At 38.3% G+C, this 1,153,433-nt stretch overlaps 6 protein-coding genes, 1 non-coding gene and 8 pseudogenes across 14 annotated transcripts; 6 read left to right on the top strand and 9 right to left on the bottom strand.

Moving 5' to 3' along the window:
- Positions 1-131,274: 131,274 nt before the first annotated feature.
- Positions 131,275-172,245, bottom strand: YTHDF3 (YTH N6-methyladenosine RNA binding protein F3). 2 transcript variants are annotated; one of them, XM_003935528.4, is made up of 5 exons: positions 171,897-172,245; positions 171,395-171,419; positions 164,845-164,930; positions 156,970-158,568; positions 131,275-134,380 (listed from the first exon to the last, which is right to left on the bottom strand). In XM_003935528.4, exons 1-5 carry the CDS (start codon positions 171,918-171,920, stop codon positions 134,357-134,359), a joined length of 1,758 nt encoding a protein of 585 aa, XP_003935577.1. In that variant the 5' UTR covers positions 171,921-172,245; the 3' UTR covers positions 131,275-134,356. The 2 variants fall into 2 exon arrangements, with proteins under 2 accessions (XP_003935577.1, XP_003935578.1); XM_003935529.4 differs by having other exon boundaries at positions 171,984-172,177.
- A 5,743-nt stretch (positions 172,246-177,988) lies between these two features.
- LOC120362341 (acetyl-CoA acetyltransferase, cytosolic-like) lies at positions 177,989-180,106 on the top strand. The gene is made up of 2 exons (XM_039464882.2): positions 177,989-179,075; positions 179,390-180,106. Exons 1-2 carry the CDS (start codon positions 178,075-178,077, stop codon positions 179,580-179,582), a joined length of 1,194 nt encoding a protein of 397 aa, XP_039320816.1. The 5' UTR covers positions 177,989-178,074; the 3' UTR covers positions 179,583-180,106.
- Positions 179,702-186,001, bottom strand: LOC141581442 (T-complex protein 1 subunit alpha-like). The gene is made up of 4 exons (XM_074386835.1): positions 185,682-186,001; positions 180,924-181,116; positions 180,658-180,821; positions 179,702-179,997 (listed from the first exon to the last, which is right to left on the bottom strand). The coding sequence occupies exons 1-4, from the start codon at positions 185,999-186,001 to the stop codon at positions 179,781-179,783; spliced, it is 894 nt and encodes a 297-aa protein (XP_074242936.1). The 3' UTR covers positions 179,702-179,780.
- Positions 186,002-239,677: 53,676 nt separating this feature from the next.
- On the top strand, positions 239,678-263,914 carry TTPA (alpha tocopherol transfer protein). 3 transcript variants are annotated; one of them, XM_074386693.1, is made up of 5 exons: positions 239,704-239,973; positions 247,820-247,973; positions 255,710-255,903; positions 257,817-257,927; positions 258,716-258,934. In XM_074386693.1, the coding sequence occupies exons 1-5, from the start codon at positions 239,770-239,772 to the stop codon at positions 258,851-258,853; spliced, it is 801 nt and encodes a 266-aa protein (XP_074242794.1). In that variant the 5' UTR covers positions 239,704-239,769; the 3' UTR covers positions 258,854-258,934. The 3 variants fall into 3 exon arrangements, with proteins under 3 accessions (XP_074242795.1, XP_074242794.1, XP_003935594.2); XM_003935545.4 differs by lacking the exon at positions 258,716-258,934 and adding an exon at positions 261,046-263,914 and having other exon boundaries at positions 239,719-239,973; XM_074386694.1 differs by lacking the exons at positions 255,710-255,903; positions 257,817-257,927; positions 258,716-258,934 and adding an exon at positions 261,046-261,224 and having other exon boundaries at positions 239,678-239,973.
- Positions 263,915-280,165: 16,251 nt separating this feature from the next.
- Positions 280,166-304,462, top strand: GGH (gamma-glutamyl hydrolase). Of its 3 annotated transcripts, none has more exons than XM_039464791.2 (9): positions 280,181-280,394; positions 283,662-283,776; positions 289,780-289,830; positions 292,992-293,076; positions 293,976-294,114; positions 296,173-296,279; positions 296,357-296,447; positions 302,740-302,877; positions 304,085-304,462. In XM_039464791.2, the coding sequence occupies exons 1-9, from the start codon at positions 280,286-280,288 to the stop codon at positions 304,204-304,206; spliced, it is 957 nt and encodes a 318-aa protein (XP_039320725.2). In that variant the 5' UTR covers positions 280,181-280,285; the 3' UTR covers positions 304,207-304,462. The 3 variants fall into 3 exon arrangements, with proteins under 3 accessions (XP_074242793.1, XP_039320725.2, XP_074242792.1); XM_074386691.1 differs by lacking the exon at positions 280,181-280,394 and adding an exon at positions 280,938-281,946; XM_074386692.1 differs by lacking the exons at positions 302,740-302,877; positions 304,085-304,462 and adding an exon at positions 296,620-299,008 and having other exon boundaries at positions 280,166-280,394.
- Positions 304,463-320,671: 16,209 nt separating this feature from the next.
- Positions 320,672-320,793, bottom strand: LOC120362439 (small nucleolar RNA SNORA77). Its single transcript, XR_005578346.1, has one exon. It is a non-coding gene; the product is annotated as a small nucleolar RNA SNORA77 (small nucleolar RNA).
- Positions 320,794-350,786: 29,993 nt separating this feature from the next.
- NKAIN3 (sodium/potassium transporting ATPase interacting 3) lies at positions 350,787-994,883 on the bottom strand. 2 transcript variants are annotated; one of them, XM_003935525.3, is made up of 7 exons: positions 994,226-994,878; positions 689,969-690,106; positions 676,049-676,129; positions 509,372-509,569; positions 394,342-394,402; positions 359,227-359,297; positions 350,787-352,333 (listed from the first exon to the last, which is right to left on the bottom strand). In XM_003935525.3, exons 1-7 carry the CDS (start codon positions 994,277-994,279, stop codon positions 352,280-352,282), a joined length of 657 nt encoding a protein of 218 aa, XP_003935574.1. In that variant the 5' UTR covers positions 994,280-994,878; the 3' UTR covers positions 350,787-352,279. The 2 variants fall into 2 exon arrangements, with proteins under 2 accessions (XP_003935574.1, XP_074242796.1); XM_074386695.1 differs by lacking the exon at positions 359,227-359,297 and having other exon boundaries at positions 994,226-994,883.
- LOC104652573 (SRSF protein kinase 2 pseudogene) lies at positions 423,367-425,146 on the bottom strand (annotated as a pseudogene).
- LOC141581441 (SRSF protein kinase 2 pseudogene) lies at positions 425,157-426,271 on the top strand (annotated as a pseudogene).
- On the top strand, positions 438,026-439,768 carry LOC101047608 (X-ray repair cross-complementing protein 6 pseudogene; annotated as a pseudogene).
- On the bottom strand, positions 679,464-688,278 carry LOC120362312 (small ribosomal subunit protein eS7-like; annotated as a pseudogene).
- LOC120362352 (DNA-directed RNA polymerase III subunit RPC7 pseudogene) lies at positions 726,346-732,524 on the bottom strand (annotated as a pseudogene). The gene has a single exon (XR_012514015.1). The product of XR_012514015.1 is annotated as a DNA-directed RNA polymerase III subunit RPC7 pseudogene (transcript).
- On the top strand, positions 825,347-833,059 carry LOC141581440 (nucleolar protein 8 pseudogene; annotated as a pseudogene).
- LOC141581428 (translation machinery-associated protein 7-like) lies at positions 859,820-885,196 on the bottom strand (annotated as a pseudogene).
- A 101,358-nt stretch (positions 994,884-1,096,241) lies between the features above and the next one.
- Positions 1,096,242-1,096,874, bottom strand: LOC101031187 (asparagine--tRNA ligase, cytoplasmic-like; annotated as a pseudogene).
- Positions 1,096,875-1,153,433: the final 56,559 nt, after the last annotated feature.

Here is a 1,153,433-nt window from a genome sequence, read left to right as displayed (position 1 = left end):
TAAGCAAGTTCTACTGATTTTGTTTCACCCTGAAGAAATAGGAAAAAGTCGGTCCCAAATAACTGAGGTTGAATTTTATGACAATTCTGTTGAGTAAACATCAAGCCATATTTGCTTTTTTTAAAATAAAGGTATGGTATGTCTGGAGCCAATGCATTTTGTTGGATAATAGGAATCTCCCTCCAGATTACTAAGAATCCTTCTAAGCATAACTTTCCCCAACATGTATTACAGCTTCTAGAGTTAGGGCAAAAACATGATTTTGAGAAAATGATCATGACTGTTTCACAGCTTCAGAGAATGCTTAGAAATGGCTGCTAAGTGGAGTGATTAAACTCCGTATCTGGCCACTTGGATATGCTCCTTGGTCTGCTAACAATGTAGTGGCTGCATGCAGACACCCTGACCAGGCAAGGCGGTTTTAAATCTCTAGAAAAATGAGTAAGACATTTTCTTTGCCCAAGAACAACAGTGGTATATTTCAAAAATATCAACCAGTCTCTACAGAAGCAGAAGTGCTCCTTTTGCTTTGCTTGCAAAAAATAGGTTTCCTGACATCCGTATCTAGTGTTACCATGATAACCAGGACTCCTAGGAAGGGGAACAGAAAGAAAGCCTAAAAGCCCATCTGGTAATAGACAACAGGTTGGCCATAGTCATAAGAGCCACCTCTCCAACATGCATCTGAATAATCCATTGGCGGTAGACAGGAAGGTATTAACATGGGGCTCGCATATTACACTGAGGTATGCCTCGTCCTAATGTGACTAACTTAGGCAGAGGCTGGGGAAAAGAATATGAGTCTGAGGATTTAAAACACTGTGGTTAAGTGGGGCCTGGACCAAATATTATTTAAAAATCAGTAAAATTAATGGATGCAGTTTTTTTATGCCTTAAGCGCCACTGAGCACATTTTTTACATAGGATTTAAAATATAGATCCATAGACATTAAAATACATGCACAAAACCATGGAAAACATGCAATAATCTGAATAATAAAGTAGGCAGGTATGAAAAATAAAATGAATATTTCATTGAATTAAAGATTTCATCTAGTTTCAGAAGAAAATTCTTTCATTTCTCTACAATTTAATTTTTTTGTTTGTCTTTAGAGGATATAATAGTTGCTGTTTAAAAAAATAAGAAAACCTTTGTTTCCGTAGCACTTTTACATAGAAAGCATTACATAAAAAAATTTCCTTTCATAGAAGTGTTCTAAAATGCCCAAAATGCTATTCCTCCAAAACACTTACTAAGTAGAGAAAGTAAACTGTAATTTAAACACCAAATAATGCATTACTAAAAGAGCCACCCACTATTTAAAAACAAGCATCATTTTATAACAATTTAATGTATCTGAATGATTTAAACTCTGAGCTGTTTTGGACTATTAATCAAATTTTAATTCCTCTTCTCTAGTCTATCATGTCAAGTACCTGATGTAAAGAAAGAACATTAACTCAGATAAGAAAGAGAAAAACTATCTAACTATTAAAGTGATAGTATCATAATTTTTAAAAAGGATGCAAGTTAATTGATTCTTACATTTTATTTTCTTCTCAGAATTTAGTTCATCTTTATTCTTTTATGTTTTTGTAATATGACTATAGATTATGAATTAATCTCTTTAAACAGGATAGTATTTCACAGAAAACGGACATCCTCATGAATCCCAGAACTCCTTACCAAGATGAAAGACCATGTTTAATAAAACAGTGTTAAATTACTCTGCATTAGTAATTGTTCTGCTTCCTTCTTCCATCGAGAATGATAATAAAGGAAGGATTCCTTATACCAATGTCCACTGCCATGTCAAAAACTGGGGCTATTGACTTGATTTAAAATTTGGCTATAGGACCTACCACTTCTAATTAAGATGACTAAAATCTTAATTTAGAAAAGAGAAAATAATGCTTTAAAAAATACAGCATGTCCTAATCAAATAAAATAATTCAAAGGTTTTTATTTTGCCTATGGAAATGACTGCCAGTTGAGATATATAAAAGCAAATTTAATCAAGTTGATATAATCTAATATATAGGAATAGACTTGAGCTGCTTAATATAAAAAAAGAAGCTCCCAGTGATTCAGGAATTCAACACATAATGAAGACTAGGTCAACAGAATCAATACCAGTAACTCCAGTCCTAAATGGGTATTTTTAAGGGTCTTAATTTTTTTCAATATAGCTGTTTATATTAATCAAACAAAACAAATAAATAGTAAATTGTCAGTGACAATGACTACTTTTTTAGAATCCAGAGACTTGCAAAACATAGTTAGAGAAGAGATGGGGTATGGAAACCTGCAGATACTTGGCAGTGTGCTCATACACACCTTAGGTGAGTGACCGAGGTACTCTGTCAATCCAGATTTTTTTTTTTTTTTTTTTTTTTGAGGTGGAGTCATGCTCTGTTGCCCAGGCTGGAATCCAGCGGCATGATCTCGGTTCACTGGAATATCCGCCTCCCCGGTTCAAGCGATTCTCCTGCTTCACCCTCCTAAGTAGCTGGGACTGCAGGTGCATGCCACCACACCCAGCTAGTTTTTGTATTTTAGTAGAGAGGTGGGGTTTCACGATGTTAGCCGGGCTGGTCTCGAACTCCTAAACTCAGGTGATCCACCTGCCTCAGCCAGATTTTTTTTAATGTTGGATTCACTCAGAGCTAGAAAGAATTTGAAGGTCACTCTCATTTTAATCATGGTGTGAATTTAGAGATCTGAAGGGAGAAACATGATCCTAATATGAAAACATTGGATCTAGGGGTAATAGAGACTCCCAAGTTGGCTAAACTCCTGAAGAAAAAAACCTGGAAAGAATGAGACAAAAGACCACCTGAACCCCCTAAAAAACTTGGAAAGAGTGAGACCAAAGATCACCTGAACCCGCAATCAGTCTAATAGCAGAACACCAGATTCTATGTGTATCTTGATAGAATGAAGCATGAAGTATAGAGCAACACTTAGGATAAATTTTTGCCAGGAATGTTTAACTTGATTCTAATCAAGACCTTAGTTCTAACTTCAAATTTATAGGAAATACAAGAGATAAAGTAACAAGTTAAATGATACCAGAAAAATCTACAGTATGGGGCACTCTACGGAAAAACTAACCTGTTTATTTTAATAAGTCAGTATCATCATTTTTTTTTAAAAAAAAGGAAGAAATAGGCAGAAAAAAATAGCAAAGTAAAAAAGGGTCTAAACATATAATAAGCAGAAGACATTTTGGGGACAACTGGAGAAACTGAGTGTGAACCAGGTATTCAAAAATAATAACGATTTATTGATAATTTTGTTCAATGTGATATTATGCTGGATACTTTACAAATGTTCCTGTGGCACATATACACCATAGAATACTATGCAGCCATAAAAAACGATGAGTTCATGTCCTTTGTAGGGACATGGATAAATCTGGAAACCATCATTCTCAGCAAACTGACACAAGATCAGAAAACCGAAACACCTGTTCTCGCTCATAGGCAGGTGTTGAACAACGAGAACACATGAGCACAGGGAGGGGAACATCAAACACTGGGGTCTGTTGGGTGGGGGCTAAGGGAGGGACAGTGGGGAGGAGTGGGGAGGCTGGGTGGATAACACGGGGAGAAATGCCAGATATAGGTGATGGGGGATGGAGACAGCAAACCACCTTGCCATGTATTTACCTGTGCAACAATCCTGCATGATCTGCACATGTACGCCAGAACCTAAAACACAATTTTTTTAAATTTCTGATTTTTGTTCTTATTTTCATATGTCATATGAAATAATTATGAAATCATATGATGTCTATAACTTATTTTAAAATATTTTAATAAAGATGAAGTCAACTCCCAGTAATGAAATTATCATGAAAGCCCTCAAAGATAACAGCTATCAAGTACTAAATAAAGTTAAAAATTTGAGTTTGAGACTACTCAACCCATTACTCTGCCCAGCCCTCGTGGATATGGCTGCTAAACTGCAGGGGGAATAACAATAGCCTTATTAGCTGCAGGTGCCAGAGACGGAGTTCAGACTTGGAAAGCAGCTATAGAAACTTAAGGGGGAAATCCTGATAGCAACTAAAGCCTCAGAAAGAATGACATCAGATTCAGAGTAAAAACTGTCCAAATCCCTGGCTAGAAACTAAATTATGTATAAAAGGCCCTGGTGAAAAAAAGTGGTCAGAAATGAGAGAAATTTTTATTTTTGAAATTTTAACAAAATCAGGATCCTAATTTGATACCCTTTTAACTGACGTTATTTCCCAACCACATGCGGCTTAGCTGAAGAAGGCTGAAGCTGCATTAGATTCTGGAAAGTCAGAGCACAGAACTTAAAGTTGAAGAACACTGCAGGGGTAAGGAGGTGGGGAGGGCACATGAATAGGAAGGATCCGAAGGACAGGAGGGTGAGCCACATCTAGGCCAAAATCTCTGGCTGGCTAAAAATCTTGTAAATATGAGAATAACCATGAGGAACAGGTTAAAAGGTTCTGTTTGGAATCTTTAAAAACAGCAGCTGTATGTAGAGCAAAGTCTGCAGTTTGAATCAAGCAAGTTCACTACATACTGGAACAAAAACTTAACACCCTAAAATTACTAGAGGTACAATGAAATGGAAAACTATTCAAGAAAAATGGTAATCAATAGAAACTGCCTCCAAGTTGGGCCAGATGTTGAATTTAGCAAGTAAAGACATCAAAGAAGCTATTATAAATACGTTCAAAGAATGAACAGAAAATATACTGGATTAAAAGGAAATTAAAAGAAAATTTGCTAATGTTAATAAGAAATATCTGCAAAACAGTAGAAATCATTTTTTTCAAAATGATATAGAGCTGAAAAGTAAATAACCAAAATTTAAAATGGCTAAATGGGCTGAAGAGCAAACAGAAGACCAAAGAAAAGTAATTCATGTAATTGAAAATTTATCCCTAGAAATTGCCCTGGCTAAAAACGACCGAAAAGTATTGATTAAAAAAAAAAAAATACTTTGCCGGGCGTGGTGGCTCAAGCCTGTAATCCCAGCACTTTGAGAGGCCAAGGCGGGTGGATCACGAGGTTGAGAGTTCGAGACCATCCTGGTCGACATGGTGAAACCCCGTCTCTACTAAAAATAAAAAAAATCAGCTGGGCATGGTGGCGTGTGCCTGTAATCCCAGCTACTCAGGACGCTGAGGCAGGAGAATTGCCTGAACCCAGGAGGCAGAGGTTGCGGTGAGCCAAGATCACACCATTGCACTCCAGCCTGGGTAACAAGAGCGAAACTCCGTCTCAAAAAAAAAAAAAAAAACTTTCAGAAAACTCTGGAAATAATATGAAGTGGTCTAAATAGACACAATGGGAATCCCAGAATAGAGAAAAAATGGAAGAAAAATTTTAAAATAATGTCTTAAAACTTTCCAAATTTGTTGGAAAACATAAATTTATAGATTCAATAATTTTAATAAATCCTCATTCAAATAAACAAACAGAAAATCATCCTTATACATATCATAGCCAAACTCCTGAAAGTCAAAGATAACAAGAAAACATTTAAAACAGCCAGAGAAATATATGTTATATACAGGAGAGCCACAACAAAATTAATGATTAATTCCTCATTAGAAACTATGGGAGCCAGAAGAAACTGAAAGGAAATGCTCAAGTGTGAAAGGAAAAAACAAGCAAGAATTCTATAACCAGGACAGCTCTTATTTAAATTAAACAAAAGATAAACACTTTTAAATAAACAAAAACTGAGTGTTTACCCCAGCAAGAATGGTCATTATTATAGACTCAAAAAACAAGAGACCTTGGCATGGATGTGGTGAAAAGGGAATGTTTATACACTGGGAACGTAAATTAGCACAACTTACATGAAAAATAGCATGGAGATTCATTAAAGAACTAAAAGTAGGTCTACCATTTGATTCATTCAGCAACCCCTCTACTGGGTATCTATCCAAAAGAAAAGAATTCATTGTATCAAGAAGTCATCTGCATGCATATGCTTATCACAACAAAATTCACAATTGATGGGATATGAAACCAACCTAAGTGTCCATCAATCAATGAGTGGATAAAGAAAACGTAGTGTACGGGTGCCATGGAATACTACTCAGCCATTAAAAAGAATGAGGTTGGGCCGGGCACAGTGGCTCAAGCCTGTAATCCCAGCACTTTGGGAGGCCGAGGCGGGTGGATCACAGGGTCAAGAGATCGAGACCATCATGGTCAACATGGTGAAACCCCATCTCTACTAAAAATACAAAAAAGTAGCTGGAAATGGTGGCACGTGCCTGTAATCTGAGCTTCTCAGGAGGCTGAGGCAGGAGAAATGCCTGAACCCAGGAGGCGGAGGTTGCGGTGAGCCGAGATCGTGCCATTGCACTCCAGCTCCAGCCTGGGTAACAAGAGCGAAACTCTGTCTCAAAAAAAAAAAAAAAAAAAGAATGAGGTTGGGCATGATGGTTCATGCTTATAATCCCAGCACTTTGAGAGGCCAAGACAACTAGATCACTTGAGATCAGGAGTTCAAGACCAGCCTGGCCAACATGGAGAAACTCTATTGCTACTAAAATTACAAAAATTATCCAAGCATGCTGGTGCATGCCTGTGGTCCCAGCTACTTGGGAGGCTGAGGCAGGAGAATAGCTTGAACCCAGGAGGCAGAGGTTGCAGTGAGCCAAGATCATGCCACTGAAATCTAGCCTGGGTGACAGAGCAAGATTCCATTTCAAAAAAAAAAAAAAAAAAAAAAAAGAATAAAAATGTCTTGAAGCAACTTGGATAGAGCTGTGGAACCCTATTTTAAGTGAAGTAACTCAGGAATGAAAAACCAAATAGCATATATTCGCACTTATGAGCTATGAATACACAAAGGCATACAGAGTGGTCTAGTAGACTTTGGAGACTCAAAAGAGGGGAAGGGAAAGTGGGGAGAGGAATGAGGAATAAAAAAACTACATATTAAATAAAATGTACACTACTTGTGTGACAAGTATACCAAAATATCAGAATTCACCACTATACAATTCACTCATGTAACCAAAACCTACCTGTGCCTCAAAGCTATTGAGAAGGAAGGAAGGAAGGAAGGTAGGAAAGTGAGAGAAAGAGAGAAAGAAAAAAGAAAAGAGAGAGAAATATATAAATCCTTTTGGATAAGGACTCTAGCCTTATGACCCCATGTAACCTTAATTATTTCCATAAAAGCTGTATCTCCATGCACAGTCGAATTTGAAGTTAGTGCTTCAACATTTCGAAGGAAACAAACATTCAGGCAGTAACACATGTATATCATGTATATGTATCTTATCTCTATATATAAACCTTTATATCAGTTGAATCACATTGTACATAATACTTGAAAAATATATGGGTAACTTTTTATGCCACTAAACATAAAAAAAAAAAAAAAAAAAACTGGTTACCACATACACACACACACACCACACACACACCAGAAAATGTTAGAGAACAAAATCAAGTAACATTAATATAAAACAAATAGCAGCCGGGCGCGGTGGCTCAAGCCTGTAATCCCAGCACTTTGGGAGGCCGAGGCGGGTGGATCACGAGGTCGAGAGATCGAAACCATCCTGGTCAACATGGTAAAACCCCGTCTCTACTAAAAATACAAAAAAATTAGCTGGGCATGGTGGCGCGTGCCTGTAATCCCAGCTACTCAGGAGGCTGAGGCAGGAGAATTGCCTGAACCCAGGAGGCGGAGGTTGCGGTGAGCCGAGATCGTGCCATTGCACTCCAGCCTGGGTAACGAGAGCGAAACTCCGTCTCAAAAAAAAAAAAAACAAAAACCAAAAACAAACAAAAAAAAAAAACAAATAGCAAAATGGCAGACTGAAAACCACCTTTTCAGTAATTATATTAAATAGATCAAATACTCGAATCAAAAGGCAAAGATTGCCAGACTAGATATAAAAGCACAACTCAACTCTTTGTTATCTACAAGGGGTGCATTTTGAATAAAAAAATATAAACACATTGAGAAAGCATAAGAGAGTTGAAGTGGCATATTAGATCAGACAAAATAGACATCAAAAAGGGTAATATTGCTATGGACAATAATAGAAGTTTCGATACATCAGGAAAATATAACAATTATAAATATCTATGTGCCTAACAAGAGAGATTGAAAATATATGAAGAAATTACAGAACGAAAAAAGAAACAGACAAATCCAAATCATCATTAAGACTCTAACACACTCTTTTCAGTAATTTATAGAAAAACTAGATTAAAATATCTGTATGAATATAGAGGACCTGAATGACACTAACAACCATCTTCACCTAACTGACATTTTTAGAACACTATATTCAGAAACTGCGGAATACACACTTTTTGGAAGTGCACATAGAGCATTCACCAACATGGATCATATGCTGGTCCTTAACACAAGTCTCAGTGATCTCGAAATATTTAAATCTTACAAAGTATGCCTTCTGACCATGTGTGTGTGACACTAAGTCCCTCTCTGTCACCCAGACTGGAGTGATCTCTCCTCACTACTACCTCCTCCTCCCAGGATCCAGTGATTCTCCTGCCTCAGCCTCCAGAATATCTGGGATTATAGGTGCCTGCCACCAGGCCCGGTTAATTTTTGTATTTTTAGTAGAGACAGGTTTACACTGTGTTGGCTAGACTGGTATCAAACTCCTGATCTCAAGTGATCCACCCACCTAGGCCACCCTAGGAGCTGGGATTACAGGCGTGAGCCGTGGCTCCGGGTCTCAGCTCCTGGTCCCAATTCTTTGTTAGGCTAGTATTACATGACCACCTAAACCATACTATAAAATTACAAGAAAAATAAAATGATAGACTAATATTTCTCAAAAACATAGAAACAAAAATCCTTAACAAAAATTTGAGCAAATTCAATAATATATAAAAGAATAATGCATCATCATTTACTAGGCTTTACCACAAAATCAAAACAACCATATAAACAGAATAATGAGGGAAAAAAAATAATCTCAGTATAGAGGAATAAAATATTTTGAATAAAGTTCAGCATCTACATATGATAAACAAAATTCTCAAATTCTCAGCAAAATGGGATTAGAAGGGAACTTCTTAACATCTGAAAATAGATCAACATCTATTTTAAAAAATGGTAACTAATAGCATACATAATGGTAAAAGACAAAAGGCTTTTTTGCTTTTCTCCTAAAGTTGGAACAATGTAAGTATGTCCACACTCATCACTTCCAGGCAATATTATACTGGAAATCCTAGACATTGCAATAAGGGGAAAAAAAAAAAAAAAAGATGAGGAGGAGTGGGAATAAAAAGCAGACAGATTTTTAAAAATCTGTCTTTGTTCACAGATTATGTAATCCTCTACGGGAAAAAATCCTAAGTAATCTACAACTAGAGCTAATAAATGAGTTTAGCAATGTCACAGAAATCACTATACAAGCACTAATTGTATTTCTGTCTCCTGGCAATAAAAAATTAGAAGCTGAAATTTAAACAATAGTATAATTTACAATGCATCAAAAATTATAAAATATTTAAGAATAATTTTAGCAAAATATGTGTTATACTTTATCCACTGAAACCTACATAATAATTGCTGAGAAAATTAAAGAAGCCCTAAATATATGTATATCAATACTTTGTTCATTAATTACGAGACTCAATATTGTTAAAATGTCAAATCTATCCAAACTGATCCACACAATACCAGTCGAAATCCCAGTCAACTTTTTATAGAAATTGATAAACTGACTATAAAACTCTATATGGAACTGCAAGGAAACCACAGCAGCCAAATGACTTTGAAAGGGCGAAACAAAGCTGAGGACTTACACTACATGGTCTCAAAACTCACTGCAGAACTACAGAAACACAACAGTTGCAGTATTGGCATAAAACATAGATTTGTAGATCAATGACACAGAACAGAAAGTCCAGAAATATTTCTACATATATGTGGTAAATTAATTTTTTATAGGGATAACAAAATCATTATTGGAGAAATAGTTTTTTCTAAGTGTTAGAACAATTAAATGACCATAGGTAGAATAAATTATTGGATCTTAGTATCATATTCATAATTTAATTTGAATAGAAAACTATAAAACTTATTAAAGAATACAAAGGAGAAGAATATTGGAAATCAGAACTCAGACAAAGGTTCTTTACTATTCTATCAGAAAACATAAACTACTAGAACAAATTGATAATTTGGAATTCATTAAAATTAAAAACTTTTGCTCTTCAAAATCTGCTGTTAAGAAAACAAAAACACAAGCCACAGACTAGAAGAAAATATTTGCAAAAGACTTATCTGGTAAAGGACATATCTGTAGAATACATAAAAATCCTTAAGACTAAATAATAATAGGACAAACAACCTGTTTTTTCAATGGACAAAGATTTAAACAGAAGCTTCACAAAAGGTGACATAAAAATGGCAAATAGTCACATGAAAAGATGTTCAATATAATTAATAATTAGATCAATGAAAATTAAAACCACTTTGAGATACTACTACAGTCACCAGAATGACTGAAATAAAAACACACAATCAATTACTAGTTGAAAAACTGGAACTCTAAGTCACTGCCGGTGAGAATGCTAAGTGGTCACCTTCAGAAATAAATTGGTAGTTTTTTTAAATAAAATTACACATCTGTAATAGAACCCAGAATCCCACTTCTAGGTATTTACCCGAAATAAATGAAATGTAAGTATCCACACAAAGACATCAGTACAGATGTTCATAACAGCTTCATTCAGAGTAGCCAAAAACTGGGTAAAAAACAAAAGTCCATTAGCTACAGAATGGAAAACTTTAGTATATCCATACAATGGAGCATTAATACAAAATAAAAAGGAAAAATTATTGACATTTAATAACGTGTATGAATCTCAAAAGATTACGTGAAGTGAAAGAAGCCAGACACAAAATACTACACACCTTATGATTCCATTTAAATGAAATTCTAGAAAAGATGAAACCATAGAATAAGAAGGTAAATCAGTGTTTTACTGAAGCTTCAGTGAAGGAAAGGAACTGACTGCAAATGGCCATTAGAAAATTTTGGGATGATGAAATCTTCTCTATCATGATTCTGGTGCTGGTTGCCTGACTGTATGCATTTGTCAAGTCTGCTAAAATTATCTACCTCACACTGAGTGGGGAATTTTATTTTATGTAAATTATAACTCAATAAAAAATAAAAATAAACCTAAGGGTAATAAAGTTCCATAAATTTTAAACATGTAATATATAAAGTAAAAATATTAATAAATACTAGTAAATTATTAAATCTAGATGATGCATATGAGAGATTTATTATACTTTTATATTTTTTCAATTTCTCTGCATTTTGCCAATTTTCTTTGTAAAAATATTTTAAGATTTTTTTGTGTGTGTGAAAAGACATCTCTAAGTGAACATCAACAATTTTTAAAATCTTAATAAAAAGGGTTTTTTTAAAACGTTGATTATGATCACCACCACATGTAGTGGGTCTTTGGAATGAGTTTATGACCCCAGCTGAGACTGAACTGACACCTCTTGAATCTACATCCAATTTTCTTTAAAAGCAGTCTCAGGAGCAAGAGAAAACCAAGTAGTAAAACCACTGGTGCTATCTTAATACAGTGAATAATTTCTTACTCACTCAGATTCCTTTTTTCCTTTTTCCTTTCCTTTTTTTATTGCAAAGTTTGGTTAAAATATTTTTTCATGTTTTCTGTTCTTTATTTTTGATGACTTTCTTTTCAGCTTGACTACTCACGAGGATTTTATTTTTTTCCTTTTGGGTTTCTTTTTTAATCAGTTGGCCATTTTATTTTTAGAAAATGAAGGTGTAAAAAAGAACATGTTCACTTCTCTCAGTTTCTGATGCAGCTCTGAGAAGCTGGTGGAAGTAGAGAAAATACTAAGGCTGACAGCAATTATTAAGTCTTTGTTAAAAAAAATCTGAAACTCTATGATATATTAAACACTCATTAAAATTAATGAGAATGGTTTTACTCTTACCTGTGGAAAAAAAATTTTAATGCATGGTTTAGATTAAAAAATTTTAGTCTTGCAAGTGTTCTGTAAGTGCTAAGAAGTCTGGAGGCACCATATGAGAGAAAGTGAGAATATACAGAGCTGTATGAAAAAAGGAAATTTGTTAAAAGTATGATGGGTAAGACAAATGATATCACAGTACTTCTGCTTCCCCCTTTCTACCACAATCATAAATTAACACTCAAGTGAAACACTATTCTAGAAGTGTAAACAAAATCAATATTTTCCTCCTTGTCAAATACATAAAAACATATTTTCAAAGAAAGAATTTTTCTAGTTTATCTATTTGTCATAGTGGAAATGCTCAATATTTGATATTGGGTAAATCATTTACTCTTGTTCATATTTTCAAGTAAGCAACTTTTCTTTCAAATGAAATTGAGTGTCATCTGAAGTAAATCAAGCAGCAGCAGCTCTTGGCATCCTTCTGTGTTGATTTCTTCATAAGAAAATTTTCTTCTTGGGCTTCAACAAGCAACATTGCAAAACATTGAGCATGTATGGTTCTAACAGAACAGCCTATAAAATCTATAAAGCAGAACTCATCACAAATCTTAGTTTCCCCAAAAGCTTCAGTGGGACTCCCAGGTGGACCGTGATCCTGGCACGGCAGACCAAATTCTCTTGCATCCTGAAGCCAGTAATTTGACATTCAAAGTGAGGGTGCATTTCTGGCCCAATTTAGAGTTCATCTGGTTGATCTACTTCAACAATTCCATGCAAGCCCATATAACAGCCAAAGCCTCCTTTAAAAAAAAAAAAAAATCTAGAAAACTTGGCCAGGCGTGGTGGCTCACGCCTATAATTTCAGCACTTTGGGAGGCTGAGAAGGGCTGATCACTTGAGGTCAGGAATTCGAGACCAGCCTAGCCAACATAGTGAAACTCCGTCTCTACTAAAAACACAAAAATTAACTGGGTGTGGTGACAGGCAACTGCAATCCCAGCTACTGGGGAGGTTGAGGCAGGAGAATAGCTTGAACCCAGGAGCTGGAGGTTGCAGTGAACAGAGATTGTACCACTACACTCCAGCCTGGGCAACAGAGTGAGACTCTGTCTCAAAAACAAAAACAAAAACAAAAAAAAACCAAAAACCTCTAGAAAACAAGTCATATTTTTTTATAATTTAGAGTCCATTCTATGATTGGTTGATTATTTTCTAAGGTCTCATTTTGCTTCCTTGTTCTTACACATACATTGGTTGCCTGGTTCTGTTAAATTTAATTATGTGTATAAGGTTCAGACACTCACCAATTTTCACTAAGCACATCCAAACACAAGCAAAATGTGAAAAAATCAACTGAAGTAATTTCGCTGAAGTTTCAGAAGTAGGAATTATTAAAATGAACAGTGCTTGTTACAAGCCCATCTTGCTTGATTCATTTTCCCTGTAGAATAACAGCAACTTTTCCTTTTTGTGCATTCAAGAACATTCCACAGAAATTCAGATCCTGTCAGAGTCTAACTTATTAGCTCAATCAATTTTCTAAACATTATTTCTTCCAAATGAAAGAAAATAATTTTCTGACATAATTTTTTTTAGCTCATTAGCTGATGATTGTTCTCACAAAGAAAATAACCTAATTCAGGCCCTTCTGTTTCTTATTTTTGCTCTAGATTTAGGTGAATTGGCAATGAAAGCACAATAAATTAAATGCATTTATTTTTCCATTATTTCTCAAAGGCATGTAGGAGTATATTTTATTTTTAAGCTTTTCAAACATCATAGTATTTCTGTGTATATTTCCAAGGTTTGGGCTTATAAATTTGTATACAGAACAAAAATATTTACCCTTTTCCATTCTTTTCAATGCAATAGTGACACAGTATGTAACTTCCATGGCTCTCAGTAATTTGTTAATATATAAACGTTTCCATTTTTAATTAAAATTAATATTCTACCAAAGATGGTCTTTTCTGTTATATTTGCACAACACATTGTATATACACACACACTGCTTATTCTAATATCAACCTCAATTCTAGGCTATTGCACTAACTAGTTGTGGTGGGTTGTTGTACTGGAAGTCCTGAAGACAACCCTCAGGCTAGACGATTGCATAAAGACTCACAGGACTCAGAAAAGCTGTTAAAAACACAGTTACAACGTATTCTGGTGAGAAGATACTTATTGAAATTAGCAAGGAGAAAAGGCAGACTGGGCAGAATCCAGAAGAAGCCTGACACAAGCTTCAGCTGTCCTTTCCCAGTGGAGTTACACGGACAGTGCATAATTCTCTCACTAACAAGTTGTGACAACACATTCTAATTGCTAAGTGTTGTGAACCAGGTAAGCTCACCCAAGCCTTGGTGTCCAGAGATTTTATTAGGGGGTCAGTCACATAGGCAGGCAACACCCATATAATTGACCTCAGCTACTCCATTTCCAGGCGCCCACTGACAAGAGGTCAAGCAGAGCGTGACCCATGGCCTCAAGCATATAAAAATGGGCATTCACCATAAATTATATTGTTGGCATGAACTATCTGGTGTGGTTGAAGACCTTACAAAGAAACTTATCAGGATACTTTATAGACTCAGAGGTCTTATGTTAGAGACTAGTCCAAAAGCCAGTCCTAAAGGCATTGAGAACGTGCAGAATTTGAGCAACCTGGGCCTGCTGAGTTAACCCTTTCCTAAACAACTGAACAGTAGTCCCCAAAGATATCCACATCCTAATTTTTGAGATCTGTGAATCTTACCTTATATGGCAAAAGGGACTTTGTGGATGTGATTACATTAAGAATATTGAGATTATCCAGGATTATTTGGGTGGGTTTTAATCTAAAGGTATTTTATAAGAGGGAGGTAGAGGGATCCTTTATCCAGTGATCTTGGAGAAATCATGCCTCAGAATTAGAAGCTGATGACCCTGGTCCAGAACCAGACAGAGGGCTATATGAAAACTAAATCAGGATGTGAAGCTGCTGTTCTTGGAGAGGAAGGAGACTTGAGCCAAGTGATGCAAAGAATTCAGCTAGAAAAGACAAGGAAAAGCATCCCCCTGCAGCCCCCAGAAGGAGGAAGTCCCAACTAACACCTTAATTTCAGTTCAGTGAAACTGATTTCAGACTTCTGATCTCCAGAACTGTAAGAGAGTAAATGTGTCTTGTTTAAGCCACGTAGTTTGTGGCAATTTGTTACAGCAGCCATAAGAAACTAATACACTTGGGGATAAAACCATGTAATGAGATCACTTTGGCATTTCAATTACTTAATCTTCTTGGAAGTCACCCTTTCATTTCATTCAGAGTGAACAGTTAAGCAAGATGTCAGTATATACATGAACACACATGCACATATTTAATATGCAAATGATCATAAGTACAAAACATTTCAAGAATTTGAAAGCCTAAAGAAATAGCAGACAAGCTACCCTAAACCAGATGGCTAACTAATGGATTCAGCAGTTGTCCTATAAGGATATTAAATTCAAATATCAAAAACTGTAATATCCTGAGTACTGTGACTTGAATATAAAAAATAATTGCTAACATGGAAATTTCAAAAAGCAAACTGGTGTCCTATGAAGGGTAAGATAATCAAATGGCATGGGAAATATCAACGAACTTGACTGTGTTCCTGGTGGGAATTTCCATATTCTATAGTAAACCTTAAGTCTACTCAAAATATCATGTTTCCTGTTTTTAACGATGGTAAGATGATCCACATTCTCCACTGATGACTTGCCCAGCTTCAGGTAACATACATATTTACTCCTCTTTGAGTGCAGAGAAGATGCTTTCTGATTGTAATTTACATACAAGTATTTTAGCCATTAGATCAGAACAGGTTTTCTCCTTCCAAGTACACTGGTAAATATTGAGTCTTGTCACTGAAATTTAACTATTATCATGTTCATTTTCATAGTTTATTAGTCTCCCTCCTATTCATAGCCTAAGCCAGTAGAACCATCACATAACAAGGATGATTTTCCTGAGCTCTAGTTTTGTGATAAATTTAAGGTTGTCAACTATAAATTTTTTAAATTATATTAAAATAATTTTAAATGGGAAGAAGGGAAGTCTATCCATTCTTTCCCATTTTTAATGTTTGACACTGCTCTGTAAACTGATTTTCATAGTATACTATCCATATTACACAATTAAATATTGACTTCCGAATCATCAGACTAAATTCTGTGCAATGTAACTCTAGAATGTATCATATTGTATTAAGTTGTTTAAAAATTGATGGGCTATTTATGGATTATATTTAAATAATAAATAAACCAGGATATTCATTTTCTCAGAACAGCCCAACGTGTGATCATTCACAAATGGTCAACATTTAGTTACATCTACATGTTGATACACTTTAATAAACATCTGTCCTCTATCAGAAAGTTTGTGACCATTTTTGTCAGAGTAGACCTCAGTCTTCATTAGTCTCACTTTATTGAAACTTTATTTAATAAACTAGGAAACAAAGGAAATGAGAAATTGCGCAGTTTATCTAATGTCCCTAGTAAATTACTAGCAGGGTCTAAAAATGGTTATAAAGTTTAACAAAGATACTTACACATATTCCGAATTTACCACAAAATAGTTAAGAACATATTTCTCATTGAATACTCATAAAATGATCAGTATTCATGTTTTTCCCCCTACTAAAAGATCAGAGAAGTTTTAACCATCTGGACAAGTTCATATTTACAAAAGTGACTCACTAACAACTGTATTAGATCTATAAGTCTAAACTGAAGAGAAATGTTAATATTTGACATTGAAAACAGAAGATATCCAATAAGTAATTCGGTTCTTCCAATTATAATCAAAAATATCAGATTTCCTCAGTCATTTGAAGGGCTGGAGTTTTAAGGCCTAGCCAGAGGTCATGAGAGCCTGTGATCCCGTCTGTGCTAGTAATGGGCTGTGGATGTCACCGGGAAAAGCAGCTCCCCTCAGAGTCCAGCTGGCAGCTCCAACAACTCAGGCACATTGGGCCATTTCTACTGTCATTTCCATGGAAACCACTAGTAGCATAGCTTAGCTAACCAAGAACCAGGTGTGATGCCTCTCAGCTAACTGCATGGAAGTTCAATCTCTGATGGACCAAACAAGGATCAAGTATTTACATAAAAACCAATATCCTATACATTGACCAAGACCCAGGTGAAGATTTTACAAAATTAAATTAGTGTGAGGGTGGCCCAAGGCTTCCCTTCCCCACTGAGTAATAGATGCCTATTTGCATATTACTGTCCACCCCAGAGGCCAGGGCTTCCCAACAGCAAAAGTAGTAAAGCCTTTGGTGGTTTACGTGTTTTTGCGTATGACTGTAACAGCTCCCCTTTACATATGGCTTTCTACCAAGGAGATGAGGTAATAGCACAGATTCTTACTTCAGTTCTTTTTTTTCTTTTTTTTTTTTCTTTTTCTTTTTTTTTTTTTTTTTTTTTTTTTTTTTGAGATGGAGTCTAGCTCTGTTGCCCAGGCTGGAGTGCCATGGCGTGATCTTGGCTCACAGCAACCTCCACCTCCTGGGTTCAAGCGATTCTTCCTGCCTCGGCCTCCCAAACAGCTGGGATTGCAGGCACCTATCACCACACCTGGCTCTAATTTCTGTATTTTTAGTAGAGACAGGGTTTCACCATGTTGGCCAGCTGGTCTGGAACTCCTGACCTTAGGTGATTCACCTGCCTCAGCCTCCCAAAGTGCTGGGATTACAGGCCTGAGCAACCGTACCCAATCCTTACTTCAGTTCTAAGAGTGCTCCTACCCCCTAATATTCTAAAATTATTTAACATTTTAAAATAGTTTTCTATTTGCTTTAATATCTCTTACTTCAAGTCAACAAAAAGAGAGTTCCCAGTTTGTCATACTAAAGTACTTACATAAATTTGCAGTCCTTAGGTATGTACAACTTGATATACATACAAAGAGGATTAGGAAAACTCACACCTACATCATGACCACTTCAGAGGACTGTGTCATCCTAAAAGTACTTACTGAACACCTACTGTGTGCCATGCTCTGCAGTGAATGCTAAGGATCTAGTGGGAGCAAGGCAAACACGGTCCCAGTCTTCACAGAGCTTGCAGCCTAGGGTGTTCCCTATAGGGTGATCAAAATCTCGTAATTACTGGGCAAAAATTCAGAGAAGCAGTCATGTGGGTAGAAGAAGTCTTTGCTAGCTGGAGTAATACTCACCTAAGATGAGTAATACTCGCCTTTCTAGTTAGCCAATAAAACATGAATGGCTAGGGGACATAATGTTGGCTGTTAGTAAAAAAATAAATAAACTCTGAAATCTCAGCTCCTGACTTACCTCACAGGATGGGGTGAGGTTGCTGTGTTCCATGATGTTCCTCGGGATCTAGGCTACTTCCAGCTTGTGGCCCCACACTCCTCCGGGTCCCTTCAATTGTTATCTATTCAGTGAGTAAAGAAAGCAGGAGGATTATGGATGAGAAGATTTTATAGACCAGGTGGGGGATTTGGACACGTGACTTCTGTTCACATTCCATTGGACAGAGCTCGGCCACACCTAACTGCACTGAAATCCAAGAAATACCAACCAGCAGTACACCCAGAAGATGAAGAGAACACCCACACCAGGTCCTCCCAGCTGTCCATATTCCACCAGCTAACAGGAAAAGAGAGCAAAGAAAGCATGAGATAATTTTTAGGAGCTGGAACTAGACAGGGGACATATGACCGCCTCACATTCCACTGCCAGAACTCAGTTTCCCAGCCACACTTCGCTGCCAGGGACCCTGTAAGTTTGAACATGGGTGTGTGCTCAGGAGTGAAACACTGGTCTCGGGGCTTCCCTTCCGTACCTAACCCAGGCTCCTTCTCAATCATTAGCAAGACAAAAAAGAAAAGTGTGCCCTTATTTATGTGCATTCCTTTAGCCGCCCCATATAATTTATTTTTCCTTTTAGCAATGTCCTTGACATTCATTTTTCACCTATTTTAAATGAGAAATTAGAAGACTCAAAAGGTAAAATGGTGAGTAGTCCAGAGTCAGATAGCTAACCAAAAAAAAAAACTTGCCACTACATTTCAGGTCTCCTGATTCGTAGTACATTTAGTTTATTTTCATTAAATACATACTGTGCATTTATTCGTAGCACATTTAGTTTATTTTCATTAAATACGTACTCTGCACTTAGCACTGAGTTAAATACTTTGGGGATAAGAAATAAATACCTAATATTCATCCCAAGAAACTTCAGATTTTTTTTTTTAATTTTTATTTTTGGTGACAGAGTCTCGCTCTGTCACCCAGGCTGGAGTGCAGTGACAATGACAACAGCTCACTGAAACCTCCACTGTCCAGGCTCAAGCAATTCTCCTGCCTCAGCCTCCTGTGTAGCTAGGATTACAGGCATGTGCTACCACATCCAGATAATGTTTGTATTTTTAGTAGGTTGAGGTTTCAGCATGTTGGCCAGGCTGGTCTCAAAATCCTGACCTCAGGTGATCCTCCTGCCTCGACTTCCCAAAGTGCTTAGATTACAGGCATGAGCCACTGTGCCTGGCCTAGATTTATTCCTGAGAAATAAAATATTTGCATAAAACAAATGCACACACTTGATTGCTACTTAGAGGAAAATGCATGCAATGTATTGCACAGAATGTAATGCCAGCCCCTGAACATGCACTCCGGGAAGGTGTGAAGACAAGAAACATCTGTGCAGAGCATAATGCCTGGAAAGAACTTTGTGCAGTTCAATCTTGAGGAGCAGTAGAAAGAGGAAGAACGTTTTGGAGACAACACCTTGTGGAGGGAGGAAAGCATGAGCACAATTCTGCTCTGAACACAGCGAGGAGGTAAGTGTGGCTGAGAAGAGATTGGTACTGAGAACAGTGGAACTGAGAGACAGAATCTAGGGACCCTGCGGTAGGTGGCTCTGAAATCATAAGCAGTTACTTAACCACAGTAGGCACTTGAACTGGCCATAGCATTCCTGTCCAAGTGTTTAAGAAGAAAGAGATGGACCTTTATTGAAACCAAGGAAAAAATGGATAAGGAATTAGGCTGTAGTCATGCAAGAGAATTTGTATGAAGAAAGTGTAGGAAAGGGGAAGACATCATTGGACCACAAGATCTCACATTTATGAAACCACATATACAAAATGTTAAGATGTTACAAGATAAATGCTACCGCAGTAACATGGTGGCTTACTTAGAGTAAATCTATGCATTCCTGTCTTGTCTCCAATTTTACTGTGAAGGGAAATTATATAACCACTTAAATAAGATGCTGTGCTCTGCCCTCAAAACAATAATTTTCTGGCAAAGATATTAAGTAAAGCCACAAGCCTATTAAGAAATGCAAGATTATACACATTATCTCCTACAGGCAGGCAGTGATGTTTGTAATACACTAAAGACATATCTTCTCAAAAGAAACAGATGTTCTTAGTTGACAATAGAAATATCAGCAGAATCATACAGAATGTTCTCATCATTTAGCTTATTTATTTATTTATATACTGCCTTTGCTAAAAAAAAAAAAAAATAGACAAGCTTACAGAGATAAAATAAAGCAAGATAAATGTAAAAAGGTGATGGAACCAGGGCAAAAAGAATAATAAAAGTAGAACAAATAAGATATAGCCATGAGTAATGTCGGTGTATTTTAAAACAACAACAATAACAACGAGGTAACACCCTTCACTGATTAGAAGTGAATCCATTGGGAGGCCGAGGCAGGTGGATCACAAGGTCAAGACATCAAGACCATCCTGGCCAACATGGTGAAACCCTGTCTCTACTAAAAGAATACAAAAATTAGCTGGGTGTGGTGGCGCGTGCCTGTAGTCCCAGCTACTTGGGAGGCTGAGGCAGGAGAATTGCTTGAACCCAGGAGGCAGAGGTTGCAGTGAGCTGAGATCATGCCATTGCACTCCAGCCTGGTGCCTGGCGACAGAGCCAGACTCTGTCTCAAAAAAAAAAAAAAAGAAAGAAAGAAAAGAAAAGAAAAAGAATACAGAAAAAAAAAGTGAATCCAAAATTTGATTCTCCATTTTCTGCCCAAAGCAAAATTGTTTATATGATATATAGTATCCATAAAACAAGCCATTTACTCAGAAGGGAAAAAAGCCATTCCTGGATCTAAGATACCAAAACATTTCCTCTTGAGGACTCTCAAAAAAAAAAGACGGAAAACGTAATGTGTTGTAATGGTCAGTACTCTTCCAGCTGCAAATGAGAGAAAGCCCAACTCAAACTGGCTTAAACAGAAAAGGGAATTTATTGACTCATGTATCTAAAAATGTGTACACTAAAAAAATTAAAAATTAAGTTCTTAATCTATGATTTCAGGTATTGCCAATGCAGGCACTCACAGACTGTTGTCAGGAATCTCTCCCCAGATCTGAGTGCTGCCTTTCCTTTTGGGGGCTTATATTAGTCAAGGTTCCTAGAGAGATAGAACTAAAAGGATAGATAGCTATATAGAGGGGAGTTTATTAAGGAGTATTAAGTCACACAATCACAGGGTCCCAAAACAGGTCATCTGAAAGCTGAGGAGCAAGGAAACCAGTTTGAGTCCCAAAGCTGAAGAACTTGGAGTCTGACATTTGAGGGCAGGAAACATCCAGCACAGGAGAAAGATGTAGGCTGGGAGGCTAAGCCCGTCTAGTCTTTTTATGTTTTTCTGCCTGCTTTATATTCTCACCATGCTGGCAGCTGATCAGATGGTGCCCAGTCAGATTAGGAGTGGGTCTGCCTTTTCCAGTCGCCTGACTCAAATGTTCGTCTCCTTTAACAACACTCTCACAGGCACATCTAGGAGAATTACTTTGCATTCATCAGTCCAATCAAGTTGAGACTTAATATTAACCATCACAAGTCCACCCCTTGTCAACTTGAACTCACACACAACTTCTGAGATCATGCATAATATTAAGACAATAATGAGGTCATAATTATGCCTAACATAATACAGCACAACCGGAAATGCTCCAATCCCCAACCCAAATGCTATTACATAAAGTTAACAATACTTAAATGGTGATACTAAGTCAATAAATCTCATGTCACATGATAACAGAAAAAGGAAATAAAATGAAAGTATTTTCTTAGTACAAGTATGTACATGCACAAACATGTTTTTAACAAAAGAAGGAAGAAATATGACAATTACAGTCCTAGTTTCTGCAGCTTGTCACGTGGTCATACTGGTATTGATGACTACCTTCTTCTATCACCCATTATGTTTTCCCTTTGCCTTCCGCAAGCACCTCAGCAGGTCGTGGGGTTTTTTTCCTGGTGGAGTGACACAAACCTTCATTCCCCAAGGGTCTTGGCCATCTGCAGTCCTGCCTGGATTGGGCTGTTATAGTCTCCCATTTATTCTAATCACAGGGCGTGGTAATGCTAAGAGACATCCTCACGGATCTCCTGTATTCCATACGTACTCTTCCTTACCTCCGTTGTGGAGTAGTAGATTGATTTCATCTTGATAGTCTGGGTCAATCACCCCAGCCTACACTGTAACTCCCTTCTTAGCCTATTGACTAAAAGGTAGGAGGAGCCCAAAGTGTCCAGGTGACAATCTTAACTTCCAGTTTAATGTCATCATTGTTGTGTCTCCTGGCAGCAGCATTCCTCCCTCTGGAACCAAGACCTCTAGGCCAGCAGAATGTAATGTCACAGGAAAAGGAAGCAAAAATGTTGCTAGTGGACCACTAGGGGTGATGGTGATGATGATCCACTCCACCTCCACCCCTTGATTCCTGGACCCATGAATTCTAGCTATGGAAGAAACATATGCTGATGCTAATTCAGGGCATGTCCAGCCTTCTGGGAAACTTTGTCCCGGTCCTGCCAAGTATTGTCACCTAGTTGGCATTGTAATTGTGACTTCAAAAGACCATCCCACTGCTCTATAAATCCAGCTGCTTCAGAATAATGGGAACATGGTAAAACCAGTAAATTTCATGAGTATGAGCCCTCTGCCTCACTTCTTTAGCTGTAAAGTGATTGCCTTGGTCAGAGGCAATGCTGTGTGGAATACCATGACCATTCATAAGGCATTCTGTGGGTCCACAGATGGAAGTCTTGGCAGAAGCACTGTGTGCAGTATAGAGAAACCCATCTCTGGAGTTAAGTGTCTATTCTAGCAAAGGCAAACCTCTGCCCTTTCCATGATGGAAGAGGTCCAACATAATCAACCTTCCACCAGGTAGCTGGCTGATCACCCTAAAGAATGGTGCCATATCGAGGGCTCAGTGTTGGTCTCTGCCGCGGGCAAACTGGGCACTCAACAGTGACTGTGGCCAGGTCAGTCTTGGTAAGTGGAAGTCCATGTTGCTAAGCCCATGTATAACCTCCATCCCTGCCACCACGGCCACTTTGTTCATGGGACCACTGGGTGATGACAGGGGTGGCTGGGGAAAGAAGCTGAGACTTGTCCACAGAACAGGTTATCCTGAAACGAGAAAAGTTCCCTTGCCCCTTCACATTTTGTGCAATGGGATGTAGCTGGCTTCTTCAGTGCCCCGCTGCTCAAACCTCTAGGGGAGCATACAGTCAAGCAGGCTGTGGGGCTCCAATCCCACAGCAGTGTCTAGGGATGAATGTTTACAGCTCCTGAAGCCCCAGTGGGCGTGTGTTACAGGGTGCTGTTGCACTTTAGCTGTCCATACGCAGCTTGTGTTAGTCACTTCAATTAACCCTTCTACCTTTTTGCAAGGACAGAAGGCTTTCTGTATCCCAAGGTTCTTGCCTTGATGTACTGGAAGAATCAGATCACACGTGGGCTCGGAGAATGAGTGCAAGGTTTTATTGAGTGGAAGTAGCTCTCAGCAGATGGGGGAGCCAGAAAAGAGATGGTTTTCCCCTGGAACCAGGCTGCTTGGTGGTGCAAGCTCTCCTCTGACTACCTTGGCCAAATGCCATCCCGTTCCACCAGTTGATGGCCTGCCAGCATGCCAGTGTCTCCTACAGCAGTGTGTTTCTCATGGTGTCTAGCTACCCATGTGTTCCTCAGCTGATTTGCTTCTCTCAAAATCCAGCCACCCGTGTACCTGCCTGCTAGGGTCTCAGGGGTTTTTATAGGCACAGGTCATGGTAAGCCAAGGTGGTCTTGGAAAATGCAACATTCAGGCACAAAGGCCCCACCTAGGTCTGTGGGAACAGGCCTGGGGGTGGAACCCTCCCTGGGGACCTGCCCTTCTCCTCCCAGCACTTCCCTGACCCTCTTTCATATCATCTCCCCACTCTGAATAGGTACATCTAGCTGCCATTAGAATATGGATAGTAACTGATCTTAGTGCTTCCTTCTGACGGGGGGCATCGTTTTGCAGAAAATAGCAGTGAGATTCCTCCCGGAGTTCTATCTAAGGGTTCCTAGCAAAGGAGACAAACCCATCATCCAAGGCTCTGGTTGACTAACTGGAGTTTGATGGTTTCTAAGTGAGAGGGAAAAACTTAGAGTTTTATAAGGGTAAGTATGTATGGGTTAAACGTGTGTAACACAAAGACAGAATTTTGTGCCAAAGATTACAGAGACAAGGTTAAGCTTGAGATAATCTATTGTCATTCTCCGAGTTGATCTGTCTTCTGTACAGGCCAAATAGGAAAGATGAACAAGGATGTGGTGGGGGTCACCACCCCTGCATCTTTCAAGTTCTTGATAATGGCACTAATCTCTGTAATCGCTCCGGGGATGCAATATTGTTTTTGAGTTACTGTTTTTCTAGGTAGAGGCAGCAGGTCTAATGACTTCTATTTGGCCTTTTCCACAATAATAGCCCTCGCCCCACCAGTCAGGGAGCCAATGTGGGGGTTCCGCCAGCTGCTAAGTATGTCTATGCCAATCATGCATTCTGGCCCTGGGGAAATCACCGCAGGGTGAGTCTGGGGACTCACTGGACCCACTGTAAGTCGGACCTGAGTGAAAACTTTATTAATTCCCTGACCTCCATAATCCCCTACTTTAACTGGAGGACCACAATGATGTTTTGTGTCCCCTAGAATCAACATCAGCTCAGAGCCAGTGTCCAGTAGTCCCTGAAATGTCTAATCATTTCCCTTTCTCCAGTGCAGTTACTCTGGTAAAAAGCTGGCAGTCTCCTTGGGGAATAATGGAAGAAAGAGTAACAGCATACATTGTCAATAGTGTAGTGGGGTCCTTCCTCATAGGGACGCGGCCTCCCTTTCCTTCAAGTGATTCTGTGTTTGTAAACTGGTTCAAGTCTGGAAATTGATTGAGGGGCCATGATTCTCTGTTTTTATAATTCAAATCAGTCTTGTTCATTCTACCTGGAAGTTTTCTGCTTATATAAATTATAGAAATGGGATAGGCGTGGTGGCTCACGCTTGTAATCCCAGCAACTTGCGAGGCCAATGTGAGTGGATCACAAGATCAGGAGTTCAAGAATGGCCTAGCAAATACAGTGAATCCCCATCTCTACTAAAAATACAAAAATTAACTGGATATAGTGGTGGGCACCTGTAATCCCAGCTACTCAGGAGGCTGAGGCAAGAGAATCACTTGAACCAATGGGATGGAGGTTGCAGTGAGTCGAGATGATGCCACTGCACTCCAGCCTGGGTAACAGAGCAAGATTCCATCTTTAAAAAAAAAAAACAAAACAAAAAAAACAAAAAAAAAAAAAAAAAAACGCACAACAGGAATGTAGTAGGCTTTCTATCCATTTCACTTCTAGGAACAATGTGATAAATTAGCCAATGCCAGAGCTCTACACAAGTCAGACTATTATGATTGCTATTTTGCTTCTGCTGTCCATTACGGTAGCTATGCCCACCTTGCCTTTGATGGTTGAGTATCACCAATTAGCCCCTGCCACCTTGGGATCCAGTTATTCCCACTGTGTTTAAATTTTGTAGCTGAGTGACTGTGGTTCCCATAGTTAGATCTGACATACAGAGAAGGACAATTACAGGCTCTTCAGAGATGCAGGTGCTGCCCTCACAAAGCTATTTCACAAAGCATTGATCAACAGTATATCTCCTGGACTCTCCCAGCCGGGATGAGGAGGTGTAAAGTGATTAATCCACTCGGCCACCCCAATCTCCCTAAGCCTTTCGTTCCCTTTCTCTCCATGAAACCAAGGGAGATCAGGCATTTCCAGCTTGCTCACAGTGGGCCAACTTTTTAAAAAAGAAGTAAAGTATAATATGTTGTAGTGGTCAGCACTCTTTCAGTTGCAAATGATAACTGGCTGAAGCATCAACTCATGTAACTAAAAATGTGTAAGCCAAAAAGGTTAAAAAGTAAGCTTTTAATCTATGATTTCAGGTGTTGCCGATCCAGGTGCTCACACAGTGTTGTCGGTAACGTCTTCCCAGTGAGATCTCAGTGCCGCCTTTCCTTGGGTGGCCCCGTTTCCAAAAAGAGTCTCCCCACTCAGAAGTGACAGTGACCACCAGCAGTTCTGGGTGTAAGTTCTCTCAAATTAGTAACTCCAAGAAGGATGGAGTTACTTTCTTCCAAAAGTCACAGCTTCCGTCACATCTTCTGTCCAGGGAAAGTTCTGTGTCTCCTAATGGCGGAGTGAAATTCATGGCACCCAAACCACATTGACTCAGAATTGGAGATGGGTGGTTCCTTAAAGAAACCCTGACCAGGCAGAATCGTGCCCCCTGCACATCCCAACAACATGAAGATAGCAAAACAGATAAGTACCTATCTAATAACATTGAATCTTATATACTCCCATAAGTGGGGAACATATTGTTACAACAAAACTCTACTATTCTGCAAAGGTCAGTATAGTGTTGGCCAGGTACATAACTCCCTTTTAGTATGGCATAGTGGGGTTCTACTTGTCAGGGCTCTGGAATAAACTAGAATTCACTCAGAGACTTTAAGAAAACATCTACGTATAAAGATGTGGGAAGGGATCGATGCAATATAATAAGGGTGTTTTGGCACCTAGAATCTAGCAGCATTAGGATATTGTAAAAGCTCTGTTGATTGCAGCACTGTTTACAATAGCAAAGACCTGGAACCAACACAAATGCCCATCAATGATAGACTGGACAGGGAAAATGTGGTACATATACACCATGGAATATTATGCAACCATCAAAAACGATGAGTTCATGTCCTTTGTAGGGACATAGATGAACCTGGAAACCATCATTCTCAGCAAACTGACACAAAAGCAGAAAATCAAACGCCGCATGTTTTCACTCATAGGAGGGTGTTGAACAATGAGAACACATGGACACAGGGAGGGGAGCACTACACACTGGGGTCCATTGCGGGGAAATGGGGGAGGGACGGGGGGTGGGAAGGTGGGGAGAGATAGCGTGGGGAGAAATGCCAGATACAGGTGAAGGGGATGGAAGGCAGCAAACCATACTGCCATGTGTGTACCTATGCAACAATCTTGCATGTTCTTCACATGTACCCCAAAACCTAAAATGCAATTAAAAAAAAAAAGGATATCGTAAAAACTCTTGCAGCCAAAGGGACATAGCTTTGCCAGTGGAGCTGTGGCTGCAGAGGAAGGCACTTTCTCCCAGTGAAGCCACTCGGTGCCAGAAGAGTTGGCACAGATGAGTAGGTGATGTGGTCTGTAGTGGTTGACTCCTTGTGACACAGAGTGAGAAGAGATGGATGGAAAATGAATCTGTAGGAGCAGAGAGGAACAAAGGTCATAACCTAGCACAACAGAGTATTAGACATAATGTAGGTGGTGGCTCATGGATTCCTCATTGGCCATGCCCACCTGCACACACCTCTCAATGTCCGCTGGCTGGAGTTCGCTAATCCAGGGATAGAGATGCCTGACTCAAACCAGTTCACTAATCCAGGGATAGAGATGCCTGACTCAAAACAAACAAAATTCTTCTCCCTGAATTTCAATCTTGAACATACAGTCTTCAGGGTGTGGGAGCTGAATCAGCATACCGCAGCACCCTAGAGAGAAATTCCTACCGTTTCTGATGCTGAAGTCTCACGAGCTTCTCTGATTTCTGCCCTTCCTATAGCTTGTTTTTGAAGCTGTTTCTTCACTTACATGAGCTACCTTAGTATTACTTAAATAAATTCCACTTTTAATTTTGAGCCAGAGTGGTTTTTCTGTTGCTTGCAACAAGAAAGAGTCTAGTTATAACATTTGGGATAGTTGTTTTTTTTGTTTTTTTTTTTTTTTCATTTGTACATTAAGGAGAACTAGGTGGCTCCATAGCTGTGTTCAGTTTGAGCATAGACATTACATGTTTCTGGTTAATGTCCAGACCTGTGCTCTTTAACAGTCAATACGGTTACATCTTTGAGTCGAAGCTAAGGAGCTTAATGAGAAGAAGTTCATAAATATAAAAACACAACTTTCAAAATAGTGCAAAAAAGGACCATTGCCAAAGATGAAATTCACTTCACAAAGCAATTTTGGGTTAGTTCTAACAAAGGTGAATGAGAAGACAAGGACACAATAATTCCAATCTGATGACATTCAAAGACTGTTATATGCAACCTTTCCATTCAGCTGCAAATAGTTGGTAGATAATGACATCGGTTCTTGGATTTTTGCTTGCTTGTTTGTTTCGTCCTTGACGAGCTGGCCCAGGTGGATGATTCGCTCTTGCTTATCTGCACCCTTTCTGTCCTTGCATCCACTGGACCTGGTGAATGGCACTGAGCTGATGGCAGTGGGGCAAATGGAGCAGGGAGCGGTCCTGGGTTTGTGAAGATTACAATCTAATATTTATTAAAACTGGTGCCTGGGTCTCTTGGAACAGGAAAAGAGGATGCCAGATAAACGTGGGTTAAGGAAATTAGGAGTCTTGCAGGGACAATCTGAGATCCATTTTGAGCCCCACCTTGAAGTCCAGGAAGATTACAACCCAAGAGAATTGACTAGGGCAGAGCTTCAGACGGACAAACACCCTCCCAGCATTATGTACACCCACCACTTGCATCTTTACCTTCTAGCCTCACAATCCTCAGGTGCAATAATGGCTAGCCAACTGACTGGAACCCTCTGGGAGCCTCTGGAAAATAAGTCTGGACACTGCCATGTTGAATCTTCTAGATTTGGCCATGGCTTTGTTAATCTCTTTTAAAAAAACAGCACTGAACAACTTTCCTACCACCCTCTTAGTTGATACCATTGTCCCCTGAGCCCACAATGTCACACTTCAAATAGATCTTGTCAGTGCACTGAATCCAGACATGAGCAAACCAACCTTCCCATGACTCATGACGTGAGGAAAAACACCTAATGCTTCTCCTCAAGGTGGGCTTTTTATGATGAAATCTTGACTTGACACTAGATGGCTTCCAGACAACACTCAGCTTGTCTGTAGCTCCTGGCTGGCATCAATGAGCAGCATTCCTCAGTAGTGACTGCGTCCCTCCAGATGTCGACTCCACCCTTATCAGATGGACTACCATCCTCTTTCATCCCTAATACTCCCTTAATCCCTTTTTCTTTTCCCAACCAAGGAAATCCTTTTGAATCCTGAAGGCTGAAAGCCTCACTTTTACTCATTATGTATTATGGTCTAGCTTAGCACTATCCAATTTCAGCCATAGTAAAAATGATCTGTAATTCTGAGCTATACAATACAGTAGCCTAACCACATTTATCTATCAAGCACTTTAAATGTGGCTAGTGCAAATAAGAAACTGGCTTTTTCATCTTCTTTAACTTTAGTTAATTTAAGTTTCAACAGCTACTTGCTATAGGCTGGTAGCTACCGTACTGGACAGTGCAGGTCTAGCCCTTGACTCAAACACTAAGAATTTATTCTCTTTCAAAAGAAAAAGAATTTATTCTCTTTTATTTTTCTTTCAGATTCTTTCTGATTTTCTTCTGCTGTTTCTAAGAAAACAAACTTAGAATAGTCTAGCTGAAGAATGGGTAAGTGAGTACATTAAGCAATATTTCAACACCATAATTTTGACACATTTATCCCTCTCTATCTCAACAAACAAGTTACTTCTAATCCAGGCTGTAGGTGGTATTTGCCCCAGCCTCTGGAGGATTTCATATGCTTCAGCACTGGGTAACATTCTTGCATCCATCATGTGCCTTTCATGGTAGAAATAAAGGGCTTAATAGAATCAGAGTGGAGAGATGTAAGCACCATGACCTTGACTCCACATCACTTTTCCTGTGTGTCACACTAAGGGGTGTTTGAACCCTATGTAAAGATGTGGGGTGGAGGTGGTCTGATCTCGCCATCTAGCCTGAGTCCTGTAAAGGTGTGTTTAGGTAAGCAGAGCCTTGTGCGCAGGAATAGCCAGCCTCACAGGTTGCCAGAGTCCTGGAGTGGCTTGGAAGTGGATGACTGTGTGCCTGCTCAAGCTCTGGCAAAGGACCAGCAACAGCAGCCTGAATCTGAGGAGGCCTGAGTAGCAGGGCAAAGGATGACTCACTGGGTGGGTTCAATGACACCTCTGTGGATACAGTCATGGGCAGATGGCAGCTAAGACCAAATGTCGCCCCTCCTTCCAGGTCTTTGGCATAATTTAAGTCTCCCAGGAATATGATGGAACCAGAGAGAAAAATAGAAGACCAAGTAAGTTGAAATTAAGTTTTTACAGACCCCAGAATATTAGTACACAAAAGTAAAATTATAAAAAATAAATATACACTTATTTATTACTTAGGTTGGTGAACTGTTACATTATTATAATGAGAGTGTTACTGTAATACATATTTTCTTGCTATTATATTCCCCCAAAAGTGTCCACTGAAAGTTGACGACAAAATCTGGGCTCCAACTCCTCCTCATAAAGGTCAAATAGGTTAAATTAGCACATGTAGTCCTGAGTTTCTAGTATTCCCCAATAAAGAAAGGCAAATTAAAGGCAAACTAGAAGTCTGCAATGCTCAAAGATGTAGAATTTTACTGAAGGGGAGGGAAAACGAATAATAATTTTTTTATTGTGTTAAAATATATTAATGCAAAACACAAACTTTGTCATTTTAACCGTTTTAGGCATTCAATTTAATGGCGTTAAGTACTCATCAGAACCCCAAATTGAAACTCTACACCCATTAAACAATCACCTTGCATCCTCACTCCCTTTAGCCCCTGGCACCCAGCATTCATTTTCAGTCTCTATGAATTAGATTACCTTAAATACCTCAAATAAATGGAGTCATAGAATATTTGTTATTTTATGTCTGGCTTTTTCACTTGGGATAACATCTTCAAGTTTCATTTAGGTTGTAGCATATATCCAAATTCCATTCTTTTCTAAGGCTGTGTAATATCCAACTGTATGTATTCACTGTATTTTGTTCATTCATTTACCTGTTGATGGACATTTGGGTTCTTTCCACCACTTGGCAATTGTAAAGAAGGATGCTGTGAACATGGGTGCACATACATCTATTTGAGTTCCTGCTTTCAATTGTTTGAGGTATGCAACCAGTAGTAGAATTGCTGGATCATATGATAATTCAATGTTTAATTTTCGAGAAAACACCATACTGTTTCCCAGAGCAACTGCATCTTTTTACGTTCTTTTTACCAACATATTTTTTATTCTAAAAAATCATGTTGGAATTAGCTTCGATCTGTTTGAATAGAAATACATTCTATGCTTACTTTTTCTTATTAATTCTGTTCATGTTGCTGCTTTTGTCGAAACATCCAGCAAATTGCTTCTAACACCCATTTTTTTCTCCTTGTTTCACTGATTTTACTATTGTGACAAAGCAGGTCATATAAAAGGCAAGAAAATAGTAAAGTTTGTCTTTCAGTCCTCTCAACAGTACATTTACCAGAGAGCTGCCTGCTGTCTGCCTCCCCAGCTCACCCTGGCACTGCTCATCCAGCCAGACACCTCACTCCCAGACCTTTCTCTTCTTTCCCCTCTAAGTCCCCACACCCCAGTGTAATTCAGGAACCTAATATAGACTACATGTTAATACATTGCTTTGCAAAGTGACGTGCATGCAGGCTACTTTTGTACATAACACTTTAATCCTGATGAATGACTTGAAGGGCAAAAATATCAGGTGCACCAATAGGATGCGGGGGAGTTGCAGAGGCTCAGTGTAGACAAAAGACAAGAAGTTCTACCACACCGTTTCTAATCACACACCATCACCAACTAACTGGAAAACTTTAGGCAAGCCATTTAATATTTCTGGGACTCTGTTTCCCCATTTGTAAAGTGCAAGATAAACTCCTTTCAATTAAAAAGATGGATGATCATTTCATCTGTCTAAACATTTGCATGTACAAGAGTGAGTTAAAATAACGTACTTCAACAATATACAGTGCCATTTCTAAGATATGTCCTGTCAAACATAAACTCACAATAATAGAGTACGGTGAGAGTGCAGAAATAGCAAAGCACAACCAAAAGCTTAGAACACGACCAAAAACTTGGTCTAGAATTAGGCCCAAGGATATCAGCTACAACTTATACATTGCTTAATCACTCAACATGTGCCAACTACAGTAAGTCTTCAATGTCTCCAACAAATCCTTGGAAACTGCGACTTTAAGCAAAGTGACATATAATGAAACCAATATTTTTTTCTCATCACTGTTATAATGAAACAACAACACTGAAGGAGCCAACATTATTGAAGGACTTGCTAATTGTTTCACTTAAAATCATAGCTTCCAAGAACCTATCCATGATATTAAGTGAGGACACACTACACTATATTCTGTGTATTAACATTATTTAACTTATTGCTTAATTTCCGCAACATGATTATTGATGTAAGAGAGTGATTAATTGAGCAAGTAATGGGTGTCCATTTATTTATTTATTTATTTATTTACTTATTTATTTGAGACAGAGTCTCAATAGAGTGCGATGGTGCAATCTAAGCTCACTGCAACCTCTGCCTCCTGGGCTCAAGCAATTCTCCTGCCTCAGCCTCTTAAGTAGCGGGGATTACAGGCGCCTGCCACCATGCTCAGCTAATTTTTTGTATTTTTAATAGAGATAGGATTTCGCCATGTTGGTCAGGCTGCTCTCAAACTCCTGACTTCAGGTGATCCACCTGTCTCAAGTGATCCACCCATTTGTTTTCTTTTCTTGCTTTATATTTCTTGGAATTGAATCACACATCTGAGAAGGCACAAACTGAAACACCCTCAGCGAGTGGATATAACCCACAATGTAAATCTGGTCTCTCAATGTAAAATCTGCAGTGTAATTTTTTAAATACAAATTAGTCATTATTGATACTTAAAATTAAATGTGTTTAAAATCCAAATTTTCAACATCTCTTGAAAAGCCATTAGAATTAGGCAACACTGGGCATTTATTAGCAACAAGATCAGCAGAATACAAGCTGCACCTGCCTGTTTAGACTGAGCGTGTGCTCTACAGGCCATGAGACACTCTCATTCTCTGTTAATCTGTATGTTACTGCCTAACTACCCACTGAGGGTGTTTCAGTTTGTGTCTTCTGAGATGTTAAGTTACCAGCTTTTGTGATTTAAGCTCTGAAGGGAATCAACATGAATCCTCAGATGAGGAGGCCATGGAAACTTTTGTACACAAAGAGTAAAATAGAAAGTCATGTGAACCTACCATGGGGCAGTAACTAGATCCAGAACACTGGGGAATGGAGGATTACAGCTTCCATAGGTGCATGAAACCCTGGCGACTCTGAGTGGGCGTGGCCAAACACCGAAACCTCCTAGGGGATCAGGAACTGACTTGAAAACAAGCCTCAGGTTTTTATGCACCTGGGTAATGCATGCAGTTATTGCAAGCCTGGGTAATGCCTGGGACTGGTTCCCCCCCATGGAAGATCCCCACTGTGAAGGGCGTCCTACTGGCCTGTGCAAGCAGGATGGCAAGCCATGTAGATCTCCATGAAGACACAGCAAATGACAATGCCTGAGGGCAGCCCCATTGACTGTGAAAGACAATAGCAGAATTTCCTTGGAGACCTCTTACAAGTCCTGTCAGAGCACTTAGGGCTTCTTATATCTTCTGGAGAACTAGAGAGAACCCACAGAGAACACCTAATGAACTTCTGATGCAACTGAGTGAGGTATTGCCGGTGTGGTGGACGGTGAGGGCAGGAGCCCATATTTGCAACAAGCTTTCCCGGAGGTTGTACTAAACAAAGTTGGGAGCCACAGTTCCAGCTATGTGATCAATAATGCCCCTTACAGCTCCAAAATTCCAGGACCCTATGAGTTCTTTTGCATGAAGAGATGTCCATAGATGGGGAAAGGTTTGAGGATGGAGAAACGTGGGTGCAGAGCATGTCGGTTGGCAGAGGAATTTGTAAACATATAAAGCTGCCTTACCAGGGCATAGGTCCAATGTAGGAATTCTAATTTGCTCATCTATTATTAGTACTATCACCAAAAATTAAAGAAAACTTTCATTCAGGAAATGGCACGTGCCTCCTAAACAGTGTGATGGCAATGGCCACTGCTGGCTGCCCAGCATGCATTTTCCCCTCCAGGTAACTCCCTGAGTTACTTTCAGGACTTTCTCTTTCCCCCAGTGGTTGTAGCCTCAGAATGCAGACGAGGCTGTTTTGACAAGAGCTCGTTTAAACAAGGTAGGCTTCTCTCACAACATTCAAAGTGGTCCTCAGTCCTGAGGGGCAGCCCAAAAGTGTTGGACACACAGGTTCCTTCCAAGCTTTTTTCTTTGCCATCCTTAAGGTATGGCCTTTGTCCATGAGGTCAAGGATGACCCTCTACAATCTTTATATTTCACTACAAAAAAAAAAATTAGGAAAGAGAAATATAAGTCCCTTTCCTTTTAAGGGTACAATCTAGAAGTTGCATAAACCATTTTTGCTCATATGGTCCCATTGACTAGAATTAAGTTACACACACTTCTGGGTAAGGGAGGCTGGAAAAATGGGGTGTGTAGCTCCACTAAAACTTTTATTACTAAAAATGAGGAAAGCAGACAGTGGGTAAATAGTAGCTGTATTAGGTTGTTTTGCTTCCCTATAAATATACACATAGGAAGCTAGGTAATTTATAAAGAAAAGAAGTTTAATTGGCTCATGGTTCAGCAGGCTGTACCGGAAGCACAGCATTGGCATCTTCTTGGCTTCTGGTGAGGCCTCAGGGAGCTTTTATTCATGATGGAAGGTAAAGTGGGAGCAGCATGTCACATGACGAGAGCAGGAGCAAGAGAGAAAGGAGGAAGAATCACACACGTTTAAACAACCATATAATGAGATAACTTACTCACTGCCGTGAGGACAGCACTGAGACATCCATGAGGCATCTACTCCCATGACCCAAACGCCAGGCCCCATCACCAGCACTGGGGATGACACTTCCACATGAGATTTGGAGGGGACAGACATCCAAACTGTATCAGTAATAGTCTCTGCCACAAAGGATACATCCCTAGCACCTGCTCCCAATCAGGAAGGCCAAAGAGCCCCCATCTTCCTTTCACAACGCCAATATAACCAGGGGTGGGCATGTAACTAAGCATGGCCAATGGGAGGCTCTTTTCCAGGGCTCTAAATACTGAGTGAATGAGGCAAGGATGGAATGTAGCGTCAGAAGGCATGTATTGTCGTGCTGCTGTGATGAACCGTTGCTGCTAGAACAGTGTTGCCATGCTTCCTTTCCCTTGCTTCTGGAACTCCGCAGCCTCCAGTGGGTTCCCAAGCCTGGTCTCACAGTCTCCTGTTGATATTATACCCCCTTTCCACCCCATCTATTCCTTTCCAGACATCTTTCCAATAAATTTTATTTTGCTCTAGTTGGCTAGATTCTATATGCATTACTCTCAGTGAAGACCGCTGTCTTAGTCTGTTTTCTCTTGCTATAACAGAATGCAACAGACTAGGTAATTTATAAAGAAAACAAGTTTATTTCTTACAGTCTGGAGACTCGGAAGTCCAAGACCAAGGAGGTGCATCTGATGAAGGCCTTCTTAATATGTCATAACATGGCAGAAGGTACAGCATGGCAAGAGGGCAGGAGCATGTCAGCTTGGTTCCTTCCTCCTCTTTTTATAAAGCCATGAGTCTCATCATGGAGGCCCCACTCTTATGACCTTATCTAATCCTAATTACCTCTCAAAGGTCCTACCTCCAAATATCATCAATATATAAATTTGAGGAATGTTTCCAACACATGAAATTTAGAAGGCACATTCTCACCATAGCAAATCTGATTTAGCCTCAGTCTAGGGAAATGAAAAGAAACTCAGAACCAGGAAGTTGGATAAACCCTAGTATGCTCCCAGCCTCATGCCACAGTGGAGACTTGGGGTTATATCACTGTGGCTCCCTATTTACAGTGATCTAGGGCCCACTCTAGAATTTGTCATTCTCATTGCACTCTTCATCTATCTTAGTTATCTATTGCTGCATAACCAGGAACCCCCAAAATTTAGCATTTAAAGCAATAAGCATTTATTATCTCACAGTTTTTGTGAGTCTGAAATCTGAGAGTCACCTAGCTGATTTCTCTGGCTTATGAGGAGACTGTCAAGCTGTCAGCAAAGGCTGTGATCTTATTTGGATGCACAGTTGGGGCTTGAGGGGAGGGACACAGATCTGTGTCCACTTGCTTTCAGAGGATGCTGACAAGCCCTGGTCTTCCTCATGTGCACCTCTCCACAGGGCTGCTTACAACATGGTGGCTGTTTTCTTCCAGGGGAGAGTTCTAAGAAAGAACAAGAGAAAGCACCCAAGATGAAACTCATAATCTTTTATAGCTTAATCTTGGAAGAGACATCCTTTTATTTCTGCCATATCCTATTTGTTACAGTGAGTCACTAAATCTAGCTCACACTCAGGAGGAAAAGATGACATAAGGGCATGGGTACCAGAAGGCAGAGCTCACCGGGCCATCCGACGCCAGGCGGCCACACCATAACGCTCATCCATCATGAGTCAGTGAATCACAGTACAGGGAGGAGGATGAAGGGTAAAGCTTACCTAAAAGCGTAATTTCATTTTTTAAATGAAATGGCCTAAATACATTTGTGACTACTTTGCTTTCAAAATATCAGGCAGCAATTGTCAGGAAGAACCCACCATTGCCAATTTTTTTTAACTGTACTATAATTTACATCACACTGCTACAGCTGCTATTTTATATGACATTTCCAAGGATATTTTAAATGATGCTAAAAGAGACAGTTATATCAATTTCTAGTATTTTATTATTATTATTAACAATAACAACCAGATGAGCAAAAAGTGGTAATATGTCCCTTTCCCATTTATCTTATTTTAGTCCTCTGTTAGGATTTCTTTAGCTGCCATTGTAGCTTTCAAAAAGATAGTTCAATTACCGAAGTACTACCCATTAAATTAGAAATGATAGGTTTGCCAAAGAAATAAGCTATTATTTAGAAGTAAAAAGCATAGGCAACGACACTGCTAACCCTCAATGAATTTCCAGAAGTCTTAACGCCATTTCAAAGCCACTGTGAACAACAAAACTAAGTTGATGCTTTTGAAATCTAACAAATTATTAAGGCACAAAATGACAATACCTGTAAATAGCTAGGATTTCTCAATTATCTAATAAAAGATCTCATGTGCAAACAAAGTAATTTGTAAGCATCCATGTGCCAGTTGTTCAAGCCTTGGAGTCCTCTGTGAATTTTTATAGTTCCCCACTGAACAAGTGTGAATCTTCCCTGGGGGTTTACCTCTCAAGACAATGGTAAGCAGAGAGAACTCACGCAGGGTCAAAAAGTTTTATTTCAACATATGAAAGGAAAGGAAAGGGAACATTATTAGCAGGGTGCCCAGATTTCTCTTTACTAGACACATTGTCACATTCAATCCAATCTTAAACATCACTTTCCTCAAGAAAAACTTTCCTGACCAGCGGTCTCTAATGGATCTCAGACACCCTTTTCCCATTTTTCTTTGCCACACACACTACTCATTTCCTTCATCGTACTTATTTTAATTGTGCACTTCTTTGTTCCCTTACATGTGCACCATTCTCAACGTCAAGCTTCATGACGATAGTGTCTCACTCACACCATGAGACAATGCAGCAGACGGGCTGAGCACACACTTCTGAAGCCAGGCTGCCTGGGTTCCAGTCCTGAGTCCTGGGTAATGGAAATCACCAACTATGTGACCTACGCAAGTTTCCTAACCTCTTCAGGACTCACTCTTGTCATTTGTAAAACGGTAATCAAAGTAGCACCTCCATTGCCTGTTTTTTATGAGGATTAAGTCAAAAACTGTATATTAGTTATCAATGAATGCCTAGTTTTGGGCTCAATAAATGTATGTTTAGGAACAAATTCAACTCGCACAATAGTTCTACCAAATAGACATCATTGCTAAGGCCACACATGCACAGCCCAATCCTCAGAAGGCAGCTAAAATCACACACTAGTCAGTCAGTCCTGGTAGTCTTAGATCACGCATGCTAACTCCAGGCAATCTATAATCCCTGAGTCAAATTATCTAGTTTTGTGTTACCTGTGAAGTTACTCTTTGTTGTTTTCTATCCTTTAGTGAAGTTTTCCAGCTTTAAATTCACTACTTTATGGGATATTAAAGAAAATATCTACAGAAGCTGGACTGACTGGCTTATTATAAAGACTTGGCAGTTTCCTTTCAATCGTGTTTGCTAATTTTCACAAGAATTCTGCTAAAAAGCTACCAAGATCCTCATTTAACAAAAGAAATATTGCGGAGGGGCTGAGTAACTGCCTCCTTCCTGCAGCACAGTTGTGTGGCAGGGCTCCAAATTGCAGTGGTTCCTTCAGTGAGTTCAGGAAGCACATCCCTGCAGCTCTGAATCCTGGTCTGCTCACCTAAATATCTCTGCTTTGGCTTCCTAATCTAGAAAAAAGAAGGGGTAATAACTGCCTCCTTGAGTTGTTGTATAATATAAAAGACGTCTGTACATGGAAAGTGCCTAACATACTTCCCAGCTCATAATGTGTTCAATCTTGATAAATGCCAGTGCTGATGGTAGTGGTGGTGGTGGTAGGTGGTAACTGGCAGCAGCATTTCCACCATGTAAACAATGATCTTTGAAGAATGAGTTGTCCAGATGGACAAGGAGAAGGTAGATGAAAGGCCATTCTTACAGAAGATACAGTCTATGAAGGCATGCCACAGGACGGCATGTTTGAGCAATATGACTCCAGGAGAGGCGTGGCGTCAGATGAAGAGAGAAAGGTATAAAAGACTGGGTTTGTTAAGAAACAAAGTTTTAGGTGGAAGAAAGATATGGGCAGATTTGCATTTATGTCCAAATGTACTGAGCTCTCAGGGTTGAATCAGAAGAGAGAGTCATGAAGACCAGGACACAGTCAACAGCGAACACCTTAATTGAGGCTGAGTTTGCAAACAGCAAGAAGGCACACAATTTAAACTTTTGGGAAACAGACTTGACAGGATATGGCTGTGGGATCTAGAAAGTAAAGAGGCTAGGATCTTATATTTCTAGCATGACTGACTACATAGATGATCCAACCATTAAGAAAGACATTCGGAAGGAACACCAGACTTCAAGGTGAGGCAGAAAATGAAAAATTTTATCAGTGAATTCAAATCCCTTAGAGTAAAAACTCATCAGACAGCTAAATCTTATGGGACAAGACATCAAAAAGTGGGTAGATATATATCTTCTTGTGTTTTTACTGAAACAACATGACTTAATGGTCGCCAGGATAGGTCTCCTGGATTGTTTATTTTATAACCTAGTTCCTGGGCATGGTTTCTTTCCCCTGGAATTATGTCTGAGCATTAGGTTCTGAGACAGGTGCTGTTTCTCTACTTGAGCAGCAGAAGAGCTAGTTGGCTTGTATTTAGGATCACGATATAAGAAAAGGGAGAATGTTTAAACGGTAATCAGTAGCATAAAACTCAGCATGGGCCAGACATGGTGGCTCACACCTGTAATCCAGTACTTTAGGAGGCTGAGGCAGGAGGATCACTTGAGCTCAGACGTTCAAGACCAGCCTGGGAAATAGAGTGAGATTTCTTCTCTATTTTTAATTTAAAGGAGAATAAAATAAAATAAAACTAAGCACGAATATAGGTACCTGGACAAGAGACACTATCTCACTCCAACCCCACACATGCATATGCTGAGTAGAAAACAGGCAGACCTGTCTGATCAATTCAAATTGCTATTTCTCTGCCCCAATGCTCCCAATTTTAATTGCTGAGTGAATATAAGCTACATGTAAGTTAAATATGTAATCTGAGTTCTCTATAAAGATTTGATCAGTCTGCAATGGATAACTGAGTTAATGAATGAGAAAACCTTCTGAGCTTCACAAGCTTTCTCATGCCTACCCCAGTGGAAGGTAATACTGTATGTAAACTGAGAAAATAGAGTCATGAACCAATGGTCTTCAAATTTTCTTGTGTGCTTACTTCTTGAAGGAATTTTCAAAGGCCAAGAACTCCTTTGTATATTTTTAAGTTGGTAACAAAATGTTTTCAACAAATTTTAAACAGTTGCAAAATGTATAATTTATAGGATGCTGTCAATAATGATTTTTTAAGATAAAACTGTGAGTTCACTCTTTTAAATATATTCAGTGGAATTTAATACTGATGATTTTGACAAATCCTTATTCATTTCTTTTTTTTTTTTTTTTTTTTTTTTTTTTGAGACGGAGTTTCGCCCTTGTTACCCAGGCTGGAGTGCAATGGCGCGATCTCGGCTCACCGCAACCTCCACCTCCTGGGCTCAGGCAATTCTCCTGCCTCAGCCTCCTGAGTAGCTGGGATTACAGGCACGTGCCACCATGCCCAGCTAATTTTTTGCACTTTTAGTAGAGACGGGGTTTCACCATGTTGACCAGGATGGTCTCGATCTCTCGACCTCGTGATCCACCCGCCTCGGCCTCCCAAAGTGCTGGGATTACAGGCTTGAGCCACCGTGTCCGGCTATTCATTTCTTAAGTATCCACTAACAGCTGGGCACTGGCTCACGCCTGTAATCCCAGCACTTTGAGAGGCCAAAGCAGGTGATTCACTTGAGCCCAGGAGTTTGATACCAGCCTGGCCGACATGGCAAATCCCTCACCCCACTGTCTGTACTAAAAATACAAAAATTACCTGGGTGTGGTGGCATGCACCTATGATCCCCGCTACTCGGGAGGCTGAGGCAGGAGAATTGCTTTAACCTGGGAGGCAGAGGTTGCAGTGAGTCGAGATCACACCACTGTACTCCAGCCTGGGCAATAGAGCAAGACTCCATCTCAAAAGTAAAAATAAAAATAAAATATCCACTAACAAGCTCTTCTTTAACAGTGAAAATTCTTATATTATTCATTTTTTGCTCCTTATATACTTATTTCCATTCTACTTTCCTATCACAGTCCCTTCTTAATGTAACATATTTGTGCTTAATGGTATTTTTATTATTCTGTCATAGTTTTCTATTTAAAAATATGTATGTAAATTGAAATCAAACTATTATTTCTGCAACTATATAATTATGAGTGTTAAAGATATTTTTCTTTCAGAATGTTATCAATTTAAACATTACTATTGATTACAAATGATCAAAACAATGTAAAATACATTAAGTATGTTGATTAAATATCATTTAACATAACAAATAACTATTTGTTGTTATTGTTGCTGTATAAATTACCAAAACTTTAGCAGCTTAAAACAACAGTTGTTTGTTTTCTCGCTGTTCTGTGGGTCAGAAGTCTCAGTCTGTTCAATCTGCTCAGTTTTGCAAGCAAAAATGAAGTGTTAGCAGGATTGAATTCCCTTCTGGAAGCTTGAGGGGAAAATCCACTTCCAGGCTCATTCAAATTGCTGGCAGAATTCAGTTTCACACAGCTGTAGGAAGGCAGTCCTCTTTCCTTGCTAGCCTTGGCTGGAAACCACCCTTAACTTCTGTACCTGCCCTCTGGTCCTTGCAGGTAGTCTCAGGACCAGCAAGGGCACAACATATCCCTCTCACTCCACATCTCTCCTGCCTCTTCTGTTGCTGCATCTCTCAGAGTGGTGCTTCTGCTCTTACAGACTCATGTGACTACACTGGGTCCACCATAATTCAGGATAATCTTTCTGTTTTAAGGTCAGCTGATTACCATCAGTTGATTGGTAAATTTGATTCTGCAAAGTTTTTTCACAACAGTGCCAAGATCCGTGTTTGACTGAATAACCAGGGGTCAGGAATCCTGGGGAAACATCTTAGAATTCTGCCAACCACAGTAATCTGTTATTAGAAAAATAGCTTTTAATGAGATATATGAGGCATTTTTAAAAAATTAGTCCATGTGTCTGTGGGTGAATATTACTCACTGCCAAGATGAGACATATTTTTAAAGATTATATTTCTGTTCTTCACTTTCAAATATGTAAGTGCTGAGGAACTTTGTTCACATAAATAAATAGATGGGCATAGAAGGAGTTTTGTTATAGCAACATAGCTGGTCTGTAAACACCTTCTAAATTATTCTCAAAAGTATCGGCCTGGCATGGTGGCTCATGCCTGTAATCCCAGCACCTTGGGAGGCCAACGCAGGTGCATCATGAGGTAGCCTAGCCAAGAGGGTAAAACCCTGTCTCTACTAAAAATAAAAAAAAATTAGCTGGCCTTGGTGGCAGGCACCTGTAATCCCAGCTACTCAGGAGGTTGAAGAAGAGAATTGCTTGAATCCAGGAGGTGAAAGTTGCAGTAAGCTGAGATTATACCACTGCACTCCAGCCTGGGTGACAGAGTGAGACTTTGCCTCAAAAAAATTTAAAAGAAGTATCATAAAGTGATATATCATTTGAAATCCTTTTTTATTTAATGATTCATCAACTAAAAAGACACTGAGGTGCATTGGGACTGAATCATTTTCTGAAAAAGACAAAAAAAAAAAAAAAGATAAGATAAAAGACACTGAGGGTCTCCTGCAATTCTGTTGAAACCAAATAATTGAAAGCCATCTGACATTCAACAGGATTATTTACCCAATCATCTCATTCCAAATTTCTGGAACACATGTTAGTTCTTCCTTCTCCATGGACCCCAGTAGATGCCTGAAGCAGTGGATAGCACTAAATCCTTATGTGTACGACATTTCTTCCATACGTACATACCGATGATAAAGTTAATTTACAAAATAGAACAAATTGAAAAAATATACTGTAAGAAAAATTATATGAATATGGTCTCTTTCTCTTGAAATACCGTAAAGTTTTCAGACTGTAGCTGATGACAGGTAAGTGAAACTGTGAAAAGAGAAACAGTGGATAAGAAGAAACTACTATATGCCAAAAAGTCTGTACCCATGCTCATTATTCTTTCATTTATGAAAACAATCAAAGATTTTTGGAGGCACAAGTAAGTTTGGAAAAAAAGAATTTTTTTTCCTCATGAGCAACCAAACCCTCTGCTATACACAGTGAAGGACCAAGGCTTCCTTAATTATGCGTGCAGTAACAAGAGAAGATTCAGAAGTGGTTTAATCACAAAATCTACATTAACTTAAAATAAAAAGGACTTTTTTCAGATTGGCAACAATAACAATAATAAACAGACATCCTGAGTACCCCTCAAAACTAAAAAAGGAGCCGGGTGTGGTGGCTCACACCTGTAATCCCAGCACTTTGGGAGGCCAAGGCAGGCGGATCACCTGAGGTCGGGAGTTCGAGACCAGCCTGACAAACGTGCAGAAACACCATCTCTACTAAAAACACAAAATTAGCCAGGTGTGTTGGCGCATGCCTGCAATGCCAGCTAGTTTGGGGCTGAGGCAGAAGAGTCACTTGAACCCGGGAGGCAGTCGTTCCGGTGTTCTAAGATCACATCATCGCACTACATCTCAAAAAAAAAAAAAAAAACACACAAACAAAAAGAGGAAAACCTGTAAAAGAATATCTAGTCTTGTGGGCTAATAGGTTCTTTCAAAAGAAATTTTAAGAACAACTTGCAGGACCAAGATAAACTGTTTGGAATTATGCAGGATCTATGTTACCATGTCAACCTCCTCACTGCATCTTGAGAGGCCACAAAGCATAAAACCAAGGCCAAAGCTCTTCTCTTAGCCCACCTTACAGCTTACCTGTCGCCGTCTCAAAAATAACCCTTATGCCAGTTATCTATCAATTTATTGCCTCATCTCCAAAATCACCCTTCATTGCCTGCTCTGCAAAAATGGATCTAGATGCTTTAATTTGTTTTTCTTTGCCAGTTGGCATAATATTAAACTGTCAGTAGTGGACACTGAAGAGACATCACAGGACGGAGTCGTTTTCTTCCTGGCTCAGGTGTGCTTTCCCTGAAGGCCCCTGGAAGCCAGCAGCTCCTGTTTGCACTCCCTCACCAGGAGGCTTTGAAGCAGGGCACCTCCACTGAGATACCTCCTCATCAACAGCTTAGAGGAAATACTTCCAGCAACTTCCACCAGAGCAGGCTCACAGCAACTTTCCTGCCATTCTATGAATCACAGCCACGCCTTCTGCAACAAGGACTCGATCTGTACCTGGGGAACAGAGAGAGAGCCTTCTTCTTGGGTACCCTGCCCCAGCCCTAGGAATAGGGTTGCTTCATGGATCTGTCATTCCCGTGTTCTTTGCCATTCTCTTTACTTCTTCCTAGCTAATCCCATGTAACCCCAACTCAACGTTATAATTAAAACTTCTTCACATTAAACTTTCCCTGTGCAAATTTCTGTGTGGTGCCTGTTTCCTGGTTAGAGCCTGACACTACCCTAAAATCAGACACTTCCAAGGCAACTTGCCTTAGCTCAGCTAGCATAGGTATGTCTCTTTAAGATTCACATGGAGGGAAATTTTTAAAAGATGTCATAGTTTCTCTTGTAATAGATCACTCTGAGATAAATTAATATTATTTTAGCAAATTCCCTTATGATACAGAATGAATAATCCTAATTCATTTAACCTTTCTTCACAAACTCCTATTTCAATCATTCAGCATACTTTTCACTGGCCTTTTGGGATCTCCTAAACGTGACGAGGGGCTGTACGATCTCAGACAGACTTCCAGACATGCTGCTGTGTACTTCTGTTCTAATAGTTACATTTTTACAAATTATGAAAAGTGAGAAACATGCTGACGCAAAGGTAAAATTATTTAAATAAGTGGAAAAGACACTCTTGCTTTCATCTTTCTTTACTAAAAATGGAATTGTGGAAAGCAGAAGAGGAAAGAAGGAAGCCCACAGAATGTTAGGCAACTTAATCAAAACTAGAAAAGAAGCTGGTGATATCTAAATAATAAAATAACAACATAGAATTGTGAGCAAGGCATTTACGGAGCTTTTAATTCTAACCTAAGATTTCTAAAAAGATTTCTAGTTGCCCTGAAGATTATCTGATGGAGCCTAAGTACATATTAACCCATCATTTGAATTAATCCTGCTTTTGCTATTGTCTTCTGAAATGAGCCCAGAGAATTTTTCTATCCATCAAGGTCATTTTCTGTGGCAAGGGCAATAGAATTCTGCAGCCAGTGTAGTTGATTCAGCAGCTGTAATAACATGAAGCCATCTGCAGCCCTACATTTAGTATGCAAATGAAGGAAGGCAAAGGTCTAGCATTAGATGCAAGATCTTAAATTCTGTATTTCTTCTCTCTGGCTTTCTATCTGTTTACTTCCAGTAACATCTGATTCATGCTTTCCTACATCAAATAGTTATTGAGCATCTGAGGATACAGACATGAGCTGGAATAATAGGAGAAAGCTACTCTGGCCACTTGACATTTTCCTATTCCACCTAGACCACCAACCTTCTTTTAAATTTATTTGCCTCCCTTAAAAGCCAGGACCAGCCAGTTGTTTACTGCCTCATTTCCCACTCCCAGGCTGTGAAGCATTGTGACTGTCTCAGTGTCTTTGATTATCCTCCAGCCCCAAGCCCATTCCGACGCCAGCAGCTCACAGCACTTGACTGTGACTCACTTGGTTTTGTGAAAACTTGGGTCATACACCATTAAACCCTTCAACTTTCCTTCTTTCCTCCTCAACATTTATCCTGACTTGTTCTCATTTTTTCAAATTCCTTTTTATCTGATCAATGACACCTATCTGATAAAATGTTGCTAACATTTTTCAAATTTGTGCTTTGAAGGCATCTCTATAATTCCTCCCTGATGCAAGCCCTAATCAGCCCTCATTGGAAACATGGCAACATGTTCATTGATATCATCTTGTATTGGTCAGTGTTTTTAGTTGCAAGCAACAGAATCTTCATGTTCTAGTTAGTTTGCAGAATCTGCAGAAGGGCCAGGGATCAAGCTCTGGAGCTACGCATCCAGGAACAATGTCCAACCCTACCCTAGGGGCTGCTCAGTGAAAGCTCCAGTGCTACCACCCCCTGGCATCTGGGAGGATGGAGACAGGGCCAGAGACTCTGCCACAGCTGCTTCCAAAGAACCAGATATGACTGTCTCTATACTTGCCACAAGAGCTCTTTTCCCACAGTTAGCCAACTCTTGTCGTGGCTCAGTTCCAAATGAAAGTCTTGCACAGGTGCATCTGATGGTGTAACTGAGATCACACACCTGTACTCTAGCTTCAGGGGAGCCTAAGAATATGAGTTTCCTGAATTAAAGATTGGAAAGGTAAAATTCATAATGTCGGATATTCATGAAATATAGAAAGTATTCAATGTTTGGCTGTCACAGAAACAAAAGACCACTAAACATACCCCTTTGATCCATATTCTAATATAAAACATAATTATTTTACTACTATTTTTAAAAATATGTGTATGGATTCCCTTTTACCCAAAGATTAATGTAAGCTGCTAAAATAATATATGAGCTTTTGGATGGCTTTGTCTTCTTTTTTTCTATTCATTTCCTATTATTTCATTCTTCCAGAAAACTAAAGCATTATAATTTTTTTTTTTTTTTTGAGATGGAGTCTAGCTCTGTTGCCAGGCTGGAGCACAGTGGCATGATCTCGGCTCACTGCAACCTCCACCTCCCGAGTTCAAGGGATTCTCCTGCCTCAATATCCCAAGTAGCTGGGATTACAGGCACGTGCTGCCACACCCTTCTAATTTTTGTATTTTTAGTAGAGACAGGATTTTACCATGCTGGCCAGGATGGTCTCGATCTCCTGACCTCATGATCCACCCACTTTGGCCTCCCAAAGGGCTGAGATTACAGATGTGAGCCACCGCACCTGGTTATAAGATTCTTCTTAACCCCACTGGTGGTTCATGACTGTCTGTCCTTGTATGTGCTTGTTTTCCCTGCACAGAGTTTTCTTTCCCCTTCAAGTATCTTCTTAGAGCACATATTGCATGCCAATCTGTGGACTATGCACTAGACAAACAAAAATTAGTAATCAGTTCCCACCTCAAGGGATTTAGCAGGGTGAGAGAGATACATAAGCAAATGGAATGAAAACATAAAGCTACTCCTGGGATAGAGTGGTGCTGTTGGGCGATCCGAAAGGTCCCTGTCCAAAGAACTATGTAGATTTAGATAAGGGGGTTAATCACTTCTCTTTGGAATGGTGAGAGGCAGGAAAGGTGTGGCAGGATAATATTTTCAAATATTAATACTTGAAGGCTTTCTGCTACTTGATATTTCCCTCTCGTTGTCTTCCACGTCAACAGAAGTACCTTACAAGCTTTCTGGCCTTTCTCATTCAAAACTCGAAGCGCTTAGGATCAATATCACAACCCAGAAGTGCATGAGTGTATGCACTCTACAGACTGGATTTGTTTGGCTCAAACACTATTTTTATTCATGTAGAATTAGTTGCCAAAACACATGAAAACTTTAACAATTTCATGTAAGACTCTAAATTTTCAGCTTCTCTTGAAAAATCTGGAACTTCTGCAAACTTTAGGTTTACAAGTTTCATGGCATCCATCAGCTGGAGCTGTGTAGTGGCTGCGCCTTTAAATATACCCAGTCCCCACCACTTCCTATCGTCTCCTACACTCCCCAGTTTCACCCTTTTACATTAACTCAGTAAGTAACCCAGTAGGTATTTTAAGTTTCAACATATGCCTTAGAATAACTGAGGTGTTTTTTAGAGGGGCTAAGTGTGAAAAGAGGATTCTGGAATATAGATAAATATCAGTAAGGCTAGGACTTCTCACCCATCATAGAAAGCAGTGTTGCCTGTCTAGGAGTGGGGCAGGATGGCAGTCTGTGGATCTGAGAGCAGAGAGAATGTAGCCCACCTTCATGGCCACATTGTTTCAGAGATACTGAAAAGCCTTCAGCGATGCGTGATTACTTGTGAGTCTACAGTCAGAAAGCACTGAGTAGCTGACCAAAACCTCTATACACCACGAGTGCCATGGAAGCATCAGACAGCTGTTAGAGCTGCTGAGGCGATCCAGAAAAGGACACAGATTCTTGTGATCAACGCGGGTCACTAGGTTTGAAGATGAAGGAAAATATTTGTTTTCTTTAATTTTATTAAACAAGCATTTACATAGCCTTTTCCAGTTACTTTATCAATATTATTTAATCTTCATAACAACATAGTGAAATAAGTACTATTGCTATTCCAATTGTCGAATGGAGAGGCTGAGGTATGAGGAAGTTAAAAGAGTTGCCGAAGACCACACAAGTAACGAGAGATGAAACTGAGATGCCACCCCACGCAGCTTCTCCAGCGCTCCTGCTCTTCCCACAACCTGGCGCTACCTCTTAAGAGAGGGGGATAGCCAGGCTCAGTCCTGGGAAGGCCGGAAGGGACAGAGTGTAGGGTGCAGCCAGGAACAAACATTAGACAGAGGGAAGCTTGCCTCCTCCTACATAATAAGGGGAACAGAAAATGGGAAAGAAATGCAGGTTAGGACCATGAGGAGTTTTTCTTTCTTAAACAAATAATAATTTCAACTTTTATTTTAGATTTGGGGGTAAACATGTAGCTTTGTTATATGGGTCTATTGTGTAACACTGAGGTGTGGGGTATCAATGATCCCATCACCCAAGTACTGAACATAGCACTCAATAGGGAGTTTTTCAGCCCTTGTCTCCCTCCCCTTCTTCCCTCCCAATAGACTTCAATGTCTGTTGTTCCCATCTTTACGTCCATGAGTATCTAATGTTTAGCTCCCACTTATAAGTGACAACATGCAGTATTTGGTTTTCCGTTCCTGCATGAATTTGCTTAAGATAGTGGCCTCCAGTTACCTTGATGTTGCAGCAAAGGACATGACTCCATTCCTTTTTATGGCGGCATAGTACCCCACGGTGTCCATGTACCACATTTTCTTTATTCAGTCCACCATCGATGGGTACCTAGGTTGACTCCATGTCTTTGCTCTTGTGACTCGGGTGCAATGAGCGTATGAGTACATGTGTTTTTTGCTTGTTTGTTTCCGATTTTTTTGTAGAATGATTTGTTTTTCTCTGCGTACGTATCCAGTAATGGAATTGCAGGGTCTCATGGTGGTTCTGCTCTTAGCTCTTTGAGGAATCTCCAAACTGCTTTCCACAGAGGCTGAACTAATTTATACTCCCACCCCTTTTCCACAGCCATGGAGAGTTTTTCATCTGGTGATGTCTATTTCTTCTTCTCTAAAGTAAGATACAGCACTGTTTGCTGAGATGGAGGTAGACACAGAAGAAGCATAATTTGGGGAAGAGTAGAAAATGTTTAACCGCTGTGAACGAGGGGACAGCTGGCCAGAGAAATCCGTGGGCCTGACTAGCTGTGTGGAGAAACCACCTGAAGCTGGAAACTGCCTATTCACGATGATTGCCATCAAAGCTGGCAGCACAGTCTGCAAGGGCAAATGCAAAATGAAAATGTGGGGCTCTCTGTTCAAAAACCAGGACAAAGGGGCCACTAAAGATAGCAAAATAAACCATTATTTTATTTCTACATAATCTCTCTTGTCTTATCCTGATGTTTGCTAAATGCTATGTAATGTCACCCTCTCTCCCTTCAGCAGGAGATACTCTTTGGATAAGTGTGGAACCTGACAGGCCCAGAGCCTCTGACTTCAAGTGTGTGCTTGCTTGTGTGTGTGTGTGTGTGTGTGTGTGTGTGTGTGCACTTGCCTGCACATGTCCCACCAACTAATGGGTTTCCCTTCCACCAGCCTCAGGATCAATATCTCTTCCCACAGACCTATCCCGTCCTACAGCAGGGATCGATATCCCAGCCTCAGGATCAATATCCCTTCCCACAGACCCATCCCAGCCTACAGCAGATGGGCACCCTCAAGTGGATGGACCCTACACATGAGAAAGCACTGGGCATCTGGATGGCAGGTGGGGAAGGGGCCCCACCACCTGAGTCACTAGCAGGTGGTGCATTGCAGCCAGCCTGGGAAGACAGCCACAGCCACTCCCCACCCCAGACATGGCAGGCACTGGTACCAACTTCTGGGGGCAGAGCAGAGGACAAGGTGGGGAGTGGGAGTGGGAAGCAGGAAACGGGGAGGCCATTAGTACAAATCACAGCAGCCCCTCGGGAAAGGGGCTTTTAGATTCTAGCACTCTAACCAAAACATCTGCTGCCTCCCTAACTACGGAGTGCAGTCATCCAGGCCTGGGGCTCCTTTCACCAGGATGAGCGCCCCAGAAGAAATCTCAGGCTCCAATGAACATTTGACAACACATTTTCCATCAAGAACAGGTACCCAGATACAGACACACCAAAATCCAAACAGAAGATCGTTTCCACCTAATTTGAAAGAGAGGAGATTATTTAACCAGAGAAAAGAGAACTTGTGTAGTCTTAGCATCCAAACAGTTACGGCACTTCAGAGATTGTTGTGTTTAAGGAACATTTTCTAATCCAGTCCTTGCTGCCTAATTCACACATCTCAATAATTTTTTGTCTTCTTAATTAGGTACTTTAACTTGTGGCCATCCAGTCATGTGCAAAGCAAACATCTTGCTTCCCCAAATTAAGGTGAAAATAAGTATGTGGATTCATTCTATTCTGGAAACATCAGGTGCTAAGTAAACTGCTTTTGCTAATCAGTGTCTCAGATATCTACCTGTGAATTTCCTATCCTATTCCAACCGTGAACATTTCAAATTTACTTTATAGAATCGACTTTCATTCTCAGATGGTTTTGATAAACCTAAATCAATACTATGGGAAGAAAATTTCTTTAAATGAGACAAACTTTTGGAGCATTCTCAAATAAAATCAGTTTACAACATACTAATAACAAAAAGGTCCCTGTTGAAGAAGAAGCTTCTGATCAGATACTCTTGGAAGATTCTGCCCAATTTGAAAATCTCTTTGAAACGCTAGGGAAGGATTGAAAAGTTAAAAGACTATTCTACCATCATGTCATCTCATGCTTTCTCTGTGGAGGCTTAAAACAGATATGGAAGGATTTAGGATATCATATTTCTCTTTGAAATTGGCAGTAAAAAATTAGTAGTTATGCAATTTAAACAAGAAATAGCTTTAAAAATTATAGGCCCTTCCAAAATTGATTGAATTTGTAGAAAAATGTGTATCTTTTTATCGCCTCTGAACTCAAGGAAACTGAACTGAATGAATGCCTACATTGAACCAAGAATAGCGGTCATTTAAACTATGTGAAATAGTGCTGATTTTCATGGCTCTTAACTAAAAATTCATTTCCCTCACTCTTAAGCCTAAATCACATTCAATTCTATTACTGTATGGAATGATTGTGACTTAAAGACTTTTATAATCTAACTTTTGCTGATGACCTATATGCTCTAAAAAGCTGAGCTGCTTTTCCCTAAGAGAAATGGCAGTGGGGTTAATCCAGCTTATTTGAAGGGCTGCTAACTCCCCACCCCATCCATCTTGACTTAATGCAGACCAGAAGTATAAGCATTATTCTTAGAACCTTTGAACTGGGTGAGGCTATAGAGATCATCTAACAGGCATCCCCAGACTTTTTACACAGGGGGCCAGTTCACTGTCCCTCAGACCGTTGGAGGGCCACCACATACTGTGCTCCTCTCACTGACCACCAATGAAAGAGGTGCCCCTTCCTGAAGTGCGGCAGGGGGGCCAGATAAATGGCCTCAGGGGGCCGCATGCGGCCCGTGGGCCGTAGTTTGGGGACACCTGATCTAGTACAATGTCCTATTTGCTTCATGGATTTCATATATTCGCAAATGAATAATTCTTTTTCCAAATGTGTGACAAGGTACAAAAAATAACCTCAGAGAACCAGAGGTGCATGACTGAATGTCTAGAAATGGTAAGCATCTTCCATATTAGCACATAGGTGGAAATAAATCACTTCTATTTCTGACAAATTTTAAGGAAATCATTCCTAATTGATCATTAAACTTTAAATACTAAATTTTATCCAAAAAAAATCAATATTTCTTACAGAGATATTGTATATGTATATACATATACATATAGAGTGTATATATATATATATATGGCCATATATATGTACATATCATCATGTAAAAGATACAGACTAATATGAGTTCAGACAAATATTTCTCCCAGAGAATAATAAGGAAAAACAATCTATTCCCTTCTTAGAGGAAAAATGCTTGATTTTAAATAGTGTTCATGTTATAATTGTTACAGTAATTTCTCCCTTTTCAATACACAAAGTGGCAAATACTGGAGAATTTTTAAATGCTCGAAATAGAATCTCAATAGATCATATCCCCAAACCAGTCCACAGTTCAGGGCAGTTGATTACTCTTCTCCCTGAAACACTGTCTCCATTTGCTTTGCTGGACACTGCACTCACCTGCTTGTCCCTCTACCCACTGGGTACCTCTGCTCAGTGCCCTTTGCTAATCTTTCCTCATATTCCCAACTTCTCACCATTGAAGTTACCCAGGACTCTTTTCTGTGCTTCCCTTCTCCACTTGTTTCCCCAGCAATCCTATACAAGTCGATGGCTTTAAACACCATCTATTTATTACAAATTCTAAATTTATATAATATCTCCATCCCAGAACTCTACTTTCAACTTCAGAGTCACATATTCAACTACCAACTTGACATCTCCATTTGAATGTCCAGTAGGCAACTCAAATGTAACATACACACAACTGAGCCTTGAACCTTCTTTGTCTTGAATCATTCCCATCTAAGTTATTGGCAACACCATCCTTCCAGACATGAGGTAAAGACCTTGGAATTGCCTCCAACTTCTTTCTTTCTCTAATAGCTCAGATCCAGGCTGTTAGCAAAATGTATTGACTTGACTTTGCAATAAATACAGAATTCAACCACATCTCACCATGTACATCACTCCCACTTTCATCCAATCCACCATCAACTCCGCCTGGGTTATTTCAACATCTGCCAGAAGGGTCTCTCTGCTTCTACTAATTCTTAATTCTGCAACCAAAATTAACCTTTTTGTCTTACCTGGTCTTGCTAATCTATGTCCCAAGGATCTATTTGTTAAGTTCCTCTCCTACTCCAATAGTAAATACTTCAAATTTACTGAAGTCAGATTATATTATGCCTCTGCTCAAACCCCTCAAGTGGCTTCCCACTTCACTCAGAGTAAGCCATATTTTTACAATGGTCCATGAGACTTTGCATGATTTGTATGAACTCAGGAATCCACACACACACTCACAAACACACACATGCACATGCTGGTAACTCTCTGACCTAATCTCCTACTACTCTTCTCCTTTTTCTGCCCTTTTCTATACTTGCCTCCTGGTTGAGTCCCAAAGACTCAAGATATTCTCCTGTTTCCAGGGACTTTTCACTAGCTGTTCCTTCTGCTCTTTCTTCAATAGTCACAAAACTCCCTTACCTCCTTTTTTCAAATATCACATACTTATGTCTGTCCTGATCAATCTCTTTAAAGTCCAGCAGCACCCATATCTGAGAACTCACTCACCTCTAGCTATGTATGGCCTGAATGTTGGTGTCCACCCAAACTTCGTATGTTGAAACCTAATCATCAACATAATATTTTTAGGAAATGGAGGCTTTAAGAGTTATTTATGTGATGAGGGCAGAGCTCTCTCATGAATGAGGTTTGTGCCCTTATAAAACAAGCCCCAGAGAACAGCCCTGACCTCTTCCGTCACGTGAGGACAAAAATAAAGCACCATCTTAGAACCAGGAGGCAGGTCCTCATGAGACCAAAGCTGTTGACCTCTCAATCTTGAACTTCTCAGCCTCCAGAACAGTGAGAAATAAGTTTCTGTTGTTTATAACTCACTCAGTCTTTGTGATTTTATTACAGCAGCCAAGTTGATGAAGATTACTTCTTTCTTTCTTTCCTTTATCATTTATCAGTTTTAAATGTATTTTGTAAATTGCATATTAAGTTTATTCTTTTTTTTTTTTTTTTTTTGCCCATTAGAATGCAAGCCTCTTGAGGACAGGGATTATCTGCTCTGTTTACAGGTATTTCTCTAACACCAAGGTCAGTACCTAGCAGTACTCAATAAATGATTGTTGAAGTAAATTCAAATATAAATTTTAAGCAGCTAATATATTGTGAAATAACTCTAACTCTTGGGTAAATTTTATGTTTTTAAAGAGATGCTTTTAAAATTATAATCCTTAATTTTTTAAGAATTTAAATATTCTAAAAATCCTTTCAGCTACAAACTAGGGGAAAAATATACACTGTAAAGATAAGTTCAAATGGTGAATGCATTTTTCTAATTTACTTTGGTTCAATTTTTTAGCTTTATAGAAGCCAATAAATTGATTTTTTTCTGACCTTGGACAGAATTTTATATATCAGCTACAAGCCTTTTCCAGCTTTAAAGAGTTACCTTCCCATTAAAGAAAAAGATACAGAAATAAAGGGTGACTTGCTCTAAAGCTATAATTTGATTAAAATACAGCCATAAAGATCAATAGAGTTAATATGGATTTGCAGACGTTATTCCAGAAATCTGTCTGCCAATCAGTCTAATGGAATTACTGTTATCTTACTGAGATCCTATTGAATATTTGAGCTGAAATATTCATAAAGACTGCTGTGCTATTATCTAAAAAACAATTATAAAGTATTTGGTTATTACATCTACCACCTGATATGAAGGAACCAAGATCAACAAGATTTTACAGTCTGTCTTTCTCACATACACAAAGGCATGTCCACAAGGCACAACCACAAACAGGCTAAAATCTTTTACCACAAAAGGAAAATATTTAATTTCATTTTTGAAGAGTGAAGACCAGAAAATAAATTACACATTTAAATTCAGAAAGATAATTAGAGAAGTAGAATGGAACCTTTACCTGATTTTCGATATAATGCTCAGTCCATGATTAGAAAAAGCATTGTTCCTTCAAGAACAATACAAATAACAGACTATGCCAGCCATGCCAAAGAGAGCTCAACACTGCTCACACTACTTGAGCCATCATCCACTCACAGCTCACAAACGCAGTGGTAACACAATCATAAAACTGTGAAAAGCTGGGTGGCAGGTAAGAGAATTTCTGGAGACTTTGAAAGCAGGAATCCAAAAGAGCTGATGCTTTCTTCATAGGTGAAGAGAACTTTTTGGATAATGTCAAATCTATACCACTAAGATTAAGAAAGGATACACATAGACCCATCTTCTCCACTACAGGACATTGAAAGTAATGACACTCAAGAACAGACTGGTATTATTACTTCAGTGGGTTTCACCAAAAAAGAACATTGAAAGAGAGCAAATGTCCTTATTTTCTTACATCATAGCTGAGCTAACACAAAGGATCGGGTTATCAAGACTCACAAGATTCAGGGGTCTTACCTAGCATGATGCCTACTAATTTAAGCCTAAGAATCTAAGTGACTAAGATGCACAGACGCAGAAAAAAGGCGTTTGATGTTTCATGAGCAGCTCTCCAGGGCTTATTTTTTGTCTCAGTTGCACCTCTGGCCCAGACAATGGATACTTCACCTGCTCTCCAAGTGAAATACAGTTTTCTCTCATAGGAGGGGGCATTTTAGGTTAGGAAATGTCTCTGAATTCTTTCCAGAAAGCTATGTCTGAGGCATTTTCTCAGAAGCTATGTCTTATAGATGCTGAGTTTATTCACTGTACACATTTTAAACCAGAGACATCTTATTAAAACATTCCACAGAGAATGACTCCCCTCCTGTAAATTATCATTAGTTATGTGGGTTACTGACATGTTCACAAGGATACTGTAGCTGGCCCCCGTCTTGCCCTCTTGTTGGGTATATAAACCATCTCCCCATAAAGGGAAAGGAACAGATCACAGGCCTTCTTCTTCCTCCTGGTGCTGATAGTGAAGCAGCAGAAAAGAAACGGCAGTAACTATTACTATGGAAATATAGTTAATAATCATCTAATACTTAGTTTGAACCTTTTAATCAAATATAGACGAAGTATCGAAAAATTCTTACAATTAGTAGACAAGTTTTGATATAAGGAAGAAACTTTCCAAAATCAACAAATTTGAAGTAACATGATGGATCAGGAAACAGCGCTCCAAAAGATAACAAAACACATGATCTTGATAAAATCAACATGGAGAGAATGTCTTTAGTGCTATATGCTATTTGTAGTCGTTGTCCACAAAATTAGGCTTAAATTAAACATGTATTAAATTGTATCTACTGTGTGGGCACTGTTTTTCTCAAGAAATCTCATTGCTATTAAAATGGTTCAAATTTAGTGGTTCCTTCCTGGAACTGTTAAACAGAATCAGGTGGTATACCAAAACATTTGCAGTGTCAAGATGATTTTTAAAAGCTGATTTTAAAAAATTATGCTGTGTTGCTGCTGGAATTATTTTCATAAAGTTTTCCTAGGTAACATAAAGAGCAAATTAAACACGCAAGGTCTTTGCTCTCAAGAAAATTACAGCTTAAAAGAGTCAACAAACTGAGAAATTAGCAAAATGACTGTTTCTACTCTGACCCAGCTGCACTGTCAGATGTCATTAAAACAAATGATTAGACCACAGAAGGATGTGCTCTTCATAGATAATGGAGACCTAAGTCCTGTCTTTACTACTCTCTTTTGGGTCCTTGTGCACCAGTTCCTTTGTCTGCATCTCAATTTTATTATCCATGAAATAACAAACTTTGGATGAGATGATGCTCAGTCTGTTTAAAGTCTAAGTTTATGGCAGTAACACATAAAGTAAACAGGTAAAGAAAGTTGGGATGAATGATATTGGTATTACGGAAGTGTCATGAAGTCCCAAGAACTGAGTGCTGCACTGTGTGTATTTTGTTTTAAAAAAAGAAACATATTCTTTCATTTATTGCATATCATATGCATGAAGAAAGGACTAGAAATGTCTTGGCTCTGGTGCGTCTGTAAGTATGATATGACTGTGGCTCATATTTCGGTCTGTAGTTATTGAAAGGCCATGAGCCCTGACCTTAGCCTTGTACTCAGCAGGCTGTTTAAGTAAAGTATTATAATAAGTTTTATACCTTTAGTTAAGTCAAATTTTTAAAAGATGGCTCGTTTGCCAAAAAAGCAAAAAATATCTCAAACTCTTAAAAGAAACATTCAAAAATAATAGGGAATATTTCCATATGTTCTGGTCAAAGTAACTCCCAAAAGGAGGCAAAAGCCAAACTAATTTTGTGAACATTTGAAGGTTTGCTGTGAGTGTACTCCCTTTGTAGGGTATGGGGAAGACCAGGGGTCTGTGTGCTCTTCCCAACCTTTACCAGCATGAAGGAGAACCCTGCTGAGGAGCTAACATGCTAAACCTTAACCTAAGCTAATGGCAGAAGTTATGTATTTTTTTTTACTTTAAAAATAAAGAGATGGGACAAAAATTCAGTTTAAGTCTTTTTTTAAAACACCTTATAATGGCAGAAGCATTTGAATTTCTTAACTGGTGCACGAGAGAGGAAGAAAGCAAGATGGGTAGAGATTTAAATTCAATTCTTTTTTTTCTATTGTCTGAGACTGCAGCATCAACAACTGGCAATTGAGAGAAGAGATACATCATTATACTTATTTATAGCATTAACTACTTTACATTCATCCACACAAGTGAAACTGTAAAAAAAATTCTAAAGGGAGTGTGTGGTTCTTTCATTAGCTTGTCTGTAATACTGGATTGGTCCATAAATTAATGTGTATAAGAGGATGGGGGAAAAAGGATTCAAAGCTCTGCCATTCTAATTACAGCTCTTTAAATATCAAAAGACACAAAGAAAGATTCTTTTTGAAAAGCCTACCGACTCTCTTGGCAAGACACTATTAATTACTTGCATAAATCTGCAGTTTGTACAGCCAGAGTTATGGGTGACATTATTACATTATCTGAGCTTTTAACAGTCCCTGTTGGTCTCAGTGGGTTTCTTTTTAAACTCTTGTTTACCAAGCAATCCCTCTGTAAACTTCAGCTTCCTGCTCAGAGGGAATGAGCAGAGCTCTGAGACAACAGGTACCTTTGAGCCACTCATATTATCTACAACTTACACAATTCAATTAGAGAAACTGTACCATGTGAATTATTAAATTAGGCTGGAGATTGCCATGAGCAGTAATAATATCACACTCTTATTTAAAAACAACACATATAGCTTCCATAAACAAACTGTTTATAAACAAACCACATGGGCAAACGGAAAATACAAAGTAGGACTCCCATCTAAATTAATAGATAAAGCCCCAGAGAAATGACATCTAGAGAAATAATTATAGCTTCGAAAACATTTGCCTCCAAATTCCTAACTTTTATGTTTACACTTAATCAGAATTTCCCTTTTGAACATCCATTGCATAGAAAACTTAACAGAATTAAAATCTGGCCCATGGTTCTATATTTTGCAATAAATACATACTCTAGAGAACATTCTCCAAGCTGCTTTGGAGGACAGAGGGAAAGTGTGCTGCTTGATAAAATGAAAACCTAAATTTAAAGCAGCAAATGTGTCCCCTGCTGTGCCCAAGTGCCAACTTCCAGCTTTAATCATGCACCAGAACCTTTTGCAAATTTTTTAAAAAGGGAAATAGATTTATGACCAAGCTGGATTTCTCCGCATCATCTATTTGGGAAGAAAGAAGCAGGCAAAGCAGGCAACAGGTCAAAACCTAAACTACCTGAAGGCCCCAATGCAAGGAGGAAGTCATAGGTGCTTTTTTTCATGGGCTCCCCATTGCAAAACCAAAGCTTAAGCTTACCCCCAATCAGACCCCTGTAATGACTACGAGCATCAAAGACTCAAAGACTGCTCCAAGGCAATTCTACTCTCACAGAGGGTAAACCTGATGTGATACCATTTAATAATACAAGTTGATGTGGTCCTCCTAATTGTCCAACAAGCCCATCAATTAAAAGGTTTGGCCAATAGCCCAATTCTATTGACATCATGAAATTTGATCATGTAACAAAATGGAACTGCCCCTTTGAACCATCTCAGTCTTTTCTGCTTTTAATCACATAGATAAACACGGAAATATTTTGAAGTTTGGAGTTATAGAGGTAAAGTCAAGAGTGTTCAGGTATATGTGTTAGGAGATAAATCTAGGTGAGTATAGATTTAATCAACAATAGAGATTATAAGATTAAAACGGGTGCCGTCTTAAGCAGATGCCAATGTATTTGTTAATAACTTGCTGGGAACTATTTGCTCTAGCAAAGATATGGAGTCAACCTAAATGTCTATCAACAGATGAACAGATAAAGAAAATGTAGTACATGTTGGGCATGATGGGTAATGCTTGTAATCCCAGAGTTTTGGGAAGCCAAGACAGGAGGATCACTTGAGTTCCAGACAGCCTGGGCAACATAGCAAGATCCTGTCTATACAAAATGAAGGAAGAAGAAAAGGAAGGAAGGAAGGAAGGAAGGAAGGAAGGAAGGAAGGGAGTGAGTGAGTAGGAGGGAGGGAGGGAGGCCAGTATATATATACATATATATACATATATATACACACACACACACACACACACACATATATATAGCAACACAGATGGACCTGGGGGTCATTATGTTAAGTGAAATAAGCCTTGCACAGAAAGACAAATACCATGTTTTCTTACTCATATGTGGGAACTAAAAAAGCTGATCTCATGACTATAGAGAGTATAATGATATATACTAGAGCAGCCCTCCCCAGCCTTTTTGGCACCAGAAACCAGGTTTGTGGAACACAGTTTTTCCACAGAGCGGTGGGGGCAGGGATGGTTTGGGGGATGATTCAAGCGCATTACATTTATTGTGCACTTTACTTCTGTTATTATTACATTGTAATACATAATGAAATAATTATACAACTCACCATAATGTAGAATCAGCAGAAGCCCTGAGCTTGTTTTCTGCTCTGGGGAAATCTGGGGATGATGGAAGGCAGTGACAGATGATCATGCATTAGATTTTTATAAGGAGTGAGCAACCTAGATTCCTCACATGCACAGTTCACAGTAGGGTTTTTGCTCCTATGAGAATCTAATGCCACTGCTGATCTGACAGGAAACAGAGCTCAGGCAGTAATGCTCATTCACCCACTGCTCACCTCCTGCTGTGCAGCCCAGTTCCTAACAGAACACCGGCCAGTGCCAGTCCATGGCCTGGAGATTGGGCCCCCCTGTACTAGAGGCTGAGAAGGGTACAGAGAGGCGGACAGTGAAGGCAAGCTGATTAACAGATGCGAACATATGGTTAGATAAAAGGAACAAGTTCTAATCATAAAAGGGAATAAGTGCTAACATTTGATGGTAGAGTAGGCTAACTATAGTTAATGGCAGCATATTGCATATTTTGGGATAGTTAGAAGAGAGGACTTGAAATGTTCCCAACACATACAAATGATATGTGATATATCTCCAGGTGATAGATATCCTGAAACCTTTGACTTGATTGTTACACATTCTATGCATATAACACAGTATCACATGCACCTCATAAATATGTATGAAAATTAGGTATCAATGAAAGAAAGAAGTCACTGGGAGTGCCCAGTGCCTCCTGGAGAAAGACTGCAAAACGTTCCAGCTAAAAGATAGTCTGTCAATGTGCTGAAGCAACTCCTTTATTTCACTGATAGGGAAATAATTAGGGAAGGTGCATGGTTTTTTCAAATGTTCACAAATAATTGGTAGTAGCGCTACAATTCAAACTCAGAATTATCTCGTACTCAAGTAGCCTTCTGCTGTTATGCTGACAGCAGAAAGAGATCCTTACATTTAGCAACTGCTTTTTTTTTTTTTATCATGGTGGCCATGATTAGCTAAGTAAATATAAAAAGAAAAGAAGACAGAAAAGTTCAAGCAATAAAAACAAACATATTGTGTGGTGGAAAATATTTTATTTTATTTTATTTATTTATTGGAGACAAGGTCTTGCCCTGTCACCCAGTCTGCAGTGCAGTGGCATCATCTCTGCTCACTGCAGCCTCAAACTTCCGGGCTCAAGGGATCATCCCACCTCAGCCCCCCAAGTAGCTGGGACTAAAGTAGTGTGCCACCATACCTGGCTAATATTTTTGTATTTTTTTGTAGAGACAGGGTTTTACCATGTTGCCCAAGCTGGCCTAGATCTCCTGAGCTCAGGCAATCTGCCCTCCTCAGCCTCTCAAAATGCTGGGTTTACAGATGTGAGCCACTGCTTGTGTGGAGGACATTTTAAAGACTGTCTGGAAAAAGAAGTAAGCGTCACAAATTGGATCATGTCACTTTCTTAATAATATTGCTTTCAATAATATTGAAATATCATGTCACTTTCTTACATTTCAATAACATAGTTATTGCTCTATAAGTTTGGGTTCAAATTCTACCCCGGCCTTCCACGTTCTGCCCCAGGCTTCTCTCCAGTCTGCTCACATGGCCTTCTCCTTCAGCTTCTGCCTTACTAGGCCATCAGATTTCCTCTAGTTGGCAGTGGGAGCATATTATCATCTTCCTCCCTAGATCACTTATCCTTGAAATCATATAGGTAAAAATGCTTGGAATATTTTCAGGATGTAAACCACTATGAAAATGTGAGGTGTTTCTTTCTTGAGAATACTTTAAAAGCTTGCAGAAAAATGGATTTTAAATATAAAGATAAAAACTATACACTTTATTTCTCATCATAAGCTTTAGCAAAGTCAAGACACTTTTATTTTTCAACTTTTATTTTAAGTTCAGGGATTATGTGCAAGATGTGCGGGTTTGTTATATAGGTAAAGGTTCTCCGCACAGATAATCCCATCACCTAGGTATTAAGCCCAGCATCCATTAGCTATTTGTCCTGCTACTATCCATCCCTCCACACCCCCCTTCAACAGACCCCAGTGTGTGTTGTTCCCTATCATGTGTCCATGTGTTCTCATTCAATTCCCACTTATAAGTGAGAATATCTGTTGTTTGGTGTTTTATTCCTGTGTCACTTTGCTGAGGATAAATGGCTTCCAACTCCATCAAGTCCCTGCAAAGGACATGATCTCATTCCTTTTTATGGCAGCATAGTATTCTATGGTGTATATGTACTACATTTTCTTTATCCAGTCCATCATTGGTGGGCATTTAGGATGATTCCATGTCTTTGCTATTGTGAATAGTGCTGCAATGAACATACATGTACATGTATATAACAAAATGATTTCTATTCCTTTGGGTATATGCCCAGTAGTGGATTGCTGGGTCAAGACACTTTTGTAAGTGATGATACTAGCTATTCAGTCCATCCCTAAAGAACTGAGGATCCTGGGAATTTAACCATGTCAATGCACTCTTACATTATTAACTAAATAAAAATAGGTATCTTTTAAAGAATTTTTTTTTTAAGGCTAGGAAACAAAGAGAAGTCAGAAGGAGCCAAATCAGGACTGTAAGGTGGATCTAATGATGTACCAATGAAACTCTCATAGCCCTTGTTTGATGAGAGGAATGAGCAGAAGCATTGTTGTGGTTAAGGACTCTTAGGTGAAGCTTTTTTCTGCTAAAGCTTTGGCTAACTTTCTCTAAACACTCTCATAATAAGCAGACGCTATTTTCCTTTGGCCCTCCAAAAAGTCCATATAAACTTTTTGTAAAATATCAATGATTTCATCATTCTTCCAACCAAGTTTTACCGTAAAATTGATGATGTTTGTTCTTGCTTTGATTTTAACAAAATTCATGTTTCTCTGATGGGGCTGTTTTCAAACTGATGTCATATCCTTCTTAATGCCTCAAACTAGAGCCTATTCAGATATATTATAGTAAGTTAGTATGGGTCTGTTTTAGTGTGAAAAATTTTTGAAATTCATGCATAGCTTTTTCCTTTTTTTTCTTTTTCTTTCTTTTTTTTTTTTTTTTTTTTTTTTTTTTTTTTGAGACAGAGTTTTGCTCTTGTTACCCAGGCTGGAGTGCAGTGTCGCGATTTCGGCTCACTGCAACCTCCACCTCCTGGGTTCAGGCAATTCTCCTGCCTCAGCCTCCTGAGTAGCTGGGATTACAGGCACACGCCACCATGCCCAGCTAATTTTTTGTATTTTTAGTAGAGACGGGGTTTCACCATGTTGGCCTGGATGGTCTCGATCTCTTGACCTCGTGATCCACCCGCCTCGGCCTCCCAAAGTGCTGGGATTACAGGCTTGAGCCACCGCGCCCAGCCAGCTTTTTCATAATACTCATATTCCATGAACTTTTTGATAACCCCTCATATTTATTTCCTAAATAAAGCATTTGGAATTTGATTTTTACACACAATTTTTCAGGGACATATTTATGGCCTAAAGATGCATGCACTGTATTGCACTATGACATCTAGATGAGCGAGGTACTTTAAAACACACTACTTTCATCATCTCTCACACAGCTCTTGCACTAACCAACTGAGTATTCTTAACTCTAACTCCTATTAAAGAAAAAGAAGGTTATTTCTTGTCCAGTAAGCAAAAAGAAATAGGCATGAACTATTCAACTCCTCTATTTTCCCATCCTTGGCTGTGGGGCAGAGTACTCTCAGTCACAGAGTCATCCTCTGAGGACAAATATGAGTGATGACAAATATGATGTCATTGGTCCACCTCCAAACATGATTTGATGGATTGAGCTGAATTTCTGCCAAGGACCCACTCCAGGAATTGCAGAAGGTGTCTTGGGCATTATCCAAACAGAAAGCAAGGGCCAGCTACATCTTGAAGCCTGAAGGAGACTTAGTTCTCCTCCGTTGGTTCCCACCTGCTCTTTACTTTCAGAGTGAAGCATGCTCCCAAATGCTATTCAATCAGAAGGTGGACTTACTTCACATACATGTATAAATATACAAACATGTATTTAGACACATACACATTTATTAGTGTATGGTGTGTAGGTGAAAGGATTAGCCGCTTTATCTTGCTGGAAGTGCCATGTGAATTAAAGCATTTTAATGGCCAGGTCATGCTGTCCCGTATAGCATTATTTCTGCTTGATTTATTTTAAAAGCCAACATAATTAGTATCTTAAACTAAGCATTTCATTTGTTCATGTATTCAGGTTCTGAGGAAGGGGTGTGTGTGTGTGTGTGTGTGTGTGTGTGTGTGTGTGTATAATATGTCCTACAATGTCTCTATACTAATAAAGTTTACATCCTATAGAGAGAGTCAGAGAATAAGCAAATACATGTCAAAAGTGGTAAGTGTTAAAGAGAAGAGAAAAGCAGAATAAGAGGAAGATGACGGGGCTGAGGGACGGAGGGCCAGATTGAATGGATGGTGGTCGGGAAGACCTGGAGGATGAACAGTCCTGGGCAGGGACTCTGCGATGAAGCGATTCATGCAAATATCTGTGGAAGTGACAGTCCTTACACAGAAACAAGAAGCACAGTTGCTCAATATGGAAGGATGTCATATGAACCGTATGTTTCTTTCTTTCTTTCTTTCTTTCTTTCTTTTTTTTTTTTTTTTTTTTTTTTTGAGACACAGTCTCACTCTGTCACCCAGGCTGGAGTGCAATGGTACAATCCTGGCTCACTGCAATCTCCACCTCCTGGGTTCAAGTGATTCTCCTGCCTCAGCTTCCCAAGTAGCTAGGATTAGAGGTGCGCACCACCACGCCCAGCTAATTTTGTGTTTTTAATAGAGATGGGGTGTCACCATGTTGGCCAGGCTGTTCTGAAACTCCTGACCTCAAGTGATCCACCCACCTGAGCCTCCCAAAGGCGTGAGCCACTACACCCGGCTTGATGTAGGTTCTTATTTTATGAATTTTTGATGGTCTAGCATCTGGGGACTTGCTGGATCCTGGAAAGACCACCCCTCCCAGGGCAAGCTAGTACCTAGAGATAGCAATACTTTACACATGCAAATCAACCAATCTAAAGCCAACACTTCCAGCTACCTTTTTATTGAGCTCCTACAATGAGGGCCAGTATTCCCATGTCCTAATCACCCCAGGACCATGTATCAGACAATTAGAGACAGCCTCTGTACCCTACAGACTGAGGAAACCATTTGGACTGGCCCATCCTAAGCCTAGTTACTCTGTCTTGGCTTTCCTTTCTCCAAGGAAATCGCAGTAAAAGCTTGTTCCCATCCCTCCTCTCACTCCTTTGCCACCTGACTGACACTGGTTCCTCCCCTTGTGGCCCAGCATGGCTTACAATGCCTCCTGCTTCCAGGGAACCATGAATAAAAACTTTTTCCTTCACAAGAATCATTTCTGTGTCTATATGTCATGCCATATCTGATTAAAACAAATACTGGGTATATTTTTAAATGCATGCCTGGTATATCCAAGGAGTGGCAAGAAGGTCAGTTTGGCTTGAGCAGAGCGAAGAGATGAGACAAGAGAGGGAAACACGGGCCAGCCCATGTAGACACCTACAAGAATTGGCTCAATCTGAGCAAAACAAAGAGCCACTGAGAGTTTCAGAAGAGAAGAATGACATGACTTGATCCACTTTTCAGCAAGAACAATCTGGCCGCTATGTTGATGACAGACTGAAGAACGGCAATGGAGAAGCACAGAAATAACTTGGGAACTTATTACAATAATCTGTGCAGGAGATGCTGGTGCACTTGACCAGGGTGGTATGGAGGGAGGTAGCAAGCAATGGTTAAGTTCTGGACATAAAGTCTTTTGAAGGTGAAGTCAATGTGATTTGCTGATGAGCTGATGTGTCGTGAGAGAGAACAATCATAGATTACGGTAAGGTTTTTGGGCATGTGAAACCATAAAAATGTGGTTGCCACTTACTGATACAGCAAAACTGCAAGACAAACATACCTGGGATGGAGGGGTGGATTGCAAAGCAGGAATTAAGCTTAGAACATGTTAAATTTGAGATGCCTATTACATATCATTAATTTTATGATTATAGCAAGCAGGAATAGGTAGAAGTAGATCCTGAAGGATAATGAAGCAAGCTTCCGTGTTGGGGAAGCTTGTATGGCAAGGAACTGTGGGTGGCCTTTAGGCAGGAACCAGCCAGGAAGTGAGGCCCTGATTCCAGCAGCCCAAAAGAACTGAATCCTGCCATCAATCATGTGAGCTTGGATACACGTCCTTCCTCAGTCAGGCCTTCTGATGAAATGTTAGTCTCTGCTGACGCTTTATTGCAACCTTGTGAGAAACCCTAAATTAGAGGACTCAGTAATGTTATGCACAGATTTCTGACCCACAGAAACTGTAAGATAATAAATGTATATTGCCTTAAGCTATAAATTTGGTGGCCAATTTGTTTTGCAGCAACATATAGCTAATACAAGGTAATTAGAATGAATGTAGATGGAAAACAAAATTGGGGTTTGGCCCTGGGTCACACCATTGCTTAGAAGTCAGTAAGACAAAGAGGAGCATGTAAAGAAAACTGAGACCTGCCAGTGAAGAAGGGGAAATAAAAGACTGCACAATAAAGGGTTGAAGAAGGAGGAGAAAGTTATCAATTGGTCAAGTGCCCTTGAGAGGCCAAACAGATGAGGACTGAGAATTTGTCATTGAGTCAACAATGTTGAGGTCATTCACACAATGACACTAAGAACAGCAGGGTAAAAAAAAAAAAAAAAAAAAAAAAAAAAAAAAAAAAATTCTACACCTTAACTTGTTTTATAAAGATAGCCCAAATTTCATAAATGAGGTTTCCTTTAAGAAAGATAGAGTTCTACCTACTTCTACTTGATGCAGTAATTTTAACACCGGAGAAAAATTTAGATTTTCAACTTCAAGTATATCTTCCATAGATAAACACAATGAGCTATGTGAATTATCCAAGGTCATATAGCTAATAGAATAGTTAGAAACTGAAATGAGACTAAAGTTGCTTGACCTACTGCTCTTTCTGCTATATCACACTACCACTCTGATTTCCTACTTCAAGGTCAACAATTAAAAATTCTGAAAAGCTGTATAGCGTTATTAAATACAGTAATGCACCACAAAATGATGTTTCAGGCAATGATGGACCACATATACAATGATGGTTCCATAAGACTATCATACCGTATTTTTACTGAACCTTTCCTATTTTTAGATGTGTTTAGATAGCAAATACCATTGTGTTATAGTTGCCTGCAGTATTCAGGACAGTAACAGATTTTTAGCCTAGGAGCAATAGACTATACGATATAACCTAGGTGAGTAGTAATCTAGACTGCCTAGATTTGTATATGTACTCTCTATGAGGAGCACGATGATTAAATCACTAAAAATGCATTTCTCAGAACTTACCTCTGCCATTAATGACACATGACCATATAGCTCACTTTTTGTACCTGAAGCCTGATGAATGTTGTGCTTTTCCTCATTTAAAAATCTGTAAAAATCTTATCAAGGACAAGGCTATGGGAGAATTTTTAAATTACTGAAAGGATCAACAAGTAAAAAAACAGGAGATACTCATACGAGTGGTCCCAGAGTTTAATTCTGAAGCTCAATTAAGCAAATAAGATCCTGTTAGTTAGAACATCTACCAATCACTGTATTACTTTAAAGAATATCTACAAAGTTCATCACTAACATGTAAAATCACTTACTTTTTAAGACCTTCCAGCTTTCCTTGCCTTTAAATGTAAGCTCATGGATCTTATTGGTCTTGCTCACTTCTGTATCTCAGGGCATGTAATAGTCCCTGGGAATTAGCAGGAAGTACAATATGTTTGTTGGATGAATGAATGTTTGAACACAGACTCCAATGACCTAACTGGAGGCATGAAAAGCAGAAGGAAGAGCCTGAACACAAGCCTGGAAGCATAAAAGGACCTGCCTTATTAGGAGATACAAAGAGGCTTGGGTCCCTGGACTGAGAATGGTCAATAGAGACTGGTGGGAAAAACAATTTGTGTAGTTGAGTGAAGTGAGTCTGCGTAGTCCTTGAGTGACAGATGAAGAAGTCTGAGGTCTGGCCTCCATTCTTAAAGTTCAGGGGAGCCATTGAAAAATAATGATAAGGAGAATAATACGCATAACAAGGCCTGGAGTTTAGAAAAGACTTGAACTTGAGGGTGGATGAAAAGTTGAGACTGAGATAGGAAGCGGGAAGATTCATTGGCTTGTTTTGGATTCATTAAAAAAAAAAAAAAAAAGATGCCACCATATACTTGAGCTAGAACATCGATCAAGATATTGCCCTCAAGGAACTAACAGTCCAGTGGGGACACAATTGCATCACAGACCGTGGTAGCACAGCACAGTAAGTGTAACAAATGGAGTGAATACAGAATGTGGGTGATGCAAAAGAAAAGAGGTTCTGAGCTCGGATTTTATTGCAAGTGACATCCACCCTTGATGCCAGAGACATGTGAGAAGCATCAGTAATCAGGAGGGTGGGCCGGGCGCGGTGGCTCAAGCCTGTAATCCCAGCACTTTGGGAGGCCGAGGCAGGTGGATCACGAGGTCAAGAGATCGAGACCATCCTGGTCAACATGGTGAAACCCCGTCTCTACTAAAAATACAAAAAATTAGCTGGGCATGGTGGCTCGTGCCTGTAATCCCAGCTACTCAGGAGGCTGAGGCAGGAGAATTGCCTGAACGCAGGAGGCGGAGGTTGCGGTGAGCTGAGATCGTGCCATTGCACTCCGGCCTGGGCAACAAGAGTGAAACTCCGTCTCAAAAAAAAAAAAAAAAAAATCAGGAGGGTAGCCCAGGAAGAGGGAGACACATACTCCAGGGATAGCAAGGTCTGCTGGAGGAAGCGAGCATTCAATGAGAACAAAAAGCAAGAAGACCGTCAAGGCATTCAAACCATAATCTCATAAATCCACGTGAGTGTGAGTGCAAGTCGGGAGGGGATGGAATAGCTCCAGAAACCCATTAGTCTCCTTCAGCCACTTCCTAGTCTGTATCTTGCATTCCCATCCCCCTCCTGTGCCCACCACCAGGGAGCCATTATTCTACCTCCTTCACTGCAGACTAATTTTGCCTGTCTTAAATCTCATCTAAGTGGAATCATAGAGTATGCTCAATTTTTTTAAATCTGGGTGGTAGCTGCAAAGGTGTCTATACAGCAATCAAGCCACATGTTTAATATTTGTGCGCTTTACCATAGGCATAGTATACCCCAATTTTCAAAGTGGAGAGAGGAAAGGAAACACCAAAGATGACTCCCACCTTGTGCCCCTCAAAGTTTCCAGGAGGCACTGGTTTCACAGGATGGCATTACATTTTTTAAAGGGTCCCATGTTCAAATAAGCTTGGGAGATGCTAGGTTAAATTGAGTTAAAGCCACTCACTCTGCAAGTCTTCTCTGAGCTTTTGCTACATTGGGAAGCATTGGGAATCTCCAAAGGAATGATAAATATCCAGTTTCTCAGACTGTTCCTTTCCCAGTCTCTCTTAGGACTCAAATATTAAAGAACTCAACGGTGGAAAAGTTTTCTAGCCTCAACACTGTGAGAAATGGATTATGTTCATCCCGGGAAATAATTTTCTTGGGCAAATTGAATGTGAGGTGTCAGTGGATAAATCCATCAGGCACCAAGTCTCCAGAAGCCTGAAATGCAGGAAAGGCCTTCCAAACGGGATGAGGCCTGGGGATATATTTGAACTCTCTGACATATGGTTGGTGTCTGAAAATCTGCAGATAGACGTGGATTACATCCCCCCAAAAAGAGGCATTGTATGAGATGTTCCTGGGGCCCAGGAGGTAGCTGGGTGGAGGGAAAGGAACCCTGAAAGTGATAAATAAAGAGAAGTTATGGGCTAACAGTGCTCCTCTTTGGGGCAACAATACAGGCTGGATGCCTTCAACCATATTTCCTTCCCATCTTAAGACTTTTGCTCAATGTTCATATCAACAGCCAGCATTCAGAGCTCTTAAATGTCTTTAGAAGTTCTATCACAGGTCAGAAGACAGGATTCTTTGAAGTTGCTAAGAAGAGAAGCCTAGTCCAAAATACGACACTTACTTTTTGGAAGAGTTTACAAATTTTGAATAAACACATGGTTCTGAAATAAAAACACTTCTGCTGGTCTAAAAATTGGTTAAAAAAAGAAGAAGAAGAGGGGCAATATGACTGTGATTTGCTTATATTTTGTACTCTGAAGAGGCAAAGGGATCTTCAAATGTGTAAGCGTTCTCAAATGTTGATGACATTAAACGTTTCGTATAGCTAATATTACTTTAGTACTACTTGATAAATATAGTTATGCCAATAGTTGGCTTTCATTTGCATTTCAAAGCAGATATATAAAGATTTGCACATAAAATATAGCAAAGATGGGTTGAATATGAAGTTCATTGTTAAAAGAGAAAAAAATCTAGTCAAAAAGAGGCACCAGTGATGTGAAAAAAAGTTCTAATGTTTTACGAAAAAGTTATAAAAATACAATTTTGTAATACCAAAGAGACAACCAATAAAGATCTTGTTTCTTCCATCTGACTAATCTGGGAGCAGCAGAGAATGCCGTTCATTTTAACCATCTTTAAAAAATGATCTTATAATATTGCCATCTGTTGGCATATGACAGATACAGCATTCCAGTGATGCAAATAATGAAGTAAAAATACAGAAAATTAAAGGGACAGATGTAAAAAGCTCACGTACCCATTTGGCTTAGCATTTCACATCTGTTCTCTCCAAAGCCTTCCCAGTAACACAAATCTAATTCCTGGATCCAGTATCTTGAAATGTTGTGTGACGCAGCAGGCAGCACATCTATGAGTTGCTGAAGATCCATCCCTTTCAGCACATTACATGTTTTCTCATCAATGTTGGAAAACTTCTATTCAAAACTCGGTTTCTGTTACCAAGGGAGAATCCACATAGGTAGACAAAGGTGTATATAATACTGCACTTTATTTATTCATGCTTCTAAAAAATTGCCTCATAGGGATTTGAAATCAGCTGTGACAAAAAAACAAATATGGTCATCTGTATATTCTACATACCCTTTTAATATTATCCACCTTTTTGACTGGCAAAGAGATTAAAAATTGTACAAATATTAACCAATTCCTGCACAGTGTATAAATTTATTGATTTAAGCCTCAAAACTTTTTTTTTACACTTTTAAAATTTTGTACTCAGGAGGCTGGGGCAGGAAGATCACTTGAGCCCAGATAGATGTAGCAGTGAGCTGTGATCACGCCCCCCCAGCCTGGATGACTGAGCAAGGCCCAATCTCTAAAAAAATAAAATAATATTTTGTATCATGTGAATATATTGCCTATTCAAAAAACACAGTTAAAAAGGTAATGAAATACATATTTAATTACTTCACACTTGACACACACTTCCTGCAACCAAACCCTTTCTGTGCACATTTCTGTTGTCAAGGCAGCATTGTGAAGACCAACATTGTGAAGATCAGAGCCTCCCTGAGGCCCTCAGACAACTGGGAGTCCTAATTATATTCTTGACAGCGTGAGGATTCCTAGCAAAATATTTAAAGTTGATGTCTCTGGCCAGGCACAGTGGCTCACACCTGTAATCCCAGCACTGTGGAGGCTGAGGTGGGTGGATCACCTGAACTCACGAGTTTGAGACCAGAGTAGCCAAGATGGCGAAATCCCATCTCTACTAAAAATACAAAAATTAGCCAGGCATGGCAGCATGTGCCTGTAATCCCAGCTACTTGGGAGGCTGAGGCTGGAGAATCACCTGAACCCAGGAGGCGGAAGTTGCAGTGAGCCGAGATCGCGCCATTGCACTCCAGTCCGGGTGACAGAGCAAGACTCCATCTTGGGCTGGGCGCGGTAGCTCACGCCTGTAATCCCAGCACTTTGGGAGGCCGAGGTGGGCGGATCACGAGGTCAAGAGTTCGAGACCATCCTGGTCAACATGGTGAAACACCGTCTCTACTAAAAATACAAAAAAATTAGCTGGGCATGGTGGCTCGTGCCTGTAATCCCAGCTACTCAGGAGGCTGGGGCAGGAGAATTGCCTGAACCCAGGAGGTGGAGGTTGCGGTGAGCCGAGATCGCGCCATTGCACTCCAGCCTGGGTAACAAGAGCGAAACTCCGTCTCAAAAAAAAAAAAAAAGAAAAAAGAAAAAGAAAAAAAAGATTCCATCTCAAAAAATAAAAAAAATAAAAATAGGCCGGGCGCGGTGGCTCAAGCCTGTAATCCCAGCACTTTGGGAGGCCAAGGCGGGTGGATCACGAAGTCAAGAGATAGAGACCATCCTGGTCAACATGCTGAAACCCCGTCTCTACTAAAAATACAAAAAAATTAGCTGGGCATGTGGCGTGTGCCTGTAATCCCAGCTACTCAGGAGGCTGAGGCAGGAGAATTGCCTGAACCCAGGAGGCGGAGGTTGCGGTGAGCCGAGATCGCGCCATTGCACTCCAGCCTGGGTAACAAGAGCGAAACTCTGTCTCAAAAAAATAAAAATAAAAAAAATAAAATAAAATAAAATAAAGTTGGTGTCTCTAGTAAACTAACGGCCTTTTAAAAAGGAATAAAAGCATGTTTTCAATCAATGGATAACAACCTTAATAGGACCAATTTAATAGGACCAAGAAATGCGTTTTCCTTTAAAAAGGTCTATTACTTACATTTGAGAACATTGGTAAAGTGCCTGCCTCAGCATTTGTTTTTATGAAAATGTTGGCACCCAGTGGCACCGTATGTAAGGCTAATGTAAAATCAACAAAAGTGAATTTAATATGGAAATCCTGCTTTTCAGCCAAATGAAGGCCCAATGACATCAGAGAGCACAAGACAAAAGGCCTTGCAGTAGTTCACACGAAGAAAAGTGGCAGGAGAATTGGATGTGGCAGGGCAGGGAGTACAAGAGTCATGCTAATCTCAAAAGCTCTTTTGCCTTTAGTAGTCAGCACCATATTCAGGCTGCAACAAACAGGAAATCAACATCTCTCTCCTACACTATCAAACATATACTTATGTTTTTCAGCTTATGCAAATATCAATATTTAACAAAATAGTTTACATCCATAAGAAGGGCCCAAGAATTTTTTTTTCCTCAAAGGGATTAGTACATTACTTTAGCTTGAGGAAAACTTGTAACAACGTTAAAGCCACAGCATTAAGACCTATTGGCCTGGGTTTTCTCAGGCTCTGGCTCTTACCAGCTGTTTGGCATGAGGTAAATTATTCAATTACTGGACTAAAAGCTGCAATCGGGGCAGTGCTTCTTACTGGCCCTCTAAAGCTGTGTCCTCACAGCAATGGGGAATAAGAAAAAACAAGCTGGTGCTTGTCAGAAAGAAAAAATAGATAATGTTTACAAAAGACGTACCACAGGCCAGGCGTGGTGACTCACGTCTGTAATCCCAACACTTTGGGAGGCTGAGGCAGGTGGATAGCTTGAGCTCAGAAGTTCGAGACCAGCCTGGGCAACATGATGAGACCTCCATCTCTACTAAAAGTACAAAAATAATAATGTGGCATGGTGGCACATGCCTGTGGTCCCAGCTACTCGGGAGGTTGAGGTGGGAGGATCCCTTAAATCTGGGGGTTGGGGGGACGAGGGGTGGTGGTGGAGGTTTCAGTGAGCTAAGATTGCACCACTGCACTCCAGATTCAGCAACAGAGTGAGACCCTGTCTCAAAAAAAAAAAAAGACATAGCACAGAGCCTAGCCCAAAACATGAACTCCCTATTTGTTCATTATTTTTATTATTTACCCCTCACAATAACACTTCAAGGTAGAAGTTATTGAGCCCATTTTATAGGTGAGGAAACTGAGACTCAGGATTTCCAGTAACAATTCAACAGACAGAAACTGAAAAAGATATAATATAAGGCTCGATCTGGCTGACTCTGAAGCCTGTACCACAGTGCTCCTAAAAAAGAAGCCCAAGAACTCTCACTCCTGTGGTTTTAGATACATCTGCCTGGCCACTGGCCAGAACCTCCAACTACAGCTTCCTCTCCTCTGTTTCTAGAAGCTGGGGTAATCCAGGCAGCCCTTCTGACAACAGTGATTAAGGTATCAGTGGGCCAGGTGTGGTGGCCATGCCTATAATCCCAGCACCTTGGGTGGCCGAGGTGGGTGAACTGCTTGAGGCCAGGAGTTCAAGATCAGCCTCGGCAACATGGTGAAATTCTATCCCTAAAAAAAAAAAAAAAAAAAAAAAATTAACCTAGGTATGGTGCACGCATGTGTGATCCCAGCTACTCGAGAGGCTGAAATGGGATGATCACTTGAGCCAGGAGGTTAATGCTGCAGTGAACTCAGATCGTGCCACTGCACTCCAGCCTGGGTGACAGAGCCAGACCCTATCTCAAAAAACAAAACAAAACAAAACAAAGTATTCCACATGACCTTCACAGGAGCAGCTTCCCTAAACAAAGCAGAGGCAACTACTTGTAAAAGACAAAAACTCTTCTACTCCACCTCCTACTCAGTCTCTTTGAGCTACAGGAAGCCATGAGCAGAAAAGTGTCAGTGCTGCATCCAACTGAAGGAAATTTCAATTGTATTGGCTATGAAAGGGGTTCAGTTAAGCAGGTATGAACAGTCAATATTATGTTTCCTTTTTCCTGCCAGAGAATTTTCTGGTTCTGTATTACAATTAGCATCTGTTGATAACAAAAGTAAAAACAAATATTCATGGGTTTGGTTTTTTTTTTTTTTTTTTTTTTCCGTGGAGAAACCTCTTCTATACTTTGATGTGCCCTCAAAAAACTAAGGAAGCAAATAGATGAAGAGTTGAGTATATAATGAATGTGGTGGCTCACATCGCAGACTTTACACTATCTTCAGCACACAACAGGGAAATAAAATCTCTAGACTATCAAATGTGACAACTCTGCAGTGACAGTCAATCCTTTTTATTTCTTGTCATTAAATGTGCTCTGCATCAGTATAATATGTAATAATTGTCCATGAAATGGATGCCTTTAGAGCTACTTACTTTCAGTGAACGGGAAATAATAGAGATTTGCAATGAGAAGATATTAGCAGTGGTGAGGAGGAGGAGAATGAGACAATATTATTAAATGTTATTTGAAACATTATTATTTAAATATTATCTTAAATCTCTGATTTCAAAGAGCTAAAGGCAGACTATAAAAAGGTCTTCACCATAACCAGTGGGCAAGAATTCTACAGCAATTTTTTTTTTTTTTTTTTTTTTTTGAGACGGAGTTTCACTCTTGTTACCCAGGCTGGAGTGCAATGGCGCGATCTCGGCTCACCGAAACCTCCGCCTCCTGGGTTCAGGCAATTCTTCTGCCTCAGCCTCCTGAGTAGCTGGGATTACAGGCACGAGCCACTATGCCCAGCTAATTTTTTGTATTTTTAGTAGAGACGGGGTTTCAACATGTTGACCAGGATGGTCTCGATCTCTCGACCTCGTGATCCACCTGCCTCGGCCTCCCAAAGTGCTGGGATTACAGGCTTGAGCCACCGCGCCCGGCCAATTTTTTTTTTTTTTTTTTTTTTGAGACAGAGTTTCACTCTTGTTGCCCAGGATGGAGTGCAGTGGCATGATCTCAGCTCACTGCAGCCTCCACCTCCCAAGTTCAAGCGATTCTCCTGCCTCAGCCTCCTGAGTAGCTGGGATTAGAGGCACGTGCTACCATGCTTGGCTAATTTTTGTATTTTTAGTAGAGACAGGGTTTCACCATGTTGGCCAGGATGGTCTCAATCTTGACCTCGTGATCCACCAGCTCGGCTTCCCAAAGTGCTGGCATTACAAGCCTGAGCCACTGTACCCAGCCTCTACAGCCATTTTTAAAATAAACCCTTGGAACATTGTCATTTATCCTCATCCAATTTCTGTAGGATTCCTATTAGTGGCAGGAGTCACAAGATGGATTAAGAGGCTTACACGGCAAACACTCATTTTAGTCTTTGTTACCATTGCCACACGGAGGCACAGAGGCAGAGCACCGTGACAAGGCCCATGCAAGGAACCCTTACTCTGATGGTGTCCTACTTTCATTCATAGTGCCAGCTTCAGCTTCTAGAAACACATTCGACCAGTATATATGTGAGCCTATGTCATGCTAGGGACTACTAAAGGCATGTGAAGGATACAAGCCCCAAGGAACTTACAGTCAGCTGAACTGGCCTCTGCAGTCAAGCATAGTGTGTTAGGCAATAGGATTAAGTATGGGGTTCTGTGCTAGCACATAGGACGGGTTCCTAATCCAGTCACAGAGCGTCAAGAAAAGACTTCCCAAATGAAGCGCCATCAAAACTGGGACCTGAAGTTTGGATAGGTGACATCCAGGTATAGCAGAGTCAAAAGGAAGAGTGTTTTGGGCAAAGGGAACACCACACACAAAACACAAAGGTGAGAGAGACATCCTGTATCTGACAAATGGTCAGTGACTCAGGATGCCTGGAAGGAGCAGCAGGAGGGAGTGGGGAGAAGTGAAGCTTATGGGCTAAGAAATGGCAAATTAAAAAGTACAACCTTGAAAGCCTAATACAAGGAATTTGGTTGTGGTCTGAGGCTGATGGTTAGCCTTCAAAAGGTTTTAAGAAGGAAAGTCACACAAGCAGACCAAAGATTCACAAAATATCATTCTGCAAGTGAGAATAGAATAGGAGGTAAAAATGAGGACCTACTGCAGCTAGGAGATAAGTGGAAAATCTGTGTGAAAAGGGTGGTCTGCATTAAAGCACAGCACAGTGACTGGTACACAGGAAATGGAGAATGAATACATAGTAAGTACTATTAATAACACTAATAATGATGTGATGGCAGAAAAGGATGGATGAGGTATATGAAGAAGAGGAGGGCATGTGCCTCATGGTTATTTCACTGAAGCTGATGAGAAAGCAGCAGCAGGCAAGGATGTCATGGTCTTTCTGACTCAAGCAACTAAATGTACACCTTTGCCGGTCACTGCCATGGAGATATGGAAGAGGAACAGGTTGGAGGGTCACAGATTAGGAGGTTGAATCTATTTGGAGACATGCTTTGCTCAAGATGGCAATGCATATCTCCCAGCTTATTTTTTCCAGTCCTCTTTCTTTAAAAAAAAAAAAATCACCATTTTCACCATTTAAACTGTGAAGTTCAATGAATTTTAGTAAATTCAAGATACTATGCAAATATCACCACTATCTAATTCCAGAACGTTTTCTTTTTTTTTTTTTTTTTTTTTTTGAGACGGAGTTTCGCTCTTGTTACCCAGGCTGGAGTGCAATGGCGCGATCTCGGCTCACCCCAACCTCCACCTCCTGGGTTCAGGCAATTCTTCTGCCTCAGCCTCCTGAGTAGCTGGGATTACAGGCACATGCCACCATGCCCAGCTAATTTTTTTGTAGTTTTAGTAGAGACGGGGTTTCACCATGTTGACCAGGATGGTCTCGATCTCTTGACCTCGTGATCCACCTGCCTCGGCCTCCCAAAGTGCTGGGATTACAGGTTTGAGCCACCGCGCCTGGCCCAGAACGTTTTCATCATCCCAAAAAGAAACCCTGTATCTATTAAGCATTCACTCCCATACTCCCCTCCTCCCCATTTCTCTGAAAACCACTAGTCTGTTCTCTGTTTATGGGTTTGCCTATTCTAGATAGTTTATTTGAATGTAACCACAAACAATAATATGTGATATAATCCAAACAATGGAATATTATTCAGCCATGGGAAGGAATAAAATACACACTACAACAGGCATGAAACTCAAAAACGTAATGCTAAGTGAAAAAAGCTGAACACAAAGGCCACCTACTGAGAGTGATTCCATTTATGTGAAACATCCAAAATGGGCAAATCCATAAAAACAGAAAGCAGTTCTGTGGTTGCCAGGAGCCACGGAGAGGGGCAAACAGGAAGTGATTGCTTAATGGGTATAGGGTTTCTCTTGGGAGTGATGAAAAAAATTTGGAACGATATACTGGTTGCACAGCATTGCAGAGGTACTTAATCACACCAAACTGTACACTTTAAATTGGTAAATTTGGCCAGGTGCAGTGGCTCGCATTTGTAATCCCAGCACTTTGGGAGGTTGAGGCAGGCGGATCACCTGAGGTTAGGAGTTCAAGACCAGCCTGGCCAACATAGTAAAACCCTGTCTCTACTAAAAATACAAAAATTAGATGAGCGTGGTGGTGGAGTCCCGTAATCCCAACTATTTAGGAGGCTGAGGCAGGAAGAATTGCTTGAATCTGGGAGGAGGAGGTTGCAGTGAGCCAAGATTGTGCCACTGCACTCTAACCTGGGCGACAGAGTGAGACTCTGTCTCAAAGAGAAAATGAAAAAGGCAAATCTATCTTACATGTATTTTACCACAATAAAAGAGAAACAAAAAGACTGAAGTGCTGGTACAGCCCCTCTTTTCTTGGAAGAGAAGTGTTTCCACCTTTGAAGGGAGTAAGAACTCTCTAGTGATCATCACAGGTTCTGGAGTCCAACTGTCTAGATTTGAATTGTTGTTTCTCCTCTTAATACATGTGTGGATTTGCACATCTGTTACTCAGTTTTTCTAACACAGTCTTTGTCTATAAAATGGAAATAATAATAGTACCTGCATAGGAAGTTATTGCAAAGGTTTTCCCAAATAATAAATACACATGTTGAGTATGGTGTCTGACACAAACACACACACACAAAATGTATTCAACAATGTGGTTACCTTTAAAAGGATCATTTTTGTTGTTATTGTTATTATTATGTGACCACAGTGATTGGTCTTCAGAATAAGCACATGTAGGATGGGCCAGGAGGGACTTTCCCAGGTATTTCTGAAATGGAGCTAAAGAGAAGCACTCTTAACCTCTCGTATTACGGAGCTCTGCGATAGGAGCTCTGACCCACCAGTCATTGTTCTAGAGCTAATACACCAATAGAAGCCAGGGCAAGTGATTGCGGCCAGGTCCAGTGCACTAGCGTTCCTGTTAGAAACAAGGCCTTGCAGTCCTAAGGAAAAATGAGCACTTAGACAAAGGATCTCTCAGCAAAGCAAATGTACTTCTACACAGAAGGGTGCTTCCCGTATGGCCGATTGCCACAAGAGCACCCACAACCAAGGAGCCCAGAAGTTTTTATTTCTAACGTGACTCCTGCCTCTGTGTCCTCTCTTCATTAGCTGGAGTCGAAATACACAATCTAAACTCGACTTGACTGGCTAAATATTTGAACTTTCTTAGATAAGGTGGACACATGATAGGAGAGAGAGAGGAGGAGGAAGGGTCGTCTGAAGTGAGCTAGAGAGCCAATCTTTTCTTAAATAAGGAAAGGAATGTGAACTGGTGCTAATAATGCCACTGGTGCTGTGGCATGCCTGGGCATGTAGTAAAGTTAGAAAGAAGAAAAGGAGAAGAAAGTTGGGGGTGGTACTGGGAATTAAAGTATGAAAGTTTGAGCAGGCTGTTTGAATGGAAACTTTACTATCTCTCACACTTCCCAGTGCCAGGTGCCCATGATTTGGTCACATAATGCAATGACTTCCCCATTTTAGCCTTAGTGAATTCATATTTTATTTTTGTTTCAATGTTAATTTGAACCAGAGTGCTCAATAGTATAACTGTTCCATGGTAGGACCAATCGTGCATTGAAGTATAGATGTCCAGTAAACAGCTGGCTGCATATGTGGATTCAAAAGCAGAATTTGGGGTAAAAACACGGGGATAGGAGCCATTAGTCTATAAAAAGTAACAAACCTTCGAGAGTAAATAAGATACATAGAGAGACAGCATAGAATGGACCAAATTTCAGGGAACAGAAATATCTAATGCATAGACAGAGAAAGGCAAGCTAAAAACGAGACGGAAAAGCTAAGCAGAAAGGAAGAAGAAAAGCCAAGTGATTAATATAAAATTTTAATAACAGAAGCCAATTGAATAAAATGTTTTTAGAGGAACTGATCAACAGTCAGTTACTGAAGAGAAACCAAGTGTAAAAAGAGGACCCAAATTGTCCTTTGGATTTGCTAAAAAGAGACCACCTGTCTCTCGCATCAAAAACACCTCATGAGGGATGGGAAAGACCATGGTTGGGCAGGAAGTGGGAATGGGCACAGCTTTGGGGTTCTCACTCTGATTCCAACACTAGCTGTGCAGCTTTGGACAAGTGTTTGCCTTTACTGAGTCTAGGTTTCATTATTCATGAATGTGCAAAAGAGAACTGAGATTGCAATAACCGAGGGCTGCACGTAAAGCTCACCTTTTACAAAGGTCAGAATAAATATTAATGTGAACTGGCAAGGGGAGCAAACCACCCAAGGACCTTTCAGGAATTACCCCGAAGCCTCCAGAATCCATTTTGCATAGGTGCAAGTAGGCTTCCTTAAAAAAACAATGATGATGAGGTCTTTGGGATTTGTGGATTTTGAGATTTGCGGAACTTCAGTGACCCTGCACTGCAAATGCCATAAACCCCTGGATGGGAACAAAGGAAGGAGGGATAAGTCTTCTAGTCAGGGATAGTGTGATGTGCACCCCTCAGACACCTTATGTAGGACTGAAGCCCTCACGGCCCAGTACTGAGGACTTTGGTGGCAGACGGTGCTCAGCTATAACCCAACCCAATATTAGCCTCAGTCAAAGAGTCACGTGGCCAAGATCACGCCCCACCCACACCAGGGCAGACTGCATCCAATCATCCAACGTCTGGCCAGTGTGGCTCAAAGGCCAAAGGGCTGTCCCTGTCCAGAGGCCCTCAGTCCAGGGAAAGCTGTGCTGAGCTGGCATCACAGTCCACCTCCACGGCCCCGTTTAGCTACATTCACACCCCTGCAGGTGCGCGCCGTGACACCAGCCCCAGGGAACCTTCACACACAAATCTCCATCCCAGAGTTTGTTTCCTAGGAAATCCCAGTTAAGACACCTACACTTGAAAAGTTGATGCTGAAAGAGAAGAAAAGGTAGGCAGACAGGAATTAGGAGCTAGTTAGCTCTGACTCTGTCCCCAAATTTTCAGAAGCATCAAAAAGGATAACTTGTAAGTGGTGTTTTTCAAGCAGTCTCTGGAACATTCTCTGAAGACTTAAAACTTGAAAACCCAGCAACCTTCTGTAGAATGACACTAAATCTGTAAAGTGAAGGAGAGAGTCTTGCCCCAGCTTGGCCCTGGTTGGAGCCCCAAATCTGTAGTGTCAACAGTGGCAGTGGTGGTGACAGTAGAGTCATTTTAACAGTCGCCAAAAACAGGAGAGCTGCCCAGGGGTCAAGCAGGGGTGGTGGGGAGAGCAGGTGAGGTCTGAGACCGAAGGAACATGGTGACACCTGTGTCCACCCACCGCCTGGAGGCTAAAGCAGTTTTCCTGCATACCAGCACCCAGATCCATCTAAGGCAAATGAAGATAATGCCAACACAGAGTAAGTAATACTTACTGAACAGGAAAGTGGACTGCACAAAGCCAAGGCAGCCTGCTTCTGCTCATAAATTCCATTAAAATATATATGTATATATCAGTTCATTATCCTAAATTGTTGAAAAATGATTTACTTTTCACTTCAGTCTCTAAGACAAAAAAAAAAAAAACAAAAACAAAAACAAAAAAAAACCACCAAAACTTTTCAATGTCCTCTGTCCTGCCCATCATTCTTCCACCCTACAGACTCTCCTCTATTCAGATTTCCTTAGACTCAACTCATTCCTTGTCTCTCCTGCCCCTTCATCTTTTCTCTGTCATTTTTTCCTGCCAGTGGCTCACTAACCTCAGATGTTCTGCCCACACCCTCTCGGGCTGCTTCAGGGGTTGCGGGCGTGTCTGTGCTGAGAGAGAGACACTTTACCTGTTGCCCCCACGCACACAATGCCCTGGCCTTTTACTCCCCGTGACATGAGCTCCTTTCTTGTGGAACAAGGGCAGCTTCTTTGCTTTCATTCCTGTCATACTAAATTTATTACATTTAGAGGCTCTCCTTTATTTCACGACATCCTCCCTGCCTCTGAGTTTTGGGATGTCATGCCTTTGACAAAATAATGGTAAGAGTAAGTGGTAGATATTTTGGTGTTTCTTTTTCACGTATTTTACTAAATAAAACATTTGCCATATGTCAGCTCTCAAAACTTTCCTTAAATGTTACAAGTCTTAAAGTCTGGGAATCATTATAGGAGGACAATATACAAAGACAGACTGCAAAGCAGGGAGGAGGAAGCATTTAGGACCATTGGTCTGCAACAATTTGATCTCTGCTATCACTCTTGGAAGATGAATTGAGGAGAGGCCGGGAGCAGTGGCTCATGCCTGTAATCCCAGCACTTTGGGAGGCCGAGTCAGGTGAGTCACTTGAGGTCAAGAGTTTGAGACCAGCCTGGACAACATGACAAAAATCTCGTCTCTACTAAAATTACAAAAAGTAGCCGGATGTGGTGGTGCACAACCTTCCAAGAGTTTGGGACAAAGGTGATCGTCCATGAAATTATGCATCTATTTTCCTGTACATATTTCCCAGCTACTCGGGAGCTTGAGACAGGAGAACTGCTTAAACCCAAGAGACTGAGGTTGTAGTGAGCCAAGATCGCACCATTGCATTCCAGTCTGGGCAACAGAGACAGACTCCATCTCTTTAAAAAATAAAAAAAAAAAAAAAAAACAGAAGATTTTGAGAAGAGGTTGGAAAAGAAAAGGAAAGGAACAACAAGGTTTAGTGACATGCCAGTCAATACGTGAGGGCTCTTTACATACATGACTGTATGTAGGCATTATCAATGGTAGTGATGGTAGAACTGAGTTTCAGGGAGGTCAAAGAAATTGGTCAAGCCGGGCGCGGTGGCTCAAGCCTGTAATCCCAGCACTTTGGGAGGCCGAGGCGGGTGGATCACGAGGTCAAGAGATCGAGACCATCCTGGTCAACACGGTGAAACCCCGTCTCTACTAAAAATACAAAAAATTAGCTGGGCATGGTGGTGCGTGCCTGTAATCCCAGCTACTCAGGAGGCTGAGGCAGGAGAATTGCCTGAACCCAGGAGGCGGAGGTTGCGGTGAGCCAAGATCGCGCCATTGAACTCCAGCCTGGGTAACAAGAGCGAAACCCCGTCTCCAAAAAAAAAAAAGAAATTGGTCAAAACTACTTAGCAGGAAGGTGGCATAGCTGGAGATAGTTATGGCAGCCCCACAGCAGTGGCAAGACATTAGCAGTTGATTTTAGAGACAACAGGATGAATGGTTGAGTCCTAGGTCAGTGTAGGAACCCCAGACATAGGATGGGAGAAAGCCTGCCTTGTTCCCTATGGATAGACAGGTACATTCTCCTGAAATAGAAATCATTTGAAGAGCCTCAGAGTTGGAGCCAAGCAAATAAAAGATGATTACCTTCCACCTCACTAAATCACCACTCATCACACATCTACACATATCCACACAGAGGGTCATACAGAAGTTTAAATCCCCCATCCACCGACTGCTTCTGCTGTGATCTCAATCAACCACAGAACTTTGCCTCAAGTTATCAATAGTTTTTTTCCTTCTTTCTTTTTAACTGAGCTAACTCTACCAGTGCGTCCTGACAGTATAATTAACACTAGCCCGGGGAGAGGAATTGTTCCGCATTAAAAAAATAAGTATTGTAGACAGATACTTTTAGATCTTCTCGCATGGCTGAGGAAGAATCAGTACACAGAGCGTGAAGTCAAGAGAAGTCAAAGAACAAAAGAAAAAGAATGCTAATGAATTCTCAGATGTGTTGGAAACCTGTTAAGTCCTGGGTTTGACACTAGACGTGGAGTTAAGTGATTCTGAATTTTTTTAAATTGTAATTTTAAAATTGAATATAATCCAAGAATGCTGTCTGTCACCTTACAAAACTTCACTAATGGTTACACAAGAGGGACATATTAACTTTCACCAAAGGGATTCCCCTAGGAGTCAGTCATCCAAGAGTTTGGGACAAAGGTGATCTTCCATGAAATGATGCATCTATTTTCCTGTACATATTTCCAACTGTGCCACTTATGTTTGTCAGGAGGGCCACATTGCAAAGTCGTGAGGTTTTGGAGGTAGATGGGGAGGTTATTTAGTTTAATATCTCCGTTTAAAAAGCAAGGAAACAGGCACATTACAGTCCAACAACTATGACATCAGTGACAACCTTAGGATAAAAAACAGGCCATGTGGATCTTGATCCAAGACCATTCTATCTCATCGCTGGACAGTTACGGGGTTCAGGAGTCCCCTTGAGACAAGAATCCCCAACTCTCATCTTTCAGATTGACCTGTGAGTTTAGTGGTAATAAAATGCTGTCTTTCATGAATCAGCAATTTCTTAATTAAACACAACGGTATTGTCGCCAAACAATCGTCTAGGAAATTAAGAATTAGAGAAGTGTTTCCTGGACTAATTCTCTGAGATGTTTCTAATTTATATATAAATTAGTCTACTAGCTTTTAACGTAAAATAAGATAATGTATAGGAAAATGCATGGTCAACTATTTAGAACTCCTTTAATGTGATATGGCTGTTATTATTATTATTATTACTTTCACTATTACCATATTTGAATTTGGTGTTTTGTTGAGACATATAGTAAAATAAACACTAATTCAGGCTAGCTGAGAGAGAACAATCTAAACCAGACTCTGTGTTATTAAAATGTACTGTTGGCATGGTTAAATCCACGGTCTGACTCAACATTACCGCTAACAAAGTACAACCACACACGAGTTTTTGTCTGCCCTGCTACAGCATAAGAAACATTTGTATGTGAAATTGCACGTGTGTGCTATGACTAATGTGCTAGATTCTTTAAAAAGAAATGTATTATCTTAATTAATATAAATATGTCTATATATTAAAACCTCTTGAATTCAGGTTTCCAATAATGCAGAGCTCAAGCTCATTTTCTCTTTGTCAAAATGAAATGCACCTTTTCTTTCAAGATAATGTAAATGTATATTTCAGTATGGCACAAGCTGAATTAATGAAATTTAAGTATCTGGTCTCTGGAAAGTAATTGTTTGAAAGTCTTTCAAAATCCTACATTGCTGCCATCTGGTGGCCAAATGTAGTTCTCTACTACTTTTTTTTTTTTTTTAATTACGATTTTTCTTGAAAGTAACAATGTAAACTCTATCGATATGTGCATACTGTTGCAAATTTAAATGTATTGCCATAAAGAAAATGCAAGTACATAATTAAAATAATTACCTGCAAACAATGTATGTTTATATTAGTATTTATATCTAAAGAAATTATTTACTTGGATATATTCCATAGTGACTTATTAATTACACATAAAACGAGGTCCCCGCCTGGTGAATACAACCCCCAAACAAGGAGGAATCATCCTTGCTAATCACACTGTATGTTATTTTGTTAGTATACCACAGAGTTTAACAGTCTGTGGATTTTAGAGTCTTGTGTCCGTGGTACATAAGGCCCAACTACTTATTAGCCAAGTGACTTTTGGCAGGTTACCTAATTGCTCTGTACTTCCTCTCCTCGTCTGGAAAATGAGAATAATTACACTGACCTCTCAAATTTGTTCCACGGTTTAACTGTGCATGTATATAAAGAGTCTAACACTTAGTAAGCATAGAATTAATAATAGCAATTACCAGCATTTCTGTCCTAAACAGCAAAATAGATTAGATGCAAGGAGACTGTACAGTTGGTATCTTTTCCCTAACCCTGAATTTTCAGTCAACTTGTACTGGAAGTGCAAATCAATCATCTTTCTACCTTTCCCATGTAAACATTTAGGAAGAGTTTGTAGCTACCCTAACCATGAGTATTGTCTCTTGAAAGGCGAAATATTTGTCTTAATCCATTTTGGGTTACTGTAACAGAATCCCACAGACGGAGTAATTTATAAAGAAAAGAAAGTGATTTTTTATAGTTCTGGAGGCTGGAAAGTCTAAGGTAGAGGGGCCGCCTCTGGTAAGGGCTTCTTTCTGTGGCAGAAGGATGGGGGACAATAGAGCACAAGAGAGCAAGAGCAAGACAGGGCTGACCTCACGTTTACAACAAAGCCACCCTCATGATGACATCCATCTATTCATGAGCCCTCATGACCTAGTCACCTCTTACTAGGCCCCACCTCTCAACAGCGTCACATTCAGGATTAAAGAACTTTGGGGACATATTTAATCTGTAGTAATATTTCTTGGTATTTTCAAAATAGCCAAGACTGTACGAAATTTATACTCAAACATAGGGAGAATGGGAAATAGTCACCGAATTAAATCTATGCCTTTAAATCAGCCGTCCCCACCCTTTTTTGGCACCAGAGCCCAGTTTTGTGGAAGGCAATTTTTCCACAGGGAGTGGGGGAGGTTTCGAGATGAAACTGTTCCTTCTCAGATAATCAAGCATTAGTTAGCTTATCTCATAAAGAGCACACAACCTAGATCCCTCATGTGCGCAGTTCACAATAGCGTTCAGGCTCCTATGAGAATCTAATGCTGCTGCTGATCTGACAAGAGGCGGAGCTCAGGTAGTAATGTTTGCTGGGCTGCCACTCACCTCCTGCAGGGCAGCCCAGTTCCTAACAGGCCACAGACTGGTACTCGTCCACAACCAGGGGATTGGACGGTCCTGCTTTAAATGACTGATTTAAAGGGCGAAGTAGAGACAGTGACATAATTTAGAGGTGTTTTCTGATTCTGGTAATTCTCTACCTTTCTGGGCATTCCAAACTAGAAGCAGGTGTTATCTAGACAGTCAGTTGCTACCCCCTGCTAATCCCTAAAAGAGGTAATTTGCCACCCAGGAAGTAACACTGACTCCTCAGAAACTGTTTCATACACTCTGGTTTCCCGAAGGACTTGACTCAGATGCTTACCCTTAAATTGGTCTGTATTAGGATATTTTCCAGCAGGAAAAGAGCATGAGAAGTTTAATCTTACTGACATGACACACTCCAGGTGATCACAGAACCCACCCAGAACAGCCTGGCAAGACTTGAGCCCCCAAATCCGCAAGTTAATAACATTCATTAAGTGCTGCATGTATGCTTGTGTTGACTACTCTGCTAGGTAATAAAGATTGGTCAGTAATCAATCAAGACAATGTCTATTTTTAAGGAAAATAAGGCAGGCTGGGAGAGTCCAACAGTAACAAGAAAAGTATGATAAAACATCATATTATAGTTATAATACAGAGAGGGTACGTGGTTATGTGCAATATGAAGAAAGATAAGATAAGATCAGAGTATACCAACTGGCATGATTTTAATGCCTGAGTGTTTCCTACTCACAATAAACATGATTATCAGGTACTCGGTACCTTCATCTACCACATAATTCATCCCTTATCTATATTTGGCCCCACAAAAGTTGAATAGTTGAATCACTTAAAGCATCCTTTATTAATCACCAGTTACTATGTACATGGAGCCTCTGAAACAATTCAGTGTAACATTCTTGTTCTAGGGGCATATAAACAGAAATTGGTTTATAAATTTGAGTTAATAAGCTTGAAAACAAACTAGAGAGAAATTAATGTACAGTTCAGGTTTGTCATAATCAACCCCCAGATATGAGAGTCTAGACAGGCAGTAATAAAGATTAACAATCTTATCAGGATTATGAGGCAGCAAATTATTGAAAAAAATATCTATGATTTATTATCGTCATCAAAAGAACTATTCCAGAGCCACAGAAAATAATGTGAGTCAAATTCCAGAAGAGACAGAGGCCATTGTTAATCCCTAAGATGACTTGTATCTTGGTATCTCAAAATTATTTGAAAATGCAATGAAGAAATTAATTTTGTCTATCTTGGAAAAAAGAACATGATGTCAAATTATTAGTACACATTTATAAGAGCCTGAACCACATCAGACCACATTACGTCTTTTGACAGAACTGAATGAGTACACAGGAACACCAGGCTAATGATAACCTATTTAGATTTTAACAACACACTCAACGCTGCTTTATGATGAAAATCCATGAGAAGTCTGTAGATATGTAGATAAAGGAGCTAACACTGACATAGTAATTAAATAATTTGTTTCTAGAAAGCTTGGATAAATAACAGTGCTGTTGTCTGTTATATTTCTTCTTGGGTTCAAAATGGCAATACAGGGATTTTTTATGTGCCCCAACTTTGTAAATTAAAAGATCTGTCTCAGAGCACATAAACTCTGAGTGCATGTGATGCATCAAAGAAAAGATATAGTGGAGAAATAGAGGGACACTAAGGTGACATTGCAGAAACCTCTGAAGGTGGCACAGAGAATTCAGAAAAGTCAGGTTTATAGGAGAATCAGCATCTTGGTTCACTATTGTTTTGTCATGTTCTTCGCGACACCATGAAGTCAAATAAATATTCTGAGTTTGTTCCTTTAGCCAATCATGTTCCTCATTCGCAATGACTGAAACCATATTTTCCCCTCTGATCTAGGACAGGGGTTTTGCATGTTTTGTCAACTGCTATATCCCTAGTTCTTAGAAAAGTGCTTCATAAATAGTTGTTGAATGAATAGTAAATATGTTCATATGCTCACTGAAGTTATCTACCTGTTGGATACAATGTATTATCAATAGCTTTTCTCTATGGTAATAATAAACACTTACAAATGCAAATGAAGGACTATTCCTTTCACAAAAATGGTAAGAACCATAGCATAGTCACAATACAAACACAGCACATATATGAAGAACAGTGTGAATCTTGTCAGAAGACATAAAACAAAATTGGAACAAACGCAAAAGATGCATCATTGTTGAATGGGAAGATAATAACAAAAATGTCATTTTTCCCAAAAGTAATATGTAAATCAATGCAATTCTAATTAGTATCCCAAAAGAATCTTTTATCTGAATACAGTTATCTTAAGTTTCATGTGAAAGAGTAAATATCCAGAATAGCCCCAAAAAAGTATTTTAAAATCTCTAATGACAGTGATAGACTATAAAGCCACTGTAATACAGTTGTTATTGTGTTCACATGAAAATAGATTAAAAATAATAAATCAGTGAAATAAACTACATCACTCAAAAATAAATAGACCTATGTGGCAAAGGGATATGCTAATTTTTTCTTTTAAACCATTTTTACTGATGCATAAGAGATGTACATAGTTCTGGAGTACGTCTGATAATTTAATAAATTCATCTAATTTGTAAACTTTAAATCAGTGTACTTGGGATATCTCACTTAAATTTTTGTCTCTTCTTTATGCTAGAATCATTCCAATTATTCTCTTCTAACCATTTTGAAATATATATTAAGATTAATTTACATCATGAAGTATGCATCTCTTAAACTGAGTTTGAATTTTACTAGATACTTGGAGAGATTTTCTTGAAGTTTCTTTGAGAAAAAGAAAATGGAGAGGAGTAGAAATAACATAATCTCATTTTTTAAAACAACTGAAAAGTTGCCTCTATCTGTATAGTTGTACATATATGACTGTGTGTCTATACATATGTGTGTGTATGTGCGTGTGTATGTGTGTGTGCATATATATATCTTATTTGTAATTATAGAGCATGAAGAAAAACAGATTCATAAGAGGTAAGGCCTGTTAGATTTGGAGAAGAGGAAAGGAGAGTGGCAAAAAGAGGCAAACAAAGATAAAGAAATTATAGCCCTAAAAAATTTATGATACCATTCCATTTAAGCATTTATGTAAATGTACATGTGTTCGTGTGTATGTGTGCATATATATAAAGAAAAATTTTAAATAAACATAAAAAATTTAAAAAGAGAAAAGAAATAAAAAGATGGAAGTGGAAAGGGTGACAGGGAGAGACAGAGAAAGAGAGAAATTGACAGTGGCTTTGGCAATCAGCCTTTTCAGACTCACATTACATCAGCTGACTACTTCATTTGCTAGTCACTTAAGATTCAACATTGAGGCCGGGCGCGGTGGCTCAAGCCTGTAATCCCAGCACTTTGGGAGGCCGAGGCGGGTGGATCACGAGGTCGAGAGATCGAGACCATCCTGGCCAACATGGTGAAACCCCGTCTCTACTAAAAATACAAAAAATTAGCTGGGCATGGTGGCGCGTGCCTGTAATCCCAGCTACTCAGGAGGCTGAGGCAGGAGAATTGCTTGAACCCAGGAGGCGGAGGTTGCGGTGAGCCGAGATCGCGCCATTGCACTCCAGCCTGGGTAACAGGAGCGAAACTCCGTCTCAAAAAAAAAAAAAAAAAAAAAAAAAAAATTCAACATTGATAGCTTTCTCTGATATATCAGAGAGCTAGGCACGGTGGCATTTGCCTGTAGTCCCAGCTACGTGGGAGGCTAAGATGGGAGGGTCACTTGAACCTAGGGCTTTAAATTCAGCCTAGGCAAAGTGAGACTCTGTCTCTACAATACACACACACACACACACACACACACACACACACACACACACACGTATATAATATCAAATACTTAAACAACTTTTGTTCAAAATATGAGGACATTTTTAGTTTTGTAATTTTTCTTTTCTTTTTCCTTTCCTTGTTCTTTTCCCTCTTTTAGAAGCAGAAATAACCCATTGCCAATGTTGATTATTAAGCACACAGCTCAGAACATTCCTAACTGCTTGAAACTCTTTTAAGCTGATATGTCTACCAACTGATTTTCTAAGCATTTTATAGTGTATATGAAATCTTAGATAATCTGTTAAGGGAGAGGTTTCTCCTAAAAGTAAAGTTGTTCAATTTCAAAAACGCTTACTTTTGTAAAACAACAACAAAAGCTTCAATATCTTCCAAGTTACAAAAGACTTGATGTTATGTTTCCAACACAGAAGGAAGAATTTTTAAAACACCTTAATAAATCTCAGTAACTGTTAGAACACCATGAAGACAAGCAGGAAAAAAAGAGAAGGATATCAATTTCTGACATCAATTTCTCAAAAGATCAAGGTCAATAGAATTGGTTTCAGCAACCATTCAACAATTTATAATGAAATCAAACTTGTCACCAAATACCTTAGGAAAGTAATTACAATGGACATACTTTGAGGCTATGGGTTAGCATAAGATGTCACCAGGGAATTAAGAATGATGACAACGTTAAAGATTTAGAGAACATGGATGAGAAATAAGAATACTGTGGAAAGACGTTTTAATACAGACAGCAAGTCCGTAGAGCAAAATTAATATAAAAGTTGAATTCAGTTTAGTATCAGCCAAATAATCTACATCCTTTAAAATTTTACATTCAACCTTCATCTAGTCATTTATTCAACCTGCCTCCCTCATCCTTTCCTGCTTTAGAAACAGAGGACTGACCCTGAAATACCTTGATTAATAATAATCTCAGCTTATTTTTTGTTGAGTCCCTACTCTATAAATGATATTCTCAATATGTAATTTCATTTAAGCATAGTTGCAATTTTATGAAACAGGTATTTATTTCACTATTTTGAGAGGAAAATACTGAGGCATGGGTGATGCAATGAATATGACCAGTGTCAAATGGGAGAACAGGGATTCACAGTCACAGATAAGTTTAAAATCTGAGCTTTTTCTGTTGCACTGCCATGAGTCTCTTGTTAAGTCAATCGGCCACAGGGAAGGCTTAACATGTAACAAACTGTCACATCCACAGCTATCTAGCTTCAAGTCACCAACTCATAAAATTTGGAAGTGTGTCCCTGCCCAAATCTCATATTAAAATGTAATCCCACCAGGCGCGGTGGCTCAAGCCTGTAATCCTAGCACTTTGGGAGGCCGAGGCAGGTGGATCACGAGGTCAAGAGATCGAGATCATCCTGGTCAACATGGTGAAACCCCGTCCCTACTAAAAATACAAAAAATTAGCTGGGCATGGTGGTGCGTGCCTGTAATCCCAGCTATTCAGGAGGCTGAGGCAGGAGAATTGCCTGAACCCAGGAGGCAGAGGTTGCGGTGAGCCGAGATCACGCCATTGCACTCCAGCCTGGGCAACAAGAGTGAAACTCCATCTCAAAAAAAAAAAAAAAAAAAAAAAAAAAAATGTAATCCCAATGTTGGAGGTGGGGCCTGGTGGGAGGTAATTGGATCATAAGGGCAGATTTTTCATGAATGGTTTAGCACCATCACTCTTGGAACTGTCCTGATGATAGTGACTGTGTTCTTGTGAGATCTGGTCATTTAAAAGTGCATGTGGCTGAACGTGGTGGCTCTGGCTGGGCACAGTGGCTCACATTTGTAATCGTAGCACTTTGGGAGGCTGAGATCTGCAGATCACCTGATGTCAGGAGTCCAAGACCAGCCTGGCCAACATGGCGAAACCTCCTGTCTACTAAAAATAGAGAAATTAGCTGGGCATGATGATGGGTGCCTGTAATCCCAGCTACTCAGAAGACTGAGGCAGAAGAACTGCTTGAACCCAGGAGGGAGAGGTTGCAGTGAGCCAAGATCATGCTAGTGCACTCCAGCCTGGGCAACACAGCAAAACTCCATCTCAAAAAAGAAAAAAAGAAGGAACCGTGTGGCACTTCCCCTCTTGCTCTTCTTGCTCCTGCTTTCACCATGTGACATACCTGTTCCCCCTTCTCCTTCTACCACAATTGGAAGCTTCCTGAGGCCTCCTCAGAAATGGACACTACTATGCTTCCTGTACAGCCTATAAAACTGTAAGCCAATTAAATCTCTTCTCGTAAATTGCTCAGTCTCAGGCATTTCTTTACAGTAATGTGAGAATAGACTAATACAACGACTCAGCAATATTCACAGTAGGCCAGTGTTATTAATTGATTCAACATCAGCAAGACGGATCAAAAGCTACCCAGCCCCATGAACCTCATCTTTCTTAAGCACTTATCCAGTGGATGACACCTAGTTTACTTCCCCCATGAGTGTACATTCTACACCCCACCATCATCAACATCCCAAACTCCCAAAACTCGTAAGCAAGTGACCTCCAGAAATCAGTTATAACCCAACTATATATCCTCTTTTCTTGAGAAACATATACATTTTGTCCTTCTAAACTTGTAAAATCTCATGAGGAAAAGAATATTAAAGGCTAATGGGTCATTAAAATAAGGCTCTAGAGTCTTATATCTGAGAACATCATGGGCTAAGGCACTTAGAGACTCTAACCTAGAGGTCTCTAGTCCAGCACTTTCATTTTGCAGCTAAGAAAATGTTCCTGTTCCAAATGGGGAAAAAAAATGACCAAAACAAAGGGGCCACAGGCCCCATGCAAGTTCAAAACCCAGCAGGACAGTCAATAAATCTTAAACCTGTAAAATGATATCCTAGGCTGTGTGCAATGGCTCACGGCTGTAATCCCAGCACTTTGGGGGGCCTAGGCAGGTGGGTCACCTGAGGTCAGTAGTTCAAGACCAGCCTGACCAACATGGAAAATAACCCATCCCTACTGAAAATACAAAAATTAGCCAGGTATGGTGTCAGATACCTGTAATCCCAGCTATTCAGCAAATTGAGTAGAATCTCTTAAACACAAGGGGCAGAGGTTGAAGTGAGCTGAGGTAACACCACTGCACTCCAGCCTGGGTGACAGAGTAAGACTCCAACTCGAAAGAAAGAAGAAAAAGAAAAGAAAGAAAGAAAGAAAAAGAAACAGAGAGAGAGAAAGAAACAGAGAGAGAGAAAGAGAAAGGAAGGAAGGAAGAAAAAAAAAAAGCTCTCCTTTCATCACATCCAAGGCTCACCGATGCAAGAGCTGTGTTCCCAAGGCCTTGAGCAGCTCCATCCCTGAGGCTCTGCAAGTACAGTCCCTGCAGCTGTTTTCACAGGCTGGCATTGAGTGCCTGTAGCTTTTCCAGGCTCATGGTGCAAGTTGTCAGTGTATCTACCATTCTGGGATCTGGAGAATGGTGGCCCTCTTCTCATAGCTCCATTAGGCAGTGCCCCAGTGGGAACTCTGTGTTGGGGCTCCAACCCCACATTTCCCTTCTGCACTGCCTAGCAGAGGTTCTCTATGAGGGCTCCACCCCTGCAGCAAACTTCTGCCTGGACATCTAGGCATTTCCATAAATCCTCTGAAATATAGGTGGAGGTTCCCACACTTCAGTTCTTGACTTCTGTGCTCCCACAAGATCAGCACAATGTGAAAGCCACCAAGACTTGGGGCCTGCACTCTCTGAAGCAATGGCCTGAGCTGTACCTTGGCCCCTATTAGCCATGGCTGAAGCTGAAGCAGCTGGGATGCAGAGGGCCAAGTCCCAAGGCTGCACAAAGTAGCAGGGTCTTGGGCCCCACCCACAAAACCATTTTTTCCTCCTAGACCTCCAGGCCTATGATAGGAAGGGTTGCCATGAAGGTCTCTGACATGCCCTCAAGACATTTTGGCCATTGTCTTGGCTATTAACATTCAGCTCCTTGGTACTTATGCAAATTTCTGCAGCAGGCTTGAATTCCTCCCTAGAAAATGTTTGTTTTTTTTTTCTACCACATGGTTAGGCGGCAAATTTCCCAAACCTTTATGTTCTGCCTCCCTTTTAAATGTAAGTTCCAATTTCCAACCATCTCTTTGTGAATTCATGTAACAGAACACTTTCAGAATAAACCAGGTCATGTCTTAAATGCTTTGCTGCTTAGAAATGTCTTCCACTGGCTGGGCGTGGTGGCTCAAGCCTGTAATCCCAGCACTTTGGGAGGCTGAGGCGGGTGGATCACAAGGTCGAGAGATCGAGACCAACCTGGTCAACATGGTGAAACCCCGTCTCTACTAAAAATACAAAAAATTAGCTGGGCATGGTGGCGCGTGCCTGTAATCCCAGCTACTCAGGAGGCTGAGGCAGGAGAATTGCCTGAACCCAGGAGGCGGAGGTTGCGGTGAGCCGATATCGCGCCATTGCACTCCAGCCTGGGTAACAAGAGCGAAACTCTGTCTCAAAAAAAAAAAAAAGAAATGTCTTCCACTAGATACTCTAAATCATCTCTCTCAAGTTTAAAGTCCCACAAATCTCTAGGGCAGGGGCAAAATGCTGCCAGTCTCTTTGCTAAAGCATAGCATGAGTGACCTTTACTCCAGTTTCCAATATGCTTCTCACCTCCATCTGAGATCACCTCAGCCTGGAATTCACTGTCCATATCAATATCAGCATTCTGGTCAAAACCATCCAACAAATCTCTAGGAAGATCAAAACTTTTCTACATCTTTCTGTCTTCTGAGCTCTCTGAATTGTTCCAACCTCTGCCTGTTACACAATTCCAAAGTTGCTTCCACACTTTCAGGTTACTGTTATAGTAATACCCCAGTCTGCCAGTACCAATGCTCTGTATTAGTTCATTTTCACACTGCTATAAAGAATACCTGAGACTGTAATTTATTAAGAAAATAGGTTTAATTGACTCACAGTTCCAAATGGGTGAGGAGGCCTCAGGAAACTTACAAATCATGGCAGAATGTAAAAGGGGAAGCAAGACACATCTTACATGGCAGCAGGAGAGAAAGGAAGAGCAAGGAAGTACCACACCTCAAAATCATCAGCTCTTGTGAGAACTCACTCATTATTAGCAGAATAGCATGGGGAAAACTGCCCCCATGATCCAATTACCTACCATCAGGTCCCCTCTTTGACATGTGGGAATTACAATTTGAGAAGAGATTTGGGTGGGGACACAGAGCCAAGCCACGTCATCTCCTCTATAAAGTCTTCCTCCCTTTTCTAGGAACAATTACTGGATTCTTTCTCCTCCTCTGGACTATCTTTGTACCTATGGCAGTTATTAAAATATCCATGTTATGTTTTAATACTTTCTTTCATATTAGTCTTCTCTCTCTTCTCCCAAGTACTGAGTTCCTTGAAGGCAAATGGGGATTGTGTCTTATTCATAGTAGCAGTTCTTGCATTTAGTGCAACAGCAAGGGCAAAATAGATTCTCCATACCTGTATGCTGAAGAAATGAATGGCCTGCCTGAGCTTATACAGTAAATTGGTTACAAAACTGAAGGTCTTTAACTTCCTGATTCTCTGCCCCAGGTATTTATCTCTCTAGCCTGCTGCTTCTTTGAATCATTGGAGAAAGGGGCCACAATACGCCAGTGTTGAAAAACTATAGAGCAACCTCAAAAAACTTAATAGAGTTACAAAGCACTGATTTAAGGGTAATTTTAATAAGTAAGAAAATTCTACACAGTACTCTAGAGCTAAAGAAGAGTCCTCAAGGAAAAAAAAAACACTGAACGGATCCCCTTCTCAAGGTTCAGGGTCAGTCCACATTGGAGATGTTGTTGCAATCTACTAGTTGACAGAGAAGTTTGCTGGTCCACAGTCCTAAGGCAGGCAGGAAGTAACCCTGTGTGGTTCAGGCAAGCTGTAGCTGATGGGCAGACGCACAGGCCTGCAAAAGGACTGTGAGGGCACCAATTTAGGGAAGAGGTCTGGAGGGCTCAATGACTGTGTTAGGAGAGCTTTTGGAGACAAATGTGGGATGCAGGGAATAGAAAAGCAGAGGGAGTTATTGGGGTTCCATGTGGGCAGCGTGCCTATAGTGCAGTGTCTGTGACCATCAGGCTAGGCCAGGGCTGCAGGATCTGAACTCCTTTTGCAGGCCTGTGTGTCTGCTTATCAGCTACAGCTTGTCTGAACCATACAGGGTTGCTTTCTGCCTGTCTAAGGACTGTGGACCAGCAATGCAGGGACTATGCATTCTGGACTCATGGCTGGGGCAGACCACCATTGAAGTTCTCTCCCCTAGCGCAGCCAGCAGAAACCACAGGAAAAGACCTTTCCTCCTGGAGTGTCCTTCCCCATCCTTTATGAGAAAGCTTAACATCATGTTCACTGTCCGGAAGAAATGTGTAAAGGCAGTCTGTCCATTATAGCAGAGCAGGTATTAAAATATGAATTTGGAGCTGACAGGCAATAAATTTATAACTGGCACAAGCCTAAATGGAAATCTAAAGATGAAATAACTGCTTATGCTGACTCTGTTAAAGTCAGTTTAAATGCCAGTCAAAAGTTAACAAGACTTCACCACTATGCAATATATGCATGTTAAAAAATCTATACATGTACCCCTAAATATATTTCTTAAAAAATTTAAGTGGGGGGGCCGGGCGCGGTGGCTCAAGCCTGTAATCCCAGCACTTTGGGAGGCCGAGGCGGGTGGATCACAAGGTCAAGAGATCGAGACCATCCTGGTCAACATGGTGAAACTAAAAATACAAAAAATTAGCTGGGCATGGTGGCGTGTGCCTGTAATCCCAGCTACTCAGGAGGCTGAGGCAGGAGAATTGCCTGAACCCAGGAGGAGGAGGTTGCGGTGGGCCGAGATCGCGCCATTGCACTCCAGCCTGGGCAACAAGAGCCAAAAAACTCCGTCTCAAAAAAAAAAAAAAGAAAAAAAAAATTTAAGTGGAAAAACAGGGTTGAGCTGAATAATAATGATATAATACAGATAAAGATGTAACACAAAATGGACTTTTAATTAATATTTTTATCCAACCCCCTTAATACTGTTATAAAAGTATGCTGTATTAGTTCTCTATTTCTGCATAACAAATTACCCCAAAATTTAGCTTAATACAATGTACATTTATTTTCCCATTGTTTCTGTGCATCAAGAATTGAGGCTCAGCCTAGCTGAGTCCTCTGTGTAAGAGACTCTCAGAAGGCTTCAATCAAGGTGTCATCAAGGGGTATTTTCTCATGTTAAGGCTTTATTGGAGAAGGACTTGCTTTCAAGCTCACTGAGGCAACTGTTGACAGGATTTAGTCCCTCAAGAAACGAACTGCTAAAAGGAGCTCTAAATCTCAAAATGAATCTTCAAAATACACCAAAATAGAACCTCCTTAAGGCATAAATCTCACAGGAACTATAAAACAACAACACAATTTTAAAAACCCACAATATTCAGGCAACAAATAGCAAAACGAATAGAATAGTATCTTACAGCTCAATACTAATGTTGAATATAAATGGCCTAAACGTTCCACTTAAAAGATGCAGAATGGCAGGATGGATAAGAATTCACCAACCAAGTATCTGCTGTCATCAAGAGACTTACCTAATACATAAGGACTCACATAAACTTAAGTTTAAGGGGTAGGAAAAGATATTTGAGGTAAATGGACAACAAAAACAAGCAGAAATAGTTATTCTTAGACAAAACAAACTTTAAAGAAACAGTCATTAAAAAAGATAAAGAGGGGCATTATATAATGACAAAAGGACTAGTTCAACAAGGAAATACCACAGTCTAAAATCTGTATGTATCTAACATTGGAGCTCCCAAATTTATAAAACAATTACTACTAGACCTAAGAAATGAGATAGACAGCAACACAATAATAATGGGGGAACAGTACCCCACTGAAAGCACTAGGCAGGTCATCAAGACAGAAAGTCAACAAACGATGGATTTAAACTAAACCCTAGAACAAATGGATTTAACAGATATTTGTAGAACATTCTACCCAACAACCACAGAATATACGCTTGATTCATCACCACATAGACCATTCTGCAAGATAGGACATATGACAAATCATAAAACAAGTCTCAACAAATTTAAGAAAATTGAAATTACAGCAGGTATTCTCTCAGATAACAATGGAATAAAATCGGAAATCAATGCCAAAGGAACCCTCAAACCATGCGAATACACAGAAATTAAATAACCAGCTCCTGAATGACTGTTGGGTCTACAATGAAATCAAGATGGAAATTAAAAAACTATTTGAACTGGATGATAAAAATGACACAACCTATCAAAACCTCTGTGACACAGCAAAGGTGATGCTAAGAGGAAAGTTCATAGCATTAAATGCCTACATAAAAGAGTCTGAAAGAGCACTAATAGGCAATCTAAGGTTGCACCTCAAAGAGCTAGAGAAGCAAGAACAAACCAAACTCAAACCCAGCAGAAGAAAAGAAATAACAAAGATTAGAGCTAAATGAAATTGAAACAAACAATAATAAATAAACCTTTTGATAGGTGGTGTCATTTTTATCATTCCGTTCAAAATAAACAAACAAAAATACAAAAGATAAAAAAAAAACAAAAAGCTGATTCTTTGTAAAGATAAATGAAATTGATAGATGATTGGTGAGATTAAACAAACAAGAAAAGAAGAGAGAAAATCCAAGTAAGCTCAATTAGAAATGAAACAGGAGATATCACCACCAATACCACAGAAATACAAAAGATAATTCAAGGATACTATGAACACCTTTACATGCATAAACTAGAAAACCTAGAGGAGATGGATAACTTCCTGGAAATATACAACCCTTCTAGATTAAACCAGGAAGAAATAGAAACTCTGAACAGACCAATAACAAGCAGGAAGATTGAAATGGCAATTAAAAAGTTACCAATAAAAAAAAGTCCAAGACCAGATGGATTCATAGCTGAATTCTATCAGACAAAGAAAACTTGGTACCACTCCTATGATGACATTACTGCAAAAGACAGAGGAAGAGGTAATTTCCCTAGGTTGTTCTGTTTCCTCAGTATCATCCTAATACCAAAACCAGGAAAGGACATAACAAAAAAAAAAAAAAAAAAAGAAGAAGAAGAAGAAGAAAACTACAGATCAATATCTCTGATGAAAATAGATGCAAAAATCCTCAACAAAATACCAGCTAACAGAATCCAATAGCATATCAAAAAGACAATTCACCACCATCAGGTGGGTTTCATACCAGGGATTCAGGGATGGTTTAACATACACAAGTCAATAAATGAGATAAACCTCATAAACAGAATTAAAACAAACATCACATGATCATCTCAACAGATGCAGAAAAGCATTTGACAAAATCCAGCTTCCTTTTATGATTAAAATCCTCAACAAAATCAGCATAGAAGGATATGCATTAAAGTAATAAAAGCCATCTATGACAAACCCACAGCCAACATTATACTGAATGGGGAAAACTGCCCCTGAGAACTGGAACAAGACAAGAATGACCACTTTCACCACTTCTATTCAACATAGAACTGGAAATCCTAGCCAGAGCAATCAGACAAGAGAAAGAAGTAAAAGTTATCCAAATTGGTAAAGAGGGAATCAAACTGTCACTATGTGCTAATAATATAATTGTATACCTAGAAAACCCTAAAGACTCATCCAAAAATCTCCTAGAACTGACAAAAAAAATTCAGCAAAATTTTCAGATACAAAATTAATGTACACAAATCAGTAGCCCTGCTTTACACCAACAGTGACCAAGTTGAAAATCAAATGGGGAGCTCAACTCCTTTTACAATAGCTGCAAAACAAATGAAATACTTAGGAATATCTTTAACCAAGGAGGTGAAAGATCTCTACAAAGAAAACTACGAAAGACTGCTGTAAGAAATCATAGATGGCACAAACAAATGGAAACACATCCTATGCTCATGGATGTGTAGAATCAATCTTGTGAAATTATCATACTGCTAAAAGCAATCTACAAATTCAATGCAATTTCCATCAAAATACCACCAACAGCTGGGCATGGTGGCTCACACCTGTAATCCCAGCACTTTGGGAGGCTGAGGCAGACAAACCACTTGAGGTCAGGAGTGCAAAACCAGCCTGGCCAACATGATGAATCCTCATCTCTACTGAAAATACAAAAATTAGCCAGGTGTGATATCATGTGCCTGTAATCCCAACTACCCTGGAGCCTGAGGCAGGAGAATCATTTCAACCCAGAAGGCAGAGGTTGCAGTGAGCTAAGATTGCACCACTGCACTCCAGCCCACCACTGCACTACTGCACTCCAAACAAACAAACAAAAATTACCATCATTATTATTCACAGAGCTAGAAAAAACAATCCCAAAATTCATATGAAACAAAAAATAGCCTGCAAGGCCAAGGCAATTTTAAGCAAAAAGAACAAAACCGGTGGGATTACATTACCTGAGTTTATACTATCAAGCCATAGTCACCAAAACAGCATGGTACTGGTATAAAAATAGGCATATAGACTAATGGAACAAAACAGAGAACCCAGAAATAAAACCACATACTTGGCTTTGATCAGTAAGCTGATCTTTGACAAAGCAAACAAAAACATAAACTAGGGAAAGGACACCCTGTTCAACAAATGGTGCTGGCGACAGTTGCTTGAACTTGGGAGGCAGAGGTCGCAGTGAGCCGAGATCACATCCCTGCACTCCAGCCTGGGTGACAGAGTGAGACTCTATCTCAAAGTAAAAAAAAAAGTATTGTACTGGGAAAATTGGCAACCACATGTAGGAGAATTAAACTGGATCTTCATCTTTCACCTTATACAAAAATCCACTCTAGATGGATCAAAGACTTAAATCTAAGACCTGAAACCATAAAGATTCTAGAAGAAAATATCAGAAAAACTCTTCTAGACATTGGCTTAGGCAAAGACTTCATGGCCAAGAACCCAAAAGCATTTTAAAACAAAAACAATGATAAATAGATGGAACTTAATTAAACTAAAAATCTTCTGCACAGCAAAAGAAATAATCAGCAGAATAAACAGACAACCCACACAATCTATAGATCAGATAAAGGACTAATATCCAGAATCTAAAAGGAATACAAACAAATCAGCAAGAAAAGAACAAACAGTCTTATCAAAAAGTAGGCTAACAACATGAATAAACAATTCTCAAAAGAAGATATACAAATGGCCAACAAACAAATGAAACAATGTTCAACAATACTAATTACCCAGGAGATGCAAATCAAAACCACAATGCAATACCACCTCACTTCTGCAAGAATGGCCATAATCAAAAAATCAAAAAGTAATAGATGGTGTGGATGCAGTGAAAAGGGAACGCTTTGACACTGCTGATGCGAATGTAAACTAGTACAATCACTATGGAAAACACTGTGGATATTTTTTAAAGAACTAAAAGTAGCCCGGCGCGGTGGCTCAAGCCTGTAATCCCAGCACTTTGGGAGGCCGAGGCGGGTGGATCACGAGGTCAAGAGATCGAGACCATCCTGGTCAACATGGTGAAACCCCGTCTCTACTAAAAAAATACAAAAAAATTAGCTGGGCATGGTGGCACGTGCCTGTAATCCCAGCTACTCAGGAGGCTGAGGCAGGAGAATTGCCTGAACCCAGGAGGCGGAGGTTGCGGTGAGCCGAGATCATGCCATTGCACTCCAGCCTGGGCAACAAGAGCGAAACTCCGTCTCAAAAAAAAAAAAAAAAAAAGAACTAAAAGTAGCGCTACCATTTGATCCAGCCATCTTAGTCTTGGGCATGTTCCCAGAGGAAAAGAAGTCATTATGCAAAAAAGATAACTTGCACACACATATTTATAGCAGCACAATACATAATTGCAAAAATATGGAACCACCCCAAATGCCCATCAATCGACAAATGGATAAATAAAAGTGGCATATATTAGCATATACCGTGGAATACTACCCAGCCATAAAAAGGAATGAAATAATGGCATTTGCAGCAACCTAGAAGGAATAGGAGACCATTATTCTAGGTGAAGTAACTTGGGAACGGAAAACCAAACATCATATGTTTTCACTCATAAGTAGGAGCTAGGCTATGAGGACAGCATAATAATGACACAATGGACTTTGGAGACTCAGGAGAAAGGGTAGGAGGGGAGTGAGGGATGAAAGACTATGCACTGGGTACGGCGCACACTGCTCAGGTGATGGGTGCCTCGGAATCTCAGAAATCACTAAAGAACTTATCCATGTAACCAAACACCACCTGTTCCCCAAAAACCTATTGAAATGAAAAAGCAAAATTAAAATTAAACAAATGAACTTAAAAAGTCTTTGATCATGAGATGTGAATAGAACCAATAGCATAGAAGATTCACAACGGATCCATAGGCTACCAATCAAAGTTAAACTAGTCATATTTAAGTTCTTTCTCAAAAGGTTGATTTGCTATTCTGTATTTATAGCTACCCAATATAACTGACTACAAAGCACTGTTACTATGGTTAAAGGGTATTTATTAAGCCTTCCATTACACTCATCCCTGTGTATGCACATAGAAGTGTCTTACTTTCTAGCAGTTCACATTCTAAAAGATACAACTTTGGTATGACTAAACACAGGTACAGCAGCAGGGCAGACATCTTCTATTATGCTCCCTTATCTACTCATAACACCCTTCCAGAGTCACTACATATTCAGAAAATTATACACATGATAAATATTAATTCAACAAATACTTATTAAATCCCTGTTGCATGCCAGAAGCCACATTAAACCCTTGGAAAACAGTAACAAATAATATAAGAAATATTCCTCCCTGATAGGACTTACTCTGTACTGGCAGAGCTGGACAATAAATATTTTTAAAAATAAATAATATAATTACAGGTTGTGATCAGTGCTACCAAGGAAATCAACATGGTTATGCAATATCTGAGCGAGGTTAACCTCTGTAGGGTGGCCAAGAAAGACCTTTGTGACAAGGTGATATTTTATCAGGTCTAAAGAATGAAAATGCACTAGACTTTCTGAAGCCCAGAGAAAAACACAGAGAGAAAGGTAAGTACAAAGACCCTTTGTGGCAAAGAATTTGAGTGACCACACAAAAGAAGTGGAGATGGTGCACCTGGGGCACAGAAGTGATGAAGGAGGGAACATGAAATGAGCTCAGGGAAGCAGGCCGCAGCCCAAGCATCCAGGGACCTTGCAGGCCAGAGAAAAGATTCTAAGAACAGACATGGTAGTGGAAACTGGTGTATATTTTTTAAATCTCCCTGGTTTCTGTGTGTGAACGGATGGGTGCATAATTTCGCGAGAAAGTTGTAGGGACTGTGAGGAAGCTGTCCCAGGTGGACAGGTGCCAGACGAGGGCAGCTTGAATTAGACTAGTGGCAGTGGAAATGGAAAGAAGTGAGGGATATCAAGAAATATGTCTGAGGAGTTAGATGTGAATAGTGAAGGAAAAGGAGGAATCAAGACGAGCCTCCTAAGTTAGAAGGCTGAGATTTTGGAGAGACTGAGCGGAAAAGAGTTTTGGAGAGAGCAGGGGGCAGCGTTGAAAATGTTTGCAGTAGGATTTACAAGGTTGTTGTTCAAGAGACAGAACTGTGCTGGAAATATCAATTCTAATGTGATCAGCAGACCCATGGCATTTCAGACCGTAAGAGCAGGTGAGATACCTGTGGAGAGACTGTAGATGGAAAAGAAACGAAAGTCCAGGAACAAGCCCGAGGGTGTGGAAACAGACAACGGGAGGAGGAGGAGGAAGAATTAGCAGTGGAGGTTATGTAGGAGGAAAGTTGGGTAGGTGGAAAACCAGGAAGTGGTGTCAGGGAACCAGGAGAGGAGAGCATTTTAAGAAAAGGTACTGGCGTCAAATGCTCCTGATCTAAACACTGAGAAATTGTCCCGCATATTCGGCAGGGTGGAGAGTGTAATGACGTTGACATAGAAAGCTGGAGTGGAGTGGTAGAGTGGTGCCTACACAGCGCTCACTGCTTAATTCCAGGTTGCCCGGGCACGGTGGCTCAAGCCTGTAATCCCAGCACTTTGGGAGGCCAAGGCGGGTGGATCACGAGGTCAAGAGATCGAGACCATCCTGGTCAACATGGTGAAACCCCGTCTCTACTAAAAATACAAAAAAAAAATTAGCTGGGCATGGTGGCGCTTGCCTGTAATCCCAGCTACTCAGGAGGCTGAGGCAGGAGAATTGCCTGAACTCGGGAGGCGGAGGTTGCGGTGAGCCGAGATCGCGCCATTGCACTCCAGCCTGGGTAACAAGAGCGAAACTCTGTCTCATTAAAAAAAAAAAAAAAAAAAAAAATCCAGGCTACAGGTGGGGTTGTTTTCCAGCTCTCACTTGAGGCCTGCACAGTGAAACTCTGTCCCGCCTCTAGGGGTAAGGCTCTGCCTTGCAGTAGATTAGGGCAGCTCCTTATTCCATTTCCCCTCCACAGCTAATCCTGGCCTTTGTCCAAAGCTTCACTCTCAAATAGGAAAAGCAAATTAATTCTCTTTCTTTCTCTCTGTGTCTCTCTCCCTAACTTGCACAATGTGAGGATCTAAGTTTCCTTCTCCTCCATCACCCTTCCCTTCATTGATTTTTCTATACAGCTGTCACTGCTAATTTTTCTTCACCAGGATTTTGACCACAGATGAATTACCTAACTGGTTTTTATATTTCCTCAACCTTGATTTGCAACTTGGGCAGACAAGCTTGAACTACTTAGTGTAGTCTTGGGAGATATTAAAGAGCATCTTTAAGATCATTTGTTTGGAATATTCCACACTTGCACATATGAACTACTTGGGGACTGTAACTAATCCAGTTTACCTTTGCACCCAAACTATGGCTCTTGTTGCAACTCTGGTGTTTTTTGTTTTTTGGGTGTTGTTTGTGTTTGTTTTTGTTTTTGAGATGGAGTTTTGCTCTTGTCACCCAGGCCGAAGTGCAATGATGCAATCTCAGCTCACTGCAACCTCTGCCTCCCGGGTTCAAGTGATTCTCCTGCCTCAGCCTCCCGAGTAGCTGGGATTACAGGCAGGTGCCACCACAACCAGCTAATTTTGTAATTCTAGTAGAGACTAGGTTTCTCCATGCTGGTCAGGCTGGTCTCGAACTTCCGACCTCAGGTGATCTGCCCACCTCAGCCTTCCAAAGTGCTGGGATTATATGTATGAGCCACTGCACCTGGGCCAAACTCTGATCTTAAAAATGCTTCCATTTTAAATCCATTCCATGCAAATTCAACTTTATTTTCAGAGTTGGGGGCATGAAACAGATTATTGTCACCATTACTGAAAATGTGTGTAACTCTTTAGAACTGCAAAATGATGTACTAATGTAAGAAAGCAGATCATTTTAATTCAGAGTCTGAGGAGGGTTGTCACAACAAGAAAATCAGTTATTCACTGTGTCTCCTTCAAGAAACTTACTAATGACACTTCTAATAAGAACAATCACAAATGTTTCTCCCTGCTTCCCTGGGAAATCATTCCTAAACCCTCAAGTCAGTGGGGAGAAACTGCTTAAAAGGCTAGTTTGATACCTAAATTATTCTAATTTACCCTTTCCCTCAAATATCAGAACTTAAGCCTGCTCGAGTAACACATATTAATGTCACATTTTCCGTCATCCAGTTTTAGTTACATTTAAGTGAAACTAACATGCACTTATTTTCCAGCTGCTTGTAACAAAATTTTTTTAAAAATTCTGTGGACTTAGGGCAGTATTGAAACTTTAACGAGGTAGAAATATCTGTTTTGGTCACATTGCCTTCCATTAACATAGCTCTTGTGCTCATTGTTACAATTACAGACTGCTGAAGAAATTTGACTATTAAAAGTAAAAATGAATAAATAAATTAATGGATAATATACACATATATATACAGGTACACCTCATTTTATTGTACTTCACTCTATTGCACTTTGCAGACATTGAATTTTTCACAAATTGAAGGTTTGTGGCAATCCTGCATTGAGCAAGTCTATCAGCCCATTTTTCCAACAGCATGTGCTTGCTTTGTGTCTCTGTGTCACGTTTTAGCAATCCTCACATATTTCTAAGTTTATTATTATTTTATTATTACATCTGTTATGGTGCTCTATGGTCAACAAGCCTTGATGCTACTAATGTAATTGTTTTGGGGCTCCACAAACCCTACTCATATAAGACAGTGAACTTAATGGATAAATGTGTGTATTCTGGCTGCTCTACTGACTGGCCATTACCCGATCTCTCTTCTGCTTTTCAGGCCTCCCTATTCCCTGAGACACAACAGTATTGAAGTTAGGCCAATTAATAACTCAACAATGGCCTCTAAGTGTTCAGGTTAGAGGAAGTGTTGCACATCTTTCACTTTAAATCAAAAGCTAAAAATGTTTAAGCATTTCCACTGCACCGAAAAAATACTCCTAAAACATTACTGCTCGATGGCAATGCACCTGGTCACTCAAGAGCTCTCATGGAAGTGTGCAAAGAGATGAATGTTGTTTTCATCCCTGCTAACACAATATCCATTCTGCAGCCCATGAATCAAGGAGGAATTTTGACTTTCAAGTATTATTATTTTAGAAATACAAATCATAAGGCTATAGCTGCCATAGATAGTGATTTCTCTGATATATCTGGGCATCTGGGCAAAGTTAATTGAAAGCCTTCTAAAAAAAATTCACCATTCTGCATGCCACTGAGAATATTCATGGTTCATGGGAAGATGTCAAAATATCCACATTAACAGGAGTTTGGAAGAAGTTGATTCCAGATTTCATGATTGACTTTGAGGGGTTTAAGACTTCAGTGGGGCCGGGCGCGGTGGCTCAAGCCTGTAATCCCAGCACTTTGGGAGGCTGAGGCGAATGGATCACGAGGTCAAGAGATCAAGATCATCCTGGTCAACATGGTGAAACCCCGTCTCTACTAAAAATACAAAAAATTAGCTGGGCATGTTGGTGCGTGCCTGTAATCCCAGCTACTCAGGAGGCTGAGGCAGGAGAATTGCTTGAACCCGGGAGGCGGAGGTTGCGGTGAGCCGAGATCGCACCATTGCACTCCAGCCTGGGTAACAAGAGCAAAACTCCGTCTCAAAAAAAAAAAAAAAAAAAAAAAAAAAAAAGACTTCAGTGGAAGAAGTAACTGCAAATGTAGTAAAAATAGCAACAGAACTAGAACTAGAAGTGGAGCCTGAATCTCAAAAAAACAAAAATAAAAAACACACCCAAAAAAGGAGTGGAACCTGAAGATGTAACTGAATTGCTGCAATCTCATGATAAAACATGAACAGATGAGAAGTTACTTCTTATGGAGGAGCAAAGAAAGTGGTTTCTTAAGATGAAGTCTACTCCTAGTGAAGATACCAAGAACATTATTGAAATGTCAACAAAGGATTAACAACATTACATAAACTTAGTTGATAAAGCAGGTGCCAGGTTTGAGAGAATTGACTGCTTTTGAAAGAAGTTCTGCTGTGGATAAGATGCTATCAAACAGCATCACATGCTACAGAAAAGTCATGAAAGGAAGAGTCCACCAATACAGCAAACTTCATTGCTGTGTTATTTTAAGAAATTTCCACAGCCACCCCAATCTTCAGCAACCATCACCCTGATCGGTCAGCATCCATCAACACCAAGTTAAGGCCCTTGCTGAGCAAAAAGATGTACTCACTGAACACTCAACTAAATGTGAGCATTTTTCAGCAAAAAAATGTTTTTTAATTAAGGTATGTATGTGGCTTTTTAAACATAATACTATTGCACACTTAATAGACTACAGTATAGCATAAACATAATATTTATATACATTGGGAAACTAAAAAATTCATGTGACTCACTTTATTGTGATATTTGCTTTATTAAGGTGGTCCGGAACCAAACTTACAATATCTCCAAGATTTGCCTGCTAAAGAAAGAGAGATTAGCCAGGCATGGTGGCTCACACCCTATAATCCCAGCACTTTAAGAGGTCAAGATGAGAGAACCTCTTGAGGCCAGAAGGCCAGAAGGATCACTTGAGACGACTGGATAGCCAGACCCCATCTTTATAAAACATTAAAAAAAGCAATTAGCCAAGTGTGGTGGTGTGCATCTATAGTCCCAGCCTCAGGAGGCTAAAAGGCAGGAGGATCACTTAAGCCCAGGAGTTTGAGGCTTTAGCTATAATCACACCACCGCACTCCAACCTGGGTAACAGGGCAAGGCCTGGTCTCTAAAAGAGAGAGAAATCACTAAATAGTGTTAAATTAAAAGTCACATATCGGCCGGGCTCGGTGGCTCAAGCCTGTAATCCCAGCACTTTGGGAGGCCGAGGCGGGTGGATCACGAGGTCGAGAGATCGAGACCATCTTGGTCAACATAGTGAAACCCCGTCTCTACTAAAAATACAAAAAACTAGCTGGGCGTGGTGGCACGTGCCTGTAATCCCAGCTACTTAGGAGGCTGAGGCAGGAGAATTGCCTGAACCCAGGAGGCGGAGGTTGCGGTGAGCCGAGATCGCGCCATTGCACTCCAGCCTGGGTAACGAGAGCGAAACTCCGTCTCAAAAAAAAAAAAAAAAAAAAGTCACATATCATTTAAAATCCTCTCGCTAAATAGCATTCCATAAGTAGCAGAGATCCAAAACACCAAAGAGAATTGTGTCATTGGGACTGTTAAAACTTAAGTGTTGCGAACAAAGTTCTGAAAGTAATTCTTTCCTAAGCAGGCACATTAAAAAAAAAATCTGTGAGAAAAATTTGCCTTTTTTGCATTTTATCAACTATGGAAGAAACAGCAAGGACTTGCCACACTCTCATCTATTAGTTGGAAACTATGAGATTTCACTTGCCCTACTTTGAAGAGAAAAGCCTCCCATTGTCCCTTCTTCCCTTGCACTTTTTTGTGCTTGTAGATACAAAGAATCTCTATTACTTTTATGTTACCATCATACAAATTGAAACACTAATTCCATTGTACTATCTTATTTTTCTGTATTCCTATCTTCTATTTGTCAGCCGTCTAAAATGGTAAAAATGTTATCAAATGAAGAACAATGGGAATTCTTAAGCACTGCTGGCAGGAGTGTAAATAATTATAAGAACCCCTGAAAACAATTTGATGAATTCTAATCTAGCTGAAAACTGTCATACCCTAAGACTCAGTAATTCCATTCCTAGATATGTTCCCTAGAGAAAACCCATGTAGATATGCACAAGAATGTTTGAAGCATTGCAACTCTAATAACAAAATAATAGAAACAACTTAAATATCCATTGATTTTTAAAATGGATTAAAAATTACAATGTATCCATATACTGGGATATTATGTGAAAGTAGAAATTAACGGATAACAGCTACATGTATCAATATGAATGAATCTCACAAACAAATTTGAACAACAGGCCAGCATGGTGGCTCAAGCCTGTAATCCCAGCACTTTGAGAGGCTGAGGCAGACGGATCACTTGAGGTCAGGAGTTCAGGACCAGCCTGGCAAACATGGCAAAACTCCACCTCTACTAGAAATACAAAAATTAGCCCAGCGTGGTAGCATGCTTCGGTAGTCCCAGCTACTCAGGAGGCTGAGGCAGGAGTAGCACTTAAACTAGGGAGCCAGAGGTTGCAGTGAGCCAAGACTGCACCACTGCACTCCAGACTGGGCAACAGAAGGAAATTCCATCTCAAATAATAAGTAAATAAATAAATCTGAACAACAAAAAAGAAGTTACAGAAGGAAAATGCCATATAATGTTATTTATATAAAGCTTACCGATATATGTTTTGACAAGGAAATGCCCAAAGAGATTATTAATTTGCCCTGATCACATGGCATGTAACAACAGAAGTGGAATTTGAATACATATCTGTCTCAAATCAAATGTTACGCACTTCCCACAACACATTCATTGTCTTCACTGATTTTTCTTTGTGGAAGCAACCTTTCCCTTATCTAAGACCTATGGCTCACTCCACCCCTTAACTCTAGAGATACACACAAAATCTATAGCTAACCAATCAGAAAAGTCCATACTCTCAGGCACAGTAATAGATTCTAAGGGAACAGGTGGCAGAGCTAGGTAAATGAAACATAATCCAGAGACTGTTAAAAAATTGTTGAGAAAGACACCTATTTATGGGGTTTTCTTAAATAATAGAAGCAGTTAAATTAGGTGTTGCAAGTTGCTTTGGTGTCTAGAATGCAATTGTTATGCTTTCGGGGTGTAAACCCAGACCACCGGTAGCCATCTTTGTTACCACTTAAGGAGAACCTGCTAGAGAATGAAAACCACACAAAGTAAAAAATAGACAAATGATGAAAAGAGATAGATCTCTTGGACTTTTCACTAAGTGAGCCATTAAATTTCCTTTTCATTAGTTCAGCTTCACATAGGTTTCTGTCACTAGCAGCCAAAGTATCTTAATACATTAGTCTATTTTATTATATGCTTTGATATAACTGTCTTTTCATCATATGTTTATGGGTAATTATTCATTTACTTAAATATATTTTGATGACTCTTTCCAAAAGTTAGATTGATTAAAGCAAGAATCATGTCTTGTTTTGCTCACCATAGTAGTGTCATTATTGCCCAGAGCAACCAATAGGTGCCTATATATATACTTTTTTTTTTTTTTTTTTGGAGATGGAGTCTCTCTCTGTTGCCCAGGCTGAAGTGCACTGGCCATGATCTCAGCTTACTGCAACCTCTACCTCCTGGGTTCAAGAGATTCTCATGCCCCAGCCTCCCGAGTAGCTGGGATTTCAGGAGCCTGCCACCACATCCAGCTAATATTTTCATTTTTAGCTGAGACAGGGTTTCACCATGTTGGCCAGGCTGGTCCTTAACTCCCGTCCTCAAGTGATCCTCCCATCTCAGCCATCCAAAGTGCTGGGATTACCAACATGAGCCACAGTGCCCGACCCTATATATTTGTTGAATAAATTAAAAAGCAAGAAAACATAGAGCTCTCACTTCACTTCTTGTATTCACGGAAGACGCTCAATAGCAGAGTAAAGTCACATCAACTATCTATGGTAATCCACCTGGTCCAATATTCTTAAGCAGAAATTACCAACCAAGGGTCTCCAGATATTTGGAGAAAACATTTCAGATATTTAGAGAATAGGTTCTTGGCTCCAGGATGACCCACAGACACCAAAATTCATGAATGCTCAAGTTTCTAATATAAAATGCCATAGTGTTTGCATATAACCACACACAGTGTTTGCATATAACCACACACGTTCTCTTATATACTTTAAGTCACCTCTAGATTACTTAGAATAACAAATAACAATGCCTACATGTCACTTCATTTATGTGGATTCAATGTAACACTCAGCATATTGCAAATCAAGTTTTGTTTTTTGGCCCTTTGTGAAAATTTTTTTCCCAAATACTTTCCATGCCCAGTTGGTTGAAGTCATGAATGTGGAATCCGCAGATACAGATGCCTGACTGTAGTGGGCAAAAAAAAAAAAAATCTATCAAAATGGAGAACTTGAAAACAAAGAAAAAATTTTGATTAAAGAAAAAAGAGACATGGAAGTTCATTTCAGAAGCTTCAAATCAACTAATATAAAATCCAGTAAGAGAGAATAGGTAAAATAAGGGTGAAAGATAATCAAATAAATACAAGAATAGAATATTGCAAGAGTAAAGAATGGCACAAATCCTGTTCAGAAGTACCCAGCACCATGAATTTAAAAAGATCCATATGTACACGTATTGTGGAACTTAGGTACCAAAGAAAATGCTACAAAGGAAGAAGTTTCAGATTGACACTGGAGTTTTTACCAGTAACACTAGATTTAGCTATAGTCCCAGCCACTTAGGAGGTTTGTATGGGAGGATCTCTTGAACCCAGGTGATCTGGGTTGTGTGTGCTATGCTAATCAGATGCTCACACTAAGTTCAGCATGAATATGATGACCTCCAGGGAATGAAGGACCACTAGGTTGCCTAAGAAGGAGGGCACTGGTCCAGTCTGGAAACCAAGTGAGTCAAAACTCTCATGCTGATCACTAGGGGGATAGCATCTGGGAATGGTCACTGCACTCCAATCTGGGCAACAAAGCGTAATCCCATTGCTAAAAGAAAAAAAAAAAAAGAAAACAAACCAAACCAAAACAAGCAACCAAAAAACATTAGATTTAGGAAGAAAACAAAGCAATGGTTTAAAATTGTGACAGGAAAACAATTTTAAATCTAAAATGCTACATCCTTTTAGAATATAAGCAAGTGTAATTAAAAACAATTTTTCAGGCCGGGCGTGGTGGCTCAAGCCTGTAATCCCAGCACTTTGGGAGGCCGAGGCGGGTGGATCACGAGGTCGAGAGATCGAGACCATCCTGGTCAACATGGTGAAACCCCGTCTCTACTAAAAATACAAAAAATTAGCTGGGCATGGTGGCACGTGCCTGTAATCCCAGTTACTCAGGAGGCTGAGGCAGGAAAATTGCCTGAACCCAGGAGGCGGAGGTTGCAGTGAGCCGAGATCGCGCCATTGCACTCCAGCCTGGGTAACAAGAGCGAAACTCCATCTCAAAAAAAAAAAAAAAGAAAAAAATTTCCCAGTCTTGGGTATGTCTTTATTAGCAGCCTGAAAACAGACTAATACATTTTCTATATGTTCTTTATTCATTTTCTCTCAAAATTTTTTCCTCATATTTTCTCAAAATGCCTAAATGAGGTGTGTTGTAGATTGAATGTTTACATCCCTTCAAAATTTATATGTCTAAATTGAATCTCCAGTGATGGTATTTGGAGATTGGGCCTTTGGGAGATAATTAAGTCATGAGGGAAGATTCCCTCATGAGTGGGATTAATGTCCCTATAAAAGATGCCAGAGAAATCTCTTGCCCCTTTCACCATATGAGAACACAGCAAGAAGACAGGCATCTGTGAACCAGGAAGAGCCCTCACCAGACATTGAATCTGCAAGTGTCTTATTTTTGGACTTCCCAGTCCCCAGAACTGTGAGAAATAAATGTTTGTTGTTTACAGTCTATGGTATTTTGTTATAACAGCTTTAATAGACTAAGACAAGATGATACTGTCTCCAATATTCAAATAATCAAATGAATTGCTAAGCTCCCTTTTTGGTAGTGAGGGCCAGAAGGTTAATGCTCCCTTTACTGTCCCAGTGGCCAGGCTTTGAGCCTCATGACACATTGCTTTCAAGAAACTGGCTGTTCCCTGAATCTTATCAGAATCAACAAAACATCCTGGGCTTTAATGTAAGTTAGGGCATACTCTAAATAAGTTGTTGTCACTTTTTTTTTAATTGGGGTGTGTAGTGGTGTATTAGGGTTTTCTAGAGAGACAGAACTAGTAGGATGTATGTATATATGAAAGGGAGTTTATTAAGGAGAATTGACTCAGAGTCGCAAGGTAAAGTTCCACAATAGGCTGTCTGCAAGTTGAGGAGCAAGGATGCCAATGGGGGATCAGTTCCAGTTCCCAAACCTCAAAGTAGAGAGGCTTGTAGTACAGCTTTCAGTCTGTGGCCATAGGCCCAAGAACCCTTGGCAAACCACTGGTCTAAGTCCAGGAGCCCAAAAGCTGAAAAACTTGAAGTCTGATGTTCAAGGGCAGGAAGCACCTAGCATAGGAGAAAGATGACAGCTGGAAGATTCAGCCAGTCTAGTCCTTCTACGTTCTTCTGCCTGCTTTCTCCTAGCCATGCTGGCAACTGAGATGGTGCCCACCCAGACTGAGGGTAGGTCTGCTTCTCCCAGTCCACTGACTCAAATGGTAATCTCCTTTGGCAGCACCCTCACAGACACACCCAGGAACAATACTTTGCATCATTCAATCCAACCGAGTTGGCAATCAATATTAACCATCCTAGGTGGGGAGACTCTAAGATAGTCTCCAATAATCACTGCCTCCTGGTATTCCCAGGCTTATATGATCCTGCCCATGGGTAACTTGCTTCTAACCAATAGAATACCTCAACATTCAGATGTCGATTCATGATTAGATTACATAAGAGTGTGATTTCTATCTTGCTAGCAACCTCTCTCCCTTGCTGGCTTCAAGAAGCAAGTTGCTCTGTGGAGAGGCCCTGCTGTCAGGAACTGAGGATGGGGCTCAGCAAACAACCAGCAAGGAACTGAGGTCCTCAGTTCAAGAATCTCTGAGGCACAAAACCATACCAACAATCATGTAAGCTTAGCAGCAGATCCTTTCCCAGACTTTTACTGAAGCCCTCAGCCTTGGTGGATACCTTGATTGCAGTCTCATGAGAGACCCACCTAAGCCATGCCAGATTCCTGACACAAAGAAACTGTGAGGTAGTAAATGTGCTATTCTAAGCTTTTAAGTCGTAGTAATTTGTTACCCAGAAAGAGATAACTAATATAGGTCCTGTCTGCATAATGACATGCGGTGGAACTAAACTCCCTGAGGAAGAGAGGTTTGTTTCATGTTTTCTACCACCTATTGGTGAGTATGAAAATTCTCATACTCCTGTTGCAGTTCCTTAAAAAGGCAATGACCTAGCTGGGAAAACGCTACTGATTTTAATCTCTTTGTGCATAAAGGATTTAAACAAAAAGGCATTTGCAATGTCCAAGATGACATTTCAGGTGCCAACAGTTTTGATACACAATGTCTGAAATAGCAGGAATATAACAACTGAATTCAATAGCAATAATCTACCATAATGGAAACCCCCAGCTCCTATCAGCCTGTCCACCGGCCACACTGAACTACTGTAATGAATTACATGTGTTAATACTCCTGCTCTCTTGAAGTCCTTAATTATGGCTTTGTGTTTCTTTTCTCCTCCTGTAATTATGTAACCAGTTGTTAGTTTTTTGGGTTTTCTTAATTAGAGTGTATAGGAGTTTGGCTATTTCATCATATTTGGAAATTCACAGTTGGCAGAAACCAGGTATTCTTAAGAATCCCCACAACTTTTTAAGGTCTTCGGATGAGGGAAGGCCAATATGGGTGGGAGACGTTCTTTATTAAGAGCCAGAGTGCCGGGCACGGTGGCTCAAGCCTGTAATCCCAGCACTTTGGGAGGCCGAGGCGGGTGGATCACAAGGTCAAGAGATCAAGACCATCCTGGTCAACATGGTGAAACCCCGTCTCTACTAAAAAATACAAAACATTAGCTAGGCATGGTGGCGTGTGCCTGTAATCCCAGCTGCTCAGGAGGCTGAGGCAGGAGAATCGCCTGAACCCAGGAGGCGGAGGTTGCGGTGAGCCAAGATCGCGCCATTGCACTCCAGCCTGGGTAACAAGAGCGAAACTCCGTCTCAAAAAAAAAAAAAAAAAAAAGAGGCAGAGTGCCCTTAGACAAGTCCTAGGTATTTTACCTCTTGCCTACAAGTTGGGCTTTCATTTGAAAACCTTATATCCGCAGGTGGCAAGAAAGTTTAGGAAGTCCTGGGTGGCCTGCTGACACTGGGTTTTCACGTTTGCAACTAAAAGTAAGTCATTCACATATTGAAGAACCAGGGTTCCTGGATGTGAAAAATTACTAATGTCCTGAACTAGAGCCTGGCTAAACAAGTGGGGGCTATCTCAAAAACCCTGAGGTAACAGGGCTTTAATTTCCAGGACAGGAAATTAAAGCGAAGAAGGCTGCGCCCGTTTCCAGAAGGAGATAGCTTTACCCAGGGCTCGGTGAGGGTGATAGCTTGTGCTAGCACTTGCCCCGGGCACCCTCAGTCCCGCTGTTGGGTTATCTCGTTAGCCACCTCAGGCCCTGGAACAGCATGCCTTTTATTTATTTATTTATTTATTGTTTGTTTGTTTGTTTGTTTGTTTGAGACGGAGTTTCGCTCTTGTTACCCAGGCTGGGGTGCAATGGCGCGATCTCGGCTCACCGCAACCTCCGCCTCCTGGGTTCAGGCAATTCTCCTGCCTCAGCCTCCTGAGTAGCTGGGATTACAGGCATGTGCCACCATGCCCAGCTGATTTTTTGTATTTTTTAGTAGAGATGGGGTTTCACCATGTTGACCAGGATGGTCTCGATCTCTTGACCTCGTGATCCACCCGCCTCGGCCTCCCAAAGTGCTGGGATTACAGGCGTGAGCCACCGCGCCCGGCCCAGCATGCCTTTTAGTGATCCTCTTGGCACAGTGGGCAAGGATGAGGTGATGGTCCATTTTTCTGGGGACAATTTCTTATAAAGTGTCCCATTAGACCACCGTGGTAGCAAATTTGCCAGATTGGCAGCTAACCTAAGCCTTTTTTTCTTCTGAGCCCCCTGGGTCTGCTTGCCTGAAGACCATGCATGAGTAGGGCTGCGGCTTTTCTCTGGTTTCTGGGTTTTTTGTTTTTTGTTTTCCAGCTTGTTTCTCCTGGTCTCTATTATAAAACACCAAGGTTGCAAGATTTAGTAATGATTCTAGGTTATGTTCTGGCCCCAGGGCCAGCTTCTGGAGCTTTCTCCTAATGTCTACTGCTGATTGCAGAATAAATTTGTCCTTTAGTATTAACTGTCTCTCAGTGGAGTCTGGAGACAGGGGCGTATACTTCCTAAGTAACTACAGGAAGGCCTGTAGGGGGCAGAGTTGGGGCGCCCCAGTAGCTTGAGGTGCCTGGACCTCTTTGGCCTTCCGATTTCTCTTGGGTTACAGGAGCTGAGGAGACTTTGTTAGCTTTGGTGGAGGGAGCAGCTACAGGAGTTCTAAATGTGGGGGCAGTCCTGAGGAGGGGCTAGAAGATGCTCTGGCATCTGGTACTGCATCAATGTGATAAGGTGATGATTCACCCAGATGAGTGAAATACATGTCAGAAATGGATCCTATAAAAATTCAGTGCTACCTGTCTTGCTTAGTCCCTTTCAGCCACAAGTATGCTTGGTTTTAGCTTTTCTGTTTGACACTGCTTTTTATCAGCAACAGGAGATGTGTTGTTTTATATTCTGTTTTAAATGTCTGTTTTAAACCTTAACCCCCTTTTCCTTTCTACGAATTAAAGACCTGAATATCTAAGATTGTTATCTCAGGAAATGAGTCAGTGAAAATGTGTTTGCATAAAATGACAATAGTAAAATCTGTTCTTAATGAGATGCATTGTTCTAGCAAGACGTTAGACGATTCTCCTGTATTTCCTCTACTAACCTTTTGCCAATCAAGTCAACATGCCAGTTCTGCCTGGCAGCAAGTACTTTCTAAAGTACTTCTAAAGTGTATCTCCAATAAGACTATTTGGGTTTCCATGTCATGCCCTCCACTGGCAAAGTATAGCTTGAATCTGCCTGCCCTGTGATCATTTAACCAACAGAATACAATGGAAGTGACATATGCCTAAGTGGCTCAAAGTGGTAAGACGTCTGACAGCTTTTAGTTTTTGCAGTTTTGGGAAACCTGAGTGGCCATATAAAAAAAAATCTAGCTTCTCTGTTGGAGAGACCACATGACTACATGGAAGTCAATACTGAGCTATCCCCATTGTCCAAGGAAAGGCCCTGAATGCCCAGTCTCATCCCCTCTTGACTACAACCATGTGAGAAACCCAGCAGAATTTCCCTGCTGATCTCAATCAAACTATACACGTGTGAGAGATAATAAAATGACTGTTTTCTTAAGTGCCTACAGTTTTGTTGTAGTTTGTTACATCGAAGGAGAAACCAAAACAGAAATTGTTTCTTGGAAGTGGGAGTGCTGCTGTAAGGAAAAGCTGTTACACTGAGGGTTTGACTTTGGGATAGCTAGAACCTGGAAGGGACTCAAGGACATTGTTAGGGAAGCCTGATGGGACAGGAAGGAACTTATCATTAGGAGAAAAGGTGACTCGTGTTACCTATGAAAGAAAGCTTGGTAGAAAGTTGAAAACATGGAAAATAGAAAATACATCTAATGCATATATTCACTATACTCCACTGAACAACCTGTTAAGAATGGATCAATATTTCTATTAGCAAAGCGAGGAAATCCCAACTAAAGGAACTTAAATGTCTTTGTCCGGTATCACACCTGGTATGTTGCAAAGAGATACTTTTAACACAGTTTGGCTAAAGGGATTTTCAGGCGAAACAAAAAGTACCAATGGATTTATTTTGGCTGCACATGAAAAAACAGAGATGAACTAAAGAAGCAGTTTAGTTTTTGAGCAGAGCCTGAAGGAAACATTTCTAAGCAGGAAGCTGTTACAGACTTGGCTGGTGTGTCTATATGAAAAGAAAATGAGGATGGTTATGCTGTTGGATGTGAATGGCAGAACTAGGCCTTCATATGTGATTCCATGCCTCAAGCCATTACACAGACTATTCAATTGCAGTAGAATCAGGCTTCAAAGAAAGGGTTTGGAAATCTGTTTCCATGGTCCTCTGGTTGTACTAATGTACTCATGGCCAACTCGTGGAGACTTTTTCTGGGCCATACAATCCAGAAAATCCTAGGGAATATGATGCCACAGCACAAGAGGTATAGCTTCTCCAGGCTGGCTGCACAATGGAGAAAATGGCAACTCCAGAAATGTCCTCTGTACCAAAATCTGCCCCGAAATGTGGAGAACATTAACTTTATTGTTGGTAGCTGGAGTCACTGTGCCAAGACTCTGTGAATGATTGATTACCCAGGATAAAAATTGACACACCCTGCAATAGAGGCAATATCTCTGCAATAGGAGACAAAACCAAAGATAGGAATAAAAACAAATCCCCTTCAAAGGAACCTGGTGATAAGGCATAGGGATCCCCAGGAAGAGATTCATGGGGTTGGCACTTGGCGTAATTTGGCCGATATTAACTGGGTAAGAGGGCTTCAGCAGGCAGTTTTCCACCCACTTGAAACAGAAAGTGCTTCTTTAGAATCAGATTCTTCCATAATGATCAAAATCCAACTACTGGAGAAAAGAAATCAAGAGTCTGCCTGACCCTTGCTTCTGTATCCTGACTCGACAGCCTATGAGAGGAAGATACACTAACGGATGAACCAAGATCCCCAATTCTAGAAGTTACTGAAGACCTTGCATTCTATTCAGGGAATGATGGGACAGGGTGGAGGGATTCGGCATACAATTTCTTTCAAATTTTTTTTTTTTAGATGGTGTCTCACTCCGTCACCCAGGCTGGAGTGTTGTGGCACAATCGCAGGTCACTGCAACCTCTGCCTCCCAGGTTCAAGCGATTCTCCTGCTTCACCCTCCTGAGTAGCTGGGATTACAGGCACCCATCATGATGCCCAGCTAATTTTTGTATTTTTAGTAGAGGTGGGGTTTCACCATATTGGCCAGGATGGTCCTGACCTCATGATCTGCCTGCCTCGGGCTCTGGGATTACAGGCCCCTGCATTCAGCCAGCACAGGATACAGGTCATACAGACCTTGCTGATAAAACAGGTTGCAGTAAAAAAGCCAGCCAAGACCCAGCAAAACCAACAAGGCAAGAGTGATCTCTGGGCTACCACACTCCTACCAGTGCCATGGCAGTTTACAAATGCCATGGCAATGTTACGAAGTTACCCTATACGGTCTAAAAAGGGGAGACATGAATGATCTACCCTTTGTTTAGCATATAATCAAGAAATAACCATAAAAATGGGCAACCAGCAGCTGCTCTGTCTATGGAGTAGCCATTCTTTTATTCCTTTATTTTTCTAATAAACTTGCTTTCACTTTATGGATTCTGAATTCTTTCTTGCGTAAGATCCAAGAACCCTCTCTTGGGGTCTGGATCTGGACCCCTTTCAGGTAATATTACCTCTTATTGAGCACCTGCATTTGCCTGTTGTTATACGATGACACTTTGCATAAATTCACTCTGCTCCTAAATTGTGCAAGATTAACGTCAATATTCCTACTCTCAAGGTAAAGAAACTAAGGCTAAAGGAGATTAAACTTCTTGTCTAACATCACACAATGCGTAAAGGCTGAGTCATACTTTAACCCAGTTTTATCTGACATCAAAGTTCCTACTGGTTCTACTACATTAAGCTGGCTCCAGTAGAGGATTATAAGTCAGTGTCCACAAAGGAAGACCACCTAAACCAGACCAGTGGAAATATGTACCATGAAAGGCTTCAGGGAGACACTGATGCTGAAACCAAATCTCAGTATTTATCCATTTAAATTTATTTATGAACTATAGTTCAAACTAAAGATACAAGGCAGAAAGTAAAACCTCTTCTCTGTCCTCCCTCACAGCCAGCAAGTCTAGCAACATACTTCGGAGGTAACCAATGTTAGGAATATTTTATACATATTTCCATTTTCTCTACCTACAAAATCCTCTCAAAATTTAATTTAAATGTAAATTATGTATTAAAATCAAATGCAAAACTTTTATTTCAATTGTGTATTAAATTTTAAAACTCACTGTACAGACCATTATTTGATTTTTTTTTTTTTTTTTTTTTTTTTTTTTGGAGACAAGAGTCTCACTCCGTCGCCAGGCTGGAGTGCAGTGGCACGATCTCAGATCACTGCAACCTCCACCTCCCGGGTTCAAGCAATTCTCCTGCCTCAGCCTCCCGAGTAGCTGGGGACTACAGGCGCACGCCACCATGTCCAGCTAATTTTTGTATTTTTTTTTTTTTTTTTTTTTTTTTTTTTTGAGACTGAGTTTCGCTCTTGTTACCCAGGCTGGAGTGCAATGGCGCGATCTCGGCTCACCGCAACCTCCGCCTCCTGGGTTCAGGCAATTCTCCTGCCTCAGCCTCCTGAGTAGCTGGGATTACAGGCACGTGCCGCCATGCCCAGCTAATTTTTTGTATTTTTAGTAGAGACGGGGTTTCACCATGTTGACCAGGATGGTCTCGATCTCTTGACCTCGTGATCCACCCGCCTCGGCCTCCCAAAGTGCTGGGATTACAGGCTTGAGCCACCGCGCCCGGCCTGTATTTTTTTTTTTAGTAGGGACAGAGCTTCACCATGTTGGCCAGGATGGTCTCAATCTCTTGACCTCATGATCTGCCCGCTTCAGCCTCCCAAAGTGCTGGGATTACAGGCATGAGACATCGTGCCCAGCCCATTATTTGATTTTTAAGAAAATGTATTAACATATTCCCACATTAGCGTCAACGGTTATATAGTATTTCATTGTACTGAAGTTTCACAATTTTTAAATGAACAGATTCATTCTTATTTTTTCAATTTGCAACAAGTAATACCACAAGTAGCATCCCTGTGAACCCACACATTTTCCATGCACTTGTAAAAAGGACAAATTCCAAGAAGAGGAATTCAGAGTTGTGTTTAATAAATTACAATAATGGCTAATGTGTGGAGGATGGACTTGGAGTGAGCAGAATTCTGAGGCTGAAGGACCAGTTAGGAAGCCTAAGAACTGCGGGTAGGACAAAAAGAGACAAAATTATCAAGAGCAGAAGTGGGCTGTACACATGAAATGTGGCATCAAGATTATGGAAAAAGGCCTGAAACAAAACTTTCACTTATCTCCCCCTAACCACCACCCACCTGTGCATCACACACACACACACACACACACACACACACACCCCTAGTCTAAGTACAATCCTCCTCTTCTGATGAGTACTCTTCACAACATGCTATGAATTTTAACCCTTTTACGTCTCATAATCCACTCCCTGTAATGCAGGGCAGGGCAAAAGACTTCAGGAGGCCGAGACTATTTTAGATCCAGCAGAGATCTACAGGGAGCCTATAAAAAGACAGAGACAATGCCCTGTAAAGCAGCTGATCTTGGAAGATCGAGATTTACACTAATGAAATAAACACATTTCTAAAATTACAATGGAAAAATTATTTTTCTTATTTATACCAACTACCTTTATAGGAGTGATGGGGGTGATTAACAGAATTTAAGTGGGGGGCAGACAGAAAAATTAAAGCCTCTTCTTATGCCAACCTCACACTCCATATACATTATCCAATATGATAAAACTTTTCCTGCCTATTGATAAGTGAGAAAGACTAAGTCAAAACATTATATATATATATATTTTTTTTTTTTAAAGCAAAACCAACACAACACAAAATGTAATCAAATCCCAATAGCTCCCTCTGCTGTCCTTTCGTGTAATTTTTCGTTTGTTCGATTTTTTTTTTTTTCTTTTTTTTTTTTGATTATTCAACTAAGAGCCACATTAAGCTGGGTGGTATAGAAGAATAGTTGATGAAATGCTTACCACTCTAAAAGTGGAGGCATCTCTCCATCTCTCCTGTATTATGACTAATGACCATTTTATGGTCAATTTTTTCTTTCTATATGGTAGGTATAGGGAGATTTAGAGTGATTAGATTTCTGAAAAGTGCTATATATACTTTAATTAACAAGGAAACACCAACCTCTAAAAACCAGACTAATTTTTAAAAATAAAACTTCTAAGTTTCACCTGTCTAGACAATCCTGAGCATGTGAAAGCTGAAAAGCCAATGGCTTTGAGAAGGATCTAGAGGATCTACAGTTAAATGCAGAAAATGCACTAGCAAATTTAGGGAAAAAAGTTCTACATGACGACAGCCAGAATTCCTAGGAAAAAAAAAAGGGGGGCCAGAGCAAAAGCTAACACACAATGAAGGCTTCAAGATGAGATGGGCAAACTAAGTGTGGTGGCTTATGCGTGTAATCCCAGCACTTTGGGAGACCTAGGTGGGTAGATCACCTGTGGTCAGAAGTTTGAAAGAAGCCTGACCAACATGGTGAAACTCCATCTTTACTAAAAATGCAAAATTAGCCAAGTGTGGTGGTGCATACCTGTAATCCCAGGTGGGAGGCTGAGGCAGGAGAATGGCCTAAACCCGGAGGCAAAGGTTAGAGTGAGCCAAGATCATGCCACTGCACTGGTTCATGGCTGTAATCCCAGAACTTTGAGAGGTCAAGGTGGGCAGATCACTTGAAGTCATGAGTTCAAGACCAGCCTGGCCTACAGGCTGAAACTGTCTCTACTAAAAATACAAAACTTAGCCAGGTGTGGTGGTGCACACTCAACTACTAGGGAGGCTGAGGCAGGAGAATCGCTCAAAATCCAGGACGTAGAGGTTGTAATGAGCTGAGACAGCACCACTGCACTCCAGTCTGGGTGACACAGCGAGACTTGTCCCCCCACCCCCCAAAAAAAGTCATGCAGTGTGCATTTTTGTTTAATTCTTCAAACAATTCTGAGTAAGGATGTTTCCCATTTTACAAACAAGAAAACTGATAAAAGGCACTTAATTATTAGGTCAGTTAACAACTAACTACCAGTTAAGTATTCCTTATTTGAATGCTAAAGACCAGAGTGTTTCAGATATCCATTTTTTTAGGACTTTGGAAGATTTGCATTATATTTACCAGGTAAGCATCCCTAATCCAAAAATCCAAAATCCGAAAGGCTCCAGGGAGCATTTCCTTTGAGTGGCATGTGGGCACTCAAAAAGTTTCTAAGGCTGGCCACACTGGCTCACGCCTGTAATCCCAGCACTTTGGAAGGCTGAGGTGGGTGGATCACCTGAGGTCAGGAGTTCCTGACCAGCCTGACCAACATGGAGAAACCCTGTCTCTACTGAAAATACAAAATTAGCCAGGTATGGTGGCAAATGCCTGGAATCCCAGCTACTCCTGAGGCTGAGGCAGGAGAATCACTTGAACCCAAGAGGCAGAGGCTGTGGTGAGCCAAGATAGTGCCATTGCATCCCAGCCTGGGCAAAAAGAGCAAAACTCCGTCTCAAAAAAAAAAAAAAGTTTCTGATTTTGGATTTTCTGATTAGGGATTCTCAACCTGCAGTAGGTCAGGGGCACAGATTTAGATGAGCTTGACATTGAAGTGGGAACTAGAAAATCAGGGCTCATATAAGGTCCTCATTCTTTCACTCACTTGGGTGAGTTACAGCTTTTCAGGCTGTTTCTTCATCTATAAACAGAAGATGAGATTAAATGACCCACAGAGGTCCTTTGTAGCATTCTATGATCTCAGGTAAATCACACTTTATCCCTCTCCTTATCTGACACGAAAAAAATCTGGTTTAAATGAGAGTCAAAGGTAGGAAAACAAGGAATGAAGGGAGGGAGTGAAAGAAGGCAGCTTCACAAGAGCAGCCAAATCGATTATTTGTGGAAGTGGAAGTGGGGATATTATTAACCAGTCAACTTTCCCCTTGGTAAGAAAAATGAAAGTCACATGGCTTTTTTTTCAAGCAGTTACTAGCATCACCAGTTTCACAGACTGACTTCTGGGTCCCTAGCAATGAAGGCTATCATTGCAGCATCAACAGTATTCAAGCTCATTCGTCACAACTTTCAGCTTGGAGGATAGTCAATGACTATCGATCAGTAGCTGTTAAGGATGCTATGTGCCAGGCAGTGTTTACAGCAATAAAGACAAAGTCCCTTCTCTCATGAATATCAGTTTATAGAATAAAGATAAAGCCATACACAAATTAGCTTAGGTAATTTCCATGAAGTAAATAGAGGATAAGAAAATAGAGGACAAAGTTACTATTTTAGACAGTGATCAAGGACACACTAACAAAGTGTCATTTTAGCATACCCATGTAGAAGACAGGAAACATCTGACACAAGCAGACAGGACAAAAAAACCCTAAGGTAGAAATGCACATGAAAAGTTTGTTGGAAGACAAGGAAGCCAGTGTGGCTGGAGCACAGTGACAAGGCAGAAGACGGTGTGAGTTGACACCTGAGAGTCCGGGTTGGTTAAAAACAGAAGAGTGCTGCGTTGGACAGAGGAAACACAGTGAAGTGATGAAGAGGAATCCATGATTTTTCCTCTGCTTTTGTTACCTCAACCTTTACATGGAGTTTGAGGAGTTAATAAATTAGTGGTACTGAAGGTAGAGCAGAGAAAAAAAAGGAAGCTTTTTCTTCTCTGGGAGAGTTGGGGTTAGAATAGACAACAGAAACTAAGGTTAAAACATTTCCCTTCAGACACACAAAGTCTTCACAAAAATCCATTAAAATAACAAATCCATATAAATTTATGGCACAAACACAATTCAAAGCTAATTCTGATTGTAAAATTACTCATTGTTTTTATAGGCAATGAATCACCAGATGATACAAAGCTAAAGAAAAAAATTCACTGATAACTAAAGGCTATGACTCAATAGATTGCATGTAGTAGATACATTCCTTGGTATGAGAATGTGATTTTATGTTAATAAGATCAAGGAAAGAGACTGGTGTGTGTCTGTAGGAAGGTGGGCAGGCCTGTAAATGGCAGTCGCCCCAAGACAGGGTTGCTCAAGTGATCCAACAGAACCTCTTGGGAATACCCATTCACATAGAGGAACTTGAACTGCAAACCGTCCATCACCAAGGACATCTGCAATGCCAAATTTATATTCATGATAATACTAAGACTTTTTCATTCGTATTCTCTTTCATGTGCACAGTGGGTTTCCAGAGGCTTCCATGACAAGAGATATCACAACTGAATGCAGAAGCAGAGAAGTAAATCCAGCTACTTTCTATTACACGAAACAATGCTTTAAAACCTTTCAACTTTGATTTCCAATATGGGAAATATCAATGAACACAACCCACGTGAACAAAAAAGGGTTCCTCAACAATTTGTATTTAAAAGAGTCCTGAGAGTAACTTTTGCTGCCTAACCTGTTAATAAATGCAAGATTATTATAATGTTGCAAAATAATACTGCAAACTTGACACTAATAATTTTACTATTAATTATCAGGAGCATACATTATCGCTAGACACCTGGGGAAGTAGATCCGAATCAAAACCAATTAAGAACCACTTAGGTGGTAAATGCTAATTTGTCTATGGTGGGTCTGTGCGACACTCCTGAATTGTGCTTTGAAAAAGATGCAAGATGATGAAACATCTGAAGTTTTCCTTGAAAACGGCAAAAGCTGTGACTTATTTGTGGAGCAGTTTTTTCACTGAACTAGAAGAATGAACTAAAAGGGGAAGAGTGGTGGCTGTGGTTTCTATGTGAATAAAACTTGACAATTTCTTTTTCAAATGTGAGCCTTTGTTAAATAGCTGTTCAAAATGTCGTCTGTAAAATCTTTTTTATCTGCTTGCCTATGAAAACCAACACTGATTCAAGTGATTTACTTCCACATATATATGCTATTTTCTTTTTTTAACTTATGACTTGTCAAATAGTGCCTGGAAAATAACAGGAAATTAAAACAAGGCTTCATAATTCCAAGATAGATAGGCATTTAATGGCTAACTGCCTCTTCCTCGGGCATTTTTTTTCCCCTCTCATTAAAAGGGGGTATTACGGAGGGAAAAAAGTTTACACAAGCTCTGAGAACCAAAATGTGCCCTTCTCAAAGAAATGGTTTACTCATGGCAATTCCCAAGACCTGATGTGGTTTCAGTGGCTTTAAATTTAGATACCAAGGTTGGGTGAGGTGGCAGATGGCCTGTAATCCCAGACCTTGGGAGCGTGAGGCGGGCCGATCAGTTGAGGTCAGGAGTCCAAGACCAGCCCATGCAACATAGCAAAACCCCTTCTCTACTGAAATACAAAAAATTAACTGGATGTGGTGGCACACGCCTGTAGTCTCAGCTATTCAGGAGGCTGATGTGAGAGGATCGCTTGATCCTGGGTAGGTGCGGGCTGCAGTGAGCCAAGATCTCACACTGCATTCCAGCATGGCTGTCAGAGCCAGACCCGGTCTCGAATTAAGCAATTAATTAATTTAGATACCAAGACTTGATGTTGGGTGCATTTCTTCTCTCCCAGTATTTCACAAAGAAAACATTTCTTACAGTTTAGACAATTATGTGCTAGCACATTATATTTTCTAAGTGGCATGAATACTTTTTATTACGTTTATTTACAAAGATATCGTAACAGCTTATTATTACATATGTTTACATGCAGCCACATGCACAAGATGTTCAACTTGTTTAATGCAGAGGAAAAATGTTTTTTGGACTTTAAATGATACAAACCTACCTTAAAAATTTAAATTAAAACAGACATTTTAATTCAATTATTTGATATAGGTCCAAGACTTTTTCTTTAAATAAGTCTGTTATTTCAATTCCTTAATACTTTTCTTCTATGAAGCACACCTTCATAGAAGGATACACTTATGTATCCTCTAAATTTTCTCACTGGAATGAGAAGTCAAAAAACACTTAAAAATTAAATAAAAACTTCTACATTTTTGTGATTGTTCCACGGCTTTTAATAGTTTTCATCCACCTACTCAGACAACTCACCTTTACCAGGTGTTTCCAAAGTAGTCAACTTAGTTTTCTTAGAAACAACTCTTTTTCAGTCACATTTTAACAACTTACATATTTAAATTTCATAATAAAACAAGTATAACTGGAATCAACAAATTCAGAAAGAACCACAAATAACTCTAGGAAGCCATACAAATAAGAGCAAACTAGAAAATAGCTGAGATTCAAGTACCAATTGTAATCTCAGCACTGGCTGCTTTCTAGAGGACACCAAGTCACTTAATCCAGCAAAGTAGTAATAACAATATATTTGTTGAGATAGTAACTTTAATATTAGCATGCAAAAGCATTATATTGGAGCTTTCACATTTCACGTGTAAACTTTAAGATACAATCTTCCTCTTGAATATTTACTAGAATAGAATTGCCTTCTAAATTTGTGTATACCAAATACCTCTTCCTTTTAAAGCTGCACAACTTCACTGAGGAAATATGGAAGTAACACATCTGCATTAGTGTTTCCACCATTCTGAAATGATACCAAACAGACAAAATGAAGTGTTTACAATTTACTTATATATTTGAACGACATCAAATATCAAGGGGCATTTGTAATAAGCAAATAAAAATACATCTTCTTTATCCAATTTTCATCTTTGGCTTAATTTTCTTCTACTGTTGATAGGTTTTCTTACCATTATTCCCTCATGTTTACTTTCCTTTTAATCTAATTCGCCTTTGGTTCTGCCATCTGCTCTAGCAGGATTAGCTATATGTTGTTATATTTTAATTGGAAAAGGCATGGCCGTCACTGAAAACACTGGAAATCAAAAGTAGCAAAAACAAAAGATAAGCTATAATTTAACAAAGCTTTATTCATACAGTGGCTGTTCTCAGGATCTCAATGATGTAACTCTACAAATTGAAAGTAATCAACTTTGACTACAACCTCTAAGCTGCTAGAAGCAGTAAAGACTATGCTAAAAAAAATCTTCAATAGCAATCAATAAATTCTAAATTCTCCCAAAGAAACAAAAGATAGTTAACAAGTAAATTGAAATGGGTCCAAGGATCATACTAAACACTTGATAATCACTTCATTTAACCCTTCTGGAATAGGTTCTGTTATCATTCTTTTATATTTTTTAATTGACCAGAAAATTGAGGCTTACAGGTAGTTAAGAAGCGGGCCTAAGATTCCAGGACAAATCAGTCTGTCTCTAAAGTCCCAGGTCTTGGCCATTACATTACACAGCAGGCTCAAAAGTATTTCAAAAGCATTTGATCAAAAAGCAGATGCCAAGCTATTTTTAGAGTATTTTTTTTTTCTTTTTAAGGGAATACACCATTCTAACCATAACCATAATAAATTGTTTTTCTCCCCCAGCTAAATCTGAATGCCTGTTTCTACCTGTAAGATCAACATATTTTGCTTTCATCTAAATATTCTCTATGACTACTCCAATCCCTTTATTATACATACAATTAGAATTCAAGGAATACTTTTAAGTCTTCATTACAATTCCTCCAATATCCAACTAACCTGTTGAAAATCAGGGGAAAATCGGGCGGAGGGAGTTTTAAAAATATATAGGAAAAAAAAAGTATTGGTACACAAGCCTGCTGAGATACAGACAAAAGGTATGAAGACAGATTCCTGTCTTCCCCACTGAAACAACCAGGATAAGAGAGACCATAATGTCTTATTCAAATGTGGGCTGTGACTTCCTTCCAAAGAGCACAGTACAGAAAGGAGGTGGGTGGGGGAAAGAGTTATCCAGTGGAGAAATCTAACTAACTATACTTCAGCCGGATGATCAAGGTACAACATCAAGTCATAAAAACTTGGTGGTATGTATCTTTGATCTGATGCGATGGAAATGGCACTTTACTAACATGGTTTCCTCCCCATGTTAGTATGTTCTGGTGCAGAAAGGAGCTTAAAAAAAATTATCTGAGTATGTCTCAATACAATAAAGGTCATCAAAAACAAGAATGAGAAATCATCACAGCCAACAGAAACCCAAGGACACATGCCAACTAAAGGTAATTGCAGTATCCTTGATAAAAGCCTGAACCAGAAAATAAGTATTAGCTAAAAACTTAGGAATTCTGCAAAAGTACACATTTTAGTTAGTGATAATGTATACTGGCTCATTCATTTGTAAGATGTTAATAGTGCTGAGTGCAGAATGCTAGGAACTTTCTGTACAGTCTTTGCAACTTTTCTGTAAAACTTTACTAAAAAATAAGGTCTATTTTAAAAACAAATAAAATATGAAATGGCAGAATGTAAAAAACAGCTTAAATTTCTTTGGGACACATATTTTCTTGTTTCTCTTTACTAACACTTGGAAAAGATGAAAATTTTGTACCACTGGACCATAATTCACTGAAAGTGGCAGTCATATTTGATCAGTTCCAACCAATAAATATTTTCTGGGCTATTCATGACATATACTTTGAATAAAATAAAGGATGATTATTAAAAATCATACTGGCCAGGTGCAGTGGTTTGTTCACGCCTGTAAACCCAGCCCTTTCTAAGGCAGGAAGACCACCTGAAGCCCAGTTAAAAACAAGCCAGGGCACCCAAAGGAGACCCTATTTCTTAAAAAATCAAGTAACATCATATTTGGAAACCAACAGGTGTTATGTATGAATATATACAGCATCACTTTAAAAATAATTCACCAGTGCTAGAATAAAGCCTAGCCCACAAAACTACCTATTTAAATAATAAATTACAAAATATCAGAACAGCAAGGAACTTTACATGCTTTCTACTCCAACCTCCTGATTTTATTAATATGGATACTAAAAATAAACGATTTGATCAGTGTTAAGGCTACTAGTTAGAAATAACTAGGTCTGGTCTTTCAACTCCCAATACTACAATCTTCCCCCAGACAGTAATTCCACTCTGGTTATAGACAGGTCTCTTAGAAATATCTAATACTGTTTTAAGAAACATTCTAGTATCTAAATCTTTAGGTGTGTTCTATGAAGAAACATGTAGGGTGGCAGAAAAAGTGGGGAATACTCCAGTAACCTTGCATTCATAAACTTCCTCAAAGCACTAAGCTTTGCAAAAACATTTTTTCATTTACATTTAGTCCTAATGTTATACAGGTAACTAAAATTATAAAGGTAATACATTGTTTGGTGCACTATTTATAAACAGCCTATATTTAAACTGCCACTACTACATACGGGGGGGGGGGGGGGGGGAGAAAGAGAAAGAGTTCTTTTTCTCACTGTTGCACCAAGAGAAATGAGAAAACAATACATCAAGATTATGCAATGGCAAGTACTGTGATTAGAAAGCAGAGATAACTGAATTGGCCAGTTAACTTCTGACTTCAAGAATATGTTGATTCATAGACTAGAATGATTAAATCCAGTATCACGAAGGCCAAGCCAAATTAGGCTCCAACTATGACTGACTGGCCTCAATTTAATATGCTGATGAGACATACACCCTTGTTCTCTCTAGACAACCAGTAGCAAAAGCGAGGATTCTGAGGCTGCTGCTGCTGCTGCTGCAGTATAGGCACCGAGAGTGATTCTTTAAGCTTGTACCCAGGTCACAGACCAGCAGTTTTATATGCAGCTTGCCAATTTTGACAACACAAAACAATTCTGTAGCTTTCCTATCTCAACAAATAACCTTAGGGAGCCCAGCAATAATAAGTGCATCATCCAAAGTCACCATGATCCTAGCCACAAAAACCCTATCAATCTCAAGGCGTACTGTAGACAATGTTAGAAAAGCATTCCTTGGTATCAAGAATGGGGGATTAGGATTATTAGCTGCTGCCACTATTTCCTCCTGCTACAAAAAATAAACAGGTCTTCTCTTTCTCTTTTGTTCTAGGCTTAGGTTTAAAAGCATGTAAGTCAATAAGCTCCCTGGAATGGACAAGAAATAGGGTAAACTGTTATGCTCCCTCTGTTTAATTCCTCTACTTAAATAGTCAACTAGAAGGAGTGATATAATCCATTTGTATGTGAAAGGTATGTCAATCAGGAAATCCTTAACAGAGTAGGCAAAAATGTTACGTTTTCTGGCAAGCAATACATATTTATGAAGATAAAATGGAAAGAACACAGATAGGAGTGAACAATTTTTATTGAAACCCTCAAAGATTAAAGAGGACCAAATGGTGAGTTTGGGTACCATAACAGAAAATCTCACCTAACTGTACCATCATTCACAGGAATGAACAAACCCAAACACGACAAAATTCAAATTCTCGTGTAATTGCTACAAGTGAATGTAAATGAACTAATCAATTTATCATAACCTTCCTTTAATCATACGAAAAAGGGAATTTACATGGCATAACAAAAGATATGCAAAACTTAATGAAAACACAATTCTCTTAAATTTCTTAAACTTATTTTTAAAGGATGCAGAATGCACTTGAAATGATTAAATGACTTAAGCTGATTCTTTTTTTTTTTTTTATTGCAAACTGTTTTAACATCAGCTTAACTCCCATGCATGGTATTCAAAAAGAACACAGCTTTCAAATTAGAAAGATCACTTAAATTAAAAAGAGAAATTAAGTACTAAAATTAGGAAAAGGCTGGGTTTCTTTTGAAAAGAATCTTCAAGTACCAGTATGTATAGAGAAATACTAATTTGGTTACAGTTTCCTCCTTACTGTTAAATATACAAACTATAATACCTTTCAAAATAAAATACCCACATAAAATTGCTTTAATAAGAAATATTCAAGCCAGAACTTGAAAAAAACATTAAGCAAGAAATTTGCTGGGCCAAATAATGTCTTAATTTGTGATCAAACATTTGATGATGTGTCTCCTCTTGTAGACCCCAGGCTCTCTCCCTTTTGGTCCCCATAGTTAAGAGACATTCAGTTGGTTGTGCTTGAGACAACCTGCAATAATTTCATTTAGAGGAAAAATATTCTGCAGTATAATGACAGACCAAGAAGGAAGAGAAGGTGGGTGCTCTGGAGAAAACTTACATGAGTAAAACACAAAATTATCACTTGAAAAGAAAAATGGTGTTTTTTTTCTTCCAAAGGAATGCTGCACCCATTTCACTTAAGATTAGAAATCCAGGTTAAAGGCACTGGGATGTACTCCTCACCATGAATAGACTCTCAATTACATTTCACATGTCTGAGTCTATTGCAGTCAGTCTGCTTGCTGAGTGCTTCCAAGACACTCTTACATAAAAACCTAATGTAAATTAAACGTTTGAAACCGTTTATAATGTAACTAGTTTTATAAAAATATCCAGAGTTGCTAATAAAGCACCAAGAAAAAAGAGAACCTCAAGGGGAGGACTCAGATCCTTCCTACAAGGTCACCCTTTTATAGTATTCTCTAATAGGACCTCCAGAATGACGACAGTCGTCTTTGACATGTCCTACCTATGTAATTTCAGGGATGTAGAACATTGCTGTGGTGACTATACCCAAATGCCACTTTTCATTATAAATAGTTAAGAGACATGTTACAAGATTTCATGGCTTACTCTTAAAAAGGTAAAATAGGTGCAATTTTCCTTTAAGAAAGTCTTTATTTCATAATATACCATTAATATTTTGATGTTCCCTTCAGTAAACACTGATATAACTACACTAGGACTACCAAAGAACTGTGTAGTAGCTATGGTTATCTACAAATACTGTATTTTTTCACGTGAGTACAGTATTTGCACATTTTTAAAAAAACACTGTACAAAACAAAATTATATAAATGAAAGCCTCAAAGAAATATCCATCACTAGGTTTTTGAGCTGAAGTGACCAAAGACCATAGTAAATGAAAACATTTCTAAACATGATGTAAACATAAATGAAGTAATGCAAAACATCAAGGTATTCAAAACTACTGTATTGCTATTTTCACCCTTAATGTATCTGTCTACATAGCTTTCTCCTTTTGAAATAGTAATACCTGGGGCAGTACATTATTTTCATAACCTTATGCCATCAAATCAATTAATACAGATGCTTGACACATTTAATTATACAAAATCAATTTGCTTCAAGATACAAAATTAATGTTGATATGTAATTAATGAAAAAAATAAGATGTTAAAAAGATAACTATAAGAATATCCAGATATATGCTGTATTCCCACTTATATAGATCTGATCAATAAAACATCAACACATTCACTTAGATACTGATTTAATCCATGGATCAAGGCCATATTTTCAAAGTATTTTAAGGATGCCAGGACACTGCAAAAGCTGGAGAAAAGAGCTGAGGAACAATATATGCTTGCTAAACAAGAACTATGTTTATTTAGCTAGTGAATACCTAGAGTAATAAATTTTTACTTCATGATAGCAATCAGGCTCGCAAACACCCAGAAATAGGAATTAAGGGTTTTAAATGTAGTTATAAAGGTCATAAAAAGTCTGATTAGACTGAGGTACATTTACTCAAAATTTTGAGATTCATTAAGTGGTAGCAAACAAAATAATTCCTCAGACAAATGCACATTTTTCAGTATACATATTAATGGGAGGAGGAGGGAAGAAGAATGTGCATTAACTGGTGAAATCCACCAAGCTGCATATCAATATTCTGTTACACCAAACAGTTTGAAGACAAGGGAAATGTTCTAATATAATTTCAGATTATGTTTCATTTGGCTAAAATAGAGCTTAAGGTTGCTTTGCCATATTAAAAGTTTACTACAATAATTTTTCACATAAACATTTAGACTTGAACTCCAGGACTAAATATGGCATGATTATTTTGCTTTTAATCTGTCAAATAGCTAAAAATCGACAATTTAAAAACTACAACAAAGAAAAAGTTGAAGCAGTGTGACTCTTACATCATTGAACCACTTCTAATGGTTAACTGTTAGTATTTAACAAATTCAAAGAGTTAATGAATCCTTGCATTCATTCAGTCTTCTGTGCCTTAGCTAGGATGCATAATTACAAAAGACAGCAGATACTGGTAAAAGCTTCAGGACAGAAAGTGCTTGACGAAGTTACAGTTCTCAAGTGTGTTTGGTGAGAGTATAAGGGCAGATGCGATGATGAAAACCATTACAAGAGTCAATTTTGTGTTAAAGTGTTCAAAGATGTCACCTTAAGCAGAAAAAAAGCTTTAATAACGTCTTCTTTGACTTATTAGGCATTTCCAGAGTCTACATCATTAGTGTTGTAATTTTAACAAGACATCTCCATACGATTATTGTTTGTTTCTATTTCTCTCCTGAAAGAAAAACAGAAAGAATTATAACGAAAAACCCATTGTTTAAAGATTTAAACTATATTCATATATAATGTAAATCATCTCCACATAAAATTCAAATATTATTCACATACAATTCAAGTAATTCAAAACAATTGATAATTACCTCTATATACCATAGTGAGATCATTTCCACAAAATACTTTAAATAAAGAACTCCCAAACACAAAGACCTATTTCAGGAGAGTATAGATCCTCTCCACCTCTATACCGTCCCACAGGATTTTGTTTACGGTGAGAATATAACAATGTCTTTTCAGTCCTTTCAATGAGTTTTTGTTCTTGAGGTGTCAAACAGATTAAAAACTATTGGCTGAGGTAGGAGTAGGAGAAAAAGGATAAAAGTTGCATTAAATTGCAGTACAATTGCATTCAATGAAAATTTCAAATAAATAAAATACTTTGAATCACAAATTTCCTCTGTATCTTACACTTTCATTCAGCACCTATAACATTTCACATTAAAAAGTAAGATGAGGCCAGGCGCCATAGCTCATGACTGTTATTCCAGCACTTTGGAAGGCCGAGGCAGTTGGGTCACCTGAAGTCAGGAGTTCAAGATCAGCCTGACCAACGTGATGAATCTGTTCTCTACTAAAAATACAAAAATTAGCTGGACATGATGGTAGATGCCTGTAATCCCAGCTACTAGGGAGGCTGAGGCACGAGAATCACTTAAACCCAGTAGGGAGAGGTTGCCATAACCCGAGATCACTCCACAGCCTGGGCAACAAGAGCAAAACTCCATCTCAAAGAAAAAAAAAAAGTAAGATGAGTATTAGACAAATTCACCTGAATGCTAGCTTACAACATAATTGATATAAAAATTATAATTCCTATTTTAGAAAGCAAAAACTCCTTGAAAAGTTAAACCGAGTTAATGTTTATTAGTAACCAAGTATTTATCTATTAACACTTCCGATTTTTAAAAAATGACTGGCATTGTACATGCCTATTAACTGAACACATCAAGTAGTCTGTACAACCTTGATTTAATGTGTAAATTAGTGGTTCTAAAACAAGTATCAGAGTCACCTACCTGGATGGCACATCTGGGTCCCAGAGCTCTGAAGCAGAACCTGAGAATCTGAATTTCTAGCAAGTTCACAGGTGATTCTGGACTGCTGGGCCAGATACCACATTTTGGAAACCACTGGCATCTAACACATTTTAAGACTCTTACTTTGCTTTTGCTACTCTCTTTTTATTTTTGTAAATGGGTAAAACATGTTCTATAATAAATACAAATCATATTTTACAAGGGGTCAATTTAGTTTTCCATCCTCTGTGACACCATTTAAAAACTGTATTTTAAATTTCAAAGAGAACCTCAGTTCTCCTTGTTACTAAAAGTCCTTTCTTTTTCATTTTAATACATTCCTGGAACTTGAAGAGCATTATTTCATACATAAAGCTAATAAAAGAAATGTCCTACTACATAACTATAAAAGAAACTATTTCATAGACTAATGAGTATCAGTGAGATACACCGAAATGAAAGATTAAAATAACAAAAACAAGCCGGGCGCGGTGGCTCAAGCCTGTAATCCCAGCACTTTGGGAGGCCGAGGCGGGTGGATCACGAGGTCGAGAGATCGAGACCATCCTGGTCAACATGGTGAAACCCCGTCTCTACTAAAAGTGCAAAAAATTAGCTGGGCATGGTGGCACGTGCCTGTAATCCCAGCTACTCAGGAGGCTGAGGCAGGAGAATTGCCTGAACCCAGGAGGCGGAGGTTGCGGTGAGCCGAGATCGCGCCATTGCACTCCAGCCTGGGTAACAAGGGCGAAACTCCGTCTCAAAAAAATAAAAAATAAAAAATAACAAAAACAGACACAGCTAACAAGATTAAGCACATGTTTCAAAAGAGTAAACAAAAACAAAAATCTCACAATATCAGCAAAAGAAGATAAAACAAGAATTTGGTACCATGAAGCTGCAGTCTAAGTTTACAAAGGTCCTAAAACGTTTCACAAACCAGTTGAAACATAAAGAAAGTTTAATTCACTGCTGAAGGAAACAAATAACTTTGAATGAGCAATTTGGAAGCACACTCTAGTTAGCTAGATATGAAATATATAGAGAAATGAAGTAAAAAGATGTGAGAGTATACTGCTCATTCTCCCCATAAAAGAACTGACCAAAACTTAAGAGAAATTTCTCAACTCCATGAAGAGTCCTAGAAACTACAGGGGAAAAAAATGCAACTCTTTTTAAGCATAAGTTAGACAAAGACTAATTTAATGCAAGTGAGATGATCAGATATAACAATGAGGACCATTTGTTATGCTGTTTCAATTTGAATAGTAATCAACTATGTACTGTAACTAAATCACTAACATATACAGATTACATATATAATACAACTATATATATAATGTATAACTTCCAACTCAATGGACAAGGGGAGAATAAAGGAAATGCCCCAAAAGGACAGAAAAGAATGAGTTTGAAAAATCTAGATTAGAAAACACAAAATAAGATGGTAGAAATGAGCATTTATATCATTTACAAATTTAAACTAGGAGTCACAGTAAATGCAAGGTCATCGATGAAACCAGGTATCAGCTAAGAAAACTTTAAAATCCTGTTATACATGATTTATAAGAAATAAACCTAAACATAAAGAAACAGAAGTTAAGATTAGTAGAGACATAAAATAACACAAAGCTAATGAAAAGATTCATACAACGATACTAATATCAGATGGTGGACTTAAGTCAAAACCCACTGTTGGAGACAAAATAGTCACCACATGCTGTATAACAGTTTTTGAAAAGTTATAACAATACTAAACTAAAACTACAATTTTAAATATATTAATAAGTTGTCAAGTACAAGAAGAAGCTGACAAATTTCTAAGACAGCAGGAAAACAACACATTTACTCACTAGTAAAAATACAGACTGAGTATATGGAATACAGAAAACTGAGACAAATTATTACAAGGTACACAACCTACCAAGGTACACAATGAGCAACTATCTTAATAAATGTCAAAAAATTAGTATCATACAGATCACATTTTCTGACATCAATTTTGGAAACATAACAGGTAACAAGGAAAAACCCAACTTTGGAAATTCTAAAACATGGTTCTAAAAGTCTCCAAAAATATAATGAAAAATAAAAAAAAAAGTAAAAGCCTGTGTTTTAGAAGGAAAAAAAAAAAAACAATAGAAAAGTCTCCCAAATGACTGATTTTTTAAAAATGAAGTCTAGATACAAAGGCTTATTAATATTATTAGTAAATGAAAATGTTAACAAGCCAATATGCCAGTAAATCTGAATGGTTAAGACAAAACTAACAACTTTAAAAAGGTGGAGTTAGTAAGAAGTGCTTGGATTCAGTATACATTTGAAAGCAAAGCCATCAAGACTTACTAATGGATTAGATAAGGGGTTGGAAAGAATGAGTATCAAGGAGGAGTCCAGAACTTTTGACCTAAACAATTGAAAAGAGAGTTGGTATCATAAAGTTTGGAGCAGGCAAAAAAACATGAGTTACATTAAATTTAGGCTGCTATGAGACAACTAAAGATGTCAAATAGGCAACTGGATACATGAGTTTGCAGACAGGAGAAAAATGTCCAGATAGAATACAAATTTCAAAGTCCTCTGTGCATGGTAAAAGTCCATCAACAGAACTCAAGTCCTCTAAAAGTTTATGATCAATTTTCTAAGAATCTCTGCTTTAAGACCCCCCCCCCAAAAAAACCCACATTTATATTACCAAGATGGACTCTGCCCGAGAGTGTTACTATTAAAATATTTTAATATAATATCTATGGGCATACAGACCACTAAAAATGTGAGACTAAGAAATAATGAGCTGCCAGGCGCAGTGGCTCATGCCTGTAACCCCAGCATTTTGGGAGGCCAAGGTGGGTAAACCACCTGAGGTCAGAAGTTCAAGACCCACCTGACCAACATGAGGAAACCCTGTCTTTACTAAAAACACAAAAATCAGCTGGTCATGCTGGCAAACACCTGAAATCCCAGCTACTTAGGAGGCTGAAGCAGGAGACTTGCTTGAACCCACAAAGGTGGATGTTGCAGTGAGCCAAGATTGCACCACTGCATTCCAGCCAGGCAACAGACTGTCTCAAAAAAAAACAAGAAAGAAAGAAAGAAAGAATGAGCTATATCAATGATACCACTAACTTTCCATGTTACTATATAATGAGGTATTACACATTTATTACATCATAATTACATGTACTGGTTATTACATAATGAGGTATTACATAGTTAACATCATAATCACATGTACTGGTGTGTTGCTGGAAAGTAACTCAGGGATAAAGGAAACCTAAATTACACAAAAACAGCCATACACCCGGAGAAGGACTAAGCTCCTAGGTATAGTTTTAGACACTTGAGACAGATTCTGAAATTTGAAGGATCAATCTCTTGAGGAAAACTGAGTGGTACAGGGCTTCCTCTCTACCCTGAACTTAGGAAATACACTGGAGACCAGCATAGGATTCTAGAATGAAGATCAGAATTTGGTATATGGAAATGAGCCCATAAAGTAGTTTACTGCCAACTCCTGTCTTTTTCACAGAGGTTTACACATGAGCTAAGACTTCCCTTATCTTCAAACTTAGGAAAGAGCCTGAAAACGAAGACCTTCAATGTCCTAAGCGGAGCCTACTGCATGCCCCTAACAAGACAAAACAGATAAACGACTTATTTTCCGTGTAATCTTCTATAGGTTTATCACCATAAGTAATATTTCAGTAAACAGATCTGAGCCTAAATGACCCACAAGGGAAAAAGTAACTGTGTATCTAAGGCCACAGCATTGAAAAGGAAAAAAGGAAAAGGAAAATAAACACTGAGAACCTAAGTAACAATAAAACAGAACTGCTAAAGAAGGCAGCGAACATCCGAAAAACAGGAGAGAGAGAGAGAGAAAGCAATGTGATATTTGATATAAAATGCAACAAGAGGCTGGGCATGGTGGCTCACGCCTGTAATCCTAGCACTTTGGGAGGCCAAGGTGGGTGGATCACCTGAGGTCAGGAGCTCAAGACCAGCCTGGCCAACATGGAGAAACCCCATCTTTAAAAAAAAAAAAAAAAAAAGAAATGCAACAAACACACAATAAAATTTGTAGCTTAGAATCTTGATTTTCAAATTCAAAAATTCAGTAGATAAATTAAGGGAGAAATAGTCACTGCCTCATTTGCAGAGTAGAATATTAAACCCAAGAAATACCTCACATCACAGAGCAAGAAGAAAGAAACGGAAAGCACAGGCCGGGCATGGTGGCTCACGCCTGTAATTCAAGCACTTTGGAGGCCAAGGCGGGCGGATCACCTGAGGTCGGGAGTTCAAGATCAGCCTGACCCAAAAAAAAAGAAAGAAAGAAAGAAAGAAACGGAAGGCACAAAGAAAAAAATAAGAACAGAACAGATTTAAGACAAAAATGAATATTCCAGAAGTAGAAAAAACAACAACAGAAGGGTGATAACAACAAATTTCACAGTCTTTGATATTCCTCTGCAGTAAGGTGGGGCTTGATTTCCTCCTCCTGAGTGTAGGCTGCACAGTGCAATACTTGCCTCTAGGAACAGAGAATACAAAGGGGAAAACAACATTTTACGGTGGAGAAACATAGCAGACACCACTTTATGCAAAAGTTAAGATCACTAGCAATAAGTTCTATAAGATGAGATGAAGAGGAAACATCAGTTCTGTGGTATAATCTCAAAAATCCGTAATCCCAGTCGAATGAGAAAACATCAGCCAAACCAAAACTGAGGGCTCTCTTAGAAAATACGTGACAAGTACTCTTTAAAAATGTAATATGAAACAAAGCAAGAGAGAGAAACTGTAACAGCTTATGAGAGTAAGGAAGACATGACAACTAAATGCAATGTTAGTATCCAGCCTAGATCTATACCTAGAAAAAGACAGAAAACAGTGAAAATCTGGAAAACCTCTGTAATCTATTTAACAATAATATTGCACCAATGTTCACTTCTTAGTTTAAATAAATGTACTATGATTGTGTGTTAATATTAGAGAAAATGAAAAAAGAATATACAGAAATTCTGTTATCTCTTGAAACGTTTGAAGTTTTAAAAAACATCACTAAATTTAGAAAACTACAACTTGCCTACAACTACCAAATAATATCATATTGCAGAAATATGAATATATGTGTGTGTGTGTATATATATATAATATAAGGTATTATTATTTTGTTGGTTGTCCTACTTATCTTTATTGTTTATAAGGATAAAAGTGTTACCGAAATTTCACCCAAAAGTTAAAGTCAGAGAATATATCTGACTCCATTTTTCTTTTCTTTTTTTTTTTTGGGCTGGGGGGAGGGCGGAGGGGGGGGATGGAGTTTCACTCGTCACCCAGGCTGGAGTGCAGCAGCACGATATCAGCTCTCTGCAACCTCTGCCTCCCGGGTTCAAGCGACTCTCGTGCCTCAAGCCTCTTGAGGAGCTGGAATCACAAGTGCCTGCCACCACACCCAGCTAATTTTTGTATTTTTAGTAGAGACAGGGTTTCACCATGTTGGCCAGGCTGGTCTCAAACTCCTGATCTCAGGTGATCTGCCCGCCTCAGCCACCCAAACTGCTGACATTACAGGCATGAGTCACCATGCCCAGCAAACTGCATTTTAAAATTAATAAAAGAAAAAAACGGCCAGGTGCAGTGGCTCACGCCTGTAATCCTAGCACTTTGGGAGGCTGACGTGGGTGGATCACCTGAGGTCAGGAGTTCAAGACCAGCCTGGCCATCATGGTGAAACCTCATCTTTTTTTAAAAAAGAAAAAAGTACAGTGTGCATGTTTCAAGAGAAAGACAATGTTCATAAACAAACAATGAAGTTAAAACATCCAATAAATTCAATTATTTAGGAAAATTAATGACTTACCAGGAATGAAATCTGCATAGGTGGCTGATAGGTCTAAAAAAGTTCACGTTAAAGAGTAGAACAAGGGCCAGGTGTGGTGGCTCAACCCTGTAATCCCAGCACTTTGGGAGGCCAAGGCAGGTGGCTCACCTAAGGTCAGGAGTTCAAAACCATCCTGACCATGGTGAAACCCCTTCTCTACTAAAAGTACAAAAAAATTAGTCAGGCGTGGTGGTGGGCGCCTGTAATCCCAGCTACTCAGGCGACTGGAGCAGGAAAATTGCTTGAACCTGGGAGGCGGAGGCTGCAATGGGCCAAGATCACACCTCTGAACTCCAGCCTGGGCAACAAGAATGAGACTCCATCTCAAAAGAAAAAAGACTAGAACAAGAACAGTTAACAGCTAAAACCCGAGCTGCTCAAAAGCCTGCACGTATGTCCATCTTTAAAGTGCTATAATACTTAGGTAAGCTTCTAGTATGCAGTGTCCCAAGAACAGGATGGATCCTTCAGCATTAAAAAAGCAAAAGAGGCTGGGCGCGGTGGCTCACAATCCCAGCACTTTGGAAGGCCAAGGCAGGTGAACCACAAGGTCAAGATATCGAGACCATCCCAACCAACATGGTGAAACTAAAAAATACAAAAATTAGCTGGGTGTGGTGGTGAACGCCTGTAGTTCCAGCTACTTGGGAGGCTGAGACAGAAAAATTGCTTGAACCAAGAAGGCGGAGACTGCAGTGAGCTGAGATTGCGCCACTGTACTCCAGTCTGGACAAAGCCAGACTCCATCTCAAAAAAAAAAAAGCCAAAGATAAAATTATAAAGGAAACAAACCAATTCTGCACTGTAAAACTAATTTCAAAAGTATACAGTCATCAGGGAGAAAGAACAATGATTATGTTTTGGAGATGGAGAGGTTTTCTGTGGTTGGAAATCAATGCTTCAAATTTCTTAAACTTACATTTATATTTTAATGAGGTTCTAGAATTACAAAAACCTCCAGAGGGGAAATAAACCTCCAAGTAGATTGAGTTCTACTGCAACCCTTTATTATTTGTCTGTTGAATAGGGGCACAGTTAAGAACAGAACTTGGCCGGGCGCGGTGGCTCACGCCTGTAATCCCAGCACTTTGGGAGGCCGAGATGGGCCGATCATGAGGTCAAGAGATTGAGATCATCCTGGCCAACATGGTGAAAACCCATCTCTACTAAAAATGCAAAAATTAGGCAGGTGTGGTGGCATGCACCTGTGGTCTCAGCTACTTGGGAGGCTGAGGCAGAAGAATCGCTTGAACCCAGGAGGCGGAGGTTGCAGTGAGCCGGGATTGCGCCACTGCACTCCAGCCTGGCGACAGAGCAAGACTCCTGTCTCAAGAAAAAAAAAAAAAAAAAAAAAAGAACAGAACTTACAGGATCTAAATACATAGGTGACATAGGTAAGATGCATGCTGGGAAAAATCTAAGGAAAAATGACCTGGTAAAGAGGCTTTAAAAGCCAAGCAAAAAGAATGCATATGTGATTCTATTTGGGATGCCAAATGTTGGGCTCTTTTCGATCAAATAAAAAAAATTATTATATTCTAGACTGTCTTTCACATGCAGAATTGTTCACTATAGCTTGCATAGCCTAGTTCTCTAATTGTAGATTTTTACTATCCTTTTTTCTATTCCCTCACATTATTTTCAATTCAGCGGAAAGCGTATCAAGCATGTCAAATACAGACAATACTAGCGCTGAATCATCTTTCAATAAATTCAGTTTTCTGCCAAGAAACAAAAGTCAATTTCACTCAGAAATTAGAGTGCAATGTAAACTTTGGTGAGGATTCTCCGCAATGAAAATGATTAATTCAACATCTGGTAATAACATATCTATTAAATAGAAACCAACAATAAGTACAATTTTATGCATATAATGTTATTTATGCTAACTGCTAACAAAATGAAGAAATAGTAAAATAAAGGTTTTACTGGCATTCACATAATTTCCTATGTAATTGAAAACATAATGCAAATCTTTATTTATTTTTTTTTTTATTCTAAATACAGAGACAGGGTCCCACTATGTTAGCCATCAAGCTCTAGAACTCCTGGCCTCAAGGGATCCTCCCGCCTTGCTTTCCCAAAATCATGAGATCAAAGGCATGAGTCACCACATCTGGCTGTAAATCTCTATATAAACACATATAATGGCTTAGATACTTCTGTTACTTTTTGCAATCCTTGTTTGATTGATGATTTAGATAGTTCTAAAGTGACTCTTCAACATATCTAACTTGTATGTAACTTCCTTGCTTAAAAACTTTAAAAATGATTCCTCAATACTATCAGACTTTAGCTCCTTGAAGACAGAAATTTTCTTAATGAGCTCTATCCCTTCAGTGTCTAGCATGTTCAAAAATGTCTGCTGAATAAAGACTTCTTCAACTTGTGATTTATCTCTACAACTTTCTTTCTTTTTCTGTACTGTCTCCCCTTCCTAAGTTTTAGCTACTTTAGATTATTTCAACATATCATATTACCCTAGGCTCTTAAATGCCTGTCTTGACTTTATTAGGAAATCCTACATATTATCATTCAAGGCCCATCTTAAAAATTCCACTTGATTCCTTGAAACTCCCAATCAAAATTATATTTGCTAGGGATAAAGAAAAAAAATTGTAATTGAATAAGGCCTTAACCTAATTTTTCAGTTTACAAATAAAGATTTGAAGACCTGACAATTATAATAAATACTGCCAGACCACCACAAATTCAAATCAGGTACCATGATTTGATACAACCATATGGTCCACCCATAAAAAGGTTGAAAAGAGTTGTGGCAGGTAGTACCACAATGGTTTCTACCTCTAGGTATTCACACCCTTGTAAAATCCCCTGGACCCAATGAGTAGACTAGCTTCTAATTAACAGAATTCAGCAGGGGTTCAATTCCCAGTATCTAAAAGAACAAAACAGAAAAATGAAAGAAATTTTAAAAAATAAATTTAAAAATTAAAATTAAAAGAAAAAAAAAAATATATATATATATATATATATATTTTTTTTTTTTTTTTTTTTTTTGAGACGGAGTTTCGCTCTTGTTACCCAGGCTGGAGTGCAATGGCACGATCTCGGCTCACCGCAACCTCCGCCTCCTGGGTTCAAGCAATTCTCCTGCCTCAGCCTCCTGAGTAGCTGGGACTACAGGCACGTACCACCATGCCCAGCTAATTTTTTGTATTTTTAGTAGAGACGGGGTTTCACCACGTTGACCAGGATGGTCTCGAACTCTCGACCTCGTGATCCACCTGCCTCGGCCTCCCAAAGTGCTGGGATTACAGGCTTGAGCCACCGCGCCCGGCCAGAAATAAACTTTTAAATTTTTTTTTTAAATCAGCAGAGGCAGACAGGATGCCACTTCTGTAATTAAGTTACAAAAGACTGTGACTTCTGTCCTGCTTGCTATTGCCTCCTCAGCTTACTCTATTGCCCTCTCAGCTTGCTGTCTTTGATGAAGCAAGCCTCCTGTGGGAAAGTCCCATGTGGCAAGGAACAGAGTATAGGCAACCTCTGGCATACAGCTAACAGGAACCAAGGCTCTTAGTCCAACAACCCTTGAGAAACTGAATTCTGCCAAAAATCACACGAGTATTGAAGCAGATCCTTCACCAGCAAAGTATCCACAATGAGACCTCAAGCCCAGCCTTAACTGCAGCCTTGTAAGAGACCCTAAAGCTGAGGACCCAGAAAAGCTGTGTCCAGATTTCTGACACGCAAAAACTGTAAACTGTATGTTGTTTTGGAGAAATTTGTTAAAGAGTCAGTTTTAAGTACTATGAGAGCAATTCACAACAGACCAAACACTATCCCTACTACAGAGAATGGAACTGTGATATCCTTCCCTAACTTCAACAATATTCACTGTATGAGTAGGGTAAAATATCCAACAGATTTTTATAGATGAAAGAAAAGTCAGTTAAGCACCTCAAATGACCCTATGGAAGAACAGGGTCATTTGAGGTGCTTAATTGACTTTCTTCAGTAGCTACAGTTCTCTTTTCATGAAATAATATTTTCTTCCTTGGACATACGTATTTTAAATGAAGAAATTACATGTCAAGTTTAAAATAAACTACTAAACAGAAATAATTAATTTAAACTACTCTGGAAACAAGAAATTTCATATCCACCTAAAGTTAAATATATATGCTACTTATGTTATCACATATTTGCTGAAGAAAAAGATTAAAACAGCTGACCCTTTAACAACATTGGTTTGAACTGCTGGAGTCCACTTATAATTTGGATTATTTCAACCAAAGACATAAGAAATGCAGTTTTCAAGGGATATAATACCTGCCTATATGGAGTGAGGGATGACTAGAGAACTTGAGTATATGCAGATTTTGGTATTCATGGGGGTCCTGGAACAACCCCTGTATATACGTACCAAGAAATAACTGTAAATAAAATTCTGTCCAATTTAATGATGACTTCACAATTATTTAATTGAAGAAGTATCTCCCAAAGATCTATGATTAACAATAAACTACTGATAGCTGATCCACCAAAACTCATAAAATTCCTTATTCCTAGCATTGAAACATAACTACTATTAAGAGTCTGAGAAAAAACTAAAAACAAATCAATATATAATGCTAACTGAAGCACCCCCTTTCCATTCTGACTCACAAAAAAATATCAAGTTCAGAATAGAGTAATACTGCAGTAAAAACTCAATCATCTTGACTATTCAAAATACCACTCAATATTTTTATCAAGGAATTATTTACTTAAATATGTTACATAAAAGTTTATTGTATCAAATGTGTTACATTCTGGGCCCAAAAACTTCTAGAAAAACATTCTTCAAATTTTACAGTGATCAAAGGAAAAGTAGATTTACATACAAAATTTGTTTCTGTTAATTATAATCAACTTTTTCAGCAACAGAGAACTATAACCATAGAAAAATTTACCAAAGGGTAACAGAATAGACTTCAACTCACATTATTAACAACAAATATAGAACTGCCAGGGAAATGCTTGCTGTTGCCATAGGTATAATTATTTTTGAAGTAATTTCCTCTATGTTAACACAAACTTGAGACTCTGAGATAGACCTAACATCATCTCATAATAAATGAAGTTATTCTAAATATGAAAAAAAAAAATTTATCATGCACTAAAATTAAAAACTGCATCAGGCATGAAAACTTGGTCTTTGGAAATGCCCAGCCCGGCTGGATACAGTGGTTCGTGCCCATAACCCCAGTACTTTGGATAGCCTATGTGGGCGGATCACCTAAGTCAGGAGTCTGAGACCAGCCTGGCCAACGTGGTGAAACCCCATCTCTGCCAAAAACACAAACATCAGCCAGGCATGGTGGCGTATACCTGCAGTCCCAGCCACTCAGGAGGCTAAGGCACGGGAACTGCTTGAACCTGGAAGGAGACTGCAGTGAGCTGAGATCACACCATTGTATTCCAGCCTGGGCCAGTGATACTCTGTATCAAAAAAATAATTAAAAAAAAAAAAAGAAAGAAAGAAAAAGAAAGAAATGCCCAACTATGTAACAGCATAAATAACTAAAATACATAGATAATTCTAGAATTCTAGAGATTTTATTACAATTATGCCTTATTTCTGCATAAACTGCAGGGCTCCATCTCTTTCTAGGGGAGTAGATAAATGCCACGATATTTCAAAGTTTATCTCAATGTTAAAGGCAAGTAAAAACATTAACTATTCCTATGTGGAATTAAAACAGCAAGTGAACCAAAAATAGTCTCAGATTATGTTTTCTGATTAATGAAGATTTACAAGAATGAAGGAATATAGGGAAATTTAAATGACTCACATTTCCTACAACAATGGAAAAATTTCAAAAGAAAGAATTACCTCAACAGTCAAAAGTAGATTCTACTGCTACGCAGATTATTTGAATTTATACTAGACAAATATACTCAGGATTTTTATTAGTGCTTATTCTTTTGCCTTCTATTTTCAGATCCTCTGAGGGGTGGCCATTATAAATTTAAATAGCATACTAATACAAAAATTGCTTATCAATTCAGATGCTATCGATTCCCACTGTGGATGAGTAATTTATCGTATCACAGTGAATATGGTATATCCCACTTCTCTTCCCCTCTCCTATACTAGAAGCCACATTATTTTTAATTATTCCAGTGGCTGCACTTATGATTTTCAGTAATATGCTTAAGGTACTGTTCCTTGATGTATCTTTAAACAATTATGGTATGTCAGAAAGATTAAAAAGTAAGTGATTTACTCTTCCTTAAGCCTCTTCTTCTCACTCCCTCTCATAACATTCTGCTCTAAATAGAATTCAATATTTCATATCCTACTGTCCATTTCTACAAATGAAAAAAACCAACAAACAGCATTTTATATAACTTCAACGATCAACTAACACAGCAATTATACCTACAAAGAAGGAAAACTCCTACAGACATTCATACTTTGCAAATGGGAAGAAATTTTTTTTTTTTTTTTTTTTTAAAGAGACAGGGTCTCGCTATGTTGCCCAGGCTGGAGTGCAGTGCCTTTTCACACTCACAGGTGTGATCCCACTACTGATCAGCACAGGAGTTTTGACCTACTCTGCTTCCAAACTGGGCCTGTTCACCCCCGTTAGGCAACCTGGTGTTCTCCCACTCCAGGGAGGTCACCATATTGATGCTGAACTTAGTGTGGACACGCAATTGGTGTAGCGCACTGCAGCCCAGAACTCCTAGGCTCAAGCGATCCTCCCACCTCAGCCTCCCGACTATCTGGGACTACAAGCACCTGCCACTGTGCCCAGCGGGAAGAGATTTTTCAAAGCATTTACACATTTAACAAATGTCTACTTAAAACCTATTGTGTGCCACGCATTCTTCTAGGTGCTAGGGATTCCACAGAGAACAAAGCCAATCCTGCTCTTTCAGAGGTTATATTACAATATGACAAAGACTATCTAGAAGTTTTTATTTCTTTTTAGCTTCTTTCAATTCTCCAAAGTCAGTGGTGCCCAACCAAGGGCCCATTTTGTTTGTGGCTTGAAGGACCATAATGCCAATTAAGTAGGCAGGGTGACACTGCCAAAAGTTCTGATTCTCTACAAACAATGTCAACCTGTGTGACACAAAATGCACATAGGGTCCCTGCTGAGAGATATTTGTTCTAATATAACCAGGTGCTAGGAGGTGTTGTTTCTTCTTGAATTCTTTTTCAGTCTGCTGAAAGACTTTTAAGTATGGTTTTCATGAAGAGTATGTGGCTAAACTCTTTTAAGTCTAAATTTCTTTTACTCCCCCCATCCTCCAACCCACCTCACTGAAATAATTAAACACTCATCTTTACAGGTAAAACTACATATGCTACTCCTCTCCACCCTTCTCAACCCAAAAATAAGATTTTAAGCCGGGCGCGGTGGCTCAAGCCTGTAATCCCAGCACTTTGGGAGGCCGAGGCGGGCGGATCACGATGTCAAGAGATCGAGACCATCCTGGTCAACATGATGAAACCCTGTCTCTACTAAAAATACAAAAAATTAGTTGGGCATGGTGGCGCGTGCCTGTAATCCCCGCTACTCAGGAGGCTGAGGCAGGAGAATTGCCTGAACCCAGGAGGCGGAGGTTGCGGTGAGCCGAGATGGCCCATTGCACTCCAGCCTGGGTAACAAGAGCGAAACTCCGTCTCAAAAAAAAAAAAAAAAAAAAATAAGATTTTAAATCTGAATGACTGATTCTCCTTTCTTTGTAGGTAATTTGTCTTTTACTCAGAAAGCTTTTAAGATTTTCTCTTTATCCTACTTTTTGTTTTGTTTTGTTTTGAGATGGAGTCTCACTCGGTTGCCTGGGCTGCAGTGCAGTGGTGCAATCTCAGCTCACTGCAACTTCGCCTCCTAGGTTCAACCAATTCTCCTGCCTCAGCCAACTGAGTAGCTGGGATTACAGGCTCCTGCCAGCACACCTGGCTAATTTTCATATTTTTAGTAAAGATGGGGTTTAACCATGTTGGCCAGGCTGGTATCAAAACTCCTGACCTCAAGTGGTCTGCCCACCTCGGCCTCCCAAAGTGCTGGGATTACAGGCATGAGCCACCGAGCAAGGCCTTTAATTTTTTTGAAAGACAGCCTTATGTTGCCCAAATTGTAGTGCAGTGGCACAATCACAGCTTACTGCAGCCTCAACTTCCCAGGCTCAAGCAATACTCCCATCTCAGCCTCCCAAGTAGCTGGGAATACTGGCCCTTGCCACCACTTGGTTAACTTTTAAATTTTTTGAAAGAGCCAGGTGCGGCGACTTATGCCTGTAATCCCAGAACCTTGGGAGGCCAAGGCAGGCAGATCACTTGAGTCTGTAAATTCTAGACCAACCAGGGCAACACGGCAAAAGCCTGTCTCCACTAAAAATAGAAAAAAAAAATTAGGTGTGTATGGTGATGCATACCCATATTCACAGGTACTTGGGAGACTAAGGTGGAAGAATCACCTGATATTGGGAAGTCAAGGCTGCAGTGAATTATGATCGCACCACTGCACTCCAGCCTGGACAACGGGAGTGACACCCTCTCGTGTGCACGCACATACACGCACAAATTTGTAAATAGAGGGTCTCACTATGTTGCCCAGGCTAGCCTTGAACTCCTGGGCTCATGCAATCCTCCTGCCTTGGCCTTTCCAAAGTGCTGGGATTACAGTCCATTCCATCTGAAAACACTTAGCTGTTTTTATTAAACATTTCTCCTTTTGATTATTGTTTCCTGTATTCTCTTTTTTTTTTTTTTTTTTTTTTTTTTTTTTTTTTTTTGAGACGGAGTTTCGCTCTTGTTACCCAGGCTGGAGTGCAATGGCGCGATCTCGGCTCACCGCAACCTCCGCCTCCTGGGTTCAGGCAATTCTCCTGCCTCAGCCTCCGGAGTAGCTGGGATTACAGGCACGCGCCACCATGCCCAGCTAATTTTTTGCACCTTTAGTAGAGACGAGGTTTCACCATGTTGACCAGGATGGTCTCGATCTCTTGACCTCGTGATCCACCCGCCTCGGCCTCCCAAAGTGCTGGGATTACAGGCTTGAGCCACCGCGCCCGGCTCCTGTATTCTTTTAACGCTCTTTTAGAGAAATACTGGAGCACCTCTCTTTCTATCAATTTTTCTCATTCTTATTTTAATCTCTCTTGCTGCACATTCGAAATTTTTCTCTAATCTGAAGTTTCAGATCATCAGCTGATCTAAGACATGCCGTTTTATTAATCTGGTTACTCAGATTTTAAAATTCTGATAATTATGTTTCTAATTTCCAAAAACACTTTCTGGTTTTCTGTTCTTTTTACACAGGAATCCTTCCTAATTATACATGTTACAATTTTGCTTTATATTTCTAATTATCTTCCATTCCCTGAATTGCTACTTCTTTTAATGGGTTTGAACTGGTTATTCATTCATCAAGCTTGATTTTACTCAAATATATCAAGATTATGTTTTCAAATGTAATACAAATACTAACCAGCATGGATTTCTCCTACACTTTGAAGCTTCACCAATACCCTTCACTCTAAAATAGAGGGCTTGACATTCCAAGTTTTATATAAGCAGACAGGATATGACAGGTTGGCTCCTCCACAGGAAGAGTCTTGCTGGCTGGCAAAGCAAGCTGAGGAACTCCTCTTGCCAAAATAATCAGTCAATAAAAAATATCTAGCAATGACAGAGATGAAATTAGCTTTTTTAAGTCCTTGTTTGTTGTCATAATCAGGCTTAAGAATTTAAAGAAAAACATGAACACAGAAAGGAAATGAAAGATAGAGTAGAGTAACTATAGACCTCAATGTAAATTTTAGTTAAAATCTCCCCAAAACTTGGGGAAGGCAGGTTAGCATAACCCTTCTAAACTTGTTATTATTCAAACTTGTAACCAAGTTAGATCCTTTACCTGATCCTAGACTAGATTCTCTACTAGAAGAAATAAGCAACTCCAGGCCAGGCGTGGTGGCTCAAGCCTGTAATCCCAGCACTTTGGGAGGCTGAGACGGGTGGATCACAACGTCGAGAGATCGATACCATCCTGGTCAACATGGTGAAACCCCGTCTCTACTAAAAATACAAAAAATTAGCTGGGCATGGTGGCATGTGCCTGTAATCCCAGCTACTCAGGAGGCTGAGGCAGGAGAATTGCCCGAACCCAGGAGGCGGAGGTTGCGGTTAGCCGAGATCGCGCCATTGCACTCCAGCCTGGGTAACAAGAGCGAAACTCCGTCTCAAAAAAAAAAAAAAAAAAAAAAAAAGAGGCATTAAGTAGTTTAAAAAAAAAAAAAAACATAGCAAAATACCACTAATTTGTTCTTTTCAATGAAATCAAGAAGGATCTAGAATAGACAGGCAGCACATTCTCCCTTCATCACCGAAATGACAAAAGTATTTGAAAGCACTTACGCTGGGAAGCTCAAATGCAAGCACAAGTGTTATCAAAGAGAAAATCTACAAATGAAAATCTACAAATTCTGCCTGTACAAGGGCTAAAAGCACAAAGAAGAAATTGGACAAAAACACACGGTACCATATACACTAACCAGCTAACAAGCAAGGAAAACTGGTTCCTAACATAGCAGTTTCAAACAAGAATTTCTTAAGTCAAATACGTAGCACAACTTATTATATTGGCTTTCCCTTTAAAACCTCCGCAGGCTGGTGAATCACTTAACTGGTAAAATCAACTTACAGCATGACTCTCCCATCTCCACATTTGCAGAGGAAAGGGTATAAGCAACTAGCACCCAGTAATGAAAAAAATGGGGTGAGGGAGGGTAAAAGTAGCCATTTTGAAGCAAATAACTAAACTGAACCATCCTCTTCCTGGTTCAATGACTAAATGGAGAAAGCCCTAAGAGAGTACTGAAGCCTCCCCTCAACCACAAAAGAGATAACAAAATTACGAGTCCAGATGAGTGGCTGCCAGAGCTTAGGCATGGGGGAAGGATGGAAAAATAAAAGCCTAGTATGTAAGGGAGGGTTTTGGGGATGATGAAACTGTTCTGTATCCTAACTGACATGGTGGTTACACAAATCTACATGTTAAAATTCATAGAGCTGTACATACCTCAAAAATGAATTTTACTGTATGATTTTAAAATATACATATTTTAAGTATACACAAATTCTTACAGGAGCCTTATTTAAATCACCCCCAAATGGGAACCACCCCAAATATCCTTCAAATGATGAATGGAATAAACACAGTGGGCCATCCACGTAATCAAAAACTAACTAGTAATAAAAAGGAACAAAGAATTGAGCTATATAATGACATAGATGAATTGCAAAGATACCACACTGAGTAAAAGATACAAATGTTAAAAGATGATATAGTACATAATTCCAATTACGACTATATGGAAAATGTTGTATAGGGACAAAGAACCAATCAGTGGTTCAGTAATAAGAGGGAGAGAGCCAGGCACGGTGGCTCAAGCCTGTAATCCCAGCACTTTGGGAGGCCGAGGCGGGTGGATCACGAGGTCAAGAGATCGAGACCATCCTGGTGAACATGGTGAAACCCCGTCTCTACTAAAAATACAAAAAATTAGCTGGGCATTGTGGCGCGTGCCTGTAATTCCAGCTACTCAGGAGGCTGAGGCAGGAGAATTGCCTGAACCCAGGAGGCGGAGGTTGCGGTGAGCCGAGATCGTACCATTGCACTCCAGCCTGGGTAACAAGAGCCAAAACTCCGTCTCAAAAAAAAAAAAAGAAGAGGGAGAGAGAGGGCTTGACTAAAAACAGAAAGGTCAAGGAAATTTACAATTTTATTATATGTAATTTTTTAGAAGAAAAAAGATATAAAGTATGTTTCTAAAAATAATAAGTACAGAAAGCAGACATAAGTTTTAAACACAGTCCTTTGTGCACAATATAATTAAGATGAACTCTAGGATCAAGGGATTCCATTAAGAAAACTGAGTTAAGAGGGAGAGCTGAATGTGCTAACAGAAGCAAACAACTACTATCACTGAAGAATGCAAAACCTCACAAATCACAGAAACAACACAAATCAAATGCACATGAAAAATTAAGACAGCAGGAAAATTCAAATCATCCAAATGAAAAGAAAAAGAATCAAGAACCAACAGCACTCAAAGACAAAGGTTCAACATTATTTGTTGACATTAACAGAAAAAAGTGGCCTGCAGACAAAGAATTAAAGAAAACAATATTCATACTGTACATGTTTCACATTTACATTCATAATGTAAAAATTAAGAAAAATCTTTTGGCACACACCAGAAAAATAGCTATTTACAAACAGAAAACATAGGCTGGCCTCAGACTTTTCCATAATATAAAACCATATAACTATAAAGCAAACCTATTTATAGTACTTTAAGTGAAAATGCTGTTAACTAGAAAGAATTCTATACCCAGCTAAATGGTTGTTTACATATTCTGACCAAAGACATTTTATGGATCTGAAAGGCCAATAGTTAAATAAGATTCAAAACAGAGCTGTCAAAGGTCTTAGACATCAAAACGGATGGCAGCAATCTGACAAAAGAAAAACTTCAGCCAAATTAAATTTAAAGGAGATTAATTGAGCAATGAATGTGATTCACGAATCACAGAGCCAGCCAGAGTAGGCTCTGACACTCCATCGCAGCCCTGTGATGGAAAATTTATGGACAGAAAAAGGAAAGTGATGAACAGAAAAAGGAAAGTGATATACAGAAAACGGAAGTGAGGTAGACAGCTAGACTGCTTGCAGTTTGGCATTTGCCTTATTTGAACAGCTGGCTACATTTGATTCAGCCAAAACTTGATGATTGGCACACAAGAATAGGCTACAGTCTGTTTACACTTCCACTTGTTATAGTTTGCCATGTACAGAAAAACCTTTAGGCTGGACCTTAATGAGGCAGCTTTAGGATAAACTTGATTTAACAAAACAATGAAACAATATAAGCGTAAAACTGAAGTTTAAATCACTGTTGCCTATATGGCTACAATATGCATAATAATATAGCTATAATATATAGCTGTCATTAAAAGTTTCTGAAACAGCTACATAATATTGCATACCAAATACATTATAACAAAACTAGGATTAAATTTTCAGGTTGGGTAGGGGGAAAAAAAGACATACAAGGCTAGTGGTGGATCAAAGAAAAGTTGGTATTTCCTTGCCAAGTTATCTTTTCTCCTAAGTAATCTCATCTCACTTCCATGCTATTAACTGTTTAAGAACAAAAGGGCCCCAAATCTGTGACTCCCATATCTAACTGCCTAATCAGAGATTTTGCTGCCTGTATTTCTAAAAGGTGTCTTAAAATCATACAACCCAAAAATGAAGTCTTAACTTGCATCCCACCTTTCATGTCCCAAATCATTTCTCCTGATGCGCTATTTGTAATGGCAGCTACAATATGACCACTTAAGTGAATGCTAAACTGAAGAATTCAGTAGCTACTTTTGATACCATTTCTCTTATTTCCCACGTTTAAGTGGGAGAAAACACAATTTAGCAACCCATCTAAAAAGGTTCGGCAGTCTTAAAGTCATTTGAGCTAATTTCTCCAAAGCCAAGTTTCTAACAATTCAACACATCAATCAATCATTAGCACGAGAATCACCTCAGGTGTTTATATTTTAAAAAATACACTGCAAGGTCCTTTATCAAATATGTCAAGGGATGGGTCTCAAGAGTCTGCAATTTCAATAAACACCCCAATTAATACTTATGTGTCTTAAGGTTTGGAAATTACTGCTCTAAGGTCATTATTCCAACACCTTCCTCCCCCCGCCCCCACCCCCACCAGGAAAGTTGAGGCACTTCCCTCTGCTGTACACAACCAAGACGACAAGACATTTAGCTTCACACACAGAAACAAATCACTGATATTTTACATACAGAGTTAAATTACATCTTTTTTTTTTTTTTTTTTTTGAGACAGAGTTTTGCTCTTGTTACCCAGGCTGGAGTGCAATGGCACGATCTCGGCTCACCGCAACCTCCGCCTCCTGGGTTCAGGCAATTCTCCTGCCTCAGCCTCCTGAGTAGCTGGGATTACAGGCACGAGCCACCATGCCCAGCTAATTTTTTGTATTTTTAGTAGAGACGGGGTTTCACCATGTTGACCAGGATGGTCTTGATCTCTCGACCTCGTGATCCACCCGCCTCGGCCTCCCAAAGTGCTGGGATTACAGGCTTGAGCCACCGCGCCCGGCCCAGGATATTTTTTAAAAATAAAAATAAAGCCGGGCGCGGTGGCTCAAGCCTGTAATCCCAGCACTTTGGGAGGCCGAGGCGGGTGGATCACGAGGTCAAGAGATCAAGACCATCCTGGTCAACATGGTGAAACCCCGTCTCTACTAAAAATACAAAAAATTAGCTGGGCATGGTGGTGCATGCCTGTAATCCCAGCTACTCAGGAGGCTGAGGCAGGAGAATTGCCTGAACCCAGGAGGCGGAGGTTGCGGTGAGCCGAGATCGCGCCATTGCACTCCAGCCTGGGTAACAAGAGCAAAACTCCATCTCAAAAAAAAAAATAAATAAATAAATAAATAAAAATAAAAATAAACTAAGGCCAATATAATGGAAAGATAATCAGCATGTTTTATTTCAGGAATGTCCTCCTCAGTCTTACAGAGTTAATAACAGAATTAGGAATCAAATTCTGCAGAGCTTAAATTTTGTACAAGTCCTTAAATATAAAAATACTTGAAGAGTTTCTTTTAAAAAATCTATTTTATTTCTCACATACACATTGGAGTAAAACATTTATTTAAAAGTTGTTTCATTCAGAACATTTTCCTGAGTGATATAAATAAATAAATTAAAAAGTTGTTTAAGCTGGGTGCAGTGGCTTATGCCTGTAATCCTAACATCTTGGGAGGCTGAGGGGTGGGGACAGATCCCTTGAGCTCAGGAGACCAGTCTGGGCAACATGGCAAAACTCCCATCTACAAAAAAATACAAAAACTAGCTGGGTGTGGATCCTTTAGCCCAGGAGAACAAGACTGCAGTGAGTCATGTTCACACCAGTACACGCCAGCCTGGGCAAGAGAGACCCTGTCTCAAAAAAATAAGATATAAAATAAATAAAAATTGTTTCAAGTGCCAGGTTCAGTGGCACATGTCTGTAGTCCCAGCTACTTGGGAGTTTGAGGCAGGTGGATTGCTCAGGACTCGGAATTTGAGGCTGTATGCCATGGCTGCACCTGTGAATAGCCACTGCACTACAGCCTGGGCAACACGGCACAATGTCATCTCAAAAAAAAAGTTGTTTGGTTCAAACTCTAAACACATTTTTTCCTATGTTAGTATGATTAATAATATTAATGATTAGAGCCCCTGGTTAGCTCATAAAGTCTGTTTAATTACAAATGCCAAAATTCATTCAGCTTCGATAAACATCGAGGCTCAATGGCCTTTATCATCTAGGGAGTATGAAGAATGAGCAAGAGGCAAATTCAGTGTAAGAGTTACCCTGGGGAAGGAAAGCAGCAATGGTTCGTATACGGCACACACAGACACCTTCAAGTGTGTTTGTAGGGTTGTTTCTTAAGTAGTTGGTTTATTTCACAGAAAGTTCTTAAACTCAGCATAGTAAGAGGCATTAAAGAATACCCATCCATGCACCCCACCGGCAATTCAAGGACCCCAGACAAAACAATTTCTATATTCTTACCCTACGCATGGCTTCCTCCTCTTCTTGACGCTTTTCGTAATGTGCAAAGTCATCAAAGATTGAGGTGGTATGCTTGAAAGTAGCAATTATTTTAAGCACTTGCTTAGCTTTTTCTAGGGGTACCTCTTGAGTGTCCCTTGAATTGGTAACCGGTTTGTTGTCATTATTTTCTAAGCGAATATGCCGTAATTGGTTATTGGGAACATCTTTGACAAAGATCCATTTAACTTCAAATTTGCCCTTCCACTTATCCTGAGACCAGACACCAGCATACGCATTATAGTCCACAACAGACTTCATTTCAGCCACTCCACAAAAATGTCCACTGCCATTCACACTGAAGAGTAAATAGAGTGGGCCTTTCCCATTCAGGGAACGGTAAGCTGCATCCAAACGCTTATTACCATGCTCAGTACTACACCAGATAGAGTATTTAATGGAACGATGTATGTCATCCTCAGAGTAGCTTTTAATTATAAACACACGTCCATTCTTGAGATTCCAATCAAAGTCTTTGGGATTATAGTTGTTTATGGCCTTTAGCTTTTCCAGCACAGGATGCACTTCTACACTAGAAGGTGAAGCACTGACAGGTACCACACCTAAACCAAAGTTTTCACTGCCCGCTCCATTGTTCTGGTTGAAGCCTGCTCCCCTGTTCCGAGGAGCTACCCAGCGATTCTGCAGCTGCTGCTGTTGAGGCTGCACTTGGTGAGGCTGGGCCTGTGGCTGAGGTCCTTGTTGCTGCTGTGGTTGTGGTGGTTGAGGCTGCTGTTGAGGCAGTTGGCTTTGCACCAATGGTGGTGGTTGAATTAATGGCTGAGGCTGCTGGATTATAGTTTGAGGAGGCAGAACTGGTTGGGTTGGTGGAGCCTTTACCACTGACCCTTTTTCATCCCAAGTTCCAATATTCATGTTGTGTTTTATAGGAGGTGGTGGAACAGCAGAACCCCCAATTCCCACATTGCCCTTGGGTTTAAGTTTCGGTTGAGGTTTGGCAGGCTTTCTGGCAATCGCAGCCCAGGAGGTTGGTTTAGGTGCTGCACTACTAACTGGGGGCACACTATTGGCTGCAATGCTAGTCATACCACTGCTGCTCAAAGCTGTACCTACAGTTTTTGTCACTGCAGCTGTCAAGTCACCACCAATTTTCAGTCCAGTCATGCCTTGCTCAATACTGCTAATGCCAGGCACCTTACTCAAAGTATCATTGCCAAATCCAGCCTGTCCATCAGTAATAGCTCTCCCAAGAGAACTAGGTGGATAGCCATAACTGCTACTATAAGCAGAACTTTGTGTTGATTGTCCCTGAGATCCACTTGTCCCCCATGTAGAGAAATCAGCATTACCAGGAAAAAAGTTAAATCCATGTTGACCAAGAAATGGAGGCGTATTTCCTAATGCCCCAGGTTGACTAAACACACCATCTGGTATATAGTGATGTTCTCCATTACTCATTTGTCCATAGGTTGTCAGATATGGCATAGGCTGGTCTCCAGCCGTGGACCACGCTGCTTCCCCAAGAGAATATGGAAATCCAATGGATGGAGCATAGTAACTAGGCATGTACGGATCTGACATTGGTGGATAGCTGTTACTCTGCAAAACAAAATATCATAATCAGTAGCGAAATGTCCTCTAAAGAGGACAAAAAAAGACATCTGAAAGACTGAAATCAAAAAGTTAGAAGTAAATGAAAAAAGATGTACCTAGATAAAAAAAATTAAGCCGGGTGCCGTGGCTCACGCCTGTAATCCCAGCACTTTGGGAGGCCGAGGCGGGTGGATCATGAGGTCAAGAGATCGAGACCATCCTGGTCAACATGGTGAAACCCCGTCTCTACTAAAAACACAAAAAATTAGCTGGGCATGGTGGCGCGTGCCTGTAATCCCAGCTACTCAGGAGGCTGAGGCAGGAGAATTGCCTGAACCCAGGAGGCGGAGGTTGCGGTGAGCCGAGATGGCGCCATTACACTCCAGCCAGGGTAATAAGCGAAACCCTGTCTCAAAAAAAAAAAAAAAAATTAAAATTTCAAATTTGATTTTATCAACAGAAAAACTTGCTGATATTTCTTACAAAATAACTTATAGGGCTTTTTTCAGAGATGAGAATAGGGGTAAGAGTATTATTTTTGTTTGAAGAGCCAGGTCCTTTGGCACAATTTAAAAATATCGTAATTTCTACAGAAGGCTAATATATAAACTATGTGAACACAAAATTGCCATTTACACAGCCTGCTGTACTTTAACCAATCAATGTATTCAATCACCTACATGCAAGGATTAAATATACTAGAAAACTTTGTCAAATAACACAGGAATTAACTTGCAGCTTATCTATATAATAGGGCCAGTTCAGCCATTAGATTTTGTACTTCCATTAAGGAAAAAGTGGAGAAATGCTCACATTCTGAGAAGATTCAAGATGTCTATAGCATGATCCAAATTTCTTTCTGTTTTGCTTTGCCTTGTTTATTTCAAAAAAGAAATAAAACAAATTCCTTACCATAGTTTCTTACTGATGGAATAACAGACATGTTTTTTTCTTTATACTCACCTTTCCCCCAAATTTGACACAATAAACCTGTATTACAGCCTTGTTTTTTTTTTTTTTTTTTTTTTTTTTTGAGACGGAGTTTCACTCTTGTTACCCAGGCTGGAGTGCAATGGAGCGATCTCGGCTCACCGCAACCTCCGCCTCCTGGGTTCAGGTAATTCTCCTGCCTCAGCCTCCTGAGTAGTTGGGATTACAGGCACGTGCCACCATGCCCAGCTAATTTTTGTATTTTTAGTAGAGACGGGGTTTCACCATGTTGACCAGGATGGTCTCGATCTCTCGACCTCGTGATCCACCCGCCTCGGCCTCCCAAAGTGCTGGGATTACAGGCTTGAGCCACCGCGCCCGGCCTAGTTATATAACTTTAAATCTGCCAATAACTTCTTGAGCTCTTTCACCAATAAATGCAATTTTCACTAATCTCTTATAATAGTACTATTTAAAAGGTCCAAATATTTTTAATTTTCTAACTAGGTAATTAGGAGTAACTTAAATTCTCATACAACTTACCTTTAAGATTCCAGATAATTTTCAATTTTTTTCTAGAGTAAACCCAGCTTTCAATATTCTACAGTATTAATCCTCTTTAAAATGTAAATATGTGTCTTATTAGAGATAATTATTTTTAATATTAAAGAAAGATGACTGCTGAAAATCTATTTAGTACTGCAAAGCTCTCTTTGCAGAATAGGCCTTACTAGAATCAAATTTTACAACTTCTCTTCAAACAGGATACAAATATGTTGATTCAAATATCATGAGTTAAAACAAATCTTTTTTTTTTTTTTGACAAAACTCATGACTACTTTTGTGCTAAAACAAATCTTTTAAAACACCAAAACAAATCTTTTGCAAATGGTTTCACCCCAATATAAGCAGCAATGATGCAGATGAAAAAATTCATTTGGGTTCACTAAGGTAAATGCCTTTATATTCTTTAAAAAGTAATGGTTTCAAATAAAAAATAAAACAAAAATAAATAAAACGAAAAAATAAAAAAACAAAAAAATAAAAACAAAACAAAAACGAAGAAAAAACAAAACAAACAAACAAACAAAAGTAATGGTTTCCCAACCACTTTTTAAAACTTTTTTTTTTTTTTTACAAGTAAAGTCTTATGCACAATTCCAATATATGGTATAGAAAAAATGCAAAGCACAGCTCTGATTGCTACACTGGTGGGATTCAAACATCCTCCGCTGGTTTTCCCTAGAAGACCCTAAAGTGCCTCTATTGAGTACCAGAAACCCTCGTGACAAAAAGTTTTCCTCCAACAGAAACCTTTCTATGTCCTTGTGACAAATAATGAAGAATTAACTGTAAAATATGTTACCAAGTAAAACATGTAAAAAAAATTACTTCGGGTAGCAATTGCAAAACTGTCTTTTACACTTCACTGAAATCCCTTAAAAAGAGTTTGAAAGGCTGAGTGCGGTGTTCCATGCCTGAAATCCCAGCACTTTGGGAGGCTGAGGCAGGTGGATCACTTGAGGTGAGGAGCTCAAGGCCAGCCTGGCCAACATGGTGAAACCTCACCTCTCCTAAAAATACAAAAATTAGTCAAGTGTGGTAGCACGTGTCTGCAATCCCAGCTACTTTAGAGGCTGAAGCAGGAGAATTTCTTGAACCTGGGAGACAGGTTGTAGTGAGCCAAGATCATGCCATGGCATTCCACCCTGGGTGACAGTGCGAGACTCCGTTTCAAAAGAAAAGTAAGAGTTTGGATAAGTCAGGTTTTTTTAATACTGTATCTTCATCTTAGGAACTTCGTTTTCTATTATAATTTACTCTATGAAATCAAGTAGCAAAAAACAAAACAAAAACAAAAAAAAAATAGTTCAACTGTTTAGCCCAAAAAAATTTCTCAAACCTATCTAATCATGGAGATCTTTTGGAATTAATATTTACTACACCTCCTAATATTAAAATTTCTCTGCCAGGCGCAGTGGCTCAAGCTTGTAATCCCAGCACTTTGGGAGGCCGAGGTGGGTGGATCACTTGAGGCCAGGAGTTCGAGACCAGCTTGGCCAACAAGGTGAAACCCCGTCTCTATTTAAAAAAAAAAAAAAAAAAAAAATCTCAGAAAAGTTGGAAAATATTGCGTGTTAACTGAGGTTACTTTATGAGCCAGAATACAATAAAAGTACACTTCTTTTAAAACTTACACTACAGCCGGGCGCGGTGGCTCACGCCTGTAATCCCAGCACTTTGGGAGGCCGAGGCGGGTGGATCACGAGGTCAAGAGATCGGGACCATCCTGGTCAACATGGTGAAACCCGTCTCTACTAAAAATACAAAAATTAGCTGGGTATGGTGGCACGTGCCTGTAGTCCCAGCTACTAGGGAGGCTGAGGCAGGAGAATTGCCTGAACCCAGGAGGCGGAGGTTGCGGTGAGCCGAGATCGCGCCATTGCACTCCAGCCTGGGTAACAAGAGCGAAACTCCGTCTCAAAAAAAAAAAAAAAAAAAAAAAAACTTACACTACATTTCACAATGAATGATCTACTTTCATAACCTTTAGGTGGAAAAGTAAATTTGTTAAGATCATAAAAGTTTTCTTCTGCCGGGCACAGTGGCTCGCACCTGTAATCCCAGCACTTTGGGAGGCCGAGGTGGGCGGATCACCTGAGGTCAGCAGTTTGAGACCAGCCTGGCCAACATGGAGAAACCCATCTCTATTATTAAAAAAAAAAAAAAGTTTTTTTCTTTCCCACTTATTTCTTCTTTTCCAATGTATGCTAGAAATGTAGCTCACCAGATAGGAAGGGGTGGTAAACAGGAAGTAAACAAGAGGTAGATGAGGTTGAACACAACCATCACTCTCCATAGTCCTAAAAATAATACTGGATCCCACAAATCTTCCCTGTAACTCTACTGTTCAAACTGTTCAAAATTCTGTAGTCAGATTTGGTTGCTTGTTCTTTCAGTTTCAAAAATCTAGGTTAAAATGTTAGTATATTTTTCATTTTCTCCATATATGCACAGTTTTCCAATTTATTCTTCAAATTTATATGCACAAATTAATTGGCATCTTTAACAGTGCCAATTAAAATGTGAATTTTCCGCTGAGTGCAGTGGCTCAGGCTTGTAATCCCAACACTTTGGGAGGCTGAAGCGGGCAGATTACTTGAGGTTGGGAGTTCAAGACTAGCATGGCCAACATGGTGAAACTCCATCTCTACTAAAAATACAAAAATTAGCCAGGCGTGGTGACATGTGCCTGTAATCTCAACTACTTGAAAGGCAGAGGCAGAGGAATCACTTGAGCCTGGGAGGCAGAGGTTAGAATGAACCGAGACCATGCCACTGCATTCCAGCCTGGGCAACAAAACAAGACTCTGTCTAAAAAAAAAATTTTTTTTTTTTTTTTTCTTTTTGAGACGGAGTTTCGCTCTTGTTACCCAGGCTGGAGTGCAATGGCGCGATCTCGGCTCACCGCAACCTCCGCCTCCTGGGTTCAGGCAATTCTGCCTCAGCCTCCTGAGTAGCTGGGATTACAGGCACACGCCACCATGCCCAGCTGGTTTTTTGTATTTTTAGTAGAGACGGGGTTTCACCATGTCGACCAGGATGGTCTCGAACTCTCGACCTTGTGATCCACCCGCCTCGGCCTCCCAAAGTGCTGGGATTACAGGCTTGAGCCACCGTGCCCAGAGCAAATTTTTTTTTTTAAAAGATGGGTTTTCACCATTTTGATCAGGCTGGTCTCGAACTCCTGACCTCAGGTGATCCGCCTGCCTCAGCCTCCCAAAGTGCTGGGATTACAGGCGTTAGCCATCGCGCCCAGCATCAAACATTTTTTTAAAAATCTGAATTTTCCGGTCAAATTAATTATAAAATTATTCCAAAGTACTACAGAACTGATTTTAGGACCTGAAGTTCTTGAGCATTTTTTGCTTTTTAAAAGTAAAACAAGGCCGGGCACAGTGGCTCAAGCCTGTAATCTCAGCACTTTGGGAGGCCGAGGCGGGTGGATCACAAGGTCAAGAGATCGAGACCATCTTGGTCAACAAGGTGAAACCCCGTCTCTACTAAAAATACAAAAAATTAGCTGGGCATGGTGGTGCATGCCTGTAATCCCAGCTACTCAGGAGGCTGAGACAGGAGAATTGCCTGAACCTAGGAGGCGGAGGTTGCGGTGAGCCGAGATCGCGCCATTGCACTCCAGCCCGGGTAACGAGAGCGAAACTCCGTCTCAAAAAAAAAAAAAAAAAAAAGTGAAACAAAAACAGTTTCATTACAGAATGTTCTCCCTAAAAAACTTAATACTGAAAAATTCATTTTTTAAATTTATCTCTACCAGTGGCGTATTTATAATAGCAGGCAGAAAATGGATGCAGAAATGGCATACAGATACCTAATACCACTGTTCTTTAATGTTTAAATTCAAATTATGCGGCTGGGCGCGGTGGCTCAAGCCTGTAATCCCAGCACTTTGGGAGGCCGAGGCGGGTGGATCACGAGGTCGAGAGATCGAGACCATCCTGGTCAACATGGTGAAACCCCTTCTCTACTAAAAATACAAAAAATTAGCTGGGCATGGTGGCGTGTGCCTGTAATCCCAGCTACTCAGGAGGCTGAGGCAGGAGAATTGCTTGAACCCAGGAGGCGGAGGTTGTGGTGAGCCAAGATTGCGCCACTGTACTCCAGCCTGGGTAACAAGAGCTAAACTCCATCTCAAAAAACAAAAAACAAAAAAACAAAAATTCAAATTATGCTTGTACACAAATACACAATGCCACCAGTTACCTGATTTGATAAAACTGTCCATGTCTACAATACAGACACAACTATATTTATAAAGCAAGTATGTTTATAAAATCCTTAATCATATCCCTAACATTACCAAGGTATGTTAAAATTTTCAATAATTACCAATGAATTCAAACTGGAATATCATAAAGAAAATACATCTGACCCAAAATTGCAGGCAATTTCAGGCAACTAATCTCCCCTCCAAATATACAAATTTCTAGCTAATTAAGCCTTTTAATTAGCTTAAGCTATGAAGATATAGCAGTGACATTAAAAAATTAAATTCCTTCAACACACACACACAAAATCTAACCATAATAAATACACATAATGGTCACCTGCAAATCTTTATTTTATATTTCATAACCTAGTTTCAGGTGCCTATACTTTCTGAAGGAGAACTCTCCTGTGCCATAAACTTACAACTACTACTCACTACTATGCAGATACACAAGAATTAATACATGTTGTGGTGAATCTCATTAAATTAAATAATCTATGTGAAAAATCAATTAATACTTATAAGTTTAATTTCCTAAAATCTGAAACTGTTGGAAGACTTACCTGATTTGTCTGGCTACTTAAGTATGGCTCAAAATCATCATCATTTACAGCATCTTTTTGATGAATCGAACCGTTTTGTACTGAAACTAAAAAATATGTTTATATTAGAAGTGGTGCAGTTATCTTTATGAAACTCACAGCACAACCTAATGTTTTCAGTAGTTTTCAAGCCAAAAAAAAAAAAATCAGAAAAATAATACTGAGTTACTTTCTTTTTAAGGACCCTCTTAAGGATAAACTCTAATTTAGATACAAATATTTATGTGCCACAAAAACTTAGAAGTCTTTTGATATTTAAGCCAAGATTACATAAACACAAGCCATATATACACTTCCTCTTATCAAAAACTTTAAGTAAATATCGTAATTTCAACACTGTAGTGAGTAAACTGTTATATAAGGATGCTGGAAAGAGTTCCCTAATGCTATATTTGAATCTAAAATAACTAATTCAAGTAGTGTTGTAGGCAATAAAAAAGATTTCTGGGCCGGGCGCGGTGGCTCAAGCCTGTAATCCCAGCACTTTGGGAGGCCGAGGCGGGTGGATCACGAGGTCAAGAGATCGAGACCATCCTGGTCAACATGGTGAAACCCCGTCTCTACTAAAAATACTAAAAATTAGCTGGGCATTGTGGCGCGTGCCTGTAATCCCAGCTACTCAGGAGGCTGAGGCAGGAGAACTGCCTGAACCCAGGAGGCGGAGGTTGCGGTGAGTCGAGATCGCGCCATTGCACTCCAGCCTGGGTAACAAGAGGGAAACTCCGTCTCCAAAAAAAAAGATTTCTGAATGTTCGCTACTTTTGTTTAAATCTCCAAATTATTTAATCTAATAAATAGTGAAATAACTATTTTTGATCTAATGTTACAGTAAGCATCTTAAATGTTTCCAGGCTATAATTAACTTGAAACAATTCACAATGAACAGACTTACAATTATGAAATATCTAAATAGGGCTTTAATTCTAACCCCCCAAAAATGAAGATTTTCACATGAAACTATAAATAAAATTAAGACACAAAAGATAACCATAGTTATTCTTGCAACACATGAGAAAACAAGTCAGAGAATAATTTTGTTCAAAGGTCATCTAAATAAACACTTTAAAGTTGCTACTCTCTGGATGCTGTTTCACAGTGCTTTTGAGCAGACTCCAGAAGTAAGGTCCTTAATTTGTATCTCAAGTCCACCACTGAGGAGATGATCTCCAGTTAGGGATTTAACCTTTCGAACCCCTGACTGTTTCTCTGTTCCAGAAGATTATTAATTGTGCCTATCTCATCTCATCTGAATATTAAATGGCAGCGCTAAATAATCTTAGATATTATCCCATTATGTATTACAAGATCCTAATAGGACTAAAAATGACTTTTGATCCATTTAAACAGAAGTGTTACTAGACTAATATTTGATGGGGTGGCACTATTCTATATGGCTGTCCATAAATCAGAAACCAAAAGAACTCACTATCTAAAGATTGACTGCTCAATGATACAACATAACCAAATTTTATGAAGTTGGGAGGGGAGGTGATGGGTTTAAGTTGTATTCCTTTGTAACATCATAACATTTTTATTATCCCTAAATTTTCGCATGAGTGTAGAGCACCTAAAATGCAGTATGAGTTAAAAGTGGCTTGGGAGCAAATATATGCAAAATCCCTTAATATTCTGCCATCCGATAAGTAGCAAAGATCACTCAAAGATATAACGCTACTGTGTGAAGCCTTCAAAGTAGACTTCTTATTATACCACGTTGCCCCTCAGAAGCCACAAGAGCAACCTGAAGGTCAACTTGATCCTGGCTCCATTAAGGTAATTTAACTACGTCTGATAAGGACTGCATCTGAACTAGGGTTCAGCTAAATGTGCTCCACAGAATTTAAATATGCAATAGCCACTAGAAACCAAAATAAAGAGGGTGCCTTAGGTTACTTCTAGTGCCATTTTAAGGCTTGGTTAATCATTTCAGACCAAGAGATTCTGACATACCTGTTTCTCTGACACTGGCTTTACTGCTCCTAAATCAAAGGTAGTTATGCATGGTCTATTATTTCTTGAAAAAAAATTCTTCACTATTACACTTGTACATATAGTCAATGTTTGAAACAGCTGGCAATTTAAAAATTAAGACTATCTATCTCTCGTATCCACCAGGTTCTCAAAAATCTAGTTCATACAGATACAGAAAGGGCCAGGCCAGGAGCTCAAGGCCAGGCCTGGGAAACAAAGGGAGATCCGGGAGATCCCACCTCTACGAAAAATGTTTAGAAACTAGCCAGGTATGCTGTCATGTGCCTGCAGTCCTAATTACTCAGGAGTAATTACTTAAGGATCACTTAAACCCAGGCATTCCAGGTTACACTGAGCTATGATTATGCCACTGCACACCAGCCTGGGCTACAGAGCAAGACCCTGTCTCTTATTTACAAAAAAAAAAGTACTTATTTAAAATTTATCTGAATATATGTTATACTGTTATTCTTACTTATTTCTTGTGTTCTATTCCTTCTCTTCTAAGAGGCTTGGCTTGAGAACAACTTATACACTATTATAAATACAGTCCACAGTCTTTTTTTTTTTTTTTTTTTTTGAGACGGAGTTTCGCTCTTGTTACCCAGGCTGGAGTGCAATGGCGCGATCCTGGCTCACCGCAACCTCCACCTCCTGGGTTCAAGCAATTCTCCTGCCCCAGCCTCCTGAGTAGCTGGGATTACAGGCACGCACCACCATGCCCAGCTAATTTTTTGTATTTTTAGTAGAGACGGGGTTTCACCATGTTGACCAGGACGGTCTCGATCTCTCGACCTTGTGATCCACCCGCCTCGGCCTCCCAAAGTGCTGGGATTACAGGCTTGAGCCACCGCGCCCGGCCCAGTCCACAGTCATTTTTAAATGATGCATAAATGTCTACAAAATCTTATAGCACAAGAAGTCAATTTATTAAAAAAAAAAGTTTAATTAAAAGTACTTCACATATACTGACAAGCAATTTGCATTAAACTCCAAATAAAATAGTAATTAGCCTTTATAAATTTCGCAGGTGTATCTTTAAGAAAACTGTCTTAAAGATGTTAGTTTTTGAATATTACTTAATGACAAGCTAACATCTTGAAGTCTAAAATCCATTAAATAGAAATGAAATCCAAGCTAGTTCCATAGTCTGTAAAAGTTCTTCAGGGAAAAAAGAACAGATGACTTACATGATTCTTCGCCTGTTTCCTCTGCTCTATGTAACAGAGTCAAATCAAGATAGAATATGGGCCTTAGGAGCCAGGTGATTCTTTGCTCTGGTCCTGACTACATCAAGTTAGGAAAGTCAACAGAACTGTGCATCATGTTTCCCCACCTACAAAAACAGCGACAATACCATATACCCTCTATCTCCTTACAAGAATGTTGTGAGGATAAAATGAAGCCTAAAATAATGACAGTAAAGTGCTCTGAAATCACTTCTCGGGAGGATGAGGAAAGAATACCAAATATTGCCAAAATATACAAGGCATTTTCCACTACTTTTCTGAAAATTAAAACTTAGCCAAATTTAACCTATATAGTTGTATAAAACAATGCACATGCCTCTCTGTTGGAAGACAGTAGAGAGGAGGAAAAACATAAATCCTGTTCCACGAGTTTGCTATTTACAAACTAAGGAAGACGAGAAAGGAGGCAGTAAGGCCTAAGACTAGAAGTAAGGCATCTGACACTTCCATCCATAGTACTCACAAGTAAAAGCACAGCACACATTTACTCCAATAAGCAAAAATTTTACTTGTTAATAAAAAAATAAAATATGAAGTCAATGTTAAAATTATGAACCAAAAGACAAATCTCCTTAAATTTCTACTATCCTTTCGTACTACTCTTGCCAAGGATAAGGAGTTCTGATATTTACAATAAGGACAATCAATTAATAAAGAATGTGAATTCATAAAACAAACCTAGAATTATTATTCTACAAAAACATTTTTGCCTTAAAGACACTTATTTAGAATCCCGTTTGCCTTCTGTAATGAATTAAGTCATCATGGATATACAGAAAATCAAAGACACTCAAACTAGGTGTTAGGCTAATGCTATCAACTAAAGACAATTCAGAAAAGAAACACAGAATCTCTGAAGTTAGAGTAAGTTGACTGAAACGGATTATTTGTTCAAAACTTTGACACCAACTTCTCAAGGACATACTATTTTTCGTAAGCTTGATAAGTTCTGAATTCAAGATTACTCATATTTAGAATACTGAGCTTGTAGTCCAAGAAAAATAACCTCATAAAAGTAAACAGAATTGTAAAACAATTTTATAGCTGGAATCAAGCTAAGGCAGAATAGTTTTGCTCAAATACACACATAGCTACTTCTATCAGGTTCACTGGTGGTGTTGCCTTTGCCTTGTAATTCTCCCTGCAGAGGCATAAAAATACAAGTAATGTATATGTGTATTTGTGCACATCTGCCATTTTTAAGGAACTTAAACAATTAGCTATATTTTCAGGCCAGTATCAGTTTTCCCCTCCTGCTAAGGCTCTATGCAAGGGAGTTTTCCTGCACCTTAAAAATAGAGTAAGTGTGGAAGGTGAAAATAAATCCAGCAAATATAATTGCTACCAGAGGAATGAACTATTGTAATTACAAGAATCCTCACAACATACCATAGGAATTACTAGAGTTATTACTTTTATTTTATAGAGGGGAGATTCTGACGAATAGGTAGAATATTCCCAAGCCCACTTGGCAAGTCAGTAGCCAAAGGTAGTATTAGAACTCAGAACTCTAAGGAATCCCAATCCATCATTCTAACTTAGGATGAAATTACTGAACAACAAGGACGAAAGAAAGAATTTCTTAAGAATAAAGAACTATCAAAATACACACTTTGTGTATGTGTCTGAATACACCTAACAGAAGTGATACTGATGGCTAAAAAAAATTTTAAGTGACCCAAAAATACTTATTAACAAACGGTGGATATATTACGTAGTTTATAGATAAATCCAACATCAAAGATGCCACCAGTGCCTACCTAAGTGAAATGACCACTCATAAATCAAACTTACTTTCCTCACAATGCTGCAGAGGCTCTGTTTTATCAAACAAGTTAAGTACTTCATAGAACTTGTGTACTTACCTTAAAGCAGGTAACACAAAACACTTAGCATTTCAAATAGCCTTGCAAAGTGCCACCTCCCCACAGATCTAGGATAAAATAATTTATGCTAGGCAATAATGACCACAATTTCACAATCTCCAAGTCTATATACTTTCTACTGGGTAGACTCACAAAAAAAAAAAAAAAAAAAAAAAAAAAAAAAATTAATGGATCATTTTTTTTAAAATTCAAATTTTTAAAAACATTTAAAATAAATCAATACCCAATTATTTCAGGTTTACGCTTACAACACACAAAAAAAATTCTAGTAATGAAATGTTAAAAATTAAAATGTCTAAATATTTATATACTGTAAGAAAATATCTTTAATAAAAACAAAACAATAAATCCGTTACCTAATATGGTGCTATGTAGTTAGCATGTACAAATTCTATAATTCAAAGGAAAGGAACTAATCTACATATCCAAAACTTATTATTTTAAATTAACCAAATTTGCAATAGCAAATAAATACCCTAACAAGAATTTAAAGGGCACCAAAAACAACCTACATCTAAAAGGCTATTACAGATCTTAATTTCTAACAGTGTGTTACTGAAATCAACAGAAAGCATAACTCTAGTGTAATTTCAAGCACTCCAAAATGTTATAAATATATAATTTGCTCTGATGTTATTTAATTGGCACTATCCCAATAAAGCAGTTATTGTTCTATATTAACTGTCACATGACTAATGTCATAATGTTTCAGTCAGCTGACTGCACTGTTCCATATTAATAAATACAAAACACAGTTTAAAAAAAAAACATTTTATTTTCAATGGTGCATTCACAAATCATAAAATCTTGGAAGAAATGTCACAAATTATTTTCTTCTCAGTCCTTCATAAAATATTGAGTCACACCTTGCAATCAAGACTACACAGCAAGATGGCATGCCTACTTGGTTCTAATTTCTCTCATGTTGTTGCCTCATTGCAACTGACTTGAATAGAATCAGTGATTAATAGTACAATTTTCATTCATGTGATGGAATATTATGTATAGTTCCATTTTCCAGTATAATCCAGACATGTCAAACAAAATGTCCACTTTAAGAAGGCACTTGTCTACACATATATGTGGAAATTTTTGTGGCATTAGTTACATAACACAGATAAACTGGAAAACTTAAGAAATATCACTAGTTTCACACCAATACCTGCTCAACTGACATACACCTAAGAAAACTATTTCTTGTACTGCTTTTGTTTCTATAAAGTGGCTTCAAAGGGGCGAACTACCAAAGTTGTAGATACAACTTGGCTACCTTAGCCATGAGTATTGTTTCTAATCCTACATTTTTTCCCAAGAGGGAGCAAAAACAAACAAAAGCCCTCATAGAGTTTAAAAGTTACATCAAAGCAACATTGAGCACTTAGAAAAAAAAAATTCCAAACTCACCTTTATTTCCTTGCCCTTTAGGTCTCTGTGTAGCAAGACGAAAGATGCGGTAAAAAGGAGAAAAAGGAAGAGAGAAAGAGTGTTAATCAAAGACATTATCAAAGGCAAGTTATTTTAGACGATCCGCGTAGGAGTAAAAACCCACCATATCCTCCACAGCCACCAATTTCCCAACCACCCCCAGCCTTTAAACCTCCCACCCGCCACTCGAAATCCGTCTCCCAGAGCTCGCCCGGTCCCAACCCCATGTCTGTCGCCCTCGGGATGCGTCCTAAGGCCCCTAAGAGCGGTCCCAGCTCCCACACACCGCGGCACCGCGCCCGCCCGCAGGCTTCGGGGCCAGGACGCACGCCCCGGCCCGGGCAGCTGCACCGCAGCAACTTGCGCCGGGGCACCGTTATGGGGCCGGCAGCGGCGGCGACGGGGAGGAGCCGAAGCCCCGCGCGAGGGTGGAGCTCCGGGGCTCGGGCCTTCGCCGAGCCTGCGGCCTCTGCTCCCTCACCTGATCCACGCTAGTGGCTGACATTCTTCACCGCAACCCGAGAGCCGCCGCCGCCGCCGCTGCCTGGGCCTCTCCCCGTGCACTCACAGCAGTTGGCTGTCGCCCTTGGCCGAGTGATTGTTCCAGCCGCCGCCGCTGCCGCCGCTCGCTGAGAGCCCAAAATGAGGGCCTCGCGCTCGGGAGTCGGAGGAAGAGGCCCGTCTTTTCCGCTGGCACGCTCCTCTTCCCCCTCTCGCTCTCCGCTTCTCGGGTCCACAATGGCGGACAGACTCCCTGGTCTCACTTCCGCTCCGAGCCTCCCTGACCTTCCGCTCTCCACTCTGACGTCCGCGCTCACCTCGCTCTTCCTCCCCCACCCTCCCGCCACCGACCTTGGCTCCGCCTCCGCACCTCCACGTCACCGGAGACGGGACCCGCGCTGACTGCCCGTGGGCGCATGCGTCGTAGAGGGAGCGGTTGGGGTGCCCGCGAGCGCCAACCTCCAGCGTCTCTTCTCCGGCTTCCTGCTGCCCCGCTCCGAGGCGGCAGGGCACGGGCAGAGAGGCGTCAGCTGGAAGGCTGGTTAGAGCCGGATTTTGTCGCACTCTGCGCAGGAAGATGGCCGAGGCGGTGGCTGGCAGAGATGGTAGAGCTTGGCTGAGAGCCCGGCGGCCGGCGGCGCCCTGCTGTAGGCGGACTGGACGGAGGCAGGGAAGATCCCGCAGAGCGGGCCGGGCCTAGCGGGAGCCTCCGCAGGCCGCCGGAAGCCGCGGGCACAGCCAGCTGACTCATCAGCCCTCGGGACAGAGCTGCTGCGTCCCTGCAAGCCTGCACGTGCGGCGAGAGTGGCGGGTTCGAGCCGTGCTCTCAGACACGCCCAAGCAGACGGGAGCACCGGCGCGGGTTCAGTCTCTCCAAACCCAGGGCCGCCGTCATCTCTGGAGTCAGAGTTCGCCGCCCAATTCATGGATTTGTGCTTTGAACCCGCTCTGATTTTTCGAATGAATAAAGCTGCTTGAGATTCATAAGTGTAGTTGCAGAATGTCTTTTCGGCCCTGAAAAGAGGGAACGTTTGCATCGAAAAAGTTTTTTTCCACGTATTGGCAAAGCCAAAGGATACCAGTTTGCCAACATGTTGACATTTTTATTGAAATATCTACAATAGCCGGGCGCGGTGGCTCAAGCCTGTAATCCCAGCACTTTGGGAGGCTGAGGCGGGTGGATCACGAGGTCGAGAGATCGAGACCATCCTGGTCAACATGGTGAAACCCCGCCTCTACTAAAAGTGCAAAAAATTAGCTGGGCATGGTGGCACGTGCCTGTAATCCCAGCTACTCAGGAGGCTGAGGCAGGAGAATTGCCTGAGCCCAGGAGGCGGAGGTTGCGGTGAGCCGAGATCGCGCCATTGCACTCCAGCCTGGGTAACAAGAGCGAAACTCCGTCTCAAAAAAAAAAAAAAAAAAAAAGAAATATCTACAATAAAGGCAAAGATTCCTTGTCTTTCAGTGATACGCACTCCATGGAAGGAAATAATGTAAATGACCAAACACTTTCTGTACTTCAAAACCATCAAATAAGTGATCATTTAGAAAGTATAGTTGTAGAATCGTAAGATTAATGTTGTAGTTTACAGTGGAACAGTATTTTAGAAGCACTGAATAACTAAAAGAAACTTGAGAGACCATTTTTCGTGTAAATCACCAAGAGGCATTTTTAAGTTCTAGTCAGCCAGTTTCCCTTGCCCTCCCATTCATTGCCACAGGTCCCAACCTGAGCACCCTTGCGTTTCCCAAGACTCCCCACGCCCTTTCTGCTGTTGCTCTCTCAGTGTCTCCCAAACAGACCATTTTAGTTTTAATGAGTTTGCTGGTACAGGCTATGAGCCAGGAACTCGAGAGAGAATATCCAAGAGGAGGCTTATGAAATCTTGCAAGCCTTCACTTTGATCCTTAGTATCATGGCTTTGGAACCCAATCAATCCGAGTTTGAATTCTAAGTGGAGCAAGAATTAGTGGTATAACGTTGGTAAAGGCACTGAAACTTCCTATGCCTTAGCTTCCTCATGGGTAGAATTAGGTCCTATGTGTACAGTTCCTGATGCAAGAGTAAGCTTTCAACAAATTTTGGCTATATACAGGTAGTGAATCACTTCTTTGCTGAAAGATTCCCAGAAATAGTAATAGCTTATATTTATTGAGAAGACATTATATGCCAGGCACTGTGATAATCATTTTAATTCCCACAGCATCCTTGTAGAAGTGCCATTATAAAAACTGAAACAGGCTGGGCACGGTGGCTCAAGCCTGTAATCCCAGCACTTTGGGAGGCCGAGGCGGGTGGATCACGAGGTTGAGAGATCGAGACCATCCTGATCAACATGGTGAAACCCCGTCTCTACTAAAAATACAAAAAACTAGCTGGGCATGGTGGCACATGCCTGTAATCCCAGCTACTCAGGAGGCTGAGGCAGGAGAATTGCCTGAGCCCAGGAGGCGGAGGTTGCGGTGAGCCGAGATCGCGCCATTGCACTCCAGCCTGGGTAACAAGAGCGAAACTCCGTCTCAAAAAAAAAAAAAAAAAAAAAAAACTGAAACAGTGAGGTTGGGAACCATGCCACAAATAACACAACTAGTCACTATGAGAGTCAGGATTTGAACTCAGGCAGTTTGGCTCCCAAGTTCCTACTCTAATAACTATCATATAATATTGCCTAATGACATAATGTTATGAGCTTCTGTCCTTTTTCATTTCTTCTCAACAAACTTCGTCCTTCTTTTTTTTTTTTTTTTTTTTTGAGACGGAGTTTCGCTCTTGTTACCCAGGCTGGAGTGCAATGGCGCCATCTCGGCTCACCGCAACCTCCGCCTCCTGGGTTCAGGCAATTCTCCTGCCTCAGCCTCCCGAGTAGCTGGGATTACAGGCACGCGCCACCATGCCCAGCTAATTTTTAGTATTTTTAGTAGAGACGGGGTTTCATCATGTTGACCAGGATGGTCTCGATCTCTTGACCTCGTGATCCACCCGTCTCGGCCTCCCAAAGTGCTGGGATTACAGGCTTGAGCCACCACGCCCGGCCACTTCGTCCTTCTTTTTTTTTTTTTTTTTTTTTTTGAGACAGAGTTTTGCCCTTGTTACCCAGGCTGGAGTGCAATGGCGCGATCTCGGCTCACCACAACCTCTGCCTCCTGGGTTCAGGCAATTCTTCTGCCTCAGCCTTCTGAGTAGCTGGGATTACAGGTACACACCACCATGCCCAGCTAATTTTTGGTATTTTTAGCAGAGACAGGATTTCACCTTCTTGACCATGATGGTCTCGATCTCTTGATCTTGTGATCCACCTGCCTCGGCCTCCCAAAGTGCTGGGATTACAGGCTTGAGCCACCTCACCCAACCACATTTTCCATTTGTATTAGTCTGTTTTTGCATCGCTATAAAGGTATAAAGGTATATCCAAGACTGGGAAACTTATAAAGAAAAGAGGTTTAGTTGACTCACAGCTCTGCAGGCTATTCAGGAAGCATGGTGCCAGCATCTGCTTGGCTTCTGGTGAGGCCTCAGAAAGCTTACAATCATGGCAGAAGGCAAAGGAGGGGGCTCACTTACACATAGTGAGAATGGAGACAAGAGTGAGGTGGGGAAGGTGCCACACACTTTTAAACAACCAGATCTCCTGTAAACTCAGAGAAAGAACTCACTCATCACCAAGGGGATGGTGCTAAACCATTCATGAAAGATCTGTTCCAATGATCCAAATGCTTCTCCCCCCTCGACATTGGAGATTACATTTAATTGTGAAATTTGAGAGGACAAACATCCAAACTATATCACCATTTCTGACTACTTCCTACTAACTAAAACATAGTTTCTTACAAGTACTTAGTTAAGTGAAAGCTGGAAAATATATTCTGAGGGGCCATGTGTTCAGTTAAAAATGAGGGAGCTTAGCCGGGCGCGGTGGCTCAAGCCTGTAATCCCAGCACTTTGGGAGGCCAAGGCGGGTGGATCGCAAGGTCAAGAGATCAAGACCATCCTGGTCAACATGGTGAAACCCCCGTCTCTACTAAAAATACAAAAAATTAGCTGGGCATGGCGGCACGTGCCTGTAATCCCAGCTACTCAGGAGGCTGAGGCAGGAGAATTGCCTGAACCCAGGAGGCGGAGGTTGTGGTGAGCCGAGATCGCGCCATTGCACTCCAGCCTAGGTAACAAGAGCGAAACTCCGTCTCAGGAAAAAAAAAAAGAAAAAAAAAAAAAAAATGAGGGAGCTTACCACTAAAAAAGAAGGGGAAAATGGATGGAGAGATACTTAGTAATAAACTCTGTGCCTAGTAATTTCCCGGATTCGCTTTGTTAACTAGCAGCACTTAAACTTATCTTTGCATATTACCAGCGTTTAAGCCAAAATTTCTAAGGCTTGCTGTCATCTTTAAATAACACAATACTGAACTAAGTGTAGAAAATTCAACTTGAGGATCGATTGATGCATTTTTAATCTTTTTTTCTTTTCTTTTTTCTTTTTTTTTGAGACGGAGTTTCGCTCGTTTCCCAGGCTGGAGTGCAATGGCGCGATCTCAGCTCACCGCAACCTCCGCCTTCTGGGTTCAGACAATTCTCCTGCCTCAGCCTCCTGAGGAGCTGGATTACAGGCACGCGCCACCATGCCCAGCTAATTTTTTGTATTTTTAGTAGAGATGGGGTTTCACCATGTTGACCAGGATGGTCTCGAACTCTTGACCTCGTGATCCACCCGCCTCGGCCTCCCAAAGTGCTGGGATTATAGGCTTGAGCCACTGCGCCCAGCTATTGATGGCATTTTTAAAGGAGGTATCTGTAAATATCGCCCTTAAGGTGAAACCATGAATACCTTAGAAGGACACTGAATAAAGTAAAAAATCAGTCAATCAATCTGCTTTGAAACAGAAAAGCCAAAACTTTTCCATTCATTCTTATGCTTACGGTAGGGAAATTTACAGTGACAAGAAAAAGGCAGCAGAAAACATCAAGTAAGCTTAAGATTTGCTTAAAGTAATTTCCTAAAACCATTTACTTGGGACTAGCAGCAACATCTTCTACAATCAAATGCAGATTTTCAGGACACCACCCTTGTTTACAGAATCAGAAGCTCTAGGGTTGGGAGCAAAAGTCCATTTTTTTTTTTTTTTTAAAGCAGACAGGCACGGTGGCTCAAGCCAATAATCCCAGCATTTTTGGGAGGCAGAGGTGGGTGGATCACCTGAGGTCAGGAGTTCTAGACAAGCCTAACCAACATGGAGAAACCCCATCTCTATTAAAAATACAAAATTAACGGCCGGGCGCAGTGGCTCAAGCGTGTAATCCCAGCACTTTGGGAGGCCGAGGCGGGTGGATCACGAGGTCAAGAGATCGAGACCATCCTGGTCAACACGGTGAAACCCCGTCTCTACTACAAATACAAAAAATTAGCTGGGCATGGTGGCATGTGCCTGTAATCCCAGCTACTCAGGAGGCTGAGGCAGGAGAATTGCTTGAACCCAGGAGGCGGAGGTTGCGGTGAGCCGAGATCGTGCCATTGCACTCCAGCCTGGGTAACAAGAGCGAAACTCCGTCTCAAAAAAAAAAAAAAAAAAATACAAAATTAGCTGGGTGTGGTGGTGCATGCCTATAATCACAGCTACTCGGGAGGCTGAGGCAGGAGAATCTCTTGAACCCCTGGAGGCGGAGGTTGCAGTGAGCCAAGATAGCCTGATTGCACTCCAGCCTGGGCAACAAGAGCGAACCTCCATCTCAAAGAAAAAACAAAAAAAGGCCGGGCGTGGTGGCTCAAGCCTGTAATCCCAGCACTTTGGGAGGCCAAGGCGGGTGGATCACGAGGTCAAGAGATCGAAACCATCCTGGTCAACATGGTGAAACCCCGTCTCTTCTAAAAATACAAAAAAATTAGCTGCGCGTGGTGACACGTACCTGTAATCCCAGCTACTCCGAAGGCTGAGGCAGGAGAATTGCCTGAACCCAGGAGGCGGAGGTTGCGGTGAGCCGAGATCGCGCCATTGCACTCCAGCCTGGGCAACAAGAGTGAAACTCCGTCTCAAAAAAAGAAAAAGAAAAAGAAAAAAAGAAAAAACACGCCCCGCGGCGCGGCCTGTGGGCTGCGAGGAGGAGCTTTGCCTCATTCGAAAGCAACGAAGGGCCGACGGCGGGGGGAGCAGCGGTCTTGGGTAGGATGAATGCAGGCTCGGATCCCGTGGTCATCGTCTCGGCGGCGCGGACCATCATAGGCTCCTTCAATGGTGCTTTAGCCTCTGTTCCAGTCCAGGACCTGGGCTCCGCTGTCATCAAAGAGGTCTTGAAGAGCGCCACTGTGGCTCCCGATGATGTGTCTGAGGTCATCTTTGGACACGTTTTGGCAGCAGGTTGTGGGCAGAATCCTGTTAGACAAGCCAGTGTGGGTGCAGGAATTCCTTACTCTGTTCCAGGGTGGAGCTGCCAGATGATCTGTGGGTCAGGCCTAAAAGCTGTGTGCCTTGCAGCCCAGTCAATAGGGATAGGAGACTCCAGCATTGTGATTGCAGGAGGCATGGAAAATATGAGCAAGGCTCCTCACTTAGCTCACTTGAGAACAGGAGTAAAGATAGGTAAGATGGTACTAGCTGACAGTATACTCTCTGATGGTCTTACAGATGCATTTCACAACTATCATATGGGTATTACAGCTGAAAATGTAGCTAAAAAGTTGCAAGTGAGTATACAAGGTCAGGACAAGGTTGCAGTGCTGTCCCAGAACAGGACAGAGAATGCGCAGAAAGCTGGCCATTTTGACAAAGAGATTGTACCAGTCTTTGTGTCATCTGGAAAAGGTCTTACTGAAGTTAAAACGAATGAGTTTCCTCGCCATGGGAGCAACATGGAGGCCATGTCCAAGCTAAAACCTTACTTTCTTACCGATGGAACAGGAACAGTCACCCCAGCTAATGCTTCAGGAATCAATGATGGTGCTGCAGCTGTGGTTCTTATGAAGAAGTCAGAAACTGATAAACGTGGGCTTACACCTTTAGCACAGATAGTTTCCTGGTCGCAAGCGGGTGTGGAGCCTTCCATTATGGGAATAGGACCAGTTCCAGCCATAAAGCAAGCTGTTGCAAAAGCAGGTTGGTCACTGGAGGATGTGGATATATTTGAAATCAGTGAAGCCTTTGCAGCTCTCTCTGTTGCAATAGTTAAAGAACTTGGACTAGGCCGGGCGCGGTGGCTCAAGCCTGTAATCCCAGCACTTTGGGAGGCCGAGGCGGGTGGATCACGAGGTCAAGGGATCGAGACCATCCTGGTCAACATGGTGAAACCCCGTCTCTACTAAAATACAAAAAAATTAGCTGGGCATGGTGGCACGTGCCTGTAATCCCAGCTACTCAGGAGGCTGAGGCAGGAGAATTGCCTGAACCCAGGAGGCGGAGGTTGCGGTAAGCCGAGATTGCGCCATTGCACTCCAGTCTGGGTAACAAGAGCAAAACTCCGTCTCCAAAAAAAAAAAAAAAGAACTTACTTGGACTAAACCCGGAGAAGGTCAACATTCAAGGAGGGGCTGTAGCCTTGGGCCACCCTCTTGGAGCAGCTGGCTGTCGAATTCTTGTGACCCTGTTACACGCACTGGAGAGAACGGGCGGAAGTCGTGGTGTTGCGGCCCTGTGCATTGGGGGTGGGATGGGAATAGCAATGTGTGTTCAGAGAGCATGAACTGCTTCAACTTTGAACCACTTCAATTTCTTTTTAAACTAATAAAGTACTAGGTTATAATATGTGAAATCTGAGGACCAAAGCACAGATGGAAATCATTTCCTACATCACAAAATAAGTTTACAGCTTGTTGTATTTTAATGTATACTCAAGCTACAAGATTACATTTAACATTGTTATAAATAGACAGACAGCAGATCAATCATTAAGGGCTCCAGAGTGAACAGCATCTTCGTAACTTCCATATTTATCATCTTTACTTTCTGGATGTAATTTAATAAGATCATCAATTCGAAGAATGGTAATTGCAGCTTCTGTTGCAAATTTCAAACTCTTAACTTTAACTATGGTTGGTTCAAACACCCCTGCTTGTTTGTTGTCTCGAGGTTTACCATTGCTCAAATCAAGACCAATCCTGCAATTAAGAAAGAACTATTAAATGGCTGCTTACAACTTAATTAGGTGGCCTATTAATTCCAGCTATTTCATTCAGGCATTAAACTTGATTTTTAAGTCGGACTAGACATCTGTTTTGTTGTTTTGAGACAGTGTCTCGCTCTGTTGTCAGGCTGGAGTGCCGTGGTGCAATCTCGGCTCACTGTAACCTCTGCCTCCTGGGTTCAAGTGATTCTCCTGCCTCAGCCTCCCAAGTAGCTGGGTATAGGCACCTGCCACCACGCCCGGCTAATTTTCTGTATTTTAGCAGAGATGAGGTTTGGCCACGTTGGCCACCATGGTATGGATCTGACTTCATTATTCTGCCTGCCTCGGCCTCCCCATGTGCTGGGATTACAGGCAACAGATACCTGGCCCAGCCCCACAGCTTGTAGGTAGTCTTTCTACCCAAAGAACAGGAAGAGATTAGTAGTCAGAGTTAACTAGGGCACCCCAGTGCTAAGAATTAGTCATTTATCCCTTGAATTATAGTGACCAAACAACAAGTGCTTGCTGTGAAGTTTTCCATGTTAAATAGTATTTCGTGTGTTATTTATGTTTGCTGACCCTGTAGTTGACTACTATCCCGTTTTCCAAAGGTCAACAAAGGGCTAAAAAGACAGAGAAATTGTATGCTTACCATTTTAGATTTTTATGTTCTGGGTTAACCTGAGCCTCATTGTGAAAAGCTCTTAATTTTGCAACCAGATCTGTGGAGTCCTGGGCAGCATTAACTGCCAGTGTATTAGGAATAACAAGAAGTGATCTTGCAAACTCTGCAATAGCAAGCTGTTCCCGAGACACCTAGGAGAAAAAGATAATTAGGTGACTTCACAAAAGAGAAAAAAAATAAAAGGCCACAGCTATTGCTCTCAGGCCGCTGAGACAAGGAATAACTCTTCTTACCATGCTGGTTGCATAGTTTTCAAGGTATATGGACAGGGCTGCTTCTACAGCACCCCCGCCTGGAACCACAGACTTCGACTCCAAAACTCTCTTCACTACGCAAAGGGCATCATGTGAAGAGCGCTCCATCTCATCACACATGAAATCATTTGCCCCACGTAAGATAATCGATGCCGATGTACGAGCCTTAGTGCTGTTAAAAACAACAAGTGAGATTCTTATAACAGCTTTTTTTTTTTGCCAAGAGCATCAATTTCTCAAAAAAAAAAACCTGGCATTTTAATAAAATAAGTATATATAGTGAAAAAAAAAAAAAAAGAAAAAACAACACAAAAAAACTTTATTTTGAAATAATTTTAAATTTACAGAAGTATTACAAAGAAAGTTCCTAGCCGGGCGCGGTGGCTCACGCCTGTAATCCCAGCACTTTGGGAGGCTGAGGTGGGTGGATCACGAGGTCGAGAGATCGAGACCATCCTGGTCAACATGGTGAAACCCCGTCTCTGCTAAAAATACAAAAAATTAGCTGGGCATGGTGGCACGTGCCTGTAATCCCAGCTACTCAGGAGGCTGAGGCAGGAGAATTGCTTGAACCCAGGAGGCGGAGGTTGCGGTGAGCCGAGATCGCGCCATTGCACTCCAGCCTGGGTAACAAGAGTGAAACTCCGTCTCAAAAAAAAAAAAAAAAAAGAAAGTTCCTGTGTATTTTTCACTCAGCTTTTCCTAGTTTTCACATCTCACACAACGTTGTAATTATACCAAAATATGGGCTTTGAAAAAAATTATAATTGACATGGATACAATACTTTCAACATTGATACAATATGATTAACTATAGACTACTTACAGTTCCTCAGTTTTCCCACGAGTATTTTTTTCTTCTATTCTAGAATATCATATTACATTTCAATGTCATGTCTTCTTAATCTCCTCCAATTTGTCAGCTTCCTGTTCTTTTCTTGTAGTTAGACTGGCATGAGTAGGGCAGGAGAGGGCTCTTCCCCTACCCACTAGGAATGTCGGGTGACCGTTTGGTCATTAAAATGATAAATTGGCAGCTGGTTCCAGGAAGAGGCCATTTCCTGATGGTCCGCACCTATTGCACTAAAATGTTAATTGAATGCAGACACCAGGGAGAAGCAACTTCCCAGGCATGTGCATTAAGAGACAAAATGGTGGAATATGATGTCTTGGGACACTCCACTAGAAAAGGGAAAAAAGCCTCAGATGGGCATGCATACAGGCTGGGCAAGGTGTCTCATGCCTGTAATTCCAGCACATTGGGAGGCTGAGGCAGGTGGATCACTTGAGGTCAGGAGTTCAAGTCCAACCTTGTCAACATGGCGAAACCTCATCCCTACTGAAAATACAAAAATTAGTCAGTGTGGTGGTGCATGCCTGTAATCCCAGTTACTCAGGAGGCTGAGGTAGGAGAATCACCCTGGGAGGCAGAGGTTGCAGTGAGCCAAGATCATGCCACTGCACTCCAGCCTGGGTGACAGAGCGAGACCCTGTCTCAAAAAAAAGATGAGTACGCATACAGCTGCCTAAGCACACTGCGCATGCTCACTTCCCATGGGTCAGGAAGGCACTATGCATGCGGGTGGCCCACACTAAAGGAAGAATCATAGGAAAGGGGTGAGCCTGTAAAGTCCTAGGATCAAGGTTAAACATCACACTCAATCTAGGTGCCCAGTTGGGACTCTTCAAGTGTACCTTCATTTCTTTCCTGTTCTAAAACCTTTTTCTTTCTTTTTCTTTCTTTCTTTCTCTTTCTTTCTTTCTTTCTTTTCTTTCTTTCTTTCTTTCTTTTCTTTCTTCTCTCTCTCTCTCTCTCTCTCTCTCTCTCTCTCTCTCTTTCTTTATTTCAGCTGGAGTGCAGTGGCCTGATTTCCACTGCAACCTTTGCCTCCTGGGCTCAGGTGATATTCTGTCTCAGCCTTTTGATTAGCTGGGACTACAGGTAAGTGCCGCTATGCCCCACTAATTTTTTTTTTTTTTTTCAAGTAGAGACATTGTTTTGCCATATTTGCTAAACTGGTCTCAAAGTTGTAATCTCAGCTGATCCACCTACCACCCACCTCGGTGTACCGAGTGCTGAGATTACAGGCATGAGCCACCACACCCAGCTCTGTTCTAAGCCTTTTTAAATACATTTTCACTCCTGCTCTGAAGCTTGCCTCAGTCTCTTTTCCTGCCTTACATCCCTTGATTGAATTCTTCCTTCTGAGGAAACAAGAATTGAGGTTGCTGCAGACCTGTGTGGATTCACCACTGGCAACTAGGATACCTTCCACCAGGAACAGAAATGCTTTTAACTTTTCCCCATTCACTATGATATTGGCAGTGGGTTTGTCATAGACTGCTTTTATTACTTTGATATTCCTTCTTTACTTTATTAATAAACTTGCTTTCATTTTACTCTATCAGGCTGCTTTCGAACTCTTTCTGGCATGAAGCCAAGAACCCACTCATCTCCCAGGATGAACACCAATTTCTGAGTTCACCCTGCCACAGGAGGACACTACCGCAAGGAGACATGCCTTTCTCATCACATCATATATCAGACATGACATCAGTATGTATATATTGGTGATGTTCCTCTGAGAATTTGGTTAAGATGATGTCTGCCAGATTTTTCCATGGTAAAGTTAGTATTTTTTCCTTAAGAGGAGTCGTTAAATCCAGCCCACACTTAAAAGGAAGAGAATTAAAACTCCGCCCCTTTGGTGAGAGAGTACTTAAATACATTATTTAAAATTCATATGTAGGCCAGGCGGGGTAGCTCAAGCCTGTAATCCCAGCACTTTGGGAGGCCGAGGCGGGTGGATCACGAGGTCAACAGATTGAGACCATCCTGGTCAACATGGTGAAACCCCGTCTCTACTAAAAATACAAAAAATTAGCTGGGCGGCCGGGCGCGGTGGCTCAAGCCTGTAATCCCAGCACTTTGGGAGGCCGAGGCGGGTGGATCACGAGGTCGAGAGATCGAGACCATCCCGGTCAACATAGTGAAACCCCGTCTCTACTAAAAAATACAAAAAATTAGCTGGGCATGGTGGCGTGTGCCTGTAATCCCAGATACTCAGGAGGCTGAGGCGGGAGAATTGCCCGAACCCAGGAGGCGGAGGTTGCGGTGAGCCGAGATCGCGCCATTGCACTCCAGCCTGGGTAACAAGAGCGAAACTCCATCTCAAAAAAAAAAAAAAAAAAAAAAAATTCATATGTAAATAAGCCTTGCCCCTTCTCCCCCATTTATTTATTCTTTTCTTTTCTTTTCTTTTCTTTTTTTTTTTTTTTTTTGAGAGAGGGTCTCACTCTCTCACCCAGGCTAGAGTGCAGTGAAGTGATCTCTGCTCATTGCAACCTCCATCTCCCAGGATCAAGCAATTCTCCTGCCTCAACCTCCTGAGTAGCTGGGAGTACAGGTGCCTGCCACCATGCCCAGCTAATTTTTGTATTTTTAGTAGAGACAGGTTTTCACCATGTTGGCCAGGGTGGTCTTGAACTCCTGGCCTCAGGGATCCATCCGCCTTGGCCTCCCAAAGTGCTGGGATTACAAGCATCAGCCAACACTCCCGGCCTCCCCGATTTATTTATATTACTATGGACTAAGAACCCAAAATGTGTGAGACAGGTCTTACTCTACTTAAAAAGTTTGCCGGGCGCGGTGGCTCATGCCTGTAATCCCAGCACTTTGGGAGGCTGAGGCGGGTGGATCACAAGGTCAAGAAATCGAGACCATCCTGGTCAACATGGTGAAACCCCGTCTCTACTAAAAATACAAAAAATTAGCTGGGCATGGTGGCACGTGCCTGTAATCCCAGCTACTCAGGAGGCTGAGGCAGGAGAATTGCCTGAACCCAGGAGGCGGAGGTTGCAGTGAGCTGAGATTGCGCCATTGCACTCCAGCCTGGGTAATGAGCGAAACTCCATCTCAAAAAAAGAAAGAAAAAAATAAGTTGATTGACTAGGAGTGGTGGCTCACGCCTGTAATCTCAGCACTTTGGGAGGCTGAGGCGGGCAGATAACCTGAGGTCAGGAGTTCAATACCAGCCTGGCCAACATGGTGAAACCCTGTCTTAAAAAAAAAAAAAAAAAAAAAGTCTATTTTCCAAAGTTAAGGACACATCCATGACACAACCTCAAGAGGTCCTGATGACATGTGCCCAAAGTGGTCAGGGCACAGCTTGGTTTTACACATTTTAGGGAGACGTGAGACATTGATCAATATATGTAAGATGCACAGCGTTTCAGTCTAGAAAGCTGGGACAACTGGAAGTGGGGAGGGGGCTTCCAGATCATAGTGATGAGGAAGGACCCCCTCCCCCCGAGCATCTAAGACCATTTCCCCTTTAGCCTTCTACATTGCATCTCAAAAGGAGAAGTTAAAAGTCAGCCAGAGGAGGGACCAGTTGGAGGTACAATTCAGGTCTAAAGGATTAAACCCTCTTCTGCTAACCACAACCCTATCTACAGATCACGGACAAGGTATGGAGAAATTTTCCCTGGAAGGCATTGTTCTTGCTCAACTGCTCAGACCCCCACCTAGTCACGGACCCCACACTCTCGACCCTCTCACATGTGCACCTCTCAGACTGTAAGCCTTTAAAAGGGCCAAGGTTTTCTTTGTTGGAGAGCTCAGTTGTTGAGGCATCTATGCCGCGGCAGCTCCGGGTTGAATAAAATTACCACTTCCTTCTCTCTCCGGTGTTCGAGGGGCTTGTTTGCAGCTCTCTTGCTTCATTATTTCGTTACCTGACCAGGAAGCAAGTTTCGTTAGCGGACAGCCGGCACAGCCTCCCAGGTGGTTTTGCCTTGCCCTGCAGCGCATCCCTGCGGGGGACTCCAGCCCACTTGGGTGACGCAAGTCCTGAACATGCTCCCAGGTAGGCATTGGCCCCAGTGGAATGCCTGGCCAGAGCAAAGCAGGGTAGGCCCCCACAGTGGGTCCACCCAGTGGCTGAACACGGAGAAGGAACTGGTGGCTGAAGTGTCCAGATGACAGAAACAGTAGGACTGGTCCTGGGAAACTTGCCCACTCTCTTTATGTGGAAGTGTGGTCTGATCAACCACATGTGCCGGATTTGGCACTTTTGAACTCGTCTCTCTCTCTCTGTAAACTTGGAAGTCCCGCTTTTGGTTTTGGGTAGTGGGAGGTGTATAATTGTGTGAGTGATTGCAGGGGTCCATTTGGACTCACCAGTCCCGACATGTGGGAGCGGCAAGTCCGTTAGAGGAAACTGTAAGCTCTGAGTGAAATGTGAGTCCGGCTGCGATTAGCGGTGACCTGTATATGGCTAGAAGGAGGTGCACTTGCAATCTAGGTATTGTAGGGGAGCAACGAACTCTCCAATGCCAAGCTGCATCTGAAACACTCCTGAGAGGGAGACTGTCCTACTGGCCTGATGCGAAAGTGAAAGAGAGTGTGTTGCACTGTGCAGGGCAGGAGAAACTGAGGGTGAAGTAAGACTTTCTTTACTGCCTGTGAAGGCTGTTTTCTGCGCAAAAAAAAAAAAAAAAAAAAAAAAAAAAAAAAAAAAAACCAAAAAAAAACCCAAAAAACCATGGATCACACTCATAGCAAGACTACCCCTCTGGGGACCATGCTGAAAAATTTCAAGAAGGAAGCCAGGCGCGGTGGCTCAAGCCTGTAATCCCAGCACTTTGGGAGGCTGAGGCGGGTGGATCACGAGGTCGAGAGATCGAGACCATCCTGGTCAACATGGTGAAACCCCGTCTCTACTAAAAAAATACAAAAAATTAGCTGGGCATGGTGGCGCGTGCCTGTAATCCCAGCTACTCAGGAGGCTGAGGCAGGAGAATTGCCTGAACCCAGGAGGTGGAGGTTGTGGTGAGCCGAGATGGTGCCATTGCACTCCAGCCTGGGTAACAAGAGTGAAACTCCGTCTCAAAAAAAAAAAAAAAAAAAAAAAAAAAAATTTCAAGAAGGAATTTAGCGGAGCTTACGGAGTGACTGTGACACCAGGAAAGCTGAGGACCTTATGTGATGTAGACTAGCCAGCATTTGGGGTGGATTGGCCCTCAGAGGGAAGCTTAGACAGGTCTCTTGTCTCCAAAGTATGGCATAAGGTTACACGCAAGCCAGGACACCCTGATCAATTTCCACATATAGATTCATGGCTGCAGCTAGTTCTAAATGCCCTACAGTGGCTAAGAGGACAGACAGCAACCGTACTGACAGCGAAGGGCAGGCAGCCAGGGAAAAACCCTGATCCACCCACCAAGGGACACAGACTCCTAAGGTCCTGACAGATCCAATGGCAGAAAAGCCTTTGCCAATGTTACCTCCTCCTTATCAGGAGGAAGGAGCCCTTGCCCCTGGGCCTGAAACCTCAGCACCTCTAGTAGAATTGTACACCCCTAAACCACCCAGGGTAGGAAAGAAAGAATGCGGCGGGACTCCTCCCATACCCACCCACCTCCTGGGACGAACTCCCTCTAGCAACGTGTCTGTGACCCAAGGCAGCGGTGCAGATGACTTTAAGAGAGCAGAAGTATAAGGGAGTGGGTGAGGATGGCCACATCGTGAAAAGATGTGTTTTCACGTACCTGCCGTTCACCTCAGCTGACCTTATGAACTGGAAAAATAGCACCCTGACTTATACCGAGACGCCACAAGCTCTCATTGACCTACTGCAAACTATTGTCCAGACTCAAAACCCCACTTGGGCTGACTGCCACCAGCTGCCTATGTATCTTTGTAACACTGATGAAAGGTGGAGAGTACTCCAAGCTGCCTCCAAATGGTTGGAGGAGTATGTTCCAGCAGATTACCAGAACCCCAAGAGTTTGTCAGGGCCAAGCTGCTGGGGACTGACCCCCAGCGGGATCCAAATACCCCAGAGGGCATGCAAAGGTTAATCTGGTACAGAGAGGCCTTCCTGGAAGGATTGAAAAAGGGAACACAGAAAGGTACAAACATCAATAAAGTCTCTGAGGTTATTCAAGGGAAAGAGGAAAGCCCAGCACAGTTCTATGAAAGGCTATGAGAAGACTATCGCATGTATACTCCTTTCAATCCTGAGTCCCGAAAACCAACACATGGTGAATATGGCATTAGTCAGTCAGTGTGCAGAAGACATTGGAAGAAAGCTACAGAAGTAGGCAGGATATTTGTGAACAGAGATGCAGTAAGCCATAAAGAAAGTCATGGAGAAAATAAGTGTTGAGCTCAACAAAGCACGGACTTGATAGCTGCCACTATTAGAGGAGCACCCCCAAAAGGGCGTGGAAAGGGGGTCTCCTGGAAGGCTACTCGGTATAATCGCCAGCGCCTGCAGCATAACCAGTGTGTTTACTGTAATGAAGTGGGACACTGGAAGGACAAGTGCCCCCAGTTGAGAGGAAAACAGGGGGATCTTCAGCCTGAGGCTTCAGATGAAAGTGAAGGAGCTCTGTTCAACCTAATGGAAGGGCCACTGGACTGAAGGGGACCGGGCTCAATTGCCCCCAAAGAGCCCATGGTCAGGATGACAGTGGGGGGCAAGAACATTGATTTCTTGACATTGACACCAGGGTGGAGCACTCCATGGTGACACAACTATGGCCCTTTTGTCCAGCAAGAAAATGGACATAATTGGGACAACTGGAATTTTGGAAAAGCAGGCTTTTTGCTCATCACAGACCTGTTTGGTGGGAGGCCACGAGATTATGCATCAGTTCTTGTACGTGCCGGAGTTGGAGTTCCGACATAAACATATATAGTATGCCGGCCTGTCCCCTATTCCTCTTGTGGAGAGACTTGCCAATCAAACTAAGAGCTACTATCACCTTCACTGATAAGGGCTCCCTGCAGCTAAAACTGCCTCAGGCGGGGATTATCATGGCTCTTGCAGTCCCTCTGGAGGAGGAGTGGAGACTCTTCCTGACTGAACCAGGATGAGAATTAACCCCTACTCTAGCCAAGAGATGGCCACAGGGCTGGGCAGAGGACAACCCCCCAGGGTTAGCAGTAAACCAAGCCCTGGTGGTTATTGAAGTAAAGCCAGGGGCATTACCCGTCAGACAGAGACAGTGCCCAGTCCCAAGGGAAGCTCTCGAAGGCATCCAAGTCTGTCTCAGATGCCTGAAGGCTTATGGAATTACAGTTCCTTCCCAGTCTTCATGGAACACCCCCTCCTGCCTGTTCCTAAACCAGGAACCAAAGACTAGAGGCCAGTGCAGAACTTGCATTTGGTTAATCAGGCTACAGTGACTTTGCACCCATCTGTACCCAACCCGTACATGCTGTTGGGATTATTGCCAGTGGAGGATAGTTGGTTCACCTGCTTGGACTTAAAGGATGCTTTCCTTAGTATTAGACTGGCTTCACAGAGTCTGAAACTATTTGTTTTTCAATGAAAAATCCAGAAACAGGTGTAACCACCCAGTACACCTGGACCTGGCTACCCCAGGGGTTCAAGAACTCACCATTTTAGGGGAGGCACTAGCCTGTGACCTCCAGAAGTTTCCTGCTAAGGACTTAGGCTGTGTGTTGCTCCACTATGCTGATAACCTTTTACTGGGACACCCCACAGCAGTCGGGTGCAGAAAAGGTACAGATGCCTTACCTTGGCACCTGGAGGATTGTGCGTATAAAGTGTCTAAAAGAAAAGCCCAGATTTGCTGACAGCAAGTGTGATATCCAGGGTTCACCATCCGGCAGGGAGAGCACAGCCTAGGAGCAGAGAGGAAACAAATCATTTGCAGTCTGCCAGAACCTGAGACCACGAGGCAGTTGAGGGAGTTCCTGGGAGCTGTGGGTTTCTGTAGATTGTGGATTCCAGACTTTGCAGTACTGGCAAAACCCCTATATGAAGTTAGGAAGGGGGAACACAAGGAACCCTTTGAATGGGGATCCCAGGAGCGGCAGGCCTTTCAGGAACTGAAAGTGAAACTTGTCAGCCCCAGCTTTGGGGTTACCTGATTTAACAAAGCCCTTCACATTGTACGTGTCAGAAAGAGGAAAAAGGGGAGTTGGAGTTCTGACATAAACAGCAGGACCTTGGCCCAGGCCTGTAGCTATTTTATCTAAGAATACAATGGGAGGCAGGTTTGCCCTACAGCTTGACTTTTCCCTTTGGCTTAGTGAATTTCCTTTCACAGAACTTAGAGATATTTGTTTTATGTTTGTTTTATTCCTTGGGTGATAATCCAGTACAGGCATTACTTATTTTGTTGCTCAAATTATTCTTGTTTTAACCTTTGAAGATTAGGTTGGTTCTTGTGTCCTTTTAACATGTCCCCAACCACATTTTTTTTTTTTTTTTGGTAGCACTTCACCTTCACCTTTGAGAATAACTTTCTTATTCACTGTCAGTTTACTACAGGAAAATTTACAATGACCAAAAAAAGGTGGGTGTGGTGCTGTGGCTCACGCCTGTAATCCTAGCACTTTGGGAGGCTGAGGCAGGCAGATGTCCTCAGCTCAGGAATTTGAGACCAGCCTGGGCAATGCGGTGAAATCCTATCTCTACAAAAAATGCAAAAATTAGCTGGGCATGGTGGCATGCACCTATAGTCCCAGCTGCCTGAGAGGCTAAGGCGGAAGGATCACTTGAGCCCAGGAAGTTGAAGCTACAGTGAGCTATGTTTGTATCACTACACTCCAGCCTGGGCAACAAAGTGAGACCTTGTCTCAAAGAAAAGAAAAAGAAAGGGGGGCAGCAGGAATTATTTCCCGGAATAAGAGCATCAGCAACACAAAGGAGTTAATTGGAAATGCAGATTATTTAGGGTCCCACCCCATAGTTACTAAATCAGAAATTTTGGGTGGGTTACAACAATTTGTTTTAACAAGCTCTGCTCATAATTCTGATGCACACTAAAGTTTTAGAGGCACTACTCTAAAATTTCCTCAAAGTTGCACCTTAAAAATCTATCCAGGCCGGGCGCGGTGGCTCATGCCTGTAATCCCAGCACTTTGGGAGGCCAAAGTGGGAGAATCATGAGGTCGAGAGTTCGAGACCATCCTGGTCGACATGGTGAAACCCCGTCTCTACTAAAAATACAGAAAATTAGCTGGGCATGGTGGCTCGTGCCTGTAATCCCAACTACTCAGGAGGCTGAGGCAGGAGAATTGCCTGAACCCAGGAGGCAGAGGTTGCGGTGAGCCGAGATCGCGCCATTGCACTCCAGCCTGGGTAACAAGAGCGAAACTCTGTCTAAAAAAAAAAGAAAGAGATCGAGACCATCCTGGCCAACATGGTGAAACCCTGTCTCTACTAAAAATACAAAAAGTAGCTGAGTGTAGTGGTGTGCGCCTGTAGTCCCAGCTACTTGGGAGGCTGAGGCAGGAGAATTGCTTGAACCCGGGAGGCGGAGGTTGCAGTGAGCCTAAATCACGCCACTACACTCCAGCCTGGTGCTTGGTGACAGAGCAGGACTCTGTCTTAAAAAAAAAAAAAAAAATAGAGATCGAGACCATCCTGGTCAACATGGTGAAAATCCATCTCTACTAAAAATACAAAAAATTAGCTGGGCATGGTGGTGCGTGCCTGTAATCCCAGCTACTCAGCAGGCTGAGGCAGGAGAATTGCCTGAACCCAGGAGGCGGAGGTTGCGGTGAGCCGAGATCGCGTCATTGCACTCCAGCCTGGGTAACAAGAGCAAAACTCCATCTCCCAAAAAAAAAAAAAAATCTATCAAAAGAATGACTTAATTCTGTTATTACCCCTGGTGAAAATATTTCTAAAGAGCAGTTGGTTATGTGCATTAAAAACAATGCAGACGAAGAGATATGGACAGATATTTTACTAAAGAGAATATACAGATGGCATGTAAAAACCATCAGTATAGGCCGGGTGCGGTGGCTCAAGCCTGTAATTCCAGCACTTTGGGACGCCAAGGCAGGTGGATCACGAGGTCAAGAGATCGAGACCATCCTGGTCAACATGGTGAAATCCCGTCTCTACTAAAAATACAAAAAATTAGCTGGGCATCATGGCGCATGCCTGTAATCCCAGCTACTCAGGAGGCTGAGGCAGGAGAATTGCGTGAACCCAGGAGGTGGAGGTTGCGGTGAGCCGAGATGGCGCCATTGCACTCCAGCCTGGGTAACAAGAGTGAAACTCTGTCTCAAAAAAAAAAAAAAAAAAAAAAAACCAAAAAATCATCAGTATATCCAACATCTTTAGCTATTAGAGAAAAGCAAAGTAAAACCATGGTAAGATATCATTAACCACCTATTAGAATGGCTAATATAAAAAAAAGAGTAAGAGCACCAAATGCTTGTGAAGTTGTAGAGAAACTATGTCACTTACATGTCACTGATGGGATTGTAAACTGAGGCAGTCAGTCACTATGGAAAACTAATAATTTCATGTAAAACTATATATACAACCATGTGAACAAATCGTTGCACTTTGGGGCACTTATGGAGCAGTCGTTGCAAAATTATAACTGAGACAGTGAAAGAGATCTGAACTAACCAAATCTATTTTGCTTCTAACCTCTAAGTTATGCTTGTTCATCCCTGGGCATGAGTTAAACTAGGTGAGAAACTTACTTTATAGTTTAAAACAAAGATGACGACGATAAAAGCCCTTTCCCAAAACAAACCTCTTTCTTTCTTTCTTTCTTTTTTTTTAAGACGAAGTTTCACCATGATGGCCAGGCTGATCTTGAACTCCTGACCTCAGGTGATCCACCCACCCCGGCCTCCCAAAGTGCTAGGATTACAGGCGTGAGACACTGCACCCTGCCAAACCTCCTTCTTGTCTGGGAATTAGACTGCCTTTGCAGGACTAACAGATTAGTCACAAAATTAGGAATTATGGTTTCAGAGTCATGCCAGCTGGAGGATAGCATCATTATTGTAAAACTTAAGATCAGTGTTTGAGATATTTTGTATCCCCTGCACTTCATGAATCAACTGGCACCGCCCGAGGTGTTTGAACCAGAAAGACTCCATCTTGAATAAGGGCTGGGTAAAATAAGGCTGAGACCTACTGGGCTGCATTCCCAGGCGGTCAGGCAGTCTAAGTCACAGGATGAGATAGGAGGTCAGCACAAAGTACAGGTCATAAAGACCTTGTTGATAAAAGGATGAGACAAAGAAACTGATCAAAACCCACCAAAGCCAAGATGGTGAGAAAAGTGACCGTTGATCATTCTCACTGCTCATTATACACTCATTATGATGCATTTGCATGCTAAAACACACTGCTACCGGCGCCGTGACCATTTACAAATGTCACTGCAATGCCAGGAAGTTGCCCTATATAGTCAAAAAGGAGGAGGAACCCTCAGTTTTGGATATTGCCCACCCTTTTCCTGGAAAACTCCTGAATAATCCACCCTTGTTTAGCATAAAATCAAGAAATAACATTTAAAATAGTCAAACAGCAGCCCTTGGGGCTGCTCTGCCTATGGAGTAGCCATTCCTTATTCTTTTATTTTCTTCATAAACTTGATTTCACTTTAAGGATTAGCCTCAAATTGTTTCATGGGCAAGATCAAGGAACCCTTCATTGGAGTCTGGATCAGGATCCCCTTCCAGTAACAGCACCACCCAGACTTATAAACGGGCTCATCTGATTTTTTTTTTTTTTTTTTTTTTTTTTTTTTTGAGACGGAGTTTCGCTCTTGTTACCCAGGCTGGAGTGCAATGGCGCGATCTCGGCTCACCGCAACCTCCGCCTCCTGGGTTCAGGCAATTCTCCTGCCTCAGCCTCCTGAGTAGCTGGGATTACAGGCACGCGCCACCACGACCAGCTAATTTTTTATATTTTTAGTAGAGACGGGGTTTCACCATGTTGACCAGGATGGTCTCGATCTCTTGACCTCGTGATCCACCCGCCTCGGCCTTCCAAAGTGCTGGGATTACAGGCGTGAGCCACCGCGCCCGGCCCATCTGATCTTTTATCCTCCCCGCCCCACCACCACCAAGGAGCTGACTCAGTTCGTCTCCAGTCCAATGAATTAGCATTCCTCACCCACTGGCTGTTCCCAATCCAGCAAGTTATCCTTATAAACTCTGATCCCTGAATGCTTGGGGAGACTGAGTTGGGTAATAATAAAGCTCCAGTCTCCTGCACAGCTGACTCTGTGTGAATCGCACTTTCTCTATTGCAATTCCTCTGTCTTGATAAAGCAGCTTTGTCTAGGTGAAGCAGGAGCCACCGCAAACAAACCTCTCCAGCACTGAACAGGGGAGGAAGTTGTGATTTATTCAGTTGGGAGCTTCAGCGGGTTAAAAATACCTTAACAGCTGGGCGCGGCAGCTCATGCCTGTAATCCCAGCACTTTGGAAGGCCAAAGTGGGAGAATCATGAGGTCAAGAGATCGAGACCATCCTGGCCAACATGGTGAAACCCTGTCTCTACTAAAAATACAAAAAGTAGCTGAGTGTAGTGGTGTGCGCCTGTAGTCCCAGCTACTTGGGAGGCTGAGGCAGGAGAATTGCTTGAACCCGGGAGGCGGAGGTTGCAGTGAGCCTAAATCGTGCCACTATACTCCAGCCTGGTGCTTGGTGACAGAGCAGGACTCTGTCTTAAAAAAAAAAAAAAAAAAAAATATATATATATATATATATATGTATATATATTGGCCAGGCGCGGTGGCTCATGCCTGTAATCCTAGCACTTTGGGAGGCCGAGGTGGGTGGATCACCTGAGGTCAGGAGTTCAAGACCAGCCTGGCCATCATGGTGAAAACCCATCTTTTTTTTTTTTTTTTTTTTTTTTTTGAGACGGAGTTTCAGTCTTGTTACCCAGGCTGGAGTGCAATGGCGCAATCTCGGCTCACCGCAACCTCCGCCTCCTGGGTTCAGGCAATTCTCCTGCCTCAGCCTCCTGAGTAGCTGGGATTACAGGCACGCGCCACCATGCCCAGCTAGTTTTTTGTATTTTTTTAGTAGAGACGGGGTTTCACCATGTTGACCAGGATGGTCTCGATCTCTCGACCTCGCGATCCACCCGCCTCGGCCTCCCAAAGTGCTGGGATTACAGGCGTGAGCCACCGCGCCCGGCCTCTTTTTTTTTTTTAAAGACGGGGTTTCACTGTGTTGGTCAGGCCGGTCTTGAACTCCCAACCTCAGGTGATCCGCCTGCCTTGACCTCCAAAGTGCCTGGATTACTGGCATGATTAAAGTCTTACAATTCTGGAAATTACATGTAAAAGGGTCTTGATCCATGAAGTAGATATGGGGTATGTGACTAGGTGGAGGTCTGATCATGTTTAAGCAAAAACAATGCCTTCCGAAAAGATTCCTTCATACCATGCCTGCAAACAAAGGAATGTGATTAAGGATGGCTCCTGGTCTACCAGCCTTTACTTCTTCTACTGAAATGCAGTGTAGAAGTCTAGGGGTAATAAAATAAAATAAAATAAAATAAAATAAAGTAAAAGAAGTCTAGGGGTAAGGGATCTTAGAAGCTTAAGAGGATGAAGGGTCTCCTTCCTCATAGGCAGCAGACAAGGTGAACCCATTGGGTAGTTACACTTATCCCAGAGAAGTGAAAATTCATTGTGCCCAGCTAAGGTAATAGTCCCATAATGATGTACACATCCGAATCCACAGAATTTGGGAATATACAACTTTACATGGCAGAAGGCTTTTTGCAGATGTGATTACATTAGCTGGATTAACGAAGCCAAGAGCAAGAAATGCCAGCAACCTTTAGAAGGAGAAGACAAAGAATGATTTTTTTTCCCCTAGAGCCTCCAGAAGAAAGGCAGAACTATGACCTCCATAAGTGTAAGATAATAAGTTCATGCTGTTTTAAGCTACTAAATTTGTGGTAATTTGTTACACCAGGAATAAAAATCTAATGCACTTTCATGTTCATACAAAAACCAGTACACAATGTTTATAGTCACTTTACTGGTGAGTAAAATGAACTCCTGAGACCCCCCAACCAACTGGACATACTCCCTCTTGGCCAAAGGAACCCCAAAGAAACCTGGGGTTGGACACACCTCCTTATGCCCCTCTTTATACCCCTTCCTTATACCTTTGCCTTATACTCCCTCCCTCACCAACCACCATTAGGTTTTCTTTCCTAAGAATTAAGCAGAAACAGCCCTTTGAAAAGACTCATTCCACCCTGATATCAACCAGCTGCCTGATGCTGACACTCCCTTTTGAAGTTTCAACAAAATAACCAACCAGCATTCTTTACTGATAGAGACCACTGACCTTGGTGTCGTTCTGGCAAGTCTACAGAGGATGCACAGTGAGGGTTTTTGTTTTCACTGTTTTTATTAAGACAGGATCTCACCTTCTCACTCAGGCTGGAGTGCAGTAAATGATAGTAGCTCACTGCAGCCTCCACCTCCCTGCTTCAGGCAATCCTTCCACCTCAGTCTCCCAAGTAGCTGGCATCACAGGCACGCCCCACTACACCCAGCTAATTTTTTTTTTTTTTGTAGAGAGGGTTTTGCCATGTTGCCAAGGCTGGTCTTGATCTCCTGGGCTCAAGCTATCCACCTGCCTCAGCCTCCCAAAGTGATGGGATTACAGGCGTGAGTCACTGTGCTCAACTCGTTGAGGCTGTGTCCTCTGCTTCACCTTTTGATGTCGGAGGGCCAAAAACTCTCCCCTCAGATTGTTATGGCCACAGTGTTTTTTAACAGGGGGCCCAGGAGAGGTGTGAAACTCAACCTCACATGTGCATGTGTCTCCTTTCATGAATATTTATGACTCCTCTTATCACTTAGTGAATATGTATATTTTGCTACTTCGTTTAGCATAAATTCATGTCTTACTCTTTCTACCCTCAAGCATCTGTTTTCAGCTTCTGACCAGAGGTAACATTTCCCAGCCATAAGAATGACCATCCTGGCCGGGCGCGGTGGCTCAAGCTTGTAATCCCAGCACTTTGGGAGGCCGAGGCGGGTGGATCACGAGGTCGAGAGATCAAGACCATCCTGGTCAACATGGTGAAACCCCGTCTCTACTAAAAATACAAAAAATTAGCTGGGCATGGTGGTGCATGCCTGTAATCCCAGCTACTCAGGAGGCTGAGGCAGGAGAATTACCTGAACCCAGGAGGCGGAGGTTGCGGTGAGCCGAGATCGCGCCATTGCACTCCAGCCTGGGTAACAAGAGCGAAACTCCGTCTAAAAAAAAAAAAAAAAAGAATGACCATCCTACAAGCTGAGACTCTTTATAAGAAATAAAACTCTTTTTTTCCAAATTTATGAACATCATTGTTCAGTTGACATAATAACACAAAACTGGAATCAACCCAGATATCATACAGTGGGTGAATGGTTAAACTGTGCACATTGACACTTGGAATAAAAAAAGGAAAGGACTTTGATGTGTGCATTAACTCTGCTAAATCTCCAAGGAATTATGCTGAGTGAAAAAAGCCAGTCTCAATGGTTCATATACCATACGGATCTGTTGGGGCTCAGAAAGTGACACCCCAAAGACTAGTACTTTGACATGCTAGGAAGCCTTGCAAGCTGCCTTAAAGTCAAGTTTCCCGCAACCTGGTCTTTCCCTCTCTCCCAAATGCAGAGACTCTCTTTGGAGTTTTCTTCTCTGACTAACAAAACTTCTTTCCAAAAGAAATTTCATTGTCTTGGATCCCCTCCCTAGAGATCTCAGAAAATGATCAGAAATGATCATAAACACTGGAAAAGAGATGAGACTAGAAGGAATCATCGTGCCCAAACAGACTTTTCATCTATTCTTCCAAGGGCAGGTCCCAGAGATTACCTGGGGGACTTCATCCACATAGTAAGACGACCTTTATTTCTGTGCGACTTCATTCCTCACTTTCCCATAATGTCTGCCTAATACCTCCCAGGTTCATTCATTCTCCCTAATGATTTACTGCACTCCAGCCTGGGCACCAAGAGCAAAACTCTGCCTCAGAAACAACAACAACAAAATTATCTGCAGACAACAAGACTTAGGATAGCTATAATTAAAGATGCAACTGACAAAGAAATTTGATTATTTCTGTGGCATACAAGTTAACATAAAATCATAATTATGACTGATAACATATACCAAGACATATCAGAATTTAGAAATATTATACAATATTGGAGTATATGTAACTAACACATTTATGCAAATATAACTTAAAGAAAGTTAAACACCATTGTGTTCGCACGTGCCTGTAATCCCAGCTACTCAGGAGGCTGAGGCAGGACAATTGCCTAAACCCAGGAGGCGGAGGTTGTGGTGAGCCGAGATTGCGCCACTGCACTCCAGCCTGGGTAACAAAAGTGAAACTCCATCTCAAAAAAAGGAAAAAAACAACAACAAAAAAGAAAGTCTCCTTTTGGGAGATTATGGTGTCACAGTATTTGGTTCTTCTGTGTTTTTGTTGTTGTTGTTGTTTTTTTTTTTTTTTTTTTTTGAGACGGAGTTTTGCTCTTGTTACCCAGGCTGGAGTGCAATGGCGCGATCTCGGCTCACTGCAACCTCCGCCTCCTGGGCTCAGGCAATTCTCCTGCCTCAGCCTCCTAAGTAGCTGGGATTACAGGCACGCGCCACCATGCCCAGCTAGTTTTTTGTATTTTTAGTAGAGACGGGGTTTCACCATGTTGACCAGCATGGTCTCGATCTTTCGACCTCGTGATCCACCTGCCTCAGCCTCCCAAAGTGCTGGGATTACAGGCTTGAGCCACCGCGCCCGGCCCCGTTGTTTTTGTTTTTTTAAAGACGGGGTTTCACCATGTTGGTCAGGCTGGTCTTGAACTCCCAACCTCAGGTGATCCACCCGCCTTTGCCTCCAAAGTGCTTGGATTACAGGCGTGAGCCACCACGCCTGGCCTGTTCTTTTGTTTTTTAACACTTGTCTCCTGTCATATACATCAGTCCCTTTGTCAGCTGCTGTGAATGTTGTATGGTGCGTATTCTCTTCTGTTACTGATAGGTTTGAGTGTGGTAATGTGAACTGAAGCTGATGGGTTGATAACATGGCCTGAGCTTGCGGTGTGCTTTGCAGGAGGACTTGGAAGTGGAGTTCACCAGTGAGCTCAGGTGTCTCAAAAAAGTGTGGAAGTTCTAACGTCTCTTAGCTACCCATAAGAATGCTATTTGCTACATCAACTAATGGGCAAAATAGCCAGCTAATATTAAATGGCAGTATTAAACTCACATATATTATTATTAATTCTAAATTTAAAATTGACTAAATTCCCCAATCCAAAGACAGACAGGCAATTTGAATAAAAAAACTAAAACCCATCAGTATGCTGCATCCAGACCCATCTCACATTCAAGGATACACAAAGACTCAAAACAAGGGATGGAGAAGGATTTACCAACCAACCAGAGAGCTAAAATAAATAAATAAAAAACAGAAGTGGCCGGGCGCGGTGGCTCAAGCCTGTAATCCCAGCACTTTGGGAGGTCGAGGCGGGTGGATCGAGACCATCCTGGTCAACATGGTGAAACCCCGTCTCTACTAAAAATACAAAAAATTAGCTGGGCATGGTACCACGTGCCTGTAATCCCAGCTACTCAGGAGGCTGAGGCAGGAGAATCGCCTGAACCCAGGAGGCGGAGGTTGCGGTGAGCCGAGATCGCGCCATTGCACTCCAGCCTGGGTAACAAGAGTGAAACTCCGTCTCAAAAAAAAAAAAAAAAACAAAACACAAGTTACAATTAAGCAACAAAGATCAAAAGAAGCAAAGAAGGACATTATATAATGTTAAAAGGATCAATGCAACAACAAGAAGAGCTAAAGATCCTAAATATATATGCACCCAATACAGGAATACACAGACATACAAGACTTATAAAGAGACTTAGACTCCCATGTAATAATAGTGGGAGACTTCAACATTAATATTAGACAGATCAATGAGACAGAAAATTAACAACGATATCCAGGACTTGAACTCAGATATGGAACAAGTAAATGTAATTAATATTTATAGAACTCTCCACTTTAAATATACAAAATATTCACTCTTATCAGTACCACATCGTATCAACTTCAACTTAAAACTTTAAACGAAATGTTGGTTGGCTCCTTGTTTGTTACTCTCTTCCCTCATTTTCTTTCACATCTCCATTATTAAGGACAATTATAGGCATACCCATATTTAGATTGCATTCTAGCCCGGGCAATAAAGCAATACCCTCATCCTCTCTCCCTCTTCCTCTTTCTCTTTCTTCCTCTTCTTTATTCTTTTTCTTATTAAAAAAAAAAAAAAAAAAAAGAATGCTACTTGCTGCAGTTCTGTGTCCTGTGCTTGGATGCTTAGTATAAGAATTGTCGATGTTGGAAATTCTTAAATGAAACTGATTTAAATAAAAAGCCCCTTGGAAAGACTGGCCTGGTACATTGTCTGCTCTTCTTGCAGAAGATTCCTGACCTATGGTAAGTGAAGAATGTTACTTTCTTTTTTTCTTTTTTTTTTTTTTTTGAGACAGAGTTTCACTCTTGTTACCCAGGCTGGAGTCCAATGGCGCGATCTCGGCTCACCGCAACCTCCGCCTCCTGGGTTCAGGCAATTCTCCTGCCTCAGCCTCCTGAGTAGCCGGGATTACAGGCACGTGCCGCCATGCCCAGCTAATTTTTTTGTATTTTTAGTAGAGACGGGGTTTCACCATGTTGACCAGGATGGTCTCGATCTCTTGACCTCGTGATCCACCAGCCTCAGCCTCCCATAGTGCTGGGATTACAGGCTTGAGCCACCGCGCCCGGCAGAATGTTACTTTCTTACAGGCCTAGGAAATTCAAGATATTTTGGAACTTCAGGAAGAGAAGAAGTTCACCTGCATTACAGGCATAGTCTGATGGTGAATTCTTGGCTGGGCTTTTTAGCCTTGAGAGGTTTTGAAAAATCAAATCTGATCTGGGTACCCTCACCAAAAAAAAAAAAAAAAAAAAAAAAAAAAAAAAAAAAAAGAAGAAAGAAAAAGAAAAAATCAAATCTGAATGGGGCATGTGGTTTACAACTGTAATCCCAGCACTTTGGGATGCTGAGGCGGTAGGATTGCTTGAGGCCAGAAGTTCGAGACCACCCTGACCAGCACAGCAAGACCCCATCTGTACTGAAAAATAAATAAGTGAGTTGTGGTGGCTCATGCCTGTAATCCCAGCATTTTGGGAAGCTGTTGCAGGTAGATCGCTCAAGGCCAGAAGTACAAGAGGAACCTGACCAACATGGTGAAACCTGTCTCTACTAAAAATACAAAAGTTAGCTGGGCGTGGTGGTGCATGCCTGTAATCCCAGCTACTCGGGAGGCTGAGGCAGGAAAATTCCTTGAACTTGGAAGGCAGAGGTTGCAGTGAGCTGAGATTGCACCACTGCACTCCAGCCTGGGTTCAGTGGCACAATCTCAGCTCCAGCCTAGGTGACAGAGTGAAATTGTGTCTCAAAAAACAAAAATACAAATAAATAAATAAATAGAAAAATTTTGAATCTGAAAATCTTTATCTAAAAGTTCCAGCAGCCAGGTGTGGTGACTCACACCTATAATCCCAGTGCTTTGGGAGGCTGAGGCGGACAGATCACTTGAGGTCAGGAGTTCAAGACCAGCCTGGGCCATAAAACAAGGAGGGAGGCCGGGCGCGGTGGCTCAAGCCTGTAACCCCAGCACTTTGGGAGGCTGAGGCAGGTGGATCACGAGGTCAAGAGATCGAGACCATCCTGGTCAACATGGTGAAACCCTGTCTCTACTAAAGGTGCAAAAAATTAGCTGGGCATGGTGGTGCATGCCTGTAATCCCAGCTACTCAGGAGACTGAGGCAGGAGAATTGCCTGAACCCAGGAGGCGGAGGTTGCGGTGATTGCACTCCAGCCTGGGTAACAAGAGTGAAACTCCGTCTCAAAAAAACAAACAAACAAAAAAAAAACAAAAAAAACCCAAGGATGCGGAAGTTACAGTGAGCTGAGATCACGCCACTGCACTCTAGCCTGGGTGACAAAACAAGTCTCTGTCTCCTCCCCCCACCACAAAAAAAGTAAAATGAGGGCAGTAACAAATGGTTATATTTTATTTTACACACACGCGCGCACACACACACACACACACACACACACACACTCTTTTGAGACAGGATCTCCCCCTCTCACCCAGGCTGGACTGCGATGATGCAATTACAGCTCACTGTAGCTTCTACCTTTCGGGCTCAGGTAATCCTCCCACCTCAGCCTCCCAAGTAGCTGGGATTACAGGCTTGTACCACCATGCCTAGTTAATTCTTGTATTTTTTGGTAGAGATGGGGTTTCAACATGTTGCCTAGGCTGGTCTTGAACTCCTGGACAAAAGTGATCTACTTGCCTTGGTTTCTCAAGTGCTGAGATTACAGTTGTGAACCACCATGAAGAGCCTATTTCACTATATATATATTTTTTTAGATGGAGTTTTTTTTTTTTTTTTTTTTTTGAGACGGAGTTTCGCTCTTGTTACCCAGGCTGGAGTGCAATGGCGCGATCTCGGCTCACCACAACCTCCGCCTCCTGGGTTCAGGCAATTCTCCTGCCTCAGCCTCCTGAGTAGCTGGGATTACAGGCACGCGCCACCATGCCCAGCTGATTTTTTGTATTTTTAGTAGAGACGGGGTTTCACCATGTTGACCAGGATGGTCTCGATCTCTTGACCTCGTGATCCACCCGCCTCGGCCTCCCAAAGTGCTGGGATTACAGGCTTGAGCCACCGCGCCCGGCCTTAGATGGAGTTTTGCTCTTGTCACCCCAGGCTGGAGTGCAATAGCGAGATCTTGGCTCACTGCAACCTCCACCTCCCAGGTTCAAGTGACTCTCTTACCTCAGCCTCCTGAGTAGCTGGGATGACAGGCACCTGTCACCACGCTCAACTAATTTTGTATTATTAATAGAGATGGGGTTTCACTATGTTGCCCAGGCTAGTCTCGAAATCCTGACCTCAGGTGATCCCCCCCTCAGCCTCCCAAAGTGCTGGGATTACAGGCGTGAGCTACCGCGCCCGGCCTATTTCACTATATTTTTGAATGTTTAAAGTGATTTTTAAAATTTTAATGTTATATGAAAACAAATCTAATCAGAATGATTCCAATCTTTTAATTTACTCTATACATAAAAGACTGAGAAAAATAAAAAATGTTAATTCAGTATTAATTTATGTGGTTGTTTTTTTCTGTAACTTTTCCAGATTCAAAATTTTCTACCCTTATAATTTTAAAAAGTTAACAATAATTTAATGTGTAAAGTAGATAAGGTCGAAGTAATACTGTAGGGCTAAGGGCCCTGTAGGGTCCTGGGGTGTCCTTTATGCTGTGCTGAGGTGCAGGATCAGAAAAATAAAGAGACAGGACATAGAAGTACAACGAAATAGCAGCTGGGATCGAGGGGGCCACGCCACCTGTAAGTGGAGAGACGTGAAGCCCTGAATGTCCAGAAGTGTCTGTATTTACTGGGTATAGGTTAGGGGGCGGGGTAGTGAATGAAGTCATCCTCAAAGATAGTGATAGGATCGTGAGCAGGAAAACAAGGATCCACCCCCATTAGGTCACCTAGACTAGGAGGTGGGCCATGTGCAGTAAGGGGTCCACCCCCATTAGGTCACCACGGCATGGAGGTGGGCCGTGAGCAGTGAAGAGGGTGCAATGTGCAGTACCTCTATCTATGGGCATGCTACTTCTAAGATCTATAGGAGGGTGCTTAAGTCCCACAGCAGTGACAGAACTGTCAGTGTCTACCGCCTCTTGGCGGGAGACAAGGGTGACAGGCCAGGAGTGGGGGGGGGGTGTCCAGGGCACCCTCCCTTAGAGGGCCCTTTTCTGAGAAACCCCAAACCAGGAAACCCCATCTACCCAACCATCCACCCAAGGGAAATGGAAGGCAAGAAACCCGAAGGATCATGTGGTAACTGCGAGAGCTTGCCACGGGGTAGGAGAGCCAGCTGTGGGGTCCAGACTTGCTGGGGCTTCCCTGCCCCCCTGCTCTGTGTCAGTATTACCACCGGACAGACTCCAGGATTCACTGCCCTCCAGAGAACAGAGGCGATGAACGTGAGGGACGCTGGGGCCTTTCTTCTCCTGTAGGGGTCTGAAGGGTTCTTTCCACAGGCCATCCTCTTATTCCGTTCTGGGGCCCAGGAAGCAGGGAAGAGTAGGGTCTCGGTACTTAGGACTTGATCCTGTGGTTGGCCACTGGCCATGCTGCTGCCCAGCTCTGCCCCTCCCAGGGACCGACCCCTGCCCCAGGCCCCCCTTGCTGGTGGGCGCTGCGTGGGCCCTGCACTTGCTGAGGTTCCCCGTCATGGACACGGAAGGGAATTCCCACAGCCCTCCAGAGTACTGAGGGTACTGGCCTAGCCATAGGGAATTCCCTACCCTGACTCCTTCCCCAAACCCAGGGAAAAGAGCTCTCAATTTTTTATTTTATTTTATTTATTTATTTATTTATTTATTTATTTATTTATTTATTTTTATTTATTTTTTTGAGATGGAGTTTCGCTCTTGTTACCCAGGCTGGAGTGCAATGGCACAATCTCGGCTCACCGCAACCTCCGCCTCCTGGGTTCTGGCAATTCTCCTTCCTCAGCTTCCTGAGTAGCTGGGATTACAGGCACGCACCACCATGCCCAGCTAATTTTTTGCATTTTTAGTAGAGACAGGGTTTCACCATGTTGACCAGGATGGTCTCGATCTCTTGACCTCGTGATCCACCCGCCTCGGCCTCCCAAAGTGCTGGGATTACAGGCTTGAGCCACCGCGCCCAGCCTTCAATTTTTTATTTTTAATTTTTGTTTGAAATAAAGTCCTTAGTTAGCCAAAAAAAAAAAAAAAAAAAAACCAAAAAAAAAAAAAAACGAAGTGTTTGCCAAAAGACTTGAATGTGCCTCAAGAAAAGGTACCTACTACATGCTGTATTGCATGACTATCATACAGATTTTAGAATTCTACAAGTGAAACATTAAAAGTCTCAGATATATTTAGAATATTTGACAACGGTTTGAGAATGTAGAACAGTATCATTAATTCCCTCTTCAAAATGCTTGGCAATAACTGGGTCCATACACATCTTCTGGTTTACTATATACAAAAACTGTAGTTGAAAAAAGATGACAATTTAAAAGTCAGCATAAAGAATGTAAAGGTATCTATATACATTACAAAAGGCTACCTTTTCTAAAAGCTGTGTGCACATAATTAAAGAGCTTAATATTTTTTAATCTAAAAAAAAAAAAAAGCTGCTGGCAGCTTCTGATGAGTTCTGCAGGAGAATGCTTTTGAGCTAGCACAGTAACAAGTGCTGATAAAGTTCACAGTCACCAAGCTTCGCTTATCCGGAGGGGTTTTGAGCCCTCGGATGCTCGAGGGATTTCCCGTCTGAGGGCAGCCTGTCACAAGAACTAGACGCAAGGTCCTACAACTCCTTTATCAGGAGGAGTGGCTGTTTCCCCAAGCCTGCCATACAGCGGGTATCTTTACGATAGTGAATGCTGCCGCCTGGGCCATGGATTCTTGTCCTGGTAGAACTGTTTTTCCCTTAAATCATGCTCTGCACCATGTATGCTCCAGACATTCCTCTGATTATAAGCTACTTATTCCTTAATTCATGCTCTGTACCATGTCTACTCAAGGCATTCCTCTGATTATGAACTAAGATATAGTTTTATATATACATATATATATATACACACATATGTGGAAATAACTGAGTGATAAGATATTCTTTAAGCACTCATTCTAGGAACTAATATATGATTATATAGAGAGGATTATATAAAGGGAAATAACTGAGTAGTAACACTATAAACTAAGATATTCTTCAAGCTCTAATTCTATAAACTAATATATGATTATATAAAAAGTATTATATAAAAGGAAATAACTGAGTAGTAACGCCACAAACTGAGATATTCTTCAGGCACTAACTGTGCCAGGATTCTGCTTAGCCCTCCTTCCTTGGTGCTTATATAAGGGGTTACCCTCAAATACAACATCTGGGATTTGTGTAAAATGCAAGGAGGAGAGAAGGAATTAGAAAGTTAAAGAGAAAACAAAGTTGGCTGAGTCAGTAATTTTTGAGGCTGGGTGATGATAGGTCCTTAGGGTTTCATTTTACTATTCCCTTATCTATTTGAAATTTTTCATAATAAAAACTTTTAAAAGAAGAATTAGCTTATACAAACAAATGTACTATAGATTTTTGTTATCTACAGTAGTTTTATAAAGTCAACTCAAACATTGAATTAGAGATTATGAAGTCATTGATCCTGGGCATAATATAGGGTTAGGTTTCCTCAAGCCCCTGGCCACAACATTCTCATCGAGGGATAATCAGGTAACCTTCTTTTATTTCCGTTTCTGTTGAAAGATACCTTACGTAATACAAACTGTTGATTCATTAACACTGAACTCACAGCCAAGGTACTGTAACTGCTGCCTGAAGGAGATTTATTTAACATACTTAATTTTCTTCATAAGACACTTTGTAGAGTTTCACTGAGGAACACTGGGCAGCACTTTAAAATTACAATTGGCAGCCATTTCAGACAACAAAATCACCAAGAAAAATTACAAAAAATGTAAAAAATGTGGCACTAAGAAGATCACAAACAGGAAACTTGGTTACAGGGTAAGAACTAAAAGAAGGCAGAGCATGGCCTGGTGTGAGTTCAGCTGCTAAGAAAATGTGCCTCCTCCAGCAATGCAATTCTTTTTTCTATTCTGTGTATGTATATGTCTGTGACCATGAAAGCACGGGAGTATTGATTTGGGGGTTACAAATAATTTTTTTTAGAGGTAGAGGGTTGGGAGGGTTCTCCGTGTTGCCAGGCTGGTCACGAACTCCTGGCATCAAGTCATCTTCCAAGGTTCTAGGGTTACAGGTGTTGAGGCACCATGCCTGGCCTATAAATAAATTTTAATGAGTGGACGTATTTGCAAATACAGAATCTGCAAATAATGAAGTTTGACTGTATTTAAAGTAACAAGCATAGTGATTGACACATTGTGATAACTAAGTTTTCCTTCCTGTTGTAGACTATGATACTAAATTATTAAATAAAATGTATAGGAGTACTGTAGTTCTCTGAGTTAAATATATTAGAAAGTAATGTATAGATTAAACAGATATGTCATTTGTAGCTGATTAAAAGTGGCGATTGGGTCATAGAAAGTTGGACATAATCACCTGGTGTGGTGGTGTGTGCCTGTAGTCCCAGCTACTCGGGAGGCTGAGGTGGGAGGATCGCTTGAGCCCAGGAGTTCTGGGCTGTAGTGCGCTATGCCAATCCAATGTCCACACTAAGTTTGGCATCAATATGGTGACCTCCTGGGAGTGGGGGACCACCGGGTTGCCTAAGGAGGGGTGAACCAGCCCAGGTCAGAAACGGAGCAGGTCAAAAGTCCCGTGCTGATCGTTTCTGTGAATAGCCACTGCACTCCAGCCTGGGCAACATAGCTAGACCCCGTTTCTAAAAAAAAAAAAAAAGAAGAAGAAAGTTGGGCATAATCTCCTAGCCTATGAAAAAATCAGCTTTAACACGAATGTTTTAAAATTAAAGTTTTTTGGCTGGGTGTGGTGTTACAAGCCTGTAATCCCAGCTATTCAGGAGGCTGACGCAGGAGAATCTCTTGAAATCAGAAGGTGGAGGTTGCAGTGAGCCAAGATTGTGTCACTGCACTCTAGTCTGGGTGACAGAGTGAGATCCTGTCTCTAAATAAGTAAATAAATAAAATAACAAAATAAAGAAAAATAATAACAAAATACTATAATTGGACAAACCATGAATTTAGAATTCTATAAGAGGCAGTGAAAAATAATGAGAATGCAAGGGCCGGGCGCGGTGGCTCAAGCCTGTAATCCCAGCACTTTGGGAGGCCGAGGCGGGTGGATCACGAGGTCGAGAGATCAAGACCATCCTGGTCAACATGGTGAAACCTCGTCTCTACTAAAAACACAAAAAAGTAGCTGGGCATGGTGGCACGTGCCTGTAATCCCAGCTACTCAGGAGGCTGAGGCAGGAGAATTGCTTGAACCCAGGAGGTGGAGGTTGCGGTGAGCCGAGATCGCGCCATTGCACTCCAGCCTGGGTAACAAGAAAAAAAAAAATAATAATAATGAGAATGCATGGATTTTTCACTTTTACATCTTACGTTGAATCCTGGCCAAAGTACCCAATAATTGTTTGGCTTTAAGTAAGTTAGTTAATGCTTCCTCAGTTTCCATACTTCTATGTTTTATTCTTTTTTTTTTTTTTTTTTTTTTTTTTTTTTTTTTTTTTGAGACGGAGTTTTGCTCTTGTTACCCAGGCTGGAGTGCAATGGCGAGATCTCGGCTCACCGCAACCTCCGCCTCCCGGGTTCAGGCAATTCTCCTGCCTCAGCCTCCTGAGTAGCTGGGATTACAGGCACGCGCCACCGTGCCCAGCTAATTTTTTGTATTTTTAGTAGAGACGGGGTTTCACCGTGTTGACCAGGTTGGTCTCGATCTCTTGACCTCGTGATCCACCCGCCTTGGCCTCCCAAAGTGCTGGGATTACAGGCTTGAGCCACCGCGCCCGGCCTATTTATGTATTTTTTTTTTTTTTTTTAGACGGAGTTTCGCTCTTGTTACCCAGGCTGGAGTGCAATGGCGCCATCTCGGCTCACCGCAACCTCCGCCTCCTGGGTTCAGGCAATTCTCCTGCCTCAGCCTCCTGAGTAGCTGGGATTACAGGCACACGCCACCATGCCCAGCTAATTTTTTTTTGTATTTTTAGTAGAGACGGGGTTTCACCATGTTGACCAGGCTGGTCTCGATCTCTTGACCTCGTGATCCACCCGCCTCGGCCTCCCAAAGTGCTGGGATTACAGGCTTGAGCCACCGCGCCCGGCCTGTACTTTTTAATACTAATTTATTTTCACCTAATTTTAACTGCCCTTCACTGTCATTTCAAAAATTTGGGGTAACCTACATGTACAATAATTGATAAATTGCAAAAGAGTATGTGTGACATGAGGTTGTAGAAAAAGGACACATATTCTTTTTTTTTTTTAAGGTTAGTCAAGTGAAGCAGTGGGAGGGACTGGAGAAGGAAGAAGGAACAAAGAAATCTGTAACTGGTTGTGATCAATCAGTTGTAAACACCACTGCACTCGGACCAGCCAGGACACATATTCTTTATATAATAGAATATTGAAAGATAAAATCTAAGGCCGGGCAGTGGCTCACGCCTGTAATCCAGCACTTTGGGAGGCCGAGGCAGGTGGATCACAAGGTCAAGAGATCGAGACCATCCTGGTCAACATGGTGAAACCCCGTCTCTACTACAAATACAAAAAATCAGCTGGGCATGGTGGCACGTGCCTGTAATCCCAGCTACTCAGGAGGCTGAGGCAGGAGAATTGCCTGAACCCAGGAGGCGGAGGTTGCGGTGAGCCGAGATCGCGCCATTGCACTCCAGCCTGGGTAACAAGAGCGAAACTCTGTCTCAAAAAAAAAAAGAAAAGTTTAATCTTTTTTTTTTTTTTTTTTTTTTTTTTTTTAAGATGGGGTTTCACCATGTTGGTCAGGCTGGTCTTGAACTCCCGACCTCAGGTGATCCGCCAGCCTTGGCCTCCAAAGTGCTTGGATTACAGGTGTGAACCACCACGTCCAGCTGAAAAGGTTATTCTTTTTTTTTTTTTTTTTTTTGAGACGGAGTTTCGCTCTTGTTACCCAGGCTGGAGTGCAATGGTGTGATCTCGGCTCACCGCAACCTCCGCCTCCTGGGCTCAGGCAATTCTCCTGCCTCAGCCTCCTAAGTAGCTGGGATTACAGGCACACGCCACCACGCCCAGCTAGTTTTTTTTTTTTTTTTGTATTTTTAGTAGAGACGGGGTTTCACCATGTTGACCAGGATGGTCTCGATCTCTCTACCTCGTGATCCACCCGCCTCAGCCTCCCAAAGTGCTGGGATTACAGGCTTGAGCCACCGCGCCCGGCTGGTTACTCTTGATAAGATTTTTGGAGGATTTATTTCAAGCGAACCCTCCAAGATTAACACCAAATTCATTCAATATTGAATTCATTCTATTGAATGAATTTGATGTTAATCTTGGAGGGGTAGTGTGAAATAAACAAGGAACTCTTTTGAAGAATAGTAAAAATGCCTATGGCACAACTTTGCTGAGGGTACCTGTTGTGGTAGTGCTCGGTTGTAACTAAACTGATCTTCACACCTCAGATTAAAGCACAATTTGTTTATTTTATTCACCTACCCAGAATCTGGATGAATTAAGCATACATTTCTGAATCTAAATTCTAGACTTATTTTCTTCTGCTACTCTAGCCAAATAATGTTCCTACGGCTTCCGCTAAATTCTTCCCTTTCTTAATCTAGTCACTAATCCTCACTTTATATACATACATTCTCTTGACTTTGTGTCTAGGCACAAGTTATTTCATAGAAACACTACCACCAATCATTGTGTACTGAAACATGTTCACCTTTCAGAGCTCACCTAAAATGCTTCCTTCCCCGTGAAGTCTTCACTTCCCACCCTATACCTACTACTCAACTACAAGGAGACTCTTTCAACTCTCCATGGTACTTTGTATTTTGCTGATGGCCTCTAAATTCTGATAGTTTAGAAAGGGGGCAGAGAGGTGAATTTGCAATGTGTGAATTTACAACGTGAAATTCTTCGTAAACTGAAAAGTATTTTAGAAACATATGCTGTTACCATTTTCTAATCCTCAGAATTATGTTCTGAGCTCATTCAGGGCAGACATAATACATTATTCAACTTTTTGTCCAGATAGCCTAATGTAATGTCCAACACATTCTTTGCTGACTATGAATGATGATAAGATATTCCTCTTCCCCACTGAGTTTGTGAGGTGTTGGTGTATAAGATTTATTTCCAGGTATCATACTCAAATGTCTACTCTTTGATGAATAGATAATGAGAAGTTGTCTTGGTCCTTTAGATCTGGGGCCGTTTATGGATATGTGCTTGGTGTGGGCGAAGGATTTGTAGTGTAACACTTTCTGTAATGCCTTTAGAATAGAGATCACATTCTAAGGGCATTATAGAAAGCATTACACTGTCTGCATAACCCAAATAAGTTGTTGACCAGCTTGCTTTTCTCCCAAAGGGGTTTCTATAATGCTTTTGAATAGAAGAAGAGCAGACATGCTTCTCTGAGTGACACATTTCAGGACACCTGCATTCACTCTGGAATATCTGCTGCACGTTGCCTCTTGCCTCAGAACTTGTTTTATGGTGCCACCAGGATTTTCCCCCTGCCCCTAGGAGTCTGAAAAGGTAACAATTTCCTTCTAACCAACATTTTAGATGATCTTGCCCTTTACGGCCATTATGAACAAGTGGAACTCAACATAAAATGAAGAAGCCTGATTCTCTCATTCTACTGTTATTTCTGGACCATTATGAACTACTTGCCAAATTACAAAAATTTTCATTTTTAAAAAGTGAGTTCTCGAGCTGGGCGCGGTGGCTCAAGCCTGTAATCCCAGCACTTTGGGAGGCCGAGGCGGGTGGATCACGAGGTCAAGAGATCGAGACCATCCTGTTCAACATGGTGAAACCCCGTCTCTACTACAAATACAAAAATTTAGCTGGGTACAGTGGCATGTGCTTGTAATCCCAGCTACTCAGGAGGCTGAGGCAGGAGAATTGCCTGAACCCAAGAGGCGGAGGTTGCGGTGAGCCGAGATCGCGCCATTGCACTCCAGCCTGGGTAACAAGAGCGAAACTCCGTCTCAAAAAAAAAAAAAAAAAAAAAGTGAGTTCTCAGAGTGGGAAGGTTGAGACAAATCACTATTAGATACAGAATTATATTGTTAGACAGATTTATTCATCAGAAAATTTCTTTTAGAAATGTGCATTCATTCATGCACACATATTTACAGAAACATTTTTGTTTCTGCACAGACCATTCCTTTCAGTTCAGTACCCATTTATTATAGCCTTAATTTGTGCCAGACACCATACTAGCTCATGAGCATTGGGAGTTGTATGAATTGCAGCCCTTGTCTTATGGAAGTTAGATAAACCCTCCAATATGCCTAGGAGTTCACAGGGAATTGGGGAAGACCAATAATTTTAATTCACTATGAAATGTAGGGCAGCAGTCACAAAGTGTAACAGTAGTTCATAGGAAAATAATCTTATCACCATCTAAAAGAGCCAAGGAAAGTTTCACAAAGCTGGTAAACGTTTTGAAGGGTAAGTAGGGGTTCACCAGGCTCAGAGTTATAAAATTGCATGGTAGTTTTGGGTTCTATAGTAAGTAATGTATTTGAGAGAATATGTGAGGTAATCAATTAGAGTACCAGGCTATATATTAGAGCTTCTATTTAAACAGAAATACTAGTTAAATCCATGCTTAGAGGCTATTTCCCTGTCAGATCAGCAAAAACTCCATAAATTCTATACACTCTTTCTTTTTGAGACAGCAACTCACTTTGTCACCCAGGCTGGACTGCAAAGGTGTGATCATAGCTCACTATAATCTCAAAATCCTGGGCTCAAGCAACCCTCCCACTTTAGCTTTTCAAGTAGCTGGGACTACAAGCATGTGCCACCACAGTGACCTAATTTTTGTATTTTTTTTGTAGAGATGGGATCTCATTATGAGGCTCAGGCTTCTACGCACTCTTTTGATCACTCTCTACACTGCTAGTAGAAATGTAAATTAATACAGCCCCTAAGGAAAGCAATTTTGAAATATCTATCAAAATGACAAACACACATGTCCTTGGACCCAGTAATCTCCCTTCAAATAACTTATCATATATATATATGTGTGTATATATATATGTGTATATATGTGTGTATATATATATATACACACACATACATATTTGTATGCTTGTAAAATTATGTGGGTGATATAGGTTATTCATTCTAGCATCATTTGTAATACTATTGAGATTTATCCACGTTATTGCATGTACTAGCGCTGATTTCTTTTTCTTGCTGAATGGTATTCCATTATAAAGAGGTTTATCCATTATTTTTCCATGTTTATCCACACTCTGTTTATTCATTTAACAAGAGATGGATATTTGTTTTTCCCAGACGTGTCTATTATGAATAAATATTCACCTCTAGCTCTTTATGGTGTTTTGATTTCTCTCAATTGCCTTCTTATTCACTTGTGAGGGTTCTTTCCATATCACATATACATGTCCTTCATCAAGTATGTGGTTTGGAAATATTTACTCCCAGTCTGGGGCTTTCTTTTTTTCTTTTTCTTTTGAAATGATGTCTTACTCTGTCGCCCACACTGGAGTACAGTGGGCAATCTCAGCTCGCTGCAAACTCTGCCTCCCGGATTCGAGGGATTCTCCTGCCTCAGTTTCCTGAGTAGCTGGAACTACAGGTGCAGTCGATCACCCCCAGTTAAGTCTCACCCTATTGGCCAAGATGGTCTCGATCTCCTGACCTTGTAATCCACCTGCTTCGACCACCCAAAGTGCTGGGACTACAGGCATGAGCCACCGTGCCCGGCCTTTTTCTTTCTTCCTTTCCTTTCTTTCCCTCCCCTCCCCTCCCCTCCCCTTTCTCTTTTTTCCCGTTTTTCCCCTTTTTCCCTCTTTTCCCCTTTTCCCCCTTTCCCCTTTCTTCTTTTCTTTCGACGGAGTTTTGCTTTTGTTGCCCAGGCTGGAGCTCAATGGCGTGATCTCAGCTCACCGTAACCTCCGCCTCCTGGGTTCAAGCGATTCTCCTGTCTCAGCCTCCCAAGTAGCTGGGATTACAGGAATGCACCACCATGCCTGGCTATTTTTTTTTTTTTCTTTTTCATAGTAGTTCTTTAAAGTCCAGAAGTGTTCAATATTTATTAAGTCCAATTTATCAATTTTTTTTTTGTTCATGCTTATTGTATCCAATCTAATACATGTCTGCCTTAAGCAAGATCACAAAGACTTTCTTCTATGTTTTCTTACAAAAGTTTATAGTTTTTGTTCTAACATTTAGAGCTGTTACTTATTTGAATTTAATTACTTGTACATAGTATGTACATGTTAATTTCCAATAAAAATTTTAAAAAGATTTCCAGATTTGCTGAGCGTTATTTGGTAAGTATTGTTAGATTAGTATTACTCCACCTAGTGGATATATAAAAACACACATTTTATTTCTCAGTTAATACGACATTTTAAATATAAATACAAAAGTTTTTTTTTCCAAAAAGAAGCAAGAGTATTTTGACAACAAATGTTTTTAAAATCATTATATAATTTTATTATTGAAATAAACATATCACCTATACAAATTCTTGTATCTCCACACACTTAGAAAACTTAGAAACAATTTTTTAAAAACATATTATAAAGTCTTTCACTTTAAAATGAAGCATTTGAGTGAGATTCCAACACTGTTAAAGATTTGAAAAGACAGCACCTTCTGGTTACCTGTCAAGAACAGCTAATTGACATTAGGAAAAGCGGAAACTGAATAGGTATATGAAATTGAATAACAAGTATTGGATCTACATTTTTTTGTGATGTATCTTTTTTTTTTTTTTTTTTTTTTTTTGAGACAGAGTTTCGCTCTTGTTACCCAGGCTGGAGTGCAATGGTGCGATCTCGGCTCACCGCAACCTCCGCCTCCTGGGTTCAGGCAATTCTCCTGCCTCAGCCTCCTGAGTAGCTGGGATTACAGGCACACGCCACCATGCCCAGCTAATTTTTGTATTTTTAGTAGAGACGGGGTTTCACTATGTTGACCAGAATGGTCTCGATCTCTTGACCTCGTGATCCACCCGCCTCGGCCTCCCAAAGTGCTGGGATTAAAGGCTTGAGCCACCGCGCCCGGCCGTGATGTATCTTTTTAAAATGTAGTTGAGTATCAAAATAAGCTGAATTTGCAAATCAACTTTTTTATTATTGTATTTAAAAGTGATCACTCAAAAAATTTTTAAATGATTATGCATATGAACTTAGTACTCAACGAAAATGTTAATAGTAAGAGCAAATAGTATCTTTATACCATTAGCAAAACAAAATAATTTTAAATTGTTTATTTCTTCTTTATATCATGTTCCAAAATGCTTGTCTATATTTTATAATATATGTAATTTATAAGCATTTAGTATGTAATAATTAGATATATCCTTAGTCCCAGAACTTTGGGAGGCCAAGTCAAGAGTATTCCTTGAGGTTGGGAGTTTGGGACCAGCCTGGGCATCATAGCCATATCCCATCTCTACAAAAAAATTGTAAAATAAAATATTAGCCAGGGATAGTGGTGCACATCTGTTGTCTCAGCTACTCCAGAGGCTGAAATGGGGAGATCACATGAGCCCAGGAGTTTGAGGCCACAGAGAGCTATGATACCATTGCACTCCAGCCTGGGCAGCAGAGTGAGACTCTGTCTCTTAAAAACAAAAAGAAAAAGAAAAATTTCCAAGCTTAGCAATTAGAAGAATGGTGATATCATAGACAGATTTACGAACACATTAAAAATATGCCAGTTTGTGATGGGAGAATGGTGAACTCAGGTACAAAGGTTAAATTTGAAGTAGCTTTGGTAAGGTAGTTATTATTTTTCTCTATTTTTGCTAAAAAAAAACAAACAAACCAGAATGAGGAAAAAGGGGTTGATATCTTTAATGGATAAAGGTCATGTACAAATCAGTAGGAAAAAAAAATTTCAATGAAAATGGGCAAAGACGATAGCTAAGAATTCATCAAAGAAAACACCCAAATGACCAATGAACACGTGAGAAATGTTCAGTCTCATAATTTATGAAATGTGAAATTAAAAAAATAGTAACTTGTAAAGATGATCAGCATAGGCTTTAGCAGAATTATGTTGCTTCTTTGGAGAAATGACTGGGTTTTTTGTTTTGTTTTGTTTTTGTTTTTGTTTTTGTTTGAGACGGAGTTTCGCTCTTGTTACCCAGGCTGGAGTGCAGTGGCGCGATCTCGGCTCACCGTAACCTCCGCCTCCTGGGTTCAGGCAATTCTCCTGCCTCAGCCTCCTGAGTAGCTGGGATTACAGGTACACGCCACCATGCCCAGCTAATTTTTTGTATTTTTAGTAGAGACGGGGTTTCACCATGTTGACCAGGATGGTCTTGATCTGTTGACCTCATGATCCGCCCACCTCGGCCTCCCAAAGTGCTGGGATTACAGGCATGAGCCACCATGCCTGGCCAGAAATGACTGTTTTATGTAATTAAACTTCAGTGCATTTAGAATAGACTTAGAATTGCTGACTGATGATTCTGACAGGGAGCCCTGCAGGGTGATGCCACAGGACAGTGAGCCAGGAATGCTCTGAGAGGGGCTGATAGTTGAAGGAATTAATAGTGACTACACCAAGTGGAGAAGGCAATCTTTCCCAGCATATCCAGAGAAGTTAAGAAAGCACCAGACAAATAAAAAAGTATTTTGCAAATACTATTCTGCCAAAAGTTGCAGAATCTTAGGCACATCAATACAGAACATAAAGTTTGTCATGTGAACTCCAGTATCCAAGAAATGGAGAAGTGTTGTTTGAATATCTAAAAGGATGCCCTAGGAATTCAGAAGAGAAAACTAGATCCCTTTAAAGTATAATCATCAGGGGTAATAGAATTCCTCCAACTCCGGCCGGGCGCGGTGGTTCAAGCCTGTAATCCCAGCACTTTGGGAGGCCGAGGCGGGTGGATCACAAGGCACTCCAGCCTCCGTGACAGAAAGATACTCTATCTCTAAGAAAAAAAAAAGTTATAATTGCAACTCTAAACTGGCTATTGTTCCCACAATTTCATTTCTTTTTTAAAAATTAAAAAAAAAATTGGCCGGACGCGATGGCTCAAGCGTGTAATCCCAGCACTTTAGGAGGCCGAGGTGGGTGGATCATGAGGTCAAGAGATCGAGACCATCCTGGTCAACATGGTGAAACCCCGTCTCTACTAAAAATACAAAAAATTAGCTGGGCATGGTGGCGCGTGCCTGTAATCCCAGCTACTCAGGAGGCTGAGGCAGGAGAATTGCCTGAACCCAGGAGGCGGAGGTTGCGGTGAGCCGAGATCGCGCCATTGCACTCCAGCCTGGGCAACAAGAGTGAAACTCCGTCTCAAAAAAAAAAAAAAAAAAAAAAAAAAAAAAAATATATATATATATATATAGTTAACAATCATAACAGTTTAGAAATAAGAAAATAATGGAAACTATGAATATTCACAACATATATATTAGCTAAAATTTAAAAACATATTTAACAATATATTCATATTGTTAAATTGTTTTTTTTTTTTTTTTTTTTTTTAGACGGAGTTTCGCTCTTGTTACCCAGGCTGGAGTGCAATGGCGCGATCTCAGCTCACCGCAACCTCCGCCTCCTGGGTTCAGGCAGTTCTCCTGCCTTAGCCTGCTGAGTAGCTGGGACTACAGGCCCATGCCACCGTGCCTAGCTCTCACTTTTATTTAATTTTAGATAGATATTATAATAATAAAACGTGTGCTACAAAAATTTAACATTTTATTATTTATACTTTTTTATTTTGTAAAAGACATAAGATAGGTAAATTTCAATGTATAGCTAGAAAAAAACAGGAGTTTTACAAATATAAAGTTGCTTCCAATTTTTTTTTTTTTGGATGGGATTTTACAATGTTACCCAAGCTGGACTCCTAACTCTTGGGCTCAAATGATCCTTCCTCCTCAGCCTCATAAATAGTTGAGAGTAGAGTCCTTCTCATTTTTAAATGGAGCATGTTTGTTTCCTTGATCACTTTAGGAAGTGCAGTTTACATTGAGCTGACTTTAAAATGAACTCAATTAACTTCACATTTTCCCTTGTTTGAAAGACAGGAAAAATCCAATTTATTTCTTAAAATTTCCACTAGGTGGTGCTCAAGTAAAATTAATTAATTGCCTTTAAAAAAAATCCACTAGTTCTGAAACTTCTGATCATATTTTGGTTTTCTTTCTTTTCTTTTTATTTTTCTTTTCTTTCTTTCTTTCTCTTTCTTTCTTTTCTTTCTTTTCTTTCTTTTCTTTCTTTTCTTTCTTTTCTTTCTTTCCTTCTTTCCTTCTTTCCTTCTTTCCTTCTTTCTTTCTTTCTTTCTTTCTTTCCTTCTTTCCTTCTTTCTTTCCTTCTTTCTTTCTTTCTTTCTTTCTTTCTTTCTTTCTTTCTTTCTTTCTTTCTTTCTTTCTTTCTTTCTTTCTTTCTTTCTTTCTTTCTTTCTTTCTTTCTTTCTTTCTTTCTTTCTTTCTTTCTTTCTTTCTTTCTTTCTTTCTTTCTTTCTTTCTTTCTTTCTTTCTTCTTTCTTTCGAGACGGAGTTTCGCTCTCGTTACCCAGACTGGAGTGCAATGGCGCGATCTCAGCTCACCGCAACCTCCACCTGCTGGGTTCAAACAATTCTCCTGCCTCAGCCTCCCGGGTAACTGGGATTACAGGCACACGCCACCATGCCCAGCTAATTTTTAGTAGAGACGGGGTTTCACCATGTTGACCAGGATGGTCTCGACCTCGTGATTCACCTCGGCCTCCCAAAGTGCTGGGATTACAGGCGTGAGCCACCGCGCCCGGCCACATTTTGGTTTTCGAGGTGTCTTTCATTTCCCCCACTGAGTCTCTTCATTGCGTTACTGCTGATAAACCAAAGCAGATCAACTCGTTGCAAGTCTAGAGCTGATTTAATGCAACATTAAATATTATGGAAAACTAATTGACTTATGCTACATGACAAACAACAATCTATTAAAAACATTTAAAATGGTCGGGCGCAGTGGCTCAAACCTGTAATCCCAGCACTTTGGGAGGCCGAGGTGGGTGGATCACAAGGTCGAGAGATCGAGACCAACCTGGTCAACATGGTGAAACCCCGTCTCTACTAAAAATACAAAAAATTAGCTGGGCATGGTGGCTCGTACCTGTAATCCCAGCTACTTAAGAGGCTGAGGCAGGAGAATTGCCTGAACCCAGGAGGCGGAGGTTGCGGTGAGCCGAGATCGCGCCATTGCACTCCAGCCTGGGTAACAAGAGCGAAACTCCGTCTCAAAAAAAAAAAAAAAAAAAAAAATGTAAGAGTAAATTTTCATGATTTAGGTACAGACAAAGCCTTCTTAGATGTGCCCCCTACAGCACAAATGACAAAACAATAAAGTAAATTGAATTTCATCAAAATTAAAAACCTTCATGTTTCAAATGACACAAGCAAGAAGGTAATATGACAACTCAGAGAATGGGAGAAAATATTTACAAGTCATGTTTCTGATAAGGAATTTACATCTAGAATATATAAAGACCTCTTACAACTCAATAATAAAGACAGTTAATTCAATTTAAAAATGGGAAAAGGATATAAACAAATATTTCTTCAAAGAAGAGATACAAATGGCCAATAAGTACATGAAAATATATTCAACATTATTAGAAGTCAGGGAAATGAAAATCAAAATCATAATTAGATACCATTTCACACCTGTTAGTATGGCTATAATGAAAAAGTCAGGTAATAACAAGTGTTGATGACGATGTTGAGAAGTCAGAATCTTCATACATTGCTGGTCAGAATATGAAATATTTCACCTACGTTTGAAAACAGCCTGACAGTTCCTGAAAAGTTTACACGTAAAGTTATCGTAAGATGTAAGCATGAAGTTACATCAACAGCAGTTAGGTGGGAATCATTTTGCTCTTTCTTATCTTTCATCCTTCAACCCTCTTCTCCTGGTCCCTTTAAATCCTGCAAGGGCCATGAAGCAGATTGTGTCAAAGGAGTGAAATTGACAGTTTATCCTCCTTTTCTTTTTTTTTTTTTTTTTTTTTGAGACGGAGTTTCGCTCTTGTTACCCAGGCTGGAGTGCAATGGCGTGATCTCAGCTCACCACAACCTCCGCCTCCTGGGCTCAGGCAATTCTCCTGCCTCAGCCTCCTGAGTAGCTGGGATTACAGGCACACGCCACCATGCCCAGCTAGATTTTTTGTATTTTTAGTAGAGACGGGGTTTCACCATGTTGACCAGGATGGTCTCGATCTTTCGACCTCGTGATCCACCCGCCTCGGCCTCCCAAAGTGCTGGGATTACAGGCTTGAGCCACCACGCCCGGTCTATCCTCCTTTTCTAACTGCAGAAAGCCCACGCTGGGTCAAGGGAAATTTTATTTTATTTTTTAATGTTATTATTTATGCTCTATACATTCAGAGAAACTTCTCTTATAACAAACCATAGAAATGATCCCTGAAAGTCCTGCCGGGCGCGGTGGCTCAAGCCTGTAATCCCAGCACTTTGGGAGGCCGAGGTGGGTGGATCACGAGGTTGAGAGATCGAGACCAACCTGGTCAACATGGTGAAACCCCGTCTCTACTAAAAATACAAAAAATTAGCTGGGCATGGTGGCGCATGCCTGTAATCCCAGCTACTCAGGAGGCTGAGGCAGGAGAATCGCCTGAACCCAGGAGGCGGAGGTTGCGGTGAGCCGAGATCGCGCCATTGCACTCCAGCCTGGGTAACAAGAGCGAAACTCCATCTCAAAAAAAAAAAAAAGAAAAAAAAAAAGAAATGATCCCTGAAAGTCTTTCAGGCGACAATTTAAATTAAATTCATTGTTGTGGTTATTACATAGAAATAAACACTGTAATTTCTAAATCGAGACTATTTTGCTAAAAGTAACTGATCATGAGAATGATTTTTTAAAAATCTTCCATGGGTAGGAAAGGAATTTCTTCCAACAGATAGATGGTAAAGCCACGGTAGGACCCAAAAATAAAGTTTCCTTCTGATTAACTTCCACGGGTTCTGCTTATTCAATATATTGGTTACATATTAACTTTTACATTATAAATTTATTTTTGGCCGGGTGTGGTGGCTCATGCCTGTAATCCAAGCACTTTGGAGGCCAAGGTGGGTGGATCACCTGAGGTTGGGAGTCCAAGACCAGCCTGACTAACATGGTGAAACCCCATCTTTTTAAAAAAATAAAATAAATAAAATTTATTTTTATAAAATAATATTTTTTATTTATTTTTTATTTTTTATTTTTATTTTTTTTTTGAGACGGAGTTTCCGCTCTTGTTACCCAGGCTGGAGTGCAATGGCGTGATCTCGGCTCACCGCAACCTCCGCCTCCTGGGTTCAGGCAATTCTCCTGCTTCAGCCTCCTGAGTAGCTGGGATTATAGGCACGCACCACCATGCCCAGCTAATTTTTTTTTGTATTTTTTAGTAGAGACGGGGTTTCACCATGTTGACCGGGATGGTCTCGATCTCTTGACCTTGTGATCCACCCGCCTCGGCCTCCCAAAGTGCTGGGATTACAGGCTTGAGCCACCGCGCCCAGCATAAAATAATATTTTTTATAAAACAATGGGCATGCCACATTATAGAAATACACTCATAATAGAAAAAAAATGTGAGATATAATTCACATATATAATAATTCATCCACTTAAAGTGTACATCTGAATGGTTTTTAGAATTTTAGTATGTTCATAGAGTTATGCAACCAACCCACAGTCCATTTTTTGACATATGTTTAATGCTGACTCTTTCTCTCTGTCTCCATGATATAGGTCAGGAATTCTCAACCTCAGCATTCTTGCCATTTGTGCTAGATAATCGTTGTCTTGTATGGGATGTTAAACACCATATCTGGCCTCTACCCAAGAGTGTAGCACTCCTATCAGTTGTGACAACCGAAAGTATCTTTGGACATTTTCAAAGGTCCCCAAGGGTGCAAAATAATTCCTGGTTGAGAAACCACAGTTATAGATGACGTATTTTCCAACAGCTGAACTCTGCCCCCTCAACTCCTGTTTTCTATTTGTGGTCTGTAGAAGACACAGTTCTGCCCACAACATGGTCTATTTCCTACAGACTTTTTCTGAAACCTGATCCTTCCAGACAGCTTCCCTTGGATGGAATTGAAGGCAGCACCAGGTTAGCTCTTTTTACAAGTGTGCTCCAAATCTTATTCAGGGGAAGCACTCAGCATTGAGAGTGGAGACACTCAGCTTCCCTCCTCTCCTTCTGCCATAAAGCAGCTCACCAGCAGGTCTCTGCCAGGCATGTTTTCCAACCAAGAATTAGATGCTAGTCTACTACGTCCCCAGAATTACAGGGAATCCTATTAGCCCTCAGAGTGACCCCACTGAGGGCCAACTCTCTTGATGCAAGAAGAAAAAGAGAAAGCCTTTCTTTTCCCTTTCCCACTGGGACTCAGCTTGACTCTCTCTGGAGAACTCCTCTTTATAAATTTTCCCTTCACCTCCACTTTTGACCCCTTTGTATCCTAGATGAGGATAAGGTATTCACAAGTTGTGAGCAAGTTTTCAGACAGTCATTTTGATATTTTTACAGAGGACTTTGTCTTACAAATCGCATTGGTATCTGATATCTAAATACCTTAGGGTCTAGAAAACTTCCATTTTATCATTCTGTTCCAAGTTTAACAACGTTGAGAATGGTTAAGTAATTTACAGTGTATGTCATTTGATAGAGTATCATGCAATTATTAAAGCTACCCTATGAAGAAATACAACAATCTGTTGGTTAAAGAAAAAGTTGTAAAATGTTTTCACCTTATCATTTTATTTTCATTTTTGACATAATGGTCTCACTCTGTCAGCCAGGTTGGAGTACAGTGGCATGATCATGGTTTACTGCAGCCTCAAACTCTGAGTGCAAGTGATTCTCTCACCCCAGCCTCCTGAGTAGCTAGGACTACAGGCATACACCACTATGCAGGCCCAGCTAATTTTTTGATTTTTGTTTTGTAGAGATGGGATCTCATAATGTTGCCCAGGCTGGTGTCAAACAGTCCTCCTATCTCAGCCTCCTAAAGTGCTGGGATTACAGGTGTGAGCCACTGGGCCTGCCCTACCTTATCATTTAATATTTAGAAACACATATGTTAGACCAAAAGAAGGAAATATGCTGAATTGGTATTTGTGACAATCTCCAGATGGCAGGATTATTTTCCTTTTAATAATTTTATGTTGTTCTCAAACTTTCCACTATAAGCATGTAATTTTTTTTTTTTTTTTTTTTTTTTTTTGAGACGGAGTTTCGCCCTTGTTACCCAGGCTGGAGTGCAATGGCGCGATCTCGGCTCACCGCAACCTCCGCCTCCTGGGCTCAGGCAATTCTCCTGCCTCAGCCTCCTGAGTAGCTGGGATTACAGGCACGCGCCACCATGCCCAGCTAATTTTTTGTATTTTTAGTAGAGACGGGGTTTCACCATGTTGACCAGGATGGTCTTGATCTCTTGACCTCGTGATCTACCCGCCTTGGCCTCCCAAAGTGCTGGGATTACAAGCTTGAGCCACCGCGCCCGGCTTAAGCATGTAATTTTTAACAGAAAAAAGGTATTGTATGATAACAAAATGAAATTTGGTGAGAATTACATTCTCTTCCTTTTTCTTTTTTTTTTTTAAAGGAAAGAAGGGGAAGGAACTGCTCACTGGGTCTGAGGAAGGGATTTCAGTTTTATCTTTCTTTTCTTTCCTTTTTTTTTTTTTTTTTTTTTAAGACAGGGTTTCACCATGTTGGTCAGGCTGATCTTGAACTCCTGACCTCAGGTGATCCACCCGCCTTGGCCTCCAAAGTGCTTGGATTACAGGTGTGAGCCACCACGCCCAGTCTTTTCTCTTCCTTTTTCAATTTAAATATTGTTAAAACTTAGGTACAGTTCGACTTCCAGGAAATCTAATTTATGTCTTCGTTGGATAGCTTCCTGTTGCCTCAGGAGCAATCCAAACCTTGTGGCATGCATTCCAGGCTCTCATCAGTCGGCCTTTGGTCTGCCATCTGCCTCTTCGCTCTCAGTCCCTATGCCGACCTCTCCCTTCGGTGCTTGGATATGTATTTTTGGGCTGAAAGCCTTGCAAACTTTATTTCTCAGACTCCTTTGCTAGCTGGCTTCTGGTCAACTTATTTGTTACCAATGAAAAGATTGTGGAAGATGAGAAGATGGGGGAAAAGGAAGAGGAATCTATCCTTCATTGTGTCAATATTCTTTCAGAAGCAGCCAGCTATGGAAAAGTGTCTTTTAACTGCCTCATTATCCAATGGGCACAACCTCTTCTTCAGTTCAGCATCAGCACTCAGATCCTGCTCGTGGACCCAGCACCTGCTAGAGGCCTCTTCCCTATGATCCTAGCAGTGCTCTGTTGTGGTACCTCCACCTTTCAGTGGATCCAGCACCTGCTCAAGAGCTCTTCCTCTGTGGTCCCAAGCACCAGCCCAGGTGGCATCTCCTCTACATTTCTGGTCTCTGGTGACACCAACTCTTCCCATTATTCTTCCAGTTGTGCACATGGTAGGTGCTTTCTGACATTACTAATCTTTGTATTTCATCACCTTATTCTTCTTTTTACTTTCTCTGCCCTTCCACTACCTGTGCAAGCAATAATCTGCATTAACTTTCTGTTACTATTAATGCCTTACGTCTGCTTTTCTAATTGGCTGTTGACATCACACATCACATCTGCTTAAATTTCACTGGCCAGAATTCAGGTACATGTCCCACCCAATTTCAAGAGGAGGGTGCACTGGGAAATGTGGTCTAGCTGCCTGTCCGGCAAGCAAAACACAGATACAGGTAGTACCAGTAGTGTCTTCCACAGTGCCTAACGAAGCCCATAGCAAGTTGACCATAATGCAAATGTAGATGATTAGGAATGCTTTTATTTAAAGAATATAATTGTCGGGCCGGGCGCGGTGGCTCAAGCCTGTAATCCCAGCACTTTGGGAGGCCGAGGCGGGTGGATCACGAGGTCAAGAGATCGAGACCATCCCGGTCAACATGGTGAAACCCCGTCTCTACTAAAAATACAAAAAATTAGCCGGGCGCGGTGGCTCAAGCCTGTAATCCCAGCACTTTGGGAGACCGAGGCGGGTGGATCACGAGGTCGAAAGATCGAGACCATCCTGGTCAACATGGTGAAACCCCGTCTCTACTAAAAATGCAATAAAACTAGCTGGGCGTGGTGGCGCCTGCCTGTAATCCCAGCTACTTAGGGGGCTGAGGCAGGAGAATTGCCTGAGACCAGGAGGCGGAGGTTGCGGTGAGCCGAGATCGTGCCATTGCACTCCAGCCTGGGTAACAAGAGCGAAACTCCGTCTCAAAAAAAAAAAAAAAAAAAAAAAAAAAAAGAATATAATTGTCTAAAGAAAATCTAGGTGTATTTAACCAAAGACTTGAAATGAGTTGATTTTTCTTCTTTTTTACTTTTTCTCTTTTGACAGGGTGTCACTGTATTGCCCAGGCTGGAGTGCAGAGGTATGATCTTGGTTCACTGCAGCCTCAACTCTCTAGGCTCAATCCACGGTCCTCCTGGGCTCAGGCCATGAGCCTCCTAGTCCTCTTGTGAATGACACAGCTTGGTCAGCTCTCCTGGAGCTGAAGCAAGAGGATGCTCCCTCTCCTGCTTGCTACATTCAGTTAGGGGAATCTTACAACAGAGACTTCAGCCTTAACTTTTAAATATTTAGCGAGAACTCTCTGAGTTTACCACTCCTGCAATGAGCATGTTTGTGTGTCTGCCTGTATATTCTTGCCCAACAGTTTCCTCAAAATAAATCTTTGGGTCAAATTGCATGCACTTTTCCCCCAGAGTATTTGAATACAAATTGCCAAACAGTCTGCCAAACTATACTCCCACCCTCTGTGGTGTATTGTTCTGTGTAAGTATCCGTTTCCTAATGCTCTTCTCAACAATCATGTTGATCTTTAATCTTCATTTAACCAATTGTAATCTGACATATTAAAAATAGTATTTCTGGCCAGGTGTTGTGGCTCATACCTGTAATCCCAACACTTTGGGAGGTTGAGGCGGGTGGATCGCCTGAGCTCAGGAGTTCAAGACTAGCCTGGGCAACATGGCAAAATCCCATCTCTACTAAAAAAAAAAAAAAGAAAAAAGAAAAAAATATTTCTTTGTTTTATTTCTTTGATTATAGTTTATGCAAGCCTCTTAAAGTTATAAAAATGCATTTTGGAAACATTTAAATCAGGAATATACCAAATTTTTTGTGTACAAACTTAAGCAAATTAAGTACAAAATTAAGCAAATACTGTTTTGAAGTATCATTTGAACCTGGCTAATAGAATGAAAGTTAATTTGTATAGCTGATCGTCAAAACTAACTCAAAGGGCAAGGTTAAGTAAGCACATGCCTGCGTTGGCCTTTGGACATTTACAACACTGGGTAGCCAACTCTTTTAGTACACTACCCTAAAAAAAAGTAGGTTACCACTGAATAAACAGACTACAGATGCCTGGCTGCCTCATTCTTTTAAAAAACTCTGCCTTCAGATACTTATTCCTATTCCCAGACTGTGAGGATCTACACGAATGACTTTCCTGTAACAGAGTAATTATGTGTTAACATTTTTGCCTCTGAAACCAGACAAACTGGCATTTTTCATATTCTTAATCTGATGTTAAATTATAATTGTAACACAGAAAATAGCTTCACTCATATAAAATTCCTTTCTCAATTATCACTCTGCTGCTGTCATCCTTGCTTGGAGTTGGGCATCACTTGGGAAGAGGGCTTTTCTTAGTGGGAATTCTACCCACTACATGCCAAGTAGATATGGCTATTTAGGTTTGTTTTACTTTTATACCATATAGAAGTTCTCCCATGACAAAGAAGATTTTTATACTTTCTAGCAGATATAATATTAACCTTATTGATGCTATCATTTAAGATATTACATGAGAAAAAGCAAATTTTAGGTTGATAGACTCAGAATATTTTAGATTATAACGTTTATACCTAAGAAAGTGTCTAGTCCAGTTCCTCTTCTTTTTGAGATAAGGATAACAGATTGAATAATTTTCTGTCGCTTAAGTTTGGAAACAAGCTGTTTTAGCTTGGTGATTCCAGAATAAAGTTTCAGATGGCCTTGCAATGACTGCAACATAGAAAGCTCTTACCCATGTATTCCCTGTTTCTCGTGCTGTCAGTGGCCTTCGAGTTCCCTAGACCTCATTTATGCCATGAATACTAGCATGACTTTTATTCATGCAACAGGAGGAATTATTCGAGTCAAGCTCACCTGTGCTGTGCCTTTTTTTTTTTTTTTTTTTTTTTTTTGAGACTGAGTTTCGCTCTCGTTACCCAGGCTGGAGTGCAATGGTGCGATCTTGGCTCACCGCAACCTCCGCCTCCTGGGTTCAGGCAATTCTCCTGCCTCAGCCTCCTGAGTAGCTGGGATTACAGGCATGCGCCACCATACCCAGCTAATTTTTTGTATTTTTAGTAGAGACGGGGTTTCACCATATTGACCAGGATGGTCTCGATCTCTTGACCTCGTGATCCACCCGTCTCGGCCTCCCAAAGTGCTGGGATTACAGGCTTGAGCCACCGCGCCCGGCCTGTGCTGTGCCTTTTAACTTCCTTTAGTGTCTGCCCTGGATCCCTCGGATCTAATTTTCTTTCCTAAGGCTTTGACTCGAAGCTTGGAATTGAGTTTGGGACACAAATGTGTCCCAGCGGTTGCATGGCCTCTTTATTTTAAGCCGAATGCTAAAGTAAGGCTGTGGAATGGAGTCTTCCTCCAACAAGGGAGAGAAAAGAATGTCCTGTGTCACACCCAGATAACTGGCAGCTAGAGTTATGCTTGCTAAGGTTTGGGTGCACAGAGCTTGGCTTTGGTTAGCTCCCTTGGTCTTACTTTCCCAAAAAGGAAACCTCTGGATTGTCGGCACCCTGTTTATTCTCATCACTTGGCAGGATTTGCAGGATGATTGCTCAGAACTAGAATATTGATACAGATTTTTACATTACTCATCTCTTTTGTTCCTTCTGAGCTGCAGTCAGAGATCACTGGTTGATTCACGGGAATAAGCAGGGTTAGTCTAAAATGTAGGCAAAAACTTAATAACAACTAATGAGTATATAATTTAATGACAAATTTATAAGCCCTGAAACACAATTTCTCTCTCTCCAGTCCTCATGATTGTTAAAAATAAATTATAATAGGACTGAGTTGTTTGCAAAATAACATTTAGTCTTATACTTGGCCTGATTATTTTCGTAAAGTGCAGCAAGAATGATTATTTCAACATAGGCTTTTAAAACTCTCTTTCATGGAACTCTGTTCTACAAAGAATCTCAGACAGGACTTTCTAAAGCCGAGCCCAGTCAAAAGTTTGTACCCTAAAATACCTGTGAGTTGGATAAACTTCTCTCTTCTTGAGGTCCCGAGAACATAGGGTTGGTTTCTGGGCTTGTTAGAAAGTATCATTCTTTTTTTTTTTAAATTTTTTTCTATTGAGACAGAGTCTCACTCTGGAGTGCAGTGGCATGATACTGGCTCAATGCAACCTCTGCCTCCTGGGTTCAAGCAATTCTTGTGCCTCAGCCTCCCGAGTAGCAGGGACTGCAGGTGTGCACCACCATGCCTGGCTAATTTTTGTATTTTTTAGTAGAGGCGAAATTTCTCCACGTCAGCCAGGCTGGTCTCAAACTCCTGGTCTCAAGCAATCTGCTTGCCTTGGCTTCCCAAAGTGTTGGGATTATAGGCACAAGCCAGCATGCCCAGCCAGAAAGTGACATTCTTGACTCACTCATTCTTTACTTGCAGATTAGAAACCCTGTACGGGGACTGTGTAGACAAGGCTAGTTTTTTCAAGGGGTTTTTATTGGCTCTGCAAGTCAAGCTTGACTCCTTAAAGGGAAGCATACCCTTCCAGCCAATCCTGGGAAAAAAGAAAAGACAGTTTCTCCATTTGTGTCCTTTTGCAAAAGAAAATGGATTTTTATTGTACTGATGCAAACAACTGTATTGCCATAAATAAGAACACTTGCAACTAGTTTCCAGATTCTGGAGAAGCCAGGCAGAGAAAGAGAAACAAATATGCTCCAAATTTTGTTCACAAGAGTATAACTTACTCACTCATTAAAAGTCATAAATAGCTCAAAATCACTTTCTTTGACTCTGAATAACAAAACAAGGATCAGCAGTGTTCCAAGCAAAAGTAAAAAAATATTACTTTAGTTTTCTATTCGTGCAGTCCATTCTGTTAACTCTTGCTCTGACTGATATTTGTCAACATTTCAGCTCTTTGTGAGTCCTGTACGTTTTTCCTTTATTCCAATGTTACAATCTCCAAAGTTATCAGAAACCTGCATTTGAGAGCACCTGTCAGAGTCCTACAGCTGATTATAGATCATCTTTTGAAAAGGATCAAAGCAAGACAATTGTCTGTGAATAACAAACTGTCCAGGGGAGTTATAGTTGGAAACATGATTGACAAAGAAATTTGGTTATCTCCATGGTTTACAAAAACTTATCATAACTACCTTTATACCTTCCTTGTGATTGATAGCATATAATCACCTTTTCTTATGTCCTCATATGGGCCATGAAAATATTGCAGGATTTTTTGATTTATAGTTCAGCTAAAATCTGGGTTCTTCTGTCACAATGAGGAAAAATTAGGCATGTGGACACATTGAAAGGTGAGGAGAGTGGAATTTATTTATTTATTTTTATTTATTTTATTTTGAGATGGAGTTTTGCTCTTGTTGGCCAGGCTGGGGTACAATGGTGGAATCTTGGCTCACCGCAACCTCTGCCTCCCGGGTTCAAGTGGTTCTCCTGCCTCAGCCTCCCGAATAGCTGGGATTACAGGCATGAGCCATCATGCCAGGCTAATTTTTTTGTTTTGTTTTGTTTTGTTTTGTTTTGTTTTGTTTTGAGACGGAGTTTCGCTCTTGTTACCCAGGCTGGAGTGCAATGGCGCGATCTCGGCTCACTGCAACCTCTGCCTCCTGGGTTCAGGCAATTCTCCTGCCTCAGCCTCCTGAGTAGCTGGGATTACAGGCACATGCCACCATGCCCAGCTGATTTTTTGTATTTTTAGTAGAGATGGGGTTTCACCATGTTGACCAGGATGGTCCTGAACTCTCGACCTCGTGATCCACCCGCCTCGGCCTCCCAAAGTGCTGGGATTACAGGCTTGAGCCACCGCGCCCGGCTAATTTTGTATTTTTACTAGAGATGGGGTTTCTCCATGTTGGTCAAGCTGGTCTTGAACTCTTGACCTCAGGTGATCTGCCGGTTTTGGCCTCTTAAAAGTGCTGGGATTACAGGGATGAGCCACTGCACTTGGCAAGAGTAGAATTTATTAAAAGAAAGCTCCCAGTTGAAAAAGGGGGTCTTGCCAACAGGCTCCCACCTCACAGATTAAATGCCAGACCACCACACACAAGCTGAAGAGGCCAGGCTCCTCTCCCTCCATAAGGTGTGAATTCCCGGTGGCTCCACCCCATTCTCTCAGTGTGCAGGTGGACCCCTAGTCTGAGCCACTTCACAGTGATTTCTTTTTCTTACTGCACATGTGTTAAGGGACAGAATTTTTCACTATTGGCATGTTTGGGGAAGCCCCCTGTGAACAATGACCTGGGGGCATTTGGCTGTCTCCTGTTTCTATCACATTTTCTATACAATTATCAGCCCCTGTGACATCAAAATGCAGGGTTTGTTAAAACAGTCCATGAAGGCACTAAGCCTCATTGGTTCTGAACTCTAAACCAGCTTTGCCATTAAGTAAAACGACCATATTTTGACTTTGGGAAGGCTGCACACTACATCTGATTCACCAACTCCCCCACCTCTTTCCCATGAAGAGGTGGTTAGCAAGGATTAAAAGATTGTACCAATTAAAGCCTCAATGGAAAACAGGGTGTCAGAGATAATTCAGCCGCTGATCTGATGATGACACTGAACAGCTTACATCAGGGAGAGGCAGTAATATGTTCTCATCGAAAAGTTACACATTTCACATATAAATTGTCTTTCCTTACCAAAGTAGCTTCAGAAACACCATTGTGGGTAGACTTGCAGATGTCTTGTCATCGCTGCAGTATCCCATATGTCATTGCCTCAGACTGCAGAATTTATTTGTTGGCATAGTAGGCATACTGAAGAGCTCATTCCAACAAAATCCACTGGGCTTGCCAGCTTCCTTACCACCTAGACACAGTTGATTGACTTAGAATCAACTAAAGATTGACAATGAACCAACCTAAGACTCAGTTATTGTGCCACCTGGGAAAAAACATCCTGCCTGATTTATAATTTGCTTTAGAGGCTGTCAATATACCTTAAACACATGGCCAATATATGGTGCAGAAACACTATGGCATAAGACAAGGGTCAGAAAACAATATGTAAAAGTGACTATTACATCTAATAATCTACTTACTAAAAGCTTTGTTTGCTGTACCAAAAAGCTTTGATTCAGAAAGTTTAGAGGTCCTAGTGCCCAAGAGAATAATTTCGCTAGAAAATACAGTTATGGCTCTAATAAATTAGAAACTGAAACTGTCACATAGCCATTTACAGCTTCTCTTACCACTGAAAGAAACTTCAGGAAAAAGGAGTCATGGTGCTAGCCAAATTCATTGATCTGAATTACTAAGGAGAATTTGGGTTTCAACTACAGAAGAGGGGCAAGAAAGACCATGTTTGCAACCCAAGGAATTCACCCAAAAGTTCTATGTTGTGTGGTAATAATTACACATTAACTACATTAACCCAACAAAGTCAGGACAACCAAGGACTCAGGGCTTATGAAACAAAGGTTTGGGTTATCCCACCAGATAGACTCTGTCCCACTGGTAGAGATGATGAGAACCATGAATAAGAACTGAATGAGATTCTCCTCTCGTCTTGTTTTATGTTTTTGAGAGCCTGACTTGTGACCAAGTGGGAGCACTGTCATTGTGGGTGTGACCTTCAGGTCAAGTCCAGTAGCCCTGTCTGAAAAGACTGAAACCCAAGGCACACAATTTTAAGCAGCACACTTTTTGTTCAAATATGTCAAGCTCTCAGGAGAGTTTGTCTTAATAAAAAGTCCCATCCACAAGGGGCTTTTGTCATCTTAACCTTTGTTGCCTCGTTAGTGTTGGCAATGTGCAATCCCAGGGGAGCCTACCCCATGTCATAGATTAACAGGTCTGTGGGATATTGGCAGCACTGTATTGCACAAACGCCATGATTTAATTTTTTCCCTGAGACTTCAGTAGGACAAACACCATTCATAGCCGTCTGCGGCAAGAAATATTTTACTATCTCAGCCTGTTCCTAGGAGTGAATTTTTCTTTTTTCTTTCTCTCTTTTTATTTATTTATTTATTTATTTATTTATTTATTTATTTATTTATTTGAGGAGGAGGAGAATAATTGAGATTGCCTTTTCTTTGCTCTCTTCAAGAAACATCTTTTGCTTATACAATAAAAGCTTATTCTAAATCTGGAAAATTACCTCCTGAGCTTTTCATGAACAGACTCATTGGATTGAGTTGCTACTAGGACAAGTATACCACTGGAAATTTATACTTCTGAAAGGGCACTTTTTGGGATACCGTTTTGTTACTGATCCTTTTCCCTTCCAAGGACGGGTTTTGATTTCCTGTCTTCTTCCATCTCTGAGGGAACATGAGGCTTTCAGGTCTTTGTATCTAGACAGTCAGCTAAGAAACTGAGACCCTAGAGAATATGGCTGGACAGAAACATGGGTTACTCCCTGTTTAAGGCTAGCAAAACTTTCCTTTCTTTCAGCCATCTTTGTTGCGGTCCTGCATCTTGTGAAAACTGCTTTGCAACTCTTTGGAGCAGTTTAGCAGGCGTCCCCAGACTTTTTACACAGGGGGCCAGTTCACTGTCCCTCAGACCGTCGGAGGGCCGCCACACACTGGGCTCCTCTCACTGACCACCAATGAAAGAGGTGCCCCTTCCTGAAGTGCGGCGGGGGTCGGATAAATGGCCTCAGGGGGCCGCATGCAGCCCGCAGGTCGTAGTTTCGGGACGCCTGCTAGGGCATCGTTAGTTCCAGTAATAACCTTGGTTAAGGCCTATTGATTTTAGTGAATCACTTGGAAAGTTTTGGTTTAACAGAAAAAAAAAAAATGTTTAAAAGCCAAGAATATTGGCTGTTTGTGCTGGCTGAAATCTGATAGGAGATTTGAAAACAAAAAAAAATTTTTTTTTTTTTTTTTTGAGACGGAGTTTCGCTCTTGTTACCCAGGCTGGAGTGCAATGGCGCGATCTCGGCTCACCGCAATCTCCGCCTCCTGGGTTCAGGCAATTCTCCTGCCTCAGCCTCCTGAGTAGCTGGGATTACAGGCACGTGCCACTACACCCAGCTAATTTTTTGTATTTTTAGTAGAGACGGGGTTTCACCATGTTGACCAGGATGGTCTCGATCTCTTGACCTCGTGATCCGCCCGCCTTGGCTTCCCAAAGTGCTGGGAATACAGGCGTGAGCCACCGCGCCCGACCAACAAAAAAATTTTTTAAAGAGCTCTAAGGTCAGAAGCCAGCTTAACTAAAAGCTGATAACAAGCTATAATTTTTTTAAGGTCTTTCTACTTTTTTTCTTTTGGGTCATGTTCCTGGGAAGTTTCTTCAGTTAACTGAACTGCTTTTATAGTAAGGTGTTAATCGCAGAGGGATTGGTCCCTCTGTTTGCTTTCTTTCTTGTTGGCATGTTTCTTTAATGAGAAAAATGCAAAACTTCATTTGCCTTTGGAAAGCTTAAAACTTTCCCAACTGACTCCTCTAAGACGTATTCTTCCATCTACTTCCGCTTGGGCTTCTCCTTCCTTTTGCCACATGAAGAAATCTAGAGATTTCTAGCTGCCCTGAGATCCCTTGAAGAAACCTGGAAAAGGTGCCACACACTTCCTTTTTAAGGTTTTCTGTCTTCCTCTTGGAGTCACAAAAGTTATGAACAGGTTCTTCTCAGATCTAAAGCTCTGCTTCTTTTGCATAGAGTTTCAGCACTGATTTTCTCTCTCTTTTTTTCTTTTCTTTTTTTTTTTTTTTTGAGACGGAGTTTCGCTCTTGTTTCCCAGGCTGGAGTGCAATGGCGTGATCTCGGCTCACCGCAACCTCCGCCTCCTGGGTTCAGGCAATTCTCCTGCCTCAGCCTCCTGAGTAGCTGGGATTACAGGCACACGCCACCATGCCCAGCTAATTTTTAGTATTTTTAGTAGAGACGGGGTTTCACCATGTTGACCAGGATGGTCTCGATCTCTTGACCTCGTGATCCACCTGCCTCGGCCTCCCAAAGTGCTGGGATTACAGGCGTGAGCCACCGCGCCCGGCCTTTCTTTTCTTTTCTTTTCTTTTCTTTTCTTTTTTCTTTTCTTTTCTTTTCTTTCTTTCTTTCTTTCTTTCTTTCTTTCTTTTTCTTTCTTTTTCTTTCTTTCTCCTTCCTTCTTTCTTTCCTTTCTCTCTTTCTTTCTATTTCCTTCCTTCCTTTTTTCTTTTTCTCTTTTTCCCTCCCTCCCTCCCTCCCTCCCTCCCTTCCTCCCCCCCTTCCTTCCTTCCTTTCTTCTTCTCCAGGATACATATGCAGAGTGTGCAGGTTTGTTACACAGGTATACATGGTCCATGGTGGTTTGCTTCACCTATCAACCTAACATCAGATTTTAAGCTCCACATACATTAGGTATTTGTCCTAATGCTCTCCTTCCCCTCGCCTCCCATCCCTCAAAAGGCCCTGGTATGTGTTGTTTCCTTCCCTGTGTCCATGTGTTCTCATTGCTCAACTCCCGCTTATGAGTGAGAACGTAGTGTTTGGTTTTCTGTTCCTATGTTAGTTTGCTAAGGACGATGGCTTCCAGCTTCATCCATGTCCCTGCAAAGGACATGATTTCATTGTTTTTTATCCCTGCGTAGTATTCCATGGTGTATATATACCACATTTTCTTTATTCAGTCTATCATTGATGGGCATTTGGGTTGGTTTCATGTCTTTGCTATTGTAAATAGTGCGGCAGTAAACATATGTACATGTGTCTTTATAGTAGAATGATTTATATTCCTTTGGGTATACACCTAGTAATGGGATTGCTGGGTCAAATGGTATTTCTGGTTCTAGATCCCTGAGGAATCACCACACTGTCTTCCAAAATGGTTGAATTAATTTACAATCTCACTAACTGTGTATGAGCATTCCTATTTCTCCACAGCCTCAGCATCTACTGTTTCTTGACTTTTTAATAATCACCATTCTGACTGGCATGAGATGGTATCTTATTGTGGTTTTGATTTTCATTTTTCTAATGATCAGTGATGATGATCTTTATTTGATGTTTATTGCCACATCGATGTCTTCTTTGGGGAAGTGTCTGCTCATATCCTTTGTCACTTTTTGATGGGGTTGTTTGTTCTTTTCTTGTAAATTTGTTTAAGTTCTTTGCAGATTCTGGATATTAGACCTTTGTCAGATGAGTAGAATGCAAAAATTTTCTCCCCTTCTGTAGGTTGCCTGTTCACTCTGATGATAGTTTTTTGTTTGTTTGTTTGTTTCCTGCTGTGTAGAAGCTTTTTAGTTCAATTAGATTCCATTTGTCAGTTTGGCTTTTGTTGCAATTGTTTTTTGTGTTTTAGTCAGGAAGTCTTTGCCCGTGCCTATGCGCTGAATGGTATTGCCTAGGTTTTCTTCTAGGGTTTTTATGGTTTGGGGTTTTAAATTTAAGTCTTTAATCCATATTGAGTTCCATGATCTTTTTGGCATTAGGGGTACCAGGGGTTACTGTGTTCTGTGAGAAAGCCCTTGGCCAGTGTGTGCCCCATAGCTACTGGGTCACTGGCAAGGGAAGCAATTTGGAGGCATCTGAGAGCAGTTGCAGTACATGGTTGTTACTGCAGGGGGCTGTTCATTTCTTTGTGCATTTAGAGGGGGGAAAAAGCACAATTTAAACACTTTGAGGCTGTGGAAACATTTGCCTTCAAGGGCGATAAGACTCCCATTGGAGATAGGCTGATCAGAGAGTGAGCTGATGGATGTTGGATCACCCACTAGCATCAGGGAAATATCTTTTGTGATACACCATGGAAGCATTGCATGGTTCATCCTCTCTGTTTTTTTTTTTTTGAGACGGAGTTTTGCTCTTGTTACCCAGGCTGGAGTGCAATGGCGCGATCTCGGCTCACCACAATCTCCGCCTCCTGGGTTCAGGCAATTCTCCTGCCTCAACCTCCTGAGTAGCTGGAATTACAGGCATGCGCCACCATGCCCAGCTAATTTTTTGTATTTTTAGTAGAGACAGGGTTTCACCATGTTGACCAGGATGGTTTCGATCTCTTACCCTGGTGATTCACCCGCCTCGGCCTCCCAAAGTGCTGGGATTACAGGCATGAGCCACGGCGCCGGGCTGCATGGTCCATTCTCAAAGCATTTCCCTCTTTTTTGAGGACCTACACTGGGAAGAACATAGATATGATATACCTTTTCATGTGATGCACCTCATGAAACATTCTTGCCAAAGTAAGATTTAATCTAAATCTAACCAAACCTTTAAATCTAACTATTCTTTACCAGAAATGCAGGGAAAAGAAAAACAATTTAATTCTGTCAGTTAGAAGTGATCAGAAAAGTCCAGAAGATGGTAAATCCTAAACTAAATAGACTGGCTTATGCTGACAAATTAATAGCATTTAAAAAAGAGGGAGGCTATCCTCGACACTTACGCACAGTAACCAAATGCAATGTATGAACTGTATGTGGAGGCTAATTTGAAGAACTTAGATATTTTTGACGTAATCAAGGAATTTTGAATATAGACTGGGTATTGGATAATATTGGGGAATAGCTGCTAATTTTTTAAGGGTAAAAAACTGTATTGTGAAGTAAAAATCTATTTTGTAGTATTTACAAGTAAAAGAGTGAGATATGTAGGTATTTCTTTAAAATATTTCAGCTTATTAAAAAATTAAGGGAGGTGAATGAAACAAGATTGGCAAAATATCATTGATTACTGAAGCAGGCTGTACATTGGCATTCATTACTATTATTTTTACATATGTTTGAAATGTTCTGTAGTAAATATTATTTTATAAATCTTACATAGAGTTTCCCAAGTGATGTGGGGTAATATCTGTGCTTCAGTGGAAAATTATGCATTACATAGACTCTAGATGGCACCTCTTGCATTACTGGATTCTCATTCTATCAAAGCTGTTTTACAATTCTATGATCTGTGGATAACTGATAGCAATGGCAAATAATTCTTGCCTGAGAACATGCTAATTCTGTCCTGCCTGGAGCTTTGATTGACCTCTCTCCCTCATTGTGAAAGAAGTTAGTTTTGCCTCCATTTGCACATTCCTTTCAACATCCTTTACTCCACGTAAATGTGTTTTTTTTCACTTCTTTGAACTTGCAATAACATCTGCCTACTTTCCTCCTTCCCAGTTGAATAAAATCTTTAACACATGTTCATTTTTATATATGTATAAGCGTCATAATTTTACGTTTCTTTGAAAATGTTATCTTTTAACAGTGACAAATATTTGTCTTTTCTGTGAAGCAGAAAGTAAAATAAATTGGTATACTTATGAATTATTATGTTAATAAATAAACGTTAAATAATTTCAGAGTAAATTGTAAGGTAGCTACGAAAGTCAACTAACTTTTCCTTTCAGTTTTGTTTCTATTTCCTCATACTATTAGTTCCAGAAACCCATATGGAATCTTTCAACCAGAGACCTGGATGCATTTTTGGTAAACACAGAGCTCACCAGAGTAAAATATGGGCATAGAATATTTGAAAACACGTCAAAACAAAAATTGAGTAACATCTTTTGAAAACTTATGCCAAGAATTCTAAATTTTTTGTATAAATCCAAGCTAACATTGTTGAAAGACAGAGGCACGATTTGTGTAATTTACTCCCAAAGTAATCAAATCAAGTTTTAGTGTAAAATTTTTACCTTACATGTCTGCTCCATCAATTCTTCAACTTTTTTCTCTCTTTCCCTTAATGGTGCAATCTTTTCTACCACTGGACTAACCGCCGAGATTGGCATTGCTTTCCACTTGAGTTACAGATGTCCACCTCTCCCACTGCCACCTCTCGGGTATTAAGGAGCCACCTCTCACTGCCCTCTGGGCTCCATGTTGGCTTCATTTTCATTGAGTTTAATGGCAGTCAATCAATCAATCAATATTGTTGATTTCTTAGAAGAGTTTCACAGATGCAGAAATAATAGATTTATCAGCTCTAAAAAGGGATACTACAGTGAAGGAAACCAAAAATATGCCACTGCACAATATACTCCTTTGGTTTATTTTGAGATGGCTATTCAGAGGAACTGTCAGCACAAGAATAGCCCTGAAATCCAAGGCAGTGTGGGTAGTGTTCCTCTGTGTTCTCACAGCACGGTCTGTCTCCACACTTGTTTTGTACACTTGTCACACTGACTTGTAAACCTTTATTCCAATAGCTTGTCTCACCCTGAATATAAGCCAAAGCTAGGGATCGTTTGTCCCATGTATAGTTGCTTTCTGATTGGATTGGGATTATTTATTTTAATGCTTCTCATCTTCCTTAGAATAGAAGCCAAAGCCCACAGCCCTCCAATCCCAGATACCCCTGGGCCAGCTCGCTCACCTCACTCAGGTGTTTATGCCAACGTCACTGTAGATGTTGCCCATGTTTTGGCTTTGCTTCCCCATAGCATCGACTGCCGTCTCTTAAATCATATTATTGACTGATTCATCTTGTTGATCGTCCATTCTCTCCCCCAAAAGAATGAAAACTCTTTGAAAGCAAGAGCTGTGTCTGTTGTGGTTACAGGAGTGCCCTCAGGACCTAGAACAGGGTCTGGACATGGTAACCACGCAATCGCACTTCTTTTAATGAATGAAATGGCAATCCCTTTCTCCACCCTCTGAGCTTCTTAAAAGCAAAGATTTGGTTTAATTAGTTTTTTTCCAAGTCCAGTGTTTACCTGGAGCATAGTATGCATTTAATAAGAAATGAGGGTGGGTGTGGTGGCTCACGCCTGTAATCCCAGCACTTTGGGAAGCTGAGGTGGGCGTATCACCTGAGATCAGCCTGACAAACATGGAGAAACCCTGTCTCTTAAAAAAAAAAAAGTTGAAAAAAGAAAAAGAAAGAAAGAAAGAAAAGAAATGGTTTCATGGCTTCTCTCTTGGGAAGATAAGTCAATTCTAGGCTAGTTCCAATATGTAGAAATAAAGAAAAGGACAATGGAACAGCTTTTCAAGTCCTCACATTATTTCCCTGCTTCATCTTCATTCTCATAGACACAATCATATAAGGGCTTTGGACTGTCCTTTTTAGCATTAGACATGCTTAAAGTTTAGTGGTGGTGGAGTGTACCAGAGTAAGTTTATCTTGTTAAAAATATTTGGAGGCCAGTCATGGTGGCTCAGGCCTGTAATCCCAACACTTTGGGAAGCCCAGGCAGGAGGATCACTTGAGCCCAGGAGTTGGAGGCTGCTGTGAGCCTTGATCAGACTGCTGCACTCCAGCCTGGGCAACAGTGAGACCCTGTCTCTAAATAAGTAAATAATAATTTAAGAAAATATATAAATATAAATATTGGTGTGTGGGGGTGCAGGGCACGCGCCAGTCATTTATTTGTGTCAGTAACGGGGGCTGGTGCCAGAATCTGAGTTTTCCCAGATCGGGAGGAGGGGAGGAGCGGTGAGGCTGCTAAGGAGGCGCTGTGGAATGGGTGTTTTTTAGAACGCAGACGGTAAACTAGTGCGAGACGGGCGGGGGGAGGGGGGCGGATCATCAGTCTGGAATAGGATGGAAGGAGAGGGCTCAGTAGCGCGTCTGCCAGAGGCAATTAAAGGGTCGTTCTAAGGCTCCTCTCAGCTCCCAGATCGCAAGAAGGAAGAAAGGATGGAAGGAAGAGAGAGGGAGGAAGGAAAGAGAAAAACAAGGTTCTCTCGCAGTGGGTAGAAAACATCCCAGCTAACTTTGACATCGTGCCCTCGGTGTTGAACACCAGCGGCTTCCCTCGCTGGGAAAAGGCGGGGGGTCCTAGCTAAAGCTGTAAACAGGTGGTTTGCACCCGTGGGGACACTATGCGGTTTCCTTTAAGAGGCAGCGCTGCCCGCCGCGGGCCGGGTGGGCGAGGCCCGAGGCCGCCCTGCCAGGCTGGAGGGTGGTTGTGCGCGGGGCAGCGGCCGCGGAGGCGGGGCCGGGGGTGGCGCGGGGCGCGCGCTTTTCCCGGGCGCCGGGGTAGCTGCGGCCGCAGCGGCGGCGGGCATGGCAGAGGCGCGGTCCCGGCCCTCGGCGGGGCAGCAGCTCAACGCGCTGCCGGACCACTCGCCGCTCCTGCAGCCCGGCCTGGCGGAGCTGCGGCGCCGGGCCCGGGAAACGGGCGTCCCGCTCGCGCCGCTGCCGCTCACCGACTCGTTCCTGCTGCGGTTCCTGCGCGCCCGGGATTTCGATCTGGACCTGGCCTGGCGGGTAAGCGTGCGTGCTCCGGGCGCTCGGCAGCGCGCACCCCAGTCCCCAGCCCCACGACCCGGATCCCGGACCCCTGCCGAAGCCCAAGGTGCAGGCAGGACCCTGGCGAGGAACGCGCCCCCAAGAACCCGGCGTGGGCGCTGTGGCTGCAGGTGTTCCGAGAATCCCTCCCGTTTCTCTAAAGTGTAGGAGCCTTGGGATAATGGCCCTTTTGATCTCAAGCATGAGAACTCCTGCCCTAGATGAGTCTCCTGAACTTGCAAAGTTTAGAGGAAATGCCTTCCTCTCCCTGGAGGAAAACCTGTGGTACAAAACAAAGTAACAGCTTAGAAGTTGGAAGCTCAGACTTGTCACATGTGACCAGATTAACTCCGTTTGGCGGGGAACATGAAATTGCTGGTAAAACTGGAGTTCTGAAGCCATGTAGTAGCAACATGGTATTATTAATAGTAATACTTAAGTGTCAAGACAGAAAAGCAACCCAGTATACTTGGAGTCCGGGGTGTAGTCGCGGCGGTTCTTTTGTGTTTCCAGGTACGTTACAGCCCTTTGAAAGAAGGGATGATGGAAAGATAGGAATCAGAAAGAGGGATGAGACCTTGAATTCTATCGCTTTAGGTTCAGCGCCCTTACCTGTTAAATAAAGATGGAAATACCTGCCTCACTGATTGGTTGGGAAGATTGAACATTAACCAGTTTAACAGAACAAGCTGTACCCAGCACAGTGCCTGGCACATAGTAAGCATTCAGCAGTTGGACCAGATCTAGCCCTTTCTCTAAGTGGTTTGCTCAGTGTCACACAGCTGCCTAGCAGGAAAGATACTATAATACAGAATTCCAGTGTGTCTCAGTGTGAAATTTTCGAGGGTTTCTCTTGTTTGTTTGTTTTAGAGTGAAAGCAAGTTTATTAAGAACGTAAAGAAACAAAAGAATGGCTACTCCGTAGAGGCAGAGCAGCCTGAGGTGGTTTTTAACTTAAGCAAAATTATGGTTAAAATAATCTAGATAACAACAAAATCCTTAAACGTGCAAAGTAAGTTTCTAACAATAACTTTCTTTTTTCTTTTATCTTTTTTTGTTTGTTTGTTTTTGAGACGGAGTTTCCCTCTTGTCACCCAGGCTGGAGTGCTGTGGCTAGATCTCGGCTCACTGCAACCTCCAAATCCCGGGTTCAAGTGCTTCTCTTGTCTTGGCCTCCTAAGTAGCTGAGATTACAGGTGTGCACCACCATGCCTGGCTAACTTTTGTGTATTTTTAGTAGAGACGGGGCTTCACCATGTTGATCAAGCTGATCTCGAACTCCCGACCTTGTGATCTACCCTCCTTGACCTCCTGAATTGCTGGGATTACAGGCTTGAGCCACGGTTCCCGGCCTCTAACAGTAACTTTGTAAGAGAAAAAAGCTCCCCACCCCAAACCTTAGTTTGTCAGTTACATACTCAGAGGCTGCTTACTGTTACTCATTTCTTGTTTATCTTTTTAGACAGTCTGTGCTTGCACAAGGATGTTTGTGTGTGATCTCTATTTTGCCTTTCTTACCTGTCTTTGGACTGGGAGCATCCCATATCAACTGGTATACATCTGTCTTACTCTTTATTGGGCTACTGTTCTACTGGATGGATATATTAGACTGTATTAAAATGTATCTAACCTAATACTGGACTTAGATCTTATTGCTGTTCATATCTTCATTCAACGATTATTTTTTGGACTCTACAGTTTACCTAGTTGTATACAAGATGCAGTCAACAAGGCGGCTGTGGTTTCTTCCCTCACTGACAGTGTTCTTCATATCCTCATACTTCGTGCATAACTAGGAATATAACCTTCTAGGATAAATTCAACCGGTGAAATTTCTGGATGAAGTTAGATGTGTACTTTTCAGTGTTGAAGAATATAACAAACTGTCATCCAAAGAGTTTTCAGTGTCTTCCAAAGGTTGCAGTAGCTCAGGCCTGCAATCCTAGCACTTTGTGAGGCTGACGAGGGCAGATCGATTGAGCTCAGGAGTTCATGATCAGCTTGTGCAATGTAGTGAAACCTCATCTCTAAAAAAAGTACAAAAATTAGCCGGGTGTGGTGGTACATGCATGTAATCCCAGCTACTCGGGAGGTTGAGATGAGAGGATTGCTTGAACCGAGGAGGCAGAGATTTAAGAGCCTCTGCTCTCAAATACACTGCAATTGTGCGTGATAGTGATTTGTGCCTCTTTAAAGAAGTCTTTTTTTTTTTTTTTTTGGTGGTTGTTGTTGTTGTTGTTGTTGTTTTTAGACGGAGTTTCACTCTTGTTACCCAGGCTGGAGTGCAATGGCGCGATCTCAGCTCACCGCAACCTCCGCCTCCTGGGTTCAGGCAATTCTCCTGCCTCAGCCTCCTGAGTAGCTGGGATTACAGGCACGCGCCACCATGCCCAGCTAATTTTTTGTATTTTATTAGAGATGGGGTTTCACCATGTTGACCAGGTTGGTCTCGATCTCTTGATCTCATGATCCACCTGCCTCGGCCTCCCAAAGTGCTGGGATTACAGGCTTGAGCCACCGTGCCCGGCCTTAAAGAAGTCATTTTTCAAGTGGGTGGATCCAGTTGGTTTATTCATGCTTTAATTTATTCTTTCTTTCTTTCTTTCTTTCTTTCTTTTTTTTTTTTTTCCAAGACGGAGTTTCACTCTTGTTACCCAGGCTGGAGTGCAATGACGCAATCTCGGCTCACCGCAACCTTCACCTCCTGGTTCAAGCAATTCTCCTGCCTCAGCCTCCCGAGTAGCTGGGACTACAAGCATGCGCCACCATGCCCAGCTAATTTTTGTAGTTTTAGTAGAGACGGAGTTTCACCATGTTGACCGGGATGGTCTCGATCTCTTGATCTCGTGATCCACCCGCCTCGGCCTCCCACAGTGCTGGGATTACAGGCGTGAGCCACCGCACCCGGCTAATTTATTCTTTCATTCAACAACCGTGTTGTTATCTCCTGGGTGTGCAGCACTCTGCAATAAGTAACTTGTCTGAAATTACGTAGCTATTAAGTGTTGAAGCAGGGGTTTGAGCTTGGGTGGGGCTCGGGAGAGAGCCTGCGCTCTGGAATACACTGCCCTTGCCTCTTCTGTTTCAAACAACAAACATGAAAAACAGCCAAGTATTCAATACTCTGTCTGAGATTGTGCCACTCACTGCATGCCAGCCTGGGCAACAGAGTGAGGCTCTCTCTCTCTCTCTCTCTCTCTCTCTCTAGATATATATATATATATACACACACATACATACAACACTCATCACTCTGATATGACATGATCTTGTCTTTTCCTCCATAACCCACACTGTATTATCAAATGTGATTTGTGTATCAACCTGCTAGAAGAGAAATAGTTTTTCATTATTATAATATGTATTTGTTTAATTACAAGTGTGATTAATAATCTTTTATATACAGTTAATATTTCAAAATTCCTTTACAGTTAACTGAAAATGGCCTTTGTTTTTGCTTTTGTGCATTTTTATGTTTTACTGAGTTATAAAAGATTTTTATGCATTTTAGGCCTTTTTTTATATTTTAGACCTTTGTCCTTGATTTTTGTCTGTTATAATATTAGCTATACTATTTTTTTCTGTGCAGAATTTTAAATTTTAATGTAATCAAATGTGTTGATTTTATTAGTCTTTGATTGCCTCTGGGTTTTACAAGGTCTTCTCTTATCCAGGATTTTTTCTAGTTGTTTATGCCTTCTCTTTTTTATGTTGGAGTCTTTGATCTATTGAGATTTGTTTTTATGTTAGGAGTGAATTAAATATCCAGCTTTATTTATTTTCATTATGTTACATGGCTATATATGTATCCCAATATCATAAGTAATAAACTAATATGTACTTAGTAACTACTGAATATAAAAACACAATCTCAGGTCCTATGAAGAATGAAGTTTAAATGAGGCATTAAACATATATATGTATAGTAGTAACTAACAATAAAACATGTTTTATTTACTGATTTTATTTTAACTGCTTTTAAGAAAGTAACACCTGGCCGGGCGCGGTGGCTCATGCCTGTAATCCCAGCACTTTGGGAGGCCAAGGAGGGCAGATCACCTGAGGTTGGGAGTTCAAGACCGGCCTGACCAACATGGAGAAACCCCGTCTCTACTAAAAATACAAAAATAGCCAGGCATGGTGGCACATGCCTGTAACCCCAGCTTCTCGGGAGGCTGAGACGGGAGAATGGCTTGAACCAGGGAGGTGGAGGTTGCAGTGAGCTGAGATCGTCCCATTGCACTTCAGCCTGGGCAACAAGAGTGAAACTCCATCTCAATAAATCAGTGACATCTAAATAGAAAAATAAAATTTACCCTCAGCCTCTGTGACATATATATATTTTTCTGTATTCCTTAAATAAGGAATTGTTGGGGCCGGGCGCGGTGGCTCAAGCCTGTAATCCCAGCACTTTGGGAGGCCGAGGCGGGTGGATCACGAGGTTGAGAGTTCGAGACCATCCTGGTTGACATGGTGAAACCCCGTCTCTACTAAAAATACAAAAAATCAGCTGGGCATGGTGGCGTGTGCTTGTAATCCCAGCTACTCAGGAGGCTGAGGCAGGAGAATTGCCTGAACCCAGAAGGCGGAGGTTGTGGTGAGCCGAGATCGCGCCATTGCACTCCAGCCTGGGTAACAAGAGCGAAACTCTGTCTCAAAAAAAAAAAAAAAAAATAAGGAATTGTTTTCATTGCACCATGCCCTTGGGGAATTGACTAGCAGGACTGTGTCTAAATCCACCGGATAGAAATCAGGTTTCTGTCTGTGAACTCTACGTCTTGCTTTCCTGCCAACTGGAAAGGAAAAGGAAAGCATAGAGTGCAAAACTTGTTTTCATTCTCCTCTGCAACGGCACTTAATTCGGCTCTAACTTCTTCATTCATAATACGAAAGCCCTAGAGGTTTTGTTTAAAGGAAGCTTGATAATGACCTCAGTCACAATGAAATTTCTCATTATTCTAGATTTTGTATTTGAAGTTATAGTGAATTAATAAGGTGTTATCATATAATCCTAATAGCTAATGTGCTTTCAGAATACAAGGTACTTTGGTAAGTAGGGTTTCCATGAATTATCTTTTATTATTTTCTCATTTTAGAAGAAAAAGATATAAAGAGTAGGTAACTTGTCTGAAATTATGTGGCTATTAAATGCTGAAGCAGGGGTTTGAACTTGGGTGGGGCTCAGGAGAGAGCCTGTGTTCGCGAATACACTGCACTTGCCTCTTCTGTTTCAAACAACAAACACAGAAAACAGCTAAGCATTTACTTTTCTGTCTGTTCTACATATTCCCTTGAATTCCTTCTATCAAGTGATAGACCAGTTCCTTATACTTTTGTTCTATGTGATAAGCTTTTCATCCTTTAATTATCTTTACAGTTTTCCCAAAGCTTTCAGAATTCCTTAGATTCTCCCTGCTAATTTCTCTCTAAATGCAATTTCTTTTGTAAAATTGATCATATCATGTGTCCATTTTAGTTTCTACTCTGCTCCTGATAGTTATAGCTCTTGAACAAATGTGCAATTTCTCAGAGCTTTACTTTTCTTATCCTTATAATGCCGTAACAGTAGCTCCTTCTCATGGTGGTTGTGAGGAGGAATTCAAATGATAGCATTAGACCCTATAAAAGTGCTACAAATATGGTGTTTCTTATTTTTTTTCAAAGTACATGAAACATGTTAAGAAGAAACCTACTCTATTTCGAAACATAGTTAACCCATAACATGTTAAATGTTTATTTACTTCTAATGTTTGCAAAGCAGACACCTTCCAATAATGAATATTTATTTTTCACCACTTTTTTATTGTTATTATGGACATAGGATGGTTTGCTTGAGAATTGCTCAGTAGCAGTTTATTTACATAATTTATTTAGAAAATTGTACTATGAATCTATGTATCAGTGGGAAAGTAATGACCAAAGATCCAGGTTTAGATCTCTTAGTTTGCAAAAATTGTGCACGATAGTGATTTGTACCTCTTTACAGAAGTCATTTTTTCAAGTGTGTGGATCCAGTTGGTTTATTCATGCCTTAATTTATTCTTTCATTCAACACGTGCTGTCATCTCCCGGGCTTGCAGCACGCTGCAGAGATGAATAAGCTGAGCACCCTGCCACTATTACCTAAATGATCGCTTGTAATGAAGCCACTACTTCTAGCATTCCACAGGAAAAAAAAAAGATTATTTCTATATAGTTACTAATATGCTGCTTCCAGCATTTTACTTGAATTGGAATAAAAAAGACTTTTTGTGTCTGAGGAAACTATCAGAAAAGTAAAAAGCATTGTACGATACTATTAACAGTTATTCTGGTACCCCTACGACTGGAGGAGGAAGACAAATTCACCTTAGAGAGTACAATGAAGATACTAGGATCCACAATGTGCTTGTTGTTCTCATTGCTTTTGAAAACTGCTATATAGGTCACCAATTATTTCTTTGTTGGAAAATTGACTTTTTTCTTTCTTCTCTCTTGCATTTAACTCTTAGCAACGTTCTCTCTCTTTTTCAAATTAAGAAAGATTTATTAAATACAGAAATGAAAGCGAGGGAGACAGAGAGGGAAAGAGGGAGATAAATCAGAAATGGAGGTGGGGGAGCAGAGCAGCACAGAGCTGGTTCTCTTGAGGTCCACTCTGTTTCTCTCTTCTTCCAGCCATTCCCAGCCATTGACATTATCCAAGGCTCAGCATCTCCCTCTCTAGTTTTTGTCGTTTGTAGTTTCTCCTCCAGATCATTGCTGTTTTTGAGGTTTTAGTTACTTTGTTTATTCCAATGACTCTCAAATATAAAATCTGTCTTTTTCTCTGCACTGCAGTCTCACATTGTTAATAGGTCTCTTTAAACTCAAATCAAATATATTGTCACTTGTGAAAAATTGAGAGTGCCAAAAATCATAAAAAGGAAAATTAAAATAGAAACATAATGCTTTTTAAATACATAATTTGCTTTACTATTTTCCACAATATGCTGACAGTGTTTATATTATTGGCACATGTGATTAGCCATTTCTGGTGGTTCTTTTGGAAGGAAAGAAAGTAGGACCCTTTCAAACCCTATTTTGACAAGATCCAATATCCAAGTATTGCTTCTGGGCTCTTCTGACTCATTTGATTAATTTCCATACTTCCTTATTTCAAAAAATGCTAAAGGTGATGTTTTTATTCTCCATTGCTGAGTGACAAGTCACTCCAAGAATTAGTGGCCTAAAACACAATGATTTGTTTTTGAATCATCAGTTTAGGCAGGGCTCAGTGGGAGCGGTTCATCTCTGTTCCACATGGCATTAGATGGGAACTTGGCTGAGGCGACACTATTGAGGATGGCCTCTTAACCTCCAGGCCTCTCTCCACATGAATTGCTATCATTCAGTGACCTCACTGGATCCCAAACAGTAAATTCAGAAGGTACCAGGTCTTTTAAAGTTTGGTCCACCCAGTGTTACTTCTGCCACATGATATTAGATTAAAGCAAGTTGGAAGGCCAGCCTAAATTCAAGGGGAGGGAAGAAAATAGATGCCACGTCTTACTAGGAAGAATGGTGAATGTATATCAGAAGGGGAGGTATTGGTGGCTGTCTTTGGAGAGCATCTACCATGGGTGGTGGATGAAAATGGCTCATCCCTGAATTTGTGATTAACCCCTGTCACCTCCAATCCTTGATAAAGGGAACTTTCAGTTTTCATAGCTAAAAAGATACCCCAGATTAAACTCTTGACCTAATGGATGTCAAGGTTTATACACAATGCCAAAGCTTTCCTTCCATTTTTACAAATTTATTACCATGTAAGCCATTTGTAGACAATTTTAATTTTATTTTTCAGTTACTAAAAAACTATTATAAGTGGAGAGCAGAATGTCCAGAAATAAGTGCAGATCTACACCCTAGAAGTATTATTGGCCTTCTAAAGGCTGGCTACCATGGAGTCCTGAGATCCAGGGATCCCACCGGCAGCAAAGTTCTTATTTACAGAATCGGTAAGTCACACACAGCTCTCCTTTTTTTCTCATCTCTTCCACTTCAGTTATGTTCTCTCTCCTGTTCCCTCTTTCTTCCATTTTTTCCTTGAATACCACATAGAAAGCTTCAATACATTCATCTTTAGGAATTTGGGCTTTAATTTAAAATTTTAGGTTTTAACTTAGGTTTAATTTGGGTCTTAATGTCCCTGAAATATAATAATACTTTGTCAGTTGTGAGAAAATAAACAGATATAAGTGAAAATCCTAGTTTCATTCTTCCACACAGTCAACTATACAAGATAAGAAGAAAGGAAAATGGTGAAGATAAATAGTATGTGAATATTTAAAAAAAATCATGGAAAAGTGTTTCAAAAATGCTTTGTAGGAAGTACAAATAAGAATTCTGAACTCTTGGCCCGGTATGGTGGCTCACGCCTGTAATCTCAGTACTTTGGGAGGCTGAAGAATGGATCACCTGAGGTCAGGAGTTCAAGACCAGCCTGGCCAACATGGTGAAAGCCCATCTCTAGTAAAAATACAAAAATTAGCTGGGCGTAGTGGTGCATGGCTGTATCTCAGCTACTAGGGAGGCTGAGGCAGGAGAATCACGTGAACCTGGGAGGCGGAGGTTGCAGTGAGCCGAAATTGCACCTTTACACTCCAGCCTGGGCAAAAGAGCAACAGTTTGTCTCAAAAAAAAAAAAAAAAAAAAAAAAAAAATAGAATCTGGACTATAGTGATGTAAACACCATGAGATTGTGGATTTTACCTGTTCTCTTTACTGGTGTATTGCAAGCACTGAAAACACGGCCTGCGACTTGGTAGTCACTAAATATTTGTGGAATGAGTGAGTGAATGACTAGTTCGAAAATGCCCCAGGTCGAGGAACAAGAGGCTCATTCCCTTGGGTGGAGGAGGCTGCGGAGGAAAGGCAACTCCCCTGGAAGCTGTTGCAGACACTGTATTCCATTAACTCCTGTTTCTTCTCACTGCATCTTCTTTTTATCTATTAGAGGTTGCTAGTGTTTCTTGTAGATGTCTTAGTCTATTCAGGCCATTATAACAAAATGCCATAGACTGGGTGGTTTATAAAAAACAGAAGTTTTTTTTTTCTCACAGTTCTGGAGGCTGGGAAGTCCAAGATTAAGACAATGGCAGGTTTGGTGTCTATTGAGGGCCTGCTACCTGGTTCCTAGGTGACATCTCTCACTTTAACCTCACATGTTGAAAGGGAAAAGGGGTCTCTCTTGGGACTCATAAGGGCACTAATCCCATTTGTGAGGGTTCCATCCTTATGACCTCATAATCTTGCAAAGGCCCCACCTCTTACTACCATCACTTTGGGAGTTAGAATTTTAGCATATGACTGTTGAGGGCATGGAAACACTCAGAGAATTGCAGTTGGTGACCTATAACGTCTGCCTTCCTCAGACCTTCGTATGATTAAAAATGGCAGGCACAGAAGAAGAATTCACACTATTCCCAGAATCTCTCATGACCCAGTTGGAAGGACAAAGAGAAACCAACATTCTATGCACAGAATTTTTGAATTACAATCTTACAGAAACCTCTACATCTTTAAAGATGTAAAATATTTACATGTTTGCATTTCTTGCCTGTTTATAGATAAGATACCTGCCTGTAACTCATCTGCTTGCTATATTGCAAGAAGATACTGTGTTTAATTTTTGAAAGGATATTGGAAGATAGAGTAAAATGATTTGAGTTTTTTCCCCCCTAGCTTAAGTGGCAAATAAAATTGAGTTAATCATGAAATCCCATCTATAAAACAGATGTCACTATCTTTCTGTTCTTTCATTGCTGCACCAGTGAGGAAGTTGAATGAGCTCATAGCAATGAAGTTCCTTGAGCTTCTTAGGGTTAGGCTTGCCAGATTTAACAAAGTACTAATGTCTTATTTAGGAAATAAACGTATATGCTATTAAAATAAAGGATGCCTAGTTACATTTCAATTTCAGATGAACAAATAGTTTTTTAAAGTATGTATAGGGCATTCTTATGTTAAAAATTAATATCCTGGTTATCTGAAATTCAACCTTATTTGGGTGTCATATATTTTACCTGACAACTCTACTCAGGGGTCCAAGAAGCATAAAACTGAAACCTTCAGCCAATTCTTTCTGTAAATGTCTTGGCTTTGCATTGCCTGGCTAGATTTTATTGTTTCTAGTTTGTTCATAAACTGACTGAGCCAGGTGGAGTAATAAAAGTGACACCTTGATAGTGAGAAGTAGATATGCAGCTTTGATCATAAATACCTTAACACTGAACCAGTAGGGATATTTTCTGGGCCTCATGCAGTACATTAATTTAGAAGTACATTGTTTAACTCAAGAGATCTGAAAATCCAGAAAACATGTAGTTTAGTGATAGTCTCAAACAGGAAAACATGTTGCAAATCTCCTGTATGTTATGTTATTCTGGGATGAAAGGAAGAAACTCAGAAAGTTTTATGAGTAAAATGAAAACTTTTCTAAATTTAATCGAATTAATGGGAGGAGCTAAAGAAGGAAATCTGTGGTGGAGCTTTTTGGTAGAACTTTAGCATAACCATCTCTGTGCAGTAAAAGCAATGAGAAAATGCACATAGCCTTTTCCTCCATGTGGGTTGGGCAACTCAAGGTGAAGGTAAGTTTTGACCTTTATCAGCCAAAAGGCTAGAGGATATAATTTTATGTCTTTTGAGATCCCCTAGTATATTACAGCAGCAAAAGTAAAATTTAAGAGTGAGTGTGAAGTTTTGACTGTGGCTTAGCACTTGTGAATACAGGTTCTGGAGCATGTGGCCTGGACTGGAATCTCAACTCTGCTACATTCTAGCTGTGTGAAACACTATGTAGCTATAATTGCATTTTCTCATCTGTAAAATGGGCATGGTGAAACGCTATCATGTAGGATTGCTGTAAGCATTAAGTCAATCAATCGGTTTGCCTATCTAAAATATAATAAGAGCATTACCCGGTACATAGAAGCACTTGGTGAATGTTAAGTAGATACTAGAGAAGGAATTAAAAATATAAAGTATATTTTTCTTTTGCCTCAATGGAGCTTAAATTCTAGCCAGCACTATTCAATAGAACTTTCTATGATGATGAAACTGTTCTACAATGGCCACTAGCTTTATGTGACTATTGAGCACTTGAAATGTGACTACTGCAACTAAGAAACATAATTTTTTTTTTTTTTTTTTAAGTTAGGGTCTTGCTCTGCCACCTAGGCTGGAGTGCAGAGGCACAATCATAGCTGACTGCAGTCTTGAACTTCTGGGCTCAAGTGATCCTCCTGCCTTGGCTTCTGGAGTAGCTGGAACAAGAGGCATGTGCTACCATACCCAGCCAGATTTTTAAATTTTTATATTTTAGAGATGGGGTCTCACTGTGTTGCCTGAGAAGGTCTCACTCTTGGCCTCAAGCAGTCCTCCCAACTCAGACTCAAAAAGTGCTGGGATTATAGGCATGAACCACTGCACTCAGTGAAACTGAATTTTAAATTTGAATGGCCACACATGGCTAATGGCTATCATATTAGACAGTATAGGTCAAACAATTATGTTGGTTGGCTCAGAAATTAGGTCATTAACTATTTTTTTAATTGTCAAACTTCATTTGTTCTGCTGGTTTTTAAATCATTATAGTATTCAGCCAATGTCTGAAGTTAGTATTTTTTTTTATCTAGGTTATTCATGGGTTGATTATTCACATTCTTATGAGAAGTCTGAGGCTTTTTTTTTTGGAGGCAGAGTTTTGTTCTGTTGCCCAGGCTAGAGAGCAGTGGTACCATCTTGGCTCGCTGCAACCTCTGCCTCCTGGGTTCAAGTGATTCTCCTACCTCAGCTTCCTGAGTAGCTGGGACTACAGGCATGTGTCAATACGCCCAGCTACTTTTTGTATTTTTAGTAGAGACGAGGTTTCACCACGTTGGCCAGGCTGGTCTCGAACATGTGGTTTCAAGCGATCTGCCCACTTTGGCCTCCCAAAGTGCTGGGATTACAGGCATGAGCCACCACACCCAGCCAGAAAGCTGAGGCTTTTAAAAAACAATAACATACCCTCTAAAGGATCCATCAGTATGAAAGAAAAAAAAAATGGCAATCCCATTGTGCCTTCTTAGAAATATTTCTGTTTCTTCTTTCTTTTTCTAGATCTTCAGCTTTTCCCTTGCTACGACATGCTACCAGTTAACATTTAAATCTATTAAGGGCTAGCCACCAAAAACAAAACAAAAACTCTTCCTTGGTTCCACAAAACACTCCATCCTCCGTTACATCAATCTCCCCTCTCTTCTCATTCCCAGCCAGACTCCTTTTGTTAGTGATGACCACCATCCACATTTGCTCACAGTTCCTCCTCATCCCACCCTGGTCTTATTTCACTCCCATCTCTGCTGAAATGAACGTAACCAACTTTCTTTTCACCACATCTAATGGATATGTTTCGTCCTATTTCACCTAACTTCTCAACACAGTGAACCACTTTCCTCTTTCTCAAAAAAATCCTCCTCCCTTGGCTTCTCTGATGCCACGTTCTCCTGCTGTTTTCCTCTGACATCACTGGCTGCTCCTCCTTAATCTCTTTTTCTGGCATCTCCTCTTCTAATCATCCTTTAAACTCGGAAATCTTGGGACACTGGCCTCAGCCTCCTCTTTTTATGCTACTTTATCTCTCTGCTTTGATAGAGAAAAACATAGCTCTGAGACAGTCCCTGCTGTGGATCGTCATGTAAGCACAGACAATCCCCAGATTCGTATCTTCACTCCTATCTTTTCCTTGAGGATCCAGACCCACACAATTAGCTCCTATTCCGGCTGCACCCAGTTAGATGTCTCACAGTCACCATTTTAACATGTCCACACTTATGACCTTTTCCACCCAATACTCGTCTCTTACCTCAGTAAATAGTAAAACATGTGCACCATGGAATTGTACACAGCCATAAAACAAATGAAATTTCGTCCTTTGCAGTAACATGGATACAGCTGGAGGCTATTATCTTAAGTGATTTAAGACAGGAACAGAAAACCAAAAACCACACATTATCACTTCTAAGTAGGAGCTAAACACTGGGTGTTTATGGCATAACGATGGGAACAGTAGATACTGGAGATGACTAGAGAGGAGAGGGAGGGAGGGGTGTAAGGGTCAAAAAACTAGCTGTTGGACGCTATGCTCACATACCTGGGTGGCAGGATCCTTTATACCTGAAACCTCAGCATAATGCAGGTAACGAACCTGCACATGCACCCCTGAATCTAAAAGCAGAAAATAAATAAATAAATGGTGCTACCATTCTATCCAGTTCCCCATGCCAGAAACTTTGATTTTTTTGTTTCTGTTTTTGAAAACTTACTAATACTTAGTTATGAATCTTTTTTCTTTTTCTTTTTCATTCATCCTGTTAGGCACTTCAATCTGAAGACTTACATGTTTTTTCAGCTTTGGAGAACTTTTCTCTATTGCTACAATTCCTCTCTGCTCTGTTCTCTGTCACTGCCTTCTAGAACTTTTGTCAGTTGGATATTGAAACTCCTGGATCCAGCTGCATTTGTTTCTTAACTTTTTATTCATATGTGTTAACTCTTGGCTCTTTTGTGCCAAATTTGAGGGAATTCTTCCACACGATCTTCCAAACCATTATTCCCTGATTGGCTCTGTCTTTTCTAGCATTTATTCCATCAATTTTTTTTTTTTTTTTTTTTTTTTTTTTTTTTTTTTTGAAACGGAGTTTCGCTCTTGTTACCCAGGCTGGAGTGCAATGGCGCGATCTCGGCTCACCGCAACCTCCGCCTCCTGGGTTCAGGCAATTCTCCTGCCTCAGCCTCTTGAGTAGCTGGGATTACAGGCACGTGCCACCATGCCCAGCTAATTTTTTTGTGTTTTTAGTAGAGACGGGGTTTCACCATGTTGACCAGGATGGTCTCGATCTCTTGACCTCGTGATCCACCCACCTCGGCCTCCCAAAGTGCTGGGATTACAGGCTTGAGCCACCGCGCCCGGCAAATTTTTTGTTTTTAATTACCTTTTTATTTCTAAGATTTCAACTGATTATTTTTAATAATAGCCTTTTCTTATAATAATGGCCTACAGTATTCTCTCCATGCCCTGCTGGAATTATGCTTCTTTAAAAAAAGTTCTTTAAATTATTTTTTACAGACAGGTTCTTGCTATGTTGCCCTGATTGGACCCGAACTCCTTGGATTCTGTGTCCCCCTTGTCCCCACTTCAGCCTCCCGAGTAGCTGGAATCACAGGAACCTACCACTGCACCTGCACCTGACTTCTATTATGTTATTTTGGTGTCTCCTGCTTTCTTATTGTCTGAAGTTGTTGCCTTTGTCTATTGAGTTTTGTTTCCCTCTCTCTGTGTATGTGTGTGTTTAACATTATAATTCCTAAGAAATAGATGTCCTTTAAAAAAGATTATCTGGGCTGGGCGCGGTGGCTCACGCCTGTAATCCCAGCACTTTGGGAGGCCGAGGCGGGTGGATCACGAGGTCAAGAGATCGAGACCATCCTGGTCAACATGGTGAAACCCCGTCTCTACTAAAAATACAAAAAATTAGCTGGGCATGGTGGCGCCTGCCTGTAATCCCAGCTACTCAGGAGGCTGAGGCAGGAGAATTGCCTGAACCCGGGACGCGGAGGTTGCGGTGAGCCGAGATCGCGCCATTGCACTCCAGCCTGGGTAACAAGAGCGAAACTCCGTCTCAAAAAAAAAATCATCTGCTTGTCCATCCATGACTGTCATTTCTGCATGGCCTGGCCTGTCGCAGGGATGGTGGGGAGGGGTGAGAGGAGTGGACAAGAATCTCAGTAACTCCTCTCTTAGCACAGGTATTCTGTTTTTCTTTGGTGTGGGCAGCTATCTCAGTGCTTCTCTGGCTCTTCTTTCCCAAGCCCTCACTTCTGTTCTAGCCTGCAGGGACATGCGTCTGCTATGTGCTACTTACCATTGGAAGGCTGTTGAAGAATCAACTTGCCTATCTGTTCCTCACAGATTTCCCTTAGCAACTTCTTTTGTTACTATGGGGTCTTAATTACTCCTTATAATCCAGGCCCTTGCTTTTCCCATTTCCAACACCTCTGAGTTTGGAGCATACACAATGGCATTCCCATCTTTATGTGAAGTTGTGACTTCATCTTGCAATCAAATTCAGCCTGCATCCAATCCTTTCTTCCCCATACTCTTAAAAAGCCATTCTAAGCCGGGCGCGGTGGCTCAAGCCTGTAATCCCAGCACTTTGGGAGGCCGAGGCGGGTGGATCACAAGGTTGAGAGATCGAGACCAACCTGGTCAACATGGTGAAACCCCGTCTCTACTAAAAATACAAAAAATTAGCTGGGCATGGTGACACATGCCTGTAATCCCAGCTACTCAGGAAGCTGAGGCAGGAGAATTGCCTGAACCCAGGAGGCGGAAGTTGCGGTGAGCCGAGATCGCGCCATTGCACTCCAGCCTGGGTAACAAGAGCGAAACTCCGTCTCAAAAAATAAAATAAAATAAAATAAAATAAAATAAAATAAAAAATAAAAGCCATTCTTTGCTAGGAATTTGAGGAGGGAGGGAGAAGCAGGAACGTGCTCTTGGACCCCAGTTGGATTATTCAATTCGTGATCTTCATACATGTTTCTATTTCAACTGATCTTTTAAGTCTAAAATGTATTAGTCTCCCTTTGGAAATCTGTCTAATTTTCTACACAATGCTAAGATATGATATGCTTTATTTTTTTTTAGCACACTGGGACCCCAAAGTTTTTACAGCTTATGATGTATTTCGAGTAAGTCTAATCACATCCGAGCTTATTGTACAGGAGGTAGAAACTCAGCGGAATGGAATCAAGGCTATCTTTGATCTGGAAGGCTGGCAGTTTTCTCATGCTTTTCAAATCACTCCATCTGTAGCCAAGAAGATTGCTGCTGTACTTACGGTAAATGTATATTTTAACTGTCAGGCATAATACTTCCAAATTACAGTTTTAAATTTTTGTTATATGTTACACAAAAAGGAGCAAAAGTACATTTATTAGAAATTAAAATTCAATTTTGGAAATGATATGTAGAATTCAATAATGCTAAGAGGAAGTAGAGTATTACTAGTTTATAAAAGAAAAATGTTGCAACAAACTGCAAAAATATGTTCAAATTAGTAACGAGAAGATTTATGCATCTTTACAATATGTGGTGACTTTATATTTTTGTCATTAAAAACTTTTTTTCTGAATTAAAAAATTGATTTAAAAATATGTAGCAATGGCACAATAAAATGTCACATAATTTTTTGTAGGTGTATATTGAAACTTTTTTTCATAAATCAAAAGATTTTTAAAGTGATCATCATCTTTGACCCAGTAATTCTATTTCTGGGAAACTAGCTAAGGAATAATCTTTAATATATTAAAGATTGCACATACTAAGAATAGTTTACTATGTGCCAGGTACTTTGCTAAATGTTTCAAATGCATTAAGTTTTAATGTCCACACTGAACCTATGACATATGACTATTGCATTTTCCCACTTTACAATTAATAAACTATATGCAAGAAGTGACATAGCAATGCCCAGGTACACACAGTTTGTCAGTAGTGAAGTGAGAATTCCAGCCCAGGTCACCCGAATGTAAAATTTGTGCTTATAACCACCACTCCTCCTATACATAAAGACAGTTACTGCACCATCAATTTCAGTAAAAAAAAAAAAAAAAAAGAAATGGTTTATTAGTCCAGAAGATAGAAAAATGGTTACTTAAGCAATGGGACATTCATTTGATGGATTCTTGCAACAATAATAAAACATGTTATTTGCAAAAACTGTGTTATATCAGTGGAACACAACAGAATGAAAATTATTTAGACAGGCCGGGTGCGGTGGCTCAGGCCTGTAATCCCAGCACTTTGGGAGGCCGAGGCAGGTGGATCACGAGGTCAAGAGATCGAGACCATTCTGGTCAACATGGTGAAACCCTTTCGCTACTAAAAATACAAAAATTAGCTGGGTATGGTGGCGCACACCTGTAGTCCCAGCTACTTGGGAGGCTGAGGCAGGAGAATTGCTTGAACCCAGGAGGCAGAGGTTGCGGTGAGCCGAGATCGCGCCATTGCACTCCAGCCTGGGTAACATGAGCGAAACTCCGTCTCAAAAAAAAAAAAGAGAAAGAAAATTATTTAGACAGTACATTAGCAATTATGTTTAAAAGAAAATTATGAATAGAAGGGACCTGGAAAGACAATTCCCAGATTAATAATACATCTCTGAAAGTGATGCATGGGAACAATAAAATAACTTCACATAAAAGAACCTTGGAATGAAAGGTCTCTGTATTAATAATACAACTTTTAGGTAGGAAAACTATTTTTTTCTTCAACTCTTAAGTTTTTAAACTTTCTGAATAAGCCTATATTACTATGATGCTAAAGACATATACCAGTGTCAAAGTTTATAAGTGTGTGTTCATTGTGCTAGTCTTTCAATATTTGTGGATTTTTTTCTCAAAATAAACATTTTTGGGAAACAACTTTAATATAAATTTACAAATGACTCATTGGTTCGTTAGAACATCTGTATGTGATTGGGAAAGGATTTTCTGGTGAAAGTGTGCAGATATTTCATAAAATACTTTGCCTAATCTGTAAGAATAAACCTTTTTAGAGATCTTTTCTTAACCTAGTGATAGTGAACTGTAAGCTAGGCTTTTGTGTTGATGGAATAAATAATTTTGAAGATAAAATCACACTTTAGCTACTTTGGTAAGTTTAGCAAGTGTTCAAAGAAGAGACTTGTCATTAGGTACAGAACTGTAATATTTGTGTTTTGTTATTAAGTTTTTTTTTTAATTTTCAAAAGGATTCATTTCCATTGAAAGTTCGTGGCATCCATTTGATAAATGAACCAGTAATTTTCCATGCTGTCTTTTCCATGATCAAACCATTCCTCACTGAAAAAATTAAGGAACGGGTAAGTAAAACATACGCAAGGCTGTGTTCCTCTACACCAGACATTCCTACCCTTTTTTATTTAAGGATTGTTTTATCATCTTTCCTTGTAGCTGCCCATCTATATCATTAGCCCAATATTTTGAATATTTATCTAACAAGTCAACTACTTTTCTAAATTAAAATTTACTTTTAATTTAGAAAAATCAAGTATATTGGTTGTAAGTCTGTGGGGTAACTGGGCTTTTCATACATTGCTGGTTGGAATGCATAATGGTATATTCCCATAGAGGGCAGTGTGGCAGTCATCAAAATCACCATCTTGAATTACCTGTAGATAAACAAAATTATATAAACTAGAGGAGCCACTGCAGCAGAAGACTGAAAATCAGTAAGTATTCACCATTAGGGCATTGGTTAAATAAACATCTACACAACAGAAAACAACAAGATTGCAGGATGTTTTGTGAACTGAAACTGAAATAAACAAATGTGGAATAAAGTGTACGGCATGCTACCTTTTGTATACAAAGGGGATAAATAAGAATATATTTCATAAATTTACATTAAAATATATACAAAAAATAATATAAGCAGATGTCTATAGGGAACAAGAGAAGAGGTGTGAACTACAGTAGGTGAGAACAGGTTTGGGAGCAAGCTCTCTTACTGCATATCTTTTATCTTGCTTTGATTTGTAACCATGTGAATTTACTATTAATGTAAATAAAAATAAACATTTTTCTTTTTTTTTTTTTTTTTTTTTTTTTTTTTTTTTTTTTGAGACGGAGTTTCGCTCTTGTTACCCAGGCTGGAGTGCAATGGCGCGATCTCGGCTCACCGCAACCTCTGCCTCCTGGGTTCAGGCAATTCTCCTGCCTCAGCCTCCTGAGTGGCTGGGATTACAGGCACGTGCCACCATGCCCGGCTAATTTTTTGTATTTTTAGTAGAGACGGGGTTTCACCATGTTGACCAGGATGGTCTCGATCTCTCGACCTCGTGATCCACCCGCCTCGGCCTCCCAAAGTGCTGGGATTACAGGCTTGAGCCACCGCGCCCGGCACATTTTTCTTAAAAAGCAAAACATAATTAACACTTTCAGTATAACTGAAAACCACAGTAACTGAGGTATGTGACTTAATGTCACGCTAGTTAGAGCAAAGACACTGACTTTTCTTTTTTAACCTACCCTATGGAGCCTCATCTCAGAAAAAAACATCTCATATCTCTTAGAGTTTTTGAAAGGTTGAAAATAGAGTCTGCATTCTCAAGAATGGTAACCATTCTTCTAAATTAATATGTGAAGGAGAATTTTTAGAGCATCTATTTAGACAAACATTGGCATCATCTAATGCCTTGAACACAAAACAATTTGTAAGGGCTTTAACAATTTAAATCTAAAAAATTCTTGAAATGTCAACAGTGATAATATGAACTGTAATAGCACATTTAGAATTTTAGGAACAACATTCTTTCTTATTAAGGAAATGTAACACACCTGGTCAGAAAGTTATGACCCTCAAGCTTCTTTAGAAGTTATCCAGTGAATATTTCTGTTTGTCTTCAAGAACCTCCCTTAAATTGTCTGCTTTAGCAAAAGTGGACACTTTCAGCTACTGTTTATTCTAGTATTTTTAAACAAGTCAATTTTTTTTGTTTATTTTTTTCTCTCTTCAGTGTAACTTGATAATAAATAGTTGACTATCTTCTGTTTAACGCCTAAAGATATAAAAATAAGTATTCCTGTTTTGGGCTAAATTTTAGACAAAAACAAAACAAGAATAAACTGAACCTAACAACTAAGAGAATATGGAGAAAAAAGAAGGAAAAGTAAAAGTTGAGAAGTTAGAAGAAGGAGATCAGTGAAAGTTAGTTGACATGAAACAGACTTGCCAAAATAGGGAGAAAAAAACTGATCCAGCCACTTTTATCTTTCTCAACTTTTTGGCAATGCTGCATACATTTTCTTACTTTGCCCCTTCCTGAGGAGATAGAATTTCTTCTCAATTAGCTGATAATATTTTACATACTTCAGAAAAAATTAAAGATTGGCTTTTGGAGTTTCTTAAGTAAGTATAGGAAACTCATTTCATCCATCAAGCCTCATATGCTAGCACATAGTAGGTGCTTATTAAATGACTGTCGAATGTACAGGGCAACATTTTGCTCTAGAAAGTGGGAAAATGTTATTTGTTTATTTTAGCAAGTGTGCTTTTGGTTCAAGTATCTATGGCTTTGTCTTAACTTTATGGCATTCTATGATCAATTTTTATAGTTTAAAATATTTGAAAAGTTAAGGTTCTCAACTGTCAGAATTCTCTTAATATTTAAAAACAAATTTGCCTTTTGTACTCTTTCTTTTTCTTTTTTCTTTTTTTTTTTTTTTTTTTTTTTTTTTTGAGACAGGGTATTACTTTGTTACCCAGGCTACAGTGCAGTGGCACAATCTCGGCTCACTGCAACCTCCGCTCCTGGATTCAAGCAATTCTCTGTGCCTCAGCCTCCAAGTAGTCGGGACTACAGGCCCCCACCAACACACCTAGCTAATTTTTGCATTTTTTGTACCAGCCATGTTGCCCAGCTGGTGTTGAACTCCTGAGTTCAAGCAATCTACCTACCTTGGCCTCCGTAAGTGCTGGGATTATAGGTGTAAGCCACCGAGACTGGCTGTCTCTTAACTTTATACTAGCCAACAGTATCCATCGACTGTACCATATAAATTGTTTCTCATAGACCTAATCGTGTGCTCAGATATATGCCTTTACTTAATATGAATTAATTCCAGCTAGTACATTTTTATCATCATAGAATAGTCCCAAGATAATAGTTTAGTAAGAATCACTTGCACATCAGGGAACAGAATTTATAAAATAACTTTATTTAGTCTTTAAAAATTTACTTTTGAAGAGGAAAATAACTTTTTAAAAAATAATGCAAATCCAAGAAACAGTAAGATTATTAGAGCCACAGTAACACAACCTAAACATAAGTAAAATTATTAGATTCATAACCAGAGGAATAAAGGATCGATTTATACTCTCCAATTTCCAAAGTTGTTAGACTGCCTCATTTTATGAGGTTGATTTTCCTGGAAATGCATCTAATGAGGATTCCTTCTAAAATATTTTGGCTATTTCAGATTCATATGCACGGGAACAACTACAAACAAAGCTTGCTTCAGCATTTCCCAGACATTCTTCCTCTGGAATATGGTGGTGAAGAATTCTCCATGGAGGATATTTGTCAGGAATGGACAAATTTTATAATGAAGTCTGAAGGTTATCTCAGCAGCATTTCTGAGAGCATTCAGTGAGATGTTATTACATGTGAATGGTTTCCTAATTAAAAATACATGAGCGATATCCTACCTGGTTAAATGAATGAAAGAAAAGGAGCAAATCTTTTTTTTTTTTTGAGACGGAGTTTGGCTCTTGTTACCCAGGCTGGAGTGCAATGGTGTGATCTCGGCTCACCGCAACCTCCACCTCCCAGGTTCAGGCAATTCTCCTGCCTCAGCCTCCTGAGTAGCTGGGATTACAGGCACGTGCCACCATGCCCAGCTAATTTTTTTTGTATTTTTAGTAGAGACGGGGTTTCACCATGTTGATCAGGATGGTCTTGATCTCTTGACCTCATGATCCACCCGCCTCGGCCTCCCAAAGTGCTGGGATTACAGGCGTTAGCCAGCGCGCCCGGCCTAGGAGCAAATCTTTTAAACTAATGCTTGTGTGATCTTTAAAAATGTAGAAATCTTCTGACATGAGCAGCCCTCTGTATACCATGGGCATTTGGAAAGATTTTTTTACTTTTTAAATGCTTCCTTTTCTCTATTTTTGAAGTAATTAAATGTCAGTACACCTAAGAGCATAAAAATTGGTGATGTTATACTTGAAGAAAACATGAAAGTTATTACTAAAGTAGCTGTTCATGTGCATCTTTGTATGTTTCTAGAGAATTATATTTTAAACAAGTTCTCTGATTATATTGATTTAGAAATAAATTTAGAAATGTGCCACTTAAAAGTATTAGCACAAATCAGCTGATGACAAAAAATTAATGCTTACTTTAAGTGGATGTCAGATTAAATTATAATTCATTGTAATTAAAATCTGAATATAGTTTCATAGTTATTTCTGTGGGCCAGCAAGACATTTCATCTCAGGGAAATTTTATTTTACTTTAGTACATTCACACGATAGAGACTTTTTTTTTTTTTTTTTTTTTTCTGGCAGAGTCTGACTTTGTTGCCCAGACAGTGGCACAATCTTGGCTCACTGCAGCCTCTGCTGGGATTACAGGTGCGTGCCACCACACCTGGTTAAGTTTTGTATTTTTTATAGAGTCAGGGTTTAGCCATGTTGGCCAAGCTGGCTAAACTTCTGAACTCCAGTAATTTGCCTGCTTTGGCCTCCCAAAGTAGTGGGAATACAGTTGTGAGCCAACGAGTCGGGCCATGATAGAAACTTTCAATTAAGGAGTCTGTATGCCATAGTACTGCATATAGCAGCTTTAAGTCTTTATGAAATCATTCATGTTGATGTAATTGATTAACAAAAATAATTTAGAAAATACATCAGGCACAGTTGATGGCTTCTCAATCCCTCTTTTGCATTTTTAAACAAATAAAGAATGTAATTTTAACTTTTGCTTATGGTTATTCTTATGACTAAATAGAAAGGAATGGAATCATATTTAGTTGTCTTATACATGGACTGTTTTTAGTTAACAATAACGTAACTAGACAAAGAAAAGGAAATGTTTACATTTTAAAAAAATTACTGTCAATTACATCTGTTATTCTTCAGATTATCCATAAAATAATATGAGTTTGGTTATTATATTAGAGTATTCTAACCAAATCCTGAAAGTCTTATTAACTTAAAAAACATCTGGTAAAGGCTGGGCATCGTGGCTCACACCTGTAATCCCAATACTTTGGGAGGCTGAGGCAGGATGATAACTTGAGCACAGGAGTTCTAGCCCAGTCTGGGCAACACAGGGAGACCCTGTCTCTATTTCAAAAAATAAAAATAAAAATAACTGGTAAAGATGTACTCTTTGCACTGTACTTTATAACATTTCATTTATTAAGAAAGATATCATCTCAGCTTTCATATTCAACATAGCTCTCAATTTATGACATAATTTTTATACTTAGTATTTTATCATTTCTTAATTTTATTATAAACTTGAAAATGAAAGAATATGGGGTCCGAAATCTGTTGAACATTTGTTCAGCTAGTTAGGTTTTCTACATTAATCATATAAATTAATAGTACCTTTATGCAAGGATATATGAAGGGTGTTTTTCTTTATAAGAAAATTAGTTTAATCAGGTGAGCTGATACTTATGATTGTACATATTTCTATGATAAAACTGAGAGTAATTGTGGATGTTCCTTAGAGAACATGTTTTGATTTTGACTTAGCATTGGGAAGCTAACAACATTATAATTTTTATTAAAAAATTAGACTCTTCCAGTTGTCTAAAATGTGCTTTGAGGTCTTAAAATAAAATAATACTATTTACAATTGTATAATTTAAAATAATAAAAGAACAAACCCACTTTAAAAGAATAAACAGTATCAATAACAAAAAAACCTCTGGCTTACCCAACTTTTGTTCTTAGAAGTTTTATATCACCAGTTCCACTTCATTTATTTTTGGCTATTTCAAACACTTTCTTATGACTGCGTAGAGGAGTGATTAGTAACTAGATAAAGGATAACATTTTAAAATGTCTTTTAAATGTGGTTTATAGGTGATAGGATCAATGATAAATAGAATTAAGATGTCAATTAATTTAGTATATTTTATAATGGAATTTTGAAATGTTTATAAATGAAGCAATTCACTGAAGAACATTGAAAGAAAATTGAAATGAATGGGCAAATAAATAAAGTGTCAAAGCGAATAATTGTCTAATTGTCTATGTTACTTTACTGTGATTATTCCAGAAGTGCCTTTTGAAAGGTTAACTGTATTATGTGCTCATTGTGTTACTGAACTGCACAATGATTTATTTGTTTTAATATTGTTTGAAAGAAAATAAACATCTTTCACATAAAACATAATATACAAGGTTTTTTCATAAATTTTAAAATATAAATATGAAGCATTCTTTTTTAAAAACTGCCTTTCCTCATAGAAAAAAAAGTTAAAAACAATCTTAACACATTTACTTTTCCATTACACAAGTGCCAGTTTATTCTTTGTAAGTTTAATGACAGGCTGGTATCCCAGCTGCTTAGTTCAATACCATCTTTCTCTAATGTCTTCTGCCATACATAAAGGGGACCACAAACTAATTATTAAGCCAGGGATAGTCAAGAAGTTAAAATTTTTAAGTGAAAAATGCCATAGTGTGACACTTAATCAGATAATTTTATTTTCTTTGTATAGTTTATTTTAATTTATTATATTTATATTTAATTTTATTTTCTTATATTTTCTTTTTTTTTTTTAGAGCAGTTTTAGGTTCTCAGCAAAATTGAACACATGCAAGATAGATCTATTTAATTTTGAAACAATATGCTATTAGCCTAGATCATGATTCCTTTTGTCAAACTAGATTTTTCTTACAAAAATGGCACTGACGTCCTATTGCAAATATCTTTGCCAATCACCTAAATTAAGACTGCAGATCATAGAACAGGTTAGATATATAACTAAGAACTCCAGCCAGTTAGTCAGATGGTGTTGTGTGAAACACTCCTTACTGTAATGGATTTTGCCATACCTAGATGCTGTAGAGGAACTAGAAATGAAAGCAATAAAATTAGGATTGGCAGCAGTACAACCCTGTGACTTTTCTGGTTAGTAAAGGCATATACCATTCTCTTCCCACACCCATACCTAGCACTCAATTGATTGTTCTCTTCTCTCTCTGAGGCAATCATATCAATATGTTAAATATCTACTTTTGATAACACTGTAGACTGAGTTAAGTACTACAGTAAATAGGAAAATTAATCATACCTGGGAGAAAGAAAAATATATTCCAAATAGCTAGTTGAAGTGCAGTATATTGTAAGGGCCATTAAAGTGACTCTAATAAAGTGCTTTGGGAGTTTAGCAGAAGGAAAGATAATTTCCACATGGGATACTGAGAATGTGTTCTTAAAAGAGGTATTATTTGAAGCAAAGCCCTTAAGACAGCAATGAAAACTGAGGAGAAGGACACTTAAAGACAATAAATAGTATTAGCAAAGACTTAGAGATCAGAAAGAGTAAGGCATGTCCGAGAAATGCTAAATATACCTGCATTTTTATGGCATGAGTTGTAATGTCTTCTTTTTCATTTCTGATATTTATTTGGGTTTTCTCTTTTGTTCTTAGTCTAGCTAATGTTTTGTCAGTTTTGCTTACCTTTTCAAAAAGCCAACTTCTCATTTCATTGATCTTTTGTATTTTTTTTGTTCTTTATTTCATTTATTTCTGCTCTGACTTTTATTATTTCTTTCTACTAATTTTAAGTTTTGTTTATTGTTGCTTTTCTAGTTCTTTAGGGTGCATCATTGGGTTATTTATTTGATATTTAAAGGGACAGATAGACCCCAATATAGTAATAGTTGGGGACTTCAACACTCTATTCATAGCATTGGACAGATTATCTAGACAGAAAATCAACAAAGAAAACATGGGATTTAAGCTGCACTTTAGAGCAAATGGTCTTAATAGACATATGCTAAACACATCATTCAACAGCTGCAGAATATATATTCTGATCAGCATATAGAACTTTTTCCAGGATATACCGTACGTTATGCCACAAAACAAATCTCAACAAATTTTTAAAAATCACACTAAGTCTCTTTTCAGCCCACGATGGAACAAAACTAGAAATGAGTCAAACACATACACACAATCCTTTGGAAACTGACAAATACATGGAAATTAAACATGTTCCTGAATGACCTATGAGTTAATGAGGAAATTAAGAGGGATATTTAGAAATTTCTTGAAACAAATGAAAATAGAAACACAACACGCCAAAATATGTGAGATATAGCAAAAGTAGTGCCAACAGGGAAATTTACAAGCAGAAATACCTACATCAAAAAAGCTCTCTATTTTTGGGGAAAAGGGGTACGTACAGGAGAGTGGTTTGTTTGCCTAGAAAGATATATGTGAATCAAATTATAAGCAGCCTTGAACATCAGCTGAAGGGCACTAAGGTATATGAATTACTTATGTGCCAGGGACTATATTAGATATACACACATGACATCATTTCATCTTTGCAAAAAAAAAAAGAAAAAAAAGGTTAAGTGGCATTAGACCCGTTTGTACATCCTTTGCTCAGAATCATGGAGCTTTGTAAGGCAGAATCAGGCTGAACTCAACTCTCCTAGCTACAAGGTCCACATATTCCACAACACTACCATGGTCCTGTTAGACCAGATTCTGCAGACCATGGAGATCAGTGGCCATCAGATTCTATCAGTCTTACCTGGAAATGTCTGACCCTGATCCATCTCTGAGGCTTATCATCTTTCACCAATCTTCTGCAATAGCTTCCTCTTGGACTACAGGTTTTTCGTTGTTCCTCCCTTTACTCATCTTTTCCATGCTGCCTGACTTATCTTTCTGTAAGATTTCATTTCCTGATCTTTAAGGGAGTAGTACTGTAAGCAGGGTAAACTGCTAATTGGCACCCACAGCCCTTAACACCCAGGCTTAACCTGTTTTTTGACTCTCATATTGTAGGACTCCTGACTCCACCTATACTCCAGTCACACCAACCTTTTCACCACAGTGATATTATCATCCCTTTCATACAAGACGCATCAGAATTGGCAGAAAGGAGTGGAGGAATAAGGTGGAAGGGAAGTGAGGTATATTTTGGACTCTGAACCTTTGTTCTTTGTTTTCTCCGCTTGATGCCCTTGTCCTATCTAATTATATAGAGATGTAAGTCCTGCCCCCTTGTCCCCTCTGTGAAACATTCTCTAACTATCCCCAGTAAGAATTCTTTGATCCCACTTGTGTGTTCGCCTGTTTGAACTTACAGGTGGTTACCTGCCTCGTTCCCTTCTAGAAAGTATTCTTTTTTTTTTAATTGCATTTTAGGTTTTGGGGTACATGTGAAGAACATGCAAGATTGTTGCATAGGTACACACATGGCAGTGTGATTTGCTGCCTTCCTTCCCTTTACCTATATCTGGCATTTCTCCCCATGCTATCTCTCCCCAACTCCCCAGCCCCTGCTGTCTCTCCCCTGTTTCCCCCCAACAGACCCCAGTGTGTGATGCTCCCCTCCCTGTGTCCATGTGTTCTCATTGTTCAACACCCTCCTGTGAGTGAGAACATGCATTGTTTGATTTTCTGTTCTTGTGTCAATTTGCTGAGAATGATGGTTTCCAGATTCATCCATGTCCCCACAAAGGACATAAACTCATTGTTTTTTTATGGCTGCATAGTATCCCATGGTGTATATGTGCCACATTTTCTTTATCCAGTCTATCACTGATGGGCATTTGGGTTGGTTCCAGGTCTTTGCTATTGTAAACAGTGCCACAGTGAATATACTTGTGCATGTGTCTTTATCATAGAACAATTTATAATCCTTTAGGCATATACTCAGTAATGGGATTGCTGGATCAAATGGAACTTCAATTTCTAGGTCCTTGAGGAATCGCCACACTGTCTTCCACAGTGGTTGAACTAATTTACACTCCCACCAACAGTGTAAAAGTGTTCCTATTTCTTCACATCCTCTGCAGTATCTGTTGTCTCCAGATTTTTTAATGATTGCCATTCTAACTGGCATGAGATGGTATCTCAATGTAGTTTTGATTTGATTTGCATTTCTCTAATGACCAGTAATGAGCATTTTTTTCATATGTTTGTTGGCCTCATGTATATCTTCCTTTGTAAAGTGTCTGTTCATATACTTTGCCCACTTTTGAATGGGCTTGTTTTTTTTTCTTGTAAATCTGTTTTAGTTCTTTGTAAATTCTGGATATCAGCCTGTTGTCAGATGGGTAAACTGCAAACTTTTTTTCCCATTCTGTTGGTTGCTGATTCACTCTAATGACTGTTTCTTTTGCTGTGCAGAAGCTGTGGAGTTTGATTAGGTCCCGTTTGTCTATTTTGGCTTTTGTTGCCAATGCTTTTGGTGTTTTGGTCATGAAGTCCTTGCCTACGCCTATGTCCTGAATGGTTTTGAGAAAGTATTCTTAAATGCAAACACTGTCTTTTTCATCCTTGTATAACCAGTAATCTAACTGGTGTCTAGCATAGGGTCAATACTCACAGTACAGACATGACACAGGCATATTTCTTGTTGCAAGGGTGGGTGACAGCCATCAGTGGGGACAGCTACAGGTCATATGTAGTGCAAGGCTTCCTTGCACTATGCAAAACAAAATATCATTTACTGGGAAGTTGGGCTGACCTCAGCAACCTCCTCATAAGCCCTTAGACTTGACCTTCTCCCTTTACTTTTTTGCTCTCCTTCTAAATGTTGGCTGTCTTACAATAAGTTCTAACACACTAGTCTTTATTTTCCATCTCAAACTTTACTCCAATGTCTTTGTTTTAAGTATCTTAACAAATAACAGGTTTTATTTTTAATTTATTTTATATTTTAATTCTTTTAATATCATATATATTCATACATACTTCATAGGCTGCTTCCTATGGTGTGGTTTAGGAGAATGGTTAACCATTGTTAAATAAAACCCTGTTGCCATTTGGCTTTCACATGTGACTCTCTCTCTGGCCAACAAGAAAACACATGCTGCTGCTGTGTTGAGCTCTTTTGGTGGGTTTCCCACAGCAGAGCTTTGCTGTACCCTACATTCCTCTCTTTCTTAGACTATCATGTACTTGGGAAGATGTGAGGGTCTGACATGGGAATGGTCAGACATAGTCCCCACTTGTACCTGCTCAGTCTCATCCACTTATGACTCAGGCCAGCCTACTTTGAAGAACTTCAGTCCATCAGTCACCTCTGAAAGTGTCTGAGCCCCAATATTACCTGAATTTAGAAGGTAAATGAGCCCTTCTCAGTTCAATGGTGATTGTCAACACTCAATATTTGCGCCAAACCCTTGCCCACCAGGGACATAACATCATTAAACCCAACGTAAAATTAACAGCCCTCAAGTGCCTAAGACATCATATTTCCTTTAAAGGACACACTTTATCTCCTTAAAGAATTAACATTATCATCAATTTCCCTTTCCCAAAAGCCAAAAGATAACTCTGACTGTTTCTAGAATACATTGGCTATTGCCAAAACTGGATGCCTTTTTGCTATTGCTTCTTCCTTAGAATGATGACTAAGTAGACTGTTCCGAAGCCCCTTAATTGGGCTTCTGTGTCTGCATTTTAAAGCCTCAAGTCCTCTGTATCACCTTCCCTCACTGCTAGATGCCCCAATTACTCATTAACCTTTCCCTTTTTACACAAAAGGGATGGATATACTTCAGGGGTCCTCAACCAAATCAGAGCTCTATTCCTCATCACCAAGACTTCTGCAATGCAGCAGTTTAGTCACAGTGGTGGCAAAAATATTAAGGGAAAAATATTAGCAAAAGTTACAGAATATAGTCACAAACCTTCTTGGAAGGCAAAGAAGTCTGCATAGTTTTAGTAGAAGTTTCAGCTGAGGGCAGCCTTATCCCTTTTACCTTTAGTTGATAAGAAAAGCAAATAGCTAGAGACTTTGGGAGAGTTTATCTGAATAACTTATTTATTCATGTGGTCCTATAAACAAACCTTTAATCATTCCTGATGTTTCTCTCTTGGGGGAAGGTCTACCAAAGATATTACCCATTAATAGTGTTTGCTGTAGGCCCCAGAATCTATCCTTTAATCCCCACACTCTAGTCGTGTTGACTCAAAGCCTTTTTCATTTAATGTGTGCTGAATAAAGGCTGGCTGGTAAGGCCAATGTGTCAGGGCTGGCAGCTGCCATCTCTTTACAGCACTCTCCTCAAGTGTCTGTGATTGGCCCAGACACCCCAGCATGCTCATATACTGAATATAGTGTCTGAGTGTATTTATTCATCTATTGTTGAGTCAGGGTCTGCAGGACAGACCCCCACAGGGGGTGACCCTGATATTGCAAGACTACAAAGAGTACAACCTTAGGTTCACATTTTTTTTTTTTTTAAAGATGGGGTTTCACCATGTTGGTCAGGCTGATCTTGAACTCCTGACCTCAGGTGATCCGGCCACCTTGGCCTCCAAAGTGCTTGGATTACAGGCATTAGCCACGACGCCAGGCCCGGTTCACATTTTATAATTAAAAAAATAGAAGCCTTCAAATAAAATTCAACCCAACAAGAAACATTAAAATGGAGGTCTTTCAAGAGCCTCTAGAAGGAGACAATTACATGAGGTGGACTGCTTTCCTAAGACAACTGCGTGATGCCATCAGGTGGCTGACTTCTACCCAAGACACCAGAACAAGATCCCCTATGAATCCTATTTTTAATTCCCTCCATATTCTCCCTTTGTGTCTTCATTATCCTCATTGTCCTTTTGCATTCATAAGTACAAAAACTTTCTGAGACAGGCCTGCTCTTTTCCTTTTTGCCCTCCCTACCCTTTCTTTCTTCTCTATTCCCTATTTGCCTACCTTCAGAAAGGATGCTGAAAACTTTTGGATGGCTTGTACTGAAGAGACTACTCACTCTTAAAATCTTTCTTAAAAGTATTGCTTTTGGACGGGCATGGTGGCTCATGCCTGTAATCCCAGCACTTTGGGAGGCTGAGGCAGGCAGATCATGAGGTCAAGAGATTGAGACCATCCTGGCCAACATGGTGACACCCTGTTTCTACTAAAAATACAAAAATTAGCCAGGCATGTTGGCAGATGCCTGTTGTTGCAGCTACTTGGGAGGCTGAGGCAGGAGAATTGCTTGAACATGGGAGGCAGAGGTTGCAGTGAGCCAAGATTGTGCTACTGCACTCCAGACTGGTGACAGAGCCAGACTCCATTAAAAAAAAAAAAAGTACTGCTTTCATTCATCCTCTTCTCTCTTGGATCAACCACCTGATATAGTTTGGATCTGTGTTCCCACCAAATTTCATGTTGAATTGTAGCCCCCAGTGTTGGAGGTAGGACCTGATGGGAGGTGGTTGGATCATTGGACGGGACTTCTTGTGAACAGTTTAGCATAATTCCCTTGGTGCTGCTCTTGTGATAGTGAGTTCTCATGATATCTGGTGGTTTAAAAATGTGCAGCATCTGTGCCCTAATGCTCTCTTGCTCCTGCTCCTGCCATATGAGATGCTTCACTCCTTTTTTACCATTCACCATGATTGTAAGTTTCCTGAGGCCTCCTCAGAAGCAGAATCTGCTGTCCTTCCTGTACAGCCAGCACAACTGTGAGCCAATTTAACCTCTTTTCTTTATAAATTGCCCAGGCTCAGTTATTTCTTCGTAGCAGTGCAAGACTTGACTAATACACCATCTTTCCCCAAATTACTATTCTCATTTTTAAGATCTTCACAGATATTGATTTAGCTGCTTTCCTCTGCACAATGTTAGGAATTTCTTCCTATATTTTATATCAATCACGCAAGTATCCAAATCGAATCTGAACCACTTTTGTAAAATGTCATTTTTATTTATCTCACAATTTTACAGACAGCAATGTTCTATGCTGTAGTTTCTGGCTTTATATCATTTACTCTGTCAACTCTGATGACAGTACTTGTAACTATTAATCATTTTCCTGCAGAAAATATAATGTTATATGAAATAAATTCAACATAGGGAATTGCCATGCAGACACTAAAGATTTATATATAGAAAAGTTCCAATCAAGTTATTTCTCTTAAAGACATATCCTTTCCTTAACCTAGTATAGTGAAAGAGAATTGCTCCCACTTCACTTGATTAGCCACAAAAGACAACTATTTCATTTATGGAAGAGGAAACTCCTGGTGTCTCCTAGAACACTGGACGGGCTCGCATTATTTAGCCAGTCTTGTTAACCCCTACAATATATGTAGCTCAACTACCTTCTTAAACTATTTAAATTCCTCTCTGTCCCTTTCAATGCCCATCATTGGTCTTGATGATGCACTAGTAACTATGCCTCCTGAAAATGTAGAGGTTGACACCAAAATATTACTTCATTCTTCCTTTCACTGCTAGATCTGACACACCCTTGAAAAGGAAGCTGAAATATTAGTAGGAAATCTCCAGAACTTAAAGCTGCACTTGATCACATTTAAGGTCACTTTTTTTTTTTTTTCCTGGAGCAGCTACAGTATGGGATACTCAGAGTGAAGAGAAACTCTCACATCTTCTATGCTCTAATGCACTGCAAACAACCAAATAAAGAACCTCATTCTTCCCCTGCTGGAATTTCAAAAGACTCAACACACAGAGCTCCACCACTCGCATTCAATATGACTTTGGCATCTAGAGGTGAGACATGCTTTGTTTGGAAGTAGCTGCTGCATGATTATTACCCAAAATGTCTCTGACCTTTACATCATAAATGAGAATATTCAGTTGCTAATGAGGAAATGTATGCTGCTGCCAACACAATCGTAACTCAATGAAAAAAGACCTCATCACATCTATTTCCTGGAATCCACTAGATTGGTTCCTTCCTGGCCTCAAGTCTTGATCTTCCTTCTTAACAAACCTCTCATAGTTATCTTTCTGCTTTTGCTTATAAGGATCCTGCTGATTAAATGCCTTGTCTCCAGAACCCCTCTCAGCTCTAGATTACCATCAGAGCGTAATACAGGCATACCTCAAAGACATTGTGGGTTTGGTTCCAGACCACCTCAATAAAGCAAATATTGCAATAAAACAAGTCACAAATGTTTTTTGGTTTCCCAGTACATATGAAAGTTTTGTTTATACTCTACTGTACTTTTTATGTGTGCAATTGCATTGTGTCTAAAAAAACCCAATGTATACACCTTAAAAATACTTTATTTTTAAAATACGCTAATGATCATCAGAGACTTCAACAAATTGTATCTTTTTGCTAGTTAAAGGTCTTGCCTCAGTGTTCATGGCTGTTGACTTGATCAAAGTAGTGGTTGCTGAAGGTTGAGGTGGCTGTGGCAATTTATTAAAATACAATTACAATGAAGTCGGCTGTATCAATTTCTTCTTTACAAAAGGTTTCTCCATAGCATGTGATGCTTTTTTGGTAGCATTTTATGCACAATAGAACTTCTTTCAAAACTGGAGTCAATCCTGTCAAACCTGGCAGTTGCTTTACCCATTAAGTTTATGCAATATTCTAAATCCTTTGTTGTCATTTCAACAATGTTCACAGTAACTTCTCATCCAATCAAGTTTCATCATGAGATTGCAGCAATTCAGTCATACCTTCAGGCTCAACTTTTAATTCTAGTTATCTTGCTATTTCCACCATATGTGCAGTTACTACCTCCACTGGAATCTTAAACCACACAAAATCATCCATGAGGGTTGGAATCAACTTCTTTTTTTTTTTTTTTTTTTTTTTGAGACGGAGTTTTTGCTCTCGTTACCCAGGCTGGAGTGCAATGGCGCAATCTCGGCTCACTGCAACCTCCGCCTCCTGGGTTCAGGCAATTCTCCTGCCTCAGCCTCTTGAGTAGCTGGGATTACAGGCACGCGCCACCATGCCCAGCTAATTTTTTGTAATTTTAGTAGAGACGGGGTTTCACCATGTTGACCAGGATGGTCTCGATCTCTCGACCTCGTGATCCACCCGCCTCGGCCTCCCAAAGTGCTGGGATTACAGGCTTGAGCCACCGCGCCCGGCCTTGGAATCAACTTCTAAACTCCTGTTAATGATGATATTTTGACCTCGCCCCATGAATTGGGAATAGTTTTTTTTTTTTTTAAATTTTTTTATGGAGTCTTGTTCTGTCACCCAGGCTGGAGTGCAGTAGCATGATCTCGGCTCACTGCAATTTCCGCCTCCTGGGTTCAAGTGATTCTCCCACCTCAGCCTCCAGATTAGCTGGGATTATAGACATGCACCACCACGCCCGGCTAACTTTTGTGTATTTTTGGTAGAGATGGGGTTTCATCATGTTGGCCAGGCTGGTTTCGAACTCCTGACCTCAAGTGATCCATCCATCTCAGCCTCCCAAAGTGCTAGGATTACAGGTGTGAGTCACCATTCCTGGCCAGGAACGGTCTTAATGGTGTTTAAAATGTTGAATTTTTTCAAAATTTTTTCAACTTACTTTTCCTAGATCCATTGGATGAAGCACCCCCTCTGGTAGCCATAGGTTTATGAAATATATTTTTTTCTTTTTTTTCCCCTTTTTCTTTTTTTTTTTTTTTTTTGAGACAGACTTTCACTCTGTCACTGAGGCTGGAATGCAATGGTGTGATCTCAGCTCACTGCAACCCTTATCTATTAAGTTCAAGTGATTCTCCTGCCTCAGCCTCCTGCACAGCTGGGATTACAGGCATGCACCACCATACCCAGCCTAAAATATCTTCCTTAAATAATAAGATTTGAAAGTTACTCCTTGATCCATGGGCTGCATAATGGGGCCCATGGAGCTCATGGAGCCCACTTAGGTATTAAGTCTGGCAGTGGATAAACTTCCTGATGTGCTGCTGGATTTGGTTTGCCAGTATATTGTTGAGAAGTTTTGCATGGATGTTCATCAAGGATATTGGCTTGAGGTTTTTCTGTTCTTGTTGTGTCTCTGCAGGTTTTGGTATCAAGATGATGTTGGCTTCATAGAATGAGTTAGGAAGGAGTCCCTCTCCCTAAGCATTTTGGAATAGTCTCAGCAGGAGTGATCCCAGCTCTTCTCTGTATATCTGGTAGGATTCAGCTGTGAATCTATCTGGTCCTGGGATTTATTTATTTATTTATTTATTTATTTATTTATTTATTTATTTGGTTGGTAGGCTATTTATTACTGATTCAATTTCAGACTTCATTATTGATCTGTTTAGGGATTCAATTTCTTCCTGAATCAGTCTTGGGAAGGTGTTTGTGCCCAGGAATTTACCCATTTCTTCTAGCTCTTCTAGTTTATATCCACAGAGGTGCTTATAATATTCTCTGATGGTTGTTGTATTTCTGTGGGGTCAGTGGTAATATCTCCATTGTTATTTCTAATTGTGTTAATCTGGATATTCTTTCTTTTCTTCTTTAATAGTTTAGCTAGTAGTTTACCTATTTTATTTCTCCAAAAATCATTTCCTGAATTCATTGATCCTTTTAATTGTTTTTTATTTTTTTATTTTTATTTCAGTCTCCTTCAGTTAATCTCTGATTTTGGTTGTTTCTTGTCTTCTAGTTTGAGGCTGAGTTTCTCCTGATTCTCTAGCTCTTGTATTAGGTTGGTGAAAATGTAAATGCAGTTCTTGTATTGTTGGAATTTGCTGTTTGATACTGGAATACATTCTTAAATAAATGTGGTTATGTTATACGTTGTTTTAATGCACATTAAAACTGCTGTCCTTTGGATGAGGTTTTTTGCTTTTATATTCTTTGATAGTCTTGAGGGTTTGACTGTGGTATAAATTGGGTTTAGTTGACTGGTTTTCTTTCTGGAAGATTTTAGGGGACCAAAGCTCAGCTATGTGCTCTTGGACTGCTTGCTGTAATCCTGGAGGTCTGGTACCAGGCCTGTGGCTTTGTTCTCTGGTCCCTCGAAGTTAAGCACCTACTGCACCTTAGGAGCGAAGGTGCTCCCAGTCTGCTGGTAACAATACTCTGATGAGGAGTGACAGCCAAAGCACTTCATCAGGGTAGTGGCAGTGGAATCAATGCCTGCACATGTATATCAGGAACAGCTATCTATTCAGTGGTGTCCAGACAAAACTATTAAAACCAACTGTAGCTATGGCAAATTATTAATGAATACAAATTACCAAAAAATGTAAAATTTGACATCAAAATAATAAAATGTGGGAGGGAGGGGTGAAAGTGTAGAGTTATATGCAATTAAAGGCAAGTTATTATTGGATTAAACTGTTTTAAGGATAAGCTATATTATGTAAGCCTCATGGTAATCACAAAGCAAAAAATCATAGTAGTTGTTACACACAATATAAAAAGAAAGAACAAAAAGTATACAACCACAAAAAGCCAACAAACCACAAATGAAGATAACAAGAGAGGAAGAAGGAAGCAAAAGACCTATAATACAAACAGAAAAGAAATTACAAAATGGCAGTAGTAAGCTCTTATCTATCCACAATGACTTTCAATGTAAATGGATTATACTGTATAGTAAGATACATAGGGTGGCTGAATGGATTTTTTAAAAAAGCAAGATATAATCATATGCAGCATACAAGAGACTTACTTTAGTAATAAGGACACACATAGACTGAAAGTGAAGGGATTGAAGAGATATTCCATGCAAATAGAAATGAAAAGAGAGCAAGGGTAGCTATACTTATAACAGACAAAATAGATTTAAGTTAAATACTATAAAAGAGAAAAAGAAGTTCATTACATAATAGCAAAGAAGTTAAATCACCACAAAGATATAACAATTGAAAATATATACCCACCTAAAATTAGAGCATCTAAATATATAAAGCAATGACTAAGTGATCCAAAGGAAAAAATAGAATGTAATATTACAGTAGGGGTTTTCAATATCCCACTTTCAATAATAGACAAATAATCTAGACAGAAAATCAAAAAAGAAACTGTGAACTTGAAGTACACTTTAGACTAAATAGACCTAAAAGAAATATACACAACACTGTATCCAATAGCAAGAAAACTTACATCCTTCTCAAGTACACATGGAACATTCTCCAGGATAGCCCATATGTTAATGCACAAAACGAATCTTAACAAATTTAAGAGAACTGAAATCATGTCAAGTATCTTTTGAGATCACAATGGCATGAAACTAGAAATCAATAACAGGAGATATCTTGGAAAACATACAAATGTGTTGAAATAAAACAACATGCTCCTAAACAACCAATAAAGAAAAAAGCAAATAGAAAATAAAAAATTACCTTGAGACAAACAGAAATGTTAAGACAATATATAAAAACTTATGGGAGGCAGCAAAAGCAATCTTAAGAGGGAAATTCATAGCAATGAACACCTACATCAAAAAAAAAAAAAAAAAGAAAGATTACAAATAATCTAATGTTACCACTCAAGAAACTAGAAAAATAAGAATAAACTAAGCCTAGTGATGGTAGAAGAGAGGAAATAATAAAAATCCAAGCAGAAATAAAAAGAGACTAGAAAAACAATAGAAAATGTCAACAAAACTAAGTTGGTTTTTTGAAATGACAAAGTTGACAAACCCTAGCTAGACTAACTAGGAAAACAAGAAACTACTCAAATAAATAAGATCAGAAATGAAAGAGGAGACATTACAATGTACATTGCCTATATATACTATAATAGACATATATAGGCACACACAAATATATAGGTGATAGACCACATTAATAAAGGATAAAAATCATATAATGATTTCAACATATGCAGAAAAAACATTTGAAAAAAATTGAACATTCTTGTATGATAAAACTCTTAATGAATCCGGTATAGATATAGAGGAAATGTACCTCAACACAGTAAAGGATACATATGATAAACCTTTAGCTAACATAATTCTCAACAGTAAAACGTTCAAAGCTTTTCTTCTAAGATCAGTGATAAAACAAGTATACCTACTCTCACCACTTCTTTTCAATATAGTACTGGAAGTCCCAGCTAGAGCAATTAGCAAGAGGAAAAATTTAAAGCCTAATGGGAAGTATTGGCAAAACTGGAAATTAGACCCTTACCTCTCACCATGTACAAAAATCAACTAAAGTGAATTAAGCACTTAAATATAAGACCTGAAACAATAAAATGACTAGAAGAAAACATAAGGGAAAAGCTTCATGACATTGGTCATGTACATTTAATATTTTACTGTTACAAAAAGATCCTCCAAAGAGCATACCTATACATATTTCTTTGGTCCATGTGCATGCGTTAATCTAGGTACATACTTAGATTCAAAAAGTACTGGGTTACAGAATCTTCACCTTTATCAGATATTACTTAATGGTTTTCAAAAATAGTTATAATAATTACAATTTGACCAGATGCAGAGAACTCTCATTTTACTACATCCTTGACTTACATTTTTGTCAATTTATGGAAACGTGCTTCCAAAGCCCAAGGAAGCTCTGAGACCAAACAGGCTGACAAATCCAATCTGTCAGAAGGAAAGAATAGAGACAAACAGAAGCAACCTCTGTACTTGCCTTCCAGAAAGTATTATTTTCTAGCAAGCTTTTAAGGTAAAGACAAGTGCAACTGGTTAGCTCTTAGACTATTGTGACCACTGGGGACCTTAGTTAAGCATCTTTATGAGGGGTTATGGATGTTATGAGCATTGTTTAAAGACCTTTGCTGCAGAACACCTTGGTGTGCAGGGGTCCAACATCAGTCCTCATGATAGTTTTGCTTCAAAATGGTGTCACTCTTGCCAGGAAACAGGCTGTTTTTCTACACGGTCTAATGGATGTGAAATATTATTTTAACTTGCATTTTTCTACAGAAAGTTGGACTTGCTTTTCATATTTTTTCCATTTTTCTATTGTGTCATTTTTCTTATTATTCCTTTGTAAATTTTAGAAATACTTAAGTCTCTATTTTATAACTATATTTTCCAAGATTGTGCTTTAACTTTAATTTTCTTTTTTTCTTTTGAGACGGAGTTTTGCTCTTGTTACCCAGGCTGGAGTGCAATGGCGCGATCTCAGCTCACCGCAACCTCCGCCTCCTGGGTTCAGGCAATTCTCCTGCCTCAGCCTCCTGAGTAGCTGGGATTACAGGCACGTGCCACCATGCCCAGCTAATGTTTTGTATTTTTAGTAGAGACGAGGTTTCACCATATTGACCAGGATGGTCTCGATCTCTTGATCTCGTGATCCACCCACCTTGGCCTCCCAAAGTGCTGGGATTACAGGCTTGAGCCACCGTGCCCGGCCAACTTTAATTTTCTTAAAGTTATATAGTCAATTTTTAATTAACTTTTTTCATGTTTATGAAACCCTTCTGACAGCCAAAGTTATGAACATATGTTTCTATATTTTCTTGTTAAAGTATAAGATTTTGCCTTTCATATTTACAAATTCACTTTACCTGTTTATTTTTGTGTGCAATGCCAGGTAAAAAAAATTTTTTTCTATGTGGATAGTTAATTATTCTGGCACCACAAGTTCCCATTTACAAGGCTACTAGTCTATTTAATCATGCTCAAAACCAGCTCGGCCCTTTCATGTCTTTCATCACATCCTTTATTGCTTACCTCTCACCACACCCTTTTACAACAGCATTCTTTTCTTGTTAAACCAGATCATTCACTGCATTTACTCTTCTTGCAATATGCTAAAACTGTTCGTGCTTTCTGTACAAGTCAAGTTTTTGCCTTTAAGGAAAATTACTAAATTTAAATCTCCTGTGAAAAAGACATTGCCTAAGGTATGTTTTCACCCTTCATACTGAGCATTGATGTAGTAGGTTTTCAAATACTGTTTGATTCTGAATTTAAGTTGGCCCTTAGAGACGGGAAGTTTCACCTGGTACCAGCTAAATAGCCACATATTTAGGAACAATCACAGCAATTTTAATGACTAGGAAGCAGTCATCATTTCTGCCCCTTGGGTAGGCTGCTCAGTGGTGGGCGGTGGGCGGCGCTGACAGCGTGGGTCTGGGGAGGCTGGCGCTCTGCAGGCGGGGCCGGGGCCGGGGCCGGGGCGTGCCCGCCGGGCGGGAGACGCCGGGAGCAGGCGCGGTTCTGAGCCGCGCGCGCGTTCACGGTGCAGTTCTGTCTTCTTCACTTCCCACGGTTGCCTGGACCCCCCAAATAGCAAGAGGTGGACATTCGCATTCGGAGTCACAACCGCACCGCCGGCTAGAAGGTCGGGGCCCGACAGACACAGGGCCCCGACCTCCAAGCCGGCGGTGCGGTTGGCGCCCAGTTCTCGGGCGCCTTCTAGAATCCCCCGCTGGCCGCCCCGCTGCCGGGTTACCGCACTCGGCCGGGGACACCCACGCTCTCCCCTCAAGGACCCGGGTTGGCTGGCCCAGTTTTGTACGGGTGACTGAAGGCTACGTCGGCGTAACAGTTGAAAGGGAAGGACGCGGAGACCACCCGGTACCCGTCCCAGGAATTTACAGTTTCTGTTTTGGCGCCCTGTGGGGATCGCGGGTGCAGAGCGTGGGCAGAGCGATGGGGCGGGCGCGCCGCGTGGGCCACACTCGCAGAGCCGCCCACCGCCGCCACGAGGCCGCCTAGCGCGCGCCTGGACTGCATTTCCCATAGGCCCGTGCGGCGCAGCACCGCCCATCCGGGCCCCACGCGAGTGCGCGGCCGCGGGGTGTCCTGGCTGCAGCCCCCGCCCGCCCGCAGAGCTTTTGAAAGGCGGCGGGAGGCGGCGAGCGCCATGGCGAGCCTGGGCCGCCTGCTGTCCTTGCTGGGTCTGCTCCTCTGCGGGGCGGCGAGCCTCGGGCTGTCCGGACCCTACAGCGACACTGCCAAGAAGCCCATCATCGGTAAGGAGGCTGTGCGGGGCCGCGGCAGGCTGGGCGGGGCTGGCTGTCGGCGCTGGTCGCCCTCGGCCGCCGCGCTCCAGCCGGCCCGTCCCGCCGGGGAAAGCCCCGCTGTGTGCCTTCGCTTATGGTGCAGGGAAGAACCCGGGCTGGGTACCCTTTGGGCCGTACTGAAATGTACCCGGTTCAGGTGCCTCGTTCATTCCCTTATGGCTTTTAAAGATGGGAGGGAGGGGGGGTGCACTGCGAAGAATGCTGCGGATTTTCTTTTTTTGTACACAGCTAGGAATTTCTACTAAAAGAAAACATTTCTTTTTGGCATGTAGTTGGGGATTTTTGCTCATTTACATCTACAAATGCTGTACATGCATTATATTTGTTAAAATGTCTCGGGTTGAGGGCGTATTTAAAATACCAGTACATTATAATATAAAATCAAGAAATTAAGGTGTAACTTGGATTTTGTCATGTTCATAGCAGAAGACAGCAGTGGCTAATATCCTAATGTCGGTTCTATTTGGTGTTAAAATGAAGCACACAATTTTTCCTTTCCAACACATTTGTGTTTTAAAGAGATAGTAAAATCAGTTTGTGTACCAAAACACACATTTGAGACAGGCTCAGGGAAAGCTACCTAGGAGAAATCATCCTGGGGTTAAAATCTGCCAAAAGAAATTTGTGTATGGACAGTAACATTCTTTTTATTTTGGCTGTAGGATTATGCCTTTCATACTCTTTTTTTTCTTCTACGAAGATGATTACCGTATTCTGTAACTCAACAGGAAGTAGATGAATGCTTTTTATATGGGTAGTGCCCACTTTTCAAATGGGTTGCTTACTAATATTTGGAACTTATTTCATAGCTGTTTAACATGGTGATTTGATTCTCCACGAACTAACCAAAACTATAATTAATGTAACAGGTTGCATATTGTGTGTCCAGAGAACAGAAAAAACAAACAAACAAACCAGAGGGGTTCTTGATCCCATTCCTAGAATCCGGGGTAGTCCTGTGTCAAATGTTTAAAAAAGGGACTTTGGTTGTGGTCACTGAGATCAGTTAACACAAAATCGTTAACTGAGTACCTATTATGTGCACAGTCTTGCCCAAGGAAGTGCAGAGGATTAAAAGATGACAAGGAAGCCACAAAAGTTGCGAGATGGCCTTAAAGTATGGGTGGAATTTTGGTTACATTTTGAGGGACAGGAAGTACAGCCTGAGCTCTTTTCCCAGGGATGGGAAAAGTGAGTATGTGTGGGCCGAGGGGAGTGGGCGTTGTTGGTGGAACTCACTCTCATGTACTTCTGTTTCTGGTATCCTTGTGCTCCCATGATGCCCCATGTCTCCTCTGTGGTACCTCACCCCATGTACCCTGTACCACTCCATTTCCTATGACACTCCCAGTTCTTCGTTCCCGAGCCAAATGTTATATTCCTTAGTGAAGATGATCTTACCTACCAGCAAGGAGAAAAAGTCTTATGAACAAATTTTGGCGTTTGACATGTTACCTGAATACCTGATGAATGCTAATTGTAAGAAGCTGGGAACACAAAAGTGAGTAATACAGACAGCTGCTCTTCCTGTCAGGTGGCCCACAGAGACACTGAAAGTGTTCCAAATGCTGAAGTGCTGAATAGGAGGAGTAGGCACAGGAACTCACCCTACAGATGTGTTTTGATGTAGACTGGTTGCTGTATTGTGCTGGGGCTGGGTTTCACTGATAAAAGGAGGCCAGAGAGATGGGTGGGGCAGAGCACACAGGGTCTTACAGAGTTTATTAAAGTTTAGGGACCCACTGAGGTAGTTAAATAAGGTGGTGACACTTGCCTGCTGATTTATCTCTCCCTGATCTCGTTTCCTGTTGCGTTCTGCCTTCACTCACCTGGTTCTAATAATATGGATTCTTTGCTCCATGACAGGCACGTTCCTGACTCCTGGCCTTTGCACTTGCTTTTCCTTTGTCATGGATTGCTCTTTTCCCAGATACAGGAATGTGGTTTACTCTCTCACCTCTCTGAGGTCCTGGTTCAAATGTTATGTTTTACCTTCTCAGGGAGGACTTGCCTGGCCACCGTGTTGAAGAGACTGTCCTCTCTGTCCTCTCCTCTGAGCTACTGGGGAGCTCTCCATAGATGGAGGAGAGGACAGTCCCCACCTTCCTTCTCTCCTTAGTGCTTAGGACGAGCCATCACTCTATATAATATTGTGCCTTTTTATCTTGTTTATTATTCATCCTCTCTCCCCTCCCTGCTGTACACTCGAATTCATGCACACAGGGCAGGGGTTTTTGTTTGGTTCGCTTATGGTTGTGGGTCCCCAGCACCTAGTTCGTTGCCTGGCATGTGGTATGATTCAACAGTATATATTGAATGAGTGTAGGAATAAGAATGGTGATATAATCCGATTTGCTTCTATGTGGACAGCTGCTTGGTGCTTGGGGGGGAGCTCTTAAGAAAAGATGTAGCAAGACCTTCTAAGAGTCTATTATAATAGTGTGGTGGGAGAGAAGACATATTGATAGCTTGGGCTAAGGTAATGTTGGAGAGACGTGGATGGAAGATATTTTCACTCCTTAGCTTCATTGTCGGGGAATTGTGTGTCTGTGAGTATGTGTGGGAAACGAGTGGTGGCCTTGTAGATTTAAGGATCTATATTCTTTTTTTTTTTTTTTTTTTTTTTTTTTGAGACGGAGTTTCACTCTTGTTACCCAGGCTGGAGTGCAATGGCGCGATCTGGGCTCACCGCAACCTCTGCCTCCTGGGTTCAGGCAATTCTCCTGCCTCAGCCACTTGAGCAGCTGGGATTACAGGCACGCGCCACCATGCCCAGCTAATTTTTTTGTATTTTTAGTAGAGACGGGGTTTCACCATGTTGGCCAGGATGGTCTCGATCTCTTGACCTCGTGATCCACCCGCCTCGGCCTCCCAAAGTGCTGGGATTACAGGCTTGAGCCACTGCGCCTGGCCAGGATCTGTATCCTTGAGATGGATTCTAGGTGTACAGTTGTGTGAAGGCTGCAAGTGCTATTGTAAGCCTTCTTTGGGGGCTTATTTGGCCTCCCTGATGCGGTGTGCGAAAGATCTGCTTGAAACTAAGATCAGCCTCCCCTGCTTCTTTCCCACAGCCTTTAGATGGACTTGCAGGAGAAACTTCCTGTTTAATTCTGTGAAATGAAGTAATAAAATACGATGATTTGCTGTGATATGTTTCAGTTTCTGAGCAAGAAGAAAAGAAACTTGCTTGAACTAAACTTTTTTTTTTGTTATTAGGAATATTAATGCAAAAATGCCGTAATAAAGTCATGAAAAACTATGGAAGATACTATATTGCTGCATCCTATGTAAAGTATCTGGAGTCTGCAGGTGCAAGAGTTGTACCAGTAAGGTATGATCTAGTGTTTTTTTTTACTTTGTATAAAAAATTGCTGCATACGTCTGGCTGCAGTGACTCACATGTGTAATCCCAGCACTTTGGGATGCTGAGGCGGGTGGACCACCTGAGGTCAGGAGTTCGAGACCAGCCTGGCCTACCTGGTGAAACCTCATCTCTACTAAAAATACAAAAATTAGCCAGGCATGGTGGTGCACACCTGTAATCTGAGTTACTGGGGAGGCTGAAGCAGGAGAATTGTTTGAACCAGGGAGGTGGAGGTTGCAGTGAGTTGAGACCACACCACTTCCCTCCAGTTTGGGCAACAGCGCGAGACTGCGTCTCAAAAAACAAAAATAATTATAGCATAATATTTCTAAAATTCATACTTTCTCTCTTATGATTACATTGTTTAAATGCAGTAACATTGCATCTTAATTTAGCCACAAACTTGTTGCTTAGAGTCTCTCTTTAATTTGTTTAATGTGGGAAGCTGTGTTACCTGTAATGTCATTAGAGTTACTGTATGTCATATGCATTAGCATCAAGAATGAAATGATAGTTTCCTTTACTCCAGAAAAGTTGGTCGTCACAGACCCTATGAAGGTAACGGAGTAAAATAATCTAAAATTTATGGAAACTCAGAGAGGGAGAGAGTGTTTGGGGGGTGAGGGATAAAAAGCGACATATTGGGTACAGTGTACATTATTTGGGTGACTGGTACATTGAAATTTTAGACTTCACCACTATACAATTCATCCATGTAACCCAAAACCATTTTTACCCCAAAGGCTATTGAAATAAAAAAAATATTTTAAAATGAATCTACAATTTAGCCAGCATTCTTTCATAATATTAGGATAAGAGAACATTTAGGGAATGAAGGAGGTTTTTAGAAGATGACGAAGATGACTTTTAAAATACCTTTACATTCTACTTTAAAAATTTGTAAATTACTATTGCATTAGTGATGCTTCAGTGTACACTATAGGTACTGTACTTTTAAAGGCACCACATTATTTTGTGATAAAATATTCCTATAAGAATATAATGATTTGGCCGGGCACGGTGGCTCACGCCTATAATCCCAGCACTTTGGGAGGCCGAGGCGGGTGGATCACAAGGTCAAGAGATCGAGACCATCCTGGTCAATGTGGTGAAACCCCATCTCTACTAAAAATACAAAAATTAGCTGTGCCACCATGCCTGTAGTCCCAGCTACTTGGGAGGCTGAGGCAGGAGAATTGCTTGAACTCAGGAGGCAGAGGTTGCGGTGAGCCGAGATCACACCATTGCACTCCAGCCTGGGTAACAAGAGCGAAACTCCATCTCAAAAATAAATAAATAAATAAATAAAGTGATTCATCTCATATTGTCACTTAGAACTGAATTCTGTCCATATTTTTCATTTGGAAAGGAGCTAACTACCCAAATCTTGTAAGTATTTATAACATCTTGTCAGCTAAAATTAATGTATGTTAGAATCTTTCAGCACCCTCATCTAATCCATTTTAAGTGATTTCACAACACATTATTCTGTATAACCTGTTTTTGTAAATAATTCATCAAAAATTATATACAAGTACTATTCAAATATATTAATAATAAAATGCAAATATTCCAATTGAGAGAATTGTACCACAAAATGGTTTTAGGTTAGATTTATAAGAATTGTCTTCCTGCATGATCTTTTACATTAAAATGAACTGTTTCTACACCAAGATTATTATTTGCTTTTGATATTAGTCTTTCATATTTTAGCAGCATATCTAATTTTTCAAATGAAATTTAATTTGGAACCCATACAACACCAGAGTGTTAGAGCTGAGGAAGAGGCTCCAGATGGTCTTCTGCACAGTGGTTCAGAGTTTTCATCAAGAAAGCTTTCTTTTTTTTGAGACAGAGTTTTGCTCTTGTTACCCAGGCTGGAGTGCAATGGCGCGATCTCGGCTCACCGCAACCTCCGCCTCCTGGGTTCAGGCAATTCTCCTGCCTCAGCCTCCTGAGTAGCTGGGATTACAGGCACGCGCCACCATGCCCAGCTAATTTTTTGTATTTTTAGTAGAGACGGGGTTTCACCATGTTGACCAAGATGGTCTTGATCTCTTGACCTTGTGATCCACCCGCCTCGGCCTCCCAAAGTGCTGGGATTACAGGCGTGAGCCACTGCGCCCGGCAAGAAAGCTTTTTAATGCAAGCTGTTCTTCTAGGACGTTAGTGCTGACAGTGCGGGTGGGAGATGGGAGGGACAAACAACAGGTAGAGCAGCTATGCAAATGAGCAAAATCATGTGCTTTGCTGCAATGTGGATGCAGCTGGAGGCCATTATCTCAAGTGAATTCATGCAGGTACAGAAAGCCAAATACCGCATGTTCTCACTTAAGTAGAAGCTAAACATTGGGTACACATAAACACAAAGATGGCAGCAATAGATGCTGGGAGCTACTAGACGACGAAGGGGATAAGGGCCGAAAAACTACCTATTGGATACTGTGCTCACTGTCTGCATGACAGGATCATTTGTACCCCAGACCACAGCATCACACATACACCCATGTAACAAATCTGCACACATACCCTCTGAATCTAAAATAAAAGTTGGAATCATACAAAATAAATGAAGTGAAATCATAAATGAAAGAGGAGACATTACAACTCATGCTACAGAAATAAAAAGGTTCATAAAAGACTACTTATAAGAAAGTATATGCCAACAAAGTGTGTAACCTAGAAGAAATGAATAAATTATTAGAATCATAGTCTACCAAGACTGAATCATAAAGAAATAGGAAACAAACCTATCACTGGTGAAGGGATTGAACTGGTAATCAACAGCCTCTCAACACAGAAAAGCCCAAGACCAGTTAGTGAATTCTACCAAACATCTAAAGCACAGTTAATAACAGGCCTTCTGAAACTCATCCAAAAAATTGAAGACAGTACAATTCCCAGAATGAACTCCATTGTAAACTAGGATTTGGGCAAATATGATATGTCAGTGTATTTTTATCAGATGTTACAATTTACCACCCAAGATATTAATGGAGGAAGCTATGCATGTTTTGGGGTAGGTGTTATATAGAAAATCCTTAATCTTCCCCTTAATTTTGCTGTGAACCTGAAATGACTGTAAAAAACAGTCTTAAAAAAAAACACACAGAATGCCTAAAGGCAGGTAGACCAGTTTAGAGATAGTTGCAGTAGGCTAGGTGTGAAGTGTTGAGGGTTAGCTTAGACTGGTAAGTGTTGTTTAAAAAAAAAAAATCACGCATATGTGATGACTAATAAAAGGGTACAGGGAAGAAGAAATAGATAAGGATAATGGAAGTTTTGAAATCATGGGAGTTTTGAAACTGGATGACTTTGCAGAATGTTAGTATTTATGAGAGAGACTGAGAACACGACTGTCAGCATGTAAATTAATTTCCAGCTTGGTTTCTCGAGAGTTCATTTAAGGTATATTGCTTGAATCATGCAATTCTGTAGAAACGGCGTAATACAAGGGGCTAAGTTCATGGACTAGCCTGCGAAGGATTACCTGATACAAGATAAGTTTGAAATGATCATGATGGTGTTAGGTTCATTTCTGAATTTTGGATACTGGGAGTCGACGTCTGTGGTTTAGAAGTGAAAAGGAAGAGGCGGGAGAGTTAGGAAACATTCTGAAATAGGTGAAGAAATTTATCTTTGGTTTCCTTCCACCTTCTTTTTGCTGCCTTCCCTCTCAGGTGCTTGGTGCTCTCAGGTTGTCATAAATTCCCAGGGTGGGACTAACAGAAAGCAGAATGTCTTGCTTCCTCAGAGACAGCATACAGCGGTTCATGGACTGCTGCTTTTGATTTAAAAACAGCACACAGCATTTTAAAACACAAATCAGGCTGGGTGCAGTGGCTTACATCTGTTATTCCAGCACTTTGAGAGGCTGAGGTGGGAAGATCGCTTAAGCTCATGAGTTCAAGATCAGCTTGGGCAACATGGCAAAACCCTTGTCTACAAAAAGTTTTTAAAAAAATGAGCCAGGCGTGGTGGTGTGCACCTATGGCCTCAGCTACTCAGGGGTTGAGGTGGGAGGATCATTGAGCCCAGGAGGTGGAGGTTGCACTGAGCTGAGATGTACTGCACTCCAGCCTGGGCTACAGAGCCAGACCACGTCTCAAAAAAGCCCCGAGGACTACAGATCAGACTTCATAAGTGTCTGAATTGTTAGTTCTTTTGAAGACAGTTATCTAGATTGGGTTTAAATGGGGCAAACACTCCCTATTGGCAACAATGTCTACCATCCTTTTCATGCTGCTAAAGCTTTGTGTCATTTGCCATCATCACCAGGCTGAAGCCATGTTTTAATAGTTAAGGAGAGGGTAAACTGTTTCTCATGCCTTGTCGAAAGGGGCTTTTGTTTCAAGAAATGTCTGACAACACGCAACTAACAGCTGCATTCAAAAAGTGTACCTTTGCCTGTTTTCTCTGCCAGGGCCTCAAGGCACCAGAGTTGTAACCTGGCATACTCCTTCCCCTGTGATGATTAGGCCCCTTGATAGTGATAAGTGGGGACCAAAACTATAGTCATGGACAGTGTGGGAGCCATTTATTTAGAATTAATCCAATGACTGAAACTAGCTTGTACCGCTAGCTGGCAAGAGTCCTTGGAGTGCAGCTGGGTGATCTAAATCCATTTTGGTCCCTGATGGTGGTGATTGCCCATTCTAGTTTAAATCTCCATGGGAATAATTCTGGGTTCTGACTGGTTGGTTCCTTTTTGTTGCCACAGTCTGGGGAGATTAGACTGCCAGAATACTGGGAACATGCAGATTGATATTTAACCTCCCTGTAGCTTTCCAAGACAGGGCTACCTGTCAGTGTTTTCTCCTCTTAAGACCATGTTAAGCATTGTCATGGTATCACCCATTGCTTTGTGATTCTGTGCCAGGAAGAGATTACTATGAACTTGTGAATAACAGACCTGGACTTGTACAGTGTTTGGACTTAGAGTAGATCCCAAAGTTGTTTGCTGATAAAGCACAGCCTGTGTTCTGGATATCACAGTTGTCTAGTTAGTAATGGGTTTGAGGGAACTTAACCTCCCCTTAAAACTTCTTTGGGGGCAGAAATGGACTAGCGGACATTTAATCGTAAGTCTGCTGCTTTTAGGCAGATTGAGAGGGCAGGTACCATTTATTCTGTCACAGGAACAGAAGGCTGCTCAATGTGGGGAAGTTCTTGAAAGGATTTCGCCAATTTGATACTCTCTTCCCTTGATGTTGCATTTTATTGAACTTTTGGGAGAGCAGATACCTTACTGCGACTTAGTAAATGTTGTTGCCATATGTCACAGATTAATCCCATCTTTATTTTCTGGAGAAAGGGAATAAAGTCACGAATAGCACAGCAATTGTTAGGAGGCTCTTAAGGGGTGTTTGATCAAGGGTCTTTCAGAGTGATTACCTGGGCAGTTAGGCCTGTCTACAGTGATCTCTCTGTAGTCCATCAGTTCAGACTAGATCTGAACCATCTTGACTTTGGAATGCACCGTCCCCAGATGGTTGCAACTAGTTTGTTGGGGTGAAATGAAGCAGAGTCTTGGCATTTATTTATATTGTTTTCAATCTGTCAGAGCTGCCTGTAGTTAAATAGACATGATAATAAAGTTTTTTAAAAGAGTCTCTATATAAAACTACTGAGTATCCTTACATTTCTTTTAGTAGTTCTTGGTTAGTAGAGAAATTACTGGTGCCCAAATCTCATGGTCTTTAATGTTTTACATACTAACACATACTTCACAATATTAAATTACATTAGACCACAGGAAAACATATTTACTTTTCTCATTAGTAAAACGGATAGAATTATGTGGCTTTCAAGTGGTTTGCAAAAATGCCTCTAGGAAAGTAGAGAGGTAATATTGTCTAGTAATTAAAAATTATTTTTTCTTTGGCTTTTTAAAAGTAATGTGGTGACTTTATTTAGAGATTTACTTCTAAGTTGCACAAATAAAACAGTAACTGTTCTTATTGTTTTCAGGCTGGATCTTACAGAGAAAGAGTATGAAATACTTTTCAAATCTATTAATGGGTAAGTTGGCAGCACTGGTTTGACACAGTGTATGAGTGGTCTACATATATGTCTGCTTTTGTAAAAGAAACCATATAAATATTATACACATTTCTATGTAACTGTCTTAGAGTGGTATAACATTAGTTTTCTGAGTTCTTTTATAGGATAGATTTTCTTGAGAGATGTGAAAATCCTTCAAAAGAGGAAGAGGCAGGTTAGGAAATGTATAATTGTTACATGGTAGACACATACAGTTTTTTTAATGGGTGACATATATCTTCATTCTTTTAATGCTCATCTTAAATGTTTTCAAGCTACCTTGAGTGGTATGCATACTGCTTGCGTATTAAGTCCGAAAGTCTGAGGATGTTGATTTTTTTTCATGTAAATTGAAAAAAAAAATGTTGTATCCTCTCGCTTCACCATAAAAGATATGTTAGCTCTCAGAAAACAAAAAAATGAAAAAATTGTTTGCCGTTACCATTACTCTTAATTTTAGGAAAGAAGGCTAATTACAGCAATCCAAAACATTTAATTACCAAGTTGGCAGAGGTCAGAAAATTTGCTTATACTCTTAAAGCAGGCATCCCCAAACTATGGCCCGCGGGCCGCATGTGGCCCCCTGAGGCCATTTATCCGGCCCCCTGCCGCACTTCAGGAAGGGACACTTCTTTCATTGGTGGTCAGTGAGAGGAGCACAGTATGTGGCGGCCCTCCAATGGTCTGAGGGACAGTGAACTGGCCCCCTATGTAAAAAGTTTGGGGACGCCTGCTCTAAAGGGCCTGTGAGGAAACAAGTATGCTCATAATTCATTAGAGGAAATGTAAATCATGTAGTCTTTTGGGCGGGCAATATTGCAATACCTATTGAAATTAGAAGCACATATAGTCTTTGACCTGGGAAATTGAGGAGGAATTTTATTTTATAAATATATTTCCACCTTGCATGAAGACTTAGACCCAAATAAATGCGCTGTATTGGTAATATTGTCTGACAGTCACACAGTAGTCCATCAGGTGGGAGTTGGTTAAATAAAACAGACTATGTACATCTACTAGAATACGATACAGGAATAAAAAAATGAAGCTATCTATAGATGCTGACTTGGATCACCGTTGTTCTATGAACAGTGCGATAGTGTTACTTGAAAAAGGCAAGATGTGTAATGGTGTGTATAGCATACACCCTGTTTGCTTTTTGTTAAAGGTAGAGGTGAGGAGATAACGCATATTTCTATCAAATCAACACAACAGATTTTAATGGCAGTAGTTTCTGATTGGGAGTAGAGTGGGAAGAAGTATTTTACTGTAAAACATTTTTAAAAAAGAGCTTTATTATTATTTTCACTTCTAAACCTATGCTAATTTATTGTTTCTTATAAAAAGCCATGTTTAGAAAATTATTTACCTTCCATTTGGTTCAGTAAATATTTCCCATAAAATCAGTTCAATTTAGTAAAACATTTACAATGCCCAGTACGTGCTGTGTGCAAGGTACTTTGGCATGGACAAAGAGCATTAAGTCCAGGCTAGAATATAATAGTAGAATCTTGAATATAGGCTTTTTGAATCACTTCATTTCCTTTCCACCCCCTCCCCAGTTGCATTCCTGTTTGGAAAGGAATCTGAAATGAAGTAGCAGTGTAGATAGGTGTACATACTTATGGGAGCTAGCCTGTCCAGATGCTCAGTGTATCTTCATGCAAACCAGCAAAAGGAGTCCATTTTCTATCTTCTTCTCCTGTTTTCTGCATTGTCTCTAATTCTCACTCCTGTAGGCTGTTTCTCTCTCATGTGGTCGCTGAAAGCTCACTCCAAAGTGGGGTAAATTGGGAACCTTATTTATATCTCTGAGTGTCACCAGAAAATGAGCAGTATTCTATTGAATCTCTTTTATGCAGTGGACCCCATAGTATTTTGCAGGGGAATACAGAGATGAACAGAAAGAGCCATGCTTTTAAGGAGTTTGTCATATAGGAGGAACAGTCAGGTTTAGCTACATGAAAGGACTTTGGGGTTAGACATACCAGATTTGGTCAGAGGCAGCTTTTTAAATACTAAGTTAATGTCTGCAAGCTGGAGACCTGGGATGCAAAACATAAAAATTAAAAAAAAAAAAAAAATTGAGTCAGTGGAAAGAGAGAACTGCTAATGAGTCTTCACTAAGCCACTTTGGATTGTGGGAGCTTTTGCTTGGTTTTGTGGCAGATGTTCTCCCACACAGATGTTTATATGTTTTCTGCCAGACTGTTCTTCCTAACAGCAAAAAGCACTCATGTTTGTCTTTCCAGGCTAGCCCTGAGCCTGGCACATGGAAGAAACAGAATATACTTCTTGAATAACAACAGTCTCACAAGTGATATTTCACATATCTCAAACTCATATTTAAATGTTTTCAAAATTTTAGTATGTTTAATTGTTTAATCTCATTTTTGTTACCTCTTTTGAATATTGTTGGTTCTTTTAAGACCTTGCTATAAATTTTAAATTTAAAGTTTAATTTTAAAAGTTGGCATAAAAACATGGTAAAATATTTTTCTATATTTTACCTTTATGAATAGGTAAAATAATATCAAATATTTATGACTGCCTTCTTTTCTTAGACTTTTTCTAGAATCATAATTATGTTTCTTGAAAAAAGTGTTCTGATACTGTGCTTATATCTGAAGAGGCCTAGGGTGATAATAATTAAATGCTTGCAGATATTTAATTCTAGCTTAAATATATTTTTATGACCAGCTTGTTCTTTACAGTTAAAATAAATTATTTGTGAACTAAAACCTAACCACAAGTATGGACCTGCAATTGATTTGGGATCACTGATCATCTTCATTTAAACCTGGCTATATGTGGAATTTTGTCTGTCTTTGATTTCTAGCTCTGTGTACTCTTGCCTCTCTCCTAGTTATATACTTTTAGTTCTTCCACACTCTATTTCATTAAATAAATGTATTGAAGAAGTATTGGGAAAATATGCACTAAAGTGCTATCGTTTCTGAATGGCTACAATTGTAAATACTTTATATTTTCTTTTTTGCTTTACTTTTCTAATTTTCTTCAAGGATCTTACGCTTATATAATAAGAAAAATTGTTTTAAAATAAAAAGATTGTTTTCTGTGTGCGTATGGGTTGGAGGTGGCAAAATAGACCCTATTTGATTTATGCGACATTGTTTCAGAGTCCTTTTCCCCGGAGGAAGTGTGGACCTCGAGCGCTCAGATTATGCTGAGGTAGCCAAAATATTTTACAACTTCTCCATACAGGTAAATATCAGTTATTGATTATTATTCCAGATGGGTTTTTGTAAGTTTCTGTGAGAATAGTTCATTTTTTAACAGATGGTAATGCTTCCTTCACAATTACCCTTGGCCTCATCACACCTTTCACCTAGAGGCACCTGTTCTTGGCTGTTCCTGCCTGTTTTCCATGTGCTTCATCTAATCCTGGGCTTCCAGAGACTCTCAGAGCCCTGCTGACTGGCCCTCTCTTGTGCTTGTTAATATGAATCATGTCCTCATGTGGTGTAGTCATTCTGATGTCTCTCTCTGTCCTCTTTTTATTTTCATTTTTATTTTTTTATGGGCATTGTTTCTATGTTGTTAATTCTCACTGCTTGTTGAAATCTGTTCTTTCCAACTCATTCAATCCTATTTGACCTTTCTTCACAGTTACCGTAGACTCCATGTTAATTTACCAAGCAGAACCTCTGAGCCTCTGACTTCTCCTTTGCGGTGTTCACACTGGGACTGCCTTTGTACCATAGCTCAGACCCTTACTGTTTCTCTCCTCAACTATTAACAGTGATTTTTAAATTAATCTTGCTGGCCCTAGTATCTTACCAATCCCCCCTTAAACCTTTCCCTAAATAGCCATCTTTAGCCTTTGAAATACTTGTTTCAAACTTTTAGTAGCTAAGCTCAATCATCTTTAGGCTTTTATGGTCTTTCGGCCAAGATATAGTGTGTCCACAGCTCATGGTTTCCACCCTGTGTGGGAGTTTGGTCTGAAGAGAGATTAAGTGATAGTTTACTTATGGATCCTGGGGAATTCTTCAGAAATCCATGGGTAACTCAGGTACCTGTTCAGTAATGACAAAAGATATGGCTAATTTTTATTTTGAGAAGATTGAATAAACTTAGTTTTCTCTTCTCCATTTGCGAAGGGTTTTGATGCTGGAGACTATTTTCCAGTGTGGGGCACATGCCTAGGATTTGAAGAACTTTCAGTACTGGTTAGTGGAGAGTACTTATTAACTGTCACAGATACTGTTGACGTGGCAATGCCGCTGAACTTCACTGGAGGTAAGAGTACTCTTTTCAACCCTCTAAAAAATATGTGCTGGGCAGGATTAGTAAGTAGCAAATGTGAAGGAAAGTGCTTATTTTTATTTTCTTTTTAGCCTTTTCCCTGAAGAAAAAAATGCTTATAATCTTAGCATTTAAATTATTGACACAGGTGGAAAATGTGAATGACAATCCTTGAACTCATTTATGCGGATGACTTAGGGAATTGTGAATTTTAATAACTCATTGCTTTTAGTGATATCAGGACTATGTGTCCTGATTAAGAGGTCAGATTAAGAACTCTGAAATTGGATCTGGTTTTGAGTCCTAGCTTTCTCACTTTGACCTTGAGGAATCATTTTACGTCTCTGAGGTTCAGTGTCCTCATTTGCAAAAGGATCTAACCAACCCTTTGGGTTTTTTTGAGAGAATTAAATAAGATGATGTTTTCTAGTCCCTGTGCTAAGTACTGTATATATATATATAATTAATATATAAAGTTAACATATCATATATATGTATATATACATATATATGTGTGTATATATATATATAATTAATATATAAAGTTAACATGTCATCCAGAGTGGAGTGTCATGGCATGATCTCTGCTCACTGCAACCTCCAGCTCCAGGGCTTAAGAAATTCACATGAGCATACCTCAGCCTCCTGAGTAGCTGGGACTACAGGAGTGCCATCACACTTGGCTGATTTTTGTATTTTAGTAGAGACAAGGTTTTACCATGTTGACCAGGTTGGTCTCAAACTGCTGACCTCAGATCTGCCTACCTCGGCCTCCCACAGTGCTGAGATTACAGGCTTGGGCCACTGGAAAGTGTTGTATTTACCCAGCAATCAGGAACTCCAGTGAGTTTTGGTGTCCAGAGTTTTTATTGGAGCATTACTATGAACGTATAATTGATTGAGTCATTGGCTATGTGATTGAACTCAATCTGTAGCCCGTCTTTCATTCATGGAGATTGGTTGGGCTGGCTCAAAGTTTCAACCTTCTAATCATGAAGTTAGTTTTTCTGATGATTAGTCCTCATCCTGAAATAATTGAGGGACCCACCTTGAATTACCACATTAGCATACCAAAAATACTTTTATCATTCTGGGAATTCCAAGGGTTTTAGAAGCTTCCCATCAGGAACCCAGGACAAAGACCAGGAAGATTCTTGATGATACGACTCTAACTAGATAATGATTGTTGTATGTTACTTGATCTCTGCTCAGACTTGAAGCCACTAGCTGTTTCTATTCTCATAAGGATTTTGCAAGGAAAGTAGTAGTCATACATAAAACTTACAGAATGCTTTATGCTTTTGAAGGCTCTTTCTTCCATTGTCTCACTTAATCATTGCAAAAACCTGTGGGAAGTACATGTATTAGGTCAGAGTACTTTGGCTGTGTGTTGCCAGAACCCAGTTTATACAAAAAGGCATGTTTCAAGGTTCTGCGGTTGTATGGAAGTCTCTAGCAAGAATAAGTGGTCTGGTTTGAAACAGCTGGTACTATCCCTTGAAAACATCAGTTTCTTTTTTCAAAATCTGTTTGCTGGTGTTTGAGTCTGTGCATCTGACAATAGAGCCTTCCGAGTTGACCACTAAGATACTGCTTTTTGATTTGTTTACTGAGGGCTTGGTTATGTTCTTTTCTACATTGTTGGTATTTTTACTTGTTTGTCTCAGATATGTTGAAAGTTTTGGATCCTTTCCTGGGCAAATAAGTACACTCATGGAAAATTTTACCTTTCTCAAAATTGTCTGTGGAACTCTAGTTAAGATTCTCTGCCTGTTCTATAGCTAGCTTGCCAGTACTCATGTCAGAATAATTTTACTTATTTATGTGAAAATTCCAGAAGAAAGCTACTTATATCTGGAGCATATTTGAGTTTATGTTAAACACATTTGTGTGCTTGATTGGAATATTTCTATGGAAATGATGTGTTTTGCTTATCCTTTAGTCATCTTGATTATGGTCTTTATAATGGCTTCTCTTTGGGTGCAGATAAGTGACTTCAGTGGATTTTACTTTTTGGTTTGAATTATTTCTCTTGTACTTAAATTATTTCAGGTCACTTGCAGAGCAGAATGTTCCAGAATTTTCCTGCTGACTTGTTGCTGTCATTAGCAGCAGAGCCTCTGACTGCCAATTACCATAAGTGGAGCCTCTCCATGAAGGTATCACACTAATTATACAACGAAATTAATACGTTTAGACTAACTGCCAAAGTAATTATTTTATTTTCATACTCTAGAATTTTACGAAGAATGAAAATTTAAAGAAATTTTTCAATGTCTTAACTACAAATACAGATGGCGACATTGAGTTTATTTCAACAATGGAAGGTAATCATCATCGCATGTATCCTTCATTTGACTTACTAATTTTATATTTTTAAATTTTGATTTTATATGTCACTTACGGATAAAATCATGTGACTTCGGGGCCTGAAGATGGAAGTTAGGGCATTTTGGGAGACAGGAGACATGTTTTGTCCATGTTTCAAATTAATTGCAGTTTTCCTGGGTATTTTCTTGAATGGGGTGGTGAAGAAGAAACATAAAAGAAAAAAGGGTGCGGGGATAAAGAAAGAAATGAAGAAAATGACTTCTGTTTCCAGCAATATTGCAGATGAAATACCTTGATAGGCTGTCCTCTAGCCAACAACAAAGCAAATGTGGGTGATATAGAAAAATGTATTAAATATGTTGATGAAGTAGCAAGGAAATAAACATACTCAGGTCCAAAATTTTAAGGGTTGAGTTGAATATTTAAACCAGTATTGTTATTGAATCAGGAGCACTTGAGACAATGTCAGGACCCTCTATATAAATAGTATCTCATGGAGCAGGACCTGGAAAACTATGCCTGCAATATAAGGATGAACTCAAAATATTCCTAGAATCCTGCCTACAGAATTGCGAGGAAAATTGCCCATCCTGAGTCTTGGCAGTAAGGGAGTGGGTTGGGGCAGTGAATACAGCTAGGAGTGTTCATAATGATGGGCTGTTCTCCTAGTATGGCCAGCATTATACTAACTGGGAAGCTGGACAAATCTTAAGGCAAGAATTTCGTATAAGGTTGTCTCAGACTGGTAATGGCCTTACTTGTGAGGCTGAAGCAAATATAAATAATTATCTTAAGAGGACCAGACGTTCATCCCAGGCTTCAAGGAATTTCCATATTTGAAGTTGGAAGGAATATGAGCACTTCATAGCCAAAATACTACTAATGTACAATCAAGCAATGTACTATGAGTGAGAACTTGCAGAAATAACAGATGTGGAAGTAGACCTGCACAAATGTTAGATATTGGTATTATGAGATAAAGTATGATATATTTTAAGTTTTAAATAAGAATGCTTGAAAATATAGGCATGAAACAATCAGATTTGAAAAAAACAAATTTAACTATTAGAAATTAAAATTGAGGCCAGGTGTGGTGCCTCAAGCCTGTAATCACAGCACTTTGGGAGGCCGAGGCAGATCACCTGAAATCAGAAGTTCAAGACCAACCTGGTCAACATGGTGAAACCCTGTCTCTACTAAAAATAAAAAATAAATAAATTAATTAAAAAGCTGGGTATGAAAAAAATAAATAAATAAAAAATAAAAGCTGGGTATGGTGGTGCATGCCTGTAGTCCCGGCTACTTGGAGGTTTCATTGAGCTGAGATTGTGCCACTGCACTGCAGCCTGGATGACAGAGCGAGACTCTGTTTCAAAAAAACAAAAAGAAATTATGATTGAATTAATCAAAAGATTAGACATAGTTGAGGAGAGATTAATGAACTAGAATAGAAAATAGATGTGAAGGAAGCATTCAGAATCCAATGTCCATCCAGACATGTAAATGTAAATGTCAAATGTGTTGGAATAAAGGTTAGAATCTGGAGGGTAAAGTGATTTTGAAGGAATGGGAAAAAGTAGGACAGAGACAGACTCTTTTTCCATATTAAAAAAAAAATTCAGGTGGATAAAAGACCTAAGGAGAAAGGCATACTGCAATGGTTTTAGAAGAAATAAAGGAGAATGTCTTTATGATCTTGTTTAAGGGAAGGAGCAACAAAGTAGAAACAAACCATAAAGGAAAAGTTTGATGAATTCAATGAAATGAAGAAGTTGTGTACATGAAAAAAAAATTACATGGAGAAAAAAAGGAAATATTTGCAATACACATAATTGACAAAGGATATGTTTCCAACTTACATAAAGTAAAACTATGATTTAAGAAGAAAAGATAGATTATTAAAAATGGATCCATGGACCGGGTGTGGTGGCTGACACCTGTATCCCAGCACTTTCGGAGGCCGAGGTGGGCAGATCACTTGAGGTCAGGAGTTGGAGCCCAGCCTGGACAACATGGTGAAACCCCATCTCTACTAAAAATACAAAATGTAGCCAGGCGTGGTGGTGCATGCCTGTAATCCCAGCTACTCTGGAGGCTGAGGCAGGAGAATTGCGTGAACCCAGGGGATGGAGGTTTCAGTGGGCCGATACCACACCACTGCACTCCAGCCTCAGCGACAGAGCAAGACTCCACACGCACGCAAACACACACACACACACACACGCACGCACGCACGATATGAGATTTGAATAGGTACCATACAAAAGAAACTTGATTGTCCTGTCCACTTACGGGTTGGTGAAATAAGTTGCTCAGTGTAATTACTGATCAGGGAATGCAAATGGAAACCAAAGTAAAAAACATTTTATACCCATCAGATTGGCAAATTTAAGAAGTCTGCTGATAACTAGTGTCACCCAGGATGTGGCACGGCGGGTGCTCTCATGCACTGATGATTGGAAAACATTTTGGCATTTCTTAATGAAATCAAACATTTTCCAGTTTTGTTACTTGGCAATTTTATTCATTGGTTAAAAAAATACCTTAATGAAATAATTTCATGTACATAGAAATGTACGTGACATTATGTTCATACAAGCAAAAAAAATGAGAAACGACCCAGAAGTCCAACAGTGCAAGGATAAGTAATACTATTAAAATGAGTGAGCATACTTGCATGTACAAACGAATGAATCATGAAGACAGTTTTGAGTTAAAGAAGCAGGTCACAAGGGAATATATGCTGTATGTTCTCATTTATATGATGATTAAAATTTGGCAAAAAAGAAACAACGTATTGTTTAGTGGTAAATCTAAGGAAAGGATGGGGTGATGAACAATTATGAGAGTCATTCTCACTGGGCTGAAGGTTTGGGAGGGACTGTGGAAGGGCTTTGGAAGTATTAGTCATGTTTCTTCCTCCCAATCCAGTGTACTTCGCTACATGAGCAGCATTAACCATCAGCCAAAAACCCATCTTCCAGCCAGCCGCTCGTGATCACTGAAGTACCAGTCTGATGGTAGTGCTTGAACAGAACTCCTCAGTAGCTCTTCTGCATCGGAGGATGAAGTCTAGATTTCCCAGCTCATTTCCTCCATGCCCTCTCCCTGCCTTCACCTCTGGCTGGTGCCCTGCACTGCCTGTCGGGTACACACAGCCCTGCCACAGAGCCATGCTTCTCGTCTCTGCACTGCTTCTCTTGTGCTTTCCTCTTCTCTGAAAAGCTCCCCCTTTCTCCTATTCCTTTCTCCTGATGAACTCATAGCCATCTTGAAAAACCCAGGCCACCTGCCATCCCTAGAGGCCTCCTCTACCATTACTCCTCCTCTCCACACTCTTGGTGCTTTGTACTACGTGGGAATGTTTCTTAATGCATGAATTTGCTCGTGTTCTGTCAACCCTCTAGACTAAGAGCTCCTGGAGATCGGCAACTGCGTCTTAATTCTTCTTTGTGTTTCCAGGGCTTTATGTAACCCTCATAGATGTTGAATGAATGCCTAATTATTTACATGAAAGAACATTGAGTTGGAAGTTGGGGAATCAGGTTCCATGTTCTGCTTTTCACTGGGCCATCCCAGGATCGTTTGAAAATGTTCTCATACCTCCAAGATAGGAACACTGGAGATGCTTTATTATTTGCATATTTTCTTTCCACTTTTGATACTTTTGTTCTAAATCAGTGAGGCAGGACGTGATTCCTAGTTTTCAGGAAACTGCACTGGTCTTTTAGTAATGCAGTTTACTAAAGAAGGGTAGATCTCACTCACTACTGAATGTCAGTGACTTCAAGAAGTTTGTGGGAAAATGGAATTAAAATATGAAAATAAAAACTATAAAGTTTATTTCTTAAAGTAAGTTCTGTCAAGCTCAAGACACTTTTGCCCATGATGATACCAGCCTTTCAGTCCATCCCTAAAGAACTGATGGTCCTGTGGGTCTAACCATGTCAAATGCAGTCTTTTTTATTAACAGAAATGAGTGCCCTACAAAGATTTTTTAAGATTAGGAAATAAGAAGTCAGGAGGAGCCAAATCAGGACCATAAGGTCTTAATGGTTTCCCATCAAAACGCCCACTAAATAGCCACTGTTGGATGAAAGGAATGAGCAGGAACATTGTCATGGTGGAGAAGGAGTCTGGTGAAGCTTTCTTGGGAGTTTATCTGCTAAAGCTTTGTCTGACTTTCTAAAAACACATAAAAAGCAAATGTTACTGTTCTTTGGTTCTCCAGAAAATCAACAAGCATAATGCTTTGGGGCACCAAAAACCATCATGACCTTTGCTCTTGACCAGTCCACTTTGGCTTTGAGTGGACCACTTTCACCTTTCGGTAGCCATTGCTTTGATTGTGTTTTCAGGTTCATACTGATAAAGCCATGTTTTTTCTGCAGTGACAGTTCTTCAAAGTAATGCTGTAGGATCTTGACCTCACCTGTTACAAATGTGCATTGAAAGCTCTGCTTTTGTGTGCAGCTGATCTGGGTGCAATGGTTTTGGCATCCATCGAGCGGAAAGTTTGCTCAACTTTAATTTTTCAGTTAGGATTGTGTAAGTTGAGATGTTCATAGTGTTGGCTATTGGTTCTGCTGTTTATTGTCGGTCTTCTTCAATTAGGACAGGAACAAGATACATATTTTCCTGGCAAATGGATGTGAATAATCTGACCCAAGGGCTTCAACGTTGTCTTACTCCATCTCAAAATGAGTTATCCATTTGTAAACTGCTGACTTCTTTGGGGCATTATCCCCATAAACTTTTCAAAAAGCGTCAGTGATTTCACCATTCCTCCATCCACGTGTCACCTTAAATTTGCTGTTTGTTGTGTCTTCAATTTCAGCAAAATTCATATTGCTCTTACAGGGGTTCTTTTCAAACTGATGTCTTATCCTTCTTAGTGCCTCATACTCAATCCTGTTCATACAAGTTAGTACAATTTTATTTTGGTGCAAAAAAATTTTGAAATCTCTGCATAATACACATTTTCCATGAGCTTTTTGAAGACTTCTCATATATTTGTGTGTGTGTGTGTGTGTGTGTGTGTGTGTGTGTGTGTGTGTGTGTACATCTCTCTTTCTGTCTCTGAGTCTCTTAGATATAAACCGTTATTATGATTTGAGACATTTTTTGTTCTCAATGCTTTTCATGCATTGGACAAATATACTACAAGATCTGCCTTTCAGTTAACTGGGTGTAACAGTTAATTTCCTGGTCCCCCAGCCTGTGGGTCTCTTTCTCCTAGCTTCACATGTAGTCCCAGAACAGAGAGAAAGACAGGGCAGTGTCACAGGGAAGTGGGGGAGGCAGGGAGCTGAGTGCCTGGAGTTGCATGAGGCAGGTGTTTCTTCTCGTGAACACCCACAAAGCTGGGATAAAATGTTTCCCTTCTGTGGCCTGCTTTTTAGTCGAAAGCTTGCTGAGATGAGAATGGTCAGTGCTTATACCCCTACATATCTCTTATTCCGTTAGTTCTCTTCATTTCTCCAAGTACTTTCTGGTGGTATTCGTGGTTACAATTCTAAAGCAAAAAATAACAGAGGGGAGATTTTATTTTGTTTTTTTCAAATGAAAATGAGGAAAGGCGTGTCTGAAAAAGAGAGAAATACATGCATTTTTCTGAAGGTAACTATTATACATAGTCACTTTTTTTTTGAATTGTGGAATTGTTCATGTGTATGTAAAAGTAGAGTAATACGACCCCTGGGTGTCTATGTATCACCTTCAACAATTATCAACAGTTCTGTGTCCCTTCTTTCATGTCTACTTTTAAACTTTTTAAAAGTATTTAAAAAATTTATACCACAAAGTCATCAGTCATTCCATAGACCGATAGAGAGACACAGTTTAGGCTGGGACAGACTGGCTTGTGTGGAAGGACACCAGAAGGGCCGCCATAGTTCATAGTTCATTCTCATATGAATAAGTCATTATGGGAGGAGGGGGCCCTCCCGTAAGAGGCCCATTGTGGAAGAAACTTGTATCACCAATAAAATGTACACCTGACTTTTGGACAGGGATAGATTCCTCAGCTCAGCTTTTACTGTGCTATGAGTATCTCAAAAGCAAATTGTACTACAGATTGTAAAAGGTTGCTAATCAGTGAAATGTGTTACTGGGAATTTTCACATTGAATGTGAGTGGATATTATTTTGTGTCTGAGAGAATATGTACAATTTTACGTTGTCTTCTGTTGTGAGTTACAAAATGTTTTACATAAGACATAAACCAATTTCATCGTAAGTCACATCTTAAACCATTCTTAGTACTTACTGATTTGCGTTCTTCCCACAGGATATAAATATCCAGTGTATGGAGTCCAGTGGCATCCAGAGAAAGCACCTTATGAGTGGAAGAAATTGGATGGCATTTCCCACGCACCTAAAGCTGTGAAAACTGCATTTTATTTAGCAGAGTTCTTTGTTAATGAAGGTAATATGAGGGTACATAATTTTGTCATTCTGGGGTAGTTTTGAAGGAAATTGCCCTCATCTGAACTTTTGCCTTCCTTTTTGCTGTGTAAATGTTTTGTAGGTGCTGTAGGTTTACCTTAAAGAAAATAAAAATGTTAAGTAATGTGGAAGTCCTGAACTTGAGTTATTAGGTATTGAGGTATTAGGTGTTCTCATGAAACCAGGACAGTTACTTCAATTAACAGCATCATACATGCTTGAGTGGGCAGAATTCTTGAACAACAGTATGAAGAATATCGAGGGTTTTTTTTTATTTCTTTCTTTTTCTTTGGTGTTTTTGTTTTGTTTTGTTTTTTGACAGGGTCTTGCTCTGTCGCTCAGGCTGGAAGGCAGTGGTGTGATCACAGCTTATCGCAGCCTCCAAATCCTGGGCTCAGGGGATCCTTCTGCCTTAGCATCCTGAGTAGCGAGACTACTGGTGCACACTACCACACCTAGCTCTTTCTTCCTGGATACTTTTTATTTAGATTTCCCCCCTTATTCTCCATTTTTTAGAATAATGCTTTAATTATAACAGTCTCTGAGAATTAGATGTGACTTTTCCCAGACAAGGATACAGATGGAACATATGCCCACCAGGTCGTGATTTTAAGGCTACTTGTCTATAGGCATTAACATACTGGAGAAAGCTAATAAACTCTGCCTGCTTTTTGGTGATGAAAACACAGACATATTCATGCTGTGTTCTGTTTGTGGGCAAAATCGAGAATTTGGTTGTAGATGCTTCTTTCTTAGTTGAGCATTATAGGTCCAGTAAGTCTTAACGACTTTAAGCAAAACTTTGCTTCCCTCTTCCCTTCCCTCTTCCCTTCTGTTGCTCCTTCCCTTCCCCTCTCCCTTCCCTTCCCATTCCCTTCCCCTCCTTTCCCTTCCCTCTCCCTTCCCTTCCCATTCCCTTCCCTTCCCATCTCCCTTCCCTTCTGTCTTTCCTTTCCTTGCCATCTCTCCCTTCTTCTCTCCCTCTCATTCTTTTTTTGGAAAGCAAGTTTATTAGAAAAGTAAAGAAATAAGAAGGATGGCTACTCTGTAGGCAGAGCAGTTGTATTTTTCTTCCTGTTGGTATTTTCCCACTTAATAATACTGATTAGAGGGAAGAAATATTAAAAAGTAATCTCTTGAAGATTTTATTATCTGATCCTTTTAAAAATTAAATTTTTTTCTTGCAGCTCGGAAAAACAACCATCATTTTAGATCTGAATCTGAAGAGGAGAAGTCACTGATTTATCAGTTCAGTCCAATTTATACTGGAAATATTTCTTCATTTCAGCAATGTTACATATTTGATTGAAATTATTCAATTTGTTAACAGAGCAACTTTGAATAATTCCATGATTAAACTATTAGAATAACTTGCTACTCATGGCGAGATTGGGATGTCACCGAATCTTTTCTGTAATGTGACTGCCTTTGCTTCTTCATTCAGTATGTGACTGTTTATAATGTTTCATAACTAAACAGTGAGACATAAATAATCAGTGTTTTTCATGGAAAAGCTTTCTTATGTCTGAAAATTGGAAAAAAATAAATTTACTGAAATACAAATATTTTTTCTAATTGATTTGCTTTGGAAACAAATACCATCCCCTACCTACCCATCCCATCCTCCTGCTGAAAAAGAAAAGAATCTTAAAATCCTACCACTTGTTCATTGTGATGTCTCCCTCTTTTGGGTCTCAGGAGTGTGTGTGTGTGTATCTACTTTTCTGCCATGCTAACTTCACATTTAAAGTATACACATCCTGAAAGCAGAGTCTGTGTCTTGAACTTTTTATCTTTCACAATACTTAGCACAGTAGTCCCTCAGTAAGTAATTGCCACTACTTGTAAGTTTTTTCCCCTGTAAAATAATTAAAAAGCTGTCATACATTTATTTTGGTACGTTTTGATGTATTTTTCAATTTGTGCTACTCTCCTCCACCTCTGACCATCCCATGTGACCCTTAGAAGTGTGAAATTCACGGACCCCTTGAGGACAACCAAGCTGCTAGAAGAGAGAGGGTGTGCTAAGCTATGCCTAGTAAATGGTGTTTATGCATCTGTTCTCTCTGGGCTTCCAGAGCTGCTTCTAGAGCAGGAGAAAGAAACCGCAAGTGGGAATGATGTTGCAGGGCATCGTGGATGATTCCACATGCAACGAGAGGAACCATCACCTGCAGACACTGAGCTAAGCCATCATCTTCGGGCAGCGAGGGCAAACGGCACATAGAAAGTGGAAGAGATGAATACATTTAATTAACCAAGAAAGAATTTTACCAGAAATATGGCAGACTTCATTTTCTGTCTGTGAACATGCAAGTTCTTTGTTAAGTCTTATCGTTGAATGTGCCTGGCTAAGTTATCTCCCACCACTAGAAAATGGTAGCGACACTATTATTGCTTACAGTGCCAGGGTTCTTCCCAACCCATTTGTGTTGAAACCATGTGGATCTGCTTGTCTGCATTTCCCAAGAGCAACTTACCCTGACTGGTCACTCATGATGCTGCCCTTCTCCATCCTTCTGCCCTGCATGCTGCCTTCCAAAGATTCTTACGGGGCTTCACAGATGACGACCACAAATGCAGGAAAATGTTTCTGCTCATGTTCAGCTTGTTTTTCTCACGGTGTATTATTATTATTATTATTTTTTGAAGACCTTATTTGCTAGTATCACTTTATTCCGAGAATGGAATCTCTTTCAAAGCTGACACACCCTTGCCTTCTGCCCAGCACCACCAGCAGGAAAGGCAGGCCAGGGCGTGAGGGCAAGTGAGGAGAGCAGTGCTGTTCAGAAGCCAGGCATCACTACATCAGCAGGAGAGGACGTTGCTTAGAGGTGCCTGTTGAAGTTGCTGGGTAGCAGTCTGGAAAGCTCTGAGAGAGGGGCGGCCGCTCCTGGAGGACTGCCTGACACGTGGAGAGCCTTAGGAGGAGGGGAGGTCACAGCCCTCTTTGTCAGCAGGGGAGGGCAGAGGCTGAAAGAGTGACTGAGGGGAGCAGGTGTGGATTAGAACGAGGAATATGAAGAAAGAGCAGAATCAGGAAGGACTGGGTGGTATGGAAGAGACAGCTAATGTGTACCCTTCCCCAGCCAAAGCTGACTGCGGTTTCCAAGGGTTTTTGGAGGGTGATTGCCAAAGCTCTTACCTCCGGCATTTCCAATTCTCTTGCCTGTATGGAATATCCCAAATGGAGTAGAAACACTGGGCTTCAAGGGCAGGCCCCGCTCTCATTTCTGTTGAGCCAGATGTTTCTGAGGGCCCACAACTTCACGTATCTTGAGGGCTGGCACAAGATACTTTATGAGGGGATGTTGTGTGTCTCCATTTCCATGTAGCAGAGTAGGGAAATCCTCAAAACCTTGTGAGTAGGCCGAATCTGTTGTTGCACAGATGGTCCTGTGAGACTCCTCACACCCGGGGGCCTGGCGCACAGAAGGACTGCATGCCCCTCCCACATCTTCCCTCCCTCCATGGCAATAATTAAGCAGCCCTACCTACGTGCTGGGTCTTTCCATTTTTATCCAATTGCAAGAAATATTTCAGAATTTTCTCCTATGGGAAGAATTAAGCAAAAAAGGTCTTTCACTCTTCAGAAACAGCTTTGTTGTTTGCTTGGGATTTTATTTCTTGTCTAGGACATGAATAAAAATTTTTTGCCACATAGCATTTTCATTCTTTTTTTGAAATGGAGTCCTGTTCTGTCACCCCAGGCTGGAGTGCAGTGGCATGATCTCGGCTCACTACAGTCTCCACCTCCTGGATTCAAGTGATTCTCCTGCCTCGGGCTCCTAAGTAGCTGGGATTAATTTTTGTGTTTTTGATAGAGACATGATTTCACCATATTGGTCAGGCTGGTCTCAAAACTCCTGACTTCAAGTGACCTGCCCACCTCAGCCTCCTAAAGTGCTGAGATTACAGGTGTGAGCTGTCGTGCCCAGCGTTGTCGTTCTATTAGTTAAAAATTAACGGGTTCTCTAGAGATGGTCCCACCCCATATCCTGGGGGAAGGAAGCTTCCATTAAAGCCCAAGAGGACGGAGTTTGGAGAGCGTCTGGATAGCTGAACACAGGGAGGTTCCTGCAGGGTGGTGCGCCCAGGGAGGGCACGGAAGCTCTGTGCCCCTTCCTCCCTACCTCACCCTATGTGTCTCTTCATCTGGGTCCTTTGTAATACCCTTTATAATAAACCTGTAAACATTAAAAAAGAAAAACTGGAGTTGTCTTGCAGTAATGTATTAGAAACACTAGATGTCAGGAGAGAACAAGCTAAACTAATGCTTAACGGGTTGTGTTTGCATTTAGAATAGTAGATTTTAGGAAATTGTTAGAAACATAAGGAACATTTATGAATAAATTATATATATTAAATATTGCATTTAATTTATTTAAATATATATATTTAAATATAAACATAAACATAGACTTACACCCAATACCGAATATTTTCCATTCTCATCTATGAGGAGGCCCTAACGACTTGATAGAAACACTTTAAGGGCCAGGTGCTATTATGCACATAAATCTGTGGATTGTACATAAAATTCCAATTCCCTTTTCCCTGATGCTTAACTGGCCAAAATCTAGGCTAGCAGAGTGTTTTTCAGGGTGATTGAAGAAAGAACCAACACATCTCTCATGTAATAAGAGATGCTTCTGAGGAGGCCTGCAGGGAAGGCACCGAATCAATCAAGCATTCCTTGATCATTTCTAAGAATGTGGACAGGAGAAGTGCTTCAAACAAACATGAACTTGGTTTGCATTTTTTTTTCCATGGAGTACATAAGAGTACAACATAATGTCCTCTAAATCTTGTCATAGTTTCCCCTCCAATTTGAAGGGAAAGTTTCTAATCATTAGTTTTCCTATTGAACTTGTTCCTTTTTGCATAAATTTTGCATCCTTTTAGGCTTCCAGTTCGCTGACATTTATTATAATTTCTCATAATCTTAATTTAGAGCCAGTTTGTTTCATAGTCTAGATACTCTTTCGAATTTTACAATACCACTGTAACATCTTTTGCTATAGGTCAGCATTCAAGTTTTTCAGAGAGAAACTCAAGGGTTTGAGGGAATTAGAGAAGCTCAGAATGGAAGAGAATTTATATTATTACGTTGTGAAGTGGGAAGACTGTATTTCCATTAATGAAGCCTACATAGTACTTGTTTTACGCCAGCCATGTCAGTCCTGGATTACGATGAACTGTTCACAAACTAAAAATTGCAACTCTGTCTTTGCCAGTTTGTGTGTCATACTTTCCATCCAGCTTTCCAGTGGAGAAGAGTGGACAGGTGCACCAGAAGTCAGGATGCTGAGGGTCGTTTTATTTGTGGCATTCGCTAACTGTGTAACCTCAGCAAAGCATACATTCACTTAGCCATGAAAGTCTCTATTTATACTCTGCATACTTAGGGTCCTTTAAAATTGTCCTTCGTTTTTAAACCAAGAGAATATGCTTTTTCATTTATAGTCTCTGATAATCTAAAAAATTATTCCATATACTTTTAATAAAACTAAATAATTTACACAATAAAAGTGTTCAACCTGAGCAGTTAGAATAGCAATTTTACTTTCCCAATAGTTAAAACTATCCTTTCTTTTTCAGATTTGTAAAATGAAGTGAGGATGGGAATTTGCATTTTTTTTCTTCTCTAGTCAAAAGGATCTAAATTACTTGGTTCCTCTTTACTAGTCTCTACCCAAGGACAAAGGAGCTAACAAATAATGTATGTGAATTTGTTAGTATAATTAAATATAGTGATTGGCTCCAATTTTGAGGGAAAATAGCCACATAAAACAAGATTTGAACAGCCTTAGAATAGGACTTTACAACAATAACAATGTAACAATGATAATAAAAAAATTGAATTAAGGAAGTTCTTTTGTTATTTCCTCTTGGCCCAGTTTCACACAGTTGCCAATACCGTTTGTGTCTTGCTCCTTTACTTAACTGGATCAAAAGCACATTTCTTCATTGCTGCAGGGCCTTTACCCTTTGGGAGAATTGGATTGCCCTGCCCAGTGACTAAGCTCAGCAGGCTAGGATTGGTCAGCAGAGGAGGTGGGTTGAGGGTGCAGACAGGTCAGGAATTCTATCTGACATGGTCCAAAGTGGGGCAGGGAAGCAGATCCAAGCCAGTCTACCCGGGGAATCAAAGTGCAAGAGCCAAAAGGACCAGAGTAATTTAGTAACTGGACAACGGAGCCTGGAATTAGGAACTGAGTTGAAGAAAGCTTGACACGCACAGGTTCCCACAAGCCAAGAGAGTCCAGAACCAGTGTCCCAGTATCTGGTGGAGATCACAACTTACTTTATGGTGTTCAGGAGGGTGACTAGGGCCTTCTCTCTCTGTTTTGGAGATGCAGTATCAAGAATTACACTTTTAAAAATTTTCAGTGACTGTAAGACATTCCCTCTGTAAAAGCTACCAGCACTTGCCTCCTTTGGGCAGGAAAGATGTTTTCTTTAAAGCCAACGCAGATTGACCGTAACCCTGCTTCTCCCAGCGCTCAGGTGTAGGCTCCCTGCAGAGGCCTCCTAGGTTAGAATTGCTCTGGGCCACCGCCACTGCATACCCCAGACCTCTTCTCTTCCGTATTCTCCCTGGTCTCTCCTGCAGAGGGGATTTGATATTCACGAGTTTTTTTTTTTTTTTTCTTATCCAGCACCCTTGGGTAGGTGGGTCTTTGGGGTGATTTGCCTGGCTTTGTAATTAACTGAGTGATGTACGGGTTCAGGCTGCAGCCCCCGCCTCAGCCTCAGCTGCACCAGTGTCTGCTGCCTTGTGATCAAAACACGACGGGAACAGAACATTACCACATGTGGGGAAGACTGACTGCCCAGCCCAGCATTCACTGCGAAAGTTTAATTCAGGCAGAAGTCGTGAGAGACCTCATTTTGGCCTGTGCTTAAGCAATGTAGCTTTAAAGATCTAGAAAATTGGCCAGACATGGGGGCTCATGCCTGTAATCCCAGGACTTTCAGAGGCTGAGGCACAAAGATCACCTGAGCCCAGGAGTTTGAGACCAGCCTGAGCAATACAGCGAGACCCTGTCTCTATTTAAAAAGAAAAAAGAAAAGAAAGTGATGACTGCGTTTGAATCCTTTCCTATATGTACAGGAAAAAGAAAAAAGCTGAAGGACTAAGCTTCCTCAGAGCCCCTAATACCTGCACGAGGACAAGCCCCAAGAGTACTTGCTCCCCTTTTCCTTGAACTTCGGCTTAAAAATCCTTCTCAAGATGAGGTCCACTGCAGTGGCCTAATGTTGCTGCAGCTTCCTGGATCTGGACCTCAGTGCCTTCCTCGGGATACCCTCAGGGTACCTACCACCCCCCCGGCTGGCAGGAACCTCGTTCGCAGTGTCTGTCAGGCTCAGTTCCGTGTTCCGTGTTCATGTAGTCCTCCCACAGGAAGGGGTTTCAGGTCCAGGTTGGGGGGGGGTGCTAATCTCAGGGCATCAAACTATTTCAGAGCCCTTGTTGTGCAACAACTCCATCTTCTCCTAGTTCTGTGGTTTAAAATAACCATTTTATGGCCAGGCATGGTGGATCACTCCTGTAATCCCAACACTTTGGGAGGCCGAGGTGGGAGGATCACGAGGTCAGGAGATCGAGACCATCCTGGCCAACATGGTGAAACCCTGTCTCTACTAAAACTCAGAAATTAGCTGGGTATGGTGACGCGTGCCTGTAAATGCCAGCTACTTGGGAGGCTGAGGCACAGGAAGTGCTTGAATCCAGGAGGCGGAAGTTGCAGTGAGCCCAGATCGAGCCACTGCATTCCAGCCTGGAACAAACAAATAAATAACAATTTTATTTGGCTCCTGATGATGTGGTCCACTGGGCAGGCCTTGTCGTCTGGGCAGGCAGCAGACAGACAACCATGGGTCATTCCTGACCCAGATCCTCCCAGAATAAGCCTGTGAGATGCTGAAAGCATCCAGAGTATTTAATCCACTTTTGTATTCATGAGCTGTCTTTGTCCAAGTGTTGAGCCAGTTAGAAACCATGGCCCCCTGAAAACACAGACAAGACTGCTCAAATTTGCCAGCTTGGATGGAGGCTGACAGTTTGCCCACGAGACCCTTCTAAAATGTAGATTTTATTTTTTATTTAGGCATGGTGAGGCCAACAGATCGGAACACAACTGCCATCGAAATGATAGTTTATTACAGTTGTCAGGAGCAGGGGCGCAGGTCAGCCACCCACGCAGGCCACAGGAGGGGCGCGGAGGTCGGTTGCAGGCGCAGAGAGTGAGTGGAGCCACCGCCAGAAAGAGGCTTTTTGTGGTGTCTACAGGAAGGAGTGGGGAGGCAGAGTAAGCAGGCTAAGCAACTTTGGGATTGGCTCGCTTGCATAACTCGATGCGCTGCCTGCGCCTGAGGCGATTAGGACAGTGGAACAGTGTCCCCCAGGGCAAGAGCTCATTAAGCAGGGGCGGGGAGCCCGATCTGAGCTGGTTAGTTTGCTTATGAAAGGCACCATCTGAGGAGGGCTAGTTACTTTTAAGAATCAGCGGACCCTGGGAAAAGCAGCGCCCCGCCTCCCCCCACAGGCTCTCCTCCCCTTGAGGAAGCCTCTCAGGTCAAAGCTTCCGATATTGAGGCAAGAACACATTATGTGCGAATAAACGAAGAAGGGTACATTATTGTTTCTCTCATTTCTTTGACGGCTAGTGGTAATAAATGAGCTCAGTATTTTTTTTTTAATTTCTTTATTAATTTATTAATTAATTAATTTATTTTTTTTATTTTTATTTATTTATTTATTTATTTTTTTTTGAGACGGAGTTTCGCTCTTGTTACCCAGGCTGGAGTGCAATGGCGCGATCTCGGCTCACCGCAACCTCTGCCTCCTGGGCTCAGGCAATTCTCCTGCCTCAGCCTCCTAAGTAGCTGGGATTACAGGCACACGCCACCATGCCCAGCTAATTTTTTGCACCTTTAGTAGAGACGGGGTTTCACCATGTTGACCAGGATGGTCTCGATCTCTCGACCTTGTGATCCACCCGCCTCGGCCTCCCAAAGTGCTGGGATTACAGGCTTGAGTATTAATTTTTTAGAGACAAGGTCTCTCGGTATTGCCCAGGCTGGAATGCAGCAGCTATTCATGGGCATAATCATAGTACAGCCTCCAACCTCTGAGCTCAAGCAGTCCTCCTGCTTCAGCCTCCCAAACAGCTGGGACTATAGGCACACACCACCACACTAGGCTCAATATTTGTTTTATCTGTATTGTGAATTAACTATTCATTTCTTTTACCTTTAATTAATTTCTAATGTTTATCTTATTTGGTATATAGTTATTTTTTTCTTTTGATATGTAGTTCTTCTTTTATTTCATTTTTATTTACCCTGCTTTCAAGCTCACAAGTTAGGTATATAGTTCTTTACATGACAGTATTAACTCCTTGTCATCTTTATAGAAAATGCTTTTATTTCAGTCTTCTTTGACTTTATTTCTTCGTTTTTCCTTAACATAAATAAATTTTTCTTCTTATGTAGCCACATTTTTAGATTTTCTTGCAATGTTTGTTTATCTCTTTCTTTAATCCCAGAAAGTATTTCCCTCTTTTAGGCTGGGTTCGGTGGCTTACGCCTGTAATCCCAGCACTTTGGGAGGCCGAGGAGGGTGGATCAGGAGATCAGGCGCTCCAGACCATCCTGGCCGACATGGTGAAACCCCGTCTCTACTTAAAAAAAAAAAAAAAAAAAAAAAAAAAAAAAAAAAAAAAAATAGCTGGGCTTGGTGTCATGTGCTTGTAGTCCCAGCTACTTGGGAGCCTGAGGCAGGAGAATTGCTTGAACAGGGGAGGCAGAGGTTGCAGTGAGCCACTGCAATTCAGCCTGGCTGGTGACAGAACGAGACCCTGTCTCAAAAAATAATAATAATAAAAGAAAGTATTTCCCTATTTTTAATTTGTTTTATGTTTTTTTTTCTAATTTTCTGTGGTATAATTTTTTAACCCTATGACTCAACCACAGTTGATTTTGGAGTATGAAATGAAGTTAGTAGCTAATTTTTTGTTCCATATTTACAACCAGTTTTTCCAGAATCGTTGTCAAATAATCTTTTTCCAGTTATTCATGGTGCTGTCTATAGGATATAATGAATTATTGTAAATGCTGTTGTCTGTTTTCTGCCACCTCTTTTATTTCATTAATTATTCTTATGCCAATACTTCTCATTTAATTACAATATATTTGTAACATTTTAATATAGGACTGACCCTCCCTTTTTGGTTTTCTTTTAAAGAATTAGTTTTGATATCCTTTCCTATTTATGTGTTAAGATGAATTTTAGGATTATTTTCTCAAAATCTCCCCTCTTCCCCACAACATGATTTTATTGGGAATGCAATAAGCCTATGTATTGACTTGAGAAAAACCCATATCTTTACAATGTTTAGTTTTCTTTTTTGATATGGCAATATACAGAGTGTCTTTTATACCTCCTAGTTCAGCTAAGTAGATTTGTATATGGTACATTTCTCATTGGATTAATTATTTCATTATCTGTTGCTATTTCTCAAAGAAATTAATTTGTTTACTATCTTAAACAGAAAATTTTAAACATACACTCCTTGAACCTGTCAAAATAGTATCTCTATAGATTTTTAACAGGTTTTTTTAGGGTGTAGGAGTGGGGAGTTTGTTTACTAGCATTCCATTGATGTGTTTGTCTGTGATTTTTGTACTGGTTCTTTTTATTGGGTCATTTATTAATTCTTGCAAATTTTTAATTGATTCCTAAAAAAATATTGTTATATATATTTGTACATAAATATGTAATTACATGTTGTACATAAATATAAAACATTAGAATTATTAATTTATGTTTTTGTACATATGAATATTTCCATATTTTATATAATGGATTTTTTCAGAAATAAAGAATTGATTGTGCACATTAAATTAAAAGGAGGCTGAATCATTCTGACACTGAAATGGTACAATTAAAGTAGTGTGGTTAAGATTTACAGACTTCTTCTGCTTTACATGAATGAAAGCATTCCAAGAGGAATGAAGTTTTCCGGAAGGCATGATCCTAAACCAGCTATTTACATGTAGGATCAGTTGTGTGTGCTTTGTTACTGCTCTGCTACTACAGTTAAGCCTTTACCTTTTCTTTGCTTTCAAACAGAAAGACCTGACAAACTATGAAGTGCCTCAGGGTGCCCAGAAACTACACAAATGCTGCTCCCCTGTTGAACTGTACCTTAAGGCAAGAACTGATGCTGAGCTAATGAGAGTGTATCAAGGTATTACCAGTTCAGGTCTCATCAGTTCTAATTAGGTCTTCCCGAATTCTGTGAACCTAGCCAAGATTCTGGCTTGGGTGATTTTAATGTGTTTCTTTTCTAAAGCCTTGCTTAATTTGGATTTTTTTTCTGTAGGATTTCCTGAATCATTATGACTTAAAAGTCACTTATTTTGCCTTTTATAATGGAATCTCTTTATTTTGAAATAATTTTAGTCTTATAGAAAAATTGCAAATATTATACAAAGAATTCCAATATGCCCTTCACCCACACCCAAATGTTAACATTTTACACATTTGCATTATTATTCTCTTTCTCTCCCATTCTCTGTTCTCTGTGTTTGTGTGTGGTATGTGGGTATATTCACTGACATACATATTTTTTTTAACCACTTGGGATTAAATTGCAGATGTGTTGCCTTTTATTCCTAAATAATTTAGTGTATATTTCCTAAAAACAAGGACATTCTCTTGTATAATACTGCATAATTATCGACATCAACAGATCGTATTAAAATTTTACACATTGTCCTGACATCATCCTCTATGAAAATAAAAAATGTATTTTCTGATCTAGAATCCAATTCAGAATCACAAGTTGCATTTAATTGTCATGTCTTCTTAGTCTTTAATCTGTTTTTGTCTTTTATGATTTTGACATTTGCGAAGACTATAGGCCAGTTATTTTGTAGAAGCTTTCTCTTAATTATAAATCTTCAACTAATTCCAGAGGCCTGACTTTTCACTTGAAATTGAACTCCCTGATTATCTTAACTTTTCCATGTCTAATCTGAAAACATTCATCTCCAAATTACTGTTAAAGAACTCAAACATGCAAGGGCAGAAACAGGGGAAGGGAATTGACATTTGCTGAGCACTTGCAAAGCCCCGGTACAGGGCAGTTGATAAACATTTAATTAGCACATCCTCTTGTAACTCATTATTCTTATTGATATTACCACCCGAATTTTGCAAATGGGAAAACAGATGCTCAGAGACTGTGACCTGCCTATAGCTTCACCACACTCCTTCTGAAAGGACCCTTGAAATTGACCTTGGCCCTCTCTGACACTTGGCTCTGTGTAGACTTTGACTTGCAGATTCTTCTAGCCTTCCATGGAGCTCGCTGATTTAATACCTTTCTTCTCCACTGGACTGGGAGTTAGCTCTTGAGTAGGAAGAACCACAGGTTGTTTACTTTGTTGCCTCTGTGCCTAACTCAAAGCCTGGAACTTAAACCGTATTTCTTGAAGGAAAGCATTTGAGTGTATAAAGTCTAAGGAATAAGTAGTACATGCTGTGCCTGTGGTCCATGTTCAGGACCAGAGCCTCTACCTAAGCTCTGGAGCTGTCCCTGTGCCCTGTGCACAGCATGAGCTCAGCACCATCCAGGGCATGACCCCAGCTGGCTCCCTATGGTGAGCTCCCGCCTGGTGCTTTGACACCATTGTTTGAGATTTTAGATTTAAAACATTAAAAAAAAAATTCACCTTGTAAACCAGAAAGAAATGTTGAATCATTGTCAAGAGGTGAAAGAGATCAAGGACCGTCTTTCATGATTTTTCTCACTGGTGAAATTTTGTGAAACAAATGGGAGAAATATTACCTACTCCTAGGAAATTCAAGTATTTTTTTCTTTGATATTTGCCTGTTCTACTTAAGTGCCACCAACCAGAAGTATACATGGTTAAGTGTTCATGTACATGCCTTCCACTCATCTATGTACGTAGGTTGCTGAGAGCAGGATAATACTGAGAGCCAAACTGAATGTGAGTCTGGAACCATAATCCTTAGGTGAACAAATATCTGACTAAAAAGGGAAGGTTAGTGGATACCATCAGATATGCATTTAATTTCTCAAATTTCTCAAACTCCACTTTGCACAATCAGCAAAAATTAATGAAGAAGCTATAATGATTAAAAAATGAAACCCTGCATTTTGTGTATAAATGACCCCTAAATGCAAACCAATTCTTTCATTTGGTGCTTATCCGAGGAGGACCAAGCTGGTTTTGGCACTACGGTAAGCAGGCCCTCACTGCTGCACCGTCTGAATACACCTTCCTTCTTCATTCTCCTTTGTAACTGCTTCCTACCCTTCCTGTCAAATCTCCGACACCTTTCTTCTCTCCTCACTGTTACCTGATGAACTTCCTTCTGTTAGCTCAGAAATATTGAAAAAGATTAGAAGAGAACTCCTAATAAGCCCCACTGTTCAGTGCTTCCCCACCTTCATCTGTACACATGTTCTCTCCCTCCCCTACCTGAAGCTCTGGCCAGTCACTCATTGTTATTTGAGACCAGCTCCTCTGCTGTGCACCAGATCCTTACACTGTTCTACTACCCAGGGGCATCACACCAGCAAATGGTCCCCTCCTCCTACATCATCAACATTCACAATCTCTCCAGACTCATTCCATTAGTCACACATACTATAGTACCTCCTACCTTTAAAAGTCCTCTGTTGACTCTGCACGCTCTCTCATTATCTCCTTAATTTGCTGTATACGTTTATAATAATCCTTCTCGAAAGAGTCATCTATACTTGATGACTCTCATTTCTCCCCTCCTATCCTCTCTCAAATCTATTCCACAGGACTTTCGTGTTTTCATTCCTGTGCTCCATAGAAATTGCTCTTGTTAAGGTTACCAATGAACTCCAGGTGGCTTAATCCAATGTCCCAAATTCTCATGTAACTTAATCAATCATTTGTTGTGGTTGTCCCTCTGTGCTTCTGGAAACACTTTGGTACTAGGAAGACATGCTCCTTAAATTTTTTTTCTTATTAATATTATTTTTAATTGTAAAATTATAATTGTATACATTTATGGAGTACAGTGTGATCTTTTGATATATGTAAATAATGTGGAACGATTAAACTGTTAAGTAACATATCCATCATCTCATTTACTTATCATTTTTTATAGTGAGGTATCTGAAATGTACTCTCCTAGCTATTTTGAAATATATCATACACTATTATTGGCTATAGTCACCCGCTGTGGCATAGATTTAAAAAACTTATTCTTCACCCCTGTAATACCAGTACTTTGGGAGACTGAGGCAGGTAGATATCTTATGTCCAGGAGTTTGAAACCAGTCTGGGCAACGTGGCAAAACCCCATTTCTACTAAAATAGAAAAATTAGCCAGGTCTGGCATGCACCTGTAGTCCCAGCTACTTGGGAGACTGAGGTGGGAGGATCACTTGAGTCTGGGAGGCGGAGGTTGCAGTGAGCCGAGATTGCACCACTGCACTCCAGCCTGGATGATGTCCTTAAGTTTCATTCATGTTGTCACAAATGATAGAATTTCCTTCATATTTAAGGCTGAATAGTATTCCATTGTGTATATATACCGCATTTTCTGTATCCATTCATTCATTAATGAACAATTAGGTTGAATCCGTATCTGGGCTACTGTGAATAATGCTGTAGTAAACATGAGAGTGCAGATATCTTTTCGACATAGGTATTTCAATTCTTTTGAATATATATCAAGAAGTAGAATTGCTGGATTACATGGTGGTTCTATTTTTAGTCTTTTGAGGCACCTCCATACTATTTTCCATTATAGCTGTAATGTGCAGTCCTGCTAACAGTGTACGAGGGGGTCCCTTTTATCTACATTCTCACCAACACCACAAATAAACTCACACATTTACAGTCAATTCATTATTGACAAAGGTGCCAAGAACATACAATGGGGAAGGGGCAGTCTCTTCAATAGTTGGTGCTGGGAAAATCAGATACTTACATTCAGAAGAATGAAATTGGATCTCCATCTCACATCATATTAAAAAATCATCTCAAAATGGATTGAAGACTTAAATAGTAGACCTGAAACTGTAAAACTACTAGAAGAATATATAGGGGGAAGCTTCACAGCAATGCTCTGGGCAATAATTTTTTAGCTGGGATCCCAAAAGCACAGGCAACAAAAGCAAAAATAGACAAATGGGATTTCATTAAACTAAAAAGCTTCAGCAAAGCAAAGGAAGCAATTAACAAAGTGAAGACATAACTCACAAAGTGAAAGAAAATATCTGCAAACCATACAATATAGTTTGGATGTTTGTCCCCTCTGAATCTCATGTTGAAATGTCATCCCTATTATTAAGGTGGGAGATATCGGGAGGCGTTTGTGTCATGAGGGTGGATCCCTTATAAATGGCTTGATGTGCTCCCCACAGAAATGAGTGAGTTCTCGATCTGTTAGTTCACATGAGACCTGATTGTTAAAAAAGCATGGTGTCTTTCTTGCGTCCACTCTTGCTATGTGATGTGTCTGCTCCTGCTTTGCCTTCCATCATGAGTAAGAGCTTCCCGAGTCCTCTCCAAAAGCTGAGCAGGTGCCAGCACCACACTGATTGTACACCCTGTAAAACTGTGAGCCAGATAATTAATTATCTTTTCTTCCTGAATTACCCAGCCTTGAGTATTCCTTTATAACAATGCAAAAACAGACTGACACACCATACATCTGATAAGGGATTAATATTCAAAATATACAAGGAGCCCAAAAATGTCAACAACAAGAAAATCTACAACCCAATTAAAAAATGAGCAAAGGATCTGCATGGAAGTTTCTCAAAAGAAGACATACAAAAGGCTAACAGGTTCACGAAAAAATGCTCAAAATCACTAATTATTAGGGAAATGCAAATTAAAACCACAATGAGATATCACCTCATACCTGTTAGAACAGAAGACACGCTCCTTTTATTCTCTTCTGATCTCATTAACTGTTAGTTTTTAGTCTTAGTTGGTTTATCAAGCAGAAAATTGCATCTTTCAAGTTATCACTGAAAGCCAAATGGACCAATCAGCATAATGAAAGGAAAAAATAAGCATGAAAATCATCCTCAAGAAAACTGGATGACGGAAAATCTTCCCAAATCACAGAATTCAGGTATATCAGCCAAACCTGAGCCAGCAACAGGACTGGGGAGGGATCAGTAGCTGTTAACGCAAGTGATAGGAAAATGAAAAGCAGCTGGGCACGGTGGCTCACACCTGTAATTGCAGCACTTTGGGAGGCCGAGGAGGGTGGATCCCTTGAGGTCAGGGATTCGAAACTAGCCTGACCAACATAGAAACCCTGTCTCTACTAAAAATACAAAAATTAGCTGGGTGTTGTGGTGCATGCCTGTAATCACAACTACTTGGTAGGCTAAGGCACGAGAATCACTTGAACCCAGGAGGCAGAGGTTGCAGTGAGTTGAAATCTCTCCACTGCACTTCAGTCTCGGTGACAGAGTGAGACTACTTCAACCCTCCCCACCATCAAAAAAAGAAAAAAAAAAAAAAAGCAAATATAACAAGCCCTACAAGTTGTAAAATTGGAATATCACTAAAACCAAAGAAACAAAGCCCATATATGTTCCTAAACATAGAAGAGCCACCCTGAGTGGGACCAAAGTACCTGGATATGAGAACAGCTGCTGAATAGAAGTCCTCACATGGTTCCAAGATGCAAGTGAGTACAGAAGACTGTGTGCAACTGGGGAGAATCATAGAAACCAAATTGAACTGAACAGGAATCCTGAGGCAAAGAGAGAGAAGGTTCAGAGAGTGGCTGGTGGGTGGGAGAGGAAGTCAGGGAAAGTGGATTCCAGAAGGTGGTATCAAAGCTGAGTGCAAACAGGGCCCCAGGCAGAAAACCTTCCTGAACCATCTTCATTCTTCCATTCTTATTGTAAAAAATTCTACCAACTTGTTGGAGAGATTGTGGCAGTTTTCCTGTGGAATGCTGATTTTGTTTGCTCTCTCATAGTGTCATCTTACTTTTCCTCTACCAACAACATTTTCTGTAAACTGGAAAGTTGGAAGCAGGTTTGAATCTTTGGCAGAAATACTGTGTATTAGTGCTGGATGAGTACAGCATCCTACATCACATCAGAAAGGACCTAAAGTATGATATCCCACTTTGAATGGTGGGAAGACTGATCAGTATATGCAGGGGTAACAGTCTGATTTTTCCACTGTGAATATCTGGTCTTAGTCTGTTTGAGATGCTATAACAAAATACCATACAGACTGTGTGATTTAGAAAGAACAGAAATGTATGTCTCATAGTTCTGGAGACTGGAAAGTCCAGGATGAAAGTCCTGGCAAGGCTAGTGTCTGATGAGGGCCTTATTACTGCATCCTTACATGTCAGAAAACTGCAAGGGCAAAAAGGACTGTGTGGAGCGTCTTTTATAAAGGCCTTGACCCCGTTCACGAGGACTTTACCCTAATGATGTCATCACCTCCTAAAGGCCCCACCTTTTAATACAGTCACATGGGTGATGAAGTTTTAACACTTGAATTCTGGGGGACAGTCACACCATAACAGACATCTGTCAACTAACTCATCTGACTGGTGACCACTGGATTCTGGTGACCACAAAATCCAGTCACCTCCACACACTCTTGCCACTACTGATGTGGTGGAAGCCGCCACCAACTCTCACCTGGAGCACTGCCACAGTCTACTTACCTGTAGCCTGATTTTCTTTTCTTTCTTCTTTTCTCCCTACGTCCCCTGGGAAGCTGCATCACCCTCAGCAGGTCAGGTGGCCACAGCAATATCTCTCTGGCAGATGAAAAAAGAAATACCTGACTGGGGCCGCAGCCAAGTACAGAGTGAGTCTGTGACCTGTTGCCTGTTCCTGCGATTGCTCTTGATTTATCCATTCTTAAGAAAGGAGTCGGAGAGATCCTTCAAAAACCCGAGTCCCATCATGTTACTTCTCTGTGCCAAACTCTCCAACAGATTCCTAACTCACTCACAGTAACAGTGGACTGCATGCATTGGCCTCTGAGGCCTCCGTCATCTGGCCCCTGCTGTCACTTTCGGCTCATCTCCAGCCACCCTGCCCTTCCTCACTTAATGCCCATGTCCTGGCCTTCCTTCCAGTCTTTACTTAAACATCACTTTCCCAGCGAGGCTTTTTCTGACCACCTTCCTGCAATAACTCTTATCTTGGTTGGCCCTGTGGCTCTCTTCCTCTGCTTTATTTGTCTCCACTGCACATTAAACTATCCAAAGTAATTTTATTTACTTGCTCACATAACTGTTTTCTGCCGCCACCTAGAATATAGTTTACGTGAAGACTGGGACTTCATTTTGTCCCTGATCGCTATCTGTGTGTGGCTGGTGCCACTTAGATCGCTGATGAAGGACTGTGCATTCAAGGCCAGAGGAACCCCTGACCTGGCCAAACGTGAGTAAACAATCAGGTTTGTGGACGCAGCACTTGAGAGATAAGTTACAGCATGTGTAATGGAAATTTTGACTACACTTAGCTTTTGCTTTATGCACTCATTTTACAACGTGACCCTTTGACTAAAATTTGACACTATTACAGAAGATGGTGTCCATATGGCCTCTTTCATAAAATAAATGCCAAGAACTTGGAAACCCAAGAGGGTATAAACCTTCTGACCGCAAACAGCAAATGAGTGCTGATGTCAATGGCCCAAACATGAAGTATACTGGAAAAAATGTACTGGACTCAGAGTCTCAATTTTAATAATTCAACCCAAATAACGTGAGACTTTCTTGCTTCCAACTCAGACCTCATGTCAACCCAGTTCCAAACACAGAAAATCCTATAAATCTGACTCCCAAAAAGTCCTAAGGAGAAATAAAAGTCTTTAGTTGAAGTTTTTATTTTTATGAGGTTCTGGAGGATGGGCATTGTCAAAAATATGCTAAAATTTACTAATACACTCACTAGACATTGTTCCTCCTCCTCCTCCTTTTTTTCCCTGAGTTCATTTATTTGGTAAATTGAAATTTAATAATGGCCCTAATTAAATACTTTTCTTCTCCCATTATAGAGCAAAGTATGAACAAATTAAAGCATGTCAATCCCTGTTAAGTGAATTATCCAGAATGATATAAGTTACAGCTGGTGGATCTGAACATTGACGCTGAAAACCCAGGCTCTTCTCACGCCATTACACATCACTACTACAAAGGTGACCCTCAAGGGAATCACGAGTTCCAAATCCTCAATTTGTTCTTCCTTATCACTTTTATTTAGGTGTCTTGTATATTATTGACCTTCATACTTTTTAATTAAAATGAACCCAAATTTGTTTTTTTCTGTTCACCTCTTCATTCTTACTGCCGTGATTTAAAAATCTCCCCATTTCTGTTTTTTTCAGAAGTTAATCCAAATACATTCCTATTATCACGTGACTGTCCTTATTATCCCTTTCCATCTGCATTTTACAAATTTTATTCGGAGCTTAATTTCCAGAAAAGTGCCAGAAGCAATTTTTTTTCCAAAGCCAGGGGTTGGGGTGGGGGATTTGTCCTTAGTATTTCTTTCAGCGAACAGTTCTATTGCCTCCCAAGCTGTTCTTCGTAACACAGCCTCAGGGAGCACCTCTGCTAAGGCGGTGTGGAAAGTTGGAGCCCCCACACAGAGTCCCCACTGGGGAACTACCTAGTGCAACTGTGAGAAGAGGGCCACCATCTTCCAGACCCCAGAATGGCGGATCCACTGACAGCTTGCACGGTGTGCCTGGAAAAGCTGCAGGCACTAAACGCCAGCCTGGGAAAGCAGCTGCAGAGGCTGTACCCTGTGGAGCTACAGAGGCAGAGCCGCCCAAGGCAATGGGAGCCCCACCTTTTCCATCTGCGTTTCCTGGATGTGAGACGTGGAGTCCAAGGAGATCATTTTGGGCCTTTAAGATTTAATGACTGCCCCACCGGGTTTTGGACTTGCATGGGGCCTGTGGTTCCTTTGTTTTGGTCATTTACCCAATACTTCTACCCGCGTTGTACCTTGGAACTAAGTAAGTTGCTTTTGATTTTACAGGCTCATAGGTGGAAGAAACTTGTGTTGCCTCAGATGAGACTTTGGACTTGGACTTTTGTGTTAATGCCGGAATGAGTGAAGACTTTGGAGGACTGTTGGGAAGACATGATTGGTTTTGAAATGTGAAAAGGACATGAGATTTGGAAGGAGCCGGGGCAGAATGATATGGTTTGTCTGTGTCCTTACCCAAATCTCATCTTGAATTGTAATCCCCAAGTGTCGAGGGAGGTGATTGGATCATGGGGGCGGTTTTTGCCATGCTGTTCTCATGATAGTGATGGAGCTCTCACGTGATCTGATGGTTTTAAAAGTGGCAGCTTTCCCTTGCACACTCTGTCTCTCTTCTGCCAGCTAAGTTGTGCCTTGATTCCCTTTCACCTTCTGTCATGATTGTAAGTTTTCTGAGGTCTCCTGGCCATACAGAACTATGAGTTAATTAAACCTCTTTCCTTTATAAATTACCCAGTTTCAGGTAGTATCTTTTTAGCAGTGTGAAAACAGACCAATACAGACAGCTTCCAGCAATTTGATATCACTTTTATGTTCAATGGGAATATATAAATGTTATAAAACATAGGTCAACCTGGATATCATGTTAGATAGAAGGTATGGACCAGTGGTTCTCAGTCTGAAGACTGCATAAGAATCACCTACAGAGTTTGTTCACAGACTATTGGGCCCACCCAAGAGTTTCTGATTCAGTCTGAGGTAAGCCTGAGAATTTGCATTTCTAACAAGTTCCCAGGTGAAGCTGATGCTGCTAATTTGGGTACCACTTTTTGGGATACTATTATAATTATTCTAATATTTTAAATATTTTTGGCGTTATGGAATTATAACTGATGTACAGGCATTGTATATATCTATGGTAAACAGCACGATGTTTTGATATACATATAAATTCTGAATTGATTGTCTACTTTTCTTAAAGTTGCTTATGTCACTCTAACCTCTTTTTCTTCCTACCTCTCTAAACTCCCAACCTACATTTCCTTCTTCCTCCTTGTGTTTCCCATTTTCTTCCTCTTCCTTCTACCACTTATCTCTACGACATTTCTGATATAGGTCAGTTCAGCTTTTCTCTGTTTTTAGTTCTGCAACAACCCCAGTTCCAGCTCAGCACAACAGAGACAGAGCAGCGTGAACAAAGGTCCTCCCGTCCCTCTCAGGAACCAGTTGAGCAGCCTCTACTGTAGCATTCATCTGTACCACAGTGTGGATTCTCACTCTTCTACTGTCTTGCTTCTTAGTCTTTAATTCCCCAGCCCTTACCCTGCAGCCATTTTGAATAAACTCTTGTGAAGTACAGAGGACAGACGTCTGAAATACTCACTTCTCACCATGAATCATGCAACAGGATGTGCCTCTGCCACGCCCATCTAATTGTGGTTTATTTGCTTAATATTAAAATGCTCTCAGATATACATAAGCCATCTGCTTTCCCTCCAGATTCATTGAGCCCTGATGCATTAAGCATCTGTAGAGCTATCTCATTTTATGTCATTAAGGATGGGAATGTGCAAATGTAAATACCAATTGGAAAGCTTGAGTAGTTTTTCAAATTTTTCAATCATGCTGTTTACTATATTATTATTCTGGATTAGTCTACTTTAGGTACAATTTCACAGTATCATCAAAGTCCTACTCCAATATTTAGATCCCAAATGACAAATTTAATGGCCTTAGTTAACACCCCAATGATGTAGGCTTAATTTTATGGTTCAGCTATTTTTGCTATTTACTTTCCTGAGCTTAAACCAAGCTGAAAAGACTATAAGAAAGCAGAGTTCAATTTTCCATGAAAGAAAATGCTTCCTTCCTTGTGAAGGGAAAACCTAGATTTTCCTAAGACACCTCAGAGTACTCTCCAGATGGACATGGAGGAAATGTAGGTTACATGGCTCCTACTCTTCTCTCAGATAATGCCTTAGTCAAATTCCCTTCAAGGAGATGCTCCTTCCTTGAATGTTCCAGCTCAAGTGAGGAGCTGAAACTCTGCTCTCAGTAGCGTTTGACACAGCTGGTTAAAGACCATAGCATTTAATGAATGCATGAATGAACTTGAATTTTCCTAAATAGGTTATATGAGGAAAGACTAAAATGTCTCCTTCCTTGGTCTATGGCACCCAGCCACTCAATCTTTTTTCCCAGAGATGACCAGTGCAACTGATTTCTTTTATATCCTTCCTGAGACTTAGACAAATCATCATACAATCCCTTCCCCTGCTTTTCACAAACATAGTGGCATACTGCACCCACTTCTGCATGTAGCTTTTCCCCTTACCCTATCTTGGAAATACTCCAGCATACAGTCTTATTCGTTCTTTTCTGATGTTTCTGATGCTTCATAATGACCCATGGCTTAGCAGTTCCATAATTTATGTAAGCAGTTTTCCACTGGTAGGCATTTGGGTTATTTCTAATCTTTTCTTACTACCAGAATGCTTCAGTGAAAGCAATGAATGACTTTTTTACACAAATGTGGGTACATCTGCAGGATGACTTTCTAAAAATTTGTAGGTCAAAGGGTATGTGCATTTTTAATGTTAACACATGGTGCCAAATTCACACTAATAATATTTCAATTTACAGTCTTCCCAAAGTAATGAATGCATTTAGAGAGTTTGCAAAAGGCTCCGGAATAATGTAAGGGCATGAAACCAGTGACCTGAAGTTAGATGAGATGGTTTATAAGCTATGGCGTATGCTTCTTTCATTTGTACTTTTCTTCCTTGCTCTCAAATTTTTTTTTTTTTTTTTTTTTTTTTGAGATGGAGTTTCGCTCTTGTTACCCAGGCTGGAGTGCAATGGCGCGATCTCGGCTCACCGCAACCTCCGCCTCCTGGGCTCAGGCAATTCTCCTGCCTCTCAGCCTCCTGAGTAGCTGGGATTACAGGCACGCGCCACCACGCCCAGCTAGTTTTTTTGTATTTTTAGTAGAGACGGGGTTTCACCATGTTGACCAGGATGGTCTCGATCTCTCGACCTCGTGATCCACCCGCCTCGGCCTCCCAAAGTGCTGGGATTACAGGCTTGAGCCACCGCGCCCGGCTGCTCTCAACTTATTTTAACAGAGCAGAAATTACCTCAATGAGACAAGGTAGTTACTTCCAACCCCTTACCTGCCTCACTCTTTTTCATTTGTCTAAGTCACAAAGTAACATAGGCTGCCTTAGGTGATGCAGCTCAAGGAATAGAAGTTACAAGGACTTTTTCAACATTTTTAGTATTATAGTATTTTTTTCATCTCCATCCTCCCAACCCCAACATCTGGTCCAACCAGAACAAATGCCAGAGGCCAATCACAAGAGTGAGTGGGTGAAGAGACCAAGGGGCCATGGAAGGCTGAAAAAGAGACAGGACAGGTGAGAGATTTCTCTACTGCCAGGAGAAGAGGGTCCATATGGTGCCCTAGAGAATAATGTTGTGGGTAGCATTATTTACTCTCCTAGCTGACATTATTTTTGTAAGATGCACAGAGGATAAAGATTAAGACAGTCCCTATTATTCTATGGAAACTTAAAGTTTGATTAAATTTTCTTTTTTTCTAATTTTCTTAAATGTTGGTAAAATCCTAATACATCAAATATACATTACAATGAAAAAATACTAAAGGAAACTGTTTGTAATAAAAGGTTGTGTGGCAGTGTTTGCTATGTGTTTACCACATTCTATTTCTTTTCCTTTTTGGGTCAGAGCTAGACCCTGTTTTTCTGCTTTCCTTGCTGTCTGGTGAGGTACTGTGATTATGTTTTGGCCTGAGGAATGTGAGCAGAAAGAGGTGATGTGAACCACTTCCAGGCCTGGCCTCCAAAAAAATCCCCATGCAATCACTCCTACTTTCACTCTTTTTCCTTTTGTACCGGCAGGCAAAACAAAACAAAACAAAACAAAACCTTCAGGATCCTAGGCTTTCACAAAACCAGAACACAGAATGAGACTCGGTCCCTGAATCTGCTTGAAGGAGAGCTACTCAAGAAAGCTGGAGTTTTATGCTTTCGTTAGCATTACGATGTTAGTTATCTTTTCGATTGGCCTCTGCTGACAGATTGCCATTATGCACAAAGGCAAGTAGAGGATTCAACTTTGTTATAAAGCTTTCTCCAACTTAAAAAAAAAATCCTGCCTTTAACTAGCAAAGGGATTATATATTCTTTTTAAAAGTGAAATGAAAAACAAAATAGATGTTTGCCCTTCATGCTAGAACATATTTTTGAGTGTATTAAACGCTATACTGGTGACCTCCAGCCCTTAGAAGCCACAGATAGAGTGAATAATGGCTACGTGAACAACTTGATCTATGTCATGGGCAGGGGAAGGGAAGAAAAGGGAAAGTTGAAAGGAGTGAGATGGGTGAGGGAGCACCAACATTTGGAGGAGTCTTATCAATATGTCACGGCCTGTGTTGTCTGTTTTCCTTAGCAACCCAATGGGACAGGAGTCAGACTCTCTTTATATAACGGCAAGAAAACTCAGCCTCCAGGAAGCTTCACTGATACAAAAATATGGAGTAAATGAATAATAGCATTGGCACTAAAGTAACACAGAGAGGGGCATCCCCAAGTATAAGAAATACAGAGAGACCAGAGAAATAGAAAGGAAAGGTAGAGAAGAATAGAGAAGTGGTCAGGCACAGTGGCTCACCCCTGTAATCCCAGCGCTTTGGGAGGCCAAGGCGGGAAGGTCACTTGAGGTTAGGATTTTGAGGCCAGCCTGGCCAACATGGTGAAGCTTCGTCTCTGCTAAAAACACAAAAATTAGCTTGGTGTGGTGGCGGATGCCTGTAATTCCAGCCAGTCAGGAGGCTGAGACAGGAGAATCACTTGAACCTGGGAGATGAAGTTTGCAGTGAGTCGAGGTTGTGCTACTGCACTCTGGCCTGTGCAACAAAGCAAGATTCTGTCTAAAAAAAAAAAAAAAAAAAAAAGTAAAGAGAAGAAAGGGGAGGGGCGAGGGGAACAGCAGCGCTGGATAGGGGCTAGGGGTCTCAGTGACACCTCAACTCTATATACTGATCCCTCTTTTTTCTAAACATATTTGCTCTGTACCAATGCCTGCACCTCAAGGAAATTGCTTGAGCTGGTTTTTATTCTCCAGGACACTTTGTCCCTTAAGGATGCATTCAGTTAAAGAGTTCTAAAAGGACTGCATCAACTGGAGATATCCAGTCTTCTATTATTTTTCATCACCAAAATGACAAAGACAGAATCAAGCACTATTAGTGCTGATATCTCAGCTCATGTAAGTCTTCATTAGAGCCCTTTAATGTAACCATTTAAAGAGACATCTGCTTTTTGGAAAAACATTGCTTGAAAGCAAACGTAATGAAGTCATTTCTACATAATCTGGAAGCAAAAACGTCTTTCGTGATTGAATTTCCTTTTCCTTCATATTGACTAATGTCAGATTATTACATGTCAGTGAGCTGAACAAGCACACACTTTGCTCTGCATTGGTGTCTGTGTATTCTCAAAGGATGAATGCAACAAAAGCTGGGAGGAGTGACATTAAATTTGACTTCTACTCGAGCAGAGGAAGAGTGCAGCGTCCTTGTTCTTTGCCAGCAGTTCTGGTTTCTAAAGATACATGCAGTTCGTAGTATTTGCTGGTATTTTAAACCCAATAAGGTAGCACTGAAGTGATTAGGTTTACCCACTGCTACTCAACACCTAGCACCCTCTCGTGGTTTCCTAGCGAGTAAAACCTCAACTTCTTGTCTTCACCTGCAAGGCTCTGAATAATCCATCTATGTCCTACCTCCCACCTGTCCAGTCTCAAGCCTCTCTACTAAACTTATTGGGCTCAACCCCAGAGGGCTCCTCTCAGGTTCCCTGAACATTGTTCACCTCTTTCGAATCTCATGGCCGTTGCACTTGCTCTATTCTGATTGGAAGGCATCTCTTAAGGTTCTCTGCATCACTGACTCCTTGTTCTTTGGGTTTCAGCTCAGATGCTGCTTCTTCAAAGAGGTGTTTTATGGCCACTCCATTGAAGGCAGGGCCACATGATCGCACATCTTTTCCCCTCTAGCACATTGTTCTGTTAATTTTTGTAAAAAAAAAATGCTTTTCTGGTTCTGTTCATTTTTTGGTGGCACTATAATATAAATTTATTTTAATTACTTTTGTTCCAAGTTTACAATGAGAAAAGATCTAGTTGGTCCCTCAATGAGTAATTAGGACCCTTTGAATGTATCAGTTGTATCTGTTTGGCACAAGGTGAGCTCCAGAACCAAATCCAGAGCCTGGCACATTATAGAAGTTCAATAACTACTTGTTGAAAGATTGAATAAATAAAACTGTTGGTAAAATAAGATCATGGCTTTTGGTGAGCTTGGAGGATCTTAGAGGAAGAGAGAGGTGCTACAACACTGAAAATGGGAAATTCACATTAAAATTATCAAAAAGTAAAAGAAATTAGATTTCACAAATCACAAATAGGTGAATTTAGTGGAAATTCCAGGTAAGACGCTAAGATAATTTGTAACATTTTATAAAAACCAATGGCAATCTTTAGGAATCAATATAAATTCTCAAAGAGCACCACGGGTAAGAAAAACTATCCATTTTGGGTCAGATAATGAATTAGTTTACATATCAAGATGAGAAATTTGAATCTGAGTCTTTATGTCAAGATTTTAAGCAGGATGAAAAAACAAGGTTCAGATTTGTTACTTTAGAAATACAATATTGAGGGCCGGGAGCAGTGGCTCACGCCTGTAATCCCAGCACTTTGGGAGGCTGAGGCAGGTGGATCACAAGGTCAAGAGATCGAGACCATCCTGGTCAATATGGTGAAAACCTGTCTCTACTAAAAATACAAAAAAATTAGCTGGGCATGGTGGCGTGTGCCTGTAATCCCAGCTACTCAGGAGGCTGAGGCAGAAGAATTGCCTGAATCCAGGAGATGGAAGTTGTGGTGAGCCGAGATCGCATCATTGCACTCCAGCCTGGGTAACAAGAGCGAAACTTTGTCTCAAAAAAAAAAAAAAAAAAAAAAGCCACAATAGTTTTTTTTTTTTTTTTTGAAAGAAATACAATATTGAAAGAATAGTTTTGGAGGATGAAGGGTCTAAACTCCATGAAGAGGCTATTAAATAAAGAGAACCATAATGAATGCAATGGCAGTGGAATTGCAGAAGAGGAGCAAAGAGATGATTAAGTTATTTTGACATAGGCAAAAGATGAAAGAGAAGGAAAAGAATATATTCCAGCCTGTAGCTTTAATCATAGCTATGATTAGATTATAAGAATATCTAATATGTAGCATGCCAGATGTCATTCACTTCAGTAGGGAGGGCACCATATTTGAGAGCCTGAAGAAAAGACCTGAAGCCAGTGAATGAGACACAGGGTTTATTGAAGAGACTTACATGTGGGGCAGTCCAGTGGTAGTGGGCTGGAGAGGAAAACTGCAATCACTTGTAAAAAGCATGCAGTTTATATGCATTTCCACTTTTCACCCTTCTGCTAACCTCCGCTTGGCAGCCTTCTTTAACCCAAAACGAAGGGCCTCAATCTCCTGCATGGGCTGCACTCCACAGGATGGACTAGGGGCTCAGATGTTCCTCATAGATAAGGGATGAATCTCCAGGTTGGCCACTCCTGGATTCCTTAGCACAGATCAACAAATACACATTCTTCTTAAGCCATACGGTCATTCTTAGAACATGCTTAAATTAAGTTGTTGCTATAAAGTGTGTTTGCCATACAATATAATTTCCGTTTGTCCAATGAGGTGTAGGAATTCAAATGCTCATCCAAGGGAAGAGGCAGTCATATCAGCAATGTAAACTTTTCTTCTTAAAATTTGGCTTGTAAGTGGATAGGCACTCTGAGACTAGACTATATTTCAACTCTGATAAATGGAAATTGAAGAAACATAAATTTTTATGTTGTTGTGCTTTCATCTCTAAGAGTAGAATCTGCAATATGTCACTAAAACAAGCCTCCCTGCCTCTTTTAAATAAAGTTGTAGAACTACAGAAAAATTGCAATAGCAGTGCAGCAAGTTTCTATAAAACTTAACCCCCTCCTTTTCTTTTCTTCTGTGATGAATGCACTGTGAGGTGCTAGCGATTGGTTCAAGACAAATTCACTCACTGTTTTTGAGAAAGTCTGATCCGGGGATGGAATCCCAGTGCAGATGACTCAGGTCAGATGTTACATGTTCTGTCAAATAATGTAAAGAATACAGTGTTGTTTTAAATAATCTTTGTGGAGATTACAGAACAAGTTAAAGGGATTTTATTTCCTGGCTGGGCTGTAGTGGAGGATGCTATGGTGATCTGACACAGAGGCAATGAAGAAGTCAGAGGTGGGCAGATCTCTTTGGGAACGAGAAGAGAGAGCTGGGGAGTAAGAAGAGAGAGACTAATGGTGTCCAGTCTGTGAAGGTGGATTCAGAATGACTCTAGAGCCACTGGTACCTGAGACCTATTTTAAGCTGTTCTTTTCTGGAGTATATTTACCACAAAGCCATAGTAACATTTGTTAGCTACAAAGGTTTGTTTTAACTTTGCTTGCAGAATCAAAAGAGAAGCCAAGTTCCTGTTTTGGGAAGAGGCAGTGTGGAGTGGGTGACAGAGGCGAGAGGTAATTGGAGTTAGGGGCACTGGTCGGGAGCCCAGAGCACCTGTCTGCAGTGGGCAGTGGCAGCACCTGGGTGTACTTGCAAAGCATTTACACCCTCTCCAGGGTTGCTCATAAAGTTTTTTTTTTTGGGGGGGACCAGGTTTCCTATAACCATGTAGCTTAAGACTTTTATTTGTATGTGAAATAGAGGAATAACTCTCCAAAATCTGAAGAATTCAGGAGCATTCAAGATGCATGTCATTCTTAAGTTTACTACAAGAAATATATACTACAATGAGAAAACTGTATTAAAAACAGTCAGTAGTCATCTTCTACTTCAATGTACATTTTTATTCGTAGTTGAAAAGAATAGTCTATTACTGCTAACTTATTGTAGATTTACTCAGAATCAAAGGGTCCAGAGAGACATAAAAATGTATGTAGTTTCTATTAAATAACACTTTCTGATTACTTTCAAATATGAGTATAATATACAGGTATTATATGTACAAAAAATGTAAAAATTAATTGAGAAACCAAGTCTTGTTACCAGTTTGTATAAGAAAAAAGACGTTTATATTTTCACAGGCTACCAGCATTGTATAGGATAGCTCCTGCTAGGCTTTGACTTTCTTCAGTTAATTCATCTGGTAGCTCAAACATCTGTAGAAAAGAAGTTAATATACAGTGAAGTCACTACACAGTGTCATGGGACAGTAGAAATTCATATCAGTACAAAATATCATTCAAGATTTTTACATTGAATTGGTGTCAAGATTGAGAGATATCTTTGTTGGCAAGCAATCTAAGAATTATTTGAAGATTGAGAGATTTAAAAAAATGATTTTTGCTGGTAAAAATGTTAACGATTAAAAACGTGTAGTAGAAATAGACAGAAGGTACGACGTTCTTGTCTTTCTGTTCCTCTTACCAGCAACCCATGCCTTTGAAATATAATAAAATGCTTTAGGTACTTCCAATATCTTCCGTAAGATGGCAGAGTTGGTATTGTGAACGTTGGGTGCAAACTCACGTTAGTTCTGTCAGTCACAGTAACAAAAAGAGGCTTAGAGTCATTCTCATCACTTAAACATTGTTATCGTGCTTTCAATAATAATAATCATCAACATAATAATAAAGCAATAATATCTAGTTTTTGAAAACAATAACAAAAAACCCAAATATGTGTCAATCTGCAATTACACCATGGTTACCTAGGCACTCCCTTTGAGCATTGCTTTTGGAATTTCTCAGTAAAAGGAGAAACCTTTTACTGAGTTTCCTTAGTTGCCTGCTCTGTTAACTTTTATTTAAACACTAACTAGTCAAACTAGGTCCAATGTCACCACTCTCAGATCACCACACATGTGACAAGAAAACATCTGTTGGTATCACTGAAGCATGCAGTGGTCATAAATGTTTTTGATTGTTAGGAGCTGTAGACATGCTCTTTCAATGAAAATTTAGTGGTTTGTTAGACGCGCTTTGGTTTGTTTAAAATGGGTGACTCATGGACACAGGAAGGGAAGCATCACACACTGAGGTCTGTCGGCGGGGGGATCTAGGGCAGGGACAGCAGGAGTGGGGAGTTGGGGAGGGATGACAGGGGGAGAAATGCCAGATATAAGTGATGGGGAGGGAGGCAGCAAATCACATTGCCATGTATGTACCTATGGAACAATCCTGCATGTTCTTCACATGTACACCCAAACCTAAAACACACTAATATATATATATATATATATATATATATATATATATATATATATATATAAATAAAATAAAATGGGTGACTGCAGTTCTGAAATCTGTTAGTCAGGTCCTGAGCAAGAGGTGGGGCTTGTTTTGTCCATTTGTCCTTCATCCAGAGCTATAACTACCCAATGAAAGGGGCGGTCGAGCAGGACTTCGGCATCATAGCACGAACAGGTGCTGGTTGCAGGGAGCAAACTCGAAGAAAGCACATCATTGACCATGTGAAATCTACACTGGGATTTCTCTCCTAAACTCCCGAAATTAAAAATGTGAATTTGATTTGTTTTTATCACTTCCCAAGCTTTTTGCACAAAACAGATGCTCCACTAAGTGTTTGACAAATGCTTAGGAAGACAGAAGAGGGTTGCAAATGGGCTCTCCTTCATGCTGGGATCGCTGGGGCTCCAAATCAGGAAGAAAAGCACTGGCACTTCCCATCAAGACCCAGCTTGTGCAGAGCACTATTGGACATTTTCTCAGGGCCTTGAGGGTTGATACACTTCTTCACCACTTAACTGGGAGCTCTCTGTGGGTAGAATCTGTTTTTTTTTTCTTTATATTTCTAGTGTCTGCACAGTGCTTCACATGCAGTAGATACTTAGCAGGGGTGTTTTCAAAGAAGGAAATAGCAATCATAACTTTCCCCCCAGTGGATACTGGTAGGCAGTATGATGCTGTCTCACCTAGGGAGCTGGTTTACCAAATGCTGGTATGGTAGCTACTTGGCAGTGAAACTCCAGGTCAGTAGTATCTTGTGGGTGTTGTCAGTTTTACATACCAGAGAGCAAATCAGACTTATCCATGAAAGAAGAAGAAACATGTCTCAGTTTGATATAAGCTCTTCTATCAAGAGAGAGCAGATTTCCATTTACAGAATGCTGAGAGACCAAGAATGTGATGGGAAGCAAATTTGTTTTGAGTGTGGGCAAGATCTTGTGGAGGATGACTATTTCCCAAAGTGAAAGCATGCCACACCCATACTTGCTATTAATGCTTCTCTTTTCTGTGAAATACTCCTGGGATTTTGATAACTTTGGAACAAAAAAAATATCAGGGCATTTGGCTAGAAGAGACTGTTTGGCAACAGCTAGGTAAAGAAAAATTTATCAAAGGGGAAAATTCTAGAGAACTTCATGCCTGGGCCCACAATCTTGAAAATCTATTCATTGTTTTTCCAGAGATAACATCTCACTATACCATGGCTCCTCTTCAGAACATGAATGGTGCATATCTGCAGAACTACTGATGTTTTGCCCTTTTAGCCACTTTGGAAGGAGAGGCATTTTGGGAGACTCTCTCTAAAATATAGTTTACACCAACCTAATTATTTAAGAAGACCATAATGAGTGCGGGGTCACTGCACATCGTTGTGAGGTTATGCAAGAAACAGCAATGCCACATTGAAAAGGCTCCCATGCAAATTGTAGACATAGAAGATATGTATGATTATCAGAAAGTTTTCCTGCAGATGAAAGTAAGGTATCTTATTTAAATAAAAGTCAATAATTCACAATTTCAGGACAGATGAAGGGAAAGTATCTGGATAAAAGCATATTTGTTCTTAATTCACATAAATTAATTTTTACATTGATATTCTGAATTCATCATAATATAAAGGAAATGCTGTTTTGCAAAGCAATACAGTGCTTCCTGGAGGCTCTTACCTTAATTATCCCCATAAAACTATGGTTTAGATTTTTACATGAATTTTCTATCTCTATTCCTTTAGGTAGAGATGTATTTAATTATTGTCACTGTTTCTGCTTATTTTACATAATATCTACTATACCTTTCTCATTTTCTGCTTTTAATCTGTTATGTGCTTGAAAATTATTTCACTAAGGTAATTTGAATTGTGTATCAGTTAAGAGTAGATAGGATTTAAATGAAGAGTTGGAGAGCTTTCCTATAAATAAAACTCAGGAGTTTTAGAGTATGGATTTTATAAAATCTGTTGGGATAGAAATTTGTTTTTTGGTTTTTAGTTCTGTTGTGGATACATGGGGCTGCCAGGCAGCAGAGTTCTTGTCACATATAGGAAGTCTCAGAAAAATTGGAAAGGTAAGCTCACCGGAGAAGACCATTTTTGTCTTTTTTTTTTCCCCTCCAATGGCAGAAATTCCTTAGTGTTTTCACATCACAAATTCTCAGTGTGAGTTCTCGCCCCTAAGTTCCTAACAGGGGATGAGAAAGAGCTTTGTTAGCCTATGTCAGGCATTTTGCTTTAGAAACTGAAATGGATATTCATTCCTTTCATTCAGAGTTCCCCTCAAGGAGGTAAAAGTATTTTGAAGTGTTAACATCCAAATTTTCTTTGAGTTATTCAGGATTTAAATGGAATATCTATGCCTTTAAAAGAAAATGAGAAATATTCTTATTTTATCATGGGTGGGGGCTTTCTAATAACATCTGTCATCTATCATCATAGATTTGAAGGGACCCTTTAATGAAAACTCCATTTTCTTAAAGGTTGTAATTATTATGTAGCACTATTTTTATAGATGTGGAAATAAGAGGCTTAGGAATAATACAATCAAGGAAGGTTGTAGATGGCCATGAGTTCTGAACAAATGAAGAAAGAATAAAATAGGACCAGGAGTTATCTTCTCAACCCTACCCTGAAACCACTGCCCGAACTTCCTTTTTGACAAATATTAACAGGGCCAATGCAATTTAAGCTCTGAGACTTCAGACCAAAGACTTCATGGGCCTAGGATCATAAACAGAACTTTACAGAGGGCCAAGTGATTTTGACTTCTGGCTTCTGGGTAAAACTTAGATAATTTGAGTTCCATAATCAATGGCTTTTCTCTGTGATATTAAAAATTCTAAAACCAACCAACTGATTTTTAAAATTCATAACATTAAACAAGTGGCTTAAAATGATAAATAGAATTAATGAGCTTTGCTTTTGCCATAGAAACAAATTAAGCATGCCATACAGACTGCCCAAAATTTCATTCTCTACAGGTATTTCACTTGGCGCTCCCTACATTATGTTTTGCCTAAAAATATCATGCACGGGAAATATTTTTTCTGGTTTAGATACATGTCAAAAATAAAAGCTATATAATAAAGTAAATATTAAAAGATATTGGTAGAAGAAATGGGTTAAATATTATGGTTTGTAATAACAAAACCCCTGGACAATGCAAAGAAAAGCCTGCACAACACAATGCAAGTTTTAATGAAGGAACCAGAAAGCTAATCACCATTTACATATGTCATACTCTTTTTTGTATTATTATTATATGAGTTCAGTAGGAATAATTGCAATGATTATGCTTGGTTTCACATTAGATAGATGGTTCTAGTATATTATTTTATAAAACTACATTGCATGACTGGTATTTGAGGTTAAAAATAGATTTGAGAAGCCAGAAGAAGAGAGCAATCCCCTTTAAAAAGATATATCAAAGAAATGAAACTAAATGAGGAAGTTAAAAAGTGACAATAAGCACTGATTTGCAAAATCAGTTCTGTAGGAACAAATTTTTAGAAGAGACTGACATCCAGCAGTTAAAAGAAAGCTATTTTCATGTTTGATGAAAAAATTATCAGGAGGCTTGTCTAGGGCATGTGGAATTACATTTAAACTAAGAGTAAAGAAAAAATATGGCAGCCAGGACTGAGCTCTTCTGTCTTTTGGGAGGCAAACAACAGTGATCTGAAGTCTAGAATTTATTTGCCTGGAGAAGACAAAGGTAAAGATGAATATAAAGCAAAGACAAGGCAAAAGCAAGACAAAGACTCACTGGAAGGTGGCTTTCTGATGCTCAGACCTGAGCAGAGGAAAGGCAAAGAGTGGGTAAGCCAATAGCAGGTGTCTTTCTGAAGCTCCCCTGCAGCCTTGATTAGCAGGGCCAGAACAAGCTCAGGAAAAAAGACGTTGAATTGTAGCCAACAACAAAGTCCTGGTTTAGTCAGGACTTATTACAGCTGATGGCCACCAAGTGGAGAGGAAAGAATACTAGACTGGGAACTTGCATGGCAGCCCCAGTGGGATGGGACACAAAGCAAAAGCCACTGTAACTAGCAGCCTCCGTCTCCTTAACTGTAAATGGGGCAAATGGAATCGCTGAGGTCTCTTTCAATGCTAAAATTGTATTATATGGAGAAAATGTCACATTGTATTAGACATCTTATTTCTTTCAACTTTCATTCCCCAAAATAATAATTTACCACTTATCAATTAAAGGAATGGGGCATATGGCACATTTTAGCAATGTGATTATTTAGAAAAGGGTAAACTCAGCTGTTGAAGTTTGATTGTGGATATGTGTGTACATGAATAAGTCACCCAATCTTGTTTAAGTCATCAGTGACAGTGGCCAGATTTGCAAACACTAGGTATTAGGAGAATATAACACTTTTCCGTGACTTCATGGGATATTGCTTAATAAGCAGTACCTGGAAGATGTCTCTGTTTCTGTTTCTCTGTCTGTCTCTTTGTCTCTGTTTCTGTCTCTCTCTGTCTTTCACACACACACACACACACACACACACACACACACACACACACAAACACACACAAACCCAGCCTAGGAAGAATATACAATACAATATAATTACAGATTCCGGGGCAAGATGGCCAAATAGGAACAGCTCCCATCTGTAACTGCCAGCAAGACCAATGCAGAAGGCGGGTGATTTCTGCATTTCCAGCTGAGGTACCTGGTTCATCTCACTGGGACTAGTTAGACAGTGGGTGCAGCCCACGAATGGCGAGCAGAAGCAGGGTGGTGTATCGCCTCAACCAGGAAGTGCGAGGGGTCGAAGAACTCCTTTCCCAGCCAAGGGAAGCCATGAGGGATCATGCTGTGAGGGACAGTGCACTCCAGCCCAGATACTATGCTTTTCCCATGGTCTTCACAACCCACAGACCAGGAGATTCCCTCGGCTGCCTATGCCGCCAGGGCTGTGGGTTTCAAGCACAAAACTGGGTGGCTGTTTGGGCAGACATGGAGATAGTTGAAGGAGTTTCTTTTTGTACCCCAGTGGCACCTGGAACACCAGCAGGACAGAGCTATTCACTCCCCTGGAAAGGGGACTGAAGCCAGGGAGCCAAGTGGTCTTGGTCAGCAGATCCCACCCCCATGGAGCCCTGCAAGGCTTGAAATTCTCTCTACCAGCACAGCAGTCTGAAGTTGACCTGGGATGCTCAAGCGTGGTGGGGGGAGGGGCATCCACCATTACTAAGGTTTCAGTAGCCAATTTCCCCCTCATATTGCAAACAAAGCCCCTGGGACATTCTATCTGGGCAGAGCCCACTGCAGTGCCACAAAGCTGCTGTAGCCAGACTGCCTTTCTAGATTCCTCCTCTCTGGGCAGGGCATCTCTGAAAGAAAGGCAGCAGCTCCAGTCAGGGGCTTATAGATAAAATACCCATCTTTCCGGGACAGAGTGCCTTAGGGAAAGGGAGGCTGTGGGTGCAGCTTCAGCAGACTTAAATGTTCCTGCCTGCCAGCTCTGAAGAGAGCAGCAGATGTCCCAGCACAGCACTCCAGCTCTGCTAAGGGACAGACTGCCTTCTCAAATAGGTCCCTGACCCCCATGCCACCTGTCAGGGAGACACCTCATACAGGAGAGCTCCAGCTGGCATCTTGTGAGTGCCCCTCTGGGATGAAGTTTTCAGAGGTAGAAGCAGGCAGGCAGTAATTTTTGCTGTTCTGCAGCCTCTGCTGGTGATACCCAGGCAAACAGGATCTGGAGTGGACCCCCAGCAAACTCCAGCAGACCTGCAGAAGAGGGGCCTGATTGTTAGAAGGAAAACTAACAAATAGAAAGCAATAGCATCAACATCAACAAAAAGTATGACCGTGCAAAACCTCCATCTGAAGGTCACCAATAGCAAGGACCAAAGGTAGGTAAATCCATGAAGATGAGGAAAAAACAGTGCAATACGGCTGAAAATTCCAAAACCAGAATACCTCTTCTCTTCCAGCAAGGGAACAAAACTGGACAGAGAATGAGTTTGCTGAATTGACAGAAGTAGGCTTCAGAAGGTGGATAATAGCAAACTCCTCCAAGCTAAAGGAGCATGTCCTAACCCAATGTAAGCAAGCTAAGAACCTTGAAAAAAGGTTAGAGGAATTGCTAACTAGAATAAACAGTTTAGAGAAGAACATAAATGACCTAATGGAGCTGAAAAATACAGCACGAGAACTTCATGAAACACAAGTATCAATAGCTGAATCAACCAAGTGGAAGAAAGGATATCAGAGATTGAAAATCAACTTAATTAAATAAAGCATAAAGACAAGATTAGAGAAAAAAGAATGAAAAGTAATGAACAAAGCCTTCAAGAAATATGGGACTATGTGAAAAGACCAAACCTACATTTGACTGGTGTATGTGAAAGTTACAGGGGGAATGGAACCAAGTTGGAAAACACACTTTAGGATATTATCCAGGAGAACTTCCCCAACCTAGCAAGACAGATCAACATTCAAATTCAGGAAAAAAAGAGAACACCACAAAGATACTCCTCAAGAAGAGCAACACCAAGAAACATAATCATCAGATTTACCAAGTTTGAAATGAAGGAAAAAAATGTTAAGGACAGCCAGAGGGTTACCCACGAAGGGAAACCTATCGGACTGACAGCAGGCCTCTTTGCAGAAACCCTACAAGCCAGAAGAGAGTGGGGGCCAATATTCAACATTCTTAAAGTAAAGAATTTTCAACCCAGAATTTCATATTCAGCTAAACTAAATAAATAAAGCTTCATAAATAAAGGAGAAATAAAATCCTTTACAGAAAAGCAAATGCTGAGGAATTTTGTCATCAGCAGGCCTGCCGTATAAGACCTACTGAAGGAAGCACTAAATATGGAGAGGAAAACCTGGTACCAGCCACTGCAAAAACAAACCAAAATGTAAAGACCTTTGGCACTATGAAGAAACTGCATCAATCAATGGGCAAAAGAACCAGCTAGTATCATAATGACAGAATCACATTCACACATAGCAATACTAACCTTAAATGTAAATGGGCTAACTGTCCTAATTAAATGGCACAGACTGGCAAATTGGATAAAAAGTCAAGACCCATTGTGTGCTGTGTTCAGGAAACCCATCTTGTGTGCAAAGACACACATAGGCTCAAAGTAAAGGGATGGAAGAATATTTACCAAGTAAATGGAAAACCAAAAAAAAAAAAAAAAGGAAAAGCAGAGATTTAAATCCTAGTCTCTGATAAAATTTAAACCTACAAAGATAAAAAAAGATGAAGGGCATTACATAATAGTAAAGGAATCAATGCAACAAGAAGAGCAAACTATCCTAAATAAATATGTACCCAATACAGGAGCACCCAGATTCATAAAGCAAGTTCTTACAGACCTGCAAAGAGACTTAGATTCCCACACAATAATAATGGGAGACTTTAACACCCACTGTCAATATTACACAGATCAAGAAGATGGAAAATTAACAAGGATATCCAGGACTTGAACTTCAGCTCTGGACCAAGCAGACCTATTAGACATCTACAGAAGTCTCCACCCCAAACCAAGAGAATATACATTCTCCTTAGCACTACATAGCACTTATTCTAAAATCGACCACATAATTGAAGGTAAAACACTCCTCAGCAAAGCCAAAAGAATGGAAATCATAACAAATAGTCTCTCAGACCACAGTGCAATCAAATTAGAACTCAGGATTAGGAAGCTCACTCAAAATTGCACAACTACGTGGAAACTGAACAACCTGCTTCTAAATAACTACTGGGTAAATAATGAAAATAAGGCAGAAATAAATAAGTTATTTGAAACCAATGAGAACAAAGACATAACCTATCAGAATCTCTGGGACACAGCTAAAGCAGTGTTTAGAGGGAAAATTATAGCACTAAATGCCCACAGGAGAAAGTGAGAAAGATCTAAAATGGACACCCTAAGATCAAAATTAAAAGAACTAGAGAAACAAGAGCAAACAAATTCAAAATGTTAGCAGAAGACAAGAAATAACTAAGATCAGAGTAGAACTGAAGGAGATAGAAATAAGAAAAACATTTCAAAAACTTAATGAATCCAGGAGCTGGCTTTTTGAGAAGATTATAAAAACAGATAGATGGCTAGCTAGACACATAAAGAAGAAAAGAGAGAAAAATCAAATAGACACAGTACAAAATGATAAAGAGGAGATCACCACTGATCCCACAGAAATATAAACTACCATCAGAGGATGCTATAAACAGCTCTATGCAAATAAACTAGAAAATCTAGAAGAAATGAATTTTCTAGACACATATACCCTCCCAAGACTAAGTCAGGAAGAAGTCGAATCCCAGAATAGACCAATAACAAGTTCTGAAATTGAGGCAGCAATTAATACCCTACCAACCAAAAAAAGAAAGAAAGAAAGAAAGAAAGAAAGAAAGAAAGTCCAATACCAGATGGACTTACAGCCAAATTCGACTATAGGTACAAGGAGGAGCCGGTACTATTCCTTCTAAAATGATTCCAAACAATAGGAAAAGAGAGACTCCTCCCTATTCTCATTTTATGAGGCCAGCATCATCCTGATACCAAAACCTGGCAAAGATACAACAAGAAAAGAAAATTTTAGGTCAATATCCCTGAGGAACATTGATGCAAAAATCCTCAATAAAATACTGGCAAACTGAATCTAGCAGCATGAAACAGCTTATCCACCACGACCAAGTTGGTTTCATCTCTGGGATGCAAGGCTGGTTCAACATACACAAATCAATAAACGTAATCCATCACAGAACCAATGACAAAAACCACATGCTTATCTCAATAGATACAGAAAAGGCCTTCAATAAAATTCAACACCCTTTTATGCTAAAAAACACTCAATAAACTAGGTATTGATGGAACATATCTCAAAATAATGAGAGCTGTTTGTGACAAACCCACAGCCAATATCATACAGAATGGGCAAAAACTGGAAGCATTCCCTTTGAAAAGTGGCACAAGACAAAGATGCCTTCTCTCACCACTCCTATTCAACATAGTATGGATGTGCTGGCCACAACAATCAGGCAAGAGAAAGAAAGAAAGGGTATTCAAATAGGAAGAGAGAAAGTCAAATTATCTCTGTTTGCAGATGGCATGATTATACATATTTAGAAGACCCCATCATCTCAGTCCAAAAACTCTGTAAGCTGATAAGCAACTTCAGCAAAGCCTTGGGATACAAAATCAATGTGCAAAAATCACAAGCATTTTTATACACAAATAATAGACAACTGGAGAGCCAAATCATGAGCAAACTCCCATTCACAATTGCTACAAAGATAATAAAATGCCTAGGAATACAACTTACAAGGAATGTGAAGGACCTGTTCAAGGAGAACTACAAACCACTGCTCAAAAAAATCAGAGGAGACAAAAACAAATGGAAAAACATTCCATGCTCATGGATAGGAAGAATAACATCATGAAAATGGCCATACTGCCCAAAGTAATTTATAGATTCAATGCTGTCCCTATCAAGCTATCATCGAATTTCTTCATGGAATTGGAAAAAAAAACTACCTTAAATTTCATATGGAATGGAAAAAGAACCTGTATGCCAAGACAATCCTAAGCAAAAGAACAAATCTGGAGGCATCATGCTATCTGAATTCAAACTATAATACAAGGCTACAGCAACCAAAACAGCATGGTACTTGTACCAAAACAATTATATAGACCAATGGAACAACACAGAGGCCTCAGAAATAATGCCACACATCTACAACCATCTGATCTTTGACAAACCTGCCAAAAACAAGCAATGGGGAAAGGATTCCCTAATTAATAAATGGTATTGGGAAAACTGGCTAGCCATGTGTAGAAAACTGAAACGGTACCCCTTCCTTACACCTTATACAAAAATTAACTCAAAATGGATTGAAGACTTAAATGTAAGATTTAAAACCATAAAAACCCTAGAAACAACTTAGGCAATACCATTCAGGACATAGGCACGGACAAAGACTTTATGACTAAAACACCAAAAGCAATGGCAACAAAAGTCAAAACTGACAAATGGGATCTAATTAAACTAAAAAGCTTCTGTACAGAAAAACAAAAAACAACAACAACAAAAAACAAAACAGAAAACCAAACCAAAACAAAAACAAACAAACAAACAAACAAACAAACAACCCACCCCAAAACAAAAAACTATCATCACAGTGAACAGGCTACCTACAGAATGGGAAATTTTTTTTTTGCATGTATCCACCTGACGAAGGGCTAATATCCAGAATCTACAAGCAACCTAAATAAATTTACAAGAAAAAACAATCCCATTGAAAATTGGGCAAAGGATATGAACAGACAGTTCTGAAAAGAAGACATTTATGTGGCCAACAAACATATGAGAAAAAGCTCATCATGATTGGTCATTAGAGAAATGCATATCAAAACCATAATGAGATATCATGCCAGTTAGAATGATTATCATTAAAAAGTTAGGAAAGAGCAGATGCTGGAGAAGATGTGGAGAAATATAAACACTTTTACACCGTTGGTGGGAGTGTAAATTAGTTCAGCCATTGTGGAAGACAGTGTAATGGTTCCTCAAGGATCTAGAACTAGAAATACCATTTGATCCAGCAATCCTATTACTGGGTATATACCCAAAGGATTATAAATCATTCTACTATAAAGACACAGGCACACATATGTTTATTGCAGCACTATTCACAATAGCAAAGACTTGGATCCAACTCAAATGCTCATCAGTGTTATACTGGATAAAGAAAATGTGGCACATATACACCATAGAATACTATAGCAGCCATAAAAATGACGAGTGCATGTCCTTTGCAGGGACATGGATGAAGCTGGAAGCCATCATTCTCAGAAAAGTGACACAGGAACAGAAAACAAAACACTGCATGTTCTCATTCATAAGTGGGAACTGAACAATGAGAACATATGGTCACAGGGAGGGAAACATCACACATGGGTCTGTCAGGGTGTTGGGGGGCAAGATGAGGGATAACATTAGAGAAATACCTAACGTAGATGACGAGTTGATGGGTGCAGCAAACCACTGTGGCACATGTATTTCTGTGTAACAAACCTGTACATTCTGCACATGTATACCAGAACTTTTAGTATATATATCTAAAAGAAGAAGGTAGATAAATCATGGAGACTGTTATCTAATACTCAAGATCTGCAAAGGAATTTCAGAGTGGATTTATTCACCACTGTCTCATCTGTAATCTGCCTTCACAAATGTCAACTGAGAGGTATGTAAGTTGACATTGAACTTGATATTGAGAGAGAGACAAGAAAATATTGGGAAGTTTAATTATTGACATTAGTTTCACTTTTCTATTTCAAAAAATATAAAGATAAAAGACTGGCATTTGGTGTATCAGCACACTTAATCTGGTGTTTAAAAATAAAAATAAAAAGTCATATTTTTGCCGGGTGCGGTGGCTCACGCCTGTAATCCCAGCACTTTGGGAGGCCGAGGAGGGTGGATCACAAGGTCAGGAGTTAGAGACCAGCCTGGACAAAATGTTGAAACCCCGTCTCTACTAAAAATACAAAAATTAGCTGGGTGTGGTGGCATGCACCTGTAATCCCAGCTACTCAGGAGGCTGAGGCAGGAGAATTGCCTGAACCTGGGAGGCGGAGGTTGCAGTGAGCCGAGATCGTGCCATTGCACTCCAGCCTGGGTGACAGAGTGAGACTCTGTCTCAAAAAAAAAAAAAAAAAAAAAAAAAGTCGTATTTTTCTCCCCCCCCAAAAAATATATAAATACAAAAAATTTTATGAATTCCCTCAATTATTTTTTTTGGACAATTTAAATACTCATTCCACTTTAGCTAATATTACGTTCTTGAAGAAAAATAGGTGAAGGGAAAAACAGATCCAGCTTTTACTTCTTATTTATCGCTCCTACCCCTCACTTCCTAAGCACTGATATCTATTATGTACTTGTTAGGCTGAATAGCAAGAAAATAATAATACTACTAATCAATTAGGAAGAGAAGGCTCTACCAAAATAAAATAGCTAAGTGTTATGATCATAGAAGAATTAGCTTATTGTGGCAGGACAATGAGAACCAAGCAAAACGTTAGATTGGCTCTAAATTTTAAATTCAATTTTAGAGAAGAAAAGCTAAACCACTCTGCAAAATTATGGGAAACATAGAAGAATTTAGTGCCACACATTTATTTTCATTTCTTTCTAACAACAAAGACAAGGTAAGAAAACAAGATGAGGCAGAAATTCTCATTTCACAGACTTGATGATTAAATTTCTCACAGAACTGAAGAATACATATACATTTTTCTAGAATGTATTATAAAGTACTATAAATGAAAACACCGTTCCAAGAAAATCATGTCAATTAGTTTGAACTGTGTGACTGAAACTGCTAAGTATTAGTTTATTTTCCTTTTCTTACTAATAAATGAAGCCTCTCTCCTCCTTTTATTTATTTATTTATTTTTTTGACAAGGTGTGGCTCTATCTTCCAGGCTAGAGTGTAGTGGCATGATCTCTGCTCATGGCAACCTCTATCTCCCAGGCTCAAACAATCCTCCCACTTCTGCCTCCCAGATAGCTGGGACTACAGGCACACACCACCACAGCTAGCTAATTTTTGTATTTTTTGTAGATATGGGGTTTTACCATGTTTCTCAGGCTGATCTCGAACTCGTGAGCTCAAGTGATCTGCACACCCTTGACTTCCAAATTCCTGGAATTACAGGAATAAGCCACTATGCCTGGCAAAGCTCCTAATTTTTATATAGTTTAAAGTCATTAAGAACAGAGACTGTGATACCCAGCTTTCTTTGCATCAAATTTGGGGATGGACCAAGTTTTGGCTAATGAGATGTAAGCAGAAGTAGTGCGTGTACCTCTGAGTCATATCCTTAATAGAAAGAAGCACTCCTTTTTGCTCCTTTTCTACCTCCAAGTCCGGAATACAAAAGCAATGGCTGGTGCTTCAGCAGCCATTCTGAGTCATGTTATGGTCTTAAAAATGGTGGCCACAGAGGATGAAGCAACAAGAGAGGAGTCTCGGTCCTTGTCTCTAGGGAAATCACATCCAGCTCTTCACTATCTCCAGAATTTTGAAATAAAAAGAGAAATAGACCTCTATCTTATTTAATCCATTGTCATTTTTCTTTTTCTGACACTTGTAAGTCTAATTCTAACTAATACAGACTGACAAAGTTGTGTGTCAAAACAAATTCTATGAGGACTGGATAGATAATTGGTTTCTTCAAACTGTTTCTTATTAGCTCTGAAGAGGAAGGGGAAAACATGCCTTACATGGAAAATGTTCAATGTTTGTAGTCAAAGAAAGAAGAACAAAGCCCTGAGTTAAGAATTGACACTGTTCTAATCCCAGTTAGGTAGACGTTCAACTTTGGAATCTTTCTTCCTGTCTCCCTATCCATTCCTTTTCTTTCTCTTTCTCTTCCTCGCCTTCTCTCCATTCCCCTTTCCCTTTCTTTCTACCTTCTATTCTTTTCTTTTCTTTTCTTTTCTTTTTTTTTTTAACTGAACTTAGCTCTCAAGTTCCAGCTAAAGCATATTTTGGATTCTTCAAATATTTCAATTTTTAAAAATGTTTAGCATTTAACATGATTCTTACCCTTTATATCTATGCAAGTTCAAGCGAGATGATCATTTTTTGCCTGCTACCAAATTTTTCTACAAATAGCAATATTTAAAAAGCTACATCCACCTTCAATAATTGGCATTTTTCTTTTTAGTCTTCAATAAGAAACTAAGCTTTTTTCAGATGAGAAAGATGTTACCCACAACTTTTGAATTTTTTGATAATTCCATTTTTTGATAATTCTTTATTGATAAATACATTTTTTAATAATCAAAATATATGTTTCTTTTCTCTTTCTCTCTCTCTTTTTTTTTTTAGAGACAGGCTCTTGCTCTGTTGCCCAGGCTGGAGTGCAGTAGTGCACTCACTGGAGCCTCTAATTCCTGGGCTCAAGTAATCTTCCCTCAACCCTCCAAGTGGCTGAGACCATAAGTACATGCCACCACACTTGGCTAGTTTAAAGTGTTTTTTTGTTGTTTGTTTTTCATTTTGTAGAGATAGATTCTCACTATTTTGCCTAAGCTGTTCTTGAACTCCTGGCCTCAAGTGATCCTCTCACCTCAATTTCCCAAAGCTTTGGGATTACAGGCATGAGCCACTGTGATGCATAGTGAACAATTTAGAAAGGGAACAGACGACCAGACACGGTGTCAGTTCACTTTTGGGCATAGTATCCTTGAGTTGTAGGCTTATTTATCACAAATGTTTCAGCGCGGTTCTTAGACACTTCAACAGACTTTCTGTCAAACAAAGGTTAGGAATAACTTTTAAATTAGAAGGAAATAAAAACCCAGGCATTCAAGGTGTTATAGTTTTAAACAATCAATTATTTATATTTTTCTACTTAATTCAGCTATACTTTGAAAGAAAGTATCTTAGGCAAAAATGTCAAGTTAGAACATTTGCACTCTAATCAACTATAAAATTTATCCGAGTTACATATTGAAGCAACTCAGAAAAAATAAGTTAGTATTTGCTTAAAAAAATTAGCCAGGATAGTCCATATTTGGGGACAACATTTATTTGTAAATTAGGGATGAAATGAAGATCTGTTCATTCTTGGCAAGATTCCTTTTAATTTGCTAAAATTGAAAAGAGAAATTTTGGATTTTGCTTCTCAATTTAGCAAAGAGTCATGATGGTTTTCATCAGTTTTGCAATGTACATTTTAGCTGGTTTTAATGAAGACAAATTCTTCTCAATCAGGAGTTTCCTATTCATTAAGTGAGACAGATGTCAACTTTGCCATATTTTGTTAGAGCCAGCCTCTTGAAGCTGGTTGCCTCCCTTATTCAGATCTATAGCAATAGTATGGTTTATTTTTCTGGAGGAAAAAAATCAAAGAAGTCAGTATTTTGCTAGGGCAAAGTGTCAAGTTGTCTTCAAACAAATGAGCCAACCACCTCCCAGATTTGAAGTGGTAAGAACATGTGTTTTCATTTTAGGGACACATACTCTCACATTATGTGGCAGGTGGAAGGCCAAGATACTTGGGGACATACGCACATTTAGAGACTCTCCCAAGAGACGTTTGAGATTTCTCTGATGTGTGCTGTTCCACACCCCAAGACATTTTGTGTCCTTTGGTAATTTTCTAACTCTCCCTGTAACTTCCCTACTAAGATATTGCTGGCTTTGAAACATGACCAGAAGCTCAAATAAAGAAAAGCCAAGCTGGAAAGCATCCCAGCTTCCTTCAGTGCTGCACAAGGTCAACAGAAGACACTTGAGAAAGTGCATCATTCACACAAGACAGAAGGCATGGCCTGCGGAAGGGCTGGCCAAAGTTTACAAGACTCAATGCTAAGGTGGCTCCAAGAGGAAAAACACTGGCTTTAAATGTTCAACTCTCCATTCCAGTCAGCACTAGATGCTGAAGGGCAGTGGATGTCCTATCTTCAGTTTTGCCAGGGCCACTTCCGAGGAGAGCTCTTGAATCTAGAGCTACATCATCTCTTAAGATGGTGAAGATTCTGGACAATGAGTACAGGCTAAGGGATGCATTCATTTTCCCTTACTCTGCCCAGACACACAACTGCATCTGGAGAAGCTGAGGTTTGGCAAGAACATACAGTGCATGCAGTGACCATGTCTTTGCTGAAAACCCTACTGGATATGCACAATGCAGAGTGCGTTCTCTAAGACTGGAGGCAAAAGCAAGAACTGCAAGCATTCATTTCCATGGAACGATAAGTGCGATAGTACTGCACTGGAGTTACCCAGATTAACGGGTAACTGCTGAGTATTACTGTATAACTCCGAACTTCTTTTTTTCCTTTTGCCTTATAGAAGCATATCCCTCAAAGAGTTGCCCAGAAGATGAGAGGCAGGGAGAAGAAAAGAGAGAAGAGGAGGTGGGAGATCAATCTCACTTGTTTCTGATGAGTGGCAAATTTTCCAGAAGGCTAGGACGATCTTTATGGATTGCTGTGGTTGGGGACGGAAAGAGTTATAACTTCATATTTAAGTAAAGAAAAATTAAAAATGAAAACAGATATACCATATTAAATAGTTGCCTATATTGAATATTCATAGACAGATCACTAATGTAAGGATTTTCTCCTCAAAGCTGTTATCTGCACTTAGACAAAGTTCAGGACTCTGCAGTGTCTACTGGAAGTATGAACAAATTCATCTAAAGACAAAAAAAGAAACAAAGTTTAGTACGATACTGTTTTGTGAAATGTTAACCATGTTTTTTTGTGTGTGTATGCGTGGGGGTAATTAAGTGACAGCTTAAAATATTTCAGGACTCCTTTTATCCTTCTGTTTTACTGATTCTTTACAGTTTTGATGTTTTATCAGCTTTTTCAATAATCATAACAATACTAACAATAATTATTAGCATTATGACATTTAAATAAAAGTTATTTTTAAATTAAAGCACTTTTAAGTTTATTTCAAATTATTTAAACTTGGGCAACATTTTTCCCAGCTGCTTTTTAGGAAACAGAAGCGTTAGCTGTTTCCATGGGCTCCTCATAGTGCTTGAGTGGGTAGCAGGAGCTGCAGACAGGGTACAGGGAGTGATTTGACTTTATTAATAATAATCACCTCCTTTGATTGTGGAGTGCTTCACCATGTACTGAGAAGTTTTTTACATTTTCTGTTAAATTGTCACCTCACCTTTGGGAGGTAGGGGTCATAGTTCCACTTCACAGATGAGGAAAACTCCAGTGCAGAGATGTCAAACACTGTCCAAGAACACAGTGATGCATGGGACCCAAACTCCAACTTTTGCTCCCACGTTCTCTGTCCATTGGCCATGGCTTTTGCTCCTGTGTACAGATATAGGTTCTGGACAAGTTCACCAAATCCCCTAGGCTTCAGCCCCCTCATCTGCAGAATGGTGGCTTGGATTCTACCATCTTCAAGGGCCCTGTCAGCTTTTCTTCATTTTAAATTTGGATTTATTAAGTAGAATGAGTGACAGGAGGTTGTGAGTACTAACAGATTAAAGGGATATAATCTGGAGGCTAGGGAGTAAATTAGGTCTCCAGATGGCTCACTGTGGTTGTCATGAGCTTGGAGGAATGAAGGCAAACTTTGCCACATTAAGCTCTGATTTTCTTTTTTTTTTTTTTTGAGATGGAGTTTCGCTCTTGTTACCCAGGCTGGAGTGCAATGGCGCGATCTCGGCTCACCGCAACCTCCGCCTCCTGGGTTCAGGCAATTCTCCTGCCTCAGCCTCCTGAGTAGCTGGGATTACAGGCATGCGCCACCATGCCCAGCTAATTTTTTGTATTTTTAGTAGAGACGGGGTTTCACCGTGTTGACCAGGATGGTCTCGATCTTTTGAGCTTGTGATCCACCCGCTTCGGCCTCCCAAAGTGCTGGGATTACAGGCTTGAGCCACCACACCCAGCTTAAGCTCTGATTTATAAAAGAGTCTCAGGAAACCTACAGGCTCCAAAAGAAGAACAAGAAAAAAAAAAAAGACTTTTACACACATACAAACATTTGTAACAGTTTTACGTGGTTTATAGATTGACTTCTTATAGATGTGCAGACTGAGTTAATAATCATGTATGCACAACTTTCTGACCCATAGGGGGCTTCACTGTGGTTGTTACACAAAGTGAGCAAAACTTATTTTCACTTAAAAAATAGTGATTGAGAAGTGTGAGCAGAAGCAATGTAAAAAGAGTATGTATTTTATATTGAGAACAGACAAAATTATCAGTGATGTTGAAAATTAGCACAGTGGTTGTCTATAAGAATGTAGGCATTGCCTGAAAGAGGGCATAAGGTAATTTTCTAAACTGACGGAAATGTTCTGCATTTTGATTGAGGCTTTGGTTACACGAGTGTGTAATCAAAGCTAATCAAATTGTACCATCAAAATTTGTGCATTTTACCATATGTATATACATTTTATGCCAATTAAAAAAACACAACTGTGATGCATTTTCAAGACAGTCCTTCCTATATCATTTTCTTGGTTATTGGGCTGGGGTAGGAGAAAGAAAGCCTAATGTTGCTCAAACATAAATGTCTCCTTTAGAAGTATTGATAGAGCATGCCACAGCATTTTAATGCTTGTTTTGAATGTCCCAAGAGCAAAGTTCTTGACTGGAGGTCTACGGTTGTGATTTCTGTTCCACAAGCCCATGAGCTGTATGTTTAGGTCTGACACCAGTGTCAGGAGTGGAATAATGAGTAGAAAATATGGATTTCAGAGACAACCACATTCCCTCCAAAGGAGAAAGGGGTTCTGCTTTTCCATGTGCCCACAATATGTATGTATAGGTATGTGTATATATATATATATATATATATTGTTTTTCAGAATACAGAAAGAACAAGATATGCACGAATCTGAAAATTTAGATTGCTGTAACATTGTTCTGGGTTTTAAGAAGTGAAGAACAAAGGAGGACTTCATGTTTTGGTGTGTGGTGTTAAAAAAATGACCAATATTCAATCTGAAAGCTAGATCCATTATTTGTACCCATTTATCAGTTGTTACAGGGTCTACCTTGGTGGCTGATAACCACAGGTAATGTCTGCTAAAACAAATTCATCAGGCCTAGAATAACTTCAACAGTCAGCAGTGCTGACTTAACATCTCCATGACACACACTGAGATTTCTCTTAGAATTGACTGTAGAAAGAAGATTTTCAGAGACTTGCTTTTTCATTTTGCATGCCTCACATTAAATATTGCTGAAAATTTAAAATCAAATTGTTTTTTCTTTTTTTTTTGCAATTTACAAGTGTTCATATAAGAAGAAAATGACTAAAAAAATACCCACCCAAGTACCTAAAACTCATCTAGAGAACAATGCTAATAATACAAAGGCTATGACCGAAGAACTCCATGATTTGTGGGAAAGCTGGGAAGCACAGTTCAGCCCGTGGAAGGAACGTGAGGCGGGTCAGATCCACCGAGGCTCGCAGTCAGTCAGTGGTGCTTTGCTCCCTAAGTCAAGTTCAGCAGCCGCATTTCTGGTTCAATGTCATTACTTATTTCGACCTAAAACACAAAATACGAATTGCTTTCAAGAAGTTGAAGGTTGACAACGAAATAACTTTTATATTCATCCAGGCCTTTTGAAATGCAGAGTAGCTCCTGGGTGCACCTGGTGCTGTCTGACTGTAACAATAAGAAAGTTAGAGACTTGCCCCCCCCCCCCACTTTTCAGATTAGGGTGTGGTAACTGGGCATCATTATCAGAGTGCAGAATGACTTTCTGAGAGAAGAGCCAACCACACAGCAATTGTGGTGTGATGTGGCATTGTCGCCATTGCTTTCCTTAAGGGTAAAGATAGCAGGGTAGTGTTGTATCCCCAAACTGCTAGATAATTTGCATAGCCTGTTCTTTCTACAGCATGCTGGTGATGAAGTGCTCAGGATCATCCTACTCTTGCTTTCATAACACTCAACCATTGACCTATGTCCCTTACACACATCCCATCCTGCAATGACTACTTTTATGTGTCAGCTTGGTCAGGCCATGGTGTTCAGGTGTTTGGTAAAACTTCAGTTTAACTCTCACTGTAAAGGTGTTTTTTTCAAATAATTATTTAAAAAAGAGATTAGGGTGGATGACTGGCCACCGACTGGCCACCGGTCACAGCAAACCCTCTTGCAAGTTGCCATTTGTACTCTTGGTGGCATCATTCTTTCCTAACAAAGACAAAGATGCACAAACTGGATACTGCAGTGGTAACTCTGAACTGCATAAGCCATATAAACACAGCCATTTCACTGCCACATGGCCAAATAACCACACATCAGGATGTGTTCTTACAGTAGTCCCTGACATGCTATACCATTGTTACGATGCATCAAAAAGTTATTACTGTCAGTGACAAAAGGAAAGAGGTCCAAAGTTAGAAGAACAATGAACCCTAAATGTCACTGCATTTGTGCTGAGTAAGGCAGGCACACAGGGAAGCCCATCTTTCCTTCTGGACAACTAAAAAGGTGTTGAGTGCATCACAGATGTAGTGCTCTTGAGACAGCACAGGAGAGTTAATGCCTCTGTTAAGTCCCTTCCTTTCCAGGGACTGATGGTGAGCCTCAGGGAATAGGCCTCCATGCTCAGTAGTGCGAACAGTGAGACAGCCATTGATATGAGTGGATCACAGTCACGTTACTCTGCATGCCACAGGGGACAGACAGCATGCAGAATTTTACATAGCTCAGCGTTGCACTCTATCTGGATAAATATAACACGTGAAGGCTAATCAAGGACAAATGAAAAGAGTATCGAGAGAGAGTTATCATTCTATTTCTCTTCAGGTGCCTCCAGCTGCAGTTTACTAGCACATGGCTGGTGATTGTTGGCTTTTAAATCAAGGCTTGAAAGCACATCACTCTACCTTCCCAACTTCTACACACACACACACACACACACACACACACACACACACACACAAGCACACACACACCCTGCTTTGTCCTATTAGCTGGTGCTTAATCTACATGCTATAAATGCAAAATGGCCTGATCCCAACTTATGTATAGGGGAAGTAATATAAAACAGCTGTTCTCAGGAAAGAGCAGAGAGAGAGAGTTGACCACGTCTGCATCTGTCCTCCAGCCTGATCATCAGAGGTGGGTTTCCTGTGGACCAGGACTATCAGAGACAGAGAACAGGCAGTCAAAGTACCTGTGGAGCTGGCTGCAGGGCTACCCTGAAATAGGGATTAGCTTTGGCTGTGTCTAGTACTTAGTTGCAATAGCAGCCACTCAATCCACAGTGGCCACACAGCATGTAGCACTTTCTGTGAAGAAAAATTGGCCTCCAGCAAAGGCAATCAGACAAGTTAAGATACCAAAGAAAAGTCAGGTTCTCATTTGGAAGGCTTAGAAAAAGATTTGCTGAAAGTTATGGAGGAATCTCCGGTCAGCTCTCCTCAAGTCTTTCTTAACTGCAGTCATAGGCATCATCCTCATGGAAATTTCTGACATAATCAGATCCTGCTCTACCTTTGTTGTAGAAGTTGGTTCTGGAATTCCAGCTGCTGTCCTTCTTTGATAAACTGCCTTGCTCTAATTATTTTTATGTGAAGAATTACTGCTACATGGAGCTTAATCTTCCTGGTACCCAGTTGCTAACTGTTTGGATGGAAATATACAAGTCATGATTTTGACAAACTTCAATTTAGTTGCTCCCTATGATGTTTCTCTGACATTCCACATCACTTCGATAGTTGCATGTTTATGCCATGTTATTTTTCATCCAGAGGGGTAAATCTGCTTTTGTTAACCCTCTTCTCTTGGTGTTTCTGCTGCCCCTACTATGAGCTGATGTGCAGATGTCCTCTTCAAAGCCACTGCTGACCACTGGGCTCTGCGTTCTTATGATAAGAGCAGTCTTTACTCTGTCCTTTCATGGGAGATGCTGTCATGAGTGGGGGCAGTGACCGAGTGAAGACTCCATGGCAGTTACGGTGAGCGTTACACCGCTCCCACTGGTAGCTGTGGTAAGATATTGAACCCCAGCACAAATTACCCCTGTCCTATGTGTCACATGTCCCCAAGCCAGACCCAGATAACCACCACTGAAAGCATCTCAATAGCTTTAGACATAATGGTGGAGCCATGGCTGCTGAAGGTGTCCCAGTGTCTTCACCAGGAGCTGTCGACTCCTGCTCTGCTTACGCCTCTGCTTCCTAGCCGTTCACTCCCTTTATACAACTATGGCAAACACCAGATTAGAGAGTCATGAGCTTCAACTTTGTCTTCTATAGAATGGCCAAGCGAATCAGCCTCCATGCTGGGGATACCTGGTTTCTTCTGCTGCTTTTTTCCCCCCTTAAAGTCTTAATTTTTTTTTTTTTTTTTTGAGACCGAGTTTCGCTCTTGTTACCCAGGTTGGAGTGCAGTGGCGCTAACTCGGCTCACCGCAACCTCTGCCTCCTGGGCTCAGGCAATTCTCCTGCCTCAGCCTCCTAAGTAGCTGGGATTACAGGCACGCGCCACCACGCCCAGCTAGTTTTTTGTATTTTTAGTAGAGACGGGGTTTCACTATGTTGACCAGGATGGTCTCGATCTCTCGACCTCGTGATCCACCCGCCTCGGCCTCCCAAAGTGCTGGGATTACAGGCTTGAGCCACCGTGCCTGGCCTAAAGTCTTAAATTTTTAAGAGCAGTTTTAGGTTCACAGCAAAATTGAGAGGAAGGTACAGAGATTTTCCGTATACTCCCTGCCCCCGCCCCTGCCCTTGCACAGCCTCTTCAATTATCAGCATTCCCCACCAGTGTGTTTCATGTGTTACAACTGATGAACCTACATGGATATAGTCACTTGAAGACCATCACTGACATAAGGATTCGCTCTTGGTGTTGTACATTCCATGAGTTGGGATAAACGTATGCTGAAATGTGTCCATTATTCCAGTGTCATACAGAAAAGTTCTGTTGTTCCAAAAATCCTCTGTGCTCTGCCTACTCATGTCTCCCCTCCCCCAACTCTTGATCTATTTACTGTATCCATAGTTTTGCCTTTTTCAAAATGCCATGTAGTTGGAATTATATAGTACGTATGTAGCTTTTTCAGTCTGACTTCTTTACTTAATAACATGCATTTAAATCTCCTCCATTCTTTTCATCATGCAATAGCTCATTTCTTTTTAGCACCAAATTATCCATGGTATGGATGTCCCAGAGTTCATTCATTCAGCTATGGTGGACATCTTGGTTCTTTGTTAAGTTTTTGCAATTATGAATAAAGCTGCTATAAATATTTGTGTGTAGATACTTGTGTGAACCAAAGAGCTCGGTATTTTGTAAATACCAAGGAGCTCAATTGCTAGATCTTATGGTAAAAGTATGCATAGTTTTGTAAGAAACTGCCAAAGTATCTTCCAATGTAGTTATATTTATTCTGTTTTTGATAAATTTTGTGCTATCTTTTCAAAGTAGCTCAACTGTTATTTCCCAGGGAAGCCTTTCCTCACCAAGCAAGAATTAACCTTTCCCCTCCTGCATAAAATTTCCTTGGGATGTTGTTTTGCTTCTACCCTTTCTTTGTAGATATCTCCTCCTAGATCATTGGCTGCTGAAGGTCAAAGCTCAAGTATTATTTATCTTTATATCTCTAGCACTCAGGATGTGCCTGGTTTGCTCAGTGTAGGCAATCAATCAGTGATTGTAAAGTGAACTAAACTGATTGATTTAATCAGTGGGCTTTGACAGCTTGATATCATTACTTTAAAAAGAAAGAAAACATGAAAGACCAAATCCATATGTGAACCACCTTACCCCTATCCCAACCCCACTTCCTGTATACACATCCACATACAATTTGACTGTGGGCAGTTTGAAAGGTGTACGTTGTGATTATCAGCAGTGACACACTCAAACATGAGAATTAAGGCTTCCTGTACAATTCTGCAGTATTACCTAGAATAGGCTGTTGGCTGGAAACTATCCATATGGAGTTCAAAGCTACCTGTTCACATACATGTGCTTGAGAATATGCTAAGGATTATTCTTATCCCCTTAATAAAGTGGCTTCCTCACAAAACCTGACTTTGTACTTCAAGGAGATGAAAGAGGCTTAATGAAAGTCAAAGCAAGCTTTCATTCCCCTCTCTAGCAATTTCACACAGAAGGTTGGAAACTTCACACTACGCAGCAACAGCTTTTTCTCCCAGCTGTTGCTGGGTAGTGATGTGGCATCATTGGGTTCAGTGGAATTTAGTATAACGGTCTTATTAAAAGAAATTTACTTTATTAAAAGTAAACTGATAGAGGCAGACTGGATAAATGCTGCAATACTTGCACACTGGTGGAGAGTACAGATACTGACCTCTTAAATTGTTTCATGCACAATAATTTCAATTCAGGCTTAGTTTGATATTTCAGATTTTTGCTTCCTTCATGGTTGAAAGGCATTCCGTATTCATCTGACATGATAATATGCATAATCTGTCAAAGCAGAAGCTTGTTCTATTGCTTTCTGTAGAGAATAGCTTGTAGTTTATGCTATATTCAGCTATCCACTGCTAGGTCAGCAGTGAGCAGGGATGCTGAGAAAACCCTTCGAGCAGAGAGTGGAGTTTATCAAAGCCTTTTAGGTGATCTTAAAAACATGTTTCAGTGTTCTTGATTCACAGAGATGGAAGTGGCTTTAGAGAACATACATGGAAGTCACTTGCCTCTGGGCCATGCCACAGAACACCCTTTTGAGGTACACAGGTACATGGGTGTCCAGTTTTTAAAAGTTATTTAAGAAGAAAATTTCATTATCAAATTTATCAAAAGGAGTTTTTCATAACTTTCCCTAATAGAAAGATCTCTCCTACATTGCAGCATTTTTCATATTGCAATTTCTCTGCTGAGTTTTTTTTTTTTTCCACAGTGGAGATGAAAGAAACCATTCATCATCCTCTTATGACATAACAAATAGATAAAGACTCTCTAAGTCACCACTAGGCATTGTCTTAGTTCTTTTCTCACTTCCAGTGCAGTAATCATCTTGATTATTGTCATAACCCCTGACAAGTTTTCCAAATCTACAAATATCAACTTTTGGAGCATATCATTTATGAGCACTCAGTGGTATGAATAATGAGGCGGTGACTGCTTGGCTCTGGAATGTTATATAGGGTGAATGCTTTTTCCAAATTGGATTTGCTTTAAGAAACCAAAATTTATTTAAACATCTATCATATGACAGGCACAGGGCTGATTTCTGTTGCCTGTGAGCTATGTTACTTTAGATCATTTTGTCAGGATAAAGTTAATTTAAGCTGGAGAGGTAGAGGAGCCAGTGTAGCCTTCTCAGAGCTTCAATCCTCACAGATGCTGGGTATGGGAGCTGCATATTTGGGGTAGAACCACTGTGGCAAAGAGGCAACAGGTGAAGCTTGTCACATGTGTTTGTTATACAAGCGACTATTTTACATAATTTCTTCTATCACTACGGAATTACAGAACACTGAGCTGAAAGAACAAAAGATCCTCTGAGCAAGTCCATCATATCAGGTTGGGTGACAGTTTGCCACCCAGGAAAGATCTCAGCTCCACAACTCACTAATAGTGGGACTTCGAGAAAGTTGCCTAACCTCTGTGAACCTCAGTTTTCTTATTTATAAAATGGAAATATTAATCAGTACATTGCAGTGTTTTCATGAAGATTGAGATCATATACGCAAAGTGATTAGTGTATGATAGCTTTATTAATTTATACAGTTGTATATGTGCTAGTTGGAATTTTCTAGAAATGGAGTCACTGTATCTATTTCCATGTTTCCTAGTATTTTACTAATCAGTGACTAAGATTTCTTTCTTGTACTCAACTGAAATCTAAGCAGTTTTAGGTGGTTTGGTTTTTGTTGAGTTCCTTCCATGTCCTCTAGGAACATAAAAAACTTGTTCCTGAACTTGTTAGTCAAGGGTTTGAGTACTAGGAACAGTAATAGGCAACTTTACCTATACCATACACACATTGTCTTAATCTATTTTCCCCGCTGTGAAACCACAGTATGGTGATAGAACAAGTCTCAGGGACATTGAGGAAGGCACCTGGACCTCACATGGAGGGCCTGGATTCACTGCAGATCTTTCTTTCCTTTTTACTTTGCTGTGCTGCCCCAGAACACATATTCAGTCTTCATTCCTGCAGGTTAAATAATCTCATTCAAAAAAAAAATTTGGTAACCAACTATTAATAAGGGGAATAAGACAGCATTATGATATTTGAAATATAAATCATGTCACCAGCTTCAAATCCTTTTTCGAATGAATAATAATAATGACGATGTTGGGTTACATGTGAAAGGTGTGTTTTAAATATGAGTGAAAAATTAAACCAATTATTATTAGTAGTACGTTCAAATTATATCACGTTTGGTTAGTTCTGGCTGAGTTAGAAGGATTAATATTTTCCATATCATCACACCTTTACTTACTGGTTTAACAGGCTTTAACTCAACATGATCCTGGTAGTAGGAGTGGGTATCAAGTCCACCTATGAAATCAACTGAAAATATAACATAGGCTAATATGAATAAGTGTGTAAAAATACAATACTAAATGTTTAAAGTAGAAGACATAAGAGCAAAGTTAATAAAAGTATCCATTCACCATAAAATGAGAAAAAATGTTTAGTAAAAAGGATACTAAAAATATTGTCAATGAGCCAAAAGGGGGAATTTAAGAAACACAAATGGATTCCTAGGGTCTTAAAAAATAAAGTGTCATTGGTTTCGGTAAGAAATGAAGTAATATTAAAAAGTATGAAATTTTAAATAATGTGTTTGTCCTTAGGCACACAGACATGCCCTTTCTCCCTATATATCGAAAGATATACTATCTCCTCTAGTTGCCAGAATTCTTTTTTTTTTCCTTAAGAGTATGTTTTGCATCATTAGAAAGGCATTTGAGAAGCCAGATAATCCATCTCCATGCCTCTGTCCCCAAGCCATCTCCAAGAAATAGGCATCTGCCTTTTGCAAACTTTTCATTTCCTCCCTAATGGCAGAGTAACTGGCTGTCTGTATAGACTCTTCATCTTCGTAATATTCTTTCCAGTTTCTTTTGGTTTTATCAAAGCCTCAATCTTTTCTTCTCCCAATTCTAACGTACATGTATCATCTTTGTTTCTCCTGTTTCATAATCCATTAAAGATACTAATTACTTGAAACCAAGATTTGGTTGTATTACAGCACTCTAACAGGCATACAGGTATGGATGGAGGAAAACTGAACTCTCAGGAGTGTGTGTGTGTGTGTGTGTGTGTGTGTGTGTGTGCGCGCATGTGTAAATGCCAAGCAAGTTTGCTAAGTGGAGGATATGCATAGTATATTTCAGCCCACATATTTTCCCAGATACTGTAATTTTGCCTCTATATAGAGTATCTTTTTTTTGGCAAAAATTTTATAAGACAAAACCCATAAGTTGTATCTATTTATGATTCTTTTTACCAAATATAGATGCTACAAAATTTGAAGACTTCTCAAATCAACTTCTGTTCCTTCTGGTGCAGAAAATATAGTTGTCCAATTAAAAACCGGGGCTCCATTCTAAAATGTCTTTTCTCAAGTCAAGATATCTCAAAGGGAAATTATAAAAATAAAAAATCAAATCTTGTGCAACATTTTGAGTTCTCATTTCATTTGTCTTCTTTTGCTTTTGTGAGGATATAGTTCAATGTTTTCTGTAAGCTTTCAATTACTGCAATTTACTAAGAGCTTTGAAAGTTTTTTGGGGGGGCATGATGTGGCTTGTTGAATAATCAATTTAAGCTTTTCAATTGATCTTGAATGTAATGCAGCTAAAATGTAGATGATTCATTTAGAAAAATATTCATAGCCATTGTAAGAAACTCAGGTTGACTTACAAAGTAGCTCTTTAAAAGCTGAGAAACTCATGACTCAGATTGACGAAGGGAAGGAGAGAAAATGTATTATTTTATGCTGAAGTTCTTTTTGTTTTCAACATCAGCTTCATCACAAAAATATTCTATTTTATTTACTCTAAATGTGTGTATATACATGTATATATAAATTTTGAAAACACTTAGAATTTCTGTTTTCTTTGGTAAAAAAGCGCAGCTTTATTAGGATGCAGTTGTAAGTTTCCTGCGCATTTGAATTCCAACCATGGTTCTGCTTCACATATTTTTTAACTTAGTAAGAATATTTTTTGTTTTTTTTTTTTTACCCATATGTTGTACTTCATAAAATTTGTATTGTATTATTTCCACAAAATAAATAAATTTATCTTTAATATTTACTTCTTAGATTATAACAGGATTTAAAATAATATCAGAGTTTTACCTTGGACAGAATGAACATCTAAAAGGCTTATGCTGGACGGGCGCAGTGGCTCACACCTGTAATGCTAGCACTTTGGGACGCCAAAGTGGGCAGATCATTTGAGGCCAGGAGTTTGAGACCAGCCTGGTCAACATGGTGAAACCCCATCTTCATTAAAAATAAAAAAATTAGCTGGGTGTGGTGGCACATGTTTGTAATCCCAGCTACTCGGAGGCTGAGGCAGGAGAATTGCTTGAACCTGGGAGAAGGAGGCTGCAGTAAGCCAAGATCATGCCACTGAACTCTAGCCTTGAGGGTGACTGTTTCCAAAAATAATAAAAAAAAAAGAAATAAAAAATAAAGTTAAAAAGAGGCTTACACTAGGCCAGGTGCAGTGGCTCATGCCTGTAATCCCAGCACTATGGGAGGCCAAGGCAGGCAGATTGCTTGAGCTCAGGAGTTTGAGACCAGCTGGGCAACAATGGCAAAACCCCATCCCTATTTTAAAAAATTCAAAAATTAGCTGGGTGTGGTGGCTTGTGCCTATAGTCCCAGCTACTTGGGAGACTGAAGTAGGATGGTTTGAGCCCAGACGGCAGAGGCAGATGTTACAGTGAGCACAGATTGTGCCGCTGTACTCCAAGCTGGGAGACAAAGCCAGATCTTGTCTTAAAAAAAAAAAAAATTAAAAGGATTAGGCTACTTCTATGAAATGAATTTAAAAAATTAAAATTATTTATATAAATTAATTGGTGTTCTGTTGAAAGCATCTGGTGAGCTAATATAATACCGGTATTATTAACTGGCTTATAAGACTGGTATCGCTATTTTAATTCTGAGAAATTCTTCTCCTCCTAATGTGTCAGTGCATTAACCAACATGTTCAGGTGCTCTCCACTGACCCTACTATGGTGGGAAGAGTTGCTTGTAGAAGCTGTAGCTTGCAGTGCCTCTCCCACGTCCACCTGAGCCTAGAAGGAGTTAGTCATCTCTACTACTCCTATCCAAGTAGGAGTGATCTTTATCAGTGATCAGGTTGCATACCGCCCTTGAAAGGAAGGTGCTAGTTATGTTGTGCCTTTTAAGTATTGGAGAAACGAGAGTGGTATTATTGGTTTTCTTACAGATTTAACCACACAGAAAAAAGATAATTCCAAAAAAAAAAAAAAAAGATTCTGTTTGTTGCTTATGCATCTCACATGCCTTGATGAAACTATGGTAGCAATGGAAAGAACTGTCTACATGCCCATTCTAGATTTTCTTAATACAACTATTGACAGTAATATTTCATTTGAAAACTAAAAAAATGTAGGACAAAGCCTAAACCAGATAAAGTGCTAGGGCAACTTGTGTAAGCAAGGACTGTTTTAAGCAAATTAAGACATCTGGTCCCTGCAGTCAATGGCACTATAAATCAGCTACACCTTTTCTGTGTTTTTTCTTTTTTTTTTTTTAAATTGTTATTTGTTTTTTAAATTTCTTTTTAAATTGTTATTCGTTTTTTGGCTATGCCTTCTCTGCATATCAGAAACAGCGTGATGTAAGTGTTGTAAACTCAAGAAATAAAATACCACATATAGGTAAAACTTAAATTATCAAGACTCTAGAACTAGACAAGACTACAAAAAAATTTAACTATTAAGAAGGGATCATTGAAAAGTAGGTAATAAAGAAACTGAAATATGAAGAATTCTTCATGGATGAGACAGAACTATGAGGCTTTTTGGCCACAGAAGTCACCAAGTCCACAAGATGAGGATATTTTCATATTAAAAATACTTCGTCATGCATGCATCAATACTTTCCATTTGCTAGAGTGGGATGAGAGTTCAAGTAAAAGAGCAAGTTAAAGCGTACACAGAGGGAGGGTTTAAAGACTGAAAACTTTTAAAAATGATGTCAAGTGCTTTAAAAATGAAGAAATTTTAAAAATAGAAGACTTAACAAAAGATTTGAAAACAACTCTTTAGGAAAGACTTTTAGTTTTTAATTATGTTTGGGGAAAGGTAGTCATATTACACTGATCAGAAAGTAAAGCAACGTTGCATTTTAAAATTCACTTTCTTGAAAAAGATAGGAGAAAAGAAGACGCTGAATTTAGTACTTTCTTCAGTGGAAATAAGGGGGTAAATTTCAATGAAACACGAAAAGAAATACAAAAGGCATGGACAGGTTTTCAAAAGTATTAGAAAAGGAAGGTTGGAATAAAAACATTCAAGGAAATCTGCAGTTACAACAGCAAGAAACTATACAGGGATCTTCAGCCAAAGAGACGGAGAAACAGAAGGAAGCATCAGGGCACAGCTTGCTGGGAGCCTGCAGGACAGTGAAATTGAGTTTTGTGTACTTTGATTATTAGGTCCTGGACATGAAGAATAAATTTTAGAAAAAAAATCAACATAATTAAGAGTTGGCATCAACTGTTCCGAAAAGTCAGCCACACAGAGGGTGGCTCTCTACACCCATTCTCAGAACCTGAGGTGTTACCATCAAAGATCCCCTGGGGACAGCCTGCAGCCAGGAAACCCCTTTGTTTGCAGTCCTTTCAGATCTTCTTTCTGTGCCAACTTCCAGCAGCACAATCAAGCAACTTCTTGGAAGAAATAATATTACTTGTAACAGAATACCATTGTGGTTACTCACTCTAGCCACCACTGATTCCTGACAAGGATTCTCACGGAACTGAAGGAATTACAGAGCTACTTTAGATTTATAGCAGCATCCTACTGTACAAATACAGACTTGTATTCTACTTTTAAAAAATACACAACCAATAGCAACTTTTCTATTTGTCTATAGGACACTGGATCATATAGGAAGTTTCCATTAGATAATTTAATGTTACTGATTCAGTTTCCCACTCGGCCATGGCAAACCTGATTGGCTTTATGCAGAATCAAAGGAAAACTCAAGGCAACTGTTTCTCCATCCAGTGCAGCTGTTCAGGAGACACCATGGGCAAGGCGGCTGGCTGTCAACCCAGTAGCTTCCTATGAGAAATAATTCACTATATGTCACGTGAAGTTGAAGATGTAGCCCTTCAGGGGATCTGGGGAGAGTCACCCTCAGCTCTGAGAAATTTCCTGTGCTCCTCAGAGGCAGTCTAAGTGCTAATGTTTCTCTTCTCTTATGGAAATGCTTGGTGCTTATTGTAAATCCAGAATCAATACTTGGATTCTCCTCTGTGGGCTGGAGTCTACTTTCTTGTACATTTATGCACATCTCTTTGGATTTTCAAGATTCTTCTGAGCTACAGTTCAGAACATACGCATGAAGATGTGAATTAACACCATTAGATGAAGAAAAAGAGGTTGGAACTGGGCAAATCGGAGCACGATCTTTTATTATCTAGACATCACATTAGTAATGCCTTTGGTTTGATTAAAGTATGGCAATTTACGCAATTTAAAGTTTAGCTTATTTTTCATGTCTGATCTTAAACATATTTTCAAATTTGACAAGTACTTTGCTTTCATCTTTGAAAAGATACTCTTAAGTTGTAAAACACTTCCAATACACAGAAAAATGCAGAACATAAAATAACAGATGCCCATGTTTCCACTGTAGGATTAAATACTTTTTGCTATATTTTCTTCAAATTTCTTTTTATTTAAGAAATGCCAAGTCGCAGATATAGGTAAAACCCTCTCCTTATTCTCTTGGCTTGATTTTATATATCAGGCAGATTTTGTTTTGAATTCCAGCTCTGCATTTATTAGCTTTGTAACTGTGGGCAAATTATTTAACCTCTAAGTAGCAGTTGCTCATATGGGCAAGCTGCTTGCTCTGGTTTTCTATTGCTATATAGCAAACAACCACATAACAGTGTCTTAAAACAGTAATCACCTTTGGATTTGCTGGTGAATTGGCGTATCTGTGCAGAGCCTATCAGTTTTTGCTCTGTGCAGTGTTAGTTGGGGCATTTGGAGGCTGCAGGAGCAGCTTCTGAGGTGGTGCATTCACATGGCAGGCAAGTCCCGACAGGCTGTTGGCTGTTTGCTCAGCTGGGGCTGAGGGATAGAGACTTTGTTGGTCTCCACAAGGGCTTCCATGTGGTCTGGGCTTCCTCGCAAAATGGTAGTTTAGTTCAAGGGCGAGTGACCATATACTAGGCAAAAGCTGTGTCGCCTTCTATGATCTGGCTTGAAAAGTCACTCAGAGCCATTTCCACCAAACTTGATTCATCAGGACACCTGCCAAGCCTACCTGGGCTTAAGAGGCAGGAACAGCAACTCTACTTCTTGATGGGGAAGACAGGAAGTTATTAGAAATTAAATTCTTCTACAATGGCTACTACTAATAGTGACTTCCAGTGGGTTTCTATGAAGATTGATAAGAAAAACGTATATTGTATTCAGCATAGTGCCTAGTCAGCCCTTGGTAGGCACGCAAATATATTAGTTTAATTCTTTTTCTTCACCAGCATGAATTTTTTTTTTTTTTTTTTTTTTTGAGACGCAGTTTCGCTCTTGTTACCCAGGCTGGAGTGCAATGGCGTGATCTCGGCTCACCGCAACCTCCGCCTCCTGGGCTCAGGCAATTCTCCTGCCTCAGCCTCCTGAGTAGCTGGGATTACAGGCACGCGCCACCATGCCCAGCTAGTTTTTTGTATTTTTAGTAGAGACGGGGTTTCACCATGTTGACCAGGATGGTCTCGGTCTCTCGACCTCGTGATCCACCCGCCTCGGCCTCCCAAAGTGCTGGGATTACAGGCTTGAGTCACCGCGCCTGGCCCACTAGCACGAAAATTTTTAATCTTTAATTCTTGTTTGTTTCCCCAAAGTAGATGTCATGGGACTACGGATGTCTTAGACACTCAGCAACTATTTGCTGCTTCAGTAAAGGAGGGGAAAGGGTTCATTGTAAAGTTTTGAGCATAGTCACAGCTCTTATTATCTTTAGGATCACAAATGGCTTTCATAATTTTATAAAACTTGAGGAACCCGTTTGTAAAAAAGTGAACACTTCAATCTCCATTAAATGATTTTCATATTATTTCATGGGGTTCACAGCCCACCGTATGTATGGACTCCAGGTTATGAGCCTCAGATTGAGACTTTTGCCTTTAACTTTAATACACTTAAAGTGAAAACATGCCATTTCCAGCGAAGTCAAGCTGTCATTTCTGTCTCAGGTTTAACTGTATTCACCAAATAATAAATCAGAAGGTAGGCGTTTTGTTTTGCTCCAGCTCTGTTACTCACTGCCTTGTCACTGAATTTAGGAGCACAGAGCCCCTATAACGTTGTGTTTAGCTCAGAGGAAAGAAAAGACTCAGCAAGCTGAGGGGCAATTAATGCATTTATTCTGAGCTGCTTTCTGGTCCATCATTATTCTTGCTATATAGGTATTAGCCTATTCTAATCAGCATTTATTTTACAAGTTGTTAAGTCCAGCAACAACGTCTCAAAGAAACATTTGAAGAACTCAAATATGGGGGCCGTTACATTGTGATTTGTTTGTTCTGTGATATAAATTCATAAGAAAAAAGCTGGGGAAGAGACTTGACATCAATTTAGTTCACACAGAGAGGCCCTTAAAAGACTGCAGAGAGGAGTTCGCAGCACCCCACCAGTAATGAGCGCTTTTAGGAGAGCCCAGTTATTTCAGAGGTAGCTGGCAACCAAACTCTGCTGATGTAACTAGAGAATGAGCTACTCTGCAGTGTCACTAATCTGTTACTGTCTCCTGTCTGAAGAATCTGAGCATTCAGTAGGCATGGCCTGCTGTGCCAAAACACAGGCCACAGCTGGGGCTGCTTATGGCATATCTAGTGGTTGCCAAGGCACCGTGATGGGTGGGTGGGGCACAGTGGACTTGACAGTGCCTTAAACCATTGCTTATGTCCTGGGGGTGGTTGGGGCTGTGGTACCACCTACCTGAAATAACTTTGTGACCCTAAAGAGCTGTCCAAGCAGGCAGATGATGACCAAGTGCCAGCTTTATGACTATTTATGGTTGTTCTCTTTATGCTTCAGGACGTTTAAAATCTCCTTCACCCTTCAGAAGGCAGGTGAAATTGAAGAGAAGCACATGGGACCAATGAAATGTTCAATGCTAAGCCAGTTCCAACTGGAAGAATAGAGTATGCAGTCCCAGAGGCTGTATTGTCCAGATCAGAATTTTCCAAAAAAATTTTTTTTAACCTCTTTCTACTCAGAAGTATTATGCAAAATGAACTCTTCCTATCTATCTTATCCCCCTCAGTCTCACGTACTGATGTGAAGAAATGATAGAGTTCAATTTTCCTTGATGGCAACTTGTTCTGGCAAACACTGAGGGCAATCCCTAAGAGTCTGGGGAAGCCTCCCCTGCTCTGTCTGGGATCCTCATTCTTCGTCATTCTGGGGAGTGAGAAGGGAGGCAGTAAGAGACCAGTCATCTTCAAACAGGAGAAGGTGTGACCCTAGTGAATGTAAGACCTCCCAAATGGTGTGTGGACATGCAGAGTGTTCAATTTAAAGAGTCTTAATTCCAAAATTTATGTGCTTTTGAAAAAGTATGGCCATTCTGGATCTTGCTTCTCTCATTTCCTTCCATAATCATCTTCTTTCCACTTTGCAGGGACAGACATTTATCTCAGCCATTGGGAATCTTACCTTGGTGCATCACCCTGGGAGAACAAGCCTTCAGGTCACCAAGCAAAATGCTAGTTTTAATTTTGTATGATGATGTTAATAAAGTAATAGTTGCTAATCAAAACATACCTCTTTTTCAATCTTTTGCTTCCAAAACAATTGAAGAAGAACCTCATCAGCTAGTAGTACTTTAAAAATAACTTTAGATGATAGATCACTATGTATTTTGGGGCACATATCTCAGCCTCTTCATCTACAGGGTCAACCTTATGCAAATGTTCTATCTCCATTCCTGCTTTATTTTTTTCTGTTTTACACTTATTAATATTTACTACACTACATTGTACATTTTACTTAAAAAATTCATTCGTTGTCAGACTTCCTCATTACAAGTTAAGCTTTATAAGGCAAAAACTTTTGTCTGATCTTGTATGTTTTGTTCCCTGCTATAGCCCCCAAACCTAGAACAGTGTCTAGTACAAAGCAGGTCCTAAAAAATAATTGGGGAAGGAAGGAATTTTAAAAAATTGGGTGACATTGTTAGAGCAAATTTCTTCCCATTCTCACATTCTTTCTGTGAACAAGGTTTCTATAAATAAATACTAGCACCAAATATTGGAAGTATCTGAGGTAGCCTCTTATTCTAGCAATAACTAATATTCATTCTTGAAGACATGAACTGATTGAAAGAAAACTGCTCCATCCATTTTATTAAGAGGTGCTTTCCCAATAAATATTTTATTTTATGTTTAGGACTTATTCATTAAGATTTGTAATACATGTATGTTTACTCAATCATATTGATGGCCAATAATTGCAATTATATTTCCATCTAAAGAAGAAAGTAAACACTTAAAAATTTTTTGTTTACAGGGAAAATTAAATTTTTGTTTAGGGAAATAAATCTGAAAAGATTTGCAAGCCACTACACTAAATTAGGTAAAATGTAATTGAGATAAATTAAATATGTCTAAATAAATGGAAGAATATAAAAGGTTAATGGATTGTGAAACTAAATATTATAGAGATACCATTTGATTTGTGGAGCAATCAATCTATGAATTCAAAGCAAGCCCAGTAAGAATTTCAGCAGTTTAATAAAAATGCTGATTTCTAAAATTTATGCGAAAAGGCAAAGGCTCAAGATTAGTTAAGAAAATCTTGAAGAAGAACACAGCTGAAGAACTTGACTACCAGATGTCAAGACTTTTTTCCTAGTAAATTACAGTAAGAGAGTATGCACTTACATAAGAAAAGACAATGGATAAAGGAAGCATAATAGAGTTAAAAAATAGATCTACTTGATTTATGACAAATGTGCCATCATAGGACAACAGGGAAATCATAGTTTTATATATATGTTTCAATAGTTTTGTTGGGGAACAAGTGGCATTTGATTACATAGAGAAGGTCTTTAGTGATTATTTCTGAGATTTTGGTGCACCCATCACCTGGGCAGTATACACTGTACCCAATGTGTAGTTGTTTATCCCTCACCCACTCCCATCCTTCCCCTAGTCCTCAAAGTACATTATATCATTCATATATATATATATATGTATATATATGTATACACACACACACACACACACACACACACAAATATATGCCACATTTGCTTTATGCACTTGTTGACTGATGGGTATTTGGGCTGGTTTAATATTTTTGCAATTGTGAGTTGTGCTGTTATACACATGCATATGCAAGTATCTTTTTTGTGTAATGGCTTTTCCTCTGGGTAGATACCCAGGAGTGGGATTGCTGGATCAAATGGTAGACCTACTTTCAGTTCTTTAAGGAATCTTTACACTGTTTTCCATAGTGGTTGTACTAGTTTACATTCCCATCAACAGTGTAAAAGTGCTCCCTTTTCATCATATTCATGCCAGTATCTATTCTTTCTTCATTTTTAAATTATGGGCAGTCCTGCAAGAGTAATGTGGTATCACATTGCAGTTTTAATTTGCATTTCTCTGATAATTAGTGAGGTTGAGCATTTTTTCATATGTTTGCTGCCAATTTGTATATCTTCTTTCTAGAATTGCCCATTTATGTCCTTAGCCCACTTTTTGATGGGATTTATTTTTTTTGTCCGGGTGATTCGTTTGAGTTCCTTGTAGATTTTGGATATTAGTCCTTTGTCAGACACATAATTTGTAAATATTTTCTTCAACTCTGTGGTTGTCTGCATATTCTGCTAATTATTTCCTTTGCTGTGCAGAAGTTTTGTAGTTTAATTAAGTCCCATCTATTTATCTTAGTTTTGTTGCATTTACTTTTGGGTTCCTGGTCATGAAGTCTTTGCCTAAGCCAATGTCTAGAAGGGGTTTTCTAATATCTTCTAGAATTTCTATGGTTTCAGGTCTTAGATTTAAGTCTTCGATTCATCTTGAGTTGCTTTTTATACATATATGATAAAAGAAAAGGATCCAGTTTCATTCTTCTGTATATGGCTTGCCAATTATTACAGACCATTTGTTAAATAGGGTGTCTTTTCCCCACTTTATGTTTCTGTTTGCTTTGTTGAAGATTAGTTGGCTGTAAATATTTGGCTTTATTTCTGTGTTCTCTATTCTGTTCCATTGGTCTATGTGCCTATTTTTATATAAGTATCACACCATTTTAGTGACTATAGCTCTGTATCATAGTTTGAAGTCAGGTAATGTAGTGCTTCCAGATTTGTTAATTTTGCTTAGTCTCACTTTGCTTATGTGAGCTCTTTTTTTGGTTCCATATGAATTTTAGAAATTTGTTTTTAGTTCTGTGAAGAATGATGATGATACTGTGATGGGAATTGCACTGAATTTGTAGATTGTTTTTGGCAGTATGGTCATTTCACAATATTGATACTATACATCCATGAGCATGGGATGTGTTTCCATTTGTGTTGTCTATGTTTTGTAGTTTTCCTTGTAGAGGTCTTTTACCTCCTTGGTTAGATATATATACATATACATACATATATACATATACATATATATATCACATATATATATATATCTCATATATATATATCAGCTATTGTAAAAGGGATAGAGTTCTTATTTGAACCTCACCTTCATTGCTGTTGGTATATAGCAGTGCTACTGATTTGTGTACATTAATTTTGTATCCTGAAACATTACTGAATTTATCAGTTCTATGATTTTTTTGGATTAGTCTGTAGGGTTTTCTAGGTATACGATCATATTGTTGGTGAACAGTCACAGTTTAACTTTCTGTTTACTGATTTGGATGCCCTTTATTTATTTCTGATTGCTCTGGCTAAGACTTCCAGTACTATGCTGAATACAAGTTGTGAAAGTGGGCATCCTTGTCTTGTTCCAGTTCTCATGGGGAATGTTTCAACATTTCGCCATTCAGCATTGTGTTGGCTGTGGGGTTGTAATAGAGGGCTTTTATGATCTTAAGGTATGTCTTTTCTATGCCAATTTTGCTGAGAGTTTTAATCATAAAGAGGTGCTGGATTTTGCCAAATGCTTTTTCTGTGTTGAGTGAAATGATCATGCAATTTTTGTTTTTAATTCTATTTATGTGGTGTATCACATTTATTGACTTGCATATGCCAAACCACCCCTACATCCCTGGTATAAAACCCATTTGATTATGGTAGTTTATCTCTTTGATACGCTGTTTGATTTTGCTAGCTAGTATTTTGTTGAGGATTTTTGCATCTATGTTCATCAGCGATATTGGTCTTTAGTTTTTGTTGTTGTTGTATCTTTTCCTGGTTTGGATATTATGGTACTAGTGGCTTCATAGAACGATTTAGGAAGAATTCCCTTTTTCTCTATCTTGCGGAGTAGTGTTATTAGGATTGGTACCAATTCTTTGAATGTCTGCTAGGATTCAGCTATGAATCCATCTGGTCCTGGACTTTTTATCTTGGTTGGTAATTTTTTTTTTTAAATTACGATTTCAGTCTTGTTGCTTGTTATTGGTCTGCTCAGAGTTTCTATTTCTTCCTGGTTTAATCTAGGAGAGTTGCATATTTCCAGGAATTTTTCCATCTATTCTAGGTTTTCTAGTTTGTACACAAAAAGGTGTTCATAGTAACCTTGAATAATGTTATTCTCTGTTATTCTTTGTAATATCTCCCATTTTGTTTCTATTTGAACTTATTTGGATCTTCTCTCTTTTCTTGGTTAATATTGCTAGTGGTGTATCAATCGTATTTATCTTTTCAGAGAACCAGCTTTTTGTTTCACTTATCTTTTGTGTGTGTGTGTGTGTGTGTGTGTGTGTGTGTGTGTGTGTTTTCCCCAATACATTTGGTTCTGCTCTGATCTTTTTTGTTTCTTTTCTTCTGCAGCATTTGGGTTTGGTTTGTTCTTGTTTCTCTAGTCCTGCAGGTGTGACCTGACTGTCTATTTGTGCTCTTTCAGACTTTTTGATGTAGACATTTAATACTATGAACTTTCCTTTTAGCATCGCTTTTGCTGTATCCCAGAGGCTTTGATAGGTTGTGTTACTATTATTGTACATTTCAAATAATTTTTAAGTCTCCATTTTGATTTCATTGTTGACCCAGCAATCATTCAGGAGCAGACTATTTAACTTCCATATATTTGCAGGGTTTTGAGGGTTGCTTTTGCAGTTGATAACCAATTTTATTCCACTGTGGTCTGAGAAAGTACCTGAAATAATTTCAGTTTTCTTAAATTTGTTGAGACTTGTTTTGTGGACTATCTTATGGTCTACCTTGGAGAATGCTCCATGTGCTTTTTTTTTTTTTTGGTACTTTTGTGGGTTTTCTTTTTTTTATTATTTTTTAAATTTTTTTATTGCATTTTAGGTTTTGGGGTACATGTGAAGAACATGCAAGATTGTTGCATAGGTACACACATGGCAGTGTGGTTCGCTGTCTTCCATCCCCTCACCATTTTGGAAGACAGTGTGGTGATTCCTCAAGGACCTAAAAATAGAAATCCCATTTGACCCAGCAATTCCATGTGCTTATTAATAGAATATGTATCCTGCAATTGTTGTGTAGAATGTTTTGTAAATATCTGTTAAGTTCATTTGTTCCCAGGGTATAGTTTAAGTTCACTGTTTCTTTGTTGACTTTCTGTCTATATAACTTCTCTGGTGCTGTCCATGGAGTATTGATGCCCCCCATCATTATTGTGTTGCCGTCTCATTTCTTAGGTTTAGTAGTTATTATTTTATAAATTTGAAAGCTCCAGTGTTAGATGCATATATATTTAGGAATGTAATATTTTTCTGTTGGACTAGTTCTTTTATCATAACATAATGTTCCTCTATGTATTTTTAAACTATTGTCACTTTAAAGTTTGTTTTGTCTGCTATAAGGATAGCTACTCCTGTTCACTTTTGGTGTCCATTTGCATGGAATATCTTTTTTCACCTCTTTACCTTAAGTTTATGTGAGTCCTTATGTGTTAGGTGAATCTCTTGAAGACAGCAGAGACTTGGTTGGTGAATTGTTATCCATTCTGCCATCTGTATCTTTTATATGTCAAATTCAGGCTATCTACATTCAACATTAGTTTCGAGATCTTAGGTACTACTGTTAATCATGCTAGTTGTTGCTTGAATATCTTGCCTTTTAAAAAAATTTTTTATTATTGTTTTATAGGTCCTGTTAGATTTATGCTTTCAGGAGGCTCTATTTTTGTGTACTTTGAGGTTTTGTTTCAAAATTTAGTGCTTCTTTGCACAGATCTTATAGTGCTGGTTTGGTAGTGACAAATTCAGCATTCGTTTGTCTGAAAAAGGATATATCTTTTCTTCATTTACAAAGCTAAGTTTTGCTAGATCCCAAATTCTTGGTTGATAATTGTTTTGTTTAAGGGGCTAAAGATAGGACCCCACTCACTTCTAGCTTGTAGGGTTTCTGCTGAGAAATCTGCTGTTAAACTGATAGGGTTTCCTTCACAGGTTACCTGATGCTTTTGTCTCACAGCTTTTAAGATTCTTTCCTTTGTGTTGACTTTAGATAACCTGATGACTACGTGCCTAGGCAATTATCTTTTTGCAATGAATTTTCTGGGTGTTCTATGAGCTTTTGTATTTGCATGTCTAGATCTGTAGTAAGGCTAGAAAAATTTTCCTTACTTATTCCCTGAAATATGTTTTCCAAACTTAGATTTAGCTTCTTCCAATTATTCTTAGGTTTGGTTGTTTAACATTATTCTACACTTCTTGGAGGCTTTGTTCATTTATTTTCTGACATTTTTTCCTTTGTCTTTGCTAGACTGGGTTAATGCAAAAGCCTTGCCTTTGAGCTCTGAAGTTCTTTCTTCTACTTGTTTGATTTTATTGCTGAAACTTTCCAGTGCATTTTGCATTTCAATAAGTGTGTTCTTTATTTTCAGAAATTGTGATTGTTTTTAAATTTATGCTATTTCTCTGGAGATTTTTCTGTTCATATCCAGTAACATTTAAAAAATTTCTTTAAGTTGGACTTCACCTTTCTCTGATGCCTCCTTGAATAGCCTAATAATCAACTTTCTGAATTCCTTTCTGGCAATTCAGAGATTTCTTGTTGGTTTGGATCCATTGCTGGTGAGCTGGTGTGACCTTTTGGGGATGATGAAGAACCTTGTTTTGTCATACTACCAGAATTGTTTGTCTGGTTCCTTCTCATTTGGGTAGACTGTGTCAGAGGGAAGATCTGGGGCTTAAGATCTGCTGTTCAGATTCTTTTGTTTCATGGGATGCTCCCTTGATGTGATGCTCTCCCCTTTCCCCTAGTGATAGAGCTGCCTAAGAGCCTGACTATAGTGATTGTTATTTCTCTTTGGGTCTAACCACCCAACAGAGCTACCAGGCTCTGGGCTGGAACTGGGGAGTGTCTGCAAAGAGTCCTGTGATATGAAGTATCTTCAGGTTGCTCAGCCATGGTTACTAGCAACTACTTCAGTGGAGGTAGCAGAGGAGTTATCAGGGGAGTTAAGGTCTCTCTGTGTGGGACCTTGGTTGTTGTTTTATTTAGTGTACTACTTTTCTTGAATGCTGGTTGTGCTGACAGTAAAGTTGTCACATGGAAAGGCTCAGGACCTCTGGTTAGCTCTAACTACGTCAGGTGGTGAAATTAGCTGTTGTTTTCTCCTTTCTTAGGGCCATATTGTTCTTTTATGAGTTGTTCTTTTATGGTGTGAGTTGGTTAGCCTCCAGCTAGGAGGTGATGCTTTTAAGAGAGCATCAGCTGTGGTAGTTTGGAGAGGATCCAACCATCGCCTAGGATCACCTGGAGGAGTACTCAGCTTTCTTAGGTTGAGGGCTGGGCCATTAGAGCTCCCAGGTGATTATGTCTTTTGTCTTTGGCTACCAGGGAGGGTAGAAAAAGACCATCAGGAAGGGTCAGGGTTAGGCATGTCTGAGCTCCCACTCTCTTTGGGTGGGGCTTACAGTGGCTGCTGTGGGGTATGGGGTTGTGGTTCTCAGGCCAATAGAGTTATGTTCCCAGGGAAATTATGGCTGTCTCTGCTGTGTCATACAGGTTGCCAGGGTAGTGGGAGAAAGCCGGCAATGATAGGCCTCAACCAGCTCTCCTGCAGCCAGAAAGGTGAGTCTCACTCCCACTGTGTCCCCACAATACCACCAAGTTTATTTCCAGGCAAACAGTGAGCAGGGCTGAGAACTTGTCCCAGGCTACAAGCCTCCCTGCTGAGAAAGCAAGCAGGGCTTTCAGGCTTCACCCTCCCTGCCTGCTGAGGCTTCTGTGGTTGTACCTGTACTTCCCTTTTTCCCTCCTCCAACTCCAGATTCTGTTCAGGAAAATGCACATTCGGTTGAAATTGTTACAAAGTTCAGCTGGAAGTTTCTTTCTCCCAGTGATTTTTCCACAATTCCACTGGCAGCCCCCCGCCACCCCCACTCAAGACCCCCTGAGAAATAAAGAAATGGCTTCGCTGGTATTCCTTGGGCGCCAGGGGTCCCTACAGGGCTCTTCCTGTGCTGCTTCTACTTTTATATTTTGCTAAGGTCTCTAAATTCGTTTCGACTCCAGGTATTGTTAAATTCTTCTCCCGTTATCTGAATTTTAAAGTTCCCCAGTAAGGATGTGTGTTTGGAAACAGACATTTCCCCTCTCACACTTTGGACACCCACAATTTTTCAGCTGTTTCATGGAGTATGCAGTGGCAAGCCACTTCTTTCAAAGGTTTTGTGAATTCTTTCAGTTTTCCTGATATGTTCCTGCAGTAGTTCTTGGAGCAAAAGTTTAGGATGTGAATCTCCACGTGCTGTTCTGTCCATTTCAGTGGGAATTACAAGTTAGTTCTGACTACTCTTTGCCATTTTATTTGCAGTGTGGTAAAGGATAGTTTTTTAAGTGAAAGGTTTTTGGTCAACTGAATAGATATGTGGAGGAAATAAAGAATATTGATTTCTACCTCACATGACATGTAAAAATCAATAGATCACAATGTAAGATGCTTAATATATAATGTAATAAATATATAATATAATAAATATAATATATAATATAATACAGAAGAATATATTCATGGGAGTTGGTTTAGGCAAAGTCCTAAAAGGTATGAAAAAGTACTAACCACAGAATTTCTTACTTTAAGATTACTAACTGAACTATACAAATGAAGAACTTTTGTTCATGAAAAGATAACATTGAGAATGGAGTTTCAATCTGCAAGAATTTATTTACTGTAGAAATATATAATAAGTCAATAAAAAATTTTTTATAGAATAAACATGTGACATTAGGACAGAATTTTATGGACAAAGTGGAATGCAGAAAATGTCCAAAAATAAGATGGAATGGTTTAAAATTTCAACTGTTAATTAAAGTTTGTTCAGGGACATTAAAATGGACGATGATGATGAGTATTAAATCACTATAGCATTTAGATTTCATGAGATACTTTCAAAACAGTAACACCTTCATTTTTTTTTTTTTTTTTTTTTTTTTCTTTTTTTTTTATTGCATTTGAGGTTTTGGGGTACATGTGATGAACATGCAAGATTGTTGCATAGGTACACACATGGCAGTGTGCTTTGCTGCCTTCCGTCCCCTCACCTGTATCTGTCATTTCTCCCCATGCTATCTCTTCCCACCTCCCCACCCCCCGCCCCTCCCCCATTTCCCCCCAACAGACCCCAGTGTGTAGTGCTCCCCTCCCTGTGTCCATGTGTTCTCATTGTTCAACACCCGCCTATGAGCGAGAATATACGGTGTTTGATTTTCTGCTCTTGTGTCAGTTTGCTGAGAATGATGGTTTCCAGGTTCATCCATGTCCCTATAAAGGACGTGAACTCATCGTTTTTGATGGCTGCATAATATTCCATGGTGTATATGTACCACATTTTCCCTATCCAGTCTATCATCGTTGGGCATTTGGGTTGGTTCCAGGTCTTTGCTATTGTAAACAGTGCTGCAATGAACATTCGTGTGCACGTGTCCTTGTAGTAGAATGATTTATAATCCTTTGGATATATACCCAGTAATGGGATTGCTGGGTCAAATCACCTTCATTTTTATTATTAAAAATTATAGTGATTTTGTATGACTTTAATTTATCTAAGCTGGAATTAGGTGTCCTGGAATTTTCTTCTGTAATTACAGCTTCTGAGTTAGGGTTGACAATATAGACATTTGTGAGATTATGGAAGAGAAGTGAAATAGCAGTTCTAATGCTTAGGAAGTTGGTATCAAGTCCCAGGCTTCACTGCAATTCACATGTGGAGTGCTGACAGCTAAGAGCAAGACATGCTTGACACCTGAGACCACAGTGGTGTAGGGTCCCTTACACAGCTCAGTGGATGCCAACAGGAATGATGGGAAAGGACGTGGATCTCCACTCCTGCTCCTCACAGCCCACACCACCACATCAACCCTGACTTCAGAATCAGTCCCTGTGCTTGTGCTTGATGTGGCTACGAAATCCCTGAGATGGAGTTCTTCTGCAAGCCACTACCATAAGGGAGAAGCCTGAAGTCTGGTTGAAAAATAGTGGTGGTTACATTTTTTGTTTTTTAAAAATCATACCCACAACACTGTGTCATATTCTCTTACATTGTATCAAGTCAGACTTTGACAATGGTATGGTCTTCTATTTAATAATTTTATTGGATGGCCATATATAATTTTGCAGCTATTAAAATTAAACACGGTTTTGTTTTTTAATTTTTTTGTTTTTATAATTTGTTGGTATTTGAATTGTATTCTGAAATTCTGTTATTCTAGTGGTAAATTTCACATATTGAATATTCTGTGCTAAAACAATTGATTTGAGAGATTATTGAGTGTAACTATTGAGATATTATTGAGTTCTATTACGTGTGCCTCCTCATATCCACTCAAATTTCAGTGGGCTAGTCCATTATTTTCTCTGTATTGTGCCAGTACTTTATGTTATCACTAATATATTTAAATATGAATATTCCAGTTTTAATCTACTGAGTGACTAATGTCTCTCTCTCTCTCTCTTTTAATCTATTGATTGTTTTCACCTATTTATTGTTAACAAATTTCTGGAAGGAAAGGCATTACTGCATTTTGGAATGCATTTGGACTTTGGCACCCAAAATATCTGGATTAAATATGAGTTGCAGTTCTTATATGCTATGTGACAAACAAAAATCGTAGTTTACTCATCTGTAAAATGAGGACAATGGCTGCCTAACAGAGTGTCATTATTTTACACAAGATAATGGCCATGGAGTGCCAGCACACAGAAAGCATGCTGTAATCAGCAAGCTGTTACCGACTTATTTAAACATTTATCTTGTTTTGACAATACGCTCCCATCGACTGTTATTTCCAAAATTTCAAAAGCTATGTCTAGTGTAGGATGGCATAATGATTTGTAAGAATTCTAACATTCTCTCTCTATCCCCCAAACAGTGTTGTGTCTTTGTGGAACTTGCACAAACATGTATTTGGTTGGATTTCCTCATTTAAAAATAGCAGCTAGTTTGGAAGGGAAAATTGATTAGTGTGCCACATTTTGAGGACTAATAGTTTTATCTTCTATGACTTGCCTTTATTCTGGAAAGGAAGCTTGTCTGCGTAACAATGCCTCTTAGGAAAAAAAAAAGAAAGAAAAGAAAACTCAGTGGAGGCAGAATTTGTGAATTTGACTGTCGTGTGGAAATGCTGTCTTTCCTTTTCTCCAGGGCTGCTGCTGAATAGCCCATGGGCAGGTTAGCACCTGGTGCTTAGGACAATCCTTCTCACCTTTCCTTTGGCTTTTGACTGGCTTTACTTTTATTGTCTACCTCCTTTTTCCCCAGTAGCAGGAATCAGGAGGGAAGATCTCTCTCAGGTGGTATTATTTCAAGTCACTCCAAGAGAGTCTTTGAAAGTAATATCTCCTTTGAGTAAGGTACCCAAAGTGGCTTTTCCCAGTTGTTTTCAGTGTTACTCCTTTAGATGCAGTGATATGCTTATTCTGGTTATTCTGTGAGGAAATCCTGGACTGTGCTTGCTTTAGAATTTTGTTTTTGATTCTTGAGTCAGAGAACCAGGCTGTCGAGTCCCTACAGTGGTGCATTCGCTACTGCTGCAGCTTCTGTCATTGATTTTTTTGCAAGAGTTGTATATTTATAAAGATGTCTGTAACACACCAGCTCTCACCATCCCAGCCCTCTCCTAACATATATACACTTTTTAGTGTTGATTTTCTCACATTTGGAAAAAGTAAGTAATTTTTCTTACTTTAGTCTGCATTTTTTTTTTTTTAAAGAGACAGGGTCCTGTTTTGTTGTCCAGGCTGGAGTGCAGTGGCACCATCATGGCTCACTGCAGCCTCAACCTCCTGGGCTCAAGCGATCCTCTCATCTCAGCCTCCCAAGTAGTAGGCACCAGCATACCCTGCTATTTTTCTTTCTTTCTCTGACAGGGTCTCACCATGTTGCCCAGGTTGGTTTCAAACTTCTGGTCTCAAGATATCTTCCCACCTTGGCCTCCCAAACTGCTGGGATTACAGATGCATGTCACCACACAAGGCTTTATCAGTATCTTTAATAGTACATTTTCTCTTATTTTAAGAGTTACTCAACTCTTTTTAAAGACACACACACACATTGTGCTGTCTTTCTCTGTAGTAGTATGCCCTTAATCCTTTGTTAATCATAGTCAAGAGCTCAATAATTGGATGGAGTGGTTGATTTGGCCTTACTGAAGCCCCTTTCAAAGTTTTTGTAATTTTTCAATTACTGTCTCTTCAGATTCACTGGTGATGGCTGCGGCCTTTGTGTTAGTATTTCTGGGTTTATTTGGAGGAATCTTTTATTAAGGAGAAAACAAGATTGGAAAAAAACCTTGAAAACACCTACCTTTTCTATTTTTGGAGCTATTCAACATTTTTATTTGACTGTACTTCTGGCTTTTGTTCCTACTGTGAATCAAGATCTTTGGAATTAGATGTCTGTCATACTCAGTGCTGACAATTTCTTCCCATTTAAAATTTTTCTTACAGTGTATAATATTTACATAAAGGAGTAATGAATTTCTAAACTCTCTGGAATAAACGAAGCAGAATAGAATGGCTGAAAGAAAAAATCATGGTCAAAAAGGTATGAGGCTTAAAACAATCCTGAGAATTTGTCTAAATAGTTTTAGACAAACTCTTTTCCTATGTAATGCATTTTTTTCTTAGTTATCTAGTTTTTCCCCAATATATTTTATCATTCTTATTTAAGTCTAGTGAATGTTTTACTTTGCTTGGCAAATCAAGTAACAAATGCTTGCTGGCACTGAAGTCTCTCTATAATTCCTTTTTACTGTCTACTTTCACAATTTTGGACATTTCCCTTCTGAAATACTTTCTTTTTTTAATGCTCCTATTACTTTTGTTTTTCTCTTTCCTAGGACAGTCTCCATTGAAATGCCATTTTCTCACTGAGATCTCTTTTATAAATCCTTTTCCCTTTCTATGAATTACTGTTCAAAGAAAATTGAATTTGATCATATCATTCCCAAGATTTAATCCATTCAGTGCTCCACACCATCTAGCAGAACATCTGCAATGGTGTGACCTGTGTGGGTACAGATATGACAAGCTATCAATTCCCTTATTAACTGGTGTGTGTGTGTGTGTGTGTGTGTGTGTGTGTGTGTGTGTGTGTGTGTGTGTATTCATTGAATGAGGCTTGGGGTAGCTAGCCTTCTGGGCCAGACATTCCTTGGTGGGAGATGGCTAGTTTATTTAGCACTGAATGCCTATAAATGTTGGCATTCTCCAGCCAGTGCCTACAATGCCAGTGCTCTGGGAGGCTGAGGTGGGAGAATCACTTGGGCTCAGCAGTTCGAGGCTGCAGTGAGCTATGATTGTGCCACTGCACTCCAGCATGGGTGACAGAGAGAGACCCTGTCTCTAAAAAATAAAATTTAAAAAGAAGCATTCTCTATGAATTCCAATTATGAAATAGGTTGAAAAATCACTAGTGTAAACAGAATCCAGGGTCCCTCAAGGCCTGATCCACCATTCATTTTGGGAACTGAACATACCCAGCAACTTATGACTTCCTGATTGATCCAGATTTTCCACAGATATTCCTATATCTTATGGTATTTCTAAGCTTTTGTGACTTAGGATACTTTCTCTGGTATCTCAAATGTCTTTCCTTTGTTCTCTTCCTGACGATGTGGTATTTTTCACATGATACCGTACTATATGCTCTGAGACCATACTATGTGCTCTGAGCTGTCTCTGTGTATAACTTGAGACACAGCTTCTGCTTATATTTTCTGTATCTGTTTCACTTTATACAGACCATTATCTGCATTTCTTCTGTAATTATTTGCCTACCTCATTCACTTATTAGAATGTAAGATTTCCTGGGAGATCAAATTTTATTCATCTCTGTATTCTTGTGGTCTAACTCATAGAAGTCTCTCAATAATTGCTTCTTGAATGAGTGGATCAATTAATAAGTAAAAAAAATTAGCTATTTAAGCTTGTTTATTTATGCTTTTTTTATTAGAACAATATTTGAAAGACTCAAAAATAATATTAATCATAAAGTGAATTCATGTTTGCAGGTTAAGTGTTTAAGGGACTTATAAGTCTAAAATTAAACAATAATATGTTGCATCTGGACTATAAATGCTTTTGGATATGAACAGTTCAGTGACCTCAGAACAGGAAAAGATATGAGAAAGACAGCCGATCAAATATTTCAATCACAGGAGTTAGCAACCTACCTAAAATATGGAAGGAATAAAGGATTCCATTAGGCAATATGATTAAAAGAAGCCAAGAGAAGGTCAACAAAGTGTCTGTCAAGCCATATGAAAAGATGTTAAAATGTTTTAAGGGCTAACAAGCATTAAAACAATCAAAATGAGACTCTTAGTAGGAGTAAAGTCTTCTGTGTATTCAAATCTAATGTCCTTTGAGTCCTGTAGTTGTGGGCTGCTAGATTAGTTAAATTTGAAAGGTATGGAATGAGATTTTCTCTTGTTCCAACAACTACGAAAGAAAAGCTCTTTAAATTCATTAGTGGTAACCTATAGAATCTCCTTAGAATTTGAGTGCTGCTTCCCAGGGGAAAATTCCTGAACATATAGAAACCTTAAGTTGTTTTGAGATGTTTACTTATTGGAGAAGTGTATTTCTAACACATGAAGTTAACTATAGAGAAAACAAAATAAGCTAATCCCTTATAGTGTTAATACTATTTCAGAAAATACAGGTTAGGATTTTGTAATCATTGGGATGATCTGTGTCTATTTGGTGTATAAATCTTTTTAGTTCTAAGATAATCAGATGGATTGTATTAGATTTGATAGATTCACCCAGTAAAACCAATTCAAAATTTTAATTGAGTGATTGATTTTATATTATGATTTTAGGTTGAAAGACATGACAATTTTTAATTAAATTTGGGTAATGTTAAAAACAACTTGAGATTTAATTTATAGATGAGCTTGTTTTATTAGATTTGCTGGATTAGCTTAAAAACCAGTAAATGTTTTATTAGGACAAATATTTGAAAGATTTCCAAAAATGATAATTACAATGAACGGTTAAATATTTAAGGAAATTTAAGTTATAAATGGAACAGATTATTTAAAGGAATGTAGACTATTGAATTTAAATAGGTTGAATAGTAATTGAGGTTTCAGTAGAATACTATTCAAGCTAAAAAGGATGAAATTCTGACACATGCTACAGTATGGATGAACCTTGAAAATCTTGTTGGATATTAAGTAAACCATACACAAAATAACAAATATTGTGTAATTTCATTTACATTAGGTAGCTAAAATAGACACATTCACAGAGATAAAAAGTAGGATAGAGGTTACTAGAGGCTGAAGGGAGGAGAGGATGGAAAGTTGTTGAATGGCTACAGAGATTCTGCTTAGGATGATGAAAACGTTCTGGAAATGGTAGTGGTGGTGATCATACAACATTGCAAATATACCTGATGCCACTGAGTTATAACACTTAAAAATATTGAAATGGTTAATATTATGTTATGTATTTTGACACAATGAAAATAAACCCTCTTCTAATGTGCTTATTAACACCTGCTAGATGTATAAGCAGAATACTAAAAGTTCTAGATAGCATCCAGAGCAAGAGTGTCCAATTGTTTGGCTTCCCTGGGCCACACTGGAAGAAGACTTGTCTTGGGCCACACATAAAATACACTAACACTTATGATAGCTGATAAACTAAAAGAAAAATCTCAAAACAATCCCATAAAGTTTTAAGAAAGTTTACAAATTTGTGTTGGCTGCATTTAAAGTCATCCTGGGCTGCATGTGACTCGTGGCCTGTAGGTTAGACAAGCTTGATTTAGAGCTTAAAAAAACAAACAAACCAGGTTTTAAAAAATTCGTTGCTTTAAAAATACTGCGTAATGATTTAAAACTCTGAGTCGATAGAGTTTCTGGGCGGAGAAGCCTCCCTCATGAAAATGCACAAAGTCCTGGAAACGCTGTGGTCTTCACCTGTTTCTCCACAATTTTTTTGTCTTAGGAGGAAAACACAGTCAGTATGACACTTGGCTTTGACTTTAGGACTAGTAACTAAGAGTGTTTATTTTCCTTAAGTAAAAAAGAAACAGATTTAATTTACTTTTCCAAATAAGCATGTAGGTGAGTAAATAGCAAATGAGGCAAATATAGAGCAAAGGAGAAGAAAATACAACTTAGGTCCAACCTGTATTTTTTCTCATAACATGTAAAAACACAGTATTTAAAAAAAATCTTTTTCACAGAGCCCTCCCTCTCAATATGGAATTTACAATGAAGTCTCTGGGAAAATCTGCCCTTTAATTCACTACTCTTTTGAGAGCCAGCTGGTCAGGGAAGCCCAAATCATCTCTTTGACCATTTGGTATGATGCTGCTTCTGAAGTGAAGCCCTTTGTTTGGCTGGAAGCCTTTCCAGGAAGCGATTCCCTATGCGCTTACTGATCCTTCTGCCAGGAATGCTTCCCTGGCCTTTGCCTCCCAGCTCCTTTTCATCCTTAGGCTTCAGCCTAAATGTCGTCTTCCCAAAGAGAGCTTCCCAGGCATGCTGCAGGCACTCCTGTGTTTGCTGAATGCCTGATAGGCTGAACTCCTGACTCTCCCCTGAAGAACAGAACTCCTGCCTGTTTCTACTCAGAGTCTCCTTGTCTGGGAAGGAGCCTTTCTGTGACAGACCCTCTCAGGTGCTCCTCAATCTCTTATGCCTCAAAGGCACTTATCACCTGTTGTGGGGTCAACTTTCCTCTAGGCAACACTCAGCGACCCAGTCCCCTTTGATACTGCGGCTCCGGCATTTGAAACGTGTGGCTTCTAAAGCTTCAGTGCTGTTCTATGTCCAGCAGGAAGAAAGTATAAGAGCATAAAGAATCACACGTGGAAGTTATTTAGGGGCCAGAACTGGAACCCACGTCTAGAATTCAATTTGATGGGGAACCTAACTGCCAGGAGGCTGGGATAGATGGTACAGGTGGGTGCTTGGGAGTAGAACAAACAAACCGGCTTAGTGAATAGTCAGCCAGTCTCTGACACAAGCTTGTACATGGCTGTCACGACATCGCTGAAGGTGGTATTAAATGAATAAGGGTTGGGAAACAGCAGGAGTTTTACAGTTGATTGAACTGTGACAAAGAAAGATGTCCTCAGAAAATACCACTAACTTTAATATAGACTTTCTGTACTTACAATCAGAAAGAAAGAGAGAGAGAAAGAAAGAGAAAGAGATAGAGGGAGGGAGGAAGGAAGAGAGAGAGAGAAAGAGAAAGACCTGTTTCCTTTTTTCTTTTCTTTTTTTTTTTGAGACGGAGTTTCGTTCTTGATACCCAGGCTGGAGCGCAATGGCGCGATCTCAGCTCACCGCAACCTCCGCCTCCTGGGTTCAGGCAATTCTCCTGCCTCAGCCTCCTGAGTAGCTGGGACTACAGGTGCATGCCACCATGCCCAGCTATTTTTTTGTATTTTTAGTAGAGACGGGGTTTCACCATGTTGACCAGGATGGTCTCGTTCTCTTGACCTCGTGATCCACCCACCTCGGCCTCCCAAAGTGCTTGGATTACAGGCGTGAACCACTGCGCCCGGCAGACCTGTTTCTTTCTATGAGGAAAAGTGTGGATAAAATGGAAACGCCAGTTTGTTATAACTTAGATATAATTTATAATTAATTTACTTTGTGTCTTTTACAATTTAGGAGCGACAAATTCTTTTACCAAATGTTCCCTATTTTTTTCATACTGACATTCAAGTCATGTGAATACTCCCCAATATCTCATTTAGGTGCCAGTTTCAAATATTGTTCCCGGAAAGAACACTAAATTATTATTTTTTCTTAGTAAAGTACACGATGTAGAGAATGTGAAGATGAGTTTTCCATATATGCCCTATATTGCTGGTTACTTGTATGATACTTCTTTTAAGGAACTGTAAAATCAGATATCCATTAAATCTTAAATAGTTGGTCCAAGACTATAGCTCTTAAAAAATTATATGCCATTTTGTTATTTAAAAGAATAACCACCTCTTTTATTGTCTGGTCTTACTTTAAATGTTTCTGTTTTATTGGCTGGTCCTACTTAAAATGCTTTACTATAACAGTGTGAATGTTAACATAAGCTCTAACTATAACGGTTAGTTAATATTTTAAGGACTTAATGGCAGATCATTATTCCAAAAGTAGCTTGAACAATTTCTTCAAAATTGGTTATCTGTGTCTGCATCAGAAATATGCTTATTCTGCATTGGTATATTGAAAGTACTGAGACATAATAGATGTACATAGTTTTGGGACATGTGATCATTTAATACATTCATATAATTTGTAAAGATCAAATCAATGTACTTGGGATATCCATCACTTAATATTTGTCTTTATGGTAGAAACATTCAAAGTATTCTTATCTAGCTGTTTCACAAAGTACAATAGATATTGTAAATTATAGTCACCCTACTATTGAACACTAGGTATTAAAAATAATTTTTAATTGGTAAAATATGTGCTATTTAAGAGATGGGATTTTCTAGAAATCAGGAGAGAAAGTTTTCAAGGAAGGAGAAGTCAACAGCAGCCAGAGCTGTCAATCAATCATGATAAGATCCAAGGCACCTTGACAATTAGGAGGTCCCTTCTGGCCTCTGAGATAGCGTCGTCAGTGATAACTCAGGAGGCACGAGAGCGGGTGGGAGGGGACTGAGGAAGCGGGTGCTGTCAGTCTCTGCCACTTTGCAGAAAAGTTGGGATGTGGAAGGAAGGAGCATGAGAGACAGGAAAGTTAAATTTATGCCAGGTGGAGTCAAGGGTGAGTTCTTTTTTCTTTTTCTGGTTTATGTGACTTTGTTTATGAGCCGAAGGGAAAAGACCCAGTGGAGGAAGAAGCTAGGCAGAGGGAGTAAAGTTGTGGGGGAGACAGAAAGAAAAAAATAACGAAGAGAGCAAGATGCTTAAATAGGAGGGTGTGAGGGACATAGAAGCCACGAAAGCCACAGGACAGAGCGAAGCTTGCTTCTTCTGTCAGGAAGCTGATGATCACAGATGGATACAGACAGATCTGACAGAGAGACTGGGAACTTGGGGAAATCATGACCACTGCTTTTATTTTTTGTGTCACAAAGTCTCAGTAATGGAGTTTTAATGCTAAGGGTGCAGGGCAGAGGAGGTGAAAGCTGCCAGGAGTCACATGGCCTCTTTGGGCCTCAATGGTTCATCTCAAAAATGAGGATAGAAACTCTAAGTTCTCTAAAATGAGGGTAGGATGCTCTGCAGCACTGACAGCTCAAATAATTACCTTAGGGGATGTGGAGAAAGCATTGATCATCACACCTTAAAATCACCCCCACCCAAAAGCACCATCTATAGAACTGCAGTGTTAGAGCTACCAGGTGACTTGCAGATAGATACCCAAAGAGGTGATGTGATTTAGCAATGGTCACAGAGCTAGATATTGGCAGTTAGGACCACCATCGCTGAAATCATTTCTAACTTCCGGTTTCAAGCAGAAATGTGGAAAATTAGAACCCCTGCTGAGGTGCATGGGGTACAGGAGCTGTCTGCTTGCTTGTCTCAAGTTTTGGGCCAAACAGGCCACACTTTCTCTCCAGAAAATTTTCAGATAATATAAATGCATAATATAGGGCCATGCCTTTTCTCTGGAAAATTGTTAAGTATGTAAGTGCACAAGTACCTTATCATGAATTAATCTTTTTTTTTTTTTTTTTCTGTAGTATGGGGAATGGGAAGTTTAAATTTTCTTAGGGAGTGAGGAAAGAGATATGAGAAATACTGTGAAGACAAGCACTTTCTAAACTGTGTATTTTGTAGAAATTTATTTCCTATGATGTTCCATACACTGAAGCAGGTTCTGAGATCCTAGGGTAGATAAGCCATGATCTCCACCTTTTCTGAGTGGGGGATGCAATTAATTAAAAAGTAAGCTGGGTGCAGGTTCAGAGACACACTCAGGGTGTACTGAGGCATGGGGAAGAGGGTGTTTGTGAGAAGCATGTTAAAGACCTTGTAGGAGTTTTTAGTTATTTGAAGGGAGATGCTATAGTCTGAATGTTTATTCCCCCTCCCACTCCCACCAATTTATTTGTTGAAACCTAATCTCCAACGTGACAGTGTTAGTAGGTGAGGCCTTTGGAAAGTGATTAGGTCACTCATGAATGGGTTAGTGCCCTTATAAAGGAGACCTCAGAGAGCTGCCTTGCCAGATTCTACATGTGAGAGCACAGGAAGAAGACAGTCATTTATGAACAGAGAAGCAGACCCCACCAGACACCAAGTCTGCTGGTACCTTGATCTTAAACTTTTCAGCACAGAACTCTGTGAAATAACTTCCTGTTATTTATAAGCTACCCAGCCTATGGCATTCTGTTATAGCAGGCCAGAAGAACTAAGATGGGAGGTGAGATATCTCATCTGGTGACCGATTGGGTGTGGACAATAAGGGAAGAGTCAGGGAATACAAGGAATATGCCCAACCTTTTCAGCTGATGTGAAGAGCTGTCATTTACATAAAGGGAGATAGAGATTAGAAAAGGAAGAACCTTCTCCCCATCTCTGCCAATGGAAACCCTAATCATCTTACTGAGTCAATTTTGTTCATGCATTGACTCATTCATTTAATATTCATTTATTGAAAATTGTATAGGGTTCTCATTAAGTTAGGAAAGGGGGTCAGCCCTGGTGAATATCATGACTTAAAAAAATTACAGTTGTGTTAAATGATGCCAAGGAAAAAGCACAGTGTGCAGTTAAAGCATCTCACAATTTATCATCAGTATCTTAATCTAACCCACAGAGGATGGGAGGAAAGTGGTCAAATTTGGAAAGAGACAGTTAAGCTGAAATCTGAAGGGCATATATATATTAGTGGGTCAACAGAGGGAGGCGGCCTCTCTCAAAAGCCCAGGTGTACAAGCACTTGGTGGATTCAGGAAAACAGATGTGGCTGGAGGTGAGTAAGGGAGGAGAGTAGGATTTATCGCTGTAGGTGGTTCCTAGTCAGGCTAAATTATAATCGGGAGTCCTGGCTTAAGGAGATAGGTAATCATCTAGGCTCTTCTTCACTGTGAGTTTAGTGATAACCTTGGATCTGCTTCTGGTGAGAGGGGAGATCCCCTTGCTTCCTTCAATTTTACCTCTTCCTCCCCCTTCCAAATGGGAAGGAGAGTGAAGAAGGAAAAATAAAATAAAATAAAATACCAAAGAGCTGGGAAAATGACTCCTTCTTTAGTTCCTAGCATCTCTGCTATCTGTTAACCTTGAAAGAGTTGCAAATAAATGCTATCTCTGCCAGCTGGAGCCTGACACCAGTTCATGCCCCATGTCTCCACAGACCAGGCTCCCTCTTGGAAACACCTCTGCCAATAAACAGCTTGTTTCTTTTGTCTTGTCTCTGTAAGGCCCCCTCCCTTGCTGGTCCCTGCTCATGCTGCATATGAATTAGCAAATCAATGAAGCCAAAAGATTGTAAGGTTGGACGTCCAGCAAATGGACAATGACATAGTTCAGCCTCAGTTTCCCCTTTAGCATTGTAAGCCTATAAAAGGGGAGAGGAGCTGCAGCTTGGGGAGCTTGGTGAATGAGGCTGTAGACCCCCCACAGCTCTTGGCCAAATAAAAAGCCACTTCCTTCCACAGTTTGGTGTTCAAGCGATTCTTTCCCTGCTGCTCTTGCTACACTGGTATAGGGGCTTCTCTATCTTTTCCCTGTGGGGAGTCCCCAGTTGCTTTGCTGGTTTGGGTATTTGAGTGCTTATGATATTTCTTGAGAGAAAATCTGTATCAATAACCTATTTAACAGCTGGAATCTTATCACCCAACCAGAGCACTGTAGCTAAGATCCTGTTCTGTGCAGCCTGAACTTCCCACGTGTGGAGTGGCCTATCTTACCACCTTGCTGGTCCCCACTTTTTGACAGTAACTCTGTCCCCTTCACCATATGTTGCAGACGAGTTTACTCCTAAATGCCTGCTTTATTCTGTGAGTGCATCCCTTTCAAGTAAGTCCCTGTTGTCTCAGGGATATCTTGTCCAGGAGTTTACAAAATCAAGCTCTCGTTCTGAGGTGGTACAGTGGAGGTTTATTTGATCTCCTATATCTTGACTTTCAAAATTACTAAACTATATCTAATTGTATTAAAAATGTGGGACCTCTACTTGCCTCACATACATATTTGCAAGTGCACTAGACATATCATAAAATTCAAAACATAAAGCAGTATAATTTCGTCAAATTTTAGAACCTTTGGGTTTTGAAAATGACTTTGTAAAACTGAGTTGTTGGGCCCAGAAAATTTATTTAACAATATATACTCAACGAATATTTATTTTTCTCATGTTTTTTGAGACAAGGTCTTACTCTGTCACCCAGTCTGGAGTGCAGTGGCAGGATCTCAGCTCACTGAAACCTGGAGCCTCCATCCCGTCGACCCTCACCCCCCACCCTGAGCTCAAGTGATCCTCCCACCTCAGCCTCCCGAGTAGCTGAGACCACAGGTGCACACCACCATGCCTGGCTGTTTTTGTATTTTTGGTAGAGATCGAGTCTCACCATGTTGTTGCCCAGGCTGCCCTTGAATTCCTGAGCTCAAGAGATTTGCCTGCTTTGGCCTTGCAAAGTGTTGGGATTACAGGCTTGAGACATCACACCTGGTCAACAAATATTTCTTTATTCAATTCTATATGCAAGGCATTTTTCTAAACTACAGGGTTACAGTGGGGAGCAAAACAAAGATTCTGCCCTCATAGATCTGTGCTCCTGGGAGGATTAACTGGTCATTATGTAGCTATTTGGCAGAGCCAGATTTCCTCAGCAAATTAGGAAAATGTTTCAGGAACTAAATCTGAGCTCTAGTGAGGCTGATGGAGAAAGATCAGCCTTTAGGACAGTTACATGCAACCAACTAGATAGTTATCAAAAAAGAAAATTACGCTATGAGAATGAGTACATTCTTAATGGCTTATTAGGCAAATATGGTCGCTTCTTTGAAAAGTTTACTGTGACTTCAGGATCGCCCTTACCTAGTCTTGCACATTTCTCCATTTTTGACTCACAACATTCTCCTCTCCTCTCACTTTCAAATACCCATACACTGCTAGGGGTGCTAAACAATGAGCTAGTTTTCTCTTCTAAAGATCTTCCAGGCCTCTGCTTATTCCTTCACCAGGTGTCTGGCCGTGTGGTCATTTTACTTCTCTGAGGCTTCCATACATTATAAGTGGGGAAAGGAAATTCATAAATTAACATTCGAACTAGTCTCTTTTTTTCCTACTGTTAGCTTCTTTCATAAATTCTTAGGTGGAGATAGGATTTTAAAAAAATTTCTGCTCACACCATTGCTATGGAAATATCACTTCATTTTCTTAGAAAGAATTCATGGGCAGGCAGGTAAATACATGAACATTAGCCAGCAGGAAGCTTCAAGGACAGTAGAGCAATGAAATGTTTTTTCTGGTAGTTATGCTTCCTTCCAATAAAAAGTTCCCCAAAAGTATAACAGCAAGGGTCAAATGCTTATATAAATAACTATTTAGAGCTTTTTAATGTAAAATATTGAACTTGCATCTGAGGGGTTCATATCCTTTTTAAAAACTGCTAGAGTTTTCAGTATACTTCTCTCTCTCATCATTCAACATATTCAAGCCACACTAGCTTTTGCGAGCCCAAATAAATGTGCTAGTTGCAATTTGCAGCCTAATATTAGAAGGAGTAGTGCTAGCAACAGACCCTCTGAAAAAGCCTGGCAGTATTTATACAAGTAAAGTACTATTTTTCAGCATATTTTGCCTCGTCTCCACATTGTTTCTAGAAAGTGTAACAAGGTAGTAACAAATCCACAAATTCATTTTCAGCAAAGGATTCCCAAACAAGATGTTGACGGATTTTTATCATTATGATTCCAGAGATTCTATTCTTATGAAAGTGTTCATGGAGATAGATAGATAGATAGATGTATATAAAAGTAATGAAAAATGGAAGAAAGAGATATAAGTAGGCTTTTTTATTAGAATGAATGATGGAAAGCACTGACCCCACCTAGCACTCTGCCTTTTGTGAGCTTTTTATTTCATTGGCTTTGACCTACAGTCATAATCTTGATAAGAAATAGTTAATAAAAGAGACTGAGAGGTAACTAAGAAGATGGGTAGCTAGAAATAAATGTTTTCTCAATTATTTATTACCCTTCGGAAATATCTGTCTGAAATGTTGGTCCCATATATCCACTTAAACAGTGCAGAGGAGGGAAGTGGTAGCTGTTATTAATTTTTAAGGCTGGCTGGCAGCTTTCAGTCCAAGAACAAGGCTTAACTTTGTGTTTTGAATAATGCAGAAATTTTCATTAGTTAAAATAGAATTGAAATTATAAATGATATATTGCCTGCCAAAAAGTTGACATTATATTTGCAGTTCTCTTTTAAAATAAGCTTTCCGGAAGTGCACTTAGACAAATTGGGAAGCTACCAGCATTGTTTACTTATTTCATGTATAAGTTTTGGAAAAACCATTCAAAGAACATGTCTTCCTGACTGAGGGTTGGTGATGTCGTATCCAAGTGGCAGTTCATTATTGCACCTAAAAGCTAAATGTTGGCACAAATAGTAATTACTAGCATATGAGATCACTGGAATTGGTTTCAGACATTACTTTTTGCTCACATCTGCCTTCTGAAGACCCTGGGATAATTTAATTACCTCTGCACTTTTGATTCCTAATTCTTTCAATAAAAAATATAAAATTACCCTCAATTGAGGACTATCAGACTAAAACATTTCTAACTGTTTTCCATTGTCATCTCTCTTCCAGCAGATTATCGTGTTGTTAGTCTTGGGCATATATACTCATATATACTTTGTTTGGAGCACCCAAGGCTCGTTTTGACTAGAAGTCAGTTTGAATTTATGACAACACAAGTACTGTATCCAAATGTCTCTCAGTAACGTAATGTGTGGCTCTAATAATAAACACTAGAATTAAACCACTAATAGAATAGTCTCCTAGCAGCTGCTTCAATCCCAGTTTGAAGGGCATTGAAATAGCTGATTCAGAGATTTCTGTAGAGAAACTTAAGCTAATTAGGGACATCAAAGTCAATGGAATGACAATATCTGCCAGTGAGCAATACAATTTATATACATTGAAAAGAAGGCTAAAAGAAGGTTAAAAAAAAGTATCCATTTAGATGAGTCTTTTATTTTGCATGCCATTTTGCATTTCCCAGCTTTGCTTAAATCCCAAGTCTCACAGAAAAGACTTTCATATATTTATTACACTAGATAATAGAAGACTATTGATTAATCTGCCTTTTCTCTCACAGTAAGGTGCACCTGAGCACTGGTATCTTTTGAGAGTCTTTGACTGGTTCAGTGTCGAGGAAAAGAAAGAGGACTGTCTTTGGTTGTTGTTGTTTGATAACTACTCAAAAGTGGTTATCTGCTTTATAAGAGATTCAGGTGGTACTTATCAATTTATTAATTTTTTTGAATTTACTCAGCTCAAAGTCGAATAACTTTTAGGTTGAAATTCTAGTTAATATTTTTCACACTCAACCGTTTTTGGCTGTGCAGCCTGTCTTAGCTGTGGGTTGGAAACATGCTGCTATCCTTCTGTGTATTAACTTCACCAGGTTGTAGAACTACTAATAAAACTCCTAAACACAGAGTTCTTGAAGTTAACCTCAAAGTGAAAGTGTGGTCATTAGAACCACACTTGTTAAGCGACAGAAACTTTTTGTCTTATCTAGCATTAAAACAACAACAACAACAACAACCCTGAGTAAGCATTAAATACATGATGCAATTTGTCTGCGTGTTTTCACTGCCTGATATGTTAAATCTCAGGGTCTGAGATTTAGTCAAATAAATTGAGATTCTGGATTCCAATTCAAATACCATGTACCACCCATGTATTTGATGGGAAGCATTCATCAGACCCCTTTGAGACTGTGTGCTGGAAGTTTTAATAGCTAGCTACTTTGCTTCATCTTAGTGCAAATTCAAACAGTGACTGCAATGCAGTCTCTGATTTAGTAAGGTGTGATTTCTTTATCTAAAATAATTTATTTTTTAAAAGTAAATTAAAATTTTCTTTGATATTACATGAGTCCCTAATAGAGTTGTACCAGGAAGTGCCTTAGACATTAGCAGGTGCTCAGTGAAGGCCATTTGTTGACTTACGTTGCTAAAGCTCTATCATATAACTTCAGGTCGTAGTATTAATATATATTTTTTCTTTGGGTGTTCTGCTAAAAAATGATTTAGCTTTTAGACATTCCATTCATTTTTTAAAGCACCCTTTGTAGTTCTCTTTTGCATCTCACCTGGAAGGTTGTAAATGTTTGTTTTCTTCATCACATTTTATATAGTTTATATACATATAGATTTTTTGTAATATAATGTATTGTGTCTTGATACCGTTACTGTTACCTAGACTTCAAAATTCCGTCACCAGCATATGTAAAATCGGTAATAAACAAAACAACCATTGATTGCCTGGTTGGTATAATGGTTAGGTGTCTGATGAAAAGTTGCTAAGATATGATATGTCAGCAGTCCTTGAGCTTCTGAGTCTCTGTGCGAGCTCTCACAAATTGAGAGTTTCAATATGTAGCGTCACCTTATTTGTGTGTGGTTCAGTTTGTCAACTTCTGACTATAACTTTAGCATGCTGAGTTCAATCATTGTAGACTCCAAATATAAACAATTTCATAGCCATGTAATGATTAGTTTTGGAAGCTGTATCTCATTCAAAAGGAACCCACAGGGAGAGAGATAACAGTACTTACATGTGTCTTCTTCTTCCATGGAAATACTGATCACATAGCAGGCATACACAAAACCCACCAACTGCAAACAAGAAAAAATTGGTACTTTAAGAAGCGATTCTAAGTTTCCATAATTAAAGAGCCAATATAATCTAATAAAGATAAAAATTTATGAGCAACTTTTAAGAATTTGCCATAGGAAAAACTCTTTTAAAATGATAGCTGTGGTTTTAAGAGTTTTTTCATTTCTATGTAGCCTTACTAGCTTTCTAAAAAGTACGCAGAAATGGGGGAAAAACCAGTTTTTGGATATTTCACTTAGATTTTTGATTTGGGGCTTGCAGTTCTTATATTTTATAGTCAGCAAAGATTAAGAAATCCATTTTAAAGTTCTAATATTTTTTTCTGACTGTTGAGCATTTCGTACTAGCACTCATTAACTATAACTATTTTAATATTTAAAAGCTACAGAAATAATCAAAACATGTTGCATATAAATTAAATACCAATCATCTACTTAATTATTTAAAATGCTCTGGGAATGTAAATCATATTTAGACACTAAATCGCTTTGTTAATCATATCACAAGGAAACACATTAACTTATTGGAGATTCGGTACTGTAAAAATGAAATAGAAGAGGTAATTTATACTTTTAATACAAGTAATTCCAAGAATACATGCAGGTGTAGAATTTACCCTTTGAATTTATGATGCTAAGAGGATGATTTTTATTCCACGGAGCCAAAGACACCGCAATTCCTAGAGGACAAAATTGTCAATGAATCTAGTCTAGTCTAAAAATACTTACCATAAGCACTTTGATAGGTATGAAAAACAGATTACTTGATAGCTGTTATAGTTTCTCTTCTTGCCTTTGTTAACATTTGTTTCCACCCTTTACTCCCATTATAAAATAACACTGGGAAAATAAACTTTTCCTGGTAGGCCTAGTTTCAAAGGTCGATGTTTCCAATGCAGAGAACAAGACATTTGGGGCTTTCGACTACCCATGTGAATTAGGACCCTGATCTTGTCATCCTTCTCTAGAATGTCTAAATAAAGCCCAAGAAGCTCTGAGGGGTGGGAGATTAGGGAAAAGGCTAGCGTGAGGTCTTACGAGAAGGGCTTCCAGAGAAATCTACCAGGGTGATGATGGCTTTTCCCACCCAGCAGGCACCTTGTCTCACCGCAAGCCAAGTGAGGGGGTGCTTCAGAAAGCACTTGGGGAGTTTAACATTTCTTACATTTTGGGAAACATGGGGGCTTGGCACCCGACTCACACTTGAAAGAGTCAAAAGGCAGGAGGCTGTTTCTAGAGGGGCTTTTGGTTATAGTGTGTGGAGACAGGATTGGGCAGGATGTGTATGTGGGCCCTTAGTCTGGGAGTAAGGCCTCCGGAGAGAGTTTCCTGTGCTGTTCTGGAGTTGGAGCCACCCCAGAGGACTTCCTGGCAGGGATGGGTGACCTCAGGATGATGGTACTTTGGCTATAGAAGGCAAGTAGGGGTGCAAAGTGGCAAACCATGGCGGCTGATCAACCAAGAAACAGGTAGGGATCCTATAGGAGAGGTAGGGTGGGATTCTGAAGAATCCCACAAGAAGAAGCGTCAGCATGTTGGAGATGTCACACCCAGAGAGTATCCCTGCCAGATTACAAAGGAGCCCTTCATGCTAACACCTCGTTCCCTACTTTTCTCCCATCATTTCTCCTTCTACTTCATCCCCACAATAAAACAGTGAGAGACGTGGAGTGAGAAGAGGAGGAAGCAGTGCTGTGTTTTTTCTCCTCTGCAAGTCTGCAAGTTAAAATCAGACCCAAACTCAGGAGGAGTTTTTAAATGGATGAGAATATTCAACTACTTGGACTAGATATTTAATATCTCTGAGGGACTAAGACAGCTGTAAGGTCTGCTTGAAATATGATCCAAAGGATAAGTTAGAACAAAGTGATAACGTGTACTTGAAGGGGCAGTGAGAGAACAAACAAAATTGCCTTTTGACTGTATTCTACCAACCCATTCAGTAAACCAGTTACACAGAGAAGCAAGAAATGGCCCCTAACCCCATCACTCATAACTTTATATTAGATTTCCTTCCAATCTTTCTCTCTTGTCGTTGCTGTATATCACTTATACTCTTAGGACTCTAGCTTAATTATTAATGACTACATAAATTTGTATCATTTAAATATACTGCAATGTATTAAGGTAATGTTCTATTATTGAAAGTTGTTTTCAAGTTATAAATAATATTATGAAAAATATTAATGCTTTTCCCAAATTTTCGATGATCTGATTCTCAGAGGTAAAATTATTATTGCAGAAGTGCCACTGAATGTTTTTATGACTTTTTTTTTTACACATTATTGGTTTTCAGAAAGTTTGTATCATCTATCCTACTACAACAGTGACCAACAATGCTTGCTTTTCCATATCCCTAGGACAGTTCCTCTTAAAAATCCATGCCAAGAAAATAAACAAAATGGCATCTCTTCAATTATTTATTTTTGCAATAGTTTTCTTACATCTGATGTATTTTTATATTTTATTAGCCATTTATGTTTTTTATTTTGTGAATTATCTCAAAAGTTATTTGCCCATTTATTAACTTGATATTATTTTCATCAATTTATATGAGGTCTTATGGGGGAAAGCCTTTGCTATATTTGTAGCAAATTTTTGTTTCTTTATGTTAGACTGTGATAGTGATGGTTTCATAATGTCAGAAGATTTTCTTACTAAACCGTATGTTAGAAGGCATCTGCCAACAAACAACTTTCTAGTTCTTGGTGGGTTCTCCTTTAGGGGTACGTGTGTATATGTGTATACCTGCAAGCATACATATTTGTAAATCAAGACCTCTCTTGCATTAGTTTTCTGTTGCTGCTGTAAGAGATTGATGCAAACTTAGTGGCTTAAAACCACACAAATCTTACAGTTCTGAAGGTCAGATATCTGAAATGGGCCTTACAAGGCTAAAATCAAGGTGTCAGCCGGGCTGTACTCCTGCAAGATCTAGCAAACTCTGTTTCCTTGCCTTTTTCAGCTTCTAGAGGATGCCTGCATTCCTTAGCTTATGGTCTTTTCCTCCATCTTAAAGGCCAGCACCACTGGGCTGATTCCATCTTAAGCTGTCATCTCTTTGGTTCTTCCTCCTCTGCCTTCCTGTCCTACTGTTAAGGATGCTGGACACACCTGGATAACTTAGGAGAACCCTTCCATGTTAAGGTCACATGATTATCCCTCAATTTCATCTACAATCTTAATTCATTCTCTTTTGCCATGTACAGTGATTTATTCACAGGTTCCAGAGATAAGGATATGGAAATATATAGGGAACTCTTATTCTGCCTATCACATCTGTGAACTCATATTTAGACTCGCAGCAGGTTCTGCACAACGTAGACTACAATGGAGATGGAGAAATGATACTGAGAAAATTACTTAAGTTTTAACACAGGAGCAGAAAACCGAACACTACATGTCCTCACTCATAAGTGGGAGTTGAACAGTGGGAACACATGGACACAGGGAGGGGAAAACTACGATCATCAATTTGGTGTCTGTACATGTAGTCCATGTTTTCCCATCCTACCTACAAATATATATCCTAAAAGCAGAACACAATTATTTATTTATTTAACTTTTATTTTAGGTTTGGGGTACATGTGAAGGTTTGTTACCCTGGCAAACACATGTCATAGGGGTTTATTGTACAGATTATTTCATCACACAGGTATTAAGTCCAGTACCCAATAGTTATCTTTTCTGCTCCTCTTCTTCCTCCCACCCTCTAGCCTCAAGTAGACGCCTATTGTTTCCTTCTTTGTGTTCATAAATTCTTATCACTTAGCTCTCATTCATAAGGGAGAGCATGTGGTATTTTATTTTCTCTTCCTGCATTAGTTTGGTAAGAAAAATAGCCCCCAACTCCATCCATTTTCCCACAAAAGACATGATCTCATTATTTTTTATGGCTGCAAAGTATTCCATGGTGTATAGGTACTACATTTTAAAAATCCAGTCTATAATTGATGGGCATTTGGGTTGATTCCATGTTTTTGTTATTGCAAATAGTGCAGCAGTGAACATAGGCATGCATGTCTCTTTATAATAGAGCGATTTATATTCTTTTGGTTATATACCCAGCAATAGGATTGCTGGGTTGCATGGTAGTTCTGCTTTTAGCTCTTTGAGAAATTGCCACACTGATTTCCACAATGGTTGACCTAATTTGCACTCCCATCAAAAGTGTATAAGCAGAACATACTTATTTTAAATAGCACATTTAAAACAGTTTTCTTGACAATTTCAAATTCTGGGAGTATTGTCTTTTCACTTTGATTAGATCATTGTTGTTTTTATTTTGCATGTACCTGACAGGGAGCTTTTACTAAGAGGAGGACACACATCAACTCTGCTATTAAAAAAAAATTCATACGTGTCCATAATTAATTTTATCTTTAATCCATGGATTCTTGCAAGAAATTGTCTCTGCCATTTGAAATTTTGTGAACATTCATTTTCTTAAAAACAGATAATATAATCTGTGTAGCTAATGAACTCTGCACAAAGATTGTAATTCATCTCAATATACCCAATACGAAAGTCATTGCTAACTGCATCATACTATGGAGGTTTGCTCCCCGACAGGCTACTGCTAGCATAGTCACACATCACATAACATTTCTGTCAATGATGAACCACTTAAATAATGGTGTTCTCATGAAATTATAATGGGGCTGAAAAATTTCTATTGACATTGTAGCTGTTGGTGACATCATAGCACATGCAATACTGACATATTTGTGCTAATGCTGTCGTAAACAAGCCGACTGTGCTGCCAATCATATAAAAGCAAAGCACATACAAATACATATAGTATATAATACTTGATATTGATATTAAACAATGATGCTACTGGTTTGTGTATTTATACTATACTTCTTTCTGTAGAGTATACTCCTTCTACCTAAAAAAATGTTGAATCAAAACATAAAAATTTCCTGTAAAAAAATAGAATTTTATTTTATATTATAAAGAGTTCTTAGAGGCTACCTATAGTTTTATTCTTAAATGTATGATAAGTCAGATATTGTTAAAAGCTAATGTTCCTTAGGTTTTTAGGTGAAAATAAATAGAAAAAGAATCTGCAACATTTCATTCCCGTGCTTCCACAGATTATCCTGAGCATCCCTTTTGATACATGCATTCTACGTGGTTATGTTGTGTACCTCTTTGAATTCATTACTTCAGAGAACTTACTTCCAAGATAATCTTTTAGCTTGAGAAACAGTTCAATAAGTTTGGGTGACATGAGTTCTAGTGACTAAACATTGATAAATCAGATTTCTTTTGAACCATAAAAAGCTAGATGAAGCTATGGCCAGGAAGATTAAGACTCTCTTCCTATCCATTGTGGCTAAAATGACTGACACTCTGGGTTTTCTTTCAGTGGCACTGCAAGGAAGGAGAAGAATAGTAACAGAATGAAGGAATCAGGCTGCAATGGAAAATTTCTGTACGAGTTCTGTTGTTTTGCATACAGACAAAAATTTAGATGATGCATTGCAAATTCTATCTTGGAAGTTGCTTATTGAATAGAAAGCTCATAGTTGCTTGATAGTTTTTGTATTCCAATGATTATTCCTCCACCACAAACTCAGGTAAGTTAAATCTCACAAATCATTATTTTTTTCATCTATATAGATGAGAGGTAAGCAAAGATACATCAAAATGTTTTGATAGAGTGCTATGGGACTTTTCTAGTGTAAAGCTAAAGTCTTCATGATAGCTCAATGCCACAATAAATATTATTTTGTAATATTCTAATACATTCCCCCCTTAAAAATACAATACTTCTACCCACGCCTTTATATTTACTTAAAGTAAGGTGAATTATTATTTAGTCTTTTTTGATGTTTTTAATATGAAATGATGCCTAAAGTACATATTAGCATATTGCTAGCCCCTTTGACAGGAAATATGTATTTTGGTGTTTTCTAATATTGGCTCATTCAACTTGTCATGCTGGGGGCCATCAGCATTTACTGGTTGATCCATTGGCATTTACTGGAAGAAAGGCCAGAGGATTGATGAGAAGGTCTCTTGAGAACAAATTCAGTCATGCTGATACACTGTTTTCACATATCAATATGTAGAGTTAATTTGATGGAGTTGAGCCTGGAAATCCAACAGGAGACCAATTTCCCTTGGAAAAAAAAAATCCTATCCCGATGAAAGAATCTTGACCTGAAACTAAGTTTATGCCACCCTCTACTCTAGATTATATTTCCTGTGTTGTAAGAGGCCTGGAAAGTATTAACTGTTAGTAGTTGAACCACATATTATTTTGTTACATATTCATACATTTAAGGATCAAAATCTAGGTATCCACTAAGAAATCTTTATAATATAAAATAAAATTATATTTTTTGCAGGAAATTTTTATGTGATTCTAATGCACATTTTCTTCTAGGCTAAAAAGAAAGATGTTGACCAGATAACTAACACTGGAAAATAAATGCAAGCTTGCAGTCTTGATTTTATCATTAAAGTAAGTACAGTTAAAATTCAAAGACAGGTTTGGAAGCAGGATGAGACATTGATCAAGTTAGAAGGAATGCATGAGAAGATGGTTATAGATGAACTTTTATGAAGGCAAAAGAAAGTGAACTCTTTGGATTATTTTTTCAGAAATATGTGTTTACTTATGTTCTTTGTAACTTATACTTCTTTCTTATAGTTTTAAGACCATGGATTATTCTAAAAGTATTGGTTTAGGGAAGGATAACAGGGGGAGAAATGTCAGATATAGGTGATGGGGAGGAAGGCAGCAAACCACATTGCCATGTATGTACCAATGCAACAGTCTTGCATGTTCTTCACATGTACCCCAAAACCTAAAGCACAATAAAATGTATATTTAAAAAAGAAAGAAAATAGTTGAACACACATACACATACACAAAATATTGGTTTAACTGCATTTTCTGAAAAGATTCATTGTCTATGTGCTAAAGAGTACTGGTCAATATATTTATTTTTCCTTTTCCAAATAACTAGTCTTTTGATGGGCAGAAGTAAAGTCAGTTTCTTAATATAGCAGCATGTTATGTCTCCCTATCCAGTGAATATTTTCTTACTGATAAATGTGGGAGCGCACAGTTTTAAAAGAACAGAGCGATGTACAGCAAGAAAAATTGTCAGATCTAACTATTCACTAATGGATCTTAATATTTTCTTGATAGATGACATAAAAGAATTTTTGGTCAGGCAATTGAGATAGACAGTACCATTAGCTGAAAACAATAAGACAATGACATACCATGCTAGAAATATTAAATCATTCTCCAAGTCCTAAGACAAAATTTGCCAACCATAATCTCAATATTATTACAAATGAATTAATTAAAACATTTCCTTTTACTTTTGCTTTATTGATGGACACACTCATAAAATATTTACTCCAAAAATCGCTTTTGCTATTGTGATTAACCAAACTGCTGCTTAATTAATAATGTTACACTCATGAGAAACTGTCTAGACATCATGTTAATCAGCAATTTGTAGATGGCTGAGTGTTATGTAGTTCTTGATTTCCCAGAATTTGAATTTAAATAGTCCTTGTGGCTTTCTGCTTGTTTACAAGAAATGGAAAATGCATTCTTGCCAATGAAAACACACACAAAGTAAATAACATCAGCATAACAATCGTGATTATCTCTGCTTTTAATAAAGTTTTGAAAAGAGTCATTCATTTTAAAGACAACTTTTTGCCTCTCTCATTAATGGTATCCATTTCTGTAGTTATGTAATTTAAAATGACTTTCTTCTCTGTATTGTAAATTCTGACAGCATACATTCCATCTTTTTTAACATAGTTAATGAAAGTAAATGACATAAAACTACATTCTAACTCCACTCTTTGTGTAAGATTGATTAGTTTTTGCAAATAGGATTTGTATGTGGGGTTGGTTTCTTTTGATCTGTAGGTGTTGTATAAGAATCAACTAGATTAGGTTTCACTCCTGTAGACACTAGAAGGATAACCATTGGCTGTGTGTCCTACAAGTTGTGAATCTTATTAAGAATGATCTAAAAAATTGAGTCACACCTGAAATCATGTGTCTTTGGCAGCCACTTTTAGGTGAAATAGATGGAGGAAAAAAGCTCATCCAGGGAACTCAGAGAAGAGAGGCATTCGATGAGAGGATTGCTGAACTTGAAGAAAGCCTGTGGGATCCTTGAACAACATAACTCTCCAGTCACTCTCCTAAGTTTCCCCACATTCACACTAACATGGAAGCCTTAAAGCTTAAGATAATCCTTAAGGAATGATAGAAGCATCTCTGTATAATATTTAATATTTAATACATGGTGTATTAATCTGTTCTCATGCTACTCACCCTGTTCTCACATCTCTGCATGCACAAACACTCTCATTCTTTAAGCCCAGTTGTAAATGTCACTTTCTTTGATTTCTTTCGTTGATCCATCTCTAGTCTGAATAGTTTCTGCATTTTGTTCTTATATCTGCAATGGTAGCTTCACGATACTGCTATGTATCACAGCATTATGTCCATTTGTTATCTTCTAAGCAGGTTCTGGATGGCAGGAACTACCGGCTGAGAGACCTGATACAATGGTCATGTCCTCTGAGAGTCCTGCCCTAGTTCCATCAGGGAGAGTATCTACTTCTTCCTCTACTTTGACACATCATCATACTTCTCAGATAAGGCACATTTCACATGGTAATTGTACTTATTTACATGTTTGTCTCTACTATGAAGCTCTTTCAGGATGAGAGCTTTTTCAACTTTACATTTCTAACGTTTGGCACTTTGCCTGCTAAGAAGAATGTATTCATCAAATGTTTCGGAATGAATAAGTGATGAGAAGAATTGCATTGCAAAGTGAGATAAAGGAGGGAAACAAGGATGTCTGAAATACAGTGGATGAATTTCAGAACTCCAGCATGGTAGCAATCCTGAAGTTCCCTCATGTGTCACCATGTTGCTCAGTCACTTTGAAACGCCAGCTCTGCTCGTGTGCATCAGAGGTATTGCCATGATTCAGTAAGTTCTCCAGATTTTTGCTGCTTTGCTTTGATATTGTGTGGATCATGCACTAAACATGAGAACAAGCCAATGATTATATAATACCATCTTTAACAAATGAATGAAACATAAACATGTGGAGAGAAAAAGGATATTAGAGTCTTTTCACTTATGAGTTAACTTTGGTTGATTTTATATGAAACCAAACATATGAAGAATATTAAAAGTAGTTATGGATATTTCAGAATACATGCTGCTTTTTTTTCACTGGGGAGAGAGAAATAATATGACAGGATAAGATCTTTCCAGCCACTCTGTTGAACTGATACAGCAGTTTTCATCAGGCAGGTGGTGTTCCAAGCCTCATAGCAAGCCTGAATTCAACATACCTTCTTGTCCTAAGTTAGGATGATAGACAACGAGATGTCCAGATGCATAACATGTGGCAACTAATTTGGGAAACTTACAAGTCCATCTTCGAGTGGGTTGGGAGCTTGGCTTTGTCCTAGGGTTCACCCACAGTTTTGGGTTGGACAGTGATATGGTTTGGCTCTGTGTCCCCACCCAAGTCTTACCTTGAATTGTAATAATCCCCATGTGTCAAGGGTGGGACCAGATGGAGATTATTGAATCATTAGGGCTGTTTCCCCACATGACAGTGAGTGAGTTCTCATGAGATCTGATGATTTTGTAAGGGAGTTCCCCCTTCTCTTAGCATTCATTCTCACTCCTGCCACTCCGTGGAGAGGTGTCTTCTGCTGTGATTGTAAGTTTCCTGAGGCCTTCTCAGCCATGCTGAACTGTGAGTCAATTAAACCTCTTTCCTTTGTAAATTACTCAGGCTAGTGTATTTCTTCATGGGAGCATGATAACAGATTAATACAGACAGCATGTTTATCCTTCCTTATTCTAGAGGGCTTATCAAAAAACTCTGAGACTGAAGAAGAGGCAGTAGGTGGACAGTTTCATCTCACCATGATTCGTGGCCACATTTCTTTTTCTATGGCTCCCAAGAGGGCCTTTTTGTGCAACTGTCACCCAGGCCCATCTGTGCTCTCTCATATGCCTAGCAGAAGTCTAGGTTCTTAGGATCCTCAGGGGAAAAAGTCTTATGAGGAACTGACCTCTTATTTATTTGGATCACTCTGGGGAGAGTGTGACTCCTGGTAATATCTAATATGTTTGTTTTTAATCAAGCTTCTCTTACTGTTCCTTTAGGAATTCAGAATTAGAGCTGTGTCTCTGATGGCAGTGTCCTATGCCAAGTGAAACCTGAAATTATGTGAAGACATTTGGTTCACTCTCCTAAGAGTCCCACTGGCACCCTGGACTCCAAATGAATCAATGAATATGGAAATAAGTTGTTTTCTCCACGATGACCATAAAAATGCACAACAGCAACAGTATCACATTTATTAAAGCTTTGGGGATTTACTGCCCTTATGTGTATGGGAAACGCTTGTGGAGACAGCATCAAAATGAAAAACAAATGATTTGCTGGACTCTAGAAGGGAAGATAAAACTTTCAACGACATACTTCTGTGATGCAGACACTCTGCACACACCAGCTCAGCAATATCATGGAGGACACCAATGTTACCCTGACTCACAAAGAACCTTGTTCTCAGATAATGCATTTCTGGTGGTAAGCCCATAAAGAATAAGAACATTGTCTGAGATTTTTATTTTTTTATTTTTTATTTTTATAAAAGTGCCTATTTAAGTAGATTATTTCATCTAGGATTTTTCTAGGTGTCTCTTGCCAAATTCAATAATTCTTCAATGGTATTATGTGAGTAGTTTAATAGGGTCATTATATCTGAGTGTTACAAGGTCATTTGAAGAAAAATATTTCTATCATGGGAAAAGTTCATCTAATCTTTACCCATTTACAACCCCAAATGTAAACTAAAATAGAATTGATAAATGTGTCAGATGACTATGAGTGTATTTTGAGGATTATTTTTGTGAGAGTTGTTTTTGTAGTGTCAGATTGTGACAGGTAAGGTTTTGGGTTGAGTTGAGTACTTGTATACATTTCTTTGTGGCTATGGGGAATAATAAATTATCCAGGTTACAATGAGCTTTGTCTCCTCCATGCCTGACCATTTAAATGCAGTCAGACCAAAGAAATTGGATTAAAAGTTGAGCTCGGGTGGGAGCCCCTTAGCCTGTGTCTATTCAGGCTGACCTCAGACTTGCTTATTCAACCTCTGTCCCATATTCCCATCTTGAGCTATTGACTTCAACCTCTAGGTACTCAAAATCCTTGTTCTTACAACGCATTTTGAATCTGGTTTCTGGCTTACTACAACATTTGGACTCTTTTTGTGCCCCTGCTATTTTGGGGCACCCTTTGCATTTAAGGAAACATTTTTGCCAATGGATCCTCAGATACAGATTTCCCCGTAACCCAGCAATAGGTGTTTATCTCCAGGTTGAATGCATTGAGAGTTGAGGTCCCCAGAGCAGCCACTGGGAAGCAGTGGATGGCAGAGCAGCCTATGCTTAGGCAGTCAGGCACCACCCCCCAGGCATACAGACTGGCATGTCCACCCCCTGCCTGTCTGTTTCTCACTGAGCAGCTGACGTAGCCAGTAAGGAGCTACTGAGGGAATGTTTTTGAAAATGGCAATGTCTGGAACTCTTTTTGTTGCAGATGCTGCTCCTGCCATCCAGTGAGTCATGGTAAACTCAGTAGACTGTTCAGCCCCTCAATGCAGATAAAGTCACATGTAGAAATATAGAGTTTATAGTTCTTAGGAGAATCTAAGAGAAAGACAGGCATTCCTCTATCCATATGTGTCTGTGGAAGTTGAGAAATGTTTCGTAATAGGGAAACTGCTTTTCTAGAAGTAAATGATCTTTCATGGCTTTCCGAACTTGCAGGACATATGTAAAAGTCCTACCTAGTGAAATGTGGTGGATGCTGTGATCGCCATGGCTGAATCAGCAGATGGAGTCCATGACACCTAATTCTACTGCCTTGCACAGTAGTCAAAATTAGACTGATGATGCCATAGGCCCAGCTCTAAGAAGGCCTCAGGGTGTTCTGTGTGAGAAACTGGACTCAACTGGCCTCAGCTTTCTCTCTCTCTCTTTTTTTTTCTTAAGATAGAGGGTCTTGCCATGTTTTCCAGGCTAACCTTGAACTCCTGAGCTCGAGTGATCCTCCTGCCTCAGCCTCCTAAGTGGTAAGTAGCTAAGACTGGAGGCCCACACCATTGCTCCCAGCTCAGTCCCATCTTTTGTAATTGATAGACCTTCGAGTGAAGCCCATTGTGTAGCTTGGGACCTGCCCATCCTCCATCATTGCTGCAACTGATCACATACTCTGCACTCCAGGATCAAGGGTGGGAGAGGATTCCATGTCACTGACTATTGGGCCACCCCTGTGATCTCGGTAAAATGGACACTGAGTACCACCACATTTCCTGTATTGTGCTCCTACATCCTCCTTGGATCTGAGATTCTGTGTCTCTTCTCTCCTGACTGCTGGAAATACTTCACCTCTGTTCTCAGGATCAGTACTATTCTTGGGTGGCAGGTATTCAAGGAGTTCAATCTGACACTTGGGGAATCAACAGGCGGCCACTCTTGCCAACAGTGTTGCTCTGATGTACCCAGGTCTCAGAATGGGTTTCAGCCATGTTCCTGGGATCCAAACCTCACCTTACAGTTGATGGTTATGGTGGTCAAGAGTCTAGCTTTGTGGTCAGAGAGACATTATTTAAAATTTTGTCTTTGCCACAACTATTAGAGTGAGCCTTAGGTAAGGTAGTCAACCTCACTGAGCCTCTGTTTCTAATCTGTAAAATAGGTATAATCTTTCTACTTCATCAATTATCATGAGAATTATCAAGATAATGGATATCTAGTGCTTAGCACAGGGTTTAGCTGGACGCTATTCTGAACATTGTATGTCCATTAATGAAACATTATTTCATTCCTTTTTATGGCTGGGTAGTATTTCCTGGTGTGTATATACCCAATTTTCTTTATTCACTCTTCAGTTGATGGGCACTTAGATTAGTTCATATCTTTGCAATTGTGAATTATGCTGTGATAAAAATATGCATGCTCTTGTCGTTTTGATATAAGGATTTCTTTTCCTTGGAGTCCCATTTTCTTATCGCCCAAACTAAGAGTTCTGAGATGTCTTTGGAACAGTCCTAGAATCATATTAATGTGATATTTTCCTTCAAATACTTGCATCTGGTTTTGGTCCAGCAGATTCATTATTATTGCAATGTAATTGATTGCTAAATGCTTTGATGAAATTCAGGTGCACCTGAATTTACACATTGAGGTGCATGTGTCTTAGCTTGTTTTGTATTTTGTGTTGCTATAACAGAATACCTGAGACTAGGTAGTTTGTAAAGAAAATATATTAATTTGCCTCACAATTCTGATGGTTGAAATGTTCAAAATTGGGCATCTGTATCTGGAGGGGGCCTTAGGCTATGTCAACTTGTGGCAGAAAGCCGAAGAGAAGCTGGGCGTGCAAATAGATTGCATGGAGGGAGAGGAAATAAGAGAATAACACCAAGGAAGCCAGACTTCAACAACCTCTTCTCTTAGGAACTAATTCATTACCATGAGAGTGAGAAGTCACTCACTCCCAAAGGAGAGCACTAGTCTATTAATGAGGGGTCTGCCCCCACTGACTCAAACACCTTCCACTAGGACTCACTTCCCAGTATTGCTGTGTTGAGGAACAAGTTTCAACATGAGTTTTGTCAGGGACAAAACAAACCATAACACCTTGGATTATAGCATACTTGAATCCCAGCTTAGCCTAGTAACTATGTCTAAAAGTGAAGTGAGGTTAACTCATTAGGGCTTACTCTTAGAGTGTCTATGTTGACTTTTAGGGCTTCTACCATGTTTGTTACTTAGAGTACTTAATGTGTTTAATGATCTGTTCTATTCTGGGGTGGGGAAGGGATGTTATAGAGTTTTCTGCTCTATTATCTTTGGAATTCACCTTTTAGGGAAAAATAAGAAAACTACCCTGGGAGCAATCTTGTTTGGCTGCTGTTGATGAAGGCAGTTGTGTGATTTCTGGAAGACAGGGATGAGTTCTGGGTTGCACGAGCCACATTCAAGCTGTTATGATGTAAATATTTCAAGTACGATGTGCTACCAGTGCTGGTGAGTGAGGCTGGGCTATGTGTGCTCACAGGAGCAGCTGTGTTTCCATGGTGACAGAGCTACCTCTCAGCAGCCTTGGTTGTCCCAGAGCCAGCCCCTTTGGGGAAGATATCACCAGCCCAACTGCCAACATCAATCAGGTGAAGCATGTTAATATTTAAGCAAATTCCAGAAAGGTATTCTGGAAGGAATTTTGGAGGTTGGAATGTTATTATTCATTTGGGCTGAAAGAGAATAGTTTAAAAGCCAGTGACATTTCTAGGTGTTTTAAAGATCTAACTTATAGTTTTGTTTAAAAGAACTCCTTGCAGACATACTGTATCCCACAAAAATCCTAAAATAAAAAAGAAATTTTTTGTAACTGTGAGTGAAAATAAATGGCACATCTGCTTCTATTTCAGGTGTTTAAAATGCAAATTATTGCCCAGCTACTCAGGAGGCTGAGGCTGGAGGATTACTTGAGTCCAGAAGTTTAGAGGCTGCAGTGAGCTGTGATTATGGCACTTACGCATTTCAGTCTGGTGACAGAGCAAGAGCCCATCTCTAAAATAAATAAATAAGCAAATAGTTTTCTGTTTCAGTTCTGCTTTATTACTTATCAGACTGAAACTGTTCTCCTGCATGGACCAAACTAGGAGGAAGACATTAGGGTTGGTTCAGTGATAATTAGAACTTGGCCTCCCTGCTGTGTCCTGAGAGGTAGAAACTATACGGGAATAAGCATTAGTGCCACTTAAACTCAGTGGAGAGAATGGTGTTCAATGAGCTTTAAAGACCTTAAAACGGCATTTGAGATTGCCCAAGGCTATCTCTCTCAGAATCACCGTTCCTACCAAGTCTGGTAGTTTTCTGCTTTTCTATATGCTGGGAGCTGACCTGAGAGGATACTCTCATTCATTATAGAGAATTATAGAGAATATCTGAATAGGCATGTCTTCCACTACTGTTACTCTGGTAATGATCTGATGCCTTGAGACAGATTATATCTCTTTTTATATTATGATACATATTTACATTTCATTAGAAAAAGAGAGTACATTACGTTGTTAGCTATAATTTAAGGTATTTGCCTGGTAGTTAATTCTAAGTCTGTGATAATTTAACTGTCACAACATCTTTGTGAGGCGAATAGAGTTGGCCCTCTGTGTCACGGGTTCCACATCCATGGATTCAACAACCAACGTAGGTAGGCCTATGATAGTTGAGTCTGTACTGATCATGTACAGACTTTCTTTTCTTGTCATTATTCCCAAAAAATACAAAAAATGGTATGTAGCAACCACTTACATACCATTTACATTGTATTAGGTACTATATGGGGTGATTTGAAGTGTGTGGGGAGATATGTGTAGGTTATATACAAATACCCCCCATTTTAAATAAGGAACTTGAGCATTCATGAATTTTGGTATCCTTGAGGAGTCCTGGAACCAATCTTTCATGGATACTGAGGAACAACTGTATTATGTCTCTTTTGTAGATGAGTAACTCGAGGATCAGAATAGCTTGTTTTAGATCTTGTAGCTAGTCAATAGTGAAATCAGGAATCAAACATAAATCTTTAGTCTTCAAAGTCCTTTGCCTTTAACACAGTTCAAGCTATCTCCACATTCACCAGGAAAGATCCAAGAAGTTGAAATTTGTTACATTAGAGATTCCCCACGATGGAGGGTGGCTTTATGCTGCCCTCTTGACAGACCCCAGGGGCTCATTCATGCCTTCCCATTAATGACCACACCAAGCCCCAACCCTGAATCAAGCCAGTTTCTGCCATCTTTGCTCAGCTCTTGCTTCACCAAGTAGAGCAGAGCCACAATGTTCAGCCTCTCCAAATGAGAGCCAGCTAATTTTAACTTCTGCATCTTCAACTTTGGCCTTCCTCTCCGTTCTCAAGGTCACCCTCAGCCTCAGCCTAGACTGTGCTGTCAGCCTTGTTTCCACACTTGGCAAATCCTGTCTTCATCTCTAGACGTGGTCTCAGGGACTCTTCTAGATAGTGTCAAGTCCTGAAGGCCACTACCTTACTTTAAACCCATCTTGGCAAATCATTTTATTTTATTCATTCATGGGTTCCCATCTCTTTAAATGAAAAGAAAAGAAAAAAAAAAAACCATGCTAACAAATTTGTTTCCATAAGCTTTTCCTACAATACAAATCTTTGATTCTATGAAAGTCCTAAATGTAATTCAAAATATTATCTGTTCTGTTACTTACTGAGTGTAAGACTATACAAGTGAACCAATCTGCAGACACACTTGAGTGTATTTTGTAGCTACATTTATTCCTTCATTCCTTCTTGTTGTATCTGAGGAGAAGCACTCCCTCTTTAAGACAGTATCTGCAGAGTTCCTTCATTATCTTCGCTCTCAAAGATTTTTCTGTCACTCTCTTGAGTTTGTCTTCAATATGTTCTCTGCAGAGACTGTTTCCCTTCTGCCTTCAGAAATGTGTAGTTTTCCCTTATCTTACAAAAATGTCATTTGATTCTCTTACATCTTATAGCTTCTTCCTTCTACCCATAAATGTCTGAAGTGAATGTTATCAGCTGCCTCTTCTCCTCTGCTTTTCATTTCTTGCTTAATTCATTACAATCTGCCTTCTGGCCCTACTTTTCTGTGGAGATTGCTCTCTTAAAGGTTAACAGTCTACATTTTGTCAAATCTAATGGCCTTTTTATCCATCCAAATTCACAAAGTGTTGACATTAGGACCCAACTAGACTGCAATTATTAGGTTCTGCTAAGCTTGCCTATCTCCATCCCAGCGAGAGCTACTTAACCAACCTCTGCATTTCAGCCTGGCCCCAGCACCTAGAAGCAGTTCTTCCTGTGCTAACAGTAGACTTCAAAAAAAAAATGGTGGGACAAAGAATAAGTTATGCCTTAACGCCTCATGATCTTTTGGGCATTAGGCTGATTTCCCTCTTGGGTAAAAGAGAAACATCAGAGACACTCTAAGCTTGGAAGAAACTTAGGGTGGAAAAAAATCTGACTGAGATCTGGGAGACAGGACTGATCCCAAAAAACTTCCAGAGGGTGTAAAACTCACTCCTTATCCTGGTTATGGTTAACAGCCAAGTGCTAAGGACTGAATGCTTCTGTCCCCTCAGAATGTGCATGTTGAAACTCTAATCCTTAAGGTGATGGTATTAGGAAGGGAGGCTTTTTGGAGGTGTTTGGGGGTAGAGCCCCCATGATGAGATTAGTGCCCCAATAAGAAGAGACAGGAGAGAGCTTGGTCTTTTTTTTTTGTCTCTTTTCCCTACCACAGGAGGCTACAGACAGAAGGCATCCATCTGTGAACCAAGAGGAGGGCCCTCGCCAGAACCCAACTATACTGGCACCCAGATCTTGAACTTCCTGTCCTCCAGAATTGTGATGAATGCATTTCTATTGTTTAAGCCACTCAGTCTACAGTGCTCTGTTATAGCAGCCCAAATTGACTGAGACATCAATGTTATCCTGATTCAAGAAAGCAAAAAAAAAAAAAAAAAACAAAACAAAAACAAAACCATCAGGATCTAGGCTTCAAGAGGGTGATAAATTCTCAGAGTTGTTGGTTTTAATGATTAAAAACAAGTGAGGCTTATTTGAGAAGAGTCAAAGAAACTAGAAGGACAGCTCCATAAGAAAGGGAGGATAAAACCAGGGAGTCAGCGGGAGTTGAATGCTACTTTTCTTCCAGTTTTGCAGAGAGGGAGTGTGGATAGGAGGAAGGACCCCAGCCCATGACATTAGGGAAGAAGGACTAGAACTTATGACTACTAGCACAATCAGAAATAGATGAGCAAGTTTACAGCTTGATGCTCAAACTGATGCTGCTTTACTCTAGGGTTCTCACAGATATCCCACCTAGGATATGGAATTACTACCAGACCCTAACAGCTAGTTGGCTCCTAATAGACTCTCAAACTTTGTGGTCACTAATCTGGGACTGTACAAGGGCTGAGTGTGTGTGCTGCTTCTCAAACTGAAATCTTCATCCACACTCCCTAAGTTCTCATTAACCTACAAATCATAATTCAGTAGATTTGAGGAAGAGGCTGAAATTCTGTATTTCTAGTAGACTCTGGAAGCTTTTAGGTAACAGTGATGTTGCTTGTTTGCAGACTGCTCCTCTTTGCATAGCAAGGAGTACAGGAAGCAATTGTTACTATGAGCAGCTGAGGAAGGGCAGAGTCTGTCTTTTTGAGGAATCAGCCCTGGGCTTGGACCTTTGGTTTTTTTGCCACTGAAATCTAATGAATATGGAGGACAGAGTCAAAAGCAATGTGACTGTGTTGGTAAGCTACCATTTGTTTAAAAGATGTGAAGGAAGAGAATACATACACATATAGGCTTATATATTGTAGGTTGCTAGTTGCCTATTCAATATCCCTTCTTCCTTTATTCTTCTTTTTTTTTTTTTGAGACGGAGTTTCGCTCTTGTTACCCAGGCTGGAGTGCAATGGTGCGATCTCGGCTCACCGCAACCTCCGCCTCCTGGGCTCAGGCAATTCTCCTGCCTCAGCCTCCTGAGTAGCTGGGATTACAGGCACGTGCCACCATGCCCAGCTAATTTTTTGTATTTTTAGTAGAGATGGGGTTTCACCATGTTGACCAGGTTGGTCTCGATCTCTCGACCTCGTGATCCACCCGCCTCGGCCTCCCAAAGTGCTGGGATTACAGGCTTGAGACACCGCGCCCGGCTCTTCCTTTATTCTTTACCAACAGAACCCATGTTTGGGACTTGCAAAGTCTCCAGCTTAAAGCCTACTGATTTGGCCTAAAAGGCTGAACAATTGGATGTGACGTGGGATTTTCAAGAAAGCTCTTTAAAGGGAGCTGACTGCTGGGAGTCATATCCTTTTGTTCTTCCTTCTTCTTGCCTGGAATATTGATGTGATAGATTTTACTCTAGCAATTATGTTGTGCTCATGAGGTGACTTTAAGGATAAAAACTTCATCCTGAGACTAATGACCAAGAAAGTTAAAAAATACCTGAGTCTCTGATATTTACCAGCTTAGTGTGCCTGCCTCCAGACCTCTTTTACGTGAGAGAAAAACACATCTATACCTTCTAAATCACTTCTATTTGGGCTCTTTTATATGCTTAATTCAGTGACTAAGTGATACTTACATGTATTTAATATTTCTGGAAGTTTATTCTAAGAACTGATAGCAGCTGTTGCCTCTGGAGAGTGGAACTATGCCATGGTTTAACGGCTGGGAGAAAAGTTAAAATTTTGTAGTATGCCCTTCTGTCTAGTTTGGAATTTTAATTACAAGAAAATAATATAAAAAAGCCCACAAAAATAATAATTAAACAATAACAACAAAACACAAACAAAAGACTGAACAAGTGAAACCAAAACAATAATAATGTAAAAATCTTGAGTTCCTCTTGATTATTCAAGAAAAAGATAATTTTGAATTTTTAATTCCTATTTTCACATCCTTTCAGTGATACTTTCTTTTCATTAAAGGTGAAAGTGGACCCAGCTGCATTATATGAATTTAATCAGGTATTTGTACATGAATAGAAATTAGCACGTATAATTGACATTCAGCTCAACTCTAATTTTCAGTGTTGCCTACTGGATAAATTTACATCAGGATCACTAAACAAAAGACCAGAACTCCAGCATTTTTGCCACTGAGATCAGCTGTCTAAGATTTCAAATTTGTATTCATGATTGATAATAAATGAGGAGGAAGAAATATGTTTTGAAAGTGTCATTGTTTTTTGGATCTTGATACAATTCAGTTAATCTATTATATGGCATCCTGGGTTTTCACTGGTAGCATTATTTTATGTGGGAGGCACACATCTTTACATATGATCAACATGTAATTAATTAAGATTGTTTAAGAATTTTCTGCTAGTACAAACATCTCCATCTGCCTTTCAAGGCTCTGTTTTGCAAAAAACTCAATCTTCTGTCTTCCTCTAGTCAGCAAAACATTCTCTATGATATAGAAACATTTCATACTTTCCTATCATTTCAACCATTTGATCATGGATATTTCCAGGCTCTGGATATTGGCCTCCCTTTTTACCTTCCCAGTTATATAATATCCTTGTGTGTACATAGTTGTGTGCACATGTGTATACACACACACACACACACACACACACACACACACACATTCAAGGAGTAACTAAAACTCTGCAGTAAACATCACAGGTTTTTTTTCTGAATTCTCCAAGCAACACTGAATCTCTGGAACAAATATAATACACTGGTGTCTTCAGTCTATGTCCAGCCCTTAGCCCATATTTCCTTTGGATCCTATCTTGTTTCCTTAAAATGTTAAGATGGTCGTCAAAAGGGAACTATTATTTTGGAAGGTCATTTTGAAAGATTTCACATAAAAGTTCAAGTTTCTTATTTCTCTTAAAAAATTAGAGGAAAAATTGAACCTAAATTCTGTATATCAACAGTCCACACAAACTGAATGGCCGCTACCCCTTGAAACAGAGCAGTCACATTTTCTGGAGTCCTCACACTTTGTTGCCTGGCCACTGAGCCATTGGAGTGTTTCCCCTTAGTGTAATGACATGGAGGAGCCTTGACCTGGATGGAAAAGCATGGATGGGTGGTGAGGTGAGCAAGCTACCCTGAGCCAAACCTTCTATGCACAAATTTGTAGGTCTCTGCATTTGTCTGGAGAAGTTGATTCAGTGACATTTAGAACCATACCCTTCTTGGTACAGAGCTGCACACTATCTATAGATATGTGCAAAAAAATTATACAATTTTCCTCTTATTAAACTACCTTTTTATACTTATATACATTTTTGAGATGAAATAGAGCCTACTGAGTTAAAGGATACCTCCCCCATCCCTTCGTTTTTTAGGTCAGGAATTGACCTGCCGAAGTAGCTATCATAACCAAAGAATCTCATTGCCATTTCTTAACTCATTTATGCAGGTGGGTCTGACCCTTCCAAATTAATGACAGATTCTCAGAGGAAGGGGTATTATTTTCTTTTATTTGTTCATGAGGAGCTAATAGAAGACTGTGTGAATAAACAATGACCTAAACAAATTGTTACCAAGTTAAAAAACTGAGATTATGACATGAGAATACCTTTCTTTCTAATCTTCATATTTAAGAGCTCCTGTTCTTCATATTTGAATTTATTACTGAACCCGAGTAACAAACCTAATTTTGTTTATTTATTTCTGAAATATGTTTTTATCTATATTTTCAAACATGTGATTTAAACATTTGACTATGGGACTAATAATCACAGCCTGGAAAATATAACGGTATATCTAATTCATACGTCATTTGATTGAGAAACACCTTCTCACATCGGTTAATAAGATGACAGTTTTAAAAATGTCTGCCTTTTTCTCCACATGTTGCTAATGTGAAGTGAAGTACCTAAGACTATGCTGGAAGCAGATTTAAGAAAAGATTTTGCAGATGTCAACTGAAATGTTAACTTATGTTAGGCTCTGACTATGAAATAATATTATCTATAGGACAATACTCCTTTCATTTTTATTTCTGTTTATTTTTTTTCTAATTCTGAAAGATTTTAGATTATATAATACATGCAAATATCTCTACTTAGAAAAGTAATTAAATGGTTGTATAAAAAGGAGTGAGTAAGTATGTTTAATTCTTGCTAAAATGAATTAAGGTAGCCTAAGGAATCTGTTGTAACCCCCATGTCACCCATCTTCATGAGCCCAAATTTTGTTGTTTATGCTGTTGCTGCCAATTCTAATCCTACATATAGAAGGAATTTAAGCCTTATTCAGCCAGTGATGGATTCTCAAATGGTTTTCAGCATGGATTTTCTAATATCCTTACTTTAGTCTCATCATTCAACTAGTTTTATTGTGTGAAGATGGAAAACAGAAAGCAAGAGGGAAGGCAAGGAAGAAAAGAAAGAGGATGAAGAGAAAAGAGGGAGAAAGGGGAAAAAAGCCACATTCTTAAGGCTGAAGCCATATCTTGTGGCTTCGGATGGATTTTATCCACATCTTAGAAATAGTAAAATTACCATGTGAATTGGCAAATAAGGAAGGAATTCTGTCTCTGTTCAAAAGACTAACTAGAAGTAACATTTTAATAGTTAACAATAAAGTCAAGCTGGCTTTATTTGTCCCCCACACAGTGACACTTGCTGTATTAGTCAGGGTTCTCTAGAGGGACACAACTAACAGGATAGTTGTCTGAAAATGTATGTCTGAAGGAGAGTTTATTAGGAGAATTGACTCATACACACACAATGTGAAGTCTCACAATAGGCTGTCTGCAAGCTGAGGAGCAAGAAAGCCCCACTGCAAAAGAAATAAGGAGTTGCTATAACAGTTATTGACAGAGCAGACTTCAGAGAAAGAAAATTTGTCAAAGATAAAGTTGGACATTAAATAATCACAAAGTGGTCATTTTTCCAGGAAAACACAAAAATCCTTAATGTGTATGGGCCTAAGAAAAGAGCATCAACAGGCTGGGCACGGTGGCTCACACCTGTAATCCCAGCACTTTGGGAGGACCAGGTGAGCAGATCACAAGGTCAGGAGATTGAGACCATCCTGGCTAACACAGTGAAACCCTGTCTCTTCTAAAAATACAAAAAAAATTAGCTGGGCATAGTGGCACGCACCTGTAGTCCCAGCTACTTGGGAGGCTGAGACAGGAGAATTGTTGAAACCCAGGAGGTGGAGGTTGCAGTCAGCTGAGATTGTGCCACTGCACTCCAGCCTGAGCAACAGAGTGGGACTCCATCTCAAAACACATAAAGCATCAACACATGTAAGGCAAAAACTGATAGAAGAGCAAACAGAAATAGAAAAATCTACTATCATACTTGGAGACTTCAATGTCCCTGTTCAGAAATGGACAGATCCAGCAGGAGAGGACCAGAACAGTGAAGAGGCCAGTTGGATGCTCCTGCATTTGCACTTTCAGCTGTATTGTTATGAGGAGACCTCAATTGTTGTGCATGAGGTTTATATACCCTAGATATCATTGGGGTCTCCTTATTTCTCAGAGATTTAGAGTACTTGGGTCAAAACCAATGTCTTCCTAAGTCTTCCCCAAGACTTCAGCAAATTCCTTGCCCTAAGTCTCACCAGAGTTCTCTGTCATGAATTCGTGGATACAAATATGCAGTAGACTGGTGAAAATGGCAATTTTACTGAAGATAGGAAAAGTTAAGGGAGGGATCCCATAGGTATCTTCCATGCCCTGCCCCCTTCCCAAAGTCCAAATTCCTCTACTGCCACATTCTCCCTTGGGCTTGGCCCCCAGAAGGGCATCCCACACACTAACTTCCGCTGTTTGCAGCCCCAGCCCCAGCGCCTGCCTTTCTTTTGCCAATGATGGCTGGAAAGTAACATTTTCTTCACCTTATTGTGTTCATTTGCTGAGCTCCACCTGGCCACTACTTGAAAGAGCAAAAGTATACCATGAGGGTCGGGTGTGTTTTCTGTTGTCTCTGGTGTATGGAAGCATTACAAAGCAGGGGGCTGTACCTGAAAGGTTCTCTCTGGAGAAATTTGTTAAACACAGAGCAAAATAAAATGACTACTTGGAAGAGATCTCCCATGCACTCCCATGTTCACTGCAGCATTATTCAGAGTAGTCAAGATATTAAAACAACCTAAATATTCATCAACAGATAAGTAATGCTAGTGTATATACACAATGGAATACTATTTAGCCTTAAAAAAGAAGAAAATCCTGTCATTTCACACAAGGATAAGCCTGCAGGACATTATGCTAAGTGATGCAAGTCAGACACAGAAAGACAAATAATACATGATCTTACTTACGTGTAAATCTAAAAAAGTGAACTTATAGAAAAAGGAAGTGGAAGGGTAATTACCAGGGACTGGGGGAGGTGAGGGAAATGGGAAGACGTTGGTCAAAGGGCACAAATGTACAGTTATAAAGCGAATAAGTCCTGGAGACCTAATACATATAGCATGATGACTACAGTTAATAATATTGCCCACTTGAAATTTGCTAAGAGAGTAGATCTTAAGTGTTACCACACATACACACACACTCACACACACACGGTAACTATGTGAAGGGACAGATTTTTTTTGTTTTTGTTTTTGTTTTTGAGATGGAGTCTCACTCTGTCACCCAGGCTGGAGTGCAATGGTGTGATCTCGGCCCCTGCAACCTCTGCCTCTTGGGTTCAAGTGATTCTCCTGCCTCAGCCACTTGAGTAGCTGGAATTACAGGTGTACAACCCCATGCCTGGCTACTTTTTTTTTTTTTTGAGACGGAGTTTCACTCTTGTTACCCAGGCTGGAGTGCAATGGCGCGATCTCGGCTCACCACAACCTCCGCCTCCTGGGTTCAAGCAATTCTCCTGCCTCAGCCTCCTGAGTAGCTGGGATTACAGGCACGCGCCACCATGCCCAGCTAATTTTTTGTATTTTTAGTAGAGACGGGGTTTCACCATGTTGACCAGGATGGTCTCGATCTCTTGACCTCGTGATCCACCCGCCTCGGCCTCCCAAAGTGCTGGGATTACAGGCTTGAGCCACCGCGCCCGGCTTTTTTTTGTATTTTTAGTAGAGATGGGGTTTCACCATGTTGGCCAGGCTGGTTTCAAACTCCTGATCTCAGGTGATCTGCCCGCCTTGGCCTCCCGAAGTGCTGGGATTACAGGCCTGAGCTGCTGTACCCGGCCTGGGTGTGTTAATAGCTTGGGTGTGTCAGTCATTTTGTAGCGTGTACAAATAACAAAACATCACATTATAACCTTGAATATATACAATTTTTGTCTGTCAATTTTACGTCAATAAAGCTGAAAAAGTCAGTCTTTGAGTCCGGTTTTCCTAACATGATCTTTCTTGTGCTAAAGAAGAGAAATCTAAAAATAAACTTTTTCCTCGAACCACTTTTCCAAAGCTAAACAGTAAGAGTACATGGCTTCATTTAGTCATTCCCATTCTTTCTCATCTCTAATGCACACCTATTTCTTTAAAAGTCCTTGTATTAGCCAGAGTTCTCCGGAGGAACAGACACAATAGGATATATGCATATACAAAAGAGAGTTTATTAGGGAGACTTGGCTCCTATGATTATAAGGCAAAAAGTCCCACAATAGGTTGTCTGCAAGCTGGAGAAGAAAAGCCTGGAGTGGCTCAGTCCACATCCAAAAGCCTCACAACAAGGGAGCTGACAGTGCTGCCCTCAGTCTGAGGCTAAAGGCATGGGAGCCCCACCCAGCCCCACAAGAGGCCGCTGGTGCATGTCTCAGAGTCCAAGGGCAAGAGGAGAGGAAGTAAGTGTCCAGCACAGGAGAGAGAGAGAGAGAGAGTGACAGCAAGAAGACCCAGCAAGCTGCTTATCTGCCTTCTTCCTCCTGCTTTGATCTAGCCGCACTGAGAGCCAGTTTGATGGAGTCCACTGAGTTGATTTCTCTGGCTCGATATCACTAATCTTCTAACCCAATTGGCCTACTGGAGAAACATCTCCATAAAACAATTTTCTTTTCTCCTAATATTTCACCTTTCAAATATTTTAAATGCAAACTAAACACAGGAATAGAAAACCAAACACTGCATGTTCTCACTCATAAGTGGGAATTGAACAATGAGAACACATGGACACAGGAAGGCGAACATCCCATAACGGAGCATGTCAGCGGGTTGGGGGAAAGGAGGGAGAGAGCATTAGGACAAATACTTATGCATGAGGAACTTAAAACCTAGATGACAGGTTGATACGTGCAGCAAACCACCATGGCACATGCATACCTGCGTAACAAACCTGCATGTTCAGCATGTGTATTCCAGAACTTAAAGTAAAAACATTTCAAAAAGTTACAAATGCCTTTTCTTTAAAATCACCATTTCTTTTCTATAGCGCTCTTAGTCGAGGTCATTTCAGAGGACATATCAACAACTCACCTCTCTGCGTAGTTGTGGTTATTGGGTCCATTCCCACCAGTAGAGTCTACTGTTGGAAGAAAACTGAGGGTCAAGGAGAAAAGATCTAATGCTTCATTTTTTTCCCCTCTTTTCTTCTCTGTCTCCACTGTGAGCAACAGTGAAAAAGGCCTGAATACTAATTCAGAAGTCTTCATCCTGCTGTAGATCCATCACTTGCAGTCTATCGGCAGGTTGTCGAAATACTGGACATGATGTTCTCATAAGGTAGGGCTCTGATGCTTGCCCTCTCAGTCAACACTCATGCCAGTATTTGGAACTGAGCTTATCAGGGTTTATAAATGTTGAATTCATGCAATTTTCCCTCACTAAGTTTTTCAGGCTATGAGAATTGAGTAATGGTTTTCAAAAGTAAGCACTCACATGCATGATAATGCCAGCATTATCACAATAGGGTCCCAAAGCACAGGACACACTGTTCAGTACACTGGATGAATCAAAGTTACAGCACCACGGGTATCATCATTATTTTATGTCTGAAGCTGAACCAGGTCGAGGGTTAATCCAAGCAAAAATTCTCCTTTGTCTAAAACTTCTTGCTACTTCAAGTATAAATTGTTTCTGCCTGAATTATTCAGATAAAGGCCTCCTTGGTCCATTTACTTTTGCTAGCATAGACCTAGTTTATAATAGAAGCAAATACCAGGTCACAAGAAAAAAAATGGAAATGAACTAAGAATAAAGAAGAAACACGAAAAGAAAAAGAAATACTCTACCACGGTATGATGAAATGATTTTTGCTTCCATTAAAGTTTAAAGTTCTTATGCCTCACCACAGAGGGTTATTTAAAGCTATTATAAAGCTCAAGTGTTCATAATTTGGCTTTTTATTCTAATGAGAACATCTGCTTCCTTTTCTAACAGTCATACTTCTCTTTCTTTTCCTTTAAAGATGTTTTTCAAACTCCAAACACCCTGGTCTCTTAATGCATTCTAGTCAGATCCAGTACATTCTTTGCAGAATGACATGAGAATCTCGAACAAGGTTTCCTGTCAGTTTAATGATTCAGTTGTTGATTTGCTGATATGTTTTAAAGCCATTTATTCTTACACAGCTGGATGTACCGCTTTGTGCATGTGTTTGTGAGTATTTTCGGTGTAAATATACTCATACACATAAAACCAAGGATCTATTTCATTTTGGAACATGGCTCAATCAAAGAGAAGCCTTTCATTCTTTGTTTTTAGACTGCCAGTGAAGGGTAGTTATGAAAAATATGTCATGTGCTGCTTTAAATCTAGGTTAAATGCTAGGCTATTGGATTCATCAGCAGCAGCTAATGTTTCTGCTACTGGGCAGTGCGTTTTAGTATGAAATTTATTGCGGAACCTCACTATTCCTCTCCCCTGAGGTTGACTGTGGTCACAGGCTTGCTGAGAAGAGAGCAGTCACGGATTAGTGGAGGCAGTTGGTTCCTCTTTGTGTAAGTGTTTTGAGCTATGACAGATATTGGTCAATCAATTCTCAGTTCTCTCCTCCTATCTCTTATTTTCTTTTGCTGAACTTTCCAGTGTGTCTTTTTTTTTGTTTCATTCTTGGTACATTTATCAGTAAAAATAATGATTACACTGAATATCATGTATTGATTATACACTGTGCTAGGCACTATGTTGAGGGCTTTACGCATGATCTCATTGAATACTTTAAACAGTCTTATGAAGAAGTTACTACCATTTTCAATTTGTAAAGAAGAAATTGAGACATGAGAAGACTAATGAAATTGCCTAATATGACACAATGTAAAAGTGAAATGTCAGAATTCTAACTCAGATGCATATGACTCTAAAGATCATGTTTTTAATCATTCGGGTGCTCTTCCTGCTTCTTGAATACAAAAAATAGATACCCTATGATTACTCCCTCTTCACTTTTTTTTCCTGGGGAAAAAAGCCCCAAACTCTTTAATCTTTAAGACAACTGCAACACCTCAAACAATAGATTATTGTTACAATACTTATTAGCTTTTCAGAATCTAGTTATAGCAAAGGCATATGGATAAATGTTAATGGAAAAGTAAAAAATGAGGAACCTTAATGAATGTAAAATTTAAAATAAAAAGACATTCAATTCATTGGGTTCTAAAAGAGGCTACATATACATTACATTCTAAAATTGTAATGCCTACGATGATCTGTGTCCTGGATTCTAAAATTAATTTTCAGGAAATGCATAAACAAAACTGTGTGCAACTTGCAAAGGGAAAATCATTTTCTCAACTTCATTTCATGGGAAGACAATGAAAAAGCTAGTAAAATTTGTTGTAGCCACACATATAGCTAATTATGAAATGAATGTGATCACTGTTACCTTTGAGCTGTGAGGAGTACTCTGCCCACTGCACTGCAAATTGTAAATACCACAGCTTGAGTTCTAGACAAGCATGATCATGCTTTTCCAAAAATACATGTATTTTTTCATTACACACAATGAACATCTTTCTCTTTTCCAATTTAATCTAGTAGAGTTTAACTTACAGTGCCCAGAGGAGGTAACATGACATGACATTGAGCCATTACCTTTTTTGTGTGTGTTGAAGTTTTGCTCCTGTTGCCCCAGCTGAAGTGCAATGGCATGATCTCGGCTCATTGCAACCTCTGCCTCTTGGGTTCTAGTGATTCTCTTGCCTCAGCCTCCCGAGTAGCTGGAATTACAGGTGCACGTCACCACACCAGGCTAACTTTTTGTATTTTTAGTAGAAACGGGGTTTCACCAGGCTGGTCTCAAACTCCTGACCTAAGGTGATCTGCCCGTTTCTCCCTTCCAAAGTGCTGGGATTACGGGCATGAGCCACCACAGCCAACCGAGCCATCACATTTTTAAAGGGAAATCACTTTTTCTCTTTAAAAGTACTTCAAAGAATATGCAAAAATATAAATGGGAATGCTAAATTATAATGCATATTTTAGAAAGAAAAGCATATATTTTCTTCCTTTAAAGTACCATAAAGAGAATGACATCTTACAACCCAGAGCCACTTCATTTACAATCCAAAGTGTAAGGACTGTTATGGAATGAAGTTTGCACAACTTCTTCGAGCAGTTAGTCTGCTACATACAACACAAGCCATAAAGCACTCAAAACTTGTTAGCTTTTCTGAAATCTGAGTCCCCCTCTCATATTTAATGGTAATTAAAATTTACAGGGTGCGTTTACTTACACTATAATACAGGAATGATGTCTCTTTGCCAAAAGATAAAATTGTACATTTCCTTGCTATTTCTTGTGTCCAAGGATTGTAAATTATATAGTACTCAGCTAAGATATTTCTTCATAAATAGTTACAAAACCTGCCAAGCCACAACGGGGAAAATATTTTTCATTCAAAGAAATGACATTTGAATGTCACACAACACAAGAAACAATGCTTAGAAACATGCTATTGTTTCCAGAAGAAAATGGTCAGTAAACTACTTAGCTGAAAACAAAAGACTCCCCTTCCCCGGGATCACAGCGCACAAAAGCAAAATGTCAAACAACAGTGCCTCAAAGCAAAATAAAGGTCTGAGGATGAGACCAGCTCACCTGTAATCCTGTTAAAGAATGGGAGTCACCATTTAGGTCCCAGGTACTGGGAACATTTGCTAGCTCAGAATGCAACACTGGTAGAATTTCCTAAGAATTCAACCAAGGATGCTGAAGGTATTTGCCAGCTGAGGCTCGTTTTTCTGGAGCCATTTCTAACATCGGCATCAAGAAATCTGTAAACTGCAGCATCTTTATGGGGCCAGCTATACTTTTCCAGAAGTACATCAAAGAGGCTCCAGGGCTTCAGCTTCGTGATGTGTCGCAGTTCTCCTTTTCTGGTGAAAAACTCCTTAAAATATTTCCTCAACAACATAGCGACTTTTAGAGGGACTTTCCTCAGCCGTTCAATGATCAATGCTGTGTGATTTCGTCTCTGGAATAGTCTTCCCGGAATGTGGTTCAAACAAATAATCTCCCGTTGCCAGCTGAAATGCCATACAGGCCATGCTCCAGATGTCTGCACGGGTGCTGTACCCCGCTTCTATTAAGACCTCTATGGAGTGGTACTGACGCATCTGGATGTCTTCCGTGAAGTGCTTATGCACCCAACAAGCATTTCCCAGGTTAGCAATTTTTACTTTAATTTTTATCTACATTTTCTGGATCCAAGGGATTACCAAGTCAGCTACTGGGTTTTTGCTTTTGGCAAATCCCCAGTACTGGAGCTGGAACCGTCCTGCTTCTGTCATGGGATGGACTGCTTTCCCCTTGCTCAGTAAGTGGTGATCCCTCAGAAAGTACGAAGCTGCAGGCCACAGGTTCTAAGGATCCAGAGAACAACGAGGCAGAAAATTCTGGAAACTGAATTTTGTGCTGTCCATTTGGCAACTCACCATTGAATTTTTCATAGGAGCTGCTATATGTGTAATCACTTTCCACATTTGGCTCAGATTACATTCCTCAGGATTTGGGCAGTCATCATCCTCTTCATCGTCCAGTTGCTGCTCCAGTAAGAATGGACCATTTTCAATACGGCCATTGCTTTTAGGTGATTCTATACACGTAGGGTCTATGCTTGTGAATTCCTGACCTACATCATCTTCACCTTTTTCAGTGTTTTCTTCTCAGAGTCTTCTTTCTCTAACTGGTACCCAGCTTCACTGTTGTCCTTTGTGGTCTGTGCCTCGACTTCCTCCTCTAACCCTGTTTTCAGTTTCACTTCCGGGTAGTCTTAGCCATCCATGGCAGCAGTGGCGGCGCATGCGCGGTTCCTACTTCCTCCCGGCAAGCTGAGCGAGGGGAGCCTGTAGTCCGGCTCCACTCTGGCGCCGCCTCTTCCGCTTCCACCATGTTGGAATGAGCTGGCGGAAAGTGATGGCCAGTTAGTCCCCAAAGCCGAGGCCAAAAAGAGAGAAACATCGGGAAAAAGCCCAACCTCAAGAGAAAGCTCCTTCAGTTCCTCCTCCTCCTCCACCACCACCACCACCACCTGCCACCTTTGCCAGACCCCACACCCCCAGAGCCAGAGGAGAAGATCCTGGGATCAGATGATGAGGAGCAAGAGGACCATGCTGACTACTGCAAAGGTGACCATCAACCAGTGAAAATGGGAGGCCTCTTTAATGGCCAGTATCATGTTATTAGAAAGCTTGGATGGGGGCACTTCTGTACTGTCTGGCTGGGCTGGTATATGCAGGGGAAAAGATTTGTTGCAACCAAAGTTGTAAAAAGTGCCCAGCATTATACAGAGACAGCCTTGGATGAAATGTGTTCGGAAAAGTGATCCCAGTGACCCAAACAAAGACATGGTGGTCCAGCTCATTGAGGACTTCAAGATTTCAAACCTGAATGGGATGCATCTCTGCATGGTCTTTGAAGTGCATGACCACCATCTCAAGTGGATCTTCAAGTCCAGCTATCAAGGCCTCCCAGTATGTTGTGTGAGGAATATCACTCTACAGATACTTCAAGGGTTAGCTTATGTATGCAGTAAATGCAAGATCATTCACACTGACATAAATCCGGAAAACATCTTGATGTGTGTGGATGGTGCATGTGTGAAAAGAATGACAGCTAAGCCAATGAGTGGCAGAAAGCAGGTGCTCGCTCCCTCCTCCTTCAGGGTCTGCAGTGAGTATGACCCCACAGCAGGTACCTATAGGAAAAATACCTAAAAACAAAAAAACTGAAAAAGAAACAGAAGAGACAGGCTGAGTTATTGGAAGAGTGCCCATGGGAGATAGAAGAATTGGAGCGAGAAGGTGAAAGGAAAATAATAGAAGAAAAAATCACCTCAGCTGCATCTTCCAATGAGCAGGATCAGAAATACCCTTTTCTTTACTGGAGAGATATATGATACAGAGGATCAAAGCATCAATGTTCACACATATAAATATGCACATGCATATACAGGCACATCCTTGCATATACACGTGTATATATGTGTGCTTACCTGCCAACATATATTGCATACACATGCACATATGCTATATATATGTGTGCATACACACACACGCGCAGTCACTTAAAACTGTGCCTTGTCACTTCTGCATTGTGGAAAAATAAACCATTTTAAGCTCCTTTTAGAGTTTTTGTAAAAAACAAAAACTATTGCTGTTTTTCTTAATCTGAGCCCCCAAAGCTATGTTTATATTATGTAACTTCTCTGTGAAATAGTCTTTTGTTTTTTGTCTCTATGTTATTTCCTGAGTCTTCATTCTTTCCATTTCTTCAAGCATTGACTTGTATCCTATCTCTTCTAAAAGCTATAAACCGTTCAATGTTATTTTTTCCAATTACAAAACAATTTTCAGTGATCTTTAAAAACTCTTGACTCTATTTTATTTGGAACTAAGAATTCTTCATGATTTTCAGCACCCTTTTCATGAAGGAAGGAAAACTCAAATATAATACTAAATGTTAAATAGTTTTTGTCCCTGAAAATGTCTTGAGTTATTTTTCAATTGAACTCTTTATTTTCGTTTTTAAATATATGATTCTCTTTCCAAGAAGCCAGTTTCTTTAATCTTTTAAATTTGAAATATAAGTGCATTTTAATTTTTACTTTGTTTTACCTATACTCATTTTCTATGTGATACTGAAAATGTCATTGTTATGATCCCATTTATTGATTCCATATTATACTTTCTTCTTCTTCTTTTGTAAATTGCTAATTTCTTTCTAGAACTGACTGCTTTGCCCATTCCTATCTATATGAAACATTTCTTTTGTTTGACTGTGTTTAACATGATGAATCGGATCTTCCATGTAAATTAGAAGCCAAATCATATTTTTACTGATTTAAAATACAGAGGGGCAGCTGTCTAGTTTTATTAATATTGTTTGTATAATTGAATTTCTGGTGGCAAATTCACTTTTTGGCAATCAGTCTCAATAGCCAAACTGAACCTTAGATCAAACAGACTGTTGCAAATAAAATATGTGAAAGTAGAAATTTAGTTAGGACAAGCACAGCTTTATAATGCAAAGAAACAATTGGAGCTCTAAAAATGCACCATATGGATATCAAGAGAGTCAATTTGTTTCACATGTGACACTAAAGAACAAATGAAGAAATCACCTATGTCAGCTTCTTCATACACATCAAGATGAATCTGCCTTCTTTATGCACTCATTCATTTAAAGTTATTTTAGAATGTGAAGATTAGGCTGCTGATTCAAACTTGTTCATGATTTAATTCTAAAATTATTCATACTAGCAAACATTAATTAAAGCCAAACTACTAATAAATATAGCATTCTCATTTATTTGCAACAAATATGCTAATACTTAATATAATGAGAAATTACAAAATAGCATTACAGTTATGTTATTTGGAAAGAATGAATATGTCGTCTCTTTTACAAGGTAATTACTAAGTTGATTCTATTCAAATAATGCAGTGAGTTTCCACAATATTCTGAAAATGACGCAGGTTGAAAAACTGAACTTCTTGAGGGATCATGACCAAAAAGAAATGCCCCATTCTGTGATCTTACTGTTGATTCACCCTGGCAGATGCACTTTTGGGTGGAGTAGAAGAGCAAATAATTCGAGTTAACTGTGAGGCAAGAAGAACTGGCATCCCAGCAGATGCATTGTGAAAATGGAGCTTTGACAAAGTCAACAAGATATGATGGGACGTGGCCTGGCATGGCTCCCAGCAAGTCCAAGGAGAGAGGTACATTCTACACTGTCAGAAGCAGAGTGCAAAGGCTCAGCAAGGAAGAGGCAAGAATATTAGCCTTGTTCCAGGAAAGGAGAAGATCAAGATGCAAGAGGGCAGAAGCCCAAGGTACTTGCCTGCAGATAGCTTTGAGGACAGTAGTTCAGAAAAAGATCTGAAGCAAATTTCTTTTCTTCAGAGGCAGCCCAGAAGCGGACCTAACAATTTTTGAACCCCCTGCAAAAGGTTGATGAAGTTGTTCCACCAACTTTGTAGCCAGCGAGCCAAATGTATGTACCAAGTGGACAACCAAATTCAGTTTCCCCTCTCAAGGACTGTTCTACAGTTTACTGTTAGTTACTTTGCATCTCTCAATGGATTTGCTTCCTGGCCTTAGAATGGTGTGTGTGTGTGTGTTGGGGCGAGGGGGAGCAGAGGACAGTAAATGATGAAAAGCAACAAGGATGGAAATGGAGATTAATATGGAAAGGGACATCTGAAGGTAGAGGCTGGAAGTGCTTGAAGAAGCTGGTCTGACTTTTTCTCTGATGATGGCATAAATTAAAGATATGGCTTCAAGTACCATCAGCTGTGCTAAAATGCTTGATTTGAAATGTGAATTTGTCCCAATATGATGGATATATTAGGAAACAATCTGAATATAACAGTTGGGGAAATATTAGGGAACAATGTGAACATAATGAAAATTTCACATTTGCTTAAGAGAGACAATAGGTGAACCCAGAACACTGCACCTAGCTGGACAAAGCTGTGTAGGAAGGCATAAAATGCACACATGGATGCAGACATCTACCACCTACCTCAGTTCACTGCATGCATTTTTTGTTGTTGTTGTTGTTGTTAAGAACTTGCTTTATGTATCTGAGTGCTCCTGTACTGGGTGCGTATATGTTTAGGATCACTGCATGCATTATGAGCCACACCCATCCACATCCGGAGTTACAATTTTCCATCAAATTTCAAAAACTTTTCTTCTACTTCACAGTAACTTACAGGCTGCAACCCTTCTCTTGTGAATTTCCACAAGTAAACTGCAGATCCTTTTCAAATAAAATACCCCATTTATTGTAGTATATATGTGCTCCTTAACCACCTAATATGTATAATATGTTATATCATTTTAATAGATCTTTATTTTTTTAATATGTTACTGATGAAGTATTTGAGTGTTGTTTCCCTGACCCATTTTCCCCATAAGTCTTGTGTTTTTTATAGCATTATTTCTTAGGAACACATATGTCTCATTAAAGCAGAACTTACGGGACATTCAGTTTATCGCTAATATGATTGGAATGGATTGCAAAGCATTTAGCAAAGGTATTTGTGATTGTGTTTTGGGATTCTGGCAGAAGAAGGCTTCTGATCTATCCTTCTTAATGGCATGAAAATAGATTTCTCAATAATCACAAAATAAGGATGCATCCCCAGGGCTTTCATGAAGAAATTGATAGAAACCAATGTGCCTGAAGAGTAATGGAGACATAGCATGTGACTGTAAAGGAGAGGGACATTGGGAGTGTGGGGGTCTCCCTAATAATGAGTGCTCTTCTGGGGCTAACGTGTTCTCTACCTGCTATTTGCTGCTTCAAGGTGAACAATATACTTCGCAGTCTTGCCAGAGTTTGAAGATGGACAAATACTGTGTAAGTATGTATGTAGCAGGCAATTGAATCGTTGAGTTGTTTAGGCGTTAAAATGCAGAAAATTTGGAATTGACTTTCTGGCTCTGTAATTGAGAAGGTACTGGATCTGGCAGATTGAGGAAAGAAGAGGGCCAGTAAATAAAATCTGTTCTTGGCTGACCTCTGCATGTCACTGATGTTCTGCTGGTCTGTGCTAATGGCCCAAAGGAGGTTTGGCTCCACCCAGGAAGTTACACCAACTCTTTATGAGTTGATGATGAGGGTTTGATGGATAAAACCTTGTTTTCTCCAGTGATATAGTCAGACTCTATAGAGGCAATCCTCGGAGAGAGAGTTCCCTTATATCACTTCCTTACATCTTATACAAAAATTAATTCAAGATGGATTAAAGTTTTAAACATAAGACCTAAAACCATAAACAACCTAGAAGAAAACCTAGGCAATACCATTCAGCACATAGGCATGGGCAAAGACTTCATGACTAAAACACGAAAAGCAATGGCAACAAAAGCCAAAATAGACAAATGGGATCTAATTAAACTAAAGAGCTTCTGCACAGCAAAAGAAACTATCATTAGAGTGAACAGACAACCTACAGAATGGGAGAAAATTTTTGTAGTCTACCCATCTGACAAAGGGCTAATATTCTGAATATACAAAGAACTTAAACACATTTACAGGAAACAAAACAAAACAAAACAAAAAACAACAAAAAAAATCCCATTAAAAGTGGGTGAAGGATATGAACAGACATTTCTCAAAAGGAGACATGTATACAGCCTTCAAACATATGACCGTTATCACTGGTCATTAGAGAAATGCAAATAAAAACCACATTGAGATACCATCTCACCCCAGTTAGAATTGTAATCATTAAAAAGTCAGGAAACAACAGATGCAGGAGAGGATATGGAGAAATAGGAACACTTTTGTATTGTTGGTGGGAGTGTAAACGAGTTCAATCATTGTGGAAGGCAGTGTGGTAATTCCTCAAGGATCTAGAACTAGAAATACCATTTGACCCAGCAATCCCATTACTGGGTGTATACTCAAGGAATTATAAATCATTGTATTATAAAGACACATGCACGAGAAGCACCTCAACAGGCAGACAAGTGACCTCATCAAGCAGCTCCCTGAGATCAGAGCCAGGTAAATCCATGAAGATGGGGAAAAAAGTACAAAAAGATGAAATCATCAAAGACCAGAATGCCTCATCTCCTTCAAAGGATCACCACTCCTCATCAACACAGGAACACTACATGGCTGAAAAAGAGTGCGTACAATAGCAAAGACCTGGAACCAGCCCAAATGCCCATCAATGATAGACTGGATAAAGAAAATGTGGCACATATACACTGTGGAATATCATGCAGCCATAAAAAAGGATGAGTTTATGTCCTTTGCAGGATGAGTTCATGTTCCATGCATGAGGCTGGAAACCGTCATTCTTAGCAAACTAACACAAGAACAGAAAACAAAACAACGAATGTTCTCACTTGTAAGTGGGAGCTGAACAATGAGAATTCATGGATATAGGGAGGGGAACATCACACACAGGGTTCTGTTAGCGGGTGGGGGACCTGGGAGAGGGATAGCATTAGGAGAAATATGTAATGTAGATGAGGGGGTGATGGATGCAGCCAACCACCATGGCACATGTATACCTATGTAACAAACCTGCACATTCTGCACATGTACCCCAGAACTTAAAGTACAATTGAAAAAAAACAGAGCGTTCCCTTACAACCTCCACTCCCCAGCCCCACCCTGGGGCCCTTACATCCTTCCTGTGCTTCCTTAAAGGAGCTGCCGTCTGCAGTGCAATAAGTCACAAGACTGGTTCCTTAAGATTGGAGTTAATATTAAACTGGTAAATACAAAACTTAACTGATACTAGACCTCTAACAACTGTTAAAATATTTGATTGTTGCTTATCCGTTTTGCTGGAGCAGTGATTTTATAAAGTATGTTTTATGCAGCTCAGAGCATTTTAGAAAAATATTAAGAGAGAAAAAGGGAGAAAAATGAAAGAGAAAGATTTCTAATAGAGAGAAGGCTTTTGGTCTCCCATCCCATTTTAAGAGAAGCAGTGTCATTTTTATGTTTTATAATTGAGATTTGTTATGGGTTGAAGTGTGCTTGCCCCAGAAATACTGAAGTCCTAACCCCTGGTGCTTATGAAGAGGGTCTTTGTAAAACATCAAGTTAAAGTGAGGTCATTAGGGAGGATCCCAATGCAATATGTTTAGAATCCTTAGAAAAAGCAGCAATTTGGCACAGAGACAGACACACACATACAGAGTACACCAGGGAAACTGCAAGACAGAGATAGGGTGATAATTTCACAAACCAAGAAAAGCCAAAGATTGCTGTCAAACCACAGAAACTAGGAGAAAACCATGGAACAAATTTTCCCTCATAGTCCTGTAGAGGAATCAATCCTCCAACACCTTGCTCTCAGACATCTGGCCTCCAGAACTGTAAGACAATACATTTCTATTGTTTAGGCCAGCCAACTAATTTGTAGTACTTCATTATGGCATCCCTGGAAAACAAAAAATAAATCCCAACAATAACAAATGAATTCATGGTGAAATTTCATTTGGAAGACAAAGCAAAAAGGGTTCTTAGATTAAAAACATAAAAATTAGAGAATTAGAGACAGGTGGGTGAGATGGAGAAAAGGGGGTGTTTCTAATACTGAAGTCCATTTGTTCCAAGGACATAGATGGACCTCTGTGTTCCAAGATTCTACCAAGGTAAAGTCAAACACATAGTTTCTGACATAGGTATCAGGTTGGTGTTTTCATGGTGGGGCTGGTACTGTATAGTTTTTGATGAGTCAGGAAAGAAAGAATAACAATACCACCCAACGTTCAGATTATGTAATGGCCTAATGGAATCATTATCAGAAACATCTGAGCAGCCCTATATGTGCTCAGTGTGGCCATAATAAAAGACTCTTTTAACACTGATTCTGGCCAGTAGTGTGTTCTCAGGAATCCTTGTTTGGTGTTAACTATAGTTCACCTGTGCTAATATTGCAATCCTGGAGTCCAAGGGAAGGTAGCAGTTTTACATAATGATTTTATTTAACACCTGGTGCTTGTTGCACAGATGTGCATCCTTGCTTCTCTTGTTGACAAGGAGGAAAGACAATAGATGGGCAGATGGAGCATTTCTGTAGATTTCTTTCATTAAATTCTCCAAGGGATGACATCTTTGACTAATCATGAATACATGTACCTGGCAGAAGATCAATAGCTCAGGCAGCAGCGTAGAAGACAGGTGGGCTTTGGGCTTAAAAAGTCTAAATATTTCAAAATCATGGGATTTCTGTGTCAGGAACAGTACATTTTGTTTTCTTTTGTACCCCAGTGTGTGCCTACCTGAGGGAGGCTGATGGAAGTGATGATAAAAGCACCAGGGCTGACCTTGGCTTTCAGTGATTTCAAGTGATGCCGGGAAAGTCCCTGAGTCTCCAGAATCACAAGTTTGTGAGGGACTAGGTAGTATGCAGGACATATATCCCTGGTGACATTCAAAAGTATTAGTGGGTCTGGAACCCCTTGAGGCATTGATCAAAATTGAGGTTGTCTTTGCATACTGAGTTCATGGCATTGTCATGCAGCTCAAGGAGTTACTCAGCCATGACACTATGCTCTGTGTATGTGTGGCTAAGGCCAGCTCTCGAATAATGGATAGTGTCCTTATTGAACTGAAGAGGAACTTTGCGGATTTTCAGATAATGAGGTTTCCAATTCTGTCATGTGTGGCTTAACCCTCCTCAGTACCTGTGGGAGACATCATAACTGATCAAGGCACACAATTTATGCTGAGTCCAGAAGAGGACTGGGAATTCTACAAACACATAGTTAGGCAGCCACTACCAGTAGATCAGTTGCCAGGCATGTTAAATCTACTTGCCTTGGCTGTCTTAGGACTTGAATAAGCATTCAGCATAAGGCCTTCTGCCTGTCCTGAAATGAGGTCAGATAGGTGGCTTAGTCCCAGAAAAGCGCCAGTGTCTCCATAGAGAAAAATTAGTCTGAGGAGAAACATCTAGATTCATTTCTAGAACATATAGTCTGGAGGCTGTCTTACTCTTTGTTGTGAGTGATGTGCAAGAACACAAGTTGTCATGAACAACTGCTCCTAGTCACCACTTACAACCTAAGGTCAAAAAGCTGGTCTCAGACCAATCAGCATCAGATAGAAAAATTCATCTGAGAGTACTGCATCTGGACAAGTACCACCAACTATCTCTAATGCCTGTTTGGACCTCTTCAGGTACTTGTTTAGCAGGAATAAGTGGGAGCAAGTCCTCTGCAGTGAATTACAAACTCTCTTCAAGGCCTGTGGGCTGGGCTAGTCTCTTAGAGGGAGGCTTAGACCTAGTCCTTGATCACCTGTTAGCGCAAATTACCTGCAATGTTAAAACGGAAACAAGGGAGAAAAAAGCAAACTGGGATCTAAGGTGCCTGGAATTTTGTATACACAATCTCATTTATCTTTCCATCAGCCCCTTGAGTGGGTGGTATGATTTCATCTTACACAGAAGAAAGGTGATGGCTCAGAAGGATTGCGGACTCTGCCTGATGTCACGAGTAGGAAATGACAGAGGTGAGATTTTTTTTTTTTTTTTTTTTTTTTTTTTTTTTTTTTTTTTTTTGAGACGGAGTTTCGCCCTTGTTACCCAGGCTGGAGTGCAATGGCGCGATCTCGGATCACCGCAACCTCCGCCTCCTGGGCTCAGGCAATTCTCCTGCCTCAGCCTCCTAAGTAGCTGGGATTACAGGCACGTGCCACCACGCCCAGCTAGTTTTTTGTATTTTTAGTAGAGACAGGGTTTCACCATGTTGACCAGGATGGTCTCGATCTCTCGACCTCGTGATCCACCCGCCTTGGCCTCCCAAAGTGCTGGGATTATAGGCTTGAGCCACCGCACCCAGCCAGACAGAGGTGAGATTACATTTGGTTTGCTCAGATGCTGCCCTTATTCCTTAAGACATCTGCTGCTACCATATCATGTGGCCTGTACTTGAAAGAAGCCACATCTTTCCTATCACATATTTGGCCTCTTCCAAATTGTATATAGCTTCTCATTATTGTTTCAGGTCCCTACTCTACAGTCAGCATTTAAGCAGATTGATCAAACACTATTGACCACCTATCCAAGCTTAAATGCTACCATTAGTAATAATTCTGACATTTCTGAGGTCACTCCTTCTCCTCCCCTCAACACAGAGACACAGTCTGGCTCCACAATTCAAAATGAAAAAGCAAAATGGCAACAAATGTCAAGTGCAACAGTGATTCTTACAGACAAAGCACTAAGAGAGCAAAGCTATTAAAAATTTCATTCTCCTTTGCCCTTCCATTTACTGGGCTATATTTTCTTTATGCTACTGAAATCAGCAACATTGGAAGCAATATCTATGACCACTACCTAAGACACAGACACTATCTCTGTACATGAGAATCTAGTACAGTGAGACTCCAAAATAGCTTATTTAGCACTGGGGTTGGTAGCAAAGAGCGAGTAAATCTTGTAGGATTTACTATAAAGAATATAAGAAACTATAGCAACATAAAAGCCCATTATCTTTAAAGCAATTTAAGCACATGCACACACGCACACACACACACACACACACACAGACAGACATAATATATATGCATATATTTATTTGGTTTTAGCTAAAATGTTTATTTAATTTGGTTAAATAAAATGAGGCTACTTCCAAGAAGTATTTTTTTTTACTTGAAATAAGAGTATAGAAAAAGTTACCTGGGTTACTAAGAATAGACAGGATGGCTGGCACAAGAGCCCAGACAAGAGACGATGACAGCTTGGCCTAAGGTTGTGGTGGTTGAAGTAGAACAAGTAGATCTGGGTTACTTAGGAGATTAACAAGTGATAAGGCTTGGTTATGAACTGGAAACCACAGGGTGGGTAGTGAGGGAATCAAGCAGATGTTAAAAATGAATTCTATTGAGAGGGCCAAGATGGCTGATTAAAAGCAGCTGTCATCTGTGACACTCACAGAGAGGATGGAAAGGGGTGAGTGGATACAACACCTTCAACCAAATTATCCAGCCACCCACATTGGGATTGATCAGGGAAACAACCCGACCCATGGAGAATGAAGAAAAGCAGGGTGGGGTGGTGGCCCACCTGGAGTGACACAGAGCCAAGGAAACCCCCATTTCCAGCCAAGAGAAGCAGTGAGTGAGTGTGCGACCCTGGGAAACCACACTTCCTTCACGGATCTTTACAACCTATAGATCAGGAGATCCCCTCATGAGCCCACACCACCAGGCCTTGGGTCCGACACACAGAGCTGTGTGGAGTCTTGGCAGAGAAGCTACTCAGGCATGAACCTAGACCCAGAAGCTTTGCATACTCCAGCCCTGGGATCCCCAACAAAGGAGTCTGTAATCAGGCAACGCAAGATGTCCCTACGTACCCCTAGGAAGCGGGTTGAATTCAAGGAGCCAAGCAGCATTGATCTGTGGGTCCCACTTCCAGGGCACCTCACAAGACAACACCTACTGGCTTGGAATTCCAGCTAGCCCCCAGCAACAGGGTGGAGCCTGCCTGAGAAGAAATGGAGCCCTGGGGGCAGGGGCAGGCTGCCATATCTGCTGTTTGGTTGACTCAGCTGTTCCAGCCTGTGGACTTTGGAGAATCCAAATGGTCTGGATGAGGAACAGTTTCCCCAGTGCAGTATAGCTGCTTTGCTAGAATGTAGCCAGATTGCTTCTGTAGGCTGGAACTCAAGCCATTCCTTCTCACTGGACAGGACCTCCCAGCTGGACCTCCAGCTACCCCCACCTGCACATACTGTATGGACAGAGCTCTGATCTCTCCCTTGGATGGAATGCTCCGTGGATAGGGCATGCTACTACCTTGGCTGTTCAGGCATCTTAGCCAGTCCAGCCTGTGGGCCCTGCGGAGCCCAGACTGATTAGAGGCTGAAGAGATTCCCAACACAGCACAGCTACTCTATCAAAACACAGCCGGACTGTTTCTTTTAGCGGTTCCTAGATCATGTTCCTCCTGAATGGGTGAGACCTCCCAAACAAGGTCTCCAGCCACCTCTTACAAGTGTGTTTGGCCTGGCAAAAAGTCAGTACCCTCCTGGGATGGAGCATTCAGAGGAAGGGGCAGGCTGCCGTCTTTGCTGTTTTGCAGGCTTTACTGGCGATACCTCCAGATACAGGAAAAACTGAGGCAACTAGGGTATGGAGCAGACCCCCAGCAAACCACAACAGTCCTATGGAACAGTGGTCAGACCGTTAAAACAAAAACAAAAAATAAACAGAAAACAACAAGAACAAGAAAAAACCCTGTGAGAATACCATCTAAAGGTTAGCAACCTCAAAGATCAAAGGTAGATAAGCCCACAAAGAGGAGAAAGAATCAACTAAAAAATGTTGAAAACTCAAAAAGCCAGAGTGCCCCCTTTCTTCTAAATAACTGCAATGCTTCTACAGCAAGGTCTTAAAACTAGGCTGAGGCTGAGATGCTGAAATGACAGGAGTAGGCTTCAGAATGTGGATAAAAATGAACTTCACTGAGCTAAAGGAGCATGTTATAACCCAATACAAAGAATCTAAAAATCATAATAAAACAATGCAGAAGCTGACAGCCAAATATCCAGTTTAGAGTGGAACATGATAGAACTGAAAAACACAAGAACTTTACAGTGCAATCACAAGTATTAATAGCAGAATAGACCAAATAGAAGAAAGAATTTCAGAGCTTGAAGACTGTCTTCCTGATATAAGACTGGTAGCTAAGAATAGATAAAAAATAATGAAAGGGAATGAACAAAACCTCTAAGAACTAAGGGATTATGTAGAGACCAAATCTATGACTGATTGGGGTAAGTGAAAGATGGGGAGAATGGAACCAATTTGGAAAACATACTTCAGGATATCATCCAGGAGAACTTACTCAACCTTGCAAGACAGGCTAACATTCAAATTCAGGAAATGCAGAGAACTCCAGTAAGATACTCCATGAAAAGATCATCCCCAAGACACATAACCATTAGATTCTCTAAGGTTGAAATGAAAATAAAATGTTAAGGTCAGCCAAAGAGAAAGGCCAGATCACCTACAAAGGGAAGTCCATGAAAATAACAGTAAACCTTTCAGCAGAAACTCTACAACCAGAAAAGACTGGGTGTCGATATTCAACATTGTTAAAGAAAAGAATTTTTGGTCCAAGTTGGTAGCTTCCCTGCACCAAAGTGAGCAACAGCCAACATGTCAGGGTGGGAGTCGTATTACAAAACCGTGGGAGATGAAGGAGCAGAAGAACAAGAAGAGAATCTTGAAGCAAATGGAGACTATAAATATTCAGGAAGAGATAGTTTGATTTTTTTTTTTTTTGGTTGATGCCTCCAGGGCTATGTTTGATTCTCAGAGTGAAGATAAGTTGACTCCTTTTGACATGAGCATTCAGTGTATTCGAAGTGTGTACATCAGTAAGATTTTAAGCAGTGATCGAGATCTCTTGACAGTGATGTTCTATGATACTGAGAAAGACAAAAATTCAGTGAATTTTAAAAATATTTACCTCTGACAGGAGTAGGATAATCCAGGTACAAAACAAATTTTAGAGCTTGACCAGTTTAAGGGGCAGCAGGGACAAAAATGTTTCCAAGACCTGATGGGCCACAAAGCTGACTACTCACTCAGTGAAGTGCTGTGGGTCTGTGCCAACCTCTTTAGTGATGTCCAGTTCAAGATGAGTCATAAAAGGATTACCCTGTTCACCAATGAAGACAAACCCCATGGCAATGACAGTGCCAAAGCCAGCCAGGCCAGGACCAAAGCCGGTGATTGAGAGACAGGCATCTTCCTTGACTTGATGTACATGAAGAAACCTGGGGGCTTTGACATACCCTTGTTCCACAGATATATCAGTAGCATAGCTGAGGATGAACACCTCAGGGTTCACTTTGAGGAATCCAGCAAGCTAGAAGACCTGTTGCAGAAAGTTCATGCCAAGGAGACCAAGAAGTGAGCACTCAGCAGGTTAAAGCTGAAGCTCAACAAAGATATAGTGATCTCTGTGGACATTTATAATCTGGTCCAGAAGGCTCTCAAGCCTCATCCAATAAAGCTCTATCAGGAAACAAATGAACCAGCAAAAACCAAGACTCAGACATTTAATTCAAATACAGGCAGTTTGCTTCTGCCTAGTGATACCAAGAGGTCTCAGATCTTATGGGAGTCTCAGATTATACTGGAGAAAGAGGAAATACAAGAGCTAAACTGGTTAGATAATCCAGGTTTGATGCTCGTGGGTTTCAAGCCATTGGTATTGCTGAAGAAGCACCATTACCCGAGGCCCTCCCTGTTCATGTACCCTGAGGAGTCTCTGGTGATTGGGAGCTCAACCCTGTTCAGTAATTTGCTCATAAAGTGTTTGGAGAAGGAGGTTGTAGCATTGTGCAGATAAACACCCTGCAGGAACATTCCCCCTCATATTTTGTGGCTTTGGTGCCATAGGAAGAGGAGTTGGATGACCAGAAAATTCAGGTGACTAGGTGGACAAGATGAAGGCTATTATTCCGAAGCTCCATTTCACATACAGAAGTGACAGCTTTGAGAACCTTGTGCTGCAACAGCACCTCAAGAACCTGGAGTCCTTGGTTTTGGATTTGATGGAGGCCGAACAAGCAGTGAACCTGACATTGCCCAAGGTTGAAGCAATGAATAAAAGACTGAGTTCCCTGGTGGATGAGTTTAAGGAGCTTGTTTACTCACCAGATTACAATCCTGAAGGGAAAGTTACCAAGATAAAACACAATAATAAAGGTTCCAGAAGCAAAAACCAAGGTGGAGTATTCAGAAGAGGAGCTGAAGATCCACATCAGCAAGGGCGCACTAGGCAAGTTCACTGTGCCCATGCTGAAAGAGGCCTGCCAGGTATATGTGCTGAAGAGTTGGCTGAAGAAGCAGGAGCTGCTGGAAGCCTTCACCAACCACTTCCAGGACTGACCGGAGGCTGTACGTCCAGCTTTCCTTCCACACTATGGCCAGGCCCCCTGGCCTTGTTCTTAGCCAGTTAAAATGTGTTTCTCCTGAGCTGGGAAGAGTCTGCCTGACAGAAGTCGGATGACTTTACGTTTTTGAGGTTTTGTTGCCATGGTGATGGTGTAGCCCTCCCACTTCGCTCTTCCTTAGTTTACTGCTGGAATAAAGAGCCCTAAGTTGGTACTAAGACAAAATAAAAAAGAAAAGAAAAGAATTTCCAACTCAAAATTTTATATCCAGCCAAACTAAGCTTCATAAGTGAAGGAGAAATAAGATCCTTTTCAGATAGGCAAATGCTGACCCAGGCAAATGCCGTCTCAATGATTTGCCTAATGTGTCAGTGGAGTGTTAAAATTCTGCCTTACAAGAGCTTCTGAAGGAAACACTAAATATGGAAAGGAAAAAACTGTTACCAGCCATTACAAAAACACACTGAAGTACACAGACTAGTGACACTATGAAGCAACCACATAAACAAGTCTGCAAAATAACCAGCTAGCATCATGATGACAGGATGAAATTCACACATAACAATGCTGACTTTAAATGCAAATGGACTATATGCCCCAATTAAGACACAGAATGGTGGTCTGGGTAAAGAATCAAGATCCATCTGTATGCTGTCTTCAAGAGAGCCATCTCACATGCAAAGACACACAGAGGCTCAAAATAAAGGGATAGAGGAAAATTTACCAAGTTAGTGGAGAACAGAAGAAAGCAGGGGTTGCAATCCAAGTTTCTGATAAGACAGACTGTAAACCAATAAAGATCAAAAAGACCCCCCAAAAGGGCATTACATAATGGTAAATGTTTCAGTCCAACAAGAAGAGCTAACTATCTTAAATATATATGCACCCAATACAGGAGCACTCAGATTTATAAAGCAAGTTCTTAGAGACTTTAAAAGAGACTTAGACTACTACACAATAAGAGTGGACAACTTCAACACCCCACTGACAATTTAGGCAGATCATTGGGAAAGAAAATTAAAAAAGATATTCAGGGTCTGAACTCAGCTCTGTATCAAATTGACCTGATAGATAACTATGGAACCCTCCACCCCCAACAAAAGAATATATATTCTTCTCATCACCACATGGCACTTACTCTAAAATTGATCACATATTCATGAATAAAACACTCCTCAGCAAATGCAAAAGAACTGAAATCCTAAGCAACAGTCTCTTGAACCATAGTATTAGTACTCAAAATTAAGAAATTCACGCAAAACCATACAATGACACTGAAACTGAATAACCTGCTCCTGAATGACTTTTGGGTAAATAATGAAATCACTGAAAAATCAAGAAGTTCTTTTAAACTACTGAGAACAAAGATACAATGTACCAGAATGTCTGGGATGCAGCTAAAGCAGTGTTAAGAGGGCAATTTATGGCACTAAAGGCCCACATCAGAAAGCTAGATAGATCTCAAGTTAACAATCTAACATCACAGTTAAAAGAACTAGAGAACCAAGAGCATGCAAACCTGACAGCTAGCAGAAATAACCAAGATCAGAACTGAATTGAAGGAGACAGAGACACAAAAATACCATTCAAAAATCAATGAATCCAGAAGCTGTTTTTTGGAGAAAATTAATAAAATAGATAGACTGCTAGCTAGACTAATGAAGAAGAAAATAGAGAAGATTCATATAAATTTAATTAGAAATGATATTACCACTCACCCCACAGACATACAAACAACCATCAGAGAATACTATAAACACTTCTAAGCACATAAACTGGAAAATCTAGAAGAAATGGATGCATTCCTGGCATATACACCTTCCCAAGACTGAATCAGGAAGAACTGAATCCCTGAATAGATCAATAGAGAGTTCTGAAACTGAGGTAGCATTAAACAGCCTACCAACCAAAAAACAAACAAACAAACAAACAAACAAACAAACAAAAGCCCAGAACCAGATGGATTCATATCTGAATTATATCAAAGGTGCAGAGAATAGCTGGTACCATTCCTACTGAAACTATTTCAAAAAATGGAAACTCCCTAACTCAAACTCTGAGGCCAGCATCATCCTGATACCAAAACCTGGCAGGGATACAACAACATCAACAAAACTTTACGCCAATATCTTGGATGAACATTGATGCAAAAATCCTCAACAAAATACTGGCAAACTGAATCCAGCAGCACATAGAATAGCTTATCTATCACAATCAAGTATGCTTCATCTCTAAGATGCACGGCTGGTTCAACATGCACAAAACAATAAATGTGACTCATTACATAAACAGAACTGAAGACAAAAACACATGATTATCTCAATAGATTTGGAAAAGACCTTTGATAAAATTCAACATCCCTTCATATTAAAAACTTTCAATAAACTAGGTATTGAAGGAACATACCTCAAAATAATAAGAGCCATATATGACATGGTGAATGGGCAAAACCTGGAAGCCTTCCCTTTGAAAACTGGCACAAGTAAAGTTTGCCCTCTCTCACCATTCCTATTCAACATAGCATTGGAAGTTCTGGACCTGGGAATGAGGCAAGAGAAAAAAATAAAGCGTATTCAAATAGGGAGAGAGAAAGTCAAACTATTCCTTTTTGCAGATGACATGATCCTATGTCTAGAAAATCCCTTCATTTCCAAATCTTCTTCAGCTAATAAGCAACTTTAGCAAAGTCTCAGTATACAAAATCAATGTGAAAAAATTGTTAACATTCCTATACACCTATAACAGGCAAGCTGATATCCAAATCACAAATGAACTCCCATTTCACAATTGCCGCAAAAAAGAATAAAATACCTAGGAAAACAGCGAACAAGAGAAGTGAAAGGCCTTTTAAGGAGAACTACAAACCACTGTTTAAAGAAATCAGAGACGACACAAACAAATGGAAAATCATACCATGCTCATGAATAGAAATCATCAATATCATGAAAATGGCCACACTGCCCAAAGCAATTTACTGATTCAATGCTATTCCCATTAAACTACCATTGACATTCTTCAGAGAATTAGAAGGAAAAAAACTCTTTTAAACTTCATAGAACCAGAAAAGAGCCAAAATAACCAAGGTAATCCTAAGCAAAAAGAACAAAGCTGGAGGCATTACGTTATCCAATTTCAAACCATATTATAAGGCTACAGTAACCAAAACAGCATGGTAGTAGCACAAGAGCAGACACATAGATCAAATGAACAGAATAGATAACCCAGAAATAAGGCCACATACCTACAACCATCTGATCCTTGACAAACCCCACAAAAACAAGCTATGGGGAAAAGATTCTCTATTTGATAAATGATGCTGGGAGAACTGGTTAGCCATGTGCAGAAAATTAAAAGTGTATTCTTTCCTTACACTGTATACAAAAGTCAACTCAAGATGGATTAAAGACTTAAATGTAAACGCCAAAACTATAGAAACTATAGAAGAGAACCTAGACAATGCCATTAAGGACATAAGCATGGGCAAAATTTCATGATGAAGATGCTAAAAGCAATTGCAACAAAAGCAAAAATTGACCAACGGGATCTGATTAAACTAAAGCACTTCTGCACAGCAAAACAAACTATCAACAGAGTAAACACAACCTACAGAGTGGGAGAAAATTTTTGTACTCTAGCCATCTGACAAAGGCCTAATATTCAGCATCTATAAAGAACTTAAATTTACAGGCGAAAAACCAAACAATCCCATTAAAAAGTGGGCAAAGAACATGAACAGAGAATTCTCAAAGGAAGACATACATGTGGCCAACAATCATATGAAAAAGAGCTCAACATTATGATCATCATTATAATGGTCAGTGGACCATTAGAGAAATGCAAATCAAAACCACATTAAAATGCCATCTCATGCCAGTCGTAATGGCTATTTAAGAAGTCAAGAAACAAATACTGGTGAGGTTGTGGGGAAAAGGAACACTTTTACACTGTTAGTGGAAGTGTAAATTAGTCCAACCATTGTGGAAGACATTGTGGTGATTTCCCAAAGACTTAGCAGTAGAAATAGAATTTGGCCCAGCAATCCAATTACTGGGTATATACCCAAAGGAATATAAGTCATTCTTTTATAAATATACATGCATGTGTATGTTCATTGCAGCACTATTCACAATGGCAAAGACATGGAATCAACCTAAATATCTGAGATGGTTTCGCTGTGTCCCTTCCCATATCTTACCTTGAATTGTAATAATCTCCAGATATCAAGGGCAGGGCCAGTTGTAGATAATTGAATCATGGACGCAGTTTCTGCCATACTGTTCTCATGGTAGTGAAAAAGTCTCAGAAGGTCTGGTGGTTTTATAAATGGGAGTTACCTTGTACAAGCTCTCTTGCCTGCCACTATGTAAGATGTGACTTTGCTCCTCATTTGCCTTCTGTCATGATTGTGAGGCCTCCTTAGCCATGTGGAACTGTGAGTCAATTAAACCTCTCTTCTTTATAAATTACCCAGTCTTGGGTATGTGTTTATTTGCAGCATGAAAACAGATTAATACAATGCCTATCAATAATAGACTGGATAAAGGAGATGTGGTACATATATATCACAGAACAATATGCAGCCTTAAAAAGGAATGAGATCATGTTCTTTGCATGAACATGTATGGAACTGGAGGTCATTATCCTTAGCAAACTAATGCAGAAACCAAAAACCAAATACTGCATGTTCTGACTTATAAGTGGGAGCTGAATGATGAGAACATATGATCACCAGGGGAGAATAACACACATGGTGCCTGTTGGGGGATGACAGGAGGGAGAACATCAGGAAGAATAGCTAATGAATGCTGGGCCTAATACCTGGGTGACAGGATAATCTGTACAGCAAACCACGATGGCACCTATTTACATATGTAACAAACCTGCACATCCTGCACTTGTACCCCTGAACTTTTTAAAATAAAAGTTGGAAATAAGTGAAAATTAACTGGAAAAAGAAGATTCTATTTTTTAAAAGGGAACTAAACTTCCTTTTAACTTTGAAAAAAGAAAATTCCTCTGTCACAGATTTTAGCTTCTACCTCTCTGTTATACGTTCATCATTTACTGGACTGAAAACACATGGGCATTCTTTCCTGCCCTCTACATGTTATGTTAGTGTTTTCGATCTTTATTCCTCTCTGATAGCTGTGTGATCATATATGAATTTTTAAAAATTTAAGCACTTACTGAGATGTCTATCTAGTAGGTAGCAATCAAGTTTTAGAAATTTGACATTCTGAATTAACTGTATGACTTCTAAAAAGACTGGGCCCTCTAGTTAGTTCTATGTAGCTAAGAATCACAAAGCAGGTTTGTTTTTATTAAGTAAACCAACAGAATACAGAAAACAGGTTGAATGTTGTATTTAGTAAAATTATATTGAATCTGCTTGTAGTTCGGGTGTGCGGTGAACAAAAAGGATTGGTCAGAAGAAAGTTTGTCTTTTTCCGAGGCCACTCATTTTTTTCTTCTTTTCTGAATACACTGTTCAGTCCTTGGTTAAACAATGTCAGTTTCCTTTTGCTCCCAGTCCTGCCTGCCAGAATTTTGGGCCTGGTCAGCAGTCTGCACGTCTGTGTGGCCTATTATGTGAATGTCTGTTTGAAACTCTCTTTTATCTGATTTTATTTCAAATCTTCTGGGATAACTGTGATAAGCAAAAGTAATAAATGTATATGCTACATCAGTTATTTAGAGTTTTTAATCCTGACCCAATCCTCTTTTGTCATTCACTGTGGGTACTAATTCCCTCTGTTCTGGTTTACCACTCCTGGACAGGACTCATATTCAGGTACTGTGAGATGGTGGGGACAAGTGAGCAAGAGAAACCCCTGATCTCTCTTTGATTAACTTCTTGTCTGGGGAAAGATTGATGAGAGTTGGGGGAAGAATGTTATAAAAAACAGGGCAAGGAGTCAACTCTGTTAGGTACAATATTTTTTTTAAATCAATTATCCAGCAGGTCAATGAATCTATATTATGAAAAAGATTTGTAAAACACAGAACCAATGTAGGACCAAGAGAACTGGAAACAGGCAAGCATTGAAAGGATCCCTAACTTTGGACATCTGCCTTTACATTAACCCTAAGATAAATCCAACATGATAGACTATTTATTTTTAAATTTCTAGTGATGTCCAAATATGTTCTAGGTCTGGACAGTGGTTCTTTGATGATTTATGGTTGCACACAATGTAATTGGTAGGAAAAATGGGCATTATTCCATCCAAACTAACTTTCAGATGTGGAGCATGAAGGTAAGTGAATGGGAGGGCACAGAGCTTCAGGGGCTCTTTGTACACGGTGCTTTCTCATTGGGTAATGGGAGTAAGATTTGTGGAGTGTTGTGGATGCCATGATTCATCAACTGCCCAGGCTCATTGTTTCTGCCCATGATAGACGTGGCAGTGAATTTATGGGAGGCCAAATGGGTACAGCCAACAAAATGAAACAAGCTCCTTTGACTAGGAAGTCTTTCTCATTTTTGTCTTTTGCCTTAATCTTTTTTTCATCTGGACTTCAGGCAGATCACATTACACTCTAATGTACAGTATTTTGTATCAGAGAAACTAATATAGATCAACAAAACAAAGTGTTCCCATTAAGGCCCAGCTATTAGTATCTGATAATGTTGAAGTCAAAAAGAATTGAAATTTCATCTCATGAGCCAGTGGGGTGAGGATCCACTCTATTCTTGGGTAAAAAATAATGTTTTTCTTTTACCCTGATTTCATGTTTTGTCATAATTGATAACCTATAGCTTAATTAACACTCCTAAAGATAAGTGGTTAATCTGATAATTTCTGAAGGAATCTGAAAGCCCTACCATCTGCAGAAATAAATTGTCCTTTTTTGTTGGACATGTATACAGAAGATATCTAGGGAGTTATTTTAATCTGTGGATGCTTTCACTTTTTATCTGGTTTAACCTTCAGTAACTCTGGAGAGTTCCCCCATTATACTTTCTGTAAATAATGGAATTCGAAAATATTTAAATAGCTCAAGGCAGAAATGCAAATATATTCAGCTGCCAAAAAATATTTCAGGCCAAAGTTGCCCTGTCCCAGCAGGCAGGCCAATAACCTGTACGTTTGTGGCATTTAAGTTCATGGTTTAGCTTCTGCACTGGCAGCTACTGTTACTACCATATTAATGTGTCATGCAAATAACCTTTTATAATGAAGTTGGGAAGTGCCTCAAGTCACTTCTTAGTTATAGGATTTAGGATACTTGGTATAAAGTTTTGGATCCTACTGACAAATGGGCTAGTTCTCAAACTATTTTACTTCTTGTATGGCATTTCATTTGTGCAGAAGGATTATATATTGGTACATACACCAGCAAAAGAGAGGAGTGAGGTTGCAGTGAAAAGCACTCCCTCTTAACAGCAGAAGTTCCCTTCAGAAGGAGAGAGCTCTCTTATTATAGATGAGAAAAAAGGCATGAAAAAGCACTCTATTAATTCCCTATTATTGCTGTGACAAATCATCACAAATTTAGTCATTTAAAAAGCACAAATTTATTACCTTACAGTTCTAGAAGTCAAAAGTTTAACATAAATTTCCCTAGGCCAAAATCAAGATGTCAGCAGGGGCTGGGCATGGTGACTCACACCTGTAATTCCAAGACTTTGGGAGGCCGAGGTGGGCTGATCACTTGAGGTCAGGAGTTCAAACCAGCCTGGCCAACAAGGTGAAACCCCGTCTTTGCTAAAAATATAAAAATTAGCCAGATGTGATGGCACACACCTGTTGTCCCAGCTACTTGAGAAGCTGAGGCTGGAGAATTGCTTGAGCCCATGAGGTGGGGTTGCAGTGAGCCAACAGCATGTCACTGCACTCCAGCCTGGGTGACCGAACAAGACTCTGTCTCAAAAAAAAAAAAAAAAAAAAAAAAAAAGTCAGTAGAATACTGTTTTTCTGGAAACTGTAGGGGATAATCCATTCCCTTGCCTTTTCCAGCTTCTAGAGGTCATCTGTATTTCTTGCCTCTGAGCCCCCTTTAAACTCCAAAGTCAGCAACGACCAACAGCTGGCTAAATTCTGTCTCATCTGTATGACTCACTCACTCTACTGCCTCCCTCTTTCACTTGTAAAGACCCATGGTTTGCAAATATTTTTCTCATTGCATGAGTTGTCTCTTCACTTTGTTCATCATTTCTTTTGCTGTGCAGAAGCTTCTTAATTTGGTGCAATCCCATTTGTCCATTTGAGCCTTTGTTGCTTGAAATTTTGGGGTTACATCCAAAGAATCTTTGTCCAAATCAGCATCGTGGAGCTTTTCCCCTATGTTTTCTCCTAGTAGTTTTATAGCCTACTTTAAAGTCTTTAATCATTTTGAGTTTTTTGTGGGGGTGAGTATAGTGCAAGGTAAAAGTCTAATTTCATTTTCTTCTAAATGTGAATAACTGGTTTTCCTAGAATCACTTATTAAATAGAGTGTTTTTTCTTCATTATGAGTTCTTGGCACTTTTGTAAAAAATCAATTGACCATGAGGGCATGAGTTTATTACCAAGCTTTCTGTCCTGTTCCATTGGTTGATGTGTCTGTTTTTATGCCAGTACTATGCTATTTTAACTATGATCACTTTTATGATATATTTTGAAGCCAGGTAGTATGATGGCTCCAGCTTTGTTCTTTTTGCTCAAGATTACTGTAGTTACCTGGGGTATATTGTGGTTCCATAGAATTTTAGAATTAATTTTTCCACTTTTGAAAAATGACCTTAAAATTTTTATAGGAATTGCATTGAATCTGTAGATTATTTTTGGTAGAATGGACATTTTAACAATATTAATTCTTTCAGCACATGAACATGGAATATTTTTCCATTTATGTGTGTTTTCTTCAATTTCATTCACCAGTATTTTATAGTTTTCAGTATATAGGTATTTTACCTTCTTATTTAAATTTACAACTAAGTTTTAATTTTTTTTTCTGTTGCTATTGTAAATGGGTCATTTTCTTAACTTCCTTTTCAGATAGCTCATATAACTGGTAAGCTATTAATATACATTTGTATATTAATACAAAATATACAAGAAATTGAAATAACTCAATAGCAAGAAAACAAATAATACAATTTAAAAGTGGGCAAAGGACCGAAACAAACACTTCTCAAAAGAAATCATCCAAATGGCCAACAAATTAATTAAAAAATAAACTAATCATTGGGAAAAACAATTTAAAACCACAATGAGATATCTATTCATTCTTGTTAGAATGGATTTTATCAAAAAGAGGAAAAACCACTGGAGATGATATAGAGAAAAGGGAATGCTTGTACACTACTGGTGGTAATGTAAATGGTTCAGCCATTATGGAAACCAGTACAGAAGTTTCTCAAAAAACTAAATATAGAACTACCATATAATCTAGCAATCCCACTACTGGGTATTATAAGCAAAAATATTAAGTATACTAAAGTGATATCTGCACTCCCATGTTCATTGCAGCGTTATTCACAGTAGCCAAGATACAGAATCAACTTGTCTATCAATAGTTGGATACAGGAAATACAGTATACAAAATGAAATATTACTTATCCTTTAAAAAGATGAAATTCTGTCATTTGGGACAAGATGGATGAATATAGCAAATGTTATGCTAGTGAAATAAGCCATGCACAGAAAGATAAATACTACATGATTTCATTTATATGTGGAATCTAAAAAAAGATTCATCCACATAAGTGTAGAATAGAATGGTGGTTACCAGAGTGAGGGATGGGACGCTTGGGTTGGGAGGGGTGAGAAAATGTGGAGTTACTGTTGAAAGGATACCCAGTTTCAGCTAGACAGGAGGTTTAGTGATCTGTTGCACAGTGGGGTGATCACAGTCAATAATAATGTACTGTGTATTTCAAAATAACCAAGAGATTAAATCTCAAAGGTGTCATAACAGTAAATGTCAAGTAAGTGAAGGGATATATATATGATAATTAACTTGATTTAATAACTCCTCATTATATACGTATATGAAAAGATCACATTTTACTCCATAAATGTAATACAATTCTCATTATTATCATTTATCAATTTAAAAATATCATATTGAGCTCCTTGAAATAATCTAGGACAATTTCCCCATTCTAGGGTATTAATTATAACCTAGTTATAAGGCTGCAAAATCCCTTGTTCTATGTAAGATAACACATTAACAGGTCTGGGGATAGGACAGGCCCGTCTTTGGAGGTCCATTATGCTACCTACCACTAAAACCTGGCTGCAGTAGATGTGTGAACCCTTTAGCTGACTTCTTCAACTTGGAAGTCCCTGGGGAAAATGCAAAAGTGTGCCAAAAGCAAGTATATGCATGAATATAGAAACTGGGAACTGAAGAGGAGGTAATACTGTTAAAATGGTTGGGGAAATCAATCTGGTAGTGTTTGCTTTGCTTGTGATTATAATCTTTATTTGTGAAACTCTTTTCATCCTGGAAGATCAATCAGCATTAGGAGAGCATAGATATCAATCTGACCCTCTCAAGCAATCTGGATTTCTGGAGGTCTCTTCACAAAAGGAAGTTTTAGCACTAAAAATGTAGAGAGAAGAATAAAAGGACAGGAACCAGAAGAAAAAAAATCTTTCTTTCTCTTCGATTGTATTTTTTTCATGTCCCTCCAGGTTTAAATAAATCAAACTCTAGAGGAAAGGTAATATCATGTTCTACTGTTAAAAAATAATTTTTGAGAAAGCTTGATGGATATGTCTACAGTGGAACTGAGCAGACTATGTTGAACAATAGTATAAGCATTATAAACACTGAGTACCTGACCAGGCCACTAAATAAGTCAATATCCTTTTGACATGTCTATTTTCTATGTGGAACTAGCAATTGGAGGATAATGTGGGTTAAGGAAGATGTATGCCAGAAATATTTTTTTTCTCCTAGTGACAACAGTAAGGCTGAGCTCATGTTTACAAACATCATTTATTCATTCAAAAATATTTATTGAATGCCTACTAAGAGGAATGCTTTGGAGGGGATGTATGGAGATGTGAATACATTAGCATGAAAAGACAATTACTTCTATCCTCAATCTTGTTTACAATCTAGCAAAAAAAACCTGGAACTAATGTGTGATCTTGAATGTGGGGTGACATCTTATAAATGTCTTTGGCAGGCTGGGTGCGATGGTTCACGCCTGCAATTTCAGCACTATGGGAGGTCAAGGAGGAAAGATTGCTTGAGGCCAGGAGTTTGAGACCAGCCTGGGCAACATAGTAAGACCCTAACAAAATTTCTCTGAAAAATGTGCCAAGAATGGTGGCACACACCTGTAGTACCAGCTGCTCAGGAGGCTAAGGCAGGAGGATTGCTTGAGTCCAGGAGCCCACAGTCACAGTGAACTGTGATCACGACTACACTCCAGCCTGGGTGACAGACAGAGCCCATTTCTAAAAATAAATAAATAAAAAGAAAAAAATTTATTTCATCTAGTTTGAAACCAATTTCTGATTTCATCCATTTGATTCATACAAAATCAAGAGATTTCTAAAACAGATTTACTTCCTTTGATTCAGGATTTTAAAAAGCTAAAATAATGCCACTTCAAATACAGGTATCTTTTGTTTTTTTCTACCAATTTTTTAGGAGACTTTTTAGGAAATCCAAATTTATTTGATAGAGATAAAGGTGATTTCTATATATTTCATTCTGTGGTGGTGTGAAAGTCTGTTTTTTTTTAATTCAGGCAAAAATCTCTAAAATCTTTAAATAGGTAGTCTGTCAGGCTTAGCAGATTTTAAGTTGGTTAAAAAAATTGAGAATGCATAAATCAATGAGATAAAGTTGGTGATAGATATGGAATTATTGTTGTTATGTCTTTAGAAGGAGGAAAGTAGTAGAGTCAAAAACAACATAACAGAGAAATTGCATCACTGTCAGATTTCTACCTATTAGGGTGATGGTGGTATGAGATAGGATTGGCTGTGTATAGGAAGGGAGATAAAATTATGTCTGAAATGTCTGCAACCTTCAGTGCTGTGGAGTGGAGTCAAATCCCTACAATCCTCGTACTCAGGAGCAAGACGGGAGAAGACACTGGTGTGTATTAAAATTTCTACCTGAGTTATCCGAAGCTAAAAAGTTAATAAAAATCACTCTTTTATTTTCTGTTAGAAGAGTCCAAGTTTTTCTGGTGATTCCCCAGACAAAAATATTATCTGGCACATTCACATTTTACTGGAATGATTGTAAATCAGTTTCTGAAATTTTAAAGAGTTTATTATTTTAGATATAATTTTCAATTATTTTATGGAAGTGAAGATACATATGCAAATGGTGTTTTATTTTTTAGCTCTGATGCCTCAGAAATATGAAAGGCTTCCATAAATGGAGTCGATAACTCCCTCACTAACCAAAACTCCTATCTGCTTGATCTGCAAGATAAATTTTCTCTGGCTGAAACTTATGTAGACATACATGGGAACAGAATAACATTTACACATCAATTAATACAATTATAAAATAACTTGAGATTTATTTTAGCCACACAGTTTTACTTGCTTGCATCTTCTATTTTTAATTAAAGTTTCAGCAAATGCACAAATCTCTTTTCTAAATGTCTCAACTATCTCCTCTGGTATTCAGAAAAGCACTTTGAACTGTGTATACACACACACACACATACACACACCTTTGCACACTTCTATGTTCTAGGACTTCAGTACTTCCTCTATATGAATTTTGTTTTCCTAAGTTTTTAAGCATTAAGAAGGTTTATCTTTAGTTTTATCATTCTTTATTTTATTTTATTTATTTATTTATTTTTTTAATTGCATTTTAGGTTTTGGGGTACATGTGAAGAACATGCAAGATTGTTGCTTAGGTACACACATGGCAGTGTGCTTTGCTGCCTTCTGTCCCCTCAGCTGTATCTGTCATTTTTCCCCATGCCATCTCTTCCCACCTCCCCACCCCCCATCCCTTCCCCATTTCCCCCCAATGGACCCCAGTGTGTAGTGCTCCCCTCCCTGTGTCCATGTGTTCTCATTGTTCAACACCCGCCTATGAGTGAGAACATGCGGTGTTTGATTTTCTGCTCTTGTGTCAGTTTGCTGAGAATGATGGTTTCCAGGTTCATCCATGTCCCTACAAAGAACGTGAACTCATCATTTTTGATGGCTGCATAATATTTCATGGTGTATAGTTTTATCATTCTTATCAGCATTAGGATGTACCTTGCAAATTATAAAATATACAGACTATACAACTAATTCAATTTTAACTAAACATGGTCTCTCTAGATATCAACTCCCAAGCATATTGCAGCTTCCTATGATAGGATTCCTTTTGGTAGGGAGATATATTAACTCATGTTTAATTAAGAGAAATCACCTTTGCAAATTCCAATTGTTTTTGTAATCAGAGACAAAGTAAATGAATTCAGAATCCTTTGTTCCTCAATAACCCCAAGGCATATTGCATTTAGAAAAAATGTGTGAATATTATATGATAGTGCATCTCATTTTGTCCTATCTACTAGCTATCCAATAATTATTCAATTACAAATCAGTAGACAAATGGGAAATGGGAAATATTGAGCTACAGCATTGAATTAGAAACACCATGCCCCATGGTCACCAGAACTGGCGTGATGTGTAGGCACTATAATAAAATGCCTTACACATTGTTTTCATATGAAGAATAAAAACTTTTCACAGAACAATTACAAATTACTTTAAGATAATTCTAAAATCTTACTGGAATTTTCAGATGTAGGAAAATAATTCTTTGTGTTTCCTGATACCAACTGTAGGGTGTGTCCTCTGACTCTGTGTTACTGAATTTCCACTCTGTGGTTCAGCAGTTGTGATCATTATTAAATCATTCATCACTGATTTAAAAGAATCATGAAGCAATGCTTTAACCTGAAATGGAGATAGTGTTACCTTCCCTATCTATGAAGATACATAGATCAATCAACTTCAAACATCTTAAATAAATTGTAAGTTTGTGAAGACAGAAAGAAGATAACATTCATTAAAAATAAATGCCAGTTCATTATATACAGTGTCATTTACAAGGTTCTGACGCTGGAAAAGCTAGCTACTCCTTGGTAATGTTTTTTTAAGAAAACTAATAGTGCAATCTTGCGGGAATGTTAAGCAGAAGCAGGACGATGAGTCTAGTCTCTTCTGTGAGTGAAATTGACAGAAACTACATTTACTCCCTTTAATAATTAATGGACCTATCACACTTCAGCTTTCCAGGCAAACTCACTTTTTTGTTTATTAAAAGGTTTAGGTTTCACACTGACACAAGAACAGAAAACCAAACACCCCATGTTCTCACTCATAAGTGGGTGTTGAACAATGGGAACACACGGGCACCAGGTGGGGAACAACACATACCAGGGCCTGAGGGTTGGGGGGCTAGGGGAGGAAGAGCAGCAGGAGGTGGGATTGGGGAGGGATAACATTAGGAGAAATATCTAATGTAGATGATGGGGCGATGGAGGCAGTAAACCACCACCATGGCACATGTATACCTATGTAACAAGCCTGCACGATCTGTACATGTACCCCAGAACTTAAAGTATAATGAATAAATTAAAAAGAAAAGGTTTAGGTTTTACTCTGCTCAACTCTTCCTACAGACATTTGCATCTTCAACTCTTTACTAGGCTAAATGTACTGGACCCTGAGTCCTGTTTCTTAATTATCTCTGGACGCTTGTTCTTGCCAGAGTCATCTCCAGCATGGACCTCATGAAGATCTCGAGGCCACTGGAGCCAAAGTATAAGAAGACGACGCAGTGAGAAGTCCTCCACTCAGCTCCGTCAGTAAGCCAGGCTGACTCATGCTGGCGACTTTGTTATCTACCACCATTACTGACAGAAAAACCACATAATTCTACCTACTGTCTTTTGGTTTTGGTAAATGGGAATCTTGAAGACAACCAGAAAAGGTCAGACATTATGAAATTTTAAAAGTCCTGAAATTTGCAGATGAAATGTTGTATTATGTTTAGCACATTTATGAAAATTTTCCTATACATTTTACTATCACAGGACACCAAAATCTAAAATAAAAGGATATGTTATACTAAAGCATTTAGGATAGATGTAGGGTTTGAGTGGAAATTTTTTAAAAAATAAATTCGACTTTTATTTTAGATTCAGGGGGTATATGTGCAGGTTTGTTGAATGAGTATATTTCATGATGCTGAGGTTTGGGGTATGAATGATCCCATCACCCAGGTAGTGAGGATAGCAACAACTAGGTAGATTTTCAGCTCTTGCTCACCTCTCTCTCTGGTATTCCTCTAGTGTTTATTGTTTCCAATGAATGGTAAAATGACTTATTTTCCTTTGGGTATATACCCAGTAATAGGATTGCTGGGTCAAATGGCAGTTCTAAGTTCTGTGAGATATTTCCAAACTGCTTTCCATAGAAGGTGATCTAATTTATATTCCTGCCAGCAGGGTATAAATGTTCCTTTTTCTTTGCAACCTCACCAGCATCTGTTGTTTTTTGACTTCTTAACCATGGCCATTGTGACTAGGGTAAGAAGTATCTCATTGTGGTTTCGGTTTGCATTTCTCTGATAAATAATGATATTGAGCATTTTTTTCATGTATTTGTTGGCTGCCTGTAAGTCGTCTTCTGAAAAGTGTCTGTGCAAATCCTCTGCCCACTTTTTAATGGGGTTATTAGTTTTTCGCTTGTTGAATTATTTTTTTCTTGTTGAGTTGAATAAGTTTCCTATAGATTCTGGATATTAGATCTTTGTTGAATGCATAGTTTGCTAATATTTTCTCTCACTCTGTAGGTTGTCTGTTTACTCTCTCAATAGTATCTTTTGTTGTGCAGAAGCTCTTTAGTTTAAGTAGGTCCCATATACAAATTTTTGCTTTTGTTGCAATTGCTTTTGAAAACTTAGTTATAAATTCTTTGCTAAAGCCAATGTCCAGAATGGTGTTTCCTAGGTTTTCTTCTAAAAATTTTATAGGATAAGGTCTTACATATAAAATGTTTAATCAGTTTTCAGTTAATTTTTGTGTATGTGAAAGGTAGGGGTCCCCCCTCAATTTTTTTGTAGTTTCAGTAAAACTAGTATCAGCTTTTCTTTGTACATCTTGTAGAACTTGGCTGTAAATTCATTTGGGGATTTTTTGGTTGGTAGGTTTTCTACTGCTGATTCAATTTTGGAATTGGAAATTGTTCTGTTCAGCATTATAATCTCTTCCTGATTCAATCTTGGGAGGTTGTGTGTTTCCAGGAATTGATCCATTTCCTCTGGATTTTCTGGTTTGTGTGCATAAAGGTGTTCATAATAATCTTTGATGAGCTTTTGTATATTTCTGTGGGATTGATTGTAATGTCACCTTTGTCATTTCTGATTTTGCTTGTTAGAACTGTCTTTCTTTTTTTCTTTGTTAATCCAGTTAGTGCTCTATCAATCTTGTTTATTATTTGAAAGAGTCAACTTTTGGTTTTGCTTATCTGTTGTATGGGTTTGTGCATCTTAATATTGTTCAGTTCTACTAGCTTTGGGGTTATTTTATTCTTGTATTTGTGTGATGTTAGAACATTAATTTGAGATCTTTCTAACTTCTCGATGTAGGTTTTTTTGTACTAAAAACTTTCCTTTTAACACTGCTTTTCTGGCATCTCAAAGATTTTGGTATGTTGTGTCTCTGTTTTCATTTACTCCAAATAATTTTTTTGATTTCTGCCTTAATTTTATTGTTTACCCAAAAGTCATTCAGGAGCAAGTTGTTTAATTTCCATGTAATTGTGTAGTTTTGAAAGAGTTTCTTGGTATTGATTGCTACTTTTATCCTACTGCAGTCCAAAACAGTAATTGGTATGTTAAGTTGTTTTGAATTTATTGAGACTTCCCTTATGGCTGAGCATGTGGTCTATTATGGAGTATGCTTTGTGTGTAGATGAGAAAAATGTGTATTCTGTGTTTGATGGGTAAAATATTCTGTAGATCTCTCTTAAGTCCAATTGGTCAAGTGTCAAGTTTAAGTCCAGAATTTCTTTGCCAGTTTTGTGCCTCAGTGATCTGTCTAATGCTGATGGTGGGGTGTTGAAGTCCCTTGCTATGATTGTTTGTCTAAGTCTTTTCATATGTCTAGAAGTATTTGTTTTATGAATATGGGTGCTCCAATATTGGGTGCATATATATTTATGATAGTTAAGCCATCTTGTTGAACTGAATTCTTTATCATTATGTAATACTGTTTTATGCGATATAAGAATAGTAACCCCTGCTCTTTTTGGTTTTCCTTTTGCATTATAGATCTTTCTCCAACCCTTTACTTTGAGCCTATGAGTGTTCTTACATGTGAGATGGGTCTCTTGAATAAAGAAGACAGATGGGTTTTCTTTTGTATCCACCTGGCCACTCTGTGCCTTTTAAGTGGGATGTTTAGCCAGTTTACATTCAAGGTCAATATTGATATATGAAGTTTTGATCCGATTGTGAAGTTGTTCACTGTTTGTAGTTTCTATATATTAGTAGCTTTATAGAGTCTATGCGATATGTACCTAAGTGTGTTTTTTGTCATAGTAGGTATTATTCTTTTGTTTCTATGTTTAGAACTTCCTTAGGGATTTCCTATAATGCTGGTAAAGTGATAATGAATTTTCTTAGTGATGGCTTTTCTGGAAAATATTTTATTTATCTCTCACTTATGAAACTTAATCTGGTGGGATATAAAATTCTTGGTTGGAATTTTCTAAGACTGCAGAAATTAGGCCTCCAATCTCTTCTGACTTACATATTTTTTACTGAGAAGTCTGCTGTTAGCCTGATGGACTTCTCTTTGTGCATGGTCTGATTTTTCTTTTTTTTAAAGCTGCCTTTAAGATTTTTTTTTTTTATATTGTTGACCTTAGACAGTATGGTGACTATATGCCTTGAAGATACTTGCTTTGTATAGTATCTCACAGATGGTCTCTGGATTTTTTATGCCTGGATGTCTGTCCATCTAGCCAAGTTAAGGAAATTTTATTGAACTATTACCTTAAATATATTTTCCATGTTTTCCTTCTCTCTCAGAAATTCAGATAATTTATAGGTTGATCACTTTACATAATCTCATATTTCTTGAAGGGCTTGTTCATTAAATTTATTTATTTTTCTATTTTTGGTTGACTGGATTAGAGACTAGTCTTTGAGCTCTGAAATTCTTTCTTCTGTGTGGTCTAGTCTATTGATAAAACTTTCATTTGTATTTTGAAATTTCTTAAGTTTTTCAATTTCAAAAGCTCTGATTGATTTAAAGATATGTATCTGTTCCTTCATTTTCTGGATTGCTTTAGAAGTTTCTTGGTTTTGATTTCAATCTTGTCTTGGATCTCATTTGAGTGTCCTTACAATCCAGGCTCTGAACTATTTATGTCACTTCTGAATTTCCATTCTGATTAGGGAGGATTGCTGGAGGACTAGCTTGATTCTTTGGTGTCATCAAATTCAGATTTTTCATGATGCCGTAATTCTTGTGTGCTATCTCCTCTGGAGATAGTGGCACTTCTAAATTTTGTAATTTTTTTTCTTTCTTCCCTTGTATTTGTATTTGTTTATGTATTTTTTTTCTTTTCCCCTTTCCTAGGAGGTGCGACTGTAGAAAATGGCGGGTAGAGTCTTCGGGTTTTCTGCTACGCACTTCTTGTGTATTTCAACTAGAGGCCAATAGATGGCGCTTATGGGTAAGCGTTCGCTGCAAATGGGTCTAATATTTGACTACTATTTACTGAGAGCAGCTCTGCCTCTACAAGCAGTAGGCTGATCTGTGGAGTGTATAGAGTAGTCTGAGCTTTTTGCTCATCCCTGTAGGGAGGGTCCAGGTGGGTGGGACTGGACCAGGCAGGCCTGCTTCTAAGTCCACCAATGGCAGGCAAAGCTTCAGTGCTGAAGGGATGTCCAGTGGGAAGGCACTAAGCACTGGGAGGTGTGCCTACGCATAGAACTGGGAATCCTCTTCTGCCGGAAGTGCTCTGCATTGGTGTTGGGGAGGTAAACTCCTCATCCTGGGCTTGGAGCATAGTGAACCCTGCTACACCACAGTCTCTGCACAGAAAGGATTGCGCAGCTCAGGCTGCTGAACTAGCTGACCAAGTGCCTATGCTTGGAGTGGAGAGGGCCTTGCTGCTCAGTGGAAGTTTTACCCTTTATTTTTGACAGGTTTTCGGAAATATAGCTACTTTTATAAAGTGTATGCAGGCACTTTCATAGTTGTACTATGCTGTGAGAGTGAACATACATTCAAAAATCAGAAAAAAATGATAATAAAGATAATATAAAGCAAAAGGATTTAATTTAGCTTTAGAAAAATTTGAGGCAAATTATGTTAATTGGGCCCTTATAATGTGCAGGAGTCTATATTATGTTTACATGTATTATATTATTATTCAGTCCCTTGGTTAATGCTATTTACCATTTATATCAACTCTTGAATTTACTATTACAACTCAGAGTTAATCCTAGTACACTTCTGCTATATAAAGAGAAAGTCTGGATTTTTGTTTCTTAGTGAAAGAAAACAGTAATAATTAAATACGAATCATAGATACTGCATAAGTGGCCACCAAAAAGTCTATAGAAAATGTGCCAGGTGACTTTTAGCCCTGGTAAAAATGAAAACAAAACCAGAAAATATTGGTTTCTGAAAGTATATCTATAAATTTTTTATGTTCTGTCCAGACTCTTAGATCCCTTTCATTTCTGCCTTTCAGAGACTACTTTGAGATCCTTGAGCTTGAAATATCTGTACCGACAATAGAATTTTGGCTTCTCCTTTGATGCGTGCTTTTGCTTTTTTAGTAACTAGAACACAATGGTTATTTCTTCATTTTGTTCCTTTTCTACTTTATTTCATAGTTAATTTGAAGCATAATTAATTTCCACTTTATTTCATAGTTAATTTGAAGTAATTATTTTTTTCCCTCTTTCTATTTCTCTCTTTCATTTTGGGATGATAGGTGAAAGGAATACCTTACAAGAGTCTAGTTGAGGCACTAATAGCTCTAATGAATTAAAAAGTCTGTATTTATATAAAGAGAGGTGGTTATAGTTTTTAAATGACTTTTAAATAGATAGCTCTATCTATCTATATCTAGTTATCAAACAATAAAATAAATTTAGCTTTGCTAATCTTGCCTTCATGTTATCATTCTTAATTTGTCAAAAATCATAAAATAGGACTTAAATATCCTATTAATATGATGTAGTTGTTTATGTCATACCATTTTTTGCAATATTTCTGATTTTGTTATCTATTACTTTTCAGGTCCATTTAGAATTTATTCTTCGCTAAGCTCTGTTTTGTCTTGTAGAATAAGCCCACTTCAGGGACCTCTCTAACTGGTTTGCTTATGGTATTTTTTTCTTTATTAAGTTTCTTTACCTTTTGTGGTATTGACATGTCACATCATTCTGGGGTCCAGCTACTTCCAATTAATCTTTTCAGGACGACTGAAATGCTGGGGTTCAAACATCAGGACACAGAAGAACCAAGTGGGAAGCTTGTTAAAAGTCTGAGTGTTCTGGATCCCCAATTCAAGAGATTCCAGTGCATTAGGTCTGGCATTTTTCACACTTCAGATCATTCTGATTCAGGTTGCCACACTAAAAAACTTCTGCATAAGGGAATAACTCATGACTCTGAAGCCTACTTTTTCTTGAAGAACTGTTTAAGTTCTGTACTATCTATTACTATATAACAAAGATATCGATTATATTATCTGTCAACCAAGTTGACTGTTACTATATAATAAACCTCTGCAAACTTAGCAGCTTGAAACAACCCCAATAATTTATTTTGATTATGAATCCGCAATTAAGAAAGTGCTTGATGGGATGTCTTATCCCCATCCTTGTGGTGTCAGCAGGGGTGGTTTGACTGAGGCTAGACAGTTACTTCCAACATGCTCATTCACTCACATGTTTGGCAAGTTGGTACCGGCTGCTGGCTGGGAGCTCAGCCAGGAGTGTTAGTATCTTTCTTCATGAGATTATCCATGGAGCTGCTTGGTTGGGCTTTCCCACAGCATGGTGGCTGAGTTCCAAGAGTGGGTGGTCCATGTCAAACGAGAAGCTTCTAGTCTCTTAAGATCTGGCTCCCCAAATGGACATAGCAACATTTCCTCTGTATGCCATTTGTCAAAGCAATCACAGAGCTCTAACAGATTCAGAGTAGATATAAACTACTCCTGTCTCAATGGGAAAAGTGTCAAAAAATTTTTGGCTAAATTATAGTAACCTAGTTGTTTGAGACTATGATCATCACTAAAAGGGAATTTAGAGGTAATCTAGTCTGTTGGTTCTTAAATTAATGTGAGTAACGACCCATGCAGGTATAAAGAGAAAGCATTAGAATTGGATTATTTTTTAATTGGCATTTATATTATCATACAATAAAATGGATTTTTTGCATATGTTTTACAGTTCTATGAATTTTAATATGTGTATAGATTTGTATAACCATATTACAACTAGACTCCAGACAGTTTTACCACCTCAAAGAACTGTCTCAGGTAATCTTTTATAATTATATTCTCACCCCACTTATAACCTCTGGCAAACACTGATTAATTTTATGTAACAATACTTTTATCTTTTCTAGAATGTCAAAAAAAGTGGAACAAAAAAGTATGTTGTCTTTTCAGACCGGCTCCTCACAATGTTATTGCATATATCAATAGATTGCAATAGTTAAATTTTTTTTTTTTTTTTTTTTTTTTTTTACTACTGAGTAGCATTGCATTGTGTGAACATACCAGTTGGCTTATCTATTCACCTGACAAAAGACATCTAGGTGGTTTCTAGCTTCCAGCTGTCACAAATAAAGCTGCTATGAACATACATGTGTAAAACTTTATTATATTTCATTCCATGCTTTTAAATTTTGTACTAGTGATCTGTTGTCTAAAATGTGCATAATACATTGGTGTAGTTCATACATGTAAACATAAATGTTTATAATTTATATATAACCATGTGAGAGTACTTATTTACTGAATGTTTCTTAATGTTAATTATTAGAAATTATATTGCTAATGGTTGAAGCTGGGTGATGGATATATGGGGCTTCATTATACTGTATTTTCTAGTCTTGTTTTAAAATTTAAAAAATACAATTTTGTTTTAAAGTTTGTAGACCTCTACTGGTCTACCATATTCATGTGATAGAGACTTGAGGATAATAACGGGAGCAGTTAGCAGAGAGACTTGTGAGCAGTTAGCAGAGAGACACACGGGTCTTCTGCCTCTTTCCAGTGTGTCATGCTGCTAACCCAGTGATTTAGGTGAAATAACAAATTACATACAAATTTCAAGTTAGCTATAGGTATTCTTTACATTTTAGCATTTGCTCTCCATATATTTGGAAGAATTGATGAATAATTTTTAAAAATCATGTTATGAGAGCAAATCAAGGTCAGTAACACTGCTCATGTTTAATCTGTAAGGCTATTTTTTTCCCTTGGCACACTTGACATATAAACTGCAGAGAAGGCAAATTACTAGGCTTGTGAGAAATGGAAGTGAGGACTTCCATTTCTTTGCCTGGTGTGTAAAGAGATCCTGTGTTCTCTTAGCCTTTTGTTACTAATGTCAGCTAACAGGAAAGCACTGTATAAAGACTTTAGCACAGGCACAATTCTACAACATTGATGCAAAGCAATTTACTTTGTCAGAAACGATTACATGCCAGGCTCCTGTCTCTTTATTGATACCAGCCTTTTGGTTTGGGCTGAGAAATTGTTTATTTACTATTTACCGTTACTTATGTGTCTATTATTTTCCCTTGCAAAATGAAAATTAAACCACCCAGACCAGCTTAGTTTGGGTAAAACCTGCCAAAGAACAGAGTAATTTCCTTTCCACACTCTTAGACCTTGTTAGCCTGTTCTGATAAAAGAAAAAGACTTTGAGACTAGGTACATAAAGTTGTACTTAAACCAGCAAAGGATCCCAGATTTGCAACAAATGACTATAGTTCATTACAATTCAGCATGTCTCAGCTATTTAAGTTCTTATTTACTTACTCTATTTTCCTGGCTACAGTACAAGGAGAGCATTGTATGTTCAACAAATAATGTATAATTAATTTGCATTTCCAAAAGGATAGTACCCTTCGCATCTAATTGTCTTTTCCCTACCCAGACAGCAGGTACTAATGAGATCAGGTTTTTGTCTTGGAGCAATCAGTGCCTGTTACTTGGTAATTATGGAGGGCTTAGGGAGTAGAACTCAATTTCTTTGGGTTTATCCATTTAAAATCAACCTTGTTACTATGGAATGAATAGAAGAATTTTACATGGGAAATCCCATTTAACAAAGTTAGGGAAAAGAGACTTTTGCTCTAAGGAAATTTTAATATGTACTGCCTAAGATAACAATAATTCTGAATTATATAGAATATAGAATTCAGTAGAGATGTTGATAACATTTTTGAGCAGGGCTTGCTCTGCCATTGTGATAAATACATAAGGCCTTACTCAAGCAAATTTAAATAAAGTTCATTTTCTTGGACTAGATTTTTAAGAATACATACACACACACACACACACACACACACACACACACACACACACACCACTTGTTACTCTTATGGTAAGATAGATTTTATTTACGCTTTTAAGGCCTCAAATAGCCTTCTTGGTATTTTCAATGATCTGTTGTTCTTTTAAGTTAGAAAATGAGGCTACGGTTACATAGGTTACCTTAGTATCTCTTCAGGCAATTTTGAACGTGATTATCCGAGATGAGCAGAGGAGGGTGTAGAGTCTGTGACTTGATGATTAGGGGAGGAGGAGGCCTGAACCAGGAGCAAGTATTGTAATATTAGAGTGAGGCACTTGTTACAACTCACCTTCAGGGATGCTATCGATGTGGTATGTAAAATAGGTTTGTGAGTTTTCATGGCATGGCTACTGCTGTGCCCTTCCTTTCCTCTCTCCAAACCTCTCTATGACTAGTGGGGCTGCCTGAAGCTGACCAGCAGTTAGGAGCCATAAGCCAGAGGGCAGGGCCACTCTGCCCTCTGTAGCAGCACCGCAGAGGGACCAAACTCTGTCACCCTATACTCTACAACAATACAATTTCCAAGCCTGGTTGCACTAAGGATTACCGGGGAGCCTCTCACAGGTAGCTGTTTGGAACACATTTCATACCCGGTCGGTGCAGATCTCCAGAAGCTGAGACTCAGGAATATTTGAAAACATCTCTGGGTAATTTTGATTGTCAGTCAGGTTTAGGGATCATTGCTTCACTCAGTAGGTCTGGCTGGTTTAAATATAGCTATTCATAAAGATGACACACACACACATGCACAGACACAAATTTTCATAATTATTCAAGTCAGTAGTTCATCTAAACTAGTGAATCTTGTCTCATTATAGCACCTGGGCACTTTTGGAAACAGATTATGGAGATCAGAGAGAACAAAAACATTTTCAATATTTTCAGTTTCTTCATAGTAGCTTAATTGGACACACACAATTTATTATGGATTTGCCCCAACTATTAGTTGAATCTATAGTAAAAGATACTTTTCATCTTCACCTAAATATATCTAGTAAAACAGAATAGTTTATGGCAATCATAAGATCACTTAGCTTGATAAAGTTTGTCTATTACTTTGGTAAAAAAAAAAAAGTCTACTTTCTATCACATACTTCAAAGTTTCCTTAAATTTTGTTAAGACTAAACTTGTGAATGGTTTCATTAATTGGAAGAGATAGTGTAAGGCAATGAGTGGGGTCCATGGACTTGCTCCCAAGCTTCCATCTTTGCTTTCTTTGCTAAGAGACCTCAAGAAAATCACAGTTTCCTTTCTTGCCTGCCTATTCCCCTGCAATTGAGATGCTTGATCAAGATCATCTCTAAAGTTTTTCTGGGTTCTACATTCTGTGATATAACAATTTTCACTTAAGTATTGTGTTGACCCTGTCCTGCTGGTTTTACCATTTAGATCGAGTGACATGACACCTCCAGGAGAAAGTATATGACATGCGGCATCAGATGCCAATGGTAGTGCAGTACAGAAGAGAAGTTGCTCAGATCACAAGGTGGATTAAAGAGTGGTAGATATACAGCATGTGGTAGAGTTAGGACGGGTCAGAGCCATATAGAACAGGCTCTAAATAGGTGAACAAGAGTGGAGAGGACAATCAGGCTAAGTAGAAAGCATGGAAATTGTAATATACATGTGTTAGGTTTGTGCTTCCATCTCCCATGAAAACTGGCTAAATTTCCTCCTCTGCATTTCCGAAGTATGTTGTGTCTATCATTATTAGAGCATTCACCACTATTTGTGTGTTGGGGGGGGGGAGGGAGTTTTTTTTCCTCTTATACTGCAGAATCATATTACATTCACATTTATGTTGCTAAGACCCAGCAGATATCTTGCATCCAGTAGGTTGGGTACCTAATAAATATCTGTTACATTATTGAATAAGAGGAACAATGAGAATACTGTGAAGGAGGTAAGGCTAGTGTAGTATGTGCTGTGGCATGCCACTCAAAAAGTCCCCATACAGGACCAAGTACTCATTCTCTCAGCTATTGAGAATATTGGTGGTTGATAGTTTGCAGCTCAGTCACTTCCACAAAATTACTCTCAGCTGAAGCAAGCTATCCAACTCAACATCATGTCCTCTATCCTGGAAGAGTCCATATCCAATGGCTGGTCAATGCAGGAGTATAAAATCTCAACCTCCTTCCCCCAAAGTGAATAATTTTGAAGGAATATCACAGCTCAAGTGCTGTCTTTGTAAAGATTGCATAGCAGTCCTAATTCTATTTCCTCTGCTTCCTCCAGGTGTTAATTCATGCAAGGGCATATGACATTAAGTTTCTTGTATGCAACTTTCCACCTGTGAGGTTGTTTCTCACGGAATCCAATCGAAGACATCTGGTGTGGGAGTTTGATTTTGGATACTATAGAGAATAAGGTTGGAATGACACTGCCTTGAGCCCAAATGACACTTTTCTGAGAATTAGAAGGCCTTGCCCTTAGTCACCTGTCAGAAAATTTTTGCCCTAAATACACAAATCTCCAGAGATTATAAGGGTAGAAGGTACTCCTACACTTGAGCTGTATAAGAGAAAGTGGCCATCTTGAAGTGGAAAGGTAGATTTGTGCCAGATTATGAAGGGCTTTCTTAACCATTCTGTTTTAATCTTCTTAAAGCAACATTCTTCTTTTGGTTGAAATCCAAGGGCCTTAGTATGAGGCTAGGTTTTACAACAGATTACACAAAAATATCATTTTATAAAGACTATATTTGAATTTGCTATCAGTCTTCAACTTTATAACATCATTGAACTATATCCTGTGAGTTTTTCTGTTCAGTGTTACAGGCAATTTATCTGAATTAAACATTATGATATCAAGGAAGAAACATCTATGGTTTCCCTTGCTTTCGTATAGTCATCTGCTGCATAATGACATATTTGTCAATAATGGACTGAATATATTACAACAGTCCCATAAGATTTTAATGGAGCTAAAAAAGTCCTATTGCCTAGTGACATTGCAGTTGTCATAACCTCATAGTGTAATTGCTTATTGTTTTAACAAATGTTTTAAACACTGTACACTTAGGCTGCAGTGTTTATAAAGTCTTCAGTAGTGTATAGTAACGTCCCAGGCCTTCACATTCACTCACCACTCACCCACTGACCCACCCAGCACAACTTCCAGTCCTGCATGCTCAATTCATGCTAAGTGCTCTGTACGGATGTACCATTTAAAATCTTTTATACCACATTTTTACTGTATCAGTTCTATGTTCAGATATGTCTAGATATATACATAATTACTAGTGTGTCACAATCACCTACAGTAACATGCTTACAGGTTTGTAGCCTAGGAACAATAGGCTACGCCATATAGCCCAAGTGTGTAGTAGGCTATGCCATCTAGATGTGTGCAGGTACATTCTGCGATGTTCACACAGGGACAAAATTGCCCAAGGTTGCATTTTTCAGGATGTTTCCTTGTAAGTGATCTATGACTGCATTTATTCACTGGCAAACATCTTCAGCAAAGGAAGTCCCCTACAGACTGCCCCTAGGACTCCTCAAGGAACACATAACAGTGTAAGTTGAATATTTAGCCTAAGGATGACAAGTATAATGTAATATCAATGACTTCTCACATCACTGCAGAAAATGAGAAAGTTAAAAATTATGTTCCAAATTGGTTTCAAATATAATTGTTCCTTATATTGTCCTTACTTAGATCCTCCTGGATTAGTTAATTTAGGTATTTAGGTATTCTGGGATACTTTCATTTTAATACTTAATAAACCATGTAAAATCAGCATGCATGTTACATACACGCAAGTCAGACTATAAAGGTAAAATGCTTTAAAATTGATTAGTATGTAATTTACTTCATATTAATATTCTTATTGAAACACTCATATTAAAGATTTCATCTGCTTTCATTTTTTTTTTGTATTTTTATCAATAGAATTTTTCTTTTGATGCCTTTTACTCAGGCTCCTTCAAAGATTCTCTTCCATCCCAGTGAGTTGAAATAAATTATGCCCAGGCATCAAGAAGATAAAATCAGCAATAGAATAATCACTATAGATCAGTTGGTGCCTTTTCCTTTTGACAATATGCTTCATTTTGATAACAGAAGGATTTTGCCACCTTGCTCAACCCAATTTTAACTTCACACTGGGTTGTAAACCAGTAATGAGAAAATGAATCTTCAAATTTATGTCCTGGAGGGATTCTTTTTTTCCAGGCCTAATCTGTGGCTTTGGTCATCACCTTCTATAATGGCTTTTCCATAGCAAGGCTATAGGAACATTGCATCAAAAAGTATACCTTCTGGGGGGTTCCTTTTCTAATGTCTAGCAAATAAGAAATTTACTATTTTCCCTTTCTAATAATTTAGTGTCATTTAGTAAAACTCACACTCATGGGCTTGTGAATGCCAGGACCTGAGCCAGTAGTCTTCTCAGGAAACTCCCGCCTGTCATGTCTTTCAAATGACATGGGCACAGAAGCTCAAAAAGGTCATTTTAGCAAGCTTATAAGTCATTTTTTGTCATCTAAACTGATGTTTAGGTTGCTTTGCAAAAGATGTAGATCAGGACACACAGGTATGTGTCTTTTACTTTTAGTATATGATTTAGAAATTGATGATCACTTTTAAAATAATGACACAGTTCAAAAAAGGAAGCAGAATTGTCTTCCAAATTCTGTTTCTTGCTCAAAGAGTTCCCCTCATTACACATGAAATTACCTATAACACTAATGGAAAGCACCAGCTAGGATTCAACTGCTCTTTCTCCTTCTTCTGAAAAGAAACAACATAAGCTTAAAAGAAAAGTTTCCCAGGAATGTTTGTTAAGGATAGAAAAGATATTTAAGTGTATGAGTGTAAAAACTGAACTTTGGTATGGAGACAAGACCTCTGTCTTGATAGTGAAAGAGGAAACAGAAAAATAAGCAAAGAATAAAATAAAATCCACCATTGTGTTTCTGTTTTAATAATGTAAAAATTTGCCACAGATTCTCATGTTTGGCAGGAAGATATCTGAGAGTTGATTTTGCAGGTACAAAATAAAAGGAAACATTTGCCATCAATAAAGAAGGGAAAGACACGATACCAGGGAATAATTGGTATCATTCTTACCTCAACTGCCGTTTTATAAAACTCAAAAGCTAAAACACTGTAGCTCATTGTTATAAGATACAAAGGTTTTGAATTTTGCAAGTGTCTCAGGATAAAATGCAATCAGCATTAATTAAAATACTCCTACTTATAATGAAGCCCACGATAGGTTCGGGAGAATATAAACTACCAGGAAGCAAATACTACAAAGATAATTAAACAAAAATAAAGGCTTTGTAGACTCAGATTGCTTCAAATTACTTAGCTAAATATGCACATTCGTGTTGATGTTTGTTTACTTAGAGTTTCTTCTTCATAGATTCTTACAACTCCCTAATATGGCATTCTTTTTTTTTTTTTTTTTTTTTTTTTTGAGACGGAGTTCCGCTCTTGTTACCCAGGCTGGAGTGCAATGGCGCGATCTCGGCTCACCGCAACCTCCGCCTCCTGGGCTCAGGCAATTCTCCTGCCTCAGCCTCCTAAGTAGCTGGGATTACAGGCACGCGCCACCACGCCCAGCTAGTTTTTTTGTATTTTTAGTAGAGACGGGGTTTCACATGTTGACCAGGATGGTCTCGATCTCTCGACCTCGTGATCCACCCGCCTCGGCCTCCCAAAGTGCTGGGATTACAGGCTTGAGCCACCGCGCCCGGCCCCTAATATGGCATTCTAACATAATCAAGCACTTCTTCATCTCACCTACTCCAAGAAGCTTTTCTGAAATTATCCCAGATAACATTTTCCTATGATTCTCCTCATCTCTGCCCATTATTCTTTCAACCTACAACTTCTTTCACATATTAGTTTGTTGGTTCACCAGAGTTTTACCTTCAGTTTTCTTGTTCTGCAACAGACATTATATTTTGCTTCAGCAAAGGACAGCTAACCCCCAGTCCTGAGTTCTGCCTGGTTGTCCTGTAGAGCTTCATGATTAACATGTCTAATACTGGGCTTATTATATCCTCCCTCCCCAAAACTACTCTAAATTCTGTATTCTCACACTTGGTTAATGATGTTACCAACAAGTAATTTGTTTCTCTTCTTCCTACCTCTTACACTGAGCCTCCAAGTCTTAATTAAGTCAGTCTCAAACAAAGCATTTACTTCTATTCTCATGATGTAGTTTAGAATTGTCTATTGTTTATACTATTAAAAAAGGTTCCTCATTGATGTCCCTGATGCCAGCTCATTCTCCCTTTATTGCATACTCCATATCATTACCTGAGATACATAAAAATCAAACACAGCTCTGTTATTCCTTCATTGCAAATCTGCATTGGTTCTCCCTTGCCTACAGGGATTAAACACTAAAATTCTTTGTGAAGAAGAACTTGTTAGTTAGGAAATACTATTAGCCAAGTGGTTCCTAACTATCTTTCAGCTTCCCCATCCCCAACTTGGTTCCCAGTCTACCCTTGGCTCCAGTCAATATTGCAACATTTTCCTAATATATATTTTTTGTTAAAAAATTAATTCTGTTTTCCCTGCCTGGAATGATATATTTTTCTTTCTTCATCCAGTATCCCCAGCTCCAAACACTGTATATTTTACTTTATTTTTAAAAAGCAAAATGTATTTACTGAGACTATTTGAAGTTTTTTAAAAAAATTTTTGTGCAGTGTTTTGGAGAGAAGGTTTTAAAATCTTATCAGCACATTCTCAGACTCAAAAATATAGGCTTACAATTTCAGAGCTGATAAAGTCACTCACACATCAAATGGTAAAGAAGGCACAGTGATCTTTTTCCCCCAGTAATTTCCCTGAAAAAGTTTTTATCTTCATCCAATGCACATTGGAAACACAAATAACTTCAATAAATTATTTTTATTCCTGATGCTATGGCTGGTACCTAACTGGAATACAGGAGACCATGACTGAGAAGAAAATATTACTACCATGACTGAAAAAATTAATCAATGCTATCTATGATTCAGAATAAATTAAAATGAAGATTAGGCACTAAATAATCTGAAGCTGCTAGGTAAAGTGTTGACGATTGTAGAATAAATTTTACTTCTTATTAGGAAAATTTCCAAACATAGAATTAGCACAGGGAGAAGTCTTAATGAATTTCCATTTACCTGCCAACCAAGTTCATGATTTCATCACTTTTTATGGATCATATGTCATTAATGTGAGCTCATTATTAAAAATAATTTTGTACTATCCATCCAATTTATTTTCAAATTTCTTTGATTAGACCATGAATGTGTTTTTTTACAGTTGTTTTATTCAAATGATGACTATGTTACAATAAGCATATTTTAATCTATGGCAATCCACCCAACACCCTTTTCATTCATATCATTCACTTGTAAGAAATTAGGCCAGTTATCACATGAAATTCCTCACATTCTGAAAAATCCCTACTTGCCCTTTATGATCTAGCCTTGTATGTCCACTCTGGGAGGCTGTAACTGAGTAACAAAAATAAACGTTCTCTGTTCTGTGTTCCTGCAGCACTTACTTCATATAATTAGCAGCTTATTTTGTAGTGACTTACATGTTTTTTCCTTTTCAATAGATTATAATACCCTTGGAGAAAAAATTCTGTCTTATTCATCTTTGATATTCCAGGGCTTGACACATAATTGGTGTTTCAAAAGCATTTGCTAAGTGAATGAATAAATGAACAAACATGAACAAATAAACCAACAAACAAGACACAAGGCAGATCATACTGGGAAAGAAAGTTGGCATAGAATTATGATTACTAGGAAAGAACGTAAAGTAAAACTTAGTTAATGCTTTCCATGCGTCATGTACAGGGCTAAATGACTTTATGTGGCATAACATTTGTTTTTCCCCAGAATTGCCTAATTCTAGAATGAAAAATAATAAAAGCAATTATGATATTTGTATAATTACATAACCTTGGTTTTTAACTTTTTATATTTTGAAATAATTGCAATCTCACAGAAAGTTGTAACCATAGTACACTGAATCCTGAGAACACTTCATTTAGCTTTTCCCTCTGTGATATCATATATAACTGCTGTAAATATCAAAACAGGAATTGACATTGGTACAACATTAATAATTATTATGGACCACATGTACTTTTCTCCAGCTTTTATATTAATTAGCTGTGTTTGTGAGTATGCATAGCTAGGCAATTTGATAAAACTCTATCATAAAGTCACACAGATAAAATGATATGTGTTTCAAGTAGTACCATTCACATTCTAATAAACCTCTTCTACTTCAAATATATAGCAATAAAATATTAAAAGAGGCCATGCAAGAAAGTGTTGATGGGTTTAAAAGATGAGTTATATATACAATCAAAAACAGAAAAGAGACACAGAAATGGTGAGTGAAAATGAAGCCTCAGACCTGCTGGACCCTGGTCTGTGAGCCAGCAGTGGCTGTGACAATTTTAATCTTTAGAGATAAATGTAGACAGTGATTTCCATAAAATACTAATGACAGGCTTACTGAAGCCTGGAACTGAGGTGGAGGCACTCTTCTTATGTGGAAAAGGGAAGAATGGCTCTGTTTTTGATGCCTGAAACTGTGGCTTCACAAGATGCTCCCAGAGGATCTGGGGAGATAGAACAAGCACTCATACCCACAGAACTGAACCAGTCACCAAAATTACGGTGATTGGTTTGTGATAGCCACAATATCAGACGGGGAGAGCTCTGAAAAATCACTGTTAGACCTGTTCTCAACTGAAAGCCTGGAGTCAGTGAAGGTGGGAAGAGACTGGGAACTGCCAAAATTCCAGACCAGAAGAAGGTGAATCTAGGAGGAAAAGGAGAGGAAAACAAAAATTTCCCACTTAAAATAAATTTAACAGCTAAAATATAAAAAAATACACGGAAAGCTCATAATATGAAGCTCTCTTAGTAAGAAAGTCAATAAAAGCAACAACTAGAGCACATATTTAAGTTTTAAAAAAATTATGGTTGTGACAAGAACTTTGTGCATTTTTAATTGGTCATCAAGATGGCTGACTAGAGGCATGGAATACTTACTTCCTCCACAAAGACCAAGACAACAAATAGATGAATACACATCAAATAGTACATCCAGGGGAGAACCTGGAATTCAGCAAAGAAGTGACAAAAATCCTCGGAGGCACAGAAACTCAGGATGGCAGCACAGAGAAGGAAGCAAAGCATCTGACTGGGAAATTGACTTGGAGTCAAAAGGAGCTCCCGTTGTGAGGAGAGGGTAAGCAGGAGAGCCCCAGAAGTCTATATTCCCACCATGGATGCCTGCAATCCTTCCTACAGAAAAGCCCCACAACTCTTGCAGGTCTTGAGCCCAGCCTAGGGAGCTGCCTGGAATCCGTGTGACTACATCTTTCCAGAGAGGAAATTCTGTGGAATTTCTGACACAGCTACTGCAGTGTGGTGCAATTTTGAGAGTGGAGCCACCACCAGATTTCATCCTGCCCTGGGGCTCATTAGTCCCTGCGCCTCCACATAGTTGAAGTCCTGCTGACATCCCCCCACATCCACTCAGAGGCCTGAATTGTCTTGATACCAGCTGTACTCAATGGTGCAGCCCCCGACTTCAGCACCAAAGTCCACATAGCACTCTACAACTTGGTAGCACTAGTGATCCAGCATAGTGGCAAGGCTTCCCTCAGAACAGAAGGATCTCATGTATATACTTCCCAGAACCAAGAGCTGCCATGGTCAAACTCCATCCAGGGGTAGAACTCCCAATGTATATACCTCCCAGTAGCCTGAGAACCAACACTTCCAGGGACAACTGTTTCCACCAGTAAGCCTAACTTCTCCAAGGCAGAGTCGCTGCAAACCTATATATACGCCAAGAACCTGAGAACTGGCCCACCTCAGCAAAGCCATACCACATTCTTCACAAACAATCACAGCCTAGGCCATGGAGGCACTTGTATACACCAATGATGTTGATTACAGCTGAACAAATCTTACAAGCACTACATTACTGCACCCACCAAGAACCAATGCCAAAGTACCATACCCATCCACCACAGGACACATCTACAGGAAAAAGTATTTCCCTGAGAAAGTTACTCCATAAAATTGGAAGAAGTGACTGTTCCATCAAATTCACAAATGTCAATATAGGGACATAGAAAATATACAAAAGCAAGGAACCATGACATCCTCAAAGGAACACAATAACTCTTCAGGAATAGAAAAGGGAATCTATGAAATTTCTGAAAAGGAATTCAAAATGATTATCTTAAGGAAATCCAGTGAGATGCAAGAGAGTACAGATAGATAATTTAACAGAATCAGGAAAATTATTTATGATCTCACTGAGAAGTTCAACAGAGACTGATATGAAAAAGTATCAAACAGAAATCTTAGAACAGAAGAATTCAATGAATGAAATAAAATACAACTGAGAACTTCAACAATAGACTAGATCAAGCTGAAAAAATCATTTATGAATTTAAAGACAGGTCTTTTGAAATAACCCAATCATTATGATTTAAAAAGAAATAGAACATTAAAAGAACAATAAAAGTCTATGAGACATGTGTAACATAATTAAGTGAAAGAATGTTTGCCTTTTCTAGAAGAAGAGATTGGGGGAAAGCATTAAAAACCCATATAGCAAGATAACAGCTGAAAACTCCCCAAGTATTGGGAGAGGTCTGAACATCCAGATATAGGAAGTTAAAAGATTCTCAAATAGATTCAACCCAAAGAAGTTCTCTCAGAGACACAGTATAGTCAAACTATCAAAAGTCAAAAACAAAGAAAAAAATGTAAAAACAGCAAGAGAAAAATATTAAGTCACATGTAAGGGAATCTTTATCAGACTAACACAGATTTCTCAGCAGAAACCTTACAGGCCTGGAGTCAATGAGATGGTATATTAAAAGCACTAAAAGGCAAAGTTTTCAGACAAGACTATTATTCATAGCAAGTCTATTTTTAAGAAATAAAGTCTTTTCCAGACAAATAAACACTGTGGGAATTCGTCACCACTTGACTGGCTCTGCAATAAATGCTTAAGGGAGTTCTACATCTGGAGGCAAAAACACATTGTCTACTGTTATGAAAACATGCACGATTATAAAGTTTACTGGTAGAACAAATACATGAAGTGAGAAAAAGGAATAAAATGTTATCACTATAAGAAGACTCCAAATCACAAACACAAACAATGAGAGAGGAAGAAAGAAACAAAGAATATATAAAATAACCAAAAAACAAAACAAAACAAAACAAAACAAAACAAAACAAAACAAAAAAACGACTAACAAAGTAATAGAAGGAAGTCCTCCCCTATCAGTAACAACTGTGAATGTAAATGGATTAAATTCCCCAATTAAAATATATAGACTGGCCAAATGGACTTAAAAAAAAAAAGAAAAGAAAACTTAACTATATCTTGCCTACAAGAAGCTCACTGACTAATAAAGACACACATAGACTTAAAGTGAAAGCATTCTACAGATGCAATGTAATACCATTATCAAAATACCAATGACTTTTTCACAGAGATAAAAATAAATCCTAAAAGAGGTATGGAATCACAAAAGACTCTGAATAGTTAAAGCAATCCTGAGTGCCAAGACGAAGCTGCAGGCATTATGTTAACTGAGTTTAAAATATACCACAGAGCTATAGTAACCAAAATCACATGGTACTGGTATAAAAACACGTAGACCAATGGAATAGACTAGGGAACTCAGAAATAAATAAATCCTTGTATTTACATCCAACTGATTTTCAAAAAAGGTGCCAAAAACATTTAATGGGGAAAGGATACACTTCTTCAATAAATGGTGCTAGGAATATTGGATATCCACATGGAGACGATTGAGGCCTTAGGCCTTCACTTAATAAACAAAACACTACTTAAAGGTACTACTTCAGCAACAAGAAAATGATCCTGGAGGAAAGGTATATGTTACAAGAAAAGATGACAAACACAGAAACTGATAAGATGTGTCAATAATTTTAATAAACTATTGATTATTAGAAAGACCAGCCAAAATTTGTGTGTGTGTTTAAAGCAGGTAAAACAAAACTCTCAGAAACAATAACATGAGGCAGTTAAAGTGTGACATTGTCTTATTCAGGGAGGAAAATAGCTATTGAATATATTTAGTTTTCATTAAGAAATGTATACGTCTCTAGAAATTAAAAATTGAGTGTAGCAAAAAGCATACTGAATAGAAAGGAAGAAATAAAATTATTTTCATTTGCAGATGACATAACTGTTTATAGAAAACAATTCTAAGAATTAAAAAAAACACTGATAGAACTAATAAGTGAGTACAGCAAGGTTATAGAATAATATGCACAAAATCATATATTAATAATGAACATATATTGCTATATATTAATGAAAACTAAAATGTAAAAACACAACATTTTTACAATCACCCCAAATAAAGTCAAATACCTGGCAAATTTAACAAAACAAGCACAGAAGCATTACGCTGTAAATTATAAAATGTCAATAAAAGAAAGAAAAATTCTAAATTAGTGAAGAGACATCATGTTCATACATACATGACATTAGAATATTCAAGAAGGTAAACATATCAATTATCCCCAAATCGATCAATATATTTGATGCACTATTTAACAAGATCCCAGCAAGGATTTCATAGACATAAATAAGCTTCTTCTAAAATTTATATGAAAATGCACAGCCCCTAAAATATGTAAAATAATACTGAAAAAATAAAGTGGGAAGAATTATTCAACCCAATATTAAGATCCACGGGTTAGTTGTAGTTATCAGAGTGTGGTACTTATGAAGAGATTGATACGTGGAAGAGTGGAACAGAAAGGGGAATCCAGAAATAGATTCATATAAATATATACAATTGATTATTGACAAAGGTACACAAGCAATTCAATGCAGAAAAATAGTCCTTTCACAAATTGTGTAGGAACTATTAGATATCCATAGGCAAAAATAAAGCTTGACCTAAATTTATTTATTCAAAAATTCACTCAACATAAATCATGGACTTAAATGTAAAGTGTAAAACTATAAAAGCTTTAGAAAACACACACACACACACACACACACACACACAGGAAAAAGTATTTGGGGTCTATATAGCTAGGCAAAGACCTCTTAGACTTGATATCCATGGCATGATCCATGGAAGGAAAAATGCTTTGGGAAATACCCTGTTAACAAGATGAAGAGAGAAGCAACGGACTTTGAGAAAATATTTACAAGCCACATATTCAACAAATAACTTGTCTCCAGAAAATACAAAGAACTGTCAAAATTCAACAGTAAGAAAAGCAAAAAATCTAAATACAAAATTGACAAAAGACACAAATAGACATTTTACCGAAGGGGATAAACTGATGGCAAATAAGCACAAAAAATATTATTCTCCATTGTTAGCCACCAGAGAAATGCAAATTAAAACCACAATGCTATGTTACTATGTACTTATAAGAATGATCACAATAAAAAAATTAGATAATAATGACAAATGCTGGCAAAGATGCCGAGAAGTTAGATAACCCAGATAACCCATATATTGCTGGTGGGAATATACAATGGTGTAACTACTCTGGAAAACAGTTTAGTAAGTTATTTTAAAACTAAATGCACAAATACCATAGTATACAGCAATTATACTTTGGACCATTTATCACAGAAAAATGAAAACTTTTGCTCACATAAAAACCTTTTACATAAATGTTCATAACAGCTTTATTTGTAATGGCCCAAGACTGTAAGCAACCTAGATGTCCTTTCACAGGCAATTGTTTAAACAAGCTATGGTATACCTATATTAAGGAATACTACTAGTAAAGTAATAAAAAGGAATGATTGATATATGAAAGCACCCAGATGAATTCACAGGAAATTATTCTGCAGGAATAGGGCAGGATTATCAGAGATCAAGGATGGGGGTGGGAGGGAAAGGAGGAAGGGGATATAGTTATAAAAGAGCAACAGAAGGGATCCCTGTGCTGATGAAATTGTTCATTATCTTAGCTTTAACAACGTCAACATCCTGGTTGCAATACTGTACTAAAGTTCAGTAAGGTACAGTTACCATTGGGGAAAACAGGGTAAAAGTACACAAGCTCTTCCTTTATAATTCCCTACAGGTGTACGTGAATACACTTATATTTTAAAAGTTTAATTTAAAGATTAGAAAGAAATTAAAAGTAATCATTAATGGAAGAAAATATAGGTACATTTTTCAAGTGAGCAGCAAATACATGTATATGTACATACATACAGGCATACGTACATTAAGACCAAGAATATTTAAATTGCTATCAGTTTAACAGAATTCAGGAGAAGAGAAGAAAGAAAGCAAAAATAAATAAATAAATAAATAAATAAAAGAAAAGAAAAAAATACTTTTCTACCTATATATGGGCAATCATACATACATAATATGGTAAATAAAATGTAAAAAGATCAAAGTTTGTCCAATAAATGGAAACGTCTTCAGCTCACCTATTAAAAGAGATGCCCAGTTTGACTTTTGCATTTTACAAACGAGAAAACTGAAGCCCATGGAGTTGAAATGACTTGTGGGTGTTCCCAAAACAAATCAGATCAAGGGTCCAGACTGAAACCCAGACCATCTCATTCCCATGCTTGCATGCTGTAAATAAAAAACTTTTTTCCCCGAGAAATGATCCACTCCTCCAAATATATCCCCTTAGACTTGCTGGCATGCCTTGTGATATCCCCAAATCATAAAAGAAGTGGAATGTGCCTGAAAACTGAATTACATTTTTCTCCAGAGCAAAGGCTCCTCTGTATTTCAAAGGTCATTTATTTTTCAATTTTGCCATTTTTCAATTTCTCAACATGTGGCTGAGGGAACTACCCAGAATCTAAAACTCATGAATATGATTACTCAAGCAAGCGGCTGAGTTCCTGACTCTCAGGCTTTGAAGCAGAGCAGCTTGCCCAGTCCTCAGGGGGATGTTGGGGCTTCAAGGTCTGACTTCCACCTTGAACCATGTGAGAAAGATTTCCTCATAAGCTGTGTGATTTTTAAATGAGAGTGATCAGTGCCTTTGGAAGTTAATAACAATTATTCTATCTTCTTTCACTGTCATAAAAATAAGTGAGGGGATGAAAACACATAATATTGACTCTAGAGTTAACTCTACTGGATTCAGATTAGAAGACCTCAGTGACACCTGGTGAATGCCATTTCTCAGCTGTGTGATCAAGAGTAAGTTATTTGACCACCCTGGGCTTCAGTTTCTTTATCTGTAAAGTGTAGAGATATTAAAACAATTTCCTAAGATTGTGAGAATACATGGGATAAATTTATAAAAATCTTTGGCTTGCAATATGCATTCAATATATATATTTGTGAAGGAATTTGAATTATTTTGATAAGTGCAATAGTAGTGTAATTTCTTAACCTATACAATTGTTTTCCTATGAAACTGTGAGTCAAGTATTTTCTTTATACACACATTCTGTTGGGAATGCTTATCAACCTAGTGTGACTGATAACAGCAGACAGCAACAATAGACACCAGATGATGATGCGCCGAAGGAAATAATGTTGGATTGGAAAAACTACTGAGTCGACCTACTGTTATGAGACTGAAATAAAAACATTCAGAGCAGTAAAGAACTACTAAAGAGTTGACAAGTTTTTGGTGGAAAAACTACTAAAGCATAAACTTCAGGAATAGGAAAATAGAGCCCAAAATGGTATGTTAGAAGAAACTGAACCAAAGACATTGATAAGCATATGAACACACCAAAGTAAAAATGTGGTTAAGTTGTGCTCCTAATAAATAAGGGAAACCTAAAAACTAGACAAAATTTACATGAAAAGTGGGTGAGGAATGATTGCAATAAAGCCTTTATTGTGTTCAAAAAAAGACAAAATTTTAAATTAGTTTAAATTTTAAAAATTGAGTATATGTCTTTTTAAAAATTGGAAAATAATTTTTTATTAATAAATATTCCAGTATTCATTCTAAAAGATAGAGCCTATTTTTAACATAATTATAATCTTTCTTTTACTTTAACATGAACAACAAATCCTTTTTATAAAATTGATTGATAAAATTGTATATATCTATCATTACAGCCTGAGTTTTGAAATATATATATATATATATATTGCATATGTAAGATTATAAGAGTAACTATTGCAAGATGAGAAATTGATACATAATCCTTAACTAGCAGAAAGAAAATGAAGAGAGTAGGAAGGAAAGTTAATTAGTCCCCACAAAAAGGAGGAAAGGAGAAGACCGAAAACAAGGGAAAAATATAGTAAATAGACACATAAAAATTTAAAATCAATAATCTACATGTAATTCCATATACATTAATAAGCACATGAGGGGAAGGACACAACCCAACTTGAGGAGGAAAGAAAACAAAATGCAAGGGTGCTTCAATGACATCAGTCAAGTTTATTAAAACATACCTGAAACAAAAATAGCAAATGTTAACATTTGTTCCATTTGGATACAAGGATATCTGCTGTATTTTTTGTTCACTTGAAATATATGATAATAAATCTTCATTAATTTGAAATGTTGACAAATGCTTATGTGTACAAATTAACAAAATCTATCCTTTCTAGTAAAAGATTTAATAAACTAAATACTCGATATACAGAATAGTTAAAGAATAATATGTGTTTTAGGAAATATTCTAGTTATGATTTTGGACAGGGTCATCAGTGGGCCAGGGTGTTCATCACCACCTTTCACTGTACACTGTCCTCTCTGCCCTGCAGAGGACAGGCATTGATCCCCTGCTTGGTCTCATGCAGATGACTGGAAATAAGCAAGACATCTCTCTGGAAATTTTTGTTTTTAAAGAAAAAACATGGCTTTGCTGAAATTCTCCATAGTGGATTCATAATAGAGAAAATCTCCAGAAGGTACAGGCTGTATGTCTGCAGATCTACATGATGCTTTTGGTTTTGTGTACTAGGAATTCCTCCTTTTAGAAATAGATCTGAGATTATAGTACACAATTCAGTACCAGAAAGGAATTTCATCACAGCAGATAAGTGACAGGGTGGTAGGCTTGGTCTTTGGTCTTACTCCAGAGATCTAGCAAGCTTTGTACTAGAATAATTTGTATCACAAACAGTGCCTAGCAGAGGGTCTCACATGAACCCTCCTGTGAGTAATAATTGGCAGAATCAACGACTAGCATATACAAAATTATAATCACATTGCATATGCAGTATCGCCAATTTAACTTTTTATTTATTGATTGTTTATTATTTCAATAAGTTCCTGGGGAACAAGTGGTGTTTGGTTACATGACTAAGTTCTTTAGTGGTGATTTATGAGATTTTTGTGCACCCATCACCTAAGTAGTATACACCGTACCCAGTTTACAGTCTTTTATCCTTCATCTACCTCCCAGCCTTTCCCACTGAGTCCCCAAAGTCCATTGTTAGCATTTTTATGCCTTTGCATCCTCATATATTAGCTCCAACTCATGAATGAGAACATACAATATTTGGTTTTCCATTCTTGATGACTTCACTTAGAGTAATAGCCTCCAATTTCACCCAGGTTGTTATGAATTGCCATTATTTTGTTCCTTTTTATGGCTGACTAGTATTCCATGGTATATATATGCCATTTTTTCTCTATCCACTCATTGATGGAATGATGGGCATTTGGGCTGCTTCCATAGTTTAGCAATTGCAAATTGTGTTGCTATAAAAATGCATGTGCAAGTATCTTTTTAAAATACTGACTTCTTTTTCTCGGGCAATACCTGGTAGTGGGATTGCTAGATCAAATGGTAGATCTACTTTTAGTTCTTTAAGGAATCTCCACACTGTTTTCCACAGGGGTTGTACTAGTTTACATTCCCACCAACACTGTAAAAGTGCTCTCTTTTCACTGTGTCCACATCAACATTGACTATTTTTTGTTTTTTTTTTGATTATGACCATTCTTACAGGAGTAAGGTGGTATCACATTGTGGTTTTGATTTGGATTTCCCTGATAACTAGTGATGTTGAGCATTGTTCCATATACTTCTTGGCCTTTTCCCTTGATAATTTGAATTCTTTGTAGACTGTGGATATTAGTACTTTGTCGGATATATAAATTGTGAAGATTTTCTCCCACTCTGTGGGATGTCTGTTAACTCTGCTTGTTATTTCTTTGAGTATGAAATACGCTCCAAACATGATGACATTCTTTTGGGCTGACTGATTCCTAGTTTATGCATCCCTCCTCACCACATTCATATTCTCTAGGTCCCCACATACAAATCCACTCCATTTCCAGTCCCAACATCCAGTTAAATGTTGATAAAGACAACATTTAACCAGCTCGAACTCTGACCTTGAAGGAGGCTTTCATGTGCTATTGGATCTTTAGCCCCCTTTGATGGCTATTTTGGTCTTCTGAGTCCCCATCTGGTCACTGCCTTGACTCTCAGGTCAGGGGCCTGTTTGTTTCAAATGCATTAGAATCTAGTTCTTCCATCCCAATTAGTGGTTAGGACACTGCCTCTGGTAGCAATGTTTTCTTAGTATCACCTTTCTTTCAACATTTTTGGTACTGTTTCTACTCCCAAATTCTTAATTGCTGTATGTATTAGTGTGCTAGGGATGCTGTAAAAAACAAAACAAACAACCCCCTCACCCCCAAAAAACACATCATAAACTGAGTGGCTTAAACTACAATAATTCATAACATCAGGAGGCCAGACGTCCGAGATCACGGTGTCACCAAGGATGTGGATGGAAGGAAACATTTTGAACTATTCACCAGTCTTTGAACTATTAGACATAGTTGTATTTTTATTTTTACCTTCTAATAGTGGAGCTGTAATTAAATCTTATCAACCCAACAGGAGACGCATAGCTTTACAGATCTGACAGAGTTGACCCCTGAACTCAGCAAGGTGCTGCAAGAACTGAGAAGTCCTCTTTTCTTACATGATGAGGGATTGTCTGCCCATCTTCAGACTCACAAGCTGAGTGACCTTGGGCACATTTTTAAACTTCTCCATGTGTCTCAGTTTTCACACCTGTAAAATGACTATCATAACACCGCCCTTATGGATCAATTTGAGAATTAAGTGAATTCACATTTGAAAAGCATTTCAGGAAGAATCTGTTCCAGGCCTAGCATCTGGCAGTTCATGAATTTGTGGCAGCGTAACCCCATTCTTCTCATGACATTCTCCCTGTGCGTGGGTCTGTCTGCAAATTTCCCCTTTTTATCATGACAATAGTCATATGGAATTTGAGGCTCACTCTACTACACTGTGACCTTATCTTAACTAATTACTATCTTCAGAAACTCCTTTCCAAGTAAGGTTACATTCCCAGTCACTGAGGGTTAGGACTTCAACATATGAACTTCTGGGGGCATACAATTTAGCCCATAACATTATAAGTGCTTTTGCTCATAACATGACAGTTGTTTTTAGCTTGTTTAGACATTGCTACTTACAATTTTTTAATTCACTTATTTGTTCATTTTTTCCCACTAATATTTATTGGAAATCCACCGTATGTGAGACGCTCTGCCAGACATGAGAAGAAACAATTAAGGTCCTGCTAGTGAGTGAGGTCACTGTCTGGCAGGAGACACAGGTGAACAGCGGAAGGGCACTCCATTTTGCATTGTTCATCTCAAGTATAAAAAGGATGAGTCATCTTTTTCCCCAACATTGTTTTAACTGCTCATGATCTGCCAGATTTTTGGTAGAATCATCTTTTTAAACTCACATGCGTACACATTTTCTAAAAGTGCCTGTTGCTAAATTCACCTATGACCAAGAAGTCTATCATATGGATTTCCACCATTTGTAATTTGCAGACTGCATTTTCCTGAACTTTGGGTGTACTAGAGAGCTCATTTATGTCAGTTACAGGGCCTGCAAAAAAAATCCATTTAGTATGTTCTTGTTTAGATACGAAAGTGATTTCTGTTAAAGAGCTGTAAGAAAAGAGTTTTCAACCTCATGAGGAGAGATCCTTCTGTGAAACAAAGAAATTCTACCTTTTCTGGAGAATAGATTAAAGATCAAGTCAAATAACAAATACAGAAGAAACAATAGGTAGAAGATATTTTCATCCCATTCCTGTTATATTGCAGTGGGGCTATTTGTTGTCTAAACAAATGGAATCAAAGAGCACTTCACACTCTTTAAATAGCTGTAAAAGACTTATGAGATAAAGTCCACCTTTTTCGGGAGAACCAGAATGTTAGAATAAAATCACACTCAAAGTGCTAATGGACAGATTTCAGAACGGTGCCTTGAAATTTTTGTTAAGCTCTATGTGTGTACATATTTGTTTGCATATGTGTGTGCATGTATGAAACAAAAACTAGTATTCTTTCAGCATAAAAATCATGCTTCCCCTTTCTACCAAATTAAATTGCACAGTGCTTAGTATCCTGTACATACTTATTCCTCTGCACAGTACAAGATATGTTAAGACTAGAGCCTAGGTGTAAACAATTCTTTGAGATCTAAGTGTTGTTATGAGAAAATATGCTCTGCAAATCGATCTCTGGACACATTTAGTTATCAAAGTCCTACATGTGAAGAATTCAGATTGGTTGTCTGCAATTAGATGAATGCCAAGCATCACGTGTGCATTTGGGCAGTGTAATCATCTAGTCAAATTGAGCAGCCTTGAGTACCTGCAGAGATTGGAGGCAGTATCTAGCATCCATTGCCAACTTTTTTTTTTTTTTTTTTGAGACATTGTCTCACTTTGTTGCTCAGGCTGGAGTTCAGTAATGTGATCTCAGTTCACTGCAACCTCTGCCTACTGGGTTCAAGCAATTCTCCTGCCTCAACCTCCTGAGTAGCTGAGATTACAGGCGTGCACCACCATGCCTGGCCATGGCCACGTTTTGTATTTTTAGTAGAGATAGGATTTCACTCTGCTGGCCAGGGTGGTTTCAAACTCCTGGCCTCAAGTGATCCACCCATCTCAGCCTCCCAAAGTGCTGGGATTACAGGTGTGAGCCATCCTGCCTGGCCCACTGTGGACTTTAAAATCACATCACAGATGAGAGACATTTAATTGGTAAGCCTCAAACGAAAAGTGGAGAATGGAAGGCAGTCTTTTTTTTTTTTTTTTTTTGGCTAAATAAACACTTTTAAAAATGGTTTTTGAAAGGGTTTGAGGCTTGGTTTGGTTGGGATCTGGATATTTGGTGAAGTTATAAAGATTCATAAATTGCAGAGTTAGGGTCATTTTATACATATATATACACACATACACATCTTATTTGAAACTGTGTTTAATACATAGTAATTTCAACTGAAAACATGACTAGCTGGTGTGTTTAAAGTGAGTTCATATAATATTGATTTTCTGGGCCTAAGGATGCTTCAGGTGACTTAGATTAACAAGGGGAAAGGTGAAGAATATAATTTTGAACATTCATAATGTTCCAAGATATAAGCTATGTTATCTAATTAAATTTAGAAACTTATAAAGCGTTATTAAGTTACTAATTCTCTCAATTCTATTTTAGAGCTAAAAAAAGACAAAATGAAGACATTGAGAGGTTAAATACCTTCTAGCTAAAGGTTCAATAGCCAATAAATTCTGGAGCTGGGATCTAAACTTAAGACTGCTTGATTCTAAGCTGGGTCAGTGCCTTTTGCACTACACAGCACTGCAGCAAAATTCCTGCTTACAGTACTTCTCAACCTGGAGTCTACAGGCACCCAAGGGGCTTGTGGATGGAATTCAGGGGACCCATGAACATGGTGGGGGAAAAAGTACATTTTTATTTTCACTAACCTCTATCTGAATTTTAACATTGATTTCAATAATAAATGTTGGCAAAAACCTTAAGCATATTAGTTCTTGGTTTTGTTCTGTGTTACATTTGTAAGGGAGGAAAATAATCAGGATAAGTTTTAGTAGCAGACAAGGAAAAGCCAAAGGGGGGCCTCCTTGGTGATAGCAATCCTGGTCAAACATATATGAAGCTGCTAAATAAGCAGCGCTCAGAGTAGTCTGATAATCAGAATCACCTTTAGTGGTGAGTAATTATACAAATTCCTGGACCTTGCTCTCTACAGATTTTGATATGGCTGAGCTTGAGATAAATTGTGGTTGTCGGTACCATTATATACAGACACAGGTACACAGTAAGTTCTCTGAAAGGGATGGAAAGATATGGATGGATGGATGGATGGCTAAATATTGGCATGAACAAGCTAGAAGAGGTAAAGGCAATAAAGTAAGCAGCAGGAGCCAAGAGTCAGCTAGAACTGTGTTCTTCAGCTACACCCCCCTCACTGTCTCTGCTCTCACAGTCCATGTGTCAGGAAGCTATTCCACATTTCTACCACATCAGACTTTTCAATGCTAGAATACAAATTATATGGGGCTGTGGGCAACTACCAAGAAATCTGAAATTATTTGTAATCCTTTCCCGAATAAATAAGTAAAAAGTGTAGGAGGTGGAGAGGAAAGGTCATGAGGCTAGTAGGAAGGCTGAGTTCAAACACATCGCTATTTCTCCTTCTCATCGCCCTTGTGTTTCCCTTCCCAGCTCCTCACCTCGAGAAACACTTTAATAGATATATAAGAACAGCATTTAATGTAGATTTGGTAGGGGGCAGGTATAGATTTTCTGCAGAGCAGCTTCAGAATCCAGGACTATTTTATAAGTACTGTTACTGAGCTCTGCTTTTGCCTGATGACATTTTAAGTATTAATAGCGTTTATTAGTGACTGTTGAATGGATTTTTCCTGTACTTATACACTACATAGGAAGTGAAAAAGGAGTTGTCTATGGCATTTGTCTCAAGCTTTATTTGATATTTATTGGAGCCAGACTAGGATCTGAACATGTTAAAAAAAATCAGCTAATTATGAGGCCACTTAATACTAGTCAAGCCACCTTACTTACTGTGGAGAACCCAAATTAATAGGCTTCATGCACAAAGGCTGCTAATGGTAACAAACAGAAGGCATAAGAGGTGATAAGAAGAAGGAAAAAAGCTGTTGCTAGGACGGAAGCACATGTGTTCTAGTAGCCACTGACCTTGTAAGAGAGGCCTTTTACTTTAAAGGCCAGAAAGCAGATATTCAAGGACATCCAATGTGAGTAGGTAGAAAAATGAGTGGCAACAATTGCTTATATACTCAGATGCATTTAGTTAATAAAACAGGGCGTCTTGCTGTTGTGACTTAGTGATTTCCCCCCTTGGCTCAAATTCCAGCTATATTAGGAATTAAATAATGTAGAAATATCAGGTTTGATGAAGATTATAGACATTCTGGGTAATGACATTTAGGATGCATATCTTAGAGATTCTGAGAGCTGAAACTTCAATGCTAAAGATTAGGTCTTCTTAGACCTCTAGAATCAACTCAGAGGCTTTCATGCCAAATTTACTGGGAGAAATAAGCAGAGCTGCTCATCCTCAACAGGCCTGCTCCCCAGAACCACTTCTGAGGGAAGTGGTCCCATTCACCCTCCTACCACTATGTTGCCATGTTATTCCCACAGTCACAGATACTGGACCTACCGATAGGTAGTGGACTCAAAGACAGACAGCCAGTTCATATACTGGCCAGTAACTCACAGCCTAGAAATATCATGAGCTCAATCAATGAGATTCGTCCTTTTAGGATTTCAAAACAGGTTTGTACTGTTCTCAGTTGTTGAGAGCTGAAGCAGAAAGTTTTGATTTGGAGACGAGCTCAGGGTGCCATGCCTACAGCGAGATAAAGGCATGAGGGAGCAGAAACCACAAGTCAGAAACATCAATTGATAGAGACAGAAAAGTAAAATCGATCTATAAGAAAACAGCAGTGCTGTGGGGAAGGTAGGGTGGGGATCATTTCTTTTTTTTTTTGAGACGGAGTTTCGCTCTTGTTACCCAGGCTGGAGTGCAATGGCGCGATCTCGGCTCACTGCAACCTCCGCCTCCTGGGTTCAAGCAATTCTCCTGCTTCAGCCTCCCGGGTAGCTGGAACTACAGGCGTGCTCCACCATGCCCAGCTAATTTGTGTGTGTGTGTGTGTGTGTGTGTGTGTGTGTGTGTGTTTAGTAGAGACGGGGTTTCACCATGTTGACCAGGATGGTCTCGATCTGTTGACCTCGTGATCCACCCATCTCGACCTCCCAAAGTGCTGGGATTACAGGCGTGAGCCACCGCGCACAGCTGGTGGGGATTATTTCTATCAGCTGAGTCCAGCTCTTGTTCTTGGACTTTTGGGAGGTTTTTTTTTTTTTTTTTTTAAATTTTATTTCCCGCTGTAAACCTACCCACTACCTGAAAAACATTGAGCGGGCTTCCTTTTCACACAACCAAATGTGTTAGGTTAAACAAACTCACTTCAAAATGCCAAAGTTGAAGGTGACTTAAGACTCCACGGATGATTTGTAGTAGTTTGAATCTCTGAAACTCCAATAGTTGACTCTTTTGACCAACATAAAAGTTAATCTCTATGGCTCAACCTAACAGTGTGCCCTATGTGTACCACCTCGGGCATTGACAGAGTAGGAAGCCCTCCATGGTTTAGTACCCACCTACCCATTTTGTTCCTCATCTTCCGCCACTTTTCCTATTGAATCTTTACACTAAATCATTACACTCACCTGAATGTACCATGCTGTTTTATATCTTCATAAAATTGTTTGTGCTGTTCCCTCCTCACTGGAATATTATTCCCTGACTTTTTAACCTATAAATTCCTATTCATCTTTCAAGACTTATTCATGTGGCAGCTCATCTGTCAAATGTTCCCTGACGTCACCAGATCCCTTCCTCATTACTTTTCCTTGATACCTTGTTCCTCTAACTTCACGTTAGTGTGTATGACACTGAGCTATTCTTACTGTTGAAGGTCTGTCTTACCTACAGGGCTATGGGGTCCTTGATAACAAGGACCAGGTTTTATTCTTCTCTCCATTTTTGGCATGAGCAAGTACTCATGTGTGTGCTTTCAATTGACCCAAGGGCACATGGAACTTCAGAAAAAGATCTCGAGCAACTCAAAAACTCAAAATCGAAAGGCAGTCATCATGCAGTAACATCACATTCATTATTCTTCACCACTGACACGTGGCGAGAAATAAGCCTGGAAACAAAAAACAAACCCCAGTACTTTAAAACTGAAAGTACCAGATGCAACTTATATCCAATGTCTCCATTCAAATAATTGTTGGACGTGCTGCATGAATTATAGCCAAGAAAATGAATGGTCTGGCCTTTGAAATAACAGTCCAATTTCCTTGCGAATGTATACTTTCTCTTGTTGAAAGTTTGAGAATAGGTTAAATGAATCTGCTACTTTATACTGTAATTCATTGAAAATACTGGTTTGGAATGGACTCTGGTAGAGACGTTAACTTTTTTTAAGTTGATAAGTTAATACTGAGATTTACATTTTAGAAACATAGACAATAACTTTAAAAGGTGGAGCTATATAGGAAGGGAGACCTGTTCAGGAACTGTTTCAAGTCTAAATTAAGGCAGTGGCTGCATAGATGCAGAAAGGAAGACAGGAAGATATTTAGGAGTATTCACAGTGAAGCCATCAGATTTTCATTTACATGTGTATGGTTGAAGATAAGAGGTCTCAGATCATTGTAATTTTTATATTAGTATTGCTGGTCATGAATTCAACTAAAGAGGTGGTGATATCTGGAATTATGTGAGGTGATAAATACATTAATTAGCTTGATTGTGATAATCATCTTACAATGCATACATATAAAAATATCATGTTGTACACCTTGAATATATACAATTTTTGTCAACTGTACCTCGATAAAGCCAAAAAAAAAAATTGAACAATCAGCACAGAAACAAAAACAAACAAAAATATATTCAATAATATTTACCTTTGGGCCTTTTGTTAACATAGGGCTGTTAATTTTTCTGGAAACTGTTATGAAGATGGATAATAGTTTTTTCACAGAGAAGTTTTCAATTATTATATGAGTGAAAGTCAAAACACCTTAAAGTGAACTAATTCTCACATAGAGGAATAGGAGTTTACACTGTTAGTAATACTTCAACATAATTGGTATCAATCAGGATATGGGGCTTGGTATTGGCCAAGATAGAATTTAAAGCTAAGCATATTTAAACCTACCACTCACCCAGGCAGAGATAAATGCTCTGCTGACCAGACCTAAGTAGAATCTCCTTGCTATCTGTGATGGGAGGATTATGCACTCATCACTGCGGGTAGTATTTATCAGAGTTGAAGTTACTTGTCTCAAAGCATGTCTTTCTCAATAGCTTTTAAGTGCAGTGAGGACAAGACCGTATCTGTCTTGTTTTCTGTGTATCCCCAGTGCCTGGAAAAGTACTAGACATACAGCAGATATTTAAGAGAGAATAATTATTTTCCTTTTGGAATTCTTGCTACACACACACACACACACACACACACACACACACACACAGAGCTCACTGCCTATTGGTATTCATCATCACACCAAGGCAGCAAGAAAAAAAGTGTATTGATGTACAGTTTTGAGAAATTCGCGTAACTTAAAATAAGAGGATGACAGTATTTTTTCACTGAGTTTTGTTCTTTGCCCTGTTTACACAGGATGTTTATAATTAAGTATCATGGTTAACTATTGGAGATTTTTGGGGCAGCAGTTTTTCTTCTTTTTCTTTACCTTTTTCTTATTTTCGACTGTTTTCTTTGTTTTATTAATAGCTATTTTTTGTCTTTTCAATTTTTGTGCTTTTACTATTAGCTGCCTAAATCTTTCAGAGAGTAAAGAGAATACGAAAATATCTGTAAAACTATAAGCGATGTTTCTAATATTTATTTACTTGACACATACAGCATATAAAATTGGAAATGAAATGTGCTTATTGCTTGTGGAATACCATGCCTTTCAAGGAAAGCATCAGTTATTTTCCTCAAGTCACAACGAAGGATTAACATTATGTAATGTACACAGATACACAATCATCTCCAGAAAAGTATTTTCTTTCTTGTTTTTCTTCTACTGTCCTTGCATTTGTTGTACTCAGAATGGATTGATCCCTGTTCCCAACCATTCAAGGTTAAATCTGCTAATCTCTGGGTTTCCTATTGTCCTGCCTCGGGTTCAGGGTAGAGAGCAGCTGTGGGTTTGATAGCTCACCTACTGAAACATATGCTTACAATTGTCCTCCAGGAACAGGCACTGACAACTGCATTCAAAGTGTTCACATGTGCCAAGTGCATTCCAGACGCTAACATATTAAGAAGTAACCAAATCATCACGGTTTCATACTTTACTGACACCATGGATGTTACAGACCTTGCTCAAAGTGCAAAAGCTTATGTTGCTTTTTTTTTTTTATAGTTCAGCAATAAATATTTATGGGATTACTAGCTCATTGTAAATAGGATAACCAAATGGATTCTAATGCAAAACTACTGGCTGCTTATCTAGCTGTTTGACAGAATGCAATTACAAGACCAATTTTCTTTCTTGTGCCCTTCTGTTACTGTTCCCTGGATCAGCCATTATGGACACCCTGTATTTGTTTTTTTTCAACGTGGCTAGGTAATTCAACATGAATCCTTTTGTATGAGTAGATAAGTAGTGAAGTAGAATTCGGCCACTCTACAAAGCAGGTGGCAATCCCTTAGGAGTACAGGAGTGGGGCAGGGTTTTACTAGAAAGCCCTGATCATCCTCAAACTGTCCCTCCCTGCAATATATAAAAATGAAAGGCACTTAACAAAAATACTACCCCAGATGGGATAAAAACAATTCAGTACTAGACTGTTAACTATGTTATTCTTAGTCACTGATTTATTCCACAAATATTTATTTATAATCGGAAAGTTTAATTATGATTCCACATGTCTAGTGTCAGTAGCTCTGCAAGACCACTTGTCAGGGGAGTATCATCTATCTCTATTCCTTAGTCCCTCCATCCCCTTGGAGGGACTAAAACTCCTTTGCTCAGGTTGGGAGCACTTGAATTGAGCACTTTTTTCTTTTTGTTGCAAGGGGAGGGGACATGGGGGTGGTGGTATGGAAGTAGGGATGGGAGAACCAGCTTGCCTCCAGAAAGCATGATTTGCTATCTGCCTCTTATTTGAGTAGTGGCCTTATGGGGAACACCTGGCTGACCACTTGTGAGGGTGCTCAGTTTGAGAGGCAGGGATTAGAAAGCCACTTTAGTTGCCTATCTAAAGCCATGCTCTTCAACTGGATTTATGAGAAATAAGGCTCATATTCTCATTTCCATTTGTCTGTTTCCTGTGTCATTTTCCAGCTTATTTTTAAACTCAAAAAGAAAATAGGCACGTGCAGTGGCACATGCCTGTAACCCCAGCACTTTGGGAGGCTGATGTATTGTCTCTTAACAACTCTCTAAAAAGATGGCAATATGTCTATTCATAGCATTATTATTTTTAACACAAAAAAGCAGAGAAAGACTGTATTTCCGGGCGGTAGCTAATCTTGCATTCCTGAAATGAATTCCCCTTGGTCATAGTATAGAAAACTTTTAAAAACCAGTTTAATTAAGATGTAATTTATATAGCATACAATTTACCAATTTAAAGTGAGCAATTCAGTGATTTTTAGTAAATCCACAGAGCTGTGCAACTATCACCACAATCTAATTTTAGACATTCACTTAATTGCCAAAAGAAACCCAATGCTCACTAATAGTCATTCCCATTTCTCCCCCTCCTCGTCGCCCCATTCGGTGTATAAATGACCACTTATCTTCTTTCTGTTTTTACAAATTTGCCTGTTACATACAGTCATATAAATAGTATCATACAATATGTGGTCTTCTGTGAATGGTTTCTTTAACTTATAATGTTTTTGAGGGTCATCTACCTTGAAGTGTATACTAGTGATTCATTTATTTTTATTTCTGAATAACATTTCGTTGTACAAACATTATTGAGTTAGACATTATGGCTTGGCTATTATAAGTTGCTGTGAACACTTGTGTACAAATTTTTGTGTGGACTTATGTTTTCATTTTCTTGAGTATATACTTGGAAGGAAAATTGCTGGTTTACATGGAAACTCTATATTTAATTTGTTGGGAAACTATCACACTGTTTTTCAAAGCAGCTGCATCATGTTACACTTTGAAACAGAAGTGGATGAGGATTTTAATTTCTCTACATCTTCACCCACATTTATAACTGTCTGTCTTTCTAAATCATAGCCAAATTAGTAGGTGTGAAGTGACTATTTTGTTGTGGTTTTCATCTGAAATTAAAACTTTTCATATGTTGCTGGATTTGGATTGTCAGTGCCTGAAAAAAGATTGACATATCTATGTTCACAACAGATATTGGCCTGTAATTTTATTATTTTTGTGATGTCTTTAGAAAACCACCAGATCTTGTGAGACTTATTCACTATCATGCAAACAACACAGGAAAGACTTGCCCCCATGATTCAATTACCTTCCACCAGGTCCCTCCCACTGCACATGGGAATTATGGAATTACAATTCAAGATGAGATCTGGGTGGGGACATAGCCAAACCATATCAGCTATGACTCTCTGATCAATGATTTTGGTAAAATTAGATTGTCAATTCATTGGTGAATTTTTTGCATATTGAATAAACTGGGTTGAATGAACTGAGTTAACTAAATGTTTGGGGCATCATACAACAGAACTTCAATTTGTGGCTGTTGATAGTAATTGAAACAAGACAATTGGGGAAGGGGGCGTTTGAATGGGTTCTGGAGTGTGTCAGCATGTACTGGTATTTTGAATTAGATTCATCAGAACACAATTTATTACTTCTTAAACTACATATCCAGATAATTGGGGCATATTATTTTATCCACAAATCCTAGATGCTCTACCTAGTGCCTGGTATAAACATTTGAACTTGTCTTATTTACCTTTTTCATTAAGAACTTTCTTTGCAATAAAAAGTTTTCCCTACTCCAGAAAAACTTTTGTTTGATCACTAGACTAAAATGTAGATTTCAGACATTAGTGATCCAATTTAAGCTGAAATGACAAGAAATGAAAAAATACTTGGTTTTGGACAGATGGGTTTTTATTTTCAAGAGTGCCAATTGCCTGAAATAAAAAAGAACTCAATTAAAAAGGCATAATTTTTTATGGATGTCCATAACATTGAATGAAAATACTTTGAATATATCATAATCACAGGCAACAGTATTTGAAACGATGGCTTTTTTTTTCTCAAAAGATTTTAATTTTGTTTAATCATGAAAATAGGCATCAAGAACTAAAACTTGAAATCTTCATGACATACTTAAATAACGATCTGCTACATTCCACCTTATGTGTTTGGATTGTTAAATTTAAGAAGGAAATTAAATTTCTTGGGTGTTTCATTAAAGACACTAATGACATGAAAACTATTTCACCCTTTGTCAGCCCCAGTCTGTCTTAATGAAGCTTAGGTTGGAGCAGGTTACATTGGAATAGACTGCTGTCTGCTGAGAATGAACTCAGAGCTGCTATTTCCTGTTGACAACTGTCCTTTTCTCATCCCAAAGTCCACATTCATTTTCCAATGACAGAACTCAGAGCAAGGGCCAATATCCCTGATGAATGTTCTTAACTTCTGCATCTCTCCCAGTCAGACTCTTGGGGCCGAGTGAACTTCCTGAGTCTCAAGCAGAAATCTCCACCTTGTCTGTAGCTTCACAAGAAGGTGAAGCCTAGTTAAGCACAGAAAGATTGTGGCTAACAAACCTGCAACTGTTGTTAATGTAAATAGGAGATCCTGCCAGCAGAGCAGGCGTCAAAAATGTCTGTGATGGCCTATTTCATAAGATTGTGAGAGACAGGTTAGGTGGCAATCGTCCAGTAAGAAGTAAAAATAGCTGAATATGAATGAGGAGTAGGTACTCCATGATACACAGGAGGCAGAATAAGTGCCCGTAGATGGAAGTTCCGAAGTGATGGATTTTGAATGAAGAGAAACAAAATCATTTTTACACTTGGAGCAGTCCCATGATGGATGTGGCTGCCCAGAGGGGTAATTAGCTGCATTTTCAAGGAGAGGCTGCATCACCCTTTGTCAGGGACTAGCACTGTCTAACAGAAATATAATGTGAGTGGTACATATGATTTTAAATTGTCTAGTAGCAACATTAATAAATTTAAAGAAACAGGTGAAATTAATTTTAACAATATATTCTATTTAACCCAATATATCCAAAAGACTTTTATTTTAAGATATATAATCAATATAGAATAATTCTGTGTGATTTTTATCTTTTTTTTTGTACAATGTTTCCCAAATCCAGTGTGTATTCTCTACTTAAAGCACTCTCAATTGGACCTGCCACATGCCTTCTCTCTATGGTGGCTGTCACATTGGCCAGCACAGCTTAGATGATGTTCCTACATTGTAGAAGATTGGTCTAGAGGACTTCAAAGTCCATTTCAATTAAGAACTCTAAGCTTCTAAGTAGGTGAAAAACACTCACAAGTTAAGAGACTATGCAGACACTAAAAACATTTTGATAAAGAAATAATACTGATAAGAGAAACTCTCCTCAAACTGATTTAAGAAAAAAAAGGAGTGAGAGAGTTTATTGACTCACGTAATTGAAAAGTCCAAGGGTAGAGTTAGGTTGGGCATAACTGGATCCTCTGCCTGCCTGTCTCTATCTGTGTGTCTTTCTTTTATTCAGCCCTTCTTTGCTCTCTTGTAGGTGCTCTCCATGAGTTGGCTACCAGCCTCTTCAGGTGTATGCCCTCCTAATTCAGCAGCCTTAGATGGGAGAATTTATCTCCAATAGTTGAGAGTCATTGAGTTAAGTTGCAGGGACCAGTTTATCTCATATGACTATCCCTAAACCAACTATTATATCCAAAGCAAGAAATCCGCAGACTGACAATTCCTGAGTCTCATGTCACTGCATATTCTCCAGAGGCTGGAGGATAGTGGGGTCAGCCCCACTCTAATAAGAACCCACCTTCACCATGCAGAAGGAAAGAGTTAACTAAAAGGCAAATGAGGTACTATTATAAAAAGTTAAGGGAATGGAAATTGGCAGGCAAAGATAATAGCTGTCAACGGCTCCTTACTGGATCCCCTGCTCCGTATTCTTGTGGCCAAGCTGCAAGTTAACCTTAAGCTATAATGGAGAGTTTTCCTACATTCTGGCTACTGTGATGCTTGCTGGGGCAGGGTCTTTTTCTGTCCCCAGGGGAACCCGCTCAAGCCCTAAGCAGGGCATCCTGGAATGTCAAAGGTTTAATGTTTTTAGAAAGCCCTCAACTAAATAGGGATAGGATTTGGCGAACAAGTAAATACTCCAGCTTCTTTACTCCTCAGTGAGGAATTTCTGAGCTGTATAGAACATACTCTGAATTGAGTGGGGAAGTCACCAGGGAATTGAGCCCTGTCACTCCTAGTGGATAATTTGCTCAATAATCTACCCTTTACTGGATTTTCTCCTTCCTTTCTCACTGGAAGCCAATTCTGAAGGTAATATTTATCAGAGTATCAAAATACAGAGGGGGTGTTTAGCAGACACCTAGAGGAGTCAGAGTACCTGGTTTCAGATCTCAGTTCTGCCACTTGTTAGGTATGTGACACTGGGCAAGCCGAATAGCATTTTCTTGCCTTAGTTTTCTTATTTGTGTAATGGAGTTAATGATAACATTGCTAGGAACAGCAAATGGTTAATAAAGCACTTAGAAAAATGCCTGTATATAATAGTTGTCAGATAATTTTTTTCTTTTCTTCTGTGTTATTCTAATAACCAATAATCATCAGCGTAGGTCTATGTCAACATGCTTTAAATCTACCTGGTTTAGTGCTAGGCCAAAAGTAAGTCAATCATTGCTTGATGTTAATGACTACACTGGAAATAAAGCAAGCAAGAAAGATTCAAGTAACTTGCAAAGTAGTATCAAAACAATTCGGAAATAAATACTCTGAATTGATTTGATCAAATTTTAATTGTTTTTCAAGTATATTTTTAAAATTTTAATGAAATACTAGTTGAATGTTAACACTAATCTTATAGGAAGTCCTGTACTGAAGTGTAATATAAAATACTGTTTAATAGATGAAAAAAATTCATTTATGGTAATTATATATGCACACACATATAGAGACAGTTATATATTGACAATTTATATCTGATATATATTTACTTGAATATGCTTTAAAGCATTATTTTATTCAAGTAAATCTCATAGAATCATCTGCAGCATCAAGACAGATTTTGAGATTAATTAAGTTAATATAATTAACTTCTTATATAAAAGGTATTAGATTTTTGTTGACTCACCCTTTCTTACAATGTAGCTCCTATACAAATATAAATTCTGACTCAATAGTCAGGAAAGAAGATCAAAACTGAAGTTACCACATCTGCTCAAGAAAGAAAGAGTCGAAATGAGAGCACACTTCTACATTAGGGGCAGGTAAGTTCTGCTTAGGCAGGGCCTTTCCATCAATCTGAAAGTTAGAGGGGCTGAAGGAAGTACTAGCAGTTTGAGAAGGGGTTCCAGAATAAGAAAATGAAATCCTTTCATGAATTGTACACTCATGCTCTGATTTCCCTATTTCTTTTTCATCCAGTACCTGAACCTGACATAATTTTATATTCTCCTGTAAGCATAGAAAAATCTTCCAAAGCCCCACCTAAAAAATTATCTGATAATTAGATTTTCCTTCTGATAATTAATTCCATTAATGAGAATGAGAATAGCTTTGTTTTCTTTGTTCACTACCTGTAGGACACATAAATCTCATGATTTGAGGATTTTGACTTGTATAACATTATCAGACAAAATTTCCCAATTAATTCTTTACAACTCTAATATCTTTCCAAGGCAAATATTTAAAAATACACAAACTTCAAGCCTGGGCAACGTAGTGACACCCTGTATCTATAAAAAAAAAATTAAGTATTGGCCAGGTTTATAGTTCTAGGTGTCTAGGAAGCTAAGGCAGGAGGATTGCTTGAGCCTAGGAGTTCAAGGCTGTGGTTACTCTCATCATGCCACTGCACTCCAGCCTGGGTAACGAAGTAAGACTCTGTCTTGAAAATACACTTATTTGTACATTACTTTTCATTCTATGTACTGAAAAAGTATCCTCAGTAAGTACAGCAGTTTTGAGATACGTCAGAACCAAGATTAATGCCCTCTTCCCAACACTGACCACAGGACCTTGAACAAAATATTTATTTTCTTTATGACCCAGTTTTTTCATATATAGAAATAATAAAGCCTACCTTACACTATTCTCAAGAAGATTCTGAAAAATAGCATTTCAAAGAAAGAGACCAGGCACGTAGCATATGTTCAGTAAAGGTTAGCTGATGGAGCAGGGGCATTGCCATCTTGGACAAGCACTGCCATTTTAAAGTTCCCCTTGATCAAAAACTGCCTAAATCCAACCCAAAAGGCATCAGCATAACTATAAACCACAAATGACATCTGCGACCAGAAACATTCCAATCCTAAGATAAACCCCTCCCTAACCAGACACATATCAACCTCTAGAGATAACCTCCCCAACAGGAGAGATGTCAGCCCCAAGATAACCTTCTCTTTGGCCAGAGACATTACAACCCACAATAAACTTCTTCACACAGAAACATTCCAAGCTTATGATATGTTTTCTCGCCCTGAACCCCTAAATGCTCTTAGTCTCTAAGAGAGAATTTTCCTGACTGAAATCGGCCAGAAGCCCTTCTCAGGTTTATTCTCCCAAATAAACCTGTCTTTGACTGTTGAGCCACTTTTCATATTTCTTTCCTCTTTCTTTAACTCTTACGGTAGCTATGAATCTTCATCTTATAATCATTGGCTTTAAAATCCATTACAGCCAAGCCTTACAACACAGTTCCCTGTTCATTTGGATTAGTTTAGCTCATTAATTAAAAGCTTTGTGTATCCTGAAGATTTTAAGTGTTCATGTTTTATTGTCTGTGGGACTTCCTGATTGTCTTTGCTACTAAGCAATAATTGTGCATTGCAAATATTTTCTTGAATTTATATAAATCAATTTTAAATGAAAGAGCTGTTTACATTAATCAATTTAAATAAAGAATACCACTTCCCCGTTGCTTTCTTCTTAGCAGTTTTATTTTTAGTTAAATGAAAATGCTGATACCACACTAATTGCTTGAAGCCGTTATGAAATGACAATCCATTCTGAATCACTGGAGTAGCCAGGTTTCCCAATCTGAGAAGGCATACCTCCTGCTTCTAGAGGATGCTTCTTTTAGGCTATGTAACTTTTTTTGATAGATCTAGAAATATTTCTCTAATTATTGAAAATATTTAACAAAATCTACGTTTGTTCTGTACTTTTTATTCAAGTCGGAAAGAGGTAAAAGCTACCAGTGGAACAAAATGTCTGAAGTCTTGTCAGCTCAGTAAGCAGCCGTATCATCTATCCCATGGCTCAAATCCAAACCTAAGCCTCATGCTCTTTTTTTCCTTTTCCTGACCTACCACTTCCTCTCTTCCCACAAGGACTATTGTCTAGGCATTTGTATTTCTACTGGTACCACCCAAAGCCAAGATCCCATCTTCACTCACGTGGGCTACTGTGACAGCCTTGTTCTCTCCAATCCATTATCTTGAGTAGTTCCAGAGTTGCCTTCCCCAATGCAGACCACGCCATTCTTCTGGTTGAAATAGGGTGACACCATCCCAATGTCTTAAACTCAAATTGTGTGTCACATCTTCTTTAACCTCTACTTACTCCTCTAATTTCATCTTTAATCACTCTTTATTTGTTAAGCTCTACCCATGTGAATCTTTGTTTCCCTTGGAATATTCTTAGCTCCAGTCTTTAAATGACTTCATTTGTTTCTCAGCTCAAATAAATGCTCCATTTTTTTTGTTTGTTTTCGTTTTTGTTTTTTACAGAATTTTGCTCTTGTCAGCCAGGCTGGTGTGCAATGGCATGATCTTGGTTCAGTGCACCCTCTGCCTCCCAGGTTCAAGCTATTTTCCTGCCTCAGTCTCCATCTGAAGTATTAAAGGCAAGAAAGCTCATTTTATTGATGCTTTACTTAGGATAATTTAATGTTATTCAGATGTTGGTAGATTTTTAACCATTAGCCTTAGGTTCAAGTAACTACTAGGTTGACAAAAGTAGCTTTTAATAATAACAAGAGTTCATTCAAATACATTTCCATCTTTCTTGAAATTACCAAATTTTAATTTCATTAAGAAAATTTTATATCACTTTTTATATTTTTTCTAAATGAAAACAGGCTGTTTCATTCATTCAGAGAAACATACTCAGAAGCCCCTACTCTGTAAAAGCACTGTGCTGAGAGCTTGGGGATGCAAGCACCAATAAAATGAGCTTTCTTGCCTTTAATACTTCCATAAGCCCTCAGTCACAATGTTTGTCTTAATTATTAAAAAGATCTCAGATTTTCTATATTAATGCCTTTTGTGTTAGATATGATTTCTAATTAAGTTTTTCATTTCTGTGATGAAACAATATTTAAGTGTAGTGGTAATAATTTATGAAGACCTACAAACATGTCTGTCTGGGGTAATCATGAGCATCAGGGCTCAAGAGACTGAATTCTGTTGTTTAGCGATGGCATGAAATTTGTGACTCGGGTAACTGATTGACATACAGAAAAAAAAAAACTAATCATATGCATACTGTTATGAAGAATGTTATGGTATAAGAAGAATATAAGCTCTAAATGTTCATATACTTTAAATTGTTAAAAGCTACAGATGCTGTGGACAAATGACAGATAACCATAATATTGGATTTATATAAAACCAGATATCTGTGTAAGAGCTGTCAGTTGCTATCTGTAACCCAGATGTTTCCAGAAGATGAACATCTGATATTACGTAAATCAAATATACAGTGGATTGCCTAAATTCCTCTTAGAATTTATCAGTGGAAAGGTGAAGGCTATCTAAATTTAAATTTTAGCTCTGAAAATTCTGCTAAATATTGTACATATGTCTGTGACAGGCACAAATATTAAAAGTAAACATATGATAGAGTATTATTCAGCCATTAAAAAGGAAGTTCTGATACATGCTACATAGGTGAACCTTAAAAATATGTGCTAAGTAAAAGAAGTCAAACTCAAAAGACCACATTATGTGTTTTTTTTTATATGACCTATCCAGTTGCAGGTAAGTCTATAGAGACAGAAATTAGATTAATAGTTGCTTAGAGCTAGGGAGGAAGAAGGCATAGGTTGTGGTAGTTAAGGGTGGTACTTTCTTTCCAAGATGATGACTATGTCTTAAAATTGACCATGGTGATGGTTGCACATATCAGTGAATAGACTGAAAACTATTAAATTTATGCTTTAAAAAGATGAATTGCATGGTATGTTAATTATATTTCCATAAGTCTGAAAATAATGTATGCACATTTCACCAAGAGATATACTGCATAGATACAAATACAGAGAAAGAAATGACTTAAAATCACAGCTCACTAAATGGACAGTTCCAAGCCCAATTTGACCAGGTGTACCCTGGCTTGTGAACACAAATGTTTGTGCCAAAACCATTTGAATATTTTTGGCATGGAAATTCTTCTCACACAGCCACAAACTCCTCTCAATATTGTGATGATTCAATAAACGATTCCTTGGGTAAGTGTAACTTTAGATAAATTGTTGCTTTAGTTTTCTGAGGATGGAGCAGAATACAGAGACCAGAGATGGTGTATGGGTAGCAACTCAACCTAAATCTTTCATAGTTCTATCTAGCTCAAAGAAGCAGGTCAAAATTTGGTATGGGCAGAAGCTATCCATTTTATATAAAAATATATTTTTCTGGGAAAAGGGTAGTTCTGGGAGGTGTTTGGGACAGGAGAGGTTGGTCATAATTTCTTTCCTCTTACTAGCCCCTGGAAAGTCCTTGCAAGCAAACAAAGAAGAGGAAGAAAAAAAGAGTCTATTATATTTAGCATTTGACAAATGTTGAAATAATCCATTAAAAACAACAACCAGAAAGGTTGTTCTCTTGAGAGATGTTTTCAAGGGTGAAAGGAAACATTTTTAACTATTTGCAAATCTTTTAACTAGTAGACATAATCTTACTTCCATTTTTACTTTCTGATAGTGGAGCTGCAATTAAATCCCAGCAGTCCAACAGGAGCTTTTCATAGCTTTACAGGCCTGACAAAGTTTACCCCCAAACTCTGCAAGGTGCTGCAAGGAGAAGTTCCCTTTTCTCACATGATGAGAAATTGTTTGCCTGGGTTTGAGGTCCACCTTCACTCACAAGCTGTGGGATCTTGGGCACATTTTTAAACTTCTCCATATAGCTCAGTTTTCACACCTGTTAAATGACTATACTAACACCACCCTCATGGGTCATTTTGAGAATTAAGTGAGTTCATATTTGAAAAGCACAGAGAGAGGCTCCAAGAGCATACTGAATAAATAAATGCATATGTTAACACAAAAATTAAAAAATACTTTTAACTATATTTACACTTTTGGAGAGGTACAATTAAAAGTAATTGGGATGTATTTCAAAATTTCAGTTTCACTTATCTTTTGACTTACAATCTTACACTCTGTGAGCATGTTACTGGAGCAGCAATAGTATTGTTTGGCCTGTCACTGTGCAATTTACTGCATAAACAGATGAATAGACAGCTATGCAACCTTTGGGGAACAGAGATTCAACAGGACACTTTGTGGTCTAATGTTACTTTTTTCCCTTCTCTGTTGAGTTTTAATTTATCTTTAAGCTGAATGTGTCTGATATGAAGGGAAGAGAGCAGTGATGAATGATGTGAACAGAGACATAATGCGAAAGACATAGGGATGATGGAAAACCAATTCTCATAGGACCCTAGCTCCGACCATGGTGACAACCACCAACGATGTTAAAGAATGAGACTTGTCACGTATTAGATATAAGGGAGAAGATATTGACAATGAGGATTCAAGACCATATATGTGTAAAATTAGCTGCAAAGAGAAATCAATAAGGTGAGTTTTAAAAATCTTTTCCAAGTTTAGAGATTAGGATTTTTCTCTAGTTATAAAAGCTCCATGGTGTGTGTGTGTGTGTGTGTGTGTGTGTGTGTGTGTGTCTACTAGTCAACATGAGCATAAGAATCCATGTTTGCCAGTAAATAACTAACACTGAAAATTAAAAAGGGCCTCAAATTGCATTTCGTTATTATTGACTTATTAACCCCAGAACTGGGCAGTCCACTGAAGTGAAATATTTTGTAGTAACTAAGATTTATGAGTGCCTCTAAATGATCAAATAAATATCATGAGATTTAGGATTGGTTGATAATTTAAGAAAAGCAACTATAACATCTCTTCTGCTGTTCTATACAAATCAAATATACAAATATGATAATTAAACTGCATTATTTAAAATATCATACAATGTGTAAAAACATTTTTTTGGGAAGGCATTCTGCATCTTTTTGTATCTAAACTTTCTTCCTGGATTACCTCCTTGAATTGTGAAAAACCTTTTCACATTTTTATATATGGTCTTAAAAGTTTACATAGTTATTGCTTTCTATTCATCACGTTTGTATACTATAAATTGTTATGCCATGTCTTTAATTGCATGTATATATACATATCCAGATTTGCTATTATAAATAACATTGAAATAAATGTAATGGAGGCAGCTGTTTCTTTCTGTTGAATTATTTTCTTAGAAGAAAGTCCATTGAGTGGGGTTACAGGACCAAAAGGTAAGGGCATTTTAATAGTCTTTGAGACAAAGACTGCCTCTACCAATAAATGAATTACAATTATATGTAATATTATCTTTAAAAATTGCTAAATTAGTGAAAGTGATTTTTCAAAGTTAACTCACATGCATCAGGTTACTATCAATAATTATATTTTATGACACATTGTTTACAATTTGTATGTTTTTCCCTTGTATGAACACATTTGTTCATATTGTGTGTTCATTGAATTAATTAGTAAATTTTCATTGTTTTAGTACTAATTTAAATGAACTCATCGTGTATTATGAATAATGACCCTTTCCTTGCCACATGTTATACAAATACTAAAGTTGCTTTTTAGTTTCAGTTTTGTAAGCTTTCATGTTTCAGATATTCGGGTGCTAAATGAGTAAAATACAGCACTGTAGAATGACATTAATTGGTAACAGAGATTCTTTCAAACAGAAATATTTTATTCATATTCTCTAGCAGAAAAAGGAAATGCTATACTTGTGTGTGTGTGTGTGTGTGTGTGTGTGTGTGTGTGTTTTCTTTAAATCTGTAGTATTAAAGTCTCAGAGTAAGAATGTTGATTTAAAAATACCTAAACTATAATGCTCAAAATTTAACTAGACATAGTTTTTAATTTTCACCAGAAATTGTTTTGAAACCCCCCTTACTGGAAGCAAAGCAACCAATGCAGTCTAAACTTGTTAAAATAACTCTTGAAATAAAGAACATGTGGAAGAACAAACTCAAAGAGTTGCAACCTTGGAGCAGATTGACTATCCCTTTTCCTGTAGCTAGGTATCCTCACCAATCCAAACAAATAGCATCTTCATCAGAAATAATTTGACGGCATGTTTTCTGGATAGTTTTTATCAAATGGTATAAAATAAAATCAAGACATAGCCTCATTAAATTATTTTCAATTAAAAAAATTACATACGCTGGAGTTCTGTATCTAAAATCCAGAAAATATATACAACAATTTACTCAGTAACTATGAAAGAGTGGCTGCTGTGAGCTCAGTACAGCTCTAGGTAATAGGGATATGGGATAAATAAGAAGTTAAAGTGTAGCTTTTAGGAGCATACTACTGCTGCTGACAGGCTACTGAAATCTTTGCTCCACTTTATTCCATTGTAATAATTCTGAGATTTTTTTTTTCACAAAAATATGAGAATATATTCAGCCCACCAAATACTCTTGTGGGGCATGGATAGAAAAGAATTCTGGGAAACGAGATTGAGGAAAATACATATATATTAAGTAAAAGTTCAGCCCTCCTAATAGGGATTTATGATTGCTGTGTCCTATGAAAATCCCAGGAATTATGTTCTCATGCAGGGAATGGGTGTCAGGTGCGGAACTAAAGAACTGAGAATTCTGTAGATGGAGTGCCACCAGAATGGAACACTTTGGCCTTGAAAAGAAGGACCAGTCTAATTAGGATAAGGATAAGCACAGAGCAATGTAATAATAACAGTAGTAATAGCAATACAAAACTAGTATTTATTGAGTGCTTCTGTGCTATGCACTGCAAAGAGCATTTTACTGACATTTCCTTAACTTCCCAGATGAAGCACAGCTTCACTCTGCTCCTACACCTTCTCCATGCATTCATCCCTGCTGGTTTTTCTCAGTAGACTCTTTTTGCGTTCACCCATTTCAGACTTTGCAGTCTCTTGTTTGTTGATCATTTATTCATTCAAGAAATATTTATGTGTCATCATTGTGCTACCCACTGAAGCCACAGACATGAACAAGTGAAAAAAAGAACACAATTCTATTCTGCAAAGATCTTTCCTTCCAGTAGATAGAACAGAGACTCCATGACTATAGTGCACTCAGGTGTCAGGGCAGTTTGTACAGCCTGAGCGAGTGAGGACCAGGAAATGCTCTCAGTAACACTCCCCAGCCCACAAACAGATTTTTAGCATAATACAGTGTATAATAGTTATATGACATATGATTATAATATGTAACATACTATCTATATATTATACTAGCTATATTATAGACAGGTTATATATACATCTGAAGTTATTTTCATATTTGCATAGTTAACAGTCCAAATGTCCATCAATATATGTAATAGGAGAGTATTAAAGAAACAATGATACATTGAGTGCTGATATGGAAATAGCTACAAAATAAATAATAAAAGGAAAGGCTCGGAAGAGTGCATATCACATGCTAGCTTGTGTGGGGAGCAGATAAGAATATATAGTCACATTTTCTTACATTTGCACAAAGGTACTCTGGACTCATAGGCACACACACACAAAAGAGTAAAACAGGATGCCTGTCGGAAAGCAGAGATGGGAGGACCGGGCATATGGAGTCCAAATGCCGGGCAGAGGTTTTATTGCACATTTTTATGTTTTCAAACCAACTAAATGTATTAACTATTTTTAAAAAATTAAATGGCCATATCCTGAGGTGTTTTTGGGAAAGAAGTCTGCTAAGGGCCAGGTGGATGAGGAGCCCAGCTGGGGTAGGAGGGAGAAGGGACTTGAGGGATAAACCATTCCACGCAGGCCGCTGCCTGAGGAAGACTCGGGGAGGGGAAGGGTTCTTTTGCAGGAGAGGAGGGAGGGAGTCAGGCCGGCGCGGGTTGTGAGGACCTCCCTTGCACAGTAGGGAATTCCGATTTCACCCCGAACGTGATGAGTGTCACTGAAGGGTGAACGGAAGGAACACGACCGATTAGATTTGTGCTTTGTGGTCATCTTACAGGGAGGAGGCATGCATGGCGTGTAGGGAAAAACTCGGTGGGGAAGATTATTTAGGAGGTTACTGGGCAGCTTCAGTTGAGAAGTGCTGAGCATATGAGCAGAGACGGGGCATTGGGCACTGAGGGGTACTCATCACCCCTCCGCCGGATCCTGCTTGTCTTTGACTTCTCCCCTCTAGCATGGGTTGCATTTTTCTGCTCCCTCCAGTACCGTGCACAACCTTTCTGTGGATTCCCTGCGGATCTTCAACTTGGTGTTGCTGACAATTCACAGGAACTCTGCTTTAGGATTTGGTGACTTTAGGGCAACAAGAACCTTTTCTGGGCCTAGCACTTTCCCTCTCCTCAGCCTGAGCGCCTGGGGAGGGGAGGAAGCAGGTGGCGTCTCCTGGCCCCCTGCCGTGGCGCAGGGAAGGAGGGGCTGGCGAGAGCTGGGGGCCCGGGCACAGGCGGTTGGGAGCAGGGATGCTCCCTGAGCCTGGAGCTACAGCCTCACAGGAGAACCGTGACCTTCATTGCCTTTCTGAGTTCAGTTATTGTATTCGTTCCCTCAAGCATAGACACAGTCTGTGGAATGCTTATGACCGAGGTGACTTTTCTTCCAGTTCCAAGCTCCACTCACACGGGGCCCTTGCTCAGGCCACACTTACAGAGGAGCTGTGTCTGTGGGCAAAGCACTCAAATACTTCCCTCTCATTCGGTGGAGAGCCGCTCCCCAGAACCAACTTCCTGGCCACATCCGTCGGTCCCTCCCCTAGATTATTCTAAATATTTCTATGATTCCAGTAATTAAAGGGGTAACTCCCTCCAGCAGAGACACCGAGCCCTGCCCCCCTTCTCCAAGCTGACCCAGATGTTAAATATTGTGACCATCTCCCCTGATTTTGAGTAATAAGGCAAACATTTCAGTACATATTGGCCAATAAGAAGGATTCTCCTAAATCAAATGTGCACAATTCTGGCGGGGCGCAGTGGCTCACACCTGTAATCCTAGCACTTTGGGACGCTGGGGTCAGGAGTTTGAGACCAGCCTGGCCAAATGGTGTAACCCATCCTCTACTAAAAATACGAAAAATTAGCTGGACATGTTGTCATGCACCTGTAGTCCCAGCCATTCGGGAGGCTGAGGCAGGGAAATCACTTGAACTCGGGAGGCAGAGGTTGCACTGAGCCGAAATTGTGCCATTGCATTCCAGCCTGGGCAACAAGAACGAAACTTTGTCTCAAAACACAAAACAAAACAAGAACAACAACAAAACAACAATTCTAATAATTGTAAATGTAACCACATAAAATAAGTGACAAATACAAGAAATTCATACAAAAATCAATGACACCACTAACACATAATTGGAAAGTTATGAAATAATTTCATGATATATTTTAATATGAAAGCCTAAAATATTAAAAATCCTGTCTTGCAGGTGTATTACACAAGAAAGGTAAGGGAGCAGCAATTAATCTTTTATTTCTCAAAAGCTGAATAGTGTAGAGCTATGTGTGCAGGGTGGTAGCTTTGAATGTTTGCTAAAATAACCTGTGGATAAATTCATTTATAAGTGACAAGCACTTTTAGGTGGCAACATGTACAATTTATTCAGAATGCCCTTTAGGGAATGTTTTTATGTGACAGTCCAGCTCCTTATCAAATAAATAGTTGCTGTTCCTTCGAACTGGAGTTACTATGGGGAAATGGCTTTTGGATTCCACAGTGTTCTGCTGTATTATAAAGGACTGGCCATGCCATCACTGCACAAAATGGTTTAGCAATTTGCTACAGTATTTTTTTTTAAAGGAGAGTAATCTGTTCACATATGAAAGATTTTAGAGAAATATTTTCTTCATTTAAGATGATTAATAAAAACTGTTAGTGTCTAGCAGAGAGTAATAGAGTTATTTTATAACTTAAAACAGCCTACACATTTTTAAAAAGAAAATTTGCCTCCACATTGTTTCACAACAAAAATTTAATTTCATATGTATTTTGCCACAATCTTCTCAAAGGAAGATTGTTGATGACGTTATACATCCTTAAATTAATTCCACTCCTCGTTGTGATCAAACTGTGAGTGGGGCAGCCTGATGGAAGAAAATTACTTTTAAGGAATCCCTGGCACACAAACCTTCTGTGGACTAATCACATCATTTACTTCTTGTTTCTGTATATGGAATTGTATTCCAATGCCAGATTTTAGGCACTAAAATGCAAAGATTCTCTGGTGGGATTCATTCTTTAGGAAATAAATATTTGAAATGTAATGTTTATAAAATAGAATAAGCCATTGGCTCTCATCCTTCTTTTTCTGGAATTGAGGTGCATTACTAGGAGAAGGCATTAGCAGAAGAGCCTGAGGTAGCTAAGGGAAAAGGCACCACTTCTGGTGGATGGTGATACCATTTCATTGAATGGTGTGAGTTGTATCTCAAGTTAGAAATGCTTCCAAAAGACATAGGCATAGGCAAGGACTTCATGACTAAAACACCAAAAGCAACGGTAATAAAAGCCATGATAGAAAAATGGGACCTAATTAAACTCCAGAGCTTCTGTACAGCAAAAGAAACAATCATTAGAGCAAATCGGCAACCAACAGAATAGGAAAAAAATTTTGCAATCTACCTATCTGACAAAGGACTAATATCTAGAATCTACAAAGAACTAAAAGAGATATACAAGAAAAAAACAAACAACCACATTCAAAAGTGGGCAAAGGATATGAACGGACACTTTTCAAAAGAAGACACATGTGAGGCCAACAAACATATGAAAAAATGCTTATCATCACTGGTCATTAGAGAAATGCAAACCAAAACCACACTGAGATATCAGCTGATGCCCATTAGAATGGAGATCATTTAAAAATCTGGAGACAACAGATGCTGGAGAGGATGTGGAGAAATAGGAACACTCTTACACAGATGTTGGGAGTGTAAATTAGTTCAACCATTGTGGAAGACAGTGTGGCGATTTCTCAAGGATCTAGAAATAGAAATTCCATTTGATCCAGCAATACCATTACTGCGTATATACCCAAAGAACTATAAATCATTCTACTATAAAGACCCATGCACACATATGTTCATTGCAGCCCTGTGTACAATAGCAAAGACCTGGAGCCAACCCAAATGCCCATCAATGATAGGCTGGACAAAGAAAATGTGGTACATATACACCATGGAACTATGTAGCCAGTCATAAAAAACAATGAGTTCATGTCCTTTGTAGGAACTTGGATGAATCTGGAAACCATCATTCTCAACAAACTGACACAAGAACAGAAAGCCAAACACTGTATGTTCTCACACATAGGTGGGTGTTGAACAACAAGAACACGTGGACTCAGAGAGAGGAGCATCACACACTGGGGGCAGTTGAGGTGGGTAGGGGAGATACAGCAGGGCTTGGGGAAGGAGTGGAGGATGGGGAGGGATAACATGGGGAGAAATGCCAGATATAGTATGCACCTAAAGTAAAATAAATAAATTAAAAAAAAAAAGAAATGCTTCTAAAAACAAAACGCCTAGGTATCAAGAGAAAAAAGGTGTAACCTGCCATCAGGTATACTAATGGTACCAAAATTGCTGCTATTTCTGTTGTTGAAAAGATGTTCTCTGTGTGTTTATCTGTGGCACTATCTACCAGGGAGGTGTGGAGAAAAAAAACTCCAATAAAGAAGAATTATGATCAGAAAATGACATAAAATTGACACTTACAGAGAGTAGTATTTGGACGGCACTGTGGATGACCTCCAGGTACTGGAAGTCAACGATGCAGCCTGTGACAGAGACGTACGTGTAATCGTCCATCATGCCATGGGCTGAGGGAGGCAACACTCTTCTGACACAGCCAGGCCCATGTTCTCTCCACCATGACCGATGGACAGAGATATTGAATGTCATTAGATCGGTGTCCTAGGTGGGTAGGAGACAAAAGAGCAAAACGAGACAATTGTATTACAACACATCTTTGACTTTGACCTTAGGAAGAATTCAGGGTGGATGAAATTGCTACAGTGATTTCAATTTCACACGAAAAGTAACAGAAGACAAAGCCTTAAGTGACTGCATGTATTATATGCCTAAACTATCGGGTTGTGATTATTCAAGGTGGAGATATAATCCTTTGATTAATATTAGCATTTTAAGGGTAACACACATTAAACAAAATCGAGAGATGAGATCTTCCATATACTTTTATTTAAAAATAGTTTCTTCCTGGAAACTTTTTGGCTGCATTTTCTTGTTGCTACATCATCATGAATATCACTATCATGGGCAATATATTTTTGAATGCTTTATGGCATGGTAGATGTTGTTCTAAGTGAATTTCACATATTATGTTCTTGGATGTTCATGTAAGTCTTTTATTATCAACCTAATTTATAGTAGGCCAAATAATTTTCTCCACCAAAGATACTTAGCTTCTGTTCCCTGGAACTTATGAATTTTACCTTACAGGGCAATAAAAGGACTGTGCAGACGTGATTGAATTAAGGGTCATGAGATGGGGAGATTATCATGAATTATCTGAGCGTACCTTAAAAGAAATTGTATGTATTCTTAGAGAGGCAGAGAGAAATTAGACACAAGGAAGAAGAGGCAACGGCAATGTGACCATAGAGGCAGAGACTGGGATGTGGCAACCAAGGACTGCTGCCAGCCATGGACAGGGGGAAGAGGCAAGGAAGAATTCTCCTCTAAATCTTCAGAGAGAGCATGGCCATGCCAAGACCTTGGATTCAGCTCAGTGAAGCAGATTTCAGACTTCTGGCCTTCAGAACGATGAGAAAATAAATTTCTGTGGTTTAAGCCATCAGTTTTGTGGTGACTTGTTGAAGCAGTCAGGAGAAACTAATGTAGGTGAGGAAAGAAAGTCACATCGAGGTAACTTAATTTGTCCATGGTAGCACAGCATTAGTGGTAGAGCTGAGACGTAAGCCTGTGCAGTCTTTACTTTTAGCTATGATGTGGTATCCTATCTTACTTGCTGTCTTCCGCCTCTGAAGTCCTGATCATTTCTTATACCCTCAGGAAAGCCAGGTCCTTCCTCCTCAGTTGTTTCAAGAAAATTGCACCACGATCAATCACAAGAACAAAGAAGACAAACCTAAATCTTTATGTTTTAAAATATACTTTCAGAGCTCTTAATGGAAAAAAATAGTCTGGCTTTTGATCCTTAAGAGATGCCCTTTAGTATTTCTGGGGTGTTAACATATGAAGAGCTAAAATAATAATGTTTTGATCATAAACAATAGATTGAAAAGAACAGATTAGGGACCAGGGCTTTGACTTCCGAATAAATTAAAGACTGCAACCACCCATGTGGCTCAGGAAGAAGAAGAAGGAGTGATGGAGAGAGGCCAAAGCAGTCCCTGGACCAGGACACTGGTCTCGAGGGCTGAGGATGCAGGAGCAGAGTCAGCTTTTGTTGATTTCCCAGCCTCCACTCCCTCCAAGAGTGAGCTCTGTCTCAGTGTCAGGGGACCATGTTGGAGCATGATTCATATGTGACCTTTACGGAGAGGTCCAGAGGGTGCTCACAGGCTATGCAGCATAACTGAGGCACGTTTGCATTCCAAGGTTACTGTGAGGACAGTCTCCACTTCAGTGGCCAAGGATACTCCTAAATGCCTGAAATTGAGGTTGGAACTCTGAAAACTTAGAGGAAGCTAGTAAGAAATGGAAAGCCTTGAACTTATGCATGGGTGGCACTGAAAGTAACCAGGTTGGACCTCTCTGAAAACGACAGTGGGGAAACCATCCTTTTACACTGCTGTACATGGTAAGTGAATCACAAGGGTGTTAACATTCCCAGTGTGTATCAGTAGGCAGGGTTACTATACAGTTTTAGATTTTCCTCAGTTCAAGGAATTCAAAGTACCTTTATAAGTACGCCTCAAATTATATCAATAATAAAACATGTTACACCTTTTTCCTTTTAGTTGTTGGTTTGCCATTCACTTACCTTCACAGTTACAGCATTTTATTGATAATAAAACATTTAGGTCATTTTTTTGGTTGTTGGTTTGCTACCTGCATCATTTGCAGTTATTCTCTGAAGGGAAAATATTATACAAAAATAATTGCTTCAGCTACTGAATTCAGTTTAATGCAAGGCAATTTACCTGCATGCAAACTTCGGAGATGCACACTGATTGTTCCCTTTTCTGGTCATCAGATTTAATTTCTTGCAGTTAGATTTACTCACTACAGAGGAACTATGTATTATTTCTCATCTTAACAGAATTCACTCGGTTCAGGATGAACTAGCATGGTCTCGAAATTCATAGTGACTTCTATTGCTTAAGCATTCTTACCCAGTGACCTTTCCTATTGCAGACTGTAAGTTCCTTTCAGTATGACTTTAACGAAAATTTATATTATACAAATAAAACAAGAGTCGATTTATGAACTAATCATACATATTTGTTACACTCATAAAACCTTTCAGCATAGGTCTCACTAAATTTGTTGGAACTATAACATACTTATAAACGGTACTATTCCTTGCAATGACTGTATTAAATTTGAATGAAAATATCAATAACATCAAATTATATGTCAACTAACTTCTTAAGCTTTTGTTTGGGGGCTCAGAAAATTACACTCCAAAATATGATGATTTGGCATACTGACTACTTTGAACCTGAAGGACAATGGAAGAGCCTCAGAAGCAAAGTCTCTTTCTGACCTTCTGCCCTTCTTTCTCCTGCTTTTCTTTCTCCCTAAGGCAGGCTATAGAAACTAGAATTTCTCTTCTCTAAGAGAGATCATAGAACTAGAACCATTCTCCCCCACAGCCAGCCATAAAACCTAGAAGTACTACTCTATCACCTGACTTTCTGTGTAAGAGCTAGCGATAAAGAAATTCTCTGACCTACCATGTCCTAAAAGTAGATCATAAGACTGTTACTCCAGAAAGGTCTTACCCTATACCCAGGAAAAAGAAATATCACACAGAGAAGCCAAGAAGAATCTGAGAAGACAGGCCTTGCTGGGTTTCCATATTAGTCTCTTACCATTAGGTCATGGTCTTTTGGTCCAATTACATTTATTTTTTATTTTTTGAGACAGGGCCTCCTTCTCTTGCCCAGGCTGGAGTGCAGTGGTGAGAACATTGCTCAACCCATTCTTGAACTCCTGGACTCAAGCCAATTCTCCTGCCTCCCACTCCTGAATAGCTAGGGCCATCACTAGGCCCATAAGCCACATGCTGGAGTCTGAGCTTCATTCTACATGGCTGTGCATTCCATCTCCAATCAAGACATAGAAATAGACAGTTTTCCCAGAATCTTTAAGTCTTCATTTCTGAAGGCCTAATGTATTCAAGGTAAAACTTTGAATAAATCTCTAATGCTTTTCTCTTGTTAACTTCTTTTTGGTTTTAGGAGTGTGGACTAGGGCCCTTTAAATGGGGAAGAAAAGTATCACACCCTTTCCATTCCTACATTGTAAAATTTGATCTAAAGTTTGTGTCAGATTTCTATCTCTTTTAGTACTAAATTTTAAACTTAAAAAAAAAAACTTAGCACATGACAACTTAGTTTTCTATACAAGGTATATCAAAGGAAATATAACACAGAAAATAACATTTTATAAAGAAAAAGAAACACAAATCACTTTATTGTTGAAGCTTTTAGTTACATCAGAGTGTAGTTTTGAAATACATGGGTGATATGGTTTGGCTGTGTGCCCCACCCAAATCTCATCTTGAATTGTTGTTCCCATAATCCTACATGTGGTGGAAAGGACCTATTGGAGGTAATTGAGTCATGGGGCTGGTTTTCCCCGTGCTATTCTAGTGGTAGTGAGCAAGTTCTCATGAAATCTGATGGTCTTATAAGGGACTTCCCTCTTTGCTTGATTCTCTTTCTTCTCTCTCCTGTGAAAAAGGATGAGTGTGTTTCCCCTTCCACCCTGTTTGTAAGTTTCCTGAGGTCTCCCCAGCCATGCTGAACTGTGAGTCAATTAAACCTCTTTCCTTTACAAATCACACAGTCTCTGGGATGTCTTCATTAGCAGTGTGACAAGAAACTAATGCAATGGGTTAATCTAAACCATAAGACAACAAAGTAATCTTAAAAATAATACTAGTAATGCAAATGCCATTTCTTTTACTTATTGGAAATAGACTATTGTGTGATAATTTAAGCACATCACAGCAAAGAAGGTTGACAATTGGTACAACTGGTGTCTATGCTTTTGTCTTTAAAGTTAAAAAGATAGAAACAACGGTATTTGGATTTATGCAAGCATATGTGAAGGGTAGCAAGATATGCTACCCCAAAATGTGTGACTTCAGCATAAGGATTTTTTGGGCTGAAGGCAACTGAGAAGAAGTAGATATAAACAAATCTCTCTGTCTTTTTCCCATTCACCTAAAAGCAAGACATAAATTTACAATGATGTCCCTTCCTTCTCTACCAGTAAAAACTAAAGTTAACTACCTGAAATTACTTTAGACATTTGTCATCCTGGAGAGGGCATCAGACAAATCTACATAACGAACTTAGCTGACTAGTTTTTAATCTATCACAAGTTTCCTATAACTGGCTTGTCTCATACTCTTTCTTGTTTTCAGCTGAAGATGTTATTTAAGCCTGAAGTCTAAGCCACCTCTTTAAGAATTAGTTATTTTATCCTGGATATCTTCCATACATATATGAGATATACATGTTAATAAACTTTTGCTTATTTCTTGTGAATCTGCCTTTTGTTAAAGAGTCCCAGCTAAGAACCCAGAAGGGTAGAAAAAAATATTTTTCCTGCCTTACATATGTGATTATCAGGTAACAATTTGTAGAATAAAAAAGAAAAAGGGCAAAGAGAAAACAGAGACCCAGAAAATAAAACCGATTAGGAGGATTTCAGAGGTGTGAGGACAGCCTGGAGACAGCATGTTAAGGTTGTAGGGAAGGTACAATTTTACCTTTACCTTCTTAGAGTTTTTAGCTGGCCTGAGAATTAAATCTACATAAGATAGATTAACAGGAGGGAAAAAGCATACAAATTTACTTAATTTAAGTTTTACAGGACATGGAACCCTCATAAGGAAGTAAAAGCCCAAAGATGCAATTAGAGTTGACAACTTATATACTTACTTCGAAAAAGAGTAACACATTGTGAAAATGTGACAAAGCAAGGGGTCTTGGGTTGAGGTAGTTGATTATGGAGAAGTGGCTAGGAATATAATGGTTAGTTTAACATAGATTGTTGGCATAGATTTCTTTTGGCCTCAACTCTTCAATTTTGGTGATAAGAAGGTCTTCCCTCTTCCAGTTGAAGGGGAGAGCACATGCCACATGGGAGTTTTATCTCCTGGTTTTAGGAAGGTTGGAGAGTCCCTTCCTTCCTTCCTTCCTTCCTTCCTTCCTTCTCTCTTCTATCTCTCTATGCTTTCTTTCTTTTGTTCATTCTTTCTTCTTTCTTTTTCTTTTTCTTTTCTTTCTTTCTCTGTTTCTTTTTCTTTCTTTCCTTTCTTTTTTCCTTCCTTCCTTTCTCCCTTCCTCTCTTCCTTCATCCCCTCTCCATCTTTCTTCCTTACTTTCATCTTTCCTTCTTTCCTTATCTCTCTTTGTTTCTTCTCTTTCACTCATTCTTTTTTTCTCTTTCTTCTTCTCCCCCCTCCCACTTTTCTTTTAACTCAAAATGGTCAATATGTCAGAATAGCATATATTGGAGTGCTCTGTTCAGAACTTCAAGAATAGAAAAGAGAATTTTAGGGAAGTTGGTAACATCATAGACCCAAAGCCTCCTAGAAAAGACTATTAAATTTGCTTACTAGTGGGACAATAGAGATCCTTACAAAATGCAATTCCAAGAGAGTACTGGGAATAAAAAACTGGATTATTAGACTTCAAGAGAGCCAAATCAAGAACGAACTGCCATTCACAATTGCTACAAAGAGAATAAAGTACCTAGGAATACAACTAACAAGGAACGTAAAGGACCTCTTCAAGGAGAACTACAAGCCATTGCTCAATGAAATAAGAGAGGATACAAACAGATGGAGAAACATTCCATGTTCATGGTTAGGAAGAATCAACATCATGAAAATGGCCATACTGCCCAAAGTAATTTACAGATTCAACGCTATTCCCATCAAGCTACCAATGACCTTCTTCACAGAACTGGAAAAAAACACCTTAAACTTCATATGGAACCAAAAGAGAGCCCGCATAGCCAAGTCCATTCTAAGCAAAAAGAACAAAGCAGGAGGCATCACACTACCAGACTTTAAACTATACTACAAGGCTACAGTAATCAAAACAGCATGGTACTGGTACCAAAACAGAGATATAGACCAATGGAACAGAACAGAGGCCTCAGAGGAAATACAACATACCCACAACCATCTGATCTTCGACAAACCTGACAAAAACAAGCAATGGGGAAAGGACTCCCTGTTTAATAAATGGTGTTGAGAAAACTGGCTAGCCATGTGCAGAAAGCAGAAACAGGACCCCTTCCTGACACCTTACACCAAAATTAACTCCAGATGGATTAAAGACTTAAACATCAGACCTAATACCATAAAAACCTTAGAAGAAAATCTAGGCAAAACCATTCAGGACATAGGTGTAGGCAAGGATTTCATGACCAAAACGCCAAAAGCAATGGCAACAAAAGCCAAAATAGACAAATGGGACCTAATCAAACTCCACAGCTTCTGCACGGCAAAAGAAACAGTCAGTAGAGTGAATCGGCATCCAACAGAATGGGAAAAAAATTTTGCAGCCTACCCATCTGACAAGGGGCTGATATCCAGAATTTACAAAGAACTAAAGCAGATCTACAAGAAAAAAACAAGCCCATTCAAAAATGGGCGAAGGATATGAACAGATACTTTACAAAAGAAGACATACAGGAGGCCAACAAACATATGAATATGCTCATCATCACTGGTCATCAGAGAAATGCAAATCAAAACCACACTGAGATACCATCTCACACCAGTAAGAATGGCGATCATTAAAAAATCGGGAAACAACAGATGCTGGAGAGGATGTGGAGAAATAGGAACACTTTTACACTGTTGGTGGGAATGTAAATTAATTCAACCATTGTGGAAGACAGTGTGGCGATTCCTCAAGGACCTAAAAATAGAAATCCCATTTGACCCAGCAATCCCATTACTGGGTATATATCCAAAGGATTATAAATCATTCTACTACAAGGACACGTGCACACGAATGTTCATTGCAGCACTGTTTACAATAGCAAAGACCTGGAACCAACCCAAATGCCCAACGATGATAGACTGGATAGGGAAAATGTGGTACATATACACCATGGAATATTACGCAGCCATCAAAAACGATGAGTTCACGTCCTTTGTAGGGACATGGATGAACCTGGAAACCATCATTCTCAGCAAACTGACACAAGAGCAGAAAATCAAACACCGTATATTCTCACTCATAGGCGGGTGTTGAACAATGAGAACACATGGACACAGGGAGGGGAGCACTACACACTGGGGTCCGTTGGGGGGAAATGGGGGAGGGGCGGGGGGGTGGGGAGGTGGGAAGAGATAGCATGGGGAGAAATGACAGATACAGGTGAGGGGACGGAAGGCAGCAAACCACACTGCCAAGTGTGTACCTATGCAACAATCTTGCATGTTCATCACATGTACCCCAAAACCTAAAATGCAATAAAAAAAAAAAGGGAAACAACAGATGCTGGAGAGGATGTGGAGAAATAGGAACACTTTTACACTGTTGGTGGGAATGTAAATTAATTCAACCATTGTGGAAGACAGTGTAGCGATTCCTCAAGGACCTAAAAATAGAAATCCCATTTGACCCAGCAATCACATTACTGGGTATATATCCAAAGGATTATAAATCATTCTACTACAAGGACACGTGCACATGAATGTTCATTGCAGCACTGTTTACAATAGCAAAGACCTGGAACCAACCCAAATGCCCAACGATGATAGACTGGATAGGGAAAATGTGGTACATATACACCATGGAATATTACGCAGCCATCGAAAACGATGAGTTCACGTCCTTTGTAGGGACATGGATGAACCTGGAAACCATCATTCTCAGCAAACTGACACAAGAGCAGAAAATCAAACACCGTATATTCTCACTCATAGGCGGGTGTTGAACAATGAGAACACATGGACACAGGGAGGGGAGCACTACACACTGGGGTCCGTTGGGGGGAAATGGGGGAGGGGCGGGGGGGTGGGAGGTGGGAAGAGATAGCATGGGGAGAAATGACAGATACAGGTGAGGGGACGGAAGGCAGCAAACCACACTGCCATGTGTGTACCTATGCAACAATCTTGCATGTTCATCACATGTACCCCAAAACCTAAAATGCAATAAAAAAAATAATAATAATAATAAAAAAACTGGATTACAAGGACTTAGAGAAACAAAGAGGAGAAGATTTGGTGTATTCTTTTTTTCATAAAGGTTAGGAGTCAAATTAGTAAGAACATTAGATGGTAGCTTTAAGGGTAGACAAGAAGAAAAAGAAAAAGCACGTGAGAACCAGGTGTGAGGTACATCTTTTATATTCACAGAATTATGACTTAAAGGAAATGTATTCCATAGTATCTGGCTTTTCCTTAATATCTATTTAAGTAAGCATCAAATGTTTTAGCTCTTTTATTTTATTAGTGTGAATTTTAAACTTGTTCTCATATTCTACAAATATTTCAATTAAAAATATACCCAGAATTATTTGAAATGTTACTATGTATATGCATATTCCTGCCCACATTTTATTCATATTAAGTGTAGTAGCTGTGTTAGAATCAGCTCATAGGTTAAAAAAATTCAATATTCACTTCTTTACAGTATACCACCAGACAATTTCTTATTAGTCAAGGAGTTAGCCTCTCTCTTATTATTCTTTGCTCTTTTAATCATCTCCTTTTTGGGTATGTGTCTACTTTAAATGTAATCCTTTCTATTTCTAGAAATTTACTCCTAACTTCTAATAATATTCATTTTTTGCCTTTTTCCTTAGTTGCAGCTCAAAGAGTTATTGCATTCATTTTTATATAGCTATCTACTTTCTTTGTCTTATCACTTTTATTCCATCATAAGTCAGCCCATCTGTAAGTGAAAATGTGACTTTAAGGAGAAGACCTTATACACCTAAGAAACCAGATTTTGCTTCATTTTACAAAGTGTGCTTTGACCATTTATTTATATAGTAGAATTCATGCCAATTGAAACTTCTTTTGAAATACTTATTCATCTCAGAATATAAATTAGAATAGTTAAAGCAAATGTCTTTTTTTAAATTATTATTATTTTTTTTTACTGAAACACTAAATATTTCTAAGAGCACTATGGATCTATACAACAAAGGGAAATACAGTGATTGATAGGTTTAAGTGTTTGGAGCTTGTAATACAAAGGCTTACAAATCAGTTCAAATATATCAAAAGCCATAAGATATTTTTCTACATTAAAAGAAGCTCTTACAGATAGACTTAAAATGTATTTATGCTTTCATTAAGAAGTGTCTGCCATTTCCTGTTGCTTTCTAAGAAAAATTTTCCTGCAATTTATGAGCAAGTCATAATCATTTAGACTTTTGCCATTGATGTTGGCTATAAAGAGAAGTCTACACATTGAAGAGTGGCTACTGATCATTTTGATTTCCTCTTTTTATCTTTACAATTAGGTATTGCTATAATTTTTCAGCTCTTTACCATTAATTACAGACTAAATTCAGAGCTAAAGGTGATCAAGCCTTTTATCTTCATTTTGGGGCTTACTTCCTTAGACAGGACCACTTCAGGAATCAGTAAAGCCTTATCCAACCATTTAACAGGTAGAGGGGTCTCTAAAAAGTTCATAGAAAATTCTCTTATTGTTTAAAAAACTCTATGTGTGGATTTCCATTTTTTTTTGCACCAAAATAAACTCATACTAACTTGTTATAATAGGTCTGAACAGGGTCTAGTTTGAAGCAATGAGAATGGTACGACATCAGTTTGAAAAGAGCCCCTATCAGAGTAACATAAATTCTGGTAAATTCATACACACACACACACACACACACACACACACACACACACCCCTTAAGTTCTGGGATACATGTGCAGAACTAGCCGGTTTGTTACATATGTATACACGTGCCATCATGGTTTGTTGCACCCACCAACCCATCATCCACATTAGGCATTTCTCCTAATGCTATCCCTCCCCTAGTGCCTCAACCCCCAACAGGCCCTGCTGTAAGTGGTTTCCCTCCCTGTGTCCATGTGTTCTCATTGTTCAACCCCCACTTATGAGTGAGAACATGAGGTGTTTGATTTTCTGATCCTGTGTTAGTTTGCTGAGAACGATGGTTTCCAGCTTCATCCATGTCCCCACAAAGGACATGAACCCATCCTTTTTATTGCTACATAGTATTCCATGGTGTATATGTGCCACATTTCTTTATCTAGTCTATCATTGGTGGACATTTCAAAAGCCAAAATTGACAAATGGGATCTAATTAAACTTAAGACCTTCTGCACAGCAAAAGAAACTAGCATCAGAGGAAACAGGCAACCTACAGAATAGGGAAAAAAATTTGTTTTATCCATCTGAAGGGCTAATATCAAGAATTTACAAGGAACTTAAACAAATTTACAAGAAACAACCCCATCAAAAAGTGGGTGCAGGATATGAACAGACACGACTCAAAAGAAGACTTACTTTTTGGTTTTTTTGAGACAGAGTTTTGCTCTGTTGCCAGTCTGGAGTGCAGTGTCACCAACTCGGCTCACTGCAACATCTGCCTCCCAGGGTCAAGCAATTCTCCTGCCTCAGCCTCTTGAGTGGCTGGGATTACATGGTCATGCCACCATGCCTGGCTAATTTTTTTTTTTTTTTTTTTTTTTTTTTTTTTTTTTTTGAGACGGAGAGTTTCGCTCTTGTTACCCAGGCTGGAGTACAATGGCGCAATCTTGGCTCACCGCAACCTCCGCCTCCTGGGTTCAGGCAATTCTCCTGCCTCAGCCTCCTGAGTAGCTGGGATTACAGGCACACACCACCATGCCCAGCTAATTTTTTGTATTTTTAGTAGAGACGGGGTTTCACCGTGTTGAGCAGGATGGTCTCGATCTCTTGACTTCGTGATCCACCTGCCTCGGCCTCCCAAAGTGCTGGGATTACAGGCTTTAATTTTTGTATTTTAGTAGAGATGGGGTATCACCATGTTGGCCAGGCCGGTCTTGAACTCCTGACCTCAGGTGATCCTTCGGTCTTGGCCTCCCAAATGGCTGGGATTACAGGCATAATCCACAGTGCCCGACCAAAAGAAGACATTTATGCAGCCAACAAACGTATGAAAAAAAGCTCATCATCACTGGTCATTAGAGAAATGCAAATCAATACCACAATAAGATACCATCTCATACCAGTTAGAATGGCAATCATTAAAAAGTCAGGAAACAACAGATGCTAGAGAGGATGTGGAGAAATAGGAATGCTTTTACACTGTTGGTGGGAATGCAAATTAGTTCAACCATTGTGGAAGACAGTGTGGAGATTCTTCAAGGATCTAGAACCAGAGATACCATTTCATCCAGCAATCCCATTACTGGGCACATACCCAAAGAATTATAAATCATTGTACTATAAAAACACAAGCACTCATATGTTTATTGCAGCACTATCCACAATAGCAAAGACTTGGAACCAACCCAAAGGTCAATCAATGATAACTCATTTTAAGAAGAGACAAGACAATAGCCGGGCGCGGTGGCTCAAGCCTGTAATCCCAGCACTTTGGGAGGCTGAGGCGGGTGGATCACGAGGTCAAAAGATCGAGACCATCCTGGTCAACATGGTGAAACCCCGTCTCTACTAAAAATACAAAAAAAATTAGCTGGGCATGGTGGCACGTGCCTGTAATCCCAGCTACTCAGGAGGTTGAGGCAGGAGAATTGCCTGAACCCGGGAGGTGGAGGTTGCGGTGAGCCGAGATCGCGCCATTGCACTCCAGCCTGGGTAACAAGAGCGAAACTCCGTCTCAAAAAAAAAAAAAAAAAAAAAAAAAAGAAGAGACAAGACAATGTTGAAGATGAAGCACACACCAGCAGATCATTCACATCAATTTGCAAGGAAAAAAATTATCTTGTTTGTGCCCTAATTGAAGAGGATTGATGATTAACAGCACATACATTAGTCAACAACATAGATACCCCAATTCATTCTGCTCACATGATTCTGACTAAAAAATTAAAGATGAGCTTGTTTTCCACTTGATGACTGCCAAAACCATTGCACTCAGATCAGCTACAGACAAGAGCAGGGCTTTTATTGGAAATTTTCAGCAAGTGTGACTAAGATCCAGAAGCATTTCTTTGAATAATTGTCACAGGAGATAAAACATGGCTTTACCAGTGTGATTCTGAAGACAAAGCATGATCAAAGCAATGGATAACAAGAGGAGGAAGTGGTCCAGTCAAGGCCAAAGTGGACCAGTCAAGGGCAAAGGTCATGGCAACAGTTTTTCAGGGTGCTCAAGGCATTTTGCTTGTTGACTTTCTGGAGAGTCAAAGAACAATGGTATCTGCTTATTAGAAAAGTGATATGAGAAAGTCAGTCAAAGCTTTAGCAGAGAAACATCCAGGAAAGCTTCACTTGCTTCTTCACCATGACAATGCTTCTGCTCATTCCTCTCATCAAACAAGGGCAATTTTGAGAGGTTGGCAGGAAAAAATGGCGAATAGGAGGCACACCTAACTTGCAGCTCCCACGCAGATGGACTGATCGGTTTGTGAAGACTCACATCATGAAGTTTTGCTCCAAGGACTACTGAAGGAACACACCAAAAAGCCAAGAGAATCCACAGACTCTTTGGTGGAAGTGAATTGACGCTGCAGGCTCTGTGAGATGGCCAAAAACTGTGAGTGCCCAATGGGGGAAAGAGGCGTGTCTGCCCTCAAACACACATTCTCACTGGGAACCTGAAGGTCCAGATCATGGGAGAACTAGACCTTACCTGGAGCTGAGATTAATTTAGAGAGCTGAAGAAAATACAGGGCTAGAGGAAGCAGTGGGAAAAGTCCTGTGGGAACTCTCAGTCCCTAGGGAAGCCACGTAAGACTGTCTCACTGGGGTCCTTTGTCTCTTTAGTCAAATTAGGGAAAGACCACAGGGAGAAGGAAACTTCCAGCTGAACTCTGTACCAATTTCGACTGAATGAGAAGTTTCCCACACAGAATCTGGGGGAGAGAGTGGACCAGAATACAGACACAGCACAGAAGCCTTGGCAGGTGGAGAGGTGTGAAACTTGAAAGCCCTGCTTGCTTTCCAAGCAGGAAGCTGGTAGCCTGGGGCAAGTTCTCAGCCCTACTTACTGGCTGCCTGGAAATAAACTTGGTGCTGTTGTGGGGGCATGGTAGTGGTAGGAGTGAGTCTGGGCTTTCAGGCTGTGTGGGAGCTGGATGCGGCCTGTCACTGCTGGCTTTCTCCCACTTCCCTGGCAACTTGCATGATGCAGCAGAGGCAACCATAATCCCCCTTGGAAATAACATCCATTGGCCATAAATCCATACCGACAACCCTCATAGCAGCCACAGCAAGCCTTGCTCAAGGAGAGTCTGAGCTCAGACACATTTAACCCATTCCTTACCTGAAGGTCTTTCTCTACCCACTCTGGTAGGCAAAAACAAAGGATATAATCTCTTGGGAGCTCAATGGTTCTGCCCAGCACCTGAGAAACTTATCCATGTGACCCTGGGCTAGACTGTATCCTTCCTATACTACTGCAGCTGATGCTTTCTTGAAAGCTCGACTTCCTGGCTGGAGACCACCAAACACAAAACCAGAAAACTAAACGAAAATAAAAACAAGGTCTTTCACAGAGTCCACTTCACTCCCCTGCTACCTCTACCAGAGCTGTTGCTAATATCCACAGCTTAGAGACCTGAAGACAAATTATATTACAGGACCCTTTGGAGATGCTCCTCAGTACCATCCTGGATCCCAGCAGGCTCTGCTGGGAGCCTAGATTGAGGAGAAAAGTAGCAATTACTGCAGTTCAGCTCTCAGGAATTCCCATTCCTAGGGTAAAGGGGAGAACACCACATCAAGAAATCATACCATGGGATGAAACAATCTGAGCAGCAACACTGAGCCCCAGATCTCCTCTCTGACATAGTCTATCCAAACAAGAAGGAACCAGAAAAATAATTCTGGTAATATGACAAAACAAGTTTCTTTAACACTCCAAAAGATCACACTAGTTTACCAGCAATGTATACAAGAAGACATCTCTGAATCACCAGAAAAATAATTCAGAAGGTTTATTATTAAGCTACTTAAGGAGGTGCCAAAGAAAGGTAAATATCAGTTTAAAGACCTTAAAAAAAGTTCCAGAATATAAAAGAAAAAAATCTCCAGAGAAATAGATAATGTAAATTTAAAAAAATCACAACTTCTGGAAATGAAGGACACACTCATAGAAATGTAAAATACACTGGAGAGTCTCAGCAATAGAATTGAACAAGTAGAAGAAAGAACTTCAGAGCTCAAAGACAAGATTTTTCAATTAACCCAATCCAGCAAAGACAAAGAGCAGATATTTTTTAAAATGAACAAAGCCTCCAACAAGTTTGGAATTATGTTAAATAATCAAACCCAAGAATAATTGGTGGAAGAAGAAAAATCTGAAAGTGTGGAAAACATATTTGAGGAAATAATCAGGAAAACTTCCCTGACTTTGCTAGAGATCTAGGCATTCAAATATAAGAAGCTCAAAGAACACCTGGGAAATTAATTGCAAAAAGATAATCACTTAGGCACATAGTCATTAGCATATATAAAGTCAAGACAAAGGAAAGAATATTAAGAGCTGTGAGGCAAAAGCATCAGGTAACCAGAAAAAAAGTCAGATTCACAGCAGATTTGTAAGCAGAAACTTCACAAGCCAGAAGGGACTGAAGCCTTATCTTTAGCCTCCTTAAACAAAGCAATTATCAATGAATAATTTTCTATACAGTGAAACAAAACTTCATAAGTAAAGGAAGGATGGAATTTTAGCAAACTGGCTTTCAGATGATAACCTGCTTCTTAGCTATTCTGGCTAAATTCACACATATCATTATGTCTGGCATAGACTTTTTAGCATTTATCTTTCTTGACTTTCACCAGTTTTTGACATTACTAACCCCTGACTTTTTCTTAAAACAATTCTTTTTTCCATGACTGTATGCTCTCTTGGTTTTTCTTATTCCTCTTGGAGCATTCAAACTGAGCTAAGATTTTAGCAAAAGGTAAAATTCCTTGAGAAGAAATTTTCCATAAGAAAGGGAATTCTGAATGAATTCCAGCATAAATTCAAACATTCCTTTCTAAAGTAATTTATCTTAAAACTAGATCTCTTAGGTTTTCTAAAGATTAAGGCTAAATAGTTCTAATAGTAACCTCATAGCAAAAATTTGCCAAACCCCAAAGGAAAAAAATTCTATGAAATGGAGTCAACAGGAAATATATAAACAGTACAATTTAAGAATCAGTAACTTTAGATTTTAGAATTATTAAATAAAAAGTTGTTTGTTTTTGTTTTTTGAGACAGAGACTTACTGTGTCACCCAGGCTGGAGTGCAGACTCAGTCTTACTCAATGCAACCTCTGCCTCCTGGGCTCAGGTGATCTTCCCACCTTAACCTACCAAATAGCTGACACTACAGATGTGCACCACCACACTTGGATAGTTTTTTAAGGCTTTGTAGAGATGAATTCTCACAATATCACCCAGGTTGGTCTCGAACTCTTGAGCTCAAACAGTCCTCCTGCATCAGCTTCCCAAAGTGATGGGATTACGGGTGTGAACCACTGCACCCAAACCTTAAAAATGCTGATAAAAATAAAAACTGGGATGAAAAATCACTAAAGGGAAGAGAATATTAAAATAAATAGGTATGTTTAACAGTAAATTAAATAAAACTGCTAGAGATTAAAAACATAATTGAAGCAACAAATCAATAGATAGGTTAAAAATCAGATTAGAGAGATTGAAGAGATTGTCAATGATGTGGAAGATATATTTGAAGAGATCACCTTGAATTCAACACAAAGAGACACATATACAGAAATCATGAAAGACCAGTAGGAGTAAGAAGGTCTGATATACATCTGATCAGAGTTTGGAGATGAGAATAAGAGAATTAGTAGGAGGTAGTATTAGAAGAAAGTTCTTGATGAATTTTCAAACTCAATGAATGGTAGACATTTTCACATTCAGAGCACCACAGTAAAATATAACATATGAAATAAAAACCAAGTTATTAAAATGAAGTCAAGAGAAAAACTTGCCGACAAACGAATGTTTGATTAAATGTGGTTGTCAACAGCAACATTGGAAGCAAGAAGCTATTACTGTCTTGCTGTTTTAACTCAGAAATACACACACAAACAAACAAACACACACACACACACACACACACACACACATGGTTAACATATGATAATGATGATGATGAAACAAAAGCATTTTCAGACAAATAAAATCTAGACTGTTTACCATCAATGGAACTTCCTAAGTGTATTTCAGGAAGAAAGAAAGACCTACAATATGGGCAAATTCCTATAAATATGACTTATATGAGACAAATATAATGCCTAACTTATGAGGCAAAAACAGGGTGGAATTAAACATTGCTCATCAGTGCCATGCAAGATGAAAGGAAGGTGAGATTTTAGTATTGTTTAGGTGGAAGGTAGCAATAATGATTAATTTTAAATGTAAATGTGAGTTCTAAAAGTTTAGGGTAAAATTTTAATAGAATAAAAATAAAAATGAACATATGATTTTGAAGTAGTAGAGAATAAATGAAAAATATAAAATATAATGATGGTGTCAGGAATAAAGAAAAATAGTATTCAAATCAAAATGAATCGAAAGCAAAAAATTAGATGGCAGAAACAATGACATATATCAATAATCTCGATAAATATTTATTAGACTAATTCTACAACTCAAAATTTTAGCTATGTGTCATTTACAAGAGGCACATTTAAGTATCTGGGAATGCTGGGAAGATGGCCCCCTAAGAACAGCTCAGGACTTCAGCTCCCAGTGAAAGTGCAGAGGGTGAGTGGATGCCGCATTTCCAGACGAACTCTTATTGCCCACAGACCAGGAGATACCCAGGCAGAGGGGTCGCCAATGTCGCAGTCCCAGCCGGAGCGGCTGTTTTGGCCCCCGTGGGGCTGATTCCGCCCGCGCGGCTGCTGTGACCACTCCCTGTTGCTGCCGTTCTCCGTACAAAAGCCACTGGTCTGGGAGCCCTCTTAGCTGGCGAGCAGAGCCCTGAGACGGCAGAGTTGCCCATTCATCTGAAATAGCAAGTCAGGCCAGGAGATTCCTAGGCAAAAAATCTGCCAGGAGCCGGCGCCGCAGTTCGAGCCGACTCCATGAGTCGCAGCATGGGAGATCCCGGCGCCTTTTCAGCAGGGGACCGGAACGCGGGGTCATTCAACTTAAAAGAAAAGACTCTGAGTCAGGGAGCCAGCTGATCAGGCTCGGTTGGTCCCACCCCTCCACCCCCAACAACAACCAAAACAAAAACAGTAATTGGAAACCCTCTGGGTTGAGCCCTTCAAACCAAGCACAGCTGAACCGGGACGGTCCAGCTCCGTGGGGGAGGGGCTTCCACCATTACTGAGACTCTCCACCACTACGGAGGCAGGCTGCCGTTGCCGAGGCAACCTGCCACAACAGGGAGAGTCCACCATAACAGAGGCCGGGCCACCGCTGCCGAGACAGTTCTAACTACGCCCATATAAAAAGGACTACAGGGAAGAGCTCAGGGCAGCTGGGCGGAGCCCACAGCAGCTCAGCAAAGCCCCTGCGGCTAGGCAGTGGCTAGGCCTGCTGCTAGCTGGGCGGGTCAGACCCGAAAGAAAAATCAAAAAAGGCAGTAGTGCAACGGAAACTCATAAAGCTCCAACTCCCTGGGACAGAGACAGACAACAGGTGGATAAACCCACAAAAATGGGAAGAAACCAGCGTAAAAAGGATGAAAACTCCCGAAACCAGAACACCTCTCCTCCTAAAAGGGATCACAACTCCTCATCAGCAAGGGAACCAGACCGGATGGAGAAGGAGGGTGATGAAATGACAGAATCAGACTTCAGAAGGTGGGTAGTAAGAAACTACAATGAGCTAAAAGAACATGTTCTAACCCAAGGCAAAGAAAAGAGGAACCTTGAAAAAAGATTGGACGAACTGCTGACGAGAATGGACAGCATAGAGAGGAGTATAAGTGAATTGATGGAGCTGAAAAACGCAACAAGAGAACTTCGTGAAGCATGCACAAGCTTCAACAGCCAAATTGACCAAGCAGAAGAAAGGATATCAGAGGTCGAAGATCAACTCAATGAAATAAAAAGAGAAGGCAAGAACAGAGAAAAAAGCGCAAAAAGGAATGAACAAAATCTTGAAGAAATGTGGGACTATGTGAAAAGACCTAATCTACGTCTGATAGGTGTACCTGAATGTGATGAAGAGAATGAATCCAAGCTGGAAAATACTCTTCAGGATATCATCCAGGAAAACTTCCCCAACCTAGCAAGGCAGACCAATATTCAAATCCAGGAAATACAGAGAACACCACAAAGATATTCCTCAAGAAGAGCAACCCCAAGGCACATAATCGTCAGATTCACCAGGGTTGAAATGAAAGAGAAAATGCTAAGGGCAGCCAGAGAGAAAGGTCGGGTTACCCACAAAGGGAAGCCCATTAGACTCACAGCAGATCTCTCAGCAGAAACCCTACAAGCCAGAAGAGATTGGGGGCCAATATTCAACATCCTTAAAGAAAAGAACTTTCAACCCAGAATCTCCTATCCAGCCAAACTAAGCTTCATAAGTGAAGGAAAAATAAAATCCTTTGTGAACAAGCAGGCACTCATAGATTTCATCACCACCAAACCTGCTCTACAAGAACTCCTGAAAGAGGCTCTACACATATAAAGGAACAACCAGTACCAGCCACTCCAAAAACACACCAAATGGTAAAAGAGCATCAACACAATCAAGAATCTGCATCAACTAACCAACAAAACAGCCAGGTAGCATCAAAATGACAGTATCAAATTCACACATAACAATACTATCCCTAAATGTCAATGGACTAAATGCCCCAATCAAAAGACACAGACTGGCAAATTGGATAAAAAGCCAAAACCCATCAGTGTGCTGTATCCAGGAAACCCATCTTACATGCAAGGATACACAAAGGATCAAAATAAAGGGATGGAGGAAGATCTACCAAGCTAATGCAGAGCAAAAAAAGGCAGGAGTTGCAATTCTCATCTCTGATAAAATAGACTTTAAAGCAACAAAGATCAAAAGAGACAAAGAAGGACATTACATAATGGTAAAAGGATCACTGCAACAAGAAGAGCTAATGATCCTAAATATATACGCACCCAATACAGGAGCACCCAGATACATAAGGCCAGTTCTTAATGACTTACAGAGACTTAGACTCCCACACAATAATAATGGGAGACTTTAACACCCCATTGTCAATATTAGACAGATCATCCAGACAGAAAATCAACAAGGATATCCAGGACCTGAATACAGACCTGGAACAAGCAAACCTAATAGACATTTACAGAACTCTCCATCCCAAATCCACAGAATATACATTCTTCTCAGCACCACATCACACCTACTCTAAAACTGACCACATAATTGGTAATAAATCACTCCTCAGCAAATGCAAAAGAACAGAAATCATAACAAACAGTCTCTCAGACCACAGTGCAATCGAGTTAGAACTCAGAATGCAGAAACTAACTCAGAACCGCACAGCTTCATGGAAACTGAACAACTTGCTCTTGAATGTTGACTGGATAAACAATGAAATGAAGGCAGAAATAAAGATGTTCTTCGAAACCAATGAGAACGAAGACACAACATACCAGAATCTCTGGGACACATTTAAAGCAGTCTCTAGAGGAAAATATATAGCAATGAGTGCCCACATGAGAAGAAAGAAGAGATCTAAAATTGACACCTATCATCAAAATTGAAAGAGCTAGAGGAGGAAGATCAAAAAAACTCAAAACCTAGCAGAAGACAGGAAATAACTAAGATCAGAGCAGAACTGAAGGAAATAGAGACACAAAAAACTCTTCAAAAAATCAATAAATCCAGGAGCTGGTTTTTTGAAAGGATCAACAAAATAGACAGACCACTAGCCAGATTAATAAAAAAGAAAAGAGAGAATAACCAAATTGATGCAATAAAAAACGATAAAGGGGATATCACCACAGATTCCACAGAAATCCAAACCATCATCAGAGATTATTACAAACAACTCTATGCACATAAACTAGTAAACCTGGAAGAAATGGATAAAATCCTGGACACCTGCACCCTCCCAAGCCTAAACCTGGAAGAAGCCGAAACCCTGAATAGACCAATAACATGGTCTGAATTCGAGGCAGCAATAAAGAGCCTACCACCCAAAAAAAGCTCAGGTCCAGATGGGTTCACAGCTGAATTCTACCAGACATACAAAGAGGAGCTGATACTATTCCTTCTGAAATACAAAAAGAGGGAATTCTTCCCAAATCATTTTACGAGACAAACATCATCCTGATACCAAAACATGGCAGAGACTCAACAAGAAAAGAAAATTTCAGGCCAATATCCATGATGAACATAGATGCAAAAATCTTCAATAAAATACTGGCAAACAGATTGCAACAGCATATCAAAAAGCTCATCCACCATGATTAAGTAGGATTCATGCTGGGGATGCAAGGCTGGTTCAACATACGCAAGTCCATAAATGTAATTCACCACATAAACAGAACCAAAGACAAAAGCCACATGATTATCTCAATTGATGCAGAGAAGGCTTTTGACAAAATTCAACAACCCTTTATGCTAAAAACCCTCAATAAACTAGGTATTGACGGAACGTATCTCAAAACAATAAAAGCTATCTACGACAAACCAACAGCCAATATCATACTGAATGGGCAAAAACTGGAAGCATTCCCTTTGAAATCTGGCACTAGACAAGGGTGCCCTATCTCACCACTCCTATTCAATATAGTACTGGAAGTTCTAGCCAGAGCAATCAGGCAAGAAAAAGAAATAAAGGGTATCCAAATTGGAAAGGAGGAAATCAAATTGTCTCTATTTGCAGATGACATGATTGTATATCTGGAAGACCCCATCATCTCAGCCCCAAATCTCCTGAAACTGATAAACAACTTCAGCAAAGTCTCAGGATACAAAATCAACGTGCAAAAATCACAAGCATTCCTATACACCAGTAATAGACTTCAAGAGAGCCAAATCAAGAACGAACTGCCATTCACAATTGCTACAAAGAGAATAAAGTACCTAGGAATACAACTAACAAGGAACGTAAAAGGACCTCTTCAAGGAGAACTACAAGCCATTGCTCAACGAAATAAGAGAGCATACAAACAGATGGAGAAACATTCCATGTTCATGGTTAGGAAGAATCAACATCGTGAAAATGGCCATACTGCCCAAAGTAATTTACAGATTCAACGCTATTCCCATCAAGCTACCAATGACCTTCTTCACAGAACTGGAAAAAAACACCTTAAACTTCATATGGAACCAAAAGAGAGCCCGCATAGCCAAGTCCATTCTAAGCAAAAAGAACAAAGCAGGAGGCATCACACTACCGGACTTTAAACTATACTACAAGGCTACAGTAAACAAAACAGCATGGTACTGGTACCAAAACAGAGATATAGACCAATGGAACAGAACAGAGGTCTCAGAGGAAATACAACATACCCACAACCATCTGATCTTCGACAAACCTGACAAAAACAAGCAATGGGGAAAGGACTCCCTGTTTAATAAATGGTGTTGGGAAAACTGGCTAGCCATGTGCAGAAAGCAGAAACAGGACCCCTTCCTGACACCTTACACCAAAATTAACTCCAGATGGATTAAAGACTTAAACATCAGACCTAATACCATAAAAACCTTAGAAGAAAATCTAGGCAAAACCATTCAGGACATAGGTGTAGGCAAGGATTTCATGACCAAAACGCCAAAAGCAATGGCAACAAAAGCCAAAATAGACAAATGGGACCTAATCAAACTCCACAGCTTCTGCACGGCAAAAGAAACAGTCAGTAGAGTGAATCGGCAACCAACAGAATGGGAAAAAATTTTTGCAGCCTACCCATCTGACAAGGGGCTGATATCCAGAATTTACAAAGAATTAAAGCAGATCTACAAGAAAAAAACAAGCCCTTTCAAAAGTGGGCGAAGGATATGAACAGACACTTTACAAAAGAAGACATACAGGAGGCCAACAAACATATGAAAAAATGCTCATCATCACTGGTCATCAGAGAAATGCAAATCAAAACCACATTGAGATACCATCTCACACCAATTAGGATGGTGATCATTAAAAAATCGGGAAACAACAGATGCTGGAGAGGATGTGGAGAAATAGGAACACTTTTACACTGTTGGTGGGAATGTAAATTAATTCAACCATTGTGGAAGACAGTGTGGCGATTCCTCAAGGACCTAAAAATAGAAATCCCATTTGACCCAGCAATCCCATTACTGGGTATATATCCAAAGGATTATAAATCATTCTACTACAAGGACACGTGCACATGAATGTTCATTGCAGCACTGTTTACAATAGCAAAGACCTGGAACCAACCCAAATGCCCAACGATGATAGACTGGATAGGGAAAATGTGGTACATATACACCATGGAATATTATGCAGCCATCAAAAACGACGAGTTCACGTCCTTTGTAGGGACATGGATGAACCTGGAAACCATCATTCTCAGCAAACTGACACAAGAGCAGAAAATCAAACACTGTATATTCTCACTCATAGGCGGGTGTTGAACAATGAGAACACATGGACACAGGGAGGGGAGCACTACACACTGGGGTCCGTTGGGGGGAAATGGGGGAGGGGCAGGGGGTGGGGAGGTGGGAAGAGATAGCATGGGGAGAAATGACAGATACAGGTGAGGGGAAGGAAGGCAGCAAACCACACTGCCAAGTGTGTACCTATGCAACAATCTTGCATGTTCATCACATGTACCCCAAAACCTAAAATGCAATTAAAAAAAAGTATCTGAACACAAAAATATTGAAAGTAAATGCATATAAAAAGATACAATAGATAAATATTACATACAACAAAGATATAAATGTAACATAATTACACTAACATCAGACAAAACAGAGTGTATGAAAGAAAAACTGTGAAAACTGTGTATATAACACATTAGTGTCAAGACATAGGAAACAAAAATAAACAGAACTGTGTGGAGTAATTTTTAAGTCCACCATCAATATTTGTCAGATAAAACAAAAATATACGGGGTGCAGATTAGAACAAAATAACTAACAAGTTTGATCTAATGCATGCATATAGAACTCTGTGCCCCTAAATTAGAAAACATACATTGATACATGTATATAATTACACATGAAGTATTTATGAAAATCACGTTACATAGGTAGTGTGGACTGACAATAATACAATTGAAGTAAGTATCATTAGCAAAAAAATATATAAAGGAATCCCACATTTCAAAACTTTAACATTTTGGTAAGAGTTCATTCACTGAGAAGAAATCAAAAGGAAAAATGAGAAATATTTAAAACAAAAATACATAAATCCAATATGATCAGTAAAGTTTAATACAATTGTATGCAAATCAATTTGAAAACTAGATACGATAAATAATTTTGGAGAAAAATATAATTAATGACACCTGTTGGGGCAGGTAAGACTTTTCTAAGTTTACTTAGTTATGACTTTTGAGTTGTAAGTGCAATATTCTTAAAAACAAATTATTAAAAAATATTTTAAATTAAAAATATAACCCAAATGTGCCGAATTGCATATCCATTTGGTACTATACACACACATAAAGAAAGCTTTTAAAGTAACTTTATGATATGGTATTTTGGTTATATATTCTTAATTAGACACATTCTATGGACAAAAGGAATGACATCTCAAACCTCCCTCTGGAGTTACATTGTTTGTAGTTGTCTTATGCAGGGTTTCCTAGAAGCAGAATCTGAGACAGGAGATTTGGTGAAAGTGAATTTTTGAGGATGTGCTCTTGAAGAAAGACTTGTAAGGGAGGGATGAAAAGAAACTGGATCTGATCTCAGGTAGTGTGTCCTGATCTGACCTTCAGTAGAGGGCTCTGGATCTTAAACCATGACTCAGTGATCTCCTCTTCCCCACCAAAGGATGCTGGCTTTAGTGGTTTCAGGGCTAGCTTTTTGTACTTTTATGCCAGTCAGCTGTGGCCTGCTGTCAGGGATGGGAGCAGGAGCTAACTTCCTAGGCAGAAAGGGTTCCCTTGGAGACATCAGCAGCCAATGAGTACAGGAACTGGTGAGAGGGCACATTGGCTTTGTCAAGGGGATGAAAACAGCACAAAAATGGTATTTACCAATGTATTTATATCAGTTTGGTATTTTAAAATCATTTTCCTTGTATTGATGGTTAAAACCATAAGGAATCACATCAATGATTTCAGAAATAAAGATTTTCAGTGTAAGAGAAAAGACAGTTATAAGATCAAAGAAAATAAGTGTAAATATCGTGATACTGAAATTAAACTGAAAATATCAACTTGCATTCATGACTACAAATAATCGTATAGAATGTAGGGTGTGTGTGTATCATGTGATCCCTGTTCACTGAAACGACTTGGAAACAATGTCGCTCCAGTATAGCAATGAGCACTCCAGTTTTGCTGTCTGATACCATTCCTCACTAAAAAGAGCTAGGACTCTTCCCTGGAGAAATGCCCAATCTAGGTGAGGTGCAAGGAAGAAACAAGGGGAGTGTAGGGTATATTTTTGTACTTGAAAGCCTGAAAACTTTTACAAAGTCTTGAGTCACATTGAAAAGATGTAGGGGCCACTATGAAGACTCTATCATTGCCTAAAGTTGTAATAATTTGAGTATCAAAAGGAATGATTGAAGCCTATCAAAACACACTGAATCAGTGAAAATCTATTATTCCATAATACTCAAAAAGAAAGGCAGAAAAGCTCAATTGTTAATCATTAAAACGGCAATTAAAACAATACCTTACTTAAAAAATGAGTAATTAAAGGGAAAGAGCAATTTATTTTGCTTTTGTAGTAAGAATTGTATATCAAAATAACCGAGTTGATAAGGTAAAAGTCTTCATTATTGAACATGTGAGGCAAAAAATATAAAAAGAATGGAATAATATTTTCAAAAACACAATCTTACAAACTGAAATCAAATGATTTGATTCTTACAGGATTAGTGGGCAGTTTTTAAAATAATTAAGTAAATGGTCAATTCATATAGCACCAAAGTACATAATACAGATTTCTTTTTCATGGCAAGTAATATTTATAGAAATAATATAAAAACATATCATTTCAGAACTTGTAGAATGTACATTAAATGATTTAGGGAAAATGTATAGCATTTAATATTTATAATAGGAAAGAAAGACAAATTAATGAGCTGAGCACTCAGTTTAAAATTTTTTAAAGACTGACAAGACTAACGTTAGAATAAAAGATTAATAGATTTACATTTAATTAACAAATATTTGTTATGTGCCTACACTGTTCTGGGGTTTGGAATTAATCCATGAACAGAACAGGCAAGGATTTCTGCTCTAGTGGAGCTAAATTCTAGGAAGAAAATTCAAAATATAAATGTAACAAGAAGTAAATTATATATTGCGTTAGAAGATGAGAATTATCTTAAAAGAAAACAATGAGGATATTAAAAGTACAGGTAAGAGCAGAAAATAATTAAAAATCAAAAATATAAAGGATAAGCAATGTACCAAGCAGAGTCCTTTAAAAATCCAATAAAATTAGCCACACTTTGTAAGTGATCAAACTTGATATTATTTGTTATTGTCCAAACATGGCAAGTTGTTCACTCATATGCAGGAGAATGGCCAGTCTTAGACAGAATAATATGGCAGCCTTTAGCGGTTTAAAATGAGTATATGTTATGATTCTGCAATTCACCTCTATGCATTTATCCTTGTTTCGTCACACATCCACCCATATACACATATAGTAGTGTTCATAGCAGTGGTTTATTTTTACATTTACATCGGAAGCAATCTAAATGTCTATCAAAAGTTAATGAATTTGTATGAATGCAATCCATGCTATGTGACGTGGAAATAAAAATTAAGTAAACCTACATATATATTGAAAAGGGTGATCTTTCAAACAATGCTGACAAAAACAACTTACGGAAAAAAATATTGTGTTTCTTCAGTTATACAAAGTTTAAAAGTTGAACAAATATACTATATGTCTATAGTAGATCATATAACTATTATAATATATAATTATGGATAAAGCTGCTATAAACATCAAGGTGTAGGTTTTTAGGTGGGCATAAGTGTTAATACAATTTGTGTTAATACCAAGGAGCACAAATGCTAGATCATATGGTAAGAGTGTGTTCAGTTTTGTAAGAAACTACCAAACTGTCTTTCAAAGTAGGTGTACCATTTTGCATTACCCCCTTGAATTAGACTTTCTGTTGCTTCATATCCTACACAGAATTTGGTGTTGTCAGTTTTCTAGATTTGGTCATTCTAATAGGTATGCAGGTATGCAGTGGCATTACATTGTTGTTTTAATTTGAATTTCTGTGACAAACTATCATGCGGAGTACATTATCATGTGCTTTTTTCCGTCTACCTATCTTCTTTGCTGAGGTGGGGCTCCGTTCAGGTCTTTGGGTTCTTTCTTAAAAAAATCAGATTACTTTTATTGTTCCAAGTACGTTGTATATGTTGAACAACAGTCTTTTAACAGGTATTTATTTTGTAAATATTTTCTCCCAGTCTGTGGCCTGTCTTATTCTCTTGACAATGTCTTTTGCAGAGCAGGAGTTTTTAATTTAAATGAAGTCCAGCTTTTCAATTCATTCTTTTATGTATTGTGCTTTTGATATTATATCTAAACTGTCATTGCCAAACTCAAGATCATGTGGATTTTCTCTGATGTTCTTCTCTGATGATCTAGGAGTATATAGTTTTGCATGTTACATTTTGGTATGTGACCCATTTTGAGTCATTTCTTGTGTAAAGTATGAGGTCTATCTCTAGATTATTGTTATTTTGCAAAGATTATGACAGTGAAAAGACAAACTCATCCAACAGTATACTTATGTGGGTACATTTTATTGTATATAAATTACACCTCAATAAAACAGATTTTTTTAAGTTAAAAAAAAGAAACAGTTTATCAATATCCACAGAACATCTTTGGATTTCAATTAAGATTTTGTTGAATATATAGAGTAAGTTGGAAAAGACAGACATCTTGACAATATTGAGCCTTCTTACCCATGAACATAAAATATCTCTTCATTATTTATTTCTTGGATTTCTTTCATCAGAATTTTGTAGTTTTCCTCATAAAGATTTTGTACACATTTTATCAGATTTATAACTATTTGGTTCATTTCACAGATGCTACTGCAAATAACATTGTGTTTTTAACTTCAAATGCCACTTGTTCCTTGCTTTTGTATATTAACCTTCTATCCTGCAACCTTGTTATAATTGCTTATTAGTTCCAGGAGTTTGTTATTGTTGTTATTGTCGATTCTTTCAGATTTTCTACATAGATGATCATGGCATCTGTGAACAAAGTTTTATTTCTTCCTTTCCAATTATTATATCTTTTGTTTCCTTTTGTTGTATTACTGCTTTAGTGAGGACATCCAGTATGATGTTAAAAAGAGTGGTGAGCTCGGACGTTCTTGCCTTGTTCCTGATCTTAGTGGGAAAGATTCTAGTTTTGCACCACTAAGCATGATGTTAGCAATAGAGTTTTTGTACATGTTTTTATTAAATTGAGGAAGTCCTTCTCTATTCCTAATTTGCTGACCATTTTTACCGGACTGCATATTGGATTTTGTCAAATGCTTTTTTTGCGTCTATTGATATGACCATTTCACTTTTCTTCTTTAGCCTGCTGATGTGGTCAATTACATTAATTGATTTAACATTGAATCATCTTCATATGCATGCAATAAATCTTGGTGTGGTACATAATTCATTTTACACACTGTTAGATCCAATTTGCTAATATTTTTTTTAAAGATTTTTGCATATGTGTTCATGAGAGATATTGGTTGGTAGTTTTCTTTTCTTGTAATATTCTTCTCTGGTTTTGGTATTAGAGTAATGATGGTCTTAGAGCAGGCGCCCCCAAACTTTTTACACCAGGAGGCCAGTTCACTGTCCCTCAGACCGTTGGAGGGCCGCCACATACTGTGCTCCTCTCACTGACCACCAATGAAAGAGGTGCCCCTTCCTGAAGTGCAATGGGGGACCGGATAAATGGCCTCAGGGGGGCCACATGGGGCCGCATGTGGCCCGCGGGCCGTAGCTTGGGGATGCCTGTCTTAGAGTATGACTTAGGGAGTACTCTCACTGCTTCTACCTTCTAAAATAGTTCATAGAGCAATGGGATAACTTCTTCTTTAAATGTTTAGTAGAACTCACCTGTGAACTCATCTGGCCCTGAGGCTTTCTGTTTAGGAAGGATATTAATTATTTATTCAATGTCCTTCATAAATATAGGCTTATTTAGATTGTCTATTTCTTGTGTGATATTTGTCAGACTGTCTCTTTCAGAGAATTGGTCTATTTCATCTAGGTCATCAAATTTATGGGCAAAAAATTAACCATAGTATGCCTCCTTTATTATCTTTTTAATGTCATGAAGCCTGTAGTAATATCCCCTCTTTCATTTCTAATATTTATAACTTGTGTCCTGTCTCTTTTTTTCTTAGCCTGGCGAGAGGCTTATCAATTTTATTGATCTTTTAAAAAACTAGCTCTTGATTTCATCGATTTTCACTATTGACTCCCTGTTTTCAATTTCATTGATTTCTGATTTTGTTTTTACTTCTCTTTTTTTCTGCTTACTTTGGATTTACTTTGCTCTTCTTTTTCTAGTTTCCCAAGATGCAAGCTTAGATTACCTTTCTTTTCTTACATACACATTCAGTGTTATAAAATTCTATCTAATCGCTGCTTTCACTGCATCCCACAAAAATTTTGATAAGTTGTATTTTCATTCTCATTTTGTTCAAAATATTTTAAAATTTCTCTTGGGTTTCTTATTTGCTTCATGTGTTATTTAGCCACTTGCGCTTCTTAATCTTGATGTATTTTGAAAATTTCCAGCTATCCTTCTGTTACTGATTTCCAGTTTAATCACATTGTGGTCTGAAAGCAGACTTTGTATAACTTCTTATCTTTCAAATTTTTAAGGTGTGTTTCATGTCCTAGAATGTGGTCTATATTGGTGAGTTCTAATATAAACTCGATAAGAATTTGTATTCTGCTGTTGTTGAGAGAGAGAGGAAAAGAATGAGAGAGAGAAGTGTGTGTGTGTGTGTGTGTGTGTGTGTGTGTGTGTGTGTGTGGAGAGAGAGAGAGAGAGAGAGAGAGAGAGAGAGAGAAAGATGCTCAATCTCTTTGGAAGAAAGTAAGAAACTTACGGAAGAGAATGATTGTCTCTGCCAGGTAATCCAGATAATTCTTCTGGATCTTATCTAAGACCACCAAAACAGTATGTTTATGAGTCTCCCATAATGCAGATATGGCTGCAGAGATGAGATCTAGAAAATAGCCTCAAAAGGGCATATCTGAAAGTGTTTGGCCTTAAAGTGAAGGTAGAGAAAGTGATAGAGGTTGAAAGTTTATTCAAAGGGATAGTAACAGACAACTTCCCAACCCTAGAGAGTTATAAATATTCAAGTATAAGAAGGTTATAAAACATCAAGCAGAATTAACTCAAAGAAGGTTATAGAACATCAAGCAGAATTAACTCAAGGATGATAAAGAAAAGAATCCTAAAGGAAGAAAAAGAAAAGAAACAAATATACAATTGAGCTCCAATTCATCTGGCAGCAGACTTTTCAGTGGAAACCTTACAGGCCAGGAGAGATTGGCATGACATATTTAAAGTGCTGAAGGAAAAAACTTTTATCCTAGCATAGTATATCTAGTGAAAATATTCTTCAAAGATGAAGAAGAAATATAGACTTTTCTAGACAAACACAAACTGAGGATTTCATCAACATCATATCTTTTTTATAAGAAATGCTAAGGGGAGTTCTTCAATCTGAAAGAAAATGATGTCAATGAGCAATAAGAAATAATCTGAATGTGTAACAATCACTGGTAATATTGAATACATAAAAAACACAGACTATTATAACACTGTAATTTTTATGTTACTCATATCTTGACTAGAAAGACTAAAAGATAAACTGATAAAAAAGTAGCAGCTACAACAACTTTTTAAGACACAGACAGTTTGATAAGATGTAAATAGAAATAAGAAAAAGTTTAAAGGTGGGTGGATGAAGTTAAAGTATCAAATTTTTATTAATTTTCTCTTTGCTTATTTGTTAGTTTGCTTATACAGTCAGTGTTGTTATTTGTGTAAAATAATGAGTTATAAGATACCATTTACAAGCCTTTTGGTAACCTTAAGTCAAAAAACATTCAACAAAAACACACATGCAAAAAAGCAAGAAATTAAAACATACCACAAAAGAAAATAACCTTCACTAACAGGAAGAAAGGAAGGAAGGAAAGAAGAAAGAGAAGACAACAAAACAACCAGAAAACAAATATCGAAATGGTAGGAATAAGTCCTTTTTTGTCAATAATTACATTGAGTGTAAGTGGACTGGACTCTCCAATCAAAAGACATACAGTGGCTGAATTAATAAACAAAAATAAAACCTGATAATCTTTTGCCTAGAAGAAACACACATAGACGGAGGAAATCTACAACCTGAATAGATTAATATCAAGTAATGATATAGAAGTCATTGTAAATATCTCCCACCAAAGAAAAGCCCAGGACTCAATGGTTTCATTGATGAGTTTCATCAAACAATTAAAGAAAAATGAATACCAATTCTACTCAAACTATTCTAAAAAATAGTGAAGTAGGGAATACTTTCAAACTCATTTTATGAGGCCAGTATTACCCTAATATCAAAAACAAAGACTCATCCAAACAGGAAAAAGAAGGTCAATATCCTTAATAAACACTGATACAAAAATCTTCAACAAAATATTAGCAAATCAAATTCAACATGTTAAATAACTGTTTATGCATAACCAAGTGGGGTTTATCCCAAGGATGCAAAAATAGCCCAATATACACAAACCAAACCATGCAATAGATGATATCAATGGAATGAAGGATAAAAACCATGTGATCATTTTAATTGATGCTGAGAAAGCATTTGATAAAATTCAACATCCATCCAAGATAAAAATCTGCTAAAAATTGGGTAAAGAAGAAACATCAACATAGAAAAAGCCATATACTGTAGACTCACAGCTAGTATCATACTAAATGGAGATAAACTGAAAGCCTTTCTTGTAAGATCTGAAATACAACAAGGATGCCCACTTTTGCCACTGAGCTAGCTAGAGCAATATGAAAAGAGAAAGAAATAAAGGACAAGAAAATTAGTAAGGAAAAAGTCAAATTATCCTTTTCTGCAGATGATATAATCTTATATTTGAAAAAATTTAAAGACTCCACCAAAAAATATTAGAACTGATAAACAAATTTAGTAAAGTTGGATACAAAATTAGCATACAAAAATAAGTAGCATTTCTAAATGCCAACAGCAAACAAACTGAAAAAGAAATCAAGAAAATAATCCATTTATAGTAGCCCTAAATAAAATAAAATACCTTAGAATTAATTTAACCAAAGAAGTGAAATATCTATACAGTAAAAATTATAAAACATTCAAAGAAACTGAAGAGAAGAAACAATGGAAAGATATGTGATGTTCATACATTGGAAGAATCAGTGTTGTTAAAAGGTCCATACTAACCAAAGCAAGCTACAGATTCAATGCAGTCCTTATTAAATATCAATGATATTCTTCACATAAATAGAAAAAACAATCGTAAAATGTATATGGAACCACAAAAGACCCAGAATAGCCAAAGCTATTCTGAACTGAAAGAGCAAAATTGAGGGAATCACATTACCAGGCTTAAAATTATACTACAGAGCTATGGTAACCGAAACAGCATGGTACTGGCAGACACATGGACCACTGAAATAAAATAAAGAACTCAGAAATAAATTCATACATCTACAGTGAACTCATTTTTTTTACAAAGGTGCAAAGAACATACATTAAAAAAATAATAGTCTCTTTAACAAATAGTATTGGGAAAGCAGAATGAAACTAGACTCCTATCTGTCTGCATATACAAAAATCACATCAAAATGGATTAAATACTTAAATGTAAGACCTCAAACAATAAAACTACGAAAAGGGGAAACTCTCTAGGATGTTGGATTAGGCAAAGATTTCTTGACTAATACCCTACAAGCACAGACAGCCAAAGAAAAATGGACAATTGGGATCACATCAAGTTAAAAAGCTTCTGCACAGCAAATGAAACAACTAACAGTTAACAGACAACCCTCAAAAAGGATGAAAATATTTGGGAACTATCTATTTGATTAATAGCCAGAATATATAAAGTAGCTCAAACAGCTCTATTGGAAAAAATCTAATAATCTGATTTAAAAACAGACAAAACATCTGAATAGACATTTTTCAAAAGAAGACATATATCAATTTTTCAAAAGAAGACATATATCAATAAGTGCTCAATATCATTAATCATCAGAGAAATGCAGATAAAAACTATGATGAGATATCATCTCATTCCAGTTAAAATGGCTAATATCCAAAGGACAGGCAATAACAAATGCTAGTGATGGTGCAGAGAAACAGAAACCCCTGGACACTGTTGGTAAGCATGTAAATTATCACAACCACTTTGGAGAAGAGTTCGGAGGTTCTTCAAAAAAACAAAAACAAAAACAAACCTATCATATATGATCCAGCAGTCCCATTGGTGGGCGTATACTCCCAAAAAAGGAAGTCAGTATATCAAAGAGATATCTGCACTGCCATGTTTATTGTAGCACTCTTCACAATAGCTGAGATTTTGGAACAACAAAAGTGTCCATCAACAAAAGAATGGATAAAGGAAATGCAGTATGCATACACAATGGAGTACTATTCAGCCATAAGCAAAGAATGAGATCCTGTCATTTGCAGCACCATGGATGGATCTGAAGGTCATTATGTTAATAAAATAAACCAGGTACAAAAAGACAAACTTCGAAAGTTCTCACATATTTGTGGAAGGTAAAAATTAAAACTATGGAACTCATTGAGATGTAGGGTAGAATGATAGTTACCAGAGGCTGGAATGGGTAATAGGGATGAAGTGGGAATGGTTCATGGTTACAAATATATAGTTAGACAGGGTTACTACAGTCAACAATAATTTTTGTACATTTAAAAATAACTAAAAGGGAATAATTGGATGCTAACACAAAAAAAAGGATCATGGTTGAGGTGATGGATATCTCATTTACTGTGATGTATTATATATTGTATGCCTGTATCAAAATATCTCATACACTTCATAAACATATGCATGTACTGTGTACCCAGAAACATTAAAAATAAAAAATTTAAAAGCAAAAAAGAAAAGTAAGTATAGGGAGGATCAGGATACTTTTCTATGTATAATTAAAATAATTGAGACAGTATACAATACTACTAGGAAATGAATCATGGTTAAAAACCTAATTTTGTTCCTTCAGTTAGCTTGTGTGTGCCATTTGATTCTGCTGCAAGGGAACAAACAAAAGTTCCCAGTTTCCTACTAATGACTCAGAAATCATTAATCCTATAACACAAAGTGATGTGAATGAAGTATACTTTTACTGCTGGACCACCTTGATGGGGTTCAGAGAAAACACAGTATGAAGTTAGCAAAAATCTGTAGTTTCCTAGAAAACATTTTCTTTTAAATGTCACACTCCCCTTCTCTTGTCTGTGATTATTTCTTAGTTGGTCATTCATTACCCATGTTTTCCTTTATACTGTTTTGTCTACCTTTAAAGTGTGTCAGATCCATTGTCAGAATCAGATATATTCCTGTGAAAACAGCCTTATGAAAGCTTCAAAGAATTTGAACACCTAAGACATTTAATAAGGGATGCTTCAGGTATTCTTTGTGAGAGTATAGTTTACATCCATGAGTACTATGTGTTATTGCTCTATCTGAATATACTAAGATTCAGCTACAGGTAATTTTTAAAAAAATAAGTATACATTTCATTAGTAACCTATGAGTTTTAAACACCTGCAGTTTACTTAGTTAATTAGTAAACCCATTCAACACACCTGGCTTTATGTTAATCAGCAGTTATTTGATTAGGATGTTTTCCCTTTTAGGCTAATTGGGACTTTGAGACTATAAAATTGTGCTACCTTTGTGCTTCGTGTTTGTACTGATGTGTTATATTTATGGTTTGGTGTACTTATAAATCATACATGCATATGTATGTATGCACGCATTTTACCTAATTTACACAACACAAATTTGTGTGTGCTTTTTTTGTTAAATTTGCCCCATGGAAAGAATGTGTGCTTATTTTTCAACTTAGGAAGAAAAAAATTTCTTTTTTGAGAAAAATAATAAATGTTGTTTTAATTTGATAGGATTTTTTTAAAGCCATATAATTATTTTAGTTTTTCCATTTTTGAAACATAGCTGAATAAATAGAACAATATTGCTATTTTTGACTTATGGATGTGGCAGCTGATGTGGTTTTGAATCACCTGCAAAATAAGGCTTCTTTTTTAATGGCTTCCTTTTCTAACATAATTATGAAGGCTGGAAACAGTCTGATTAATTATAAAGTCGAAGACGGTAAAACCTCTCTGGCAGGTTCCTATTTGTCACCACCAATCTCAAGTTGTTGACCGACCATCTTGGATGGCTGTGGGAGACAACCTCTTGTGATCTGGAAGTTTCAGAGACAGTGATTCAAATACAACTCCCTTGATAGATTTTCAATGTAGCCATCACTTGTGTGTTAGCCCATTTTTTTTGCCTGACTCTCCATTAAAGTTATGAGGATTCCATACATATTTTGATGCGTCTATGTGGGGAGGAAGGATGCTATTCACTTTGCTATAGGGGAGGGAAATAAACGGAGATGAAACCCCACTGTAGCTACATTCATTTTGAGAATATTGTCTCTCTTCATGTCTCCAAGGACTCCTTGATTTGATGGTAAGTAATCATACCAATCTTGCAGATTCTTCATGCCAAAATTACCTCTGTGCCCCTCACCTAAACAAATTACTAGCCAAATAGTTCGTGAGTGCATAAAGTTCAATGGCCACAAAGGACTAATCTAAATTATGAACATCATTTTGTATTATTACTATTTAATTTGTTGGGGGAATGATAATAAGGGTTATTTCATTCTTCAAAATGTTTAAATTCATGGCTGAATCAGGGAGGTATCTTTCCTACTGTTTCAAGGATCTCAAGGGCTTCCAAGCCATTATTTAATTCATTAGAAACTGAATGATTTCATTCTTACTGGCAATGACTAATTCCAACAATTTTAATTTCCTTAAATGATGCAAAGCACTTTAGCTTTTCTTTAATTAAAGTTAAATTTGAAATTTTCCAAACAATATTTAAATTCTTTTAAATCTTCAGATCATGGGGAGCCCATTTTATCTATGAGACATTGGTAAATTTCTGATTGTTCTCCTTATTGTTAGTGGCTAATCTTAAAACATTTTTTTTCTCCCCAAAATTTTACTTAGCTATACTTTCCATAAATATCTAGATGAATACACATATTCTTATCCAAGGTGGAAAAACTCTTTCATTTCACAGATCTGTCTCTAGGCATGAAACAACTCTTCTATCATGAGGTAGGATTATTTCTACAGGGACACTTGCCAGATGGAATCTTCAAGAGATGGTGAGTAGATTATTATTGCTACATGTTTCAAGGTGTCTGAAGTGACAACAGTTGAGGCCATAAGCATTGTCTATGTTCTACCCTATTTCCCCTTTAGATAACACACAGGAATCTTCAAATGATATGGGTTTCCTACTCATGAATGTAATAATCTTCCTATACAGAGATCATTGGAAATTGAAAAATTTCACTAGGTTACTTAGATCTCTGAGAATGAATGCATACCTTTTTTCTTGCTCATACCCTTTTTTTTTTTTTTCATTGTTCTCTACTCAAGGACAACATTTGGCTAAAGAAGAATGTGTAGTGCACAAAGCCAGCAGTTGTACCACAGACCCAGTGAGTGAGGCTTAAAAAGCGCAGTTTAGCTGGTGTTCTAATCATAGTCTAACCTTTAAAAGGAAAAAGAAATCTCAGTTTGCATAGTAGACTATTGGCTAAATTTTTAACTTGAATTAAAGGAGAATTGAAATAGAAGAATTTGTACTCTTTATATATCCTTGAGGAGTTTAATTTTCATTTACCTGCTTAACATTCTCTAATTTCAGGCCAAGCGCAAAGTAGCAGTATTATAACACCTTAGGCAAGTTGCAAAAAAAAAAAAAATGTCAATTTAAAATTCCACATATTTTTCTTATATTTTTAGAATTGAGGCAGTTTTCAGCCAAGTATTATGTTATCTGGTATACTTGGCTCTATTTGGGGGAAAGTTATATTTTAAATTTCCAGCTTCAATATGTAATTCTGATACAGGGATATTTTACTCCTGGACAGACTAGGCTACAGAAAAAGTAATGGAATAGGGTAGCGTGTGTGACATAAATTTTATAAGGGCAGAGATTTTCGTCGATATCACCTCTCCACTGTTTCACACTATCTCAGAGGCCAGCACATGTTCTTACCTGGCTCTCTGTAAAGACCCATGAAGTAAGCGATGGAAGAGATGCATAATAGCAACCACATGTAGTTCAGGTAAGTCTGGACTGTAACTGCAAAAACTCCAAAGTACAGTTTAGTGAATGGGTGCTGAATATATACCGACTGCCTATTCTATGAACAAGTTAATGGGCAAGTTAACTTGGAGAAGAACAATTTCTCTGTTATTCTCAACTCCTTTCCTTTGTCCAGCATCAAAATACTAGCTTCTTCTGGAGCCCTCTAACCAATGGAACCAAATTGCAGTAAAAGGCCATATAATTTGATGGCTTGGGTCAGTCATCATTGTCTTTGGGGAATAGACTCTAGATAAAAAGTTTTCAAGGATGAAAAAGGGAATAAATATTTCCATTGTTAGCTTACTCAGAAAGACTGGGCACAGGAGAAAAGATAATTTTATAACATTCAATAAACCTGGAATCCATGGGTTAGATCCATGCATTATAAACAATTAACAAAAAACAAAATTCAAATTATATAATAGTAATTCCATTGGGAATTTTGGCAGTTATTTAATGATTCATGGTATTGTTTGGACATTTATTTTACTCATGATCATGAATTATGCTCTGAAATTCAGAGGCTTGAAATAGAATGTACCACACACAATGCATATTTATTTATTCACATTTAGAAATGAATATATTACTTAATTTAATATAAATGTATAAATGTGTTAAGGCCATCACCTCATCATAACATATCAGAAATTATTATTGAAAGCATTCTGGGCTATTATATAGTTATTCTCAATATTAAAAAGGTTCTAAATTGTGATTTATGAATTACAGCTTCTTATTTTTATACTTACATAATTTAGACATAATCCTACATAAAATGAGGGCTTCGTTAAGTGTCTGTATCTGAATTGTGAGAATTCTTGCATCCGATAGAAATGTATGCAGAAGATTAGAGGGAATGTTAACCAACTTATGGCATTAGTGTTGGTGATAGTTGTGACTTATCTGTCAGGCAAAGTATAAGACAAATGGATTATTTGCTGACATTTGCTATTCATAACAAAACCATATGCTCAGAAGAAAAAAACAAACAAACAAAATCTTAGCTAATTACAGGACAATGATTTATAGGACTAGATCATGTCAGAACTTTGCAAAGCTTCTTATGGTGGGTTAAAGTGTTGAGGCTAGTTCCCAAGAGAATCTAACCAGGGTTCTGGTCAACACAACTTTGGGAGCAAGAACAGCAACCATTTTTGGTAGGTTAGTTGCTTATGGTTCCCAAATTTTTAATGAAGTAATGGATCACAAAAATTATGAGTGCCATCCTATGTCTAATAACTACCTGGAAAACAACTACAATATTCTACTCTTTTTGGACTTATGAGATGGGAGTGGCAGCAAAAGTGCTTCCCCAGTGCCATTTGTCTATTGTTCTTGTTCAGCTTTGGTCAGCAGTCTTGAGCCAGGCCATAGTCAACAGCACACCTGCTTTATTCCACTAATGTGAGTTCTGCTTGGTAAAGAGAGTTCACCATGAACTCAGCATCTCAGTGCACCAAGATAAAGAACCCTAGTCAATGGAGAAACTACCACTGACACAACTATATGTCTCCTTCTTAGTCTTTGGACCTTTCCATACCACAGCGTAATTTATCTTTTCATAGCCTGTCTTGCCCATTGATTTTACATCTCTCAAGAGCTAGCAAGAAATCATCTGTTTATTTGTGATGCTGAGCACAGAGTCAGATACGTATTGGGCAGTTGATAAATATTTATTGAATAAATTATTAGTTCTTCAATAAAACAACATGTATACTTTAAAATAGAATAATCAATTCTTTATATTAAAAAGTTAAACATAAAATGTAAAGTATAGAAAAATAGAGAAAACTGAAATGAATATCTTAGAGTGAGGAAGTACATTATAAACAAAAAAGTAAAGAAATATAAACAGTTGAAAATAGATATAAATTTGCTTCAGATGACAGTCAATGAAAATTGACGTTAGAATCAAGAATTGGTTGTTTTCTAGCCCAAGTTCTGCTAAACTACTTTGAAAAAATGGTTTTACCACAATTGAATATTTTCAACCATGTCTTAAAAAAACAATATTCATATAAATAATGCTGTGTTTACACAGATAAATTAGTTTAATAAATTAATGAAAATGATACATGAATTAAGCCAGATGAATTAAAATGTCTTCTAAAACTCATCAATGAAACTGATTTGACTCTATTTCTTAGAATTTAGTCAGTTAACCTGGTGTACCTTAGGTATGATTCTGGAAACAAAGTACTAGGAATTACATAGTGCTAAATATGTACAGTTAACTTCACAGTGATATAATTAATGATCCTTCTATTTACCAGTCTTTATGGGACCCAGTGGAAGGTAATTGAATCATGGAGGCTGGTCTTTCCCATGCTCTTCTCATTATGGTGAATCAGGATCATGAGATCTGATGGGTTTATCAGGGTTTCCACTTTTGCGTCCCCATACTCTCTTGCTGCCAACATGTAAGAAGTGCCTTTCACCCTCTGCCATGATTGCGAGACCTTCCTCAGCTACGTGAAACTGTAAGTCCAATTAAACCTCTTTCTTTTGTCAATTTCCAGGTCTCAGGTATGTCTTTATCAGCAGTATGAGAACAGATTAATACACCATACTAACCCAAAATTTTACCTATAGTTGAGGACTCTAAGAAATAACTTAAAGGCAGTCATGTTCTCAAAAAGTCACATACTCTATTCTTATACCTATAAGTTTTGCCATCTAATTCACCATCTCAAAGATTTTTGGGGAAATACTGTCTAGTAAATTCAAAAGATTTGAAAATCTATTCATAATGTGTATTTTCTATAGTCATACTGAAACAGACATACATAACAAATAATAAAACTAAATACTTCTTTAATGAGAATCTCAGTATGTGCATATATTAATACTGGACACTTTTAAACATTAATTTGACCACCTTAGAATGCAAAATTAGCAATTGCTCAAATTAGCTGGATAATGATTATTCACTGCCAGCTGTTGTAAATAAAACACCTTAATTACAATAAAGCACATAAGACACAATAAGACACACAACTTTGGTTTCACTCAAAGTCTCCTGTGTTATAATACCAGTCTTATAGGTGGAAGTCACTAATTGGTGAAAGCAAGGCATAAAGCATAAGCAGACATAAAAAAAAGTCACCTTCCTGATACTTCTAGGAAAGTGACTGAGTGAAGTAGTTCCAAAATATTAAAGAACATTTAAAATAGAAAATGAATATTCTTTCTATAAATAACTGACTATTCAGCAATACAAATCACATGATAACTTACTGAATTGTGGCCTCTTCACCCTCTACATTCTGGGTATAAAACTCTTTCCAGCTATACTTAAGCCCTTGTTTGCTGTAAAATTTGCTGTAGCTTCTGGATCAAAAGCCCTTTCACTATAGTAATTTTTAAGGTGGAACTAAAACTATAATAATTCAGTCATTGATGTAGCCTCTTTAGTAATTTAAAACATCAGACACATCTTCAGTAACAAATGTTAATGTTTAGGTAAATTTTGGTTGGGCTTTTAAGAGATGGGGTCTTGCTACATTGCTCAGGCTAGTCTTAAACTCCTGGCCTCAAGTGATCTTCCCACCTCGTCTTCACAAAGTACTGGGAATATAGATGTGAGCCACCATGGCTGGCAGTTTGGATTTCTTGAGAGAGAATTCCTAACATCTGTTAATCTCTAAGTGTTGTTTTGTTTTGCTTTCTCAGAATTCCAGTTTCCAGGTCAAAGGGAGCAACTCTATATATGTCTATTTGTGTTCTGATGCTAGCTCTTTAGAATATTAATCTCTCTGCCACAGATTCATGTATTTTTTAATGTACTTTAAAAATGAAGAACAAAAAAGATATAATGGCCCATTAGGAAACATCAAATTCTGATCATGTAGTTAATGTTCTCGTGAATATATGTTCTATAAAGTTGCTCACTTTTATAACTAAGAAGTCAGTGTCATGGGTTAATGATCCACATGGCTTCTAATGTACAACTGTCATGAATCCATTATCAGAAAAGGCCAATGGAACACCCTAGCAGATAGATCTGAAATCTTGTAGGAGTAAATTAATTCTTATCCTTCACTGCTATATGCAGTTTTACAGGTCAGAAGAACATTTACTCACACATATTATCGTATTTGATTCTTAAAATCATTCTCTGAAGTCAGGATGACCTATATTATCATTTCCATTTGTTTGTAGGGCCTGGCAGGGAAGTCTGGTGTCGGGTATCATTGACCAAAAAGGACTGTGGAAAGGGGTGTCTTCTTTTTGGGAAGGTCATTGACAGTGCAGGTACAGGAGGGACACCTTGGAAGCAGAAAAGGAGGAAGACAATCTACACTTATCCAGTCAAAACAACTTTGAGTGATGTTCCAATTTTTAAATGAGGGATAAGTGTTTCAAGCAAATAACAGCTGACCTTGCAGATGAGGAAACTGAAGTACTGAGATATGAACCTTGGAACTGATGCAGTCTCTATTTCCAGTCCTACACCAACACTGAAAGGTTGTCATTCTCAATTACATTTGAATATATTTAGGCTCAGCAAGTTTAAATGGCTTTGTTTAATTGATAGCCCACAAGGAGCAGAGGAGCTAAACTGATATGGTAAAACAGACATGTAAAGAATCCAAGTTTTTTATGACGTTATCACATTGACACTGGCTCTACTTCTGGATTTTGTGATGTGCACTTGATATGGTTTGGATTTGTGTCATCGCCCAAGTCTCATGTTAAACTGTAATCTCCAAAGTTGGAAGGGAGGCTTTGTGGGAGGTTACTGGATCAGGGAGAGGACTTCCTTCTTGAAGTTCTCGTGATAGTGAGTTCTCATGATATTTGGTTGTTTAAATGTGTAGCATCTCTTACTTCTCTCTCTCGCCTGCTGCTGTGTGGTGATGTATCTGCTTCCACGTCACCTTTCACCATGATTGAAAGTCTCCTGAGGCCTCCCCATCCATGCAACCTGTACTGCCTGCAGAACCTATTTTCTTTAAAAAATTACACAGTCTCAGGTCTTTATAGCAGTGCAAGAATGGACTAAACAAACAGCACTGTTAATGGTCTTAATGTTGGAGGCATTTGTGTCAAGAGTTTATGAAACTTGTAGCATAAAGTTTTGCAAGTGATCCAAGCATCATATTTTAGCACAAGCTATGAATGAAGCTGCTGGTGTTTGAATTTTGGCCTTGTGAATTTTGGATCTTCTTCTTCATTTATAAAACAAGAATAATAACACCTATTTCATACTTGCAGTGAGGCTCAAAGAGTATAATATACATGAAACACTTAGAACAGTGCCCTAAAAATGGCTTGTATTCATTAAATATTAACTATTGTTAACATGATTACTTTATTCTTTTATTTTTTATGTTAGGCCTTGGTATTTTTCTAATCTATAAAATGTGAGGAACAATAATGTATAGGGCTATATTGAGGATTAAATGGAACAACCCATATAAAGTGTTTAGCAGATTTCCTGGCATTTAGAAAGTACTCAATAGATATTAGCTACTTTATTTCCAATTAAGTTTTAATTTTAATAAATAATATACATGTGATATAAAAGGTGAAATAAATACTAAAGATGTATAGCTAAGAAAAGCAGTCTCCTCTATTTTTTGTTTTTATTTTTTTATTTCAATAAAGCCCCCTCTATTTTTGAGTTAGGTACTGTAGCATGTTATTTTAATTTTTAAAATATCATATACAGTAAATATAATGCTTTTATTCTTTATTTAAAGATTTACACTTTAAAAAACTTATCTGAATATAAATCTTATACTTTAAAAAATAAATCAGAACCAATTACAATCTGTGAAACTGTTACAGAAAAAATGTACTCTTGTACAAGAAATTGGTTTATTTCTGAAATAAAAAATGGAGATGTATGGCAAATTATATTGCCTGCTGATCCATGAACTTGTATTGATTAAATATCCAAGCACAAAAATTAAATCTCTAACGTTACTCTTAAGGAAATATTATATTATCTGGATAAATTGAGTCTGATCGATCATAATCTTGTGGTTTTATATAATTCTGGTTGAAAAAAATATATTAATAAAAGCAACCTGCTTCTAACCAAATTCCAAATACGTTACAATTAGCTTTATAGCTTCCTCAGAAACCTAATGAAGTTTATACAGAAGCAATAAACTGAAACTCCATTTGTGTTATTAAATTTAGTAATGAATGTGAGAGTCTATATATCAAAGTTGTATTTAGTGGCACATATAAACCATAGAAATGTTTACTTCAATCTGTTCTTGATTTGAGAAATAACAAGTCTCAGTATATAAAAATTTATTGGGGGGACACTCTACTAATTGAGTGATGTCCAGTTTATAATAGACATGCTGCATAACAAAAGGCAAACATTAATCTTGGTGTTTATGAGTGACATTGTGGTTGTTCAATAAGTGCTTGTTAGATAGATAAGAACACAGGGCTACATAAAATGCTCACTCAAACTATTGTTAATTTTTTCCAATGTAGATTTTTTAAACTGATGGAGTTATCTATACATTGCATTATTGGAGAAGGAAAGAGACATTTACTTTTATTAATTTGTTAAAGGCATAAATCAGTAGTATGTGCAAATGCTGTGGTTCTATGTTCTGGATGTGTTTAAAATATTCATTTATTCAATCCTACAAATACCAGGTTAGTGTCTACTATGTGCAAGCTTTTGTCATATACTATGACAGTCAAAAATAAAAACCAAGAAGCTGACAGTGGATCCTGAGTACATGTGTACCCTGAAGGGATCCCTGCACCTCCCAGAATCTCCCTGCTCCTTACTCAAACCTCAGCTGCAAGCAATCCCAAAACGACCTACAGATCCTCTGAAGGAAGCGGACTGCTCCTGTAGGACCCGGGAGAAACCCCAGATACTGTGAGTGTCCCCACTGTGGAAGCGGTCTATGGAACACACACCCCCACTGGAGAAACTGAAGTTCTGTTTGTGGGAGAAGTTTCTGACTTTACCTGGAGCTGAGTCAATTTAGAAAGGCCAGCAAAACGCAGTGGTAGAGGAAGCAGCAGAAACGCTGGGAACTTGCTGGGTCCCTTAGCAGGCAATTTCTGCCTGGTACCACAGGGATCCATCAGGAGGGTGGCCAGAGGAGCAAGGAGAATAAGTCCACAAGGAAATGGAAATACCTAGCTGAACTTTTTAACAAGGTGAATGTAGTGAGAAACCTCCTGGTCAGAACTTGGGGGAGAGTGCAAATCCAGTGTGCAGACTCCATGAGTGAGGGAAGAACCAAGCTGTTTTCTTTTGTAGCTGGGAGGCAGGTAGCCTGGGGCAAGTTCTCAAGCCCTCTGCCTGAAAACACACTCAGGGTCATTGGCGGGGGGTGCACAGTGGGAGTGAGACCAACTCTTCAGTTTGTGTGGGAGCTGGTTGAGGCCTGTGACTGTCGGCTTTCCCTTATTTCCCTGATAACCTGCATGACTCAGCAGAGGCAACCATAATCCTCCTAGGTACACAAGTCCAGTGACCTGAGAATCTCACCCTCATCCTCCACAGCAGCCACAGCATGACCTGTCCAAGGACAGTCTGATCTTGGACACGCCTAGCCCTGTCCCCCACCTGATGGTCCTTCCCTACTACCCTGGTAGCAAAAGACAAAGGGCATACAATCTTGGAAGTTCTAGAGTCCTGCCCACTGCCAGTTCCTACCCATACTATCACAGCTGGTGCTCTCTGGAAAGTGCCACCTCCTGGCAAAAGACCAACCAGCACAAAAACAGAGCATCAAGCCACCAAAACTAAGAATCCTCACAGAGTCCATTGCACTTCCCACCACCTCAACCAGAACAGGCACTGGTAACCATGACTTAGAGACCCATAGATGGTTCACAACACAGGACTTTCTGCAGACAACCCCCAGTACCAGTCCAGAGCTGGGTAGACTCACTGGGTGGCTAGACCTAGAAGAGAGGCAACAATCACTGCAATGCAGCTTACAGGAAGCCACATCCATAGGAAAAGGGGAAGAGTACTTCATCAAGGGAACACCTAGAGACCTGACATCCAAGTACAAGAAGCACAAAGAACACCTGGGAAATGAATTGCAAAAAGATCCTCACCTAGCACATTGTCATCAGGTTATCCAAAGTTGAGCTAAAGGAAAGAATCTTAAGAGCTGTGAGACACAAGCACCAGGTAATTTATGAAGAAAAACCTATCAGATTAACTGCAGCTTTCTCAGCAGAAACCTTACAAGTTAGAAGGGATTGGGGCCCTATCTTCAGCCTTCTCAAACAAAACAATTACTAGCCAAGAATTTTGTATCCAGCAAAACTAAGCATCATATATGGAGGAAAGATAGTCCTTTCAAACAAACAAATGCTGAGAGAATTCACCATTACCAAGCCACCATTATAAGAACTGCTAAAAGGAGCTCTGAATCTTGAAACAAATCTTGGAAACACATCAAAACAGAACTTCTTTAAAGTATAAATCACATAGGACCTATAAAACAAAAATGTAAGCTAAAAAACAAAAATAAAGAAACAAAAAACAAACAAAAACAAAGTACATGGGCAACAGAGAGCATGATGAATAAAATGGTGCATCACATTTCAATACTATCATTGAATGTAAATGGCCTAAATGCTCCACTTAAAAGATACAGAACTGCAGAATCAAAAATAACTCACTAACCAACTATCTTCTGCCTTTGGGAGACTCACCTAACACATAAGGACTCACATAAACTTAAAGGCGTGGAAAAGGCATTTCATGCAAATGGACACCAAAAGTGAACAGGGGTAGCTATTTTTATATTAGACAAAACAACCTTTAAAGCAACAGCAATTAAAAGAGATAAAGAGGGACATTATATAATGGTAAAAGGCCTTGTCCAACAGGAAAATATCATAATCCTAAACATATATGCACCTAACACTGGAGCTCCCAAATTTATAAAGCAATTACTAATAAACCTAATAAATGAGATGGACAGCAACAAATAATAGTGGGAGATTTCAATACTCCACTGACAGTACTAGACAGGTCATCAAGACAGAATGTCAACAATGAAACAATGATTTGAACTATACCTTGGAACAAATGGACTTAGCAGATATATACACAACATTTCATCCAACAACCACAGAATACACATTCTATTCAACAGCACATGGAACAATTTCCAAGATAGACCATATGCTAGGCCATAAAATGAGCCTCAATACATTTAAGAAAATGGAAATTATATCAAGCACTCTCTCAGACCATAGTGGAATAAAACTGGAAATCAACTCCAAAATGAACCTTCAAAACCATGCAAATACATGGAAATTAAATAACCTGCTCCTGGATGAGCATCGGGTCAAAAACGACATCAAGATAGAAATTTAAAAATTCTTCAAACTGAATGGCAACAATGACACAACCTATCAAAACCTCTAGGATACAGCAAAGGTGGTGCTAAGTTGAAAATTCATAGCCCTAAACGTCTATATCAAAAAGACTGAAAGAGCACAAACTGACGTCTAAGGTCAAAACTAAAGGAACTAGAGAAACAGAAACAAAATAAACCCAAATCCAGCAAAAGAAAGGAAATAATCAAGACCAGAGCAGAACTATAGGAAACTGAAACAAAAAAATACAAAAGATAAATAAGACAAAAGTTGGTTCTTTGAAAGATAAGTAAAATTGAGAGATCATTAGCAAGATAAATATGGCAAGATAAACATAGATGCTAAAATCCTTAGCAAAATAATAGTTAACTGAATCCAACAGTATATCAAAAAGATAATCCACCATGGTCCAGCGGGTTTTATACCAGGGATGCAGGGATGGTTTAACACATGAAAATCAATAAATGTGATACATCACATAAACAGAATGAAAAACAAAAAATCATGTGATCATCTCAATAGGTGCAGAAAAAGCATTCAACATAATTCAGCATTTCTTTATGATTATAATTCTCATCAAAATATGCATACAAAGGACATACCTTAATGTAATAAAATTCATCTATGACAAACCCACAGCCAAGGTAATACTGAATGGGAAAAAGTTGAAAACATTCCCCCTGGGAAGTGGAACAAGACAAGGATGCTCACTCTCACCACTCCTCTTCGACATAGTACTGGAAGTCCTAGCCTCTCAGACAAGAGAAAAAAATAGAAAGCATCCAAATTAGTAAAGAGGAGGCCAAACTGTCCTTATTTGCTGATGATATGTCTGTTTACCTTGAAAACCCTAAGGACTCCTCCAGCAAGATCCTAGAACTGATAAAATAATTCAGCAAGTTTCTGGGGCAAGATTAATGTACACAAATCAGCAGCTCTTCTGTATACTAATAGCAACCAAGTGGAGAATCAGATCAAGAACTCAACCCCTTTTACAATTCTGCAAAATAATAATAATAATAGTAATAATAATAATTAGGAATATCCCCAACCAAGGAATTGAAGGACCTCTACAAGGAAAACTACAAAACACCCCTCAAAGAAATCATAGACAACATGAACAAATGGAAACAGATCCCATGCCTATGGATGAGTGGACTCAATACTGTGAAAATGACCATACTGACAAAAGCAATCTACAAATTTAATGCAATTCCCAACAAAATAACACCATAATTTCTTACAGATTTAGAAAACACAATTCTAAAATTTATATTGAATCAAAAAAGAGCCCATATAGCCAAAGCAATACTAAGAAAAAAGAATAAATCTGGAGTCATCACACTACCTGATTTCAAACTATACTATAAGGCCATAGTCACCAAAATAGCATGGTACTGGTGTAAAAATAGGCACATAGACCAATGAAACAGAATAGAGAACCCAGAAATAAACCCAAATACTTACAGCCAACTGATATTTGATGAAACAAATGAAAACATAAAGTGGGGAAAGGACACCCTTTTCAACAAATGGTGCTGGGATAACTGCCTAGAAGCATGTAGGAGATTGAAACTGGATCCTCGTCTCTCACCTTATACAAAAACCGACTCAAGATGGATTAAAGACTTAAATCTAAGACCTGACAGTATAAAACTTCTAGAAGATAACATCAGAAAACCAGTCTAGATATTGCCTTAGGCAAAGACTTAATGACCAAGAACCTAAAAGCAAGTGCAATTAAAACAAAGATAAATAGCTGGGACCTAATAAAACTAAAGAGGTTTTACACAGCAAAAGAAACAGTCCACAGAGTAAATAGAAAACCTAGAGTGGGAGAAAAACTTGACAATCTATACATCTGAGAGAGGGCTAATATCCAGAATCTACAAATGAACTCAAATCAGTAAGAAAAAAAGAAAAGAATCCCATCAGAAAGTGGGCTAACAACATGGATAGACAATTCTCAAATGAAGATATAGAAATGGCCAACAAACATATGGAAAAATGCTCAACATCACTAATGATCAGGAAAATGTAAATCAAAACCATAATGTGATACCACCTTATTCCTGTAAGAATGGCCTTGATAAAAAAAATCAATAAACAGCAGATGTTGGCATGAGTGCGGTGAACAGGGAACACTGCTACACTGTTGGTGGGAATGTAAACTAGTACAGCCACTATGGAAAACAATGTGGAGGTTCCTTAAATAACTAAAAGTAGATCTACCATTTTATTCAGCAATCCTACCACTGGGTATCTACCCAGGGGAAAAGGAGTCATTATTCAAAAAAGATACTTGCACATGCATGTTTATAGCAGTACGATTCACAATTGCAAAATTGTGAAACCAACCCAAATGCCCATTAATCAATGAGTGGATAAAGAAACTATGATATATATATATATATATATATGTGTGTGTGTGTGTGTGTGTGTGTGTGTGTGTGTATGTGTGTATACATATGTAATGGAATACTATGCAGCCATAGAAAGCATTTGCAGTGACCTGGATGTGATTGGAGACTATTATTCTAAGTGAAGTAACACAGTAATGGAAAACCAAATGTCATATGTTCTCACTGATATTTGGGAACTAAGCTATGAGGACGCAAAGGCATAAGAATGATACACTTTGGGGACATCTAGGGAAGAGTGGGAGGGGAGCAAGGGATGAAAGACTACAAATTTGGTGCAGCGTATACTGCTTGGGTGATGGGTGTACCAAAATCTCACAAATCACCACTAAAGAACTTACTCATGTAATCAAATACCACCTGTCCAATAATTTATGAAAAAAATAAAAATAAAAAAATAAATAAATAAATAACCATGCCGTTTTGGTCTTTCATTAAGATAGGGCAAATGATACATACAAAATGTAGCAAAGGGATGTACATTTTAAAATACATAACCCACAAGGATGGGGAAAACAGGAGAGGTAAAGAGCACAGTTTTGGAAGCTGTAAGCAAATGAATGGGACCTGACATCTGTAGAGAAGAGTAGGGACAAATCCAATCTACACTTGCAGGATCATTGAAAGTATTCATTACTTTTAGAGTGAAGATGAAGGGAGTGGTTCTGAACTCTGGCAGCTTAGGTAGAATCTGTCTGAGAACAAATTATATATCTGAGGTCTTCTGCTCCTCACTGTTGCATGTCCCTCCTCCCCTAAAAATCTGGAGATGTATTCACTAGAGAGAGAAAATAAGATCTTGAGCTGGAGAATGCTACACACAGTTGTGTGTATGTACCATACTGACAACATGGGGATTTGTCATCAGATGAATACTGAATGCAAACAACCCTAGCTCTTTCCTCTACTTGAATCTGACTTCTAGATTCCTTCCTCTAGGTAAAAATTGGAAGTCTCTCCTTGATAATTTGATCCACTCTAAAGCAGAAAAGATAAAGACAAAAACAACTGGGATTTCCCGATAAAATATTCACACAGGTCAATTTACAATGCAGCTCAGAGTTGAGCAAGTCCCATCATGTGTTTATCAGGAGCAATCAGGTTTTAAATCCCTTATTCATAGAAATGCCTATAAAGTCAAAGATGAGAAAAATCTGAGGAAAGGCTTTTGACATAAAGATCAAAACAAACAAACAACAAAACATGTAAGCAACTTGGAGGAAACATGTAGGAAGGAAAACCAAAACAAAGCTCTTTGTACTATGCAGAAACCATAAACAGGTTGCTTTAATGCAGATGACTCAAACAACAACAAAAGTATATTTAATATCAGAAACATAAGTGCATGAGTGAAAAATTCAGCAGAAAGATTAGAAGACAAAGTTTTAATACATTTCTCTGAAAATGGAGTAAAAAAGACAAACAAATGGAAAGTAGAAGAGAACAGTCAAAAAACAGAAGAACAGTCCAGAATACTCAATGTTTGAGTGATTAAAAATTCCCATCAAAAGGTGAAGACATAAAATATGAAAGGGGAAAAATTATCAACAAATAATTTAAGAAAAGTTTTCAAAAATATATGGAATGGATTTCCAGAGAGGACTGGCTAAATGTCCAGCATGAAATGTCTTGCCTGTAAAGAGCCCCGCTTCTGCAGAACTCATCAATCGCTACGTCCAATGCTGCCTTTCTAAAGGATTCTCATAATCCCTCAAACCATATTATGATTCAGGATCTCTCTTCAGTTTGTCTTCTCATTAAATTCTCTGAACTCCTTGAAATATGAAAGACTAAACTCTCAAATCCTTAGTGATAATTTCATTGAAAAATGATAAAGTAGTATAAAGTGAAAGAGAAATTTGTTCATGATATCATTTATGCAATCTTTTAGAACATTCATATCCATATCAAACTATGGTGTACCTTTAGAACTACCAACTTTTATTAAAAAGATGTTTTATGATTCTGAGTTGTGCCAGGTATTGTCAGTAAAAGAGGAGGATTCTTAAAGCCTTTCATTCCATTTGACCAAATCATTGTTCTCAGCAACAATGAGCCATTCAGTATGTTCTTAAGGACTTTCAGACACTTTGGCATTGGATTTAAAGTAAAACCCCTTCCTAAAGAAAATACAAATAAGCAGCAGCAATAATCATTGTTTAACTTCTTAGATTCCTTCTTTTAATCATATATTCACTCAATAATTATTTAGTTATTACCTAATTTTGCAAGTTATGCTCTAGCTGCTAAGACTACCAAGAAAAGAAAGAAAATTCACCTGGGTTCGGTGGTGCACGACCATAATTCTAGCATCTTTGGAGGCCAAGGTGGGCAGATCACAAGGGCAAGAGATCGAGAACATCCTGGCTAACATGGTGAAACCCAGTCTCTACTAAAAATACAAAAATTATCTGGGTGTGGTGGCATGTGCCTGTGGTCCCAGTTACTAGGGAGGCTGGGGCAGGAGAATTACTTGAACTGGGAGGCAGAGGTTGCAGTGAGCCGAGATTGTGCCACTGCACTCCAACCTGGTGACAGAGTGAGACTCCATCTGAAAAAAATAAAAAGAAAGAAAAGAAAAGAGAATTCTTGGCCAAGACTGTGGTTTGACAAATATGCTCTGGTTCCTTCCTCAAACTGAACTGAAATGTAAATAAGAGTTTTAAGAAAAGTTTATAAGCTTGCAAGGAGGAATTCTGGCTTTTTGTTCCAGGTGGAAATCTAGAAGTCTCTCTTTGAGATATCTGACCAGCAGGAGAACAAAGCCAAATCTGTCATCTTACTACAAAGGAGATTGCCAATAAGACTCACAGCTTGTGTTAAGAGCTTTGGAGCAATTCCTATCCAACTTTTACATATGAGCCTACAAATAAGAATTATTAGACATTTGAATAAAGCCACTAAAACGGGGAACAGAGACCACAACAAACAGGAAGAAACATGCAAAGTACTTGAAAGAAACAGACAACTGAATGATGCATGTAGCTCCTTCTCTAGAAAAAAAGGACTATTGTTCATATCTGCAGAAAGACAAGATAAAATATTATAACGATGGAGCAGGATTAAAATACTATAAGAAGGGAAAATTTAGGCAGGAAAAATGATCTTTTAGGTATGAAACATATTGTGATGTAAACAAAAATCTCATTTAGAAACTTTAGAAAATAAAGTTAAAAAATCTTCTAGAAGATACATTTTTTTAAAAGATGAAAAATAAGAAAGATAAGAACATGAAACATTCAACCAGGGAATATGGGTACTCAAATATGGATGTTCCTGAAATACAGAAGAAGGGAACAGAATGAGCAATAAAATAATTTGAGACCATTTCTCAAATGAGTTATCATGAGTTGCCATATTGAAAGAGTTTTGGAGTATCTAGCACAGTGAATGAAAATGGACCAATATCAAATCAAATCATCCAGAAGTTTCAGAGTATATGAACAGAGAGCAAATACTACAAGCTGGCAGAGTAGGGTAACCAGTCATAAACAAAAGACTAGGATGTAAATCGGCTTTGATTTTCTCACCAGTGATATTGGGTGCTAAAGAATATGGGAAGAATATAATGAAAAAAATGATGTTATGCCCAGCATTTTACACCTAGACAAATAATAGATCAACTGTGAAGCTTAAATAAAAATAGATTAAACATAGAAGGCTCAACAAATGTACTTCCTGTGCCCACCAAGATGTGCACCACTAAGTGAGAGAGAAAACCGAGAGAGAGAGACATGAATTACAGAAAGAAGGATATTAAGCACAGAAGGGAAGCAAAGGAAATCCCCAGGTTGTTTCCAGAGGGAGATCTCTGAATGAGAGCTGGGCACATAGCTTAACAAATCTAGATTGTATTACCTCAAAAGATTTGAGGGAGTTCTCAAGAAATGAAATTGAGAATTAATTTCTAATTGATTAATAATTAAATTGAAATAAAATTGGTTAAATAGCTGATATATCTAAATGTTTTAAGTTTTTTTTAGGCAATTCGTGGGGAGTTGGGGAATAATTTAATGGTAAATACACTTTAAAAATCTAAATTAGAAAATTATATTGTTAAAATGAAAATGAGAATTTACTTCAGAGAATATCTAGTGAAAAATGACCCCAAAACAGTGAATATCATGAGATTAAGCAATGCAATTACTTAGTTAGCTGTGATTTTAGGTAATATATTTTTGATATATTAAAGTAATGAATGTATGTACTGCTGGCAGGGTAGAGGTAATTAAATTTATTAGTAATGATAAGGAATAATATTTCTCTTTCCCAACCTCCAACCATAGTGAGCTCCTTTGGAATATATTATTCTAATAGTGCTCATTCCCATGATGCTACAGAATGAAAGGAACGATATATTGGTGTAAAAGTAGGCAATCATTAATGCTGACAATTTGATTCAGTACAGCATACTTCTCTGTGGGTTTATTTTTAATTCTTCTATTATTATATGGCTTCATTAACGTTTACATTGACATGTTGTATGTGTGGTCATAATATTTCTACAGGAGGAATCGTAAATTTAATCTAAAAATCCAAGTGAAACCAGAAAAAAATTCCTAGATTAAAGTTCTAGCAAATAAATCTTTCATGTTTCTAAGTAGGTTCCACAATAGCAGAACTCTTTGAAATAAAATTTCAAAACCATCTAGACTTTTTCAAAAATACATCTGTGAGTAATGAGAGCATGTTGCTGACATAATTTATAAGAGTGGTTAAAATATAGTGTTAGTCTCCAGCCTCTAAATTTCAAATTTTAAACCATCTAGAAAACCACATAAACAATGTTCACTTTAGACACTGGTATTTACCCTTGGTAATACAAGTACAGTAATTATTAATTTGATCAAGAAACAAATTTTACACAGACATTTTGTCTTTCTGTAATATGGGCATAAGAATCTAACGTACATAAGAATCAACTTTCGAGATTGTAATAACCAAACATATGCTTCTGTAATTTCCATAATCTCGGTATTAAAATATTTCTCCAATGCCTTTGACCCCATCTCAGCTTTTTAAACATTATAATTGTGTATTCTTCTGTCTTAAACTGGATACTTTCGGAGTAGAATCATACCAAAAATATTGGTTTAGAAGTTGTATGTTTACGTCAAATATAATACACAGCTGACGTATTCAAATTCTTAGAATGAGCATATGACAGTACAGAAGAATTAAGAATTTCAGAGATTTATTTGATACTACATATTTACTCAACTCTGAACATCCTTTGGTTGCAGGTCAAGGGTGAAGACACTGTGGGAATGGTCTATAATCCAAATATGAAGGCGAGAGTATAAAGAATTAAATCACCAAGTCACGAAGGATGGAAACCATACATAACCTGTGCACACGCTCAGGTGGCTACTGTTACCCTTTGGGGAGCCCTAGCGGAATTCGAGGAAAAAGACGCCCCCGGTGGACAGATGCCGTACTGCACGTTCTGAGTACACTGGGGTAAGTGGAGCGCAGGTGGACTTCGGTGCCTGGAGTTAGTGCTTTGGAATTGCAGCAGAAATGTCAGTTCCAAATGGCCATGCAAGAGAAGCTTCAAGGAAGAGGTGGCATTTGTATTTTGAAGAGTATGCAGCTCCTCGGTTGGGAGAGAAGCCTGTGAAGTGGTGTTTGTTTTTCCCTTGGGTTCATTGCCAAATGATGGAAACAGGGTTCCAGAGCTAATTTGAATAGCTGAGGTGATGGTATCCTTCATATCATTTTTTTTTTCCACATGTAACTCTGTTGGGTAGCACTGTAGCGACCCGATTTACTCAATACTGAAAATAGGATTTTACTTTAATTTCAACATAAACTGAGCTCAGGAGGAACTGTAATTCACCTGCCTGCGAGGATACTTCCTTGCTCCGTGTTTCACTGATGTCTTTCAGCTGTCTGGCCATTTTAAGGACCCCTTGTGCTTTCACAACCCAAACTTGTAATGACTAAATTTGAGATTTTTCTAATTGTGAGTTACAGAGTGTGACTAAAGTCCATGAGGCCACAGTAAACTGTTAGATACAGGCTGTGCATTTTTGACAAATGGCTGGTCATGTGCAGTAAGGAGGGTACATCAGATGCTACACCAAACTGAGATTCCATTGGTCTGCTGCCATGTTTTAAAATGCCCAGATGGCCGAAACCTAACATCTATTGCATTATAGTGGCATTATGAATCAAATTGAGAGAAAAGATTCTGGGGCCAAAAAGTGGTTACAGCTCAGTTACAACCAAGCAACAAACAGGGATTAATAAAAGGTAAATCAGGCTGGATTTAGTGCTGACCTTCAACAAAATAATTTACTTTTCAGCTATCACAGATGGGTTTATTATGACTTGCTATGTATAATTTTAGAGCTAAGATAAAGGATCAAAATGCAACATAATATTTAGAAATAATTTGTTTCTGGCCAAGAGCACCATGAAACAGTTAAAGTATATAAACTAAATGGAAGACAATAGTATAAAAATACAACAATTTTCTGTCCAGAAAATATGGTCTGATGATGATTTATTTTGCATAAATCAGAGAAAATCTATTTCTTCAGACTATGTTTGTTGAAGAATCAGTTAACTAGACAACACAAAACAGTTAATTGATTATCATTTTTAAATGGGCTCCTAAGATAACTTTCTCTTTTTTTAACTGAGTAAATACAGCTTTGCTGCAGATCATATTAAGCTTTTTATACAGAACCTACTTTTGCATCTCCATTTTCTTTGCCAAAGGTGATGATTAATAGGTGATTCAAGATTTAACAAATACATGTCTGCCAAATTGACCATTCTTATTGAATTAGGGGATGAATAGAAAAAGAGATTATATTTCTGGGAATCTGCACTGCATTTCATAGTTCATAGGACACTTCCACATTTGAATGAAATTATCCTGAGGCAATCCTGGAAAATATTATTTCTACATTTTTTGGCTAAGGAAATTGCAACGCAGAGAGTTGTAACAATCTGACTGAAAGCACCAGTGTTTAAATACAACATGTGGAATCTGTATGGTCTTCAGGTTCTTTGCGTCTTTATTTTACCCTGTGTAGCTTCTCTGAATTGTCAAGTACATTTGAACCTCTAAAACTGTCTGAGAGATTTCTTCCTACTCCCTACATTTTCCCAAGTTGACCATTTTTACATCACAGAGACATAACCTAAACTACCTAAAGTCATTCCAAATTTTAAAATCACCATCAAGCAACTAAATACTTTTTTTTAGAGACAGGGTCTTGCACTATTGCCCAGAGTGGAGGGCAGTGGTGCAATCGTAGTTCACTGCAGCCTTGAACTCCTGGGCCCTAGTGCCCACTTTAGCTTATTCAGTAGCTGGAACTACAGGCATGTGCTACCACACCCAGGTAGATTTTAAAAAGAAATTTTTAGAGATGGAGTCTTAGTACATTGCCCATGCTGGTCTTGAACTCCTGGCCTCAAGTAATCCTCCTTCCTTGACCTCCCAAACAATTAAATGATCAAATTTTCTTTAACAATCTTTTTCTAAAAATACTAAATTCTAAGTAATAATTCATAGGTTACTTGTTTTTTCATGCTACATAGTAGATAAGTTTGAATAACATAAGATACTATGACTTCACCCTTCTGTGAGATTCTACTACAGACTACAGTTCAAGACTAATCATAACCCCAGAAATGTTAATAACAGCCAAGCAAGTTTAAACGTCTTCCTTTAACAACACCAAAGGAGAAGACAGGCATGAATAAACCGTGGAAAGGCTTTTGAAGTTCTAAAGTTCAACTAAGAGGGCTCTTCTTTTCTGCCTCCTCATCAATGCAAAATGATAGAAAAGTAGGTGAAAGAGAAGCAGATATTTAGAAGCATTCAATATGCAAGGTTGCCCAATTAGCTACAGAAGCAATCATTTAATCAGATTTTCACAGTATCAAAAGCAGTTTATTTCATTAGCACTAATTCCATTTTGAAGGGCAATGCCATTTAAAGATGTTTTTAATTGATCATCATTCAAGGTTTAATATAGATTCTCAATGTAATTGATTTAGAATTGAAAGTATAATTACAAAGAAATCTAGCAGTGTGCTTTATAATATTGCAGCATATCATACTAATTTCCTTGAACTTGCTTGACCTTTTTTGAACAGCTTTTGTGTAGCTATATCAAATTAATTTCCTAGTTTTCAAAAAGTTGAAAGAAAAATTATGCAAACTATTGATACGAATCTTGAAAGAGATTTTAGAATAAATTATTAAGAGATAGCATGTAAATATCCCAAGGAAGGTCAGAAGAAAGCCAGTGTGTTTCAGTGATAATAGCACATCAGAATTTATTTCTAGGATAGTGTTAGTGGATATAGAATGCAAAGAAATAATTGTCTAGGACAAGTTCTTAAATTGGAAAAATCTTAAACATTGTTCTTACTCTTAATATAGAAACATATGAAATTTCAAAAACAGATAAGTAACTCAATCCCTATCTCTATGGTGCTTATTAGTGTGTTGATGTCAATCACAAGGGAGGTTTCCAGTGGATTTTTGCATGGTTATATCTCCTCCATTATCCTTCTCAGCCTTTCCCCAATTACTTACATTTCTTAAATAAAGAAATAACATTATCTCCCAAATTTGTAGTTGAAATTAACTTCATGATTAATGAATATGCTGAATCAAAATTGCACTGACATGATGTAGCCATGGGCTAAAATCTACCAAATTGTTATTTAGTTGGAAAAGAATAAGGTCCTACACTTGGTTATACACAGTGAAGAATATGTAGCCTATTCTGAGGAATTAAATTTGGTAAGGACTCCATGGGAGTCATTAACATAGCCTCAAAAACACGATCTTAGGTCAAATAATAAAAACAAAATATCTAGAGCAAGTGAGAGGATCTTTATGCCCTCCTTTGTGTTGCAGGGGACCACAGCTGAAGTTATTGTCCCTTTCTGGCAGCCAATTTGCAAGAGGAGATAGAGTAGGAGACTCAGATGACAGAGGAACTTGAGCTTCTGTTGTATATGAGACAGTTCAAAGTCTATCATGCTTTACACAATACTAAGCACTGGGTGGGACATGATAACTCTCTTCAAATATTTGAAGGTCTTTTATGTGGAAGTCAGGTTTAAGAAAAGTACCTTTTTTTCCCCTCATGGCATCATTATACTAAAATAATGCTTATTCCATTGATGCTGTTTGTAAATAATGGGAACTTTTTCTCCCCATTTTTACTTTGTCCCTTCTATTTTTTTCTATTTCTTAGTTTGTACTGATTTAATCTGTTATTTTTAGATCCAATTTGTGATTACATTATTTTATTATATTATGTTTTCTCCTTCAGTAATTGTTTTTGAAATGTGCATTATTTTTAAAAAGGTTAGCAAAATGAAAATGATTTAATTCTATATTTTGTTGGTATTGATATTCAACCCTACTTATTTTATACTTTGCCTTTTCATTTTATTTTGAGTCACCTTTCAATTTGCTAGAGTATATTTTTGAATAATTTTTCAGGAATGGCAAATTTTTCCTCCTCTGACCATAAAATGTCCTTACATAGAAATTACATCTTTTGCAAAGAGAAAGCTACCTACTAGTCACTTGTAATCATTGCTCATCTCACTTAATGAGTATTAATTCATTTGTATAAAACATATTATTAAGAACTGGTATGTGACAGGCACCATTTTGAAATTAATCAACAAACATCAACTAAAATAGACAAAGATCCTTGCCCATCAAGAGCATATGTTCTAGAACTTGGGAGATTCTAGAGGTTGGGAGGGGAGAGAAAAACAACAGAAATAAACATTAAGTAAGCAAGTTATGAAGAATGTGAGAAAGTGACAAATATTATGTTAAAAAAGAGTTCATTGGAGGCGAAGTCTAAAACTTTAATTAAGGGATGATGAGGATAGTCTTATTGAGAAAGCAATACTTGAGAAAAAACTTGAAGAAGGGGAGGTCAAAAGCCATAGGGATAAGTCACGGAAGAGAATCCTAGGCTGAGGAAACAGCACATGCAAAGGCCCTGAGGCAGAAGCAATCTCAGCAGAGGGACCACAAGGCAGCCAGTGTGGCTGGAACAGAGGAGACAAGTAGTAAGACAGAGGATGAGGCTGGGGAGGTCGTGGGGAGGTGGGGAAGAGATGGCTCTGGAGACCATGTAGGGCTCTGTTGGCCGTTGAAAGGACTTGGCTCTTCCTCTAAGTGAAACAGGGAGCCATGCAGAGTGTTGAGCAGGGGCTGCCACGGTCTGACCTACATTTTTAAAGGATTACTCTGGCTACAGTTTTGAAAATAAACTTTAGAGAGACAAGCATGAAAAAATTCAGCCCAAGTCTCTTCCTTTTAGTCTCGAGCAAAAAGGAAGCAATTTAATAGTGTCATTTTGCATTTATATATGTATTTTCGAGTCTTACTAGGAAAAAAAGTAATAGAGCATATCAAAGACAAATCATTGAATTCTATGACTAGAAGAAATCTTGATAAATAATTTATTCCACCTTGCTTCAATCAGATAGTATCCCCATAAACTAGTTCAGATATATGAATCTGCTTTATGTTAGAACACTTCTAGAAAAGAAAGTTCACAGCTTCTTATAATCCACATTCCAAAGCCGCACAGATGTCTCTCAGAAATGTCTTCCTTACATTAAATTAGAATTATTCATTCTATAAATTACAATTTATTCTTTGTTTCTTTTTTTAAAAAATGAGAACTTAAAGCAAAGAATACTAAATGTAGAATCAAAGATGCAGAATTCTGATCACATTGCATTCTAATAATACAGTGTAACCTTTGTCAAGTGACTTTGTCTTTATGTATAACTTACTTAACAGACGCAGACCTTCCTTTAGCTTCTAGGAAGGAATGAACTCTACAAGTCAGAGATATAATTAGAATCATTGTTGGTATTATTCTCTTCTCATTAGAAATGGAATATTAATCCAATCCTTGCTAGGATTTTAACTCAGCAAGATGGTGCATGTTGCCTATAGATATGAAAGCTTCAGGGAGCATTAAGTCATTAATTCTGAGTCAGGGGCAAAAACACTCCAAATTCACCAAAATCTTTTAATCCAGATTTAGATTCATTCTTACTCCATTACAATGAATGACCTGAAAGGAAAAATTCCTGACAATAATTTAAAAGTTTAACAGAATAGTTCCGTATAGTTAACATAGATTCCCTTGAAAAATATACTTCAGACACTAAAACACAGTGATCAAATTAGATATCTCACTGAGTGAAAATTAACAGAGGCCATTAAAAATTAAAAAGCAGAAGCTCAGTTTCCTAATATAAAGATTGTATATTTATGTATATAAAAATTTGTATTTTTTTTGCTTTTATATATAGACGGAAATAAATGTACTATATATGTGTGTGCATATATACAATATGTGTTTCTCTAAAAAAATGCTTTTTCGTTTGGAGCCATTCATTTTAAGGTGCTGGAAATAAACCATTCTAATTAAAATTTATACTATTATATGGTTTACAATGTGACAGAAAAGAAAATAGCAGAGATTACAGCTTTGACCATGACTAAGTTCAGTGCTTTTAGACATACGTCACGCAGTGAACAGTCTGAGCCCTCACTGTCCCCTGAGTTCTACTTTCAAAACTCAGGAAAGTACAAAAAAAAGCAACATGTCAGCAATAGCTAGCATTGTGCACAGCACAGAATCAATGCTTATCATCCTCCAAACCGAGTTATTCAGCTTCCTTCCCGCTTTCCCAAGCCTTGTTATTAAAATCATTCATTCTTGGCTCTGGGCTCAATTTTGGATTTATTGCCAATTACTCCTTTTGCCCTTTCAAACTCTTGCTGAATATTATGGATTCTGTTTTCAGAGATACCCAGTATTCTTTCTGGCTCCATATGCACTGACAATTTTCTGCCTCATTATTATTTTTACATCATTATTATTATCACCAGCTAGGATTATCTCAATACCTGCTTAACTGATCTTGTGCACATGGCTTTCTCTCTTAGTCACTTTCCATGCTGTTTCTATACTTATTTTCTTAAGGATTTGCTTCCATAATTTATTCGTTGAATATCGCTAAACCATTGCCTGATGCCATGTACTGTGTTAAGTGTGGGTGATGTGATGAGAAAGTAAATAAGACTTGGTCTTTTCACCCATAGAAATTGCAATTAAGTTTGGTACAAAGACATGCCATGAAATAATTGTAATACAGTATGATTGGTGAAACATTTTGAGTATGTACAAAGTGCTATGATAATGTGGGGAAGGAGGGATCCAGGCTCAGGTGAGAGGATTAGAAAAGTCTTCAGAGAGGAGAGGGCAATATGAAACCTGTGTAGTGAGGAATAGATGCGCTTGCACCAGGCAGACACTACAGAAAAGCTAATTCTAGGCAAAGAAAACAATATTTACAGAGATATAGAGATACAAAATTTAGAAAGTTTGAAAATCTCTTCTTTTTCTAGGATTACTTATGTTTAGGATGCGAATTAGGAAAGCCAGAATTGATCAGAGAGTTTGGTCAGGGACTCCTCAAGGGTGGGTTTTTCTGGGGAAAGCTATATAATTGGAACTTTATAGCATATTTCACAGATAATAGAAACTATGAGATAATATTTGGGTTTTATGAGATGACTTTGGAAAGTGTTCTACTCATTTACTGGATGGGTCAGGAACTGACAGCAAGGCAATCAGGTAGTTTAGTTCAGGAATCCTGGTAAGCTATGATCAGGTCAGTCCAGGTAAGGGAAGCAATGATGAAGACTGGGGAGAAAAAGCCTCATTCTAGAGTTGTGATATAGAGGACGTTCTGTTGGAATTGAGGGAGACATTCTGCCTCTTTCTTTGTCTGGTCAAGACTCTGAATCCACTTCCGTATGATCTATTACTTTGGCTCCCACATATGACCGAGAACATGTGGTATTTGTCTTCTGTGAATGACTTATTTCACTTAACACAATGATCTCTATTTCCATCCATGTTGCAGCAAATCATAAGATTTCACTATGGCTGAATGACATCCTATTGTGTGTATACACCATAGTTTAAAAAGTCTATTCCTCCATTGATGGACACAAGTTGGATCCATATCTTGACTATTGTCAATAGTGCTGCAATTACCAGAGGCTAGGAAGGGTAGTGGGGAGAGTAGATAAAGAGAAGACAGTTAATGGGGACCAAAATACAACTAGATAGAAGGAATAAATTCCAGGAGTTAATAGTCTAGTAGAAAGACTATAGTTAACAATAATTTATTGCCCATCTCAAAATAGCTAGAAGAATTGGAATGTTCCCAACACACAAAAAAGCAAATGTTTAAAGTAACATATATTGCAGTTACCCTTATTTGATCATTAGACATGGTATACACAAATCAAAACATCACATGTATCCCCAAAATATGTATATTATATATCAATAAAAATATGAATTCAATCTGTTAAGATTCATCCCACTTTTTTCTTTTTTGTTTTCTAGGATTGATCAGATATAGCTCAAGTCATTATGTACTTCTGCATAAATGACATTTGCTCTTTTCCTAGAGTATATTGGTCTCATGTTTCCCTTAGGTTCGTGATATTTTTACTTGGATTCTTCAGAGCCTTAAGATTAGTTAGAGGTGCTTCAAGGGCTTTGCAGGAGGTGATTAGAAAGACTGGGATGGAGACCAGGGACAAAGTTTGAGTACTTTTATCCATGCTTTAGCAAAGCCAGTTCTTCCTGTATTTGTTTTCTGTGTGAGGTTCCACATAAAATTTTGTTTTTAGAAAGCTGCTTAAATAACCCTTGCTCAAGGGAGTGAGCAGAACTTACGAAATTTCAGTGTTCATTGTGTGTATTGTTGTCAGACTTTGGGGAAGAGCCCAATTCATACCGTGCTAGGATGTAGATGGTCTGTTGCACTGACCATGGAGAAATGCTATATGCCATATGACTGCAAGTTACAGGAAAACAAGATTTCTGAGTCTAGTGCATAAGATGGTCAAAAGTTACATTGAAAGGCACATTCCTGCCAGTCTTTCAGGATAACACACCTGCCTCTTTTAATGAGCTGTATGATCTTAGGTTGTTGGGGGCAGATTATGGAATGCTTCAAAAATATATTTTTTACTTATATATGACTTGGTCACAATAACATCAAAACATCAATACAATAATCTTCCAATTAAAATTAGGTGAGGCAAATTATCTCTGTCCTTCCTACACAATTTGGAGAACTCAAGGAGCCATAGCCACAGCCACAGCTCATAGAGCATTCATGTACTGATAACATATTAGGAAATATAATTGACTCAGGACCTAAAGACTAAATGTAAGAAATGAGGGAGAAAGAGGATGCTCAGGTGTTTCCTGACTTTCTGACTTGTGTATTTGAATGGATAATAGTGATCTTTAACTAGGAGAATACACAGGAGAATGAGGACCATAGAAGGCAAAAGAAGGAGACCCTCTCTGAAACAAGTTAAGTTAGAACTGCAGATGTATATCCGGGACGCAGTTATATAAACAAGGCCACAGCTCAGCAGAATCTGGGAGGGCTATAGATCTGACAGCCATCAAATGACATTAGTGAAAATTAATAAAGTAGAAGAAATTAATGAGGAGAAATTTTTGAACAACAAAGGCTAAAGAGGAACATTGAATGGCCTCAAATTAAGGGAGGACAGAGGAAGAGAACTAATACCGTAAGGAATAAACATTAGAGAAATAATAAGTACACCAAGACAGAGTAATTATCATTGCATTCACAGAAAGGGGAAGTTTCCAGAATAAGAAAAAGGAGGTCGGTGATAAATGCTGCAGTATAAGAATTGCTATAATTCTTATACCATGGACACATGAATACTTTCAAGAAGAGTCCAGAAGACCTACTAGCTGGCTCTTAGATTCATGAGAAAAAACAATGTTTGTCATTTTAGTCTACTATGTTTTAATGTGGCTTGTTTTGCTGCAGTAGCTAACTGATACAGTGTACCGACCCATACCTCCTTACTTTCATGAAAGCTGCCTTGATAAATTTTGTTAGATAAAAAAATTAAAACAAAGCAGTTTCTTTCTTTTTTTTTTTTTTTTTTGTATAAGTGAGTGGCATGAGATGAGGTGACAGAGGAAGACAGGACCCAGAGCATGCAGGACTTAGCAGGCCTTATTCAGTATCTTAGAATTTAACATTCTCAAATAATTCCATTTTTTTCACTTGGTTTAAAAAACAAAATCCAAAAACCAATAGCAACAACATTGTAATTACGTTAAAAATTCTTGAATCTTGAGAAAATTGGAAATCTACTTGAAAATATTCAAGAATCCTCCATTTTCTCTAACTCAGGCAAACACACCCAGAGAGCACCCACCTTATCGCTCAGCCTCAACTTCCCCCGCTCTGCTTGTTATCTAAGCCCTACATTTGGAACAGTGCCAGCATCAGACACAGTGGAATGGCCCCGCATCTCACCTCTTTCTCAGGTTACCTTCTACAGTACAGGCACTTAAGATCCTCCAAGCTTTCTTTCAAGTCCATCTCTCTAAAATAACACCTGCTTCAGGGCTGAAAGCACTTCTACAAAGTAGGAGATAATGGGTAATGCAAGATAAAGAAGGCTGCCTGCTACTTAGCTTCAAGAACGTCTTATAAGACAAACACTGAACTATGTACTTGAAACTGTGAAAAACTCTAAAATACGTGAATGTTTTTAACGGCCTCTGAGAGTCAGACAATTTGATGCCGTGTTATAGATGGCAGGGATTACAGCTCTGATATGCACTTGCATTATATCCGGGGAACAAATTGTTGTTTTTCATAATTTATTCCTTGGCTTCTACTCAGGATCCAAAGTATCAGGGCACATACTGGAAATTGGTAAAGAAGTTGCCATCTGTACTGTCTCCTATAGCCGGTGCTGGAAGCAATGACAATGGCAATTGCTCTTGCATCGTTCCCTTGTAGATGCTGCGTGGTGACGCTCACGACTTTACAGTTTCCCAGAGGTTAGCTTATTCAGACAAACCCAATCTGCCCCCTCATCAGTGGAACGTTTTGCTCATGTGGCATATGGGCAGCTCTCAGGGAAAACCTTAATGGCTCTGCAAACTGAGAAGTTGGCTAGGGGTGCCTCTGTCACAGGGCTCTAGCTCCCACCTACCTGGCCTCTGGAGAACTGTCTACTCTTGAGGGCAGTCAGCCAGACTGACTGAGGCAGAGACAGAATCTTCCACGGAGGTGCTAATGCTGAATACTTCATGCTTTTCAGTGATGAATTTGGAAAACTTCCCAGATTGCACATCTGTCGTAGCATAATAGCTTGTACTTCAGAGAATAAAGCTTTCAAAGGAGACAGTGAGAACAATCATATCTATTCACAGAGGGAGGGTGACAGTTCTTCCTTCTTTCAGGGACAGTGCCTGACCTGGAGTGGTAGCTGCTGGTGAGTGTGTGTAGTTGGGAGGGGTCCAGGGGCACGGGGCCCTGCTAGAGAAAGCCCGGTGATTGGTGCATAGCCCCGCTGGGAAACACTCACGATGCTGCACGGCATCTCTGGGTGGAGCCCTGTGTCTGGTGCACAGCCTTGCTGGGAAACACTCACGATGGTGCACGGCATCTCTGGGTGGAGCCCTGTGTCTGGTGCACAGCCCCGCTGGGAAACACTCACGATGGTGCATGGGCTCCTGGGAAACACCCTGTGACCAGTGCGCTGTCCCACTGGCTCTTCTGAAGCAAGCTAATTCAGATGGGTGGGGTGGGTCAAGAAGGACCTGAACGTAGACACTTAGTAAGGGGAAGGAATCTTCTTTCCCTCTTATCTCCTTTCCTCAACATGTGCTACTTTTTCCTTCTTTTTCTTTTGTTTAGTGCAGTGGTCAAATAGCCCAATGCCATGAACTTCCCTTGGTACCAGCTGAGGAAATTGAGATATGATGTAATTTTTCTTAGGGCTTATTCAGGTTCAACTGAGACTTTGTCAGTTTCTTTACTGGAAAACTCATCTAACTCAATGATTAAATCTCAAAATTTATATTTAAATTTAATTCCAAGGTCAAAGAGATAAAGATAAAGCAGAGGAAATTCAGAGAGGGGCATAGGAATTCTGGACGACGTAGAATTATTATCTGAACATTCTTTAAAATGTGCTCTTCTAACATAAAGGCACAGTGAACTCCAAGGAGGTCTATTTTACAAAGAAAGGGAAACAGTATTTCTGGAACAAGCACATTGTCTACTGAGGTTTTAAAACCTGATATATCAGTACAACTGTGGCTGTTAAAATGTAGATCAATGGGGTAAAGAGTGCAGATTCATTGTCTGGGTGCTTCTGATGGGGTCAGTTCAAGGCATGCCTAAAATGCAAAATGTACAAGCAATCTCCACAATCTCCAATTGTGTCCCGAACAATTCACATGTGACCACGTTATGGAGTTCACACTTAGACTGCACTTCGTGAAGATTGATGTGGTCTTCTTCTTTTTCATAATCATTATTATTATAGGAAGCATTATGCTTATGTTGCTTTACCTAATTCTTCTTAAAACCAGAAGCAAATGAAAAATGTGATATAAAAGCAGGCTGATGGCTTAAATACTAGAGTGTGCGGGAGGAGGGAGGAGAGATACGGTCTCTGGGTGCTGCGTTTATGAGCAGGAGACCAGGGCAGCTAGACAGAGTAAGCAGAAGACTAGAGGTATTTAGTTGAGGTGTCTCCTTATAAAGGATGATACCCAAGCACTTTTTGTCACTCTGCAACAGCAGTAGGTCTACTAATGAGGAGAAACTTAGAAACTCAATCTAGGTATAAGTAATTTTAAAAATAAGTTTCCAAAAGAAAATAAATTATAGTTTCTCTTAAAACTTATTTTCTCCCTCAACATTAAAGAAGCAAATATAATAGCAAATAAAAGTTGACAGGTAGAATGGGCAGACTATAAAAGGAATACACACTTGCAGTTGTTATTTTACACATTAAAAGAGGCATAAATAACATGAAGAATTTAAAATAGTATAAATTCTTTATTAGGTTTAAAGTTAATATAAAAAAAGATTTTTCAACATTTCACATTGTGATAGGAAAAATTGAGCCATCACATAACCATGCTATCTGAAGAATATATGAAGACTTTGGAATGTTTATTCTTGATATAAGAAGATTCTGTAGGGGAGACAATAACTTATGCTTGTGTGTGTGTGTATGTTTGTGTCTGTGTGAAAGATTGAAAGTAGACTTTTTAATGTTTCCTTCGGTATGTGCTATCTCTAAGTAGAGTTTTGCTTCACAGAACTTCTCACATTTGTAATTCAATGTTTATGCTGGATATACTATCTTTCCTTGCACCAAGGTATACATTTGTTTTATTCTCAGCTATATTACCAGGGTTTATTCCAGGGTTTGAAATAAGATAAATGCTCAATCAATGTTATATGAGTGAATGAATGAATGAATGAATGATTTGGAATATTACTGGATGTTTTAGGGCACACAGACCTGTTTAGCAAAAGCCTACCATAATAAAGAGTACACTAGGTATTTATGTATATTGATTTCACTTTATCTTCCCAGTGAATTTGAAAGACAGATATCATCTGCGCCATTTTATAGTTCAAGAAACTGAAGCTTCCAGAGACTATTTGAACCATCTCTGTCTGTTTAGATCCAAGGCCAGTATTACTCCCGTCAGCTCCTGTTACCCATAATGGAAACAGATGCTTACTCGATATAAGAATGTACTTTCTAAGAAGTCTAACGATTCTGGAAGGAATGCACTCTCTTATGAGGAACTGAATTATTTGTCACTGAAATTATGGAGTCTGTTTGACCATCTGCCAGAAACCTGTAACAGAGAAGATGAGAAAAGAGGTTGAATTTTGAAACCTCTGATGTTCTTCCCAACTTGAAAACTTGAATTTACTGTCTAGCCATATGCTGAAGTGGCAGAATAATATGGTTCTTCCTCTCTCTTGGTAGTTTCTCCCTTTTCTTATCCTTTAAAAGCAGATGTTTGCTATTGTGTTTGTTGCCCCAGGAGAAGAATCTACAGAACAGCAATCAGGGAAAGCCTGCTAACTTTCGGCTTTCCAATCCAAAAGCCTAAACCTTCAAGGGAAGTTGAAAGCTTAGGGACACAGACAAAATATTTGAGAGAAAGATCAAAAGAGAGAGCATGGCTTCCTGACAAATTTGAAAAAGGTAATCTCGACTGGTGAATTAGAACTAACTGCATGAAATACGGAAAAGTTAATGGCAAGCAGAGTGTTTTTGATGCTTCAGAGAATGAAGTGATTATACACTCATTTTTGGGTAGAGCCATGTGGAAGTAGTACTATTCAGAAAGTGGGGTTGGAGGGCTTGGGAATGCAAGAGACCATATCTGTTTTCAGGTAAAATCCTGAGCAGATAGAGGGACCCAGCAAAACATTGTCTGGAAGGAATATCCGGGCAGAAACAGCCAGAGACAGCATCAAATGACTCAAGGTTGAAAGGGTCACTCCCCACTCAGGGACCTTGGCCCCTTAGGACACTCCCAAACTTAGACACCACTCTGCGGAAAGGAGCAGACTCTGAAGGGACAAGAAGAGTGGAACAAGGGACTTGAAGATTTGTTCTGAAGCTAACCAAACAACAACTAACCAAACAACAGATTGAACATTTCATTTTTAACTCTTCACATTCCTGTGTTTTTCTTCTAGTTTTTTTTTCTAGTTGACATGAAAACACACATATTCTTCAAATAAGAAGAGTTTAATTTGTGTCCTGAACAATTCACACGTGATCATGTTATGAAGTTCACACGTAGACTGTTCTTAGTTAGGATTGATGTGGTCTTCTTCTTTTTCATAATCATTATTATCATAGGAAGCATTATGCTTATGTTGCTTTATCTAATTCTATTGTTTGATACAAGTAAATTAGAGCTCTTCACTAGATTAAATTGCATCTGTTACCTTTCCATTCTAAATATCTGTTAGCCTTGGGTAAACACCAATCCTATCATACAGATAACATCTCTAAGGGATCTTGTTTTTGTGGTAAGTAATTAACCCGTATGCTTGTGGTTGTTTACTTAATATATTTATGTGGTTCTTTGTGTACAGGGAGATACAAAGCACAAGACGTAATGGGTATGTGCTTATTAAAGTATGCTTGTGCAAAATGGATATTAGTTTTCAGTTTGAAGTAAGATGTAATTGAGTTGGGAGTGTTGTGTGCAATAAAAAAATTGACTGAATGAAAAAAGTGGGGCTAACTTGCTTATTTTGAGAGGCCGTCTTCATCTGTTTTCCATTAATTATTCTAGTGTCAAATGTTTAAAAAATACCTAGATTTGGAACCTTATATTAAGTTAAACCTTTCTGTTTCACCCAGAAAATAATAGTTTGCTACAGTAAGGGTAGTGGTGAAGAGTATCTCTCTATATTCCTTTCTCTAATAACACTTTTTTTCCCTGCAGGTTGTATAGAGATTGTCACACTGGGTAGAGTTCTTTCTAAAGCCGACATCAAAAAGTGCAAGAGATTTAAATGGAAAAAATGTGTGAAAGGTAAGGCACAGGAGAGCAGGAATAGGCAGGGAGAGTTTTCAGTACACAACATGGGTCTGACACCTTGTACAGGAGAGAGGGAAGGAGGAGAGTTGGGTGTGAAGGGTTTAGATCACCTTGCAGCTTTGAACAAAGACTGATGAAAAGCCTCAGATCAAAGATGGTCTGCTAAAGGAAGACCTCATTAGGCAGAAATAGTCTGGTTTGTACCCTTGGTGTGATCAGTGATTTGTTAGGTACAAACTGGGGAGAACGTGGCCTTGGAGAGTAAGCCATGACAGGTCCCGAAGGACTGGTAGATGCAGGCTGTCAACTAACTGACTTCTTCAGTGCAGATTTTCTCTTGAAAGGAGATCTGAATGGCATATGACCATGGCTTCTATAATCACCATTATTTAATTTTAAAATGTAATTAATTCTTAAAATTTTATGGATGCAGATATGGAGTCAGTTTATGAGAATATCTTTGGAGAGAGAAAATAGGAAGGGGATGGCATTAGGCAGAAAAGAAGTACTTGGCCTAAATGATCTGCCAATTATCTGCGAACACTTTACCCACAAGTCTTAATAGTTGCACTGTCAGAACGAGTCATTTTCCACGCCACGCTTGCTAGAGAAACTTAATTGTTCATATGTACACTTTTGCAGGTACTTTTTGTATGGATTCTATTGACATCCCAATTAAACCTCTTAGGGCAAGCATTTGAATGCCACTGTGACTATACATAGCAATGAAACTTAGAAAAAAATAAAATTCCCTACTTGACTTAAAGAATAAGCAAAGAAGAATTAATATTCTTGAATTTGCTTTGTTAAAATGAAAGAAAAAGGGAAGTCCTAGTGATTCATTTGAAATGATTGTTAATTATGTTTCCAACAAGAATGACCCAAGCAGGTGGTTCAGAAGTAAAAATCTACAGTTTATTAGAATCACTTTCCTCAGTTGTGAGGAAGGGAACTATACCAAAAATGAAAAAAAGGGGATAGTTTACAAGCCAGTGACTAAAAATGAGGACTGAACCCTTTTAATATCATTTTTTTTCTAAACCAAGTGACATAGTAATAGAGACCAATCAGAAGATCTCACTCAAGTCCCAATCTTCCTGAGTTCAGTTTGCTCCCTTGAGCTCCGGTAAGTTTAAACTATATATTCCCCAGAGAAAGTATTAAAACCCTCTCCTACCTGCTGTTTTGTCATGAATCTCAACAATGTTAACCTAAGCCTGCTTGGGAGGAAAACCATTGCTAGAGGTAAGCGCCTTTAAAACAACTTGGCAACACTGTCTCCTGGAGCATTTGAACATGGGATGTTACGTGTATAGCAGGATTTTGCCTTCCTATGTGAGTGTCTTAGGACTATGTGAGCTCCTAGGGGCTTAAACAACAGAAACTTATCTTCTCAATATTTTGGAGGGTAGAAATTCAAGATTAAGGAGCAGACAGGGCTGGTTTCTTCTGAGGACCTCTCACCTTGGCTTATGGTTGGCCATCTTCTTCTGCTGTCTTCATATGGTCTTCCCTCTTACTGTCTGTGTCATAACCTCCTTTTCTTATAAGGGCACCAATCATAGTGGATTAGGGCCCACCCCAATGACCTCGTTCTAACTCAATTACCTCTTTAAAGATGTTATCTTTAAATACAGTCACATTCTGAACTACTGGAGGATAGGGCTTCAACATAAGATTTTGGGGCTACAAAATTCAGATTGGTGTCTGAGAACAGAAGTGTTAGTAGACCTACATTCTTTTCTCATGGATCTGACAGCTTTAGTCAGCTATGCCCCATCCAGTTTTGCAGAGAAGTGCTGTCTCAGCAGCACTGGCTTTACACCCATCTTGTCCCAACATTCCCACTCCCCAAACACACTCAGACTAACAAGATGACCTGGAAAGAGAAGAGGTACTGCTTTGTCAGGAGAACGGACTTTGTTAGGGTGTGGAAGGCGGCACTTTATTTTTCCAAATCTAAGGAAGGAAATATGAAAAGAATAACTCATTAGAGTTAGATGTGCTTACAAGAAGAAGAAATTGACCATTCTTCCCTAGCTGGACATCTGCATTGATGCCAGAGTTTCTGTGCTAGTGGAGTAGGGAGAGAACACTGGGGAGAGATGGCCTGGTGGCTTCTTCCAGGCCAAGGTGAGTTTCACGCCATCTTCAACTTGAACGTTCTTGGGTTTCTAGTTTCTAATATGTAAGATGGAGTCTCAACGTGCCTGTAGGCCTCAAGCTGATAGCGAATGTTTGATGGTGATTGGTGGCTGCAGTCTGTATTTGAGAAGAAGGCAGGGTAGGGTTGCAGTGGGAATTGGGCAGAAGAAGTGGCTAAATCACACATGGAAGCACAATACTGGGGAGACTAGCTAAGAGTAAGCCTCAACTAGCTGACAATACCCCATCCATCCTTGTTAAACCATGTACCAGCCAGGTCAACAGTGAGCCTTCCAGACGGGGAATGGCCTCCTCATTCAGGGAGGCCTCTGAGAGCCGGCTTTACTTCGTGTCTTTCATTTTTGCCAACATGTGGGCAATACATGTGAGAGAGAAGCTTGTGAAAGACAGACCAAATCTCCTTTCCTTCCATTTTCTGAGTGGTGGAGCAGAAGAAGAGTTATGAAATGTTTACAAGATTCTGAGTTTTAAGAACTCTAAGTGACTGTTTTAATAAATAAATGAAAGGCAAGATTATAGCTATAATTCTATTATTGAAGCTCACCTGGCAAGTATGAAAGGTGAGATTCAACAGTGCACTTTGGGGCACTTACTGACAAAGAATAACACAGTGTTATTTTTATACCCTAACACATTATGATTTCTCAATAAATCAGCTACACCTTGCACATAAAGAGCTAATAATATCTCATTTCCTGCTGCATGAGAATATGACCTTTGGTAACTCCTTAGTATTGCTTTCCTGGTAACTTGATAAAGACATGTACCAACTGCATTATGAAGCAACAGCGAGTATCATTAAAAATTGACCCGTAGTTGGCAAATTACTACTTTGAAATTATAAATTGGAATTATCTATTATAAATACTGGTGAGAAGCCATCAATTTTAGCTTTCTTGAGTAAGCACCATGTCCCCAGTAGGGACTTTAGAAACTATGCCTATGGAAGTTTTGCAAAATAGATTAGTTTCTCTGGTGTATAAAGTTTTTAACCCAGTGCAACTCCTAGATGTATTTGGTGTAAAACTCATCTCAGGCCTAAACCACTATATGGATTGCTTCAAAATCTCCTACGAAGAATAGCCAACAGTGCCCTGCTGGTAAGTTCTGGTCCTTCTTAAATCCTGTGACTGGTAACAAGTATGGCCTATAATAGTCTTGAATTTGAATATTTGGTTAAACATAAGAAAACCTCTATGTGAATGTCACTCATATATAAAAGTAATTGAAAAACAATTCTGGCTATGACACAGTGACAAAGAGAATATTTGTATGCACCACTGCTATGGCTTGAATGTTTTCTTTAAAACTTATGTCAAAATTTAATTGCCATTGTGACAGGTATTTAGAAGTATATTAAGAGGGGAGATCATTAAGTCGTTATTAGGTCCTAAGAGTTCTATACTCATGAATGGATTAATACCATTCTCACAGGAGTGGATTTGTAATTGTGAGTAAGCTCCTGATAAAATGATAAATTTGACCAAATTTTCTCTATCTGTCTTTCATGTTCTCATGCCCTATCACCATGTTATGACACAACATCAAGGTCCTCACCAGATGCTGGGGCTACACTCTTTGACTTCCCAGCCTCCAAAGCCATGAGCCAAATAAAATTCTATTGTTTATAAATTACCAAGTCTGTGATATTCTGTTGCAAAACAGCAGCAGAAAGCGAAGACAAGCACTATGTAATAACTTTAGAATGTCCATGAGGAATCAAATACATTGCTTAACAGGTCTCCAGTCACTCCCAATGAAAACAGAAAATCCTCGATCCTCTCTCCAACATTCCAAAACATACTTCAGCATCCACTTTATGTGAATTTCTAATCTTTCTGCCCGCTTTGTTTTCCTTGTTAATTGCCATTTTTAAAATAAAAACTGCTAATATTTACTGAGAGGACTCTACATTCCAGGTGATTTTTTTTAAGACTATCAACATTATCTCATCTAATTCTCATAACAAATTGTAAGAAAGGTACTGTGAGCTAGGATGATAATCCTCATTTTAACAATTTTAATTTAATTTTATTTCCATAGGTTTTTGGAGAATAGGTGATGTTTGGTCACATGAGCAAGTTCTTTAGTAGTGATTTGGGAGATTTTGGTGCACCCATCATCCAAGCAGTATACACTCTACCCAATTTGCAGTCATTTATCTCTCACCTCTTTTCCACCTTTCCCCCCAAGTCCCCAACGTCCACTGTATCATTCTTATGTTTTTTCATCTAATAGCTTAATTCTTACTTTTGAGTGAGAACATCTGCTGTTTAGTTTTCCATTTCTGAGTTACTTCATTTAGAAATAAAACCCATTTGATCATGGTGGATTACTTTTTTGACTGTTGGATTCAGTTTGCTAGTATTTTGTTAAGGACTTTTTTTTTTTTTTTTTTTTACATCTGTAGTCATCAGAGATATTAGTCTGTAGCTTCCTTTTTTTGCTATGTCCTTTCCTGTTGTGGGTATTAGGGTAATGCTGGCCTTACAGAACGATGTAGGGTGGATGTCCTCTTTCTCTATCTTGTGAAATAGTGTCAATAGGATTGAAACCAATTCTTCATTGAATGTCTGATAGAATTCAGCTGTGAATCCATCTGGTCCTGGACTGTTTATTTGTTGGAAATGTTTTAATTACCACTTCAATCTCACTACTTGTTACTGGTCTGTTCAGAGTTTCTAATTCTTCTGGGTTTTAGCTATGAGGGGTGTATTTCCAGAAATTTATCCAGATGGATAAATTTAGTCTATGCACATAAAGGCAGTCATAGGAAGCTTGAATGTTCTTTTGCATTTGTATGGTGTTGGTTGTACTACTACCTCTTTTTTCTCATTTCATTTCTTTTTTTTTTTTTTTTTTTTTTTTTTTTTTTTTTTGAGATGGAGTTTCGCTCTTGTTACCCAGGTTGGAGTGCAATGGTGCGATCTTGGCTCACTGCAACCTCCACCTCCTGGGTTCAGGCAATTCGCCTGCCTCAGCCTCCTGAGTAGCTGGGACTACAGGCACGCGCCACCATGCCCAGTGAATTTTTTGTATTTTTTAGTAGAGACGGGGTTTCACCATGTTGACCAGGATGGTCTTGATCTCTTGACCTCGTGATCCACCCGCCTCGGCCTCCCTAAGTGCTGGGATTACAGGCTTGAGCCACCACACCCGGCCCTCTTGTTTCATTTCTAATTGAGCTTCTCTGGATCTTCTCTCTTCTTTTCTTGGTTACTATTGCTAATGGTCTATCAATTTTATTTATCTTTTCAAAAAACCAGCTTTTTGTTTCATTTATCTTTTGTATTTTTTTTTCTTCAATTTTACTTAGTTCTGCTCTGATCCTGGTTATTTATTTTCTTCTGCTGGGGTTGTATTTAGTTTGTTCTTATTTCTCTATGTGAGAAATAAGAAAACCTCTAGAGTTCCTTAAGGTGTAATCTTAAATTGCCTGTGCTCTTTCAGACATTTTGATGTAAGCACTTAAGGCTATGAACTTTCCTTAGCACAACCTTTGCTGTATCCCAGGTTTTGATAGGTTGTATCACTATTATTGTTTCATTCAAATAATTTTTAATTTCCATATTGATTTCATTGTTGACCCAATGATCATTCAGGAACAGGTTATTTAATTTCCATGTATTCGCATGGTTTTAAAGTTCCTTTTGGAGTTGGTTTCCAATTTTCTTAAACTTATTGAGACTTGTTTTGTGGCCCTATCATATGGTCTATCTTGGAGAATGTTCCATATGCCAATGAATAAAATGCATATTCTGCAGCTGTTGAGTAGAATGATCTGTAAGTGTCACTTTAGTGGAGTACTGAAGTCCTAAATAGTGGAGTACTGAAGTCCTCCACTATTATTGTGTTGCTATCTCATTTCTTAGGACTAGTAGAAATTGTTTTATAAATTTGGGAGCTCCAGCACTAGGTGCATATATATTTAGGATTGTGACACTTTCTTGCTGGACAAGGCCTTTATCATTATACAATGTCCCTCTTTGTTTTTTCTATTGCTGTTGCTTTAAAGTATATATTGTCTGATATAAGAATAGCTACTCCTGCTTGCTTTTGGTGTCCATTTGCATGGAATATCTTTTCCACCCTTTTAACCTTAAGTTTATGTGAGTCTTTATGTGTTAGGTGAGTCTCTGGAAGACAGCGATACTTGGTTGGTGAATTCTTATCCATTCTGCTATTCTGTATTTTTTAAGTGTAGCATTTAGGCCATTTACATTCAAAGTTAGTATTGAGATACGAGGTGCTATTCTATTTATCATGCTAGTTGTTGCCTGAATACCTTATTCTTCTCTTTACTGTGTCATTCTTTTTCAAGTCCTGTGAGATTTATGCTTTAAGAAAATACTGTTTTGATGTATTTCAAGGATTTGTTTCAAGATTTAGAGTTCCATTTAGCAGTTCTTATAGTGCTGGCTTCATAGTGGCATATTCTCTCAGCATCTGTTTGTCTGAAAAACACTGTATCTATTCTTCATTTATGAAGCTTAGTTTCTCTGGATACAAAATCTTTGGCTCATAATTGTTTTGTTTAAGGAAGCTGAAGATATGGCCCCAATCCCTTCTGGCTTAAAGGGTTTCTGCTGAGAAATCTGCTGTTAATCTAATAGGTTTTTCCTTTGTAGGTTACCTCGTGCTTTAGCCTGACAGCTCTTAAGATTCTTACCTACATCATGACTCTAGATAACATGGTGATGATATGCCTGGGCGATAATCTTTTTGCAATGAATTTCCTAGATGTTCTTTGAGTTGCTTTTATTTTGATGTCTAGATCTCTATCAAGGCCAGGAAGTTTTCCTTTATTATTCCCCAAAATATATTTTCCAAACTTTCAGATTTCCCATCTTTGTCAAGAAGGCCAATTATTCTTAGATTTGGTAGTTGAACATAATCCCAAACTTCTTGATGGCTTTGTTCATTTTTTAAAAAATCTGCTATGCTTACTGTACAGCCTGTGGAACCATGAGTCAATCAAATCTTTTTTCTTTATAAATTACCCAGTCTCAGATATTTATTTATAGCAGTTCAAAAGTGGACTAATACACCATGTAAGGAAACACGTTCACAAGTCCCAAGAATTAGGGTGTGGTCATCTTTGGAGGATCCATCTGACTACTGTGCTGTTAAGAGTTGGCCATTTTTTGTCCTATTGCCTCTCACCTTTGCTAGATGCACCCTCTCACCTCCAACTACAAACTCTGGGTGTGTCTCCTAGGCTTTGTTTACTTCTATATGGGAAACATATAATGATTCTTGTCAGAAATGGCTTCAGTTTCCAAGGTTCCTATTCTTAGTGAATCCTCAAATCTACTCTTCTGCCAGCTCTTTGTTGCTCCTTTAATTCTGACAAATGACGTCTTTGCTGCTTAGTCTGGATGTTGGAATATATGATTTTCTCTGTTCTCAAACCTGTCTGGGTTAAACAGCATGGCTTCCAAACTTGTCAATCCCAATCTGGGATCTCTAATTATGTCTTTCTGGAAGGTATCTGGTTCTGGTCTGAATTACTCATCCCTTACCACAAGACACTGTTGCTCCTCGTTTCATATTTTTTAATAGGTACCACTTGGTATGGAATGTTACAAAAATGCCCTGTTTATGTTCCAGCCTTATTCACTAGAGATATGACACATTTATTAGCTAACTTAGTATTCATGTGTTATGTGATAAACCACAACACAAACTCTAATGTTTTCAACAATCTATATACCTACGTTAATAGAAAAAAATTTATATAGCATGGATCAAGTATTTTCTAGATATTTTTGATAAATTATTCAATGATAATATGGTTATACTGATAATATGTTTGAAATGACTGGCCTATAAAATATTAATCTTGGTTACATAGGCCATTTTAATGAACTGTATTAATATTGTAATGATCTAAAAAGCTATTAGATAATTGGTTATTATGCAACCAATAGGAGTGGGAGACAACAAAATGTGGGCATTGGGTGGAATTGAGCAGTCTCTGTCAAATCTCTTACTTGCCTCTTTCGAATACTGCATAATTTCCTAAGCTCAATCTACAATTTTTTTTTAACATGTCAACCCAGTGTAACTCACTGCAATACAAATAAAGCAGATATAGATTCTTCTTTCAAGATATTTGCAGCCTATTAGAGAAGGTAACTGATACCTCAATGCCTGTTGGTTTACAGATACATAAATCTCATATAGCTCAGACACAAAGTTAGAGATATTTTATTTATTTATTTATTTTATTGCATTTTAGGTTTGGGGGTACATGTGATGAACATGCAAGATTGTTGCATAGGTACACACATAGCAGTGTGGTTTGCTGCCTTCCATCCCCTCACCTATATCTGTCATTTCTCCCCATGCTATCTCTTCCCACCACCCCACCCCCCCACCCCTCCCCCATTTCCCCCCAATGGACCCCAGTGTGTAGTGCTCCCCTCCCTGTGTCCATATGTTTTCATTGTTCAACACCCGCCTCTGAGTGAGAATATATGGTGTTTGATTTTCTGCTCTTGTGTCAGTTTGCTGAGAATGATGGTTTCCAGGTTCATCCATGTCCCTACAAAGGACGTGAACTCATCGTTTTTGATGGCTGTGTAATATTCCATGGTGTATATGTACCACATTTTCCCTATCCAGTCTATCATCGTTGGGCATTTGGGTTGGTTCCAGGTCTTTGCTATTGTAAACAGTGCTGCAATGAACATTCGTGTGCACGTGTCCTTGTAGTAGAATGATTTATAAACCTTTGGATATATACCCAGTAATGGGATTGCTGGGTCAAATGGGATTTCTATTTTTAGGTCCTTGAGGAATCGCCACACTGTCTTCCACAATGGTTGAATTAATTTACATTCCCACCAACAGTATAAAAGTGTTCCTATTTCTCCACATCCTCTCCAGCATCTGTTGTTTCCCGATTTTTTAATGATCGCCATTCTAACTGGTGTGAGATGGTATCTCAATGTGGTTTTGATTTGCATTTCTCTGATGACCAGTGATGATGAGCATTTTTTCATATGTTTGTTGGCCTCCTGTATGTCTTCTTTTGTAAAGTATCTGTTCATATCCTTCGCCCATTTTTGAATGGGCTTGCTTGTTTTTTTCTTGTAGATCTGCTTTAGTTCTTTGTAAATGCTGGATATCAGCCCCTTGTCAGACGGGTAGGCTGCAAAAATTTTTTCCCATTCTGTTGGTTGCCGATTCACTCTACTGACTGTTTCTTTTGCCGTGCAGAAGCTGTGGAGTTTGATTAGGTCCCATTTGTCTATTTTGGCTTTTGTTGCCATTGCTTTTGGCGTTTTGGTCATGAAGTCCTTGCCTACACCTATGTCCTGAATGGTTTTGCCTAGATTTTCTTCTAAGGTTTTTATGGTATTAGGTCTGATGTTTAAGTCTTTAATCCATCTGGAGTTAATTTTGGTGTAAGGTGTCAGGAAGGGGTTCTGTTTCTGCTTTCTGCACATGGTTAGCCAGTTTTCCCAACACCATTTATTAAACAGGGAGTCCTTTCCCCATTGCTTGTTTTTGTCAGGTTTGTCGAAGATCAGATGGTTGTAGGTATGTTGTATTTCCTCTGAGGCCTCTGTTCTGTTCCATTGGTCTATATCTCTGTTTTGGTACCAGTACCATGCTGTTTTGATTACTGTAGCCTTGTAGTATAGTTTGAAGTCCGGTAGTGTGATGCCTCCTGCTTTGTTCTTTTTGCTTAGAATTGACTTGGCTATGCGGGCTCTCTTTCGGTTCCATATGAAGTTTAAGGTGTTTTTTTCCAGTTCTGTGAAGAAGGTCATTGGTAGCTTGATGGGAATAGCATTGAATCTGTAAATTACTTTGGGCAGTATGGCCATTTTCACGATGTTGATTCTTCCTAACCATGAACATGGAATGTTTCTCCATCTGTTTGTATCCTCTCTTATTTCGTTGAGCAATGGCTTGTAGTTCTCCTTGAAGAGGTCCTTTACGTTCCTTGTTAGTTGTATTCCTAGGTACTTTATTCTCTTTGTAGCAATTGTGAATGGCAGTTCGTTCTTGATTTGGCTCTCTTGAAGTCTATTACTGGTGTATCGGAATGCTTGTGATTTTTGCACGTTGATTTTGTATCCTGAGACTTTGCTGAAGTTGTTTATCAGTTTCAGGAGATTTGGGGCTGAGATGATGGGGTCTTCCAGATATACAATCATGTCATCTGCAAATAGAGACAATTTGATTTCCTCCTTTCCAATTTGGATACCCTTTATTTCTTTTTCTTGCCTGATTGCTCTGGCTAGAACTTCCAGTACTATATTGAATAGGAGTGGTGAGAGAGGGCATCCTTGTCTAGTGCCAGATTTCAAAGGGAATGCTTCCAGTTTTTGCCCATTCAGTATGATATTGGCTGTTGGTTTGTTGTAAATAGTTTTTATTGTTTTGAGATACGTTCCATCAATACCTAGTTTATTGAGGGTTTTTAGCATAAAGGGTTGTTGAATTTTGTCAAAAGCCTTCTCTGCATCAATCGAGATAATCATGTGTTTTTTGTCTTTGGTTCTGTTTATGTGGTGGATTACGTTTATGGACTTGCGTATGTTGAACCAGCCTTGCATCCCCGGGATGAATCCTACTTGATCACGGTGGATGAGCTTTTTGATATGCTGTTGCAATCGGTTTGCCAGTATTTTATTGAAGATTTTTGCATCTATGTTCATCATGGATATTGGCCTGAAATTTTCTTTTCTTGTTGAGTCTCTGCCGGGTTTTGGTATCAGGATGATGTTTGTCTCGTAAAATGATTTGGGAAGGATTCCCTCTTTTTGGATTGTCTGGAATAGTTTCAGAAGGAATGGTATCAGCTCCTCTTTCTATGTCTGGTAGAATTCAGCTGTGAACCCATCTGGACCTGGGCTTTTTTTGGGTGGTAGGCTCTTTATTGCTGCCTCGACTTCAGACCATGTTATTGGTCTATTCAGGGTTTCGGCTTCTTCCAGGTTTAGGCTTGGGAGGGTGCAGGTGTCCAGGAATTTATCCATTTCTTCCAGGTTTACTAGTTTATGTGCATAGAGTTGTTTGTAATAATCTCTGATGATGGTTTGGATTTCTGTGGAATCTGTGGTGATATCCCCTTTATCGTTTTTTATTGCATCAATTTGGTTATTCTCTCTTTTCTTTTTTATTAATCTGGCTAGTGGTCTGTCTATTTTGTTGATCTTTTCAAAAAACCAGCTCCTGGATTTATTGATTTTTTGAAGAGTTTTTTGTGTCTCTATTTCCTTCAGTTCTGCTCTGATCTTAGTTATTTCCTGTCTTCTGCTAGGTTTTGAGTTTTTTTGATCTTGCTCCTCTAGCTCTTTCAATTTTGATGATAGGGTGTCAATTTTAGATCTCTCCTTTCTTCTCATGTGGGCACTCATTGCTATATATTTTCCTCTAGAGACTGCTTTAAATGTGTCCTAGAGATTCTGGTATGTTGTGTCTTCGTTCTCATTGGTTTCGAAGAACATCTTTATTTCTGCCTTCATTTCATTGTTTATCCAGTCAACGTTCAAGAGCAAGTTATTCAGTTTCCATGAAGCTGTGCGGTTCTGAGTTAGTTTCTGCACTTGAGTTCTAACTCGATTGCACTGTGGTCTGAGAGACTGTTTGTTATGATTTCTGTTCTTTTGCATTTGTTGAGGAGTGATTTATTGCCAATTATGTGGTCAATTTTAGAGTAGGTGTGATGTGGTGCTGAGAAGACTGTATATTCTGTGGATTTGGGGTGGAGAGTTCTGTAAATGTCTATTAGGTTTGCTCGTTCCAGGTCTGTATTCAGGTCCTGGATATCCTTGTTGATTTTCTGTCTGGTTGATCTGTCTAATATTGACAATGGGGTGTTAAAGTCTCCCATTATTATTGTGTGGGAGTCTAAGTCTCTGTAAGTCATTAAGAACTTGCCTTATGTATCTGGGTGCTCCTGTATTGGGTGTGTATATATTTAGGATCGTTAGCTCTTCTTGTTGCAGTGATCCTTTTACCATTATGTAATGTCCTTCTTTGTCTCTTTTGATCTTTGTTGCTTTAAAGTCTATTTTATCAGAGATGAGAGTTGCAACTCCTGTCTTTTTTTGCTCTCCATTTGCTTGGTAGATCTTCCTCCATCCCTTTATTTTGAGCCTTTGTGTTTCCTTGCATGTAAGATGGGTTTCCTGGATACAGCACACTGATGGGTTTTGGCTTTTTATCCAATTTGCCAGTCTGTGTCTTTTGATTGGGGCATTTAGTCCATTGACATTTAGGGATAGTATTGTTATGTGTGAATTTGATGCTGTCATTTTGATGCTACCTGGCTGTTTTGTTGGTTAGTTGATGCAGATTCTTGATTGTGTTGATGCTCTTTTACCATTTGGTGTGTTTTTGGAGTGGCTGGTGCTGGTTGTTCCTTTATATGTGTAGAGCCTCTTTCAGGAGTTCTTGTAGAGCAGGTTTGGTGGTGATGAAATCTCTGAGTGCCTGCTTGTTCACAAAGGATTTTATTTTTCCTTCACTTATGAAGCTTAGTTTGGCTGGATAGGAGATTCTGGGTTGAAAGTTCTTTTCTTTAAGGATGTTGAATATTGGCCCCCCAATCTCTTCTGGCTTGTAGGGTTTCTGCTGAGAGATCTGCTGTGAGTCTAATGGGCTTCCCTTTGTGGGTAACCCGACCTTTCTCTCTGGCTGCCCTTAGCATTTTCTCTTTCATTTCAACCCTGGTGAATCTGACGATTATGTGCCTTGGGGTTGCTCTTCTTGAGGAATATCTTTGTGGTGTTCTCTGTATTTCCTGGATTTGAATATTGGTCTGCCTTGCTAGGTTGGGGAAGTTTTCCTGGATAATATCCTGAAGAGTATTTTCCAGCTTGGATTCATTCTCTTCATCACATTCAGGTACACCTATCAGACATAGATTAGGTCTTTTCACATAGTCCCACATTTCTTGAAGATTTTGTTCGTTCCTTTTTGCGCTTTTTTCTCTGTTCTTGCCTTCTCTTTTTATTTCATTGATTTGATCTTTGACCTCTGATATCCTTTCTTCTGCTTGGTCAATTCGGCTGTTGAAGCTTGTGCATGCTTCACGAAGTTCTCGTGTTGCGTTTTTCAGCTCCATCAATTCACTTCTACTCCTCTCTATGCTGTCCATTCTCGTCAGCAGTTCGTCCAATCTTTTTTCAACGTTCCTCTTTTCTTTGCGTTCGGTTAGAACATGTTCTTTTAGCTCACTGTAGTTTCTTACTACCCACCTTCTGAAGTCTGATTCTGTCATTTCATCACCCTCCTTCTCCATCCGGTCTGGTACCCTTGCTGGTGAGGAGTTGTGATCCCTTTTAGGAGGAGAGGTGTTCTGGTTCCAGGAGTTTTCATCCTTTTTGCGCTGGTTTCTTCCCATTTTTGTGGGTTTATCCACCTGTTGTCTGTCTCTGTCCCAGGGAGTTGGAGCTTTATGAGTTTCCGTTGCACTACTGCCTTTTTTGATTTTTCTTTCAGGTCTGACCCGCCCAGCTAGCAGCACGCCTAGCCACTGCCTGGCTGCAGGGGCTTTGCTGAGCTGCTGTGGGCTGCGCCCAGCTGCCCTGAGCTCTTCCCTGTAGTCCTTTTTATATGGGCGTAGTTAGAACTGTCTTGGCAATGGTGTCCCCGCCTCTGTTATGGCGGACTCTCTCTGTTGCGGCAGGTTGCCTCGGCAATGGCGGGTGGCCTCGGCAATGGCATCCTGCCTCCGTAGAGGTGGAGAGTCTCAGTAATGGCGGAAGCCCCTCCCCGACCGAGCGGGACTGTCCCGGTTTAGCTGTGCTTGGTTTGAAGGGCTCAACCCAGAGGGTTTCCAATTACTGTTTTTGTTTTCATTGTTGTTGGGGGTGGAGGGGTGGGACCAACCGAGCCTGATCACCTGGCTCCCTGACTCAGAGTCTTTTCTTTTAAGTTGAACGACCCCGCGTTCCGGTCGCTTGTTGAAAAGGCGCCGGGATCTCCCGTGCCGCGACTCACGGAGTCGGCTCGAACTGCGGTGCCGGCTCCTGGCGGATTTTTTGCCTATGAATCTCCTGGCCTGACTCGCTATTTCAGATGAATGGGCAACTCTGCCGTCTCAGGGCTCTGCTCGCCAGCTAAGAGGGCTCCCAGACCAGTGGCTTTTGTACGGAGAACCGCAGCAACAGGGCGTGGTCACAGCAGCCGCCCGGGCGGAATCAGCCCCGCGGGGGCCAAAACAGCCGCACCTGCGGGGACTGCGACGCTGGCGACCCCTCTGCCTGGGTATCTCCTTGGTCTGTGGGCAATAAGAGTTCATCTGGAAATGCGACGTCCACTCACCCTCTGCACTTTCACTGGGAGCTGAAGTCCTGCGCTGTTCTTAGGCGGCCATCTTCCCAGCATTCCATCAGTTAGAGATATTTTTAGCTTTTAAACCTTTGGTAATTTAATTTGACCCATAATATAGTATACTTTCAATATCTAGCCTACTCTAAGCTAACAAGCATGTTCTTTGGAGTCAGACAGATCTGGGTATAAATTTCCATCTTTCCACTTGCTAACTACGTATCTTTGAACAAGTTACATAGTCTCTCTGGGCTTCTGTAAATTGAGGATCAATTGTACCTAGCTACCTCACAAGATTTTTGTGAATATTAAATTAAATATCCTTCATGCAGAAATCTAGCTCATTGCCTATCATGTGGGTGGGCACTTTAAATAAATAAAGTTAATATAAAGAATAATAGAGAAAACAATGTCAAATAAATCCCCTCTTTCTAATTTAAAAGCAAACTCAAAATAACAAGGTCCATGTATTACTACTAGAAGGCATAGTTGGCCTGGCTATGGTCCATCTAAGACAGCAGGCAGATTTGATCAGCCTGAGATGACATGTCCACCTGCTTTTATGAGGAACTTCTTATCAGGTCAGCATGTCCTTCTGTACCACCAGTATGCCATTGTCTGGTGCTCCTGAAAGTGTATCTTGTAGCTGTCAATGAGCAGCAGAGGAGAACAATAGCTGCTGGTTTGGGCATTCTTCCTTCCTAATCCACATTGGAATCTTCAAGTCCCTGGCCCTCAAAGCCCAGCATGGAACTTCCACAGGTGTCTAGCACATCACTAGTGTGGGTGGTTTAAACACAGTTGCTCTACTCTTGCTACTTCCTGTCGTCTGCATAAATCAGGCCACCACAAATTTCTCAAGCCTTAGTCAGAAGAAAAATGCATGTATTCTGTCTGAATAGAAAGGTCATAAGAAAAAGCATTAACTTTGATTTGCAATAAATTATTCAATTATTTTTGTGAATATCTGTCATGGTGATTTGTAAATATGGGGGTATAGATAATTTAAAAAGGAGCAGAAATCAGTGATAATTTGGCAATGTAATTGAATTGGCACAGGTTAAAGATCTTGCTACAGTTGGACAAAAATTACTTCTAATTTTTACATCATCTTGCAGTCTACAAAGCTCTTTGACATATATTAATGTGTGCAATAATCCTTTAAGATAGGTAGGTTACATATTCATAACCTTATTTCGCAGATGATCAGACTGAAACTTTGAAATATTAACATGAAAAATATAATTAACTTCCATGCTCCCAGACAAAAGCTGAGCAAAGCCTACACTATTCCTTAGCACTTCAAGGAAGCTTGTGCAGACACTTCCTGTGGATGCCTGTGTGTCCTACAGCTTAGCCTAAGATTTGGGGAGAAGAGTGTGGAGGGAAGTGTGGATGCCAGATCTGTCCCCCACTTTAATTATCCTTATCTGGAGGTTTTGTGATTGATGCAGCAGAGCAAGACCATCTATTCTTCTCTCTAAAGTAACAATTTTAAGGAATTCTCACAATCGTATTGCCTCTTCCCTTCAAATAGTCTCTCATTGGAATATCTTCTACAACTGAGCTCTTTCCTCATTTACAGAGATTTTTCTGGGCATCCCTGCCTGATTGCCCACCTGGTACCACCTGAGCATGTCCCATCAAAATACCCCTCCCCATGTTAAGCAAATGTATAGCCAGGCACCAGACACTTTTAATTGAAATTAAGTAGTTAATTATTCACTTCTTTGCCATCTACTACAAATAGTGTTTCTAACAACAGTGATACTATTCTCTTGTCCCTACCCGAAAGCAGTATACTTGAAGTCATTCATTTAATTAATGCAAATTAGGGCAGTGCTAAGCACAAAGAGCTTCATTAGTAGAGGGAGTTCAACACATGCTCAAGTAAGAACAGGATGGTGGTTGTTGGCAAAAAGATCATTGAGCCTGTAAAGAAGGTAACAGGTACATCGGCTTCTGATGAAATAAACAAGGATGCTGAGCTGTCTTTAGCTTAAGTTCACCTGGCAGACAGGCAGCAAGCAGGAATCCCAAGTCTAGAGACAGCATGAGCCAAGGCCCAGGCCACAGAAAAGTCTGGCTTATTTGGGGAATTTTGAGTTCTTCCAGATGTCTGGATATGGCCAGAGCAATAGGTGGGTGTTCAGATCACAGGCATCTGTGTGTGCTTGCTAAGTAGGGGGACATTATTCTGTAGCCCAGTACTTAGTCCTGGTTGCACAACTGCACAATAGAATCACATGGAGGGCTTTTAATAAATAAGCCCCCTCCCTGCCAACACAGCAACAAACAAAAGACTGATTTAATCCTTCCACTAGAACCCAGACATTATTTTGTATAGTTCCAGAGTTAACTCACAGGTGATTTCTAAGCTTTAAACACGAGAGCAACACATTCAAATACAATGACGTCCACAATGGATGGCATACACAATGGCAGTCCCATCAAATTATAATACCGAATTTTTACTGTACCTTTCCTGTTTGAATACGTTTAGATGCACGAATACTTACTATTGTGTTACAATTGCCTAAAGTATTCAGTAGAGTAACACACTGTACAGGTATGTAGCCTAGGAGAAATAGACTATACCATATAGCGTAAGGATATAGTAGGCTCTACCATCTGGGTTTGTTTAAGTACACTCAGTGATCACACAATGATGAAATTGCCTAACAACACATTTCTTAGTACATATCCCTGTCATTAAGAGATGCATGACTATAACTAGCCCTGATGACACTACTTAATATTACTTAAGAGAGACAAGACCCTAGGTAGATATTCTGCTATTTACTTTGGCTCTTTCATCTCTTTGGTTCCTTCCTTTTTTACATTTAGCAAGCCATAACGATTGTACCCTTGGTTTTCTTTAACTACTTCTCTCTTTTCTGTTATTAGGATGGTTTCTTTGTCATTACTGTACATTCTGCTTTATAGGGACTTATTTACTCTATGCATAGAAAAAATGAAATAAATAAATGCTTTTCAATTAAATTAGAAATAATGAATTAAGAATTGTCTTGAGACATGAAGAAGTTTGCTTTTTAACAGTTTAATGAAAAATTGTGAGAAACACAAACTTGATCTTAATATTCCCCAATAGTGGTTACATGTATAGATCACTGATGCTGGAATCAGGCAAATATGGAGTTGAATCCACCTCACCATTTACTAACTGTTTGACTTTGAGAAAGCTGATAGATCTTTTTGAATATTAGTGCCTTTTTTTCTATAAAATCACAAGGCTATTGCAATGTATAAATAAAATAACATAGGGCATATGTTATAATGAGTAAACCAGTTGGGTATAATAGATATGCCACAAATATTACTTACATTTGCATATATTAAATTATTTAACTCTATAAAAACTCTGTAAAGTATGATGTTTGCATGGTATATAGGAGGAAAAAAATCAGATTTTTTCGATAAGATTGACTGTATAGAATTAAACTTTAAATTGATAACTACTATGGATATATTTTAAAGACATAGAGTAAATTCTAGATAAAAAGACTTAATTTACAGTTTAAGTTCATCTAGAAAATAAAAGTCATTCAAGAAAAGGTATTAGCGGCCATAAAGCGTAGGAATCTTAGCAGCCATAAAGCGTAGGGAGACAGTGAGACAGACATGATCAGTGTCTGTCTAAGCCTGTGCCTAACCAAGACTCATCCACTCACATCTTGTAGACAAGGTGAGGGCATTTGACTCTAATGGCCTGATGTCACAAATATTTGAATTATAAAACAAACCATGCCTCTTCTGGTTCCAAGTATAGTAAACATCCTTCTGATAATAATCTGGCTTTTCTTAGAGCTGGCAAGTATCTAGTCACTTTGAAACCCAGGATTTTTTATTTTATTGGATCAACTGGCTTTTGAGTTCCACATCAGAGTCTCATGAGTCCTATTAGTGAGGATTAGTGTTTCTTGGTCTAATACTTCTAGGGCACTCATGAGGCCAACATTCTGTGACATTCAGGAACAAGCCACAGTAAATAGTTTTCCCTGGCCAAGTTATATAACATTTTTCTGTTACTTCACACACCAAAGCTGATGCACAAGGTTCACATGGGTAAACCTTGAACCACACATCTAGCTGTAGTTCTTGTTCCTAATTTACAATGGTAATACAATGGAGGTGACTGGACACTTGCTGGTTGCCTGAGCTGCATAGTTTTCTGTGTTTCCCCCTTCCCAATAGCTTCTTTTCAGGATTCATGTGGTTATAGAGAAGGTGAGACCATTATTGCTCCAGAGATGGAACACATGACCTAGACAGGCTAATCAGTGCATCTCAGCAATATGGCTACAATGGATGGTTTGTGGTGGGCATGTGAGCTAATCCAGGCCAGTCAAACTGAGCTAATCCAGACCAGTCAAACCTACATCTTCCTCTTCGAGTTGTGAGACAAATGCAAGTTAACTTCCTCTAGATAATATATGGGTATGGCAGTCACATCTGGGACTGCTGAAGCCATTGTTTTCTATTCTGTGGGAAGCTATCCTAAAGAAAATATCTTGGAAGAAGGAAAAATAAAACAAGAAAATTTAAAGAGGCAGAAACAGAACTCCAGTAATAGTTTAGTCCCAAGAATCAAACTATGCCTGAAGGCTGACTTCTGTGTGACAGACACACACACACACACACACACACACACACACACACACACACACACAGATATACACACACCCAAATCTAATAATTTCTTTTGTAGTATTTACATTTAGTTTAGTTTTATACTACTTGGAAAACAATGGGCATTTATCATTAATTTTTATTTCCTCATTTTAAAAATAAAAATCCAGGAAAGAATAAGTACAGTTATAAAGTACACAGTTTCCTTGTATTAAATTCCCCAGAAAAATATCATATTTTCATTCTTTCAAAAGAATTCTAACACACTTTAAGCAACTTCCGATGTCATGAAGAAGGTATGTTTATTGTGCTTACTTATCTCTATTCTCAATACTATCTTGGCACTAAATTTTTATTTTTAAGCATCTAAATCTGAAACTATTGTTTGTCAAGAACACCTGAAGGATATAACAGAATGTTCTTGAACATAAACAGGTTTTTTCAAAGTAAAACGTTGTCAAGCAGGCTCTCAAAAAAAAAAAATCTCAATTCATCAAGGGAAGTAGGATAAGAGGTGGCCTGTTCTCATCTGGTCTCATCCTGGGAGACCTGTCTCCCACACAGACTTAAGAGTTTCAAATATGTGAAAATGAAGACAGCATGCTAAACCATTTCAAAAGTACTGAGAGTCTTAAATAAAACAACAGGAATTTATGGGAAGCCACTCAATATAGCTTCTTTTGTACATAAAAATCTGTCATGCTACTGTTTCTTCACACAAGTCATGGTAAATGTTCAATTTTTGAGGACTGGAACAGACACCTCACTGAGTTGTGTGTGTGTGTGTGTGTGTGTGTGTGTGTGTGTGTGTTTGTACTTTTGAATATGTACAAAAAATAGGAAACAGTAATCCATGTCTATCCCTTAACTTGTTTTGGACCCCTATACCACTGGGATTTAAAAGAAATCTGCCACCATTGCCTCCGTCAAGGCTTTACTTACCTGTTTTGAAGTCTCAGAAGAGAATTCCTTTGGTCACCTGCTTACTCAGGAAGGAAAGAACCTGATCTCTTTTACCTTCTCTAGTGAGCACCTGAATTGCCCTCCCAAAGGGACCATATGCAATGGTGAAAAGGGTCATTTACAAAAGAAAACTGGGGCCTATTAGGAAGAGACTACTCCCAGCCAACCAACACAGCACACATTTTCATTACAGTATTTGTAAATCCAGAGACCCTTAATTACATCCCTCCCTCTCTGGATAGAGAATACCAAAGGAATTAACAGCATGGTAACTGCTTTCTTGGTTGTGTCAGAAGTCTAAAGTATTGAGTATGTATATCTCATGGATAAAACACCTACCCTCTTCAAGACACGGAGACTGGAGACTGAGTAGAAGCAATTTTTCAAAGGAAATGTCTATGATTAGATGTTCTTTACATTTCAAGTAGAGGAAAATACCTGGGGATGACCATGGATGTCCTGTTCTCTGATTTAAAGACATTGAGCCCCTGAAGCCACCCACACATCATAATAAATGGACATCTTAAGAGAGAAGGGCTGATTTCTTTAATCCTTAAGCAAGAAATGGAGTTTTTTTTTTTTTTTAAAGAAGTCTTCATTCTCTACGTCTCTTCTCATCAATTTGTTGTTGTTGTTGTTGTTGTTGTTGTTGTTTAGTTTATAGTATAGATTTGATTCTAATTGTGTTGTCTTTGCTAATCTGGATTATCTAAGACTAACTGAAAAACATATATTTCATCCTTAGACTAAAACTTTTGTGGACAAAAACATTGGGAGTTGCTTCTATTATAATCAAGAAATACAAAACTGGTGGTAAGAAAATAAAATAAAAATGTATCATTTTTTAAATCAAGTGACTCTCCAGTCAGTAGCTGATTTCCTTAACATGCACAAGAACACACAGAAAAGGAGGCAATCACACTTCCCTGTAGTGTAGCTATTTGTAAACGTAATGAACTCATGCAGTGTCTAAATACTCAGTGGGTTTCTGACAATCCCATCCATCACAACACAGACCTCACCATGCTATTTCCTCTGATGAAGGATACAAAAGCACAGTCATTCAAATAAGCCAAAGAGAAGAAGAAGGATACATTATGAAGCCACTTAGGTCTTTGACATTACTTTGCAATGAGTATCTTTTGTACTGCTTTTTCTTGTGTAATCATGATTATACACGCTAACATGGTTACACATTATGTACAAAGTCATTTGATTAAATACCTTTTCCCCAAATAAAAGAATAAAAGAATTTAGAAGATGTGTCATATTTTTAAGAGATTTGCTCTGAGTCAAATATGAGTGACTGTGGCCCAAGGCACAATCTCAAGAGATCCTGAGTCCATGTGCCCTGAAGATGTGTCATTTTGGTCCTCCTGGAAGCTGAGGCAAAGTTAGGAATGCAGGAGGTTTATTAGGGCTTAATGCCTGTGAAGGTAAAAAGGAAGAAAGCAGAATTGAGGAGGAAAAGTCTTCGGATTGAAATGCAAATCTCATAAAGTTTGGGTCAACGGAACAAGGAGCTGTAAAGCAAGAACTGACCACTAGAGGAGTTCTGTGTTAGGCAGAAGTGGCTAGTGTTAACATCCCAGTCATGCTCAGTCATGGCCTGGGGACTCCCGGGAGTGAGTGAGGCTTTGCCTCAAAAGATGAGGCAACTCTGTGTGAGACTATCAGCTTACAGTACTCTTGACAGTAGATGACCAGTGCCATCTTGAAGGAAAATCTGAGTGGTAGTTTAGGATTAGATACAGAATTAGTTGCATTGATTGAGGTCAAAGAAGTAAGTATCATTGATTTACTTTTGTCATTGTTATGGCGGTTATCAAGGAGCACCATCCTAAATTTGCAGGCTGATTAAAGGAAAACTTGACAATTAGTTATAATAACTATTCTATTAAATGTATGAATTTACTACGAACTGATTAAAATTTAAAACATTATTTTAAAATTAAGGAATATCGATTGATTGATACATAGATAGACAGTAAGTATAAACCAGTATCTCTCCTTCCCTCACCTTTCACAGGTTTATTTTTAAGCAACTTGTATAGGCATGTCAATAGTCAGTGTGGTCTGGTGTTAACTTAGTAGTTTTTATTCCAGTCATTTTATCATAGAAGATCGCACTGTGTGGAATCTTGAATAAACATGTCTTATCTAACATATCATTTAGGAAGAACAGCATGCATGGTGTAATGGAAATAACTCTGGGCAGAAAGTTAGAAGGCTTCAGCACTGGTCTTGAATTTTCCTTTCATAGTTAATATCTAAATTCTAAATTCAAAAAATAATTTACTCTCTATTAAAAATTCCATTGTGGTTTTCATTTGTATCAGTATTGTCATAGACAATACCAAAAGTTTTTGAAGTCTTTAAGGATATTCTTTCACGTACTCAACAAATATTTACCGAGTACAGAACTGATGTTAGGCCCAGTTCTAGGCACTGGGGATGCAAAGCAAATTCCATGCCTTATTGGAGTTTATAGTTTTGTGGGGAGGGCATCAAGAAAAAGAAATGCAATTTGTGATAGATACAAGTGTTGTAAAAAACAATGAATCACATCAAGGAGGCAGAGAATGCCAGTCTGACCTCTCTCTCTCTCTCTCTCTCTCTCTCTCTCTCTCTCTCTCTCTGTGTGTGTGTGTGTGTGTGTGTGTGGTGGGGTCTGGATTTAGGTAGGGTGTTCAAGGGCATCTTTTAATAGAGAAGAGAATGATAGAGCCCAGATCTGTATTGTGTGAATGGGAAGACAGAGGAGATGTAGGGGTAGAAGGAACTGCAGCGGTAAAACCCTGAGGCAGGAATAGCTGAGATTTCTGGAGGAATGCCTTCAAAGTAAGTGTGGGCAGATGATTGTAAAAGAGGCAAGTTGGAGAGGTGGGGCGCGAAGGCAGGGCAGATCATGTAAGGCTGTAAGGCCAGGCATGGAGTTTGAGGTTCATGCTAAACTTAAAGGAAAGTTCCAAATATTTTTAGGTAGGATGGCTTGATCTGATTTACTTTCTAGAAAGATCACTCTGGATGTGGTAAGGAAAGCACCAGTGGGTGTTGGGCATGGAAACTAGAGGCTAATGCAACAGCCCAGGTGAGTGATAAGGATGGCTTAGACAGAGATGGTGGCAATGGTCTGGTCTGCTTCACAATATGTTTGGAAGGTAGCGTTGTCTTGAATTGAGGACGGATTGGGTATAGAATGTGAGGATAAGAGAAGGATAAGAATGACTCCTAATCTGAGCTACTGCATAAAGTGTGGAGCTCACCTCTATGGGTAAGTCCTCATTTTTGGTTCTGCTAATGTAAACAATGAGTAGTAATTTCAAGACATGAAAACAGATGTGCTGTTCTGTGTTTTCTACTCACTAACAACCAGTACTTGACCTTTGATATGAGTTAATTTTTTTATATATACCGCAGGATCCTCTTTTGGGGAGATAGAGGGAATTTAGGCTATAATTGGGCATGTGCATCAGAGGACAAAAATGATGGGCAGTGATGACATTCAACCAACTCTAGCACCTCACTTGAAGTGGGTTTGATGAATAAGCCTCCTTTCCTTTGGTAAGAGGGCTGGAACAATTTTTAGATAAGGATTCCCTGTAGGAAATTGGTAGCATTAAAGTTCTATTTGATACCATAATGTAAAAATTATCTTTTTGAGAAAGGCACATAAATACAGTGTTAGGACTTCCTTTAGAACAATAACCCAGGACAGAACCAGCTACTTTGTAACCTGAGGTTAAAAGAATTTGGGAGACTTTCTTCAAGGTAAAGAATAAATAATTTACATATACACAAGTTAGAATGAGAAATTATTTAGTATGAGAAAAAATAACAAAATGATAAATATTTAAAACTCATAAAACAATAAACATAATATACACAACATAATCTTCCTTTATATATGAAGTGCCTGACACCTCTCTGTAATGCTTTTTCATTTTTTTTGTTATATAGACTTTTAACATAAAGTGATAATTACATAATCTCTATTAGTATAACACCAGGTGTAATTGGGCCGTTCACTACTATTAGGAAGAAAAAAAAAAGCAAGTCTAGTTTTTAAATGCATAATTCACCCGTGGATACCTCCTCACTATACATATTCTTAATTTTAGATTATAAAACTAATTATGTACTCTGTGATGTCTCCCTCTGAAGCTCCTCCAGATATTCTACATTCATCTTCACGACATCTTTGTAAGGTATGATCAAAAGATCAATAATTTTTCTCTAATAGAAAGAAAAAAATGAAAGTGGTTTGCCAAGGTCACTCATCATTAGTGCTAGAACTTGATGGCATGAAGCCCAGGTCTCATGAATGTTGCTTCTGTGCTCAATCAGGGAAGTTATGTTGCCTCCCCAACCACGTTGCTGCCTCAGGAGTGGCTCTAGGTAAGATAAGCCGAAGACATCCCCCTGAGCCATTCAGCAAGTGTATCAGTCCATTTTCGTGCTATTGATAAAGATATACCTGAGATGGGGCAATATACATAAGAAAGAGGTTTAATGGACTTACAGTTGCACATGGCTAGGGAAGCCTCACAATCATGGTGGAAGGCAAGGAGGAGCAAGTCATGTCTTGCCACAGACGGCAGCAGGCAAAGAGAGAGCTTGTGCAAAGAAACTCCCCCTTATAGAACCATCAGATCTTGTGAGACTTATTCACTATCAGGAAAAGAGCATGGGAACGACCTGCCCCCATGATTCAATTACCTCCCACTAGGTCCCTCCCACAACACATGGGAATTCAAGATGAGATGTGGGTGGGGACACAGCCGCACCATATCAGCAAGCCAGAGAGGATGAAACCAACTGCATGATTGAACCTGTTCTCACTCTTCAACCAGAAAGCAGCATCTATGAAATAGATTACACAACAGTCAAGAAGCAGTCTCCATCCAGTGCAACAGACCATGCTGGAGCACCTCTGTCCTATAAAGCCCTTGTTGTTACAATGATAGCAAAAGCAAAGGTGCTATGTTACATTAATGGCATAGTCAGTCACATTAATCCCTTTAAAAATAAAAAGTTTAATGCATGTAAGGCTTTAAGGTACTTCTCATGGATCATCCAATTTAATATTTACAGTAAATTATGAGGTATATATAATTACCCTGACATAGAACTGGCCAGCGCCAGAGTGAGGATCTAAACCCCGCTCTGTCTCACTCCACCCTTCCATTGCTAGAGCAGGAGGCAGCAGGAAGGCGGGACATCACAAAGCAGGTCACCGCCACTCATGAGGATGGGAGAGATAGACTCAAGTAAATCACTCTTGGAGACCAGCTCAGTAGGGAAGAGGAAGCAAAATGAAACAAATGTCCCTTGAGTTGCCTTTTGATGGTGGTACTAATTTAACTTCATGACCTTGGCATAGTCGAGCCCAGTGACAAAGTGATTCCATAGACAGACAAATGATTTCTGACTAAAATGGACACATGGAGGGCGAAAAATAATGAATTTCCATATGGATAAGGGGATTATGGACCATGCCTCTCCAGTGGACCGAGCTTCTTTCTCACTTTTTGTTACTGCTTTCTCCTCATCACTGCTGTATTTTAAGGGCCTTGAATAACTTCTGTATTCCAGATATATACTCCAGTGTAAATATGCAGAACACTTTGACACTTAAAAATATGTCCATAGCCAAGTAGGACAGGTTGGAATTACAGTAGCCTGGAGGCTTAAGGGAGAGAAAGGAGTAATACTTCACTTTCTCAAGTTACATGAAATAGTTTACCAACCAATTGCTGCAGAGGGAGGATAAAATTACAAACCAAATCAACAAATGCATAGGCTAGAAAGCAAATAAATTATTTTAGCACTATTTCAGAAACCCATGTTTCATCACTGATAAATCACTGAGTAGAAGGGAAGCTATGAATACTGTATTTGTTTTAAAGACTCAAAATATGACTCAATATCTTCATGGAGTGATATATTTATTTATTCAAAAGTGAACCATCATAATATACGAATGAGCAGACCTCATTTACATATAATATGCCAGGCAGTGATAAATTAGAACTATGAACACCTACTGCCTCAGTTCCCTGGTGACAACCTCAACTAATTTTTGCCTGATAAAGCAAACAAGTAAACAAAATGATAGTTCCAGTTTCCTAAAGAGTCTTGTACTGAGTCCTCACCACGAAATTAAATTTTGCCAAGGGCTTATGTGTTGTGTTTATGACGCCCTCCTGACAGAGTGCTGCAGATGTAATAAGGATACTTAGTGCCTGGGGAGATTAAGAGATTGTTACAAGTTTACCCCAAAGCCAGTGTCAGAGAACTGGATCTTTATATAGCATGATTTCATGACTGTGTGAGAATATACTCTCAAAATGTTATACAGAGCACATTCAGTTTAATTCCAAAGCCAAACATAAGTGCTTGGGATTATCTATGCCTTGGCTGCCCTTCATTAATGCAAATAATTAAAAGCTGAGGTTAAACACAAAGGCTCACGGACTGCTGAGATAAAGTGAGAGATCTGCACTCTCCTCAGCCATTCTGTTTTCTTTTGTTCTTTTGGTTATTTGGCTGTTTACTGAGCTCTCCCCATTTGCTCCACTAAATGCCTGTTGAAGGACAGGACAGCTAGTTTCATCGCCATCCTGTAAATGAGAAACTTTAGGCTCTGAGGGACATGCACTTTTCCAAGGTCATTCAGAAAAGAGCAAAAACCAGAATAGATTTTAGAGCTCCCATTTTGTAGCACAAGCTTTTTCTGCAATACCATCTCCATGATATATTTTCCAGAATGCAACAAGTGTTTACTCAGAGCTCACTGCATGCATGAGACTATTTTAGGTACCAGAGATAGAATGATGAACAACAAAAGGACCCAGCCTTTCTGAATACTAAGAGATTGATAATGCAATATGTAAACCACAAAGTTTTATTCTTTTTTTTTCTTTCGGCTTTTTACTCATAGGGGAAATTAATACAATTACAGGATGAACTTTGAACACAGAAAATGGTAAAAAAAAAAAAAAAAAAAAAAAAAAAAAAAAAAGATTGCTTACATATTTGTTTAAGTCCTGTTCTCCTGTTCTTGAGATTGGCTATGGGCACATGATGGGATATGATTTGCTTTTTAAATAAGGCATATGTAAAGTGGATCCAAATGAATATAATTAAATGTACAGACAAAACAGTCTATTAAAGTGAATATTACTAATACTGCATTATTTCAGTTTCTAAAATGGATCCTAACATCTTAAGAAGTTTTATTGCATACCTATGAAAAATTTAAAAAACTATTTTGGGCAGTTGATAAATGATGGCAAATTTCAGATATACTCAGATATTTGCTTTGCAATGTAGAATTCCATATAGAGGCAGACATTTAAAAAAATACAATAGTCAAAATGTTTAAATACTGTTTCTATCCTGAACAACATAGCCAAAAACAATGAGAGCTATAAATGGAATAAACTAACACAACCTCATCTACTGAAAAGTGACCTTTCCAATGTTTTAGCTTAGAAAACATAAAGAATACCCTTTTGTTGAAAAATGATTCATTTCTCACAATAGATGTTTTCTAAATCTTCAATTATTTGGTGACATGTTTATTTGGTGACATGCTAATTTAGTAATCACTTCCATTGTGTTTCCTTGTTCATAAGTTTATCAGTCCTGAATAGCCAGAGGTAACATCAGAACACCATTACAGGTTTCTCTTTAAAAGAAGAAAACAGAGATTTGTGATCCAAGATGGCCACATTGGAACAGCTGTGGATAGCAGTTCCCAGCAAGATCACAGAGGGTGAGTGAAGACCACATTTCCAAATGAGTTTTTACTTCTCATAGACCAGGAGAATCCCAGGATGAAAAGCGCCACAAGTTTCCAGCATGGCTGTTTCAGCTGTTGTTGCACACAAAAACTCACACAAATCCCCATGGCCATTTCAACAGGCTCTGGAATGCCTGGGAGACAGAGTCGCCCATTCAGCTGAAAAAAAAGGGGGCTGAAACAGGGAGCCAGGTGATCTGGCTCAGCAGATCCCACCCCTGACGAAGACCAGCAATCTGAAATGCTCTGGAATTAGAGTGTTGCAGCTAGGGCACCTGGACCCAGGACAGTCCAGCTCAGTGGGGGGAAGGGCATTAGCATTACTGAGGCAGTCTGCCATTACCGAGGCAGTCTGCCATGACGGAGGCAGTCCACAATTACCGAGGCAGTCTGCCATTACTAAGGCAATCTGCCTTTACAGAGTCTAACATTACTGAGGCAGTCCACCATTACTGAGGCAGACCACCATTACCAAGGCAGTTCTAACAAGTTCACACAGCAGCTGGGCAGAGCCCACAGCAGCTCAGTAATGCCTCTGCTGGCAGACTGTGGCTAGACTACCACCTTGCTGGACAGGGCATCTCTGAAAAAAGGCAGTAACATGTCAGGAACTTATAAATAAAGTCCCACCTTTTCAGGACAGAGCACCTGAGAAAAAAGGCATTTATGAGTTCTGCTGCAGCAGACTTAAATGTAATTGCCCAGAAGCTCTAAACAGAACAACGGATCTCCCAGCTCAGCACTTGAGCTCCTGTAAGGGACAGGCTGTCTCCTCAAGCAGCTCCCTGACCCTTGTATATCCAAAGAGACACTCGTAAAGGAAAGCTCAGGCTGACATCTGGCAGGTACCCTTCTCAGAAAAAGATAAAAGAAGAAGAAACTAGCAGAAACTCTTACTTTTCTGCAGCCCCCATGGGTGATCCCAAAGCACAGTCTAGAGTGGACCTCCAGCAGTCCTGCAGCAGAGGGGCCTGACTTTTAGAAGGAAAATGAAAAAAACAGAAAGAAATAACTTCATCATCAACAAAAAAGGAAGTGCACTCAGAGATCAAACCCAAAAGCCACCAACTACAAAGATCACAGGTAGATAAAGCCAATAAGATAAGAAGAAACCAGAACAAAAAGGATGAAAAAACCAAAAACCAGAATACCTTTCCTCCTCCAAAGGATCACAACTCCTCACCAGCTAGGGATCAAAGATGGATGGAGAATGAATCTGATGAATTGACAGAAACAGGCTTCAGAAGGTGGGTAATAACAAACTTCTCATAGCTAAAAGAACATGTGCTAACCCAGTGCAAAGAAACTAAGAACCTAGAAAAAAGGTTAGATGAGATGCTAACGAGAACAAACAGCTTAGAGAAGAACATAAATGACTTGATGGAGCTGAAAAACACAGCACGAGAACTTTGTGAAGCATACTCAAGTTTCAATAGCCAAACCGACCAAGCAAAAGAAAGGATATCAGAGATTGAAGATCAACTCAATGAAATAAAATGAGAAGGCAAGAATAGAGAAAAAAGAGTGAAAAGAAATGAACAAAGCCTCCAAGAAATATGAGATTATGTGAAAATAACTAATCTATGTTTGATAGTTGTACCTGAATGTGACAGAGAGAATGAATCAAAGCTGGAAAACACTCTTCAGGATATTTTCCAGGATAATTTCCCCAATCCAGTAAGCCAGGCCATTATTCAAGTCCAGGAAATACAGAGAACACCGCAAAGATATTCCTCAAGAAGAGCAACACCAAGGCACATAATTGTCAGATTCACCAGGGTTGAAATGAAGGAAAAAATGCTAAGGGCAGCCAGAGAGACAGGTCATTTTACCCACAAAGGGAAGCCCATGAGACTCACAGTGGATCTCTCAGCAGAAACCCTACAAGCCAGAAGAGAGTGGGGGCCAATATTCAACATCCTTAAAGAAAATAACTTTCAACCTAGAATTTCATATCCAGCCAAACTAAACTTCATAAGCAAAGGAAAAATAAAATCCTTTATGGACAAGCAATTGCTGAGAGATTTCATCCCACCTGGCCTGCCTTACAAGAGCTCCTGAAAGAAATACTAAACAAGGAAAGGAACAACCAGTACCAGACACTCCAAAAACATACCAAATGGTAAAGACCATTGACACAATGAAAAAAATGCATCAATTAACAGGCAAAACATCCAGCTAGCATCAAAATGGCAGGATCAAATTCACACATAACAATATTAACCTTAAATGTAAACAGGCTAAATGCCCCAATCAGAAGACACAGACTGGCAAATTGGGTAAAAAGTCAAAACCCATCAGTGTGCTGTATTCAGGAAACCCATCTCACATGCAGACACACATAGGCTCAAAATAAAGAGATGGATGAAGATTTATCAAGCAAATAGCAAAAAAAGCAAGAGTTGCAATCCTAGTCTCTGATAAAATGGACTTTAAACCAACAAAGATCAAAAGAGACAAAGAATGGCATTACATAATGGTAAAAGGATCAATGCAACAAGAAGAGCTAACTATCCTAAATATATACACACCCAATACAGGAGCACCCAGATACATAAAACAAGTTCTTAACAACCTTCAAAGAGACTTAGACTCCCATACAATAATACTGGGAGGCTTTAACACTTCACTGTCAATATTAGACAGATCAATGAGGCAGAAAATTAACAAGGATATCCAGGACTTGAACTCAGATCTGGACCAAGCAAACCTAATAGACATTTACAGAACTCTCCACCCCAAATCAACAGAATATACATTCTTCTCAGCACCAGATCACACCTACTCTAAAATTGACCACATAATTGGAAGTAAATCACTCCTCAGCAAATGCAAAAGAACGGAAATCATAACAGTCTCTTAGACCACAGTGCAATCAAATTAGTGCTCAGGATTAAGAAACCAACTCGGAACTGCACAACTTTATTGAAACTGAACAACTGGCTCTTGAATGTTGACTTGATATAAACAATGAAATGAAGGAAGAAATAAAGATCTTCTTCGAAATCAACAAGAACAAAGACACAATGTACCAGAATCTCTGAGACACACTTAAAGCAATGTCTAGAGGAAAATTTACAACAATAAATGCCCACATGAGAAGCAAAGAAAGATCTAAAATAGAAACCCTATCATCAAAATTGAAAGAGCTAGAGGAGCTCATTCTCTTGTTTCATGGAAAAAAGTCTCTTGTGTTTCATGTAAATGTGTGTGTGTGTGTGTGTGTGTGTGTGTGTGTGTCTGTGTGTGTGATAAATTTCTGAAAATCTTGTTTGCCTGAAAATGTCTTTATTATACCTTTATTTGATTGATAATTTGATCTATATTTTAAATAAAAAATATTTTCTTTATAAAGTTCAACTTTAGGTACACTATCATTGTCCTGTAGCTACTGTGCCACCATTAAGAGATAAAGTCATTCTAATTTTTGGTCTTCCAAAAATCCACTTGACCAGTGGATTTTTTTCTTTAGAAGCTTGTATGATCTTCTTGTCACAACTGCTCTGAAATTTCACACTGATGTGCTTTATAGTGGATTTATTTAAGCCACCGAAGCTTTTGAGTGTGACAACTTATGATCCATCTTAGAGTTTCTTGAATTATTTTCTCCTTGCCTTTACTAGAACTCCTATTATTTAGATGGTGGATTTTCTTAACAATTCTTTTAACTCTTTTATCTTTTCTTTCTATTTTTATTTTCTTTCCCTTCCAGTCTTTATGAGAAAAACATTTTTGTTAACTCATTTATTATTTCTGCTATAATATTTTTGATTTTTATAAACTCAGTTGTAGGTTTTTTTGCATTATTTTAACCACCTTATTCTTTTGCTGATGTTGCAAAATATTCTCTTATTTCTCTTAAGATGTTAATGATAAGAGTTCCCTAGCCTTTTTTTTTTTCTCTAGTATCTCCATTTTCTCCAAGTTTGTTTTATTTCTGCTGTGTTTTAGTCACCATCCTTCATTTTTAAGTCTTTCTGTAAAAATCTGTAATTTCTTGAATTATATTATTAAGGGTGAGGAATTAAAGCTGCGATTAGAATCCTCGAGTCCACAAAATATGCTTGTCAATTTTGAGTTTCTCTCTAGGGTGATTAGATTAACTGTAGTCCTAACCCATAACATCACAAGGTTTCTTGTTTTCGTAGGAGAACTTTGAAGTAAGATCATACAGGTAACAAACTCCATCCTCCTGCTGTAGAATAGCAGAGCTGATGACTTTTTCATCATGAGCCAACCACATTTACTTCCAGACTCAGTGCAAAGTCTCTTCCTCTGTAGAACCTGCTTTGATGTCATCCTGCTCCCAAGATCCAAACAAAATTAATTGCATCCTCCTTTTTGCTTTCAGGACACTTGTATATTCCTTTATTTTTGAACTATCAGGTTGTAATGAATTGTTTATGCATCCCCTTACATTTTTATGTCCTTGAAGTGAAGAGCTGGGTCTTTTTCCACTTTTCCACCCTAATACTTTGATGAGTACCTACTATGGACTGAATTGTGTCCCTTCTGCTCCCCCAAAATTCCTACATTGAACCCATCATAATGTGATGATATTTGGAGGTGGGGCCTTTGGGAAAGAATTAGCTTTAGATGAGATCATGATAGTGGGGCCCTTGTGATTAGATTAGTACCCTAATAAGAAGAGGAACCACAGAGCTTGCTCCGGTTCTCTCTCTCTCTCTCTCTCTCTCTGCTACTTAAGAACACAGAAGGTGGCCTTCTGCAAGCCAGGAAGAGGGATCTCATCAGAACCTGCCCATGCTGGCACCCTAATCTCAGACTTCTAGCTCCTAGGACTTTGGGAAAATAAATTGCTGTTACTTAAGCAACCCAGTTTATAGTACTTTGTTAAGGTAGCCTGAGCTGACTAATATAGTACCCAACACAGAGAATACTCTCACAGTAATTCTGAATAAACCAAGGTGGGGCTATTCTCCTGAACACAAATTCATAATGACAATAGAGAATTTGGTTCAATGTGCCAAAAAGAAGAAAATCACATTCCCCCTTTTCCTGGTTCTGTTTTTTTCAGGGTCTCATTATCAGTGCATAGTTCAGAGCATGGCTTCAGGATCAGACCTGAGTTTTGACTTTGCTCTAACCCTTACTGGTAGAGGGACCATGAGCAAGTTCATAACTTGTCTATGGCTCAAATTCCTCCTCTGTAAAAGAACAATAAGTTTATATATTTACCTCAAAGCATTGTTTGCAGGAGTAAAGATACAGTGCTTATTTTCACTAAAAAGTGTAGTTCTAAAGCTTTGGCATCCACATCATATTCCAGGACAATTCTGACCAGCAACCAGCCAGCTGGTATATATTAGACTATTCCCAGTTTACCCCAAATCATCTTATTCCTCTTTAAAACCTCCTCAGAAATAGATTTGCTAATTGTCTGACTGAAAAGGAGACTACATGAACTTTGCTTTCTAATAAAGGACAGTGGGAATGAGAAACTGTTATTAGAATTCAAAAAACTGTTATCTTTATTGTGAGAACAAATGGTTAAGCGCACCTATGTCAGACAAGCCACAAGATAGTGTGGGGAGAGCCTTTGTGTAGTTTGTTAATTGGTCTAAATGTCAAATTCTCTTAAAAGTTGAGTGATTATTTTATTATTAAAGGCCAAAAATTATTGAGATGATATATAAAGTATTGAATGACATTGTCGATATGCCATAAAAATTTCCAGATAATAGTCCTCTTAAACTGCTATGATCTGAAAGTTTATGACCTCTCAAAACTGATACATTGAAACCTAATTAGCAAGAGGATGGAATTTGGAAGTGGGGCCTCGGGGGCTGATTAGGTCAGGGGGATGGACTCCCTATGGGTTTAGTGCCTTTCTAAAATGTTGAGACCCTAGAAAGCTTTCTTGCCCCTTTTGCCATGTGTGTTAGGCCATTCTTGTGTTGCTGTGACCCGAGACTGGATAATTTATAATGAAAAAGAGGTTTATCTGGCTCACAGTTCTGCAGACTGTACGAGCATGGCTCCAGTATCTGCTTAGCTTTTGAAGAGATCCTCAGGAAGCTTACAGTCATGGCAGAAGGTGAGGTGAAGGCAGGCATGTCACATGGCAAGAAGGGGAGCAAGGGAGAAGGGAAGTCCTAGACTTTTCACAACCAGAACCCATGTGAACTGAGTGAGAACTTACTTATTACTAAAGGGATGCTTCGAAACCATTCATGAGGGATCCAACCCCACAATCCAATCATGTCCCACCAGACCTCCACCTCCAACATTGAGAATCACATTTTAACATGAGATTTGGAAGGGACACATGTCCAAACCATATCACCATGTGAGAACACAAAAAGTGCTATCTATAAACCAAAATTAGGCCCCCACCAGACACCAAATGTGCTGCTGCCTTGATCTGGGGACTTCCAAGCCTCTAAAACAGCAGGATATACATTTCTGTTGTTTATATTTCATGCAGTATGTGGTATTTTGTTATAGCAGCTTGAACTGACTAAGACAGAGACCCTCTACGTGGAAGACAATGATCAGTCAATAAGATTTAATGAGATGAAGATTAGAAAGCAATGCAAATTGCTTCAGTATGAGATGTGAACATTTTTATTCCTGTGTGATTCCTTGGGTGTCTCTCTTTAGCAATCAAACAATATAAGGTACTTAAGAACAATGTGGCATCTTTTTATCATGCAAATATGAATAAAAATTAAATTATAAGTTGAAGAAAATGAAAATGTATCAGCATTGTTCTGTTAAAAAAAAAAGCCACTTTTCCTAGGAGAGAAATAATCTTCCAAATGCATCCTTTTATCTTTTCAAAGAAGATTTTTTTTAGGCACTCATGGGAAATAAAAATTATACTCATATGGAGGTTTATTAAAAAATAAACATCTTATAGATGGTCTCTGAATTTTTAAAACAGTTTGAAATGCTCAATTAAGATCCTGCAAAAAACAAAACAAAGGACTTCTTGTTAGAATGTCTTGCAATAAAAATTTATATTTTTCTCATAAAGAAAATATTTCAGCCAATATAAAATGACTATTGTTTTTCTAGAATATTCTCAATGGTGCTCATGCCAGTTGTATTTTTTATATATTTAAAAATATGGCCTCAGATCTGACCTTTATTTCTATCCTCACCTATGCAATGAAATAATGAGAATAGCATGGCAATGGCAGGCATCTAACAAGAGCCTGTGGGCTACCTGAGAGCTTAATGTCCACACATCATAATTTGGCCCTTAAGTAGTGATAAACAGAAATCTAGGACTCAATATCTACATGCTGTACATTGGTATGTAATTAGTTATAGAAAATGTATCTTTATTTGCCTTACTCATGAAATGAGATCTACTAGAAACCATCTCAACCTCAAAGAATGCACAATCAAGACAAATGAGAAAGAAAATCACTGAAGCATATACAACTAATAGTAATAAAGACAGACTGTGTGTCCTTAGAAAACATAAATTAAATTCTCTAGGAGTATTTGGGAATGTGATTTTTCACTGCCTGCTTTAAGTGATGCGGGGACATTTAATTAGTTTGGGGATTATTGCTTGATGATGGATTGGAGCAAACAGTGACTAGAGGCACCAAGACCAATTAGGGCATTGTTACTCTATTGCGAGGCAGAAGCAGTGAGCACCTGAATTCTAGAAAATAACTTGAGTAGGAAAGAAGAGTTGATAAGAGAAATGTGAGAACATTGAGACTGTGATGACAGATTTATTGCAAATTCAAGTAAAGAGTTATGATGAAGCAAAGAATCTCATGGAATTGATAATAAACATATCTGTTTCCATAGTCACCAGCAGGACCAAACTTGGAACCAAAATGCAGTTTTTTTCAGCCATCAGAAAGACACTGTAAAACTCCAGACTGAGTAATTCTTGTGGGCTGATCCTTGCTCAGGTAGGTGAGGAGTCTCAAATGAATCTATATTAAATAAAAGCCCACTTGTACAGGATTAAATACTTGGGAGAAATAGAAAAGTAAGATCAAGTTTATTTATTATCAGGAGGACTTTGCAATTGTTTAAAATAGATGGGGTCTGTCTGGGCACTGGCAGCACTTGGAATCTTCCCCCAACCCCTATCCAAAGTAGCACACCCGTTCCTTAGGTGAGGTCCAGAGCAGGGTGGCTCTGAGATGCCAACACTGTTTTCTGCCTTCTCCCAGGAACACTCTAAACATTTAGTTCATTTTAATCCCTCCTTTTACAAGTCGATAAAACTGTGTTTTAAGAGTTGAAGAAAGAAAATGAAGATGCAGTGAGAATGTCCCCAACTTCTGCCAGCAACATTCCACTGACACCATCCTTGCTGAGGGTTCCAATAACCTTTGCCATTATATCTAAGGGATGTTTTTTGCTTCTGTTGTAATTAGATGTCTTTGGGGGTACAAATGACAGAAGAACAACTCAGCCTGGCTTAAGAAGAAAAAGGTTTTCCTCACAAAATTTAAAAATATTCAGTCTTCAGTTCTTTACCTGTTGTTCCAGCACAAACCCTGGTATGGAGTTGGCCTGGTTAGATGAGGCCACCCCTGTGCTTGGGGGAGTCACTCATAATTTTTTGCACTTGGACCATGTACTGAACATGGGAATTATTGGGCAGAATTAACTCAGCCCAAAGTGAATAAACCATGAGTAGGCAAGGCACGGTTCCCCACAGGAAAACTAACGTACCTTACTAGAATCACAGGAATCCATTCATAGCCATTATGGTTTTTATTTTACTGGATTTGAAAGAAATATTTCACACTGATGATCCATTCTTGAAACATGCCCTTTTATTTCAACCTTTGACATTATTTGTTTTCTTCCACTTCTCTCACCAATCCTTCTCAGGCTTCTTTGCAGGATAAACCTAACCCAGATTATGCATTATCCTGGATCCTTTCAGACCATCAACTGCTTACTCTAATTCCTTGCTGAAGAGAATCCGCTGAGGCTTACATCATTGCACCACTCACAAAATTCCAGCTGCTGATGCCATTGCTCCATCTCCCAGCACCACCCCTGTTTCAGCGTCTTCCAGAGCTTACTAACTGAGCTGTGGCAAGACCTTTCTCAGATTCATGATGGGGAGGGAATTAGAAGCCCCAGCACCCTGGCTACACCAGCCTGGACCCATAGAGGCTCTAGCTTCTCCAAGAGCTACCTAGAAGAACTAAGCCTTAGAATGGTTAAGAGACAAATGTTGATCAATGAGAGGCAAGAAAAGGGAAGGGGCTAGAAGACAAATTGTGCATTCACCCTTTTGTCAAGGTGATTCATTCCATAAGGTAGAGTTTCCCTGCATATGTCTCTGTAACTGAACACCAGGCTGTGATTCCTGTGAAGCCATCTGGGTGATGTACCCCCATGTATTTACTTTCCTGCCCTTCCTACCTCACTTCTATTTTTCTGTTTCCTCTATCCTGCTATGATATCCTTCACCACCCCCATAAGGTGTTAGTATGTAGCTTTGCTTCCAGCTTGCTTCTTAGGGAACATGGGCTAAGACACAGGATCACTTTGCTCTGCTCATCACACATTTATGATGCTCCGTAGGGTTCTTCATAGATCATTTCTCCAAACACACATTCTTCTGGTGAGACACTATCTATTCCCTGGAATTCAATCACCAGTTGTAATCTCATAACTCTCAGATCTCTATCTCCATCCCAGGTTCCAGTCTGGAGCTCCAGATCCACAGATCGATGTCTTACAGAACTTGGAAGGCTCACAAGTATTGCCAACCCAATAGGCCAAAACATATCCATTTGTTCAACTCAAACTGCCCTTCCCTCAGTGTTTCTTTTCTTAGGGACTGCACCACCATGCACCCAGCTGTCTAAATCAGAAACTCAAGAATCGCTTTGGTTCCTCACTCTTTCCTACTTCTCATTCTGTGCATCTTGTTTATCACAGGTCTTGACAATCCCACCTCTAAATCCCCCCACCCGCATCCACTTCTTTCCATCTCCACTGCCACAACCAGTCCACGCCATCCACCTACCTCACCTGCATTCCTTCAGTCCATTTGAGACAACAGTATCAAAGACTCTTTTTTTAACGAAACTTACTCTGCCTATTATGCCTTATCTGCTAACTTTATCTCCCAGTTCACTTCTTTTAGGCTTCAGTGCTACTGAGTTTTTATTTTCTCTTGGATCCATGTTCTTTCTCACTTCTGAGTCTATGTAAAAATATGGGGTAAAAAGAAGTTTCTGTCCAAAGCAAAAACATGTGATAGCATCAAAGAATTGCAGATTTGGCTTTGCGCCAGAAGTATCCTTATTTTCCTGCTGTTCAACTCTGTGATCCAAATCTATTGAAGAGTGGTCTGCTATTAACAGCCACCCAAGCTCTATTCTTAAACCCTTCGGCTCCTCCTCCCCTGCTGGCTCTGAATTAGCATTGGAATCAGACCATCAAGAGACCACTGCGATTTGACTTAGGTGACTGATAACCTAATCAAGCAAACTTAAAGACCTTTCCTACAAGTAATATTTGCTACATAATTCCCCTCTTGGTGTTCCTTTAATCTGTCTAATGAGAAAACGCAACAAAGTTCACATTTTCCAGAGATAATGTAGCTATGGATGGCCTGCCTGCATAAGAAACAACAGAGTATAATGCAGATAACTGCATAAGCAATTAATTATGCAAACAAATTAATCAGCAACCAGTTATTACTCATCTGTTTTGTGCTTGACACTGTGCAAGTTGCTGTGGATTATGAAAACTAAAGATCTTCCAAATACATATTTATTTTTGAGAAACCATAAAAAAAGTGTTAATAAAGAAAATACCAAAGTCAATATTTATAATCAATAAGCCATGACTACATACCTTTCGGTCACAACCAAAATTAATATATAGTTGTCCTTTCCACAGACTTCATTATGTGAATATCTGATTCATTTAATCTTTAAAAAGTTCCTAAAAGTAGGAGTTCTGAATTTCCAGAAAATCATTGTTATAGGTATAGAGATAAATATAAGAGTAGATATATTAAATAGAGATTTGTTTAAAAAAATAGAGATTTGTTATTTGGGTAGTCTAAAAGTATCATTTTGAAAGACTTTTTAAAAAATAAAAATCTCTTAGCCTTCCTTCAAAAAAGATCTAGCTGTAATTTTTAATCAGAATGTTGCACCTAATTTATTTGCATCTATCAGAGTCCCAAAAAGAAAGTGGCACACTGAAGGATATTTTGAGGTGACCTTTGTTTGGAAAGAGAATAATTATAAAGACAATGAGAAGATTTATGGGAACTAGAGAGAATGGTGCAAAAGCCTAGCAGCAGCAGGAGCAGTGAGAATATCATCCCTCCTAAAGCTGAAGGGATTAGGGGAGTGAGAATTTAGCCAGAAAGAATCACGTAGCGCAATGGCATGAAGTCAAGGGACCCCAGCAGCCTGAAGTGGTTTCATAAAGAGTAAGCCAGGAGAATAAAATCCCTGGCTCCATCTTCCTCTTTCCCTTCCATTCATTACTGGGTCTCCTTATTTGCCAAAACCAACTGGAACCCAGAGAGCATGGGTGTCCTTTAGTAGAGTCTATGCACATGTAGTCTAAGCATGTAGGGGAAAGATAAGGGTGAAAGTCAAGTGAAAGATATCTGGCTTTACGGTGAAAAAATTTCGCATCACCATAATTACTGCATTAAGACATCAAGAGATCCAACCACTTACATAGAACTAAAACAACAAGAGATCCAACCACTTATATATAAGAACAGAAAAAGCTCTTAAACAATGGAAAGGCATGCTTAGTAATGCTTGAAATGTTGATGGGAAAATTCCACAGGTGAATGTCGTACAACCAAACCACACACAATGGGCTTTCGGAAGCAGTGCTTATTTGAGGAACAGCTGTGCAGGTCTCTATTGCCCCTACACTCTGTGAAAAGGAATCCACACTGCCTTCAGATATGGGGAATATGGGGAGGGGATCCAGGCCTTGGGCTTCACTAAGCTAAACAATCAGGGAACCAACAGCTTGGTTCCCAGAATGATCAGAGGGCAGGATCAAAGCTTAACTCTTGCAGCTCCTATGATATAATGGGCTTTGGGCCCAATTCTTCACATTAGTATTCAATTAGGATTAACTGCCTGGGACACCCAGCTTCAGCCAATTTTCTTGGAGCCTTATATGTTGCCAGCTCCTCCTCTGGGAGGCCAGCTTACAGGAAATCCTTCCTGGACAAGTGACTCTTCACCTCATTAGGTTATGTTTTTATGTGTTAATTTCCAAGCTGCTTGTATATTATTTTTATTTTTAGCACATTAAATTTGTCAAGTCACATCTAACTTGTAAAGTCACATTAACATACTGGAGGTCAAAAAATCTTGCTGTGCATTTACATCACTGTTCTGACTCTAACTGAATAAATGTGCTTACATTATTTTCTTGTTCTGGTGCTAAGTTATCTTAAGGAAAGGCCCAAAACAGGGGATCTCAAAGGATTCTTTTAGCACTAACATTCCTTGGTCATTTCCATTTATTTCTAGAACCAAAAAAAAAAATGCTCCAAAATTATGATATGAACAGAATTTCTGAAGGTGACTCTTTGTGCTTAATAAAGTATAAATTTCAGATAGTTTCAAGAAATATTTTATTTTATTCAATCTTCTTATTATAGAAAATGTATGCCTCTTTTTGTATTTACTAACAAGTCTTTCTGTTTATAATATGTTAGCATATAAACTAATTGAGAAAAACGGTGATATAAAACCAGGAGGGAGTAATCTGCCTACAGAAAGCTCATCATTGTTTGATTTGTACTTAACACAACTTTGGATAAAGTAAACTACCTACTTTGTCTGCAGGAAAAGGAGCCAAGGGAAAAGCTACTAAAGAAAAGTGATTAATATTTCTTCAAATCAATTATTAAGGTGTGAATTCAGTGGGTTATATTTGCCTCACCAGATAGAACAAAAAGGTGTAAATTTAGTCATTTACTTGGTTTACTTTGTTCATTATATTGTTTAGCATTGTACCAACAGACCAAGGAAGGGGGAATAAATCATAAAAATGAGGCTGTTCTTTTAGAACCTAGCAATCAGAGTTCAGCACCAACATCATCCAAAGTCAAATAAAATCAGAAGCCTGAAAGACAGCAGTAGAAACAAATGGTAGGTGTGAGAATGTGTTATGATAATAAATATAGAAAATAATATTATGTCCGTAATACAGTGTGCCCACTAGTATCTTACATATATACGTTCTGTTGAGAAACACAGAATTCTGACTGAGGTTTCAATGGCAGTTTTGCTATGTCATGCAACGTGGTAACATGTTGGAATCTCAAGCTTACCAGTGACAAACTGGTTTCTATTTCAATAATGGGTTTCAAATGGTAATCCCAGAGCAAATGGATGCAGGAGCATTTTAGTTATTTTCTCAACTTCCAAACTTTAAGTAATCAACATGCATTATTTTTTTAAAAAAGCATTTTCCCCCAGGGAATGCAGTGCAGTTGCATGGTCTGACTGGTTTCATTAATATCTCTCTTTGGTAGGGTGCATCCAAGCATCCTCAGAACATGTTACCTTGTGACCCACCATTCCAGGCAGTCAATTAGGGCCTGAAGACCTCTTTGATGGCTACTATTCATTTCTAGATGATATTAAAAATACAGGTAAATTTTTTGAAATTAATCTTAACCAAATGCATCATAGTCTTACAGAGAAGACTTTGAATAAACATATAAGACTTGTAGCACAGCAAAATAGCTATATCTAAATTTTTCATTTATTCTTTCTCACACACATTCTCTTAAAATAATGATGTGATTTCCATGTTCAAGAATAGGTTACTCAGATAACTAACCTTTTCCTAAACTTGCCTCTGACTTCATCAATGAGGTATTTAACTTGCTAAGTAGTATTTGAATGTCCAGGAAACATTTCTCTGTGTTCAGGAATTTTGTCTGTCTAGAGTCAGGCTCTTGAAGAATACAAATTGTTGTTTTCCTGACTGCTGTTTGTCCTCCCAACCACTTACCAAAAACATACAAAGAGCAAATGTACTACAAATAATTTATGGATTACTGAGAGCATTTTTGTTATTTTAATAAGGTATTTAATAGCTAACTTTTTAGCTGCAATTCACATGAAAGAATCAGCATACATTAAACAGAGTTCAGCTTTCCTGACAATCAAAAATTCTTTCTGTTCCTTAGGTCCAGCAAGATACATGGCAATACAGTGTGCCTTTATGAACAAAAATCAAAGCAATTATTAAAATTTGCATATATTTTCCAAAGCTTTCTGTTAGCCTAACTACATAACTGTATTTGGGAGTTTCCTTTCTCATCAGAAGGGTGCTTTTCAAAGTTTGGTGGTATAAAGATTATCTAAGCATCTTGTTAAAGTGTAGATTCTGATTAAATGGATCTGTAGTGAATCCAAGAACCCAAGAACGAAGATGCATTTCTAATAAGCTCTAAGATAGTGCTGGTGCTGCTGGTGTCAGGACCAACTTTGAGAAGCAGGGTTCTAAAAAAGAATAAATGAGGCTTTTCTATTTTTAGGGCATAGTCTCTGACTTTTACAACCATAATGCTAGAGGACATATTTGAATAGATGAAAAATTTAGACCTACCTCTAGGGTGGTCAGAGGGGTCCTGCTGGATCCTTTTAGTGATATGAGGGCTAAGGGAGATGTGTTAGCTAGGCTGGGTGGGTGCAGAGGAAAAAGAGCAATGATTTCTGTGAATATCTCTACTAATATGGTTCAGGGCAGAGGAAAGCAGGAGTAGAAACATTTCCTGAAGCATCTAATTCACGATGTTAAATTCAATCCTCAATCTGAAAGCTCACAAACATTTATGAGGTACTGTATTAGTTTATTCTCACATTGCTATAGAGATACTACCAAAGACTGGGTAGTTTACAAGAAAGGAGGTTTAATTGACTCACAGTTCCTCATGCCTGGGGAGGCCTCAGGAAACTTACAATCATGGCAGAAGGGAAAGATGCACATCATACATGGTGGTAGGTGAGAGAGAGAGGGGCAAAACAAAGGGGGAAGAACCCCTTATAAATCCATCATATCTCATGAGAACTCACTGTCACAAGAACTGCATGGGGAAAACTGCCCCCATGATTCAATCACCTCCCACCAGGTCTCTCCTCTGACAGGCGGGGATTACAATTCAACATGAGATTTGGGTGGGGATACAAAGCCAAACAATCTCAGGTACCTACTCACCAGGACACTGAAGTATGCCCTGGAAAAGGTACCAGTTAGCACAACCTTGGGATTTCACCTTTGAAAAACTTGTGTATGATTGGGAAAAATACGATTTTTCACATACAAAATGGTTAGTAATGCTGTGATATGGTCACATCATAGATAAGGGCTAAATTTATGACTGCAAAGTTTGAATGGACACTTGGTAAAGCTTAGAAATCCTACTATAATTTCCTAGTACATTTGTGTTCCTATTCTCCAAGATAATTATTGACCTACTTTTCTCTCCTCAGTGTCCGAAAGCTCTTTTCCTCATCAGTTGTGGCCTCCCTCATTTTTTTATTAATAAAAAGAGAAGTAGCCAGAAAAAAATCACTTAACTTCTCATCCCCAAACTAACTCAAATTTGCACCCCTGCACCCACATTCTACCCCTTTTCTCTTTTGGCATGTTTCTGCTCCTGCTGATGACCAATTTGTCTACTTTTATCATTTGTAGTCCAGTAACAAATCTTGATTTTGTAATTGTCCCTCTCTTTAGCAAGGATAACTTCTTTCTCTCAACAACTTCAACTAGCAATCATGTTTTCATATGGTCTAGACATAAAACAAATAAGAAACTAAAAACTTCATGTAAACGACATCTTCTGGCCACTGCCTCACTTTTCAGCTCCTTTCTGTACAACTCTTCCAAGCAAGTTATTCCTTTATCATTCTGTCCTCACCTCTCTTTGGTGAGAGGGTTTCCTTCCAAACCCTGTGAGTTTCATTTCTTTTCTGTCTCTCTATCCACATGGGCTTCATTTTGTCAAATGTATTAGTCTGTTTCCTAACCTTATGTCATTGGAACTCCTAGTAGCATTTGACATGGTTGGCCACCTCTCTTCTTCTGGAATTACCTTCTTCTCTTGACCTTCATATCAATAGTCCCTTTGTTTTCCTTATATCTCACCGAAAGCTTCTTCCCAATGCAAACTCCAAATTTTGGAGTTCCCAGGGCTCAAACCTTGGTCCTTTTCTCTTCTCTGTCTGCTTCCCTGTGTCAGTCTACCTCAGCCTTCAGGGATCTCAGGTCCCTGACTGCAAATCAAAGGGCATGGTGTGGGGATTTGAGTATTTTTTTTCTAATTCTAAGATGTGAGAAAAGTACTGAGATAGCACACTTATAGAAAAAATTACAGATTTCTCCAGGGCTATTTTCCAGAAAAGGCTAGGGGTAAAAGGGTCTGAATTAGTTTAGAATACACTTTACATTAAGAAAACAAAGAATGAGGCCAAAATTTTCTCTGGGAGGAACACAGAGATTCAGGAGCTTCCAGTCTCCTTTGTGCACATTTGGGATTACAAACATATCTACCCCTGTACTTAGAGAATACTGGTGGCTGAGGTGCATGAAAGCTGTATGGGGGATTAGGGAAGGAAAATTTAATATATGGTTGTGGGATCAGGGTTAGATCAATAGCATTAGGAATGAGCTGCTTTTTGTTATAAGTGTTAAATTGGAGTAGTGTTAAAAAAAAGAAACAGTATCAGCAATACTAACAGGTGATGTCATTTTTGGCATTTGGGGTAAAGAGACGAAGATACACCCTAGTTCTGCACCTGTGCGGTAGTTGATCTCCTCATTAAATCTATTCCTCCAAGGGCACGTAGACCTTATCTCACAAGTTGCCAAAATTATACAGAAGATTTTGAAGGTTGGGTGTAAGTCGAATGTTGATGAAATATACCATATTCTGTTTCTAGCTTCGTTTGCCTGCCTCTCTGTGACTCTCATTTCAAAGTACTGCTCTGCAACACTAGTCCCTTTACGTTTGACATATGTAGAATGTACTTCTCAGATTAGGAAACCCTGCCACAAAGATGAGGATTAACAAGAGAAATGGAGAAAGTGTTTTTTTTCAAATGACAATTGTGAGAAAAATACTGAAGATGGGTTTTTTTATTCAAAATCAGTCCTCCTCCCACCATCACTACTTAACTTCTTGTTTCCCTGAGGATCTTGCAAACCTGATTAGCATGAGTCAATCATTCACTTTTTTTGTAAGGTCTTTAAACAGGAGTCAAACACTCTAGGAACACTCATAGTTGGAGGAAGTCACATTTGCAAGATTTTACATATTTCCACAAGGCAGGACATGTCATTCATATACTGTGAGCTGTTCCACAGCTTTAGAATATTAATCAAAGCCCCTGGAGTTAGAGAATCAACTGGTGATTCCTTTAGGAATGAATGTAGAACTGCCATAAGTACATTTCTCTGCCTTTCTGGAATGGTGTTTATAAAGTGTTATAGGTAGAGGGGTCAATATAAAATGGGTTGCATAGCTCACCTCATGGAACCTGACCTTAATGTTTCTGTGTTCTTATTCTTCGTCTCCCCTCATTGGTCTCACTCTCATATGTGGGACAGAAGGACCCCACTGCCTCAGACACTGGAGGCATCCAGCCAGGCCCTGGGAGGCTTCTTTCTGCTGTACTTTTTTTGCACCATCACTGTGCCTCTTGTCTTTCTCAAATGAATTATTGACAAATGCCCAGGAAATTTAGTACCCCCTGAACCAAACAAAGTAAGCCTGGAAGTCCATTTAGGCTCATCTAATAGTAACTCTAAAGGACTAAGGATTCCTAGAGATGGAACACCAAATGCAGATAAGGAGAACATTCCCTGGAAGCACTATTGCTTGGTTTCGTTATTTTTTTTCTGTGCAAGACACATCAGGCTGAAAGAGCTTCCAATTTCTCAGCAGTAAACTAATTAGTATCTCCTTACTGCAGTTAACTTGTGGGACCAGAAAAGAGCAGAAACCACCTGGTCAAGTAAGGTTTAGAGACAGGAGGCTCATGTATTTGCATGTGCATTCTACTGCCCAGGTGCTGTATTTCTTCCATGTCTAGTTGATCCATTCACTAAGGGATGTCACTAGGAACTCTGAGCAGCCTCAGGGATGTTCTTCAAAGATGCCAGGCAATAGAAAGGATGAAAAGGTCTTTGGATGAGATACTGAACTTTATGCATTTGAGGCAAAGGTCTATTTCATACCTAGTTATGTCTGCTGTTAGATTTTGTTATTTAAAAATTGTTTTGTCAGCAGAGTCATAAACTTGAAACCATTCCTTTGCAAAAAATAACGGATTCCCATTTTTTAGGGAAGTCTGATAGCTGCTGTTATATATGTGAAATAAAAAAAAAATGATTTTCATCTAAAATAAGAAAGTTCATTTACTACAAAAAAGCAAAAATTCAACTTTCAAGTATTTATAAGTGAGAGACTATAGAGTTACAGAGTTAGTCATAATAAAATGAATTTAGGTAACTATTATGTATTTTCAAATATCAATTTAACATCACTAATTACTATCATTATACAGTATGAACATAAGATTAATTGGGATTTCTGAGTTCTCTAATGAGGCTCTTTGTAGCAAAATTTATACCAGTGACATGATTTTTTTTTTGTTTACAGTATCGGTATAAAATTAATTCAGTGCTCTATGTATGAGGAAATTCCTGACTAGAAAAAGAAGTTTCATCAATGAAAGTATTCCCACTCGCATGCTCCCTGGAGGTAGTTACAATACACAAACATAAGATTATTCCCTACGAGACCTGCTTTTGTCTTAGCATTGCCATGAACATCAATTTTCAAGCTCAACATTGTTCAGATATTTGTATTTTAAAACATGCTCTTTACTATCATAAATTTCATCTTTTGAAGGTACAAGGAGAAATGTTATTGTTCATTTTACACCATTTTGAATAAAGTATACCAAGAAAATTCTGAAAAGAGCTATTGATATGCATGTGTGCTTAAGGGTATGGGTATGTGTGTATGCGTATGTATGTGTGTGCATGTGTGTGTGAAAATCTTCATAGGCTACCTTATTTCTATAATTTTGGGGAACACACAAAAAATGAGTATTTACCTTCTTTTAATTATTTAATCTCTTCCTTTAACCATCATGAGACACTGATACAGAATATTTTGTGGATTACTGCATCACAGACTGTGAAATGAGTATTGTAAATAGGTTAATTATTAAGAGTTAGAAACATGGCCTTTGCAAAGCACAATTCTCAACTTCAATCTATTTTTGAAAGTGTAAGAAGGAATAAAATCAGTTGTGTGTTTTCTCATTGCTGCCTAGAATCATCTTCAGCCACCATCACTTTGATTCGAGTTTCTCATCACATGGCCCCATTCTGAACTTGGTGCAGACTGAACTTGTGTAGGCAGCATTGGTCTATTCCGTGTAGACAGGGCAAAGTCACTACTCAGATATTTTCTCTTGCATTTTCCCAAATTACAGCAAGGCTTCTGCTAAAATTCTGTCAGTGATGAATACCAGCAAAAGACAACAATATGGGAATATGATGAAACTTTCTGTCTTAGTCCATTTAGACTGCTATAACAAAATACCATAGTCTGGTGGCTTATAAACAACATAATCTATTTCTCACATATCTGAAGGCTAGAAAGTCCAAGATGAAGGTTCAGGCAGATTTGATATCTTGTGAGGCCTGCCTCCTGGTCATAGACAGCACCTTCTCACATGACAGAAGGGGTGAGGGAGCTCTCTCATAGCCTCTTTTATAAGGACACTAATCATAATCACCTTCCAAAGGTTCCACCTCTTAATATCATCATCTTGGGGTTAGGCTCTCAACAGACTAATTTGTGGGTGGCGGGGAGGGGACCAAATCTCCTGACCATAGCACTTTCCTAAGCAGTTCCCCAAAATAAATTCATCCAGGCATGCCGGGCAGAAGGAATTTCCCAAGGTCACCAGCTGGAGGAAGAGAAGACCCTCCTTTAAGAAACACAAGATTTGACTCTGCAGTTGCCTCAGGCTTTCAGAAATCAAGTCTTTTATCATCAGAATCTCTTCATATGCATATATGTTTCATACTATAATTTATGGGAAGCTCAGTAAAATAATGATTGAAAGAAGTCACAACTAGACACTATCTCATGTAGCATGGCATATATTTAGAGCATTTAGAATATTTTTCAGGGGTTTCCTCTGTTTGTTTGGTTTAATTTGATCTTTGATTTATTTTTTATCCTTTGGATACAATCCACACCCTCTCACGGCCCCTCCAGTGCCTAACGTCTCTGCAGAGGTGCTCTGTTTCCTCCCTCAAGCCCACTTTCTTGTAGTTGAGCCTATGCCCCTAAACCCCCAGATAAGCTAGAATCCCCAGATTCTCTCTTGTCTGGTCTGAACGTTGAGCTTTTATATTTTGCTTCTCTGAGCTGACCTTATTAGCATGAGTCAATCATTCACTTTTTTTGTAAGGTCTTTAAACAGGAGTCAAACACTCTAGGAACACTCATAGTTGGAGGAAGTGACATTTCCAAGATTCTGCATATTTCCGCAAGGCAGAACATGTTATTCTTATACTGTGAGCTGTTCCACAGCTTTGGAATATTAATCAAAGCACCTGGAGTTAGTGAATCAACTGGTGATTCCTTTAAGACTGAATGAAGAACTGCTCCTATTGCCTGCATTAGTTGTACTCTATGAGATGCGAAGGGACAGAGAAGTGGGGAGGATACCAGATACGACAGACACCTCTTGTAGGGATGCCTGCCTTCTTCACATTCTTTCCCCCTCCAAAAGCTAAGCAAAGGCCTAATGGGTTTCTAATACGTGGGGTTCTGCCAGTGTCCCTGCCTGGGTGACAGATACAGAGGCCACCTGAAGTTGGAGGGCTCCATGGTAGACAGTGTGGCAGCTGTGCTCAAAGGTGAGCTGGACTTTTGGAAGGTTTGTTCCCAAAAGGCCATGGGCACGATTTCACCAGGCATTTCATCGACTCCACTGTGGTTCAGTATTCCTCTCTGTTATCCGTGGTGTCCCTTTCTTCTGCAGCCACTGGTGCCTACCCTGCGGGGCTGTTGTATAGATGACAAATAATATATGCAGGGGCCTGGCATGGTAAACATTGTTATTGTTACTATTGTGTTTTACTGCCCAGTGGCTTCTTTTTCATTGCAAGAAACCATGTGACTTGACAAGCAAGTCAGAACCACAGATGTATATATGAAACCCTCATCCAAGAACAGAAGATTACTGAGATAGTAAGTATTCAGGACCCTATGATGGTGAGAGACAGGGTTATCAGTAATGATCTAAAAGAAATAGTCATTTGCAAAATAAGGTGAGGGTGAATCTTCAAAACTGGTTTTCTCATTTTCAAAATATTCTAAAATGATAACGTTCATAACAGTCCTTCAAGGTGCAAATTAAGTTTTCCTCATGTTACAGATGTAGAAACTGAGGCTTCAAAGAGATTCAGTAACTCTCAATGATGTAGCTCTTAGGTGGCAGTGTAAGGGTTTGTAGTCAGGAATATCAAGCTCCCAAGGCCCTACCCTAACCCCATACTTCATAGCCTCTACACACCCAAAACAAGGAATCATCAATCCACCCTGCTCTGCCCCTGCAACCAAGTGCCACTCTGCCTCCATTCCCAGGGCAAGCACTGCAGGATAAGACAGAGATGTGGCATTTCCCTTTGGCAGAAAAGGATATTTTAGAAGCATATTTTTATTAAATTTACTAAACAAATCAGTGTATGAAGTTAATCTTTCTGTGAGAAGCATGATCTTTCAGGAACACTTAAACTGAATTCTTAATTAAAGACATTTGTACACACCTGTAATCCTAGCACTTTGGGAGGCCGAGGTGGGTAGATCATCTGAGATAAGAAGTTCGAGACCAATCTAGCCAATATGATGAAACCCCATCTCTACTAAAAATAGAAAAATTAGCCAGGCATGGTGGCACACACTTGTAATCCCAGCTACTCGGGAGGCTGAGGAATGAGAATCGCTTGACCCTGGGAGGCAGAGGCTACAGTGAGCCAAGGTTGCGCCATTGCACTCCAACCTGAGTGAAAGAATAAGATTCCATCTCAAAAAAAAAAAAAAAAAAAAAAAAAAAAAAAAAAAAAGAAAAAGAAAAAAAAAAGACATCAGTAAATTAACTGTCTTAGAAGCTTACTATTCAAATATCTTTTCTACTTCAAACCCAGAGAAACTTTGTTTTCTGCTCAGATTTGAAGTAAGATAACCCTCCAAGGTTTATGATAATATCTGTAAAGCATATCTTGATATTTTTATTTTATACCCTAGTCCAGCATTTCTAAGTTATGTTCCCAGAAGAGTTAACAAGCACTTTAATTTTTTAAAACACAAAAATTTCATGTTAGCAGATTATATTAAAATATATAAGTGTCATGTTAGAAATATGGAGATGGATGTGAGAATCTACTAAATCAATATAAGTGATTGTTCTTATGCATGGGGTCACCTTCCTATAACAAAGAGGGTCATATCTGATAAATGGAGACAGTCACTAAAAGACCACCTCACGAAGGAAGCACCAGGGTTCCCTTGGGTGTGACCTACTTGCAGTATTTCCGAATTTGCCACGAGGGGCACTGTGCATGTCATTTTAGTGCTCCCTAGGCTACTGACATAGTGTTATAATTTTAATGTATGATATTATCCAGTGCCTAACCTGCATCAGACACTGTTACAGGCCTGATGATTAAATCATCAATAAGACGCTGTACTCACCCTTAAGTGACTTAAAACCTAGTCAAAGAGGGCTTCGAACAAGGTGCATGAGCTTAATGCAGAGACATTAAGACAGCGGTGCTGGGAGCTCTGAAGAGGAGATAAATTTTTAGCAGAAATAACTTCAGAAGAGGTGGTACTTGAATTTTGAAGACAGTAATTTCATCAGGTATCAAGAGGAGTAGGATTGTTCTGGAGATATGAAGAACAGAAGTCTCTGGGAGCTAACATAGGTTTGTAACAGATGGAGTGACAAATACATGTGGGAGAAGGTCAAGATGAGAAGTGAAAATTTAGCAAAGACAAATTCATAAGGGACTCTGAGTATCTTGCTAAAGATTTTGGCTTTTCTTTTCAAAAACTGTGAGAAGCCACTGAAGGGTGACAAATACGGAAATGACATGACCATATTTTCATCTTAGGAAGATTATTCTGACATCAGGACACTGTGGGCATGGAGAGTAGGGAGGGTATGGGAAGATTTTTCATGTTTCAAAATTAGGTGATGGGTGAAGGACGGCATCCCTCACCAAGGTGAGAAATATCAAGAAGGGGCAGGGTGGAGAAGGCAAGGTTAATCTCTGACATGTTAAGACATTACAAAGAAATCATCAAGGAATATAGGCCCAGCTGAAAACACTGGTGGGGAGATCAGGAACAATGTCCCTCTGGAGATGTGGGTTTTGGAAAGAGTTGTTGGGAGTATGGTCAAAAGTTTCTAGTGCTGCACAAATTTCTATAAGCAGGAACCTGACAGTGGAGAAGTGTTGGCTTGAATTGGCATGGAGAGGTCATTCGTGACCTCTGCAAAAGCAGCTCCTTTGGAATGGAAAGAGCCCCTTTCTTTGAGTAGTAAATGTGAGGCTTGGAAATGAAAAGAGTAGAAACAGATTTCTCTTTCCAGAAATTTGGCTCATAGAAGAGAGATACAGGATAAGAGCTGGAGGAAAGTTGCTTTTCTCTTAATATGAAAGAGGAAACTTGAGGCTTGTTTATGTGATGAAAAGAAAGATCTAGCAGTTAGGGGAGAAAAGCACGTGATGAAATATGTGATTTCTAGAGGGAGTTGAAGGTTTTGGGTGGAAGCAAATTTCTCTGAGTCTGACAAACGGGGCATTTTAACACAGAAAGAGAAGGTAAGCTGAGGAAATTCACAACTGATTGCATGTAATTTCACTTTTGAAATAACAAGCAATGTCTGCAGAATTTGGGGGTGATGAGAGTCTCGTGAGTGACTCTGGGAATGCAATCAAGATGGGAGCACTGGAGTGGAGGGTGCGTGGTGTTCTGGACACACACCCCATCACGGTTTTCATCAAGCACGTTTTGGTGATTTGCTCAATACACTTGGAAGATTTAGAAACACTTTTTCTAAAGGGTCAGATCTCCTGTCAGCCTAAGAACCAAAGCTTCCTGATTACGTGATTATGAAGTGCTACTTTCAACGAAGACTCTCACTTCTCCAATACTAATTAGGTTCAATCCCATTATAATTGTCTGCTATACAGTTTATACCTCATTTTATTGCAGAGCATTATTTGTGTTCAATGGGAAGAAAGGGCTCCATCCCATGTATGTTTTTATAGTTCAGGTTCTACCTGTTGCTCAAACAATTTTCTAATATACGGTAATCTCCCTTTATCTGCAGGGGGTGCATTCCAAGACCTCCAGTGGATGCCAGAAACAGAGAGTAATAATGAACTCTATATGTACTATGTTTTTTCTATACATACCTATGATAAAGTTTAATTTATAAATTAGGTATAGGAAGAGATTAACAATATTCTACTAATAAAATAGAACAATTATAATATATTGTAAGAAAAGTCATGTGCATGTGGCCTCTCTCTCTCACTCCATATCTTACTGTACTTAATGTACTCAGCTATTTTCAGACACATTTGACCACAGATAAGTGGACCCATGGAAAGTAAAACCACGGATAAGAGGGGACTACAGTAATTGCATTAGAATTATTAGTATGCACCTTTTAAAAAAGTCCACAATGAATCCAACCTTTGAATACAGATCCTTATATGAGGTTTATACATTCATATGCCTAATGAAAAGAAACAAATTTGAAATACTGCAATTAGTATTTTCCAGTCTAAAAAATACATGTGTTACCCCCAAAATCCTGGGTTCATCATAGTTCAACAATTATAATTTCTTAGAGTGATGATTTCATATTGAACTTTTTGTCTCCTTCAATTCCCTCAGAATCAACAGAAAACATATATTTATCTACTTCATCTATGTATGTCTTTGCATGATAATAACACCTAGTATTTATGGAGTGCCTACTATGTGCCAATATTGTTCTTGGTGATTTTACTAGTATAATCTCATTTAATCATTCCCCAAATCTTATGAAGCATGTGCTGCTATGGATGTATTATAACACCATGAAGGCAATAGCATAGTTTATTGTGGTCATTTCTGTATTTCTATTGCCTATAACACTGCCTGGCATAGTAGGCATGCAAAATACATTTATTGAATAAATAAAACTCCATTTGACAGATGAAGAAACTGAGCCATAGAGCGGCTAATCAACTTATTCACTAGGGTTATGGTGCATAGTAGATAAGAACATATAAGAAAATCATTCAAAATAGGGTAGTGGTGAGGATGAAATACATTCATACAAGTGAGGTGTTAAATAGGGGCTGGCACAAATCACCTGTCCAGGTGATTTGCCAGCATTACTAGAATTATCTGATTTCTTCCCATCAGGGACAAGCAAGACCTGATTCATTTCTCTAATGCCAACCCCTGGGGCTATGTCTTACATTAATTAGGTAGCACACAGAAATTTTAGGAGAGAGAAAATGTTTACAAATAGATATTTGAGAGCTTAGTGAATTGTTTGCTTTAATAAAAGTAAAATGAATTTCAGCTATATAGTCAATATTCATTCAACAAATATGCATCAAGGATGACTACATTACAGCTACTATGCTAGGTGTTCAGAATAAAATGTTGAAGACATTTTTAAAAAGACAGTCTTTGACTTCATAGAGGTTGCCATCCTGGGAGGAACACAGACACCAATATATGGGTTGAAAAAAAGGTCATCCTGAATAGGAAATTGTCTAAAACCATTACTTATGCGTGAGAAATCTATAAGAACTTCTTGATAAACTGGAACACAAATGAAAGTGATAACAGTGATTAAAAGCATGAGCTATGCAAAGACATTAAGAACATAGTGTATGTATAGATTAGACATAAATAATACTGAGAGAAAAGGATAACTGCTTATTAATATTTGGAAGACAGTAACGAAACAGGCTAGAAGAATTAATTAAAATGATTTAGCATTGTATAATAAGAAGTAACATTATACAGTCAAGAAATGAAACATTTAGCCTGGAAATGAAAAAAAAAAAACAACGATAAAACTCATTAGATAATGGAATAATCCATCAAGAAACTTCCTATTTTCAAACACAGGTGATGACAAAATGTGCAAAATTTGCTGTGCAAACCACGGATAAACCCAGTGGGAAAACATCAGCACATCAATAATGCATTTTGTTGTGAAGCAGCATATACAAGCACTTAATACAGTGTAGAGATAATGACATTTTAGCATCTGACTGACATAAGCTTGGATGTGGGCCCACTTTCCTCTCCAGGCCCATGCCTTACGTGATGTTTCCCAAAGCTGATGTGTGAGGTAGCTTTACAGGTTTCATCAAGCCCTTTGACCTTTGTGGGCTTCAGCTTCTCCCTCCGTGAAGCAGTGTAATAATCCAAGTCACCATGAATGGAACGTAACTAGCATTTATAGGTTTCCCATAGTGCTTCCGACGGCCAGATGCCTTGACAGATGCAGGTGGCTGTGATGATAATGGACTCCATTTACTGAATGCTCAGAAGAAGGCATGTTGGGTGAAGAATCTTATTTAATCTTGATCATAGCCTTTGCAGTGGGTGCTGCTGTTCTTAAGGACGAGGTAACCATGTTCCAGTTGAATTCAGGAACTTGTCTAAGGGCACATGGCCAGGAAGGGGTAGACCCAGTCTCTTTCTGTCTCCAGTACCCTGCTACCTCCTACCACATTGGTCTTTCCTTCAAACCCCCATGAAACTAGCAACCTAAGATGACAAAAAGTGTATTTCCAGTCTTCTATTTTACCAGGAAGTGATGACTTCTTCAAGAGAAAAGGAGGTGTTTAAGCTTGAAAAGGGTTGTAAAAGGTAAGTTGTAATTACTGAAATCACCATCATTCTCTCAGTCATCTCAGTGAACACTTTTATCAGGTCTTACATAAGCCACATTTCAAAGCATGTGAAACGCACAGAATTCTACAACCTTTCTCTATGGACCCTTTCCCATCCCAGCTCCGGAGTACCTCATGCTCCAAGAAGTCTTATTCTTTACCCGTATCACAGCAGAGGGAACGCTCCCATCACCCACCATCCCTGGTCCCAGCCAGGTCAATGAGAAAAGCAGCCTGACTCTGAAGTAATTTATAACAGGCTGTAAATAAGCACTCTGACCCTCCCAGGACATAAGCATTTGAATGATTGCATCAATATAGTAAATAATAGGTAGCAATTGCACAGGTCACCATTTGTTAAAAAGACATTTGGTGACATTTAAATGTATTTAATTTTGTGAGTGCTGTTATCCATATTTCTCAAATAGAAAAATTAAATTTTAGACAGAGTAATTGTCATAGAGTTGTTTAGCTTTTAAGCAGTAGAGCCACAACTTGAACACCAAACTTCTCATCCGTAATTGTTTATTTTGTCCATCATATCTTCCAGTTGCCCCAAGGCATTGAGGGAAAGAGGCAGGAGGCTTTTTGAGGAAGATAACTTCCTTCCTTGGTTCTTGCCTAGTTCCGGCTACCAGCACATCCTTCCTTTGAGCTTGGCATGTACAAATCATGCAATTAGCAATTTAGAAAACACTTTTTTAAAAACTTGCTAAATTTCTCTGCATTTCACTAACTTGTTAAACAGATTTAATTGTTAGATTTGGCAATGTAGAGACAAGAGTGGTTGACTTACTGTCTGAAATTAAAATTTAGGGCCATGGGAAGGTGCATTGAGCAGAAGTGAATTATTATTTTTGCTGTTATGTTTAAGGTGTGCTGGGTACTATTTTCTACACAAAAAATAAATCTAATTTAATATTTATTATCACCCTAAGATAGAAAGTGTTATTATTATGCTCTTTTTATAGATAAAAACACTGAGGCACAGCTAAGTAACTTGGCTGAGAGTTAGCAGGTGAAGCTGGAATGCGAAGCCCAAGAGTCTGTCCCCAAAGCCCTGGCTTTTAGACATGTGTCATAATGCAATATTGTATCTCATTCCTCCACCCTGGGAAATGCTGCAGAGTTTAGTGTTGAATGGGACTTCTGGAACCAATTTCTGGATAGTCTGAAGACCACCAAGACCTCATGCCTCTGATGGTTTTTTAGTATCTGTGCCCAACAGGCCACACAACGTGTTTGCCCGGTAAGAATAATCTCTGGATTCTTGATTGATCTGAATTCAGCCTCCCCACTCACAGCACTTACTAAGCGCAGCATGAAACATGAGTTTATGTCAGGAGCAAATAAATCTTTCTTTGCTTTCCATCTGAATGGGGCTTTTCTCTATGAAAATCAATGGGAGTTGAATCGCTCTCAAGGGCCTGTCTGAGATATGCTAATAGTAGAATCAATGGATACTCTTCCTAACTATTTCGATGATGGAGTGAGGAGAGAGTTTGTAGAAATTAATGAACAGAGAAATGTCTCAGAGGCAAGAGAGCTCAAATACTAGCCTCTTCACAAATAAAGCACACATGAAGTACAGAACTCATAAGCTATGGTCTTCATGCAAGTCTCCGTTTCCTCGATGCCACTGTTTCCTTAATTATAGGACTGCTTTGTCCATTATGTTGTGTTAACACATGAAAAGTACTTACAACGTTTGACCTCACTGTAGTGACTGTTCCATAATTATTATTTGCCTTTCCTGCTCCAAGTCTCTTCTGTAGATAGTAAGAATGGTGGAAAACAGTGGTTATGGCCTGAAAATAATCCCAACAAAGGAGACAGGAGGAGAAAATGGCAATTAGCAATTCCTTCTCACTCTTCCACTCCTTTGCCACCTGTCTCATCCTATTAGGTTCCATTCTCAATCCTTATGCAAACTGAAGTATTTTCTCTTGTGTGATTCACACAGTTAATTTCTCTGTCAGTTATTGTCACATTTATCACAACCTGCTGAGGCAGGGAATGCTATGGTCCCCATTTGCAGATGAGAAACCTGGGGTTTGATGTTAAGCAAGCTACCTGGGTCACAAACTTGGTAAGTAGTGGAGACAGGACTCAAATGGATCAGAAATACAGTTTCTGGTTTTACATAATTCAATGTAGCACAATGCTTAAGTAGATTGAGTCAGAAGAACCTGACTGGGAGTCTGGGTTTCTCCATTACTTAGCCATGTGACTTTAGGCAAACTCTAGCTTCCTGATCTGTTATGTGTAGATAATGGTGCCTATTCTGGGGAGGGTGGTGGGGGGGGATCTTCTAACAATTAAATGTGATAGCATTTATCATAAGACTTAAAGGCAGACTTGAAAAGAAGCTAAGACTAGCTTTCCCTTCCCGTACACCTTACTACTACATTACTAAAGGCCACTGTTCCTTTTAACCGGTATATAATGTCCATATTTCAACAAAAAATTATAATAACTACTAAAAGGCAAAAAAATACAGTTTGACTAGGTTGAATAAGCATCACAGCCAGAATCAGATTTGGTAAGAATGTTGAAATTATCGGACCAGAAATTTTTTTTTAAATGATGAATATGCTAAGAGCTTAATGAAAGAAGTAGAAAACATGCAAGAAGAGATAGACAATGTAAGAAGAGCAATGGAAATTCTAGGTTTAAAAAAAATTTCTAGTGATTAAAAGACTAACAGAAATGAAGGATGCTTTTATGGACTCATTAGTAGACTGGATACTGATGAGAAAATAATCTCTGAGTTTGAGAATACGAAAAAAGAAGCTTCCAAAACTAAGAAGCAAGAAAGAAAAGATGGAACAACAACAACAAAAAAGAAAAACGGAACAAATCAGAGTGTCCAAGAACCATGGGACAACGGTGAAAGCCATAGCATTTGCATAATGAGCATACCAAAGGAGAATAAAAAGAGAAAGGAGCAGAAGCAATATTTGAAACAAAAATGACTGTGAATTTCCTTAAAAATTAATGCAAGACGCTAAACCACAGATCTAGGAAGCTCACAAAACTTCAACAGATAAACACCAATCAAACAAACAAAATCTACAACTGGGTATATCATATTCAAACTACAGAAAATCAAAGATTTAAAAACCCAAATAAAGAGAGAGGAAATAAAAGCTCATCCGAAGAGGAACAAATAGTTACATCTGACTTCTGGAAAACCATGAAAGTAAAAAAAGAGAGAATGGAGTTAGATATTTGAAATATGAAGAGAAAAAAATGCCAACCTAGAATTCTGAGTCCTGTGACATTTTCAGAGGCGTTTGAACCAGAGCAACTCCGTTTTGAATAGGAGTTGGGTAAAATAAGACTGAGACCAACTGGGCTGCATTACTAGGAGGTTAGATATTCTTAATCACAGGATGAGATAGGTTGGCACAAGACACAGATCACAAAGACCTTGCTGATAATAAAGCGCATGGTAAAGAAGTCAGCCAAAACCCACCAAAACCAAGATGGTGATGGAAGTAACCTCTGGTCATCCTCACTGGTCATTATACAATAATTATAATATATTAGCATGCTAAAAGACACTCCTGCCAGCACCATGACCGTTTACAAATGCCATGGCAACCTCAGTAAGTTTCCCCATATAGTCTAAAAGGGAAGGAATCGTCAGTTCTGGGAATTGGAAATTCCCAATTCATCAGTTCTGGGAATCTGGAAAACTCACAATTAATCCACCCCTTGTTTAGCATATAATCAAGAAATAACTATAAGTATAATCAGTTGAGTAACTTACACCACTGCTGTGGCCATTCTTTTATTCCTTTTCTTTCTTAATAAACTTGCTTTCACTTTACTCTATGGACTCACCCAGAATTCTTTCTTGTGTGAGCTCCAAATATTTCTCTCTCAGTTTCTGGATTGGGACCTCCTTCTGGTAACAATACAATCCTTCAAAGGTGGAGGAGAAAGAAAACCTTATACAAACAAAGATTCAGAGAAGTTGCGGCCAGTAGACCTGCCTTACAAGAAGTTCTTTAGAAAGAAGGAGAATCATTTAAGCCAGCATTTGTACCTACGTAAGAAAAGAAGAGCATCAGAGGATAAATAAGTGAAGGTAAAATAAAACTTCTCTTTTTATTATTCTTAATTGATCTAACAGATAACAGTGTGTTCAAAATTATAATAGCAACAATAGATTCAAACATATACACACATACAAGCATATGCTTATGCATGAGTGAAAGGAATGACAGTAATGATATAAGGGATAGGAAGGAAGAATTACTACTGTAAACAAATACTGTTTTATTTAAGACCATTTTATGTTTGCCTAGGAGGAAAATGCTACAGTGGTTATATATACAAATTTTGTTTATAGTGAAGAGTTTCATGATCTTAGGTTGTTTATAGTATTCTTTTCTTGGTTGGTCAAAGACCTCTCCAACTTAAATGAATGAGGTGAGAGTAGTGAAGGGATGAATGTACATACTGAGCTAGACCTTTGAAGAACTGACAAAAAAAAATGTAGGCAGACAGAAGGGTTTGTGATCCCTTTGAAGCTGATTCAAGTGGACTGTAGTTTATTTGCACTCAATATGTTTGTTTAATCATGCCTCTTTTCTCCTGGCCTCATTTCACCAGCAAATTTCTTGATCTCTCTTTCTCTCTCTCCCTCCCCCCTCTCTCACAACACACACACACACACACACACACACACACACACACACACACACGTTCTTCCCTTGTGACAATATTCATTCTATCCTGTATCAGTAATAAAAATACAATTTAATTAATTAACTCAAAATGGATTATGGACTTAAATATAAAACATAAATCTATAAAACTTTTAGGAAAAAAGTAGGAGAAAATCTTCAGGATTTAGAGCTAGTAAAGAGTTCTTAGATTTGACATCAAAAGTACTATCTGTAGAAAGAAAATAAATTGGATCCTATCAAAATTAAAAAGATTTGCTCTGTGACAGAGCTGGTTAAGAGGATAGAAAAAGCTACACATGGAGAAAATAGTTGCAAACCATGAATCTGACAAAAGACTAGTATTTAAATTATTTAAAGAACTCTCAAGACTTCACAATAAAAAACCAAATCCAATTAGAAAATGGGCGAAAACAGGAAGAGACATTTTACTAACAGCAAATAAGCGCATAAAAAGTTATTCAACAACATTAACCTCTAAGGAAATGCAAATTAAAGCCACAATGAAATACTACACTACATACCTATTAAAATAATAGTAGTAATAACACCAAATGCTGGCAAGGATGTAGAGAAACTAGATCACTCACAAATTGACAGTGGAGAAGTAAAACGATACAGTCATTCTAGAAAATAGTTTGGCTGTTTTATATAGAAATAAACACACAACTATCAAATGACCTAACAATTACACACTCGGGCATTTATCACAGAGAAATGACAACTTAGGTTCACACAAAACCTGTATATAAATGTTCATAGCAGTTACATTCACAAAGGCCATAAGTTGGAAACAACCCAGATATCCTTTGGTAACTGGTTGAACAAACCATGGCACATCTACCGTGGAATACTACTCAGCAATAAAACGGAGTCATCTATTGATACATGTAACAACTTAGAGGAATTATGGAGAGTTATGCTGAATGAGAAGAGCTCATCCCTAAAGGTTATATACTATAAAATTTCACTTCCATAACATTCTTGAAATGCCAAAATTATAGACATGTAAGATGCATTCTTGGCTTCCAGGGGTTAAAGATGAAATGGCAGGGAATTACCTTCAGATTATAGAAGGATAATGTGAAGGATCTCATAGGAGGGAAATGTTTTATATCTTGACTAGTCAATGCCAGTTTCTTAGTTATGATATTACTATAGCTTTGACAGATGTTATCATTGGGAGAAACTGGGTAAAGGGTACACAAGCTCTCTCTGTATTATTTCTTGCAACGGCATGTAAATTTGGAATAATCTCAAAATGAAGTTTAATGAAGACAGTTTTCAATTAATATTTATGACATGGGAAAATGTTCTTATTACATGAAAAAGTAAAATATCAAACTATATTTTAAGTAATAAAAAATTTAAAGACAGTATATGTCTGTATTTATGCTGAGCTTAAGAAATGGGGGTACTAAAATATTAGGTTTACCTTTCAACAATAAATTAAATAAAAATAGATTTTTCTTTCCTCCTTACAATTAAATGTATTTTTCAGTTTTTAACAGTACATTTTTATATTACATTTATTGATAAAATCAGTCACAACAAAACAGAACTGCAGAGGTCATGTTCAACCATTCAACTCACAATTCAAAACTTCAGAACCTTTCCCAGCATGGTGTCAGAAGAAATGGCAATTGATTGAAAACCTGGATTTGATATTAAATAAATGATCCTTTCCTACTCTCCAGAATGATGACTTTTATAATTAATGGGCTAATTTAACTGCAAATCTTCCAGTCAGTAATATTAATTAAAAAGAAGACATGTAAATGACCTTCTGAAAAGGACTTATCTCTTAATTTGCCCACAAATGAGCACTTGCGATTACTTCTTAATCAATACCAGGAAGCCAGCTAGAATTAATACCAGGCCTCTTAGTTTCAGCCACTTTTAAGAGCACTCAGGATCACCACATTCAGACTCTTCAAGGCCAGGCCTATATTTTCTTCTAATTTACCTGACCTTTCAGGCAGTAAGTGAATTTCAGGGGTTTATAGGCTTGGCCTGAATCACTGGCAACTTTCATTACTTTGATAATTGACCAAAAGCTTTGGGAAATGTCAGCCTTCCCTAAGTTATTGTTTAATATGTTAATAAGATCATTAACATGTATCTTAGCCAAGAAAAGGACCTGATACATAAAGAAACTTGTAGAAGGCTGGAGAGGGATGAATAAAAAAACTTTATTTTTATTTCTAGGAAAAAAGTAGAGTTCTTTCCAAACTACTTTTCTTTTTGTTTTAGATGTATCATAAACAGTGTCTAATAGGTTTCAAAGAATTGATACTTAAAGACAAAATGTACTCGCCTCGTTTGGGGAGGTCTGGGTCTAAATTAGTATATATTTGAAATTACTCCTGCATCTCTTAAATTGTTGGTCGAGGAAACGGCTAATATACTTCTGTATTGATGGGGTTCAGGACACACTACCCCCAAATATGGCATATGGCATATTGGATCTGTTAAGCCGAGGGAATTTGAGAAACAGCATGTGGAGGAAGAACTTTCTGACCATCCCTCTAAGCAGGTCATAAAATCTTGGGAGGGCTTTCTGACCCTCCTGTGAAGTTCATAAGACTGTCATGTGAGAGGTGCCCGTTCTGTACCTGGATAAAGGAAGCATCCTTATATCTGAAGACACAGGGGCACAGAGAGGATAAAAATGAACAGGACTTGCTAAGTCTCCCTGGTTTATTACCATGGGAACGTACCTCTTTGTCCTATCATATTCTTTCATGACTATTCACACTTCAACAAACCTAGCATGAAAACACCCAGGTTTAACTGTTTCTTTGGGTCTTCACTTTCTTATGAAGACTCCTGTGTCAGGTAAAACTTATATGAAATAAATTTATGTGCTTTTCTCTTGTTAATCTTTCTTTTGTCACAGGGACCCCAGCCAATGCACCTAAGATGAGTAGGAGGAAAAGATATTTTTCCTCTCTTACAGTATACAGCATATTCTTTCCCTTCAGGAATAGTGTTTAATTAATTCAGTTTCTCTTATAAGGATGTTGATTGTTTTTTTGGACATCTTAACCTGCATTTCAATGATTTGTCAATAGTTAGGAAGATCCTTAAAACCACAATCATGTTCTTTCAGTGGTTTTACCAACACACATTAGCAGTTTCAGACCTGAATGCTTCCAGCTTTTCCTTAAGGTAAGTGACCTAGTATGGGATCATCAAGTTGAACTCAGCTAAGGTAAATGAACACTTGTATCATGTGACAAAATAGGTACCAATGAACCTGTGGTCCTAGCCACCACAGTGTTTTCACAGATGAAAGCAGGTGATTGCATCTTTACACGAAATCACCTGTTACACTGCACTGGTTACATTAGGATCTGGTTTCTCTAAGTTGGAATCTGAGGCCTCCATACACCATTACCACCAAATCAGAATACTTAACCCAACAGCATCACGGTGGAAACAAATGTAGGGTCTCTTCTCTCCTCTCCTTTCCTCTCCTTTCTTGTTCTGTCTTGTCTTTTTTTTTTTTTTTCTTTTTTTTTTTTTGAGACAGAGTTTTGCCCTCATCACCCAGGCTGGAGTGCAGTGGTGCGATCTAGGTTTACTGCAACCTTTTCCTCCTGGATTCAAGGAATTCTCCTGCCTCAGCTTCCAGAGTAGCTGAGATTACAGGTGCCCGCCATCATACCGGGCTAATTTTTGTGTTTTTAGCAGACAGGGTTTCGGCAGGTTGGCCAGGCTTGTCTTGAACTCCTGACCTCAGGTGATCTGCCTGTCTCAGCCTCCCAAAGTGCTGGTATTACAGGCATGAGCCACCGTGCCCAGCTTGCTTTCTCTCTCCCTTCCTTCCTTCCTTCCTTCCTTCCTTCCTTCCTTCCTTCCTTCCTTCCTTCCTTCCTTCTTTCCTTCCTTCCTTCCTTCTTTCTTTTTCTTTGTTTCTTCTTTCATTTTCTCTCTCTCTCTTTTTCTCTTAGTGGAGGGAAAAGTAATGCAAAATAAATAAATACATGGGAAAAGAAAATACAGCCACCACAACTAATTGTCCACCACGAGCGAGGCAATCATGAGGACTACAACAATTTTCAGACAGAGCAGGATGAGACAGCAGCTTTGAACTGGCTTGACATTGTGATTCGACTTCCTCCCTTCACTCCCTGCTGGATGGACTCACGTAGCTCCTGGATCCTGATACGCTTATCCCGATAAGCTCCTGGATCCTGATAAATGCTTCCAACCCCAAACCTGAATCCCATCCCGGAAAACATTCCATGGATGTGGGTGCTGATGTTCTAAATTTGACTCTCCCTTTAGCCACTCGTTTTGTGTGTCTTCACTAGAGATTTTAATTTCTCAGAAACAGGACCTCCTCAACTACAGACTAGATGAATGCTGCCATAAAGGACTAAACAGGGAATGTGAGTTGAGCTGCTGCGATCTGCAAGGCCCCTTGGCAGATGTTATGATAAACATCACCAAGAAATGCAGCACGTGGAACGACCCACATTTCAGATCCTAATGACAGAGCCATGAGAATACAATCTTTCAAGTAATTCAAGGCTAAAGCCTGTCTGAGGTCTGAAAATATGAATGTTGGTTTACAGTCTTTGATGCTTGAATTCACAGGATTGCTATGCTAAGTCTTCCTATCACTTTGTATTATGTAGCTCTGGTGTCAGCTACTCGAACAGAGTATTGTTTAGTCATAAATCTCTCATGTCTCAGGCTTTCCTGCTGCTTAGGTAAGACAGAACACTCCCCCTTGGGGGGGAGAGGAGGTATGAACACAGTAGTATGTTTGTCCAGTTTTCTTTTTTTCCATTTGGTGTTTCTCTCACATACCTGTCAATAATGACTGTAATCTTAGTCTTGGAGTGAGCACCCCAGGATTAGACACAACACTCTCCAGATATCATCTGGCTGACCAGGATTAAATTATTTACTTTCTATAAGCTTCCATTCTTTCTGTACAACAGGAGAAAGGGCACATTTTGGGAGATTGATGTTAGGGGAAAACAAGCTCCCTGAGTCAATCTGCCTGGTACCCAGGAGTCCTTCAAGTTGTTGCCTTCATTTCTTTTCACTTGGCTTTAAGCTCTTTGCGCTTACATTCAATGTCTTCCTCATTATGGTTTAACTTCATCACCCAGGGTCAGAGTCCTTCCAAAAGCTCTTTTCTCAATGGGCTAGTAATTAAACACTTCATGATTAGTGTGGTCTAATAACAATGCACATATTTGTTTTTTTGTCCCATTCTTGGCACAGAGCTTCTAAACCTTGGGATTTCCTGGGTGACAGGAGTGTCTTTTATTGTTAATAAGGAACTACTTTTGACCTTATCTGAGTGTTAGGCCATTCTTGCATTGCTATAAAGAAATATCTGAGACTCGGTCGTTTATAAAGATAACAGGTTTAATTGGCTCACAGTTTTGCAGGCTGCAGAAGCATGGTACTGGCATCTGCTCAGCTTCTGAGGAGGCTGCAGGGAACTTTTATTCATGGCAAAAGAAAAGTGGGAGCAGATGCATCACATGGCGGGAGCAGATGCATCAGACGGCGGGAGTAAGAACAAGGGAGAGGGAGGGGAAAGTTGCCACACACTTTAAACAACCATATCTCCCAAGAAATCATTCCCTGTCATCAGGAAAGCACCAAGGGGATGGTGCTAAACCGTTCATGAGAAATCCCTCAGGACTCAAACACCCCCAGCAGACCCCACCTCCAACACTGGGGATGACATTCCACCATGAGATTTGGAGAGGACATCCAAACTGTATCACCAAATTTATGTTAATAAGGTAAACTTTGGGGACTATGGGGCTGGATCTCTTCAAGATGGGAGGTGGTTGTTAAGGAACAACCAAATAGAGGGTTGGAACTTTCAGTCACTTAAGGGAACTTTCAGCCTTTCCTGAAGTTGGGGGGGAAGGGGACTGGAGATCGAATGAATCACCAGTGGACAATGGTTTAATCAAGCATGGCTATGCAATGAAACTTAAAAAATAAATAAACCTCTTGAACCCTGAGGTTCAGGAAGCTTTTGGGTTGAAACAAATCAACACATCAACCCATCAAAGTTCTGACTGTGACACACAGGCAAGAGGCCATGGAAACCTCACCCTCATATCTTGTCCTGGGCTTTCTTCTGTTTGCCTGCTCCTGAGTTGTATCCTTTGCAATAAACCAAAAATCTTCAGTAAAGTGCTTTCTAGGACTGGAAAGCTCAAAGTCCTGACTGTGAGCCAGGACTCTATGAGTCATCCTAGGGAGTTACCAAACCTAAGGAGTGGTTGACAAAACCCCTGAATTTTTAGTTGGCTGGACAGTAGTGTGAGTAGCCTGAGGACCCTGTTCACAGCTGTAATAAACTCTGGGGGGTAGGCTTATGGAACTGAGCCCTTAACCTGTGGGGTCTATGCTAACTCTAGGTAGTGTCAGAATTGAAGGGGGTTGTTGGACACTCATTTTGTGTTGGAGAATGGGTTAGATTCAGAAAAAAAAAAAAAAAAAACCCAGGAAATTAGAATTTTCCCAATAATACAAATGTGGATTTTCACATAACCAATTCTCACTGAAATTAGAAGAATTTCAGGAGAGGCGGAGTACGATGGTGAAATCGAAAGCTCCACCGATCATCCCTCCAAGAACACCAAGTTAACAACTATCTAAACAGAGGAAAAAAAACCTTCATAAGAACCAAATATCAGGTGAGCCCTCAGTGTACCTGGTTTCAACTTAATATTGCTGAAAGAGTCACAAAAGAGATTTACAAAACAGTCCAGAATAGCAGATGCCACCCTTCCCTTACCCCTGGCGGCAGCAGCAGTGTGGTGCAGAGAGCATCTCTGGGCACTGGGGGAGGGACAACACAGCCATTGTGAATCATTGAACTCAGCGCTGTCTTGTTAGAGCGGAAAGGAAAACCAGACCAAACCCAGCTGATGCCCACCCAATCAGCCCTAGCCAGAGAGGATGTGCCGATCCCAGAGGTCAGAATTTACGTGCCTGCAAACCTCCCTGCTGAGGGCTGCTACCCTGTGTCTCCAGGTAAACTTGAAATGCAGTCTAGGTCACAAGGACTGCAACTCGTAGGTGAATCCTAATGGTGAACTAGGCCCAAGAGAGAGTAGATGGGGGTGGCACAGGACACACTGAAATAGCAGCTGGGGCAACCAAAGGATTGCTGGCACCGCCTCTCCCCTAACCCCACACTGCACAGCTCACCACTCCAAAAAAGATCCCTTCCTTTTCTTTGAGGAGAGGAGAGAGAAGACTGGGGAGGACTGTGTTTTGCATGTAGGAAACCAGCTCAGCCACAGCACAAAAGGGCACTGGGCAGAGTCATGAGGCCCTACCTCCTAGAGACACCCTATTGCCTTGAAGAAAAGGACCCAGTCCTGGCAGCATTCATCACCTGCTAACCAAAGAGCTGTTGGGCCCCGAATAACTAGCAGCAATACCCAGGTCTTTCCTTGAGTGCCTCAGGTGAACTGCTGAGACTTGCTGGCTTCAGGCGAGATAGCACATTATTAGCTGGGGTGGCTGTGGAGCAAAACTCCTTCTGCTTGAAAAAAGCAGAGAGAAAAATAAAGGGGACTTTGTCTTTTACATTAGGTACCAGCATAGCCTCAGGGTTACAGAGCACCAAGCAGGCTGCTGGGGTCCCTGATTCCAGGAAGTAACTCGAATAGCATTTCTGGACCTGCCCTGGGCCAGAGAAGAGTTTACTGCCCTGAAGGGTGAGTGCAGGGCCAGGAAGCATTCGTGACAAGATGATTTAAAAGACCTTGGGTCTTAAGGGAACATTAGAGGCAGCTTGGCAGTTCTCCTCATGGGCCTGTGGCAGCAGTGGCTGCGAGGTGAGGCCCCTCTGCCTTTGGAAAGGGGAGAGAAGATCTACATCTTGTGGTTTGGGTGCCAGCTCAGCCACTATGTAATAGAACACCAGGTAGACTTCTAAGTTTTCTGACTCTAGTTCCTGACTCTCCGATGGGATTTCTGGACTCACCCTGGGCCTGGGGAAGCTTGCTACCCTGAAGGGAAGCTCACAAGCCTGGCTGGTTTTGTCAACTGCTGATTGGAGATCCTCAGGACCTTGAGTAAACATAGGCAGTAGCTAGGGAATGGTTACAGCAAGCCCTGGGTGAGACCCAGTGCTGTGCTGGCTTCAGGTCTGACCCAAGAAAGTCATAGGAGTGATGGCCACAAGGTGCTTGTACCACTCCACCCCCAACTTCAGGTGGCTCAGAGCAGAGAGAGTCTCTGTATGTGTTGGAGAAGGTAAGGGATGAGAACAAGAGTATCTGATCATCTTGAGAAATCTCCCAGATTTGATTCAGGACCAGCAAGGCAGTATTCCTGTGGGTCTGCAAGAACCACAGAATTACTCGGCTTGTGGTGCCACCAGCTTAGATCACAATATCTGTCTTTTTAAATATCTAGAAAGCCTCCCCAAGAAGGATGGCTGCAAATAAGCCCAGACAGTGAAGACTACAATAAATATGTAACTCCTCAATGCCCAGACACAAGAACATCTACTAGCATCAGTACCATGCAGAAAAATATAACCTCACCAAATAAATAATGCACCAAGGACCAATTCTGAAGAAATAGAGATGTATGATTCTTCAGACAAAAAAGTCAGAATAGCTGTGTCGACGGAACTCAAAGAAATTCAAGATAATGCATAAAAGGAATTCATAATTCTCTCAATAAATTTAATAAGGTGATCAAAATAATTAAAAAAAATAAAGTAAAAATTCTGGAGATGAAAAGTGCAATTGACATACCAAAGAATGCATCAGAATTCTTTAATAGCAGAATTGATCAAGCAGCAGTAATAATTAGTGAGGCTGAAGATAGGCTAACTGAAAGTGTACAATCAGAAAAGAAAAAAATAAAAAACAACAAAACATGCCTAACAATCTAGAAAATGGCCTCAAAAGGGAAAATCTAAGAGTTACTGGTCTTAAAGAGCAGGTAGAGAAAGAGACATGAGTAGAAAGTTCACTCAAAGGGATAACAACAGAGAACTTCTCAAACCTAGAGAACGATATCAATATCCAAGTACACGAAGTACAGAACACAAAGCAGATTTATCCCAGAAAAGACTACTTTAAGGCAATTAATATTCAGAGTTCCAAAGATCAAGGATAAAGAAAGGATTCTAAAAGCAGCAGGTGAAAAGAAACAAATAACATACAATGGAGCTCCAATATGTTTGGCGATAGATTTTTCAGTGAAAACCTTACAGGCTAGGAGAGGGTGGCAGGATATATTCAAAGTTCTGAAGAAAAATAACTTTTGCCCTAGAATAGTATATCCAATGCAAATATCCTTCAAACATAAAGGAGAAATGAAGATTTTCTCAGACAAACCAAAGCTGAGGGATTTCCTCAATAACAGGCCTATCCTACAAGAAAGGCTAAAGAGAATATTTGAATCATAAAGAAAAGAACATTAATGAGCAATAATCACCTGAAGGTAAAAAACTCACTGGTAATAATAAGTGTACAGAAAAACAGAATATTCTAACACTGTAACTGTGGTACGTAAACTACTCTTAGTAGAAAGGCAGAACAATGAGCCAATCAAAAATAATAACCACAGCTTTTCAAGACATAACAATTACATATATATGCACTCAACATAAGAGCATCCAGATATATAAAGGAAATATTATTAGAGCTAAAGAGAGATAGGCCCCGGCATAACAATAGGTGGAGAAAACATTTGCAAACTATCCATTTGTCAAGGCATTAATAACCAGAATATGTAAGGAGCTCAAAGAGATCTATAATAATAATTTAACAATCTGATTAAAAAATAGGCAAAATACTTGAATAGACATTTCTCAAATAAGACATGAAAATGGCAAACAGGCATATGAAAAGGTGTTTAGCGTGACTGATCATCAGAGAAATGAAAATCAAAACTAAAATGAGATATCATCTCACAACAGATAAAGTGGCTTATTTCCAAAAGACATGCTCTAACAATTCCTAGCAGAAGTGTCAAGAGCAACCTCACACGCTGTTGGTGGAAATGTAAACTAGTACAACCATTATGGAGCACAATTTGGAGGCGCCTCAAAAAACTAAAAATTGAGCTACCATATGATCCAGCAGTCTCGCTTTTGGCTATATACCCAAAATAAAGAAAATGAGTATATCAAAGAGATATCTGTGCTCCTCCTACATTTGTTTAAAAATAGGACAATCTGAAAGCAGCCTAAGTGTCCATCAACAGATGAACAGATTTTAAAATGTGGTACATACAGATAATAGAGTACTATTCAGCAATAAAAAAGGATGAGATCCAGTCATTTGCAACACAGGTAGACCTGAAAGTCATCATATTAAGAGAAATAAGCCAGGCACAGAGAGACAAACATTGCATGTTATCACTTATGTGTGGAATCTAAAAATCAAAACAATCGAACAGATGGACACAGAGAGCAGAATGATGACACTAGAGACTGGGAAGGGTAGCGGGAGCTGGTGGGGGAAGTGGGGTTGGTTAATAGGTACAAAGAATGGTTTACAAAAATGACTAAGACCTAGTACTTGATAGCACATTAGGGTGACTATAGTCAATAATTGTACATTTTAAAATAACTTAAAGAATGTAACTGGACTTTTTAAACTCAAAGCATAAACTCTTGAGGAGATGGATACCTCATTTTCTATGATGTGCTTATTTTATATTTCATGCCTGTATTAAATCATCGAATGTATCTCATAAATATATACATCTACTATATACCCACAAAAATTGTTTTAAAACAAATTAGAAGAATTTCAAGGTGAATGTATATAACTGGGTAGAAACAATTCTAAATTTTAAAAGTCTTTTCTATTTTATTCTCAGTGCTAAAAGCTATCTGTCTGATAACAGAAGCGCGTATTCCATATTTAGTTTTTTTCTCTCACTGAAATTTCAGATGTATCTATTAAAAGTATATTAAATATTATGCCAAGAGTTTTTATTAGAGTCTAAAAATGTGGAGTGATTCTATTATAAAACTAAGAAAGGTAGTAGGCCTCACTTCAACTAACCCCTTCTGTATTCAAAGAAAACCATCAACAAAACCTTGGCATCCAGAAATAAGACATTTGGAGGGCACGGACAACATATGATACAACAAAGCAGGAAACACAGGGAAAGAGAAATAAGCAGTATGAAGTTACAGAGAATAGAAAGTAAGAAAATAAAGGGCTAGTTGAGACGTGAGAGACAGGATATATTTTTAAAGCATCAAAAGTATACTCTTCACAAGGTCTCAGTTTTCTCATCTGTACATCAATTTTCTCTGATGTAATTATTTTTGCAATTTTACTGGTAAGAAAACTTTGAGTCTGAGACAACAGTACATGCAGCAGAGAGAGAATTTAAAGATTTCTCATGCACCATCTCTACGACCTACTATCGCTATTTGCTCTGCTTTGAAATTGATTATTCAAACCGACTATTCAAACTGGTTATTCTCACTTCGGCCACTGCCACCCCCTCGGTCCAAGCCACTTTTTTTTTTTTTTTTTTTAGATGGAGTTTTGCTCTTGTTGCCCAGGCTGGAGTGCAATGGTGCCATCTTGGCTCACCGCAGCCTCCACCCAATGGGTTTAAGCGATTCTCCTGAGTAGCTGGGATTATAGGCATATGTCACCACGCCCAGCTAACTTTGTATTTTTAGTAGAGATGGGGTTTTGCCATGTTGGTCAGGCTGGTCTCAAACTCCTGACTTCAGGTGATCTGTCTGCCTTGGCCTCCCAAAGTGCTGGGATTACAGGCATGAGCCACTGCACCCGGCTGTCACCTTTGTTTCTTACCTGGACCACCATGATAATTTCTTTGTCGATCATCTTGCTTTCACTCTTAGCCCCTACACAATGATTTCTGATCCTGGCAGTCCCCTATGCTCTCAGTAGCTGCCAATGGGTTTCCATTATACTGAGACCAAATCCAAATCCTTTCATGACATACATGAGGTTCCTGTAGTATCCTGCCATTGTCCTTTCTTCTGCTCTCCTCTAGTGGCTCACAGCATGCTAGCAACATGACTCAGCATCCCTTCAGTTCCTTGTGCATGCCAAACATGTTCCTATCTGGGAGACTTGGCATTTCCCTGTATCTGTGCATGACTTGCTCCCTCTGCCACCAAGGCCTCTCAACTGCTTCCATTCCCATGAAGTTACTCTCTATTCTTTTACTTCCCTTTATTTTGTTGTTTTTGTCTTGATAGCACTTAATACAACAAGTTATTATAGTGTATATTTACTTATTTATATGTTTCTTTCACCAGAATAAAAGCTCTGTGAGAGCAAATTCTTTTTATCCCCCAGTCATATTCTCAGCCCCTACAAGAATACTTGGCAAACAGCAGATGCCCAATAAACTTGTTGAACAAATGTCTCTGATTCTAAATCCACACAAAAAAATGTTAATGAAAGTTGGAACTCATTTTAAACAAAACCACTAAAAAGATTATATCTAATAAAATATGTAGAAAATAAATATTTTCTAGCAAGTACACAATGCCTTCAGCACATTTATAACAGCACTATTTCTCACTTTACATACCTGACAAAGTGTTTTGATGACTGCTGTCATGTTCTGTAAAGCACCTCGAGCTACTTGAGGGAAAATACAATATAAATGCAAACTAATAATAAAACAACTCTACATTTGGTGTAACAAAGGACATGAGGTTTTGGATGGTTTAGTGAAAAATAAAGTAGGGAATTTCTAAAGGTAAAGAAATAGATCAAGTCGAAATCATTATAGTCTGATCTGAGCAGCAAGAGACCTTAGAGAGTAAAGTTATCACAATTTAGACTTAGAGGTTAATTTCCTGATGTTTGCAACAAAAGTCAAAGCTTACTATGTTGAAAACATTATTAGGCTGCCACCATTATTATATTCTAATTTAACATTTAGTTAAACACTCAAACACAGAAAAATCATGATTTTGTTGCCTATAGCATAACTACCTCTAAATCATTGAACATTTTCCTCCTTATGAAAACATATCTTAATTGTTCATTGTGGCACTGTTTACAATAGCAAAGACCTGGAACCAACCCAAATGTTGATCAGTGATAGACTGGACAGGGAAAATGTGGCACATATACACCATGGAATGCTAGGCAGCCATAAAAAATGAAGAGTTTGTGTCCTTTGTAGGGATGTGGATGAATCTGGAAATCATCATTCTCAGCGAACTGACACAAGAACAGAAAATCAAACACCACATGTTCTCACTTATAGGCAGGTGTTGAACAACGAGAACACACAGACACAGGGAGAGGAGCATCACACACTGGCGTCTGATGGTGGGGACTAGGGGAGGGACAGTGAAGGTAAGGAGGTTGGGGAGGGATAACATGGGGGGAAATGCCAGATATAGGTGACAGAGGGATGGAGGCAGCAAACCACATTGCCATGTATGTACCTATGCAACAATCCTGCACGTTCTGCACATGTACCCCAGAACTTAAAGTGCAATAAAGTGTGTGTGTATGTGTGTGTGTATATATATATATACCTTAATTTACATTAAAAATGCTATAAACAATGAGCAATAAAACTATATGATTTCATTGATTAGACCTTCCCAAAACCAAGACCATATAAATAATTCAAAACTTTCTTTTTGTAATAATTATAAAAAATATTTGTTATTCATATAAGAAAGTTAGAGTTTAAATTTACATGTTATAATTTCAGAAGCTTGCTGGTTGCATAAAAGAGTATTTTGGAAAAGTTGAATGTGATTTCTACTGCCATTCCAAATCTATGCTTCCCACACTCACAGGTAAAATAATGCATGTTTGCCAAGAGTGATAAGGGTATTGTTTGCCATAGATGGCAAAGCGAGAGAAGACTGCTGAGCCACTTTGGAGCTGTGCCAGTTTTCAACACAATGTTTTAAAATTAGTCCATTCATATAAATTTTTATTTTATTGATTTTTTAAAATTAAGGAAACACCACAGACTTTTGAGCAAAATCAGAACGATGGTCTAATACTAATCTCTATTATTAAACAGTTCAGATTTTGGCTTTTATGGTCAATCTTTAGCAACTTAATGTTTCACCTTTAATACTTGACATAGGAGACCAAAATGAAGGTATCAATGTTTTTCTCCTTTTGAGAAAATGAAAAGTATGGGTAAGAATGATTAAAGCAAAACACAAGAACTGCCATCATTTTTTAAAGGAGCTTAAAGACTCAGCCAGGTGGGTAAATATAGAAGAGTGAAAGATGAAGAAAGAAAGTATATCTCTTAGTTTTTAGATTTATTTTATTGCTAACAATGACACACATAGAAAGTCTTGATTTGTTTCTCATACTAAAAGCTAAACTCAATTAAAAAATAGTTACATTGGCATATGTGATTTCAGGTTAGGAATATTAATTAAAATTGGATTTGCAAGACTTCTTGCTAGGAATCCTTGGAAAGTTAATAAATTAATGTAAATATTGAGAATAAATTTCAACATACATAAAAGGCCTATTTTTGTTAACACTCAGAAAATGATCACTCATAGATTATACTTTATCATGTTTAAATATGAGATGTGGCATTTTATAAACATGCTTTCAATAGCAGTCATTCTCCAAGATATTCTATAGTTTCAAATTTCTCTGGGGGCCAAGGCTACCTTCATTTCACCTTTTTACAAATTCAAATATGAAAAAAAAAAGAAAACATTGTTACTGACTTAATGCCAATAGGAAAAAGAAGTGGAAAGAAATTACACTAATAAAAAGTGGATTTCCCTTTAATCATTTTCTTATGAAGTACTGCAACATAAATTCCTGGTACAGGAAGAAAGTGATTATAACCCTCAGAATTGCACAGTAAAAAGAAATATATAGACAACATTTTTTTTTCCTAAGAAATAAAAGCACATCACCATGCTGTCATGAACACCAAGTGCATTCCAGCACTGAGCAATGAGAAAGTGCTGACAGTTCCCAAGAGAAGCTGCAGCACCTTTCCATGACATCACCCATTTGTATACACGTAGTTAGCACCAGCAGGGGGTGTGCATTCAGGGATCTTCCAGAGCAGAAATGTAGACATTCTCAGGGAAAACCAGTTCTTCATAAACTTTATAACCTCATTCCAAACTCCAGGTGTCAGTTTACAGCTTTCCAGATTGACATCTTAAATCAAGAATGTGTCACATGTGTACAGTAACTGGCCTAATCTTTTCTGTAAATTGCTGCCTGTGGTTTTCAGAAAACATAGCAAATTGCTGGCAATTGACAATGTGTCTCCCTGTATGGCTGACTTCAGTTCTGCATGGTTAACAAATTAGTCTTCAATTATTCATGGAATCACCCAATGTCTAGGCTCTTCTTTCAGTCATTGATTTCAGGGACCAGTAGCCTCCCTGTCTTTTATACTGAACCAAAATTAATATAATGCTCTTGACATGCAACATTAATTGTATGTAGAAAATAATAACTACACCCACTGTCTCAGTATCTCTGTTAATGATGAGCACAGCTCACTACACAATCACTGCTTCTGATGTTCTATGCTGCTTTGAAGCTGGACAGAGTATCTTCCCACACTAATACTAAAAATGACTTGATGGCCTTAATATTTTCAAATACACAGAGGTAGTGTTTTCTTCATTAATTCTATAATTACAGGACAAAAATAAATGTTGAATTATATCTACAAACTGAAACATCAGATGGCCCATTTAAAAATGATGCCGTCAAACCACTGCACATTGTTCTGAAAACAGGGTCAAATCAAGTCCCTAGACAACTCAACCAAATTGAATTTCTGTTGCTAAAATAAGTATGGGGATATAGTGCTTGTTCTGAAAGGACTTCTTTACACCATTTTTATTTCAGCAGCAAATTTTTTAAGGGGATTTTCTAGGAAGGATATTTATCCTTCCTTGAAATACTTTTTGAATCAGTATTGACTCTAAGCTACATAGCGCAGTTGTGCAGTGAAATGGTCTTAGAGTTGAGGAGTACATTTGTCTATTTATGCTCAGGAAAATTAACTCCAGATAACCTCAAAAGGACCTCCAGTAGACTAGCATTGTTTTCCTAATCGTGCCCAAACTGATATTTCCAGGCCACTGATTGTTATAATTTGTAACTTGATACCTCCCTTGTTTAGAACATGTCCCTGTAAGATCAGCCCTCAAGGGTAGTAACCTTAGTCCTGATCCATGTAATCTTTGGATATTCTCTCTTTAATATGTGTTTGCCAAAGGAAAATCCAGGAAAAGAGGGTAAGATGGAAATGGGTGGATCAATGCACGTTCATCATAAGGAATTTTTAAGAGTGGCAATTCAAAGAATTTTTCTCACTGAAGGTAGGTCATACCATATCTGTGAAGGTCAGCGTGTTATCTGCAATAATGCTCTTTGCCCTTAATTCTGTCTTCCTTAGGAAAGCTGTGACCCCTGGTTTAAAATATCAAAGTTTTTTCTCCTTCCATTATCATAATACTCATTTAATAGAAAATTTGTTTCTCTTAGAGTTGTTCCTCAGTATCTGTAGGGCATTGATTCCAGGCCCCTGCAGGCACCAAAATCTGAGGGTGCTCAAGACTCTCATATAAAGTAATTATAGTATTTGCACATGACTTATGCAAATGCTACAATTATTTTATATCATATACCTACCCTCCATATACTTTGTAATCTCTAAAATACTTCATATGGTATAAATGCTGTGTAAATATTATGCTGTATTTTAAATTTTGTGTTTTTTTTTATTTCTGTATTGTTACTTTTTTATTGCTTTTTTTTTCAAAATGGTTTTGATCTGCAGTTGGTTGAAGGCATGGATGTGGAACCTGTAGATTCATAGGGCAGACTGTATACTAAACATTTTATGGGGGTAATAACTGGATGTAGCACTAGTTCCTTGTACAGCGCTTTGAACCAAGTCAATACTAGATAAAATAGACTGCAGAATAATATATAATTAGTTAGGTACTAGTTTCAGTTGCATATTTCAAACCCTCAAGAAATGGCTTGAACACATTTTCTAATGTGAAAGAAATCTGGTCATGGGCAGCTCAGGGCTAGTCTCAAAGTGCCATAGAATCATTAGGCTCAGTTTGCTTTCAGCGCCACTATTCTAATGCATGATTGACATCCCCAAAGTCACCTTAGAACCTCCAGAAAGGAAGGCAGCCCCTGCTTGACACCTTGATTTTGAGGTGTCATTAAGACCTACATCAGACTTCTGACCTACAGAAGAAATGCAAAGTAAAAGATTTGTATTCTTTAAGTCACTAAGTTTAGGCCTGCTTCTAATTCATTAGCTCTTTGGCAGCCTTTCCAGAAGTTCCTCACAATCCTTCTGCATGTATTGCAATGGTCAGAACTTAGATGACCATACCTACTCCTATAGAGACAAAGTAGTAGAGCTTTTTAGCCCTGCCACCTGTGATGAAAGCAGGATTTTCCTAGACTTTTTGCCAGAAGAAGGAGAAATAGTTTATGGATGATAACCAGAAACTTCTGCCATCATTTGTTTAGTGAAATAATAATTAGCTGAATATACTTGAACACTTAGAAAATTAGGAAAATGATATAATTCTACAGAAAGCTATATTCTCATTTGTAAATTAATTTAACAAATGGATATTCTTTCTTTTTCTTTGAAGTTTGCTAAATTTCATTTAACTTTTGTCCTTCCCATCCAATTTTAATCCTATAAATGTATGCTTTTAAATCTCTATACTTTTAGAAAATTAAGAATTAGTAATATTTGGGTTCCATAAATAAGTTCTCAGAGACCTTGATTCAAAGTGGCTTCTACAAGAATAAAGTAGAATTACATGTTAAAAGCTTTTTTTTTTTTTTTCAACTTCACTTGTTATTTGATTGTGAGATATTCCATCTGGTTTCTGTAGCAGGATCAAAGTTCCCAGGGAAAAGCTAATCTTTAAGGGAACATAGACAGCTGGATGCTTCAATGTGCTGATTTTAACGTGCAAGCAATTACTACACAAACAGCTGTGTACTGCATTCTTCCTATACTACTCTTATTCCTGAATCAGAAAGCAGGCAAACGTGAATCAATCCTGAGGGCTTCCAAAGGGCAAAGGCAATTCTAGCTCATTCTTATTATTAGACACTCGGATGCTTCCTCTTTTTTAATTCTGTCACCTCACTGCCTCCATTCAGTGGCCTCTACTGGGACCAGCCACTTCTGTCTCATTTCTGGACAATCTTCACTCTAGTAACTTTTTCACTGTTTTCCTTTGTCAGTCCTCAGATGGGGCATGGAAGACTAGAATCTCTCCTGCTTCCTGACTCTCTTCCTGGGGCAGTTCTGTGCTGCAGGAGACATTCCAGGCAGCCCTGCTAGGGGACAGACACTGGCTTGCTAGGAGGTTCATACTAAAGGGCATATTGTTTACAATGGTTTCTGTAGAAACTGTCATTCTGTTAGCGATTTCCTGCAGAGAAAACAAAACCTGTCTCTCTTTCCACCTCTCTCAGCTTTGACACTAATCTGGCCAATTATTTTTCACATATTTCTTCATATATTTGATTTAATTTTCTCACAATTCTTCCTACTTGCATTTTTAAACTTATCCTTTCTGAGCCAGGGATCCAGATTCTTTTGTTAAGGTAGCTTGTACAATATTGGACTTACAGGGCCTGCCATAACCAGAGGAACCACAAATCAGATGCACAGATACTTCTAGGGCCATCTGTGTGCAAGACACTAATTAAGTTCAATCTGAAACCTCAGCCTATAATTCCTCATGCCATTATAGCATGTTGGCTCAGAGAGAGACTTTCTCTATGCAAAAATAACTTTTTGAAATGATTAATAGTATCTGTGATTTTTCCCTTCAACTGTCTACATGGAAAAATTTTATCCAATGCATTTAAATGACTTGCGTTTTGCCTCCATAACATGCTTGGAAGTAGCACTGAGTAATTGTTATCTTAGGCTCCTCTGCTCCTGCAGGGCACTTCAGCTTACTGTTCATCAGTCATAATCTTGCCATGTGGTGGTTTTATTTTATAAGGCTAACCAGTAGTACATACTGCTACTCTGGTTTAGAAAGTAAATAAATGCAACAAAACCTGTTTATCAGGGTTACTTTTATAATTTGTGAGCTGTTGCAAATGTCACCACACTGTGCAAATTCCTCATCATCAAGACTGTACTCTTAGTTAACATATCACAACACTAAGATTTTGCATTCAAAACAAATTAACATCACAAGAAAATCCAAAATCTTAATGGGACTTACAAGAAGAATGGTTCTACACATTGTTCTTCTACAATGATCTTATTTTCAATTGACTGCATGAAAAATTCTGCAGCAGTAGCTTTAAATTGTCTTTAAAAACACAGAAAAGCATTCAAATACAAGCTATGAAAGTGTGGTTTCTTCACAGGACCAAAATTGTCTTGATAATAATGCTTACATGAACATTTAGCTCAGCAGTTGGAATCTACTCAGAATGGCAAATGTTAAACAATCAGTATCTTAACAGATTTTCATGTATTAGAATAATTACAAACTCATTAAAAATAAATATTGACTTATTGAAGTTAGTGGAAGAATGTGCCATGTTTGGAGATTGCAGAGGCCACTAGCAGTAACTGAAACAGACCAACGTCAATGTGACATCAGGATCCCTCACACCCTCCAGCAAGCATCAGCTTAAGGCTGGCTATGTAAGAAGACCCACTACCTCCTGTTTCTTCTCCCAGAGTAGAGTTGGGACCAGGGAGAGAGAGTTATGTCAAGGCCTAAAACAACGTCAACTTCGGTAAAGGGAAAAGAATAGATCTGAATCAGACATGAAATGGACTTTTTATGATCAATGTTTTCATAGAATCTGTATACAATGTATTATGAAATGGGAAGAAGATTTGGGACAGAAGACTGGGAAAGCAGTTTATTCAAAGAAATAGAACCATTTCATGATTATTATCCCATGAGTTGAGACAATAAACTAGATACACAGGTAAAATGTTTACCTTTACATATTGATCTCAGGCATATTTTCATTAGAAGAAGAAAAGATAAAATACAAAGAGCAAAGACAACATATTTCTGGGTAGTGTTTCAATTATATTTGCATAGGCTTTGTTCAATAAGTGATTCTAATCATATAATAACAAATACAGCTACTGTTGATAAAATCACATATTCATATGCTCCTTGATAAAAATGATTTGAACCCCCACAGAAAGGCATAATATTACAATACAAATTTCTGATTAAAAACTCCTAGTACTATGCAGGTTGCAGCAATAACTTAGTTTAGATTGTGGTTTATGTATGTCATCGGCCTATAATGTAGCTTCAAATTGGCTTTTTAGGAGAAAGATTTTCAAAGTATTTGTATTTGATGAAATTTATGAAAAATATAAGACAGTTTAATCTTGCTTATAATTTTCTTTATTACGGAAAAGTTACAGGAGGAATCAAATTATCTCACTATACAAAAGACACTGAGGACTGTATTTTCGGAAGTCATATTCACTTAGACTCATGCAAAAGGAAAAAATATAGCTTAAATTTTTAGAATAGGGAACTCATTCCTATATTTACATTGCCTTGCTATTTTTTTTTTAAAGAATATAATTGCTTAGTTTTGGGAAAAGATTTTGCAGGAACCAAACATAAAAATAAACATTCACAGGCCATTGGTTCTCATTTAGATTTAGTACCTGGCAGACTGCATACCAGCAGATTGTGATGATCCATCTTTTATAGATCCTTAACGACTGGGCAGATACTCTTAGCCACTACCACCACCATCAGTCAATATTACAGATGAAAGTATTCCTTTAGGTCAGCAGGATACATGCCTACTAACTAGTTCAGAACCTGAAATATTTGGATATTCTAGTGAAATGAGTATGTATCTTTCCCAAAGTGTGCATTGATACAGATAGATATCCCATTTACTTCACGATATAGTACAGTGCATAGGATATCATTCTTGTAGTTCCAGAAGTAGGCATAGTTTGGCTGTGATTCTAGGATGCTATTTCTGTATAATTTGCCAGATAACATTATTTCTGAATATAGATATTCTCTACCCTACCTTCATTCCTCTTTAAACGTCACATTTTAAGATACCTTTTGAAAAATGTCCAGGTAGGAAGATAACAAAAGGAAAAGATAAATATTACTTAGAAACTCATTACCAAATTCAGTAGGTTGTATTTGTTTAAATAAAAAAAGAAAGACACCATATATCCTCGATTTAATTTCAAACTACCACCAGAAAAAGAACTCTATGAGATGCAAAAATATTTGAACATTTATAAAAGACAACGTAAGCAAGTTAGATATAGTGAACCCCAAGTTTATCTTCAAAGAATCAGGATGTCAGTGTGTTCAGCTCTCTTATTCTTTAATTCTCCATTTTAAAGTTTAAATTCCTTGTAGTTTCAGTAAACAACCTTTTCCACCAGTTACAATCAGTAGTTCACATCTGTACCCCTGGTCTTTTGCTTCATCCTGACTCATTCCAGTCACCTGCTTTGACCCCTTGTTACCTGCTCTGACCTGCTTGTAACAGTTGTTCCCACCCACTCCGCCACTTCGGCTTATACCCCCTGCTCCCTTTAAAATAGCCAGTCGGAATTAGACTAACCTGTGCAGTCTAACCCTAGCCAAAAGGGGAATGACACAGCAGTAAAGGTGACCTCCATCAGGAATAAGTACCCCTTCCCCTCGCTTGTCCAGGTGTGCACGCACCTGCACTAGCCATGTTCCATCTGTGGACTGCACTCTTCTGTAGAAGTAAATTGCCTTGCTGTGGAAATTTATGTTTGAGTGCTACTTCTTTTGTGGCATCAAAAATTTTAATATAGATATTCTGTACCCTAACTTCATTGCTCTTTAAACATCACATTTTAAGATTCCTTTTGAAAAATGTCCAGGTAGGATGATACCAAAAAGAAAAGATAAATGTGACTTAAAAACTCATTACTAGAGGAATGCTGGGAAGATGGCCGCCTAAGAACAGCGCAGGACTTCAGCTCCCAGTGAAAGTGCAGAGGGTGAGTGGACGCCGCATTTCCAGATGAACTCTTATTGCCCACAGACCAGGAGATACCCAGGCAGAGGGGTCGCCAGCGTCGCAGTCCCAGCCGGTGCGGCTGTTTTGGCCCCCGTGGGGCTGATTCGGCCCGCGCGGCTGCTGTGACCACGCCCTGTTGCTGCCGTTCTCCGTACAAAAGCCACTGGTCTGGGAGCCCTCTTAGCTGGCGAGCAGAGCCCTGAGACGGCAGAGTTGCCCATTCATCTGAAATAGCGAGTCAGGCCAGGAGATTCATAGGCAAAAAATCCGCCAGGAGCCGGCACCGCAGTTCGAGCCGACTCCGTGAGTCGCAGCATGGGAGATCCCGGCGCCCTTTCAACAAGTGACCGGAACGCGGGGTCGTTCAACTTAAAAGACTCTGAGTCAGGGAGCCAGGTGATTAGGCTCGGTTGGTCCCACCCCTCCACCCCCAACAACAACGAAAACAAAAACAGTAATTGGAAACCCTCTGGGTTGAGTCCTTCAAACCAAGCACAGCTGAACCAGGACGGTCCGGCTCCGTGGGGGAGGGGCTTCCGCCATTACTGAGACTCTCCACCGCTACAGAGGCAGGCTGCCGTTGCCGAGGCAACCTACCACAACAGAGAGAGTCCACCATAATAGAGGCGGGGCCACCATTGCCAAGACAGTTCTAACTACACCCATATAAAAAGGACTACAGGGAAGAGCTCAGGGCAGCTGGGCGGAGCCCACAGCAGCTCAGCAAAGCCCCTGTGGCCAGGCAGTGGCTAGGCGTGCTGCTAGCTGGGCGGGTCAGACCTGAAAGAAAAATAAAAAAAAAGGCAGTAGTGCAATGAAATCTCATAAAGCTCCAACTCCCTGGGACAGAGACAGACAACAGGTGGATAAACCCACAAAAATGGGAAGAAACCAGCGCAAAAAGGATGAAAACTCCCGAAACCAGAACACCTCTCCTCCTAAAAGGGATCACAACTCCTCACCAGCAAGGGAACCAGACCGGATGGAGAAGGAGGGTGATGAAATGACAGAATCAGACTTCAGAAGGTGGGTAGTAAGAAACTACAGTGAGCTAAAAGAACATGTTCTAACCGAACGCAAAGAAAAGAGGAACGTTGAAAAAAGATTGGACGAACTGCTGACGAGAATGGACAGCATAGAGAGGAGTATAAGTGAATTGATGGAGCTGAAAAACGCAACACGAGAACTTCGTGAAGCATGCACAAGTTTCAATAGCCGAATTGACCAAGCAGAAGAAAGGATATCAGAGGTCGAAGATCAACTCAATGAAATAAAAAGAGAAGGCAAGAACAGAGAAAAAAGCGCAAAAAGGAACGAACAAAATCTTCAAGAAATGTGGGACTATGTGAAAAGACCTAATCTACGTCTGATAGGTGTACCTGAATGTGATGAAGAGAATGAATCCAAGCTGGAAAATACTCTTCAGGATATTATCCAGGAAAACTTCCCCAACCTAGCAAGGCAGACCAATATTCAAATCCAGGAAATACAGAGAACACCACAAAGATATTCCTCAAGAAGAGCAACCCCAAGGCACAGAATCATCAGATTCACCAGGGTTGAAATGAAAGAGAAAATGCTAAGGGCAGCCAGAGAGAAAGGTCGGGTTACCCACAAAGGGAAGCCCATTAGACTCACAGCAGATCTCTCAGCAGAAACCCTACAAGCCAGAAGAGATTGGGGGCCGATATTCAACATCCTTAAAGAAAAGAACTTTCAACCCAGAATCTCCTATCCAGCCAAACCAAGCTTCATAAGTGAAGGAAAAATAAAATCCTTTGTGAACAAGCAAGCACTCAGAGATTTCATCACCACCAAACCTGCCCTACAAGAACTCCTGAAAGAGGCTCTACACATATAAAGGAACAACCAGTACCAGCCACTCCAAAAACACACCAAATGGTAAAAGAGCATCAACACAATCAAGAATCTGCATCAACTAACCAACAAAACAGCCAGGTAGCATCAAAATGACAGTATCAAATTCACACATAACAATACTATCCCTAAATGTCAATGGACTAAATGCCCCAATCAAAAGACACAGACTGGCAAATTGGATAAAAAGCCAAAACCCATCAGTGTGCTGTATCCAGGAAACCCATCTTACATGCAAGGATACACAAAGGCTCAAAATAAAGGGATGGAGGAAGATCTACCAAGCTAATGCAGAGCAAAAAAAGGCAGGAGTTGCAATTCTCATCTCTGATAAAATAGACTTTAAAGCAACAAAGATCAAAAGAGACAAAGAAGGACATTACATAATGGTAAAAGGATCACTGCAACAAGAAGAGCTAACGATCCTAAATATATACGCACCCAATACAGGAGCACCCAGATACATAAGGCAAGTTCTTAATGACTTACAAAGAGACTTAGACTCCCACACAATAATAGTGGGAGACTTTAACACCCCATTGTCAATATTAGACAGATCATCCAGACAGAAAATTAACAAGGATATCCAGGACCTGAATACAGACCTGGAACAAGCAAACCTAATAGACATTTACAGAACTCTCCACCCCAAATCCACAGAATATACATTCTTCTCAGCACCACATCACACCTACTCTAAAATTGACCACATAATTGGCAATAAATCACTCCTCAGCAAATGCAAAAGAACAGAAATCATAACAAACAGTCTCTCAGACCACAGTGCAATCGAGTTAGAACTCAGAATGCAGAAACTAACTCAGAACCGCACAGCTTCATGGAAACTGAATAACTTGCTCTTGAAGGTTGACTGGATAAACAATGAAATGAAGGCAGAAATAAAGATGTTCTTCGAAACCAATGAGAATGAAGACACAACATACCAGAATCTCTGGGACACATTTAAAGCAGTCTCTAGAGGAAAATATATAGCAATGAGTGCCCACATGAGAAGAAAGGAGAGATCTAAAATTGACACCCTATCATCAAAATTGAAAGAGCTAGAGGAGCAAGATCAAAAAAACTCAAAACCTAGCAGAAGACAGGAAATAACTAAGATCAGAGCAGAACTGAAGGAAATAGAGACACAAAAAACTCTTCAAAAAATCAATAAATCCAGGAGCTGGTTTTTTGAAAAGATCAACAAAATAGACAGACCACTAGCCAGATTAATAAAAAAGAAAAGAGAGAATAACCAAATTGATGTAATAAAAAACGATAAAGGGGATATCACCACAGATTCCACAGAAATCCAAACCATCATCAGAGATTATTACAAACAACTCTATGCACATAAACTAGTAAACCTGGAAGAAATGGATAAATTCCTGGACACCTGCATCCTCCCAAGCCTAAACCTGGAAGAAGCCGAAACCCTGAATAGACCAATAACATGGTCTGAAATCGAGGCAGCAATAAAGAGCCTACCACCCAAAAAAAGCCCAGGTCCAGATGAGTTCACAGCTGAATTCTACCAGACATACAAAGAGGAGCTGATACCATTCCTTCTGAAACTATTCCAGATAATCCAAAAAGAGGGAATCCTTCCCAAATCATTTTACGAGACAAACATCATCCTGATACCAAAACCCGGCAGAGACTCAATAAGAAAAGAAAATTTCAGGCCAATATCCATGATGAACATAGATGCAAAAATCTTCAATAAAATACTGGCAAACAGATTGCAACAGCATATCAAAAAGCTCATCCACCATGACCAAGTAGGATTCATCCCGGGGATGCAAGGCTGGTTCAACATACGCAAGTCCATAAACGTAATTCACCACATAAACAGAACAAAAGACAAAAAACACATGATTATCTCGATTGATGCAGAGAAGGCTTTTGACAAAACTCAACAATGCTTTATGCTAAAAACCCTCAATAAACTAGGTATTGATGGAACGTATCTCAAAACAATAAAAGCTATTTACGACAAACCAACAGCCAATATCATACTGAATGGGCAAAAACTGGAAGCATTCCCTTTGAAATCTGGCACTAGACAAGGATGCCCTCTCTCACCACTCCTATTCAATATAGTACTGGAAGTTCTAGCCAGAGCAATCAGGCAAGAAAAAGAAATAAAGGGTATCCAAATTGGAAAGGAGGAAATCAAATTGTCTCTATTTGCAGATGACATGATTGTGTATCTGGAAGACCCCATCATCTCAGCCCAAAATCTCCTGAAACTGATAAACAACTTCAGCAAAGTCTCAGGATACAAAATCAATGTGCAAAAATCACAAGCATTCCTATACACCAGTAATAGACTTCAAGAGAGCCAAATCAAGAACAAATTACCATTCACAATTGCTATAAAGAGAATAAAGTACCTAGGAATACAACTAACAAGGAACGTAAAGGACCTCTTCAAGGAGAACTACAAGCCATTGCTCAACGAAATAAGAGAGGATACAAACAGATGGAGAAACATTCCATGTTCATGGTTAGGAAGAATCAACATCGTGAAAATGGTCATACTGCCCAAAGTAATTTACAGATTCAACGCTATTCCCATCAAGCTACCAATGACCTTCTTCACAGAACTGGAGAAAAACACCTTAAACTTCATATGGAACCAAAAGAGAGCCCGCATAGCCAAGTCAATTCTAAGCAAAAAGAACAAAGCAGGAGGCATCATACTACCAGACTTCAAACTATACTACAAGGCTACAGTAATCAAAACAGCATGGTACTGGTACCAAAACAGAGATATAGACCAATGGAACAGAACAGAGGCCTCAGAGGAAATACAACATACCTACAACCATCTGATCTTCGACAAACCTGACAAAAACAAGCAATGCGGAAAGGATTCCCTGTTTAATAAATGGTGTTGGGAAAACTGGCTAGCCATTTGCAGAAAGCAGAAACAGAACCCCTTCCTGACACCTTACACCAAAATTAACTCCAGATGGATTAAAGACTTAAACATCAGACCTAATACCATAAAAACCTTAGAAGAAAATCTAGGCAAAACCATTCAGGACATAGGTGTAGGCAAGGACTTCATGACCAAAACGCCAAAAGCAATGGCAACAAAAGCCAAAATAGACAAATGGGACCTAATCAAACTCCACAGCTTCTGCACGGCAAAAGACACAGTCAGTAGAGTGAATCGGCAACCAACAGAATGGGAAAAAATTTTTGCAGCCTACCCATCTGACAAGGGGCTGATATCCAGAATTTACAAAGAACTAAAGCAGATCTACAAGATAAAAACAAACAAGCCCATTCAAAAATGGGCGAAGGATATGAACAGATACTTTACAAAAGAAGACATACAGGAGGCCAACAAACATATGAAAAAATGCTCATCATCACTGGTCATCAGAGAAATGCAAATCAAAACCACATTGAGATACCATCTTACACCAGTTAGAATGGCGATCATTAAAAAATCGGGGAAACAACAGATGCTGGAGAGGATGTGGAGAAATAGGAACACTTTTACACTGTTGGTGGGAATGTAAATTAATTCAACCATTGTGGAAGACAGTGTGGTGATTCCTCAAGGACCTAAAAATAGAAATCCCATTTGACCCAGCAATCCCATTACTGGGTATATATCCAAAGGATTATAAATCATTCTACTACAAGGACACGTGCACACGAATGTTCATTGCAGCACTGTTTACAATAGCAAAGACCTGGAACCAACCCAAATGCCCAACGATGATAGACTGGATAGGGAAAATGTGGTAGATATACACCATGGAATATTACGCAGCCATCAAAAACGATGAGTTCACGTCCTTTGTAGGGACATGGATGAACCTGGAAACCATCATTCTCAGCAAACTGACACAAGAGCAGAAAATCAAACACTGTATATTCTCACTCATAGGCGGGTGTTGAACAATGAGAACATGTGGACACAGGGAGGGGAGCACTACACACTGGGGTCCGTTGGGGGGAAATGTGGGAGGGGTGGGGGGGTGGGGAGGTGGGAAGAGATAGCATGGGGAGAAATGACAGATACAGGTGAGGGGATGGAAGGCAGCAAACCACACTGCTATGTGTGTACCTATGCAACAATCTTGCATGTTCATCACATGTACCCCAAAACCTAAAATGCAATAAAAAAAAAAAAACCTCATTACTAGATTCAGTAGGTTGTATTTGTTTAAATAAGAAAGGAAAGACACCATATATCCTTGATTTAATTTCAAACTACCACCAGAAAAAGAACTCCTTGAGATGCAAAAATATTTGAAAATTTATAAAAGACAGTGGATGGATTATAAATAGCTGAGGGAAACTGAGAGCTCTGTTTCCTCTGCAATTGTTCATATACTGAACTCTGAATTGACTGCTGAAAATTTTCCTACTGGAATTAACCTGTCCAAAAGCTAATGTTGATAGAAGAATCCAACCTTGAAGGAAAATGAAAAAGAATTTTCCCAATAAGTGCAAAGGAACAGTTCAGGGTAGGTAATAAGAATGAGCCTTGAAAAGGAAGAACTATTTCACTGATGCTGCTTGGCTACTCAGGTAAACTATTCAACTGAAGATTTAAAAGGAAGACCCTCATGAATGATGGTGTCAGTTTAAGTCAAAAGAGGACAATAAGGAGCTATTATTGCCTTCTGGGAAAATGGCTTAGATTTCTCCAAGAATCAAATTGCCTGCAAGTTAGAAAAAGCATAGCTGCTAAAACGTGACATAGAGAATCAAATGAAGGTGAGTTTTCCTTCTGTGTAGGAAGCAACTTGCTGTAATGTGAAATGAAGCAAGCTTGGGAAGGAAGCTTTAAGACATGGCATCTCAGTTTACTGCTGTGTGCCTTGAGCAAGTTAGCCTCTCCTAGCTGAGGTTCTTCATTTATAAAATAAAGATACTGATGTCTACCTCTGAGATAAGGATAAAATGGGGAAAAAAAGTGATGGAAAGCCCCTGTGCTATATAGGAAATCAGGAAGTGTTAGTCCATTTCCTTCCTCTGTCCTCTGCCTGTAAGTTTTTGGAAGGCTCCTGATCAAAGCTCATGAACAAGATAAAATGAACCTTTGTAGAATGTCTTTGCATTCATTTTTATGTCAAAGTTACGCTTGTACACAGCTGTACAGATTCAGGATTCTACAAAAATGTAATGTAATGAAAATTCTCTAAGATTACTAACATGTAAGTACCACATCTTTTAAGAAAAGCCAATTAGGAGAAATATTAACCTAAATTTTTTACATAAAATGTAGCTAGAAATTTTCAAATAATTTAAAATGTAAAATAATCAACAAATGCCATTAAGACAGATTGGACTATTTTATTTGGAATAAAAGTATTACAACTTGGGTTTTCAACATAACTTATTTTTTAGTATCTTAAAGTATAGCAAATAAGATGAGTTTTCATATTTAATTCCAAATGTATTCCTAGGGAGGAAAAAATTATTTCAAGTCTTGTAACTTCCAAACAAGCAGTAATAACTTATTAATTGTGCCCTTGGTGATCTTAAAGTGTGGCATGAAAAGCAGCCTTGGAGACTTCCAAAGATGCTTAAAGTACTCCTCCGGGAAGCAGTAGGGACACCAGGAGAATCTGGCTGCAGATATATATCAAAAAGCTATTTACATGTTGAAGGAAATGATTTAATTAATACTGTTACAGCTGTGAAGTTAATATGCAGCTCCGAGGTTCTATCACAAGGGACTCTTTCATATTTTTAAACAAGTCACTCAGTCCTACTATTTTTCTCTTTTACAGTTCTTGCATAGTAATAAATATGTCCCAAAGGTTTTCAGGATGAGAATTGTGATGTCTGTTAATTTCTCCAATAATAATAAAGATGATGATGTTGATAATAATAAGAGCCACCATTTACTGAAACCTCACAATATGCCAAGATCATTACTAAGCCCGGTATAGGTATTATTTAATCCTTTCAACAATTATTGCTGTGGCTTTCCTCATTTTGTAGAATAGGAAATTGAGGCTTCAGAAGATTACACAAGTATAGACAGACACTTTTAGTTACCTACCCACAACCATTCCACACCCCACCATACATATACACATTCCTTTAAAACAATGCATCCATTACCTTCAAGTGCTGGAAGGCAGGGGGAGAACCAGAACACTTAAGCCCACAGTCATAAATGCCTGTTGCAGGGCAGGCTGGCAGATGAGAGAAAAGCAAAGGGAATAGCTAGATGCTGTGATCAAGAATCCCATAATAGACAAGGGGCATGATTGTTTATGCACATGAGAATATACACTACTAGCTGATAAGAATGGTTAAGGCATTCTCTGTGGTGGCCATGGTTACCTCTCTTTTCTTGAGACTACGCTATTTTGTTTTGTATTAAAATTAGCTTTCTCCCAGTTGATGGAATCAGTGAGATCCCTAATCTTGAACCTTATCTTCCCCTGGTAAAGAGACAGATGTTGATCCAGCTGGGATCATTATACCCTCCTTCTAACACACCCTAGTAATTTAAATCGTGAGCAGGTGGACAACAGCTGGGTCCTGTTTGCATCTCAGCTGTGCCTTTCTGACAAGACTGTCAATCTTCTGCACCTCCAGTGTCTACCTAAGCTCCTGGCTGTCTCAAACCCAATCCTTCTGCCTCCTGCTTCTGTTGTGCCTACACAGTGTCCCTTCTAAAAGAATTAGCTAGAAATATGGAGAGAGGAGGCAGTTAGAGGTTGGCTAGGCAGCTAAAGAGGGAGGGTCTCAGGAGAGAGACGAGCCTGCAGGAATGCATCTGCACTGCCCCTGTGGTGTAGTTAGCAGGTGGAAATGTGGTTAAGAACTTCTTATACCAAGATGTCTGCTCAGAAGGGACTGTCCCAATTTAGGTAAAGGCAAAATAAATCAACTAAATGTCCTTAACTTGACCCAGAGCTGATTGCAATATTATTAACATTGTGGTTTTGCCCCCACTGGCCCTCTGCAGGTGTCGCTTAGGCACTGATGAGTAGTAACTAAGATGGAGTCACTCTGGCCAACCCTAAGCATGTGCAGATGCAACACCCACAGGGGGAATCTGTACCCCTCCCATTAAGACAGAACACACAGAAGTCTTCCTTGTTTCTGGCACATAGAAGACCCAGAACTCAGCCCCATTTCTGGCAATCCACTCTCGGAGCCGCTCTTGCTGTGGAGAGCTTTTCTGTTGCTTAATAAACCCTACTCTGCCTCACTCACTCTCCGGTGCCCGCGTGCCTTATACTTCTTGGCCATGGATCGAGAACTCGAACCTTGCTAAACTAAGGAGTAAGGAAACTGCAACAATAATATCTGTCAAGTGACACCCAAGAATCTTAACACAATCTGTGATGACTAGTTTATAAAAAGTCTGATTTTTGAACTTTTAATTCACATCATCTATGATTGATTCTGTTACTCACAACTCTCCTCCTGAATTCTCTAACATAAAATTTTCTCAGTCTTTCCTAAATTAATTAAAAGTTAAACATAATGAATAAAAACAAAACTAAAACGAGATCTATAATATACATTATATATATTTGAACAGATTTATTCTGAAATCATCGGAAAAAAACAATGTATAAGGTTTAATCATAGAGTTGGGAAGACTGGATGGCAGAGAGATCATTCCTATTATAAGGTATATACAAACTAATATAATTAAAGTAATATGTGCCAAAAATGATGGATGATATTCTAGAAATAGATCTTATAGAAATTTATTATATTATAAAAAATCAAAACAAATCAGTGAAAAGCCTACTAAGTATATATTGTTTTTGCCATTGGTCAGCTGTTGGTAAAATATCTATTCAGATTTTCACCTTGAACAATAAAGGAAAATTATGCTACAAAGAGACTAAAGCCTAAAAACATCATTACTAAAGCAAAAAATAAAAAAAGACAAAACCCATTAACAAAAAGTGAAAATAAAAGCTGATTATTGAGCACATTAGGAGATATTTAACTTTGACGAAATTTTTAAAAATTCAACTTTAAACAAAGAAATGTTTTTTCACCATGAAAATAGCCCCCAAAATCCCAAAATGATGAAACAGATAAACTTGTGCTAATAACACTCTAGATACTCAGATTTTGCAAATAATGGTATACTTTTTGGAGAGGAAATTTAGCAAAGTGTATGAGGAGCCTTTAACATCTCCATTTAAAAAAAAAAGCAGAAGAAAATTATTGATGTTTGGTGTAATATTACACAAAGATTAAAAATATTAGCCAAGACTTTAGTAACAACATGAAAATATTATTCATGAAGCTTAATTATTAAAAAGTCAGAATGTCAATTTTCTCTGCAGTATTATTTCAACAATAATAAGAAAAACAGAAAAGAAAAACGATAGAAACAGAGCAGAAGGAGTATAAATTGGAATCAAAATATTTATGGCAGGGGTCTTCAAATGTTTGAAGCAGAAGTGATGTTTCTTCTTGTCGGTCTAGTTTCTGCAACTTTTATATGTAATTTATATTTTTTATTATAAAAAAAGAACTCTAACAAAAAATGCCCCTTGCCCTGTTGACAAAAAAGGAAAAGAGGGAAGAGGAGGGGAGAAAAAGGGAGGGGAGGGGAGGGGAGGGGAGGGGAGGGGAGGGGTGAGGAGGGGCAGGGAGGGGAGGCGAGGGGAGGGGAGGGGAGGGGAGGGGAGGCGAGGGGAGGCGAGGGGAGGAGAGGGGAGGGGAGGCAAGGGGAGGGGAGAAGAGGAGAGGAGAGGAGAGGAGAGGGAGAAGGAAGGAAGGAGGGAAGGAGGAAAGGAGGGAAGGAAGGAAGTCAGGAAGGAGGTAAGGAGAGAAGAAGGGAAGGAAGGAAGGAGAAAAGGAAGGAAAGAAAGAAAGTGAAGTCTCATGTCATTGTCTATTTCTAAGCCCAATTGTTGGGCTTAATAATAATTTAATTGGGCTTAATAATAACTACCACTTCAAAAAGTACTGAAATGTAATGGGGAATTAAAAAACAGTCTTTAAATGCAATCTGACTGTAGGTGCTGTTGCTATGTGATAGAGTGGCATTTCTCATCTGTGTGACAGAGAGCTCATTTTTAAGGAGTACATTTGGTTGGGCCTTTGTAGATAAGACAAGTGAGGATGCTTGCAAATAGCCTGGATTAGTGAGGGAGAGACAAAGGTAGAGCTGATTTGATTTGATCTATAAAGGAGTAAGAATTTTGATCTTAGCAAAGAGCCTGGGAGAGAAGAGAAGGGAAGATAAAGTGGTCACAAACAAGTCCTATCTGGAGTCCCTCTTGGCAGAATGGCCAATGAGGAATTTCCTGGAAAGATGGCCAAGGATTGCTAAAACATAGAGGTCAATTTGGTCAATTTAATTATTGTCTATGAGGTGGTATCAGGATTATGTTAGCTCACCAAATTATTTGTGAAACGGTCTCTTCTCCTGTATTTTCTGTAAGAGTTTGAGTAAGATTAGCATTATTTATTTATTATGTTTGATAGAGTGATGCTGAGTAAAGACCTCCACCCCGAGCCCCTTTTTGAAGGCCTTCGAAACTCCAAGCAGGCAAATAAAGGAAAATCCCAAAATTGTTTAAAGAGAAATTCCAGGCATCTAGCTAGCCCCAGAGGTAATTAAGTAACTTGCTAAACAAGAAGATAATAGTAGCCTTAACAATAGTGAAGGGAGTTAAACCTCCAGAGATGTTTGCTTTCCCTGCAGAAACTAAAGATGACATCTGAACAGATGTCCCTGAGTTGTCTTTCAGAGTCTTGGACACCCACTGGGGATCCCCACCTAACAGATCTGCTGGTACATAGAGCCCAGATTGGAGGGAAGTGAAAACTAACCTTTAGCTATTGCCTTCTGTTCCAAGTTTTTTCATGAGAGGCTTGGAGAAAGTCACTCCCCCTAGCAAGTTGACATTTTTCTACTAACTCCAAAATTTTTAAACAGAAAACTCTGTTTTCTTAACCAATTGCAAACCAATTGTTTCTGCTTTGATTTTCTTTTTTCTGTAGAAAGATTTTTAATTATAAATTCATGGCTGGCAATATTGATTTTTAATTTTTTTCTATTAATTTTTAAATTTCTGTTGAATCTGTAGTTATGTCACTTCTTTCTTTGTAATGTTTCTTCTTTTTTGGATCAACCTTACTACGTGCTTGTTGGTTTATTAATCTTTTCAAAGAACCAACTATAGGATGTTAGTCAAATTGCTCTTCTTAAGATGAAAGTGTATATCATTGATGTTTAACTTTTTTCTAATATCAATTTAAAGCTACATTTCTTCCTCTAAATACTACTAGAAATTCATCCACAAATAATAGTTTTTTTGAATGATGTATTTTTCAATTTTCTTCTAAATTTCTTGTTTGATTTGTGATTTATTAACATTTATAAATTATTCTTATATTTGCGGTGGGAGAATATTATCTTTATTATTTCAGTCATTCAGCATTTATTGAGACTTGCTTAAGGCCCAGAATACCATCTTGGTCATTGTTCAGCACACTAATAGAAAATGTATCTCGTAATTTTAAGTGTAATATCCTCTATATGACAGACAAATTGTTTGATAGTGTTGTTCAAATATTTTATTTGTATTGAATTGTGCCTACTTTTTCTCTCAATAAGCAAGAATGGAGTATTAAACTCTCCCCATGTTAATGGATTTGCCAATTTCCCCCTTTAATATTTCACATTTTTACTTCATATATTCTAAAATTCTGTTATTTGATGTATTTTGAATTATTGTTTCTATTTAATACATTGACCCTGTTATCATTATAAAACATCTGTTTATCTATATTCATACTCTTTATTTGAAGTCTACTTTTTTTCTAACATTAGTATGACCACAGAGGTTTTCTTCTGATGATTGTTTGCATAGCATGTATTTTCCATCTTTTTAAATTTCCACACATATATGTGTTTATATTTAATATGTATTTCATATAAATAACATAAAGTACTATCTTCTTAAAAATCCATTGTTCTAATCTCTTTCTTTAACTGGTGTTTAGTCTATTTACATTTCATATAATTATTGACATTGTTGTATTTTAATCTACCATATTGTTATTTGTTTCTTATTTGTATCATCTTCTTCGGTTTCTTACTGTTTACATCATTTTTATTTAGCTAGTTAGTTATACTGGTTACTCTATGGGAGTGGTTCTCAAGCTTCTTGGCCTCAGCACCTGTCTATACTCTTAAATGTTAATGAGGATCCTAAACAGCTTTTGCTTATGTGGATTACAGCTATCAGTATTTTTCTTACTAGGAATTAAAATGAACTTTTTAAAACACAAGAGTACACAGCCTATCCAGCATTGTAAGAATCTCAGTTTTCAGGCACTCCAGCCCATGAGATTGCTCACTACCTTTCACGTGAGACAGGACAACTGTCACTCAAAGAATTCAAACTGTTTGCAAAAGAACACCATAGCATACAAATGACTATTTATAGGCCATATCTGTCATTGGAATAACACCCAAATCCACAGAGATGTTGTGGAAGTTACTCTGGATCCCATTTTTAAAGAAAGATTCACTATATCAGAAGGTATATTTTGGACCAAAGTGACAGTATAGGGAGGTTTCTATTAATCTATCTGAATAAATAATTCCAAGAAATACATTCATGAACTAGCAGGAGAGAGAATCTAGCTACGGACAAAGAGTTTCTTACACAATCGAACCAGTCTGGAAAAGTGGCTAGGTATTTGTGTTTGTCAAGGGTCCTTAACTCTGCTTTATTTTCCAAAATAGATTTCCTACAGATTGGAATTGAGGCTAAACTTTGGCTAACCAGGGAGATGTTACAGTCTTTGAGGCAGTAAATAGGAGACCAACAGAAAAATCTTTAGGATGTTACTTGATTGACTGCTTAATGGCATTTAAATAGGTAATAAAATAAATAACCAGGATGACTATGTCCATGTTTTCAACCTTGCACCCAAAGAAATGAGATAAAAACTTTTAGACATGCACATGGATATTCAAAAAGCAGTTACAGCAAGCAATTCACAAAAATTATCTTGAGCAGTATGGAAAATCAGTTATATGAAAAATATGGTTGCTGATATTTACTTATGTGTTTTATCACTTCCCAGATTTGTTTTAAAGCTTACCTGAGTTACCACATATCATGTGTATAATAAACACTGACTACTATTATTATGGGAAAAGCTGGTCTTACTAGTTTTCACCAAGACTCCATGGAACCAAATGATTTGCTTCCAAGTTCACAGTTAATAAGTGCTAAAGACAAGATTTGAACTAAAGATTTATGATTCGAAATTCAGCCTTCTTTCTAAACACTATGATGCCAATTACATAGGACAAATTTCTTTGGTCTAATTTATCCCAAATTAGTTTATATAGAAGAAAAGATAATAATTTCTACCCAGTGAAATAAAAAATTAATTAAAATGACCATTCAAATCACAAGATACAAAATGCAATGGGTTGAATATGTGCTTAGCATATTATTTGTAATTATTTTATTCATAAGACTTGCATCTGAAAATTATTTACTTCATAATCTGCATTTATAGAATATAACTGGGCATTAATTTAAGTATTTTTTTTCTGCCTTAGAAATTAGTGGTGAACTACAGTTGATAGCACAATTATTTAAGTTAGATGTTAGTCCAAATGTATGGAACTCAATTTTGGAAATATTACTTCTGGTTCCTGAATACATTTGCCAATGTGAGAAAATGGTGACAAGTTCTAATTACAGTTATTATAGTGGAGAAAAAAAGAGTAATCACCTCTGGAGGCTCTGGAAAAAATCCTTCAGGGATTTTTGCTACTTGGTTGAATCAAACATGTTTTGTTACCACATGAACTTCAAAGGAACCTAATTCTAAAAGTATCCTTGCTGCTCAAGACACATATTCTAAAATCTAAACCAGAAGTAAATTACTTAGAAAATTTGAGACCGATATAAAACAGTAGAATAAGTTAGCATAAATGTATTTGATAATGGGAATTTTTAAAGGATGACAGCTTTCTTGAGCTTTCTTATACTTTTTGGAATTATGCTGTTAAGTTTCCTCTCTAGAGTGAAAATTATGCTAATTCACACAAAACCTGTTTAAGAAACACAACTAGAAACTTAAGTTGTTCTTACACTTGGGTGATGAGATAGTTCTGTAGGAGGCATAATAAAATTATGTGCTTTGCTGACAGTTCTAGACAGGCAGATATAATGTGTGCGTCATTGCTCCATTAAGACAACTGTCTTCTGTGTGATTAAAATTTCAAAATAGGAATCACCACACTGATGCATTTACTTCTTAGTAAATGTGGGCTCTACTTACCTATATAAGGATTTCATTTTTTGACAATTTTTTCCAGAATTAATAGTCCAGCAAAGATAGAAACTTGCCATTCGTGTTTGTTATGTTAACATCTTCATTAATCCCTTTTACTTTAAACACAAGCATGTTCAACACCATTTTCTACTTAACATTTAGGCCTGCAGTCACTATGACATTATGTCTTTTTAAAATAGACAAGAGGATACATTGGAAGTTGAGTCCCACTTCAGTATAACAAACTAAACCAGAAGGCAGTTGTTTTGAAGTTCCATTATATTAACATAATCCCAAGATGATTCTTTCCTAAAGGGTACCTAAAGTCTTTTTTGAAAAGTATTTCAAGATTCTGTACCCACACACATGTAAAATATACATATATGTGGATGTAGTCACAATACTTAGATGTGTACTCATTTTAAAGTGTATTTTAAAAGCATGATAAACTCACCTTAGAAAGTCCACCGACTTCCAAATAAAAGCAGATAATGAACACATTCCAGGTGACCCAGAGGGCAGTCCACACAGTATACTAGATAGAAAGGTGGGAGGGAGAAAGAGAAAAAAAATGTGGAGATGAAAGGCATGTATATGAAATAAATCAATAATAAAAATGTCAATAGGTCTATCTTCTGGGAAGAAACAGACAGAAAGCACTCAGAAAAGAATGCTCTCCAGAAATTAAAAATCCGATAGTTTCTACTGTTTTCAGTAGGTATCAATAAAGATAGATTTACTTTTAAAGTACTTTGCTGGCTTGCAGGTACAAGTTAAACTCAAGTGTTGATTTGATTTCTGTTTTCTGAATATTATCTTTTCTGAGGAACACAATTATGCAAATCATTCTGTGAGCTCTCTATCATCTTTAAGTTATAATATAAAACCATCAAGTTTTAAGAAATGTTTATTGAAACCCAGCACTGAAAGAAGACCATGTTTGAAAATAAATGCATGGAGTACAAAATTAACAAACTTTTATCTGTTGGACTATTTTATTAAAAGTAGAAGGTTTGCCTATAATATGATCATATAATAATAAAAATATAATCTTATAAAATAGTTTTAAAGCAGAGAAATTAATAAATAGGATTAAGAATTAGAAAAAAAACAGATTTGCATATCTTCCAATCATATCCATTCAACAAATTTTAAACCTACGTGTCTTACTGATTAATTGATTTTATCAAGGTATTACATACTAGGAAACACCTTCTCCCAGAGAATTAGTCAGTCTCAATTAAGGTAGTCCTAGATTGAGAGACTCATTGATAGAGAATCAATGATTGGACTAGGGCTCCCCTCATCCAGTCACTTTCTTATGCAGATAAGAAATTGAGGCCCAGAAAACTGACATACAGAACAGCTAGGATGACTGAGGATGGTACTTACTGTAGAACACAAATAACATATCAAATACGTTAGTTTCCTTATTCATTTTATTTTATCACAAAAATGCACAAATTCTTAATGTCTTAGGTAGACTTATTAGTTGAATTATTGCTATCAATGATTACAATCATTGCATGCTATTTTTAAATTGAAATATTGAAATCATTTCCTTAGCTTATTCTATGCTGTCAAATAATCAAATTAGAAATTTTAGACACTGTATAATATAGCCATGTTACTAATACAAACTTTATCAGAAGCTTTTAACTATTTATGAAATTTAATTTATATTATATATTCTGTCATTTATGACTATTTAACGGCTTTCAAGATTATCTCATGTAGTAGCGTAGTCCTATAATCAGTTACATTTAATGTTCCATAATACAATTGTTTTTCTGACAAAAGATTTGCTTGCTGTTTATTTATTTAGAGATGGAGGTTCACTCTTGTTGCCCAGGCTGGAGGGCAATTGTGTGATCTCGGCTCATGGCACCCTCCACTTCCCATGTTCAAGCCATTCTCCTGCCTCAGCCTCCCCAGTATCTGGGATTACAAGCATGCACCACCGCACCCAGCTAATTTTGTATTTTTAGAAGAGACAGGGTTTCTCCATGTTGGTAAGTCTGGTCTCAAACTCCTGACCTCAGGTGATCCACCAACCTCGGCCTCCCAAAGTGCTGGGATTACAGGCGTGAGCCACTGTGCCAGGCCTGCTTTGTTTTTAAGAATAATACAATTATAATTATGAGTTAAACCTCAAAATCACTGGAAATTTAGTTGGAAAATGTTAAAAAGTTAATAGTAAGTAAAAATATATAGTGAGATATCTGGTATATGCAGATATTGCTGATGTTGCAATATATGCTTTTCATAAAGTCTTGTAGTATGAGTGGACTTGGTAAATTTGAACTTTCAATAAGTTTTAAAGCTCTTCCTAACAAGATGGCATCTAGCATCTGCTATCTTCCATTCTAAATAAATCTAATTATAAGTATACTGAAATCAGAGAGCTTTGCTAACCTCTAAATCATGAGAAAAGGGTCACAGGAAAAGGTCAGAGAAAGAACATAAAATAAAGCAATATTAAAGTAAGGTAACAAACTAAATTAATTACAAAGCCATATGACGGAACTTAATTATTAGGACTAATTCCTAAACCTACAGGTATTTTTTTTAGAGAATCAATTCATAGTGATAACAATGCATAATAAAACACATCTATTTAAAGATCATAGCACGAACTTGGTGACTGAAGTGTGTTCAGAGTCTCTCAAAAACTGTACTATTGATGGTATTTCTGAACTTGCAAAGGCAAAATTACCAGACTAAGTAACCCTCAACTGTCAGTTCCTATGTTTTTGACAGTAATAGGGTTATTATCCGGTTCTTTCTGTGTTCCTGGTACTATGCTAAGTGCTTTACATAGATCATGTTGTTCAATCATCAGCCTTAAACCGAGGTAGAGGGATATTCATTTAATCACCTATTTAGTGTTGGAGTTAGAATTTGACACCTGATACTTTGATTCTAGAACTGGGATGCTTAAGCATTACAGGGTAGGCTTTATTCTAAAAGATTTTAGTAAAAGGCTTATAGATTCAGGACAAGATAATCCGTCACTCAATTAAGCAATTTGTCAAATGATCAATTCACCAGATTACCAGTTTGCCTCAAATTTTTATTCATATCTGTTCTATAATTGGCAATTTATTTTAGAATGACAGTATATTTTATATTTTACAATTAGCATGACATCCACAATATGGAATTCATGTTGTTTGTTTTAGCAATATTGTGTAATATCTTCTAATACATTTACAAGTTTTTTCTAATAAATTTGTGTTTATTTGCTGAGAACAAAGAAAATGTATATTTTTTATTTTTAAACTGTTATAAGATATAAACTGTACCTTATTGTGCACTTGAGACACAAATCTGATCATGGGTGTAAGAGAAAAGAGGTATCTAGAGATATAAATATGCACTTGAGACACAAATCTGATCATGGGTGTAAGAGAAAAGAGGTATCTAGAGATATAAATATGTCATAGAAATCTAGCTAGGCAGGAAGTATTATATTAGGATAACCAATGACCAAAGAGACTGCCTATCCTCCCTATCATATTTCTGAAGTGTATTATTTTATTTATAATTCAACTGAAGCAATAATTTAAAAAGTAAGACTCCCTATTTTTAACAAATACCCTATGGTTATTATAAAGCAGGCTTACATCATATATTTAGGTAGATTAAATATACTTGTAGTAAAGAAAGCTTTTCAATATAAGGGGAAAAAATCACTCTCTGCATAATCTCTCCCTCTCTCTTCTACTTTGCTTATGTTTAGTACATACATTTAAAATCCAAATCCACATAGACAAAGCCTGTAATAATGAAAAAGAATGTTTATGCATTCTATCTGATTTCTTTTTTTCTTTTTTTTTTTTTTCTTTTTTACTGTGAATATATTTTTTATTTAGTCATTCTGTTTACAATTGAAGCTCTGGGAATTCAAAATTAACATTCTTGCCCGTGAGCTTCTTACAGACACCAGAAAAAGTTTCAACCTTGCGTTCCACATTGTTCTGCTGTGCTTTGTCCAAATGAACCTTTATGAGCCGGCTGCCATCCAGTTTCACGCGGATTCTCTTGCCCACAATTTCACTTGGGAAGACCAGGTCCTCAAGGATTGCATCGTGCACAGCTGTCAGTGTAAGGCTCCTGGGACGCTTTTGTTTATTTTTTGTATGGCTTTTTGGAGTTGGCTTAGGCAGAATTCTCCTCTGAGCACTAAAGACAACATACTTCCCACTGAACTTTTTCTCCAATTCGCGTACTAGCCGGACTTGGATTTTTTGGAAAGATTTTAGTTGAGGAACAGGAAAAAAGATGATGATAGCTTTCCGGCCACCACCAACTTCAATCTCCTTGGCTGCTGTAATATTCAGCTCCCTGAGCTGAGCCTTGAGGTCCGAGTTCATCTCCAGCTCCAGAAGAGCCTGGGAGATGCCGGACTCGAGCTCCTGGTTTCTCACCATTGGGCTTCACGATCTTGGCACTCGAACTGAACACGGCTTTCTCCTTGGTGAGCGCCGACTTAGGGAAAGCTCTGATTTCCTAAATGTATTCTAGTTTTACAAGGATATTTCAGCATTTTTAAATGGAAATGCACATCTTCCAGCCTATTTCTTCCACATCGAGCAATTAGTTTATAATACGAATTATTTTTAATTTCTGAGCTTGCATATTTTCCAATTATGAGAAAGGCCATTCATTCATTCTTTCATCTACAAATCAATTTGCTATAATACTATATGCAATATGCTAGACTTATAATAAAAAAGTAGAGTAAGTTTCTTGCTTAGTCATTTTTGTAACATTTTCTAGCCGAGTAAATGAGAAAACAAGACCCATGAGCAGCTCAAACATTTGTCAAGTATTTACTCTGTATTTGGCTATCGTAAGCAGGTCACATACATTATATAATTCTTTAAAATGACCCATGGGTCAGGTTTTTGCAAATGAGGTAACTATGGCAAAAACAAAGCAAATAAATGTCCTGAGGCTTCACAGCCAATAATGGTGAAGAGGAATTTAAGTGTGATGTTTAACAGTTGAATCAAAACCTAACACTCAACTACATGTTGAGCAGTGACTCCAGAATGGGATTTATGCTGACAAAGTAGGACAACTTTTCTATACAACAATTCAGATTAAAATGAGTTGTCCTTTGTATATATACATTTGAATAAAAGTCCAAATAACTAATTTATGGACTTTTCAAATTTACTTGATCCTTTAAAATTTTTAAAGGCTGTTAAATTTTCCCTTTAAAATTTTTAAAGGCTGTTAAATTTTGTCAAAGGCCTTCTCTGTATCTATTGAGATAATCATGTGGTTTCTGTCTTTGGTTCTCTTTATGTGATGGATTATGTTTATAGATTTGAATATGTTGAACTGGACTTTCATCGTCAGGGTAAAACCTACTTGATCATGGATAGCTCTTTGATGTGCTGTTGCATTCGGTTTGCCAGTATTTTATTGAAGATTTTTGCATCGATGTTCATCATGGATATTGGCCTGAAATTTTCTTTTTTAGTTGTCTCTCTGCCAGGTTTTGGTATCAAAATGATGTTGGTCTCATAAAATGAGTTAGGTAGTATTCCTCTTTTTGTATTGTTTTGAATAGTTGCAGAAGGAATGATGCCAGTTCCTCTTTGTATGTTTAGTAGAATTTGGCTGTGAACCTGTCTGGACCTGGGCTTTTTTTGGTTGGTAGACTATTAATTGCTGCCTCAGCACCCCTTTATGTTAAAAATGCTCAATAAACTAGGTATCAATGGGACATATCTTAAAACAATAAAATCTATTTACAACAAACCCACTGCTAATATCATACTGAATGGGAAAAAACTGGAAGCGTTCCCTTTGAAAACTGGCAGTAGACTAGGATGCCCTCTCTCACTACTCCTATTCAATATAGTATTGGAAGTTCTAGCCAGAGCAATCAGACAAGAAAAAGAAATAAAGGGTATTCAGTTAGGAAAAGAGGAAGTCAAATTGTTTCCATTTGCAGATGACATGATTGTATATTTAGAAGACCCCATCATCTTAGCCCCAAATCTCCTTAAGATGATAAGCAAGTTCAGCAAAATCTCAGCATACAAAATCAACAGGCAGAAATCACAAGCATTCCTATACATCAATAACAGACAAACAGAGAGAAAAATAATGAGTGAATTCCCATTCACAATTGCTACAAAGAGAATAAAATACCCAGGAATACAACTAACAAAGGATGTGAAGGACCTCTTCAAGGAGAACTAAGAACTACTGTTCAAGGAAATAAGAGAGGACACAAACAGATGGAAAAACATTCCATGCTCATGGATAGGAAGAATCAATATCATGAAAACGGCATACTGCCCAAAGTAATTTATAGATTCAATGCTATCCCCATCAAGTTACCAATAGCCCTCTTTACAGAACTAGAAAAAATGACCTTAAACTTCTTATGGAACCAAAAAGGAAGATGTATACTCAGACAAACCTAAGAAAACGAAACAAGCTAGAGGCACCACACTACCTGACTTCAAACTATACTACAAGGCCACAGTAATCAAAACAGCATGGTACTGGTACCAAAACAGATCAATTGAACAGAACAGAGGCCTTGGAAGTAACACCCCACATCTACAACCATCTGATTTTTTGACAAAACTGACAAAAACAAGCAATGGAGAAAGAATTCCCTATTTAATAAATAAATGGTGTTGGAAAAACTGGCTAGCCATGTGCAGAAAGCTGAACCTGGACCCCTTCCTTACACATTATACAAAAATTAATGCCAGAGGGATTAAAGACTTAAACATAAGACCTAACACCACGAACACCTAGAAGAAAACCTAGGCAATACCATTCAGGACATAGGTGTAGGCAAGGACTTCATGACTAAAATACCAAAAGCATTAGCAACAAAAGTCAAAATAGACAAATGGGATATAATTAATCTTAGGAGCTTCTGCACAGCAAAAGAAACAATCATTAAAGTGAATGGGCAACCAACAGAATGCGAAAATTTTTTTACAAGCTACCCATCTGACAAAGGGTATCCAGAATCTACAAATAACTAAAACAAATTTACAAGGAAAAAATAACCTCATCAAAAAGTGGGTGAAGGATATGAACAGACATTTTTCAGAAGAATACATTTATGTAGCCAACAAACAAATGAAAAAATGCTCATCATCACTGGTCATTAGAGAAATGCAGATCAAAACCACACTGAGATACCATCTCACCCCAGTTAGAATGGCACTCATTAAAAAAATCTAGAGACAACAGATGCTGGAGAGGATGTGGAGAAATAGGAACACTTTTACACTGTTGGTGGGAGTGTAAATCAGTTCAACCATTGTGGAAGACAGTGTGGCAATTCCTCAAGGATCTAGAATTAGAAATTCCATTTGACTCAGTAATCCTATTGCTAGTTATATACCGAAAGGATTATAAATCATTCTATTATAAAGACACATGCACACATATGTTCATTGTGGCACTGTTTACAATAGCAAAGACTTGGAACCAACTCCAATGCCCACCAATGATAGACTGGATAAAGAAAATGTGGCACATATACACCATGGAATACTATGCAGCCATAAAAAATGAGTTCATGTCCTTTGCAGGGACATTGATGAAGCTGGAAACCATCACTCTCAGTCAACTTACACAAGAACAGAAAACCAAACACCACATGTTCTCATTTATAAGTGGGTGTTGAACAATGAGAACACATGGGCACAGGGAGAAAAACATCACACACTGGGGTCTCCTGGGGGATGGGAGGGCTAGGGGAACGATAGCAGGTGTGGGGAAATTGGGGAGGGATAACATTAGGAGAAATACCTAATGTAGGTGATGGGGGGTAGATGCAGCAAACCACTATGGCATGTGTATACCTATGTAACAATCCTGTAAGATCTGCACATGTACCTCAGAACTTAAAGTCTAACGAAAAATAAATTTTAAGGCAGGGTTGAGCTCATTTTAATTTCAAGGTTAATCTTACTTCAAAATATGTTTAACAAATTTGCTAATTCATCCTTATGTGAGTTAAAACCTGCTTGATTAAATTATCACCCATGAAATAACAAAGATTTAAGCAATTCTAGGGCAACAATCTTGTTTTGAATTTTACAAGTAAAATAAAAAATATGTTTGACTGAGGAGTAAACAGGAAATAATTTATTCTACAACAACGCCTTGTGACTGGTAAATATGATTTCACTGCTTCATATTGTTTATAGCCAATGAAGCACATAAGGTCCATTCAAAAGCCAAGTCTGAACATGGTATTCTCATAATGCAGGGGTTCCCAATCTCCAGGCTACAGACCAGCACTGCCTGAGCTCTGCCTCCTGTCAGATCAGCATGGCATTAGATTTTCATAGGAACACGACCCTATTGTGAACTACCCATGCGAGGGATCTAGGCTATGGCTACTTAGAAGAATCTAATGCCTGATGATCTAAGATGAAATACTTTCATCCCCAAACCATCCTGCCCAGCCTCTGGAAAAATTGTCTTCCACGAAACCAGACCCTGATGTCAAAAAGGTTGGGGATGGCTGCCCTAACGTACACATTCCTCTTTAGCCAAAATAAACTTTAATGAGCGAAGGCGTACTATGTGGTAAGGTTGCTTCTGTATTCTAAAAGTAAATACAGAAATAGTCAATTGTACCTTAACACTGTGATAGCATCTGGAAGGGAATTACTGCTTTCTGATTCTGTGAACTGTGGAGGTTTTTCTAACAGTTTTTGTGGAGAGGCAACCTCAACTATAGTGGCAGGAGCTTGCAACATTATATTTCTTAGAAAAAAAAATAAGTCTTGAGGAGTAAGTCAGCTAATGGTAGGTGCAGGTAGCACAGCACCTACCATTTTATCATAGAATTTCCTCAGCCAAGTTCAGGCTTAGATAAGCAAGGCAGTGCATTGTTGACATGTTCTGAGATTAAAAAAAAAAAAAAAAAAATCCTGTCCTGTCCATTCCATCTTGTAAAATCCTTTCATCCAATCACATTTGATTCATTTATTGTTTGCTCTATCACGTATGAAGCATATCTAATGGTTTGTACATACAGGAATAGGCCTAGAATACAACAATAGATGGGCACAGTTCTGTCTTCCAAAAGTACACATTGTTGAATGGGGAGAGACAGGTAGGGGAGCAATGATAGGTAGGGCAGGGTGCTGGGGCGGAAAGTGACCAGGATGTACAGCAGCAGAAGGGAAAAGGCACTTTCCCTTGCATTCAGTGGTCAAGTAAGGCTTTTAAAAGGTGACTAATTGAGGATGATTAAGGGGTTTTCCAAAAGGATAGGGAGATTAAGGCATTCCAGGCAGAAGGTGTAGTATGCATTATCTGAAGAGTCAAGAGCAGCATGTGGCCTTTGGAAAATACAAATCATTTGGCATGGTTGGCACAAGGTTGGCAACGGGGAATGCAGGAGGTGCTGGAGAGGTAGATAAAGAAACAATTTTCATAAGATTTGATTTACACTCTGAGAGTTTGGAAAATACTATAGGCATTCAAAAGCTTGAGATTCATGGTCCTTTACCCAAAACATTTTCATGGGGTGATCAGTTACTTAAATTCAACTGTGATGAACCCTGTTTTTTGTCCAAAATGGTAGTAAATTATCTGTTTTTGTAAAACTAAAGCTCTATTGGGCAGGGCATGGTGGCTCACGCCTATAATCCTAGCACTTTGGGAGGCCAAGGCGGGTGGATCACAAGATCAGGAGATCGAGACCATCCTGGTCAACATGGTGAAACCCCGTCTCTACTAAAAATACAAAAAATTAGCTAGGCATGGTGCCGCATGCCTGTAATCCCAGCTACTCAGGAGGCTGAGGCAGGAGAATTGCCTGAATCCAGGAGGCAGAGGTTGCGCTGAGCTTAGATCGCACCATTGCACTCCAGCCTGGGTAACAAGAGCGAAACTCCGTCTCAAAAAAAAAAAAAAAAAAAAAAAAAAAACCAAAAAAAAAAAACTAAAGCTCTATTAAACTATTGCAGTGAACATACATATTTTATTAATCTCTGCATGAGAACTTAGCACATACCTGGTGCTCCAAAGTGTTTGTTAGTTTGAAATGGATTAAATTTAATTGAACTATCTGTGTGGTGGTTTCAGCCAATAAAGAAAGCCAACACTAAAAATAGCAGAAGCGATTTTGAGAGAAAATCCCTTGCAATCAAAAAGCTCTTTCCCCTCACAGTGGAAAGTCAGTATGGATTTCTGCTCCAAGACTCCGCTTACCGCCATTGAAAAGCCGCCGCCTCTAATGGGACATATGCCACATTCATCTGCAGTTTTCTTTTTTACATCAGAATTAATTCCAGGATACCAGTTGTAGCTTCAAACCAAAGCATTGGACACAACAACTCAAGAATGAATTTAAAAAAAAAAAAACCTTCTCAAAAATCTTCAACATGCCCTTTTTATAAAAGGCAGTGTTTGTGAACAGATTTCCCATACTCACAGATTAATGATTCTTTAGGTACTTTTATCAAACAGATAATTTATACCCATGTTAGAATAAGAGGTAATCCAGTTTCGTAGAGGTAACAGTATCTGACTAGGAAGCAGGCCACGACTATTTCCTGTATCACAACTTATACTGACAATGGTAACATTATCATTTGGAATCTGGCAGAGAAAACAAAGCACAGATGATGCTACAGCAGCTTTTTGAAGCTAACAATCACAGGCCAGTACTCACCCAGTTCTGCTGCCTATTACCACTAGGCTCCTTGGGCTAGTCAGTCAACCTTTCTGACCTCTTTTCTTGTCTGGTAAATTAGAGAGGCTGACACATGCCCGGTAGGATATTTGTGAGAATGAAACTGAATGACATGCTTGATTCAGGGCTTTCCCAACAATTCACTGCTTGCTTTCTATCCCCTTCCTGAGAGAGGATCTTGAATAAGAGAGCAAATAAAATGAGAGCCTTGGTTGGCATAACCAATTTAAAGAGACCATCAAGATGAGCAAAACTGTGGATTTTTAGTCTTACTGATGCTTTTATTTAAAGTTTCTGAAAGACCTAAAACTGCCTTCTTCTACACACCGGAGGGAGAAAGGACAGAGAGAAGCAAAGGAAAGTGTACCAGCAGAGACGTGACAGCAGTTTCATCGTGGGTGGACTCTGTGAACTAGTAGGGCACTAGATAGGATAAATAATCAATAAATATGTATTGAGCACTCATTACATTCTATGCTCTCAAAGAGCACTTTGCCTAGAAGACGTAAATGTGAACAAATCATAAAACATACTCAAGACACTCTACAGGTGAAGAAGCCGACAGTGATTCCTGATGAAGGTGTATGGAAGGAGGTGTGCATGAGAAACTGAGAAAATGTTGCTAGACTGGGACACAAACTCCAGGCAAGGCTACCAGAGCACAGGGCTGGTGAGGCAGGTGCAGCAGGAGGCCCGTGGCACTGAGCTGTGCAGACTCTCAGCCCTTCTGGGTCTCCACACATGGCTCAGGGCCTCCCCCAGGCCTTGCCCTGCTTCTGGTCTCATTCCTCTTCACTGCCATTCCCCCACCTCTAGAGAGCCCCAGAAGCTGCACCTCCGCACTCCTTACATGTTAGCACGTGCAGAGCACTGCCTTTGACATTTGACTTCTTTCCTATTTTTCCAACCTTAGCACAGTATAGGTCCTCAACAGATGCTTAATGAATGAATCAGAACTGCTGTGAAAGTTCCCCTTGTATGGGCCTGTGATGCCTCCTGCCCAGACTCCCCTTTGTCCCTGGTGGACTCACTCTCATACTTGTACTGCAGACCTCAACCTCATCTCCCTGTAGGGCGACTAACCCCATTGCCCTGCTGAAGTCAGATATCCCATTAGAAATCTCATGGCACAGTGTGCTCCTTCATATCACTTAACACAGTTGCAATTTAACATTTGTGTGGATAATTGTTTGATAACGGCACACCTCTCTTCAGTGCACTGTAAGGTAAGCACCCAGGAAGACAGACAATATGTCTGTCTGTTTTTGCTCACCAGTATAGTCCACACTTAAAACAATGTCAAACACAGGGTAGAAGCTCAGTAAATATCTTTTGAATTAGTAGTGAATGGAAAAAAAGGGAGAACGAAAGTTAGAAAAGAAAGAAGGGAGTAAAGGAAAGAGGATGAGGAGAAAAAGGGAAGGAGGAAGGAAGAAAGGAAGGAAGGGAGGGAGGGAGGAAGGAAAAAAGGAACGAAGGAAAGGAGGCAGGTAGGGAAGGAGGGAGGAAATAGGAAGGGAGAAAGGAAGGAAAGAAGGAAGAAGGGAAGGGAGGGAGGGAGGGAGGAAGGAAGTGAGGAAGGGAGGGAGGGAGGGAGGACAGAAGGAAGGAAGGAGGGAGGGAGGAAGGAGGAACAGAAGGAAGGAAGGAAAAAAGAATTGTGAGACATGAGTTAGGTCAAGTACATCAAGCAAGAATATTCTTAGATTTTATCCAGCTAAGGAGCCAGTGGCGGTTTTAAGCCGGTGATTTGAGAAAAGCACAAAGAGCAAGTTGGAAGGGAGGAAGGCAGAAAATAAGAGGCAAAGTCCACCTACAGAAGAGAGACGGGAAAAGCCTCAGCCAAGGCAGCAGTTGTGTGGATAGTGCATAGGGTTAACATTCAGTGGGTAAAATCAACAGAACGAGACGTCACTGGTATATACCTACAGCTTCATTCTCTGGAAGCCGTCAATGGCTTTAAAGCCACCAGGCATTTTATTTCTCAGCAGAACACCAAAATCATTAAAAAAAAAGACTGTAATGAGTAAAAGTGCTCTATATTCATAGTAACAAACTGGAAGACATTTAGAATTCAACAACAGCTTGAGATTATGCATGATATGAAAGCATCTTAGGCTGCAAGTCCAACTCCATGAAATCTCCTTCTAGGAGATCATGTAGTTACTTAGCAGAGGCCATCTTTATGTATTTTTATTTTATTTTATTTGAGACAGGTTTCTCTCTGTTGCCCAGACTGGAGTACAGTGGCGTGATCATGGCTCACTGCAGCCTTGATCTCCTGGATTCAAGGGATCCTCCTGCCTCAGCTCCCTGAGTAGCTGGGACCACAGATGCCCCAGTGTTTGGCTAATTTTTGTACTTTTTGTAGACATGGGATTTCTACAAAAAACCTCAGCTGCTCTTTAACTCCTGAGTTCAAACAAACCTCCTGCCTTGGCTTTTCAAAATGCTGGGACTGTAGGCATAAGCCACCGTGCCTAGCTATGATTTTCGCTAAGAGAAGGAAAGAAAAGCAGAAATTGTTTAGTCCTTGCAGCGAATTAAAAGCCATCAAATGCTCCCAAGGCCATTTGAGTGTGGTCCATTCAGATACCTACATCTCTGTGAAATAGTGAAAGATATCAAAAAGCCAAGTTTAAAAATCAAAATAGAGAATGGATGCATTTAACAGAGAAAAGTTATAACTTTACTATTTTCCACAGGTGGAATTAGATTATGACAAAATGGAAAGATGGCATGTTTTTAAGTCTATGATTTTCTTCTAGTGAGGCAATGTCAATGTGTTCCAAGAAAACATACAGTAATTCTATTGAACACCATATATTTATTCAGGCTCAATGAACATTTTATAGCATGTTACTCCAACTTACAATACTTACATATGCATATTATTCCTCACAACCTTCTCAAGTGTGTGGCCTACAGTATTGCCCTCTTTTTATATTATAGGAAAGACAACTAATTACTGTAAATAACTTCCATTAGATTGTGGGTCACATCATACACTTCATTAAACTGTCCCATAATGGAGTGTGTACTGACCACATTTTGGATTTACATTTCAAATTCATCTTGACAAATGAGAAACTATTCAATAACATCTAGTAGGAAATACATGAGGGATATGTACCAAATATCCATATGTACATGCACTTGTAATGTCCTAAATCAATTAAAATTAAAATATATTATTGTTTTCAATGATTAAACAATTATGCTAGATAGGTTTGCTTTTTGAAGTTAGTGACAAATGTCATTGAAAGTTATGATAAATCAATACACTGATAGTTAATGTACATTGCATCTAACTTTTCTATAACCAAGAATATAAGCAGACTTCCTAGTCTATCCAAAGAATATATCCAAGAATATAAGCAGACCTACTCTATCCAAACCCTACTTTGAATTTCCCTAAAAAACTTGAATTTCGTTACACTGTGACACCACGCCATCATACACTTATGAGCATGATGCTTTGATCTTACTGTACAACACTCATTATATTTTCCACAGATAATCGCTTCTTAGCAAAATTTAATATTTGAAGGCTATAAAAGCAATGCCACATCATATCAGAAGGGGCCACTTAGAATTATTTTATTTATATTCTTATAGAAATTTTGAATTATTTATATGAAGAGAAATGATAAAAATAAGACTTACCACCATGATGTATCGAGGTCTGTACTGAATGGTTCCAAACAAACCCAATATGACAACTATTATGTGTAGAAAATTTCCAAGAATAGGCGCCCACTGGAAACCAAGGAAGTCAAAGATCTGCCTCTCTAATGCTGAGAGCTACAAAAAAAAAAAAAAAGATTATTAGTGCCTAATTCAAGCATCATGATACCATTTTAATTGTTATCTCACTGCTGGAGGAGTCTGCATATTCAATTTCAATCACACTTTTTATCACCGTTATTATTAGAATTTTCATTCTTTTTTTTTTTTTTTTTTTTTTTGAGACGGAGTTTCGCTCTTGTTACCCAGGCTGGAGTGCAATGGCACGATCTTGGCTCACCACAACCTCCGCCTCCTGGGTTCAGGCAATTCTCCTGCCTAAGCCTCCTGAGTAGCTGGGATTACAGGCACGCGCCACCACGCCCAGCTAATTTTTTGTATTTTTAGTAGAGACGGGGTTTCACCATGTTGACCAGGATGGTCTCGATCTCTTGACCTCGTGATCCGCCCGCCTCAGCCTCCCAAAGTGCTGGGATTACAGGCTTGAGCCACCGAGCCCGGCCTAGAATTTTCATTCTTATTTCATGTGCTGTTTCATGCATTGTGTTTCAGAAAATACTAAGATAGCTTTGAGCATTATAACTTCAAGTATAAATAGAGTTTGAATCTATCTGGAGAGTTAGAGATACACCTCTTAAATCATTTTCTACAGTAGAAAATTCAGACGGATTTTTTTATGTTTTAAGATCATCAGTTTTATTTTTATATTAAAAAGTTATGTTTAATTATTAGGGGCATATAATAGGTAAATATATATTTATGGGGTAAATGTGATGTCTTGATATAGGCATACATATGTAATAATCGCAGCAGAGTAATCAGAGTATCCCTCACTTCAAACATTCCTCTTTTCCTTTTGTTAGGAACATTCCAATTCCACTCTTTTGTTTTAAAATATGTGATAAATTATCGTTGACTACAGTCAACCCATTGTGCTATCAAATACGGGGTCTTACTTATTCTATCTACCTCTATTTTTGCGTTTATTAACTATCCTCATTTTATTCTCCCCTCGCTCCCCTTCCCAGCCTGTGGTAATCAGCATTCCACTGTCTGTCTCCATGAGTTCAATTGTTTTAAATTTTTGCTCCAGAAAATAAGTGAGCACATGTGAGCTTTATCTTTCTGTGACTTGGCTTATTTTATATCATTATTTTTAATAAAATGATTGGCTTAGTATAACATAATTGGATCAAAAACAAAGAACTCCAGGCTTGGGACACTAGAACCAGTATCATTTTGGAAAACAGAAATAAAACAAAAACTTCTACCTATCCCTGCTTTCCTGTGTGAAATATACATTAGCCAAATCTGTTCTGTTCCTTTCTTTCCTTAGATTGCCAGTGCTGATAATGGGTAACCACCTGTTTAAAATGAAGCTTACATATTTACTTACTCTGGGCTCAAGACCCTGATCTAAAGCTAGAGTTAAACAACCCCTTCTAATCACATTTTGTTGTGATCATATACCTAACAAGAAAATTCACCTTAGGTTAGATAGCATCCTTTTAGAATACCCAATAGAAATTTATGAGGCCATTACAATTTTAGACATGCCACAGTTTATTATACTTGTATTACATACATCTACATTTCAAAACAATTATAAAATATGTCAAGATACACACAACCATTTGTGATGAAACAAATGTATTTCACATGGTCCAGTGAATACCAAAAATGTCATTATCATGCACTAACAGTATTTCTTGTATTCTACAGTAAAAAATTTTACAATTTCACCTATTCTATTTGGACATGAATCATTATACATTTCAGGTATTTTTCTAGATTTGTATTGATAAAACAGTAATTCTAATAAAATGGTCCAGTGATTAGCCGTACTGATGGCACTGGAAACTGCAGCTTTGAAATGAAAATGGCACCCTAGATAGTTGTCTAGTTATGTGGCAGGTGTATGGTTGAATAGCTTTACATTCCTTGGACATAAAGAAATGTCCTCTATCCAGTAAGCTGAATTTATCTGGGTTAAGATTTGCCTTCAGCAAGCTGTGGAGGAAAAGGGAAGAGAGCAAAACCCTAAAGACAACCACATCAGATCGACAGTCATTTCACGGGTATTTCCTGATCACGGAGTGGTATGAATCAGGATTCATTCAGGATTCATCTCCTGAATCCATCAATGTCCAGAAATGGCTAAAATGTAGAATATCAGAGCAAGGTAAGAGGCAGCACAGTGTTTTCAATCTCCTGCTTGTCTCTGCTTGTGACTCTAATTAGTCCCCAGGAACCTTTCCCTAAAAATCAGTTTCTCTCAACCTTTCTATGCAGCATTTTATTTATTGGTCCATCAGTGATACAAATATGTATTTTTTAAATGTCTAAACATAACTAAAATACCAAAAAAAAAAAAAGAAAAAGAAAAGAAAAAAAAACACTGAAGAGCAGCTACGGGCAATTCATTGTGAAAAACAACACTAGTTTAAAGCAGTTGTGCATGACAAAAACCTTTAAAGTGAACTTTTCAAATAGAAAAAAACTCATTTTCTTTTCTGTCAGAAGATGCATAGAGAGCATTCTCTTTTACAATATTAAAGAAAACACAGGTAATGAAAGAGAAGCCAAATTAATGCCACTTATGAGAAAACATGCATTTTACATTCAAGGCACTCTCTCTGTTTATTAATATTTATTTCCTGAGAACTTAAAAAATTAATTGAGGTGGGAAGAAATAAGAGCACAAATAAAAAGGCTTGAAAAACAGAGAGGAGCATATCAAGAATACGGAGAAGGGCAGCTATACCAACTATACAAACTGTGAAAACTAGATTTGAGTATTATACATTTAAAAAGCTAACTAACAACAGCAAAGACTTCAAAAATAAAATACCATTGTACTTTTCACTTAATTATTTCATCTAACTTCCATTTTAAATTAATTAGCCATTTAGTTTACTGGCTAATATCTTCTCTCTAAATGTGAGAATCTCTTGAGAAACCACTTTTTGCCCTTGACTGTTTTGTTTATAATAATGACCAAGAGACCCCAAATAAGATGAAATTATATCCAAGTTGCTTTGTTGAGTCAGAAAAAGGATGACTGTTCTTTAGAAATATCTCTATTAAAATGGCTCTAATCTGTGGTGTTGGGAAGATGCTGGCCTTGGTGGAGGTGGGGTGGGCAGCAGGCATCTCTTCCCTATTCTATGGTCATGATCTCAAGTTGGGAACTTGATGTCTGCCATGATGGGAATATTTGCAAAATGGAAATCAGAAAATGCTGAAAATTAGAATTTGTTTGTATGTATGTTTCAAGAACCTATGTTAAACTTTTACCTGCACACCACTGCATATGGCACCTAGAAAACAGTGGTTGTGATTCAGGAGAGCAGGGGAAGGAAGTTGCCAAATTATAATGTAGCATAAATACAAGAAAGGGTAGAGGGCTGAAAGAGGGTATCTGCAGAGATGCCCAAGCAAACAGAATGAATGAGACCTCTACAGAACTTGAGTTTAAATAAAGGTAGAGAAATAAAGAAAATATAAAGGCAGTAAGATGTTCCAGAGAATGTGAAATAAACAGACCCAAAGAAAAATGCATCTTTTCCCCATTTTTTGATCAGATTATTAGATATTTTTGATAGAGATGTTTGAGTTTCTTATATATTCTGATTATTAACCGCTTGTCAGATGGAGAGTTTGCAAATGTTTTTCTCCCATTCTGTGGGTTGTCTCTTCACTTTGTTGGCTGTTCCCTATGCTGTGCAGAAGCTTTTTAATTTGATGTGATCCCATTTTTCAATTTGTGGTTTGGTTGCCTGTGTTTGTGGGTATTACTAAACAAATCTTTGTCCAGTCAACCTAGAGTTTCCCCAATGTTCCATCCTAGTAGTTTTACAGTTTGAGGCGGGTGTTGAACAATGAGAACACATGGACACAGGGAAGGGAGCACTACACACTGGGGTCCATTGGGGGGAAATGGGGGAGGGACGGGAGGTCAGGAGGTGGGGAGAGATAGCATGGGGAGAAATGACAGATATAGGTGAGGGGGAGGAAGGCAGCAAATCACACTGCCATGTGTGTACCTATGCAACAATCTTGCATGTCCTTCAAATGTACCCCCAAACCTAAAACGCAATAAAAAATTTTTTTAAAAAAGATTTAAGCCTTAAGTCTATTTTAATTTAATTTTTGAATGTGGCAAGTGATTAGAGTCCAGATTCATTCTTCTGCATATGGATATTCAGTTTCCCCAGACCCATTTATTGAAAAGATTGTCATTTCCCTAATGTATGGCTTTGGCATCTTTGTCAAAAATGAGTTAACTGGGCCGGGCGCGGTGGCTCAAGCCTGTAATCCCAGCACTTTGGGAGGCCGAGGTGGGTGGATCACGAGGTCAAGAGATCGAGACCATCCTGGTCAACATGGTGAAACCCCGTCTCTACTAAAAAAAATACAAAAAATTAGCTGGGCATGGTGGTGCGTGCCTGTAATCCCAGCTACTCAGGAGGCTGAGGCAGGAGAATTGCCTGAACCCAGGAGGCGGAGGTTGCGGTGAGCCGAGATCGCGCCATTGCACTCCAGCCTGGGTAACAAGAGCGAAACTCCGTCTCAAAAAAAAAAAAAAAAAAAAAAAAAAAAAAAAAAAAAAAAAATGAGTTAACTGTAAATATATGGATTTATTTCTGGGTTCTCTATGCTGTTCCACTGGTCTAGGTGTCTGTTTTTTATGCCAGTATCATGCTGTTTCAGATACTATAGCTCTGTAGTATAATTTGAAGTCAGGTATTGTGATTCCTCCAATTTTGTTATTTTTGTTAAGGACAGCTTTCACTATTCTAGATCTTTTGTGATTTCATATAATTTTAAGATTGTTCTATTTCTGTGAAGCATGTCATTGGTATTTTGGTAGAGATTACATTGAATCTGTGGATTGCCTTGGTTAGTGTTGGTTCCATTTGCCTTGGTTACATTTTAACAATACTGATTCTTCCAATCCATAGACATGGAGTATCTTTCCTTCTGGTGTCCTCTTACAATTTATTTCATCAGTGTTTTATAGTTTTTGTTGCAGAGCTCTTACACGTTTTTGGTTAATTCCCAGGGATTTATTTTTGTTTGTAGCTATTATAAATGGGATTACTTTCCAGGTTTCTTTTTTAGATTGCTTGCTGTTGGTATACAGAAATGCTACTGATTTTTGTATGTCGATTTTGTATCCTGCAACTTTACTAAATTTATTAGTTCTTATATTTTTGGTGGAGTCTTTAGGTTTTCCTAAATATAAAATCATATCATCTGCAAACAAGGCTAATTTGACTTCTTCCCTTCCAATTTGGATGCCCTCTATTTCTTTTTCTTAACTGATTGCTCTAGTTCATACTTCTGGTAGTATTCTGAAAAACAGTAATGAAAGTGGGCATCCTTGTTGAGTTCCAGATTTTAGAGAAAAGACTTTCAGTTTCTCTCCATTCAATATGATATTAGCTGTGGGTCTGTTGTATATGGCTTTTATATGTTGAGGTAATATATCCAGTTTTTTTTTAAGGTTTTTATAATGAAGGGATGTTGAATTTTATCAAATGCTTATTCAGCATTAATTGAAATGATCATATGGTTTTTGAGCTACTTCTCAAAAGAAGACATACAAATGGCCAACAGGTATATAAAAAGGTGCTCAACATTATGGATTGTCAGAAAAATGCAAGCCAACTCTACAATAAGATATGATCTCACCCCAGTTAAAATGTCTTATATCCAAAAGACAGGCAATAGCAAATGCTGGCGAGGATGTGGAGAAAAGGGAAACCCTGTACACTATTGGTGGAAGTGTAAATCATTACAAGCACTATGGAGAACAGTTTGAAGCTCCTCAAAAAACTAAAAATAGAACTACCATATGATCCAGCAATCTCACTTCTAGGTTTATACCTCAAAGAAAGAAAATCAGTATATCAAATGACATCTGTACTCCCATGTTTAATGCAGCACTGTTCACAGTAGCCAAGATTTGGAAGCAACCTCTGTCCTTAACAGATGAAAGGATAAAGAAAATGTGGCAAATATACACAATGGAGTACTATTTAACCATAAAAGGAATAAGATTCTGTCATTTGCCAGAACATGGATGGAACCAGAGATCATTATGTTAAGTGAAATAAGCCAGGCACAGAAAGATAAACTTCACATGTTCTCACTTAAATGTGGAGCTAAACATTAAACAACTGAACTCACAGAATCATAGAGCAGAATGATAGTTATCAGAGGCTGAGAAGGGTAATGGGGGTTGGAGGAAGTGGAGAGGTTAAAGAGTACAAACAATAGAATGAACAAGGTCTAGTATTTGATAATATAACAGGCTGACTATAGTCAATAATAATTTAATTTTACATCTTAAAATAGCTAAAGAAGTATAGATTGTTTGTAACACCAAGAATGAATGCTTGAGATGATGAAAACCCCATTTATCTTGATGTGATTATCACACATTGCATGCCTGTATCATAAAATCTCATGTACTCCATAAATATATACACCTACTTCGTGCCCACAAAATTAAAAATTAAAAGCTTAAAAAGAATAAACAAAAGAAAGTAAAACTAGAAAAGCACAGATATTAAAAAAAGAACAATGGAATTATTTCTGAAAGAAAGCTAAAGTAGGTAAAAGTCTGTACACTATAAAAATATGATGAAAATAAATATCTATCCTTTAATAAAAAGTTACCAAGTAAAGGCAATCAGGATCTTAATAAAAAGGAAGAAAGGAAGGCAAGAAAGAAAGAAGGTGGGGAGGAGGGAAGTAAGAAGGAGAAGAAACCAAATCAGATACATAAGGAAAGCATGGTTCAAAAAATACCAAAAAATTAAAATGGGACATGATTTTAATGTAAATCTGAAGAAACCATTGAAAGTCTTCTTGAGTGGCACAGCAAAGGAAACACTGGAGCTGCAGTTGAGAAATGCAACCCTAGCTCATGCTAGGTGTTGCATAAAGAATATTCCACAGTCATTATAACTGTTATATTAGATTATACTTTTAAGAATCAAATTGTAAAAAGCTTGAGAGTCTTCAACATGGTTATTGAACAAAATATTTGTGTTATTTGACCATATAAAGTATATCTAAGAGAGGTTGGGATAGGCTGAATGTTACGCGTCTATATTCTGTATGTTATGGCAAAGAGGAAGGAGCACGTTTTGAAATACTTCCTGCCGGGTCATGTGTTTTCTTATGAGGCTCCAAGGTGAAATTAACATTTCCCATAAATCTGTGAATCATTAGCCATACCCCACATTAGCCACCTATACTTCTGGCAACTCAGTAAATGTCCCTGCTTGCTTATTTCATGCTCAAGCAATGTATATAGAGACAAATAGGAGTACCTTTAAAATACAATGTTTCTTATTGACCCATTGATATGATTTGACTCTGTGTCCCTATCCAATGTGGCTCCTATAATTCCCAAATGTTGTGAGAGGAACCCAGTGGGAGATCACTGAATCATGGGGGCAGGTCTTTCCTGTGTTCTTCTCATGATAGTGAATAAGTCTCACAAAAACTGAAGGTTTTAAAAAGGGGAGGTTCTCTACACAAGCTCTCTTGTCTGCTGCCATGTGAAATGTGCCTTTCACCTTCAGCCATGATTGTGAGGCCTCCCCAGCCATGTGGAACTATAAATCCTATAAACTTCTTTTCTTTGTAAGTTGCCTAGTCTCAGGTATGTCATTATCGGAACTGTGAAAACAGACTAATACAGTACATTGGTACCAGTAGAGTAAGGTATTGCTGAAAATATACTCAAAAATGTGGAAGCAACTTTGAAACTGGGTAACAGGCAGAGGTTGGAACAGCTTGGAGGGCTCAAAAGAAGGTGGGAAAATGTGGGAAAGTTTGGAACTCCCTGGAGACTTGCTGAAAGGTTTTGACAAAAATACTGATAGTGATATAAATAATAAGGTCCAGGCTAAGGTGGTCTCAGATGGAGATGCGGAATTTGTTGGGAACTGAGGCAAAGGTGACTCTTGTTATGTTTTAGCAAAGAGACTGGCAGCATTTTGTCCCTGCCCTAGAGATTTGTGAAACTTTGAACTTGAGAGACATTATTTAGGGTATCTGGTGGAGGAAAGGTCTAAGCAGCAAAGCGTTCAAGAGGTGACTTGGGTACTGTTAAAGGCATTTAGTTTTGAAAGGGAAACAGAACATAGAAGTTTGGAAAATTTGCAGCCTGATAAAACGATAAAAAAGAAAATCTCATTTTCTGAGGTGAAATTCAAGCCAGCTACAGAAATTGCATAAGTAACGAAAAGCTGAATGTTAATTCCCAAGACAATGGGGAAAATGCCTCCAGAGCATGTCAGAGGCCTTCATGGCAGCCCCTCCAATCACAGGCCCAGAAGCCTAGGAGGAAAATAGCCCCAGGGTTCCTATGCTGTGTGCAGCCTAGGGACTTGGTACCCTATGTCCCAGTTGCTCCAGCTGAGTCAAAAGGGGCCAACATAGAGCTTGGGACAAGGCTTTAGTGGGTGCAAGCCCCAACGCCTGGCAGCTTCGATGTGCTGTTGAGGCTGCAGGTTCATGGAAGTCAAGAATTGGGGTTTGAAACTTCCGTCTGGATTTCAGAAGATGTAAGGAAATGCCTGAACGCCCAACAGAAGTTTGCTGCAGGGGCAAGACCCTCATGGAGAACCTCTGCTGGGGCAGTGTGAAAGGGAAATGTGGGGTTGGAGCTTCCACGCAGAGTCCCACTGGGGCACTACCTAGTGGAGTTGTGACAAGAGGGCCACCATCCTCCAGACTCCAGAATGGTAGATCCACCAACAGCTTGCACTATGTGCCTGGGAAAATCACAGACACTCAACACTAGCCCATGAAAGCAGCTGGGAGGGAGGCTGTACCCTGCAAAGCCAGAGGGGCGGAGCTGCCCAAGACCATGGCAACCAACTTCTTCTATCAGTGTGGCCTGGATATGAGACATGGAGTCAAAGAAGATCATTTGGAACTTTGAAGATTTGACTGCTCTGCTGGATTTTGTACTTGCATGGGGCCCGTAGCCCCTTTGTTTTCACCAATTTCTCCCATTTGGAACAGCCGTATTTGCCCCAATCCCTGTATCCCCATCGTACCTACGAAGTAGCTAACTCGCTTTTGGTTTTACTGGCTCATAGACAGAAGGAACATGCATTGTCTCAGGTGAAACTTTGGACTGTGGACTTTTGTGTTAATGCTGAAATGAGTTGAGACTTTGGGGGACTGTTGGGAAGGCATGATTGGTTTTGAAATGTGAAGCTATGAGATTGGGGAGGGCTAAGGGGTGAAATGATATGGTTTGACCCTGTGTCCCCACCCACATCTCATCTTGTAGCTCCTATAATTTCCATATGTTATGGGAGGGACCTGGTGAGAGACGTTTGAATCACAGGGGCAGGTCTTTCCTGTGCTATTCTCACAATAGTGAATAAGTCTCATGAGATCTGATGGTTTTAAAAATGGGAGGTTCCCTCCCCAAGCTCTCTTCTCTTGTCTGCCACCATGTGAAATGTGTCTTTCACCTTCTCAGCCATGTGGAACTGCAAGTCCAATAAACCTCTTTTCTTTGTAAATTGCCTAGTCTCGAGTATGTTTTTGTGAACAGCGTACAAACAGACTAATGCACCCACGTGTGATGATTAATGCTTCACGTGGTATTCTGCTTAATTGTTCATAACAATATCTTAATTTTAAAAATTAATTTACACTTAAAACTAAAGAGCTATGAAAACTTCAGGTGACCAAACATGTTCCTTGGCATTTGGATAAACTTGGATAGACCAAATTGGTCTATAGGATAAGATTCTGCCCAAACAAGAGTTAAGAAAGAAGGCTCATTGTTGTGGTGTGAGTGCCCCTGGAGATTCAACTTCACAATAAGAAAAGTGAGCTGCCTTTTACTCTAATTTCACTTGGATTTTTTCCCTGTTCACTAAAGATAGACACAATGAAAAAGATTAAAACAGGGTCAAACATATTGGCAGAATCATAAGAAAGCATTTGACCAAACCATCGTTTCACAAAATAAATTAAAATGCACTGTATGACTACCACTCTCTTGTGTATAGTCTCTAGCCTGGGAATTCATGTGATAAATATTTCATAAACATGAAGAATCAATGCTTTCCTTAAAGTGGAGTTCTAAAAGCTCTAAGTATCATTCTTATTAGCTAAATTGGTATTTCTTAGGCCATTTCAAGTCTTGGGTTACTGAAGTAGACTTTTTGTTGTTGTTGTTGTTTGTTTTGTTTTTTTGCAGATAGAATCTCACTCTACCACCCAGGCTGGAGTGCAGTGTTGCAGTCTCAACTCACTGCAACCTCTGCCTCCCGATTTCAAGTGATTCTCCTGCCTCAGCCTCCCAAATAGCTGGGACTACAGACATGAGCCACCATCCCTGGCTAAATTTTGTATTTTTAGTAGAAAGGGGTTTCCTCATGTTGGCCAGTCTGGTCTTAAACTCCTGGCCTCAAATGATCTACCCACCTTGTCTTCCCAAACTGTTGAAATTACAGGCATGAGCCACCCTGCCCAGCCTGAAGTAGTCTTCTTTATGTCTGGAAATTTCATGTAGGCCCCAGATCCACAATACTTTCTTTGCTCTAAAATCTCTTATCTACTCAATTCCCAAGGGACTTTTCATGCCTAAGGTTGATGAAGCCCAACTTCTGTGTACATCAGCATGGGTTAGGCCAAGTACAGTCTTATATTTTAAACTGTAACTTCAGAGTATTATTTTCAGGGCTATGGAAAAAAAAACAGCATTTGTATCATGATCCTACTTCATCATTTCATACCACAAACAGTCCTAATAATGTAGAGACTTGCTGCTATGCTAGAGCAAGGCTATTCTGGAGAAGTTTCCATGTGTTTACAGCCAGGTGAATAAGCATTAGGATGAACACAGACTTTGAGATGGATCTAGGAATTCTATATTGTTAATGCTTGTGATGCAGTTCAACCTACAAAGACAGTTACAGTCTAATACATCACCTCCTTTTTCTATTATTTAGCTTTTGGTACCATCCCTGGTGGCCTGAATGGTCACTAGTGCTTATGTACTTAGGCAAGGTAGAAATGCGCATGCTAAGAGAAAGAGGTACTTTCCTTAATGTCAAGTGTGATTGGCTAAGTTGTTCCTTGCACTAGCTCTTCTAGGTGAAAGAATTGTCTGCAGAATATTTGAAAAGGCTACTTGAATTCTGTTTATACATTTTTGAGTCCCTATATCTCAAGGAAGTCAAATAGACATTTCCTATCCTTAAAATTCAATAATAAAGATGTAAACTACTTGGTCAGGTAAACAGTATAGGATCTCAGAAAATAGTTACACATTATGCTGCAAACCTATTCTTTTTAAGAGATAAGGAACTGTGGATCACATCTTAAGGAAAGTTTTCTATTAAAAAAGGAACGAATATTACATTGCAAATAGTCAGATTTATGGAAGCTGATGAACTGAAAACGTACATGTGAAGGACATCTATGTATCACAAATTAACTCAGGAAAGTCTTTTGTTTTTCTTGTGCACTGACTCAGCATATCAACCGGTGGAGTAAAAACGATTTCACAAATTTTTCAATATGTCAGAAAAAGGCCAGTACAAAGAAATGTTCTAAGGCCTACAAAATGGTATACTATGGATATGACACTATTTGTCACTTCATTTTTTAATATTTATTAATCTAATTTGATGCTAACAAAGTAGGAAAAGTATTATTAACCATGTTGGATATAGGAAGAGACTCAGAATGATCAAATAATCAGCCTCAGAACTGGGACGTAGTACGTTTATGCTCTGACCATACCACTCTGAAATTATGCAATCAATATGAACACTGCTTAATGAGGTTAAATTCGGAAGTAAGCTTTATCATAAAATGTAAGAAATAATATAGGAAGCATGATTCTGTGTTTCATGACTTAGTCCTCTTTCTTCTTCACCCCACCCATATCTAATTGGGGCCTAGATGGGGCCTCAAGCCTTTACAAGAGGCAAGTTGTACTTTTCAGAAACTTATTAGCTGTGCTACCTTATTCAACCTTCAATTTATCAAAAGCAGGTAACAGTAAAATTTGCTGCTAAATATTAAGATATGCACATCAAAAACATAGATAGCATTCAGTAAGTAGAAACAGCAGTGTATTTATTTCCTGTTATTATTCCAGTGCTGTAACAAATTACCAAAACTTACGTGACTTTATTATCTTTTGTAGTTCAGAATCTAAAACAGCATGGGCTAAAATCAAGGAATCAGAAGGGCTGTATTCCTCCTGGGGGTCCTATGGGAGACTTCCTTTTCTTAAATTTTCCAGCTTCTAGAAGCTGCCTACCTCCCTTTCCCTTGATAGGTGGGCCTCTTCCTCCATCTTCAAAGCCAGCCACAGTGGGTTGAGTCCTCATGCTATCATCACTCTGTTCCTTCTCACCTGTCTCCTCCTCCTTCCACTTATAAAGACCTTTGTCATTACATGGAGCCCTTTTGGATAATTTAGGAAAATCTTTCAAGAACAGCTAAATACTTAATTCCATCGGTGACATGAATTCTCTTTTGCCATGAAAGTAAAATATCAACACATTCCAGTGGCTGGGACATGGACATCTTTGAGACCAATATTCTGCCTACCACACAGTTGTTGCTTCTTTCTCTGTCAATTTGGAGTTCCCTTGATAATGGTACCCTGTCTGCTAGTGGGCATGTATGCACATTTCAGCCCAGCCCTCACCAGTCTAGGAAGAATTTTGAGTCTCCCCTTTTCTCCTCCCAACTCCAGCAAACCACATCTGTGCTAATGTTACTTTCTATTCCACTTCTGCTTGGACCAACCCCATTACTGAGGTGACCAGGACTTCTCCCACAGCATCCTGCATCCATTGGAAGGCTTCTTTACAGAAAAATTCATTGAAGTAGCATTATAGTTAAAAATTTATAATACAGGTATAAGCATTTTGATTTGTAATGAAATATAGCCTTAACTCTGCGAAAGTACTTATAAAGCTATATCCACAAGGCATAATACAAAGAAAAAGATAAAGATTTCCAGTATATATCCTAGAGTATATATATATTATATACTAGTAATAACCCGTTTAATATTATGAACAAATTCCTTTTCTTTGCCTAGAAAAGTCACTTTCATATCTATACTAAGGAAAATCATTTGAGCTATATCTAGTGATACTTAATGATCAATGGTAACATTTAGCCCTTACGCAGTGACTTTTATTATCAAGCCACTCTACTGACATAATCAAATTCAAGATACTCTGACTCTTTAAAGATGAATCAATTGAAAAAAAGTTGGAGCTGTTGTCTCTGGAGTCCAGGGTACGGTATGTTTTGTGGTGACAGGCATTATGAAAACCACATGATAACAGAGGACTAAATGAAGAGAAAGATTTAACATACACGATTAATGTAATGTGGAAAGATGGCAATGAAAGCATCAAAAAAAATTTTAAATGCTTCTGCTCCAACCATTAGAATGTAATTCAGTATTTTCTTTTAGATTCAGTTTCACAAATGTAAAGCCATTAATTTTTTTCTTTCTTTTGTTCACTCATTCATTTATTCAACAACTACAATTTAACAATTACGAAGTAAGCACTAAGAGTATAAAGGTGAATGGCAGAATTATTGGTCTGAAGGAGCTAGTTCTTACTCTAATGGAGAAGACAGGCATAGATGAAACATTTATAATAAAATATTATATATGCTATAGTAAAGGAATGTCCCAAAAGCCAAAGGAACAAAGAGTAAAGGTGTTTAACCTCTGCTGACAAGAAAAGCATATTCAAGATACCTTTACAAGGAGGCTGCTGTTGAACACTATTCTTAAGGCATAAGGTATTCCAGCAGAAAAGGGTGGGGGCAGAACAATTAAAAATAAAGGTAGAACAAAGCATTTTCATGAGCCATGCAGTGTCTGATGTGCCTCTGGCTTACAAGGGTGATGGTTTGACTTTGAATTTTTTGACTTTACAATGGTGCAAAAGCAACAAGCACTCACAGAAAGTATACTTTGAGTACCTATATAACTATTATGTTTTTCATTTTCAGTATGTATATTCAATAAATTATAAGATATTCAATACTCTATTATAAAATAAGCTTTCTGTTAGCTGATTTTGCCCAACTGTAGGCTAATTTAAGTGCTTAATGTGAGGACATTTAAGAGAGGCTAGGATAAATTATACCACTCAGGAGGTTTGGTGTATTAAGTGCATTTTTGACTTTCCATATATCCAGTTTACAATGGGTTTATCAGGACATAACCCCATCACAAGTGAAGTAGCATCTATATTCAATTTTAACTTCACTGAATTCAAGTCGACTTTCAAGTCTTTATCTTAACCGCAGAAGTTGTAGAGGCAACACGATGTAGCGGTAGATACTCAGACTCTTGGGCCAGACCATTTGATTTCAAATCCTGGCTCTGCCATTTATACTAACATGTGATCCTGAGCAATATTCTTAAACTCCGTGCCTTGGTTCCCCCTCTGCAAAATCAGGAAAATAATAGAAACTTTAGTTGTTGTTTTGGTAATGAAATTAGTTAATATACATAAGGCATTTAAATCCATGCACAGCACTTTCGTAAAAACACACAATACACACACATGTGTGCATATGTATACCTATATACATACATATATATTGGTACCTACATGCATATGGACATGTTTGGTCTTATATAATGATACAAAAATGATGTTTATAATGGAGTGACTGGAAATTAAATGTCTAATATTATAAGATAGTAAAAGTACCAGTTGATATATCCAAAAAATAAGATACTAAATACTCATAAAATAGTGTATATCCAATATGTATTGATATAAAAATCTGATCACAATATCTTATGTAGGAAAAAATCATGTTTATGTATAATGGGATTCTACTTAATAACATGAAATTTATATTTATTCATTAAATCAACAAGTATTTTGAAATCTTTCCAAGTATATGAAATCTTGTGTAGTAATCCCTATAAATCATGTATGTGTATAGATGTGCATGTGGAAACATACAATAATAAATTCATATATCTAAATTACCTCTGAATAGTAAAATATTGGTTGTTTAAAAATTATTGCTATTCCAATTTTAAAAAATATTTTAGTCAACAAACACAAATTATCTGTGTTAAAAAGAGATTTTTCTCCCTGTGTGTGTGTGTTTGTACGTTTTACCTCCACTCACAATAGGTAATACATTTTACCACACATGTACTGAAAGAAAATATCAAGAAGCAATAGTTAATTTCATTATGTGTGATATAACCTGGTCTGTTTTGTTCTTATTTATTTATTTATTTGAGACAGAGTCTTGCTCTGTCACCCAGGCTGGAGTGCAGTGGCGTGACCTCAGTTCTGCAACCTCTGCCTCCTGTGTTCAAGCTATTTTCCTGCCTCAGTCTTCTGAGTTGCTGGGACTACAGGTGCACCCGGCAATTTTTTTTTTGTATTTTTAGTAGATATGAGGTTTCACCATGTTAGCTAGGGTGGTCTTGATCTCCTGACCTCGTGATCCGCCCACTTCCACCTCCCAAAGTGCTGGGAGTACAGGTGTGAGCCACTGCGCCCAGTCCTGTTCTATTTTATTATATTTAATTGCATAATGCTAGCCTAGACCAACTAAATTGATTTTTCCAACCTACAAATGGGCAAGTCAAGAACTGGAATTTGTACAACTCCTGTGTAGAGTACGTATGGTGGAAGGTGCCTCACAAGGGGAAAAGAAAAGTATGGTGTACCTCGTTAAAGACTTTGGAATTTACCTTGCAGGTACTGGGAAACCATTGAAGGGTTTATTTCTTGCATAAAGAAGTTTCATAAACAGCATTGTTCTTTAAAAACACCTCTGTCAGGTTTGGAGCTGTTTGGATCTTGCTCTGTAATGAGGGTGAGGTGATAGTGAGGTTGAGGGTAAGGCTTATGTGTAAAGTAGGGAGCAAGGCAGAAGCTATTGCGATGAGCAGGTGAGAGATCACATGGATGTGAACTCAAACCATGGCCAAAGGGATTTAGAGAGGGACCTTGTGGAATTATTTTAAAAATTAGCATCTAAAGGTCAATTGCTTGTGTGAAGTAACAAATAAAATAGGTCAGTTCTGCTTAAGTCTTCACACTGACCAAGAAAACCTGCTGGATGACTATTGCTACAATCATTGAAAGCAGGGAAGAAATTCACAGTTTTGAAGCTAATGTGTTTGAATCCCTGTGGAAGGTCGTACACAGTATCAGACTAGAGTCCCTCTGTGGGTTTTCTCTGTCCTTTGATTTAAGGCAAATTAACACCTAGTGTGTATGATTTGCCTGATGATTGTGCACTTCAGTGCCTCAAAGCAAGGAGTTCTGAAATTCTCTGCAGAGCTCTACACTAGGTTTGGAAGCTCTCTCCTCCCCATCTGTCAATGTGTGCATGGAGAAGTCAAGCATTTTCTTAATGTACATTAAACCAAATACAATTAGAATAATTCAAACAATAGGTGAAGATTGGGTCAAAACATCCTGTAAAGAAACCTAAAGCCTGCTAAAAATAACTTACGAGTTATTAGCTGTCAGAGATTACTGTGATCATTGCCTCTCTTATATCAACCCAGTTAGCTTAACTAAATACAAAGAGTTTCAAGCTATGGTGTTTAACTCTGGGAAATTTGATTCTTATAATTAAGTAAACTTTTGAAATATTTCCTTTGGTGGTACACATTTAAGGAATAATCTTACATTTTACTAATAGGTTTTTGCTAAGTGAAGGGTTTTTATATTTGTTTTCAAGTAGCACTAAAGACACTGATATAGACATAAAATAAATCATGCTATAAAAATTAGGGAATAGATACTCTCCTTTCTTGCCTTATACTAACTCAATAATGTTCTAGGTAAGAATGTCACAAAAAGTAGGCAAAAGGGAATAATCTGTTAATATTGCTCAAGGATATTCCTTGATCTCAAAGAGGGTGATTTCATCATTTAATTTAGCTTCTAAGTATCCTTCCTCTTCCAAACAATTGTCCCCCAATCTAACACCTCTTCTTTATAACTCCCATGCAAAAGGCAACCTTAAAGAATGCAGTTATAGTTCACACATAGCTCAAGCTATGAATAAGGAAGCTATTTTAGCAAAAGCCCAACGTACCAATTTGTTACAGAACAGTGACTGGAGATTGAATTTCAACCCTCCAGTGGAGTCATCATGAATCTAAGAGCACTAAAGTTGAACCCCTAGTATGGGTGACCCACACAATCCCACAAACAAGCTGGCAGGAACACAGCTACCATGGCATTTAAGACTCCCATGGTGGTTTTACATAAATGGCAACCCAGCATGAGATGACAGAAGACAGGGTTATGGGCCAAAAGTTTTTTAAGAACATTTTCTCATTTTTATGTGTGGTAGAGATGACCTGCAAGAAGTTCTTCTTTTAAAAAATCTCTTTAAAGTATACATTTTCAGCAAGAACAAGACATTTTACTTGAAAATGAAATTGTTTCCTCTTTAGAAAATAATATTTAGAAAAAAACCTTGTCATGTGAAAGTACTTATGCTATAGATAAGTGATTCCTCATCTGAACGTCAGAATGTACAATAAACACTTGCGTAAGGCACAGTTGATGATGTTAAACTAGGTTAATACCATCAACTATTTATCTTTCCTTTTGCCTTTTCTTCTGCTATTCTAAATTTATTATGTAGCAGCTCCTTGAGTACCCTATTTCTGTTCATATCCTGGAAAAGGTAAACCACTGACAGTTGCAGTAAACCACTGACAACAGAATGTGTCTTTGGTTGTAGGACTAATGAAAACATTAGACAAAGATTAGGTGTTTCTGGTGTAACACTGCATTTTATTTTTTTCTTCTTCACACTTACCATTAATGGATAGCTGTGACCTAACTTGGTGAATGGTCTTTATCAACCTTATGTGGGTGTTTTTATTCTTCAACATCTCGAGGGACAAACTCTTTTAAACAACTCTCAAGGGACACTCATTTCTCTTCATCATGCGCTCATACTCTGTGGTGGTTGGAATGTTTCTTGAAGGACCAGTAAAGCTTGATTAGCTTCTTAGTTTTCAGGTTTTTTAAAGAATGTAAGTGTATAAAGAGGCTAAATAAAACAGAAGCTATCAAATGCTCTGTCTCTCAGCTTTCTGCTAGTGACAGGAAACTATCTACGTGTTAAGTTCTGGACCTGTGATGCAGGTGCCATATGGAGATACACGGTGAATACCCTGAGCTTTTATCTCAGCCACACCCTCATTCTTGCTTCCAGTCAGAATCCATATTTGTAAGTTTCTTTATAGGAATAATGCCTTTTCTGATGATTTATATGCAACAAGTGTAATTAATTACTGTTTCATACTTCAGCTGAAAGTATTGTTAACATTACAGAAACACATATTTACAATGCTATGACCTATGTTTCAACAAGCCTCATATTTTAAAGTAAAATAGAGTCCTGTGTTTACAAATCTATTTCCATTTCTGATAAAGCTGGGGAAGAAGAGTTAGTATTTGCCCATCATTACTTTGTGGTTGGCATTACATATAGTAGCCCATTAATCCTAATTTAGAAACCCTGTGAAGTGGGTGTTTTTGCCCTCATTTTACAGAGATTTAAAGAAACACCTAACACAGTGAAGAAATACACCTGTTATTGGAACCAGCATGAGGACCCCCTTCAGATTTTTACACACAGTATGGCCTCTCCATGAAGGTTTAGATTAATTCCTACATTGCTTAAATATTGGAGTTTGTAAAGTGTTTTTACAAATATCTTTTTAGTTGTGCCTCATTCATGGATTTTTTGATCTGTAGTAGCAAGTTTATAATGAATAAACTCAACGAAAAACAGAGAATTCCACCTGCGGGAAGATTTAGTAGCCATGCTTTTCTATAGTCCTCTTGCTAAGTACATCTAAAACCTTTAACCATCATGTATACAATAAACATAAAGTAACTCTAAAAAGTGGAGAGAAGAAGGTAAAGTATCTAGCAACCTGAGAAATGATGAGGTGGTGGTTTCCCTGGGTGTTCTTTTTGCTTTATATATCCCATTTTTGGAAGAGGTAAAATTGGTAACTCAGAAATGTCAATGAGTGTAGACAAAAAAGCCCCTTGCCTCCAAATCCTGCTCTCTTTAGGCAAAGGAACAGGAAATGGGCAGCATAGCAACAGAGAAAACTTTTAGACGGTAACCACCGTACTCTAGTCAAACACCACATACAAATACATACGCGCGCGCACACACACACACACACACACACACACACACACACACACAAACTGGCTTGAAACAAATGTGAAATTAAAGATCTTCAGCAAAAAATAAAAAGTCTCAGCTAAGAAATAGGAGATATGAGGAATAAAAAATTATAGAACTTGAAATTATGATAACTGAAATTAAAGCTCAGTAGATAGGATCTACAACATATAGGAGGGGACAGAGAAAAGATTCAGTGATGGCTCTCGCCTTTTGGGAGGCCAAAGGCGGGTGGATTACATGAGGTCAGGAGTTCAGGACCATCCGGGCCAACACAGTGAAACCCCATCTCTACTAAAAAATGCAAAAATTAGCCAGGTGTGATGACGGGCACCTATAATGCCAGCTATTTAGGAGGCTGAGACAGAAGAATTGCTTGAATCTGGGAGACGGAGGTTTCAGTGAACCAAGATCATACCATTGCACTTCAGTCGAGGCAACAAGAGTGAAACTCCATCTCAAAAAAAAAAAAAAAAAAAGAACTGGAAGATGAAATAATAAAAATTATTCAGTATGAACAACATACAGAAAATAGACGGAAAAAAATGAACAAAGACCGAAAGGCCTGTGGGATTGTAACAACATATTTAACATTTCTCACTGGAATCTGGAAAGAAAGAAGAGAGGCTAAGGCTAAAAAATACTTGAGGAAATAATGACTGAAAATTCCCCAAATTTAGCAAGAGAAATAAACCTAAAGATTCAAGAAGCTGAGTAAACCTTGACAAGAATAAACCCAAATAAATTCATGGCAAGATATATCATAATTAAACTTCAGAATCTCAAACACAGATAAATTTATATTGATAGCAGCCAAAGACAATAGCTTACTTGCAGAGAGAACAGTATGCATGACAAAATATTTATCATCAGAAATTATGGAAGCCAGAATGAAAAGCAAAATATTTCTCAAATCCTGGGAAAAAATATAAAACTGTTTACCAAGTATCCTATATTCTGCAAAAATATTCTTCAGGAATTAGTAAAAATCAGGACAGCCTCAGATAAAAAAAAACAAAACAAAACAAAACAAAACAAAAGAAAAAAAAAAAAAAAACTTGTCCTTCACAAAATTTGTTGCCAGCAGACTTACTCTGAAAAAAAGGCTAAAGGGAGTTCTCAAAATGGAAATAAAATGATCAAATAAGAAATTGTGAAGCAACAGGATAGCAGAAAGAATGACAGATATGGATAAAACAGTAGGTTTCATTTCTCCTCTTGAGCTTTCTAAATTATATGTTATTGTAGAAGTAAAATTTATAATACCATCTGTTGTGGTTCCAAATATATGTGGAGAAAATATTTAAAACAATTATATTATAAAAGTGGGGAGGTAAATAGATGTAAAGTAAGATAAGGTTTCTGTACTACCCTGAAATGGTTTTAAAAAAAAAGCTCATTATCACTGGTCATTAGAGAAATGCAAATCAAAACCACACTGAGATACCATCTCATGCCAGTTAGAATGGTGATCATTAAAAAATCAGGAGACAACAGATGCTGGAGAGGATGTGGAGAAATAGGAAGCTTTTACACTGCTGGTGGGAGTATAAATTAGTTCAACCATTGTGGAAGACAGTGTGGCAATTCCTCAGGGATCTAGAAATAGAAATACCATTTTACTCAGCAATCCCATTACTGGGTATATACCCAAAGGATTAGAAATCCTGTTCTATAAAGACACATGCACACATATGTTTACTGTGGCACTGTCCAAAATAGCAAAGATTTGGAACCAATCCAAAGTTCCATCAGTGTTATTATGGATAAAGAAAATGTGGAACATATATACCATGGAATACTATACAGCCGTAAAAAAGGATAAGGTCATGTGGTTTGCAGGGACATGGATGATGCTGGGAACCATCATTCTCAGCCAACTGACACAAGAACAGAAAACCAAACACTGAATGTTCTCACTCATAAGTGGGTGTTGATCAATGAGAACACATGGACACAGGGAGGGGAACGTAACACACTGGGGCCTGATGGGGGTGAGGGGATAGGGGAGGGATAGCAGGGTGTGGGAGAATTGGGGAGGGATAGCATTAGGAGAAATACCTTATGTAGACGATGGATGATGGATGCAGCAAACCACCATGGCATGTGTATATCTATGTAACAAACCTGCACATTCTGCACATGTACCCCAGAACTTAAAGTATAATAAATAAATTTTTTTAAAGTAGTCCAAAAGATGGTGGATTTTTGCATTATCTTTTAGCTTTTACAATTTTTGTTTTATATATTGATTACGTTTTAGATTAATTAAGTTTAATATGGCTGTACTTTTTGACAAATTTAATATTTTATGTTTATCCATTATAATATTGATTTTTTTGCCTTAAATTCTATTATGTCTGGTATAGCTATATCACTTTGTTTTGCTTCAGTATCTGATAGCAACTTTTTCATACTTTCAATTATATACTTTCTATATTCCTATATATTATATGACTAGACTTATTTTTCAGTCTTGTCTGAGAAATCTTTGTGTTTTAAGTCAACTCTTGTATAATTATGTTTATTGGGTTAATGATATATTTAGTTTTGTTTCTATTATCCTAGTTTTTTTTTAATTAACCATTTCTAAGCTTCTTTTTACTACTTTTTGTTCTTCTTTTGAGTTAATCTCTTTTTTTTCCATTTTCATTTCACCCCTTATTTGTTTCAAATATGTATGTGTTATTTACCTTATTTGGTTACCCTACAAATGGTTGCATACATATATGTTATCAATGTTTGAATTATTATCTTTTACTTCTTCCAAAGATAAAATAATAACCTTAGAACACCATAATTCCTCAAATAGGTCTTTTCTAATGTATACTATTCTATTGACATTATTATTTTATTCAGTCAATGTTAGTGTCTGATTTACCAACATATATACAACTTTCTTGTTCATCATTTCTTCTTGTCTCTCAGACCTTCTTTCTGAAAAACATTTTTCTTTTTAAATAATATACTTTCCAATTTGTTAAATGAAGATCTCTTGGTGGAAAATTTTTTCTTTTTTTTTTTCACTTGGAGGTATGTTTATGTTATTGAAATAGTTTTAGACATATCCCATTAAGTATATTTTATTTTCTGTATATTAAAAATATGCTTAATTCTCATGATGCTAACAGAAGCGTTTTCTTCTGAAAAAAATTTGTCCCCTTTATTTTACTCTATCAGATCTTAAAATATTTCTATGTTCTTGAAGTTTTGAAGATTTACCACAATATCTGTTTGTGTGGAATTTTAAAAAATGTATCTTTCTTGGTAATTTTAAGTCTTCCCGGAATTTGATGATTAGTGCTTTTCATCTGTTTTAAAAAATTCACACCCATTTCCTCTTCAAACATTTACATTTATCCTAGTATGTCTTTTTTTCCTACTAAATCTCCAATAAGTAACAAAGAACTTCTCATTCTATCCCCATGTCTCTCAATTGCCTATACTTTCTAAATCTTGTTTTTCTATACGACCTTCTGATAATATCCTTAACAATATTTTCCCATTCACTCTTTTTTCTTTCATTCTTTTGAATCTGCTAACTCTATCCATTTAGTTTTCTTTAAAAAATAATATATCTTAATTCTATTAATTCTGTTTTGTTTTTTATTCAAATACGTGTAGTCATTTTGCTCCTTCACTTCAAATCTCTTTTATTTTTAGGCATATTATCTTATACTTATTTCATATTCTATGCCTGATATATTTGCAGATTTAATTCAGCTATTTGTTTTCTCTACCACCTCACATGGATGATACATTGGTTCTTTACGTATTCTGAACTGTTTATTGTGAATTTAGTTCTCTGAAATTTTATCTTTGGGAGTTTTTGTATTGTATGTATTTAAGGTATACAAAATGACATTGTGGCATACATATGCACAGTGAAATAATTACTAGAGTAAAGCAAAATGACATATCAATCTTCTCCCATAGCTAGGTGTGTGCATGTATTTGTGTTTGTGTGTGTGGATTTTGCCATTTGTGACAGAATAGATGAACCTGGAGGGCACTATGCCAAATGAAATAAACCAAACAGAAAAAGAAAAATACTGCATAATATCACATATTTAGAATCTAAAAAAGCCACATACATAGAAACAGCGAGTGAGTGGTAGTTACCAGGGGTAGAAGTGGGGTGTAGGGAGAAGTAAGTCAATTGGTGTAAAATGGCAGTTACGCAGGATGAGAAAGTTTAGAAATTTAACGAACAAGGCCGGGCGCGGTGGCTCGCGGCTGTAATCCCAGCACTTTGGGAGGCTGAGGCAGGTGGATCACGAGGTCAAGAGATCGAGACCATCCTGGTCAATATGGTGAAACCCTGTCTCTACTAAAAATACAAAAAATTAGCTGGGCGTGGTGGCGTGTGCCTGTAATTCCAGCTACTCAGGAGGCTGAGGCAGGAGAATTGCCTGAACCCAGGAGGCAGAGGTTGTGGTGAGCCGAGATCGCGCCATGGCACTCCAGCCTGGGTAACAAGAGCGAGACCCCATCTCAAAAAAAAAAAAGAAAAAAAAAATCTAATGAACAACACCAGGAGTATCGTTAAGCATATCTTTGGGAAAATTTGTGATTTGTTTCAAATTTAAATAATCTCAGATAGGAATTTTATTTGTTTTCTCATTTTCATCTGTGTTTGCCTGGTGCCTTGAGGTACCAATAGCCTAGAACCATTTAAAATAAATTCTTCCTTATATGTTTTACGAATTACTCAAGTGGTGTGAATTTAGTTTATAAATTCATGTGAAGATTGACATAGTTTTGTGAATATGCAGGAGAAATCTTTCTGTTTCTCCTCTTAGTACCAAGACTAGAGGCAGACAATTTGATTTACCTTCTGGAAATGAGTTAGATCTAGTTCAAATTTACTTTGAAGTCATAGATGCTTGGGGTTCCTACTTTATTAAAAGATTCTTCTATGAGACTCCCAGCTTGAGTATTCCTTTAGGATTTGACTCTTCATTCCCATTCTTTGAATGTTGGAAACTGAAGCTCAGGTTCAGAACTACTTAGCTTTATTGTTAGCTCATTGATGTAAGAAAAACTTTTTAAAAATAAAAAGTTGATGTCTACAGTTGATTTTAACAGTAGTGATGTTTAGAAAATTATTCTATCATGATGCCATAAGTCTTCCATAGTTGTTTCTAATCTCAAGTAAGATATTGTCCCTATTACATGTCTCTCTATGGAATTACAAAGAAAGGTGTCTATTTTTTAAAGGGAGCAAAATTTCCCTAATGTGTGTTTTTTTTGTTTGTTTTTGTTTTTGTTTTTTTTGAGATGGAGTCTTGCTCTGTCTCCAGGCTGGAGTGCAGTGGCGCAATCTTGGCTCACTGCAACCTCCACCTCCTGGGTTCAAGTGATTCTTCTGCCTCAGCCTCCCGAGTAGCTGGAACCACAGGCACACGCCACCACGCCCAGCTAATTTTTGTATTTTTAGTAGAGATGGGGTTTCAGCATGTTGGCCAGGATGGTCTTGATCTCTTGACCTCGTGATCCACCTGCCTCGGCCTCCCAAAGTGCTGGGATTACAGGCATGAGCCACTGTACCCGGCCCACTAATGTGCTTTATTAGGAAACTCCTAACACATGTCATCTCTGTATTCTGAAGTGAAGTGAGAAATGGCATGTATCTAGTTTTCCATCAAGAGATATTGTTCCCTAATGCTTAACATTGGAAAAAGTAAAAGTAGAAATCCTCTCTTATAATAGTGATTAAAGTCTAAGTTTCCATTATTAAATTGTACATTTTTAGAAACTTATCGATAATAATGTTTTCAGGCCCAGGAGCAGTGGCTCACGCCTGTAGTCTCAACATTTTGGGAGGCCAAGGAGGGTGGTTCACTTGAGGTCAGGTGTTCAAGACCAGCCTGGCCAACATGGTGAAACCCTGTTTCTAGTAAAAAATACAAAAATTAGCTGGGCAAGTTGGTGCGTGCCTGTAATCCCAGCTACTCAGGAAACTGAGGCAAGAGAATTGCTTGAATCCAGGAGGCGGAGGTTGCAGTGAGCCGAGATTGCACCATTGCACTCCAACCTGGGGAACAGAGCAAGACTCTATCTCCAAAAAAAGAAGAAGAATGTGTTCAGCATAAAAATAGAACACACTCATTTTTATCATGTCAACATTAGAGGGAAAAACTATTTGTAGGATTTAATAATCCAAGGCCTAGATCAGCTTATATTTGTATAGCATAGCATATAAATAAGGAATATAACAATGGTTTGCATATTGTGGCTGCAAAATATATCTGTATTAAATGACATGTATTTTTCTTCAGAAAAAAAAAGACAAACTTTTTGAGAGAACTTGCAGTGAAAATACTTAGTGGGCAATCTTGCTTTAAATCGTAATAGAGTTAGTAAATAAAGTGGGTATCGACACAAGTTGATGAAACAAGGGGAATGGTTTGGCAAGTGAAGTAGAAGGGGTCAATCTAGACCTGGGAATGAAGTAGGTGAATAATGTAATGATTTTAATAGTGCATTTCTGCACTAAAGTGATAAAAATAGCAATATAAGCCTTCCAAGCATACACAATGTCATTCTTCCCCAAACTGCTGAATTCTATATAACTTTTACTTGGAAGGAGATTTGGGGCTTTTATTTCTTTGTCTTCACCACGACCACCACCATCTGTTTTTCTTCTTATAGCCATCTCTCCATGGCAACCCATATTGACTTACCAGCATGATTGCAATTGTATGGCCAACTTCATGTAACCCTGTCCTGCCAACCATAGATCCAGCAATTTTCTCTTTCTGCCTCTGCTTTCAGAATCACCTTCTAGTAATTGTGTTGCTGCACGTTAGGGCACACCACACACAGGGGAGAAGTGGCGTTTTTAATGAAAGGTGGCTTTTATCTCAGCAGCCGTCTCAGGTCCAGAATTTCTCCAGTAGTTCTTTTGTGAAAGTTAAGACCTGGCTGGCAACTGAAAGTGTACATACTTGTCAAGAGCATTAACTGAGATTTCAACATACCAAACCAGACAAAAGGGAAGCAGGAAAATTGGCATCAATCTCAGAAATGCATGTCTTATTTTTCATTTGTTCCACACAGTACTATTCAGGATACAGTTTAACAAGAACTGGATGCCCCTTTCCTCATTAAATAGTGACATCCATAACAACAGAAAATGTGAATAGATTGTTCATTGAGTTTGGACTTTCTTTCTCTTTATGGTTTAACTAAGAAGAATTTGGAAGTGTTACATTATGACAGATCAACACTACAAATAAATCCTCCAGTTCTCCATGGAGGGATTATCAGATTCTTGCTGTGAATAGCTTGGCAAAATTATGAACAAGGAGTTTTTCAGTGGCGATCTGGAGGCAGAGTACTATTTTTCTTTTAACTGAGTTAATCAGAATAACTTTTCTTAAAATAAATGAGAAATGGAAGCCATACTTAGAAAGTAAAACAAGAAACATTACAACTGATCATGCTATGTAAATGTAGCTCAAACAATATGCAGTTAGGTCTTTGCTTTCTACTTTCTCAACGATTATGTATGTGCTGCACTGCAATATATCGAAGATGTGGAATTCAAAAGTTGTAGTCTAGTAAACGAATTACATCTGGATCAAGGTATAAAGAACATAATGGAAAGACCCAAGTCTTTAATGACTTTAATATTTTGCATGAAATTTGATCTGAATTTGATTAAAAACATTTGTCAAGAAATGTGATCAAAGAGATATGTTTTCTTTCCAAGTAGATTAAAAGTATAGCAAATGTTTTCAAGGGCGGTTAATCAAGCCAAAGAAGCAGGATAAGTAAAATGTAGATGGCTGGCAATATCTCTGATATGAAGGTTTATCTACCAGTTATTCCAAGAATATCATGTTTTGCATAGTTACCACCTGAGTTCTGCATCTAAAAGTCTTTTGCTAAAACTACTGACAAAGTGACTGTTTATGTTTTGTAATGATTTACCTCTGCTCTCTGTGAATGAGACTCATTACAGATTGATTTTCCAAAGGTCTCAAAACAACTGTTCAAACATCATAGTTTTTTGTCCTCTCTGACCTTTGTGGGCTAAGTCAAAAGTTTGTAAGTCAAAAGCAAGCCCCATTCCAGCACCAAACACACAAACAATACAATATCAATTTCTCTCCAATTTTAAGATTGTTTCTTATCTTTCTCTGTTAAAATAATTACTAAGGCAATGGTAGTCATAATTCCCACATCTCCCTGGATTTCCATCCTCACCATGGTTCAATTGCACTGATGATTCAAACCAAATTAGTCAGTTCTAAAAATCAAGATTAAAAAAACAACAAAAAACACAAAAACTCTACTGCCATATGTTCAGATAAATCCTAGGAATGAAGTATGGGAGACTAGAGACTCCACCTTTACTCTTTCCTTTCCGCTGTTTCTCTCCAATCCTTCTCATCTAGTTAGGAGAAGCACCATTAAAAAAATTAATATAGCTATAGAAATTGTATTATTACATTCCAGAAAAACCACCTGATGGAATTTTTTTCTCTTCATAGCATTACTCACTCTGTGACTTGTATAAGCAATACTTCCTGTGTTTAGCTCTCTACTGTGCTTTAAGATCTAAGTATGAGGCCAGGATCCATGCAAAGCCATAACATGAGGAGACAGGCAAAGAATTCCACCATAAAAATACTGCAGTGCAAGCCAGTCGCGGTGGCTCAAGCCTGTAATCCCAGCACTTTGGGAGGCCGAGGCAGGTGGATCACGAGGTCAAGAGATCGAGACCATCCAGGTCAACATGGTGAAACCCCGTCTCTACTAGAAATAGAAAAATTAGCTGAGCATGGTGGCACATGCCTGTAATCCCAGCTACTCAGGAGGCTGAGGCAGGAGAATTGCCTGAACCCAGGAGGCGGAGGTTGCGGTGAGCCGAGATCGCGCCATTTCACTCCAGCCTGGGTAACAAGAGCGAAACTCCGTCTCAAAAAAAAAAAAAAAAAAAATACTGCAGTGCAGTGGCAGAGAGGAGCAAGAGAGTAGCAGAGGTGATCTCAGGACCTCTTAGTAGTTATCAATAGTTCCAAAGTGCTTCTAGGATACCAGAGTTGGGGTTTTAATACACTAGGAATTTGTATTATTCTCCTTGCGACAGACAGAAACGTATTTGAACTCTTCCTCTTTTACATACTCTTCTTCCCACTTCCTGTAACAATGGAGATTCTTTCAAGAATCTACAAAATTCCTTAAAATGTATAGCACCTCTAATTTTATTGGAACACATTAAATACACTCAAGGCTTTTTATTTGCATACAAATCCAGTTTGCATTTTTGCCTCAGGGAATTTTCCTTGAGAATTTTATTATTTTAAACTCCTTTCTACTCTCTGTCTTTGGTTAAACACTATTTAATGTAATTGCATCTTGTTGTTCATAGGGAATGTGTCAAATTCCAAGTTCAATTCAGCCTGTGTGAGTGATTTTGTAGCATCCTATAGGTCTCTGTTAGAGATTTAGAGAAACAACAATTGAAAACAACCCCTCTCACACACACAATCCCATAGAAATCATTATGTCCCTAAAATAAGTTAAAATCTAGTAAGGGTGATAAGTCTCCAGATGATAAGGCAGAATGGAAGAAATGACACATGAGAGTAATAAACCAAGTGCTGTCCTAGTTCAAAGAAAATGGAATCAAAGCTTCTGAATATTGTCATATTTATCAAAGGAAAAAAAGGGGGCAGGTATGAAAATAAAATGGTAAATACCTTTTAAAGGTATTTTAAAGGTCATGACAAACAGTAAAGCAAATGAGAAAGAGAAATGTTTCCCAACATAGCTATATGACGGATGATGCTAGTGAAACGGCAGTCAATGTGGACCCACGTATTACAATTTTAAGAGTTTCTAATAACTTGATCTTCAAAACTAGTTTTTATCTCACTAGTAAGATTCATTCATTCTTTCATTCACATAGTCATTTTCTGAATAAACATACCAATAGCTACTCCTGTCCAGTGATCTACTGGGCCCTAGAGGTGCAAGTTGAGCAAAGAGTGACTGATTGATTCTTCTCATGAGTACTGGACTTCTCAAAGTGTAAAATAATGCCACAGCATAAATGTTTAGCTACGCATGTGTATGCCTTTGAATATGTAAATAGAACCTTCGAAACTTTGGAATAAAAATCAATTCTAAAACTTTTATCTAGAAATGCAGATTATTTAAAAGAGAAAAAGAGGCCTGGTGCGGTGGCTTAAGCCTGTAATCCCAGCACTTTGGAGGGCCAAGGCGGGCGAATCACGAGATCAAGAGATGAGACCATCCTGGCCAACATGGTGAAGCCCCACTTCTGCTAAAAAAAATACAAAAATTAGCTGGTCGTGATGGCGCGCTCCGGTAGTCCCAGCTACTCGGGAGGCTAAGGCAGGAGAATTGCTTGCACTTGGGAGATTGCAGTGAGCCAAGATCACGCCATTGCACTCCAGCCTGGCTCCTGGCGACAGAGGGAGACTCTGTCTCAAAAGAGAGAGAGAGAGAAAGAGAGAGAGAGAGTGAGTGTCGGAGATAGTGAAGAGAGAAAAACTGGCAGGGAAAAGTACAGGAGAAAGAATATTCACATGGATAAGAGAAGTAATCAATAGGCTAGTCTAAGAAAAAGAGAATTTATGTCCTGCCATTACCCAAATTGTTCCTGCAAGGACTCCTGCTGTCAAATTTCTGGGCAGAATATTTTTATACTACTTGGGTAAAAATGCAAAATGTAAAGTGATATTATCAGCCGCTAGCTGGTTTTATGTGATAACCTTTTAAAATGTATCAGTTGTAGGCAGAGAGATGAAAGGCCATACTTCTTATTGAGGTTAAATTTTACACAGTATGACAACAACAACAAAAACTATTTTAAATTAAACAAAAATAACCTATGTGAAAGACAGCCCCCCATTCCCCTACCCCCCCAAAAAAGAGAAGTGCAGCAGAAGAAACAATTGGATTTAAAGATGTGAGAGTTTTGCTATACTCCATGTAATAAGGTTAATTTCTAACAGACTATTTTTCATTTTACCAACTTCCTGGGTGAGAAAATAATAAAATGTATAGGCAAAAGCTCTTTTTTAAGGATCCTGTGAGTTTTATCAAATTTTAGAAAATACTACAGCATTCACAGCAAAAGGAAAGCATGAACATAATCTATAAAAATGTATTCACTCTTATAGTTAATTAAATGTTTTTAAAATTTGCTTCAATTTATCTAAAGAGAGTTATAGAGCAGGCTTTGGAAATTAAGCATGTGGAGGGAAGCAAGAATGATACCTAATGATACTAAAACATCACTTATTGCGGCTTCTTTATAACTTATTGAAAACTGTAATCTAAAAAAAGGAATAACTTCATAAGGAAGTTAAATAATAATCAGTACCATGACTAGCCTATGTTTTCATTTTCCAATATTCCAGTTTGTTTATCATATATATTTTTTCATGTTTACAGTTTTATATATGTACAATTATATATATATATATTTATAAACTATTTACATATAATTGAAAACATAAAAATACACTATTATGTCCAGCTCTTTTTTACTTAACAAAATATAAAATTTCCATGTTAGGATTCTAACAATTTTTATTTTCTGATGTACATTTTATTCCACCAGTTTGACATGCCATAATTTGCTTCATTTGTTCCAATAAGGATTTCTTTTCCACTAATATTCATTGAGCACTTAAAGGTGCCCAGGACTCTGTGGTGCCTGAAATGATGGAAAGCAACAGAGCTGGCTGTCAGTGCAGTACAATGACCCCCAACACGGGGGAAGCCATGGCCCTGTGAGCTACAGCCCCAGTCTTGCAGAGAGGGACGGACTGAGTCCTGACACAGAAGTAACAGCTTGTAAACTTAAACATATTTGATCATCATTTTGTCAACATTACCATTCTTAACAAATGCTCCAAGTATTATATCTCTTGTTCAGTAAAATGTGAAATATGTTCGAAACATTGAAAAAGTGAATATTTTCAGTTAATTTATTAAAGTTCAACTCTAGCTAGTTGAAGTTGTGAAAAATGAAGGTATTCTCAGAAAGAAATATAAATCACCTTTTTATCACAGTAGAAATTGAATTTCTGTTCATTTGTGTGCAGGTAAGAGTCCAGGAGGGCCTAAGAGTGGACAGGTCCTATGAGATGAACAAGGCAAGAGATTACAAGCCAAAAGTTGCGTTTGTACCTTCAGCTAGAATTAAAAGATTTACAACATAAGACTGTGTGTACTCAAAGTGTGGGCTGTGAACCAGCAGCACCCACATCAGCATCACCTGGGAGCTTGTGAGAAACACAGAATCCTGTGTCTCACCAAGAAGTACATCTGACTCTGCTTTTCAATGTGGTCCCCGGGTGATGTTATGCATGTTCAAGTTCGAGCAGCACTGTCTTGGAGGATGTCTTCATCTCCATAGCATGCCACGTTGTGTGCCAATCAGTATGGCAATGGGGAACAGTCAACCGAGACTCTTCTCACAGCCTGAAGCCCAGCAACAGTTGACCCCAACACTTCATATCTAAATACTGCTGGAAGTTGGAGGAACAAATCTGTTATGTTTAGACCATCGCTGAGCTTAGGGGCAGGAACCATTTTAAATAGTAGCCTTGAAATTCTGCAAGGATTTTAAAGCAAATTCAAACAGTGACAGTTTTTGAAATCATTGAAATCCTGAAATTCAGATTTCTAGCCTCTTAACTTGCCATCAGATTACTGGCCTCTGAGTTTTTCAGTTTGATCAGAAATAAATAAATAAGATATAGCCCCTGACAGTCAATTTAAAACATCATAAGCAAGAACCTTTTTTTTAACTAATTATTAATGATAGTTCTTCTTACACAAGGTTTATTCTAGTTATCTTTGCTTTTGCCAAACTCATATGGAAGAAAACTGAATGGAATGTCTCAGAGTTGCAGAAAAGATGTGGTCTTCTGTTAGTAACTGGAAAGGAATTATGAGAGAGATGTACCAGTGGAGATCTCTCTAAGGACAGGGTTGAAATCACCATGATGCTAATGTAAAAAAATCCAGGCAGCTCAGATAAAATGCAGATCACTAGTGGCACTCTCAAGTCATTAAAATTTATTTGATCCTAGCAATTGCTGATGACTTTTTTGGACACAGTTGTAACTCAATAGCAACTTCACCCTTGTCTGCCCGCCTCAAGTGAGTCTCTCAATCCATCTTTAGACCATAGATAGACACCAGTAATGAAAAGGATTGTTTCTCATTTAGGCTCAGCTGCACAAGGTCTCCACAAATCCACTTTTCTCCCTGGCATCACACATAAGATAATAGAATATTCATTGTTCACATAAAACCATATGCTACATTGGCACAAATCCCATCATTCAATACTTAAAGCTGTGCTGCTCTCTTGGCACCTTCTGTCAGAATCCCAGGGACAGCATGCTAAGTGTAAGGCAAGCCTTAAACATCTACAATTTTATTTCCTTTGCTTACACTTTCCAACATTTTTAAAGCTTATGTTTAAATAGAAGTGAAATCATGTAGAATAATTTATCCAGAGGCATTCCAGAGACTTCTTGTCTAAAATAGTGTCTGGTTTATACTCATCACATGGCCTTTCCAAATCCGCATAGTAATAATGATGAAGACACCAAAACTGAAAATTCACCACAGTACTATCCAAGCAATAGGTTTGAAAAACCTGGGAGAAATAATTAATGCTATAACTGGACAAAAAAGCACAGTGGGTGGCTACTTGTGCTTTGTAATTTAGAAAACAAGCAAGCTTGCAATTATGAGTATAGATACTTACATGCCACCTCATCCCACCCCTTGAGCATCTCATGATGTGCTCCTGAGATCAGAAATGCAAGAGCTGTGGCAACTCTGAAACTAGCTTCTGCATTTTTAGGTAGCCAGTGTACTGCATGAGCTTCACCCCATAGGTGATTTTTCTTATATCCGCTCTGGAAGTGAAGTGTGCTGGGAAATGTAGCTTTTCATCTGCTATGCAGAATGTCAGACAACCAGCCCAAGAGCCAGTCCACTTGCAAAAGATTGTGTTTGGACAAATGCTCAAACTCACAGAACTGTATATCTAAGTAAAATCCAGTATTTTTGAACTTCTCAGATTGGAAAAATATTTAAAGATTGACAATATTTAGTATCAGTAAGAATGTGAAGAAACAGCCGTGTTTATATATTTTTGCTTGTTTTTGGAAGGCAAATGTTAATATACAAATTAACATTTGCACACTTTTGATTGAATAATTCTATTTCTAGGAATCTATTTGACTAAAAAAATTTAAATACCTATGCAAAATGGTTTGTAAACATGGGTATATGCAGCAGTGTTTTGTGTCATAGTAAAAAAATGAAAAGTAATTCTGGAAACAATTGGCAAGTGTCTGACAATTGGAGCGTTTTTACATAAATTATTACACATCAATTACATGCAATCTTTAGAAAGAATGAGATCAATTTATATGCAGTGAGATACAAGATGTGCTTATTTATTTATTTATTTTGACAGTCTTGCTCTGTTGCCCAAACTAGAGTGCATTAATGTGATCTCAGTTCACTGCAACCTCCACCTCCCAGGTTCAAGCAATTCTTTTGCCTTAGCCTCCCAAGTAGCTAGGACACGCCCTGCTAATTTTTGTATTTTCAGTAGAGACGGGGTTTTGCCATGTTGACCGGGCTAATCTTGAACTTTTGGCTTCAAGTGATCCGCCAGTCTCAAGCCTACCAAAGTGTTGTGGTTATAGACATAAGTCACTGCATCCAGCAGAAGATGTGCTCATTTAAAATGTCCAAATTTAAATGGCAAGTTGTGGAATCAAAACACTACTTTAACATAAAAGACATTTTAAAAGGTTTTTTTTTTTTTTTTTTTTTTTTTTGAGACGGAGTTTCGCTCTTGTTACCCAGGCTGGAGTGCAATGGCGCGATCTCAGCTCACGGCAACCTCTGCCTCCTGGGCTCAGGCAATTCTCCTGCCTCAGCCTCCTGAGTAGCTGGGATTACAGGCACGTGCCACCATGCCCAGCTAATTTTTTGTATTTTTAGTAGAGACGGGGTTTCACCTTGTTGACCAGGATGATTTCAATCTCTTGACCTCGTGATTCACCCGCCTCGGCCTCCCAAAGTGCTGAGATTACAGGCTTGAGCCACCGCGCCCGACATTTTAAAAGTTTTAAATGCAACAAAGAAGAAAGACTGTACAGAGAGAAGAAAGTTCTGCAATAATTAAGGACCACTTCAAATCCATCATTTATATTTTGAGAGAAATAAGAGATTACCTTTATGAAGCAAGGATATAATGCTATGAGAAGCACCAGAAATGCACAAAAGAGCTTGAAATTAAAAAGATAGTAGATGAAAAGAATAAGATAAATTTGAGAAAATGTCTCAGAAAATACAATTAAAAAGCAAATAAATGAATAGAAAAAAAGATGAGTGATACGATATGGAATTCATAGTTTTTAGGGAAATAACAGAGGAAACAAAATAATTTAGTAGACTTTCTCAGAGTACAAGAACAAGTTTTCAGACAAAAGATCCTTCCCTGCACAAACAAACATCCAGAAAAGTGAATGAAAATTATGCCAAAAAGCTACATCATTAGGACACTTCAGAACACCGGATACAAAAAGAGGATTCTATTAACTTGGGTGAGGAGGGGAGACGTTCTACAGATAATTTGAAATCAGAATGACATTGGACTTCTTTTTTTAAAAATGTTATTATTTATTTGTTTGTTTGTTTGTTTGCTTTCTGAGATGGAGTCTCACTCTGTACTCCAGGCTAGAGTGCAGTAGTAAGATCTGCAACCCCCGCCGTCCCAGGTTCTAGTGATTCTCCTGTCTCAGCCTCCGGAGTAGCTGGGACTATAGGCATGTGCCACCACACCTGGCTATTTTCTTTTTTTGTATTTTTAGTTGGGATGAGGTTTCACCATGTTGGCCAGTCTGGTCTTGAGCTCCTGACCTCAAGTGATCTGTCCACCTCAGCCTCATAAAGTGCTAAAATTACAAGCCTGAGCCACCGTGCCCGGCTGGCATTGGACTTTTTCATCCAACACTGGAAGCTAGTGAACAAACTAGTATCTTAAAAATTTGAGGGGAAAACAATTTTGAATCACAGTTTTGTATATAGCCAAACTCTCATTTGAATGTCAGGATGGAATAAAACAATTTTAGACACATAGATTCTCAGAAAGGAAATTACTTCTTTCACCTTTCTTTTTTCCAGATTATACTGGAGGAAACATTTTAATGTAATAGTTAACCAAAAATGTGGCAGACATGGGATCTAGACAATAGGAGATTCTTTATATTAAAAAAAAAAAAGACAACACACACACACACACACACACACACACACACACACACACAGACACACAGAGGCATCACACACCCTCAACATGATGACTGAGGGAGCTCTTCAGATGACAGCTGGAGTAGGCCTCTGTAAGCAAGAGAGTTCTAAGAAACATGTCTCCAAGAAGATAAAATTTATAGATGAGCCAATGTATTTGGATGTGCTGACCCATTTATGTTATGGAGGAGAGTTGGAGGCTAATTAGAGACAAAAGGTAGAAAACAAATAAATGAAAAGATACTATTATATAAATGGAAATGTACTTGTAATACATTACGTGGCTCAGTTATGAATCATGCTTACATAGTCACGTAAACACTCAAAACCAATCCATCAAAAATTATGAATTACTTATACTAGGTAGGCAGTAGGAGGTTAATTATGAGTGTGTGGCCTTGAAACTTGTAGGGGATAATGAAAAATGCAAAATCTCTTTCACAGTGAAAATTTACTAGCTAATTGCATAAAGCTAAAAAAGAGAAAGCAGCTAAAGCCTGTTTTGAGTGATTTGGAGGTAAATGACAAAAGAAACAATGAGAGGGTTGTAAATTGTTTCCTTTTGAAAGCAGAAATTAGGAAAGGTAGACAAGAAAATGATGTTTTCTCTTTGATTGTTGAACTAAATGATTGTTAAATTATGTTAATTTATCTAACTTTGGTAAAAATAAAAATAATAAAATACCATAATAGTCACCAAGAGTGTTACAGTTCTACACGATGTAAGGAAGACACAATATTTATTAACATAAAGTGAAAGACTGCATAGACCATGTATTGGGTTTTGTTTGAAAGTGATTGACTATGCACAACACACTTTAGAATGCTTACTTAAAAGATGCACCTGCCTGAATAAAGTGGCTCACATCTGAATCCCAAGAGTTTCAGATGCTGAGGTGGGAAGATCACTTGAGCCCCTAGACAGAGACCAGCCTGAGCAACACAGTGATACCCTGTCTCTACCAAAATTAGCCAGGCGTGGTGGTACACACCTGTAGTCCCAGCCACCTGAGAGGCTGACATGGAAGGATTGCTTGAGCTCAGGAGATCGAGGCTATGGTGAGCCATGCTTGCACCACCGCACTCCAGCCTGAAAGACAGAGCAAGACCCTGTCTCAAACAAACAAACAACCCCCCACCAACAACCCAGGTGTTATTTAATGTCTTTGTGTGATTGATCAGAAGAAACTCTTCGAATCTTTTTAAAGATCTGCACACCATATACCTTTAATTTTGGTGATTTGTAGGAAGAGTCTATAACAAATGGCCAATTTCATACTACAATAAACCTGAAATAAACTCCTACATTTGTTTTGTGTTAGTTTTACAATTGACTTTTTGATTTTTCAGGTAAAGCCTTTAGTTTCCCTTCGTTGTTTTGGATGTTTGTATTTTGCAATTCTGATAACTTTCCCCTTAATGATGCAATCATTCCTACTGAGTTACCTTTCAAGAAATTAATTCTTTCTGATGTCACATTTGTAAAATGATGTTGCTCATTTTGCACTCAAGTTCAAAAGGAATGGAAATCATTTTCAGACAGCTGCAGCACCAATGTGAGAATGATACACACATTTCAGGACATAGACACAGGAGTTGGTAGATATTGTATCAGGATTCAAAGTTCAGAGAACTGGATGCCCTTCCAGTGTCAAGTATTCATCTGCCAAACATTTACTGAATGACTCTCCTGAGTGGCGAACTTTTCCAGGTGCTTGAAAGATAGTGGGAGCAGATAAACAAACAGACAATTATTTAATGTGTAAAATAAGGTAAGGGGATAAGTGGTAAGCATTGGTATTATATATTTCATTACCTGCTTAAATGAACTTGCATGTGTTCAATTTTTCAAAATTAGAAAAAGTAGACATCTACTAGGATTCAAGGTAGTAGGAAAAACTCGTTGTAGAAAAATTGTATGTAATATATAGGAACATACTGATAAAACAAGAACACAGAAACCAATAGTACATTCACCTGAGACCACAGAAGCTGAAATCATATTTAGTGGTATAAAATATCTGAAATTTGTTACCAGTAGAAAATCCTCTTATACCATGAAATCCAACAAGAATTGTTTATGTGGCTGAAATTAATCCATGTGAAATTGATGGCAATAGGCCCTTTAAAACCACTCTCTTTTGGAAGTCTGTTTGATATTTACTTTGGAGAGGGAAAAACATTAAAGAAAACTATACAGCTACTTTATGACCGGGAGTGGTGGCTCATGCCTGTAATCCCAGCACTTTGAGAGGCCAAGGTGGGTGGATTGCTTCAGCTCGGGAGTTTGAGACCAGCCTAGGCAACTTGGTGAAACCCCATTTCTACCAAAAATACAAGAAATTAGCCACGTGCCATGGTGGGAGCCTGTGGTCCTGGCTACTCAGGAGACTGAGGTGGGAGGATTGCTTGAGCTTGAGAGGTCAGGCTGCAACGAGTGGAGACTGCACCACTGCACTTCAGCCTGGGCGATGGAGTGGGACCCTGTCTCAACAACAACAACAAGGACAAGAACAACAAAAAGCTACCTCATCATAAGAACTACCTTTCCAAAGTACTTGTGTAGAGATCAAGCCAGATGTAGAATTTTTCGCAGCTCCTCAGGGCTTTGTTTTCCTGTCCCTTTCCCTGTGCTCAGACACCTGCTTTCTGTCAGGGGAAGCAGCTCCTGGCATGGACTCCAGACTCTGGGGATAATCACAGTTGCCATCCACTGTGAGGCAGAGGCACACAAATGATGCCGCACTGTCACTGAACTTGGTTTATCTGAGGCTGTGTTTAAAAATAAATATTCTCCCTCACCAGATTCTCCAAATCTAGTGTTGAGAGGTCATATCTTCCAAAAGCAACCTGACCAAAGTGGCTCAGAAGGTGTGGCAACTTTGAGTCACCAGCTCCATTTTTCATGTGATGAGGTTCTTGCATGTTGTCAAATAGGATTTATTTTCTGAGATTCCTTAAGAATTCATAACTGATCTTTCTGCCACTACACATTAGTGCTCAAAAATTGCTAATTGAGAGTTGCTGGCTAAAATTATAAAAACAAAAGGAGGCAATAAAGATTTACTAGAGATAACAAAATGCAGTTAGAGAGAAGTGGCTTGGAGTAATATAGTCAAAATAAGAAAAGGAGAATCTTCCTGATTCTTCAGAAGTAAGATTGGAGAAGAGTTTGCTCCTGATCAAAACCAACTTATCACTTATGAAACCTTTAAATATGCTAGGCACCTTGCAGCAAGGTAAAATGCTTTAGATCCCCAATAACTTACATTGGCTTCAGAAAGAATATTATGTAAAATGTAAGTAAAGGCATCTTTTAAACCTTGTCGGTATTCCCTAACTAAAATCAGTGCCTTTATTTAGCAAATCCTTCAAAATGAGGCTTTAATTTCTTCCTTCTAAAAACACTTTTGTTCCTGAGCTGCGCTGATGCAGAAATTCGAGAGTAGGCCCTGCGTGGTTAAACAACAGCCAGTTACATCGTGGATTCTTCCTAAGTTTAATTGCCAAGATATTGTTATCACTTTGTCCTTATTAAAAATACGTCCACCCAGAATGTATCCCAAAGTAAAGGCATAAGGTCACTGGTTGTCTTTTCTTTTTCCTGAAGTGCTATGGTGCTGGATGCAAAAATCCAACATTTCAGTATATGTTGCCATGTATGCATGTCCTTGCTTCCTGAGTTTCAACTACTGTGGCTGTCTTTTTGGTGTTTTTTCTCCTGATGGGAGAGCAGAGGCTCTCAGTGATACGGAGCTGAGTTCACAGATCATGACTTCCCCACCATGAGTGCTTCATGGATTGCTGGAACGCAGGCTGAGAACTGTTTGGACTGTATATAAAAATGTATTTTAGTTTGGAAGAAATGAACTAAGGTTTATTGCCAGTATTCCAATATAATTTAAGAGAATATGAGCAAGTAACCCATCTGAACTCCAAGTGCTTCACTTGTCAAAAAAAATTCAATTCAGGTGACAAGAAAAAGTAGCAAAGATTTCAAAAAGATGTTATAGGTTTGTCCAGAGACAGCCTCATGGTGTCAGAACCGGCCCCTGTTTGTCATGTGTTCCTCAGGCCTTACTAGGTGTGTCCCTGCAGCCACCACTTGGAACATTCAGGAAACACTTGCTGCTGTTCTGCTGGAAGCCTTATCCAGTGTCCAGAGAGAATATACTAGAGCAAATGCAATTCAGTAAATCCACTCGATTAGGTCCTATCTTCTCTTGAAAGGACATATATTAACATTATTGTTAAATGAATGGCTAACATGTACATCACAGTTATTCTATAACTGTTCAGTATGTTTAGGACTTACAAATATTTGTTTTGCAGGTCTAATAGAGAAAGCAGCCTGTCATCCATCTTGAGCTAGAAACCTGTCATCTTGGAGCTTGCCCACATTGCTTTCTGAAGTCATTATTATGATAAATTTATTTTAAAATGAGTTTTAATCTTAAAAATGCTATAAGGATTCTTTATTCATGTCCCAAAGGGCTTCACTTATAATTAAGGCTCCAAAAATACTTATAGTCATTTCTTTGAAATTTTTCATGCAGGTCTATACATGTCCTTAGATTCATATATATGTAACTAAAGATTCACATATATATGTATGTTTCTGTACTTAGGTATGTGCATATATGACATGTATGGTGTTAGGATTCATATTGGTGTCCAGCCATGGTTCCTGTCTCATAACTCCCGTAGCCCTTGTTACTGTCTTTTGTCATAACATTGGGTGTGTTATGACTCAGGGGTAGGCCTCTGATTTCTGGCCCTCCTTTTATCTGCCCCCAAAATAAGATTCTAATCTTCCCTGGACTTTATGATTGTGGGTCTTTTTTCTTTTTTTTTTCAGTTTCAAGGTTGGGTTTAATAGTACAGATAGAAATAGGATCTAGGGATCAGATTCTCACATTTCAGGTTAATGATATCTTCCCAAAGGAGAAAAATAATTTCTTTTGGTAGATAACATTGATAAATCATTTTTCAAATATATAATATTAATTTCCTTGAAAATCTTTGGCATTTGTGAGAGTCTTTGTAGGCTAAGGTTTTTAGGCATTTCCCCCCCCCCCAAAATATATAAAGTTGGGGGAGCTAGCTTTAAAGTTAAACAAAAAAATTAATCTTAATTTCAAAATGACCTGAGTTCATTTTGCATTCATATAAATCAAATGTACAACTTGAGTATTCTGAAGCATAAAAGGTCACCATACTTCATAGAGTTCACACACATGCATTCTACAGTGATATTTATATTACCAGAACTTATCTCACACTTACATAAAGGATAAAATAAAATGTCTTAGTCAAGTTTTTCCATAAGCCCAACTATTTGAAGATATCCAAGTTATTACAGTGGGATGAATAACTTATATATCATACAGTATCAAGTGAGTCCCATATTCAAGTATTTATAATATTCACCCCATGTGAAAGTTTCTTTGCACTGGCTAAGAGGTGAGCTGTGAACTTGATATTGCTCAGTTTGGTATTTTTCCCTGTGTGTATGTTTTCCATCACAAAACCTCTATCTCACAATTCTGCACTTGTAAGAGCTCAGGTAGGTTTATGTAGTCAGAATGCAGTAGTCTAGAACATACTATGTTAAAGTAAAAACTAAAATTATTTTCAAGTTTCTTTGTTTTTAAAGTGCTCTATGTGCTGTTATCTCAATTTTCAGGTTATAGAAATTCATTATGACTAGCAATAGTTTTATAAAAGATCAGCAGTTAAGCAAGAATGATTTCAAGTACCTATACACAGATTAAGAGAGCATAAATTCTTTAGGCACATTCATATTCAAATATGAAAAAATCCACGAAGAGTACATAAGAGAGATGGCAGAGGTGTTTAGAAGGAATGTCAGAGTGTCAGGGACTAATTGGTAAGGTAACTAGTATGTAAACTCAAAGTGGTTTTGAATATTTTGGTAACAAATATTTGTCCAAAAAAACCAAAAACATAAATACTTATAGCTTATCAGAAATAAAATACAAAACAAGTCTGTCCAAATGTTCAGAAGCTGCATAAAAATATTTTTTGAAAAATTTCATGCCTAATAGGTTGCTTCATCCATGTTGTCATCACTGTCTGCTCCAAAGTCATCTCCATCTTCAAAGCATGAATTAATGTAGTCATTTTCCTCTTCTTGGTCTTCTTTATCATATTTCTCCTGTTCTGCAGCATCATCGTCTTCGTCATCCTCACCTTCTTTACTTTTCTCTTTGCTTCCTTCTTTCTCTTCATTTTCCTCATCTGATTTTTCACCATCACCTCTCTTTTCCAACTCCTCAATTTTTTTCAAAACATCTGCAGTATTAGTGAGTGAAGTGCCTTTGCCTGCGTCTTTTGCCTTTTTGGGTTTGGGGCCTGCTTTTTTACATTTATTTCTTGGCATCATCTCTCTTGGAAGTCTTCTCCAATCTGATATCCATTCTTCCTTGTACACTTTCATATATCTTTTACTATACCTTTCGATATCTTGTCTTTCTTCAGGTGTTTCAATAAAGTAAGGCATTCTTTTCATTGTTTCTCTCAACTCCTGTTTCAAAGCCAGCATATATTCTTCACCTTCTCCTGTTTTCAGTGGTACTGGTTTATAATCTGTATCAGGAAATAATAGGGGTGGTTTCAACACTCCATCAGGTAACTTTTCACCTTTGCTAAATCCAACAGCTTCAATATTAAAGGTATAAGCAGCACGTCCTCTTCCTTTATTCCCAGCCATCAGAACTAGTTATACCAGACGAGTGGGCAAATTCTGAAAGGCACTGCTCCCTAAGTCTCGAAGCGTGGGCAAAACTCTGCAGTGGAAGTGCCGGCCGGCAAGGAAAGGGTGCTGGCAGAGGACGCCGGCGCTCCAGAGCCACAGGTTCCACCGCGGGGGAAGCGCGCACCGCCCTCCATGCGGTCCCAGAACTGCACCAGAACTGCAGCCTCGATTGTGGGTCTTAAGACTCGGCCTCCCAAAGTGCTGGGATTGCAGGCGTGAGCCGCCGCGCCCAACCTTTTTTTTTTTTTTTTTTTTTTTTTTTTTTTGAGTGTTTCACTCTGTCACTCAGGTTGGCGTGCAGTAGCATGATCTTGACTCACTGCAACCTCCGCCTCCTGGGCTCAAATGATACTCCTGCCTCAGCCTCCCTAGTAGCTGGAACCATAGGCATGTGCCACGACACCTAAATTTTGTATTTTTTGTAGACGGGGTTTCACCATGTTGCCCAGGTTGGTCTCAAACTCCTGGGCTCAAGTGATCCACTCACCTCAGCCTCCCAAAGTGCTGGGTTATAGGCATGAGCCACTGTGTCCAGCCCTGTTTTCAGTTTCTGTAACTAAAAACGTATCTTTCTTTGAAAATTATACACACACACACACACACACACAAATACTCTAATAAAATGTTCCCTTTAAAGTCACTTAACACATTTTTATGTCGCGTTTATTATGTCCCAGGTTATCTGCCAGGAGCTGGGAATATAGTGGGGAATAAAGATACTTCCTGCCCTTTAAAAAAAAAAAAAAAAAAAAAAAAAAAGACTCTTTCATTAGAGGATCCCACCCTGTTCTCTGGAAGAAGGAATGCTGAAGTCATGAAGCTTTCATAAAAACTAAAGAGGGCATGGTTTCAAGAGCTTCCAGAGAGTTGGAACACCTGGAGGCTGCTGAAAGGTAGGGCACCCAGGGAGGGTATGGAAGCTCCATGCCCCTTACCCCACATCTCACCCTATGCAATTCCTCATCTGGATCCTTTGCAATATCATTTACAATAAATCGGCAAATGTAAGTAAGTGTTTCCCTGAGTCCTGTATACCACTCGAGCAAACTAATGAGCCCAAAGGAAGGATCATGGGAATCCCAACTTGAAGCCTGTCGGTCAGAAGTTCTAGAGCCCTGAACTTGGAACTGGTGGGGGGCAAGCGGGAGGCAGAGCAGTCTTAGGGACTGAGTCCTCAGCCTCTGAGATCTGACACTGTCTCCAGGTAGATAATGTCAGAACTGAATTAGAGGACACCCAGCTGGTATCCACTGCTTGGTGTGTGAGAAAAAACACGCCACACATATGGTCACAGAAGTCTTCTATATTGATGACTGTTGTAATGTGAGAATAGATAGAAAACACAGAGAGAGTTTTCCCAACGTAACATGAATATGTGCATAACTGAAGCAGCACATGGACTGTGGCATGTGCTGTCGGTTCTTCGGTGAGACAAATAGTGTATGAATTCAATTCAGTGCTCATCTGCTAGCTCTGCCAATTCTGGATGCGGAGAAGAATCACTTAGTGTTGAACTGAATGGTAGTAATGACTCCATAAAGACACTCCAATTCCAAGTTAATAAATAATGCTAGTCATAAAAAGGCATGCACACAAATCAATTTGAATTCCAATTATACATCTGCATTGGGTAGAGTGTTATTTGTCTAGTTGTGTTTCACAGGAAGCTGCTCATGAACACTTTCTTTGGGACCATTCTGTGGAACTTTCAGAAAATCAGAAACTCTATGTAGAAAAAAGCAATAAATGTAATGTTTTTACATTTTTACTGTGAAGAAAGAAATCCTTCCCTGGCAGGCAGGGGCAGCCATGTGGAGAAGTAGAGGTCTCTGCTAGACCAGTGGTTCCAGAATTTAGCCCATAAGCAGTAGCAACATCAACAAATTCAAATTTTTCTAATTCTATTAGAAGTACAGATTCCCAGGGCTTACTCTGGATTTACAGAAGGAAAGTCTGGGGTGGGGCCAGGTACTCTGATTTAGCAAGCCATTCAGGCCCTCTGGCTGCATGCTGAAGTATGAAAACTCCTGTGTTATGTTTTCAATAAGAAACAGCTGATGTCTTTTACAGTTCACATGTGAGATTCATTTTATGTTGGTTTTGGAGGGTGAAAAAATACATTGAATGATGTTCAAAATGACCCTTTCCAACTAACGAAGTGCTGGTGGGGATGATTTCGTGGTTTGACAGTATCAGCACTATGAGAAAAGGCTGTATTACAGAGTCAGCTCAGCGGGTGACCTGTTCTATTTATGAGCATCCCTGTTGTCTGTATTTCTTCCAGACAGGTGTTTCATTTCACCTAGCTTGGTTATCATTAACCTTCAAAGGAAGCAACTCAAGTTTTCCCACATGTGGTCGCTGTTTAACTCAGACTCAGGCCTCCTGTGCACGCCCACTGGAACACACGTATGGGAACAAGACTAGCCAAGCGCAAAGCTCTCATCTCGTGCCCATGGTGCTTCATAAAAAGTGGGAGATCCCAGGCAGGAAGATCATTAGACAATAGAGAAAGCCTCAGAAAATTCAGTAGCTGGTAAGAGCTCAGCCTACTCTCCTTGTTTTCACAAAGTTGCCATGGTAATGTTGCACCTGAAGTCAGCCAGAGACAATCACAGAAAGGGACTTGAAATGCCTTCAGTGGACCCCACGTTCTCCCTCATGTTCCAGTCCCAGGTTGCTATCTTTCTTTCATGTCTAGCAACTTGTAAGTCTGAATGATATTGCAGGATAAGTATTATCACAACTTTGTTTTCCATGCTTTCATGGTAGATGAGTTCTATTAATATTTACTCAAGGTCTGAAAAAAAAAACGTTTAAAAAATCCAGGCATAATTCTCATTCCTATAAATATAATATGAATGACCAATTTATTCATTGGCATTTTCCTGTATACAGCTAGTGACCAAAGATTCAAGGAAAAGGGAGAACAATTTTATAAATTTAAGAAACTTCTAAAAGATCTACTAAGGAAGAAAGGAGCAGAGAAAAGAGGAAATCTTTCCTGGGCCTCCCAAGTGGAGAGAACTCCGACTCCCAAATGTAATTCATGTTCTTCAGAGGATGTGCCCTGGTCCAAGCATCCTGAAGCTCTGGTTTAGGAGGAAGAAGGAGAAGATGAGCACATAAGGCCCTGCCCAGTCATGGGGCTAAGCCTGCTCCAGGCCAAACTATAAATTAGCAGACTTCTTTTTGGTGTCCCCATACAGAGCCTCAACCTAGGTTCTACGATATGTTCCATTTCAGCTGGGCGTTCTATAAGATCATCTTCCAGAAGGTATTGACTGTTAATAGGTCTAGTCATTACTGGCTAAAATTGCATGTTTTTACATTTGTCATTTTGAGATATTCATTATTTAACAGAGAGCTTACTCAGAGTCACATTTTCAATGAGGCCTTTCCTGATCAAGCTATAACTTACAGCTCCCTCCTCAAACTCCTTCATTTCCCGTTTTCTTTTCCTTAATAGCACAGATCATCATTCCACTATTGTGTATTTTATATATGTATCTGATTTATTTCTGTTGCCTCTCCCACACCACTAGAATGTCAGAGTGTTTTGTTTGTTCGACGACAGCATCCAAGTGTCTAAACAGTGAGTGTCACAGGGTAGACACTGCAAGACTTGTTGAATGAATGGATAAATGAATATTCTAGAAGACAGTATATTTTAGGTCCAAAATATTGGCTCGTTAGTCCTGGAATGTGAAGTGCCACTCCCAGCAATGACATGAGATGTGCAGGGGTCGTTTTCATCCCTAGTCCCTCAAATGTCACTACTCAATCCATGTGTAAACTTAACCTAGAGTGAGGGGGGAAATCCAGAAGCTGCTGGGGAAAGCTTCCCCAGTCTCAGGTTCCAGTAATAAGCCTTTTCATAAAGTGGAATTGCAAGCAGAGCAGGATCACAATGAGATTTTAACAATACTCACTTCTAATCAGACTCATATACAAAAATATGCTCAACATGGTATTCATGCAGATATCGCTGAAATGCTGAGACAAACAAACGCGCTACAAAGCCGTGCATTATCACAAAACAAATGCAAAATGCTGAGCCTGCCTGCCAGGGACACTAATTCTTAAAGAGATTAGCTTCCCAGCTCTATGAAAACATGGATAATTATAGCATCATATTTATTATCCTATAGTTAATGCACACATTCATTAGAATGCAGTTTTCTTCCCTGGGGGCTTCAGGACAAGTACAAATGTTATATTTGGTATTGGATCATGAAGGTGTGAAGCTTTAGGGGACTGGGCAGGGGATGGGCAGTGAAACTGGATTACAGTCCTGGCATAGATGAGTGGCTTTCCTCTGCCAGGTTTTGATGTCTGCTACCCTGGTAGCATGAGGGCTGTCCTTGACCTTCAGATAACAGTCCCTATTGGTGTGATGGCATGGTACACTTTCGATGGTCATCTCATTTCTCATGGACAACACTGACAGAGAGTAGTTTAATAGAGCCCCTGTCGAAGATAAGCATGTTCAACAAAGCAAGCATCAGATCAGGAACCTTAACCCAAGAATAGGTGCTGAAGTTAGTCAAAAGAACACATCTGCTGGGGGCTTCCAAAGAGATTATAAATGACAATGTGATTCCCCAGACATGCTGGGGTAAGGTGTATGAAGTCTTTTCTTCATTACTGTCATCTAAGGAAGCTGAGCAGTTATGATAACACTTGGCAGGAAGCTGGAGACAAGGGCATGATCTAGATTTCCTATTCCCTAGGAGAGAGCATAATTTTGCACAGCGGAAAGCTGGCAGTCACGCCTGGAGAGTAGGTGGCGGTGTGGCTGCTCAGCAGTACAGATAATCCAGTGATTCCCCTTTCCCTGAGTGAGTGCCCAGTGAGTTACTTCAGACCACATCTAGGTCATTCATCTTAAATGACACTGTGGGTTGATTCGTTTCTCCATTCCTTTAGTCAGAAACAATGTATGCACCACCTACTCTGCACCAGACAGTGGGCTGGGGATATAAAAGAAATCATGTCTCTGTCCTTGAAGGGCCCAGCCTGGTTGGGAAAACTGGCATGCGATCAACTCCTTAAAGTGCAAGATGAGAGTGCTGCAATTGTGATTTTTTTTTTTTAAAGTGAGACCCAGTGGGGCTTTCTACTGAGAATACAAGCAGGGAGCAACCAATATTACTGAAGTCTTAAACTAAGAATAAAGGGAAATTGCTAAGGAAATATAGGCAGAATTTATATGATGTTTCAGGGAGAGATAAGTTAGTTTCAACCTATGAGACATGTTGAAGATTTAGTAGAGTGGGGGATTTTCACAACAGGTAGAAAGGAATGGAAAGAACAAGAGACTCCTATTGTTCATAATCACCAAATATCCATGATGTACTAAAAAGACATGAGAGGTACCACTGGGTCTTTGACGAGCTGCAGATATGGCCAGGAGTATTTCCTGATGTGTCCCACAGAGACAGCACACATGGTTTTTAAGCTTAGGTTTTTAAGCTCAGGCCCCCTGACTCTGGCTCTCTGAACTACACCATCTGTGGGAAGGTCAACATGGGCAGAGAGAGAAAAAACATATGAACATTATGCAAACCAGGATTTCTAGAGTGTGGTTGCTTTTTAACGTGAACAGACTACTCATAGGGAGTGAGTTGGGGCACAATCGCAAAACCAGGAGATGGTCAGGGCACGGTGACTCATGCCTATAATCTCAGGACTTTGGGGGGGTCTAGACGGGCAGATCACCTAACGTCAGGAGTTTGAGACCAGCCTGGCTAACATAGTGAAACTCCGTTTTTGCTAAAAATACAAAATATTAGCCAGGCATGGTGGTGCACGCCTATAATCCTAGCTACTTGGGAAGCTGAGGCAGGAGAATTGCTGGAACCAGGGAGGGAGAGGTTGCAGTGAGTCAAGATTGCACCATTGCACTTCAGCTTGGGAAACAAGAGTGAAACTCCATCTCAACACACACACACACACACACACACACACACACACACACACACACACAGAGGAAATCCAGAGTAGAGAGAAAAGACTGAATGCAATATTGTCCACATGTTCTTACCTCTTAAGTGAATTTATTTGCAGAGGAAAACAAGGGATTTTCTATGTTGCTTTCAAAATTAGTCCACCATATCCAAGAGCTACCAGCAGCAGGGTAGTGAATATCATTGTGTCTGGGTGTGATTTGACATGGTTCCCCAGGCAACTGCCAAGATATCAGTTCTTAAGGTCACAGGATAAAGACCTTAAGTTTTAAAAGTTAATTGACTATGAATTGTGATTAAGTTCTGGTTTGCCAACCCAGGTAATTGAAGTCGTGTATGACATGTATTTATAACATCAACATGCTAAAGATTTTGGAACTATGAGGCAGAAAAAAAAATAAATCTGACCTTTGAATCACATTTCAAAGCCAGCCCCTGTCCTGGACTCTCTATCAGGAGCAGAATCATCCCCTTCTCTGCTGATTGCTTGGCTCCTAACTTTATACTGTTGTTCCCTTTGTTTCTGTCATGATTACAGGTTCTATGACCTTACTGAAAGTGTCTCAAACTTTTCTGAATTGGGTAAATTTAAAGAAACCAAACTGAGTCAGTGCAAAGGCAATGGAACAGGGCAGTTAGCTGAGCCAGGAGAAATCTTGACTGGATGGTGCTAGAACTTAGGGGAAGCCTCTAGTACTACTACCAAATAGACTATGGAGCTTTTCCTTTTTGTACAAAGAAAACGAGAGCTCCACTGGTCACCTCTGACCTAGAGTGCTCATTTCCTTCCTGGGTAACAACTTCGTAGCCCTCCAGCATGCTCTGAAAGTACAAGACAGCACATCGACTTAGTACGGCCTAGTCTGCTTGGCTTCTATAGCAGAATACCATACACTGGGTGGCTTAGGAACAACAAACCTTTATTTCTCATATTCTGGAGGCCAAGAAGTCTAAGAACATGTCACTGGCGGATTCAGTGCCTGATGAGGGCCTGTTGCTTGGCTCTTAGACAGTTGGCTTCCCACCTTCTCACTGTAAGCTCATATGGTGGAAGGGGGAAGGAGCACCCTAGCTCTCCGGGTCTCTTTTACAAGGCACTAATCCCATTCAGGAGGGCTCCACCCCCATGTCCCAATCACCTTCTAAAGGCCTGCTCCCTTTTTACTATCACATTCATGGTTAGGATTTCAATGTCTAATACTTTTTTTTGAGTGGAGCAGAGAAGAAATAAAAATGTTCACTCAATGACAAGCATAATGAAAAGCAGAAGGGAGCACTGTGTCAGTGAAATTTGTCAAAAATAATTTGAAGTAAAACTACAGACAGCCTCAGTTGGTTTACAGTAGTTTTTTGCTTTTTAAATTAAAGAAATGTCAAGTTATCATGCAAGAAATGTCACTACACCTTGCATCATGATTTGCTTTCTTAAATAGCAGATAAATGGGTTGAATTGTGGGAAGAGGACAGGATTACTTTCAGCTCCAGGTATGCCCATGGGAGTGTCTTCTGTACTTACACCTCATCTGCTATGAATGATAAAGAAGAAGCAGGTTGAGAGCTGCTTGTCTAGCAGAATGAAAATGGGCCTTGGTTTCAGAGAGTCCTGATTATAATTCTGCTTCTACCCTTATGACTTCAATCAAGTTACATAGCTTCTATACGTCTCATTTTTTCTTATGTATAAAATTAGGAAAATAGTTCCTATCATTTAGTGGGATAAAATGATATAAAGTATAGGCACTCAATATATTACTTAGCTCCTCTTCCTTTCTCAAGTATTCTGAACAATTATGGTACCAGGGAGCAAGCTTATGGTTACAAATAACAGAAAACCATGTCACACTGGCCTAGACAACATGGAATGTATTGGCCCAGTAAGTAAAAAGTTATAAAGGTCAGGTTTCAGGGATGTAGTGTCTGATGGCTAAGAGGGGTCACCAGGGCTATGTTTCTTTTCACCTCTGAACTCTGCTGTTAACAGAGGCCGACTGCCCTCCTGGTTGCAAGACAGCTACCCATAGCTTTCAGAGCTATGAGCTTCTTAGAGAGAAAGGAAAGTAGAGAGAAGAATACTAGGGACAATGCCAAATGCCAACGTTGGACAAACAACATGAATTCTATACAGAGGGAGAAAGTAGTGGAATAGATTTGATGCTTGTCAGAAGAAACCACAAAGTCCACCACAGTGACAAGAGTGGCATTTTAAAGTCCTTATAGAAACATTTCATGTTACATTTATTCTACAACAAAAATGTTATGTATGTATATGTATATGTATATGTATATGTATATGTATATGTATATGTATATGTATATGTACATGTATATCAGGAGAGTAGAGAGAAACCATGAATTGGGGGCCACCAACTCTGACATAGCCTCATCACCTCCTGGACTAGAAGTGTGGGAGTTACAGACAGTGTTTATCTTCTCTTTAGCATTCATCCAGTTGTTTTTTATTTTTATAAAGTCACACATATAAATTTAATGGACAAGAAAGAACTAAATATATTTTTCTCAAAAGATCTCTCTCTCTCTCTCTCTCTTTCTTTCTCAGACACACACACATACACACACACACACAGGGAGAGAGAGAGAGAGACAGAGAGAGAGAGAGAGACTTATTAATTCCTTCATAAGCAACCAATTTCACATTGATATTATTAAGTCACAAGTCAGACCTAGAAAGCATCCTTAGGATTTATTTTACTCTTGACATTTCTGAAATAGTTTTGTACATAAAGCATGAACACTTCTGATTAATGTTGATTACTGGATCCTGATTGGATTGGAGAGATACATGTTTCTAAAACATTGCTTCTTAACTTGTCCATAGTGTTTACTAAATGGCAAATATTCTTTATATTTCAAATATAGGAAAGTAAACTGATGGTCAGTGAATTAATTCACAAAGACAGTAAATTCTCTGCTAATTATATAGGAATGTGTGTTCTTAAACGTTTGAAACAGTCACAAATTTAAAAACCTTACCTTGCTGTTTCAAATGGATGCTCTATATCCATTATTATTTTATAAACATGTACTTCATGAGGTTATCTAGTCTGTTGTCCTGACTAAGGAAGAAGGTTTGGTTAGCCTCAAATTCCATGTAATGTTAAATAGATACATTTTAGCCTTTGGAGTCACATAACTTATATTTAAAAAAATTTTTTTTAACAATAGAAGAAACAGTACAACTCACAGCAATGCTCCATCTGATTTGACTTCTCTGGAAACCTTCAATAGAGGGGCCAGTCTGAAGTGTTGAGTCATTTCACTGAGAATGAGTTGGGAAATTCTGGTGTACCTCTCAGCTGAGGATGGGAGGCTGATTGGATGGGATTGACACACAGCCTGTCATAAGCTCCTCTCTCTTTGATTTAGGGACTATGATGGGATTCCAGTCTAGGGACCATAAAGACTGAGGTTTTCCTCTTATAGATGCTGATATGATAATATGCAGACAAGACAGAAGCTACAGTGGAGTGGAGCAAAAACTGGGGATTCATGCTGAGGCACAGGCTGGATTCCTGATGCTGCTTATTTAGCATGTACAAGCCAGCGATGAGGTGAGTAGTGGGCAGATGCAGGATGGTGGTGTCAGAGACTGTTGTTACTGCTGGACTGCAGGTTACTGCTGGACTGCAGATTGCTGCGGGCTAAGCCTCAACCAAATGAGTGGAAAGAACTATGAAGTGGAGAGATTATCAGGGGACAGTTCTTCACCTATTACTAACCAAGTATCCATAGGAAGGGCTGAAAACTGGGTAATTATCTCTGACCTCTACAATGAAGTTCACTTTAGATCTAATGTTCCATAACTCTGCAGTTACACAGTGTTTTTGTTTTCTTCATCTAGTATGATTTGGAGCTTGCTTCTGATGCTAAATAAACACTCCTAGATGATAATATTCGAAACTGATGTGGTTTCTGTGAAGCATGTGTCAAATATAACAAAGAAATCAAACTAATAATCTACTATTTAAAATGTTGTCTTTTAAGTAAATAGATGTATAATTTCCATAGGCAATTTAGTCCAACCTCTACTCTGAGGTAGAAATCAAGTCCAAACTATTATTGACCAGGCAGTAGTCAATTTCATGCTACGACGGAAATTTTGCTATAGGGACTTCATTTTGGGAGATTTCGAAGTTAGAAGGTACTGCTTTATGTCTTTCAGCTGAACTCTGGTTTTCTATGAAATCCAAAGTTTTGTTATTGTTGTTCTTTGTAATAACCCTGGAAATATTTACATTTCTACTGTGTACTGTATTATGTCATTGTTATTTATGGTCCTCCTAGCTCTTCCCTTTCTTATTCTAATTCTTATTTTTTTCAGCCCTTCTCTCATTCCATAGTTTCTGGGCCTTTGATTGTGCAGATTGTCTCCTCTGCTCCACTGTAAATTATCAATGCTTCTCATAAATGTACCAGATACAATCTTCCAGATGGGATCTGGTCCAATAAACCTGCGTATGACCCCAAAATATCAGCACTAAACTGGGGGATGTGATGTTTTTTTAAAAACCATGCTGTAACTTGTCTCCTGTTAAAATGCCCAGTTATTTAATGCAAAGTGCAGCTTCCTTCCTATCTAAAAGTTTAGGGTGAGACATATATATTTCACTAATTATAGATGGCTAGCCTGTCCTCACACCCTGTGTCAGACCAGAGTAAGACTCAAATATCTCTGAATCACAGAAAAGACTAGGTAATAAAGGTTCTATAAAATAACCCTTGAATACTTAACTCAAATTTTTGAAACTTTAGATAGAAAGACTACTAAAAACCTTACAAGCACCTATAAAAGTTTTACTGTGGATTTTGTAGCCATACCAGACCAACCTGGCTCAGCTCCCATGTAACAACGTTAGGAGTTGTTTTTCAGTTGCCATGGACTCCCAGCTTGAAGGTCTTATGAACTGAGCATGCCCAGATCAAGCAAAAGTGCAACCATGGGTGGAACCTCAGTGCTCAACTAAGGGGCAGGGACTGAATTAAGAAGTAGACACCTGCATACATCTTTATAATAGAATGATTTATATTCTTTTGCAGGGACATAGATGGAGCTGGAGGCCATTATCCTTAGCAAACTAACACAGAAGCAGAAAACCAAATACCACATGTTTTCACTAATAAGTGGGAGGTAAATGATGAGAACACACGGACAAGAAAGTCAAGAAGCTGGTGTACAAAACAGAAAAGAAAGAGTAGGATTACTGCACGCAGTGCTTTGATATATTTACCAAGAGCAAGGCCTCCTTCTGATATCCTTTCCTTAGGTTATGAAATTGCCTCTTCTACTGCCTCCTCCTCCTCCCACTACTCAATATTTGTTTCTTTTGAAATGTCAATTTTGAAAAGGTTACAATTTGCTTGTAAGTATGCATCCTTGTGTAAGCACTTGAAAAAATGTAATCAGCTCTCATTGGGGGGTTCTGTGGCAGGACTCTTGGTTCAGTTTCCCCACTAAAACCAATCTGAGTGTAGTTGATGGCTCACAGCAGGAATTATAAAGCTGTTGCTAATTGAAGAAATTTATATGAAATAATTTACCCTTCAAGGGTCTCTCCATGCCAACCCCTGCCACAGCAGCCTCTTCAAAGAGAGTTGACAGAACAATAGATGGTTCAGTATGGGTTTTTTCTCATGACCTTTCAGTAAAATCAATCCTGATGTGCAATTAATAGATCTTTAATATGATCATATAGAGCACCAAACTAGTGTAGCTATTAAATCCAAGTACCTCAAGAATTCTCTGTAGACCTGTATTCGTTTATAAAATGTCAAGATGTACTCAGTAGTGAGTACAAAGTAAACAAGTAACCAACATGTATGGACAGAGGGCTTTTAAGAATAAAAAGTGAAAATACCACAGTGGTTCGGCTTAAAACCTTTGCAAAGAAAGCAAAACAAACTTGAAATGTTCTCGGTAGCTACCTCAGAAGGATGGGTGTGCCTGGAGACTTCAAATAATTGAAGAATGCCATGAGGGTTAATTGATGTCAGTAGTGCAAGGCTGAGGAAACCACTCACTGTGGATTGAAGGTGAGTAATTGGTTCCATCCAGGGCTATTTTCTAAGTGACCTATGCTGATTGCCATCGGCGGACAGAATTAGTTATCACTGCCAATGTGTCCCTTCAGGGTCTGCTCATTTTTCAATTCACTGCCATTTGGTTGAGTTATTCCCTGAATGAATCAATCATTAATTCATAATTAGATCCAATGACAGCATAAATCTCTTTAGTGAAAAACTTTGGAGATGACAACATGAATCTTTAGACAAATTAGAGATATAGCCTATTTATTATTCTTCAAACCAACTGCTTGCCTTAAAATCTTTCTTGCTCAAGATACATTTGCTACTATCTTTTTGGGTGGGGGGTAGACTTAGCCCAGTGAACTTTATACTTCTTTTTTCCATCTTCCCTTATTTTTCATATACATGCATGACCAGGAGTCTAGAGTAGTGGATTTACCATTTACATAAAGAGTCTTGCCTTCAGCTCTACATTATAGAAAATGTTATATAAAAGTAATTATTGTTAATATAAGACTAGATCGTCATCCTTGAGGACCAAAGCAACACAGTAAGAATGCCTTGCGGCTATGCTAAACGTCTGTAAAATAATAAGGATGGACCAGACAGCCGGATTTCTAATTTATCCTCCTCTCCCTGAGGCTTGGAAGAGCACTGGCTCCAGGTAGTACTACTGGCATCACAGTCAGAACTCAGTGCTTCTTACCTTGCTCCACTGCACACTCCACAGGAGAGCTGATGTACCTGTAAGCATGAAACACACTTGCTCTGGGTGCATTATCTCCTTCCCTCTTCTAATTTTCAGAGCCCTGGTGTCTTCATGGTCATATGAAATCCAGAGATCCCCTACTGTGGTAACTTAGGAGGCCCGACAATGTCCCATGTTGTGCATCCTATAGTGTAGACCTAACCATTTTCCCTCTCCTGCTCCTAAAAACATATTCTAGTCCTGAACATGTCGATTTCTGGTATACAACAGTGAAACCCAGTGGGCTATTTAATTACTCTCTCTTACAAGTTTCAATAGTCATTCACTTTTCACTGAACTGCTTTAAAGTTTTGTATTTATTTAAGTAAGTAATTGAAGAATATTGAGAAATGTGGTCAATATTGAGAAAGTTGCTTACTGTGTTATTATGGCCCAAGGTTAAGTGTTCCTTAGCTCTCTAAAGCACAATAAAATCAGGCTTTGTTTAACAATGAGATTTGTTCTGAGAAATGGGTTATTAGACAGTTTCATTGTGAGAATATCACAGAGTGCACTTATACTGACCTAGATGGTATAGCCTGCTACACATCTAGATTATACAGTATAAAGTATTGCTCCTGGGCTACAAATATGTGCAGTGTGTTATTTTACTGAACACTGTAGGCAACTATAACAAAATTATGAGTATTTGTGTATACAAACATTGAAAAGGTATAATATAAAAGAAAAAAGAATGGCACATCTGTATAGGGCATTTATCATGAGTGGAGCTTGCAGGATGGAAGTTACTCTGGGTGGGCAGTCGTTTCAACTTGTGCCTGGGATACCTGGGATACAGAGCCTCCCACTCAACTGAAAAAAAGGGGGCTGAAACAGGGAGCCAGTTGATCTGGCTCAGTGGGTCTCACTCCCACAAAGACCAGCAATCAGAAACGCTCTGGATTGAGAGTTTCGCAGCAAGCACAGCTGGACCCAGATGGTCCAGCTTGGTGGGGGGAAGGGCGTCAGCCATTACTGAGGCAGTCAACCAATACCGAGGCAGTCCGCCATTACCGAGGCAGTCCGCCATTACCGAGGCAGTCTGCCATTACCAAGGCAATCTGCTTTTAAAGAGGCAGTCCCTCATTACCTAGGCAGTTCGCCATTATTGAGGCAGACCGCCATTACCGAGGCAGACCACCATTACCAGGCAGTTCTAACTGTACCTCTGTAAACAAAATTGCAAGGAGGTTCACACAGCAGCTGGGCAGAGCCCACAGCAGCTTAGTTATGCCTCTGCTGGCAGACTGTGACTAGACTTTCTCCTTGCTGGGCAGGGCATCTCTGAAAAAAGTCAGGAGCATATCAGTAACTTATAAAGCCCCATCTTCCCAGGACAGAGCACCTGGGAAAAAAGGCAGTTATGAGTTCCAATGAAGCAGACTTAAACTTAACTGCCCAGCAGCTCTGAATGGAACAATAGAGCTCCCAGCTCAGCACTTGAGCTCCTATAGGGACAGACTGTCTCCTCGAGCAGCTCCCTGACCTCCATATATCCAAAGAGACACCTCAGAAAGGACAGCTCAGGCTGACATCTGGTGGGTACCCTTCTGGGACAATGATAACAGAAGAAGAAAGTGGCATCAGCCCTTACTGTTCTGCAGCCACCACAGGTGAATCCCAGGAAAGCAGGGTCTGGAGTGGACCTCCAGCAGTCCTACAGCAGAGGGGCTTAGACTTTTAGAAGGAAAACTAAAAAACGGAAAGAAATAACTTCAACATCAACAAAAAGGACATCCTCTCAGAGACCCCATCCAAAAGTCACCAACTACAAAGACCACAGGTGGATAAATCCACAAAGATGGGAAGAAACCAGCACAAAAAGGATGAAAACACCAAAAACCAGAATGCTTCTCCTCCTCCAAATGATCACAACCCCTCACCAGCAAGGGAACAAAGCTGGATGGAGAATGAGTCTGATGAATTGACAGAAACAGGCTTCAGAAGGTGGGTAATAACAAACTTCTCTGAGCTAAAAGAACATGTTCTAACCCAATGCAAAGAAACTAAGAACCTTGAAAAAAGATTAGAGGATATGTAAATGAGAATAAACAGTTTAGAGAAGAATATAAATGACTTGATGGAGCTGAAAAACACAACATGAGAATTTTGCAAAGCATAAACAAGCTTCAATAGCCAAATCTACCAAGAAGAAGAACGGATATCAGAGACCGAAGATCAACTCAATGAAATAAAACAAGAAGGCAAGATTAGAGAAAAAAAGAGTGAAAAGAAAAGAACGAAGCCTCTAAGAAATATGGGATTATGTGAAAAGACCTAATCTATGTTTGATAGGTGTACCTGAATGTGACAGAGAGAATGATCCAAGCTGGAAAACACTCTTCAGGATATGATCCAGGAGAACTTCCCCAACCTAGCAAGGCAGGCCAATATTCAAGTCCAGGAAATACAGAGAACACCACAAACATTTTACTCAAGAAGAGCAACCCCAAGGCACAAAATCCTCAGATTCACCGGGGTTGAAATGAAGGAAAAAATCCTAAGGCTGGCCAGAGAGAAAGATTGGGTTACCCACAAAGGGAAGCCCATCAGACTCACAGCAGATCTCTTGGCAGAAATTCTACAAACCAGAAGAGAGTGGGGGCCAATATTCAACATTCATAAAGAAAATAACTTTCAACCTAGGATTTCATATCCAGCCAAACTAAGCTTCATAAGTGAAGGAGAAATAAAATCCTTTACAAACAAGCAATTGCTGAGAGATTTTGTCACCAGCAGGCCTGCTTACAAGAACTCCTGAAAGAAGCACTAACCATAGAAAGGAACAACCAGCCACTCTAAAAACATATCAAATGGTAAAGACCATTGACCCAATGAAGAAACTGCATCAACTAATGGGCAAAACAGCCAGCTAGCATCAAAATGGCAGGATCAAATTCACACATAACAATATTAACCTTAAATGTAAATGGGCTAAATGCCCCAATCAGAAGACACAGATTGGCAAATTGGATAAAAAGTCAAAACCCATCAGTGTGCTGTATTCAGGAAACCCATCTCACATGCAAGGACACACATAGGCTCAAAATAAAGGGATGGAGGAAGATTTATCAAGCAAATGGAGAGCAAAAAAAGCAGGCGTTGCAATCCTAGTCTCTGATAAAATAGACTTTAAACCAACAAAGATCAAAAGAGACAAAGAAGGGAATTACATAATGGTAAAATACTCAACACAACAAGAAGAGCTAACAATCCTAAATAGATATGCACCCAATGCAGGAGCACCCAGATACATAAAGCAAGTTCTTAACAACCTACAAAGAGACTTAGATTCCCACACAATAATCGTGGGAGACACACTCCACTGTCAATATTAGACAGATCAATGAGACAGAAAGTTAACAAGGATATCCAGGACTTGAACTCAGATCTGGACCAAGCAAACCTAATAGACATCTACAGAAGTCTCCACCCCAAATCCACAGAATATACATTCTTCTCAGCACCAGATCATACCTACTCTAAAACTGACCACATAATTGGAAGTAAATCACTCCTCAGCAAATGCAAAAGAATGGAAATTATAACAGTCTCTCAGGCCATAGTGCAATCAAATTAGAACTCAGGATTAAGAAACTAACTCAGAATGGCACAACTTAATGGAAACTGAACAACTGGATCTTGAATGTTGACTGGATAAAAAAATGAAATGAAGGCAGAAACAAAGATGTTCTTTGAAACCAACAGAAACAAAGATACAATATATGAGAAACTCTGGGACACATTTAAAGCAGTGTCTAGAGGGATATTTACAGCAATAAATGCCCATATGAGCAGCAAGAAAAGATCTAAAATCAACACCCTATCATCAAAATTGAAAGAGCTAGAGGAGAAAGATCAAAAATTTCAAATCTAGCAGAAGACAAAAAATAACTAAGATCAGAGCAGAACTGAGGGAGACAGAGACACACACATACAAAAATTCCTTCAAAAAAATCAATAAATCCAGGAGATGGTTTTTTGAAAAGATCAACAAAATAAACAGACTGCTAGCCAGATTAATAAAAAAGAGAAGAGAGAAGAATCAAATAGATGCAATAAAAAATGATAAAGGGGATATCACCACAGATTCCACAGAAACACAAACTACCATCAGAGATTACTACAAACAACTCTATGCACATAAACCAGTAGACGTGGAAGAAATGGATAAATTCCTGGACACTTGCACCTTCCCAAGCCTAAACCAGGAAGAAGTTGAAACCCTGAACAGACCAATAACAAGGACTGAAGTTGAGGCAGCAATTAATAGCCTATCAACCAAAAAAAGCCCACATCCAGAGTGGTTCACAGATGAATTCTACCAGACGTACATAAAGGAGCTGGTACCACTCCTTTTGAAACTATTCCAAACAATCCAAAGAGAGGGAATCCTTCTCAAATCATTTTATGAGCCCAACATCATCCTGATACCAAAACCTGGCAAGGACTCAACAAAAAAAATAAAACTTCAGGCCAATATCCATGATGAACACAGACGCAAAAATCTTCAATAAAATACTGGCAAACTGATTGCAACAGCACATCAAAAAGCTTACCCATCACAATCAAGTAGGCCTCATCCCGGGGATGTAAGGCTGATTCACCATACGCAAGTATATAAAGGTAATCCACCATATAAACAGAACCAAAGACAAAAACCACATGACTATCTCATCAGATACAGAGAAGGCCTTCAACAAAATTCAACAGCACATTGTGCTAAAAACTCTCAATAAACTAGGTATTGATGGAATATATCTCAAAATAATAAAAGCTATTTACAGCAAACCCACAGCCAATATCATACTGAATGGGCAAAAACTGGAAGCATTCCTTTTGAAATCTGGCACTAGACAAGGACACCCTCTGTCACCACTCCTATTCAATATAATATTGGAAGTTCTAGCCAGAGCAATCAGGCATGAAAAAGAAATAAAGGGTATTCACATAGGAAAGGAGGAAGTCAAATTGTTTCTATTTGCAGATGACATTATTGTATATTTAGAAGACCCCATGGTCCCAGTCCAAAAATCTCCTTAAACTGACAAGCAACTTCAGCAAAGTCTCAGGATACAAAATCAATGTGCAGAAATTACAAGCATTCCTACACACCAATAACAGACTAAAAGAGAGTCAAATCAAGAGTGAACTCCCATTCACAATTGCTACAAAGAGAATAAAATATCTAGGAATACAACTAACAAAGGATGTAAAGGACCTTTTCAAGGATAACTATTAACCACTGCTCAAGGAAATAAGAGAGGACACAAACAGATGGAAAAACACTCCATGCTCATGGTTAGGAAGAATCAATATCACGAAAATGGTCATACTGCCCAAAGTCATTTATAGATTCAATGCTATCCCCATCAAGCTACCTATGACCCTCTTCACTGAACTGGAAAAAAAACACCTTAAACATCATATGGAACCAAAAGTGAGCCTGCATAGCCAAGAAAATTCTAAGCAAAAAGAACCAAAGCTGGAGGCATCACTTTACCTTGACTTCACACTATACTATGAGGCTACAGTAATCAAAACAGCATGTTACTGGTACCACAACAGAGACATAGACCAATGGAACAGAACAGAGACCTCAGAGGCAACTCCACACATCTACAACCAACTGATCTTTGACAAACCTGACAAAAACAAGCAATGGGGAAAGGATTCTTATTTAATAAATGGTGTTGGGAAAACTGGCTAGCAGTGTGAAGAAAGCAGAAACTGGGCCCCTTCCTGACACCTTACACTAAAATTAATGCCAGATGGATTAAAGACTTAAACATAAGACCTAACACTATGAAACCCTAGAAGGAAATCTAGGCAAAACCATTCAGGACATAAGCATAGGCAAGGACTTCATGACTAAAACACCAAAAGCATTAGCAACAAAAGCCAAAATAGACAAATGGGACCTAATTAAACTCCAGAGCTTATGTCCAGCAAGAGAAGCAATCATTAGAGTGAAAGGGCAACCAAAAGAATGGGAAAAAAGTTTTGCAATCTACCCATCTGACAAAGGGCTAATCTTCAGACTCTACAAAGAGCTAAGGCAGATTTATAGGGAAAAACAAAACAAAAAAACAGAAAACAAAAAACCAAACCCATTCAAAAGTGGGCAAAAGACATGAACAGATACCTTTCAAAAAAAGACATATATGAGGTCAACAAACATGAAAAAATGCTCATCATCACTGGTCATTAGAGAACTGCAAATCAAAACTGCATTGAGATAGCACCTCATGCCAGTTAGAATGGCGATCATTAAAAAATCTGGAGACAACAGATGCTGGAGAGGATGTGGAGAAATAGGAACACTTTTACACTGTTGGTGGGAGTGTAAATTAGTTCATCCATTGTGGAAGACAGTGTGGTGACTCCTCAAGGACCTAGGAATCAAAATTCCATTTGGCCCAGCAATCCCTTTACTGAGTATATACCTAAAGGATTATAAATTGTTCTATGATAAAGACACATGCACACATATGTTCACTGCAGCACTGTTTACAACAGCAAAGACCTGGAACCAACCCAAATGCCCATCAGTGATAGACTGGATAAAGAAAATGTGGCACATATACACCATGGAATAGTATGCAGCCATAAAAAAAGTTGAGTTTGTGTCCTTTGTGGGGACATGGATGAATCTGGAAACCATCATTCTCAGCAAATTGACACAAGAACAGAAAATCAAACAACGCATGTTCTCACTCACAGGAGGGTGTTGAACAATGAGAACACATGGACACAGGGAGGGGAGCATCATACACTGGGGTCTGTTGGGGGGACAAGGGAGGGACAGTGGGGTGTAGGGAGGTTGGGGAGGGATAACATGGGGAGAAATGCCAGATACAGGTGACAGGGGATGGAGGCAGCAAACCACATTGCCATGTACGTACCTATGCAAGAATCCTGCATGATTGGCACATGAACCTAAAGTACAATTTTATACACACACACACACACACACACACACACACACACACACACAAGACACATGTACTTTACAGCTGTAATGTCTTCTTATTTTATAATTAATATTAAATATATTATATTTTCTATATCCTATAAGCTTTTTTCTATTTTAGCTCTTTTTAACTTTTTTAACTTTTTTTTTTTAATCAAAAATTAAGACAAGAACACACCCATTAGCCTAGGCCTACACAGAGTCAGGATCATCAATGTCACTGTCTTCCACCTCCACATCCTGCCCCACTGGAAGGTCTTCAGGGTCAGTGACACACATGGAACTGTCATCGCCTGTGACAACAAGGCCTTCTTCTGGATACCTCTTGAAGGACCTGCCTGAGGCTGTTTTATAGTTACATTTCTTTAATAAGTAGAGAAGTACACTCTAAAATGGGGATAAAAAGTATAGTATAGTAAATAAATAAACTAGTAACATAGTCATGTACTATCATTATCGAGGATTTTTGCTGTACATAATGTATTGCTATACTTTCATATAACTAGTGGTACAGTAGATTTGTTTACACCAGCATCACAACAAACACATGAGTAATGCCTTTTGTGCCATGATGTCACTATGGCTACAGTATCATTAAGTGATAGGAATTCTTTCAGCTCCATTATAATCCTATAGGACCACCATTTGTATATGTGGCCTGTAGTTGGCCAAAATGTCATTATGTAGTATATGACTGTATTTAAATGAATACATGTTTTATATATGGATACGATTAGATCTATCCTCAGAGAAAATCCCACACTGCTGTCTTTTTAGGCTTTTTGCATCCTATTCACTCTCATCTTCGTGAGAGGACTGGGGTAGCCAGGCAATTTAACTGACATTGCCATCACTATCTGGTCCAGAAAATTCATGCCAAATCTCAACTAACACATTGAGAGCTTCTGGTCCCTCATTCCTAATGTCTTAAAAGTAATTATAGCATTTAAGAATTCAGACTTTCCTGGACTAAGAAATAAAATCATTTAGGGGGAACCTTAACTAAATCTTATTCAGGAAAAGATATTTGATGACATCAGCCAGAGACATTTGTCAGTTTCTAGAATCATTCTTTCTTGAAGTGACAGCCCCTTAGTATTCTGCATTAATGAGTCTTCAGAAGTAAATGGGAAATGATATTGTAGAGATTCAGATGCTGCAATCCAGGTCCAGATCCAAGATGCCCCTTTTGTCCATGATTCAGCTACATTACCAGCAACTAAAGCAATTCAAGATTATTTGTCAGCAGGGGCCATGAGTCTACCCTCTACATTTATCTGAACGTGGATGTGTCCTTGATCTCAGCAGTTTTCTGAAAACCATTTAAATAGGAGGAATGTGTGTGTGCCCTCTGAAATACACATGGGATTTACTGCCCATTGAACACACTTAACAACCATAGAAAGGACTCTTCCACCAATCCACAGCTTCACAGCATTCATAGCTCAGTGCTTGCTCAGTTTTCAACATATTCCCAGACAAGGGGAAAGACAAAAAGTTTGAAAACTCTATAGCACTAGTCATGTAGTCACAAAGATTAATTGTCCTTGCAAAAATGACATTTAGAAACAGCTGGCAGTGTGGCCTTTCTACCCATGGGTTTTCCTAGAATCACAGCATCACAGCAGGAAGAGACCTTGAGAGAGGATTGGTGCAATCCCCCATCCTTCAGGAAAGGCTGCAACTAAATCATCCCAGACAGAGGCACATTTGCCCTAATTTCAATGAGCTCCAGGGACACAGTTCTCGTGACTTTTTATTCTGAATAGAAATAAATTTTTTCTTACAGCTAAACAATCTCTCCCATTAGAGCTGAAGTCCATTCATCTGTGTCTGGCTGCCATCTGAGATGGAGGAGAGCTCCTCTAACAATTCCTTTGCCATGTACTCTTTCCACACAAACAGAAGTCGGCTAGTTCTGTGTGAATCATATTTTCCCAAAACTTTAAAAATATTTAAAAATAATTTTTGTGACATTTCACTTGTCTCTCAAAGTTACCACTATTTCTTCTTAGAAAACTCAGATCCTTGCTGGCAAGGAGACACTAAGCCACTATTATTGGTAAATCTATAAGTGAGCATATAACTTGTTATACTTAATCCAATGGAACAGACTCAACACAAACACATTCTTACTACACAAATATAGTTTTTGATGACTTGTAGAGAAATTTATGTGTAGTGCTAGCTATATTCCAATAAAAACATTTGGTTTAGAAAAGTCCAGACCTATATATTGTTTTCCAGTAAAATCTTACAAAATCTGAGTAAAATAAAAGATCTTTGGCTGTCTAAGATAGGAGCCACCAGCCACATGTATACTCCAAATGAGGCCAGTGTGACTGAGAAACCAAACTTTAAATTTTATTTAATTTTAATTTAGATATAAAAACCTAGTTATTTCATTGTTTCAAAGACTTTATGTTTGAAACTACTTGAGCTTGTGAATCTAATAAAATATACTATAAAATTAATTTTACTTTATGTTTTTACTATTTGTAATGTAACTAAATCACATTCCTGAAAGAATCCTTTAATGGGAGTAAAATCTTTTATTATACTTCCCTAAGAATCATAAATCTGGCACAGGATTAAAAGGTTGAAAGAGGAAAAGAAGGAAGTCAGAACTGCAGGATTTTAAATAGTACACCACAAGGTCATGCTGAGAAGCAACCCAATGAAGAGGATTTTAAGGGTATCTACATAGTCCCAGCACCCCAGCTTGTTACACATCTAAGGTGGGTGACATACATTTAACGTATACAAAAAGAAAAGTTAATTTTAAGGTTTTTGTTTGTGTTGTTTCACAATTTGTGTATGGGAGACATGAAGCAAAGTCTGCAAAAAAGGGAAAACACTAAAATGAAATTTTTCAAGTCCATCAGGACACATTCCTAGTCCTCAGGTGGTCTCACTGGTCTGGGAAGGCCTCTGATCTGGTCCATCGGCACAGGGCTGTGCTGAAGTATGTGTGAGATCATGGCTTGAGTCTTCTAGTATAAGGCTACATTCAGAGAGCTAAGATGCCCCAGCAATCGGAAAACTTAGAAAGCTATTTTGAATGCAACTAGCTATGAAAGTAAGAGCAGTGTTATAACTTGAAGATAATGTTCTTAAATGTTTACTCACGGACTAGCATTGAGAAAAGGCCCCTTGTCAGAACCAACTCTGACATGCAGAAGAAGCGATGTGAAGAATGATCATTCAGATGATCATGCAGATAACCACAGAATGCTGAATTTCTTGAGATCAGCATTCAATTCTATCACTTCAAGTTAAAAGCAATTTTTAAATTTCTTCTTTGAATCCCCTTCAGGTGTTTTTAATGATACCAGAAAAAGATGCTATACGTGGAATCCCTGTGATTGCAGCCATTTGTATTGAATATATGTTCATAGATTATGACCTTCTAACAAAGTCAAATATGCACTAAACCAGAAGCTTTTCTCTGATGTGACATTTATTAATGACAGCACCATTTTAAGAGTCAGGGAAAGTGAGTCTGGCCTGTATAAACAGGGTAGCATCCAGAAGTATGAAAACAGAAGACATGCGGTTTCTGCTTCCAGAGATTCTAATGAATCAGCATGAGAATTTTAGCAAGTCAACCCTTCCTCCATCTTTTCCTTGACATTTTGAAATATAAGTCTCTGGTTACTTCATCTGCTTATAACATGCTGACACTGCCAGGAATTCATCCATACTGGTATTAGAAGCTCACTGAAGGCAGGGACAGTGTCTCCAACTTCTTTTTTGTGTCCTAATGTTTAACATGTATAAATTTGGTACAAAGATCCACATGAAATATTTTGGAGCATTTATTTTACCCTTAGGAAAAATATATCCACTTCACACATTGTGAAAGCTATTCAATACTAGAATTTGAGTGCTAAAATGACTCTGAGAGATTGTCTAGTAAATCCCTTCACAGTAGAACCCACAAAACTGGGACCCAGCCATTAATGCCACTGCTAAATCCTACAGCTAGTTAGCAGAAGACTGAGCTAGAATCCAGGTCACTAGAAGATTTGCTTCCTTGTGCTGTCTTAGCAACAGCTGAGATTATTTGTGAACACCTCAAATACACAGACAAATTATTTCAAGTTTCATTTTTTTGTCTCCTCTTTTAACTTAAAAAATCATAGTTTTATAAAGCAATGCTTATGTGTTTTTAGGAAAAAAAAAACAATTTTTTCAATCTTTTGATATCTAATGTACTTGATGTCAAAAGTTAGGACCAAATGTTTAAACCATGATGAAATCATATATTCTCAATACTCACGATCATTTAGCATTTACTATGTGATGGGGATCATGATGGGGATAATTTACTATGTGATGGGGTTCATGGGTGGGATAATTTCACATTTTAAAGATCTTAATTTTTTTCAAGTTTACATATAAATTTGATACAATGCCAAACAAATTTGCCAAAAAACAAAACAAAACAAAACAAAAAACAGCACAATTTGGAGAATTTTGGAAAACGTATTTGAAAATGACATGAATAAAACAAGCTAAGGTTATTTTCACAAAGAGTGAAAACAAGGATTTTGCTTTGCTATATATGAAGAATATTAAGGTCCTGCTAATAAGCAGATGCATGGTGCTGGTGTAACACAGAGAACTCCAAAAATACTATGTGACAAGGTTAACTTAATATATGATAGTGCTGGTACCATTAATCAATGGTGAAATGGTAGACTGTTTAGCAGAAGGTTCTGGGAGAAAACTACCAATTAAAGTAAAAACAGAAACCTGGAATCCTTACTGCATACCATACAGAGGAGAAACTTAAATGCGAAAAATCTTTTATTATACAGTTAATAGAGGAGTATCTAGAAAACATTGAGACTGCCAAATATACAAACCATACATCTAAATGTGGTATTTTTAGCACTTGAATCTCCTAAGTTACCAGCTTAGCTCTCTTCCATGTGTGCTTCACTTCCTTTCTCAAAAAAAAAAAAAAAAAAAAAAAAAAGGAGCTATTTGTTCAAGAGAGAATACCTTAGACAAAGTTCACAGATCATAGACTGGGAAATATTTACAATCAATAAGGAGTAAAATCATAAGAATCTAAGGAAATACCCCCGAATCAAGAAGACAGGAAACACAATAGAAAAATAAGCAAATAATTTGAATATGCAATTTATAGTGAAATCCAAATGGTTAACAAGTATATGAAGAAATATTCAGCCTCACTAGCAATCAAATAAATGCAAGTTAAAATAAGGTAAGACTTTATTTCCATCAGACGGGCAAAAATTAGAGAGCCCAAATAATACCAAGTGTTAGAAAAATGTTGGGAAACATAAACTCTAGTGGATTCTTGTTGAGAGTGTAAATTAATATAGCCTTTCTGGAAATCAATCCATGGTGCAATTGATGAATCACACACCTAGGATATAACAGCTCCACTCCATATATATACTCAATGCATTTCTCTCTCGAGAGTAGTGGGTGTTGTACAACAAGCTCCAGTGACACGCAGTTTACCCATGTAAACTGCACATGTATCCCTGAACCTGAAATAAAAGTTAAGAAAAGAAAATAGGGAATGTGCATAATGATACTCACCACAGTGATGTTTGTGGCATGGGAGAGATAGAGGCGATTCAGGAAAAGAAGAGAAAATGTGCAAGTTTTATGCTGTGGAACTCCAACTAGACATCAGAAATAGATTAAAATCTACTCATATAGGCCAACACATCATTTTGCACACCATATATATATATATATATATATATATATATATATATAATATTATATATATAATATATATTATATATATAATTTTTATTTGCTAACTGAAAAATAAATTTTTAAAAAATACATCTAGAAAAGTGAATAGTTTGAGAAGTGTTGAATATAAGAAATTAAGATCACAATGACTAGTTAGCACAATTTTTTTCTTAAAATTTAGCATAATTTTGCTTTTCTGAAAACATGGCCAGACAAAACAATATTCTCATGATATATTACAGTCAAGGTGATATTCATGACTATGAGGGTAGAGCCCTTGGAAGTGGACAGGGGCAAAGGGTAGTGGTCAGGGAGGACTGGGGGAGAAAATGAAAATTATTTCACAAACTAAGGATTATGATTATCTCAACACTTAATCACACGTCACTCATATATCATTATAGATAATTTTGAGGTGGAAGGACCTGAAAGCTGAAGGGAAATTGAGATCAAAGTAGAATTTTTTTCAAAGACGTGGGACAACACTACAACTTTGAATGTTGACAATTCAGGAGAGAAAGAAAGAGAGATGGGTAGAGCAGGCCACCTAGCTCCATGCTCATCCCTGAAGTCAGTATTCCCATCTTTTGCTTTAGGTGTATTTACATCCCTTACACTACACTCATCTGAAAAGGGTGAGGAGTAGTAACATATGAATTATTTAATCACTTTGCTATGACTAACTCATGCAAAACATGAACTTCTCAAAGAACCGTGGACTCTGATTGGACATAAATCCCCCACATTTAAGTATGTAATTGTTGTTCATGGTAAGGAAATCATGTGACTAATGATCTCATATTTTGTTCCCCTTTTTATTTGTGAAGTATCTGTGAAAAGCGAGGAAATATAACAATATTTTAAAATTAAATCAGTTACTGATTTAATTTTACCCTCTTCTTAAGATGTTCTTATAACATCTTCTTAAGATGAAATTATATATAATTTATATTTATAGGGTATTTCAGGTTTCCATTTTATGGCATTTTCATCCCATGCATTTCTGTTTTAAACACATCTCATAGGTTGAAATATTTCAGAGACTAAGAATTGGTGCATATCTAAAAAAATTTTTAAAATAAAATAACTAGCAGAGAATTATGACAATTTTACATATAATAAACATGTTTAAGACGAAAGACAAATGAGAACCATTAATGCAAGTAGAACTTCCATTTCTCTTTTAGTCTAACCTACATGCTCAATATATTTATATGCAATTAATCAAAAGGTTTAAATAATTGGTCAGAACGGGCTGACAATTACTTGTCAATAGTAAGCGTTCTTATTAATTCATTTAATCGCACAATCATTACTTAGTATCTCCATGGGAATATAAAGAAAACTCATATCTTTGTTGGTAAGGTGTTCACAAAGAGACACTAAGCCACTAATATTAGTAAATCTATAAGTGAGTATATAACTTTTTATACTTAATCCAGTGGAACAGATGCAAAACAAATACATCCTCACTATACAAATACAGTTTTTGATGACTTGCAGAAAAATTTATGTGTAACATTAGCTATATTCCAATAAAAACATTTGGTTTAGAAAAGCACAACTTAAAATTCAAAATAGAGACATACAAATGGATGTGTACTCTTGTGTCTTGCTACAACTATTCTTGCAGCTTACATCTAGAATGAGTGCACACTCTGATGTTGAGCATGACTTGATGTCATAGAATGCAGTTTTGCAGATGTAATAATGCCTTTAGTTGCAATATGAGCTTTTTCAAACACTGAGAGTATTCTGGGTTTTCTCTGCTGAAAACACCTGTCCAAGGATTCCTGTTAGTCTCAGGAGAAAGAATAACAGGAACTCATGGAAGGCCCTAGCATTTCATGTAGAGCCCTACGAGGGGCCTTCCTCTTCCACACTGACGCACATTTGTCTCCCTCTTGCTTTCTCTGCCACAACTCCACTAGCCTTCCTTCATTTACTCCTAAGTGCCATGCCATCTCCTTCCTCCACAGGATCTTTACAAATGCTTTTATACCTGTTTATTTTTGTGAGATAGGTTCCACTCTCTTGCCCAGCTGGAGTGCAGTGGCACCTGCAGCTTCGACCTCTTGGGCTCAAGTGATCCTCACACCTCAGCCTCCTTAGTAGCTGGAACTACAAGTGTGTGCTGCCACACCTGGCTAATTTTTGTATTTTCTGTAGAGATGGGACTTCAGCATCCTGCCCAGGCCGATCTCAAACTCCTTGGCTCAAGTATCTGCCCACTTCAGTCTCCCAAAGTGCTTAGATTACAGGTGTGAGCCACCATGCCTGGCCACAGATGCTCTTTCTTCTACCTGGAATGTTTGTCTGTATTCTCCACCCTTACCACACTAGCTCCTACTCACCTATCTGATTGCAGCTCAAGAATCACTTCCTGGAGGAGGCCTTTCTTATCATTCAGATTCATGACTTCATGGAGCTTTGTCTCATTCATCATGCTTATCTTTATGACCGTGTTTTTGTGATTGATTAATTTCTGCCTCCTCTTCTAAATTTCAATCCCTGTGAGAGCAGCAACAGGATCTATTTTGCTGATGGAGATAGTTGCATTTAGCTTCAGTCAACCTAGTTGCAGTCAATGGTCTCAGAATTTTTCTTTCCTAGAAAGGTATGAAGCATCTATTCATCACAATGCATTATGCTATTTCCTTTCATGAGGCTAAACAGAACTCTGCTGTCTTCTAGGAAAGCAAATGCTTTGACAAGAAAAGATTACTTATTTTCCCCAATAATTGTGTTCGGGGGAAATATATATGATGTAACTGATCTATCTAAATCAGTTTCTTTGACCATTTTATATAAGTTTTTTCAAAAGTGGATCATATAATGTCAGTAGGAAAGCAAATCATGTGATAAACTCATTCACTTAGTGAGTTTCCTATGCATCCTGCTGCCATATTTCTTGTGGTTAATTTTATTTGTTTCTAAATACTTGTTGGGAGGATAGTCATTTGTCACTTGTTGGTAATGCACCATCTGTCCAAAGAAAATGAAAACCATGATAAATAAAAGATTTTCTAATCATAAAGGAAAGGCAAGATGAGAGGATACTGAAGATTTACCTGAGCTTAAAGATGTGATCACATAAATAGACTCCACAGATGAAAGGAACAGCAGCTTAGGTGCTAACAGTTTGACCAGCACTGTTTGTTCATTGTTCATTGTCATTTAGGACCTGAGTCCGTGAAAGTGTTCAGTGTGCCTCCTCCCCCAGTGTCACTTCTAGATGAAAGGACTGAGTAAGTAGAATAGTAAAATTTGAGATTAAGAGTGGCAGTTGTGAGGATTTTAAAAAACACAATAAATAACAGACTGAAACAGCTGACTACAAAGTTGGCAAGACAGAGGCATCTTCGAACATCAAATTCCTCAAAACTAAAGAAACTATGGTCACATATTAGAGAAGTTCTGCTTCCTTGGTCTGATCAGAGGAGGCAGAAGGGAGAGCATGCTTCCAGGCCCTCACTGATCATTTAAAAGAGAAAACTGGGGTAGAAGAAATGGATTAGGAACATTAGAGAGAAATGCTGGGTGAGGGTATCTGGGATTAGCTGGTTAGAGCAATAAATGCCTACAAACACAGTCTTCTATCAATAATCACAAATCTATTAGCTTGATATCACTTCTTAAATCAATCATTTATCAATAATTTTAGCAACCTTCATAGATAAAAACTCTTCAAGGTCCTGGGAATGTAACATTGAACCAGGCTTGTCTCAGTTTCCCAGAATTTCATGGTATAAAATAGTAAGTCAGTTCATTTTACTAAAAGCACTATATTTATTAAACATCTATGATATGCAAAATACCATACAAGACACTGGGAATAAAAGCACCAGCAAAATAGCCCCAACTGCTGCTCTTACAGAGATGACTATTTATAGAGGTAAAGAGATATTAATCAAACAATCACAAAAACAATTCCATGGTCATAAATAATTGCAAGCAGAATGAATGAGTAGGACAAGGCTCCGTGAAGTCAGGGATCCAAATGTAAAGAAAGGCTTTCCCAAGGCAGTGCCTCTTGAGCTGCAATCAGACAGCTGAGTAGCAGCTAGTGTGATGAAGGTGGAGAAGATAGACAGGCATTCCAGGCAAAGGAAAGCATTTGTAAAGCTCCTGTGGAGGAAGGTAGATAGCATGCCACATTGGAGTAAATCAAACAAGGCCAGTGGAACTATGGTAGAGAAAGCAAGAGGGAGACAAATGTACATCAAGGTGAAGAGAGGCCCCTTTTAGGGCCCTGTCTGAAATGTCAGGGCCGTTGTCTTTCTCCTGAGAATATTAGGAAAACTTGCAAAGGTTTTGGGCAGGGGATAGTCATGACACTACTATTGTTTAGAAAAGACCATTTTGCTGCAACATAAAGCACAATTTGGAGAACAGCTAGAGGGCTGCCAGGAAGTTAATAAGACTCTTCCAGAGATCTGGGTGGGATCTGAGGGTGGCCAGCAGCGCGCAGGCTGCAGTGGTCTTGGAGAGACCTGGGGAGTCACTGGTCCCTGAATCAGTGATTAAGCGCAGTGAACTGAGCATGAAGAGAGGCACCGAAGAGGTGGGAGAAGGCACAGGGAACCCAGAGGAGGGCCATAGGAACCAGACTGCAGGGCTCATCCCGAAAGAAACTCCTCTTGGATGAGAAGTGATTTGTTAGACAAAACCAAGGAAAGGATGTGGAATTCCCAGGTGTGGAGAAAGCTTGAGGGAAGCCACAGAGGCTGAGCTACACGGGGAGGTTGTGGGGAGCCAGATCCAGGGCAGAAAGAGCAGTTAGAGATTTATGCTGGAGGTTTGAGAGCCATGTGTGTAAAACTGTTGAGTTTATGTGGGTTTTCTTAGACGGACTGAGAAGAGAGGAACTGGACAGAAAACCCGGAGCACTGCCACTTACATGGGAAACAGAGGGCGGGCACCAGCAAACGACCTTGAGAAGGAGCAGCCAGAGCTGTAGAAGGAAAACAGGAAAAAGCAGGACAGAGGGGGAAGGTGAGTCAAGAGGGTCCAACAGGTGAAAGAAAAGGTCAAGGAGAAAGACTGAAAGCTGACTAGGGGATTTACCAGTTTACCCATAATATGGTCCTCACTTTGTAGCCAAAATGATCTCACTGTGCCCCTAAAACTCAAGTTTTCAGCCATTTTTTCCTTACTCCTCTTCCACCTCCTCCTCAGTCTTTTTCCTTTTTTTCTTTATTAGCTTCCACCTTCTGCTTCCTTCCTCCTTCCTATTCCTCCTCTTTCTCTTCTTTCCTTTTGTTAACAAACCTTATCTTCATAAGGTCCCTAAGTACAGTTGGTCCAAGACAATCGTAACAAACCCATCACCTTCCCAGCAATTGATATCGAGATGGACATGTGTTTCTGCACCGCCGTGAGTTGCCACGGTAAGCTGACATGAAGAGCCAATGTGCTAAGAATGATGGAGCGGAGGAAGAAGAGAAGGCTAGCCCCGATGACAGCCGTTCCTGAACAAAGAATGAAGGTGGTGGTCAGTCTGGGACAAAATACCTCCAGGGTTTTTGCAAAATACACCCTTAATGGCCTTTCAGTTAGAGCTAGTTTGGTAGCATTTGTTGTTTTTGATGTTGATGTTCCATTAATCTGCAAGCATTTCTAACAAGTACAATAGCTAACTATTGACTGTTCTTTATACAAACTCAATTTGGTCTTCACCTTTCTCTTATTCATCCAAGATCCTTTACCAAATCATCATTTATTCCAAACCAACCCAACTTTCAAGGTCCTCTTAAAATGTCACTTCCTTCACAAGGTTTTCATTCATTCCTCCAGTCCTAAGGAATTACTCCCATTTCCCCTCCTTCAGCCATCCATGTCATCATCTGCCAATCCTTTTTGTCACTTAAAATATAGATATTTATGCACGTGTCCTATTTCCCTTGGTAATTTGTTCAAAAGCAAGATCCATATGCAAATTATCATTATTTTGCAGCACCTAATAGGATGCTTTGCCTGTAATAGATTATTTGCCATAGTAGATCTTCATGGAATGAGTGACTTAATGAAATGTCTAAAAGTTCTCAATATAAATGAGGCTAGTAATAGAGAAATAGATAATATTTAGGAAAATTATGATAAGAAAGAAAATTCCTAGTAGAAGGACCATAGTCAGAGGAAAGAGTTAACAGCAATATCAGATACAACTTCCCGGCAAACGGCACATTCCCGGAATTGTGGGTCCACATCTCATGGCAATTTAGTGATCACAATATACACTTGGCACTTGGATGCTCATGGTGTTTAGAGATAAGGATGAAACCACTGCCGCATTTCATTAGCAGCCCATAGATTAGAAATACAAAACCCAAGGCCGTTTTTATTAAGTCGGAGACATGCACCATTGACAATAAAGGAAGGAAGCAGACAGGGGAAGCTCAGAAAGAAGCAAAGCTGGCAGATAAAGAAGGAGAAGAACAAGGGCTACCCATCTTGCCAGATGGAACTCTCTCTGGATAGATGGGTGTGGCAGATGGTCAAAGTTAACATAAGACAGTAAAACAGGATCTGGGGTGCAAAGTATAGAGTGACGTGAGGGATAAGAAGAAATGTCTCTACAATGACTTTCCCAGCTTTTGACAAAGCTTTGCTTGGGACCCCCTCCCCTCCCCCTCCTACTCTATGATCAATGTCTTAGTTATCACATGCAGAATTCATGCTGATTTTGCACACATAGGAGCTCATGTGTGCTTTAAATGTTCTTCACTTGCTGTAGGCTACACCCTACAGAGAAAGTGACCTTCTCACTAAAGATAGAGCAATACATACTGGGGAAACCATAGATGACTATGTAGAGAAGTCACAGGATTCTTAAAGGACACTGTTTTAGAAATCTGTTGAATTGTGAGGGTCATGGGGTATGCATTGGGGCACTGACAGTGGTAATGTCCTATTTCTTGATCTGGGTGTTTGTTATATGCGTGCCCTGACTGTGAAAATTCACTCCATCACTCACTTGAAATTGGTGTATGTTTCTGGATTTATGTTACACTTCAATAAATTGTAACTTTAAAAATACATATTAAAAATGTCATGCTAAAATACCACTATTCTGAAAGAAAATCCATAATAAAACTCACATGAACTCAGAAGCCTGGCTAAGAGGTGAAGACGGTGAGGGACTAGATCATCATATTTACAGAAGATTGATTCTGTCATCTTTGAAGAACACTTCGGAGCTGGCCATGCATGTCAAACACGTTATTTTATCAAGTTCTCCCAAGAAATCACATAGGCAAACCAAGTAGGCCTGTCTAACTGGTCCCCAGACAATGAGGGGCTTGGCTGGTGGCACTGAATGGCTGTCACAGAAGCCACATCCTAACATGATGGTGGATGGGGCTTTTGTGATATGAAGCAAAGGAAAACTAATGTTTGTAAATTGGCTTGAGTGAGCTGGAAAGTGAAAAGAAGATCCAAGAAAGTGATGGCCAAGGTGGAGGGGAAGGGGCATGAATGGGTCTAAAGCAAGTTGTTGCAAACAGGGAACCTGCCATAACTAAGCAAAAAAAAAAAAAAAAAAAAAAAAAAAATGTCCCTTGGTTATAAAGGGTTGGACTGGAATGATTCAGGGTCACCACCTGAAGGGACTGCCTTCCCCTTCCTTGTGCTTCCTCTGCATTTGCAGGGAGGTTTCACTGCTCTCTAATCAAAATCTCCCCAGATTTTCACAGAACTACTTTCTCCACAGCCCAGCACACACATTTAAATAGCTATCCAGGGAACAAGACGTATAAAGAATTATTTTCTGCAAGTAGTAACATATCACCTTCCCTTAGGAAGCCCTATCACTATAGGAGGAATATCTGTCTCAGATGAGCCTAAAAGACAACACAATTTTTTGCGTAAGACGTTTTTCAGTACATTTTATACCATGAAACTAAAACACAGAACTTTCAAGCACTGATGCCTGAGCCTGCAGAATCTCTCCAAAGGTCATCTGAACCAATCTCAGCCTGTATCTCTTTTTCCACAACCTTTCTATCATCCCTTACTCTATTGCAGTGAGCAGCTGAGTACATGTATCACTTCTTTTACAGATTCCACAAGGAAAGTCTTTTAATCTGCCTAATAATGTCTTCCTATTGTGGGAGAGGGAGGTAAGTTTGTAACAGAAAGAAGAGTCATATAAATCATGGCTCCTTTATCTATCCTGGGATACCATTTTTTAAAGAGAGAGAAAGAAATGATGGCAGCTTTGTGGTTTGCAATTAACAAAGTATAATTATAAGGCTTCTGGGAAGGTATAGCATTTGGCAAAAAGGCTGAGTCATGTGTTCTCCAAAACAATGTAAGAAATGTGAGAGTGTGTATGAATTTTAGGTATAGGATGAATAATTGTAGTATGGAGCACTGATTGGGAAGAGTAGAACTGAGCAATTATTGACAGGAAGAAAAAAATATTCTCTTATTCAAATAATAAACATTTATTAAGTGCCTGCTGTATGCAGAACTAGATAGTTGCTGAGGTACTGATTACATTGTTCTAAGTCCTAGTAAATAACTTATGATCCACAAACAGCATTTTACGCTTTGTTCACATTCCAGACTTGAATCAGAAATCTTCATCCATCTGGTTGAACCCATCACTTCCAAGATAGTTTCAGTTTTGTATAGTGAAACTGACAGCCATATAATAAAAATATTTTTTTCTAACCACTCATACACTTTGGAAAACAAAGGGAAATTATTCATACAGTGCAAAATTATCTTTATTCAGAAGATCACATAGCAGCATGTTCACAATCAAAAACATTTTACATTAGCAATAAACACCAGTCATATATCCAAGAGCTTCCTAGGGTTGGTAGATATTTTTATAGCTTCATTTTGCTCTAGTCAAAGAAATGGAAAAGATGCTTTTAACCCATTATCAATTCCACATCAGGTGTTGAGAAATGCAAAGAATTAGAAAGAGAGAGGGAAAAATGGATCTCCAATGTTCTCTGTAAAGGAGCATATTCTGACATGGTCACCTCAGACACCCTCTTTTAATTCCAAAGTCTAACCTTACAAATACAGAAAAAAACATGCAAATCCTAAGTCGCACATGCACAGAAAGCAAGCACCCATGAATTCTAAGGAAATACCGTCTTTGTTGCTGTTGTTTTAGGGGAGGAGTGTAGAATTTCACCATGCAGTTTGCTTCTTTGAACTGGCACTTTGAAATTTATACTCTATTTATAAATTAGAACACATCAGTAAGATGCATGGCAGGTGAAATAATGCCCTCCCCCCATATTCTCATATGGATCCCTGAAACTTGTAAATAGATTACAATATATGTCAAAAGAGACTTTGCAGTTGTCATTAAGCTAAGAATCTTGTGATGGGGAAGTTATACTGAATTATCCAGATGTGCTCAATATAATCATATGGGTCCTTTAAAGCAGATAATCTTTTTTAGCTGCAGTCAGAGGGAGTTGTGACTATGTAGTAATGATCAGAGTGATGCGATACTATTGGCTTAAAAGATGTAGGAACAGGGCCATATGCCAAGGGATGTGGGTTGCCTCTTGAGGGTAGAAAAAGAAGGGAAACAGATTCTTCCTTAGAGTCTCCATAAAAGAATCCAGCCCTGCCAGAGCCTTGATTTTAGCCCACTGATAACTATATGGGACTTCTTTCCTTTTTCCTTTTCATGTTTTTTTCCCTGTACTTTAAGTTCTGGGGTACATGTGCAGATCTTGCAGGATTGTTGCATAGGCATGCACATGCCATGGTAGTTTGCTGTCTCCATCCCCCCATCACCTACATCAGCCATTTCTCCCAATGTTACCCCTCTCCCACATTCCCACCCCTCACTGTTCCTCCCCTAGCCCCCCAACCCCGGACAGACCCCAGTGTATGACATTCCCCTCCCTGTGGCCATGTGTTCTCATTATTCAACACCCGCCTATGAGTGAGAACACGCAGTGTTTGGTTTTCTGTTCTTGGGTCAGTTGGCTGATGCATCCGTTGTCCCTACAAAGGACATGAACTCATGCTTTTTTTATGGCTGCATAGTGTTCCATGGTGTATATGTGCCACATTTTCTTTATCCAGTCTATCACTTATGAGCATTTAGGTTGGGTCCAGGTCTTTGCTGTTGTAAACAGTGTAGCAATGAACATATGTGTGCATGTGTCTTTTTCTTACAGAACGATTTATAATCCTTTGGGTATATACCCAGTAATGGGATTGCTGGGTCAAATGGATTTTCTATTTCTAGGTCCTTGAGGAATTGCCACACTGTCTTCCACAATGGTTTAACTAATTTACACTCCCACAAACAGCGTAAAAGTGTTCCTATTTCTCCACATCCTCTCCAGCATCTGTTGTCTCCAGATTTTTTAATGATTGCCATTCTAACTGGCATGAGATGGTATCTGAATATGGTTTTGATTTACATTTCTTTAATGACCAGTGATGATGAGCATTTTTTCATGTTTGATAGCCTCATAAATATCTTCTTTTGAAAAGTGTCTGTTCACATCTTTTGTTCACTTTTGAATGGGTTTTTTTTTTTCTTGTAAATCTGCTTTAGTTCTTTGTAGATTCTAGATATTAACCCTTTGTCAGATGGGTACATTGCAGTTTTTCTTCTCCATTCTGTTGGTTGCCAGTTCACTCTGATGATTACTATATGGGACTTCTAAACTACAAAGCTATCTTAAAATAACCAAATTTATCTTATAGTTCTGTACTATATGGGACTTCTAATCTACAGAACTATAAGACAAATTTGGTTATTTTAAGCCACCTATTGTGTGGTAGCAATGGGAAACTAATACATACAGGCAATCACATAAAGATTCTTTGGTGCCAAGTAAATTCACAAAGCCATTTTGATTAAGATACCAATGACACTGCTAGATATGGATCTATCTGTATTTGATGAAAAGACTGACAAAGTCAGATTACAGTGCTTGATTTCAACAATGATTTAGCAAGTCCCCAGTATGTAAAAGCATTCTATAAAGTAGGGAATATAAATTGATTTTCAATGTTACAAACCTCAACAGTCATATAAGCCCATGCTTCTATTTTTATTATAATTCTTTTATTGAGGACCTTATATATTATTTCACTCAATATCTCTCACATAATGTTCCTAATGAGAAAGCCTTTTCAAACTTTAGTACCAGGAGAAAGTTTGCTTTCCATCATGAACCAGGTAGGTCATCCTGTTGTTGTACATATTCCTCTAAGACTGTTTGATGTAGATAATATTTTTCCATAATTTCTGAGTAGGAGCCAGAACTCTCTTACTAGCTGCTTTTCAATACTTAGTGCTAGACACAAGGAATTCACCCCAAAATTATTTGTGAAGTGAATGAATTAATAATCGAACCTTAACTGATGAATGTTTCAGAGCCAGGTTTTGTGCATAGCCACAGTAATTGCCCTTATTGCCGTATTGACCTTATTGTTGGCATAATTACATTTCTTGGTTCTTCCTTTAGCATTTGAATTTCTTTTTTACTAGCTTTATTGCATTTATCTAGTCTGATTTCAAATGACTTAGCTTGTGGGGGGAAAACGCTTGCATATTAACTACAATAGAAGGCAGAATGAAAAAGTACTGAACAGAGATTCAAGTAAATGTTATAAGAACAAAAAGAAAGAAATGGCTAAAAGTAACTGGTATTTTGTTCAGGGAAGAAGAGCATTCCAAACTGAAAGAATGTCATTAACCTGGATAGCTTGTTTGAGGGACATTGAGTACTCTGGTGTTACTAGAGCAGAAAGAGTAGTAGTGAGGGAACAGCCTGGAAAGACAGTAATTATAACACTGTAAGGGACATTGACAGCTAAAGGAGTTATAGCATCATGCTATAGGCAACACGAGCACTGAAGGGTTTTAAGAAGACTAACCTGAGTATTGCTATGTTTCCAGAAAATGAAAACAGCAAAACTCTAATAATGAAATAATGGATGGTTTGGTTTTTCATTTATGAAAAACAGAGAAATCAATTTGAAAGTTATTGCAACAATCCAGGAACAAATAATAAGAAGCAAAATATAGACAGCCAGGGGTGGACTCTATGGAACTTAGAGAAGCAGAATCAACATGACATGACCAGTGATTAGATGTGAGGACTGGGATAGAAGAAAGAGGAAATGACTATGGGATGATGACATAATTAAAGGCAATAGAAATACAATAGGAGGGTCATTGGAGAGAAGGGAATACAGCAGAATATCTCATATGTATTCAGGGACAACCATATGCCAGGGTTTGTTTCAGATATTTTATATTCATAGTTATTCTACAAAGTAGGTTTTATAGAAGTGGTCCCCAACTCTTTTGGCACTATGGACTGGTTTTGTGGAAGACAATTTTTCTACAGACTGGTTGTGGGGGGATGGTTCAGGATGAAACTGTTCAACCTCAGATTCAATAGGCATTAGAATCTCATAAGGAGCATGCAACCCAGATCCCTCATATGCACAGTTGACAATAGAGTTCACACTCCTATAAAAATCCAATGCCACCTCTGATCTAACAGGAGGCAAAGCTCAGGTGGTAATGCTAGCCCAATGCTTACCTCCTGATGTGCAGCCAGGTTCCCAACAGGTCATGGTTCAAACCAGTACCAGTCGGTGGCCCAGGGGTTGGGGATCTGTTTGGTACTCTTCATTTTACAGCTGCACAAGAAGTTCAAGTATCTTTTTCAAAGCCCTGTAGCAACTAAGAGCCAAAGATCTAACCCTGGTCCATCTGAAGACAAAGGCCATGCTTTTGTGTTACCTCCTCACAGTCCAGTTGTGCTTCAAACACACTGAATTTGGAAGTTCAGAGGAACATTTGTGCACACCAAGCTGCTGCATATGTGATTGTGGAGCATAGGAAAATGACTGGTGTATACAATACAAATTTCAAATCATCTGAGGGTAGATGATGGCTGGGGAAGTGTCTGAGATCATTCAGGGAGAACACATAGGGACAGCGAATACCAATAATTTTACACTTGAAGGGCAGGTGAAGAAAAAAAGGTTGGAAGTAGATACTGAGAGGAAGAAGAAAGGAGAAAGAAGAAGGAGGAGGAGGAGGAGGAAGAGGAGGAGAAGGAGAAGGAAGAGGAGGAGAAGGAGTAGAAGGAAGAGGAGGAGGAGGAGAGGAGGAGGAGGAGGAAGAGGAGGAGGAGGAGAGGGAGAGGGAGGTGGAGAGGGAGAGAGAGAAGGAGAAGGAGAAGGAGAAGAGGAAGAAAGAGGAAGAGAAGAAGGAGGAGAAGGAAGAAGAGAAAGGAGGAGGAAGAGGAGATAAACAATAAAAGCAGTGTCACAGAAATTAAATCAAGTAAGGGAAAGAATGGATGTTTAACTGGAAAAGTACAGGGATGTGAGAAATGGGAAAGGGGCCACTGGGTTTTGCAATAAGATATTCATTAGGAACTGAAAGAGCAGCATCATGTCAATTAGCAGGTACTGTTAGAACCAGAAACAAGATTATGGAGTTGAGAGGTAAGGAGTAGTGAAGATGTGAAGCCTATTTTTCATAACATTTAGCAATGACAGGAAGACTAGAGATAGGACAGAAGATGAAAGGGCAAGGAGAATACATATATATATATAGAGAGAGACATATATATCTCTACTGCATTTTTATACTCAAGCCCTCCTATATATCTGTAGGAGGACAATATCCTCATCCCTTCCTGTCCAAACCCATTTCCCTCCACACTGGCGTCAAATACAGCCTATGCTTCAAGGTCTCATTAAGGTGTTGTCTCATATATATATGTCTATAGGAGGGCTTGATTGAGTATAAAAATGCAGTAGAGAGAAAGAAATGAATTCATGAGAGACTTTTCTTCATTGTCTTGGCAAATTATATAGCAACAGTGTAAGAGATGAGTCATACGTGCTAAGCCACCTCCTAGATGACCATCTGCTGTGACTGCATGAGTTGCTACATAGTGGGCAGCTCTCTGGTACATCTAGAAAATTTGAAACACTTTAAATCTTTTTTTACTTAAACATAATCTCCAACTAGGTTGTGTTGGTATTTAAAATGCATTCACTGTGAAAACTGTGATATCCCAGACATGACTCATCACTTAGCATAGGTATATTGTTAGTAAACACCAAGGATAGCCACTCAAGCTTATGACTTTATTTTGCATACATATAGTAGCACTCATTTGAATACTTATACCCAGGAAATGTAAGCCCAGTGGCTTATGTTTGTCACAAAAATTGATTTCAGCTTTTAAGTTGAGTAATCACTAAGCAAACATTTAGGATACCACAGGAAGAATAATTGTGAAGGTTGCAGGCTGTTTGGTCAAGCCTATGTCACACAGAATGCACACAGTGGTAAAGCACATTTTGCATAATTACTAGGCATGCAGGGTGGAGAAAGTAGAATATACTGACTCCAGAAGAGGAACAAGAGCAACAACAGCGTTGAGATCAGCAGCAAACAGGAATGAGACGACCAGAAAAAGACATGAGGAAATAGAAAGCCTTGTAACTTGGAAGGTATTGCGAAAGCAAATGAAACACAGCAAAAGAATACCAGCTCTGAAGAAAAAGTCCAAAAGGAACAAAATCAGTGTTCCTTTATTCTGTTCCTAGAAGAGTGATTTTTTCACAAGAGAGAAGAGACAGACTTTGGAGGATTTAATAAGGTTATAACAGTGGTGGTAAAGATGGAGCCTCCAATAGCTACTCATGGATAGTCAGGGTGTGATTTCTTTCTCTATCTCCCATGTTTTCATATATTCAATATAATTTCATAGTGCAGCCATCGAATAATATTGGGAGATTTAGATATAATATGGTTATGTTATAAATAATCTTTGCTTTTCCAAAACTCACAACTCTGTCCAGTGGAAATATGTTAATAATAACATAAATGGAATAACTAGAATAAAGGAACATCTATAAGAATATGTTTATGTTAATATAATTGTCATAGCAAATAATAATGGATATTTTCTCAATTATTTTTGAGAAACTAAAATGTTGGCAATGACATTTGGTCTAGTGACCCCCAGATCCCTGTCATGATGGTGTGTGTCATTCCTGCAGCTCTCTAGGTGAACACTAGGACATCCAGGTTCTCCTGTAGACATAGAGAATGGAGAGAGAATATAGTTTGACTGCATAAAAGGAACAAAATAAGAGAAACACAAGCTTTGGAATCATTCCCCTCTTGGTGCCTTTGAGCCTTCTGCCTTCTCTAATACTGCGTGAAAACCTCCCTCTCAGTGCTGGCAATATCCTTGTCCCTTCATGCCCAAACCCATTTCCCTCCACACTGGTGTCAAATACAGCCTATGCTTCAAGGTCTCATTAAGATGTTTTCTCCTTGAGGAAATTCTTCTCCACGGCTAAGTGACTCTCTTCAGTCCTCCCCACCCATTATGTACTCACAGAGGTCACATCTAATTGTCTTCTGATTGTTTCTTTTTTCTTTTTCTTGTTTTAAGAATAAAGTCTTATATTTTTCTTGGTACTTGAACCCATGCAATATTTTTCCTTGGTAATGGGAGACATGGTGTCATTATCTAAAATCTCCAACTGCCAAAAGAAATCTCCAAGAAAGCTGACAAGATTCAAGGAACAACACAGGTTTAAACAAAACATTTGGGTTCAAATCCAGGCTCTGCCACTATCTCACTGTGCACTCTGAAACAGCACATTTAAATCTTTTGGGTCTCGGTTGCTGGAATGCAAAATACAGGGCTTGAGGATGATATAAGTCTCTGGTGTTCTGCGATCAGGAGCCCCTGTGACCTTGCCCAGTGGTAAGAGGGACTCATCCTCTGACCCACTTCAGTAAAGAAGTTCACTGAAGTTAGCATCAACCTTAAAATTCTAGGTCTGATCTTCCTCTTAAAATAAATAATCAGTTCTCTTCTTTTGTTATCAATTATTATAAGTTGCTTCAACCATGACCAGACATAATAAAAGGAAAGAATAATGGGGGGCCTAAAAAATTCTTGCTGTGATAAGGACACAAGAAGAAAAGAAAGAAAGAAACCTGGCCACTGCTTTTTTTTTTTTAATAGTATTTATTTATATCTGGTTTCAAGGTGTTATCAGTGGGATGGCCAAATCCTTAAAAAATATACCACCTAAACTGTTAGTAAATAAAGGGGAATACATAAGTCCTAATCTTGTCACTATCTAACCTTAATTAAAACACCTAATTATAATGACTTTAAACCCCTTAGGAGATATGATACTGTATCCTTTGCCTCCTTATTTCTCTCCATGGTGCCACATGAAACATAATTTTTCTCTAAATTGACATAAAAAAATTTTAAATTTGTTTGGAAACCTTCAGTGAAATACTTCTCTAATAAATTTGAGATATCATGAGTATTGCAAAATTGGTCTTGGGAATCATTCAGTGGAATTCCATCCTAGACAGGCAGCAAAAAGAACAGAAAATACAGTTTGTATCTCCGGACCTTCAGTGACATACCTCTCTAATAAATTTCAGACACCGTAAGTATTGCAAAGTTGGTCTTGGGAATCATTTAATGGCATTCTATCCTAGACAGGCAGCAAAAAGAAAAGAAGTATGATAACTATCTCCAGAATGTGATACTTGCAGCTAGCTTTTACCAAGGTCTTACCATGGGCAGGGAGTACCTTTTCACATGTATGGTGGTCTATGCCTAGTCCTATTCCACTGTTACCTCCGAGTTATGTGTAGACCAACCACATGGCACAATCTGACAACTACTACCAAACTCTGTATCAACAAGGAAACCCCTCATAGCACCAAAGAATCTCATCAAAATGAGAGAATATGAGTAGAAAGGGTTATAGTTGGAATCAACTCACACAGAAGGTGACCTTTGAGTCAGTCTTGATAATGTTATTAGATATAAATATATGGTTTTAAGGGAGAAAGATATCTCAGAAAAAAAGGAATACTGTATGACAAAGGTCTTATCACAGTAATTATCATTCCTGTCATTTAGTTGCTCCATGTCAGTCTTCCCCATTATACTGTGAGATGGATGGGGTCTGAGATGCTGTCTTGCTTCTGACTATAATTCCAAGTTCTAGTATATAGTAATAAAGGCTGAATGGGAAAAAATACATATATCATCACTTGGTTGATTGGATTATTGGTCCCAAATCTGTATTCCACATGTATCCAGTACCTCTGCCATGTAACTTTTCAGGTCTTCCTTAAATAGCCAGCGTGTTTGTTACCATTCATTGACTTGAAACTTGTTCATGAGATTTGCTTTAGCCAATGAGATTATAGTAGTTATGAGGCAAGCAGAAGCCGAAAGTATGCATGCATTTGGTATTAGAGTGTGAGATCTGAGGAGACAGTTATACAGGGTAATACAGCTAAGACGAAGCAATATGGTGCTGAATGTGTCAGAGAGGGTGGAGCTGAAGGTAGGGAATGAGGACATTTAAAAGCTTAAATTTCAATAGGGGGTCTGAGGAGAAGAGGAATTGCATTGAATAAGGTAAATCAGAAACTAAACATTATAAAAAAAATAAAGTGTTCTTCAGACCAATTCTGCTCTGCTTAACAAGTATCACAGTTCACAATCTTCATGCCACTTTGACAAAACAACCAAGGATCTCATTTTACAATGTCTTATGTACCAACCTGGGCTAAATATTATTCTCAATTCATCCAACCCAAAGTTTTAATGATTACTGTCTTCCTCACCTGTGATGTGATGGTGGTCTGCAAACATAATCAATGTACAGTTGTAAACACATGCACATATGTGACATCTTTGTAAAAAAAAAAAAAAGAAAAAAAAAAAGAAAAGAAACAAAGTAGCAAAAAAAAAAAAAAAGGGGGATTTGAATTCATAAAGTTTGGTCACCTTTCCCTTAACTACTCAATCACCTCAGTGGTAGGTGCCATCAGGCTTACTAACGTTAATCCTAAGATTTTTTTGTAGCTTCTAAACCCAACCTGGTAATGCCGGAAACTCAGGATACAGAAACTTATAATCTTAATTCCCTGTGGCTGAGGACCCAGAGAGTGACAGACATCCAATGGCCTCAGAGTCAAGGTACCAACTGTGCAGTGCAGGACTCCAGAACTTCAGTGTCAGGTTCAAATTTGGCCCTCAGCATACTTTGGATCAGGATGTTTTGTTCCCCACTAGACACTTAGGGTCTTTTCCTAATTGTAATTAGCCTCCTCTGCCATAGAATAAAGTTCTCTGATGGGTCTTCATTGAAAATACACCCGAAACCAAGTAAAAACTTGTAGGTAGGAAGGGAATAAGATAATTAGCAGGTCATTGTCCACCTACTTAGTGAGAGTTTATTCTAAATTAAACTGTTTGCAATGCTATAACTGCCTCTAAGAATTCTGCTAAGGGCTTGATTAAAAATAATTAGGGTACACTTAGAAATTACTGCCCACATATATCATGTTCCACAGGACATTGTTTCAATTATCATTGTTCTATTGATAAGACAGTATAAATCCTATCTTCTACTATTGCTTATTTTCAAGTCTACAACTGAGACAGACATCGTATGTTTATTTCATTTTCTATGATTTCCATTCTGTTTTCATTCAATTTTGTATTTTTTTAACTAAAGACTATTAAATTGTGCATTTTGGTTTTATTCTAATAGCAATTAAAATATATATCAAACGCTTTTTAAATTTGTCAAGGTAAGAAGCAAAACTTTAGCTGTAAAACAGAAGAAACAACTTTCCCAGATTATCAACTCATTGATAGTAGTTGTATCATTAGGAGAATGTCTCTTTTTTTGGTCAAGATCTTGAACTTCAATGCCTTCTTAATTGTGAACACTCATTAAGTGTTCAGAAATAACATTATTCTCTAAAGTTCAAACCCATTAAGCAGAGCATAGCTACTGTAGTTATTAAGATACGAGGGAATCACTGCACCAGTAAGGAAGCAGGAAAATTGGAGGCCACATACTGAAAATAAAACATTCATCCTGTTAAGAAACTTATTACACAAACAATACAGAACAAATGAAATTTCTGCTACCAGAAAGAGAAGCTAAAGTTATTCTAATCTACTCTAATCACATTACACAACAAGTTTTAGCTCTGTTTTGTTGAACAGGTCTTCATAGCCTTTCAGAACCTTTTCCATATTCCCTGACACCATTGAAATCTACTCTTCGTATTATCTCAATAATGCACTCTGTTGAATAAATGCATGTATAAATAAATAAATAAAAGGATGATGAGCCTAGTCATTGAACAAATGACACTAGGATGACTTCATATTACACTTCTTGCAGCTGTTTTTTGTGTCCCAGAATCAGTGAGAAAGATGGAAATCAGTGGAACTGCTTTCCCTATAGTACTGCTCCTTTCATAGGTGGTCTCTCAGTCTCTGGTAATCCAGGAAGAACACACTGAATGAGCCTGGATACACAACACTTTTGACATCATTTAAATAAGACTAAAAGTGAAGACCAGAAACTCATGGAAGTTATAAAGGCACACAACTTTTCTCTAAATAGTAAAGCCAGAGGAAGAATCTTGGCTCCATCAGTTTTTCATGCCAATTGGAAGGCAATGTAAAAGGAGCCTCGTTAATAATGTAGTTTAAGATAGCTTATTTATTCTTGTGTGCATTTATAATTTTCTGCCTTTTCTTTTATGCTTAGATATTATAATTGGTAAGCACATCATTAAAGACTGTTAAATTAATAGGCCATGATGCGCATCCTTAAAAACTGTTAAATTGATAGGCCATGATTATCTTAACAAAAGTATCTAACCACAAATTACAACTACATATAAAATGTGCCCCAAACCTCAGTGCACAGTTACTGTACTCAAAATTCCTTTCTTAGATCAACTCAGTGGGGACAAGCTGTGGTGTGACTGTGCTGTGGAATGAGAACTGGGCTGGAGTCAGCATAGCTGGGGCTCCATCACTGAAGAGCTTTCCAGTGGGAAGGAAAGTGCTTGGAAGTCAACTCATGAATTAACTTATTAGCTATTTGGCTTTGGGCAAGTTACCTAAACCCTGTGAATCTCAGTTCTCTTTTTTTTTTTTTTTAATTTAATTTAATTTTATTTTATTTTATTGCATTTTAGGTTTTGGGGTACATGTGATGAACATGCAAGATTGTTGCATAGGTACACACATGGCAGTGTGGTTTGCTGCCTTCCATCCTCTCACCTGTGTCTGTCATTTCTCCCCATGCTATCTCTTCCCACTTCTCCACCCCCCGCCCCTCCCCCATTTCCCCCCAACGGACCCCAGTGTGTAGTGCTCCCCTCCCTGTGTCCTTGTGTTCTCATTGTTCAACACCCGCCTATGAGTGAGAATATACGGTGTTTGATTTTCTGCTCTTGTGTCAGTTTGCTGAGAATGATGGTTTCCAGGTTCATCCATGCTGGGAAGATGGCCGCCTAAGAACAGCTCAGGACTTCAGCTCCCAGTGAAAGTGCAGAGGGTGAGTGAACGCCGCATTTCCAGACGAATCTCAGTTCTCTTATCCAAAAGTTAGAACTCAGTTCATGAAGTTCTTGAGATATTAAATTAGGTAATGGGGATAAAAGGCTTAGCACAGACTAAGTCAGTAAATGATAGTTTAAAATATCTATGCCTTTTAATCAACTATCTATACTTCAGGTTTATTCTTTCTTTTTGTCATTTGTGAAAAATTTGTATTTTTTATCCTCTGTTCCCATAGACATAATTTTTATATAGCTTATATATATACTCTCTGTCTCATTGTTCCCCCAAAGCAAACTGCAGGTCCACTTTTGTATTTTTTATAACATTTTAACCAAAAAGAATTTCTTGATAAAAAGTCAATTTTGCACTGCAGAGATGTGTACAAAATAGATTGTGTAATTCTCAAACATGATGGCATTTTTAAACATTTCATTCATATTCTGCACTCATTTATTAATTTATTTCCAACTCTTATCCATAGATTTTTTTTTTCTTTTGCTGGTTTACTGACCATTTTTTCTGACTATGTAACAACACACTTATTCTAGTAATTTCAATTTCTCATTCAAATCTAGTTTTAATTTTTGATTCAAAAACTATTTTCTCAGAATTCATATAAACTACATGTAATCGGTTATGAGATAGTTATAGAAGAACTGCAGTAAAGCAAGCAAAGAGTGTGAACTACAGCTGCTGCAGCTAGATATGAAGATGTATAGTAAGAGACAACAGGTAACCACAGAATAAAGGGCCTCTGATAATGAAGGGAGTGATTTCCGAGTAACCTTTAGAATAGACATTGTTCTTTCCCTCCCAAATTGCTACCATATAAAAAAAGTCCAAAAGATCAGCAAATCCAGGAGTTGTTTCTTTTTTTTTTTTTTAAAGTTAATAAAATTAGTGGGCTGCTGGCTAGACAATTAAAAAGAAAACAGAGAAGATCCAAATGAATACAATTAGAAATCTCAAAGAGGATATTACCACTGACCCTACAGAAATACAAAATACAAACAACCATCAGAGACTACTATGAATACCTCTAGGCAACAAACTAGAAAACCTAGGAGAGATGGATACATTCCTGGACATATACACCCTTCTAAGACTGAACCAGAAAGAAATTAATTCCCTGAACAGACCAATAATGAGCTCCAAAACTGAATCAGTAATAAACACCAACCAAAAAAAGCCCAGGCCCAGAGGAACTCACAGCCAAGCTCTACCAGATGTACAAGGAAAAGCTACTACCATTTCTACTGAAACTATTCCAAAATATTGAGGAGAGGCACTCCTCCTCAACTGGTTCTATGAGACCATCATCTTCCTGAAACCAAAACTTTGCAGAGACACAACAAACAAACAAAGAAAAAACTTCAGGAAAATATTCTTGATGAACACTGATGCTAAAATCCTCAGAATATTTGCAGACGAAATTCAGCAGCACGTCAAAAAGCTAATCCACTATCATCAAGTAGGCTTTATCACTGGGATGCAAGGTTGACTCAACATATGCAAATCAGTAAATGTGAACATAAACAGAACTAAAGACAAAAACTATGATTATGTTATAGATGTAGAAAATCAAACACTGCATGTTCTCACTCATAGTTGGGTGTTGAACAATGAGAACACATGGACACAGGGAGGGGGGCACTACACACTGGGGTCCGTTGGAGGGAAATGGGGGAGGGACGGGGGGTGGGGAGGTGGGAAGAGATAGCATGGGGAGAAATGACAGATACAGGTGAGGGGAAGGAAGGCAGCAAACCACACTGCCATGTGTGTACCTATGCAACAATCTTGCATGTCCTTCACATGTACCCCAAAACCTAAAATGCAATAAAAAAAATAAATACATAAAAAAAGAAAAGGCTTTCAATAAAATTCAACATTATTTCATATTAAAAATTCTCAATAAACTAGTTATTGAAGGAGCATACCTCAAAATAATAAGAACCATCTATCACAAACCCACAGCCAACACCATACTGAATGGGAAAAAGCTAGAAGCACTCATCTTGAAAACCAGTAAAAGACAAGGATGCCCTCTCTTACTACTCCTACTCAGCACAGTATTGGAAGTCCTGGCCAGAGCAATCAGGCAAGAGAAAGAAATAAAGGGCATCCAAACAGGAAAAGTGGAAGTTAAACTATCCCTGTTTGCAGACATGATTCTATCTAGAAAACTCCATAGTCTTGACACCAAAGCTCATTTACCTAATCAACAACTTCAGCAAAGTGCCAGGATACAAAATAAATATACAAAAGTCACTAGCATTCTCTAAACACCAACAGACAAGCCAAGAGCCAAATCAGAAATCAATCCAATTTACAATTGCCATGAAAGGAATAAAATATCTAGGGGTACAGCTAATTATGGAGGTGAAAGATCTCTATATTGTGAATTACAAAATACTGATCAAATAACTCACAGATGGCACAAACAAATGTAAAAACATTCCAAGCTCATTAATAGGAAGAATCAGTATCATTAAAATGGCTGTACTGCTCAAAGCAATTTATAAATTCAATGCTATTCTATCAAATTATTGATGACATTCTTCACAGAACTAGAAAATAACTATTTTAAAGTTCACATGGAACCAAAAAAGAGCCTGAATAACCAAGGCAATCCTAACCAAAAAGAACAAAGCTGGAGGCATCACATTAATTGACTTCAAACTATATTACAGGGCTACAGTAACCAAAACAGCATGGAACTAGTACAAAAACAGACACATAGACCAGTGCAACACAATAGAAATCCCAGAAATATGGCCAAACACCTAGAACCATGTGATCTTTCACAAAGGTTACAAAAACAAGCAATGAGGAAAGGAGTCCCTATTCAATAAGTGATTCTGGGATAACTGGCTAGCCATGTACAGAAGATTGAAACTTAAACCCTTCCTTATACTGTACAAAAAAAATCAAATCAAGGTAAGTAACAGACTTAAATGTAAAACCAAAAACTATAAAAACTCTGGAACATAACTTAGGCAATACCATACTGACATAGGAACTTGCAAAGACTTCATGACAAAGTCACCAAAAGCAATCCCCACAAAAGCAAGCCTTGACAAATGGGATCTAATTAAACTTGAGAGTTTAGTTTAATTAAGTAAAAAAAAAAAAAAAAAAAAAAAAAAAAAAAAAAAAAAAAAAAAAAAAACCTTAAGAAGCCATCAACAGTCTAAACAGACAGACAACTTGCAGAATGGGAGAAGATTTTTACAAACTATGCATCTGACAAAGGTCTAAGATTCAGCATCTATAAGGAACTTAAACAAATTGCAGAGAAAAAGGAACACTTATATACTGTTGGTGAGAGTGTAAATTGGTTCAACCATTATGGAAAGCAGTGTGACAATTCTTCAAAGAGCTGAAAGCAGAACTACCACTGGACCCAGCAATCTCATTACTGAACTTAAAGTAAAGGTTTAAAAAAGACAAACTGCCATCAGTTAAATTGCTGACAGTGTTTTTCTGTTATTCACATGGAGATGCAAAAAAAAAAAAAGCATAATTTCAAAACTGGTAGAAAATTATATTGCTGACATTTCCACAGATTTGTGAAGTAACAAGTAAGAACATTTGAATTAACTACTATAAATGGAACAATGGCTGAAAGATCAGGCCAGAAATTGAGCAATTGCAGATAGAGTTGGGCACCACCTTGCATTTAGTATGTCAGTGCTGACATAAAGAGAAAAACAATTCAATAAGCCAGGGAATGGGCAACATATACAGTCCAGTAAATAAGAAGAAAATCAGGGCCAAAGAAGACTCACTATACCCCTGAAACGTTGGTTTTGTAGAACTGAGGTTGGTTCAATAGAATTGAGGTTGCTTTAACAGAATTGGTAAATGTATATTTACAAAGTTGCACAGGTAATTCAGGTGAAACTCCAAGACCAAGTGTTTCCAAATTCCAACATTATACCTATTAAGTAAATACTGCACTCTACACTTCTGGAGAAAAGAAATTGTGCCACATTTTTCATTGACACAATCATGGATCACGAAGCTCTCCCAAAATCCATGAACTAGCTCTTTCTTCATTCTTTCCTCCTTAACTAAATTTCTTGAAAAAGTTTTCTGCAACTTGCTATGTCCCCACCTCACTTGTCATTTTGTCTCAAGTGATTGCTATCCAGCATCTATACTCACAACTCTAATGAAACTGTTCTCTTTAAGGTTATTGGTGATTTCTCAATTGATAGATGTGATGGGTAATTTTAGTTTCCATTTTTCTTGACTTATCCTCTCAGGAACAACTGTCATTACTGACCACACCCTCTTTAAAACAATCCCATTTTTTCATCTCTTCTTTCGGTGTCTTTCCAGGGTTCTCTTTCTCTTCTTGAAGCTTGATATTTGGTGTCCCCAGGGTTCCATTCTCAGTCCTCCTTTTCCCATTCTCACTGTTCTCCTTAACTCTTCAAGGATATGCTGACAATAGCAATTCTCTTTAACCTTGTCTTTTACTTCCTACAGCTACTTAATTAAGACTTAATGTCCAAGCTGGAATTAACTCCATCATCCTCACCCTCCCATAGCAGGACACCTGCTTTTCCTCCTCTTTTTACATAATTTGTAAGGCTTTTAAAATTGTATCCAGGCTACAGTTAATTGCTAATCTCTGTCTTTGTCATTAACCCATCAGAGATCATTATTTGTATTTGCCTATATTAAGAAATAATGAAAGGAGAAATGTCCAGAAGAAAAGGATAGCAAAGTCTTTCAAAAGGTAATTTACATGTGGGGGCTAGTTTGAGAGGGCAAGGGAAGCTCTAACACTCAGTTATTTCTAATACACCTAATTTATGAGTAGGTAGGAATCAAGAAGTAATCTAGGCAAAATAACAATGGAGACTGCATGGACAAAGGCCAGAACAATATCTGACCATTGCCTATAGGATCTATTTGTAGCGTATCTGTAATTTGATGTGTCTGATAATGATGTAGAGAAAACCATACATTGCCAGTGGAGGTGATCAGGGGTCCATTTCTTAGGAAGAAGTATATTGACATTTATAATGCATTTTTCTACACAATTTCGAAAGTTCAATGTGATTGTTTTTCTGGACATTTGCTATTTCTCTTTCCATATGGCACAATAGGTGGGAAATATGTGAATGCTCATAAACAGTAAACATTTAACCACTGTTGAAGATGCTTTTGCATCAGTATTGGTTCTTACTAAGATGATTAGAAAATGAGCAAGGACCTGGTGTTGAGAATTCATGTTTCAACGGATATTAGCTACTATTTATTAAGTGTCTGTTTGGTGCCGGCGCTACACATGAATTTATCTCTTTTGATTCTCATAACTTCCCTGAGAAAGAAGTAGTATTATTTCATATCTACATTAAAGTTAATGTAATTGAGCTTCAGCAAGGTCAAATAACCTGTCCAAGTTCGGGCAACCAGTAATGATTCTGGGTCTATTTTATTCCAAAGCCTTTTTTCTTTCCTGTCTGAAGGGATATGCTGCCTCTTCCGTGATACCAGCACTGTGATTTAGTTGATGGGCTAGGCCAGGCGTCCCCAAACTACGGCCCATGGGCTGCATGCGGCCCCCTGAGGCCATTTATCCGGCCCCCCATCGCACTTCAGGAAGGGGCACTTCTTTCATTGGTGGTCAGTGAGAGGAGCACAGTATGTGGCGGCCCTCCAACGGTCTGAGGGACAGTGAACTGGCCCCCTGTGTAAAAAGTTTGGGGACGCCTGGGCAAGGCCATCATTTGGTACCCATGAATCAGTCCTACACTTTATGAGACACACATAAACATTCTTGAATTTCTGTTTTCTTGATAAGTAAACATCCCTATATTCCTGCATTTTTGAATGAGGACTTATTATTTCCCATAGTTTTCCTTTCTATCAGACTTTCTGAGGAAGATTTATATTAACCAGAATCCTTGATGTCCCTAATGTGATTGCTTCATCTCTTATTAGTATTTGTATTTTCTAACATTCCTTCCTTTCAAAGAAGGTGGCCATGTAAATTGCTACTATATCAACCAAATAGCAGAACTGGGACATATGTATTGAGAGATTTATTACATGGAATTTGTTTATACAATTGCAGGACCAGCTAAGCATATCTGAACTTCATAAGGCAGACCATCAAGAAGAGCAGGTTAGAATCCATGGGCGTGGGCACAAATGCAATTTCTTCTTTCATGGAAGTCTCACCCCAACTTGTCTAGCCTTCCTACTGATTGAATCAGACTTGGCCACATTAAAGTCAATTGGTTATGGACTTAAATCACAACTACAGAAACCACTAGATTAGTATTTGAATAAAGATGAACCGTACTGAGCCAAGTTGACACACCAGAAAGACTATCATAGTTACTATTACTACTTTTAACATAAGTAAATAATATTTATTGTAGCACTTTACATATTTCAATTTATTTAACATCTGTTGGTTACAACTCTTGGAAAATTGGATAAGGGCTTATTTATAAAAGAAAAATCTAAGGCTCAGATAACATGAATTTATCTAGAATCACACATAAGAAAACAATGAAGTTGGACTGGAAGCCAGGTGTCATGACCTAGTCTTGTCATCACACGTTGGTGAAGATCACTGCTCCACTTATCCACCAAATGTACAGGATAATATTTGTAAAGCAATAATATTAGAACATCAATTCCAAGGCAAGAAAGTTTAGTTTCAGACAACTCTTATGAGTGATATTAAACTCAGTATATTAAGTAATGGCTTATTGATTTCCTCATTGATACTTGCTAGGAATAAAGAACATAATTAAAAGAAAATGCAAACTCACAGCTCTTCTAAATATGCTGTTTTATCATCATTTTAAAATTTGTTATATTTTAAAACTTACCTATAATAGAATTTTACTTTTTTAAAATCTTGGTTACCCAGATATTAGAAACAAGGCATAGAGAAGCTTAAGACTCCAAAGACCTTCAGAGACCCTTAGAGTTTTCATTTATTCTGAGACGTGTTCTTATGTAACACATAACAGATAATTGAGGTTAATGTACATCTATAATTGAAGGCTTTACATAATTTATGGATTTAAAATATATTTTTTATTTAATGGTTATGATTGCATAATACCTTTTAAGACTTAATATGTGATAAATTTTAAATTTTCAAATCAAACAAATAGATGATTATCCTATGATAAATGAAATAATAATAGCTAGCATTTATTGAACACTTAGCATGCCTGTCATTTTGCTAGAATTTACAAAATATGACTGAATATTCCCAGAAAACATAGGCGGAAGCTATAGTTACCATGGAGGTTAAGAATATACAGCTGATAAGTGGTAGACGAGCAGTTGAACCTATAGTCTGTAGTCCTGCAAGCTAACTACCCGTCTGATTAATGTAGCCCTACATGTAGTTATTTCTCAATATCTCAAGCTTTGCAAAAATTTGGTTTTGTTCAAAATAACATTTTTTTTTTCTATTAGTAGCAGCCTCTTCAGATGTCATTAAGTCCTTCTACTGATACTATTCTACTAATTCCAGGCTAGTAAGAGACTTAAGCACTGATAACTTTTACCACAAGTCTTTTGCGGCCTAAAAGGGGCAATGGATTCATATTAAATAACCATATATCTTCTCCATTTCCTCATGTATTCATTCATTCTCAAGAAGTATTTATTGAGATGATATACTACCCATTCAGCTAGGCAATGGTGGATATGAAGATGAAAAAGAAAGAATTTTGGCTGTCAAAGACCTTGCTGCCTATTACGGATGAGGCAATGAACAGTTACATAAAATGATGAAGCAAGTGTAATAATAAGGAGGCACAGTGGTGCTATGAAGTCATGGATATCCTTGATGGATAGGTCAGAGTTAGCAGAATAAAGAAGGAATGCCTTCGAAGCACGTAGAACACTATGTATGGTGGTACTGAGGTAAAGCAGAGCCTGGGATGTTTCCACAACACTGAGATATTCTCTGTGGATGAACCAGCAAAATCAGGGAAGGAGGTGATGTCTTTGGAATAGGAAAAGGCTGAATTAAGACTTGCTTAGGTTATAGCCAAATGTGTTGCAGCACTCAAGTCTGTTCAGCAAAAGTGATCTCCAACTTTATAAAACTTCAATTTAAAAAATGCAATGTCTAGTCTGTGATGTTCACAACTACCTACCTTGTTTGATCCTCATGAAAGCAACACTGGCTCAGATGCCCGCCCAGCTGGGCTCCTTCCCTGTTTGTCCCTCCAGGGCTCTAAGCCCCTTTCTTTCTCTAACAGAAAAAGCAGATGGTGGTTCCTGCGGCCCTCAAGGTTGTGAGTCTGAAGCCTACAAGGAAGTTTACCTATCTGGGGCGCCTGGCTCACGAGGTTGGCTGGAAGTACTAGGCAGTGACAGCCACCCTGGAGGAGAAGAGGAAGGAGAAAGCCAAGATCCACTACCAGAAGAAGAAACAGCTCATGAGGCTATGGAAACAAGCTGGGAAGAATGTGGAGAAGAAAATTGAGAAATACACAGAGGACCTCAAGACTCATGGACTCCCGGTCTGAGACCAATAAAGACTGTTAATTCCTCATGCTTGGCCTGGCCTGCCCTTCCTTCGTCGTCACCCTGGAATGTGTGGGACCCAGGGGCAGCAGCAATCTGGGTGCCACAGGCAGCCTGGGACATAGGAAGCTCGGAGCAAGGAAAAGGTCTAGTCCCTGCCTGCCAAGGTTACTCGAAAGCACTCAGAATTGTGCAGGTGTCATTTATCTATGACCAACAGGAAGAGCAACAAGTCACTCCCTTCTGGCAAAGGGAGCCAGAAGACTCGTTGGAGGGACCTTAGGTGTGAGTGGGGCATCTGTCTAACTCTCACCTGGTTGTATACTATACTCTGTAGCTGTTAGAATGTGCACGCACTTGGGAACAGCATGAGCTTGCTAATGTGCAAAGGGTATTTATAGAAGCATAGATTGGGAAGATGGGCAACTCAGGGGTTACAGGCAATGCCCATGCTCTTCACCTGTGTTTTGTGATCAGAGTCAAATAAATTACTTTTAAAGAAAAAAAATGCAATGTCTAACTCATTAAATTAAAAATTAGATTTAAGGTAAAGCATTGCCAGCTATGAAACAGACCAGTTAATCCGGCTGGTCCAGTTACCTTTCCAGAAATCTAATCAGCTACAAAACTCACTCGAAGTTCTCACATTAATTGATAACATCCAGACTCCTTGGCAGATTTACTCTGTCTTGTACTCTTGCAATTGTGATTTGTAGCTGGCAATGAAACTAGCCTGAGTGGAGCTGTTAGAAAGAATGACAATGGACACGTATTAGGATAAAGTGATAGGTTTGCAAGATGTATGGTGATAATGGGATTGAATGACACTACTATTAGTAGCTTTCAACTCATTCCCTTCTACCTAGCCATAAATTGCTGAATTTTCAAACATATTTTGTGATATTTGAGAATGTAGATATTCAAAACTATTGAAAAAATACAATTCCAAATGGAAGTATCACTAAAAACATTACAGCAGTAAACCAGCTATTGAGACAACATGGAAATTCAACCACGCCTCTTCATGATAAAATCACTATTGGAATTACAACATGCAATGCTGTCTTAACTTTTAAAAATAAAAAGAAGAGTAAATTTTCACTTTAGAAACCATCCCAAGAATGACAATATCCATACTGCCTTTATCTCTTTCCCTCAGTGGGTAATATTTATTCAAGTTTCCAACTGCTGCCATCGATGAAAAGTGCAGTCCCTTATCCAGTGAGTGAACCTCATAATTCTGAGTTTCTGCTGATTACCAAGAAATCAAAAATCCTCTCAGTTCCTTAGCACAACCCATGCCATTCTGGAAACCGAATCTAGTATATCAGCAAATCTGCTCTACAATCTCAAGCTCATTGGTGACCATCGCCAGTGAGTGCCTGGGTAAAGGGGGAGCCAGCAGTCTTCAGTGCCATAGAAAAAATAGCACCTTTTGTGATATTTTAAATGTCCAGGCCTTTATTTTTATTATAGTGAACTCTCCGTTCTGGCATGGTCCACGAATCTGGCATTTCAGTGCATAGCCCCATTTAAAAAAAAAGAGAGAGAGAAGGTAATGGTGTCAAAGCTGTCAGTGCTTATGAGATTCAGGGAGGGTCTGCATGAGATGAGTGTTTTTGTGGGCGTGAGTGCTTCCATTTCATTGAACTATCAGATATCTAAAAAGCAGCAAGAATACTTCCTAAACTGCTTCAATCACGTTTTAAATGCCACCCCCCACACTTCCTTCATTCTTCCACCTTGCAGTCTTTCCTCAGAAAAAGGATGCAGAATAAAGTTGTGGCCAGTTCCCATTTACTAAGCCTTAAGAGAATTGCAAATGGTCATAGGAATGGCAGGAGACCTTCCCAGCAAAGATTAATAATGTCTTCTTCACTTTTCCTATGCATGGTGAGTGTCAGAAGTTTTCTCTCTGGGTTAGTAAAACTGTAATAAAGGTTATTACTTTTTCACATTGCCTTAGGTCAAGAATAACAAGCCAAACGTCACAAGCGCACAGGATGCCCCACTCAGCTTGTGATTAGCTACACCAGACATAAAACTTGCATCCAAGCAATATTTTGAATTACCATAGGGAAACATTCCAAATATCTAATATATAAACTTTTTGAGCACCTAACATTCAGATGAAAAAAGATATGCGAAGAATAGTTTTTTTTTTTTTGAAAAAGAAAGAAACCCTGTGACTCTGAGCTCAGCATGCAATAAATTTTAAAAAATTTTAACTTAAAAGATCATACTTATTTGAGCTAAACAGATATCGACATATTGAGTGTCCCTTCCTTCTTAACTTTTGATGCCAGCCTCCCTTATTGAACTCTCTTCACTTAGAACTATCCACTCTATCAGTCTTAACCAATTGTCCACTCATCAGACTTTCTCAATCTCCTTTGCTGATTCATTTCATTTTGCCTCTAAAATGTTGGTGCCCCTAGGACTCTGTCCTCAGCATTCTCTCTTTTTGTCTTGTTAGCCTTGATTGATTTAATTATCTCTCACAGCTTTAACTATACACCAGCAATTTCCCACATGTTCTCTTTTCTCTGACCCTGATCTCATCCCTAAACTGACACTCTCATTTGTACTGCTTGTACTCAACTAAAAAGCCTACAACTATTTTTCTAATTAACATGGACTTGTTGTGATCACTCAGCCCTGCCCTATCCCTATTTCAAAAATTAGTTAATACACTGTCAGTCTTCTGCTCACTCAAGCTAATACGCTTTCCTGCACGCCTCATATCTGATCTGTCATTCAGCCTCTCAAGTCGACCTCCAAAACTGCTCTCAAATCCATACCCGCGTCTCTCTTCCCAGGATCATGGTACGGTTTAGATTTTAGTCTCTTCTCCCTGAAAGAAAACTACAACCTCTTAGGTAAGTAGTTGGCTTCTAACATTTCTCTCCCTTCACCGCATCTGCAGCACTGCTGCCAGAATCATCTATATGACACAAAGTTGTGTTCCATTCAGTTGTGCTCTTTGCTCCACAATCTTACAGAATAAAATTCAAAGTTCTTGGCATAAAAGGCCATAAAAGCTGACCCCAGATATGTATAATTTAATCTCTATTACTGACCTTCAAGCATAGGAGCTTACACAAACATGTCAGGCACACAATAAACATCTACTGAAGGAATAAACGAATGGGTAGTTTTTAAACAGGATTTAGCATATTAGTGCTATAAAATGTTCTTTTCCGCTCAATGTGGTGAAAGCAAATAAAAATAATCTAACACATCTATGTTGAAATTATACATACAGAGCCCATGTCCCTTTCCAAAGCTTCTCAAAATGGACCTTAAGAACATTGACCTCAGAGTTGACCCATGTATTCTCACTACCACCATCACCAACCTCTCTCCATTGGGATTTTGTCCCTATTGTGATGTTGTGAGGGCAGCAAGCAAGCAGGAGTCACCAGAATTTGGCATATATCATGACAAGGACTCAACTCTTGGGCATTCATGACCATGCCTCTCTCTGGCCCCTGAGAGGGGCAGGGCTCTGTGGGTCCTGACAGTCAGGGACTACGCAGTTCCTGTTGAATCAACAGAAGTAAATAATGTATAATGTGGTAAATTTAAAGACAGCGTTATGTACAGGAGTGCATTTGTTGGCTGGATGGGAGGGGCTGCTGCCCCTAAGTCCACAGCCCAGCAAATGCCTGTCTACACCTGGTCTGAGCCTTTCCCTGCACCATTGCTGTTGCTGCCCAACCAAAATCTGTTCCTGGCTTATTGTGATGGAAGATACCACTGTGTGACCTTTTGTGCTGCCGCAGTGGCTACATCAGAAAGGGATGGCCCAACACCCAGGTTCCCCACCTGGGATCCCTATTCACATCTGAGCAGAGAGGAAATCCCACGCAGAATCAGAAGGAAAGGAACAGGTTTCTGTTCATCCAGAGGGATAACCTAGAGTACATTTTTTTTTTTTCCATTCACCATATCAATGTCATAATGAGTGCAATCTGTAGCGGACCGGAAGGTTTGTAAACAAAGATTTGAGATATGAATCCAGAAAATCCAGCTCTGAGCAGATGCACCAAACCAAGATGTAATGCTGTCTCTATTAAAAATCACAACAGCCGGGCGCGGTGGCTCAAGCCTGTAATCCCAGCACTTTGGGAGGCTGAGGCGGGTGGATCACGAGGTCGAGAGATCGAGACCATCCTGGTCAACCTGGTGAAACCCCGTCTCTACTAAAAATACAAAAAATTAGCTGGGCATGGTGGTGCGTGCCTGTAATCCCAGCTACTCAGGAGGCTGAGGCAGGAGAATTGCCTGAACCCAGGAGGCGGAGGTTGCGGTGAGCCGAGATCGCGCCATTGCACTCCAGCCTGGGTAACAAGAGCGAAACTCCGTCTCAAAAAAAAAAAAAAAAAAAAATCACAACAAGGCCAGGCTCGGTGGCTCAAGCCTGTAATCCCGGCACTTTGGGAGGCCGAGGCGGGTGGATCATGAGGTCAAGAGATCGAGACCATCCTGGTCAACATGATGAAACCCCGTCTCTACTAAAAATACAAAAAAATTAGCTGGGCATGGTGGCACGTGCCTGTAATCCCAGCTATTCAGGAGGCTGAGGCAGGAGAATTGCCTGAACCCAGAAGGCGGAGGTTGTGGTGAGCCGAGATCGCGCCATTGCACTCCAGCCTGGGTAACAAGAGCAAAACTGCGTCTCAAAAATAAATAAATAAATAAATAAAAATAAAAAATAAATCACAACAAAAGGGCTATTCATAATTAAGATCTGCCCACTCCCCAAACCCCGCAGAGCAGTAAGCCGGAGCAGTTCAGCTAATGGGGAATGAGGAAAGCTGCCATGGAGATGCAGACCTTCAAGCTGAATGATTGCAAAAAATGAGTAGATACTTACCTAGTGGATGAGTGGCATGGGTGGGAGTTGGGGTAGGAAGAAGCCTGCGGGCAAGACATCCTGGGAAGAGGGAAAGACTGGGGTGAAGCAGACACAGAAGGATCATAGAGCCTCCTAAGAGCATCCTGAGGGATATGAGAGGTGACAAGAGATGAGTCCAGTGAAGAAAACAGGAGGAGCCCATCAGAGAGGGCCATGAATGCCATTCTGCGAAAGGCTGACTTTACTCTGAGTGCACAGGAAGCCACCACAGAGCTTGAAACAGGAGGGCAGCACCTACTGCCTTGTGTACCTGCTGTAGACACGTCAACCTGTGTTTCTGTGTCAGTCCTTCACTTGGAGTGTCTACTGACAGGTCTGTTTGCTGACTGTTGGTACAAGGTAGACAATGTATCCAGGGGGCCAGTGTTGAAGTGGTGAGACCAGTTAGAAGAGTACTGTTGTAATGCAGGAGCTTGACTTATAGGGATGGAGAGCAGAGGAACATTTTAAGATGGGTTAAGAAGCTGGATGCCAGGTTCCAGCTAGGGAAAGAGGGCAGCCAACAGGAGGCTGGTAGAGAAGCTTGAAGAAGCTGCAAATGTGGAATAAAGACTCCAGCAACATCTGGGTTTGCAGACGCTAATTTTTTGACTCAGCAAGGGCGTATTATCCCTAACAACCTCCATAGGACAAGGAGGCATACAGACTTGATAACTCACCAGAAGATTACCCATTTAAACCACCAAAGATCAGATTTTAAACAAAGATCTATCACCCGAACATTGACGACAAGTGGAGGTCCATCTTCCGGGGATTAGTACTGAGAAGAGGAGGCCAGCAACCAGGTTTCCGGACCACGCACTCCAGTCCAGCACTGGTGGCCGAGCCCCAGCATCTGCTCCACCTGAGACTCCTTCCTCTACGCACTGTCAAAAGTTCTGTAAAATCCTGAGGAGCTTAAAAAGAAACACGGGAAAAGTGACCTGCAGACGAAAATCTGCTAAGGCGCATTGCATGACGTGTGAGCAGGGCCCCAGCAGTGCGCACCAACACTGCGGAGCAGGACTCTGGAGAACGGACACATCCACCCCCTGCTTTTTGTTTGTGGTAGTGGCTAACTTTCTACAGTTTTCTTAATCAACAGTGACTAACTTTCTACAGTTTTCTTAATCAACAGCGGTTACTTAAATTCTTTATTTAAGTAACCTGTAAATAAAGAATTAAAAATGAAAGATGCTGCTTTCTTTGTTTTAAAAATATTCTGTTTTCTTTGTTTTAAAAATCACTGCTGCAATTTGCTTCAAAACAACAGTGTCTCTTTTCTTGTCTAAATTTATTCAAAATCTTCAAGTTATGTTTAGCCCAGAAGGCTAAAAACAAAAAGGGAGAAAAAGAAAAGAAAAAATGAAGGTAGTATTTCCCCTTCTTCCCCCTGCCCTTGCAATCCCCACATTCTCTCCTTCAGTTTATTTCTCAATTAACTCTCCTCCCCAGACCCAGGACGACATCCTCCGCAAAGGAGAAGAGATTACTCTGCTGTCTCTGGTGGGTTTTCTTCTCCCATACTGCACTGCTCAGTGTGGGAGTTAATGCAAATTCTCCTGACTCCAGCATCCTTTGGAAAAATTTAAAAACAAGCAAACAACACCACCCCTCCCATCCTGACTCCCCCCTTCAAAAACAACAACAGAAAGCCATGAAAAGGCAAAATCTAGCTCTGGTGTAAAAATCCTGCTAATGTTACCACAATAACATCGATGAAATGGGCAAACCCTGATGTCTGTGTGTGATTGAACTCTAGCCAGGCCAGCTGGGGCAGGGAAACCCTGGAAACGCAGGACTGCGGTGACCCCGAAAGGAGGGCCTGCTATCCAGGGCCACTGTGCACACTGGGTGTGACGAATCTCTCCCAGAAAGACTCCTGAGGCCAAAGGCTGACACTCTTCCCTGAATCCATCTAGGAAGACTTGCTGGTCTTTGCAGGCAAAGTTAAACCAGATTATCCCTTTGAAATTCCAATCTATCACCAAGCTCCATCCCAGTGTGCCACTGAGGTTGCTCCCCAACTCGTCAGGATGGCAGCCCCACCACAGCTCTCCCTGAGCACAATTTGACCTTCTGTATGATAGAAATTGGTGGAAGTAAGATATTAGCCACCACCAGTCTAGGATTGCTGTTCCCTTTATTCTTTCCTTCAATGAAGTCCAAGAGCAAGATGGCCTTGCCTCTCCCTTCAGACTCACCACTTTTGCAGACTCAAGCTCCACTTGAAGCTCACTCGGTATTATCCTTTAAATGTGTTTTAGATTGTTCTGTCTGCCTTTTATGTGTGAAATAAAAATTAACATTAGAATTGAAAAATAAAGAGAGCAAAGTCATGTGTGAGAGGGAATAAAAGAGGAGGCTAGAAAACTATAACCAACGGAGGAAGGCAGGCTTTGTGTAATGGAAAGCGTCTTCCTAGAAGTGATGATGGTGGGGAGATGGGAGAATGTCGACAAGGCCTCGGGGCCAGTAATATGTTTGAGTGCAGAGAAACAGCAGAGAGGTATTCACAGGGGAGAGCTCAGATGCATTATGGGCTCCGTCGGGTTTTGTGGGCTGGTGGGCTATTGTGGGCACCTAACCACCATTCACAGCACACATCTGTTCGGTAAACACACTCTGAGGTTCAAATAAATTAGATTTTCAGTTGAATGAAGTCTAACCTGTTCACTGTTAGGAATTTTCTATCCAATACAGTATTTTATCATACCCAATATTTAACTATATTTCAAAGCATACGATAATTTCTTTGCTTAGTGAACCCCTTGTCTTGTGTTCTGCCAAGTCATAAGGAGAAGGGGAAATTATTTGTAAGTTTTGGTTATTGCTATTGATTTCCAGATAATCTTTTGTAATGGTTTCCTATAAATTTCATCCTTTTTTAATTCCATCGGTTATCAAATCAACAGACTTTTACCAAATGGTACTATGGGCCTGCCTCTGTGCTGGCTGGTGGGGATTTAAAGATGAGCAAGACCCAGCCCCAGCCCTCAAGTGGCTCACTTGTCTAGTCAGGATAATAGAAATAAATAGATAATGAATGTATGACGTGGTAAGTCCAATGGTAGAGTTATGCACAGGAACATCTACGTCCACATGAGAGGGATACATAATCCAACTCAAGGCTTCTCAGAGGAAGTGCCACCTGAGAGGTGTCCTCCAGGATGAATGAAAGACCACCAGACAAATGGAGGAGGAAGAGGATGGAGTGTGCACGTTAGAGGCAGTGAGAGGTATTCCAGGAATTACAAGTCATTAGTGTTGCTAGAGCATCAAGGATAAGATGAGGAATGGTGCAAAGGACACTTTGAACACTTACTAACATTCTCCAGGTTAGAAAAAATTAAAATTAAAGAATCTGAATATCTAGATCAGGAAAAAATTTAGAACTACATGTGACAAAGGCAATCAGTAAACATGAAATGACAATGATACTATGATTATAAATATGAGAAGCATGAGGTGTTCGGTTTTTACATGACTACTCGGCTATCTTAGAGTAACTGGCAGTTCAGGAAGGTGGGGCTAGTTATACTTTTTGGGGATGCCAGTTACTTCCCTATCAAGGTGCCCTCTCCTGCCTCTTTTCATATCCCTGGAGAGTGATTCCGTTCTGATCACTACTCACTTTTGTCTTTTCACTTTCTGTACCCTAAGACACTGAGAAAATGCATGCGCCCTCCCTCCAGTTCCCTCTCGGGACCTGCTGCTAATCACTATTCACTCAACTCCATGAGTCCTTGGATTTGGTTTCTCGCTTTAAAGAAAGACCAAAAGTTATGCAGGAAATAAGTTTCTGGGTACAACTCAGGACTGCCTTTTTTCCATCAGCTTTGAAGCATCCCTATCCTAGGACCATTTTGAAAACATCTTGGTCTGATTTTTCCCTCTTGTTAGGACTCTTGGAAATCACTTTTCTTCTCTATCCATTAATTTTGTTTCTTCAAACATTGCTTCCCTTATAAATAGTAAAGTTAATTACTTCATTACTTCTCCCCCAACTTATCCTGAAAATAGTGTAACATGATGGCAAGCCATGCACTGATTTTCCTCCAGCCTTATTAAAGTACGATTGACAGATAAAAATTGTATATATTTAGGGTATAAAATATGGCATTCTGATACATGTGTACATTCTTAAATGATTACCACATCACGCTAATTAATATATCCTCACACAGTGTTATTTTTGTGTGTGTGGTGAGAACATGTGAGATCTACTCAGATGATCTCAGGAATATGTGGCACCAAAAAGAAGTCAAATTCATTGTAACGGAAAGTAGCACAACGCTTATTAGGGTCTAGGAGAGGGGGAAAGGGGAAAATATTGGTCAAAGAGTACAGACCTTCTGTTATAAGATGAGGAAGCACTGAAGTCCATGTACAGCATAGTGGCTATGCAGTGACTGAATTCCCATTTAAATCTTTGAGAAAAGAGATACTATATAAATATGATGTGTTGCTTTAAAAACATCTTTGATTCAAAAGAAAATCAATCTAAATTCCAAAAAAGATTCTGGGGAATTGCTGGGATTTTTCTCATTTTTTCTTAATCCTTTACTTTTCTGACTTTTTTCCTTACTATCTAGAATTTCTCCGGAAAACTTGGGGAGAAGAAATATCCTGCAACTATTGGAGCTTGTTAAATAACATCTCTGAGGTCTATTTACTTCTGGACATTGACCCTGGGTCCCTGATGGCTGGGACATTCTTCATTCTTCTCCTAAAAGCCGTGATCCTCAGGATCATAGAGACCACAGATATCTTTTGCCTCTTCTCTCACCTTTGAAAGTTTCCTGTTGGGCACATCCAGTATTTCTAGAACCTTCTTAGTCACTACATGACACACCCCTCTCCCCTCAGAAACCAAAACTGAACTTTTGTTTTCAAGACTGAGGACAATCTGGGGTGAATCCAGATCTGACAAGAAGCTGTTAACAGTTTTAGTGAGAGCTGGGTAGTCTTAGCCATGACAGTATGAACCCAACGGAGGGAGCAGGGCCTTCGGAACTCAGATTCGGGTTCAAATTCAGGTTCCACCATGTAGAAGCCATGTGATTTGGGGCAAGTTGATTTGTCTCCACATCAGTTCCTTCCCCTGCAGAATTTGGATAATAGCTCCAATCTTGCTGAGTTGCATCAGGGGCCAAATGAGATAATGTAGGTAGAGCACCTGTTAGAGAACCCATGCTGTAAGAGCTGCTTAATAAACTACCATGCTAATAATAGTGGTAATAATAACACAATTAGTCCATAAGATTTAAGGCACTTCCCACTGAAATGCTCATGTCCAGGAATGAATCCTCAAAGTCCTCAGGTTTGGTGAACAATGAGCCTGAGTGACATATCAAGTGCAACACTACATTTTATGGTCTTATGAGGCTAGCACCTGCAGGTGACACTAGACACACAGTAGGAAGCAGAAACAGTGGTTTAGAAGATGAAACAGTGGAGGCCCTGGCTGCTTCCCAGGTGCGTGCCATAAAGCTTTATGCTGAGAGCTCTTACAGGGCAGGGTGCTGTGTCCTGCAGGAACCTCCTTGGTGCTCAGCAAAACATCATACCCAGCAAGCTACTTTGAAAGTTCTATGAGTATTAGGTGACCAATGCAATTTTTATTCTTGTCTGTAACTTAAAATTGTTTGAGAAGTTTTAGATAAACACTGGTGTGCAAACCCCTAACCCTGACTCCATCCCTGATAATCTGGTTTATTTGGTTTGGTGGATGGCTCAGGAAATAAATATCTTTTACAACCTTTCCAAATGATTCTCAAGGACTACCAGGTTAAGACACACACAGGAAAAAGTGTTCCTTTATTTATATTGATGATAAAGATTATTAATAACGACAATGATAACACTAACAGTAACACTTATCTTCATGCTGCAGACTATGGTAAGTGCATGGTTGCATGACTTTGTGTTGGCAGAGTCAGGACAGGAAGCTCTATGTGAAGGATTTCAAGGCTTATAGTTTAAAATCTTCTGTGAATTATATATTTTATGGCACCATCCATATAGTTATGGCACAATGCATGACTTTACTTTCTTCCAATGTAACAGATAATCATTTCAGCAGTGGCCACTGGAGCCCATGACCTTGGCTTTGTATAGAGGCACCATAGTCTAATGGTTAAAAGCATGAATAGATAGATTTTGGACCTGGGTCATCTTGATTTAAATACTGGACCTACTACTAACTAGCTGGATACCTAATTCTACTAGTTACCAGTTGCTAGTTACCAGTTGATTAACTCTCTGTGTCTCTTGGGAATAGTAACAATGATAACTGTTATCCATTACATGTTTGTGTCCCTCCAAAACACATATGTTGAAACTCTAATCTCCAACGTGATGATTTTTGGAGATGAGGTCTTTGGGAAGTTATTAGGTCATGAGTGGGGAGCCTTTCTGATGGGATTAGTGCCCTTTTAAGAACAGATGGAAGTGAGCTTGTCTTTTCTGGGAATAGATACCTCTACTCACCTAAAAATAATTCTGTTATATATGCATCGATTTTAGCTCACAGATGTCAGTTTGCTCGCCAGGTTCAAGGTTAGCTCTGGAAATGATGCATTGTTTGAATAGTGCTCTAATCCCCTGACTTTTTAAGGCAGTCCTGCTTCTCCTCTCTGGGTCCCAGAATGTCATTCCTCTTATTTCCAGCTTCTGGCCTGTGCCCACAGGGTTCTTGCCTTGTTGATTACATCTTGACAGAAACACAACTAGAGCTTCTGTTTTACTGCTCAGTTGCTCCTTTCCATTTTCCTTCTCTGTGGTACTTTTTAGGTCCTGAAATACACACCTCCCAGCAGCCCTCTCCACATGATGAAGCAAGCTTCCTAATCTCCTAGCAATACTATTTCTATCACCCAAGGAAGCTCCATATATGCACATATAAAAGGAATGGCCATATGCAATCATCCTGTGAGGAAATAGTTTCCCATCCTCTGAGGCAGGGAGGAGAGAACATACCTTCTGAGAGCCATGAAATAAATGAAAATAACAACCTGTTCTGCTCTTTCCCTCATTGTCTGAGTCCTGGCTCACAGAGGGAAAGCCTACTGTCCTCATGCATCCCATTCACCAGCTTCACATTTTTTTTACTGCCATTGGAAAATACATGTGCTGTTGTCACTGTCTTTGGCAAAGGGCTCCAATAAACATGCGTTTGTGTGTGTGTGCATAGCGCGTGTGAATTTGCGGGTGTGTGAAGTATGTAAATATGAGCCCATCTTTGCCCTCATTCCTGCAAGGAGCCTGCAGTCTCACCTGGCTCAGCTCCATGTGTGTTTCCCTAGGTGATTGATACTCCAACATTTCACCAGCTGTTTCCTCCCCATCTCTCTGCAGGAACATTTCCTGCACTGACTTTTTCCTCTGCCCAGGAGATCTATAATAGTTTTCTCTGATTGTTCCTGTGCCTTCCTACGTTTCCCTCAATCAAAGCTGCCTCTCCATTTGTAGTCAAACCACATTTCTCTCCATCCTTAAGTGACAATATTCTTCCTTGCCTCTCATTTCCCCTGTCTCGGTGTCACAAGCCACTTTATTTGTTCTTGCTAACAACTTAAAGGGGTCACAGGAATTTCACATTATTTTTAAAGCAACAGACAGGGACAAACCAATAGAAGTAAAAAATAATGGCAAGTTACTCAAAAAAGCTATAGGAGGGAGGACACAATGGCTTTTAAATCACTATACAAACAAAAAGCCTCACATGTGCATGCATCTACGATTCTTTAACAGAAAACAAAACATTGCTTTCGTCAGTGTTTCCGCAATAACCGTTTCACAAATGTGCAGCCTCAACTTTTCGAAATTTTATCTGAATAAGATGAACAATGTGCTATCTTGCCACTTCCCTCTGTGCTTTCGTATAACTATTTTTTATTCACTGCATTCCCTTGACATAAATGCCATGGTTAGAAACCTTAAGCCTTCTTATTTGTCTTAGAATTGAGCAGCAGAATCCTCCAACTTCATCCTGGTACAACCCTCGCTGAAATCCTTAGTGATTAATGAGAACGATGATAGTAATAATTAACATTAGGGGGACTTGATACGTACCAGGTATTTTTCCAAATTTACTTATTTTATTTCACTTTAGTCTCATTATGAACCTCATGAAAAATGTGTTATTTCACAGAAGCGGAGGCTCCATGCGTAAGAGAGCTGTAATTTGATCCCATCCCACCACAGTACTTGTTCTCTACCGTGCTTCATATAAATTAGATAATGTTTGTTCATATTATTTAGCAAGAACTTTTTATTCTACATCAACATGGGTTTCCTAGGGCCCCTAGGCTGCATCACACCTGGGAGCCCATCACAAACACGTGCCTTTGGAATTGTCAAACTCTAGTGTTCTCTAGAATCACTTGTGGGATCTTGTTACAGTGCAGATACCTGGAGTCTACCTACAGGGGTTCAGTGAGTTGAGGGAGGATTCCAGGATCCTAATTAGCACAAACTTTCTTTAGGGATGACGAAACATTCTAAAATTAGTTTATGTGATGGCTGCAAAACTCTGTAAATATACTAAAAATCATTGAATCATACTGTTTAATTGGGTGAACTATATGGCATGTAAACTATATTTTAATGAAGCTGTTGAAAAAACGTCTGAAACAGAAATAAACATAGAGGTCTTCTAGCCAAGTCTCACAGAAGGGCCCATGGAGAGCAGGGGTGGGATGGGAATGTCATGGTTTTCTCATTCATTTGTGATACTGAGGTCACTTATAGCAAAAATAGAGATAGTAATGATTAATATTGTGAGGTCTTAACATGTGCGAGGCATTTTTCAAAATAATGTTCTTCTTTTGTTTTACTTTACTCTCATCACGAACCTTGTGAAAAGTGTGTTATTTCACAGAGGAGAGCTGAGGTTCTATGAGTGGGACACATTGACTTTATTCTTTTTTAATCTCTTCTGTTCTTCGTTTCTTTGTTTTTACTTTCCAGTTTGTAGTTAGCAAGAAAAATATTAAGTTGCATTGATTATTAAGTTGCATTGGGAGGGAGGAGGGGATATAAATGAGTAGGCTTTATTATCTCTCTACCGGCTTTTTAACGATGACTTTTAAAATTATATTTATAGTCATTGCTCTGAGAATTACTATTTGCATGCTTAACTTATCATGATCTACCTTGAATTAATATTTCATCTATCTCTTATGTACTGTAAGAAATTTTAATTGACTTTTTAAAAATTTAGAAGAGAAAATAACCTTTTATATTTACCCTTTCTTGGCATTATTGGGGTTCTTTATTCCTTATCATAGATCTGAATTTCCATCTGGCACTTTATCTCGTGTTTAAGAAACTCTCCTTAGCATTTTTGATGATGCGGATCTACTGGCAACAATTTCTCTCATCTTTGTTTTTCTGAAAATGTTTTCATTTCACCTTAATTTTTGAAACATATTTCTATAGCATACAACATTTTAGGTTGCTGATATTGCTTAGTTTTTGTGATTTAGCACTTAAAAGGTTTGGTTATATTATCCTTATGCGGTCATTGTTTCTTATATTTATTATTATTCCTCTGTAAGGACTGGTTTTGTTGTTGTTGTTGTTTTTCTGGCTAAAAGACCATGTGGTCTTTCTCCACCTGCCAATCCAGCTGTCCTTCCTTGCTTATTCAGTAAAATTCTATGAGAGGGAATTAGTAGGCTCCTTCAGATTCAAATGTGACCCGCCAGCATGTGGATTTGTCCGGCGTTTGCTGGTTTCTGTTTGTCAGAGCAAAGGCTGCCCTTCTCTGGCAAGTGACTCTCCGTGCTCCCCTCCAACAGCTCGTCCCTCTGGTGCTTAGTTCACATAAGATTTCTTTGTGTCCATCATTCTTCAATATCTTTAAGAAAAATTATAATTTTTTTTGTTTCTATGTCTGGTGATTTCTGGGGTTTTATCACATGAATAAAGATCTTTTATAGCTTTCTGTATCCTAACTGAAAGTGGGATTCTACTATATTTCCAAAGAGCTTAAAATCTAACTGAAGACCACAATGAAACTGGGTTGGAAATGCCAGGTGACAAGTAAATCGTGAGGAAAATATGTCTCTCTAGAGTTCAGAGAAGGAAGTAAGGTTGCCTGATGCAAAACAGGTGACACAGTAGAAAAAATTCAAATATAAAGATAATACATATTTAGTAGAAATATATCCTAAATATTGCACAAGATAGACAAGATAGACATATTAAAATTATTTTTTATTTATCTGAAATTCAAATAAACTGAGCATCTGTATATTTATTTGCTAAATTTGTCCCTGGCAAAGAGAGATCATTAGTAGTGCAGGGAAAAGGACTCAGGAAGGAAGTAAAAATTAAGGTAGGCTATTAAGGAAAGACAGAGATGTTCAAAAATTGCCACATAATGTATATGCAGACAAGTACCAGGAGAAACGATCAGAGAAATGTGTCAAGTTCAAAATCCCTCAGCGTTCTGAATGCCAATCTAAGAAGAATGGACTTCATTCTGCTGGCAAAGATGAATCAGAAAGACTCTTTATAAGTCTCCCATTTTTGACCCCTTTAAAGGTAACAGTAGCAATAAGAATCAATTTTATGGTATAGGTCTTCCATAGAGGAGTCCTTTTCAGATTTTATAGGGCTTTTTGCTTCAATAAGGTCCCATTTTCCTTTTTATGTTTTTCCTGAGGTTTTTATAGTCTTCCTTTGTTCAAGTATAAGAAATGATGATGGCTCTACCTTCAGGAATGTGAAATGAATAAGATTTTTCTATTGCTGCCAAATAAATGAAAATGATAAATGATCGTGTAAAAATTGACAAATGTCAAACAATAGACTTTAAACCATGTTTATTTGAAGCAACTTGCTGCACTTCAGAGCACAATTACAAATCATCCTTTCAAGCTCTTCAGAAGCTAAGACCTGCCAAGAGCTAATTAACTGCTCTGACGGCAGGAAGATGTGGCAACAGAAGGTACAGTTTCTGAATGACTGCAAGGTATTTAATTTGAATAAAAGGAGAATTAAACAGCACCAGTGAGCAAAGATAGCAGCAGGTAGAGAATGCCTATATTAAAGATTCTTATTTGTCTTCCAAATCGACCACTGGAAGTGCATATTGCAGTGAATGTCTTGCAGCATAAGACAGCCTCACAGAGCAGAGAGCAGAGACAAAAGAGTTTGTGCTGGTGCATCTCAGGCAGCAGAGATTCAAGTCTCCTCCTTGAACACTTTGCCTGCACTGCTGGAACATGAATGGAACATGAATGAGGATCTTTGGTGCTTAGTGTTGTGGTCAGACTGCTAAGCTTTTCCTAAACATGTGTAACTGACTCGAGTGGCTGCTGCATCTTGTCTAATTTGGGGAATGCATGCATAATTTAATATGTCCCTTCCTCATTCTTTTGCAACTCTTTTCAGTCACTGCGTGGCTTAACCCTTCCCTGGACCAGACTGCCATGTCTAGGGAGTGGAAGCATCAGTGGGATTATTCTTGGATACCTTCTAAGACAGTGCTTGAGATAACTTCCACTAAAGCCTGCCAGCTTCCCTCTATCCTCTCCCTGACCTACACCTGAAGGCATGTCCTCTACTCAGTGGAGGGGATACTAACTTTTATTGAGGTGCCAAGTATTTTCATATGTTATTTCATTTAACTTTCATAAGAATATACTCAAGACAGTGTTGCCCTTGTTTTGAGATAAAGAAATTGAGTCTCAGAAAAACTGATAACTTGCCCATCACTCAAACCCAGGTGTGCTGATTTCCCCTGCAGGGACTGCCTGCACAGCTCCCCCACCCAGCTTTGCCTGCCTTGCTTCTAGAATCTTCTGCTCTGGTTTTCCTTGTACCCTATTCTTGATTCAGTTTTTACTTCATGTGGAATTAGAGGATTCTATTCCTTCCTTCCCACACAAGGGTTGAATCTTGTCTGTAGCCAAGGTCAGTTCATCCCAGGACTGAGGCTGGGTTGTCACTGTCAGGTTGCACTTGGGTCAGCTCCCTGAATTCCTGAGATTTCTAGACACTTAGATACTTTTTCCAGCTCCCTTTCACCCCAGTTAGCTCAGCGAGCTGAAGATTGTTTTTGTTTTTTGTTTTTTGAGACAGGGTCTTGCCTTGCTCTGATACCCAGGCTGGAGCAGGCTGGAGTGCAGTGGCACCTAGCTCACCACAGTCTTGACCTCCCAGGCTCAAGCAATTGTTCCATCTCAGCCTCCTGAGTAGCTGGGACTACAGGCATGCTCCACTACACTCAGCTATTTTTTTTTCTTTAAATTTCGTAGATGCAAGGTCTTCCTATGTTACCCAGGCTGATCTCAAACCTTGATTCTCCCTTTCTGGCCTGTGAAGTTCTGGAATTATAGGCATGAGTCACTGTGCCTGGTCCCCAGTGAGCTGAAGTAGAAAGTGCTGTTTGGGTTTATGGTTATATGAAGCCTCCTGCTAGCTGGAATTTGATAATTTTTCACAGCTGGTTTTCTAACTCATATATACTTCTTCCAACAGGAGACAGCTGAATGTTTGCATATAAGACATCATACCAGTAATTCTAATGTTCTTATGGTACACACAAGCTTTTACTTTTTTAAAAATAGCATTCACAACTTTTTGTAAAACTTAGTTTTCACAGAACTTACAACACACTTCAAGCATATTTAAGAATATAGGAAAAATACAACATCTATATAATTATCACACCAAGATCAAACAGATGTTAACATATTACAATTTGCTCCAGATCATTTTTTTTTAGAGAAGTAAGCTGTTACAGATATTGCTAAAGTGCTACTCTCATCCCTTAACCCACCCACTCCAGTAGCATCCAGTCTCTTGAAGATGGTGCGGATCGTTTGCATGCATGTTTATGAACTTCGCTAGTATGAATAAATTCATCCATAAACAATGTTTGTGACTTTTAAAGATTTAGACAATTGAAATCCTACTGCACTTTTTTTCACAACTTGTTTTTCCCCCACTTTTCATGGGTATCGATCTGAGAGAAACTAGATAAGCACAGGGACTATGCACAAAATTTTTCACTGAATTTCTGTGTGTTCTAGTTTTTTTTCTTTTCTTTAAGGAAAACATCCTAATTGTCCCTCTGTTGTGCAATGTTTACATAAATGTGATTTATTCATTCAGTGGAATGCTATCAATGCTATCCAGCAGTTAAAATGAATCAACAAGAGCTACACGTATTTATAGAACTTAAGTTTTTTTAAAAAAAACTGCATCTAGGCCAAAGAAAGCAATGAATATAAAATGATTTTTTGTGTGTATGAGAGTAGGCTTTCTGTTAGCTTCTTTTTAATATTGTTCCCTTGATAATATAAAATAATGAATAAGGTGGTATCTAAAACATCTTAACATTGTCACTGGTGAGGGGAAACCAATGTTTCAGTATTTTCTTTATCTAAACCTCTATTCTTCCTTCAGGTCATGTGATGAACACTGCAATGCAGGAGAACTCTGCAGTGCGTGAGTTTGTGAACATGTTGACTTAATTTTGTGTCTAAATCCTGCATCTGCAGTTAGCAAAAAGATTCAGGATTTAGACACTAAATTAAGTCAGCATGTCCACAAACTCCTTCATTCCCTGACATATATTCCACTAGAAAAGTTAAGAAAATGGAAAAGATGTCTTTCAAAGAAACTGTTCCCATTTACTGTATTTGTGGATGGCTATCTGATCAGTGGTGGGCTTTCTTGCCTTCCTGTTTTATCAAGTTAGTTCTGAAAAGACTTTAAATAACTCATTTGTATGCAGACTGGAATTTCCAAAGTGGCAGCCCTAAGTACCACAGCACTTGAACTGCCATCTATAGATGACAGTAAATTACTTTCAGTATTACCTCCAGACTATTAAAGCTGTAGTCGTATGAGAATAATGCATGCCTGCATATTGCTACCATCAGTAGGCACTCAATCAATAAAACAATATTGCTCAGTATTTTAGCAGAGCAGAGGTCTGATAAGGTAATGGTAGCTTGAAATATGCTAATAAATATATTTAGTAAAACCTCTATTAGTGAAGAAGAGGCTGCAGTGAATTGGGAGAGCTGCAAAACACACCAGGATCTGTGCAACTCAAAGCTAGAATTCTGCTGAAAACACTGTTGTAGTTGAACCTGGAAGGGAAGAGATGTATGAATCAGACAGTAAGTCCTGAGTCATCCCTTGAAGTTGTTAAGGAAAGCAGCAATTCTCTGACCTGCCAGAATAGGTTAAGTCATCTTGTTGTAGGCTTTTACTGTACACTGCAATCTTTCTTAGTAGAGCTTATCACAACTCTAGATATGCAATTCTCTGTAAAACTATGTGATGAAGGTTTCTTTCCTCTGAAAGCCTCTAAAGTGGATGGAAGGGAGCATGCCTGCCTTGTGAGTTACATATCCTTAATGCCAAGCAAAACTCTTTGTACACATTTAAAAATAGAGTCATACAAATAGGAAAGGGATATGAAAGGGGAAGGACCCAATGTAGAGGTCTTGTTGGGCACCAGTCCTGACAAGGCAGATCTTCCCTGTGTCTGCACTCTACCTGAAACCTGTCCAGCAAGAGCAGAATGTTAGTAAGTCCGGGGGGCAGTATGGTAGAGAGCTCAAGTTTATATTCAGGTAACTTGGTTCATATTCAATTGTATCACTGACCTGCTTTGCGACTTTGGAAAACCTACTTAATTTGCCTATGCTTTCATTTTCCCACCTGTAAGATGGATAACGGTTTCATACATTGTTTTTAAGGATGAGATAAATCTAAGTATTGCCTACCAGCCTGGAGTCTTTGTTCGAAACATGTTTTCTATTATTGTCATGATTACGCAAAACTAGAATCTATTCCTAGGGAATGGGAGTTGATAAGAAATCAGAAGGCATGACCCAGAACACTAAGCCATTGGTACTGTTTTAGAATGGGGTTTTAGGATCAGAGGTGTAAAGTCTCAGAAGAAATCAATAGTATATTTCAGAAAACAATAAAGACTTATGGTCCAGACCAAGACAGGTGACAGGCCAGGGCAGGGTGGAGAAATCCTAGGCATTCAGGGGTTGAGGAAAAGTAACAGAACATTGGGTTAGATAAGAATAAATTTGATTATTAGGAACAATGCAGAAATCCAACTTGGTAGATGTCTACTAGGTGCCGAGATTACGGTTGCACTACTCAGAATCAGTTCACCCAATTTTGAGAAGCTTGCAAAGAGATCGGAAGCAAGACAGGGGATGACAAATTCATTCTGATATGCTAATTACTTTCAGAAATCTTATCCAGGAACATAAATATGACATTAAGCAGAACTCAAATTATAAGGACACTGGGAAAGGGAAGTGGTGGCCATACATTCATAATACATATATTAAAATTAAACAACAGAACTGAAATAAACACTGAAGTTGGATTAGCTTTCACTATTTTTTTTTCTTTTTTTTTTTTTTTTTTTTTGATACAGAGTTTCGCTCTTGTTACCCAGGCTGGAGTGCAGTGGCGCGATCTTGGCTCACTGCAACCTCCGCCTCCTGGGTTCAGGCAATTCTCCTGCCTCAGCCTCCTGAGTAGCTGGAATTACAGGCACACGCCACCATGCCCAGCTAACTTTTTTTTTTTTTTTTTTTTTTTTGTATTTTTAGTAGAGACGGGGTTTCACCATGTTGACGGGGATGGTCTTGATCTCCTGACCTCGTGATCCACCCGTCTCGGCCTCCCAAAGTGCTGGGATTACAGGCTTGAGCCACCGCGCCTGGCCAGGTTTCACTTTTGGCAAATGACTTTCACTGAACAGTGAGTAGAAAAATAACGAAGAAACTTTAGAAAATGACTGGCAACTGTAATCTTGTCCAGGCATTGCCAATGCACAGCACATCTGCTGCCATTTCCAAATTCTGTGTGCTTGGCTGACCTCAAGGAACCATCTCTTCATTCTTCCCTGGTGAGCTCTTTCTTACCTGGACTCAAGACACTTCTTAACACAGTGCAACTGCCTCTTACAACAAAACTGGTTTGGCACACAAGCAGGGAACATAGCTATCTTCCTTTATCCAGATTAAATGAGAAAATGGAGATCTACTGAGGTGAATCACTTTCTGCCTAAAATTTCACCTCTCCTGGTTAGTGTATGTCCCATCCTATACTCATGATCCTAATTTCTGTTTATATTTGTACTCAATTAACATTATTGTTGCATAGATTCATTTAGACAAAATATCAGGTGTTAAATAGATAAACAAGTAAATGAAACGATCTTTCTTAAGTTACATGACTACTTCTTCCTAGAATCAGGATGCTGGTTAAACACTAAGTTCTTATGGTTGAATCTATGTAAGAAAAAAATGAAGAAAAAATATGCTAGTTAAACTCAATTAAAAATAAAACTCTGAAGTGGGTGTGTCACTAGAGATCAGCCTGGGAAACATAGTAAAACTCCCCTCTTTACCAAAAAATACAAAAAAAAATTAGCCAGGCATGGTGGTGTGCACCTGTAGTCCCAGCTACTTGAGAGGCTAAGGTGGGAGAAGAATTGCTTGAGACCAGGAGGTCAAGGGTACAGTGAGATGAACTCATGTCACTGCACTCCAGCCTGGGTGACAAAGTGAAATCCTGTTTCAAAAATAAATACATAAAATAAAATTTCTTTTCAATAGAATAATATTTTATTTTTATTTACTGAGCATCATGGTTATTCTCTTTGATGTGAAACATAATTTACTGAGAAAAAAAGACATAAACATAACCTATTTTCGATGATTTTAAGAGAGACCTGGAAGTTCCAAATTAACTTTCTCCAAAGTCTTGCAAATTCTAAACAGTAAAAAAATGAGTTAATGAAAAGTGTGATGCTTTGTTATAGTTTACATATTGACTGCAGATACCTTTATGACAGAGCCAATTGTATTTTTGTATCAAGTGTTTTTATAGTGATCAAAAAGGAGCACTAATTTATAAGATTTCATGATAATTTAAATTGGCTATAGGAGTTTAGGGTGTTGTACATTTGTTTTCCTAAGGTTGCTGATCATGACTGTTATTTATTTGCCACAAAATTCTTAGGATTTCTCCAATTTTTCTTTTCTAAAGAAGCATGTAATCTCTTTGTGGTGATGCAGGTTTTAATAAAGGCAATGAAATAGTATGAGGAAAGCACTGATCAAAATCTCTGACTTGGTTAAGACTTGGGAATGGGGAGGCAAGAAGCAGTTTTCTAGGCAGAAGCTGCAAGAGCCAGCGCAAAGGTCCTGAGGCAGGAATGAGTCAAGTACCTTCGAGAAATAAAAACGAAGCTCCTGTGCTTGCTGCACAATAGAGCTGGAGAGGAGACAGAGAAGTGAGGTGAGAGAGAGGTCAGAGCCCCATCCTCTATAGAGCATTGTGGGCCACTGTTAGGCCGTGGATTTGCATTTAAGCCCAGATAGCAGGAAAGACACTTGAGAACTTTAAGCAGACAAATGCATGATCTGTTTAACCTTTTAAAATGAGAGTATCTCTCTTTTTTTTCTAGAGCAGTAGTAATGCCTTTTCAATTTATTTAATTCTCATCCACATGTAATATGAGTGCTAATAATATAAAAGGGAGAGACAGAGATGTTAGCATTATGGATTGCAAATGAAGAATATACATTATACCCCATGATATGAAGCCTTTAAAACTTAAGTTTATCCTATGGCAGAATTCATTTTTGTGCCATGTGGCAACAAGAAAGTCAGCAACTTGGTGTGACATTGCAGCAAAACGTGATTTTAATGTGCTCACCCAGAGGACACATTGAGGAAAAGTGGCATTTCATTGAAGAATACAGTATTATACACAACTCTCCTTGCCCTTTCATGTATCAGGGTATGATCTAGAAACTTCAGGACTAGTTAAAACTCTGTCATTGGCCTGTAACCCAAGCACATAGGGCTCATTTGCACAGACATTTATTCTGGAACTTTCTCAATTCAGTTGTTTGACATCTGAGTACTAAGTATCTACATATTACCACCTTAGAGAAGGAAACACTGATCTACGAAATTAAGGAAATGTAAGTCACATATTTTGGAGAAAAGCGGTCATTGGAAAGAAAGGTAGATATGACCACATTAGTAACAAATCATATAAAGTAACTTTTGTAATTGTATTAAACTATTACTTGGGGAAAAAATTAACTTGTATTGCTTTTTCTAATTTCCTCTATCCAAAAACATTCAGTAATAATGATACATTATTAACTTGAACTTTCATTCAGTTTCTCTTCCAATTTGTTTAAAGTCCCTGTTCTCACTGGGCTCTGAGATTCACCCAATCTAGAAACCCTGGAAATTACCTGGCTTCCCCGTGTCTCTCAAAACTCTTTTTTTTTTTTTCTGAGACAGAGTCTTGCTCTGTTGCCTAGGCTGGAGTGCAGTGGTGCATGACCTTGGCTCACTACAACCTCTGCCTCCTGAGTTCAAGAGACTGTCCTGCCTTGGCCTACCAAGTAACTAAGATTACAGGTGTGTGCTACCACACCTGGGTGATTTTAGGTAGAAACAGGGTTTCACCACGTTGGCCAGGCTGGTCTTGTTTTTTTTCCTTCTTGAAAAGTTTGTTTATTCTGCAGTTGTGTTAACATTCTTGTTTTATTTAAATGTTTCTTTGCTGATTAGCATGCATTTATGTAGCCAGGATAATCAGGTTGAATTATATCATTTTGGAGAGGTTAAATTCTAGTAATTATACATTTGCATCTTACAATTATAGCATAAATCTGATAATGCTATGTTACTTGCAATGTATACGATAATGATAATTTAAGAAAGATGTAAACTTAGAATTCTGGATGCGATCTCTTTAATCTATAAAAATGTTTGAGCCTGAATATTTGAAAATAATAAAGATGTAAAGTGATATCTTCCCATTTTAGAGTTGAAAATGCTACATTTTTTCTGTCTTTAAAATGTTTTCCAAATAGGCAAAATGTCATTTAGGATACAGCATAAGAAAACAGAAATTCCTTCTACATGCTAAGCTCAGTACATTGAAATACCAATTCCATCTGTACCTGTAAAGTATACTCTCAGTTATTTCTGCAAACAAATCGTAAGTTTCATTATTAAATATCTCTATGATGGATCATTCACAGGTATATCTTTCTTTCAACGTGCAAATAATTGAATGATATATTTAGGCATGTGAAATGTCACTAGTATCAAGAAAGATTCTACTTTTAACACTTTTCAGAGTCAGGACTAAATAACTAGAAAGTTCAGTTAACAATAAACAACTATTTTGCTTTTCAAAAACTGTTATACTTGAGGATCTTACTGACCCATCATGGGAGACTTTTCTTATATTAGAATATTTGAAACACCATAGGACATATCTGTTACTCTCTTCAAATTGAACATTCTAACTAGCACTTAAGATAGATACTCTTTAGCACTATACTTCTATCAGGCAATAAAATGTCACTGTACAAAAAGATGGCCCACATAGTAACTGATTTTTTAAATGTTACTTTATGAATTAAATATTAATGACTTTTTTCTAACTTGCTTTTATGTGAATCCAAATATATACACTTAAGTATACTTATACACGGAGAGATTACACATTAATAGTTATTTGATAAGATACGCTGTTATCAGCAACAATTCCATGGACCTCCCAAGCTCAGGGAGTTGTCAGATGGCACCAGCTTTCTGAGTTCTAATTCGTGAATACTTTCCAAACATTGCACCAACTTTTATTTATTGATTTAAAAAAAAACAAACCTTTTATTTTGTAATATTTGTAGAGCTACAGGGAAGATGCATAGACCGTACAAAGAATTCCCACACACCTCTCACCGGTTTCCTCCGTTGTTAACCTCTTAACAACATCAAGGTACATTTCTCAAACTAAAGAAGGCCACAGTAGTACATGGTGATTCACGAAATCACTTATCTGGCTTTCACTAGGTTTCCCATGATTGTCCTTCTTACGTCCTAGGAATATTCCCAGCTTTGTGTGTGTCCGTGGTACAGTAGCCCACTCATCTGCAATTTTGCTTTCTGGAGTTTCACCTTTTGCTGTTTCAGTTACCTGTGATCAGCTACAGTCTGAAAATATTACAGTAGTGTGATAGAGAGAGACTATATTTATATAACTTCAATTATAGAATACTGTTAAAATTGCTCTACTTTATTTATTGCTGTTAATGTTTTATTCATCCTAATTTGTAAATTAAATTTTACCATAGATATACTATAAACATAATATATAGAGAATCTGATGTTATGCACAGTTACAGGAAGCCACTGGGGGGTTTGGAACATATTTCCCATGGATGAGAGAAGACTAGAGTATTTACAACAAAGACACACAAAGCAGAGGAGATACTGCATATAAAATGACAGCATTTAGGGACAAAGGTTAATCTTTAGTGGCAAGGAGAACAAATAAATCACCAATAGTTGGTATAACTTTCCATGTTGTGCATAGATTTAGATGCCACAGAATACAGTCTAAGGACAAGAGTCTTGATAACAAATTTGCATTCAACCAATCCTTGGTGCATTTTAGAATATGTCTGCTAGTTTCCATGACAAGACTTCAAATGCACTGTTATAATATTATAGTGTAGAAAGTAAGAGGGATTTTGTTTGTCTGCTAAGTATCTGTGCATTCCAAGGTGAATTGAATTGATTTTCAACATTTTTTGAGGTAACATCAATATTAATTGCTAATAAGCATTCTACTGTGCCTGAAATAGATTGAAAATTTACCACAGTCTCTTAAACAGAATTATAATGGACCAAACTTACTATTCATTGCACATTTTGTTGATCCTGCTCATACAGAAACATTTATTAGTTCTGAGTGAGATTGCAAAAATGGATTAAAATGCCAACCCTCCCTTTAAAGAGATTAAAAATCTAAAAGGAGAGACAGAAAGGTAGAACAAATAAGTTCATAAAGATAGAAGATGAGAAGTGCTGCAACATTTGAACCTACAAAATGTGGCGGAATTTTGAGAACACATAGGTGGGAGAAAGCTTCGTGGGAATGACTGGAATATTTTGGGCATTCAGTAACAGGAAAGAATTCACTCATTCCACGAAGTGAAAATGGACTGCACCGAGGTATGCAAAGCCCACAGGTTGGGTGCAGGTCCCTGAGAAGAGACTGGTTGCTGCCTAACTCCAACCAATTGTTCTCACTCTACTTCTCTGTGTCAGATTTTCCTCAGACCCCAGGAACCAGAAACACAGATTTTCATCTAAAAGTCTCTTCATTATTGACTATTGCCAATAATCCTTTCTCTTTTTCAAAGATGTTGTTGAAATTTAAAATATATATATATATATATATATATATCTCCTGGTCCAATTTGACTGACAGTTCCCAGTTTGTGACTTCAGGACACATAGGCAAAGAATGCAGCCTGGGAAAAGGAAAACAGAGGATATTCAGAGAATGTAAAAATATAATTTGGCAGACGTTCAATTTTCCTGCCAAGTAGCGTAGACAACAAGGACTTTGCCCAGAGTACTGACATATTAAGATTTAAGCATTTAAATTAATGTAAAAAGTTTGGTGTCGGTCAACAAATAATTAGTTCAAAAAGGAAGCTCCCACATTCCATGCATTGTTAATAGCAATGAACAATCAGCGCATTCTGAATTATATCATTGATTTGACTTCAGTCCTGCTTGACCTTGCAAAAAAATTGCTAGTGATTTATATGCCTCCATTCTTCCTCTCCTGCTCTCCCTCCAATTCTGAGTTGATGGTTTTATGCCTAACTTTTTTGAAAAATAAATGGAAACATTTAGAAGAGGAAGGATTTCCACGTTCCCACCACCATAACTGCATCCCATTTGTGCCTGTGTCCACAGACTCTGCCCTCTTCTTTTGCAATGAACCACCTGCCCATGCTCTTTGTATATGAGGAGCCATCTTTATTTTTCTGCTTTCAAAATTATCTCTTGGTCTTTGCCTTTTGATAGTTTAGTCATAATGTGTCCAGGGGTTTTCTTTGAATTCATCCTACTTGGAGTTCACCACACTTCTTGGATGTGAAGACTGTTTTTAAGCCAATTTAGAAAGTTTTCTGCCATTATTTCTTCAATTATTCTTTTTGCTTCTTTGTCTCTCTATTCTCTTTTTGAAGCTGACATTTATGAGTATGAGCAGCAAGGTCTGCTTGACAATGTCCCACAGGCATCTGAGGCTCAGTTTTCTTCATACTTTTTTATTTCTGTTACTCTCATGGAATAACCTGTTGACCCACTTTCCAGTTGGCTGAGGATTCCTTCTTCTATTGGCTCAACTCTGATCTTGTAAATTTTTTTTAGGTTATTATACTTTTCAACTTCAGAATTTCTATTTCTATAATAACTTCTATCTCTTGATATTCTCCATTTGGCAAGATATCATTCTTACACTTTAGACATTATTTTCTTCAGTTCCTCAAGCATATTTAAAATATCTGATTTAAAATCGTCATCTAGTAAGTCCAACATCTAGGCTTCTCTATAAATAGTTGCTATTGATCGCTTTGTCCCCTTTGAATGGGCCACTGTTTTTGTGCCTTTCGATGTCATGGTATTCAAAAACTCAATATTTTAAGCATAATAATGTGGCAACTCTGGGAACGCACTTACAGTCTTACCCAGGGTTTGCATTATTTCTTGCTGTAGTCGTGTTTGTTTGATGGCTATTCTGGAATAATCCTGTAAAGTACATATTCTTTGTTGCATGTGGCCACTGAAGTCTCTGCTTTGTTAGCTTAATAGAGTCACTCAGTGGTCATCTATTCATCCCTAACCGACCTTCTGTCTTTGCTGAGGAACTCTGTGTGTTGAGACATACCTTCAACAATCATGAAGGCATCTGCAACTTCACATTATACTACATTTCCTGCTTCTCCAGAACCTCAAGAATGACCAGAGTTGAGGGTTCAGGACCTCTCAGGCTTCCCTTGAGCAGGTACAGCCCTGAACATGTGCTCAGCCTTATACCTGTGTATGACCTTCCAGATTCTCAGAAATATCTCAAAGCTTTTAAGCTCCTATGGACATTTCATTCCCAAGCTTTTCTTTTAATGTTTTCTGGTTACTCTATTGATTGCCACAATTGTTATCCATCCCTCTAGGCAAACATGAAGTTAAAATATTTCCCTGTAATTGTTTTAACACCAAATCCTCTTAGCAAAGGTTTTTCTCACTTGGTAGTTCTAAGTAATGTCAAATACAGAGAGCTGTGCAACTGAAGTCTCCCGAGTAAAAAACACAGGTCAAATACTGACAGTTGTGTGGGAGTGAGGATTTGAGTAAGCTGTAGCTCCATTCTTCCCTCTCTGATGCTTGCCAGGCTGCAATGAGAATGGGAACTCTTCCTTATCAATACTATTGTAGATCTGGAGAGCCGGGAATGAGACTTAAGTGAGTTAAATACTACAAAACTCATTGTTCTTACCAAGATTCAGCTGTTTTTCCTTGAATAAGTGCACTCTGATTTTTTTTTTTTTTTTTTTTTTTTTTTTTTTTTTTGAGAGGGAGTTTCGCTCTTGTTACCCTGGCTGGAGAGCAATGGCGCGATCTCGGCTCACCACAACCTCCACCTCCTGGGTTCAGGCAATTCTTCTGCCTCAGTCTCCTGAGTAGCTGGGATTACAGGCGTGTGCCACCATGCCCAGTTAATTTTTTGTATTTTTTAGTAGAGACGGGGTTTCACCATGTTGACCAGGATGGTCTCGATCTCTTGACCTAGTGATCTATCCGTCTCGGCCTCCCAAAGTGCTGGGATTACAGGCTTGAGCCACCGCGCCCGGCCCGTGCACTCTGATTTCTATAAGTCTTTATGTAATTTCTAAACTTCTGAACAAGTTTATTGCGACCATTTTGCCAGTTGTTTGTTTGTTTTGAGACAGAGTTTCACTCCTGTCGCCCAGGCTGGAGTGCAATGGCATGATCTTGACTCATTGCAACCTCCACCTCCTGAGTTCAAGTGATTCTCCTACCTCAGCCTCCAGAGTAGCTGGGATTAAAGGCTCCTGCCACCATGCCTGGGTGATTTTTGTATTTTTAATAGAGATGGGGTTTTGCCATATTGGCCAGGCTGGTCTCAAGCTCCTGATCGCAGGTGATCTGCCTGCCTCAGCCTCCCAAAGCGATGGGATTACAGGTGTGAGCCACTACACCTGGACACCAGTTTTCTCATTTCTTTTGTGGAGGAGAGAATTTTCAGAGGCCTTTATACCACCATTTCTCTGGCATCCCACATTTTCTTAACTATTCTATTCTAAGAGCCTTCTAACCGGCCTGTTTTCAATTGCACCACATTACAGTCTATTCTCACAATAGCATATAAAGCCATGTCTTGTTACTTCCCTTGTTCACAATCCTTCAGTGACTTCTCATCTCAGTCAAAGGAAAAGCAAAATTCTTAGCCTTCTCTGCTTACTCCACTTCAGCACTCTGGCCTGCTTGCTCTGAGCACACTTTATCTTTGCATATTGCTGAAATACTTTCTTCTCAGATCTCTGTATTGCATACTCCCTTTTCCCGTTAGATTTCTGACCTTATATCAATTTATCTTAGAAACCTTTCTTGACTTGTCTAAAGTAGCATTTCCCTTACCAAGTCACTCTGTTGTTTTGTCTTCCTTCATTGCATTTATCATGCCTTGACGTTACATATATTTTCATCGTTCAGCTTCTTCTACCAGAATGTAAACTGCATAAAAGCAAGCATGTTCACTGCTGCATCCACAGTGCTAAGAACAGAGCCTAGAAAGTAGTAGGTACTCCATAGATATGTACTGAGTATGTGATAGACGTCTGTAGGGGAGCAGTGATCATTGTTCATTTGGCCTGGTAAACAATGATCGTCCTTATCTAATTCAGCAGCCCTAACAGGGCTGACGGGCTTTAATTATCATGAACACTTCCTGCTGCTCAGCTGACCCAGACTTCTGGGAATGTCCCAGATCTCTGAAGCCACAGTCTATTAAGGTCGTCAAGCAGGGATGAATTTCCACTCCAAGTATCAGCTGAGGCCCTGAATTAAACTGGAAGCCTGGGCTAGATCGATCAAGATGCCTCATGACCAAGCGCTACCGAGGACAGAGGCCTGCCAGTCTAGGGTCCAATGGTCCAAACCTGCTAGGCTTTTCTTTTTTTTCCTCTGACAACACACAGATAAAGAAACTCTACCTTTTCTCAAGTCACAGGACATAAAATCTAATCTTTTATCCTATCAGTCATGATGTTTGAATGTTTACTGCTACAGAGAGTCTGAAAATCTCATGGGAAAGATAAAGAACTCTAAAGAATTTCGATTTTACTTGTATTGACCTGTTCCCAAATAGACTGTCCCTGTAGCCCAGAAGGGGCACCTTGGACCAATCAGCCACATATGCCCTTCCCTTCTCTCAATACCTTCTGCAGAGGTGCAATGAATTCTGATGATAAACTTCCGATACTGAGATGTTATCTCATATATAACAGACATCCATTAAATGTTTTGAATTTTGGTGAAGGTTTTCCAGTCCTTATTTGTCGAGTGGGTGGACAATGTTTTAAGAACATGAGAAAGCCCTTCCATTTGACAAATGCATTCTGTTCTACAAAGGCAAACTTTTAGAAAAGTGTCTGCCTCAGCTGCTTTTTCTAATCAAGATGACTGGCAGGACATGCTTTCTTCCAGGCCTTCACAGTGACAGCTGACTCAAGGTCTGGTACTAAATTACCAACAAACTTTATTCACTATTGTCAGAGGGTTGGGTCTGTCACCTCCAAACCCTAACACACATTACTCTCCAGTCTGCTTCCCATGAACAGATAGGTTTTGATGTGATTTTATTCTTAAAATGCATTACCCCTTTCTTGTAAAAATTATCCACTTAACATGACTATTTACACATGGTCCATCTTATACAACTTTTTTAAATAACTTTCCTTACTCCTTAGGTTTGGCAAATAAATTTTTGTAGAGGTGGCTCTAGGAGTAAGCAATGAAGTCATAGGGCTGATTTAAGACCAGGCCTATTGCAGAAGCAGCAGCATCAACTAAGCAGCTGGGGAACACAGAGAGATTAATCTTGACAGAGCTAGACATGCAGATACTTAGAAAGGTGATAATATACTTTGAGTTGTCTATTATGATGCTGTTATTTTTGTTTCATGTAAAACTAGAGCATTTGAAGACCAGACAAAGCTGGATTATACACTAGCCATTCCCCTCGAGGGCCTGCCTATGCATAGAATCCAAACAAAAGAGACAGAAAATCAGTAAGTAATCAATAGTGAGACAATTACAGTGCAGTGGCTTAAGTAATCTTGGCCATTTGCCTATTTTATTCACCTGAAAAAGACTTAAATAAGTCCTCCTTGAATAAAAATTAAGTACAAACAGACGCTAATGACTGTGGTAAGAAAAAGCAATTATAATATATGGCAAACCCAAGTTATTTTTGATTATGCACATATGCATAATGTAATACACTAAAAATATACTAAGAATTATTTCTGTAAATTTAAATCAATGGTAAACTGTACTTCATATATATATATACATATAATGAAGTGTGAGTAATATATATATATATATTATATATATATATATATAACCAATTATTATGTGCCTAGGAAAAAGAACGCACAGCTAGAAAAATGAGAACATGGATTTTCAAATGAAATCAGGAAGCATTTTTAAAAGACAAAAAATAAGATTTACAAGCAGCAAATGGAAATCATCACGTGCTCAATTACATCAAAATTACACAACCTTAGTTAGAGAGGACTTCAAAGGCAGCATGCCTACCCTCCAACAGATGAAAGAATATGCTCTATCACCCATCGCTGCAATGATCAGCTCATCTCCATGTGAACACTACCGGTGCCAGAGAGCTTGGTAATTTGCAAGCTACCTTTCTTTGCTCATGTGTGAACACTCTGATTTATTTTCAAGTTCTCCTGAACCAAAACACTTACCAGTAGCTTTAACCAAGTAACAGATCTTTATATTTCCCCCTGGAGTAACATAAAATAAATAACATAAAATAAAAAATCCCTGTTCCATTCATGGTCTTTTCATATATTTCAAGATGATGTTTACATCCCTCCCTAAGGCAGTCCTTTCTCCATAAACAGTCCCTATTCAGCCATGTAATATTGTTGTGTACACAAGTTCCCAAACTTTCATTATTTTCGTTTCCATCTTTATTCATTTAATAAATATTACTTAAGCACCTGCTACATGCCAATCACTGGAGATATGTGAATGAATAGAAAAGCACAGCACTTTCATTCACGGAGCTTAAAGATGGCTAAGAAAGGCAAACACTTTAAGCATGATAATTTAAAATGAGAAGAATGGCACAAAGAGAAAGGTCATGGGCACTTTTCAGTTACATTCTCATAGTACCTAGAACTGTACACAAAGCTCGAGAAATCGTTCTAATGAAGGCTGGGTGCATCAGGATTATTATCACCTGATCCAAGCCATGATTTTAAAAATTTTGCTCAGATTGTAATAGCTCCGAAATCACATCACAGAGTGGGAAATATTCATACTAAGGCTGAGATAAATGGAAACGTGTATATTCAATTTACAGCAACAACTGGGTCCTATATCTCCACCTTGCTGCCCCAGGTGAAAGTACAAACTGTGCTGGGGGAAAGGCCAAGGCAAATCTATGATTCAGTGACTGAATGCTGACTTCAGATATGTATCAGGAAAAGCGCCCTCTCAGAGATCAAGAAAGGCTTCCATTTCTTAAGACTCCTAGCACTGTAGTTCCTGCTTATCCACAGTTTTGCTCTGTGTGGTTTCAGTTACTCGTGGCCAACTGTGGCCCAAAAATATTAAATGAAAATTCCAGAAATAATTCATAAGTTTCCAATTGTGTGTGTTTTGAGTAGCATGATGAAATTTTGTGCCAACTGGAGACATCAATCATCCTTTTGCCCAGCATATCAAGCTGCACAGACTACCTATCCATTTGTCACATAGTAGCTGTCTCTGTTATCTCATAGAAAAAAAATGTAGCATATGTAGGGTTGAGTATTATCCATGGTTCATGCATCCACTGAGGGACTTGGAACATATCCCCCAAAGATAAGGAGGGACTACTGTATTTTCAAACAATGAAAACCGACAAAAAGAAATTCCCCGATAAATCTATTTCAGGCTAACAAGCTTGCAATTTTATTGGTGTGTGTGTGATAGTTATTCCTTTCAAGGAAGAGACACTTATTTTATATTTTCTTGAATACTTTCAAACATGTACACTGTGAGGTAAATTTTTGAAAAAAATTTCAACTTTCATTGTAGATGCAGGAGATACACGTGCAAGTGTGTGACATGCGTATATTGCATGATGCTGAGGTTTGGGTGCAATTGATCCAGTCACTCAGGTAGTGAGCATAGTACTCAATCAGTGTTTCAGCCCATGTCCTCCTCCCTTCTTCCCTTCCACCTCTTGTAGTCCACAGTGTCTATCATTGCCATCTTTATCTCCATGAATACACAATGTTTCGCTCCCACTTATAAATGGGAACATGTAGTACTTGATTTCCTGTTTCTGCATTAATTCACTTAGGATAATGGCCTCCAACTGTATTCATGTTGCTGCAAATGACAGGGTTTTGTTCTTTTTGATGGCTTCATAGTATTCCATGGAGTATATTTAACCACGTTTTCTTTATTCAATCCACCCCTGATGGGTGCCTATGTTGATTCCATGTGAATAGTGCTTTGACAAACATATGAAGGCAAGGATATTTTTGGAAGAACAGAGCTAGCAATCGGTGTAAAGAAAATCAATGTAAATATTACTGAATGTATAATCATATCGCCCAGAGACACCCCCTAGAGTTTCCTCTACCTCTCCTGCAAGTCATCTAGAATATTTTCATTATCTGACAATGACGTTTGACAACAAGGCTGTCCAAATTCACAGACTTTGCAGTACCTAAAAGAGAAAAGTGATTCAATGAAAGAAGAGAAGAGAGGAGAAAGGAGGAGAGGTGAGGGGAGGGAAGACGAGGGGAGGGGAGAGGGGAAAGGGGAGGGCAGGAGGGGCATGGGGAGAAGAAGGGGAAAGGAAGGGAAGGGGAGGGGAGTGGAAGGAAAAAACAAGCAGGGGGAGAGGAGGGGAGGGAAGGGGAGAGAAGGAGAGAGGAGGGAAAGGGATGGGAGGGGAAGGGAGGGGAGGACAAGGGAGGGTATTCAATGATGAGCACTTGATTTTTGGTTAATTGTATTTTACAAGAATATACTGCTTTAAAATTACATAGCCATGACTATAACCATAGTCATGAGTGATAGCTGCCTATTCTCCAAAGAACTGTGATCCAAACTAATGTAATAAAAAGATAATTATACTTCTATTCAATATTTTTAAAATTGATGTTAAAACATAATTAATCTTCTCTATATTGCATAAGTACTACCTGTATGACCTTTTGGGAAAAATCACTCTACCTCTCACTGCACACTGTATCTGTTCCTCACTTACAAAGTGGATTAGTCATGTCTTACCTTCGTCTTTCACAAGCCCATAGTGTGTTCAAAATATATCACACCACAATAACATCAGATATTCTTTCAAGATGCTTAATTTATAAATTTGATTTTTTTTTCCTTCTGCTGGGATCCAGGTTCTACATTCTGATCCAGAGCTATGTTGTAGATTACATGAGACAACCACACAGCAGAGCATAATAGCCACAGTTCTGGAGCTTCCGTGCCTGGGCTTCATCTGCTGATTCTGCAGTCAACACTAACTCTGCCTTCAGTGTCACAACCATGTCTGTTATCATATGCCAAGATCTCTTCTATGTATTATTATTGAGGGAAGACTCTACAACCACTTCACATAAACCTCAATTAGCTGACTTATCAACTAGTAAAAGGAATTTCTTAGTTTCACTTAAACTTATTTGGCTTCAGGTTGAATCCTAAAATTGGCAAAGTGAATAAATGGGCATTTTTACTCCAGTTAGAACAGAAGATGTTTTCAGGATATTCAATTGTTAGTATCTATAATAAGTTAGCAATTGCTATGGCTTCATAACAACTTACCATCACTTCTTGCCACTCTAAACTGCTACCATGGCATTTTCTTTATTCATGTCTATAAATGTATTATTTTGCAATCTATGATTTTATTGCTTACCAAATATAATCTCTATATGCCTGAAATATTCTGGAATCTAAAATTTTCTTCTCATGCGGTCTCTTACCATTAGACCTAGAATAAACAACTAACTTCCAGTCCCCAGACTTCAGCATGAATGAATTTTGCAGCTCTTATTTTGAATGCAGATTTTTGATGGGGTAAGAGAAAACCATATAGAAAGAAAACCGGGCTGCCTAAGGAGAGGAGAGCAATGTGTGAAGACAGGGAGGACCAATTTAGAATGAGACTCTCACCATCTCTACCACTGTATTCTGAACTTGCATCATGTACTTCATTCGTTTGATGTCTTGGTGCCTCCCCAACTTATATTTCACTTTCTCACTTCCTTATAACTGTATGATACAAGAAGTAAACAAAAAATAGTTGGAAGTATATACTCAAGAACCAAATTGATTAGGTTCAAAGTTTGGCCTCAGCCCCAGCATTTATGTGGGCAATTTTATTTAACCTCTCTGGGGCTCAATTTCCCTATAAGAAAAATGGGTACAATTACAATATCTGTTCCAGAGGATATATGCAAAATGATTAATCCAGTCCCTGGCATACTGGAAAAAGTCAAGTATTATTAACTAACTATATTTACAAACACAATTTCTTATACATTTTGGTCATCTCACACCTAGACTTCAAGAAAAATAACAACTCAAGCTTCAGTTTCTCTAAGAAACTCTCCCAAATAATAGAGTCATTAGGTATAAGCTCTACTTGATAACTCTTTCCTATTCCCATTGTAACTATATATTCTTGTGCATGGCCATTGAGATAAATATATCTATTTTATCTTTTGAAATATATATACAATGGTATAGAATTTGAGTGGTGGTAGAGTCAGAATATGTGGGTTTAACCCTAGCTCCATTACTTGCTTAGTAAGTTACCCAAGTTCAGACAAATCCCAGCTCCATTACTAAGCAAGCAGTTTCTTTACTACTTGCAAGTAGTTACTTAGTAATGGAGCCACCACTTGCTTAGTAATGGAGCTGGGATTTGCCTGAACTTGGGTAAGTTGCCAAATCTCTTGGTGTAAAATTTCCTAATGGATAAGATGGGACTATTTTTAATACCTATCTAGTAAGTTTTTCTGTGTATTAAAACAATTAGTCAAATGTCTATCAAATAACACCTGATGAAAAATATTTCTGTGGATTGGCAAACACTAATAAGAAAGAAAACAATCTGTATTGGAAGAAACAAAAATAATAGAAATAATTTTTAATAAGCATAGGTAATATCCTTACTGAAAGAAAGGGGGAGAATAAAACCATGAGTCAAGAAAAAATAATTTAAAAGAAGAACCAAATGGAGGTGTCATGTATGAAAATATAAGAATTGAAATAAAGACTGAATTTGGGTTTCCAGTTCCAAAGTTGTGGCATAGAAGCAAGTTGGCTTTACACACCCCCATCAGAAAACCAAAAATGAATATACAATTCTTATATTATCACCAGTGATATGCTAGAACTCAAATATGAGGATGAGACAGTTCCTAGGGCTGCAGACAAATTAAAAAAAAAAAAAAACTCTGAGTAGACAATAAGAGAATCATACTTCCATATCTTTGATGCCTTGTCTCCTAATCTGTTTGACACAAATGGTGCAGAAAATTTCTCTTGATTCACAACTTCTACTCTAGAAAAAGTGAGATCAAGGTGAACTATCAGTTTCCTCAGCATTCTGGGTTCCCTGGCAGGAGACCTACTTCTGACACAGAAAGCATCAAGAGTGCTTGATAGGAGAAATATACTGAATACAGCCAGAGACAATGGGTAGAGGTGACGCTACGATCTCTAGACCTGGAAACTCTTTTATGTAACTCTGCTGAAAGAGATATCAAATTAGAGTTGTTATTCAGCATGGTGCTGCTGAATGTAGAAAGTACATTCCACAGGTCCCTGGCCACAAACTTCTGGCCAGCCAGACTACACTGCTAGGATATCACCATTGGGACCACCCATTTGAGAAAGTCAACACTATAATTGTTTACCGAAGCTGAAACAAACCTGGGCTTAAGTCACCAACTAATCCTGAACAGGTGGTAGCAACCTAGAAGGAAAAAATAAATAAATTCAACAAGCTAATTAAACATATCCAATACAAGCCAGGCAGAGAAGCCTGGAATAAATAATAACTAGAATAGAATAAGGATTCTTCAATGCAAAGTCGTAGACACAGATCCACAAGACACAATAGCAAACAGGAAGCTATGACTTCAACAAAGCAAGAAACCAAGTGTCTGATTCTACCAAGATGATGATATGTGAGCTCTTTGACCAAAAACTAAAAATAGAAGTTTTAAGGAAACTCAGTAATCTCCAAGATGACACAGAAATTTATCAGAGAAATTTAGCAAAGAGATTGAAATATAAAACATTCAGAATTCCTGAAAATGAGAAATAAATGAAATTGAGACCAAAAACATATAAGACAAATAAAATGAATATAAATAAGGTAAGACCAAAACACATAAGATAAATAAAGACCAAAAACACATAAGATAAATAAAATTGAGACCAAAAACACATAAGATAAATAAAACAAAAGTTGGTTTTTGAAATGATAAGAAAAACTGACAAACTTTTAGTTAGATTAACTAAGAAGAAAAGACAAGACTCAAACAAATAAAATCAGAAATAAAAAAAGAAACATAACAACTGAGACCACAGAAATACAAAGAATCATTAAAGACTACTATGAACAATTATATGTCAACAAATTGGAAAACAGAGAAGAAATAGATAAACTACTTGGCATTTATAACCAACTAAAATTTAACTATGAAGTTATAAAAAACCTAAACAAACCAATAATGAGAAACAGGGTCTACGTTCTAATAAAAAATCTCCCATCAAAGAAAAATCCAGGAACTGATTGCTTCACTGCTAAGTTTTAAGAAAACTTAAGGAAGAATGAGTAATTCTTCTATTCAACTTTTTAAAACAATTGAAGAAGAGGGAATACTTTCAAACTTATTTTATGAGGCCAGCATTACCCTGATACAAAAACCAGAAAAGGACACAACAAAAATTACAGGCCAATATGTAGAAAATGAAATAGATAAAAATGAAACTGATGAAAATGGATGCAAAAAGTTTGAACAAATTACTAGCAAACCAAATTCAACAATACATTAAAAAGATTATTCACCATGATTAACTGAGATTCAATTCAGGGATGCAAGGATGATTCATGTATGCAAATCAATAAGCAGGATATATCAATATTAACAGAACTAAAAATAAGAAGCATATGATCATTTCAATAGATGTTAAAAATATTTAATAAAATTCAACATCCCTTTATGATAAAAATCCTCAAATAGTGCTAGAAGAACTAGATATCCATAAACAGAAGAATAAAACAAGACCCCAATCTCTCACCACATACAAAAATAAAATAACATAAAAATGGATTAAAGACTTAAACTTTAGACTTATATCAAACTTCTAAAAGAAAATGTTGGGGAAACTCTCCAGGATGTCGGTGCAGACAGAGACTTTTGTGTATGTAAGACCTCAAAAGCGCAGACAACTAAAGCAAACATTGATGTATGGAATCACATCAAGTTAAAAAGCTTCTTCATAGCAAAGGAAACAATCAACAAAGTGGAGTGATAACTTACAAAAGAGGACAACATATTTGCAAATTATCTGATGAAGGGTTCATAACTAGAATATCTAAAGAACTCAAACAACTCAACAGCAAAAAATAAGAAAATGGATTTAAAAATGGGCAAAAGTTCTGAATAGTTATTTCCAAAAAAACAAAAAGTCATATAAATGGCCAATAGGTATATGGAAAACACTCAACATCTTTAATCATCGGAAAACTTCAAATCAAAGCCACAATGAGATATCATCGCACCATGGTTAAAATAGCTTTTATCAAAAAAGACAGGGAATAACAGATGCTGGTGAGAATGTGGAGAAAGCAGAACATTAGTACATTGTGGTGGTTATATAAATTGGTACAGCCATTAAGAAAAAGTATATGGATGTTTCTCATAAACTAAAAATAGAACTATCATATGATTCAGCAATTTAGTTATTGGGTATATATTCAAGAGAAAGGAAATAAATATGCTGAAGAGATACCTGCACTCTCATGACTGACACTATTAACAATAGCCAAAATACAGAATCAGTCTAATTATCCATGAATGGATAAAGAAAATGTGATGTATGTATACCTAATGGAATATTACTAAAAGATAAAAAATAATGAAATCCTATAATTTCTAGCAACATGGATAGAACTGGAGGTGATTTGGTTAAGAAAAATACAGATGAATACTGCATGTTCTCAGTCATAGGTGGAACCTAAAAAAGTGGATTTCATGGAAATAGTAGATTGGTTGTTACAAGAGGTGGGGAGGAGGGATAGAAAGATGTTGATTAGTTGAGAGAAATATACAGTTAGAAAGAAGAAATAAGACCTAGTGTTCAACAGATCAATATGGTGAATATAGTTAATATTAATTGACTGTACATTTCAAAATAGCTAGAAGATAATAATTTGAAGGTTACTAGCATGAAGAAAAGATAAAATTTTAAGGTGACGAATATCTCAATTACCCTGATTTGTCCCTCACATATTATATAAATTTATCAAATTATCACTTGTATCCCAAAAATATGTACATGTATTATATATTAATAAAAAAGGCATTATAAATTTATTAGAAGGCAGCATGTCATAGTGGTAAAGAATATAGGCTCAGGTCCAAGTTTTGGAACCATTAACTGTGTATCTTCAGGCAAGTTATTTAAAATTCCACTGGCTGTTTTTGTATATATATAAAGTAATGCTAACAGTAATGCCTGTCAGAGCTTTATATAAATGAAATGAGATGATCCAAGCAAAGTGCTTACAAGACTGCTTGGAGCATAGTTTCTATTATTTTTATAAGAATGAATTTTTAAAAATTGATCTAAAATATTACCTGTGAGATATACGTATTAGTGGCAAAAAGATGCAGAAAAAATCAAAAAGAAAGAGGACAAAAATATAAAATAATAATAATAACTAATTGACAGTTGCATTGGCAATTAAAATGTCAGTCAAGGTTGGGTGCAATGGCTCATGCCCTCCTGTAAATCCCAGCACTTTGGAAGGCCGAGGTGGGCAGATCACTTGAGGACAGGAGTTCAAAACCATCTTGGCCAACATAATAAAACCTGGTCTGTACTAAAAACACAAAATAAGCCAGGCATGGTGGCACCTGTAGTCCCAGCTACTCAGGAGTCTGAGGCAGGAGAATCGCTTGAACTGAAAAGTGGAGGTTGCAATGAGCTGAGATTGTGCCACTGTACTCCAGCCTGGGTGACAGAGTGAATGAGACTTTGTCCCATAAAGTAAAATACCAGTTAAAATATAATGTAGGATAACAAGTAGATTGAAAGCAATAATGAAGGACAATAGATAATATTGAGAAAGATAGTAAGTGAAAAGGCCATAATAATCATAAACAGTTATGAGTTTATCTATACTTGAAATACAAGAAAGCATAAATAATCACATCTATAGGAAAATTAGATTCATGAACAATTGTGATTGGGGTTTTAAAAGAGAAAACTTAGAAACTGATAAAGATAAAAGAATAAGAAAAATTCTAGAATTTTGAGTAAGATAACTCATAAACTTAATAGATATATGCTCAATATCACATCAGACAAGGAGAAAAGACACCTTAAGCACACATAGAATATACACAGAAGTCAGTGCTGAATGAACTCTCAAAGGAAGCCTCAGTAAATTTCAAAACATCAATACCATACATATTATTGTCACTGATCACGTGAAAAATAATTATATCAATGAAGAAAAGAGTTTAAAAATGGATATATTTGTGTCCTAAAACACTTACAACCAGATGAACTTGGGTCAAAATGGTAATAGTATGGGGGAATAAGGAACAATTTATAGCTAAGTGACAAAAGCCTATATATCAACAATTGAGGGCATAGCTCAATCAAGAAATTTATAGAAAAAGTACAGCTTTCAAAGGATTTATCAGGCCACAGGAGGAAATGAAAACAAGTTAGACATAAAAAAACATGAGAAAGTACTGTAATAAGCCAAAAAATAAAAAGAAAATAAAAAATTAAAGGCAATAATCAGTGAAATAAAAAACATTAACAACTAAAAAAGATGAGGAAACCAAATTTGATTATTTGAAAATATTGAAAGCTAGGTAACTTCTGTTAATACTTATTTTTAAGTGTCTATGGGAGAGTAATAGACCAAATAAATAAATTATAGCATTTAAAAGATAAATATCTCCAAATATTAAGGCTATAATAATGAAGTAGTATTTTGTGCATACATATGCCAACAAATTTGGAAATCTAAAATAGAATACATTTCTAGAAAAACATAAAAATTCCAAACTAGTAATATTAGTCTAACGAATAGACAATGACTATTAAAAATTGAAATATGAATCAAATAGATTCCTTTCCACCAAAATAGCACAAGGCTCTAACAGTTTTAAAAAGAATTCTAGTAAATAAGCTAAACTGGATAATGAAAGACAAAAAATTTAAAAAAAGAAGACAAAAAATTGTATAGGCATTTCTCAGGTGTAAAAAAACAAATTAATTAAATTAGCTTTTATATCTCAACAATTTAATAGAAATGTATTATGTTCAATAAAAAATAAAATAATGATTTAATATCAGAACATCTATCAATACAAGTCATCAACTTAACAAAATAATAGGAAAATGTATAAGATTTTCCCAGATGCAAAAATAAAGAAAAAAGGAATGAAATTCAGTTTATTAATCAAAGTCTGGGAAACTTAAAAATAAAGGCAAATCCCTTAACTTGACAAAGAGAATTTATCAAAACCCCACACATAATAGGGTGATTTGGTAAATATTTTTTAAAGAAGGGAATGAGAAAAAGATGTTTCTTACCAATGTTTTTAATTAGATTAGATTTTTTTTTAGATAGCACTAAAGATCCTGGAAAATGTAATGAGAAAATAAAATAATATGTATAAGGATAGAATAGGAATAGATAAGAAAATTATTACTTACTAATACATGCTCATCTACAAGGCAAATTTAATGGAGTTAACAAGCACATTTTTAAAAAGTATAAGATAGTTCTGGGAAGTTGTTTGACATGAGATTAGCTTTCAAAAATTTACCTAAAACAGGCATAATCAAATAAAAATAAAATTAAAAATAATATTAAAACTCACAAGATAAAATATTTAGGAATTATTATAATAGTTATATAAACAATGCACAAGGCATTATAAAAAATGTTTTAGATTTTCGAGCTTTAGTAATTCCACTTACAGATATAGAAACTTGAATAAATGAAGTTACACTCTTTTCCTTGATTGATAGACAATTCAACATTGTAAAGATGTTAAATCTTTTCAAATATGTCTATAATGAAGACTCAGGAAAAGTGACTCATCTTAACAGGATATAAAGGGATACCAAAAACAAAATAAAATAAAACAAAATACCACAACTACAGTAGTCAAAATAGTACATACTCTTTTAAAATCAGCAATATTATTTACTATTTCTTTAAAAAATAATAAAAAGCTTAGCCTTTTATATCAATAAGACCTAAAGTTCCTAGGGAATATTTCTACTCAAAACTATAGATATCATGAAAAGCAAGAGGTAAAACAAAGTAGAAACAGAATTGGAAACAAAACAAAAAAACAAGGTGAATGTTGATTAAGTACCACCAGATGAAGCCTTCAAATGGAGGCAGGTAACATGGCTGCACAAGACGGGTTCCACCCTGAGGATGATTTTGAGGATAAATTTTGAAAAAGCCATGGCAGTTGAAATAAATTAGGATATTTCGAACAGCAGTTTTGTGTGAACATTCATCACCTTGCACTGAATAAACTCTTGCAATAGCCAGAAAACTGATCTACTTGCCTCTGGCAGCCCATGGCTACATTAATCTTTCTGGAACACTGCATGCCAAGGTCTTTCATTGACATATTTATTTCATAGTCCTTATGTTTCTCTTAAAGGAGAAGGAAAGAAGGAGGGAGGGAGGGAAGGAAGGAAGGAAGGGAGGGAGGGAAGGAAGGAAGGAAGGGAAGGGAGGGAGGAAGGGAGGGAGGGAGGGAGGGAAGGGAGGGAGGGAGGGAAGGAAGGAAGGGAGGGAGGGAGGGAGGGAAGGAAGGAAGGGGAAGAGGAAGGAAAAGAAAAAAAAGAAGAAAGAAAGGAAGCCGGTATGGTCATTAGAGAGTTAATGAAGAGCAAGAGGTCTGGGTCTTTTAATAACAAAAACTTGAGAATCAATTTGTACACAGGTCACAGGGAAACCTTCCAGTAACAAGAGTTTCAAGATGAAGGAGCTTTAATGGCAATGAAGGAAATGGAAAATATTTGGTGAAGAGCAGAGTTAGGCATGATGACCTATGGTAAGAGAAGAGAACTTTTAAAAAGTGACATATTTGCTAATATATTGGCTAGACTGATTCTTTCCATATCTACTAACAAAAATGCTCTCGTTTCAGTAACAAATTTTGTCTGAATCTTGACCAGCTTTTCATCCCCAGTGAAGCTTGGACAAGAATCCTTTGATTGATAGTAATTTATGAATAAGATCAGAGAAGCCATAAAATTCGCATATGAAGCGCACCTTTAGTTTGGGTTGGACTTTGGTATTTATTTTCTAGGTCCTTTTAGTGTTCAGTGTGGAAGGTAAATAAGAAGACTGACAAATCAATATTAGAGGTAATGTTGTTTTCCCAGTTCAAGAACTACCCAGCCTTGGAATTGCAAAAAGAAGTAAATAAAATGCATATTTTAGTAAAAGCAAAGGACCCAATTTTAGTTATAAAGAAAGGCTGAAATCAATGAAAAAGTGGGTCCCGAGTGTCTTTCTATTAACATCAACATCTAAAGGAAAACACATTCTTCTCACATTAATATCTGCTTCTTAACTGATTAAAGTAAATTTACAAAAACAGCAACAACAAACCATAATTGAAGCAATACGTATTTGAATGCAGTAAAGTGCAACACTTTCCCAATATAAGCACATGCTCAGAAGCCAACAGCAAACAAACAAAAAACTGCTTCTATGTTGACTGCACCTCATGTTCAGTGGCAATGGTTGTTCTCTGCAAATTGACTGAGGAAACTGTAAAAAGAGAACATCTTTGATAACATCTGCCTGCAAATGTTCCAAACATTCAGCATTTGAATCCATGTGGCTAAGTACAAATGTTAATGATTCTGAATTAGATTGGATGGAGTGTTGAGATTGCTAAGTCTGACATAGAAAGTAACATGAGGAGGAACAAACTGTGTGCTGGATACAATTTTTTTTTTTTTTAACTCAGGATGAATGTTTAAGTGCAGAGACACTTGAAGGAACTCAATTCCTTAACCAAAATGATGTTGGTATTTTTAATTTGCTTTCTTGCTTCCAGGCTTAAACACCTGCTAAGTTTGGGCATTTTAAGACAGAAAAGCATGAGTTGGCTGGGATCAAAATTATACTAACAGAGAAACTGGAGCTGCATGGTAATTGTCCTAACAATCTCTTCAAATGTGGCATCTCCCTTATAATTTGTAAACTGTAAATTGCACTTACCAGAATCCTTTCTATAGTTGTGGACAGATTCCTTATCTCCTAATTCAAAAGACCCAGGCTCTCACCCTTGTTTATTTCTCACCAGTTGTGCCAGTGTGGACCATGTCGAGATCATCAATTACTTTTCACATTGGATCATATCACTCTTTCCTGCTTAAAATCTTTCAAGAGCTACCTGGTGATCCTTGGATAAAGCCTCACATCTTTAATTAACTTGGCCTAGGAGATCTTGCCTAATTTGCCCCACCTGGCTCTCCAGCCTAAAGTTCTGTCATGCTCTGCTTGCTTTCTATGGTCTAGTCACACTGGCCTCTTCCAGTTCCCCAACACCAACACTGCTCCTGCACCTGGACTTCAGCCCCTTTGAGGATATTAGAGCTCTTGAGAATGAACATTGGGATTTTAATAGTGGCTGTTCTTGGCTGGGCACAGTGGTTCACACCTGTAATCCCAACACTCTGGGAAGCCAAGACAAGTGAGTCATTTGAGGTCAGGGGTTCAAGACCAGCCTGGACAACACGGTGAAACCCTGTCTCCACCAAAAAATAAAAACTTCGCTGGGCATGGTGGCATACACCTGTAGTCCCAGCTACTCAGAAGGCTGAGGCAGGAGAATCACTTGAACTCAGGAGATGGAGGTTGCAGTGAGCTGAGATTGTGCCACTGCACTCCAACCTGGGCAACAGAGTGAGACTCTGTCTCAAAAAAAATTTTGGCTAGTCCTGACACTGGCCTTATTGATGTCCCTTACAAGTGGGAGCCCCAGTAGGAGAGCAATAACATGGTAGGTGACCTGATGTGATTCCAGGTGACAGATACACTCACAAGTGCACCCATGAGCCACAGAGAGGATGAGTGGGACTCACAGTGTAATCAGGCACAACACAAACATCACCCTATTTGTGAATACAGGTGGCATCTGATTTTAGCATACCAATTTCTAACACAAAATATAGTTAAACAGAGAAATCAAAGACTGATTTTATTCTTTGCTTCAAATAAAGATGGGTCCTTTGGGAGGAAGCTGAGAAGCTACCTGAGGTGTCTAAAGAAATGTATTATAACATTGCTATGGATCTGAAAGAAATATTCCAAACTACAAAATATACCAGTGAAAAGGAAGAGTACACATCCTGGAATGAGAACTGTGATAAAGAGAAACCTGAGGAAATCCAGAACCCTGTAGCTCTGACCAGTGGGGCTGAGCAGCCTGGCGGGTTCACATTCTCCCTTTTTGATTCAGACACTAAAGACATAAAGGAAGAGACCTACAGAGTTGAAACAGTGAAACTTGGAAAGATTTTCTGGCAGGAAGACCCTCATTTCCAAGACAGCAGTTCAGAAAAGAAAGATGTTACTGAAGAAACAGATCACAGAAAGCCCAGTTCTGGAGAAGCATCATTACCTGAGAAACAGACCACTAGATTTTTCTTTTTCTACAAGAATGATGAAAGACTTCAAATGGGTTCTGATTTATTCTGGAGGGGAGTAGGAAATAATATTAGCAGGAACTCCTGAGAGGCCAGAACAGGCAACCTTTGTATGGATTGTCGGAAGAAACATAAAGATGCAAAAAGGAAAATGAAACCACAGTAACAGGTGTCAGCACTGGTTTTGATACTGCACACGAACAAGGCTCACCTAAGGACACTGACCCAGAAAACAGTTTTAGCTGACAAAGGAATTTCGGAGTGAAGGAATTTTAAAAATCTGGCGGATGGAATGTCATTCTGGTTGCCATTTTTTTCTACGAAACTCTTCTGCATTTCCTCCTAAGTAATTACTTCAAACAACTAAATTCAACTTCTTACAAAGGCAGCACAAGATAGCCCTTGAAAATACTTCCTATCTATAACCTCTTTGCCCTCTATCCTGAGTAACTAATGGACATCTTCTCATGCCAGGTTTACATGAAGATCCTTTTGTTTGAAGTCTTTTTAAATAAATGGGTCAAAGGAAAAAAAAAAAGACAGGTCCTTTACCTGTGAAAAATTTATAAAGAAAAATGGAAAACTTGCAGAAAGCAGCACTGATAAGAGGCTGAAAGGGAAGAACAAGCGGACAGCTGGGATAGCAAAGCCGCCCAGAGGAGGAGCACCAAACCAGGCACAGCCCCCTCTCTCAGAGCTGCACAACGGCCCCCTCTGTGCACTGCTCATGGGACCCACAGTGGAGTTTAAAATAAGAGTGGGTTGTATCATCGAAATAATTAATAGAGGTTTATGAGAGAAAATTTGCAAAATTCATAAACGTTGGAAAGTAAGAATAACACACAGTGTTCATGAACAGCAAATCAAGTAATGATCGACCTCTGTATTTTCTTTCAGCCTTTTTAGACATAAGGAATTTTTAAAATTATTTTTAATTTTTTCATAGTTGACTACTGTTAATAGCAGTTTCCCAAGCTATCACAAATTCTCTTTAAATTTCAATCTAATTAACTGTGTTGATTCCATTGGGAAGAAGGATCATCATATATTTATCCAATTTCTCTGTTCAGGTATTAAAGTCATTTCCTTCTTTTTAAATGAAAATGCTTGCTGTGGTGATTATTTTTGCCATCATATATTTCTAAGTTCACAGGTCCTAACTGTTACTTGAAGAATTCCAAAATGTTGTCTTTACTACTTTCTGTAGCACCCATAACTTAAGATTTCATAGCCCCTTCCTTGCACAGCAAGACAGGAGGATTTATGCCTCAGCATCTATAAATAATTTCTGGAAATGAACAGAATAGCACTAACCCGTCATCAGTCAACCTTTGAGGATGTCATCTACAGCTAAAATGGAGGTGGTGTGCAAATAAGACATCTAAATACTGTGCTGTCTATAAACGTTGGAAATCTATTTGAAAAAGCAAACTTAATTTTACTTCATTTAACTATTTGTGCTAAAGCTTTATGTTAACCATTCATGATAAAGTTTTATGTTTCCATTTAGGAGAAATTTTTGAGAACTTATCCTTTTGGTGGATTCATGTATGCTAGTGTACCTATTTTCTTCTTTCAGTGGTTATTATTTGAGATATTATAGGTCGCTAATGGTCTCAGGATTTTTCATATCCTTTAGTCTCTTTGTGTCAAAAGAAATCTATTCTACTTCTGTCCATACGGATGTCCTTGAAAATCTCACAGCTAATAATAGGAATCTTTAATCAATGCAGCTCTCCTTGCTAATACATTTATCTATATTTTAACCTCAGGAAATTAAACAATGTGATTAAGAAAACAGTGGACTGAAGAATCTAAATAATCTTTCATTTATTTTGGCACATTTTCTTTAGACTTAAATACAAATAATTATTAATTCATTTTAATATGCCACCCTCTTTTTGGTGTTTTCCACACATTAAAGTTACATTTCTTTTTCACTTTATATGGATTTTAATTTCCGACTTTTGTTTGTGCAAAGTCCAGTACTTATGAGAAACATAAAAAATGCACCTCTTTCTTAAACCATGAAATCACATTGACTCCATAACAAAGTGAATTTCTGATTCTGTACAATTTGCCTAAAAAGCTTTTTGATACTTATAACATCATTATTTTTTAAAAAGTGGTCATCAAATAAGAACTCCCAATTAAGTGAGAAAAACTAGGGTTTCTAAAAAAGAAGATGGTCTGTAATTTCCATGTGTTTACGTATTATTTTATTATGTAGGTAATATCTAATAAAAAGAAGATGTAGATGGGTATCTATCCAGAGTTAATACAAAATTTCTACATTCATTAAGCTGGTGTCACAGCTGTTTTATAACCACTTAAACTGACAAGAAAAATGTGATAGCTTTATTCTGTCTCGTTCAAAGTTGCAATATTAAACACTAACAAATAAATAAAAGATGTCTGTAGTATAGCTTAGAGTTTTTTCAAAAAACAGCTCCATGTAAAATTCTCAGCCCTGATTTCAACCCCATACAGGAGCAAGAAAGGCTTCACCTGATTACTTTAATTAGAAAACAGCCAGGAACATCTGGGGTAAAATACAAGTAGAAGAAGACTTATTTAAAGAACTGTTGTTGGCCCTTTAAAATCCTCATTTATTAGTAAGACTAGCGCTCACTAATAAACTGGCTCTTCCACTTAGCCCCTGAGAGACCTGTAAGATATATAATATTTGAAAGCGGTTTGACAACTTGTTACTCTATAGTTTTAAAAATCATTCACACACTGTGACACAGCAATTTGCCTATAGGGATTTACTTTGAGTAAAAATATCAAAGGCAAGCAAAAAGATTTAAAAGTCAGAATATGAAAACACTGGGAATAAAACAGTAAAATTAGCTGTGTTAAAGAATTATATACTCATATAAAGGCATACTGTGTAGAATATTTAATGGCTAAAGAAATGCTGCCATTACATTTTTGAATGAAGAAAGTCTACAAAACAGATTTTGTCTGCAACAGATTAGGTATAATGAAGTAGACATGAAGTTTAAAAAACTTATGAATACTTAGATGCACATCTTGAAAAAACCTAAAATACTGTACATCAAAATATTATTTATAATAACTTTTGTATTTCAATTTTTTATATTTCCAAAGAACATATATTACTTTATAATACTTTATAACAATACATATTAATTTCTAAGTATTTTAAGGAGGCTAAAGAAGGTAATCTTTGTCTTGGAATCCCTTACATGTGCTCAGAGGCATGAATGTGACTAAAAATTAGCATAGTAATTTTTAGTAACAACTGCCCTTCCTTTGTTTGTAAAGAAATTGCAAAGGATTGAATTTTGAAAAGGGTTGAAATTATTTACTGGCATCATATATCTTCTTAAGTAGATGACATCTTTTTATTTTTATTATGACCCACTGCCTAGCAATTCAGTCCCCCTGGCCCCATGTCATAATTCTGTCAGTGTGTGCATTTTGGTAAGAGTACATGGAAGCTCATGCTGGAGAGATTTTATAGTATCTATAACCTTCAGATGTCAGAATCTGAAGTTGCTATGAATCAGAAACTGGTTATTAGGACCCCAGGAGGAAGCAATTGAACCAACAGAACATCTAGCCCTGAGATCCTTTAAAGTCCTCACACTTCCAGTGACTGAATGTGGCCACAAATGACAGCAAACCCTAGAGGGAAGCATTTTAGGACATGCAGTGTCTTCTCTCAATCAGCTAGAGGTGTCAGCGATGACCAGAAAATTCTCCACTTATCCAAAATCTCTTCCTTATTTCCATCCTCCTCTCCTGTCCGCCTCTGCTTCTCCCTGTCCCATCCTCCCTCCCTCCATCCACCAATTGGAGCTCAGTGCCCTCCAGCTGAGGAAAGGGAGCTTATCTTGCTGTTTAAAAATGATTGACGTGCCTCAAAGCTCTTTCAGCATTAACAGATGTTCTGCAAAAACTCTAGAGGGAGAGGTGTTCAAAGGTCAGTTCACTTATTTTTTAACCACAGGTTTCCTATACTCCTTAATTCACAAGTGCATAGTTAATTTTCAAGAGAGGTCTATAGATTGCTGTGTTTCCCAGATGTAATTATTATGAAACCTTTTTTCAAATCACAAACATATCCAGGACGTGCGCCTTTCAAAAGATATTTGGAAAAATTCTAGACTTAATACAGTGGCATTTTCTTTAGGTAAAGTTTGAAGCCTTTATTAGAAGGAATGTCTTGATCATGATGTAATTTGTTTCATTTCCTGTGTCAGGGAAGGGACAGAGACTTGGGAGAGAAAAAGTTGTCTTTTCCTAAAATTTCAGTCAAATCATGTATTATTGAGTTTCTTACACCCTAATTTATATTAAGATAGACCCTGATCTGATAACATCTGGAAGCCAGTCCTCCTGAGTTCAAAGAAAATGATCCTCCTGCCCAGCAGACCTTCTCAGGGCTGAAAAGCCTTGCAATCATATTTCTGCCTCCTGAAATGCCACTACATCCAGGAAGTGTTTCCTGATTACTCTAAGCTCCTCGTAACTGTTGGACGAAGGAGAAATGAAGTTGAGACTTTCATGACTCAGCGATGGCAACAAGGTCTAAATTCTGGTGCACTTTGTGACTCAGCTCAAATGCTACCTCCTGAAGGACAATTTCACGGACAGTCTTAAGAAAAGTGGTGCTCTTCCCCTGCAATGTCAACACAAGTCTCCATCAGAGTACTTCTATCAGGCTGTAATTATTTATTTTATGTGCCTTCCTTCCCCAGATCTTGCTGTTTTCTCCCTGGCATGCTCAGCATCAGGCTAACACAGACTATAAGCTCCATGAAGACAAATGGTTTATCTGCCTTGCTCTCATATCTGTGTGCCCAGGACTCAGCTGACTCCTGCTCTTAGTGAATGCTTAATAAAGATAAGGTGGTTGAATGGATTGAAGGCTGAAAATTAAAGGAACAAAAAGCTGACAAGATGTTAAAGGATCGATTACACGCCCTTGCCTGACTTTCAGATTCCTTAGCTACCGACTTAGTTTTTCAAACCGCAGAAGGGGGAGACTATAGATATTTATGCCAGGGAAATTTCCAACTCCTCTTCCTCCAATTAATTTTAATAACTAAATTTAATGTCAATAAAATTTAAGTTATTTTAATTCAAATTATTAAAAATTTAAAAAATTATTAGGTTGGTGCAAATTAATTGTGGTTTTTGCTGGTAAAATAAATGGCAAAAACCACATGACTTTTGCATCCACCTATAACAATCTAGACATAGAACTTACTTAGGGAAAAATCCCCACCATCTGCTGAAGTGTAATAGATATATAAATTTCCATTTCCAATAGAGCTTTGTAAAACTATCTCAGTGGACATGAAGCTTAAGAAATCACTGCAAAATACAAATAAAGTTACCCAGATCCCATATCTGACATGATAATAATCGTTGTAACTTTGCTTATATTTTTTCTAGTAATTTAAGAAATTGATACTTGAGATTATATTTTTATTTTACTAATATCTCTAACTACTTGCAATTTGTATTGTTTTTGTCTTTTTCCCTTTCTTTTTTTTTTTTGAGACAGAGTTTCGCTCTTGTTACCCAGGCTGGAATGCAATGGCGCGATCTCGGCTCACCGCAACCTCCGCCTCCTGGGTTCAGGCAATTCTCCCGCCTCAGCCTCCTGAGTAGCTGGGATTACAAGCACGCACCACCATGCCCAGCTAGTTTTTGTATTTTTAGTAGAGATGGGGTTTCACCATGTTGACCAGGATGGTCTCGATCTCTCGACCTCGTGATCCACCCGCCTCGGCCTCCCAAAGTGCTGGGATTACAGGCTTGAGCCACCGCGCCCGGCGTCTTTTTCCCTTTCTTAACCAAATTCTGTGAGCTGATCAATTCTTGTTTCCCACCTCCCACCGCAAGAGTGACAATAACCTGATATAATAAGCTGAATACTTCGTAGGAATTGATGCCTTTGTCCAGAGATGGCTCACAAACCTGTGACTTGGAATTTAGCAGGAAATATCCTTTAATGACATCAGATTTTCAATTGCATTAAACTGAAATTATTACAGTTTTACTTGAATCAAAAGGTGGCAAAAATATTTAAATTATCTTCAAAAGGGCTATGACATTTATTAAACATTTACAAACATAAAATGCTCTGCCCCAGTAATTAATTAAATATTATCCCTTTTGGGATTGAGAGGACAAGAAACTACTTTAAGTGTGGCTTCCCATGTGCCTTGGAATGACACAGACTCACTTCCTTGGTTCACACATATCACATGGCTGGTGGAAACACAAAGTCCAGTGTAGTGGATGCTACCGAGCACCGATAAATACAAAAGCTCTGCTTTGGTATCCATAGGAATGGAGTAGTGTGAAATGCATAGCAATCTTCTCAATGAAGTGTTCAATACCAAGGGACAAAGCAGTCTCTTGTTCTTTGAGTCATTAATGCATGTTCAGGTTGAGAAACAAGTAAATGTTTGGAGCAAATATGAAATCTATATTCAGAATTTAATTTCCCTGATCCAGGCTAAGGGGTTTAGACTGGCATACATCTCTTTGCTAGTGCATTACAATTTAAACAGTGATTTCCCTGACATGGGCTCAGGAAAGATCAAAGGTAGCACAAAATAAGAAAATGTGCAATATTATGATAGACATAAATATCTTGCCTAATGTACAGTTTCTGTCACAGATTAAGTTGATGCAAAAACCCTTAAGTCATATCACTATCACAAAGGGCTTTTTAGGTCACAATCCTAAACCATCTCCGGTCCTCTTTGCCAATGCAGAAGTAGTTCATTAAAATTATTGTCAAGTTTTAAACAAATAATTTGGCTGAAAGAGCTGTATCCTCATTTCTTGAAGTTACTTCAAGTGACAAAAGAGCTCTTAGGAGAAGTTTTCCTCCACTGAAAAGGCCGTACTCAGCTGGGAAATTAAATAAAAATCACTTCTGCAGGGATTTTTAGTCTCTGATGATTTTAGACTTGTGAAGAATCATCACAATGATTCTATTTTCCTTTAGTATTTTCATAATATCACAGACCTTTTAATGAATTTTTATGAATTATTTTGAGTGATTTTTCCTTTTCTAAGGAGAAGCAAATTGAGGAGATTATCAAAAAGTTATGATCAAATCAGAAACATTTTGAGAATAAACTCATGTAGTCAATTGTTTGGTTCTCCATTAATTTCATATTGCATATTTTATTGCTTTAGCTAAAATGATTCTCCCTTATTTGCTTCAAAATCTAAAGGCTTATAACATGGGCTAACTACTCAACAGTTATAGTTTAATTGGGTGAAAACAGTTCTTAGAAAAAAAAATTTTTTATAAGCTTCTTTTCAGTTCTTCTGAGAGCATCTCAAAGATAATTAAGCGTTCTCTAAGGAACTTTTACAATCCTTGTTACCATTGATTGGTAACAAGACTCAGTAGAAAATAAATCACCTTCTTTTTTTCAGGTTACCTAAAAACATTTTGAAAAATCCTTTGCTATTTTAGAATACAAGAAAGTCAATTGCTATAGCAATAATGCTTTTTGGATACAAGCCTTAGGCAAGAACAAACACAAAGATGTTATTTGGTTCATTTTGTTATAGTTTAAGCCTATTTATCAAAAAAAGGTTTTACATGAATTTCCACATCATTTACATTTCTACATTTATTATTTCAAATATAATATTGGTTTGCTGTTGGTCATATACCTTAGTCAATTTAGCACAAATTGGTTCAGCCAGAACGTTGGGCAAACAAGAAAAAATGACTAACAAAAAAATTCGCTATTTATATATGTATTTTAAAAATATGCTGTATTTAACCAAAAAAGTAGAAATATAAGTAAAAGAACCATGATCTGCCTCTTGCGTCTTTGTTAGGATCTTTGTTAAATGAGTGTTCTTTGCTAAACATATTTAGAGAATTTAGTTTTTGTAATTTTAGAACATCTACTTTAAAAGAATGCAGCTTGACTAATGGCTAGAATTAAAGAAATCCAACAAGAAATCAATCTTTGATTCAGAATATCTTTGAATGTGATAAAAAAAATTCACCTAATAGAAGGAAAAATGGTTTCCGAGTAATATTAATATAAAATACAAAATTATAAATATATTTGTAAAATGCTAAAAGTGCTTTATCTCCCTCTCTTTCTAACAAACTTTCTCCTAAATCCAAATGCTTTGCCATTTCTTGGTAAACTGGATTCATCTCATCTGTACTTATTTTGTACCCTATGCTGGTAATACTTCCCTGCTTTTTCAGAGTCTAAAAGAAGCTTACTAATGATTAAACATCTATGTGAATTTCCAACTCCACGATGATTTCTAAGCTGCCTGTTTCTAAAAACAACTTCGTTTATGTGGAGGCCACCATCTTCATACATACTACGCATACCACAAAGAATAGAACTTACTCACAACATTCCTGCATTGTACTTTAATCATCTGTGTTGATTTTCATAGCCCATTTATAGCCCTATTCTCATATTTCCACTTAAAATAAATTTTAAAATCTATCCCCTTACCTCAGAGAAATATCTACCCTTAAATGCAAAGTTCTTATTTTGACTTCCTTTAAGAATGTGTGAAAAATGGAGAAATGAGAATGTGAATAAATTAGAATCCTTATACACTACTGATGGGAATGCAAATGGTACAGCCACTGTGGAAAACAGCATGCAGTTTATCAAAACATTAAAAATGATATTCTAATACAATCTAGCAATTCTACTTCTGGATATATATCCAAAATATTTAAATAATGGTCTCAAATACACACACACACACACACACACACACACACACACACACACACTAAATATATGTATGTATCTCAGAGAATATATATAAATAATATTGCTATAAGTAATATCATAGCAATATTATTCACAATAGTTACAATATGAAAGCAGCCCAGGTGTCAATCAATGGATGAATGTATAAGCAAAATGTAATGTATTCATGCAATGGGAAATTATTCAGCCTTAAAAGGGAGAAGAAATTCTGATACATGCTACAGCGTGGATGAACTTTGAGAACATCATGTTATGTGAAATAAACAAGTCACAAAAAAGCAAATACTGTATGATTCACTTACCTCACTTATATATGTTATGATGTACTTACAGTAGTAAAAATCATAAAGAAAAACACAGAGAAAGTGAAAGTTGTTTCCAGAGCATAGAAGTAGGAAGAATGGGAAGTTATTGTTCAATGTGTATACAGTTTCAGTTTTACGAGATAGAAAGAATTATGGAGATGAATGGTGGTGATGTAAAACATTATAAATGAATTTAATACCACTAAAAAGTACATTTGAAATGATTTCAATAGTAAATTCTATGTATATATTTATCACAATAAGAAATATTTAAAAATGGGAGGCAGTTGTAGCACAGCTGCGGTATACAAAGACTGGAGTATACTGGAGGTGATGACTGTGCTGATGTGGAACACGAATGCTTCTGGCTCCACGGCGGTACATTATTAGACAAAAGTGGTAGGAAGTAGATCTTCAAATAATACTAATTCTACTTAAACTATGCCAAAAAAAATAGGGATGGAGGAAAACTTCCAAACCCATTCTACAAGATCACTATTGCCCTGATGTCAAAACTAGACAAAGAAAACTATAGACCTATATCACTGATGAACATTGATGCAAAAATCCTCAACAAAATACTAGCAAACTGAAGTCAATAGCATATTAAAAAGATCATTTATCATGACCAAGTAGGATTCATCTCAGGGAGCCAAGGATAGTTCAATATACAGAAATCAAGAAATAAGCCAGTTTAATAGAATCAATGACAAAAACATTCAGTAAGTTCTAGAAAGAGCATTGGATAAAATTCAATATCCTTCATAATGAAAATGCTCAACAAAATTGGTGTAAAAGAAATAGACCTCAAAACAACAAAGGTCTTATATGACAAACCTATAGCTAGTGTCACAATGAATGGAACAAGACAAGTATACCCACTTTCACCACTTTTATTCAACATACTACTGGATGTGTAGCCAGAGCAATTAGACAAGACAAAGACATAAAGGACATCTAACTTGGAAAGGAAAAAATTTGCAGGTGATATGATCTTATTTATATTTTAAAAAACCTAAACTCCATCAAAAACTGTTGAAACTGATAAACAACTTGGTAAAGTTGCAAGATACAAAATCAACATACAAAAGATCAGTAACATTTCTATATGCCAATAGTGAACAAGCTGAAAAAGAAATAAAAAGCAGTCTAATTTGCAATCACTACAAAAAATACCTGGAAATAATCAAAAAAGCAAAAAGTATTTACAATAAAAACTATAAAACACATATATTAAAGAAATTGAAGACACAAAATGAAAAGATATTCCATGCTCATGGATTGGAAGAAGAAATTTTGCTAAAATGTCTATACTGCCCAAAGCAATCTACAGATTCAATGCAATCTTTATTTAAAAAAGAGGAATTAGAAAAATCAACTGAAATTTGTATGGAAGCATAAAAGACTCTGAATAGCCAAAGCAATCCTGAACAAAAAAGAACAAAGCTTGAGCTGTCATTTCACTTTACTTCAAAGTATACTACAAACCTATAGCAACCAAATAAGAATGACATTAGTATAAAAACAGGCACATCTACCAATGGAATAGAATAGAAATCCAGAAATAAATCCATACATTTACAGCCAACTAATTTTCCACAAGTCACCAAGAACATACAATGGGGAAAAGAGTCTCTTCAATAAACAGTTCTGGAAAAACTGGATATCTGTATGCAGAAGAATGAAACTAGACCCCTAGCTCTTACCATATTACAAAAATCAAATCAACATGGATAAACGACTCAAACATAAGAATAGAAACTATTATATTACCAGAAGAAAACATTGAACAAATGCTTTAGGACGCTGACTTGGGCAAATGTTTGTGTGTGTAAGACCTCAAAAGCACAGGCAACCAAGTAAAAATTGACAAATGAGATTTCATCAAGCTAAAAAGCTTCTGTATAGCACAGGAAACAATAAGTGAAGAGACAACCCACAGAAGAGGTGAAGATATTTACAAAAATATCTGAAAGGGGATTAATAACCAACAACTCAATAACAAATAAACAAATAATCTGATTTTAAAATGAGCAAAAGAGCTAAATGGACATTTTTCAAAAGAAGACATGTAAATGATCATCAGGTATATGAAAAAATGCTCAACATCACTAGTCACCAGGGAAATACAAATCAAAACCACATTGAGATATTATCTTATCCCAGTTAGAATGACTAGTATCAAAAAGGCAAAAACATGATAAATGCTTGTGAAGATCCTGAGAAAAGGGAACACTGTTGGGGATTATATAAATTAGTGCAGTCAATCTCTGTGAAAATTCATATGGAGGTTTATCAAAAAACTAAAAGAACTACCATATGATCTAGCAATCTCACTGCTGGGTATATATCCAAAAAATAAAGAAAGAAAATAAATATATTGAAGAGACACCTGTACTCTCATGTTTATTGCAGCACCATTCACAATAAATACAATTACATGAAATGCATTATGCTGTTGCATGTCTTCAGAAGATAAAATGTTAGCATCCATAAACAAATAAAAAAAGATCTTAGTATAAAATATGTTAAAATTAGTCATGTGGAGCTAAATGTGCCAGTAGTAAAAAAAAAATGTCAGTTGGTTGGAAATAAGAAATCCACTTGAGAGAAGGGGCTATGATCATTTCAGATCAAAGTAGATTCAGGATCATTGGGAAAAAGTATAAAAAAAAACCACACAGCTGAAAATTAATCTTAATGTTTATTTATAGATTGAATAGATCTGGTTAAGTAAAAGCTTATAAAGAATCCAAAAACAGCTCTATATTAGTAAAGCTGTAAAAAAAAATGCCAAGGATAGAAAAGAGAAGTACATAAATTTGTGTTAATTTGAGAAAGATGAACAGTTTCAAATTTAGGCGGCGTCTGTGTATGTAGATGTTGGTGTGAATAAATTAATATATACATAAAGAAAATATATACATATAACGTGAATGTTGTATAAATATATAGATAACCATAGATTTTAAAGGGCACATGCTGCTAAAGATGAAGAACTTGAGAAAGAGCACCGTTTGGAAATAAAGACTTCATTAGGTGGTAACTCTGATGAGTAAAGGACCATGCCTGTTTCTTTCAGAGTTAACTAGCTGCCTATTAAAATATTCAGGATATCCTTCCTTCCACGGTTTCATTTAGGAAGAGGAAGTCCAGTCAGTGGCTACATTTCCTAGTTTCTTTGCATTTAATTTAGGTGGTGTGACTTTTTCTGGCCAGTGAATATCAGTAAAAGTGATTTGTGTCACTTGCAGACTGACATTGTTAAATATGCTATGGTTTTTCTCAGCAACCTTGAAAATGGAAGAGCCACTGTTGGAAGGATCCAGAGTCCTTGGGTGGACAATTGTCCCCTGGGGACACACAACCAGTGGTATCTGCAATGCACTTTGTATAAGTGCATAAGTGACAAACTTATTTGGTGAACTAAGTGAATTAAGAAATTGTTTCTTATGGCAGCCTACCACAAATTTTAAAACTATCTTAATTTTTAAATTATTCTGTTTTCATTGTTTAGCACAGCATAATAAGTAATTAACAAATATTTTGTTTTTAGCTATGGTAGAGATAATAGTGGATTGTCTAAGTCAGAGGTGGAAAATAAGTCAGAGATGGAATATAGTGAACACCTATACTAACTCCAGTCAACTAAGAGTGGAGGGTGAAAGGCCTATCTTGAAAAGTTTCTGAGATAACATTTAGTTTCAACGGGAAAGAGCATGTGATTGATTAGTAATATCTCGCATGAGTGCCAGATGGAGATGATGGAACATATGCTTATTTATCTGCCATTTGTGATTTTCTACATCACCAGAGTAGAATACTTAACGCCAAGTTAAAAAGACAAGACTTCATTGATATGTTAATCAAAAGTGGAAAACTGGTAATTTTTCCTTAAACTCTTCTCACAGTTATTATACACTATTTACATAGCATAGCATTGAGAATTTTTCACATTCCATTTCTGTTAGAGCATTTCATTGCCATAACAAGAGAAAGATTCCTAATCTTAAAAATGAATTAAAATGCTGTTTATTCAAACCACGTTGTTTTTCTAGGAAAGACAGCATAGATTTAAGAAATAATTCTCATCATAATAGACCTTTTAAGATAATATTTTTTTCCTTAAATATGTAATAATGTATTTCACTCAGCATTCAAAGTAAACAGAATACCTTACTTTACTAAATACCATAAAATAAAAAAAGTTATTTTATGCCAAACAAAATAACTCGATATATTTTAGTTTATTTTCTGCATGAGACTGGAATGAGAATAGTATCAGACTCTTTGACTAGGCAAATAGCAGCATTCCTAAAAATCTGCTCCAATAGCAGCTGCTAATACAGATTCCTGTTCACCATAATTGTTCTCTGAGCCACCGTGTGCAGTGATGAGGTGTCAGAGTTCTGGAGGCTTGAGTTTGAATCACAAGTTTCTCACCACATACTGACTGTATGACTTCGCAGCTTCACACTGTTTAATCTGTTCCTCAATTTTCCCCAATATATAAATGGGACAACAGTACCTATATCATGAGGTTCTTACAAAACCTTAAGATATACCAAATTATATTGTATAAATATAAAGCATGCTACAAACATTTAATACACATTTGATACTAAATGGGGAGGAACTAAAACCTGGTTTCCTGTGGGGAGTACACTCACAGTTACAGAAAGGTGCATAGAGAGAGAGAGGAAAAAAGAGAAAGAGATTCCTCCAACTGACAGCCTAATCCTCCCACAGAATTTTCAGCTGATACAGAAAAATGAGCTCCACTTTAGGCAGATGGTGTGTGTATTCTCCAGATAGGTTACTTCCTCAAAAAGCAAAGCCATGGGGATTAGATCCTCCTCCTGCACTCCCAAAGTACATACACACTTAGACTTGAATTAAGACAAGCTGTGTCAGGGAGGAAATAGTAAGACAGATATTCTCAGGAACTGTCAATAGGAATAAAAGTTGATACAGACTTCCTGAAAGACATTTTGCTCAGTACCCCACTGAAGTAGAGACAAAGATCCTGAAACAGTTGATCCTGCAGCAATAGCACATTCTCTTTGCAACACCTGCCTGGCTGTGCTACAGCAAGAGGTTAGTACCAACAGGCACAGGAGAGCTCATGCTCTCTACTTAGAGCCAAGCAGCTGGGAGGAACTAAGAAGGACAGCAGAAAGATCCATCTCACTGTAAGGACTGTCCTTCTTGGCACCTGGCTGCTCTGCTTTATAATTCTCAACCTTGTGCAGTGGTTCTTAGCCAAAGCTGCGGGGTAGGCTACATGCCTAAGAATGATGAGTAGATTGTCTGCCAAATTTAAGACCTGATATAGTCATCTGATGAAGTCAATATTATATATATAATTGCACTTTAGGTTCTGGGGTACACGTGCAGAACATGCAGGATTGTTGCATAGTTACATACATGGCAATGTGATTTGCTGCCTCCATCCCTGTCACCTGTATCTAGCATTTCTCCCCATGTTATCCCTCCCCAACTCCCTACCCCCCCACTGTCCCTCCCTTACTCCCCCCAATAGACCCCAGTGTGTGATGCTCCCCTCCCTGTTTCCATGTGTTCTCAGTGTTCAACACCCACCTATGAGTGACAACATGTGATGTTTGATTTTCTGTTCTCGTGTCAGTTTGCTGACACAAGATGAGAATGGTGGTTTCCAGAAATTCCATTTGACCCAGCAATCCCATTACTGGGTATATATCCAAAGGATTGTAAATCATTGTCTTATAAAGGCACATGCACACGTATGTTCATTGTGGCACTGTCTACAATAGCAAAGACCTGGAACCAACTCAAATGCCCATCGATGACAGACTGGACAAGGAAAATGTGGCACATACACACCATGGAATACTATGCAGCCATAAAAAATGATGAGTTCATGTCCTTTGTAGGAACATGGAAGTAAATCTTTTAGTTTTCCTTTTGATGTTTATGTCATTTCTGTGTAGTACAGCTGCCTAGTCTCTGAACTCTGTTTAATACAAAGTGGTCATTACACAAAACCGTATTTTAGCAAAATTTTCTTAAGAATTACACTATAATAAAATTTTCTGAAATTTTTAAAATTAATTTATGATTTGTGTAAATTTATCTGAAAAATGTTCTAATTCCTATTTTCATTCTATTTTGATAATATACAGATCATTTACTTCTTCTTGAAATTTGGATAATCTTAACATAAACCTTCAAACTTAATCCAAAACACATCCTTTTAGATGGCTATTTGAGTAGTTTCTCACAATGTCACAAAGCCTAAACTTGTAAAACATGCCACCCTTATTTTTAAAAGGCTACATAAACTCAATATTTTATGTTATTTCTGTGTCTTATGTATTACTGATTGCTTACAGCCATGACTTCAGAAAGAAAATACAACATTTTCATGAAAAATAATCTTGGTGAAGCCTAGGCCTTATTATTCTGATACTTAAACATTAAAATGCATAACATGGAAATACCAATTACAGTTTTAAAATGAATGCTTGGCTGTGAAGTACCAGTTGACTATATAATTGTCATCACCCTTTAAGTTGGGTACAATCAGATCTGCTGAGGCATGAGTTTAAGTGGGCATAGCAGTAGTCCATTGGCTGGTGAAATTATGTATCTGGAGCTGGGCCTGAGTAGGTCCAGAAAGCCTGAATAAACTACAATTTACCCTCTGCTCACACCCATGACTCATAAGAGATTTCCTACAACAGAATGATGGGGTAAAGGAACTCTGGCCTGGCTCATTGATGATATGTTACTGTTAGCTAAAAGTTGACTGCTGATATATGACAGCTCCACTCCTAAAATATAGTAGGAAAGGGAAATGCTCTCAGGTGACATGGTCGTGGACTGTAAATTTGGTTACCTACTTTATATGTAACTAGAAGTGTTCTTCACTGTAGATATGCATACATTATTGGGTGATGGGAAATGGTTTGGTTGGTTGAACATTGGTTTCAAAGGAATAAGATTGAAAAAACAAGGACTGACATCTGGAGATGGCCTTTGTGGTTGGACCCATGGGAACAAATGCAAAATATTGTAATCTTTGTGTCACATATTAATGTCCATTGGAGAATTTCTCCCAAAGTTGGAGCTCCAAACCACCAGGTGATAGGAAGAGTCTTCCTATGAATGCCAGCCAGCATTTCTTCTTGATTATCTAAGGACTGCTATAAGGAAACCATGAATTGAGTAGCCATAGTAGCAGAAGGAAAATCCATAAATGCATTTAATAACACAGTCTCCTTCTCTACAAGATTTATCTATTGGCCACTATGAAATGTACAACCCATTAGTGGCAAAAACTTACACTGGGCCCTCTCTATGACACCATTACTTGAGAATACCATCTGGCCATTTATTGGTAGGTAAATTACATAAGAATTTTTACAATCTGAAGAGCTGTGATTTCTTTTTATCAAAAGTAACCCCTTCTTCCAGAGTTCTTCCCTGGGTGGGAGAGACCAGGTAGCAGGACTTTGCAAAGATGTACCTGAGCTACGAATGTGAAACTGCACATAATATTGCCTCACTGGAAAAGACATATTTTACAGCAAAGGAAGTATACTAATAATGACACCTACATGGAATTCATGTACTCAGTCACCCAGATGCTGTCAGCTTGAGACAGATGAAACTGCCTGCTATAGTCTTACTTAAAATACAAGCTTAACATGAATACTAGGGGTCAAGGTGTTGACTTATAGAATGCAGTACATGCACTGAATCAATGGCTAGTACATATATATATATATATATATATATATATATATATATATGTAGTGTTGACTTATAGAATGCAGTACATGCACTGAATCAATGGCTATAGTACATATGTACTAGCCATTGATTCAGTGCATGTACTGCATTCTATAAGTCAACACTACATATATATATGTAGTTCCTTTAGTTATACTGCTTGTGTCTTGAAACCAAAAGATAGAAGTAAGGCTGGCTCCTTTTACCATCACTCAGTGACCCACTTGTAGAAGTCATGCTTCCCATCTCTGCAACTTTAGGCTATGTAGTGTTAGAGAGCCTGTATCCCAGGAGGGAAATGCTTCTGCTAGAGAACATGTTAAGGGTACAATTAAACTTGAAGCTACAACCTTCACTGGTTCATACAGCACTCTTCAAGCCAGCAGATCTATGAGCAAATAAAGCAGTTGCAGTGCTAGAGGAAGTTAACATCCATGATTACCATAAAGAGTCAGATTGCTGCTTAACAATGGGGACAGAGACAGGTAATACTCAAGGGATTCAAAGAGACATTACTTGATGCTTTTACCTCTAGTTATGAGAGTAAATTAGATAATACAGTAGACATGTCCCTAGAACACTGAAAAATGTAATAATTTAGACAACTCTAAAATGAAGATTTGCATCATTCCATGAGACAAGTCACCCAGAGTCAAAGAATTGCTAAGGGTGAGGGGAATCTCAGTGCATGGTAGAAAGGGGAGATGGCAAACATCAGTTGCAGCTGCAGGACCACCTACAGCAATGGGAGCAATAACCAATCTCTTAGCCTACTTGCATTAAACTTTCAGAGGGTGCAGCTAAATGTTCCCAGAAAGGTTAAGATCAAGACCTTAGACATGGCAGTGAGGGGACAGAAGAAAGGGGACTCATCTATTCAGGAATATGAAAAGAAATAATTCTTTAAAAAATTATTATAATGAATCACCTGTACCTGCAAAAAGAAGCAGTTTCTACAGTTTATAAATATAGATTATAATTAACATGTTCTCTTGTGATATGCATACACATCAGCAAGTGCTTTACTGTAAAATTAAACCTTAAATCATCTGTAATATGTAACCTATGATTAAAAAATGAAGGCGTTGAGTGAACTCTATATGCAGTTAATATTAGCATTTAATGTATCATTAATCACTTCATTATTTTAGAAAATAAAAATATGCCAAGCCAAGATGCTCAGCTTCTTGACAACTATGCAGATAGTTGATGATGATGATGCTGATAATAAGGAAGAATTATTATTTATTTATGTAGCACTTATTATAATCCAGACTTTTCTGATCTCTCCCTCTCATCATCATCATCTACTTATTATCCTAAGCTTTACAAGCCTATTAAGTAGATGTATATAATAATTCTAATTAATTCCCAATTCCCAGATTAGGAAGATGATATCTAAATCAGTCAGATAGTTGCCTGTGATTCAACTCAAAATATATACGTTTCAAAATACATGATCCTAACCCTACACACTGAATGATTGACTTGAAAGTGTGCTGGGTAAATGCCCTGGTCAGTCTCTGAATTTCCACTCTGATAATATTTATAAATTATTAATGATAAACTACTACTGTATATACATTAACATGTTTCCTAATATTTCTTGATTTTTCTTATTACTTCTAACCTAAAAGAAACAACATTTCATGTATCATAGTTAAATACTGACTTCTGACTAAGACCCTGAAACAAAAGGAACAATCAGAGATTTCATAAAATATAGTTCTTTTCACCTATATCAAACTCATAGAAAAGCTTTTTAATCCTGTTTATATGGTAAATTACATTTATTGATATCTGTATGTTTAACCAGCCTTGCATACCAGGAATAAAGCCTAATTGATCATGGTGGGTTAAATTTTTTTCATGCTGTGGGAATTGGTATTCTAGTACTTTGTTGAAGATTTTTGTATCTATGTTTATCTGGAATATTGGCCCAAAGTTTTTGTTGTTATTGTATCTCTGACATATTTTGGTGTTATGCTGATGCTAGCTTCGTAGAATGACTTAGGGAAGGGCCCCTCTATCTCTATTTTTTGGAATATTTTCAGTAGGATTGGTACTAGCTCTTCTGTGCATGTCTGGTATAATTCAACTGTGAATCCATCTGGCCCATGGTTTTTTTTTTTTTTTTGGTTGGTAGGTTTTTTGTTTTTTGTTTTTTGTTTTCCTGACTCAATTTCAGAGCTTGATTTTGGTCTATGCATGGTTTAAAATCTCTTCCTGATTCAGTCTCAGGAGACTATGTGTTTACAGGAATTTATCCATTTTCTCTAAATTTTCTAAATTGTGTGCATAGAGTTGTTAATAGTATACTCTGAGGATCTTTTTTATTTCTGTGGGATCAATTGTAATGTCATTCTTTTTTTTTTTTTTTTTTTTTTTTTTTTTGAGACGGAGTTTCGCTCTTGTTACCCAGGCTGGAGTGCAATGGCGCGATCTCGGCTCACTGCAACCTCCGCCTCCTGGGCTCAGGCAATTCTCCTGCCTCAGCCTCCTGAGTAGCTGGGATTACAGGCACGTGCCACCATGCCCAGCTAATTTTTTGTATCTTTAGTAGAGACGGGGTTTCACCATGTTGACCAGGATGGTCTCGATCTCTCGACCTCATGATCCACCCGCCTCAGCCTCCCAAAGTGCTGGGATTACAGGCTTGAGCCACCGCGCCCAGCTGTAATGTCATTCTTATAATTTCTGATTGTACTTATTTGAATCTTCTTCTTTTATTCTTTGTTAAGCTAGCTAGTTGTCCATCAATCTTGTTTATTTTTTTCAAAGTACCAATTCTTGGTTTCACTGATTTTGTATCAATTCTTGCATCTCAATTTCATTAGTTCTCTAATTTCAGAGCTACCATTCAACCCAGCAACCCCCTTACTGGGCATATACGCAAAGGAAAATAGATCATTATACCAAAAAGACACATATACTTATATGTTCATTGCCTTGTTATTCACAACAGCAAACCCATGGAATCAGCCTAAGTACCCATCAGTGGCAGATGGGCGAAAACAAAAAAGTGACATATACACACCATGGAATACTATACAGCCACAAAAAAAGAATAAAATCATATCATTTGCAGGAGAATGGTTGGTGCTGGAGGCCATTATCCTAATTAGGGGCAGAAATTAATGCAGGGACAGGAAACCAAGTACCACGCATTCTCACTTGTAAGTGGGACCTAAACATAGAACACACATGGGCATGAACATGGGAACAGTATACACTGCAAACTACAGAGGGGGACATGAAGGTGGAGGACGTGGGTCCAAAAATTACCTATTGGGTACTATGCTCACTACCTGGGTGCAATGTACCCATGTAACAAACCTGAACATGTAGTCCCGGTATCTTAAAAATAGTTGAAAAACATCAAAACTCATTAAAAACTTTAAAAAGTTGCTTAACATTGGAGGATAACATTTTTCTGCTTGAAATCATGTGTGTATAATTTTTGAATATTTATAAAAAGTAAGCCAGGAATATAAGGTAGTAAACAAAAAAATGCTAAACTATACGGCCACAATATAAAATTTTCTGAATTTTTATTTAGTGTTAAATAAATAATTTTTAAAATTTGTAAAGGAAAGTATTTTTAAAAAAACTTTGAAGTTGAATATTTTTCTTCTTGGCCTTAGCAAACAACAAAATAAATTTTTGAAAACTAAAGATAAAATAGTATCTTAAATGAAATTTAATTTTTTTAACTATATAGTATAATATTAATGAGTATTAACATCTTGGGGAATGGAAAAACTTTCTAAGTATAATGGTAATAAAAATGTAACCATAGACCTCTAAAATTCCAATCAATAAGAAATAGTATAAGAAAAATACTTAAAATGAGTACAACAGATAATATAGGCTAGGCACGATGGCTTATGTCTATAATCCCAGCACTTTGGGAGGCCAAGGCAGGAGGATCACCTGAAGTCAGGAGTTCAAGACCAGGCAGACCAACATGATGAAACCCTGTCTCTACTAAAAACACAAAATTAGCTTGGCCTAGTAGCATGTGCTTGTAATCCCAGCTACTCAGAAGAATGAGTCAGAGGAATCGCTGTAACCCTGGAGGTGGAGGTTGCAGTGAGCTGAGATCATGCCATTGGACTCCAGCCTGGGCAACAAGAGAGAAACGCCATTTCAGAAAAAAAAAAAGTTAACATAGTTATTATCCAGAAAGCCCTTTACAAGAAATGTTTTTAAAAATACTTTTGCGAGAAATAGCAGTAATGTGCAATTGATATAAAAAACTAAATTCATGAAAAATATCAAGCTCACCAGTGATTAAATATTTCTCTGTATAGCAGAGAGTAATAATTCTTCAAAACATTTTTTCTATTTTTTCCCCAATATTTAGTTCCTAGTTATCAGCTAGATCTTGACAAACTCAAAATAAACACTATAATTCCCAGTTTCTCTAACAATTAGATTTGGTTGGGTGACGAATTTCTGACTAATGGATATGAATAGTTTTATAAACAAATTTACTATTTTTTTTAAATAAAGAAGACTGCATTGTTCCCTTAAATAGAAAGGAAATTCTACTTCCCTTTCCTTTTTTATTTTCCTCTATAATGCTGTTTGGACATGGTGATGGCAGTGATGTACTAACTTAGACCAAGTAAGTGAGAGCAAAAGTTTACAACCACAGAAATCTTTGGAAAATCATTGCAGAAAAAGCTACTGCCAGACATGAATGACCTCTACTCCCTCTAAACCACTAAGTGAGAAAAATACAAATGTCTATATTGTTTACAGTACAGTTTTTAAATAATCTCTAAATGCAATTAAACTTTAGTGCTCAATAAGAAACATGTTTATTTTTAATCTTTCATATATTAATGATTTTTAAATTATTGTATTTAATATTAGTGATAGCAATAGGGGTACAGTTATACTCTACAGGTGAGAGTAAAATAACCAGTTCAGTTTTATGGGCTGCGTACTGCACAACTCCAGGGGCTGTGAATATTCACATATATACAGAAACATACCTATTGGCCCTAGGTGGATGTATAAATTTGTACAGCTTTTAAAAATATGTTTTAAAAGCATTGATCAAGAGTCTTAGCAGATTATGATTCCACATAAAATCTACTGTGATAAGTAATGTGATGAATAAGTAAAGCTATATTCAAAATCTTGTGTTAAAAGTTTTATTACCTAAAAGAACAATGGGGAGCAATAATATCTAAAATATGTGGTAAAAATAAATAAAATAGATAGGTTAATATATAGCTCTAATATAGTTAGCAAACTCTATGTAACAGAGTGAGACCCCATCTCTAAACATACAGAGTGAGACCCTAGATCCTATAGGATACTGTAGCGTCTCACTCTGTAACAAGTATGTACTTAGAGAAGGGGTCTCACTCTGTTACCCAGCCTAGTGTGCAGTGGTACCATCATAGCTCATTGCAGCTTCCAACTCCTGGCCTCAAGTGATCCTCTTGCCTCAGCCTCCTGGTATCTACTAGGGACACGTGCCACCATATCTACCAAATACGTGCATGTTATAGAGATGTGATCTCTCTATGTTGTCTAGGCTGGTCTCTAACTCCTGCCCTCAAACCATCCTTCCACATCAGCATCCTAAACCACTGGGATTACAGGCATGAGCCTAAACATTATATTTTAGAAAACTATCTAGTCTTATCAGATAATGAATTCAATGCAATATAATTTTTTCAATTCTTTACATACCATGATCCTAAAAGGTGGAAAAAAGCATCCAAGTATATATATATATGTAAAAATATTGGAAAAATCTATTAAAATATTAAAATATTTAATATTAAAATATTAATATATTTATCTGAGTGGTTGATTTATGAGTTTTTTTCTTTGTTAATGCCTACTATTATTTCCTTTTTTTTTTTTACAGTAAGCATATAATATTTGGAAAGTCAATTAAAATTAATGCCTAAAAGCCCAGTAAAAAATCATAAATTCAAAAATCATTGCAAATGTCTACATTATTACAAACATTCTAATTTGGCCAGTGATTACAGTATCAGCATGGTGGCTAATTTGATAATGACAAAGGAAAATATCTTATTTACAACTGAAACACAGGGAAACATTGCTTAAAACTTATTCTAAATGAATATTGTTCATGAAAGAGTTTCTAGAAAGTTACCTATAGAACAACAGAATTGTCTATTTTAATTTATTTGCGATGATCACATATGAATTTAAGAAAAATTCAATCCCCTTTTCAAATGCAGGATTAGAGACACAAATACCTAACAGAGGAATATGCTTAAGTATTTAGTGTGCATAAAGACTTCACATAAATCAGTATATTCATTAAAATATGTTTTAAGATCCAAATTAAAATGGTATAATGGTATCTCAATGTGTATAAATATTATGCTTTGAAATATAACATTTTAACATTATTATTACAGGTCTTTCTCAGGACCAGTGATAAAGCAAACTTTATAGCCCAGAAAGCAGCAGCTTCCAAATATAAATATATACGGTTTTTAAATAAAAGTGACTAAAGTATTTTACTTGTATTTTTATGAGAAAAATAAAAGATTTATACCTTTAGTGATGTATTTTATTTTCTTAAGTTTGAAAAACAAATCTTGCACATGATCTAACTTTTACGTATTTCTTAAATTTACGTTAAGTGCTCTCCTAAAAGTTCACACACATAGTTCATATATTACCACAGAAAAATTCAGGTGAGGTGAGGCCTTCTCCATTTTAAGACACTGAAAGCATAATCAAAGAAATTATATACATGAGGTAAATAATTAATAGTTGCCCATATCAGTTCAACAAGCATTTATTGAATACTGTGCATGTACTCAGTCACATGTTAGGTACTGGGGATAGACACTAAGTATAAGGAGTGACTTCTCTTTGGAAAAACTTTGGAAAAATATTTTATTAAACACGGTGACTAAGATAAATTATCCTTGATTTTACTGTAGTGAGCCATATTGATCAAGTAACGTAGTATATTCTTATTGGAGAAAGGAGACTAATAAATTTCAAATAATTGGATACTGGTTTAAAATGATTTACAGCCAAGTAATAACTTGTATGGTGTAAATTATTAATAGTTTGTTAGTTAAAAGAAAAGAGACATCAGTGAGCTTCTAAAATGAGAATGGCTCATCAAGAACACTTGAATGTCAAGGCACAGCAAGCTGGTCAAATAGAAACATCCGCTGATGATTGTCTCCACAGGAACACCAAATTGGACCACTATTCACACAAAAAAGCACCTTCATATGAACCAATAACGAGACGAGTAATTATAATACCTGATTTTAACTTCACATCGCTGAAGGTATTGAAGAGGGTAGAAAAGATGACCATGCCACCCCTCTACCACTATCCAGCAGCAGCACCGTAGCATGGAAAATCTATGTACTTAGGGCAAGGAGAGTCCTGCTGGGGCTGAGTGTTTCCCTTCAAGCAAGAGGGTTTCCTTCCAGCCCAGGGTTTGTCTGGAAATGTCACTAGGAAAGCAGGCCCTGGAATAGGGGCCTCAGTATTCTGCCTGGTACTGTATCCTACTGTGGCTGAGCTAATACCCAAGATGGAAGAGAAAGTCCTCTTTATTTTTCCGTCTCTTCTCCTTAAGCAAAAAGAAAGAGCCTCTCCTAAAGCTGCAAGCCGAGTTTTCTGACATTGGGCTAGAGGTGGCAAAAGCACTCCTTTGGCCACCCCTGCTGGCATCTCACTGGGTGGTGGCATCCCCACCAGGTTCACTGGCTCTGAGCCCAGCACAGTACCAAGACTTGATCAGGAATTGCAAGGCTTTGTGGCTTAGGCTCCCTTTCAAATTTAGGTAGGACCACAGAGTACTTTATTAGCCTGTGGTGGTGGCGCTGCCAGATCTCAGGTGCTTATCACTGGGATTAACAATTTTCCTCGTGCTAGAGGTGGCATAAATGTTTTCTCTGTGAGTGTTTGCTGAGTTCTGCTTGGTGTTACCTTCCACTGTGGCAAAGAAGCACTGAGTTCCAATTCAGAGTCCCACAATCACTGCTCTCTCTCTCCTTGCCCTAAGTACATAGATTTTCCATGCTACGGTGCTGCTGCTGGATAGTGGTAGAGGGGTGGCATGGTCATCTTTTCTACCCTCTTAAATACCTTCAGTGATGTGAAGTTAAAATCAGGTATTATAATTACTCATCTCGTTATTGGTTCATATGAAGGTGCTTTTTTGTGTGAATAGCGGTCCAATTTGGTGTTCCTGTGGAGACAATCATCAGTGGATATTTCTATTTGACCTGCTTGCTGTGCCTTGACATTCAAGTGTTCTTGATGAGCCATTCTCATTTTACAAGCTCACTGATGTCTCTTTTCTTTTCACATCTTTTAAGTAATAACAAGAGTGATTTTATTAAACCATAAATCACATCATGCTTGAAATTCTCCAACGGCATCTGAAGGCAATTCATACGAAATTGAAAAACTTCCCCAGGACCTACAACTCCCCACATGAACTATCTCCCACCCTGTCTAAGTCCCTATGACCTAACAATCCACACCTTGGTCACTGCTCCAGCCCCAGTGGGCTTGCTTTCGTCTTTTGCCTGTGCTTAGCTCATTTGTTTTCGGAGCCTCTGCACATGCTGTTACCTCCTACTTGAATGCTCTGTCTTCAAAGCAACACATGGCTATCTCCTTTTCATTGAGTCTCAGCCCAAATCATGACCTTTATCTTGCCTTCTCCATGATGTATATTCTTCACAGCCTTTATCACTTTCTGAAATTATCTTATGTCTTAACTATCTTCCTTACTAGATTCAGGAAAAGGGGACTTTTTCATGGACTTCACTGCTCTATTTCCCATGTAAAGAGACTCGATAGAGTGGTAAAAAGACTTAACCACTCTAATTCCCATGCCTAGAGCAATGCCTGGCTTTTAAAAATGCCCTCTATATTTTTGATGAATAAGTCAATGAATGAATAAATAAATGATACAAGCCAAAAACTGTGCTAGGTGCTTGAAATTCAGAAGTAAAGTAGAAAAACACAGTGTGCACCCCCAACTCTCAGGATCTACTTATTTTCTCCCAAAGGATGTAATGTGTAAAGAGAAGCATGAAGAATAGGAAGGAGTAGCCAAATAGAGAGTGTGGGAAAAAGTCTTCTATGAAGATGGATTAGGAAATACTAATGCCCAGAGTCAAGAAGGAGCTGAGTCTGCTGGAGGCACTGAATGGAGCTGTGCAGCTGTTCTGGAGATGGCACAGAGAAACCAGAATTGAGGCTGGAGGGAAGAAGGCCCCAGATCTCCGAAGGCTATGCGTATGACCCTTGTGAAGAGTTTGAACTTTACCATGGGGAAATGAAAAGGTCTAGAAAGGTTTTAAATAAGGAAGCGATACTATCTCATTAAATCATGATCAAAGCTTGGAATCTGAACTCAGACACTTGCAACTAAGCTACATTTTAATAAAAACCAAAAGTGTAGTCTTATGGGGCTGATGCTTTGGGTTAGGGTAGGGAGGCTTAGTGGTGAATGGCAGGTTCCTAGGAGTATGCATAATTGCTTGTTCAAGATTCACAGTATATCACTCCCCGAATAAATAATATAAGGCTATAACACCAGTGAGAGAGCTGAGTGGTTGCTCAAACAGCAATCTTTATATACATATATAAACTTCTCAAAGCTCGGAAGCACTTTTATTTTTCTGGTAAAACTACTTCACTTATGACTTAGTCCCAATTTTTATATTTTGCCTCTCTAGGAAAGACTCAGTACTATTTTCTTCCTTTTATTCTGGAGTGATGTAATTCAGACGTGCTAAATTGTATTTTTAAAAAGTACACTGACACAATAACAGAAAATCAAACACCGCATGTTCTCACTCATAGGCGGGTGTTGAACAATGGGAACACATGGACACAGGGAGGGGAGCACTACACACTGGGGTCTGTTGGGGGGAAGTAGGGGAGGGACGGGGGGTGGGGAGGTGGGAAGAGATAGCATGGGGAGAAATGAGATACAGGTGAGGGGACGGAAGGCAGCAAACCACACTGCCATGCGTGTACCTATGCAACAATCTTGCATGTTCTTCACATGTACCCCTAAACCTAAAATGCAATTAAAAAAAATTAAAAAAAAGTACACTGACATGATCCTTTCAGAACACTCATTTTTTCTCCCCATGGTTATAAGGAGTTATATTTTATTCTTGGATATTTACACTTAGTTTAGTCACTTAATAATAATTCAACCCTCTTTGCATAAGCTGCACATTTCTCTGAAATGAACATTTTAGAATATAGATATTTAATATTCACTCTTTGTTTCCTGATTCTTTTAACAATATTCATGGAAATCCTATTGTGCAGTAGGTGCTGTGTTCATAGGAATATCAAGCAGGAAGATCATGATCATTTCAAAATAAAATCAAAAGTAAGATGTTAAACCTGTAAACGTGCATATAGTTATTTTGTCCATATTTACAAATATATTAATCAAATAATTTGATTCTCTTCCTCATGTTCAGTTTCATAAGCCAGGTTTGCTGAAATAATACATGTGTGTGTGTCTGTGGGTAGAAGTTCACTCCTCAGCTTCTCCATTTGAAACCGGAAGCTCAGCCTCTCACTTCCTTGGATCCTCAGCACTTTTTGCACAGTGCCCGGCACATAGGAGGCAGTCATGAAATAGTTACTGCCTGGAGTAGAATGGGATAATATTGATATTTGGCTGTTAGATTTTACTATCTGCAATTTTTAAAAATAGTTATAAAATCCATATACAAACTGGTTCTATGTTAATGATGCCCCATACAACTTGACAATATCCAATGTTTACAAAATCAACTTTTGTGTTCTTTTGTAGCTATATTATATTTAGTTTATTTTTATATCACCTGTACCTATGATTTCCCAATGAACTGTTTTTGAAGAACAAGGATGTTTGCATGTGAATAATTTATTTACATTTTGTTACATGCACCAATTTTATGAACGTTGAATTATAGCATAATCACAGGCATATTGTGATTAATAGTAAAGCCATGTAAAACTAGGGCAGAAATTGGTTTTGCATTAGTAAAAGTCCTCATTGTTGCAAAATATTTTCACATGATCAACATTAGAGATGCAGAAATGTAAATAAATTTCTCTAAGGATTCAAGAACTTGAGTTCACTGGAATGTAGGTATTCCTGGGGTTCCTGTAAAGGTTTTGTTGAATTTACTTATCTAGTAGATTCATAAACTTTAAAGCAAATTTGTATTTCTAGTTCAGCAGAAGTGAAAATTAGTTAAATAACTTACACTTGAATACATAAAAAAGTCTAGACATTTTCTTCGTTGACTTCCCTAAATAATTGAAAAAAAAAAAAAAAAAAACTTAAAGCTTTATTTACAAGCATGAAATCATGAGGTTCTTAAAAGTAACAAAAATAACTTTTAATATTAAGATTTGCTGTTGCATTTCCCAAAGACCTTTTGATAAACAATGAAATGTGAATTCTGGTATAACCTCTGGGGTACATTTGTATGACTATACTTAGTACCAATGTCATATAGACAGGAATGTCATTGGTGGTTACATTTTACAATCTATGCCTGTAAAAATCTTTGTTTTTGGATTTGTGGAAACAACTAAAATTAAGACCCTCCTTCTAGTTTGACAGCAACCTATCTCATCCTTAGAAATATTTCTCTGAGTTTGTTAAAATTTCTTATCTATCTACATTTATACTAGGAAAAGTCAAATAAAAGGCACGTATTTATAATAAAGAAGACATAAAACCAGGTTTAATACAGTTGTTAGTTTAGTTAAAGGCTTTAGCAGTTTATGATTTAGTCTTTTATTTTTAATTGTACTTTAGATTCTGGGGTACATGTGCAGATCATATTTAAGCTTTTTGAGACTGCATGAAATTTGCAGCCAATGGATGTTGACTTTCCTTATCTTTGCTGTCTACCCTCGTGCCGTTTCCTTCATTTATTGAAGGCTCTGCTACTAGTCCATAGGTTTCTTCATCACACAAGTCCTACCATCATCTAGGAAATTTCAGTGGCTGTGCAATGACCTGCCCACCGCTCTGGTTCAACAGACCATCTCTCGGCGAATCCCTCCTTCCCTTTCTCCATACCTGGCCTCTCCTGCTGACGCTGTGCTGATTGTGCCACTGTGGGCTTATGTTCCACAGCTTCAGGTGGGCTCGAATATTCCCAGCACTCCTAGACACTCCCCTTGTCAGTGCTTCCTCCACATCCCTATGGTTCATACTTCTAGTCAATCTCCACAAAACATCCAATTCGTAGAAAATATAGCATCTGGCCAGGCGCTGTGGCTCATGCCTGTAATCCCAGAAACCTGGGAGGCCAAGGCAGGTGGATCACTTGAGGTCAGGAGTTCAAGACCAGCGTGGCCTACATGGCAAAATCCTGTCTCTACTAAAAATACAAAAATTAGCTGAGTGTGCTAGCACACACCTTTAATCCCAGCTACTAATGAGGCTGAGGTGGAAAATCTCTTGAACCTGACTCCAGCCTGGGCAACAGAGCAAGAGTCTTTCTCAAAAAAAATTTTAAAAAAAAAGGAAAGAAAGGAAATATAGCATCTACCACACAGCCTGAATTATAATCTCTTAATTTTTTTTAACTCCTGAATAAACAAAACAAAACAAAACAAATGCTCCTCCTCAGGTAAGCCAAACTCTCGACTTCTGCTGGAAGTCCTAGCCCCTCTCATGTTCAGGAGCCTTGTGTTATCTGCTGTCCCTCTCTCTCCTGTGTCATCCACACTGTCTCCCCTATGTTAGACCATTCTCTCAGCTTTTAACTCTGTGAAAAAGCTTGCCCGTCTCTGAAACAATTCATGTTTCCTCCTTACTCCAAGTATGTTAGCTGATATTTCCATAATGACTCTCTCCATTTCATCCTGCTCTTGTATCCTGGAGCTTACTGAAAGCTGGCAAATCTATGTCCTTCATTTGGGGCGATACTCACTGAGAGCTGACTATGCACCAAGCACCATTCTAAGGTGCAGTTAATGAGAGTCACACATTCTAGTCATCAGAAATTGTACCAAAAGCCCCTTTGAAAGATCACATAGTCATTTCTATTTTCAAGATTTACCACACTCTTCCTTTATACACTTGTTGCTCCTTTAAATAAATCTCAGCACTGAATACGTACTTCTCTTTTTTTTTTTTTTTTCTGAGATGGAATCTGGCTCTATCTCTCAGGCTGGAGTGCAGTGGTGCAATCTTAGCTCACTGCAACCTCTGCCTACTGGGTTCAAGCAATTCTCCTGCCTCTGTCTCCCAAGTAGCTGGGGTTACAGACGCCCGCTACCACACTCAGCTAATTTTTGCATTTGTAGTAGAGACAGAGTTTTACTATGTTGGCCAGACTGGTCTTGAACTCCTGACCTCAAGTGATCCACCCTCCTCAGCCTCCCAAAGTGTTGGGATTAAAAGCATGAGCCACTACACTGGCCCTGAACATGATGTATTTCATGCCTTCAGTTTATCTTCTGGAAAAAAGAAAAAGATGTAATTATCTACAGATAATAGAAATGAAGAGTTGAGTAGCTTTACCCTATATAAATTATGACTATAATTTCTTACATTAAACAGCACAACCCACTCTGATCTTCAAGAAGATACATTGGAAATTACTGAGAAATCAAAATAAAGACAATCATAACTAAAACAGGACAGTAACAGTTCACTCTGCTAACAGTGACAGTGCTACAGTTTATTGCTGCAAGGCACAGTGGCCAAATACAACCTATGTGAATAATCTCCCTATTGAGCCTTGTAATGTATTTGTTTTAATTGTTACCATTCCTACTTGGAAATTTTTAAATTACTGCCATGTACTTTCAGTTATGTCATACTGCTGATACAAGAGGTTCAACAGCTTACATGAAATCTGCCTGTGCATGGAAGTCCTTACAGAACTGCCAGAACTCTAGCTTTTAACGTTACTTGCTTATTTTGTGGGTTAGATTTGCTTTTATTTCTATTTTATTTATTTTTACAAAAGTTTATTCTGAAATGTACAGCAGGCTCCGAGATGACACTTCATTCTAATTATAGGAGGCAAAGGATGTTACAGCAGGGAATTCAGATGTTTAGAGATGGAATCCGGGATCACCATGGCCTCAGGCACAAGAAACAGCTTGCTTTTTGCCAGATTTCTTAATTCCACCTGTGCCCAGGGCCCTTCCTTGCTTTCAGCTCTTTGAGTTTCTTCTGCTCTTCTTTCTGCTTCTGCTAGAAAATGTTATCTCCTCACCCATCTCCTCAGGCCGCTTCTTGGGCTGTTTCGGGTCTTCTTGCCAGCTTCGTGGCCAGACATGGTGCCTGAGCCCCTCTTCCACCAGATTTACCATAATGTTAAGTTAATGTCCATGTTTGTATGTGGAAAATGATATATAAGGATGGAATTCCATCTCAATTTGTCTCCATCTTCACAAATACTGAGGGTGGCATAGTCTTGACATCCAACTCTGCAACTATTAATGTTCCCCTGATTTTTAGAAGTTCTGTGTTTCCCACAACCAAGTTTCTTCTGTTCCCTTCGCTCTCCTCCTGCTTGCCTTTCTTCCTTCTTTTGCCACAGTAGCACAAGACAGCCGACCTGCAGGATTCTGGCAGATGCCCCAGAGCCGACTGCAGGGCAGTGATGTGAAAGTACATCAGCATCTGCAGGTGCTTGTTATGAACTATAGGTAATTGAGAGTTAGCCCTATATAAAATTTATCATCTATTTTCCAAGGACTGAGGAGCAGGGAGTGTGATCTAGTGGATAGAGAACTAATTGGGAGTCCAGAGATCCAGACTCCATTCTGAGTTCCATTATAGCTGTGCTTTCTGATTCCGATCAATTAGCGGCAACCTCTATTTCAATTGTCCTCCCTGTAAATTGTATATACTACTTTTACCTACAGCTTTTTGCAGAATTTGAAAGATCTAAGTGAGTTATTGTCTGTAGAGAGGCTGGGGCTCCTGAGGAAAACAAACTACATACTTCAAGATAGAAATCCTTTAATATAAACAAATAAACAACTATCACATCTTTGTTCCTTCAAAAAAAGGTGAATTTTAGAAACTTTGGTTTGTTGAGATTTTTTAAAGAAAAAAAGATAAAAGGCACAAATAGGATGATAAAGTTATTTTCTACTCTAATTAAATATCAGGATGATGGCAAGGATCAATGGTCCTTTGAGCACTGAGGCCAGTGGCATTCCTGTTAAACCTTAAAATCTTAAAGATCTGTGAAGGCACCACTGATAAAAGACACACCACTTCTGTGCTGGGGGTTTTAAGATGATTCCTCCAGAACACCCCAAAGAACACCCCAAATATCCCAATACCCTAAGTATTATTCAGTTGACATCTGTTGTGCACAGTAAATTGTTAAAAACTGTATGTATCTCACTGCCCACTGCCTGCTCAAGGGCTTTGTCTTTTCTCTCTCTGATGATAAACTGAGGTCAGGCATCATAATCACTGGGCATAACAAATGCCGAAGTAAGTCATTATAACCTGGTACCTGGGAAACAAAGCCACAATGAGAAGCTTCTCTGAAGCAGCAGGTGGAGGATATTTTTCTAATAGTGATCACAACAATGAGGGGGCGCAAAATAATAAAGAACTTATCATAGGAGTAAGTGTAAATTTTGTAATTTAGATTAGCAGAATAGACAGGGTAAGTAGGGCTAAAATTGTCAGGTTATTAATTAGTAGAAAGTTAACACACACACCAAATTTATTCTACTATAAATTAGGAGCCACCATTGTTTAAGTAAAATAAGTGAAATAAAAATACTATGATAAACACACTGGTATCTTAAGCTAAGGAGTACCCTTTTAATACAAGGGATAGCTGAGAATTAATTCTATAAATTAATTACTATTCCAGTATAAACTGCCTTTGTAAGAAAAAACTAAGCTTTTCACTATATACTTGTCTTGAAGAACACTGATACACTATGGAGAGGATAGGCTAAGGTACCGGGTTGTGGCCTAGCCATGTAAGAACTGGGCTTTTGATGGCACTTCTCTAAACTGAGATGCCTCATATTCTAAAAGAGAAATAGTTACACAAGGGAAGCTTCTGAAGTGGAAACGATCACCTTTGTACATAAGGGTCTTCTAAGGATAAAACAGCTCTAAGAAAGTGTGTGTGTGTGTGTGTGTGTGTGTGTGTGAGAGAGAGAGAGAGACAGAGAGAGAGAGAAAGAGAGAGAGAGAGAGAATTAACACTAACCATTGCACTAAAGGATTATTAAGATTTTTCCTGCAAGAACTGATTTCTGGGTAGTGGGTGTGCTATTAAAATGACATGATAGCACATTTTAAAAAATCCTCCTTTTTCTTCAATAATCCTCCTTTTTCTTCAAAATAAATTGTCACATTTCTATAATTCTGTTAGTATATAAAGTAATAAACCAGAGACTTAAGACTCACTATATGGGTGATTTAAACCATTTTAGAATTTTTTAACATGAAAATTCATCAGTTTCTTTAAAATAATTGACATTTTAAAATATGTATGCAACTACCTTTTTAATTTAATAAGCAGAACCTCTATTCATCAATTGCTCAATTATTTCTGTCTTCTAAGATGTATAGCTAATTGAGTTCTATATGTACCTACTACCTCAGAGAAGCTTCTAAAGATATCTATCTAATTGAGATATACATATATGTAGTGTTATCTCAATGTAATCTATCTAAAAATTTTAGCAGTCTCTATATAGGATTTGATAAGCAAATGTTAATATTTTTACAGAAAGGCAAATAATCTAGAATAGGTTAAAAATTTTTAAATAAAAAGCAAAATTAGATGAATCAAATTAGCTGGTATTTAAGATTTACAATAGTAGCACACTAAGGAATATGAGATTGGTGTAAGATTGACGTATAGAACAATTAAAAGGAATTTTCTGTCCAGAAATATACCCACAATTATTATGTTGGAGATGGGTTTTCAATAACGATATCAAGGAAATTCAATGAAATGAAGATTGTGTTTTCAATAAATGGATTTAGAATAAATGAATATCTATATAGAAAAAAAATTGACCCTTTTCTCATACCATACACAAAAAAGTAAATAAACCTGATTATCAACTTAAATATAAGAGTTAAAATTATAAAGCTTTTAGAAGAAAACCTGGGAGAAATCTTTATGAACTTCCTCAGTACCAACCACGGAATATTATATTACAAATAAAAACAATTTAGTTCTTTAAGAAAAATTGTGGATATGCAATACTCTGGTGTCTCTTCATAAGCTAATAATGTTTCATTTACACTTTACACTAACTATGAACACAGATTCTAATGAAATTTAAAGTAGAGTTCTGTACTGTGTTAATCTTTTTTAACCTCTCACTTAAACTTTCATGCCAATAAACCAACACTTCTGTACATTGCTAACATAAAGATTTGTGTGGCTGTTACAGTCCAGGAGACTGAGAACGCTAAACATAAAATTAATTTTCCTTATCTCTAAGTCATATATTTTATTTGTAGTATTTTTGCAGAGGGTTGTTGGAATATTTTTAAAATTCTAATTTGCAGTTTTAAAAGATGACAAGACATATGAATTATGATGATAAAAATGGAAAGACATTTATCGAAAATAGTTGCTTCTCTGTTCATCTTGACAAACATGCAACACTTTGACAGCTAATCAACACAGGCTCTCTTTTTTTCATACTGCATCTATCCTGTTCCAGAATGACCTATTAATTTTAATTGCTTTGCTAGGCTTCCATTTAATGGTTCAATGAATATAATACATTTGTGCTTTTTTTTGCATAATGAAGTGGCCAGGTAAGCGAGATAACTTTATGAATACAGACAAAATATAAATATAGCCAAAATACAAAAAAATTAATACAGCCAAAACATTTCAATATTTCAAATTCCCATTAGCACTACTAATACATCTTATCTAAATTCTGTTCATAAACTTACAAACTGGCACTAAAAGTGAGCTTCACTCCACTACAAAAATTTCCTTTAAATAATACACATTTTTGAAAGTTTATAGTTAGCAAAATGCTCTTTATGATGATACGATAAATGTGTTTCTCTTTGTTACATGTGTATTTGGTTTTAAATTATTGTGAAGCCAAGTGATTACCAATAAACTTAACTCCTAGTCAGAGTAAAATGACCAGCAATAAAAATTTCAAAAGCATGGAGTTTTCCTACACCTTTTTCATAGTCTCATTCTATTAAAATGTTGAAATATTTAGCAGCCCTGATATTTTATCAATATTTTTCTTCTACTAAATACTTTTTAGAGCTTTAATTAGAACTTTCTTATATTGTCTACTAAATGTTTTATTGTTGCTGTTATTGTCATTGACAGAGGGTCAGAGATTAATGTACCAAAAAGAAATTATTATAGTTGAGACAGAATGAGCCAAGTATCAATATTATTTCATGAAACATGACAAGATGATTGTAGCATTTTTGACTCTCTGTATATTTCCTAAATGAATCTTATCTTTTTTATACACAGACACACACACATTCATCGTCATACTGCATTAAACGAGAGATTTTGAAAACTTATATAACATTTCTTATTTTCCATTGTGATCTGCAAATTATATTTCAAAAACTGCCATTTGCTTACTTATATCATTTCCTTTATTTTCACTAAAATGTATTTTAAAATAATATTACATATGCATTCTATTTCTTATCCAGATAATCTCATATCTTTCCTATTTTGTTCCATTTCTGTTTCTTTTCTCTTCTTCCTTCATTGTGTCCATATTATATGTCCCTTTTAAACGCTGCCTTTTCTCTAGTTCTCATGTTTCATCTATTTTTCTAACTCCCAGCATAATATTAAGTGCTCATACTTCTTATTTAATATTGTCTCATGACTTCGACCTAATTTCACAGCTGGAACTGGATATTTGTATTTCTCACTAAATTAGTACCATTACATTTAAATATCTTCTATAGGACTGTTTTAAATAAAACAACCCTTTGACCACTAAGGCTACAAGGGAGACTTGGCCTTACAAAACAATTAAGGAAAATGCCTAGGATGTCAAAATATAAAGGTACATATAAGTTTGGGTTTTATATTTAAGTATTTAATCCATCTTGAGTTAATTTTTGTATATGGTATAAGGAAGAGGTCTAGTTTCAATTCCCGGAAGACTACCTGTAAATACCATTCTGGACATAGGAACAGGTACGATTTCATGAGGAAGACACAAAAAGCAATTGCAACACAAGTGAAAGTTGACAAATGGGATCTAATTAAACTAATGAGCCTCTGCACAGCAAAGGGAACTGTCAACAGAGTAAACAGACAACCTAAAGAATGGGAGAAAATTTTTGCAAACTATGCATCTGACAAAGTTCTAACATCCAGCATCTGTAAGAAACTTAACCAACATACAAGAGGAAAAACAAACAGCCCCATTGAAAAGTGGGAAAAAGGACATGAACAGACACTTTCAAAAGAAAATATACATGCTCCCAACAGTCTATATGAATAAAAGCTCAACATCACTGATCATTAGAGAAATGCAAATCCAAACCACAGTGAGATACCATCTCACATCAGTCAGAATGGCTATTAATAAAAAGTCAAAAAACAAAAGATGCTGATGAGGTCGGGAAGGAAAGTGAATGCTTTTATATTGTTTGTGGGAATGTAAATTACTTCAACCATTGTGGAACATAGTGTGGCAATTCCTCAAAGACCTAGAGGTAGAAATACCATTCAACCCAGCAATCCCATTACTGTGTATATACCTAAAAGAATATAAATCATCCTATTATAAAGACATATGCATGTTTATATTCACTGCAGCACTATTCACAATAGCCAGACATGGAATCAATCTAAATGTCCATCAGTGATAGACTGGATAAAGAAAATGTGGTATATATACCCCACGGAATACTAAAAAAGAATGAGATCATGTCCTTTGTAGGAACATGGATGGAGCTAGAGGACATTATCCTTAGCAAACTAACGCAGGAACAAACAGCTAAAGAACACATATTCTTACTTAAAAGTGGGAACTAAATGACGAGAGGACATGTACACATAGAGGTGAATTATACATACTGGGACCAACTGAAGGGCGAAGAGTGGGAGAAAGGAAGGGATCAGGAAGAATAACTAAAGGATACTAGACTTAAAACCCGGGTGACAAAGTAATTGTACAAAACCCCTCATGACACAAGTTTACCTATATATCAAAGTACCTACATAACAGGGGTAACTGCAAATGTACTCCTGACTTAAAAGTTAAATTAAAAAACAACAACAAAAAGAGGCAGGGCGCAGTGGCTCAAGCCTGTAATCCCAGCACTTTGGGAGGCCAAGGCGGGTGGATCATGAGGTCAAGAGATCGAGACCATCCTGGTCAACATGGTGAAACCCCGTCTCTACTAAAAATACAAAAAAATTAGCTGGGCATGGTGGCACGTGCCTGTAATCCCAGCTACTCAGGAGGCTGAGGCAGGAGAATTGCCTGAACTCAGGAGGCGGAGGTTGCGGTGAGCCGAGATCGCGCCATTGCACTCCAGCCTGGGTAACAAGAGCGACACTCCGTCTCAAAAAAAAAAAAAAAGAAGAAGAAGAAGAAGAAGAAAAAGGTACATATATCTACACAGGTGACTTCTTCCCAAGACTGTCGTAGGAGAAGCTGTAAAGGCAAAGTACATTCTCCATTCAGCTCAGCTTGAACTGAATGTCCCTTATTCTCAAACTCAAACGAGCAGCAAAAACCATTGACAACAAAAACTAGATAAAACATTAATTATCTAAGATAAGGCACTACTGCTACTGCGCACTAATGACAGCCAGGAGGCCTGGACGTTGTGTTGCTTTCTTTCCCTACCAAACTGTATCAAGAAGCCACATAATAAACAGTTACTCTGCATTTTCTGGAGAGCAAGGACATTGAATCATGTACCCTTCATACATACATATATGTACTCCTATACTCACATAAACAACGTAGATCCACAAACCTACTCAGTTTTCCCTTTCTGCAAATATCTTTATTGTTAGATGTCAGAAAGACAATTGGGATAATTAGTCAGCAATATTAACCTTTTCTGTACTCTATAAAGCAAGGCACACAGATAACTCCCTCAGCTTGGTGTGACAGAGGCTGACCTGGGATGGCCAGACACAGATACCTTTCTCTCTTCTCATTTCCTACCTTGCCTTAATATAAAAGTCATGTCTTCCAGCACCTCATTTGCTCTTCCAATCCTCCCCATTTCAAAACAGCTAAAAGACAAGATGTTAAATTTTCTCACCACATATAAATGATTGATATTCAAGGTGATGAATATGCTAATTAGCCTGATTTGATCATTCCACCATGAATACACGTATCGAAACACCAAATTTTACATCATAGATACACAAAAATATGATTTCTCTAATAAAAACAAAATTAGATAAAGTATGTGTTATGACATCGCAGCTCTTATTTTCCTATAGATGAAGTCATGTTCACGCTGGCCTTCCAGTTTCCACGCAGCTGCTCTGACCTCCTCACAGACAGGCTGGCTGCCCTTCAGTTTCTCTACCTACAGAAAAGCAGGTGAGGTCAATGTGGGCTGCTACCTGGAGGGCTTGCTCTGGTCTTCTTTTTGTTTTTACCACAGCAGCCTTTATATGGGTCTGTGAGGCACTGGTCTGGCCCATCAATAAATCTGATGACCCAACTGCTTATTTGACCACAGAGTTTTTGGTCAACTAGAGATTTTGCTACAACTGAAAACACCAAAACCCTGGAGGCCAATAGTGCACCTTACACTCAACAGCACTAGTTGAAAATGGAAAAGCCCGGAGGCCCGATGGCAATCAGAGGTGGCTGAAATCCCAATTTGGAGACATGATCATTAGAAAGGTGTGGAATCTCAGTCTGATCTCTTAATTTTAAAATTAGGATAATGCAACTTTGATGGGTGTCTTAAAAATTCATTTAAACATGGTTGTTTATGATCATGACTGTCAGGTGTCTAAAGCAGCACTTGGTGTGAAATATCATGGCCAGGGTTTGATCAAAGCAGCCACTTACATGTGAACTTTAACCTACATATGCTCGACAATCCTTTTCATCCTCATTTGGTACCATGTTTACCTTTGCTAGGGCCTGAATAGGCAATGAACAAGAATTTCAAACAATTTTTTTCTTAGATTTGTTTCTTCAAATCATGAAATAAATCCATGCTTCAAATATAACCTTCAACTATTAACTTGGCGGTAGCTAAACTTTAAGTGAACAAAGACAAGGCAATATAAAACAGGTTTCATATGTTAGAAATAATCAGATATAAACATAATCTAAAAAAGAACAGTTTGGGAGTCCCAAAATACATTTCTAAAAACTAAGGCCTTTCATCTAACGGGTGGAATTTTCACACCAACATCTGGAATGTAAACGTTGATTCACATGAAGCAGACAGTTTAATTTTTTTTTGGCACCGAATTAGTAAATAGTGGTCTAGAACTATTTAAAATAAAATATTCTGGAAAATTATTTTACTGTGTTAAAAAGCCAGTCATACTCCACAATGTCATTACATAGTAAAGCATATTAGTGCTATTTACCCATGGCTAAAACAATCATGGCCTTGAAAAGATTTTTGAAAATGAATTTTTAAAAATTTGTATAAGAGGGAAGTATTTTTGTTGCAAGATATTTACTAAGATAACAAGAAGCCATAAGCAGAGTTATTTGCTTTTCCTTTTTCAAGATAACACAGAAAAACACATTGAAAAGTATGTTTAAAATTACATTTACTATCAATTTCACTGTAGACTCATGGAATATTAGAGGTGGAAATCATTGCAGATGTAATCTAGTCTACTGCCTTCATTTTAAAGATAAGAAAAGTGGTTGAGTGCCTTTCTTAAAGCACTAGAGCATCACCAAAATATGTACCACTCTTGGGGAATGTTATCACAATGGAAAGGTTTCTGCATCTTTCTCCTCCAAATTGGGAGTAGGATCCTACTTAACAGAAACTAAGGTGATGATGAACACATGTAATCTATTCCTTCATAACTGTTATGTGTCTTCCATAATATAATGGATCCTTTCTGAATGAAAGCATCAATGCTTTCATCAACTGCTGAACTTGCTTCACATGGCCGTTCGATGTGGAGGCGGTGTTTACATGTGGAAAGCAGCTGACAGTGACTTAATCAGATGTCATAAAAGGCAGCCAGCATGCTGACTCTACCATAGATAATATTTTTGCTATATTTTAATTTTATCAGCTCTGTGTTTGAGATAATAACTCCATCAGAAAACTCTAATATTCCAGTTTTATTGAAAAATCACATGGACCCTTTTACCACGTGGCCACGCTCCCATCTGGCAAGATTCATTTCATTTAACTAAGCAGTGGTTGATGATTCCCTGATTTTGATGGTACAAAAACTCCCTGATTTACTACAGAATATATCATTTCCTGTTGTATGACACTCATTCAATTGTATCAGCTGCCTGTCCTCGCCTGGGTAATACTTGTGACAATCTGAAAAGATGATCCTGTATAAGTTAATAAAACACTTTACTATAGTCAATATGAACTTTCATGTATATCCCAATTCTTTAAGAGGTATAATCTATTATAAAGTGAAGGGACCCATTTATTGCCTCTCTCTCTCTCTCTCTCTCTCTCTCTCTCTCTCTCTCTCTCTGCCATATATCAATTTGGAAATATCAAGTGTACTATTTCACTGGAGGTCAGTTACATGAGTTATGTAAGCCACGTTTTACAGATGAGAGAACTAAGCCTTAGAAAGGTAAGATAACTTGCTCATGGCCACAGATTACATAGCAAAGCTGGTGCTCAAAGTCTGGTCTTCTAAGAACAACAGGCATTCAACTATATCCTGCTGCCTTACCATGCCACCAATTCTATTAATAATGTATATTTTAATAATGCTTTTAACTTCACCCCTAATAACCATATAGGTCTTAAAGCAAGAATTGCCACATTAAAATTCCTTTATGTGTTCATTATTTTTATTGCTCATTTTTGTAATTTATTTTAAAAATTAGAAATAAATCAAATAATTAACTTGCAGTCATACATTGAAGTCATAGAACAACAAGAATCTAGCATTCCTATGGGAGAGAGTCATGTTCTTGGTACTCATAATGTTTTTTGCCTAACAGCATTGCTTCCAGATATTCCAAAGATAATCACAGTTATTATTTATTAAATGACTGTACTTTATTAGGAGCTTTTTATTTTTAAACATTTTTAGTTCTGAAAACAATCCTAAGAGGTGAGTATTATTGTAACTACTTCACAGGGACGCCAACTGAGATTTGAAGAGAGTAATGAGCCAGTTACCTGATTTCATACAACTTGCAATGTGATTTTCTCACATGCTTTCAAAAAGCAGAGTCATAATTCTGGGGATTGTCCAAGTGACTCTCTTTGGCCCATATGTAGCAACAAATTAGATGTAAGTAAGCAAAGAATTACTTACATTACAAAAGCAGGCAAATGTACCTGCAAGCAAGAGAGGAGTTTCAGTACAAGAGCACTTTTTGACCCAGCGCATTGGGAACCATCAGGTGGTGGAGCCCATGCTGCTGCTGGGAGAGACAACGTAGAGGAAAATTGAGGCTCCTTGACTGACAGCCTGCTGACCATTAGTTCCAGGAGGAAAACCATCCTAGATTGTTGAATGGATGAACAAACTATGGTGTATGCACAGATGCATTTCACACATACCAATGCCCACAGTACCCTATGAATCTCAATTATACCCTATGAATCTCAATTTTTTTCTGATAAGTGAAAGAAGCCAGACCAAAACACTGCATACTGTAGTTGCCATTTATACACCATTCTGGAAAAGGCAAAAGTACAGGAACAAAGAACACATAAGTAATTCCAAGGAGTCAGAGATATAAAAGGTTTGACTACAGAGGGACAATATGAGGGAATGTCAGGGTGTCCATCATAGAACTATTCTGTATATTTATTATGGTCATGCTATATGACGTTATGTATTTGCCAAAATTTATAGAACTGTAACCAAAAAGAGTAAACTTCCTTGTATATAATTAAAAACAAAATTTAAAAATACTTCTTTTTCCCCATCTTCCCCATATTAGCTGTGAAACTTTGTGGAGTTAGTGAATTTAAAGGTGAAATGATCTGGACTATTTAGAATCTGGATCTGCATTTTACTATTTAGTTATTTAAGTAATCACCATTTCTCTGAATTTCAGTTTATAATATGTAAAATGGAGAAAGCAATACCCAACTTAGGCATCCACATCTTCATCTGTGCTGGAGTTGAGTTGTACCCTTCAGGGTTATGATGAGAGTTAAATGAGATAAGGTTTGCAGAGGGCTTGGAATAAGTAAGTACTGAACAAAGAGAGATGATATTGGTGCAGAGGATTATGATAATGACAATGATGATCTCCATTAGGGAAGCACTCTTTGGAGAGTACTTGTTCCTCTGGGAAACTGGGGGGACTCGCACTCCTGATTATAAATTTACATTGTGTCATCTGTTTCTCTAAAAGATCCTCATGTCCTTTGGGTGATGAGACTTTCAACAAATGGAGGGTCGCAGAATGAATACATTTAGCAGACATCTACTAGGCATCTTTTACATACAAAACACTATCAAACAGGAGTTTTCTATACAGTAATTACAATAATAATATCTAAGAGATTTTTTTTTTACAACAAACTACAATGGTATCTTAGAGATCTTTGATTTATACTAGATTTAGGAGGTCCCACTGTAATCCTACTCATTATCTCTGAGGTCATCCTTTGGGAACTGCCGTCCCTGAAGTCTAAAACTTTATGGAATTCTAGAAGCTTTGCATATATGATTACGATTTTTAAGTGAACACTGTTTATATTATGTCAGCTTCCTTGCCTATATCAAATTCATAGAATTAGGAAAAGTGTCTGAAGATACAACTTTTGGATTACGCTCAAGATACAGCTCACTCTTGAAGAATATGAGCTTGATCTGCCTGGGCCCTCTTATATGCAGATTTTTTTCAATAGCTTTATTTAAAATAATTTTTGAGATTCGTAACAATTTGAAAAAACAGAAGAAAACTGTAGATTAGAAATATTGAAAAAAATTAAGAAAAATTAGTTATGCTATGAATGCATATAATACATGTAGATGCTTGTCTATTACTATTATAAAATATACACAAATCTTCTATAAAAATTTAATATTTATTGAAACTTAAGCACACAAACATTTATGGACCATAGATGGCATCATTTGAAGTTGAGAGAAATGTACACAAATATAAATGTGCAATATTAAATCATAACTGCATAATGTTAAATATAGTAACTACTGTACTACTACAATAATTTCATAGGCACCTCATATTGCTATCAAGCATTCTGAGTATCTGCTTAAAATGCCATGTGACACTAATCATCTTCACATGAAAAGTTCATCTCCCCAGCAAATAGCGTACCACAGTAAAAAGTGATCTCCCATGGTTTTGCATATTTTTCATCATATTTACTGCAGTATCGTAAACCTTGACTAGCACCATGGAATTCATATAAAGTGCCACTAGTGATGCTGAAAGTCCTTCCAAGAAGCTTAGAAAAGTCATGACATTACAAGAAAAAGTTGAATTGCTTGATAACGTACCATAGACTGAGGATTACAGAGGAGGTTGCCCATCATTTCAAGATAAATGAATCCAGCCTAAGGACCCTTGTGGAAAAAAAGAGAAAATTCATGAAATTGTCACTGTAGCTAAACCAGCAGGTAAAAAAAACCTTGTGCTTTTTGCAAAATATGTTTTCTCTTGTATCAAAAATGTAGCTCTTAGGTAGATACAGGATTGCTATAAGAAAGTCATATTTATAGACTCTAAAAGATTTGAGAAAAGGAACAGTCATTAGATGTCAACTTAAAGCAAAACAAAGGTGAAGGACCAAAAGTTGGAGAATGTAATGTCAGAAAAGGATGGTTTGATAATTTTAGAAAAGCATTTGGCTTAAAACAAACTGTCAAGATGACAGGAGAAGCATGTGCTTCCAGCTAAGAGGCAGCAGATGTGTTTCGAGATGCCATTAAGTTAATCACTGGGGCCGGGCGCGGTGGCTCAAGCCTGTAATCCCAGCACTTTGGGAGGACGAGGCGGGTGGATCACGAGGTCGAGAGATCGAGACCATCCTGGTCAACAAGGTGAAACCCCGTCTCTACTAAAAATACAAAAAAAAAAAAAAAAAAAAAAATTAGCTGGGCATGGTGTCACGTGCCTGTAATCCCAGCTACTCAGGAGGCTGAGGCAGGAGAATTTCCTGAACCCAGGAGGCGGAGGTTGCGGTGAGCCGAGATCGCGCCATTGCACTCCAGCCTGGGTAACGAGAGCGAAACTCCGTCTCAAAAAAAAAAAAAAATTAATCACTGAGGAGAAAGATCTGCCTCAACAGGTTTTTAATGTGGACAAAAGTGCTTTATTCTTGAAACAAAAGCCACAAAGAACATTTATTAGTAGGGAATAAAAGTGAGCACCAAGATCTACTGCAGGAAGGAAAAGGCTAACTTAACTGTTCTGTGCAAATTCAGTTGGCTTGATGGTACTGTAAGACTCCCCTTATCTGTAAAGCTACTAACTCTTGAGCCTTGAAGGGAAAAGATAAACAGCAGCTTCCAGTCTTTTGGTCATACAAGAAGGCCTAAACAAGAGAATCATTTTTCTGGATTGGTTCCACCAATGCTTTGTCCCTGAAGTCAGGAAGTACTTTGCCAGTAGGGGACTGCCTTTTAAAGTTATTTTAGTATTGAGTAATGTCCCTGGTCACCTAAAACCCTTTGAGTTGAACATCAAAGTCATCGAAGTGGTCTGCTTCCCCCCAAACACATTGTCTCTAATTTAGCATCTAAATCAGAGGATTATAAGGACCTTTAAGGCTCATTACACATGGTACCCTATGGAAGAGAACCCTGATAGAACATCATGAAAGTCTGTGATGATTACACCTTTAAATGGCTATCATTATTACAGAAAAAGCTGTGTTCAGATGTTGCACATGACTTCACAGGATTTACGACAGAGCCGATCAAGGAAATCATGAAAGATATTTGGATATGACAAAAAAAGGTGCAGGGTGAAGGGTTTCAAACTTTAGATATTGGAGAAATTAAAGAGCTAACAGCCACCACACCAGAGGAGAAAAGAACTTGATGAGGATAAGAGGTTCCAAACCAGTGCTAGACAACAAAGAAGAAGACATAGGAGAAGCATTGCTAGAAAATGAATTGACATTAGACAATTCAGTTTCCAAAAATTAAAGACTGCTTTGACTTCATTTATGACTAGAACCCTTCTTTGATATGTTCGCTGAAACTAAAGAAAACGGTGAAAGAAGGGTTGGTATAATACAGAAATATTTTTGGAGAAATAAAAAAGCAAAAAGTTAGACAGAAATTATCATGTATTTCTGTAAAATTATATGAATTTCTGTAAAATTATGCCTGCCTCTTCTGCCTCCCATTCCACTTCTTCCACCTTTTCCACATCTGCCACTCCCGAGACAGCAAGACCAATTCTTACTTTTTCTCCTCTTCCTCAGCTCACTCAGTGTGAAGATGACAAGGATGAAGACCTTGATTATGATCCACTTAATGAATAGTAAACATATTTTCTCTTCCTTATGATTTTCTTAATAACATTTTGTTTTCTCTTACTTTTTTGTATACAAAATAACTTTGTGTATTATACTATACAACATGCCAATATATTAATTGACTGTTTATGTTACTCACAAGCCTTCCAGTCAACGGTAGGCTATGAGTATTTAAGGATTTTGGAGAGTCAAAATTTATACACGGATTTTCAACTGTGCAGGGCATCAGTGTACCAAATCCCTGTTTTTCACAAGGATCGGCTGTACTAAAAATGCTAGCCCACAGTTGAATGCTGTGCAGTCCCTAAAGATAGAGGGCATTACTTTAGTGGAATGAGCAAGAAGGAGTCTCCTGCACTCTGACTCCTCCGACCAAAAAACGATTAAACAGAATTGATGGAATTTAACCAGAAGCTAGAAAAAGGAAAGAGTATCCTATACATGCACATTGGTAAAAATATTAAGTAGAGGTTCATGCCTAGGGAAGAACTTATTGAGAGTTACACAGTCATTGATATTAACCAACTATCATGTATTGGAAAGAACATTAGCTAGTAGTTAAGAGAACTGAGTTATAGTCTTGTCTGCAGATCAAAGCTTTTCCACTCCATCTAACAGAGTCATAAACTGGAATTGCTCTATTTAATGAAATTATTTAGAAAACTGGCCGTTTGGCCGGGCGCTGTGGCTCAAGCCTGTAATCCCAGCACTTTGGGAGGCTGAGGTGGGTGGACCACGAGGTCAAGAGATAGAGACCATCCTGGTCAACATGGTGAAACCCCGTCTTTACTAAAAATACAAAAAAAATTAGCTGGGCATGGTGGTGCATGCCCGTAATCCCAGCTACTCAGGAGGCTGAGGCAGGAGAATTGCCTGAACTCAGGAGGCGGAGGCTGCGGTGAGCTGAGATCGTGCCATTGCACTCCAGCCTGGGTAACAAGAGCGAAACTCCATCTTAAAAAAAAAAAAGAAAGAAAGAAAACTGGCCGTTTTACCTACTACGGGGCAAGCTTTGGGAAAAGATGTATATTTATATGGCTAAACATCACCTAATTTTCTTGTTCATGTGTGTGTGTGTGTGTGTGTGTGTGTGTGTGTGTGTGTACGTGAGTGTATGTATATGCATGTATGTCAAAAGTGCCCTCTAGTCAAACAGCACATTCTAAGAAGCTTGACTTTCACGGGTAGAAAAGAAATAGTAAAGGGCATCCCTGTATAAAGTAGATTTAAATGTGTAATTAATGATTTAGGTTAAGAGTAAAATTGTAGCTTGAATTTGATTGGAAGGATACAAACGTCTTGGTGAATGGTGAAGAAAACTGATTCTCAGTATTCTAAAATGTTCTCATACATGAAAAAATAGATAAAAATTTTAACTACAGGAGAACTTACCTATGACAAGTGAAAGGAAAAGCAAACTGATTAATGATCCCCACATTTAAAAATAATAAAATATCTTGAAAAGTATGGAAATAATACTTTATTCACTTTTATGACTCTGGAAAATATAATATGAAGTAAAGCATAGTTAATTTATGTTTTTAATTGCAAAACCAAGTAATTGATATTTTTTTAAGGCAGGAATACTGAAAAGTACATCACAATGGGTTTCTCAATAGAACCCATAAGAAGTAAATTATAAAGTCCCCATTTGTGCTTCACAGGAAAAAAAAATCCATTACCATTTTCTCTTTATTGGCATAATAGTTCTTCAGAATGGCTTACAACGGAGCTTATATTTCACACATGAAGGTTTGATTGAATTCACCTGTTGTGATCTGCTTTAAGTGCACACATTTTCAGTATGAGCTGTAGATTGAGAAACCAAAGCTTTTATAACATTTTAAAGTAATTTGAGACCGCTTCCTTTGTTTTATTCGCCCTTGAATATTAAACAGTAATTACTCAAATTTGGAAACTCGAGGGTTGACATAAGAGCTTGCTTATCTAACATATTTTAGAAGACCTTTTCTACCACTTTCCTGCAATGAGGCATTCCCAGGACCAGAACAGGAGATACTCAACCCTGTTTACTGTCACTTCCACCAAAGCTCTGACACAGATATATACTCGGTATCTGGGGGTAGTTAAGGCCTTGAGTGTTTAAGACTAGTGTTGGAAAGTCGGGCACCCACCTACTAGGTTATCTGATAAGCCAGTAAAAAAAAGCTGATTTATTTTAGTCTTTCTTCCCATTGTCATCTGATTGGAGAAAAAGATGGAAAAGCCCATTACGTATATAAGAGTGATGTTCCACGAGGCACAGAGACAACTAGACTTAATAGTAAAAGATTCTAGAGGTCCAAGTGGTTGTCTGAGTTTTCCTATTGAGACATAAGAATGAGTTCATTTATTCTTTGCAAGTGTAAACTATGTATTGATTTTAAAATCTTCTCATGACATCCTAGCTTGTAGTAAAGGCTACATTGTCTATTTTTCATTCTTTAGGCAGAAGTCTGCCTAAGGGTTTTCAAACAAAAAAGATGTTTTCCTGTTGGTAAGCCATGTGAAAGTACTGGTTACCAACCCCTTTACCAATCCATTTTACTATTTAACAACCTGAATTGCAAGGGATTTTACTTAAATACACCGAACTGCCTCAGACATGAGATATAATGACAGGGACATTTATGTTGTTTCAGGTTCCAGCTCTGTCACCTGCTGAGTCCTATATCCTGAGTCCTTTATCCTCATCTGTAATATGAAAATGTGAAGAAGGCCTATTAGGTACAGTCAATTTAAGGAGGTAAATTATGTAGGAGTCCCTAATGGAAAGTCTGTCCTGAAAAAAATAAAGGCTCCTTTTTCCCACGTGTATTATTCCATTCGCATGCTGCTATGAAGAAATACCTGATACTGGGTAATTTACAAAGAAAAGAGGTTGAATTGACTCACAGTTCTGAATAGCCCAGGAGGCCTTAGAAAACTTAAAATCACAGCAGAAGGCACCTCTTTATAGAGTGGCAGAAGAGAGAATGAGTGCAAGCAGGGAAAATGCTGGACTCTTAGAAACCATCAGATCTCGTGAGAACTCATTCACTCTTATGAGAATACCAGGGAGAGAAAATGCCCCTGTGGTTCAATTACCTCTCACTGGGTCCCTCCCATAACACATGGGGACTACAAGATTACAATTCAAGATGAGATTTGGTTAGGCACACAAAACCAAACCATATCATTCCACCCCTGGCCCCTCCCAAATCTCACGTCCTCACATTTTAAAATAAAATCATATCCTTTCAACAGTCCCCAAAATCCTTAACTCATTCCATCATTAACTCAAAGTCTGAGTCCAAAGTCTCATCTGAGACAAGGCAAGTCCCTTCTGCCTATGAGCCTGTAAAATCAAAAGCAAGTTAGTTACTTCCTAGATACAATGGGGGTACAGGCATTGGGAAAATACACCCACTACAAATGGGAGAAATAAGATAAAACAAAGGAGCTACAGACCCCATGTAAGTCCAAAATCTAATGGGGCAGTAATTAAACCTTAAAGTTCCAAACTTATCTCCTTTGACTCCATGTATCACATCCAGGTCACAATGATGTAGGAGGTGGGTTCCCACAGCCTTGGGCAGCTCCATCCCTGTGGCTTCATGTGGTACTGCCCCCCTCCTGGCTGTTTCACATGCTGGCATTGAGTGTCTGTGGCTTTTCCAGGCAGAAGGTGCAAGCTGTTTGTGAATCTACCATTCTGGGATCTGGAGGACAATGGCCATCTCCTCACAGCTCCACTAGGCAATGCCCCAGTGGGGACTTTGTGTGGGTTCTCTGAACATACATTTCCCTTCTGCGCTGCCCGAGGAGAGGTTTTCCATGTGGGCTCCACCCCTGCAGCAGACAGGGTGTCTACATTTTCCCACACATCATCTGAAAGCTAGATGCAGGTTCCCCAACCTCAATTCTTGTCTTCTGTGCACCCACAGAATCAACACCATGTTGAAGCTGTCAAGGCTTGGGGCTTGCACCCTCTGAAGCAATAGCCTGAGCTATACCTTGGCCCCTTTTAGCCAGAGCTGGGACACAGGGCACTAAGTCCTGAGACTGCACACAGCAGGGTTCCCCTGGATCTGGCCCAGGATATCATTCTTCCCTCCTAGGGTCCAGGCCTGTGATTGGAGGGGCTGCCATGAAGCTCTCTCACATGCTCTGGAGACATTTTTCACTTATCTTGGTGATTAGCATTTAGCTCCTTATTACTTAGGCAAATTTCTGTTATTGGTTTGAATTTCTTCCTAGAAAATGGGTTTTTCCTTTCTACTGCATTGTCAGGCTACAAATTTTTCAAACTTTTATAATCTGTTACTTCTTGAATGCTTTGCTGCTTAGAAATTTCTTTCATCAGATTTGCTAAATCATTTCTCTCAAGTTCAAAGTTCCACAGAGCTTTAAAGCAGAGGCAAAATGCTGCTAGTCTCTGCATAGCAAGAGTGACCTTTACTCCAGTTCCCAACAAGTTCCTCAACTCCATCTGAGACCACCTCAGCCTGGACTTCATTGTTCATATTACTATCAGCATTTTGGTCAAAGCCATTCAATAAGTCTCTAAGATGTTCCCAACTTTTCTACATTTTCCTGTCTTCTTCTGAGCCCTCTTTACTGTTCTAACCTCTGCCTGTTACTCAATTCCAAAGTTCCTTCCGCATTTTGACTATCTTTATAGCAGAACCCCATTTCTGGTACTAATTTACCATATTAATCCATTCTCACATTGCTATGAAAAAAATACCTGAGACAGAGTAAATTATTAAAAAAAAAAAAAAAAAAGAGGTTTAATTAAGTTGTATTTTCACATAGCTGGGAATTACCATCCTGGTGGAAAGCACCTCTCCACAGGGTGGCAGGAGAGAGAATGTGTGCAAGCAGGGGAAACGCCAGACTCACAAAACCATCAGATCTCATGAGGACTCATTCACTGTCATGAGCACAGCATGGGGGAAACTGCCCCCATCTTTTAATTACCTCCCACCGGGTCCTTCCCACAACTTGTGTGGATTACAGGATGAAAATTTAAGATGAGATTCATGTGGGGATACAAATCCAAACAATATCACCATGCCACACTAAGAGCCTATTATTTTATATTTTCTACTCCACCAATGCAGTAACAGTGTGTTAGTGTATTAACACTATTCACATACTTGAAAATAACTAAAACCTCACCTTTGTTTTTATACTAAAATGGTTCTGAGAATCAAACCATTTAAAAGAAAAATAAGGCTTTAATCATTTTGAGAGACTAAATAAGAGAATTTTGGAGGCTTAATTTGAAGAAAGAATATAGAGGAAAAAGTTGTGTTTATGTTTATGAAACTAGGCATCTCTCTGTGTGTAGGAGATACAAAGAAACAATGAGATAGAGAAGAATGTTTTCAAAGAAGAGTGTATGTTTTTTCAGCAATCAACATTTTTTCATAGCAGAATGAAAACCCAGTTCTAATTAAATGTGAATTAGGCAGTAAAATGTGCTTTTATTCTATTGTTAATTTTCCATTACATTAACCTTTTCATCAAAACTTAATGTTTATGTACCAAAGTTTTTCATTGAACTTCTTGAACTTTGTAAAGAAAGTTTAAAATGCTTTACCTACATACAATGTAAATCTTCCTACAGGGTTAGTTTGTGTTATATATAGAAAAATCTATCTACCTATCTATCTATCTATCTAGTCAGTATAAAAGTAGCTATTGTGAGTTAATTGTCTTCCACAGATAGTTGATTCTAGATAAGAGAATATGATCATATGTATATTTACCAATACCTAGAGAAAAGTGGGGTTTTTTTGTATTTACTATTTAAATTATCCTAGAATGGTCTAAACAACTCTCATTTATCTAAATAATAGATTGTAAACATATTTGCATTTTAAAGCCCCATGATATGACCCCCAGATTGGACATTTAGATATAGGAGAAGATTGAGAGAAAGTTATCACAGCTTTATATTAGAAAACTTGAGTTAGCACTGAGATCAGTACCTAGAGAAAATGGGACAATGTCACAGAGAGCAAGGTACACAGGCCAAGATGCAGAGTGGTCTCAGACAGGTGCAGGCACCTACAGACTAAGAAGAAGGAGTCATCACTTGGGAGTCCCTATCACAGAAAAACCTGTTTTTCAAAGGAGGGGATTTTAGTACTTGAAAACACTAGCAGACTAGAGACAGCATTTAGGTGAAAAGCCGGTGTCAGAGTAGATGGAGATGTACAAGTTAGGCCTGGGCCCATTTCATGAAATGAATTAAGTTCAGGATTAAGGCAAGGAAGGAAGCTAGAGCCTTCAGGTCATCACAGAATGCCTTTCTGCAGAGAATAATATTTTTTTAAATTCCGTATTAGTCATTAAAATCCCATTCACATAGCATAGCGTTTCTTATGCATGAAACATCTGCAAACATAGAGCAATTGGATTCAAGAATGAAGTCAGAGAAACTCCCTGTTTCTGGGGGAACTCTCCGTGGTAGGAAAGTTCTTACTGCCCAATGTAGTGCTCCCTCATTCCGAATATTATTGCAGTGCTACGTTTTACATTTTATTGGAACAATTTTCATTAGTGATTGCATGTGAGAACCATGAGACAGAGATGTGTCTCTCTCCTCTTTGTCTTCCCCGCACCTAACATAGTGCCCAACAGAAAGTAAGAACTCCATAAGCGAACAAGAACAAATACAACATAAAGGAAAGAACAGACTGAAACTGCTGGAAACAAAAATGACTCAGAACAGCAGCGCCAAAGTTGGTGCACTGAAGTTTTGTCAAAAACAAATCCTGAGAATTTATATATATATAAATTAGATATATATATATCAATATATATATCAATATATATATATATCAATTGATATATATATATATATTCAATTAGAGTTTTAGGAGTACATGTAAATTAAACATTTTAGTATTATTAAACACTCTTTCTGTAACTGGTTTCTTTTATTCCATTTAATCTGCCCAGGCAGCAGGGTGTGTTTTGAGCATGTAAATATACCTTATAAAATGTCCTCTTCTGTCTCTCTGATCGGTAATTTAGGTAGCAGAATTAACATTTGACAGTCTTAAATATAGTACTAGTATTTACTCTTTTGAATCAAAAGTCAATTGAAGTTCAGAATGGCTAAATACATAAAACGTGGCTCATGGATACCAAGTGGCTATGTCTAAATCAGCTCCGCCTGACTCCCAAGTCCCAGCTCTTCCTCCCGCACACCAATGTGAATGATTGTCATGGCCTGTGGTTCAGATTTACTCATATCCAGGGTGTGCTATCAGTGGGTTTCAAACATGTTTTCAAAGGGAAAACCTGCATGGCTTATCAACATTGACATAGCATTTGAACTGTACTTCATATGTTCCTGCACCTTACATAATTGATCTTCACACTATGTGAAGAACATAGGCCTGATGACATCAGCCCCATTTAACAGATGACAGATTCAGATCTCTGAGTTTAAATGGCATTCTTACGATCCAGCAGCTGGTGAGTGAAAAAGCTGGTCTGGCTAATTCGAAATGTATTAGGTTGGCTTTGAATTCAATATTGAGAATCATCGATTGGTTTCAAAACTGCATCTTCATTCAAGTAGTGTGGATTATTTAATTTGGGGTGGGGGACAGAGTATTTAAAAATAAGAAGTCCAGAAAATGAAATAATGAAAGATGACACCACACAAGGAAAAAGCAAAAATTGTGCCAACGTTGCCACAAAATTGTGCAGCTCATTTTACGTGCATATGGGATTTAGTTGTGATTATCTTTCTCAAGTTCAATATCATGTATTCAAATGATCCACTTCATTCCAAATAAATGGAAAGGGTAGATAGTATGTTATAACGTTACAGACTAAAGTTTGGTTAAAATAGTCAATTTTAACACACATTTGTTTGAATTTCCATTGATTGGGGCTTTGCCAGATTTACTTCAATCCTTCAATCTTCCCCCAACCCTGCTGGAACTGTGTAATTTGCCAAGATGTCCTTTAATAGTTAAACAATGTGAAGCTATTAAGTAAACCATGAAAATTGACTATATCAATGTGCAATTTGCCACCAAGAAGCCCTCATTTCATGGTTTACACTCACAGTTGAAACCTAGAAGCAACCTTCTTAGGAGGGAAAACATTTCTTATTTTGATTAAAACTGACAAACCATATTCCTTAGCCTGGACTCCTGAATTTTCAGGTAACTGATGTGCCGTATCACTCCTCACAAGTCAACACATAATTTGAACTTCATTTGCTTATTCATCCTAACTAGAGTTAGGCTGCAATTGCCAGTACTCATGAATATACTTAGTCTCTGAAGTCTGCTACAATCTAGTAATGAAAATACTTTAAATGGAATTTTGAGTGAATAGCACTAACTAAACATGATTTAACTCCAGAGATGGCAGCTAAAACCCTTCTCATTTTGAGAACTGTATTTTAACGGTGTCTTTCTGAGGTCATGAAGTGTAATTTCTACAGAAGGTATTGGGACTCAGTCTACAGCTTATTGAAGTAACAAGGCACATCTTTGTGATAAGAAAGTACATTTGTTGATGGACTGCTACAATTAATGGCAACTCATTTTCCTCAGTGCAATAGATGTCTAAGTTTAATCTTCATTTAAATAAGTGTTTGACTTGCTTTGCTTGTCTTGAAACTTTACATCGAATGATCCATTATTTCAAGTATAAAGGTCCTTCGTGGGAACTAAACTGTAAATCTGAGTTAACTCCAAAAAGCCCTTGTTTAGAAGGGTTCTAAATTTCCAAACCGGCAGAGCATAAATAAGGCATAGAAGCAAAACACATCAGTATAATCTCTCCTCTCTCAGTGAGAATACAGGTATCTAAAAATATTGTTAGATAGTCAAAATTTCTGATATTTTCTCTAAGAACTCTCTTAACAGTGATGAAATCATATACCTAGTTAAAATAAAGTTAGTAGAATTTCAGCCTAGAAATCTTAAAAGTAAACCTAGCCAGGAAGATTTTATAACACATATTTTATTCATTTGAGGCTAGAACTATCAACATATAATGTTTCTTTATTTCAAAGAAATGTGCCTAAAATTTGGCAGTCCTTTAGAGTAAACTCTTATTTATCCGAACCAAAAAGGGATAGTACTTGGGATGAAATGTAGCACTTCACCCAGATCCTGGCAATTAACTACCTTAAATAGCTTCATACTACCTCTCTTCCTAGTGGCATTTTGGAATAACCCAAGACTATTTTCTCAAATTAATTTTCTAGAAGCAGACATTCTGAGTCAATGGAAATACACGAATTCTATTATTGTTAAAAATGTTTTGCAAAATTGCTTTACAGAATTTGCTTGTCCTACTGATAGGTATAAAAATGTTTTGTTTTGTTTTTTCTTTTCTAAAGGAAAGCCAATAACAGAAAATACAATTTTTGGCCAGGCGCGGTGGCTTATGCATGCCTGTAATCCCAGCACTTTGGGAGGCAGAGGCTGGCAGATCACCTCAGGTTGGGAGTTAGAGACTAGCCTGACCAACATGGAGAAAACTCCTCTCTACTAAAAATACAAAAATTAGTCGAGCATGGTGGTACATGCCTATAATCTCAGCTGCTTGGGAGGTTGATGCAGGAGAAGCAGTAAAGCCTGGGAGGCAGAGGTTGTGGTGAGCCGAGATCATACCACTGCACTCCAACCTGGGCAACAAGAGTGAAACTTTGTCGGAAAGGAGAGAAGAGGAAAGGGGCGGAGGGGGGGGGAGAGGGGAGGGGAAGAGAGGGGAGGGGAGGGGAGGGGAGAGGGAAAAGGAAAGGAAAGAAAGAAAGAAAGAAAAAAAGAAAATATAATTTTAAAAAGCATGCAAAAAGAGGGAGAAGCGACTGTTAAAAGATTTATTTTAAAATCAAAAGGTGAAAGAAATAAAGGCAGAGACACATAAATTCTTCCTTTGCAACTTTAGAAGACACAATATTTTTTTCTGGTTCCAAGAACCGTTAACAGTAATTTCTTAAGTCTAATAGGTTCCAACAGTTCCTTGGGGGTAAATAAATAGCAGTATAGCACCATGAATTGTATACATTCATCTAGAAGTTTTCACTTGTACTCAAATTAAATTGCAGCTAAACCACTTTGAGAAGGCAAACTCTTTGGAGACAAGCATTGGCAGCATTACAGCATAGATGAGAATTCAACTCTCATTTAGCAGTTTCTGAGATGCAGAACCTTTATTTTCACTTACAGAAATTCCACCAGAATGTCCTGACTGGGTCATGTCAAAACCAAATCCTGTCAATACTCAGTCAACTCTCCTTCATGGAAGCCTTATGTGAGTAGTCTACTCCCAGTTTCTCACATTTTTCTTAAAACCACATTTTAGATCCCACAAATCTATCCTTCTAGGGTTTCAATGAACTAAAAGTTGAAGAAAATTTAAGTTCCAGCACTCACTCAACATTCCTCAATCTAATTTATTAGGAACAACTGTAGAAATGATTACTCACAGGCACACACATAAACACTCTTAATTTAATATTTGTTTTTATACCCAGATTACAAATATAATGTATTAGTATACTTTTCATTTTTGTATTTTTTGTTATCTTGAATTCCCTTTGATGACATAAATGTTCCATTAAAAAATTAAGTCATAATTAACATAATAGTAAAATTCACTCATTTTAGTGGATAGTTTTGCAAGTTGTAATAAATGCCTACAGTCCAATTACCTCTACCACAATTAAGATATGGAACATTTCTATTAATTTCCCAAATTCCCCTGTGTTCCTTTGTGGTCAGCTCCTCCTCATTAATCCCTGGAAAGCACTTTTCTTATAGTTTTGCCTTTCCAGAGTAGCATATAAATGGAATAATATACTATGCAGTCGTTTGGGTCTAGCTTCTGTTATTTAGCATAAGTTTCATTCATTTTGCTCTCAATATCAGAAGTTCATTTCTATATTTCGGTGAATAGTATTTCACTGTGTAGACATATAACCCACTATCCATTCCAAAATTGAAGGATGTTTGGGTTATGACACCACATTTTTATGTGTCCTTTTTTTCTTCATTCACAATTATATGTTCAAAATTTCCATTTGTGGATTTTTGAATCACTGTTAACCTATGTTTCTTTTTAGAGCTTCTGGCATGTGAATTATATTTATCTTTACTCTGAATTTTTTAGAAAGCTTCTGATTATTGGTTTTATTTCATTCTCCTGTTATTGTGAACTTGAAGGTACATACTTCTTTCAAATGTTACTGTCACTTCTACATTTAAAAGTTACATTCCTTCAAATAAGTGCACATTTCCCAATAATGGAACATGTTTGAACCTATTATCACATTATTTTAAGAAAATCAGGTCCTGTTAAATGAAAAGATGTTTGATTTTACCTTTATGTCTAGCCAAGCATGTGGGAATATTTTCACAGAGAAGAGATGGAACGAGATTTCCTTTCAGTGCCCCTTTGCTATTGAAAATTTTGTCATTGTGCCATGATCAAAGTAACTACAGCTATTGCTTTTAAAAATGTCTTTATGCAAATTGAATTTAATAAAATACGAAGTATAGCTCATACCTGATAGAAACTAATATAGAAAGTGGTTTATCTGTGCCCCTATGTGCGTTCTGCTCTTTGGTAAATACTTCATAAAGTTTTGATTTTATGAGATTGTAATTGGGTGCTATTTTCATAAAACAACAAGAAAACATAAAATAAAAATTAATTGAGAACAATATAATTTTAGAATAAATTTGGCATAAAAACAAGTATATAAAATTTAAATTATAGCTATCAAAACTATAATGAAGTATATTCCTAGTTAAATAACATCTATTGTTCCAACTACTTAATTATGACAAGAAATATGTGATGTGAATCTTCACAACCAGATAAATATCTAAAGGTATTTATTCACCTGACAGTTTCTCCTCATTCAAGTAGGAAACCATATATTTTCTTAGAAACATGAAAGGGAAATATATCAGTACCAAAATTCAGAGAAAATAATGAACTTTCAACTTATCTTAAAAAAAATTAAGAGAAAACAAATTGTGTCTACTTATGGCATTTTAAGTCTTTTTAGAGAAATACAACTGAAGATTAATAATTATTTTATTATATACTTAAATACTAAATATTACTTAAAAATATATGTATGTGAGACCTAAAATACATTTTTTTCTTTTTTAAGCAAGCTCTCTATACATAAAGGCAAAAGATTCATGTTTATCTGCGGTCTTTATAAATTCCTTTTTAAAGTCTGATGGATCTCCAAGTTAATCACCTTGGCTTTCTCTATCCCACAATATCTAATCAGAATTAAAACCATTATGGACTATGATATATCTCTGATACGGGTTTCTATCATCAAATACAGAAAATAGAAAAAAAGCAAAACAGAAAAGGAAAGACATTTTGATAATCATTTGGCAAAGAAGGTAAATGGAGTGTTGTCTGTAAGAAACAGAGGCAGGGGTCATCACTGAAAATAATTTACTATAGGAATTGAAAGGAAGTTTTAGAAACTTCCTTAACATTATCGCTGTTCACAAAAAGCAGAATAGTCTGAAACTAAACACAGCAACATAAAATAAAATGGGGGTATATAAAATAAAGCATGAATCAAAGTTTATTAAGTACAAATTATTAGTGTATTAAATAAAGTATATTGCATAAATGAAGGTATGTGAAATAAAGAATGAATTCAAGTTTATTAAATGAAATATTTACAAAAAACAAAACTCAGAATTAAAATCCATATTGAAGGGTAGAAATTTACATTGCAGAATTTATATTGCAGAACATAAAATCAAGGAACTGGATACAGGGAAAGATTTCCCAGAACTCAGTAGAAAAGCTAAAGACAGCGAAACAAGAAGACCATAAGTCTGGAGGGTAGAAACAGGTAACAGGCGGATTGTCTCAGAGGAAGAAACAATCGCTGAAGCAGGATCACAATTTTTAAAATGGAACTAAGTCTTTTACTCAAGAAGGTTTAAAAGTTCTTACTATGCATATAAAAAGTAATTTCATTGTATTTCAAAAACACCTAAACATAATCTATGTAGGTCGTTTGTGAAAAGACAAAGAAAAAAAAATTTGTTTAAAAAAATGTAAAGAAAGTGAGAAGATAGAGACAGAGAGAGAGAGAGAGAACAAAACAGGCTGCTTTTAAAAGAACAACAAAGTATGTTGTCTGAATTTGGCTTTGCAGGGGTATTAAACAGAGAACAGGAGCATAATTTTGACAGGCTTTGAGGATAACAAGGCATGGCAAGATATCAACCCAGTAATCATTAATGAAATAAAGCATCAGAAGGTAAGTTAAGTTGCACTATGACTCACGATATACCATGTTTCTGTGATTACATTTAAAAATGTTCTCTAAGATTTACTAAAAACAATCTTGAAACGAAACACATTTACAACTCAAGGCTCATATAGACTGGATTGGTGCATCTACTTTCATTGGTTTTAAATTTCAAAAGAAGAAATTCCACATCTAAGGTAGCTGGACTTCCTAGAATTACTGCAGCTTTTCTTCTGGGTCCTCTCCAAGTCTAGTCGTAGAAAATGAGTTTCTAACACCACATTCTTGCCCAGAGTTCAGATGTACAGAATGTTTTACAATTTGAATAATTATATAATACAGTAGGTAGTGCTACCTGTTTCATTCTTGATAAAAATTTCTTAATAATAATGAACAGATACCAGGCCAATTACTAGTGAAAGCGGTATTTTTCCTTTTATAAAAGCCAAGTTGTTCTGGAAATAAATACAGTCAAGCTACTTGAGTACAAATTACTTGAGGAATATATACATGACCGTGTGTGTGTGTGTGTGTGTGTGTGTGTGTGTGTGTGTGTGTGTATACAAGTGTATGTATATGTGCGTGCAGTTTCCACAGCAGTTTGATTTTTTTAATGCTTTGTATATTTTGTTCCCACCCACCACCCTTTTTTTTTTTAACTTCAAATGAGTTTAAGGATTAAATTTTTAAATGTTTACATTTCAGGTAGGACTGGCTGAAGCATATAAGGAAACAAACTCTCCAAGCATCTGTGAACCTCTAACAGATCTCTCTTTTGTTTGCTGGTATGGTTTGCTTAAGCCATCAATGTGGCCAGGAAAATACACATTTTTTTTAAGTTACTATTTTTTTTTCTTCAGCTCTTTCTGGACCTTGTGTGACAGATACAGCAATTTTAATGCTGACGGAGATACCTTATACTATTTCTCTGAACCAAGATTTCGACACAGTTGATTTGTAACTTTTATAAACATTTATTTAGCTCTTTTATTTTAAAACATCAACTCTTCAACTAACTGCTCCATCACACTAAGCAACTGTTAGTCAGGGAGACCCAAATTTACATCTCAAAAAGGAATCTAGGTGTTGATGGCCATGGAACTACTGTCATTTGTAAAGCCTTAATCTGAAAGTTCTTTAAGACTCTTTTTTCTATCTTGCCTGGAATGCCATAAGCAGTAGTTTATCTCAATACCAGCAGAAAAGTCAGCAGATTCAAAGTAGGCAAGCAAAGAAATAGAGAGATAAACAGAACCTGGAAGGCTCTGTTAACTGTATAGTTGCAATTTTCTAAATTATCTCTAAGAAAAAAATAGACTTGGGGAGTTCAAATAATCCCCGTGATGGTTACGGATTTGAAAACATGCATGAGGAAAACCCATGTAGCCATCGGGAGTCACGGAAAGTTTTGGCCTTAATATTTAAGAACGCTATTCCATTTCTTATTAGTCTCTCAAGAGCAAAGAATTTCTTATAAATCCTCTCAGGGGATGCCAGTAGTTTGAATGGGTGTTTTAGATGAAAGTGTGACTACTCTGTTGGCCATTCCATGTCCACCATTTAGAATCGTTTTTTTTTTTTTTTTCTCTCTCTCTCTTGGAAATGTTCAGAAACAAGAAAGGGAAAAAGGAGTCAAATTATTTACAGACAAGCATAACCAAAATGAAACCAAAATCAGAATACTCACAAACATTTTAAGCCAGGTATGCATATCCAAAAAAATATTAAACCAGGTATTCAGAATCAAAAGTGAATTCACCAAAAAAGACACACCTCACAGATAGAATGCAAATTCTATAAAAACCAGAGTACTCAGCAAGAAGGACACTAGTCCTTATACCAGAAAGGGCTTGACACAAAAACAACAGAAAAAATCTTTTATGGTCTTAAGAAGGATATGAGGTCCTTTATTTAAGGCAGCCTTATTTATAGCCAAATCAGATCTTGAATAAAGTTAGAAAAACCTAACCAAAGGAGAGAGTCCAAGAATCTGAGAGATTTACCAGGACAGAAAAGGTGACTTATGGAAATGAAGAGTGCAAAGGGCTCAACTGCTGCCTTGCATGATTCCAGGAGCCACCTATTCAACCCAGGTGAGCTCCCTTTGTTTTAACTTCTAACACAGTTTTGTCAATAAACAACAAACTGCAAGGGGACTCTAAAAGAAAATAGTGTTCTTGAGAGAATAGGCATTGCAGTGGGAATACATGTGCCATAGTAAACCATGTGCATATTCAGGGAAGTAAAATAAAAATTTTAAAAAAAAGAGAGAAAAAGATTTTTAAAGAAAAAATGAAAATAATAAAAAATAGTTTTGAGATAATTATCCTGGGCTACAAGGGTCAATAACAAGTATGACACCAGTCTGAGTTTGGGCAAACAGTTGATAGGCAGATGTTCACAAGACTTATCTGTGTGTCTGTGTGTGTGTGTGTGTGTGTGTGTGTAAGATTGTGATGGCCTTTGCACAAGGTGTTTTTGCAATCTTTTATGATAGTGCTTGTTATCAGGCATTTTTTTTTCCTGAGAAATCCCCCTTTATGCCCTTCCCCAGCTGTATTTGTATTGGTTTTTAACACCAATGCCTTCATTTTGATTCTGACAGTATTTTGCTGATAATTTTTGCATCTATGTTAATAAGGGACATCAACTTTTTTTTTTAATAGTGTCTTTGGTTTTGGTATTAGGGTAAGCAAGCATTATTTGGTATTATGATAATGCTAACAGGTACACACAGATCATTTCATTCAACAGCAGCAGAATACCTATTGTTCTGAAAGACACTTGAAATATTCTCAGGGATAAGTCATATGTTAGGATATAAAACATGTCTTAACAAATTTAAGAAGATTGGAATAATATCAGACATCTTTTTTGACCACAATGCTATCAAACTGAGAATCAACAGGAGGAACTCTGAAAAATTCATAAATATGTGGAAATGAAACAATACCCTCCTAAATAACCCATGAATCAAAAAAGTAAATCAAAAGGAAAATCAAAAAACAGCTTGAGTAAAACAAAAGTGGAAATATTGCACACCAAAACTTACAGGCTACAACAGAAGCAGTTTGAAGAGGACAGTTTGTAGACAAATATGCCTACATTTAAAAAGAAGAAAGATCTTAACAAAACGTCATACAAGGAATTAGAAAAGGAAGAACAAACTCAATCCAAAGTTAGTACAAGGAAAGAAATAATAAAGATTAGAGCAGAGATAAATAGAAACTAGAGAAACAATAGAAAAGATCAATAAAATGAAGAGTTTTTTAAAAAATATAAATGAAATTCACAACAATACTTTAGTGAGGTTAACCAGGAAAAAAAGAAGACTCAAATAAATCAGAAATGAAAAAGGAGACATTAAAACTGATAACACCGAAACAAAGCATCGGCCGGGAGTGGTGGTTCACACCTGTAATCCCAGCACTTTGGGAGGTCGTGCCAATGGATCACTTGAGGTCAGGAGTTGGAGACTAGCCTGGCCAACATGGTGAAATCCTATCTCTACTAAAAATACAAAACTTAGCTGAGTATGATGGCGCACACCTGTAGTGCTCACTACTCGGGAGGCTGAGGCATGAGAATTTATAGAACCTGGGAGGTGGAGGTTGCAGTGAGCCAAAATCTCACACTGCACTCCAGCCTGGGAGACAGAGCGAGACTCCTGGCAAAATAAAAAAATAGAATCACAAGAGACTGCTATGAAAAATTACATTCCAACAAATTGGATGACTTGAAAGAAAACAATAAATTCCTAGAAACATACAACCTACTACTGAGACTAAATTAGGAAGAGATAGAAAGCCTGAAAAGACCAGTAGTGAGTAAGGAGATAGAATAAGTAATTTAAAACTTCACATCAAAGGAGAGCCCAACACTAGATGGCTTCAGGGCTGAATTCTACCAAACATTTAAATATGAAGGAATACTAATTTTTCTCAAACTCTAAGAAATTCTAGCAGGAGGGAAGAGTTCCAAACTTACTTTAGGAGGCCAGCATTAACTAAATATTTTTTAAAATACATAAAGAAAATATGCAAAAATGCTCAAGCTCACACTCATCAGACAAATGCAAATTAAGTCAACAACTAGATATCATCTCACACTCAAAAGATAAAAATACATATACAAAGTGAGAAAATACTGATTGACGTTAGTGCAATATGCAGTCTTGTCCTGCAGGGATAAGTGCAAATTGAAGCTCCAGACTGAGTGAAGTTGAAGACATATGCACAAATGCTATGATTTAGCAATTTCACTCTGCTAGGCTTAGAGAAATTCTTGTAGCGTGTGTACAAGATAAGATGCATAAAATGGCAAGGGTTTATAAGAAAAAAATTAGAAATAACATAAATGTTCATTCTTCTATATAGACTACAACACAGAAGTTAAAGTCCATGAACTAGCACTACATACATCAATATGGATACATCTCAAAAACATTACATTCAGCAGAAAAAGGAATAATCGTGTTATACTGCACATATTTAAATTTTATGTACTAATATTAATTAAAGCTTAAATATGCAAAACAATGCCATATTGTTTATGAGTCTATAGAGTAAAATATTAAGAGATTATTGAAAAAAATAAAGACCAAATGCTGCAATGTGGACAGGAAAGAATGAAATTGCCAAAAGACACACAGGTATTTGGAATATTTGCCTCTACACTTTTCTGTATACTTGAAATTTATCAAACTAATAACAATAGAGTATCATAAGACAAAATCTTTTGATGTTAAGTAACTTTTCAATTTTAAAATGAAGTCGTTTATTAAGAAGGCATCTAGATTTTGACAGATTTCTAGATGCTGTCCATTTTGATTCTTTAGTAAATTACATATCAGTTGCTTGTTATATTTAGTCTTGTAGCAAGACTAAATTTTGACCTATTCCAAAAAGCTGTGCTGATTCATCCTAAAGGGCAGCTTGAACAATGACTCTGCAAATAAATGTATATTTTAGTTGATTGAAGCAAGAAAAACTTAAGTGTACTATGGAAGTTAAATATCCCACAGATGATTTTCTAAATTATTACAAAGGGAAGAACAAAAGAATAGAATGTCTTGTAATGACTTTTGAAACTCCAAGAAAGAGAAAAATCATTATAAAAATGTTAGAGTCTACCATGCAAGATGCTATTCTTCAAAATAAATAAAATTCACACTCTAATTCCATTCAATGTCTGTAATTACAAGAGGCTAGATGCAGGGCCAACAAATTTAGTAAGAAAGACCACTGGTTTTGCTAAACTTTTTAGAATCAGATTTCATAATTGCATAGACCGAAGTAGAATGGTTTGGGGGAAAAGTCTTTTACAAAAGTTTTACAACCACCTTTAAGACCTTACTATAAATCATGACTTGCTAATTAACTTTTTGTATGTTAATAGACTTGAGCCAATTAATATACACATTAAGTAAAGCCCTAATTTGTTTCAGTGCTTTCATTTAATGGACCTACAACAGAACACATACAGGAAACCATTCATTCACTTATTAATATGGCTAATTCACTTTTTCATATAATACTCTGATGGGTTTTAAGGAAAAATATACAAAAAAAATTTAAGCTCACTTAAGCCAATATGCAGGGAAGGAAAATCAAATAAGAGAGGTCTTCCGGGTAACCATTTCACCTTAGTATGGCATACTACATTCTTCCACATTGTTTCTTAAATTGTTATTTCTAATCTATATTGCACAATAGAAAGAGACTAACCACTGTATAAACACCTTTCTATTAATACTTTAGAACAGTAATTCATAATTTTCTGCTTGAAAAGAGGAACTATCTTTTTCTTTCAAATAGAACTAGTCACTGAGATAGCAGATTCACTAACAGAATTTATGACAAAATGTTAGCTTGCTCAAGGGGTAGCTTATTGGACAGACACAGAATAATTTTCATCTAATCCCCCTGGAGTTTTTGTTTAATCACTCCAGGTATAAATTATTTCTCCTTTCTCTGACAATTTAAGACACTTGCAATGTACATTTTTTGTATTGTAATTTTCAAATAATATATTTTATCTACTGCAGTCATGATCATTAACATTTGAGAAGCACTCTACAACATGCTGTCAGAGAGCTGATGACACATTCATTTGATGAGACAGTCTGCAGCTTCACCTAAGTCCTTAAAGAAAAGAACAGCTATCAGGGTGGCATTAAAGAACCGTGTGTTAAGGAGAAAGAAGGAATGTTCATGGTCTCAGACACTGTTAGGTAGTCGTCTACCATTCCTACTGTAAGGGCTCAAGCAAGATTAAATCTGAGCTGTGAATGACAAAGCTAGAGAAAGACCCATTCCAAAAAGTGAGCTCTTTGACAAGACCCTAACCCATCATCATGCTGACTCATTATCAAGAGAGTCGAAAGTCCTGGAAGATGTCTTAGATCATACACAAAGTCACAAGAAGAGTAATAGCATTACCAAGTATGTGTCGGAAGACACTTCTACTGTCTGCAATGGAACAGAGCTCAATTATAACTGTTTCTCTTAGAGCTGTTTTGTCTTCTGCACATAACACTAGTCATACTGTTAAAGCAAATGAAGTATGGACTGAGAAGGACTCTGTACTTCTCTATTTAAGTCCTTGTGAATGAACTGCAACCTAACTTAATAGGCAAACAAGACCGAAACCTAACTTAGGAGTATGCATATGTAACATTACTTTAGTACTTTAATCACGTAGTCTTGGCCAATCCCAGCAGCCATATTGTAACCAGTCATGCACTGCTGACTGTTCAAACTGTGTTCAAATAAGGCAAACCAGAACTATAACCAATCCAGCTGTTTCTGTGCCTCACTTCTGATTTCTGTACCTCACTTTACTTTCTTTGTCTATAGATTTGTTCTAACCAAGAGGCACCCTTGGAGTCTCTCTGAATCTGATGTGATTCTGGGAGCTGTCTAATTTTTGAATCGTTTATTGCTCAATTAAAGTCCTTTGAATTTAATTCAGCTGAAGTTTTTCTTTTAACAATACTTTCTTGCCTTCCTCCACGATTCCTTTATCCTTGTGGTGTCGTCTTTCACCTTGATTGCTGTTGGTGTACTGTGCAGTTTCTTTTGGGTCTGTAGTTTCTCTTGCCTGCTGTTCTAACAGTTTCCAGTGTCTCATGGGTTTCTCCACCCACCTGGGAAACTGTCTTGCATTCGGCTCACTGTGCCCTTCCTGCAGCTGCTGTTTCCTCACCCGGTGTTTCTTATTCATTTTTCCTGGTATTATGTTCCATTCTCCTTGCTTCTGGAATTGGCATAGAAGGCTGGAAATCACCTGCCATGAGCTCACAGATACATGCCCAGCTTTTGAAAAGCCGGAAACAATTATGACCATTTGAGTTATGTAGGGCAGTCTAAGCAAGTCCCTCTGATTCCTGCCTGAGGCTCCTATTCTGTTTTATGAACTCACTTCCTGTTACTTGAGAATAATTTTTACAGCATGCCCACTTGCTTAGCCATTGATGCTCATTCATTTATTCACTCAACTCATTCGATATTTATGTTTTTTTCTGTCAGCTCCTGTACTATATGCTAAAGAGAGTCTAAACATCAAGAACATTATGGGTTAGTTTGAGGAAAGTCCAGTAAGACCAATAAGCTATAGTACATTATGAAGGCAGCCATAGAGGTAACAGAAAATGTACACTTGGCACATCTTGAAGGGCCTAGAAATACTTCCTGGAGGAAAAGATGTGGAAGCTGATAGCTAAAGGATAAAAAAGGAGCTAATACGGTGAAGGGGAATGCATTGAGCATTATAGAGAGAGGAAATCGCATATACAAAGTCTGGATGCAAAAATAAGCACAAGAATGCTTATTATTAAAGCTGCTTGGAATTGCAGGAAAAACTTTATTTTTAAACACTTAACTCTTCACTGATCACTTCATTTTACATCAATTAAAAATAAATAAGTACATACTTGTGTTAAAAGTATGAATCATTAACCACACACTTGTAATAAGAATATGAGTCATTAAGTACATTTCATTTAACAAAATCATAGACCTGCAAGGATTTTAAATGATTCATTTGTCTCATCTTTCTTAAAAAATTGAGTTATTAACAGTTGTTCTCAGTTTAAAACTATGTTGATAAAGATGCTAGGACACTATAAGCTAAATAAACAATTAACTTTAACTTCATTCATTCATTCATTTAATCATTCTACAAATATTTTTTAAATCTCCTACTATTTCTAAGCATTTCTTTAACAGAACTTACACTGTTAGTGGAACGAAAATCCAACACACAAACAAGTAAACAACTAAATAAATTAGGTAGCACTTCAAATATAAACATTAAAGGCAAAGCAAAGCAAATGATCCATAAACATAAGACCAGGTCATATAAAAATTAGCATTTGCTAAAATGCTGCTGAAATCAAACCCAACGCTAAAAATTGCTTTTAATAAATGGCATTAGTTATACTTCCTCTAAAACTAAGCAATCACAAGTCACAGATATTTTTCCAGAATTGGACTCAGTTTAATAGGAATAATCAGTGATTCTACTACCTTGGTGAGAAGCAGTGTGATGTGGAGTTTGGTACTCTAGCTGTAGAGATAGATTCTTGTCCATCTTCTGCCTGTTTTTTTTTTTAACTAGGGTATGTCAGTAGGTTATTTAACCCTCTAAGAACCTCATTCCCTCTCTCATAATATAGAGATAAAACCTAGTTTCTGACAAAACAGACTTTAAACAAAGATTTATAAAAAGACAAAGAAGGGCATTACATAATGGTAGAGGGTTCAATGCAACAAGAAGAGCTAACTATCCTAAATATATATGCACCCAATACAGGAGCACCCAGATTCATAAAGCAAGTTCTTAGAGACCATCAAAGAGACTTAGACTCCCATGCAATAATAGTGGGAGACATTAATACCCCACTGACAACATTAGATCACTGAGACAGAAAATTAACAAAGATAATCAGGACCTGAACTCAGCTCTGAATCAAGCAGACCTGATGGATATTTACAGAACTCTCCACCCCAAAACAACAGAATAATAGTAAGAATCATCCCAAACTTGGGCTTTTCTGAGACTTAAAATGAGTTAGTTTATTTTAATTCATTAATTCATGTTAGGCTATTAGAACAGTGCCTGGCACATTCTAAACATGTTAGCTACTGCAACACATTTCACTAAGAGGACAGTAAAGATCCTTGCTTGTCCAGAATCACCATGAGGTTTATGGACTATTTTGGATTTCTTATGCACTCAATAGTGGTTATGAAAGTGATTTCATCTTTAACAAACTTGCCTCGTTATGTTCTGATACCACTTTCTTTGATATTACATAATCAGGGATTTAAACACAATCTGCTTGGGAGTCTCCATCAGTAACCAGCCCATCCTCATGGAGATCCCATGCAATGTGCAGACAGTCACAGGAAGAAGCTGGGCTACCCGCTAACAGCTACCCAGTGACTCAATAATTAGTACAGATGCCTCCTCCTCACCTTCCTGGCAGGCTCTCCCTTTGGGTGGCTGCATGCAGTATAGCCTGGGAACACCTCCAAGATAAGAGTATTTGGAGAGAGATTGCCTTATGCTCCAGTTTTCTGATGTGGACAGCCCTAAGAAGGTCACAGACACACATTGTGGCTTAGGTTGCTGGACACTGATGAGCTTAACACTAGGATTTCTCCTCGTTTACCATTTATGTCTTTAGAGCCTTGGAATCAATCTCTGTTCCCTCAACCAGGAATGTTCCCATCCAGTTCTATCTACTTTTCACACAAGAAAGAAAAGAAAGATGTGCTGTGTTTCCCATTGCCTCCCTTAAGACAATACAAGGCAGTGGCATCATCAGAGAGTAGTGTGTGGTATATGTAACCCTACCATAAATACATGTGTCGTCCACATAGTGAGGTTTAGGAAGCATTAAAGATGCTTGCTGCTATTTCTCTGGTTTCCAACAGAAGACGTGTTCTGTCTCTTATCCAATTCCTAGTGCTTTTCACAGTAGTGGAATGAGCTATCTGTTGGCAGATGACAGCCATTGGATCTCTCATGTGAGTGGAGCATGGGAGACATGGTCTCTATCTGTCCTCCTCTCCTGGACCAAAGCAAGGCAGCAATCCTGAGGAAGTCTCTCTGCTCTGCAGGTTCAAACCTCTCTCCCAAGGAGTGATCCTCAGGTTAGCGTATGTACTAGAATGTGTTAGTAGATCCACTTGACTTTACCTCACATATAAGCTACAAGCTCCAATAGCTCCTTATCAATTAAAAAAAGGAATATTTTGATCTCCATCTATCCGTATCTGTGTCTCAATGGTTTCTAATACAGGTGAGTAAAAAGGATGGTATTTATTAGTATCCTCCAATCCCAACACTCAGTTATTTAAGAAAAATAATTTTAAAATACGAGAGTCGGTCTGAAGTAGATGGTAACTGATAAAATATTTTAAAAGCATAGCTAAGAAAATAGAACCTTCATCAGAAACTATCTTTTGCACTATCACTTTTGTTGTTTGTTTACCTCTATAAATTAACAGCCTCTAAGCTTAGCATAAATAAGACAATAGACCTAGGTAAGTTATTATTTTGCATTATTAATAAATGTGAGCCACTTACACAAGCAATCGACCTTAGAGCTTAAAGCATGATTCTTTAGCCACAAAAATGCTGAAGATATCTTTTCCTTAATTTTCTATTACACGACAATTTGTGTCTGAGGATCCCGAGGTGCACAGTGCAAAGAGGTGCTGGCTTCAGCAGTGCCCATCTCTTACAAATTACACATTCTATTACTCATATCCAAGAAAAAAAATGTTTAATTTTTTGAACTAATGCATAAAAATGCAAATGTGAACTCATTTATAACTACGCTTAACATATAATGGAATAAAACTTTTTCATTTGGCTTACCTAGCATTTTGTGCCTTATCAACCACCATTAAAATGCATTAAATGGCTTTAATAATGATGAGCCACTGACCTGCCCAGTGCTTCAGCATTCCTAATCATGTCTAATTCCTGTCTGAAAATGAACTACAGCCTAATTATCAAACTACTAACTTTGGTTTCTTTGAGTACTTAAAAAAAATGTAAAAGATCATCAATTAGCTTCAACTCTCCATCTTATAAATGTAAGCACTTCTTGGTAAAGCTATCAGTGACATAATTCAGGTCTTGCCTCCATATGCATGCCTGAGATATGAACAATATCTAGGTTTGACAAATTAGGCATACCTTATGCCACTTTTCAGTCTGTTATCTCCATGGTATGAATCTGTATGGTACGCCAATACGTTCACTCTTAAAATATCAACCAAAATTTGAATCTTGGCATTTAACTTAGTCCTTTAAAATTTATGTGCTACCTCCAAAGAACAAATAGCCTGAGGACACCTATATGTGTCAAAGAGAAAGATAAGTGATACATTATCATCTAAGAACAATTTTAATTATAAATTATAACTGACAAAGAATAAAACTTATTACAACTTTAAGACTGTAGACTACACCTCAATTTTATAGGGCTTCAAACCCATCTCTTCTTTTCTTGCAAACTCTCCTAACAGTTACCAGAATTTGGGTCTAGAGGGGACAGGAGAGGTGAAAGGCAGAGAGAGAACCAGGCTGGTCAAGGTCATAAAAGGAAGCCTCTGGACCATGTTTAGGAGTTTTGGCTTTATTTTATAGGCTCGTGTTTTGATGTCTGCCTTTCTTGGAGCAGTAACAGATGTTTTGCCAAACAACAACAAAAAAATGTATTTAGGAATATCATATTATTTGGGAAAACAGATGTCTTTATTTTAGGACTCCTGTAAGACCTTAATATTCAAATAACTGTTTTTCAGTAACAAAAATTTTGAATACATAGGATTTCTAATTCTTTCTATTATGGAATGCTTTCCTCCCTTTTAGAGACAGGATCTTGCTCTATTGCCCAGGCTGTAGTATGCTGGCACAATCTCACTATAGCCTCAAACTCTTGGGCTCAAGCACTCCTTTTGCCTCAGCCTGCCAAGTAGTGAGGATTACAGGTACACACCACATCATCTGGCTTTTTTTTTTTCCTTTTTTGAGACAGAGTCTTCCTCTGTTGCCAGGCACCAGGCTGGAGTGCAGTGGTGCAATCTCAGCTCACTGCAATCTCTGCCTCCCGGGTTCAAGCAATTCTCCTGCCTCAGACTCCCGAATAGCTAGGACCACAGGTGCGCACCACCACACCCAGCTAATTTTTGTATTTTTTAGTAGACACGGGGTTTCACCATGGCTTTTTTATAAATTTCAGTTTTTGTAGAGACCGGGTCCCAATATGTTGCCCAGGCTGTTCTCAAACTCCTGACCTTGGTTTCCCAAATCATTGGGATTATAGGTGTGAACCACTGCACCTTGCTCTGGAATGCTTTTTTTTCTTTTTCTTTTTCTTTTTTTTTTTGTTGTTTTGTTGTTGTTGTTGTTGTTGTTTTGTTTTTTTTGTTTTTTTGAGACAGGGTCTCACTCTGTTGCCCAGGCTGGAGCGCAGTGGTGTGATATCGGCTCACTGCAACCTCCATCTCCCAGGTTCAGGCAATTCTCCTGCCTCAGCCTCCCGAGTAGCTGGGATTATAGGCACCTGCCACCATGCCTAGCTAATTTTTGTATTTTTAATAGAGACAGCTTCACTATGTTGGCCAGACTGGTCTCGTACTCCTGACCTCAGTTGATCCCCACTTCTTGGCCTCACAAAGTGCTCGGATTACAGGCGTGAACCACTGCTCCCAGCCAGTAACACTGATTCTGTGTCCATGGCAAGTGCCCGCATTGCCTCTCTGATGTCCTGGCCCTGCCTTTTCTGTTCTTATTTCAGTTTACTACAGTCTTGACCTGCCAATCTCAAGCAACTCTCCCACCTCAGCCTCCTAAGTAGCTGGGACTGCAGGTAAGAGCCATCATGCCCAGCTAATTTTTGTAGAGATTAGGTTTCATCATGTTGCGCAGGCTGGTCTTGAATTTCTGGACTCAAGCCACCCACCTGCCTCAGCTTCCCAAAATGCTAGGATTACAGACATGAGCCACGATGCCTCACCTGGAATATTTCTTAAGAGGAAATTTCTTCATAGAACTTGGAACTACAGAATGCACCTTGGGTGTGTTTAAGCAAACGGCAACCACTTAAAGATTTTAATTTTAGGAGTGACACAATTTCATTCACCTTTATGTCGATTACTCTGAAGGCTGTGTGAAAAAGAGGCTCTCAGGCGATCATGGAGCCTGCCAAGACATGATAAATCAGGGCCAGAACAAGGCAGTAGTTAGGATAAGAAGACTATAAAGATGAGGATATACTAAGGTAAAAATTGGCAGGACTTGGTAATGGTTTGTTGGGGGAGTAAATCAAAGACTATCCTCAAGTTTGAAACTTAGGTGCCTGGATGGATATGGGAGTGCCAACAAGATAGAGAATGACAAGGGGAGGAACAACATAAACAAATATACAAACATATGTGAGTTATAGTTTGTAGATCTTCATACTCATTAGTTTATCTAACACTCATAACTACTCTCAGACACTGGCAATATATACAGTTTTTCTGATTTTAATGAGAAAAACTGGGATTAGAATTGTAAATTACTTAATTAAGGTAAGCTAATACCACATGCATAATAAGGTGAGGATCATCTCTTAGTAAAGAGGGAATTCTTCTTATGGTCCAGGACACTTTGTTTTGAAGAAGCTGCATTATCGTGAAATGTCCTCAGCTAATTCTGGTTGAGATGTTCTGGAGCTCAGTTAAATGAGTTGATAGAAAATGGGGCTAGGAAGCATAACCTGGATTTAAGATTACTCATTAGGGTTATGCCCTTATACCTGCCACTGTTGGAAATTACTGTTCACAGAGTTTTAAAATATTGTCTTGAAAAGCCATAGACTACATTGTTGAATTTTAGAGATCATGATATATTCACGACACAGATGTAAAAAAAAAAGCTTCGAATATATTTATGTTTCAGATAAAATTTATGCATAGAAACAACAGCTGCTGTATTTTTAAAACACTTAACATGAATGTAGTAAACGATGGTCCCAGTAAACCACGTTAGATGGCCCCAAAGTGACTCTAAATGTCAAAAATTCATGTGAAGAATTTGAATAACACTTTTCCAGAAGATGGGAGAAACAGCAATTAATTGCGTATATGATTGATGTATGTATGGGTAATTAAAATTATAAATTAAGTGTTATAGGTAAGCCACAGAATTTCATCTACATCCTTAAGACTATACATTCAGACTGGCCAAAAATATTAGAAAAACTGAGGAAATGGGAGAATGATCTGTGGTGCCGAGTTACTTTGTATTCAGACTTGTTGGGGACTCGGATCCATCTCATTCTTAACTACCACCACTGGTTCCATCAGCCTAAGCAACGCCTGGCCACATTCTATCCGATGCTGATCCTAGAAGCAAGAGAGGCAATAAAACAACCTGGATATTTAGAAGCAGCATAAACTGTACTGACTTCATGAATCTTATTATAAAGATTTCAAAGTTTGCTTCTCCACTAGAAGAAACAAGATTCCAGAAAATGGGAATCTGCACATTATGAAAATGCTGATGTGGCTTCAGGTGTTTATGGGGAAATAACATGGTGATGTGAAAAGAACCCTCAGTTTGAAGACAGCTATGTGGTCTTCTACAAGTGACCCATCTCTGTTGAGAGACAACTGTCTATGAATCTCTCACATTTCTGTGCATCTTGACAGTGAAGTGCGGACTGCCCTATGTTCAGGATGAAATCCTTGAAGGTGTTTGGAAAGCCAACAGCCTGAGAAGATAAAGGCAGTATCACTCTCCAGAGAAAAGAGATAGCTTGCTTACTCTCTAGTATAATAAAGATAAATCTCCCTCCAGGGGAAAGGGCAGACTTGCCTTCTACCCACTGGAAAAGGTCTGGTTCCTAAGCACAGGGCTTTCCTGCCATGCATCTCAGCCTGTGTCAGGGGGCCTTCTTTATGTCCCCTGTGGGAAATGCAATTGGAGGCACAGATGCTGACCCATTGGCTATTGCCATTCCTGTGTATAAGAAACTGTCAGCCAGGCGCAGTGACTCACACCTGTAATCCCAGCACTTTGGGAGGCTGAATCAGGTAGATCACTTGAGGTCAGGAGTTCAAGACCAGCCTGGCCAACGTGGTGAAACCCCATCTCTACTAAAAATAGAAAAATTAGCTGGGCATGGTGGCATGTGTCTGTAGTCCTAGCTACTTGGGAGGTTGAGGCAGAAGAATCGCTTGAACCTGGGAGGAGGGGGTTGCAGTGAGCCGAGATCGTGCCATTGCACTCCAGCCTGGGTGACAGACTGAGATTCCATCTCAAAAAACAAAAGGAAAGAAACTGTCTTTTACCTCTTATCCAGGGGTCTTGGGTCTTCTACCAGCATTCATTAAACTGTGACAAGCTAACTTGCTAGTTTGCTAATAGCCTAAAATCTCAGGCCCTTCCCAGTTTTTGAAAAATCTCTATATTTTCCACTTTACTCATTTAAAAAAAAAAAGAATGTAGGCTAAAAGATTTTTAGGTTCCTTTATAGCTTGATGATTACATATAATTTATATTAGAAATAGAAATAACCATGGCAAGAATGGTACTTATATTTTGTTCTTATTGTTTAATCACAAAGTTATTTTTCTAAAAGAATTTCATTTCTCTAAAGATTTCAGATATTCATGGTCTCTCCTTCCTAAAACAAAAGCAACCTGTATGCTTTCCATGTTCAAGACACAATCTCTTCTATTCAGTTAAAACATCCTCTCTTAATATCTCAGATTGAGTTATAATCAACCCCTTTGCTCACAAATCCCTCACGCACACTCACTTCTTTTAATGAGCCATTAAAATGTAGCTTTAGTTTTGAAATTTCTCTCAGCATCTGAAATGTTTATTAACATCATGCCTGTGAAATCCTAAGCCAATTTGTCTATTTTATATTCTAAATTTTGTCTTTGCGTGTGTTTCAATCCCAACGATATTAGTCACACAAAAAAGTTGTTCTCCATTTGGGATAAGAAAAATTAGTTACTCACATTTGACAAAATATTCTCTATAAAAGTGGGAAATTTATGTATTTATTAATAAATATTTATTGAGTTCCTACTACGTGCCAAGGACTGCAACAGATGTTATATAAAAATCAATGAAACATTGTCAATTACTGCCTTCCTAAAATGTTCAATGAGATAGGAGAGGCTATAATCTAGTGATATATCCCATAGTTTTAATTTCCTTAAAACCAGATAATATACCATTCATACATTAACAAAAATTTGTGAATAATAGCTGAATGAATGTATAGAAGAATAATGAATGGATAAATACAAGTATGCAAACTGAGGAGAATTGAGGCTATGGATCAAATTTAAGTGTTGGCAGCCCGGGGATCTCTGAAATCATTTCAGATCAGTAATGTTAATGAAAACTCATTTCTTTGCAGAAATAGAATTTAAATTCTAATTGCATTAAAATCCCTGGGCTAATATTTCTTACTAAGAATGTACATAGGACCTATTAAACTACACTTAAACTAACCCTGTCTTAGGCTTGACTTATTTTTTTTCTTTTTTTGTAAACAGGCAAAGATTCACCTGGGTATATGTAACAAGGCATGGCTAATCCCTGTCACAGAGCTCTATAGCACAGTCTTCTACACTGATGCCACAGGCCTACTTGGCACTGGGCTGCACACTGAGGTTTTGTAGTTTTTACTTAAAGACACAGCCTACACAACATCGGGGGTATAGACTCTTGGTTTAGATGTTATTGCTGATCAAGTAATAAGAAGGCAGACGGACTCTTGTTCTATCTATTAGTACAGACCCCCGAAATCATCAGTCTCCCTGAATGTCCTGAGAATGGGAAGCTTGATTTCTTGAAGCTAAAATGGAGTTATTGTTATGCAGTAGGTGTTTTTAAGCAGCGAAATCCTTGAGCTTTGTATCATTAATTCATTCACTCCAAAATACCAATGTGGTACCTATAATATTTCTTCCAAAGACTGCCTAGGTAAGAAAGTAGTGGGCATGCCACAGAGATGAACATGGTCTCTTTGTGGACCTGGAGAATTTGCTGTGGAGATGGGACACTGGTACCTGTAATTATAATATGACACACAGTGTCCTCATGGTGGTTAGCAGTTCAGTTAAGGTTCAGACAGTGTGAGATAAAATAATTTCAAGAGATAAAGGCAATCTTTTTTTATCTGACTCTCCAAGATGTAGATCAAATGCCAGTTATCGTTAATGTTGTGGGGAGAAGGCTATTTTAGAAGATGATGATCAGCTTAATTCTTTTCCCTCAAAGACTACTCCAGAGCCTCTGACTGGCTCATGCATTGTACGGTCTCTTGTCTGTGCATGTTTGTATTTGATTCATTTGCTCCACAACTCCTGAAGAGGCAAAGAAAATGTTGCTTCTGCTTTCAAAGCACTTCAAGTCTAATACTGGAATCAGCATGCGTGAATAAAATAGTCCATGTGCTAAGAGAGATATATGTGTCAGATGCAGGAGAGGGTTGTCACTTTTCTCAGGAGCTTCAGCAAAGAGATCTTGATCAGTGCTGAGGGATGAGTGGGCCACAGGAAAAGAGGGCTAAGCCTGAGCTGAAGCTCAGCAGCGGGAAAGAGTGTGGCTGACAACAGCGTCTCAGCACCTCTGTCCTTTTCCTTGCCTGGCTTCCCTAACATCCCTTCCTGCTCTCATAAGAAGTCTGATTTTGCCTAGTAACATAGCGATCTCTTCCTAATATGTCCTCTCTCCAAAGCTTATTCTGATAGCTTCAACCCATCTCCCTGCCTGGTTAATGTTGCCAGTTTATACTTGGTCTCTGAACAACCCACTGGTGTCATCCCTAGTGTTCATTCATACACACAGGGAGCCTGCCCAGGAGGAACACCTCTGTCTCCATCCTAGAACATAAGTTCTGTAAACTGGCTTTTTCTGTGGCCTCCCAGGATGCCTGCATAGCATCTCAAAATCAATCTGTCATTACTTTTTGGTGGTGCTACCTACTCTTACAATCATAAATTCCAAAAAGCTGAAAGGTCATTTTCACTATGTTCGGTTCAATAAAAATTAACATTTAATGGACATTTGATAAACCGCAAAACTGGTCAGTTTCATATGAAGATGCTATTTGGTTGTTATAACATCTTTTCCATTTAGGAACTGATTTGTATTTTATAAATAAAATACCTGAGTAAAGAAGTTATAATTGGTCCAATTTATACAAACTACAAGATGCTTTAAAGACAAATTACCACAAATATAAATACATATTCTTATATAAGATATATTTATTTCAATATATGTTTATATATTTATACGTATATTTATTTTATATATTATAATGTAAACAGGCCTCTGTATCTACAGGTACCACATCTGTGAATTCAACCAAATGAAGATAAAAAATATTCAGTGTAAAAGCAAGAATAAAAAATTATAATACAAATAAAAATATATGTAACAACTTTTATGTAGCATTTATATTGTATTAGGTATTATAAATAATCTAGAGATGATTAAGAGTATGTAAGAGAATGTGAACAACTTATATGCAAATGCTCTGCCATTTTATAAAAGAAACTTAGCACCCTTGGATTTTGATCTCTGTGGGCATTCTGGAATCAATGCTCAGGGGAACACTAAGGGATGACTATATTATATATTCTAACATTTACATAACTTTTAATAGTATATATGTGAATATATATTTATTTATACATTAATTATATATGCTATTTACCTTTTTATTTTATATGTGTTTTTACATACTTCTGTTTGATTGCTTTGCTCAATCACTGTCAGTGGTGAAAAGCTCATTACTCCGCTGGATGCAGTGGCTCACACCTGTAATCACACTTTGGGAGGCCAAGGCAGGTGGATCACTTGAGGTCAGGAGTTCGAGACCAGCCTAGACAACATAGTGAAACCCTGTCTCTACTAAAAATATAAAAATTAGCCAGGCATGGTGGCAGTGCCTGTAATCACAGCTATTCTAGAGGCTGAGGCATGAGAATTGCTTGAACCAAGAGGCAGAGGTTGCAGTGAGCTGAGACTGAGCAATGCACTCGAGCATAGACAACAGAGCAAGACTCTGTGTCTAAATAAATAAATAAAGCTTATTACTCTCTAAGGTAATATATTTCTATTTCTTGATGATTAAAATATACATAACATAAAATTTGGCACTTTAACCATTTATAAGACATTTCAGTGCCGTTAAGTACATTCACATTGTTGTGCAGCTATCACCACCATTTGACCCCAGAACTTTTCATCATCATCCCATTCTGAAACTCTCTCCACTAACAATAATCTCCCATTTGCCCCTGACCCCAGCCCCCAGTAACCACCAATCTACTTTTTGCCTCTACCAATCTGATTACTCTAGGTAATCAAATTACCTCATATAACTCAAATCATATGCTGTTTGTCTTTTTGTGTCTGGCTCATTTCATTCGGTATAATGTTTTCAAAGTTCATGCATGTTGTTGCATGTATTGAAATTTCATCTCTTTTAAGGGTGGACAATATTCCATTCTTAACTGTATACCACATTTCATTGATCCATTCATCTTTCAATGGACTTTTGTATGATTTCCACCTGTTGGCTATTGTGAATAATGCTGGTATGCACTTGATTGTGCAAATATCTGTTTGAGTCCTAACTCTTTTGTATATATAACCTGTAAGTGGAATTATTAGATCATATTGTAATTCTGTTGAATGTTTTGAAGAACGGCCATACAACTTTTCACAGTGACTGCACCATTTTACATTCCCAACAGCTATGCACAAGAATTTCATAAGGCAACATATCTTGAATCACAGAAAATTAAACATAAACAGTAATTTGTCAAGCCAAGTAGATCCCTTGGTGGAACACAAATCCAAACCTGAAAGGAGTAACAAAGTTGTGGATGTGTCTCTTCAGGTCCTGGGAGAAGCAGGAGGAAGAGATGAAACAAGGTTTCACCTGGAGAAGGGCTGATGTATCTGCCCTCACCCTTTGAGACTGGGAAGGGTTCAAAATTCATCTTCTGACTGGCACAAGCCTGAGAGGCTACTTTCTCTTCAACTCATCCTAACAGGATTTCAGGGACTTTAATAGCCTTGCTACTGAGCCTTCCCTGCTTATTCTTTCCAGATAGACCCCAACTAGAATTCTCTGTATGATGAGATCCAGGCCTGTACCACACGCACATACTTTACTGTATGTACCCACAGAAAAGTTTTCAACCTCTGCTTCTCCAATTACATTTTCCTAAAGTTTCATATTTTCTTCAACATTACCTAAACCTTCTATTTAAAGCCAGTTTTATTCCCTAAATGTGTACTAATTTCTAACAATTGAACAAATCACAATCTGCCAACTCTAACACCTGTATTTCGTTCTAACCTTTACCTGTATAGTTAGGTTTTTGCCTGAACCCAGGCTTTACTTTTCCTGAATCAATTACCAGCTGTAATTTCAGCAGTCCAGACTCCAAGGCCCTCTAAAGCAAGGCAGCGTGCTCCAACCCTTCCTAAAGGGATTAAGTATTAAATAATCCTATTGCGCACTTCCACAGGAAGACACCTGGACCCTCCAAGCAGCTGTGCCAAAACTTTTGTTGCACAATTAATTATGGCAGAAAATGCATGATGATGTGCAATAGTCCTGAGAATTAATGAGGCTTGAAGATACTCAAACTTTTCCTTCATCCATATGGAGTTATTTTTTAAATGATAACTATTAATACTAGGATGACATATTCCAAATCAGCATGCGTTTGAGTAATGACCTATTCAAGGGTTACATAGCCACTGAAGCAGAAGGAACCATCATTTCTGCTAACCTAAAATGAAAATCTGAAAACACAGAGGAATTTTCTAAAAGCCAGGCATGAGCAAGACATTTCTTGCCTTTGATGTGCAGGACAGATAGGCTTTGGTTCATATTTCTTAGTTCAACATTTTGGATAAGAAATGAGTAAATGAAACTATTTGTCTTATATGTAAAACTAGTCAACATGTGTAATTCCTTCCAAACTAGTATCTCCAGTGGTTTCAACAGTTTCTTATACAACACAGTTTTTAGTCATCTCAGGTGAGGACATTCTTGTTTATGAGGGTTCATCTTAAAATTCATAGCCCAGAGTAAATTCATAGCCAAATACTCCAGAGGAGGAGTGCTCAGTGGAGAGTTTCTGCTCATCTCGGCTATATATTCCTATAGAGCAGCCTAGGATTTGTGTTAGCTGTTTAGGAGCCAGAAAACACAACAGGTTCTCACACAAACTTTGAACAACTGAAACCTCTGCCTATTTTTCCCTTAATGTTGTCACACATGTATTTTCCTATTCTGTGCTTTGGAGGTTGATTTCCAAAAAAGTATATTATCTTGTCTGTCTTTTTCAATCACGCATGCCAACAGAATTTTTTTTCAATTTTAGTAGTTTCAAAATTTATCTACAATGCCTAAAATATTATGTCATCTATAAATATAAACATGCTTCCTGGATTAGTATTCCTTCAAAACAGATCAAATAGTTTAAGTTGAATGACTTGGTCTTAGTGAACTCATGAGGCTATCTAGTGATCCCTACATTCTTTTCCAAGTATTTCTTATGTCTTCTATTTATTAGTCCTTTGCTGGAGACTAACACATATAATAATCAATAGCTGCTTAAATTCACCTTTTCCTAAGTGTTGGAAATTAGGATCGACTGCCTGTCAATGGTATCCTAGCATATTTATGGACAATGAGATTTCTAAAATAAAAAAAAAAATACTGATAGCCTAAAATCATATCTTCGAACTTATTTAAGACCTGACAACTCTTCTGAGACTTGACTCATTTCAGTACTATGTGTTTTCTCACTGCCTGATTCCCTATCTGATTAACAAAGAATCTCTTCCTTCAAGTTAAAGTGTATTCTTTGGCTAGGATAAAATGGAAGAAACGAAGAATGAGCAGCTCTTGCTTTCCCACTGTCATTGTGCAGCCTCATACTTATCTACCCCAGAAATGAGCCTATCATATTTTCCTTGCCAGTTGTGTTCTAACTAGCTTTGCAAAATACTTACATTTTTAAACATTTTTCAAAACATTATCCCATCCTACACTTTAGTCTGGCATTATTCCTACATGTTTATTCATAGTTTTTGAATCTTGCTCATTTATGTATTTTCCTTTGATATTTTATGTATTTTTCATTTTAAAAGTTGAATTTATTAAAGATCTACTTATATTTCCACAGAAATGTCTATTTTTTTGATCTTCATTAAGATAATTTGTAATTGTATAGTCAAGATATGCCTTTGAAACTCATATCAACTCTTAGATAACCTCTTTAGAATCTTTGAACATGGAAATAAATCTCTTTATTCTAAGCTTTTCTGTTACACTTTTTTAAAAGGCGAGACTCATATCTGGAGATGCCCGACAATTCATTTTTCTTCCTACTGAAGCCTTTATGTTGGTAGCATCACGAGCGTCCAAGGGTCTCACAAGCACCGATACATTGTTCTCTTTGGATGGAATGAATTCAACCAAAGCTCCTATCTTTCTTCATAGAAATGTAACTTTAAGTTATACAGCACAAGGATAAGCCAAGGACTCTCTGCTTTTAGTAAACTGAACTTACAATAGTTGCCTTCACATTAAAATCCTGTTACTACTACACCCTCCAGAACCAACTTACAGTTTGTATGTGAAAGTATCACTTGTAACTATCTGTCTGCAGGAAAATATTTGTGTTGGCTCTTCGGACACTACTCTAAACATCCTCGGTTCTCCTGTTTAAATTGTCACTTATCATTAAGATCTTCAGACTGACCATAATAAATGAAGGTAAAGTGGGGATTTTATGCCATTCATTTGCTCCTAGAGTAGGCTACCAAGCAGATATTGTACCTATTCCAAATACCTTGTGCTGGTCACTGAATTATTGTACCCTATCTTTTCCATAAATCTTGGAAAATTAAATCTAAGTCATACAGTTTGCAGTAATACTGATGGTTCTGTGGTGAACTGCTAATGTAGAATAACTGGACTCAAGTCAGCCTTTCTAGTGGCACATAGAACACAGTTCCTGTGATGTCTAAAAGGAAAGGCTTTGGTAGACTCAGTAATATCCGGGTCATGCCATTTCCAGACCTTCAAAATAGGAGGGCTAGTCAGCCCCTTCACTCTGGACTCATTTCTTTTGCATGTGTCTGATTTCAAGGCCCTTAAAATATACATGCGATAAATTATTTCCAAGATCATTTTAATGCATAAAATAGAATTTGCTAGTTTCTTAGCTGTATAAGGTCTACAAATCATTGAAATCTTGTAATTTATTGGCTAATATGGTACACTTCATAATTCCAAATTTCTTAGATTTTTAAATATTTTTGTTTTATTTATAATTTATAATTTTCTTTTATTTACATATATCATAATTGTACATATTTATGGGGTACAGTGTGATATTTCAATACATGTATACACTGTAAAATGTTCAAATAAGGGTAATTGACACAACAATCACTTTAAACATTTATCATTTCTTTGTGGTAACAACATTCAAGATCCTCTTTTTCAGCTATGTCGAAATATACATTACTTTAGTTACATTGACCCTACTGCGTAATAGAACACCTGAACCTAATCTTCCTGGCTAACTATAACTTTGCAGGTGTTGACTAACCTCTCCCCACCTTCCTCTCCACTCTCCCCTCCCCTGCCTCTGATAACAACTATTCTACTACCTACTTCTATGGTATCAACTTCTTTATATTCCACATAGGAGTGAGGTTATATGATGTTTTTCTTTCTGGGCCTCGCTTGCTTCCCTTACATACTGTTCTCTAGTTTCATCCATGTTGCTGCAAATGACAGGATTTCATTCTGTTTTATGGCTGAATAGTATTCCATTGTGTATATGTGTGGGAAAACATACACACATTTTATTTTCCTTCAACATAGTAATGGAAGTTCTAGCCAAAATATTAGGCAAAAGAAGTAAAGTATAAGGCACCCAAGTTGGAAAGAAAGAAGTCAAACTGTCCCTATTTGCAAATGACTTGATTAAATGTAATCTGGTATATATATTCCAGATATATATATATATATATATATATATATATATATATATATGTATATATACACATATACATATACAGTATATATATGTGTATACATATATGTATGCATATACCATGTATACATATATATACATATATATACATTTTGGTGGCTGTGTCACCATGCCCGCCACTAAACAACTGTTTTAATTAATAAATAAATTTAGTAAAGCTACAGGATACAAAGTCAACATACAATAACCAGTAGTGTTTCTATACACCAATGGCAAAATACCTGAAAATGAAATCAAGAAAGTAATTTCGTTTACAATAGTTACCAAAAATGCAAAATATAATAAGTAGGAATAAACTTAACCAAAGATGTTAAAGATCACCACAATGAAGACCATAAAACACTGATGAAAGAAAATTAAAAGGATACAAAAAAATAAAAATATATTTGATTGGATTGGAAAAATAGTTAAAATGTCCATGCTACTCAAAGTTATCTACCAATTTAATGCAATCTCTGTCAAAATACCAATGACATTCTTCACAGAAAGATAAAGAAAAATGTTAAAATTCATATGGAACTAAGAAAGATTCCAAATTTCTTAGTTTTAACAGTGGTTTACTACCTGTTTAGCAAACCAGAGAACTGACAGCAGTCAATATGGGCAACTGGGTTGCAGGATAAAACACATAGCAATTAGAAGTGTAAAGTACTTACTAAATCACAGAGTTCACCCTTCCCACTCCCAACTCATAAAGAAAAGCAATAGTGTAGAAGAGAGAAAATATAATGTACCATTTTATATTGAAAACCTACATAAAAATATTAAGCTATCTAGCTAAATAAGGGTAATCTAGTGTTCTTATTTTAAAATGCCTTTTATCACTCTCCTCCCTGTATATAAAGCTTTGAAATATTATAAACATGAGTATTGTTTTGATAACAATAATTCATAAAGTAGACATCTGGAAATGTAGTATGCACTATGCACTTATGTATAATATATGTACATAATTACACAATGCACTTATGTACATTGCATTTCCCATTTACAACAACTGTTCTAAATAGAAGTCATAGAGGTTGGGCTACCTGACATTTAATGTTCTTTTAAACTTATTTCAAAGAAGTGATTTCCTTATTTGTGTTTCAGATGAGTCCATCAAGATTCAGCTCCAGCACTGTGCTGCCCCAGAAGCCACAATAACCCTCCACCCAACAGCCTCGTTGTCAAATAGATTTCTGAATCTCAACAATCAATCCAAACTTTCATGTCAAGATGAAATGTCTTTTCCAGTTTTCTTTCTTGTCTTCTATTTGCATAATTCTCTAATGTTAATAACATTAACTTTTAAAATGTTAAATATCACTTGGATACTAATCATCCATTGACCATAATAACAACCTTATTCATCCATCAAGAATCCAATGTGGTCTCAACACTACAGCAATTTCATACTCACTTTCACATTCAAAAGTTTCTATAAACAGAACAAAAGTATACTGTTTTTTTTAAGAGACAGAGACTTATCTGTCATGCAGGCTAGAGTTCAGCAGCATGATCAGAGCTTACTATAACCTCAAACTCTTGGACTAAAGCAATTCTCCCACCTTAGGCTCCTGAGTAGCTGGGACTACAGGCATATGTCACAATGCCCAGCTAAAAAAAAAAATTGTTTTAAGGCATGGGATCTTGCTATGTTGCCCAGGCTGGTCTCAGACTCCTCGCCTCGAGCAATCCTCCTGCCTTGGCCTCCCAAAGTGCTGAGATTCCAGGTGTGTGCCACTGCATCCAGTAAAGTATACATTTAACTTGTTTAAATGTTTGTTACATGAGATGTTCAATGTGACTACAGAATAGTAAATTTTATATTAGTTTTATGTATATATGTGAAAGAATAATATTGAAATAAAAATAATTTGTCACCTGAGTAGACACGATACATTTATAAAAATAACAACTCAAATAAGGCAGACCTCTAGGCAGGAATTCTAGGCAATTTATAAATATTACAAATGTTAACTCGATTATCCCTCACAACAATCCTATAGAGTAGGCACTATTATTACCCCCATTTTATAGAAGAGGTAAGGCAAAGCCAGTTTAGGTAAATTGCCCAGGGTAGCCCAGGAGCTATGTCACAAAACCAGGATTTAGATATGGTCAGTCAGCCTCTTGATTATGTACTCTTTTGCAAGCTCCAAAGTGATTTCTGAAGGATTAATAGCTAAGAATATTTGGTTTCAGTCTGCAATAATAATGATCAAAACGGAAAGATGCTATATAATAGCTAGAAATCCAAAATAATATCCCATACTTGTGTTTTCCACTCTCTGAGTTCTCATCAGACATGCTTCCTGTAAGTATGATACTCCCATTTTCTCCCCACAATGTCTATTATTGGCACATTGATAGTTATATTAAGGTATGCCTTGTTCCATCCTTCTAATATCTATCGTAACTTCCACTTGATTTTAAGAAAGTGAATCTTAACCTTTCAAGGATAATTCTTTCTGAATTCTGACTGACAGCCTGACCCAACTTTGGACATTATTAATATATTCTTTTCAAAGAACGTTACAAAGAATTCGCGCAGCTGTGCCATGCTGGCTGGAGCTACTGTGATAACCCTTCTTCCAGTCAGCACTTCAATAAAAGAGAAGCCCTGTAATTCAGTGTCACCAGATGAGAAACATCAAGAGCTCTAAGAGTTCCTTTGTGCAGAAGTCTCAGGCTTCCACACTGGAAAGGCAACCTGATGCCCAGCAGTATGTGACTGGGTGACACTCAAAGGGCATTAATGGATTCAGGAATGAAGAGACTAGACACTTTTGTTACAGAGGAAAAGCTTGTTTTAAAAGGTTTCTATTGCACTGGTCTTTGTGCATATAATCTGTATTCAAAAGGATACCCAAGCCTGTTCCAAGCTTCATTGTGAATATATAGACATTTCCAACAGGACTGTGCATAGCTCTGAGTGCCAGCAAAATAATATACTTCCAAATTTCCAAAGCAAACAAACAGTAAGAAAGATTTCCTTTTCTTCTTTTCCATTTACTTTATTTTCTGTCTCTTTTTTTTTTCTTTTGGCATGGTGGTTGAGAGATGCAATTGTTAAGTTTTAAAATTTGAGCCAAAATTATAGAGGGAGTTAAAAACCTTTTATTTTATATCTCCCTTTTGTACAAACATTGGAAACATTTTTTTTCTGTTGAGAAAAGAATTGTCAGAGACACGAATGCCTTTCCAATCATGATAGAATGGACTGAAATTTGCACTGGGAGATAGAAGATCTGGATTCTAGTCTTGACTTTGTCACTGAGCATTTATTTCTGATTAATTTATAGTTTAATAGCTTTCAAAAAGCATTTGTGGGGTGGCTTGTAATAAAAATTTATACACAAAAGTGCAGAGGAAAGTTGAATGGGAAACAAGAAACAGCATAGAGTAACAAGGGCGAAAATTTCCTCAGCCTTTGTCATTTAGCTCCACAGGCCCTGGACACAAAGTGAAAAGAAACACGATGAACCTCATGGGTCTCATCATGTCAAAAGAAAGTCTGCCCATTATTCACAAGAGATATAGTTTCTGCTTGTTTTGTTTTGCTTTCTGGCATTAAATTTTCAAAAAAAAAGTTTTTCTTATGGATCTTCATACAAAAAACCATCAGGTTTGCCTCTTCATCTTGAAAAAATGCAGCAGCTCTAGATAAAGGTTAAAGGCATTTTATTGAATCATATTTGAGCAAAAGTAATTTCTTTGGAGAGTTAATCCACTGTAGTTCAAGTAAATTGCTTTTGATGCTCTAACTTGACAGAAAGAGTCACCAAATAGCAATGTGACCTCTCTTGCCTCTCAGTCAGTAAAATAAGGGATTTTGATTACATGCACTTCAAGGTTGCTTCTAACTCACAAGGTACATTACTTCTAGAATGAATTTCATCTAGACCAGGTGTCCCCAAACTACGGCCCCACGGGCTGCATGTGGCCCCCTGAGGTCATTTATCCAGCCCCCGCCTGCCGCACTTCAGGAAGGGGCACCTCTTTCATTGGTGTGAGAGGAGCACAGTATGTGGCGGCCCTCCAACGGTCTGAGGGACAGTGAACTGGCCTCCTGTGTAAAAAGTTTGGGGACGCCTGATCTAGACTAACTGTTAGTATTAGCATGTCATCCGAGCCCAGAAGCACACAGTATGGGGACTCTCATTACATTCTTGATTTTTTTAAATAAAATTAAAATCATAAATGTCTTTGGAACCAAATCATGTACTTTAAGTAAAAGAAAAGGTCTAATCACAGAACCCAAAAACAAAGCCTGCTGGATTCCTAAGTACATACACAAATAGCTCAAATTCTCCATTGTCACTTGTGTAACTTGTCTTGAAAGCTCAAATTAATGGCTGACAAGTGAGCTGTCTGACTATCCCATGAATTATAAAATAAACAGCACAGAAAACTTGCTGTAGCCGAGTGTTACCAAGGGTAAGCTAATAACACCAAAGTACGTAGTTACAATTTCTAGAAAAATAAAAATGTAAGTACTTTAATGGGCAGCACATAAAATATAACCATCAACCTGTCTTGTTTTGTAGCAGCTGTATCTCTTGTCTGTTTCGAAGAATGAATGCAGATGACAAGACGCTCCCCTTTGACCAAACTTCCATCAGGCTCCCCTGTGCCCTCTTCCTGACAATGCCTCAACCTTGCCTCCCCGTAAACCACCATTCTTGGGAAGGCTGCATATCCAAGTTTCAGCAAGAATCCTCCTTAGTTTACAGTGAATCCCCCCATCCTTCATAACTGATCACCCTAGCCTGCCCTCAGCAGGAATCCTATTATGTCAGTTTAGCAAGATTCGTCTACTTTTGATGTCCCAGCTTCCGAGTTTTCCATCCACTAACACCTCCAAACCTGCTTCTTGGCTATCACTGCAGCTCAGAACCTGATACTCCAAAGTACGGTGAGTTGGCATGCTGAGGACTCTGAACTTCTGAAGGGGACTGTCAGAGCCTCAAAAGCAGGAAGTTCTCTCTGACCTTCTTCTGCCTTCTTCTTTCTCTTTCCCCTATTTCACCCCCTAAGCAGGCCATAAAAACTAGAATTCCTTTTCCCCAAGGCAGGTCATAGAAACTAGAACTCCTCTCCCCCAAAGCAAGCCATAAAATCTGGAAATGTCATTCTCTGACCTTCTCCTTTCTCCCTTGAAGACCTTCATTTGATAGGTGACTGGCTCCATACCCAGGAGGAAAAAAATCTAAAAAGAGAGGCCAAGAAGAATTGGAACAAATAGTCCTGGCTGGCTTCCCTTGCCTTGGGTTTATAACCATTACCTCATATACTTTTTGTCCAATTATATTTCTACATGACTATTCTTCATCTAACCTAAACATAAAAAATAAATTAAAAAACAAAAATACACTTTTCCTGAAGGCTTCTATGTCACATAAAACTTTGTTAAATAGATTTGTTATACTCTCCTTTTATTAATCTGTCTTCTGCTCTATCAGTGTCAGCTAGGCCCTTGTGATGGGTGAGGAAAAGGTATTATACCTTTTTGTTGTGATGACATAAATCTCCACTTGTCCTTGGGTGTATTTGCAGTTGAGACCCATTTATCTCCCTGATTATGATAGTTTTGACACCTATTACAATACAAAATAAAGTCTTCCTTATCATTTTAACAAATGTTCGATTTTTTTTTTCTTTAACAATAAGCCCTCAGTTCTTACATAATAAAATCATTCATTTAGGAAAATATCCACATTACTTTTTCACTTGGAGTACAGAGCATGTATGTAAACACATGTTGATTTCTGACACCATTTACTACCATTTGCAAGGGAAAATCAGAATTAACTTTAAAGCAATCTACAAGGTTTTAAAGAAAAAGATAAATCTCATTTTATAAACTTCTACTTATAGGATAGTTTAAACAAAACTAAACCTTGGCCTTTTAGATTTAAATATAAGGTGCTTCTATATTTATATGTTCAACTTAACTTGCAAGAACCAAAAATTCCATAGAAAATGTTCAGTGTAGAAGCTGAAACTTTATCCCTGGATGTTCAAAAGCAATAAGCCCAGTGTACTTACCACTTCCACTTCTGTTCCACCCCGGTTCAATCTCCAACCAGCAGTCAGACTGAGCATCTTAAAATATAAATTAGACCTTTCCTTCTCCTGCAAAGACACTTGAATAGCTTCCTATCTGGCTAAGGGAAAAAAAGAAATTCTAAACTCCTTACTATGGCTTAGTACACCCTGTTAGATCAATTCCTGTCTACCTTTCTCTCTCATCCCAGACAATCTCTCACCTAACTCACTCACTAGGCATCACTCATTCTGGGGTTTCAGTGACTCAAACACAGCAACCACACCCTGACCCCAGAACTTTTGCACTATGTTTTACCCACCATCTGGAATGTTCTTCCTCATAGTCTAATCACAGGAAGCTCCTTCTTATTCTTTAGACTCTTCTTAATGCCAGCTTCTCAAAGCAGAGAGCCTCTCTCTGACCACCCTCTGTCAAGAGCTGTGATGGTTAAAACTGAGTGTCAACTTGATTGGATTGAAGGATGCAAAGTATTGATCTTGGGTGTGTCTGTGAGGGTTTCCCCAAAGGAAATTAACATTTGAGTCAGTGGGCTGGGAAAGGCAGACCCACCCTTAATCTGGCTGGGCACCATCTAATCAGGTGCCAGCCTGGCTAGAATATAAAGCAGACAAAAAACATGAAAAGACTAGACTGGCCTAGCCTCCCAGCCTACATCTTTCTCCCTTGCTGGACCCTTCCTGCTCTCAAAAATTGGACTCCAAGTTCTTGTTTTGGGACTCGAATTGGCTTTCTTTGGTCCTCAGCTTGCAGATGACCTATTGTGGGATCTTGTGATCATGTGAGTTAATATTTAATAAACTCCCCCCCTCTCTCTCTCTCTCTCTCTCTCTCTCTCTCTATATATATATATATATATATATATATATATATATATATATCCTATTAGTTCTGTCCCTCTAGAGAATCCTGACTACTGCAAGAGCTGACCTTAAAATTCTCTATTTCACCTCTTGTGTAATCCTTTCATGGCATTCATCACAATTCATAATTATTTCATTTGGCTGTTGACTTGATTTCCTCTATGATCTTGCAGAACATAAGTTTCATAATGGAAGATTTATGTTGTCCTGTTCACTACTGGATTTCAAGCACTAAGTAAATACTCATTTACTGGAAGACTAAAGAGTTATTCTATATTTTATAATTATATATTAATTGTATAGTGTAATTCATTTTAGAATCATTTTGCCATGTTTTTTCCTTTTTTCAAATTCTCAGAAACTAGAATGTAGTCTCTAAACAAACTAGAAAAACTATAAACCTTTCTCAACATAAAATGTGATGACTTCTATGAGGACCTAATGGCTCTTCATAACCTATCAAAGCTTATAAGGTTTTACGGCTACTTCAAACTCATGTGTTATCAAAGCAGCTCATAATAAACAGACACATCATTGTCAGATAATAAATAACCATATATCAAAATATGCTGGATGTATATTTTGTCAAAGAAGCCACTGAGAAAGAATTGTGTAAATTTTTTCCTATCCCCTCGTTAAATCAATTCTCAGATCTTCCTGCAAAGAATAAATTTTAACAATAACTTATTGTGCAACAGCGACCCTAAGGCTTGTTGACCTCTCCCTCTTCTTCACCAATTGCTTTTCACACTTCAGTTTATGAAACAAACTGCAGTTGTAAAATTAATTAAGTGAACAATGATCAGAATTTCTAAAAATTAAATACAATAGAAAGAAATGTAACAAAGTACATTGCCCGGACTTACAGTAATTGCTATTTGAAGAAGCTTGTTTCCGTTAGGTGCTTGAAAGTGCATATGTGAGTGAGTGTCTGCATGTGCAATTCATGTGTGAGCGTTGTTTGTATATATATATGCACATGTGTACGTGTGTGAGAGTGTGTGTCTTGTGTGTTGTGTTTGCATATTCTGGATATAAATCATGGGCTGCAGTTATATATATATATATATATATATATATATATATATATATATATAAAATACATATACACTATACTTGATATAGTATATATATATATATATATGTTTGTGTGTGTGTGTATATATATATATACACACACATATATATACTTGACAGTAAAAGAGACAGAAACAAGGGCTAGCAACTACTTGTAAAACACAGGCATATATTCAAATTCATGACACTCCTATTTATGGAAGTGCCATATGTTTTCTTTTTTTTTCCTGCCCTTGATATACTTCATTCTGTCTTATAATTCAGATGAGTGTTTTCATATATTTTTCCAATTATAATGTAAGCTCCTTGAAGGTAGAGAAATATCTTATTCATCAATGAATTAAGGTCATGCATTGTGTTGAATGGCCACAAGTTATCTGATACCCTTTCCAGGCAGAATATTTATTCCGGGTTCCTTTTCAATATAAGAGGAAGGGACCTATGATTGTATTGACCAGGGGAAATGGCAAAAATGATATGTTGTGCATTTCTCGGCCTACACCTCATGAGGCTGGCAGCTTCCACTTTCTGTTTCCTGGACCACTGATTCTTGGATCCTGAGCTTCCATGTAAGAAGGTGGACTGTTTTGCTGGAGAAACCACGGAGAGACACCCTGCAACTACCTAGAGAAGGAGAGAAGGCCTGCTGAGCCCACCCTCTAGCCATCTGCAAGAAAGTAAATAGAATGTGTGAAGCCTTCTTGGGGCCTCTAGACCAGGTACTAGCAGACTGAGCTCCCCTGGACTTTGTCTTTCAGTGGTCGGCCTGAGTAGCTTGGACAAACAGTACAGCTCACAAAGCCTAACATACATACTTTCTGGCCCTTCCCCAAAAAAGTTTGCCGACCTTGATTCTGGAGCATCCCAGCCACCTCTGAATGACTAGCAATGACACCACGTGGAGCAGAAGAACCTTTCAGCCAACCTCAGCCTGTTTTTCAGTCTACAGAAGTCATGAGGTTTAATAAAACGATGTTTGTTTCAAGCCACTTGCTTTAGGGTCAATTTTTATGCCGTAGAAAATCAGGACAAAATCCATTACCTGGGGTGTGGTGTTGCTGTACAAAACCTGTCACATTTTTGGACAGCTTTGGAATCAGGCAGTGGACAGACGCCAGAAGGGCCTCATAGGGACTTTTCATGGAAAGAAGAGGACTTCAAGTGGACTGTTAGTAAACGCCCCATGGACCTTGAAAAACTGTTGGCGAAGCCTTTAAAGACAATGAAAATATGCTACTGGAGGATGGAAAATATGGGATACTTGTTCTGTGCTGGCAGAAAGTTTGGCATTCGTGTTGTACATGACCAGAAACCTAATGGACTTCTACAAAGGTCTGGCAAGGAAGATGAACAGGCAAAATGGAGAAAGTGCCAACTGGTTCCTAGTTGCCAAGGGTAAAATATGGAAAGGGATGAGCTAAAGAATAAACTTCTGTTCGGCATCAAGACTCCGAGGAAGTGTAAAGGACCAGAGCATGCTGGGTATGAAGGCAAAATTGTTTTTCATCCCCAGGCTCTCCCAGCAATAGACTTTTAAAGTTAAAAAATGACCTCAGGACAAGGGTTAATTCCAGGCTGCTGCTGCTACCTTTACAACATGGCTTTGGGATAATAAAGCTTGTGGATATTCTTTTGCTGACCTCTCAGAAAGATCTTTAGGTAAGCCTGATTGGACTTCGAGGAATCATAGGATATGTCTCTAAGAATTTTAAGAATGCCTGATGAACCCTTTCAACTAGAAAGAAGGCTTCTTTTCATTTCCCCAGAAAGCCCTCAGTCCCAGCAAAAAAGGACTATGTCAGAACCGAATGTGTATATGGATTTTCTCTAACAGTCTGGATCATCATTTGATACACAGCATTCCTGTAAAGTTTTTATGGAAAAGGAGGATGGATTCAAGAGAGAAACTGAGATTCAGCTCAATAGTTTCCAGGAAACAAGACTGGACCCTAGGTAAGGATCTAATGACCTGCATCTGGTTGGATTTTAGAATTACCGTGGAACATGTTTCCAACTTCTTTTTTGAAGAGAATAATCTACCCCTCTCTGATATGTTGTGTGGAGTGCACAAAATTTGTTCCTATAGTCTACAGGTCTTCAGATGCAAAGAAAACATACACAAAGAGTCTCATCTCTACATAGACCTGATTTTCTCGGCTTCTTAAATTCAAGGCAGGGCTCTGATGGAATAAGATTTTCTTTTCTTTTCTTTTCTTTGTTTTTTGTTTTTGTTTTTGTTTTTGTTTCTCTGAGACAGTCTCACTCTCTCTGTCACTCAGGCTGGCGTGCAGTAGCACAATAATCTTGGCTCACTGCAACCTCCACCTCCTGAGTTCAAGCAATTCTCTTGTCTCAGCCTCCCAAGTAGCTGAGATGACAGGCATGAGTCACCTAGCTAATTTTTGTATTTTTAGTAGAGGTAGGGTTTCACCATTTTGGCCAGGCTGGTCTCAAATACCTGACCTCAAGTGATCCATCCACTTCAGCCTCCCAAAGTGCTGGCATTACAGGTGTGAGCCACTGCACCCTGCTGGTGTGAGATTTTCAAAGATGGGAGAAATGTCAGCAATCTGTGAACAAAACATGAACGATAGTCTTTTCATGGAGAGTTAGGCCTCTTGCCTTAAATCTCAGGGTATTCTGTGACTATAATGACGAACGATATTATGGAAGCTATACAGTGCCAATTTTGGAGGTTGTCCCTTATTAACACCTAGGAAATTTTAGTTCCTGTCTCTTTAATTACTTGCTCTTAGAGCCTTGAACTATCATGCAAGATATACAGTTACTCTGCTAGAGGGAGTATGTGGAAAGGTCCGGAGCTCACAGGGAGGATGAGAGAGATTAAGCCAAGCCCAGACTTCTAGTTGTGAATGAAGCCATATTTCACTTTCCAGCCAAGCCACTAGCTGGATACCACCATGGATACCACCACGGATACCACGTGAAGAATTACCCAGCCAAACTCCATCCAAATTTTGACCCACAAAATCCTGAGATATAACAAAATGGCTATTTTAAGCTACTACATTTTGGGGTGATTTGTTATGGTATCATAGTTAATCAACACATATTTCATACTGGTTCTAAAAATACACAATTATATTTTCAATATCCCTAACCTCCAAAGCCATTGAGTCAGGAAATGTATACTCTTTGTTAAATTGGAAAAAGAGTCTTTGCAGATGCAACCAAGTTAAGATGAAGTCCTCCTGGATTATGGGAGGTTCTAAGGCAATGACTGGTGTCTTTACATAAAATGGGAGGTTTGGACCTAGTCTTAACAGGTAAAGGTCATGTGAACATAGAGGCGGACATTGGAGTGATGCATCTACAAGCCAAGGAATGCTGACAACCACCAGAAACAAAGAAGGAATCTTTCCCTAGAGCCTGGCTCTGCTGACATCTTTTTTTTTGAAACAGAGTTTCGCTCTCATTACCCAGGCTGGAGTGCAATGGCGTGGTCTTAGCTCACGGCAACCTACGCCTCCTGGGTTCAGGCAATTCTCCTGCCTCAGCCTCCAGAGTAGCTGGGATTACAGGCACGCACCACCATGCCCAGCTAATTTTTTGTATTTTTAGTAGAGACGGGGTTTCACCATGTTGACCAGGATGGTCTCGATCTCTTGACCTCGTGATCCATCCGCCTCGGCCTCCCAAAGTGCTGGGATTATAGGCTTGAGCCACCACGCCTGGCTCTGCTGACATCTTGATTCTGGACTTCCAGCATCAAGAACTGTAAGTTAATAAATATCTGTTGTTTTAAGCCACCTGATTTGTAGACCTTGTTCTTGCAGCCCTGAGTAACTAATAAAGTCTCCTACATCAGGTAGCACAGAGTAGAACTTATATGTTATTATAAATGCTAACAATTATACATAACCCATCTTCTGGAATATGATTAGCACTGGGTAGCAATCTCCACAAAGCTCAGCACACATAAATTCCAAATATTTCATCTAGATCTCCATGTCATGCCAATGCTCTTTTACATGCTCATTCTTGAAGTCATTCTGGGCCTCTAGTCTTCCTGGCCCTTCCAATTCACTTGATGGCTTATAGACCTTACACCTGAGGAAAAGCCAGAGTCATAAAAAGGGATAAAATCCAATGAGGCAATGCCATTACTTGTCAGTAGTTTGGTGATGGATAATTGTAATTATTCTCTAAAATGAGATTTGTAAATTTTCTTGGCTTTTACTTACTCATTCTAAATGCTTTCAGATAACGATACTTGGGCCCAAAGCTGTGAGTAAAGCATTTAATGATGTCTATTTGTATTCCTATCAATATTTCAGCATGCCTGTCACTCCAGAAACAGAAGAAAAGTTTGCGCTGCTTTTTACTATACATTAGTATATATAGCTAAGAAAAATAATGCACAAGTCTATAATTAGTAAGTCCTCCTCCAAAGCGATTGTTTACACCTGGCTTCAAGAAACAACCAAATAAATGGGATTATCACAGGATCCCAGTAAGGGCACTGCGGTGTTTCTTAATCGACATTAAACCTCACTTAAGTAGCCCCTGGTACACCTACACAAAATGCAGAATTATTGCCTTATTACTATTAAAAATGCATGTCTTATTTCCAGATTGTATTCATTTGGCCGATGGGACGTCCACTATAATGGAGCTAGTACCAGATTCATCTGAGCTATAAAAATAAATAATAACTACATGATCATCTTTTGATGTACAGCCAAGAATCATTTAATTTCTGGAGTCATAAAAAGGTGAAATGAACCACAAATTCAAAACTGCCTATGAATACTTGTGGAAAATATCCTTGAGAGACAGGTAACTCTAGCTCTTTCAGACAATGAACAAATTGATTTCTTAGGAGAAAAGTTGAGAGTAAAATTACACATTTCTGTACTTGTGTAATGGAATATCAAAAATATCTCTAAAAGTACTAGTTTGTGCATTTTTAAAAACAATCTCATGAATTGTGCTAGAAAAACAACTTTTTGTTGTTGTTTTTGCTTTTGCCACAGAGTCTCATTTTGTCTCCATTCTAGAGTGCAGTGGCACAAGCACAGCTCACTGCTGCGACAACCTCATTCTTCCAAGTAGCTGGGACTACAGCGCATGCCAAAATGCCCAGCTAAGTTTTGTATTGTTTGTAGGGATGGAGTTTTGCCATGCTGCCCAGATAGGTCTTAAACTCCTGGTCTCAAGCTATCTGCCCATCTTGGCTTCCTGAAGTCCTGAGACTGTAAGTGTGAGCTACAGTGCTTGGTCAAAAACTTCTTAAAAACAAATAAACAGAAGCATTCAACAGAGAACAGAAGTTTATGAGTTTGTGATTGCAAATCTAGGACCACATTACAACTCATTCATAGGTTAGCAGGGTTAGTTAAGCAACCTAGCCTTCTCGGACTGCAGTCTCCCCGTATCTAAAATGAAATTACATCATTACCTATGTCACTCAACCATTATGATGAAAAATAAGAAAAGTATACAGAAATTTTTGGTACAGTTTATGTAACTGTAATTATACATAAACTGTATAATATAAATATACATTATATACATTATACAAACATACATTATATAATGCAAATATATATTACAGTTTACGTAAACTGTAATTATACGTTGTACAGATGTTATGTTATTCATCATCCTACTTGGAAAAGTAACACCAAATTACAAATTTTCAAATATATCCTAAATTGAAGCTTTGAAATTTAGATTTATGCTCAAGTCTTTCTGATGATGACTTTTTATTTTTACTGAAAATATAAGTGCAGAATGTACCAATCCAGTTCTTTATTAGCAATGGGTATTTAGAATGGAAACAATATGCTTGGAAGTCTGAAGTATGTACTATTAAAACATTCTCACTGACCTTTAACAAAGTCTGTTAAGCAGAAACAAGGGGTTAAGAATGTAATGGACTGAGAAACATTCTCTTATTTCTGAAGTATTTATTATTTCATAAGTTCCCTTGTCAAAGGCTTTTAACAGCTCTGTCATGAGGCTCTATTGAAGTTTCAGCTGGCATGCAAACAGGTTGAAGGGCAACAAGTAGAAAGGCTTGCTATTAGAATCAAAATGGAAATAACTCCTTAATTGTTTCCTTCAAATTCAGATCATGATCAACCAGAGCATGTTTCTGCCCAGGTCTTGTAGCTGGGGATGTCCTCCAGACTTCAAAGAAATCTCCTCTCAAAGAAGATATCAGCTGACTCATATCTAAAGACAGAGTTAAACATGAAAATAACGAAACTCAGAATTTTAATCTAACGGTATTAATACAAAGCACTATTTAATTGGTCCTGCACAAACAAGGACAAATAAGCATAATAACCTATTGGTCCTGGAACTATAAATTAGTTGTCAAAAGTTCAAATGGTAGATGTTTGTCTCTTCATGCTTGATAATTCACTTTCCAGTGTATCCAGGATAAAAAATTATAAAAATTCCTATAGCTAATCAGAAAGAATTATTTAAGCTTTTCTAATTCTTAAAGAAGATCAAAAGGTTCTTAATGTTCAGTACTTTCCTCTTTGGACTGTATTCTTCAGGACAATAAGCAGAATGTTTGAATGCAGTGCGCAGTTCTATCCATTCACATTATGAAGTGTCCATTTTACGCAAGACACAGTGCTGACAGTGCCAGGCACAGGAGGTATGGTCCCTGCCTTCAAGGAGCTTGGAAATTTGTGGGAGAGACTGGGTGCAAATCACGAATTGAATATAGTGAGGTGAGAGCTAGGGGAGATGGGAATCAGATGGGAGCTTATGTATCCGAGAGGAGGCAACACACAGCTGAATCTTAACATGTAAGAGTTAGTTGGGGAAAGGAGGGAGTGGATATCCATTTAGAGAAAAGAATGGGTTTGAAGGTACATAAATGACCCCAGTAGTTTAATATGGCTAATGGGTTTGAAGGTACATAAATGACCCCAGTAGTTTAATATGGCTGTACAATAGGGCTTGGAAAAAGGAGGAAGAAAGAGGTAGAAGAGGAGGGAGGGAAGGGAGATACACACACGCACATGCAGATAGAGAGAGAGAGAGAGAGAGAGAGAGAGAGAGAGAGAGAGAGATAAAGCCTCAGATTAGAGAAAAATTATTTGCGTCCAAGCCAAAGCACATGGACTGTGTCCACAGTGGCAGAGGAACCAGCAAATGTGTCTAAGCAGGGTGGGTGAACACTCACATGAGTATTTTGAATAGGCCTGTAGGAGTACAGAAAATTCACACAAAGAAGGTATGGCTGGGAGTGAAACTGTTAGGAACCATTACAAAAATTGAGGGAAGAGGTGGCAAGGGTTTACTTAACACTACTAAGGCAGGGAAAGAAGGGAAGGGACACATTAATTAGAAATATCGTGGGCATTAGACATGCAAACTTTGGTTACTAACTGGATACAGTTACAAGGGAAAGGGAGGCATTTCCAGTCATGTCCAGGTTGCCATCTGAACTGACCGAGTCATCTGCAGTGTCAAACCAAGTTGGCCATACTAGAGGAGGGGCAGGTCTGGGTTAAGTGTCCAGGGGTCTTAGTGTGGAAATTAAAAGATAAAAACACCGAATCATGTATCTCAGCCTCAAAGCTGTCGATTCTAACCTCCTGACATGCCTCAAACCCAACTCCCCCTCTTTCCTACTGCCACTACCCTCTCAGGCTCCCAGTACCATTTCCTCTTTCTGCAGCCGGTGCCTCCTTGTCTCCTGCTAATCCTGCCTTATACTCTGAATGGTGTATAATGTTTCTGCTTAAAAATCTTCAGTGGCTGCCCTCTAAATCCTTCCTGTGGTATATACCTTCTTCTTCATCAGTTCCCAGCTCACCTCCCCATCCTCGTTTTTCATCATCCCTGTTGCCCACATGACACCAGGGCCTAGACACTACTGCACTCACCTCTCCCTGCCCTCAACCTTGCCTCACCCTCTCTCTTCTATCTGGAATCATCCACGCTTTCCTCTTGCTACTTCCTCATCCTCATTCGTGGAGGCACAAATTAAGAATCACTCATTCCTTTGACTGTTAATATCTCCAGGACTGAGATAGGTGCTGCGTCTAGGTGGTGTCATGGCACTTACACTTGGTTTAGTGGTAAATCAACCCTTCACCAGTTTTACTGAACTAGAAGCTTCCTGAAGGCAGGAAAAGACTTATTCATCCACTTAAAATAGTACTACTATTTGACCCAGCAAACCCAGCAATCCCATGACTGGGCACATACCCCTCAAAAGTAATTCAGTCTCTCATGAAGACACAGGCACCTGTATGTTCACTGCAGTGCAATTTACAATAGTAAAGACATGAAATCAACCTAAGTGTCCATCAACAGTGGACTAGGTAAAGAAAATGTGGTTACATATACACCATGAAATATCACGCAGTCATAAAAAGGAACAAAATCATGCCCTTTGCAGTAACACTGATGGAGCTGGAGGCTATTATCTTAAGCAACCTAATACAGGAACAGAAAACCAACTACCAGATGTTTTCACTTATAAGTAGGAACTAAACTTTGAGTACATATGATTGTAAAAATGAGAATGATAAACACTGGGATCACTGGGGGAGGAAAAGAGGGGAGTGTGAGCTGAAGAGCCACCTGTTGGGTGCTATTCTTCTGGCTTGAGTGATAAGATCATTGGGACCCCAAGCCTCAGCATCACACAATTTATCCATGTAACAAACTTGTACATGTACCTTTTAATCGATTGTAAAATCTGAAATTAAGGAAAGACTTGCTCATACATGTACCTCTGTATTAATGATTGCTATATAGAAAATTCTTCCAAATTTTTCAGGGTGGAAGAGTAAACACTTATTTTCTCACAGTTTCTGAGAGTTTGGAATTCTAGAGCAGCTTTTCTTGGTGGTGCTGGCTCAGGGCCTCTGATGAGGCTGCATTTCGAGTGTCAGCAGGGGCTGCAGTAACTTGAAACTTGATTGGGCTGAGAAGATGCACTTCTCAGCTCACTTGCATGGCTATTGGCAAGTCTTAACTCCTCACCTCCTGCAACACTTCATGGAGCTGCTGATAACATGGGTTCCCAAAGGGGCTGATCCAAAAGAGATAATGTGAAAGATGGGAATGGATATTTTACTACCTAACTTGAAAGTAACATGCCGTCATTTCTGCAATATTCCATGGGTCCCACAGAGCAACCCTGGTGCAATGTAGCCCAAGGGTGTGTAGCAGGAGACAGGGATCATTGGAGGCTATCTTGGAGGCTGAATCCCACAGCCGCCAATGCACAGCAGTGCAATTAGTTCATATAAGGTACTAAACAAATATTTGAGAATGAATTACTAAATAAAGAAATGAACACAAAGTAAACATATTTATGCAAAGTTCCGGGCAAAAGATTTTTTAATACTTTTAACATATTTCTTTCCTAAAAAATGTAGAATCTCTGGGACCTTAACATCTCAGAGATTATACATTTCCTTTCCATAAGACATCTGGTGCAATGATTGGTTTAGTGGCATATGATTCTTTCTTCCCAGGAGACAAAGCAAACAGAAAATCTCTGTGAGATAATACCAACATCATCTCTTTACAACCAGGCAAGAAAACTAACCAAACAAATTTTGCTACCCACAGATTCTCACACTTTGCTTATAACAGGACCCCTCTCATTATGGGTATTTTAAAACGTTTAAGCTGATTAAAAGGTACAGGAAAACAATATCTGACACAGCAGGTCCATTAAGTAAGAATATGAGAACCATACTTGTTTATGTATATTAAACTATTTTTCCTTTCTTTGGATTTGTAAATTTGGTAGAAGATAATACTGAGCTGTGTGAAATGTAATTCAAAAACTACATTATTATAATAATAGATTTGTGTACTGGCATTGTTTTCCAGGTATACTACATTAAATGTCATTTAACTGTTATAATGAAGTTTTAGCCCACAGGTACAAGTGATAAACATTTTTTGTTTATAAATAGAATAAGTTGGCATAATATATGGATCAATATGCAATGAAAAGTTGTATCAAACCAGTAAGAAAAACTATATGAATTGGTTTAAAATAGTTACATTTTTAAAAGATTTCTATGCAATGAAAACTACAGAACATGGCTAAAAAAATTTTAAAAGACATAAATAAATGGAAAGAGATTTCATGTTCATGAATTGGAAGACTTAATAATATTAAAATGTCAACAATCCCCCCCAAATGATCTACAGATTCAATGCAATTCCTATCAAAATCCCTATGACATTTTTATAAAGAAATAGAAAATTTTATTTTAAAATTCATATGGAATCTCAGGGGCATGAAATAGCCAAAACAATCACGATAAAAAAGAACAAAGCTAGAGGATTTACATTTCCTGATTTCAAAACTTACTATAAAGCTATAGTAATCAATCAGTGCAGTCGGCATAAAAGCAGATATAAAGATCAAAGGAATTTCTCATATGTATGGTCAAACACTTTTGAAAAGAATGGTAAGGCTATTCAATGAGGAAAGGTCAGTCCTCACAAAATGGTTCAACAAATTAGCTAAAATCAGACCAAAGACCTAAATGTGACAGCTAAACCTGTGAAATTCTTAGAAGAAAACATAGAGCAAAAGCTACACGACATCAGATTTGGCAATTATTTCTTGAATATGACACCAAAGACACACACAACAAAAGAAAAACAAATTGCACTTCATGAAAACTTAAAGTTTTGTGCATCAAAGAACTATATTAAGCAGTATAAATGCAACCCATGGCATAGCAGAAAATATTTACAAATCATGTTTCTGGTGAGAGGTTAATACCCAAAATATATAGAGAACTCCTAAATTCAACAGCAACAACAAAAAAATCTGATTCAAAAATTGGCAAAGGGTTTGAAAGGACATTTCTACACAAAAGACATAAAAATGGCCAATAAGCACGAGAAGATTTTTCAGGATCACTAATCATTTGGAAAATGAAAATCGAAACCACAATGAGATACCACCATTAGGATGGCTCCTGTAAAAAAACAGAAACAAAACAAAACAAAAACAGAAAACAGCAAGTGTTGGCAAGGATGTGAACACATTAGAATCTTGGTGACATGTTGGTGGCAATGTAAAGTTATGCAGCCACTGTGTAAATCAATATTGCAATTCCTCAAAAATGTAATAAACACAGAATTACCATCTGACCCAGCCATTAAAAATTGAAAGCAGGAACTCAAACAGATATGTATATGCTCATGTTCATGGCAGACTTATTTACAACAGCCAAAAGGTGGACACTGAAATTCCCACAGACAAATAATATGCCAGCAATATTTCTCAAGATATAAAAGTACATACATTTAGTTCTTTGAACCAACTCCATCTGATTTTACTTGCATAGGAAAGTTGAAAATGCCCATTATATTCTACATATTTTAATAATTAATGATTATTAAATAATAATTTAATAGCGAGATTTACACATGTAGAAGAATGAAACTGGATCCTCATCTTTCCCCTTATATAAAAATCAATTAAGAGGAACCAAAGACTTAAAATCTAAGACCTTAAACCATAAAAATTCTAGAAGATAATATTGGAAAAACTCTTCTAGACCTTGGCTTAGGCAGAGAATTCATGACTAAGACCCTAAAAGCAAATGTAACAAAATTAATAAATGGGACCTAATTAAACTAAAAGCTATTTCACAGCAAAAGAAATAATCAGCAGAGTAAACAGACAACCACAGAGTGGGGGAAAATATTTGCAAACTATGAATCCAACAAAGGACTAATATCCAGAATCTACAGGGAACTCAAACAAATCATCCCATAAAACAATAGACAAAGAATATGAATAGACAATTCTCAAAAGATGATATACAGACAGCCAATAAACATGAAAAAATGCTAAATATCACCAATTATCAAATAAAGTTACTTGAATTTCAAACAAAAAAATGTAAAAAGCAAATTAAATGCAAATTAAAACCATCATGAGATACCACCTTACTCCTATAAGAATGGCCATAAATAAAAAGTCAAAAAACAACAGATGTTGGCATGGAAGTGAAGAAATGGGAACATTTTTACACTGCATGTGGGAATGTAAACTAGTACAACCACTGTGGAAAACAGTGTGGAGATTCCTTTAAAAAGTAAAAGGAGAAATACTATTCAATCCAGCAATCCCATAGCTAGGTTGCTACCCAAAGAAAAACAAGCCATTATATGTAAAGAACACGTGGACATCCATGTTTATAGCAACACAACTCACAATTGCAAAGATATGGAACTAACCTAAGTGCCCCTCTACCAATGAATTATTAAAGAAAATGTGGTATACATACACCATGGAATACTACTCAGCTATAAAACAGAATGAAACAATGTCTCTTGTAGCAATTTGGATGGAGTTGGAGGAATTATTCTAAGTGAAGTAATTCAGGAATGGAAAACCAAGTATTATATGCTCTTACTTCTACATGGAATTTAAGCTATGAGGATGCAAAGGCATAAGAATAATATAACGAACTTTGGGAATTCAGGGTGAAGGTTGCAAGAAGGGAAGGGATAAAAGACTACATATTGGATACATTGTACATTGTTTGGGTGACAGATGTACAAAAATTTCAGAAATTACCACTAAATAACTCATCCATGTACCCCTAAACCACATGTACCCCCAAAACTATTGAAATAAAAATAAAAATATATTTGAAAAATAATCTTTGGGAACAAGAAACACTGCAGGATGACATTCTTTTTATATTGCATCTTTTTTTTCTAGCTCAGTAAAAGACACAAATGTCCAAGATTTTCAAACTTGCAGCTAAGAGAGAGAATAACTAATAGGCTATTTTGAACTATCAGCAAAATAGAAAGTTTACATTTCATTCTCAGGGGTGGGATACTGTGACTTATTAACTAGCTTATCTTCAAAGATCCTCTTACTAGCGAGCAGTTAAAATGGTTTACATGTACCTTGTTCTGTTGACTTTTCTGGAATATAGTTCTTTCTGCTTTTCCTGGCAATATTTGTTTAACTTAAAGGAATTTCAAAAGACTGGCTCCTCACGTTTTAGCTCTTTCTTGTAATGATTGTTTCCTGACAAAATATGCACTATATAAGAATTACTAAAACAACCCATTTCTAATATGCATCTTATTAATTCAATCCATTGTTGGTGCCGCGAAATCAAATCAATTTTGGTTTTGAATTATTGGTAGAAAGTTCAGTTGAGAGATGCAGACTAAGATATTTTTGTTAATTTAATTTTATTACTATGAACATATTTTTAAACAGTAATCATTATTTAAAAGTTTTAATTTAGAGACCCTGCAGAGGCTGTTTAATAAAAATTTATGCTCTTTCTTTTTTCCATAGGCTTTCTTTTTTTTATATAAGTTTTACATTTACAGAAATATGACCAGAAAGTACAGAGTTCCTATATATTCTCTCCCTTCACATCCCCCCGCATCATCAGATTACATTATTATTAAGATTTACCATTATTGTGATACATTTGCTATAACTATTGAGTCTATATTGATACATTATTGTTAATTAAAGTCCACATGTTAGGGTTCATTCTTGGTGGGCATTCTATGGGTTCTGACAAATGCAAGTGTTCATCATGACAAGATCATACAGAATCATTCTGTTGCCCTAAAAATTATTTGTGCTCCAGCTATTAGTCATTCTCTTTCTCCCTGCTTCTGTCCCTCAAAATCCCTTAAAACCATGAATCATTTTACTGTGCACCTAGTTTGCCTTTTCCAGAACATCATATGTTTGGAATTATTTAGTTTGTAGGCTTTTCAGATTAGCTTCTTTAATTTAGCAATATGCAGTTAAGGCTTCAACATGTCTTTCTACAGTTTGATAATTAATATCCTTGTATTGGTCAATAATATTTCATTGCCTGGATGTATCTCAGTTTATTCATTCACCTAATGAAGGTGTGAAAGTTGTCAGAGTCTAAATGGAGGTACTTGTGTCAAGCACTGACAAACGGAGAGAGAGAAGGCCATGAGAAGAAGGATCTCATGCACATATTCCTTATAATAAGAACTATCACAAAAGATGGCAAAACCCACAACTTTACACAAAGGCCACTACAACTTTACACAGAAAATGCTTCTGCAAGGACAGCTGTTCAGCAACTGCCTGCCCAACCTTGGACTGACACCATTCTTGTTATTGATTCTTATATTCAGGGGTAATGATTCCAAACAACTCATGTAATCCTTCTCATGTTGTCTTTAAAAACTTTCACTTGCCTCAACATCTTTGACTATGCACATAGTTAACTATGGCATGCATAATCTCATTGCAATGTTACTCCCAAATAAATACCATTTTATTTTAGAGAGTCTTTCTATAAATGACATCTTGGTTGCTTCTAAGTTTTGGCAATTATGAGTAAAGCTGTTGTAGATATTTGGGTGTAGGTTATTGTGTGTACTATAAGTTTTCATGTCATTGAAGTAAATGCCAAGGAACATAATTGCTAAGTCATATGATAAGAGCAAGCATAGATTTATAAGAAACTGCCAAACTGTCTTCCAAAATGTCTGTACCATTTTGCATTCCCACCAGCAATGGATGAGAGTTCTGGCTGTCCTATATTTTCTCCAGCATTGGGTGCCATCAGTGTTTTGAATTTAACCATTCTAATAAGCATATAGTGATATCTCTTTATTTTAATCTGCATTACCCTGATGACATAGATGTGGAGCATATTTTTCTGTTTATTAGCCATCTGTGTGTCTTCTTTAGTGAGACGTCTGTTCAGATCTTTTGCCCATTGTTGAGTTTTCAAAGTCATCATATATGTTGGATACTAGCCCTTTATCAGATATGTTTTGGAGTGCTTTGGTTTGTTTGCAAATGTTTTGTCCCCATCTGTGGGATGATCCTATTTAAATTGCTTAAGCAACTTCCTTTTTCACTTTTACAAAACCTTTACAACTTAGAATAGGTCCCTCACATAATATTTATTCAGCAACTGTGTGAAGATGCCCATTTAATATGCTTTTCCACTACAGGTTGAGTACCCCTTATCTGAAATGCTTGGAACTAGAAGTGTTTGCGATTTTAAATTGTATTTTACTTTTGAATATTTGCATTGTATACTTACCAGTTTAACATCCCAAATCCAAAAATCCAAAATCCAAAATGCTACCATGAGCATTTCCTTTGTTGCTTTATTAGTCTGTTCTCATGCTGCTAATAAAGATATACCCAAGACTTTAACTTACAAAGGACAGAGGATTAATTGACTCCGTTCTGTAGGGATGGGGAGTCCTCAGAAAACTTACAATCATGGTGGCAGCAAGAGGGGGAAAAGTCCCTTACAAAACCATCAGATCTCGTAAGAACTCACTAACTCTCAGGAGAACAGCAACAGGAGGGTAACCGCCCCCATGATTCAAATACTCCTACCAGGTCTCTCCCACAACACGTGGGGATTATGTCAACTACCATTCGAGATGAGATTTACTTGGGGACACAGCCAAACTATATCAAGCATCATGTCAGCACTCAAAAAGTTTCATATTTTGGAGCATTTGAGGTTTCAGACTTTTGAATTTGGGATGCCCAACCTGTGTAATATGGGCTGACATTAAAAAATTTGTTTCGTGCAGGCACATGGCTACCAAAGTTATTGAGAATAAGTGCTAATGTATTTCTACTCTCCTTCTACAAACAAAATATGAAAAAGTGGGCCAGAGAGAAATTTTATCTAAAATATATCAATTGGCTTTCAAAACTGCTACTTGTTTCACAGAAAGTGAAAGCATTTCAGCTAAGACAACTCAGTTTTTTAACTGGACAGAAAGATGTGCACTTCATTGGTACACTAGATCATGATAGGCACATCCCTGATTTCTGCTTTTGCCCAAGCTAATAATACCTGCTTCTCTTAGATACATTTACATTTTAGATATTAAAAGCTGGTTTACCCTCTCATTTCAACTTCTAAGATAGCCAATTTTTCAAAAAGATTTCTCTTGTAAAATCAACTCCTATGAAATACTATGAACAGTATTAAAGATCATACTTCTTTTTCATTTGCAACAAATCCTGACAAATCCCAGGGGCTATTCTGAAAATTGAGATGAAGACACTAAATAAATGGGCCATGGGCTAAAATAATATTTCACATGGCATTATGTTTACATTACAATTTATGCTTGTAGTTGAACTCTGGAAAGTTGCTATATAAGAACCTTCTATGAATTCTATTTTAGACAGTATTTTCCTTTGTAGTTGCTTTTTCAAATAACTATAATATACATTTAAGCCAGAGCAGTAACTTAGATAATGTGTTAAAATCGATTTGCTATCCTTGTCAGAAAAACAAGAGATGCATCCTGTGTCATGACTCTGTCTTTAAAAATCTATTAAGTCTTCCTGTGCAATCTATTTATACCAAACATCAGCGACTCTATCCTCAGTAAAGTCCCACAAGCTGAGCATAGCTGGTACAAATATGCACACTGCTTTCGTAGTCAGAGCTTGGAAGATTTAACCTCCTGAATCAGTTTTTCTTCACAGGAGAATTTTAGGTACAATGTTTATGATTATAGATCCTCATCACATAAGAGTTGGCAAATATTACATACATCATAAAGTGTATATTTTTTAAATGGCTACAAGGTAAAGCAGTGTTTTGATTATCAGTGGCAAACATATTAGTCAGAAAGACATAAACGTCATGAGAGCATCTCAAATGCACAGGATTCTCCTCAACCAAAGACTGTCTAAGTTCCAAAGCCTAGCTTGACAAGCAAGGGATCTAATGCTTAAATTCTACTTCTGCCAAGCAGGGAGAAGTGTATGGTACAGTCTAACACTCAAATTGGAGTCAGGAAATATTTGAAAGCCATGTCCTTTTCAGAAGGAAAGATGAGCTTTCTGTCAATAGAATCAAGCTTGCTCTACAAGGAATACACTAGTCTAGACTCAAGGAAGGAAGTCCGGTTTTATTACAAACCTCAGGCTATTGTCTTAGCAAGAAGGAGGACTTTTAACTTGTTCAGTTCAGGTGGGCAAAGTAGGGCCTTACCAGAGTTTTGGACAATGGCATACTCAGCTTACACAGACTGTAACTGTAGTCAGATATGACTTGATTATGTCAGCAGAATTACAGTTTAATATAGCAGGAGCATTTTCTGGGGTGGTTTTAAATGTTAAAAAAAAAAACTAAAATTTGCCTAGCAACTTAACAATTTAATAGTTTTCATCCATTTTGTGTTATACATTTAATTCAATAACGTGTTACATTATACAATATTTAAAATCTTCCCTAAACGTATGACCTTATTCTGAGTGCCTGGGAAGAAACTTAAGAGATAGTTATTCAGAAGGTAGATTCACCCACTGTAGGATGTTTATAATCAGTCTAACATAAAGACATAAAGACATTATCAGGAGCAACAATGATAAGAAAGCATTATAGATTTTATTTTATTTCTCTTTAATTGAGAGTATTTTTGTGTTCCTCTCTGGGACTAAAAGGGCTTTATCTTATTTATAGCAATGTCTCCAGTGTTTTGTACATAGTAGGCTTACAGTAAATGTTTTGTGAATGAATAAATAAATGTATGAATGAGTACAGAATATTCAGGGTCATGAATATAGTTGGCCTGAACTTAATGCCTTGTGAGCAGTTGTGCTAATGTTTGTCTTCTTTGACAAAAGGTGCTAAAATTCTTATAACATGGTTTTTGAAAGGACCCTTTATGCTTTTTGGAACTGTAAATGAAATATTTTTTTTTAATTTTCCAAAATAGAATCAAACCTTTTTTGCATTCATCCCTCTGTATCTATCATTTCCATGGAGAATATCAACTATTTCCCTTTGAGATCCTTATAATTAATAATAGCTTCTTCAAAATTGCTGACATTTATGCCCTAAGCTCTTGCTCTTCTAAGAAAACATTCCAACTTATATCCTAGTGAAGTTTTTATACCAGTTGTATATTCATACATGCATAATTGCATTATTGTTCTTTTTTCAGCTTTCAGAAAAAAAGGAAGAAGAAAAAACAGAATTCTAAATAGGATCTTGAAAGAAGAATGAATGTATTTGTATTTCAAAAACACAACATTCATTGTTTAAATGACTTAGAGCAATAACCTCATTTCATTCAATCTGCAGAACTGACTTCCTAAAGGAAAGTCTTGACATCTATTTGATCAAAAACAGGGTGAGAGAGTTTACATAAATTAGTGCTTTACAACTATTTTATGTATTAAAGCCATACATTTATAATTAGTTTTTAATAGAGACAGAAAAGAAGTGGTTCTTTTTTCTTTTCTGGAAACAACAATTGGTAATAGAATGGAGGATACAATTGAGAGTTTAAACTCAGTAGGTTTTCATGTTGTCTCACTACTCACCTGAGATTTTTTTTTCTTACATTCCTGCTTATGCCAACTGCCAGCTATTCTCTCCTAAAAACTGCATGTGGAAATATATATTACAATTCATTAGGAAGGAAATTTGGATATTCTACTTCAAGCTGCTTTCTTCTAGGGGTTTCTCAGGGATCACAAGTCTTGCAATTATAAACTCAGAACATGTCCCACATCCCCACCATGGCTTTTTAAATTTTTTAAATTATTACTATTTTTTTTGAGACAAGTTCTCACTCTGTTACCCAGGTTTCAGGCTGTGGCATAGTGGCATGATTATGGTTCACTACAGCCTCTATCTCCCCAGGCTCAGGTGATCTTCCCACCTCAGATACCCAGGTAGCTGGACCACAGGTGCACACCACCATGCCCAGCTAATTTTGTATTTTTTGTAGAGATAGGGTTTCAGTATGTTGCCCAGGCTGGTCTCAAACTCCTGGGCTGAAGAGATCTTCCTGCCTCAGCTTTCCAAAATGCTGGGATTACAGGCATGAGCCATCGCATCTGGCCTCTACCACACCTTTTAAATTGCATAAATAAAAGTAATGCTGGGGAAGGAGGTTGCATATCTGCCTGTCTCTCTTTTCCCAAAGCTGATCCTGTCTAGCTTGGTGATAGAAAAGATGCCAATGAAGTGGCTCATTCAATCCAAAGGCAGCCAGAATTGACAGTGCTCATCAATATTTTTTGCTTATGAGCCTAATATTTTCTTCCAACCCTCATTTTTATGTGACTGACATCCAAAAAACCAAGCAGTCACAAAAGGTGTTATTTCCATTGTCTTCTAATTACATTTTAAAATGAAACTGCGATGGTATCCACTGAATTAATCCAATATTATCTATTTCAGAAAAAAAATGAAGGAAGTCTTCAAGAGTCAGAAATCTTATATAGTTCCTTTCTCTCTGTGAATTTATGTGGACATTGTACTTCCCCCATTTGCCTCTATATTTTTTTTTTCTGAAAAGTTTTTCTCAATTGATCATACTTCTTGGAAACAACTTCCCTGTAATTAAGATTTTTATTTTCTGTCACTATAAATCATTCACTCTCAATACTAGCATCAGTATTTTGAAGGTTTCTGTTCTTTGGTGCTGTCGTGGTTTGACCCCTCCAAACAACAACCCACAGTAAAATGAGGAGTGGGTAAGAGAGTTAGGCTTTTACTGTAAAGAGTGGGAGAAGGGAATTTAGAATTCAGATGTGGGAAAGGGAGCCCACTTCAACCATAGGGCTATTGCAGGCAGATCAATTTTATGGAAGTTGAATACATGAAACTGATCCTCCCAAAAGTCTTCACACACAGGAGGACCCCAGGCAGTCTTCATGTACCCTGGGTGGCACGTACATGTGGAGCTGAAAACCACTCAGCTTAAAAGCTCATTGGTACCAAGAATCTCACACAGACTTGAGCCAGTTCAAAAAATGCCCCATTAGTCTAAGTCACCCAGGTGGGTTCATGGAGTACAAATTTCTATTTCCAACAATGCAAAAAAATCTGAATAATCATACTTGTCAAGATTCAACTGAAAATCATAGAAACACAAACTAGAAGGGTCTGAAGTCCCACAGTGAAGTTTTGTAGAGGTAACAAAGCCAAGGATTTGGGAGAGTACAGAGCCATAATTTGCATTCACATTGCAACTAAGTCTATTATTTTTCCTTTGAAACATAACTTAGAACCTGTTAACTATCAGCTTCATGATGCATGCCCTGACCAAGGTGAGTGATGATTTTATCTTCCGTCATAAATTAGAATTTAGCTAGATCTGTAGCTCCTTGCTTTTCAAATCTTTCTGAATATGACTTGTATTTGCATTATCAAAATAGGAAGTATTTAGGCTGGACACTTTTCCTTCTCAGTAAACACAGGATGCTTTTTATACTTATATGTGATTTAGAAATTCAAATGAAATTTTATTTTGGTAATTTAAATCTTTTTTTTAAATGTTGCAATTCCTTGAATCATAATTAAACAAATTTGTCTTAGTTTGGACATATAACAGATGTTCAAATATTATTATTTTTAAAAATTCAGACTTAAAATGCAAATGAGCACCATTTTATAAAACAAAATGCCTTTCAGTATATGGCTTGAGCATAGCATCATAATGGATAGATATTTTCAGTCTTAAAATTATGCTTTTATTTTCTTTAAATAAAAGACAGGACATTTTCTATCCAGTCTGAATCTCACTGATTTTCAAAACCACCATTAGCAAATAACAAGCCCCTTAAATATCAACATACGGTTGAGTAAGCAACTCACTTTTCCAAGAGAGGCAAAAGAATGTATATTTTATTAGGAAGGTAGACTTCTCATTGGTCAATGAGTTGTTCAGGTGGGGCTTCAGTTGTGAAAAGCAAGCTGTTCAGCAGATCTGAAATTTCTATTTCTAAATTTAGTATCTCCTCCTGCACCTGCTCTCTTCTGTACTTCTGCTAATGGTACCTTCCTTTCTATGGTAGCTGGCTTGTCACCTAGACTCAAGCTCTTTGAATTTCAAGACTCTTGTATCTCATTGTTGCCCACAGTTAGTTCATTACCAAGTTCTGTTAACTTTACCTCCTCCATGACCCATGAAGATGGCCTTCCATGCAGACTGCAACTACTCTAGTTGGTGATCCGTATATCTTTTCCCAAGATGATGCAATATGCTCATAAATGTTCTCCTGTAGCCAGACTTGCTTTTGGTAACATAATCTAAAATACAGCTCTTAATCATGGCCTTCCCTCATAAAATTTCAAAGTCCTCACATTGCCATATAAATTGTTTCAATTTCTTAAATTGAATTAAGGCTCTCACTAGTACCCCATCAGCTGTCTTTACAACTACACTTAATTCATACAGTAGCTTGATAACATCTATATCACTACTCAGAAACACCAAGACCAGAAGGTACCCATCCTCCTCAGACATGACAAGTGAGGAGGGAGAAGTGGCAGAGGATGCAGTCACATGAACAAGCTTTGTGTACAGCTGACTAGACCACACATGATTATCCTCAGGAAAAAGAAATTAAAAGGTATCACTTTCTTTAAATATTTTCAGAGTAATTAGCTCTCTGAGGAAACTGCTTTGGCCCTAGTTTTAACCTAATTATCCACCCACGTCTGCCCTGTCTTTTCATCCTAGACTCTCAGCTGCTGATATAATGCTATGTTCTCCTGACCCATTCACTGTGGTGTCCTGAGATTGAGGAAATGGTATCTCTAAGCCTTAGCACCTCAATCACCTCTGACCAGCTCTGTTTGCCTTACTCCATCTACCTTGGCTTCAGTCCCCTGGCTTAACTCTCTCTCCAGCCTAAATATAGTTAATACAGTCCTACTGCACAACCTGATACCGCTCACTTTAGCCAAAAATAACTTCAGCTAGAAATGCTATCTCTTCTTGTCTCAAAAGCATTCATGCAATTCACGTAATATTTCTGATGTTGTGCTTAGAGCTTTAATTTTTTACATTTTCTGAATATTTAACTTTGTAGACACAAATAACTTGAACCCAAGCCTTATGCACATTATACTTTGCAAAACTCAAAACAGTGATCATGCACAAGAGAGACATAATACATACATGTAGAGTTCAAATGAATTCATGCTATGAATGAAAAATACTTCAACTTGCAGCAGATTTGTGTCTCTCTTTCTTCCTACAAAACCAGAAGGTTTTTGTTTTCCTAGTACTTAGTAAAGTATCTGACACACAGGGACACATGATGCTCAAAAAATACAAGTGCAAGAAAGAAAAGAAGATAATTAAATATACAAAAGGGGAGAGAGATAGGGACAGAAGAAGGGATCGAGAAAAGGAGAGAGAGCGAAGGGAAAGAGGAAAGGAGAGACAAGAACAGGGTTTATATAGAATTTTGGCTTGTTGATCTCCATTAACTTTCAGAACAATTTTTTTTTTGCTAGAAGAGAATGAATTAAACTTTAAGGGGGAAAAAGAGCTGTGTTTTGATAAACAATTAGGTAGGATATTTAAAATGAAGTCACATATGGGGTGGTCAGCATCATCAGAAGATAACCAGCTGCTTAGCCACCAAGGACTCATGGGGTACAGGAGATTCACCAGGGCAGCCCCTCAGCTCTGTTGCCTCAGAAATTTGACCACACTCCAGCAGTGAATCATTTCTCAGAAGGGGATTCAAATTACCCAAGTTCACAAAAATCCAAGTGGCACAACAAGAACCTTTCTTGACTCTTCCAGTGCATACTGAGAAATAAAACTGTTGCAGAACTTATAAGGTCATGGCCAGTATGCTTTCTCCTACAGACACATCTGCAAGGGGTGTCAAATATCAAGTTTAATTTTTCTTGGTTAACACTGAGATCAGAACCAGGGCAGTTTGTTACATCATTTCAAAAGGTAATTGCATTAGGCTAAGAAGGTTTGAGGTGCCCACCTGCTCAGTAGTCATGCATCCTGAACATGGAATTCTATAACCTGGCTCTTTGTCCAAACCTGTGATTACACTAAAACCATCAGATGTTGAATGACCACTGTCAAAATCTGACCTTCTGACTCTCCTTTTCTTATGTTCTATTGCTGACTGATTCCACCCTCTGGTCCCTCCTTCCTCACACATAAACTAAACACACACACACACACACACACACACACACACACACACACACACACACAGAGAGAGAGAGAGAGAGAGAGAGAGAGAGAGAGAGAGAGCGCCTTCTATGCATTGACATATCCTTTCTTTAATTTATGAATAGTCAGTCAGGTAGGGCTCAGGCTAAGAAAAACTATCTCATTAAGATTTTCACAGCTCTGCTTTTAATTATTGCGTTCTGCTTTAATAGTTTATCTTTCTGAGCTGTTTTATTGCTATTAATTCTAAATTCCTTAGAGGTATCTAATTACTGCCCACCCTCCCTTCCCCTACCATGTACAGTAAAAAGCAAGAGAGTCCTCTTTTCAAGAACTCCTTGACAAGCTATTATAAAATTTGGTTCTCTCCCCAAACAGTAAATTTTAATACAAAAATTATGAAAACAATAGTCTGCACTTAAAAAGAAAGTAAATGCTAAGAAAGAGTACAAGTAGAATTGAATTAATGGCAGGTATAAACTAACTCTTTTAACACTGAAATAGTGTACAACCAATAACTGAAAAGGGTGTGCAATCAAAATAATTTACTATGAACCAAAATTCCTAGAGAGATTTTAATAGTTCAAGAAAGTGGAATACACTGAATGCAGTAGGTCAGGAGGCATCCCCATGCTGCCACTATGTTCTTTTGTGCCCCACTGAGTGCTGGCCAACAGGGCCCCCTGGAACACAGGGGAATCACTTGGAACATCGGAAAGCAGGAGCAACAAGCTCAAGGCTCACAGGCCAGACTCCTCATTTGCCATCGTGACAAGTGAGAATGAATCAAGGTCTGCAGTCCTAACAACACATAACCAAGGACCATAAATGCTTAGGCCCCAGATGGAGAAAGCCAACAGAGACTAGCCTTCCATTCATCATCACACTGCAGTGCCTGTGGGCCAGAAGGAGGGCCTGGAGACACAGTGTTTAGACCTCCAGAGAGATTTACAGCATCCTGAACAGGTATTTTAAAGGACATTCAGGGAAAGAGTACAGATAGCTTCCATAATTTCTAGAAAGAACGTTGAAACTTGACTTTTAAAAATAGCGACTCTATAGGAGTGTGTTTGTCAATGAGAGGCAACAAAGTCAGCAGGCACATAACAAAGTGTATTGGTCCATGTGTGTCCTCACTAATGACCACATTGTTCTACATCAAGATGAGTTGTTAAGGTTGTTTGTTGCAACTTTTGCAATAGGCTCTTGTCAAAATTATATCTGCATACATTATGGAATTACCTAATTCAAATCCTATTTCTCTCTTTAAAAGCCAATTTCTGTTGAATGATCTGTAATCATTAGAGCTTTAAAGTTGTATTTCACAGAAATATCTGTGTTCAAAATAGCTATCAACAACTAAAACAACATTAAAAATGGTTGTGCTACTGAGGGTTGAAAAACAAACAAACAAAAATATATATATCCTTTAAATTTTATATAATGAAGGGTAACATGTTATGATAAATGTAACCACACACTAAGAATAACCATTGCTTAAAGATAAGCTATTCTGGGCCAGGCAATCTGCTATTTCCTTTATAGACCCTCCTTCTGGTCTCTAAACCAGCTGATAATTATTCTTGTTTTATACATCAGTATCTGACCAAGTCGTACAGCGAATGAAGCTCAGAACTCATATTTCATTACATTTTTGCCTCACATCTCTGACTATTTCCACTACAACTGAGCCTTTGTAACACAAGATTTGGTCCACCCAAAATGGATTTTCCACTTGAGTTTGGAGTAGCTTCTGCTGGTCTGTGAACATCATGCTGAATGTCTACATACTAAGGACACAGCCACAGCAGGGTGCTATCACTGTGGTCGAGTTCCAGTAGAAGCCCAGAAGATATCCTAAGCCAGTCAGTGGTGTTTAAATTCCTGATATGAGAAATAATTAAATCACAGAATATTAGGCCCAGAGTGTTTAAGTAATCAGCCCAGGAGACAAGGTCAGTTAGCAACAGATTGAGACTAGTACCTCATACCTGCTGGCTTTCAATTCCCCGTTCTTTCTTCATTACGTTTGCATTATTTACATTTTAACAAATACACATAGAAAGAAATTATAAATGTTTGAGGTGATAGACGTGCTAAATACCCTGATATGACCATTTACACATTGTATCATGTATGGAAATATTATACCCTATGCCCAAAATGTCTATAATAATTATGTGCTGATTACAAATTATACTGAAAGGGGCGGGGGGAAGCATGAAGAAATCTACCTTGTTTTAGACAACTCAGCTTAGAAGATTAAATTATGCATTAGAAAACAGCTTCTTAATGAACTATCTAAGAAAAAAAGTGAATTGGAACTCCACAAAAAACACTTCCACCAAGCTATACTACATTTCTCTGTGCCCAGATTGGGGCTGAGAGAGCAATGAAAATTTCTTACACCAGTTAGTTCTCTTTCTGATGGACAATCTGCTTAAAGGTAGGGCCAAATATCTGTGGGTTTAGACAGAGACACATCTTCTCAGCAACTCATTTTTGCACCATCCCTTAGGATTATATATGCTGATGGCTATGCCCATCCTATTTCAATTTAAATAAAAAACTGATTTACCCAGGATCTTGTGGCTGATTAGGAAGAAAATGAAGTCTTGTTCCATTTTCCTACCTCCCTGCTCCTGGCAACTTCTTTAAAAGACAGTACTAATCATGTTTTAAAAAATTGAAATTAGAAATAGAAGCTTACCAAATACTTCCTTAGAAATCAAACATATAGAACTGTAACAACCTTCATTCACAATTTAAATAGCTAATTTAATTCTAGGCACTAATAATCTTATAATACAAAAAATAAGATATTAGGCTATGAGTATTAGGGGCTGCATTTCTTTTATGAATCAGACAATGTTTGCAATATGTAATTTTTTAAAGTTATAGTATCAAAAGTTTGATTTGCAATTTAAAGTTATCTGATATTTTCAGATTAAAACTTTAAAAAATAATATGATTCCTAACTAATATGTATCATATCCAACTTGAGAGATAAAGCAATAAAGTGGCATGTCTGTCAATGCCATTCTTTGAAAACACAACTGTAAGCTCTCATAGCTTCTAAATTATGTATGTGAATCCCTTCACCACATTAACCTACAAAATTCCAAAAGGAGTCCTCATTTTAAGACAATCTATTCCGCAACTAGCATTATCTGGTTCAGATAAACCTCTCTTGGGTACTCTGAAGTACAGTTCAGTGTTAGCAAACAATTTTTTGGGGGAAAGATTTTATTAAAAATACATGAGATAGCAAATGAGTGGACTAGAAATTGAATCCTCAGTCATTGGCTGGTTTTCAACAGTCATGTGACAAACTCAGGAAATTAGAATGCGGAAATTTGCTCACACTGTGGAGCATTCCAGGGTTATTAGGTGTATCTAGGGATCATTCCACAACTTGACACATTTCATTTTAATTGTCAACAATTTAGTGACCAAAGAGCACAACTGTTTCTTTTTAAAAGAAACAGTTTTTAAATCTTCTTAAAACAGTAAATCTACCACTGGAGACACATTTTCACAATTGTCTCTACTGATTTGAATGTTATACCTTGTTTTTCCATAATCCTGGAGTTCATAACAATGACCAGGGAACTAAACTTTCTTCTCCTAGTATACTCACCCCCTGTAGTAGAACTCAGGTGTGCAGCTCAAGTGATTTGTAATGTGAATGTGTCAAGATGCCACTGTGTTCTTGGGTGACATGACCTGGGAGGAGTTAACAGCCCTAACCTTTATATCATGTTACCACTTTAAAGAAATCCTGGGAAGCATGAGCAAACAAACTGTGACTCTTTTAACAAACATGCCCTAAATTATATTTTGTTAAGATCAAATTAAACCGTACAATCCTATTTTTCTTTTATGCATTTGTTTACTAAGAAGAAAATAAACTGTAACATTTTCTCTCGAGATCAATTGTTAGCTTTTTCACCACTGAAACAGTATAGAGGATAGGATTTTTATGCATAAGCAGTGACTATCCATTGAGCATCCTCTATGTCCTGGCACTACAATAAAAGCCAGAATTCACTGTCAAGAGTCCAGCAGGTATATTGACATCCCTCATGGTCATTCACCTGGGCTAGTCTGTGACTATAACAAAGTATAAGCTTAGCTAAAATGATATTTTAAAATAATGTTTATACTGTCTTTGTTATTGATATAACTTTTAAATAGAAGCTGAGGGGAAAAGAGCTTCTGTGTAATAAACTTTAATTATTTTTCTGTACAGCACCTAGAAACGATGTCTATTCTTTGAAATATTGCCCTGTAGAGCTCCCTTTGATGAAAAGGACTGCAGAAGAAGTGTGGAACCCAGCTGAGGTAAGAAGAAAGAATGTCTTTCATTCATGTGGTTTGGGAAAGTAGAAGAGATTAATGAGCAAGTATACAGAAGTGCTTTCTTCCTAATGAATAGGTAACCCACATGAATGCCCTGGTTTACCCATTTGGCGAACCTGAAATAGAAAACACTGCCAAGTCATGCCTCCATGAATAGCTTCATTTGAGAATTCTGAACATGGAAGCAGGCAGTTCTAGATGAACATGTTTCATTCATCTTGGAAGCCTTGTAGAGTAATTAGGGAAGCGAGAACAGTCGGATTAATTAAAGAGTGACATTGAGGCTATTTTAAGGAAAGTCTGTGGTGGCAACTGCTGAAAACAAAGAATTTCCAAATGCTACAGGTGGTAAGATAGCATGGAGTAGAGCTTTCCAAGATGAAATAGAAAGTTTAAGGTCCTATTGGTATCCTTGGTTTGTTTGTTTGTTGTTTTTTTTTTTTTCATCTTTGGTTAGGAGCATGGTAACAGCCACATTTTTATTTGCTGCTTTTGTATATACTTCCCTAAAAGGTAGATTCATTGGAAAAACTAATTGTATTTAGGATTACATAAGATATTCTTCTGTTTATAGTTCTACACAATTTCCGCCAAGTTTACTACTATTATAATGTGTATTTTGTTTTCTTATAGAGCACTGTGTTTTTCACTCTGATTTGTACTTCATAATAATCCCTATATTAAAGGAGCTTCTAAGAGAAAAGAAGAAAAGAAAAGAAAGGAGAAAAGAAAGGCACATATTTAAGAACATATAAATAACCCAGTGGAGCTAGAAAAAACACTCAGTGTGCTCACAACCCCATCACACTCTCTGCTCCACAAAAGAAAAGGTTTGCTGCAGCTGACTGTGACTTCTCTAAATCTTTTGAATAATTTATATGAAAATCATGTTTTTCTGTTTTTTTTCACTTGACATCAAATGCTAAAATTTAAGGTAAACTCTAAAAATTATAATAAGGAATTATTTTAGCCAAATAAGATATTTTTTAAACTCCTTTTGCTTATCCAATCTGTAAAATTTTTATCTCATAGACTTTGGTTTACTTTTTAATTTTGCTAGAACAAAATATTTTAAAGGTGACAATAATAGGTTAAAAGTGACTGTGATTTTTACTTTTTATACTTAGAAATTAAACTTTTCACAGAAGTCTCTATGTTTCCATTTGAGCAGATAATGTCATTATGATCTAGATCTACCTTTATCTAATTATATTCCCCAGATAAAGTTAAGTGACATAACAGCAGATTATAATCGCATTTGTTGCTTCTTATTCAATTCAATGTTGTTTATACAACTGTTCCAAAGAGGTTCTTCTTTTCTATTTTGGATTAAAATAATGTGATTAGGTTTCAGATATTGCAAACATATTTTTTCATTGTTATTGTGTGGCCATCTCTTAGAAGGGTTCCCTCACCCCCACTGACTCATGCACACCAACCACCACTACCATGCATACAAACTGGTATGCAGCTAAGGATACAAATGTTGCCTCCAGTTAACCGATCTGTTACAGCTACTACAGGATGTGAAAATCCTTTACCCTCGAAGTTTTACTAATGAAACAGAAATGATTCTTGTTCTGATCATGATTTTAAATACAACACTATTATTCTCCATATTTCTCATTTAAAATTGATTGATCCACACTACAAGTAAGCAATATATCAATTTTTAAAATACAATTCTTAAACTAAAAATATGCCAGGAAATTGGTAACAAAATACTATGTTCTTTTCCTCTAAGAAAAAATGATGGCAAAAACAATAAAAAAAATAAAACCTTTCTGTGTTCACATATTGTTAAAATTGTCTCATATATCTAAGTGTAACTAAAATAAAAACCTCTTTTATTAGACTATATATGAACATTGCCATAAAAGTAAGAAGCAGAAAAATTGGGGATAATAAACAGAGACACAGAGAGATTGTTCTTTTTTTTTTTTTTTTTAACTCCCCATCAAGTCCTAAATTTACAATCAAATGTGTATTTCTCTAAAACTAATTTGAATATAAATCTTGATTTTACGTGAAAAAAGGGTTATGATCAAATTCATTTGAGCTAAGCTAACCACTGTGCTTTCAATCCTGAGTTCTCAATCCAAGGAGCATTCATTATAGCAAGATTACAGACCTCTTGGTCTCCCTGGGAGGCCAACCTGTGTGAACAGGGGAGAAGCATTTCCAAGCCCATCATCAGGGCTATATTTCTGATACGGGCCACTCAACCCAGCTATGTGGCTTCATGTGCTGTGAAACAGATCCATGACAGTACCTTCATGTGAGCACCTATCACAGCAAATCCACTGCTCCATGGAAACAGAGGACAAAAAAGTGGTCATGGGGAAGAAGAGGTTTTTCTCATCTTTGCACAGTGTTTAGCCATAATTTTAAATGTTTATTAAAATCCAAAAAAATGATAGAACAAAATACTGTTTTTCTATTTGCAAGGACACACATGGTACTAACATTAAGTTGCTTAGCTCTATGAGAAGCAGGGGCTTATTTAACATGAAAAAGTTATGTCTTAGACATACAGGGAAAACATTATCTTCTTATTTCTAAAGTTCTCATTCATTTATTGAAGCACCTACTGTATTGTGATAGGAAGCTTTCAAGTGATAGGGATCTTGCATTGTCTTGGGGAAGACATAAAGCACACTCATAATTATATATTATTAATATATGACTTAATATATTAATAGTATTGACTAATACTTAATAAAATTATTAATATGTATGTTACTGGTATGCATTCATTAATGTGTATTAATAGCTAGCTACCAGTTATGATAAATGCCATAAAAACAAAAACAAGGTCTATAACTGGAGAAAAAGATTTACATTGGAAAGATTCTTTTTAAAAAGTGCCCTTATACTGATCTGAAAGAGAAGACAAGAGAGGTGATACACACGTGGCCTACTGAGGGGCAGCAACACTTGGGAAAGCTCTGAATAGAAAGAACTTGGGACTTAGGAGGGCAGAAAAAGGCCAGTGTGGCTTCAGTGCAGTTCAGTGGACAAAGGGGGGTCAGGCCAGGGAGGGAGGTGGAGACCAGAAGAGTCTCTGCTGTGGACTGGGGCTTACCATCTTAATTGTGGTGGGAAGTTGTTGGTAAGATTGATACTGGGGAATGCCAGAATCAGATCAGAGGTATTCTTGGAAAGATCCTGATGGCTACCGGTTGAAGAATAAAAGAAGGCCATGCATTCTATTTAGCAGGTGATTGCAGTGATCTAGCAAAATGTGGTGGCAGAAAAAAGCAAATGCACTGGAGAGCTATTTGGATATAGAACCTGAAAGACTTGGTCATGGCTCAGAAAAGAACAATGAGAAAGAATGAAAGGGGCCTCTATAATGAGCAAATGGGTGGAGACGTGCCAGAAGCAGGAAAATAAGCAAAGCTACTGAGAAGCAGGAGAGGGAGGAGGAGACCAAGGGCTACGTTTTGGAATTCTTACATTAGGGAGGCCAGCAAGGAAGAAGAAAGTGTCTGCAGGGATCTGGAACCCAGCAGAAAATCTGGGCTAGAGAGAGGAATCCTGAAGCTGTTGCCATGTAGATGGACACTAAAGAAGCATACTTAATTCCTCTCCTCGCAATGCAGATCTGCTAAATTTACAAGTCTAACATGGTGTCTCTCACACTAAGCTGTGAAACTTCAAGGTTTCAATCACTTGAAATACATCTTGTCTTTTCTTGCTCTGTTGAAGATGCTAATTACAATAACTGTAAAATCTCTTTTATAAAAAAAGTTACAGTTAATATGCTATACCCAGCCCTGAATATGAGATGGTGTATTCAAAGATTTTCAAACATGAGGCACACAGAATTCCTTATTAATGTTCACTGGCATAGCACCTTGGGTTCCGATCACATTCAACTCCCATACAAATTAGTGGTGGGTCATGACAAAATGATTACAGAGTGTCCACACTGACATATTCGATTTAGGTGGTCAAGCTTTTTCCAGCAGTCTGGTTCTCATGGCTGCCTCAGAAAATTATTTAGCCTCCTCCTATTTTTTACCCTTCCTCGCCTTCAACTATATCCCAGCGGGAAATAGCAGCAAGCATTCTAGCGTCCACGTCTTTAATTTCTCCCTGAAGGAGTCCTGGTGTACCCTTGTGCCTCCCTAAAAACTATTCTCTTCTCCAAAGACAAAAAGAGATTTAGGTCCCTGTGGAATTACACAGATCACAGCAAATACTAAGGGTGCATTTGCTCTAGTCAAAGCCAGCAGTGACTTTTTTGAGATAATTCCATGCAGTCTTACAGGTCATATAAAAATATGAACTAGCTGTATTCCCTGATGTGTAAGTTGGTCTTGGCTAAAGCAAAACATTTACACTAAGGAGTGAGGTTACTAGAAATGTAGTTTTATGAAGTCACAAATTTTTCTATCTTGTTGACTGCTGTATCCCCATCACATAGAATTTGCTGGTCTAAAGTAACTTCTCAATAAACGTTGTTGAATACACAAATATAATTAATTAAATGTTGACAAATAAACATTAAAAAAAGCACTTATGAGAAATTTTCTTTTATGTTTAGTAGATTTTCTAACCAAAGAAGGGAGCTAATAGAATCCAACAAATGCGAGTTTCTCTTTTTTGTTAAAGTGATCTTATTTTACATGCAAGAATTCAAGAACTCCCCCCAACCTGACAAAAAGCTGTGAAATAGAAGCCTCTATACTATGTATATCTAAATAAGACTCAAAGATATGTGCTAATAGTTATTTCTATTTTTCAGACTACAAAACTGAAGCTCAGAGATTGTCATGCTGTCCTAATTCACACTACTGTTCAGTGATTCGGTATTCAAACCAGAATGTGAGGCTGGAGTAGCCCAAAACTCCGTAGTATTGCATGAAATCACACTGAGTATAATATCATTATGATGTTTGCCTGACACACCTGTCAGCCCCACTGATGCATTTTTGCTGGACACTAGAGCTTAATCCTTATAAAAATCGGAGTCAGAAACTAATCTAAATGCTTATACTGGCACAACTTAATATGAACCAGAGGTCAACTATAATCTGCATGTCTCAGACAAGGGCACATTCCATTATACCCACAACCTGACTTGGTCTGCAATGGCCTACACATTGGTAACGAGATGAGGTACACCAAAACAAATCCAAAACAAAGAAACTATTCTATTTAAGATTTTGCCTCCTTTTACTTCAAAGCACTCATTGATTGATTTGTTATACCCTCCAAAGTCGGAAGGACAGGTGCCACATAGATTTGCAGAAGAAAAAATGATCCAAGCATCCAGGTACAACGTTATCCCAACAACATGACACAAACACTGGAACACAGATCACAAATCTAAAGAACCTGTGATCTGTGTGTTTGTATGTTTTTGGGAAGAATGGAAGTGCTGAGTCCTCTCTAGAATTTGATCTATGTAGGTAATTACTTTGACTCAGTCTCTGCGGAGCTGGGTGCAGTGACTCACCCTTGTATTCCCAGTACATTGGGAGACTTAGGTGAGAGAATTTCTAGGGCCCACGAGTAGGAGACCAGCCTGGGAAACATAAGAAGGCCCCATCTCTACCAAAAAACAAACAAACAAACAAAAACAGAAAAAACACAAAAATTAACCGGGCATGGTGGCACGTGCTTGTGGTCCCCAGGCTAAGGTGGGAAAATAGCTGAAGTCTGGAAGGTTGAGTTTAAAAGTGAACCATGATCTTGTCACTGCACACCTGTCTGGGTTATAGAGTGAGGGTCTGCCTCAAAAAATAGGAGTATTTAGGAATAGAAAGAACACATCTGTTAGGAAACCTCTCCAGAGCAGGGTTTCTAATGTTTATAATTTTATTTATTATAATCCATTTTGTGTAGCTAAATAAGAAATGCTGAATATGAGGAAAAGATACTTCCCATCAAAGTTTTTTAAATCAATTCATCTCAATACATATTTTTGAGTGCCTACTCTCAGAAAGGAACTAGGCTAGGTGAAGTAAACACCTTTGAAAATACTGTTCTCACAAAGCCCACAGGAAGGATAGAAGTGTTGAGTCCTCCCTAGAATTTGAACTATGTAGGTAATTTGGGTCTATATACCTGATCAGCATGCAGGTCAGGTATATACCTGTCCAGGACAGGTCTATAGATCCAAAAGCAGAATATGATTCTACCAAAGGCACTGTAGACGCACAAGACAAATGGAGAGGCTTATTTCACTAGGAGGGTTAGAAGGTTTTATTGAAGAGGAGCTATATAAACTGAGAATAAAAGTCTTCATAGGCTATTATCAGGTAAAGGTGGAAAGAAGAGAAAGAGGTCAATAGGTGAGAAAACACGTGGAAACTAGGAAGTGCTAGAACACACAGGTTAAGTGGAGGCTGAGCAGGTCAATGTGATCCGACATGACCAGAAAGCATAAGACGTCTGTGCTTCCCGAAAGGAGTCTGCAGGGAGATCACAGTAGAGGGGGATGACCAGAAGAACACAAAGAATAGCCAGGTTAGAATCACAATGTGGAAGGACCATGCTAAGAATGTGCACATTTACTGTAGGCTATGAGACTCACCAAAAGATTTTTTAAGAGTTTGAAATTTTAATAAATTAAATCTTGACAAATGAACATAAAAAACACCTAAACGAAATTTGATTTTATATTTAGCAGATTTTCTAACCAAAGAGAGGAGCTAATAGAATTCAACAACCAGGATTTTCTCTTGTCGTTAAATAAAGCAATCTTATTTTACATGCAAGAATTGAAGAATTCCTCTGAAAAAGCTGTGAAATAGAAACCGATATATGATGGGTATATAAATAAGCCTCAAAGATAATGTTAATACTTATTTCCATTTCAATACAAAACTGAAGCTCAGAGATTGCTGTGTTGCCCTAGTTCACACTGTTGGTTGGTGAATCAGGATTCAAACGAGGACATGAGGTCAGCATAACCCAAACTCCCTATTATTGCATAAAATCACACTGCGTCTAATATTATTAAGGTGTTTGCCTCACACATCTGTCAGCTTCACTGATGCTTTTTTGCTGGACACTAGAATTTAAACCTTCTAAAACTCAGAACCAGAGACTAAGACTTACATTCTCACAACCTCACATGAGCTAAAGGTCTACTATAATGTGCATGTCTCAGACAAGGGGACGTTACTTTATATCCATGTCCTGATTTGGACAGAAAAAAATCTGAGACATGCAGATAATAGTATGAGGGAATAATCCAGGGATTTCCATGCCTACTTAAAATACCCTGAAGCTACCCTTTTCAGCCCTTCATACAAGATGTTTTCCCCAAAGATCTGTAATGAGTATAGAAAGAGTCCACAATAAATTTTCTAAAATGAAATAAACAATAAGACAAACATACTTCCAAGTATCTATATTCAAAGTACAGACAAATACCATTAACACATTTCCACTCACTCCCCCAAAACTTCCCTGCAGCTCAATCTTATGCTGACATGAACTGGCTTCTGTCCAGGTAAAGAACACAAGTCAGGCTCCCAAACCATCCACCACTGATGGTCACTTTTGCCTCTTCATGTCAGGACTTGAAAGTATGGATTCTTTTTTTTTTTTAAATGATGTATGCATTTTATTTTTTCATTAAAAAAATTTTTTTTTTGAGAAGGAGGCTTGCACTATGGCCCAGTCTGTAGTGCAGTGGTCCAATCTTGGCTCACTGCAATCTCCACCTCCTGGGTTCAAGCAATTCTCCTGCCTCAGCCTCCCAAGTAGCTGGACTATAGGTGGTGCCACCAAGCCCAGCTATATATATATATATATATATTATATATATATATATCATATGTATATATACATATATAATATGTATATATATGTATATATATATATAATTGCACTTTAGGTTCTGGGGTACATGTGCAGAACATGCAGGATTGTTGTATAGGTACCTACATGGCAATGTGGTTTGCTGCCTCCATCCCCCCATCACCCATATCTGGCATTTTTCCCATGTTATCCCTCCCCCACCTCCCTACTCCCACTGTTCCTTCCCTATTCCTCCACAACAGAACCCAATGTGTGATGCTCACCTCCCTGTGTCCATATGTAATCAGTGACTTGCCATGGAACAGGCACTTGTTAAGGAATCACAAACTGATGGGTTCTGGAAACTGGCCAAGAATACTATTTGAAAGTGATGGTTTAATAGGAACCTATTCATTTAAATTATACAAGTCCTATTGTATTAAAGTACACTATAAACAGAGGATTCCTAGACAACATTATCTCTCTTCCACAGAGAATTCCTTCATTAAATTATAGTTCAGTATCATGCCTTCTAGCTTTGAGAGTGGGCATGAGTACTGCTCATTTTTTTTTTAAATTACTCTATCTCTTTTATATAAATACACAATAGTCAAGAATACTAACCACTATATTTCACCACTTCTTTATATGTAGTCTGTTAAGATAAATATTGTATTCCTTTTACCTTCAAGGTAAGGTTCATATGCACCATTTTGTGAGAAACTAAATCCTGCACAATTTATTACAAAGGGGTTAGTGTCCTGAATTTAAGAAGCTTACAGTCAAATGAATGGCCCAATGATAATATTCTGTTGTATTCAGACATCTGGTATGATCACTTCCTTCCTTTAAGCCATCTTTACTCTATTTTAAAGCCATTTTGATTTAACAAACATTTATTGAGTACCTACAATACACGAAGTACTTGGCTAGACATTTAGGATGCAGATGTAAATCAATACCTTGCACGTTAAAATATGTAAGCCACTGTAAGTTCAGTAAATGGAAGAAGGTACATCATAAATAAACATGCCCACATGCATAAATACACAGATTCAATTGTCTAGGAGAATAGCTGCATCCAATTCAGCATTTCCTTCCCCACTCCACCCCAATATTCAAGTATAGAAAATGGAGTTGATAAATTATGTAAAATCTTAAGTGAAGAAAAACTGCCATTACTTTCAGGCTATCTGGTTCAGATATTTTTGTACGACTGGGTTACCCTAATATGCCAAGCCTAAGGAAAAGGGAATTGGAAAGAGTGGAGTTTGAAGGCCCTTGGGTATCAGGCTTCATCCTAAATTCACATGGTGACATCAAGCTTGGCAGTGGGACTAATAACAGCTGTGCTCACACAGAGAGCTCTGAGAGTCACTAAGGCAAACCTGAAGTGTAACTCAGTGCCCCACTGGGAGCAGAAGAAGACGGATCACAGCACACAGTGAAACCCAGGGCAGGGTCCAGGGACTCTCTAATGAGCTCCTCCACATAATCTGCTCCAGCCACAGCTGACTTTTGGTGCCTCTTCAGCTCTCATTCCAAGGACACCTTAAAAGAATATCACAGTTCCTGATAATGAGATACAACAAACCTAGAATTTCACGAGAAAAGCAGGTGCTATTTCTATAGGTGATACATACACAGTATATGTCTATGTATCCTCTCAACTTTTCTTCATCATGAAACATACAGCTTAGTAGAAGCATTATTTTGCCAAGATTTCCTAGCTGGCAACTGGCAACTTTAGGTCAATTGTTTAGAACACATACATTTCCCATTTTATAGTGACGTTTTCTTTTCTGGAGAAACCTACATTTGGGGAATATTAGCATTTCTGAAGTGTGGGATACACCAGGAGTAAGATTAAAGGATTGGTTTTATGATGAATATTGAAGAGCCCAGGATAGTACCTCTTTAGTTTCAAAAAATAGCAATATATTTGAAATGAAATTATCAAGTCATTCTAGTACATTCCTTAACCAACACTTTAAAAAAATGCTACTTTTCACTAAAGAGAATCTGAAAACTGAAAGGTCAATTTTCCCCACCAACTTACTCAGAGATGCCTCTCTTAACCACTAAATTCAGATGCCCTTGAGGAAATCTGAACCACAGTTATCCAGGAATTCTTTTTCGCTTGCATTTAGTTAATTACATAGGTGAGATTTACCAGTTTTCAGAGTTTATTTCTGCATCTCATTTACACCACATTCATGTTTTATCCATTTCTTCCTGTTGTGCTACCAAGAGTGCTTGGTTACTGCTAGATCTTGAATGAGCTATACTTCCTGAAATTAAGCACCCTTTTAACCAGCACAGCAAGGACAGCACCAAAGAAAGTAGAAAAAGACAGAAAGCCACCACTGTCTCCCTCTAAGTCCCAGTCACAGATGTTACAATGACATTTAGGATGTCAGAAATTTGACAGCTCCCAGAGTTTCACAAACATATTTTTGTGAGCCAGCCAGCACCAATGCCTGTTGACTCACCCCACCCTGGCAAACTTTTCTCTGATACCCCTCTGGAATTACCATTTTGCTGGGGAGAACATATCCACGTAACATTCTAGGCTATGTTGTAGCAGGTCTCAAAAAGGAAAAATGGAAGAAGTTCATAATGGGTAGGAAGGGAGTCATTTCAGTTTTTCCATGCACAAGAATTTTTACATGTCACTTTCATAATTTTTTATGCATTTGAGATGCCTTTTGCATGATTTCTCTTTAAATCAATACTCAACGTATTGGGACTTGAGCAGTGGTGGTTACTGCTCCAACATCAGTTTTCCAATTCCTGCAACTGCAGAGACATTCAAACACCCCAGGTCTCTTCCTGAAGTAGGTTTGTGCCCAAGACTATTCTGTCAAACAATTGGTCTACTAAACCAAGTAGCTGAATGGGGGTTACGTGTGTTTGTTCCCTATAGTCAGACATCCTCGGAGCAGAAGAAAGGAATCAGTCTAATTATCTATTTTTCAGGAGTCCATGAGAAAATTAACAATCAGCTGGTCATTAGAGACAAGAGACATAATGCTTAACAAGATGGAAGAAATGGTCTCTGCACTAACATCCCTTTTAATAAAAAGACAAAATGTGGAACAGACTTAAGACTGCTGACACTATAATGCCCATAGTCATCAAAATGAGGCTCTTGGAATGCTCATTAGCAGTTAACTCTGCAATACAAAAATAATTTTTATTAAATGGGAACATCAAAAGAAATCAGATTTTTAGAGTATTGAAACAGAATTTACAACTGAATTTTTTTTTTTTTTTTTTTTTTTGAGACGGAGTTTCACTCTTGTTATCCAGGCTGGAGTGCAATGGCGTGATCTCGGCTCACCACAACCTCCGTCTCCTGGGTTCAAGCAATTCTCCTGCCTCAGCCTCCTGAGTAGCTGGGATTACAGGCACGCGCCACCATGCCCAGCTAATTTTTGTATTTTTAGTAGAGACAGGGTTTCACCATGTTGACCAGGATGGTCTTGATCTCTTGACCTCGTGATCCACCCGCCTCGGCCTCCCAAAGTGCTGGGATTACAGGCTTGAGCCACCGCGCCCGGCCAACTGAATATTTTAAAATACTTTTTATTGAGGAAAGATTTACACATAGTGAAATGAAAAGATTGAGTTTATACAATTCAATGAATTTGGGTAAGTGTATACACCCATTTAGCCAACAACTCATTGGAAATACGCAACACTTCCACCACCCCAGAAGGTTCCTAATTGACACTTCCCAGTCAACTCTTCTTCTCCCCACCATTCTGATTACATCACAGTAGAAGTTCTTGAACCTCATATAAATGTATTATATGGTAAGAACGCCTATGTTTTCTTTTAGAAGATCATATCTATTTCTTTCTCTCAATATAATATTGAAATTCATCCATATTATCATATATATAAGTAATTCATTCTTTCTGTTTGGTGAGTAATATCACAAATTTCTTAATCATTTTTCCATTGTTGGACATTTGAGCTGTTTTCCATTTGGGAGTATTAAGTATAAAGCTCCTATAAAATTTGTACACAAGTTTTGTTTTGACTTTGTGTGTGTGTGTGTAAATACCTAGGAGTGGAATCCTGGGTAATAGGATAAATATATGTTTACATTTCTGAGAAACTGCCAAACACTGCTTCAAAGTGTTTGTACCATTTTACCTTTTCCCAACAATGCCTAAACATTTTAGCTGTCAGTCTTTAACATTATTCTAAAGGGTAAGAAATAATATTTCATTGTGGTTTTAATTTACATTTCTCTAATAAATAACAGTTGAAATACTTTCATATACTTTACTGTCATTTATATATGTTTTTATGTGAGTGTCTTTTCCAGCTCTTCGTTCATTTTTAATTGAACCATTTATTTTTAAGCTATTCATTTATATTAGTTCCTAAAATATTCTAAACACAGTGCCTTGTCAAGAAAAGTGTAATGCAAATATTTTCTGTAGTGTGCATCCTGCTTTTACACTTTTAAAGTCTATCTTTTGGTGAAAAAGGATTCTAATTTTGATGAAGTATAAGTTATCTTTTTTTTCTTTTATAGATAATGCCTTGGCATGCTGTACTTACCTGTTCTAAGGCTGCAATAATACTGCCCCCATGTTTTCTTAAAGAAATTGACTTTAGCTTCTATGTTTATGTCTATGATCTATCTCAAATTAATTTTTGTGAATGAAGTGCAATCAGGGTCAAAATTCCCATTTTTCCATGTCTATCCAGAGTTTCGGCACCATCTGTTGAGACTTTCTTTACCCCATTTAATTGCTTTGATACCCTGTCAAAAATTAATAGACCAACTGTGTTTGGGCCTATTGCTGCAGGCTATAATGTTACTTTAAATCTATATGTTTATCCTTGGTCATAACACACTGTTATGATTACTGTAGGTTTATAATAAATCTTGAAATCAGATCGTATGAGTTCCCTCCAACTTTACTCTTCTTTACCAAAATTGCTTTGCATATTTTGGGCCCTTTGCGTTCCACACACATTTTATAGTCAATTTGTTAATTTGTATAGAAAGAAAAATTTTTTAATTTTTGACAGGATTCTGTTGAATCTGTAATCTGCAGTTTCTGAGTGTGTTTTATAAATATCAGTTATGTCAATTTGTTTCACAGCATGGTTTAAATCTTTTGCATTCTTACTGATTTGCCTTTTATCTTATTTTCCCATGGATATTTGAGAGTTATTAAAATTTGTAACTGTGAATCTGTTTTCCCTCTAGTCCTGTTGGTTTTGCTTAATATACTTTGAAACTCTGTTAATAGTCAAATGTATGTTAGGATTTTGGGGAATTTCTAATGATTGACCTTTTATCATTATTCAAATATTTCTCCCTTGTGAAAATACCTTTTTTGATTTCCATTCTGTCTAATAATATTCATAAAACACACCAGCTTTCTGATGCTTGTGAATGGCATGATACAGCCCATTAGAGGACATTTTCTGTCATTGTACATTTTAATGGCAGAATTTCTGTCTGGCTATCTTCTTACTTTCATTTCCCTACTGAGTTCCCCTCTCCATTCATCATTTCTGTCTTCTTTTAAACCTCTCAACATGTTTCAAGACAGTTTTCTCTGTTAATTCCAAAAGCTTATCTTGAGGTCTGCTACTGTTTACTAAATTGCCTCTAAATTACTAATCACATTTTTGCTTGGTTTTGGGAATATCTAATAATTTTTTATTTTATTCTAGACATCATGGATTATGTGGAATCATATGGAGTCAGGATTATACTGTTTTCTTTTCAAGGACATTGGTATTTATTCCAGCAGCCAGGCAAACTAACACCAGGATCTCTGGGTCCTGTCAAGTATGGTTTTATGCTTTGTGCAATGGGCTTACATTGCTTCATTCCTTAGTTCCAAGATGCAAGCCTTGCTCTAGGGTATGATGACTTACTCCTTGGTATGACCCTTATGGTACTAATTGCCTCAGGGCTTCTCTGAGAGGCCTCTTCACTCTACAGGACCTGAGGAGTCTCTTCAGCTCTTCATTTTGCAGCAGCTTTTCTAAGAGAGGCTCCATGGAGTCTCAATCCAGGCATGTGTAGCCCAGGCCACAGGCAATGTCTTGAGACAGAACCATCAACATCTTGTTTCTCTTTATGTAGCTTTCTCTTACTTGCTCTGCATATCTCTGTGCTGACCGCTAATACCTGCCTCGTCATGTTAGCAAGACTGCTGTACTCCAGTTAGGCTCCAGGCCCTTGCCCTACATTCGAAAAGCACCTTAAAGATAAAGTCTCCTTTATCTCAAGATTATAGTCCCACATTACCTGTTGTGCAATACCTGAAAATCATTGCATCATCTATTTTATCCAGTGGCATAGCCATTATTCTCAAAAGAGTAGATTCAAAACCACCAACGTCATCCTTGCCTAAAGCAGAAGTCTTCAGAAAGTTAAAATTAGATTTTAAAAGTAAATAAAGTGAACACTATTCGAGGCCATATCCAAAGTCCATCTGAACTTACCTTAACTTTTTTCATAGAAGAAATTGTAAATTCCCCTTTTTAGGATTTCTAAATAGAAAAATAGCTTAGCTTAAGTGAATTACTTATCTTTAGAGGTGGCTATATATTAGGCAGTTTCAGAGAAGGTTATAAATTGTAATATCACACAAGCTATGTTGTATAAAGGATAATGACTCATCTTTCTTACCCAAAAGACGTAGTCACCACCAAAGCCCACAGAGAGATAGTTTGCAACATTGGGCAGTTTAGATGGATTAGGAGTGGGAGACAGTCATTAACAGCCATCAATAAAGGCCATCATCCCACATCCCTTCACATCCCCACAATTCTACCTAGGTCTAAGCTTAATTTTGAAAAAGCCAGATGCTCAAAAACACAAACTGCTTTCTGTTCAGTTACAAACTAGCAAGCATGCAGATTACAAAAAATACCCTAGGAAACAGGTATCTTACTTACATAATTTTCTACCCAAGAACTCTTTTGACAGGTTCATCAAAAATGTAGCTGAAATATACTTGTTCTGTAGTAACACATTTTATTAATTTAAGAGTATTTATCCTGGACTTTCAAAAATAGTTTTTAAACATTTTCTGAAAAAGGCTTTCCATATGCATCATTATTAAATTTGGAATCCAGTGATCAATAAAATTTAACTGTTATTAACAATTAATTAAAATTATAATGGCAAAAAATTCCAGAAGTCAAAGATCAAAAGGATCCAATCTATATGGTAAAAAGTAGGGAGTTCTAGGGAAAATTAATTACAGGAGAATAATGAAAATACGCATTTTATTCAACATTAAAAATAAAGCACAGAAATAGTTGTATTCTAAAAGAAGTCCAAATAATTATTGTAATGCAATGTTTAACTTACAAAACTATTCTTACTGAAAACAGTATTGACAATTATCTTCTCATTAATTTAGCAAAACATGACTGCTAGTAATTACAAATTCCTGGCCTTTTCATTTAACCTTTCGTAACACTCTATTGAATATTACTTTTTTCTACCTTGAAAGAAATAAACTAATAAGTTGGGAAATTTGTTGACCTAATTTTGTAAGTGATTTTAATAGACAAAACTGAATATCTGGGTACATTCAAAATCTGTATGAAGCATGTGTATACTTTATAGCACATCATCTCTCATTTTCATAACTGCTCATTAGGTTAGAGCCTGAGATCATCAGCAGCACAATAATTGATCTATATTTAGTTTTCTTTTCTTATACACAGTGCTGTCACCAAGCAATGGAGGGCCTTGTCACCACCCTGAAATACTTCTCCTCCATTGCTAATAAAAAGAAAGTCAAAATCAGTCTGGGCACGGTGGCTCACACCTGTAATCCCAGTACTTTGGGAGGCCAAGGCGGGTGGATCACTTGAGGTCAGGAGTTCAATACCAGCCTGGTCAACATGTCTCTACTAAAAATACAAAATTTTTTTTTTTTTTTTTTTTTTTTTGAGATGGAGTTTCGCTCTTGTTACCCAGGCTGGAGTGCAATGGCACAATCTCGGCTCACCGCAACCTCCGCCTCCTGGGTTCAGGCAATTCTTCTGCCTCAGCCTCCTGAGTAGCTGGGATTACAGGCACACTCCACCATGCCCAGCTAATGTTTTGTATTTTTAGTAGAGACGGGGTTTCACCATGTTGACCAGGATGGTCTCGATCCCTTGACCTCGTGATCCACCCGCCTCGGCCTCCCAAAGTGCTGGGATTACAGGCTTGAGCCACCGCGCCCGGCTAAAAATACAAAAATTAACCAAGCATGGTGCCACATGCCTGTAATCCCAGCTACTAGGAAGGCTGAGGCCTTCCAAATAGAATCGCCTGAGCCCGGGAGGCGGAGGTTGCAATAAGCTGAAATGGGGCCACTGCATTCGAGCCTGGGTGACAGAGGGAGACTGTCTTGAAAAAAAAAGAAAGAAAAAAGTCAAAATCAGAACTGATATAGTAGACCAATACAATAACTTACCATGTTCTCAGATTTAATATTTGTTGTACATTTTCAAACTTTTGGGTATTATTAAACCAAAAAAAAAAAAAAAGATACCCTGAGTTTCTACACAGCTGTTATAGCTTCAATAAGTTTATTTCCTAAGCATGAAGAAATCATGGGAAATTCCAAGAAGAAAATAAATGGTAAGCATCAAATTTAGAAGAGTCAATACTATTCAATATATTATCTTGATTTCAATATCAAAATAATTTAAAGACTCACATTATGGTAATATATAAATAACTTGCTGATATATATAATATTATCATTTAAAAATTATAATATGCCAAATGTGATTCATTACATTAAACTAAATGAGATTTTAAATGTAAATTTCATAGGATTCTCCTACTCCTTTAACCTAAAATTATTTAGCTATGTTTCACACACTTAGATTTAGTTGGTCATAAAAACTTGTATTTTAACTAGAAAAGGAAGAATTTGTATGATTATGAAAAAGAATGTGAAGTCTATCAATATGGAAGCAATAGGCTTAATAGGCTTATAATGTGGGGGCAATTACAAAGAGAATTCAAAATTACAAAATTTCTCATTCCACTTTTTCTAATCAAAATGGAACATCAAATAACAAACACTTTAAAGGAAAATTGAACTTAAGAAATCAAGAAAATGTAAAGCAATCAGAGACCCTCCCCAATGCCTCAGATACATTCAAGTCTTACGATCATCTGAATTTTATCATAGTGCAGAATCCCAAAGAGTGACATTATCACAGCCAGCTACAGGAATCATAGTTCATAGACTGCACACAACTTAACTGGCGATTAGTGAAGCATATAGTAAAAACAGAAACACTTGCAGTAACAAAAAGACTCAAATCGTCTCTCACAGCCTCCTAAAAAATTGCTTTTGTTCAAATGGGATGCAGTTTAATTCCAGAATAACAGATGAATTCTCATTATGTGTGTTGTGCAAGCTATCTCAGAAAAAAAAAATAATAATAAGTTTAAGGTTTCTTAGTTATTTCTCATGCAGATAAAAGAGTTCATTTGACTAACTTCCATTCTCCAGCCACAGGCATTACATAAACCCACAAATTCCAGGTTTATTTATAATAAGTAATGGATATTGAAAAAGAATACCCAAATAAAAACATTCTTATATATGAACTTCTTAGATCATCTTTCTGTTACTAAATCTCCTTGGAATGTTTACAGGAGGCCTGAAGGAGGTCAGCACCTGGCACAGAATGTCCTAGGAAAGGGAAGGGTGGGGATTTATAGACCACAGTTAACTCTTTCTTTCCCATTAGCCTGTTAATGGAGTCAAAACTATGATTTCAGAACCATAGTAAGATATTTACATATTCATGCTACAACGAAAACCCCATTTGGGTAAATATCTCAAAAGAGGGTACAGGGCTGGGCTGATAAAATTTACATCTCTTCTGAGCAAAATGCAAAAATACATGAGTAAACAGATGATTTACTACATGCTTGTTATACTTGACCAATGTTAGATTTGTTGTTATTAACACAGTGGCACAACAAGAACTTGTCATAGACCTACACCTTGATCTGGGAAAGGAAATGCAGACAAGCCCCAGTAATTCTTATAAAGAACAGACAGAACTATCTGCTGCATGATAGAATGGTGTAGTTTTATCATTTAATTGATGATTAAGGTACAGTAACCAAAACATGTTTATCAATTATATCACTGACCATCTTAAACTAAAAAACTAGTTACATTTCATAGGGTCTTTTTAAGGCTTTTTTTTTTTTTTTTCCTGTTCAGGTACTGTTTTTGTCTTGGAATGGATAATAACTGTTTATAGGTAAAAGCATAAAAGTCATGTGTTAAGTGATACAAAGTTGAAAAGGAGTATAATTTTTTTAAATAACGGAACTACCAAAACTAGAATTCAAGAGGTTCTCATCTGGTTGGAATGACTGGCTGAAATGAACAATATAATATGAACGACATTATTAAAAAGCACTAAGTTTCAATTTTAATTTAATATTTCTTTATAGAACAAGGATCAGCAAACTATGGCCCAAGAGCCAAATCTATCCTGCCATCTGTTTCTGTAAATAAAGTTTAATTGAAACACAGCCACCCCAGTGATTTCTGTATTGTCCATGGCTACATACTACCACGGTGGAATTAAGTAGTTGTGATGGAAACTGAATGACCTTTGGAATCTAAAGTATTTGCTATCTGGCCCTTAACCAAGAAAGTTTGCTAATCCCTAACTCAGAATGATGTATGCTCAGACAGACAGCAGTTTACTTGAAGATTTGAAGTTTTAGTTGATAAGAAGCTAACCAAAATTTTTAAAAGTGCCATCTTAGTTTGCATTAAAGGGAAAAAAGTAATAGTTGTGACCACTAAGGCTGTATGTGTTATTTACATTACTTGGCAGGCCATCCTTAGAGGATTGGATGGAGTTCTGAACGCCTCACCTTAACAGGGAACAAAGACAACCTGGCTAGCACCCTGAAGGATGAGTCGTAGGAATAACCTTAGTAGAAGCTGGCAGGTCTCTGTTCTTTGAAGGACAAAGCTGGTACTAAGTAAAATTTGCAACACTTTGGCAAAGTATAAGCAAGTCTTTTTTTTCTTTCTTTTTATTATTATTATTATTATACCTTAAGTTCTGGGGTACATGTGCTGAGCATGCAGGTTTGTTACATAGGTATATGAATGTTAAATGTCCAACAAGGTAGCCAATTACTTGAGAAATGAGGACTTTTATCTTTAACCTTCCTGTCAGAGATCCCAGAGGGAGACTCACTGCTTTCATTTATTACTATAGGCAAGAATTCTTCGTTGCACAGGACTTTCTGTTCATCAGGGGCATTAGCATCTCTGTCCTTTGGGAACTAAGTGACCACAAAACTCATACACCCCCATGCTCCCATCACTATGATAACCTACACGTCTCCTCACAGACTCAAATGCCCTAGGCACGTGGAAAGGTACAATACTGCCCTGAGTTAAGAATCAAGTTGGGATGATCTGCTGTAAGAATTACAAAGGAAAATTTTTGAATAACCTAAATCTAGGGACCACATTTTCATTCCAAAATTCTATCCACTGATTCTCTCATTTATTCATTCGTACAACCATTTATTTGTACAGCAAATAATTGAGCACTTTCTCCAGTAGAATCTGTGATCCTACTGTTTTATCTGAGGCTGGTTAGAGGACAGACATTTTCCACAGGCTAACGTTACTGCCTCTATGATAACCACATCTCTGTGAACTGTTCAGCTGAACTAAGTAAGTAGCGCAACGCCTCCACCCATCAATCTTGCCCCTTGCTGCAGCAGGGAAGAAAGCGGCTTCCAGCTCACAACACATCTCTGTGGACTTTTTCTAAGTGTTGTGGATAATAAAGCTGAGGAACCACAATATTTCAGCACCATTGAATGCCCTTTGAAGAATCACTAGAGCTGAAATCAATTCTCTCTTTGCTAATGAAAGTGACTGTAGTAGATGATCTCTAACACATAATTTTTTAAAAAAGGAAAAATCCTAAATCCTCTCTAGGGCTATCATACCAATGGAACCCTTCGTATCCTGAAAGAATTAAAACAGGTAACACGGGCCTATTTATTCTTAGTACTCTTTCCTGTGTGAAACTGTAGCATTATGCCCATTATGTAAGAAACCATTACATCATTGCTAAGATACAGTTCAATTGAAATTTTCATTTCATACTACCCTGCAAACTTCCTGATACCACCATTTCGGAATTGGGTTTATTTGTAAACTTCAGCTGTTAGGTACACCTTGATACTTCCTCCCAGACAAAACACCAAACAGTTCTTGATTCACAGCTGGAATCAGTTTCATGGAAAGCTTTGTTTTCTAAAATGCCCAATTTGGGGGGCCTGCTACAAATCTCGGGCTTAAAGACAACATTAAGAACAGATAAATCAAATAACTTATTGGAATAAAAAACCTCATTTGTTGTCCTGTCCTGCTGTCATGAACTATTTTGGTGAAAGTTTGGATCACAGTAAATTTCATCCATGCTCCATTCCAATCTTGGCAGAATGCAGAGACACTTATCTGAGTCTTGACTCTCTGTATTATTTCTAACAAAAACTAAAGCAGCCTGTAAAGACTTTAACATTTTATTTCAGAGAGGATACTCTCATGTTTTATGGTTTATCCTGAGAAATGTGATGAATATGTATGTTCTTCTGAGTGACATTTAAAAATATGAGTTATGTTTTTAGTACAAATTTTAATATTTTCACAAGTTTTCAAATGAACAAGAAGAAAAAATTATTCGACAAGATATGCTAAACTTCAATGGAGCCAACCCTTCAATATTGCTCTTGTTTTAAATTGGAAGGCATTGTGCTAAGTGAAATGAACTAGGCACGGAAAGGCAAATATCACATGTTCTCACTTACATGTGGAATGTACAATATAATTGAACTCAAAGAATCACAGAGTAGAATGCAGGCTACCAGGTGTTAGAGGTTGGCAGGAGTAACAGGGAGACGATGGCCAAAGGGTATAAAGCCAATTAGACAGGCTGGATAAGGTTTTCCTCTTTCAGATATATTGTACAACATGGCAAACATAGTATACATGTATACATAACAATGTATTATACATATCAAAATTGCTGAGAGTAAATTTTAAATGTTTTCTTTTCTTTTCTTTTTCTTTTTCTTTTTTTTTTTTTTGAGACAGGATTTCACCCTGTTGGTCAGGCTGGTCTTGAACTCTTGACTTCCTGATTCACCTCCTAAAGTTCTGGGATTACAGGTGTGAGTTACCATGCCTGGCCAATTTTAAATGTTTTCATCACAACAAATAAATATTTAAGATGATAGATATATTAAATCACTTGATTTATTCCACAGGTTTCATAAATTATAATTTTTTACTTCATAAATATATACAACTATAATTTTTCAGTTTATAGTTTAAAAAAACACATTGCATATGATCTTGAAGTACAAAACCAGTGATATGAGCTGGTCCTACAGGCTCATGACTGTTATCCCAGCACTCCAAGGCTGATTGCTTGAGCCAAGGAGTCTCTAACCAACCTGGACAACATGGCAAGATCCCATCTCTACAAGGAAATTTTAAAACTTTGTCAGGCGTGGTCACACATGCCTGTGGTACCAGCTACCAAGGAGACTGAGATGGGAGGATCACTTGAGCCCAGGAGTTCTAGGCTGCAGTGAGCTGTGGTCATACCACTGTACTCCAGTGGTGACAGAATGAGACCCTCTCTCAAAACAAACAAACATTCTGTAATTTGAGTTAAAAAACAATGGAAAAAAGAAAACATAAGGACTTCTGAATTAGCTAAAGAAAGATAAATTAAGTAAATGGTTTTCATTGTTCATACTTCAACATAAATTACTTTTTTTTCCTTAAAGGAAAGTACATGGAAATTTTTAGAAGATAGATAGACTTACTATGCCCCAAGTTTTGTTTTTATGGCTTCTTATAAAACAGTGAATCTGATAAAATGTTTAATTATGCATTACTTACATGCTGGGGTTTTCCATCCAAAGACAGTGTCAGCAATATTAATGAACATTAATGAACATTACCAAATGCCACACAAGTCAAAGTTGCTGACCTAAAGTAACTCACAATTGAGTATAATTGACAATATAGGACTGTGAAAGGAAAAATATACCTTAAGATGGATCCACATAGTTTAATAAGTAACACATTTACAGAAATGTGATAATACAATCTACATAGCTGGGCACCGAAGACGAGTGTCCTCAAGCTTATTTTCACAACCTTTTAAAATTTGCTATGCACCATGTGTTAGCTGGAATCGAATAGAACCTGCAGAAAGGAACATGGTCAAAGATAAACAGGATTGTATACCTATCTCAGCAGTGGAATGAAAACATAATGGACTACTCCAAAGATATATTGTCTACTCTTTCTCAAAAGCAATTTTCTAGGGAATTGGAATATGAGAAACTGTAATATCAAGAAAGAATTCCATAAACTGGACAATTTTCAGCTTATCAAAGAGCTGTGCTGCAAAGCATTTGAAAGTTGGTTGTTTGGCACTCTCTGGGGTTAAAAATGGTTTTTGGAAGCCCACGAAAGCCTAGCTAAGCCACAGTGCTGCTGATATATGGTATGGCCATAAAGTACTAGTAAAGTTGCAAGCGATACTTATCCACCATGCACAGGGGTTTTATTGAGCAATGTTCTTCTAGATTCCAGAATTGCAAAGAATACATCTTCTGCATGTTATATTCAAACCCATGACAACAGAGTCCTGTGACCTCTGAAGCAGCAATAAGAGGGACAGATGTTATATAGGATGATGCATTTCGGACAGCATCAAAGAGGGTCACGTTTTAGTGAGCTAAAGGAAAAAGACCCACATACCAGAAATGCAGTAACTGTACTTAGAAATGCTGAGAGAGTTTACGTCGCCTATTTAGAGAGGCCTTCTCTCAAGCCAGTCTCCCTGGTCAGACTTTCACAGATTTGTGGTATTATGCATATACGAGCCACCCAACCAGCACCATTAAAAAATAGCCTTTGTAGCATAGTAAAGAACCTGAGTGTAGACATTCAAGGTGTTGAGTGGAATCTCAGCTCTACTTACCTCCCAGCGATGTGACCTTGGGTAAAATACTTAACTTCTTGATATCTCCTTTTCACTATCTGTAAATCAGGGGTAATACTGACTGTGTGGAGGTTAGCTTTACAAAATATGAAGAATTATACAGAATACCTAACATAACAGGTATTCAATAAACTTAAACTATTATCATACCTCACCACTATTGAAACATTGTCAGTGGTGATGTCAGTTTCTGATAATTTCAGGTCTCTGGAGACATCTGCACAACAGCCATCCTCCAGTCTTTCTCGCTGAGAGAGCCCTGGCTCTGGTCACGCACCTAGGTGTCCCACCAGAGGATAAATCACACTGGACTGAGCCATGACCATTGAACAGGGCTTGATACAGGAGAAGACAGGGACCCAATTCTGGTCAATTAGATATGGAAAGAAGTATGAACACTCTTCTAAATATGGACAGTCTTTCTCTCCCAACAAAAAAAGAGCTGTGAAAGAGAAGAGGCTGTTCTGCATTGCTCCTTTTCCTTCTGCAGTTGAGTATTTTCATGTGAAACCATGAGGCTTGTAACTGCTGATGGCATATTGCAGCTAAGCTGGAAGACCAAGGGAATCCAAGAAACATCAGCTTGGAGCCCTAGCACTGTTGGACACTGTTGAATCCCAACCCAGCAACTGTTTCTTCCTTGATTTCTTACTATGTGAGATTTGTTATTAATAAATACCCATTGTCTAAATCTGTGCTTCTTAAACTCCCTGTAATTAAGAAGTTAGGTAGATTTTCTTTTAAATTTCAATTAGTTGAGGACAAAAACTGTTGTAAAATACAGTAAAAAAAAATTCCTAGGATAAATGGCCAACCACTGAATGTCACGATATATTAAAATCGCTGTGTTTGTAAATGCATGCTCTCAATTACTTGGCTACTTGCAGATCAGAAATTAAGAGTTTGTATTCTGACCAACAATCTATGGGACACACTTTCAGTAGCATCAGTTTAGTCAGTTTTTACCTGAATTCTCTGCTTCCGATGACCAGAATCATCCTGATGGTGTGGGAAACATAATAACTCATTTATCTAGAAGTCAATGAATACCTATTGAACAACTGTTAGGTGTGTATCAGGACACAAGCATTGTGGAGATTACAAAAGCAAGTAAGGCAGGAACATTTCCATCCTCCAAACAGAAGAAAAATATGTATAAACAGTAAAAGGTCAACTAGAAAGTAAAGCAATGTGGAACATTAGCATGAAGTAATAGTGTAGAGAAGACAACCATCTTATAATATTAAATTTATTAACATTAATGTCACAGTTTTCTTCCAAGTGAATTGTAACAAATAATTAAGGGAAATACAAGAAACTGAAGATATTTAACCTAAGACACTGAAATTTTACTATAGTTCACCGATTTAGTAATCTATTAGAAAGGAAACAAACAGGCAAGTTTTCTGTATAAGGAAAAATGTTTTGTAGGAAAATCAAATTCAATGATTTGTTCTATTGCTTCAATTCTGAATCATATCTACATGCTCCAAAATTTTCACTGCAGTACACAAGAAGAAAATTCTATTTATATTTTGTTAGAACTCAGAAATCAGAGTTCTTACACTTTTGAAAATAATATATCATGCAAATATATTTGACATGTAATTATCGTACTACAGCAATGGTGGATGTGATGCCGGGTGGATGCTCCCCATAACTGGGGCTTAGCCTGGGAGGTTTAGGCTTCACCCAGGGAATACTTCAAGGGCCAGCCAGTGGTGTTAGCGACATTTGCTGAAGTGGGAATGCACAGCAGCAGCAGGGGTCCTGCTCCTGCAGAGCAGTGTTACCCCATAGGCGGTGTGCCCAGATGAGCACCTCAAAGGCAGTTCTGTGGCCATCTTTATACCCGCTTCTAATTATATACAAATTAATGGTTGGATTGCACAGACACTTCTAGAAAAGGGGTGGTACCATTTGAGTTGTTGGGTCACTGCCATGGAAAGTAGCAGTAACTTCTGGGTATTGCCATGGCAGCAGTAAACTGACCTGGCAGACTGGTGGGCTTGTCTTAGGAAGAGGTGCTTCCCCTGTTCCGTTTTAGCGAGTCCTCTACCTGGTCTGCTGTCTGAGTGCCGCCTCCAGAGTCAAGTCCCGCCTCCTGCCTCAGATGGAGCCAACTACAACTATTACGTGAGACTTTTGTTGCAATTTCTCGAGATTTACTTTAAATTACACAGTATGTGAAACTAACTCAAGCTACGTTCCCCTCAAATGGGTCTGAAATTTTGATCATATCTATTTAAAGTAATCATTCGTATTTGATATATGTGCCTATTACTAAAAGAGATTTGACATCATTTAATAAGAAGGTATGCATATGAAGAGGGAAATCCTAACTTATTTTAATATGATAATTACATAAATGTAGAACCATTTCACGTAACACTCTATAGCAGTGGTTTCAGGATGATTTCCAGTATTATAATTCCTTTCCCAAATTAAGTCTTATTTAGACTCCAGTGTTTCATAAAACAGAATCTTAATTATTTCTCTTAAAAGCCTCTGAGTCTTCATTTCCTGTGGAGTGAGGCCAGGAAGAGGGGTCCAGGGCTCCTTGCTTGGCCTTGTCTTATCTCTCCCCACGGAGGAGTCCAAGAGAGACTGTCTAAGACCCAAGGATAGGACAGGGAAGAGTGAATGGAGGGAGACAGGAAGGAGAAAAGGGGGGTGAAGAGAGCAAGTTCCCCTGAAAGCAAAGGAGAACTCAAGTAAATGCAGTTTTGTGGGCCATGGAATATTCTGAAAAATAGGTCCCCAGGGTGCTGTTCATTGGCACTGTGGTCTTATATGACAAATGCAGGAATCATGCCATATTGAGGCCACTAACTTTTAGATACTTACAAATCTCAAACTAAACTGGGAAGGCACCATACACAAAGGTCAAAAGTTTTGAACTGTTTTAAATTTCCTTGTGTCCAAAAATCTGAAGTCACCTGATTACAGTGTTAATGCCACATAATTGTATAAAAATGTATACTACACAATTTCAGCCAAAAAGATTTCACGATGCTGAGCTTTCCAGCGACTCGACTCCAGAGTGTTAAAAATTTAAGTGTGCATAAAGAAAAAGGGAATAGGTTTGAAGACACAAATAAAATATATTTACTTTCATATTTAAATAAAATTACGTTATTTTAAATTTATGTTAAAATATGCAAATATTAAAAATGTTTGTTTTGCCAATGCCATGTACTAATTATGTGTCTACAGATGTTTACTGAAAGCTGCTCAGTTTATTCCTTTGCCTCCGATAATGGCTGTATCTACCTTTTTGGACAAAAGTATCCTCAGTCTACTCTATTCTACAGGTCTTCATAGAAATAATTTCCCAAATATTCTTCCATAAGCTTCACAACACATCTTGTTCAGACAAAAGTGTTTACAGAATTTGATTGTGCCTGGCAGTTGGTAGAAGAGACTAATTATAGAATAGTCACTTTCATGGCTTTACTATGAAGAGAAAAGCAAAGAAGTAGTAGAAAGAAGGATGTATCTACTCTCAAGCCCCAGATAGCAATCGTGAATAATTATTGGGGCAGCAGACAGTTAAGAATCCATCAGTTATACACTGACTTAAAATTAATGTCAGACTCCTTTTCTGTAATGGCACCTTTTATGTACCTGTTTTATCCAAAAGTGCTGCCATAAGCTGTATGTTTCTTTTTTTTTTGTTTTTAGGATTTAAATTTGATTTTTATTTTTCAGCAAAACTTCTTCCCAGGTGGTGGTGTTTTCTTTTTTTTTTTTTTCCTTTATTGCATTTTAGGTTTTGGGGTACATGTGAAGAACATGCAAGACTGTTACATGTGAAGAACATGCAAGACTGTTGCATAGGTACACACATGGCAGTGTGGTTTGCTGCCTTCCTTCCCCTCACCTGTATCTGTCACTTCTCCCCAAGCTATCTCTTCCACCCCTCTCCACGCCCGGCTGTATGTTTCTTATATCACTCTTTTCTTAGGTCAAGAAACTGGCCATGTTGGAAATACCACATCGTTTCTTTCTCAGCCATATGGGTGGAGAAAGCCAGATCATAAAACATTGCTCCAGGTGACCTCTAAGAGTCTCCAAAAGAGTGTCACACTCACAGAAAAATGTGACTAGTGAGAAAGATTCATGGTATGACACAGGCAGGCTACAGTCCCGGAGCAGTGGCATATGCACCATGATATTGCGATTTTACTGTCACAATGGACAACTGGACAGATCAAGCTGCAGCTGGGGTCTTCAGGGTGAGGATGCTGTATCATAAAGATTAGGATAGAAACCTCTGTGTCTGTATCTCTCTCAGTAGTAAGAACTTGACGCAGAGCACAAGCAGCAGCTGTAGCTAACTTTGGTACCAAGTAAACTCCAACTGCATCTTATTATATCCATAGGCCCAGACCAATAACATAAAGTACAATCACTGGTTAGCAGGTGCCAAACCTTGGGAACCACTAGGGAAGTTTGAGAGTCAAGTGGGGAAGGAGTGATGAGGAAATACTTTTGTAAGATGTCCAGGTTTCTCTAGTCAGCCATCTTTCAGTATTGTTATCTTTTTATTCCTCCCACTTCTAAAAAAGAGAGGTTTAAGTATTTAATTAATGTTTAAATGGATACCAACTGAAAAACTGAAGATAGTATACATACCATCTTGACTCTGTCGATATTGGGTCAGGAATTTGGATGGGTCAGAACATATGAAGTGGGACAATGATACCAGGAATGGAGAAAAGAGGGCAGAAGCAGGTGGCCATCGGGGTAATATGCTGCTTTCAAAATTCTGAGACAGCTCTTTAGAATGCGAATAATCCACCATTAGGCTAAGTAATATGAATTCCCTCATTTTTCCTTCTGAACTATTTCTAAATTAGTTTTTCCTTTAACTGTATAGTTTGCAAAAATACTTCACCATGAGAATCATGAAACTATCATATTCCTTTGTTTACATGTATCTGACCAATGATCAGTGGATTTCTGTATAGCATGCTATATTTAGGCATTCCAATATTTACTGCTTAAGAAAATGCTACATTTCTAATTCATCTTTTGTCTGTAGTTTCTTACTGTTTAGATCTTTGTACTCAGGACTTTCTTGTAAATTGGCATCATTGCATGTACTGAAGTTCATATATAAACAGGTAATATAGTCCTGCCCAAAACACCATTTCCTCTATACTTGAATGGAGAATAAGTCCGAAATCAGAAACTTCTAAAAAATATTCAATGATTTTTATTCCTTAAGTTTACATATGAAGATTATTAAATTTGCAACGGTTTACTACACTATCTTTTCATTCACATCTACTTAAATCTGGGCCACCCATTTCTAATGTCATCTGATTTTTGGCTACTATCATTTAACTTGGGTTAACTTATGTTACATTAAATACTGCTCCCAGAATGCTAGTCCTGTCATCTAGTTGTGATTCTTCACCCATCTACCCATGAGGTCAGCCTGCAGTACTCACCGGAGCACCTTGGAGAACAGAACGCTACAGAACAGCTGGCGGCCCCATCAGCGTAATTCTGATGCCTGTGGGATAACAGTTCTCCAGTGTTTTTTCTTTCATTTTGGGCCAAAAGCACATTGGCATTGCAGCTGACACTTAATCCAAATATATGTTTCAGATTACCACTTCATTTAATATAAAGCAAACTACATATTGACTAAAGAAGTGCATTTCTATTTTTATAAGAGCTTTGACTACCAATCTCCTAGAGGCATTTTAAACCTTTAATTGGTAGAATGAAAATTAACCAGCATTTTGGAATCAAATTAAATTTTATAACTAAAAATATAAAAAATATGAAGTTTAAACATCTTAAAATATATTTAAATACAATTATCTGTTTAGCCCTGATGTGGTCCACTAAATATGAAAACAATATTATTTCCTAAAGATAGTGGGACAAAAATTAAGCATTTGGAATTAGATTTCATGCAGATTTTTGCAACTACCAAACCAGTTATTCATGAATAAGAAAAATATACTAAGAAAATTAATATGCTCTACTTTGTGTTGTCTTAGAAAAGCCTACAAAAATTATACTACTTATATCTTTAATCAAAACTTCTGCCTTCTACTAAAAGTATCATTGGTAGGGAAGGGGTTAAAAAGTGTGTATAAAGACACTTTTGGTTGAGCCAAGCAAACATATTAATAATAGATGATCAATGTGCTTTTGTATGATGTAGGGTCTGTGAAATATTACAAAACGTTAAGTCTTCTACTTGCAAAATGTTTCAACAGAAGCATTTCAACGTGCGTGAAGAGCACATCCCTAAGGACAACTCCATCTGTGTATTTCCAACCACAGCTCTCTTGTAGATGAAAAGGCTGTTACAGGATCTTTGCAAGCCTCCTAATGGTTCAGTGCCTTCATCTAATGCTTCCCTCTAACTGGCCCTGCATTCAAGACATTCTGTCAGTGGTGTGGTTGCCACATCTAAATCTTTGGCAATCACAACAATACAAGGCCAAGGAAGAGTTTGCCAACAGACAGTAAAAAGAATTAGTGACTTAAACTTTTATAGAGAAAGAAGATACTTGTAAGTGTAGGTCCCAGTGGTATTAGCAGATTGTATCTGGACAGTGAGAAAACATTGTCAGAAGTGGTTCATCAGCTGGAGAAAATAGAGCATGCAAAAATTGCAGAATACTTGGTCTGCAGAAAGCTTGCATTTCATTCTTTTGTTTCAGGATAAATTGAGATTCCTCCTGAGGGAATCCAAAAACATATCAATCATGAGGAAAGCTATCCTCTACCAACAGAAATGGCAAAACAAAGCAAAAGAAAAAGCTGTGTCCCAGAGTTAGTATCTCTTCTTATTACTCAAGTCATCTGGACTACATTTTACAAATCGCATTTCATGTGAAGAAATTGCTTGCTAAAATAATTACTCTTCACAACAGGTTCGACCTAAGCCCAGAAGAGTGACTCTCTTTTTTAATGCTGTCATAAGATTACATACACACAGTTTTGTTATCTGTATTTCTACATTTCTCATGCTTTAAGCCGTAGCATAATATATAACTTCAACATACTGCTTAATTTTCCCACATTTCCATTTACTCATCTATAATTGAGAATATGTTAATATCTGGCTTATGAAAATGTTATAAGAATGATACAATGGAATTTAAGGTACAAGAGGATTTGGGTCCACATTGTAACACTGACTACTTTTTAAAATTTGGAAAAGAAATTTTGTGAGTTTTGGTGTTCTCTCAAATAAATCACCTTCTTGAAGCCTTCTTCAAGATAGAATATTTAGTATTTCAATGTGGGGACAATGAAAAATGCAGATCATCCTAGGCTGGAAGAACTAGATATGGGTGTCAAAAGGTATTTCGGTTGTTTCACCGTCGATTACTTGACATACTTTCAGAAGAAGCTAATTAGGATCAATAATGCCAACAGGTGGAAGAACTGGGTATGGGAGTAAGTCCACCTTTCCTCATGGGAACCAATCAACACTCACTAAGCAGAAATCACTTTCCCTCATAGTGAGAGATTCTAGATTCCAGTAAGTCACCTAGAAGTAAAACTTATAACTCATTATCAGTTCTGAATCATTTAGCCACAAATCAGTTACCAACAAATCAGTCATCATGCAATGTATGTGAACACTTTAGGGCAAGCGTCCCCAAACATTTTACATCGGGGGCCAGTTCACTGTCCCTTGGAGCGTTGGAGGGTCGCCACATACTGTGCTCCTCTCACTGACCACCAATGAAAGAGATGCCCCTTCCTGAAGTGTGGCGGGGGGCCGGATAAATGGCCTCGAGGGGCTGTAGTTTGGGGACGACTGCTTTAGGGAGATCCAAAAGCTATTATTAAGTCCAAAGGATTTAATATTGTAATTTTTTGAATATGAAAACTTCTCTATTATGTTTAAGCAATCTTATAGATGTACTCAAAGCAATAAATAAAACACTTAGGTTATGAAATATACTTTCTATACATGCATTAATTAGTTACATTAAAAGCTTATGAATCACTTCCAATTTGGAACAAGAAAAAAAAATTGGCTTTATGATGAAAGCCCCTGCCTTGTGATACGATGGTAAATAATTTAACAACTGGCCTGAGGAGCTAAAGGAGGGTATTTCCATGATATAATCACTTCATAAAAGATTTTTAGCTACCAATATGATGTTACTGGATATAGAATTGGGAAAAGATACTCAACAAATAGTCCTCTGTTATACAGAATTTTTACCATATAAACTGTATGTAAAATACATACTGTGTTGAATTAAAATAACTCCCAGAGCAGAGATAATAGTACACTGCAGTAAAATCATTAGAAAGTGTTGAGTTTTAAATATGTATACTTTTTTTTTTAATATAATTTAATTATAAGTTTATATAGTTAATTTTTAATAAAGCTCTATTTAACAACCGGCTCACACGATTCCCGGAAACATATCGGGGAACTCTCACCAGTTGGTACAAGTAATCTCCAGCTCATGACTGCCTCCATCTGCTGTTCACCATCCAGATAGAAAGCAAATGAATAGAAGATAGAAGAGACATCAGAGCAAGATTTTCATTCAGAGACATTTAAGAATCAACAGGAGAGACTTCAGTATTGAAGCATCACACACATAACTGCTTTGGAGTTAACGGCCCTAGATGAGTTCTTGAGGACCTCTTGGAGGTAAGAAATGTTACTTCTCATAAACTATGATTTGAAATAACTCCTTCATCAAGAATTTATGTGTTAAATATGCATTTGATAAAGAATTATCATTAACAACCATTTATATCTCCCACTGACTTAATGATGATCATTTACAGCTAGTTACCAGCACAGGAAACATAACTTGAGTTTAGCGCATTCCTGTTTGTACCTTAATTAACCAATTTAACCAATCAACAGCTGTGGCCTATGGCTTCCCACATGCAAACACATATTATACTAGATATTAATCAATACCAAAGTATTACTATGCCTCTCATTACTGGAATAGAAAGAAACTGTCAGAAATAGATTTATGACTTATCGTCACCCCTATTGAGCTCACATCTCTTACGAGAAACTGATGACTAAAATACTGTTCCAATACTTCTTGTTAATAAAGGAACAGAGCATTCTAAAGAATGTTACTCTATGCAGAAAAGAAAACATAACAATAATAATATGACTAACACTCCCATGATCTTCCCCTTGCTTCCCTTCACAATAAGCCATCTAATTCTTGCAATTACAGCCATTGTCAGTATTCCAACTCCTGCCACCCACCCACCTTCACCCTCATCTCCCTTTACCAAAAGATAAAATGTTTCTCCCCCAATTCAATGAACTGCAGATGCTCTTACCAGTGTCAAACAGGGCAGCGATGTACTAGTTCAAGTGTTTCACATTCCTCAACTTAAGTCAATGTCTTCGCCTGAGTTTTTTTTTTTTTATTACTATGCTCATCTTAAAATATCTATTCTCCTATACTCTATCAAGACCTAAGGTAAGAATGTTCCATTACAGGGCATTCACAGCCTACCTTCCATTTTATTTCAGTATCTTTGCAAAACATATCAAATTAAATATGTAAATTAGATAGTTTTTGCTATATGTCATTTGCTTGTACTACCATTTAATTAGCATTTTGAATACTAATCACTGATGAAATATTTTAGTCTAACATTATAGGCTGCTATAGATGCATGTTCACACACATTAACACCAATTAGTGTTAATGGGGATTAAAAGCAGGAATTTTTGATGCACCTAAAAGAGAAGTTATACTAAAGATAACTTTATCAAGTATTTGCCAGTCTTCCTAAAATTGACTTTCTCCAAATTGTTTGAAAAATGTCTCTTCTCCAAGATTAATGTTACTTTAAAGTGTAACATAGAAAGTATTATAAAAAATCAAAATAAGCAATAAAGAATAATTTGTGGTTTTCTTTTTAACTTCTCATTGTTGTAAAAAATACTACAAATCTTAACTTCCATATTAATCAGCTTTATTTTTAAAATATTTAATATATTTATTCTCCCATTCCATATCATCTGCACAATGTTATTAATAGCCAACTCTCAAAATGTAAAACCAAAAGCCACCGAGACTCCAGCACTATGCCTGGGCACCATTCGCGCGGGCAAAGCAGGTGCTGGATTTCTGTGTAACACATGAACACCTTTTGAGCAGTATACAGAGTAAACAAACTAATATTAATGCTTGAGCCAAATACACTCTACTTGTCTCCTGGATTCTTCAATGTTGCTGTTCTGCTGTTCGCTCCAGTTTTCCTCCTCACACTAAATTAGTTTCATTCAGACACTGGAACCTTGGAAAGAAGGGAAGGTCTGTCTCTAGCTCAATAACATCTTGTCTGTCATCATTTTCTCAAAGCCTCACAATTATGTGTTTTCCATTTTGATTTTGATTTTAATGAGTGATTTTTAGTAAGTGCTTGTAAACCTTATTATTTTGTTTCTTTTCTTTCTTTCTTTCTTTCTTTTTTTTTTCATAGTGTCTCACTCTGTCCCCAAGGCTGGAGTACAGTGGCACCATTACGGCTCACTGCAGCCTCAAACTCCTGGGCTCAAGGGATCCTCTCACCTCAGCCTCTCACAGTTTTGGGATTACAGGTCTGAGCCGCAATGACCAGCCAATCTAATTCTTTAAGCAAGATCATCATCTTCACCTGATAAAAATAAAAAGTAATTAGTTCAAATATGCACATGTAGATTTGTTCATTTTCCTTATCGCTCATCTAAACTTCTGCAAAGAAACCATGCAACGTTTATATCAACATGCATTTTGTCTCTAATGCCAAAATATTAAGTGGTATTAGCTAAATTTTTTAACTTTACATTATTTGAAATTCTTTCTTATATAATCTGGATATTTGTCCAACTTTTAGCGGCCAAAAACATACATTGCTACATTACAGCTAACATTTGTGTGAGAAAAGCAAAAAAAAAAAAAAAAGAACTAAGTAGTTCCTGTTTTAAACACAAAGACGATTGATGTTCTGGGATTCTGGGATAGAAAATAATTTCTTTCCCAAAATCCTATGATAAAGATTAACCTCTTGAGAGAAAAAAAAAAAAAAAAAAAGACTAGGCAAAAAAAAAAAAAAAGAAAAAAAAAGAAAAAGAAAAAGAAAGAAAATTCATATGTAAGTGACCAGAATAAAAATGATTTGATTAAAATGCATAATTTGAAAAAAAAAGCAATTCATTATTTTATAAAGAATAAAAAAAAACACAGGTATATATACTTTCTATTTCAGTGAATTTTGTTCATTTCTGTTTTCTTTCTTTTACAACCTTGAAATTTGCTTCATGAAGCCTAAACTACACATGTTCAAGGGTATGAATAAGTGTTGTTCATGGAATAGAAATTTTTCCCTATGGAACTGAGGATGCAGACCTGGAGAAGTAGGAAATAATTCTCTATTGGTAAGGTATTAAAGGGCAGCTGAAACAGAGATTTTTTTTTTTTTTTGAAGAGGAGTGACAGGATGGTTTCCACTTAAGGAAGATTAATCAGGCATTGTAGAGGGTGAATTCAATACATCTCTTGGCAGGGCAAGAAAGCTAAAGGGAGAATTTGGGAAAGGAGGTTTCAACCCAAAGAATTAAAAACAAATTAGGTTTTAACCAAAAGAATATGAAGTATTAATCAATAAAATAAGAGGTGAAATAAGTAACTGAAGCTTAAGAGAGAAAAGGTCTGATGTATGTTATAAATGTCATTGTTATATGTCTGGGAGACTTAAGTCATGAGAACTGCAGAACTTTCTTATGAATATGTATCAGAAGGACATATTCAAACTAATGCTGATCAGGGTTACAAACATAAGGTCTCTGGTTTGAGATTTATTACACAACATAGTGACTATGGTTAATAACACTGTGTTGTATATTTCAAAATTGCCAAGGGAGTAAATTTCAAATGTCTTGCCACAAAAAAAAAAAAATGATATGTGAGGTGATAAATGTGTAAATTAGCTTGTTTTAATTATTCCACATTCTATGCATATATCAAAACATCAAATTGCCTCATAAGTATATCCCATCATTATTTGCCAATTAAAAATAAAAATAAATTTGGTTTGTCAAGCAAAAATAGAAACATTTCTCAGCTTCAAAAATATGATCTAAAATCATTTTAGTGTGTCCTCTAGAAGAAATGTTGAACCATCTACTTCAAGTAAATCTTGAAACCATGAGGTATGAGCCCTGAGGCACTTTTATGAAAGCAAAGTGGTCTTCACTGTCCTGGGCTAAAGAAATAGATGCAGTGTTGAAAGGGGCTGTGAGGGGGCACCTGGCCCAATTCCTCCTCAGCCTTCTATCTGGACTCCCTCTTCAGAACAGAAGTGAACCTGATCCAGCCTACAATCTAAAAGAGCAGAGAGTCTACTGCAGATACAGCAGGTGCTACATGTGCAGAGGACAGGCAGTCTGAGTGACCGAGCTATTCAAGTTGGAAACACAACACTGCCTCTGATACAGACCACAGCCCTTGAAGAGCACCTTTGGATGGCTCCATGGTATCACAGACATTAAGCTTTCATAAGAGAAGCAACTAATTCTGAAACTTTACTTATGTATTTATTTATTTAGAGGCAGAGTCGTGTTCTCTCACCCAAGCTGGAATGTAGTGGCATGATCATAGCTCACTGCAGCCTTGACCTTCAAAGCTCAAGCAACCTTCCTGTAAGGCTGATGGCCTCGCTGGGAGTTCAGACATGCCCATCTCCTGCCCCGCTTGAAAATTAGAATATGTCAATCATCTAGCCCCACCTTGGAAATCCCCTCTGCACTAGGATGCCAATCATCTAGCCCCACCTTGGAAATCCCCTCTGCACTCAGCACTTAGCCCACTCACAGGAAGTCCCACCTCCCTGCCAATAGCAGCTCCCACCGTCCACATCCTGTCTCCCCAAATCCAAACACCTTCACTCCCTATAAAACCCCTCTCCTGAGAGGAAGCAGCGCGACTTCCCTGGCCCTTCTCCCCAGGGCCGCAGAACCTGGCCCGGGAGCTAAAATAAATCGGAATTGGCATCTAATTTTCTTGTGCTGGCCTCAGTTTCCTCATTTTTAACTTGGCGCTTATCTTCAAAGAATAAACTTTACACTTCTCACCTCATCTCCCAAGAAGCCAGGACCACAAGCATTCATCTTACTGTTTGGTTATTTATTATTATTATTTTGTAGAAACAGGGTCCCACCTTGTTGCCCAGGCAGGTCCCAAACTCCTGGCCTCAAGTGATCCACCTCAGCATATGCTCCCAGAGTGCTGGGATTACAAGGGTGAGACACCATACCCAGTAATCATCCTGAAATCTCAAAGAGCCAAGGACGTTCAGAGTGGCAACTCAGCTAAGTCTGCTCTCAACTTACCTTCAGAAATTGTGTTTGCCCCTACCAGGCTTATGAAGTATCCACCTTCTTTTCTCTTCAAGTTCTTCAGACCGAGGGGACTCTTCATTTGAGTAAACGTTCCCAAACCTTGATATACCTTAGAATCATGCAAGGAGCTTTCAATAATTGGAGTCTCTGGAGTTCTTCTCCAAAATATTTATGTCCAGTAGATCCTGGTGAGTTTGAGCCACTGTTGTTCAGAAGCTTCCATGGGAGACTCTGACACGGCTGATCCATAGACTCCCACGAGGGCAGCGCTCTGCAAGAGTTCTAAAGCCCAGCCTGTTGCTTCCGCTAGCCTAAGAACTTAACCCTTTGACTCTAATTTTTGCTGCCCTGACTTGATCTCAGCCCTCTGCCACACGTCAACCCAAATCCATATGCACATTGAACATAAGCATTTCTTTCACCTTTTAAGTGGTCTTAATGAATCCTAGGTTTGTCCTCCCTTAAAACATACTCCAGACTAGCTTTCTCTGTGTATTAAGTTGCTAGAATTTCTTTGTACCACAACCAAGTGGTTTAAAACAAGTGCGGCAACTTATCTCACAGTTCTGGAGGCTAGAACTCCAAAATCCAGGTGTCAGCAGGGCCCACTCCCTCTGAAACCTGAAGGGTCACCTTCCTTGCCTTTCCCTGGCTTCCAGGTGTTTGCCAGCAATCCCAGGCTCATTCCAATCTGTAGTCTTCACATGGCACCTTGGAAAAAGGGAAGATCTACTGTCTCTCTAGCTCAGTAACATCTTGTCTGTCATCTTATTCCCAAAGCCTCCCAATTCCGTGTTTTCCATTCTGATTTCGATTTTTATTTTTAATGAGTGATTTTTCTCTCTCTGCATCTTCAGTGTCCTTCCTCTGTGCTTCTTTGTGTCAAATTTCCTGGTTTTAATGCTATCAGTCATAAGGGATTAATGACTTCATTTTAGCTTAATTACATCTATAAAAACCCCATTTCCAAATAAAATCACATTCTGAGGTATGGGGAGTTAGGGCTTCAGTGTATCTTTTTGGAGGGCAAAATTCTTCCCATAACACTCTTCTTAGTCCTTTACTGTCAGAGAATTCTCTTATTTACTCAATTATTCATAAAAACAAAATGTGCTGTTAACTGAAGGGTCTATGTCACTTATTACAACTAATCCATGTTAACCGTATCACTGTTAATGCTAATTTAAATGACTGCTTAGTACTTCACTAAACATTTAATAAAATTATTTGTTAATTTATTCTCATGAAATAAAATGACTCTCTTGCTACACCATGATTTACATGCCATGGAAATCACTTCTTATGCTGACTTTGTCTCTACAGACCTGGCTTCCTAGGACAGAATTCAAAAGTATGACAATTCATGTATTTTTAATAATTATCATATTAAAATGACAGTTTTGCTTTTAACCTCTCAGAAAAAAAAAATGAAAAGATACAATCTGATCATTCTTGGCATATATCCTTTTTACTACCGATGATTCCAGCATTACGTTTTTTGTGTTTTGTTTTACCTTTCTCTTGAAACGTCGGCCCTATTTTTAAAAGTAAGTTGATTCTTTCCAACCTCTTCTTCCGTATCCTTTGTTGGCTCCTTGTTCTCTACTCACTCGGTATTAAGTCCTGTCTTCAGTTCTAGTCTCAACTATCTACTCTCTCCCAAGGTGATCCCATCCAGGGCTTTTTAAAATACCAATATTGTTCATGATTCCTAATTCTCAATATGCAGCCCACGCTTGTTATCTGGGTTCCACACTCATCAACCTGAAAGCTACTTGGTCTCAAGTGTTGGAATCTTAAAGTATCTAAAACAGAACCCTAATGTATCCAAACACATCTGCTGGACCTGTACACACACACACACACACACACACACACACACACACACACGCACACACACAAAATACCTAAGCACCAGAATTCATTTTGTCACTTACGTTGTAACCCTTCTGTATCGGCTGGTGCAGAATGATTTCAATACCAGTCACAGTAAAACTCAAGTCTCATTAATAGCCAAAATTTGAATCTCACAACTTTTATCTTTTCTAAGTTTCATAACATGAACCAGAGTATTGAAATAAAGAAAGAGAATGGAAAGAAAATGATTGAGAATTATCATGCACAAGAGAAGAAAAGAACTATTAAAATTAAAACTGTGTCAAAGCCAAAGTGTCAGTATAAATACATAGTAAAAGAGAGATATTTCGGCATTCACTGTCCAATATCTGTGATGGGTGAGCCTCACCTTTCATAGCACTTAGTTAAAAATATTTACCACGGCTACACTACCCCTCTTCAGACACCTCTTAACACATATATCTCAGCTTTCTATTGTCACAGGTGCTTTGCTCACAGATGATTTGAATGTGGTAATGGAGAGAAAGTTACCTAAACTTCATTTCCACTGTGAGAAAAAAAAAATGTGGGTTTTCTTTAATATGAAATGATGTTCTCCATTTATTTATTAACTTATTTATTCATTTTTAGATAGAGAGTGTCACACTGCCTCCCAGGCTGGAGCACAGTGGTGGCATCAGAGCTCCCTGCAGTCTCAATCTCCTGGGCTCAAGCGATCCTCCCACCTCAGCTTCCCACGTCGCTGAGACTAGAGGCACAAGCCACCTTTCCTGGCTAAAATTTTTAAAAAGTCTTTGTAAAGACAGGGTCTCACTATGTTGCCCCGATTGATCTGGAACTCCTGGCCTCAAGCAATCCTCCCACCTTGGCCTCCCAAAGTGCTAGAATTATAGGCACAAGCCACTACAGCCAATTAGATGTTCTCTACAATACAAATTACACATCTATGAGTTAAAAACTGCTTTATTTTCTCTAAATCTTGTAGAGTTTCTAGTACCATAGATATGTCCAGAGTTTTGAGGTTTATTTCCCTAATTCCTAGGTCTAATGGTAATCAGACCTTCACTCTGAAGTGATGCAAGATGCAATGAATGTCCATGGGTAATAATGACATCCAGAGACAAAGTTGCGTTGAACATGCCTTGGAGATTGACCTTGACCTCTGTGAGGTTGGACAGATGTCTAAAGCTCCGTGGGAACAATGCCTGCCAAAATTAGTTCAGTGCTTCACTGAGGCTCATCTCAGAAAATGGCTCTGAAATAGATGTGGTGTGTCAGACTTTGAAACCATGCAATTAAGGTTTAACTGTGGTACCTGAAAATAATGTGCCAAAAGCATATGATCAAGTGTTTTTTTTTATGTATAGATTACACATATCTAATGATAATTATATACAGTATTATAAAGCAAGCAAAACTGAAAGCATCTGTTCAAAAAAGTATGCTTAAAGGCTCTCGGATGACTTCATGAATCAGTGACACATTAACAAATCTCTTCTTTTCAAAAAAAGATTTATTTTACATAGTTTGGACCTGGATTCATGCTTTGTACTTTCTCTTTGATTTCATCTAGCAAAATCAGGAGGAGCACAAACAAAAACCATGAGACAAACATCTTTGGAGTGGAAGACTGGAGAAAAAGTAATGATGAAAGTCAGCCAGATAAGTGGAGTAAAAAAAGTAGAAAATGACTGAGATTTTGCAAACCAAAGCTCATCCACAGCTACAAGCTTGAGAAGGATATATTTTCTCCAAATAGATTTTCCCATTTGAGTTTTTATTTGCCCACTCCAGACAGTAGTTCAGATAAAATGGGAATAAAATAATAAAAAGCTTTTGTTTCTTTAACTTTCAGGAGGAGCTAATGTGATATCTATTGAATGACCTCTCCAGTCAAGCCTTCATCATAAGCATGTAGATTATCTTCAGCACATGTGTTCTCCCAATGCCATCCCCTTTCAACACCCACACTAGTTTACTGCCTCATAACCACCATTGTCTGAAAGTTGATGGAAGCAGAAAAAAACATAAAAGGGCAAAAAAGACAGTTGCTTTCAGTGGCAAGTGTACCAGATCTGGGAAACAGGGGTCCCTACCCTAATATACGCTGAAGCAGGCATATATGGGCTTAGAGTTAGAACTGCTTTTGTTAGATTTTTAGGAATTTTGTGAGCCAGTTGTTAAGTCATTATTAAAGATTGAATTATGCAAACTTAAAGAAATCCTACTAAAAAAGGTACTGAATAGTTAACACTTACTCTTTCCTAATTATTTGCTGTATTTTACTTTATCAATGCTTTTGAGGTTATGCCTATTTTATGTGTATGATGGAAATGCTATAAAAAGATACATTTGAAATTGACCAAAGTGGGAGTAGTTGCACCGAATAATTTGGCAAACTCTGCAAATCAGTGGTTGCTTACTGTTTTGTTGATTGCCCAGACTTTTTAAATAAAGGAGAAATATTTTAAATAGTGCATATTAAACCTAAAAATGTGTCATGTCTATAGACATTGTCAATAGCATGAAAGAAACGGAGGAAATAATTTTTAAGTATTTGAAAACTGGTATCCAATTCAGCCAAGAATCTGTTCATGTAATTGATGGAGATAAGTTTCAATGTTTTCTTCCATGCTTCACTTTCCTCTTTCTTTTTAAAGCAAACAAAAATATTAACCAGCATTCATGTCAGAACTACAAAACTAAGAGTTTGTCAAACTCAGCAAACAGATTCTGCCAGAATTAAATGGCTATATGGAATACACATTAAAGACTATTACATATTGTACTATTGCTATCGTTTGTCAATTGAGAGCTACACATCTTTCACATAAAGAAGATTATCTTGTATGATATTATAATGTAATATATACATTTGTTTTGTTTACAATCCTGTTGTTAAATGTTTACCATCACCCCAATATCTCTACCATCCAAAAACTATTGATTGAAAACCTGTTTACCTCTATGAATACCAACTTCCATATGTACAAACAAATGAAATGAGTATCTACATCAGAGGATAGTTTTAAAAGTCAAAAGAAATGTTTATGTCAAAACCCTGTATGGATTGCAAATATTAGGTATTTTCAGAAATTCAGCAAATATGTTTCCGTTTCCAATATGAGCTCTAAGTGTGCAAATATCACTAGTGCTATGGTCTCTGCCCTCAAGCTGCTTACAATCTAATGCTAAGAAATATGTGTAAATGAGTTAAAATTACTTAAGAGAGTACCAAATGTTCTATACCAGAGGAAAAAGTGAAGTCCTATGAAATTATAGGAATATAAGGGATTTTACCTGGAGCACCAAGGAAGACTTCATTTTTAAAAAAAAATGGAATTTTGAGGTAAGCTTTGACATACAAGTTGCATCTGTATCAACTGAGAATGTGCACTTGGAAAGGGGGCATACTTGGCTGGTGGGTGAAAATTCAAAAACATTATCATCACAAATATTTCAATGCCTGTTAAGAAAATCGTAATTGCATTGATAAATCTGCTACGTAAAAACCTTACTTATTATTTCCATGCAAAATAGAAATTATGCATTCTAGATTATGCAATACAGCAGGCCTATCCATACTCTTAATCAAGGGTTGACTACATGTTTAGTCAGCTTTGCCAACTTACAAGCCGTGTCCATTTCCACAAACCAAAGTACAACTCAAGCTCCTGACTTCTTAGTGAAAGCAAGCATGTTGTAAATTTTTAAAATTATTTTCCAAGAAAACTATTAAGTATGTTTGATTCAAGTATTTCACATGACAGAAGGCGCTATGCAATAGAATTTAAAAGTGGCCTTGGTTTCAAACCTAGGAATACGTAAATTATGCATGCATTACGTGAACAATGAAGGGCATACCCAAAGTGAGGTTTTCATGAAAGACTGGCACACTGAGGCAACAGAAAAGTGAAAACATTCTAAAACCTTCATGTGAACAAAGACTGACTACTAAAAAGCACGATTTTATCCCTCAGTTAATAAGTCTTGCAAGAACATTACTAAGTAAAGTTCATTGCGAGCATTTTCCTCTCGCTTGTCAAAATATGCTAGTTATATATTTGTGACTTGAAAAAAATACAATGCTTCGAAGAAAGCTTGGCAGAGTACTCAGAATCTGTCTTAAGTATAACGCAAGGGAGATGTCTATTAATCTTTCACACACAAAGTCTGATTCAAAAGTTCTGTGGCCTTGACCTCAAGTGACCATGGAATAGATAAAGAGCCAGTCCAGGATCCAAAGGGATTAAGAGGAGCATTTGCTCTGCTCTGAAAGGCCCTTTTTTTCTCCACTCTGGTTTCTAACTTCCCATTACACAACTCCCTCTGCAAGGCACCGCGCCAGTGGAGCCCGTTCACTCTGTTCTCTCCTTAATGACAGCTGTCAGTCTGTCACCGCCTGAACATGCAACATTTCAACAAAATCCAAAGCCGAATTCAAAGGGCAGGGGCTGAAGCACACAGCCTGACCTCCTTCCTGGAGGTCCCAGACTCCTTTACCATCACCTTTCAACCTGCAGAAGGTAAGAACCACCTCACTCTTCACTAAAGCATTGAGGCCGTTTCTGTCGCCTCAGAACCTGAGCATTCCCACGCATTGCGTAATTAAGCAACATTCCTGGAAATCATCCCAAGAAGAAGGAGCCCGCAAGTCCCCTTATAACTTCAGCACGAACGCGAAGGGTGCTAAAGCCAGGTGTCAGATCAAGGTGGGGGAAATCGCTCACTCCCCCTGCTCCTGGACTGCAACCCCTGGACCGCGTGGCGACGCCCGGCGGGAGCGCGGCGAACCCCAGCGCGCGGGACCAGGAGTGAGACCGCGCCCTCCCGCAGGGCAGGGGCTACCCGGCGAGTGGAGGGCAGTGCGAGCTCAGCCGCGCGGAGGATAGGGCAGTGCGAGCCGAGCCGGGCGGGGAGCCCTGCTCACTCATTAGCCCCCGGCCGGGAGCTGCGGAACCGCAGAGGAAGCCGGAGAGGCCGGTCCTGAAGCAGGGACCTGTCCTGGGGCAGGGGCGCGCGGGGCACTCACCAACTGCAGCGCGCAGAGGCAGATGAGCGAGCAGCGCCCGGTGCAGCAGCCCATGGTGCCGGCGGCGTCCGAGCGGCTCTGAGGGCCGGGGATCCGCGTCCTCCGCCGCTGCTGCCTCCTGACTCCGGAGTAGTCCTTGCCTGGCCCGGCCCAGGCTCCCCGGCCCCGCGGCCGCCGCTCGCGGCTCCTGGGCTCGGGGCTAGAGCCCGCCTTTGTTAGTTTCCCGGCGGGGCTGGCTGAGGTCGGTGCGGCGCGCACTGCCCGAGCGTCTGGCGGGGGTCCCTGCGTCCCACTGTGCAGGTCTGCTTCTTGGGGAGGGGGAGCCGGGCAGGCGGGCGGGGCGGGGGGCGGAAGGAGGCTACAGATGGTGAGTGGGTGAATGTCTGTTTAGGGGAGGGGAGTATGTAGGAGGTGGGCGTCTGGAAAGTGGAGTGGGCTGTCTGGGTCCGGGTGTGTGTGTGTGTGTGTGGTGGGAGGGGAAGAATGAAAGGGAGTGCCGCTGGGGAGGATCTGCCTGTCTAGTTAGGAGTCTTTGGGGAGACAGGAAGAGGGACGGAGAGAAAAGAGAATGAATATGAATGAGCGTGAATTAGGGCGGCCGGCTGCGTTGGAGACCCTCGTTGACCGGTGTAACTGGCTAGACCCAGCTGGGCTTTCTCGCTGAGGGTTGTGCTGGGGGTTGGGAGGGTGGTCGTTGCGTTTGCAGGGGAGGGGACACGGCTTAGCTGAGCTGTCCCGGAGGTGGCGAGGATGGGAGGTGGGACGGCGTGGGGTCGGGGGAGGAAGGGCCGGACGCTAGACGCCGGGTGTGGGCTGGCGCGGCGGAGCGCGAGACCGAGCTCCGGAACCTGCCCGGCTGCGAGGGGGCCTGCGGGCGCTGCGCGGGCGAGTGTGATCAGCTGGCGCTGGGCAAGCAGCTCGGGGGTCTCCGAGCCGAGGTCGCTTCTGGCCGCCGCAGCCGGTTGCCTGGAGGGCGCCCCTGCTGGAGTCTGAAAGGGGAAGTTGGACAGAGTTGGTTGGCAAAGGGCGCTGCGGCGGAGAGATGCACCGGCCCAGGGCGCGGGGACTAGCCAGGACGCCGCGGGGAGACCTGGCTCGGGGTTCTCAACTCACAGACCATTTGACATCCTCACCAGAAGGGAGAAAAGAGAAGGCAAGGAAGAAGATGAGTAGCTTTTTCTAGAAACGGAGAAGGTTTCCGGAATAGATATAAATTTATCTTCACAGAAATGAATTAATTGTTTGAGAAGGATTTGGAAATCAGATCTCGGATAGTTAAGATACGGACAAACTGTGAATCCTGTGGAAACTCTCTCACTCTCTCCCACTTAATAGAACAGGGCGGAGGTGTTCTGCAGAGGATTCAATTTCATCAGGGCTCAAAGTGAGATTTCATGGGCGCATTTGTTGTACCAGGTGGAACTGCGCAAGGCGCTCAAAAGCACACCAGCGCAGGGAACAAGCCCGCAGGCCAATTATCTCGGAAAAGGCTGTCTTCAGAATTTGGCACAGAAACCCTATTTCTAGCCCACTGCTGCCCTCCTGGGTTCTTAGCGGTAGGTTGGTAAGAAAAGGCAAGACATCTTTGCGTGTTTAATACTTTCACTCCAGACATGGAAACTGCTCAAACCATTATTAGTTCAGGCATTAAAAGCTGTTCTGTTTTTATTTTTAATCCTCTTTCTGAAACGTTTCTTCAGTATCTGTGTTTATAATTTAAGATATAATTCTCTTTGAAATTCTAGTAGGGACACATGAATAATAACCTCAGGATTTGGGTTAATAAAAGGGTCAAGAACATTCATTGTTTACATTTCACCTCTATTATCAAGGAGAAGGGAGAAATCAAGTCAGAACTCCCCCTCCTTTTTTAAACATCAGTGATCAAGAATCATGTGAGCATGCTGCCTCTGTGTACAATCCACATACTGGTCATCATTCTTGATGGATAAAAACAATAGAAAAAAAATGAGCACTGACATATAAGTAGTTTAGCATATACAAAAGGACACTGCAGAACATCTCCGGCCACTGGCCCCTCTAAAAGCTGTAGGAAGCAGCTGAAAAGTGAGAGGACATGAACAACTCCTCTGTCTCTAACTCCAGAAATTGTTGTAACCTCTTCATCTCCAGAGACTGTGATGAATGATGGTAATAAAAATATTGACACTTCCTTCTCTCCAAATTACCCCAGTATAATTTGTCATGCTTTTATTTATTTAGGAAGTACCAGATTAGCAGCTAACCTGCACTGGGCCCTTGTCAGGTGCCATACATCCATCTAAACCCTTTATGTGTGTTCATTTAATCATCACTGCAACCTCATGGGGTGGGTGCTGTGAACATCACCATGGAAAAAATACTGAAACAGGAGTAGGGGCTCCCCTGGCTGTTAAACACAGGAATAGGAATACAAAGCCAGGGAATCTAACTCTAGAGCTCCTGTATTTGCACATTCCCTATGCTGCCTCTGAAACTTGGGACACAAATAGCACTCATTCACAGGGAAGCCAGCTGTTCCTTCAGAAGTAGGTGTAATAATGTACACTGACCTAACATTCAGAGTTAGTACCACCATGTTCGATTTTAGGAGACCAGGAGGGTCTCTTGCACCTCTCCTTTTCCCATCGCCTCCTTTAACGATAGACTTAAATTAGAGTTTCTTCCTTGTGTGATTTAAGACAGTCAGACATGCATTTGTACTAAACACATTTAAACAAGAAGCAAAGATAACACAATGCTAATAAGAAGTCTAGAAATTGTGTGAAGCTGCCTTTATTTCTCTCTGCAATCTCTTATTCTCATTTTCTAAATTGTATTACACCCTAAACTAAAAATGTTTCTCCCTTTTTTTCTTTCTTCCTCCATCCTTCCCTCAAATAGTTTTTACAAGTTTATTTCTTAATTGTTTCTATGCAAAGGGATGTGCTAGTTGTCTGGTCTGCAAAGGTAAAGGATAATACTCCCTCTTCCCCTCAAGGGCTTACAGGTGGGAAGGGAGCGCAGATGCAGGAATAAAGTAGCACTCCCTGTGATAGAGGTTGGTGCCAACTGCTGTCATTAAGTTTTCTTCCTGCGAGAGTTAGAGAAGATTTAAAAGAGGAATTACCAGTCTCTTGGGGAGAGGAAATGAGACTAGAAGATGACAGAGCAATGGAAAGGATGGGGCCTGGACAGAAGCTTGGTAAAACCAATTGGAGAGGAAATAATCTAAGTAGAACAGCCCATCAGATATATGGCTGTAAATGCTGCTGCGTGGCCACAGAATATCAGGGAGGTCATTTTGCTCCACTGTGAGCCCCATTTTCCCCATACATAAAGCTGTGATAAAATGACTTGCCCCAGAGGGCTAAGCCTTTGCATTTGACCCTTGTCCTGTCTCTGTGGAGCCTACAGCCTCGGCTCATGCAGGTCTCAGCCTGATGTCACATCCCATGGAGGCTTTTACTGAACAGGCCTTCTAAAATAATACTCCAGTTATTCTATTTTTCTTCAAACTGATTGTTTGTTTACTGTATTGTTTCCTGTTTCCCCGACTCAAATACAAAGCTGTTTCCCCAGTGCTTATAACAGTAGTTAAATTCAGTATCTGTTGCATGAAAAACAATAATGTGTATAGATTTTTAGCATAATAATTCACACATCATGTTGAACATATCTGTATATGTGCACATATATAGTATATAGTGAGTATTAAACATATGTACACACACACACACCCCCTTAATACCATTTGAGTCTGTGTGTTTCTTATGTTTTGTTTTTGTCTTATGTCTTCTCTTCTATGTGTTTATTTCTTGGTGAAATTCCTTTTGAGAAACTTCAGTCCTGTCTTCCTTGAGGGAGGAGTGAGTTGTCCAAACTAAAAGATAACCGGGGTGAGACAGCACCTCTAGAGGCCAGATCTAGAAATGCATGTTACCAGATTCCCAACTTTTTGGGGTTCACTTTCAAATACTGGCTATGAGACACCAGCTTTAATTTCTCCTTAAATTAAGATTATTTTGAATTAAAGTTATCCTCAATTATTGCACTGTTTTTTGTTTAATGTTTTTGTAAGCCTCTCAATTCTGCATTTTTATTGAGTTGAATAGATTATAGCATGATTAAACATTCTTCCTCCATTGTGAAAAGTTCTTCAATGTATTAGTAAATATATGTATTTCCTCTGACGTCTGCTTAATGGTGAGCACCTCCTTGGGGCCTTCATGGAGCAAGTAAATTCCCTATACCTTCTCCTACAACTGGCTTCACTTCATGATTATCTGACTGGCATTGCAAAGCAGTAAGCCAGCTCAGATGGAGCAAAGAAAAGTTTTACACTGGAGCAAAATGTGGACACACATGTATGAAGAGTTTGAAGCATGGCTGCAAAGGGCTGCAGAACATTAGTGTGCTGTTGCATGGCTGTTGAGACCATTCTTCTAGTTAGAATTGGTTCACTTATTATGCATAGCGAAGGAAGTATGAATGTTGGGGGCATAAAATGGGAAAATGCTAACAGTTATATTTTTTATATTTTCTTACTCCCTATAAAGATAGGTTTTTCTTGATATTTTAAGCACTTTACATCTGAACATTTAAAAACGCCCCCCAGATGGCTGTTTTATTGGGAGATAAGAAAGAAATCAGAGGTGGACATATGGTGTGGGGGTGTTTCTAAGGTCACTGGAAAGCCTGTAGAGTGGGAGAAACCAAAGGAGAAAGGATAAGAAAAGTTCTTTGGTATATTTTGATTGAATAAATGTTACTTACAATTAGTTCTGCAATTGGAAAGATAGCCAAGCACCATTTTTTTCTGGTTCTGTTTTGGTTAACAATAAGCATCAATTAATATTAACTCCATCAATGGCCTAACAACTCTGATCTGGTTTTTCTTTTTTCTTTTCTTTTCTTTTTTCTTTTTTTTTTTTTTTTTTTTTGAGATTGAGTTTCATTCTTGCTGCCTAGGCTGGAGTGCAGCAGCGCGATCTCAGCTCAGTGCAAGCTCTGCCTACTGGGTCAAGCGATTCTCCTGCCTTAGGCTCCCGAGTAGCTGGGATTACAGGCACCCACCACCATTCCCAGCTAATTTTTGTGGTTTTAGTAGAGGCGATGTTTCACCTTGTTGGCTAGGCTGGTCTTGAACTCCTGACCTAAGGTGATCCGCCTGCCTTGGCCTCTCAAAGTGCTGGGATTACAGGCGTAAGCCACTGCACCTGGCCCATTTAGCACTTTTCTAATGTCATGCACTGAACAGCCCCAACCGACACTGGCAAGTTCAAGAATTTCTCATCACTTAATTTATTGCTGAGTATTAGCAACCACTGGGGATTTCTATGCAACAAACATGCATACTGTAGCTTGGGAGCTGCGTGTCAGAGTCCTTATATCAGAGATACAAACAATTCCTTACAACCATTAAAAGCTCAGCTGCCCTCTGCTTTCAAGATTTCAAGAGATCAGATCAAAGGAGTCCTCATAAGCTAGACCCCTAACAATTGGCAATAACAAAGGAACAGCAAGGGTAACATGATTGAAATCAAAAGAAAACACCAATACAGTCTCTGCAAATCCTGATGCCACCCTGAATGTTTTGGGAAGCATGCATGTATGTATTTATTAGATAACATTAAGTGCTCCAAATTACAGAGAGGACTGCCCCCACCACCCCTTGTTTTTAAATGAAAAAGGCATTGCCGTAACATATGCAAAAAGACTATTACTATCAGATAATGAACTTTTGGAGTACATTTTCCCATACGTGTCTGGCTCAAGAATCAACCCTATATTGTTGCATTATGTTTCTGTAAAATGTTTCCGTTAAGAAAGGTGAGCCAGAGGTAGTGGGATCTCTGTTTATTACTTTTGCAACTTTTTTGTACATCTAGGATTATTTTCAGTTAAAAATAAGAAACATCTATACAAATGTTAGATGCATATGCAGCAGGCATATGAAATACTGAACAGATTGCCCAACAGAAACATAAAACCTAACACAAAATACATTAACTCAGGCTAATATGGAATGAGCTATTTTTCAGTAACATGAGTGATAGATTTTTCTTATTTGTTCATGATATATTAATATATATATATAAAATCACCAGATACTTACATCAAGATACATAAATATACAATTTGTATATTTTTAATCACCAAGACAAGTTTACATCTCAAAATGGACATGACTCTGCTTTTTCCCATGCATTTTTATTCAAGAAATTGAGAAGATTTTTAAAGAGTCATTAAAGATAGTAAAATCAAATCATTTCCTTGTGTGTTCTTAAGGGAGAAATTAAATTGGTCATAAGGAAAATGAGTAAGTAGTCATTTATTAAAAGTGCTGTGATGATTGATATTGTTATGTAGTTTTGAAAATTTGAAGTGGCATTCAAGGCCGAATAGCATAGATTTGCTTTGCATTTAGTAGATCACAGATACGCCCTCAGTAAAGCTGTGGTCTCACCTGAAAAATGTACAGCTGGATACAAGAGAGCACTTTTATTAGATAATGTCCTTTTTCTTAGGTTTACCTGTATGCTTTCCATAGCATGCATATACTGAACAGTGGTAAGGAATTGATACTTCTTGAAAACAGTTGTAAACATAGCTCAATTTTTACTTAAAGTCATTATTTAATGTATTACATAAAAAGTAAAAGGCACAGAAATCCAATTTTTACTTAAAAATAACCCTGAGTACCTGCATACAGATTCTCTGATGTATATGGGTGCTGGGACAAAATGGGAAATACATGGAAGCAATTTTCCCAAGCAGCACACTCAGTCTAGAAAAAGCAACCAACAGGAGTTTATAGATGCCGTCAATATCCCACACACATCTCCTGCCCTTGCTACGTCAGTGCATAGAGGTTCAGCATCCTACTGCCAGTACCTGTGTGTCACCTTTAGGGCAGGCTGCAGGTCTGAGGAATTAAAACTCTCAACTTCTGATTTGTCAAGAGCTAGTATGTAAATACCTCTGCCACCCTTGTCCTTTGTAGAAGATGGCTCAGGGGTGCATATTCTGTACCCTTTCCAAAGTTCCCCAGATTTGGTGGCCTTCAGTGGTATTTTGTTTCATAATCCAACTTTTATTCTGGTTTTACTTTCTTCTGGTTTTACTTTCTCACTCATCTACTGCAGTTTGCAAGGATCACCTCCCAAATAAACTGCTTGCATTTTGATTCTTGTCTCAAGGTCTGCTTCTCTAAAACCTCAAACTCAGACATGGTTGCCCTCTCCTGGCCTGTTCATTCTTGGCCCCAGGATCTTGAATAAATAATCCGTAGGATTCAACCCCATTTTTTATATAGGAAAAGAATTTGAAGGAGTTTTTCATACAGATTTTATAAATGTAGGAGCAAGATCAGAGGATAATGACTGCACCCACAACATAGGGTCAAGCATCAGAGATTTGACACAGTGGGAATGCAGGTGTGAGTTTTCATTGCCTACTCACCGAAGTAACTAGAAGAATTACCTCTGTTTTGGTCAATTCTGTGTTTCTCTTCTGATGCTGATGGGTTCTATCAAGTCTGCTTCTGGGTTGCCTCTGTCATTGTTTTCCCATGAAGGTTCCCAATGAAGTAATTCTGCCCTTGTGTCAAGACCCTTATTATGACTATATGCCAAATATTCTAGGCGTCTGCTTGCACACGGCCAAAATCCATATTCAGTACAAAGTTATCAACTCACATGTTCAGAAAGGTTGCCTTTGAAAAGGGCTTTCCCTTGCCTGCCTCTCACCAGTCCTTATTATCCCTTATAAGGGATTATTTCTATTTGCTAGAGCTCAGTTCTTCTGTGAGTCATCATTTTGGAAAGGAAAAGGGAGCCTTTATGTCTCTACTTTCTTTGGCAGAAAGAATAACTTCCGGGTGATATTTTACTTTAAAAAGGAAGCAGAAACCGATACCTTGTCATGGCTTCAACTCAGAGGTTTTATTTTTTTACTATTTAATTCCAGTCATGTAATGACATGCTGATTCATGTGCTGGGTTTTTTTTCTTTAGGTCTCACTGGCTAACAGACACTTCCAAGGTTGAAAAGTATAGGGGAAGCTCACCTCCGCTGCAGTGAAACATGAGCCTTTGAGGGGCACACATCCAAACACATTAGAAATTTAAAAGGTGCCAGAACAACATCTTTGTGGTTCTTCTGCCATACATGCATACTACAAATGATCGTGCTTCACACTCAGTCTCCGCAGCATGAGCCAGACCTTAAACTCGGCATAATCACATGTTTGTATTAATGCCTTGCCCAGGTTTATATTTCTATGGTGGTACTGTGTCTTTTAATCCACTTGGTTTCTAGAATGATCCCCGAAGTTTCTAGAAGAAATGACTAACACATCTGATCAATGATTGCCATCTCTTCTCCTTTTCCTGCCTCACAGCCGTTACTTACCATCAGCGAAACACGTGGATACCGTATTGATTAAGGCAAGTAATATTAGCTGCTATAAAAACCATCCTAAATCTTAGCAACTTACCGCACAAAAACTATCTCTCACTCATGCGAACATTCCTAGTTGGGGAAGACTTACCATATGATCATCTAGTGTCTCTGTGCCTTCCCTTTGTGGCTTGAGCCTCTTCTCATTCAGCTGATTGAAGGGAAAGAGGGAAACAATGGAGGTTTGCATGTGGAAAGTTTCTAAAGGCTAGATGAGAAAGGTAATATATTAATTATGTCCCCATTCTTGTGCTATAATCAGCCACATGGCCATACCTGACTGCAAGCGAGGCTTGGAAATGTTCAAACTCTGAGACTAAGACGGAAAAAAAGCAAGATTTGGAGACCATATGGCACTGTCTGCCAAATATATTACGCTGCTTCTAAGCTCCTCATGTTGTCCTGTGATCTCCTCTGCCTAGACCACTCCCACCTCTTCATGCTCCTCCCAGCTCTAGAAAACGTTCACCTGTCATGATCACTGAGCTCAGATACTGCCGTATCTGGGAGACCTTTTCTGATATGCTCATCCTCATTCTCAGTTTGTATTAGGTGCTCCTTTTCTTGTTCCCTTTCCACTCTTAACTATTCTCTGTTACGAAATTCCATGAGTTGTGTTAACATTTTCTAACTTTGGACGGTGAATATCAGTGACTCACTACATATTTGTTGAGCTACTGAAAGAATGGAGTCCATCATTCCTCTTACTATGACATATTCTCTAGTGGTATCAAGATGGCAATGCCCCAACAGGTGCAGGATTAGCTTCATGAGAATTACCCATGGGTCATGCCTGTAATCCCAGCACTTTGGGAGGCCAAGATCAGAGGATGGCTTAACATTAAAGATTTGAGACTAGCCTGGGTGACAGAGCAAGGACTTGTCTCTTAAAAAAGAAAATACTCACCTGAGGAGTTTGCTATACCCAGTCCCTTCGCATCAATCTCCAGTTGGTCATTCCTCCTCCCTTGTCCCATGGAGCAAGGGATACTTCTAGACCTCACTGAACTTGAGTCTGGTCATGTGATTTTGACTAAGGAAATGTGTCCGGAAGCTATGGAGGGCCAGTTGCAAACAGGGATTAAAGGGTCATGCCATGTTTTCCATTCATCTTCTTATGCTCCTGCCATAGTCATGAAAAGTGCAGACTCCAGGTAGCTGCTGTTTTCTTCTGTCTGTGTTCTAGAAAGAGAGTTCTGGGGCAGTCTTGAACCTAAGCCCAGCCCAGTCCAGACCAGCTGTCTTAGTCTATCTGGACTGCTATAAAAAACTACTATAGACAAAGTAGCTTATAAACAACAGAAATTTATTCCTCACAGTTCTGGAGGTTGAGAAGTCGAAGATTAAGGCATTGGAAGATTCCATGTCTGGTGAGGTCCTGCTCCTCAAAGACTGTAACTTCAACCTGTGCCTTCACATAGTAGGGGGGACTAGCTAGCTGCCCAGGGCCACCGTATAAGGACACAAATCCCATTCATGAGAATTCTACTCTGGTGAACTAATCACCTCCTAAAAACCCCACCTTTAAACTTCAGTGACTAGGTTTAAATATATGAATTTTGGGGGAACATAAACATTCAGATCATAGCACCATCCCCTCTGAGCCACAATCAAATTCACAGTGTGGGTAAGAAATAAATATCCATAAGCCACTGAGCTTTATAGCAGTGTTTATTACACAGCATACCTGAAGCAGGGTAAGGCTTAGACATCTGCACTTAAAAAAAAAACTACAGCTAGCCATATTTGGAAACTACTGTACACATTAGACTCTTTCATCAATAGGAAAAAAACTAACATTTAAGCAGATGGAACAGAATATCTACAAAGACTTTATCAGCCATCTTCCCAGACACATGACAGGGTGTTGAATCCCAGCATTTCTCCAATAGCATTGGAACATGAGCTCAGCCACAGTGGGGTTTCGGGGAGGCAGAGGGACCCTGGGTAAGAGTACTGCTGTTCCCCTCCAACCTCAAAGTGGGCAACAATGATGACTGAGTCTATGCGGGTGTATGTTGGTGTATTTTTTTTCCAACTTGAATTCATCATTTCATCACAGTATTAAAACCGGCAGGATTACCAAACCCTACGTGATCATTTATATCTGTCTTGCTAAACATTAATTACATTGTTTTAAGGTAGCGTAATTATGTTTGGCACATAGTATGTAGAAATAAGAGCTATGTTGTTGACTGTGAATAGCATCATTACTATTTCATATGTCTGCAAGGCTGTTTGTTTGGTTTTTTTCCCCCTACATGGCTAACATGTAAAATGCTATTATTGGCCATTTTTTTCCCAAGATGCTGTAGTGATTATTTTTATCCCTCTTTTAGCATCAATAATATCACTACATTATACTTCTCCAGTAGTATGTGTTCTCTGTTTATAATGACAAGTGAGAATTTACCACAGGACAAAAGTACCTGGTTCTTTGAAAGCTGTTCCGACGTCCTATGGTATAATAAGGAATGACAAAGGAATTTCACTTTTCCTATTTCTTCAGTGGAGTAGAGAAGGTGTGAGGAACAGAAATACATTTAACTCTATAAAATACTATGGCTTATTTCCTTTTATCATATCAAAGGACGAGGAAATAGTCACAAGAGCCCTGAGAAATTTGTCACATCCATGAATCACATTAGGTAGGGAGATTAGAATTTTTCTTCCTTTCTTTTTTTTAGCTAGTTGACAGTAACATTGATTTCAACTACAGCGTTATAAACCCAAAGGACAGGCATATTTTGTAGAAATCCACCAGGGCTCCTTTAGATTTGGTCACAGCTACAATCCTGGCTTATTCTTTGTGCCTGCCTATTTCCTCACACAGTCTCTGACACACACACAGAGAACGTAATAAATGTTTGTTAATGCACAGTGGTGGGAGGGGAAGATTTATGCTGAGCCAAAATGAGAATCACTGAAGATGTCCATCCAAAAAGCTGTGCATGTGGTTAAAAAAACAAATGCTTCCAAAAACTTTTACCCTTTGTCCCAGTCCAAGGAGAGCTCACGCCCAAACCCATTGCCTGAAGCATTTTGGGGTGCCCATGAAGATAAATCTTCTGCACCTGCCTGCCACCTCTTCACACTCTGGCTGACCCTATGCTGACACAAGTGCTTCAGAAGATTTTTGTTTGCTGTTAGCCTCTGTACAGACACCACTGAATTTTTTTATAGCTTTATCAATATTTTTAACAAATCATATTTTCAATTTTTTCTTTAATAGGCAGAGATAAATATGGTCTAATTTTAAATTCATATGCCTATATCTCATGTTAGAAAACAGCACTTTATTGAAATTGAGGCAGTTTATGTAAAATGACTAAGTGGCTAAGTATTTGTAAGCAAACCGAGAAGAGTTTTGTTTTCTAAAGAACAGTGCAGAAAAAAGCAGAATTTTCCAATCATAACCAATTTAAAAACCTGCTATTAATCTGTGCAGTTTGAATTTACTCTGCAGAAAATAGGGGTATATCTTCTAGGCTTAACTTGTCTCAGGAAATCAGGCCATATTTTCTCTCATTAGTATTTTGTCTGTCATAGGATAATAAAGGTAAATACAACGAATAATATAGCATATAACCATCATTTCATTCATAAGCATCAATAGGTACTCAAGAAAAGGAAATTCAGGTGGTTTAATCTTCATATCAGAAAGTACAGGATTAATACTAACTTTGATCATGAATGACAAAACAAAGCTCTGGGTGCTTCAAGTAAGATTCCAACTATAAGTATGACCTTAGTGTTAATGCCTTTATCTTTCAATGCCTGGTTTAGAAACGTCGATAATGATGACCAGCAGCTCTACCAGAAGACATTTATTCCAAAAATTTTGGTTAAAGAAGGTCTGGGTTTTTCTCCCTTATCCAAAGTTACCAGATTATTTTCAGCCCTGGTGACCTGTTGGACGATTTAGGGATATAAATTTCACCAGAGAAGACCTGGTTGAATTTTGACCACCCTACAGGAAGTTAGAGATCACATGGTGCTTGAGATCTTGTTTGGGACCCCAGGCCCTTCACAAGGTGACTTCAGGACACTTATCCAAATGTAACTACCATCCTTTGCTAATATAAAACAACAAAAGCTAGTGTAAATCTGGCTTCCTCTCCTTCCACGCTCCTTTCTGAGATGGAGATGATGTGGTCTGAGGGGAAAATCTTTGAGCTTTGGAAAGAGACTTATCTGAGTTGAGATGCCTTTTCCACTGGTTATGAGAGTGAGCCCCTGAATGACAGCTGTGATCATCTTCAGATCCTCTTCCTTCTTAATTCTGTTCCTGTTCCTGCTGGATCTCTCTGTAGCACTTCACACCACAGACCAGGCCTTCCTTGGCTGATCTCTTCTACCTATCTGAGCATTCTTTTCTAGTGTTATCCAATGTAGTTTTACTAAAAATAATACAAGGACAAAAGAAGGCTCCATATTTATTGAGACTCTACAATAAACAAGGCACTGTAGTAGGAGCTGCGTATATATGAAATAAACCTTGTCCCTACCCTTAGATAGCTTACTGTCTGCAAAAGAAACAAGACTATTAAAAAATGACAAATCTTATAATACATAAGTATTAGTTGTAGTAGTACTCCTTAATAGTAAAGACAATTCGAAAACGAGATTTTTTTATTATTATTATTTCAATAGGTTGTTCAGGGGCAAGGGGTGCTTGGTTACATGAATAAGTTCTTTAGTGGTGATCTGTGAGATTTTGGTGCACTCATCACCTGAGCAATGCACACTATATCTAATGTGCAGTCTTTTATCCCTCACCCCCCTCCTACCCTTCCCCTAAGTCCCCAAAATCCATTGTATCATTCTTAAGCCTTTGTGTCCCTGTAGCTTAGCTCCTATTTGAGTGAGAACATAAGATGTTTGCTTTTCCATTCCTGAGTTGCTTCACTTAGAAAAATAGTCTCCAATTCCAGCCAGGTTCCTCCTGCAAATGCCATCATTTTGTTCCTTTTTATGGCTGAGTAGTTTTCTGTGGTCTATATATACCACATGTGAAACTAGATTATTAGAATTTTTAAATGCCTGCATGAATAGCTTAAGCTTTATTCTGCCGGTCAGTTCTATTTAAATTTTTTAAAAATTCATTATTGTCAGTTAAAAAAAAAATTGAGACTGCACCAGTGAACACACACACACACACACACACACACACACACACACACAATATGCAGTCAATGCTTACTATTCTCAGAATACATTATTAGCAAATTCACCTATTAGCTAAAATTTATTTGTAAACTTCAAATCAATACTCACATCTTACAGTCATTCATTGTCATGTGCAAAGCAGACAAAAAGTTGAGTGCCTAATGCAGACATTCTGAGATGAAGTCAAACAAGGTGATGCTCTGCCTTTTTAATAATTTATTATTTAGTTTATTCAGTAGATTATTATTGAATTTATTAATATTTCCACAAAAAACCTAGGCTCAGGTGGATTTTTCATTTTACACGAGGAAATAACAAGTAATATATTAGACCACTAAAAGACTATAAGGAGAAGAAATACTGAAATACTTCCCAAATTTTTTTTTAATGCTTTAAGTTCTAGGATACATGTGGAGGACGTACAGGTTTGTTACACAGGTATACACGTACGATGGTGGTTTACTGCACCTATCAACCTGTCATCTACAATAGTAGGTATTTCTCCTAATGCTATCCCTTCCCTAGCCACCCACCCCCTGACAGGCCCCAGTGTGTGATGTTTCCCTCCCTGTGTCCATGTGTTCTCATTGTTCAACTCCCATTTATGAGTGAGAACATGTGGTGTCTGGTTTCCTGTTCCTGTGGCAGTGGGCTGAGAATGATGGTCTCCAGGTTCATTCATGTCCCTGCAAAGAACATGAACTCATCCTTTTTTATGGCTGCATAGTATTCCATCATGTATATGTGCCACATTTTCTTTATCCAGTCTCTCATTAATGGGCATTTGGGTTGGTTCCAAGTCTTTACTATTGTGAACAGTGCCACAATAAACATACGTGTTCATGTGTCTTTACAATAGAATGATATAACCTTGTGGGTATATTCCCAGTAATGGGATTGCTGGGTCAAGTGGTATTTCTGGTTCTAGGTCCTTGAGGAATCACTACACTGTCTTCCACAGTGGTTGAACTAATTTACATTCCCACCAACAGTGTAAAAGTGTTCCTGTTTCTCCATATCCTCTCTAGCATCTGTTGTTTCCTGATTTTTTAATGATCGCCATTCTAACTGACGTGAGATGGTATCTCATTGCAGTTTTGATTTGCATTTCTCAAATGACCAGTGATGATGAGCTTTTTTTCATATGTTTCTTGGCCACATAAATGTCCTCTTTTGAGAAGTGCCTGTTCATGTACTTTGTCCACTTTTTGATGGGTTTGTTTATTTTTGTGTATTTAAGTTATTTGTAAATTCTGGATATTAGCCCTTGGTTAGATGGATAGATTGCAAAAATTTTCTCACATTTTGTAGGTTGCCTGATCACTCTGATGCTAGTTTCTTTTGCTGTGCAGAAGCTCTTTTTTTTTTTTTTCTTTTTTCTTTTTTGAGATGCAGTTTCATTCTTGTTGCCCAGGCTGGAGTGCAATGATGCAATCTCCACTCACTGCAACCTCCGCCTCCCAGGTTCAAGCAATTTTTCTGCCTCAGCCTCCCGAGCAGCTGGGATTATGGGCATGTGCCACCAGATCAGCTAAGTTTGTATTTTTAGTAGAGACAGGGTTTCTCCATGTTGATCAGGCTGGTCTTGAATTCCCAACCTCAAGTGATCTGCCTGCCTCAGCCTCCCAAAGTGCTGATATTACAGGTGTGAGCCACAGCACCTGACCTGCAGAAGCTCTTTAGTTTAATTAGATCCCATATGTCAATTTTGGCTTTTGTTGTCATTACTTTTGGTGTTCTAGTCAAGAGGTCTTTGCCCATGCCTATGTCCTGAATGGTATTGCCTGGTTTTTCTTCTAGGGTTTTTATGGTTTTAGGTCTTACATTTAAGTCTTTAATCCATCATGAGTAACTTTTGTATAAAGTGTAAGGAAGGGGTCCATTTTCAGTTTTCTGCATATACCTAGTCAGTTTTCCCAACACCATTTATTAAATAGGGAATCCTTTTCCCATTGCTTGTTTTTGTCTGGATTGTCAAAGATCAAATGGTTGTAGATCTGTGCCATTATTTCTGAGGCCGTTGTTCTGTTCCATTGGTCTGTGTATGTCTTGATACCAGTACCATGCTATTTTGGTTACTGTAGCCTTGCAGTGTTTTGAAGTCAGGTAGTATAATGACTCCAGTTTTGTTCTTTTTGCTTAGGATTGTCTTGGCTATACAAGCTTTTTTTTTTGGTTCCATATGAAATTTAAAGTAGTTTTTTCTGATTCTGTGAAGAGAGTCCATAGTAGCTTGATGAGGATAGCATCGAATCTACAAATTACTTTAGGCAGTATGGCCATTTTCATGATACTGATTCTATCCATGAGCATGGAATATTTTTCCATTTGTTTGTGTCCTCTCTTAATTCTTTGATCAGTGGTTTGTAGTTTTCCTTGAAGAGGTCCTTCACATGCCTTGTAAGTTGTATTCCTAGGTATTTTATTCTCTTTGTAGCAATTGTGAATGGGAATTCACTCATGATTTTGCTCTTGTGTATTATTGATAGATAGGAATGCTTGTGACTTTTGCACATCGATTTTGTATCCTGAGAATTTGCTGAAGTTGCTTATCAACTTAAGGAGATTTTGGGCTCAGACAGTGGGGTTTTCTAAATATACAATCATGTTATCTTCAGAGACAATCTGATTTTCTCTCTTCCTATTTGAATATTCTTTATTTCTTTCTCTTGCCTGATTGCCACGGCCAGAACTTCCAATGCTATGTTAAATAGGAGTGGTGACAGAGGGCATTCTTCTCTTGTGCTCATTTTTAAAGGGAATGGTTCCAGGTTTTGCCAATTCAGTATGATATCAGCTGTGGTTCTGTCATAAATAGCTCTTATTATTTTGAGATATGTTCCATCAATACCTAGTTTATTGAGAGTTTTTAGCATGAAGGGACGATGAATTTTATTGAAGCCCTTTTCTGCATCTATTGAGATAATCATGTGGTTTTTCTCATTGGTTCTGTTTCTGTGATGGATTATATTTATTTATTTACATATGTTGAACCAGCCCTGCATCCCAGGGATGAAACTGACTTGATCATGGTGGATAAGCTTTTATGTGCTACTGGATTCAGTTTGCCAGTATTCTATTGAGGATTTTCGCATCAAGCTTCATCAGGGATATTGGCCTAAAATTTTCTTTTTTTGTGATGGCTCTGATAGTATCAGGATGATGCTGGCCTCATAAAATGAGTTAGGGAGGAGCCTCTCTCTTTATATTGTTTGGAATAGTTTCAGAAAGAATGTTACCAAGTCCTCTTTGTACCTGTGGTAGAATTCGGCTATGAATCTGTGTGGTCCTGGGCTTTTCTTGGTTGGTAGGCTATTAACTACTGCCTCAATTTCAGAACTTGTTATTGGTCTACTCAGGGATTTGACTTCTTCCTGGTTTAGTCTTGAGAGAGTATATGTGTCCAGGAATGTATCCATTTCTTCTAGATTTTCTTGTTTGTGTAGAGGCTTTTATAGTATTCTCTGACGGTGGTTTGTATTTCTGTGGGATCAGTGGTGATATCACCTTTATTATTTTACATTATGTTTATTTGATTCTTCTATCTTTTCTTCCCTATTAGTCCAGCTAGTAGTCTATCTACTTTGTTGATCTTTTCAAAAAACCAGCTCTTGGATTCACTAATTTTTTTTGAAGTTTTTTTTTTTACGTGTCTGTCATCTTCAGTTCTGCTCTTATCTTAGTTATTTCTTTTCTTCTGCTATCTTTGGAATTTGTTTGCTCTTGCTTTTCTAGTACTTCTAATTTTGATGTTAGTGTGTCAATTTTAGATTTGTCCTGCTTTCTTCTGTGGGCATTTAGTGCTATAAGTTTTCCTCTAAACACTGCTTTAGCTGTGTCCCAGAGATTCTGGTATGTTGTGTCTTTGTTCTCATTGGTTTCAAAGAACTGATTTATTTCTGCCTTAATTTCATTTTTTATGCAGTAATCATTCAAAAGCAGGTTGTTCAGTTTCCATGTACTTGTTCAGTTCTGAGTGAGTTTCTTAATCCTAAATTTTAATTTGATTGCACTGTGGTCTGAGATACTGTTCGTTATGATTTTCATTCTTTTGCATTTGCTGAGGAGTGTTTTATTTTCATTTATGTGGTCAATTTTAGAATAAGTGTGATTTGCTCCTGAGAAGAATGTATATTTTGTTGATTTGGGGTGGAGAATTCTGTAGATGTCTATTAAATCTGCTTGGTCCAGAGCTGAGTTCAAGTCTTGAATATCTTTGTTAATATTCTATCATGTTGATCTGTCTAATATTGACAGTGGGATGTTAAAGTCTTCCACTATTATTGTGTGAAAGTCTAAGTCTCTTTGTAGGTGTCTAAGAACTTGCTTTATGAATCTGAGTTCTCCTGTGTTGGGTGCATATATATTTGGGATAGTTAGCTCTTCTTGTTGCATAGATCCTTTTACCATTATGTAATGCCCTTCTTTGTCTTTTTTGATCCTTGTTGGTTTAAAGTCTGTTTTATCAGAAACTAGGATTGCAACTTTGCCATTTTTGTTTTCCATTTTCTTGGTGAATCTTCCTCCATCCCTTTAATTTGAGCCTACGTGTGTCCTTGAATGAGAGATGGGTCTCCTTAATGCAGCACACCAATGGGTCTTGACTCTTTATCCAATTTGCCAGTCTATGTCTTTTAACTGGGGCATTTAGCCTGTTTACATTTAAGTTTAATATTGTTATGTGTGAGTGTGATCCTGTCATTATGATGCTAGCTGTTTATTTTGTCCCTTAGTTTATGCAATTTCTTCATAGTGTTGATGGTCTTTACAATTTTGTGTGTTTTTACAGTGGCTGGTACCAGTTTTTCCTTTTCATATTTAGTGCTTCCTTCAGGAGCTCTTATAAGGTGGGCATGGTGGTGAAAAAATCTCTCAGCATTTGCTTTTCTGTCTAGAATTTTATTTCTTCTTTGCTTATGAAGCTTAGTTTGGCTGGGTGTGAAAGTCTGGGTTGAAAATTTGTTCTTTAAGAACATTAAATATTGGTCCCTACACTCTTCTGGCTTGCAGGGTTTCTGCAGAGGGATCTAGTGTTCGTCTGATGGGCTTCCCTTTGTGGGTAACCCAACCTATCTATTGCTGCTCTGAACATTTTTCCCTTCATTTCAACCTTGGTGAATCTGATGATTATGTGTCTTGGGGTCTCCAGGTCTATCTTTGTGGTATTCTCTGTATTTTCTGAATTTGAATGTTGGCCTGTGTTCCTAGGTTGGGGAAGTTCTCCTGGATAATATCCTAAAGAGTATTTTCCAACTTGGTTCCATTCTCCCATCACTTTCAGGTACACCAATTAAACATAGGTTTGGTTTTTTCACATAGTCCCATATTTCTTGGAGGCTTTGTTTGTTCCTTTTCATTCTTTTTTTCTCTAATCTTGTCTTCACACTTTATTTCATTAAGTTGATCTTCAATCTCTGATATCCTTTCTTCTGCTTGATCGACTCAGCTATCGATACTTGTATATGTTTCATGAAGTTCTTATGCTGTGTTTTTCAGCTCCATCAGGTCTCTTATGTTCTTCTCTAAACTGGTCATTTTAGTCAGCAATTTCTCTAATCTTTTTTCAAAGTTCTTAGCTTCCTTGTATTGAGTTGGAACATGCTCCTTTAACTCAGAAGATTTTACTTTTACCCGTCTTCTGAACCATACTTCTGTCAATTTATCAAAGTCATTCTCTGTCCAGTTTTGTTTCTTTGCTAGCAAGGAACTGTGATCCTTTGGAGGAGAAGAGGCATTCTGGTTTTTTGGAATTTTCAATCATTTTGCACTGGTTTCTCCTCATCTACCTTTGGTCTTGGATGTTGGTGACCTTCGGATGGGGTTTCTATGTGGATGTCCTTTTTGTTGATATTGATCCTATTTCCTTCTGTTTGTTAGTTTTCCTTCTAACAATTAGGTCACTCTTCTGTAGGTCTGCTGGAGTTTGCTGGAGGTCCACTCCAGACCCTGTTTGCCTGGCTATCACCAGTGGAGGCTAAAGAATAGCCAAGATTACTGCCTATTCCTTCTTCTAGAAGCTTTGTTCCAGAGGGGCACTCACCAGATGCCAGCTGAAGCTCTCTTATATGAGCTTGTCAACCCCTGCTGGGAGGTGTCTTGCAGTCAGGAGGCATGGGGGTCAGGGACCCACTTGAGGAGGCAGTCTGTCCCTTAGCAGAGCTTGAGCACTGTGCTGGGAGATCTGCTGCTCTCCTCAGGGCTAGCAGCCATTAACAATGTTGATTTCTAGTAAGTGCTAGATTTGAAGAGTGGTCTATAGGAGGTTGAGGTTTCACAGATGCATGATGCTGGCTGATGCAACGGTCCAGGTTGCAGTCATTGGGAAGAAGTGGCTTAAACTGAATGAAAGTAAAAATTATTAGAAATCAAATGATCAAATAACTCTGCTTCCTTTAAAAATGTCAAGAATTGGAATGGGGGATAAATCTATTAACTAGACCCCCAAATTCTTCCTAAATGCAAAGAGTGACAAAGAGACTGAACATCATATAGAAGTGGGCAGACAAATGGTATTATAGCCCACTCTGGTGTACAATGGCATGATCTCAGGTCACTGCAGCCTCTGCCTCCCAGGTTCAAGTGATTCTCCTGCCTCAGTTTCCTGAGTAGCTGGGATTATAGATGCCCACCACTGTGCCCAGCTAATTTTTATATTTTTAGTAGAGACGAGGTTTAACCATGTTGGCCAGGCTGGTCTTGAACCCTGATCTTGTGATCTACCCATCTTAGCCTCCCAAAGTGCTGGGATTATAGGCATGAGCCACCACACCCTGCCCGGTACATTTTTGTTTAACAATGAAACAGTAATCATTTGAAAATACACAGCATAGATGACTCTAGGTTCAGAAAGAGAAAATAACACCAGAAAAAAAAAAAATAGTATTTCCTGCTTTCCAGGACATCTTTGTCCTGTTGTTAGTTCTAGAATATGGCAGGATGTTCAAAATGTGAAGATCTTGTTCAAGGTAATGCTTAATTCTACTGGGAACAACCTAAGGGGTGAGAAGAAAGATGAACCCATAGGTGAGGATGAATGCAGAGGTGGAAGAGCAGAGCCACCGAAGTCATCAGAGAGGCCCGACTTTCAGACTGGGCCCAGTGAGTCCCAAGAGGAGAGGAATGGAAGGAATGTATTAAACTAGGTAAGTTTTCCTAAATTGACTGTAAATGTCATTTTAATGCTAAATTGACTGAAAGTCTCAGGGGTTATCAGAGTCTGGTCTATCCAGGACTTTCCCTTGAGGCATAATAAATGATCCATAGCATGCAGAAGGATTTTCGGCAGGCCCTGCATTCCAGCTTGGTGAGCTGTGATCCAGGTGTGGGGTGAGGTCCTAAGCATGGTTTACTAAGTCCTTCACCATCCATCTTCATCTCCTACTCTTTTTTCTGACATGAGTAAATTTCCAACAATACTCCCCTCTCTAAAACCAGTTCCAAATGGGTACAATTGATGTGTCCTCTCCAACTCTACCTGGGAAGCTCTCAATCCAATTCAAGGATCAACAGAAATGACAACTCCTCTGTGAAGTCTTATCCAACTGCTCCTTCCTTCACCAAGCTTCTTCAAACTCCTCTTTCAGGTCAGAAAGTTCACAAGGTAATTCAAACACACTGAAGGTGTCATGGGGAAACTGAATTCAGCAAAATTAGGCAGAATTGATGTGCCCTGAGCCCCCAAAAGACATGGCTCATGTTCATTCTAATGGAGAAAGCATTAGCAAAGTCTGATTATAAATCTAAACAGAAACATATACCTGGCAAAAAAGGGCCAGAAACATGTGGTGATAAAAACCCCAGACCCAGATTTCTTAGGCTGGAATCTTGGTCTACTAGGTATTAACTTGTTGGCTTTGAAAAAGTTAATGTTACTTCCAGGTCCTTCTTTGTAAAAAGAGGATGATGCTAAAGGTATTTAAAACGTGTAAGTATTATGAAAACTAAATGAGTAAATTAACATAAAGCAGTTGGGGGTACCCCACACTCGTGGTGAATGTGCAGTAACAGATGGGTGTTCTTTTTATTAGAACAATTTTTAAAATCTTCTTTATTCTAATTGAAAATTGATATTAAATTTGTTTACATAATTTTTTAGTTTTGTTCATTATTTTTTACTTCATATCTTGACCTTTCTTTTTGGAGAATACAAGTAATAAAAAGTAAACTAAAGAACATTATTAGGAAACATTGCAGTTTTTCCTAAATCACATATAGCTAATGTTTATTTTCAAATTATGATTTGATATATTTATAATTACACACACACATACAAACACACATATGATAATCATTTAAAAATAAGCGTATTTTGTCATTAGTTAACTAAAATAACTTGTTAAGGAGTTTATGTCATTGTATTCTATCCATATTTTTAAAAAGAGGTTTCTGTAAATTTAAATAAATGAGGCCAAAATGGGAATGTGTTCAGACAGTATATTTTAAGAAACTTGTACTTTTACTTACCAGTCCTTGCTTTTACAAGTCTGTATGTTATTACAGACAGGGATTCCTTACTTTCACTTCTTATTTGAATCATGTGGGAATGTAAATATTGGTAGCTTTTCAGATGAAACTGTGAAGTGAAAATGTATTCTGTGTTTTAGTGGGGCTTTATCCTGCTCTTAAAATAAACCAGCAAGTGGAAGATTTTCAAACTTGAGGCCTGTTTTTCAGTTAATGGGCTGCTTAGGACAGCATTTGTTCTAAGCATTTCCCAAATTTCTAAGCAGTTAAAAATCTTACTAACTCAACTCTAGCCAATCCATCACAGCTTCACAAAGAAGGCGATGAAAAGCATGCCTGTCTCTTGCACTTAACACTGAAATTAGCCTGATTGGATTGCACAAAGAGTCCTGGGCAGTCAGCCCTGATCGACTTCAAAGAATTCATATACTTAGAAAAAAAAAATCCAAAACTATAAAGACTTGAGAATCTGGCACAAATAATGTCATCTTCTACTTGAAGCTTTTTAAAAAATCTGCTATTCCAGAAATTTCCAAACACATATTTTAATACTATATTTATTTGATCAATGTATTTATCATTTAATAGCTACAGGTGGCTCTAAATAAGACTACTCAAATTTAAGTTTATTATCTTTATATAACTTATGAAATATATCTTGTTTAGGCAAGCAAAGAAGATAAATAATGTTTCCGAAATTCATCTGTGCTCACTGACCATTTACAGTAGGTGTGGCAATAGAAATTCATTCAGGACCAGGGAGGAGATGTGACTGGGGCAGCAGGCTGGGTGGGGATGTGGTAAATGGAGAGGACAGTGTTGAGTAAAAGAAGCAGCCAATACTCAGCTTTAGCCAATTGTTGCTTGGCATGGGACTGAAACTCTGGAGTTTATCAAGAGAAGGCTGAAAATTGAATTTTTATGTGGCAACTTCTATTTTTCCGACAATTAGAATTAATTTTAAAAATTAAAGCACTGTGTGGGACAGCAAAACAAAAGAGTCATATTGAGCTTTGGAGCAATTCTTTAGCCACTTCTGTTTAATAGCTTGCTTCATAATTAGCGTTCTAGAGAATGATCTTGAATTTTTATGTTTTATAGTTCGTTTTTGTTCTTCTACCACAAGATTTTTGGCCAACCTCTAGGATATTCAAATATAATATGGTGCCATAAACATCAGTTAGTAATATTAATATCTAGATTTACCAAGCTGGTGTCCTTAAAGACATTTCACCTCCTCCTCCGCCCTCTCTTCTCCTTTTTAATATAAAAGTCAACTTGCATTCCTTTAAACAAGTAACAAAACTAACATTTAAGTGACTCATGTGCCAGACGTTTCTCTTTTATATAGTTTTATCCTAATAAAACCCTCCAGGAATTCCAGATAATGAGAGAAAGTCCAACGGTGAATAAATAGCTTATTAAATATCAAAAATCCAATAAGTAGAACAAAAGTAATTGAAATCAAGATCTGTTGATAGTAAAGTCCAACCCATTTTAATTTTAGAATGCTGCCACTGAGTATAAAAATTGCTTTTCTATTTTATTCTACAGGTAATTCAAGTAATTTGTCACTCTTTAGACATAATAAAACAATTGGAAAATAAAAGAGAGGATATCAATGCTAATACCAATTTAAATCTAATGAACTAGACCGGGTACAGTGACTCACACATGTAGTCCTAGCACTTTCGGAGGCCAAAGCAGGTAGATCGCTTGAGCCTAGGAGTTTGAGACCAGCCTGGACAACACAGGGAGACCCAGTCTCTACAGAAAATACAGAAAAATTATCCAGGTGTGGTGGTACAAGCCAGTAGTCCCAGCTATTTGGAAGGCTGAAGCAGGAGAATCACTTGAGCCCAGGAGGTCGAGGCCACAATGAGCAGTCATTGCAGCACTACACTCCAGCCTGGGTGACAGGGTAGGATGCGTTTCAAAAATAAACATAAAAATAAATCTAATGAATCCTAGGATGTCTAATTTGAAGATAGAAGCAATAAACAAAACGAGAAACCAAAATAAATTCTGCGTTTGATGAAACCAAAGGTCAGCCGTAACTCTGAACCTAAAAGTAAAAGGAGGTTGCCTGAGACAGTTGTGAGTAAGCAGGGTAAGAGAGGAAGCAGAGAGAGGATGCTCATTGCCAGATCTTAGAAAAACAATAATAAATTAGGATGATATACTTTTACAAAATTAAAGAAATCCTCTGAGGTGCTAACACAAAATTTTCTTGTTAGCAACAACACTAATAAAGAAATTCGCCTAGTAGGGGAATCTGCCGTGGTCTGAGTTTGATTCCAAGAACAGAAGAGTCAGGACCAGTGAGAAATAGCACAGACATACTTGCAAAAGCAGCCCTCCCACGGTAGGAAGAAGGGATACTTTTGCATAGTGAACAGCACTGCTACTGCTTGTCTCTTTCATATACTATTACACATGGAATTACTGAGATAATCCTGTGTTCAATACATAGTCCTCCCTGCTCCTATTGAAGAGAGAAATCTAATTTCACCTTGGTTATCTCCAGATCAATTCCCTGTCAATAGATTTACTGTTTTATTTACCTTTAGTTTCAAGAACTAAATATCCCCAAGTGGTATTTCAACTTCCACTTAATGAAACCTGTCATCCAAAGAAGTTTCCTCCCTTGGGAACTAATATCTCTGAACTAGGAGAACCCAAAGTTTCACAAAAGGAAATAACAAGTCTGCAAGTGAAAATTAGGCATGATAGTGCAGGGAGCTCCCTCCCCTTGATTTTCAGATTCATGAGTTTTTGTTGTAAGAGTAATAACACTACATGTTGGTCATTGATTTAAAGCTTATACCACACACTGTAGGACAACATCCCAGCCTTACTGGGTGTCGTTTACTGAAAGCATTAACTGAGTTACATGATTCCGTTCTATCATTTCATGTTCTTCTAGGTGATGGGATTATGTTTTAAATCCAATGAATTGCATAAACATGAGCCTATTATTACTTTTTTTTTTTTGCAGTGCAATGAGTTCCTTAATCAAAAACAATGTTGTATGGGATGCTATGATGGAGAATAACAAATTATTTAAGTTTATGCATGGTAGTACCAGCAGAAGAATTGCAAATGTGAACATGAATTCACACCTGGAATAAGTATCTATTTCAGTGAGGACAAAATCCCTGAGGGATGGGTTTCAATGTCATCAGTCTGCAAGTTGACTGGGTAGTCCCCAAGAGAAAGTTGTCATAATAGCCTTAGAGTTGTTCTACATTGATACAGATACAATTTGATTATGTAATGTCATGTGCATTTGTCCATGAGCCCATTGAACAAGTATCAATTAACTAACATCTATTATACAATATGTCATTTTATGCATACAATTATTTCTCTTTTGTGGACTCCCTCTAATGAGAATTTACTTGAGACACAAGTATTTTCATACTTTATGTCTATTTTAAGAAGTCGCCGGGCGCGGTGGCTCAAGCCTGTAATCCCAGCACTTTGGGAGGCCGAGGCGGGTGGATCACAAGGTCGAGAGATCGAGACCAACCTGGTCGACATGGTGAAACCCCGTCTCCACTAAAAATACAAAAAAATTAGCTGGGCATGGTGGCACGTGCCTGTAATCCCAGCTACTCAGGAGGCTGAGGCAGGAGAATTGCCTGAACCCGGGAGGTGGAGGTTGCGGTGAGCCGAGATCGCGCCATTGCACTCCAGCCTGGGTAACAAGAGCGAAACTCTGTCTCAAAAAAAAAAAAAAAAAAAAAAAAAAGAAGTCATCCTCTCATCATCCATCTTTCAATATTCTTCCTTTCAATTTCCTGATCATCTAGCCAATCTATTAGCAGCTACTCATGAATCAGGGTCCATTTCTGGTAAAAACCATCTGTACAATAGGTAGGTAAGTGAACCAATGTGTTGAATTTTTTAGTTTCCAAGCATGTCTGTTTAGCCATAGAATGGACCCAGAGAATCACTAAGTCAACTGTGAGACAATCAGGTAAAAATTTCATTATCCCCCAAAACCTAAACTGTTTTGACTTTTTATTTTTAAAAACATCAAACTATTCAAAAATAAAGAGAATAATTCATCAATTCCCCATGTGTCCACTACCCAGCATTATAAATTTTAAACCATGCATAAGCTTGCATTTTGAATAGAAGGATCCAGGGGACAGGGGACGCTAAAAGCCCCAAATATGGTCACGTGTCACATAACAGCATTTGGTAAATGCTAGACTGCACACAATGGTGATCGCTTAAGATAACAGGACTGAAAAATTCCTACCATCTAGTAACACTGTAGCCATCATAACACTTAAGATAAGAGAGCTGAAAAGTTTCTACCATCTAGTAACACTGTAGCCATCGTAACATTTTAGCACAATGCATTACTCATGTGTTTGCAGTGAAGCAAAACCCACTACATTTGTCAGTGGCATTAAAGGTTAGCACATATAATTATGTACTATATGTCATACTTGGTAATGATAGTAAATGGCTAAGTTACTAGTTTATGTACAGTTGATCCTTGAACAGCATGGATTTGAAATGTACCAGTCCACTTATATGCAAATTTCCTTCTGCTTCTCCCATCCTGAGACAAGAAGATCAACTTTTCTTCTTCTTCTTCGTCCTTGGGATGCTCAAAATGAAGACACAAAGGAAGATCTTTAAGATGATCCCCTTCCACTTAATGAATAGTAAACATATTTTCTCCTCCTTATGATTTTCTTAATAAAATTTTCTTTCCTCTTACTTTATTGTAAGAATACAGTATATTATTAACACAGTATGCATTAATTGACTTTATTAGATCAGCAATGCTTGCAGTTAAGAATAGGCTATTAGTAGTTAAGTGTGGGGGTAGCCAAGAGTTATATATGAATTTTCAACTGCACAGGAGCTGGTCCCCCTAACCCTTGCATTGTTCAAGGATCAACAATATTTTACCATATTATATATTTTATTCATATTTTAGAGTGTAGTACTTCTCATTTTTAAAAAATTAACTGTAAAACAGCCACAGGCAGATCTTTCGGGAATTATTCCAGAAGAAAGCATTGTTATTATAGGAGATGACAGCTGCATGCATGTTATCACCCCTGAAAACCCTTAGGACCTTTCACTGGGACAAGACGTGGAGATGGAAGACAGTGCTACTGACTTTTATAGGGCGAAGCTAGTGGGTATATTTTTACCTTAGGTTTTAATTTAAAAAAAGTTTAAAACATAAAAAATAAAAATATGTAAAGCTTGTAGATAAGGATATAAAGTATTTCTGTGTTTTAAGATATTATTATAAAAGAATCAAAAAGTTTATAAAATAAAGTTACTATAAGCTCAGATGAACTTGTTAAAGAAAACAAATTTTTAAGTTCATTTAGTGTAGCTTAAGTGTACAGTGTGTACAAAGTCTACAGTCAAGTATGGTAGTGCCCTAGGCCTTCACAATCACTCACGGTGCACTCACTGACTCATCAGAGTAACTGCCAGTCCTGCAAACTCCACTCATGATAAGTGTGCTATATTGGTGTACTGCTTTTTTAAACTTTTGTACTCTATTTTTACTGTACCTTTTCTATGTTTCGGTATTACTATTGTAATATAATTGCCTACAGCAGTAGTCCACAACCTTTTTGGCACCAGGGACTGGTTTTGTGAAAGACAGTTTTTCCACGTAGTGGGGATGGTCTTGGAATGAAACTGTTCCATCTCAGATCATCAGGGAATAGTTAGGTTCTCATAAGATGCATGCAACCTGGATCCCTCACATGCGCAGTTCATAATAGGGTTCACACTCCTATGAGGATCTAATACTGCTGATGATCTGACAGGAGGTGGAGCTCAGGCAGTGATGCTCAGCTCACCAGCCACTTATCTCCTGCTTTGCGCCCAGTTCCTAACAGGACGCGAACCAGTGCTGGTCTATGGCTTGGGTGTTGGGGACCACTCGCCTACTGTATTCAGCACAGTGACATGCTGTGCAGGTGTGTAGCCTAGGAGCAATAGGTGATACAACATAGCCTAGGCATGTAATAGGCTATACCATCTAGGTTTGTATAAGTACACTCTATGGTGTCCACACAGCCACAAAATCACCTAATGATGCATTTATTGGAATATATTACCATTAAGTGAGATTTACCTGTATTAGTGTCATTTCAGGTTTAGTGTCTAGTAATCTCAAAAGTATTTGCATATTTTTCTCTTTTTAATTCTTTCTTTTCTTTTAAATATTTATTTATTTATTTATTGGAGATGGAGTCTCCCTCTGTTGCCAGGCTAGAGTGTAGTGGCGCAATTTTGACTCACCACAATTTCTGCCTCCTGGGTTCAAGCAATTCTCCTGCCTCAGCCTCCCGAGTAGCTGGAACTATAGGCACGCGCCACCACGCCCAGCTAATTTTTGTATTTTTAGTAGAGATGGGATTTCACCATGTTGGCCAGGATAGTCTTGAACTCTTGACCTCATGATCTATCCACCTCGACCTCCCAAAGTGCTGGGATTACAGGCATGAGACACTGCTCCCAGCCTGTATATTTTTCTTTCCCTGACACATCATCATACTCTGGTATGATGGCATATCTCTGTTTTATTCCCTGGACCCACTCTTTACTTTTCTACATTCTGCTTAGTTCCTTAGGAGGCTGACCTGAATTGGATACTTCAGAGATCTCCCTCACCCTCGTGCTTTTATTAGGGTTCGGCTAATGAATGGGGTGGCAGAAGACAGGAGAGAGAAGACAGTGTTTATGCCCCACTTCTGCCCTGCAAGGTCAGCACAGGCAGACTCTGTCCCTTTGCTGACTGTCACAGCTTCTGTCTGGTGCCTTCTTGGCAAGCTGGCACTGTCCCTAGTTAGGTGACTGCTCTGTCCCTTATGCTTAAACTCTTCTTTCTGGTTTCTTTCTGTCTCCTACTGTGCTTTAAGTAGTCCCTTTATCAGAATCCCTCCACATTACCCACCTATATAAAGACTATCATTGGTGGCTGATCTAGTTCACTCCCTGAGAATCAGTTAGACTTCATCGAAGTTCTCTAATCGTCAGATATTGTGTTGGCCACTCCACTCCTGCTACTCATTATTATAGTTATATCTTCCTTGTCTCTCGTGCAGTCACAAAGGATAAGCGCCTCCACTGCCACTGTTCTTTGCAACTCTAGGATCACCACATTCCCCTTTAAATCAGAGAACCCACAACCTCCCCAAGACCACAAAATTCAGCCATCACAGCACTTTTCAAGCATGCCAGCACTGCCCCTTCATGCCCCCGGCAATAAACGAATCCTTAATTGCTTAGAGAAATATCTTCTGGGCCTTCCTGTGGGATGCAGTGGGGGATGGCTTGGCATGTGGATCACAGCTGATATTTTTACTCCAACCTTCTACTATCTCTATGCCTTTGTATGCATCTCTCTTTATTATGCTAGGAAAGCTCTGGCAACGCAATGTCGAAATAAGCAGGCCAGAGTGGATTCACAGTTCCTGTTAGACAAACAAATAACTTGAGCACCCCTTCTACCTTCTTGGGCTAAGACTTTAACATCAGAATCTCTATCTATCCATGTTGATAAACTGAGCCTATGTCAAGATTATATTCTGCTACCTTAGTCAAATGCCATGTAAATTTATGCCTCATATATTCTCTAGGTTTTAGGTGATAGAAATTAGCAAAATAGTGTGATTCTTTTGGTCTTTAAACAATGTTCATTTTCTACCTGCTCTCCGTTGCACTCTTACAGACCTTGATGACAATATTATAACTGCAACAGTCTACCACAATAGCCATTTTATCTTTCATATGCCAATTTAAAAAAATGCATAATTCCCAATAACCACATTTGTTGATTTAAGTAATCATGATACCACTGTACACTACAGATGACCAGGTTCCTGTCTGGTACCGACAAGGTCAGGATTTCATTCAAACTGAAACGGGTCAGCAAACCACTTCCAGATTCTCATCTGCAAAGATCTATTTCTAGAACCATTTCTAGTATCTATACAATATTAGTGAGAGTCAGGTCAGGAAGCAGAAAACATTTTAGATATTTTAAACAGAAAACGATTCATGGAGAGATCAATTACAAGAGTATGTGTAGCAAAAGAAGAAAGGGTAAGGTTGTTCACAAATAGGTAACTCAATAAATGTCTGTTTCTTTTGTGTTGGGCACGTAAAAATGTTGACCAAAGATCAGTGGCAGAAGATCGAGCGCGTCAGCTGTCCAAGTTTAGCGTCTGGAGCAAGTGCTGAGGAAATATGCAGTGCTAGGTCTACACACCACTGGAACATTACTACTGTCCTTGAAGTTGCCACCATAAGAACTCACATCTCAGCCACTACAGTCACAGCTGATATTGTCATTGCTTCCCGAATTATTTCCATTGTTCCATCATGGGGATCCCTCAGTACTGCTGCTGCTGCTGAAATCACTGTTGTTACCCCTTCCAGAACCGAACCGTTGGTATTGCAGCATTATTAATTATCACTGCAGCTACAGCTGGAGATGGCTACAGACACTAGAAACAGTAGAGTCACCTCTCCCCTCCTCCAACAGTGTAATTTTTCGGTGGGCTCCTCTCATAGCCATTTGGTATAGAAATGATACAATGATACAATGTCCTTAAGAATATAGTTGCGGGCCGGGCGCGGTGGCTCAAGCCTGTAATCCCAGCACTTTGGGAGGCCGAGGCGGGTGGATCATGAGGTCAAGAGATCGAGACCATCCTGGTCAACATGGTGAAACCCCGTCTCTACTAAAAATACAAAAAATTAGCTGGGCATGGTGGCGCGTGCCTGTAATCCCAGCTACTCAGGAGGCTGAGGCAGGAGAATTGCCTGAACCCAGAAGGTGCAGGTTGCGGTGAGCCAAGATCGTGCCATTGCACTCCAGCCTGGGTAACAAAAAAAAAAAAAAAAAAAAAAAAAAGAAAATAGTTGCAAAATCTTTTAAAAATGTATTATAAATTCTATTCTTAGAAAACTAAGTCCACCTATATATACATCAAAATCCATCAATAATACAGAATAATGGCACTGGTTTTATATAGCATTGAAAGAATATTTTAACAATAGAAGATTTTTTTTTTTTTTTTTGAGACGGAGTTTCGCTCTTGTTACCCAGGCTGGAGTGCAATGGCGCGATCTCGGCTCACAGCAAGCTCCGCCTTCTGGGCTCAGGCAATTCTCCTGCCTCAGCCTACTGAGTAGCTGGGATTACAGGCATGTGCCACCATGCCCAGCTAATTTTTTGTATTTTTAGTAGAGACGGGGTTTCACTATGTTGACCGGGATGGTCTCGATCTCTCGACCTCGTGATCCACCCGCCTCGGCCTCCCAAAGTGCTGGGATTACAGGCTTGAGCAACAATAGAAGATATTTTAATGCCATTCACCACATTAGGAGATTGAAGGAGGGAAAACATAGGATTATCTCAGAAGATGTAGGAAAAAATCAGATGATAAAATACAATATTCATTTATATTAAAATCTTTGTACAAAACTAGGAAAGGCAGAAAATTTCTTAACCTGATAAGTTTATAACAAAACCATCAACAGCACCATATGTAATGTTAAAGCATAATCACTTTTTTTTTTTTAACAAAATCTAGGAAAGGCAATGAGATGACTATTGACACTGCTTGTATTTATCATTGTCCTGGGGTTTCTGGCCAGTTCAGTTAAGATAGGACGAAGAAATGTTATAGAAAGAGAAAGAAAAAAAGAAAATACATAAGTTGTCATTGTATGGAGTTGCTTGTTTTTATGTGAGACAGTGTCTCACTCTGTCACCCAGGCTGGAGTGCAGTGGCACAATCTTGGCTCACTGCGACCTCATTGTGTGGAGATTTTTAAACTAGCCATAGAAAAATCAAAGATAATTTGTGGATGCACTAATCAAATCAGCAAGGTTTTCAGATATGAAGGCAAAGCAAAAAGAAACATGAAATTCTTATAAACAATAGCAACCAATTAAAAATATTATATCACATTCATAACAAAATATTAATGTACCTAAGAATTAATAATCTTTCATTTAATTCTATTGAGTGATGTAACTACCTAAACAAAACATGAATATACTATGTTCATGCATGGAAAGGCTTACAATCACAAAGATGCTAATATGCCAATTAACGGTTATTCCAATAATGTACTAATATATTTTTTAGAATGAAAAGGAAGAAACAAGATTATTTCAAAGAATTCCATCAATATTTAAATGTATTTTAATTATAATAATGAAAATGGTTTGCTTTGGCTCAGTGATACACTGATAAACCAATGGGGGAAAATGGAGCATCAAGAAATAGATCCATAGATATGCTGAATACATTGGACTTGTAATGAAAGATATGAAACTACAAGTCAGTAGAAAAATTATACTATTCAATAAATAATGTCAGAATAAGTGACTATCCATATATAAATAAAAATGTGTATATTACACTATATCACAAAAGCCTGTATCTATTTAGGTTAAAGACATATCTTAACCTATTTTTGAAATTATTTATGAATATTAAATGTTTAAGATATTTATAAGTGTATATAGAAAACTAATGACATTGGGCAACATATGGCTTATTAATCAAATGCCAGAAGACATGAAGACTAAAAGAAAAGAATGATAAACTAGACTGTATAAAAATGAAAGAGTCTAGGCATCCTAACTAAAGGTTAAATGCAAGCCAGCAAATTGGGTAAAATATTTACCAAATATATAATTGAAAAATATAGGAGAATTCCTACAAATTAATGGTATAAAATAAATAATTTAGTAGAAAAAATGATTAAGAACTGTGACACAATATTCAGAACAGATGATGAATAGTGAATTATTGTGAAAATGCAATTTAAAAGAGCAATATACAATTTAACAGCAACAAAACTTCATGCCTTTTTCTATAAAAACACAAAACTATGCCAAGGGCTTTAGGAACCACAAATTTGTATCAGAAACATATGGTAAAGTTGAAAATAACATAGCATAACACAAACTGTTTGCAGCTATACAGAAATGTGAATAAACATAATCTTTGGGATTTGGGGAATTGGTTGGGAATAGAAAGCTTTGATTATATTTGTAAGTTTCTTCCTTATAAAAAAGTTTCTGAGGCAAATATGGTGTATATTTACTTTGAATATTTTACTAAAGAAAAATTGGGAGTATGGAATGACTAAAAGATTTAATATCAGAAATTTTTTTATTTATATATTTTCTTCTATGTTCTAAATACTTTTTTAAAACATTAGAATATACTGTTTCCACCGGGCACGGTGGCTCAAGCCTGTAATCCCAGCACTTTGGGAGGCCGAGGCGGGTGGATCACAAGGTCAAGAGATCAAGACCGTCCTGGTCAACATGGTGAAACCCCGTCTCTACTAAAAATACAAAAAATTAGCTGGGCATGGTGGTGCATGCCTGTAATCCCAGCTACTCAGGAGGCTGAAACAGGAGAATTGCCTGAACCCAGGAGGTGGAGGTTGCGGTGAGCCGAGATCGCGCCGTTGCACTCCAGCCTGGGTAAGAGCGAAACTCCATTAAAAAAAAAAAAAAAAAAGAATATACAGTTTCCATATAATTTGCAATATATAGAAATAAACATGATTAGATTTTGGGGGGCCTTAAATATTTTTTATATAAAAACCCAGGCTTTGCCTTCCTAAATCATATGTGCACACCAAACAAACCAGCGGTCAGTGAGGTGAAAATATCAATCTTATTTGACACTCATTTGGGGATTCTTCTTATAATCCTCTATATCTTTTATTAGCACCCAGTCTTCACCCTAGAAGAACTAAAAGAAAGCAGATAAAAGGTTCCCAGGGCCGTATCAATTTTTCTATGAAAGAGATGCATTTACACAGTGATTTATCTAACTGAGCTTTTTAGCTGAAGCCATAGATTTCTCTCCTTAGGTAAGACCAACAAAGGGATCTAAATTTGTTAGAGTCTACTTGTGGGCATTTCGCTATATAAAATGACTTAATGTTAAAATGCCTATACATTCACAAATCAAGGTGATACATCTGTATTGCTGTATACACTCAAATGGCTGTGCTTAGCCTACTCTATGCAGTCTTGAAGAAATAAAGATGTCTCATCTGGCATTCTGATCAAAATAATCACCCTTACCTGTAAACCTGAACTATCAAAATGGGATTATCAGCCTTCAACAATAGGCACTCCACCAGCAATGGAACAATATTTGCTTCAACATACCACAACAGGGCTGAAGTTGCATAGGGAATGAGCAGCTATTAATTCCATTCCCTTGATAGGAAAACTGAAGTCCAGGTAGATTAGCTGACTTGACCAAGGTAACACAGTGAGCTTGGGGCTGTATTCATCCATTCTCACACTGCTATAAAAAAACTGCTCTAGATTGGGTAATTTATGAAGAAAAGAGGTTTAATTTACTCACAGTTCCACAGGCCGTATAGGAAGCATGGTTGGGAGGCCTCAGGAAACTTAACAATCATGGTGAAAGGGTGAAGGTGAAGCAAGCACATTACAATCACGGCGGTAGGATCAAGGCGAAGCAAGCACATCTTATCATGGTAGAGCAGGAGAGAGAGAGCGCGAGTGCGCAAAGGGTTAAGTGCACAGACTTTTAAACAACCAGATCTTTTGAGAATTCACCATCATGAGAACAGCAAAGGGATCTGTCCCCATGATCCGATCACCTCCCACTAGATTCCTCCTTCAACACTGGCAATGACAATTCAGCATGAGATTTGGGTGGGGACAGAGCCAAACTGTCTCAAGAGCATAGGCAGATTTTAAATCCTAACGTATTCTTTAATTTGGGAAATGGTAACATACTTGAGGACTGACAAAAACCACAATTCTATCCCTGTTATGGAGCCTCATTTCAAACAAAGCTGTTAGGTAGAAAGTTGGAAAAGCCATGAGTTCAAATTCTACACCAGGACATCCCCAGCTTTCACCAATGACCATAAGCCACTTTATCAAGACTTCAAACTGAGAAGTTGGTCAATGTTTAACAACGAATATTATCTCAGTTACCAAGTCACAGATATTTTAAAGGAAGTGTAGAGGAGACCATTTAAAAAAATAATCTCAAATTTTCCTCCAGATCATCTTGTGTTTGTGTGCCCAGTGCTGTGTAACAACAACTCATTTTATTCACTGCACTGCCAGCACAATAACTCATTTAGATCAAATGTCTTTATGACCACATGACTACTTAAACAATTTAATGCAAAATGTAAGCCAGTTCTTCCAGGGCATAAACATATCCTTGGAAGGAACTTTGCTAATTAGAAGGGTTTGGATCATATTTTCTTTTCCTATTTTAGAACTTTCAAGCTTATTCCCAAATAAAAGTAATGCAATAAGATAATCTGATTCAGGAAAAGGAATAGGCTTTCTAAGCCCTTTCCAATGAAGAAAAACGATTTTCTTGTGTATTTGAAATGTCAATATTCACACTAAAGATTTCTAGGGACTAAAATAAACTAATAACAAACAGTTAAGGGAAACATCTAAAACAGTGTTTTCAAAAAGGTTATATGATAATGATTTCCATTTAATAAAGATTTTTGTATGCTTTTAATGTAAATTTTTCAAGGAAAATACAATGTTCCACTGACACAGGAGAAACACTCAAATAAAATAAATGAATTTATCTTTGTCTTCTGAATGAAATAAATGTCAGTTTCTTGGCCCATGATACACTGAGTTAGATATATAGTAAAAAGAAAGAAAAAAGGAATGTGATTAAATAGCTTCTCATTTGGTGTGTTGTTTATGTATTCAGTCTTGGTGATAATGCACTCAAACACAATCAATCACTGATTTTAATTTCCTTTATTGTGCTACAGACAGATGAAAAGAAAATAGAATTAAATGAAGTTGCTTAGCCAGGCTGTGTGTCGTCTCTCAATCCAGATGGCGACCAGTTCTGTTCTTTGTGTGGCCAAGCAGCAATGCACATCTCACCCTGGCCTCTGCATTCACAAAGCACTTTCCTAGGAGGTGGAGTTACAAAAGCTCACCACCTACCCTGCATGTATCAGAGGGGATTATAATGTAAGGAGCTTAATTTTCATTAATCACCTAATAAAAAGCAGTGTCATATTCTGTATGACACTATATTACATATTCTAAAAATTATAAGGTCAATAGTAGATACCTTTGACATTGCTAGGGACTTGAGGATGAAGAGTATATTTGCTAACATTTTTAATTATAATATGATAGACAATTTCTGCTTCTTCTCACTCCCTCTTTTTAGATCATATAAATGTTAATCAGAATTTATAACATGATGTGAATGAAACTGTTGTGTGGACAGAGGTATAATAACTTAATTATTTTTCATTAAGCTGAATATTTCCTATAGGGTTAGAGTAAAATCTAAGGAGATGATCTATAATTAAAGATCTGAAATTTCCTAGGCTTTGTCTTCATGAGAATTTTTAAGCCTTTTACTGATCACTCAATATGACCACCAAACTCCATAATTTCTGAAGTTCTTTAGCTTGTGAAACTGTTTCTTCAAAAATTCTTTTCAAAATGCCTGACTTTTCCTGGAACTAAATCCTCACTAAAAACATAAAGCCTTTTATTCTGGCTATATGTCACTATAACATCAGCATCTGTACAACTGGCTAAAAAGTAAAGTCTTCGGTGATTAAGCAAGAACCTCTTCTTCCATATACTCTTACCTGATCCTCAAGAGAAAGCAACACCTCTCTTACTGAGTTCCCTAATTCTGTACCTCTCTTATAGCATGAAATACCCAAAGGATGTTTATTTGTTTCTATGTCTTTCCTCTAATTAACTCTTCACTCCTAAGAGGATGGGACCATGACTTCCCGATCCCTCTGTCCCCCAGGGTCATCACAGTGCCTGGTACCTGAGTTCAATAATATGAAAAGGATAGCTGAAGAATCCTCACATTAAAATAAAACCCACTTTTGCATTTCTTGTTGTTGAATTTTTGCATGTTTCTGGAGAACATTTTATCTTATATTTAGTATTTCCTAGAGCACCTATGGAACTTCTCATACCTGCATTCAAAGACTCATTCAAGGTCACAAGGCTGGGAAAAGAGTGGTCTTTCCTTAATTTTCGGGGTCACAACCATTTCTCTGCACCACTCCCCATCTCTGCTTTTCTTTGCCAGTGTGAAACTTCATAGTGTCCTCTTATGTGTTCCACTGACAACTGAGAATAGCAAGAACAGAATCTCTGCATCACAGTCAGTGACGCAGAGACTCAGCACAGGTACATTACGTGGAGTACATACAGAGACGGGAGATTTAGGGTATAAAGCTTTCTCTTTATCTTGTTAGTGTCACAGCTATTGCCTTTTTTCCAGGTCCAACTGCAAAGGAAGTCACATAAGGAATCCTGTGAACTGAGCTGACTTCCTCCTAGAATCACGGTGGGATCTCAGGTTCCAAGCATATCACCAGCATAGACAATGGAGCCAGGAGAGGTGATTTCCCCATTTTGTCTCCTTTGAGAACCTCACCAGCCCAGCCATGATTCCCTTTTCCACCAGCACCCCTCCAGGACTGTCCATACTGAGACGCATCACCAAGTTCAGGGACCAACTTGTCTATGCATCAACTCTGTTGACTTCTCCCAAAGGGGCTGTATTCCCAAACGTACTTCCTACTCTGCTGCTACTACCTCTGTTCTTCCACTCTCAGCAATCACAGGCCCTGAGCAGCCCCTGGTACTCAGGTATTGTCAACAGCGTCCATTAGGAAAACTTAGTTTTACTAGTCCTCCTTGGGAACATTATAGGGTATCAACAATTATTTACTGATTTTTGCAATTCAGTGTTTAATCTATTGCAAGGGATTACATTCATAGAATATTTGCCTTCTCCAAAATATTGCTGCAATGTTCGTTTTTGATCTAAAAAATGTACTCCATATCAAGTTGCAAGAGAGAATAAAGAATAAACACTTATAATTTATTCTTATTATTTTCTTTTTTCTTCTGCAACATTTTCATTAAAGCTCCCAGTGTGAAAATTCTTTCCCTGAAACTCTTTGTCCTAGCACCCATGATGTCAGAATTTGGTATATGCCTTTAAAACCTATTCCCAGTTTAAAATGTAGTGTATAGAGACTGTCATCTAAGGAACATTAAAGCTAAAAAATTAAAACCTTGAGGAAGTAAACTATCATAAGAAAATAAAATTTACTTCAGTGAACATAAAATAGTTAGAACAGACTTTCTGCAGCTCGTACTTTAAAGAGGAATGATAGGAAAACAAGGTCACAGGAGTCCAAGGTCACAGGAACCTTCTTCTCCACCATGGACCCTGGATACCAGGTTTAAAGTGGGACTGAAACCGATTGCAATCAATAATAATAATCATAAAAAGTGTGTCCCTATAACTCTATGGAACTACTTTCCATAAATTTTCACTTAATGGAATTGAGCCAAAAGTGGTTCTGAGGCATTCATAGCATTCTCTTTGTCATGTGGGGACATAGCACAAGAAGCTCCCTTTAATATCAGACCTGAAGGTCAAAGAGAGGAGGCGGATGCCTTTGTATTTTCTCCCATCCTGAAACATAGTACTGTGCTAGGTGGTCACACTGAAGGAAGGCAAGAAACAAAGGTGTAAAACAACAGACATTGTCCCCAGGAGAAGCAGGCAGAACATGCAATAGAATGAAACAAAAATATACCCGAAGGGGGAAAAAAAGCTCTTTGTAAGTGGAATAAAAGCCAGCAGAAGAAAAATGTACATATAATGGAAGGTACTCAGTAAGGTGTGACCTATTAACCATGTATTTTTGTCAGTGACACACTTCTCTGTGATTCCATGTGCCAGACAATTGGTATCTAATTTAAAATGAGAGTATATAAAAAGAAAGATGAAAACCAACATTAGGTAGAATCATCAAAACATGGAAATAGAAAGGCATCAATGATTACTTCAAATCACCACTTCAGACCTTGTCTGAATTATACCTTTATGCTTCTTTTTTTTTTTAACCACACAAAAGTGATTTGATAAATAATGAACTGCCGTTTGTAAAGCATTTATTTTCTCAAGTAATTATTTTTTCTCAGAAGATACGGTCAAAGGAGGAAGTAAACATTTCAGAGCTGAACAGGTTTTTTTAATCCAGTGACATAATCTATGAGAATGTTGCTGTCTATGTTAAGATGATACTCTAATAGCTGTACCTCATCTTTTGGGGAGCAGCGAAGAGTTATTCAGAGCAACTCTCAGATACTGAGCACTTGCTTCCCCTATCAGATCAAACCTGCCACTCTCAGATCTCTGGGGAGAAAAAAAATCAAGAGACATTTGTGTCCTCCCCGCACCAAAAATTGACTTAGTTAACTATCTCACTCTACCTGGAAGAGAAAACTCCTGGCATTCAATTTGCCATGGTGTAGGATGTTGAAAAGATAAAACCTGTCTGGCTTCCTGGTTATCAACAGAACAGACAAACTGCAACTAACACTGGGATGTCAGAAGTCCCAGCAGATTGTTTGTATTTTCTGCAGTGCTCCTAAGGCTAAATTAGAAAAGATCCTAAATAGCATTGGAACTGACAGGGTATAGAAACTGATATCAACAAAACTACTCAGAAATGGAAGGAAGTCTCAGCTTTAAACATCAAGTCCAAATTAATCTGTAGACAGAAAACGACTGCCTCCAGGGGAAAAAAAAAATGCAGCCTAATGCTCATCAGCAGAGACAAAAGATGAGCTTGGCACACTCATTAAAGTGCCCGTGAAGCTGTTTGATAAACCACAAAGAAACAAAGCTTTCTGTTAAAAGAGCAGTCTGAAGCCCTGCTTTCAACCTGCCAACTGCAGTGAACATGAGCATCCCTTAACAAGAAATGTGCAGGAGGTGGAAAAGTGAATGATGGAGTCACTGAATGAGAAAGCAAGCTCTGGATCCATCAAAGGTATTGCCTGAAATGCCTGGAGTTGGGTAAATGCCAGCACCCAATAATGCAGCAAAAATCTGCAATCAACTACTCAGAAAAGATCAACATTCAGCACAACCAAACTTAGCTAACTCTTTATTTAAAATTCTACACATCTGGGACAGGGCAGGACTGAATGGGCTGAGCCAAATATCATGCATGGGAGAGATAATGAGTGCTGAATAACAGAACAGCTATCTTTTCCCATCTGACTCCAAACTATCTTGCAGATTATGCCTTACTGAGAGCATTAGAGGCTTTACAAAGTATCTATATGTGTAAGTTTATGCACTTACCTTTAAATGAATTCAGCCAGGTGTGGTGGCTCATGCCTGTAAACACAGCACTTTGGGAGGCCGAGGTGAGCAGATGACTTGAGGTCAGGAGTTTGAGACCAGCCAACACGGTGAAACCTCGTCTCTACTCAAAAAATACAAAAATTAGCCTGGTGTGGTGGTGCACACCTCTAGTCCCAGCTACCGGGGAAACTGAGAAAGGAAGATTGCTTGAACCCAGCAGGTAGAGGTTGCAGTGGGCTGAGATAAAAAAAAAAAAAAAAAAAAAAAAAACTGCACTCGAGCCTGGGTGACAGAGTAAGACTCTGTCTCAAGAAAAAATTAACTAATTAATGAATTAATTCACGTATTCTGGCCTTGCCAACTTATACCCCAAGCTAGTCACAGAATTGGAGCTAGAAATCATATATGCTTAAAGATTTAACGTGGAATGGTGGTGCTTTGAAATGGAGTAGATAGGTTTGTAGCCATGGAAGTGCTCCACTCCTGTCTCTGGCAGGAAACCCTCCTATGGAGGACTAACTGCCCCCAGCTGCTGCACTTTTTTCCCCTGCAGCCCCCATGCTGAGGTCTGCTTTCCCCTGCTGCTCCCATCAGTGACTGAACATGGCAGGGCTGTTGGACCAGGCCACATCATGCCTCACCTGGAACTGCTAACAGCAGTCTCTGCTTGGGGACCACCTATTGAAACAGGAGGTCCCATAGAACTGATATTTATGTTTTATTTTGAATAACCATAGAAAATGACCCTCTCAGTCTTGAAACTTGAGAAAATTACCTTTGTCTTATTTGAGTTCCTTTTTCAGGAAATCAACCATCAGTCCTCATAGATAGTTTCAAATTACTGAGACTTATCAGAACACTGGGCCAGGGCAATGAGACACCAGACCTTTTACCCTTCATGATTTCCTAACCGACCGTCTGCTGTTTTCCCTGACATGATGGCATTTCTTCTCTACTATATAAACCCCAATTTCACTAGGTCAGGGATATGGACTTGATACTGATCTCCCATCTCCTCAGCTGCAGCATCCAATTAAATCCTTCTCCTCTGGCAATACTCATTGTCTCAGTGATTGGCTTTCTGTGATGCAAGCAGTGGGACCTAGACCAAACCACTGGTGTTTCAGTGACACTGTCAGCTTGGTGAGACTATCTCAGAAATGCACTATAGTCTGAAGCCCTTCCTACCCTCACCTTCCTTTTTTTCTTCCTCTCACGGAGACAACACATGCATCACAGTCTAAAGGCTCTTTTCTCTCACCTTCCCCACCTCTTATGCTCCATGGCATTTCCCCAATAAATCTCTTGCACATCACCCCTTTATGGGACAGATTTCTCTGAAGATCTGAAATAGCATGAGCTTTATATGCAAAAATTATAGATGGCCACTAGTCTTTGATTCTACTAACTATAGATTCTATGGTAAAGTTGAAAGAGATTTGCCAGAATGTTTGGGAAAAGTTAGAAAAGTATATCATGTATTTTCTCATTGTAAGATACATAATTCTCTGCTTCCTGATTCCTCTCATCTTCTCATTGTAATATACATGATATACAAACCTTACAAAGCATGTAAGATTTAAATGACTCTTTTTCAACAGGTTTCCTAGACTGATACATGAAGAGAAATGCAGAAGACACTGTATTTTCTCAAGGTATCTGGCAGCGTCTTACATAAAACTCTATTTGGTTCACAAATGTTAGTGGGCACTAATTAACTCTGACTAAGCACATTCTAGGACAATTCAGAGGCTGTGAAGGATACATGGCAGAGGCACATTCTGGGAAGATAGAGAAGATGGCACAGTCCCAGCTGGCTAAAAGCTCCCATCCACAAGGATACATACAGAGCATTTCCTATGCCACCAGGCGATGTATAAAGCACATTGCATATTGTATGTACTGTATAGAAATACATAAAACCAGCAGAGTATCCTTCTGACAGGCCTGTGAAGAGAGATGATATTCCCCTGTTAACGATAAGACAGTCAAAAATTGGACACTTTGACTAACTTGACAAAGAAAGTTAAGGGCCAGGATCTAAACCTGGCGTCCCCAAACTTTTTACACAGGGGGCCAGTTCACTGTCCCTCACACTGTTGGAGGGCCGCCACATACTGTGCTCCTCTCACTGACCACCAATGAAAGAGGTGTCCCTTCCTGATGTGTGGTGGGGGGCGGATAAATGGCCTCAGGGGGCCGCATGCGGACCACGGGCTGTAGTTTGGGGACGCCTGAAACTCTGGTCTGCCATCCCCCAAGCCCAGTGCTTAACACATCCCCTTGCCTCCTGTCTTTGGAGAAGAATATGAAGTTCTGTGAATCCAGATTTAGCTATACACTGTGAGGAGTGGTGCAGGAGGAGAGTCCCCTCTCTACTCTGTGAAGTCTAAGTTTCCAATAAGATCTGCAGTCATCGGGCCTTTTTTTTTTTCTTACATGCAAGCAGTGTTATCTGCAGGCCAGTACAGGAAGGTACAGGAGAATATTTTTGGGTCTCTAGCTGCTCTCTGAGCACCTCCACAGATACCTCATTGATAGGCTGGTGTTTGAGCAGAGTGGCTAGCAGAAGAGTGTCCAACATGGGATGCAGAAGGGTTTAGGTCGGGTGAAGAGCGTCACAGCTCACACATTACATGCTCTCTTCACAATAACATTGACTACATACTTCCGATCTCAATTTTAATTATAGAGGACAGTTCCAGTGAAGCTCAGCCTGCTTTATGCTGCCAGTATCCCACTCAATAGAGCACCTTTCATCTTTTTCCATTCTCTCACAAGACCTCATCTAACTTAGCCAGATCGCATTGCAGCCTGTGCTCATGCACAGCCTGGAATGACAGAAAATTTAGCACCTCTATCTGGGGAAGGGACTCATTGGATAATTCTGGGAGCAGTCTCTATGACTCTTAGCAGTCCTGGAAGAACTCAGCTGCTACTGCCTGCAATAGTATTCTACATAATGCACTCTTACATTGGCTTTCCATTTTTTCTTGTCTCAATTTCTCTTCTTCCTGACTCCTCTCAACTATCAACATAGGGCTTTCTCTGATAGCCAGAAGGACTCCGTGGCAACACTCAAGTAACACCTGCAGCCACAGGGCAAATTACGCTGAAAATGTAGCCCAGGATTGTGTTCCAAAGGTGAAGGCTCTATGAAGACTGAATGTATAAGTAACTGAGAGGCATCTTTTGCTAAAGGTAAGGACCCTTAGAGGAAGTAATGGTGCCTTGGGACCTGGGATAGGTATGATGTCTGCATTCAACAAACATACAAAGAGAATTACCTCTCACCCCATCACTGCCTGTGACACATCTTCAGAATATGTATAATACAGGTCTTAGGTCCACTGGATTAAAGATCTGTGCCAGGAGTAGAGAGAGTGGTGGCAAGGGAAAGGACATTTCTCCTGAAGCTGAAGCTCTGATTATTTATTTTGGACTCCTTATTTCAGCACAAAAATGAGTTGTATTTTGAGCATGATTTTGACTGCCATCAGGAGCTAAATGGGGAGTATGTCTACAATTTCAGGATCCACCACGTTGTTCCGTTGTGCTTCTATGCCTGGTGAAAGCTATGAATGGACAATTGTAGCAACCATGGCTTTAAAAGGGCAAGGTAACCAGGACAGATCCCTCAGGCCTGAAGACCTGAGACGTGCTACCAAGCCAGCAACTTAGTTCTGCAGGAGTACTGGGTGAGTGAGAGAAATGCAGAGGGATGGTTGAAAAGAAAGTGATAGATTTCAGTTACAATCTTGATACCAATTGCAGCAAGGAAGACCATTACTTATTATTCTACTGAACCTGCCTATATAAAGCTTTTTGAAAGAAACTGTAGCCAGTTACCACCTTGGAAATGCAGGGACAAAACAGACTCTGTGAGAGGCATGAGACAATCTGAACAGGGTATGGGCTGGATTGTAGTCGATGCCAGTTGGCTTATCTCATTTTTTAGCCTCATCTATAGTAGACAGTGGCATAAAAGGCCTGGCTCACCTTGCTGTACCTCACTAAGCATAGTCTGAATCAGTGCATTGTGCTCCAGGGCTTTCAGAGATGCCTGCAGAACTTGCTTGGCCCCTGTGTAGGAACAGCCTGAAGCTAATGACCTTCAATCAATGCAAGTTGAGTATTAGTGGATAATGGTTTCAGCCTCCTGGTTTTCATGTGGCCATTTCTGGGAAGTGTTCTCTTTTATCTCAGAACTTCTGGATGAACTGAGCCCAATTGCCTTTAGCAGTAGAGGCAATCATACATACGTATGTTGTTTTTTCTTTTTGTAGTGTCTTTCTGTCTCCCTCCCTCCCTGACTTCTGCTTCCTGAGATCATGTCTCAGACAACCTACCTACCCTGAAACCCCTTCTCAGGCTGCACTTCCGGAGGAAACTAAAGTAAAACACATAAACTGTCTCCAAAATCTTTACTTTTTTCTGCTTTATAATAAACATGCTCACTCCTGTTGGAAGGGCACCTGGAATGAATATTGGATAAAGAAAATTTATTATTTAGAGCCCCTGAGCAGTATAAGTATGGAGTATGTGCCAGAGTTCAGATTTCTACTGCTCTGCAGAATCTTCACCATAAAACTTGGCGGAGATGCTGAAAACCCACAGACACAGCCAGACAAGTTATTGCTATTGGAATTTTTAACAGACACTCAGATAACATATTTTTAGAGAAAATCCACCCTAGAGCAAAATTGGAAGCATTGGAGGGAATATATGGTATAGGTCCATAATTTTTCACCTTTCAGATTCCCCTACATATCCAATGCATGCCATCATTAATATTGCTTTAGGGGCATTCCAAGTTCTCCCTAGAGAGCAGTCTACTACTCGCTCTAACCACTTCTAAGAAATGTGAAGTTCAGGCAGTGTCTAAAAGCTTAGATCAATGAGTCATGAAGAAGCTAAATGGAATGACTCGCCTTCGCAAAACTCCTCAACCCCAAGTGCAGCACAGGCAGTGCAGCCAGATGCTCTCTGAGGCACGGCCCTTAAAATAACACCTAGCAGTCCTCAGCCACAAATTATTTACCCACATTTTCATCTATTCCACAGCCATGCCTTGAAGTATGTGATATTGCCCTCATCTTTCTAAGTAGACTAAAACAGATTAAAAGTGACTTATTTTACAATATGGCAGTCAAAAATTCAAAATTAGTATACTTCATGGTTCTTGAGTTTAGGAATATTTCTTTTGGCTGTTTAAGGGACTCAAACAGGATTGATGTGTCATCCAAAAGTTATATTATTCCTCTACATTATTTGTTGCTGCATCCCAGAAGCAAATGAAGTCAATGAGTTCTCTGAATGGGAAGCTTTGGCTTTAAGCTCTTGGGAGTAAAGGATTTTTGTTGCACTTAACATGCCATTTAAATTGCAGAGAACACAGATTATTTGCTAATTCTTACTTATTGTTACCAGACAAAAAAGGAGGTACAAACTAGAAGCAGTATATTGAAATGTGAGAGCAAGGAATGGAACGGACACCTCCTTGTGTGTCCACAGTAATCCAAAATTAAGGTACCACTCTTTATGCTACAGAGTTGAATGACTTCTTACTTAGAGTGCTTATTGCAGAATATAAATATAAGGAAGTCATTGTTTATGTATTAACAATATAAATATAAATGTGGTTACAATAATTTGTTAATTAAATTATTTTAATCTGTCTTTTCACATAAATATAACTCTTGAAATTGTGGGCATATTTATATCCCCAAATAACTGAATAAAGTTTATCAACACAGAGGAATCTAATGAAAACTAAGAAGTTTGGAAGGGAATTATATTAAGGTATGCAAATTCTTATAATTTTTGAAATTAAACCCTACCAGCTAAGTATCTTTTTTTACACCCCAAATTCCTAGGATTCATATTAAAAATACAGATTTCTGAACCTTACCTTGGACCACCAAATCAGCAGAGCCCAGGGATCTGTATTTTAAAACTCCATCACCTCCCCCGCTCCACCACCAGGTGACTTAGGAACTGAGTCCTATGAAGTTTGGAAAAACAAAATCCTGCGCATTTTATTCTTGATCCTCATGGTTGCACAGCAAGCCAGATGCACGACATCTGATTTATAAAAGTGTATCCAAGTTGGGATTTTTTTCCTCGTATATCAAGAAGTCTGCATATAGATAACTGTTAGCATTGCTTCAGCAGTGCTGTGATGCCAGGGCCAGGGTTTCTGGAGATTCTCTTGACCTCCTCTTCATGATCGCTGCCTTACACCAGGACATACTACTGCTCAGCTCACACTGAAAGCCCCTGATGTCACTCAGAGGGTGCAGTCGTGGGCATGCGTAGTTCCCAGGGATTACAGTAGTATTAGCATGACTTTTTTTTTTTTTTTTTTTTTTAGACGGAGTCTCACTCTGTCTCCAGGCTAGAGTGCAGTGACACAATCCAGCTCACTGCAACCTCCGCCTCCTGGGTTCAAGTGATTCTCCTGCCTCAGTCTCCCAAGTAGCTGGGACTACAGGCTCTCACGACTACGCCCAGCTAATTTTTTTATCTTTACTAGAGACAGGATTTCACCATATTGGCCAGGATGATTTAGATCTCCTGACCTCGTGATCTGCCTTCCTTGGCCTCCCAAAACGCTGGGATTACAGGCGTGAGCCACCGTGCCTGGCCATTTATTTTTGTGTGTGTGTGTCTCTTTTTCTGATCTATTTAGCTATCTACTTTTGATGGTTTCGCCGATAGCTGTTAGGCTGCACCAATAGCTGACTAATTGCTTTATTTTCAACAATGCCCTAGGGCATTCATTTCTCCAAGGTCTGATAGCCTTTGCAGACATATTTTTTGAGGTCAGTATTTGCGTTTTGCTCTGATCCCTTGGAGGCATTTAAAAATCTTTCTCTAGTTCTTTCTGGTAAAATAGCTGGCCTTCAGATTAGATTGCTGTCCTCATGGAACTACCAACCTCCTTTTAATAACTTTCCACAAAAATCTTCATTGTTTTTTAATAGTAACCTTAGACTTGAAGAGCCCCACACTCAATTTTAAATGATGTCAGTTTCCTTGATAAAACTACAGAGCTCTGTTCTTGTGACCAGAGCAAAATCCCTGAGCTGCTGTTCTTGAGCTCGGGGTGGGATGGTGGTCCCCTTCTTTCAGAGTGACACTCCTGAGGGGTAGCTGGGTGAAGGCAGCAGACTCAGGTCTTTTCAGCTTGTCTCTCACAGCTCATAACCTCTGCGTTATGAGGTTCCCAGGAGGCAGATGATTAGGCCTTAACACCTTAGGTTCACTCACCTGCCTAAATTTATCCTCTACTAGATGGAGCTGGGGGACAGTAAGAAATCCTGGTAGCCTGATCCTCCTGGGATGATACCATTGTCCCAGACTTGGCACTGTGGTCACACCCATCCCATCTGGACTGCAGTTTTCATGCAGAGTTGGCTGGGGAGGGAGGAGGCAGGTCCTAGTCAAGTGACAGACTATGCTGTAAACAAAGCGGAGTAAATTTTCTTGAAAAAAAAAGTTTATTTTTTGTATGCTCTTGGCACAATTTGCAGAGACTTTAATGTTTTTAAAAATTAGTATTTTCACCAGTTATGATTTTCTTGCTAGGGTGTAGGTCTGTGGAACGTTTTCACATTGCCTTTTTCTAGAAGCTATATCTTTCCTTGATTGTTAACATTGTTGAATACATTAGAGACATGACACATCTATGTGTGATATTAGTCGCAACTACTTTTTGCTAGTTTGTCATTTGTCTTTTTCCATCACTTATTTTGCCACGCACTTTAACAATAACATTATCTAAATTAATCATTTTTCTGATTGCTTGGATTTTGAATTTTAGTTGGAAAAACATTCTCCATTCTCATGTTATAAAACAATTCACTCATTTTTCCTAATATTTGTATGTTTTAATTTTTACATTTAGATCTTCATTTTTAATTTATTGAAGTGGGTTGCATGAAATACTGTTTTCAAATAAACTTGCATTAAGTTAACATTAAGTGTTCCAACACTAATGATTACAAATTCCATCTTTTTCTCAGATATTTGAGATTACATCTTTACTATATAAAAGTTTTCCACATATATTTTAGTTGTCTTTGTAATTTTATTATGTTTTATTAGTATTATTGGCTTTATGATATGTATATTTTATATAAAACATATAAAATACAAATGTTCAGCATATATTAAATAATGTAATATATATGATTGATATATATAATTTAATATATGTTATAATATAATAACAAATATCATATGTGGTTATTATATATACGGGTTATTTTAATATTTTTATGTATATACAAATACACATATACATACATATGTATACACTATCTTCAACTCTCTTCAATTGTTTATATTTTTCAGAATTTTCCAGACAGTCCCTTTTTATATTTTTTTTTTGCCTTTACCACACAGGGGGGTAAAGGCAAAGGGAAATTTTATGCCAAGCAATTTATGTACTTTAGCATAAATTTAGTAATTTTAGTAGTTTTACCAGGCAGATGAAGCCTAATTACCTAAGTGTAATTAGCCATCCTGGGAAGGAGGTGGTGATTGTTTTGATTCAAAGACCGTGGAAGCACATGGTATCGCTTTGCTCAAGTCCTTGCCTCTGATTACTAGTGACATATGTATTTGGCAAAGTGTGCGGGAACCCAGCCATTGTGATCAGACAACCGAATCTAATGTTTGAGGAGCACAGTTTAATGGTGAGGTCAGGTTCCTTGTTCAATTATTGATATTCTTGCTGAAAACATGAAATGGCTTGATGGGGCACGTAAGGAGATGCACTGTGAGGGAACCTTTGAACTCAGGTGAGAGGAAGGAAGCTGCAGAGGGACTATGCCCAAGATTCCAAGATTCAGGGTCATGAGGAGACCCACATATTTTTTTTTCTTTTCAGTCTCTTAGAAACTTTAACACAGTGCTGGATTTATAGGGGATGCTCATTAAATTCAATTTAATTGACACTAATCCAGAAGAAAGGCAGTTCTACAACCAAGGTAGATTGTTATTACTTAAAAAAGCCAAAATGCTACAAGATTCAGGGACTCCACAAAGATGTTTAAGTTCTGAAAAGTTGGCAATGCTTCAGGAAGCATGAAGTAGGACCCTGAAGTCAAGGGCAAGCAAGTGTGTTTTTGGAAAAGAGTAGCTGATGGCATGAGAAGACTATCTCAACTGAAACTGGAACAAGTAAAATGCTGTAAATATGTTCAGGTATATACAATTCACAACTTTCTTTCATGTAAAAGGATGAAGAGTAGATATTAAGAGAAAACCAAAGACCACATGTTCTCACTCATAAGTGGGAGCTGAACAATGAGAACCCATGGACCAGGGAGGGGAGCAACATAAGCTGGGCCACAGTGGGAGGGAGAGCATCAGGATAAATAGCTAATGCATGTGGGGCTAATGCCTAAGTGACGAGTTGACAGTCGCAGCAAACCATCATGGCATATGTTTACCAATGTAACAAACCTGCACATATTGCACACATATCTAGGAATGTAAAATTAAATTAGAAATTTTAAAATGAGTCATTTCAATGACTAATATAAATTCTTCCATCTCCAAATGACTGAAGGCACTGTAACCAGAGTACACATAAAGACCTTTTTCCAAAGTTGTTTGCTCAACTCTGTCTTCCTTGGATATGCATACCAGCAGTGTTTCCCAGTGATCAGAACTTCATGATTCAATATTGACAAGGAAATATTCCGTTCTCATTTTTCTCATTGAATCAAAAAGCTCAAAGGAAACTGCTCTAAAAGAGACCTAACAGAAAAATCTACCTGCATTTCCAGAATCATCTGTTAATTTTTTAGTAAATATACATATCTGTGATGCTGGATTATTCAGTTGTAAAGGCTATTACTGTCACAATACTTTGCATTTAAGTTTTCTTCCTAAATTTGTTCTTGTCCAGGAGAATTTCAGTAATAGCACATAGGCAGTTTATTGAAGACAAGCTTCAGAAAAACTAACAGAATACTTTACTCTTGACAACATACTTATTAGTCACCTACAATATATTATAATAGAAATGGATGAGCAAGTATTCCTTAATATACTTGATATGAAATATTGATATTTTAATGATGGTGGAAAGATACATTTTCTCAGAATATGTATTGCATATCCAGATTACAGAGATCATTCTTACTTGTTCTTAATTTTACTGAGGAGGAAATTGAAGCCTAGGTACACGGAAGTGCCCAAAGTCACAGAATAAGCTAGCTCCTACACTACTGCGTGCAATACACTTACTCAATAATCAAACAGGCAAACTCATGTTTTTACAAAGGACATAGGAAGAAATGATAGTTTTCATTTTTACATCATCAGTAATGGTGAACAGCTTAGCTATAATAAAGCATTTGTAAGATTCACTATAAAATGTAACTAAGCAGCACTGTTTAATGTTAGCATAACGGAAATATGTTGCAAACAATGGAAGAAATGTAAAGTGAATGTGTGGGTGGTTACTTTATTCAGTTCTTGATACTTTATAAAATTGTTCACCTCAGAAAAACTCTAAGAACTAACTCCTGGAAGAGGCAGAATACATAAATAAACATAATAGAAGCGGTGTTTTATTTTAAAAAACATATGTATTATCTTATTTAAAAGTTTATTGATAAAAATATGAATTTTTTTTTTTTTTTTGGTCAGGCTTAGCAATAAGCAGAATTTCCCTTGGGAAATTTCTTCTACTTTCCTCAAGGCTGAAGAATTTGGTTTTATATAGATTAATAATCCTAGAATTTTATGTCAAAGAAATGCTTAATATCCTTCGGATTACGGTGTAATGCAAGTGATTTTTATGAAATGATATCCTTTATTTGTTTACAGCACAGCAAAAAAGAACTTCATATAATTGTAACACCCTTTCTCAATGCAGTTTCTATTATCTCTGAGTTTATCATGTTTTGAACAAAAGGAACACTACTGTTGCCTGTTGTCAGACCTCACCATGGGCGGGTCTGCACATCTTTCTTTTATGCATTTCCCCATGAATATGACAGAAAGCAATGGTAAAATACATCAGATTATGACAATTGTGCAGAGGCTGTTATATGTCTTCAGTTCCTCATGAAACATTCACAAAGCGTCTTTAACCATTGCCTTGCATGTACTCATTAATCTTAAATACTCTTTCTTTATAAAAATGTAGAAATATGCTGAAAGAGGCAAGATCTAGCAACTTCTAGCTCATCAACCTAGGCTTGTTAACTCATTAGCTTGATTCTGAGATTTAAGTAGAAGGGCAAATAAGAAATTTAGTGTATCCATCTCTCCTCACTACATTTTTTTCATCTTCATCATCACTGCTCTGGTTCAGTGTCTCATCATGCCTAAGCTGATTTATTGCAGTGATCTTACAGTAGATTTATCTGCTTCTTGTGTCTTGCCTCCAGAATGCATTCTTCACACGGTCCAGATAGTGTTTCAGGCCTGCACTCAGCTCTTTCACTGTCCAGGGTTTCCAAGCCTTTTGAGTGTTTGGCATTTCCTACCCCACACCCACCCCCATCCCATCTGGAGGGAATATCTCCCCTCCTCATTCTACTGTAAGTATTCCTAGACTCCAAGTTTATCCGGTTTGGCTTCCTTTTCCTTTCCCATCATTTTATGATTCTGGGCTTTATGACATTCCCTATCCATGTTATATGATTGTGATTTGATGAGAATCCTTTATTGATAAAACTTGATGGGTTTCCAGTGAGTTCATGTTAATTCATCTTGCAGAAATATTCATGTGAATCGGTACTTCAGAATATGAGGATTTCTCACATCTCTATCAATCTTTAATGATATTTATCTCACATTATTCCAATAAAATAATTTCTGATACTTTTAAGGGCTACATTTTATATATTTTTTATCACTGTAAGTGTATAAAAGCCAATTTGACTATTCAAAACATGGTATCAGAGTAGTTTTGAACAATGGAAACATTTCCGGGCAAAATGAAGTACATTGTTTCATAAATTGACATTGATCTTCCTTTAAACCTTATTATTAACATATAAATAAGATTGTATCTTCTATGTATGTCTCCACATATATAACATATAAGAGATTATAAAAGTGCAGACTTAGTCATTATAGGTATGTTGCTTAGGGCCTATATTTGGACATGGTCTGTCTGTAAATGATAAAAAAACTTTATTTTGCTAATGTGTGGAGAAAACAATAGAACAGTGTAAATCCATGAAACTATTCACTTTGTTATAGATTTAAAAAGGTGTACAGATCAGGCACAGTTGCTCACACCTGTAATCCTAGCACTTTGGGTGGCCAAGGTGTGCAGATCACTTGAGGTCAGGAGTTCAAGACCAGCCCAGCCAACATGGTAAAACCCCATCTCTACTAATAATACAAAAATTACCCGGGCATGGTGGTGCATGCATGTAATCCCAGCTGCTCGGGAGGCTGAGGTAGGGGAATCTCTTGAACCCAGGAAGTGGCAGTTGCAGAGAGCCAAGGTCATGCCACTGCATTCCAGCCTGGATGACAGAGTGAGACTATGTCTTAAAAAAAAAAAAAATGTGTACAAAACTGAATCTGGACAGAAACCAGTTTTTTTCATCCCTAGTGCCCTTTCATCTCATCAAAGCAGAATTTGAAAGCCACACAGGCAGTTTCACTGAGCAACATAGAATTTGATGACTACTCACTCTGCCCCAGAGCCAGAGCACACACCAAGCTGGGTGGTATCTGTACACAGTCCTTTATCTAAGCCTTTGGGAGCAGATGTGCTTCTGAATGCATTTTTTTTTTTTTTCAAATTTTAGGAAATTAAAACAGTACATGCATCTTCTACTACAAAATACCCCCCAGGGGGACCCTGAGCAGTATCCTATAATCAAACACATTAATGTGTCAGCAGTGAAAATCATGACTATTCACTTAGGAATAATAAAGTTTATAAATGGTCTCAAGTCAAAATAAACCAGCTTTTGCAGCCAGAGGAGTTATAGAGACAATTTTTGTTTTCTTCAAGTTTTTAGATTTCAGAATTGCAGATAAAGGCTTGTGGAACTCTGATGTTTAATAAAAAATAAAACAGCCTCTGCTCTTAAGGAACTCACAAAGTCTTGATACTTAACTGATTCATACTGGTAGAGCCGTACTGGTGTTAAAATATTAAAATATTGTCTTCCAGTGAGAAAGTAGCCATTACTCCAAGACATCCAAGAACTCCCACTCCACTACTCTCTTCCACCAGCTTATTATGCCCTGGAGCCCTGGCACCTTCCCTGCACCCTCCCCATGACCCAACAATGAAGGACGGATGCTTGGCTCCACAGCCAGCCTCCGTGTTGATTGGTGGGTGCTTGCGGCAATACCACGTGTTCAAAATTTAAATATCCCTTCTAAAAGTACAGGCTAGTGAATTTTTTCCAAAAGCCAGAGGATTTTGGCAGGAGGAGTAGAGGTTGGGAGAACTAAGGAGTCTCACTTCTTTATTTTCAACTTCAGAGTTAAAATCAGATCAGAGGTTTCAGTAAGCAGAAAGCAAATGCAATTATCTGTCATCCATAAATAACCCTAAGTCTCTACTGCTGGTAGAGGGACAATCAGTCCCCAGGAACGCCAGCGGGGCAGAGCAGAGCTGGGGAAGGGCCTCTGCTGTCATTTCTCGTCAGTGGCTTTTATGATTGCATTCACTATGTTTACCCCGGATGTAAACAAATTCCTCATATCTTCCTTGATGCATTTTTTTTTTCAATATATGTTAGTTTTCAACGTGTCATTATGAAGAGAGACCGTGAAAGACCTATTATGGAGAACTTCTCCTCTACATTTTTGAAACAATCACGCTGAACAAATTCCAGCTTCACTGAAGCTTAGATTTTATTTATTTATTTATTTATTTTTTGAGACGGAGTTTCTCTCTTGTTACCCAGGCTGGAGTGCAATGGCGCGATCTCGGCTCACCGAAACCTCCGCCTCCTGGGTTCAGGCAATTCTCCTGCCTCAGCCCCCCGAGTAGTGGGGATTACAGGCACGCGCCACCATGCCCAGCTAATTTTTTGTATTTTTCAGTAGAGACGGGGTTTCACCATATTGACCAGGATGGTCTCGATCTCTTGACCTCGTGATCCACCCGCCTCGGCCTCCCAAAGTGCTGGGATTACAGGCTTGAGCCACCGCGCCCGGCCAGGTTTTATGATGTAACCGAAAAATGAGCACAGTCATTTCCATCTGGGTGCCGCAGGGGGCGAGCCTGTGCTACTGCGTGAGCATGCGCAGTGTCAGCGCCGGGGCCCGGCGGGGTCCTCCGCGCAGGTGACGTCAGGTAAGGGAATCCCAGGAGCAGCGACTAGGAAGGGTGGCCTTCTGCCTCCAGGTCCCGCTTACAGATGCTGCGGTCTCTTTGCAATCTTCCAGCAACAATAGAAGATGGAGACCAGGCCAGAAGACCTGGGAGATTTTATTATTCAGAGACAACTCTTGGAGCCCTTCTGACACCGTAGGAACAATCCTAGCCTACGCCGGGGATGATGAGAGACACATGGAGCCTCGAGCAGCCAGCCCAGGTGAGGCCCCCTTGAGCAACCAACCCCGAGCTGCTCTGGAAGCCAACTAGATAGAGGAACATGAACGAGCATATCCCAGGCCAGCCAAAGAACCACCCAGTGCTTACAGAATTGTGAGCTATTAACAAATAAATTTTAGATGTTTTGAAACTCTAAGTTTTGAGGTGATTAGGCAGGAAAAGCTGATACACAGGCAAAAGGTGAAAGAGTTATTGTGAAAGGCTTCAAAGGAGAGCAGCTTATTAGCTGGTGATTCTTTGAATACATAAGGAAAACGATGGGATGTGGTATTGAAATATTGCCTAAGCTTAAAACAAGTAACTTTTCCACCATCAACACTTAACCAAGAAGCCCAGCACACTTACTGAATTCTGAGCATAGCCACCCTGGCAGGGGTCCCACTGAGGAATCCACACTTGATACTGCCACTAGACGGTCATACTGGGCAGCACTCACTGTGGGCATCATGGCCAGCACAGATTTTTGTCTCTAGGATTAGGGGATCAGGTACATGTCTGACATTGGAGAATTATTCTTACTCCTGTCTCAAACCATGCCAATAAGAATAAAAATGCAGTAGCTTATCTCATACCCACTGTATTCATAATGTTCATGGCAACTGTGTTTTTATTCTATAACCCTGACATGGTACAATTTTATTCTGTTTTATCGGGGGTAGTTTGCTAGATGTAAATTACTATTTTCTTCTTGTGTAATATTGCTCATATCAGAAATTAAAAATACTACTAACTAAAAAATTATATTTGATGATTAAAGAAACTAAAACTTTAAATATCTGGTTCAAAAGGACTCTCTAATATTCCTGTTTTGTTTTGTTTTCACTGAATTTAATCAGTTCTGATAACTGTACCTATAAATGGGATGCACAGATTTGTCTTCACACTGACTGGTGGGCCAGATGTCAGGTCAGTGACCTGAGGATAGGCCGATCAGTATTTTCTTCTTTTAAAAATGTAAAATCTTATTTTGTTTTATTTTAAATTAACTGTTGCAAATTGATGAAATGATATATATATTTATTGCATACAAGATGATATGTTGAAATATGTATATATTGTGAAATGACTAAATCAAGATAATTAACATGTACTAATTAGGATTTTTATTGAAAAATGCTCCCACTTTTTTGTTTTGCTCTTCTTTTTTTTTTTTTTTTTTTTTTTTTTTGAGACAGAGTCTCGTTGTGTCTCCCAGGCTCAAGGACAGCAGGGTGATTTCAGAGCGCTGCAACCTCAGCCTCTAGGGTTCAAGCCATTCTCGGGCCTCAGTCTCTGGAGCAGCTGGGATCACAGGCATGTGCCACCATGCCTGGCTAATGTCTTTGTAGTTTTAGTAGAGACAGAGTTTCACCGTGTTGGCTAGGCTAGTCTCAAACACCTGGCCTCAAGTGATTTGCTTGCCTTGACCTCCCAAAGTGCTGTGATTACAGGTGTGAGCCATCATGTCCTGCCAGAAAAATGCTCCCTATTCTAACTTAGCATGAGAGGCAGTGCAGAATAATAGTTAAAAACATGGTTTCTGAAAAAAAAAAAAAAAAAAAAAAAAAAGGCAAAACAAAAACCCCAAAACATGGGTTCTGGAACTGACTCCCTTGGTTTGTTTTTTTGTAAAAAGCTTTATTGAGATAAAATTTACATAAAATTCACCCGTGTAAAGTGTACAGATTCAGTATATTTTATTTTATTTTATAGAATAAAATCTATTGAATCTGTACACTTTACACGGGTGAATTTTATGTAAATTTATAAAATCTACTGAATCTATACACTTTACACGGGTGAATTTTATGTAAATTTTATAGCAACAAAATTTATTGTGTTGGATAACCACAGAGTGGTGTAACCATCAGCACAATCAAGTTCATAATATTTTAAACAAGTTTATTGAGCGAATATTGACATTTTACATATTTAAGGTGTACAGTTTGATGTTTTGATATACATATACATTGTAAATTCCAGCTAATTAACGTATCTGTCACCTCTACATATTTACCCTTATGTATGTATGAAGAGAAGACTTAATTTATCATCTATCTTTTTAGGAAATTTCAAGTTGGCCATACACTGTGTTTAATTATCATTACCACACTGTACATTAGCTTGCCAGAACTTATTCCTCTTGTATAACTGAAGATTTTCATCCTTTGACCAACATTACTCCATATCTTCCTGTCTCCAGTCCCCTGGAAACCACCATTCTACTCTTTCTTCTTCTGTAAGTTTGACTATTTTAGATTCCACATGTATGTGAGATCATGCACTATTTCACTTTCTCTGTGTTACTTACTTTGCTTAGTTTAATGGCCTCCACCTGAATCCAGGGCAGAATTTTCTTCCTTTTGAAGGATAAAATAATATGCCACATATTTTGGCTATTGTGAATAATGCTACAATGAACACGGGAAAGATTCTGTTTTCAACTTATTTCGATGTATACCCAGTCGTAGGATTGCTGAGTCATATGATAGCTTTTGATTTTTTTAAGGAACCTGTATACCCTATGCTATAATGGCTATACCAATTTGCATTTCTACCAACAGTATACAAGGGTTGCCTTCTCTCCACATCCTCTTTAATGCTTGATATCTTTTGTCTTTTTGGTAACAGTCATTTTAACAGGTGTGAGGTGATTTCTCCATTTTTGTTTTGTTTGCATTTCCCTAATGATTAGAGATTTTGAATACCTTTTCATGTGTTTTTTGACCATCTGAATATATTCTTTTGACCAGTGTCTATTTAAGTTTTTTTTGACTATTTTTTAAGTGATTTTTTTTTTGGAGCTGAATTACATACGTTCTTTACATATTTTGGATATTAACTCCTTATCGGATATGTGGTTTGGAAATATTTTTTCCATTCTTAATATTGCCTGTAGTTTTGTTGATTGTTCCCTTTGCTATGCAGGAGATTTTTAGTTTGATGTAATCCTACTTGTCTATTTTTGGTTTTGTTGCCTGTGTTTTTGATGTAATATCCAGAAAGTTATTGCCAAGACCAATTTCAAGATGATTTTTCTTCATGTTTTTATCTAGAAATTTTACAGCTTCAAGTATGAGACAGAGTATTTTAAGCATTTTGAGTTGATTTTTGTGAAACATAGTGTAAAATAAGGGTCTGATTTCATTTTTCTGCATGCATATATTCAGTTGTCCCAACACCCTTTGTTAAAGAGATTGTCCTGGGGCTGGGCGCGGTGGCTCAAGCCTGTAATCCCAGCACTTTGGGAGGCCGAGGCTGGCGGATCACGAGGTCAAGAGATCGAGACCATCCTGGCCAACATGGTGAAACCCCGTCTCTACTGAAAATACAAAAATTAGCTGGGCATGGTGGCGTGTGCCTGTAGTCCCAGCTACTCGGGAGGCTGAGGCAGGAGAATTGCCTGAACCCAGGAGGTGGAGGTTGCGGTGAGCCGAGATTGTGCCACTGCACTCCAGCCTAGTGCCTGGCGACAGAATGAGACTCTGTCTCAAAAAAAAAAAAAAGAGATTGTCCTTCTCCCATTGTGTCTTCTTGACACCTGTGTGGTTTTAGTCCTTGGTCTTGTATTCTGTCCATTGGTCTATACATCTTTATTGTGCCAGTAACATGCGATTTTGATTACCACAGCTATGTAGTACATTTTGAGCTCAGATAGTGTGATGGCTCCAGCTTTGTTCAGGGATACGGTTTGTAGTTTTGTTTTCTCGCATTTCCTTTGCCCGGCTTTGGAATTAAGCCACACAAAATGAATTTGACTGTGTTTGTTCCTCTGTCTTTTGAAAGGGTGTAAAAGGGGTTGATATTTGTTCTTTTGATGTTTGATAGACTTTCCCTATGAAGCCACCTGGTACTGGACTATTCTCTGTTGAAGAATTTTTGAGAACACATTTGATCTCTTTGTTATTGGTTTGTGCAGGTTTTCTATTTCGTCTTGAATTAGTCTCGGTAGATTGTATGTTTTTAGGAATTTATCCCTGTCTTCTAGGTTACCCAATTTGTTGGCATATAATTGTTCTTAATAATTCCCTATAATCTTTTTTATTTCAGTGCTATGCATTGTAATGTTTACTCTTTAATTTCTGATTTTGTTTATTTGAGTATTCTCCCTTTTTATCTTAGATAAGGATTGGTCAATTTCATTTATCTTTTTAAAAAACCAATTTTCGTTACTTTTTTTCTATTTGTTTTTCTACTCTTTACTTTGTTTACTTTTGCTCTAGTCAGTATTATTTTCTTTTCTTTTTTTTGCTGACTTTCTATTTGTTTTGGTTTTTTCAGTTGTAAAGTTGTATTGATTTATACAGATTTTTCTTTTTACAGAATGTTGGTGTTCAGTGCTATAAACTCTTAATGTTTTGGCAGCATTCCATAAATTCTGGTGATTTTATTTTGCATTTTTGTTTGTATCAAGGTATTTTAAAAATATTATCTTGATGTTCTCTTTACTCAATGATTGTTCAAGAGAGTGTAATTTGGTTTTCATATATTTGTGAATTTTCCTGTTCGCTATTTTTGATTTATTGTTTCATTGCACTGTGCTCTGAGAAGACACTTGGTATTAATATTCTTATATTTGTTAAGACTTGTTTTGTCACCTGTCATGCGGTCTGTTCTGGAGAAGGTTTCATGTGAGCTTGAGAAGAAGGTGCATTCTACTGTCGGGTGGAAATTTCTGTGTTTGCCTTTTAAGTACATTTGGTCTATTGTTGCTCATGGCTGCTGTTTTCTTACTGATTTTTTTATCTGGATATTCTATTCATTATTGAAAATAGGGACCTGGCAGGGTGGCTCATTTCTGTAATACCAGCACTTTGGGAATAAATTCTGGACTTAAATTTGATATGGAACAATTAGACATAACAGAAACCTATGAAATATTCCTTCTAACAACCACAGAATATACTTTCTTCTTATTTGCACGTGAAACATGCCCTAAGATTGACTAAGATTGACCACATTCTCCATCATAAATCAAGTCTCAACACATTGAAATATAAATTACGCCATGCATCTTATGAACCACAGTGAAATAAAAATAGAAATCAATACAAAGAGGAACTCTCAAAACCACATAAGTTAATGAAAACTAAACAACTTACAACTTGCCTTTGGGTAAGCAACAAAATTAAGGCAGAAATCAAAATATTCTTTGAAGCAAATGAAAATAGAGAAAGAACAGACAAAACTTCTGGGAAACAGCAATGGCACTGTTAAGAGGAAAGTTGTTAGTACTAAATGTCTACATTAAGAAGACAGGAAGTTCCCAAATAAACAACCTAACCTAACACCTGAAAGAACTAGAAAAATAAAGGAAACTAAACCCCAAGTTAGCGAAAGAAAAGAAATAACTACATCAGAGAAGAACTAAATGAAATGGAGAATCACCTCCCCGCCCCCTGCAAAACAAAACCATGCAAAGGATCAATGAAATGAAAAGTTGTTTCCTTGAAAGGATAGACAACGTGGATAGACCACTAGCTAGGTTAACAAAGGAAAAAAAGGATATCCAGATTAGCACAATCAGAAATGACAAGAGTTTATTTCTGATCCCATAGAAATGCAATAGATCCTCAGGTACTATTATGAACATCTCTATGCATAAATTCCTGGAAAGCATTACCTTCAAAGATTGAACCAGGAAGAAACAGAAATACTGCACAGACCAATAATGAGAAATGAAATTGAATCTGTAAGAAAAAAAGAAAACTCTACCAACCCCAAAAGTCCTTGGAATAGGTGGCTTCACAGTCAAAGTCTGCTATACGTATAAAGACATGCTGATACCAATCCTAGTAAGTTTATTCCAAAAAATTGAGGAAGAGGGAGTCTTTCCTGACTCATTCTATGAAACTGGTATTATTGTGATAAATAAATCTGGCAAAGACACAACAAAAAAGTAAACTACAGGCCAGTATCCCTGATGAACATAGATGAAAAGTCCTCCATAAAATGCTAGCAAACCAAATCCAGCAGCACATCACAAAGCTAATTCACCATTATCAAGTAGGTTTTATTGCCAGGATAAAAGAAGGGTACAACATATACAAATTAATTAATGTGATTTACCACATAAACAGAATAAAAAATAAAACCATATGACGATGTCAAAAGATACATAAAAAGATTTTGATAAATCTGGGATCTTCATTATTAAATCTCTCAATAAACTTGGTATTGAAGGAACACACCTCAAAGTAATGAGGGCTATTGATAACAAACCAAGAGCCAACACTATACTGAACAGGAAGAAGTTGTAAGCATTCTCTAATGAGAGAATTAACTAGATTTCACTAATTTAAGACTGGCTTAACTGAAGACTCAAACTAACAACCTTGCAGTTGTAGGCCCTGTACCTTAACTACTATGCTGACAGGTCACTTGCATTGCAAAGAGTTAGAAAGCTTTCTTAAGCTGTATTTTGGATGCAAATACTGCACCCTGAGGCAGTGTGACCTGCCTGAAAACTGGGCAGAGAAAGAAAAAAAAGCTTTTTGCATCAGTTTAAAACTGATCTCACAGACAGCCACTGGGCTGGCTGCGAGTTCCCCACCCCTGCAGCTTTTGGTCACCTTGACACAGAGACCCTAAAAAGCATTAAATTCCTCTTTCTGTATCTCTCTTCTTGTGCTCTCTCTCTTTTTTTCACCTCTCAGTCTCTTTTTCTCCCTACTTTCTCTGTCTCTCTCTCTCCTCCCCCTCCCCTCTCTCTGTCTCTCTTTTCTGTCTCCTCTCTCTTCCCCTCCCCTACTTTCCTGTCTCTCTTCTTTTTCTTCTCTCTCCTCTTTCTCCTCTCTCCTCTCTTCTCTGTTTATTTTTTCTCTCTCTCTCTTCTTTGTCTCCTCTCTCTTTCTCTCTCTCTTTTTTTTTTTCGACAGAAGAGACAATTACTCCTTTTTTACCCTAAATGGGCAAAGAGGGCTGTTAGTTTCTTGTTTAAGGTTTGATTCCCTAAGACAGAGAAAAAAACTACACCCAATTAAGGTTTGATTCCCTAAGACAGAGAAAAAAACTACACCCAAGTCGTCAGGGGCAGAATTTTTTCTTGGACACGAAAAAGAGGAAGAGTGAGGCCTCAATGATCGAATAACAAGAAGAAAAGGAAAAAGAACAGAGTTATTTTCCGGGGTGTAAACTCAATTAGAGTTCCTTGAAGTTAATGGTCACTTAGCCAATGGAGAATATTATCCACCTCAAGAGTGACGGGTTTAAACTGTACATCAGCTAGTAACTGCCTTAGGAAAGTAGAGGACTTACAGTAAAGACAGATCACAGAACCACGGGAAAGACAGATAGACACGGGGCGGCTGTCCCCCTGATGGGAGACCAGTCTGACGTCTGCTCGGCCACGTCCCAGAGGGATGTTTCAGAACGTCTTGGCTAAGGTGTAACCCGCATAAACCCCGGGCCTGGTCACCTCAGAATTTTCAGGTCTGAGATGAATCACCATTATGCCTTATGATATCCCCGTGGAACCACGAGTGAAGGCCCATACAAGCCCCGTAGCCTTTCAGCCGTGGGACTGCATATATACACACTCACTCTCTCACTTATGCTGAGGTTATGAAAACAACCAAAAACGAAATTACCCGAGCCTTCAGTGAGGCAACCTGAGCCTCCAGTGACATCTCACGGTAGGCTTGCCTGCTCAGAGTTGCAATGACCGCATCTGGTCCCCTGGCTCAGGTCCCCCTGATGGACCAGTCCCCTGATTTCTAGACCTGACTTACCTCAGGAGGTTCCCAGGACCCTGAGGAATTTCGGGTGAATGTTGGCCAAGTAGTCACCCATCCTCCGTGGGGCCGGAGCTCTGGGGCTCTGGAACGTCTCAGGGGGCGCCTCCCTAGAGGTCACCGAGGTGAGAACAGCCGCCCCGGCGAGACTCTGAGATGGCTTTTGTCTGGTGACGGATGAAGATAAATTCTTGTTGGGGCCTCCAGATACTGTACTGGAGCGAACATAGAAAGTCAACACCAAGACAAAAGTATGCCAAATTGCAGGGTCTTTATTGCCGGCAGCCATGGAGGACTCACGTCTCTCCAACCCGTGGCCCCGAAAGGAGGGTGTCAAGACCTTTTATGCACGGAAACCACCTCAGGTGTGTGGGTGAGGGGCAGAGGGTGGAGGTGAGGGGCTTCAGAGACTCCAAGAACCAGTGGACTTTGGACATTCCATAAATCACCTCCTGGGTGGAGATGAAGGTGAGGGGCTTTGGACATTCCAATTGTTACTTAAGTGCTTCACAGAAGTCACGATAAGCATTAGTTTACACATTGCCTGGGTAGGGTGGAAATTACAGGTCTTAGTTACTTATTACAAGTTGCAGTGGCCAAGATGGCGTGGGTTCAGACTGCTTGCTTGTCACATCAGGGTTACAGAGAGCAGTTTCAACAGAAAGCCGAAGTATGGTTGAGGATGCGGTTTTAAGGGGCTTTTACCATGTCACAACGTGAGATAAGAGCCCTGGTGCTCCTCCACTCATTGGAGCTGTATCAGCACTTTGTTTTGTAATTACGTTGACCCGGTGCTCCCTAATGAACTCATACACACACGCGCGCACACACGCACACACATACACACACGCACGCACCCTCATTGTTTCTGTTCCTCTGAACAATCCTAACTTTAATAGATTTTCTGTTGTGTTTTTTTCTGTTTTCATATTCTTTAATTCCAGAAATTCTTTATGTTTTCTAACTTTTGTTTATTGGTCTCATTTTCTTCTTATATTATTTTTCTGATTTTGTCAAATTGTGTATCTGTGTTCTCTTGTAGCTCACTGAGTTTCTTTAGAATACATATTTTGAATTATTTTTTCAGGTGAATTATGGATATTTATTTCTTTCAGGTCAGTTGCTGGAAGTTTATTTTGTTCCTTTGGTAGTGTCATTTTTCCCCGAGTCTTTGTAATCCTTGTAGACTTGCTTAGGTGTCTGTGTATTTAAATAACTTATCACCTCTTCCAGACGTTATGGGCTGGCTTCGGTAAGAAAAGACCTTCAGCAATACCTTCAGTACTGATGAGGGTATGGCGAAGTTCCTTGGGTGGTGTTGAGGGGGCACATTCAAATGTGACACTGGGGATACTATCATGGGACACCAAATGTGGCAGGAAGACAGTTTCTCAGTGGATCAGGCAACAGGGATTAGTCTGCAACAGCAGCAACTGCTTGGTACACGGGGTGAGAGCTACAAATGCCTGTGGTGGCCGTGAGGGTTGTTTGGGTCCTTAGAGGTGCTTTTTGGTTTAGCAGTGATCTTCTTTGGGTGGAAAGGGACTGAGGCAGGTCACATCTCAGGCTTATGTCAGTGGTGTGCACATGCTTGGTGGTAAGGGCTGGCATTGATGGGGGTTGGGACTGGTCAGGTGTGCGTGAACACATGCAGGGGTCAAGCTGGCAGCCTGCATGCAAGCGGCTGCAGGGACCAGCTGTGGCTGTATGCACAGTGGTGGAGGCTGTCACTAGGCTTTGAGTCTGTCTATCTGTGCATGCACAGCTGTGGGTGTCAGGGCTGGCAATGTCCATGAGGGTGGCAGAGGGGACTGGCAGTGGGGTTGGCGTAAGCTGCATGCAAGTGGTCAGCCATGGGTGCATGAACAATGGGGAGGAGGGAAACACTGGGCACAGGGACTGGAGCTGGTTTCAGACATGTATGTGGTGGCTAAACTGGGTTCTGGAGCTGGGACACCTGTGGTGGCACGGTTTGGAATGTTCCTGGCAGGATGGATTAGGAGTTTGGGAGCTGTGGTCTGTGAATGTGAAAAACTGCAGGGTCCTTGCAGCAAACGTTGCAAGGTGTTCAAGGTCCCTCTTGCGATTCCCATTAGTGAAGACTGCAGGGGTCCTCTGAGGAGCCGGACACTGTGGACCGCAGTGGCTCCCACTGTGTGGATTATACTGACAGTCCTCTTCCTCCTTCTTTGCTCCTAGCCATCTCTGGATATCTTGGTTATGCTGATCTCTTCAGTGGGTGGGGTGAAAATAATGTTGGTCAAATGGGAAGTGCTCCAAAAGCTAGTGAAGCTGGTCATTCACTCTGCCTTTCTTTTTCCCTATGAAGGGAACTCATGGGCTGAGGAAATTCCTCTGACATTGAACTGTATAGGCCTGAGGGACGGGATGATGAAGGCAGAATGAAACTGTTCTTCCTATCCTGTGTGGGTCATAGCCGTTCTCCCTTTCTCTCTCTTTGCACTGCTGTGTTGCTGTAGCTTTGTAACTGGACTCTTGCACTCTCCCAGAGCTATTTTGTTCATGAAAAATGTCTAATTATTGTTTTTAGTTGGTGGATGAAGGCCGAGATCTCCTACTTTTTCATGTTGCTCTTGTCAGGCGTCTTTTATTGCCTCAGTTTAAATCCCAGCTCTGGCACTGACTAGCTTGGGTAAATTATTTAACCTCTTCATTCCTGAATTGCCCAATTGGTAAATAATTTCACCCATCTCATGGGCTTTTTATAACTATTAAATGATTTAATAAATATATAGTACCTATTGTAGTCCCTAGCAGACATTCAGCTCTCTGCAAGTGTTGAGAGGAAGGAAGCATTGCCTCTAGGAGTAACCATTTCCAAAATCTGGTACTTCTCAGTTTTTGCTGGAGTGTTAACTGTGATAGGGGGGCCTCCTGCCTTAAGATCTGTAATCTGTTTCTCCAGAGCCACATAATCAAAGCAACTCAACTTATTATCAGGACCTTCCTGTTCTTTTGTTCCTGTTCTTATTCTTGTTCTATGCTGGAACTGCTGCTACTGCTGTGTTTTTGCTCTTTCTCCTTCTTCTTCTCTTCTTCTCTTTGTTCTTCCTTCCTCTTCCTCTTCCTCCTTTTCCTGCTCCTCCTCTTCCTCCTCCTCCTTATCCTTCTTGTAGAATTCACTTTTAATGCACATATAAGTTAGCACCAAAAAAAGTATATAAACTGTTATAAACTGTTACTATGTTTCCCCTTTCTACTATAGACTCTCATGTTTATATTCTCTCACTTCATCCTAATGATACTAAAATATCACATCTCACAGAAAAGAGTGTTTGGCATTCTATGAAGTCATCACTTCTTCAAATTTTTATCTTTTTTCCTCTGGACATTTCTTTCTTATCCCTTCAGAAATCTAATGTTGTGAACATCATATTCTATTATAATCTTCATTACCACTCTGAAGCCACACTCCAACAGATCAGTAAGTCATCCCTTCCCCAGGTTTCTCCACCATTCACAAGTTTAGACATGTTTCTTCATCTATGTCACAGCTTGCTGACAAATAGTCCTCAGTTTTTCCTGCTGTTTACTAATGCCTGTTCCTAATGCACTATTATAAAGAAATATTGTTAAGGCCACAATATTTAAAGGACAAGCAAGAACCATCTCAGTTCATGGAGTAAACATTCTCATACTATAAATTTTTACATGATAAAAAGAATTAGGTTTACAGGACAAAGCTTGTACAGTTTTGTCCTCATTTACATTTTAAGCCAAAACCTTAGAGAACCAAACTGAATTCTAGGGCAGCACACAAGCTCAACAAAGTTATTACTCTTGCACGCTTGAATTTGTATTAGGAACTTTGGTCTTTAACACTATGTCTTTAACCCCCCAAACTTTGAGGAAGGAGTAACCATGAAGCATACAAGGAAGAGTAATCCAAGTTTTCTTTTGTTTTGTTTTCACTTTTGATCTTTCCATGGCTTTTCAAGTAACAATGGTTGCTTTTTCTTAGTGTCACTAGCAAAGAAGTATCAATACAAAAGCATTTATGCCAATATATGATTGATTTAGTGATCATAAGACAATGTGATGATGGAAGCAGAGATTGAAGTCATGCACCAAGGGGCCAGTGAATGCCGCAGCCTCTATAAGATGGAAGCAGCAAGAAACCAGTCCTCTCCCAGAACCTCTAGAAAAACTAACCTTGATAATATATTGACTTTAGTCCAGTGAAACTGTTTTTGATCTTCTGACTTCTGCAATTATAAGAAAATAAACATGATTTTTAAGCTGCTAAATTTATATTATCTTTTTGCAGCAGGAATAGGAAATTAACACAGATTTTGGTACTGTAAGTGGGGTGTTGTTACAGTAATCATCTAAATAATCAAAGACATTGTTGCTAGAGATAGGGACTTTTAAATGGGCTGCTGGTGAGGGTATAGAAAAGTGAGACAATAAATAAAGCTTATATCCTCTTAGAAAATGATAGAATATTAAAAAGGATGCTGGTAGAAATATCATAGGTAGGACAAATACCTTATAATAACAAAATACTGTTTATTTCTCCCTTCTAGGCTTTGTATCATTTCTGGTGTTCTTTCCATTTATACATAATCATACGTATAGTTATATCCACATGGACATACATAATTGGATATATTGATATTATTACTTTAAACACATTTTTATATGTTAAATCAATTAAGAATAAGAAAAGTAAAGGTTTTTAATTTTCCTTCATTTATTCATTTTCTAGCATTCTTCCTCTCTTTATGCAGATCCTAGTTTCTGATGTATGTAATTTTGCTTATCTCTGAAGACCTTTTGACATTTTTTGCAAGACAGGTTTACCGCCAACAAATTCTCTCAAGTTTTGTTTGTCTGAGAAACACTTTATCTCTTCTTCAATTTTGAAGAATAATTTTGCAAGGTAAAGTATTCTAGATTTTTGGGTTTTTTTCCCCTAAATATTTTTAATATTTTACTCCTTTTGGAGAATTCAGGTATAATTCTTGTCTTTGTGTCTTTATATATATATATATATTTTCCTCTGATGTCTTTTAACATTATTGCTTTACCTTCTTCTTCTTTTTTTTTTGCAGTTTATACCTAGGTGTAGTATTTTTGACATTCATCCTTCCTGGTGTTCTCTGAGCTTCCTTGATCTGTGCTTTGGTGTCCAACATTAGTTTTGAGAAATTGTCAGTAATGACTAATTTCAATATTTCTTTTGCTTCTTTCTTTCCTTCATCTGTCTACTTCTGGTATTCCTATTACACACGTAAGTTATACCTTTGGCCGTCATCTCACAAGTTTTGGATATTCTGTTTCAGTTTGTTAGTCTTTTTCACTTCATTTTACAGTTTTGGAAGTTTCTGTTAACATGTCCTTAAACTCAGTGATTCTTTGCTCAGCTGTGTCAGGGTTAGTAAGGAGCCCATCAAAGACATTCTTCATTTCTGTTACAGTGTTCTTGATCGTTAGCATTTCTTTTTGATTGGCCCAGAATTTCCATCTTTCTGCTTACAATGTCCATCTGTTCTTGTATGTGGTCTGTTTTGTCTATTAGACTCCTTAGCATATTGATTACAGTTGCTTTAACTTTATAGCCTGATAATTACAACATCCCTACCATATTTGAGTCTGGTTCTGGTGTTTTCTCTGTCTCTTCAAACTGTGGTTTTGGCTTTTAGTATGTCTTATAATTTGTCATTGTTGTGTTGAAAGGCAGACATGATGTTCTGGGTAAAGGAACTGTGTTAAATAGGCCTTTAGTAATGTAGCAATAAGGTATCCAGGGAGAGGAAGCACTCTATAGTCCTAGGAGTATGTCTCAGTATTTTAATAATCCTGTGCCCTGGGCTATAAAGTTCCTATAGGCTGTGAACCTCTTTTAGGTTTTATAGGATGGCGGCATGAGGCTGGAAATGTTGACAATACTGACAAATGCTTTTTAAATTTTTTTCCTACTCTCTTAGGTTTCACAGGATGGCTAGGTGGGGCTGGAGTTCAGTATTTCTTCTCCCTGAGATTGGCTAGGCTCTGACAAAAATTCAAATAGGTTAAGCTCTGGCAAAATATCTGGTTAAGTAGAATAGCCACAGAATGCTCCGGTATATTTCAAAGTGGTTATTTCCCTCTTCCTTCTCTGGGAGTCTGAGGGATTTTCTCCAGTTTTCTCTGTGAAAAGATAGCAGAGCTCTTGATGGAAAAAATGCACAAAAATGCGGGGATTCCCAATGACTGGGTCCCACTGAAATCTGCATCTCTCAAACATGTCTACTCTAAGCATTCATCAGTTTCTCAATTACAATTCAGGTTTTCCTCACCTGACTCTGGTTCCCTGTGGAGGTTACTGCTCATGTCTTTCTGTTCCAGGGAGCTGTAATTCTTTATATCCACCTGTTTATCTCTCTTTCCAGTTTCTGAGGTACCACCTTGCCCTGTAGCTTACTTCTTTGTCAGATCTAAGAAAAGTCGTTGAGTTTCAGTTTGTTCAGCTTTTTACTTATTGGTAGGATGGAATAGTGACTTTTAGACTATTTGCAGGCTAGACCAAAAACAGAAAGTCTCACAAACTGCTTTTTAAAGCAGCTTAGTTGTGATGTGAAAGAATGTAATAAAGATGAAAGATTTAAGAATTTCATTCCCTTATTGCTAGAGGCTTGAACTGCACAAAATGAGCCAGTAGAGGGGAAAGATTGCAAGTAGAGAAAGAGGGAGAATCACATGGAAAACCAAACAGGAGGAATCATAACCTTTAGCACGGGTGAAGACATGTCCTCAAACAGAACAGTGAAATTATCCTCTTTGGAGACTGATGTCCCATTCTATTACTCATCTGTAAAGATCCTTAAATGTAGTAAGACAGTGCCATTCTCTTTTTAGGACAGCTGAACTGGAAACAATATATTTCTGTGGATTCTTGAGAACTGCTAGTAATGTATCATATTCAGAAGACAAAATTCAGAAGACAAATGGTGCAAAATACATCTTTCTTAGACCACAAACCACATACACTTTCAAAATTCCCTTTAACACCTTCCCGATCTATGTTATTTACGTATCTGGACATTTTTTAGCCTGTCTCCCCCAGTTTGAACTATATGACCCTTTAGCTCGACTTTTCTCCAGTGTTGCTATATATTGCATTATAATAACTTTTTTTCATTTTGTGCAAGGGGGGATGTTGATTGACAGTATTGACAAATATTTATTGAGTACCTACATTTTGATAGATAAGCCTCACATCACTTTTTACACTGAATGAATTTAAGGTCTTTCTCTAATTCATTCTTGATTTCACCAACGAACTGAATCTAGATATTATCCTTAAGTAGATGATAGGCAAATGCTTACTGAATTAAAAATAAATGAAGCTACTTTAATATTAGCATGTTCATGCCTGCATACATTAACTGTCAGAAACCATAATTAAGAGTACTAAGCTTTTCTCATGAATTATGACACTCAATCCTCATGCAAACTTGTGATGTAGGCAAGGTTATGTCTGTTTTACTCTTGAAGGAACTTAGCTTTGTAAAGCTTAAATAATTTACGTGAAGTGACACTACTAATACAAACTTGAATAACTTGCCAACTCTACTTACTTACTTTTTAACTTTCACCTTCTTCCTTTCCTAGAGTATGCTGACTGTTCACATAAGCCCTTGACCTTCCACCATCATGTGCCATCAGATGTCAAGGTCAAACATTAGGCTAAATGAACTTAGAGGATGAGTACAAAGAAATATTTTCACTGAAGATAAGTAAGTTGTGTAGTCACAAATAATACAGTGGTATTATTCAAATAAAATCCTAGAAAAGGGTCTCTGTTGGTGAAGTCCCCTTGTAGTTCATGAAGCACTGATATGCACAGGAACCTTGGCTCAGCTTCTTCTAATCTGCTTAAACATAGTGTTTGCTGAGATGAGTGTGGGATGCCTGTGTGTGTGTGAATAACCCATCACCCAGACGGCTTGACCACAATTTTGTCTGTTTCCTTGTCATGGTTCAACTCTTGCATTCTGTTTTGGCTCTGGTGTTTACACTGCTGACAAGTGTCCTGGAGGATGGCACCAGGACCATTTAATGACAGTCATTCAGCTTACTGTAGTACAAGCACTTTGTGGAGCTGAGACACCTGATTGAAAATCACTTACTCCATCCCTGAGAAGTAATATTTTCAGTTTATTTCACACAGACAACAGTTTTTCAAATTCACAGCGGGTGTCTGTTTCCATAGCAGAGGTAATTTATTCTAGTTACTTAAGATTCAACTCTAAATCTATGTGCCATTGGTGATTTAGGGTAGATATAAGGAAAAATTTTGTAAGAGCTTTGTGAGTTATTAAACATTGAAATCTGCCACAGACAAAAACAAAAAGAACCCTCTTCCTGCTGAGGTATCTAAATATGGTATCAGTGAACATTATTATCCAGGATTGCTGTAGTCAACCTCTGTGGATACAAGGATGTGGACTAGAAGACTTCTCAAGATCTTTTCAGGGCTTACATTCTAAGATTCATACTTTAAAATTGGTAATATATGTTAAGAAAAATCGTCTTACTAGTATGTGAAGAAAGCAAACATAAAATATTCTAGAGGCAATAATAAGCATTTATAGTGTACTAAATCAATACTGCTGCCTTAGAAGATATGTACTAAGTTTTACTGATTGTGACGGTTGTAGGTCTTCTGGGTTGGGAAACTAATGCTTTCAATGTAACCCTGAAAACTCACGCAATGACAATGGAGAAAACCCTCCAAAAATACATTCATTTGCTGTGCACATTCAGTGAACAGGAGATAGATTATAAACCTTCCAAAATGCTGTCCTTGAATTCATAGTAAAAAAGAGTCTGATGATATAAATGGCTGTCGAAAACTGTACCATGCTGTTGGAAAATGGCACATAACCTATTTATTTTTCTATACTCATAGATTACTTAGGCAGTTCTCCACTTAGTGTGGTAGTATTCCAAAACCTGAGACTTTGAAAAATCAGAATGTATTTTTTTGATGAGCAATGATGTATTTTTCTGTTTAGCCTCAAAGGCTATTTAACCAAATAAAGGGAAAAAATTCTACTTTAACCTTAAACATTAGACATGAATTAACTGGAAGTAGGTTTTATTAGACATGAATTAACTGGAAGTAGGTTTTATGTGTTGCATTTCTTCATTTCAAATATCAGAATTGGAGGAGACAGAGGAACATTTATATAGAAATTCCTCTATATAAAATGATTTCTGGGCATTTAGACAGGCTTTAATAGTGTAACACTGGGTACTATTTATAACTTCATTTTAACATTTTTTACCTTCTGTGGATAGATACATGTCTATTCCTAATTTTTCACTTAACTTTGATTGTATTCACATTTCTAATTAGTTATCGAATACATAATTCATAATTTCTGAACATCAAATTGTATCAGCAACTGTGTTGGCTGCTGGTAAATAATAGTAATGAAACAGATGAGGCCTTTGTCTACATGAAACTTACAGTTCACTAGAAGAGACATATTATCCAGATAACCACAACAGAGGATTGTCGCAAATGTTCACACACGTTTTCAGCAAAAAGAACCTGCCAAGTGCAAGATGTTGTGGCAGCAATTCAGCAAGCAAAGGGGAAAGTTGCATGGGGTAGGGCTGGAGTATAGGTTCTAAAACAATAGGGACAGGGATAAATATAAAGCAGAGTTATTTTGTTTAGCATACAAATAAAAGAGAAAGGAAGAAAAGGAGAGAAAACAGAGACAAACCTGTAGATTTCCTAAGTAGGTTGGGGTCAAGTTAGAAGAGGAAAAGAAAGAGACTATATATGAGAAAGAGATGCACTGAGTTTGGAAAGTGGAGGCGTATGAGACAGCGCGGAACTGTACAGAGAGACATGTATGGGTTAACGACAGACAGGGATACCTTCTAAAAACAATGCATCATTAGGTGATTTTATCATTGTGTGACCGTCACAGAGTATACTCACACAAACCCAGATGGTGTAGCCTGCTAAGCACCTAGGCTAGATTGTAGAACCTATTGCTCCTAAGCTACAAATCTGTACAGCATGTCACTGTACTGAATACTGTACACACTTATAACACAATGGTATTTGTGTGACTAAACATCTAAATGTAGTAAATGCATAGTACAAATATGGTATAAAAGATTTTTTAAAGGTACGCCTGTACAGAAAATTTACCACGAATGGAGCCTGCAGGACTGCAGGTTGCTGACTTGTAGATGAGCCAGTGACTGAACGGCGAATCAATGTGAAGGCCTAGAAGATTGTACACTACCATAGACTTCATAAACACTGTACTCTAAATTTAATTAAAACATTTTCTTCAATAATAAATTCACCTTAACTTATGATTATTATTTATTTCATAAACTTCTTAGTTTTTTAAACTTTTTGACTTTTTTATTATAGCACATATTAAAGCACAGATACATTGTATGTCTGTACAAAAATATTTTCTTTATTAAATCTCATTTTTAATTTAAACTTTTTTTTTTTTTTTTACTTTTTAAGCTCTGCTTAAAACAAAGACACATACACATCAGCCTAGGCCAAGGCAGGGTCAGGATCGTCAATAACACTGTTTTCCACCTCCATGTCTTTCGGAAGGTCTTCACTGGCAATAATGGGCATAGAGCTGTCATCTCCCGTGATAAGAATATTTTTTTCTGGATACGTCGTGGAGGACTTCTCTAAGGCTGTTTTACAGTTTACTATTTTTTTTAATAAGTAGGAGTACACTCTAAAACAATAATAAAAAGTATAGTAGAGTAAATACATAAACTAGTAACATAGCTGTTTATGATCATAATCAAGTATTCTATAGTATGCATAATTATGTGTGCTATGCTTCTATAAGACTGACAGTGCAATAGATTTGTTTACAACAGCATCAACAAAAACATATGTGTTATGCCCTGTGCTATGATGTTATAACAGCTACAACATCACTAGGTGTTAAGAATTTTTCAGCTATGTTATAATTTTATGGGACAACTGTCATATATGAGATCTGTTGTTGACCAACATATCCTTGTGCAGTGCCTAACTGTATTTTTTTCAATGGCTTTTATGTTGTATATGCAAACTTTCAAAATTAGAGCTGCTAGTACCTTGGGTGCAAGCCTCCCAATAATTGGTATGTCTGACTTATACTGAGACCTCATATTATACAAATAAACATTGAGGGAAGAATAAGATAGTGCTTCTTCCATCAAGTATGGGCCCTATTTTCTCTTCTTTTATATCTGGCCTAATCTGTGACTGACCATAGCATGTAGTGGAAGTAAATGTCTGCCAATTAGAGTCAATTCTTTGGGGAAAAAAAAAAAATTAGTTTTCACCTTTTCTCTTTAACTCCTGATGCAACAGGTACCTTTCAGTAAAATCCAACAGGCTACCTTTCCAACAGACTACCCTTCAAGTTAAATCCTGATCCGGCAGACTATGCTTCAAGTAAAATCATATTGGGTGAGAGGAGGTGTAGAGGGGTGCAGGGAGGAAGGGCTCTGAGGCTACCTGAAGAAGAAAAGGGTCCCAATTAAGCCCAGTGTTTCCAACGTCCCCTCCAAAGTACTAGGCATGTAAATGAAGCTGACCTGGACCCTCCAGATAAGCTTCCCTATTAGGTAGACACCACTAAGTGACCCCAGTTGATGTCAGATAGAGCAGAAGACTCTTCCCAAATTCCTGACCCACAAAATTGTGTGAGTTAAGGAAATGGTTGCTATTTCAAGCCACTGAGTTTGGGTACTTTGTTACAAAGCAATAGATAACAGAAAGAGTACTTGTGACCAGAAATGAAATATTTCCATACGAAAATCTGAAACTGGTGGCGGATTCTAGAATGGCCTCAAGGAGATGGTTAGGAAAGCTAGAAGAGTTTGGGAAGATTGTTTGTAAATTATTGAAAGACAATGAAGAGAACATTGTTAGAACTGAAGAAAAGGGGACCTTAGTCATGTAGTATCATAAAGTTTGGCAACCCTTATGACTTGCAGTAATATAGGAACTACAAAGTTGTACTTAACTAATGAACTCAATGATCTAGCTACGGGGATTCCAAGGCAGAATGCTGAAATATTGACTATTCTACCATGGTAAGATAGTCTAGTCTATAATACAATATAAAATGAAAGGTAGGGACTGCTTCATTTTTAACATAACTCACTACACCTTTTTCTAACGTTATCACTGTAGTTTACCTTGCAGACATTTACTCGCTTGTTCACCATCCCTATAGCCAAAATCCTTAGAAAATGCTTTTCATCTTAAGCATTACAGTCTTACACTGGACCTAGTTCCATTATAAAGTTGTGGGTTAATAAGAGGACAGTAATTAACTGGAGATGTTAGTAAAAATAAATGAGAAAATTCTGAATTTTATGCATGACCTTATATGCAAAAACCATTGTTTTGACCATATTTCTTTTTGATAAATGCTACCGTTAGCTCAAAGATCCTTATATGTATTTCCCAAACAACTGTGCTTTGTCTATAAACTTCTAAAATTATAGAGCTGCAGTGACTCTAACTCTATATTTTTACTGATCTTCTCAGCTTTACTAAATACATGTAGGAAAGAAAGCTTTTCCTGTTAATTCTTCCAAGTTTAAAACTTCCTCAGTACTAACTTCTGCATTATGACCACATTTTGCCATATTTTTCTTCTTTCATTGTCAAAATGAAATATGCCTTGGAATCTCTTCAAATCATTCACTCTTTTATTCACCCAAGAAATAGATATTCATTGTGCCAGAAAGGTGCTGCAGTCCTGGCTTTTTGGTGTGTTCCTAATGCTTACAGTTCCTGAGGGAAATCCCAGGGGCCGGTAATGTGTAACTGGTAATGTTTATTGCTCCAGTTCACTTTGGGTTTGATTTTTCATTACTCATCATCTGTCACAAAGTGTAAGTAAGCCCTAAGAAAAATTTACACTCTCTTCTTATACTCTAGTCTAAAACCACATTATTAATATCATCTTTATATATTTCATATTGAATATAAATATTTGACAATAGCGACTACATGAATATAAATATTTGACAATAGCGACTACACCTTCCTTCCATTTGTTTTCAATTGGACATTAACCAATGATTATATTACTTTGACGAAGTTACACCCTAGTAAATTTATAATAGATGTTCACCATAGCAATTCTCACATGGTTATAGAACACCGTAAATTGTGTTTTTGTTGTAATGTCTCCTAACACCAAAACAAGGTATCCTTTTTGAATTAATCAACCTTTTCAATACATAAATATGAGTTATGTCTTATGAGGGCTTGCACTGGATATAAAAAGAATGCTAAAAAAAATACAGAGGTAGCATTATAAAAGAAAACCTGGATGCTGTAAGTGTTCCTAGAGTTGAAGATCTGAGGAAAGATGATTTGGTCTGAGGGGCTGGTCTCAGAGCACACAACTAGGCATTCATGAAGTCTCCACAGTTTTAGCTTTACTTATGGAATTCAAGGTGAGCCTCTAGACAGAAAGTCCAGTGTAGAATCTTAAGATGAATCTCTGAATCATAGGTGGGTCTGGAACCTTGGCAGATTCTTAATAGTGGTCAATCCTGGTGTGACTCATGGAGAGGAAGAAGTGTTCTGTGTTCTGGAAGAGATCAACTTCTCAGCCAGGTTTTAGAGATGAATAATGTTGTAGTGCTGCTGACCTGGGGAGAGGCTGGTGGGGCAGAGAAAAATGAAGAAGGTCAGTTTTGGCTAAGGAAATTGGACTAGAACTGCACGTGCAGATGAGACCCCCAGATGAAGACAGGTATGAGGAGCCATAGAAGGAAAGAAGGGTTTAGAGAAGAGTGTGTTTATCTTCTGCTTTTGACTTCTGTCTTAGCCTTCCATGTCTTTACTGTATACTAGGAGATTTTATGTGTGATGTAACTATAGCCCCTCTGTGGTTTTTATTTTCTTATTTATTTTCTTTGAACCCATTAAAAAGAGCTTGTACCTCTTTCCTCTGGCAGCACTACTGCTAAATTCCTAAAGAGGTTGGCCATGTAGGATGTCTTACCCCACTGGGGCTTGTGATTATAACTTATTATGCAAGATGCTATAGGAAATGGGGATAAAATGTCATAAGACAACATCCTTCAAAGTACTAAAATATGGTCGATTAGATGAAACATTGGTATTATAATGCCAGTACAAAGTAGTATGTAAAATATTCAGTGAGAGCAAAAACATTTTAATTATCTAGAAAACTGCACTGATTATTCTTTAGCTGTAGTAACAAGCAACTACCAGATCTGATGTGAAACAATGCTAACTGACCAATGACAGCCTCACATCAGTAATAACACTTCTGAATGTCTGGAATTTTGTGATAGATCCTTACTTCCGGGAGTCAGCTAATGTGCAACAGCTACACCTTCTGGGCTCAAGAAATTCTCCCACCTCAGACTCCTGAGTAGCTGAGACTATAGGCAAGCATCACCAGGCCTGGCTACTTTTTGTTTGTATTATTTGTAGAGATGGGATTTCACTATGTTGCCCAGGCTGGTCTAGAATTCCTGAGCTCAAGTGATCCTCTTGCCTCAGCCCCCCGCAGTGTTGGAATTACATGCATGAACCACCATACTCGGCTGCAAAGACACAAGTCTTATTTAAAAAAAAACAAAAAGTTCTAAAGTCACAAGCAACACTGCTAAGGAGTCCACCCTTGTTTTAGTATAACTAAGGATTCAAGTAAGAGATGAGGCCAGGATTATTTTTGCTGTAAAATAACAGATAAGGTCACACTGCCTTTTTAAAGGTTGCTTTTGTTTGTTAGATCATCTCCAAAAGAGTAAACTTTTATTCCAAAATTATGTAAATGAAAAATCCCTGCTCTAGTCAGTATCACCTTCTCATAAAAGAATATAAAAGAAATTTCAAGTATCTCGTAAACACTGTTTGATTAAATTTATCCAGGAGAGATGTACCTTTCATCAATAGAATTATCAGCGAACATGTCTCTTCTGTTAAATGGCCAACTATTGCATGACCTGTCTTTTGATTCATAATTACATGGGCAAAGACTGTGGACTTTTACATTACATATTTTGCTACAAAAAGGGATAGAAAGGGCCAAAGATCCATGAAGGCCAAATAAGAGATTAAAACTAGGGTATGAATTATGTAAATAGCTATTCCTGACATATTTTCTGCTAGTCAAGAAAAACTAAATGTATATTTAGCAAAAATAAAAAATATACAAATTGAAGACCATAATTAAAAAAAAAACAAGATAAAAGAGAAATGTAAAAATTCAGACAAACTAGACCTTGCTAAAATAAACACAAAAAGTAAAATGTAAAAAATTAAACAAAAAATGTTCAAGTGGTTGGAATATACTTAGGACATTCAACAGAAGTGTTAAAAGTTTAAAAGATACAACAATATAATTAGATAAAATAACTCAAAATTAGTTTATTCAAAAGACTTGAAGGAGAAAACCAGACTAAAAAGTAAAAGTTAAATGTACAATGACAATATTCTAAGAATTAATAACATGGCTCAGTGGCAATGTCTTCGTAACAGAAAGCCAGTGAACATAGCACAAAATACTTTTCCTATGTATTTACACCAAAAGCCTTAATTTTCTTATTTTTTAATCAAGGTTTCCTATATTTAGAAAGTGAGAATGACCCAATATATGGTTAAAATTTTACTGAGTTAAAATACTCATCACATTTATAATAGTAAAGTATCAGAAACATTTAGCTGTAACAAAAGTGTGAATATGATAGAGCTTCAATGGTCAGCTGCTGCTATCCTGGGCCCCATCCACTACTGTTAACTCAAGGGTTTCTCTTCTACCGTTCGTCCCTCTGTATCTTGAATTACCAAATTATTGTTATTATAAAATATACTTTAATATTTGTCACATCTCAAAATATTCTTCACCCAGTAATCACTTATAACCAGAATATTTTAAACCCCTAGAAATCAGTAAGGATAAGAGAGCTAACCAAAAAGAGAAGTGGGCAACTGACACATTGTAAAAGATACTACATTTGGTCCAACTGGCCAATAAACATATGATCTCATATGTTTGCATCAGGAAAATGCAAATAATACCATATCATAATAGATAAAATGAAAGAAAATGCAACTAAGTTTTAGCAAAAATAGCAACTGAAATGCTTATAAAGTTCTTCATTAAAAAATATTTAGAGGCCGGGCGCAGTGGCTCAAGCCTGTAATCCCAGCACTTTGGGAGGCCGAGGCGGGTGGATCACAAGGTCGAGAGATCGAGACCAACCTGGTCAACATGGTGAAACCCCGTCTCTACTAAAAATACAAAAAATTAGCTGGGCATGGTGGCGTGTGCCTGTAATCCCAGCTACTCAGGAGGCTGAGGCAGGAGAATTGCCTGAACCCAGGAGGCGGAGGTTGCTGTGAGCCGAGATCGCGCCATTGCACTCCAGCCTGGGTAACAAGAGCGAAACTCCGTCTCAAAAAAAATATATATATATATATATTTAGAGTACTTTGGCCATAGTTTCTTAATATCTGTCTTTTCTATTACTCAGAAATTCAGTTCCCAGGTATAAGCCTTGTAGAAATTCATACGTAAGTCACCAAAATCCATGTACTGGAAGATATATGACTAGTAACTAAGAAATTATTAATAGCACATAGTGGCACTATGCATAATCATCCAAAATTGTGAACTATTCAAATTCTCCTCAACACTATATTGGATAAGTAAATTATAGTACATGTATCCAGACAATAGAATATTAAACAGCAGTAAGGATGAAAAACCTACAACTACTCGTAACAAAATGAACAATTCTCTCAGACACTAATACACAGCAAAGGAAACCAAAAAGAAAAGATTACCTAACACTCTGGTGTTGGACTAGAGCATAGGGGTTGCTTTTGGGGGGATAATTTTTGAATACATGGAGCACTGGAAGCTTCTGGGAATGTAGTAATGCTCTTTTCTTTTATCTGTAGGCTGTTGAGTTTCTGAAAATTTATCAAGAGCTGTATTTAAAATATGTGCACTTTTCTAAGTATATATGCTTAAATTAAAAGTGAAAAAAAGAACACTTGACCCCACAGTGCCCTTTAACTACCACATGTACATCTGGCCTTTTATAATAAGCCTTCTTAAATGAGTGTTCTGTACTTGCTCCATTTACTGTATCCACTTTCTCACACTGTTTTCTTTGTAGATCGCATATCAATAGGCCTTTTGTGCTGGCTTTTCAACAGTAAGACTTTTCAAGGCTGCCTGAACCAATGGTTAGCTTTGTGTCTTCAACTTAATCAACCTCCCAGCAGCACTTGACATATTGATCTTTCCCTTATTCTTGAAAAAAATTTTTCCTTGGCTTTGTGACACTACATTATCCCCATTGACCACTCCTTTGTAGTATCTCTTTCTCCATATAACAAATAAAATCAGGCAAATAGCATAACTAGAATTCAGAGAGCACTACAAACTTCAAATTCACCGTAAGTCCAGAAAAAATGCCAATTTTCAGAAGAGCCATCTCTCAAATTTTGCAGACGGGTGGGACTGGGGGTGAATGCTGGAAACACTGATGAGGAAGACAGAGTGAGAGAAGAAAGGGCCTACAGTTGATCTAAAATCACCCCAGAAGGGAAGCGTCCACTGTTTAAGTGTGAAAATACTAAGAAATATTTCTGGCAAATCAGCGCACTGGCAGCAGAGAAGGGATTAATAGTGTGTGGGAGGCACAGTGACAGAATTGAGGGGCAGTGCTTCCAAAGAATACGAGTACAAGAGAGGGAGAGGCATCCTTTGGAGAATGGAATGAGAAGGGGAAAAGAAGCAACAAGGAAAATATTGTGATCCTGCTAGAAAAAATAAAATAAAAAATAAAATTCAGGGCATTCAGTCTCTTCTCACACTAACAAAGTAAACAAACTAAACCAGGGCAATAATTAAACATGGCTTTTGCCAACACTGTCCTAAGAAAATGCTCTTGATACAGGCAACTTGTAGCCCAATTTGGTGGCATTCTGTCCACAAAATGCATAAATGTAAACAGTTTTCATCTACACAGTTACTACTAGAACAAAACAGAATGAGGAGCAGACATTTTACCTGACGAAAATGATCTCTCAAGAAACCAGCCACAAAGCAGAAGAGTCTAACACAATATTTCAAACTAAATTAAATAGCCTCAGACAAGCAAGCAATTTTGGAGATAGATATATATATATATATATATCCAGAATAAGAAGTTCATATATTAAGGAAGAAATGAAATGAAAGTTGATTGAATTCCAAGAAGGAGCAGGAGGAAGCAGATAAGGGAATGAGAGGGGATGAGGAACAGGGAAACAGGAGGGAGAAGACAAAATTTCGTCAGCAGTGATGACTAAATTACAAGGAACCAGGCAGAGAATATGCTTGAACAAAAACTTAATAAGGGACATTGGAGAAAGGTAGTAAATTATGAATAGAATGAAAATGAGTTATAATAAGAAATAAAAAAGAGTGAGAAAGAAAGTAGCTAAATAGATAGAAAACAGGCTAATACAAATAATCGTATAATATGGAGTCCCTAACAACAACAACAACAAAACAATGTAATAAAGCAAAACTAGTATAGAATTTTTTAACATAAAAATTCCCGGAAATAAAATAAAGACTCTTTTTAAATATGGAAGACACCTAATAGATGCCTGAGCACTTTTCTTGAAATGACTGTGGAGAAGTAAAGTTGGAAGCAATAGGTCACAGCAAAATTACATTTGGCTAAATCGTTAACATCTACTGGAGAGAGAACCAGAGACTGTCTTAGCCCTAAATTACTACTGCTGAGCTTTCTTATCTGTTTTCTCACACACTGGTATCACTGCTAGAATTAGTCTACTTTGGCATTATTTATAAATCCCCAGGGTGTGTGTGTGTGTGTGTGTGTGTGTGTGTGTGTGTGTGTGTGTACCCATCCAGGACCTTCATCTCTCTCCCTTGGTCTTGACATCAGATGACATCAAAGGGACTCTATTACTTTACGCTTCCCTGAATAAGTAATGAACCTTTGAATTTCTTGCACTCACTGGCCTTAGTGAGGTATGTTTTAACTTTGGATACCCTTAAAGGGAGAGAACTGGCAAGGTTAGACCTTAGCAATGACCAGCTCCAAGAAGTATGTTAATAAGTCTATAAGACTGTAATGATTTAAAAAATCCTTACCAGCAAAATCCTTTTGACTTAGAGGCAAAAGGATTAATAATTTAAAAGAGAACAAGATAATCAGATTTCTTAAAAGCAACATAAAAAGCAAAACAATATAGAAGCATTTTCATGGAAAAAAAAAGTGAATCAAAGATTTTCCATTCAGCAAAACTATTATTAAAGTATTAAAGCTGTGGAAAAAGTGATTTTAAATATTCTAGAACCGAGGTATTACTGTGCTCACAGCTCTTTTTGAAGAATCTACCAGAGCTTTAAAACCAAGAGATGACTGGGGGGAATCATCAGAAAAAGATATCATGATGAGCACTTATTTATTGAAGTGTAGAACTAAGATTATGGCTAAGGTGGGGAAGAAGGTGGAATATTGGTGAGTGAGTGTTATGGGTTATGTATTTTGATAAAGTAAAAATAATGCACTAAAATAATGGAAAAAAGCGAAAGAGGAACAAGAACTAAATTAATTGATTTTTATACAGGCAATAGGCAGGAGTCAAAAGATACTATTAAACATCAACAAACCTAATAGTAAATGTTTAGATAAGAAACTAAGATACTGAAAACATTAGAAAGTAATAAGTCAAAACGTAACCACTAGAAGAAAATACAAAGTATTCTAAATACCATATTTAATTTAAAAACTAAAAGAACAAAGTAAACACAGCAAATGCAGGAGACAAAACAAATATAATACATGCAATGATTATGTAATTACAATTATATCAATTTATTAAAAATATAAAATGGGTTATATTAATCGTTTCAATAAATGTGAATTGGTTTAACTCAGTTACTAAAAAGTTTGAGTTTTACTAACAAAGAAATACTAAGCTATAATTCTGAACATAAGACATCTAAAAAACATGACTCCAAAGACTACTAGGAAAGCTCAAGGATATATCAGTCAAATGCAAACAACGAGAACATAAGATCTGTGATCCTGTTAAGTCAAACAAAGATAAAAAAGTTAAGTGTGACAAAGACACTTTTTATAATAGAAACCATAATTCCCAATAGAAGTAACAGCTATGACTGTGCACCAAATAATTTTATACATTGCTACTTGTACAGAGGAGAAACTACAGGAAATTAAAGGAGATGCAAAAAGACGAAAGAAGAAACAGAAAGACAGTAATAAGAGAAGACCTGAATGTCTTTTGCAGTATGACAGATTGAGTGATTAAAAAAATAAGGATATAAAGGGCCTAAATAACATAATTAATAAGATAAGGTACATTGTATAAATATGAAACAAACTGTACACTTACTTAACAGAAGATGTACCTTTTTTTCCAGTGCACATGGAACATTAAAAATTGATCATAAATTCCATGATTTCTTGAGCCATAAGAAAACATCTGTTGCTGCGTAATGTAGAAGTATTATGTTATGAACAATACTTTCTAATTACAATGCAATAAAATATAAAATACTGACACTTCCGTAATCTCCTTTCACTTAAAAATTGTACATATAAAAGAAAATCTATTTAAAAACCCTTGAAATAATCTCCATGAATGAAGATATTTCAAACTAAAATATAAAATATCTTAAAATAATTATAAAAGTAGACTACATATTAGGTATATATTCAAAGCAATGATCAGAAGAAAACTAATAGATTTAAAACATTATAGCAATAAAATGTAAAGTATAAACATAAATGAACTTTTTTCTTCTTTCTCTTTTTTGTTTCCTCTTCCTCCCTTGTCTCTTTTTTTCCTTCCGGACTGATTCATTGCAAGCTCTTTAGTGGGGCAGAACAAGGCAGATCACTATTCCGCAAAGGGGAGGTAGCCGTGGTGGCCACAGTCAGTATCTGAAGCTACTGGAATAAGGATGATATCTAGACAGAAGAGAACATTCTCCACCTAAATCAACCAGGGCTCTTTGAAGAAATAATTGAATCCAGGGCTAGGACGTAGAGCATTTTTGTGTGTGCCAGAAAGCATGAAAGCACTCAAATAATGATGGAGACATGTCAAAAGGGCACAAAAGCTGATGTGTTACAATATAAGCATCACGTAACTAATGATAGTAGCATATTTCAACCCATTTATTAAAATAGGAAACTAATTTTATATTGATTTAGACAGATATAAAATTTGCTGAGTAAATTTTACAGTTTCAAAATATCTATCCCTAAAATTATTAATTATAAAAGAATAAGTACCTGTATAACTTTAAAAAATGTTCTAGGCCGGGCGTGGTGGCTCAAGCCTGTAATCCCAGCACTTTGGGAGGCTGAGACGGGTGGATCACGAGGTCAAGAGATCGAGACCATCCTGGTCAACATAGTGAAACCCCGTCTCTACTAAAAATACAAAAAAAAAAAAAAAAAAAAAAAATTAGCTGGGCAGGGTGGCACGTGACTGTAGTCCCAGCTACTCAGGAGGCTGAGGCAGGAGAATTGCCTGAACCCAGGAGGCGGAGGTTGCTGTGAGCTGAGATCACGCCATTGCACTCCAGCCTGGGTAACAAGAGCGAAACTCCATCTCAAAAAAAAAAAAAAAAAAAAAAAGTTCTAAATAACACTAAAAAATCTAAGTATAATAAAAGAATAATCTATACATTTAATTAAATAGAGTACTTTTGTCTAGCAAGATCACCATTAGTAAGGTTAAAAGACCAATTATAAATTGAAAGAAAATGCTTGGTAGTACAAGTAGAAGATAAAGAACCAATATTAATAATACAAGAAACATTTAAAACAGGGAGAAGAGGGAAAAAAAGCAGTACAAAAATGAGCAAAAAGATGCAAAAAGAAAATATTTAAAATTATCTTTACGCATATGTTTACTTTCAATTATAATATAAAAAATAAAATATAACGACCCTGAGCTCTGGAACTGTCAAAAATTAAAGGTTTCACAACCCACTTTATTGATCAGATGCTGGGGAAATACAAGAATAAGGGCGAAGGAGTGAAAGAGGGAGAGAAAGGGAGGAGAGATTTAGTGAAAGAGAAATCATATGGGGCAAAATGTAACAAATGGTGAAGCTTGGTAATTAACCTTGTTAGGTGGTGGACAACAGTTCTTTTTTTTTTTTTTTTTTTGAGACGGAGTTTCGCTTTTGTTACCCAGGCTGGAGTGCAATGGCGCGATCTCGGCTCACCGCAACCTCCGCCTCCTGGTTCAGGCAATTCTCCTGCCTCAGCCTCCTGAGTAGCTGGGATTACAGGCACGCGCCGCCATGCCCAGCTAATTTTTTGTATTTTTTTTTTTTAGTAGAGACGGGGTTTCACCATGTTGACCAGGATGGTCTCGATCTCTTGACCTCGTGATCCACCCGCCTCGACCTCCCAAAGTGCTGGGATTACAGGCGTGAGCCACCGCGGCCGGCCGACAACAGTTCTTTGTACCACTTTCGTAATTCTTCTGTGAGTTTGAAATAAACTATCAATATAAAATGTTGAAAAGCTAACTTTTAAAACAGTGAGTTAAACTTATGGAAAATAAAGTTGGCGAATGAATATGCAGTAATTTAAGGTGTTTACAAAGAATATACAATGTCAGGATGCAGTGTTTTAAACCATGGTTATATTTCTATTGGAAAGAAAACAACTAGGTTTAAAATACAAACTGAAAAATAGAATTGTCGACAGTCATATTTTTGGTGACTTTTTGTCTTTCTCCTTTTCTCCAGTTCCCAAATTATTAAAAATTAGCATGTTCTGCTTTTCTAATGGAAACAGAAAATTTCAGTCAGAAGTGCAGTGGCTCACACCTATAATCTAAACGCTGTGGGAGGCTGAGGCGGTAGGATTGCTTGAGGCCAAGAGTCTGATACCAGACTGAGCAACAGAGTGAGATCTCATCTCTATACAAAAACGAACAAGGAAAAATTAGGTGTGGTGGTGTACACATGTGGTCCTAGCTACTCAGAAGGCTGCAGTGGATGGAGGGTCAGTTGATCCCAGGAGTTTGAGGGTGCAGTGAGCTGTGATGATGCCATTGCACTTCAGCTGGGTGACAGAGCGAGACTCTCTCTCTAAAAAATCTAATAGTATAAAATTTCAAAAACATCCTTGGTGTTTTTAATGTATCATCTTTGGTTTAAGTATATGCACCTGAAATGGCAGGGAAAGTGATGGGCTGGGAGTTCTTTTTCTACACAGCCACAACTGCCATCAGTGTTTTGAAAAGTCTTCTATAACCCTAACCCTATTGCTTTTTTTTTTTCCCCTCTTCTCCCTGTTTTAAATATTTCTTGTATTATTAATATTGGTTCTTTATTTTCTACATGTACTACCAAGTATTTCCTTTCAATTTATAATTTGTATTTTAACCTTGCTAATGGTGATCTTGCCATACAAAAGTACTCTATTATTTGTTTTTTTAATTAAATGTATAGATTATTCTTTTATTATCCTTATATTTTTCAGTGTTATAATGAGAGAGAGAGAGAGAGAGGGAGGGGGAGAGAGAGAGAGAGAGCGAGAGAGAGAGAGAGGAACAGAGGAGTTTCAAACTTGGCTTCCAGAGTCAGATAGAAAATGTTTCTGAATCCCAGCTCTGCCTAGCCCTGTAGTCACTGCAATTGTGAGTGAATGAGTTAACCTCTAAGCTTCAGTGCCACTCCCTATAAACTGAGAATTATATAAGAGCCTTCTGTTTCCTTTGTTTTGAAAATTTGACAATATCCTTGGTATGGAACTGGGTACTTGGCAGCAATAAAAAAAAAAACTATACTTTTTAAATCCATCTCTTTTTGTAATGCAAAATACGTGTGTTTATATAATTCATGTTATATCAATGTATCATAGCCCATATCCTATACCACAGAATAAACAAGAAGAGATTTTTAATCTCACTAAACAGATCCGTAGCAAGATCTTCTTAAATGGTAAACCACTAGAGTAGATTGACTTTTTATTAATAATAAATTCCAAGCCACTTTTAATAAACATTAAACCAATATATATAGAGAACCCAGCAATGAATATTTTTAAAGATGAAGAATATACAAATCATATTTGCATAATGTCATCCCTTAATAATGCTAAGGCAGCTAAACATCTTATAATTTGTATCAGTGCTGTGCCTTCTAGAATATAATCAGCTGCAGAATGGCAAAGGATATGTTTTTTGTTTTTTTTGTTGTTGTTGTTTTGTTTTTTGAGACGGAGTTTCGCTCTTGTTACCCAGGCTGGAGTGCAATGGCGCGATCTCGGCTCACCGCAACCTCCGCCTCCTGGGCTCAGGCAATTCTCCTGCCTCAGCCTCCTGAGTAGCTGGGATTACAGGCACGTGCCACCATGCCCAGCTAATTTTTTGCACTTTTTTTAGTAGAGACGGGGTTTCACCATGTTGACCAGGATGGTCTCGATCTCTCGACCTCGTGATCCACCTGCCTCGGCCTCCCAAAGTGCTGGGATTACAGGCTTGAGCCACCGCGCCCGGCCAAGGATATGTTTAACTTGCTTCCTTCTTGACACGTATTTGGATGTTGATGTCAACAATCCAACTTGTTTGTTTCCAAAGTTACTCAAAACTAATCTTGTTAGGCAAGGATGCAATACAGAGAGAAAAATATATATATATATGGTATTTTGTGCTGCTATCTGCTTCTCCTGTGGGCTCCAGGATGACACGGTCACATTATTTTCATTAGAGAGCTATGGACCAGGCTGTTCCAAGCTAGAGGCAGGAGTATAACCATCCTGTGGTTCAGAAAGCCTGGGTGGAGGAACTGTTTGGGATCAAGAGGACAAAGATAATGAAAAGCGCCTCACCTGGATATGATATGGTTGGTGAATAACAGTGAAAGCAGTTCTGAGAAACGTGGTCTTGACTGTAAAAAGGGGTGTACCGTTATAACTTTGCCATTAGGTGAATGTAGGGGTTTTCCCTGTTCACTCAGCAGAAACAGAAATAGTATAAGAATATCTGCCCTGTTCTTAGCCCTTTACCTCCAAGTTCTACCTGTGAGGAGTCTTCATTTTCCATAGATGAAAAGGCATTCCACGTGTCTGAGTGTGGAAAGGTGCTCTGGAGAAAACAAAACACTGATGGGGAATTTAAAGGGTTGAGGAAACAATTAAAAAAAAAAAAAAAGAAAAGTAAAAGGTCAATTGATTCAATCAATTGATCCAAACAGTCAGGCCCGCCCCTGAGTGCTAAGAGAGTGCAGAGGCCTTCACAAAGCGCAGGGTCAAGGCGTGGTGGAAATGATTCATCAGGAGTGCAGGTCCTCTAACTGCGGCTTAGCACATTTATCTCAACCCAACGGACCTCATTTGGAAAATCGCCTCTGTCCTTTGCTTGGTGTCTTGCCTTTTTATCTAGTGATTCTTCAGGCAAAGACTTTCTTTTAGGGAGATGGTTGATAACATTGGTTCTTTGAAGATAAAGTAATTTCCTGAAGAGCCTCTTTTTTTTTTTAATTGCATTTTAGGTTTTGGGGTACACGTGAAGAACATGCAAGATTGTTGCATAGGTACACACATGGCAGTGTGGTTTACTGCCTTCCTTCCCCTCACCTGTATCTGTCATTTCTCCCCATGCTATCTCTTCCCACCTCCCCACCCCCCTGTCCCTCCCCCATTTCCCCCCAATGGACCCCAGTGTGTAGTGCTCCCCTCCCTGTGTCCATGTGTTCTCATTGTTCAACACCCGCCTATGAGTGAGAACATGCGGTGTTTGATTTTCTGGAAGAGCCTCTTGTTTTAGGGGGTAAAAATTTCTTAAAGATTTGCATGCATATCTTACACTGCCTAAAGAAAAAGACTTAGTGGCAAATATGTAGGCATGTGTGAACTAAATGAATGAGTGGGACACACACACACACACACACACACACACACACACACACGATGCATTTATTTATTTTTTCCCCCAAAGGCTAGAGGTTCTGTATTTCTGGAATGCAGAGTGTATTTTATCTGTTTATATTTGCGTAGAGACCAGTTCCACCTAGTATGGACCATGAAGCCCTAGCTTAATGTTTTCTTACCTTCTTTTCTGAGTTTTAACATATTTTCATACCCTTACCTGCTTTACTTTAGATTACCAGTGTGGCATGAAATAATTTACTCATTCTCTGTAAAATGGTGTTAAGTCTATTTCTGTGTGCATTTGGGTGTGAGACTGGTTATGTATAAGGTTCACCTAAACTCCTGGCAAGTTCAAAAGGCTACCTAGAGCCGTAAGCTTAAAGTGATGCTATTAATTTTGCATCTTTATTATTGCTTTTGTGTGATTTTCAAGGTTATTTCAAGGTTGTGGTAAATTGTTACTTTTGTCATAGTGCTTGTAATTCTGCAGGGGGAAAATATGAAAATGTAAAAGAAAAATAAATGGGTAAGTTTAGGAAAATGTGTATAATAATGGTATATTTAGGTGAAGAAAATGTAGGTTGTTGATTTACTTTAAAAATTCTGTTGAATTTTTATTTGTAATATTACCACATATATCAAAGGTATACTTTTAAATTTTCTTAATTTTTTTAGTGTTCAGGAAAAAAAATACTTGTGTTACCTTTATTGTTGACAAAATGTGAATGACTAATGTAACAATTACAATGGAAATTCAAAAGTTCTAACTAAAAAGAGTCGAAATATCTAAAGTATCTATAATATCTTACGTGGTCCATCATGTACAAAACAGGTCTATTCTTAGCCTGACCTCTAGTGTTAACAGAAAATAAGTGTGAAGCTCGACAATATTAGACTAAAAAAAAAAATGGTTAAAAGGAAATACGTAATAATATTTTGTCATAATGAGATAATTCCTTTTTAATGAGTTAAACTGCAAGCACAGAAGGAGAATCAAAGGGTGTTCAGAGATTAGTTAACATTTTCATTTCTTAGAATGGAAATCTGAGGCTGACAGTTTTTAGGATCATGGAATTAGTCTGAATTTGTTTACAAAGCTGTGCTTCAGTTTTTCACCTTCTCCGTTGGCCAAAAGTCAGTTTTACAACTGTGGGAAGACAATTTAGGCTTAAAAATAAATTTGTTTTTTTGAGTCGATGTCTCATTCTGTCACCCAGCTGGAGTGCAGTGGCATGATCTTGGCTCATTGCAGCCTCAAACTCCTGTGCTCAAGTGATCCTCCTGCCTTAGCCTCCCAAGTAGCTGGGACTACAAATACCTGCCACCATGCCTGGCTAAGTTTGTTTGTTTGTTTGTCTGTTTCCAGGGATGGCGTGCTGCTCTGTTGCCCAGGCTGGTTTCAATCTCCTGGCTTCAAGTGATCCTCCTGCCTTGGACTCCCAGATTCCCAGGATTAATAGGTATGAGCCACCCCATGAGGCCTTAATTTTACCTGTTAATGCCTATCATCACCATCCACAGAGCACTGCTGCCACTAAGACGTGAATACACTTCTTACCACGTGTGAATACACTTCACCCTTTGCCTGAAGTTGTCAGGCAAATTCAAGTTACTCAAACATATGGTACCACAGAAAGAGCTTGGGGAAAAAGATTATTCTTTATTAACCCAGTCCAAATTTAGAGTTGTCTGACTTTTCTTCTATCAACCAAACCAACCTCTTGTAATTATCCATTTACAAGACATTCCTAAATATAGCTTCTTATAATTCAAGCAACTCAAGGGTTTCACTCTTTTTTCTAGTTGGAAGAAATCCTTTCTTACAGCAGAAGCCTCTGAAGTTTGGCATGGAGAATTTCACCTTGTGAAATTATCAGTCAGGGGATTAATTTTTATCCACAAGTTTATCTTGTATGTCCTTGGCAGATAAAGAAAAGAGGAATTGTGAATTATTTACTTACTGTTAAGATCTAGGGTGTCTTGTTCTTCTGTTCTCCTTTGTCTTTATACATTATCCTTGTTTTAATTCCCCAAATCTGCACTCTTAATTATTTTTCTTATTTACAAAGTTTTTCACTTCTTTTGATCCTGAACTCAGTTTAAAAGCTTTTTCAGAGGTGATTGTCTAGCTTTAGGTGTTATATAACTTACCTTTGCTTCCTATTACAAAACTAATAAAGACATTTGCTTCCTAAGCCAGAAAATTGTCCCCAGGGTATTCTGATACACGTTTAATGAGATATAACCTACAGCTAATTTTTTTAACGGAAGTTTAAGTAGCTCATGTTCCAGTTACCACTCAATTTCTTACTTTGGGAATATTAATAAGCTGATTATAAAGGTCATGCTTAGAGGTAGCTTAATTATTACTGGTTTTAAAATAACACAATTCTTATTCTCTTAAATGTTTGTTCTCTTGCCTCTTAGTGTACTGATTGAAGCATTTGAATACAAAAGTTCCTTTAAAGATGTTGTCAAAACAAACTTGCAATAAAACTGAAAAAATTTGATGGAGCAGTTGCCAATGATGTATGCTGTATGTGAAATCTAATTTTTGCTCTGTTTAGAAGTTTGATGGGATTAAAGAAATATCATGGGTGACAAAAATAATGATAATTTCTGAGTGAGTACTAACTCTCACACTGCAAACTATGGTGGACTCAGACACTCTGTTCTTACAGATGCCTGACTGTCATCCCTTCTACCTAGTTCTCCAGAGCTACCTGCCTCCTGAGTGTTTTCCAAAAATGGGATTAGTAACCTAATTATGAACTTATCTAATAATATTCTAATAAATTTCCCATACGATTTAATACTCATTAAATACTATTATTAATTAAATACCATTTAATATAAATGTTGTTTGCATTTATAAACCCTAACTGACTCAGGTTAACAGTAATACACTTTCAAAGCCCATTAGTTAAATAAGAGAAAGCTGGAATTTATTCCAGGCAAAAAAGTAAGGCAGTTGGCAGTGACAATTCCCATCCATCAACCTGGGGAGGAATCTAGTACTCTGGAATGAGGCAACTATATTAGTTAATTAAATTCCCTCTTGTGCTCCTCCAAAATCTAGATTCTATTTATGGTAAGACTTTGGAAGACTGCAGTGTTTCTGTCATAAAAATTAAGAAATGTTCCATACACCAGAGTAGCAAATGCCAAGTCAAAGCCATGAGTCAATTGAGCATGAATTTCCTGGAAGCAAATCAAAACTAAAAAATAAAATTTCAGGTCTCGAGAATAAAGTTTGTCTTGAGCCACCACAATAAATGGTTTCAGTTCTGTCTCAGTTCCCAGTCCTGAAACAGTTAACATACAAGAACTTGAAGGAAGGAAGACAGTGTGGGCTGAAGAATGAACCTTGCAATGTATTCATTATGTGTGATGACCTGTGAAGCTTTTCCTAGCCATACTCGAAGGACCCTAAGGCCATCTACTAGGGTAATCCTTCAATGGAATAAAAATATCAGATCCTTTAAAAACTATCAGGCACCATGTCTCACCTAATTCACCTAATTCCTGGAACCCACAAACACTGCTGAATATCACCAATCTTATTTGGGGTTTATGGGCATCAGGAGAAAACTGAAGTTTTTACATTAACCTGCTTGAAAATCTAAAGGGCTTCCATCCCATTTTATGGTTGTTTTCACAGCTCCTGAGTATATATCTGGAATTAACATCTTTAGGCACAGGCAGCATCTCTACATTGTTGTCTCTCCTGATGAACTAAGACCAAAGGTGTAGAGAACCAGTGAGAGATTCCTGGACCCCGCTATCTACCAAACAGCAGCACGGCATGTGTCTCTGTTTTAGGGGATACTGTAGGAACTAGGAAAACCATCAAAGACTCAGAAGATTTAGGGGTGGTGATTTCTCTCGCATCCTCATCTAATTATACAATGTAACTGATGAAAAGTGAATGGGACCTAAAGTAGCAAACACTTTTGCTCTTTGTTTACCTGAAAAATCTGCCCCCTTTGCCTTGATTCTTGAGAGGTAATTTCTCTGCATGAAATTCAAGGTTAACAGCTACATTTTTTTTTTTTCTTTTAGCATGCCAGGGATAGTCTCCTTTTTTCTTTCAACTGCTGTGGATGCCTTAGAGAAGCTATTTGTCAGTATTAAGGCTGTTACTTTGCTTATCTTCTTTGATTTTCTACAATTTCACTAAGAGTCTTGGTATGTATTTATTCTTATTTACCTTGCTTGGGCTTCACTGGGATTTTGAATGTAAGGATTGAGATCTTTCATCAGTTCTGGAACATTCTAAGCCATTATCTTTTGTAATATTACTTCTGCTTCATTCGTTCTTTTCTCTTCTGCAGAAACTCCTGTTTAGACCATCTCACTCTGCCTGTTAGCTTGTTAACCTCTTCATTATTTTAGATCTTTTTGTCTCCTTATCCTTTATTCTCATTATCTTCTGATCTGTCTTGATATTTTGATTTCTCACTGATTTTTTGTAAACTCTATCTAGGTTGCTCTTAACATGTTCATTGAATCCTTCATTATAGTTAATTTATTTTTTAAAAGACTTCATTTTACATTTACAGAATAATTGAGAAACTTAGTGAGAGAATCCCCAGATACCTCACACCCAGTTTCTTCTACTACTGACATTTTACTTTCCTAAGTACCAGTGACTTAATGAACCAACATCGAGACATTATTATTAACTGAAGATCATGGTTTACTCAGGTTTCCTTACATTTTACCTACTGTTCTTCTTCTGTTCCAGGATACCATCCAGATTGCCACATTACATTTAGTTGTCATGTCTCTTTAGGCTCCTTTTGGCTGTCATGATTTCTTTGGTTTTTCTTCTTTTTATTGACCTTAGAGTTTTGATTTTTCTCTTTCTTCTAAAGACTTTGCAAGATTTAAATCTCATATATCCAGTCAATCTCTTTGTAACTTCTTATTTTTGTTTCCTTTTATTCATTTCTATTGGTTCTAATTCCTGGTTTTCATCATTCTACTGTAGTCTGAATATGTCCCCCAAACTTAATGTGTTGGAAATAATCCTTAATGCAACAGTGTTGAGAGTTAGGGCCTTTTGGAAGGCATGCAAGTCAAGAGCACTTCACCCTCAAGAATGGATTAATACTGCTGTAAACTGGCTTGATACAAGGAGTTTGGGCTCTCTTGCCCTTTCATCCCTTCTGTTGCCTGAGAACACAGCACTCCTTCCTGCTGGAAGAGGCAGTAACAAGGAATCATTTTTTGATCTTGGACTTCCAGCCTCCAGAATTGTGAATATGACTTTCTTTATAAATTGCTTCATCTTGGGTGTCTTTATACAGCAGTATAGATAGTCTAAGATACATTTCTTTTATGAAACAGGAGACCCGCTCCAGCTTTGATTCTTGACAACTTCAGCATACACGTTGTCATCAAGGCTGATCCTTCCCACACACAGGGCTCTCAGTTGCTTGATCTGCTCTCCACAGGACCTTTTCCACTCACTGTGTCTTAGGCACTCACTCTCTTGGTCATGTCAGGGAACTTGTCATTATTAAGCACTGTAGAACAGAATGGTAGCTTCTGTTCAGCTCCTAATCTGTGGCACTATATGAGGGCTATCAGCTTCCCTGATCACCAATAGAAACCTGTGCAACAGCAGCCCGGGACTAAGTACTCTAAGCTGTTGAGAATCCAGACTGGATTAATTGACTCCCTTGACTTGAAACATAAAAGATGGAGCCACTGGGTACCTTTTCTTCTTAATAGAAGGAACCAGAAAAAAGATGTGATTAAGACTGTACCATTTATACCTTTGCTATCTTAATGTGAACTATAAAATCCATACACTTTCTAATGTGCAGCATATACTCTGCAACCACTAAAATTAAACTAAGAAACTGAAAATAAAAATAAAGCGGAATGAAAATTTTCATGTTGCTAATGAAGAGTCCACGTGACTAATGAAGATTCCCATGTTACTAAAAATAATTTTTAAACAAAGTAACAGCTCCCAGTAAAATCAGCTCTTGCAAAGCAGTGATTTGAATTTACTTTTTGAATGCAACTTAAATGATATTGACTGGTTTAGTGCATTCAAAGTAGAGTTATGAGTATCTAGGTTATTTTAATTTCAACTCTGATTGTAAGTCATTGTCAAAATGCAAGGGATTTTGTTTATCCTAGCAAAAGAACACTATTTGCTAATTATAGGCTTAATGTTAAATTATGTCCTTTTTCTCTGCAGCAGCAAAGTAATCAGATAAGAATGTCATGCTTTTATTAAGCATTTGCATTAGGACTGTCTAATTACACCAGAATTTGTTTGATTAGCACTGGCAGATGTTCTGAAAGGCTGTGGAAAAGGCAGTTGTAGTTTTGTAGGCAATGGACATCCACTTAGGACCACCCAGCATCAGTGTAGGGCAATGCTCATGTAGATCGAGACATGTCCTGGGTGTCTCTCAGTGTAATTCCTTACAACATGAACTCTTTCAATGAAGGTATTTGTTCTTCATCTGCCTCAGGAAGATACTGCAAGAACTCACACAGGATTCTGAAAATTTTGTGCATTCCACAATTAAGTACTATGAAAACAAAGTTATTTAAATTATTGTAATCAGCATCTAAAAACTGTCCACATAGATTTCCTTTATGCCAACTAACTGCACAATTCCTTGGCCCTTTATATGAACACAAAAAGATGATGTTTTAGATGCTGAGATTTTACTCTCGTAAGCCCTGATGGTTGAATAGAAGGCACTTTGGTAGTCATTGTCACTCATAAAGGAGTGAAGCTGGCTTTCTTTTCCTTTTTTTTTTTTTTTTTCATTTCATTATGCCATGCTTGAAGGGTTAATCATGGGCCAGACAAACAAAAGAAGGGAAAATTTGGGTTGTTATGTAACGTAGTATGCACACACAAAAATAAGGTTCCAGTTCAGTTTTAGTTTGGCTCATTTTTCAGCTGCCCTGCATGAGGCTTAAGATTTTTGAATAGTAAGCTTCTCTCTCAGGGGCAGGGCATCCCTCCAGGCTTCCAGAATTTCCTCTGCTCCGAATCCACTTTCTCTCATTCATTTTCGTAAGAGCTGTACCTTTGATTCATACTTGGATTTTCCCTGTCTAGCTTCTCTGACAAATAAACCAGTTGGATGATCTGCCTGATTTATATGGAAAATTCTTCCCCATGAACCTACCACATGGGTCACACCCTATGGATTCCATGTAACAGTCTGTGGGGGACTGACCTCCTTCTCCTACACCCACTTTGCACTGAACCTAACCAGATTCCTACAACACAAAGGGCCCAGGGATCTGCACTTTGGGGAAGGAGGTTCAGATAATACCTATATGTACAAATATTTCACTGTGAGACTTTCAAAGGAAAACTGTCTTGATAATAGTTAGACTAACATTCTGCAGCACTGCTTTAAACACAAAACTCATGCTCTTCTCTTAGCCCCTTTAGAGCCTTTCGTGCCATATGCAGAGAGATCATTCTTGGCCTTTCCATCAGAAAATGCTTAGAGTCGACATCAAAGAGGATCTTTACGATTGGTTTATTGTGGTGGTGGTCTTAATTTATTCTATAAATACCTTCCTCCTTTGCTTGGTTCTGTGGTCATCTTTACAATCAGAAAGCTCTTCAACATTGTTTTTTTTTTTTTTCTGCGTTGGGTGGTTTCTTTGTGTTCCCATTAATTTTCTAGGTGTTACGGAATTAACAGCCATTTTAAGCACCTTCTCGTGGGAATAGCTGTTTTCTGTTTGGGGTCCAAGTTCCAAAGTTATCCCAGTCAATTTCCTTTACAGCAGCTGCAGCTGAGGTGGATTTCTGCTTGGTCCATTTTATGACTGCAACGTTTATGCTGCTATGCCCAGGACAGCATGGCTTTGCAGGTGGCTGCTGTGGCCACTTATTCATGCCATCTGTTCTTGCTGATCACCTGCTTTGCCTATAGGCTATGGGCTCTTCTCTGAATGCTTGATAGTGAAATGAGATTGGAATGCAGCCTTGGACTCAACCTCTAACATTTTCATGTGATCTCAAAGACTGACTGTTGTTCTATTGAGAAGGGATAAAGGCTGAGAAACTTTCCTGGGAAAAATGAGTGTGGCAGTGATCTAACTATAGAAAAACTATACCTCTGTGCCAATGGCACAGACACATGGGAAGGGCATGGCTTGACTTCCACTATGCCTCGGTCTACTGGGTACACTTTGATTACTTTTTCATCCTGTTATCAATATACTCAATGATTCTTAGGAAGAAACCAACAGGTGTATTTTATAAGGATGATTTAAATATAAACATATTTCCTTGCCTCTAGAATTCTGTTGTATTCTAGAAAGTTAATATTTTTGATAAAGTTCTCAATAAGAGTCATGACTATAGAACACGCAAAATTTTAGAAAATATAAAAGAGAAAAATGAGAGAAGCAACATTCTCTCTGCTATGAGTTGAATTGTGTCTCCTGAACAAAAATATGTTGGTGTCCTAATCCTCTAAACCTTAAAATGTGACTTTATTTGGAAATATGGTCATTGCAGATGTAACTTGTTAAAATGAGATCGTCCTTGAGTAACATGGGCCAGGAATTCAACATGACTGGTGTCCTTATAAGAAGCCAGCTATGTGAAGACAAGGACATGGTAGAGTGCCATGTGGAGAACAAAGGTTGAGATTGAAGTGGTGCACCTTCCAGTCCAGGAAGACAAAGGTTGCAAGCAAAAAAAAAAGAAAAAATCAGAAGGCAGCATGAGGCAAGAGAGCATTTCCCTAAAGGGTTTAGAGGAAGCATGGTCCAGCCAACATCTCCATCTTGAACTTCTGCTCTCCAGAACAATGAGATAAAAAATTGCCATTGTTTTAACCCAACCAGTCTGTGGAACTTCATTAAGGTAACCCTAGGAAAAGAATACACTGTCCTCTTCCCCAGGCCCAAAGCCAAGCCAGAACAAGTGCTATTGCCGTCAGTGGTCAGTGCCTGCATCCTGATGGTCACCAATGCAGCTTCCCAGAATTGACCTCAGGCTAGCAGCCCTGAAGGCAGGGCACAAGGGGACAGTGCAGCAAAAAACCCACAGCAAATAGTCACAAGGGTACATAGGAACATTACTGCTCCCATCCTCCAAGAGTTCAGGATTTGCTCTGAAACCAACGCTAGAAAAAAAACACAAAGAGTAGGAATGTAGAGTCAAACAGGTCTGGGTTCTAATCTGGTCTCTGCCACTTTCTGGCTTCTGATCTTCGGTACAGTTCAGAATCATTTTGATCCTCAGTATCTTCATATTTCAAATGTGGTGGTTGATAACATTTATCTTTCAAGGTTGTTATAGAATTTGTATATATGCAAATGTATGTAAATTAGTCAAAATTGCTCTTACAGTAATATAAAGAGTTCAAATCATTTATAATTTATGAAACCAAATGTATCCATTAACATTGATCTATAGCTTTGTTGAAATGATTCTCTCTGCCTGCCTGAAGCTTTATTCTGAACTATCTGCCTCTCTTTCCCCATAATTATTAATAGCCCATTTTCCCCTACAACAATACCTAGGTGTTACCTAGGTCTTTTCAGTTTTGACCTGGATTTTTGGCCAGGTGTCTGTTTTACACTGGACTCTGCTTGTACTGAAAGCAGGTACAAAGGTCATAAGAAATCCCCCAAAATTGAGAGATTATAGGACTTTCTGAAGTTTTCAGTTCTATAAAAGAATAATGTCAGTAACAACTGCCATTTGGTACAGACAATGTGTCAGACATTATAGTGAGTTTTATTTTCATCATCATCTTTTATTCTTAAAACAAGCTAGTGCAAATTATTATCTTTGTTTTTTAGATGATTAATTTAACACTGAGTTAGGTTAGGTTGCCCAAGTATACTAGAGTAGAAAGTGGTAGAGTCAGGATTCTAATCTTGTTAACTCTAGATCCAAATCAGGCTATTAACCACTATATTAGTCTTCCTAAAATGTTTTTAAGCAACATTAAAATGTTTCCCAATCCCACCGGTCATAACATTATTTAGGCCACTAATAAACAAAATAGACAAATCCAGTTGGTGTGGTTAAGCTCAGAACTCTAGGGCATGTAGAACAAAATAAAAAGCACTCTCTTTAGTAGAAACTGCTTCTCAGGAACTCCTTTGAGGAGTATAACAAAGCTACGTAACTGTTGTGTGATATTTAACACAATAGAAATGGAAGAATTGGTGGGTCGTGATGCCGTGTTGCCTGGGCTGTTTTCCTACCCTTGAGTTTAGTCATTTTAGCCAAGCTCGTCGTGCCATTTCTTGTGACAGCTGAAGTTCTCTCTACCCAAGTGCCATAGAGAAAGTAAATGTGGATCATTCATCCTCTGACTGAGTGAGCCAACAGTGAAGAGACTGGGGGAAGCAAGATGCAGAGAAGGGAAGTTATTCACCACGTTTTGATGTTTATTTGCTTTGAGGATTTCTGTTTTTAATATTTGACTGTTCTCACTATCACATTGAGGCAGGAAAGTAGAGTCTGGAGGCAGGGAACATAAGGCCGATTTATACTTCAGCTATGGCAGGAAATACCCTCTCTATAGGGCATAGGCTTAGTAAATGACTTTGTGACTTACTTGGACTACAGGCATGTGCCACCACACCCAGCTAATTTTTTTGTATTTTTAGTAGATACGGGGTTTCACCATGTTGGCCAGGATAGTCTCAATCTCCTGATCTCATGATCTGCCCACCTGGGCTTCCCAAAGTGCTGGGATTGAGGGACTGTGTTAACTTCTCTTCCCGGGTCCACAAGGGGAGTGGTTTCAAAGGCAAGAACTCCCCAGCACCATGTCTCTATCCACCTCCCCATCTGGAAACCCAGAGTTCTTTGTCTAACTTTCCTGCATGTGGGCTAGGTAAAATTTCAGATGTGCTCCTTTGTTTAAAAAAAAAAGTCCACAGAAAGCTCTGGGAGGAAGAGCCTCTGTTCTGGGCTGGACAGCCAATCCAGCATCAGAGTCGAAGATCAGTCACTCCAGAAGTTTAAAAGAACTATTCTCATTAGACAAGAACATGAATGGGGTGGGAATAACTTCAAAGTTAAAACCCCACTGCCCCTTAGCTGTGCAGACTTCTCCAGATCTCCTCCTACGGCAACGTGGGAGCTCTCTCTCCCTCGCCACCTGTGCAGATTTCCCTCTGTGGGATCCCCTTCCACAACAGCATGGGAGCTCTCTCTAATGAGAGCCCTCTCTACTTCTCTTTCTCCCTTTGCCTAATAAGTCGCTCTCTGCCAAACTCTATGGGTCGAATATTTACTTAAACTGTAAGCTCCCTGCACCACTAGGACCCCTTCCCTATTCTTGGGGCAAAGAGAGGCCAAGAACCTCAGCACATTAAATCGGCAGGGAGCTAAACCCCATCCCATCCCACGACCGGTTGGTTACAGGATGACAGGTGTGAGCCACCACGCCTGGCCTCACGAGTATTCTTATAAAGTTCATAGCATGTTCTGGAGGAAAACACCAGCATTTGGCACACAACTAAGGTCAGAGATGTTTTCTAAGATTGGACCCCACAGAAGGATGCTCCGTGGGTCCTGCAGGCCTCAACCCTTCCAAGGAGGACACTCTTGGCACAGATCCTGAGGTCTAATATTAAGTCCTCCTCAGAATTTCCTCTTGCAGTTGCAATGCTGTTTTGGCCCCAACATTGTTTGGAATCTGGAGTTTGCTGTTGCGCAGGAAGGTAGAATGGTGTTGCGTGTATCCAGGCTTTTGTGCTGTCGTGCTAAGCAGGGGGCCTGGTGTACGTGTTATGCTCTTTTTTGGTACGGTTAGGCCCCAGTGTTCTTTGGAATCTGAGGAAGTTTGGCCTTTATAAATCAAACTGCCAAGAAGACTGCTTTACCCAAAATTTTGGTTCATGGCTTTCATTGGATTATCTATTAGGGCAAGCAAAACCAGCAAGCCTGTATTGCTATCTCATGGCTAGGGTTCCAAGCTATTGGATCTTCATTTATGTGTGTGTATCCATGTCTAGATGAGTTTATTTGTATGTACACTTGTTATATGTTATGTGTACCAAATTGGCTTATAAGTAAAAGACCACTCATAAATTAAATAAATAAGTCTAACAAATTTTCAAATTCAGGTGACTTAAAGTATAACTTTACTAAACAAGCTAGCTTTAAAATTATTGGTGGAATAAAAACACAAAGATCATATGAAAGTCCCCAACACCCTCATTGCCTCAAGTTGTCGCACCTTTCTGGACCAAACCAATGTTCATTTTAATAGGTTGATTGATGTCCTATGTCTCCCTTATTAAAAGTAAAAATTAAGTACAGTGAATGGGATAAATGTTTTAGGTAAACTATTTGTGTAAATTAAAATCTTAAAGATATTTTTAATGTTCATTTAATAGCTGGGTTATTTCCAATTAAAAAAGGTTGTAATATGGGGAAGTATGTTTCTAAACTTGTGGAGTTGTTCTTATCTATAAATGCACATATCTAATTAATAGTTCAGGATGTCTTGCTTTTTAGGGTTTCACAAAAGTTTTAGGTTACTAAGGATAAAATTCTAGTTAACATGTAATTCTGTATACAAAATATGCTGAAAAGGGTTATGGTATTAGCAGAAAAGAAAATAATTTTGTCTAATTATGTTATTTAAAAGTTAGTTCAAGGCCAGGCACAGTGGCTCACACATGTAATCTCAGCATTTGGGGAGTCTGAGGTGGGTGGATCACCTGAGGTCAGGAGTTCAAGACCAGCCTGACCAACATGGTGAAAACCTGTCTCTATTAAAAATACCAAAATTAGCCAGGCATGGTGGCGTGCACCTGTAGTCCCAGCTACTTGTGCTCTTACCTCCATTTTCAGAAATTCTTCCATATCAGTTTGTATGCCTCAGAATTATAAGCAGCTACACAGACTTAGAAAACATTAATAATTGACACAAAAGGCTACATTCATTCGATTCCAGTATCTACTGCTGAATTATACTGTGTTCTAGCACTAGCAGCTTTCCACACCGTATTGCCAATTTTCCCAAAGATGTTTGTTTAAACTTGTTGATACAATAAAATGAATTAAAGAATTCCAGTTATACTTAAAAAAAAACCAGAAAAATTAAGTTACTGGAATGAATTAGACCATAATTTAAAAACTATTAAAGTATTTATATGGCATATATGACTTAGAACTGGATAAAATGATGAAATGTATCCACTGCAGAGTTACATGCCACATATTTTCCCCAAATTTTAAAATGGGCATTTTTAAAGATGACAATCTCATGTCACTTGATTTTCAACTGGTTTGGGCTACTTTTTACAGTAGTAAAAATAAAAAACAGAAAGAGAAAACGAAACAGTTATACGCCAATGAAACAACAACAACAAAAAAAGACTGGCTTTTTTGCTCTTTTTTTTTTTTTTTTTTTTTTTTTTTAAAGGGGGAGCCTATTCCTTTCATGAATCATATTCTTTCCTTCATGCTTCAGGAAGCATTGGTTATGGTTTGCAGCACTGGACACATCAAGGGTATAAGCATACATCTCAGATGTGATACCTACTCAGAATCCAAGTTAAGAATCTTTCCAGACACAAGCCATATCCTCCGTGAGGGCATGAGTTGTATTTTCTCTGATCTATATACCAATAATAGGGAGTCGGGTCAATGTCTTTCATTTTATAACCTGTTAGCATTTCTTCACCATCCAAGGTATGCATTGAGCGTCCCACAATCTCACCAACATTGGACATCAACAAGTCAATGTATTTCTTAAGATGGGAATCCTCAGGACATTGCTGTATATAGAAGGACTTGATCTCCAAAGGAAGTTGACACAGAAAGATTGGTTCATTAATGATGTCTGTCATCAATCACTCAGGGCTTCTGGGATATCTTCTCCAAATTCATAAAAGTCTCCATCTTCTTTATTTATATTGTGTTCTTTTCACCACACAATAGCATCTGCATAGTTGATCCATTTGAAAGGCCGTTTGTGGGGCTTAAAGTTTGAGTTGAAATCATACATTATGCTTACTACAGGTGACTTTAAGACTGTCTACCATGTCACAGACCAAGTCGTCCGATCAGTTCAAGAGGTCTTCGCAGGTCATCAAAATGCATTTGGTTTCCATGAGTGTATTCGGCCTGGTGCCTTCATGTTCCAGACTGTTCTGTCCTGTATGACTGTGCAATTAAAAAAAACACCTCCCAGGCCATGGTAGTTCATTATCACTCCTATTATTATCACTATTTCCTTGATTTTGCAGAACAAAATGCCATGATTTTTCTATGTTAATAATTTCTTCTTGGTTTGCTATTAAAAAGTTATTTAATGGTGCTTCTCAGTCTTAATGGCTTATGATAATGGACAAGTCACCAAACTTTCCTGAGATACAGTTTCTTTATTCGTGAAGTTGTTACAGGTAGTTAGTCATGAGCAGGTCAGGAGAGGGCTCTCCAAACACTAGGAATATCAGGTGATGGTTCAACAATCATCACACTACCTCTCTAAAGCCAGGGAGAGACCATCTCCTGATAATCCACAGCTGTCAGCGTTAAAGTGTTAACGGAATACAGTTGCCAGGGAGAAGAAACTTCCTGGGCATGTGTATTCAGAGACAAAAAGGCAAAGCACAACCTTACAGGTACACTCCATGGGAAAAAAGGAAGACAGCCTCAGATGGGCACATATACAACTTCCTGAACACACTGCACTTGCTTAGTTCCCAGGGGTAAAGAGGGCACTGCCCATGCAGGAAGCCCACCCTAAGGGAATAATCATGGGGAAAAGGTGAGCTTATAATGCCCTAGGATCAAGATTAACTTAACCTTCATGTGCCTGCTTGGGTCTCTTGCAAACGCACCTTCTTTTCTTTCTTGTTCTAAATCCCTTTTTAAATAAACTTTCACTCCTGCTCTGAAACTTGGCCTTGGTCTCTTCTGCTTTATGCCCCTCAGTTGAATTCTTTCTTCTGAGGAGGCAAGAATTGAAGTTGCTGCAGTTGTGTACAAACATGCTGCTGGTAACTCAGATACCTTTCACTGGTAACAAAGTGAGGCCATTAATCTTAATCTAGTCATCTTAATCTAGTTTCATCCTAATCTAGTCAATTACAGGTTAACTTTCTCAAATTCAGTAATTTCTCAATTAAGTTTTAAACTCTAAAAATTACTAATTTTGCCACCCACCCCACCTACCTACTGTTCCTCGGAGTATGTTTGGTTCCTGGTCCACAGTTCCTGGCAATCCCTCTGCTCTCTGCAGGCATCCATCAGCAATGGTCTTCAAACTTAAATCTGCATCAAAATCCCCTGTAGGACTTACTAGAACAGAGACAGTTCGGCCCATTCCTAGAGTTTCTGATTTAGTACGTCTGTAGCATGGTCTGAAAATCTATCTCCCTTTCTTACGTGGTGCCGGCGTATGCAGATTCTGCTCTTTGAGGGACCATGCATTAAAACCACTGCCCTAAGCCATACTTTGCATGTACTGATCTTTTCTTTGTTGAAACTATTGCTGAAGACAATTTAGTGGGTCAGTGTCATATCCAAATCCTTTGTAGAGTCGTGGGAGTCTTTTCTAGGCACTCTGCTTTCTGTGGACACAGAGGATTGTGGGAACTGATATTTTCCCTGTGTGCCTGCCCATGGCTGGCTACTTTTTTTGTATATTTGTTACTGCAACCTCTACTGCAACTTAGACTTTACTAAGGAAATGGGACCCAGGTCCAATCTACTTTTAGACTGTCTTCCACTTTTAAAATACATTTAAGGGATCTTTTGCTTTCACCTCTTCTCATTGAGACATTGCCCAGAGGAAGAAGACAGCAGATTACTTTTGTTCTTCTGAACTAAATTCCTCCCTCCCATGGAGTTTCATCTTCTCTGAAGAAACTAAAAGTACAAGGATGGTAAAAAATTGATTCTTTTAAAAAGAAGTTCCAACTTTACTTTAGATACAGGGGGTACATGTACAGGTTCATTATCTGAGAATATTGTATTATGCAGAGGTTTGGGGTGCAGATCCCATCACCCAGTCAGTGAGCATAGTACCCAGTAGGTAGTTTTTCAAAACACACCCAACTTCCTTCCTCTCTTCTCTAGTAGTCTTCAGTGTCTATCGTACCCATATTTATCTCCAGGTGAGCTCAATGTTTAGCTCTCATTTATAAGTGAGAACATGCTGTATTTGGTTTTTTGTTTTTGCATTAATTTGCTTAGTACCATGGCCTCCAACTGCATCCATGTTGTCATATAGAACATGATATTATTATTTTATATGGCTGCATAATATTGCATGGAGTATATGTATCATATTTCCTTTCCAATGGCCAATCCACCATTGATGGTCACCTAAGTTGACTCCATGTCTTTGCTACTGTGAATAACATGGCAATGAATATAGAGTGCATGTGTCTTTTTGGTAGAATGATTTATTATCTTTTGGGTATATACCCAGTAGCTGGATTAAATGGTAGTTCTACGTATAGTTCTTTGAGAAGTCTAAAACCTGCTTTCTACAGGGACTGAAGTAATTTATATTTCACCAACAGCATACAAGTGTTCTCTTTTCTGCAAAGTCTTGCCAGTATCTGTTACTTTTTGATGTTTTAGTAACAGCCATTCTGACTGGTATGAGATAGTATCTCATGATTTCGATTTGCATATTTCTGATGACTTAGAGGTGATGAGCATATTTTCATGTGTTAATTAGCCACTTGCATGTCTTCTTTTGCGAAGTGTCTATTTATGTTCTTTGCCCATCTTTAATGGTGTTACTTGCTTTTCTCTTGTTGATTTAAGTTCCTTATTGATTCTGGATATTAAACCATTGTCAGATGGACAGTTTGTGAACAGTTTCTCCCATTCTGTAGGTTGTCTGTTTACTCTGTTGGTAGTTTCCTTTGTTCTGCAGAAGATGCTCAGCTTAATTAGGTCCCAATTGCCAATTTTTGTTTTTGTTGCAATTGCTTTTGGGGACTTATAAAAAAATTACCTTCCAAGGTCAATTAGGAAGGGCATTTCCCAGGTTTTCTTTTAAGATTTTTATACTTTGCAGTTTTACATTTAAATCTTTAATCCTTGAGTTAATTTTTTATGTGGTAAAAGGTATGGGTCCAGTTTCCTTCTTCTTCAGGTGGCTAGCCAATTATCCCAGAACTATTTATTGAATAGGGAGTCCTTTCCTCACTGCCTGTTTTTGTTGGCTCTATTGAAGAGCAGATGATTATAGGTGTACAACTCTATTTCTGAGTTCTCTATTCTGCTTCACTGGTCTATGTGTTTGTTTTTGTGCCACTACTCTGCTGTTTTGCAGTTATCTTTGTAGAGATCTTTCACCTCCTTGTTTAGATGTATTCCTCAGTATGTCATTTTTTTCTGTGGCTATTGTAAATGGGATTATGTTCTTGATTTGACTCTCTCAGTTTAGTTTTCTTTTCTAATTTTAGTTATTTCTTTTTCTTCTGCTAGCTTTGGGGCTGGTTTGTTTTTTCTTTCTAGTTCATTTAGGTATAATGTTTGTTGTTAATTTGAGATCTTTCTATTTTCTTGATGAAGGCATTTAGTGCTACAAACTTTCCTTTTAACACTGCATTAGCTGTGTTCCAGAGATTTGGGTAAGTTGTGCCCCTGTTTTCATTAATTTCTAAGTATTTTTTAAACTCTGCCTTAATTGGGGGGTTTACTCAGGAGCTACTTGTTTAATTTTCATGCATATTTGTAATTTTGAGAGATCTTCTTGATACTGATATCCGTTTTTATTGCATTGTGGTCTGAGAGTATGGTTGACATAATTTCAGTTTTTAAATTTATTAAAATTGCTTTATGATTATGTGGTTGATCTTAGGATATATTCTGTGTGCACATGAAAGGCATGTATATTCTGTGGATGTTGGGTGAAGTATTCTGTAGATGTCTATTAGGTCCAATTAGTCAAGTGTTGAGGTTAAGTCCAGAGTTTCTTTGTTAGTTTTCTGCCTTAATGATCTAAGACTGCCAGTGGAGTGTTGAAGTCTCCCACTATTATTGTGTGACTGTCTAATTCTTTTCATAGGTTAAGAAAAACTTGTTTTATGAATCTGGGTGCTCCAGTGTTGGGTGTGTATATGCTTAGAAAAAGTAAGTCTTTTTCTTGGATTGCACCCTTTATCATTATGTAATGCCCTTTTTTTGTTCTTCATAATTGTTATTGATTTAAAGTCTGTTTTATCAGATACAAGAATAGTGACTTGTGTGTTGTTTGTCTTTTGTTTGCATAGTACCTGTTTCCCTATCCTTTTACTTTGAGCCTTTTGGTATTGTTACATATGAAATGTGTCTCTTGAAGATGGAAGATGGTTGGGTCTTTTCTTTGTATCCAGCTTGTCACTAATGTCTTTTAAATGGGGCATTTAGCCCATTTACATTCAAGATTAGCATTGATATGTCAGATTTTGATCCTGCCATTGTGTAGTAAGGTGGTTGATATGTAGAAATGATTATGTTGTTGCTTTATAGTGTCTGTGGGCTACGTGTTTAAGTGTATTTTTGTGGTAGTAGGTGTTCTTTTCATCCTATGTTTACCACTACTTTAACCTATTTCCCATTTGCACCAAAAATACTCAGTGGTGGCACTTGTAGCTGCAGCATTTACTCTGAGATAACTTTGCCACAAAATATATTACTTTTACTACTCTTTTTTGCATCATTTTAGTATATTGGCTTTGGAAATAAAATACATTATCCTATTTATAGCATTCTGTTTTTAGTATTGGTATTTCCATTTACAAAATATAGTAAATTCCAAATGCTGAAAATGTCAGATCCTAGAAAATGTAACATTCCTACTTATGATGTTAATATTGTTCTTGAACTGTTGTTGACCAAAGATATACTTGAGGAATCTGATTTTTTTTCTGAAATAGATGATTCTGATGATTCAGATGATTCTGATGTTAGCTGTTTAGAAATAACTCCAAGAACAGATTTTATATTGTATTTTCATATTGAAAATCAGTCAAATTTGCTTCAGCCTCAAAGAACATGTTTATGTAAAATTAAATGAGCAGTATCAGTGAGCTTCACTTTTTAATATTTTCTTCTTAATGGGAAAAGGGTTAAGGACCTCTTCAAAGATTGGCTTAGTTGAAATGAATTCACTCAGCATTTGCTTGTCTGAAAAGAAATTTATTTATCTATCACTTAGGAAACTTAGATTGGTGAAACATAAAATTCTTGGTTTTCATTTTTTTTTGTTGTTTTTTTAAGTAGGGTGAAAGTAGGCCCCCAGGCTCTTCTGGCTTATAAGGTTTTTGCTGAGAGTTCTGCTGCTAGCCTGATGGAGTTCCCTGCGTATGTGACCTAACCCTTTTCTCTAGCTGCCTTTAAGATTTTTTAAGTTTTGTATTGACCTTGGTGAATCATAAGACTACGTGCCTTGGGGACAGTCATCTTGTTTAGTATCTAGCTGAGGTTCTCTGTATTTCTTGAATTTGCGTGTCAACCTCTCTAGCAAGATTAGGGAAATTTTCATGGACTATATCCTCATATATAGTTTCCAAATTATTTATTTCCACTCCTTCCCTCTCAGAAATGCCAATGAATCATAGATTTAGTCTCTTTAAAATAATCCTTTAATTATAAGGGTTTTGGTCATTTAAAAAATCGTTTTTTCTTTATTTTTATTTGAGTTGATTCAAAGCACTGGTCTTCAAGCTCTAAGTTTCTTTTCTTGTTTATTATGCTGTTAATACTTTTGATTGTTTCATGAAATACTTGCAGTAAATTTTTAAGCTCTAGAAGTTCAGTATGGTTCTCATTTAAAAATGGCAATTTCATCTTTCAGCTCTTGGGATTGTTTTACTGTATTCCTTAGATTCTTTATATTGAGTTCTAACTTTCGCCTCAGCCTCAATGAGTTTCCATGTCATCCAGATTCTAAATTTTATGTTTGTCATTTCAGTCATTTCAGACTGGTTAAAAATCATTGCTGAGGAACTAATGGACTCACTTGGAGGTAGGAGATACTTTGACTTTTTGAATTGCCAGAGTTGTTGTGCTCATTTTTTCTCATCTGGGAAGGTCAGTGTTCCCTTAACTGAAGTATAAGCTGAGTATGGTCAGTTGGCTTTGTTTCTGGATGTTTTCAAAGGACAAAGGCTCTATATAGGGTCTTTATTTGTGGCTGAAGTATTGCCCTTGGTTTCATAGCGGGGTGTATTAGCAAAATATTTTTGATGTTGTAGTTTGGCCTATGGTCCAGTAGCTAAAGTTTAAGAGAATGACCAGTAGATAAGCTCTTAGCCACGTGGCTTTTTTGTGTTTTCTCATATTGTCAGCTATGCTCTGTGGTGCAGTAGGGAGAGAGAAGATATCTTCACCACATCCTCTCCTGGGCCTTGAAGGACCCCCACTCCTTGATAATTGACACTGTTCCTGCATTTCTTGTGTTAGGTGTTCCAAGCCATAGAATAGAACTCCCTCAAGCAGAGGCTTCAGCAGGGGTATAGGCCACACCCTTTCTGGACCAGCCCTGTGGAGAGGGACACCCAGCCCATGAACATGCATGTCTCATCCTTCTCAGTACTCTGAGAGTGTGGGCTGCTTTCCCACTTGAGTGCTGGCAGCAGATGTTGTCTCAGCACTCATAAGCTGCATGCTTCAGGCCCAGGATGCTAGGATCAGCTTGTGGCTTTAATAGTCACAGACAAGAAGTAAACATAAAAGTCTTACTATCACTGAGTCTACCAGAACTTTTTATTGAGTTTGGTAATATGTCATATCCTTTAGCTGCTACAGTATCAGCCATGGCACATTTATGCAACAGAACTAATTTCTGGGTCTGTCCTAAGCAGTTTGCTCAGTTCAATGACACTAAGAAACGTTTTGATGACCTAGAACTTACTGTCTTAGGAGTCCCTTTGTTAGCTTTGTCTTTAACCATTAAGAACTAGTCAGGCATAAATGGAACATGCTATGGGAGCACTTTCAACGGGGTAACTAACTCTTCCTAAGAAAAACCTCCCCCGACCCAGTGCCAGAAACTTGTTCCCCCAAAGATAAGCTTCATATCTTTATATTGGGAACAGTTGACCAGGCAATAGCATATGTCACCCTTTGCTTTAAAAGCAGGGGAAAAGGACCACACCTGGGAGATCTCAAATACTGTAACACCACATATGTAATTGCTGAAAGCTCAAAAGTTTAAAGAAGAAAACACTATAGGGATGATCTCAGAAAACTGGAAGCCCTATGTGGGGGCTTTCAGTATATCTAAGATTGTACACTCTCTAGAAAAGAGCCTAAGGTAGGGATGTCCCAGATGATGCTGCCATGTTCGTGGAATTTAAAGGTAATAGGTCTGAGACCACAGCTGCTACAGTGCAGGTTCCCTTCCAGTGTCTAGGGAAGATTAAGTATAGCCAACGAGCCATAAAGGAAATCCAGCCCTGTCCTTTGAGGGGACATTTATTAATTGTGGCTTGTAAAAAATACAGGCAGATCTTTCTCATATCTTAGAAGCTTTCCCTTATTGTATATAACAGGAGCATCTTTGGGATAGGGATATCCATACTTAAAACAGTCACTCAGGTTGCTGTTTGGAATTTTACATGCTAAATGAGAAGGACCTACCTGACAAATGGGGTTTTGAAAGGTTAGACACAATATGTCCTGGCCGGCATCTCAGATAATCCTTGTAGCAGTGGCCTCTCGCCCTGGTTGGAAGTCCCAATGGGAATGGCAGGCTCTAGGTAACCACCTTGACACATGCTACTATGACATAAAATATAACACAGAGGCTTCCCCAAACATGCCCCCTCATGTAATTCCACATCCCTGTATGACGCTTGCTAATACTAGTGGCCTACACATCTGTCAGCAAATAGGGGATGTCTGGACTGTCAGCCCCTGCTACAAGGATTATCTGAGATACTGTCCAGGATATATTGTGTCTAATCTTTCAAAACCCCATTTTGTCAGGTGGGCCCTTATCATTTAGCATGTAAAATTCCAAACAGCATCCTGAGTGACTATCTTAAGTATGTCACTTATAACTGCCTCAGGAGGCTGAGGCAGGAGAATCGCTTGAACCGAGGAGGTTGAACAGAGGTTGCTGTGACCCGAGATCATTCCACTGCACTCCAGCCTGGCAACAGAGTGAGACTTCGTCTCAAAATAAAATAAAATATATAAATAAATAAATAAACTTTGCCATGAATCAGAATCAATTGGAAAGGTTGGTAAATTAATTGCTGAGCCCATCCTAAGAGTTTTTGATCCACTAGGATCAGACCGAAACCCAATAATTTGCATTTCTAACAAGTTTTCTGGTGATATAGATGCTGCTGTCCCTAGAAATGCACTTTGAGAGCTGATGTGTAAAGCATTCTTCCCCTAAAGAGAAAAATCAGTGCCTTCAGTCGCAGTACTGCCATGTTCCAAGAAGAAAGGCAAATATATGTAAGAGTCTAGGCAAGAATATGTATCCAAAGAGATACATATTCATCATCATTTTAGTCAAGGTGAGGTATTCAAACAAAGGAAGGCTAGTTTTCTCAGAAACAGGAGGGAAGTTTGTTTTCACTTGCTAAAGAAGTACTTATTAGAGTGACCAAGAGGCCTTATCTTCATTTAAGTCTCCCCAGATGTCTCCATTCCAAATCTTAGGGTCTCACACTTTCCCGGTGATATCCTTACTTTCAGATAAAAAATTTGGGCCAGGTGCGGTGGCTCATGCCTGTAATCCCAGCACTTTGGGAAGCCAAGGCTGGCAGGTCACGAGATCAGGAGATCCAGACCATCCTGCCCAACATGGTGAAACCCCATCTCTATTAAAACACGAAAAAATTAGCTGGGCATGGTGGTGCGTGTCTGTAGTCCCAGCTACTTGGGAGGCTGAGGCAGAAGAATTGCTTCAACCCAGGTGTCAGATGTCACAATGAGTCGACATTGCACCACTGCACTCCAGCTGGGCAATAGAGCAAGACTCCATCTCAAAGAAACAAACAAAACAAAACAATACAAAAAAAATTGACAATACTCTCAATCCAACTTGTGTTGTATCTCTGCAACCTTCACCATTAAAGTCTGTATTTGTTTTTCAGAAAAGCTATTCCTGTGGCTTCATAAATAAGAGATTCTTCTAGGGCTACTAAAGAGGCTCTGTGGTTTTCTGATCATGATATAATAGGTTGCACAGTTGAGTTTGTCATTTTCTTGGAAAGAACTCCAATTTAGTCAGAAAAATCCATCTCATGCAGCCATGTGTTGCAACCAGCTCGTACCTTCTCACCTCCATGTACAGCGGCATCACATTCATAGCTTGATATTGACCACGATGGGAATATTTAGACCAAGGAAATTGGCCATGCCTACAAATACTGTTTCATTAAAAAAAATAATTAGTGGTTAAATATTTACCAGGCTAAAACTGATTTCATGACACTATTTTTATAGTCAACATTTCTATAATAAGATTCATTGCAGACACCCTATAGTTCTCAAGAACGTCTACTGGAGAAGGCTTTTTCTTGAAATTAACTACACGTGATCTCTCATCATTCTGCATCATCCTATGACTAACTGGCATCCAATTTCCCATTGGCAAAGGAGCTGGGATTGTGCTTAAGCTCTGAGACATGATTAAGCCAATTCCCAAGCTAATCTTTGAGAAACTGTTCCTGGACCACTCTCAATAAAAACTTATAGATTAGTCAGTGTCTAGTCAGGAGACAGGTAATATAGCAGTTATTTTAACAGAGAATTTTATAAGAAGAATTTTTAACATGGTATGCAGAATTGTTAACTAGATAACAAAATGCTAACTAAAGTACATTAAGGAATTATGGCAATGTACTTTATGTTATATATTATGTACATACTTTTACTTACCTATATAAAGCATGTACTATCACAGAGTAAAAGACATTGAGGCAAAAAGGTGGAATCCCTAAAACTCAGAAGCATGAGAAATGTGCCTCACTAACCTGAAACTTAGACTTCTGAGAGGGAGGTTGTTTCTCATCGGTTGGTTCTGTTGTTTCTGAGCTTCCAGTAGGAAACCTGTATTCTCCGAACCTAACAACGAAGGAGATACTGTTTGGCTGGTGCTAGTGTCAATGTTAGTATGCTCTGGGAGAACAAATACAAAGTCTGAATCAGGAGAAAATAGATATATAACAAGGCATTATAAAAAACATGGGAGAATATGTCAATTCCAGAGTATGAAACAAAAAAAATGCCATATAATAATAGAAAAGAACAAAATTATTGATGTAGGTGTATGTACTAAAAATTATGGATTTATTGTATGTTAGTGAGTACATTTGAAAGTTTGATTATTTATGACTAAAACTTGGAATCAAGGATGGTCTACATTTAAAGATACTGAGGTAAAAGACTTTCCTAGCATACTAGAGAGGAATAGCAGTCAGTAAATGCAACAGGAATATTAGGAACAGGAAGCCCATTTCTTCATGTGTTAGAAAAATTGAACCGTATAATAAAAGCTTCGTATCTGACTAAAGTTTAATCTTTATCTTTGCAGATTCAATTCTCAGAGGGTAAATGATTTTAAAAGTGCCAACTAGCAATCTGAATAATTTAGAATTGGGCCCTAAACTAGGACTTCTGTTTCCTTACTGAACATTTTTCTACAAAAGTATAATTAGTTCCAATACTTTATTTTTGTCATTAATCAAAATTTGTGATTTGTTTTTGTTGTCGTTATTTGTTTTTTGAGATGGGGTTTCACTCTCACTCCCCACGCTGGAGAGCAATGGCACGATCTTGGCTCACTGCAACCTTCGCCTCCCAGGGTCAAGTGATTCTCCTGCCTCAGCCTCCTGAGTAACTGGGATTACATGTGAGTGCCACCACGCCCAGCTAATTTTTTGTATTTTTAGTAGAAACAGGGTTTCACCATTTGGCCAGGCTGTTCTCAAACTCCTTCCCTCAGGTGATCCACCCTCCTTGACCTCCCAAAGTGCTGGGATTACAGGTGTGAGCCACCGTGCCCAGCCAATTTGTGTTTTTTAACATTGTACTTTACACAATAGAAAGTAGCCAGAGGTATGGAATAGCACCTAAGAGCCCAGCACTGTACTAAACAGAATAATCAAGAATTGGAGTGGCTAAAATAAATTTTCATGAAAATCATACACATTATCTGCTAAATTATGTTTCCAAAGAATACCTCTGCCTCTTTTGCATTATGAAGAAAATTTTTAGGCCAGGTGCAGTGGCTCACACCTATAATCTGAGCACTTCTGCACTGTTACACGTCTACAGAAAAAAAGCGGTGATGAGTGGGAATTTTATATTATTTATCTCTCTGATGTTTATATTTGTATAAATAGAAAATAATGAACTTACTTCACTAGTCAAAGATAAATACAGGTCAAAAATTTTTAAAAAATTTGCCAGTTGAACTGAGATTCCAGAATGCTCAGTAGGGATATAATAAATGAGGTGAGCTTAAACTCAGTCTTGAATAATGAATGTCATTACCAGTCAGGTGTGCTGTAGAGCAGACAGATTGACAAGGACCTTTCAAGTGGAAGGGCAGTTGAGCAAAAAGATGAGGTGTGAAGCAGATGATTCACCCACTGCTGCAACTTCATGTAGTTTACATTGACCTATGGAGAGTGGCTGTCTAGTTGTTTGCCTTACTTGTCTTTGCCAGGCTAGAAGTAATGTTTTCTGCTTCCTATGCACAGACTTAAAGGTGGAGGTAGAGATTTTCTTCAATGTGTCACCTTATGAAAATTTCCCAGGGAGAGACAGATTACTCCAGACAAGTGTCTGTTAAGTGAATGAATTTTTGCATACAAGTATATGGATTGCCAGTTTAAATTTTACAAATTGAGAATTGAATTGTCTGCCCTTCATTTGGATTGGGTACATATGAAAGGGTACTTTCTCTAAATGCTTTCATAGTTAGCAATTATGAAAAGGTTTTTTTTTCTGAATACACTAATATTTTTATAAAATCTATTAGTATAATCACTTGAAACAGAGTTATGAATGAACATAAATACATCAAACGGTCTTCTCTTGCAGTTAAATATAGCTTACATATAATTTAAAGTAATTTTTTTTAACCTGTGGCAACCATATTTTATATGCCTGGGCTTAGACTGAACTGATTTGTGCTAAATTGATTGAGACATAAAACTTACAGTAAGCAAATATGGCATTTGGACTTGTGAATTCTGAAATGCGAATGGTGAGAAAACATTTAATTTTATGTAAATGGGCCTATTGACAGCTAGATTTAATGATAACAAAATGTAATAAATGACATCTCTGTGTTTTCTCTACCTCCAGCTTTTGTCTGAAAAAGCATCATTCATGTAGTAATTGATATTATCATACTCAAACATAACAAAGCCTTTTAAAAACTATTCTGTCAACCTGTAAAAAGGGGAATTTTTTTTCTGCTGCCTTGTTAGCAATCAGTGATAACAAAGACAGTAAAAATGCCTTAGAGAATGCTTAATTATCTTTTTGAGGTCCTCTGAGAACAACGGAAAGAAAGGCTTATAAAAATGAGTTAATTAACTTGTCCTCAGAACTATGCCCATCCAAATAAAGTATAACTAAAATATAGTTAACTTGCTATAAGTTATTTGATATATGAGAGTTGTTATTGCAAGAGTAAGAAATTAAGCATTATAAATTATTTTAGAACCAAGTAGTTACTTTACCTCACATGGTTCCCTTAAAACCTCTATTTTGATAATTACTATTTATTTTCTCTTTATACATTATTCTTTCTTGGAGGGTAGACAAATTGCTCAAAATAACCCACAGGAATGCACAAAAGTGATGTCTGTGTTAGAAAGATACTCACAAAAACACTATACCATTTTGATGGTTATTTGCAAGTCTGAAATTACCACAAACTACTGAATAAGTGTCCCTCTAGATATTTAATTTAATTTCCCAACTCAGCACTGCCTTTTTAGTAAAGGAAAACTCAGCCAAAGTCCTCTTAAATCATTCTGAGGGTACTGAACAAAAAAAGTATGCATTACTATAGGATTACTTGAGTGGACTACTTCTATGTAAGAATAATTATCCCCTAGAATACATTCTGTGACACTGATGTAAATTTAGGGCATAAACTACAAGGTAGCTAGGAAAGACATGTTACATTGGCGTAATTTTTTATTCCTTGTAATACTGCACATTATATTGTGTCATTCTATCTCTGATCTTTTAATGGGGAATAGCTTAACTGAATATTGACTCCAAAGATTAGATTATGTCTCAATATGACAGTGCAGCAATAAAACTATGAAAGAATGACTATTATGTTCCTTGCTATTGCTAATTAGAAGTCTGTAATGTGTTTAGAACTTTCTTGTGAGTCTTATCTCCACAGTATTTTGTATTCAGTCAAGGCTCAATACTAACCACTATACCACGCCCTAAATTTCATGTGATGATTTGGTACACATGGAACTGGAGAATTAAATACCTTTCACCAAGAGACATGCAAGCTAACCACTAACCACTCTTATAGCAGAGTGGTACAATCCCAAGTGGAATAAAACCTATAATATGATAGAAACTTTAATATCTTCAAGAGTTTAATAAATATTAATAATATTGGTTTCTACTTCCATGTAGAACACAGAAAGATTAAGGAGGCTGCTCTTCTCATGTTTATAATAAGAATATGACAGAAAAGCTGTAAAATCACAGGCAGCCATATTCGATTAGCTAGTATCAAACTTTACCTGTTAGTATAAAGAAGTGGAAAAATAACTGGAAACAACATAAGAAACAGTTGATTTTATACATTAGACAACGGGCAGTGCAGGACTATAATTGCTGAGAAAATTAAAGTAAACTAATAAGTTTATAAATCACCTGAGGTTTTGTGTAGAGGTACTTTTAGTATCAGAGTACTGAGTAGACCATGAAAGTTTTGCTAAATTATGGAGACAAAAGTTGCATTTTGATGGGGCCAGTAGCTGACTGTTTTAGGGCAGAGTGTTGGAGAGAAGGGAGCTATGTTGAGAAAGACATCCAAAAATCTACAGAGAGTGCCACTTAAGTTTATTGCTGATCATTAATTTGTTCACATATTGAATAAATACTTTGCAGCCAGGCAAAGATATATTCTGTGTTATAAGAGAAACAATTACCAAAGCTTACCCAGAGCTGGAAGATGTTCAGGTTACAACCTGCTATAATGGAGATGTTCAGGTTACAACTTGCTGGAAATGGAGATGGACACTCAAGGCATTCAGTAGAGAAACCAGGAGTACAGTGTCTCAGCAATGAGGTCAATGTACATTTAGAACATACCTAGTCCCGACACATCCTTAAAAGTTTTTAAAAGTAGCTCCTAAAGGACTAACCTACTCTAAAAATAATTTGACTATCAAAACAAACTTCAAAAATTTTTAAAGAAAGGTAAAACCATTTAGTCAGAAATGTGATAGACAAAATAACTAGAACCCAATTAAAATGTTCTAGAATGTGAAAAGAAGGAAAGTATTACCTATAGCTAGAAGAAAGATAAGATTATGGAAATAACCAAGTATTATAGAGAAGATGGAATCAGGTGAAAAGGACTCTAACATAGCAATTACAAACATAAAGAAAATCTAATCCCAGCTACTCGGGAGGCTGAGGCAGAGAATTGCTTGAACCCAGGAGGCAGAGTTAGCAGTGAGCCGAGATTGTGCCACTGCACTCCAGCCTGGGTGGCAGAGTGAGAATCCATCTCAAAAAAAAAAAAAAAAAAAAAAAAAGACACAGGATTTCTGCTGTGTTACTCAACATGTAATCTCTTGACTCTTGGGCCTGTGAGACTGCCAATCCACTGTAGCCCTAATGTGCCGTGGAAACCACTGCTGTATTTAGTGTCCTCTAATGTGGCATCCAAGCCATGCCACCAATCCATCCGAGTTCAGTGAGACAGAAGCCAGTCTCTCAGGTAGCCCCCTATACAAGCCAGAATGTTAAATGCATTTTCCAATCTTTTCTTTCCATATTAAGGGAGGAGCTGGGAGTTAGGTTGCTTCCACCCAATCATAGTGTACTGCACTATGAAGGAATGGGGCAAATGCAGGCAAAGTTCAGGTCATTTCTTACTGTTTAAATGCGCTTTTGTATTGATGTTAGCTGGGATTCTGCAGCTTCTTAACTGGTTTCTAGGGCTTTCCCAAGAATATTTTGGTTCATAGGTTGTTAGTAATTTCATATCTTCATGAGGAACAAGAGCCTGGAGCTTTCTAGTCCACCATCTTGCTGACCCACATTATTTCCCTATGTAGCTTTATTTTCCTGTAAAATTACTGCCACCACCACTGCTGCTGCTACTGCTGCTACTGCTACTGCTACTGCTGCGGGTACTAATGAGTTAGAAAGCTGAATGGTACCATTGTTAATTGTAAAATTTCAGAGAATAGAAAAGCTTTATAGCTTTCTCTTGCACAGACGGATTAAATTCATTGAAATAAACAAATAAAAAAGGCCATTAGAGGAAGAGTACAGTTAAAATGTTCAGTAATACACATAGAACAGTCACTCTAATAGGATAATCTATTGGACTGTAATTTACCTTCATCCTTTGGACCATGAAAAAGTTTCTCTTGTATGGAAAAATATTAAAAAGAATTTAAACATGCCTGCTTGGAGAAAGAAAACTTTGACCTAATTTTCCAAAATTTCTTAACTGTTCAAAATATATGTACAGCTTTGGTCTATGTATGAAATTTCTTAGGTGTGAAAATATATTTAGGTGTTTCATTCACCAATGGTCTTTACTTACTGTTATAAATAAGAAAAGACTAAAATGATTAATTGATTATTTTATTTCATTTCCAGAACATGTGTGAGATGCTGCAGGAATAAATTTACTTTTATTACTGTACATTTCCATTGGACCTAGGAGAGCACAAGTTATTACCTCCATTTACACAGTCAGTACAATATTTAAAATATCAAAGTTCATTCTTCATATGTAAATATGTACAAACTAAAAATAATTAAAATATCAGGAAGAAGATTTGGGTGAATACATAATGGTACCTCCACCAGGTGAGACAAATTTAGTAATTTAAAAAAACTTTAGGAAAATATTATCTTTGGAATCTTTGGAAAATGCTATAAAAAGAGAACACAAATAGCATATACAAAGAGATTATCTATATAAGCCAACTAAAAGAAAACTAAAAACTTTATAAGAAAACTTACAATTCTATAATTCTTGAAAGTAAGTAACTTTTTTTTTTTTTTTTTTGTCACCAAGGCTAGAGTGTATTGACATGATTTTGGTTCACTGCAACCTCCATCTCCTGGGTTCTAGAGATTCTCCTGCCTCAGCCTCCTGAGTAGGTGGGATTACAGGCGTGCACCACCACGCCTGGCTAATTTTTATATTTTTAATAGAGACACAGTTTCACCATGTTGGCCAGCCTAGTCTTAAACTGCTGACCTCAAGTGATCCACCCACCTCGGCCTCTAGTTTATTTTATTTTTAACATTGTATATTAATACGGTAATTCGTTAGAATTAATGAATCAATATCGATACATTATGATTAACTAAACTTCATGTTTTATTCAGATTTCCTTCGTTTTTGTTTTTACCTAATATCTATTTTCTGTTCCAGGATCTCATCCAGGGACACAACGTTATATTTTGTCATCATTTCTCCTCAGGCTTATCTTGGCCATGACATTTCCTCAGACTTGTCTCGTTTCTGATGACATTGACAGTTTTGAGGAATCACTGGTCAAATATTGTATAAATGTTTTCCAACTAGAATTTGTTTGATATTTTTTCCTTATAACTAGACTGACAGTAGGAGTAAGGCACAGAGAAAAGTATAATTTTTATTACATCATTTCAAGGGTACATGTTAGCAACATGATTTATCACTGTTGATGCTGATCTTGATCGTTGGCTAATACAGTGTTTGTCACGTGTCTCCAATGGTAACTCATTTTCTTATGTCTTCCTTTACATATTAAATTAATTAAAGTCGCTCATGTGAAGCACCCACCAGATTGGAGAGTTATGCTTCAGCCTTTCAAGTACAATTACATAAATTATTTGGAATTCTTCTGCATAGAAATCTGTCCCTCATTTATTTATTTTTGTGTCATCTATTCATTTATATTAGTATGGACAATATGTGTTTCAAAATATTTTATCTGAGTCTGTGGCTTCTATTTTCATTTCCTTAATGATATTTTTGGTAGACTAGAATTTTTTAAATTAATAATAATACAATTCAATTATCCATTTTTCTTTCATGATTTGTGCTTTTGATGTTGTATGTTAACACCCATGGTGAAAACCAAGGCCATGAGACTTGCTCCTGTATTTTCTTCCATACGTTTTATAACAGTTAATTTTGCGTTTAAGGCTACAATTTACTTTTAATCAATTTTTGTGACAGGTAAGGTCTATCTCTAGGATTTTTCTCTCTCTTTGCATATAGTCATCCCATTCTCCATTATCATTTGTTGATAAAACTATGCTTTATTGAATTTCATTTGTCTTACATAAAAAATAAGTTGCTATTTGTGTGAATCTATTCCTTGGTCCTCTGTTATTATGCATTTGTTTTTGTGTGTGTGGGTTTTTTTTTTTTTTTTTTTTTTTTTTTGGCTAATATACTGTCTTCGTTTTAGTAGCTTTATAGTCTTGAAATTAGGTAGTGTAAATCCTCAACTTTTTTATCAGTAGTGTGTTAAATATTCTAGGTCTTTCATTTTCTATGTAACTTTTAGAATCAGTTTGTCAATATAAAAAATAGCTTGATGGTAATTTGATTGAGATTATGTTGAATGTGTTTGATAAACTTGGGAAGTATTGACACCATAAACAGCACTGAGTTTTCTAATCCATGAACACATTGTTCATTCATTTAGATAATGTTTTAATGTTTCTTCCAACAGATTTTATAGTATTCCATGAATAGAACATGTATGGATTTTGTTAGATTTATATCTAATATTTTATTTTCATACTATTGCAAAAGGTATTTAAAAAATATTTCAAATTCCAATCATTCATTGTTGGTATATAAGAAAGAAATGAGCTTCAGATATTAACCTTTTATCATGTGATGTTGCTATACTTGTTATTAGATTCAGAAATTTTACAGATTCTTTGGAGCTTTATACATAAAAAGTGATGCCATCTGTGAACAAAGACAGTTTTATTTCTACTTTCCTAATCTGAGTGTCTCTTCTTTTCTTGTCTTATTTCAGTATCTTGGATTTCTAGTACAATGTAAAATAGGAGTGGTAACAAGGAACATTTCTTTCTCATCCCTAATCACAGCCGAAAAATAGTTACTTTAACATTGTTAAGTATAAATTTAGTTGTACGTTTTTTTTTTTTTAAAGAATGCTCTTTATAAAACTGAGGACATTCACTCTATTCCTAGTTATCTGGGTGATCTTACCATGAGTAGATATTGAATACTGTCATCAAATAATACAATCTATAATTTTTTGATCCTGTTGATAGGCAAATTATATTAATTAATTTTCAAATGTTGAACCAGCTTCACATAACTGTAATAAATTTCAATTACTTTTGTGCATTGTTAGATTCAACTTGCTAAGATTTTATTAAGGGATTTTGTATCTATCTTCATGAGAGATACTGGTCTTCAGTTTTATTTCTGATATCTTTATCTGGCATTCATATTAGCATAAAGATAGATCAAACTAGTTTGGAAGTGTTCCCTTTGCCTCCATTTTCTGGCTGAGATTGTGGAGAATTGCTATCAATCCTTCCTTAACTATTTAGTATAATTTAATGGTAAAACTATTTGGGCTTAGTGTTTTCTTTCTCCTTTTTGAAATATTTTAAATTATTGATTCAATTTATGCAATAAATACAAATCTATTCAGATCTATTTCTTTTTGTGAGCATTTTGGTAGTTTGTGTTTTTCAAGCAATTGGTCAATTGAATTTAAGTTATCAGATTTGGAGGCATGGAGTTGTTTATAGTATTTATTATTTTTTAAAATTTCCATTATTATTAATGGAATTATTAATGATGTTAATCATTAGTGAATTATTAATGATAAATCCTCTTATGTTTTTGTTATTGTCTGTGTCTTTTCTCTTTTTTTCTTGGTTAATCTAGCAAAAACTTACCTTTTTTTTTTTTTTTGGTCTTTCTCTTAAAGCATCAGATTTGGGGTTTATTGATTTTCTCTATTGTTTTTCCATTTTTATTTTTACGAATATCTGCTTTAATTTTTATTACTTCTTTTCTTCTACTTGCTTTATATGTAAATTGCTCTTTTTTCTCCAGTTTTCTAAGATGGAAATGTAGATTATTAATTCCAGTATTTTTAAATTTTCTGATTTATGCATTTAATGCTGTAAATTTCTCCCAAAGCATTGCTTTTGTAGCATCACACAAATTTTAACTAGTTGTCTTTTCATTTTAATTTAGCTCAAAATATTTTCAAATTTTTCCTATGACTTTTTTGACTCAGATTAATTAGATATGTTGCTTTTTAAACCTCAACTATTTGAAGCTATTTCTGCTATCTTTCTGTTGATATCTAGTTCAATTTCATAATGTTTTGAAAAGACACTTTGTATGATTTCTATTATTTTAAATGTGTCAAGTATATTTTATGATCTAGAATCATGTCTATCTTGGTGGATGTGTAAGACTGACAAAATGTGTATTCTGCTGTTGTTTAAGAAAGCTGTGTACAAATATCAGTTAGATTCAGTTGATTAATTGTGTTATTCAGGTCAATTATATTTGTAAGTTTTTCTTGTCTGTTTTACCTTTCAATATGGAAAGTGTGGTGTTAAAATCTCCAGCAAGTATAATTAAATTGTCTATTCCTCCTCGCACTTCTATCAGTTTTTGCCTCACATATTTTGATAATCTGCTGTTTGTTCCATACACATTTAGAACTGTCAGGCTTCTTTGGTAAATTGACACCTTTATCATTAGGCAATGCCACTTTTTAGCCCTGAAAATATCCCTTGTTCTGAGGTCTTATTCATCTTAAATTAATACAGCTACTCTAAATTCTTTACATTATTGTTATTGCAGAATATTTTTCTTTATCTCTTTACTTTGTAATCTTCTAAAACTTTTTATTTCAAATGGGTTTCTTGACAATATACAGTTGGGTCTTGTTTTTTATTGTTGACCTCGACAATATGTTTTTTTTCTTTCTGGGGTTTTTTTTGAGACAGAGTCTCACCCTGTTGCCCAGGCCAGGAGTTCAAGCAATTCTCATGCCTCAGCTTCTGGAGTAGGTAGGAATACAGGCATGTACCACCATGTTTAGCATATGTTTTAAGGTATTTTTAGTAGACACAGGGTTTTGCCATGTTTCCCAGTCTGGCCCCAAACTTCTGGGCTCAGGCAATCCACCTACCTTGACCTTCCAAAGTGCTGCCATTATAGGCATAAGCCACCACACTCGGCTAACAATATGTCTTTTAATTGGTGTATTCAGATGATTGACTTAGAAAGAATTTTAAAAATAGTTGGCTTAATAGTTTCTAACCTTTTATTCAATGCATTTGTTCTTTGATTTTCTACTTTTGCCTACCTTTTCTGATTTTATTTGAGCATTTTTATGATTGAGCTTATCTCCTCTCAATATTTTACTTATTTTACAATTTTTAGTTTTATTTCTAGAATTTGCAGTATCTATTAACACTAGTTCATATCTGACACAAATAACACTTGACTGCTTCACGTATTACGCAGGTAATTTAGAATACCCCCCATTCCTCCATCCCATCCCTTATCACATTGTTGCAGTTTGTTTTACTTTTACACTGTGCTATAATCACCTACTACTCTGTTGTTATTTTTACTCTAAACAAAAGTCTTTTAGATGAATTGAGAATTAGGGAATTATGTGTTATTTTAGTTTCATTTATTATTTATTTGATGCTCTTTTTCAGTGATTATTTGTGTTTCTGACTTGTGTAATTCCTTCTTTCTGAAGAACTTCTTTTAACCACTTCTTGCAGAGCAGCTCTATTTTAAACAATTTCCTCCTCCTCTGTTTTTGTCTGAGAAAGTCTTTATTTCTCCCTTAATTTCAAAAGATAATTTCACTGGATTTAGAATTCTAGGGGAGGGGGGAGTAATTTTTTTTCTTTCAATACTTGAAATAATTTACTCTCTTATTACTTGCACGGCTTCTACTAAGAAATCTGCTGAAAATTTCATTTATTTACTTATATTTTATTTAGTGAGGTAGGTAGGTCTTCAGTGTGAGGTTTTGTTAATCTGGCTAGAAGTGTATGTTTAATATTTACCATAGTCTTTGGAATCAGAAGTTTCATTTTCTCTACTATCCTTGGGCCTTCTCACAGACCCCTCCTTAGGTAGAATTTGCATCTTGCAGCTGAAGAAGCTGTTACTGTTTTTTTGTTTTTTGTTTTTTTTAATTGCATTTTGGGTTTTGGGGTACATGTGAAGCTGTTACTGTTACTGTGTCTGAGTGCTGTCAGTAGGGTGATAATGCAGGAGAAGAGAAGCATTCTACAATCTTAAGCTTGAATCTCAGTCTTTTAGTGGGACTATGTCACTGGGATGCGGCCTTCACTAGTGTGTCTTAATTTTCCTGCCCACTTTAGGTTAGATAGGAAAGCGAGGGCAGACTGGAGTTAGAGAATGCTCCTTTAGGTAGAGTAGGTATTGAGAATGTGTTGGCCATATTTTAAAATGGTTACTTGTCTCTTCCCACTGCCTGACTTCACTTTAGGCAGTGCCACATAGCCAATGCCAGGAGTCCTTCTGCTGCAATAGATGACTGTGGCCATTCTGGGAAGGACAATGTCTATTATGAAAGTGTCGTTACTTGATGTTTCCAAAAGGTTTCCTATCTTTAGAATACCACTGAAGGGCTGAAGCCATGGGGACTAAAAATAGACTGAGGTAGCTGTGCTACAAAACTTAAGCTGTTGCGTAGCCCAAGTTATATTGTAGAGATAGGCGCAACTTTGCAGAACATACTAAGGAAGCTAATTAGAAAACTCTGGAAAGATTTTCAGTTAAAAAAAAAAAGTGAGATCTTCTAATGTGCTATGATCAAATGTAACCCAACAGTTGAAGAATATACAAGATTTTTATTCAAGGTCCACTGTGTTTAAAGATGTATTCTCTTTCCACAAGGAATGCTCACTAAGTGCAATTCAGTATTCATAAACCTAGTAATAAGGCAGGTGTGCATTTGGGAAAGACTATTAGGATAATTACGATGGAGATCCAACTGTCCTGTTCATATTAGTTTCACTTCTTTCAGCACAGTGTCTTCAGTTCATAAAAAGACTAAACTTTGCAGTTTTTGAGCATAAAATCAGCCCAAATTAAAACACAAGCACTACTGCATGGCTACCCAATCCATTTTCCTTAAAGTTCTCACTTTGAATTGAAGGGAAATATATTCTGTACACGGATTCTGTCTCCCTCACACCATACTATCTATGTAAGGCATGGAAGTCTCTATACACTTCAATCTAACTCAGAAACATTAACACTGGCTCTTACTGACACAGATGTTGAATATACTGAGTATTTTCAGGCACATGTTGTCAAAGATATTTTGTCATAGTTCTCTCATAAATTTGCATAAAATAACCATTGCTACTGAAAAAGAAGTACAGTTAACAAAGAAACAATTTGTGTTTCTCCTCCAGATTTCAAAATATACCTCTATTGAGAAAGAAATTTTTTTCTTTACTGCATCAAAATGCTTTTAACAGTTAAAAGATTTGTCCCATGTCTGCAGTCCTAGCACTTTGGGAGGCCAAGGCATGTGGATCACTTGAGGCCAGGAGTTCGAGACTGGCGTGGCCAACATGGTGAAAGTCTGTCTTCACTAACAACACAAAAATTAGCCAGGTGTAGTAGTGCATGCCTGTAGTGCCAGCTCCTTGGGAGGCAGAGGCAGGAGAATTGCTTGAACCCAGGAGGCAGAGGTTGCAGTGAGCCGAGATCATGCCATTGCACCCCAGCCTGGGTAACAAGAGTGAGACTTTGTCTCAAAAAATAATAAATAAATAAATAAAATACACTTTAAAAACATTCCAACAAAATTTTTGCATTTAATCTGAACACACATACACATAGATATTGTAGATTAGTTTCCAGATCACCACAATAAGTTGAATATTTCAATACAGTAAGGCACATGAATTTTTATTTCCCAGTGCATATGAAAGTTATACTTGCAGTCTATTAAGTGTACAATAGCATTATGTCTAAAAAAATGGACATACATTATTTAAAAATATTTTGTGTCTAAAAAATGCTAACAATCATCTGAGCCTTAGGTGAGTCTTAGGCATTTTGCTGGTAGAGGGTCTTGCCTCAATACTGATGGCTGCTGACTGATCAGGGTGGTGATTGCTGAAGGTTGGAGTGGTGGTGACAAATTCTTAAAATAAAACAATGATAAAGTTTCCCACCTTCATTGACTCTTCCCTCAAAAAAAATTTCTGTGTTATTTACAATGCTGTATGATAGCATTTTACCCACAGCAGAACTTCTTTCAAAGTTGGAGTCAATTCTCTCAAATCCAGCTACTGCTTTTTCAACTGAGTTTATATATTCTGAATTCTTTGCTGTCTTTTCAACAATGCTCACAACATCTTTGCCAGGAGTAGATTCCATTTCAAGAAACCACTTTCCTTGTTCATCTACCAGAAGAAACTCCTCATCATTCAAATTTGATCATGTGATTAAAGCAATTCAGTCTCAATGTCCAGCTCCATTTCTAATTCTAGTTCTTTCGTTATTTCTATCACATCTGTAGTTACTTCCTCCAGTGAAGTCTTGAACCCCTAAAAGGCATCTGTGAGTATTGAAATTAACTTCTTCTAAATTTCTGTTAATGTTGATATTTTGATATCCTCCATGAATCATGAATGTTTTTATTGGAATCTAGATTGATGAATCTCTTCCAGAATTGAAGAGATTTGGGGAGTACTCTAAATTAGACTTTGACTTAGGGAAATGCTATGATTGGTTTGATCTATCCAGACCACTGAAACTTTCTTCATTTCAGCAATAGGTTGTTTTGCATTCTTATCATTTATGTGTTCATTGGATTGGCACATTTAATTTCCTTCAAGAACTTTCCTTTGCATTCACAACTTGACTGGCATAAGAAGCCTACCTTTCAGCCTGTCTTGACTTTCAACATACATTCCTCACTAAGCTGAATCATTTCTTGCTTTTTATTTAAAGTGAGAGAAGTCCAACTCCTCCTTTCACTTGAGTACTTGGAGGCTATGATAACATTATTAATTGACCTGGTTTTTATATTGCTCTGTAGTAGCAAATGGGAGGATTGAGGAAAGGGAGAGAGACAGGGGAATGATAGCTGGTTGGTGGAACAGTCAGAACAGAAATAACATGTATCAAGTAAGTTTGTTGTCTTCTGTGGGCATGGTTAGTGATGCTCCAAAACAATTACTGTAGTAACATCCAAGATCACTGATCACAGAGCACCATAACAGATACAACGATAATGGAAACATGAGAAATTTTAAGGGAATTATCAACGTGTAACGCAGACACTGGAAAAAATGTGCCAGTAGTCTTGCTTCATGCAGGGTTGCAGTAAATCTTAAATTTGTAAAAAAAAAAAAAAAAAAAATACGATGTCCATAAAGACCAACAAATTAAAGTGATATAAGACAAGGTGTGCCTGTAGATACATAAACTTTTCTCCCTTGCTGCCCCCAATTCTTCTCTAAATGACATATTATGTCTTTCTTTTCCTTTTTCCTGTGAAGCAAGAAGAGAACTGGGATAAAACTTATACCTCTGCCAAGTATTTAAAAGGTCACAAGAAGTCATAATTCTTAGTGTAACCATTTTTTAAATTTTAAAAGTCATAGTTTTTAAAAAGTTATTAGAAATCTAAAGACGCAAATAATTTTAAATGAACCAAACCAAGAGAGAAATGAGTACTACCTAGAAGAGAAGAAATTGCTGGTTAATTTTATTCTTGCAGCTATATCCTCTGTGGACAGAGGATATAATTTTTCATAAGCAAAGGATGTTTATAATGTAAGGAGAAACTTTTAATGGACACACACTGGGGGGCAAGGGAGATTAGATTCCAAAAAGTCCCAGAAGCAAAGTACATCATCATCTGCCTGCCAAGTCTTTCACACACAGACTTTAAATACATGGAAGAATACTAAATATTGTAGCCAAACCAGAAGGCAAGGGAAAATCTCCTGAGTTGCATAACGCTGGACAGATGGTGGCTGGAGACTTCACCTGTAACCCCCAAATCTGCCTGTAAAGCATAAAAAGATCTTGATATTCTCAAAATTTTTAAATACCAAGTCCTTCTGAAATTAACAGTCTAGAAATCATCCCCAAAGAATTTGAGGCCAGAGGTGAACTCAAACACAAGCTGCAAACCCATACCAGATCTAGTTAAATAAGAACTTAGATGAGGTCTGGCAGAAGAAGGGGCTTTCTCTGTTCTGAAATTGTTTTATATAGAAAATTCAACATATAATGAAATGCAATAATATGGGAAACAAAACTAAATGTAAATATCAGAAAATTATGGCCAAAAGAAAGGTTACATAGCATAAAATCAAAACTGAATAAAGTATTCATTTTAACAGGCAAACACATTAATGTAACTACTTTAAAGTATGTTGAAAAACTTGAGACATATTATATTGACAACGTGAATTAATGGATATTCTAGCAGAAACATTGAAGCTCTACAACAGAAACAAAAGGAAAATTATAAAATTGAAAAAGACAATATCTGGAGTAAAAAAGTCATCAAATATACTTAACAGCAGATGGCTACAGCAAAGAAAAAAGATAGTAAACTTGAAGACCAATATAAAAATGTATTGTAAAAACAGAAGCAAAACACAAAAATCCAAAATGATGTAGGGAGCCAGTCCCACACCCTGCCTCTGGATACCCTGAGTTTGGTGGCCACAAAAGAATGAGAAAAAGACAGATTAAGAATGCATATAGTGGGACCAGCGGGCCAATGTGTAAAGGAGGGTGCAAAGGCCCCGTGCTCTGATGTCTCACAGTATTTGTTGGTTAGAATCACTTTGATATATAAGGTAGGGGTAAAATGGTGGGGAGAAGGTGATGTGATGGTGGGGTGAATCAGTGAGCCGGAAGTGGTATGTCATTCTAAAGACTGATAACAGTGGCAGTTTGGGAGGTTCACAAAACATGGGAGTTTCACAAAACAAGAACATGTGGTTATCTTTAGCCTATTATCTATGTGTAGCTGGTGGAACACAGGCCTTACAAGGAGCCTACAAGTCTGGTTACATCTTAGTGCTACAAAGGGGTTTCACGTCCTTGAGCACGATGTTTATGGTAACAGAGCCTAGGTCACCCTGCACTGGAACATGAGGCATGGAGCAGTTTGACTCCCCAGAAGCCTCCTGCAGTTTGCTGAGGTTTGTTGTTCCCAGTTTATATGTTACTTATAACCAATTTATGTAGGCACTCTGTAAGTCCTTTCTCCTTTGATGCTTCCCCCAACAAATGACTGTAAAAAATTTAGCAGAACAGCAGAGAGATGCGCTGAAATATCATATGACCTATCACGCTTAAAATTTAACTTCTAAATGAAAAAGTTTTTGAAAAGAGGGCATAAAAACTATAAAAATACAACATACAGGAATTTTCCAAAATTGACAAATGACATTAATAATCATACCCCAAAAGCTCAGCCACACTCAAGTAAAATGAATATAAAGACACATCTTGACAAATCAGTTACTGTTGAAAACCAAAACTAATGAAAAACAATTAAAGCACTCACAGAAGCTGGACTTCTGAAATGGGACAATGAGGAGCTTGGGAAACTTTGTTCCCTCAAATCAGTGATAAAGTTGAAAAAAATAATAACCATTCAAAGACTCTGGGAATTTGCAGAAGAAATACAACAATTTGAGAAATGGTCATTCAAGAACTACTGAACTTCTGTGAGAATAACAGGAATCTGATGTTTTTTTTCCTGGGAAAGTTCCCATCCTCCTTTGGTTTCTGGGTGGGTAAATCTACCAACATTGGATACACTGTGAGAACAGGCAGTTTTGCAGCTGAAGGAGGCCAGGCTGATTTGGAGTGGAGTGAGAGAACACCTCAGAAATGTTGCCAGAAACAATGGCAAGTTGGTGGGAAATGATTGACGAAGACCAATATTTCAGCTGCCTGAAGTTTCAGTATTAGTTGAGTAAGGAAAATACCAGCCAGAAATGGAATAAGATTTCTGGAATCAGATATAATGAGATTTGACGAATTTCAAGATACTCCTAGTGATCTGGAATGCTCTGTGCTTGTCCAAGACAATGTGCATGCTTAGGAGAGACCAGAGAAAGCCCCAATTATATACTCAACATAAACTGCACATGAGGCACTGCACAAGCAGGGACTAGAAGCTGGGGCAGACATGTAAACTGCCTGAACTTCAGCCTGACCTCCAATTCACACACAGAGCAAGAAGCAAAGCCTTCAATTCTCATTGGTTCAAGGTGCTTGAGAGAGAGAGAGAGAGAGAGAGAGAGAGAGAGAGAGAGAGAGAGAATGTGTGTGTGTGACATAGTAAAATATGTTCACTTCTTTATAATTTTCTTAATAAGATTTTCTTTTCTCTAGCTTACTTTATTATAAACATATAATATATAATACACATGACATATAATAGATGTTTTAATGGACTGTTTTTATAACTGGTATGGCTTCTGGTCAGCAGCAGGCTATTAGTAGTTAAGTGCTGGGAAAGTCAAAAGTTATCTGGGGATCCTGGATTATGTAGGGCCTCAGTACCCCTAACCTCTGAGTTCTTCAAGAATAAACTTTGTATATGCATTTATATATAAATGTATACACATACATTTATATTTAATATATATTTATGTTTATGTTCACATTGATACATGCGTGTAAAAGTCCTGTAACACTATATCCTAAGTCGTTGTTGCTTTTTTATCGGAAGAGAAGAGTGGGTAACCAAAGAGGTCAACAGTTTTTACTTTATATTTTTTACATTTTTCTCTCATGCTTGAGTTTTCGTTATGGGGATAGATTCATTTTGAACAAAACAATGAAAGTATTAAAGTTTTATAAAAAGAAGATGTTTGAAAAATAGGTGAGGAAAAACCAACTTTAAAAACTAAACTTTCTTTATACATATTCCATTAAATACATGCCTGATTTCCTTAGCCATAGCTCCAGCCAGCCTGCTGTATTCCAATTTATATCCATGTTTGACTGGAAACATCAACAAATAAGAAAAGTATAAAATATTTAAAGTCCATGCAGCACTTTGGACTGTCAGAATGATCTATTTACACATGCAGCACTGTGCCATGCTTTCCAGTCAGTGTTGCCCATTTATGTTAGCTATAACTACAGTGCTGCTTTCTTGTATTCCATTTAGGACTGCCATAAAGCTAAGAATGCACTTTGATACATACTTAAAGTTTATTTTACTGTCTGTTCTTCAGGTCAGATGCAAATGATTTAGAGTGTCAAATTATGTTCTGTTCAGGAACAATTTTTAAGTATTAAAAACAGCTAGAAAATACTTTGTGGTTAAAGGGAGAAAGCTGCCTTTCATGTTAAATTCCCCCTCCATGCCTATTTAAATCTTTCTGATGTCATATCTTGCTGAGTTGTCAGAAAGAACTAAACTTGCATTTATTCAAACTTCTAATGAGCCACTTAAGGTTACTCAATTCTGCATGGACCACAAGTAAAGACATCACTGCCCATGTGATCCTTGTATTCTGTGACTGCCACCTGTCAATCATGCAGTAACATGACTTTGACTTATTGCATCTTAAAATGGATAAGTATTCACAGTATCTTGAAACAGGATCTTGAGGAGATACAAAATAATGTAACTCTAATTTCAATCTTCTTTGCATTTAGATTTCTGGTGAGTCTGTGTGCTTATGAGGCGTTTCATGCGGCAATTATATCGTGCTTTGGGTTTCTGTATATTTCAGCCCTCCCTTCACAGTTATATCTCACATCTGCCGTGACACGATTTGATAATTCATAAAGAAAGTTATGGTGTTTCAAATAAACTAAAGCTATAAACCATATTAGAATGACATAGTAATGTTTCCTCTAAAATTTTAATTTAATCTGTAAAGTCACTCTCTTAACTAGAAGAGTTTTGTAATATTTCATCATCCTCAGTTCTGAAAAATGATTTTTTAGTACTGTGATTAATTAAAGCCCACTTATGCCTAGTGTTCCATTATTGTAACGCAAAGTATGTGGGAGTTATTTATATCCTACTGTTCAAGGTCATCACTAAGGTCTGACTTTTCACTCATGCAAAACTTCAAAAAATTGCTAACTCTTGCATAAATGACTTAATTTGAGTTAAGGACGGTATTAATGGGCATTGAAAGTCCTAACTGGTTTTACCTGTTACAAATGGATTAGCAGGAACGTAAGAAAAATGATGTGATAAAGACAAATTCCTGGATACCCTCAATAAGTCACCAAAAAAAAAAAAAAAAGTGCTATTTTAAGTTAATGACAAACTTAATTTGAATCCGAGGGCTCCATGCCAAATCCATTACTATGACGTGCTTTAAAAATATAAATATAAACGATTTTTTAATTTGGAAAACTGCTTAAGGATTTGGAAAGCTTCCTGAGTACGTAGGTTCAGTCAGAGGTATTTCAAACTAAGAATGGGAATTTCTGAAGATTTTAACATTCAGGTTTTGGTTTGACCTTTTCTGCTCCAAATCAGAGACTGACAAACTCTTTTTGCAAAGGATAGAAGTTAAATATTTTAAACTTTGTGGCACTATGGTTTTGTCTCAGCTGCTCACATCTGCCATTCAGAAGAGCAGCCATGGCGACACACAAAGGAAGGGCACAGCTGTGTTCCAACAAAACTTTGTTTACAAAAACAGGGAGTGGCCTAGATGGTCCCACAGAACATCACTTTGTATATGTTCCTAAGAAAATATGGCTGAATCAGAAAAAAAAAAAAAAACTATGTTTTCATGGACAGCAATGGAAAATTAATGGACATAAATGGAAAAATCCATTTTCAAACTAAATAAAACAAACTTATGTACAGTCATGCATCCCTTAACGATAGGGACACATTCTGAGAAATACATCTTTAGGTAATTTCATTACCCTGGGAATATCATAGAATGCACTTACATATATCTAGATAATAGAGCCTTCTATACACCTAGGCTCTGTGGTATAGCCTATTGGTCCTAGGCTACAAATCTGGACACCATATTACTGTACCGTATACTGTAGGCAATTGCAACACATGGGAAGCAGTTGTATATCTAATTCCATCTAACATAGAAAAACTATAGTAAAAGCTACATAAGAGATTAAAATAGTACAATTTATAGGACATTTACCATGAATTGAGCTTGCAGAACTGAAAGTTGCTCTGGGTGGGTGAGTGAGTGAGTGAATGTGAAGGCCTAGGGTTACTAGACACTACTATAGACTTCAAAAGCAATGTAGGCTTAGGCTACAGTAAATTAACTTAAAACTTTTTTTCCTCAATAATAAATTAGCATTAGCTTACTGTAACTATTTTACTTTATAACCATTTTTTAAACTTTTCGACTCTTATAATGACAGTTTAAAACACAAACACATTGTACAATTGTTCAAAATTTTTTTATTTATCCCTTTTTATATCTTTATTATATAAGCTTTTTTTTTATTAGAACATTTACTTCAGTTTTTTATTTTCTGAACTTTTTTTTGTTGAAGACTAAGACACAAACACATTATCCTAGACCTACACAGCGTCAGGACCACCAAGGCATCACTAAGGGATCGGAAGTTTTCAGCCCCATTATAATCTTCTGGGACCACCATCTTATATGCAAACTGTCGTTGACATAAAGTTGTTACATGATGCATGACTGTATATGATTTATAAAAAATCTTTGAAGTCGCATAATCACCAAACTGAAGACATTAATAAAATAATTAAGGCATTCCACAGTTTATCTTTAGAAATAAAATACAGACATTAGAAGTGATCTAGTGTGACATGTATACATTACATTTAAGTTGTTAGACACTCAAGATAGTTCGACCTGCCTAGAGTCTCAGAGGGAGTAAGAGCCAAGCTAAAATCCAAATGTTATATCCTCTGCTCTTATTCTCTTTGTATGTAATAATGCTACCATTTAAATGGTAAACTAACAGCTTTATGGTATCTACAGTATCTATACTTTCTGGCTTTATAGTTAAACATCCAGGGAAATGTCAATTACATTGAAAGACGGGGAACGAATGAATTAACAAAGCACCTTTGTGACTTAAGGAAGACTGGCACTTTCTCTTTCACAAGTCTTTTCTCCAAAAACATAAAAAATACAACTCACTAAAGACAAAGTATAGTTATTAAAGCAAACTGTCACTAAAGGTTAAGTACAATGATTAAAGAGAACATTTTGGGCTGAGACGATGGGGTCTTCTAAATATACAATCATGTCATCTGCAAATAGAGACAATTTGATTTCTTCTTTTCCTAATTGAATACCCTTTATTTCTTTATCTTGCCTGATTCCCCTGGCCAGAACTTCCAATTCTATGTTGAATAGGTGTGGTGAGAGAGGGCATCCTTGTCTTGTGCTGGTTTTCAAAGGGAATGCTTCCAGTTTTTGACCATTCAGTGTGCTATTGGCTGTAGGTTTGTCATAAATAACTCTTATTATTTTGAAATACATTTCATCAATACCTAGTTTGTTGAGAGTGTTTAGCATAAAGGGTTGTTGAATTTTGTAGAAGGCCTTCTCTGCATCTATTGAGATCATCATGAGGTTTTTGTCTTTGGTCCTGTTTTTGTGATGGATTATGTTTACTGATTTGCATATGTTGAACCAGACTTGCATCCCAGGGATGAAGACAACTTGATGGGGTAGATAAGCTTTTTGATGTGCTATTGGATTCAGTTTGCCAGTATTTTATTGAGGATTTTCACACCAATGTTCTTCATGGATATTGGCCTGAAATTTTCTGTTTTCGTTGTGTCTCTGCCAGATTTTGGTATCAGGATGATGTTGGTCTCATAAAGTGAGTTAGGAAGGATTTCTTCTTTTTGTATTGTTTGGAATACCTTCAGAAGGAATAGTACCAGCTCCTCTTTGTACCTCCAGTAGAATGTGGCTGTGAACCCATATGGTCCTAAACTTTTTTGGTTGGTAGGCTGTTAATTGCTGCCTCAATTTCAGACCTTGCTATTGCTCTATTCAGGGATTCAATTTCTTCCTGGTTTAGTCTTGGGAAGTTGTAAGTGTCCAGGAATTTATCCATTTCTTCTAGATTTTCTGGTTCATTTCTATAGAGGTGTTTATAGTATTCTCTGATGAGCAAATGATTTTGCTTCTCTGGTAATGTTTGTGCCCAAAGACAAAGATACATAGAAGAAAAATGTATATTATTAAACAAAGCAAAGCCAACTTTATGACCAAAAACTGACTACCAAGGTATGCCACAGGTCTGCCTACATTCAGAGTAGAAGGAATAACGTCTACGTCTTGATTGGGAGTGACAAGGCCACATGGCAAAAGAGCACATGAGGTGAAGGATGTTACTGTAGCCACCTTCGGAAAATGCAGGCTGCTACAATTCACATGCCTGAATAGACAATTTAATTACTGCCACATGGTAACAGAGATACATCTGGGAATTATCTATACTAATAATTTAGATAAGTGAAAATCAAAATTTTCAAAAATAGGAGGCTATCTTTCACATTTGAAAATATAATGAGAATATTTTTAATAGAGTAATTTACCATTCAAAGATAAATTTTACTTTCTTTTCAAAAATCTTTTAATTTACATTGTATCCACTTGGGAAAAAAATTAGGCAGTTAAGATAAACTATATTAAAAGAGTAAAGGGAGAAGTTAATCCCCTACAGTGCTTATCTTGAGAATATTAGAGGTCAAATTAATAGTACTCCAATATTCCAAAGTTCATAATATGTGATTGCATTGCCACTATCCTATCTATTGTTATCAATATAAAAATGTTCATATTGGTTTTAGAATTATATGCCATAAATGTGTTATTATAATTTAACCTCTTTATAAAGCTATAACAACAAATCATCATGACTATTTAAATGCATGTTAATCAGTAAGAAATTAGTTAAGTAAAATAAGAAAACTAACACAAGAGGTAGAATATAAACTGGAGAAGAATAATTTCAGACTATATCTCTAGAAATAAATAATAAATGCAACTAACTTAAAGATTCCTTCCTTCCCATTCAGATGTGGCCAGAATTGGTCCAATGTACATTTTTCTTTGTTTATTTATTTTCTTAATTTTTTTATTTAGAGACAGGGTCTCCCTCTGGCTAGAGTGCAGTGGCACGATCATAGCTCACTCCAGCCTTGGACTCTGGGCTCAAGCAGTCTTCCTGCCTCAGCCCTCCTACTACCTGGACCTACAGGTTCATGCCACCATGCCCAGCTATTTCTTTTTTTTTTTTTCAGCTTGTTGTAGAGATGGAATCTCACTGTTTTGTCCATGCTGTTCTCAAACTCCTGGCCTCAAATAGTCCTCCCACTTTGGCCTTCAAAAGTGCTCGTATTACAGGCATGAGCCGTAGCGCCCAGTCCCCAATATGCATCTTAACCTTATTCACATAATAATTCAATTCTTTTGTTGAATCATTCATTCAGTGTTTCATTTATTTTCTCATACATTCAATGAACATTTACTCCTGGTCATAATTCTGTTGTGAGCCGTTACTTCTGAAAGAGTCAGAGATTAATCAAAACCTGCTTCTGATCTTGAGATGTTTACTGACTAGTTTGCAAGAAAGTTACTTACTCAAATGCCCATAATAGAAATTTAAAAGGGGTAATTTTAAAAAGACAAATCAGATCATATCACTTCACTACTTTAAACTCAATCATGACTTTCCAATCGATTTATATTCAAATTCAAATTCCTAGACTTGGTCCCTACAACCTCCTGTGGTTGGGCTAGTCTTTAGCTTTCTGACCACACCAGCTTTTCTGCTCTCCCATGTCCACCACAGCATCCAGGGAAAAGACGTTTCTTCCAAAAGGTGCCAGATTGTTTTCTTGTTTCAGGAGTTTGTCCTTGCTTTGTTCCTTTGCTTGGAAGTCAGGTTCTTGCTCCTCTGTCCCCAAGTTCTGCAAAGGTCAGAGATTCTAGGTGGCATTCTCCTTGTACAACTTCCATACATGTATAAAAAACTGCATCATAAATAGAACATATATTTTCTTTGAAAAATAATTGAGGCATTTATGGCCATAGTAAATAAATGAGTTATGATCTAAAATGTTATAAGAACAAGGATCTACCTATGTAACAAACCTGCACATCCTATTTATCTACCGCAAACTTAAAATAAAAAGTGAGCAAAATGTTTGAAAAAGACTCCATTATAAATCCTTATAAACATTTTAATATATACTGCAATAATACCAAGTTGCAACTCCTTATTTAATCAATATATAGATTAAATACTATAAGTCAAAAAAATTTCTCTGTACTAAATCTAATCCAAATTCAACCAGAAAGCTAAAATCAGCATTTAACATAAATTACTTGTTATTTCCATTGATTCAAATCTATAGCAGTTTGGCAAAACTAATTAGGAATGTCATTAACAAATTCCTAATAGAAGCTCGTGCTCAGATCTTCATTTTTCAGTCACTTTCTTGGCAACAAGAAAAGATAGTGACGATTTTCAAATGTGTTTCTCCCATGGAGAGAGGTTTTGTTTGTTTGTTTATTTGCTTGCTTGCTTGCTTTTTGAGACATAGTTTAGTTCTTGTCGCCCAGGCTGGAGTGCAATGGCGCAATCTCCGCTCACTGCAATCTCCACTCACTACAATCTCTGCCTCTTGGGTTCAAGGTATTCCTTTGCCTCAGCCTCACAAGTAGCTGGGATTACAAGCTTCCACCACCATGACCAGCTAATTTTTGTGTTCTTGGTAGAGATGGGGTTTCACTATGTTGGCCAGGCTGGGATCAAACTCCTGACCTCAAGTAACCTACCCGCCTTGGCCTCTCAAAGTGCTCACAGGCATAAGCCATTGCGCCTGGTCGAGAGAGTTTTTAAAAATAAAATTGACCCAAGATTTTTCCTTTTCATACTTGCTTATTTAATTAACTTACTCAAAAGTGCCTCCAAACGTGCTGGTATTGCAGGCGTGAGCAGTGGCACCCAGTCACATATGCCTTTTAACCCTATTCACATAATGCTTTTGTTCTTATATTCGATCATTCATTCGTTCCTATATTCAATGAATTAGTCATTTACTGTTTTACTGGTCTTCCTGATTTACTAACAACTAGTTATGTGACTTCAGAAAAAATTTTATATTTATGCACTTAATATCTGACTTTTTTTTTCTTTCTCGTATTCTCTTTATTTACTCTTTCCCTGGGGTTACTGAGTCGGAGTGTGAAGGGTGCTGGTAGAAATTTATGAGTTACACTCCCCTAAGCAGAAATGAAAGAGTAGCCCAATGAGTTAAAGGCCTTGTTGACAAATATCTTGAGAAGTGAAATGCCTGTTATAAAGTAGTTTAAACACTTGTTTAGGGATGGCGTCATACTGAGACCACGGAGGCTTGACTTCCTCAGCTGGAAGAATCAACCAATCAATCAACAAAGTCTGCAAATCCGCAGCGTGGGATCCCCCAGAGGAAATGAAGCTCAGGGAAAGGGCCCCAGAGCACTGGCAATCTACCTTCCAGGTGGCATGACAATAGCATGCACCAAATGCAAACAAGCTGCTTGCTCCGAAAGGGGGGCAGTCACATGCAGGAGGCAGAAAAAAAAGGATACTGCCCCAGAGATGGCCCCGAAGGCTTCTGCCCCAACCAGAGCTCAGCAGAATCCACGAGGGCCAAGGCCTCGGAAACTGCAGGCTGAGCCCTGGAAATAGAGGCGCAGATAGCAGGCATGGAGAGCAGGGGCCTGGGACGGGAAGGGGAAGGCAATGGTTTTCCTCTCCTTCATCTACCCTTACATTTCAGAATTTTCTTAACATATTTGAGATAGCCTATAACACTTAATTTAATTGAATAGACAAATAAAAATGACGATCATTTAAGAAGAGAAAGAAAATATGGTAACCAGGAGAGGTGCAATAATTGGCTGTTGATTTTAGGGAGAAAAGTTTCACCCCTTGAGGCTCAGCTTTCTCACGTGGAGTGGTTGATTCATATCAGCAAAGGCGAGTAGACCCGCCTGTATGGGCCAAATCCGATAGATCCGGAGAGGCTCCTGCCCTCTTTTGAGAATGGTTGTGAGATCACCTATGGCTCATTCATGTGGAATAGCCACATAATTCTGTGAGGTCTGCCAAAGTCACAGCACTAGGAAGTGGCAGCATGTGTGCCATGTGATGGCCATTTCCGGACAAGAGTATGGCCATTAGGGGACTTCTTAAGCATCTTCACTATTTTTGCATAATTTCTCACTTGCAGTGACAAATTCTTTGTGAATAATGAAATACCATCTAATCTATTATGCATACTCATTGACAACACTGGTTTGAATCAGTTTTAGTGAATGTATTCCCCTCACTGCTCTTTTTGGAGGTCTTAAAAATCCTGAATGTGGTCTCTAACTTTATCCAGCTAGGTGTCTTACAGGGGAAGAAAATGTTAACCAAGTAATTGTGCAAATATCTGTATAATTGCTGTTGTAATAAAATCTACCAAGGAAAGAGTATAATGCACAGCAGAGCATACCAAGCCTATTTCTTCAGGTCCAAGAATTGCTGCTGTACCTCACCAACTGAAGTGGAGGACACAATATTTATTCTCTGACTCCACAGGTACTTGCTCCCCTGTGTGAGGTGTTAGTGAATATTTAATCTTTCACATATTTCAAGCTCCCATTACTTTATCAGGCATCTGCTTTATTGAAATACTGGACAATATTTTTTTATTGATTGTGTACCTACTGACAGTAACAATATGCAAGCATGCATTATTCTCATACTCTACAGTTTTAATAGTCTGAAGGTAATATCGAAAATGATTTACTGTTGTCTATGTGTGGCAGTTTAGATGCTGCAGTAGTTAGAGCTGCCAATTTGGAATGCACACAGATGAGCTATCCACAACCTTTGCAAAACTAAGCTGCTGTGTCAAGATGCTAAGAGAGCCCAAGCTTCTAAAAAGCATCACTAATCTGATTACTCTTCATAGCTATAGTAAACGGGAACAGTTTTCTAATATTAAAAAGAAGAGTTTTAAAAATATATATATTTCTTAGTATAGTTAATGAAAAGGAATGGATGAGGTTTTGCTAACAAGTTGATTTACTGCAAAGTCTAGACCTTGCATCCTGCGGGTGACTTTCATGTAAGATTGGACACATGAACTGAATGGCTTACAGGTATTCAGATACAGAAAATACTTATACAAATAGTTTTTTGAATGAAGTTATCTAATATTTTATATTATAAAGGAAATGATCTTTGAACAATAGAGAATTTTTAAAAGTCATTTTACATACATAGTTTGCCTATTCATTTTGGCTGCTAGAGAGCATTCCATTTAATTCATAAAATATTTTTATTTATACTAACCCTTTTGAGGATGATTAACTTATTTACCATTTTTTACACTCTTATATGCCATGCTGTGGTAAAAATTCTTATATACATCTTGTGTACCACTAGGTCCTCTAGCATGGACACCAAGAAAACCTCAGAAAAGAAATTTTAGAAAAACAGGCACAGTAGAACACAATTGAAATAAATTTTTATATCACTAAATTTTTCATAGATACAGTTTTTATTGAAGAGAGCCACCAAAGTACATGAGAATGGTTTATTCTGGCTTCAAGATGGCAGTCACCTTTGAGGAGTAAAGGAGGGAAAAGGAGATAAGGTAAAGCTTAACTGTAGTCTTACCTTTTTTTTTTTTTTTTTTTTTTTTGAGACAGAGTTTCGCTCTTGTTACCCAGGCTGGAGTGCAATGGCGCGATCTCGGCTCACCGCAACCTCCACCTCCTGGGTTCAAGCAATTCTCCTGCCTCAGCCTCCTGAGTAGCTGGGATTACAGGCAAGTGCCACCACGCCCAGCTAATTTTTTGTATTTTTAGTAGAGACGGGGTTTCACCATGTTGACCAGGATGGTCTCGATCTCTCGACCTCATGATCCACCCGCCTCAGCCTCCCAAAGTGCTGGGATTACAGGCTTGAGCCACTGCGCCCAGCCAACTTTTCTTCTTTAAGACTAATAAAACAAGAAAAAGTGATCATGTTCATTTAATTTTGGTAGTAGCTATATAGGTATCTGGTTTACTGTGGACTGTACTTTTCTATTTGCTTGAATGTTTCATAATTTCAAAAAGCTTTAAACATGCTTAAACAAGTTTCTACAAACAAATTTAGAGTGCTCTATCAAACAAGAAACTTCTGTAGCTATTCTAAGTGCAGTAAAATCACACATAAAAGGGTCTATCAATGCACATATCTAATTGCCTCACATAAAAGAAGTCAGCCATAAGTTTTAAAAATGCAGCCATGAAGAAATGATGTACTACATAGTTAAAAAACCAAACTGCACTGTACAGTAAGTCCTCACCTAACAATGTTGATAGACTGTTAGAAACTTACTTTAAGTGAAATGATATAATCAAACCAATTCTACCGTAAGCTAATTGATATATACAAAAGTTAAGTTCCTATGGCGTATTTCTGGTCACGAAAGCATCATAAAACTTCTAAATGAAGATAAGAAACATTTTTAATATTAAACATGGAAATAATTGTGAGCTATCCAACAATTTAAGAGAGATTAACTTAAAAAGTAAGATAATTATTTACCCAGTTTTTGGTGAAGCAGTAACAGCAGCTATAGGAGTGAGGGGTTAAATCAGAAAATAAATATTTACAAAGAAAAATTGTCAGGACCACCTCCTTTTACCAAAATGTTCAGAAACAAACAAGCACAAATATGGCAGACTTGTGGAGTGCTTTCAGACTATATCGTTTATTGTCATGAATTTGTGTGATTAGCATAAACTTTACAAATTTTTGCCTTATTCATTCACTCATTCATTTTATAAGCTTCTTGTTCTAGCTCAGGGCAGGGTGGCCAGAGTGTGTTTCTGCAGCCAAGGCCATGAGGTCGGAACCAGCCCTGGGCAGGACACTTGCCCATCAGGGTGCACTCACACCCACATCCCACTCACTCACATTGGGATCATGTAGACACACCAGTGGACCTAAGGGGCACAACTTTGAGATGCAAGACAAACCTGGAAGAACCAGGGAAAAAGCATGTAGACATGTAGACATGAGGAGAACATGCAAACTCCTCACGGACAGTGGCCTGGCGGGAAATTGATTTTTTTTTTGTCCCCATCAACATTATAATGAAGCAATGAAAAACAAAATGACAAAAGTAGGTCTTGTATTACAAGACCCTTGTGTCGTGTCCACCTGGAACCTCAGAATATTATCTTATTTGGAAATAAGGTCTTTGCGAATGTAATCAGTAAAGATAAGGTCATATTGAATAAGGATGGGCTTGAAATCCAAAGACTGGTATCCTTACACAAGAAGAGCATGCACAGAGACGCAGTTACACAGTGTGAAGACAGTCATGTCCAGATGGAGGCAGAAACTGGAGTGATGCAGCCACAGGTCAGAGATGGTCAAGGATTGCTGGCCACCAGTAGACTGTAGGAAGAGGCTAAACAGGGTTCTTCTCTAGAGCTGACAAAGGCAGCACTGATCTGTCAACACCTTCACTTTGAAGTTTCAGCCTCTGAAACTGTGAGAGATTCAATTTCTGTTGTTAAAGCCACCAAGTTTGTAGTACTTTGTTATTCTCAATGGGAAATAAATACAAGCACTTTCTCCCTCAACTCTCTGGTGCTTGGGGCTGGGGCACCACATGGGAATCCTCAGTGTCCCAGATAATCGGGGTCTCAGAGGTCCCCTCAACCACAATCACTCTCATTTTCAGGAGTAGTAGATTAAGTTACAGTCAGCACTCAACTGAGGTGGAAAGGAAACCCTAAGTGTCTTTAACTTCACGTGAAATCTGAAATGGCTCAGGGATAAAATAAAAGGAAAATCTGAGCAGTTCTGGTGAGAAATGCACAGGAGGTTGGGTCATGAGGCAGAACAGCCATGCGGTTGGAATGGATGTCATAGACCTGGATTTGAAATTTTCAGGGACTCAGTTTCTTGAATTTGAATATATTTTCATGGAGATTTAATGAAAAAACATGGGTAAAGATCCCGGCACCACAATAAAAGTTAGATTCCTCCCACAACCCTAAAAGCTAATACAGAATTCTAGATGAAATAGGAGATAAGCCAGTCTGGAATATTTATCTAAAGGTCTCTCTTGGAAGGATTCAAGAAAAACCCAGTATCAGTTGCTTCTTTTGAGTTTGGGATGCAAAAGTCATCATTCACAGTGTAGGTACTCAAGGGATCCTGAGGACATTCCTCCAGTTTTCAAGATAACCATTGCAAGTGGCTAGTATATCATTTGCTTCAGTTATGTAAGCTTACAGGAAGCCTGGCTGTTCAGACTCTGACCCACAAACAAGTCATCCTTATTCACGTCTTGACACTTGTGGGGCCCTAATAAATCAATAAGTTAACAGAATCTGAAAAGGAGCTGGGCTGGCAGAACAGAGACTTAGCCTGGTTTACAACCCCTTTGTGTGAAAAAAAAAACAAACACAACCACCCTGTTGCAACTCCAGAAATGGAAGGCAAGCAGATTGCTAAGAACAGCAGAGCATTTCTCTTGGGCACCTTGAGAGAAAAGGACTGGCAGTTAAAAATTACCCCAAGTTATTATTGGCAAACGATCCAAACTCACTTGCTTATTGTCCCTACCAGCATGACCTTATAAAACTTCCCTCCAGCTCCTGCCTCTTTGGAGACATACCCTTCTCTGCTGTGCTGCCTATTGCTTTCTTGCAATGAATCTTTGTACTTTCTCTAATAAATCTGCCTTAGTTTACTCATGACTGTCTTGGTAAATAAATTCCTTTACCACCCATGACAATGCCAGCCCCATCTAGTCACACCCATGACACTACTGACCAGAAATGCCATGGTAGCTTTAAGGCAGAATTAGAATGATGTCTTTCCTTGCTGGTATTTACAATGTAAGGGTCCCTTAATTTTTTTTTTTTAATCCCAATACAAATCTTGAAGTAGGCAATTTTGAAATTGAATAAGAAACCATTTAAGTAGCCATACTCTATCTGCTGATATTCTTGCTAACTGCTGCCCTTTAATTCTTCTATTGTTCAAATTAAATACCTTGCAGCCTTTCAGAAACTGTGAATCAAGTTGCCACATCTTCCTACTGCCAGAGCAGTTAATTAGCTCCTGGCAGATCTGAATGTCTGAGAAGATTGCAAGGAGGATTGATAATTGTGCACTGAAGTACACCAAATGACTTAGATGTCTTTTGCTCAGCATTTATAATTTCTACACCATTTAGATTTTCAGTTATCTGATAAAAAATAGAAAACTTTGTTTTGCATTCTTGATGGTGTCATCATCTTAATTCTTTTAGCTGGATAAAAGGGAAACCAACGTTGGTTCTTACAGAAGCAAAGAGCTCTAAAAAATCTGAAGGCTTCTCTAAGGAAGATCCATAGCACATTTATTCTGATTGTCACTGATAACTTGAAAGGGGCCAAATTTGAGGAATTAACTGAAAAAAGCCTTCTTTGTATCCTTTGACAGCAAAATAGAGATTATTATTTTTGTACTTATACTAGCATTCATAAACCTCAACAGTTTTTTAACTTGACAGATAGGTTTCTCTGATCATTTTTCCTCTTACTTCTTCTCTATATATTATATGCCAATTAAATAGGACTTCTAACTTTTTTCTTTCCAATTATTTTCATCTTTAGCGGTCCAATTCAATTTTTGTCTTCTCTTGAAGCCTTTCTGAACTTACCACTACTTCTCCTTTTTAAACTCCTTTGAAATCCCGTGATGCATAGCCTAAGTACTTGTCATTCATCACCTCGTATTTTCAAGCTAGTTTAGTATCACAACCTCAGTCAGACTTCTCAGCTTCTGGAAAATAGAAATAATGTCTTCTTGTCTTCTCCCAAAATACGTTATTTTATTTTTCATAGGTGAGTGAAAAAACAATCCTATATTTCTAAAGGCCGTCTATCTACCTAGAGTGAATTATGTTTCTTTTCTAAAAGGTGGAGCCTTTAAAATATTTTTCACTATTTATTTAGCCTAAACCCTTTAGTACTTCCTTGGGTCCTGTATCTGTTCATTGGTAGTTATATTCAATTGTCCATTAAAAATATTACAAATTGGAATCTAAAAGAAAAGTATACTTTCTTTTTGTTGTCTCCTCTGGGTACATTGGGTTGTGGAGATACTGACTCCAGGGGCTGGGATCTTCTAGAGAAACCATATTGAAGGCACAAAGATCAGAAGGGAGAGTTAATGTCTAAAGAGAAAACCTGATATATTCAGCAAAACAAAAAAGCAAGGTAATTGAGACGATGACACGACTTTAACAGACACTAAAATGTGAGGTTTGAGCAGAGAAATTTGCGTATTTTACTAGAGTTGGAGAACTGCATCAACTATTCTCCCTTCTAACCAAAATTTCATTGCCTTTTACCTCTTTATTAGTCTTTAGAAGCTCTGAAGTATTATTATGGTAAGAACAATGTCACAGTAATTTCCCTTCCCTGAAGGCCCTATTGTGGAAAATCTCCAAGGAGCACAATGCATGTTGTGTTTGCGGGGGTGTGGGGGTAGTGTTGTACAGTATGTTTGCCCTAGTTAAACTCAAGTTGATTTAAACACAAAATGTCATCCTAAAGGATATCAACAGATAATGTAGCTTATTAATACTAAAGAGTTGCATAAAAGTATGGTAAAGAACAGTAGCTCTATGGTTTGATTCCACCAGGCAAATTATGTTTCTGCCCTGTGTCTTACTGAGTAACTTAGATAAATGACTCGAATTCTTTGTACCTCAATTTACTCAACTGTATAATACATAACTGAAACAATATATAGCAATACAACAACAGTAATAATACAAGGCTGCAATAAGACCTAAATGAAACAAATAAATAATGTGCTTAGACATATGCCTCCCATATGGTAAGCACTCCATATACATTTGTTACTCATATCATTGTAAATTATAGTTATGAAATTGCTAATTAGACTTGCCCTAGTAGCAGTTTAAAATATCGTGTTGCTCTGCATCAGCGTCAAATGAGAAGGCTCAAAATTTTAGAACGACTATTATGATACGTATTTCATGACTATTGAGCCATGGAGGAATAGATTTATGAAAACACAGAGGGAAGTATTAAGAAAATAAATTACTCACTTTTTCTTTCAGATGAGAGAAGAGAGAAGTCTGTGCATTTAAAGAGGAAGGGAATGACATCTATATTCGTATTGTGTGTGCATTGCTATTAAAGTGTGCAGATTTGTATAGAGGTGTATGTTTCCCTAGCAGCTCTAAAAGTACATGAAGTATCTCCCATTTTTTTCTTTTTGGCAATTTATATTTTACTTTTCTCTCTTTGTTCCTGTCTTTTTGCACCTCTTTCATAAATAATATACTGCTTTTCTCTGTCATTCTAAAGGAGTCACAGGGACTTTAAATTAATACAGCTGTAAAGGAAGAAATGAGAGGCAAGGGAATACACTGTGCTTTAGGATGGCAAGATATGCAGTTTGACTGCAAATGTAGAGACAGCTTTAACTGAGGTAAAACATAGGAAAAGTCCAGGAACAATCAGAAAAACTATTACAGATCTCCTGGGCAAAGGGAAAACTTAGTGGGGTAAATGTTTTTGCATAGAGATGAGGAGAAAACAGCTGGTTAAGACAGAGAGTGTCAATCATGTGGTGAAATAGACAGGGAAATGAGCCAGGAGGGAGTGAGGGTTCCTTGCAGGGCTGGAAAGAGGGCAAGGGTGTGCTCAGATTTACATCCTGATTCATACTCATGCACTCATGCATGCACATGCACATGCACATGAACACACACATATTTTAAGGGTCCTCTGAAAGTGGCAACAGCACATCCATGTTCCCCTGGCAATGGGCAATGTGAACAGCATAGGCTATTCCACAGTTCCCATACATTAAACCAAATGGATTTTCCCGGGGCATCTCCGTGTTGCCTTGCCCCTTCATGTTCTGTGGCTTTCCTGTTCATAGTCTGTGAAGATGAGGTGCCTCAGCCTGGGTTCTGCCATCAGCAAGGACTCACTTCTTTGCTCTTTAAGGCTTTTGCTCACATACTGGCTGGAAGCCAAAAAAACAATTTTCATGTGAATGGTATTTTAAGGCTATCACTTTCACACTCCTCAAATACTAGTATTTGGGGTTTTGGAAGCAGCACTGCATGCAGAGGAGGGTGCTGGCTTCATCTGCAACAGTGAGAGCTGCAGAAGGGCATCTTGGGGGCGGGGGGGGCGCATTTTTTTCAGGTTTCAGGAAGCAACACAGAGAAACAGAAGGTGAATTAATGGAATGCAGGAATTCTGTGGAGAAGCATGGAGCAGAGTTGTGATATCCAATGAAGTATATACAAAGGTGAAGTTTATTATGAAACAGACTAAAAATTGTATACAAAGTCAGGAATGAAAGGAATGGAATATGGAAACTGGGGAGAAAAATGTCTCTTTAGTAAATCAGGGACTGAGAAATTACCAAAGAAAAGCTGTTAGTTTTGTTTGCATAACATGAATCTAGTCTAAGGGAATTAAGCCAAAAAGAGAGACATGATTTCTTTTTATTTTAATAGAAAATTCTAAAGTGAAAAATTATAAAACACAGAATTGCACATTTCAATGTGTAAGTTCTAAAGAGAAAATCTTTAAAATGCAAGCATTGTGTACTGAAGGAATATGAACACTGACAAGAGGAAATGATAAAAGGAGAAAAAGTCTATGTTTCATTGTAGTCTGTATGTAATATAATATGACCAAAGACAAGGAATAGGCTGGCTTTTGTAAACATAAGATCTCACTATATCTGAGACGTCCCTGTATTCTGTAAGTAACATTGCTGCACAGGAGAGAAGATTGGTTAAGAAATAGCTCACAAAATATGTCTGCGTGCTATAAGTCTTTTGGGGAAAATACTAGGCAAAAATTAAATCTCATTAGAGACAGTAAGTGAAAGTACATCCAAGACCAAGACAATAAATGATATTACAAAAAAAGTCATGCAACAGCCACTTTTCCAAGGAAGATATAAAATGATTAATTAGCACATAAAAAGATTCTCAACATCATGAGTTGTCAGGGCAAACCACAGTGAGATACCACTTTATACCTATTAAGTAAACTAGAATCCAATAAATAGTGAAATAATAACTTATTTTGATGAAACTGCAGAGAAAATGGACTCTGATGATGTTTCCACATATTTGTGAATATAGTAAAATCCATTGAATTGTACACTTTAATTGGGTGAATTGTGTGATATGTAAATTATATCTCAACAAAGCTCTAATAAATAATAAATAATACATTACTATCAAAATATTTAATTAAACAATTGTGGAATATTTAATTAATAAAGTATTATTAAATAGATAAATAAATAGAAAATAATGAGGATGTGAAGACACTAAGATGTTTGGAAAAATAAGCTAACAAGTACTTTCCAATGTTTTTGCAATTGATAATACAATTAAAGGGACACACATCTCAATGCCAGCGTTTGTCCATAAAGTTTCAAGAACAGGAGCATTAAAATAAAAATGTAACCATAAAATTCTCCAGACTGGGATGGTTGTAGCTAGAAAATTCTTTTAAACATTTTTAAAAGACCCCTTAGCTAAGGAGTGAGGTCAGAAATAGAGATCAAATTGTATTCGATTAATTTTTGGCTTATCATTGAAACTATATGAAAGGAAAATATCACACAAGTAGAGAGCAGAATAGAAACAGAAAAGAGCTGATGACAGAGTCCTAAGAACAAAGTCTTTAAGAAGCAAGATGAAGAAAATAAGCCAGCAGAGGAAGTTGAGTAAGCCAGACATGTGGGCGAGCAGGAGAGAGTAGCACTAGGAGGCTACAAGAAGTATGTAAAGAAGTGGAGGTTCAGCTTGTCTTGTTAAAGGAAAAACAAAAGCAGTGGACTAAAGCAGTCAGTACAGGGAAGAGGCTAGAAAGTTTTGGCAAGTCAGTACTGTGCTGAAGGACACGTATACGTAGGGAAGTCTATTCATTGCATTCTTAGCTCAGGGTCGCGGTGTTTCTTAACTACATTTTAAAAAACTTTTGTAGATACTTAAAAAATGCTGTCAAAATAATATATTAGATATTTGAAGAGACTACCAGGGAAACTTGAAATATTGTTCAAATTAAATTTAAAAGCAAGATTTACCTCTTGCACTGCTACCAAGAATGGGACATTTTGTTCATTTGCAGTGGATTTTGACATGGAATCATTGACCTACACCAATGAAAAAAGTAATATTCTTTATTACAGCCCGACAGGTAAGCACAGAAAATGCCCTAGACCATACAAATGGAAAAGTGAGAAAAGTGTTGTCAATTCTATTCCTATTACTTCTTTGCATTGTCTCAAGGCTTAGTAAATGGTGACTGGTGGCAACTTCATCCCACATGCTTTCTCTGAGGAAAGGTTGTAAATGGAAGACAGAAAGAGTGTGGTTGGTTGATACAATTCTGAAATTTATTTTGCTGCTATTTTAACATTCAATGGTGAATGGTAATGGTCTTCTAGGTAAGAGAGAACACTCTGGAAAAATCCAATCATGTCATGCAGTCCCAGAGTGAATCTTAGGAGCTCTAACATCTTTTCTTTTTCTTTATTTCAATTGAACCATTAGTCAGAAAACCCCCACTCCCTGGTCTTGCCAGCTGACAGAGTTCTCTATAATTAATTATAGTAAGAACTTAATCACTTAAAATATCATAAAGGTAATAATTATCCTTCTTATGCCGTGGACTCACCTGCATATTAGACAGTCACTTGGGGATGGGTAGTGTAATTGAAACAGGGCTGCAGCATCTGATGAGCTGGAGATTGGAGAGTGGGGTGTCTGGTACACACATTTAGTTTCCAAGGTGACAGAATGTGCTAAGGAATTGAAAATATCTATGCCTGTCTTTTAAGCAGCATAAATTCAGAACTATGGAGATCAGTCCTGGGGATGAAGGATAGCAATGGGCCACTCAGGGATGGCAAGATGGGGAAAGGTTTGATGAGATGCTGTGCATTGAGGCAATATATCTAATTTACAGTGGTTCCATTAATTTCTTTAGGAGTGATTTCTAGAACACAAATAATCTTTTATAAAATGTTTAAGATGATATATTGGTACTTTTTTTTAGGATACAACAGCATTTCATGTTGGAATTCAAAATAATGTTGCAAATATTAGGAGTCACGGTTAAATTTCCACATGGCATTAATGTTTTGCTGCTAGTCTCATTAAGTAAACTTTTTCAAGAGCATGAGATATCTGCATTGTCAATGTGATGACAAACATATATTTCTAGCTCACTAATTTACAAAAAGTTGGAGGATGTGGATTATTCTAAAGGTATTAATACTTGAATAATTCACAACCCCATTATTACTATACATCTTGTAAACCAATCACATTCTCTTGATATGTGCAGCACATCACTCTATAAAAGCTGCACTTAACTCATTTACAGTCCTTGGTCACCAGCCACACACTATCAGAAGAATTGAGTTAGGTAGTAAACCAGGAGAATAATAACAACAACAACAACAACAGTATATCTCTTGTTGGATACTGTTGTATAATTAACAAATGTGAGAACTTTACTTCTGAAGTTGTGAGATTTCTAACAAGGCATCTGAATCACTAAGGGATCCACCTTGAATTTTCAAGAGAGTTATTGGTCTATTTCATTCTTGGCAATGTGCTATAATAATTTTCATCTTTATTTGTATAACACAAAGCATTGCATTTTTATAATGAAACTTTATAACATTTAAGCATTTAAGTTCCAATAGAATACAGTGATATAATTCTTTGTCAATCATCCATGTAAATGTAACCTCAACCTCCTTCCGAAGGTATCACCTGTAAGTCATCCAGAAACTTCATCATGTACTTTTTTTTTTTTTGCTCATACACAGAGAGTATCTACTCTTCAGAAAACATATTCTTTCTTATTTATTTATTTATTATTTTTTAATTTTATTAGACTTTAAGTTCTGGGATACATGTGCCGAATGTGCAGGTTTGTTACATAGGTATACACGTGCCATAGTGGTTTGCTGCACTCATCAACCCATCATCTACATTAGGTATTTCTCCTAATGCTCTCCCTCCCCTAGTTCCACCCCCCACACCACATCAGGCCCCGGTGTGTGTTGTCCCCCTCCCTGTGTCCATGTGTTCTTACTGTTCAACTCCCACTTATGAGTGAAAATATGTGGTATGTGGTTTTCTGTTCCTGTGTTAGTTTGCTGAGAATGATGGTTTCCAGCTTCATCCATGTCACTGCAAAGGACATGCACGCGTGTCCTTTTTTTCATGGCTGCCTAGTATTCCATGGTGTATACATGCCACATTTTCTTTATCCAGTCTAGCATTGATTAGCATTTGGATTGATTCCAAGTCTTTGCTCTTGTGAATAGTGCTGCAATAAACATACTTGTGCATGTGTCTTTACAGTAGAATAATTTATAACTGTTTGGGCATATACTCAGTAATGGGATTCCTGGGTCAAATGGTATTTCTGGTTCTAGATCCTTGAGGAATCAACACACTGTCTTCCACAATGGTTGAACTAATTTACACTCCCACCAACAGTGTAAAAGTGTTCCTATTTCTTCACATCCTCTCCAACATCTCTTGTTTCCTGACTTTTTCCTGATTGCTATTTTAACCGGTGTGAGATGGTATTTCAATGTGGTTTTGATCTGCATTTCTCTAATGACCAGTGATGATAAGCTTTTTTCCATATGTTTGTTGGCCGCATAAATGTCTTCTTTTGAGAAGTGTCTGATCATATTCTTCACCCACTTTTTGATGGGTTTTTTTTTTCTCTCTCTTAAATTTGTTTAAGTTCCTTGTAGATTCTGGATATTAGCCCTTTGTCAGATGGAGAGATTGCAATTTTTTTTTTTCCTATTCTGTAGGTTGCCTGCTTACTCTGATGTTAGTTGTTGTTGTTGTTGTTGTTTTGTGTGTGTGTGTGTGTGTGTGTGTGTGTGTGTGTGTGCTGTGCAGAAGCTCTTTAGTTTAGTTAGATCCCATTTGTTGATTTTGGCTTTTGTTGCCATTGCTTTTGGTGTTTTAGTCATGAAGTCTTTGCCCGTGCCTATGTCGTGGTTTTGCCTAGGTTTTCTTCTAGGTGTCTTATGGTTTTAGGTCTTAGGTTTAAGTCTTTAATCCGTCTTGAGATAATTTTTGTATAAGGTGTAAGGAAGGGGTCCAGTTTCAGTTTTCTCCATATGGCTAGCCAGTTTTCCCATCACGGTTTATTAAATAGGGAATCCTTTCCCCATTGCTTGTTTTTATCAGGTTTGTCAAAGATCAGACAGTTGTAGATGTGTGGCATTATTTCTGAGGCCTCTGTTCTGTTCCATTGGTGTGTATATCTGTTTTGGTCCAGTACCAGACTGTTTTAGTAACAGTAGCCAAAACAGCATGGTAAACATTATTTTATGGGTTCTGAAGTTATTATTTTGTTGTTCTGTGTAATTCTAGCCTGTCAAGGATAAACTCAGATGTCACTTCCCTAGAAGAAACGCCTTTCTAGAGTTTTTTGATAATTATCTCTAGCTCCTCCCATCTCCCATAGCTTATGCCTGTGCCTTTATTATAATACTTGCTAATCATTGCACATAATTATTTACTCCTCGACATACACTCACCAGTCCATCAAGTTCCTCAGGAGCAGAGATTCCTTCTTCCTCATTGTGTGCTTAGTACATACAAGGGTATGGCACATTAATCCAATAAGGACTATTATAAATGAATGAATATATGAGTTGATGACTCAAGAATGCCAGGGGCTGATGATACTTTATACGAAGCTTTTGGGGGAAGTTACCAAAGTACATTCCTATTTTAACATGGAAGAAAATGAATTAAATAAAAAGATATAAGAATGATTAAAAGGGCTTCACGAGTAGTACAGAAAAAACAGCATGCTACCATGAGCAAGACGGAAACTGTTTTTTAAGTACATCAGGCTGCGTTGATTGGAGAGGCAGTACGGCTGGTGGGGCTAAGAACATAAGCTCTAGACTCAAATCCTTAGTTTTAGTTGTGAATCCGCTATTTCCCAGCCAAGCTGAATTTTAACATAAGTCTTGGTCTCTTCTATAAAGCCAACCTCCTAATGTTTAGGGCATTCTTATTAAGATAAATGTCACACAAAGTGCTTGCCAAGGTACCTGGCACATGCTAAGTGCTGGATTGTAGCTGTTATTATTGTATCTCTTATGTATGCTTTTTACCTTCTATCCTATTTCTGCTCTTTTGAGTTTTCAAGGTAAACATGCTTGTCTTAGGATTGAATAAATATTTGCATCCACAACCACTCAATTAAAAATGTGCTCTAAAATATTTCAAAATAATTGAAAGTTTTAATTCTGGTAACATCACAACATTATCACTTATGTATTACCTTGGGAGAGATACCAGCTAGACCAAAACTCTAATGATCTCTGATGTTCTTTGCAACTTTAGGCACCTTGCTCTGTTTTTGTTATCTGGCAAATAGAGAGAAAAATTAAAACTTAGATATAGATAGGTTTTTAGAAATAGCAAGTAGGAAAAATAATAATTAAGCATTTAATCTTTAAAGTGTCACAAGTTGGAATTGTATTTTATGTTTTCTCAAAACAACAACAACAACAACAACAACAAAAAAAAAATGCAAAACAAAATCAATAAACCTAGGGTATAATTCACTGAATGTAAAAGTGGTCTAAAAATATGATCTGAGGCAAACTGCAAGTTGCAGCATTAGCACTACCTTTGTGAATATTGCTCAGGGCCATGGGTGAACAATTAATCTGCTGACGTCCATCAAAAGGTGGCTACAAAAGCAAGCAGGGGATCAAGTACCACCTTCATTGTGGGCTAACTTGGTGGCCCTAGACATGTTATCTAACTCTTCCAATCCTCTGTATCTTCTTCTGTAACTTGGAGATAATCAACCCTCTTCCTATTATCTCAGAAATCTTTCAAGGATTAGAATGAATGTGGTACTAATAAACTTAAATGAACTGTTGGCACTAAAAATAATAATGCCTTCTTGTAGATAAGATAATAATGGAAAGCCAGGATGAAAACAGGATGCGATAAAGGGTTATGAATTAGTACTAGAACTTCCCTGAGAAGTCACAGTGGGAGGGACCACATTGGAAGATGATAAAAATAAGCAACGATCATCAGTTTAGCTACGTAGTGCTAGCCTCAATCACTAAATGGCAGATGTTCAGCAATGTTTATCAGATTATCCCAGAAGACAAGGAATGCATCAATGTGCCAATCAAGCTACAAGGCTGTTGTCATGGTAGAGGTGGCATGTCATTCAAAAGAACGAGGTCTTGAAGGCTGGCATGCCTGGGTAGAAATCCTATTAGGGAATTATCAGCTGTCTATTCTTGCTGAGTCTCAACATCTTTTAAAGTAAATTGGGGATATTAATACCTACCTTATGGGAGGTTTGAGAATCGAAAGACAATGCATGTGCAGGATCTAACATATAGTAAGTTCACACTAAAGTAAGCATAGCTTATTGTTAATCCTGTGGAACTGAATATTGTCTATGAGCCGTTTTCTCATTGCTTGCAGGAAGTTCTTATTAGGAACCTGCACAGGGCAATTGGCTTCTTTACCAGTGCTTATCATCCTCTGCTGCCATCAGTCATGCATTTGTTTATTTTGCCAAAAAAAGGGGAGGAATGTTAAATCTCTGAAGAATAATCCTTCAAGGGCTAGGCATGGTAGCTGACACCTGTAATTCCAGTGCTTTGGGAGGCTGAGGTGGGTGAATCACTTGAGGTCAGAGGTTCAAGGCCAGCCTGGTAAACATCGTGAAATCCTGTCTCCACTAAACATACAAAAATTAGCAGGGCATGGTGGTACACACCTGTAATCCCCGCTACTCCGGAGGCTGAGGCAGGAGAATTGCTTGAATCTGGGAGGTGGAGGTTGCAGTGAGCTGAGATTGCACCATTTCAGCCTGGGTTTCAGCAAGATTCTGTCAAAAAAAAAAAACAAAAAACAAGAAAAAAAGAATAATCCTTCAAGGTAAGTTTCTCAAATCTGTTGACCTAATAATCCTTAATGTCGTAATTACCATTGTTTTGATCTTTCATCACTTTTCAACTACTTATTAGTATAAAGTATAATTTATAATTAGTATAAATAATAGTATAAATAATTTCTTTCAAACTACCTACTTTAAATCTGAAAACTTTGCTTTTATATTCATAGCAGAGTACTTTGCCAGCTTACTTTAAGTGGAATGTATTTATGACAATAATAGAAATACCATTCAGAACACTATCTTTTAACTCGGATGGTAGTGTTCTCACCTTATATATTCATAAGATTTGGCTCTTATGAAAATTACACTTATATTTTCAAATTGGTATTTGTGTGAAAATAATCACACATGTTAAAAAACCCCAACAATCCAGATATGACCTAAATCATTTTCAAGGTGTACTATTTTACATACCTGAAATCCTTGAATTAAAAAATGTAATTTTGATTTGTTATAAATTAAATTTGTGAGGATTCATACAGAAGGCTTAGTTTATATAAAGATATATGCTCAGAGGAAAACTAGACTTTCTTTTCCGTTTTATATAGTGAACACTTGCTTCTGTGCTACTAAGTGCTCATGCCCCTATCTTATTCTAAAGCATCCTCATTGCCGTTTGTCTTTTGAGCAATCACTCTTTTTGTGCAGGATGGTTGTGGTATCCAAATGAGATGGTCTGTCATAGACCTGTGTTCTCAGTGCGGACATGTGGCCCATGGCAAACCAATTCGACTATATCTCCTATGATTTTGAAACATGAATAGATTAATGCCAACATAGAAAAAAAAAAAACAATTGGAGCCAATTCATCTAAATGTTGGGGCCCAAGTTTAGTAAATCAGTGGCTCAATTGTGTCCCTAAGGATCAGGAATCTTTCCACTTTATTTCTACCATCACAGAGTGTAGACTCATAGTGTAGACTCCTCTTCTACAGCAGCCTTCTCTCATGGTCCCATGTTGGCTGCTTGGATCCAGGTGTAAGACGATGTGATTCTACAGAGTAGTGATTTAGTCAAGGCTCATCTGGACAGCTCACCTCTGCTGTGATGGTACCAACTGAGCTTAGCCATGTGGTTAAATAAGTAAGAACACACCAATTATAATTATATTTTCAAATATTCTTACTTCACAACTCTAAAAGTATCCTAAATTCAATTTATACTAATTTGTAGTTAGGCCTTTTGAAGCTGCATTTGTGTGCCAGGGTATACTTTCAGTAATTTTTTTTTGTAGCGATTTTAAAGGAGAGAAGAAAATATCTAATCAGCACTACTAAGAATTCCTTTAGTCTTATTTTCAGTTTATCACTATACAGAATCCCCTCCAGCTAGAGCAGCTGTAGCTAAAACTGTCTGCTTGATGCTGCACTGGGGTTTTGCTTTCTCACTCTCCTGTGCCCACTTAGATCTAAGATATGGGGCTCACCATTAAATATTTGCTGAATTAGTAATTGAGAATAGATTAAATGAGGAAATGAAATTATTACGAATGAGAGCATGGGAGAGTAGTTACCATAAACAACAAGAATAAAATGGACATGACTGCAACAAAATAAAATAAAATGTATAGCTGAGATTACAGCAGTGAGGGATGGCAGAATATGAAGTGCATCTTAAAAATACAACTGTCTTGGGATTCATAAGATTTGGCTCTGAGAATTGTGGAAATCTCTCGGGCACACATTCTTGACAGTAAACAATTGACAGTTTTTGATATTTTTTTCTTTGTTATAAAATGTACTCAGTCAACACTATCTCTGGGAAGAAAACTTAAGAAGAAATTGTCTCTGTTTTTGGTGTACAATCTAGTAAGAAGTCTACGAAATGTTAGGCTTTTACAATTACAAAGACCCCAAACTGTTTTTAATCTAAATTGTTCATGTTGTAAATAAAAGGATCAGAGTATAAAAAGTTTCAATGAGCTCATTATATATATGCAATTTTTATGTTATTAGTTTGGGAGTACATAGATAAGTGGTGATTTCTGAGATTTTAGTGCACCTGTCATCTGAGTAGTGTACACTATACGTAATATGTAGTCTTTTATCCTTCACCCCAACTTCCAACCTTCCCCTCAAGTCTCCAAAGTATATTATGTAAATCTTATGCCTTTGCGTCTCATAGCTGAGCTTCCACTTGAAAGTGAGAACATATGGTATTCAGTTCTCCATTCCTGAGTTACTTCACTTAGAATAATGGCCACCTAAACCTCTGGTCCCAACTGCTTCATCCACATTGCTGCAAAAGACATTACTTCATCCTTTTTTTATAGCTGAGTAACATTCCGTGGTGAATATATACCACATTTTCTTTATCCACTCATTGATAGATGGGCACTTAGCTTGGTTTCATATCTTTGCAGTTGCAAATTGTGCTGCTATAAACATACGTGTGCATGTGTCTTTTTCATATAATGACTCCTTTTCCTTTGGGTAGATACCCAGTGGTGGAATTGCTGGATCAAATGGTAGTTCTACTTTTAGTTCTTTAAAGAATCTCCATACTGTTTTCCATAGTGGCTGTACTAATTTACATTCCTACCAGCAGTGTAAAAGTGTTCCCTTTTTACCACATTCACTCCAACATCTATTATTTTGTGATTTTTTAATTATGGTCGTTCTTTAGGAGTAAGGTGCTATCTCATTGTGGTTTGAATTTGTATTTCCCTGAAGATTAGTGATGTTGAGCATTTATTTCATATGTTTGTTGGCTGTGTGTGTATATGCATATAGTTTGCAAATATTTTCTCCCATTCTGTTATGCCATAGTAATTTTAATACCATTCGTTAATCACTTGTGCTGTATTGCCTTAAGTCATTTACACACATTATACACACATTATCTTATTTAATACTTTCAACGACACTAAGAAATGAAAGTCCTAATTTATGGATATGGTAACTGAAATTCAGTAAGGTTAAGTAACTTCTCCAGCGTCACATAGCCATGCTACTCATCAGCAATGGGGCCCAGCTCTGTTGACTCCCAGCCTAATGCTCACTCTACAGTACTGATAACCAGTGCCTGAACCTCTAAAAAAGCCTAATTTGGGAATCTGGACCTCAGTAACTGGGCACAGAGGATGAAGAGGTCTTTGTGTTTACATTGTTTTGTATGGTTAGGTGGTTTTATTAAAAGTATCATGCGCTATTAATTCAACAACTTTTAATACGGTGCTTACTGATTACAAAGTGAACACAAATGGAAAGGCAAAAAATTATGAAGATACATCTAATTAAATAGGTCATTTTAAGCTGGAACACTAAGTGCATTGGAGTCAGCATGAAAAACTGCCAAAATTCCTAATACAGCATAACCAAGGCTGGGAGGGAGCAGGTGAGGGAGATTGAGATTACTCACTCTAATTATGCCAATTTCTATTTCTATCTCAATGATGTTGAGAGTGCAGAGTATTGAGTCATGGCTGGAATGTTGTATGAAGTCATTAGAGACTGACAGGGCTCCCCCAAAGTCTCTAAAACTATTTGGGAAAGAATGCCATCAATTGTCGTCTTACGCACTGGCTCTGTCAGTGCAGTGCAATGAGTTCAGCAGAAAGCACTCTGGCATTCAATGTTCAAAGCTAGGACTAGTCGTTGATTAATTCGTGCATGCATGCATTTATTCATTCTCATCATGACTGACATCGTTTAGTTGGTAACTTGCAATTGTGGCAGAAAATATGGGGAAAGTTCTGAGAGACAACTAGGGAATCCCCTTTCCAAGAAGCAGAACTAAAATGTGTTGGGAACATAATTGGAAAAGATTAGACTAACTTTAGCTTCTGTTCTCTCTGGAGGTTGAAGTTTCATTTCTCTGTAGTTTTATGTAATTAGTGTCCTAGCCAGAAATGTTTTATTTTTGTTTGGTGATGTCAGTTTCTGGCCTCTTTTCCAGGACAGCAATTCCTAGTATCTTAATAAGTACAGTGAAACAGCTAAACTCTGCTTAATGGATATGAGCTTTAGAGAATAATGTCATTTCTGAACACTTAACAAATTTCACAAGAAGACACTGAAGTTCAAGGTCTTTTCAAAAAGACATTTTCCTGACCATAACATTTTTGAGTTAGTAATCCATGTAGTCTTTTTTTTTTCTGATTTAAGGCTCAGTCATTAATTTATTCTTATTTCTACCTGTTCTTGACATAATTCAAATATGTGAAATGCTGTTGGACTACCATCCCTGAAAACTACTATGTATGTGTGTTTACAAATGTGTATATAAAATATTAAATATAGTATAGCATAATATATATAATACAGATTTAAAACCTATCTAAATCCACTATATCCTATATATAGCAGAGCATCTATATTTATACTATGATATATCTTATATATTATAATAGGTATAGATGTACATTAATATATAATCAT

Source organism: Saimiri boliviensis, chromosome 15 (genome assembly GCF_048565385.1).
Source record: "Saimiri boliviensis isolate mSaiBol1 chromosome 15, mSaiBol1.pri, whole genome shotgun sequence".
In the NCBI taxonomy this organism is placed as follows: Eukaryota; Metazoa; Chordata; class Mammalia; order Primates; family Cebidae; genus Saimiri; species Saimiri boliviensis.
This window is presented reverse-complemented; position numbering and strand designations above follow the sequence as displayed.

Coding starts and splice junctions, on each gene's coding strand:
- YTHDF3 (XM_003935528.4), bottom strand. CDS start 171,920: ATGTCAGCCACTAGCGTGGATCAG. Junction 171,420..171,896: donor CAGCCACTAGCGTGGATCAG/GTGAGGGAGCAG, acceptor CTTGCTACACAG/AGACCTAAAGGGCAAGGAAA. Junction 158,569..164,844: donor TAAGTAGCCAGACAAATCAG/GTAAGTCTTCCA, acceptor TTTGTTTTGCAG/AGTAACAGCTATCCACCAAT.
- LOC120362341 (XM_039464882.2), top strand. CDS start 178,075: ATGAATGCAGGCTCGGATCCCGTGGTCATCGTCTCGGCGGCGCGGACC. Junction 179,076..179,389: donor TCTGTTGCAATAGTTAAAGA/ACTTGGACTAGG, acceptor AAAAAAGAACTT/ACTTGGACTAAACCCGGAGA.
- LOC141581442 (XM_074386835.1), bottom strand. CDS start 186,001: ATGTGGTTGATCAGACCACACTTCCACATAAAGAGAGTGGGCAAGTTT. Junction 181,117..185,681: donor GAAACTTGCTTCCTGGTCAG/GTAACGAAATAA, acceptor TGTTTTTAACAG/CACTAAGGCTCGTACATCGG. Junction 179,998..180,657: donor GAACATAAAAATCTAAAATG/GTAAGCATACAA, acceptor TCTTAATTGCAG/GATTGGTCTTGATTTGAGCA.
- TTPA (XM_003935545.4), top strand. CDS start 239,770: ATGGCAGAGGCGCGGTCCCGGCCCTCGGCGGGGCAGCAGCTCAACGCG. Junction 239,974..247,819: donor ATCTGGACCTGGCCTGGCGG/GTAAGCGTGCGT, acceptor TTTATTTTTCAG/TTACTAAAAAACTATTATAA. Junction 257,928..261,045: donor CTGAAAAAATTAAGGAACGG/GTAAGTAAAACA, acceptor TGGCTATTTCAG/ATTCATATGCACGGGAACAA.
- GGH (XM_039464791.2), top strand. CDS start 280,286: ATGGCGAGCCTGGGCCGCCTGCTGTCCTTGCTGGGTCTGCTCCTCTGC. Junction 289,831..292,991: donor CTTTTCAAATCTATTAATGG/GTAAGTTGGCAG, acceptor ACATTGTTTCAG/AGTCCTTTTCCCCGGAGGAA. Junction 296,280..296,356: donor AGTGGAGCCTCTCCATGAAG/GTATCACACTAA, acceptor TTCATACTCTAG/AATTTTACGAAGAATGAAAA.
- NKAIN3 (XM_003935525.3), bottom strand. CDS start 994,279: ATGGGCTGCTGCACCGGGCGCTGCTCGCTCATCTGCCTCTGCGCGCTG. Junction 676,130..689,968: donor GACCTCGATACATCATGGTG/GTAAGTCTTATT, acceptor CTTTCTATCTAG/TATACTGTGTGGACTGCCCT. Junction 394,403..509,371: donor CCGTCCAAATACTACTCTCT/GTAAGTGTCAAT, acceptor TCTTGTTTGCAG/TTGGTGGGTTTTGTGTATGC.